At 51.7% G+C, this 1100670-nt stretch overlaps 54 protein-coding genes, 30 long non-coding RNA genes, 11 other non-coding genes and 6 pseudogenes across 376 annotated transcripts in view; 56 read left to right on the forward strand and 45 right to left on the reverse strand.

Annotated features, from left to right (window-relative positions):
- Positions 1-16642: 16642 nt before the first annotated feature.
- TBC1D24 (TBC1 domain family member 24) lies at positions 16643-21607 on the forward strand (the record flags this gene model as incomplete). Its single annotated transcript, NM_001257565.1, is given in 6 exon segments — positions 16643-17722; positions 18836-18994; positions 19955-20018; positions 20379-20474; positions 20811-21033; positions 21348-21607. Coding segments are annotated over 6 exon segments (1662 nt in total). The 3' UTR covers positions 21503-21607.
- Positions 21608-36574: 14967 nt separating this feature from the next.
- ATP6V0C (ATPase H+ transporting V0 subunit c) lies at positions 36575-42714 on the forward strand. Its single transcript, XM_015125387.3, has 3 exons — positions 36575-36805; positions 41710-41893; positions 42038-42714. The coding sequence occupies exons 1-3, from the start codon at positions 36727-36729 to the stop codon at positions 42240-42242; spliced, it is 468 nt and encodes a 155-aa protein (XP_014980873.1). The 5' UTR covers positions 36575-36726; the 3' UTR covers positions 42243-42714.
- Positions 42715-42808: 94 nt separating this feature from the next.
- AMDHD2 (amidohydrolase domain containing 2) lies at positions 42809-53767 on the forward strand. Of its 4 annotated transcripts, none has more exons than XM_077985223.1 (11): positions 42809-43034; positions 43200-43336; positions 43415-43554; positions 49929-49983; positions 50141-50353; positions 50428-50516; positions 50604-50748; positions 50820-50927; positions 51017-51085; positions 51341-51459; positions 51826-53767. In XM_077985223.1, exons 1-11 carry the CDS (start codon positions 42952-42954, stop codon positions 51928-51930), a joined length of 1263 nt encoding a protein of 420 aa, XP_077841349.1. In that variant the 5' UTR covers positions 42809-42951; the 3' UTR covers positions 51931-53767. The 4 variants fall into 4 exon arrangements, with proteins under 4 accessions (XP_077841349.1, XP_028696828.2, XP_028696830.2 ...); XM_028840995.2 differs by having other exon boundaries at positions 51358-51459; XM_028840997.2 differs by lacking the exon at positions 51341-51459.
- CEMP1 (cementum protein 1) lies at positions 52679-54314 on the reverse strand. Its single transcript, XM_028841475.2, is given in 5 exon segments — positions 52679-52748; positions 52750-53211; positions 53213-53315; positions 53318-53426; positions 54249-54314. Coding segments are annotated over 5 exon segments (810 nt in total).
- A 3017-nt stretch (positions 54315-57331) lies between these two features.
- Positions 57332-57495, forward strand: LOC114674531 (U1 spliceosomal RNA). Its single transcript, XR_003725680.2, has one exon. It is a non-coding gene; the product is annotated as a U1 spliceosomal RNA (small nuclear RNA).
- A 2893-nt stretch (positions 57496-60388) lies between these two features.
- PDPK1 (3-phosphoinositide dependent protein kinase 1) lies at positions 60389-134794 on the forward strand. Of its 4 annotated transcripts, none has more exons than XM_077985185.1 (14): positions 60389-60535; positions 90783-91083; positions 94560-94602; positions 94865-95002; positions 98639-98783; positions 99444-99541; positions 111496-111571; positions 115901-115969; positions 116211-116307; positions 118195-118368; positions 121513-121730; positions 133122-133179; positions 134117-134269; positions 134638-134794. In XM_077985185.1, exons 2-14 carry the CDS (start codon positions 90880-90882, stop codon positions 134752-134754), a joined length of 1590 nt encoding a protein of 529 aa, XP_077841311.1. In that variant the 5' UTR covers positions 60389-60535; positions 90783-90879; the 3' UTR covers positions 134755-134794. The 4 variants fall into 4 exon arrangements, 3 of the variants coding, with proteins under 3 accessions (XP_077841311.1, XP_014980874.1, XP_077841312.1); XM_015125388.3 differs by having other exon boundaries at positions 60389-60504; positions 90823-91083; XR_013411380.1 differs by lacking the exons at positions 133122-133179; positions 134117-134269; positions 134638-134794 and adding an exon at positions 129480-129501 and having other exon boundaries at positions 60389-60504; positions 90823-91083; positions 121513-122388.
- Positions 61459-76239, forward strand: LOC144337836 (uncharacterized). Of its 2 annotated transcripts, XR_013411433.1 has the most exons (3): positions 63972-64506; positions 72889-74439; positions 74760-75960. It is a non-coding gene; the product is annotated as an uncharacterized LOC144337836 (long non-coding RNA). The 2 variants fall into 2 exon arrangements; XR_013411434.1 differs by lacking the exons at positions 63972-64506; positions 72889-74439 and adding an exon at positions 61459-62063 and having other exon boundaries at positions 74760-76239.
- Positions 69416-71844, forward strand: LOC144337838 (uncharacterized). The gene is made up of 2 exons (XR_013411436.1): positions 69416-71315; positions 71535-71844. It is a non-coding gene; the product is annotated as an uncharacterized LOC144337838 (long non-coding RNA).
- On the reverse strand, positions 70680-71843 carry LOC144337843 (uncharacterized). The gene is made up of 2 exons (XR_013411441.1): positions 71538-71843; positions 70680-71301 (listed from the first exon to the last, which is right to left on the reverse strand). It is a non-coding gene; the product is annotated as an uncharacterized LOC144337843 (long non-coding RNA).
- On the reverse strand, positions 77493-81385 carry LOC144337845 (uncharacterized). The gene is made up of 2 exons (XR_013411443.1): positions 80648-81385; positions 77493-78712 (listed from the first exon to the last, which is right to left on the reverse strand). It is a non-coding gene; the product is annotated as an uncharacterized LOC144337845 (long non-coding RNA).
- LOC144337808 (uncharacterized) lies at positions 128980-149540 on the reverse strand. 2 transcript variants are annotated; one of them, XM_077985322.1, is made up of 3 exons: positions 149327-149540; positions 148261-148354; positions 128980-129251 (listed from the first exon to the last, which is right to left on the reverse strand). In XM_077985322.1, exons 1-3 carry the CDS (start codon positions 149538-149540, stop codon positions 129023-129025), a joined length of 537 nt encoding a protein of 178 aa, XP_077841448.1. In that variant the 3' UTR covers positions 128980-129022. The 2 variants fall into 2 exon arrangements, with proteins under 2 accessions (XP_077841448.1, XP_077841447.1); XM_077985321.1 differs by lacking the exon at positions 128980-129251 and adding an exon at positions 134877-140396.
- Positions 145757-329089, forward strand: ELOB (elongin B). 2 transcript variants are annotated; one of them, XM_028840798.2, is made up of 5 exons: positions 145757-146713; positions 323187-323240; positions 323350-323484; positions 324906-325011; positions 328396-328561. In XM_028840798.2, the coding sequence occupies exons 1-5, from the start codon at positions 146573-146575 to the stop codon at positions 328506-328508; spliced, it is 549 nt and encodes a 182-aa protein (XP_028696631.2). In that variant the 5' UTR covers positions 145757-146572; the 3' UTR covers positions 328509-328561. The 2 variants fall into 2 exon arrangements, with proteins under 2 accessions (XP_028696631.2, XP_077841444.1); XM_077985318.1 differs by lacking the exon at positions 145757-146713 and adding an exon at positions 328863-329089 and having other exon boundaries at positions 323197-323240; positions 328396-328504.
- LOC106996507 (3-phosphoinositide-dependent protein kinase 1-like) lies at positions 148472-188217 on the reverse strand (annotated as a pseudogene). Its single transcript, XR_003725489.2, has 8 exons — positions 188123-188217; positions 173252-173461; positions 169740-169782; positions 169340-169477; positions 165557-165701; positions 164799-164896; positions 152460-152535; positions 148472-150679 (listed from the first exon to the last, which is right to left on the reverse strand). The product of XR_003725489.2 is annotated as a 3-phosphoinositide-dependent protein kinase 1-like (transcript).
- LOC144337813 (uncharacterized) lies at positions 153962-156805 on the reverse strand. Its single transcript, XR_013411407.1, has 2 exons — positions 156508-156805; positions 153962-156187 (listed from the first exon to the last, which is right to left on the reverse strand). It is a non-coding gene; the product is annotated as an uncharacterized LOC144337813 (long non-coding RNA).
- LOC144337816 (uncharacterized) lies at positions 156837-165251 on the forward strand. Its single transcript, XR_013411412.1, has 2 exons — positions 156837-157789; positions 164105-165251. It is a non-coding gene; the product is annotated as an uncharacterized LOC144337816 (long non-coding RNA).
- On the forward strand, positions 166648-172846 carry LOC144337839 (uncharacterized). Its single transcript, XR_013411437.1, has 2 exons — positions 166648-167208; positions 171947-172846. It is a non-coding gene; the product is annotated as an uncharacterized LOC144337839 (long non-coding RNA).
- LOC144337842 (uncharacterized) lies at positions 199270-205022 on the reverse strand. The gene is made up of 2 exons (XR_013411440.1): positions 204891-205022; positions 199270-201599 (listed from the first exon to the last, which is right to left on the reverse strand). It is a non-coding gene; the product is annotated as an uncharacterized LOC144337842 (long non-coding RNA).
- On the forward strand, positions 199270-222081 carry KCTD5 (potassium channel tetramerization domain containing 5). Of its 2 annotated transcripts, XM_028841083.2 has the most exons (7): positions 199270-199548; positions 209074-209182; positions 210971-211062; positions 212885-212980; positions 215446-215571; positions 218197-218255; positions 220332-222081. In XM_028841083.2, exons 1-6 carry the CDS (start codon positions 199297-199299, stop codon positions 218239-218241), a joined length of 720 nt encoding a protein of 239 aa, XP_028696916.1. In that variant the 5' UTR covers positions 199270-199296; the 3' UTR covers positions 218242-218255; positions 220332-222081. The 2 variants fall into 2 exon arrangements, with proteins under 2 accessions (XP_028696916.1, XP_014980876.1); XM_015125390.3 differs by lacking the exon at positions 218197-218255.
- PRSS27 (serine protease 27) lies at positions 225451-233217 on the reverse strand. The gene is made up of 6 exons (XM_001086389.5): positions 233079-233217; positions 229479-229505; positions 228698-228860; positions 227070-227341; positions 226534-226703; positions 225451-225847 (listed from the first exon to the last, which is right to left on the reverse strand). Exons 1-6 carry the CDS (start codon positions 233122-233124, stop codon positions 225554-225556), a joined length of 972 nt encoding a protein of 323 aa, XP_001086389.2. The 5' UTR covers positions 233125-233217; the 3' UTR covers positions 225451-225553.
- On the forward strand, positions 240641-246368 carry PRSS22 (serine protease 22). Its single transcript, XM_015129646.3, has 6 exons — positions 240641-241246; positions 242130-242156; positions 242755-242917; positions 243147-243424; positions 245112-245269; positions 245797-246368. Exons 1-6 carry the CDS (start codon positions 241165-241167, stop codon positions 246031-246033), a joined length of 945 nt encoding a protein of 314 aa, XP_014985132.3. The 5' UTR covers positions 240641-241164; the 3' UTR covers positions 246034-246368.
- LOC697965 (serine protease 30-like) lies at positions 250674-253839 on the forward strand. Of its 3 annotated transcripts, none has more exons than XM_077985245.1 (5): positions 251551-251734; positions 251815-251841; positions 252065-252230; positions 252316-252584; positions 253086-253839. In XM_077985245.1, exons 1-5 carry the CDS (start codon positions 251683-251685, stop codon positions 253757-253759), a joined length of 1188 nt encoding a protein of 395 aa, XP_077841371.1. In that variant the 5' UTR covers positions 251551-251682; the 3' UTR covers positions 253760-253839. The 3 variants fall into 3 exon arrangements, with proteins under 3 accessions (XP_077841372.1, XP_077841371.1, XP_077841373.1); XM_077985247.1 differs by having other exon boundaries at positions 253463-253599; XM_077985246.1 differs by lacking the exons at positions 251551-251734; positions 251815-251841 and adding an exon at positions 250674-250829.
- Positions 265504-268064, reverse strand: ZG16B (zymogen granule protein 16B). Its single transcript, XM_015125477.3, has 4 exons — positions 267413-268064; positions 267248-267326; positions 266947-267049; positions 265504-265990 (listed from the first exon to the last, which is right to left on the reverse strand). The coding sequence occupies exons 2-4, from the start codon at positions 267315-267317 to the stop codon at positions 265654-265656; spliced, it is 510 nt and encodes a 169-aa protein (XP_014980963.1). The 5' UTR covers positions 267318-267326; positions 267413-268064; the 3' UTR covers positions 265504-265653.
- On the forward strand, positions 272155-276643 carry LOC106994916 (eukaryotic translation initiation factor 1 pseudogene; annotated as a pseudogene).
- Positions 277441-282018, reverse strand: PRSS21 (serine protease 21). Its single transcript, XM_077987048.1, has 5 exons — positions 281717-282018; positions 281179-281638; positions 280178-280470; positions 278025-278179; positions 277441-277768 (listed from the first exon to the last, which is right to left on the reverse strand). The coding sequence occupies exons 1-5, from the start codon at positions 281868-281870 to the stop codon at positions 277529-277531; spliced, it is 1302 nt and encodes a 433-aa protein (XP_077843174.1). The 5' UTR covers positions 281871-282018; the 3' UTR covers positions 277441-277528.
- PRSS41 (serine protease 41) lies at positions 284570-315841 on the reverse strand. Of its 19 annotated transcripts, XM_077985240.1 has the most exons (11): positions 314051-315841; positions 313257-313324; positions 309303-309395; positions 308843-308964; positions 304246-304379; positions 303686-303957; positions 303570-303596; positions 303133-303298; positions 302697-302980; positions 295977-296134; positions 294885-295275 (listed from the first exon to the last, which is right to left on the reverse strand). In XM_077985240.1, exons 6-11 carry the CDS (start codon positions 303747-303749, stop codon positions 295057-295059), a joined length of 918 nt encoding a protein of 305 aa, XP_077841366.1. In that variant the 5' UTR covers positions 303750-303957; positions 304246-304379; positions 308843-308964; positions 309303-309395; positions 313257-313324; positions 314051-315841; the 3' UTR covers positions 294885-295056. The 19 variants fall into 19 exon arrangements, 11 of the variants coding, with proteins under 11 accessions (XP_077841365.1, XP_077841363.1, XP_077841364.1 ...); XR_013411389.1 differs by lacking the exons at positions 294885-295275; positions 304246-304379; positions 308843-308964; ... (1 more) ...; positions 313257-313324; positions 314051-315841 and adding exons at positions 284570-285205; positions 285305-285387; positions 285550-285650; positions 286216-286265 and having other exon boundaries at positions 303464-303596; positions 303686-303980; XR_013411387.1 differs by lacking the exons at positions 294885-295275; positions 304246-304379; positions 308843-308964; ... (1 more) ...; positions 313257-313324; positions 314051-315841 and adding exons at positions 284570-285208; positions 285305-285387; positions 285550-285650; positions 286216-286265 and having other exon boundaries at positions 303464-303596; positions 303686-303980.
- Positions 288083-292014, forward strand: LOC144337819 (uncharacterized). The gene is made up of 3 exons (XR_013411415.1): positions 288083-288170; positions 289879-290161; positions 290563-292014. It is a non-coding gene; the product is annotated as an uncharacterized LOC144337819 (long non-coding RNA).
- Positions 313481-316091, forward strand: PRSS33 (serine protease 33). Its single transcript, XM_028840720.2, is given in 6 exon segments — positions 313481-313526; positions 313910-313942; positions 314071-314233; positions 314386-314657; positions 314859-315028; positions 315233-316091. Coding segments are annotated over 6 exon segments (843 nt in total). The 3' UTR covers positions 315392-316091.
- On the forward strand, positions 319438-323125 carry LOC144337832 (uncharacterized). Its single transcript, XR_013411429.1, has 2 exons — positions 319438-319746; positions 322045-323125. It is a non-coding gene; the product is annotated as an uncharacterized LOC144337832 (long non-coding RNA).
- Positions 322241-323111, reverse strand: LOC114674328 (uncharacterized). Its single transcript, XR_003725366.2, has 2 exons — positions 322782-323111; positions 322241-322463 (listed from the first exon to the last, which is right to left on the reverse strand). It is a non-coding gene; the product is annotated as an uncharacterized LOC114674328 (long non-coding RNA).
- Positions 329090-329094: 5 nt separating the features above from the next.
- On the reverse strand, positions 329095-347874 carry SRRM2 (serine/arginine repetitive matrix 2). 18 transcript variants are annotated; one of them, XR_013411317.1, is made up of 16 exons: positions 347319-347455; positions 343878-344150; positions 342895-343002; positions 342533-342697; positions 341934-342011; positions 341442-341504; positions 341317-341349; positions 341083-341133; positions 340824-340916; positions 339984-340182; positions 332230-338930; positions 331896-331990; positions 331211-331498; positions 330034-330147; positions 329790-329900; positions 329095-329643 (listed from the first exon to the last, which is right to left on the reverse strand). XR_013411317.1 is itself a non-coding variant. In XM_015125469.3 (15 exons), the coding sequence occupies exons 2-15, from the start codon at positions 344117-344119 to the stop codon at positions 329634-329636; spliced, it is 8259 nt and encodes a 2752-aa protein (XP_014980955.2). In that variant the 5' UTR covers positions 344120-344150; positions 347665-347874; the 3' UTR covers positions 329095-329633. The 18 variants fall into 18 exon arrangements, 4 of the variants coding, with proteins under 4 accessions (XP_014980955.2, XP_028696625.1, XP_077841115.1 ...); XR_013411314.1 differs by having other exon boundaries at positions 329790-329903; XR_013411316.1 differs by having other exon boundaries at positions 330034-330637.
- On the forward strand, positions 347454-382869 carry LOC144338337 (uncharacterized). Its single transcript, XM_077987063.1, has 2 exons — positions 347454-349137; positions 382760-382869. The coding sequence occupies exon 1, from the start codon at positions 347454-347456 to the stop codon at positions 348027-348029; it is 576 nt and encodes a 191-aa protein (XP_077843189.1). The 3' UTR covers positions 348030-349137; positions 382760-382869.
- On the forward strand, positions 362119-406008 carry FLYWCH2 (FLYWCH family member 2; the record flags this gene model as incomplete). Its single annotated transcript, NM_001190858.2, is given in 7 exon segments — positions 362119-362149; positions 363140-363144; positions 366639-366656; positions 385699-385710; positions 402375-402470; positions 403188-403607; positions 405880-406008. Coding segments are annotated over 2 exon segments (423 nt in total).
- Positions 406009-410862: 4854 nt separating this feature from the next.
- On the reverse strand, positions 410863-417431 carry LOC144337815 (uncharacterized). 2 transcript variants are annotated; one of them, XR_013411410.1, is made up of 3 exons: positions 416681-417428; positions 414586-414726; positions 410863-410984 (listed from the first exon to the last, which is right to left on the reverse strand). It is a non-coding gene; the product is annotated as an uncharacterized LOC144337815 (long non-coding RNA). The 2 variants fall into 2 exon arrangements; XR_013411409.1 differs by lacking the exon at positions 410863-410984 and adding an exon at positions 413616-413885 and having other exon boundaries at positions 416681-417431.
- Positions 416773-470387, forward strand: FLYWCH1 (FLYWCH-type zinc finger 1). Of its 30 annotated transcripts, none has more exons than XM_077985168.1 (12): positions 416773-416942; positions 417171-417567; positions 419259-419373; positions 438861-439111; positions 445071-445493; positions 445902-446384; positions 449192-449656; positions 449792-450055; positions 454167-454430; positions 455255-455527; positions 456744-456804; positions 469640-470387. In XM_077985168.1, exons 5-12 carry the CDS (start codon positions 445169-445171, stop codon positions 469677-469679), a joined length of 2175 nt encoding a protein of 724 aa, XP_077841294.1. In that variant the 5' UTR covers positions 416773-416942; positions 417171-417567; positions 419259-419373; positions 438861-439111; positions 445071-445168; the 3' UTR covers positions 469680-470387. The 30 variants fall into 30 exon arrangements, 23 of the variants coding, with proteins under 23 accessions (XP_077841294.1, XP_077841300.1, XP_077841293.1 ...); XM_077985174.1 differs by having other exon boundaries at positions 445905-446384; XM_077985167.1 differs by lacking the exon at positions 417171-417567 and adding an exon at positions 443977-444070.
- LOC144337826 (uncharacterized) lies at positions 427402-444706 on the reverse strand. The gene is made up of 3 exons (XR_013411423.1): positions 443651-444706; positions 436234-438042; positions 427402-427492 (listed from the first exon to the last, which is right to left on the reverse strand). It is a non-coding gene; the product is annotated as an uncharacterized LOC144337826 (long non-coding RNA).
- Positions 455668-475686, reverse strand: LOC114674458 (uncharacterized). The gene is made up of 4 exons (XR_013411411.1): positions 475471-475686; positions 474555-474717; positions 460947-461104; positions 455668-456691 (listed from the first exon to the last, which is right to left on the reverse strand). It is a non-coding gene; the product is annotated as an uncharacterized LOC114674458 (long non-coding RNA).
- Positions 475687-485154: 9468 nt separating this feature from the next.
- KREMEN2 (kringle containing transmembrane protein 2) lies at positions 485155-489282 on the forward strand. Of its 4 annotated transcripts, none has more exons than XM_015125462.3 (9): positions 485155-485531; positions 485776-485950; positions 487057-487148; positions 487225-487349; positions 487541-487694; positions 487788-488120; positions 488198-488323; positions 488404-488482; positions 488688-489282. In XM_015125462.3, the coding sequence occupies exons 1-9, from the start codon at positions 485438-485440 to the stop codon at positions 488896-488898; spliced, it is 1389 nt and encodes a 462-aa protein (XP_014980948.1). In that variant the 5' UTR covers positions 485155-485437; the 3' UTR covers positions 488899-489282. The 4 variants fall into 4 exon arrangements, with proteins under 4 accessions (XP_014980948.1, XP_077841347.1, XP_014980949.1 ...); XM_077985221.1 differs by having other exon boundaries at positions 485193-485531; positions 487658-487694; XM_015125463.3 differs by lacking the exon at positions 488404-488482 and having other exon boundaries at positions 485193-485531.
- A 987-nt stretch (positions 489283-490269) lies between these two features.
- On the forward strand, positions 490270-494715 carry PAQR4 (progestin and adipoQ receptor family member 4). 12 transcript variants are annotated; one of them, XM_077983573.1, is made up of 5 exons: positions 490270-490365; positions 490558-490755; positions 492389-492610; positions 492746-492915; positions 493117-494715. In XM_077983573.1, exons 2-5 carry the CDS (start codon positions 490590-490592, stop codon positions 493177-493179), a joined length of 621 nt encoding a protein of 206 aa, XP_077839699.1. In that variant the 5' UTR covers positions 490270-490365; positions 490558-490589; the 3' UTR covers positions 493180-494715.
- Positions 494013-504161, reverse strand: PKMYT1 (protein kinase, membrane associated tyrosine/threonine 1). Of its 9 annotated transcripts, none has more exons than XM_015125460.3 (10): positions 504030-504161; positions 502942-503075; positions 502216-502480; positions 497887-498254; positions 496542-497035; positions 495768-495874; positions 495463-495635; positions 495220-495377; positions 494367-494444; positions 494013-494286 (listed from the first exon to the last, which is right to left on the reverse strand). In XM_015125460.3, the coding sequence occupies exons 3-10, from the start codon at positions 502223-502225 to the stop codon at positions 494175-494177; spliced, it is 1500 nt and encodes a 499-aa protein (XP_014980946.1). In that variant the 5' UTR covers positions 502226-502480; positions 502942-503075; positions 504030-504161; the 3' UTR covers positions 494013-494174. The 9 variants fall into 9 exon arrangements, with proteins under 9 accessions (XP_014980946.1, XP_077841341.1, XP_077841333.1 ...); XM_077985215.1 differs by having other exon boundaries at positions 494367-494482; XM_077985207.1 differs by lacking the exon at positions 504030-504161 and adding an exon at positions 503661-503795.
- Positions 504162-507811: 3650 nt separating this feature from the next.
- GREP1 (glycine rich extracellular protein 1) lies at positions 507812-524725 on the forward strand. 6 transcript variants are annotated; one of them, XM_077985327.1, is made up of 33 exons: positions 507812-510722; positions 510972-511004; positions 511900-511929; positions 512361-512393; positions 512476-512511; positions 512943-512978; positions 513440-513493; positions 513765-513824; positions 514786-514821; positions 515220-515249; positions 515346-515378; positions 516844-516873; positions 516952-516984; positions 517072-517107; positions 517425-517457; positions 517758-517793; positions 517877-517909; positions 517993-518046; positions 518601-518636; positions 518777-518809; positions 519049-519189; positions 519907-519939; positions 520457-520489; positions 520595-520624; positions 520957-521094; positions 521991-522032; positions 522175-522207; positions 522680-522744; positions 522827-522854; positions 522942-523001; positions 523103-523213; positions 523659-523712; positions 523938-524725. In XM_077985327.1, exons 1-33 carry the CDS (start codon positions 510278-510280, stop codon positions 523961-523963), a joined length of 1944 nt encoding a protein of 647 aa, XP_077841453.1. In that variant the 5' UTR covers positions 507812-510277; the 3' UTR covers positions 523964-524725. The 6 variants fall into 6 exon arrangements, with proteins under 6 accessions (XP_077841453.1, XP_077841454.1, XP_077841455.1 ...); XM_077985328.1 differs by lacking the exons at positions 522680-522744; positions 522827-522854; positions 522942-523001 and adding an exon at positions 517544-517579; XM_077985329.1 differs by lacking the exons at positions 517993-518046; positions 522680-522744; positions 522827-522854; positions 522942-523001 and having other exon boundaries at positions 519157-519189.
- A 13478-nt stretch (positions 524726-538203) lies between these two features.
- Positions 538204-538857, forward strand: CLDN9 (claudin 9). The gene has a single exon (NM_001193829.2). It carries the CDS (start codon positions 538204-538206, stop codon positions 538855-538857), a length of 654 nt encoding a protein of 217 aa, NP_001180758.1.
- Positions 538858-539555: 698 nt separating this feature from the next.
- On the reverse strand, positions 539556-543021 carry CLDN6 (claudin 6). Of its 2 annotated transcripts, none has more exons than XM_077983586.1 (2): positions 542987-543021; positions 539556-540860 (listed from the first exon to the last, which is right to left on the reverse strand). In XM_077983586.1, the coding sequence occupies exon 2, from the start codon at positions 540837-540839 to the stop codon at positions 540177-540179; it is 663 nt and encodes a 220-aa protein (XP_077839712.1). In that variant the 5' UTR covers positions 540840-540860; positions 542987-543021; the 3' UTR covers positions 539556-540176. The 2 variants fall into 2 exon arrangements, with proteins under 2 accessions (XP_077839712.1, NP_001180762.1); NM_001193833.1 differs by having other exon boundaries at positions 540055-540855; positions 542987-543012.
- A 2058-nt stretch (positions 543022-545079) lies between these two features.
- TNFRSF12A (TNF receptor superfamily member 12A) lies at positions 545080-547148 on the forward strand. The gene is made up of 4 exons (XM_001089176.5): positions 545080-545256; positions 545984-546088; positions 546324-546458; positions 546540-547148. The coding sequence occupies exons 1-4, from the start codon at positions 545163-545165 to the stop codon at positions 546593-546595; spliced, it is 390 nt and encodes a 129-aa protein (XP_001089176.1). The 5' UTR covers positions 545080-545162; the 3' UTR covers positions 546596-547148.
- Positions 547149-547389: 241 nt separating this feature from the next.
- Positions 547390-551045, reverse strand: HCFC1R1 (host cell factor C1 regulator 1; the record flags this gene model as incomplete). The annotated part of the gene is given in 6 exon segments (NM_001266213.1): positions 547390-547761; positions 547996-548124; positions 548237-548293; positions 548610-549128; positions 550764-550879; positions 550981-551045. Coding segments are annotated over 4 exon segments (417 nt in total). The 3' UTR covers positions 547390-547625.
- On the forward strand, positions 547390-552788 carry THOC6 (THO complex subunit 6). 5 transcript variants are annotated; one of them, NM_001257916.2, is given in 15 exon segments: positions 547390-547761; positions 547996-548123; positions 548609-549128; positions 550764-550879; positions 550981-551045; positions 551120-551223; positions 551308-551345; positions 551423-551471; positions 551574-551645; positions 551737-551839; positions 551925-551974; positions 552064-552126; positions 552223-552333; positions 552419-552553; positions 552628-552781. In NM_001257916.2, coding segments are annotated over 13 exon segments (1026 nt in total). In that variant the 5' UTR covers positions 547390-547761; positions 547996-548123; positions 548609-549089; the 3' UTR covers positions 552709-552781.
- BICDL2 (BICD family like cargo adaptor 2) lies at positions 552739-577614 on the reverse strand. 10 transcript variants are annotated; one of them, XM_077985337.1, is made up of 14 exons: positions 576978-577614; positions 571674-571889; positions 570090-570161; positions 567299-567396; positions 561991-562286; positions 560296-560607; positions 555939-556163; positions 555734-555850; positions 555486-555632; positions 554589-554783; positions 554324-554473; positions 553739-553869; positions 553387-553507; positions 552739-553312 (listed from the first exon to the last, which is right to left on the reverse strand). In XM_077985337.1, exons 5-14 carry the CDS (start codon positions 562180-562182, stop codon positions 553145-553147), a joined length of 1758 nt encoding a protein of 585 aa, XP_077841463.1. In that variant the 5' UTR covers positions 562183-562286; positions 567299-567396; positions 570090-570161; positions 571674-571889; positions 576978-577614; the 3' UTR covers positions 552739-553144. The 10 variants fall into 10 exon arrangements, with proteins under 10 accessions (XP_077841463.1, XP_077841464.1, XP_077841466.1 ...); XM_077985338.1 differs by lacking the exon at positions 567299-567396 and adding an exon at positions 564767-564861 and having other exon boundaries at positions 555948-556163; positions 576978-577437; XM_077985340.1 differs by lacking the exon at positions 567299-567396 and adding an exon at positions 564767-564861 and having other exon boundaries at positions 555948-556163; positions 571674-571893; positions 576978-577113.
- Positions 560872-561984, forward strand: LOC100425474 (putative uncharacterized protein FLJ46214). Its single transcript, XM_015125459.3, is given in 2 exon segments — positions 560872-561529; positions 561532-561984. Coding segments are annotated over 2 exon segments (639 nt in total). The 5' UTR covers positions 560872-561207; the 3' UTR covers positions 561849-561984.
- MMP25 (matrix metallopeptidase 25) lies at positions 577299-592252 on the forward strand. Of its 5 annotated transcripts, none has more exons than XR_013411445.1 (10): positions 577299-578191; positions 578604-578736; positions 581508-581643; positions 581753-582045; positions 588549-588725; positions 588825-588909; positions 589046-589177; positions 589650-589850; positions 589928-590185; positions 590345-592252. XR_013411445.1 is itself a non-coding variant. In XM_001091146.5 (10 exons), exons 1-10 carry the CDS (start codon positions 578093-578095, stop codon positions 590614-590616), a joined length of 1689 nt encoding a protein of 562 aa, XP_001091146.2. In that variant the 5' UTR covers positions 577299-578092; the 3' UTR covers positions 590617-592252. The 5 variants fall into 5 exon arrangements, 4 of the variants coding, with proteins under 4 accessions (XP_001091146.2, XP_077841460.1, XP_077841459.1 ...); XM_001091146.5 differs by having other exon boundaries at positions 589046-589128; positions 589698-589850; XM_077985334.1 differs by having other exon boundaries at positions 577529-578405; positions 589046-589128; positions 589698-589850.
- Positions 585383-586478, reverse strand: LOC106994931 (uncharacterized). The gene is given in 2 exon segments (XM_077985345.1): positions 585383-585895; positions 585897-586478. Coding segments are annotated over 2 exon segments (822 nt in total). The 5' UTR covers positions 586340-586478; the 3' UTR covers positions 585383-585516.
- Positions 592253-599219: 6967 nt separating the features above from the next.
- ZSCAN10 (zinc finger and SCAN domain containing 10) lies at positions 599220-641988 on the reverse strand. Of its 11 annotated transcripts, none has more exons than XM_077985347.1 (10): positions 624337-624557; positions 616385-616548; positions 614247-614526; positions 606828-606949; positions 606510-606619; positions 602881-603343; positions 602385-602652; positions 602100-602164; positions 601875-601932; positions 599220-600976 (listed from the first exon to the last, which is right to left on the reverse strand). In XM_077985347.1, the coding sequence occupies exons 6-10, from the start codon at positions 603274-603276 to the stop codon at positions 599421-599423; spliced, it is 2343 nt and encodes a 780-aa protein (XP_077841473.1). In that variant the 5' UTR covers positions 603277-603343; positions 606510-606619; positions 606828-606949; positions 614247-614526; positions 616385-616548; positions 624337-624557; the 3' UTR covers positions 599220-599420. The 11 variants fall into 11 exon arrangements, 9 of the variants coding, with proteins under 9 accessions (XP_077841473.1, XP_077841478.1, XP_077841472.1 ...); XM_077985352.1 differs by lacking the exons at positions 606510-606619; positions 624337-624557 and adding exons at positions 601550-601613; positions 622282-622404 and having other exon boundaries at positions 616385-616643; XM_077985346.1 differs by lacking the exons at positions 606510-606619; positions 624337-624557 and having other exon boundaries at positions 606828-606953; positions 616385-616643.
- Positions 618044-632462, forward strand: ZNF205 (zinc finger protein 205). Of its 12 annotated transcripts, none has more exons than XM_077985355.1 (7): positions 618044-618112; positions 625399-625537; positions 627339-627552; positions 627797-627888; positions 628395-628515; positions 630853-630966; positions 631207-632462. In XM_077985355.1, exons 2-7 carry the CDS (start codon positions 625481-625483, stop codon positions 632274-632276), a joined length of 1668 nt encoding a protein of 555 aa, XP_077841481.1. In that variant the 5' UTR covers positions 618044-618112; positions 625399-625480; the 3' UTR covers positions 632277-632462. The 12 variants fall into 12 exon arrangements, with proteins under 12 accessions (XP_077841481.1, XP_028697279.2, XP_028697282.2 ...); XM_028841446.2 differs by lacking the exon at positions 618044-618112 and adding an exon at positions 624633-625004; XM_028841449.2 differs by lacking the exon at positions 618044-618112 and adding an exon at positions 624633-625004 and having other exon boundaries at positions 627339-627486.
- A 5520-nt stretch (positions 641989-647508) lies between the features above and the next one.
- Positions 647509-652901, forward strand: LOC144337849 (uncharacterized). The gene is made up of 3 exons (XR_013411448.1): positions 647509-648144; positions 649378-649474; positions 651940-652901. It is a non-coding gene; the product is annotated as an uncharacterized LOC144337849 (long non-coding RNA).
- LOC106994927 (uncharacterized) lies at positions 649672-651766 on the reverse strand. The gene is made up of 2 exons (XR_001441618.3): positions 650875-651766; positions 649672-650128 (listed from the first exon to the last, which is right to left on the reverse strand). It is a non-coding gene; the product is annotated as an uncharacterized LOC106994927 (long non-coding RNA).
- Positions 652902-653168: 267 nt separating the features above from the next.
- ZNF213 (zinc finger protein 213) lies at positions 653169-660722 on the forward strand. Of its 2 annotated transcripts, XM_015125448.3 has the most exons (6): positions 653247-653398; positions 655162-655675; positions 656405-656528; positions 656732-656805; positions 656977-657100; positions 658719-660722. In XM_015125448.3, exons 2-6 carry the CDS (start codon positions 655277-655279, stop codon positions 659375-659377), a joined length of 1380 nt encoding a protein of 459 aa, XP_014980934.3. In that variant the 5' UTR covers positions 653247-653398; positions 655162-655276; the 3' UTR covers positions 659378-660722. The 2 variants fall into 2 exon arrangements, with proteins under 2 accessions (XP_014980935.3, XP_014980934.3); XM_015125449.3 differs by lacking the exons at positions 656732-656805; positions 656977-657100 and having other exon boundaries at positions 653169-653398.
- Positions 660723-661673: 951 nt separating this feature from the next.
- On the forward strand, positions 661674-667551 carry CASP16 (caspase 16). Of its 6 annotated transcripts, XM_028841459.2 has the most exons (12): positions 661674-661992; positions 662082-662222; positions 662351-662546; positions 662642-662730; positions 663557-663667; positions 663805-663972; positions 664849-665071; positions 665388-665504; positions 665663-665755; positions 665908-665982; positions 666520-666623; positions 667284-667551. In XM_028841459.2, exons 1-12 carry the CDS (start codon positions 661918-661920, stop codon positions 667395-667397), a joined length of 1506 nt encoding a protein of 501 aa, XP_028697292.2. In that variant the 5' UTR covers positions 661674-661917; the 3' UTR covers positions 667398-667551. The 6 variants fall into 6 exon arrangements, with proteins under 6 accessions (XP_028697292.2, XP_014980933.3, XP_077841485.1 ...); XM_015125447.3 differs by lacking the exon at positions 665663-665755; XM_077985359.1 differs by lacking the exon at positions 663557-663667 and having other exon boundaries at positions 661704-661992.
- LOC114674459 (uncharacterized) lies at positions 665234-668176 on the reverse strand. The gene is made up of 2 exons (XR_003725613.2): positions 667904-668176; positions 665234-667419 (listed from the first exon to the last, which is right to left on the reverse strand). It is a non-coding gene; the product is annotated as an uncharacterized LOC114674459 (long non-coding RNA).
- Positions 668177-668264: 88 nt separating this feature from the next.
- Positions 668265-668337, forward strand: TRNAR-CCG (transfer RNA arginine (anticodon CCG)). The gene has a single exon. It is a non-coding gene; the product is annotated as a tRNA-Arg (tRNA).
- A 1085-nt stretch (positions 668338-669422) lies between these two features.
- Positions 669423-675893, reverse strand: LOC144337851 (uncharacterized). The gene is made up of 2 exons (XR_013411450.1): positions 674465-675893; positions 669423-669730 (listed from the first exon to the last, which is right to left on the reverse strand). It is a non-coding gene; the product is annotated as an uncharacterized LOC144337851 (long non-coding RNA).
- Positions 669423-678104, forward strand: LOC144337850 (uncharacterized). The gene is made up of 2 exons (XR_013411449.1): positions 669423-669559; positions 677301-678104. It is a non-coding gene; the product is annotated as an uncharacterized LOC144337850 (long non-coding RNA).
- On the forward strand, positions 670397-670469 carry TRNAR-CCU (transfer RNA arginine (anticodon CCU)). Its single transcript has one exon. It is a non-coding gene; the product is annotated as a tRNA-Arg (tRNA).
- Positions 674694-674766, reverse strand: TRNAK-CUU (transfer RNA lysine (anticodon CUU)). Its single transcript has one exon. It is a non-coding gene; the product is annotated as a tRNA-Lys (tRNA).
- On the forward strand, positions 676083-676154 carry TRNAP-UGG (transfer RNA proline (anticodon UGG)). Its single transcript has one exon. It is a non-coding gene; the product is annotated as a tRNA-Pro (tRNA).
- Positions 678105-689476: 11372 nt separating the features above from the next.
- Positions 689477-689548, forward strand: TRNAP-CGG (transfer RNA proline (anticodon CGG)). The gene has a single exon. It is a non-coding gene; the product is annotated as a tRNA-Pro (tRNA).
- Positions 689549-690976: 1428 nt separating this feature from the next.
- Positions 690977-691049, reverse strand: TRNAK-CUU (transfer RNA lysine (anticodon CUU)). The gene has a single exon. It is a non-coding gene; the product is annotated as a tRNA-Lys (tRNA).
- Positions 691050-691649: 600 nt separating this feature from the next.
- Positions 691650-694562, reverse strand: LOC106994926 (uncharacterized). Of its 3 annotated transcripts, XM_077985364.1 has the most exons (5): positions 694356-694562; positions 694222-694251; positions 693163-693265; positions 692440-692466; positions 691650-692188 (listed from the first exon to the last, which is right to left on the reverse strand). In XM_077985364.1, the coding sequence occupies exons 1-5, from the start codon at positions 694378-694380 to the stop codon at positions 692131-692133; spliced, it is 243 nt and encodes an 80-aa protein (XP_077841490.1). In that variant the 5' UTR covers positions 694381-694562; the 3' UTR covers positions 691650-692130. The 3 variants fall into 3 exon arrangements, 2 of the variants coding, with proteins under 2 accessions (XP_077841490.1, XP_077841489.1); XR_013411452.1 differs by lacking the exons at positions 694222-694251; positions 694356-694562 and adding an exon at positions 693794-693994; XM_077985363.1 differs by lacking the exon at positions 692440-692466 and having other exon boundaries at positions 693140-693265; positions 694222-694509.
- On the reverse strand, positions 693085-693156 carry TRNAP-AGG (transfer RNA proline (anticodon AGG)). Its single transcript has one exon. It is a non-coding gene; the product is annotated as a tRNA-Pro (tRNA).
- Positions 694563-699364: 4802 nt separating the features above from the next.
- OR1F1 (olfactory receptor, family 1, subfamily F, member 1) lies at positions 699365-712656 on the forward strand. Of its 2 annotated transcripts, XM_077983667.1 has the most exons (6): positions 699365-699602; positions 700871-700920; positions 702713-702812; positions 703377-703464; positions 706763-706881; positions 711706-712656. In XM_077983667.1, the coding sequence occupies exons 5-6, from the start codon at positions 706870-706872 to the stop codon at positions 712654-712656; spliced, it is 963 nt and encodes a 320-aa protein (XP_077839793.1). In that variant the 5' UTR covers positions 699365-699602; positions 700871-700920; positions 702713-702812; positions 703377-703464; positions 706763-706869. The 2 variants fall into 2 exon arrangements, with proteins under 2 accessions (XP_077839793.1, NP_001180842.1); NM_001193913.1 differs by lacking the exons at positions 699365-699602; positions 700871-700920; positions 702713-702812; positions 703377-703464; positions 706763-706881 and having other exon boundaries at positions 711718-712656.
- On the forward strand, positions 700756-700827 carry TRNAP-AGG (transfer RNA proline (anticodon AGG)). Its single transcript has one exon. It is a non-coding gene; the product is annotated as a tRNA-Pro (tRNA).
- TRNAK-CUU (transfer RNA lysine (anticodon CUU)) lies at positions 702974-703046 on the forward strand. Its single transcript has one exon. It is a non-coding gene; the product is annotated as a tRNA-Lys (tRNA).
- Positions 707062-707134, forward strand: TRNAR-CCU (transfer RNA arginine (anticodon CCU)). The gene has a single exon. It is a non-coding gene; the product is annotated as a tRNA-Arg (tRNA).
- Positions 712657-722010: 9354 nt separating the features above from the next.
- LOC100425818 (putative olfactory receptor 1F2) lies at positions 722011-723424 on the forward strand. The gene is given in 3 exon segments (XM_028841496.2): positions 722011-722034; positions 722670-723074; positions 723077-723424. Coding segments are annotated over 3 exon segments (777 nt in total).
- Positions 723425-726300: 2876 nt separating this feature from the next.
- LOC144337852 (uncharacterized) lies at positions 726301-732189 on the reverse strand. Its single transcript, XR_013411453.1, has 3 exons — positions 731610-732189; positions 729210-729366; positions 726301-726971 (listed from the first exon to the last, which is right to left on the reverse strand). It is a non-coding gene; the product is annotated as an uncharacterized LOC144337852 (long non-coding RNA).
- A 235-nt stretch (positions 732190-732424) lies between these two features.
- Positions 732425-734735, forward strand: LOC106994925 (uncharacterized). Its single transcript, XR_013411510.1, has 2 exons — positions 732425-732936; positions 733082-734735. It is a non-coding gene; the product is annotated as an uncharacterized LOC106994925 (long non-coding RNA).
- A 2426-nt stretch (positions 734736-737161) lies between these two features.
- ZNF200 (zinc finger protein 200) lies at positions 737162-756117 on the reverse strand. 9 transcript variants are annotated; one of them, XR_013410851.1, is made up of 6 exons: positions 755925-756117; positions 754461-754791; positions 753468-753556; positions 753062-753182; positions 743904-744936; positions 737162-738276 (listed from the first exon to the last, which is right to left on the reverse strand). XR_013410851.1 is itself a non-coding variant. In XM_015125401.3 (5 exons), exons 2-5 carry the CDS (start codon positions 754708-754710, stop codon positions 744218-744220), a joined length of 1179 nt encoding a protein of 392 aa, XP_014980887.1. In that variant the 5' UTR covers positions 754711-754791; positions 756050-756117; the 3' UTR covers positions 742336-744217.
- Positions 737321-738367, forward strand: LOC703272 (putative olfactory receptor 1F2). The gene has a single exon (XM_015125446.3). It carries the CDS (start codon positions 737407-737409, stop codon positions 738343-738345), a length of 939 nt encoding a protein of 312 aa, XP_014980932.2. The 5' UTR covers positions 737321-737406; the 3' UTR covers positions 738346-738367.
- Positions 756118-756148: 31 nt separating the features above from the next.
- Positions 756149-762480, forward strand: LOC106994924 (uncharacterized). Its single transcript, XR_003725570.2, has 3 exons — positions 756149-756721; positions 760987-761168; positions 761693-762480. It is a non-coding gene; the product is annotated as an uncharacterized LOC106994924 (long non-coding RNA).
- Positions 759405-774089, reverse strand: MEFV (MEFV innate immunity regulator, pyrin). Of its 3 annotated transcripts, XM_001092338.5 has the most exons (10): positions 773614-774089; positions 771466-772113; positions 767163-767512; positions 766645-766740; positions 764737-764967; positions 764246-764268; positions 761990-762105; positions 761768-761800; positions 761367-761399; positions 759405-761200 (listed from the first exon to the last, which is right to left on the reverse strand). In XM_001092338.5, exons 1-10 carry the CDS (start codon positions 773888-773890, stop codon positions 760647-760649), a joined length of 2361 nt encoding a protein of 786 aa, XP_001092338.2. In that variant the 5' UTR covers positions 773891-774089; the 3' UTR covers positions 759405-760646. The 3 variants fall into 3 exon arrangements, with proteins under 3 accessions (XP_001092338.2, XP_077841524.1, XP_077841525.1); XM_077985398.1 differs by lacking the exon at positions 761367-761399 and having other exon boundaries at positions 761756-761800; XM_077985399.1 differs by lacking the exon at positions 761367-761399 and having other exon boundaries at positions 760528-761225; positions 761756-761800.
- Positions 774090-781439: 7350 nt separating this feature from the next.
- LOC100425905 (uncharacterized) lies at positions 781440-782345 on the forward strand (annotated as a pseudogene).
- Positions 782346-791226: 8881 nt separating this feature from the next.
- Positions 791227-796777, reverse strand: LOC144337886 (uncharacterized). Its single transcript, XR_013411521.1, has 2 exons — positions 796173-796777; positions 791227-792804 (listed from the first exon to the last, which is right to left on the reverse strand). It is a non-coding gene; the product is annotated as an uncharacterized LOC144337886 (long non-coding RNA).
- A 557-nt stretch (positions 796778-797334) lies between these two features.
- ZNF263 (zinc finger protein 263) lies at positions 797335-815426 on the forward strand. Of its 9 annotated transcripts, XM_077983648.1 has the most exons (8): positions 797335-798046; positions 798880-799060; positions 799500-799573; positions 799843-799969; positions 802706-802822; positions 803953-805116; positions 813271-813321; positions 815073-815426. In XM_077983648.1, the coding sequence occupies exons 1-7, from the start codon at positions 797660-797662 to the stop codon at positions 813273-813275; spliced, it is 2055 nt and encodes a 684-aa protein (XP_077839774.1). In that variant the 5' UTR covers positions 797335-797659; the 3' UTR covers positions 813276-813321; positions 815073-815426.
- On the reverse strand, positions 805090-819916 carry TIGD7 (tigger transposable element derived 7). 7 transcript variants are annotated; one of them, XM_077983271.1, is made up of 3 exons: positions 819699-819916; positions 814668-814792; positions 813000-814589 (listed from the first exon to the last, which is right to left on the reverse strand). In XM_077983271.1, exons 2-3 carry the CDS (start codon positions 814777-814779, stop codon positions 813130-813132), a joined length of 1572 nt encoding a protein of 523 aa, XP_077839397.1. In that variant the 5' UTR covers positions 814780-814792; positions 819699-819916; the 3' UTR covers positions 813000-813129.
- Positions 819917-819955: 39 nt separating this feature from the next.
- Positions 819956-938821, forward strand: ZNF75A (zinc finger protein 75a). 27 transcript variants are annotated; one of them, XM_077985477.1, is made up of 11 exons: positions 819956-820126; positions 822790-823313; positions 826182-826377; positions 827100-827191; positions 827482-827608; positions 828753-828844; positions 829190-829316; positions 831342-831452; positions 837642-837740; positions 874636-875728; positions 885152-885303. In XM_077985477.1, the coding sequence occupies exons 2-10, from the start codon at positions 822906-822908 to the stop codon at positions 874725-874727; spliced, it is 1344 nt and encodes a 447-aa protein (XP_077841603.1). In that variant the 5' UTR covers positions 819956-820126; positions 822790-822905; the 3' UTR covers positions 874728-875728; positions 885152-885303. The 27 variants fall into 27 exon arrangements, with proteins under 27 accessions (XP_077841603.1, XP_077841604.1, XP_077841597.1 ...); XM_077985478.1 differs by lacking the exons at positions 828753-828844; positions 829190-829316; positions 885152-885303 and adding an exon at positions 893026-893421 and having other exon boundaries at positions 874636-874781; XM_077985471.1 differs by lacking the exons at positions 828753-828844; positions 829190-829316; positions 837642-837740; positions 874636-875728; positions 885152-885303 and adding exons at positions 821459-821671; positions 831620-832888; positions 834102-834730.
- LOC703940 (ribosomal protein uL30-like pseudogene) lies at positions 838107-839757 on the reverse strand (annotated as a pseudogene).
- On the reverse strand, positions 848450-854956 carry LOC144337871 (uncharacterized). Its single transcript, XR_013411503.1, has 3 exons — positions 854883-854956; positions 850973-851238; positions 848450-849137 (listed from the first exon to the last, which is right to left on the reverse strand). It is a non-coding gene; the product is annotated as an uncharacterized LOC144337871 (long non-coding RNA).
- OR2C1 (olfactory receptor family 2 subfamily C member 1) lies at positions 865894-866832 on the forward strand. Its single transcript, XM_015125410.3, is given in 1 exon segment — positions 865894-866832. A coding segment is annotated over 1 exon segment (939 nt).
- On the reverse strand, positions 880538-881888 carry MTRNR2L4 (MT-RNR2 like 4; annotated as a pseudogene).
- ZSCAN32 (zinc finger and SCAN domain containing 32) lies at positions 885786-903500 on the reverse strand. Of its 25 annotated transcripts, none has more exons than XM_077985444.1 (8): positions 903231-903343; positions 901131-901221; positions 899389-899942; positions 895841-896006; positions 892473-892567; positions 892067-892238; positions 888159-888641; positions 885786-887408 (listed from the first exon to the last, which is right to left on the reverse strand). In XM_077985444.1, exons 6-8 carry the CDS (start codon positions 892137-892139, stop codon positions 886549-886551), a joined length of 1416 nt encoding a protein of 471 aa, XP_077841570.1. In that variant the 5' UTR covers positions 892140-892238; positions 892473-892567; positions 895841-896006; positions 899389-899942; positions 901131-901221; positions 903231-903343; the 3' UTR covers positions 885786-886548. The 25 variants fall into 25 exon arrangements, with proteins under 25 accessions (XP_077841570.1, XP_077841561.1, XP_077841560.1 ...); XM_077985435.1 differs by having other exon boundaries at positions 892067-892190; positions 899389-899864; positions 903231-903323; XM_077985434.1 differs by having other exon boundaries at positions 892067-892190; positions 903231-903323.
- Positions 903477-911255, forward strand: ZNF174 (zinc finger protein 174). Of its 3 annotated transcripts, XM_015125402.3 has the most exons (4): positions 903477-903554; positions 904017-904690; positions 906346-906568; positions 910215-911255. In XM_015125402.3, the coding sequence occupies exons 2-4, from the start codon at positions 904289-904291 to the stop codon at positions 910811-910813; spliced, it is 1224 nt and encodes a 407-aa protein (XP_014980888.1). In that variant the 5' UTR covers positions 903477-903554; positions 904017-904288; the 3' UTR covers positions 910814-911255.
- LOC144337882 (uncharacterized) lies at positions 921220-922451 on the reverse strand. Its single transcript, XR_013411517.1, has 2 exons — positions 922035-922451; positions 921220-921341 (listed from the first exon to the last, which is right to left on the reverse strand). It is a non-coding gene; the product is annotated as an uncharacterized LOC144337882 (long non-coding RNA).
- Positions 930872-941292, reverse strand: ZNF597 (zinc finger protein 597). 2 transcript variants are annotated; one of them, XM_001094766.5, is made up of 4 exons: positions 941148-941292; positions 940911-940996; positions 938987-939113; positions 930872-935985 (listed from the first exon to the last, which is right to left on the reverse strand). In XM_001094766.5, exons 2-4 carry the CDS (start codon positions 940941-940943, stop codon positions 934871-934873), a joined length of 1275 nt encoding a protein of 424 aa, XP_001094766.2. In that variant the 5' UTR covers positions 940944-940996; positions 941148-941292; the 3' UTR covers positions 930872-934870. The 2 variants fall into 2 exon arrangements, with proteins under 2 accessions (XP_001094766.2, XP_077841656.1); XM_077985530.1 differs by having other exon boundaries at positions 933535-936667.
- Positions 941293-941469: 177 nt separating this feature from the next.
- NAA60 (N-alpha-acetyltransferase 60, NatF catalytic subunit) lies at positions 941470-983539 on the forward strand. 18 transcript variants are annotated; one of them, XR_001441604.3, is made up of 9 exons: positions 941470-941625; positions 945272-945410; positions 946261-946330; positions 972300-972415; positions 976035-976164; positions 979074-979170; positions 979933-980167; positions 981266-981627; positions 982033-983524. XR_001441604.3 is itself a non-coding variant. In XM_077983668.1 (8 exons), the coding sequence occupies exons 4-8, from the start codon at positions 972306-972308 to the stop codon at positions 982576-982578; spliced, it is 1182 nt and encodes a 393-aa protein (XP_077839794.1). In that variant the 5' UTR covers positions 941470-941625; positions 945272-945410; positions 946261-946330; positions 972300-972305; the 3' UTR covers positions 982579-983524.
- LOC144337866 (uncharacterized) lies at positions 948312-949621 on the reverse strand. The gene is made up of 3 exons (XR_013411498.1): positions 949537-949621; positions 949071-949187; positions 948312-948326 (listed from the first exon to the last, which is right to left on the reverse strand). It is a non-coding gene; the product is annotated as an uncharacterized LOC144337866 (long non-coding RNA).
- A 4703-nt stretch (positions 983540-988242) lies between the features above and the next one.
- Positions 988243-996511, forward strand: LOC144337890 (uncharacterized). The gene is made up of 2 exons (XR_013411525.1): positions 988243-989224; positions 996436-996511. It is a non-coding gene; the product is annotated as an uncharacterized LOC144337890 (long non-coding RNA).
- C20H16orf90 (chromosome 20 C16orf90 homolog) lies at positions 989691-993277 on the reverse strand. Of its 6 annotated transcripts, none has more exons than XM_077985542.1 (3): positions 993003-993277; positions 990632-990985; positions 989691-990096 (listed from the first exon to the last, which is right to left on the reverse strand). In XM_077985542.1, exons 2-3 carry the CDS (start codon positions 990768-990770, stop codon positions 989939-989941), a joined length of 297 nt encoding a protein of 98 aa, XP_077841668.1. In that variant the 5' UTR covers positions 990771-990985; positions 993003-993277; the 3' UTR covers positions 989691-989938. The 6 variants fall into 6 exon arrangements, with proteins under 6 accessions (XP_077841668.1, XP_077841667.1, XP_077841665.1 ...); XM_077985541.1 differs by having other exon boundaries at positions 992935-993277; XM_077985539.1 differs by having other exon boundaries at positions 992809-993277.
- LOC705276 (large ribosomal subunit protein eL18 pseudogene) lies at positions 992681-993831 on the forward strand (annotated as a pseudogene).
- A 2013-nt stretch (positions 996512-998524) lies between the features above and the next one.
- On the forward strand, positions 998525-1038385 carry CLUAP1 (clusterin associated protein 1). Of its 17 annotated transcripts, none has more exons than XM_077985520.1 (13): positions 998525-998643; positions 1003615-1003726; positions 1004919-1005003; positions 1006844-1007023; positions 1010944-1011039; positions 1014444-1014527; positions 1019459-1019592; positions 1023318-1023459; positions 1027698-1027770; positions 1032132-1032239; positions 1034259-1034314; positions 1034571-1034627; positions 1037682-1038385. In XM_077985520.1, exons 2-13 carry the CDS (start codon positions 1003626-1003628, stop codon positions 1037832-1037834), a joined length of 1269 nt encoding a protein of 422 aa, XP_077841646.1. In that variant the 5' UTR covers positions 998525-998643; positions 1003615-1003625; the 3' UTR covers positions 1037835-1038385. The 17 variants fall into 17 exon arrangements, with proteins under 17 accessions (XP_077841646.1, XP_077841649.1, XP_001095007.2 ...); XM_001095007.5 differs by lacking the exon at positions 998525-998643 and adding an exon at positions 999263-999378; XM_077985519.1 differs by lacking the exon at positions 998525-998643 and adding an exon at positions 999889-1000003.
- Positions 1038386-1038833: 448 nt separating this feature from the next.
- LOC144337861 (uncharacterized) lies at positions 1038834-1040259 on the reverse strand. Its single transcript, XR_013411493.1, has 2 exons — positions 1039525-1040259; positions 1038834-1039215 (listed from the first exon to the last, which is right to left on the reverse strand). It is a non-coding gene; the product is annotated as an uncharacterized LOC144337861 (long non-coding RNA).
- A 1600-nt stretch (positions 1040260-1041859) lies between these two features.
- Positions 1041860-1081753, reverse strand: NLRC3 (NLR family CARD domain containing 3). 12 transcript variants are annotated; one of them, XM_028840968.2, is made up of 21 exons: positions 1081450-1081748; positions 1071551-1071632; positions 1071314-1071382; positions 1069656-1069717; positions 1069206-1069407; positions 1067356-1069105; positions 1065733-1065819; positions 1060720-1060803; positions 1060038-1060121; positions 1056830-1056913; positions 1054754-1054837; positions 1053026-1053109; positions 1052304-1052387; positions 1051749-1051832; positions 1051279-1051362; positions 1050867-1050950; positions 1047043-1047126; positions 1046237-1046320; positions 1045500-1045583; positions 1045005-1045088; positions 1041860-1044729 (listed from the first exon to the last, which is right to left on the reverse strand). In XM_028840968.2, exons 5-21 carry the CDS (start codon positions 1069381-1069383, stop codon positions 1044639-1044641), a joined length of 3198 nt encoding a protein of 1065 aa, XP_028696801.2. In that variant the 5' UTR covers positions 1069384-1069407; positions 1069656-1069717; positions 1071314-1071382; positions 1071551-1071632; positions 1081450-1081748; the 3' UTR covers positions 1041860-1044638. The 12 variants fall into 12 exon arrangements, with proteins under 12 accessions (XP_028696801.2, XP_077841500.1, XP_077841505.1 ...); XM_077985374.1 differs by having other exon boundaries at positions 1071314-1071379; positions 1081450-1081694; XM_077985379.1 differs by lacking the exon at positions 1069206-1069407 and having other exon boundaries at positions 1081450-1081753.
- On the forward strand, positions 1045400-1050363 carry LOC144337893 (uncharacterized). The gene is made up of 2 exons (XR_013411528.1): positions 1045400-1046786; positions 1048961-1050363. It is a non-coding gene; the product is annotated as an uncharacterized LOC144337893 (long non-coding RNA).
- Position 1081754: 1 nt separating the features above from the next.
- Positions 1081755-1085486, forward strand: LOC144337868 (uncharacterized). The gene is made up of 2 exons (XR_013411500.1): positions 1081755-1081826; positions 1082617-1085486. It is a non-coding gene; the product is annotated as an uncharacterized LOC144337868 (long non-coding RNA).
- The window catches only part of SLX4 (SLX4 structure-specific endonuclease subunit), a 29722-nt gene continuing 14497 nt past the window's right edge, over positions 1085446-1100670 (reverse strand). For 2 of the 3 annotated variants that reach the window (XM_015125424.3, XM_077985365.1), the window contains 8 exons: positions 1100298-1100529; positions 1099727-1099815; positions 1098568-1098714; positions 1096817-1096983; positions 1093124-1095420; positions 1089029-1089131; positions 1087345-1087764; positions 1085446-1086955 (listed from right to left, as the gene is read on the reverse strand). In XM_015125424.3, coding sequence (XP_014980910.3) covers positions 1086601-1086955; positions 1087345-1087764; positions 1089029-1089131; positions 1093124-1095420; positions 1096817-1096983; positions 1098568-1098714; positions 1099727-1099815; positions 1100298-1100529 — 3810 coding nt within the window. In that variant the 3' untranslated portion in view covers positions 1085446-1086600. Of the gene's footprint in view, positions 1086956-1087344; positions 1087765-1088003; positions 1088093-1089028; positions 1089132-1093123; positions 1095421-1096816; positions 1096984-1098567; positions 1098715-1099726; positions 1099816-1100297; positions 1100530-1100670 lie in introns of all 3 variants that reach the window. The other variant, XR_013411454.1, reaches the window with a different exon arrangement.

The raw sequence follows: 1100670 nt of genomic DNA on the forward strand, positions 1-1100670 counted from the left end.
TGACCTCGTGACTGCCCGCCTTGGCCTCCCAAAGTGCTGGGATTACAGGCGTGAGCCACCATGCCCGGCCTGTTAATTGTTTTTTTTTAAGAGACTGGGTCTCGCTCTTTTGTCCAGGCTGGAGTGCAGTGGTGCAGTCATGGCTCATTGCAGCCTCAACCTCCTGGGCTCAAGCCATGCTCCCACCTCAGCCTTCTGAGTAGGTGGGACTACAGGTGCATGCCACCACACCTTCCTGATTTTTTATTTTTTTGTAGAGACAATATCTTACTATGTTGCCCAGACTGGTCTCGAACTCCTGGCTCAAGGGATCCTTTCGTCTCAACCTTCCAAAGTGCTGGGATTACAAGCATGAGCCACTACACCGGGCTGTTCCCTTTTTCTTTTTTTTTTTTTTTTTTTTTTTTGAGACGGAGTCTCGCTCTGTCGCCCAGGCTGGAGTGCTGTGGCCGGATCTCAGCTCACTGCAAGCTCCGCCTCCCGGGTTCCTGCCATTCTCCTGCCTCAGCCTCCCGAGTAGCTGGGATTACAGGCGCCCGCCACCTCGCCCGGCTAGTTTTTTGTATTTTTTAGTAGAGACGGGGTTTCACCGTGTTAGCCAGGATGGTCTTGATCTCCTGACCTTGTGATCCGCCCGTCTCGGCCTCCCAAAGTGCTGGGATTACAGGCTTGAGCCACCGCGCCCGGCCCCCTTTTTCTTATAGGTCATTGAGAACACACCACAGGGGACCTGGGAATCTACTGAGGATACAGATTTCCCATAATCTGAAACTGTGTGTCTGCCTGATTGTTACACAGTTTTAATTGGGTGCCACACACCGAGAGAGATTGTTTGCTTGTGGGCCATCCTGTTTCCAGTAAAAGCCTTTCCATTCACTGTGGCATGCTAAATGGAGCTGATCACCTGGATCCCTTCAGCCTTTCCACCCCTTCCCTAAATATCCTCTGTGATCCCTTTCCTGGCAAGGGTCCTTCTGGCCTTCCTACCTTGGTAAACCTGTGGCCTTAGAAGGATTGAGGTGTGGACATTAACTTTTCTGCCCTGGCGGCTTCCTGGGCTGTCCTCTCCCTGTTCCCAGCACTCAGGAGCACTGCCCTTTCCTGGCAGCCTAGTAAATCCCAGGCCTCTGTTTTGGGCCCTTTGGCTTCTTGGTGCCTGTTATGCTGAACCGTAGAACTGTCTTAATTAGAGCCCCAAAGGACACTCACTGGCCAACGCGCTTATGGAGCGTTGGGTAGCTCTGACCAGGCTTGTCCTCCAGGGCCCTGTCTTTTGACCACGCTGTCTGTATCACTTCTGAGGCTAAGGCCTCCTCACACTGTAAGACCCAGCTGAGGCAGGCGTTGGCTCTGGGAAAGCACCCTGTCGCAGCACCTGCACCTTGAATTGGCATCGTCAGTACACCTGACCCGGGCTGGGGTGGGGCCATGCCTCTGTACTCCTCTGTACTCAGGTACCTGGCACACTGGCATTCAGGAAGCGTGCCTTGAATGCCTGTTAAAATGATTAGGACCAGACGTGGTGGCTCACACCTGTAATCCCAACACTTTGAGAGGCCAAGATGGGAAGATTGCTTGAGGCCAGGAGTTTGAGACCAGTCTGGGCAGCATAGTGAGACTTTGTCTCTACCAGACTTAAAAAGTAAATAAAAATAAAATGATTCAACCTGCACGACTCCACCCTGAGCTGGATCTCTCCTTAGGTCTAAAGACACTTGCTGAGAACCTGATGTGAGCCTGGCCTTCCAAGGCACACCTGTCACAGGCTTGGAACTCAGACCAATCGAAATCCTGCGCTGCTGACAGCTGAGCTCTCTTCCTCTGGTTCTCCTCCTGGGTCCTGGGGGGTATTTTTCTAGACCTGCTGTGGGGAGAATCTTTGGGCTCAGATGGTAAAGATCCTGAATTACCAGAGTCCTGTGCCAGCTCTAGCCCCTGCCTTTGGGTGGACCAGACCAGGCCGGGGAAAGAAAGATGTCTGCCTATGAAAGGGAACAGGGAACTGTCTTGAGTGGCTGGCCAAGGTTGAGGCTCAGCCTGCCTCTGCTCAGGCTCCGAGCAGTAGGCTCAGGAGCCACAGTTAGGCACGTTTGCACTGCTGACCAGCACAGGCAGGCAGACCAGCTGGCCCGTGGTGCGGTGACTAACGCCTCGTTAATGGTCACACCCCTTTTGTACCTGGCACGTGCCCTCCATTGTGTGCCTCCAGCAAAGAGCCCACTATCAAGTTCCCCAGGCAGCAGCTACTTGGTAGTCACTGTGGCATGTCGGTCACCATTAATATTTGGAAGATGCCTATGCTCTGCTTCAGGCTGAGGCAAGCACCCCTACCTTCCTGTCATGTGAAGATGCCTGCAGGAAAGGTCACACCTAGGGTTGGTGGACTAGTAATGCTCCCTGTTGTTATTTGGCCTTCAAAATTAAATTTATCTTGGGCCCAAGTGGTTTGCGATTTCTCTGAGTCTCTGCCTGTTTTCTTCTGTGTTCCCTCCTTCCCAGGATACACTGGACATAGTGTGAGACACTTGGGTGGGTGGATAAGGCAGCACCATGATGGTGGGTGCGCTGGGTGAGGGTGAGGACAGATGTGGACAGGAGGTGTAGAGCTCTGTGAGGGCTCGGCCCTGCGCCGGAGGTCCCATGGAGGACTGTGAAGAAGGGGCAATTGTACTGAGAGCAGAAAGTGAAAGGGGACAGGTGTGTCCTGCCTCTCTGGACAGTGACATTCCCACAGTAGTGTGGGGACTGCAGTTGGCACTATGTAGCCGGGGCTCCTGAAGCTGTTGTCCGAGGGGCAGGGAGGGGCCAGGTCCTGAAGGGCGGAGGACACCAGGAGAGGGTTTTGGGTGGAGAATGGTGACTGGGTGAAGCCCTGAGCGGGCAGGAGGCTGGGAGTGGGAGCTGAATTGCGCTGGAGTCACGTGGAGTGTGAATGTTGTGAGCGTCCCGGAAACATCTGGGAAGCAGCTGGAGGGACGGGCCTGGACCTCAAAGAAGGATTCTAGGCTCAGGAGAGGGTGGGCTCCATTGGAGAGACAGGCACAGGAGCTGGAGGAGCAGCCGTGGAGAGGTGAGGAGATGCCTGGCAGGGAGGCAGGCGGGATGAGGCCCGAGGCAGCTGGGAGATCTGGCAGCCAGCGCGGCCAGCGGCGGGAGGGCCGGAAGCCGGGTGTCATCTGCTCTTGCCAGCAGCTCGGCTCAGAAGAAAAATGGAGGAGAGGTGGAGCTGGAGCGGAGCCCCCGGCACTGTGGTTTGCTGTGTTTGGGGCCCGTGTCACAGCACTGGGGAGCCTTGGAGAGAGATGGGGAGCTAGGGTCCCCAGAAGGTGAGAGCCAGGACTGAGGGGGGCCTTGGTCTGTGGTGGGAATGCAGAGAGCTGGGAAGCTCCTGCCTGACAAGCCCCCTTTCTTGGGGTGGAGTGGGTGGGACGGGGCGGCTGTGAGCTGGAGAGGAGACAGTGTCAGTGAAGTGTGCCGCAAAGGCTGCCAGGTGGCACCGGGGGCTGGGCCACTCGAAACCGCTGAGCAGGCGGCAGGACTTCTCCCTCTCCCCTCAGCTGTTCTCGTGCCTCAGGCTGACTTCCTCGTGCCGTTTATCCATATGGCTGAGACAGGAGTGTGGGGTTGGCGGGCGGGAGTTGGGGCTTGGCGTGACGGTCCAGGCTGAGCTGGCAAGAGAGAAAAGCCAGAGCGGCTGGTGGATGGGGCAGTCGCAGCTCCGAGTGGGAGGAGGGCACTGAGGGCTCCAGGACGGGGTATGGGCGGGTTTATGAATGTGCCGCCTCTGGAGTGGGTGGAGTGGTTTTCTGGAATGCCCAGGGACTGGATAAAAAGGTAGAGATGTAAAGGCTTTTAAAGTTCTAGAGGCCACGGAGCTTCCAGCCAGGACTGCGAACTTAGCCCTCAAGGGAGGGCAGCACAGAGAGGAAGGCCCTGAGCCGGAGAGAGAGGAGGTGGGTGGTGATGGCGAGAGCCTGGCTGCTGCTCGGCCCAGAGGAGGAAGGGTACATTCGGGAGAGGACGAAGACTTGGGAGTGGTGTGTTTGCTGTAGAAAATTTCCAGAGCAAGAAGGCAGGTTGGAAGCAGGTGCCGGGGGTAAAAGGCAGATAACAAGGTAAGGAGATGTGGGTGAAGACCGGTGGCTGTGCTCACCTTGGTTAGTGACACTTTCGCCATCCAGCCCCGGTCAGACATGGTCCTATAGCTGAGGGTCTCACCAGGCGGTGGGGGCACAGGTCAGGGGAATGGGATCGCCAGAGGAGCATTCTCAAAACGTGCCTGTGCAGGCATCTCCCACCCCTGACATTCTGCAAGAGAGGTCCAGGGGGTGCCCACCCCACATGCAGCGGACCCCTGGTGGTCATCCTCCTCTCAGCCTCCCCTCCTCCCCTCCCCACCTCGCCACCACCAGTGGATGTTTCTGATGGCTGTGGCCTTTGCACATGCCCTCCAGGCTGCCATGCCACAGATCTTTCTGGAATAAAAGCTTGATCTCACCTCCCCACCCTGGTATTCTGGTGGTGCCCTGTCACTATTGGGATGGGGTAGGGTGCAGGCCTTGTGACTTGGAGCAAGTCTTGTATTTCCCTGCTGCTGAGTGCAGGTCCTCCCCCTGCCGCCCACCCACACCCCGCCCCCCGCAGTCTGCCCTGCCAACCCCAGCACGCTGTAACCACCTCCTAGAAGGGCTTCCGGAACCCCTCCAGCTCTCCGGGGCACGTGACCACCCCGGGGCCTCTCTGCCTCTACACGTGCCTACAAAGCAGCTTTCCGACCTCACTGCCAGGTGATTGATTTATCTCTCAGCTCTTTCTAGCTCAGTGCCAGGCATCTAGGAGGCACTCAGAAGAAGGTTCCAGAGAGAACGGGTACACCTGGGTGCACAGATGAGTCCAGTGGCTCTCTTCCATCGTGGTCCACTGTGCCAGCTCCATTGTTCCAGGGCTGAGGCCTAGGGTGGCGGGGCTATATGGCAGGAGTGTCTGCACTTTGGGACTCTGCCTGGGATTTGTTTGTGTCTTTGAGGCATCCAGTAGATTCTTGGAGGACAGGATTAGGTGTTCCCTGGCCTTTCCCAGCAGGTAGGTGGGAGGCCTGGGCCCCTCATGAAGAAATCAGACTTGGCCTGGACTTGTGAGGAAGGTCCCCCAGCCGGAGGAGGCGTCATCCCCTCCCTGGGGCTGAATGCTGGGGCCACCTCTCCCCTCATGCCTGTCATCCACGCCCCACTCCAGGTCTGCTTTTAGGCCCCATTCCCTGCCCCGTCCAGTGTGTTCCTCCAGCCTCCCTCCACCTACTCTCCCAGCACCTCTGTGATGTTGTGAAATACCTATTTGGTCTTTGTCCTTGTTTTGTGACATACAACTCCTGAAATCCTCAGGATCTCCGTGGCGCTCTTTCTGTGCACTGGTGTTGACTGATAGCTTCTGGGTGGCGCTGGTCACTGGAAAGACCAAGGCAGGATTAGCAGGTTAGGACTTTCAGCCCCAGCCCCAACCGCAGGGAGTGGGGAGGTCCAGGGGTGGAAGGTCAAGTTGATTGCCAGTGGGGTAATCAATCACGCCTACTTAACAAAGGTTCCATGCCAACCCTAGAGGACAGGACTTGGAGAGCTGCTGGACAGCTGAGCAGGAGGGGGTGCCTGGAGGGTGGCACCGTGTCCCTCTCCCATACCTCACTCTAAAGGCCCCTTCATCTGTGTCCTTTATAACAACCTTTATAATAAACTAGTGAATGTGTTTCCCTGAGTTCTGTGAGCTGCTCCAGCAAGTTCATTGAACCCAAAGCCGGGTTGTGGGAACCCCAACTTGAAGTTGGTCACTGAGAAGTTCTGGAGGCCTGGACTTCTGACTGGTGTCTGAGGGTGTGGGCGTCTTGGGGACTGAGCTCCCGACCTGTGGGATCTGACCTATCTCCAGGTAAATGTCTCCATTGTTGGGATTGAATTGGAGGACGCCCCGCCGGCACCCACTGCAGAATGGATTGCTTGCTGCGGGGAGAAACCCCTGCATTTTCTGGGTCGCAAATCCTGTGCTGATTGCTGTGCTGGCGTCAGAGCAGAGGAAAACATGGCATGAGAGTTTTTCCAAACAGTCCGGACAGCTTCCAGGCTCTCTCAGCCACCCCACGCCGTCCCTACCATTCCCACCTGGCCCGCTGCCGCCTCTGCCCCAGGGTTTCCGAGCACTCCAAGCTTCCCTGTCAGGCAGCGAAGCTCTCATCCCTGGACCTCACGCCTGGGGCTGGAATGCCTGTGCTGCCCTCCCCTGCCTGGCAGGTGTGGTTGGTGCTCAGGAGTGGGCGGGCCCTGCCGGTCTCCCCAGCCCACCAGCAGGTTTCCCCCATATCCCTGCAGCACTTAGCAAGGTCCAGGGTCTTCTGTGGAGAGTGAGAGTGTTTTGGATCCTGCCTGGGGAGCCCGCTGAGAGGAGCGTGCATCTCCTATCACGTGAAGCCCGTAGGGACCAGAGCACCTCATTCCTGTGGTCCCTATCTGCAGGCATTGGGGTTCCCCACCCATGGGGCCCGGCCTCGTTTCCTCTTCCTCTTCACTCCCGGCCCCACTCCCAGGAAATGGTGAGGGATTGCTCAGACCAGACGGGAAGAACTGAGATGAGCGGCAGCTGACGCCCATTCCCTGTTCTGCTGCCCCGTGACTGAGGTCCAGCCACACAGAACGCCAGGTCCTTGTTAGCTGCTGCTGGGACGGGGGCTGTTCCTGTGGCCAGGATGGGTGTGGTAGTCAGGCCAGGGCGGGATGGGGCCCAGGCCTGCAACCCCAGCTCTTCAACCTGGAGTCCTAGCGAACGCCGACCTACATTGGGACAGGGCTGCCTCTTGCCCAGGGGGCTGCAGTTGGCCCCTTGGTGGCGTCTGGGAGTGCATGGGGGTGCCCTCTGTGCTGTGGGCCTCGCCCCCAGGGCTCTACTTCCAGCCTGAGCTGCTCTGGCGTTTGCCTAAGAAGCATCTGTATCGAAGCTGGCTCTGAAAACTTCACAGTGGAGCTTCCCTGGGCTGGGATTCTCTGTCGCTTGCCCCGACCTCCAGCATCCCCAAGTGGCCCGGGTTCTGACTCCCACTATCAGGCCACAGTCCGGTGGGATCCAACCCTGAGCGGTCTCTGGGGGTCCCCCAATCTTCTCCACCCTCCCGGTCTAGACTCTGCCTTCCTTTCTCCCTGGCTCCTCTGTCCCAACCCTTCCTCCTCCAGGGACACCAGGGGGATTTTTGTAAATGCAGATCTGATCAAGTCACCTGCCTACACTCTCCTCCTACCCCGTGTGGGGACACCCGCTCTTAGCCCACCCCAGCCCCTCAGCACTGCCAGGGCTGCCCAGCTCGCCTTTGCCCACTCTTGCCTCTGCGTCTGAGGGGCACCGTCCCCACCCACAGGCTGCCTCCACGCCTTTCCGCCCCTTCCACAGCAGCAGGCACAGCCCTGCCCATGGGGTTCCCCCAGCACTTCCCGAGCTGCCGCGGTTGACGGCCTCCTCTCAAGCCGTCTCTCACCGGCACAAAGGAGGCGCTTCAGTCAGTGGAGGTTTGTCATATGATGACCTGCGGGACGAGGGAGCCGTGGTCACACGCTGTCTCCTCCCGTTTGCTGTGACCTGGGACAGGAGCAGTCCCCAGGAAGGGAGGCGCGGTGTCGGGGTTGCCGTTGGCGGTGTCAAAATGTCATCACTGAGGCTAAATGTGTGTTCTGTCTTTGTCACATGAAAGAGAGTGTGTTTTCAAATCCAGTTGTTTGGGAAAATCACATGCCCCCTGAAGAAGTGACGTATGCAGAGGCCTCATGACTCAGGCTCTCAGGCCTGGAGTTGGGTGTTTGGGGATGGCAGGTGTGTTGCTAGCAGGAGCCCTGCCGGGGTGGCCTGTGTCTCCAGGACCCACAGGAGGGCCCTGGCACTAGAAGTGGCCGAGTGCTCTGGAGTCCCAGACCTTGGTAGGTCCTGCCTGTGCTTGGGGACCCTCTGGAGCCTCTCTCGGAGGTCCTCACTGTCCCAGGATGAAGGGAGATAGAGCAGGAAGTTAACTCATCAGCAGCCAGCAGCTGTGGGGTTGTGTTCCGCCCCAAAGCTGGGGTGAGCTGCTAGTCTGCTGGAGTGGAGGGGCCAGCTGCCCAGTCCAGGCCTCTCCTGCCCCACTCTCCACAGTGAGGATCCACCTCCTCCCACATCCATGCTCCTTCCCACCTGCCTCCTGGCTAGAAATTAGCTCAGGGCGCCATACCCTGGATGGACGCCCCCCACCCAGCCCTGGCAGCCTTTCTCTTCCTGTGGACACCTTCAGGGGGTTTGCTGCAGAGGATGGATCAGGGCTTTCTTGGAGCTCCCATGGAGTGTGGACATAGGCGGCTGGGATCCCAAAGTGCTGGGATTACAGGCGTGAGCCACCGCGCCTAGCTGCTTGTTGTTTTATTAAGAAATATTTGCGGCCAGGCACAGTGGCTCAAGCCTGTAATCCCAGCACTTTGGGAGGCCAAGGCGGGTGGATCATGAGGTCAGGAGTTCGAGATGAGCCTGGCCAATAAGGTGAAACCCCATCTCTACTAAAAATACAAAAATTAGCCAGGCGTGGTGGCGGGCGCCTGTAATCCCAGCTACTCGGGAGGCTGAGGCAGAAGAATCACTTGAACCCGGGAGGTGGAGGTTGCAGTGAGCGAAAATCGCACCACTGCACTCCGGCTTGGGCAACAGAGCAAGACTCTGTCTCAAAAAATAATATATAAATAAATAAATAAATAAATAAACGAACGAACGAATACAAACGTTTGCTTCTGATCTGCAGGCACCCTGAGCTCTCAAACAGGCATGGTGTTTATGAGGAAAGGCCCTGTAGGTCCCTGGAGAAGCTTCCCGGGTGGGAAAGAAGCCGCACTGGGTATGGAGGGCAGCTTGACTGTGGAGAGAGGCACTGGGAGGAGATGGTGGCCTGTGAGAGCTGCCCCTGACCTGTGCAGTTGCACCTCCCTCTACAGGACCAGCTGGACATCAACCCACTGGGACTGTCACATCCCAGGCATTCCAGAACACCTTTCTTTTTTTTTTTTTTTTTTTTTTGAGACGGAGTCTTGCTCTGTAGCCCGGGCTGGAGTGCAGTGGCCGGATCTCAGCTCACTGCAAGCTCCGCCTCCCGGGTTTACGCCATTCTCCTGCCTCAGCCTCCGGAGTAGCTGGGACTACAGGCACCCGCCACCTCGCCCGGCTAGTTTTTTTTTTTTTTTTTGTATTTTTAGTAGAGACGGGGTTTCACCGTGTTAGCCAGGATGGTCTCGATCTCCTGACCTCGTGATCCGCCCGTCTCGGCCTCCCAAAGTGCTGGGATTACAGGCTTGAGCCACCGCGCCCGGCCTCCAGAACACCTTTCTAGTGCCTGGCCTGGGACCCTGTAAGGATGAGACAGTCCTCAGGCAGCTGAGCAGTCCTGGCCGGCCGGGCTGGGCTGAGTGCTTTCTATCAACAGGCTCAGTAAATTTCTCAACAGAACAGGGACTGGAGCTCATCCCTTGCCAGTTTCCCACTGTGCTTAGAATACAATCCACGGGCCCGTGGGTGTGTCCGTGCTGCCCTCTGCGCCCTGGAGTGCGACAGGCCTGTTCCTCGCTCGGCCTTTGCACCTGCTCTGCTGTGTCTGGAGTGCTTCGTCCTCAGCAATCCCGCTGCTTCCTTCTCACTGCTCTGGCTCAGTGTCATCTCCTGGGAGAGGTGTGCCCTGAAGACCCTCAGTAAAGTAGCTGTCACCCTCCAGACCCACCATGTGGACCCCCACCATCTGGAACTGTCTCTGTCTGTAATTCTTGTGATTCTCATGGGTGTCAGGTGGAATTTTTCCTATTTTTCTGGAATTGCAGGCTGGGCCCAAGGCTGAGGACCAAAGACAGGAGGAGTGCTTCTCCGCTCCACACTCAGGGAGCTGGTGGCAGCCGGGCTGACAGGTGCCACCTCGGAGAACCAGTGCCACCTCACTCCATGCCTTTGCAGGGAACTTGAGACTGGTGGGGAAGCACCTTTAGGTTAGGGCAGTGCAGTGTCCGTGGCGAGAAGCAATGTGCTCGCTCCCCAGAGGCTTCAGGAAGGTGGCCTCCCCCACAGGAGGCACCCTCACAGGGCCCTGCTGGCACTGTCTGCCCGGGGCCGCCTGAACCCGGAGAGAGAGTGGGATAGACTGTTCACGGGGTGTCACCCTAATGTCACCTGCACCCCACCCTGTCAGTCCAGAGTAGGGCTCAACCCACAGGGGTTGCTTGGGAATTGTTGCCCGTGAGGAGTTGGGTGTTATTATCGGCTCCGCTCTACAGACATGGCAACTGCAGTTTAGGGAAGAGGCACGGCTTGTCTGCATTTCAAGCAAACAAGTGGCAGAGCTGGACCTTGCGGCCAGGCCTGTCTGACTGCAAAGCTGGACCGTTTCCATGGTAGCCCCTGCCTCCCCTCTCACTCCCTCCGCTGCCGCCACCTCCGGCTCCGCACCTTCATCAGGGGTTGGGGGACTGTGGGGAACAGACCAGGCCTTGTTTGCTGCGTAGGAGCAGGTGCAGCTTACGATGTACAACAGCAGCCAGCCAGCCAGCAGACAACAGGGAAAGCCACTCGGCCGTGAAAACTCACCTCCAGAGTGTGGGCACTCAAGCCCGTAAGTGCGCCAGCCCAGGATAGTTTATGTTTTTCCTCAGTTTCCACTTCCCCTTACTTCCTCATCTCAGTGTCCAGTTTATTTTTTTTATTTTTATTTTTTTTTTGAGACGGAGTCTTGCTCTGTCACCCAGGCTGGAGTGCAGTGGCCGGATCTCAGCTCACTGCAAGCTCCGCCTCCCGGGTTCACGCCATTCTCCTGCCGCAGCCTCCCGAGTAGCTGGGACTACAGGCGCCCGCCACCTCGCCCGGCTAAGTTTTTTTTGTATTTTTAGTAGAGACGGGGTTTCACTGTGTTAGCCAGGATGGTCTCGATCTCCTGACCTCGTGATCCACCCGTCTCGGCCTCCCAAAGTGCTGGGATTACAGGCTTGAGCCACCGCGCCCGGCTCAGTGTCCAGTTTAAAGAAAACCTCACTCAGTTGTGAATGCAAGAAAAAGGTTTGGCAGGATATATACCAAAATGTGAATAGCGATGATCTGTATGTAGAAGGGGAGTAGGATTAGAGAGGTAATTTAAACAGAACTCTACACTTTCACTCCCTAATTTTGGTACTATTTGATTTTTTGTGATTTTTGCATTCAAATATCACCGGCATAATAAAAGACTTTTTTTTTTTTTTAAACCTAAGGAAACCAATCTGGACCTCGTTTTTATTTATTTATTTATTTATTTATTTTATTTTATTTTATTTTATTTTATTTTATTTTATTTTATTTTATTTTCAGACAGAGTCTTGCTCTGTCACCCAGGCTGGATGGAGTTCAGTGGTGCAATCATGTCTCACTGCAGCCTCGACCTCCTGGGCTCTAGTGATCCTCCCACCTCAGCCTCCTGAGTAGCTGGGACTACAGGTGTGCACCACCATGCCTGGCAAATTTATTTATTTTTTATTTTTTGAGATGGAGTCCCACTCTGTCGTCCAGTCTAGAGTGAAGCAGTGTGATCTTGGCTCACTGCAACCTCTGCCTGCCGGGTTCAAGCAGTTCTCCTGCCTCAGCCTCCCAAGTAGCTGGGACTACAGGAATGTGCCACCATGCCCAGCTAATTTTTTGTATTTTTAGTAGAGACGGGATTTTACCTGCTGGTCAGGCTGGTCTCAAACTCCTAGCCTTGTGATCCACCTGCCTCGGCCTCCCAAAGTGCTGGGATTACAGGCGTGAGCCACCGTGCCTGGCCCGCCTGGCTAATTTTTGTATTTTTTTTACAGAGATGGAGTTTTGCCATGTTGTGTGCGCTAGTCTTGAACTCCTGGGCTTGGCCTCAAAAGATCCTCCCCACTCAGCCTCCCAAATAGCTGGGATTAGTGGTGTATGCCACCATGCCTGGCCATTGTTTTTTTTTTTTTTTTTTTTTTTTGGCAGAGATGAGGTCTCATTATGTTGCCCAGGCTGGTCTTGAACTCCTGGGCTGAAGTGATCCACCCGCCTTGGCCTCCCAAAGTGCTGGGATTATAGATGTGAGCCACTGTGCTGGCCTGGACCTGGTTTTTGTTTTGTTTTGTTTTGTTGTTTGTTTTTTTGTTGTTGTTGTTGTTGTTGTTTTTTGAGATGGAATCTCAGTCACCCAGGCTGGAGGGCAGTGGCGCGATCTTGGATCACTGCAAGCTCCGCCTCCCGGGTTCACGCTGTTCTCCTGCCTCAGCCTCCCAAGTAGCAGGGACTACAGGCGCCTACTGCCACGCCAGGCTAATTGTTTGCATTTTTAGTAGAGACGGGGTTTCACCATGTTAGCCAGGATGGTCTTGATCTCCTGACCTCGAGATCTGCCCGCCTCGGCCTCCCAAAGTGCTGGGATTACAGGCGTGAGCCACCGCGCCCAGCCTGGACCTGGTTTTTATAGATGCCTTAAATGGTTTGTTGCCTTGTGTGCACAGCCCCAGAAATGTCGTGCTGCTCTCTTTTTTGAGTGAGGGATTGGGGAACAAGAAAGAATCCAAGGGCTCCCTCGGGGTCTTCTGCACATGTCCTTGGCTCGGGTGTCCCTCTGAGTCCAGCACATTGCTGGACCATTCGCGGCAGCAAACACAACTTGGGATCTGCATCTCCCTGAGGGAACTTTGCGAGGTGCAGTCACAACTTTTGCTGTTTCCAGTTTAATATTCAACCTGAATCTGGGGCCAGCTGAATGGAGGCTGGTGCTGCTCTGCCCAGCTCCTGTTCTGTTTAGAAACATGTTTATTGCCTTAAGAAGGAGCCAGTTCTTTCACCCAAACAGGATGGGCCTGGAGTTCCTCCAGAGGCTAGTGGGCCCAGAGCCGGGAAGGAGGGATGTAAGCTGTGGATAACCGACACATGGAAGATCGTGCAGTGTGAGCATGGCCGTGTGCATGTGAGTGGACCTGTCGGCCTGGCCTTCAGGACCAGGGAAGGGGGGAGCCCTCGCCGCCTTCCCTCCCAGGACAAAGCAAACCAATCAATGGTCTTAAGGGTTTCTTTTCTTCTGAGGCCTAGTCCTGCTGTAGGCAAGGTTTTTCCAGTGGGATATATTAAAATCAACTTCAGTGGCTCATACTTGTAATCTCAGCACTTTGGGAGGCTGAAGCAGGCGGATCACCTGAGGTCGGGAGTTCGAGACGAGCTTGACCAACATGGAGAAACCGTCTCTATTAAAAATACAACATTAGCCGGGAGTGGTGGCAAATGCCTGTAGTCCCAGCTACTCAGGAGGCTGAGGCAGGGGAATCGCTTGAACCCAGGGAGGCAGAGGTTGCAGTGAGCTGAGATTGCGCCACTGCACTCCAGCCTGGATGACAGTGCGGCACTCTGTCTCAAAAAATAAAGAAATAAAAAATGGCTACAATGGTAAATTTTTTTTTATTTTTTAGTTTTTTGAGACAGAGTCTTGCTCTGACGCCTGGGCTGGAGTGCAGTGGCGCGATCTCAGCTCACTGCAAGCTCTGCCTCCCAGGTTCATGCCATTCTCCTGCCTCAGCCTCCCTAGTAGCTGGGACTACAGGTGCCCACCACCGCACCCGGCTAATTATTTTGTATTTTTAGTAGAGACGGGGTTTCACCGTGTTAGCCAGGATGGTCTCGATCTCCTGACCTCGTGATCTGCCTGCCTAGGCCTCTCAAAGTGCTAGGATTACAGGTGTGAGCCACTGTGCCTGGCCTAAAATGGTTAATTTTATGCTATGTGTATTTTACCACACACACAGAAACACAGTATCGAGGTACTTTCCCAAGACAGTGTCTCACAGACATAGGTTTTATACTATGATTTTTACCTTTCACGAACTGTTTTAAAGTAGTATTTGCCTTATAATAGGTAGGTGAATGTTCTAGCTGCAAGAGAAACCAGAGTGGTCCGGTCACTTAACCAAAACTTGCTGAAGCAGACCCCTGTGGCACTCCGGGAACTTGTACCATCCCAGGCGGAAAGGTTAGTCTGATGTGCATAAGCAAACCTTGCACTTCTGTGCCCAGGACAGTAGCCTTGCGCCAGGGAAGTCACCTGTTGTCCAGAATCCCACAGGGCACATCTTACCCACTCCTTTTATGTTTGCCTGAGCCCAAGGGTTGCTGTTCTTGGAGAAACACCAACCACCCCACTTGACTTCTGGCTCATTTGGATCCAGAAATATGCAGTTTTAAAGCTGCAGCACCTTCCATTTAGGTCCCAGCTCTCCCTCTGGAAACATGCCTGCTCCTCACCAGAGATTCCTCCCTGGAGCACCTGCCCGAAGCATAGCTTTCAAGCTGGTGGTTTTAGAAAGTTAAGAGCTGGCTTCAGAATTCCGACAGGGTGAGACAGCATAGGCTGTGACTTTCTTACCACGCACAGCTGGTTAAAGAGAACTGGGAACGGGCTGGGCGCGGTGGCTCACGCCTGTCATCCTAGCACTTTGGGAGGCTGAGGCGGATGGATCACGAGATCAGGAGATCAAGACCAGCCTGGACAACATGGTGAAACCCCATCTCTACTAAAAATACAAAAACTAGCCGGGCGTGGTGGCGGGTTCCTGTAATCCCAGCTACTCAGGAGGCTGAGGCAGGAGAATCGCTTGAGCCTGGGAGGCGGAAGTTGCAGTGAACCGAGATCACGCCACTGCACTCCAACCCGGGTGACAGTGCAAGACTCCGTCTCAAAAAAAAAAAAAAGAGAACTAGAACGAAGCATCTCTTTGCTCAAAGTGATCTTCTACTGGGGGTCCCTTTCAGAAGGACCCCAGGGTGCAGGGTGGTGTTTGGGAGCCTGGGGTGGACCATGCTGGAGCGGGGAGGTATTTTCAGCAGGGTCAGGCCCTTTTTTTGGTAGAGATGGGGTCTCACCATGTTGCCCAGGCTGGTCTTGAACTCCTGGCCTCAAATAGTCCTCCCACCTTGGCCTCCTGAGTAGCTGGGATTATAGATATGGGCCACTGTGCCCAACCAAGGGCCAAGCTCTTGAAACCCTTATAGAAACTCTATCTGTAGCCTCTCATTACTCAGAATCTGTGTGACCTATTCCGGTAACTTCATAAGTTCTGTGAAAAGAAGGTATACTCCAAAGTTTGTAATGGCTTCTCAGAACAGTCACTTGTCTTAAGTGGAAGCCCTTCTAATACTTACACAAAGATTAAGACAAATAATGTGGCTGGGTACCATGACTCTCACTTGTAATTCCAGCATGGTGGGAAGATCACTTGAGGCCTGCGGTTCAAGGCCAGCCTGGGAAACAGAACAAGACCCCATCACACACACACAGACACAGACACACACAAATAATAATAATAATAAAGAAAACAGGCCAGGTGCACTGGCTCACACTTGTAATCCCAGCACTTTGGGAGGCTGCGGTGGGTGGATTGCTTGAGGTCAGGAGTTCAAGACCAGCTTGGGTAACATGGCAAAATCTCGTCTCTACTAAAAAGAGAAAAAATTAGCTGGACATTGTGGCGCCTAACTGTAGTCCCAGCTACAGCTGAGGTGAGAGGATCACCTGAGCCCAGGAGGCAGAGGTTGCAGTGCGCCGAGATGGTGCCATTGCACTCTAGCCTGGATGTCAACGCAAGACCTTGTCTCAAACCAAATAAAACAAGGCCAGGCACAGTGGCTCATACCTGTAATCCCAACATTTTGAGAGGCCAAGACAGGATGATTGCTTGAGCCCAGGAGTTCAAGACCAGCCTGGAGGGCATAGTGAGACCCCATCTCTACAAAAAAATAAAAAATTAGGCCAGGGCAGTGCCTCTCGTCTGTAATCCCACACTTTGGGAGGCCAAGGTGGGCAGATCACGAGGTCAGGAGTTTGAGACCAGCCTGGCCAACATGGTGAAACCCTGTCTCTACTAAAAATACAAAACAATTAGCCAGGCATGGTGGTACATGCCTATAGTCCCAGCTACTCAGAAGGCTGAGTCAGGAGAATCGCTTGAACCAGGGGCTCAGAGGTTGCAGTGAGTGGAGATCGTGACACTGTACGCCAGCCTGGGTGACAGGGTGAGACTCCACCTCAAAAAAAAAAAAATTAGCTGGGCACGGTGGTGGACACCTGTCGTCCCAGCTACTCGGGAGGCTGAGGCAGGAAGATTGTTCAAGCCATTCAAAGCTGCAGAGAGCAAGGTCACGCCACTGCACCACCCTCCAACCTGGGCCATAGAGTGAGACCCTGTCTCAAAAGAAAAGAAAACAGGCCGGGCGTGGTGGCTCACGCCTGTAATCCCAGCACTTTGGGAGGCTGAGGCAGGCGGATCATGAGGTTAGGAGATTGAGACCATCCTGGCTAACACAGTGAAACCCCATCTCTACTAAAAATACAAAAATTAGCCGGGCGAGGTGGCGGGCGCCTGTAGTCCCCGTTACTCAGGAGGCTGAGGCAGGAGAATGGCGTGAAGCCGGGAGGCGGAGCTTGCAGTGAGCGGAGATCGCGCCACTGCACTCCAGCCTGGGCAACAGAGCGAGACTCCGTCTCAAAAAAAAAAAGAAAAGAAAAGAAAAGAAAACACCACATTTGAAAAAATACATTCTTTGAAATGTGAACCTTGAAACACAGATGCAAAAAATGTTGTTTTTAATCCTGCAGAGTGTGAGATGGCAGACAGGTTTGCTGAACACCCTCAGAAAGGGGGCTGGAGGATTTAGCCGCTCTGTCCTCCCCTCCCTGCAGCCCAGGGCTTCCTCCCTAGCACAGTGGCACTATGGACTCTCCGGGATACAACTGCTTCGTGGACAGAGACAAGATGGACGCTGCCATCCAGGACCTGGGGCCCAAGGAGCTGAGCTGCACTGAACTGCAGGAACTGAAGCAGCTGGCGCGCCAGGGCTACTGGGCCCAAAGCCACGCCCTGCGGGGAAAGGTGTACCAGCGCCTGATCCGGGACATTCCCTGCCGCACAGTCACGCCCGACGCCAGCGTGTACAGCGACATCGTGGGCAAGATCGTGGGCAAGCACAGCAGCAGCTACCTGCCGCTGCCCGAGTTCGTGGACAACACGCAGGTGCCCAGCTACTGCCTGAATGCGCGCGGTGAGGGGGCCGTGCGCAAGATCCTCCTGTGCATCGCCAACCAGTTCCCCGACATCTCCTTCTGCCCCGCCCTGCCGGCCGTGGTGGCCCTGCTGCTGCACTACAGCATTGACGAAGCCGAGTGCTTCGAGAAGGCCTGCCGCATCCTGGCCTGCAACGACCCCGGCAGGAGGCTGATCGACCAGAGCTTCCTGGCCTTTGAGTCGTCCTGCATGACGTTTGGGGACCTGGTGAACAAGTACTGCCAGGCGGCCCACAAGCTGATGGTGGCCGTGTCAGAGGACGTCCTGCAGGTCTATGCGGACTGGCAGCGCTGGCTGTTTGGGGAGCTGCCCCTCTGCTACTTCGCCCGGGTCTTTGACGTCTTTCTGGTGGAGGGCTACAAGGTGCTGTACCGCGTGGCGCTGGCCATCCTCAAGTTCTTCCACAAGGTGAGGGCCGGGCAGCCCCTGGAGTCGGACAGCGTGAAGCAGGACATCCGCACGTTCGTCAAACACATCGCCAAGACAGTGTCCCCGGAGAAGCTGCTGGAGAAAGCGTTCGCCATCCGCCTCTTCTCCCGCAAGGAGATCCAGCTCCTGCAGATGGCCAACGAGAAAGCCCTGAAGCAGAAGGGCATCACTGTGAAGCAGAAGAGGTAGGTCCCCGGCAGCCAGTGAGGGGCACGCCCAGGGTAGGGGGCTGGGGCAGGACGTGTCCGGCATGAGCTCATCCTGCTGGCCTCCAGGCGGCCTCTGCCCATGGTCCACCCACCCATCTGTGCATGGCTGGAAAGACACTGAAACAGGAAGGATCTTCCCAGTTACAGCCACAGACGAGGGACATTGGTTCCTATCCTCTGGGACCAGGCCCGCGGCTGAGATGAAAGCTGATGCTGGCCACGGGGTCAGAAGGCATCGCGGGAGGCCAGGCCCACTCCCAGGGTTATTTCAGGGCAGCCCCTGTTCCACCCCTCCAGCTCTGGGCTCCATGGCTGGTCTCTGCTGTGGTTGCTGGGCGTGGCCTCCCTGCCTGGAGCACAGCCCCAGGGGAGCAGGGTCAAGGGTTCATGGTGTCCTATGTGCATTTGGCAGCCGGCGCTGTGGTGGTGCCACTCTGCGGTCTGTTGACGTGCAGTCCTCTTTCTTCTGGGCCAGCAAAGGCCTGTCAGGGGATCGGTACTCACACTAACTTCTCCTTGTCTGTTTTATTTTTCTTCTCCATGTCCGTTGCTTTCTCCTGTTTTTCAGTGTGTCCCTTTCTAAAAGGTAGGTCTGAAACTGCATCCGCACACCTGGCCTCTGTCTTTCCACCAGGCTGACTCTAGGCCAGCTGATGCTCTGGGTCCCAGGGCTGCTCTCGCGGGCTGGCTTCGGCAGTGCGGCCTCCGAGCCGGACTGCTGCTCAGGCGCCTTCTGTCTGTGCGTCTGCCTGCCTCCCTGCCTGTCTGCCTCTGTCATGCTATCTCCTGGTGCTTGGCTCACCCCGAAGCCTTGTCTTGCCAGAGCAGTCATTCTCTGTCCTGATTTCTTAGAGAAAAGGTGCATTGTCCCCATCCAAGCTGGGCACTCTCCCTTCTGTAACGGGTGGGAGGTGGGGCTCCTGGGAACTTTCTCCCTGTTGGGCACCTAGAACCCGGCCCTAAACCGGGGCAAGCAGGCAAGAAGTTCCCTCTGGGCTTAGTTCCAAAGAGGCTCTGGGGCATACCTTGGGAGACATGGCCTGGCCCCGGACGTGGCTTCAGGCTCTGACCCCTGCTTGCTCCCCTCAGGCAGTTTGTACACTTGGCCGTCCATGCAGAGAACTTCCGCTCAGAGATCGTCAGCGTGAGGGAGATGAGAGACATCTGGTCCTGGGTCCCCGAGCGCTTTGCCCTATGCCAGCCCCTCCTGCTGTTCTCCTCCCTGCAGCATGGGTACAGCCTGGCCAGGTAACACCCCAAGGGGCCAGAGCGGGCGGCAGAGCTGCCCAGCCACATGTCTTGCCCACAGAGGCTGGAAATGGGCCTGAAACCTGGGCACCTGGTGAGGCCCTGCTTCTTCCTGTGGGGCCTAAGAATCAGGGTCCTTTTCTGGGCTTCTGCCCTCCCCAGGCCACCCAGACTTTGGGAGTCATGGCCAGGCATGCCACAGCTTGGGGCCGTGCAGGTGTCATGAAGACGTGGGAGGCAGAATCCCCACCTCGGAGCTCACAGCATTGTCTTGGTTGGGGGACCATGTGCGTGGCAGGTCCCGGCTGTGCTCGCTCCCCACCCTGTCATCGACATGGTGCTCTGTCAGGGACCCCAGGCCTGCTGCCCTCCAGGGTGGCGCTGCCAGGTGCAGCCAGGGAGCCTCCCTCCAGCCTTGGACAGCATGTGGCCGTGGGAGCTCTGGGTTGGGCCTGGGATGACCTGGAGGTGAGGTAGGCAGAGCTGGTCCAGCCCCCACCCGGCACCGTTAACAGGTTCACAACGCCTCAAGCTTTTTGGCATAGCTGGAGCCACTTCTCCTGGCCCTGCCAAGGACACAAGCCAAGCTTTGGGTGCCACATTGGCAGACACGGGCATCTTTGGCTCCCACGTGCCTGGGCTGCGAGGATGAGCCAAACCTCCCCACCGCGGGGACCTGTTCCTCTGGTTCCTACTTCCCCAGCCCCTGGCGCTTGGCTCTGCACTGGGGCCTTCCGCTGCAGGCCTCTCCCCTGAGTCACACCAGGGCAGGCTGTCCTGGGGATGGCAGAAAAGGGCCAGGTGAGAAGAACACCTGGGTGAGGGTGTTGTCGGGACCCAGAGAGAAGGAAGCACAGTTCCCAGGTCTTCCGCCCCAAGACAGCCGGGGCCAGTGGAGGCTGCAGGAGGCAGCTGGGAGGGTGTGCAGGGTGACAGCTGGCATGCGTGTCTCTACGCCAGGTTCTACTTCCAGTGTGAAGGACATGAGCCTACCCTCTTGCTCATCAAGACCACGCAGAAGGAGGTGAGCACGGACCCGGGAGCCAGGGCTGGCTCTGATGGGCTCCGGAGCCTAGGCCTCCTGGGCTGGAGCCAGAGGTAGAGCGTGGGTGTGGCCAGCACATGGGGCTCATCCCACGCTCAGGGTCACAAGGGGAAATAAGACTATCCCCAACACAGCCCCCACCCACCCTTATTGCCAGCCCCAAGCCAGGGGCAGGGTGCACGCACGCTGCCTTGCCTACACAACCCCTGCCCTGGGGTGGGGCTGGGAGACGGCAATGCCTGCACCCCCACCTGTGACTTGGTGGGGCTGGAGTAGGCTGGAGCACAGGGACGCTCCTGGGGGCCTGTGGGCACAGCCTCACCCAGACCTTTCCCCCAGGTGTGTGGTGCTTACCTGTCCACAGACTGGAGTGAGAGAAATAAGTTTGGAGGCAAACTGGGCTTCTTTGGGACCGGAGAATGCTTTGTGTTTAGGGTGAGTGGGGCCAAGTGCCCCCCAACCCCCATGCAGACCCTGTAGCTGCATTGCTCTGGGAGCACCCGCCTGCCCTGGGGACACTGTTTGATGTCACCATGGCAGTCACCCAGCAGCGTCATCGCCATGTGTGCTTCGGGTTTGATCTTTCAGCTGCGCGCTGCTCCGAGGCAGGGGGGCTTATCTGCTCGAGCCACCACCTCCCCAGCCCCTGGCTCGGGCTGCACCCACCTTGGGCTCTGGGTGCAGATTCGGGGGATGAAACAGGCTGTGGCTCTGGGGCAGAGGGTCCTGCAAGTGCCTGCACCAGCTCCTCATGCTCTGCTTCCACCCCAGCTGCAGCCTGAGGTGCAGCGCTACGAGTGGGTGGTGATCAAGCACCCTGAGCTGACCAAGCCCCCACCCTTGACGGCTGCCGAGCCCACCGCCCCGCTCAGCCACTCCGCCTCCTCAGACCCTGCCGACCGCCTCTCGCCCTTCCTGGCTGCTCGCCACTTCAACCTGCCCTCCAAGACCGAGTCCATGTTCATGGCAGGGGGCAGCGACTGCCTCATCGTGGGTGAGTGCCAGCAGACGGGGCCCTGGGATGAGGGTGTGGGGGTCCGGGCAGCTGAAGCTGCTGCACCCAGCCCTCCCTGACCGGGGTGGCAGAGAAGAGGCCCTGGGTGTCGGGGTGGACCAGGCACGATGGGTGAGAGGGAGCTGGGAGGGAGCGACCAGCCTGGACAGCTAGTCCTGGGGGCTATGGAGGGTCAAGGGTCTGTGCGGTTTCAGAGAGGCCTGTGCAGGGCAGGACAGCTGGGACAGCAGGTGAGGTGCCTGGGGCAGTGCTGATGGGGCAGTCAGACCGCAACTGACCTGAGCATCCTGCAGGGGGAGGAGGTGGCCAGGCGCTCTACATTGATGGGGACCTGAACCGGGGCCGCACAAGCCACTGTGACACCTTCAACAACCAGCCCCTCTGCTCCGAGAACTTCCTCATCGCTGCTGTGGAGGCCTGGGGCTTCCAGGACCCTGACACCCAGTGACAGCCTATGCCACGGTGACTGAGCCGCGGTGGGGTGGTGGGCCAAGGCTGGGCTGCCACCTTGGGCAGCAGAGAGCAGATGAGACCCCCCATGTGGTGGGCAGGGTTGGGGGACAGCAGGGCCCCGTGGCCGAGCCTGGCGTTGCCTGGACCTGCTGCTGCCTCTACCTGGGGTTTGGGCTGGGCTTCCCCAGTCCACCTGCATCTGGGTCAGAGCTGGAGGGGCTGCAGTGCCCCCAGCCCCACCCAGAGCTGGCATAGGAAGTACCTTCCTCCTCCTTGGAGGCTTCCTTAGCCCAAGGCCTTGGGAGTGTCTGGGTCTTGCTGCCCCTGAGCTTCTCTATGCAGCCTGAGCCCCGGGGGTGGGAGTGGAATGGCAGCGGGAACGTGCAGCTGAGGGTGGGCTTGTGGTGCCCCCTGCTGGTGCTGCGTAGCATCGCACCCTCCCGAGCAGGGCCCTGCAGCCTGGCTGACTGGCGACTGAATCCCAGAGTAGATCCTGAGAAGAGACTGGCACCCTTGGGCCTGCCCCCTGGCGGATCCCACCTCCTGTCCCGGGCCTTTGCCCCAGTTCCCTCCCCAGGCCTCCTGGGCCACCTCTCTCAGTAACCCTGCTTGGCCGGCTCTGAGGCTCCCCTGGGCTGCGTTTGGGAACTGCTGGGTGGGAGGAGGAGGGTGGGATTTGTGCTGGGCTCCACCCCCAGGGAGGGTGGGAGCTGGAGGGAATGTCACATGTCCTCGTGTTTCTGCAGAGCCTGAAGCTTTTGCTGGGCCTCCCTGCGTGTTCCCATCTGAAGAGGTGGCCCCGGGAGAGGCCCTCAGGGACCGACCCAGACCAGCAAGCTCGATTTCCAGGGGTCTGCCCAGAGAAGCCTGGACCCAGGGGACTTCTCAGCCCCCCTCCGTTCCAGCCCAGGCCTCCTTGAGTTCTTGTAGCCTCTGCAGCTGCCCATTTCACCTCTTTGTCATTGCAGTGACCTGGGGCCCAAGGTCACGCCCAAGCCCCTCTTTGTGGCATGCTCATCTCAGTTCATCCCCAGCTGCTTCTCTGCACCAGGCCCTGCGCCCTCCCCAGGCCCTGGCCACCCAGTACCTCCTTGGCCACCTTGCATGGATGCATGTCCCCCCTCTGTCCTTCTTGTGGTGCTGTGGCTGGCCACGTGTCAGGGTTTTCTCTCATCTTACAGCCTTTGGGCCCCTGGGCCCCTGCCCTGCCTAAGCCCTGCACTGGCCAGACACAGGTAGGTGCCAAGGGAGGCCTTGCCTCTGGGCACTGTAGGGGGCAGCCCCCTGCCTTGTGACCTCCCTCCGTGCCCTGTGACCTCCTTCAGCTGGTATTGAGGGTCTGGCCACCACGGAGGGGAGAAGGGAGAAGTGGAGGCCCGAGTGGCTGTTCTGGGACCATGGAGGCCTGGGTCACAGATACAGGTACCAGCAGTCCTGCCCCTACTTCCGTCCCTGCTGGTCTCCAGCCAGTGCCACTTGGAGTCCCCTGCACTGTGCCACTGTCCATCCCCACACCGTTGCCTGCTCCTCCCATGAGGCTTCAGCCTCCCCTGACCATCTGCTCACGTAGCCTCTGACTGGGCCCATAGTGGTGCAGGAGGAAGGACCGGGAACCCTGCGTGGCTTTGGGCAAGCTGACAAACCCATCTGGAACTCAGTTTCCCCAACTGTGAAATGGGGCCAGTCCCCATGCCCTGCTGTCCTCCTCACAGGACTGTTGAGAGGCTCGCAGGGGGACAGGGTGAATCCCTCTCTCCGGGAGAGGTATGGGAGGGAAGTCGCCACTCATCTCACAGCCCACTGCAGCCCTCCAGGCCCCCGCCTGAGTCCCCAAGGCCCTCATCTGTACCGCCAGCTTTGGTGTTCATTAAACATGGTCTTGCTGCATCAACTCCAGGGCTCCAAGCTGAGTCTGATCTCTTCAGCCAGGGGCCTCCGGGGGCTTCCTGGGCCTACAGCCAAGCAGGTGTGGGAGGCTGCCCGCTGCAGTGCTCACCTACATTCTATGACTGGAATGCTGCAAGCCTCTTCCAGAGGGAGCCCTCCAGGAGCAGGGAAGTCATATCCGAGGACCATTTGTAGGTTTCCCTCTGCAAACTTCCTGAACTGGGTGGTGACTTTTCTGGCGAGTTAAGTCCAGTAGGTTCTGCGTGGCTGCCCCGGGGGGCCCCACCCTGGCCTTGCAGTGATCTGGACCAGGAAGACGGATTGCTGCTGGCTCATGATTTCCACATCATGAGCGAAGTTCTTTGTTTTTTGTGTGCATGCAAAATGTTGTTTCTTTAAATTTAATCTCTTTTCCTAACTTTTCTAACCTAGAAGGTATGTGTGATTATTATCTTTTTTATTCTTATCACTATACTTGTTATTATCTGATATTAGGCATTCCCAAATAGAACATAATTTATTTTGTTAATGTTCTCTATTTCTTCTTGATTATTTATTAGCTTTGGATGTTAAAAATTAGCCAAAAGCGGCCGGGCGCGGTGGCTCAAGCCTGTAATCCCAGCACTTTGGGAGGCCGAGACGGGCGGATCACGAGGTCAGGAGATCGAGACCATCCTGGCTAACACGGTGAAACGCCGTCTCTACTAAAAAATACAAAAAACTAGCCGGGCGAAGTGGCGGGCGCCTGTAGTCCCAGCTACTTGGGAGGCTGAGGCAGGAGAATGGCGTGAACCCGGGAGGCAGAGCTTGCAGTGAGCTGAGATCCGGCCACTGCACTCCAGCCTGGGCGACAGAGCATGACTCCGTCTCAAAAAAAAAAAAAAAAAAAAAAAAAAAAAAAATTAGCCAAAAGTGGCTGCTCTGCCTATGGAGTAGCTATTCTTTGTTAAAAAAAAAAAAAAAAGCCAACATTTGATAAAATTGCATAATGAATTCTTATTTGTTTTTAGAAACATTCAAACATTTATTTAGTTTTGTTTTTTTTTTTTTTTTGAGACGGAGTTTCACTCTGTCTCCCGGGCTGGAGTGCAGTGGCGCGATCTCGGCTCACCGCAAGCTCCGCCTCCCAGGCTCCCGCCATTCTCCTGCCTCAGCCTCCCGAGTAGCTGGGACTACAGGCGTGCACCACCAAGCCCGGCTAATTTTTTTGTGTTTTTAGTAGAGACGGGGTTTCACCATGTTAGCCAGGATGGTCTAGAGCTCCTGACCTCGTGATCCGCCCGCCTCGGCCTCCCAAAGTGCTGGAATTACAGGCGTGAGCCACCGCGCCCGGCCCTTTTTTTTTTTTTTTTTTTTTTTTTTTGAGACGGAGTCGCCCAGGCCAGTGGCCGGATCTCGGCTCACTGCAACCTCCGCCTCCCAGGTTCAAGCGATTCTCCTGCCTCAGCCTCCTGAGTAGCTGGGATTACAGGCACACGCCACCGTGCCCAGCTAAATATTTTTTTGGTATTTTTAGTAGAGGCGGAGTTTCACCATGTTGGTCAGGCTTGTCTTGAACTCCTGACCTTGTGATCCACCCACCTCAGCCTCCCAAAGTGCAGGGATTACAGGGGTGAGCCACTGCGCCTAGCCTATTTTAAAATTTTTTTTAATAGACCACTTTGTGCTGAATAAATGTTTAACATTTATTTTCAAAACAACAATTGAACCTAATTTAAAATAGTTTATTTAAATGAATTCATTAAAGCAGATTATATGCCTTTGGGGCTTCAGAAAATCAGTTTAAACAAAAGAACTTATGAGAGCAAGTCATTTGTACTTGAATTTTTTCAGAGTTTTAATGAATTAAAGTATTTTCATTTTTTCTATTTTTGTAAGCCGCGTACTTCATTTTTTGAGTTTTTCAGTGGAATTTGTTTTAAAAAATTTTGAAGATTTCTGAGGCCTTCATATTTCTCTTATCCACTTTCTGAGCCCATAAAGCCTTTGCAGTATCCCTGAGTAGTTTATATTTAATAATTTGGTTGTGTAGCTTTTTATTTTGAAGTAATTTTTGATTTGCAGAAGAGTTGCAGAGATGGTACAGGGTTTCCATGGACCCTCACCTTCCCCCATGTCAACATCAAAACAAAGAAATTAACATTGTTGCATTGCTGTTAACTAAACCACAGGCCTATTGAGATTGCCCCGTTTTTCCCACTGTCCAGGAATCCATTTAATTTTTACAGTTATTTACTTTCTCACATTTTTACTAAGTCCAGAATATCATCAAACTCACAAAACCACTGGTCAAAAAACCCAAATGGCCACTAATTAGGCAATATAGCACCTGCCTCAAATTTGGGTTCATATGGATTTCTTTTTCTCCCTTTTTGTGGAGAACAGTCTTGCTATGTTGCCCAGGCTAGTCTTGAACCCCTGGGCTCAAGCACTCCTCCCTCCTCCCACCTCTGCCTCCGTAAGTTCTGGGATTACAGGCATGAACCACTGTGCCCAGCTCATCTGGATTTTTGCTGGTTCTCTTTCTCAGCCTAAATGTCTTGTTTGCATGGAGAAATTAATAAATGAAGCAGGAGTGCCAAACAAGCCTCACAGGCTCTTCACCCTACAACATCTATGTTAAGTAGAAAAGTATGTGGATTTTTAAAAATAATCTGGTATAAAGAGTTTTTAAGAATTATCTTCATCATCCTAATATCAGATTGTGCTTGAGAAGTTAGGTACAATGTAATGCGATTCATTGCTAAAAACAAATGCCTTCCACAGTTGCAGACTCACTCATTTTACCAAACTATGGAATCTGTCAACACCTTTGCTTGGGACCAAGGAAGCAAAGTCATTGAATACCGTGTTCTGTAGACATGTGACCTGTGATAAGGCACAGACAACACGAACTGGCAAAAACATTGGCGTTTGCTCAAAAGCTTATGAGCTAAGGATCAAAGGGAAAAAAGAGCTGTGTGAATAATTTTACCTCTTAGTTCTTATGAAGGATGGTTATCGGACTGGAAAAATGTTTATTGGACTGATGCTTTGGAGCCTCTCAATGAATGTAATAAAAAAATAATGTGTAGTGAGCACAAATGTATGGATTTGCAGCGCAATCCAACTTTGAAAACGTGAAAATAAGTGATTTAGTGATACGTTTGGTTGGTGTTAATTTGAATCCTAAATAAAATTGAGAACTGGTAAAAGAAGGTCACTGTGGAATAACTTGCTATGAGAAGGCTTAGAGGGATGGGAAGTCCTGGACGCCTCTTCTCCAGGATGTCAGAAGAGAGAGGGGAGCGCTAGGTTGACAAGATCGCATCTGCGCATTGTGGTCACCAGTGAGCCTCTCCGCTGAGGCAACAGGTACGTGATGCCACATCTGCAGCCATGGCTGGTGAGAACAGCACCATTCCCTGATCTGTCTTTTCTTTTGTTCCTAGTGCCTGTTGTGTGGACAACTGCACTCAGCAGAGTTTTAGGGAGACTTAGAGGAGCCGCCGTGAAGAATCAGCATCAGACGCCTCATCAGGAATCCCTGGCAAGGCCGGCTGTGGTGGCTCACACCTGGAATCCCAAGACTTTAGGAGGCTGAGGTGGGTGGATTGTTCGAGGCCAGGAGTTTGAGACCAGCCTGGGCAGCATAGGGAGACTCCATCTCCACAAACAAATAATAAAGAATGTCATGTATAAAACCGAGTATCAAAAAGCAAACTCAACCTTTCTCATTCAGAATTTCAAAATGAGTATTTCCTTTGGAAGTTTGCATATATATATATTTGTTTTGAAATGGAGTCTTGCTCTGTCGCCCAGGCTGGAGTGCAGTGGCGCAATCTTGGCTCACTGCAAGCTCCGCCTCCTGGGTTCACATCATTCTCCTGCCTCAGCCTCCCAAGTAGCTGGGACTACAGGCGCCCACCACCATGCCCAGCTAATTTTTTGTATTTTTAGTAGAGACAGGGTTTCACCATGGTCTCGATCTCCTGACCTTGTGATCCGCCTGCCTCAGCCTCCCAAAGTGCTGGGATTACAGACGTGAGCCACCGCGCCCGGTCACGTCAATATTAATGAATGTCTTTTCTTTTTTTTTTTTTTTCGTTTGAGATGGAATCTTGCTCTGTCACCCAGCCTGGAATGCAGTGGTGCGATCTTAGCTCACTGCAACTTCCAACTCCCAGGTTTGAGGGATCCTCCTGCTTCAGCCTCCTGAGTAGCTGGGATTACAGGTGCCTGCCACCATGCCCGGCTAATTTTTGTATTTTTAGTAGAGACGGAGTTTCATCATGTTGGCCGGGCTGGTACCTAACTCCTGGCCTCAAGTTAGCTCCTGCCTCAGCCTCCCAAAGTGCTGGGATTACAGGGGGGTGAGCCACCGTGCCCGGCCACATGTCTTTTCTAGTACCTTGTGTTTAATTGTGGATCCGTATAATACAAAGAAAAACAGAATGCCTTTTTTCTTTTGAGCCCTGCACAGATGGCCCCTCCCTGTCCAGTTCCTCCAGTGAGCCCGAGGCTGCCGGGGGTCCTCCCTGCAGCTGCTGCGGAACCTCTGCCTGCCGTCATGTGAGCTGCCTCTGTCCACTCTATCCTCTCCCCCAGACTGGCCACGGGGGTGGCCCCTTCCTGCCAAGCCCTCTTTCTTTGCTTCTCTGAACACCTTCCTGCAGTGCCTTCAGCGGACTGTTGGGGCAGCGGCTCGGAGGCCACTCCCGGGTCTGAGAGGCCTCCTGGTCTGCTAGCCTGGCAGGAAGCTTGGCCCCCAACACAGCCACAGCTCTCTGGCACCAGGTTTCTTTTTTTTTTTTTTTTTTTTGAGACGGAGTCTCACTCTGTCGCCCAGGCTGGAGTGCAGTGGCCAGATCTCAGCTCACTGCAAGCTCCGCCTCCCGGGTTCACGCCATTCTCCTGCCTCAGCCTCCCGAGTAGCTGGGACTACAGGCGCCCGCCACCTCGCCCGGCTAGTTTTTTGTACTTTTTAGTAGAGACGGGGTTTCACCGTGTTAGCCAGGATGGTCTCGATCTCCCGACCTCGTGATCCGCCCGTCTCGGCCTCCCAAAGTGCTGGGATTACAGGCTTGAGCCACCGCGCCCGGCCCAGGTTTCTTTCAGTTCCTCTGAACTGAGAGCCTCTGCTTCCCGGCCTTTGCATGTGCTGTTTGCCACTCCTCATGCCTGGGTCCCAGCGTCCCTCCCAGGATTTCCCTGAGCTCTCTGCCGAGGCTGGGTCCCCATTCTAGCTTCACAGCACCTGAGACAGGGGTTGGCTGGTCTCCCTGCCCCCTGTCCTGAAGACTGTCAGCCTCAAGGGGCAGGAGCGCTCAGCACTGCAGAATGAACTGAAGCCCCTTTGGGTCGGTCTGTGCTGCTGCTGTGTGTTCAGGGCAATCGGAGATTTTTCAGGTGTGTTCCTGGGGCCTGTGGTGGTGGGACACCCCCTTCCCCCGCCCACCACGCTCCCTGCAGTAACTCTTCCACTTACTGTAAGTGCACGGACTGTCTTGTGGTTGACGTTAGGACATACACTCAGGCCAGAATTGGGCAAGACTGTTCCTGAGCGGGGCGTGCAGAGCACTCTGGCCTGGGAGGTGGGGCGCCGGGCTGCTTCCTCCTGCAGGCTAGCTCAGGGTGGGGCTGGTGTCTGCCCAGAGCTTGGCCAGGCAGTGCCGCCCCCTCCCCTCCTGCTGCCTCCAGCACCAGCCTTCCTTCAGGCTGCTTCCTGGACCTAGCCTGTGGCAGGTGTCCGGGGCCCATTCTCCCCTCTAGGTTGCCATGAAACTGTTTCATTGTCCTTTCAAAAAAATTGAAGTGAAATTGACATACTATCCAATCATTTCAATGACCCCAGACAGAGGTGGTGGGTGCATGAATGAGAGTGTTGGGCATCCACCACCTCTAGTTCCATGGCATTTCCCCATTCCTAAAGGAAAACCTGTCCCCAGCAAGTAGTTGCTCCCCATTCCTCTCTATCTTATGGCTTTGGGTTTCGTTTTCTTTTCTTTCTTTTTTTTTTTTTGAGACGGAGTCTGGCTCTGTCGCCCAGGCTGGAGTGCGGTGGCCGGATCTCAGCTCACTGCAAGCTCTGCCTCCCGGGTTTACGCCATTCTCCCGCCTCAGCCTCCTGAGTAGCTGGGACTACAGGCGCCCGCCACCTCGCCCGGCTAGTTTTTTGTATTTTTTAGTAGAGACGGGGTTTCACTGGGTTAGCCAGGATGGGCTCGATCTCCTGACCTTGTGATCCGCCCGTCTCGGCCTCCCAAAGTGCTGGGATTATAGGCTTGAGCCACCGCGCCCGGCCAGGTTTCGTTTTCATGTTTTTGTTTTTTTTTTTGTTTTGTTTTTGTTTTTTTTTGGGATGGAGCCTTGCTCTGTCGCCCAGGCTGGAGTGCAGTGGCACGATCTCCACTCGCTGCAAGCTCCGCTTCCCGGGTTCACACCATTCTTCTGCCTCAGCCTCCCGTGTAGCTGGGACTACAGGTGCCTGCCACCATGCCCAGCTCATTTTTTAAAATGTATTTTTAGTAGAGACGGGGTTTCACCATGTTAGCCAGGATGGTCTTGATCTCCTGACCTCGTGATCCGCCCATCTCGGCCTCCCAAAGTGCTGGGATTATAGGCGTGAGCCACTGCGCCCAGCCTGTTTTTTTTTTGTTTTTTTGTGTTTTTGTTTTTTTGAGACAGAGTCTCGCTCTGTCACCCAAGCTGGAGTGCAGTGGCACGATCTCGGCTCACTGCAACCTCCCCTTCCTGGGTTCAAGTGATTCTTCTACCTCAGTCTCCCTAGTAGCTGGGATTACAGGCACACACCACCACGCCCAGCTAATTTTTGCATTTTTAGTAGAGACAGGATTTCACCATGTCAGCCAGGCTGGTCTCCAACTGCTGACCATAGGTGATCCGCTTACCTTGGTCTCACAAAGTGCTGGGATTACAGGCATGAGCCACTTGCACCCGACCAGTCTCTGACTTACTTAAATACAAACTGGATCAGTTTCTCCCCTGCTCTATGCCCTCTCTTCATCTTTTAAGTCCTAATTCAGAGATCACCTCTTCTGGGACCCACTGAGCTAGTCCCAGCACCTCCTTCCCTTGTCCCCGCTGCTTCTAGGAACCACGTTTCTGGTGTAGCGTTGGCTGTGCCGTTGGGGATGCTACTGCCCCCTGGTGGGCCGCCAGGTCTTGCGGGACTCTAACTTGTCTTTGGCAGGGGCCTCACTCAGCACCTGGCACAATAGTAGGTGCTCAGGGAACTGAACGAATGGGTCAGGGTCTGAGACGGGCAGGGGCTGCGGTGGTGACCCCTGTCCCCCTGGGTGGAATGTGAGAGGCTATGTTGGCCTTCAGGGTGCACCCCAAGACCAGACATGGGGTCTGGGCTGCCCAGGGCTGAGCATTTATCTGACACCCGTTCTGAGAACCAGGTCGTGGTGCAGGTGCAGCCCCTGGTCCTGGTAATTTGGAAGTTTGTGTCCAAAAAACCCCCAAATGGCCACTAATTAGGCACTATAGCACCTGTGAGCCAATGGGGTCCTCCGCCTGCCCACCTACCTGCGGAAGCAGCACCGCACACTGCCACCTGGTGGTCAGGGTCGGCGGGACTCCCTGCCCACCCCGCCGGGTCCTTAAAGAGGAGGACCCACTCACGCCCTTCTCCATCAACCCTGAAAGCTTGGGATGAGCAAGAAGGGGGAGCTGCCCTGTCCTTGGGGTCATTGCAGTCGTCTGCCTCCGACCTCTCTCCCCTTCAGTGCCTGCTGTCCAGCGAGAGCAGCTCAGGGCTCCACCTCCCCTGCCACCCTCAACTTTGGGGAGCCTCCTTGCACCAAGCACCTTGTGCGGCGCCGAGTCCTACTTGCACCTTGTTGTCTTTACCTCTGGCATGTTTTTTTATTAAAAAAAAAAAATTCAGGCCGGGCACGGTGGCTCACGCCTGTAATCCCAGCACTTTGGGAGGCTGAGGCAGGCAGATCATGGGGTCAGGAGGTGGAGACCATCCTGGCTAACACGGTGAAACCCCATCTCTACTAAAAGTACAAAAAATTAGCCTGGCATGGTGGCGGGCGCCTGTAGTCCCAGCTACTTGGGAGGCTGAGGCAGGAGAATGGCGTGAACCAGGGAGGCGGAGTTTGCAGTGATCCGAGATCGCGCCACTGCACTCCAGCCTGGGCGGCAGAGCCAGACCCCGTCTCAAAAAAAAAAAAATAAATAAAAAATAAAAAAAAAATTCACTGTGTCATTGTTTAAGCCTTAACTTTTTTTTTTTTTTTTTTTTTTTTTTTGAGACGGAGTCTCGCTCTGTCGCCCAGGCTGGAGTGCAGTGGCCGGATCTCAGCTCACTGCAAGCTCCGCCTCCCGGGTTCACGCCATTCTCCTGCCTCAGCCTCCCGAGTAGCTGGGACAACAGGCGCCCGCCACCGCGCCCGTCTAGTTTTTTGTATTTTTTAGTAGAGACGGGGTTTCACCGTGTTCGCCAGGATGGTCTCGATCTCCTGACCTCGTGATCCGCCCGTCTCGGCCTCCCAAAGTGCTGGGATTACAGGCTTGAGCCACCGCGCCCGGCCGCCTTAACTTTTAATGATAACAAAATAAAGCACCTTTGGTCATACCCCTGATGGTACACCTGTGTTCTTGGCCCATTTCCTTTGGCCCTGCTGGGGCCACACGTCTCTCCTGGAAGCAGGTCGAGAGTGCCCGGTGCCATCTCCCAGCGTTGTGCATCTCTGGGTGTGTCCTCAGGGCAACTCAGAAGGATGGCTGTCTTCAGGAGCAGGCATCTGCAGGTACACTGTCGTCTGCAGATCAGGCTGCCCCCCAGCCCTTTGTGATGGCTTTCTCGGGAGAAGTTCATCTCCCCAGTCACTCATGAGACTTTATTCCTTGTCTCTTTATCCCCATCCTCCCCTACCCTTGCTGGGGTGTCTGCAAAATGCCGCTGGTCCCTCCTGCAGGAGCCCACCCTGCATCTCTCTACTGTTCCTGTTGGGGTCTCTGAACTGAGTTTCTCAAAGTCCCTCTCCCAGTTCCTGGAAATCCCCGTTGCTGTAGCAGTGACAGGCCAGGGGCTCGTGACCTGTGGTTTCACGCCAAGAGGGAAGTAGCTGTGAGGGGGGAGAGAGATGTGTGTCCCTGGCCATCCCCACCCCAGAGGCCACTCCACCCTGGGGTTCTGCCTGGTGCTGGGAGACCAAGGGGAAGGAGATCTGGGTCCTTCCTGGCCCTGTCACTGGTCATCAGTCAGCTGTGGAGCCCACCACAGAGGAAGCCCCTGGAGCTCCAGTTTCAGGTTCTCTCGGCAGCTGCTACCTGGATGCCTGGCAATGCTCTTAACCTTCTGAGGCTTGTTTCCCTGACCAGGAAATGAGGGTCACGGTGAGAGTGAGGGGTGATGGTGCCCAGACAGAGCCTGGCCCACCCTGGTGCTCCGGAAATACCACCTGTATGTGTCCGGCACCCTACCAGGTCAAGGACACAGAAAAAGGGACACAGCGACCCTCAGTGGGGAGGCAGTGAGTGAAAAAAAAATCACAGGCCGGGCATGGTGGCTCACGCCTGTCATCCCAGCATTTTGGGAGGCCGAGGCAGGCAGATCACGAGGTCAAGGGATTGAGACCATTCTGGCCAACATGGTGAAACTCCATCTCTACTAAAAATACAAAATTTAGCCAGGCATGCTGGCGTGCACCTGTAGTCCCAGCTACTCGGGAGCGTGAGGCAGGAGAATGCTTGAATCTGGGAGGCAGAGGTTGCAGTGAGCCGAGATCATGCCACTGCACTCCAGCCTGCCAATAGAGCAAGATGTTGTCTCAAAAAAAAAAAAAAGAAAAAATCAGAGTGTGAGGGGAGCATCCAGAGAGGCCTGAAGGAGGTGCCTGAGGAGGAAGAAGGAGGGGAAGGAAAGGAGGGCTTCCTGGAGGAGGTGGTGTTCTAAATCCTGAGGCCCATTTTTATTTTTATTTCTTTTTTTTTTTGAGACAGAGTCTTGCTCTGTCGCCCAGGCTGGAATGCAGTGACACGATCTCGGCACACTGCAACCTCCGCCTCCTGGGTTCAAGCGATTCTCCTGCCTCAGTCTCCGGAGTAGCTGGGATTACAGGTGCGTGCCACCACGCCCAGCTAAATTTTTGGGTTTTTTTGAGACGGAGTCTGGCTCTATCGCCCAGGCTGGAGTGCAGTGGCACGATGTCCACTCACTGCAAGCTCCACCTCCCAGGTTCACGCCGTTCTCCTGCCTCAGTCTCAGTCCCAGTAGTAGCTGGGACTACAGGCGCCCGCCACCATGCCCGGCTAATGTTTTTGTGTTTTTAGTAGAGACGGGGTTTCACCGTGTTCACCAGGATGGTCTACGATCTCCTGACCTAGTGATCAGCCCGCCTCGGCCTCCCAAAGTGCTGGGATTACAGGTATGAGCCACCGCGCCCGGCCTAATTTTTTGTATTTTTAGTGGAGACAGGGTTTCACCGTGTTAGCCAGGAGGTCTCTGTCTCCTGACCTTGTGATCCACCTGCCTTGGCCTCCCAAAATGTTGGGATTACAGGCATCTGGCCAACTGAGGCACATTTCTTAAGCAGGGAGTGAGGAAGAGAGTTGGTGCAGACACAGGTGATGCACACACGTTGGAGGGTTGGTGATGAGAAGTGGGAGGGGACCAGAGAGGGCCCCTGAGGGGCTGAAGGATTCCAGGATGGAAAGTGCCCATTGGAAAGATCCTGTGGCTTTAAGGTGAAGACTGGGTTGATTGGGGGTAGGCAATGAGAAGACCTAGGCCAGGCAGTGGCAGGGGCAGGGGCAGGGGCAGGGACACAAGCTGGGGAGGCAGGATCCCGGGATCCTGAGTAATAGAGAGTGGGGAGGGAGTAGTGGCGTGACATCAGGCTGCAGGGGGGATGGGCGTGCCTTCTGCAGGAATGGAAATAACCCAGTGGAAGCTGGTGGTGAAGGGGTGGGGGCGAGCTCAGCTTCAGACACACCAGCTTGAGGTGTCAGGAGCCACACTGGAGACCCGGTATGACCTCTCACACCAGAACCTAGGCAGAAAATGAATGGGTAAGAGGCCACTGAGCACAGCTGACCCACTCCCTGCTCCTGCGGAGGGAAGTCTCTCCACGTCCCCATGTGCGCAGTCCTGGTGTTTCAGCCATAGCGGAGTTAGGTGCACTTTGCCCACGCTACACTGTTTTGTTTGAGACGAGTTCTCACTTTGTTGCCCAGGCTGGTCTTAAACTCCTGGGATCAAGTGATCCTCCTGGCTTGGCCTCCCAAAGTGCTGGGATTACAGGCGGCAGCCACTGCGCGCAGCCCACCCCTGAGCTTGGACTGTGCTGTTTCTCCATGGTGGGCTGCTCTGCACCACCTTTCCTTGGTCTGAATTCGGCCCCAGGCAGCAGCCTTCCTGGCCTGGGCTTTCCTGGAGGGCTTGGAATCATGGGGGCAGGCACTGGTGTTGCTCTCACTCAAAGGGCGGTCGGGGCTGGAATGGTGCTGGTGAGGGACAGGATGGCATAAGATGGGGGACAAAGCCAGGGCAAGGATGGGATCAAGCAAGGGAAGGGCAGAGCCAGGGGCAGCCCTGGGTATGCCAGGACCTGCAGCAAAACTGGGGCTACGGGGTCTTGTGACTCCAGGAAGACTGAGGGCGTCCGAGGCTTAGGAAGTCCACAGGAGAGAGGAGAGTGCGTGGAGAGGGTGGCAGGCCACGCAGCACAGAGGTCCACTTGAAAAGCCTGACATGTCCTTCTGCTTAGAGAAATGGCGGTCACCGGTGACCTTGGCAAGGGCAAGGAGCCGGGGAGGGAAGGGCAGGTGAGGAGGTGGAGACAGAGTGAAGATTCCTCTTCTCAGAAACAAGGGTCGGGCAAGAAAGAGGAGGAGCAAAAAGGGCCTCTGGCCATATCTGTTGCCTCCTCTCCTTTGAACCAGGACAGACTTGGGGACTTTCACGGGCTGCAAGTTCCAAGAGTCCAGGTCCAGGTTAGCCTGGGGAAGGGGCTCAAGGGAGGCTCCTGCTGGGGAAGGTGGGGCTGAGTCCAGCAGGAGGGCCAGGTCAGGGGCCATGACCCCATTGCCTACATGGAGAAGGTGATGAGCTGACATCCAGGCTACTCAGGGAGAGCTCTAACCCAGGATGAGGCCTTAGAGCTCAAAGGACACCCAGGCCTTGTGGCAGCTGCCCAGGGCCCCTGAAAGGGGGAGTGGAGATCAGGCAGAGGGGGTGCCAGGGACTGCCACACAGGATCAGTAGGGCAGCACCAGCCCTGGCTGGGCTGCTTTCACTGCTGCGGGAACCGCTCCAACTGCTCCAGAAAGATGGCCCTGAAGGTGTAGGCTTTGCGTGCGTGGGTGGCTGCAAGGACAGGTGGGAGGACCGAGACGCCAGAATGTGCAGAGCCTGGGGGGCCTCAAGAGGTCGCAGTTCCGACAGGGCTTCCACCAGTCATGCCTACATCTTGAGGGGCAGAGACACACCCCACTAATGTTTGGGTCCCTGATGCAAGGGCAGAGACAGGTCCGGGGAGGGGGTCCTTTTTCTCCGAAGCGAGAGGTGAAGTCACCAACCGCTGGGTCAGAGGCAGTGGGTCTGGGTCTGGAGGAGACTGGGGACAGGGTGGATGGAGGTGACCTGGGGACACAGAAGGGCTGCAGCCACGGGCTGGGACTTCACAGCTGTGGGCTGGGGGTTTTTCCTGACGCTGCGGCAGAGGAGGCCCGCACCCCACACATCTGCTGGGACCCTTAGCTCGCCCAGGATTGGTAGGGAGATCCTGGAAGACCAGCGCCCGGAGGAGTCAGGCACCGCCTTGGGGGCAAGGCCGCGAAACCACGGCCTGCGGCTTCACGCCAGGGGTGCAAAGAAAAGCGTCGCTGGGAACCGAACACCTGCAGACGTCGTGCAGCCGCAGAGGAGGCGGGGCACAGAGAGGCCCCGCCCCATATGCTAATGAGTACAAACCGCCCCGCCCCGATGCGAGACCGGTCCAACGCTGCGGGGATCCAAAGGCCGGCGGCGCCCGGCAACACCCGCGGAGGCCGAGGCGGGGCGTGGCCGGGCGCCGGGACCGGGTCGCTGGGCTGGAGGCACAGCCCGGCGGAGGTCAACGGGCCGCCCGGGCGTCCAGGCCGCGTCTCCCCCACGGTACGAAGTGGTACCGCCCGCAGGGGCGGGGCCCAGGTCATGTGACGCGGCCGCGGCCGCCATTTTGTTCTGCGGTGCTGGTATTTAGAGCGCAGCGGCTGACGGGCCGGATCGCCTTCGCCGCCGCCCGCCTCCTCGCTTTAGCTCCCGGCCCGTCCTCGCCCCCGCCTTCGCCACCGCCTCGGCCCGCAGAGCTCGCCCTCTCCCCACCTGCAGATATGTCCGAGTCCAAGAGCGGCCCTGAGTATGCTTCGTTTTTCGCCGTCATGGGCGCCTCGGCCGCCATGGTCTTCAGCGGTGAGCGCCGAGGCGGGAGGGACCCTGGGGCGGGGGCGCGCGCGTTGCTCATGCCCGCAGCTCTCTGGGGTCCGGTGTGTGACGTCACTCTGACGTAATGCCGAGCAGTCGGGGGCGCCTGGGCCTCGCGTGGCAGCGGGCGGGGGTCGGCGCCCCGAGGGCTGCTAGGAGCCGCCGGGGGTCCAGGCCGGCGGCCCTGCCAGCCGGGTCGTGAGGGTGCGGGGGTGGGGCGGCGGCGCCGCTGCCATCTTAGCCCCGGGAGCGGCGAGAGGGAGGCTAGGGTGGGAGCGCGAGGGGGGCGGCGCACGGGCCGATTCTGCGGGCAGGTGACATCACACCTCGAAGGCCCCAGTGCGCGGGCGGCGGCGCGGGTCGGGCCCAGGAGCGCCCCGGAGAAGGGTTCCTGGAGCTTTCCGGCCGGTGGGGAGCCCATGTTCCCCATGGGAGGTCCACAGCCCTCGCCCTTGTGGCGGCCGGCCCCCGGGGTCAGGTGGGTCTCACGCACAGGCAGGTGCTTCCGGTTGGAGCTGGTTACGGTTGCCCAATACCCGTGTCGCTGTGTGGGCTGTTTGGGAAAGCTGGGCTGAGGGCTTGGTTCGGAGAGCCCGCGGAGACCCAGGGGTGGGAGTATGTGGAAGTGGAGGGAGCTGGGAGACAGTGTCGGCGCTGGCGGGGCTGTGTAGCTTGCAGAGGGTCTATGCTCTGAGGTGGGTGAGAGGGTGGCATGGATGTCTGAGTTTATAGGATCGAGTGGTTGCCTTCTGGACTGAGGCTTCCAGTTCTGGTCCTAATGAATGGAGGGATGAATGAATGACCTTCTCTTCCTTCCCTGGGGCCTGAAATTGGGAGGGGCTTCCCTGGGCTTGGAGAAGGGGCCTTCTAGGGTTCTTGATGGCACCCTGCTTTTGAAATTAGGCGTTGACAGGTCCTGGGCGTCCAATTTAGTGACAGTTGGTCTCCTTGGGAGAATGGCACTTGGTCTAGGGCTAGGCCCAGGAATGTGGGTCCCACGAGTTAAGTTCTGACCCAGTCTCAGCCTCCGTGGACTGGCCTGGCCTGGTCTGGTCTCCGCCTCCGTGGTTAGGTCTGGTTTTAGCTTTGATGACCCTGCCCTGCCCCACCCTGCCTGGTGGCCTGGGGAGGCTCCTAGTGCAGGTATGTGGAGGGTTTGAACTCCAAACAGTCTCTGCTGACTGTAAACACCTGCGGGGTGGGGGCTTGGGGCTCTCTGCTTCTTGGGGGCCTCCCTCTGCCTGGGCCTGTCTGCCATTCGCGAGTAAGCCCTGCCCTTCCCATCATGTGCAAGTAAGAGGTCATTTGTGGTGGAAGAAGTGGTCTAGACTTATACTTCCTTCTAGGCACCGCCTACTCTTTCCACACACTCAAGGCTTTTCGCAACAGGCTTCTGAGCCTTTCCCCAGAGCCTCCTCTGTTCTTTGCCCCCAGAATGCCTCCAGAGATTCCATTTTGCCTGGCCACCTGTGGGATACTGCTTGTGGCTGTCATTCATTCATCCAACCAATCTTGATTGAGTGCTTACTATGTGCCAGGTACTTGGAGGATAGCAGTGAACAATATGGGATCCCCGCCCATGTGGAACTTAAATTCTAGCTGTTGCTGCTTGCTCTTGAAGCCCTGAGTTTGTCCACTGAGCCCTTTTTCTGAACCCACCTCCTTGCCTCCCTCTCCATCAAGACCTACACAGGCCTTTGGACAGCCTGATTATCCCTGGCTCTTCAGGATAAAGTGGCTTACTGTGGCTCTCCAGGAGCTGACATCTGACTTCACTTGGTCAAGTAAATCACATGGTTTTTTTTTTCCCCCCCTTCTCAAGACAGGGTCTTTCTCTGTTTGCCAGGCTGCAGTGCAGTGGTGTGATCTCGGCTCACTACAGCCTCAACTTCCCAGGCTCAAGCAATCCTCCTGCCTCAGCCTCCTGAATAACTGGGACTACAGGCACAGACCACCATGCCCAGCTAATTTTTTTTAGAGACAGAGTCTCGCCATGTGGCTCAGGCTGGTCTCAAACTCCTTGTTGCCTCAAATGATCCACCCCCTCTGCCTCCCAAAGTGCTGGGATTATAGGCATGAGCCACCATGACTGGTCCAACTTCTGACTTCATTTCTGCCTTCTAAACATGCTTTTCTCCAGGAGCTGGCTTCACCTGCTGTGCTGACCTAAACAAGCCCCCTGCCTTCCAGTGGCATCTGCTGTTGCCACCACGCCAGCCTCCAACTCTGTCCCCAGCTCGTGGCCCTTGGCCTGCCTGGCACTGATGGATTGGTCTTAAATTGAATGAGGTCCACGGGCCTCTTGCAGGCCCCCATCCCAGCTTCTCTTTTTTTTCCATCATGACAAATGTCCTGTTGATTTTCTTCATTGTGTCCCCCAAGAAATTGTCATTTGCTCCTTTTCTGTATTTCCTATGACTTACTCCCTGCTGGTAGGCGCCCTTTATTTTGTGCTTGTGTTTCTGGAACTGTTTTCTAGCCCCACACTCTTTCTGTGGACGCTGAGCCTGGTGCTTCTCACCGGTCTGCCTTCTGCAGTCTGGTCAGGCTTGGCCTCCGGACTGGAGTCCAGGGTGCTCACGGCACAGTGCTTTTGGTGGCTATCTCTTTCTTCCCTGTGCTCCTCTTGGTGCCTCCTCCCACTGCCAGCCACATGACTCTTCCTGCTGCCCTCTGTAGGGAAGGGTCTGGCTCCCTTCCTGCCTCTGGTGGACACTGGCCTCACAGGGTCCACTACCTGGCTTGCTGAGTTCCCTGTATTCAGTCTCCTGCCCACATGTCCGCCGTGCTCTAGTCTCTTGTGTATACATGATGCAGTCGGATGTGGTCCTGGGCCTGCAGCGGGAGCCCCTAAAATGCACTGTAATTGGTCTGTATGCTCGCCAGGGAAAAAATGCACTGTAACCAGGAGTTGAGGTCAGGCGTTGGGACAGGCCCTGGGCCCCAGTCTTCAGGTGCACTGGGTGTTGGCGTGGCATGTCTGGGCACTTCCAAGGTGGCGTGGAGGAGGCAGTGTGGCTCCCTGGCCCAGGTCCCAGCCTCCTCCCTCCCGCCAGTCACTCCCTGGATACCCAGCACCATCGTCTTGGTGTCTCCGCCAGTGCTGTCCAGAGGCCCTGTATTACTGCCTTGTTTTCCTGTGACTCCTCTCTCCCCGCCAACTTGGGACACTTGTCGATGAAGCCCTTCCCCAGCATCCCATTTTCCGCTCTTCTGGAGTGTTTCTCTGTGCCTGGAGGTCACCGTGCCTGTGTCCTCACTTCTGCTCAGTGCTGGAGCACAGGATAGGCAACTTTTGTGGCCCAAATATATCAATAAAATATGAAGAAAAATGGTGGGGGTAGTCCTGGTCCCTTCCACTTCTGTTCTATGTAGTCATCTGCAGGTCAGGCTGTTGTTTTTTTTGTTTGGGGTGTGGGTGGGTGTGTGTGTGTGGGTGTGTGTGTCAGAGATTCACTCTTGTTTGAGACGGAGTCCGCGCCCGGGCTGGAGGGCAGTGGTGTGATCTCGGCTCACTGCAACCTCCACTCCCAGATTCAAGCGATTCTCCTGCCTCAGCCTCCCGAGTAACTGGGATGACAGGTGTGCTCTACCCCTCTGGCTAATTTTTGTATTTTTAGTAGAGACGGGGTTTCACCATGTTACCCAGGCAAATCTTGAACTCCTGACCTCAGGTGATCTGCTCACCTTGGCCTCCTAAAGTGCTGGGATTACAGGCGTGAACCACTGCGCCTGGTCAAGTCAGGCTAGTTATTGATCTCCCCTAAAAGACCATGGCATGAGTGTCGTGGGCAGAGAGGGGGCAGGGAGTTGCCAGTGCAGTCCACTCAAGCAGCTCAGTAGGCCCCTGTGGTGTCCCTGGAGGGCAGCTGGTAGAAGTCAGAAAGACAGATGAGCCCCCGTGACTCTGCTGTGTCCACAGAATTCTCCACTTTGAGAATAGGGCCCAGGAGAGGGGAACTGAAAAGAAAGGCAACATTCTTTTGGGAGAGGAAGGAGGGACAGCTCTGGAGGAGCCAGGCGCCACCCTGGAGCCCGACCCACCAGCACTGTTGCGGTGGGAGGCTCGGGCCCTTTGGCCAGGCTCCTGTGTGCTGAGAGCCCCCCGCGTGCAGGGGAGACCCCTCTGCGAGGTCAGCTGAGGCCTCGTGGTTGGACTGGTGATGATTCCCATAGTCGTCTCTGCCCCCATCCTCTTCTTGGCTCACCCTGTCTCCCGTCTGGTTATTTAGAGAAGATTCTCCAATCTGTCGAGGGTCCAGGCCTGCTGTGTGACTGAGGGTGCTCAGAGCTGCCCTTTCTGGCAGAACGTTGGACCCTCCTGGGGGAATATTTGGGGCTGGGAGCGTTGGGGAGCTTGGGCTGGGCAGTGAGTCAAGGGAGCTCTGGCCTGGGTGACAAGAGTGGCCAGGTCAGCTACTTCTGACCCTCAGGTCACACCCTGCAGCAGTGGCTTTGCCATCCCCAAGACCTTTGGTGACTTTTCAGCGTGTTGTTCTGGGCAGTAGCCCTAAGGGTCAACTGATCCTGACCCCACATGTGGGCTGCTGAGGCTGCACTGAGGCCCCTGGGGTGACAGGTGGTTTCACCGCAGAGCCAGGAGCCCCAGATGGGCAACGCTGCCACAAGGGCTGCTGCTGGAGGAAGAGCTGGACTCTGAGGGTGGGGGCCTCATGTAGAGGAAGGAAGGAGTGGCCATCCTGGGTTCCTTTTGCCTGCCTGTGGCTGTTCCTCCTGGGTCCTCTTGCCCTGGGCTGGGTGCCTGCTTGAGCTCCCCCTCTGCATGTGATAACTTGGGGTGGCCCTTACAGCTGTGCCAAAGCTACACCTTGGGGTCCTAGCCCCAGCTGGCCTGCGTACTGCTGTGGGCTCACCCCACCTTTCTCCCACAGCCCTGGGCGCTGCCTATGGCACAGCCAAGAGCGGCACCGGCATTGCGGCCATGTCTGTCATGCGGCCAGAGCTGATCATGAAGTCCATCATCCCAGTGGTCATGGCTGGCATCATCGCCATCTACGGCCTGGTGGTGGCAGTCCTCATCGCCAACTCCCTGAATGACGACATCAGCCTCTACAGGTGAGCGCTGGGGTCAGGCCCCATAGGGCTGGAGGGCTGCAGGGCCGCAGGGAGGGGACCGGTTTCCCCGTGGGTGGTGACCCGGACCTCTGTCTCCCCCTGGTCAGCAGGCTGCTGATGTCAGTCCTCTCTTCTTGCCTCCAGGAGCTTCCTCCAGCTGGGCGCCGGCCTGAGCGTGGGCCTGAGCGGCCTGGCAGCCGGCTTTGCCATCGGCATCGTGGGGGACGCTGGCGTGCGGGGCACTGCCCAGCAGCCCCGACTATTCGTGGGCATGATCCTGATTCTCATCTTTGCCGAGGTGCTTGGCCTCTACGGTCTCATCGTCGCCCTCATCCTCTCCACAAAGTAGACCCTCTCCGAGCCCACCAGCCACAGAATATTATGTAAAGACCACCCCTCCTCATTCCAGAACGAACAGCCTGACACATACGCACCGGGCCGCCGCCCCTAGTAGTTGGTCTTGTACATGCGCAGTGTCCTAGTGCCCATCGTCTGTTTTCCTGGCCTTGCCCCCGCCTGCCCCATGCCGTGGACATCTGGGCCCACTCATCGCCCCTCCAGGCCCCCGGCGCCCCACCCCCTAGAGTGCTCTGTGTATGCGGATGATTTAGAGTTGTCATTTCTCTTTACTGGATGTTTATTTATAAAGATCTGGCCTGTTCCCGCGTCTGCGGAGCGGCCCTCGTCTCCCAGCTATCTATAACCTTAGCTAGAGTGTCGCCTTGTGGGTTCCTGTTGCTGAGACTTCCTGGATGGAGCCGCCCTCACCGCCGGGCTGTGGCCCTGCGCGGAGCTGTGTCCAATAAAGTTTTTGGATGTGACGGGCCTGTGTCTGCTCAGCTTGTTGGGCGCGTGGGCGGGGGTAGGCGGGCCGGCGCCGGGCGCCGCAGGTCACGTGGGACGGCCCAATCACGTGGGCGCGGTGGTCACGTGGCGCGCCGCTTCAGTCAGCTGAGGGTCACGTGGGCGCGGCCGCGCTCTGAACCGGGGTTAGTCACCGGGCGCGGGATTTGGCCGCCGCGGGGCTCCGGCGCTGCTCGCTCCCGACAGGGCTCACGATGCGCGGCGGGCAGGGCGCGGCGGAAGCTCGGGTGCTCCAGTTCACTAACTGCCGGATTCTGCGCGGAGGGAAGCTGCTCAGGTGGGCGCGGGCTGGGGTCTGTGGGGCCGGGGACTGGGCCGGGTGAAGGGTGCGGGGACGGGGACCGGGCGGGGTGCAGGGTGCGGGGACGGGGACCGGGCGGGGTGCAGGGGACGGGACCGAGGTCAGGCCCGCGATGCGAGCACCCTCCCGCTCCGTCCGCAGGGAGGATCTGTGGGTGCGCGGAGGCCGCATCCTGGACCCGGAGAAGCTGTTCTTTGAGGAGCGGCGCGTGGCCGATGAGCGGCGGGACTGCGGGGGCCGCATCTTGGCGCCCGGTTTCATCGACGTGCAGATTAACGGTGCGGCTCGGGGCCGTCAGGGGGACGCAGGAGAGGAGGTCTGAGCTCCATGCGACACCTCCTTTTCTGTGGACGCAGGTGGATTTGGTGTTGACTTCTCCCAAGCCACGGAGGACGTAGGTTCGGGGGTTGCCCTGGTGGCCCGGAGGATCCTGTCGCACGGCGTCACCTCCTTCTGCCCCACCCTGGTCACTTCCCCACCGGAGGTTTATCACAAGGTGAGGTGAGGCTCCTTGGCAAAGGCGAAGGGGGCTCCGGGAGCAGCCAGCGCCCTCATTTTCAAACTCACGCCCCACCCCCAGCACGTGCTCTATAGTCCTGAGGCTGGCCCCCCTTGCTGACCCGACTTGGGCCAGGGTCCCGCCTCTGTGCTGCTCTATCAGTTATCGCTCTGCCTGGCCTCCCTAGACCCTCTGTCCTCCGCAGCTGTCTCCACACTGCTGGCTCAGCACCCTCTGAGCCATAGGCCGGCCCCACCCTCTGCACTGCACTCTGGCTGCCTCCAGGCTTCAGAAACTACCCCCTTAACCAAGGTCGCGGGGGACTGTGATTGGCACGTCGATAGTCCCTGGTCAGGCTCTTCCTCCCTAACCTGTCTGATGTGTGACTCGGTGGAACACGCCTTCCAGAAGCCACTCCCCTGTGCTGCTTGCCCCACGCTTCCACTTTCCTTCCTGTCCGGAAAAAATCTGGTGGTTTTTGGTCTTTCTTTATTTTAATTTTTACTTAGGTTCTCCAGGGTTAACTCTCTGCCGTGTGTTACTATTCAAGGCTGTACCTGTATTGTTTTATACTGAACTATTTGGGAGTAGGTTGTATCCAACATGCCTGTTGCTTTTTTGTTTGTTTAGTTTTTGTTATTTTTAAGAGACGGGGTGTCTTGTCTGTGGCCCAGGCTGGAGTAAAGTGGCGTGGTCGTAGCCCTTTGCAGCCTCAACCTCCTCTGCTCAAGAGACACTCTTGCTTCAGCCTCTTGAGTAGGTATGACTATAGGTGTGTGCCACCATGACCAGCCAATTTTAACGTTTTTTGTAGAGATAGAGTCTCACTGTGTTGCCCAAGCTGGTTCTGAGCTCCTGGGCTCAAGAGATCCTTCTGTCTCAGTCCCCCAGAGTAGCTGGCACTAAGGGCTTGTGCCACTACACCTGACTAATTTAAAAAGTTTTTTGGGCCGGGCATGGTGGCTCACGCCTGTAATCCCAGCACTTTGGGAGGTCGAGTTGGGCGGATCACAAGGTCAGGAGATCGAGACCATCCTGGCTAACACGGTGAAACCCCATCTGAAAAAAAAAAAAAAAAAGTTTTTTTGTGGAGACAGGGATCTCATTATGTTAACCAAGCTGGTCTCAAACTCCTAGACTCAGGAGATCTCCTGCCTTGGCCTCCCACAGTGCTGGATTATAGGTGAGAGCCACTGTTCCTGGCCCATCATGCCTGTTTATTTCTTAGTACTTAACTGTTTTTTGTTTGTTTTTTGTTTTTGTTTTTGAGACAGTCTCGCTCTGTTGACCAGACTGGAGTGTAGTGGCGCGATCTCAGGTCCCTGCAAATCGCCTCCCAGCGATTCTCCTGCCTCACCCTCCCAAGTAGCAGGGACTACAGGCACACACCACCATGCCTGGCTAATTTTTGTATTTTTAGTAGAGATGGGGTTTCACCGTGCTGGCCAGGCTGGTCTTGAAATCCTGACCTCATGATCTGCCCATTTCAGCCTCCCAAAGTGCTAGGATTACAGGTGTGAGCCACCGCACCCAGCCAGTACTTAACTCTTTCTTAAGATAATGAATATTTTCTTACATAGCCACAAGAGTTAGTGAGTCTAGGAAATGAACACTGTTAACAGTACTTTAATTGAGCCGTCTGTGTTCTAGTTCTGTCCAGAGCCCCAGTCAATTTTCCCCTCCAGCATAGAATTCATTGCAGGATCACCGCTTGGGTTATGCCCGAGGGGTCCCTTTCTTGGTGTGTGGGCAGAGCCAGAGCTGGGAACAATGGGGGTGGTGTGTGGGTTCTGGGCGCAGGCTTTCTGGATTTGGCGTTGGCCTCCTGATGTATCAGCTGAAAGACTCAGGACAGCCTACTGCCTTTCTGAGCCTCCATTTCCTCAAATCTAAAGTGCGGATGATGGCAGCATGCATATCATGGGTGCTCAGCATTGTGCGTGAGATGCTGAGCGTTAACCACTTAGTATCACCCGTGGATGTCTTTTTGGAAATTTCCCACAGCCCTCCCCACACAGAGTCAAATGTCAAAAACTGGCACCTGGTTCTCACAGCTGTTCTCTGGGGCTTTGGGGCCTGCTAGAGCGACCTGTCCAAGATTCAGGATTCAGCACATCACCTCTGCCCTGCCCCCACCTGCAGCATTCTTTTCCTACCTGTCCAGCCTCTTCTCTGTCTTCAGGCACATTCCCCACTCCCGTCCCCAAACTCTTGGCCTAGAAGACCTTGGCTTGCTCCCCAGGCCTCCTCTGCTAAACCTTGCCTGCCTGTCCCCACTGTGCCCCCAAATACCTGCGCATCTCTGGCCAGCACAGACGTGGGAGGAACTATGGCTCTTCTTCTTGAGGAAGAGTCTCTGACAAGTAGGACTTAGTTTTCTTTCCCAGCACTCACTGCAGTGCAGGTGTCTTTTTGTTTTTTTGGTTTTTTTTGAGACGGAGTCTAACTTTGTCGCCCAGGCTGGAGTGCAGTGGCGTGATCTTGGCTCACTGCAACCTCCGCCCTCTGAGTTCAAGCGGTTCTCCTGCCTCAGTCTCCCGAGTAGCTGGGATTACAGGCACCTGCCACTGCGCCTGGCTAATTTTTTGTATTTTTAGTAGAGATGGGGTTTCACCATCTTGGCCAGGTGGGTCTTAAACTCCTGACCTTGTGATCCACCCGCCTCGGTCTCCCAAAGCGTGCAGGTGTCTTACCCTTGGCGCGCACACAGGATGAAAGCAGAGAGCCAACTATTGAGAGTGGGAATTGGGAGGCCTCCTTCCTGAATCGTCTTAGAAACTGGAGGCCCCTTCACCTGTGTCTGCCCTCCGCCATGCATGCCACCTCCTCCAGGAGCCATTCACCCTGGGTGGAATTGGATGGTCACCTTGCTAGAAGTTTCCTCGGTCTTTTGTTGTCCTGTTCTGGTCCATTGAGACCGCCTTCTCTTCGGGGTGGTTTCCGCATGCCCTTTGCTATGGTACCTGGAGACAGGTCAGATCACTTTGTTCTCTGCTTCAAGTCTGTTACCTGCTGAGCCAAGGTGAGGCACCTCCAGGGGGCAGCCAGGCCCCTGCCTCTGGCCCCGCACACTCTCTACACTTGGACCTTTCCAGCTGCTTATCTGCCTGGAGTGTGCCTCACTCCACTCCCCTCGGTTGATCTTTGACTGTGTTCTCTCTATGTAGCACTCTCTTGCTCCCTTCTAAAACTCCATTCTAGAAAAACTCAGCCATTGCCTTTTGTTGTTGTTTTTTCCTGTTTTAATCTTTAGTGAGCCTGTGTATCCACAGGGGTTGTGAGGAAAAACAGTGGCCCTTTGCCCCAGCCAGCTTCCACCCTAGGGACAATCACTTTCAACACAGTGGACTCTTGGAATTTGTCCCCATAGCTCTAAAAACTGCTGGCTGCTCCTCAGTCTTTCAGCTCAGGGCAGAATCCACTGTCTTCCACCAGGAGAGCTGAACATCAGCGTGCTTGTGGCTCCGTGAGTCCCCTCAGCCCCTTTCTTGCCCCTCATCCTTCCCAGTAGTTCCCCATAATTGTGATGAGAATAGCCACGTAGGTCAGTCATCAGCGTGGTGTGAAGGGATGTGTGGCCCAGTGACATCTTCTCAGCTACCATCTCTGCTTGCTTTGCCGTGAGTGATCTTTGTTTCGTTTCTTAGCTCTAACTCAATTCCAAGCTTCCTGCTGATTGTTTCACTCTCCTCTCTGGCCATTTATTTATTTTTCAAGATGGAGTCTCCCTCTGTCACCCAGGCTGGAGTGCAGTGGGGCGATCTCTGCTCACTGCAACCTCCACCTCCTGAGTTTAAGTGATTCTCCTGCCTCAGCCTCCCGAATAGCTGGGATTACAAGCGCCTGCCACCACGCCCGGCTGATTTTTGTATTTTTAGTAGAAATGGGATTTCTGCATGTTGGCCAGGCTTGTCTCAAGCTCCTGACCTCACGTGATCCAACCGCCTTGGCCTCCCAAAGTGGTGCTGGGATTACAGGTGTGAGCCACTGTGGCCAGCCAAATGTTCCTTTCCCCCTCCCCCCGAGACGGAGTTTTGCTCTTGTTGCCCTGGCCAGAGTGCAATGGCACGGTCTTGGCTTATTGCAACCTCTGCCTCCTGGGTTCAAGCAATTCTCCTACCTCAGCCTCCTGAGTAGCTGGGACTTCAGGCATGTGCCACTATGCCTGGTTAATTAATTAATTAATTTTTTTATTTTTATTTTTTTGAGATGGAGTCTTACTCTGTTGCCCAGGCTGGAGTGCAGTGGTGTGATCTCGGCTCACTGCAATCTCTGCCTCCTGGGTTCAAGCCATTCTCCTGCCTCAGCCTCCCGAGTAGCTGGGACTACAGGTACCCGCCACCACACCTGGCTAATTTTTTGTATTTTTAGTAGAGATGAGGTTTCACCATATTAGCCAGGATGGCCTCGATCTCCTGACCTAGTGATCTGCCCACCTCGGCCTTCCAAAGTGCTGGGATTATAGGCGTGAGCTATTGCGCCAGGCCAATTTTTGTATTTTTAGTAGAGACGGGGTTTCTCCATGTTGGCAAGGCTGGTCTCGAACTCCTGACCTCAGGTGATCCGTTCACCTTGGCCTCCCAAAGTGCTGGGATTACAGGTATGAGCCACTGTGCCCAGCCCAATGTTCCTTTTTCTACCATCCTATTCTTGTTTCAGGAACAGAAGACCTCTTATTGGCTGGAGAGTGTCCTTGATGGCCCTTTTCCCTGTCCATCTCTCCTCGTGGTCTCTGCTTCCCCGCCTGGCCCTGTCCTCTTGTGTTCAGGCTCCTTTTCGAGGCTTGCCCAGGGCCTGCTGAACTTGGTGGTGTGCTTTCTTTCAGAACAGGTGTCAGCAGGCTGGCTGGGGGCACCCAGCCTGCGGGAGGGGCTTTGTGGAGGCACTCGTAGGTTGGGGTCCCTGGGTCCTTTCTCTTGAACTGGCTGGGTTCCCTGAGAAGAGTGTTGAAGTGCTCAGAGGGGCTGGGCCTGGCTGGCACCCTGCCGAGCGCCTCAAGAACACACATTTCCCGAGTTCTCGCTGTGCCCACACCGACCCTTGCCCATCTGCTCTACTTCCCCGGGGGCCCGGCCAGCACACTCAGGGCAGGTACTCTTCTGTTGGTCCCCACATCACCCCACTTCTCAAGGCACCATCCTGAGCCTGTGGGGGTCACTTCCCCCACTGTGTGTACCCCCCAGGACCTGCCCAGTGTCCTCTTGCTAAGCCCCCAAAGTCTGGCTGTCTTCCTCCCATCCTCTGCACCGCCCCCTCCACCCTCGGGTTTAAGGCTCTTAAAAGTCTTACTGTTGGCCGGATGCAGTGGCTCATGCCTGTAATCCCAGCACTTTGGGAGGCCGAGACGGGCGGATCACGAGGTCAGGAGATCGAGACCAGCCTGGCTAACACGGTGAAACCCCGTCTCTACCAAAAAAATACAAAAAACTAGCCGGGCGAGGTGGCGGGCGCCTGTAGTCCCAGCTACTCGGGAGGCTGAGGCAGGAGAAGGGCGTAGACCCGGGAGGCGGAGCTTGCAGTGAGCTGAGATCTGGCCACTGCACTCCAGCCTGGGTGACAGAGCGAGACTCCGTCTCAAAAAAAATAAATAAAATAAAATAAAATTAGCCAAGCATGGTGGTGCACACCTGTAATCCCAGCTACTCGGGAGGCTGAGGCAGGAGAATCGCTTGAACTCGGGAGGCAGAGGTTGCAGTGAGCCGAGATCATGCCATTGCACTCCAGCCTGGGCGACGAGCGAAATTCCATTCCCAAAAAAAAGTCTTACTGTTGTGCAGGGTGGGGAGTTCAGGGGAGGGTCTAGTCCAGCTACCATCTTCACCTGAAGCTCTTCTCTCTGGGAAGCCCCCCGGGCCCGTGCCTGTGTTGGAGAGAGGGAGTGTGTGCTGGACTGCCTGCCCGCCTGTCAGCCTCTGAGATGTATGGTGTGAGCCTGTGTCCCCTCTTTCCCTGGTACTCTCAGTCTTCCTGATGGTGTCCAGCTCCGGCCACGGTGTTGGCCACACAGAGTGCTGAGTCCTGGCCATGCCCACACTGAGCTCTGCTCCAGGATCCCTGCTGCTCCCGCCTCCTGCCTCCCAGCTGTGCTCCCTGGGCTGCTGTGCCCGGGGCCACCCTCAGTGCCCACAAACCTGCCCACATGGCCCAGGGACCGCTGGCATCCTACACGCCTGTCGTTTCTTCCTGCTCCTGCCATGGGTCCTTCAGTTCTGCCAGCTGTGCTTTCCCTGAGCCCTGCGAGGGGACAGGTGGCTGGGGCTGGGCTGGGTGCTGGGCTCTGAACTCTGACCCGAGATCTCTGGCCTTGGCTAGGCTGTGGCCTCTGGGAATGGGCCATGGGGGACAGGGCTTTAACAGCTGGTTCCCCCCAGGTTGTTCCTCAGATCCCTGTGAAGAGTGGTGGTCCCCATGGGGCAGGGGTCCTCGGTGAGTGGCTGACCCCCTCCCCGCCCCCACCCTGGGAGGCTCCTGTGGGACCTCTTGGCAGCCCCAATCCCTCCAGATGCCCAGCTGGTGGGGAGGGCAGGTGATAAGGGCTGGGTGGGACAGGGACCTGCTGGAGCCACTTGCTCCCTTCTCCCAGGGCTGCACCTGGAGGGCCCCTTCATCAGCCGGGAGAAGCGGGGCGCACACCCCGAGGCCCACCTCCGCTCCTTCGAGGCCAATGCCTTCCAGGACTTGTTGGCCACCTACGGGCCCCTGGACAATGTCCGCATCGTGACGCTGGCCCCGGAGCTGGGCCATAGCCACGAGGTGATCCGCGAGCTGACGACCCGTGGCATCTGCGTGTCCCTAGGTGAGGGGCTGGCTCAGGGCGGGCCTGCCTGGGGGACCTGGGCCAGGTGCAAAGTCTGAATCCAGGTCCCGCAGGGCACTCAGTGGCTGACCTGCGGGCGGCAGAGGATGCTGTGTGGAGCGGAGCCACCTTCATCACCCACCTCTTCAACGCCATGCTGCCTGTGAGTGCTGTGGGGCCCTGGGGGCGGGGCTGGGGTCCCAGCAGCCCCTGCTGTCGCTCAGCCATCCCTTCCCCCGACCCTGCCCAGTTCCACCACCGCGACCCAGGCATCGTGGGGCTCCTGACCAGTGACCGGCTGCCCGCGGGCCGCTGCATCTTCTACGGAATGATTGCGGATGGCACGCACACCAACCCCGCCGCCCTGCGGATCGCCCACCGCGCCCACCCCCAGGGTAAGCTCCGTCAGGTGGGCGGGGCAGGCAGGATGAGTGGGCCAGCAGGTTCTGAGCCTCTTCTCCCCTAGGGCTGGTGCTGGTCACTGATGCCATCCCTGCCTTGGGCCTGGGCAACGGCCGGCACACGCTGGGACAGCAGGAAGTGGAAGTGGACGGTCTGACGGCCTATGTGGCAGGTGAGCACCCTGACCTACTGGGTCCCAGGTCCCAGCCCGCATGCCAGGTGGCCCACGACCCCCCAGAGCCTGCCCTCTCTGCTCTCAAGGCACCAAGACGCTGAGCGGCAGCATAGCCCCAATGGACGTCTGTGTCCGGCACTTCCTGCAGGCCACAGGTCAGTGAGCAGCACGGGTGCGGGTTTAGGTGGTCTGTGACTGGCGGGTCTCCAAGGGCTGGACTGGGTGCCCGGAGTGTAGCCCAGGCCCTGCCCACAGGAGCTCCTGGCCAGTGTGTACTTGGTGACTTGGGCCCAGGGTGGCAGGCAGACCAGCGGGATCCTTGTTAGCCTGCTGCAGAGTTCCTGAGACAGAGTGCTGGGGTGGTGGAGGGCTGTTGACAAAGCCACGTGGGCTTGGGGACCGTCACCCAGGTGTGTCCCCCAAGCAGGCTGCAGCGTGGAGTCGGCCCTGGAGGCTGCATCCCTGCACCCCGCCCAGTTGCTGGGGCTGGAGAAGAGTAAGGGGACCCTGGACTTTGGTGCTGACGCAGGTGAGGGCGCATCGCAGGGTTACTGGGCAGCCTGGCCTTACCTGTAGTCTCTGTTGTCCTGAGGTGGCCTGGACAGGGTCAGGAAGGGTGGGTCCTCCCTAGCTCCCTCCTCTCAGGTGGGCTGCCAGCTGCCAGCCTCAGTTGTAGCCCCGTGTTGCCATCAGGCCAAGCTTTCTAGTGTTGCAGACAAGGCCAGGCAAGGGGTTGCAGGGAGCATTGTCCAGCACCTCTATCCATCTGTGATGGGCCACGGTGTCCTGCACCGGTTGTATCCCTGTGCCTTGGTTTTCCCACCAGCGTCGGGTTGTGGGGGAGTAGGTGGGCAGCCCCACTCCTGCCCCTACTCACTGCCCGGCTCTGTCCCAGACTTCGTGGTGCTCGATGACTCCCTTCACGTCCAGGCCACCTACATCTCGGGTGAGCTTGTGTGGCAGGCGGAGGCAGCCAGGCAGTGACAAGGACTTCGGCTGAGAGGACGCCCAGCCGCAGCTGGATGCCATCAGGGCTGAGTGGTTGGGGAGCTGGTCTCCAGGGAGTGAGTCGGGAGCCCTGCTGGAATGACGCCCAGGGCCTTTGCTGCCGCCCTGGAGGCGGTGGCTGGGATAAATGTGCACCCAGCAGGACTCACTTTGGCTCCGGGTTTTGCTTGTGCTTGCACGTGGCACCATCCTTGGTTGCCCTCTTGGGGAAGGCATTCGTGGCCTGGGGTGGGATGGCTGGGCTGTAGTTCAGCCTGGGCCTTGGGCCCCAGTGGGGGTCAGGGCCTGTCTGCATCAGGTAGACCTGAGACCTGCAGATCCCAGGAAAATGTCACTGTGGGAGGGAGGGGCAGTCAGTCAGTGGCTGGCACCGTGGGGGTGAAGTCACCGTGGGCTAGGGGCGGAGAGCGGGCAGGAAGGGGGCAGGGCACAATGAGTGTGAACAGTCAGGGGTTTGCTGTCTGCACCTGAGTTGGGTGTGCAGCGTGGAGCCCACAGCCTAGTTCTGGGCCAGGGCAGAGTGCCAGGTGCTCTACTCTGACCTCCAGGAGGGAGGCTGGGCCCAGACTCCGCCCTCTTTTCCCTGGCCCGCCCAGCCCTGAGTGCCACGGATGACTAGCTTTCCATTTCCCCTTCTCAACAACCCTGTCTCCTCACCCATCCCCAGGCCTGGTGCTTGTCAGCTGTGGTGACCCTGCCTGGTGCTGGAGAGCAGTGTGGGAGGCACCAGTGTGCCCTGCTCACCCCATTAGTGTCATCCTGCCATCTTCTGTGTCCCCTTGGCCTTGGCACACACCCATGTTGCAAACAGGCCGTGAGGCTCCCTGAACAGCTTTGAGGCGGGTGGGCTTCTGGAGCCCTCCTGGCTCTGAGGATAGCCACAGCGGGGTCAGACATCAGTGGTTGGTGCAGCCCTAGGTCAGGGGTGGTTGTCTTGACTTTCTCTCCATTTGGGTTCTGGGGTGGGTGACCCCCTTCCCCCTTGCTTACGGGTGCTGTCCTGGGTACAGGAGGTATGTGCCTGGCTCTGCCACTGTTCTCTTCCCTCTGCTGCAAAGCCCAGTTAAGGAAATGTCTCTAGTTCCAAAGCAATAGGATGACTGGGGCCCCGCCTGTTGGAAGGGAACAGCCAGGGAAGAACCACCTGCCAGGCAGGGCCTTGCCTGAGTGAGGGAGGGCCTGGGACAAGGCACAAGGGGTTGATCTCCGCCCACAAGCCCCAGGGGAAGCCCAGGAAAGCAGGCGACGGATGTGGATCCTGACCACCTGAGAGGTGGGGTGCAGGAAGACCCACCTCTTCCCTGACACCCACGTACCCCTCACGAAGTGGCTGCCCAGCGCCTGCGTGTGCTGGACCTGGGAGAGGAGCTGTCTGCTGGGGCTCACAGGCAGGGAGAGGCAGGTGAGGTTCTCAGCCGATGTGTTAGAGGCTGAACAGCTCCTGTGCTCAGCTTGCTGGCTGTCAGTGCTTGATGTGCCCGTCCTCAGCTAAAACCCAGAGCTGGCCTGTTGGTCATCCCCACCTCAGACGGGGCACCCAGTCCCAGAGCTGGTGAGCCCTGGGCCAGCCTTTGGGCCTGGCCTGCCCCATTCACTGACCAGCGCCCACCTCCCTGGGTGGAGGGTCGGGGAGGGACTGGCCGAGATGGTTGGTCCACAGGGCTAGCCCTGGGTGGTGGGAGAGGGGCCCGGGGTCAGGGTGAGAGTGACCTGGGCTGGGGAGCTGCTGCAGGAGGATTTTAGTTGAGGTGTGGTAGAAGCACTCTTGGTGGGTTTTGGTTTCCTTTTTAAAAATTGTGGTAAAATACATAACAAAAGTAACTATCTTACGTGAGCCGTTCTGTGATATGAAGTGAATTCACTGCTTTGTGTGACCTTGGCCACCATCATTCCCCACTCCTCACTCCCGCTGGACTTCCAGCCCTGCCCCACCATTCCGCTCCCTCTACAGCTATGGGTTTTACAAAGAAGGATGCAGGGCGACCTGACTGCGGCGTGAGGGGCAGGCCTGCCCGCGGTATGGGCGTCCGCAGAAGGGGGAAGCCCAGGTACCTGCTTGACTCATGGGTTAGGGTTTGGGCATATGGGGAGGGATGGAGTTGGAGGTGCATCCTCTCAGCCACCTGGTGGGGGTGGCCTGTTTGGTCCCGTGTGTGAACGGGAGATGAGACCCGACGCCTGCGATCGCGCAGACCGCGCCCCGCCAGGAGTCACCTGTGGGCGCACGCTGCTGGTGGGATGCTGGGCCGAGCCCGCGGGTTCAAGACCCAGATCTCAGCCAGGTTCCTTTCGCCGTCCAAGCCTCCGCACCTCGTGGGCTCCGAGCACACCCAGGCCAGAGACAGCGTTTGGGGCGTGGGCACGGGAGACGGTCATCAGCAGGGACGATCTCGACCGATCCGGCCCCGCCCCGCAGCCCAGTCTCTGAGACCGCGCTGACGCGCCACTCTGGGAGCGATGCGGTACGCGGGGCCACGCCTACTGTGGGAAGGGATTCTGGGGGCGGACCTCTGTCGGGCCAATTGGGATCGCGGCAGGATAGGCACGCGCCGCGGCTGAGCAATAGGGGTGCGCTTCGTCCTCTCCAGTTAACCCGCGCGGCCCTGGTCGCAGAGCTCGAGGCTGCGCGGTCCCCCGCGAGCGCGGGGAGCTGGGGGACCAACGCCGCCTATCCACGCCCCTCACACCTCTGCGGGTCCCTTCTCGCCCCAACCCTTCCCACCGCGTCACCCAAACCCCCGCGGACCCCGTCTCGCCCCAGCGCTCCCCGCCACGCCCCCCACACCTCTGCGGGCTCGCCTTGCGCCAACCCTCCTCGCCACAACCCCCACAACCTTGAACACCCCGCTATGCTCCCTGCCGCGCCCTCACACCCCTGCGGATCCCGTCTCCCCACGACGCTCCCCGCCACCCCCGTGGAGCGCCGCGTCGTCCCAATGCTCCCGGCCGAGCCACTGCACCACTGCGGACTCCTCCGCGCCCCAGCGCTCCCCACCGCGACCCCCACAACCCTGTTAGACCCCTCCTCGCCCCAACCCTCTGCGCTGCTCACTTTATACCCCTGCGGACCTAGTCTCGTTTCGTCCCAGTCCTCCTTGTCGCGTCCTATCGTCCCGCACCTCCGCACCTCGCCTCTCGCCGCGCCCTCACTGTCTTGGGAAGTGAAGGGGAGGAGTGGTCTGGGCACTCTAGAAGCACCCCGGCTCGGAGCTTCCCTAGCTTGGAGTTGGTTTTGAGCTCAGGCCAGGAACCCAGGGTGGGCACAGCAGGGGACATTGGCACCAGAAGCGTGGAGGAAGGGCACTTCCTCAGCCCAGTTTTTCCGCCCCTGGAGTCTTGGACAGCTCCGGAGCGTCCGGGTACTCCCTTCCAGCCTGGCCCTGTGCCTTTTACCACATTTGTGTCACCTACGTTTTTTCTCAATGGGATTACACTTTTGCTATTTGCAGTTCGGTTTTTTGTTTGTTTGTTTTTTTGAGACGGAGCCTGGCTGTCTCGCGCAGGCTGGAGTGCAGTGGTGCGATCTCTGCTCACTGCAGCTTCTGCCTCCCCGGTTCAAGCGATTGTCCCATCTCAGCCTCCTGAGTAGCTGGGATTATAGGCGCAGGCTACCACGCCTAACTTTTTTGTATTTTTAGTAGAGATGGGGTTTCACCATGTTGGCCAGGCTGGTCTTGAATTCCTGACCTCAATTGATCCGCCCGCCTAGGCCTCCGAAAGTGCTGGGATTACAGGTGTGAGCCACCGTGCCCAGCCTTTTAAAAAAAAAAAACAAAAAAACAGGGAGTCTCACTGTGTTGCCCAGCCTGGCGCGATCCTGGCTCACTGCAACCTCCACCTCCTGGTTCAAGTGATTCTCCTGCCTCAGCCTCCCGAGTAGCTGGAATTACAGGCATGCATCAACACGCCCGGATAATTTTTTGTATTTTTTTAAGTAGAGACGGTGTTTCACCATGTTAGCCAGGCTGGTCTCGAACTCCCGACCTCAGGTGATGCGCCTGCCTCGGCCTCCCAAAGTGCTGGGATTACTGGTGTGAGCCACCACGCCCAGTTTTTGTTGTTGTTGTTTTTGCTTGTTTGTTTTTTGAGGTAGAGTCTCACTCTGTCGTCCAGGCGGGAGTGCAGTGGTGCCATCTCAGCTCACTGCAACCTCCACCTCCCAGGTTCAAGCGATCCTCCTGCCTCAACCTCCATAGTAACTGGCTACTGTTCCTGGCTAATTTTTGTATTTTTCGTATAAACGGGGTTTCACCATGTTGGCCAGGCTAGTCTCGAATTCCTGGCCTCAAGTGATCCACCCGCCCCGGCCTCCCAAAGTGCTGGGATTACAGGTATGAACCACTGCGCCTGGTCTGCGGCAGTTTTTCTTTGTTTTTTAAAGAGATGGGATCTCACTGTGTTACCCAGGCTGATCTTGAACCCCTGGGCTCAATTTTTGTCAGTGTACCTGGCTAATTTTTGTACTTTTAGTATAAACGGGATTTCACCATGTTGGCCAGGCTGGTCTCAAACTCCTGGCCTCAAATGATCCACCCTCCTTGGCCTCCGGAAGGGCTGGGATAACAGGCGTGAGCCACTGCACCTGGTCTGCACCCAGTTTTCGTTAGTTTTTGACGGAGATGGGATCTCACTATGTTGCCCAGGCTGGTCTTGAATCCCTGGGCTCAAATCATCCTCCTGCTTCTGCCTCCCAAAGTGCTGGGATTACAGGCTTGAGCCACCATGCCCGGCCATAATTATCCAGTTGTAAGGTCAGCTGATTAATTCATCTCTCCATATAATAACACATTCACAGTTTGGGAGATTAGAATGAGAACATCTTTGGAAAGGCCACTATTCTGCCTTTTAGAGAGAAAGGCCTAGGACAGGAATTCCCACTGCTCAGGTTTAAAGGAAATACTATGTTGCTATCATTGGTTTATGAAGGCGCCCCTTTCTCTACATTCCTACCAACATTGGATATTTTCCACTTTTGGGACTTTTAGCAGTTGTTGAGCCAGCCCATTTTACCTCAGGGAAAACTGAGGTTTAAGGAGGGGAAATTACTTGCCTAAGATCTCATGCAACTTTCTGTTTCCTGACTCCCCGTCAAGTCTGATTCTCTCTTGGTGTGCCTTATATGGGAGGATATTTACCCGGTGGCTTGGAAACCACTGAATGTATCTTCCATCCACGTATCTGCAGCCCAGCAAATGTATATTGGGAGCCTCAGACATGTGACCAGGCCCTTGTGGGCCAGAGGCAGACAGGAGACCATGTTGTCTTTTTTTTCTTTTCTTTTTCTTTTTTTTTTTTTTTTGAGACAGAGTCTCCCTTTGTCACCCAGGCGGGAGTGCAGTGGTGCGATCTCGGCTCACTGCAACCTCTGCCTCCCGAGTTCAAGAGATTCTTCTATACTTACCTGGCAGGGGAGATACTATGATCACGAAGGTGGTTTTCCCAGGGTGAGGCTTATCCATTGCACTCCGGATGTGCTGACCCCTGTGATTTCCCCAAATGTGGGAAACTTGACTGCATAATTTGTGGTAGTGGGGGACTGCGTTCATACTTTCCCCTGAGAAGAAAAAAAAAAGAGAGATTCTTCTGTCTCAGCCTCCTGAGTAGCTGGAATTACAGGCATCCACCACCATGCCTGGCTAACTTTTGTAGTTTTAGTAGAGACGGGGTTTCATCATGTTTGCCAGGCTGGTCTCCAACTCCTGACCTCAAGTGATCCACCTGCCTCACTCTCCCAAAGTGCTGGGATTACGGGTGTGAGCCACCGCACCCGGCCAGTGCTGTTGTCTTTTGAGAGCCCCCTTTTCTCTCACCTGATCTCCCTGCCCCCCATTTTCCCCTTTAGTCCCCTTTCCAGATGCTACTGAGTAGCTGCAGCGTCAGTCTAGAAATGCCAACCAGGTTGGGATCCTTGCTGGGAGAGCCCTTCCTTCCCTGGTTTTGAAACTCAGAGCCTTCTGGTGTGCACACCTGCAGGATCCAGGCCGGGCCTGTGCTTCTTGCTTCTTTCTGACTCTGCCTGAGACTGGAATCCTGGCTCTGTCCTCAACTAGCTTGAAGGGGACCCCCAGTAATGACGCCTCCTGTGTAACCTTCATACCCTTGTGTAACCTTGTTTCACTTTGTAAAACATTTTATTTAAAGTTTTTGTTGTTGTTAGAGACAGGGTCTCACTTTGTTGCCCAGGCTGGTCTCAAACACCTGGCCTCAAGCAGTGCTCCTGCCTCAGCCTCCCAAAGCACACCCGATCTCTTTCTATCAGGGTTGTTGTGTGTGACCAGCAGATGTGTTAGAAGTGATGGTGTGTCACTTCTGAGGTTAGGTCATTAAAGACATGGCAGCTTCTATCTTGCGTGTGTTCTCTTTCTCTTGGGACACTCGCTCTGGGGAAAGCCAGCTGTCGGGGCTTGAAAAAACACACCCCTTTGAAGATGCCCATGTGGTGAGGGACTGAGGCTTCCAGCCCATAGCTGTGGGAATGTGGGAATGAACCTTTTAGGAAGTGCATCTTTCGGCCCTGCTGTAGCCTTTGATGACTCAGCTCTGGCTGCATCTTCATGGCAACTTCACGAGAGCCTGAGGCAGACCACCCAGCCCAGCCTCTCCTGGATTCCAGACCCACAGGAACCATGAGTTAGATGTCTTTGTTGTTTTACACATCTAAGTTTTGGGGCAATTTATTACACAGTAGTAGATAACTAATACACCAGCTGTAGGGCTTTGGGCATGTTCCTTAGCCTCTGCACCCCCATTTCCTCCCTTGTGCCATGAGAGTTGTAGAGGTGAGTGAGGAATGCATAGATGCAGCACAGGGCCACACACATGAGGCAGCTTTCCAGCCCCTCCCGGGATGGTCCTGGTCATCTTCTGGCTCTTCCCTGGATGGACTGTGACCTCACAACATCAGGTCAACTTACTGCATTCTTGGCCTGAGGTCATCCATTGGCCATGGACAGAGGTTCTGGGCAGGAAAGGGTGAGCTAAAGAGAGGGGTCAGTCTCCTTCCTCCAGCCCGGGTCCGGAGAATCGTGCTGGGCCAGGTGAGACATCCACTGTCTGTGTGGTGTCCTGGGATGGGAAGCTGGACGTGACTCAAGGGGAGATTTGTCTCTGTCTCCAGAAGGCAGAGGTGCTTCCCGGTCTCCTTGCCTTGGGCTTGGCCAAGCATTCTGGCTGCCATTGGGGCCCCCAGGACAACTGAGAACTGTCCTTTCTTCACCTTCAGCTGCCCCTCTCCTCTGCCCCCTGGTGCCTGCTCAGATGCTTTCTTCATGGAACAGCGTCCTCCTGACCCCTGGCCCCTGCCGCTGAGGCTCCTCCACCCTGGGCTCCGTGTTCTAGAGTTCACCGTGTGCTAGTTCTTCAAGCTGTTTATTCTTCACTGCTTCCTTTTTCTCTGTGCATTACTCAAGAACTACATGGCCATGTGTCAATATAAAAAAAAAAAAGTTGACTGGGCGTGGTGACTCACGCCTGTAATCCCAGCATTTTGGGAGGCTGAGACAGGCAGATCCCTAGAGTTCGAGACCAGCTGGGTCAACATGGTGAAACCCAGGATCTACAAAAATATACAAAACATTTGCCCGTGCGTGGTGGCACATGCCTGTATTCCCAGCTACTTGGGAGGCTGAGGCAGGAGAATCGCTTGAACCCGGGAGGCGGAAGTTGCAGAGAGCACAGATGGAGCCACTGCACTCCAGCCTGGGCAGCAAAGCAAGACTCCTATCTCAAAAAAAAAAAAAAAAAACCAAAATCAAACCCAAACACTTTTAACTATCATCGACATTAACAACTACAAAGCGCCCGGCTAATTTTATATTTTTAGTAGAGATGGGGTTTCTCCATGTTGGACAGGCTGGCCTGGAACTCCTGACCTCAGTGATCCGCCCGCCTCGGCCTCCCAAAGTGAGCCACCGCGCACGGCCATGAATGTGACTTTATAGCCCAGATTTCCTTCCGTGAACGCTTGTTAGTTGTGAAACTAGCAAAGTTGCACCTCCGAGTTTACATAGAGCCAGCTCCGGAATCCGAGTTCCGGGTTCGAGCACAGCGCCGCCGCTACCTCGGGCGTGACCTTGGTCGGAGCCCGGTCCCCTCTGAGCCTCAGTTTCCCGATCTGGGAGCCCGGAATGACAGCTCGCCCCCTGCCCCGCCCAGCCCCGCCCAGCCCCGCCCCGCAGGCCCTGGGATTGGTTGGTGCGAGGTCCCCCTCCCCAGGTGGGGCCGGGCCTCTCCCGCCTGCTAGGCCCCAACCCGGAAATGCAGCTGGGGCGGAGGCGGGGCCCACTCAGGCCGCGGCGGAGCGACGCTGGGCGCGGCCAATGGGCGCGGGCGGCGGCTGCGGCGCGACGGAAGTCCTGCCCGGCGTCGCGCGGGGGCGGGGCGGCGCCGGGGGCGGCGGGCGGCGGGCGGCGGGCGGCGGGCGGCGGGGCGGGCGCAGGATGAGGGCGGCCATTGCTGGGGCTCCGCTTCGGGGAGGAGGACGCTGAGGAGGCGCCGAGACGCGCAGCGCTGCGGGGGAGGCGCCCGCGCCGACGCGGGGCCCATGGCCAGGACCACCAGCCAGCTGGTGAGCGCGCGGCGGCGGCCTGGGCGCGCCGGTGGCCTGGGCGCGCCGGCTTGTTACCCCGCCGGGTGCGGCGGTCGCCTGGGTCCGGCGAGGCGGGGCGGCCCGGGATCCCCAGGGCCGGGTGCCGCCTCACCTGTAGCCGGGCGGCCGGGCGGGGGATGGCGGGCGCCAGCCGAGGGCGCTGCTCGGCTGCGGCGGGGAGTCCGGGCCTGGGTTGCGGCGGGCGCCGGCCTGGCCGGGGGCGCTGACAGACGCGCGGAGGGCGGGGGAGGCCGGGAGGTGTCACCCGGCCCAGCGGGGTGGAAGTGCCTGGAAAGTTTGTTTTCGGCTCGGCGCAGCCTGGAGTCGAGCCTGCAGGGTTACCTTTCGGTTCTGTCTGTAGAGGAACCGCCCTGGGCTTCCACCTGGAACGGGGTCCCTGGCGTCTCCGCCTGCGAGAGAAGCAGAAGGTGCAAGTTCTTGCTTAAAGCACCTGATGCGCCTGGGCCCCCGTCTCCAGATTCTCGATGACAGTGGTCGGGTAAACTCTCCTTTCACGGCCTGGCCAAGGGGCATTTGGGTGCTTTTCCTGCCCGTGGCTGTGCTCAGCGTTGTGGGAAGCCCCTGGGAGGCCGAATGTGCAGGATCACCGAGGGGAAAGTGAGCTTGACAGGTAGGAGGGATTTTACGGGAAGGACCGAAACAAACCACTTGTTGGGTGAAATGTTTTGCTAAAAGTGTCGCTGGTGTTTCTATATTTTCTTTCTGTCGCTAAAAGTATTCCTCGTGTTTTTATGTTTTCCATATGCTAAGTTCTACAGTCTGGGGACGATGGTTTAAGAATTTATGCCTTGTATGCGATGCGCAGTGGGTGATGGAAGAACGTCTACATAGCTTTAAAATTTGATTTAAAAGGTGAATATTTTAAATGAAGGAAAACTCAAGAAATGTAATTGATCCTTTATCGGATGCGGCTTTTTTTTTTTTTTTTTTTAGATAGAGTCTCGCTCCCGACGCGCAGGATGGAGTGCAGTGATGCGATCCCGGCTCACTGCAACCTCCAACTCCCGGCTTCAAGTGATTCTAGCTGCTGCCTCCCTAGTAACTGGGATTACAGGCGTGTGCCACCATGCCCGACCAATTTTTGTATTTTTAATAGAGATGGTGTTTCGCCATGTTGGCCAGACTGGTCTTGAACTCCTGACCTCAGGTGATCTGCCCGCCTAGTCCTCCCAAAGTGCTAGGATTACAGGCATGAGCCACCGTGCCTGGCAGATGTGGCTTTTTGATAGGCGTGGCTTTTTGATAGGCGTTCTTGATCTTTTTTTATGTGTGTATGGGGGTGTAGTGAGTCTGAGAACCTGAGGAAAGGTATGGGCCCTCTTCCGAGAAAAATGCAGTGCGACACTGAATTTTGTAACTATGTCAGGAGGCTCTTGAACTTTCTGCAGCTCACTTGTGGACTTTGTAGAGATGCGTGATAATCCGAAGTGTTAAGGAAGAATATTCAGTTGAGAAAAATGTCGAAGGGTTGAAAGAGATGCCTTTCGCTATTTCGACTTGTGTGGCTGTACCCCAGAGTGCCCCGGGTAACATAAAAACATGAATTAGGGGCCGGGCGCGGTGGCTCAAGCCTGTAATCCCAGCACTTTGGGAGGCTGAGACGGGCGGATCACGAGGTCAGGAGATCGAGACCATCCTGGCTAACACAATGAAACCCCGTCTCTACTAAAAATACAAAAAAATTAGCCGGGCGAGGTGGCGGGCGCCTGTAGTCCCAGCTACTCGGGAGGCTGAGGCAGGAGAATGGCGTAAACCCGGGAGGCGGAGCTTGCAGTGAGCCGAGATAGCGCCACTGCACTCCAGCCTGGGCGACAGAGCGAGACTCCGTCTCAAAAAAAAAAAAACAAACATGAATTAGGCGGCTTGCTGAGGCTCAGCGGAGGCTGGGGCCGAGAGTCATGTCGAAGTTTGTGAGGTTAACCTGCACCCAGTGACAGTCATGGCGAAGTTTGTAACTCGCACCCAGTAACGCTGTTGCAATGCAAGGTGTATATTTGGTGTCATCCACGGGAAGAGGAAAGAACAAATTTTCTCACGGCCTTGGCAGTTCCACATGGTGGACATTTAGTATCTGCAGTATTCTTCACATAAGGCAGCTTTTTTGTACAAAAACATTAGAATCCAGTGAGCAAGAATGATAGAATACAGGATAGATTTCCACATGAGGAAGTGTCAGGAACGAGGCTTTTGCATCTCTGTCAGCTGGATTTCCACATGTGTACATATGTGAGAACATGCTGTGTTTCCTGTCCATAATGGTGGAGGCAGCCCTAATATTGTATTTTCACTTCAGGGTTGGGGTGGGTTTGCATCTGGACTTTAGGGTGGCCCTGTAGGCCCTGTGTGAGAAGCCCCTGCCCGGTGAACTTTCCCACGTGTGTATGCGTGGACAGCCAACAGAGGGAGCAGTGCGAGCGTGAAGGCAGACAGTGGCCTGGCCCAGTCTGATGCTAAGTGGGCCAGAGGCAGTGAGTACCATTTCTTGAGCTGACTACTTAAGCCAGGCGCTTTCCTAGGTACTTTCACACCTCACTGCAAGGTAGCTGTTGTTCCCATGTTACAGGTGCAGAAGCTGAGCTGCAGAGACGTTAAGTACCTGCCTCATAAGTGGTAGAAACTCCAGTGTCACCCTGCCCCTCACGTTCAGAGCCCCCGAGGGAGGGTCTGCCGGGCAGCTCAGCCCAGCACTCTGTGTAAGGAAGTCTTCAGTGCCACCGTCCAGGATGTCTTCCCGGGGATTGGGCCTGAACGTCTTGACCATGCCTTGCTGGAGACAGGAGGGGTGTCTTCATGTGGATTGACTGTACATATTTCTTTGGCAGATGGCTGAGCTCTGTGACCCCGGGGCCTGTTTCAGCCTCCTGCTGTCAGAAAGCAGCTGTTTGGAAAGAGGCTGTGATTCGGCCTTGTTTCAGGGCCGATACTCTGAATGGGTGAGGCTTGGAATCCTCCCTTTGGAACAAAGAAACATGTAATGATTTTGCTCAAGGTAGAATTGGGGGACTAGGCAGAGTGGGCTCCTGCCCTCCCTAGGGTGGTTCTGTCTTTTGCAAAGGTGGCTGCATCCTTAGGGGAAGGTGAGGGGAGAAGCAGAGAGCATGGAGAGCAGTGGCTTTCGATTTTCTCCCTCCTTTTGGGGAGTTCCTCCTTATGTGGCTGGTCTGGTGCATAGTGTGATGTATCCCTGTTCCCACCGATGCCCCGACAGCCAGTCCAAGCTGAGTCCAGAGTTGGCAAGGTGAGGTCCCAGTAGTAAGAGGGAAGTGGTTTGTTTGGCTCTTCTGAGATGTGTTTTATGAGAAAGATCCAGCAGCAGCCTGCAGAGATGTGGGGCCTGAAAAGAGGCCTTGGGCAGGTCTTCTCAGCAGGCCTTGGCCCTCTAGACTGCATTCAGCACAGTTTTGGGGAGGAACAGGGAGCGTTCCCTTTTTTTTTCTTTTTTCTTTTTTTTTTTTTTGAGGTGGAGTCTCTCGCTCTATTGCTCAGGCTGGAGCGCAGTGGTGCGATCTCCGCTCACTGCAAGTTCTGCCTCCTGGATTCACACCATTCTCCTGCCTCGGCCTCCCAAGTAGCTGAGACTACAGGTGCCCGCCACCTCACCCGGCTAATTTTTTGTGTATTCGGTAGAGATGGGGGTTCCCCTTGTTAGCCAGGATGGTCTCGATCTCCTGACCTCGTGATCCGCCCACCTTGGCCTCCCTAAGTGCTAGGATTACCAGTGTGAGCCACTGTGCCCAGCCTAGTGTGCTGGAGTGCAGTGGCACGTCCTCGGCTCACTGCAAGCTCCGCCTCTTGGGTTCACGCCATTCTCCTGCCTCAGCCTCCCAAGTAGCTGGGACTACAGGCGCCCACCACGCCTGGCGAATTTTTTGTATTTTTAGTAGAGATGGGGTTTCACCGTGTTAGCCAGAATGGTCTTGATCTCCTGACCTCGTGATCCACCCACCTCGGCCTCCCAAAGTGCAGGGATTACAGGCATGAGCCACCGTGCCCAGCAGTGGTCCCTTTTCAATCTATACATTCATCCCCTGAGCCGCCTGACCCAGGGTTTAGATGCTTCAGAGCAAGTGATTGACACGGGTGGGAGATGGAGTCCAGCAAGCAGATGATGAACTGGGAAGCGCTGCAGAAATGAGGGGGCGAGCATGGCCAGTCCCTTCTGAGAGAATGTGTTTGGAAGAGAGTGGGCACTGGCGTGGCACTTTCCCCCTCTGAAGAGGCATCTTCTGTGGAAATGGACTTGGACAGGATGCCACATGGTACAGCAGTTCTGTGGGGGGCAGGTTGTGGCTGCGGAGAAGCACTGGGTGCAGAAACAGTCCCCCGAGCAGGTGCGAGGGCTAGGGTGCTGTGTGCTGCTCCACGCCTGCCGTGCGGTGACAGGTGGCCAACGGGCTGCCCAGCACAGTTGTTTAGAAAGCAGGTTCAAAGGGCAGTGTGCTGGGAGGAAGTGCTGGTGTGGAAACTGCAAGTTTTGGACATGTATTGCTCAGGTCTTTTCAGCCGTGCCTCCTTCTATAACAGAATTGCATTATTCACTTGCTCAGTGTGACATCATGTCCTTTAAAAAATATTTGAAAATTGAGAACAGGTTGTATGTTCCGTCTCTAGCTGTTAGATCACACGCAGGGCACATTTTCTCAAAGAGTAACGAGACATGGGTTCTGTGTGTTCTCTTCTCTCTTAGCGAGGAGAAAGCCCTGTTTGGGTTCATGATGCTTGTTGGGGGGGGTCTCTTTTCTGTACCTGATGTTCGTTGCACAAAGTCTGTTTCCATTCTCTTAGTCTAGAAAATTTTCCTGATATTTCAACTGGAATTTTTGCTCCAACAAATTCCAGGTCATTTAGAATGTGTTATGATTGAGTTTCTGGGCCACACATCCTTTATAAGAGCACGTGATTCTGGTTTCTGTTTGTTTGTTTGTTTATTTTTTTTTGAGACAGAGTCTTGTTCTGTCACACAGGCTGGAGTACAATGGCATGATTTCGGCTCACTGCGAACTCTGCGTCGTGAGTTCCAAGTGATTCTCGTGCTTCAGCCTCCCAAGTAGCTGGGATTACACCTATATTATTTATTTAGTTAGTTAGTTTATTGAGATGAGGTCTCGCTATGTTGCCCAGGCTACTCAAACTTCTGGGCTCAAGGGATCCTCCTGCCTTGGCCTTCCGAAGTGCTGGGATTACAGGCATGAGCCACCGCACCCGGCCTGGTTTCTGTTTAAAGAGTTGAATTGTACAGGGGCCCACAGAATCGAGAACTGACAGTACTGTAGAGCCTGTATATGAAGAAGATGGACGAGCCTGACATGAGCAGCTCACCGTTGAGCACGTGGCTCCCTGCAGAATAAACAAGTGTGTGATTTTCATCTGATGAAGGTGGGCATGGAGTTCCTGGACAGTTCAGTGACTTCCTTCATTCCACAGACAAGATCAGATGCCCCCTCTATCAGCCACCATGCTACGGACTGGCCCAGTCTGTTTTCAGATCAGCTTGTAGCACGCAGGGATTCGAAATATTTAAAGATGAGGTTTGAAGGTATGTCTAGAGACCCAGGATGTTAGTTCTGGAGGTCCTTGTCTCCCGCGTGTTTGCGGAGCTGGTGAGCTGAGGAGAGGCTGTGTTGTCTCAGCGGGATGCCAGTCAGGATTCTTCTAGCTATGGTCTTATTTTTTACAATAAATTCATCATTAAAGTCCCATTCTTTAACCTGTTTTTTCCCTTTTGGAATTAATTTGACTGCAGTAGGAAGGGGTTGTAGCTCAAAGTGACCGCTGTGCATTGAATGCCATCAGAAAAGGCTGATGAGATTTGCAGGGAAGCCTTGAAGCCTCACTGAAATGCTCCTGGTGTGCATTGACCTTTGCAGTGAAACATGTGGGAAAGGGGCCCGCACTCACTTTTCAGCTCTCTCTCGGTGATTCCAAGAGCCCCAGGGGTGGGAGTGGGGACAGGACCTTGCTCCTGAGTTTTAGGTTTGGTGTCTGTCGCCCCTTGCTGCATTGGTAGGGCCGTCAGTGCTGCGGCCTCAGTTGCAGGGCAACCAGGGCTGCTCCGTGAAGGAGGCGCTCGCTCTGCGGAGCTGCAGGACGCTGCGTTCTCCTCATTCTGGCCATTGCCGCTGTCCTTCGTGCCTCCCCTTTTCTGGTGAGGGAGGGCTCCAAGGACTTGCTGGCTGGTCCCCAGGTGCCAGCACTCCTGCACCTCCCCCTCCTCTCCTGACCTGTCACTTTGTTCCTCCTTCATGAGGGGCCTAGGCTCGGGTGCCCTGTTGTGGCCTCTTTCCAGTCTGTGCGGCCTAGGAGGGTCCAGGATGTTCCCTGCTGCCCTGTTCTCAGCAGTTCTTGTCTTCTTCAGGCTTTTCCTCCTCGCCTGGAGAAATTTCCCTACATGGAAACTCCTGTGGCTGTACAGTCTTTTCTGACCGATCTGCTGGGTTTTTTGTTTGTTTGTTTGTTTTTGGGGGGGGACAGAGTCTTGCTCTGTCACCCAGGCTGGAGTGCATTGCAATGAAAAATACCTAGCATTTGTAGAACTCAAATAGCTGGGACTCAGTACAGGTGGGAACGTAAGCGCCTATTGTTTCTTAGGTGGGGCGGCAGTCCGTTGCCAGTGTGTATTCAAACACAGGCTGATTCAACAGTTCAGCTTCTAGGAGTTTAAGCTCAGAAAATAATTAAGGTGTATGCAACTATTTTGCTACTAGAATATTTGTCACAGCTTTGAAATAGGGGAGAATTGGAAATCTCTTGAATTTCCCTCAGGCAGAGAGAGTTTGAAACATTGTGGTGAGTCTGTGTCATCCCTCAGGATCTATGGGAAATTGGTCCTGGACCTCTGTCAGATACCAGAATCGGAGGATGCTGAAGCCCCTGCTCTGAAGTGGTGACATAGAACCTGTGCACACCCGCCTGTGTACTCTGTTATCACTGGATTACATCGAATGCCTAATAGAATGTCAATGCTATGCAAATAGTTGCTTTACTATATATGTGTGTGTGTGTGTGTACATATATATATATATATATATATTTTTTTTTTTTTTTTTTTTTTTTTTTTTTTTGAGATGGAGTCTTGCTCTGTCACCCAGGCTGGAGTGCAGTGGCACGATCTCGGCTCACTGCAACCTCTGTCTCCCAGGTTGAAGCAGTTCTCCTACCTCAGCCTCCTGAGTAACTGGGATTAGAGGCACATGTCACCACACCCAGCTAATTTTTTTGTTTGTTTGTTTTTTGTATTTTTAGTTGAGACCGGGTTTCGTCATGTTGACCAGGCTGGTCTCAAACTCCTGACCTCAGGTGATCCGCCCACCTCGGCCTCCCAAAGTGCTCGGATTACAGGCGTGAGCCACCGCACCCGGCCTGCTTTACTGTTTTCTTTAGGGAATAATGACAAGAAAAAAAGTCTGTGCATATTCAGTGCAGATGCAATTTCTTGTTTTCATAATATTTTCTTTTTTGTTTTTTTGTTTTTTTTTTTTTTTTTTTTTTTTTTTTTTTTTTGAGACGGAGTCTCGCTCTGTCGCCCAGGCTGGAGTGCAGTGGCGCGATCTCGGCTCACTGCAAGCTCCGCCTCCTGGGTTTCCGCCATTCTCCTGCCTCAGCCTCCTGAGTAGCTGGGACTACAGGCGCCCGCCACCGCGCCCGGCTAATTTTTTGTATTTTTAGTAGAGACGGGGTTTCACCGTGGTCTCGATCTCCTGACCTTGTGATCCGCCCGCCTCGGCCTCCCAAAGTGCTGGGATTACAGGCGTGAGCCACCGCGCCCGGCCGTTTTCATAATATTTTCTATCCACTGTTGGTTGAAACCATGCATGTGGAGTCAACCTATGGATGGGGAGGGCCGACTGTACCTTCCTGACAGGTAGTTACAGTGCTTCTACCTGAAAAGACCTGGTTGCAAAGCACCATGCCCAGTGTAACTTTCCTCAGGCCCAGGGAAAAGCCTGGAGGGAGGTTACTCCAGAAACACTGGCAGTGGTTCCCTGGGCCAGTGGGATGAGGACGAGGCATTGAGCTAGCAGTGGGGAAACAGTGGTGAATAAGGTGGGCCTGGCTGTGTCTCCTGGAGCTTACTGGACTGAGGATGAACCTTTCTCCACTAAGTTTTATTCTGAAAAATTTCAAAACTAAGGAAGAGTTGAAAGCATAGTACAATGAATATCCCTAGCCCTTTCCCCTTTATTCTACCAGTTGTTAACCTTTTCCATATTTGCTTGTATATGTTACCCCCTCACCTCCCCAAATTTTTTTCTATTATTTTTATTATTTGAAAGTAAGTCACACACATGATAGCATTTCACCCCAGAATCCTTCTCCAGGTGCCTTCTGAGCTCAAAAGCTTTCTCCTGTACAGCCTCTTCATCATCACATCCAAGATAGCATTAACATTGCATGTTTTTTTTTTTTTTTCTTTTTTTTTGGGGGGGGGGATGGAATCTCATGCTGTTGCCCAGAATGGAGTGCAGTAGTGTGATCTTGGCTCACTGCAACCTCTGCCTCCTGGGTTCAAGTGATTCTCCTGCCTCAGCCTCCCAAGTAGCTGGGCCTTACAGGTGCGTACCACCACTCCTGGCTAATTTTTGTATTTTTAGTAGACATGGGGTTTTATCATAACATGGCATTTTCTAATGCAAAGGTGACATGCAGCCTTCCTCAGTGGTCCCCAGTCCTCCTCAAAGCCCTTTCTTCTTCTTTTTTTTTTTTTTTTTTTTTTTTTAAGAGACTGAGTTTTACTCTGTTGCCCAAACTAGAATGCAGTGGCATGATCATAGCTCGCTGCCGCCTTGAACTCCCTTGGGCTGAAGCCATCCTCCCGCCTTAGCCTCCTGAATAGCTGGGAGTATAGGCCTGTGCTGCCACACCTGGCTAATTTTTTTTTTTTTTTTTGAGACGGAGTCTTGCTCTGTTGCCCAGGCTAGAGTGCAGTGGTGTGATGTCAGCTCACTGCAACCTCCGCCTCCCGGGTTCAAGCAATTCTCATGCTTCAGCCTCCCGAGTAGCTGGGATTACAGGTGCATGCCACCACACACGGCTAATTTTTATATTTTCATTAGGGACAGGTTTCACCATCTTGGCCAGGATGATCACGAACTCCTGACCTCATGATCCCCCTGCCTCGGCATCCCAAAGTGCTAGGATTACAGGCTTAAGCCACCACGCCCAGCGCTGGCTAATTATAATGTTTAAAATTTTTTGTACAGATAGCGTCTTGCTGTGTTGCCCAGGCTGGTCTTGAACTGGGCTAAAGTGATCCTCCCACCTGCTCCTCCCAAAGTGCTGGGAATACAGGCATGAGCTACAGCACCTGGCCGGCATGTCTTAAAATACGAGGCTAGTTGTCTCATATTTTATGTAAATACAGGATTCACAATCTGGATTTGTCTCATTGTTTCCTCATTAAATTAGATTCAGGCTATTTATGGCAAGAATCCTGCTTAGGAGATGATGAACTAAAGGTAATTTTTTGTTTTTTTGAGATGCAGTCTCACTTTGTTACCTAGGCTGGAGTGCAGTGGCGCAATCACGGCTCACTGCAACCTCTGCCACCTGGGTTGAAGCGCTTCTCCTGCCTCAGCCTCCCGAGTAGCTGTGATTACAAGCGCCTGCCAATGCGCCCAGCTAATTTTTGTATTTTTAGTAGAGACGGAGTTTCACCATCTTGGTTAAGCTGGTCTTGAGCTCCTGACATCGTGATCTACCCACCTCAGCCTCCCAACATGCTTTGAGACAGAGTCTTGCTCTGTCGCCCAGGCTGGAGTGCAGTGGCGTGATCTCGGCTCACTGCAATCTCCATCTCCTGGGTTCAAGCGATTCTTCAGCCTCAGCCTCATGAGTAGCTGGGATTACAGGCTCCTACCACCACGTTGGGCTAATTTTTGTATTTTTAGTAGAGACAGAGTTTCACCATGTTGGCTAGGTTGGTCTTGAACTCCTGACCTCAAGCCATCCACTTCGGCCTCCCGAAGTGCTGGGATTACAGGCGTGAACCACCGTGCCCGGACTTCCTTAGTGGCCTTTCTGACCTTAAGCTGTTTTTCCCTCCTGACAGTGGGACTCTGCTCTTGTGGTCTCTTTCCTGATTGGGCAAGGTGCCAGGGCGCTTTTTCTAGGCCTTGACTTTGCTCTTGTTTCTAAGGTATCCTGTGGTGGTAAAAGAGACGTGTACTCTCTGGGTAGGTGCAGCCACTTGTAGAGCTGAAACTACATCTCCAGGATGGTTGTGTGGTTGGTGGTGCTTGGGGAGCCCAGCAGTCAGGATCCGAGCAGCCCACCTGTCTTGGGGTCCCCGCTGTGCACCTAGGCCCAGGCCCAGGGCGCAGTGAATGAGAGCTCTCCAGCCTCGGGGGTGGGCAGGGCTAATGGACCATCGGACCCACCATGTGCCAGTGCTGACTGGCACACAGCACTGCTTGGACCTCCCCTGTGGGAAGGGATAGGGATAGACCAATCTTTGGAAGAATGGAGTGCTGGCTTTGCTGAGCCCTGTTCTTCGGAAGGTTTGATCTGGAGAGCTGCAGCAGCCAGACCCTGGGGAGGCAGGTTAGTGAGCAGGCTCCTGACTTACGAGCTAAGAAGCCTGATGGCTGCTCGTTTCCCCCAATGTCGACATCACTGGGGGTCCTTCCTGAGGGTGAGCCCTGGGTTCGTCTGCGTTTCTCTCTCCCAGTTGGGCCGGACTCTGGACGTGAGGCTGAGGGAGTGCATGGCTCCGTCAGAGCGTGGGCTCAGACGCTCAGATGCTCGGGGTGCTTCCGGCTGCTTTACCGTTGGTAACTCACGTGTTCTTCCTGCAGGCTGGCATTTTTCTTTCATGAGTTTTTTTCATTGGTCAGAATTATAGTCTTCTGATTGTATGTACATAGCTGGTTATTATCAGATACATAGTTTTAAAATGTGCATCTAAATATAGATTTTATTGGTGAATACATTGTGTTCTCATTCCATAAAAAGTCTTAAGCACAAAATTATGCTTAAAAAAAAAATCTTAGCACTGGGCGTGGTGACTCACGCCTGTAATCCGAGCACTTTGGGAGGCTGAGGCAGGTGGAGCACCAGAAATCAGGAGTTGAGACCAGCCTCTCCAACATGGTGAAACCCTGTCTGTATAGAAAATACAAAAATTAACCGTGTAGTAGTGGCACACGCCTGTAATCCCAGTTACTCGGGAGGCTGAGGCACGAGAATTGCTTGAACCTGGGAGACGGAAGTTGCGGTGAGCGGCGATGGCACCACTGCACTCCAGCCTGGCCAACAGAGTGAGACTCTGTCTCAAAAAAAAAAAAAAAAAAAAAAAGAAAATTTTAGCAGGCTCTCCTTTGCAGATGCTGCTGGTGCTGAGCTTTGTGTCTGGGGCAAAAAAGGTGAGGGTGGGCCCCGGTTGGTTTAGGAGAAGTGGTTATGAACAGAATGGGCCCCATGCTCCCGGCCTGAGGAAATTCTTTTGTGAAAAAGATTGCCTCTGCAGCTTGGAGGGGGATGGTCCACCTCATGCTCCTGTCCCTCTCTCAGCCCCAGGGGCAGAAGGGAAACAGTCAGTAGCAGCACGGCCATTGCAGATGGTGCCCAAGGCGGGAAGGTAGTGTCTGAGCAGGAGGGGGTGGCCGGCCTTTGTGGGGCTGCTTCTGAGAGCTGGGCAGAGTCTGGGCCCCAACGTGGACTAGCAGGGGAGGAGCTCTCCTGGCTGGGGTGGCCACTCAGGGAGGTCTGGGTTGCCTGAGCAGGGAATCAGCCTCCTGTGGAGGAGGTTTCCGAGCAGGAGGTGCTCTTCGTGTGGGCCTGGAGGACCTCCAGGCGGCCTGCACTCACCTGATACAGCTGGCTTCTGCTGGGAGGCTGGGTTTGCAGCCAAACTCTGAGACCTTTTGGACAAAACATGCCAGAGAAGTTGGTGATGATAAGAAATTCATACTAAACTTGTTCTATTAGGGCTTTTTTCATTTCAAGTATATTACTTCCCTTCAGTAGCCCTATATTTTTTAAATTAATGTTGAGCATCGTGTCAGAGTCAGGTTTTGAATGACACAGGATGTTTTCAGATCCTGTAAATTTACTTGAAGCTATCAAATAGCCTCCTAACAAAGTTATTATTATTAGTTTTTGAAACTGAGTCTCTCTGTGTCGCCCAGGCTGGAGTGTAGTGGCGCCATCTTGGCTCACTGCAAGCTCCGCCTCCCAGGTTGACGCCATTCTCCTGCCTCAGCCTCCCGAGTAGCTGGGACTACAGGTGCCGCCACCACGCCCGGCTAGTTTTTTGTATTTTTAGTAGAGACGGGGTTTCACTGTGTCACCCAGGATGGTCTCGATCTCCTGACCTTGTGATCCGCCTGCCTCGGCCTCCCAAAGTGTTGTGATTACAGGCGTGAGCCACCGCGCCCGGCCTGCATCCTGGTTTTCATGTTGATCAGTGGTGTTTAAAGTATACCTGTAGGAAGTTCCAAAGTGCGGGAAGTGAACAAAACTTCCTTGCAGAGAAACCTTGTACTTTGGTGTTTTCATCATATGTTTGTGTGACAAATATACAAAGACAATGTTGAAGATGTGGGTTAGTGAAATTGAGACCTGGCGCTTCCTGAGGCTGGCAGCCCAGTTGAGCCTGAGGACTAGACTTCAGACAGTTGGCAGTCCCCACCTCGTTGCCTTCTGTCTGCTCTGGGTAGGTGAGAGGCTCCTTGGGAGGCCAGTGGAGATGGCTGTGGGAGGAGAGATTGAGTAGCTGCCCTTGGAGCTCACCCACCCACTGCTCCTCCCTCCCCTGGTGGAGAAGTAGAAACAGCTTTCCTCCGGCCCTCACCTGTTGCCGGGGCTTCCGTGCTGGTTGGGGTGAGCTGCGTTTTGCTGAGTTGCACCGCGAGAGAGCATTGGCGACCACTTGCCTGCTGTGGGCCAGCTCCCCGTCTGCCTGTGGTCACGGACCAGTGTGGGCAGAGCCTTCGGACATGGGTTGCTGGTACGAGCACACCAGTAATCCCGTCCGCCACAGGGCCTGCCCTGTGAGCTGCCTGCCGGACTCCACAGAGTGCTTCACACTCCTGTCTGGTGTGGGACCCGCAGCCCTTGCGGGTGGGCCCATGTCATTAGCCTCATTTTATAAAAGAGTCTTGATGGGTCAGAGAGGGGTGGCTCATCCACAGGTAAGCTGTAAGCCTGGAACCCAACGGGGCCATTGGTTTTGCTGCTTCACCACAGTTGTCCTTGGTAGTGGCAGCCTGGGGGGTGGAGGAAGGTAGTGGCGTTCCCTCCCTAACACCCCCTGCCTCCGCCTGGTTTTCTGTACTGGGCCTAGCTTTGTGGAGTTTCCTGGGGTGAGAGGAGGTTTTTACCAGAATGTTCTTTGCCAGTGAGCACAGCTGACCTGAGGGCAGTATCCCTTTGGAGATGAGCTGGTTGGATTGTAGCAGCCTCCCACAACTTTGGTCCGGGGGCCTGGAGAGAGCAGTTCCTGCTTGCCGTGTGTGAGAGTGTGCGTGTGCTGGCTGTGCGTGTCCACTGCATTCCCAGGCTCCAGAGCACACACTGCCATTCAAAGGTAGCTTAGCTTTTTGTTCGAGATCCTTTCTCTTGCTGGCTGCACTGTTCATCTGCGGGACAGCCTCTTGACCATAGGAGGCACCCTCATTTCCCTTTTCTTTTTTTGACATGGAGTTTCACTTTTGTCGCCCAGACTGGAGTGCAGTGGCGTGATCTCTGCCCACTGCAACTTCTGCCTCCTAGGTTCAAGTGATTCTCCTGCCTCAGCCTCCCTAGTAGCTGGGATTATAGGTGTGCGCCACCACGCCCAACTAATGTTTGTATTTTTAGTAGAGACCGGGTTTCACCATATTGGCCAGGCTGATCTCAAACTCCTTATCTCAGGTGATGCGCCTGCCTTGGCCTCCCAAAGTGCTGGGATTACAGGTGTGAGCCACTGTGCCCGGCCAAGAGAATATCTACCTTTTTTTTTTTCTTTTTTTTCTTTTTTTTTTTTTTTGAGACGGAGTCTCACGCTGTTGCCCAGGCTGGAGTGCAGTGGCGCGATCTCGGCTCACTGCAAGCTCCGCCTCCCGGGTTCCCGCCATTCTCCTGCCTCAGCCTCCTGAGTAGCTGGGACTACAGGCGCCCGCCACCACGCCCGGCCAATTTTTTGTATTTTTAGTAGAGACGGGGTTTCACTGTGGTCTCGATCTCCTGACCTTGTGATCCGCCTGCCTCGGCCTCCCAAAGTGCTGGGATTACAGGCTTGAGCCACCGCGCCCGGCTCTTTTTTTTCTTTAAAAAAAGATAGCGTTCTTAAAAAGAGATGGGATCTCACTGTGTTGCCCAGGCTAGTCTTAAACTCCTGGCCTCAAGTGATTCTCATGCCTCAACCTCCCTGGTAGCTAGGACTACAGGCACATGCCACTACGCCTGGCTAATTTTTAAATTGTCTTTGTAGAGATGGGGTTTCACTATATTGCCCAGACTGGTCTTGAACTCCTGGACTCAAGCCATCCTCCCACTTCGGCCTCCGAAGTGCTGGGATTACAGGCTTGAGCCACTGCGTCCTGCCTGGTTTCTACTTCTAAGAGATGGAGGCTGCTGAACTTCATACCTAGAAAAGTTAAAGAAATTGAAACTCTAAGTTCTTTCAGAAAATACACATTTTATGAAACAAAATCCTCAGAAAATGCCCGGTTTACCCATCGGCTACATTTTTACAAGTTTCTATTTGTTTACAACTCAGGGTTTGTTTTTCTATCAGAGGTGTGCCTGGGGGCAGGGGTGGGGTCTCGCTGAAACCTGAGTGCCTGCTCTGGAAAAGAGCAACAGGACCAGCACCTGGTGGTCCCATCTGCCTGGGGAAATAAGTAGGGGGCAGTGACTCATCATTGAGTGCCCTGGGGGGATGTGAGAGCTCCTCTTCCAGAGACTTGGGGGATGGCACCTGGTAGCTTTAAGGACCTAACCTGTTGTTGGTGCTTATTCTCCCAGCCACATTCTGTTTAGAACATTGGCCTTTCCCTGTTCTCAGTAGACCTGTGCCATGACACGTCTCTCACATTTCTCAGCACTGATGAAGTAACAGAAGCTTGTCTCATCAGTGGAGTAGAAGGTAGAAGAGGACAGAGGGGGTTCTGTCCTGAGTGGGGATATTGATTGGTTGCCAGGACTGAGAACGGGGTGTGGAAAGACATGGTTGGCAGGAGGCTCCTGGTGGGAAAGAAGCCGCACTGACCTGGGCAGGCCTTGGCCATGAGAAGCCCCAGAGAGTGAGGCTGCTGGTGAGGCAGACCACAGCTCCCCGCCTTCCCTTGGGTGTGGGTGCGTGCACCTGTGTGTGTGTAGGAAAGCCCAGCGATCAGATCGTAACCTGGGAGTGGGGGGCTTGCATGGTGACACCACAGCTGTGAGGTGGGCACTGCTGTTTTTGGTGGACTTCTGTTGTGAGGAGTTCCTTTTTTTTTTTGAGACGGAGTCTGGCTCTGTCGCCCAGGCTGGAGTGCAGTGGTGCGATCTCGGCTCACTGCAAGCTCCGCCTCCCGGGTTCATGCCATTCTCTTGCCTCAGCCTCCCAAGTAGCTGAGACTACAGGTGCCTGCCACCACACCCAGCTAATTTTTTGTATTTTTAATGGGGACGGGGTTTCACCGTGTTGGGCTGGATGGTCTCCATCTCCTGACCTCATGATCTGCCCGACTTGGCCTCCCAAAGTGATGGGATTACAGGTGTGAGCCACCACACCTGGCTGAGCTCCTTTTAAAAAAAAAAAAAAAAAAAAGATTGAGAGAGCGTGCCTTACTCTGTTGCCCAGACTGGGGTACAGGGTCTCGATGATAGCTCATTGCAACCTTGAACTCCTGGCCCAAGTGATCCTCCCACCTCAGCTGTAGGTGGGACCACAGGTGCACAACACCGTGCCTGGCTCATTATTTTTTTAATTTTAATTTTTTTTTTAAAAAGAGACAAGGTTTTATTCTGTCACCCTTGCTGGAGCTCAGTGGTTTGACCATGGCTCACTGCAGCCTCAGCCTCCTGGGCTCAAGTAATTCTCCCACTTCAGCCTCCCTAGTAGCTGGGATTACAGGTGTGTACCACCACAGCCAGCAGGTTTTTTTTTTTTTTTGAAACGGAGTCTCGCTCTGTCGCCCAGGCTGGAGTGCAGTGGCCAGATCTCAGCTCACTGCAAGCTCCGCCTCCCAGGTTTACGCCATTCTCCTGCCTCAGCCTCCCGAGTAGCTGGGACTACAGGCGCCCGGCACCTCGCCCGGCTAGTTTTTTGTATTTTTTGGTAGAGACGGGGTTTCACCGTGTTAGCCAGGATGGTCTCGATCTCCTGACCTCGTGATCCGCCTGCCTCAGCCTCCCAAAGTGCTGGGATTACAGGCTTGAGCCACCACGCCCGGCCGCAGATTTTGTTTTTTTAATTTTTTTTTAAGAGGTGGGGTCTCGCCATGTTACCCAGGCTGGTCTCCCAACACCTGGGCTCAAGCAGTACTCCTGCCTTGGCCTCCCAAAATGGGGGACTACAGATACGAGCCACCACGCCTAGCCCATTTTATTAGGGAGGACAAGGAGAGTAGACAGGTCCACCTGGGGTCTTATTGCTTTAAATTGTTCCAGAGATTTAAATTTCAGAAACTACTGAGTAACCAAAATTGTTTGCTTACTACAATTTTAGGTCACCAAATGGGTGGCAGATTGATTGAGCTGTGCAGGGACTGAAGGACTCAACCCCAGGCCCAGAGTTGCTGGCATCCCTGAGGTTGTGCTGCCTCTGTGGGACTTAGTGCTGGGAAAGGGGGCATTTCGGGAGCCTGGCAGGACCTTACCCTGCACGTGGGCCCTGGCACTGCGTTTCCTCCAGATCGTGGCAGGCGGTCTCGGGATGTTGTTTATGCAGTTTAATCACTACCTGAAAATGCTGCAAAACCTTCCCTTTACAACAATAGTAGTACAAATAAACATTTAGACACTTCGCACTCAAAGAGGGCTTTTTCTCAGGCTTTTTATTTCACAATTGGTGCTAAAAAGTGCTTTAAAAGGTAATATTCAACCATCTTTTTTTGGCTGCAGAAATCATGTTATTTATTAAAACACACCCATGGTAGCAAGTTCTGATGGCCCTGAAGAGGAGGCAGAGGCACTGTGTTGAGCTTCTAAACATCATCCTGCCAGGGAGGGACCCTGACAGGTGCTTGGCTGCCGTGCTGTGGCCGAGGCAGGAAGGAAGTTACAGAATTCCACGAAGGCAGAAGACTACCAGTAGACAGGTCCCATGTCATCACACCCGTGAGAGTGGCGGTGGTCTGGTGGCCACAGAGATACCTGACAGCATGCGTCTGGAGCCAGTGATTGGCTGGCTTCGAGGCTCCTTCGGGAGGTGCCTGGACCCCGATGGACGGCCCCAGGCCTCACACTTCCCCCTTGAGGTTTGCAGAGGGTGCCAGAAGTGACCCCAGAAAGGGTACTCTGAGGTGCTGGGGTCCCTACCCAGCAGCCAGGGGCTCTGTCTGCAAGTGGCCGTGTCGTGGCCATGCTGAACAGCTGTGATTCCAGAGTTGCACGTGCCTCCTTTGCTCTGCCGGGAAGGCTCCGGTGCTCTCCCCACCTTCTCGAATCTTTGCTCAGATATCAAGGTATCACCTTCCCAGCGAAGACTGTCTGATGATTTGAATTTGCACCGCCTCCATCCAAATAGTCCTGTTCTCTTTGCCTGCTTTATTTTTCTCACAGTAATCGTCACCATCTGACACGTTGTGCATTTCCCTGCTCTGTATTTTGAAGTCTGTCTGTCCTGCTGGAATGCAGGCTTCTCGAGGGCATGGTCTTGGTTTCGTTCTTTGCTGTACTTCCAGTGTCCAGGACAGTGCCCAGCATGGAGCAGCTGCTCAGCCAATGCTGTGGTCTTGATGGGACTGCATTCGCTTTACGTCATTGAAGCTGCTGGCATGGAAGCGTGCCGTGGCATGTAAAGCATGCAGTGGGAAAGCAGTGGGGTGGGGGTGTCTTTGTCTGTATTACATCATCTGTTATTGCCGTTTCAAAAATCCAGAGGCCTTTCTACACTTACTTGGATGTTGATTTCAAAATGACCGATGCTTCTTTCTGACTCATGAAGGCTGCTGTCTTTGGAATCTGACATTAGGGGGAGGCGAAACTTTAAAATGTGTGGGGCAGCCTGGTGTGGTGGCTCAGGTCTGTAATCCCAGCACTTTGGGAGGCCAAGGAGGGTGGATCACTTGAGCCCTGGAGTTTGAGACCAGCCTGGGCAACATGGTTAGGCCCCAACTCTACAAAAATTAGCTGGGCACAGTGGTGCACACCTGTGGTCCCGCTACTCGGGAGGCTGAGGTGGGAGGATCACTTGAGCCCAGGAGGTTGAGACTGCAATGAGCTGTGATTGTGCCACTGTGATTGTGCCTGGGAGACACAGTGAAACCCCGTCTCAAAAAAGAAAAAAAGTGGCCAGGCATGGTGGCTCAAGCCTGTAATTGTATCACTTTGGGAGGCTGAGGCAGGCAGATCGCTTGAGCTCAGGAGTTTGAAACCAGCCGGGACAACATAGCAAAACCCCATCTCTATTTCGTAAACATTTTATATATATAAAATTTTTGAATGAAAACTGTGTGGTACGTGTTTAGCTGTTACGACGTTTCACTGTCTGGATGTGAGTGTGACCCTCCCTGCTCTTGCAGTGCCATGTAAGCCATCATCGCTTTTCCTGGGCCAGTGATGCAGCTCCCCAGCTGGTCGACCCAAGCCCCTGGCCAGCCAAGGGGCTGCCCTAGACTCTCCCAGTACCCGCCCATCTCTGCATAGCCACCCCCACCACTTTATCTGGATGGTTCTGTAGTGAGGTCAGTCTGGACATTAGCTTTCTGTGGGCGGGGACCATGTCCTCTTGTTGGCTGTGTAATTGGGCGAATAGTGTAGTTAAGTCACCTCCTTTGAGAGACTTTGATAAGCAAAATAGTGAATTTTTCTTTTTATTTATTTACTTACTTTTTTATTTTTGAGGCAGGGTCTCCCTCTGTCGTCCAGGCTGGAGTGCAGTGAAGTGATCTTGGCTCACTGCAGCCTTGACCTCCCCAGGCTCAGGTAATCCTCCCATCTCAGCCTCCCGATTACCTGGGACCACAGGCACATGCCACCGTGCCTGGCTAATTTTTGTATTTTTAGTGGAGACGGGGTTTTGCTGTGTTTGCCCAGGCTGGTCTCAAACTCCTGGGCTCAAGTGATCCACCCAACCTGGCTTGTCTTTTTTTTTTTTTCTTTTTTTTTTGACATGAAGTTTCACTGTTGTTGCCCAGGCTGGAGAGCAATGGCGCGATCTCGGCTCACTGCAACCTCTGCCTTGCAGGTTCAAGCAGTTCTCCTGCCTCAGCCTCCTGACTAGCTGGGATTACAGGCATGCGCCAACACGCACAGCTAGTTTTTTTGTATTTTTAGTAGAGATGGGGTTTCTCCATGTGGTCAGGCTGGTCTCGAACTCCTGACCTGAGGTGATCTGCCCGCCTCTGCCTCCCAAAGTGGTGGGATTATGGGATTACAGGCGTGAGCCACCACACCTGGCCTTTTTTTTTTTTTTTAAGACAGAGTTTTACTCTGAGGTCTAGGCTGGAGTTCATGATCTTGGCTCACTGCAACTTCTACTTCCCAGGTTCAAGCGATTCTCCTGCCTCAGCCTCCCCAGTAGCTGGGACTACGGGCATGTGCCACCACGCCTGGCTAATTTTTTTTCTGTATTTTTAGTAGCGATGGGGTTTCACCATATTGGCCAGGCTGATCTCAAACTCCTGACCTCAGGTGGTCTGCCCGTCTCAGCCTCCCAGAGTGCTGGGATTACAGGTGTGAGCCACCACACCCACCCTGTTTTTAACTTTTATTTTTTGAGATTATGTCTCACTCTGTCACCTAGGCTGGGGTGCAGTGGTGCAATCTCAGCTCACTGCAACCTTGATCTCCTGGATTCAAGCAGTCTCCATACCTCAGCCTCCCAAGTTGCTGGGACTACAGGTGCACACACCACACCTGGCTAATTTTTGTAGAGACGGGTCTCACTGTGTTGCCCAGTTTGGTCTTGAACTCCTGGGCTTAAGTGATCCCCCCGGCCTCCCAAAGTGCTGGGATTACAGGTGTGATCTACTGCGCCTGGCTAGACTGAGTATGTCCTTATGGCTTTGGAGAGAGTGGTGTGCTGCAGATGTCACTCCATGTCGTGCGCTGTGTGCAGCTGAGCAGGATGGAGGCCTCACGTCTCCCCATAGTGCTTCCGGGACTGTGGACTTGGGGTTGCCAGATAGGCTGTGAGCTGTGCGAACAACACAGATGTGCCTGCCTGGTGGGGGCGGATGCAGGGGCTGGAGAGAGTCCTGAAGTGAAGGCAGTGGCGTCCTGGGAATTCAGGTGGAGGTGCTGCCCATCTGGTGGTTGTAAACTTGGCATCTTTTCCCTGCTCCTTCAGCTTGGCCCGGTACCCCACATCTCCCCCATCCCTGCATCTCAGGAGCACACACCCTCCATCCTCTGACTCTGGGTGAGCCTCCTACCTCATATCCACCAAATCAAAAGCAGGACAGGGCTCAGCTCAGGCTCCAGGTCATTGTGCACCAGCATACTGTGTGCTGATGGTTTCAGATAGGTGTACACAGCAAAGTAAGACGAGGAAGTGTTTATGTTTATGTGTCCTCAGGTGGCGGGTACTCCTGGAGGGGAGAAGCTTATTCACACCTTTGAGTCTTTTGGAGTCTTTTGGGCTGGGTGACGTTGCCAGTCATCTTTTAAAAATAAGATTTAGGGATGGGCCCAGTAGCTCACGCCTGTAATCCCAGCACTTTGGGAGGCCGCAGCACGTAGATCACTTGAGGTCAGGTTCGAGACCAGCCTGGCCAACATGGTGAAACCCTATGTCTACTAAAAATATGAAAATTAACTCGGTGTGTTGGTGGCTGCCCGTAGTCCCGGCTACTGGGGAGGCTGAGGCAGGACGGTCACTTAAACCCTGGGAAGCGGAAGTTGCAGTGAGCCAAGACTGCACCACTGCACTCTAGCCTGGGCAACAGAGCGAGACTGTCTAAAAAAAAAGAAAAAAAAAAATTAACATTAGGTGCATGAATGCTTACAGATAGGAAAAAACCTGGCTTAAACCTTTCTCATGTAACAGGCTCTGGGAAGTAGATAGAACACAATGGTTTTCTAACTACTGTCTCAATCACAGATGCCCCACGGGTAGAGTGCTAAGAATATACCCACAGTGCGGGAGGTGGAGCTTCAAGCTCCTTTACCTGCTGGGGTGGGGTGCGTGGGGGTGTGGCTCTTTCGCTGAAAGATGATACTACCTCCTAGCCCTGCAGGGAGCAGGCTGTAGGTCAGATGCCCCCAGCTGGTCTTGTTCCCAGCGCTTTCCTGGCTGGAAGGGCTCTCGCTCTGCTGTGGCGTGCTGTGCCGCGGAAGAAACAAGGCGTTCTTCGTGGCAGTCAGACCTGGGCTTGCTAGATGTGTTTTTCATCCCACTTCTGTGCTGAGAGTTTACTTAGTAAAAAAAAAAAAATCTTAAATCAGAGAAATTACTGGGTATAATCCCACAGCAAGTGAAATGTCAAAGGCTGACATTTGGAAACAGCATTGTCAAGCGGAGTTTTAGCCAAAACCTGTGCTGTGACAGCTGATCCCAGAGTCCAAAAGAAACTACCAGAGGGAGGCGGCGCTTGCCGCCGGAGTGCCCGCCGCTGTTTGCGAGAAGGATGGATCGTGGGCGCCTCTCACCCGGAAGATGCGCTTCTGCCCAGATGTCGGGATTAGTGGCATCGTCTCGCAGTAGGGGTCTCACCCTCTGCTGCTGAGGAAGTGGCACTGTCACCCCGTAGGGGTGTGTCCCCGGCTCCTCTCAGTTTCTGTGCGCTGACCAGTCTGCGCTGCTTTCCTCCCCAAACGCCCTCCGTTCCCTTCGGCCCCTTAGCTCCTGTCTGCCGTGGACTCATTGTTCCATGGAGCTCTTGGTCCCGCTCCAGTACAATTGTCTCCATTTAAAGTCACGTCCCCTTGTGGGGAATCTCACTGCCGTTTCACACTGTGTGTATTGTGGAAATAAGATTCTTCCTGTTGCCCAAACATAGCATGAGGATTTTAAACTACCTTCTTCAGCCTGGGCCCTCCCTGCTGTCTCCCAGGCTCCCTGTGCCCGTGCCTGTGTTTGTTTCTTTTTTTTTTTTTCCTGAGATGGAGTCTCGCTCTGTCGCCCAGGCTGGAGTGCAGTGGCCGGATCTCAGCTCACTGCAAGCTCCGCCTCCCGGGTTCATGCCGTTCTCTTGCCTCAGCCTCCCGAGTAGCTGGGACTACAGACGCCCGCCACCTCGCCTGGCTAGTTTTTTGTATTTTTTAGTAGAGACGGGGTTTCACCGTGTTAGCCAGGATGGTCTCGATCTCTTGACCTCGTGATCTGCCCGTCTCAGCCTCCCAAAGTGCTGGGATTACAGGCTTGAGCCACCACACCCGGCCCCTGTGCCTGTGTTTCTGTCTTCCCCCGTCCCAGGTGAGGCTGAGGGCCGTGTTGCACACATGGCCCACTCTGTGCTGAGCGCTTGGAGGGAGGCCACTAAGACTTGGTAGGTTTCTTTCTGATGTGGGGGTGGAGTCTATGAAGACAGCAGGGTTTCTCAGCCGGGAGTGGTTGACCTGTGGTCCGGGTCTCTCTATTGTGGAGACCTGTTCCTGGTAGCATGTTTAGCAGCACCCCTGCCTCTACCCGGCAGGTGCCAGTAACACTTTCTCCCCTGACCTGGTTATGACAATCAAAAACAACCAAAACTTAGAGCCTGGGAGGTCGAGGCCGCAGTGAGCTGTGATTGCACCACTGCACTGAGCCTGGGCAACAGAGTGAGACTCTTATTCAGTCAGTCAGTCATAAATATATGAATACAACTAAAAACAAAATTTGTTCGTGTATAAGATTTTACTCAGTGGCTCACTTGTCAGTTTTTCATAAAGCAATATGTTCCCTTGAATCTCTGCTGAAATGGAAGCGTGTCATGTGTGCTTTTCCCTGGCTGGCCTCTAGCTCTGCACCTCCATAGGTGCTGCTCTGCATCTGAGCTGGGAAACTGGGTCTGGGCTGGCCCCTGCCTGTGGTGGAGACGCAGCTGAAGCCCACCTTGCTGGAGGCCAGAGTTTGCCACTGTCCTGTACTCCCCTCCTGCTGTGTCCTTGTGCTGTGCTTGGGGGCTCGGCACACAGATGAACTTAAAGCCCGTGTTGATCTGATGCACGTGGTGGTGGGACAGGTGTGGAGGGGGGATGGCGTGGCAGAGACAGGTGGTGCTCTCCCCTCCCCCACCCGTGGAACACTGATGGCGGCTTATGGGAGCGGCCAGGTTAATTTGCAGCCACGCTGTGGTGCCTGGGATGGTGCAGTGTGAAGTGCCGGCTCCTCCTGCCTCCCTTCCCTTGTGTGAGTCCCTACAGCTCAGTGCAGGCCTGCTGTTCTGCAGTCCAGGGCAGCCTTGGAGGCCCTGTGCTGTGTCCAGGTATGCCCATGGCTGGCCGGCCTTGCGAGGACCGTCCAGGCCCATTACGGTTCTTGCTGGCCCAGAGCCTGGTGATTATGACCCTTTTCCCCCTTTCCATTGTCCCTGAAGATGGAGGGTTCTTGCTAATCTCCCAGGGGAGAGTTGCTGGAGTTTGATTGCACTTCGGTTGTGTTATAGCAGGCTTTGGTTCTAGGGACAGACCATAAAGGCACCGACTGAGCTCCAGGACTTTGTCTGTGAAACATGTGAAATGGATGTTTATGAAAACCATAAGGCAACTCGACTTACTGCTGAGCCTTATGAGCCTTCGCAAAAGCACAGCTTTCCATAAATGAGTGATGCTCTTATTTTTTTGTTTGTTTTTGGGACAGAGTCTCACTCTGTCGCCCAGGCTGGAGTGCAGTGGCGTGATCTCAGCTCACTGCAACCTCCGCCCCCTGGGTTCAGGTGATTCTTCTGCCGCAGCCTCCCAAGGAGCTGGGACCACAGGCATGCGCGCCCAGCTAATTTTTTGTACTTTTTTGTAGAGATGGGGTTTTGCCATGTTGCCCAAGCTGGTCTCAAACTCCTGAGCTCAGGCAATCCACCCACCTTGGCCTCCTAAAGTGCTAGCATTACAGGCATGAGCCACCACACCTGGCCTCTTTTTTTTGTTTTGTTTTGTTTTTGGAGACAGGGTCTTTCTCTGTTGCCCAGGCTGGAGTTCAGTGGCATGATCTTGACTCACTGCAGCCTCAACTTCCTGGACTCAAGTGATCCTCCTGCCTCAGCCCCCTGAGTACCTGCAACTACAAGCACACACCACCGTTCCTGGCTAATTTTTCTTTTTTTTTTTTTTTTGAGACGGAGTCTCGCTCTGTTGCCCAGATTGGAGTGCAGTGGTGCGATCTCGGCTCACTGCAAGCTTCGCCTCCCGGGTTCAGGCCATTCTCCTGCCTCAGCTTCCCGGTAGCTGGGACTACAGGCGCCCGTCACCACACGTGGCAAATTTTTTGTATATTTAGTAGAGATGGGCTTTCACCGTGTTAGCCAGGATGGTCTCGATCTCCTGACCTTGTGATCCGCCCACCTTGGCCTCCCAAAGTGCTGGGACTACAGGCCTGAGCCACTGCGCCCGGCCATGCCCGGCTAATTTTTCTAAATTTCATAGAGATGGGGTTTTGCCATGTTGCTCAGGCTGGTCTCGAACTCCTAAGCTCAAGCGATCACCCTTCCTCGGCCTTCCAAGGTGCTGGTTTACAAGCGTGAGCCTCCGCATCCAGCCGAGTGGTACTCTTAGGGTGCTTATTCCTGCCATGGGTTCTGTGTTGCTGGTCACATTGGTACCATGTGCCAGGCACTGGCCACCCTCAGCAGCCTGTACACAGGCCCTGAACTTAGGGAAGGTTTGGGAGTCTTTTTTTTTTTTTTTTTTGAGACGGAGTCTCGCTCTGTAGCCCAGGCTGGAGTGCAGTGGCCGGATCTCAGCTCACTGCAAGCTCCGCTTCCCGGGTTCACGCCATTCTCCGGCCTCAGCCTCCCGAGTAGCTGGGACTACAGGCACTGCCACCTCGCCTGGCTATTTTTTGTATTTCTTAGTAGAGACGGGGTTTCACCGTGTTAGCCAGGATGGTCTCGATCTCCTGACCTCGTGATCCGCCCATCTCGGCCTCCCAAAGTGCTGGGATTACAGGCTTGAGCCACCGCGCCCGGCCTGGGAGTCTTAATTCAAGAGTTTACTTTGTTCTTTGTGAGTCTAGAGGGTTCCATTCTTCAGGGAAGCCAAAGTCTGGTGCTTGCTCCGGCTGCTCAGCCAGCTTCTCAGACACATGAGAACGTTTCTCCACCCTCAGGGCTGCAGCCCACCTTTTACAGAGCTAGGAACCTTAGGCTTCACGTTATGTTTAGCTTGGATTTGTGTCATAAGTGGGCTCGATGGCTCAGACTTGTAATCCCAGCACATTGGGAAGCTGAGACCAGAGGATTGCTTGAGCCCAGAGGTTTGAGGCTGTATTGAACTATGATCGATTGCGCCACTGCACTCCAGCCTGGGCAACAGAGCAAGACCTTGCTTCCCCACCTCCAACAAAAAAATTGTCATAAAAGAAAAATCCATAATCCCAATACTTTAATGACCATGCTTCTCATGTTGTGGTTTTCTTGTTAGTCTCTTCTGTAGCTGTGCCTGTAACACTTTTACAATGTTAGTATCTGTAACAATTTTGTATTTTTTTTTTTGAGATGGAGTCTCGCTCTGTCATTGAGGCTGGAGTGCAGTGGTGGATTTCGGCTCACTGCAACCTCCCGACTCCCAGGTTTAAGCGATTCTCCTGCCTCAGCCTCCTGAGTAGCTGGGATTACAGGCACGTGCCACCACACCCGGCTTATTTTTGTATTTTTAGTAGAGATGAGGTTTCACCATGTTGGTCAGGCTGGTCTCAAACTCCTGACCTCGTGATCTGCCTGCCTTGGCCTCCCAAAGTGCTGGGATTACAGGTGTGAGCCACCATGGCTGGCCTTGTATTCTTTTTTTTTTTTTTTGAGACGGAGTCTCACTCTGTTACTCAGGCTAGAGTGCAGTGGCACAATCTTGGCTCACTGCAAGCTCCACCTCCTGGGTTCACGCCATTCTCCTGCCTCAGCCTCCCGAGTATCTGGTACTATAGGCACCCGCCACCACACCCGTCTACTTTTTTTAATTTTTAGTAGAGACGGGGTTTCACCATGTTAGCCAGGATGATCTCGAACTCCTGACCTTGTGATCTGCCTACCTAGGCCTCCCAAAGTGCTAGGATTACAGGCGTGAGCCACCATGCCCGGACTTGTATTCTTTGATATATATATTTCACTTTTCAATTAGATGTAATCTCAAGATTATGGAAAAGTTACTGAAAGAGTACAGAAAATTTCCACATCCCCTTAACCCAGATACCCCACTTGCTTTAATTTTGTAAGCATGTTTCCATAGTTTTTATATCTGTTTTTAAGGACTGTATAATATGTCATTGAGTGTCTGTGTGCCAGCTGACTTAATCTCTTCTTTGTTGTGAGCATGTAGCTGTTCTAAGCTTTTGCTATGATACCCAAAGCTACAGTGGAATATTTCATAAATGCGACTTTAAAAGTCATTCTCTTAGGCTGAGCTTCTAGGAGAGATTCAAAGAGTGATTTCTATGTGTCTCAGAGATTTTGTATGTCGGTAATACTTGATAGTATTTCTTTTTTTTTTTTTTGAGACGGAGGTTTGCTCTTGTTGCCCAGGCTGGAGTGCAGTGATGCGATCTCGGCCCACTGCAACCTCCACCTCCCTGGTTTAAGCGATTCTCTTGCCTCAGCCTCCCAAATACCTGGGATTACAGGCACCCACCACCATGCCCAACTAATTTTTTATATTTTTAGTAGAGATGGGGTTTCACATGTTGGGCAGGCGGGTCTTGAACTTTTGACCTCAGGTGATCTGCCCGCCTCAGCCTCCCAAAGTGCTGGGATTACATATGTGAGGCACTGCGCCCAGCCTGAAGTTTTCTTAATGTTCAGTTTATTAAATATCTGCTAAAAATGTTACTGAGCATTTAAAACATACTGGAAAATGAAAATGTGTACATTTTGTTGATCAGATTCTTTTAGACATTTATTAGAAAGCCCCTTGGTCATATTTCATCACTACTGTCGGTTTGGTTAACTGCTTCTTGTTTTCATACTTATTTTTGTACCATGTCTGGAGTTATAATGAACTTAGTAGACTTGTAAGAAAGAGAAGCCTTTCTCCTCCTGGCCACGGTCCTGGTCCAGAGCTGGAGTGGGGTATGTCTTCTGGGTGGCCCTGCTTCTGTCCGTCCCCAGGGATGGCCTCTTGGGTGAGCCTGGGTGTCTGTGCTTTGGGCGCTGTCTGGCTCCTCTTGTACCTGCTACCTGTAGCCTCCCTTCTCCACCTTTGTGTTCCTGGGGTTGGGGTCACAATGTTCTGTCTAGATTTGTTTTTGTCTTTGTTATGCATCTTGCAATCTCTCTCTTTTTTTTTTTAAATTATTATTGAGATAGCATCTCACTCTGGCCTAGGCTGGCGTATAGTGCCACAGTCATGGCTCATTGCAGCCTTGACCTCCTGGGCTCAGGCAATTCTCCTGCCTCAGCCTCCCATGTAGCTGGGACTACAGGCACACACCACCATGCTTGGCTTATTTTATTTTATATTTTTTATTTATTTATTTATTTATTTTTTTGAGACGGAGTCTCACGCTGTTGCCCAGGCTGGAGTGCAGTGGCGCGATCTCGGCTCACTGCAAGCTCCGCCTCCCAGGTTCCCGCCATTCTCCTGCCTCAGCCTCCTGAGTAGCTGGGACTACAGGCGCCCGCCACCGCGTCCGGCTAATTTTTTGTATTTTTAGTAGAGACGGGGTTTCACTGTGGTCTCGATCTCCTGACCTTGTGATCCGCCCGCCTCGGCCTCCCAAAGTGCTGGGATTACAGGCTTGAGCCACCGCGCCCGGCCTTATTTTATATTTTTATTGTAGAGACAGGGTCTTACTGTGTTGCCCAGTCTGCTCTTGAACTCCTGGCCCCAAGGGATTTTCCTGCCTCGGCCTCTCAAAGTGCTGGGATTACAGGCATGAGCCACCATGCCCAGCCTGCTTGTTTTAATTAACCTGTTTTTAGTGGTGGTTCTTTTCTTTTCATTTCTTTCTTTTTCTTTTCTTTTCTTTTCTTTTTTTTTTTTTGAGATGGGGTCTTGCTGTGTCGCCAGGTTGGAGTGCAGTGGCACGATCTCGGCTCACTGTAACCTCTGCCTCCTGGGTTCAAGCAATTCTCCTACCTTAGCCTCCCAAGTAGCTGGGACTACAGGCATATGCCACCACACCTGGCTAATTTTTGCATTTTTAGTAAAGACAGGATTTTATCATGATGGCCAGGATAGTCGCTATCTCTTGACCTCGTGATCCGCCCGCCTCAGCCTTCTAAAGTGCTGAGATTATAGGTGTGAGCCACCGCGCCTGGCTTTTTTTTTTTTTTTTTTTTTTTTTTGAGACGGAGTCTCGCTCTGTCGCCCAGGCTGGAGTGCAATGGCATGATCTCAGTTCGTTGCAACCTCTGCTTCCCGGATTCAGGCGATTCTTCTGCCTCAGCTTCCCGAGTAGCTGGGATTACAGGCATGCACCAACCACACCTGCCTAATTTTTTTTTTCTTTCTTTTTTTTTTTTGAGACAAAGTCTGGTTCTGTCGCCCAGGCTGGAGTGCAGTGGCACGATCTCGGCACACTGCAACCTCCACCTCCCAGGTTCACACCATTCTCCTGCCTCAGCCTCTTACAGCTAGGACTACAGGCGCCCGCCACCACGCCCGGCTAATTTTTTGTGTTTTTAGTAGAAACAGGGTTTCACCATGTTCGACGGGATGGTCTTGATCTCCTGACTTCGTGGCCCGCTGGCCTCGGCCTCCCAAAGTGCTGGGATTACAGGCGTGAGCCACCGCGCCTGGCCTTTTCTTTTTTTTTGAGATGAAGTCTCGCTCTTCTCACCCAGGCTGGAGTGCAATGGGGCGATCTCAGCTCATTGCAGCCTCCGCCTCCTGGGTTCAAGCAATTCTCCTACCTCAGCCTCCTGAGTAGCTTGGATTACAGGTGCCTGCCACCATGCCCAGTTAAATTCTGTATTTTTAGTAGAGACGGGATTTCACCATGTTCGCCAGGCTGATCTTGAACTCCTGACCCCGCCTTGGCCTCCCAAAGTGCTGGGATTACAGGCGTGAGCCACCCCGCCTGGCCTAATTTTGTATTTTTAGTAGGGAAGAGGTTTCTCCACGTTGGTCAGGCTGATCTTGAACTCCCGACCTCAGGGGATCCACCCTCCTCTTCCTCCCAAATTGCTCGGATTACAGGCCTGAGCCACCACACCTGGGTGTTTTTAGTGTTTCCAAGGATTGCAGCTTGGCTGGCGACAGTCCCTTCAGAAAGGCTTCGCTGCTCCTGTCCTGGCACAGACGCAGGAGACCCTGTGTCTTCAGACATAGCACAGACTTGAGGACCCTACTGAGATGGAGTCAAGAGCTCTCTAGGGTTCTTTGAGTGGGAGTTGAATCGGAAACCACCATCAGCACGCCTGGGCTCGCCTCCCGTTGTTCTACTGCAGTGTGGGGGGGCCATTGTCACCACCGTGAGGACACGATGGGGTCTGGGGAGGGATTGTCATGACTGTGGGTGCGCCTTGCACGTCTTGCCGACCTAGCTTTGCACACTGATCTTCCCTCCATGCCCGCTTACATTGTTAACTGGGTTTCTGCCCTCCCTCCTCTCCTTCGTATTTCTGTGTCTCATTGACAACTGTTCTGTAGTCGCTTTGTTGACAGTTGCCAAACTGCTTTCCAAAAACATTTCCACTGCAATCCCGGGTTTTGGTGCCAGCCGCAGTGGTGTGAGTACTCTCGCTTTATTATAGTCTTGCCAGCACCGGGCGTCTCTGTGTATCGTAAACACATGTGATCACCACTCTTCTCTCTCCATCCCCTGGTAATTAAAGATGTGCCGTGTATCTCTGCTCATGTTACCTTGGCCTTGGGGGGAGTTGGCTGGACCAGGCTCATGCAGCACGAGGGAGAGGAGGAGGGCGAGGCGCTGCCCAGTGGAGTAGCGGGCATCCATGGCACGGGCAGGACTCGGGAGAGGAGGCCGGCAGCTCGCAGCAGAGCACGGGGCTCAGCTGGCCTGCCCTGTGCTTGGGGGTTGTTTTTGAGCGTTGAGAAGAGGTCCTTACGCCTTAGTCCATGCATTGAGGACAAGGCAGCAGCCTTGAGCCTTACCTCCTTTTCCTCTTTGTCCCTCAGTATGACGCCGTGCCCATCCAGTCCAGCGTGGTGTTATGTTCCTGCCCATCCCCATCAATGGTGAGGACCCAGACTGAGTCCAGCACGGCCCCTGGCATTCCTGGTGGTAGCAGGCAGGGCCCCACCATGGATGGCACTGCAGCCGAGCCTCGGCCCGGTGCCGGCTCCCTGCAGCACGCCCAGCCTCCGCCGCAGCCTCGGAAGAAGCGGCCTGAGGACTTCAAGTTTGGGAAAATTCTTGGGGAAGGCTCTTTTTCCACGGTGAGTATTTGCTGCTGCTGTGTGTCAAACGGGCGTGATTTCCTTGGGAGGCTCACCTTCCTCGGGGCTTACCGGAGACTCCCACCAAGGCTGGTGTCCTTCAGGACAGGAGATTTCAGGCCCCTTGAGGGGTGTCAGCTGTTGTGAAGGCCTCTTGAGTCTTTGGGGGCTGGGTAACCCCCAAGCAGATCACGTGATGGGTGTGGCTAAATATTTAACCTAGTTTTGTAGATGAGAACGTTAGACACATCTCTTGATGGTCTGCGGAGGTTTTTTCTCATGCAGTTAATTTCATTTTAACCTGGCATCGGCAAGTTACATTCTGTGTCCTTGTGTCCCACTGGCAGGGCCCTGGGAAGCTTTTTTTTTCTTAGGTTGAAAGTTAGTATCTCTCCAGAGGCTTTTGGGGACATTTGATCTTCTTTTATTTCTCTGTTTTTTTTAAATACATAAAACAGTACACTCTGGACATTTGCTGGAGACACAGCCTCCAGATTCTTGTGTTCCGAGTTTCACAAACAGAAGTATTGTCGCAGTACTGTCAAGTCACACTTGTTACCTGTCTCGGGGTGTTTTTTCCTCTGAAAGCAAAGAAATGAAGGTTCAAAGCAGCTGACATGGGACGCTTTGCTGACGTGGGACCCATGAAGCCGTGTGTGGCTGTGGATTTAGTGAAAGTTGTAACAGGTTCAGGGGAGGCCTGAGCAACTCGGGGTCACCGTCTCCATCTGGGCCTCTATAAAAGAGACGGAGTCCCACGCCGCCACCGTGGTCGCCAGGGTGGCCGCCGTGTGTGTGCTAGGGCCATTCCAGGGAGCCCTGGGGGATCCTCACTCTGGACAGCCTGGGTGATCTCCTGCATAATGCTTTCCTGCCTGACCTTTGTGAAGAAACCATACGTGAGGCTTATTTTCCTTTTTTACATATATGAAATATTTCACAATGCAAAGAAAAATATGAAACATAGCTTACCCATATTCCCAACATATTGCTTTAATTAATGTTAACTTTTGCTGCCCTTGCACTTTAGATTTTTTAAATTGCAGCTTTTATGAAATAATTTTGTTTATAAAAGGATTATGCCCTCATGAAAAATACCTTCAACCAGGAGACTAGTCCCCAAAGTTTTGGGACTCAGATCCTTTCAGAAAGAAGAAAGTCTTTGGAAAACCTGGGCATTGTGCATGGCTGCTTACAACCGCCCAGTGAAAGACGAGGCCTCCTCTTTTCTCGGCTTTACTGGTTTCCTTGAGACAGAGTCTTGCTGTGTCGCCCAGGCTTGAGTGCAATGGCATGATCATAGCTCACTGCAGCCTCGACTTCCTGGGCTCAAGTGATCCTCTTAACCTCAGCCTCCCAAGTAGCTGGAATTACAGGAATGCACCATCATGCCCAGCTAATTTTAAAATGTTTTGTAGAGACGGAGTCTCACTCCGTTGCCCAGGCTGGTCTTGAACTCCTAGGCTCAAGTGATTCTCTCTTCTCAGCCTTGCAAAGTGTTGGGATTACAGGCGTGAGCCACTGCGCTTGGCCTCAGTTTTACTTCCTTATATTTCTCTTTCCAATTTAAATTTAGTTTATTATGGATGTATTTATCCTTTTAGAAACAGGGTCTTGTTCTGTCACTGAGGCTGGAGTGCAGTGGTGTGATCATAGCTCACTGCAGCCTTCACCATCTGGGCTTATGTGATCCTCCTGCCTTAGCCTCCTGAGTAGCTAGGACCACAGGCATGTGCCACCATACGCGGCCCTTACATTTATCTTGACTGAAAAAGGAAGACTTATTTGTGAAATTGCCTGTTTCCCTGGGTTCCGTAGGTGGGTGGAGAGCAGGCACTGTCCCTCCTGGGGCTGCGGTCCCAGGCTTTCTGAACATGCACCAGGAAGGTGCCCGGGAGAGCGCTGTGAGCCGGAGGCTCCTTCCTGGGGCTGTTTGGAATCCACAGTACTGGTTCTCGGATTACATATGTGACCCTCAGTTCTTTCTCAGCTTTCCTGAAATAGAGATCACATAAAAGTTGACTTCCAGGGGAGGAGGAAAGGACAGTGATAGTTACGAGGCTGGGCAACAGCCAGGTGCAGCTCCGGAGAGCCGGGAGGCCCCCTGAGAACGGCCACAACCTCCAGGGAGGAACACGTCACGCGCCATTCTCTGGAAGAGGATCCTTCCTTCCTGTAGGAAACCTGCTTATAAAGTGTTGAGTTTAGACAACAGAAAGATCACGTCAGTATCCCCTTAGAAAGGAAAGGGTTCCACTAAATATCCGTGCTCATTCACCATTCTTTCTTCCTTTTTTCTACTTATGAAGCTAGCACGTGCTCTCGTGGAGAAACGTGACCTCGCAGAAACACATAAGCTAGAGAGGGGAGCCCTGCCCGGCCCACGTCCCCTCCCTCCCTGGCAGCTGAGAGCCATCCATGTGTGGCGTGTTCCTCTGGGAAGATCTTGAGTACACAGAGTCCCCAGAATCCAGCTTCGTTCTTCTTGAGCGCCGCAGGGCGTCTCACGTGGTGCTTTCCGGGATCTCTTCTGACTCCTGCCCCGGGTTGCAGCTCAGAGCCTGGGGCCAGGTGGACCTGGCCCTGTGGCCTCCTGAAGGTCTTCCTGCCAGCCCCCAGGAATGTAACGGGACAGGTTTCCTCTGCTCCCTGCTCCTCAGGCCGTCCCCCTGTGGGTGTCTTAGGAGACACTTGTGTACCACTTGCTGGTGGTGGGGCCTCCCTGGCACAGCTGTCTCATGCGCTCTGGCTAAACTGCGGGCCCACCAGGAATCTCCAGTCTAGTGCCTCAGGGTGTGCCCCAGGCTAGTCCGAGTGGGGGGTCTCTCCCCTGTTCAGGGTGCCTTCTTTGCTGGAGTGTTCTGTCTCGGAGGTGGGGTTTGAGTGCAGGGCTCAGGTGTGCTACGCAGAGGACAGGGCAGGAGGCCTGCTGGCATCCCGGGAAGGTGGCTCCCTCTTGTGGGCACGCAGGGCCATGCATTGTTGGTTTAGTTCCCTGTGTCCTTTACAGCCAGGCTCTCTTCATAGTATCCGCAATCGCCAACACACGAAATGTGTGATAACACTTATTTCAAAAAATGACAATTCAGGGCAGCTTTTCAATGAATGTATACTAGAAGGACGTATTTTTTTCAAAGAAGCCCCGGCGCCCTACCACTTGTGGTGGTACCACTGTCTTCCTACTCTTCGCGAAGGGCGTGGCAGTCGAAGAGGCTCCTGAATTTATACTTGGGTTGCGCCGAAAACAATGGAGAGATGGATACGTTTTCCGTTAGCCATTAGAACACATTAACACGAGCATTGGCTTTTAGCTCTATTTGTCAGTACAAGACCCAAAATATTTCACTGTAGGTTCAAACCTTCAGTGGGGACAGGAAGCGTGTGTGTGGCGCAGAGGGAGGGACTTGTCAGACCCAGTGTCCTGGTTATTACATTGTGTTTCTTTTTCTCTTTTTCTCCTTTTCTTTCCAAACCAGGTTGTCCTGGCTCGAGAACTGGCAACCTCCAGAGAATATGCGAGTGAGTATGGGCTGCAGGGAGCTGTGCGTCTGGGAGCAGGGCCAGCGACTCCGTGCAGGGCAGCCGGGGTGGCAGGGCCGGGGTGGCAGGGCCCGGGTTTCTGTGCTGATTTCAAGGGTACAGGACACTGTTGGCTTTAGAGACCACCGGGCTTGTATGTACAATGTTTGAAAGACTTTAATTTGACCAGTTACCTTTGTGAGTCACGTCTTTAGTGTTTTTTGTTGTTTCTGATAGTAACTCACTTCTCTCTCACCTGAAGTTAAAATTCTGGAGAAGCGACATATCATAAAAGAGAACAAAGTCCCGTATGTAACCAGAGAGCGGGATGTCATGTCGCGCCTGGATCACCCCTTCTTTGTTAAGCTTTACTTCACGTTTCAGGACGACGAGAAGCTGTGTATCCTTTGCGTGGTTGGTGCCGTCTGAAGCCACACCAGTCACCCCTCTCTCGGAATCAGACCCTGTGTGTTCCCACAAGCAGCCCCCGCTCCCTGCCGAGTGGGGTCCCTCAGGCCACTGACATTCAGGGAGGCAGCCGAGGCAGCGCCAGGGTGTGGCTGTGAGTCTCCACAGGACGTTACCTCCCAGAGAAGCCGTTGATGCGGCTCCAGCACAGTCCCCTCTGCTGCGGCTTGCTTGGTCGGTGTCCCTTGCTCCCCTAGAGCGCCATCTTTTGTGTTTTTAAACCTTGGCTCAGGAATCTGGGAGGCAAGGCCCGGTGGAAGTTGGGGTGGGCCCCACCTCTTCCCCATCCAGCTCACCCGTGGGCCTGCCAGTGGCTGGGCTGGCCACACTGTCCTCGCCTCCAGCAGGTGCAGTCTGCATCTGCTCTTTTCCTCCCCTGCCACCCTCCAAGCTGGCCCAAGTGTCGTGGCCTTCCCATCCTGCCTGGAGAGGGGCCTGAGTCCTCCCACCTGTCCTCCCCGTCTCTCCCGAGCACCCGGCTCTTCTGTGTTAGAGCTTTGCTCTGGCCTGCTCCCACTCTTCGCACCATCCTGCAGCTCCTTCGGCTGCCGGCAGAGTGTGTGTGCTCTCTTTGTTGGGAGGCGCTTGCCAAGTGCAGGTTGATGGGTGATGGGGATGTGCTGGTATGCCGGGGGACGTCTCTGCCCTCGAGAAGCTTCGATGTTGGTGGAGGAGCTGGATTTGCACAGACTGTCCGTGTCAGAGGCTTCCCGGCAGCAAGATGTGCTGCCAAGAGTCTTAGGGCTGGCGGCAGTGTGGGGCTCTTTAAACTCCTGGGCAGGAGTGGGGGGGGGGGTGGGGGCATGAAAGGCTGTGATGGGCTGGGCCCCTGAGCCCTGGCAGCCTGACACTGACTCTGGACTTCCTTCTCTTTGTGGCGGGGAATGTGGGGTTTGCTCTGGCTGCTCCCAGGCCAGGCGGGAGAACAGGCAGGAGAGCAGGGGCAGGGGCAGTGGTCGAGGTGTTTTGAACAGACTGGTCAAGAGAATGGAGTCAGGGGCAGCTCCGGGGAGTTGGCCCTCAAGCCTAGTGCACAGCGGTGTCTGCTGCTGAGCTGGGAGAGACCGGGAAGGGTACTGGGCTGGCGTGTCATGCATCCACGGGTGCCACTGTTCAGGTCTGGGTGGACACTTAGGTGCTGCCAGCAGAGCTCCAGGAGGAGTCAGGGCCATGAGGACTTTCACAGCGAGCTGGCAGGCTGCCCAGAGGATGGCTCCTCTGTGGGTGGAGCCTGGGTTCCCCCAGTGCAGGGGGTGAACATGGGGAGGGGCCCACCGAGGAGAGGAGATTGTGACGGGGTGTTGCTCCTTTGATCCTGAGACCCAGAGGCCACGGGATCAAACGGTTTCTGATGGAGGGTGCTGGCTGCCCACGCAGGGGCTTTGAAGCGGTCAGGTGCACACAGCCTGACCCGTGCATCTGCCCTGTGCCAGTTGTTGATGGTGGGTAGGCAGTTTCTTGGGGGGACCGTTCAAGGAAGAGTAAGAGGTGAGGAAATGGAGACGATGCAAGGTGCTTCCCTGGGATTTTGCCTAGAGAGGAGCAGGGCAGTGGCTGAACAGCTGCCAGGCACGTGGCCCGGGGCGGGCTTTGCTGTTGGTTTGTGGAAGGTTTTAGAGAATGCTGGCCTCCAGACAGGCCTGCTGTCCTCCAGTGTCATCCCTGTTCCTGCCTCTGTCCCCCGCCCTCAGTGACTTCTTCACGGTATGTTCTCTCACCTTCACAGCTGCCCCAGCCCCTCTTGGGTGCCCCCGGGCTCTGCATGTCTCTGCCCCCGTTTGAGCCCCGGGGGTCCCGCTGGGCTTCCCACAGAGCCCTCGGAACACGGCTGCTTGTTGGTTGTGAGGCTGCAACAGAATTGCACACGCTTGACCTCTCCCATCCTGTCCGCCCAGGGGCTCAGAGTCCAGAGGAGAGCGAATTTTGCTGACTGATTTCCACTTGGGATTGGCCATAGCAGTGCAGGTAGTGGGAACTCCAGATCTTTGTCCAGTGGTCCATGTTGCCGTTCGTCATTAAGTCAAATTCCAAAGCCCCGGGAGGTTGTTAAGGTTCACTCACCGCTGAAAGGAACGAGACCCAGGGACTTAGGCCCCACCAGGCATCCTCGGTGTGGGTTGTATTTAGAGATGGGCCTGTACAGGGGCCACTTTGGGCAGCCTTGGTTGCAAGTCCCTTCCCTTCTGGGGTTCTCCTCATTGCCCTGAAGCTTCAGGTTCATCCTTGGTGGGAGATGATGGTACCCTGGCAAACAGAAGCCAGAACTGAGCCGGCAGGCCAGCCTGGCTGTGAGCACGAGCCCCACTTCCTGGCCTCGAGAGCCACTGCTCAGGGCAAGCAAGGACTTGGGTCCCCGTGTCCTGGGCTGCAAGTAAGTGTGAAGTATCTGGAGGTTTCCGGTAATGGGGATAGACGTTTGCCGCTCCAGGGGAATCTGTATATGGGGTGCATTTGTTGTCGGCCTTAAGTCCTCTTGGAAAAGGAGGCTACAGATGGGGCCATCACAGAGCAGTGGTGCCCCGAGGAGGGGGCCCTCCCAGACACACTTAATGAGTGTAGAAGTTCACGAAATGGCTTTTGTCTTACAAAGTGTGTCACTTGGCCAGGCGCGGTGGCTCACGCCTGTAATCCCAGCACTTTGGGAGGCCGAGGCGGGCAGATCACAAGGTTAAGAGATGGAGACTATCCTGGCTAACATGGTGAAACCCCGTCTCTAGTAAAAATAGAAAAATTAACTGGGCATAGTGGCACGTGCTTGTAGTCCCTGCTACTCGGGAGGCTGAGGCAGAAGAATCGCTTGAATCTGGGAGGCGGAGGTTGCAGTGAGCCGAGGTAGCACCAGTGCACTCCAGCCTGGTGATAGAGTGAGACTGCATCTTAAAAAAAACCAAAACATAATGTGTCACTTTATCCATGGAAGGAGCCTGCAAGGAAGGGGCGGTGCCACGCATGGATGCCCTGTCTCAGGGCAGGGGCTGCCGCGCTCTCCGCCCCCCGCTCCCCCGGCCCCCAGGATCTTTGTGCATTGAAGCCTGCACGTGAGTTATGTGTGCTTTTTAGTCAGGGTCTGTAGGCCCTGTCTCCAGCGGTCCGCTTTCACTGAAGCCACAGACACCGCCAGGGGCCAGAGGGGCAGTCGGGGCTGAGAGGCTCTGTTCCCGTTTCCTTGAGACAGTGTAATGGTGTTCTTGATGAGAAACCCCTCATCAATGCTGGTGCCTCATCTTGGAGCTGGGGCCTGGGGTGCCCGTCAGATCCAGGGACATGACTTTCTTGGGCCACAGGTACTTTCAGTTTGCATTTAATTAAAACCAATTCTGATCAGTCTTTTAAGGCTAGTTTTCAAGAAATGACTTTTACAAAATAAATACATTAGCCAGGCGTGGTAGCGCCTACCGATATTCCCAGCCACTTGGGTTGGTTAAGGAGGGAGGATCGCTTGAGCCAGGGAGGTTGAGGCTGCGGTGAGCTATGACTGTGCCCCTGCACTCCAGCCTGGGCAGCAGAGTAAACCTGTTCCAAAACAAAACAAAAGATTTTTACACTTCCTTAACTGCACAATATTCAGATTTCGGCCTTAGTTATGCCAAAAATGGAGAACTACTTAAATATATTCGCAAAATCGGTTCATTTGATGAGACCTGTACTCGATTTTACACGGCTGAGATTGTGTCTGCTTTAGAGTACTTGCACGGCAAGGGCATCATTCACAGGTAACCTCGGGGGTGGCTGGGTGGGGTTTACAGGATGTCAGTTTAATGATTAGGGCCAGTGACCATTTGGCTCACAGGCCACAGCTGATGCCCAGATGGTCCCCGCCCTTGAGGTCAGCCTGGTTGGAGTGCTCCCTGGATGGGTGTGACTGAGATGCCTGCCGGTGCCACAGCGGGAGCGCCAAGGCAAGGCCACACGTCCATGGAGCCCTGACATGGAGAAGCCGTCCTGCAAATGCCACATCAAATGATTTCGTGTCTTTCCCGGCAAGCTAATGATTCTTTTCACCATCTTGACTGATGCGTTTTATCTTTTTCTGTGGTACCTTCTGTGTGTACTTCTTTCTGGTCTGATTTTCCATGACTTTCTGATAAAGTCATCTCAGAAGTGTGCACAGCTGTCATCTTGTGTGTTAAAAATGATAGATTATACTTCATTAAAAAGCTAATTAGAATGGCATGGAGATGTGAGGCGGTAAATCCCTACTGTGTACAGTGAAAACTTGTTGCTTGTGAGCTTTCGGCCCGTATCCCCTGGTTGTCAGCCTGTAAGGATCATAAGCATTCATTCGTTCATTTTGTTTTCAGCAAAATTTAGAGTACGTAATAATGTTGCTGTTTCACGTATTTCTTCTCAAATGTGAAAATCTACTTTTACAGGGACCTTAAACCGGAAAACATTTTGTTAAATGAAGATATGCACATCCAGATCACAGATTTTGGAACAGCAAAGGTCTTATCCCCAGAGAGCAAACAAGGTGTGTGAGTTTTATTTCTAGCAGAGCCTGGCTGCGTGCTTAAGATGGAGAGCGACTTCTGAGGAGTGTGTTGCATTGTGTCATCTTCATTAACGACAGAGGTGGGGACACCTTGGCTGTCCTCAAACCGATCTTGAACTTTCTCTGGGCAAGACCCTGCCTTGCCAGCAGGTCTTCCTGCGGGGCCCCAGGCAGTGTGTGCTGGTGTAGAGGGGAGGGTACTGGTTCTCCTCAGCGTCTGCTCTGGTTCATCCTCCCTGCTCGTCTTCTGGACAATGCGGGGAGCCACATTCGTACCCAGTCACCCGTGTGCGGGACTGGGAGCCGTGTGGTCAGCTCCTGGCTCCTCCTGGCTGTATCGCAGGTAGGATCTGGGGGCGCACATCCCTGTACCTCAGTGCCCTCGCTCCGTTACCTGTCCGTCTGTCTCCCTGCTGGCCACGTGCATGTTTGTCATCACGAAGCCCCGGTCCTGTTCCCAAGGGTAGTTTCTAGCCTTGGACCCTGTTGTGGCAGCTCCATCGGAGATGTTGCTGAAAGTCCACTTGGGCCAGAGAAGTGGCCTAGGTTGTCTGAGCCAGCTGGGGCGTCTCGATGCCCTTCAGGTGCTTATTGGGTAAAAGTCATAAACTCTGGAGGTGTAAAGAAAGACAGTTGAAATTCTTTTTTTTTTTTTTTTTTTTTGAGACGGAGTCTCGCTCTGTCGCCCAGGCTGGAGTGTACTGGCCGGATCTCAGCTCACCACAAGCTCCGCCTCCCGAGTTTACGCATTCTCCTGCCTCAGCCTCCCGAGTAGCTGGGACTACAGGCGCCCGCCACGTCGCCCGGCTAGTATTTTGTATTTTTTAGTAGAGACGGGGTTTCACCGTGTTAGCCAGGATGGTCTCGATCTCCTGACCTCGTGATCTGCCCGTCTCGGCCTCCCAAAGTGCTGGGATTACAGGCTTGAGCCACCACGCCCGGCCTGACAGTTGAAATTCTGAAGGCTGCTCGGGAGTGCTGGGTAGAGAGAAGATAAAGCCTTGGGGTGAGGTTTGGGGAAGCTGAAGGCTGTTGTGTGCATTATAAGTGATCTTGAAGATGAACCTCGGGTGATTGCTGGGGTCTGTCTGGGTCAAGAGGCTGGGTCCAAGGGCCTCCAAGTGGTGCATGAGCCCCTGCCTGGGCTTGGGGTGCCCGTCAGAGAAAGGCCTCCCTAGAGAGCTCTGGGGGGGTCAAAGGTGCTGGAGACCGGTTTGGAGGGACGTGAGTGCAGGTTTGTTGGTGGAAGAAAGATTCAGATAGAAGTGACCGTGTTGTAGCTGCTCTCGTGTGGAAAAGGGGAACCGTGATCACGGAGCGGTGGTGGTTCTGGCCTCATCTCCACAGACGGCGAGCTGGCCCCCAGTAGCTGGAGGAGAGCACAGCTGGGGGGAGAGCAGGCCCTTTAGCAAGGCAGGCACTCCGGACTCAGCTCGGCGTTTCTGTTTCTTAGGAATTGGCCCTGTACTCTGTGTGCTGGGAGGTACCCAGCTGGTGCCTGTGGGGCCTCTCTTGGCACCTTGAGGTAGTGGCTCGTTTCCTCCACTGGGCCGTATCTTTCCCTTCTGGGTGTTTCCAGCCCTGTGTTTTCACACTCAGGGCTCTGGTTAAGATTCTGTCAGTTGGTGCTTTCATCTCTGCACAGTCATGGAGGCCCTAAGACGCTGTCTTGGATTTGGGAACTTCTCTGAGAATCCTCAAACATCACCCTGGCTGTGCATGGGGACTCACACCTGTAATCCTAGGTCTTTGGGAGGCTGAGGCAGGGGGATCGTTTGAGGCCAGGAATTTGAGACCAGCCACTGGGCAACATGGTGAGACTCCATATCTACAAAAACAACAAAAATCATCCTGGTGTGATGGCATACACCTGTAGTCCCAGCTACTCGAGAGGCTGAAATGGGAGATTGATGGTGTAGTGAACTAGGATGATCCCACTGCACTCCAGCCTGGGTAACAGAGTGATCAACTGTGTTAAAAAATAGTAGTAATAAATAAAAAATAAAAAAAGCCTGTAATCCCAGCACTTTGGGAGTCCACAGCGGGTGGATCACGAGGTCAGGAGATCGTGACCATCCTGGCTAACACGGTGAAACCCCGTCTCTACTAAAAATATAAAAAATTAGCCGGACGTGGTGTTGCGTGCCTGTAGTCTTAGCTACTCAGGAGGCTGAGGCAGGATACTCGCTTGAACCCGGGAGGCAGAGGTCGCGGTGAGCCACGATCGCACCACTGCACTCCAGCCTGGGCAACAGAGTGAGACTCCGTCTCATAAATAAATAAATACGTAAATAAAACATCACCCTTTTGGGGTTAAGATGGAAACCAGCCATCAAGCCAGAGCCTCTTGTTTTCTAAGGTGGCGTAGTTCTGCTGCCCTCCGCTGCCTTTTGTAGCCCACCTGTTCCCCTCCCCGTCCAGTGGCATGCAGGAATGCGCACCTCCCGCCCAAAGCTGCACAAAGCCAGGGAAGTCTTCCTGGCGTTTCAGACAAGCTCTGAAACCTTGATCTGTTTGACTCATTCCTGTTAAATAGTAACCGTTTTACTGACTGGTAATCCTATTTCTGTGTACACAGTGTAACCTCATATCCCTCAGTGTTGTCTGTGACAAAGTTGGACCAAACAGGAACTTCTGTCTCGCAAGCTTTCTTAGGATCTGTCAGTGTCTTGCTGTCCTTGTGCTGACTTCCTGCCCAGAGATGAGCCCACAACATTCCGTGGGGGCAGGAGAGCTGCAGGCTGGCTCTGCCCACAGTCAGCCCCGGGAACCACTCTCTGGGCTGTGCCCGCGGTCAGCCTCAGGAACCATCTCCCTGGGCTCTGCTCTGGGCAGTTTTCCCTTCATGTGGATTTTCTTTCTTTTTTCCCTCCTCCCTTATTCCAAGGCTTTATTTATTCATAATTTCAACGTTTATTTTAGATTCAGAGGATCCATGTGCAGGTTTGTTATGTGGGTAGATATTCTTTCGAATCTGGTATTTGGCACAGGGATAGTCTTGATGCCCTGTCGCCACTTAAAAAAAATAGGCATTTAAGTGCGCTGATGAAATAGCGAAATAGCCTGGGCCCAGTGGCTCACGCCTGTAATCCCAACACTTGGGGAGGCCGAGGCAGGTCGATCATTTGCGCCCAGGAGTTTGAGACCAGCTTGGGGAACACAGCAAAATTATGAAGCGATCTTATGTGTCTCTACATAAGATAAAAAACAAAAATTAACTGGGCGTGGTAGTGCGTGCCTGTAGTCCCAGCTACTCAGGAGGCTGACGTGGGAGGATCACCTGAGCCTGGGATATTGAGGCTGTAGTGAGCCATGATCCTGCCACTGCACTGCAGCCTGGGCAACAGAACAAGAGCCTGTCTCTGGAAAAAGAGAAGAAATCGTGAAGTAAACCTTTGCTTTTTGGTAGCAGGAGGCTAAAAATCTTTACATCATTGTAAACCAGGGCCAGTTGTTTGTGTGTATAGAAGATGTGGTAGTTCTTTTCCTGTTGTTTGAGGAAAAGGAAAAAACTATAATTTATGTGGAGGATTAATTTTGGTAACTTATTTTCTGTTTGAGGTAGTTCAGTATCTTGGAATTGCTTCCTGCGTTGGCTTCTTTTGTGCAGAGATGGCTTCCCCAAAACATCTTCCAATCCAGAATAAAAGTGTTGATGGGAGCAAGGCATACCCAGGTTCCTTACCTGTGCAGCAGCTGTGCCACGCCCTCCTCCTAGAGGGAGGCAGGTTTTCTCATCGTCCCTGTGGGGTGGGGTGGCCCCATATCTGCAGGGGGAGGTGGTGGGAGATGGAGCAGGGCAGTAGTGTGGGCTTGGGAGATTGAGGAGGACCTCCTGGCAGAGAGGACTTCTGCCTCCTCTCCTTGTACAGGAGCCCGTGAATGCATCCTGGTGAGGGCGGCTCACTCAGAGGAAGCTTCCCACCTGGGGTGTCTCTGGCCTGTGCTCTCTTTGCAAGGACCTTGAGGAGCTCGCGGTGTCCTCGGAGCTTCAGACTTGGAGTGGGGTTTGGACACCTGTGTTCTGACCTGTGCAGGCCTTTCTGGTATGCAGCCAGGTGTAGAGGCGCCACTCACCAAACAGGAAGGAGAGGAAGGCCAGCAGGTGTGGGCGGGGCTGGCTGGAGAGGGTGGATGCTGTAGGCTTTAGTCACTCCTCTGTCCCCTCTGTGCACGGCCATTGTCCAGACCCTCAGACTAGCTGCCATTGTGCTTCCCACTATGCTGTGGACTCTAGACGCTCTCCTGAGGGCCACAGCGGCCTTGAGCTTGCCACCTTTCTAGCTTAGGCTGGATCACCCGTCCCCGGCACAGAGAGGAGCTGCCTTCAAAATGGATTTTCCTGTGTGACGGAAAGTGGAATTTGCACAATGAAAGAGAGTGTCCCCATTCTCCCATCACCAAGAGCAGCTCTTCCCATCTTCAGATGGTTTATTTTGGTCTTTTCCAGATTGGCATTCATTTAGGATTGGCTGTGATGCATGGGGCTGGGGAATGTGTTTATTTTTTTAAAACAGAATTACTGCTTGTTGTGAAAAATTCACTCAGTACTAGTGACCTGATGCCCAGCATGCTCAATTGGTTTTCCCTGTAAAAATTCCAGTATGTAGGCCGGGCGCGGTGGCTCAAGCCTGTAATCCCAGCACTTTGGGAGGCCGAGACGGGTAGATCACGAGATCAGGAGATCGAGACCATCCTGGCTAACACGGTGAAATCCCATCTCTACTAAAAAATACAAAAAACTAGCCGGGCGAGGTGGCGGGCGCCTGTAGTCCCAGCTACTCGGGAGGCTGAGGCAGGAGAATGGCGTGAACCCGGGAGGCGGAGCTTGCAGTGAGCTGAGATCTGGCCACTGCACTCCAGCCTGGGCGACAGAGTGAGACTCCATCTCAAAGAAATAAAATATAAAAAATTCCAGTATGTATCGCTGAAATACAAGTCTTTTTAAAAGCATAACCGCAGTACCATACTGTTTTATACATAAAAATTAACAGTCATTGCTTAATATCTCAAAGTGTGCAGTTATATTTCCAGTTCATTTGCATCTGTGTGGCGTTGTTGAACATGGTGCTCTCTCCTGGCCACTATATCACATTCAGAGTTGATTCTCCCCTCCCTGTTCAGAGACTGGTGTTGGGTGTTATTTATTAGGCATCTCTCTGTGACAGCAGCAGCATTTGTGGCCATCGTTGGCCTAAATTCATTAACTCAGTGCAGAGAGTGCAGAAAGGTTATAGCCTAATATATTCATGGGATGGAATTCATTAAAGAGAAACTTCTCCCCAGCAACTTTTGGGTTAACTCGTGGTATCATTTGTAAAGGAAAAGTAGGATAAATGCTTCTTTCCCCCTTTCATGCCAGTTTTGAAAACCACAAATTGATTCACTGTTATCTTCCAATGACGATTAGTTCATAAAAAAGTTACTACCCTTCCTCACACCATACACAAAAGCTCACTCCAGGGCTGGGCGCGATGGCTCACACCTGTAATCTCAGCACTTTGGGAAGCTGAGGCGAGTGGATCACCTGAGGTCAGGAATTTGAGACCAGCCTGGCCAACATGATGAAACCCTGTCTCTACTAAAAATACAAAATTTACGGCTGGGCGCGGTGGCTCACGCCTGTAATCCCAGCACTTTGGAAGGCCGAGGCAGGCGGATCACCTGAGATCAGGAGGTCGAGACCCACCTGACCAACGTGGTGAAACCCCGTCTCTACTAAAAATACAAAATTAGCTAGGTGTGGTGTGCATGCATAATCCCAGCTACTCAGGAAGCTGAGTCAGGAGAATCACTTGAACCTGGGAGGCGGAGGTTGCAGTGAGCTGAGATCCACACTATTGCACTCCAGCCTGGGCAACAAGAGAGAAACTATCTCAAAAAAAAAAAAAAAAAAAAAAAACCCAGGTGTGGTAGCGGACTCCAATAATCCCAGCTACTTGGGAGGGTGAGGAAGGAGAATTGCTTGAACTTGGGAGGCAGAGGTTGCAGTGAGCCGAGATCACAACACTGTGCTGCAGCCTGGGCAACAGAGCAAAACTCCGTCCCCCAGCCTCCCATCTACCCCAGTCACCAAAAAAAAAAAAAAGTTAACTCCAGGCTGGGCATGATGGCTCACACCTGTAATCTCAGCACTTTGGGAAGCAGAAGCAGGCAGATGACTTGAGGTCAGGAGTTCGCGACCAGCTGCCCATCTCTACTAAAAATACAAAAGTTAGCCAGGCATGGTGATGTGCGCCTGTAATTAATCCCAGCTACTTGGAGTAGGGGCTGAGGCAGGAGACTCACTTGCACCTGGGAGACGGAGGTTGCAGTGAGGCGAGATCGCACTACTGCGTTCCAGCCTGGGCGGTGGAGTGAGACTCCATCTCAAAAAAAACGTTCACTCTGAATGCATTAGAGGTCTGAATGTAAGGGCAATAACTGTGACACTCTTAGAGGAAAGTATAGGATTAAATGTGATAATTGGTTTAGGCAATGTTTTCTTAGATACACTGCCAAAGGCATAAGCAACCAAAGAAAAGGATGAGTTAGATTTATGTCAAGTTTTTTTTTTTGAGATGGAGTCTTGCTCTGTCCCCCATGCTGGAGTGCAGTGACTCAATCTCGGCTCACTGCAAGCTCTGCCTCCCGGGTTCACCCTCCTCCTGCCTCAGGTTTCGGAGTAGTTGGGACTACGGGCGGCCCCGACCACGCCAGTCGAATTTTTTTTATTTTTAGTAGAGACAGGGTTTCACCGTGTTAGCCAGGATGGTCTCGATCTCCTGACCTCATGATCCACCCGCCTCAGCCTCCTAAAGTGCTGGGATTACAGGCGTGAGCCACCGCGCCCAGCTATATCAAGTTGAAGCACTTTTGTGCTTCAAGGGATATCACGAAAGTGAAAAGACCCACCAAATAGGAGACACACTCTGCTAATTATCTGTCTGATAAGGGACTTGTATCCAGAATGTAAAGAACTCAGAGGGAGGAAAAAAAAATAAAGCACGGAACAAAGGGTATGACTAGACATTTTTCCAAAGAAGAGATATACGAATGGCCCATAAGCACATGCAAAGTTACTCAATATCATTAGTCATTAGGAAAATGTAAATCAAAACCACAGGGTGATACTACTTCACACCCACTAGGATGGCTGTGATCAGAAGACAGATATAACAAATGTTATCAAGGATTGGGGGGATTGGAACCCACATATGCCATGGGTGGGAATGTCAGATAGTACAGCTACTTTGGAAAACAGGGTGGCAGCTCCTCAAAAGGAAACAGAATTACCATATGACCCTGCAATTCCACTCCTAGGTGTGAACCCAAAAGAAATGAAAACACACATTCAGACAAAAACAGGTGCTAGAATGCCCATAGCATTATTTACAGTAGCCAGAAGGTGGAAACGATGCACGTCATCAAATGAGTGGATGAGTGAGTGGCGTCTCCACACAACGAGGGAATCTTCTCCAGCCCTAAGGAGGGATGAGGTACTTATGCATGCTGCCATGCAAATGGGCGTTGAAAACACTGCCTGAGGTGAAAGCCTGCTGGGATCTGAGAAGGGATTGAGTCTGGAGATGAGCTTACAAGGCGTTACCATTGTTAACCCATGTTAAGTCTTCTGAGCCATCAACGTGGGATGTCTTTCTGTTTATTTAGATCTTTCTTTCAAAAACACTTTGTAGTTTTCAGAGTATAAGCTTTATGCTTCTTTTGTTACATTTATTCTTATTTATTTTTAATGTTACTCTAAACAGAGTTATTGGCTGGGCATGGTGGCTCACACCTGTAATCCCAGCACTTTGGGAGGCCCGGGTGGGTGGATCACCTGAGGTCAGGAGTTGGAGACCAGTTGAGGCTGGAGGATCACTTGAACCTGGGATGCGGAGATTGCAGTAAGCTGACATCACACCACTGCACTCCAGCCTGGGCAACAGAGTGAGATTTTGTCTCAGGAAAAAAAAAAAAAATAGAGTTGTGAATTTTCTTTCCTTTTTTTCCTTTTTTTTTTTTTTTGAGATGGAGTCTCGCTCTCTCGCCCAGGCTGGAATGCAGTGATGCAATCTCGCCTCACTGCGAGCTCCGCCTCCCAGGTTCATGCCATTCTCCTGCCTCAGCCTCCTGAGTAGCTGGGACTACAGGTGCCCGCTACGACACCCGGCTAATTTTTTTGTATTTTTAGTAGAGATGGGGTTTCACCACTTTAGCCAGGATGATCTCAATCTCCTGACCTTGTGATCCGCCCTCCTCGGCCTCCCAAAGTGCTGGGATTACAGGCGTGAGCCACCGCGCCTGGCCTTCTTTTTTTCTTTTCTTTTCTTTCTTTTTTTTGAGACAGAGTTTCGCTCTTGTCGCCCAGGCTGGAGTGCAGTGGCACGATCTCAGCTCACCACAACGTCTGCCTCCCGGATTCAAGTGATTCTCCTGCCTCAGCCTCCTGAATAGCTGGGATTACAGGCGCACACCACCATGACCAGCTACGTTTTTGTATTTTTAGTAGAAACGGGGTTTCACCACGCTTATGGATAAGATGGTCTTGAACTCCTGACTGCAGGTGATCCGCCTGCCTCGGCCTCCCAGAGTGCTGGGATTGTGAATTTTATTTTTGGATTGCTCCTGGAAATTGTGTGGAAATGCAGTTGCTTTTTCCTGCCCTGCACCCTGCTGAGCTCTCCTTAGTTGTCATAGCTTCTCAGTGGAGTCCCCAGGACTTTGTGCACACAGGATCCTGTCATCTGTGGTTCGAGCTAGTTTTACTTCTTCCCTTTCAACCTGGCTGCCTTTTATCTTCTTCCCTAACTGCCCTGGCTGAGACCTCTAGTACGGTGTTGACTGGACGTGGTGAACAGAGCGCCCTGGTCGTAGGGAGAGCGTGGAGTGTTTGACCGTCGAGCACGATGTTGGCCTTAGGCCGTGCGTGCCCTCTGTCAGACTCTGGGCCCTCCCTTCTGTGCCTCAGCTATTCCGTATTTTTGTCCTATAGAGGTGGGGAATTTTTGTTAACTGCATTTTCTGTATCTATCGAGGTGGTCCTGTGTTTTCCTTAGTGCTTGATTCTAATGAGATGCAACGCATTGCTTTTTGTATTTTGAACCAGTCTTGCACTGTGTCATACATCCTCTTCGTCATGGTGCCTAGTCCTTTTCAGATGTTGCCGCATTTGGTTTGCTGGTGTTTCGTCCAAAGGGTAGTCCCATTTTGTGGAGCGTTCTTCTGTGCTGCTTTGTGGGTTTGTGGACAAGATGGTAGCCGGCACCCTTGGCTTTGAAGAGAGTGTGGGTGTCTCGTGAGCTCAGGATCCCTTCTTCAGGTCTTCCCTCCCCAGCGCCCCCTCCAAGTACGACTGGCAGATCTGGGGGACTATGGGTGGTCCATGGAGTTTCTTTGATGAGGGTGGAGACAACAACCCAGCCGAGACCTCACTGTCGGTAGTCCCGTGGCATGCGGGGGCAGCAGCGGCCAGTGCAGGTCTCTGGGCCTGAGTTTCCAGCAGCTGGAGAGGCGTGAGCTTTGGCCAGTCTCTGAGCCTCCCGGGAGAAGTAACTAGGTGGTCTCTGAGGTTTCCTTACGCTCTATCTGGGGCTCTCAGCTCGGATGTCACAGATAGAAGTCAGGGGATCCGTGAGGCTGGATAGGAGGAAATTCCTAATTTTCACGAACCTTTCAGCAAAGCGTACCATTTCCTGCCATTATGAACATCAGCAACAAATGTCTGTCATCAGAAGTCACAGGTATTCTCATGTCATGCTGCAGGGGTCACATCACGGTAGTGACGCCATGCCACTTGTGCCGAGCACCGCTGCCGGGTTACTGTGGCGTGACCGTCTGCTGTGTCATGCCGGTCACATATTACTACATCACAGATCCATCACTGCAATAATTTGATACGTGTATTGAATTATAATTGCTTTCTCCTATAGTCCTGTGTATTTTATGGATTTGGAACATTATTCCAAGGGTAGCCATCTTCTCCACACTCTAGCGGCGCTGTTTGTCTCTAGATTAACTAAGAACAGATGTCCTTTTCCAAGGCGGTGACTTTGCGTATGCCCAGAGGCTTGGAGTCCCACCTTTAGGAAGGTGTGGCAGGGTGACGGTGGGCAAGCCCTAAGGAAAGAAGAGAGGGTGGGAAGACCCTTGGGGAGCGAGGAGGAGCTGAGGGTGGAGCTCCTGAGGGTGGAGAGGGCAGGGAGGATTCCGGGAGATCCGAGCCCAGAGTCCGGCTGCGGGAAGGTGAGAACAGCAGCAGTGGTAGCAGCATCGAGGGCCCTACCAGCGTGGAGCTCGCTATGTAGCACTCGTCTGAGAGATGGGGCGGGTGTTGGTGCACAGACTTGCTCTGTGCACAGCCTTGCTGTTTAAAAACACATATGGCTCTGTGTGCTGCACGACAACCTCAATCATTTAATTATGCATTATATACATCTCTCCATAGGAGAAAGACACATTTTTAGACTTTTTAATGATGGCATTTAAAAAAATACAAGTCACAAAAGCAACGCTCGATGATAGTAAAGAACAGAAACACTGAATAGGTAGATGGAGCGAGTGGCATCCCGTCCTGCCGGCAGACGCAGCCCTCGTCACCGTGCCACACCGGACCCTGAAGGACAGATCCGGCATGGAGAGGGAACTGCAGGGTCAGGGAGGCAAACATCTTTGTGACTTCTGACGCTCATTGGAAAATTGCCCCCAGAAGCGATGCCATTTTACAGCCCCACCCGTAGCGCGGCGTCTGTCCCCTCAGATCCCTGCCAGCGCTATGTATTTTTATTCTTTTTCCCCTTTGCCAATGTGATAGGCTGTGGTGTTCTAATTTGCATTTCTTTGATTCATTGCAGGGCTGAATGGCTTCGTTTGTTTTTGGCTCTTGGTTTGGTTTGCTTTCCTCTAGGCCAGCGGGGGCGAGTGCGTGTTTGCGGATGTCCTTGGTGTTCTTGGCAGGATCACTGAGGGTCCTGGCAGGATGCACATGCAGCCATGAAGTCTTTGTTTTTTGTTTATTTTTTGAGACAGGGTCTGGCTCTATTGCCTAGGCTAGAGTACAGTGGCGCAATTGTGGCTGACCGCACCCTCAACTTCCTGGGCTCAAGCGATCCTCCTTTCTCAGCCTCCCAAGTAGCTGAGACTAGAGGTGCACCACCATGCCTGGCTAATTCCTGAAATTCTTTCTAGACACGGAGTCTCACTATGTTGTTCAGGCTGGTCTCAAGCTCCTGGCCTAGAGCAGTCCTCCTGCCTTGGCCTCCCAAAGCAGTGGGACTGCAGGCGTGAGCCCCCGCACCTGGGCAGTCATGAAGTCCGCAAAAAAGTCATTCACTGAAGGGAACGGGTCCCCGCAGCAGAGGCTGTGAGGTTCTCTCAGCCTGGCCGGAGGAGGGCAGGTGGAAGGGACAACTCAGAACCGGCCCAGGCAGGGCCAGTGTGGACAGCAGCTGCGTGGTGGCCCCGGGCCAGCTCGTGCTGTGGCTCTGCTCTGTCACAGCCCCTCTGTAGAGGAAGGCCCTTGGGCTGGAGGCCTGAGTCTTGTTCCCTTTGTAGCGCCTCAGCTCCCAAGCTGTTTGTGATGGAAAGGAGGTTGTTTCTGGCCTGCAACTGTTTGTGTACCTGGGCACGTTTGGATACCCCAGGTCCTGCAGTGAGCCAGCCAGGACCGTGTCCTCATGCCCTCCGTTGAGCGGGTGCCACCGGCAGAATGCACTGGACGTTTGTGTGCACCTCGCTCTCCAGGCGCGTGTCGGGTGGGAACGCCAGGGTGGAGGGTGCCAGTGTCCAGATGTCAGGCAGGCGTCTTTGAGCAGGTGAGCCGTGAGCCAGCCCCGGTGTGGCCTGGACAAGTCTGGCTCCTGGGGGTGCATGGTCCGCCATGTGCGACACCCACCTCGCAGCCCTGGATTGTCACAGATCGTGAGTCCGAGCGTGACCTTCTCTCTCCTCTGCAGCCAGGGCCAACTCATTCGTGGGAACAGCGCAGTACGTTTCTCCAGAGCTGCTCACGGAGAAGTCCGCCTGTAAGAGGTAAAAACCACTTTCATCTAAGCCGTACTTCCCTTTTCTTTAACATAGAAATTAATATTCGAGAGGGTGAATTTGGTGGCCTTTAAGTAGCTAAGCATACTTTGAAAGAAATCAGCATTTCGCATTTCAAAGCGTATTTTTCGTGGCGTACACACACGTGATACGTTAATGTTGTATTCTAAGCTTCCTGGGTTTGCTGATGCTTTCTGGTTGCAGATATAATCGTTTTTGTGTTTGTTTGTTTTTGTTTTTTGTTTTTTGAGACGGAGTCTCGCTCTGTCTCCAGGCTGGAGTGCAGTGGCATCATCTCGGCTCGCTGCAACCTCCGCCTCCCGGGTTCAAGCGATTCTCCTGCCTCGGCCTCCCAAGTAGCTACAGGCGCCCGCCATCACATCCAGCTAATTTTTGTAGTTTTGGTAGAGATGGGGTTTCACCATGTGGGCCAGGATGGTCTCAGTCTCTTGACCTTATGATCTGCCCGCCTCAGCCTTCCAAAGTACTGGAATTACAGGCGTGAGCCACCATGCCCAGCCTAATTCTTTCTTTAGGAAAAACTATTCAGTGAGGAAAGCGTGGCTCTCATGTGCACGGAGCCCAGGCTTCCTTGGTGCTACCCCCTGTCGGGGTGGAGGGCAGGGACCCTGGCCTTAGGGTTGCTCGGCCACACACCAGCTGCAGTGGGACAGGGTCCCGCCGAGCGCAGGGAGGCCCTGGAGGGTGCCGGTGTGGGAGGGTGGCGGCGTCCAGCAGGCATGAGGGTCTTTGAGAGAGACTGCAGGGCCGGTGCGGGTCACGGGAGGGGAGAGTGGAGAAGCGCCAGCCAGGGAGCCACTGGCAGTGTGGGGGGAGGATGTCCAGGGAGCTGACGACAAGGGTTGGTGAGAAATCTGAGGTGCTGTCTAGGGTGGCTGGGAGGTAGATGGCAGGCTGAGAGGCAGCATCAGAGTCTGGAGTTTGAAGTCTAGGGAGCAGTTGTGTGGAATCAGGGTGGGGCTGGGGTTCCTCCTGCCTCGGGCCAGTCAAGTGCTGCTGAGGGCTGGAGTCAGCTTCGGCTGCTGGTGCCCTCGTGAGTTGACAGGACCACAGGAGTCCCACGCTGCCGCTCTCCTGCTCCGCCAGGTTACAAGGGGCCACCTTCCTGGAGTGAAGTGAGCCACTCTGAGAGAATGAATGATTCTGGTTACGGCAGTTCTGGATGTCTGAGCTTGACAGCTTCAGGAAAAACTGTGGGAGGTGGGGCCATGGCACAAACGTGGTGGGTGGGTGGAAGGGTTCTGAATACTCACTCAGCATCCTGGCCACCTCCAGGCTTTTTCGGTTTTGTTCTTTTAACTTTTTCAACCAGCAGATACTGAGTTCTCTTTTTATTATTATTCAGTTATTCTTTAAAATAGAGATGGGTTCTTGCTGTGTTGCCCAGTCTCGTCTTGAACTCCTGGGCTCAGGTGATCCTCCCATCTCGGCTTCCCAAAGTGCTGGGATTACAGGCGTGAGACATGGCGGCCGGCCGGATACTGAGTTCTTAGCATGGCCAGAGACTGCTTTAGGTCAGAGCTTCCCAACTGGACTGATTCTGCTCCCCTGGGAACACTTGGCCCTGTCTGGACAGTTTTAGTTGTCACAGCTGGGGCAGGGGTAGGGCTGGCACCCAGCGGGGGAGGGGAGGATGAGCTGCTCAGCATCCTGCGATGCAGTCCCTCCCACAGGTGGGGGCGCGACGTACCCGGCTTTCAAAGTGCGTGTGGTCACCACCTAAGAGCTAGCATTTCCTTGTTTGTAGATTTTACCTTCAGGGTGGAAGGCCACTTTAGCGTTGGTCCAGAAAGATCTCCAAGCTCTACAAATATACACATGGGATCCTGCCCTGTGGGAAAAAGAAGGAATGTGTATTCACGTTTTCTCATTTGCGCGTTCAGGTTCTCTGGAGGGATAGACACTGCACGGATGATGGTAGTTGTCTATCGGGTGAGGGAATAGGATTATGAGGAAGGCATTTCTGCATCTCTTTTTCTGCTTTTGAATTTTTTAATCATGTGATATTAAACATTGTTAGGAACGTTTATTATAAAGAGTTGAGGCTCAGCGCGGTGGCTCACGCCTGTGATCCCAGCACTTTGGGAGGCCAAGGCGGGGGGATCACAAGGTCAGGAGATCGAGACCATCCTGGCTAACACGGTGAAAACCCATCTCTACTAAAGATACAAAAAATTAGCAAGGTGTGGTGGCGGGAGCCAGTAGTACCAGCTACTCGGGAGGCTGAGGCAGGAGAATGGCGTGAACCTGAGAGGTGGAGCTTGTAGTCAGCGGAGATTGCGCCACTGCACTCCAGTCTGGGAAACAGCATGACTTGGTCTCAAAAAAAAAATTAAAAAAAGAAGGATTTGAAAGAGGCCGGGCGTGGTGGCTCATGTCTGTAATCCCATTACTTTGGGAGGTTGAGGATGACACATCGCTTGAGGCCAGGAGTTCGAGACCAGCATGGCCAACATGGCGAGACCCTCTCTCTACTAAATATAAGAAAAATTAGGCCGGGCGCGGTGGCTCACGCCTGTAATCCCTGCACTTTGGGAGGCCGAGGCGGGCGGATCACGAGGTCAGGAGATCGAGACCATCCTGGCTAACACGGTGAAACCCCGTCTCTACTAAAATACAAAAAATTAGCCGGGCGCGGTGGCGGGCGCCTGTAGTCCCAGCTACTCGGGAGGCTAAGGCAGGAGAATGGCGCGAACCCGGGAGGCGGAGCTTGCAGTGAGCCGAGATGGTGCCACTGCACTCCAGCCTGGGCAACAGAGTGAAGACTCCGCCTCAAAAAAAAAAAAAAAAAAAAAAAAAAAAGGAAAAATTAGCCGGGCCTGATGGTGAGCGCCTGTAGACCCTGATACTCAGGAGGCTGAGGCGGAGACAGAGGTGGCAGTGAGCTGAGATTGCGGCACTGCATTCCAGCCTAGGTGACAGAGTAAGACCGTGTCTCAAAAACAAAAAAAAGAAAGAAAGAAAGAAAAAGAGAAATTAATTATGAAGAGTTCTTAGAAAATAAGTCTCCAGACCCACTTATAGTCACAGATAATAATTGGGCGTACAGGTTTATAGCTTTTCAGTCAATTTTTTCTATGCAGTTTATAGTTGTTTAAGTGGCTTTTATGCCATTTGAGTCACATTGGGCAGGTGGTTTTGAGCCCTACGTGATTATGTAATGGGCGCTTCCCCCTGTCATTTGAATGACTGGTGGGTGTCTTTATCAGTGTATGGTTTTCTGTCACATGAAGATTGTGGTTCATGGACCTGTCTCTGCTGTCGTGCGTTGAAGAGGTTTCCATTCATTCACACACTGGCGTGTTTCTGACCCGCCACCCAACCTGCACGGGCAGAGGAGGTCTCTTTGCCTGGGGTCGGGGTGAGGGTGTCCCTCTAGTTGTCCCTGTAGTGGGCGAGACAGGGTCTGCTGGACTGAGTGAGGGGCCGCCCTGAATTCCTCGGTTTGGATTTCAGGAAGTGGCATGACTTGGTCTAACTGAATGTTTATTTGATACACCCTTGGTACACGTGCTTTCCGGAAGTGCAATACTGGCTTCCCCTTTTATTTTTGTATTGTATTTAAAAAATATAAATTCTAAAGTAATGGTTTCTGATAAAACATTTGATAATTCACAGAGGTGAAAAACTACCCCACAATCCCTTTCTGCTTGAATTCCATGCTCTGGAGAGGACCTCGTGAAGGTCCAGGCACAGCCCTGCCCCCAGCACCCCTCTTCTCTCTGCTGCTTCCACACTGAAAGGTGGAGGCTCTGCTGCCTGTTTTCTTTTGTTGCTCCGCATTTTAACTAAACACTGAAGAAAGTCAAGTGTGAATGTTACGGTCATTCATTTCGCCTGTGCTGCACTTTCCTGTCCCTGGCAAGCCCTCCACCGGCACTGATGGGAGGGCGCTTCCTTCAGCTTTCTTGGTTGTCTTACTGGAACAGGGTCAGCCCCATTCTGTCCCATCCTGCCCCCTGCCTGGTCTGTAGCCACGTGGTGCCAGGAGTGAGCTCTGCTCTGCTTCAGGATGACAGGTGTGTGTGTATGTTAGTAAGCCCTGTTGGAAATGGCGAAGCTTTGGGGACAGCTGAGTGACCGCCGGTGCCTGCCGCATGCAGACCCTCTGGGCCCAGGCCGCTGGGAGGCTTCTCCAGAGGGCGGGTTCCCCACCCTCACACCTCACTGATCTTAAAGGACAGAATTGCATTAGAGGTGAAACTGGGGCCATGTGGACAGAGTGGAAATTGAGCTGGCCTTGTCACCTATATTTTACACATGTCTTTTTTCCTTTGTTTTCCCCTTACCTTAAAGTTCAGACCTTTGGGCTCTTGGATGCATAATATACCAGCTTGTGGCAGGACTCCCACCATTCCGAGCTGGGTAAGGAGACAGCGTTTCCTGGGCCTTGGAGCCTGTTGGGGTGCACCCCACCGGCCGGCAGTCCCTCCGGCATCGAGGTGGGTGGGGGAGGGCAGCACTTAGTGCCGTGCCCAGGTGGGGGCGCTTGGCATGCAGGGCCGGGGTGTGTTTGCAGGGCTGCGAGGCCGGGGCGCTCATCCCTGCCTGTGGAGGCTTCTGGGATCCTGCCTAGGATGACTTTTTTTTTTTAAATTTTTTACAGAAATGAGTATCTTATATTTCAGAAGATCATTAAGTTGGAATATGACTTTCCAGAAAAATTCTTCCCTAAGGCAAGAGACCTCGTGGAGAAACTTTTGGTAAATATTGTGAATTTCCTTTTGGAAAGGGGATCTGGGACACCCTGAGTCCTCTGAAACTGCTCTCTGAGTGGCTTTCCTGGAGGTTCCTGTGTTCACAAAAAATGGTGTTTTTAGGGTTAATAGTGAGCATAGATAATTACATTTCATGTCGCCAGGCGCAGTGGCTCACGCCTGTAACCCCAGCACTTTGGGAGGCTGAGGCAGGAGAATGGCTTGAACCCGGGAGGCAGAGGTTGCAGTGAGTTGAGATCACGCCACTGCACTCCAGCCTGGGCGACAAAGCAAGACTGTCTCAAAAAAAAAAAAAAAAAAAAAAAAGAAAAGAAAACAAAAACCCAAACCTTTTGAGTACTTATTTTCACTTCTCAGTATCTGCTGGAGAGTACTGGGTACTGTTCCCCTGCTGCCCCCTCCATCCCCCACAGAGCAACTGGATGGGGAGGCAGGCCCTGGGATCCTGCGCTGCCTCTTAAGGCTCAGCTCATTTTCTCGCACAGGTGGAAAGGAATCTCAGTCTCAAAATACAATGAACAACAGCAAGGATTCTTTTACAGTGTATAGTTAAAAATCCTAAAACAAGAAAAATTGAGTAATTAGCAAAGAGAGCGAATCATCACTGGGACCAGCACACTCCTGCGGTTGTGGAGTGGGTGTTGCTGGGACCCTGGAAGGCTGCAGAGCTGTCTCCTCCAGGGACTGATCAATCCCACACCTCAGCCCCAGGGGAAAGAGGTGAGACAGGTTGGGAGAAGCCAGTGGCTGTGGAGCCTAGCGATCCTGGGGCCACCTGCAGGGGCAGGACTGACCCCGCTCCCAGAGTCGTGGTGAGGAGGGATGTCCAGGGCCAAAGGCACAGGAAGGTCAGAAAACTTCTGTTTCTAGAATATAAACTGATGTACCTTTCCCAGACTAACCTCTCTTCTTTGTTTTACCTGGGCTGGTCTTTTAAATTTTCATGTAGCTGACTCTAAAGCTGAAATATACAGATGTCATAAACTAGGGTCTGCAGCCACTTGCGCTGTCATAATCCTGGACGCTCCAGCACCAGTAACTTAACATGCTATGCAGCGTTGATGAGCAAATGCTCAATGGTACAGTCATTTCCTTTTTTTTTTTTAATTTTAGTTCCTTTTATTATTCCTGCTACAGTAGTTTCCTATCAAGAATTAGGCACTTGGAAATTGAAAGGGACTTATAGGCCGGGCGCGGTGGCTCACGCTTGTAATCCTAGCACTTTGGGAGGCTGAGGCAGGCAGATCACAAGGTCAGGAGATCAAGACCATCCTGTCCAACACAGTGAAACCCCGTCTCTACTAAAAATACGAAAAATTAGCTGGGAGTGGTGGCAGGCGCCTGTAGTCCCAGCTACTCGGGAGGCTGAGGCAGGAGAATGGCGTGAACCCGGGAGGCAGAGCTTGCAGTGAGCCGAGATTGCGCCACTGCACTCCAGCCAGGGCGGCAGAGCAGACTCCGTCTCAAAAGAAAAAGAAAGGGACTTATAATGAGATGAGATAAATTAATTTTTTTGGGTGATGGAGTTTTGCTCTTGTCACACAGGCAGGAGTGCAACGGTACGATCTTAGCTCACTGCAAATTCTGCCTCCCGGGTTCCAGTGATTCTCCTGCCTCAGCCTCCCGAGCTGCTGGGATTATAAGTGCGCGCCACCACACCCAGCTGATTTTTATATTTTTAGTAGAGACGGGTTGTCACCATGTTGGCTAGGCTGGTCTCAAACTCCTGACCTCAGGTGATCCGCCTGCCTCAGCCTCCCAAAGTGCTGGGATTCGAGGCGTGAGCTACCATGCTTGGCCACCAGGTTTGGGTTTCTTTGGTCAGAATCACGTTTTCACCCTGGCAGTGACTAGTCTTGATTGTTACTTAAGGTTTTAGATGCCACAAAGCGGTTAGGCTGTGAGGAAATGGAAGGGTATGGACCTCTTAAAGCACACCCATTCTTCGAGTCTGTCACGTGGGAGAACCTGCACCAGCAGACGCCTCCGAAGCTCACCGCTTACCTGCCGGCCATGTCGGAAGACGACGAGGACTGCTATGGCAATGTAAGCTGGCCAGGATGGCGGGTGAGGTGGGTGGCACTGGGTCCTCCGTGCACTGGGCTTCATGCCTGTGCGCCAGACCCACGTGTGATTTGCAGGCGAAAGGGGAGGGTGTCTGTGCCACGGCGGCAGGCCTGTTGGTGGCTGTAGTCTTTGCTGCCTTGAGGCAGTGGCGAGTGAGGTGCGGGGTGGCTCGTGTTTTCCTCATTTCCATGGCTGGGGGCAGTCTAGTGAGTTTCCACCCAGAGGGTGCTGCTAGAACCGGATACTGAGCACCCCGGCACTGGCCCTGGGGTCCCAGGTACGGGACCTCCTGCCCGGCCTGTCGCATCTGCGCTTGGCTTGGTGCTTGTACAGCTGTGCGTCCAAGATGTTCCAGAACACTGCCTGTCTTTCCACAGAAACCCCTGAGTGTCACGTGCTTGGACTTTTGGGACGTGGCGTTGGCAGGGACACTGGCACCGTCTGCGTCAGTGCTGAGTGGGCTCTGAGGCTGCTGGTCTCCCAACTTCACCACAGCCATGCGGTCTTCAGCACACTTTGCTCTTTAAGCTTCTTGTAGAGAAAAGGGACCATATGCCTCAGGGACCGAGGGTGTTGTGAGAGGCAGGCATGTCGCCTACTTTCAACCTTGTTTCCTCTGAGTTCCTCTTGCCACTTCCACCATGACCCCTCATACTTAAGTGTTGTTATCATGAGATCCATTTTTCTGGTTTGACTTCTGTCACTGTGGCTTATTCTAACTGGCACCATGTACGGAGTTCCACTTTCCATGAATGAAGAAGTCTAGATTTTATTTATTTATTTGTTTTGAGACAGGGTCTTGGTCTGTCGCTCAGGCTGGAGTGTAGTGGCGCGATCTCAGCTCATTGCCACCTCTGCCGCTCTGGGTTCAAGCGATTCTCCTGTCTCAGCCTCCCGAGTAGTGGGAACTGCAGGTGTGCGCCACCATGCCTGGCTAATTTTTGTATTTTTAGTAGAGACAGGGTTTCGCCATGTTGGCCAGGCTGGTGTCAATCTCCTGACCTCAAGTGATCTACCTGCCTCGGCCTCCAAAACTGCTGGGGTCTTAGGCATGAGTTACTGCTCCTAGCTGGGAATTCTAGATTTTATCTGAAAGTCATCCACAGCTAAACTTCTGCTAGTGTCCCCTCCTGGAGATGAAGTTTCCCAATGCCCCGTAACGCCCCTCATCCTCCCGACATCCTTTGAGCCCAAAGTCTAGGGGAGCCAGGCCTGGGGGGCAGTCTGTGCTGCCTGACGTGGCCACTTGTAGCTTTCATGTATGCAGAGGGCTGGGAGCCCCGAGGCCCTAGCCCCCTGCTGAGGCCCTCACCTCCACCCTCTGTGCCCCCCAAGGCCCTCACCCCCACCCTCTGTGCCACCCAGCTGCTCCTACATAGTCTTTGGTCACGGCTGGCGGGTGCCACCGGGCTGCAGTGCTCTCCCTGCTGGGCCTGCTGTTGCTGCAGAGGTTGTGCTCGGGACTGGCTGGTGGCCGTTATCCTGTGGGCTCTGTCCTCCGTTCCTCCCAGGGTGGTAGCTGGGCTCTGAAGGAGCAGCACAGGCTTTAGTTGTCTGCAGTCTCAGTGCCTGGAGAGCTTCTCTTAGTGTGGGGGTGGGTGTGCTTGCACACGTTGCGTACCTATGCAGGGCTCTGTGCCTGGGCCTACTGAGAGCTAGGGCTGCTTGATACGTGGGTTCTGTTGCTGTCTGTGAAGTCCGGCTCCGTGTGCTGGCAGCCGACTGTTAGATGGCCCATCCTTAGCTCTGAACAGCTGTGTGGTTTGAAAGCCTTGGAGTGGGTCCAGGCAGGGAGCTCCCAGGTCAGATCTCATATGGGGACAGTGAGTGAGTCTTGGCAAACGGCGTCAAGCATGGAAGGAGCCTTCAGGGCTGTACCTCCTCCTTCCCTGCGGGGCTGCACCCCCTCCTTCATGGGGAATGGGCACTGGGCGTCCCCTTCAGCAGGGAGGTTGGCCATGGTACCCACCCTTGGGTCAAGGCAGGAGGAGAGCAGGTGCTTCGTTGGCTCCTGCTCTCCTGAGGCCCTGCAAGTGCTGGGGCGGTGTTGCCATTGGACAGTGTTGGAGACGAGCAGGCTGGGCAGGCCCACGCCCTGTGGAGGGGCCGGCAGCACTGGGTGTTTCCACCCTGCCCATTGGCGAGCACCTCGCTCCAGCCCAGCTGGGTGAGAGGCTTCAGGGCTGTGGGGCGGGGCTGTTGTGCAGCTGTAGGAGTGCGAGCACATGGGGGACGCTGCGTGTGTGGAGGGTTGTGTGGGGCAGCAGCCAGGGCCTGCATCTGAAGGCACAGAGGATGTGGAAGAGCATGCTGTACTCTTATCCCAGCCATTGCTGATGGTGCCATTGCTGGTGGCACTTTTTCTTTCCCCTTGTTGTTGGCCTCAGCAGAGCTCAGATGTGGGGCTTGCAGCCGGGGATGTGGCTGCCCCCACCCAGGGGTTCTCTAGCCTTGGCAGCCCCAGGAGCGTGTTAGTGCGCAGGCTCTGTCTGCTTGGCACGTTTATGAGTGAGTGAGTTTCCACTGTTGACACTAGTTTGTCATTTTCCCAGAGAAACAGGCAGTGTTGTCTACCGTAAGTTCAGTTTATCTTTGCTGAGATTAAAAGGAATGCCTTTTAAACAGTTGAATGTGTTTAGTCAAATCATAATATGTAGCATCTGTTACAGACTCAGACCCCTGAGACCCCTGGGGCCCAAGGAGGTCTTGCGCGGAGGCCCTGCCTGCCAGCCTGTGCGATGGATCTGCTGCCAAGCCTCCTTGGGCTCCTTCTCTTCCCAGCAGGCATCCCAGCGCCCACCTCCGGGGGCAGCACTGGCATTCACGGGGCCTGCAGGGTAAGGGCCCAGGTCCCCTCTTCCTGGAGAGGAAATCTGAGGCTTCGCCCTTCTGTGGCCCTGATTCCCATGGGAAGAGGAGCCCGACCAGGCAAGATCCAGTGAGGCCTCGGTTCTGTGGCCAGGTGTCCCATGGAGGAGAATCAGGGCTGCCCACCCTGTCGCCTTGCGCCTTGCTGTGTGTGAGCTCCCAAGGCCTGACAGCGGCAGTGCCAGGAGGGGCTGGGGTTTTAGGACTGTAGAGGCAAGTGAAGGTGTGGTTCTCACTTTTCCTTCTTCTCTGCAGTATGACAATCTCCTGAGCCAGTTTGGCTGCATGCAGTTGTCCTTGTCCTCCTCCTCACACTCCTTGTCAGCCTCGGACGTGGGCCTGCCCCAGAGGTCAGGCAGCAACATAGAGCAGTACATCCATGATTTGGACTCGAACTCCTTTGAACTGGACTTACAGTTTTCCGAAGATGAGAAGAGGTTGTTACTGGAGAAGCAGGCTGGCGGAAACCCTTGGTAAGACCTTATAGACATAAGCAATGCTTTGTGCAGAACTGCAGCGTGAACACATGGGGGCTTATGGTGGGTGCCTTTGCCTTGTCACTGCCTCCCTCAGCAGCCTTGGACGCTTGGCCAAGGAGCACATTGTAAGTGCACAGTTGGAAACAGGTGCTTAGGAGGCAGCTGGCCCAGGGGGTGAGTGGGTTGTGACTGCTGGGCGCTGCCCTCCTCTGCTGGGCATTTGGATCTGCTGGGTGTGGCCTGAAGTCACTATGGTGTGGACAGATGCGGCCTGGACTGGGCCACTTGGGAGTTTCTGAGGTTCGCTGTTGTAGCCCCTCTTTTCCACATAGCTTTCCCCGCTTGTCCATTTATGTCTTTTAAGCTGAGCGCCAGGGGCGGTGTGTGTTCAAGGGTGTGCATGTTTTCAGAGGGCTGGGGATCTGTCCTGGGGGCCAGGAATTTACCTTTCCCAATGCTCTTGCCTGCCTGAGAGTGTTTTGATGCTCTAAAAACAAACTTGTGAATTTCCGTTTTATTCCTGTTGAGGCAGATGTCTCCTGTGTTCATGACCATTTGTGTTTCTTTTTTGAGGTACTTTGTGTCCTTTGACTATTTTTTCTTGTATGTTTTGCATCTTTTTTTTGAGACAGAATGTCACTCTGTCACCCATGCTGGAGTGCAGTGGTGCTATCTCAGCTCACTGCAACCTCTGCTTCCTGGGTTCAAGCAATTCTCCTGCCTCGACCTCCCAAGTAGCTGGGATTACAGGTGCCAGCCACCACACCCGGTTAATTCTTGAATTTTTTTTTTTTTTTTTTTTTTTTTTTTTTGAGACGGAGTCTTGCTCTGTCGCCCAGGCTGGAGTGCAGTGGCCGGATCTCAGCTCACTGCAAGCTCCGCCTCCTGGGTCTACGCCATTCTCCTGCCTCAGCCTCCCAAGTAGCTGGAACTACAGGCGCCCGCCACCTCGCCCGGCTAGTTTTTTGTATTTTTTTTTTTTTTTTTTTTTTTGAGACAGAGTCTCGCTCTGTCACCCAGGCTGGAAGTGCAGTGGCCGGATCTCAGCTCACTACAAGCTCTGCCTCCCAGGTTTATGCCATTCTCCTGCCTCAGCCTCCCAAGTAGCTGGGACTACAGGCACCCGCCACCTCGCCCGGCTAGTTTTTTGTATTTTTAGTAGAGACGGGGTTTCACTGTGTTAGCCAGGCTGGTCTCGATCTCCTGACCTCGTGATCCGCCCGTCTCGGCCTCCCAAAGTGCTGGGATTACAGGCTTGAGCCACCGCGCCCGGCCGTTTTTTGTATTTTTTTAGTAGAGACGGGGTTTCACCGTGTTAGCCAGGCTGGTCTCGATCTCCTGACCTCGTGATCCGCCTGTCTCGGCCTCCCAAAGTGCTGGGATTACAGGCTTGAGCCACCGCGCCCGGCCGTTTTTTGTATTTTTTTAGTAGAGACGGGGTTTCACCGTGTTAGCCAGGCTGGTCTCGATCTCCTGACCTCGTGATCCGCCTGTCTCGGCCTCCCAAAGTGCTGGGATTACAGGCTTGAGCCACCACGCCTGGCCAATTCTTGTATTTTTTGGTAGAGATGGGTTTTCCCTGTGTTGGCCAGACTGGTGCATCTTTTTAACATGGATTTTTAAAAGCCATGTGTGTGGAGACTATTCCTTGTTGTATGTTTTGCAAACATTCTTCAGTTTCTCTCCAGTCTTTTGATACTGTTTTTGTATGGAAGCTGCAAATTCTTACCAAGTCCATCCTGTCCCTATTTATATTTTATGTTTTCCATCTTAATCTGGTAAGAAGGGCTTCCCCTCTAATATTTTTACCTGCTTGTCCCTTTTGTGTGGGCAGGGAGGAGCCCAAGACAGTGGGGAGAGGGCTTTGCAGGAAGGTATGCTGGAGTGGAAGCACAAGGCAAGGGGGAGTGGAGGGCCAGGCTAGGCAGGGACAGGACACGTGTGACTTGAGAGACTTGTGGAGAGGAATGAGAGGAAGGAGCTGAGCTCTGGGCCGCCCCAGCAAGTGGGGAACACCACGACTCTGTGCGGTGTGCCACGCCTGTCTCTAGAAAACCTGTGCAGAGATGCTGGCAGGCAGGAACAGTCTACAGCTAGGGGCTCTGACTTGCTAGTTGTGAGTCAGTGTGATTGCTAGGGATGTTAATGTGTACTGAGCCGGAGAAGAGGGCTTTTGATGGGAACAATCTGAGCAGTGCTGCGCTGCGCAGCTCCAAGCAGCAAGGAGGTGTGTGCCCGGCTATGCAAGGAGCTTCCCAGGTTTGTATGTGCTGGGGTCCCCATGAAGGGCTGCTGTGGCCACTCCACATACTTGGCCAGGAGCGCTTTCTCTGCAGAGCCCAGCTGAGAGGTGCTGTCTGCAGGTGTGTGTGTGTTTCAGCTCCTTTGGTGACTCCCAGAAGGCCCCTCTGCCTGGAGCTGTTCTTAGAGGGTCTTGGAGTCCGTCTGGGTACATTAGCCTGGTGCTGGCGGCAAGTCAGGATGCACATTCTCCTGCCTGCTTCCTTTGTCTTCAGGGTTCTCTTCCCCTTTCGCGCTTCCTTCAGATTTTAGGCCCTTTTGGGAAGCTGATGACTCCTGAGATCTTGCAGGATGTGTCTGGCTGCTGGGAGGTCCGTCCAGCACCCGCTCTTTACAGTAGTGGTTCGCATTCTGTGTGTGGCCACCAAATTCTCGAGGTCAGGGCAGTTTTTTTTGCAATACTAAGATGTTATTTGTCTTTTTTCTCTCGTTCTCTGTGAGTGTATGGTGGAGTTTTTCAGTGACCACATGCTGTAAAATAGAATCTATGTGCTTTTGGTCTTTTCTAGGGTCCTAAGTTTTTGGTATAAATATATGCTTTTTTTTTTTTTTTTTTTTTTTTAATGAGACAGTCTTGCTCTGTCACCCAGGCTGGAGTGCAGTAGCATGATCTCTGCTCACACAACCTCCACCTCCCGGGTTCAAACAGTTCTGCCGCAGCCTCCTGAGTAGCTGGAATTACAGGCACACGCCACCATGTCCAGCTACTTTTTGTATTTTTAGTAGAGACAGAGTTTCACCATGTTGGCCAGGCTGATCTTGAACTCCTGACCTCAAGTGATCCGCCCACCTCGGCTTCTCAAAGTGCTGGGATTTCAGGCATGAGCCACCACGCCAACCAACAGATGCATTTTTAGAGATTAATAAATGTCCAATATTTCTACTGAGCTCTTACTTTCTCTTCATTTATACCTGCTATAGCCTCTGTAATTTTACCTTCAACTGAATCATTATTTTGAAATCCTGAAGTTTTCCTTGTGCCCACATGAGAATATGGTAAGTAAGTTCAGGATCACACCTGTAATTTCAGCACTTTGGAGGCCAAGGTGGGTGGATCGCTTGAGCCAGGAGTTCGAGAGCAACCTGGGCAGCATAGTGAAACCCTGTCTCTACAAAAAATACAGAAATCAACCGGGCATGGTGCTACACATCTGTAGTCCTAGCTACTTGAGGAGGCTGAGGTAGGAGGATTACCTGAGCCTTGGAAATCAAAGCTGCAGTGAGCAGAGATCTTGCCACTGCCCTCCAGCCTGGGTGACAGAGTGAGAGCCTGTCTCAAAAAAAAAAAAAGATAAAAGGGATTTTTTTAATTTACATGGAATAGTTTACACTTAAAAAAGAACATTTTAAAAATAAATATGATGAGCTCTTTAAGATCCAATGTTGTTTGTTACAGCTTTTCAGACAATAAATTAAAGAGTCACTGAAGCTCTTAGAAGCTGCATTGTAGACGCTGGAGAGGCCACACAGTAGCTGGGAGACAGAGCCCCTGGCTGCAGCACAGCCTCAGGCTTGGCCACTCTGTGCTGCCACGGTCCACAATGCAATCGAAACTTGCTGGATTCAAGATGTGACTGCAAGCCCAAAGAGGGAGTTGACGTGTCTGCTGCTGAGTTGTGCTTTTGCCTCACAGTGGATGAGTCTACAGACAGCCTGGACCTGCCACTTGGCCTGTGTCCCCGGCTTCTCATCACAGATGATACTGTTTTTTTTTGAGACGGAGTATCCCTCTGTTGCCCAGGCTGGAGTGCAGTGGAGTGATCTCCGCTCACTGCAGCTTCCGTCTCCTGGCTTAAGCAGTTCTCCTGCCTCAGCCTCCCAAGTAGCTGGGATTACAGGCATGTGCCACCATGCCTGGCTCATTTTTGTACTTTAGTGAAGATGGGGTTTCACTATGTTGCCTAGGGCGGTCTGGAACTCCTGACCTCAGGTGATCCACCCATCTTGACCTCCCAGTGTGCTGGGATTACAGGCCTGAGCCACTGTGCCCAGTCTACAGATGATGTTCTTTTACCCCATTGCTTGACCATAAAGCACAAAAGGCACTGACGTAGTCAGAGTGTGGAGTACCTGTGTGAATCTCGTGATTGGTTCCAGAACACGTTTTCCCATTTGTGCTGATGGTGCACAAGCCATGGTGGGTGGAACTGCTGGCATCTGAGCACGACTTGAGGCCATGACACCAAGCAGTGCCAGGGCAATAATCATATCTTCACAGCACTCACCGACAGGAAGAGAGAGAGAGGAAAGAAACCAGTCTCACTTCTGAGCATTTGTTAAAAATGATGAATTTTTTTTTTTTTTTTTTTTTTTTGAGATGGAGTCTCGCTCTGTCCCCCAGGCTGGAGTGCAGTGGCGCGATCTCGGCTCACTGCAAGCTCCGCCGCCCGGGTTCACGCCATTCTCCTACCTCAGCCTCCTGAGTAGCTGGGACTACAGGCGCCCGCCACCACGCCCGGCTAGTTTTTTTTGTATTTTTAGTAGAGACGGGGTTTCACCGTGTTAGCCAGGATGGTCTCGATCTCCTGACCTTGTGATCCGCCCGCCTCGGCCTCCCAAAGTGCTGGGATTACAGGCGTGAGCCGCCGCGCCCGGCTATGATGGATGTTGTTAATACTTTGTAGGATGAAGTGGAAGTATACAGAAAAGCACTCACTTCCGGCCGCAAACACGAGTGTGCAGCCGCCTCAGGGAGACGCGCTCGTGACTGTTGGCCTGCTGTCCTCATGGAGCGTCTGACTGATGGGCAAACTGCCGTTATGCAGACTTAGCTATTTGGCCAATATTTTTCTTGAAAATGATTGGAATGAGCTTGTTACTTTAAGGAAAACAACTGCTCATATTTATACCAATGATAAAACTGAAACCTTCAAGTGAAAATTGGAATTTTGGAAAACTTTATTCATCACTGTGAGCTTGATACCTTCCCAATAAAAGACTTTTTTTAGATTCTTTTTTGTTTATATTATTTATAAAAAAGAAATAGAGACAAGGTCTCACTGTGTTACCCAGGCTGGTCTCGAACTGCTGGGCTCAAGCATTCCTCCCCTAAGTGGTTTTTTTTTTTATTCTATTTTTGAAACGGAGTCTCATTCTGTCACCCAAGGGGAGTGCAGTGGCACGATCTCAGCTCACTGCACCCTCCACCTCCCAGGTTCAAGCGATTCTCCTGCCTCAGCCTCCCCAGTAGCTGGGATTACAGGCGCGCACCACCACACCTGGCTGATTTTAGTATTTTTAGTAGAGACATGGTTTCACCATATTGGTCAGGTTGGTCTCGAACTCCTGACCCCAAGTGATTCGCCTGCGTCGGGTTCCCAAAGTGCTGGGATTAAAGGCCAAAAGTCATTTTTGAGGAGATACATAGTGATATCAATGAACTGATCTGTTGATTCTATAGAATGAAATTTGTCAACATTTGGAAGCTTCACATAATTCAGTGAACAGCTGTCTTCCAGGTGACCAATGTATGACCTATAAAATCATGTGAGGGCAGAAAAACCACTAGTGCAGGGTAGATTGATGGTTTTTAGTGTCATGGTGTATGAAAATTTATTGTTACGAATCAGATTTCACATTGCAACTAAGCTTTAAGCAGCCACCACTTTGTGAATTGTGGCGTAGTATCCAAGAAGAATATCCACAAACATCTACATTTATTCTTAGCCAAAAGGCCAGGAAGTGACACAAATCTCTTAAAAGGCTGAGTATACTCCTCCCTTTTCTTGCTGTTTATCTGAGTGAGGCTGGGTGTTTGTCATGTCCTTCTGCCTGAACACAGGTCTCGGCAGAGTGTGGGCGTGGGGGGCGTGGAGACCCAGCGCTCTCCTTAGGAGCTGGACAGGAGAGGCCTGCGCAGCGCCCAGGGTGGCACACTCTCCTCATTCATTATTATTATTATTTTTTTTATTTTTTTTTATTTTTTTTTGAGACGGAGTCTCGCTCTGTCGCCCAGGCTGGAGTGTAGTGGCCGGATCTCAGCTCACTGTAAGCTCCGCCTCCCGGGTTAACGCCATTCTCCTGCCTCAGCCTCCCGAGTAGCTGGGACTACAGGCGCCCGCCACCTCGCCCGGCTAGTTTTTTGTATTTTTTAGTAGAGACGGGATTTCACCGTGTTAGCCAGGATGGTCTCGATCTCCTGACCTCGTGATCCGCCCGTCTCGGCCCCCCAAAGTGCTGGGATTACAGGCTTGAGCCACCGCGCCCGGCCTCCTCATTCATTATTTTGTTTTGGAAAGTAGTTATTTTAAAAATAAAAGTAATGTATGTTAGTAGTAATTGGTTTATTGTTTTTTAATGAATTAAATATTTGAAAATGTCTTAGTTTTCATTTCCTGTGTAGTACGTATCAGTTGATCTAAAAGCTCTTTGGGGTCTTCCACAGAGGTAAAGAGTGTGAGGGGCCGGCCGGGCGCGGTGGCTCAAGCCTGTAATCCCAGCACTTTGGGAGGCCGAGACGGGCGGATCACGAGGTCAGGAGATCGAGACCATCCTGGCTAACAAGGTGAAACCCCATCTCAACTAAAAAATACAAAAAAATAACTAGCCGGGCGAGGTGGCAGCGCCTGTAGTCCCAGCTACTCGGGAGGCTGAGGCAGGAGAATGGCGTAAACCCGGGAGGCGGAGCTTGCAGTGGGCTGAGATCCGGCCACTGCATCCCAGCCTGGGCGACAGAGCGAGACTCCCTCTCAAAAAAAAAAAAAAAAAAAGAGTGTGAGGGGCCATGGGACTGGAAGGTTGGAGAGGAAACCTGGGACCCATCAGCCTTTGCCACTGGTTCCCTCCCTCACTGGCGGCGAAGCTGAGCCTGGAGAGCCCTTCCAAGCTGTCGGGAAAGCCACCGCCGGAGCTCTGGCTCCTTGCTGGGCTCTCCTGGGCGTGGCAGGTGCTTTGCTAGTGGCCTTGGGCTTGGATCCTTGACAATGCTCTTTTTGGGGTCTGGGTGAGGGAGGGTGGAGGAGGTGGTGAGAACCCGCACTTTGGCATCAGGAAAGGGGGTTTTCTGTGGCCACCCCTTGTGGATTGCCCTGCACCCTCCTCTGTGCAGAGGTGGGGAGAGGCATTGCCTGTTTTGAGGGAGCCAAGATGCGGTGTATGAGAGTGAGGCTCCTTCGGAAAGCGCCGTGTGCATGGCGAGTAGTTAGGCTTGTCTTCAGGTCTTCAGCTCTCACCCAGCCTCCCGGGGAGGAAAGGGCTCTCAGGGCGGGGGACTTTCTGCAGGAGATAGTAAAAAATTGAATTAAAAAGGTGATTCCAGCCTGGTCAACATGGCGAAACCCTGTCTCTACTAAAACCCTGTCTCTACTAAAAATACCAAAAATTAGCCGGGCCTAGTTGTAGGCACCTGTAATCCCAGCTGCTCAGGAGGCTGAGACAGGAGAATTGCTTGAACCTGTCACTGCAGAGGTTGCAGTGGGCCGAGATCATGCCACTGCACTCCAGACTGGGCAACAGAGTGAGACTCTGTCTCAAAAAAAAAAAAAAAAAAAAAATCAAGGTGATTCCTAGAAGTACGGAAACTTCCAAGTAGGTGACAGCAAGGGGCTGTTTCCTGTTGTGAGCTGGGGGGTTAATCCGCTGAACACACACTCTGCTCTCGATGCCACCAGTGGAGCTTTGCCCGCAGTCTCTGTCCACGCACCCTGGGCCACCGGGGAATGGATGTTGTCCATTTCATTGTCTCTCGCAGGTGATGGTGGCGCAGGGGTGGGTGGCGCCTGTCTGTGGGGCCCTTGCCTGCCTCTCCAAGGTGCTGGCGTGTTCTGTCGCTGAGCCACTCTGGAGCTTCAGTGTCCCTGGCATGGGTGACACTGCTGGGAGTGCCTCTGGGCTCCTTGCCTGTGCCCTTTTTTTTTCTCAGGATGGATTTCTGGAAGCAAGGCTACTTCTCAGTCCTATTTCCGAATCACTTCCTCAGTGAGTCCTCCCCAGGCTGCAGGTGCCGAGCGGGAGCATCACTCCTGCACGCCCATGCCTGTGGCATGCCCAGCTGATCAGGGCAGAGCAGCCCAGCTCAATTTCTTCGTTTAGGGCCATTGAGAGTTTCTTGTGTCACTTGAATTCCTCTTCTGGGAATTTTTAGTTGGTGCCATTTTGCTAAGTTTTCTGTTGAGTTCCAAGCCTCTCGTGGCACTGTGAATTTGCTGTGGGGTGCAGGTGGAGGCCCACGGCGGCTGGATCTGGAAATCCTTTCCCACCCCAACTGTGGTCCTGGTGGTTTTTTAGGTGGAGGTGGCTTTGTCCTCTTTCCGTGGCTCCCGCAGCTCAATGCTGGGCGGCTGCTCTCACTCTCAGCAAGGAAGACGGCCCCTCCCACACAGTTTGCAGGGATGGGCTGCTGTGTTCTTGTGGTTTTTCTCTCCTTGGAGTTGATACTTTAAACCATGTATCTCATCACCTGTTCTGGCACTTGCTGGCGTGTGGTGAAAGCTGAGGATGGGAGAGGCCATGGGGCTTTCTCCATCCTCATCCGCCTGCAAGAGCTCTGAGCAGCCTGGGCTCAAAGGGACCCTGTCCCTCCCACACTGCCTGCCCCGGTGTAGTTTATTATGAATTTCCCTTTGTTATTCCTCTGCGCTGTTTCCTGGTCACAGGCCTGCCTGTCAGAGTGGCTTCCTGCCAGCTCTGTGGTCCCTCCAGGCATTTCTGTGCTCTGTGCTTTCTGTGCTGTGGTGGATCGGGTCTTCCTCATCACATGTCCTTTTCAGGACCCTTCTTGATTTGTTTCTCTTTGTTTTAATCCCCACGTTGTGTGTGTTGATGGTGAAGTCCCTGGTGTGAGAGGAGGGTTGCACTTGCCCACATGCCGTACACTCCTCTTGCTTCAAACTCACAGGATGGGGTGTGTGTGAGGCCAGGCCCTGGGTCCTCCCTCTTGGGGCAGGCCTGGGCACCTCTGCCCAGGTCTAGGTGGGTCAGAGGTAGGGCTGGGTAAGCCCTGGGGGAGGATGCTGTGCCCCCAGCTTGGCCAGTCAGGTCTTCTTACAAGTGCTATTGGCCCTGTGTGCAGCCAGGCAGGCATGTGGATGTGCTCGGATATTTATTTGATCGTCTTATGCCTTCTTCAAATATAAAACATATTATTAGCCGGGCGTGGTGGCTCACGCCTGTAATCCCAACACTTTGGGAGGCCTAGGCAGGAGGATCACAAGGTCAGGAGATTGAGACCATCCTGGCTAACATGGTGAAACCCCGTCTCTGCTAAAAATACAAAAAATTAGCTGGGCGTGGTGGTGCACACCTGTAGTCCTAGCTACTTGGGAGGCTGAGGCAGGAGAATCGATCACTTGAACCTGGGAGGCAGAGGTTGCAGTGAGCCAAGATGGCGTGCCACTGCACTCCAGCCTGGGTGACAGAGCAAGACTCTGTTTCAAAAAAAACAACCACACACATACATTATTTCTATAGTAGAACCTCAGATCAGGAATTTCAGTAAGAGCAAACAGAACACAAACCAGTAACTGTTAGCTTTAACCAAAAGAGGTAAACTGCAGACATTAAAATAGTATCTTGGGGCCAGGTGCCGTGTCTGATGCCTGTAATCCCAGCCCTTTGGGAGGCTGAGGCAGGCGGATTACTTGAGGACAGGAATTCGAGATCAGCCTGGCCAACAGGGTGAAACCCCGTCTCTACTAAAAATACAAAAAAGTTAGCCTGGCGAGCACAGTGGCTCACACTTTTAATCTCAGCACTTTGGGAGGCCGAGGCAGGTGGATCACGAGGTCAGGAGGTCGAGACCATCCTGGCTAACACGGTGAAACCCTGTCTCTACTAAAGATACAAAAAAAATTAGCTGGGCATGGTGGCAGGTGCCTGTAGTCCCACGCTACTCGGGAGACTAAGGCAGGAGAATGGTGTGAACCCAGGAGGCGGAGCTTGCAGTGAGCCAAGATCGCACCACTGCGCTCCAGCCTGGGAGCAACAGAGCAAGACTGTGTCTCAAAAAAAAAAATTAGCTTGGCATGGTGGCATGCATCTGTAGCTCCAGCTACTCAGGAGGCTGAGGTGGGAGAATCTCTTGAACCCGGAGGCAGAGGGTGCAGTGAGCCGAGATCTCACCACTGCACTGCAGCCTGGGTGACAGAGTGAGACCCCATCTCAAGCAATCAATCAATAAATAAATTAATACATTGGCCAGGTGTAGTGGCTCATACCTGTAATCCCAGCACTGTGGGAGGCTGAGGCAGGAGGATTGCTTGAGCCCAGGAGTTCAAGGCCAGCCTGGGCAACATTAGCAGGACCCCGTCTCATAAAAAAAAGAAAAAAAGATTAGCTGGGCATGGTGATGTGTGCCTGTGGTCCCAGCTATTTGGGAGGCTGAGGTGGGAAAACGGCTTGGGCGCAGGAGATCGAGGCTACAGTGAGCTGTGGTGGCACCACTGCTTTCCAACCTGGGTGACCGAGCAAGACTTTGTCTTTAAAAACAAAAATCTCTGAAGTCTCAGGAATCAAAAGTGAGGCGTGCTTGCTCATAAGGTATATCGAATCAAAGCCTGTATTTGAAAGTTGCTCTTTGAATTTCTGCCATCTCTGAATAAAAGTGTTTTACTATGATGGAAAAGCCAGAGGAGATATTCTTACGGCAAGTCCAACTTGGGTCTTTCAGGGCTTTGTGATTATAAACTACTCTGCGGGTCCTGAGCACTGAATCGAGGGCCCCAGCTTGCGGGGTAACTTGAGGGTGATCATCTCATCCAGCTGTTGACTCCACGGGCAGCCACCTTTCAGGAGGCAGTTCTGCGCCTCACCACAGCTTTGTTAAGGCAGCAATGACTGTGTCACCTGCCCGTTTCTGCGGCACGGTCCTCCCCAACCTCTTCCCTGCTGTGTGGATGCCACTGGCAGTGAGGGGACAACAGCCACTGTGTCTGGTATCTGCAGGCTCCGTTGCAAATACACATTAAGGCTCTGCATGGCAGTGGCGTGTGTGCTGGGTTACGTGTGGTGGTCTCTGCTCATCCCGAAGTGAGGCTGGCTCTGTGAGGAGAAGGCCAAGGCCACGAGGAGTTCATGTGGCAGGAGGAGCGTGGAGAATTTCTGTTTGTGATTTTCACGGGAGCATCTCTTTCTTGTTTCTTTCCACAGGCACCAGTTTGTAGAAAATAATTTAATACTAAAGATGGGCCCGGTGGATAAGCGGAAGGTGAGTGGTCAGTGGTCCCGATGCTCTGCACGCACGCCTGCATCTTCCCCGACTCCAGCTCAAGGGAGGGCAGCTTGGTGGTGTGGAATCCTTCCCTCTCTTGATTTGCATCAAACATCATCTATGGATTTCATAGCTCGGGAAGGCTGTGAGCCCCTCGAGAAGCCGTGTGGAGCCACACACGTGGTGGTTAGGGCCGAACACAAGCATCCTCGGCACACTCCTGGGAGCCTGGGGCTGCCCGTCGTGAGGTTTCCATCAAGCTGAAGAGGCCACGTCTGATATCTTAGCCAGTGTTCTCACACTGCTTTAGAAGTGTTTCAAAACCATTTAAGGGTTATTCTTTATTTTATGGATTGAAGGGATCCAGCACTTAGCACATGGTCTGCGTGGAGCCAGGCAGGAGTGTGGATGTGCTCAGATATTTATTTGGTCATCTTGTACCTTCTTCAAATATAAATCATATTACTTCTATAGTAGAACGTCAGATCAGGCATTTCAGTATGATCAGACAGAACACAAACCAGTAACGGTTAGCTTTAACGCTTGGTTAGAAAATATTCAACTCCAGGTGCTCACATGGGGCCACTTCCAAGCGCAGGCTCCTGGCCTCTGTTCCTAGCCGTGTGTCCTCCGCAGGCAAGGACCTTGGTGCGGGTGTGTGGAGGCCAGTTCCCGAGAGCAGGCTCCTGTCCCAGGCAGAGCAGAGGGGCCAGGGGAGCCATGGGCCTGACCTGGATGGGCCTGAGCTGCAGCCCCTGTGACCTTAGAAACTGGGCCTGGTGGGGCAGGAAGTACCCTGCCCCTCGGTGAGTGCACAGGTGGTGGCGGTGGCCCTGTGCTCCGAGCAGCTCCGAGGGGCTGCCCAGCCCTCTAGGCTCCAGGAGATGCTGCCAGCACTGGCCTCTGAGGCCTGTTTTGTGTGTTTTGGTGTCAGGGTTTATTCGCACGACGACGACAGTTGTTGCTCACAGAAGGACCACATTTATATTACGTGGATCCTGTAAACAAAGTCCTGAAAGGTGAAATTCCTTGGTCACAAGAACTCCGACCAGAGGCCAAGAATTTTAAAACGTTCTTTGTCCACACGGTGAGTCTGTTCCCAGGGATTCTTGTGTGCAGGGTGATGGGAGGGCTTTGTAGCACGTGGGAAGCAGCCACAGGCCTTGGCCAGAGGGAGCAGCGGGGATGGGGCAGCTGCCTTGCCCTTTCCGACATCCCAGATGCCCACACTAGCGCTCAGTCCTGAGGGGCAGGGGACGCCCGTGCTTGGTTTCAGTGTGGTGGTGACTGGGGTGTGGTCATCAGCCTGCATGTTTGCTTTCTGCTTGTGTGAAGAACCACCACACCCACGTGCTTCCAGGACTCGGAATGGCTGGTAGCAGGCAACGCACCAGGTTGGGGTGGGGGTTTTGGTGGGACTCCTTCGGGAACACTAAATGGCTTCTGTCTTTGCAGCCTAACAGGACGTATTATCTGATGGACCCCAGCGGGAACGCACACAAGTGGTGCAGGAAGATCCAGGAAGTTTGGAGGCAGCGATACCAGAGCCACCCAGATGCCGCTGTGCAGTGACGTGGCCTGTGGCCGGGCTGCCTTCGCTGCCAGGACACCTGCCCCAGCGCGGCTTGGCCGCCATCCGGGACGCTTCCAGACCACCTGCCAGCCATCACAAGGGGAACGCAGAGGCGGAAACCTTGTAGCATTTTTATTTAAAAGAAAAGAAGAAAAAACACACCCAACCACACAAAGAACAAAACCAGTAACAAACACAAAGGAATTCAGGGTCGCTTTGCTTGCTCTCTGTGCTCTGTGGAGGCCTCCATGTGCCCTCGTTGCCATGGGGACCCAGCTCCGTGCACGTCAGCCCAGTCCCACCCAGACTAGTGGACAGACCTGGTGTCAGCAGCTTCTCCTAGCATCAGTCCGAACCATGCGCTCACCCTGCCCCAACTGTGTGCTGGTCCTGCTGTGGCCAAGGGGACCGGGTGTGTTTGGCTGTTTCTGCCCCTCCCACTGTGGTCCTGGAACTCTTCACCAGGGAGGGAGCCTCTGCGGCCCTGCCAGGGGGCCGCGCCTCTCTGTGGAGGGAGCCTCTGTGCTTCTGTCATGTGCTCCCTTTCTTGCGTCTCCCTGTGTATGGCCCTTAGGCCTGGCCGGGCCCATCGCACGTCCCTGTGGTGGCTCTGGCGGCTTTCTGTGGGCCTGCTGCGTCGGCAGGCAGACTCGCGTGGTGAGGAGCGGGAGGGTTGGAGTGGTGTGGGAGCAGGCTGCCGAGTGGAGGGTGCCGTCGAGGGCTCCGGATCCCTTGTCCTACTTAGCAGTGTTGGTCTCTGGGGCTGGAAGCCGAGCGCATGCTGGGAGCGGTACTGTCAGAGGTGAGCCCAACGAGTACCCAGCCAGCTCACTGCATGAGATAGGCCTGCCCCAAGCCCTGGGTGGGGCCAGGAGGTGCCTTGGAGAATCCAGCCAGAGCCGAGAGGGCCTGCTGACCTGTGTCTGGAGGAGCGAGGCCTGAGGACCTACTAAACGGTTTAAATGTCCAGGCCTCCCCAGTCAGTGAAGTAGGGTCTGAGAGAACCCTGGCCTCAGCAGACCCAGGGTGATTCTCCTGCAGAGCACACCAGGGAGTGCAGGCACCACCATCACACACACCCCTTTTGTGCTGTGGCTAAAACTTCTCAGAGCCCACTCAGTTTCTACATCTCTGCATCAAAAATCTCACAGCCTTCTCATGCTGCCTGCTCATCTGGCCCCATAAAGAGTGGACTTTGCCAGTTGCTGTTGCACAGGAGGCGAGAACAGGACACTTCAACCCCAGCTTGCTGGTCTACTTTCCTCTGCCGGTTTTGGGGCTGTTTCCCTTTGATGCTTTGGTGGCCTTCCCTGCTGTACAGCACAGATAGGCCAGATGCATTTGCCCTTTGCCTAGCTGCTCCCCAGGCAGACACTGCTTCTGCTGGCCTGGCAGGTCCGGGTCCTCCTCTCCCTGCCCAGGTTGTCCCTGGAGGGCAGCCCTCAGTCCCGTGGGGGAGAGGCAGACATCGCTGCCCACAGACCTGCCTCTGACTCAACTGTGTCCACCCTCCCTGGTCCCTACCCCCAAAATCACAGATGACTCAGCAGTGACCCTGTGTGCCCGGCCAGGTCCAAACTGAGAGGGAAGGTGTCCTTTTCACACTGCTAATGATGAGAGTGGCTCTTTTTAGCTAGGCAAGTGCAGATGGGAGCCTGGACGGGGCAGAAATGTTCCCCAGGCCCTGCCTGCGGTTTCTGCCTGGGCCTTGGCTGCTACTGTGTGTGAGCTGCACGTGAGCCTGTCACGGTGAGCTGGGACGAGCTGGGCCACACCTACCCTGGGGCGCCCCAGGGAGCAGGACGCTCCGGGGCCCAGCACGTTGCCCTGGGCCTGTGGCCGGAGTCAAGTCCTCTCTCCTCCTGCTGGCTTTTGGAAAGGCTTGGCTGTGTTGGGGAGTCTCTCTTGGTCCTTTCAGGAATTTCTGTTCAGGCTTACTCCTTCTTATCAGCTCTTTTATCCATCTCAGAACGTCCTGTGTCTCCGTGTAGGAGAGTGGCTTCCTAACCCTCCTAACTGCACGTACAGGCACAGGAAAGACGTCTCAGGGCGTCTGGTTATAGGGAAACAAGGGGAGCAGGGACGTGGCTTTAATTGGAGCACTCGGCTGGGCTGCTTGGGGAGACTCCCGTGTGTTCTTCCTCTGGATAGAACCACCACCTCCTGGGCGTCACTGACAAGCTCCATCTTAACCTCCAAAGCCACAGAACTAGGGGCTCAGAGCCAGAGCTGGCAGCTGACAGCTGATGATGCCATTGCCTGAGCTCATGACAGCCAAGTCCTTCTGTGGGTCACCTTTCTCCTCACCCAGCCCCTTTCTCTTACCTTTTTAAAGGCTCGTGTGTTTTCTCTCTTTACCCTGCGCTTGCTCATGTCAACTCCAGTTTTATCCAGCACATCCTTAGAGCCATCACCTGGCATGCAGGTGCCTTACACTCTACGGTGGAACGTGGGGTACCGTGTGTCCACACAGACGTGCTTACATGGAATTACAGTTGTGGGTTTATCCAAGGTGAGGAAGATTTCACCTGCTGTTTAATAGACCTGGGGCCATGTGCCTCCCCACACGTGGGCAAGGACAGGTGGAATGTCAGGACCACACTCTGTGGCTTCTCGGCACAAAGGGGAGGGGAGGGAGGCTGTGGTCGCTGCCGGCCTAGGTGCCCCAGGTGCCTTGCCTTTCTCTGGGACGCAGCTGGGGGCTGGCTTCTGAGGGATTCTTTTCTCCCCTCTTTGGCCGCAGCCAGGGCGGTGGGCAGTCCTGGTGTGGAGCACAAGTCTCTCCACCGTAGTGAAATGGCTCTGCACCACGGCTACCACGTGGAACCTTAACTTGCGGAAGGCTTGTTAACAATTCTTTTTGAGAGAGATGGCTGGTCATGCCACAGCCGCTGGGGACTCCGCCTACTCCAGCCCTCTTGGGACACACTGTGGGATTTGCGGCCCTTCCCCAAAGGAATTGTGGAGACTCCCATGGCACAGACCCCCAGGCACCAGCACAGGGCTCTGGGTGACTCAGAACTGACATTTGTCTCTGACAAGATCAGCTGTAGGCTCGCCGCCCAGAGAAGACCACTGTGAGCATTTTGGCCTATATCCTGCCCCGCCATTTGTTCACTTTTTCAACTAAATTGGGAACATCCGACACACGCTGTTTGCATCGTCTTCTCACTTGATATTCTAAGCATTTTCCCATGTCATGAGTTTCTCAGAAACACGTTTTTAACAATTGTAGTGTTTAGTTGTCCATTTACTATGATTTATCTGACCATTTCCCTACTGTAAAATATTTAGACGGTTTCTGATTTTTCCACTATTTAAATAATGCTGTGATGAATATCCTTAAAATCTTCTGATTTCTTACTTTTTTCCCCCCTTAGATGCCTAAAAGTGGTATTTTGAGGTCAAAGAGTTTGTTCATTTTAAATATATTTTTCTGTCTCTCTCTCAACCTTATGTTTAGATGCTCAGAGTTCCAGTAGCAGAACCACCTTAGTTGTGTCCTGCAGATTCTGAACAAATCAGTTTCTGATAAACTGTGTGTGTTCCAAAGAATGTCTGAATAAGACCGCTCTTTATTTAAATGCTAAGAGGATGTCATTGCTGCAATCCATTTGTGGCCGATTTTTTCCAAGAGCCAGTTTCCTTGTTTTCGTTGCAAGAACCTGGCTCCGCCTGCATGTCAGCTCTCTGCCATCCCTGCTGCTGTGGCTTTCATGGGCTTGGCAGTATTTTCAGAATCTTGTACTTTGTGTCCACAATGGTACTGAATTTGCATCTGCACAGTCAGCAGAGATAACAAGTGTTGAACTGACCTTGCCACATGCTTAGTGAGTGATTTGTAATTAAGTTTATAGACTCAGAAAGTACATTAGGCCATTTGGAATCAGTAGCAGAGCAAAGCCTCTACTTGAAAAAAACCATGTCGCTGATTGGGTTTTCCGAGTGCATTTGTCTCCCCGCTCCTGCCCCTGCTTCAGGCCTTAGTGGTTCAGAAGAGCCCGGCAGCCAGGCTGGCTTTTTCATTGTAGGGCGTGGTTGTCCCAGCTGGTGTAGATTTCAGGCCGTCTCTTCCCCACTCCCTGCCCACAGTATTGCAGATTGCCTGGCTGGCGGCAAGTCCAGACCACCTAAATTTGGTTGGATTTTTATTTCTCCACTTTAGTTGGGGTCCATTGCTTGTACGGGGGAACATGCAGGAGGTTTTTCTAGGCACCGCGTTCAGTGCTGCTTCACTCTACCAGAGAGTATGGCCAAATAGCACAGAATTTGGTTTCTTGCCCTCCTCTGAAGCCTGAAGCCCCCTTGCCTGGCTGGTCCACAAAGCCGGGGTGCTCACTGCTGGGACTTCAGAGCGCAGCTGCTGTGAGAATATGGTGAAGGTACTATGTTGTGGAAGATGCTGTCATACACTTTTCCCCAGTTATTTTCAAACTCAAACCTGACATGAACCTATGTTGACTCACTGGGTGGGGTCCCTTCTTACGCAGCACACGTGGCAAGTGCCTGAATTGGGGCTGGAGGCACTTCAGAGCCTCTGAGGGGCCACCACTTCTGGCCCAAAATTGCAGGGTTGTAGATGAGGCTGCCTGTGGAGAACTGATGTGAGGAGGAAGCTGTTTCCAACAAAGAGCACTTTGATCTGTTGCTATGGCTGTGGTGAGCACAACTGAACGAGCCTATGTGTGTACCTGAATTTTCCCCATAACTCATTTCTTCAATATGAAGAAACACCAAACTACGTACAGGGAACTTTTTACAAAAGGCAGACCTTTTTTTAGCCGTGTAACCCACGTAGCCTAACCATCTGGCAGAATGACTACAAATAGGGGTCATTGTGCTGGTAAAAGCCTCTATTATGACTGTAAGTTGGACGTTGGCAAAATTTAATTGTTACAGTATTTAGAGCTGCTGTAGCTGTTCCTTCACAACATAAAATAGGAGAAATGACGAGTACGTCTTTCAGGCGGGTGGCAGTCAGAACATGCGTAATCTCTACCTGGTCTGTAGCTGTAACTGTGATGTACAGGCAAAGCAAAAATTAAGAGACTTATGAAAACAATGCAATGATATTAGGATATACACTTTTGTATTTTTATTCTTATATAAGGTTATTTGCTGGCTATTGTTGGCCTCTAGTTCAGTCTGTGTTATTTAAATTCTAATATATGAATTATTTGGATTGAATTCATGTTCGGGGCCACGTTGTTGTATGTATTGATGTACAGCCTTGAATGTGAATAATTATTGTAAACTATATTTTACAACTTTTTTTCTGGCTTTATTATATAAATTTTCTATTGGGTCAGTGATTTAATCATATAATTTAATGAATCTCTTTTTTTTTTTCCCAAATATATGTGCTTTAGGTGTAGTTACCAGATGATGAATTTTCCTCGTATGCTCAGTAGTCTTGTAATAAAAAGCATGTAGAGTGTAGAGGTTTGCTGGCGTGGCTCTTCCTTTGACCCCCTCACGGAGTGGGGGCGCGGTTGGGGGTGGTTCGCTGCCAGTGCCCTCTAGCGTTGGCGCCCCAAACCCGGTTCCACTCCCGCCGGAAGCGGGCCCAGCCTGCTGCTTTTCCGGGTGGGAACTTCTGCCTGCCACGTGACGCTGCCGCGGGCGTTCTATAAGGGCGGACCTGTGGGCGGGAGAGAACGCAGAGGACGCTGTTGAAAGCCGGACCTTCCGGTGTAGCGGAGCTGTGGCGGGGCTTACTGGAATCGTGGCGGAGAATCACTGCTAGCTCCTGCGGAGTTCCTCCCACCGGCCCGGGACGACCTCGGGGCGGGGCTGAGGTGGCTGCCTGTGCCGCCCTTAAAGGCGGGGCTCACGCCCTGGCACAGCAACCCTGAGCGTGTCCAACAGGGTCCGACTCAACGTCAGCGGCCCCTACTTCCTCACTACTCGGCAGACGCTGTGCTGGGACCCGAAATCCTTCCTGTACCGCTTGTGCCAGGCCAACCCGACCCGGACTCCGACAAGGTGAGAGCCGCGCGGGGCAGCCGAAAGGGTCTGGGCCGTCCGGGCCTGTGGCCGCCGCACACGCCCTGCTCTGCGCGGAGGAGACCTCAGCGGGAGCGGGCGACTCTCCTCCGGCTTCGAGCCCACGCTCCCTTGTCGCCATCTCGTCCCCAGCTTCCCCTGACCCCCTACCCTGGGAGGGGAGGGCGAGGATCGCGCGCTGGCGTCCACTGTTTCGAGGATACTGAGTCACTTCACCTTGGGGTGTCTCTACCTCGCGGTCTTTGCTTTTCGGTGGAGGCGGCTCGGCGTCCCTTTGCTGTGATTCTTCTTTTTCTCAGTAGGTTCTTTTGCCCAGGGTGTGTGAACGCCTTCTCTTCTCTGTCCTAGGGTACTTGCTGGCTCTAGAAGAAACCCTTGTTGGTCTGTCCTTTCACATTCTGGACGTTTGAATTAACGCTGGCGTGGGTTGACATGGGCGGCCTCTTTTTCCCGGTGACTTGCATTTAGAGAGTTGGCGCTCCATCCTCTCCATCCACAGCACGCATCACCCACTCAGCACCTCTTAGAAGATGCATCCGTAGTGTATAGTATGATTATTTGAAGGGAATTTTGCTCATGTTAAGGGTTGCTTTAGGGTTGTCCAGGAAGAGCCAGGTAGGGGATCTTTCAGTCTGTTTTTTTTTTTTTTTTTTTTTTTTTTTTTTTTTTTGAGACGGAGTCTCGCTGTGTCGCCCAGGCTGGAGTGCGGTGGCGCGATCTCGGCTCACTGCAAGCTCCGCCTCCCGGGTTCACGCCATTCTCCCGCCTCAGCCTCCCAGTAGCTGGGACTACAGGCGCCCGCCACCTCGCCCGGCTAGTTTTTTGTATTTTTTAGTAGAGACGGGGTTTCACCACGTTAGCCAGGATGGTCTCGATCTCCTGAGCTCGTGATCCGCCCGCCTCGGCCTCCCAAAGTGCTGGGATTACAGGCTTGAGCCACCGCGCCCGGCCTCAGTCTGCTTTCTAATTAGCTTAGTTTTCTCACTGTCTTCGCAAAAAGACAGGAATTTCCAGGTTAGTTTGCCGCTTGTCTTTCATCAAGCGAAATGCTCATGCTGTTGGGCAGATGGCAATAGAAACCTTTTATTACCTTTTTTAAGAGTTGTAGAGCCGAGGAAGAGTGTCTTGGGAGTTGTGCAGGATTGAAACTTAGAAAAAAAAAAGCCTGAAGAAGTTGTTACCTGTTTCTTCAAGGCAGTTCACAAGCCTTACACTAACTTTGCTGGGTCTGTCAGTTGAGTTTACATGATTGCACTTGACTTTGTGCCATGGCAGCCAACATTTGCCATGCATGAGCCTTCCCAGAAAGGCTGGGATCCCTCTTCAAGTTTGAGAAGCCTGACTGAGACCATTCTCAGCATGGCATGACCATGATCAGGAAAAGAGAATCTGGAGTTACTGCTAAGGCCGCCTTGTGGGTAGAAATGAGGGTTTGAGATGCCAACACTCCTGACTCTCCCCACAACTTCCAACTGTTTCCATTGCTCATTTGACCAAGCCGTCTCCTCAGAGAATTGACTCCCAGGAAATGACAGTATAGGCTTTTGTTAGCTGTGATTTTCCTTTCATAAGGGTGGGTGTATGTTTTACTCTTTGGTTTTTCTTTTTAAATAGCAGGGCTTAGTGGTCACTCCCTTGCCTTTCTACTCAAGCATTCTTGTTTTGTATGTGAAATTAGATTTTAAATTGCTCTTGTCAATTGGGTTCTTTGAGGCAATGTCTGTCTATTCAGCACTGGAGCACTTGATTCAGAGCTGATTAACTTTAGCACAGTTAAGGTGGTTCATCCCTTTATTTTACAGTTCCTTAAGACTTTGTTAAAAATTATGGGCCGGGCGCGGTGGCTCAAGCCTGTAATCCCAGCACTTTGGGAGGCCGAGGCGGGCGGATCACGAGGTCAGGAGATCGAGACCATCCTGGCTGACACGGTGAAACCCCGTCTCTACTAAAAAATACAAAAAACTAGCCGGGCGAGGTGGCGGGCGCCTGTAGTCCCAGCTACTGGGGAGGCTGAGGCAGGAGAATTGCGTGAACCCGGGAGGCGGAGCCTGCAGTGAGCTGAGATCCGGCCACTGCACTCCAGCCTGGGCAGCAGAGCGAGACTCCGTCTCAAAAAAAAAAAATAAATAAAAATAAAAAAAATAAAAAAAATAAAATAAAAATTATGGGCTGGGCTCGGTGGCTCACACCTGTAATCTCAACAGTTTGGGAGGCCAAGGCAGGTGGATCTCTTTGGAAACCAGCCGGGCCAATATGGTGACGCCCGGTCTCTAGTCAAAATACAAAAAATGAGTTGGGCGTGGTGGCAGGTGCCTGTAGTCCCAGCTACTCCGGAGGCTGAGGCAGAAGAATCGCTTGAATCCGGGAGGCAGAGGTTGCAGTGAGTCAAGATCACACCACTGCACTCCAGCTTGGACGATAGAGCAAGACTCTGTCTCAAAAAAAAAAAAGCTTTACTGTAGGAATCAGTTCTTTGGGGGAGGCATAATGTATCTATGTTATGCTTGCTCTTTTCATCATCCTCCATTTAACCAGGTTTGATTTCCAAATGGTAAAACTGAAACTCAGAACATGAAGGTAAAGTAGCAGTACAGTCTGTCTCATAAAATAGTTGGAGTAGGGGCCGGGCATGGTGGCTCACACCTGTAATCCCAGCGCTTTGAGAGGCCGAGGCGGGTGGATCAGCAGAAGTCAGGAGTTTCAGACCAGCCTGGCCAACGTGGCGAAACCCTGCCTCTACTAAAAATACAAAAAAATTACCTGAGACCCCTGCTCCTAAGAGGGCTCCAGTTCCTGCCGAGCAGAGCAGGACCCTGCAGCGACCTCAGCTTGGCAAGACCCCCCGTGGTGCACCTGAAGCATGTTTCTTCCCAGAGAAGCCGCTGGACCTCGTGTGAAGGGCCAGGTCATGAGACCACACACGTCTGCTTCTCACTAAGCTTTGAGTCATGCGTGGGGCACGGACCTCCCAAATTCCAGTTTCTGTGCTGGGTGAGGCCCAGAAGCAATGGAAGGGAGGGGTAGTGGCGAGGCAGCAGGCCTGGCGACCAGGGCGCAGGGCCCCCCCCTCCCAGCTCTCCGAATCTGGGTGCCTTGGACAAGCCTCCTTGCTCTCTGGCCTCAGTTTCCCCATTAGTAATTGGTGACATCAAAGGCCTCTCGTGGGCCAAAGACACCACACATCTGCATAAAACAAAACAGAAGAGAGAGTAGAGGTGAAGCTTTTGTGTGCGAGATTGGATAATTTCAGAGTAAAAACTCAGTATTTCTAATTAGGTTGATTGCAGATGGTGGTGCACAGAAAATTCTATGCCTTCGCGTCTAGATTTCTGTGGGGCAATTTGGCAGAGTTGGCTCAGGGCACCTCCCCCTCTTGATTTCGTCCCCTCTGGTGGCACGTGTCTCCGAGCACTGGGAGTGACTGAGAGCCGCAGGGCTGACCGAGCCTCTGTGCGGAGCTGCGGGAGCAGTGGGCAGCAGCAGGATTATGTTCCGTTCAGCATCTGGCGTGAGAGTTTGCCAGTCTCCACCCTCATTCCTCACTGCGGTTTTTTTGGTTTTTTTTGAGACGGAGCCTCGCTGTATCGCCCAGGCTGGAGTACAATGCACAATCTCAGCTCACTGCAGGGGGGCTCTCGGGTTCAAGCGATTCTCCTGCCTCAGCCTCCCTAGTAGCTGGGATTACACAGGCACCCTCCACCATGCCCGGCTAATTTTTGTATTTGTAGTAGTTGGTCAGGCTGGTCTTGAACTCCTGACCTTAAATGATCTGCCTTCCTTGGCCTCCTAAAGTGCTGAGATTAGAGGCATGAGCCACTGTACCCAGCCCTTCACTGCCATTTTCAAGGCTGGTGGTTGTATTAGGGACCTGTCCCTTGGGGGCTGGTGTACCCCCATGTTGCCCCTGGTGCTTTGCTTGCTGGGCGATAGCATGGATGGTGGAGAGGTGCAGCCAGAGTCTGGTGAGATGAGCAGAGTGGCCAGGCTCGTTATCAGCCTTCTCTGAGCACTTCTCTCCTGAACAGACATCCGTCTGTGGTCGTCCTGTGGACTTCGGGAGTGGGCAAGCACTCAGCTTTGTCTGCAGGATCTTCCTCCATCTCCTGAGACTGTGTGCCCCCGGCTCAGCACTGCCTCCAGTGTGCTCCTCTCCAGGAGCCAACCTTGGCTCCTGCTCTCGCTATGGCCAGGATCCCCCTTCTCCTCTGTAGTTTGGAAACCACCCTGCCCTGCCTACAGCCCGTGGCTCTGGCTGAAGGCTGCGACCCCTGGAGATGGGTGGGTCAACCCAGCCAGCTTGGGCCCAGCCACAAGTGGGTCAGATGCCAGTTCAGCGAGGGGCGGGGAAGATGACTTGCTAAGAAAACAGTCTTAATTATGGTTTTTGTTTTGAGATAGAGTTTTGTTCTTGTTGCCCAAGCTGGAGTACAATGGCACAATCTTGGCTCACAGCAACCTCTGCTACCCAGGTTGAAGCGAGTCTCCTCCCTCAGCCTCCTGAGTAGCTGGGATTATAGGAACGAGCCACCACACACAGCTCATTTTTGTGTTTTTAGTAGAGACGGTTTCACCATGTGGGCCAGGCTCGTCTCAAACTTCTGACCTCATGATCCACCCACCTTGGCCGCCCAAAGTACTGGGATTACAGATGTGAGCCACCAAGCCCAGCCAATTAGGGCTTTTACCAAAAAAAACCCACCACGAATCTTCCTGAGAATCGCGCGCAACCACGGGTTGCGTAAGCCATGGGACGCACGGGAAAGACAGGAAGAAGAGCACCCCCACGCCCAGCCTGCAGCATCTCCCTGGCTTCCTGGCTGCCTCTCCTCACCCATCTTAGAAGCCAGGGCATCGTTCCTTCTTTGGGCAGGTGCCGCTGATGGCCCAGGTGCTGTTCTAAATATCCTTGAGGTGACCTTGCTGCCTTTGTCTCTGTGAGCCTAGGAGTATATCCTGAATATTTTGTTTTTATATTTCCCATGTTCCGTATTTTTGTTTCTGCATCAGGGTGGAAGCTACTGAGCCGCATCCCCGACACCGGCAGTGAGCTGCCCAGGTCCTTGTGCCTGAGCTGGGCACTGTCTGGGCCTGGGCTGGTGCCATGAGTAGACTCCGCATGCACTAGGCCCATCTGGAGCACATGGCTCACCCGAGCTCAGAGCACCAAGACCCTGCATGTGCATGGATGCGAGTCAGGCCTCAGGGAGACCTGAACCCTGGTGGGATTTGGGAGTCTTGGTTTAAGACCCCAGCACTTCCTATAGATGTGGAAATCTCCCCCTGAAAGCCTCAAAAGAGTGCACCAAGGCCATTGCCAGTTTGCCCAGAGTGCCCTGCTGAGTCGTCAGGCCTGTTCCTCTGTCCTGCTGTGCAGTTTTAACTGATGGCCGTCCCCGCCCCACCCTCCTTCCAGCCTTCATCCTTCCAGTTGCAGGGCTGGGGCGGCCTTCTGTGTCTGGGGGTGCCCAGCAGGCTTCCTTCTCCTCTTGCACTGGCCCAGGGGCCGAGAAGTGCATGGTGGGTTGTCCTGGCCTAGAGGTCACGGCTCAGTGCCCAGGTCCTGCCACAGGCTGGGTGCCCTGGCGCTCATGGCGGCCCTGAGCTACATGAGCTGGTCTCCTCCACATTTTGCTCATAAACTTAGGCCTGGGGTGGCCGGGCCTTAAGCCTGCACTGAGGCCAGGCCTGGAGGCCTCCATGGCTGAGAGGGGGGCTTTCTGGGGTTGTCCTGGGCAGAGGCGAGCCTCGGCACACTATCTGATCTTTCCTGACCTCCCACCAGTGGTCTGTCGAGGGAGCACTGAGCCATGAATGATTCCTGAGCTGACTGGTGTGCGGATGTCATGCGGCCACCATTCTCTCTGTATGGGGGTGGGGCGGGGACGAACCCTAGACTCGGGTGGCAGCACTGGCCACCTTGCCAGACTTGGACCCCTCTGTGGGAAATGGGGGCCATTTTTTACCAGTTGGGCAGGACCACCCAGCGTCCTCTTCCTGGGATCTGGCCCTTGCTTAAGAGCTGTGGAGTCTGGAGGGTTGGGGAAAGTCAGGGGCAAGCCCAGGAGGCAGGGCCTGTGGGGTGGGCAGCTCTGGCTGGAGTGTTCTTGGGGAGGGTGGAGGAGGAGGATGGGGTCAGGTCTGTGTGGAGTTGAGGTCAACTTGAGGAGTAGGGGCCCACTGAGGCTCCGGGTCCAGCACCCCCATGCCCGGAGCCCTAGTTGATTTTATCTCAGCCGCGAAACTCAGTTTTGTTCCTCTGATCTAAGAGCAGGTTTTTACAGGTTTGCAGTAGTGGACTTTGGGGAAAATCTCTTGAAACCACTAGGTCCTAGCACCCAAATGGCAGAATTTGTCCATGGATGAAAACAGGGTCCTAGCGCGGCCCTGTGCTTTGTGGTGGAGACACCTTCGGCCTCCCCGTATCGCCGAACTTGGCGTTCCCGTGGCCAGCACCTGCCCAAGGCCCCACAGGAGCCCCTCTGGGGGAGGGGGCTGCTCCTGCCCTGACTGGGGTGTGGGGTTGCTTCTCGCCGGTGCTTGGCCCTGGGCCTTGCCTGGGAGGCTGCCCGGTGTTTCTGAATGGAGGTCTCAGCTCCCCGCTCTCCAGGGCGCCCGCAGGCACCAGCCCCTGTGGGAGTGACTCGCAGGTGAGAGCAGGACTGGGGGAGGCGGGAGCTGCCCCAGCAGAGCCACACCGAAGGTCTGAGTCCGTGTGGAAGATGGGCCATGCTGGCTTCGCAGTCCCCCCGTCAGATGTATGGCCGACAAGCAGGCCTGGGTCTGGATAAGGTGACAGAAACTGCCTCTTCTGTCTCCCCCACAGGGGCTGCCTGGGGCGCTTGGGCGCCCATCTTGTACTCACACAGCTGGGCCACTGGGCCTCTTGTGCTTGGTGGAAGGGGCTGCCAGGTGTGATGTGTGGGGCACCCCGGGCCTCAGAGGGCGTCTGCCCACATTGAGGTGACCGTGATAGCAGCAGGGGCAGTGCCTTTCAGGGGCCCCCCACCCAGGTGCGTGAGGACACCTTCCGAGGGGTCTGTTTGTAAACATCTCGGCCTCCGTGAGCACTGAGCCGGGGCGAGGGCTCTGTGTGGTGAGTGAGGATCTCAGAGAAAGCCCCGGATGCTGTTGAGTGCAGATCACTATGAGCTTCCCTCGCTGCTGGCTCGGCACCTGTTGGCAGCTGCCCCTGCTGCAAGGTGCCCTCTCCACCCCTGGCAGAGAGCCCCTGACCCCCAGTCCTGGATGTCGGCCAGGGAGGACTTGGGCACAAGGAGGGCAGGCCCAGGCTGGTAGCCATCAGGGGTGTCCTTCAGAGGCTGAGCCCTAGGCCCCTGCCCTGCCCACGAGGGCATCCCAGGGAGAGGATCTGGGTGAGGTTTTCATGTGTGTTTTCCTAGAGGTCTTGCAGTTGTGAGGACAGAGGTCCAGGGCACAGTGGCCTCACCTTGGAGTACACAGAGCCAGGCTGTCTCCATACGGAGAGACTTAAAACTCACCTAGACCTGGGATGGTGGCTGGTCAGGGTTAGGCTGTAGGCGGCAAGACGTGGCCACACTGTCAGGGGTTTCCCGAGATGCTGCAGGCTCAGGTCTGTTGGGGAGAGGCCTGGGTCACCTGGTGCCTCTGAAGCCTCCTGATGTGACCGGGCCTTGGTGGACCTGCAGGAACTGTCAGCTTCTCACAGAGGACTCACCGTGCTCTGCTCTCTTTAGGACGAAACAGGTGCCTATTTAATCGACAGAGACCCCACCTATTTTGGGCCCGTGCTGAACTACCTGAGACATGGCAAACTGGTGATTAACAAAGACCTCGCGGAGGAAGGTAAGCCGACTTTTGAGCATAGGTGCCTTAGCTTTGGGGGCAAGGGCCTGACAAAGGTGCCACGGGCTCCACTTAAGACGCAGATGCGGCCGGGCATGGTGGCTCAAGCATGTAATCCCAGCACTTTGGGAGGCCGAGACGGGTGGATCTCGATGTCAGGAGATCGAGACCATCCTGGATAACACGGTGAAACCCCGTCTCTACTAAGAAATACAAAAAACTAGCCGGGCGAGGTGGCGGGCGCCTGTAGTCCCAGCTACTCGGGAGGCTGAGGCCGGAGAATGGCGTGAACTCGGGAGGCGGAGCTTGCAGTGAGCTGAGATCCGGCCACTGCACTCCAGCCTGGGCTACAGAGCGAGACTCCGTCTCAAAAAAAAAAAAAAAAAAAGACGCAGATGCCTGCAGCCTGGGCCCCCAGGGAGGAGCAGGCCCTGTACTCTGAAGCTGGGGCCTACGTTCTGGTGCTGAGGCCACGGGCAGCAGCGCAGCTGCCGGACAGGGAGGTCTGGGGACCCTGTGGCTGTGGGGTCCTCCCCGGCTGCAGCTCCTTGGAGGGCTCCCTCTGTGCAGGCTCCAGCTGGCGACACAAGGGGGCGAGGGGCTCCTCCCTGCTGTGACTGAGGTGGTCTGAGCAGGTGTGTGAGGCACATGCCCGGTGATGCCCACGGTGTGGCTCAGGGCCCTGGTTCCCTGGCCTGCTCTCCCTCAGGGACAGCCCAAGGGTGGTATCTGTGCCATCACCTGGACCGTGCCTGCTGCTGCCAGCTGCCGTGTTCCATTCTGAGTGGTGGTGGTGCAGGGACGGCACCCACACGCGTGGGCCCAGGCTGGCCTGCCTGTGTGCTGTAGTGCTGGCTTGGCTCAGAACAGCCCGAGGCCTTGCCATGAAGACTGAGGGTTTCTGGGCACCTGCGTGCAGGCGTGGCCCTGCTCCCCGGCGTCCGTGTCTGTGCATCGGTCTGTACTGGGCAGCGTCTCACTCCGTTTTTGCTCTGGGTCTCTGGGCCTCGGCATCTGCCTGCCTCCTCCGAGTTCACGCGGGGCGCAGGGTGACGGGAGCTGTGGCCCAGCCCTGCCCCCGCTCTGAGACTGTGTGACGGGAGCTGTGGCCCAGCCCTGCTCCCGCTCTGAGACTGTGACCCACGCTGCCCACTCCTGTCTCTTTGGCAGGCAATATCTTTCATATGCGCTCTCTCTGGTCGCCTGGGCAGCCCCTTGTGTTCTGCCATGGAGCGGTTTGAGTCCAGGCTTCACTTTATCTCAGTCTACCCCTAGTGGGATTGGCTCAGAAACAGGCGCTAGACACAAACCGCCTGGGCTCGCTGGCCCGCCTCTAACCCGCCTCCGACGCGGCCACTCGCCCTCGGTGCTGGACAAGGGGGCTGTGCGGGACCCGTGCAGGGCTGGGAAGCCTGTGACTCTGAGGCTCTCGTCTCTATCCTGCGTGGCCCTGTGCTATGTAGGTGGCGGGATGTTGTCCTGAGCTGCCATGTCCCATGTGTGGGTTCCTCTGGAGACCACCCATGAGGAAGCCCTGAGGCTGGACCTGTGGAATCTGCTCTTAAGTCTCTTAAGGGAGGTGTGCAGTCCCTAAATGCGGCACATTACGGATGGCAGTCTTTAGGAAGAGCTGGAAGTAACCCTCTCAGCCAGCCACAGTCTTCCCTTTGAATGGGGTAAACTGAGGTGCCAGGTGACTGAGACATATGCACAAGGCTGCAGGCCTGAGCCCCACACAGCACCCCACCCAGTGGCGTGGCCGTGAGCAGGTTCCCAGCAGGAATAGTTTGCCTCCAGGCTTGGAGGGAAAATACCAGCTCCAAACCCTAACATGCCAGAGCCTCGGCACAGACGTGCACTGAGCTGTATGTAACCAGCACTCCGTACCTGGCGAGTCACTGGAAGTCACTCGAGGTTGCCTGGGGTGCCTGGGGTGACGTGTGCAGGTGTTTAGTCCACACATCAGCCCCCTCGACAGGGCCCCTCTGCCCGTAATTCCAGGTGCCCAGCTGGGCTGATGTGTCCTCAGGAAGCCTGTTAGGATGGGGCTTGAGCAGCTCCTGCTGGGCCATGCCATGGGTCCTCATGTAAAATCTACAAACAAAAGAAACGCTAGCTCTTAAGTGGTGACCACACGCACTTTGAAAGCCGGGTACGTCGCGCCCCCACCTGTGGGAGGGACTGCATCGCAGGATGCTGAGCAGCTCATCCTCCCCTCCCCCGCTGGGTGCCAGCCCTACCCCTGCCCCAGCTGTGACAACTAAAACTGTCCAGACAGGGCCAAGTGTTCCCAGGGGAGCAGAATCAGTCCAGTTGGGAAGCTCTGACCTAAAGCAGTCTCTGGCCATGCTAAGAACTCAGTATCCGGCCGGCCGCCATGTCTCACGCCTGTAATCCCAGCACTTTGGGAAGCCGAGATGGGAGGATCACCTGAGCCCAGGAGTTCAAGACGAGACTGGGCAACACAGCAAGAACTCATCTCTATTTTAAAGAATAACTGAATAATAATAAAAAGAGAACTCAGTATCTGCTGGTTGAAAAAGTTAAAAGAACAAAACCGAAAAAGCCTGGAGGCGGCCAGGATGCTGAGTGAGTGCTCAGAACCCTTCCACCCACCCACCACGTTTGTGCCATGGCCCCACCTCCCACAGTTTTTCCTGAAGCTGTCAAGCTCAGACATCCAGAACTGCCGTAACCAGAATCATTCATTCTCTCAGAGTGGCTCACTTCACTCCAGGAAGGTGGCCCCTTGTAACCTGGCGGAGCAGGAGAGCGGCAGCGTGGGACTCCTGTGGTCCTGTCAACTCACGAGGGCACCAGCAGCCGAAGCTGACTCCAGCCCTCAGCAGCACTTGACTGGCCCGAGGCAGGAGGAACCCCAGCCCCACCCTGATTCCACACAACTGCTCCCTAGACTTCAAACTCCAGACTCTGATGCTGCTTCTCAGCCTGCCATCTACCTCCCAGCCACCCTAGACAGCACCTCAGATTTCTCACCAACCCTTGTCGTCAGCTCCCTGGACATCCTCCCCCCACACTGCCAGTGGCTCCCTGGCTGGCGCTTCTCCACTCTCCCCTCCCGTGACCCGCACCGGCCCTGCAGTCTCTCTCAAAGACTCTCATGCCTGCTGGACGCCGCCACCCTCCCACACCGGCACCCTCCAGGGCCTCCCTGCGCTCTGCGGGACCCTGTCCCACTGCAGCTGGTGTGTGGCCGAGCAACCCTAAGGCCAGGGTCCCTGCCCTCCACCCCGACAGGGGGTAGCACCAAGGAAGCCTGGGCTCCGTGCACATGAGAGCCACGCTTTCCTCACTGAATAGTTTTTCCTAAAGAAAGAAATAGGCTGGGCATGGTGGCTCACGCCTGTAATTCCAGTACTTTGGAAGGCCGAGGCGGGCAGATCATAAGGTCAAGAGACTGAGACCATCCTGGCCCACATGGTGAAACCCCATCTCTACCAAAACTACAAAAATTAGCTGGATGTGATGGCGGGCGCCTGTAGCTACTTGGGAGGCCGAGGCAGGAGAATCGCTTGAACCCGGGAGGCGGAGGTTGCAGCGAGCCGAGATGATGCCACTGCACTCCAGCCTGGAGACAGAGCGAGACTCCGTCTCAAAAAACAAAAACCAAAAACAAACAAACACAAAAACGATTATATCTGCAACCAGAAAGCATCAGCAAACCCAGGAAGCTTAGAATACAACATTAACGTATCACGTGTGTGTACGCCACGAAAATACGCTTTGAAATGCGAAATGCTGATTTCTTTCAAAGTATGCTTAGCTACTTAAAGGCCACCAAATTCACCCTCTCGAATATTAATTTCTATGTTAAAGAAAAGGGAAGTACGGCTTAGATGAAAGTGGTTTTTACCTCTTACAGGCGGACTTCTCCGTGAGCAGCTCTGGAGAAACGTACTGCGCTGTTCCCACGAATGAGTTGGCCCTGGCTGCAGAGGAGAGAGAAGGTCACGCTCGGACTCACGATCTGTGACAATCCAGGGCTGCGAGGTGGGTGTCGCACATGGCGGACCATGCACCCCCAGGAGCCAGACTTGTCCAGGCCACACCGGGGCTGGCTCACGGCTCACCTGCTCAAAGACGCCTGCCTGACATCTGGACACTGGCACCCTCCACCCTGGCGTTCCCACCCGACACGCGCCTGGAGAGCGAGGTGCACACAAACGTCCAGTGCATTCTGCCGGTGGCACCCGCTCAACGGAGGGCATGAGGACACGGTCCTGGCTGGCTCACTGCAGGACCTGGGGTATCCAAACGTGCCCAGGTACACAAACAGTTGCAGGCCAGAAACAACCTCCTTTCCATCACAAACAGCTTGGGAGCTGAGGCGCTACAAAGGGAACAAGACTCAGGCCTCCAGCCCAAGGGCCTTCCTCTACAGAGGGGCTGTGACAGAGCAGAGCCACAGCACGAGCTGGCCCGGGGCCACCACGCAGCTGCTGTCCACACTGGCCCTGCCTGGGCCGGTTCTGAGTTGTCCCTTCCACCTGCCCTCCTCCGGCCAGGCTGAGAGAACCTCACAGCCTCTGCTGCGGGGACCCGTTCCCTTCAGTGAATGACTTTTTTGCGGACTTCATGACTGCCCAGGTGCGGGGGCTCACGCCTGCAGTCCCACTGCTTTGGGAGGCCAAGGCAGGAGGACTGCTCTAGGCCAGGAGCTTGAGACCAGCCTGAACAACATAGTGAGACTCTGTGTCTAGAAAGAATTTCAGGAATTAGCCAGGCATGGTGGTGCACCTCTAGTCTCAGCTACTTGGGAGGCTGAGAAAGGAGGATCGCTTGAGCCCAGGAAGTTGAGGGTGCGGTCAGCCACAATTGCGCCACTGTACTCTAGCCTAGGCAATAGAGCCAGACCCTGTCTCAAAAAATAAACAAAAAACAAAGACTTCATGGCTGCATGTGCATCCTGCCAGGACCCTCAGTGATCCTGCCAAGAACACCAAGGACATCCGCAAACACGCACTCGCCCCCGCTGGCCTAGAGGAAAGCAAACCAAACCAAGAGCCAAAAACAAACGAAGCCATTCAGCCCTGCAATGAATCAAAGAAATGCAAATTAGAACACCACAGCCTATCACATTGGCAAAGGGGAAAAAGAATAAAAATACATAGCGCTGGCAGGGATCTGAGGGGACAGACGCCGCGCTACGGGTGGGGCTGTAAAATGGCATCGCTTCTGGGGGCAATTTTCCAATGAGCGTCAGAAGTCACAAAGATGTTTGCCTCCCTGACCCTGCAGTTCCCTCTCCATGCCGGATCTGTCCTTCAGGGTCCGGTGTGGCACGGTGACGAGGGCTGCGACTACCGGCAGGACGGGATGCCACTCGCTCCATCTACCTATTCAGTGTTTCTGTTCTTTACTATCATCGAGCGTTGCTTTTGTGACTTGTATTTTTTTTAAATGCCATCATTAAAAAGTCTAAAAATGTGTCTTTCTCCTATGGAGAGATGTATATAATGCATAATTAAATGATTGAGGTTGTCGTGCAGCACACAGAGCCATATGTGTTTTTAAACAGCAAGGCTGTGCACAGAGCAAGTCTGTGCACCAACACCCGCCCCATCTCTCAGACGAGTGCTACATAGCGAGCTCCACGCTGGTAGGGCCCTCGATGCTGCTACCGCTGCTGCTGTTCTCACCTTCCCGCAGCCGGACTCTGGGCTCGGATCTCCCGGAATCCTCCCTGCCCTCTCCACCCTCAGGAGCTCCACCCTCAGCTCCTCCTCGCTCCCCAAGGGTCTTCCCACCCTCTCTTCTTTCCTTAGGGCTTGCCCACCGTCACCCTGCCACACCTTCCTAAAGGTGGGACTCCAAGCCTCTGGGCATACGCAAAGTCACCGCCTTGGAAAAGGACATCTGTTCTTAGTTAATCTAGAGACAAACAGCGCCGCTAGAGTGTGGAGAAGATGGCTACCCTTGGAATAATGTTCCAAATCCATAAAATACACAGGACTATAGGAGAAAGCAATTATAATTCAATACACGTATCAAATTATTGCAGTGATGGATCTGTGATGTAGTAATATGTGACCGGCATGACACAGCAGACGGTCACGCCACAGTAACCCGGCAGCGGTGCTCGGCACAAGTGGCATGGCGTCACTACCGTGATGTGACCCCTGCAGCATGACATGAGAATACCTGTGACTTCTGATGACAGACATTTGTTGCTGATGTTCATAATGGCAGGAAATGGTACGCTTTGCTGAAAGGTTCGTGAAAATTAGGAATTTCCTCCTATCCAGCCTCACGGATCCCCTGACTTCTATCTGTGACATCCGAGCTGAGAGCCCCAGATAGAGCGTAAGGAAACCTCAGAGACCACCTAGTTACTTCTCCCGGGAGGCTCAGAGACTGGCCAAAGCTCACGCCTCTCCAGCTGCTGGAAACTCAGGCCCAGAGACCTGCACTGGCCGCTGCTGCCCCCGCATGCCACGGGACTACCGACAGTGAGGTCTCGGCTGGGTTGTTGTCTCCACCCTCATCAAAGAAACTCCATGGACCACCCATAGTCCCCCAGATCTGCCAGTCGTACTTGGAGGGGGCGCTGGGGAGGGAAGACCTGAAGAAGGGATCCTGAGCTCACGAGACACCCACACTCTCTTCAAAGCCAAGGGTGCCGGCTACCATCTTGTCCACAAACCCACAAAGCAGCACAGAAGAACGCTCCACAAAATGGGACTACCCTTTGGACGAAACACCAGCAAACCAAATGCGGCAACATCTGAAAAGGACTAGGCACCATGACCAAGAGGATGTATGACACAGTGCAAGACTGGTTCAAAATACAAAAAGCAATGCGTTGCATCTCATTAGAATCAAGCACTAAGGAAAACACAGGACCACCTCGATAGATACAGAAAATGCAGTTAACAAAAATTCCCCACCTCTATAGGACAAAAATACGGAATAGCCGAGGCACAGAAGGGAGGGCCCAGAGTCTGACAGAGGGCACGCACGGCCTAAGGCCAACATCGTGCTCGACGGTCAAACACTCCACGCTCTCCCTACGACCAGGGCGCTCTGTTCACCACGTCCAGTCAACACCGTACTAGAGGTCTCAGCCAGGGCAGTTAGGGAAGAAGATAAAAGGCAGCCAGGTTGAAAGGGAAGAAGTAAAACTAGCTCGAACCACAGATGACAGGATCCTGTGTGCACAAAGTCCTGGGGACTCCACTGAGAAGCTATGACAACTAAGGAGAGCTCAGCAGGGTGCAGGGCAGGAAAAAGCAACTGCATTTCCACACAATTTCCAGGAGCAATCCAAAAATAAAATTCACAATCCCAGCACTCTGGGAGGCCGAGGCAGGCGGATCACCTGCAGTCAGGAGTTCAAGACCATCTTATCCATAAGCGTGGTGAAACCCCGTTTCTACTAAAAATACAAAAACGTAGCTGGTCATGGTGGTGTGCGCCTGTAATCCCAGCTATTCAGGAGGCTGAGGCAGGAGAATCACTTGAATCCGGGAGGCAGACGTTGTGGTGAGCTGAGATCGTGCCACTGCACTCCAGCCTGGGCGACAAGAGCGAAACTCTGTCTCAAAAAAAAGAAAGAAAAGGGCCGGGCGCGGTGGCTCAAGCCTGTAATCCCAGCACTTTGGGAGGCCGAGGCGGGCGGATCACAAGGTCAGGAGATCGAGACCACAGTGAAACCCCGTCTCTACTAAAAATACAAAAAATTAGCCGGGCGCGGTGGCGGGCGCCTGTAGTCCCAGCTACTCAGGAGGCTGAGGCAGGAGAATGGCGGGAACCCGGGAGGCGGAGCTTGCAGTGAGCCGAGATCGCGCCACTGCACTCCAGCCTGGGCAACAGCGTGAGACTCCGTCTCAAAAAAAAAAAAAAAAAAAAAAAAAAAAGAAAGAAAAGAAAAGAAAAAAAGAAGGCCAGGCGCGGTGGCTCACGCCTGTAATCCCAGCACTTTGGGAGGCCGAGGAGGGCGGATCACAAGGTCAGGAGATTGAGATCATCCTGGCTAAAGTGGTGAAACCCCATCTCTACTAAAAATACAAAAAAATTAGCCGGGTGTCGTAGCGGGCACCTGTAGTCCCAGCTACTCAGGAGGCTGAGGCAGGAGAATGGCATGAACCTGGGAGGCGGAGCTCGCAGTGAGGCGAGATTGCATCACTGCATTCCAGCCTGGGCGAGAGAGCAAGACTCCATCTCAAAAAAAAAAAAAAAAGGAAAAAAAGGAAAGAAAATTCACAACTCTATTTTTTTTTTTTTTCCTGAGACAAAATCTCACTCTGTTGCCCAGGCTGGAGTGCAGTGGTGTGATGTCAGCTTACTGCAATCTCCGCATCCCAGGTTCAAGTGATCCTCCAGCCTCAACTGGTCTCCAACTCCTGACCTCAGGTGATCCACCCACCCGGGCCTCCCAAAGTGCTGGGATTACAGGTGTGAGCCACCATGCCCAGCCAATAACTCTGTTTAGAGTAACATTAAAAATAAATAAGAATAAATGTAACAAAAGAAGCATAAAGCTTATACTCTGAAAACTACAAAGTGTTTTTGAAAGAAAGATCTAAATAAACAGAAAGACATCCCACGTTGATGGCTCAGAAGACTTAACATGGGTTAACAATGGTAACGCCTTGTAAGCTCATCTCCAGACTCAATCCCTTCTCAGATCCCAGCAGGCTTTCACCTCAGGCAGTGTTTTCAACGCCCATTTGCATGGCAGCATGCATAAGTACCTCATCCCTCCTTAGGGCTGGAGAAGATTCCCTCGTTGTGTGGAGACGCCACTCACTCATCCACTCATTTGATGACGTGCATCGTTTCCACCTTCTGGCTACTGTAAATAATGCTATGGGCATTCTAGCACCTGTTTTTGTCTGAATGTGTGTTTTCATTTCTTTTGGGTTCACACCTAGGAGTGGAATTGCAGGGTCATATGGTAATTCTGTTTCCTTTTGAGGAGCTGCCACCCTGTTTTCCAAAGTAGCTGTACTATCTGACATTCCCACCCATGGCATATGTGGGTTCCAATCCCCCCAATCCTTGATAACATTTGTTATATCTGTCTTCTGATCACAGCCATCCTAGTGGGTGTGAAGTAGTATCACCCTGTGGTTTTGATTTACATTTTCCTAATGACTAATGATATTGAGTAACTTTGCATGTGCTTATGGGCCATTCGTATATCTCTTCTTTGGAAAAATGTCTAGTCATACCCTTTGTTCCGTGCTTTATTTTTTTTTCCTCCCTCTGAGTTCTTTACATTCTGGATACAAGTCCCTTATCAGACAGATAATTAGCAGAGTGTGTCTCCTATTTGGTGGGTCTTTTCACTTTCGTGATATCCCTTGAAGCACAAAAGTGCTTCAACTTGATATAGCTGGGCGCGGTGGCTCACGCCTGTAATCCCAGCACTTTAGGAGGCTGAGGCGGGTGGATCATGAGGTCAGGAGATCGAGACCATCCTGGCTAACACGGTGAAACCCTGTCTCTACTAAAAATAAAAAAAATTCGACTGGCGTGGTCGGGGCCGCCCGTAGTCCCAACTACTCCGAAACCTGAGGCAGGAGGAGGGTGAACCCGGGAGGCAGAGCTTGCAGTGAGCCGAGATTGAGTCACTGCACTCCAGCATGGGGGACAGAGCAAGACTCCATCTCAAAAAAAAAAACTTGACATAAATCTAACTCATCCTTTTCTTTGGTTGCTTATGCCTTTGGCAGTGTATCTAAGAAAACATTGCCTAAACCAATTATCACATTTAATCCTATACTTTCCTCTAAGAGTGTCACAGTTATTGCCCTTACATTCAGACCTCTAATGCATTCAGAGTGAACGTTTTTTTTGAGATGGAGTCTCACTCCACCGCCCAGGCTGGAACGCAGTAGTGCGATCTCGCCTCACTGCAACCTCCGTCTCCCAGGTGCAAGTGAGTCTCCTGCCTCAGCCCCTACTCCAAGTAGCTGGGATTAATTACAGGCGCACATCACCATGCCTGGCTAACTTTTGTATTTTTAGTAGAGATGGGCAGCTGGTCGCGAACTCCTGACCTCAAGTCATCTGCCTGCTTCTGCTTCCCAAAGTGCTGAGATTACAGGTGTGAGCCATCATGCCCAGCCTGGAGTTAACTTTTTTTTTTTTTTGGTGACTGGGGTAGATGGGAGGCTGGGGGACGGAGTTTTGCTCTGTTGCCCAGGCTGCAGCACAGTGTTGTGATCTCGGCTCACTGCAACCTCTGCCTCCCAAGTTCAAGCAATTCTCCTTCCTCACCCTCCCAAGTAGCTGGGATTATTGGAGTCCGCTACCACACCTGGGTTTTTTTTTTTTTTTTTTTTTTTTGAGATAGTTTCTCTCTTGTTGCCCAGGCTGGAGTGCAATAGTGTGGATCTCAGCTCACTGCAACCTCCGCCTCCCAGGTTCAAGTGATTCTCCTGACTCAGCTTCCTGAGTAGCTGGGATTATGCATGCACACCACACCTAGCTAATTTTGTATTTTTAGTAGAGACGGGGTTTCACCACGTTGGTCAGGTGGGTCTCGACCTCCTGATCTCAGGTGATCCGCCTGCCTCGGCCTTCCAAAGTGCTGGGATTACAGGCGTGAGCCACCGCGCCCAGCCGTAAATTTTGTATTTTTAGTAGAGACAGGGTTTCATCATGTTGGCCAGGCTGGTCTCAAATTCCTGACCTCAGGTGATCCACTCGCCTCAGCTTCCCAAAGTGCTGAGATTACAGGTGTGAGCCATCGCGCCCAGCCCTGGAGTGAGCTTTTGTGTATGGTGTGAGGAAGGGTAGTAACTTTTTTATGAACTAATCGTCATTGGAAGATAACAGTGAATCAATTTGTGGTTTTCAAAACTGGCATGAAAGGGGGAAAGAAGCATTTATCCTACTTTTCCTTTACAAATGATACCACGAGTTAACCCAAAAGTTGCTGGGGAGAAGTTTCTCTTTAATGAATTCCATCCCATGAATATATTAGGCTATAACCTTTCTGCACTCTCTGCACTGAGTTAATGAATTTAGGCCAACGATGGCCACAAATGCTGCTGCTGTCACAGAGAGATGCCTAATAAATAACACCCAACACCAGTCTCTGAACAGGGAGGGGAGAATCAACTCTGAATGTGATATAGTGGCCAGGAGAGAGCACCATGTTCAACAACGCCACACAGATGCAAATGAACTGGAAATATAACTGCACACTTTGAGATATTAAGCAATGACTGTTAATTTTTATGTATAAAACAGTATGGTACTGCGGTTATGCTTTTAAAAAGACTTGTATTTCAGCGATACATACTGGAATTTTTTATATTTTATTTCTTTGAGATGGAGTCTCACTCTGTCGCCCAGGCTGGAGTGCAGTGGCCAGATCTCAGCTCACTGCAAGCTCCGCCTCCCGGGTTCACGCCATTCTCCTGCCTCAGCCTCCCGAGTAGCTGGGACTACAGGCGCCCGCCACCTCGCCCGGCTAGTTTTTTGTATTTTTTAGTAGAGATGGGATTTCACCGTGTTAGCCAGGATGGTCTCGATCTCCTGATCTCGTGATCTACCCGTCTCGGCCTCCCAAAGTGCTGGGATTACAGGCTTGAGCCACCGCGCCCGGCCTACATACTGGAATTTTTACAGGGAAAACCAATTGAGCATGCTGGGCATCAGGTCACTAGTACTGAGTGAATTTTTCACAACAAGCAGTAATTCTGTTTTAAAAAAATAAACACATTCCCCAGCCCCATGCATCACAGCCAATCCTAAATGAATGCCAATCTGGAAAAGACCAAAATAAACCATCTGAAGATGGGAAGAGCTGCTCTTGGTGATGGGAGAATGGGGACACTCTCTTTCATTGTGCAAATTCCACTTTCCGTCACACAGGAAAATCCATTTTGAAGGCAGCTCCTCTCTGTGCCGGGGACGGGTGATCCAGCCTAAGCTAGAAAGGTGGCAAGCTCAAGGCCGCTGTGGCCCTCAGGAGAGCGTCTAGAGTCCACAGCATAGTGGGAAGCACAATGGCAGCTAGTCTGAGGGTCTGGACAATGGCCGTGCACAGAGGGGACAGAGGAGTGACTAAAGCCTACAGCATCCACCCTCTCCAGCCAGCCCCGCCCACACCTGCTGGCCTTCCTCTCCTTCCTGTTTGGTGAGTGGCGCCTCTACACCTGGCTGCATACCAGAAAGGCCTGCACAGGTCAGAACACAGGTGTCCAAACCCCACTCCAAGTCTGAAGCTCCGAGGACACCGCGAGCTCCTCAAGGTCCTTGCAAAGAGAGCACAGGCCAGAGACACCCCAGGTGGGAAGCTTCCTCTGAGTGAGCCGCCCTCACCAGGATGCATTCACGGGCTCCTGTACAAGGAGAGGAGGCAGAAGTCCTCTCTGCCAGGAGGTCCTCCTCAATCTCCCAAGCCCACACTACTGCCCTGCTCCATCTCCCACCACCTCCCCCTGCAGATATGGGGCCACCCCACCCCACAGGGACGATGAGAAAACCTGCCTCCCTCTAGGAGGAGGGCGTGGCACAGCTGCTGCACAGGTAAGGAACCTGGGTATGCCTTGCTCCCATCAACACTTTTATTCTGGATTGGAAGATGTTTTGGGGAAGCCATCTCTGCACAAAAGAAGCCAACGCAGGAAGCAATTCCAAGATACTGAACTACCTCAAACAGAAAATAAGTTACCAAAATTAATCCTCCACATAAATTATAGTTTTTTCCTTTTCCTCAAACAACAGGAAAAGAACTACCACATCTTCTATACACACAAACAACTGGCCCTGGTTTACAATGATGTAAAGATTTTTAGCCTCCTGCTACCAAAAAGCAAAGGTTTACTTCACGATTTCTTCTCTTTTTCCAGAGACAGGCTCTTGTTCTGTTGCCCAGGCTGCAGTGCAGTGGCAGGATCATGGCTCACTACAGCCTCAATATCCCAGGCTCAGGTGATCCTCCCACGTCAGCCTCCTGAGTAGCTGGGACTACAGGCACGCACTACCACGCCCAGTTAATTTTTGTTTTTTATCTTATGTAGAGACACATAAGATCGCTTCATAATTTTGCTGTGTTCCCCAAGCTGGTCTCAAACTCCTGGGCGCAAATGATCGACCTGCCTCGGCCTCCCCAAGTGTTGGGATTACAGGCGTGAGCCACTGGGCCCAGGCTATTTCGCTATTTCATCAGCGCACTTAAATGCCTATTTTTTTTAAGTGGCGACAGGGCATCAAGACTATCCCTGTGCCAAATACCAGATTCGAAAGAATATCTACCCACATAACAAACCTGCACATGGATCCTCTGAATCTAAAATAAACGTTGAAATTATGAATAAATAAAGCCTTGGAATAAGGGAGGAGGGAAAAAAGAAAGAAAATCCACATGAAGGGAAAACTGCCCAGAGCAGAGCCCAGGGAGATGGTTCCTGAGGCTGACCGCGGGCACAGCCCAGAGAGTGGTTCCCGGGGCTGACTGTGGGCAGAGCCAGCCTGCAGCTCTCCTGCCCCCACGGAATGTTGTGGGCTCATCTCTGGGCAGGAAGTCAGCACAAGGACAGCAAGACACTGACAGATCCTAAGAAAGCTTGCGAGACAGAAGTTCCTGTTTGGTCCAACTTTGTCACAGACAACACTGAGGGATATGAGGTTACACTGTGTACACAGAAATAGGATTACCAGTCAGTAAAACGGTTACTATTTAACAGGAATGAGTCAAACAGATCAAGGTTTCAGAGCTTGTCTGAAACGCCAGGAAGACTTCCCTGGCTTTGTGCAGCTTTGGGCGGGAGGTGCGCATTCCTGCATGCCACTGGACGGGGAGGGGAACAGGTGGGCTACAAAAGGCAGCGGAGGGCAGCAGAACTACGCCACCTTAGAAAACAAGAGGCTCTGGCTTGATGGCTGGTTTCCATCTTAACCCCAAAAGGGTGATGTTTTATTTACGTATTTATTTATTTATGAGACGGAGTCTCACTCTGTTGCCCAGGCTGGAGTGCAGTGGTGCGATCGTGGCTCACCGCGACCTCTGCCTCCCGGGTTCAAGCGAGTATCCTGCCTCAGCCTCCTGAGTAGCTAAGACTACAGGCACGCAACACCACGTCCGGCTAATTTTTTATATTTTTAGTAGAGACGGGGTTTCACCGTGTTAGCCAGGATGGTCACGATCTCCTGACCTCGTGATCCACCCGCTGTGGACTCCCAAAGTGCTGGGATTACAGGCTTTTTTTATTTTTTATTTATTACTACTATTTTTTAACACAGTTGATCACTCTGTTACCCAGGCTGGAGTGCAGTGGGATCATCCTAGTTCACTACACCATCAATCTCCCATTTCAGCCTCTCGAGTAGCTGGGACTACAGGTGTATGCCATCACACCAGGATGATTTTTGTTGTTTTTGTAGATATGGAGTCTCACCATGTTGCCCAGTGGCTGGTCTCAAATTCCTGGCCTCAAACGATCCCCCTGCCTCAGCCTCCCAAAGACCTAGGATTACAGGTGTGAGTCCCCATGCACAGCCAGGGTGATGTTTGAGGATTCTCAGAGAAGTTCCCAAATCCAAGACAGCGTCTTAGGGCCTCCATGACTGTGCAGAGATGAAAGCACCAACTGACAGAATCTTAACCAGAGCCCTGAGTGTGAAAACACAGGGCTGGAAACACCCAGAAGGGAAAGATACGGCCCAGTGGAGGAAACGAGCCACTACCTCAAGGTGCCAAGAGAGGCCCCACAGGCACCAGCTGGGTACCTCCCAGCACACAGAGTACAGGGCCAATTCCTAAGAAACAGAAACGCCGAGCTGAGTCCGGAGTGCCTGCCTTGCTAAAGGGCCTGCTCTCCCCCCAGCTGTGCTCTCCTCCAGCTACTGGGGGCCAGCTCGCCGTCTGTGGAGATGAGGCCAGAACCACCACCGCTCCGTGATCACGGTTCCCCTTTTCCACACGAGAGCAGCTACAACACGGTCACTTCTATCTGAATCTTTCTTCCACCAACAAACCTGCACTCACGTCCCTCCAAACCGGTCTCCAGCACCTTTGACCCCCCCAGAGCTCTCTAGGGAGGCCTTTCTCTGACGGGCACCCCAAGCCCAGGCAGGGGCTCATGCACCACTTGGAGGCCCTTGGACCCAGCCTCTTGACCCAGACAGACCCCAGCAATCACCCGAGGTTCATCTTCAAGATCACTTATAATGCACACAACAGCCTTCAGCTTCCCCAAACCTCACCCCAAGGCTTTATCTTCTCTCTACCCAGCACTCCCGAGCAGCCTTCAGAATTTCAACTGTCAGGCCGGGCGTGGTGGCTCAAGCCTGTAATCCCAGCACTTTGGGAGGCCGAGACGGGCAGATCACGAGGTCAGGAGATCGAGACCATCCTGGCTAACACGGTGAAACCCCGTCTCTACTAAAAAATACAAAATACTAGCCGGGCGACGTGGCGGGCGCCTGTAGTCCCAGCTACTCGGGAGGCTGAGGCAGGAGAATGCGTAAACTCGGGAGGCGGAGCTTGTGGTGAGCTGAGATCCGGCCAGTACACTCCAGCCTGGGCGACAGAGCGAGACTCCGTCTCAAAAAAAAAAAAAAAAAAAAAGAATTTCAACTGTCTTTCTTTACACCTCCAGAGTTTATGACTTTTACCCAATAAGCACCTGAAGGGCATCGAGACGCCCCAGCTGGCTCAGACAACCTAGGCCACTTCTCTGGCCCAAGTGGACTTTCAGCAACATCTCCGATGGAGCTGCCACAACAGGGTCCAAGGCTAGAAACTACCCTTGGGAACAGGACCGGGGCTTCGTGATGACAAACATGCACGTGGCCAGCAGGGAGACAGACGGACAGGTAACGGAGCGAGGGCACTGAGGTACAGGGATGTGCGCCCCCAGATCCTACCTGCGATACAGCCAGGAGGAGCCAGGAGCTGACCACACGGCTCCCAGTCCCGCACACGGGTGACTGGGTACGAATGTGGCTCCCCGCATTGTCCAGAAGACGAGCAGGGAGGATGAACCAGAGCAGACGCTGAGGAGAACCAGTACCCTCCCCTCTACACCAGCACACACTGCCTGGGGCCCCGCAGGAAGACCTGCTGGCAAGGCAGGGTCTTGCCCAGAGAAAGTTCAAGATCGGTTTGAGGACAGCCAAGGTGTCCCCACCTCTGTCGTTAATGAAGATGACACAATGCAACACACTCCTCAGAAGTCGCTCTCCATCTTAAGCACGCAGCCAGGCTCTGCTAGAAATAAAACTCACACACCTTGTTTGCTCTCTGGGGATAAGACCTTTGCTGTTCCAAAATCTGTGATCTGGATGTGCATATCTTCATTTAACAAAATGTTTTCCGGTTTAAGGTCCCTGTAAAAGTAGATTTTCACATTTGAGAAGAAATACGTGAAACAGCAACATTATTACGTACTCTAAATTTTGCTGAAAACAAAATGAACGAATGAATGCTTATGATCCTTACAGGCTGACAACCAGGGGATACGGGCCGAAAGCTCACAAGCAACAAGTTTTCACTGTACACAGTAGGGATTTACCGCCTCACATCTCCATGCCATTCTAATTAGCTTTTTAATGAAGTATAATCTATCATTTTTAACACACAAGATGACAGCTGTGCACACTTCTGAGATGACTTTATCAGAAAGTCATGGAAAATCAGACCAGAAAGAAGTACACACAGAAGGTACCACAGAAAAAGATAAAACGCATCAGTCAAGATGGTGAAAAGAATCATTAGCTTGCCGGGAAAGACACGAAATCATTTGATGTGGCATTTGCAGGACGGCTTCTCCATGTCAGGGCTCCATGGACGTGTGGCCTTGCCTTGGCGCTCCCGCTGTGGCACCGGCAGGCATCTCAGTCACACCCATCCAGGGAGCACTCCAACCAGGCTGACCTCAAGGGCGGGGACCATCTGGGCATCAGCTGTGGCCTGTGAGCCAAATGGTCACTGGCCCTAATCATTAAACTGACATCCTGTAAACCCCACCCAGCCACCCCCGAGGTTACCTGTGAATGATGCCCTTGCCGTGCAAGTACTCTAAAGCAGACACAATCTCAGCCGTGTAAAATCGAGTACAGGTCTCATCAAATGAACCGATTTTGCGAATATATTTAAGTAGTTCTCCATTTTTGGCATAACTAAGGCCGAAATCTGAATATTGTGCAGTTAAGGAAGTGTAAAAATCTTTTGTTTTGTTTTGGAACAGGTTTACTCTGCTGCCCAGGCTGGAGTGCAGGGGCACAGTCATAGCTCACCGCAGCCTCAACCTCCCTGGCTCAAGCGATCCTCCCTCCTTAACCAACCCAAGTGGCTGGGAATATCGGTAGGCGCTACCACGCCTGGCTAATGTATTTATTTTGTAAAAGTCATTTCTTGAAAACTAGCCTTAAAAGACTGATCAGAATTGGTTTTAATTAAATGCAAACTGAAAGTACCTGTGGCCCAAGAAAGTCATGTCCCTGGATCTGACGGGCACCCCAGGCCCCAGCTCCAAGATGAGGCACCAGCATTGATGAGGGGTTTCTCATCAAGAACACCATTACACTGTCTCAAGGAAACGGGAACAGAGCCTCTCAGCCCCGACTGCCCCTCTGGCCCCTGGCGGTGTCTGTGGCTTCAGTGAAAGCGGACCGCTGGAGACAGGGCCTACAGACCCTGACTAAAAAGCACACATAACTCACGTGCAGGCTTCAATGCACAAAGATCCTGGGGGCCGGGGGAGCGGGGGGCGGAGAGCGCGGCAGCCCCTGCCCTGAGACAGGGCATCCATGCGTGGCACCGCCCCTTCCTTGCAGGCTCCTTCCATGGATAAAGTGACACATTATGTTTTGGTTTTTTTTAAGATGCAGTCTCACTCTATCACCAGGCTGGAGTGCACTGGTGCTACCTCGGCTCACTGCAACCTCCGCCTCCCAGATTCAAGCGATTCTTCTGCCTCAGCCTCCCGAGTAGCAGGGACTACAAGCACGTGCCACTATGCCCAGTTAATTTTTCTATTTTTACTAGAGACGGGGTTTCACCATGTTAGCCAGGATAGTCTCCATCTCTTAACCTTGTGATCTGCCCGCCTCGGCCTCCCAAAGTGCTGGGATTACAGGCGTGAGCCACCGCGCCTGGCCAAGTGACACACTTTGTAAGACAAAAGCCATTTCGTGAACTTCTACACTCATTAAGTGTGTCTGGGAGGGCCCCCTCCTCGGGGCACCACTGCTCTGTGATGGCCCCATCTGTAGCCTCCTTTTCCAAGAGGACTTAAGGCCGACAACAAATGCACCCCATATACAGATTCCCCTGGAGCGGCAAACGTCTATCCCCATTACCGGAAACCTCCAGATACTTCACACTTACTTGCAGCCCAGGACACGGGGACCCAAGTCCTTGCTTGCCCTGAGCAGTGGCTCTCGAGGCCAGGAAGTGGGGCTCGTGCTCACAGCCAGGCTGGCCTGCCGGCTCAGTTCTGGCTTCTGTTTGCCAGGGTACCATCATCTCCCACCAAGGATGAACCTGAAGCTTCAGGGCAATGAGGAGAACCCCAGAAGGGAAGGGACTTGCAACCAAGGCTGCCCAAAGTGGCCCCTGTACAGGCCCATCTCTAAATACAACCCACACCGAGGATGCCTGGTGGGGCCTAAGTCCCTGGGTCTCGTTCCTTTCAGCGGTGAGTGAACCTTAACAACCTCCCGGGGCTTTGGAATTTGACTTAATGACGAAGGGCAACATGGACCACTGGACAAAGATCTGGAGTTCCCACTACCTGCACTGCTATGGCCAATCCCAAGTGGAAATCAGTCAGCAAAATTCGCTCTCCTCTGGACTCTGAGCCCCTGGGCGGACAGGATGGGAGAGGTCAAGCGTGTGCAATTCTGTTGCAGCCTCACAACCAACAAGCAGCCGTGTTCCGAGGGCTCTGCGGGAAGCCCAGAGGGACCCCCGGGGCTCAAACGGGGGCAGAGACATGCAGGGCCCGGGGGCACCCAAGAGGGGCTGGGGCAGCTGTGAAGGTGAGAGAACATACCGTGAAGAAGTCACTGAGGGCGGGGGACAGAGGCAGGAACAGGGATGACACTGGAGGACAGCAGGCCTGTCTGGAGGCCAGCATTCTCTAAAACCTTCCACAAACCAACAGCAAAGCCCGCCCCGGGCCACGTGCCTGGCAGCTGTTCAGCCACTGCCCTGCTCCTCTCTAGGCAAAATCCCAGGGAAGCACCTTGCATCGTCTCCATTTCCTCACCTCTTACTCTTCCTTGAACGGTCCCCCCAAGAAACTGCCTACCCACCATCAACAACTGGCACAGGGCAGATGCACGGGTCAGGCTGTGTGCACCTGACCGCTTCAAAGCCCCTGCGTGGGCAGCCAGCACCCTCCATCAGAAACCGTTTGATCCCGTGGCCTCTGGGTCTCAGGATCAAAGGAGCAACACCCCGTCACAATCTCCTCTCCTCGGTGGGCCCCTCCTCATGTTCACCCCCTGCACTGGGGGAACCCAGGCTCCACCCACAGAGGAGCCATCCTCTGGGCAGCCTGCCAGCTCGCTGTGAAAGTCCTCATGGCCCTGACTCCTCCTGGAGCTCTGCTGGCAGCACCTAAGTGTCCACCCAGACCTGAACAGTGGCACCCGTGGATGCATGACATGCCAGCCCAGTACCCTTCCCGGTCTCTCCCAGCTCAGCAGCAGACACCGCTGTGCACTAGGCTTGAGGGCCAACTCCCCGGAGCTGCCCCTGACTCCATTCTCTTGACCAGTCTGTTCAAAACACCTCGACCACTGCCCCTGCCCCTGCTCTCCTGCCTGTTCTCCCGCCTGGCCTGGGAGCAGCCAGAGCAAACCCCACATTCCCCGCCACAAAGAGAAGGAAGTCCAGAGTCAGTGCCAGGCTGCCAGGGCTCAGGGGCCCAGCCCATCACAGCCTTTCATGCCCCCACCCCCCCCCCACTCCTGCCCAGGAGTTTAAAGAGCCCCACACTGCCGCCAGCCCTAAGACTCTTGGCAGCACATCTTGCTGCCGGGAAGCCTCTGACACGGACAGTCTGTGCAAATCCAGCTCCTCCACCAACATCGAAGCTTCTCGAGGGCAGAGACGTCCCCCAGCATACCAGCACATCCCCATCACCCATCAAGGCGCTGCACGTGGCAAGCGCCTCCCAACAAAGAGAGCACACACACTCTGCCGGCAGCCGAAGGAGCTGCAGGATGGTGCGAAGAGTGGGAGCAGGCCAGAGCAAAGCTCTAACACAGAAGAGCCGGGTGCTCGGGAGAGACGGGGAGGACAGGTGGGAGGACTCAGGCCCCTCTCCAGGCAGGATGGGAAGGCCACGACACTTGGGCCAGCTTGGAGGGTGGCAGGGGAGGAAAAGAGCAGATGCAGACTGCACCTGCTGGAGGCGAGGACAGTGTGGCCAGCCCAGCCACTGGCAGGCCCACGGGTGAGCTGGATGGGGAAGAGGTGGGGCCCACCCCAACTTCCACCGGGCCTTGCCTCCCAGATTCCTGAGCCAAGGTTTAAAAACACAAAAGATGGCGCTCTAGGGGAGCAAGGGACACCGACCAAGCAAGCCGCAGCAGAGGGGACTGTGCTGGAGCCGCATCAACGGCTTCTCTGGGAGGTAACGTCCTGTGGAGACTCACAGCCACACCCTGGCGCTGCCTCGGCTGCCTCCCTGAATGTCAGTGGCCTGAGGGACCCCACTCGGCAGGGAGCGGGGGCTGCTTGTGGGAACACACAGGGTCTGATTCCGAGAGAGGGGTGACTGGTGTGGCTTCAGACGGCACCAACCACGCAAAGGATACACAGCTTCTCGTCGTCCTGAAACGTGAAGTAAAGCTTAACAAAGAAGGGGTGATCCAGGCGCGACATGACATCCCGCTCTCTGGTTACATACGGGACTTTGTTCTCTTTTATGATATGTCGCTTCTCCAGTATTTTAACTTCAGGTGAGAGAGAAGTGAGTTACTATCAGAAACAACAAAAAACACTAAAGACGTGACTCACAAAGGTAACTGGTCAAATTAAAGTCTTTCAAACATTGTACATACAAGCCCGGTGGTCTCTAAAGCCAACAGTGTCCTGTACCCTTGAAATCAGCACAGAAACCCGGGCCCTGCCACCCCGGCCCTGCCACCCCGGCTGCCCTGCACGGAGTCGCTGGCCCTGCTCCCAGACGCACAGCTCCCTGCAGCCCATACTCACTCGCATATTCTCTGGAGGTTGCCAGTTCTCGAGCCAGGACAACCTGGTTTGGAAAGAAAAGGAGAAAAAGAGAAAAAGAAACACAATGTAATAACCAGGACACTGGGTCTGACAAGTCCCTCCCTCTGCGCCACACACACGCTTCCTGTCCCCACTGAAGGTTTGAACCTACAGTGAAATATTTTGGGTCTTGTACTGACAAATAGAGCTAAAAGCCAATGCTCGTGTTAATGTGTTCTAATGGCTAACGGAAAACGTATCCATCTCTCCATTGTTTTCGGCGCAACCCAAGTATAAATTCAGGAGCCTCTTCGACTGCCACGCCCTTCGCGAAGAGTAGGAAGACAGTGGTACCACCACAAGTGGTAGGGCGCCGGGGCTTCTTTGAAAAAAATACGTCCTTCTAGTATACATTCATTGAAAAGCTGCCCTGAATTGTCATTTTTTGAAATAAGTGTTATCACACATTTCGTGTGTTGGCGATTGCGGATACTATGAAGAGAGCCTGGCTGTAAAGGACACAGGGAACTAAACCAACAATGCATGGCCCTGCGTGCCCACAAGAGGGAGCCACCTTCCCGGGATGCCAGCAGGCCTCCTGCCCTGTCCTCTGCGTAGCACACCTGAGCCCTGCACTCAAACCCCACCTCCGAGACAGAACACTCCAGCAAAGAAGGCACCCTGAACAGGGGAGAGACCCCCCACTCGGACTAGCCTGGGGCACACCCTGAGGCACTAGACTGGAGATTCCTGGTGGGCCCGCAGTTTAGCCAGAGCGCATGAGACAGCTGTGCCAGGGAGGCCCCACCACCAGCAAGTGGTACACAAGTGTCTCCTAAGACACCCACAGGGGGACGGCCTGAGGAGCAGGGAGCAGAGGAAACCTGTCCCGTTACATTCCTGGGGGCTGGCAGGAAGACCTTCAGGAGGCCACAGGGCCAGGTCCACCTGGCCCCAGGCTCTGAGCTGCAACCCGGGGCAGGAGTCAGAAGAGATCCCGGAAAGCACCACGTGAGACGCCCTGCGGCGCTCAAGAAGAACGAAGCTGGATTCTGGGGACTCTGTGTACTCAAGATCTTCCCAGAGGAACACGCCACACATGGATGGCTCTCAGCTGCCAGGGAGGGAGGGGACGTGGGCCGGGCAGGGCTCCCCTCTCTAGCTTATGTGTTTCTGCGAGGTCACGTTTCTCCACGAGAGCACGTGCTAGCTTCATAAGTAGAAAAAAGGAAGAAAGAATGGTGAATGAGCACGGATATTTAGTGGAACCCTTTCTAAGGGGATACTGACGTGATCTTTCTGTTGTCTAAACTCAACACTTTATAAGCAGGTTTCCTACAGGAAGGAAGGATCCTCTTCCAGAGAATGGCGCGTGACGTGTTCCTCCCTGGAGGTTGTGGCCGTTCTCAGGGGGCCTCCCGGCTCTCCGGAGCTGCACCTGGCTGTTGCCCAGCCTCGTAACTATCACTGTCCTTTCCTCCTCCCCTGGAAGTCAACTTTTATGTGATCTCTATTTCAGGAAAGCTGAGAAAGAACTGAGGGTCACATATGTAATCCGAGAACCAGTACTGTGGATTCCAAACAGCCCCAGGAAGGAGCCTCCGGCTCACAGCGCTCTCCCGGGCACCTTCCTGGTGCATGTTCAGAAAGCCTGGGACCGCAGCCCCAGGAGGGACAGTGCCTGCTCTCCACCCACCTACGGAACCCAGGGAAACAGGCAATTTCACAAATAAGTCTTCCTTTTTCAGTCAAGATAAATGTAAGGGCCGCGTATGGTGGCACATGCCTGTGGTCCTAGCTACTCAGGAGGCTAAGGCAGGAGGATCACATAAGCCCAGATGGTGAAGGCTGCAGTGAGCTATGATCACACCACTGCACTCCAGCCTCAGTGACAGAACAAGACCCTGTTTCTAAAAGGATAAATACATCCATAATAAACTAAATTTAAATTGGAAAGAGAAATATAAGGAAGTAAAACTGAGGCCAAGCACAGTGGCTCACGCCTGTAATCCCAACACTTTGCAAGGCTGAGAAGAGAGAATCACTTGAGCCTAGGAGTTCAAGACCAGCCTGGGCAACGGAGTGAGACTCCGTCTCTACAAAACATTTTAAAATTAGCTGGGCATGATGGTGCATTCCTGTAATTCCAGCTACTTGGGGGGCTGAGGTTAAGAGGATCACTTGAGCCCAGGAAGTCGAGGCTGCAGTGAGCTATGATCATGCCATTGCACTCAAGCCTGGGCGACACAGCAAGACTCTGTCTCAAGGAAACCAGTAAAGCCGAGAAAAGAGGAGGCCTCGTCTTTCACTGGGCGGTTGTAAGCAGCCATGCACAATGCCCAGGTTTTCCAAAGACTTTCTTCTTTCTGAAAGGATCTGAGTCCCAAAACTTTGGGGACTAGTCTCCTGGTTGAAGGTATTTTTCATGAGGGCATAATCCTTTTATAAACAAAATTATTTCATAAAAGCTGCAATTTAAAAAATCTAAAGTGCAAGGGCAGCAAAAGTTAACATTAATTAAAGCAATATGTTGGGAATATGGGTAAGCTATGTTTCATATTTTTCTTTGCATTGTGAAATATTTCATGTATGTAAAAAAGGAAAATAAGCCTCACGTATGGTTTCTTCACAAAGGTCAGGCAGGAAAGCATTATGCAGGAGATCACCCAGGTTGTCCAGAGTGAGGATCCCCCAGGGCTCCCTGGAATGGCCCTAGCACACACACGGCGGCCACCCTGGCGACCACGGTGGCGGCGTGGGACTCCGTCTCTTTTATAGAGGCCCAGATGGAGACGGTGACCCCGAGTTGCTCAGGCCTCCCCTGAACCTGTTACAACTTTCACTAAATCCACAGCCACACACGGCTTCATGGGTCCCACGTCAGCAAAGCGTCCCATGTCAGCTGCTTTGAACCTTCATTTCTTTGCTTTCAGAGGAAAAAACACCCCGAGAGAGGTAACAAGTGTGACTTGACAGTACTGCGACAATACTTCTGTTTGTGAAACTCGGAACACAAGAATCTGGAGGCTGTGTCTCCAGCAAATGTCCAGAGTGTACTGTTTTATGTATTTAAAAAAAACAACAATAAAAACAGGTCAATAAATGTCCCCAAAAGCCTCTGGAGAGATACTTTCAACCTAAGAAAAAAAAAGGCTTCCCAGGGCCCTGCCAGTGGGACACAAGGACACAGAATGTAACTTGCCGATGCCAGGTTAAAATGAAATTAACTGTGTTAGAAAAAACCTCCGCAGACCATCAAGAGATGTGTCTAACGTTCTCATCTACAAAACCAGGTTAAATATTTAGCCACACCCATCACGTGATCTGCTTGGGGGTTACCCAGCCCCCAAAGACTCAAGAGGCCTTCACAACAGCTGACACCCCTCAAGGGGCCTGAAACCTCCTGCCCTGAAGGACACCAGCCTTGGTGGGAGTCTCCGGTAAGCCCCGAGGAAGGTGAGCCTCCCAAGGAAATCATGCCCATTTGACACACAGCAGCAGCAAATACTCACTGTGGAAAAAGAGCCTTCCCCAAGAATTTTCCCAAACTTGAAGTCCTCAGGCCGCCTCAGATGCGGTGCTGTCCACGGCGGGGCCCTGCCTGCTGCCATCAGGAATGTCAGGGGCTGTGCTGGACTCAGTCTGGGTCCTCACTATTGATGCGGACGGGCAGGAACATAACACCATGCTGGACTGGATGGGCACGGCGTCATACTGGGGGACTGTGAAAAGTAAAGTAGAGGTTCTTCAAAGCCTTTCGTCCCCATTTAATTAGGAATAAATAGTAACTTGTCTTAGAAGCTAAACGTATTCAAAGACCTGTGCTAACGTTCTTAAATATCTGCTAGCCGTGATGATCAATGTACTTTGTATTCTCAGCTCCCACAATTTAGCCTAAATATTTGCCCCAACATGCTTATACTGGTCCAATCAAACATTAGGTCATAGCCTGTTCCTCTTCCTTATTTGAAAGTGTTTTTACCTTTCTCAGCATTCCACAAGTTACTTCCTCCTTCCTTTGTTTTCCTCTACCTTTGCCTCTTTTAAAAGTTCTAAGCTGCTAGCCAATCAGGACAGATACAGAATGTGAGGTCCCATTCCAGGCAATGAAAACCAGACACGGAAGCAGCGTGGACACGTCAGATTATAAATGACCCTGTCTCCTTTGTTTGGTGCACTCTCGTGGCAAAACTGCTGGTGAGTGTACCCTTTCTACAGGAAGTAAAAATGGCCTTACTAAATAATGTTCAATACTATTTCTTTACAGCACCAGGGAACAAGCATTTCAAACAGGACAAAGAGGAAAAGGAGGTAAGGCTCAAGGCTGCAGCCTTGTCCTCAATGCATGGACTAAGGTGTAAGGACCTCTTCTCAACGCTCAAAAACAACCCCCAAGCACAGGGCAGGCCAGCTGAGCCCCGTGCTCTGCTGCGAGCTGCCGGCCTCCTCTCCCGAGTCCTGCCCATGCCATGGATGCCCGCTACTCCACTGGGCAGCGCCTCGCCCTCCTCCTCTCCCTCGAGCTGCATGAGCCTGGTCCAGCCAACTCCCCCCAAAGCCAAGGTAACATGAGCAGAGATACACGGCACATCTTTAATTACCAGGGGATGGAGAGAGAAGAGTGGTGATCACATGTGTTTACGATACACAGAGACGCCCGGTGCTGGCAAGACTATAATAAAGCGAGAGTACTCACACCACTGCGGCTGGCACCAAAACCCGGGATTGCAGTGGAAATGTTTTTGGAAAGCAGTTTGGCAACTGTCAACAAAGCAACTACAGAACAGTTGTCAATGAGACACAGAAATACGAAGGAGAGGAGGGAGGGCAGAAACCCAGTTAACAATGTAAGCGGGCATGGAGGGAAGATCAGTGTGCAAAGCTAGGTCGGCAAGACGTGCAAGGCGCACCCACAGTCATAACAATCCCTCCCCAGACCCCATCGTGTCCTCACGGTGGTGACAATGGCCCCCCCACACTGCAGTAGAACAACGCGAGGCGAGCCCAGGCGTGCTGATGGTGGTTTCCGATTCAACTCCCACTCAAAGAACCCTAGAGAGCTCTTGACTCCATCTCAGTAGGGTCCTCAAGTCTGTGCTATGTCTGAAGACACAGGGTCTCCTGCGTCTGTGCCAGGACAGGAGCAGCGAAGCCTTTCTGAAGGGACTGTCGCCAGCCAAGCTGCAATCCTTGGAAACACTAAAAACACCCAGGTGTGGTGGCTCAGGCCTGTAATCCGAGCACTTTGGGAGGAAGAGGCAGGTGGATCCCCTGAGGTCGGGAGTTCAAGATCAGCCTGACCAACGTGGAAACCCCTTTCCCTACTAAAAATACAAAATTAGGCCGGGCGGGGTGGCTCACACCTGTAATCCCAGCACTTTGGGAGGCCCAGGCAGGAAAATCCCTTGGGGCCAGGAGTTCAAGACCAGCCTGGGCAACACAGAAAGACCCTGTCTACAAAAAAAGTATAAAATAAAATAAGCCAAGCATGGTGATGTGTGCCTGTAGTCCCAGCTACATGGGAGGCTGAGGCCGGAGAACTGCCTGAGCCCAGGAGGTCAATGCTGCAATGAGCTATGACTGTGGCACTGCACTCCAGCCTAGGAGAGAGTCAGATACTATGTCAAAAAAATATGTTTTTGGTTTTTTCTTTCAAAAAAGATTGCAGCCGGGCGCGGTGGCTCAAGCCTGTAATCCCAGCACTTTGGGAGGCCGAGACGGGCGGATCACGAGGTCAGGAGATCGAGACCATCCTGGCTAACACAGTGAAACCCCGTCTCTACTAAAAATACAAAAAAAAAAAAACTTAGCCGGGCGAGGTGGCAGGCGCCTGTAGTCCCAGCTACTCGGGAGGCTGAGGCCGGAGAATGGCGTGAACCCGGGAGGCGGAGCTTGCAGTGAGCTGAGATCCGGCCACTGCACTCCAGCCCGGGTGACAGAGCGAGACTCCATCTCAAAAAAAAAAAAAAAAAAAAAAAAAAAAGATTGCAAGACACATAAGAAAGACAAAAACAAATGTAGACAGAGCATTCTGTGACCCCAAACCGAGGAACACAGAGGTGGAGAAGGGAGGCTGCAGGCAGCAAGTATAGGAGGAGCTGGGCAGCGCCTGCAGCACAGCACCAGTACCGGGGGCAGAGAGAGGCAGGGCCACCCAGAAGACACACCCCACTCTGGCTCTGGACTAGCACCGTAGCTAGGAGGAGAAAGGCTTCTCTTTCTTACAGATCTGCTAAATTCATTATAACTCCAGACAAGGTATAAAAACAAGTTTGGGCCGGGCACAGTGGCTCACGCCTGCAATCCCAGCACTTTGGGAGGCCGAGGCGGGTGGATCACGAGGTCAGGAGATCGAGACGATCCTGGCTAACACGGGACGCTGAGGCAGGAGAATGGCGTGAACCCGGGAGGCGGAGCTTGCAGTGAGCTGAGATCGCACCACTGCACTCCAGCCTGGGCGACAGAGCAAGACTCATCTGAAAAGAAAAAAAAGTATAAAAACAAGAAAGAGTTAACCAAACACACAGTACTGATGAAATATGACCAAGGGGCTTCCTAATAAATATCTAAAAGAATTTGATCAATAAAATGTACACATTTTCATTTTCCAGTACGTTTTAAATGCTCGGTAACATTTTTAGCAGATAGAGTTTAATAAACTGAACATTAAGAAAACTTCAGGCGGTGCCTCACGTCTGTAACCCCAGCACTCTGGGAGGCCGAGGTGGGCAGATCACCTGAGGTCAAAAGCTGGAGACCAGCCTGCCCAACATGGCAAAACCCTGTCTCTACTAAAAATACAAAAAAAAAAAACAGCCAGGCATAATGGAGGGCACCTGTAATCCCAGCTATTTGGGAGGCTGAGGCAGGAGAGTCGCTTGAACCCGGGAGGCGGACATTGCTGTAAGCCAAGATCGCGCCACTGCACCCAAGCCTGGGAGACAAGAGCAAAACTCCTCAAAAAAAAAAAAAACTTCAAATACAATCAAGTATTACCGACATACAAAATCTCTCAGACACATAGAAATCACCCTTTGAATCCCTCCTAGAAGCTCAGCCTAAGAGAATGACTTTTAAAGTCACATTTATGAAATATTCCACTCACTGCAGCTTTGAGTATCATAGCAAAAGCTTAGAACAGCTACATGCTCACAACAAAGAAGAGATTAAGTCAGCTGGCACATAGACACTCAATGAAATATTACACAGTCCTTAAAAATAGATATAAAAACTATGGAAACATGGTTACAAAATTAAAGCAAGTGGTGTATCTGGGTTAAGGGGATGTTGAAATTTTCTGTACTCTTCCAGCAACTTTTCTATAAGCTTGAAATTACATCTAATTGAAAAGTGAAATATATATATATATGAAAGAATACAAAATTGTTACAGATGCTAACATTGCAAAAGTGTTACAGGCACGGCTACAGAAGAGACTAACAAGAAAACCACAACATGAGAAGCACGGTCATTAAAATATTGGGATTATGGATTTTTCTTTTATGATAATTTTTTTGTTGGAGGCAAGGAAGCAAGGTCTTGCTCTGTTGCCCAGGCTGGAGTGCAGTGGCGCAATCGATCATAGTTCAATACAGCCTCAAACTTCTGGGCTCAAGCAATCCTCTGGTCTCAGCTTCCCAATGTGCTGAGATTACAAATTTGAGCCATCGAGCCCACTTATGACACAAATCCAAGCTAAACATAACGTGAAGCCTAAGGTTCCTAGCTCTGTAGAAGGTGGGCTGCAGCCCTGAGGGTGGAGAAACATTCTCATGTGTCTGAGAACCTGGCTGAGCAGCCGAAGCAAGCACCAGGCTTTGGCTTCCCTGAAGCATGGAACCCTCTGGACTCGCAGGCTCACAAGGAACAAAGTAAAGTCTTGAATTAAGACTCAGTGGGAAGAAAGTTATAATTACCAGGCTCGTGGCCAGCAAGAACCGTAATGGGCCTGGGCTGTCCTCGCAAGGCCGGCCAGCCATGGGCATATCTGGACACAGCACAGGGCCTCCAAGGCTGCCCTGGACTGCAGAACAGCAGGCCTGCACTGAGCTGTAGGGACTCACACAAGGGAAGGGAGGCAGGAGGAGCTGGCATTTCACACTGTACCGTCCCAGGCACCACAGCGTGGCTGCAAATTAACCTGGCCGCTCCCATAAGCCGCCATCAGTGTTCCACGGGTGGGGGAGGGGAGAGCACCACCTGTCTCTGCCACGCCATCCCCCCTCCACACCTGTCCCACCACCACGTGCATCAGATCAACACGGGCTTTAAGTTCATCTGTGTGCCGAGCCCCCAAGCACAGCACAAGGACACAGCAGGAGGGGAGTACAGGACAGTGGCAAACTCTGGCCTCCAGCAAGGTGGGCTTCAGCTGCGTCTCCACCAGAGGCAGGGGCCAGCCCAGACCCAGTTTCCCAGCTCAGATGGAGAGCAGCACCTATGGAGGTGCAGAGCTAGAGGAGCCAGGGAAAAGCACACATGACACGCTTCCATTTCAGCAGAGATTCAAGGGAACACATTGCTTTATGAAAAACTGACAAGTGAGCCACTGAGTAAACTCTCATACATGAACAATTTTATGTTTTTAGTTGTATTCATATATTTATGACTGACTGACTAAGTCTCACTCTGTTGTCCAGGCTGAGTGCAGTGAAGTAATCAGAGCTCACTGCAGCCTCGACCTCCCAGGCTCACATGATCCTCCTGTCTCAGTCTCCCAAGTAGCTGGGATTACAGGTACACACCACCATACCCAGCTACTTTTTATATCTTTTTTTTTTTTTTTTTGAGATGGAGTCTCGCTCTGTCGCCCAGGCTAGAGTGCAGTGGTGCAATCTCGGCTCACTGCAAGCTCCGCCTTCCTGGTTCACGCCATTCTCCTGCCTCAGCCTCCCGAGTAGCTGGGACTACAGGCACCTGCCACCACGCCCGGCTAATTTTTTGTATTTTTAGTAGAGACAGGGTTTCACCGTGTTAGCCAGGATGGTCTCGACCACTTGACCTCGTGATCTGCCGCCTCAGCCTCCCAAAGTGCTAGGATTACAGGTGTGAGACACCGCACCTGGTCAAGCAAGGATTTTACAGAAGAAATTAGCTTAGGAAGCTGGAAGCTTCCAAAGACTCGGGGTTAGTGCAATGAGAAACAGTCTTTCAGCCTCAGGAGGATGCCACTGTTCTCTATACATCCGATATTTGAATAATTGCAACTAGATTACTTAAACATGTCTTGGCTCCTAAGGTGGTTCCTTTTTCCCCCTACAAACCTGCTGCAGAAGACTAAAATCCAAAATATCACCTGAGTAAATACATCCAAAAGATTAGTCAGTCATTAGTTACTAAACTCTCTCTGTCTAAGCCTTTTGCGCTTGAACTAGTCCTGGGCCTCAAAGAGACAGAGCTGTTCTAAGTGCAACATCAGAACGCCCGCTCTGCCACTCGCTCGCAGTCCGTCCCTGGGCGCATTACCTCAGCTCTCTGTGACTCAGATTCCTCATCTGAAAGTCAGAGAGCCGGAGGGCTGACTTCCCAAGCTTGCTATGAGGATTTATTGAGTTCACCTACCTACAAGATTCACCTGCGCAGGCCTTGGAGCCGGCTGGAAGCACTTTCACAACGAAGTAACACCGAAGACACATACATCAAGTTTTCTCAACCAATGGTCATTGGATCATAAAATAAGCCTTTCAAAGCCAAATGAAGTGTGTCCCCTTTTCCAAATGCCTTAAATATCTACTGGATTAGAAGGCCCAACTATAACTTTGAGGACAAAACTATATAGAAAGGCTGAGATCCCTCACACACAGGAGATAAATCAGGCCGGGCACAATGGCTAACACCTGTAATCCCAGCACTTTGGCAGGACAAGGTGGGAGGATCACTTGAGGCCAGCCTGGCCAACATGGTGAAACCCCATCTCTAATAAAAATACAAAAAAATTAGCTGGCTGTGGTGGCGGCCACTTGTAATCTCAGCTACTCGGGAGGCTGAGACAGAAGAATCGTTTGAACCCAGGAGGTGGAAATTGCAGTGGGCAGAGATCGCGCCAGCCTGGGCGACAAAAGCGAAACTCCAACTCAAAAAGAAAAGGGAAATGAGGGTGCCTCCTATGGTCAAGAGGCTGTCCCGCAGATGAACAGTGCAGCCAGCAAGAGAAAGGATCCCGAACAAAAAGCTAAGCTACCTTTGAATGGCAGTGTGTGCTCTGGAGCCTGGGAATGCAGTGGACACGCACAGCCAGCACACGCACACTCTCACACACAGCAAGCAGGAACTGCTCTCTCCAGGCCCCCGGACCAAAGTTGTGGGAGGCTGCTACAATCTAACCAGCTCATCTTCAAAGGGATACTACCCTCAGGTCAGCTGTGCTCACTGGCAAAGAACATTCTGGTAAAAACTTCCTCTCACCCCAGGAAACTCCACAAAGCTAGGCCCAGTACAGAAAACCAGGCGGAGGCAGGGGGTGTTAGGGAGGGAACGCCACTACCTTCCTCCACCCCCCAGGCTGCCACTACCAAGGACAACTGTGGTGAAGCAGCAAAACCAATGGCCCCGTCGGGTTCCAGGCTTACAGCTTACCTGTGGATAAGCCACCCCTCTCCGACCCATCAAGACTCTTTTATAAAATGAGGCTAATGACATGGGATGAGGGAATGACACCGGATTCTTGGTGTGCTCGTACCAGCAACCCATGTCCGAAGGCTCTGCCCACACTGGTCCGTGACCACAGGCAGATGGGGAGCTGGCCCACAGCAGGCAAGTGGTCGCCAATGCTCTCTCGCGGTGCAACTCAGCAAAACGCAGCTCACCCCAACCAGCACGGAAGCCCGGGCAACAGGTGAGGGCCGGAGGAAAGCTGTTTCTACTTCTCCACGAGGGGAGGGAGGAGCAGTGGGTGGGTGAGCTCCAAGGGCAGCTACTCAATCTCTCCTCCCACAGCCATCTCCACTGGCCTCCCAAGGAGCCTCTCACCTACCCAGAGCAGACAGAAGGCAACGAGGTGGGGACTGCCAACTGTCTGAAGTCTAGTCCTCAGGCTCAACTGGGCTGCCAGCCTCAGGAAGCGCCAGGTCTCAATTTCACTAACCCACATCTTCAACATTGTCTTTGTATATTTGTCACACAAACATATGATGAAAACACCAAAGTACAAGATTTCTCGGCCGGGCACGGTGGCTCAAGCCTGTAATCCCAGCACTTTGGAAGGCCGAGACGGGCGGATCACAAGGTCAGGAGATCGATACCATCCTGGCTAACACGGTGAAACCCCGTCTCTACTAAAAAATACAAAAAACTAGCCGGGCGCGGTGGCGGGCGCCTGTAGTCCTAGCTACTCGGGAGGCTGAGGCAGGAGAATGGCGTGAACCCGGGAGGCGGAGCTTGCAGTGAGCTGAGATCCAGCCACTGCACTCCAGCCTGGGCAACAGAGCCAGACTCCGTCTCAAAAAAAAAAAAAAAAAAAAAAAGATTTCTCTGCAAGGAAGTTTTGTTCACTTCCCGCACTTTGGAACTTCCTACAGGTATACTTTAAACACCACTGATCAACATGAACCCCAGGATGCGAGTTACCTCTGAACGGGTGGGGCCAGAAACTACAATCTGAAGGGCCACTCGAGCCTTCTGGTAAATCCTGTTTTTCAAGTAGGGTAGTGGGCACATGTGAGTTTAATTTTCATTCTTTAAACTCTGCATGTATCTTCTGCGTGCCACTTATAGGTATAACTTTAAATGCTATTGTTTAAAATCAATAAAATGCCATTTTTCTCTGCTAAAAAAAATTTTTTTATTAAGTGCTTGCTGTTTGCCACACAGTCTTCTGAGCATTTTACATGTATTATTGTGATTAGTCCTGAAAACAACTCTGGGGGTGGGTACCATCAGCATCCTTTCTACAGATGGGGACACTGAGTACACAGCAAGTTTTTGTCCAGTCAAACGCTCCACAGTGAGGTCACGCACAATTCGCAAGCAGAATCCAACTACAGAGCCCACACTCCCAGCCCCACCATGAGTAGGGGGTCTGCCCATCTGAGGCTGATGTATGTTCACCAGGGAACCAGGAGGGGCTGGGGGAAAAATGCAGCACTTATTAGCGCCTCGCCACACCGCAGGCCACGCCCTTCTGACCTGCCCATTCCCCTATATGGAATCTAGGCAACACAGAAATTCAGACTAAGATTTATATTACTAAAATATTCGGCAAGAAGTTACCCCAGCCAGGCGCAGTGGCTCACCTCTGTAATCCCAGCACTTTGGGAGGCCGAGACCATTCTGGCTAACACTGTGAAACCCCGTCTCTACTAAAAATACAAAAAAATTCGCCGGGCATGGTGGCAGGCGCCTGTAGTCCCAGCTACTAGGGAGGCTGAGGCAGAAGAATCACGTGAACCCGGGAGGCAGAGCTTGCAGTAACCCTAGATCAAGCCACGGCACTCCAGCCTGGGCGACAGAGCGAGACACTATCTCAAAAAATAAAAATAAAAAAGAAGTTACTCGTAGGCCGGGCACAGTGGCTCAGGCCTGTAATCCCAGCACTTTGGGAGGCTGAGGCGGGTGGATGACCTGAGGTCGGGAGTTGGAGGCCAGCCTGACCAACATGGAGAAACCCTGTCTCTACTAAAAATACAAAATTAGCCTGGGTGGTGGCACATACCTGTAATCCCAGTTACTCCGGAGGCTGATGCAGGTGAACCGCTTGAACCCAGGAGGCAGAGGTTGCAGTGAGCCGAGATCGCACCACTGCACTCCAGCCTGGGCTACAGAGCGAGACTCTGTCTCAAAAAATAAAAATAAAAAAAGAAAGAAAAAGAAAGAGGCAGCAGACAGAAGGGGAGCAGACTCATCTCAAACCTGCCTCACATCCCCGGGAGGGATGCGGCCCCACCCAACTGGAAACCAGCCCTGTCGATCTGCATTGCTGGGGACCGCTCTGTCCCTGCAGTGTCCCAGGAGCATCCATGCCTGCAGAAAGTGGTCAGAGGAGCAGGTGCCTGGACTCTATGCCAGCTCTGACCCAAAAGTCAGAAGGCCTCCAGGTCCCAAGTGTCTTCATCTAGAAATTGGAAGGATCCAACTAGGTGAGCAAGAAGGTCTCTTCCGAAATTAAATCACCACGAGTGTCCTACAATCTATAACACAAAAACTGCAAGTAGCAAAGAGCAAAGCCTACGTGCTTCCTTTTAGTAAAGTAAAACTAATTTTGCCAGACACAGTGGCGTGTACCTGTAGTCCCAGCTGCTCAGGAGGCTGCGGTGGGAGGGTCGCCTGAGCCCAGGAGTTGGAGACTACAGTGAGCTATGATCCCACCACTGCACTCCAGTCTCGATGACAGAGCGAGACCTCATCTCTAAAACAAAAAATAATGTATTTTTTTAATTTTTGTAAATAATTTTGTTTAACGTCACCAGTGATGAGTCATGCAGATGTCACGTACCCCAATACGATGCACTAAGGACAACTCATCTCTGTGGGATCTTCCTAACCCCACAACCTGTCCAACCACAAGAAGACATCAAACAAACCCAAATGAAGGCACATCCTGCAAAATACCTGACCAGGACTCTTCAAAAGTACCAAGGTGATGACAAACAAGGACGGCAGCTATCCTATACCAGAGGGGGCAAAGGAGACAGGACAATGCAATGCAGTGTGGCACCGGGGGCGTGGTCCTGAGATAGGAAGGACATGGGGGAAAACTGACAAAATCCAAAACAAGTTCGTCGCTCGGTGAGTAGTGTGGTGCCAATGTGAACACCTCAGTTTTGACAGAGGCATCATGGTAATGTGATAGCATTAGGGGAAGCTGGCTGGGGTATATTATGGAAATTCTGTGTTGTAATTTTTCTACATATCTAAAAGTATTCCAAAATAGTTTACGCTTTAAATAATTTTGTTAGGAGACTATTTTGATAGCTTCAGGTAAACTTACAGGATCTGAAAACATCCTGTGTCATTCAAAACCTGACTCTGACTCGATGCTCAACATTAATTTGAAAAATAGAGCTACCGAAGGGAAATCATATACTGGAAACGAAAAAAGCCCTAATAGAACAAGTTTAGTATGAATTTCTTATCATCACCAACTTCTTTGGCATGTTTTGTCCAAAAGGTCTCAGAGTTTGGCTGCAAACCCAGCCTCCCAGCAGAAGCCAGCTGTATCAGGTGAGGCCGATTCCCTGCTCAGGCAACCCAGACCTCCCTGAGTGGCCACCCCAGCCAGGAGAGCTCCTCCCCTGCTAGTCCACGTTGGGGCCCAGACTCTGCCCAGCTCTCTGAAGCAGCCCCACAAAGGCCGGCCACCCCCTCCTGCTCAGACACTAACTACTCTCCCGCCTTGGGCACCATCTGCAATGGCTGTGCTGCTGTTTCCCTTCTGCCCCTGGGGCTGAGAGAAGGACAGGAGCATGAGGTGGACCAGCCCCCTCCAAGCTGCAGAAGCAATCTTTTTCACAAAAGAATATCCTCTGCCGGGCGCGGTGGCTCAAGCCTGTAATCCCAGCACTTTGGGAGGCTGAGACGGGCGGATCACAAGGTCAGGAGATCGAGACCATCCTGGCTAACACGGTGAAACCCCGTCTCTACTAAAAAAATACAAAAAACTAGCCGGGCGAGGTGTCGGGCGCCTGTGGTCCCAGCTACTCCGGAGGCTGAGGCAGGAGAATGGCGTAAAACCGGGAGGCGGAGCTTGCAGTGAGCTGAGATCCGGCCACTGCACTCCAGCCGGGGCGACAGAGCCAGACTCAGTCTCAAAAAAAAAAAAAAAAAGAATATCCTCAGGCCGGGAGCATGGGGCCCATTCTGTTCATAACCACTTCTCCTAAACCAACCGGGGTCCGCCCTCACCTTTTTTGCCCCAAACACAAAGCTCAGCACCAGCAGCATCTGCACAGGAGAGTCTGCTAAGATTTTCTTTTTTTATTGAGACGGAGTCTCACTCTGTTGGCCAGGCTAGAGTGCAGTGGCGCCATCTGCGCTCACCGCAACTTCCGTCTTCCAGGTTCAAGCAATTCTCGTGCCTCAGCCTCCCGAGTAACTGTGATTACAGGCACGTGCCATTACCGCACGGTTAATTTTTGTATTTTTTATAGAGACAGGGTTTTTTTTTCTAACATAATTTTGTGCTTAAGACTTTTTATGGAGGGTCAGGCGCAGTGGCTCACACTTGAAATCCCAGCACTTTGGGAGGCCGAGGCGGGTGCATCATGAGGTCAGGAGATCGAGACCATCCTGGCTAACAAGGTGAAACCCCGTCTCTACTAAAAATGCAAAAAATTAGCCGGGCGTGGCAGCGGGCGCCTGTAGTCCCAGCTATTCAGGAGGCTGAGGCAGAAGAATGGCGTGAACCCGGGAGGTGGAGCTTGCTGTGAGCTGAGATCACGCCACCGCACTCCAGCCTGGGTGACAGAGCGAGACTCCGTCTCAAAAAAAAAAAAAAAAGACTTTTTATGGAATGAGAACACAATGCATTCACCAATAAAATCTATATTTAGATGCACATTTTTAAATTATGTATCTGATAATAACCAGCTATGTACATACAATCAGAAGACTATAATTCTGACCAGTGAAAAAAAACCCATGAAAGAAAAATGCCAACCTGCACGAAGAACACGTGAGTTACCAACGGAAAAGCAGCCGGAAGCACTCCGAGCATCTGAGCGTCTGAGCCATGCACTCCCTCAGCCTCACGTCCAGAGTCCGGCCCAACTCGGAGAGAGAGAAATCGAAAGCCACTGCTCTCCATGCTCTCTGCTTCTCCCCTCACCTTCCCCTAAGGACGCAGCCACCTTTGCAAAAGACAGAACCACCCTAGGGAGGGCAGGAGCCCACTCTGCCTAGTCCCCCAATTCTACCTTGAGCAAAATCATTACATGTTTCTTTGTTCCAAAGGGAGGATTCCAAGCCTCACCCATTCAGAGTATCGGCCCTCAAACAAGGCCGAATCACAGCCTCTTTCCAAACAGCTGCTTTCTGACAGCAGGAGGCTGAAACAGGCCCCGGGGTCACAGAGCTCAGCCATCTGCCAAAGAAATATGTACAGTCAATCCACATGAAGACACCCCTCCTGTCTCCAGCAAGGCATGGTCAAGACGTTCAGGCCCAATCCCCGGGAAGACATCCTGGACGGTGGCACTGAAGACTTCCTTACACAGAGTGCTGGGCTGAGCTGCCCGGCAGACCCTCCCTCGGGGGCTCTGAACGTGAGGGGCAGGGTGACACTGGAGTTTCTACCACTTATGAGGCAGGTACTTAACGTCTCTGCAGCTCAGCTTCTGCACCTGTAACATGGGAACAACAGCTACCTTGCAGTGAGGTGTGAAAGTACCTAGGAAAGCGCCTGGCTTAAGTAGTCAGCTCAAGAAATGGTACTCACTGCCTCTGGCCCACTTAGCATCAGACTGGGCCAGGCCACTGTCTGCCTTCACGCTCGCACTGCTCCCTCTGTTGGCTGTCCACGCATACACACATGGGAAAGTTCACCGGGCAGGGGCTTCTCACACAGGGCCTACAGGGCCACCCTAAAGTCCAGATGCAAACCCACCCCAACCCTGAAGTGAAAATACAATATTAGGGCTGCCTCCACCATTATGGACAGGAAACACAGCATGTTCTCACATATGTACACATGTGGAAATCCAGCTGACAGAGATGCAAAAGCCTCGTTCCTGACACTTCCTCATGTGGAAATCTATCCTGTATTCTATCATTCTTGCTCACTGGATTCCAGTCTTTTTGTGCAAAATAGCTGCCTTACGCGAAGAAAACTACAGATACTAAACGTCTATTATGTGGAACTGCCAAGGCCGTGAGAAAATTTGCTCTTTCCTCTTCTCGTGGATGACACCAAATATACACCCTGCATTGCAACAGCGTCACTGGGTGCGAGTTAACCTCACAAACTTCGCCATGACTGTCACTGGGTGCAGGTTAACCTCACAGACTTCAACATGACTCTCGGCCCCAGCCTCCGCTGAGCCTGGTCAAGCCGCCTAATTGATGTTTTGCGTGTTAGTCAGGGCACTTTGGGGTACAGCCACATACGCGAAATAGCGAAAGGCATCCCTTTCACTCTCCAACATTTTTCTCAACTGAACCCTCTTCCGTAACACTTTGGATTATCATGCATCTCTACAAAGTCCATGAGTGAGCTGCAGAAGGTTCAAGAGCCTCCTGACATCGTTACAAAATTCAGTGTCACTGCATTTTCTCAGAAGAAGGCCCATACCTTCCCCTGCCTCTACTAAAAATACAAAAATTAGCCAGGCATGGTGGCACACGCCTTTAATCCCAGCTACTCGGATGGTTGAGGAAGGAGAATCACTTGAACCCGGGAGGTGGAGGTTGCAGTGAGCCGAGATCGCGTCACTGCACTCCAGCCTGCGCGAGGGGAGCCAGACTCCATCAAATAAATAAATAAATAAATAAATAAATAAATAAATAAAATAAAAGCCGCATCCTGAAAGATAAGGGATCAAGTAAATTTCTTTGGTTTTCCTTCATTTAAAATGTTTGCCTTTTAAATCAAATTTTGCAAGCTATGTAGACGTTCTTCCGTCACCCACTGCACAACGCATGCCGTCGTCCCCAGACTGTAGAACTTACCGTGTAGAAAATATAAAAACACCAGGGATACTTTCAGCAATAGAGAGAAAATAAACACCAGCGATACTTTTAGCAAAACATTTCACCCAACAAGTGGTTTGTTTCGGTCCTTCCCGTAAAATCCCTCCTACCTGTCAAGCTCACTTTCCCCTCGGTGATCCTGCATATTCTGCCCCCCAGGGGCTTCCCACAACGCTGAGCACAGCCACGGGCAGGAAAAGCACCCAAATGCCCCTTGGCCAGGCGGTAAAAGGAGAGTTTACCCGACCACTGTCATCGAGAATCTGGAAACGGGGTCCCAGGCGCGTCAGGTGTTTCGAGCAAGAACTTGCACCTTCTGCTTCTCTCGCAGGCGGAGACGCCAGGAACCCCGTTCCAAGTGGAAGCCCAGAGCGGTTCCTCTACAGACAGAACCCAAAGGTAACCCTGGAGGCTCAACTCCAAGCTGCGCCGAGCCGAAAACAAACTTTCCAGGTACTTTCACCCGCTGGACCGGGTGACACCTCCCGGCCTCCCCCGCCCTCCGCGCGTCTGTCAGCGCCCCCGGCCAGGCCGGCGCCCGCCGCAACGCAGGCCCGAACTCCCCGCCGCAGTCGAGCAGTGCCCTCGGCCGGCGCCCGCCATCCCCCGCCCGGCCGCCCGGCCGCAGGTGAGGCGCTACCCGTCCCTGGGGACCCCGGGCCGCCCCGCCTCGCCGGACCCGGGCGGCCGCCGCACCCGGCGGGGTAACAAGCCGGCGCGCCCAGGCGGCCGCAGCGCGCTCACAACTGACTGGTGGTCCTGACCATGGGCCCAGCGTCGGCGCGGGCGCCTCTCCCACAGCGGTGCGCGTCTCGGCGCCTCCTCAGCGTCCTCCTCCCCGAAGCGGAGCCCCAGCAATGGCCGCGACGCCCCGCCCCCGCGCGACGCCCCGCCCCCGCGCGACGCCCCGCCCCCGCGCGACGCCCCGCCCCCGCGCGACGCCCCGCCCCCGCGCGACGCCCCGCCCCCGCGCGACGCCCCGCCCCCGCGCGACGCCCCGCCCCCGCGCGACGCCAGGCAGGGCTTCCGTCGCACGGTAGACACCGCCCGCGCCCATTGGCCGCACCCATCGTCGCTCCGCCTCGGCCTGAGTGGGCCCCGCCTCCGCCCCAGCTGCATTTCCGGGTTGGGGCCTGGCTGGCGGGAGAGGCCCGGCGCCTCCTGGGCAGGGGGACCTCGCGAGAACCAGTCCGGGGCGGGGCGAGGGTGGGGCGAGCTGTCATTCCCGGCTCCCAGACCGGGCAACTGAGGCTCAGAGGGGACCGGGCTCCGGCCAGGGTCACCCCCGAGGTCGCGGCGGGGCTGAGCTCGAACCCGGGGCTCGGACTCCGGAGCCGGCACTGCGTAAACGCGGAGGCGCAGCTTCGCTAGTTCACAGCTAACAAGCGTTCACAGAAGGAAATCTGGACTATAAGTCACGTTCATAAGGCAGAAAACAAGCAATCCTACCACTGTCCATCGTCCCGGAGGCAGCCTCAGAGCTTCTGTCCTTGTCCATAAATGATTTTGTGGCGATTTGGTTTTGTTTTGTTTGTAGTAGTTGATGTGGATCATGATTTTTTTGTTTGTGTTTGTTTTTTGTTTTTTTTTGGGGGGGTGGGTTTGAGACGGAGTCTTGCTCCGTCGCCCAGGCTGAAGTGCAGTGGCTCGATCTCTGTTCACTGCAACCTCCCCCTCCCGGGTTCAAGCGATTCTGTTTTTTTAATTTTTATTTATTTATTTACTTTTTTTGTTTGTTTGTTTGTTTTTGTTTTTGAGATGGAGTCTCACTCTGTTGCCCAGGCTGCAGTGCAGTCGCTTGATCTCGGCTCACTGCAAGCTCCCCCTCCTGGGTTCATGCCATTCTCCTGCCTCAGCCTTCTGAGTAGCTGGGTCTATAGGCATGTGCCACCACACACTACTAAATGTTTGTGTTTTTTGTACCATGGTGGTCTTGAACCATGTATCCGCCTGCCTCGGCCTCCCGAAGTACTAGGATTAGAGGCGTGAGCCACCGCACCCGACTGAAATGGGTTAACTTTTTTTTTTTTTTTTTTCCTGAGACGAAGTCTCGCTCTGTCACCCAGGCTGGAGTCAATGGCAATTTCAGTGCAACCCCCGCCTCCTGGGTTCAAGCGATTCTCCTGCCTCAGCCTCCCAAGTAGCTGGGACTACAGGTGTGTGCCACCATTCCCGGCTAATTTTTGTATTTTTAGTAGAGACGGGGTTTCACCATATAGGCCAGACTGGTCTCGAACTCCTAACCTCATGATCTGTCCCCCACCGCTTCCCAAAGTGCTGGGATTACAGGGGTGAGCCACCACGCCCGGCCAACTTTATTTTCTTTTTTTTTTTGAGACGGAGTCTCGCGCTGTCACCCAGGCTGGAGTGCAGTGGCCGGATCTCGGCTCACTGCAAGCTCCGCCTCCCGGGTTCACGCCATTCTCCTGCCTCAGCCTCCCAAGTAGCTGGGACTACAGGCACCCGCCACCTTGCCCAGCTAGTTTTTTGTATTTTTTAGTAGAGACGGGGTTTCACCGTGTTAGCCAGAATGGTCTTGATCTCGACCTCGAGATCCGCCCGTCTCGGCCTCCCAAAGTGCTGGGATTACAGGCTTGAGCCACCGCGCCCAGCCCTTTATTTTTTTATACTGACACATGGCCATGCAGTTCTTGAGTAATGCACAGAGAAAAGGGAAGCAGTGAAGTAGAAACAACTTGAGGAAATAGTACACGGTGAACTCTAGAACACGGAGCCCAGGGTGGAGGAGCCTCAGGGGCAGGGGCCAAGGGTCACAAGGAGGCTGTTATGTGAAGAAAGCAGCTGACAAGGCACCAGAGGGAAGAGGAGAGAGGGGCAGCTGAAGGGCAAGGAAGAAAGGACAGTTCTCAGTTTTGCTGGAGGCCTCAATGGCAGCCAGAATGCTTGGCCAAGCGCTAGAGAAGCCAGACCAAGAAGCCCCTTTACCCTCTGGAGACACAGAGAAACCTCCCCATGGGTCAGGTCCAGCTGCCCATCCTAGGACACCACACAGGGAGCAGATGTCTCACCTGGCCCAGCACAATTCTCCGGACCCGGGCTGGAGGAAGGGGACTGACCCCTCTCTTTATCTCACCCTTTCCTGCCCAGAACCTCTGTCCATGGCCAATGGATGACCTCAGGCCAAGAATGCAATAACTTGGCCTGACGTTGTGAAGTCACGGTCCATCTAGGGAGGGGCAAGAAGATGACCAGAAACATCTCGGGAGGGGCTGGCAAGCTGCCTTATGTGTGTGGTCCTGTGCTGCAACGACACATTCCTCACTCACCTCTACAACGATCATGGCACGAGGGAGGAAACAGGGGTGCAGAGGCTAAGGAACGTGCCCAAAGCCCTAGAGCTAGTATATTAGTTATCTATTGCTGTTTAACAAATTGCCCCAAAATTTAGCTGTGTAAAACAACAAAGAGGTCTAACTCATGGTTCCTGTGGGTCTGGAATTCAGGAGAGGCATGGCTAGGTGGCCTGGCTCAGGCTCTCTCGTGAAGTTGCCATCAAGATGCAGCCAGGGCTGGTCAGGTGCGGTGACTCACACCTGTAATCCCAGCACTTTGGGAGTCCAAGGCGGGCAGATCGCCAGGTCAAGATTTTGAGACCAGCCTGGCCGACATAGTGAAACCCCGTCTCTACTAAAAATATACAAACATTAGCTGGACATGGTGGCAGGCGCCTGTAATCCCAGTTACTCAGGAGACTGAGGCACAAGAATCGCTTGACCCCAGCAGGCAGAAGTTGCGGTGAGCCGAGATCGCGCCATTGCACTCCAGCCTGGGCAACAAGAACAAGACTCTGGCCCCCCAACCCCCGAAAAAAAAAAATTGCAGCCTGGACTGAGTCATATAAAGGCTAGAGCAGGGCTGAAGGATGCACTTCCTAAAAGATTCATTCCCATGTTCCCACAGCTGTGGGCTGGAGGCCTCAGTCCCTCACCACTGGGGCCTTTTCCCAGGAGTGTGTGCTTTCAAGCCTTGGCAGTTGGCACTCCCCCGAGCAAGTGGCCCAAGAGAAAGAGAACACAGGCAACATAGAAGCCGCCGCGTCTTTATGACCTAACCTCAGAAGTGACACACCATCACTTCCAACACATCTGCTGGTCACACACAACAACCCTGATAGAAAGAGATCGGGTGTGCTTTGGGAGGCTGAGGCAGGAGCACTGCTTGAGGCCAGGTGTTTGAGACCAGCCTGGGCAACAAAGTGAGACCCTGTCTCTAACAACAAAAAAAAACCTTTTTAAATGTTTTACAAAGTGAAACAGGACTGTACAAGGGTATGAAATCCAGGAGGGGCCATTCCTGGGGGCCCCTTCAAGCTAGTTGAGGACAGAGTCAGGATTCCAATCTCAGGGAGAGAAAGAGAGAAGCAAGAAGCACAGGCCCGGCCTGGTCCCTGCAGGTGTGCACACCAGAAGGCCCTGAGTTACAAAGCCAGGGAAGGAAGGGCTCTCCCAGCAAGGATCCCAAGCTGGTTGGCATTTCTAGACTGACCCTACAGCTACTCAGTAGCACCTGGAAAGGGGACTAAAGGGGAAAATGGGGGGCAGGGAGATCAGGTGAGAGAAAAGGGGGCTCTCAAAAGACCACAACACTGGCCGGGTGCGGTGGCTCACACCCGTAATCCCAGCACTTTGGGAGAGTGAGGCAGGTGGATCACTTGAGGTCAGGAGTTGGAGACCAGCCTGGCAAACATGGTGAAACCCCATCTCTAGTAAAAATACAAAAATTAGCCAGGCATGGTGGTGCATGCCTGTAATCCCAGCTACTCAGGAGGCTGAAGTATGAGAATCACTTGAACCCAGGGAGGCGGAGGTTGTAGTGTGCTGAGATTGAGCTACTGCACTCCAGTCTGGGCAGCAGAGGGAGACTCTGTCTCAAAAAAAAAAAAAAAAAAAAAAAAAAAAAGCAAAAGAAAAGAAAAAAAAGACAACATGGTCTCCTGTCTGCCTCTGGCCCACAAGGCCCTGGTCACATGTCTGAGGCTCCCAATATACATTTGCTGGGCTGCAGATACGTGGATGGAAGATACATTCAGTGGTTTCCAAGCCACCGGGTAAATATCCTCCCATATAAGGCACACCAAGAGAGAATCAGACTTGACGGGGAGTCAGGAAACAGAAAGTTGCATGAGATGTTACGCAAGTAATTTCCCCTCCTTAAACCTCAGTTTTCCCTGAGGTAAAATGGGCTGGCTCAACAACTGCTAAAAGTCCCAAAAGTGGAAAATATCCAATGTTGGTAGGAATGTAGAGAAAGGGGCGCCTTCATAAACCAATGATAGCAACATAGTATTTCCTTTAAACCTGAGCAGTGGGAATTCCTGTCCTAGGCCTTTCTCTCTAAAAGGCAGAATAATGGCCTCTCCAAAGATGTTCTCATTCTAATCTCCCAACCTGTGAATGTTATTATGTGGAGAGATGAATTAATCAGCTGGCCTTACAACTAGATAATTATGGCTGGGCATGGTGGCTCACACCTGTAATCCTGGCACTTTGGGAGGCTGAGGCAGGAGGATTGCTTGAATCCAGGAGTTCAAAGCCAGCCTGGACAACATTAGCAAGACCCTGTCTCTAAAACAAAAGAAAAAAAGATAGCCGGGCACAGGCCGGGCGCGGTGGCTCAAGCCTGTAATCCCAGCACTTTGGGAGGCCGAGACGGGTGGATCACGAGGTCAGGAGATCGAGACCATCCTGGCTAACACGGTGAAACCCCGTCTCTACTAAAAAATACAAAAAACTAGCCGGGCGAGGTGGCGGGCGCCTGTGGTCCCAGCTACTCCGGAGGCTGAGGCAGGAGAATGGTGTAAACCCGGGAGGCGGAGCTTGCAGTGAGCTGAGATCCGGCCACTGCACTCCAGCCTGGGCGACAGAGCCAGACTCAGTCTCAAAAAAAAAAAAAAAAAAAAAAAATAGCCGGGCATGGTAGTATGTGCCTGTGGACCCAGCTACTCGGGAGGCTGAGGTGGGAAAATGACTTGGGCGCAGGAGATCAAGGCTGCAGTGAGCTATGATGGGGTGCCACTGCTCTCCAGCTCCCGTGGGGGAGAGGCAGACATCGCTGCCCACAGACCTGCCTCTGACTCAACTGTGTCCACCCTCCCTGCTCCCTACTCCCAAGTCACAGATGACTCAGCAGTGACCCTGTGTGCCAGGCCAGGTCCAAACTGAGAGGGAAGGTGTCCTTTTCACACTGCTAATGATGAGAGTGGCTCTTTTTAGCTAGGCAAGTGCAGATGGGAGCCTGGACGGGGCAGAAATGTTCCCCAGGCCCTGCCTGCGGTTTCTGCCTGGGCCTTGGCTGCTGCTGTGTGTGAGCTGCACGTGAGCCTGTCACAGTGAGCTGGGACCAGCTGGGCCACACCTACCCTGGGGCGCCCCAGGGAGCAGGACGCTCCGGGGCCCAGCACGTTGCCCTGGGCCTGTGGCCGGAGTCAAGTCCTCTCTCCTCCTGCTGGCTTTTGGAAAGGCTTGGCTGTGTTGGGGAGTCTCTCTTGGTCCTTTCAGGAATTTCTGTTCAGGCTTACTCCTCCTTATCAGCTCTTTTATCCATCTCAGAACGTCCTGTGTCTCCGTGTAGGAGAGTGGCTTCCTAACCCTCCTAACTGCACGTACAGGCACAGGAAAGACGTCTCAGGGCGTCTGGTTATAGGGAAACAAGGGGAGCAGGGACGTGGCTTTAATTGGAGCACTCGGCTGGGCTGCTTGGGGAGACTCTCCCGTGTGTTCTTCCTCTGGATAGAACCACCACCTCCTGGGCGTCACTGACAAGCTCCATCTTAACCTCCAAAGCCACAGAACTAGGAGCTCAGAGCCAGAGCTGGCAGCTGACAGCTGATGATGCCATTGCCTGAGCTCATGACAGCCAAGTCCTTCTGTGGGTCACCTTTCTCCTCACCCAGCCCCTTTCTCTTACCTTTTTAAAGGCTCGTGTGTTTTCTCTCTTTACCCTGCGCTTGCTCATGTCAACTCCAGTTTTATCCAGCACATCCTTAGAGCCATCACCTGGCATGCAGGTGCCTTACACTCTACGGTGGAACGTGGGGTACCGTGTGTCCACACAGACGTGCTTACATGGAATTACAGTTGTGGGTTTATCCAAGGTGAGGAAGATTTCACCTGCTGTTTAATAGACCTGGGGCCATGTGCCTCCCCACACGTGGGCAAGGACAGGTGGAATGTCAGGACCACACTCTGTGGCTTCTCGGCACAAAGGGGAGGGGAGGGAGGCTGTGGTCGCTGCCGGCCTAGGTGCCCCAGGTGCCTTGCCTTTCTCTGGGACGCAGCTGGGGGCTGGCTTCTGAGGGATTCTTTTCTCCCCTCTTTGGCCGCAGCCAGGGCGGTGGGCAGTCCTGGTGTGGAGCACAAGCCTCTCCACTGTAGTGAAATGGCTCTGCACCACGGCTACCACGTGGAACCTTAACTTGCGGAAGGCTTGTTAACAATTCTTTTTGAGAGAGATGGCTGGTCATGCCACAGCCGCTGGGGACTCCACCTACTCCAGCCCTCTTGGGACACACTGTGGGATTTGCGGCCCTTCCCCAGAGGAATTGTGGAGACTCTCCCATGGCACAGACCCCCAGGCACCAGCACAGGGCTCTGGGTGACTCAGAACTGACATTTGTCTCTGACAAGATCAGCTGTAGGCTCGCCGCCCAGAGAAGACCACTGTGAGCATTTTGGCCTATATCCTGCCCCGCCATTTGTTCACTTTTTCAACTAAATTGGGAACATCCGACACACGCTGTTTGCATCGTCTTCTCACTTGATATTCTAAGCATTTTCCCATGTCATGAGTTTCTCAGAAACACGTTTTTAACAATTGTAGTGTTTAGTTGTCCATTTACTATAATTTATCTGGCCATTTCCCTACTGTAAAATATTTAGACGGTTTCTGATTTTTCCACTATTTAAATAATGCTGTGATGAATATCCTTAAAATCTTCTGATTTCTTACTTTTTTCCCCCCTTAGATGCCTAAAAGTGGTATTTTGAGGTCAAAGAGTTTGTTCATTTTAAATATATTTTTCTGTCTCTCTCTCAACCTTATGTTTAGATGCTCAGAGTTCCAGTAGCAGAACCACCTTAGTTGTGTCCTGCAGATTCTGAACAAATCAGTTTCTGATAAACTGTGTGTGTTCCAAAGAATGTCTGAATAAGACCGCTCTTTATTTAAATGCTAAGAGGATGTCATTGCTGCAATCCATTTGTGGCCGATTTTTTCCAAGAGCCAGTTTCCTTGTTTTCGTTGCAAGAACCTGGCTCCGCCTGCATGTCAGCTCTCTGCCATCCCTGCTGCTGTGGCTTTCAAGGGCTTGGTGGTATTTTCAGAACCTTGTACTTTGTGTCCACAATGGTACTGAATTTGTATCTGCACAGTCAGCAGAGATAACAAGTGTTGAACTGACCTTGCCACATGTTTAGTGAATGATTTGTAATTAAGTTTATAGACTCAGAAAGTACATTAGGCCATTTGGAATCAGTAGCAGAGCAAAGCCTCTACTTGAAAAAAAACATGTCGCTGATTGGGTTTTCCGAGTGCATTTGTCTCCCCGCTTCCGCCCCTGCTTCAGGCCTTAGTGGTTCAGAAGAGCCCGGCAGCCAGGCTGGCTTTTTCATTGTAGGGCGTGGTTGTCCCAGCTGGTGTAGATTTCAGGCCGTCTCTTCCCCACTCCCTGCCCACAGTATTGCAGATTGCCTGGCTGGCGGCAAGTCCAGACCACCTAAATTTGGTTGGATTTTTCATTTCTCCACTTTAGTTGGGGTCCATTGCTTGTACGGGGGAACATGCAGGAGGTTTTTCTAGGCACCGCATTCAGTGCTGCTTCACTCTACCAGAGAGTATGGCCAAATAGCACAGAATTTGGTTTCTTGCCCTCCTCTGAAGCCTGAGACTTCCTTGCCTGGCTGGTCCACAGAGCCGGGGTGCTCACTGCTGGGACTTCAGAGCGCAGCTGCTGTGAGAATACGGTGAAGGTACTATGTTCTGGAAGATGTTGTCATACACTTTTCCCCAGTTATTTTCTTTTTCTTTTTTTTTTTTTCTGGAGACGGAGTCTCGCTCTGTCGCCCAGGCTGGAGTGCAGTGGCCGGATCTCGGCTCACTGCAAGCTCCGTCTCCCGGGTTCACGCCATTCTCCTGCCTCAGCCTCCCGAGTAGCTGGGACTACAGGCGCCCGCCACCTCGCCCGGCTAGTTTTTTGTATTTTTTAGTAGAGACGGGGTTTCACCATGTTAGCCAGGATGGTCTCGATCTCCTGACCTCGTGATCCGCCCGTCTCGGCCTCCCAAAGTGCTGGGATTACAGGCTTGAGCCACCGCGCCCGGCCTCCCCAGTTATTTTCAAACTCAAACCTGACATGAACCTATGTTGACTCACTGGGTGGGGTCCCTTCTTACACAGCACACGTGGCAAGTGCCTGAATTGGGGCTGGAGGCACTTCAGAGCCTCTGAGGGGCCACCACTTCTGGCCCAAAATTGCAGGGTTGTAGATGAGGCTGCCTGTGGAGAACTGATGTGAGGAGGAAGCTGTTTCCAACAAAGAGCACTTTGATCTGTTGCTATGGCTGTGGTGAGCACAACTGAACGAGCCTATGTGTGTACCTGAATTTTCCCCATAACTCATTTCTTCAATATGAAGAAACACCAAACTATGTACAGGGAACTTTTTACAAAAGGCAGACCTTTTTTTAGCCGTGTAACCCACGTAGCCTAACCATCTGGCAGAATGACTACAAATAGGGGTCATTGTGCTGGTAAAAGCCTCTATTATGACTGTAAGTTGGACGCTGGCAAAATTTAATTGTTACAGTATTTAGAGCTGCTGTAGCTGTTCCTTCACAACATAAAATAGGAGAAATGACGAGTACGTCTTTCAGGCGGGTGGCAGTCAGAACATGCGTAATCTCTACCTGGTCTGTAGCTGTAACTGTGATGTACAGGCAAAGCAAAAATTAGGAGACTTATGAAAACAAATAATGTAATTATATTAGGATATACACTTTTGTAATTTTATTCTTTTTTTTTTTTTTTTTTTTGAGACAGTCTCACTCTGTCGCCCAGGCTGGAGTGCAGTGGCTGGATCTCAGCTCACTGCAAGCTCCGCCTCCCAGGTTAACGCCATTCTCCTGCCTCAGCCTCTTGAGTAGCTGGGACTACAGGCGCCTACCACCTCACCCGGCTAGTTTTTTGAATTTTTAGTAGAGATGGGCTTTCACCGTGTTAGCCAGGATGGTCTTGATCTCCTGACCTCGTGATCCATCCGTCTCGGCCTCCCAAAGTGCTGGGATTACAGGCTTGAGCCACCGCGCCCGGCTGTATTTTTATTCTTATATAAGGTTATTTGCTGGCTATTGGTGGCCTCTAATTCAGCCTGCTAAAAAAAATTTTTTTTTTTTTTTTTTCTTGAGACAGAGTCTCACTCTATCGCCCAGGCTGGAGTGCAGTGGCCTGATCTCGGCTCACTGCAGCCTCTGCCTCCTGGGTTTAAGCAATTCTCTTCCTCAGCCTCCCAGTAGCTGGGATTACAAGCGCCCACAACCATGCCCGACTAGTATTTTGTATTTTTAGTAGAGATGGGGAATCACCATCTTGGCCAGGCTGATGTTGAACTCCTGACCTCGTGATCCACCCGCCTCGGCCTCCAAAGTGTTGGCATTACATCGCGCGCGGCCAAATTTTTTTTTTTTTTTTTTTTTTTTTGAGACGGAGTCTCCCTGTTGCCGGGGCTGGAGTGCAGTGTCGCGATGTCAGCTCACTGCAACCTCCGCCTCCCGGGTTCAACTGATCCTCCTGCCTTAGCCTCCCGAGTAGCTGGGATTACAGGCAGGTGCCACCATGCCCGGCTAATTTTTTGTATTTTTAGTAGACAGGGGCTTTCACCGAGCCAGGCTGGTCTCGAACTCCTGACCTTGTGATCCGCCCACCTTGGCCTCCCAAAGTGCTGGGATTACAGGCGTGAGCCACTGCGCCGACCACGCCCGGCCTAAATTCTAATATACGAATTATATGGATTGAATTCATGTTCGGGGCCACGTTGTTGTATGCATAGAGGTACAGCCTTAAATGTGAACAATTACTATAAACTATATTTTAAAACTTTTTTCTGACTTTATTACATAAATTTTCTTCCTTTTTTTTTTTGAGATGGAGTCTCGCTCAGTCACCAGGCTGGAGTGCAGTGGCGAGATCTCAACTCATTGCAACCTCCGCCTCCCGGGTTCACGCCATTCTCCTGCCACCGCATGCCGAGTAGCTAGGATTACAGGCGCCCGCCACCAAGCCCGGCTAATTTTTGTATTTTCAGTAGAGACGGGGTTTCACCCTGTTGGACAGGATGGTTTCGATCTCCTGACCTCGTGATCCGCTCGCCTGGACCTCCCAAAGTGCTGGGATTACAGACTTGAGCTACCAGGCCCTGCCCTTATTATATAAATTTTGTATTGGGTCAATGATTTAATCATATCATTTAATGAATCTGTTTATTCTTTTTTCCCCCCCAAATATTTGTCCTTCAGGGGTAGTTACCAGATGATCAATTTTCCTCGTATATTCGGTAGTCTTGTAATAAAAAGCATGTAGAGTGTAGACGTCTGCTGGTGTGGCTCCTCCTTCGACCGGTGCATGAGCTGGGGTCACGGTGTGGGTAGAGGCTAGGGTCTGGGTCAGGCGCTCACCCCGCTTTTGGGAAAGCGAGGCAGGTCGCCGCCGCAGTCCGTCAGCATTGGCGCCCAGATCACGCCGGTTCCGCTCCCGCCGGAAGCGGGCCTAGCCTCCTGCTTTTCCGGACCGGAACTTCCGCTTGTCGCGTGACGCCGGGGCGGGCGCTCTACCGGGGCGGACCTGTGGGCGGGACAGAACTCGGAGGACGCTATTAAAAGCCGGACGCTTCCGGTGGAACGGAGCTGTGGCGGGGCTTGCTGGGATCATGGCGGAGAATCACTGCGAGCTCCTGCCGCCGGCCCGGGGCGGCCTCGGGGCGGGGCTGGGTGGCGGCCTGTGCCGTCGCTGCAGCGCGGGGCTCGGCGCCCTTGCCCAGCGCCCCGGCAGCGTGTCCAAGTGGGTCCGGCTCAACGTCGGCGGCACCTACTTCCTCACCACTAGGCAGACGCTGTGCCGGGACCCGAAATCTTTCCTGTACCGCTTGTGCCAGGCCGACCCCGACCTGGACTCGGACAAGGTGAGGGCCGCGCGGGCCAGCCCGGAAGGTCCTGGCCATCCCGGCCTGCGGCTACCGCACACGTTCTGCTTCGTGCAGAGGAGACCTCAGCGGGAGCGGGCGACTCTCCTCGGGCTTCGAGCCCCGCGATCCCTTGTCACCAGCTCGTCCCCAGCTTCCCCCGACCCCCTACTCTGGGAGGGGAGGACGAGGATGGCGCCCTGGAGTCCACTGCTTTGGAGGATCCTGAGTCGCTTCACCCTGGGGTGTCTCTTCCTCGCCCTCTTTGCTTTTCGGTGGAGGAGGCTTCCCAGATCCTGGACTTTGCTGTGATTCTACTTTCTTTTTCTCAGTAGGTTCTTTTGCCCAGGGTGTGTGAACGCCTTCTCTTCTCTGTCCTAGGATACTTGCTGGCTCTGGAAACAGAACCCTTGCGTTGCTCTGTCCTTTCACATTCTGGACGTTTGAATTAACGCTGGCGCGGGGGTTGACATGGGCGGCCCTTTTTTTTCCCGGTGACTTGCATTTAGAGAGTTGGCTCTCCATCCTCTCCATCCACAGCACGTATCACCCACTCAGCACCTCTTAGAAGATGCGTCCGTAGTATATAGTATGACTTTTCGAAGGGAATTTTGCTCATGTTAAGGGTTGCTTTAGGGTTGTCCAGGAAGAGCCAGGTAGGGAATCTTTCAGTCTGCTTTCTGATTAGCTTAGTTTTCTCACTGTCTTCGCAAAAAGACAGGAATTTCCAGGTTAGTTTGCCGCTTGTCTTTCATCAAGCGAAATGCTCATGCTGTTGGGCAGATGGCAATAGAAACCTTTTATTACCTTTTTTAAGAGTTGTGAAGCCGAGGAAGAGTGTCTTGGGAGTTGTGCAGGATTGAAACTTAGAAAAAAAGCGTGTTTGAAGAAGATGTTGCCTGTTTCTTCAAGGCAGTTCACAAGCCTTACACTAACTTTGCTGGGTCTGTCAGTTGAGCTTACATGATTGCACTTGGCTTTGTGCCGTGGCAGCCAACATTTGCCATGCATGAGCCTTCCCAGAAAGGCTCGGATCCCTCTTCAAGTTTGAGAAGCCTGACTGAAACCATTCTCAGCATGGCATGACCATGATCAGGAAAAGAGAATCTGGAGTTACTGCTAAGGCCGCCTTGTGGGTAGAAATGAGGGTTTGAGATGCCAACACTCCTGACTCTCCCCACAACTTCCAACTGTTTCCATTGCTCATTTGACCAAGCCGTCTCCTCAGAGAATTGACTCCCAGGAAATGACAGTATAGGCTTTTGTTAGCTGTGATTTTCCTTTCATAAGGGTGGGTGTATGTTTTACTGTTTGGTTTTTCTTTTTAAATAGCAGGGCTTAGTGGTCACTCCCTTGCCTTTCTACTCAAGCGTTCCTGTTTTGTATGTGAAATTAGATTTTAAATTGCTCTTGTTCATTGGATTCTTTGAGGCAATGTCTATCTATTCAGCACTGGAGCACTTGATTGAGAGCTGATTAACTTTAGCACAGTTAAGGTGGTTCATCCCTTTATTTTACAGTTCCTTAAGATTTTGTTAAAAATTATGGGCTGGGCTCGGTGGCTCACGCCTGTAATCTCAACAGTTTGGGAGGCCGAGGCAGGTGGATCTCGTTGGAAACCAGCCTAGCCAATATGGTGACGTCCGGTCTCTAGTCAAAATACAAAAAATGAGTTGGGCGTGGTGGCAGGTGCCTGTAGTCCCAGCTACTCCGGAGGCTGAGGCAGAAGAATCGCTTGAACCCGGGAGGCCGAGGTTGCAGTGAGTCAAGATCACACCACTGCACTCCAGCTTGGACGATAGAGCAAGACTCTGTCTCAAAAAAAAAAAAAAAAAAAAAAAACAACTTTACTGTAGGAATCAATTCTTTGGGGAAGGGATAATTAATCTTTCCGAATATATCTATGTTATACTTGCTCTTTTCATCATCCTCCATTTAACCAGGTTTGATTTCCAAATGGTAAAACTGAAACTCAGAACATGAAGGTAAAGTAGCAGTACAGTCTGTCTCATAAAATAGTTGGAGTAGGGGCCGGGCATGGTGGCTCACACCTGTAATCCCAGCACTTTGGGAGGCCGAGGCGGGTGGATCACCAGAGATCAGGAGTTGCAGACCAGCCTGGCCAACATGGCGAAACCCTGCCTCTACTAAAAATACAAAAAAATTAGCTGGGATTGGTGGCGCGTGCCTGTAGTCCCAGCTACTCGGGAAGCTGAGGCAGGACTGTCGCTTGAACCGAGAGGTGGAGGTTGCATTGAGCTGAGGTTGCGCCACTGCACTCCAGTATGAGCAATAGAGTGAGACTGTCTCAAAAAATAATAATAAATAAACAATAATTGTAGTGAAGGTTAGTTTTAGTGATAGATAATTTGCCAGAAGTGTAGTGCTAATTCATATTAGTCCCAATACTAAAGTGTTTTTCGTCAAATGAGGAAATGTGTAAAATGCTTCATCTTAGTTTTTGTCTCCTGTGGCTCTGATGAAAGAATGTCCCAGGAGATTCCTCCTAATTAAATCCTGAGTGAGGAATCTGAGGAGGAGGGGAAGGGGTGTCAGGAGTGGGAGGCCATTAATTACATGATAGAAGACAAGCAGGATGTTGCTTCACCTGTAAAGATCTCTAAGCTCTGACCTCAGAGTTGAGATTCATGAAAGAATATTCCTAGAGTTGGATTTAAGCGTGAATCTGGTGGAAGAGTCCCTGCCTGGATTATTGGACTAGTGTGGAGTGAGCACCTGGGCTTGCAGAATGTGGGGGTCTGGAGAGGAGTTGGATGGCGAGATTTAAGGGGGAGGATTCCCAAGGAACCATAGAAGCTTTGGGTGCCTGAGAGGTTGGGAGAGCACCCTGTTAAAGCATCCTATCTGGCAGGGAGGAGAGCTCTTGACAGACGGGTTGTTAGGGAGGGTGATGAAAGCCACACACATCAAGAGGCTGACCTGCTTGCCCTCTGGCCCCACATCTAAGCTTCTGGGCTGTGACTGCCCCCAACCAAGTCCTCAGAGCCCAGCTTGGGACCCACCACCCACCATACTCCATGCTCCCAAGCCCTTACTCTGCTGTTCCAAGGGCCCACGGATGCCACGAAGTTCTCTTTCTAGACAGCCTGGTGTGAATTTTCACTTCCTCCTGGGACTTCCCCCAGCAGGACTGTGGCTGTGTTGTGCATTTCAGCATCTGCTCATCTGCTGCTCTGTCATGTTTCTCTTCCATGGTGTCTTTAAGGGCAGGCCAGGTGGAATGTGGCTTCCCAAAGACTCGATTCATTTGGGTTAGGTCTCTTGTACTGCACGATCCCTGGCCCGTAGGCGTTGTTGGAAACAAAGTCGAGTTTGTTGTTTCCAGCTAAACCAGCCCCTGCCTTAGTGTGGAGATACTTCAGGAGTTAAAAGGAAACAGGAAACACTACTGCGTTAGGGTTGGAAACCACTCAGAAAGAGGAGGATTCGGGGAGGCTTCGGTTCCTGCAGCTGAGGCAGCCCTGGAGAAAACTGCACGTGAACTTTTGCCCTTTGAACAGGGCCCGTGTCCCAGCTTGAGGGTTGCAGATGTGGTGGCATCAGATGGGTCTTTGAGGGGTGGGGCAGTCAGGGTGCCTCTAACAGTGTACTTGGTGTTGGCAAGACCTCGGGGGTGGAAAGTTATGAAAGGAATTGTTCAGACAGGGCTCAGTGATGGGCTGTGGGCTGGAATACTGTCTTTGAAGCCGCTTGGCAAGAGAAGTGGGGATCACGTCGAGTGGGGATGGCAGATGATGTTCTGTGTAGCCAGCACTGGTGAGAGCTGCGGCGGCCTCAGTGTGAGGCTGTGAGTGGGTGTGTGCGACGGTGATGGACTTGGTTTCACACTTCAGTTGAGGATGTGGCTCTGAGCATGTTCTTTGCTCTGACCACAAGTCATCTTCTATTCTGGACGTGAGCGATGGTCCCCGCGGTGCTGGGGGCTCCCGGCTCCTTCCCCACTGCAACAGGTGCTGGTCCTCAGCAAACCTGTGCTCACCTCTTTATCAGGTGCCTCATCTGAAGCCCTTTAGACCTTAGGCCACGAGTCAGTGCCATAAATTCCTGAGAAAAGGACTCGCCTCTGGTGATGAAATGGAACATTTCTATTGGGTTCAGTCCCAGCTAGGAAGAATGAAAGAAAACACTTTTGAGCCTTTCTGAGAAGAGCTTGTTTCGGGGCACCTGACACGGGCCTGCGGTCTTCGGCCTTCTCGCCTGCAGACCTCTGGGAGTGGCTGGGAGGAAATGCTGTCGCTGCCTGGGCAGTTCCTCTTTCTGGCCCTGCAGGTGCAGCCTTCAGTGGCTGTCGTCCAGCAGGGCAGTGACTAGTCTTGGTGTAGCAGGAGTCAGAAAACTGGCCCACCCGCCTGTTTTTGCAAGTAAAGTTTTACAGGAATGCAGAGATGCCCGTTTGCTTATGGATTGTGTGTGGCCGTTTTTGCTCTGAAAGGTCAAGATAGAGTGAGGTCTAAAGCCTCGCCAGGGCTGGTCCCCGGTCAGAGAAGAGAGCAGTGGCTGTGATGGGGCACCTGCTGCCTGGTCTCTCCCCAGCCCTGTTGTTAGCCACCAGGCATCCCAGGGACTCCTTTTCAGACTCTCGTAGGCACTTTGGTTCTTTTAGCAGATCCCCCCTCCACATCTCAGGTCAGCAGTCCCCAGGCATGGTCTTTAAAGCCTGGGGAAGAACCTGCCTGCGTGGCACCATGGGAGGGGTCCTCGTAGCGGAGGGGCCAGCAAGCCATCTCTCTCCCAGGATGTGCTTGTTCTCTGTGGGCGTCAACTGGGCAGCTCTCCCTGGACTGCAGAGCACCTAGAACATTCTGGCCTGGGGTTGGTGTGACGGAGCATCTTCCTTGGAGTTGGGGAGCCTGGGTTGGACTCTGCCCACACCGGGCCTGCCTCGTGACTTGGGGTGATTTCGTGTCCCTGTGAGCTGTAGTTTCTTCCTCTGTAAAGTAAGGGTGACATCCTCTCCTGAAGATGACAGATGTGGTGCCCCCGCCCCGTACCTGGTGCCAGGCCAGTGCAGTCAGGAGAGGCTGTGCCTGGCTATCTTCATTTCATGCTGATACTTAGTTTTTATTTTTAAATATTTATTTATGTATTTATTTGAGATGGAGTCTCGCTCTGTTCCCCAGGCTGGGGTGATTTCGGCTCACAGCAACCTCTGCCTCCCAGGTTCAAGCAATTCTCCTGCCCCAGCCTCCCAAGTAGCTGGGATTATAGGCACGAGCCACCAGCCACCACGTCTGGCTGATTTTTGAATATTCAGTAGAGACGGGGTTTTGCCATGTTGGCCGGGCTGATCTCGAACTCCTGACCTCAGGTCATCTGCCCACCTTGGCCTCCCAAAGTGCTGAAATTACAGATGTGAGTGTACTTAGCTTTTAGAAAGAGTATGCCAAGAACGCTTTTTTCTTCCTGCAGCTGCACTTAATTTCTTTTTCTTTCTTTTTTTTTTTTTCCGAGACGGAGTCTCGCTCTGTCGCCCAGGGTGAAGTGCAGTGGTGCGATCTCGGCTCACTGCAAGCTCCGCCTCCCGGGTTCACGCCATTCTCCTGCCTCAGCCTCCTGAGTAGCTGGGACTACAGGCGCCCGCCACCACGCCTGGCTAATTTTTTTGAATTTTTAGAAGAGACGGGGTTTCACCGTGTTAGCCAGGATGGTCTTGATTTCCTGACCTCATGATCCGCCTGCCTCAGCCTCCCAAAGTGCTGGGATTACAGGTGTGAGCCACCACACTCAGCCAGCCGCACTTAATTTCTGTTAACGTCCACTTCTGGCCACACTCAGCCCTGCCAGCTTTTGGTGATGCGCCAGAGGCCGCTGAGGGCCGTGCGTATGGCCAGGAATGCCTCTCCCTTCCAGTCTCCTTGCTGCCGCCCAGAGCTCGGGCTGACCCTAGCAGGACAGGCCCCCACAGGCTGTGTCTCCACCTCTGGGTGCTGGTGCTGTGGGAAGGGCAGGGCTTCCTGGGCAGCCCCCGAGTTTTCTTGCAAGAAACCTGAGACCCCTGCTCCTGAGAGGGCTCCAGTTCCTGCCGAGCAGAGCGGGACCCTGCAGCGACCTCAGCTTGGCAAGACCCCCCGTGGTGCACCTGAAGCATGTTTCTTCCCAGAGAAGCCGCTGGACCTCGTGTGAAGGGCCAGGTCATGAGACCACACACGTCTGCTTCTCACTAAGCTTTGAGTCATGCGTGGGGCACGGACCTCCCAAATTCCAGTTTCTGTGCTGGGTGAGGCCCAGAAGCAATGGAAGGGAGGGGTAGTGGGGAGGCAGCAGGCCTGGCGACCAGGGCGCAGGGGCCCCCCCGCTCTCCGAATCTGGGTGCCTTGGACAAGCCTCCTTGCTCTCTGGCCTCAGTTTCCCCATTAGTAATTGGTGACATCAAAGGCCTCTCATGGGCCAAAGACACCACACATCTGCATAAAACAAAACACAAGAGAGAGTAGAGGTGAAGCTCTTGTGTGCGAGATTGGATAATTTCAGAGTAAAAACTCAGTATTTCTAATTAGGTTGATTGCGGATGTTGGTGCACAGAAAATTCTGTGCCTTCGCGTCTAGATTTCTGTGGGGCAATTTGGCAGAGTTGGCTCAGGGCACCTCCCCCTCTTGATTTCGTCCCCTCTGGTGGCAGGTGTCTCCGAGCGCTGGGAGTGACTGAGAGCCACAGGGCTGACTGAGCCTCTGTGCGGAGCTCCGGGAGCTGCGGGAGCAGTGGGCAGCAGCAGGGTTATGTTCCGTTCAGCATCTGGCGTGAGAGTTTGCCAGTCTCCACCCTCATTCCTCACTGCGGTTTTCCTTTTTTTTTTTTTTTTTTTTTGAGACAGAGCCTCGCTGTATCGCCCAGGCTGGAGTACAATGCACAATGTTGGCTCACTGCAGCGGGGCTCTTGGGTTCAAGCGATTCTCCTGCCTCAGCCTCCCTAGTAGCTGGGATTACAGGCACCCTCCACCATGCCCAGATAATTTTTGTATTTTTAGTAGAGACAGGGTTTTGCCATGTTGGTCAGGCTGGTGTTGAACTCCTAATCTCAGGTAATTCGCCTGCCTTGGCCTCCCAAAGTTCTGGGATTACAGGCATGAGCCAGCATTCCCAGCCCTTCACTGCCATTTTCAAGGCTGCTGGTTGCATTAGGGACGTGTGCCTGAGAGGCTGGGGGACCCCCACGTTGCCCCTGCTGCTTTGCTGGGCAACAGCATGGATGGTGGAGAGCTGCAGCCGGAGTCTGGTGAGATGAACAGAGTGGCCAAGCTTGTTACCAGACTACTCTGAGCACTGCTTTCCTGACCAGATGTCCATCTGCAGCTGCCCTGTGGACTTGGGGAGTGGGCAAGCAGTCAGCTCTGTCCGCGGGGTCTTTTCTCCATCTCCCAGGGCTGTGTGTGCCCTGGCTCGGCGCTGCCTCCCATGTGCTCCCGTGTCCAGGGTCACCCTCTCCTTTGTGGTTTGGAAACTGCCCTGCCTGGCCTACGGCCCGTGGCTCCGGCTGAAAGCTGGGACCCCTGGAGATGGGTGGCTCAGCCCAGCCTGCTGGGCCCACTCAATGCCATCTTGGGCCTGGCCACAAGTAGGTCAGATGCCAATTCAGTGAGATGCGGGGAAGACGAGGGAAATGACTTATCAAGAAAACAGTCTTAATTATGGCTCTTTTACAAAAAAAAAACACCATGAACCTTCCCGAAAATCAAGTGCAGCCTGTGCTGGTTGTGTAAGCCGTGGAAGGCACTGGAAAGCCAGGAAGAAGAGCGCCCCCACGCCCGGCCCGCAGCATCTCGCTGGCTTCGTGGTGGCCTCTCCTCATCCCAGACTTAGAGGCGTGACCAGGCCGGGGCATCTTTCCTTCCTTGTGTTGTGGGGGCTTGGGCAGGCCCTGCTGCTGGCCTTATGGGCAGCACAGGGGCCCTGCCTAGGTTGGCCCAGGCGCTGTTCTAAACCTCCCCAAGGTGACCTTGCTGCCTTTGTCTCCGTGAGCCTAGGAGTATATCCTGAATTTTGTATGATTTTGTGTTTCCCATTTTCCCATGTTCCTTAATTTTTTGTTGTTTCTGCATCAGGGTAGAGGCTACCAAGCCACATCCCTAACACCAGCAGTGAGCTGCCAAGGCCCTTGCGCATGGGCTAGGCACTGTCGGGGCCTGGGCTGGCGCCACGAGTAGCCCCCGCACGCGCTAGGCCTATCTGGAGCACGTGACTCACTCGAGCTGGGAGCACCAAGACCTTTGCCTACACGTGTGGAAGCGAGTCAGGCCACAGCAAGACCTGAACCCTGGTGGGATTTGGAGGTCCTGGTTTAAGACCTTGGCACGGCCGGGCGCGGTGGCTCAAGCCTGTAATCCCAGCACTTTGGGAGGCCGAGGCGGGCGGATCACAAGGTCAGGAGATCGAGACCACAGTGAAACCCCGTCTCTACTAAAAAAAAAATACAAAAAAATTAGCCGGGCGCGGTGGCGGGCGCCTGTAGTCCCAGCTACTCAGGAGGCTGAGGCAGGAGAATGGCGGGAACCCGGGAGGCGGAGCTTGCAGTGAGCCGAGATCGCGCCACTGCACTCCAGCCTGGGCAACAGCGTGAGACTCCGTCTCAAAAAAAAAAAAAAAAAAAAAAAAAAAGACCTTGGCACTTCCTGTGGATGTGGAAATCTCCCATTGAAAGCACTCAAAGAGTGCAGTGGTGAGAGCAGCACCTCCACACGCCACTGCCTCCCTGCCCTGGCGCGGATGTCCCTGACCTTCCCCTCTGCCCAGAGAGGGCCTGTTTCTCAAGGAACCACACCAGTTAGAAGGAATCCAGGGGAAGAAATGGCCAGAGAGCTATAAGGCCAGCCACAGAGGAGCCAGTTTTGGAATTTCCCACCAAGGGTTCAGCCTGCTGCTCACCCTTCAGCCTCTGGTGCCCCACGGCTCAGCTGGGTTCTAGGGTCTACGTGGTCTCAGGGCAGGCCATGCAGGGCTCTGCAGTGTCACTCTGGGAGAGGGCTGTGGAGGCAGCTGCAGGCCCAGTGTGCCGAGTCCACAGAGTCTGGATGTGTCCTACATAGGCCCAGAGGTTGTGGGGCTCAGAGAATTGAACCACGTGGGAGGAGTGTAGTGTGGCAGGGGCCCCATATGAAGCCCGCTGTCCTGGAGGCACTGGGGCGGCGGCGGGGGTGCAGAGCGGCCGATAGCCTCCAGAGGATCTGGGTGAGGTTTTCATGTGTGTTTTCCTAGAGGTCTTGCAGTTTTGAGGACAGAGGTCCAGGGCACAGTGGCCTCACCTTGGAGTACACAGAGCCAGGCTGTCTCCATACAGAGAGACTTAAACTCACTTAGACCTGGGATGGTGGCTGGTCAGGGTTAAGCTGTAGGTGGCAGGACGTGGCCACACCGTCAGGGGTTTCCCGAGATGCTGCAGGCTCAGGTCTGTTGGGGAGAGGCCTGGGTCACCTGGTGCCTCTGAAGCCTCCTGATGTGACCGGGCCTTGGTGGACCTGCAGGAACTGTCGGCTTCTCACAGAGGACTCACCGTGCTCTGCTCTCTTTAGGACGAAACAGGTGCCTATTTAATCGACAGAGACCCCACCTATTTTGGGCCCGTGCTGAACTACCTGAGACATGGCAAACTGGTGATTAACAAAGACCTCGCGGAGGAAGGTAAGCCGACTTTTGAGCATAGGTGCCTTAGCTTTGGGGGCAAGGGCCTGACAAAGGTGCCACGGGCTCCACTTAAGACGCAGATGCCTGCAGCCTGGGCCCCCAGGGAGGAGCAGGCCCTGTACTCTGAAGCTGGGGCCTACGTTCTGGTGCTGAGGCCACGGGCAGCGGCGCAGCTGCCGGACAGGGAGGTCTGGGGACCCTGTGGCTGTGGGGTCCTCCCCGGCTGCAGCTCCTTGGAGGGCTCCCTCTGTGCAGGCTCCAGCTGGCGACACAAGGGGGCGAGGGGCTCCTCCCTGCTGTGACTGAGGTGGTCTGAGCAGGTGTGTGAGGCACATGCCCGGTGATGCCCACGGTGTGGCTCAGGGCCCTGGTTCCCTGGCCTGCTCTCCCTCAGGGACAGCCTAAGGGTGGTATCTCTGTGCCATCACCTGGACTGTGCCTGCTGCTGCCAGCTGCCGTGTTCCATTCTGAGTGGTGGTGGTGCAGGGACGGCACCCACACGCGTGGGCCCAGGCTGGCCTGCCTGTGTGCTGTAGTGCTGGCTTGGCTCAGAACAGCCCGAGGCCTTGCCATGAAGACTGAGGGTTTCTGGGCACCTGCGTGCAGGCGTGGCCCTGCTCCCCGGCGTCCGTGTCTGTGCATCGGTCTGTACTGGGCAGCGTCTCACTCCGTTTTTGCTCTGGGTCTCTGGGCCTCGGCATCTGCCTGCCTCCTCCGAGTTCACGCGGGGCGCGGGGTGACGGGAGCTGTGGCCCAGCCCTGCTCCCGCTCTGAGACTGTGACCCACGCTGCCCACTCCTGTCTCTTTGGCAGGCAATGTCTTTCATATGCGCTCTCTCTGGTCGCCTGGGCAGCCCCTTGTGTTCTGCCATGGAGCCGTTTGAGTCCAGGCTTCACTTTATCTCAGTCTGCCCCTAGTGGGATTGGCTCAGAAACAGGCGCTAGACACAAACCGCCTGGGCTCGCTGGCCCGCCTCTAACCCGCCTCCGACGCGGCCACTCGCCCTCGGTGCTGGACAAGGGGGCTGTGCGGGACCCATGCAGGGCTGGGAAGCCTGTGACTCTGAGGCTCTCATCTCTATCCTGTGTGGCCCTGTGCTATGTAGGTGGCGGGGTGTTGTCCTGAGCTGCCATGTCCCATGTGTGGGTTCCTCTGGAGACCACCCATGAGGAAGCCCTGAGGCTAGACCTGTGGAATCTGCTCTTAAGGCTCTTAAGGGAGGTGTGCAGTCCCTAAATGCGGCACATTTAGGATGGCAGACTTTGGGAAGAGCTGGAAGTGACCCTCTCAGCCAGCCACAGTCTTCCCTTTGAATGGGGTAAACTGAGGTGCCAGGTGACTGAGACATATGCACAAGGCTGCAGGCCTGAGCCCCACACAGCACCCCACCCAGTGGCGTGGCCGTGAGCAGGTTCCCAGCAGGAAGCCTTGGCCTCCAGGCTTGGAGGGAAAATGCCAGATCCTACCCCTTACATGCCGTGGCCTCAGTTTAGGCATGCACTGAGCTGCATGTAACCAGCGACTCCATACCTGGCGGGCCACTGGAGGTTGCTCGAAGTTGCCTAGGGTGACTTGAGCTGGAGGTATTTAGTCCACACGTCGGCCCTCTCGCCACAGCCCCTCCACCCATAATCCTGGAACCCCGCAGGGCTAACGTGTCTGCAGGAAGCCTGTTAGGATGGGGCCTGAGCAGCTCACGCTGGGCCGAGCCATGGGTCCTCATTGCAGGGGATTCTTTGGTTTCGTTTAGTTTAGTATAGACAATTTATTTTTCTTTATTCCAGGAGTATTGGAGGAAGCAGAATTTTACAATATCACCTCGTTAATAAAACTTGTAAAGGACAAAATTAGAGAACGAGACAGCAAAACATCACAGGTAAGAGAAATAACTAAGGCTAGAAGCTTTTATGGCTGGTGTGAAGGAATGGCTCCCTCTTACTCCCCCGATCGGCTGCCTCCCACATGAGTCCTGCAGTCTGGGGCTCCCCTGCCCTGAGACCCTTGTCCTCTGTCACCACCCCAGTGCCCGCCAGCTCCGTCTACAGCCTCGCCCCAGGGTCCCTTGAAGGATCCGTTCAGCCTGCCCGGCCCAGCCTCTGGGAGCCCCCAAAGGATGGTTGTAAGGGAGTTGGGCATGGGAGACGCGTGGAGGGAAGGAGGGCCCCATGAGGGCTGGTCGGGGAGACCCTGAGGTGGATGGCATCTTTTAGGGAGCAGAGGGTGCCAAGGGCCTGCAGCTAGCATGACTGGAGGGAGACAGCAGAGGGGTCATGTGGATCTGCACAGGCGTCAGAAGGACCTTGGTTTTATTGGGAAGAGGGGCGAGTCGCCACAGACAGACCTCTCACACCTAGCGCAGCCCTTCTGCAGCCCGGGGAGCCCAGGTTGTTGGTGGGCTGTGCCCAGTACCTCCTGTGGAGGGGCCACTGCTGGGCCTTGGGCATCAGTCTTGTCCCTGAGAGCTGAGCCTGCCCCAGCCCCAGCTTAGCATCCTTGGGAAGGCACCAGGAGTGGGTGTGGGCCACACTATGGCTGTAGCTGCCATCAGAAGTCTCGGTCCACTTAGAGCCCTGGGCCCTATGCAGAGACTCCTAGCCTGGCCGCTCAGGGCCACTGGCCACCTAGCGACATGCCCAGTTCCCCCTCCTGCTGGAGTTCCCTTGGCACCACTGAGGGATCTGGAGGGGCTCCTTATCTGTGGGGCAGGAGCTGTGTCCCACACCCTGGGTCACCTTGTCCAGCCTGCTTTTTTCCCTGTTGTGTGACCAGGCTGTGTGGGTGCTCCCTGCCTCAGTCTACCTGCCCGTATGACGCAGGTGGGTGAGAAATGGTGCAGGTGAGAGAGTCCTTGCAGTCCAGTCTTGCTGTGACACACAGTAGCATCTTACTGTCTTGCAGAAGAAGGCACTCGGTTGTGTGACCTCGAGGCCACTGTGTGCCTTTGTCACTCATACATCCCTGGCATGAGTCACCATCTTAAGGTCAAGGACCAAGGATCCCTGAACCCTTTCTCACTGCTGTGTTTCCATCCAGCTCTGTCTGCAGCCGGAGTCCTCTGTAATGACTGTGTCTGGGACATGGGGCCGCCCTGCCCACTGGGGAGCAGCTCCATGCAGGCGGGTGGCCCTGGTGGCTCACCATCACTTCCAGGACCACAGCTGCCTAGAGGGGCATAGCAAGTGTGCCAGGCAGGTGGGGGATTAGGAGGTGGATGGAGTTTTGGGAAGCAGCGCAGCCTTGGGGAGGCCTCAGTCCAGGCTGCTGCGCAAGTTCAGGAGCCTCTTCTGGTAGCCGGGAGTGAGCTTTGTCTGCCACTGGCTCTCAGGGCCCTGCCTGCCAGAGCCTTTCCTGACCAGTGAATTCAGGGCTGCATGGTTCCTGCATGCGGAGCAGAAATGGACGCTCTCGTGTCGTCATGTGGAGCCACAGGTGCTCTTGGGATTTCAGGAACATGACTCATTTTATTTTGGAACTTAGAAATAGAAATATTTTTGGAGGCGAACGAGGAAGCAGAAAACAGCAGCTGTTCGGGCCGCGTGTTTTGATTTTGTGGATGTGCTCAGGGTTGCTTTGGGCCTCGTGCCCTGCGCTGAGAACTGGAGAGTGAACCTCAGCCTCCCTGGGTCACCTGGGCTGGGGCCACAGGCAGCAGCGGGACATGGGTGGCCCGCCCTTACTTGTGCCCATTGTTCTTGCAGGTGCCTGTGAAGCATGTGTACCGCGTGCTGCAATGCCAGGAGGAGGAGCTCACGCAGATGGTGTCCACCATGTCTGACGGCTGGAAGTTTGAGCAGGTGAGGGGTCGTGGCCAGGCTGGCGGCAGCCATGCTGCAGCTGAACTTGTACTCACAGTGGCTCAGGGCTCAGTGCTCCTGGAAATGCAGACTTCGCTGCTGGCGTCTTCCTGCAGTTCCGGGGGTGCTCACGACAGTGGCCTGCGCCCTGTTTCCACTGGAGGAGCCGTGGGAGTTCGAGTGTGGTGGGCAGAGGTGTCTCAGGCTCTGCCCCGTACCTTTCCCTCCTCCCTGGCCTGCCTCTTCTTCCCAGCACTGCACTTTCTTCACATCACCTGGCACCTCTGTGTGACCAGGGGATTGGTGTCCCCAGAGCCTCCTGGCAAGCCCACCACTCAGTGCACGCCCCCGTCCCCCACAGCTCACTCCAGTGAAGCATATGGAGGCCCTGATGCCCTTCTCAGGCTGCCTCCCTTCCTGCCTGTGCTGGAAGGTGCTGCCAGGCCCCCGTGCCTTCTTTCCGCCTGGCTTTACCAAGCTGTGGCGGGTGGGGTCTGATGGGTCTGTGCAGGGCGTGCCTTCTTCAGCAGCTTCCATGGGAGCCACCTGAGTGCTGCATGGGCCACTGTGCTGTGGCCTTGTGGCTTGTCATCGGGGACCTCAGGACACATGAGGCATGGCCTCTGAGTGGGGGACCCTTGCCCACGGCCTGGCTGCCACTGTTCCTGGTGCTAGGCAGACACTGAGGATGGGGACAGTGACCTTGCCCAGCCCTCCCTGTCCTAAGAGTTTCCTCTGTCACTTGCTTCTGTCCGGGGCAGATTCTGTCCATGACCCAGTGGCCCTGCCAGGTTGTGGGAGTGACAGGCTCAGCCAGTGTCCCTCTGAATGAAAGCCGCCTTTTCCTTTGAGTCTTTCAAAATAATCACATTGTAGGGTACTCTGAGCCTCCCCTTAAAATGTCGCCAAAGACATTTGCATCCCACCGTCCACCCTGAACCCCTAGGCTGGGGGCCGGGGTGACTGTGGGTCTCTGTGCTGACAGGGCAGCTGACCAGCAGCCTGGGCCCTGCCCTGCACTGGCGGCTGCATGTTTCTCATGCTCTGACCTCACCAGAATCGTGCCAGAGGCTCCCATGGGAACAGAAATCTCCACTGCTAGGCAAGCCCCACCTCCCCGTTGTCAAGAGGCCCTGGGAAGCTGTGTCAGCAGCTCGGGGTCCGTGAACAGGGCTATCCCCATGTGGCACCTGTGCTCTTCTTGCAGCTGTCTTGTGACTTTTCTGGCTGGGAGGGAGCGATGTGTCTTGCCCGTAGTGGGCACCTCCCTTCCGGGGCGGCTTCAGGTCTTTGCCCTTAGCGCTTCTGGGTGGATTCCGAACCCATTGCAAAGAACGGGTGTCCTCCCCGTTCCTTGATTATGACCTGCTTGGCACGCTTCATCCCTTGGCGACCTCTTCTCCCAGTTCATGTAGGGAAGCTGCTGGGCTGACCAGCTGCCCCGGCTGTGGGGTGGGACCCTGCGGGGTGCTGGGAGGTGGCCAGACCGGACCTAGGGTCCCCAGTGGTCAGCAGGGGATTGCGAACAAGGCTTGGGAAGTGGCTGGGGTGCCTGTGAGGACACAGGGGCTCCGGTGGGCATGGCCATGAGTGCTCCCAGGGGTACCCTTAGCTGCTCGGGCCCATGCCAGCACCCCTGTGGCCGCCTCACTGGGCTGGGTCCACTGTTGCCCACTGGGTCAGCCGCCAGCGGCACAGGAACACCAGCTAACTGCGGGTTGCTCTCCCGGCCATTGGTCCAACTGTGCAGGTCATAGTGAGGCCAAACTGTGAGTGCCACCCAGCTGCTTTTTGGCTTGGTGGTGTGCTGCTGGCATGCTTTTTGTGATTTGCATATTGCATTTTAATTTTCCCTTTAAAAGCACAGAAGTTCCTAGGGGCCCAGATTAGCCAGCCATGGGCCAGATGCCTGGCCAGAGAGACAGGTTGGCCCTGGGCCTGCATGGCCTGGCCTGCCTGGTCACCTGGAGGGAGGCAGGTTGGAGTGGCCCAAGGGTGTGCCCAGCAGGCTGCAGCAGACCCACCCTGGCCGAACTCCTGGGCAGCACAGCTCCTCCAGCGGCTTTTGGTCCAGTCAGCGGGCCCCAAGCTCTTCCCTCCAGGCTATCAGAGCTGCCCTCCACTCTCCTCCCGCTGCCCCTCTCCCTCCACCCCAGCTCAGGGACCCTTCTGCACCCCTCCCCCTGGGGCAGCGGCCCCTTTTGTCCCAGCTGGAAGCGCCAAGGAAAGCTCAGGGTCCTCGCAGAGGACGAGCTCACCCCGTGCTGTGCCATGGTGTGGGGGTGCCGCACGTGTGCTCGTGCAGGCGTTCTGGGGCTTTGTTTTCCATCCATTTCCTCAGGCGTCGGCAGTCTTTGCTGCGGCTTTCGCGTTGGCAGGCACGTCCTGAGCCTGGGCCGGTCAGCCTGGCTGCGTCTCTCTCAGGCTTCAATGGGCTGCATCTCAGGCTGTGTCTTCCCTTGCAGCTGGTCAGCATCGGCTCCTCTTACAACTATGGGAACGAAGACCAGGCGGAGTTCCTCTGTGTGGTGTCCAAGGAGCTGCACAACACCCCATACGGTACAGCCAGTGAGCCCAGCGAGAAGGCCAAGGTGAGAGCTGGGATGGCCCCGGCCTGGGGCAGGCTTGGGTGGGAAGGCTCTTGCCCTCTCAGAGCTTCCTCCTCTCCTGCCATTCTCATCAAGCCCCCAGTGTCCGCCCCTGTGGCCTTGCTGACTGGTCAGACGCATGGTCTCCCGTGGGACAGGGTCTGTCAACACAGGCTCCCAGTAAGCTCCTGCGACCTCCCAGCCTGCACACAGAGCTGCTCCTGGAAGGGGCCCCTGGGCCTACTGCAGGGGCTGTGCTCTTAGGAATGCCACTGAGGGCTGTGTCTCAGGGGACCCAGGGTTCTCTGTTCCCAGGGCACAGCCTCTGCTGTGTGAGTGAGGACTTGGGACGCTGAGGCCTGGCTGGCATAGGGATCTGGGCCATCCCTGAGTGCAGGGATGTGGGGGTCCAGTTGTCGTGGTGGGGATCTGGGCCATCCCTGAGTGCAGGGGTGGGCACCCTGGCTCAGCCACTGTCTGGGCCTCATCTTTGTTGAGAGGAGGGTGTCCTGCAGGCCCTGGGATTCTCAGGCTGCACAGAGTGGGCCCTGTGTGGCACCCAGCCTGGCAGCACTGGCGCAGACTCTGCGGGGGTTCAGGCCCTTCTGTTTTCTGTGGGGCAGGCAGCTGGGGTGAAATTCAGGTACCCCTGCCTCATTTGCTTTCAGGTTGGCCCCGTGGCCCTGCCCACAGGTGACCCATTCTGGTGGCATTTCCTCTGGGCACATTCTTAAGGTTGAGACTCCAAGATGGACAAATGTGACCATCTGAGCAGAATCCGGCCTTGGCCTGGGCCAGCTCCACCTGGCAGGACTCCCGGACCTCAGAGCCAGGTGGTGGCTGGAGAGCCCTTGGCTGGGGTCTGCATGGGTCTGGGAGAGCCTGGGTGGTGGGGCAGGCTCTGTGGGGAGCCAGCCTGGGGTGAAGGCTCGGGGCATTGGCAAAGGGTGTTGAGTGGGTGCCATGAGAGGCCAGAACTGGAAGGTTTTTAACTGGTGGCATTAAAGCAGGGACACCTGGGCAACCGCAGACTCTTGGCTGGGGGCCTCTGGCCAGCCACCAGCAGTCCAGGACTGTCCCTGTGAGCCTCTCCGAGTCGGCCTTTGGAGGTATGCCTTTGGGAACAGAGGGGCGGGGCCACCAAGCACATCTCCTGGAGGCCTGTGGCCCGGTCACTGCAGCCTTTCCACCACGGGCGACTGTCCTGGCCCAGAGCCTCCCTTGCTGGCCGCCGGTTGCCCTCTTGCTGTGGGCAGAGGGCAGTCCTGCTCCACCACTGTTCCTCGAGGCCGGGGCAGTATAGGGCTAGGACAGGCCCTGGCTCATGACAGCCAGGGTGGAAGCTGGGGTTCCACCGCCAGGCTTGGAGATGCTCTTCCATTTGAGTCTCAGGCCTAGGAGGCAACCCCTGGAGCTCAGTCACAGGGAGGCGCTTCTCTTCCTCTTGGAGCAGTCGTAGGGCTCTTTTCTAAATGGTTTTATTTTTAGAAGTTTTTTATTTCTGAGCTTAGTTTTTATAACCAAGCTCCCCTGGGCTCCTATCCCTCAGGTGGCTTGGCAGCTGCAGAAAGGACACGCTCTGTACTGTGAGGAAGCTCCAGGCATGACCCCAAATCCATTTGTGGTTGAGAATGTGGCCCTATTTCATTTTCCAAAAATACCTGCTCTGAAGTGGGGCAGCTGTGGTGGCTTCTTGATGGGGGTGGTGTCAGCAGTGCCCCGGAGGCAGAGCTCAGGCCAGGGCCTCAGGAGGCCGTGGGGAATTGCTGGGGCCACAGCTGGAGGACTGTGATGGGGGCACCCGAGTGTGGCTGGGCTGCACAGGCCGCATGGTCTGCAGGCCCTCGTCCCTGGTGTCCCTGCAGCATGTGTGGCCTGGTGCTGCTGGGCAGCTGTCCACACTTCAGTCAGCGGTGGCAGGAGCAAGGGGTTGCACTTGTTGCAGGCGAAGGTGGTCCACACATGAGCACACCTGCTTCCCACGCCAGCCCCTCAAGAACTTGTTAGAAGGACGCGCAGAGCTCACAGAGCGCTTGAACTCGGGGCTGCTGTTTATTCCCAAGGAACAGAGAGACAGGTTCAGATCAGCAAGGGCGGGCGCCTGGGCAGAGGCCAGGGTCTGCCCCGGAGTCGAGCAGTGCCCGGGCGGCTGAGGAGGGGGTTTTTGGTGTTTTTGGGGCTCCATTCCATAGCCACGCTCGATGGGTAGGTCCGCCGCCTGCCACCATGGCTGATCCCAGTCTTACCTCCTGTCACCCAGGGCCCCACCCTCTCTCCCGCAGCAGTGGGGCCAATGCAGTGGGGTCCGCAGAGGCCCTCCTATCAGGCCAAGATCTGCGAGCTAGCGCCATCTGCCAGGAGTGGGGCCGGAGGCCAGGCGCCTCTGGACAGGGTTCAGCCCCTCAGCATGTGGTGGGACAGGACCAGCCCCAGATCACGAGATGCAGCTGCCTCACACAGGGAAGTTTCACCTCTGAGATGTGGCAGAGCCCCTGAGCCTGTGTGTCTCTTCATGGCGTGGCCTCACTGGAGGGTCACCGGGTGTGGGGGTTTGGGCCCGGGGTAGCCGCCCACCCGCACTGTCCTGACAGCCTGTCTTCTCCCCTACTGCACGCTGCACGCCGCCAGAGTGACGACGAGGACGAGGGGCACCCAGGGAGTGGCTCAGATTAAGTGTGAATGTCATGGTGAGCTCCGTGGCCTCCTTGACCCCATGGCCCCAGCTGACCCTTGCTGCAGACCCTCCCTGTGTGTCTGTCTCTGCCCCGTAGTTGACAAGAGCCCTCCACACTCCACGCCAGCTGTAGATCGGAAATAGCACTGTCTGGGGGGCGGTGGGGCTGTTGCTGTGGGGGCAGACGCCCAGGGGCAGTATTGGGGCGTTTGTTGGGATGACTGGAGGGTGCCTGTGTCAGGCCAGGCTGTGGACGTCAGTAGTCGCAAACACAAGAGCCCTTCCTGGAGGCTGGGCGGGGAGCGCCACTCTTGCTGGCAGCCCTAGTGGGTGACCTTGTCTGGCTCAGGCCACAGGCTCAGGGCCAAGGGGTCAGGACCACTGCAGCAGACAGCAGACCCCGATCTCAGCTGCCAAAGCCCACGGCATCCCTGCTGTGCTCAAGCCTCCCAGACCAGCGTGTCCTGCAAGCTCCTCAGCCACCCGTGCCTGCCTTCCTGTGGGGTGCCTGGCCATGGGGTACAGCCTCAAGGGCCCCCTGGTTGGTGTCTGCAGTTGGGCCTTCCTGTGGAAGATGGCTTAGGGCGAGAGTGTGTCCAGAAGACGTGGGTCTCAGCCTGGGGTGAGAGTAGACAGAGTAGCTAGTGCTGCCCCGGCCAGTCTTGGGAGGGTGAAGGACAGCACTTTGGCTGCAGGTCTCCAGGGGGTCTCCTGCCCACATCAGGAGGGAGCTGTTGGGGCTCCCGGATGCTCCGATGCCACGCTGCTCGTGGCCTGTCCACTGCGCTGCTTAGTTTTACACAGGGCTGGTGGGGGCTTGGGAGCTGCACTGTCTCCCTGAGTCAACTCCAGACATCCCAGTAAACTTGGGTATCACCCTGGCCCAGGGAGGGATGTGCTGGCCTGCGGGATGGGCTCCTCCGAGGCACTGGAGAGTGAGTGGGAGCCTCGAGCTGGAAGTGGCCCAGGGCACTGAGCCTCAGGTGCACCGTTGGGGGTGGAGTATTGGAGTCAGGCTGAGCAGCTCAGGGGACATGGCCTCCGGGAGCCTTCGGAACAAGCCTGGGGCGGCATGCACCTCTCACCACTGCCCTCTTTCTGGTCAGTGCAGCATGGCAGTGACTTTTGGGAGGCTGTGCCCGGCGAGGGCCCGGGCATTGCTGCCCCACCTGGTGTTTCGCAGCCCTCACGTGACACATGGAGACAGCCGTTGTGGGCCACGCACAGTGAGGCTGGCTTGCTCCGAAGCTCCCTGCCCGGGAGCGTGGGCTGGTTTCCCCTCCACATGGTCTCTGGGGCTGCCGTGGCTCATTTTGGGAGTTCAGCTCAGCAGCATTGACCAGCGCCTGAGCCTGTTCTCAGGGGAGCCCAGGCCGACTTGGGGGTGGCCTCGGGGGGTTCCTGGATGCTGGTGAGGAAAGTAGGGAGGGTACCCCAAGGAAGAGTTCTGAGGAGGTCAGAGGGTGGGGAGGGCAGGGGCCGAGGGGCGGTGGACTCTGCAGGGCTGCCGTGGTCCAGATGAGGAGGGGTCCCCACAGCGTGATCTGCACTTGGGGTAGGCCTCTGCGGGCTGGCCGGTGTTCCATGGGGCAGCCGGGAGGGGCCGGCATACGAGGTGGACTGGCCAGGCTGAGGTGCGGGGCCGAGGGCTTGGGCAAGGGGCATCTCCAGGAGGGTCTGGGTGTCGGGGTGGGGGTGGGGGCTGCAGTAGGCATAGAGGAACGGAGGGAGACAATCGGGGAGCGGGAACTGCTGAGGGACCCACGGGCCGAGTTGCATTTCATGTCTGAAACCCAGGACTGAGTGGGTGAGAGGGCCAGGACTCAGCACTTTTGGGTGGGCCTGGGAGGGGCTGCCGTGCACAGTGAGCACTTCCTGTGTGGGGCCTGGAGATGTGCCGGTCACCCCGGTGAAGGTCCTGGGCCTGCCAGCTGAGTCCCCAAGAGCCTGGCCGGTGCTGCTGGGTTCTCAGGGCCCCCCGAGCTGACCCCAGGCCTGTGGGCTCTGTTCTCTGGAGCAGGCGCCTGGTCAGGGCCACCTCCCTAGCCCAGGGCCCAAGTCCTCATTTTATGCATTTGGTGTTTTTCAGATTTTGCAAGAACGAGGTTCAAGGATGTAAGGGACATAGTATTGACAGCTGAAGAAATGATTTACGTTTTCCCAAGATGTAATGAACTGCCATGTCCAGGAAGCTTGGCTGTGAGAAGAAACCTGCTTTTGATCATTTTTCTAGAGATCTGGGTGTGAATCCTTTTTTGCCTCTGAGGTGGGTGGTGAGAGACGGGCCCAGCTGTCCAAGGCCAGACGTCCCCAGGTGGGGGGAGCGCAGCGGCCGGGTGGGCACTGCCTCTCGGGGGGGCCTCGATCTGTTTTTTCCAAGTGCCACATGGGACTGAGGCAGACGCTCCCAGTCAACCCGCTCAATACTGAAGATGGTGTGAAGGAAGCGTTCTTGGTGCTACACAGTCTGGAAAAGCAGCCTGGGCTTCACTGGCAGGAAGCGGCCGCAGCCGCATCGGTGTCCAGCGCGTCGTGGCCTCTGGTCCAACCGCCAGGCCCTAGTCTCAGTCAGGGAGTCTGCTCTGCCTCCCAGGCGGGATCGCTGGTTTCTCTCAACCTCGCAGAGCTCCTGACACAGGTGGCTTCTACGTCGTCACTACTTCCCGGTGTCATTCCGAGGCTGGGCCTTCTTCTGACACAGGCTCCAACCCCGCCTGACCAAGCCTGGGATAGTCAAGGCTTCTCAATTTGTATTTTCCAGGCGAGAGAACTTTGTACCCCTTTTCCGTGTGGATAGACTCCCCAGTGTTTATACTCTGGAAATGCCCACAGGGCTTGCTGCGTGCAGACTGATCTGTTCCACCCGTTAGCGTGAGGTAGCAGTGTCGCCTCGTCCCTCCCACTGCGGGCTCACGGGGAGCTGGCGCCTGTCAGTGCCTTGTTGCGCCTGGCATAGAGGTTGAGCTGGAGGCCTGTCCACTGGCTTCTGGAGCTGAAGGTCTGGGTCACGGTGAAAATTCGGGATGTTTACAGAGCATCACAAATGCCTCTCTCTCGCCGCTCTCTCATTTTCTTTGTGTAACTATGCAGCCTTTCCTCTCTTTCTGGGATGTTTGGGACTTTACTCGACCTGCACGGGCTCTGCCCGACATGCCGTGGGAGCTGCTGGGATTCCTTTAGAAACCGCTGCCCGCATGCTTTGAAAACAGACCTTTCTCAGCTGGCTGTGGGGACCTGTCAGAGTCTGGGGACCTGGTGTGCAGGGCAGGCTCCAAGCGCTTTGCTTCCGGACCTCAGGCTTCCCAAGGGGCGCTGTGCAGACTAACCACCGGCCTCCCGCCTGCAGGTCAGAGGCTCTGACACTGTCTGGTTTCCAATGCTTCTGGAGACTTCCTGCCTAGGCCTCATCCTCTTCTTTGCCAGTCACCTGATTAACCAGTTCTCCAGCATTAGGACTTACCTCCTCGTTTTTGTAAGGTCTCTTGTATGTTGTTACATGTTTGGCTTAAACAATTTATAAAAGCCTTTCTAGAAGGCAGACTTAGCCACGGTCGACCCTGTCCTCCCCAGCAGAGCCCGGGAGGACGACGGCCGCTGGGGCTCCTGGGCATCCTCTCTGGGGAGCTGCTGGCCGCTTAGCGTTGTTTGACTTTTGACCTTGACATAGTAGATAGGCTTGTGGTTTTTTTAATTTAAAGATATTAAGACTTAATTCACTAAAATTTATTCTGAGGGGATATTTATACTTTTATACTTTTTTAGGTATTGTATTTTATCAGCTTACAGTTTAATGCCTAAGTTTCCCCTGAAAATAGCAAATAAAATTGTGTATTTATGAATGAGCGTAGCAGCTGTTAATGGTCTTAAGATGCAGGGAAATGCCAACTCGGGTCGCTTGGACCAAGGTGCTGCCTCTCCAAGCCGCCCAGCCCCACTGGCCGCCACGGCTCACTCGGGGCTCTGCCTCTCAGTCGATGACCGGGGCAGAGCCGGGCAGTCCACGGGGTGCTAGCTTGGCTGGGGCCACTGGATCAGAGCTGCACAGCCTATCCCTGCATCCTGCTCCGCCTGGACACCTCACCTGCCTCCAGCAGATATCATACCCCCATCCTGGGGGACTACAGACCATGTACAAGGGCCTTTTTTTTTTTTTTTTTCCTTAAGAGACAAGGGTCTTGCTACGTTGCCCAGGCTGGTCTTGAACTCCTGGGCTCAAGTGATCCTCCTGCCTCAGCCTCCCAAGCAGCTGGGATTCCAGGCGTGAGCCATTGCGCCCGGCTCAAGTGATGTTTTTTTTGGAAGTCCTGATACCTCAAGTCAATGTCCACCTCTCCTCCCTCACTTTAGCCTGCAGCCCAGGTGGTGACAGCAGGAGCTTCCTGAGAAGGTCCTGGGGTCCTGGCACCCCCTCCCCAGCTGCTATGACTTCCCCTGGTGGCTGCTTTGCGAAGGCTTGGTCCTTGGACTCTCTGCCCCCCTGCAAGGAGATTCCCATTCATGGTGTCCCCCAGGGCCTGGCTGTCTGAGGTCACAGAGCCTCAGGCTGTAGTGGCCTTGTCCATCCTGTTTCCAGGTGTGTGGCTGGCCCAGCCTGACCGCAGCACCCTGGTGAGGGGTGGAGTGGGTGACTGGGCTTCCAGGAGCCCAGCATGAGGCCGGCACAGGGGTTGGGAGCAGGGGAGAGACCCAGATTCTGCTCCAAGGGGTCTTCCCGCTGCCTGACTCCCACCAGGAGCCTGGCTAGGCCTTGCAACCCCTTGACCGGGTAGAGTTGTGGGCACTTGGGAGAGGCCTCAGCATGGCAGGCATCCCTAGCCAAAGCCCGGAGCAGGTCTCCCATCCAAGCAAAAGGCTGGAAAGCAGACAAGCCGTGCAGTTTGGATCCTGAAGCCGAGGACGCTTAGGGCCGCTGGGTCTGCTGGGCAGGGAGGGAGCCCTGTTCCTCCTCAGACCTAGGGCTCCGGCATAGCCCACCCACTGTGGGGGCTGGGGCCCCGCCCCACTCCAGGAAGCCCAGTGTGAGGGCAGAAGAGGAGGCAGGGGCGGGGCACGTGCAGATGCCTCCCGTGGGTGCCCATCCCCCCAGGCTTCCTGCAGAGCCCATGACTGGAGCCCTCCAGCAGCTGGCACCACCCTCGACATCCCTGCATTTATTGGTGTCCATTCAGCAGGGACTTCTGGCACCCTCCTTCCTCCTAGAGCGCATGGCAGTGGCTGGCTGGGGTAATAAAGAGCTGGCCCCACAGTACGGCCACCAAGGCCCTGATGTGGCGTCTGTGTGAGGGGTGGTGACTTCCGGCACCTCTGCACTCTGAGCTATGTCCCCCAAGATGGGTCAGTTTGCCCTCAGACCAGCCCTTCCTCCCCAGCGTTCCCAGGCCTGGGGCTTGGCACAGGGAGGCCCAGCCTGTGGCTGACCCCTCACCGCAGTTCACCGCTCCCGAATGGAGCCCACAGACTTCTTTCCCGGGCCTCCCGCTGTGTGTGTGGTGTGTGTGTGTGTGTGTGTATATATGTGTACGTACGTACTGGCTGTACATGGTGTGGGTGTGGTGTGTGCCTGTGTGCACATGGTGTGTGTGGCATGCACATGTGCTGTATGTGATGTGTGGCATGTGGTGTGTGCCTGTGAGTGGCATGGGTATGGTGTGTGTGTGTGTGTGCGCGCGCGCACATGGGCCAACTGAGCCTGGGGATGAAGGCTGCCGCCCGCTCTGCCTGCCTCCCTGGGAGCCACAGAACGTGCGCAGTCCTGTGCCAGGCTCTCCCTCGAGTTCCTCCTGGAGCTGGCAGGGGCCCTGCTGCCGCCCACCTGGCAGATGGCTCAGAGCCCTGCTTGGTGGCAGCGTGCAAAGTCTGAGCTGCACCCCCGCCCCAGGGTGGAAAAGCGACCTGTGGCAACCTGGACTGGTCCCTTCCTAGCGTCCTCCTCACAGCGTGCTTCGTGGGAGCTGTTAATTGCATGGAATAGACCTGTTTTCCCTTCTTAACCCCTAGTCTCTGCAGAGAGTGTTTTCTGCTCCCCTCCCATGGGCATCTGCCTGTTGACATCCTGGGTCTGGGTGGGGTCTCAGCACAAAGACAGCAGGGGCTGCCCTCCTGAGACCATCTAACCTGTAGCCTCCCCCTGACCATGGGGGCATGGGGCTCTTTGCACAGCCCAGAGCAGGGTGCAGGTTCACTGGGGGCTCTCCAAGGCTGCGAGGCCTGGCCAGTCCCTGCTCGGCTAGGACCACCCAGTGCTGCTGCTCCCCGGGCCTGTCTCTCCCTCTGCCTGGGCTTTGTGCATCTGCTCCACCATGGGGCTGTGCACACAGGCCCCCCAGACCTGCCCGCCCGCCCCTGGGCTGGATGAGTGCAAGAAATGGCCCACGGGGACCACTGGGCAGCCTTTGGGGAGGTGGGTTGGGCCCAGCGGGGAATTCCTTCTGTTTTGCTCCCCATGGTGTCCCCAGGGCTGGTCCCCAGCAGCTGCTTGCTGAGTGGGTGTTGGTTTGATTCCTTGGTGAATACCCCGGGCCTGATTTCTTCCTGGCACTGTGCAGGCCACAGTGCCTGTGTGCATGTGCACAGGTGTGTGTGGGTGTGATGTACTCGTGCGCATGTCCAGCCTAACCCCCTTGCCACCACGTGCTGCTCTGGACTCCGGCATGGGGGTGGAGACTGAAGAATGGGGCGGAGGAAGAGGAGCCAAGGGTCAAGGGGAGACACCAGGACACGGAGACAAAGGATGCCAGGAGCAGGAAAGCACAGGTGTGGGCACCCACCCGAGGGGACAACTGTCACCACTCCTGCTGAAGTGGTTTAGAGAAGTTGGGTGGCACCAAGACATGGGCAGCCAGAAGTACAGGCTTGGGAGGCTGAGGTGCCCCTGCCCAGCCAGCCCCTCCATGCCCTCCTCTCCCCCAGGCACGGCTCCTGCATGGCCCTGAGGGCCTTTCCACATGTGTCTGTCGCTGTCCGCAGTGTCCACCCTGGGGCGGCCTTCGAGGTGAGGGAACAGAGGAACAGGTGGCAGCAGGGGGCCTCCTGTGCGAGGCGCCTGACAGGGGTCCCATGCTCTGGTGCCGCCCTCCCCTCAGACACCAGCTGCAGCTCCCTTCCGCTGATTCAAAGATGACCAGAGGCCTCCACATCTCCCGCCTGGGCCTTGTTCTGCAACTCACAGCTCCTCACCAGCTGGGGTCGCCCAAGGATCCCCACGTGGGCAGCTGGCACACAGGCTGGGTTTTTATTGGAGGAAACATAAATAAAATAACGGTATTTGAGAGGGGAGGAAGGAGCACTATTTACAAATGAGTCTGGTGGGGCTCAGAGGTGCAACAGCAGCGCTGGGAGAACCAGGAGGATGGTGTGGGCAGCCAGGCTGGGTGCAGAGCTCTGCTCAAGGGGCTCCTGGCCCCGAGGGTCTGGCTTCTGGCCGTCCGACCTCGCTGGCTGGAACTGCAGTGTGGGGATGACCTGATGGATCCAGTTGTGGTGGGCGGTGACACGGATGTAGACACCTGGGCGGTTCTGCCGGGCGCAGCCTTCACCCCAGCTGATCACCCCGGCCTGCAGCCATGACTGACCCATGAGGCACACCAGAGGGCCGCCCGAGTCGCCCTGTGGGGGATGCAGAGGCACTGTCAGCCCACCTTGAGTTCCCGGAGACTCAGTTGCAGCCGCACAGGAGGCATGTAGCTCCACACTGGACTCCTCTCCATCCCAGAGCCTCCATGCCCGGCTCCCCCTCTCCTGCCAGTCGATTGACTAGAGTGCCTATTTTTTTAGTGTCCCCAGATCAACTAGGGGGTGTGTGCGTTGAAAATGCAGTTTCCTGTGGCTCATCCCAGAACCACTGACTCCTGGGATGGGGTCCAGGAATCTGCTTTTTCTTTTTTGAGACAGAGTCTCACTGTCGCCCAGGCTGGAGTGCAGTGGCGCGATCTCTGCTCACTTCAAGCTCTGCCTCCCAGGTTCGTGCCATTCTCCTGCCTCAGCCTCCCAAGTAGCTGGGAGTACAGGCACCCACCACCACGCCTGGCTAATTTTTTGTATTTTTAGTAGAGACGGTTTCACCGTGTTAGCCAGGATGGTCTTGATCTCCTGACCTCGTGATCCGCCTGCCGCAGCCTCCCAAAGTGCTGGGATTACAGGCATGAGCCACCGCGCCCAGCCCCGGAATCTGCTTTTTCGAAGCAAGCTGCTCAGCTGGTGGAATGCACAGCCCATGGAGCAGGGCATGATCCCACCCTGCCCTGGGCCCGGAGGCGGGGACTGAGTCCCCGTGGACACCACATTGCTCCCACCTTGCAGGCGTCCTTCTTGCCCTCCTCAAAGCCGGCGCACAGCATGTCATTCTTGATGGTTTTAGGTTGATAGCCAAATTCGGCGTCTTTGCTGTAGAGCAGGTTGCACTTGGGTGTGTCAATGATGGGCACAGCGAGTTTCTGCAGGATCCGCGGGTTGGGCAGGCGGTCTGGGGAGGGTCAGAACGGCCCGGGGCTCAACAGACTTCCTCATCAAGAACCCACGGCCTCGGGAACCACCACTCCATCCTGCCTGCCCTTTCCTCATGTTTAGACTATCTCTGGCCTAGGGCACTGTGGGGCAGACATCCTCCCTCCTTCCAGGCAGCAGGCTGGGCCCTTTCTGTCCCCGTCTCCCTTCACCCCCTCTTCCTTCTGGGTCTGCTGCTGCTCCCCTCAGCCCCACCTATGTGAACAGAGACCGGGTATGTGTATTAATACAGCAACAGGAAGACTGTGGGTTCAGAGTGGCCCCCAAGCCGCCCTGGGCCTTCTTGAGGCACATCCCTCATTATTTCCTAGCCGTGTTTCCTCACCTTGTTCACTGGAGCTGCCCCAGCCAGTGACCCAGCAGTTCATGCCCGTCTCAAAGATCACCGAGGGGTCGGGCAGGCACACGGGGAGGATGTAATTGGTGAAGGACACTGGTTCCTCCAGCTCCACCAGGGCCACGTCGGCACTGGAGGCCATGCCCTGGTACAGGGGGTTGCTCTCCACCCGCCTCACCCGGGCATACACAGCGTGCGGCCCTGGCTGCACTAGCTGCCTTGCCCCCAGCAGGACCTGGTACAGGGACGTCTCAGAGGTGCTGGTGGGAGAAGCAGAGAGGCCGTGTGAGGCTGCCCCTCATGTGGGGACAGTCCCGGGAGGGGCTGGGGCTCCTTCTCTGGCCACCATCGTGCCCCACACCTCTCTCTGCATGCTGTCTTTGAGAGCCATCTCTAGGAAAGCCAGGTGTAGCAGTGATGCATGTTTACATTGAAGCCAGACCGCCCTCCTCAGATTTCCACCTCCACCCCTGGCCGCTGTGTGACCTTGGGGAAGTCACCTAACAAGTTCTCTGTGACGCAGCTTTTGCATCTGTGCTATGGGGACAGCCACAGTGCCTACCCGAAAGGCTGGCTGGGAGAGAACCACCCTCCAGGTGCAGCAGGGCCAGCACCACCTGTGGGCCTCTGGCAGGTGACCTGCCCTCTCTCAGCCCAAGTTTCTGATTTTTTTTTTCCCCCTAGAGACAGAGTTCTCATTCTGTCACCCAGGCTGCAGAGCAGTGACACAATTGTCGCTCATTGCAGCCTCCAACCCCTGGGTTCAAGCCATCCTCCCACCTCAGCTTCCTGAGTACTTGGGACCACAGGCACCACTGCACCTGGGTATTTTTTTTTTTTTTTTGTAGTACAGATAGGGTCTTGCTATGTTGCCCAGGCTGGTCTTGAACTCCTGGGTTCAACTAATCTGCCTGCCTTGGCCTCCCAAAGTGCTGGGATTATGGGCATGAGCCACCGTGCCTGGCCGTGAGTATCTGAATTTAAGATGTGGGTTTTTTGTCATGATACTCTTTTAAAGATCAAGAAGAAAAAAGAAAAAAGAAAAAGATGTGGGGTTTAAAATAATTAGAGCTGTGGTGGTGAGGTGTGAGGTGAGGAACTTGAGACACACAGAAGGTGTGGGGCCAAGTGGTTCATACACGGCAGAGGGCTGGGTGGCCTGGCCTCTGCTCAGGGCTTTCTGGGGTGGCTCATGTGGGTGAGGGGAGGAAGGGCCATTCTGTCTGGTCCTTGGGCTTTGTGAGCAGAGTTCCTCCTGGGAAGAGTGTCGTGGAGCTGAGGTGTGTGCGGAATGGGGAAAGGACAGGACAGGCCGGTGTGCAGAACCTGCCGGCGGCTTCCGCAGGGACCCACAGGGAGTGGGTGGAGGGGATGGAGGGGGTTGGAGGCCGTGCGAGGCGCCTCCCGCGGGCGGGAGCAGCGGTTGCAGTTGGAAGTTAGCCCTGGGGTTGGACCTAAGGGAAGCATCTGGCTGGAAAGGAGGCGGGGCTGGACCAGGAGCCCCCAGGGAGGTCCCCCGCAGGACTTGGCGCGGCGGGCGCTGTCCGCGGTGCTGAACCGGCCGCGCGCGGGGCGCTGTCAGCGCTGCGGGCGGGGGCAGGGGCGGGCGGACTCACTTGGGGAAGCAGTGCGCGGCCGTCAGGACCCACCGCTCCGCGATGAGGCTGCCCCCGCAGAAGTGGCTTCCGTTGCGCTGGATGCTGACTTGCCAGGGCCACTCGCCCTCCTGTGCGTCCTGCCCGCCCACCATTCGGTTCAGCATCCTGGTGTGCCCACAGGCTGGGGGAGCATGGGGTGTGGGTGGGGGCGCTCACTGGGGCTGGTTCCATGGCCGAGGCTCAGCCCTCAGCCTCACACTCCAGTCCTCGGCCCTCCTGCCCCTGACCTGCCCGAAGACCTTGGGGAAGTCCGAGGCCTGAGCTTCTGGGCAGCCTGGGATACAGGCAGACCCTCCCTAGTTGCCCCCTGAGTCTGGCTCTCCTTTCGGGGAAGGGCAACCTAACAGCTGCCTCGTGGGGGCCACAGAGACACTGAGATAACCCGGGGAAGGGTCTTGTCCTAGGGCCTGACCCAAACAGGCACCTGGAAGGATGGAACGGGTGTCATGCCCTCTGCAAGGGAGCCACCCAGAGGGGGCGGGTCACTTTTCAGGGTGATCCTCAGACCCCGCCACCCTTGTCCTGCGCTGCGCCTCAATGCTCTGTGCTGGCCATCCTGCTCCCATGTGGACCTTCCTCCTCCTCTCCTTTCTGGGCTCCAGTTCCACGCAGCCCCCACTTTCCCCTCCTCTGGAATTCTCCAGTGCCCTTTGCGTTCCAAATTCCCTCTCGGTGTGAGTGTCCCTGTTTCAGTCCAGCCGGCTCCTGTCCCTCCCACCCCAGGGCCTTGGGTGCTTACCTGTTGCTGCCTTGGCCACCTGAGACCCTGGAAGTGAGGAGAGGGTGATCAGCCAGGCCAGCTGCAGCCTGGCCTACCCTCCCCAACCATGCAGCCCCTCTCCACTGACCCTCCCCTGCTCCGGAGGACTCCAGAAGGACAGTCCACAGAGGGACCTCACAGGAGAGCCCAAGGGCCTGCAGTTTCCCCCCAGGGCTGGCTCTGCCATATGCTCAGGCCCAGGCCCATGGGCCAGAGCTTATCTGCAAGGGTGGATGCTCCTTGCCACATGGGGAGCCGGTCAGGAGGTGCCAGTGAAGGGATCCCCAGGCTAGATGTCCCCTTCTCATCCTGGCAAGGGTTCTCTCTCTCCACACTCCCCACCCATCCTTGTCTGGAAGTTTCTGGGGAGGGTCCAGCCTTCAGCCCTGACACTGTGGGGTTGGCCTTTTCTCCTGGAACAGCTTGGAGCGGAAGAGGCCCAGGAACTGTCTCTGCATTTGAGCTGCCCAGGCTCTCTCACAGTCTGCTCCAGAATGGGCAGGTCTTCTTCCCCAAGTCTCACTTTGGTCCTGAGGCTGAGGCCTGAGCCCCACAGGCTTCTCCCTGGCCTCAGGGGGGTAGAGAAGGTACAGTGGTCTGCATTGGCCACCAGAGATCAGCCTTGTCAAGATTCCAGAGTCCCAAGAGCTGACCCCTCTCCCAGGCATGCAGCAGGCTCTGCAGGCGAGACCCAGGACCCCCTGCTGGACTGTGCAAGGGGGACTTTGGGGTGGATACAGTGAGGGGCCAGGAAGAGAAGTAAGGTATGGGATCGTTCAGGGGAACCAAGGATGGGACATTGCCTCCCACACCCAGGACACAAAGGACCTCTTGCTGGGCCTTTAACCAAACACTGGAGCCTCTACCCCAGCTTGGAGACCCCAGTCAGGACCACAGTGTACAGCCCCAGGGGTAGCAAAGCCTGGAACTGCCTGGCCTTGAGTCCTCTCACCACCCCTGCACTCCGTGCGTCTGCTTCTGTGGGGGCAGATTTGCCCGTAGCTGGGCGGGGGGTTAGAACAGGCACCTCCCCACATCTCGGCCCTCAGCTTCCCCTTAACCTCCAGTGCCTTCTGGGACCCAGCCTTGCTGCTATGGACCATGTCTTCGCTCCGCCTGGAAAAGATAACCAGTTCCCTGAAGTCAAGGGGCTGTGGGGACAGGAAGTGGCCATGGAGTGCTCAAGCACCCCGAGGGTTTTTACGGCATCCTCTTCCTTCCTGTCTGGCTCACAGTCTGGGGGGCACCTTTCCCAACACCATTGGTGGGCAGAGACACCCCTGGGGGGTGCTGGACAATAAGGCAGCAAGCTGCAAGGGGGCAGCTGTGGATGGGCAGGAGGAGAAGGTAGAGAAGGTGCAGGGCAGGCAAAGGGGTCCCCTGCAGATGCGGGGTCAGGAGCAACGGGAAATGGAGAGTCTGCCCTGGATGCTCTGCTCATTAATTTGTGCTAATTAGGTGCCCTTTTAAAATGCAAACACCCCCAGGAGGGTTATTCCCTGCCCCCCCCCCAACCCCGACCCCTTGCTCCTTCCAAGCCTGAGGATCCTGCTTGCAGAAGAGCGCATACTGTCAGGCCTTCTCACCCTCTGGGAGTCTGCAGAAGCTGTGTCTCTATGCTCCCGGCCTGAGCACTGCCCCCTCCAGCGATGCCTCCTCCCCGTGCAGATCCTTCCTTCCTGAAGTAACCCTGTACTTCTCATTTAGGCAGAGTCTTCTGGCCTGTAAGTGCTTGCTCCCCTCACCCCACAATCTGGATGCCCTTCCCCTAGTCTCTGTAAATCCTAGTCTTCTTTTTTTTTTTTTTTTTTTGAGACAAAGTCTCACTGTGTCACCCAGGCTAGAGTACAGTGGCACAATCTCAGCTCACTGAAAGCTCCGCCTCCCGGGTTCATGCCATTCTCCTGCCTCAGTCTCCCAAGTAGCTGGGACTACAGGTGCCCACCACCGCGCCCGGCTAATTTTTTGTATTTTTTAGTAGAGACGGGGTTTCACCATGGTCTCGATCTCCTGACCTCGGCCTCCCAAAGTGCTGGGATTACAGGCGTGAGCCACGGCGCCCAGCCAAGTCCTAGTCTTGATCTAGAGATCAAGGCCCAACTGAATGCTGCCTCCTCCAGGAAGCCTTCCTTGCTGCTTGCATTGTCTATCTTGGAAGCCCCATACTCTCTCTCGAGCTCTCTGTCCTTCTGATGGGAGCTCTGCCTACAACACCCTGGAGCCAGAATCAAGTCTTATCTTAGCCCAGGAGCTCCAAGAAGGCAAAGGCTGCGTCTGGGGGACCTGAGCTCAGGAAATGTGTGGAGAGACACAAGTGTGGCTGTGGGGGCTGATCGGAAATGGGTGATGTGGAGAGCTGAGCCCTCCAGGGTGGGCGCCTTGTGGGGGCTGGAAGCAACAGACAGGGGTGCCGGGGATGTCGGGAGCATTGTTTGGGGCCTGGGCCTGTGATTCGCTGGTAGCTGGTGGGGATGGTGAAGCCTGGGACTCTAGTGGGTGCCAGCCAAAGACCTGGTGGGGGTGCCACCCTGGGGCTGGGGGTGAGGACGCATCCAGGAGTCCAGCCTCTGGTCATAGCTGTTGGTGAACCAACTGCAAAACTCATTGCCCAAGAGTTTTGGCAATGACCTTGGTTCCTCACCCCGCTCAGGGGCAGTCACTGCCTTCCACCTTCTGTGCAGATGGCTCGCTCAGAAGGCACCACCATCCTTGTGCTGGGAGGCTGGGGGGATGGGGTGGGGGAGGCCGGGCCAGAGGGGCCACTCTGGTGCCCTCCTGCCCAGGAGAACTAGGAAGCCAGGAGTCCTGGCTAAGCTGCAGCCTGGGATGACCCGACCCAGCCCTGGGAGGTGACTTGAGGACAGGGAAGTGTGGTGGCTGCCGGGCTGGCCAGGCTAGCCCAGGAATGTGAGAGGGTTTCCCTGACAGAGAGTGTCCTGACCTGCAGGGAGGACCTGGCAGGTGGGGCCCCCTGGTTGGCACCTGCTATCCCTGACCCAGGACTGGGAGACGGCACAGTGGCGCATTGCCAGTTCCTCTGTCAGCAGGGGATAGGGCCCTCTGCCACCTGCACCCCCTGCCCCCAGCTCTCTATTGAGCCCGCAGCCAGCCTGCTGGGGCTTCCAGGCACAGGCAGCAGCCCTGGCTCGGCCACCCTCCCACCCCAAGAATGATGGTCCAGGCACTTGGAGCCTGAGTTCACATCCTGCACATACGAGGCTTCTGTCCTCACCTAGAGAATGGGGGGAGAGGCTGGAGAGAATGAAGTGGCAGGAAGCAGGGAGCCTGGCCAGAACTGGCACACCAGAGCCCACGGAGAGGCATGGGAGGAGGCCTTGCCCAGTTATGGCAGTGGGGTCCTCTGCGGCCTGTGTGCACACCTCCCACCCTGCCCTCCCCACTTTGGGCTCCCCAGCTGACACATCTAGAGCCTTCCCACCTGCTCAGGGGCAGGAGGGATGGCCTGTCCCACAGCCCTGGCCTGTCCCAAGGAGTAGGGGGCTGAGCTGAAGCCTCAGGCAGTGCAGCGGGGCCTGTTGGGCGACTGCAGCTCCCCGACCCTGCACCTTTGTCACTCACCAAAACACAGCAGCAGCAGGAGTGGCACCGCAGCGGGATGCCTCATGTCCTCAGGCCTGGCTGGGGCACAGGGCTGGGGTCGGCGGTGGCAGAAGTGTTGAAGCAGGAGCGAGGTGCAGGCTCCATGAAGTGGAGTTTTATGCTGGAGATGAGCACAGGCCGGGCTATGCTGCCCAACCCGTTGGCCCAGCCTGTCCAGCTCCTCTCCTCAGGAAGGAAGCGCCCAGAGCCGACTCCTCTGTGACCTGGCCCTGAACCCTGAGACCCCCGGGCAGACCCCTCAAGTAAGCGCGGCGCGGGGTGCCGTTGGCCTTGGTTCCTGGACCCTGAACACCCAGCAGACCCCAAGCTGACCGCGGTGCACGCGAAGTCCGTCCAGCTTCATTCATTATTATTATTTTATTTATTTTTTTAATTTTTTGAGGCGGAGTCTTGCCCTGTCGCCCAGGCTGGAGCGCAATCTCGGTTCACTGCAAGCTCCGCCTCCCGGGTTCAAGCCATTCTCCTGTCTCAGCTTCCAGAGTAGCTGGGACTAAAGTCACCCGCCAACACGCCGGGCTAATTTTTTGTATTTTAGTAGAGACGGGGTTTCACCATGTTGGCCAGGCTGGTCGCGATCTCCTGACATCGTGATCGGTCCTCAGCCTTCCAAAGTGCTGGGATTACAGGGATGAGCCACCGCGCCCGGCCTCATTCAGTATTTTATTGAGCGCCGACGGAACACAGTGGGGCTGGGCAGCGCTGGTGGGAAAGTCAGGGACAGGGGTGTTTGTGGGGCCAAGGGCAGGGGAGGCGATGGGACATGGGGCGGGGTCCGGGGTTGGCCCCAGCGACCCTCCTCCCGGGACACCAGGCCCCAGAAGTCCCCCAGGCGCGCGTCAGCCCGGCCCAGGTGGCCGACACTGGCTCCGGCTGCCGTCCCTCGGGTGGGACGGGTGCTTCCCGGCACCAGGCGGGGCGGAAGCGGCTCCGGGAAGGCCGGGCCGTGGTGACAGTCTCGGTGTTGCCGCCTGGCTCTGGGCGCGGCGCCGCGGAGTAAGAGACTCGGGGAGGAAGTTATTTGGGGCACGGAGCTGACGTCAGAGCCAGAGTGGGGCCGGGCCGCGGGGTCGGGGGCGCCGGGCCTCAGTTTCCCCGCCGGCGCCGGGGGTGTACTCGTGGGCGGGGCGGGGCCCGGGCGGCTCCGGGCGGGGCTAGGGGGTGAGGGCGTTCCCGCCTCAGCCTTGTCCGCGCGCGTCGTGGTGCTGCCCTCTGGTGGGCGCGGGGCGCGGCGCAGACGTCCGGGGAGCGGGCGGGGCTCTCCCAGCCTCCTGGTCGCGGCTCCGGCTCCCTGAGCAGCCCTCCCTAGCCCTGCCCTCCCACCTCTCCGCCTCCACCGCCCCCTCCCACCCTCCCCGCCCCTCCCGCTCTAGTCCCTGGAGTTCCCGGGTCGGGGGTGGGAGGCGGGCTGGGCAGTCCCTGGGGGGCTGGAGGGAACGAGGGAGGGCGGAGTGGGAAGAGGAGACTCCAAACGTATTCATTCATTTATTCATTCATTCAGTCAATCATTTCTGAACGGATTTGAGCCCAATACCGTCCCAGGTTTGGGGAATACAGACGTGACTCAAACAGACCTCACCTCACAGTGTGAGGGAGAGGACAGGACATCATTTAGCAGATAAATCTCTAATTATAAACCGCGATGGGCCAGGTGCAGTGGCTCACACCTGTAATCCCAACACTTTGGGAGGCCAAGGCAGACGGATCACCTGAGGTCAGGAGTTCGAGACCAGCCTGGCCAATATGGTGAAACCCCGTCTCTACTAAAATACAAAATTAGCCGGACATGGTGGTGGGCGCCTGTGATCCTAGCTACTCAGGAGACTGAGGCAGGAGAATCACTTGAACCCGGGAGGCGGAGATGGTAGGGACACAAGATTACACCACTGCACTCCAGCCTGGGAGACAGTGAGACCACGTCTCAAAAAAAAAAAAAAAATTAATAATAATAATTATTATTATTATAAACCACAGAAAGTGTTTCAAAGTGTCTGGGTGACCACATTTCTCCAGCACCCGATGGTCGGGTCACTGGTGGGCTCTCAGAGGCAGTCTTAGAGCCTCTCAGGTAACTACTTCCTCTTGGCACCTTTCTCTGTGTTCCTTGGTGTCTGCTCCCTAACCCTCCTTTTAAGCCCATTCTTCTAAGGGTGGCTCCGCCTTAAATTCAAGTAAGTTGGCCGGGCGCGGTGGCTCAAGCCTGTAATCCCAGCACTTTGGGAGGCCGAGGTGGGTGGATCACGAGGTCAGGAGATCGAGACCATCCTGGCTAACACGGTGAAACCCCGTCTCTACTAAAAATACAAAAAAAAAAAACCTAGCCGGGCGTGGTGGCGGGCGCCTGTAGTCCCAGCTACTCGGAGGCTGAGGCGGGAGAATGGCGTGAACCCGGGAGGTGGAGCCTGCAGTGAGCCGAGATCGGGCCACTGCACTCCAGCCTGGGCCACACAGTGAGACTCCGTCTCAAAAAAAAAAAAAAAAAATTCAAGCAAGTGACAAAAGTCAAGAGGACGACAGGGAAAGCTGGGCTCTTGAAGAACAAGGCACAGCCACGCCGCCGATTAGAGAATCAGGAACCCAGACTCGCCTCCATGTCCCTGTGCCTGGAGCCCACGGACCCAAGGCTGAGAACAGGCCCCTTCCTCACAGCAACCACCCAACAAATGAAGAGGGCGTTAAAATCCAGAAAGATTTTTATGGTTTTTTGTTTGTTTGTTTGTTTGTTTTTGAGACAGAATCTCACTCTGTTGCCCAGGCTGGAGTGCAGTGGCACAATCTCGGCTCACTGCAACCTCTGCCTCCCAGGTTCAAGCGTTCCTCCTGTCTCAGCCCCTCTAGTAGCTGGGATTGCAGGTACATGCCACCACGGCCAGCTAATTTTTGTATTTTTAGTAGAAACAGAGTTTCGCCATATTGGCCAGGCTGGTCTCGAACTCCCGACCTCAGGTGATCCACCCGCCTCAGCCTCCCAAAGTGCTGGGATTATAGGCGTGAGCCACCATGCCCAGCCTGTTTCCACCTTTTGGCTATTGTGAATAATGATGCTTGAACTTGGGTGTACAGATATCTCTTTTAGACACTGCTTTCAATTCTTTTGTGAATATACCCAGAAGTGGAATTGCTGGATCAAATGGGAATTCTTCATTTAATTTTTTGAGGAGTAGGCAAAATGTTTCCCAAATTTTTAAGAGAAAATTAATGACTAAATATTGAAGATAATCCAACTTCTAAAAATGCCCTTATTATTATTATTATTATTTTTGGAGACACAGTCTTGCTCTCTCACTCAGGCTGGAGTGCAGTGGTGTGATCTTGGCTCACTCCATCCTCTGTCTCCCAGGGTCAAACAATTCTCCTGCCTCAGCCTCCTGAGTACCTGGGATTACAGGTGCCCACCACTACACCTAGCTAATTTTTGTAATTTTAGTAGAGCCAGGGTTTCACCATATTTCCCAGGCTGGTCTCAAACTCCTAACTTCATGTAATCTGCCTGCATTGGCCTCTCAAAGTGAGATTACAGGCATGAGCCACTGCACCTGGCCAGCGGCCCTTAGTTATTAATATTCAAGTCCATTTTTTTTTTTTTTTTTTTTTTGAGACGGAGTCTCACTCTGTCGCCCAGGTTGGAGTGCAGTGGCCGGATCTCAGCTCACTGCAAGTTCTGCCTCCCGGGTTTACATCATTCTCCTGCCTCAGCCTCCCAAGTAGCTGGGACTACAGGCGCCCGCCACCATGCCTGGCTAATTTTTGTATTTTTAGTAGAGACAGGGTTTCACCGTGTTGTTCAGGCTGGTCTTGAACTCCTGACCCCAGGCGATCCACCGCCTCGGCCTCCAAAAGTGCTGGGATTACAGGCATGAGTCACCACGCCTGGTGGTTTTTTTTTGTTTGTTTTGTTTTGTTTTGTTTCTTTAAGTTATAGTATGTTCGTTTTTTGTTTTTTGTTTTTTGTTGAGACGGAGTCTTGCTCTGTTGCCCAGGCTGGAGTGCAGTGGCATAATCTTGGCTCATTGCAGGCTCCGCCTCCCGGTTCACGCCATTCTCCTGCCTCAGCCTCCCAAGTAGCTGGGACTACAGGCGCCCGCCACCATGCCCAGCTAATTTTTTTGCATTTTTTTAGTAGAGACGGGGTTTCACCGTGTTGCCCAGATTGGTCTTGAACTCCTGACCTCAGGTGATCCACCAGCCTCAGCTTCCCAAAGTGCTAGGATTGCAGGCGTGAGCCACCGCGCCGGCCTCTACCTTTTTTTTTTAATATAATGTATTTAATTGTAGGCTTATAAAATTTATTTATTTATTTATTTATTTGTTTGTTTTTATTTTTTTTTTTTGAGACGGAGTCTCGCTGTGTCTCCCAGGCTGGAGTGCAGTGGCGTGATCTCGGCTCACTGCAAGCTCCGCCTCCCGGGTTCACGCCATTCTCCGGCCTCAGCCTCCCAAGTAGCTGAGACTACAGGCGCCCGCCACCACGCCCGGCTAGTTTTTTTTTGTATTTTTAGTAGAGACGGGGTTTCACCATGTTAGCCAGGATAGTCTCGATCTCCTGACCTCGTGATCCACCTGCCTCGGCCTCCCAAAGTGCTGGGATTACAGGCTTGAGCCACTGCGCCCGGCCTAAAATTTATTTTTTAACAAAGACGTCAAAAAATGTATTTAACACCCAGCTTGCAAAACGTCTGAAAATTTAACCATGCGCTCTAGCGAATCCAGCACTGTCCTCAGATGCGGTTTTTGACGGTGCTCATTTTACTTCGTCATGTTTGGGGTTTTTAGTGGTCGAGACACGCAAAGCCAGGAAGAGGAAAGAGGCCAACGGGAGAAGAAAGCCGGGCTCCAGTCCCTCACGCGGCCACCGGGGGGCGACAGACACAGGCCAATGAGCAGTTGGGGACCGGAGGCGCCCGGGCTCGGCCGCTAGGCCTCTTCTCCTCCCACAAGGAGGACTGACACGCTTTTCCTGATGTTTTGGGCATGGCCTGGCACAGGCGCGGCGGCAGGGGTCTGGGGTGCCGAGGGGCCGCGCCCTGCCCGGACTTAGGTCCCTGGTATTGACTACCAACGCTGTCCATCCGCAGTGCCCCAAGTGGCCCCGGACACCGCGCAGGCTCACTCTGGCGGCCGCCATAACCCCTGCCCGGCAGCCTCTACGGCCGGAAGTTGGCTCGGCCGGTCTTCCGGGCATCCCTCGGGCAGTTAACTGCATTTCTGCTGGCTGGGTATCCGCGGCAAGTTGAGATCATTAGTTGGCTGGAGTTAATTAACCACCGGACAATTAGCTTATATTTTTCCTGATCCTAAGATCAGCTGGATTGGTGAGGAGGAACTAGAGACAACAGCTTCCTTCTGAGTCACCTTGAGGCAGCAGCCCCTGGGGAAATGCAGGGAAGGAGAGTACCCAGGCTTCCTGGAGGGGTTGGCCCCAGGGCATGCCCTGCTTGGGCGGAAAAGCTGGAGTTTAGATGAGGAAACCTGTATTCTCTAGACCTCCTGCCAACTCTTTGCCTGACCTTGGGCAAAACATTTAACTCTCTGCTGGGCCTTGGTTTCTTTAGCAAACACTGACGCCTGCCTCTCCGGCCCCCCCGCCCAACCCCCATCCCCTGCTTTTTAAATGTTTATTTATTATTATTATTTTTTGAGAGTCTCCCTCTGTCACCAAGGTTGGAGTGCCGTGGGGCGATCTCAGCTCCCTGCATTCCCCTTTCTTGTTGGCAGACAGTGCCCACCTCTTCAGGGAAATTTACTCCAGTGCTTCATCCTACCTGATTGGACACAGCCGACCATGTTGGTCCTGGTCCCCTTATCAAATGCTGGCTCCTGGAAATAGCATTAAAGCAAGCAACTGATAAGACAAAACTGGGCTGTTGCTTATCATGCTAAGGGGAAGCACGTCTTGAAAGAGTCATTGTAGAGTGGAGGTGGGAGGGCAAAGTTGAGATATTGAGGTTTTGGGGTTTGGTTTAAGGCAGGTCCTTTGATGTCGGACTTAATCAGAGTCGGGTAAGGATCATGTTATAATAGTTTTAGGATTGTTGGTCACAGTAGTTTAGTATTGGTGGTCACAGAGAAGTGAAGACTTCAAAGACTCTTGGAGCTTTCTTTGATGCTACCTGTTGAAGAGCTGTGTGGTTTTATTAATAAATGGATTTTCGGCCGGGGGCGGTGGCTCAAGCCTGTAATCCCAGCACTTTGGGAGGCCGAGACGGCCAGATCACGAGGTCAGGAGATCGAGACCATCCTGGCGAACCCGGTGAAACCCCGTCTCTACTAAAAAATACAAAAAACTAGCCGGGCGAGATGGCGGGCGCCTGTAGTCCTAGCTACTCGGGAGGCTGAGGCAGGAGAATAGCGTAAACCCGGGAGTCGGAGTAGGGAACAAGGTGGGGCTCACCCCAGGCAGGGTGAGGCACCTCCTCCAGGCTTCCAAAGCCCCCCTGGGGGCTGTCCCAGCAGCCACCCCCAGAGTTGGTGTGCAGTTCCAACTCCATCACTCACCCAGCAATCTTGGGCAAGTCACTTAACCGCCCTAAGCTGCCTCAGTTTCCTCATCTGCAGAGTGGGAATAATAAGGACATTTGAGGATTAGGTGAGGCAATGCATGGCACTCCTAAATGTTTGCTCTATTCTATAGATATTACATTTATATAAATATATTTATCATATACATATTCACTGCTATGATTTTTTTTTTTTTTTTTTTTAAACAGTCTTACTCTGTCACCCAGGCTGGAGTGCAGTGGCGTGATCGCAGCTCACTGCAACCTCTGCCTTCCAGGTTCAAGCAATTCTCCTGCCTCAGCCTCCGAAGTAGTTGGGACTAAAGGCGCCTGCCACCATGCCTGGCTGATTTTTTTTCTATTTTTAGTAGAGACGGGGTTTCACTATTTTGGCCAGGCTGGTCTTGAACTCCTGACCTCATGATCTGTCCGCCTTGGCCTCCCAAAGTGCTGGGATTACAGGAATGAGCCACTGCGCCCAGACGCTATGATTGTTTTTAATTCCCCCCCAGCGGTAGCAAGGGCCCTGCTGGAGGCTTGTTGATTGAACTGGTGAAGGGGCACAGGCTCCTGTCTCTTTGTAGAGGAGGAAGCCTGCCCTGCTTGGGTGGGAATGTCAGAGTGTCCCAAGTGTGGGGCGCTGCAGGGCACTGAGTCAGGGAAGGTCTCACAGGATTCAGCCCCGGCTTGCCATTGCCGCAGCCGCTGGGAGGAAGAACCGAGAATCCACTCCCAGGCCAGGACCCGGCCCGGCACAACCCAGTCCAGCAGCTCTTTGAATCCTGGAAGTCCCAGCCCTTCCCGGGGCTCCTCCTCTCTCAACCCCGCTGCTTGGCTGCGCCCTGGTGCCCATGGGCTCCTCCCCTTCCCAGGACTCCAAATGAGGTGAGTCCTCAGGTGTCTGAATGGCAGGGCTGAGGCCCGCCTGCAGAAACGACAGGAGGGCGGCCACCAGGAGGCCACCAAGGTCGCCACTCACCTGATTCACAGCTTTCGGGAAGTGGGTTAACGGGATTCCCGAGCCCCGGGTTGCGCCAGGTCTCTGGACTGAGTCACAGGGGCCCGGGCCCCTGCAGGTGGGTGCCCTTACTGAGCCTTGGGCACCCCCTAGATCCCTAAGGCCTTAGCACCCCCCAACACTCAGTACCCCAGACTTCACCACTCCAAACCCAGGCCCTCCCCAGCCCGGAACCCCTTCCTTTCAGTGCCCTGGGACCTTTCTCTGCCCCTAGACAGTCAATGTCAGGGACCACTGGGCCAAGCCCCCTCCCCTGCCCTTCCGGAGGCCACATCCTGGACCCACAGCTGGAGCCTGGGGTCTTAACTAGAGCCCCCCCCAGGGCCCTGTAGCGGCTGGCTTCCTCCCCGCAGCCCCGCCCCCTGCCCATGACCCGCAGCCAGAGTGGCCGCGGGAGCCACCTCGAGACTGGTCTGACGGCATTCCGCCTCCCGGGATAAAACCTGGGGCGACCTGCAGGGAACCTACACACCCTGACCCGCATCACCCTGGGTCTCTCGAGCCTGCTGCCTGCTCCCCCGCCCCACCAGCCATGGTGGTTTCTGGAGGCCCCGCATCCCTGGGTGGGGGCTGTCTTGGCACCTTCACCTCCCTGCTGCTGCTGGCGTGGACAGGTACGTCCGGAGGCTGCTCCTCCCTCCTCCCTCCCACCTCCTCCCTCCCTCCCTCCCTCTCTCCCTCCCCGCCTTGCCTCTCTCATCTCCTTTCTGCTTCTGCTCTCTGTTTATCTCTGGCTCCTTAACTGCTCTCTGCCTCGGTTTCTTCTACGGCTGTGAGGATTAAACAGAAAACGCAGCAAGTACGCAGCGCGCCTCTGTCTCTGGTTACTGTCGGCGTCGCCATCGCCGCCTCCTTCTCGCCTCCGTGTTCTCCCATCTCCTCATCCTCCGCGGCTTGCCTCTGGGGCAGCACCGTTTTGTTTTGTTCCTGCGGCACGAGGTCAGGGGAGGGCACCAGTGGCAGCAGCGTCCAGGCCCGAGGGGCTCAGGCCTGTGCCTCCCTCGGAGGAGCCGGTCCTGGTCCTCCGTAGGCAGGCTGGACGGGAAGCTGCGGGAGGGCAGGCTCACAGCTGTGCAGCCAGGGCCTGGCCAGGCCCCAGGAAATGCCCCGCCAGGAGGGGCCCTGGGGTTGAGAGACTTGAGGGGCTCCCTGGGCACTGGAGGCCTAAGGGTTCCTCACCACCAGGTACTCAGGGAGACCCCTCCTCACTTGGCGCTGGGGACCCTCCTTACTGGGCACTGGGGGACCCTCCTCACTGGGTGCTGGGGGACCCTCCTCACTGGGTGCTGGGGGACCCTCCTCACTGGGTGCTGGGGGACCCTCCTCACTGGGCACTGGGGGACCCTCCTCACTGGGTGCTGGGGACCCTCCTTACTGGGCACTGGGATCCCTTCTTACTGCGTGTTGGGGGCCCTTCCTCACTGGGCATTGAGGGCCCCTCACCACTGGGTCCTGGGGCCCCTCACTGGCCTAACTGTTTCCTTCTCTTGCCCTCAGCCACCCTCAATGCGGCCAGGATACCTGGTGAGTGGAGCTGGCAGCTCTGACAGGAGGGAGAGGGGAGGAGGCCCAAATGCAGGCAGTATTTATGTGTCCCTCCCCTGGGCACGGGTCAGAAAGGGGCTGGAGTGAAAGGGGGAGAGAGCCCAAGGGGAAGGGAGGCAGGAAGGAGACACCAACGCAAGGAGAAAGGCTTGAGAGGTGCCAGAGCCAGAGGAGAGAGAGAGCCAGGAAGGTGAACAGAGCGGAAAGCAGGGTAAGGAAAGGCTGTGGGAGAGACCAGGTGCAGCTGACAGGGAGGGAGTGGGAGGGCCAGGGCAAGGGCCAGGGGAAGACCAGCAGAGAGTGAGGATGGAGGGAGGGAAGGGACTGGGAGGTGGGCGGAGCTTGGGGTGTGGGTTGGGTTGGGGTACAGGTGGAGCTTAGTGTGTGGGTAGAGCTAGGGGTGTGGGTGGAGCTTGCAGTGCAGGTAGAACTTGGGATGTGGGTGGAGCTTGGGGGCATGAATGGAGCTTGGGCTGTGGGCAGAGCTTGGGGTGCAGGCCTAGGGATTGGGATTCCGAGGGTGGGTTGTAGGAAGCTGGAGATAACAAAACTTGACCGTCCCCTCCGGTTCCCCCAGCCTGTGGGAAGCCCCAGCAGCTGAACCGGGTTGTGGGCGGCGAGGACAGCACTGACAACGAGTGGCCCTGGGTCGTGAGCATCCAGAAGAATGGGACCCACCAGTGCGCCGGCTCCCTGCTCACCAGCCGCTGGGTGATCACTGCTGCCCACTGTTTCAAGGAGTATGTATAGCCAGCCTGGGACACTTGATTCTCCAAGGCCCTAGGCTTTGTGCCCCAGGTCCTGGACTCCCTTCACGGGCTCTGCTTCTGGGCCTCTGTTCAATCTTGGTGCCCCTCGGTTCTACCTAGAAGCCTCTCCTGCCTTCAGGCACCTTCACACCCCTGCTGTTCCCCCAGGTACCTCCTCCCAGACCCTCCTGGCTGATCCTCCTCTTCCCTTTCCTTCCAGCAACCTGAACAAGCCATCCCTGTTCTCTGTGCTGCTGGGAGCCTGGCAGCTGGGGAATCCTGGCTCTCGGTCCCAGAAGGTGGGTGTTGCCTGGGTGCAGCCCCACCCTATGTATTCCTGGAAGGAGGGTGCCCGTGCGGACATTGCCCTGGTGCGTCTCGAGCACTCCATACAGTTCTCGGAGCGGGTCCTGCCCATCTGCCTGCCTGATGCCTCTATCCACCTCCCTCCAAATACCCACTGCTGGATCTCAGGCTGGGGGAGCATCCGAGATGGAGGTGCGGCTTCTTTCTCTCCAAAGTGGTTGGGGGTGGATGGGGACAGAGGATGGCAGATACTTAGGGACACAGACACCATGAGCAACAAAAGGTGGAGGCCAGAGGCACAGCATGACACAGATCGAAGAAAAGATGGGTTGCAATCCAGAAGAAACCTCGGTGGGCAATTTCAGGCCATTTCTCTTTTCTTTCTCCTTCTTCTTCTTCCTCCTCTTTCTCATCTTCCTCCTCCTCCCCCTCCTCGTCTTCCTCCTCCTCCCCCTCCTCCCCCTCCTCCTCCTCCTTCCTCTTCCTCTCCCTCTCCATCTCCTTCTTTTCTTCTTCTTCCTCTTTTTTTTTTTTTTTTTTTTTTTTTGAGACAGGGTCTTACTCTGTCACCCAGGCTGGAGTGCAGTGGTGTGATCATAACTCACTGCAGCCTTTGCCTCCCAGGCTCAAGTGACCCTCCCACCTCAGTCTCCCAGGTAGCTGGGACTACAGGTGTGCGCCACCACACCTGGCTAATTTTTGTATTTTTTGTAGTGACAGGGTTTCTCCATGTTAGACAGTCTGGTCTTGAACTCTTGGGCTCAAGCAGTCCACCAGCCTCAGTCTCCTGAAGTGCTGGGATTACAGGTGTGAGCCACTGTGACCGGCCTCATTTCTACTTCAAAAGTATCTTTAGCTATGTTTTGAGGCAACAGCCAGACCCGTGAAGCTATTCAATTCATCGATATAGGAATGGCTGAAAGGAGGTGTGTGTGGGACTAAGCTGAATACAGGGTGAATATAAAAAGAGGTCTGATTCCAGAGTGGGAACAGGCACCACCTGGTGGCAGCATGCCATAATTGTGGGCAAAATTCTAAGGAGAAAATGCAGCCTCCTTAATTGTAAAATACAATTTTCAAACCACCTCTGGAGGTTTGGAAAACATCATCTTGAAACTCAAACTAGATTACATAAAGCAAGAAGCAGGGAAGCAGCAAGAGAAAGGTAGATGACAGATCGACAGGCAGGTGGATGATAGAGACTGGGCTAAGGAAAAGAAACATACAGGCAGAAATGACGATACAATGAAGACCTGGAAGAGAGAGTTTGAGAGAGAGAGATAGAGACTAAGTAAGAACAAAGTGTAAGACAGATGAAAATTTAACCAGATTCCAGAATAATTAAGAGAAATGACACTAGCTCAGGTGTATGGGGATCCCACTGACTCTGAGGTTTCAGCCTCCCCATAATCTCGGTAGGGGCTTCTTCAAGAGCTAGAATTGCGGACTTTCAGTCCACAATCTGCAGACCACAGTCTGTAGACCAGCTCCAGGCAAGGTGTGGGGATCCCTCAGGTCCTGGTAATTTTCAGCATTGAGAAGACATTTATTGAACACTTCCTCTATAGCAGTCCCAGTGCTGGATGAAGTAATGCAGTGTCTGAGACAGGAAAGGCTCTAACCATCTGTGGATATCAGAACATTTATTAAAGAGGCAGGCAGTGTCTTAGGTTTCACATTCATGTTCTGATTCAGCAGGGCCAGAGGTGGAGACCTGGAATTTCGATTTTCTGAAGGCATCTTGGGAGAGCCTGGTAGAGCTAATCTGTTAGCCTTTGAGCACCGCTGCTGAGAGGAATGGTGGTCGGGGGGATAGTCCTTTGAGGAGGCAACGAGGAGGGAAGACCCCCAAGCCTGATTCTGTCCTCCTTCCTCTCAGTGCCCTTGCCCCACCCTCAGACCCTGCAGAAGCTGAAAGTTCCTATCATCGACTCGGAAGTCTGCAGCCGCCTGTACTGGCGGGGAGCAGGACACGAAGCCATCACTGAGGACATGCTGTGTGCTGGCTACTTGGAGGGGGAGCGGGATGCTTGTTTGGTGAGCCCCCCCCCCCAAGCCCCCCCCCCCCGGCCAGGAGGGCCTCGAGAAGGAGCCAGCATCAGCCCTGTCCCCACTGGGCATCACCACCTCTCCCTGGCCTCCTCCCCAGAACTGGCTGTGCCTGACAGCCCCCGGTCCCCATTGAACCAGCCTCAGCCTGGCTCAGCCACTCACTTATTTGTTCAGACATTAAACTGGGCATCCAGCTGCACCACCTCGCCCTCCGGGAGCTTGCATTCCCTTCAGGGGGTTTCCCATGCCTCAGTACCCAGAGCCAGCTCTAGCTCTGGGACTGTCTGGAAGACAGTCAGTGCAGCAGCAGCACCTGGGCCTGGCCGTCTTAAGGCCTGGCTGCAGCTCCTACTCTGTCGCCAGGCACTTCTCTTGGGTGGAGGTCAGGTCCTGTCTCCCCCAGGAAGGAGAAATGGGCTCCCGGGGCTCATCTACTCCCTGACAGGGCACGGGCCCTGGATTCTGCCACCCCCTGTGCCACGGGGGTTCCTAACCTCGCCTCCTCTCTTCAGGGCGACTCCGGGGGCCCCCTCATGTGCCAGGTGGACGGCGCCTGGCTGCTGGCCGGCATCATCAGCTGGGGCGAGGGCTGTGCCGAGCGCAACAGGCCTGGGGTCTACATCAGCCTCTCTGCGCACCGCTCCTGGGTGGAGAAGATCGTGCAAGGGGTGCAGCTCCGTGGGCGCGCTCAGGGGAGTGGGGCCCTCGGGGCACCGAGCCCGGGCTCTGGGGCGGCCGCGCGCTCCTAGGGCGCAGCGGGTCGCGGGGCTCGGATCTGAAAGACGGCCAAATCCAGATCTGGATCTGGATCTGCGACGGCCTCGGGCGCATTCCCCCGCTGTAAATAGGCCCAACTACCTCTGGGGGCCCGGACGGCTGCTGCGGAAAGGAGACCCCTCCCCGCCCCGCCCGACGGCCTCAGGTCCCGCCTCCAAGGCCTCAGGCCCCGCCCCACGACTTCCGGTCCCGCCCCGGGCCCCATTGCTTTTGTGTTTATAAAAGTTAATGATTTTTATAGCTATTTGTAACCCTGCCCACATATCTTATTTATTCCAACAATTTCAATAAATTATTTATTCTGCAATGTCTGTTTTTCCCATGCCTGGGGACACTGGAAAGCAAGGGTCCAGAGGGAGTTAAGGTAGGGGGTTGGATGTTGGCCTGGCCAGAGACTGTGCCATCCTGTCCACCTGGGGCTCACTCTGACCCCTGCTTCCACCTACGGTTCAGCCTCCTGACCCCTGACCTTTGCAGCCTGGGCCACCCTCCCTTTTATCCCTCTCCCAACCAGGGCAGGGCAGCCGATGGAGAGGGGCCAGAGTCTAGAGGCCTGGGAGACCCAGCTCTGCCGCTTCAGGAAGGGGAAGAGAGGGATTGGGAACCCCCAAACTGTGCGTTGGATTCCAAAACAGGCTGGTGAGGAGAAACCCAGCCCCATGGGAGTGGGGTGCTACCTCTCCACCCCCGGCCAAGTCCCCCCTTCTGCTTTCCCCACCACAGGCCTCAGGGACCTCAGGATGGCAGAGCTGAGGGTGGTGGTGGAGGGAGGCGCCCAGGTGAGCCCCATCAGAGCCCCGTCTCCGTAGGCAGGCTGCTGGGTCCTCATCCCCAGGAGCCGATTCGTCGAGCAACTCACCGCGAAGCTCTAAACTCCCCGCTTTGGAAGAAGCAGCGGACAGTGGCAGGGCAGGCCTCTGGCTCTGTGGGCATCAGGAGTTGAGTCACCCCACCTGTCCCCATGGGAGGTGGGAGTTTGGTCCCAGGCCAAGAGGAGGGGTCTGTCTGGCTTCCTGCCTGCTTAGAGATGCAGATTAATACTCTGTTTCCCCACAGCCACTCATCTGCAACCCGCTCTGGCCTCCTGGACCCAGGGTCCTCATCCCAGCCTGCCTGGGTTCAGGCCTTCCCCAGCATTCCTGTAACAAGTGGGTATGTGGTTAGAGGGCTGTGCTGCTGGCTTTGGTGAGTATGTGATCCTCTAGTAGCCAATGCAGAAGAGATTCACCCAAAGCGAAGTCAGGAAAACAACCAGGTCCAATTGTGCTGAAGAATGAGACACTATGACACCACCATGAAATGTCTCCGTCCAGAAATGATCAAGGACATGGCCAAGTTTGGAGAAGGCAACACAGTTTTAGTTTTTTGTTCTGTTTTGTTTGGAGTCCTTTGTTGGAAGTGCAGTTCTAAAATATTTGTTCATACTGTCTTGATTGCCTTATTTATTTATTTTTTTCGAGGCAGGGCTTGCTTTGTTGCCCAGGCTGGAGTGCAGTGGTGTTACCCTGGCTTACTGCAGCCTCTACCTCCCAGGCTCAAGTGATCCTCCCACCTCAGCCTCCCAAGTAGCTAGACTGCAGGCGTGAGCCACCATGCCAGGCTAATTTTTAAATTTTTTATAGAGACAGAGTTTCTCCATGTTGCCCAGGCTGGTCTCCAACTCCTGGCCTCAAGCAAACCACCCGCCTTGGCCTCCCAAAGTGCTAGGCTTACAGATGTGAGTCACTGGCCCAGCCTGATTACCTTCATATGATTATCAGATCACAGTAAATGCTATGGGGTTGTTTTTATTAAAACAACCAACCAACCAACCAGAACTGCCCTGCTGTTTGTTAGAGTGACCGGCCCAGGGAGTGCTGGGGTGACTCAGGTGTCCCAGGTAGCAGAGCCAACCCCCACGGCCCCTCCCTTTGTGACCTGGTCCCCTCTTGATGTAACCCTATGCTCTGGGTTCCCTTACCTCCTCTGTGGGCTTTAGCCCCTCCCCTCTCCAGTCCTCATTTGCTGGCCTCTCTCCCTCACTCAACTTCTGCCCCTGCTCCTGGACTGCCCCCTTCTGTCTCTGAGTGCCCCTTTCCTCATTTCTCCACTTCCTTCCCCTGCTCCTGTCCTGGAGTCTCTCCCTTCAGTGTCTCCTTCGACCCCGCCAGCTCTGCCCCCCTTCTCTGTGCCCCCAGACCAGCCCTCTCCTGCCCCTCGTCTTCCTCTTTTTCCTCTCCTCTCCTCTCCCTGCTCCTGTCCTGTTTCTCCTCCTTGTCAGCTCTCACTCTCTGACCCTCAGTTTCATGGGTGCATGTCCCTTTACCCCATCCCTCCACAGGCCCTGGTGCACGTGCATCTACTCTGCATCTACTCCCTCTAATAGGGTCCTGACAGAAGCCCCTGACAGAATGTAGCGCCTAGAATGGGGGCAGAGAAGCCGCCCCGTAAGCGGCAGGATTCACCAGGGAGGGTGGAGATTTCTCTGAGTTGGGAGATCGCCTCCAGGCAGCCTTGAGTTTAAGGGAGCCTCTCATGCCTTCCTTAGTGGCTCCATGGGATCCCAGGGCCCTGAGGGACAGGCTGGGGGTGGAGTGGGAAGTCAGCTCTGGCTCTGAAGTGCAACAGGACTTCCAACGATGTCCTCTCCAAACCACGGTGGGGTTCCAGGAGGTGGGTACAGAGTCTTTCCAGCCGCTGTCGGGCTCAGGCAGCACGTGCAGCTCCCTTTCCTTGGGGACCCTTCCCTTGGGGGTCCTGCCAGCTCACAGTGTGTGCACCCTACTCAGAGTCGGGCCAGCCCATGTCCCCAAACTTTGCTGGACATGCGGAGTCTATGGCTCACAAAACAGCCCCCTTCTCCCCGGTTGGAGCCTGGCCCAGGAACAAGTCCCACATGTGAACCATGTTGGGTGGGAGGACCTCGCTACCTCCGCCCCACCAGCATCACCTGTCTCTAGGGGCTGCAGAGACCCGTAGGCCTGGCTGTCTCCTCAAGAGGGAATCCCACATGTTCCAGTTGTACTGGGCCCCCGTGGCCGGCTATACGCCCATCCTAGACTCCTGGGCAGATGTCTCTGGCTCCTTTTTCACCTCTCCGATAGAACAGCCTTTTGCAGAGCTCTCTCTACCTCCCTAAGAGCACCCATGGGGACCATCTGACCTCTGCGACAAATGTCATTACAGCAGGAACTGCCTTAGCTGCAGGCTGTGAAGTCTGGCTACTCCTTCCTCAAATCATGAGCTCTTGAGGGAACTTTCTCCTATGTCTGGGACCTCCTAACTCTTCTCCACTTTGCATCCGAAGCAAGCATTTAAAAGCACATGCTTAAATACATGACTTCCCTCCGTGGCAGGCTCCTTTGGTTGGCTAAGCCAACCCCTATTTCAACTCTTCTGTTTGCTTCTTCCACCTGGAAGAGCTAAATGTTCATTGTCTCCTGCATGGTCACATGTGCCTGTGGGACTAAGTGTTGGCCAATGAGATGGGTGGCTTCTTAGGAAGATTGTTTTTCCCTGATAAAAGGAACATATTCAGCTGGCGTCATCCTTTCTCTCCTTCCTCTTTCTTCTAGTACTGAACGCACATGCAATGCCCAGATTTCAGCAGTCATTTATGACCATAAGGCTACAACCTGACATGCTAATGACAGTGAACCACGATTCAACAGCTATGGGTGTGATGGTGAGGTCAAGATGCTGCCCTAGCTCTACACAGCCTGCCTCCTTCCAGGCTTCTTGTTTTGTTTGTTTGTACCAGTACCAGCAGGGATGTTGCCCTGATGCAGCTGGACTTCCCCTTGCAGGCCTCTGATTTTTCCAGAAAAGTCTATCAGGGGGTACACACCAGTTAACTGTCTCCTGGTGATGGAAGCAGCTGTTGAGGATTATTCCCTAGACCAATTAATCCATTAGATTGCAACATGGTGATATTCCTGGTCCAGTAGTAGGAATTCCTCCATAAAGACAAACTTTTCATCATCTATTTATTTTTGTTGCCCCTTTCATTCTATTTTTAAAAATTTTCATGTTTTGGCACCTATTTATCCTCAAAATAATGAACTGTTTCCTTAGCATACTCCAAAAATGATAAAGGAGGTATTTTTTATAATATTATGAACTCACGGTTTTTTTTTGAGAAGGAGTCTCGTTCTGCTGCCCAGGCTGGAGTGTAGGCTCACTGCAGCCTCTGTCTCTGGGTTAAAGCGATTCTCCTGCCTCAGCCTCCTGAGTAGCTGGGATCACAGGTGCCAACACCACGCCCAGCTAATCTCTGTATTTTTAGTAGAGATGGGGTTTCACCATGTTGGCCAGGCTGGTCTCGAACTCCTGACCTCAGGTGATCTGCCCACATCGGCCTCCCACAGTGCTGGGATCACAGGCGTGAGCCACCGCACCTGGCCTTATTTTACATATTTAAATCAGTCCAAGTTATTGCCCACAGTGATGCTCCCATCGTCGGCCAGTGGGAACATCTTCTGGTTGGCTCCTGAGAGGGACCACTCACTTTCCAGACCCTCCAGGACCTGAGGCCAGGCTGAGATGATGCTCACAGGACTCGCATACTGACCGGAACCCCGCCTGATCGCACGGGAAGTCCACTGGAAACCCTCGTGGAGCCCACCGGAAGTTTAGCGAAACACCCTCAACTTCCGTAAGAGCGCAGGAAGTTTGACAGAAAACAGCCGGAAACGGACAGAAAGGAGTCCCTGCGACCCCGTAACCTCCTGTGGCGCCCCCTGTTGGCAGAGTCGTAGCGAGGCCGAAATGAGGTCCGCGACGTGGCTGAGTGAGCATCCGGGCTGCCTGTGGATGGGTGGGTGTGGGGCTGAGAGGCGACGACAGTGGGGAGCTTCCTCAGCGATCCTGGGCTTCTCGGGTCAGGCCGACTTCAGTGCGGGCTGGAGGCCATGCACAATACCAAGCGCATGGCGTGGTCCTCAGCTGCCTCGGGACTGGCTTCGCCTCTGCTCCTGGCCCTGGGATGGGGGCCAAAGGTTTTGGGCAGTGGCAGCAGCAGGAGGAAGTAGTACCTGGAAAACGTGTCTCCTGATTCGACCCTTCCTGTCTGGAGGGCTGGGCTGTGGTTTGTTCCCATAGCAACGAACAGGGCTCCCCTGGGCACCAGCCCCTTAGATACGGTGTGCCCCGGGAGGGCGCTGCAGGAGCTACAGGTCCCTCTGGTGGGAAGGGAGGCGGGAGGTGGGCTGGGGCAGCCCGACTGGCCTGCGTGGATACACTACACTTCCTGGTCGGGGACAGGGTGAAGAGGGTTGGTCCCCACCTCTGCCTTGAGCAGAGCTTCCAGTAGGTGAAGCAGTGGGGGTCTCCTGCCTGCCGGAAGGATGGGTGGGGCTTCCACATCTCAGCCCAGTAGGGTGGACTGACCGGTCCTCTGACCTCTGGCTCCTTGGAGGGACTGGCCTGAAGTGGGTCCTGGCATCCCCAGCCTCCTCTAAACCACCTCCCTGGAACATGTGGGACAGGAACCCAAGCGGCATCTGAGGAGGGCAGGTTCTGCCAGGCACAGAGGGCTCCAGCGTGATTGCCACTGGTTAATGACCTGCGCCCCCCGCCCCCCTAACCTCTGGTGCCGTCCAAGGACTCTGACCCCAGTGCAGTGTCTGTAGGGAAGAGGAGCCATGGGGCTTCGGGCAGGCCCCATCCTGCTGCTGCTGCTGTGGCTGCTGCCAGGTGAGGGGTGCGCCTCTGTCTTCTCCTCCCTCCCACCCCCTGCCAGCCTGTGTGCTCCCCTTTGCTCTCTTGCTTTCCAGGGGCCCATGGGGATGTGCTGCCTTCAGGTACTGTAGACATCTCATCCCTGCACTCAGCCAGCCCCTACTCCTGGCCAGGGAGGACTGGCCCCAGGGGACATGCAGAGGCCCTTGGCCCCGGGAGCCTCATCCCTGAACATCAAGGGCTGAGGGATGTCAGAAGGTGTTAGGGTAAAGAGTGAGACTGGTAGGGAGGGGCTTTCTGAGAGAGAAGAAAGCTGAGGTCTCCCACCTGCCCATCCCTTTGCAGAATGCGGCCACTCCAAGGAGGCCGGGAGGATTGTGGGAGGCCAAGACACCCAGGAAGAACGCTGGCCGTGGCAGGTTGGCCTGTGGTTGGCCTCAGTGGGGCACATATGTGGGGGCTCCCTCATCCACCCACGCTGGGTGCTCACGGCCGCCCACTGCTTCCTGAGGTGAGTGGCGCTGGGTGGGGGTGCTCCTCGCCCCTCCCCTCAGCGGCTGCCTGCAGCGGGCCATGTGTTTCCGTTCCCCTCTCAGGTCTGAGGATCCCAGGCTCTACCGTGTTAAAGTCGGAGGGCTGACACCCTCCCTTTCAGAGCCCCACTCGACCTTGGTGACTGTGAAGAGGCTCCTGGTCCACTCCTCATATCGTGGGGCCACCACCAGCGGGGACATTGCCCTGATGGAGCTGGAATTCCCCTTGCAGGCCTCCCAGTTCAGCCCCGTCTGCCTCCCAGGACCCCAGACCCCCCTTGCCATTGGGTCCCTGTGCTGGGTAACAGGCTGGGGGTCCACCCAGGAGAGAGGTAAGGGGAATATGCATTCACCAGCTCCCACTCCTAGCCAGGGAGGACCAGCCCAGGGACCACGAAGAGCCAGCCTGAGTGGTCTCCACAGACCTTGGTCCGAATGTTTATCTTCTCTCTCCTCCCACCCCACCCTGAAGCTGGGAACACTTGGGGCCAGGAACCATACTGTCCAGACTGTGGGACTCCTCTTGGCCAAGATGACCACCATATTAGATTTTGGGGATCTTGAGCCAGTGTCCAGGATTGTGCCCATGGTGGGATGAATAAGCCAAGGCTAAGAGGTCATGAGATAAGCCAGGGTCATGGGAGAGGATCTGGGCTTGAGCACTGCTCCCTGACCCCACTGTCTCCTGGTTTAGGAGTTGGGACGGGCAGGGTGGGTGGGCACAGAAGAGGTAGGAGGTGCAGCCTGCCACCATCCCAGGTGAGAGGGAAGAGGCTCACCTGATGGGGACGAGGCTCAAGGTGGGCTCAGGCTGGCCCCCGCATCACATCCAGCCCTGGCGAGTGTCCTTCAGGAGGTGGCTGTGCCCCTCCTGGACTCGAACGCGTGTGAGCTGATGTACCACCTAGGAGAGCCCAGCCTGGCTGGCCAGCGCCTCATCCAGGACGACATGATCTGCGCTGGCTCTGTCCAGGGCAAGAAAGACTCCTGCCAGGTGACTGCAGCTCCTGGTCACCCCATGCAGAAGTGTGGGCTCTTTAGGCTCACCGTGTCCTGGGCTCTGTCCCCATGTTCCCCCCCTCAGGGTCTCCAGAGGGACCAGAGTCCTTGCCTGGCTCCTTGGCCTCAGCAGCAGATTCTTGAAGGCACTTGGGGCCCAGGCGTCTCCCTCAATGCAGACCTCATGGGGCCCTCCCTCTCTCTCCCCCAGGGTGACTCCGGGGGGCCGCTGGTCTGCCCCATCAATGATACGTGGGTCCAGGCTGGCATTGTGAGCTGGGGATTCGGCTGTGCCCGGCCTTTCCGGCCTGGTGTCTACACCCAGGTGCTAAGCTACACAGACTGGATTCAGAGAACCCTGGCTGAACCTCGCTCAGGCATGTCCGGGGCCCGCCCAGGTGCCCCTGGGTTCCTCTCAGGCATCTCTGGGTCCCATCCAGGCACCTCCAGGTCCCACCCAGTGCTGCTGCTTGAGCTGTTGACCGTACGCTTGCTTGGGTCCCTGTGAACCCTGAGTCATGGAGTCCAGGGTCCCCCTTCTGGTAGGATTGATGGAATCTAATAATAAAAACTGTAGGTTTTTTTTAATGTGTATTTTATGTCTTTGCTTTTCTAGTAATTCATTTTTATGCTTTACAAAAACATCTGGCTGTGGTAGGTTGGGAGAGCATGGTGCCTGCCCCGGGCAGTGTCTGCGGAACATCTTCATCATTAGGGTCACGGTGTCCAGACTTGCTCAGGACGGTCTTGGGCGATGCCTATCCTGTGTTGTTAGATAAGATCCCTGTCCCTCTCAAAAGTGTCCCAAAAGTGGGAGGAAGAGTTATATAGTCACTGTGACTCAGCCAGTGCAAGAGCTGGAGCTCCTTGAAGCCCACGGATTTTCAGTCTCAGGCATTCTTGTGTAGTTGCCATGGCCACCAACTGTCCAATAATAGGCCTTGTTCTCCCAGCTCTGGCCCACGGAGTGTCCATGCCCTCCCCCACCACCCTGCCCTCTGCTGACTGCAGCCAGTGGGGGCCCTGGGGGCTGTTTCAGGCGTGAACAGGGGCTTTGAGGCCATTGCCAGTGTGGTGGGCAGCGCCCTCTGCCTGTGTCTTAGAAGCATGGGCAAAGCAGTGCCTGGCAGAGCCAGTTCCACACTTGCAGGGAGGGGTCCATTTGGAAGCTCGCAGCCTGTGTCAGTTTAAGAAACTCTCCCGTCTCTGTGAGACAAGGTGGCTGGGCTTTCACTCCAGTTTGGCACCAGGTCTGGGGGAAGGACCCTCTGCTTGGGTAGGGCACAGTCGGGCCAGCCTTTGTCCCATCGCTACTCCCCTGCCCTGGAGGTGGCTGTTGGGAGCACCCCATGGAGGAGAGGGGCTTTGAGGTCGCAGGTGAGTGGGCAGTGGAGCTGTCACCCCAACGCCTCAGCCCTCCCAGGGAGCACCCTCAGCTGGGTGACCTCTTAGAAAAATGAGGTTGTTCTACTGCACTAGAAGACTGGATGCTCTAGAATCATCTCTCCTTTTGCTGTGGGCCCACCTTCATAAGGTCCTGTTCTCCCCTGACGGCCTCGCCTCCTTCCAACCCCTCTGCCTTCATCCCAGGATGGACGGCGTCCTGGAGGGACTCATTGGATCCGCCAGGAGCTCAGCCTCCTGGGTGGAAGTTTCTGGCCTCTCAGCTTCTCTGTTTTGTCTCACAACTTTCTCTTGCTCATTACTTTCATGCGTTAGTTTGCTAATGGATTCTCTGGCTCTTCACTCATAAATAACTCCTTCCAGAAATCCAGTGAGGAGGGAAAGTGACAGATTAAAACAAAGTCCTCACTTCTAGTTTTCTGCTTAAATGTTAGAGTCGGCAGTCCCTCCTCACACAGGCCCGAAGCACCAAGAATGTCTCAGAAGCGCTAAGCCTCCCTCCTTACATATCAGCCCCTTCAGTTTCTCTCTCCTTTTTTCTTTTTTTTTTTTTTTTTTGAGACGGAGTCTCGCTCTGTCGCCCAGGCTGGAGTGCCGTGGCCGGATCTCAGCTCACTGCAAGCTCCGCCTCCCAGGTTCACGCCATTCTCCCGCCTCAGCCTCCCGAGTAGCTGGGACTACAGGCGCCCGCCACTTCACCCGGCTAGTTTTTTGTATTTTTTAGTGGAGACGGGGTTTCACCGTGTTAGCCAGGATGGTCTCGATCTCCTGACCTCGTGATCCACCCGTCTCGGCCTCCCAAAATGCTGGGATTACAGGCTTGAGCCACCGCGCCCGGCCACTCTCCTTTTTTCTTTTGTGACAGGGTCTTGCTCTACTGCCCAGGCTGGAGTGCAGTGGCTCGGTCTCAGCTCATTGCAGCCTCGACCTCCCAGGCTTAAGCGATCCTCCCACCTCAGCCTGCCTGGGCGTACACGTGCACACCACCACACTCGGCTAATTTTTGTATTTTTAGTAGAGATGGGGTTTCACCATGTTGCCCAGGCTGGTCTTGAACTCCTGACCTCAAGTGATCCGCCCGCCCCAGCCTCCCAAAGAGCTGGGATGACAGGCGTGAACCATCATGCCCAGCCCACCCCTCCAGTCTCTTCCCCAGATGACCATGACCAGGGCTGCTATGCCCTCAGCCCTGTGCCAGGATCCACTCCCATCCAGGAGGCCCCTGTCCAGGCTGTGTGCCTGTCTGTGTGTGGATGTGTCTGTGTGTGGGTGTGTATTTATGTGTGTGCCTATGTATGGATGGGTGTTTGTGTGTTTTTATGTTCATGTGTATGTGTGTGTGTGTACGTGTGTGTGTACTTGTGTGTATCTGCGTGTCTATGTGTCTCTGTGGGGTAGGTGTGTGTGTATGTGTATGTGTCTGTGTGTGTGGGTGTGTGTGTGGGTATTTGTGTCTGTGTATGGGTGTGCATTTGCATGTGTGTGTATGTGTGTTTCTGTATGGATAGGTGTGTGTGTCTCTGGGTGTGTGTGTGTGGTGGGTGTGTATTTGTGTGTGTATGTATGTATGGGTGCGTGTGTGTGTGTCTCTGTGTGGGGGGTGAGTGTGTATTTGCATGTATGTGAATGGATATTTGTGTGTGTGAGTGTGTCTCTGTGTGGATGGGTGTGTATTTTTTTGTGTGTGTGTCGGTGGGTGTTTTTGTGTGTCTCTGTGTGGGTGGGTATTTTTGTGTGTGGGTGGGTATTTGTGTGCTTGTCTGTGTGTATGTGTATTTGTGTGTGTCTCTGTATGAGTGGGTGTGTATTTGTGTGTATGTGTGTCTGGGTGTGTATTTGTGTGCGTGTGTGGGTATTTTTGTGTGTATGTTTGAATGGGTGTGTATTTGTGTGTGTTTGTGTGTCTGTGTGGTCCTCAGCATCCCCCACATTTCCTGGCAGTGGACAGCACGAATGCTCCTCGACCCCCACCAGCAGGGAAAGCCTGCTGAGCCTCTTTTCTCTCCGAGGTGTCTGACACCTGCCAACGGTGAGTTAGAAGGAAGGGGCCTCAGCCAACAGCAAAAGCCACAGGAGGATTTTTCCCACCTAACTTGGGCTGTGGTGCACACACAGCCCTCTTTGTCTTCTCTTTCTCTGGCCCCTGACACAGGTGCTGTTTGTGGAGGACTTAGGAGACTGGTGCTTCTGCTTGTGAAGCCCCTCCTGCCCGGGGCTTGTTGGAAACACACAGAGGGTTCTCCTGGTGCCTGGGCCGGGGTCTGGGTGCAGGTCCGAGAGGGTGGTAGGTGCAGACGTGAGTCCAGGTGGCATCCAAGGTGCTCCACTTCCTCCAGCAGCTCCTCTTTTGTTTTTTTTTTTTTTTTTTGAGACAGAGTTTGGCTCTGTTGCCCAGGCTGGAGTGCAGTGGCGTGATCTTGGTTCACTGCAAGCTCTCCCTCCCAGGTTCACACCATTCTCCTGCCTCAGCATCCTGAGTAGCTGGGATTACAGGCACCTGCCTCCGCGCTGGGCTAATTTTTTGTATCTTTAGTAGAGACGGGGTTTCTTTTTTTTTTTTTTTTTTTGAGACGGAGTCTGGCTCTGTCGCCCGGGCTGGAGTGCAGTGGTGGGATCTCAGCTCACTGCAAGCTCCGCCTCCCGGGTTCACGCCATTCTCCTGCCTCAGCCTCCCGAGTAGCTGGGACTACAGGCGCCGCCACCTCGCCCGGCTAGTTTTTTGTATTTTTTTTTAGTAGAGACAGGGTTTCACCGTGTTAGCCAGGATGGTCTCGATCTCCTGACCTCGTGATCCGCCCGAGACGGGGTTTCACTGTGGTCTCAATCTCCTGACCTCATGATCCACCCGCGCCAGTCTCCTAAAGTGCCAGGATTACAGGCGTGAGCCACCGCTCCCGGCCCTTCGAGCAGCTCCTCTTAGGCCCCAGCTGCCTGGCCCACTCTGACTGCATGGCAGCCAGCACCAAATGTCTCTCAGTAGGACCCCCAGCTTGCTGGTCGGCGTGTCTGTGGGCCCAGTGGACTGCAGGAGGCCTTAGGACTAGTGACGCTGTTTAGAGACAGGTCAGGGCGGGAGCTGCACAGTTCAGTGTTGTGTAGGAGGAAACAATTCAAACGCCCCTGCAGGGCTGAGCTGGTGTGGGGATGAGGAAGTGGCCACAATGGACTCAGGTGTTCCGGAAGGCTGACAGGCTGACTTCTGTCCCAAGGCCAGAGCCGCCCAGGATTGGGGAATGTTTGGCCAAGGGTGAGAAGCAGGAGCAGAGGCAGGGACCCAGCACAGGATGAGCAGTTCCTTCCTCACCCTGGAGCCCAGGGTGCAGGTCTGGCACGCACCTTGTCTCTGAACTTGTAGTGAGTCGATGAAAAGGAATTTTCAGGATCACAGCAGGCTCTGCCAGCGGCACTGTGGGCGTGTGGACCTCGGAGTTACAGGACAAGAAAATCACATGTTGTACGGCGGCTGAAATATTTGGGCACTTGGGGACCCTCAGGAAAGAACCTCCCCACACAATGATGGGACTGGGCCAACACCTGAGCAGGAAGTGGTAGGAGGACTGTGGGATTGGGGTTTAAATTCCATGACTCACTCACTCAGCCTGGGCTTCCTTGTCTGTAAAAAATGTGAGATTAACACCCATCCCAAGGATGTTTGTGATGATTAAATGAAGCAATACTTGTGTAAGCACTTGCCATTGCGCCTGGTCCAAAATCGGATCATAATGAATGCTAGTGTCTTTTCTTTCCTTTCCTTTTCTTTTTTTCTTTTCTTTTTTTTTCTTTTCCTTTCTTTTTCTTTTTTCTTTTTCTGAGACAAGGTTTCACTTCTGTTTCTTAGGCTGGAGTGCAATGGCGTGATCTCAGCTCACTGCAATCTGTACCTCCTGGGCTCGAGCAATTCTCCTGTTTTAACCTCCCAAGTAGCTGGGACTACCACACCCGGTTATGTATTTTTGTAGAGGCAGTGTCTTGCCATGTTGCTTAGGCTGGTCTTGAACTCCTGGGCTCAAGTGACCCATCTGTCTAGACCTCTCAAAATGCTGGGATTACAGGTGTAAGCCACTGTGCCTGGTCCTGCTAGTGTGTTTTCTATCCATCTATCCACTCACCCACCCACCCACTTATGCATCCATCCATCCATCTACTCACCCACTCACCCACCCACCCATCTACTGACTCATAAATTCATCCATCCATCCGTTCATCTACCCACTCACCCACCCACCTACCCACCTATCCATCCACCCACCCATCCATCCATCCACCCACCTATCCATCCATCCATCCATCCACCTATCCATCCATCCATCCACCCACTCACCCACCCACCTACCCATCTACTGATATCCATCCATTTACTGACTCACCCATCCATCCATCCATCCATCCATCCCCTCATCCCAGAAAAAAAAAAGATTCAAATCACAGGAGACTTACTAGCACTCTAGTAATACTGGCACACATACACAAAACACTTCAGCAGAAACTGGTTTCCATGAGCAGCGCTTGGAACCCAGTTCTTTTCCTTTCCTTTCCTTTCCTTTCCTTTCCTTTCCTTTCCTTTCCTTTCCTTTCCTTTCCTTTCCTTTCCTTTCCTTCTTTCTTTGAGACAGAGTCTTGCTCTGTCACTCAGGCTGGAGTGCAGTAGTGCAATCTCAGCTCACTGCAACTTCCACCTCCCGGGTTCAAGTGATTCTTCTGCCTCAGCTTCCTGGGTAGCTGGGACTACAGGCACACGCCATCATACCCAGCTAATTTTTTAATTTTTTTATTTTCTTATTTTTTTTCTTATTATTTTTTTTTTTTTGGAGACGGAGTCTCGCTCTGCCGCCCAGGCTGGAGTGCAGTGGCCGGATCTCAGCTCACTGCAAGCTCCGCCTCCCGGGTTTACGCCATTCTCCTGCCTCAGCCTCCCCAGTAGCTGGGACTACAGGCGCCCGCCACCTCGCCCGGCTAGTTTTTTGTATTTTTTAGTAGAGACGGGGTTTCACCATGTTAGCCAGGATGGTCTCGATCTCCCGACGTCGTGATCCGCCCGTCTCGGCCTCCCAAAGTGCTGGGATTACAGGCTTGAGCCACCGCGCCCGGCCTAATTTTTTTATTTTTAGTAGAGACAGGGTTTCACCATGTTGGCCGGGCTGGTCTTGACCTCCTGACCTCAGGTGATCCGCCCGCCTTGGCCTCCCAAAGTCCTGGGATTACAGGTGTGAGCCACCAGCGCCCGGCCAGGACCCAGTTCCTTTCATCACAAAATTTCTCATTACTATGTAAACCTCATTACATTCTACCTATTTCCCAGCCCTCTCAATCCTCAGCTTCAAACACAGTCCTCTGGAAGCACTGAGATCTAGTTTGTTTTGTCTCTTTTTGTGTCTTTCAAGTTGCTCTGCACTTCTCTTTTTGGACTCCTTGGTTTGTCTTCAGAGAGACTCTTTCTTCCCTAAGGCAAACTTCAATCGCTGAATGTCCCATTTGTCAATCTTTAGCATATCCAAAATTCATTTTAAAATACTGGGAATAGACATGTCAAAATGTCAGCAGTGTATCTCTGGGTAGTGAGAATTCTTTTTTTTTTTTTTTTTTTTTAAACGCCTCAGCCTCCCAAGTAGCTGGGATTACAGGCACACAGCATCATGCCCAGCTAATTTTTCTATTTTTGTAGAGACAGGGTTTCGCCATGTTGTCCAGGCTGGTCTTGAACTCCAGACCTCAGGTGATCCACCCGCCTCGGCTTCGCAAAGTGTTGGGGTTACAGGCGTGAGCCACCGCACCTGGCAGGGAATTCCTTTTAAATTTAGCTGTCTTTCCTAAAATGTCTGCAGTATACATGCATTGCTTTTGTAATTGGAAGCATAATGCTTAAAATGACATTTCTGTTAAAAAAAAAAATTAGCCAGGCATGGTGGCATGCACAGGTAGGCCTAGTTGCTTGGGAGGCTGAGATGGGAGGATAGCTTGATTTCAGGAGTTTGAGACCAGCCTGGGCAACACAGTGAGATCCCAGCTCCACATAACATTAAAAAAAATTAGCCAGGGGTGGTGGTGCTTGCCTGTGGTCCCAGCTACTCGGGAGCTGAGGTGGGCGGGGTGGTGCAGTGAGCTGTGATTCCACCACCGAACTCCATTCTGGGTGACAGATAAAGACTCTGTCTCAAAAATGAAGAAAGAAAGGAAAGGAAGGAAGGAAGGAAGGAAGGAAGGAAGGAAGGAAGGAAGGAAGGAAGGAAGGAAGGAGGGAGGGAGGGAGGGAGGGAGGGAGGGAGGGAGGGAAGGAAGGAGAGAAAGAGAAAGAGAGAAAGAGGAAAGAAAGAAAGAGAGAAAGAAAAAGAAAGAAAGAAAAGAAAAGAGAAAGAGGAAGGAAAAGGGAAGGAAGGGAAGGAAGAAAAGAAATAAAAAATATCACAGCATCCCCTCCCTGGCTGGATAACCCTAGAGAGTTTGGAGACCAGGATCCGAGAGGGAAGCAGCTCAAATAAAATAACCCATGCCATAGCCAGGTGCGGTGACTCACGCCTGTAATCCCAGCACTTTGGGAGGCCGAGGCAGGCGGATCACAAGGTCAGGAGATCGAGACCATTCTGGCTAACACGGTGAAATCCCGTCTCTACTAAAAATACAAAACTTAGCCGGGCGTGGTCATGGGCGTCTGTAGTCCCAGCTACTCGAGAGGCTGAGGCAGGAGAATGGCGTGAACCTGGGAGGCGGAGCTTGCAGTGAGCTGAGATCGCACCACTGCACTCCATCCTGGGCGACAGAGCGAGACTCCATCTCAAAAAAAAAAAGAAAAAAAAAGAAAAACCCATGCCGCAAAGGATGACAGGCACAGACCCCGGCTCAAAGGTTTGGAGATTTGGGGAGCTGGAACTGCTCCGGCACCCCCACCAGATGCACAGGGTGTGTGAGGGAGAGCAGCAGCCTCCCAGGAGGGGAGGGCAGGCCAGAGCAAGTTGCCCACGCTCCTCACAGCCACAGTGTTCCTTCCAGGCCCACGCTGCCCCGGGTGCTGTATCTGCCAGCTTGCCAGGCCTCATGCCGTAGGCCAGAGCTCTCAACCTTGACCTACTGAGGTTTGGGACCAGATAATTCTTTCTTAGAGAAGAAGGTGGAGGGCTGTCCTGTGTCTCGCAGGACTTGTGGCAGCATCCCTGGTGTCCGCCCACCAGAGGCCAAGAATACTTCCCCCACCCCCATGTCACAACCAAAAGTGTCTCCAGGCAGGGCCCAAAGCTCCCCAGTGCGGCCTGCAGTGCCCGGGGGAGTCCCCAGCCCACGGGGCCCTGCCGGCACTCAGCCCTGGCTTATGGCAAAGTAGGCCTGTGTGTGGAAGTTGCGGGGCCCAGAGAGCCCTCCTGCAGGCTCTCTCCCCTGCTCCCCTTTCTCTCAACACAGACCTGCTCCTCCAGAAATGCAGGGTCCTCCTTCTACACTGGGGCAAAGAGCAGGGGAGAGTCAGGGGACCTGCGTCCTCATGGGGATCACAGCCTCATGAAGGGGTGAGTGGGACTTGGGATTCCTGAGCTCGTTCCTCGTCATTTCTCCACAGAGGATTTCAAACCATGGGAGCCCCTGGAACCGCCCCATCCTCCCCTCCCGGTCTTTACCCAACACTTCCCCCATCTTGGTTCCTCTGGCCTGACCTGGGCACCCCCACGTGGAGCCTGAAATGGCACAGGCTTGGGTAGAGGGGGTGGAAGTCCTTATCAAGGCTGGAGAACAAGTGATTCAGAGAGAAACCTCTGGAGGAAGGCTCCTCTCCAGGGTCGTCCTGGCTTCCTTGGGTACCCTCAGTAGCAAGTGACAGAAACCCTCTCACATGAGCAGGTGCTGAAAAGACCTGCCCTGCCTTCCCCTGACTGGAGGGGTGCAATTCCGTCTCCCCCACTGGTCCTCTGCTCTGTCCAGGAAGCGCCAGGCTTTTCCGACAGGCCCGATCCTGACTGCCCCCACCAGTTTCTGCCTCTTGGGACCTATCCTTCTCCCAAAGTGCCCAAAGTATCTTGAGTTAGGGTCACCAAATTTAGTAAATGAAAACATAGCAAGCCTGGGCAACATAGCAAGACCTTGTTTCTACAATCAACAACAACAACAACAAAACCCAGGCACGGTGGCATGTGTTTTTGGTCCCAGCTACTCAGGAGGCTGAGGTGAGAGGATCACCTGAGCCCAGAAGGTCAAGGTTGCAGTGAGCCATGATCGCACCATTGCATTCCAGCTTGGGAGAAAAAATAAATAAATAAAAGAAAAATAAACACAAGCGAAAGAAACTTACTAAAACACAAATTTTAAAAGAATTAAATAGAACCCTGAGAAGTAAAAAGTAGTTGATGGAGCTGTTGGGCTGGACAGAGGGGAGGTCCCCAGCTGGCCCCAGGGACTTCTCATTCCTCTTGCAGAAAGGAAAGGGGCTTCTCCTGCAAAGCAGCTGCAGATTCGCTTATCAAAATGTTTGCTTTTCTTTTCTTTTTTTTTTGAGATGGGGTCTCGCTCTGTAGCCCAGGCTGGAGTGCAGTGGCATGATCTTGGCTCACTGCAACCCCTCCTGGGTTCAAGCGATTCTCCTGCCTCAGTCTCCCGAGTAGCTGGGACCACAGGCATGTATCACGGTAGCAGGACAAGCTGCAGACAAAACTCCTCAGACACCGGGGTAAAGAAGGAAGTGGTTTATTTGGCCGGGAATGTCGGCAGATTCGCGTCTTAAGAGCTGAGCTCCCCGAAAAAAGCCTTTTTCAAGGCTTACAACTTTAAGGGGTCCACATGAAAGGGTCATGATAAATCGAGCAAGCGTGGGAAACGTGACTGGGGGCTACATGCATCAGCTAACAGAACAAAAAGTTTTACAATGCTTTTTTCATACAGTGTTTGGAATGTACAGATAACACAAGTAGTTTAGGTCAGGGGTTGATATTATTATTATTACTTTTTTTAACTCCTAGGACCGAATGGTGGTGCCAAGGTTGTCTGGCTATTTATCTTACTTTTTTTTTTTTTTTTCCAACTTTTTGCTTTTTTTATGCTCTTGTGAACTAGACAAGGTGCGGGGAGGAGGGCAGCAGGAGTAGTAGTGGTCTCCTTCCTTACCACCATATCCAGCTAATTTTTGTATTTTTAGTAGAGACTGGGTTTCACCATGTTGGCCAGGCTGCTCCGGAACTCCTAACCTCGTGATCCACCCCTCTTGGCCTCCCAAAGTCCTGGGATTGCAGGTGTGAGCCACCGTGCCTGGCCCAAAATGTTTTCTTAAATGTGTTCTGTGCCTGGGCTTTGATTATCAACATGTTGAATGGCACGTCTGATCACCATAATTTTGAAGTGGTGACGGCTGTAAATTTCAAGGTGTCTGTGACAACAGTATTTGATGTGGTCATTTCATGGGTGTTGCATGTGAGGTCACATTCATACCCGAAGGAAACATGAAATTTTCAGTCAAGGGCAACAAAAAAAAAAAAAAAAAAAGAGGTAATTTTCCCCCCATCTCAGTTCACAGATTCTCTGAATTTTGATTTCTGATTTCCAGGTTAAGAAGTGGCTCTCAACCAGCATTTAAAAATAAACAAAAATAAAAATAGAAGTAGAGAAGAGAAAAAAACGCTAGTGTGTATTTCATGCAGAAAGATGAAGCTGGGTTGTGAAATCTTTGCCTAGGTCTGGTGTTCAGGGGCCAGACTTTGCAGCTTGGCCACCTCAAGGTGAACTTCCAACTCTACCTCTAACTGCTGTGTAGGACAAGTGACTTTGCACTCAGTGCCTCAGTTTCCTCATTTTGCAGAGATGATTAAAGTCCTGTCCTTCAATTGTTGTGGGTGGGGACTTTGGGTGGAGCCCCTGAAACAGGACCTGGCCCTTCCCCTGATCACTGACTGTTTGTTGCATTAGATGATCACTGACTGTTTGTTGCATTAGATGATCACTGGGTGTTTGGCTGTTGCATTACACGTGTTGCTTCCTGTTTCTCAAGTAGGATCAATTTCTCTCTGTGGATCATGGTCCCAAAGGGCTGAAAACCCTGTCTCTGGAGGCCCCTGGAGCTCTGATCTTGGCAAGTGCCGATGTGGACTTGGAGGCTTGGGAAGGGGACATGAAGAATGGGCCAGGTCTAGGGCTTATACTGATTTCCTGTTGCTACTGTGACAAATTACCACAGTGTGAGGCCTACTATCTCCAGCCATCTGCATCTCCTGCCTTTGCTCATGTTGAGCCCTCAAACTGTAATGCCCTCCTCCCCTTGTCTCCACTTGGCCAACTGTCCCTCATCCTTTAAGACTTACCTCAGACATTGCCTCCTCTAGGAAGACTTCCCTGAAGCACATCCCCCTCACCTCACCTCTGGGCAGGTGCCCACACACAATGACCTACATGTGTCCCCAACCATGCAGATGGCAAAGTGAACTGCCACTATCTGCCTCTGCACCAGCCCCCACCACGGTGTATACACACTCAGCTGAAACCTGGCCTCTTCTTTATACCCCCCAGTGCCAGGAGAGCCTGGTGAGGACAAGGCCTTGGCAAACATTTACTGAGTGAATGGATGAGTGAGTGGCTTCCCTGAGGCCCCTTAAACACTCAGAGAAGCCTGGGACTGAGTGGCCAGAAGAGGCCCGCTGGATGGGCCTGGGGTGAGGGACAGTGGGGAGTGGTGGCCTTGAAGCCTGACTCTTCAAAGATTGTGGGACTGGCACAGAGACCCACAGCACCCCTGAGGGGGTGGTGCTGCTCTCTTTCTGTCCTCGGCAGAGTCACCTTTGCCCTATCCCTCATCTCAGTTCACTGGGCTCCAGCACTGCGGCCTTTGTCTCCAAGGAGCAGGGGAGGGTTTGGTTGTACCCCAGATGCAAGGACCAATCCTGGATGCACTGATTTTGCAGAAGCTTTATTTATTGGTGGATTCAGGTTCAGCGTCCCGACTCAGTTACTCCAGTACCATCAGCCACCACCACCCAGATGGCCTCAGCTCAGATGGCCCCGTACCCCACCCTAGAGACCCGAGGGTGCCTTTGATGGTCATGTGACAGTAACTGGCGGTTCAGTGGTCGGCTCCTCTAGTGGGTAATTCCATTCAAAGCCAATGCTCTTGATGCCGAGGAGTCCATATTGGCCATAGATGCCCACCAGCACCTGCCCCTCTTGGCTGGGGTAGGCAGAGAAGATCTGGCCATCGAGCTTCCCAAAATAGAAAGTGCGGTCCTTGCTGGTGTACAGGACCATACCCCGGAGGAAAGTTTGGAAGGCGACAAAGACTTTTGTGATGTATTCGCCTGGCTGCAGGGTGACTTCCTGGGTATTCCCACCTGAGGCGCCCTGTTTCACGTCCCAGGTGTCTCCAAGTTTCACCTGGACACTGGGGGAGAGGCAAAGCTTTGGACGCCCAGATCTGGGATGGCCCAGCACATCCCGGGTCCTCAGCGCCCCCACCCTCCTTCCCAGGATCCAGAGAGTCCAGCGCCATCAGAATTCGGGTCCCTGACACAAACTCACTGGTCACCAACCCTGGTTCTACCACTTTCAGGCCCTGTGATCTTGAGCTCATTACTCAGCCTCTTCGGACTTAGTTTCCCCATCTGCAAAGTGGATGTGATTTTTGGGAGGAGTCACTGAGGTCCAGGCGAGGAGAGCTCCGCGCAGTGCCTGGTCCACGTGACTGCAGAAGGCACCAGCTGCCGTCACTGTGGCCCACATATGAGCTGCCTCTGGCTGAGCCTGGACCTCCCCAGCCTTAGTCACTCTGAGCAGAGCAGCTCACAGACCGAGGGGCAGGTGACTTCCCACACTCACCAGCACTTCCCCGACGGGGCTTATCTGCATCCCTCCCTCACCCTGCTGCTCTCCTAGGACGCACCCCTCCGGCTCGCCATGCTCACACAGTCTCCTCTGCTGTTGGGCTTCTCTCCCCTCTCCCAGGACCCCAGAACTCCTAAGTGCAGGGCAAAAATCCATCCCAGACCTCCAGCAGAGACACCTCGATATGAAGGAAATGGTCCTGGATTTCTGCCTCTAACACTTCTGCTGACTCATGTTCAGTCAGTGGTCCACTCTGACCCTTACCTCCTGTCTTCTTTGACAGTAATCGGACAGACTTTTCCCTGACTTTCCTATCAGGCATGGGGACGGAGAGGTCATTTTTGGTTGAGTTGAGCTTGGGTTGAAGGGAGAAGGTAGGGAGGACGGTCTGACCTCTGCTCAAGCCATGAAGCATCGGTGGGAGCCAGGCATGCGTGGGAAAACTGGCTACAGGTGCCTACCGGCTGCCCCGAGTTCCTAAAACTGTGGGATGGGTGGGGACATGGCCTCACTCACCTTTTCACCAGGAGAAGACCCACAGACACCCGCAGCCCTGTAATTTCATGGTCGTAATCTTCAGTGGTGGTGAAATACTTGCCTCCTCCAGGGCCGTACATCTCTGCAGAAAAGAGAGCAAAAGGGAAGAAAATCCCCATGCAGTGATATGGGGGCAACCTCTGCCAGAACAGGGGACCCCGCCCCTCCAGGCAGACAGGATGGTTCTGTGACCAGAGTTAGTCTGGGACAAGGGCCGGGTGAGGCCCTGGCTCTCCTGGAGGGAGGCAGAGGAGGTTAAGGGCAGACTCCACCGACTTACTCCCTGCCCAGGTGGGGCCCCCCAGGAGGGCAAGCGTGAGCAGCAGCAGCATGGCCTCTGGCCGGCGCATCCCAGGGCTCTGTGGGAAGAAGAGAGGCCTCCTGACTCCAAAGCAAGGACGAGTGTGGCCTCGCTGGGCCCCACCCATGGAGCCAAGCACCTTACCTCGCCTGTGACTGGGTGTCTGATTGTGTTGGGCACCCTTCACATCGCCTTTATACTCTCCTGGGCCCTCTGGGCCCCCATCCAGAAGGAAGGAGCAAGGGGCCACCAGGGGGACAGGAAGGAGCTGGCCGTGGGGCTCTTCCTGGGGGAAGGCCCAGGGCCGGCCTTGGGGAGGCTCCCGGACGTGTGGCATTTGCTGTCTTGGCTCTGCAGCCTACATAAACAGAGCTGGGGACAGTGACAGGCACTTTACGATCACCTCTGGGCTCTCTCAGTCAACACTGGTGCCGACCTGGATGGCAGAGTTGGGGAGAGGCTGGCTTATTGGCTTCCACCCGAGGGTAACAGGTCAAGGGTCCACAAAAGCTCCGTGGGGCCCACTGCCACCGTGGGCGACCTGGAGTCAGGGCCTCCTTCAGACTCAAGCAGCACCTGGTGCCTGGCAGGCTTCCTAGGACCCAGGCTGAGCTCGATGCGGGCCCCAAGAGAGCTTGAATGGACCACCCAGCCCTTTGTGTCCTGTGCCCTGTGCAACAGGTGCCCCAGGCACTGGCCCTCAAGGCACTGCCCTTGGAGGCTGCCTGGGTTTCTCCTCTGTGCTGCATCTGGGTAGAGCGGGTATGAGCCAGTGTTCAGGGGCTCAGAGATCATAGGAGGGAAGGACACCAAAGGTGCAGTCCTTGCCACGATGGGAGGCAGAGGGCCTGGGGAAGGCGACCCCCCAGGCTGGTGTTTGGAGATGTCTCATCCCAAGGACCCTGAAGGACCCAGGGCATTGGGAGTGAGCTGGAGTCTGCAGAAGAGGTGGGGTATCGGATAAGGATCAGGGGAGAAGAGATAAAGGCTGTCAGATGCCCTGCAATCAGGGGACAGATTGCAGCTCAAACACAGTTCCATGCGTGTCCTCAGGACACCTTTCGTGTGTGTTCCAGGGACTGAAGCTCTGCAGGGCCCGTGACCACTCGGAACAGCCACAGAGCCGTGATCACCAACACAGGACCCTGGAGCCAGAGGCGGGTCCATCCTGGCTTCCTTATGTAGCTGGGCTGGGATCTGCAGGCACTTGCTTCACCTCTCTGGGCCTCTGTTCTGTGTGGATAACAGTAGAACCTCCCCTTGACGGTGCTGTGAGGAGCTGAGATCCTGCCCCCGGGGCCAGTTTCCCTGACCCTTAGACTTTATGCCTTGGGGGAGACTGTACCATGTTAATTTTTGGAAAGAGCAAAAGCTGACAAATCATAGACGCGTCCACCTGGAGATGCCGAGAGCCCCGGTGGTGGATCCCTGGCTTTGGAAAACTTGGGTGGAGACAGTGGGGGACGCTCCCACTGCACACCCATCCCCCAGGGAAACAGGGTGGAAGACCAACGTGTCTGGACCCCACATGCTTCCCAGGCAGAGGGGTGTGGAGAAGGGCTTTGCGCATGCACAGAATGACTCTGGAAGTGCTGGCTCGCCAGGAACGGGGACGCTGGTCTCAACAGGATGAGGGTGGGCAGGGGCTGCGAGAGGCGCAGGACTTTAATGACTTGAACCAGGGCCTGCGCCAGGGGTGGCGATATACGGCCCAGCCAACCACCACCTGGGCACCTCTGCCCAGCCCATGAGCAAAGAATGTCTCCTACATGTTAACATTCCTAGGAAACATTCTAAAGAACGATGTCTTGTGGTCCATGAAAATTATTTGAAATTCCCATGCCCCAGTTCATAAGTCAAGCATCATTGGCCCACAGCCGCCGTGCGCTCATTGGCATGTGGCCTGTGGCTGCCTTCATGCTTGCACAGAAGCTCACATGGCTGTGACAGAGACCTGCAGCCCCTGAACCTAAAATTCTACTATCTGGCCCTTCACACAAAATGTCCACCCACTCCTGGTCAATACCTATTCCCAAAGAACCACCATAGCCCTGTACCTGGTGCTGGATGGCACAGTCAGGAAGGGGGCTCCCCGTGACCCCCCAGCCCTGACGGGGCAGGAGCAGAGCAGCACATTAGCCTTGGCACCTGGCCCTTGTTCTGGCGCCTGTACCATCTCCCTGGAGAGGCTGATCAGGGCTGGGTTCCTACTGACTAGTGTTTCAAGGTGAGGCCCCAGTTGCACCTCTCTGCACCCCCTCAAGCGCTCCTCTGATTTCGAGGGAAGCAGACCCCAGGCTGGGGGAGGGTAAGAGGAGCCCCTCTCAGGAGGAACCTCCTTCAGGGAGGTGGAGGTGGAAGAGGCCAAGCCCTTGGCCAGCACAGCTCTTGGAGGCAGGAGCTCAGAGGTGGCACAAAGGGGCTGTGTTCTTGCCCCAGCCCAGCCTGAGGGCGCCTTTCCATGTTTTGCTGGCAGTTCAGAGGCCTTCTTTCTAACTCCAGGCTGACAGGGTTTGGTGCCCAGAAGGAGAGTCATCTGGGCCAGGACTCCAGAAGCACCAGCTGGGGTTGGGGGCACTAGGAGGCAGAGACAGTATACACTGGAGGGGAGGTTAAGATGGTACGAACATGGGGATCACACATGCTCATTCACACACGTGCACTTGAAGATGCATGCATACACATGCAGCCAGACACACACTGCCCAGACTCTCCTGCACGCGGGGGGCATGCACACACGACACCCCTCTTCACCTGCATGCCTGACCTGGGGAAGAAGCCCACCTGGTGGGAGGCACCCCTCTCCCACCCTCCATCTGCCCTGGCCCAAGTGCTGGCCCTGAGCCCGCGTACAGGGAGACTCAACACAGGCCCTTTGTCCCTTGGGATCAGGGCTCCCAAGAGAGGGATTTACTGAGCATTTATTTCCAGCCCTGGGCACACCCAGTCCTCATTCTGCCAGGAGAGGGGAACAATGAGGCCTTCTCCTGCCTGCAGAGGTGGCCCCGGGCCGGCTGGTCCTTGTGTGTCAGGAGTTGGGTTAGGGCCACAAGCCCCTGGCCTCCCTGCCCTCCAGGTGTGGGACTTGGGAAGACCCCTCTGTGGCTCTGCAGCCTGAGGCACAGCAGACAAGAGGGTCTCCATCTGCACCCACTCAGTGGGTGGGGCCTCCCTGTGGCCTGGGGGCCAGGCTGAGCCTCTGCAGGAAGCCCCCAGCCTCACTGGAAGCAGGAACATGAGTTCCTGGCTAGGATCTCCGGATAGGACTGGCCTCACCGAGACTCTGAGCAAAGTCAGGAGCTGTCTCCTCCCAGGGCCTTGGCGGCTCCCTGGGACTCAGGAACCAGAGGGAAGGTCCTGCTGCCTGGGGGAGGGGCAGGATCAGAAGCCCAGGGGCCTTTACCCCAACCCCAGCAGGTCAACACCGGCTATGCATGCGGACTTGCCCTTGAACGGCTGCTGCTGGGGAAGGAGGCCCTGAGGGAAGGGCGCAGCCTTGTGCTCCTGAAACCACAGCTCCCCCCGCATGCCTGTGGAACACTCACTGAGTTCCCTTTGGTGCCACATCTGCACTAAGCATTTTTTTTTTTTTTTAGAGACAAAGTCTGTCTCTGTTGCCCAAGCTGGAGTGCACTGGCTCGATCTCGGCTCACTGTAACCTCCACCTCCCGGGTTCAAGCGATTCCCCTGCCTCTGCCTCCCAAGTAGCTGGGATTACAGGCACCCACCACTACGCCTGGCTAATTTTTTTTATTTTTAGTAGAGATGGGGTTTCATCATATTGGCCAGGCTGGTCTCGAACTCCTGACCTTGTGATCTGCCTGCCTCGGCCTCCCAAATTGCTGGGATTACAGGCGTGCGCTATCACACCTAGCCTCCGCTAAGCATTTTATCTGCACTTACCCCAGAGAAACTCAATACTTTTATTGGAAAACCAGGACACATAACCACACATTTTGCCTAATCTTTCACGTAATTCACCTTCCACTAGTATTGATGTTGGGCTCAGCTTTTGCACCTGCCCCGGTAGATTCCGTGATAAGTGACCTGAGCAGCCTGGCCCGGCGCCACACTCCGACCCTGTTCCTGACTGCACCTCACGAAGCCACTCCCAGCCTCGGTTTCTCTATGAGTAAACAGGCCCCTAGCACACCGCAGCGCCTGAGGCTGTTGGGAGGGAGGAGCGAGACAATGTTTGTGGCCGCCAGCCGTCTGCTGGGGAAACCAGTCCGTGTTATTGAGGTGATATGGTTTGGCTGTGTCCCTGCCCAAATCTCATCTTGAATTGTAGTTCCCATCATTCCTACATGTTGTGGGAGGGACCTGGTGAGAGGTAATTCAATCGTGGGCAGTGAGTTACCGCCATGCTGCTGTTCTCGTGATAGAGAGTGAATTCTCACAACATCTGCTGGTTTTATACAGAGATGTTCCCCGTTTTGCCCGGCACTTCTCCTTATTGCCACCATGTGAAGAAGGACGTGTTTGCTTCCCTTTCTGCCGTGATAGTAAGTTTCCTGAGGCCTCCCCAGCCATGCTGAACTGTGAGTCAATTAAACCTCTTTCCTTTATAAAATACCTACCCTCAGTTATGTCTTTATTAGCAGCGTGAGAATGGACTGATACATGAGGACCAGCCCGGACGAGGCCCTCGATGGTGTCAGACACTAGAACAGCCTCACACTGGTTTGAGTCAGTTGCTCGTCTCCTTCCCAGGCGTGGTTGAGCCCTCCCTGGGAGGCTGCAGAGGGAGTAGCCCTGTGGGTGCGTCACTGGTCCGGGAGGCCAGTTCCTGACTGCGGCCCCCACTGTGAGCCATGTGGAGGGCCTGGAATTTTTGAGACTCGAGGATGGACGGTCCAGATGGACCAAGATAGCGGAAGCTGAGGATGGGCCCTGAGGAGCTGTCCTCCAAGGATGAAGCCAACAGACATTTCCCCTACATTTACCACCCAAATTCAGACATATTGGAGAGTAAAAGGTGACAGTGACACCCATGCACTCCCTGCCTCTCCTGTCCTCAGCATTCTCCTGTGTGGGTGTCACTGCATTTGTCTATGTCCTAGACCCTCCGTCCACCCATCGCTTCATCTTCTTTCCTCAGACATATCAGGTGCTGACCTCAGTTCACTTCCCCTCAGTCACTTCTGCATGCGTGTCATTAACCAGACTGTTGTGGGTTTGGACTTTTCCCAATTTGAAGCACAGTCTGCATACAACAAAATCACAAATCTGGAAGTGTATATTCACATGTTTAAAAAATATTTATGAATTCCCGGACCACTTGGCTGGGCTGCAGCATCTAGCAGGAGGCCTGGGGCTAACTGCTCACTTGAGACCAGCCTGCAGAACAAAGTGAAACCTTTTATCTACAGTAAATAATTTTAAACAGCTTAGCTGGGTGTGGTAGTGTGGGCCTGTAGACCCAGCTACACTCAGAAGACTGAGGTGGAAGGAGCCCAGGACTTCAAAGTTGCAGTGAGCTAGAATCACACCACTACACTGGCTCCAGTCTGGGTGCCAAAGCGAGACCCTATCTCTTTAAAAAAAGAAAACAAAAAAAACTATGCCAGGCACGGTGGTTCACGCCTGTAATCCCAGCACTTTGGGAGGCTGAGGCGGGTGGATCGAGAGGTCAGGAGTTTGAGACTAGCCTGGCCAATATGGTGAAACCCTGTCTCTACTAAAAATTACAAAAGTAGTTGAGCATGGTGGCACTCCCAGCTACTCAGGAGGCTGAAGCAGGATTATTGCTTGAACCAGGGAGGTGGAACTTGCAGTGAGCCGAATGGCGCCATTGCACCCCAGCCTGGGTAACAGAGTGAGACTCTGTCTCAAAAAAAAAAAAAAAAAAAGAAAAAAGAAAAAAAAAGGATGATGGGAAAACTGGCTGAAAGCTGTTGTAGCCATTGAGTAGCATTTCATGACTGGGTTGAAATACAGCAGAAGACAAGGCCAACTCTATAAAAGGAACCACTAGTACAATTTGAACAAAAAGTTGTGTTAGCGATATCGCCAAAGTTACCCACTAGGTGGAGTAAAGCATGTTTTTAGGTCCAGTTCTGTTAAGTTACCCAAAGCAGTTACTGGCTGTAAATCTTTAATTACAGATTATCCTGTCAAGGGAGAAAGGTGGGCCTTAAGAGAGGTAAGTGGACCACCATGATATGGAATCTCATTTTGATGGTCTTGGGAAAAGCTGCAGTATGAAGCCGGCAATTTTGCAGTTAAAGTGTCTCTGGTTATGGCCTTGGATGGTTGGTGAACTCTCAGTGTGGTCCACACATCAGGCACAATACTTGTCCCTTGATATTTATGTTAAGTTGTTTAGTTTTAGCTCACAGGGCATTTATGAAAGAACAACTTACAGTTTTAATAATTCCATAGGAGAAAACTGGATTGGAGGAACTTAGAATTTAGGGTCTGATATAGTCTACAGGTAGATGATAAAACTGGTCTATAAACAATTTAAATATGACATTCCAAAGCCTTTGTAATGTTACAGGATCTCTGGAGTATTGTTTTTCTGGCTGGAAACCTGTGGCTGCTGGCACCTTGGCCCAAGTTTTGCTCGGGCCTGCTGGGCTCATTTCACCCACTCAGCCTGGCAGGCTGTGCTCGGCTCACACTACCGGCCTGGATCCTGTGCCTCCAAGTGAGACTGCGAGCCGCCTGTGGAATGGCGAGGGGTGTGTGAGTGAGCATGGGCCCCAGCCACTGTGCAGTCATACATGCCAGCTGCTGCCACGGGGCAGGCAGCTCCAGGTCCCGGCATGGGCGCCACCTCTCTGCGAGGCTGCAGCTGGACCGGGTGCACCACAAGCAGCTTGGCTGGCACCAGGGAATTTGGTGGCACCTGGAAGCTTGGAGATGCCAGGAACCACAGAGCCCCAAAGAGGGAGACACAGACCTGGCTCAGGGAGCTCCCAGGTCTGGGCTCCCCTGAAGCACTGCAGCTTTTCTCTCCTTCTCTTCACCGGAAATGTGGCGAGCAAGGGCCATGTTCAGCCCTGTTTGTGTTACAGCTCCTTTATCTTTGCCATTTCATGGGTCCCGAGTTCTTGTCCTGTGACCAGGAAGAACGAGGTATGCAGCCAAGTGGAGGGTGAGCAAGGCAAAGAGGAGCTTTACTGAGTGATAGAACCAAATTTTGGGTAAAGCAGTTAGAGTCAGTTACTACTATACTGGTTGGACAAAGAATAGTTGTTAACTGCGAAGATGTGACAAAATTATGTGAGGCTTAGAATGTAAGAGCTATTCTTTAAATGTCTGTGCAGGATTCTCTTGGTCTCAATTTCTCACCCTTGAAGGTAGAGTGTTACCTTTCCTCCTGGTGTAGGGAGAGTCTTTTACATGGACTTTTCATCCTTTGCTTTAAAGAAACAGCACAAAGGTCAAAATGATTTTTTTGAAAACTGCTGTTTTCAAGTGTCTTTACTTAAATAGTCAATATGCCAGAATACTGAGGAGTTTGGAGAAAAGAGAATTTAGTTTAGAGAGGGATAAAGAAGAGGTGTAGAAATGGGACAGGAAGGCTGCAGACAGGAAAGAATCTCAGCTCGCTTTGAGCCAGTGTCTTGTGGAGAGGCAATTTTGAATCAGAATGCGCTTAGAACTTCAAGAAACACATGAAGTATGCCACTCATTCAGATTGCTTAATTTTAGGCTCACGGTCTCATAATTTAGCCCTAAAAGACAATTTTGGGGGAACTCAAAAGACCCCCAGTGAAGCGGTGTCATTGTCTGGGGTAAATACCCGAGGTTTGTTGCCTCATGCCAAGGAAATCAAGGACACAGACACATGTGGAGTGAGATTAACAATGGAGGTTTAGTAGAAGAAAGAAAGAGAAAGGAGAACAGTTCTGTCTCCAGTGAAGGAGAGGGGTTCCTGAGTGGGACTTCTTGCCCCTGGCAGAGTGCACAGGGTTTTATAGACAGGCTTGAGGAGGCGGTGACTGATTTACATAGGGCCCAAAGATTGGCTGGACCAGGTGTGACGTTTACATAGCGTGCGGGGAAGCTGGTCACCGCACCCTAATCTCTTATTATGCAAATAAGGTCTCTACTTGGCCAGCGCCACGTTGCCTGCTCCTTACTGTGCATGTAGTTGACAATGAAAGAGGAAGATGGAGCCACCATGCTGGACGTGCCTAGTCCCCAGTTAGCCTTTTCCTATGACACAGCTGCTAGCATTCACCCATGCAAGCTTCTAGCTTGCTTGTCTATATCTGCAGCTCGATTTTACAAGCTGCTCTTTGTTAGAAAAGAAAATAACTTGGGGGCTGCGTTTCATTAGAAAGAAAACCTGGGGCTCACGCCTATAATCTCAGCACTTTGGGAGGCCAAGGGGGTCAGATCACCTGAGGTTGGGAGTTCCAGACCAGCCTGAACAACATGGAGAAACCCCGTCTCTACTAAAAATACAAAATTAGCCGGGCGTGGTGGCTCATGCCTATAATCCCAGCTACTCAGGAGGCTGAGGCAGAAGAATTCCATGAACTTGGGAGGTGGAGGTTGCAGTGAATCGAGATCTCACGACTGCACTCCAGCCTGGACAAGAGCAAAATTCCATCTCAAAAAAAAAAAAAAAGAAAGAGAGAAAGAAAGAAGAAAACCATACCAAGAACTTCTTTCCCCTCGCTATCTGCCTAAATAATCTCTTCTTAACTCCTATATCACCAGGAGGGCCATAAAGGATCTGAAGTAGCTTAGGTGTACTCTGTCCCTTGATTTGAAAGCACCTCCAGCCTCAGTCACTGAGCCACAGCCAAGGACTTAGCAGCCCCCGCTTCAAATCCTCTCACTCCCCCACACTCTGTCCCCCTCACACTGCTTTCTCCTGCCATGCCACTGCCTTCCACAGGCCATTTCCACCGAGGAAAAGGAATCATCTTGTACGTCCACTATCTAGATTCTCCACTCTTTCCACCCCTTTGTTGATGTAAGTAAGAGTAATGACCTGCTCCCTGCAGGCACTGAGGATTAGATCCATGCAAGAATTCAGCAGAGAAACGACATGAATACCCTTAGTCCTGTCTAAGGGATCACTAACGATTACAATAAAAAGCAACTAGTAAAGGCATTTAAGAGGAAATTTGCCTGCAATGGGACAGTAACTGAGCATCCAGAATACAGAGAAGCCATTCAGCTACAGGATGACCAGTGCAAGAACATATGCCAGTGCCTTGTAGAGGTAAGACTGGCTAAGGACGATCGACTGATGGTTCAAGGGTTTTAACTACTTGTGGCTCACTGAAACTTAAGTGAGGATTTCCTCGTAATGAGTAGAATTTCCCTTTTTTCCCTTGTTACAAGTTTAAAAACCTCACAGTTTGTCTAATGTAACCATTTGGGGTCTGCTTTTAACTTGGACTAGTGTAATTCCTTCATGCAATAAACTGAAAAAATAAAAATAAAAACATAAAAACATAGCTAAGGGAGGACTATGATTTTCAAACACGGAGCCAGCTGGAGTCCCACAAGGGGAAGCATTATTGCCTACTCCCTGGGTGCCCAGAGCCTCACCTCAGGGCTGCGCCAGCTCTGGGGCATCCTATGCCCCAGGACTACTCTCAACATGGTGGGGGGCGTGATCAAGAGAGAAACGCCCACCCTGGTGTCCTTGTCCTCAGTGGGCCAATGCTGAGGCCCCCACAGGATTGCACCCCAGTTGCCTAGAATGGCACCCTCTGTGTTTATGCAAGCTCATCAGCGTTCCCTCCCTCCCTGCCTCAGTTTCCCCACTTCCTGCAATCACCTCCCAGATAAACTACCTGCACCCATGTCCTGGTCCTAGGTCAGCCTTGGGGGAACCATGGTAAGATCAGGATGTCTGGCGTTTCTGTGCTGGATCCTTAGGGGGTGAGGGATGTCAGGATCATTTCCTCCAATGCACACACCCCCACTCTAGGCTTCTCAGCTCCTGGCACCCTGGAACTACTCCTGTTCCATTGCGGGGCATGATATGAGTCTAATTTCAGCTACTCAGGAGGGTGAGGCAGGAGGATCGAGATCAGCCTAGGAGTTCAAGACCAGCCTGAACAACACACAATTCTCTTTCTGATCAAAACAGAACAGATGTGGGTGTGAGCCAGGGGCACAGACAGGCCGGCTGCACAAGAGAGAATGAGCTGTCCATGAAGCCACCGCATTTGAGGAATACTCTGCAAGGCATCAACTGGAATGTATTTATTACCAAACAAGACAGAAGAGAACCAGGGCCTGACTTAGCAGTGGCCCCAGCCTGCACGGGCTTGGGTAGGCTCAGGCTGGCCCCAGGAGTGGGAGAGCCCAGAGAAGAGGGAGAAAGAGCAGCGGCCAGGAGGGGTCTGGCTGGGACATGCCACTCTGGGCCATCAGCTTCTGGATCCACCCGAAGTGGTAGCTGACATTGGTGTAGACACCGGGCCGATTGGGCCGACCACAGCCCACTCCCCAGCTCACGACTCCAATCTGATACCACAGTCCATTCTTGTTACAGGCCAAGGGTCCACCTGAGTCACCCTGGGGAGCAGCGGGACTGAGATCAGCCTGGGGCGGAGTGAGTGGGGCAGGGGAGAAGCCGAGAGCAGGAAGGGCTGTGGGGCTGGGTAGACTGGGTGCACATCCTTCTCCTCCCCCTGGCAACGGCCAAGCCTCCGTTTCTGCATCTGCAGAGTGGGGCAACAGTGTCCACCTCCTGGGGTTGGCATGAGGGTCAAATAAGGCACAGGGACACAGGTTGCTTTCCTGGGCTGGGAGTGGTGGCAGGGACACTCACAAAGCAGGAATCCTTCTCGCCTTGGGCATCGCCAGCACAAACCATGTCTCCAAAGATGTCCGTGCGGAAACTGTACTTGAAGAAGAGGTAGTTGCACATAGAGTTGTTTATGATGGCGACCTGAACTTCCTGGAGGGTATAGGGAGATGGCAGTGCTGTGGGGACGATAGAGGGAAAGAGAGAGACACCAACCTGAGGCCCCTCTAGGGAGGGATGGCATAGGCTGTGGGAGTGGGGGTCCTAGGGCACCCACTGTGCCTGGCAGGTTCATCTCCATTACCCCCAGCTCCAGCCCAGACCCCAGCACAGCAGAGGCCCTCAGCAGCATCACGAAGGCCCCAGCAAGAGACAGGCTGTCAGAGCTCCCCCAGCCTCACTTTCCCTATCTGTAGAATGGCAACAATGGCCCTGCCTGCGCCCACGGAGAGATTCCTTAGCAAAAAGGAACAGGGGGAGGGGCAAAGGCAGCTGACATGGTGTTAAGATGAGCACCGAAAGCCAGACCTGGGGGAGAGGCAGCCTGGCTGCAGCCCTGGCCTCAGTAGCAGCTGGGCGCTTTCAGGGCCTGGGCACAAGCTTGTTGCGGCGCTCTTAGGGCCCCCCCCCAGTACCCCTGGGAGGCAGCAGTCATCAGGACCCACTCCCAGATAAGGAGAGTCAGGGGGATATCACCCCGCTGACCCCCGGCAAGGCACTGGGGAAGTCTCAGAGCCTGACAGGAACCCACACCTGTCCAATTCCTGCCTCAGAGTCCCAGCCAGCACCTTGTACTGCACAGGATGACAAAAGACAACAAGGCCCAACCTGCAGGCAGCGCTTCCCATCAGCGGGGTCTCTCCTAAGCCCTTGGGACTAACAACCTGGGAACCAGCCTATGATGTGGAACCATCATTACCCTGTTTCACAGGGGAGGAAACTGAGGCACCGTGAGGTGAACAGCTTTGCCCAAGGCCTCCCAGTCAGCGCAGGGCAGAGCAAAGGTGCATACCAGGCAGGGGGCTCCAGAAGTGCCTGCCCCCCGCCTCCCCTACACTGTGAGTTGAGGCGCAGCCTGGGGTTGGTGTGACCTGTCCACTCTGGGCTGGGGAGAGAGGGTGGCAGAGGCAGCCTGGCCGTGCCCCCGGCTCACACCCACTCATCTTTGCAGCAGGGGCCCTTCTCAGGGAAGGGAAAGGATCCCTCCTCTAGAGGGAGGCGGCTCCAGTGCTGAGTTTCCCATTCCCTCTTCCAACTGCCGGGGTGTGACCTGGGGACATCCCTTACCCTCTCTAAGGCAAGGGGCCCTGACTTCTCCATTTATCAGTTCTTGGCAATTTCCATAACCCTCTCAGTTTTCTCATCTGTAAAATGGGTATAAAAACGTTACCAACTTCATTCTTAGGTGAGCTCCAGGAGGAGGAGAGGCCGCGCCTGCCTCACTGCTGGGTCCCCATGCCTAGAACAGTGCCAGGCACACTGCGTGTGCTCAAGGAACCACGTTTGTTATTGTTACTACTGTTGTGGGATGATGCAGGGACAGGCCAGACAGGGGAGCAGAGGGAAGGGGATTCCTAATACAGGGAACACACCCAGTCGGGGGCTGCCAGCCCCAGGGCTCCTCCAGATGGTGGGCCCACTTCTTTCAGGGCATGTGTGTTGGGGGACATGCAGGTGCCAGGGCAGGCCCACCAGAGAATCCCCAGAGGGGTTTCCGTGGGAGCTGCGGTTGAGCATGGCTTGAAAACTTATGGGGAGAGGAATGGGCTCAGTGCTGCAGGAGAATCGGCCAGAGCTAGGGTGGGTGCAAGAGGCTTGGAGAGGCAGCCCGGGAGCCTGATGCCTGGGGCATTGGTGAGCACCGGGGGAGGTGGAAAGATGCAGCAATAAATTCAAGTCTGACGTTTATGTCGCCAAGTCCTCCAGAACCCCTCCACCACCCCACCACCCACAGGCCTGTACCAAGCTGGCCTCCCTCTCACACTCTCCTTCTGGCCCCCACAGCCCCTGGAAGGGAGAGACTGGGTGTTTGGTCCCTGCCCTGGCAGGTGAGGAGAGACTGCGCACAAGAGGGGCGTAGCCTGCACTCCCAGACCAAGCAAGGGGCTATTGTGCCTGTGTGGGGGAACAGGTGAACAAAGACAGTTCCTCCCTGACCTGCCTGTCCCCAGCCTCACCCTCATCCTCTTTGATGTTCCCCCAGCCGGTCACCCAGCAGTCTGTCCGGTTCTGAAACTCATATGTGGAAGCCTGGAGACAGATGGGCTGGATGTGGTTAGTGTAGGTGACAGGTGCAGACAGCTTCACCAAGGCAATGTCATAGGGTGAATTCCCCAGGTAGCGAGGGCTCAGATAGATATTCGACACGAAGTAACGGGTGTAGTAGGCCTGCAGGCTCCAGAAGGATGGCATGGAAGTCAGCTGGCCAAACTGGATCGTCCACCCAGAGGGATCACTAAGGTCACTCTCTCTGGTAGAAGAGAAGAGAGCAATCAGGGGCCCTGGACGGAGGGCTGGCTGCCTCAGCACAACTGGGGCCCAGTCCAGGAGGGGAGACTGTGGCATTGCTACTACTTGCTAACACCCAGGGTCCCCTGTAGAAATGAAAGAGCCCAGAGAGATCACAACCAAAGTCCTAGGACCTGCTCCTGGAGCAGGAGGGTGGGGTTTTGTCATCTCCCAGAGCTGTCCCAAGGACCCTTGCATTAAGCCAAGGCCTCCAGGGGCACCCCCATGCAGCCCAAGGAGGAATGGGCAGATGCACCACGGCAGTGTGGGCTTGGCAGGATGGAGTCCACATAGCGTCCCGGGCGTGCTCGCCTTGGTTCAGTGCTCCACACTGTACTGCACGTCCACCAGGAGGGGGAATGAGGGTGGGATGGATGGTGGTGAGCTTTGGGTTAAAAGAAAAAGGGAGAGAATACCCAAAAGTGCGTGGAAATGTTCTGGAAGAACATTCTGGAAGAACCTGAACAGAGTTCCCTCCCGGAGACCCAAAAGGAACTGGAATGGGTGTAACCGGCTGCAGCAGAGCCTGGGGCTCAGTAGAACACCAGGCGGCATCCACGCACCACCTTCACGCCCAAGTGTGGCATCAGACCATAGGTAAAGTTAGGTGGCACTCCCTGCAGCCCTGCTCCTGCCCGTCCCCACACCCCTCAGTTCGCACCCCACTCACTCTTCAAAGCAGTGCGCCGCAGTGAGCGCCCAGCGGTGGCTGAGCAGACTCGCTCCGCACACGTGGGAATCCCACAGGCGCAGGCTCCCCTGCCATGGCCAACGCCCGAGTTCAGCGTCCAGTCCACCCACGATGCGCGTCGTGATGACCCGTTGGCCGCATGGTCCTCGGATGGTCAGAGGAACTGCTGAGCCGCGGGAGGCAGCCCCCCAAGCCCGACCTCTCCCTTTCTCCCATTCAACCCAGCCAGGAAACCACGCTTTTACCCACCCAGTGTCCCCTCGCGTGTGTAGAGTAGGAAGTAGGTGACACTGGAGACCCTCCCACGTGCTCTGGAGGGCCTGCCCATCCCCCTCCAGCGCCCATTGGTTACTTTCCACACCAACAGAGTTCTCGATCCCGGGGGCGAGGCCGAGAGAGCAGTAGAGGCCCCCCTTCCCCTCCCCCCGCCCCCGTGCACCTCAGCCCAACGGCCCCGGCGGGCATCACGCATCCTGAGCGCCCTACCTGACGACAGATCCACCTCATCTGACTCTGCAGGAGACAAGAAGTGAGCTCCCCGCGGCCTCCACCTCCCGTCCTCCCCATCGCCCCCCTCCCCGTCCCGCCAGCAGCGCCCCGAGCTCACCCGGCTTCCCGAGTCCCGACAGCGCCAGCAGCAGCGCCAGCAGCAGCGCCCCGCGCGCGCCCATGGCCTCCTCTCCAGCGGCCTGGCGCCTCCTCTGCCTCCCCTCGCGCCGGGCCGGGGGCGCCCCCTGGGGGCGGGGCGGGGTGGGAGCTCTGCCCTCTACTCCCAGCTTCACACTCCTGGACCCAAGGGCTGTTTGGGGACTCTCAGCCCTGATAGCGCCCTGGCTTTCAGCTCCTAGGGCGGATCTTCAACCACACTCCTTGATGTGGCCCAGACCCGGTGGACCCCACAGTCCCTTTCTTGTCTGCAGCCCAGGGGTCCTGGCTGCCCGCTTGGTGCCCGGTGTCCTTCACCTACCACCTCCTCCAGCACCAAGGGCCTGGCCGTGAGCCAGGAGTCCCCTTAAAGCCTGGGGGCCCCTGAGGGCCAGGTGGGGCCTAGCAGCATGGCTGGTCCTTCATGAGACTTTCTTTTTTTTTTTCCTTTTTTTTTTTTTGAGACGGAGTCTCCCTCTGTCGCCCAGACTGGAGTGCAGTGGCCGGATCTCGGCTCACTGCAAGCTCCGCCTCCTGGGTTTACGCCATTCTCCTGCCTCAGCCTCCCGAGTAGCTGGGACTACAGGCGCCCGCCACCATGCCCAGCTAGTTTTTTTGTATTTTTTAGTAGAGATGGGGTTTCACTGTGTTAGCCAGGATAGTCTCGATCTCCTGACCTCGTGATCCGCCCGTCTCGGCCTCCCAAAGTGCTAGGATTACAGGCTTGAGCCACCGCGCCCGGCCCATGAGACTTTCTTGGGAAAACAGTGCTCTTGGGCCGGTTCCACCCAGAATGGGGATCCTGCCAAGTCTCTACCCAGGCCGTACCCACTGCGGGCTCCCACTGGGCTTTCTTCACTCCTCTGAAACAAATTTTTTTGTTGTTGTTGAGATGGAATTTCGCTGTTGTCGCCCAGGCTGGAATGCATTGGTGTGATCCTAGCTCACTGCAACCTCCACCTCCCAGGTTCAAGCGATTCTCCTGCCTCAGCCTCCCAAGTAGCTAGGGTTACAGACACGCACCAGCACACCTGGCTCATTTTTGTATTTTTAGTAGAGACGGGGTTTCGCCATGTTAACCAGGCTGGTTTCCAACTCCTGATCTCAGGTGATCCACCCCCTCCGCCTCTCAAAGTGCTGGGATTACAGGCATGAGCCACCGCACCCGGCTGCAATTCCACTTCCGAGTATACATCCAAAAGAACTGAAAGGAAGGTCTTCAAGATATATTGGTTTTTGTTTTTTGGGGGGTTTAGTTTTGGGGGTTTGTTTTTTGAGATGGTGTCTTGCTCTGTTGCTCGGGCTAGAGTGCAGTGGCGGGATCTTGGCTCACTGCAACTTCTGCCTCCTGGATCCAAGTGATTCTCCTGTCTCAGCCTCCAGAGTAGCTGGGATTAGAGGCACCCACCACCATGCTCAGCTAATTTTTGTATTTTTAGTAGAGATGAGGTTTCGCCGTGTTGGCCAGGCTAGTCTTGAACTTCTGACCTCAGGTGATCTGCCCTCCGCAGCCTCCCAAAGTGCCAGGGTGAAGGTGTGAGCCACCATGCCCGGCCTTCAAGAGATATTTGTATACCCATGTTCATAGCAGGATTATTCACAGTAGCTGACATGAAAGCAACCCGAGAATCCATTGACCAATGAACGGATCAGTGAAAATGGGAATGTACAATTACATGCCACATAATGAGGTTGTGCTCAGTGAATGACCACACAGGTACACGACAGTGGTTCCATAAGATTATAATACCATATTTCGATTGTACTTTTCTATGTTTAGATACACAAATACATATTATTGTGTTAGAGTTGCCTACAGTGTTTAGTATGGTAACAAGCTCTGTAGCTTTGTAGTCTAAGAGCAATAGGCTAGACCGCCTACCCTGGGTGTAGCAGGCTATGCCACATAGGTATGTGGAAATGCACTCTGTGATGTTCCTGCAATGTTGACATCACCTAGCCACGCTTTTCTCAGAAGGTATACTTGTTGTTAAGTAATGGATGACTTTCTGCTGAACTAGACATTTAAAATGATTAAAGTGGGCCGGGCGCTGTGGCTCTCACCTGTAATCCCAGCACTTTGGGAGGCCGAGACAGGCAGATCACAAGCTCAGGAGTTGGAGACCAGCCTGGCCAATATGGTGAAACCCCATCTCTACTAAAAATACAAAAATTAGCTGGTGGTGCTGGTGGATGCTGTAATCCCAGCTACTTGGGAGGCTGAGGCAGGAGAATCTCTTGAACCTGGGAGGTGGAGGCTGCAGTGAGCCGAGATAGCGTCACTGCACTCCAGCGTGGGTGACAGAGCGAGACTCGGTCTCAAAAAATTAAAAAATAAAATGGTTAAAGTGGTTTCATGTTATGTGTATTTTATCGCAATAAAAAATAATGTTTTAAAACCTGTGAATAGGCCGGGCGTGGTGGCCCACACCTACAATTCCCACCAGTTTGGGAGGCCGAGGAGGGTGGGCCCCTTGAGGTCAGGAGTTCGAAACCAGCCTGCCCAACATGGTGAAACCCCGTCTCTACTAAAAACACAAGAATTAGCTGGGTATGGTGACTGGTGCCTGTAATTCCAGCTACTCAGGAGGCTAAGGCAGGAGAATCGCTTGAACCAGGAGGTGGAGCTTGCAGAGAGCCAAGATTACACCACTGCACTCCAGCCTGGGCGACAGAGAGTTCATCTCAAAATAAATAAATAAATAAATAATAAAACCTGTGAATATACACTTCCAAATTTGTGATTTCATTGTATGCAAATTACGCTTCAAAATGAGAAAAGCCCAACCCTACGACAGTCTGGTTAATGACACGCATGCAGAAGTGTCTGAGGGGAGGTGAACTGAGGTCAGCACCTGATATGTCTGAGGAAAGAAGATGAAGCGATGGGTGGACGGAGGGTCCGGGACATGGGTAAATGTAGTGACATCCACACAGGAGAATGCTGAGGACAGGAGAGGCAGGGAGTGCATGGGTGTCACTGTCACCTTTTACTCTCCAATATGTCTGAATTTGGGTGGTAAATGTAGCGGAAATGTCTGTTGGCTTTGTCCTTAGAGGACAGCTCCTCAGGGCCCATCCTCAGCTTCCGCCATCTTGGTCCGTCTGGACCGTCCATCCTCGAGTCTCAAAAATTCCAGGCCCTCCACATGGCTCACGGTGGGGGCCGCAGTCAGGAACTGGCCTCCCGGACCAGTGACGCACCCACAGGGCTACTCCCTCTGCAGCCTCCCAGGGAGGGCTCAACCACGCCTGGGAAGGAGACGAGCAACTGACTCAAACCAGTGTGAGGCTGTTCTAGTGTCTGACACCATCGAGGGCCTCATCCGGGCTGGTCCTCATGTATCAGTCCATTCTCACGCTGCTAATAAAGACATAACTGAGGGTAGGTATTTTATAAAGGAAAGAGGTTTAATTGACTCACAGTTCAGCATGGCTGGGGAGGCCTCAGGAAACTTACTATCACGGCAGAAAGGGAAGCAAACACGTCCTTCTTCACATGGTGGCAGTAAGGAGAAGTGCCGGGCAAAACGGGGAACATCTCTGTATAAAACCAGCAGATGTTGTAAGAATTCAGCAGCATGGCGGTAACTCACTGCCCACGATTGAATTACCTCTCACCAGGTCCCTCCCACAACATGTAGGAATGATGGGAACTACAATTCAAGATGAGATTTGGGCGGGTACACAGCCAAACCATATCACCTCAATAACACGGACTGGTTTCCCCAGCAGATGGCCGGCGGCCACAAACATTGTCTCGCTCCTCCCTCCCAACAGCCTCAGGCGCTGGGGTGTGCTGGGGCCTGTTTATTGACAGAGAAACCGAGGCTGAGAGTGGCTGCGTGAGGTGCAGTCAGCAACAGGGTCGGAGTGTAGCGCCGGGCCAGGCTGCTCAGGTCACTTATCACGGAATCTACTGGGGCAGGTGCGAAGGCTGAGCCGTACATCCTTCCTCCATTCACAGGACAGGGCCCGAGCAAGTCAGCTGGAGCACAGCCACAGAGGTGGACAGGGTGGGCCCCTGTGGGGCACTTTCTGGCCCCCAGGAGGGGAGGTCAGGGGAGTGGGGCGAGCCCCAGGTTCTAAGCACGTGCCTGCCTCAGGAGAGATTCAGGGGGATGCTAACCAGGTGCTATGGGCTGTCTTTGTCCCCGAAAGTTCATATGTGGAAGCTCTAAGCTCTAAGCATATGTGTCAGAGGTAGGACCTTTGAAGGTGATGAGGTTGAGATGAGGCCATGAGCACAGGACCCCCAGCGATGGGTTAGGGCCCTTATAAGAAAAGGAGACCAGGACTCTCTTCTTCACCCCTCCCCAAAGAGGACACGGTGAGAAGATGGGGGTCTGCACGCCAGAAAGGAACCCTCACCAGCAGCTGCATCGCTCAGCACTTTGATCCTGGACTTCCAGCCTCCAGAACTGTGAGAAACAAACGTCTATTGTCTACCAGCCCCCTACAGCGTGGGATTTGTGTTACAGCAGCCTGAGCTGACCCAGACGCCAAGGAGCAACACATGCACCAGGGCAGGCTGCAGAAACCAGAACCCGGGAATCCCGCCTCCATCGACTTGAAACTTGGGAATAGTGCATTCTATTTTCAACACTAGTGGAAGGCGAATTATATGAAAGATTAGGCAAAATGTGTGGTTATGTGTCCTGGTTTTCCAATAAAAATATTGAGTTTCTCTGGGGAAAGTGCAGATAAAACGCTTAGCACAGAGTGTGGCACCAACAGGAACTCAGTGAGGGCGCAGGCGGGCGTGCGGGAGCTTCGGGTTTCAGGAGCGCAAGGCTGCAGTGCCTTCCCTCAGGGCCTCCTTCTCCAGCAGCAGCCGCTCAAGGACAAGTCACAGGCACAGCCCGGTGTTGCCCTGCTGGGGTTGGGGCAAAGACCCCTGGGCTTCTGATGCTGCCCCTCCCCCAGCCAGCAGGACCTTCCCTCTGGTTCCTGAGCCCCAGGGATCCGCTGAGGCCCTAGGAGGTGTCAGCTCCTGGTTTTGCCCAGGGTCTTAGTCAGATCAGTCCTACCCGGAGATCTGAGCCAGGGACTCAGGTTCTTGCCTCCGGTGAGGCTGGGGGCTTCCCGCAGAGGCTCAGCCTGGCCCAGGGGCTGCAGGGAGGTCCTGGCTGCTGCATGGGTTGCAGATGGAGACCCTCTTGTCTGCTGTGCCTCAGGCTGCAGAGCCACAGAGGGGTCTTCCCAAGTCCCACACCTGAAGGGCAGGGAGGCCAGGGGCTTGTGGCCCTAACCCAACTCCTGACACACAAGGGCCAGCCGGCCCGGGGCCACCTCTGCAGGCAGGAGAAGGCCTCATTGTTCCCCTCTCCTGGCAGAATGAGGACTGGGTGTGCCCAGGGCAGGAAATAAATGCTCAGTAAATCCCTCTCTTGGGAGCCCTGATCCCAAGGGACAAAGGGCCTGTGTTGAGTCTCCCTGTACGCGGGCTCAGGGCCAGCACTTGGGCCAGGGCAGATGGAGGGTGGGAGAGGGGTGCCTCCCACCAGGTGGGCTTCTTTCCCAGGTCAGGCATGCAGGTGAAGAGGGGTGTCGTGTGTGCATGTCCCCCGCGTGCAGGAGAGTCTGGGTGGGCGTGTGTGTCTGGGTGCACATGTGTGAACGAGCATGTGTGATGCCTGTGTTCGCGCCATCTGAACATCCCCTCCAGTGTGCACTGTCTCTTCCACCAAGTCCCCACAACCCCAGCTGGTGCTTCTGGAGTTCTGGCCCAGACGACTCTCCTTCTGGGCGCCAAACCCTGTCAGCCTGGAGTTAGAAAGAAGGCCTCTGAACCGCCAGCAAAACATGGAAAGGCAGGTCGGGCATGGTGGCTCATGCCTATAATCCCAGCACTTTGGGAGGCCAAGGTGGGTGGATCATAAGTTCAGGAGTTCGAGACCAGCCTGGCCAACATAGTGAAACCCTGTCTCTACTAAAAATACAAAAAAATAGCTGGGCATGGTGGTGGGCGCCTGTAATTCCAGCTACTCTGGAGGCTGAGGCAGGAGAATCATTTGAACCCGGGAGGCAGAGGTTGCGGTGAGCCGAGATCACACCCTTGCACTCCAGCCTGGGCCACAGGGCGAGAGTCTGTCTCAAACAAAACAAAACCAACCATGAAAAGGCGCCCTCAGGCTGGGCTAGGGTGAGAACACAGCCCGCTTTGTGCCACCTCCAAGCTCCTCCCTCTGAGAGCTGTGCTGGCCAACGGCTTGGCCGCTTCCACCTCCACCTCCCTGAAGGAGGCTCCTCCTGAGACGGGCTCAGCTGCCCACTGCCCGTGCCTGGCCCTTACTGCCCCTGAAAGTCAGAGGAGTGCTGGACAGGTGGTGCAGAGGGGTGGGAGCAGAGGGGTGGTGCAGAGGGGTGGAGCAGAGGGGTGGGAGCAGAGGGGTGGTGCAGAGGGGTGGGAGCAGAGGGGTGGGAGCAGAGGGGTGGTACAGAGGGGTGGAGCAGAGGGGTGGGAGCAGAGGGGTGGTGCAGAGGGGTGGGAGCAGAGGGGTGGGAGCAGAGGGGTGGTGCAGAGGGGTGGGAGCAGAGGGGTGGTGCAGAGGGGTGGAGCAGAGGGGTGGGAGCAGAGGTACTGTGGGGGCCTCACCTTGGCACATCAGTCAGTGGAAGCCCAGCTCTGACCAGCCCCTCCAGGGAGACGGTGTAGGCGTCACAACCAGAGCCAGGTGCCAAGACTAAAGTGAGACTCTGCTCCCGCCCCATCAGTCTCTGGCAACTTCTGTTTTACTTTCTGTCTCTACGCTTTTGGTTCCTCTAAGTACTTCATATTTGTGAAATCATACAGTGTTCTTCTTTTGTAACTGGCTTATTTCACTGAGCACAGTGTCTTCATGGCTCATCCAGATTGCAGTGTGTGTCACAATTTCCTTCCTCCCTCTTTCTTTCTTTTTCTTTCTTTCTTTCTTTCTTTCTTTCTTTCTTTCTTTCTTTCTTTCTTTCTTTCTTTCTCTTTCTTTCTTTTCTTTCTTTCTTTCTTTCGTCTTTCTTTCTGTTTTTTTTGACACAGTACAGTGGTGAGATCTTGGCTCTCTGCAGCCTCAGCATCCCAGGCTCAATGTAATCCTCTTACCTCATCCTCCCAAGTAGCTGTGACCACAGGTGTGAGCCATCACACCCAGCTACATTTTTATTGTTTTGTTATTTTATTTTTATTATTTTTATTTTCTTTTTGAGACGAAGTTTCACACTGTCGCCTGGGCTGGTGTGCAGTGGGGTGATCTCAGCTCACTGCAACTCCGCCCCCCAGGGTTCAAGTGATTCTCCTGCCTCAGCCTCCCAAGTAGCTGGGATTATAGGTGTGCACCACCATGCCCAGCTAATTTTTGTATTTTTAGTAGAGATGGGATTTCACTATGTTGGCCAGGCTGGTCTCAAACTCCTGACCTCATGATCTTCCCACCTCGGCCTCCCAAAGTGCTGTGATTACAGGCATGAGCCAACCGTGCCTGGCCCATTTTTATTTTAAATTTTTTGTAGAGCAAAATGTTGTCCAGGCTGGTCTCGAACTCCTGGCCTCCAGTGATCCTCCTGCCCTGGTCTCCCAAAGTGTTGGAATTATAGCTGCGGGCCACCCGCGCGGCCCCCCTAGTTCTCTTGTCCTCCTCCCCCTCACTAAGACAGCCAGAACAATGAATAAACAATTAACTTTCGTTTTTCTTTTTTTTTGAGACAGAGTTTTGCTCTTTTTGCTCAGGCTGGAGTGGAATGGCGTGATCTCAGCTCACTGCAACCTCCGCCTGCCGGGTTCAAGCGATTCTCCTGCCTCACCCTCCAAAGTATCTGGGATTACAGGCGCCTGCCAACATGCCCGGCTAATTTTTTTTCTTTTTTTCTTTTTTTTTTTTTTTTGAGACGGAGTCTCACTCTGTCACCCAGGCTGGGGTGCAGTGGCGTAATCTCCACTCACTGCAAGCTCTGTCTCCCGGGTTCACGCCATTCTCCTGCCTCAGCCTCCCGTGTAGCTGGGACTACAGGCGCCCACCACCGCACCCGGCTAATTTTTTTTTTGTATTTTTTTAGTAGAGATGGGGCTTCACCAGGTTGGCCAGGATGATCTCGATCTCTTGACCTCGTGATCTGCCTGCCTCGGCCTCCCAAAGTGCTGGGATTTTAGGCGTGAGCCACCGCGCCCGGCCAACAATTAACTTTTAATCAAAATAACTGAGGAAGAGCACCAGAGTGCTTTAGAGGAGTAACAGAAACCTGGAGAGCAGAGAAACTCAGGATGGCCGCATGAAGAACAGAAGGAAACACTGGGCCTGCACCCCAATCCCCAACCAGGATCAGCTGGGAATGAGGCAAGGAGGTCAGCAAGGGGATCCCAGGAGCCCCACCAGCACCTTGGACACCTACAGCCCTTATCACTGGCGTCCCCTGTCTTCACAGGCACTAAGCCCAGGCAAGGGGGCTGCCTGAGGCCACACAGCTGAGCTCCCTACAGAGGAGTCCACAGTGAGCCCATTTCCTGTGGTCATGTGGCTACCGCACTGCGCCATTGTTGAACTGGAGCTACGGCCAGAGCATATCTTGCCCTGGGATTGAGTAGCCACAGTTGCCCTTCATCCCTGAGACTAAGCCACCACTGAACCACCTCAGCCTGGTGGCTTCATACCCCTCTACTGAGCCGTGAGCAGCAGTCACACCCTTGCTCCTGGGGCCAAGCAGAGGTAGAGGTGCTCCACCTAACCTTCCCCCTTCTCCACTCAGGCCAGAGCTGAAGCCACAACCTGCCTCCCAGGAAAACAGCACCTTGGCTGCTCAGAGCAGAAGTTGGAGAAGCGTGCTGCATTCCAGGAAACGGTGCTGGGGCTACCCAGAATAGTCACATTCCCCAGGCCTAAGCTAAAGCAGTCCACTTCCCCCAGGAGATCACTGCCCTGGCTGAGCTGAGCAGCTGTGAATCCCGGGGCTGACCTGATGTAGTAGCTCGCATCCCAGGGAAACAGAGCAGTGGCTGAGCTGAGACACTGCCCTATGGGCCAGCTCCAGCACCTTGCCTCCCTGGAGCCAGATTAGCCTCCTAGAGATGGAGCTGCGGAGATAGCCCTCTCCCTGGAAAGTGGAGTCTCCCTGGGCTGCTCCCTGCCTTCCCCTGCAATGTGCTGTTTCCTGCCACCTCCCTCCCCAACAGGGCCGAAATGACAGCTGTGCTCTGCCATTCTGCCACTGTATCTGGCCTCATGAAGTCTGGGATACTGCCAAGCCCCACCATCTCGGGGCTTAGAGTTGCTACTGCATGGAGCTTCAGCCCCTGAACCCTGAGTAGCGCTGAGCCCCTAAACCCTGAGTTATGCTGAGCCCCTGAACCCTGAGTTATGCTGAGCCCCTGAACCCTGAGTTACGCTGAGCCCTACTGGCTCAGGTCCCGGAGTGGCAGCCATACTCTGATTCCCAGGTTTAAACCTGAGAACACCACATCTTCCCCAGAGTTGGGCCACTGCTCTGCCCTGTCCCACAGGGTAGAATCACAGCTACAACCCAGCCCCCTGGGCATGACCTGCTAGGGAGTGCATCAGAGGTACAGATCCTGGCTCTGTGGGCAACGCACATTCAACCCTGCCACAGAGAGTAAACCTGCACCCAATGACCCAGGCCTTGCCTCAGTTTGTACGCCAGGCCCTGAGCCTAGGACCCCAGCTCCACAGCTACTCCAAGCACCTGCAAATGAAAGCCAGTGCCACTGCATCTTCTTGTAGGCCATATCAAACTTGACACCAAAAGGTGCCCTTTGGCTGCATATCCCCATTGTGGGGAAAATAAGAATAGGAGGATCCCAAAAGCCCTTGACATCAAGGACATTAACAAACACTGCCACAAATCTCTACAGCCTGGGCCTCGAGGCACCCACAGTTATTGCTGATGCTCAACACAGCTGAAGAGCTGCATGGAGACCATATCACTGCACCTATCTGGAAACACGGTCGCCACACCATTTCCAACCAGCACACTATGACCCAACTGCAGGTAAAAGTCTATCTCTACGAAAGCCACTCTAGAAACTCTGAAAGAGGCAATTGTTCCACCAGATGTACAGACATCAGTGCAAGGATACAGGAAACACGGAGCAGCAAGAAAATTTGGCACCAAAGGAACATAACTGTCTAGTAACAGACCCTAATGGAAAAGGAAATCAGTGAACTGTCAGAAATAAATTCAAAATAATGATCTTAAGAAAACTAAATAAGGCTGGGTACAGTGGCTCACAGCTGTACTTTGGGAGGCCAAGGTGGGGTGGATCACCTGAGGTCGGGAGTTCAAGACCAGCCTGATCAACGTGGTGAAACCCCGTCTCTACTAAATACAAAAAATTATCCAGGCATGGTGGCACGTGCCTCTAATCCCAGTCACTGCGGAGGCTGAGGCAGGAGAATCAAACCATGAGCCAAATAAGCCCCTTTTCTGTATAAATTACCCAGCCTCAGGTATTCCTTTAAAGCAATGTAAGAATTCACTAAGACACCCCCGAATTCTCCAGATCCCTCCCTGCCCATCACCCTTGGTGTCTATTCATTTGATGCCTGGAGGTGTAGCCTCTGTCTCCCATGGCCTGTGGGGAGTGTGGTTCTGGGCAGGGCAGATGCCAGCATCCCAACAGGGCTTGGCCATGGTAGCAAGAGCTCTGAGTCCTCTGGACTCTGACTGTCTCCCAACCCATGTGGATTTCCTACCCAAAGTCCAAACCTGCCTGCCTATTCCCCACATTCCCCCAGACCTCTGCTTCTTTCACAGGCAGCCACACCACCCTGTCCTTATTCCATCACCCCACCCCAAGGTGCTCCAGCTGACTCTCCTTCCAGTTGGCTCCTCCAATCCCAGTTCCACTCTCAGTCTCTACCTTTCCTCTTGCCTCGCCAGCATATGGCAATGGAACCCTGGGGCCCTGCTGTCACCCACAATGGGCCACTCTGGGATGTGGACATCGCCTTTTATCTCTGAAGTCATTCCCTCTGGCCAAACTCCATCTCTAGGCCAGGCACAGTGGCTCACGCCTGTAATCCCAGCACTTTGGGAGGCCAAGGTGAGAGGATCACGAGGTCAGCAGTTCCAGACCAGTCTGGCCAACATAGGGAAACCCTGTCTCTACTAAAAAAAAAATACAAAAAAATTAGCTGGGTGTGGTGGTGTGCACCTGTAATCCAAGCTACTTGGGAGGCTGAGGCAGGAGAATCACGTGAACCGGGAGATGTAGGTTGCAGTAAGCCAAGATGGCGCCATTGCACTCCAGCCCAGGCAACAGTATGAGACTCCGTCTCAGAAAAAAAAAAAGTCCATCTCTACTTCACTTGTTCAACTTTACTGGAATGTCCCCAGACCTATAGGAAAACAGCCTTTTGTATGGCAAGAGTGACGCCATCTTGAAGTGAAAACCCCATGATGACCATGTTTCGCTCAGGCATACCAAGTGGTCCCTGTCACACAGATAACTCCTCAGAAAGATGCCTCTCTCACCTCCCCGGTGGTCAAGATTTTGCTAGAATGTCTGAGGCATAACTAATTGCACTTGTTTTACCAAAAAAAAAAAAAAAATCTTGTGATACAAAGAATACTTTCTGCAGGGCAGGTGTGGAGATCCACCATCTCATGGACAACCAAGGCATCACTTCAGTTTGTAATGTCTTATTAAATGTTTGTTTCTTAGACACTGGATTTCTCAGCCTTTTTGGCCTGTTGGCTCCCTTGGCCTTTGAGGATAGGTTTGCATGGACCCACTCACCTGCAGAACACCCTCAAACTTAGAAAGGGCGTCGCTGGACTCACTTCCTGTCCCTCAGAACCAGCTATATCCACTCCAGTCCTATCTTGGAATCTGCCCACCCTTTTCCAGTTTCGATCTTCTTCTATGTGGACAGGCCAGGTCTCCTCGGCAGGAAGAGCCTCCCCTGACCCCAACACATGCATGGGATGGGGGATAGCACGTCCACTGGATCATGACACTCCCTCTACAATTTGGCAGGACTGGCAATTCCACTTGCTAATAGGTCAGCCACCCACTGGTGAGTGATGTGGTCCTGAAGGGTGGGAGGACGTTGTAGGCAGGGACCACCTGTGACTGCCTACCCTCCATGGTTTGAGGAACCAGGGCCCCTCTACAGCCTTCCTCCCGAGGCTAACAGTGAGCAGGGAGAGTTTGCTTCAAGTGGATGCATTTTCAAAGGCGCAGAGGCTGTGGGGTGGGGATGAGATCAGGGGCTGTCTAGGCCAGAGCTTCTCGCACCTTCTTGTGCTCACAGCATTTTTGGATCTTGGCAAAATGCAGATCGCTTTCCCAGTTCAGGGAGCCTGCAGCATCTATCTTGTTGGATTGGTTCCTTGGCCAAGCTGATGCTGGGGTCAGGAACCTCAAAGCAGGGGGAAGACATACCCCCCTTCCCCATGTCAGCCACCTTATGGTGCTGCTACAGCAGCTGCCTGGGTGCCCACAGCCTCACCTAGGGGCTGCTACAGCTCTGGGGCATCATACTATACCCCCAGGACCTCCCTCAACATGTGGGGTCAGGGGGCAAGAGAGAAACACTCACCCCTGGTGTCCTTGTCCTCAGTGGGCCAATGCTGAAGCCCCCACAGAATTGTGGCTCAATTTCTCCCAGTTTGAGCAAATTCATTGGCATTTGTGCCTTTCCTGCCTTGGTTTCTCCACTTTCTCGTCTTTGTTTCCTGGGATCACCTTCCAGATAAACTACCTGCACCCATGTCCTGGTTTTAGGTCAACTATTGGAGTGACCAAAATAAGATCAGGAACATCTGGCATTTGTGTGATTGGAAACCCTGGGATGGGAGCACTGAGAGCATTTCCTCCATGGTACCCCAATCCATGTCTTCCCACCCCTCTGACACACTGAAGTACTACTGTTCTTCCATCAATTATCTTCCTGATTGAAATAACCAGAGGGTCCTGCTGTTTGCAACAAAAACCTGGATAACAATTTAGGAGTTCAGGTGGGGTCTTGGCCTGGACTGGACATGAGTGAAGAGGAGGGAGTTGTCCATGAAGCCCCTTAGGTCCATAGAAAGCTCTGCAAGGCATCAGCTTGAACATGCACACATATTTATTGGCAAATGGGACAAAAGGGGCTGGAATCTGATCCAGCAGGCAGTCCCAACCCTGTCCCTGAAGTGCCCACTGCCCAGGGGAGGTGAGCCAATCCTATGGTCCCCACTGCAGCCTCACAGTTTCTGGTGCACTCAGAATGGCTGCAGGAGTCAGGGAGCCCATAGCAGAGCAAGGAGCAGCAACAGCTGGGAGGGGTTTGGCCTGGGTGTACTGTGGGACATCACCCTCCGGATCCAGTGGAAGTACACACTGATGTTGGTGTAGACACCAGGCCGATTGGGTTGACCGCAGTCTATTCCCCAGCTCACGATTCCAACCTGATACCACAGTCCATCCTTGTCACAGACCAAGGGTCCACCTGAGTCACCCTGGGGAGCAGCATGGGTGAGCCCAGCCTGGGGCAGAGTGGGTGGGGTAGCAGACAGGCCATGAGAGCAGGAGGGGCTGTGGGGCTAGGCAGACTGAATGCAAACCTTACTCCTTCCCATAGAATCAATCAAGTTGCAGTTTCTACACTTTCAAAGTGGGGCAACAGCCTCCAGGGGTTGGTGGGTTAATCAATGCAGGCAGAATTTATGAAAAATGAAAAGCACATTTTGTAGGCTCAAAAACTAAGACTGCATTGGTTTTCTCATAAGAAATCCAAGCAATGGGCCGGGCGCGGTGGCTCAAGCCTGTAATCCCAGCACTTTGGGAGGCCGAGACGGGCGGATCACGAGGTCAGGAGATCGAGACCATCCTGGCTAACACAGTGAAACCCCGTCTCTACTAAAAATACAAAAAAAAAAAAAAACTTAGCCGGGCGAGGTGGCAGGCGCCTGTAGTCCCAGCTACTCAGGAGGCTGAGGCAGGAGAATGGCGTAAACCCGGGAGGCGGAGCTTGCAGTGAGCTGAGATCCGGCCACTGCACTCCAGCCTGGGTGACAGAGCGAGACTCCATCTCAAAAAAAAAAAAAAAAAAAAAAGAAATCCAAGCAATGGGTTGGGAGTGGTTGGGGAGGAAATGGTAGTCGCTCTCAGGTTTGGAGCTGGAGAGGGTGGGATTCCCTGGAGGGGTAGAGGCACTCACTTTGCAGGTGTCTACACTGCCATCCTCAGCACCAGCACAAAACATGGAATCCTGGATCATCCTACGGCTAGAGGGCTGTTCAAACAGGTAATTACATCTGGTGTTGTTTAAGATGGTGACCTGCACTTCCCGGAGGTTGTAAGGAGGTGGCAGAGGTCCTGGAGATAGGACAGAGAAAGGCAGCACCCTTCACCTCTCCTCTGCCATCTGGAGCAGGGAGAGGAGAAAGGGCATGTATTATAGTGGTGGTGGGGGATCTCTGACACACCCACAGTACCCAGCATTGCTCTTGACTCCCCAGCACCCAGTGCATCAACAGCAATCAACAATATCACAGAATAACCCAGTGGGTGGGCCAGGCTGTTGCAGGGCTCCTGAAACTTGGTTTCTCTATCTGTAGAATGGAGATGATAGCCCCTGCCTGAGTCAGCAGAGAGATTTCTCAGTAAAGCACAGCAGGAAGAAGGGCTACAGTAGATGAGAATGTTTATGATTAACACACTACAGCTGTGGGATCCAGGTCAAAACTTGCCATATTTGATGAAAGACGTGAACCCACAGATTCAAGAAGCTGAGCAAATTCCACATAGGTTAAACACAAAGAGATTTACACCGAGACACGTTATAATAAAACTAACAAAAGATAAAGGGAGAATCTTATGAACAGGAAAAGAGAAGTGATTCATCAAGGACAAGGGATCCTCAGCAAGATGAACAGAAACAGTCAACCAAGAATTTTATATCAGGAAAAAAATGAAGAAGAAATTAAGACATTCTCAGATAACCAAAAGCTGAGAAGATTTGTCATTAGTCGACCTATCCTACAAGAAGTGGATAAAGGAATCCTTCCAGGTAAAATGAAAGAACACTAGAAAGTAACTCAAAGTCGGACAAACAAATAAAGAGCCCTGGTTAAGATAACTACACAGGCAAATACAAAAGTTAGTATTATTGTAGTTTTGGTGTGTAACTCCTCTTTTTCTTACATAATTTAAAAGACAAATACATAAAACAATAATTATAAATATAGGTTAAAGGTTACACAATGAATAACGATGTAAATTGTGACAATAACAACACAAAGTGGAAGAATGGAGCCGTATAGGAACGGAGATTTTGTGAATACTATTGAAGCTAAGTTGGTATAAATTCAAAGTAGGTTGTTATAAGGTTTAGATGTTAATTGTAATCCCTAGAGCAACCACTAACAAAGCAAAATAAACACAGAGAAGGAAATGAGAAGGGAATCAATATGGTACTCTAAACAGTCGGTTAAACAAAAACGAGGAGACAAGAAACAAAAGAAACATAAAACATATGTATAGAAAAAAGATATTATGAGATCTAAAAACCAAATAACAAAATGGCAGAAGTAATTCTTTGCAGATCAGTAATTAATTACTTTTAATGTAAAGGACTTGAATGCTCCAAATAAAAAGCAGAAACTGATATAACGGCTTTTAAAAAAATCACTGGATCCAGATCGGTGCTCCTTATAAGAGATACACTTTAGATCCAGTGAAACACACAGGCTGAAAGTGAAAGGTTGGGAAAAAGTTCCATAAAAATAGTAACCAAAAGAGAGCGGAGGTTGCTATACTATGCCAGACAAAATAGAGTTTAATACAAACTTGTTATAAGAGTCCAAGAACAACATTACATATTGATAAAACAATCAAATCATCAAGAAAATACACCAATCATAAGCATCTTCATACCTAACAACAGATCTCCAAAACATATAAAGCAAAATTGACAGAATTGGCAGGAGAAATAGACAGTTCTACAATAATAGTTGGAGATGTTAATAGCTCGCTGTTAATAATTAATAAAACAGCCGGGCGCAGTGGCTCACACCTGTAATCCCCTCACACTTGCCTTCCCAGGGTGAGGCAGGCAAATCACAAGGACAGGAGTTTGAGACCAGCCTGCCCAAGATGGTGAAACCCTGTCTCTACTAAAAATACAAAAAATTAGCTGGGCATAGTGGCAGGTGCCTGTAATCCCAGCTACTTAGGAGGCTGAGGCAGGAGAATCGCTTGAGCCTGCGAGGCCGAGGTTGCAGTGAGCCGAGATCAAGCCACTGCACTCCAGCCTGGGCAACAGAATGAGACTCCGTCTCAAATAATAATAATAATAATAAATAGATAAAACAAGCAGAGAGAAGATCAATAATAATAGAGCTCTAAAACAACTCCATAAATCAATCATTCCTAACAGACAGAATAGGCCACCCAAACAATAGTAGAATATAGTCTTCCAAAGTGTAAGCAGAACATTCTCCAGGATAGACAATATGTCAAGTCACAAAATAAGTTGCAGAGAATTAGACAAGGCTGAAATCATACAAAACATCTTTACTGATCACAAGGGAATGAAACTATAAGTCAATAACAGAATGAACAAGGAAAAATTCACAAATAAATAGAAATTAAGCAACACACTTTTGAATGACCAATAGGCCAAATAAGAAATCACAGGGAAACTTAGAAAATACTTTGAGATGAATGAAAATGAAAACACAAAAGATAAAAACTTATGAGTTGCAGCAAAAGCAGTTCTCAGGAGGAAATATTAGCTATAAATGCCCACATTAATAAAGAAGGAAAATCTCAAATCAGTAACTTTACATTTTAAGGAACCAGAAAAAAAAGAAACTAAATACAAAGCTAGCAGAAAGAAGGGAATAGTCCGGGTGTGGTGGCTAACGCCTGTAATCCCAGCACTTTAGGAGGCTGAGGCAGGCAGATCACCTGAGGTCAAGAGTTCGAGATCAGCCTGGCCAACATGGCAAAACTCTGTCTCTACTAAAAATATATAAATTAGCTGGGTGTGGTGGCACATGCCTATAATCCCAGGTTCTAGGGAGGCTGAGGCAGGAGAATGGCTTGAACCCAGGAGGTGGAGGCTGCAGTGAGCCGAGATGGCACCATTGCACTCTACCCTGGGCGATAAGAGCAAAACTCCATCTCAAAAAAAAAAAAAAAAGGAAGAAAGGAATAAAGAGTAGAATGGAGGAAGACAAACTAGAGGGTAGAAAAACAATAGAGGAAATCAATGAAACCAAAAGTTGGTTCTTTGAGAGATCAACAAAATTGACCATGTAAGTGGGGACATTACTACTGACCTTACAGAAATAAAAATGACTATAAAGGAATACTGTGAGCAATTGTACAACAACAAATCAGGTAACCCAGAGGAAATGAAAAAATTCCTACCTGGAGATACACAAACTACCAAAACCGACTAGAAAAGAAACAGAAAATCTGCACAGACTTATGATAAGTGAAAAGATTGAATCGGAAATTTAAAATCTCCCAACAAAGAAAATCTTAGGCCGGGCACGGTGGCTCAAGCCTGTAATCCCAGCACTTTGGGAGGCCGAGACGGGCGGATCATGAGGTCAGGAGATCGAGACCATCCTGGCTAACACAGTGAAACCCCGTCTCTACTAAAAAGTACAAAAAACTAGCCGGGCGAGGTGGCGAGCGCCTGTAGTCCCAGCTACTCGGGAGGCTGAGCCAGGAGAATGGCGTAAACCCGGGAGGCGGAGCTTGCAGCGAGCAGAGATCCGGCCACCGCACTCCAGCCTGGGTGACAGAGCAAGACTCCGTCTCAAAAAAAAAAAAAAAAAAAAAAAAGAAAATCTTAGTTTCAGGTAGCTTCACTGCTGAATTCTACCAACATACGAAGAAGAAGTAACACCAATCCTTCTTGAGCACTTCCCAAAAATAGAAGAGAAGGAAACACTTCAAAATTCATTCCATGAGGCCAGCATTATCCTGCACACCAAAGCCAGACAACAATACCACACACACACAAAGGAAAACTAAAAACCAGTATCTCTTATGAATATGCATGTAAAAATCCTCAACAAAATAGGGCAAACCAAATCCAGCAGCATATTAAGGGAACTGTATACCATGACCAAGTAATACTCATCCCACAAGGGCAGAGTAGTCCAACATTTTAAAATCAGTTGATAAGGAATACTACATTAATAGAATGAAGGAAAAGCCACACAATCATCTCCATTGACACAGAAAAGGATGTCACAATACTCAACACGCTTTGATGATGAAAACGTTTCGCAAACTAGGAATAGAAGGAAACTAACTCAATGTAATAAAGACCATATAAGAAAAGCCCACATCGGGCCAGGTGTGGTGGCTCACGCCTGTAATCCCAGCACCTTGGGATGCCAAGGTGGGCGGATGATGAGGTCAGGAGATCGAGACCATCCTGGCTAACACGGTGAAACTCCGTCTCTACTAAAAATACAAAAAATTAGCCGGGCATGGTGGCGGGCACCTGTAGTCCCAGCTACTCGGGAGGCTGAGGCAGGAGAATGGCATGAACCCGGGAGGCAGAGCTTGCAGTGAGCCGAGATCGTGCCACTGCACTCCAGCCTGGGCAACACAGCAAGACTCCTTCTCAAAAGAAAAGAAAAGCCCATGGCAAAAATCATACTCAATGGTGAAAAACTGAAAGCTTTTCCTTCAAGATCAGAAACAAGTCAAGGACACCCACTTTTACCACTGCTATTCAACATAGCACTGGAAGTGTCACCCAGAGCAATTAGGCAAGGTAAAAAATAAAAGTCTTCTGAATTTAAAAAGAAGTAAAATTACCATTGTTCACAGATGACATGATTCTTTTTGTAGAAATCACTAAAGATTCCACAAAATTGTTAGAACCAATGAAGAAACCCAGCAGTTGCAATATGCAAAATTAACATCTAAAAATCAAGATGACCAAAAAAAAAAAAAGTAACAAAAAAACTCAGGCTGAGCACGGTGGCTCACGCCTGTAATCCCAGCACTGTGGGAGGCAGAGGCAGGTAGATCACCTGAGGTCAGGTGTTCCAGACCAGCCTGGCCGACATGGTGAAACCCTGTCACTACTAAAAATATAAAAATTAGCCAGACATGGTGGTGCACGCCTGTAATCCCAGCTACTTGGGAGACTGAGGTAGGTGAATCACTTGAACACAGGAGGCGGAGGTTGCAGTGACCTGAGATCGTGCCATTGCACTCTAGCCTGGGTGACAAGAGTGAAACTCTGTTTCAGAAAAAAAAAAAATTGACCACTCTGAGCAACAAAGTGAGACCCCCATCTCTACCCATCCCCCCCAAAAAAATAAATTAGCTGGAACCCGGGCATGGTGGCTCACATCTGTAATCCCAGCACTTTGGGAGGCCAAGGTGGGTAGATCACCAGAGGTCAGGAGTTCGAGACCAGCCTGGCCAACATAGTGAAACCCTATATTGATACATCCCACAAAATGAATCTTGGAGACACTATATGAAAGAATCTAGACCCCTAAAAAATCATATGTTGTATGTTCCGTGTGTATGGAACAGAAAAAAAGCTCACGGAAAAAGGATATAAAGAAAGAAAATATTTTCATATAGCTATACAACTTGTTTGTGTCTTGAAATAAGGTAGCTGCTATTACAAAACAGTAAAAAAGTTAAAATAGTAATAATTTTTAAAAAGTAAAAAGTTTACAGTAAGCTAAGTTCCACTTGCTATTAAAGAAAGAACAGGTTTTGGGGTAAATTTAGTGTAGCCTCAGTGTACAGTGTTTATAAAGTCTACAGTAGTGTGAAGTCATGTCCTAGACCTTCACATTCACTCACCATTCATCCACTTACCAACAGCCACTTCCAGTCTGGCAAGCTCCACTAATGGTAAGTGCCTAGGGCACAGGCATACTGTTTTTTATCTTTTTTTTTTTTTTTGAGATGGAGTCTCCCTCTGTCACCCAGGCTGGAATGCAGTGGCACTATCTTGGCTCACTGAAACCTCTGCCTCTCACAGGTTCAAGTGATTCTCCTGCCTCAGCCTCCTGAGGAACTGAGATTACAGGCACCCGCCACCACACCCGGCTAATTTTTATATTTTTAGTAGAGACAGGGTTTCACCGTATTGGTCAGGCTGGTCTCGAACTCCTGACCTCAGATGATTCATCTGCCTCAGCCTCCCAAAGTGCTGGGATTACAGGCTCATCTGCCCAGCCTGGTTTTTATCTTTTATGCCATATTTTTACTGTGCCTCTTCTCTGTTTGGATACGCTTAAGTACCTAAGTACTTACCAGTGTGTTACGACTGCTCTGGTATTCAGCGCAGTAACAAGCTGCACAGGTTTGTAGCCCAGGAGCAATGGGCTAGACCATACAGTCTGGGTATGTAGTATTACTGGCTCTGCCATCTGGGTTTGTGTAACTACACTCTATGATGTTGACATAATAGTGAAACTGCCTCATGATGCATATCTCAGAACATACCCCGGTCATTAAGTGACACAGGACTGTAGGCTAAAAATCACTTAATTGTGTACTTCAACACTGAACACTTGAACATTTTATGGTTTGTGAGTTGTCTCAATTTTTAAAAATCGTTGCCTGAGGTTTCTGTCACCAGGTCCTCTCGAACTCCCCCTCACTCCTTCAGACCCCGGGCAAGCTGGCCTCCCTCTCACACTGTCCTGCTGGCCCCCACAGTCCCTGGAAGCGGGGAGAACTGGGAGTTTGGTCCCTGCCCTGGCAGGTGGCACTGAGAGCAGAAAAGCAGGTGAGGAGAGAATGAGAGCAGGAGGGGTGCAGTTGCACCCCCAGACCAGGGAGGGGCTGCTGTGCTTGTGTAGCGGGAAGAGGGGTAGAGGGTAATGTCCACCCCAGACCCCCATCGCCCCACCCGGTCTATCCCCAGCCTCACTGCCACTGGGGCTGATTAACCCCCAGCCGGTCACCCAGCAGTCCGGCCGGTGCACGAAGGTGAAGGTGGAGGACTCAACGCAAATGGGCTGGATGTACACATTGTAGGCGACAGAGGAGGCCAGTCTCAGCAGGGCAATGTCATTGTGTAGAACCCCAAGGGTGTCAGGGTTCACAATGATGTCCTGCACTTTGTAACGATTGCTGTAGGCCCGCAGGTTCCAAGGAGCTGGCCTGGAAGTCAGCTCGCCCAACTGGACCGTCCACTCGGAAGGATAGTAGTGCCTGGCAGAAAAGGAGAGAGGGCAGGGAGCCCTGGAACTGGGCGCTGGCCGCCTGAGCACGCTGGAGGCCCAGTCTCTGAGGCGGAGTGGCTACTGTTTGCTTATCCTGGAGGCCATTATCAAGTCTGCGGCCCCGACGGCCCCTAGACTCACTTTCGGAAGCAGTGCGCAGCCGTGAGCACCCAACGGCGGCTAAGCAGGCTCCCTCCACATCGGTGGCGTCTCCTCAGGCGCAGGCTGACCTGCCATGGCCAGCGCCCGCGCGCGGACTCCACTCCGCCTGCCACCAACGAGTGAATTTCCCGGCGGCCGCAGGCCTCTGGGATGGACAGACGCACGCGGCTGAGCTGAGAGGGATGGGGGTGGGGCAGGCCCGCCCCGCCAGGCCTTGCCCCAGGGTGCGCGCAGCGAGGGGCTCCCCGGGGAACCGCGCGCCAAGGTGGTGACGCTGGGGACGGTCCCACCCCCAGGGGCCATTAGTTACTTGAGAGCATCACGTTCTTGGGACCCGGAACAGAGAGCAGTAGATGGGCCCCGGTGCACCCGGGCCCAGCCACCCTGGCAGGCATAGCGCGTCCCGGGCGCCCTACCTGACAAAAGCTCCGCCTCATCTGACTCTGCAGGAGACAAGAAGTGAGCCCCCCGCAGCCCCCACCTCCCGTCCTCCCCGCTGCCCCCCGTCCCGCCAGCAGCGCCCCGAGCTCACCCGGCTTCCCGAGTCCAGCCCGCGCCAGGAGCAGCGCCAGCAGCAGCGCCCCGTGCGCGCCCATGGCCTCCTCTCCCGTGGCCTGGCGCCCCCTCTGCCTCCTCTCGCTCCGGGCCCGGGCCGCCCCCTGGAGGCAGGGCGGGGTGGGAGCTCCAGCTTCATCCTCCCAGACCGGGCCCCAGGGCTGTTTGGGGACTCTCAGGCCTGGCAGCGCCCTGGTTTTCAGCTCCTACTGGCGGGTCTTCAACCACATTCCTTGATGTGGCCCAGACCTGGTGGACCCCACAGTCCTTTTCTTGTCTGCAGCCCGGGGGTCCTGGCTGCCCACTTGGTGCCCCCTGTCCTCCACCCATGACTTCCTCCAGCACCAAGGGTCTGGCCCTGAGCCGGGAGTCCCCTTAAAGCAGGCAGACAAGGCCTTCCTGAGGGCGGGGTGGGGCCTGACAGCGTGGAACCTGCTGCTGGCAGTGCTCGTCCTGTACAGACCCGCAGACTGTGCACCGCCCAGGGGCTCTCAGCCCCACTCCCTGCCCGCTGCCCTGCAGGGCCCACACAGCTACCTGGAGCCCACCGCGGGCGTCTCCCGTCTTGTGGGAGATGTTTCAGGGAACCAAGGTAACCAAGCAGGCTCTACAGTACTAGGTGTGAATGGGCCACTGAGTCCAGGTGCGTAAGACCTCCTGCAGGGCTCCCACTACTCAGAAAAACCATCACACTCATGGTTAGGGTTTAGTTTACAGAGTGAAAAGACTTAGGTTAACATCAGCAAAGTAAAAGACACACAGGGCAGAGTGCAGGAGAGACCAGGAGGAAGGCTGCAGTGAGCACTCCAGGGGAGGCCTATGCATGCCCATCATTCTCCCAGCATGGAAGTGTGACAACCAGGGACGCTGGCCTGAGCCCTGGCAGCAGGGTTTTACTGGAGGTTGGCGGTGCCTGGAGCAGCTGCATGACTGACGCTAGTTAGTCAGCCTCCAGCCCCTCCAGAGGTCCCCTGATACCACCTGGCTCAAGGCCCTGCCATCAGTCATGTTGTGAGCATCAGCTGTCTGGCGGGGCCCAAGGATCCAGGTATGCAGAGGCATTCTTATCAGGCAAGACATTCAAGATCTTAGAGGTTTGGATGTGTAGCATCTGAACACCCCAAGTCTATTGAGTTAACCGTCTGCTATAAGGCTACCCCGTGGCTCTTATAGCAAAAGGATCATATTTTTCTGAGTTTCCATGACTAGGAATGCAAATAATAGCATGGCTGGGCTAGGCGCAGTGGCTCACGCCTGTAATCTCAGCACTTTGGGAGGCTGAGGTGGGCGGATCACTTGAGCTTAGGAGTTCAAGACCAGCCTGGCCAACATGGTGAAATCCTGTCTCTACTAAAAATACAACAGTTAGCCAGGCGTAGTGGTGGGCGCCTGTAATCCCAGCTACTTGGGAGGCTGAGGAAGGAGAATCGCTTGAACCCGGGAGGCAGAGGTTGCAGTGAGCCAAGATGGTGCTACTGCACTCCAGCCTGGGTGACAGAGCAAAAACTCCATCTCAAAAAAAAAAAAAAAAAAAAAGAATAAACTATATAAATTATGTTCTAACTGCAACAAGGTTTTTCTTTTTCTCTGGCAGTTAAGCAAGTGCTGGCCTAGAGATAAGCAATATTAAAACAATTACAACTCATCCATTGACAGACACTAGATAACTGACTTCCCTGTTCCACAAGCCACAACTACAGCTTTGATTGGACAAGAAACTGATTTCAGTCACTTTCTCCTGATAAGAGGCCTCCAATCAAGGGTTGGTTCTGACTGGTTTCCAGAGGCTGTGCGCTTGAGTGCTTTGATGTCCTGAAAAGACCTTTTGATATATAGGACTTAATGTAATGCATTTAAATGTTAAGTTGCCACCCCAGTGTGAACATGGGATTAATGCAACATGCGTGCTTGCTTGTCACAACTGCGTGCAACTCCCTTTCTTTTTTTTTTTTTTTTGAGACGGAGTCTTGCTCTGTGCCCCAGGCTGGAGTGCAGTGGCGCAATCTCGGCTCACTGCAAGCTCCGCCCCCCGGGTTCATGCCATTCTCCTGCCTCAGCCTCCCAAGTAGCTGGGACTACAGGCGCCCACCACCACGCCCGGCTAGTTTTTTGTATTTTTTTAGTAGAGACGGGGTTTCACGGTGTTAGCCAGAATGGTCTCGATCTCCTGACCTTGTGATCCGCCCGTCTCGGCCTCCCAAAGTGCTGGGATTACAGGCTTGAGCCACCGCGCCCGGCCGCAACTCCCTTTCATAAATATAGTTCCTCCTATATCCTGTTGAGTATGTATATGTGGCAACTGCTTCAGAATAAATTCTTGTCTTATCCCCTCCTCCCTCGAAGTACCTGTTAACAGTCTCTGCCGGATGCTGCACTTATGGCCTGCGGAATGGCCAGCCTGCAGGCTGCAACCATTTGTTTATTTATTTATTTTTATTTTGAGACAAAAGCCTTGCTGTGTCACCCATGCTGGAGTGCAGTAGCACCATCTTGGCTCACTGCAACCTCTGTCTCCCGGGTTCAAGCGATTCTCCTGCTTTAGCCTCCCAAGTAGCTGGGATTACAGGTGCACACCACCATGCCCAGCTAATTTTTGTGGAGATGGGGTTTCACTATATTGGCCAGGCTGGTATCGAACTCCTGACCTCAAGTGATCTGCCCACCTCGGACTCCCAAACTGCTGGGATTACAGGCATGAGCCACCACACCCTGCCTGCAACCCTTTATGAGAAGTAGCCTCCTTGGGCTGGACACGGTGACTCACGCCTATAATCCCAGCACTTTAGGAGGCCAAGGCGGGCAGATCGTGAAGTCAGGAGATCGAGACCATCCTGGCTAATGTGGTGAAACCCCGTCTCTACTAAAAATACAAAAAATTAGCCAGCATGGTGGCAAGCGCCTGTAATCCCAGCTACTCAGGAGGCTGAGGCAGGAGACAGAGCGAGACTCTGTCTCAAAAAAAAAAAAAAAAAAAAAAAAAAGAAGAAATAAACTCCTTTCCAAATTCATAAACCTTATGCTTTTTCACTTGACACTAGGAAGACTGGTTCCCTTCCTCCCCAGTGAGACACACACAGACATGGGAAGCTCTGTGGGTCTCAGCCTCCCTCCCATTGTGGGGGCAGCAGGGTGCCATGGACACACAGGGGACCTGGGGCACAGGTAAGAGCCAAGATCTGGCTCTGGCCATGGACTGTGGCCACGTCACTTCCACCCATGACTTTGCTCTTCGTGGCTTTCCAAGTCTTAGGTCAAAAGTGGCGTGGAGGCCAGGTGCAGTGGCTCACGCCTGTAATCCCAGCACTTTGAGAGGCTGAGGTGGGTGGATCACGAGGTCAGGAGATCGAGACCATTCTGGCCAACAGAGTGAAACCCCATCTCTACCAAAAACACAGCCGGGCATTGTGGCAGGCGCCTGCAGTCCCAGCTACTTGGCAGGAGAATGGAATGAACCTGGGAGGAGGAGGTTGCAGTGAGTCGAGATCACACCACTGCACTCCAGCCTGGGCGACAGAGAGAGACTCCGTCTCAAAAAAAAAAAAAAAAGAAAAGAAAAGTGGCGTGGAGTGGTTTGAATACATGTCCCCGAAATTCGTGTCTACCTGGAACATCAGAATTGACCTGATTTTGAAACACAGGCTTTGCAGATGCAATTAGTTACAATGAGGCCACAGGGCATCAGGATGGGAGTGTCTCCCAAGAGACAGAAAAGAAGACCTGCATGGGTAGGGCAGGGAGCTGCAGACCCCAGGGCCTGATGGGAGGCTCCTTTGCCAAGTACACCCCACCTGCCCCCTTGCCACTCACCTCTCCACCTGGGGCCCAGCAGGCTGGAGGGGGGCCGAGGGTGCCTGAGTCTTGAGGGGAAAACTTTTTATTCAAAGACGTAAAGCAGCTAGGGGAGACCCCAGATTCTCAGCAAGAACTGATGCCTCTGCTGTCTTTCTCTGACCACACAGATGGCAGGAACCCTCCCTGCCTTGCTAAGGGGCAGCCGTGGCCCTTGCTGTCTGGATCCGGGCCTTACAGAGGCCGTGCAGGCAAAAAAGAAGAGCCGTCAGCCTGGGGCGTCAGGGAGATGGGATGCAGTGACCCTTCCTGACTCCTCAGATTTTTCCGCTCCTCACAAACTCCCCAACCTTTCAGATGCCCCCAAAACCTAGGGACACCCCCTTCCGATGGGCTCATGACCCCTGGAGACAGGTCTCGCGGGACACTCTGGCTTTCTTAGCAGCCCTAGATGTTTGACTTAAGTTGAGGTCATAGTTGGAGAATATTCTGGTGCTACTTCCATTTTTCTTACCTATTCTTGTGCTCAAATTAATCTCTTGATTTCATTAAGAGAAATGTGAATTATTAATTTGAGTATTTAGAATATTTTTTGTTTATGGATATCTAAGAACTCTAATGGGGATACAACAGCTTCTGCCTCTGCCTCTCACATGTTCTCGTGGAATGTGACTTTTATCAGTGTAAAATACGCCTACATTTCATACTTAAGACTGCTAGCTTGGGTCTTGTTTTATCTGATGTTAATATTTCCACATCTGCTTTCATTCTGCTTGCAAATTGTTTCACCAATATATTTTTGACTCAATATAAAAATAACAGAAAGACATTTCTAAAAAATTATTAACTACCTCATTAAGCTTCTACTTATTGGAATACATACATTGGAACACACTCTCTTGAATACTTGAAAAATCGTAAAGCATTCCCATTAACAGCACCATCAATGTTTGTGACTTCAGAAGAAACCAAAGTTTCATGTGACTCATAGATGCCTTTCAGGGATGATGGCACATAACAGTGGCTTGAGATTTATTTTGAGTTTGGTCTCAGAAATGGTGTTTGAGAATTCCTAGAATTCCTAGGTCAGAGCAGTGAGTTTCACAATAATATCATCTGAAGACGTCACAGCAGTTGTCATTAGCATAATCACCATCATCCATGAGCTGTTCTTTAAAACTCACACCCAGGCTAGGCAAGGTGGCTCATGCCTGTAATCCCAGCACTTTGGGAGTCCAAGTTGGGCAGATCACTTGAGGTCACGAGTTCGAGACCAGCCTGGCCAAATGGTGAAACCCCATCTCTACTAAAAATGCAAAAATTAGCCAGGCGTGGTGGCACGCACCTGTAATCTCAGCTACCTGGGAGGCTGAGGCAGAAGAATCACTTGAACCCGGGAGGCAGAGGTTGCAATGAGCCAAGATCACGCCATTGTACTCCAGCCTGGGCAGCAGAATGAGACTCCATCTCCAAAAATAAAAATACCAAAATTTTTTTAAAAACAAATGTTACTTTCTAAGAAACTGGATATGTTAGCCTCTTTCTTCAGCTTCTCAACTACCTTGAACTTTGGGGTAACTCTGCATAAACCTGCTCACCACAAAACACCTACCAGGACTGAATCATGAAGAAATAGAAAATCTGTAACTCAACCAGGCACGGTGGCTCACACCTGTAATCCCAGCATTTTGGGAGGCCAAGGCAGGTGGATCACCTGAGGTTAGGAGTTCAAGACCAGCCTGGCCAACGTGGTGAAACCCCGTCTCTACTAAAAATACAAAAATTAGCCAGGCGTGGTGGCGCACGCCTATAGTCTCAGCTACTTGAGAGGCAGAGGCAGGAGAATCGCTTGAACCCGGGGGTTTCAGTGAGCTGAGATCTTGCTACTGCACTCCAGCCTGGGTGACAGAGCGAGACTCCGTCTCAAAAATAGAAAAAAGAAAATCTGCAACTGGTAAGGATACTGAATCAGTAATTTTTTAAAAGTCCCAATAACAACAAAAATACCAGGACCAGATGACTTCACTGGTAAATTCTACCAAACATTTAAAGAAACCTTGGCCAGGCGTGGTGGCTCACACCTATAATCCCAGCACTTTGGGAGACCGAGGCGGGTGGATCACGAGGTCAGAAGATTGAGACTGTCCTGGCTAACATGGTGAAACCCTGTCTCTAACTAAAAAACTACAAAACCAAAATTAACTGGCCATGGTGGCAGGCGCCTGTAGTCCCAGCTACTCGGGAGGCTGAGGCAGGAGAATGGCGTGAACCCAGGAGGCGGAGCTTGCAGTGAGCCGAGATCGCACAACTGCGCTCCAGCCTGGGTGACAGAGCAAGACTCCATCTCAAAGAAAAAAAAAAAAAAAGCCACAGGCTACAGATCAATACGTCCCTGATGAATATTGATGTAAGCTGGGCGAAGTGACTCATGCCTGTAATTCTACCTGTTTGGGAGGCTGAGGCGGGAAGATGAGTTGAGCCCTTGAGGAGTTTGAAATGAGCCAGGGCAATACAGCAAGACTCCTTGTCTAAAAAAAATTTTAAAAATAGCCAGATACAGTGGCATGTGGCTGTGATCCCAACTGCTCAGGAGGGTAAGGAAGAAGGACTGCTTGAGCCCAGTAGTTCCAGGATACAGAGATCACGCCACTGCATTCCTGCCGGGGTGACAGAGAGAGACCCTGTCTCTTAAAAAAAAAAAAAGTTAAAATACTGATGCAAAAATCCTCAACAAAATACTAGCAAACCAAATTCAATGGCACATTAAAAATATTTTATACCATATCCAAGTGGGATTTATCCTTAGGATATAAGAATGAGTGAACATATGAAAATCAAGAAATGTTAATGAAATATTCCATTATTAACAGAACAAAGGACAAAAATCACATGATCATCTCAACTGATGCAGAAAAAGCATCTGACAAGATTCAACACCCTTTCATGATAAACAAACTAGGAATAGAAAGAAACTAAGCCAGGCATGGTGGTTCACACCTATAATCCCAGCACTTTGAGAGGTGCAGGCAGGCCAATCACTTGAGCCCAATAGTTCTAAACCAGCCTGGGGAACATGGCAAAACCCTGACTCTACAAAAAATACAAAAATTAGCTGGCCATGGTGGCACATGCCTGTAGTCCTAGCTACTTGAGAGGCTGAGGCAGGAGACTCACTGGAGCCTGGGAGACAGAGGCTGCAGTGAGCTGTGATAATGCCATTGCACTCTAGGCTGGGCAACAAATCAAGACCTCGTCAAAAAAAGACAGGAAGGAAGGAAGGAAGGAAGGACCTTAATACAGTAAAGCCCACAGCTAAAATCATACTCAATGATGAAAAGCTGAAAGCTTTTCTTCTAAGATCAGGAACAAGGCAAGGATGCGCAGTTTTACCACTGCCATGCAACACTGTACTGAAACTTCTAGCCAGATTAAAAAAAAAAAAAAAAGGACGTGCAAATCAGAAAGGAAAAAGCAAAATATTTCCATTTGCAGATGACATCTTGTTTGTAGCAGTCTCTAAAGATTTCACACAAAAAAACTATTAGAACTAATAAATTCAGCAGTTGCAGGATACAAAATTAACACTCAGAAATCAGCTGTGTTTCTATATGCCAACAATGAACAATCCAAAAATGAAATTAAGAAAACAGTCCCAGCCGGGCACAGTGGCTTATGACTGTAATCATAAGTTTATGATTCAAGCAGAGAACTGCTTGAACCCGGGAGGCGGAGGCTGCAGTGAGTTGAGATCGTACCACTGCACTCCAGCCTGGTGACAGAGTGAAAGCCTCTCTCTCTTTTTTTTTGAGACAGAGTCTCACCGTGTCGCCTGGAGTGCAGTGGCATGATCTCGGCTCACTGCAACTTCCACCTTCTGGGTTCAAGCAATTCTTGTGCCTCAGCCTTCCGAGTAGCTGAGATTACAGGCACCTGCCATCACGCTCAGCTAATTTTTGTATTTTTAGTAGAGACGGGGTTTCACCATGTTGCCAGGCTGGTCTCAAACTCCTGACCTCAAATGATTCACCCATCTCAGCCTCCCAAAATGCGGGGATTACAGGCGTGAGCCACCATGCTTGGCCAAGACCGTGTCTCTTTAAAAAAAAAAAGAAAGAAAAATAAAAAAGTACAACTATGGCAGGGCTGCAAAGGAGGCAGGAGGAGGTGGCAGAGCAGAAGGCTGAGGGACAAGAGGAGTTGACTATGCAGAGAGGGATTTGAGAGACTTCTGGGCAGCGAGCACTGTGTGTGAGCCCAAGAGAGAACTACAGGGCCCTGGACCATCCAGGCCCTGGTCCTCCACAGGACTTGAGAGAAGGCGAGGCCCTGTCTCCTGACCCTCCCATCTTTTTTTTTTTTTTTTTTTTTTTGAGACGGAGTCTCGCTCTGTCGCCCAGGCTGGAGTGCAGTGGCCGAATCTCAGCTCACTGCAAGCTCCACCTCCCAGATTTACGTCATTCTCCTGCCTCATCCTCCCAAGTAGCTGGGACTACAGGCGCTGCCACCTCGCCCGGCTAGTTTTTTGTATTTTTTTTAGTAGAGACGGGGTTTCACCGTGTTAGCCAGGATGGTCTCGATCTCCTGACCTCATGATCCGCCCGTCTGGGCCTCCCAAAGTGCTGGGATTATAGGCTTGAGCCACCGCGCCCGACCAGACCCTTGCATCTTGCTCTGTCCTGGCCACCCCAGACCAGAGTGCACCGGTCCCCAAGGTCAAGTCTCCCCCTGCCTCTGGTCAAATAAGGAGTGCCACCAGCTTTGAACCAGTCCCTTTCCACCTCCAGCCACTCCAGACCCCAGATCTGGAAGGGGGCTGGCCATGCTGGGGTCTCTGGGTGGAGCTGTCTGGCTAGGCCTGGGGTCTGAGATGGGATTTCTGGACAGAACAATGGAGCTCAGAAGCTCCAGCAAGGTGTGCTCTGCAGGGAGCCCAGGTCAGGTTTGCAGAGAATCTGCCTGGAATCCTGCAGAGCTTCCCCACCTGACTGCAGCCCCTCCCAGCACCCACCCGCACCACTGCTCTCCTCCAGCCCCCAGTTCTAGCACCTTGGCCCAAGGCAGGCTTCCTTTCAGAAACCCAGCGGCCCTTTCCTGCCACCTCCAAAGCTCTGCTCAAAGCATCTTTGTTTGAGGCTCCGGTAAAGCCACAGCCCCGCCTTGGCCCTGTTAATTACTCCTTGGCTGAGCCTGGCTCTCTCCTGGCCCTTTAAGCCCCGAGGCCCTCCCCCAACTCGTCAGGAGAGGGCACCAGGCTGTGAGGGTGAGAGCAAGCCAGGGGCTGCGGGGGCAGGCAGGTGCAGCCAGCAGGTGAGGATGAGGGAGGAGGTGAGGACGAGTGGGGGTGAGGATGGGGGAGGAGGTGAAGATGAGGGAGGGGTGAGGACGAGTGGGGGTGAGGATGGGGGAGGTGGTGAGGATGAGGGAGGGGTGAAGATGAGGGAGGTGAGTGAGGAGTGGGTGAGGATGGGGGAGGGGAGTGAGGAGGAGGGGGTGAGGATGAGGAAGTGGATGAGGATGAGGGAGGGGGTGAGGATGGAGGAGGGGGTGAGGATGGGGGATGAGGATGAGGGAGGGGGTGAGGATGGGGGTAAGGATGAGGGAGGGGGTGAGGATAAGGGAGGAGGGTGAGGATGAGGGAGGGGGATGAGGATGGGGGAGGGGGGTGAGGGAGGGAGTGAGGATGACTGAGGGGGGTTAGGCTCCAGGGCTTCTGTTGAGGCCAAGGATGCCCAAATATCTAGGTGGTGGTGGTTGCATACCTGAGGCCTGGGCAGAAGGAAGAGTATACAGCCTGGGCCACCAGGATAAGTCCAGGACCCAGCAGGAGCTGAGGACAGACAGAAGGACCACAGAGGGTGTAAGGGGCTGGGGTGAGGATTGGTGCCCCTGGGCCAGGACGCTCCTCTCTTCTCCCTGCTGGCTCCAGACCAGAGTCCAAGCCCTGGGCAGTGCCACCTTTACTCAGCCCAGCCCTGAAGACAGAATGAGAGGGGCTTCCTATCTCCAGATCCTGCTCCTTCTGGTGCTGGGTGAGTGGGGACACGGACTGGGGGGTAAGGGCCGCAGACACCTTGGCTCCCAGTTCTCCCATCTCACTGCTCCCTGGGCCGGGCTCCCTGGAGCATTCTTGGGCTTTCTAATCTTGATTCCAAGGGCTCAATCCTCTCTGCCACTGACCTTGACCTCACCACACCACGATGTGCTTGTCGGTGTCATGCTCATACTCCCTTCCCCCCTGCACCTTCACAGTGCTCTGGGAAGGGTTAAATAAGATAACAGACGGCATGAAAGCCTGGCACAAGGTCAGGGCAACGTTATGTTTCACCCTCCTTCCTCATCTCTGGCCTCCCCTCCAACCCCGTTATTTGACACCAAATCTATAATCTGGTTCCTTCCCTGCTTCCTCCTCCAGGAGCTGCTGGGACTCAGGGAAGGAAGTCTGCAAGTGAGAAAGCCTCGAAGTCCACCCGAGTCAGCCCCATCCTGGACCTCGGCCCCATGTTTCCCCTCACACACCAGCCTCCCAGGCCCCAGGTCCTCAGCCAACCCTCACCGCCCCTGCTCCTTTTGTAGCCTGCGGGCAGCCCCGCGTGTCCAGTGGGATCGTAGGGGGCCGGGATGCACGGGACGGAGAGTGGCCACGGCAGGCGAGCATCCAGCATCGTGGAGCGCACGTGTGCGGGAGGTCGCTCATCGCCCCCCAGTGGGTGCTGACAGCAGCGCACTGCTTCCCCAGGTCAGCGCTCACCGAGGGCCCAGGCGGGGTGTGCAAGGAAGGCAAGGCCCGCGGAGGACCGGGCGTGGCCTGGCAGAGGCGTTGGGGTCGAGGCGGGCTGGAGGGGGTCGAGGACCAGGTGCTGGAAGTAGCCTCCCGCTCCTGTCTTACAGGAGGGCACTGCCAGTTGAGTACCGCGTGCGCCTGGGGGCGCTGCACCTGGGCCCCACCTCGCCCTGCACGCTCTCGGTGCCCTTGCGACGGGTGCTGCTGCTCCCGGACTACTCCGAGGACGGGGCCCGCGGTGACCTGGCACTGCTGCAGCTGTGTCGCCCGGTGCCCCTGAGCGCTCGCGTCCAGCCCGTCTGCCTGCCCGTGCCCGGCGACCGCCCGCCGCCCGGCACACCATGCTAGGTCACTGGCTGGGGCAGCCTCCGCCCAGGAGGTAAGGCAGGAGGGCGGGGCTCCGAGGCATCGGGGAGCCCCTATCTCCTCCTCCAACTGACCGGAAATCCCAGTCCCTCACTGCCCCAATCCAGGACCCAGCGCGGCTTCTCGGGAACCAAATCTCCTCTCTCAGAACTCAGCTTCTCCCACTGACCCCGGCTCCACGCCTGCCTTTCAGAGGTTCCTCCTCTTCCCCCAGTGCCCCTCCCAGAGTGGCGGCCGCTACAGGGAGTAAGGGTGCCGCTGCTGGACTCGCCCACCTGCGACCGCCTCTACCACGTGGGCGCGGAGGTGCCCCTGGCAAAGCCCATTGTGCTGCCTGGGAGCCTGTGTGCCGGCTACCCCCAGGGCCACAAAGATGCCTGCCAGGTGTGCACCCCACCTCCCCAGCCTCCGGAGTCCCATCCCTGTGCCTAGCACCCTGCCTCCCTAAACTCCAGGACCCAGGACATACCAACGAAGGCTCAGGGTCCTGGCCCCCAACCCAGAGGCACCACCCCAGGGGTTTGGAACCCTGAGAACTGTTCTGAGGTCCCGGGAGGGCTGAGACCTAGGCTCCTCTTTCTCCTGCAGGGTGATTCTGGGGGACCCCTGACCCGCCTGCAGTCTGGGAGCTGGGTCCTGGTGGGCGTGGTGAGCTGGGGCAAGGGTTGTGCCCTGCCCAACCGTCCAGGTGTCTACACCAACGTGGCCACATATAGCCCCTGGATTCAGGCTCACGTAAGCTTCTAATGCTAGCCAGTGAGGCTGACCTGGGGCCAGCTGCTGGGGTCCCTCAGTCTCCTGGTTCATCCGGGGACCTGCCCATACCCCACATCTCTTCTGCCTTGAGGCCAAGATGCCTAATAAAGCTAAAAGCCACCCCCAACCCCCACCTCCTGCCTCCTCTCCTCTTTGGGGCTCACCAGATCTGACTCCACCAACCCTCATCCAGGGATCTGCCATGAGTCCCAGGGGGTGACACTCCCCCCTCCCTTCCTGGCTTGTATTTACTTTTCTCGGCCCTGGTCAGGGATGGGTGCAAGGCACGCAGCGGTGGGCAGACCAGCTGCTGCCCATCTGGCCTGTGTGCCCATCTTTTTCTGGAGAAAGTCAGATTCACAGCATGACAGAGATTTCACACCAGGGAGATCCTCCATAGCTGGCTTTGAGGACACGGGGACCACAGCCCATGAGCAGCCTCTAGGAGCAGAGAGCAGCCACTGCCGACAGCCGGCAGGGAATCGGAACCCTCAGACCCACAGCCGCAAGGCACTGGATTCTGGCAGCACCCTGAAGGAGCTGGGAAGTTCTTCACCAGCCTCCAGATAAGAGCCCCGCCGGCCAATCCCTTCATTTCAACCTAAAAAGACCCTAAGCAGAGAACCTAGCTGAGCCACCCGGACTCCTGACCTACAAAGCTGTGACTTAATAAATGTGTGTTTTAAGCTGCTCCATTTGTGCTGACATTTATACAGCAATAAAAACTAATACAGATTTTGCTCCACTGTGATGGAGGTGTCCCAGCGGGAAAGGTGGGCTGGCCAGCGCGGCCACCTCCCCATGTACTCCAAGAGGCTGGGCACTTGGCATCAGATGCTCAGCCGAGGAAGGGTCAGGAGCCCTGGGGCAGGCCCAGATTCTGTTCTCATTGTTTCTGGCCACCATTCACTCCCAGAGTGAGCCTGGGGCCCAGGTCACCCTACTGACACCTGCATCTGGACGCCAACAGCCTTGCCCACCCTTGGGGTCCCCTTCCAGCCTGGTACCTGGCATCCTGTCCCCTCTCTGCCATGTCCTTGTCTCCAGAGCCAGGACCACCCATTTCAATATATAGAGGTCAGTTTCCACAGCTGAAGAAGGAAAAGAAACAAAACCTGGAAAACTCAAAACCTACTCTGGAGCTGACAGCGGCTGTCGGCAGAAGAGAAAGGAAGACAAGGGAAGGTAAACTTCCAAGGCGCAGCCCCTTTAGGTCCAGGCACAGGCCTGAGCCATTGCTTCCCTCTCCTTTTCTCCTGGGGAGCCGGGGAAGTGGGCTGTACTAGATGGTCACGGGTAGGCCGGGCCGAGTGGGGCAGGAAGGGTGCTCAAGGCTGCTCTGTCCCCCAGGTGGAGAACACACCACACTGCAGTACATATTGGCCACCGTTGGTGGGGTCATCAGGGACCAGGTGCCCAGGACGTCAGGGCATGGCTGTGGCAGGCCAGCCTGCAGGCCCAGCTAAGGAGGCAGAAGGGAGTGGAGCTGGGCAGGGAAGGGAGGATCATTAATGAGAAAAAATCACGGCCCCTAGTCAAGCCCTCACCAGACATCATGCAGAGGGAGGGCTTTATTCCATCAGCTCATTGAATCCCACAGGAGGCTCTCTGAGGTGGCTTGTCCCCATTTGTCAGATGAGAAAAACAAGTCCCAAAAATCACACTGCCGGCAAGGTTGGTAGACTGGGACTGCAGCCCAGGCGGTCTGATTCTGGGAAAAGCAGAGGTCCTCCACACTCTCCACTCCCTCCTACCCCAACAGGGCAGCCTCCCCACACCCCTCCTTCCGGCCTGCTCCTGGCACAACAGCCTGTGGTGCCAGACGGGCGGCAGCTCTTGTCAGCCCCGTGCCACTGACGCCACAGGATGGGGCCCGTGTCCCCCTCTGTAATCTGAACTGATAACACCTGCTCTCCCATGGCTGTTAGCGGTCCAGATGTCGGCCAAGGCGGTCACTGTTATGCCTGCTGAGTGTGTGCACTGTGCCAGGTATGTACATGCTCTCAGCAGACCTGAAAGCCCTCGAAGGAGACACTCATCTCACAGAAGGGAAACAGGTCCAGACAGGTTAGGTAACATGGCCATGGGCCCACAGCTGGTAAGTAGTGAAGCCACATTTGAACTCAAATCCCACACTAACAGTTATGTTATATCCCTTTTGGGGACAAAAGTACCTATAAAACACTCTACAAATAAAGCACATTGCTAACTAGTGGTCATGAATAACTACTACGTATTAACACAAAAACAAGGAAAGTAGGCCAGGCACAGTGGTTCATGCTTGTAATCCCAGTGTTTTGGTAGATCAAGGCAGGATGATTGCTTGAGGCCAGAAAATTGAGACCAGCCTGGGCAATACAGTGAAACCCCCAACTCTACAAAAAATTAAATTAGCCAGGCATGGTAGCCCATGCCTGTAGTCTCAGTTACTCGGGAGGGTGAGGTGGGATCACCTGAACCCAGGATTTCAAGGCTGCTGTAACCATCACGCCACTGCACTCCAGCCTGGGCTACAGAGTAAGATCTGTGTGTAGGGAAAATCTCTCTCAAATCATGTTTTTCCTCTATTCCTGTTGCCAGAAAAGAAGGTCCTGATCCAGACCCCAAGAGAGGGTTCCAAGAGAGGGTTCTTGGATCTCACGCGGGAAGGAATTCAAGGTGAGCCACAGAGCACAGTGAGAGAAGCAAGTAGATTAGAAAGGACTCCATCACAGAGCAGGCGTGCTCAGAGAGCAGGGGGAAGAACTTACCATCTTTGGTTAGTGTCTCTGCTTATAAGAAACTACAGGCCAGGCACGGTGGCTCACGCCTGTAATCCCAACACTTTGGGAAGCCGAGGAGGAGGGGATCACCTGAGGTCAGGAGTTCGAGACCAGCCTGGCTAACATGGTAAAATCCCGTTTCTACTAAAAATATAAAAATTAGCCAGGTGTGGTGGCACACACCTGTAATTCCAGCTACTCAGGAGGCTTGAGGCAGGAGAATCACTTGAACTCGGGAGGCGGAGGTTGCAGTGAGCCGAGATCACGCCATTGCACTCCAGCCTGGGCAACAGAGTGAGACTTTGTCTCAAAAAAAAAAAAAAAAAAAAAAAGAGAGAGAGAAACTACAAGCAGTGGTAAATAAACCTGGAATGTGCAGATGTGCTCACCGAAGGTCAGGGCTTTTGGTGCCATCGGTGACTGTGCATCCTCTGCCTTAGCCTGCTTACTGACGCTATCTTAGCAGAGCGGGTTGCATTCTCAGGACATGTGCACATTCTAGGGCCTTGTGGGAGATGTCCTGTACGGCCATAAACATTTCGTAATCATAATTGGCGGCCAGCTTAAGAGGTGATCATTTTAGGCCGGATGTGGTGGTTCCCGCCTGTAGTCCCAGCACTTTGGGAGGCTGAGGCATGAGGATTGCTTGAGCTCAGTTTGACACCAGACTGGGCAACATGGCAAAACCCCATCTCTACAAAAACTGCAAAAATTAGCCGGATGTGGTGGTGCATGCCTGTAGTCCCAGCTACTCCAGGGGCTGAGGTGTGAGGATTATTTCAGCCAATATCAGGTTACTGCACTGCAGTCTGGGTGACAGAGGGAGACCCTGTCTCAAAAACAAAAAGAATGTGGCTATTTTCAGACAGCAGGAGCCTTATAGATGCCTTGTGAGTGCTTAGCTACACATTTTAAGATGGATCACTCTAGTTGTTTTATTAAACTAGAGCCCTGGTAAGCAGAGGTCCCCAACACTCTCATACCAAAACCACAATTATCAACACAGAAGACTCCTGTGACAAACAGTTGTGGGGTTCCCCCCACACACACTAAACACTGGACACCAGCAGGGTGTCCTCAATTCAATTCCAACACTATCTGCCCAGCGCCAGCCTCAGGTCCCACAGGTTGGGGCTCACAGGACTGCCTCCCCATTCCCCAGCTGCAAGTTTGGGCTCCGGAACTTTCGACTGACTGGCTTCAGGTTGGCGTTCCCATGACTCTCCTCTTTGGGTTCAATTAATTTGTTAGAGCGACTCAGAGAACTCAGGGAAAAACATTCACTGGTTTATCATAAAGAATGTTACAAAGCATCGAGATGAAGCAAAGTGCAGGTTGAGGTGCTGGGGAGGGGCCCGGAGCTCCCATTCATCCCTGTGGTGTCACCCTCTGGGGACCACACGAGTTGAGCTATGGAGAAACGCTCCAAACTCTGTCCTGTAGGGTTTTGTCAGCATTCCTTTCCCAGGGAATAGGGCGGGGCCCTCTCTGGGGAGACTCTTAAGACTCCCAATCAGGGCCCGGCGCGGTGGCTCAAGCCTGTAATCCCAGCACTTTGGGAGGCCGAGACGGGCGGATCACGAGGTCGGGAGATCGAGACCATCCTGGTTAACACGGTGAAACCCCGTCTCTACTAAAAAATACAAAAAACTAGCCGGGCGAGGTGGCGGGCGCCTGTAGTCCCAGCTACTCGGGAGGCTGAGGCAGGAGAATGGCGTGAACCCGGGAGGCGGAGCTTGCAGTGAGCTGAGATCCGGCCACTGCACTCCAGCCTGGGTGACAGAGCGAGACTCCGTCTCAAAAACAAAAACAAAAACAAACAAACAAAAAAAGACTCCCAATCAGAAAGACCCAGGGAAGATTCGAGTCCTGCTTTGGGGCACGTGAAAGAAGACAGATTGTTTCCCTGGTCTAACACACCTGAAAGACACAAGGGCCTTCCCCATCATAACACAACACCCTGTCTGCGGTGGGGAGTGAAGGAGATAGAAGGCAGACGGACGCTGGGCATGGTGGCTCACGCCTGTAATCCCAGCATTTTGGGAGGCTGAGGCAGGAGGATCACAAGCTCAGGGGTTTGAGACTAGTCAACATGGTGAAACCCCGTCACTACAAAATATACAAAAAAATTAGCCGGGCATGGTGGTGCATGCCTGTAATCCCAGCTACTCAGGATGCTGAGGCAGGAGAATCCGGGAGGCGGGGACTGCAGTGAGCCACGATCACACCACTGCACTCCAGCCTGGGTGACAGGGCAAGACTCCGTCTCAAAAAAAAAACAAAAGGTAGATGGGAGGGAGCAGAAGACAGGCTGCAAGGCGGATTCTCAGAGTGAAGTCTGTGAGGCGAAGAGGTGAAGGCCAGTTGAGGAAAGGGGCCTAGGACACTCCTGTGTGGAGCAGTAGGCGCAGCCAGCCAGCTCCTCTCCACCACTGGACGCTCCCATTCCTTGTAAAGGCCCTTAAGGAAGGAGAACCTGGACTCCACAAGACCACACTTCCAAAAGTGGAGACCCCAGGCTAGGCCAGTGAGTGGCTCTGCTCCCGGAAAATCCCTCCTGACCCCATTCCCACCGCAGGAGGTAACACTGCACTGAATGACACGACGGCCTGCCATCTCTTCATGTAGTTAGCAGACAGGGAGGACAGCGTCGTGGGGTGTGCGGAGACCCCCTCTGGGGGCAAGGACTCATGCTGGGTCCAGGTGATCTCTGACAGCAGACAGACCTCATTCACCGCGCCAGCTGGGGAACTGTGCCACTGCTCACTGAGGATCAGCGAATGAATGCAATTGTTGTTATACTTATGAGCTGATGCGCCGCGAGTACAGGCACACTCCCCAACGTCCTAAGGGCTCCACACTGTGTATCCCCACTTCACGGATGGGAACAACCAGGTGGAGGCCCTGGGCTTTGCCAGTAGGAGCTGGAGTTTGAACCTAGTGTTCTGCTCTCTGGAGGACAGGCACCATCCTTAAGAGGATGGTGACTCCAAGGCACCCCTGGTTTCTGGTGGACATCCTGAGCTGGGGCATCAGCTGTGACGGCCCCCACAGGTAAGGTGTCCACCCCTGGTCTCTGCCGATAAGGCCTGGATGGAGTAGGGATCCAGGCATCTCCCTGTGGAGATGGCCCCTCCTGTACCTACACCCTTTGACTTCTGGGTGGGCTGCTGCGCTACCTGAGAACTTCCTGGCCCCCACTGTCCACACCCTTCCTTCACTCTCCCTCCACAGAGGTACAGGATTTAAAGTTGCCAGTTCTATGTACATAAAGACACTGGGATTAACTGGAGACAGCATCTCACTCTGTGGCCAGGCTGGTGTGCAGTGGCGCGATCTCAGCTCACTGCAACCTGCGCCTCCGGGTTCAAGCAACCCTCCTGCCTCAGCCTCCCGAGTAGCTGGGACCACAGGCGTGCGCCACCATACCCACCTAATTGTGTTTGTATTTTAGTGCAGATGGGGTTTCACCTTGTTGGCCAAGCTGGTCTTGAACTTCTGGGCTCAAGTGATCCACCTCCTTCAGCTTCCCAAAGTGCTGGGATTACGGGCGTGAGCCACCACGCCCAGCCAGACACTGGGACTAAGAAATACATCTTTTTTTTTTTTTTTTTTTTTTTTTTTGAGACGGAGTCTCGCTCCATCGCCCAGGCTGGAGTGCAGTGGCGCAATCTCAGCTCACTGCAAGCTCCGCCTCTCGGGTTCAAGCCATTCTCCAGCCTCAGCCTCCTGAGTAGCTGGGACTACAGGCGCCCGCCATCACGCCCGGCTAATTTTTTGTATTTTTAGTAGAGACGGGGTTTCACCGTGTTAGCCAGGATGGTCTCGATCTCCTGACCTCGTGATCCACCCGCCTCGGCCTCCCAAAGAGCTGGATTACAGGCATGAGCCACTGCGCCCAGCCAAAATAAATCTTTTTAGCCTGGCCAAGAGCTCTTCCCAACAATTACCTGTCCAATGCCTCACGACACAAGTCATGGAGCAAGACAGGTTCTGCAGGGACTGGGATGCTGAGGACCCTGGGAGCAGGGGTAGGGGCTGCAGTGAAGTAAGTCACAGGAGGGAAGGGACACAAGTCAAAAGTAACAATAACTAGAATTACAGCTTAGAAAACACAAATGCAGCTCTAAGACTTGCCGAGATTCTACGCAGCGGCACCCCCCACGTTCCGCCCACTCTCAACAGCCGTCAAAGCGCAGCTCGGACTGCAGGGCGGTTTGGCGTCCAGGGTCACTCTCTGGCTCCTCTCTCGAACGCCGCCTCCGACACCCGCCCAGCACGACCCAGCCTGGGGTGTCTCTCTGGAAGGGAGAGGTCAAGTGGGGGACCCTCGGTCTCATGTAAATGCAACTTGGGGCGATGCAGGATAGTGTCCACCATTCAGGAAAGGGGGCCTTGGTGGAAAGAGCGGCCAGCCAGGAAAATCAAGTCTCTAGGCCTTTTCAGAGCCAAAATGCAGCCAAGCGGGAAGGCGGACAGGCGCCCAGGACCCCTGGGGCAAGGAGCTGCCCCTTCCCTCCTCCTGGGGAAAGCAGTAGCCAACCGCTCCCGTGCCTCCTAGCCCAAGGAGTTCGCCCGGGCCACCCCTAAGCCCAACAGCAGCCCCCAGGGCTCCTCACAGGTCATAAGCCCCTCTGAGCCGCGACAGTCCTCGCATCCAGGTCGGGACAGGGAGCGGGGGCGACTGTCCCCAACACGGCGGCCAGAAAGCCCAAAATGCGGAGCCTGCCCAAGATGGCGGTCACGACTATCCCGCGACAACGCGGCCCCGGGCTCGCTGTGCCCGAGCCTGGAGCCTGCCGAACCGCACTAACACGGGGACCTCGCCTCTGCCACTCCCGAGAGGGCGCCACCGCCTCCGACGGCCATCCCTGGGGTGGAGATGGCGTCCGCACGCCCGTCGGCACCGCCCGCTTCCAGATCACTTAAAATGGCGGCGGCTGCGGGGTGACACGGGGCGGGGCAGCGCCGGGGAAGGCGGGGCGGCGCGGGGCATGCCGGGCCACGCGCGGGCTGCCGGGAACGGGGCGGAGCGCGGCCGCGCCGGCGCGTCGAGGGGAGAGGCAGCCGCCGCGATGGTGAGCGGGCGTGGGGGAGGGGCGGCCGGGCCGGGCCGGGGGCGGCGGGGGGCGGCTGGGCCGCGCGGGGGGCCCGGGCCTCTTGCTCACGCCGGCCCGCCGCCCCCAGGACGTGTTCCTTATGATCCGGCGCCACAAGACCACCATCTTCACGGACGCCAAGGAGTCCAGCACGGTGTTCGAGCTGAAGCGCATCGTCGAGGGCATCCTCAAGCGGCCTCCTGACGAGCAGCGGCTGTACAAGGTGGGTCCCGCGGGCGGGCCGAGGGGAGCGGGTACCCGGCGACGGGCACGGGGCTGACGCCGACGCTGTCTGCGATGTAAACAGTGGCGGCCGGCGACGCCTGCGGGCGCCCGAGCTGCGGGCTGGGACATCCGTTGTGCGGGTGAAGCGCGAGCTGCGCTCGCCGCGGGGATCTCTGGTCCAGGGGCGATGTTTAGACCTCGTGCTGGGCCCCGGGCGCCGAGGGCACCGTGGCATCCAACCCCTGCAACGGTATCGCCCGCGCCGTGCAGTTGACGAAATTGAGGTTCGGCTTGGTCTCTTAACCAGCCAAAGGTCATTGGCAGCGCCAGGGTTCGAACCACGACCCCTTAATTCCCAGCTTTCTTCGCAGGCCCATCGGAATCACGCTGTCCCCCGGGACACTCCTTGGGGTGGAGGGTGGCGGACTCAGTTAATGCAAAGAAAGTCTGGTCCCACTCGTTCTTCACCAAGCAACCGTTGTTACCTCCCTACTTCCTGCTGATGTTCTAGAAGACCCCCTTTCCCCTTGTAAGCGAACTGAGATTATTCAGTTAGAATGGCTTGGGGTTTGGGGTCTGCATTGGGGAATCAGATGCATCAGCCTCCGGTTTACGTGTCCCAACATTGTGAGGTTGTCGCCTAAGTGCATTGATCAGATTCTAGAGCTGGAAACTGGGCAACTGACTTTTAGCTCCAGGCTCAAAGCCTCAGCTCTCATGGTCTCTAAAGGGTTTTCCTCACTGATAACTGCTGGCACTTAGCGAATATTAAATGGCCGTGCCTGTGCATGTCCCATGTGCCACATATCTACTTAGTGCTTTATGTTCCTTCCTAGCTCATTGAAACCCTCTGGTGGCCCTGTGAATTGAAAGTCTGGTAATTCCTAGTTTACAGATGAGGAAACTTTGCATCAAAAGGCTCAACTACTAGCCAGCAGCGGTGGCATGGTCCTGTAGTCCCAGCTACTCTGAAGGGTGAGGCAGAATTGCTTGAGCCCAGGAGTTCCAAGCTGGAGGGTGCTATGATAGCGCTTATGTAGGGTCTGTGCCACTACACACCTGGGCAACATAGCGAGACCCTGTCTCTAAAATAAAAAAACGTTCGAATGACTTGTCCAAGGTGGCAGAGCTGGGATTGAAACCCAGGTCTGCCTATCTCCAGATTAGCTTGGCTCCTCAAATTAGATTTGCCTGGAGAATTTGGATAAAACCAGATTCTAAACCCTACCCTGGGAGGTTCTGACTTAGAAGTTCTTGGATATAACCCTGGAATCTGTGTATTTGACAAGCAGAGCGGTGGTCCTGGGCCACACTGAGGGAACTCTCTTCCTCCTCTGACTTCCTGTGTAGTTGCTGGTCAGAGGTCTTTGGGACTTGCCCCACATGGGGCCTCTCCCAAGATCCTGCTTGTCTCCTCAGGATGACCAACTCTTGGATGATGGCAAGACCCTGGGCGAGTGTGGCTTCACCAGTCAAACAGCACGGCCACAGGCCCCAGCCACAGTGGGGCTGGCCTTCCGGGCAGGTGAGAGGGGACTGGGCTGGGTGGCAGCCAAGCAGGTTGGGGACACCATTCCAAAGAGGGTCATCAGGGAACCTGGAGTTGAAACCTTCGGGGCAGTGTCTTCCTTGTCCCTAAAGAGCTGGCAATATCCTTTCACAATGTGTTTGTTTCCTCATTTTTTTTTTTTTTTTTTTAAAGAAGCAACCAAATGAGATGCTTATAGAAACCGAACCTTATTTCCCGAAGCTAGCTCACCTTTACAGGCGCTGAGTGCCTGGCTCTGTGCTATGTGTGTTACTCTGTGTGTGGCTTCCACTGCCCTGTCTCATCCTCTCAGTAGCCCCGGGAGGTCCACATACCATCATCCCTGTTCTGCAGATGAGGACACCGGCTTACCGGCAGTCACACAGGGAGCCATGGTTAGGATGCTGGCTGCCGGGCCCTTGCTGGAGTCAAACATCATGCCAAGCTCTATGCTGTGTATCACTGAATCCCTCTGCATCTCTGTGTGGTTGAGATTTGGATTTTGCCTGTTTTCAGGTTCAGTGAAGCGAGCCCTGGGAGGTTAGGTCACCTGCTGGGACTGCCACGTCTAGGATTGAGATCCAGAGCCTGTGCTTCCATCAGCCATACCCCACCCCTGCCCAAGCTTTAGAAACCTGGGGATTAGGGAGTGGTTTACTACTCGCCAGGGTATCTTCTTCCATCCAAGAGAAAGGGAGGGGGGATTTTAAATGTTTTGTCTCTGGGAATTTGAACAGAGGTTATAGAGCTGTGTTTTCACAGCCGTGGACCCAGCAGCTGTGTGGATGGCTGAGAAAACTTTATTCAAGTTATAAAGAATTATTAATATTTTTCTGCCTGTAAGGAAACATAGCAGAGGCTGAAGAGGAAGAGTATAGTCCTAGCTCCACCTTTCCGTTCCATAAGTTCAGGCTAGGCCTCAGTCTCAGCGTCTATATCCTCTAGCCAGCTACCTTGCCCTCCTGGCCCTCCTGGCCCCGGTTTTCCCTTCTCCTTAAACGGGTGTGATGAGACTGGCTTCACAGCAAGGTGGTGTGAGTCCTCATGCACCCCAGGTCTGGCCTGCTGCCAGTGCCCAACAGATAGGAAGCTTCAGAGCCTTTCTGTGGGCTCTTTCTGCCAGATGGTGATGTTAAGAGTTAGGTGCCGGGCTGGCACAGACATACAGGTCGTGCCCTGTACATGGGTGCATTTTGTTGTTGTTGTTGTTTCTGAGACAGAGTCTCACTCTGTTGGCTAGGCTGGAGTGCAGTGGTGCCATCCCAGCCCACTGCAGCCTTCACCTCCCGGGTTCAAGAGATTCTCCCGCCTCAGTGGCCTGAGTAGCTGGAATTACAGGCATGCACCACCACGCCCAGCTAATCTTTGTATTTTTAGTAGAAATGGGGTTTCACCTTGTTAAGTCAGCCTGGTCTCAGACTCCTGGGATTACAGGCTTGAGCCTTGGCTCCTGGCCCAGGGGTGCCTTTCTGAAGAGAGCAAGTGAGTGCCAAGAGCATATCTGGTCTGCTTCCCCCAGAAGTGTCACTTTCTCTAATTTGAACAGTGGTACGCTAGAGGTTTGCTGTGACTTGGAAGATATTGATAGACCCATTTTGCAGGTGAGAAAATCAAGGCTAAGGAAGGTGACTTGTTTTTCTCCCACAGCCCCTAGTATGGCATGGAATGTGGTGGTGACTCTGGAGCCCAGGTCACATCAGCCCTCTTGCAGGTGAGGGCTATCTTGATGGGGCACAGCATGGGCTGTGAGCTCTTTACTTCCCCATGGACTGCTTGCAGAAACACACTTCCTGGGTGCAACTCAACCCATCACCATGTTGTTCCCAGGCCTTGAATGGGTGCCCCGCCCTCCACCTCTCCCCTCCCCCAAGCTTACCACTCAAGAAGATAAGACAGTGTTTCAAATCAAATGTTAAAGAGCATTGTCCAGGCTCATCACGAAAGAATGAGGGAGGTAGCGAAGGCACGAATGGTCACAGGTTTGTGGCTTGGAAGATGCATTAGATTAAGCTGCGTCAGTTTCTGAACCTTGGCACAGTGGGCACATTGGGCTGGATTACTGTGTGGGTTGCCTTGTGCACCATAGCATGTGGAGCCGTATCCCAGGCCTCTACCCACTAGACAGCGTTGGAACACCCCACCTCCCCAGTTGTGACAGCCAGAACTGTCATCAGGCATGCCAGCTTTCCCTGGGATGCCTGATCAGTTGAGAACCCTGAGCCAAGCAGAGATGGGTCTCCTAGCTGGAAGAAAGCACAGGAGAAAAGCTGTGGGTTTGTTTGCTGTGTGTTGGGGTGACAGTAGGGACAAGACAGGGAAGGCCTTTGCCTTCCTGGAGCCAGTCAAAAGGGCAATTTGTCCAGTGGTAAGTGCCCCCACGCCCAGGATGTCAGGATGTCTTGACTTTTGGGGGTGGGTGGATTGGAGGTTCATCTGAGGAGGGGACCTGAGTTGGACCCTGAAAGTCCAGAAGCAACCAGCCATTCCGAGTGCTGGGACCAGCAAGTGCAAAGGTCTGAGTTAGGAAAGAACATAGAGAGCCAGAGCCTGAGAGCATGGGAGGCAGAAGGAGAGACAGAGAGCAAGGACTTGATGGTATTCAGAGCATGATGGGAAGCCACTGGAAGGTTTTAAGTAGGGGAGGAATAGTCTAGTTGATTTTTTTTTTTTGAAACAGAGTCTTGCTGTGTTGCCCAGGTTGGAATGCAGTGGCTGATCTCGGCTCACTGCGAGCTCCGCCTCCCGGGTTCACATTCTCCTGCCTCAGCCTCCTGAGTAGCTGGGACTATAGGCACCTGCCACCACACCCGGCTACTTTTTTTGTATTTTTAGTAGAGACGGGGTTTCACCGTGTTAGCCAGGATGGTCTCGATCTTCTGACCTTGTGATCCGCCCACCTCGGCCTACCCAAGTGCTGGGATTACAGGTGCCTGCCACCATGCCCGGCTAATTTTTTCGTATTTTTAGTAGAGACGGGGTTTAGTGTTAGCCAGGATGGCCTCGAGCTCCTGACCTTGCGATCTGCCCACCTCAGCCTCCCAAAGTGTGTGAAGGAAACAAGGATATACATTCTGGGTGAAGGGTGATGCTGGCTGCAGGTGGTCAGCCCTCAGACTCACTAGTGGACATGGAAGATGAGGAAAGGGGCATGGTCAGTGGGAAGGGCTGGGGACCTTCAGGTTGGGCCCACAGGGGTAGGAGACATTGCTGTGGGGCCATGGGGCAGCTGGAACAGGGAGGTCAGCTCTGTGGAGACCAGCTGTGTGGACGAGTGTTCGCATGGAGATCCCCAAAGCTGCAGATGATCACCTATGAACACCAAGGACCCAGCTGGGGCAAGAATTGGGATATCCCCTTCCAGCTCTGCTCCTTCCTCCACAGATGACACCTTTGAGGCCCTGTGCATCGAGCCGTTCTCCAGCCCACCTGAGCTGCCCGATGTGATGAAGCCCCAGGACTCGGGAAGCAGTGCCAATGAACAAGCCGTGCAGTGAGGACCCCCAAGAGGCCCATTCCCCCCAATAAAAGAGATTTGGGAGTCTTCCTAGTTGCTGCCTCTTTTTCCCAACCCTCCCTGGGATGGGTCCCACTCCCTGTGGGCTCCTTTTGGGGCTTGTTCTTGGCAGTTCCTGTGCTGTCCTGTCTCCCAGACCCTGGCTGAGAACTTGGCCCAGCCTGCTGCTTAAAGACACCATGGGTACCTGGGTTGCCTTGAGACCCAAGCCATTGTTAGCAGTTAGCCAGCTACACCAACCACTCCAGGGGAAGGGGAGGACTAGGAGGGACACAAAGACCACAGGAAGCCTCAGGGACAACACATTCCAGTTTTAGGCCTTTTTCCTTCTAAGTGCCCCCCACCCCCACACTCTGCATGTCCACTCCCAGGGGCCTCTTGTCCTGAGGACAATGGCCAAGAGCAGAAATACAAGCTGGAGCCTGTGTCCTGGTTTGACAGCACGTTCAATGAGGGAACCCCAAAGCGGACGCACACAGGTCCACCCACACTGGGGGCTGCAATCAGGGAGGGAGGTGGCTGCCCCCTTGCCACACCTTTAATAAACAGTCTACAGACCCAGTTCCTGCATTTCTCATTTTTATTTGACAGAAAAAGTTGCTCTTGCTGTACAGATTTTAAAAAACCAAAATGCCTTTAAGAAACGTGAAAAGTTGGGGGGAGGGGTACACAACCTCATGGGGGGCAGTAGGGACCAACTAATTCCAACTCCTGCCCCTTCCTTCCAAGAACACCTTACACAACCTCCAGTCCCAACCACCATCACAGTCACCCCTGGGAACTTTTGGATACAACTGGGGCCATGCCTCCCTGGCCCTGACTCCAGGCTGGGGTGTCCTGAACTGTATCCTCCCCTCCCCCAACTCCCATCTGCATTCCCTCCCACCCCAAACCCCCCAGAACACGTGAACCAGGAAGAACTCACGGAGATTAACATTTCACAGGAACAAAGAAAAAAAAAGGGAGGGAAAGGGAGCCCTTCATCCAAGGGCTGCTAAGGTTCAAAGGAGAGCAGACAAGGACCCTCCCACGGCTCTGCTGGGGAAGAAGGGACACTCCCTGTGGCTCCAGAGCATGGGGTGTGGTGGAATCCCCCAAAGACAATTTATGGAGACCTGCAACAGAAGATACGGGTCAACAGGGAGTTCTGACCCTAGTCCTCAAGGCCAGCTTCTGGGCCACTCCCAAAATAGGGCTGCCACCCACCACCACCACCACTGGCTCCCAGAAGGCGGCCTCAGCCTTCCAGGAGGATGCGCACCTGGAGGAGCGGTGTCTCATGGGCCGAGGGCTAGGTGTTTCCCTCCTGCGCTTGTGGCTGGGGGATCGGCTGTCCCCACGCTGGCCTCTCCGGGAACCCCGCTCACTGCTGCTGCTGCAACACAGGACAGACATCAGGCCACAGAGTGGCACCACCTCAGGCACCACAGATCCACAAAGTTTTCTTGGTAGAAAGCAGTGGCAGCCAGACAGGGCTGGGTGCTGACACCTGCAGCTGGCCTTACCTCTGCTGGTCCCGTGGCGAGGGCTGGGGCGAGGGACGGCGACGCTCCACAGGCGAGTAGCTGAGGGACCGAGAGTCCCTAAGGGAGTCTATTGGCTTCCGGGGACTGCGGGACCTGGGGAACACAGTAGGATCCAATAGCACCACACCCTTTCAAGCACAGCGGCCAGCACTCAGGACCACCCACCCAGGTCCTGACCACCAAACCTCACACCACACAGGGCCAGCCTCAGACCCACCTTTGTCCGCTCACTCACCCATCCGCCCGCACACCATCCACCGAGTGCCCAGTGGGCAGGCACAGGGTGCAGCGGGGGATGCAAAGATAAAAGACATTCCCTGCCCTTGAAGGAGCTCAGTGGTGAAGGAAGGCACGCACGGCCCCGTGTGTGGGAAGCAGGGCTGGATGTGCGTGGCTCTGGGGACCCAAGGAAGGAGGACATAGGGCAGGGCAGGGAAGGGGCAGGGCAGTCTTCTCGAAGGTGCTGTTTGAGCGGAGTCTTGCAGAACGAGGAGTTCACCAGGCGGACAAGGAAATTCCAGGCAGAAGGAACAGCATGTCCAAAGGCATGGGCTCTCCTTAAACTGCAAGGCGCTGGGTGTGGCTGGAGCACAGGGCATGTGTGGGGGCGGGCAGGAGGAGAACACAGGGCGGGCAAGGCCCGTTGGTGAAGAGCCTCACACGCCACTCCCGCAGAGGTGGGGCTTTGTCCTGCAGGCCACAGGGCGTCCCGAAGGATTTGTGGAGTGGAGGGAAGTAGCCAGATGTGCGTTTTAGAAAGGTCCCTCTGGCTACATGTGGAAGAGAATGGCGTGGAGGCGGGGAGACAGGGAGGAGGCTGTGGACAGAGTCGGGAGAAGATGATGGTGGCCAGACCAGAGCCCTGGCAGTAGCAACAGGGAGACAAAGCTAGAACCCTGGGACCAGGCTATGTGTTGAGGGAGGGAGAGGAAGAAACCAAGGACCCCCCAGTCCTGGCCTGAGCGCCCCTGTGGATGGCGCAGCCCTTCGCCAGAACAAGGTGCAACAAGCGGGGGAGAGAACAAGCGCCTCTTCCCCCACAACCAGATGCCCAAGGTCACGTGAGACACCCAGCCGGGAGCTCACACCCCAGGGCCCTGTCTCTGGATAAGTCACTCCCCCACCCTCCTTCCATCTCAGGCAAGGCAGCACTCACCTCCGCTCGCCAGGGGGTGGCTTCTTGGGGCTTGCAGGTTTGGGCAAGGCCTGAGGGCCAGGCTTAGCAGGGGAAGGCGAGGAAGAGGAGGAGGAAGAGGAAGAGGAGGAGGAAGAGGAAGAGGAAGAAGAGGAGGAGGAAGAAGAGGAGGAGGAGGAGGAGGAGGAAGATGAAGAGGAGGAGCTGGAACTGGAACTGCTAGAGCGCCTCTTCCGTTTGGCTGGGGTTGGCTCCGGAGGACGTCCCTCTCTAACAGCCTCCTTTGGGGCTGGGGTGGGGCTGGGGACCCTGTGGGAGGAGAAGAGTGTCACAAGGAGACAAGCTGCCCCAGCCCCAACCCTACCTTCCTTGGCCTGGAGGAACGGCAGTGGGGGGAGGGGTGCCTGAGAAAGGTGCTGGGAGCTCTCCTAGCCCTGTAAGCCAGCAATTCTCTGGAGAGCAGTGGTGCGAGCTGACCCAACCTCTGCTAACAGAAGCAACAGGCTGGGGCCCGCAGCATAAGGGATCAAGGTTAAACCTCAAGAATGTCCCTGATGGAGGAATAAGGCCTCTGGGCTCAGGTGTGGAAGCTGAAGCTGGGTAGTCTCCTTCCTCGGAGAGCCGCAGCTTGGGGAGGCCCCTGTGAGTGCAGGTTGGCTGGGGAAGGGGCCGTCCTGCCTGGAGGCAGGGAGAGGGATGGGATGACCTCTGAAGATCCTTCCAGCCCAGGGAGTTCCTCTTGAGGTCTAACTGCCATCCCTCCTGCTGTAAAATTAAGTCCATTTCCTCTAGTTCTGTCCTCTGTAGAGACGGAAAACTTATCATTATCCTCTAGAGAATGAACCTTCGGAGACTTTTATCTGTCCCACTCCTCCTCCCTCCGCCCCCGCCCCAGCATTCTCTTCTACCCCCAGCCTGAGGGTCAAGGTCCCCATACCTCCTCCAAGAGTCAAGCACCTGTGACATGGTTTCTCCCTCCCCACTCCCAACCCATCCCCAATACCTCCCCACTGAAGGATGCTAAAGTCAAGCTCCCTCACCTCTTTAGTGCCACCTCAGGTTGCACAGGAAGGCTAGAGCCCTCCGAGTCGCTAGAACTGGAGCCAGAGGAGGAAGACGAGGACGACGACGATGAGGAGGAGGAAGAAGAGCTAGAGGACGAGGAGGAGGAGGAGGAACTCCGCCGCTCCTTTGCTGGCTGCAGGGCGGCTAATGCAGAAGGCTGCTGGGCCCCAGTAGAGGCAGGTGGCTCCCCCACATCAGAGTGGGGCACCCCGGGGGCAGGGACAGAGAGCATGCCATTGTGGTCACCAGCAGAGGACGTGGTCGTTGCCACCGCCCCAGAGGAAAGGGACTGAGACCCTGCTACGGGGGTGGTCTGGGCAATCAAAGAACGGGACTGGTCTGAAAAAGCAGAAGGCACAGGAGACCTCGGCTGATCCTGTGCTGGAGGGAGAAGAGACTGTGAAGGAGCCTGGCCCATTCTAGAGGAAGGGGAGGGAGCCCGTTCAGAGGTCATTCTAGACTGGCTTGGGGCAGACGGTGGTGTTCTGGACCTGGCTCGGTCAAGGAGCGGTGGTGAGGTTCTGCCACTGACACGCTCATAGGCAGAGAGGGGCACCCTGGGGCTGGTGAGGTTTGCACCAGACAATGTTGGAGCCATCCTAGCACTGGTGAGGCTCGCGGGGGCCAAGGCTGCAGCGGTTCTGGAGCCGGCAATATTCACAGGAGCTGTGGCATGTGCAGACCGAGGACCCACCAGGTTTGCAGAGGCTGGAGCCTGTGGTGTTCTGGAGCTGGAGGGATAGTTTGCAGCAGCTGGTGGGGTGCCAGAGCCTGTGAGACTCAGAGCTGCCAAGGCAGCTGGGGTTCTGGCCCCTGCTAGGTTCACAGCTGGGGCTGTGGGAGTGCGAGGGTCAGCCAGGTTCACAGCCGAAGGTGCCACCGCTGTTCTGGGGCTGGCCAAGTTCATGGCCGCTGCTGCAGCTGGCGTTCGAGTGTCAGCCAGGTTCACTGCTGTTGGGATGGCAGGTGTCCTGGCGCTGGCTAGGTTCATGGCTGCCGCAGAGGCTGCAGGAATCCTGCTGGCAAGGTTGGCTGCTGGAGCGGTTCTGAGACTCATGAGAGGCACCGGGGCTGGAACCTGGGACATTCTTGCAGCAAGGCCAGCAGCAGACATGGACGGAGGAGGCCGAGCAGTGCCAAGACTGATAGCGGTCAGGGCAAGTGCAATCCTGGACTGAGCATGATTTTCTGGCACAGATGTTCTCTGGTGGTCAGGTATTCGGGGACCTGGACCATCCATCATGGAGCCACCGGCTTGCTGCAGGACAGACATGGGTGTTCTAGAGCTGCCGAGGGGTTCAAGCATTCCAGGTGATCTGCAGCGGTCAAGAGGTGTTGGGGACATGCTAGGACGACTAAAGCAGCTCATTCTGGAGCTGTTGAGTGCTACCGGAGGTGTCCGCGAACCAGAATGATTTCTTGTTGCTGGAGGAGTAGCAGATCGTGAACGATCAGAACTACTTCCAGATGCTGAACGCCTGCGGATGGCTGGAGGAGATCTTGTTAAGGACCGTTTGCCCCGAGCTGCTCGTGGAGTACGGGATCTGGAGCGGCGCCGGATAGCAAGTGGTGAGCGACTTCGAGAACGTTTGCGTGGCAACAGTGGCGTTCGAGACCTAGAGCGGCGCCGAATAGCTGGAGGTGTCCGGGACCTAGAGCGGCGGCGTGTCACTGGTGAGGTTCGAGAGCGGGACCTTCTTCGAGTTACTGGAGATGTGCGCGATCGAGACCTCCTTCGGGTGACCGGCGATGTTCTGGATCTTGATCTTCTGCGAGTGATAGGTGAAGTTCTGCTTCGAGATCGCCTCCTGGTTACTGGTGGAGTCCTAGATCTGGACCTTCTGCGTGTCACTGGTGGAGTTCTAGAACGGGAGCGCCGGCGTGTTGTTGGTGTTCTGGACCTTGAACGACGACGGGTTACTGGTGGTGTTCTGGATCTGGATCGCCTTCTGCTCACTGGGGATGCTCTTGACCGGGATCTTCGTCGAGTCACTGAAGTCCTGGACCTTGACCGTCTCCGGCTGACTGGTGAAGTTCGAGACCTGGACCTACGTCGGCTTATCAGGGGGGTTCTGGACCTGGATCGCCGGTGAGTGGCTGGAGAGGCTCGAGATCTAGAGCGTTTCCATGGGGCTGGTGATGTCCGTGAGCGAGAACGCTTCCGACTCGTTGGGGGTGTCCGAGAGCGGCCTCTTCGGCGTCGAGAGGAGGTCCGGGAACTTTCCTGCCGGGCAGGGGACCTTGAGTGATAACCAGAGCCTCCCCTCCGTCGCCGAGTAACCCGTGACCTTGACCGGCTCCGCTGTCTTCGCCGAGAGGTTGACTGAGAAGATCCAGACCTATCTCGACGTCGGGTTGTTCTGGTTTTCTCTCTCCTTGAGCGGGAACGGGACCTCTGCAGTCCACGAGGCTTTGGTGAAGGAGAGCGGCCTCTCCTTGAGGTTGTCTTAGTGCGTGGAGATGAAGCTGAGCGCCGTCGGCGTGAAGACCTTGACTTTTCGACTGGCTCCGGGGAAGACACTGAAGGACTTCTCCGGCGCCTTGGGGGAGTTCTAGAGCGAGTTTCTGGTGAGGATGAGGCAGAACGGCTTCTACGGGAGAGTCTGGCCTTCCTCGTTAGCTCAGGAGATGATCGAGAGCTGCGACGTCGAGGTGGTGTACGAGACTTGGTCTTGGGCTCTGGTGATGACCTGGAACCTCTGCGAGCAGTTCTGGATTTGGGCGGATGTTCAGGAGAAGACTCGGTACTGCTGCTTCCTTCAGGAGAAGGGCCTCTACCTTTGCTTGATGAACCTGATCTGCTTCGTCTGGGAAGGGCCCGAGGGGCTGGAGCTTTAGGTTCAGGAGAGGAATCAGAAGCACTCTGTGCCCTGGGTGCTGCTCTTGGCTTATCTTTCACTTCAGGGGAGGAACCAGACCTACTGCGCCGAGGAGAAGGTCGAGATTTGCTGTCAACCTCTGGAGATGATCCAGAGCGACTCCTCTGCCGAAGTGGGGTTCGAGTCTTGGGTTTAGAATCTGGAGAAGAGTCTGACTCACTTCTTTCCTGAGGGGATGCACTGGGTTTCACATCAAGTTCTTGAGAGGATCCCGAACGACTTCTCTGCCCCAAGGGAGTCCGAGCCACAGTTTTCTGATCAACTGATGATTCTGACCCACTTCTTTCTCTCTGGGGGGTAAGACACTTGTTGTTGAGCTCTGGGGATGATGGAGAACGACTCCTTGGCCTAGGAGTCTGAGGCAAAGCTTTCGGTTCTGGCGAAGAATCACATTCGCTTCTCCCTCTGGATGGTGTTCTAGGTATATCTTTCATTCCAGGAGAGGACCCGGACAGGCTGTGCCTCGAAGGAGTCCCAGACCCATCTCTAAGTCCTGGAGAAGACCCAGACCTGCTTCTCCTTGATGGAGTTCTGGGTAAACCATCTTTCATTTCAGGAGAAGATGCAGAACTACTTCTTTCTCTCGAGGGTGTTCTCGGTACAGCATCAAGCACAGGTGAAGAGACGCTCTGATTTGAAGACATCCCTGCCTTTTCCACTGCATCTGGGGATAACTCAGAACTGCTGCGTCTAGAGGATCTTGTCGATTGTTCTTTCATGTCTAGAGATGGATCTGTTTCCAGCTGATTAAGAAAAGGTCCATTCAAATCTTCTTTAACCTCAGAAGAAAATCCAGTATTCATTTCTGTACCAAGTGGGCCTGAGTTTCTAAATTCTAAAGATGATTCAAAGCTGTTCTCCCTGAGTGGGGAGTTAGACAGTTCCTTATGTTCTGGAGAAAAATGTGGCCCACCCCAAGATGAGGCCACTGCAGGAATTTCTACTGCTTCCAAAGAAGCCTGTGACTGGCTCTGATCAAGCGTCAAAGACACAGCAGGCCTTTCTTCTACTTCAGGAGATGATTCAAAGTTACTTGCAGACATTTCTTTAAGTTCTGAAGACAAATGAGACAGGACTTGGCTTGTGGGTTCTTCAGACTTCTCTACCACCTCCATTAACTCTTCATCTTGGCTTGATGTAGGCAATGCACTATTTTGCTCTTTTGTTTCTGGAGATGACCCAGCACCACTTCTGTCCCTTGACGGGGTTCTAGGTGCGTCTTTGAACACTAGTGAAGACTCAGGTCTATCCTGTACTGGAAAGGGACTAAATTTGTCTCTTTGTCTAGGAGGTGATGCAGTAGCATCCTCCTGAGGGAGTAAGGCCATTTTCTCTTTTGATTCAGAAGTCTCCAATCTACTCTGCCCCAAGAAAGAATTCGAGTCCACTGTAGGATGTGAAGAAGAGTCAGACTGGAACCTGCTCAGCTCAGGAGACATTCCGGATTTCAATGTAGGACTCGCTGACAACTCACCTCTATCTTGTCTTATTGGAGATCTGGATGCCAGCTCAGTGACTGGAGATGAAGACCTGGACTGACCTCCCTTAGGTGATGTTTGAGATTTGCTCTGCAGAGATGGTGATTCTGAGTGACTCTGTCTCACTTCTGGACTTGAAGTATCAGATCTGTGGTCTGGTGAAGTTTGAGATTGTCCTTTCAGTTGCAGAGATGAGAGTCCAAAATAGCTCTCACCTGGTGGTGTGCTAGATTTTACTCCTGCACACAGAGAGAAGGATCCAGGGCAACTCTGAACTAGTGAGTCTTTAGACTTCTCTTGGGGACATGGCGACTTTGATCTAGAAAGACTTGGCCCTGGTGGAGTTTGGGCCTTTACTTTGGGGTGTGGTGAAATAGACCCTGAGTGACTTTGTCTTGGCGGTGTTTCAGGTTTCACTTTGGTATCTGGTGAGGAGGACCTAGAATGACTGTATCTTGGCAACAATCTGGATTCCACGTTGGAGCAGGGAGATACTGATCTGCTTCGCCGTGGAGTTGTTCTCGATGTCACCCTACTAGGACTTGGAGAAGAGGAGCCAGAATGGCTTCTTTGCCTTGGTGATATTACCGCCTTCACTTTGGGTTGTGGAGATGATGACCTAGATGGGCTTTGTCTGGGAGGTGTGCTAGATTTCACTCTAGGAGGAGAGGACCCTGAGCAACTATGTCTCGAAGGGGTCCTAGATTTCAACTCAGGGTCAGGTGATGATTCAAAACAGCTCCTTCTTTGTGGCGTTACAGATTGCTCATTGGCCTGGGGACTTGTTATGGACCCTTGCCTTGGTGGTGTTCCAGATTTCACTTTAGAATGAGGAGACGAACTGGAATGACTTCGTCTTGATGGTGTTTTAGATTTCTGTTTAGGTGGCGGAGAAGAACTGGAGCGACTGCGTCTAGGTGGCGTTCTAGATTTAGCTTTAGGTTGGGAGGATCCAGAGCGACTGCGCCTGGGTGGCGTCTGTGACTTTTGTTTAGGGCATGGGGAAGATCCTGAAAGGCTGCGCCTCAAAGACAAACGAGATTTTGCTTTGGACCGTGGTGAAGACAGAGATCTGCTTCGCCTTGAAGAAATGCGAGATTTCTTCATTTCTGGGCTCGAATTGGACCTGCTTCTTCTCTGAGATGTTCTGGATTTGTTTTTCCGGTCTGAAGATGAGCCAGACCTGCCTCTTCTTTGAGGTGATCTAGAGTGAGATCTTCCACGTCTAACTAAGCTTCTACTGCGGGATCTTCCTCGTCTTGGTGTCCTAGATCGAGACCTCCCTCTCCTGGCTGGTGTTCTGGAGCGTGAGCGACCACTGCGTCTAGCTGGGGTTCTAGAGCGTGAGCGGCCACGTCTGGCTGGGGTTCTGGAGCGTGAGCGGCCACGTCTAGCTGGGGTTCTAGAGCGTGACCTGCCACTTCTCCTGGCTGGTGATCTACTACGAGACCTCCGTCGTACTGGCGATCGGGTCCTAGATCTGCGCCTAGCAGGTGTTCTAGACCGAGACCTGCCCCTCCGGGCTGGTGTTCTAGACCGAGACCTACGCCTGGTGGGTGTTCTGGATCGTGATCTCCGCCTAGCAGGTGTTCTAGAGCGTGACCTGCCCCGCCGGGCTGGTGTTCTAGAACGAGATCTGCCCCGAGTGGCTGGGGATCTAGAGTGGGACCTCCCTCGCCTTGCTGACCTAGACCTGCCTCTTCTCTGGGTATTTCTGCTCCTAGACCAGCCTGGTCGCTGAGGAGACCTAGAGCGGCCACGTCGCTGGGGGCTTCTAGATCTTCCCCACCTCTGTGCAGACCTGGACCTACGCCACTGGGGAGATCGGGATCGAGAATGACCTCTCTTTGTAGGGGTTCGAGACCGAGATCGCCCTCTCTTAGCGGTGGCAGGGCTACGGGACCTCCCCGTCCTACGGGAAGGGGTATGAGAATGTGATTTATCCCGTTTTGCTCGGCCATGTGAGCGATTCTTGGATGTGGGAGAAGAAGAAATCTCTCGGTGGGACCCCGGAGCTGGAGCAGGTTTAGGACTTTCTGGGGAAGAGCTGGCATGCCGAGAAACTTTGGTAGGTTGAGGGGATGGTGGGCTGCTCTCTGAGGAAGAAGACTGGGGAAGTTTCTCAGGAGACTTAGGTGGTGAACGGCCCCGAGTGGGAGAGGCCTCAGATGGGGGGTTCACTGGCTCCTGGCTTAAGGGGGTTGTTGCAAGTGGTTGTGGGGAGCCGCCATGTCGCTCAGCAAGGAGCGGAGTGGGAGCAGGTGGTTCTGGGCCTGTGCTGCTCCTTTCCGGAGAGGGGCTAGGTCGAGCTGCAGATTTCTAAGAGTGAAAGAGAGAGTAGGGATAGGGATTCATAAACGCCAAGACTTCACATCACTCCTAAGATCCCAACACCCTTTCCAATAACTTTTCTTTTACACATCCCCTGACCATAAGCAATCACTTTCATTCAATAACAAAGAATTATATAAAGAACAGTGGGGAAAACATATGAAGATATGGATAATCTGAGAATCTTAAAACTGAAAGAAACACTAAACGCAAATAACTAACACACTACTACATTTAACAACAAATACCACTACGAAATGTTATCAAAGCGGAAAAAACTATCTTTAAATGGAAAAATAAGCAGTTTCCTAAAGCAAATGGCAACTTCACCTTTTAAGAATAACTCTATTAAAGGAAAAGAAACAACATGAATAAAGATGTGAGAACACGATTTGTTTGAAGAGTAGAAAAGCAGACCAGGATGGAAAGAGTACAGGAAATGAGAAAAAGACCAAATTATTAAAAGCCTTAAATGTAATTCAAAAGCAATAAGGAAGCAGTTAAGTTTCTGAGATCAACCAACTTGTAATTTGGAAAGGTAATCCTGGATGACATGGAAAATTGATGACAGAGGCCAAGAATTTACACTGTAATCACTAAAGCAAGAGGAAATGATTAACACTTAAAATTAGAAAACTACTGAAGACTATTCCAGTGTTTCATTCAAACTATTGGTGGCACCCCAATGGATTAAACAGTTTTAGTGAGACACAACGAGCATTTAATGAAAAAAGAAAAGAAACTAGAGGCATTACACGGCGTACACAGACAAAATACAACTTTTCTTCCAGTTCTGTGTATAAACAAGATACAATATAAAACCTATTAGTATCCAGTGAGATTTGATTCTAAAGGGTTCACAATTCAGTCTAGTAACAACGCTACAAGTTCTGCAGATACAGTAAGAAAACTGGGAGATCAATGCAGAAAAAAATAACCGAATTTATTTTAGTAAGTTACTACCTCTCCCTTTCATGTCACAAGTTTATCCTAAATCTATATACTTGCAATCCAATGAACATCACCAACTCAGTAACATACCTCCTTCTTGTCTTTATCTTTGTCTTCATAAGGGCTGCTAGGCTGTTTTGTAGCAGGCTCCGGGCTACTAGGCCGTTGTGTGTTGGTAGTACCTGGTTCACTGAAAGGTGCATCTCCCTCCCCTCGTCGCCCTGAAGCAGGGGAAGGACTTCGCCCAGTCAAGGCAGTTGTATGAGTTTTAGCTGCAGCACTTCGAGACCTGCAGGAGTTAATTGAGGATGGGGGAGAGGAAGGAAATCAGCTCAAAGGGAGAACAGGAAACCCCCTCCCCAACTCCCATCCACCTTTTCCAACTGTACAACCCTCTTCCAAAAAGCCTGCTTAGTCGCATAACTCAAATCATTCACTGAAATGCAAGTACAGTCCACTTTGGTTCTTCTCTTCCCAACACAATCCCAAACAGTGTTCTCCCTCTACCCCTTCACTCACCTCCCCCAAACATCCCGAAACCATCCACCCAGCCCACTCCCTACCCGCTTCATTCACAACTCACCTCTGAGCCCACCTCCTTCAGGAAGCCTTCCCCGATTAAGGAAGCCAGGGTAAGGATTCCTTCCTCCCCCAGACACCACGAACAAACCACCACCCCCCCTATTCTGGCAGTCCATATACATCAGAACGAAACAAAAAATAACAAATAAACAAAAACAAAAAAAAAAGAGAAGGGGAAATGTATATGTCTGTCCATCCTGTTGCTTTAGCCTGTCAGCTCCTAGAGGGCAGGGACCGTGTCTTCCGAATGGTCTGTGCAGCGCCTAGCACACCGTGGGCGCTCAATAAATATTAAATTAATTAACCCATCATTCCCTCTCCCTCCCTTCCTCCTGGACTACCCCTTACCGACTGCGGGAAGTATCAGAGGAGGAAGCAGAGTCAGCAGAAGTTGAACGGTGGGCCCGGCGGCTCTTGGGGGCTGGTGTTGTACTTCGAGACCTGAAGGAAGACCACCGCCACAGCTCAGGGTACTGCTGTACCTGCCCTGGATTTTCCTCACCTACCCCTCAACCTTTTACCAGTTAGGGACATAACTGACTCAACCCCTTCCCACTAAGGTGGTGTTCACTTACTTTCTAAGCAAATTCCCCACAAATTCACTCACCGCTTTCGCTTTTTGTCCTTAGATTTACGTTTGCTCTTTGGAGTGGGAGACCTGAGAAATAAGGAAAGATTGTTAAAAGTAACTTTTTTAAAAAAGGAAATAAAACCAAAAGTGAAATGGAAAGAGTTAGGGAATGTTAACAGGAGAAAGATCAAGGTATTGAGCTTCACTTCAAGAAAAAGAAATCACCACTCTACATGCCACTGTGCCCCCAATGAGTTAAAGAGCTCTTACCTATGCTTACGCTTCTTGGACTCGGATTCTGACCTGTCGGAAAAAAGAGAAGAAAAAACATAAAAAACACCTCTGCCTGAATTCAGCAAGCCTTCTCCAATCACTCAAGTACTCACACCTCGTACCTGTGCTTCTTCTTCTTTGAGCTTTTCTTTCTCTCCCGTCGAGGAGAGCTGCTCTCTGACCTGCTAAAGATGGATTCAGAAGCAAGATCATTCTGCTTGGCTTCTTTCCTGGCCCTCCCACTTACAATCTCTCCCCTAAAAAGGTTTCTAAAACACTTGAACATCCTAATAGCACTAATGCCCCAGACCTAAGCCCAGGACTTCTTTCTTTCTTCTCCAACAAGTAACTCCTTGAGTCAACAAACCTCAAAATGAAAAAGGAAATTCCAGAATCCATAATGTTGCTGGCTGATCTTAATTGGCAACACTGCAAACTCAACACGTCCCCACTGCAAAACTCAGATATTTCTTCAAGGTGAGGCCTCAATGGTAACTCCCTCCTCCTGACAACTATCTCCTGCTTTGTGGAAGCCAGAACTGTCCACTTCCAGAGAGAGAGTACACCACAGGACTGGTCCTCTGGCTAGCAAAGTAACTTTCCAATTAACTTACCGTCCTCTATCTTTCTTCTTTTTCTTCTTCTTCTGCTTTGGGGTTGGTGAGCGAGAACTGCTAGACTCCCGAACAAGGCTGGGGAAAGATGAAAAGCAGCAGAGATGAGCGCTAGGACAAACGTTCCTTTCTTTTCTTTAAAAGACAGTCTCAAAAAAGTATTTTAAAAAATTTTAAAAATAGTCTCGCCCTGTTGCCTCAGCTGGGGTGCAGTGGCAGCATCACAGCTCACACTGTAACCTCCAACTCATGGGCTCAAGAGACCCTCCTGCCTCCACCTCTCTAAGTAGCTTAGACTACAGACACGTGCCACCACCCAGCTTTTTTTCTTTTTGTAGAAAGGGGGTCTCACTATATCGCCCAGGCTGGTCTCAAACTCCTGGCCTCAAGTCATCTCCTGCCTGAGCTTCCCAAAATGCTGCAATTACAGGCGTGACCCACTGTGGCTAGCCCTTGGACAAATTTTCTTGGACACCTCAACTTCAGAAAAACAAAATCTGAAGAGTTTGGGAAGAAATCAGTCCACAAAAGGAAAAAAATAGAGCAAGGATCTTACAATCAAGAAAAGAAGCTGACAATGGTTTCTTGGCCTTGTATACCTGTAAGGTTTGGGAGGCTCAGGAGCCGGTTGTTTAGCTTCTCGGGCACGACGCTGAGGATCAAAAGAGCTGCCATCTACGTAAGAATCACTGATGCCAAAGGCAGCACGGAGTCTTTCATTCTTCTTCTCATTCAATTCTGCCAACTGGTGAGTCTCCGTGACCCTAGAGAAAAGAAGGGCAAAAGTCTGAAGGAAATATAAAGGACAGAGCCATATTCAGAACACAAGTATAAGCAGGAGCCAAATAAGACATGGAAAAGGCAGACGAAAGCAGGAAGTCCCACGTAAGGAAAAGGACGGGAGCGGCAGCCAGCAGCCAGAGTAGAGTCCAGAGTCATCGAGGGAGAGTGCAACACTCACGCTGGCCTCTGCCCTGGGGTCTCCTCCTTGCCCCCAGGGTTCACATCCTTCTCCAGCAACATGAGTCGAAAGGTCGCCACTTTCTCCTGAATTTGCTGTTCCTCGTACCTGAAGAACAAATCCCTTCAGGGTTAAGCTTGACAGGACACTTTCCCCAGTCCCAGGTTTCCATTTCCCTCATTCCCCAAAGGGGCCCTTCCCTCTCCATGCACACACAGAAGTTTTCACTCGCTGTCACCCAAAAGTTCCTTCTCTTCAGTCTAATCTTTTCCCATTATCTTTCTTCCCTCTACCTACTACTCCCGCTAGAACAGTGGATTTTAAATATGCTACACTTCAGGGGCCAAAAGAAAAAAATTAAGCAGGGTTTCAAGTGCTCCTCCCCAACTTCAACAAGAACGTGCCTTTTATTTCCTGGGATTCCAAAGTGAGGGATACTGTATAAAAGGGTCACCACTGCTGAAGTTTAAAACCACTGCTCTAAAAGAGTTTTCTGCCTTAATGTGCTCCTTTTCCAAAATTTCCCTTCCCAGCCCATGATTCCCTCTTCAAATGTTCTTCTAATTCCTCTTTTCCTCCTCTTTTCCTGCCCATGCTACTTTCCAAGGTCTCAATCCTTATATCCATTCTTCTTCTTTTCTACCAATGACAACACCTATCAGCTTACCTAGCTCCTCTATCTGGTTTCTGCTTTCCCATCTCTCCCCTGAAACACATTTTTGTTCCTCAACGGCCCCTCCCTTCTCCCATGTGCCTCCATTTAATCCCTCAGGCTCCCATCTATGCCTCAGACACACAGCCTTCTCATTTCCCACTCTGCACTGTCCCTTAACTGTTTTCAATTATCTAGAGCTCATTTGCCTCCTCCCCTACCACAACTCCTTGCCAGGACTCTTTCAACCACCCTAAGCTCCCTACATCCCACCTAACACCCCCAGCTCTGCACTCATTCAGTGCTTGACTCTCCCCCAGCTCTCCCTCACCCCTGCTCTTCCATCATCTCCTCCAGCTCGAGGCATCGCAGCTCGACGCGCCGCTTGCGCTCGTGGTCCAGGATGTCAGGATTAGGCCGCTTCACCAGGGCAGCCTCCAGGCGCCGCAGTTCCTCCTCTCCCTTGTAGTCAGGCCGCTCACCCCGGCGGCCCCGCACCAGGGACAGGTTGCGCTGGACGTAGCCGTTGGTGCCGCTGCCCCGGGGCGTCGGCAGCCCGATCCCGTTGTACATGGCCCCGTGCCCGGGGGGGGCACCACCGCTCCTGAGGGGGAGCGGGGAGACACGGGTCAGGCCCCTGGCCCCCAACTAACCACTTACCACCCCACACCCAAGTCCCTGCTCTCCTTCATCCCTATTTCAACATTTATCTTCACACTAAGTCTTCACTACATAATGCTCCACCATCCTCCTGGTCTGCCAAAAAAACCACTTCTTCGTCCTTCCAAATTTCCTACCAAATCACAGCCCAGTTCTTACAACCTTTCTCTCAATGCCCTTGCACAGAATTCTAAATAATCCCTCCCTGCACCTAGATTTTCTTCTTTTTCCACCCTAGGCAAACAAGCATCTTGTTCCTCTAAAATCTCTCCACACTGTCCCTTTTCATTTTCCTTTGGCCCCAAAATGCACAAGTAGCATCTTACCAACTACTCTACTTTCTAACCTCTAGTAACCAACCAAGGCCTCCTGGGCACAACAAATACCAGACATAGATCTGTGGCACCCAAGGGCCTCTAGTCCATGTCCAAAGACTCTCCCAAAAACTGACCTACGGATTTCAGACCACCCTATATGAATACGAAATAAACTACACAGTCCCTAGGTATCTGAACAGCAGACTACTTGGTTCAGAATGTGCAGCCTCACACCCCAACTAAAGGTCAGCACGCACATCAGAAACACACATGAACCTTGGATAATCTTCATACACTTCACCTCCCAGGTAAGGGCCATTTCCTTGATTCCAAATATTTAAAGATCCTATCAACCATCCTGATCTTTTATTCCTCCAATTCCTCCAATTTCTTTCCTCTCAATAGGATTTACTACAATTTGCAGTTCCTCCAAGTCTTGCCAGCTGTCAAATATTATCTGCTTTCAACTCTGCTCTATTTAAACACATCAAATCAGTCTCTGTTCCAACCGTTCCCATACCTTCTCCATATTCCTTGCTCTAAATCTATCTAGAAACCCTCTCTACACCCCACTTTCATTAATCTCCAACTGTTGGCCTTCCCCACCAATCCCCTGGATAGCACTTCCTAGTTTTTTTTCTCCCAGCCCTGCCGCTTCCTTCTTTCCTGTGTTAACCCCATGCCTCGTCCCAAGTTCTAGCCTTTCAACTAGTCCCAACCCTGATGTGACTCTGAAAAATTCTCAAGTCCCAGCTTTTCTAGTGAGATTCCTTGGCTACACATACTCTCTTTCTCATCCTCATCCTCTCCAAGATAGTTTCCTAGAACATACACGTATGAGGAAAAACTACCCAGAAAAAACCCTATGGAATAGACAAAGTGGAGAGAGTGATCAAAGACGTAAAAGAACTGGATAAAAGGGAAGGATGCATTTAGAAAATTCCAGAATGAAGAAGCATCATACAAATGTTTGGAAAAATATACTAGTGCATGCACGCACACAGAGTATATAGAAGGGTGCTAGCCCATACCTCCTCACCCTAGACTAAGGATGGGTCCCTACCCAATCCCAGTAGCAGACCCAATATCGAAAGTAGAAGGTGACAGAGGAAACTAAACCTGGAAAAGGCAAGCAAAAATCCAGGAAAAAATGAAAAACATTATGACTCAAAAAATCAATTTCTCTACACCCCCATCCTCATTTTCATCTTCTAGTTCCAATCCTCCCCACAGTTTAAAACTAGGTCCTTCTTTGCCTCTCCCTACCCCACCAAATTTCTGCTTCCCTTGCAGGCATGTCTTTGACCTGCAATTAATTCTTCAGCTCAACCATTCACCCACACTTCCATACCACCTCACACAAAAATCCTCCCACTCCCTAAGAAGGGAAAACCGAAGGGAAACCCAGGCCGAGTAAGGTGGCTCACGCCTGTAATGCCAGCACTTTGGGAGGCCGAGGTGGGCAGATTACCAAGTCAGGAGATTGACACTAGCCTGGCCAACATGGTGAAACCCAGTCTCTATTAAAAATACAAAAATTAGCTGGGGGGCGTCGCGTGCCTGTAATCCCAGCCACTCCGTAGGCTGAGGCAGAAGAATCGCTTGAACCCGGGAGGCGGAGGGTTGCAGTGAGCTGAGATCGCGCCACTGCACTCCAGACTGGCAACAGAGCTAGACTCCGTCTCAAAAAAAAAAAAAAGAAAGAAAAAAAAGGAAAACCAGTAGGTGCTAAGCAAAGGATATTAGGTCACAATGTTTCGGAGAACTTTTAGGGAATGAGCCACCCCTACCTCACAAAAAAAGACGACGACCCCACAGCATCTAAGGGGGTGCTAAGACACGGAAAGTAGGAACATCGACACCACACACAAATCACCAAACCAAACGATTTTATAAAACTCTTAAAGTGGGGGCCATAGACAGCGGATATGCAAAAGTTAACCAAGGTAAAAGCAGAAAATAAAAGGTACAAAGAAAGACAAAAAGACCCTTTTCTGTTGGGAAACTATCAGAGTGCCAAGCTAACAAGGAAGTAGAAAGATATCCTTAAATTCAACATTAAAATATGCAAAAAAGGAAACGGTACCAAAAGGGGACACAAGGGTTGTCCAAGAAAATGGACCTCAGGAAGCACAGCCAGCTCAGCACCGGGGCGCTCCAGCGCGGCTGAGTGGACACAAAGAACCCAGAAAGCTAAAATAGTAGCTTTAGAAGAGCCCTAAGCCCACGCACTTAGGATGAAAGGCAACAAAACATTCTGAAATTTTGATCCAGATTCGTCCTAACTGAAGGCGAGTGGAAACCAAGCTTCAGAAGAGCTGTGTGCCAAATAACGCCTGAAACCAACCAGAAAACTTATATACGAGTCTGGCGTTTTCTTCCCAACGAAGGTCTCCAGAAGCCTCCTTAGTTTTAACACGAATTCTCAGGAAATGTTAAAAAAGTGTAAGAAAAAAAGGAACAGTCTACCTTACAAATGTAAACTGAATGCCTTCACTTTCTTCACAATTTTTAAGATCTGGGGTTTCTCCCCGCCACTAACAACTCAAAGGCTTGATAGCACAGTCCAAACCATTTAAACCGGGCCCACGGAGTTCAAGGCCCTCCTCGCAGCGCCGGGGGCCTATTTTCGGCCTTGCGGAATGGGGGAGGGGGCTGCGCGGCGTCCCGCAGTCTGGGAGGCCCCTGGCACGGGCAGCCCAACGCTGAAGAGAAGCCCGAGAACAAGAGATCGAGAGCCTGGGGCAAGGGTCCGGGAGCACGTCCCCCGCCGCCGCCCCTTCCCCGCCACTTACGGGCCGAAAGCGGCAGCTGCGGGAAGGCCCCTCGGCCGCACGTGTGGTGGGGAGGAGTGAAGCCGAGGCGGCGCGCTCCCCCCTCGCCAAGGGCGCTCGCGAACCCCAGTACAGGCGGCTGCGAGCGCCGTTGTCATGGGGGAGGGACGGGGGGGTCGAAGCCCGCGCGCGACAGGAACGGCGGGAAGGGGGAAGGGAGGCGAAGGTGTCCGCGCCAGCGAAGGGCGGCGAGCGCGCGTGCGCGCGGAAGAGCTCGGCGGCCTGGGCCGTTCTCCGCGCGCTTTGGCCTCGCGCCGAGGCCGCCGCCCCTCCCCCACCCGGCTCGCTGGTTCCCTCACCCTCTCACCCGCCGCCTCCGCCCGCCGCCTCCGAGGGGGAGAGGTCTTGCCGCCGCCGCTGCGCGAGCTCCCGAGTCCCTCGGGGCCTGAGGCCGCCGCCTCGCCTCGCCGGTCCGCCCGCCTCAGCCGACGCCGACGCCTCCTGGCTTCCTCAGGGGCCGCAGCGGGCTCCGACTGCGCCACTCGCACCCCGCCTGGGCCGCGATGCACGTCAGCACGACTAACTCCGTGCGTCAGCACGCAAACGCGCGTCGCGGGGCTTGCCGGGAACTGGAGTGCGTCCCGCAGCCTTTTGCGCAGGCGCCGAAACCACAACGGGAAGTATCGTTTCTTCAGGCACAAGGCAGGTTTCACCCCGTTGCCAAAAGACTAAGCGTCCCGTTGGCCAGTGCAACGAAGAATGGAGGAATCGACCTAAGACGCCGCGTATTCGGAGGCCTTCCGCTGCAGGGAGGAGCCACAGGGCCTAGCGCCACCTAAGCGGGGCCCGAGCGCGTCTCGCCTCCCGCCGTCGAGGCAGAGCATTCTGGGAGTTGTGGTTCGTACGTGTCGCGGAGCCCGGATGTAATTTCGGCTCTGGGCGCGGCGGCCATTTTGTCTCCCCATGTTGGGAGTCGATAGCCTAGGCACAGTGGTGCTGCCGCTTTTGTGTAAGTGTGGGTTTCCCGAGCGAGCCCGCGGCTGCACAGCAGTCGGCCTTCTCGTACCCGAGAGAAGCCGCCTCAGACCCCAGCCAGCGGGCACCCCCGGAGCCCCCGAGCCTGGCTGCAGGCCCTAGACTTGTGCCAGGGGCCCAACCAGCTGCCTGTGGCATGGGCCACGCTCTCCCGATGTAGACTGGACTGAGGCCAGACGGCTGCCCCTGGGGTGGAGTTCGCTTCGCTTCCGGTAGGGCAGCCAGGCCAGGGTCCCCCCGGGACGTGATACCCGTGGAGCGGCACATGCAGGAACAAGTCAGGAGAAAAATAATAAGCACCTTAAAGTTTTCCACTTTTCGGTACCGTACTTCCTGTTAATGTTTCTAAACTCGTGATTCTGGACCTGATAATCAGCCCCCGTCCCTCACAGCAGAGTTGTAAGACGCTGGGCTGCTCGGGCACAAGGTCATATCTAGCCCCACCGCTGGCGAGCAGCCCAAGACGTGGGCTTAGCTGTCCTAACCAACTCAAGTGGCCTTGATCCGCAACAGGACGCGGTGCCACGTAATGAACTGTCCGTTTGAGTGCAAAGATTTATATTTGATACTACGATTTGGGCGTGATTTTAAGAGGCAGGGTCTTGCCCAGGCTGTTCTCGAATTTGGAGCTCAAGCGATCCTCCGACCTCAGCCTCCCAAGTAGCTGGGACTAGCCGTGCACAACACCCTATCTGGCAATTGTTTTTTTGTTTCTTTTTTTTTGACGTGGTTTCACTCTTGTCACCCAGGCAGGAGTGCAACGGCGTGATCTCGGCTAAATGCAACCTTTGTCTCCCCGGTTCAAGTGATTCTCCTGCCTCAGTCTCCTGAGTAGCTGGGAATTCAGGCGTGTGACACCACGCCCGGCTAATTTTTGTAAATTTTAGTAAAGACGGGGTTTCACTATATTGGCCAGGCTTGTCTCAGTTTCCTGACCTCAGGTGATCTGCTCTCCTCAGCCTCCCAAAGTGCTGATATTACAGGCGTGAGCCACCACGCCCGGCCCACATCCGGCTTTAACTTTTGTTTTTCACTTGCCCGTGGGAGGATGTACTCATCTCAGATGCTGGAGCCGGGAGACCCTCCCCCCTCCACCCCCAGCTCCTGCAGGAGCTCTGATCGCTGGTTTGAGTGCTTGAACTCTGCATCTGTGGACGGTGCTTCTGTAAGCCGGGCGCACCTTGGGAGTGGCATAGCAAAGTGGCAAAGGCTTTGCCTTACTGGTTAAAGACCCCAGCACCTCCAATGAGACCCTTTCCTGTACCCCCACTGATACCTTTATGAACTGTTTCGTGCGTGCATCAGCACATTTAATGCCCGTGAATAGTGACAAAACATGGTTTGCAGTATCCTAATGGCTGATGATGCTGAGAATCTTTTCATGTGCTTGTTGGCCATTTGTGCATCTTTGAAGAAATTTCTCTTCGTGTCTTTTGTCTATTTTTTTTTTCTTTTTTGGGGACAGAGTCTCACTCCTAACCCGGGCTGGAGTGCAGTGGCACGATCTCCACGCACTGCAATTCTTGTGCCTCAGCCTCCCAATTAGCTGGGATTACAGGTGCACTCCACCGCCCAGCTAATTTTTGTATTTTTGATAGAGGTGGGTGTAGTTTTTTGTAGAGATTGTGTCTCCCTGTGTTGCTCAGGCTGGTCTCGAACTCCTGGTCTCAAACTATCCTCCTGCCTTACCCTCCCAACGTGCTGGGGTTACAGGTGTGAGCCATGGCACCCAGCCCTAGAATGATTTTTTAATTTCCCTTTAAATTTTATTTGTAGTATTCATTGTAGTGCAGTGGATGGTGGTGCCCCAAAACTTCACAACTACCTAGATACTCAGAAGGTGACCTTATTTGGAATAAGGGATTTTGCAAATATAGTTGAGTTAAAGATCTGAAGATGAAATCATCATGAATTTAGGGTAGGTCCTAAATCCAATGAGTGACATTCTTACAAGAAGACAAGAGAACACAGGCACCCGGGGAAAGAGGCTGTAGGAGACCCAGGCAGAGATTGGAGCGGTGCCCATGCCAGGGATCTCCAGGAGGAGCCAGAAGCTGGAAGAGGCCCTGCAGATCCTCTCCCAGAGCCTTCAGAGGGGGCACAGCCCTGTCCACACCTTGGTCTCCGCCTTCTGGCCCCCAGAGCTGTGGGGGAACACACTTTTTTGGTTTGAAGCCACCAAGTTCGTGGTGACTTGTTATGGCAGCCCTAGGAAAGTGACATGCACAGGTAAACTACGTTCACTGCAGAAAACACACAGATCAGCAAAAAGAAAAAAAGCGCACAGGGGCACCACCCCCAGAGACAGCCATCGTTGACATCCTAGTGGCTGTCACCTTGGAGTAATGTTCCTGAAATGCAAACTTCTGAACCGCTTAAAACTCTTCCAGACACCTTCAGGTTGACATCACAACTCCTTCGTCGGATCTTCCAGGGCTGGTCCTTCCCGTGGCTTCTTTTCCCAACGCTCTGTGACAACCCATGACGGGCACACTTGCCTGTGCTTTTTCTCGCAGGCACTGGCTTTGTGTGGGCCTTCAGCTTCCAGTTCCATGGCCTGGTGAGGGACCCTGTGGTGCAAGCCTTTCTCTAGACCCGCCTGGCCTGGGGCCCAGGACTGGGAAGTCTTTGGTGAGTGGAGCCCCTCCCATTTGTACACTGACTTCCGGGAGCTTACATTACAAATAACTAGACAATTACCAGCCAGAACAGGTGCCAGGGAGGATGGGAACAGAGTAGAGGGGTGAGGACCATGTCTGCAAAAGCATCCTGCCCTCCAGAGGGAGTCCAGACCTTCAGGAAGAACAGTTCCCTGGGGTTAATGCCATAGCCTCCCACCTCCCAGCTGCCTGGGAGGGTTTCTCGAATTACCGTTTTATCTGGAGACCCTAGCCCCCATCCATCCCCTCCCACAGGGCTGCAAGCAGTGTCTCTGAGAGGACTTCTGGCTTCCAGGCCCAATGTGTGCTCCCAGCCCTCTGGGCAGGATGGACTGAGGCTGGTCCTCAGCGCAGGCATGGTGGGGTACACGGCAAGCAGAACAAGTGCCTGGGCCCTCTCTGTGCAGTACCCAGACCCCAAAAGTACTTGGCTCTGAGCCCCTGAAACATCTGGTTCCTGTGTCCAGGACAAGCAGAGTGCTGTGAGAAATGGCCTTCCATGTGCAGCTGGCATGTCCCGTGTCCAAGCCCTGTGGGCACCACCTCCTTCAGCGGCTCTTTCTGGCCTTGGTGTAGCACACCTGGTGAGGTCGATACCGTCCAGCCACTCCTTTCTTTCCTGCGGGAGGAGGAGGGATGTTCTCTGTGATGTAAGGATTTAGACAGCGTTCAAAGCACTAATTGGGGCCAGGTGTGGTGGCTCATGCCTGTAATCCCAGCACTTTGGGATGCTTGAGGCCTGGGCAACATAGTGAGACTCTCCCCACCCCTCCAACTCTAAAAAAAACAGAGAAAAGCACTCATTTTATTTTCTTAAGATTCCTATTCTCTTCAAAGAGGTTACAGGCATAAATTTACAAAATTTCTTTGTTTTTGTTTTTGTTTTTTGAGACGGAGACTTGCTCTGTCTCCTGGGCTGGAGTGCAGTGGGACTATCTCGGCTCACTGCAAGCTCCACCCTTCCGGTTCATGCCATTCTCCTGCCTCAGCCTCCCAAGTCGCTGGGACTACAGGTGCCTGCCACCACGCCCGGCTAATTTTTTGTATTTATTTTAGTACAGACGGGGTTTCACCATGTTAGCCAGGATGGGCTCCATCTCCTCACCTCATGATCCGCCCGCCTTGGCCTCGCAGAGTGAAATTTACAAAATTTCAAAGCCTAGCACAATGGCACACCTGTGATCCCAGCTGCTTGGGAGGCTGAGGCTGGAGAATCGCTTGATTGAGGCAGTGAGTTCGAGACCAGCCTAGGCAAAATAGCAAAACCCCATCACTACGAAAAGTAAGTAAATTATGAAAATCCAACTGAATTATGACTGCCAAGCTTGGCATTTTTGTATGTAAAACTACCTCTTTAAAAAAAACACATAAAAGATGTATCAGACAAACCCATCACTTAAAAGTTATAAAGTAGGCCGGGCGCGGTGGCTCAAGCCTGTAATCCCAGCACTTTGGGAGGCCGAGACGGGCGGATCACGAGGTCAGGAGATCGAGACCATCCTGGCTAACACGGTGAAACCCCGTCTCTACTAAAAATACAAGAAAATTAGCCGGGCGAGGTGGCGGGCGCCTGTAGTCCCAGCTACTCGGGAGGCTGAGGCAGGAGAATGGCGTAAACCCGGGAGGCGGAGCTTGCAGTGAGCCGAGATCGCGCCACTGCACTCCAGCCTGGGGCACAGAGCAAGACTCCGTCTCAAAAAAAAAAAAAAAAAAAGTTATAAAGTAATGAATATATAAAGACATGTTTCCTCAACTGCCTGATGTCTCAGCCCACTCTGCAGCAGCCACTAACAGGAGCCGTAACAGGAGCCCCTCCAGTGCAGCCTCCTCAGAGTGTCCCTGCAGGACTGGAGCCACTCAGAGACGTCCGTGTTCGTGCACTATTGGCACAACTTCATCAGATTTTTAAAATGCAGGCTGGGCGTGGTGGCTCACGCCTTAACTCCAGCACTTTGGGAGGCCGAGGCGGGCGGATCACCTAAGGTTTGGAGTTCAATACCAGCCTGACCAACATGGAGAAACCCCATCTCTACTAAAAATACAAAATTAGCAGGGCGTGGTGGCGCATGCCTGTGATCCCAGCTACTCAGGAGGCTGAGGCAGAAGAATCGCTTGAACCCAGGAGGTTGCAGTGAGTTGAGATCATGCCATTACACTTCAGTCTGGGCAACAAGAGTAAAACTCCCCGTCTAAAAAAAAAAAAAATTGCAGCCTGGCCAACATGGCGAAACCCCGTCTCTACTAAAAATACAAAAAGTACCTGAGCATGGTGGTATGCACCTGTAGTCCCAGCTACTTGGGAGGCTGAGGCAGGAGAATCACCTGAGCCTTGGGAGGTTGAGGCTGCAGTGAGCTGTGATCGTGCTGCTGCATTCCAGCCTGGGTGACAGAGTGAGACTCTGTCCCCGCCCCCCCAGAAAAAAAGCCTAATGCCCATCTACAGGAAATTAGTTAAATTCATTTGAAATTCATTAATTATGAAATTGGGCCCACCTGGATGATGACATGATTAACTTATGAATCACAGAATAAAGAGGAGCTCTGCGGCTGGGTGCAGTGGCTCATGCCTGTAATCCCAGCACTTTGGGAGGCCAAGGGAGGTGGATCACCTGAGGTCAGGAGTTGGAGACCAGCCTGACCAACATGGTGAAACCCTGTCTCTATTAAAAATACAAAAATTATCTGGGCATGGTGGTGAGCGCCTGTAATCCCATCTACTCTGGAGGCTGAGGCAGGAGAATCTCTTGAACCTGGGAGGTGGAGATTGCAATGAGCTGAGATCATGCCACTGCACTCCAGCCTGGGTTACAGAGCGAGACTGTGTCTCAAAAAAAAAAAAAAAAAAAAAAAGGAGCTCTGCATTCTCCTGGTGCTCAAGGCACCATGTCAGGCTGCATAGTCATCAGGCTGGTAGGTGGGTGCAGAGATCCGGGGGCAGGTGGATGGCAGACACATCCAGGCAGCGCCCGGGAGCCCTGACGGCTTCCCTGCTCCATCTTGGTGACCGTAGCCGGACACCCCCCCACCTCGATGCTGCACCAGGAGCCTGTGGAAACGTTTGTGACTCAGGTTTGGCTCAGGTTTGGCTCATGGGCCAGGATACGATGCACTTCCCCTCAGCAGGGACAGCGCTCAGCACAGTGCCTGCAGACTTCACACAGTTCAGCTTTTCTTTCTAGGAGCTAGGAAGCTGTCAGCTTAGCTCTCTGTGAGCGGGGTTTTTAAAATTCTGTTTGTCTGCAGTCAGAGCTTATGGTCCCAACACACAAATCCGCACCTATGGGCCTCTTAAGGAGGCACAGGGCCCGTGCCCATCCCTCCAAGTGCCCTTCTGCAAGTAACAAGCACCCACAGCCTCAGGGGAGTCCTCACTCCCCCAGCTCAGCATGCTGCTGTCTGCAGGATTGGGTGCCCGAGGTGCCTAAACCTGGGAAGAAGGTCGTCTAGTGGGCTGCATGCCCAGCACCACTCAAGGCTGTAGGTGCAAATGTGGATTCTAGTCCTCGGGGGCCCTGGAGAGGGGACCTTTCCATACCTGGGGTATAGGAGCAGTGGGAGGCAGATGTGGGGAGAGGAGAGCTTGCACAGCCAGGCAGGGGCGGGAAGTAGGGGGCTGAGACACAAGGGAGGCCAAGATGCAGTCCCGCTCCTGCAGGAGTCTCATCGACCCTTGTACACTAAAGACTCCCTCTCCATCTGTGCTGTGCGGGGTTTGCTAGGTGAGGTCTCCAGTGCCTGAAGCCCTGTATGCCAGGGCTGGGTCTACCCCAGAGCCCCATGCACCTTCCAGGTCAGCTCCAGTGGTCAGTGCTCATGTCCTCCTCGGTGATACAAAGCCGCAATTCCTGCCTCCTCTAGGCCCAGCTTCCCTCCAAGCCAATGTGGCTGATTTTGCCCACCCAGGAATACCCCGCGCAGAGACCCCTCCAGGCAGGTGCCTGCGGGGCTGAGGAGGTCTTGTGAACTCCTGAGTGGCCCAATCTGCTGCCCACAGAGAAGGCTGGCTCCAATACCATTACTTGATGACAGACCAGTCACTGTGTTTTGAGCAGAAAATGTTCTAATAGGGAGTGACTCCAAATAGTTCAAAATACAAAGCGTGTTGGGAGGAGTCTGGCTTGCTGCCCTTCCGCCTTACCCATCTCACCCCAGGAGGTCAGCCTGGGGTTGGTTTCTCCCATGCCTTGTGTATCTTTGGACAAACCCCACTGTGGCTGTCTGCCTTCCTTATGGCACAGGCCAAGCTGTGTCGGGAGCATGCTGCACTGCCCTGGCTGGGAGGGACATCTCTGTCACAGCATAATTACATCTGTGATCTGGTTAATGGGGTCACTCTGCCCTCCACAGACAGGTACTAATTGTTCCCTGCCTGTGGTGCCCAGATGCCTGTTCAACAAAACTTTGCTGCCAGAGAGTGTTGCTTTTTTTTTTGAGATTGAGTCTCACTCTCTCGCCCAGGCTGGAGTGCAGTGGCGCGATCTTGGTTCACTGCAACCTCTGCCTCCCGGGTTCAAGCAATTCTCATGCCTCAGCCTCCTAAGTAGCTGGGATTACAGGCACATGCTATCACACCTGGCTAATTTTTGTATTTTTAATAGAGACAGGGTTTCACCATATTGGCCAGGCTGGTCTCAAACTCCTGACCTCAAGTGATCCACCCACCTCGGTCTCCCAAAGTGCTGGGATTACAGGCATGAGTCACCATGACTAGTTCAGGGCATGTTGCTTTTTGCCCCTCTCCCCAAGAAGTTTACGTTTCCCTGTTATAAGTGAGGCTGAGGATCCTCTGTACAAGAGAGGTCGTTTTACTTTCCTTTCCTATGAACTGTGTGTGCAGCCCTCACGTGAGATTCCTGTGGTTGCAGCAGCCAATTCCCACAAACCAAGTGGCTATAAACAACTCCAACATCGGACCTGACAGTTCTGGGGCTAGAAGTCCAACAGGGGTCTCACCAGCTGGAACACATGTACCCCAGGACTGCGTTGCTTCCTGGAGACTCTCAGTGAGAAGCCATCTCCTTGCCTTCAGCTTCAGATGCTGCCTAAGACCCTTATCTCCCAGCTGCCTTCATCCCCAAAGCCAGTAGTGGCAGACACGGCTTTCCCCCATTGCCTCTCCATGCTCTGAGGCTCCTGCCTGACCTTGCACATTTCGAGGCCCTTGTGATCACACTGGGGCCCCAGATCCTCAGGACACTCTCCCTATCTGAAAACCAGCAGTAGCATCCTCCATTCTACCTCGATTCCCCTTCACCAGGGGGTAGTGGCATTCACAAGGGAATCTCCCTGCCACAGGTCCCTTCATTCTGTTTATTTGGGGTCTTTAGCCTTCCTCTTCTCTTTTTCCAAAAGGCCTGCAAATATCCAGGAAACTGGGTCTGTTTGTCATGTGACCTGCCAAATGTTTATTTCTAGTTGACAGCATCCCTTTACACTTTACCAATGGTGTTTGTTATTTTTGTTGCAGAAGATTTCAGTTCGTAAGTAGTGAAAGCAATCATCTTGGCTTTGTACCATGCTTAGGAAGCCTTCCCCACTCCCAAACTAGAAAGGAATCCATCCAGATTTTCCTCCACTGTCTGGATGGCCACTCTGGATGTTTCCATCTTTATCCATTGCTGGCACCTGGTGAGGTATGAGGACTGGGGCCCGGCTTTCCCACACTCCCTAGATGCCCCACCCCCTGAATGACTTCTGGCAGCCCATGGGGGCACCATGGACCTTAATGGTGGAGGAGCCAGGGTGAGGTGACTTGGGATGAAGTCCTGTGACAGGGTCACAGGGTCGTACAGGAGGGAGCAGATTTCAGAGCATCAGGGCGGGAGCCCGGTGGGGGTCCTCTGAGGGGCAGATCCTGGTCCAGACACCTACAGAGTGCTGGGGTGGGGGTATCCCGGCCAAGGGGTTGTGGCCAGCAGCAGTTTCCCTGCTCCATGCACCCTGGGCCTCCATTCTGCGAAGGCCTGTGGACATGCTGGTGGCAGAACCACGCGCCTCAGGAGAAGGCCTGCGGTCCTGTCAGGCATTGCCACAACCTTGCCTGGAGAAGCAGAGCATCCTGCAGCGTCCAGCTGGCTGGCAAGGTTTTAAGGACGCTTTACACTTTTCCTAAATAAGCTGCATACTTACAGTGAAATCATCTCCTTCCTCCTAACACAGCTACGCCATACCCTAGTATTGGCTGCTGCACAGCTCTAGAATGAAGGATAATCTCCAGCACAGAAAATGCAAAGCCTCCCTTCCACGAGAAAGGCGTCTGTGGACCCCTCAGGCGCCATCCATGGGCTGGTATCCCAAGCCCAGCAGGAGCAGCGCTGGGGGACCCTCTGGGACCTTGTACCCCAGAGCCTAGACCCGTGTGCGGCATGCCCGGCCCTCACTGTGAGGCCTACACTGGCCACTTCTGCTCTGAGAGCCTTCGTGTCTCCCCCTGGCTCCTCCCACCAACCCAGGGATAGAGGGTGGGGTCCCAAGGCCTCTGGGAGACAGAACTCAGAGGGGTAAAGTCACTGCCCGGAGGCCACCAGCAGGTCCCTGCAAAGGGCAGAGAGGGCAGAATCTGGTATGGAGCCTGTACTCTGTGGGACAGGGCCATCGTGAGGGTCCAGGCCAGCCTGTCCGAGACCTCTGCTCACTGCTCTAGTCTATCCAGGCCCTGGGTCTCCTGGCCACCACTCCAGTGGCATCTTTGTGAGGATTAGATTATGGTGCCCTCCCCCCACGCCAGGTGTCCCGGCCCTCTGCCAAGGCCCATGATCCAGCCCTTAGTTGGTTTGGACATGGCACCTGCTAAGCCCAAGCCAGCAGCTCCATGAGCTCCATGGGATGGACTCCCTGCTGCCAGTGTCTGCCTCCTGGGTCTGAGGAATCTTTTTTTTTTTTTTTCTTGAGACAGAGTCTCACTGTGTTGCCCAGGCAGGAGTGCAGTGGTGTGATCTCAGCTCACTGCAACCTCCACCTCCTGGGTTCAAGCGATTCTTCTGCCTCAGCCTCCTGAGTAGCTGGAAATACAGGTGCACCACCAACCCAGCTAATATTTTTTTTTTTTAAAGACAGAGTCTGGCTCTGTCGCTAGGCTGGAGTGCAATGGTGCGATCTCAGCTCACTGCAACCTCAGCCTCCTGAGTAGCTGGGACTATAGGCACATACCACCACACCCAGCTAATTTTTGTATTTTTAGTAGAGATGGGGTTTCACCATGTTGGCCAGGATGGTCTCAATGTCCTGACCTCATGATCCGCCCACCTCAGCCTCCCAAAGTGCTGGGATTACAGGTGTGAGCCACTGCGCCCAGCCCTAATTTTTGTGTTTTTAGTAGAGAGAGGGTTTCACCATGTGGTTCTAAGAACTCTGCAGCTTCAAAAAAAAAAAAAAAAAAAAAGAAACTCTGCAGCTTCGTTTTGTGCCTAGGGCCAGCACGGTGGAGGCCGTGGCCACACAGCATTCCCAGGCAGCTGAAGCTTCTCTGTTGATGGAACAGCCCCGGGCACGTGGCTTGGCTTGTGGTGTGAGGGGTGGCCAGTAGGTCCATTGCTGTAGTGTCACTGTTTACTTCTCCGCACCAAGAAGCTCCACCTGGGACCCCCTGCTAGGGGCTAGAGTCAGGGTTAGCTTAGGGAGGAGGTGGCTTCATCTGAGCTCAAGGGCATTGGCTGGCAGCTTCCTTTGCTTTTCTGTCACGATGTGGTCCCCAGTCCTTGGGACAAACTCACCTGGATCACTGAGGTTTCCCCTTCCTGCTGTCCCTGGCCTGCAAGGGGGCAGAGGAGCCTCGTCCTGAGCTCTGAGAAGCCTGACCTCAAACCTCCCAGAGCTTCCCTCAAGGGGCCCTTCCTAGGCTGCCCTGTGGTCACTACCCTCCCAGGTCCAAGTCTCACCTCCTCCAGAAAGCCTCCCAGGACTGCTGGCCTCAGACACAAAACTCCCAAGGGAAGGCTCTTCCACCAAAAGTCATGGCTGCAGCGATAATGATGAGTTTGGAGAGGACTGCAGACCCTGAGGCGGAGGTTGGTGCAGGGGCTGGACCTGAAACTGGGTTCACACAACAAGCTCAGACTCCTCTTTTTTTTTTTTTTTTTTTTTTTTTTTGAGACGGAGTCTGGCTCTGTTGCCCAGGCTGGAGTGCAGTGGCTGGATCTCAGCTCACTGCAAGCCCCGCCTCCCGGGTTCACGCCATTCTCCTGCCTCAGCCTCCCGAGTAGCTGGGAGTACAGGCGCCCGCCACCTCGCCCGGCTAATTTTTTTTGTATTTTAGTAGAGACGGGGTTTCACCGTGTTAGCCAGGATGGTCTCGATCTCCTGAACTCGTGATTCGCCCGTCTCGGCCTCCCAAAGTGCTGGGATTACAGGCTTGAGCCACCGCGCCCGGCCCAGACTCCTCTTAACATTCCTGGTTGGTGACATTATGGGGTCTTGGATGCCCCCTCCTCTCTGTCCCTGGTACTGCCCCTGCCACCTGAGACTCCACCAAGTTCCTTCCCCACCAGCCACAAGGAAAGCCCGCCCAGCGGCCAGTACTCTGTCCCTTAGCCTCAGAACCAGGAGCATTCTCACCGCTTCGATGTTACAGCAGGTAAAAAATACACAAAATAAAATGAAATATCATGATCACCTGAGAAGAAAGTTCGGCGTAGGCCCATATGACGTGTTTCCAGAGAAGCCACACCTTCGCTATGAAGCCATTCCTGGCATAGAGAAGGGTGGGGCCAGGAAACAGCTGCTATCCAGCCCCTCCAGGCTGACTGAAGCCAGAGTGTATGGGGGCCAGTGATGGAACAGAGGGAGCCTCCTGCCCAGGGCAAGCGTGGGGAAACCACCAGGGGCCCCAGGTGGGTGAGCTGCTCCAGCAGGGACAGCACAGGTGGTGCATGGTCGGGGCTGAGCAGCCGGGTTAGTCGGCGAGGATGAGGAGTCTCTGGGGATGGAGACTGAGGCATGGGGTTCTCAGTTAAGGGCAGGCCTAAGTGCAGCAGGGAATTGTTTGGAGGGAGGAAATCAAGCTTTCCTTCTAGAAAGGGCCATAGGGACCAAAGGGAGAGGGCAGGGACAGCCCCTGGAAAGGGCGGGTAAGGAAGGTGAGGCTGGAGGGGACCCGGGAAGGGATCCCGGGGAGGCAGTGGCCAAGAGCAGGGTGAGGGCCAGTCCGTCCGTTTCCCTGCACCCAGCTCCCAGCTCCCCCTGGGGTGGCCCTGGCCCTGCTCCGCTGTCCCCTGCAGGAGGACAGGCACCTCAGGCTTGTCTTGGCTTGTCCCACAACAGGTCCTCAGCACCCACAGGTCCTGCCTTGGGCTCTGCAGAAGCAGGGAGTGGTGAGGTCAGGACCCTGGGCCACAGAGGAAATGGGCTGGGGACAAGAATGGGGGTTGGGAGACTGACAGCTGTTTTCTGAGGTTCCAGGGAGTAGAGGAGAGAGGTAAGGGGCCAAGGCTTGGGGCTCAGTATGGGAGCAGCTGCAGGGGCTAAGGGGGACAGCAGGGGCAGTGAAGAGGGCCTAGGGTCCGGTAGTTGCAGCAGGCACTCACAGAGGACAGACTGTTTGCAAGGTAGGTCAGGTGACAGGGAGTCAGGAGGGCTGAGAAGGCTCAGGGCCTGACTCCAGAGAGAGCGATTGCCATCCCCCAGGTCCAGAGGGGCCCTGGGAGGAGTCCAGGCAGGGCTGATGCTGGAATGAGTAAGACAAGCTGGCACTCAAGGACTGCAGCCATTGGCCAGGTCGGGCCAGGTGGGACTGGCTGCCTTCCCTGGCCTCAGCCCCAGCCTTCTGTGGCTGCCTCCCGCATCGGAGCCATCAGAGAGAAAGATGTGGGAGGGGCAGGTGAAGGACAGCCTCTGTGATGGCCCCTGATGTGCTGCAGCCTGGGGTGAGGGGCCTTGGGGATGGGAAGGTGGCCTGGGAAGGGCTGGAAGCTGGGAGATGATGGCCCCCAGCACTTGGTCCTGAGGGGCTTTGGAGCAGCTTCCCCGAGGCCTGCAGAGGCAACTTCTGATGCTTGAGGAGCTGAGGCCAAGGGGAGGCTCCCCAGACACAAGGAGAAGGGGCTAGGGGCAGCCAGAAGGCTTTGGGCCAGCCTTCCTGGAGGCTCAGGTCCCAGGTGACCCCTCCAGCTGTGTTCCTTGTAAGATCGGGACCTGCCAAGATTTCAGATGTGAGGAAAGGAAGATGTCTTGGGCTTTCCTCCCAGTGTGGCTGAGCTGTCCCTGTAAGGACATGCAGACACTCAGAGGACCTGTCCTCAGGGTCCTTAGGGTGAAGGTCAAGATCTCACCGTACAACCAGCTGGGCCCTGACTACTTCCAGCCACCAGGCCCGTGGGACAGGAGCAGGACAGTGGTTATTTCCCCAGTGGGCAGGGGGCTCCAGGTTACATAAGAACAACATGTCCTGTAAGAAGGTGTGGGGATGAAAATGCTTCCCCCTGGGCTGAGATTCCAGGACACCTGAGATGGGGGGACCCCGGCCACATGCTTAGAGCTCTCAGGGAACCTGGAGGGCCCCTCAGCCTCTGTTCCCCTGCTGGGGAGAACAGAGGCCTGGTGGGAGCAATTTCAGGGAACTCAGAGAAACACTGTTCCCCAGGACCTGGAGCTCCCTTTGTGCCTGGCTTTCATTGTGAGGCCCCCACCAGCTAGCTAGTCCTGCTCTGGGAGCCTCCACGTGTACCCCTGGCTCCCCCGGCCAGCCTAGGGTTGGAGGGTGCGGTCCCCATGGCCTGTAGGAAGTAGGGCTCAGAGAGGCAAAGTCACCGCCCTGAGGTCACTAGGAGGTCCCGGCAGAGGGGGTTGGGACCTGGCTCAGGGCCTGTTCTCCCTGCTGAGCTCAGTGGGACAAGGCCACCTGAAGGGTCCCACTGTTTTTCTCTGGTCTCTGCCCCAGCATGTGGTGGGACCTTGATTTCCATACTCTTATGTCCCCAGTCTGGGGGGAGGCAGAGGTCGTGGGGTCACCGACATCACCTGGCTCATTCCTCCCCTATCCAGGCTGTCCCATGAGCATATCTAATTTGTGTGTCATAGGAGTCAATAATGTGTTTTGCTGTCGCTCTTGTTCCAGGGATATTGCTCAGCCAAAGGGCCAGCATCCCACTGAAGAAGATCAGAAAGAGGCTTCTGGTCAGCAGGAGGCTCCTGGGGAAGGCCTGGGCTGGGAGTGGGACACGGGTAGGGCTGGGTGGAAGAGTACCAGGCTGGGTCCCCAGTTACAGGCCTGGAGCTGTTACGGGACCCAACAGGCCCCCCAGCCTCCATCCCCGTGCTGGGTTCTCAGGTTTAGTGGGGCAATGCCTGGGCACTCAGAGGGAACCTGACCCCAGAGCCTAGTGACCCCTCTACGGCATGCCTGGCTCTCACCGTGAGGCCTGCACCAGCCAGTCCTGCTCTGAGAGCCTCCTCGTGTCCCCCTGGCTCCTCCTGCCAACCTGGGGGTGGAGGGTGGGGTCCCCATGGCCCCTGGGAGGGAGGGCCCAGAGGGGCAAAGTCACCACCCTGAGGTCACCAGGAGATCCCTGCAGAGGGCAGAGTGAGTTGGAGCCTGCCTCAGGGTCTGTTCCCCTTGAGCTCGGTGGGACAGGGCTATCTCGAGGGTCCCAGTGTTGTTTTCAGGTCGCTGCCCCAGAGTCTAATGGGACACAGCCCCTCACATTCCCAGTCTGTGGGGGACAGAGGTCATGGGTCGCTGACATCCCCTGGCTCATTCCTCCCCCATTTACCCGACAGACCCCTTATCCTCCATCCCCCTGCTGGGTTTGGAGACTGGCTCAGGGCCTGTTCTCCCCTACTGAGTTTGGTGGGATGGGGCCATCTTGAGGGTCTGGGTGTTTTTCTCAGGTAGGACCTGGATCCCCACAGTCCCTCACGTGCCCAATTTGTGGGGTGGGCGTGGGGTCACCAAGGTCACCGGGCTCATTCTTCCCCCATCCAGATTCTGTCTCCAGAGCCTTTGAGGTCACTCCTGACGCTGACATGGCTATGAAGAGCTGGGTGACAGGCATTACCGCCTCCAAGGTTGCTTTGAGAGGAATAGGTGGGGCATCAGGAAGAAGCCAGCTGCAGGTCAGAAGGGAGCACTGCCTCCCCAGGGGAGTCCCTGGGGAGGGTCTGTCTGGGGGTCCCTAGGGCGGTACAGAGCTGGAGAGTCAGAGGAAGGCTCAGGATGGGTGTGGGAGGCTGGGGTCAAAGCTGGGACTGGAGCTCGGCTCTCTAAGACCCTGAGCCCCCCTCCCTCCTTTCCTTGCCTTTTGTCACCCTCCTGCGGGCAAGGCCTCTGCTGATGCTGCTTTTTTTCTCCTGTAGCCATCCATGGGAGGGAGCTGTGAGACGGCCTGGCAGGACCGGCTCTCACACCCCACAGAATGAGAGGCTCACCCTGCACAGGAGCATCCTGGGGCAGCAGGCTCAGCACATTTTAAATTTTGAGTATGAACAAAGTAAACTTCAGGGTAAAAAAAAAAACAAAAATTCGCTGAGCACACAATGACTGAGTGTCTGTGGCATACCTGACGCTTTGCCAGAACCAGGCTTCAAACCTCAGGGTTCTGGGTCCTTGGAGGCCCAGCTCCGACCCCACCTCACCCAAGCACCCTCCACCCCCATCACGTACCCCTCACCAGGGCTGCCCAGCTTGAGCCATCTCAGACCACTTGGACTTCCTCCCGAGGCCTCCAGCCTGTCAGGCCTCACACCCTGAGCCCCTCAACCTGGAAAGCAGCCACCGGCCTGTACACTATGGAGGCCCCTGAGGTTTCCACCTCCTGCTACCCTTGGCCTGAAAAGGTCAGTGGGACCCTGCCCTGGACCTCTAGGAGGCTGTACCTTTGCTTCTGCCTCATCCTGTTCTCCAGGGCCCTGTCCCTTTCTTGCTGGGCCCTCCCAGAATGCCCCCCCAGTCACTGCCCTCACTGGCCTAAGTCACCTCCTCCAGGAAGCCTTCCAGACTGATGGCTCCCAGGCACTGAGCATCCCCCAACCTTGCTGAGAATGGTGGATGCCCACCATGGGCCCTCGGAAGCTGGAGAAGCCTGGATCTCCCTGCAGGGGCCGCCACACAGTTTTCCAACCACTGCAGTTCCACCCAGGTCAATCCCTTTCTTGCTTGTGTTTCCCAAGAATAACTGTGGAACATGCTGGAAATGCAACATCCTGAGACAGGGAGAACAGCCTGAAGCAGCCAGGGCCTAGTTCCTGTCGCTCCAAGAGAAGGGAACATCATGAGTTAGAGAGTGGCCCCCGAAGAAGAAAGCGAGGCAAAAATCCCTGTAAGTAGAGCTCACCTGGGCCAAGGTGAAGACAACCACTGGGGAGACTCAGAATTGGAATATGAGCTCCGTTCAGCCTTTGTAACTGGCTTTTCTTTGAGACGGAGTCTCCCTCTGTCTCCCAGGCTGGAGTACAATGGTGGGATCTGGGCTCACTGCAACCTCCACCTCCCAGGTTCAAACGATTCTCCTGTCTCAGCCTCCTGAGTAGCTGGGATTACAGGCTCCCACCACCATGCCTGGCTAATTTTTTTGTATTTTTAGTAGAGACAGGCTTTCACCATGTTGGCCAGACTGGTCTGGAATTCCTGACTTCAAGTAATCTGCCCGCCTCAGCCTCCCAAGGTGCTAGGATTACAGGCGTGAGCCACCATGCCTGGCTACAAGCAGGCTTTTAAAGGCAAGCGGGCCAGGTGCAGTGGCTCATATTTGTAGTCTCAGCATTTCGGGAGGCTGAAGCAGGTGTATCATCTGAGCTTAGGAGTTTGAGACCAGCCTGGCCAACATGGTGAAACCCCATGTCTACCAAAAATACAAAAAATTAGCTGGGCATGGTGGTGCATGCCTGTAGACCCAGCTACTCAGGAGGATGAGGCAGGAGGATCACTTGGTCCTGGGAGGCGGAGCTTGCAGTGAGCCAAGATCACACCACTGCACTCCAGCCTGGGCAACAGAGCAAGACTCTGTCTCAAAAAAAAAAAAAAAAGTTTATTTGAAAAAATTAAAAAAATAAAAAAGTTTTTTTGAGGCCAGGTGTGGTGGCACGGACCTGTAATCCTAGCACTTTGGAAGGCTGAGGTGGAAGGATCACTTGAGCTTCAGAGTTTGGGATCAGCCTGGGCAACATAGTGAGACCTCAACTCTATTTATTAAAAATTTTAAAGAGAGAAAAAAAGTTTATTTGAGCATTTATTGCTCAGTGAACCTTCCTATCACGAGACTGTGGGTGACTAGCACTCCCAGGGAGAGCCAGGGGGACAGTTATCAAGCATTTGCAGAAGCAAACCCAGGAAAACAACTCGACAGAGTGGAAAGTCTCTCGTTAGGGCTGGGAGTTTCAGGCTGGCGCCATTTCTAGATTAAATGTGAGGTTCCCATAGGGCAAGGTTTCTTCATGGAGAAATTGAAGGACTAGAGCCACCCCAGCCCAATGGCTTCCCAAAGAGAATTTTTACAAACAACGTTGTCCTTCCAGTCAGCCTATCCGTGATGAGAGATTGGCCAAAACATAGGCATGAGCGCCACTCTGTCACCATCATGGGTGGGTGGTAGTTGTCTCATTCAGGGACTTGAGGTCACACCGTGAGGCTCTTTGAGGAGAGATTTCTTTTGTTGTTCATCTCATTGTGGTCTCTTCTTTTTTTGAGACGGAATTTTGCTCTTGTTGCCCAGGCTGGAGTGCAATGGCACGATCTCAGCTTACCGCAACCTCCGCCTCCAGGGTTCAACTGATTTCCTGCCTCAGCCTCCTGAGTAGCTGGGATTACAGGCATGTGCCACCATGACCAGCTAATTTTTGTATTTTTAGTAGAGACGGGGTTTCACCATGTTGGTCAGGCTGGTCTTGAACTCCTCACCTCATGATCTGCCCACCTCAGCCTCCCAAAGTGCTGTAATTACAGGCGTGAGCCACCGTGCCCGGACTCATTGTGGTTCTAATCATGCGCAATTTTGGCTCACTGCAACCTCCGCCTCCTGGGTTCCAACAATTCTCCTGTCCCAGACTCCTGAGTAGCTGGGATTACAGGCACTCGCCACCACACTTGGCTACTAGTTTCTGTATTTTTAGTAGAGATGGGGTTTCTCTGTGTTGGCCAGAATGGTCTTGAACTCCTGACCTCAGGTGACCCGCCACCCTTGGCCTCCCAAAGTCCTGGGATTACAGGCGTGAGTCACTGCACCCAGCCAAGAAACAACTTTTGAATGTAGATGTTATCAACTGCTTTTAGAAAAGGATCCAAACATGGCCAGGTGTGGTAATCTCAGCACTTTGGGAGGCTGAGGTGGGTGCATCACACGAGGTCAGAGAGTTCGAGACCAGCCTGGCCAACATGGCAAAACCCTATCTCTACTAAAAATACAAAAATTAGCCTGGTGTGGTGCGGTGCACACCTGTAATCCCAGCTGTTTAAGAGGCTGAGGCATGAGAATCTCTTAAACTCAGGAGGCGGAGATTGCAGTGAGTCGAGATTGCACCACTGCATTCCATCTAGCCTGGGGTGAGAGAGTGAGATTTTGCCTCAAAAAATAAATAAATAGGGCTGGCACGGTGGCTCACACCTGTAATCCCAGCACTTTGGGAGGCTGAGGCGGTGGATCTCGAGGTCAGGAATTCAAGACCAGCCTGGTCAAGATGGTGAAACCCTGTCTCTAATAAAAATACAAAAATTAGCCAGGCGTGGTGGCGCATGCCTGTAATCCCAGTTACTCAGGAGGCTGAGGCAGAGAATTGCCTGAACCAGGGAAACAGGGGTTGCAGTGAACAGACACTGAGTGGGGTTGCCACTGCACTGCAGCCTGGGCAACAGAGTGAGACTCCATCTCATAAATAAATAAATAAAATAAGTGGGAGAAAACCAACTTCTAGTTTTACACCAATGTACTTTTGACATTAGGGCTCTTCTATAAAACCATTATAATAAATTCATTCAGTTGTAGCCAGTTTGACAAAACATGAAGTTCTTCATTTAAATTTACTCTTTCGCGACCTTCTACAATTTTTTTTTTTTTTTTTTTTCAGATGGAGTCTTGCTCTGTTGCTCAGGCTAGAGTGCAGTGGCTCAATCTCGGCTCACCGCAACTTACACCTCCTGGCTTCAAGCAATTCTTCTGCCTCAGCCTCCCAAGTAGCTGGGATTACAGGCATCTGCCACCACGCCCAGCTAATTTTTGTATTTTTAGTAGAAACGGGGTTTCACTATGTTAGCCAGGCTGGTCTCAAACTCCTGACCTCCTTATGTGCCCGCCTCGGCCTCCCAAAGTGCTGGGATTACAGGCGTGAGCCACTGCGCCCAGACATTTTTTTTTTTTTTTTTTTTAATTAAGAGACAGAGTCTCATTCTGCCACCCGGGCTGGATTACAGTGCTGCAGTCATAGCTCACTACATTATGGTATGGAACTCCTAGGCTCAAGCGACTCTCCCACTTTAGCCTGTAGAGTAGCTGAGACTATAGGTGCATGCCACCACACCTGGCTGTTTTTTCATTTTTTAATTTTTGTAGAGACAGGGTCTCACTATTTTGCCCAGGCTGGTCTCAAACTCCTGGCTTCAAATGATACTCCCACCTCTGCCCCCCAAAGTGCTGGGATTATAGACATGAGCCACCATGGTCAGCCAACTTTCTCATATCCATTTAATTTGTCTTATACTTTTTCCTCTTTCCTCATGTGGAATAGTCACTCTATGTTAGGACAAAAATGATTATCCTTCTTTAATCAAAATTCATCGATATAACTTCCCTTATAAAACATGCCTTCCCTTGCATACAGTGTTGCTTTCCCTATTATTTCTATGTGTGTGTATATGTATGTATATATGTGTATATATGTATGTATGTATATATACATGCATGTATATATACACATGTGTGTATATATGCGTGTGTATATATGTGTGTGTGTGTGTGTGTATATATATATATATTTTTTTTTTTTGGAGATGGAGTTTTGCTCTTGTCCAGGCTGGAGTGCAGTGGCGCCATCTCAGCTCACCACAACCTCCGCCTCCCAGGTTTAAGAGATTCTCCTGCCTCGGCCTCCTGAGTAGCTGGGATTACATGCATGTGCCACCATGCCCGGCTAATTTTGGACTTTTAGTAGAAACGAGGTTTCTCCATGTTGATCAGGCTGGTCTTGAACTCCTGACGTCAGGTGATCCAGCCCGCCTCATCCTCCCAGAGTGCTGGGATTACAGGCATGAGCTTAATAAACATCTAATAATCCTGGCTTATTTCTAGATGTTTTAATTACATATATTGATTAGAATTTTTTACTCTTACTAACCTTAATTTCTTTTCTTTTTTATTTTTTTGAAACAGAGTCTCACTCTGTTGCCAGGGTGGAGTGCCGTGGCGTGATCTCAGCTCACTGCAACCTCCGCCTCCCAGGTTCAAGCAGTTCTCCTGCCTCGGCCTCCCAAGTAGCTGGGACTACAGGCACGCACCACCATGCCCAGCTAATTTTTGTGTTTTTAGTAGAGACAGGGTTTCACCATGTTGGCCAGGATGGTCTTGATCTCTTGACCTCATGACCCACCTTCCTTAGCCTCCCAAAGTGCTGGGATTACAGGTGTGAGCCACCACACCTGGCCTGTAACCTTAATTTCCAGTGAAAACCAGTAAGCATTGTGAAGTGTTTTTTGTTTGCTTGTTTGGTTGGTTGGTTGGTTTTCTTTTGAGACAGTCTTTTTTTTTTTTTTTTTTGTAGACAGAGTCTCACTGTCACCCAGACTGGAGTGCAGTGACAAGATCTCAGCTCACCGCACCTCCACCTCCCAGGTGCAAGCAATTCTCCTGCCTTAGCTTCCCCAGTAACTGGGATTACAGGTGCGTGCCACCATGCCTGGCTAATTTTTGTATTTTTGGTAGAGATGGGGTTTCACCATGTTGGCCAGGCTGGTCTTGAACTCCTGACCTTGTGATTCACCCACCTGGATCTCCCAAATTACTGGGATTACAGGCATGAGCCACTGTACCTGGCCATGAAGTGTTTTATGTTAGCTTTTTGCAGATGAACTCCAACTCAAAATTTTTCATCTCTTTAATTACCAGGGCCAAATATATTTAGCTTTGCTAAACTCTATAAAAATAAGACACCAGAATATATATGTTTTAAATTTATGTTCAGCAATTAGTACTTCAGTAACTTGACTTACTGTGAAATGACTCAGACATTTGAGTATCTATTATTTAACTTAATGTAACATACCTTTAAGATTTCAATTTGGCTGGGTATGGTGGCTCACACCTGTAATCCCAGCACTTTGGGAGGCCTAGGCAGGTGGATCACCTGAGGTCAGGAGTTCGAGACCAGCCTCAACATGGAGAAACTCCGTCTCTACTAAAAATACAAAATTAGCCGGGCATGGTGGCGCATGTCAGTAATCCCAGCTACTCGAGAGGCTGAGGCAGGAGAATTGCTTGAACTTGGGAGTCAGAGGTTGCGGTGAGCCGAGATCGCACCATGGTACTCCAGACTGGGCAACAAGAGCGAAACTCCGTCTCAAAAAAAAAAAAAAAAAAGATTTCAATTTACCAAAAACTGTTTTGTTTTTATTTTTATTTATTTGTTTATGTATTTATTTCTGAGATGGCGTCTCACTTTGTCACCCAGGCTGGAGTGCAGTTGAGCGATCTAGGCTCACCGAAACCTCTGCCTCCCAGGTTCAAGTGATTCTCCTGTCCCAGCCTCCCCAGTAACTGAGACTACAGGCGTGCGCTACCACGTGCGGCTAATTTTTATAGTTTTAGTAGAGACGGGGTTTTGCCGTGTTGGCCAGGCTAGTCCGAAACCCCTGACCTCAGCTGATCCGCTGGCCTCAGCCTCCCAAAGTGTTGGCATTACAGGTGTGAGTCACTGCACCTGGCAAAAATATATATATATTTTTTTTTTTGAGACGGAGTTTCACTCTTGTTGCCCAGGCTGGAGTGCAATGGCACGATCTCGGCTCACCGCAACCTCCGCCTCCCAGGTTCAAGCAATTCTCCTGCCTCAGCCTCCCTAGTAGCTGGGATTATAGGCATGTGCCACCACGCCCAGCTAATTTTGTATTTTTAGTAGAGAAAGGGTTTCTCCATGTTGGTCAGGCTGGTCTTGAACTCCCGACCTCGGGTGATCTGCTCGCCTCGGCCTCCCAAAGTGCTGGGATTACAGGCGTGAGCCACCACGCCCGGTGCAAAAATGTTTTTAAACTACTTTTATGTAGACATACTTTGTAAAATATAACTATTTTGAAAGGTGTATTTATAAAGTTTTTTTTTTTTTTTTTTTTTTTTGAGACGGAGTCTTGCTCTGTCACCCAGGCTGGAGTGCAGTGGCCGGATCTCAGCTCACTGCAAGCTCCTCCTCCCGGGTTCACGCCATTCTCCTGCCTCAGCCTCCCGAGTAGCTGGGACTACAGGCACCCGCCACTTCGCCCGGCTAGTTTTTTGTATTTTTTAGTAGAGACGGGGTTTCACCGTATTAGCCAGGATGGTCTCGATCTCCTGACCTCATGATCCGCCCGTCTCGGCCTCCCAAAGTGCTGGGATTACAGGCTTGAGCCACCGCGCCCGGCCTTTTTTTTTTTTTTTTGAGACAGGGTCTTACTCTGTCACCCAGGCTGGAGTGCAGTGGCACAGTCATGGTTTACTGCCACTTCAACATCCCGGGCTCAAGGAGTCCTCACACCTCAGCCTCCCAAGTAGCTGGGATACAGATGCACACCACCACAGCCAGCTGATTTCATCATTTGCAAAGACTGGATCTTGCTATGTTGCCCAGGCTGGTCTTGGACTTCTGGGTTCAGGTGATCGTCATGCCTCAGCCTCCAAAAGTGCTGGGATTACAGGCATGAACCACCACAACTGGCCCTATTTATAAACCTTTATTTCATTCGCATTTACCTGATTCACTTGTTCTTCATAATTATACATGGATTGCCCATGAAAAATTTCATGAGACATTAACCAAAGGTAGCCATTTGATGGATTTCAGGAACTGCCACCCCATATCACCCAAAGATATGATGCTTTGGTACACTGATCATTTCTCGCTAAAAGCACTTGGAAAAATAACAGATGCAGAGAGAGGCTTTCTCTGCCTAAAAACACATCCTCCATAGGAATTCAGTCCCCTGCCCAACACCATCAACTAACGCTATTTTATTTTTTTGATACATCAGGCAAGTTTCAAAAATATCACAGAAGCAGAGTAATTTAAAAGTTACCCATGATTCTTCCCAAAGTGTTTTTGGCTTACCTTCCATGACTCATGCACCAAATGATTCCTTTTACTGCTTTTTTTTTTTTTTTTTTTTTTTTTTTTTGAGACGTCTCATTCTGTTGCCCAGGCTGGAGTGCAGTGTCGTGATCTAAGCTCACTGCAACCTCTGCTGCCCAGGTTCAAGCAATTCTCCTGCCTCAGCCTCCCAAGTAGCTGGGATTACAGGTGCCTGCCACCGCCCCTGACTAATTTTTGTAGTCTTAGTAGAGACAGGGTTTCACCATCTTGGTCAGGCTGGTCTTGAACTCCTGACCTCGTCATCCACCTGCCTCGGCCTCCCAAAGTGCTGGGATTACAGGCGTGAGGCACCACGCCCAGCATTTACTGCTCATTTTTTTACTCTTAGTTTGGATTTATGGTTGAATAGTCATAAACATCTAGCAGAGACAGCACAAACCTGTCTCACCCCAACCTAGGAAAAACTAGCAATTCTGAAAACACTCCTATTTTTATTTCACCAACAATTTTAAAACTATATTGACCAGAGATCTCCTTCATGTGAACTTAGAAACAAACTCCACATTTTGGATTAGTTTCAACATTTCTGTGCGTTTTCAGAGTAACTTATAAGAGTGCTCATTTACCCCCGAGCCAATTTGAATACAAGTCCCTTAAAGGACTGTATAAATTGGTTTAGTAATGCCATCCAAAAATATCATATAAATTAACCTATAAACATACATACATTCACAGAAAGACACTCAAACATGCAGACGGAAGCTGACAAACGCTGATTCAAGAGTTACTTATTAGGAGAAATCCGAAGGTCATTCTAGGCTGTTAGTTGCCCTGACATTGCTATCACTGCAAGACTGTCCATTTAGAAGCATTTTTGTTTTGTATCTTGTGCTAAGGTCCTTTGAAACTGTTCAGCTAACATAAATGAGTCTGTAGCTTCCCTCCCTATCTTTTCTCTCTTTCTTTTATGTGTCTACTAATGTGCAGGTAGAGTTCATTTGCAAAGAGAGCAGCGAGGGCTGACTGAATTGACCCACATGCTGGAACAAAAACGAAACCTCCAAGAGGGCTTTGACATCAGTTATGGGTTCATCCTTCTTTCATCTGCAGGTCTGGTTCACTGACCAGTCAACACAGGTAGGAAACAGTAGAAATTGCCTTCAAAAGTTTGTCGTTTTTGGCCAGGCGTGGTGGCTCACACCTGTAATCTCAGCACTTTGGGAGGCCGAGGCGGGCAGATTACTTGAGGTCAGGAGTTTGAGACCAGCCTGGATGATATGAGGAAACACCATCTCTACTAAAAATACAAAATTAGTGGGGCGTGGTGGCTGGTGCCTGTAATCCCAGCTACTTGAGAGACAGGCAGGAGAATCACTTGAACAAGGGAGGCGGAGGTTGCAGTGAGCCCAGATCATGCCATTGAACTCCAGCCTGGGCGATGGAGTGAGAGACTCTGTCTCAAAAGAAAAAAAAAGTTTGCCATTTTTGTGGCTTTTTTCTGGTCTATAAATTGACCATATGGTGTCTCATGACTACAGATATTATCTTCAGAAGTGATACTATTCTGCCTCGTACATCCATCTTGGAGCATCTCCAGATTCTATCAACGTGTTTATATTACTAAATTCATGATATAACCCTTTAACAAATAGGGCAGATGAAGCATTTCCTATGCCATGCAGCATACCCTTCACTATGGCTGTGACCTCGAGATTTTGACCAAGGCACAGGGTGTTTAAAAAGCCCACTTTGGCCAGGCGTCTTGGCTCATGCTGTCAATCCCAGCTTTGGGAGGCCAAGGCAGGAGGATTGCTTGAGATTAGGAGCTCAGGACCACACTGGACAACATAGTGAGACCGACTGTACAAAAAAATCAAAAAATTAGCTAGATGTGGTGGTGCATGCCTGTAGTCTCAGCTACTGAGGAGGCTGGGAGATTGAGGCTGCAGTGAGCCATGATTGTGCTGCTGCACTTGAGCCTGGGTGACAGAGCAAGACACTGTCTCAGTCAGTCAATCAATAGCAGACGTGATTGATCTGAAGGCCTAACTTTTATAAAAACTTATCTAGGAGCAAGTGCTGTGGCTCATGTTTGTAATCCCAGCACTTTGGGAGGCCGAGGCAGCATAATTACTTGAACCCGGGAGTTCCAGATCATCCCGGGCAACATAGGGAGACCCTGTCTCTACAAAAAATTTAAAAATTAGCCAGGCATGGTGGCAGATGTCTGTAGTCCCAGCTACTTGGGAAGCTGAGGCAAGAGAATCTCTTGAACCCAGGAGTTAGAGACTGCAGTGAGCTATGATCATGTGACTGCCCTCCACCATCGGCAACAAGTAAAACCCCAACAAAAGTTACCTAGGGATTTCTTCCCTTCAGTGCAGGCAGGTAAGCAAGCAAAAAAGGAGATTCAGAGTAACAGAAAAGGAAAGATAATTAGAATCCCCTACCTGCTGATCAAAACTACAGCCTTTGTTTGTGAAGTGTTTGGGATCACTTTTAGTGTGTGTGTCCCATCAATGAGCAATTTGGTTTGAGTTAAAACATCCCTATTTTGGTCACCAAGTGCCAAGACCAGCTTAGTCGGGGAGACCCTAACCCAGCAGCATTAGAGTAATTAAAGACACACACACATAAATATAGAGGTGTGAAGTGAGAAATTGGGGGTCTCACAGCCTTCAGAGTTGAGAGCCCCAGTAGAGATTTACCCTCGTATTTATTAACAGCAAGCCAGTCATTAGCATTGTTTCTATAGATATTAGATTAACTAGAAGTATCCCTTGTGGGAAACAAAGGAATGGGCTGAAATAAAAGGATGGGTTTCGCTAGTTATCTGCAGCAGGAACATGTCCTTAAGGCACAGATCGCTCATGCTATTATTTGTGGTTTAAGAACGCCTTTGGCCGGGCGTGGTGGCTCACGCCTGTAATCCCAGCACTTTGGGAGGCTGAGGCAGGCGGATCACAAGGTCAGGAGATCAAGACCATCCTGTGAATGGTGAAACTCTGTCGCTACTAAAAATACAAAAAATTGGCCGGGCATGGTGGCGGGCGCCTGTGGTCCCAGCTACTCGGGAGGCTGAGGCGGGAGAATAGCGTGAACCCAGGAGGCGGAGCTTGCAGTGAGCCGAGATCGCGCCACTGCACTCCAGCCTAGGCGACAGAGAGAGACTCCGTCTCAAAAAAATAAAAATATTAAAAAAAAAAAAAGAACGCCTTTAAGCGGTTTTCCACCCTGGGTAGGCCAGGTGTTCCTTGCCCTCATTCCTGGAAACCCACAACCTTCCAGTGTGGGCGTCATGGCCATCATGAACATGTCACAGTGCTGCAGAGATTTTGTTTATGGCCAGTTTTGGGGCCAGTTTATGGCCAGATTTTGGGGGACCTGTTCCCGATAACCAAGATTCTAAATTATTTCTGGTAAGATTTACTCATTCCACTAGAAAGATTCAGTTTCCAAGATGGAGACCTAGACTCTCTGGATTGATTGATTGATTGATTGATTTTTTTGAGACAGAGTCTCACTCAGTCACACAGGCTGGAGTGCAGTGGTGCAATCACATCTCACTGCAACCTCGACCTCCCCAGACTCAAGCATTCCTCCCACCTCAGCCTTCTGGGTTGCTGGTACTATAGATGCGCACCACCATACCCAACCTGTTTTTTGTTTTTTTGTTGTTTTTTTTGTTTTGTTTTTTGTTTTTGTGAAAGAGTTTTGCTCTTGTTGCCCAGGCTGTATTGCAACGGTGCGATCTCGGGTCACCGCAACCTCCGCCTCCCGGGTTCAAGCAATTCTCCTGCGTCAGCCTCCCAAGTAACTGGGATTACAGGCAAGTGCCACCACACCCACCTAATTTTGTATTTTTAGTAGAGATGGGGTTTCACCATGTTGGTCAGGCTGCTCTTGAACCCCCTATCCTCAAGTGATCTGCCTGCCTCAGCCTCCCAAAGTGCTGGGATTACAGGCATGAGCCACTGCGCCCGGCCTCTTTTTCTGCATTTTTTTTTTTTTTGAGACAGTTTCACTCATCACCCAGGCTGGCGTGCAATGGCGCGACCTTGGCTCACTGCAACGTCAGCCTCCCAAGTTCAAGAGATTCTCCTGCCTCAGCCTTCCAAGTAGCTAGGATTAGAGGCATGTGCCACCACGCCTGGCTAATTTTGTGCTTTTAGTAGAGATGGGGTTTCACGATGTTGGTCAGGCTGGTCTCGAACTCCTGACCTCAGGTGATCTGCCCACCTCGGCCTCCCAAAGTGCTGGGATTATAGGCGTGAGTCACTGCGCCCAGCCCCTTTTTCTGTTTTGTTTTTGTTTTTGTTTTTTGAAACAGAGTTTCACTCGTCGCCCAGGCTGGAGCGCAATGGTGTGATCTCAGCTCACTGAAACCTCCGCCTCCCAGGTTCAAGCAATTCTCTGCCTAAGCCTCCAGAGTAGTTAGGATTACAGGCGCCCACCACCACGTCTGGCTAATTTTTGTATTTTTAGTAGACAGGTTTTCACCATGTTGGCCAGGCTGGTCTCAAAGTCCTGGCGTCAGGTGATATGCCCCCTTCAGCCTTGCGGTCTTTCAAAGTTCTGGGATTACAGGTGTGAGCCACTGCACTCAGCCTTTTTCTGTATTTTTTTAGAGACAGGGTTTCACCATGCTGCCCAAGCTGATCTGGATTTCAATAAACCATTATTTTCTGTCCTCCTGGAAACTTTTTTTTTTTTTTGAGACAATGTCTCGCTTTGTCACCCAGGCTGGAGTGCAGTGGCACAATCTCTGCTCACTGCAAGCTCTGCCTCCCAGGTCCAAATGATTCTCATGCCTCAGCCTCCCAAGTAGCTGGGGGTACAGGCATGCACCACCACACCTGACAAATTTTGTATTTTTAATAGAGATGGGGTTTCACCATGTTGGCCAGGCTGGTCTCAAACTCCTGACTTTAAGTGATCTGCCCACCTTGGCCTCCCAAAGTGCTGGGATTACAGTATGAGCTACCACGTCCCCAGCCTCCTGGAAACTTTTTAACCAAAGGTCTTTAACTAAACCTAGTTAAGTTTCTGTACACCTCAGTCAGAAACAAGAAATCTTTCTACAGGACAGAGTCTCGTTTATGTCATGATTTTCAAACCCAGTCCAGGTTTTAAAATGTTTAAATAAACTCAGAGATATCAACACAAATTATGAAGTTCATGTATCCAAGTGGGCTTTCCCGGGATGGCCTCCAAATGCATCGTGAGAAGCAGTGAACACAAAGGGCTCAGTGAGGTATCTGCATTTGTTTGCTCATTGCTCCTGGAGGCCAGTATTGGGTGCACTCCCGTGGCTCCCACTTCTGACACCTGACCTGATAAAAGAAAACCTTGGCAGGCACAGTGGTGCTCACCTGTACTCTCAGCTATTCAGGAGGCAGAGGCAAGAGGATCATTTGAGCTCAGGAATTTGAATTTAGCCTTAGTAATGTAGTAAGACGCTATCTCTAAAAAGAAAGAAAGAGACCAGGAGTGGCGGCTGATGCCTGTAATCCCAGCACTTTGGGAGGCCGAGGGGGGCAGATCACAAGGTCAAGAGATCAAGACCATCCTGGCCAGTATGATGAAACCCCGTCTCTACTAAAAATACAAAAAATTAACCAGGGGTGGTGCTTTGTGCCTGTAGTCCCAGCTGCTCAGGGGTCTGAGGCAGGAAAATTGCTTGAACCCAGGAGGCAGAGGTTACAGTGAGCCAGGATCACACCACTGTATTCCAGGCTGGCGACAGAGCAAAACTGCATTAAAAAAAAAAAAAAGAAAGAAAGAAAGAGAAAGAAAGACAGACAGACTTAGGCACATTTATGTTTTCAAGAGTTTATTTCATGGTGAGACCCTGTCTCTACCAAAAAATGTAAAAATTAGCTGGGCGCAATTGCGTGCACCTGTAGTCCCAGCTACTCGGGAGGCTGAGGCAGGAGAATTGCTTGAACCTGGTAGGCAGAGGTTGCAGTGAGCTCAAATTGTACCACTGCACACCAACCTGAGCAACTCAAAAAAAAAAAAAGTTTCTTTGACCTGTCAGTGATTTATAGCTCAGGGTAGCACCATAACTTAAGTGGCTAGCACTCCGCTGGGAGGGCAAAGAAGGAACACTTGTATTAAGCATTTACAGAAGCAAAACAGAGCAATTTGATTGGCTGAAGTGAGTATTTCTTAGTTAGAGGTTGACTAGAGCAGTTTCTCGTTTCAACTTACTGTTTATATTGGGCTTTGGTTTGTTCATGAAGCAATTTAAAGTGCCAGAGCCACCCCAGTCGAATGGCCTCACAGTGAGATTTTTCTAAACAAGGCTATATGTTTTATTTTATTTTATTTTATTTTTTTTTTTGAGACGGAGTCTCGCTTTGTCGCCCAGGCTGGAGTGCAGTGGCCGGATCTCAGCTCACTGCAAGCTCCGCCTCCCGGGTTTACGCCATTCTCCTGCCTCAGCCTCCCGAGTAGCTGGGACTACAGGCGCCCACCACCTCGCCCGGCTAGTTTTTTGTATTTTTTAGTAGAGACGGGGTTTCACCATATTAGCCAGGATGGTCTCGATCTCCTGACCTCGTGATCCGCCTGTCTCGGCCTCCCAAAGTGCTGGGATTACAGGCTTGAGCCACCGCGCCCGGCCGGCTATATGTTTTAAACACATTTTTTTAGTATTAAGCAACATTGACTCCCTCTGAAAAATCAGAGCATGATCAGGACATTTCAGCATTTCTTGTATTAATTTCTCTCTCTCTCTTTCTCTCTCTCTCTCTCTCTTTTTGACAGAGTCTCACTCTGTCGCCAGGCTGGAGTGCAGTGGTGCAATCTTGGCTCACTGCAATTCTCCTGCCTCAGCCTCTCCAGTAGCTAGAATTACAGGCACCCACCACCACACCTGGCTAATTTTTGTATTTTTTAGTAGAGGTGGGATTTCACCATCTTGGCCAGGCTGGTCTTGGGGTTTCACCATGTTGCCCAGGCTTGTCTTGAACTCCTGATGTCAGGTAATCCACCCGCCTTGGCCTCCCAAAGTGCTGGGATTATAGGCATGAGCCACCGCGCCCAGCCTTGGCTTCAATTTCTGATGCTTTGAGTCAACAGTCACCCTGTGGACCAAGAAACAGAACAGGACTTGGTTTCTGGAGCCTTCTGCTCTAGCATTGTGCCTCACTCTCTGGCCCTATCTTCTCCAACTCTGCGGACCTCTCTTCTCCCTCCTGTGAAAATTGTCAGAATCAAAATGGAGTCACTAATGTTAAGAAAACCCTGGGAAATAGAGCCAGGTAGGCCATGAAGAGTGTTTGTACGCCTGATAACAAGAACCATCACAAATGGGCATCACAACCTTACACAAGAATACTTCCACGAGGACGTCTGCCCAGCAACTGCCTGTCCAACCTTGGACTGGCAACACCCTTGTTATTGACCTTTGTAGCCAGAGATAATTATTCCAAACAATTATCTAATCCTCCTTTTTTCCTTTAAAACCATATGCCGGCCGGGCGCCATGGCTCACGCCTGTAATCCCAGCACTTTGGGAGGCTGAGGCAGGTGGATCATGAGGTCAGGAGTTCAAGACCAACCTAGCCAAGATTGTGAAACCCCGTCCCTACTAAAAGTACAAAAATTGGCCGGGCGCAGTGGCTCAAACCTGTAATCCCAGCACTTTGGGAGGCTGAGACGGGCGGATCAAGAGGTCAGGAGATCGAGACCATCCTGGCTAACACAGTGAAACCCCGTCTCTACTAAAAAATACAAAAAACTAGCCAGGCGAGGTGGTGGGCGCCTGTAGTCCCAGCTACTCGGGAGGCTGAGGCAGGAGAATGGCGTAAACCCGGGAGGCGGAGCTTGCAGTGAGCTGAGATCCGGCCACTGCACTCCAGCCTGGGCGACAGAGTGAGACTGTCTCAAAAAAAAAAAAAAAATTACAGCGCACCTGTAATCCCAGCTACTCAGGAGGCTGAGGCAGGAGAATCGCTTGAACCTGGGGGGCAGAAGTTGCAGTGAGCCAAGATCGTGACACTGCACCCCAGCCTGGGTGACAGAGCAAGACTCCATATTAAAAAAAAAAAAAGAAAAATTAGCCAGGTATGGTGGTGCAGGCTTGTAATCCTAGCTACTCGGGAGGCTGAGGCAGGAGATTTGCTTGAATGTGGGAGGTGGAGGTTGCAATGAGCAGAGATCACACCATTGTACTCCAGCCTGGGTGACAAGAACGAACTCCGTCTCAAAAAAAAAAAAAAAAAAGCCTATGCCTTCCTTACCTTCCTGAGTATGCAAGTAGCTTACCATGACAAGTGAATTCCCATTGCAATGGTCTGTTCCCAAATATCTTTTCTTTTAGGGAGCCTCTCTCTGTTTGTTATTTAGGTTAACACCTCCATCTCATAAATGGGGGCAGGCCACAGGACCCAACCCTCCTGCTTCCCTGGGGACCCATCAGCTCCAACATGGCCACACCTCCATCGCCAGCCCAGACTACCTTTACCCTCATACCCACTTGCCCTTCTGCCCTAGGAGTCTCAACTTCGACATCCCAGACAGCCGTCCAACCCGGGTTTCAAGCATGAGCTCACTGCCCCGACCCCACTGCACAGCCGAGCTCCCCTTGCCTGTTGATATGGTTTGGATGTCCCTCCCCTCCAAACCTCTTACTGAAATGAGATCCCCAGTGTTGGAGGTGGGGGGCTGGTGGGAGGTGTTTGGGTCATCGGGGAGGATCCCTCATGAATAGCAGGCTTGGTGTCCTCCTTGCGGTAACGAGTGAGTTATCGATCCGAGTTCATGTGAGATCTAGTTGTTTAAAAGAGTATGGGCCGGGCATAGTGGCTCATGCCTGAAATATCAGCACTATGGGAGGCTGAGGTGGGTAGATCACCTGAGGTGAGGAGTTCGAGACCAGCCTGGCCAACATGGTGAAAGCCTGTCTCTGCTAAAAATACAAAAATTAGCTGTGTGTGGTGGCGGGTGCCTGTAATCCCAGCTACTCGGGAGGCTGAGGCAGGATAATCGCTTGAACCTGGGAGGCAGAGGTTGCAGCAAGCCAAGATCATGCCACTGCACTCCAGCCTGGGTGACAGAGTAAGACTCTGTCTCAAAAATAAATAAATAAAAATAAATAAATAAAACAGCACTCTCCTCTCTCTCTCTTGTTCCTGCTTTTGGCGTGTGAGAGGCCGGCTCCCCCTTTGCCTCCCACCATGATTGGAAGCTTCCTGAGGGCTCACCAGGAGCAGATGCCAGCACCATGTTTCCTGTACAGCTGCAGAACCGTGAGCCAAGGTAAATCTCTTTATGAATTACCCAGCCTCAGGTGTTCCTTTATAGTAATGCAAGGGTGGACTAAGACAGCGGTGAAAGGGCGCCATTATCCCCCTGGTCTCCACTCCACTTTTTTTTGTTGTTGTTGTTTGTTTGTTTTTTTGCAACAGACTTGCTCTGTCACCCAGCTTGGAGTGGCGCAATCTCAGCTCACTGCAACCTCCACCTCCCGGATTCAAGCAAATCTCATGCCTCAGCCTCCCAAGTAGATGAGATTACAGGCACCTGCCACCACACCCGGCTAATTTTTTATTTTTAGTAGAGACGGGGTTTTGCCGTGTTGGCCAAGCTGGTCTCGAACTCTTGACCTCAAGTGATCCACCTGCTTCGACCTCCCAAAGTGCTGGGATTACAGGTGTAAGCCACCATGCCCGGCCCCCACTCCAATTTGACTTCACCCTGAACTCTCCGAACGCTCTTGCTCTGGCTCTGACACAGCATCCTACCCTCCTCACACTCTGTCCCCCTCAGCGGGGACAGGGCCACCACCCTCACTGGGACCTCTTTTCCAGCCTTCACTACCTACCTTCATTTTCCACTCTTTTGTCTGAAGATCTAAAGAGGCGACTTCAGTTCTAACGACCACCAGTGGCTCTAGCCCCAGGATAAAATCTGTTCTCCTTTTGGGGATAGACACAGCGAATCCAGCAGGGCCTTCCAGGCCAGTGACATCCAGCCCCAGACCTCCTGAGCTCTCTCCAGGTTCTGTTCTCTCTACCCAGCTCGCCACTGCCCCACTCTGGCCCCCATCACCAGGCCCACTTGCATTAACCCTTTATTTATTTATTTATTTATTTATTTATTTATTTATTTAAAGACGGAGTCTCACTCTGTCACCCAGGCTGGAGTGCAATGGCATGATCTCAGCTCACTGCATCCCCTGCCTCCCAGGTTCAAGCGATTCTCCTGTCTCAGCCTCCCAAGTAGCTGGAATTACAGGCGCCCACCACCATGCCCAGCTCATTTTTGTATTTTTAGCAGAGACAGGGTTTTACCATGTTGGCCATGGCTGGTCTCAAACTCTAGACCTCAGGTGATCCGCCTATCACAGCCTCCCAAAGGGCTAGGATTTCAAGCATGAGCCACTGCACCCAGCTGCACTAACCTTTTAGATTCCAGTTTTGTCCCTCCTCTCTGGAAAGCACCTTGGGATGAGTAACTGCCCTGTCTCCTGGGAGTATAAATACACAGGCCACTCAAATGAGGACAAGCAGAGGCTGTTTATTCAGGGCTTGCTACAGCAACTTGTGCTTATTGCTATAGCAATAAGTATAGCACCAGTACTTTAATTCTGCAGAACTCAAAGGCAGGCAGAGAAGAAAGAAACTTCACAGAGGAAAAAAGGGAGGGCTCAGTTATATCCTGAGGCCACAGCTCCCTAGAAGCAGAGTTCCCTATGTGATTGGTTTGGGGAACACATTTGGCTTTCTCTGGTTGGTCTCAAGTTGGAAGTGGAGAGAAAAATAGGGAAGCTAGCTGGGCACGGTGGCTCACACCTGTAATCCCAGCAGTTTGGAAAGCCTAGCAGGGTAGATTGCTTGAGCTGAGGAGTTTGAGACCAGCCTGGGCAACATGGTGAAACCCCATCTCTACAAAAAATACAAAAACTTAGCCGGGCATGGTGGTGCATGCCTATGGTCCCAGCTACTTGGGAGGCTGAGGTAGGAGGATCGCTTGAGCCCAGGGAGGCAGAGGCTGCAGTGAGCTGAGATGGTGCCACACTCCAACCTCGGTGACAGAATGAGATCCCGTCTCATTTTAAAAAAAAAAAGAAAAAGGCCAGGTGCGGTGGCTCACACCTGTAATCCCAGGACTTTAGGAGTTGGAGGTGGGCAGATCACGAAGTCAGGAGATAGAGACTATCCTGGCCAACGTGGTGAAACCTAGTCTCTACCAAAAATACAAAAATTAGCTGGACATGGTGCTGTGCGCCTGTAGTCCCAGCTACTTGAGAGGCTGAAACAGGAGAATCGCTTGAACCCGGGAGGCGGAGGTTGCAGTGAGCTGAGATCGAGCCACAGCCTGGCAACAGAGCTAGACTCTGTCTCAAAAAAAAAAAAACAAAAGAGAAGAAAAGAAAAAGTCGAGCATGGTGCCTCACGCCTGTAATCCCAGCACTTTGGGAGGCCAGGGCGGGTGAATCACCTGACGTCAGAAGTTCAAGACCAGCCTGGTCAACATGGTGAAACCCCGTCTCCACTAAATATACAAAAATTAGCCAGGTGTGGTGGTGGGCGCCTGTAATCCCAGCTACTTAGGAGGCTGAGGCAGGAGAATCACTTGAACCCAGGAGGCAGAGGTTGCAGTGAGCCGAGTTCGTGCCATTGCACTCCAGCCTGGGCAACAAGAATGAAACTTCGTTCCAAAAAAGAAAAGAAAAATAGGGACACCGCAGTCATCCACCCACTCCTGACTTCCCAACTGTTCTGAGCCAGTAACTGCAGAGGCTGGGGTTTGGCTGCCTAGGCTGATTGTCCCAGAGATTGAGTCAGAATTCTCTTGCAGGCCAGGCATGGTGCCTCACGCCTGAATCCATTTTGGGAGGTTAATAGGGAAGGACCACTTGAGCCCAGGAGTTTGAGACCAGCCTGGCTAACATAGTGAGACTGTCTCTCTCTCTCTCTCTCTTTTGTTTTTTAGACAGAGTCTCACTCCCTTCACCCAGGCTGGTGTGCAGTGGTGCTATCAAGGCTCGCTGCAGCCCCAGCGTCCTGGGCTCAGGTGATCCGTCCACCTCAGACTCCTGAGTTACTGCGACTACAGGTGTGTGCCACTACGCCTGGCTAATTTTTTGTATTTTTAGTGGAGACACAGTTTCACCATGTTGCCCAGGTTGGAAGACTGTCTCTTAGAAGAGAAAAAAAATACGGTGGTCTAACTGCTGTCTGTTTATAGATTTGGTCTTTTCCAGATGATGGCCCTCCTTGTTCCTTTGCCTTCCCTCCCATCCAGTCGTAACAGTGGACATTAAACTGGTGTCTTAATGTCCAAGCCCCTTCCCTTGCCTGCTGCCGTCTGCCCAGTGGCCAGTGCACACACATGGCAGGGCTCACAGGGACTGGTGGGTAAAGGAGGAACCAGATCACCTCCAAGGAGAGATGGCTGCTAACTCACCTCCAGGCTCTGCCCCAGCAGCCAGGGCTGCCTGACTTTGTAGAACACTTGACTCTCCAGCAGCAATCATCTGAAAGCCTGAAAAGGAGAAGAAACATAGCCAGGCGCGGTGGCTCACACCTGTAATTTCTGCACTTTGGGAGGCCAAGGCAGGAGGATCACTTGAGCTCAGGAGTTTGAGACCAGCCTGGGCAATATAGGGAGACCCCATCTCTACAGAAAATTTAAAAATTAGCCAGGAATGCTGGTGCATACCTGTAGTCCCAGCTACTCCAGAGACTGAGGTGGGAGGACTGCTTGAGCCCGGGAGGTTGAGGCTGCAGTGAGCCATAATGGTGCCAGTGCACTCCAGCCTGGGTGACAGAGCAAGACCCTATCTCAATAAAAAAGAAGGAAGGAAGGAAGGGAAGGGGAAGCAAAAGGAAGGTTAGGTTCAAACTATATTTATCCCATGATTGAAACCAAAGACTTTAGGAATGAGTGTGCCTGGGCTTTGCGCCTTGGTAATTTGATTCTGAGCTGACATCCACTGAAATAAACATTCCTTCCTCACCTATAAAGGCCAGGACTTTTTCAATACTTAAAACATCTGAGTGAAAAAAGACAATGGAGCCACAGAATGAGGAAAGTATCAATATAAAATACACCAGTGAATGTTTTCAACAATGTAACAATTAGCTTAATAATTGACATGCAGTTTAAACAAGTAGTACTTTTAGTGTAAAAAGGTTAGCAAAATATGCAGAAAATACACGTCTAGAGTCAAGAAGCAAAAGATATTTTAGGGCCAGGTGCTGTGGCTCATGCTTGTAATCCCAGCACTTTGGGAGGCCGAGGCGGGTGGATCATTTGAGGTCAGGAGTTCGAGACCATTCTGGCCAACATGGCGAAACCCTGTCTCTGCTGAAAATACTAAAATTAGCCAGGTGTGGTGGCACATGCCAGTAATCCCAGCTACTCGAGAGGCTAAGGCAGGAGAATCACTTGAACCCCGGGAGGTGGAGTTTACAGTGAGCCGAGATCACACCACTGCACTCCAGTCTAGGCGACAGAGCGAGACTCCGTCTCAAAACAAAAAAGACATTTTAGTTTTACTTTCTGGTATTTAAGATGAATTATGTGGAAAAAGTGAAATTACTGATGTTCAAACCATTTTTGAGGGGCAATTTTAATAGATCTGCCACTGTCTTGACCATTCCTTTCTTCTTTTTAAATTGAGATTTAATTCACATGCCATAAAATTGACCATTTTATTTTATTTTGAGACAGGGTCTCATTCTGTCACCCAGGCTGGAGTGCAGTGGTGTGATCTCAGCTCACTGCAGCCTCGACCTCTCGGGCTCAAGCAATCATCCCGCCTCAGCCTCCTGAGTAGCTGGGACCACAGGCGCATGCCACCACACCCACTCTATTTTTAGTAGAGATGAGGTCTCGCTATGTTGTCCAGAATAGTCTCGAACTCCTGATCTCAAGTGATCCTCCTACTTCAAGCCTTTCAAAGTACTGGGATTACAGGCATGGGCCACCGAGCCCAGGCAGAAAATTGACCATTTTAAAGTGTACAATTCCGTGGCTTTTGGTCTGTTCACAAGGTTGGGCATTGATAATCATTAATTCCAAAATTTTTTCATCAGCCCTAAAAAGAAAACTAGTACCCAGCAGCAGTCACTTCCCCAAGCCCCTGGCAACCACTGATCCACCTTCTGTCTCTGAATTTGCCTGTTCCAGACATTTCACATGAATGAACTCATGTAGCCTCTTGTGTGTGGCTTCTCTCACTTGGCATCATGTTTCAAGGTTCATGCACGTCGTAGCATGTATTGTACTTCCATTGCAGGGATAGACCACATTTCATTTAATTGTTCATCATTTAAATGATTAAATGGACATTTGCATCACTTCATATTTGTTTCACTGTCATAAATAATTCAAAAATCCATGTGGCCAAATCCCTGTCACTTGTGAAGTCCAAAGCAGTCAAATTGCCATGAAACTACCAAGTTGAAGGGATCAACAGGAACCCACCCACCGCGTGGGTGCCTTCAGCAGCCTGCACCCCGGCAAAGCTGAGGTGTTTCGATTAAGAAATGTGGCAGGGGCCGGGCGCTGTGGCCCACGCATGTAATCCCAGCACTTTGGGAGGCCAGAGCAGGCAGATCTTGAGGTCAGGGGTTCAAAAACAGCCTGGCCAACATGCTGAAACACCATCTCTACTAAAAATACAAAAAAATTAGCGGGACGTGGTGGTGCACACCAGTAATCGGGAGGCTACTCAGGAGGCTGAGGCAGGAGAATCGCTTGAACCCAGGAGGTAGAGGTTGCAGTGAGCCGAGATTGCGCCACTGCACTCCAGCCTGGGTGACAGACAGACTCCATCTGGAAAAAAAAAGAAAAAGAGAAAAGGGAGAGGGGTGTACAGACGAACAAAAGGCTGCTCTCTCCTGTGCATGCAATCTCTGCAGTTTTCCTTGGGCTGCACAGAGCGCTGGGCAGGGCCTCATCTGGGTCAGAGCTGGAACCTGGGGACATTCTGGCCGATGCTCTTGGCGGCCAGGAGAGGGCGCGCGCGGACTCAGCGGTCGCCCGACGGCCTCCCCAGGGTCTAGGCCATACCCGCCGCCAGGAGTGCGGTTCTGCCCCGCAGCCTCAGTCCCTTCTCAGAATGGGGAGAACTTGCTGATAATTTTTTTAAACACAAAAGACCATTATCAACTGTATAAACAAATACACTTATGATGATCTGTGTCCCCAAATATTCATGTGTTGAAACTTTTTTTTTTTTTTTGAGATGGAGTCTCGCGGAGGCCAGCGGATCACTTGAGGTCAAGAGTTCAAGACCAGCCTGGCCAAATTGGTGAAACCCTGTGTCTACTAAAAATACAAAAATCAGGCCAGGCGCGGTGGCTTACGCCTGTAATCCCAGCACTTTGGGAGGCCGAGGCGGGTGGATCACATGAGGTCAGGAGTTCGAGACCAGCCTGCCCAACATGTTGAAACCCAGTCTCTACTAAAAATACAAAAATTAGGTGAGCATGGTGGCGGGTGCCTGTAATCCCAGCTACTCGGGAGGCTGAGGCAGGCGAATCGCTTGAACCCAGGAGGCGGAGGTTGCAGTGAGCCAATATGGCATCCTTGCACTCCAGCCTAGGTGACTCCGTCTCAATTAAAAAAAAAAATTAGCCAGGCGTGGTTGTGGGCACCTGTAGCCCCAGCTACTCAGGTGGCTGAGGCAGGAGAATCGCTTGAACCTGGGAGGTGGAGGTTGCAGTTAGCCAAGATTTCGCCATTGCACTCCAGCCTGGACAACAAGAGCAAAACTCAAAAAAGAAAGGCCGGGCGCGGTGGCTCAAGCCTGTAATCCCAGCACTTTGGGAGGCCAAGACGGGCGGATCACGAGGTCAGGAGATCGAGACCATCCTGGCTAACACGGTGAAACCCCGTCTCTACTAAAAAATACAAAAAACTAGCCGGGCAAGGTGGCGGGTGCCTGTAGTCTCAGCTACTCGGGAGGCTGAGGCAGGAGAATGGCGTAAACCCGGGAGGCGGAGCTTGCAGTGAGCTGAGATCCGGCCACTGCACTCCAGCCTGGGCGACAGAGCGAGACTCTGTCTCAAAAAAAAAAAAAGGAAAAGAAAAAAAAAGTCCTTGATGAAGCAACACAGAATTGTTCATTTTATCAATTCTTAGCCATTGAGTACACATCTTTTTGTTGTTGTTGTTAGTTGAAATGGGAAAGAGGAAATACACATACAGCACCTCTGGGCATACAGTTGTCTCTAGCAGAACGGTGTGTGCAACTATTTGAATTGTGTTAATAATTAGCTTTTTTTTTTTTTGTGGAACACTGTTTTTATTTGGTAGAACCACTGACAAACTGTGGTTATTCAGATTTGGGTATTTGGCAGCCATCTTCTCAAAAATGAGAAAAGTGAGGGCCAGGTGCAATGGCTCATGCCTGTAATCCCAGCACTTTGAGAGGATGAGGTGGGTAGATCACTTGAGGCCAGGAGTTCGAGACCAGCCTAGCCAATATGTCGAAACCCCATCTCTACTAAAGATACAAAAATTAGCTGGGTGCAGTGGCACACGCTTGTAATTGCAGCTATACAGGAGGCTAAGGCACAAGAATCACTTGAACCCAGGAGGCGAAGGTTGCAGTAAGCTGAGATCACACCACTGCACTCCAGTCTGGGTGATGGAGTGAAACCCTGTCTGAGAAAAAAAAAAAAAAAGAGAAAAGTGAGAAGTGAGTCCGTCACTTGAAGGAAAACAACTGACAATATTTGTTGCCAAGGATAAAATTTGCAATTCTAACTTTTGGTTGGGCACAGTGGTTCACGCCTGTAATCCCAGCACTTTGGGAGGCCAAGGTGGGTGGATCACCTGAGGGCAAAAGTGCAAGACCAGCTTGACCAATATGGTGAAACTCCATCTCTACTAAAAATACAAAAATTAGCTGAGCGTGGTGGTCTGCCCCTGTAGTCCCACCTACTCGGGAGGCTGAGACAGGAGAATTGCTTGAACCCGGGAAGCAGAAGTTGCAGTGAGCCGAGATAGTGCCACTGCTTTCCAGACTGGGCAACAGAGGCAAGACTCCATCTTAAAAAAAAAAAAAAAAAATTCTAACTTTCAAGCAAAAATTAAAATTTTAGGGCCAGACACGGTGGCTCATGCCTGTAATCCCAGCACTTTGGGAGGCCGAGACAGGTGGATCACCTGAGGTCAGGAGTTCAATACCAGCCTGGGCAACATGGTGAAACCCCGTCTCTACTAAAAATACAAAAAATTAGCCAGGCATGGTGGCAGGCACGTGTAATCCCAGCTACTCAGGAGGGTGAGGCAGGAGAATTGCTTGAACCCGGGAGGCGGAGGTTGCAGTGAGCTGAGATAACGCCATTGCACTCCAGCCTAAGCAACAGAATGAGACTTTGTCTCAAAAAAAAAAAATTTTGAAAACTTGTATTTGGCCGGGGCAGTGGCTCATAACTGTAATCCCAGCACTTTGGGAGGCTGAGGCGGGCAGATCACGAGGTCAGGAGATCAAACATGGTGAAACCCTGTCTCTACTAAACATACAAAAAATTAGCTAGGCGTGGTGGCAGGTGACTGTAGTCCCAGCTACTCCGGAGGCTAAGGCAGGAGAATGGCGTGAATCTGGGAGCCGGAGCATACAGTGAGCTGAGATCGCGCCACTGCACTCCAGCCTGGACAATACAGTGTGACTCCATCTCAAAAAAAAAAAAAAGAAAACTTGTATTTGACACCATTCATTTCACAACCTCCCACTACTTCAAGACTTTTTCAATGAGATTGGTGGCAAAGAGAATGAATGTTATATTTTTATATTACATAATAAAATATGTCAACATTCATAAGATGTGCATTATTCAATGAACCAATATTTTCTGAAAAGTCAGTGCATGATGTTATGAGACTACACGTGGGTACAAGATCCTTCCAAAGTGCTAAAAGACCAATGGATTATTATTATTGTTATTTTGAATCAGGGTCTCACTTTGTCACCCAGGCTGGAGTGCAGGGTGCAATCTTGGCTCACTGCTGCCTCAAACTCCTGGGCTCAAGGGATCCTCCCACCTCAGCCTCCTGAGTAGCTGGGACTACAGGCATGCACCACTGCACCTGACTAATTTTTTTTTTTTTTTTTTTTTTTGAGACAGTCTCGTTCTGTGGCCCGGGCTGCAATGCAATGGCATGATCTTGGCTCACTGCAAACTCTGCCTTCCGAGTTCAAGTGATTCTCATGCCTCAACCTCCTGAGTAGCTGGGATTACAGGCATGTGCCGCCACGCCTGGCTAATTTTTGTATTTTTGGTAGAAACAGAGTTTCACCATGTTGGTCAGGCTGGTCTCGAACTCCTGACCTTGTGATCCACCCGCCTCAGCCTCCCGAAGTGCTGGGATTGCAGGTGTGAGACACTGCACCCGACTGCACCCAACTAATTTTTAGATATTTTGTAGAAATGAGTTTTTGCTGTGTTGTCTAGGCTGGTCTCAAACTTCTGAACTCAAGCAATCCACCCTCTTTAACCTCCCAAAGTACTGGGATTATAGGCATAAGCCACCTCGCCCAGCTGACCAATGGATTTTAATATAATCGAATACAAAAAAATGTACTAATGCCACTTTAGATTCCACACTGCAACTAACCTTTATGAACCACCACTTAAGGCTGGGCACGGTGGCTCACGCCTGTAATCCCAGCACTTTGGGAGGCCGAGGCGGGCAGATCATGAGGTCAGCAGATTGAGACCATCCGGGCTAACATGGTGAAACCCCGTGTCTACTAAAAAATACAAAAAATTGGCCGGCGCGGTGGCTCAAGCCTGTAATCCCAGCACTTTGGGAGGCCGAGACGGGCGGATCACGAGGTCAGGAGATCGAGACCATCCTGGCTGACACGGTGAAACCCCGTCTCTACTAAAAAATACAAAAAACTAGCCAGGCGAGGTGGCGGGCGCCTGTAGTCCCAGCTACTCTGGCAGGAGAATGGCGTGAACCCGGGAGGCGGAGCTTGCAGTGAGCTGAGATCCGGCCACTGCACTCCAGCCTGGGTGGCAGAGCGAGACTCCGTCTCAAAAAAAAAAAAAAAAAAAAAAATACAAAAAATTAGCCGGGCGTGATGGCTGGTGCCTGTAGTCCCAGCTACTTGGGAGGCTGAGACAGGAGAGTGGCGTGAACCCAGGACGCAGAGCTTGCAGTGAGCGGAGATCATGCCAGTGCACTCCAGCCTGGGCGACAGAGCAAGACTCCGTTTAAAAAAAAAAAAAAAAAAAGAACCACCACTTGAGTTTTGATGTAGTATCAAGGAAGAATATCCACAATTATCTGAAAAGGCTATTAAAATATTCCTCCCTTTTCCAAGTATTTATCTGTGTGGGCTGGATATTTTGTGTATTCAACGCGAACAACACATCACAGAAGACTGAATGCAGAGGCAGCTATGACGATGCAGCTGTAGTCTCTTAAGCCAGACACTAAAGTGATTTTTTTTCTTTTTTTTTGAGACAGAGTCTTGTCCTGTCGCCCAGGCTGGAGTGCAGTGACACGATCTCGGCTCACTGCAACCTCTGCCTCCCGCGTTCAAGCGATTCTCCTGCCTCAGTCTCTTGAGCAGCTGGGATTACAGACTCACGCCACCACGCCCAGCTAATTTTTGTATTTTTAGTAGAGACGGGGTTTCACCGTGTTGGCCAGGTCTTGAATTCCTGACCTCGTGATCTGCCCACCTCGGCCTCCCAAAGTGCCGGGATTACAGGTGTGAGCCACCGCGCCTGGCCAGTGATTTTTATTATTTATTTATTTATTTGAGACAGAGTCTTGCTCTGTCACCTAGGATGGAGTGCAGTGGCACGATCTCGGCTCACTGCAACCTCCGCCTCGTGGGCTCAAGCAATTCTCATGCCTCAGCTTCCCGAGTAGCTGGGATTACAGGTGCACACTGCCACGTCTGGCTAATTTTTGTATTTTTGATAGAGACGGGGTTTCACCATGTTGACCAGGCTGGTCTCAAACTCCTGACCTCAGGTGATCCATCTGCCTTGGCCTCCTAAAATGCTTGGATTACAGGCATGAGCCACCGCTCCTAGCCACTAAAGTGATTTTTAAAACTAAATACTGCCACTCACTGATTCCTTTGGTTTGAAGATACAGATATGCAGTGGGTTAATTACTGCTATTTTTAACAAATCTGTTTTTAAATTTGTCAGTTCAAGTTTTTTTGTTTTCCAAGACAGAGTCTTGCTCTGTCCCCCAGGCTGAAGTGCAGTGGTACAATCTTGGCTTCCTGCAACCTCCCACTGCCACCCCCCACCAGGATTTAAGCAATTCTCCTGCCTCAGCCTCTGGAGTAGCTAGGATTACAGGTACACGCCACCATATGCAGCTAATTTTTTTGTCTTTTCAGTAGAGATGGGGTTTCACCATGTTGGCCAGGCTAGTCTCGAACTCCTGACCTCATGATCTGCCTGCTTCAGCCTCCCAAAGTGCTGGGATTACAGGCGTGAGCCACCGCACCCAGCCATCTTTTTTTTTTTTTTTTTTCCTCACTCTGTTGCCCAGGCTGGAATGCAGTGGCATGATTTTGTCTCATTGCAACCTCTGCTTCCTGGGTTCTGCTTCAGCCTCCCAGGTAGCTGGGATTACAGTCGCCCACGACCACGCCCTGCTAATTTTTGTATTTTTAGTAGAAATCGGTTTTCACCATGTTGGCCAGGCTGGTCTCCAGCTCCTGACCTTAGGTGATCCACCTGCCTTGGCCTCTCAAAGTGGTGGGATTACAGGCGTGAGCCACTGCACCCAGCCTAAATTTCTGTATAGTAAATACTGATAGATGTAACCCACGTAACTAAAATTTCTCTGAGCTCCTCAATAACTAACAGTGTAATGATGATGGCAGGAGGCAGACAAATCCCCAGGCAGACAGAGAGAGATCCCATCCCTGGTGAAACCAGCCTTCAAACCAAAGACATTTTAAAAGTGTGAAAACCAAGCTACAAGTCTCTGATAAATCCATGGAACAGACTGAGAAACTCTCTTCCCGTGTGGTCCACTTTCCTCTGACTGATCCCCACCCTTCACCTATTTTACATACACCTACCCTTCCCTAACTGTTTTTTTACGTTGTGATGCCCAATTTTTTTTTTTTTTTTTTTTTTTTTTGAGATGGAGTCTCGCTCTGCCGCCCAGGCTGGAGTGCAGTGGCCGGATCTCAGCTCACTGCAAGCTCCGCCTCCCGGGTTTACGCCATTCTCCTGCCTCAGCCTCCCGAGTAGCTGGGACTACAGGCGCCTGCCACCTCACCCGGCTAGTTTTTTGTATTTTTTAGTAGAGACGGGGTTTCACCGTGTTAGCCAGGATGGTCTCGATCTCCTGACCTCGTGATCCGCCCGTCTCGGCCTCCCAAAGTGCTGGGATTACAGGCTTGAGCCACCGCGCCCGGCCGTGATGCCCAATTTTGAGTGCCTTTTTGCAGAAACCAATCAGCATGTACTCCCCCATTCTGAGCCAATAAAAGCCCCGGACTCAGCCTCACTTGGGGTCTACACACCTTGGCAGGGGGAAATACCCGACTTGAGAGGGTCCCCTCTCTGCTGGGAGCTGTTTGTTCTCTCAATAAAACTCTTCACCTTGCTCACCCACTGGCTGTCAGCATAACCTCATCCTTTTTGGATGCCGGACAAGAACTCCAGAGGGCCTACCGCTGGTAGGAAAAATGCTGTAACACTGTAATTCTCCACCCACCCCCAGAACCCGCTCAGGAAAGAGGAAATAGCAGTGGGTTGGGCCAGCCCTGAAGCTGAGGACCCAAGGGGGCAACTGGATTGAAAGACATGTAACACAAACAGCCGAATGGGTGGGGTGTCTCTTGCACCGAGCCCAGGCCAAGGGAGGCCTGAGCAGTGGTGCTACTGGCCACGGAGGTCTCTGGCTGGCTAAGCAGCCCTGAAGAATCCTGTGTCATAAGGGGTTCTGAGACCAAACAGTTTGAGAATTGTTGGACTAAGGAATATAAATTTTAAAACCAAGACTTGCCAGGCACGGTGGCTCGTGCCTATAATCCCAACACTTTGGGAGGCCAAGGCGGGTGGATCACAAGGTCAGGTGTTCAAGACCAGCCTGGACAACATAGTGAAACCCCGTCTCTACTCAAAATACAAAAAAAATTAGCCAGGGTTAGTGGCGGGCACCTGTAATCCCAGCTACTTGGGAGGCTGAGGCAGGAGAATCGCTTGAACCCGGGAGATGGAAGTTGCAGTGAGCTGAGACCACACCACTGCACTCCAGCCTGGGTGACAAGAGCGAAACTCCGTTTCAAACAAAAACAAAAACAAAAAACAACCAAGACTCTTATCAGCCCACATGACAATACTCTGTGAATTCTCACAATGGCTCTAGGAGGTGGGTGCCTTATCACCCCCGTTTACCGGGTGAAGACACTGAGGCACAGGGAGGGGATGTAATTGCTCAGTCACACAGATGGCAATCGACACAGCAGGGACTTGAACCCAAGCATCTGACCCCAAGCTTGTGCACTTCCTTGGGGACAATTTGGCTACATGTTTAAAAAGCTTTTAAAAATATTTGCCCCCTTTGACCTCTTTCAAGACTCTCAAGAAATCTTTGGCTGGGCGCGGTGGCTCATGCCTGTAATCCCAGCACTTTGGGAGGCTGAGGCAGGTGGATCACAAGGTCAGGAGTTCAAGACCAGCCCGGCCAAGATGGTGAAACCCCGTCTCTACTAAAAATACAAAAAAAATTAGCTGGGCATGGTGGCAGGCACCTGTAATCCCAGCTACTCAGGAGGCTGAGGCAGGAGAACTGCTTGAATCCAGGAGGCAGAGGTTGCAGTGAGCTGAGATCGTGCCACTGCACTCCAGTCTTGGCAACAGGGCAAGACTCTGTCTCAAAAAAAAAAAAAAAAAAATTGACTTCTCAGCAGGCAAGGTGGCTCACATGTCTAGTCCCAGCACTTTGGGAGGCTGAGGTGGGCGGATCACCTGAGGTCAGAAGTTTGATACCAGCGTGGCCAATATGGTGAAATCCCATCTCTACAAAAATATAAAAATTAGGCATGATCACAGGTGCCTGTAATCCCAGCTACTCGGGAGGCTGAGGCGGGAAAATCGCTTGAACCCGGGAGGCGGAAGTCGCAACAAGCAGAGATCACGCCACTACACTCCAGCATGGGCGACAGAGCGGGACTCTATCTCAAAAAAAAAAAAAAAAAAAAAAGAAAAACTTTGACATTATAGATTCATATACAAAGATATGTATAAGTCATCAAGTTAAAAACAACCAGTAGTCTGTGAATGATTAATAGATAACAGCAAATAAATGAACAAAGGTAGCTGGGCGCGGTGGCTCATGCCTGTAATCCCAGCACTTTGGGAGGCTGAGGCGGGTGCATCACCTGAGGTCAGGAGTTCGATACCAGCCTGGCCAACATGGCGAAACCCGTCTCTACTAAAAGCACAAAAATTAGCCGGGCGTGGTGGCGGGCGCCTGTAATCCCGGCTACTCAGTAGGCTGAGGCATGAGAATTGCTTGAACCCGGGAGGCAGAGGTTGCAGTGAGCCCAGATCAGGCCACTGCTACACTCCAGTCTAGACGACAGAGCGCAATTCCCGTTTCTAAAAAAAAAAAAAAAAAAGTGCACAAGACAATGCCCGGGGAAGATAGGATACTGGGATGGGGGCAGCGGGAGCCTTGGTAGCGGAGTCCAGGGTGGGATTCAGAGACCTGCAGAGCCAGGGCCGGGAGGGGCAGGGCAGAGGAAGGGCGTGAAGCGCCGCTGACACTCGAACGTGAGCAGGCGGAAGGTGCGGGAGGTCCCAGAGGACCTCGACCAGGACCCTGGAGCCCTGGGGCGGTGGCACATTAAGCGGCCGCTTTAGAGCGAGGGGGACGGGGCGCGGAGCCAGGCTTGGGAGGGCCAAGGGGGCAGGCGGAGTGGTGGCGACCCTGCGGGCCTGGGAGAGCCGCGGTGAGCCTAGGGGGCCGTGCCGGGGCCGCTCTGGCCGCTGCAGCCAAGTGTCCCAGGAAAGCAGGGCCCAGGGCCCCGCATCTCCCTGTGCCCGGAGCCAGCCCAGTCCCACCGCACTGGGTGGCTGGAGGATGACGAGTGTCCCGGGAACCCCTTGGGCCGGGTGAACGTGGTTGGACACCGAGAGGGTGGGGCCCGTGGGCAGGGGTGGGCCCAATGGGCCAGGGCTGAACCAATAACGAGAAAGGATGAATGGACAAGGGCTGAACTACAGGGCGAGGGCGGGACTAATGGGTGAGGGCTGGACCAATGGGCAGGGGCTAAGCTAATAGACGAGGGCAGGACCAATGGCGCGGATGAGGCTGCTGCGTCGTCAAGGATGCAGAGATGAAAGCAAGGCAGTGGCTTCTTTGAGCCTAAAGACCTTCCCTCCGCATGCTCGGTATCGCGACGGGGGAGAGCAAAACCTTTAAAAAAATGCTGCAGTTTCCCTCGCAGGGAGCCGGAGTCAAATAGATGAGGAAGCCCTGGGGTCGCAGTAAAGCCCACCCACTGGTGCTGGGAGAACCTCGCCCGGGACCCGGATCCAGGCCGCAGGTCCCCCGAGGCTCCGCCCCTGACGATGACACCCATTCCCGCGTCTCCCCGCCCCCTTACTGAATTTTGGCCCCGCCTCCTCCCTCCGATTGGCTGGACGTCCAGCTATACACCGCTCGGGCAAGACCCGGAGGAGCGGCCCCAGCTAGAAGACAAGGCCCCTGTGACCTTGCTGCGCATGCGCCTGCAGTGACCCCGGCTTGAGGTGACGGCGCGAGCTGAGGCGGGTGCCCTTGGCGCGGAGGTTGAGGGACCCGCCGCGGCGCTGTCGCCGGAGAGGGAGGGCACCGCTGCCGTCGGTGAGGACGGGCCCCGGCGGGCGGGGAGGGTCGCGCGTCCTCGGCGTGGTCGCGTCCCCGGCCCGGCTCTCCCGGGGGTCCCGAGGGCTGCGGGTGCTGAGGAGGGGTCCGCGTCCCGACACTCAGGCCGCCTCCTGTGGGGTCTCCCGCGATTCCCTCCTTGCCTCTCGCCCCTCCTCCCCCACCCTCCCGTCCCCTGGCCAGAGCCTCAACACCCCCACATGAAGGAGCTCCGCACTAGCCCGCCGGCCCCTGGCGGTGTCCGCGGCGCCCAGCGCTGCCTTCCCGGCGCCCCCCAACCCCCGCCGGCCCCGTCCCCCGCTTGCAGCTCTGGAGGTCCCTGCAGGGACGGCAGCTACTTGGAGGCGTGAGATACTGGGGCGGGGGAGACACTTGGGACCTCAGGGTGTGGGTATTCTTGGGAAAGGAGAGAGCCGGGAAGCTGGGACCATTTGGGCGCAGCACAGCCCGCGTTTGATGCCGATTGCATCGGGTAAAGGAGGAGTAAAAGAAAGATTCTGAGCCCTGGTGATTAGGGGAAGGAGCTGCCACGACTGAAATTCCCATCGTGGGAAAGGTCTGCACTGCACACCATAGAGTAGCAGTTCTTGGCCTTCTTGGGGCAGGGGTCACAGCCGGTTTTTAAAATCTCCCTGTAAGGATGTGTACTGCACACCTTAGTGTCCCGTCATCCCGTCAGGGGGTCAATCACAGCCCCCCACCGTGGACCAGTGATTATTGGGGAGCGGCTGTCCATATCGCCTGGGAACTTTTGCAATGACTTCACCCTTGCCTATCAGCTATTAACATCCCCTAATAAATTCACCGCTGTTTCCGTTACGCGGATGAAACCTGCCGGGAGGGCAAGGGATTTGTCGTCGCGGCTGAGGATGCCAGTGGTAGTGGACATTGATGTTTCTCTCCCTTTCGTATGAAGATGATTCTGTGGGTCCACCATGAGGCACCAGGCAGGGATCTTGTCTTCCAGAACCTCATCAGTAAGGGACTGTAACTTGTATTAATTTCCTGTTGCTGTCCTGATAAATATGGTGGCTTAAAGCAACACTGGTCGGGTGCGGTGTCTCACGCCTGTAATCCCAGCACTTTGGGAGGCCGAGGCGGGCAGATCACAAGGTCAGGAGACGGAGACCATTCTGACTAACACGGTGAAACCCCGTCTCTACTAAAACAAAAATACAAGGCCGGGCGCGGTGGCTCAAGCCTGTAATCCCAGCACTTTGGGAGGCCAGGGCGGGTGGATCACGAGGTCAGGAGTTCGAGACCAGCCTGGCCAACATAGTGAAACCCTATCGCTACTAAAAATACAAAAATTAGCCGGGCGTGGTGGCGGGCGCCTGTAATCCCAGCTACTCCAGAGGCTGAGGCAGAATAATGACTTGAATCCGGGAGGCAGAGGTTGCAGTGAGCCGAGACTGCACTGCTGCACTTCAGCCTGAGCGGCAGAGAGACTCCATCTCAAAACAAACAGACAAAAAATTAGCCAGGGCCGGGCACGGTGGCTCACGCCTGTAATCCCAACACTTTGGGGGGCTGAGGAGGGCGGATCACCTGAAGTTGGCAGTTCGAGACTAGCCTGACCAACATGGAGAAACCCTGTCTCTGCAAAAAATACAAAATTTGCCAGGCATGGTGGTGCATGCCTGTAATCCCAGCTACTCAGGAGGCTGAGGCGGGAGAATGGCTTGAACCCGGGAGGCAGAGGTTACAGTGACCCAAGGTTGCACCATTGCACTCCAGCCTGGGCAAAAGAGCGAAACTCGTCTCAAAAAAAAAAAAAAAGAAAAGAAAAAAGAACTCCGGGTAATTCTTTGGAATAGTGAGGTTGTAGAACTGCTGTTCATATGTTAATAGACTCAGTTTACCTTTTTTCTGAATATTTAAAAACTTTATTGAGATAATTCACATACTGTGCAATTTACCCATTTAAAGTATACAGTTTGGCTGGGCGTGGTGGCTCACGCCTGTAATCCCAGCACTTTGGGAGGCCAAGACGGGTGGATCACAAGGTCAGGAGATGGAGACCATCCTGGCTAACACGGTGAAACCCCGTCTCCACTAAAAAAAATACAAAAAACTAGCAGGGCACGGTGGTGGGCGCCTGTAGTCCCAGCTACTCGGGAGGCTGAGGCAGGAGAATGGCGTGAACCCGGGAGGCGGAGCTTGCAGTGAGCTGAGGTCCGGCCACTGCACTCCAGCCTGGGCGACAGAGCGAGACTCCGTCTCAAATTAAAAAAAAGAAAAAAAAAAAAAAAGAATTCCTCTTAAGGAAGATTTGTCCCTTCTTCAACATTTATTTATTCAATTATTTATATCAGCTTGGACTCATGGATATTTATTTTATTATCTGGGTTATAATCCCAACCACTGGCTTCCAAGGCAGGGCCTCAACTCTGAGGATCAGTTTTCTTTGTAACTGGCATTTCTGACTTCAAGCATCTGCTGCCCAAGGCCATTGGCTCTGGACCAGGCCTCCATCTCCCCAGGGACAGAGTAGAGTGATGGGGACACTGGGAAGGGAGATTATTGGGTGGCAATAATAGAGGTCAGGGTTGACATAATTTTTCCTGACTCAGGTCCCAGGTCAAGGACCAAGGACGTGGCTCTGGACAGGTCACTTCTGTGCTAGGTGCAGGCAGGAGGACCAGAGTGGCAGGGTTTTCTCTCTCTTTTATTTAATTAATTAATTTATTTTTTTATAGTGACGAGGTCTCCCTGTGTTGCCAGGCTGGTCTCGAACTCCTGGGCTTAAGTGATCCTCCCACCTTACTCATGCCTCTGACCGGCCAGCTACAATCTCAGGTTGCTATGTCCCCTTCCTTGGGTTAAATCATTTGCTAGAGTGGCTCAAAGAACTCAAGGAAACAGTGCCAGGCATGGTGGCTCATGCTTGTAATCCCAGCACTTTGGGAGGCTGAGGCGGGTGGATCACTTGAGGTTGGGAGTTTGAGACCAGCCTCGCCAACATGGTAAAAACCCAACTCAACTAAAAATACAAAAATTAGCTTGGCATAGTGGCTGACACTTGTAATCCCAGCTACTCAGGAGGCTGAGGCAGGAGAATTGCTTGAACCTGGGAAGTAGAGGTTGCAGTAAGCTGAGATTGCTCCATTACACTCCAGCCTGGGTGACAAGAACGAGATTCCATCTCAAAAAAACAAACTATTGGCCGGGCGCGGTGGCTCAAGCCTGTAATCCCAGCACTTTGGGAGGCCGAGACGGGCGGATCACGAGATCAGGAGATCGACACCATCCTGGCTAACACAATGAAACCCCGTCTCCACTAAAAATACAAAAAAATTAGCCGGGCGTGGTGGCGGCGCCTGTAGTCCCAGCTACTCGGGAGGCTGAGGCAGGAGAATGGCGGGAACCCGGGAGGCGGAGCTTGCAGTGAGCCGAGATCGCGCCACTGCACTCCAGCCTAGGCGACAGAGCGAGACTCCGCCTCAAAAAAAAAAAAAAAAAAACTATTTACAGGCCAGGTGTGGTAGCTCACGCCTGTAATCTCAGCACTTTGGGAGGCCGAGGCAGGTGGATCACCTGAGGTCAGGAGTTCGAGACCAGCTTGGCCAACATGGTGAAATCCCATCTCTACTAAAGATACAAAAAATTAGCTGGGCATGGTGGTGCCCATGCTCCTCTCTAAGGGAGACTTAGACAGGAGAATATCTTGAACCCAGGAGGCAGAAGTTGCAGTGAGCCAAGATCACAACACTGCACTCCAGCCTGGGAGACAGAGCAAGACTCCATCTCAAAAACAAAAAACAAAAAACAAAACTTATTTACATTTACCATTTTATTATAAAGGACACAGATGAAAATATAAATGCAACCAGGCGCGGAGGCTGAGGCGGGTGGATCACGAGTTCAAGAGATCAAGACCATCCTGGCCAACATGGTGAAACCCCGTCTCTACTAAAAATATAAAAATTAGGTGGGTGTGGTGGCGCACACCTGTAGTTCCAGCTACGTGGGAGGCTGTGGCAGGAGGATCACTGGCACCCAGGAGATGGAGGTTGCAGTAAGCCGAGATTGCGCCACTGCACTCCAGCCTGGTGACAGAGCGAGATTCTGTCTCAAAAAAATAAAATAACTAAAATACATATATATTTAAATATATAATATATATTATATATATTATATATGACATATATAATATATATTATGTATATAAATGCAGCAGCATGTGTGGGAGGGGCTCAGTTTCCATTCCCACCCCACTCCCAACTCCCACACACCCCTCCAAGGACTCCATGTGTTCCTGGAAGCTCTGGGAACCCTCTCCTTTTGGGTTTTTATGGAGGCTTCATTACATAGGCATGATTGATTGAACCATAGGCCATTGGTGAACAACTTAACCTTCAGGCCCTCTCCCCTTCCTGGAGGTTGGAAGTGGGGCTGAAAGTCCCAACTCTCTAACCCTGCCTTGGTCTTTTGGGTGACCAGCCCCACTGAAGCAGCCCAGGGGCTACCAGCCATCAATCAGTACCTAAGCATACAAAAAGACATCATTTTGGAGATTCGAGGAATTTTAGGAATTATATACTAGGAGAGAGGGTCAAAGACCAAATATATATTTCACAATATGAAAGAGCGCAATTTACGTATTTCAGGATTCCCTTCTTGTTACAACTTAATGAGATTTTTTTATTTTCCTGACTTTTCTCTTTGGATAATTAGCCAGTAGTTTAGGTCTGTCTTGTTCCTTTACTATGGGGTTTGAATTTGAGATGGGGCTGACGGCCCTTTTTTTGCGGGGGGGGTATGGAGTCTCGCTCTGTTGCCCAGGCTGGAGTGCAGTGGCACGATCTCGGCTCACTGCAAGCTCCGCCTCCCGGGTTCACGCCATTCTCCTGTTTCAGCCTCCTGAGTAGCTGGGACTACAGGCGCCGCCACCAAGCCTGGCTAATTTTTTGTATTTTTAATAGAGACAGGGTTTCACCGTGTTAGCCATGATGGTCTAGATCTCCCGACCTTGTGATCCGCCCACCTCGGACTCCCAAAGTGCTGGGGCATTACAGGCGTGAACTGCCGCCCCCGGCCTCTTTCGGGCCCTTTTCTGCAGCTTAGAGTTGGCCTGGCTGCAGGGCTGGGACTATAGAATGGCAAGGAGGTGCCTCAGGTGCCAAATATTAGGTTGGTGAAAATTAATTGCGGTTTTGTCATTGAAAGCAATGGCAAAACCGCAATTACTTTTGCACTAACCTAATATAAGGAGGCGTGCAGTCTGGGGGTCAGAGTGAGTGTGGAGGTCTCCGGGAAGGGCCGCCGGCCTGGAGCAGGCTGCTAGGTCTGGGTCCCTGCCAGCCTTGCGGGGACGAACTGCTGTATTTTGCAGGAATTTACACGCTGGGTATGCAAGAGGCTGTATGTTTTTTGGACTCTAGGAGCGCTGCGGTCACAGAGCCGTCACGGCGGGAGGCGCTAGAGGACCCGGGGTGGACTCGGACGTGGGGTCAGGGATCCTGGCATTTATTCCTACCCAGACCTCCTGTTCATGCTGCGGAGCGTGGGAGGCGTAGGGAGATCGGCCGCCAGAGGGACGTGCGCCGGAGCCAATCAGCGTGTGAAGCAGGGCGCTATGTGGTTGGGGCCTCCGGTAACCTTTTTCCGCCCTGGAGTGGCTGGCCGGGTCATTGCCACTGGAGGTTCCCGGGGCTCCCCAGGTCTCCGGCATCCCCACATTGCCCTGTGACGCAGATGAGCAGAGCCGGAAGGGCCGCGCGGGAGGAACAGGGGTTGGCTTGCCCGGAGGCGGATTGATAACGCGACCCCGATCCCTGCGGTACTCCGCAGTCATGTGACTCGCTGCCTGGCGCGTTTCTTCGAGTGCCCACCCCCTCGAGAAGGTGCCCCTGGGGTGGGGGCTTCACATCTGCTTTTGTTTAGTGGTCAGAGGACTACAGAGGGGACCTCTCAGGACAAGGCCTGCAACCCCCTACTCCATCCCTGCATCCTCAGGCCCCTCTCATGGACAATAGGGTCTTAGAAAACGCCAGGGTGCTGGGCATGGACCCCTCAGACCAGATGCATTGGGAGGGGTCCAAAGAGACCATGAGAACCTCAAGCCCAGGTTGGGGGATTGGCCCCGAGGGAAAAGTGGGCATCCCTGGGCCTTGTCTTGCCTGGGTCCTGGACAGGGGGCTAGGTGGCTGCCCAGGCTGCAATGTTGTGTCTAGGCTAAAACTGTAGGCTGGGAAAGTCCCCATCATCGGCCTACCACCCAATCCCCACCCAAAAGACAGAAACGCCACCCCACACTGGTGCTACAGCACCTCAGGACCGGGTCTCCAGGCCAACCAGAGCCGGGCGCTTGCCCCTACGAGGTTATAACCCATCCTTTCTGCTTCTCCAGGCCAGAAGCCAAGGAGCCCTCAGTGACTGTGGGATCCAAGACATTATATCGCTGTCCCCACCGAGCCAGGGAAGTGCCAACACCAGCTCAGACAAGGTTGGTGTGAGAACCAGCGGGTCGGGGAGACTGTGGGCCTCCAGACGGGGATGCGACTGGATCTGGTTGTCCCACCTTCCAGGGCCAGCTGCAGTGCTGTGGTCTGCAAAGTGCTGGCAGGTGCCTGGCCCATGTTCCCTGTGACAACACAAACTGAGCTCATGTCCCCAAAGTGCTTAGCTCTGATGCTTGGTGCCCAGGGACACCAGTGTCAGTTAAAATGGACGAAGTACATCAGATGCTGTGTGGTCATGGGCTCTGTGTCCACTCTAGCTCTGCCACTCTGGCTGTGTGGATCACCCTGGCATGCCTCAGTGTCCTCAACTGTGACTGGGTCCATAAAAACAGCCTGCTGTCATAACAGGGGTGGGAGGGGGGGACTGGAAGCAGTCCACAGGGTGGAAACCCTTTGACTGTGCTCAGAATGTGGGAGGCCCATCGGTAGTGGCTGGGCTCTTAGTCCATTAGTCACTCTGATGGCCCCTTGTGGAGACTGTTTACTGTGCACATTTTCCAGATGGGGTTAGATGGGGGTGACATATCCAAGGCTGCCAGGAGAGGAACTGGCAGAACAGAAGCCTAGTTCCATCAGGGCCCCCGCCAGCCTTGGCTCCAGCGAGCAGTGAGGCAGCCCCATCTGCCCACCTCCCTCCCAGAGTGGTGTCTAGAGCCCCCCAAGGGCTTCCTCCACTGACGGGATTTTGCTTCCTTCCTTAGGACGGAACCGCTGAACTCCAGGTTGCTTGCCTGGGAGTAGGAGAAATCCACCTGCTGGGGGCTGAGCGTGGCCTGAGGGACAGGCCCTGGGTCCAGGGATGCCCCTGCCTGAGCCCAGCGAGCAGGAGGGTGAGAGTGTGAAGGCTGGCCAGGAGCCATCCCCCGAGCCAGGCACCGAAGTCGTCCCGGCAGCCCCCAGGAAGCCCAGAAAGTTCTCCAAACTGGTCCTGCTCACAGCCTCCAAAGACAGCACCAAGGTGGCGGGGGCCAAACGCAAGGGCGTGCACTGCGTCATGTCCCTGGGGGTGCCCGGCCCTGCCACCCTTGCCAAGGCCCTCCTCCAGATCCACCCCGAGGCCCAGCGGGCCATTGAGGCAGCCCCTCAAGAGCCTGAGCAGAAACGCAGCAGGCAGGACCCAGGTGAGGCTCCACAGCGGCCCCCCAGGACAGCTTGGCATCTCCCAGGGTGGCCCCCACAGCCGCGCTGGCTCCATCAGGCCCTTCTCCCTGTCGTGCAGGTCCTCGTTCCCTGACTTTGACTACGTGTGGGGAGCAGTGGCACAGGGGTTAGGGCACAGGCCTGGGCATCCCCCGACCTCCAACCCTGCCTCTGAGCGGCCTTGCCTCTCTGCGTCTGTTCCCCACTCTGGAATGCGCTGCCCACTGACTCCTTCACAAGGGAGCATCTGAGGGTGTGGTGGGGCCCACAGGCAGCTGCTATCAGCTTCAAGGTCTTGGCTTGCAGCTGCTCAGTGAGAGTCTCTAAGGCCAGGAGCTTGATAGGTCACCTTTCCATATGTTCTAGAAAGCTCCTGTTGTCTCACTCGCTGTTCAGTCACTTAGCAACATCCACTGAACAGCAGCTGTGTGCAGGCTGGGCTCTGGAGACTCGAGGCACGCAGGATGAGACCCCCAGCAGACCAAGGCAGTGACCTCAGCCTGGCTCTCTAGGACTGCCCCTGCCCTTCCTACCTCCTCTGCCCAAGCAATCACCCCCCCGACAAGCCTCCAGGGAGACAGAGCTCGGGGCTCACAGGTCCCGTGGGGGAGTGGGGCTGGGGGTGTGGCCCTAGCTGCTGCAGGCTGGCTGGAGGTGATGGGTCAGGTTCATTCCCTCTGCTTTACTGTGGGAGTGATGAGATGGATGGAGGCACTGAGCGTCTTCAGCCCCGGCTCCCACTCCCCAGGGCCCTTGGCTCTGCCCCTGCTGTGTACTAGACCTTTCTGTCAGCTAGACTTGGGGGATACAGCCAGGTGGGGCATCGTAGCAGAGATGGCATGAGAGCAGGGCTGCCCCTTTCCCTGCACCCAGCTCTCCCTGAGGTGGCCCAGGCCCTGCCCCGCTGTCCCCTGTAGGAGGACAGGTCCCCCCTCCTGGCCCCCCAGCAGGTCCTCAGGTCCACAGGTCCTGCCTCTGGGCTCTACCAGGGCAGGCAGCAGAGGGGGCAGGGCCCTAGGCAGCAGAGGAAATGGGCTGGGTACACCTTTTGAGCTGGAAGTTCCAGAGAGATGGGGCAGGGGGCTGCCCAGTAGGTGGGAAGAAGATGAGTTGGGGTTTCTTCCCGACTAGGAGTGGGCTCTGCCATGCCCTAAGAAGAAGAAAAGTCATAGCAGGTGGCCTTGGCTTGTGACCTCTGAACAGGTGGCCCCTGGGGTCAGCCAGGATACTCAGACTGGCAGCCCATTGTAAGAAAAGGGGGTGCTCTTAGGGTTCCTTCAGTTTGCTGGCAGGGCAGGGACCCTGCCTCACTGATGAAAATTGAGGGGTGAGTGGCCTGAGGTCACAGAGGGTCACAGCCCCATAGCCTCGCCGGGGCTGAGACCCCAGAATGCCTGAGATGGTGGTGTCCACAGCCACAGGCTTGGAGCTCTCAGGGATCCTAGTGGACCCCTCGGCCTCCATTCCTTTGCTGGAGTCTCAGGCCTGGTGTGAGCAGTGCTGTGGAACTCAGAAGGACCCCGTCCTCCCAGAGCTGGTGGGAGTGCCTGGCTCTCACTGCGAAGCCCCCACCATCCAGTCTTGCTCTGAGAGCCTCTGTGTGTCCCCCTGGCTTCTCCCGCCAACCTTGGGCAGAGGGTGCAGTCCCCACAGCCTGTGGGAGGCAGGGCTCAGAAGAGTGAAGTCACCACCCTGAGGCCACCAGGAGGTCCCTGCAGAGGGCAGAGGGGGTTGGAGTTTGGCTTAGGGTCTATTAGCTCTGTGGAATGAGAGCATCTCAAGGTCCTCCTAGCCCCTTTGAGACTCCTGCTTACTGCTGGGATCCATCTAGGCCCTTTGTGAGAATTGGAGCACAGCTATCTTCTCCAGATGAAAGGCAGAGCAGGGCTCCATCAGGCCCCAGGGGTCCCGCAGGCAGTCACCCTCGAGCATCGACCACCCCCACCTGCCAACTCCTCCGTCCTTCTGTCCCCACCCCAGGTCCAGCAGAGGCGATGGCTGTGGCTTCCCAGTGCTCAGCACAAACTTGGCCTCACGTTTCCTGGAAATGATTTTAGCAGCTTTTGTGGCCCTGGGCTGGTGGCCTTGGGAGCAGTGTCCCTGAGTAGCAGTCACTTCTCAGTCAGGCAGAGGCTTCTGGCCCTGGAACATCCACTGGCTGGGGTGAGAGTGAGGCCTGGTAGACCCCCAACACCCAAGCTCAGCCCTCCCTTCTCCATTGACACCAGCCTGATCCACCTTCTTCTCTTGCAGGCGCAGATAGAACAGAAGACAGTGCATTAGCAGCGGGGCCTCCTGAGGCTGCTGGGGAGAACTCCGCCCCCTGCCCTGTGGCACCTGGCAAGTCCCTGTAACGTTGACGACAGCGCATCCTCCCAGGCCACCAATCCGGCCATAGGCTCTTCTCTGTCTGCAGGGCTTCTGAGGCCCAATCGGTGAATCTTTGCTTTCAACATTGTGTAATTTCTTTCTTTTTTTTTAGATCAAGTATAAGTTACTTTTGTAAGCAGAAAAGTACTTTCAAACAAGAATAAAAGAAGCTGTTCGCTAGACCCCATAATGGGCAGGTTTTAAACATTCCAGGCTTCTAGGTCCTTTGAGGCTCAGCTCTGATGCCAGCACCCCTGGGTCTCCCCACCCCAGCCCTTACCGGGCCCTTCCAGAGTGCCCCTTAGTCACTGCCCTCCCTGACCCAAGTCTCGCTTCCTCCATGAAGCCTCCCAGACTGACAGCTCCCAGGCACTAAGGGAGCTCAGCCTTGCTGAGAATGGTAGCTCCCGGATTCTGCTGAGGGAGAGGTAGGCCTGCAGCTCATGGGTGGGTTCAGGGAGGAACCTGACAAAAGCACATGCGGCCTGCCTGTCATGTTCTTTCCAGGGGGTCTGTGGGCTGAGGGAACCGGAGTTCCTGCCCTGGCCCCCTGGGTGCCACCCCTGCTGGAGGGGAGGTGAAGGAAGCACAGCTACCCTACTTGAGCTCCCACGTCAGCGAGCCTCCGAGAGGCTTCCCATGCAGTCCTCATTCTTTTAAAACTGCCTCTGGGCTCAAGGCAATGTTAGGGTTTTGTTTGTTTGTTTGTTTGTTTTGAGGTGGAATTTCACTCTTGTCGCATAGGCTGGAGTGCAGTGGCACAATCTGGACTCACTGCAACCACTACTTCCCGGGTTCAAGCGATTCTCTTGACTCAGCCTCCTGAGTAGCTGGGATTACAGGCGCCCGCCATCACGCCTGGCTAATTTTTATATATTTAGTAGAGATGGGGTTTTACCATGTTGGCCAGGCTGGTCTTGAACTCCTGACCTTAGGTGATCTGCCTGCCTCAGCCTCCCAAAGTGCTGGGATTACAGGCATGAGCCACCATGCCCGGCCCTGATTCTGTATTCAAATGGCTTCTGTGTTCACCATGCTTTCTCCTTTCCCAAGTGTTTTTTTGTTTGTTTTGTTTTGTTTTTTGAGATGGGGTCTCACTCTGTTGCCCAGGCTGGAGTGCAGCGGTGCGATCTCGGCTCACTGCAACTGCCGCCTCCCAGGTTCAAGCGATTCTCCTGCTTCAGCCTCTCAAGTAGCTGGGATCACAGGTGCGCACCACCATGCCTGGCTAAGTTTTTGTATTTTTAGTAGAGATGGGGTTTCGCCATGTTAGCCAGGCTGGTCTGGAACTCTTGACCTCAGGTGATTTGCCCGCCTCGGCCTCCCAAAGTGCTGGGATTACAGGTGTGAGCCACTGCTCGAGGCCTGTTCCCAAGTACTCTTGGCTATCTGTTCTTGTCAGATGTTAAGGATGCCTGAGGATGTCAGGGCAGGACGTGTCAGGTGCAACCTCAAGAAGTGGGAGTGAGGAAGAGGAAGCTGGGGTGGGACAGAGGGCAGGGTCACTGTGGGGCGCCCCTGCCCTATACTCAGTGTGGCACCATCGGGCCCCTCCTGCTTTTGCCTGGGAAACATTACCCGGCAGTGAGGGGTGACTGTGCAGCAGCAGGGCCAGGAGCGGGGGAGCATTTTTGGTGCCCCCTTAAGTGGAGTTGGGGGAACAGCAAGGGTGCACCTGGGCCTGAGTCTTTCAGTGGCGTTGGCAGTCGGCCAGGAGGGAGATGCATCCTAGGGAGCTGGAGCCTGCACGCTGGGCCTGGCCACATCACTGTTTTCCTCACCCTCTGGTTTTATTTTTAAACATTTGGAGCATAAAAGTTGCAGGAGCACTCAGGGCATACTGCATAGCCCTGGCTTGGGTTCCCCGGCTCTCCTTCCCTCTCTCTCTCCTCTTTTTTCTCTGTCCCTCCCTCTGTCTCTGTCTCTCCTCCACACACTTCTTTTTTTTTTTTTTTTTTTTTTTTTGGAGACGGAGTCTCGCTCTGTCGCCCAGGCTGGAGTGCAGTGGCCGGATCTCAGCTCACTGCAAGCTCCGCCTCCGGGGTTTACGCCATTCTCCTGCCTCAGCCTCCCAAGTAACTGGGATTACAGGTGCCCGCCATCTCGCCCGGCTAGTTTTTTGTATTTTTTTAGTAGAGATGGGGTTTCACCGTGTTCGCCAGGATGGTCTCGATCTCCTGACCTCGTGATCCACCCGTCTCGGCCTCCCAAAGTGCTGGGATTACAGGCTTGAGCCACCGCGCCCGGCCTCCTCCACACACTTCTATTTTGCCAAACCATTTGGAGAATGCAGGCAGCAGACTCCAAAACCATTCTGCCTCCACCTCTGAGCACAACCTTCCCAGTCATAGCCATGTTAACGTGAGTGTGCCTGAGATCACTGCTGGTTCCGTGACGTCACCCAGCATCATCCACACCACATCCCAGTGAGCAGTGAGGACAAAAATGGCCAGGTTAGGACCCCATGTTGCCTTTTTTTTGCCACCCATATCCTGGAGCCCCTTTCCTTCTGTTCTTTATTATTTATTTATTTTTATTTTTTATTTTTTGAGACAGGGACCGGGTTCTGCTCTGTTGCCCAGGCTGGAGTGCAGCAGACCTTCCAGGCTCAAGCAATCATCCTCCCACCTCAGCCTCCCGAGCAGCTGAGACTACAGGCAGGCTTGGCTACTTTTTTGAGTTTTTGAGGAGATAGGGTCTCGCTGTGTTGGCCAGGCTGGTCTCAAACTCTTGGGCTCAAGCGATCTTCCCATCTCGGCCTCCCAAAGTGCTGAGATTACAGGTGCACGCCACCGTGCCTGGCCCAGTGTTAGCAATTTGATATTAAAATTGAAATTATAGGCCGGGTGCAGTGGCTCATGCCTGTAATCCCAGCCTTCGGGAGGCTGAGGCGGGTGGACCAGCTAAGGTTGGGATTTCAAGACCAGCCTGGCCAACATGGCGAAACCCTGTCTCTACTAAAAAAAAATACAAAAATTAGCCAGGCGTGGTGGTGGGTGCCTCTAGTCCCAGCTACTCGGGAGGCTGAGGCAGGAGAATGGCTTGAACCCGGGAGGTGGAGGCTGCAGTGAGCTGAGATCATGCCACTGCACTCCAGCCTGAGTGACAGAGCAAGTCTCCATCTCAAAAAACAAATAACTTTTTAAAAAATTGCAATTAGGGCCGGGCATGGTGGCTCACGCCTGTAATCCCAATACTTTGAGAGGCCAAGGCGGGTGGATCACCTGAGGTCAGGAGTTGGAGACAAACCTAGCCAACATGGTGAAACTCTGTCTCCACCCAAAAATATAAAACATTGGCGGGGCATGGCAGTGGGCATCTGTAATCCCATCTGCTCAGGAGGCTGAGGCAGGAGAATCACTTGAACCCAGGAGATGGAAGTTGCAGTGAGCTAAGATCATGCCATTGCACTCCAGCCTGGGCAACAAGAGCAAAACTCCGTCTCAAAAACGAACAAAAAATGCAATTGTGAATATTCATTCACATTTTAGATCCAAACACAAATTTTAAAACATTAATTTTTTTAATTAAATTTAAAAATTTAAAAATTCTGCTGCTTTCTTGCCCCTTCACTTCTTGGGGACCTTGATATACAGGCCCAAGCGGGATCTAGTGGTAAATAGGTCACAACCCCATCCCCTGCAGAACCACAGAGGAAACAGAAATCCCTGACTAATGAATCTATGAACCTGAGGCTAAGGACCACTGAGGAGTCTGGGTGCCCTGGGGTATATGACAGAGGCCAACCCAGTGGGGGCCAGCCTGGGCAACATAGTGAGACCCTGAATCTACAAAACAAATACAAAAATTAGCCAGGTGTGGTGGTGGTGTGTGCCTGTAGTCCCAGCTACTGGGGAAGCTGAGCCAGGAGGATCACCTGAGCTCACCTACAGTCCAGCTACTCAAGAGGCTGAGGCTGGAGGATCGCTTGAGCCTAGGAAGTCAAGGCTGCATTGAGCCATGATGGCACCACTGAGCTCCAGCTTGGGTGACATGGTGAGACCCTGTCTAAAAAAATGTACATAAAGTGGATTTTTGGAGCAGGGGATTGCAGTAGGAGCTTACTCAGTTCACTCCACGCATTGACCTGGTATTGCAGTAGCTCCAAGAACGGTGCACCCCTCCCATATGTTTGGTTGCTGAGTGTAGATGTCATTAATTTTAATTTTGAAAAAGAGAGAAAACTCACAAATTACCTCCAGTAATTCCACTACTTAGAGGTAAATTTTTTAAAAATATGTGTGTGTGTGTGTGTGTGTATATATATAATTTTTTTTTTTTTTTAGCCAGAGTTTCGCTCTTTTTTTTTTTTTTTTTTTTTTTTTTTGAGATGGAGTCTCGCTCTGTCACCCAGGCTGGAGTGCAGTGGCGCAATCTCGGCTCACTGCAAGCTCCGCCTCCCGGGTTCACGCCATTCTCCGGCCTCAGCTTCCCGAGTAGCTGGGACTACAGGCGCCCGCCACTGCGCCCGGCTAATTTTTTTCTATTTTTAGTAGAGACGGGGTTTCACCATGGTCTCGATCTGCTGACCTTGTGATCCGCCCGCCTCGGCCTTCCAAAGTGCTGGGATTACAGGCGTGAGCCACCGCGCCCGGCCCAGAGTTTCGCTCTTATTGCCCAGGCTGGAGTGCAATGGTGCGATCTTGGCTCACCGCAACCTCTGCCTCCCGGGTCCAAGTGATTCTCCTGCCTGAGTCTCTCTAGTAGCTGGGATTACAGGCATGCACTACCACACCCGGCTAATTTTGTACTTTTAGTAGAGACAGGGTTTCTCCATGTTGGTCAGGCTGGTCTCGAACTCCCGACCTCAGGTGATCCGCCCGCCTCAGCCTCCCAAAGTGCTAGGATTACAGGCGTGAGCCACCGTGCCCGGCCAGAAAATATGTATTTTTTCAATTTTTCTATTTTCAGAAAATCAAGGTGATGCCACACTTGTTGAGACAGTCTTGCTCTGTCGCCCAGGCTGGAGTGCAGTGGGGAGATCTCGGCTCACTGCAACCTCTGCCTCCTGGGTTCAAGTGATTCTCCTGCCTCAGCCTCCCGAGAAGCAGAGACTACAGGGGCGCGCCACCATGCCTGGCTAATTTTTGTGTTTTTAGTAGAGACGGGGTTTCGCCATGTTGGCCAGGCTGGTCTTGAACTCCTGACCTCAAGTGATCCACCCACCTCGATCACCCAAAGTACTGGGATTACAGGTATGAGCCACCGCGACCGACCCACACATTTTTTCATAATGACTTACAAATGTCTTCCCTCGGATGAATGCTGCACATCCTTTTTGCTGCTTGACACCCACGGCAGGGATGCTTGAAATCTACCAGCTCCAATGGCCAGACACATCCCAGTTGCTTCCAGGTTGTAAGCAATCCTGAAATAGCCTTGTTATGTTCCTAGGACAGAGTTCTAGAAGTGAGATTGCCGCACTGGAAGGATGCAAGTTACATTCAACCCACGGCCTGTGAATGCCAAACTCTCTGGCATTTGTCAACACCCGGTTTTATCATCAAGAAGAAAACAGTAATAACGCATCCTCCGCTTGGCCCTTGCGTGCACAGCCTCTGCGCTTTTCTTTTTTTTTTTTTTTTTGAGACGGAGTCTCGCTCTGTCGCCCAGCCCAGGCTGGAGTGCAGTGGCGCGATCTCGGCTCACTGCAAGCTCCGCCTCCCGGGTTCACGCCATTCTCCTGCCTCAGCCTCCCGAGTAGCTGGGACTACAGGCGCCCACAACCGCGCCCGGCTAATTTTTTGTAATTTTTAGTAGAGACGGGGTTTCACCGTGGTCTCGATCTCCTGACCTTGTGATCCGCCCGCCTCGGCCTCCCAAAGTGCTGGGATTACAGGCGTGAGCCACCGCGCCCGGCCTGCGCTTTTCACCTCGAGGTCTCATTTTCCTTGGACAGCACCGAGCGCTGGGCAGGGCCTCATCCGGGTTCAGGGCCGAAATGTGGAGACGTTCTGGCCCATGCTCCTGGCGGTCAGGAGAGGACGCGCGCGGACTCAGCGGCTGCCCAGCAGCCTTCCCAGGACCCAGGCAGTGCCGGCAGCCAAGAGTGCGGTTCCTCCCCGCAGCCTCCGTCCCGCTCAGCCCACCCGCCTGACCCCCACCCGGGCTCCTTAAGGCCCAGACACCGGCTCTAAGGTGCCTTCTGCAGGGATGGGAGGTGGGCGACTGTAAGGGATGGAGGGGACCTGTGTGTTGACACTGCGGGTGGCAGCCGTTGGAGAATTGCAATGGAGTCCACACTGTCGCTGCCCAGGGCACGAGCCGCAGCCCCTCCTCCCGTCGCGTCTCCGCCGAAAGGCCCCCGACTCGGACACACGGCGTCCCCGTGGTTACCACATCCACAGCTTTTTGGTCTCCCCACCCCACCCCTTAACATAAACTCGACACCAGGGAAGGCATTTTGGACGATTTTGGTCCCCGAGGGTCCCAGTGCGGAGGGCAAGGAGAGAGGGAGCGGTGTGGTGCAGGGGGATACGGAACGCGGAGGACACCTGGGGGCTGGGGAGGCGGGGACGAAGAGCGCGCGGAAGAGCCGAGGTTCCGGGATTGGGGCGCGGATTTCAGAGGAATCGCAGGGGATGTGGACGGACTCAGGGAAGGAAGGGCTCCCAGAGAGGACGCGGGCGGCTGCAGAACACAAGAGGTGCGGGACGCAGGAGGCCGTGGGTCGTGCGGGAACCCAGGGCACCTGGACATGGACCCACCAGACCTGGGGCTCCTCCAGCGGCCGCTTTAGAGTGAGAGGAGATGGGCAGGCAGTGAGGCGGGGGCGCGGGGTCTCCCAGGGTGGAGCGGCGCCCTCCGCGAGCCAGCGGATGACGCGCAGCCAGAGGGAGGCTTGGGCGGGGAGAAGGGTGCAAGCGGACCGTGATGACCCCGGGATGATAGGAGAGCCGCAGTGAGCCCAGGGCGCGGTGCTGGGGCCGCTCTGGCCGCCGCCGCCAAGCGTCACAGGAAAACAGTAACCAGGACCCTGCGGCTCCTCGCACTTGGAGTCAACCCGGTACCGCACCGCGTTGCTGGAGAATGCCGAGTGTATTCTCCTTGCTGGAGAATGGCGCGTGGTGGGCCAGGGACGCGCAGCGGCAAGGGCGGGGCCTGTGGGTGGGGGTGGGACCAATGGGCGAGGGGTGAGCCAATGGTCGAGGGCTAAACCAATGAGCAAGGCCTGGACCAATGGGAGAGTGCTGGACATCAATGGACGGGGGCTGAACTAATGGGTGGGGCGGGGCCAAAGGGGGCTGAGCCAATAGAAGGGAGCGGAACCAATGGGTGTAGGGCGGGGCTGAACCAATGGGCGGGGCTGGACCAATGGGCGAGGGATGGGCCGGGGCTGAACCAATGGGCGAGGGTTGGACCAACGGGAAAAGCAGGCTTTCACCTCGTGGAATGCTCAGGGGATGAAGGGAGTATTTCCTTTGTCCAGCTTCTACTTTGACATAATTTCTCACCTACAGAAAAGTTGCAAGAATCCCAAAAGGAGGCTGACTGGGGTGGCTCACGTCTGTTTTCCAGTGCTTCGGGAGGCCAAGGCGAGAGAATCGCTTGAGCTCAGGAGTTTGAGACCAGCCTCGGGAATAGGGAGACTACGTCTCTAGTAAAAATTGAAATTAAAATTAAGACCGGGCAGGGTGGCTTATGCCTGTAATCTCAGCACTTTGGGAGGCCAAGGCGGGCGGATCACTTGAGGTCGGAAGTTCAAGAACAGCCTGACCAACATGGAGAAACCCCGTCTCTGCTAAAAATACTAAACTAGCCAGGCGTGGTGGCGCCAGCTACTCGGGAGGCTGAGGCAGGAGAATCGCTTGCATCCGGGAGGCGGAGGTTGCGGTGAGCCGAGATCACGCCATTGCACTCCAGCCTAGGCAAGAAGAGCGAAACTTCGTCTGAAAAAAAAAAAAAAAAAAAAAAAACTTAGACGTGGCGGTGGTGCACACCTGTAATCCCAGCTACTCGGGAGCCTAAGGTGGAAGAATCGCTTGAACCCGGAGGCAGAGTTTGCAGTAAGCCGAGATCGCACTATTGCCCTCCAGCCTGGACAACAAAGCGAGACTCTGCCTCAAAATAATTATAATAATAATAATTGCAGTGGTCTCAATGATGTAAAATTAAAGGTAGTGATTCATTTTCACAAAGATTGACAAGAAAGATGACAACTGGAAACTCAAGAGACCCAGAGGTGGCAAAAGAATATTGAAAAGGAATAACAGGCAGATTGCAGTGGTTCATGCCTGTAATCCTAGCACTTTAGCAGGTCGAGGCGGGTGGATCACCTGAGGTCAGGAGACCATCCTGGCCAACGTGGTGAAACCTCGTCTCTACTAAAAATACAAAAATTAGCAGGGTGCTGTGTTGTGCACCTATAGTGCCAGCTACTTTGGAGGCTGAGGCAAGAGGATCAATGGAACCCAAGAGTTTGATTGAGGCTGCAGTGAACTGTGATCTCACCACTGCACTCCACCCTGGACGACAGAGGGAGATTCTGTCTCAAAAACAAAACAAATAAACAAAAACAGCATCCTGGCCAGGCATGGTGGCTCATGCCTGTAATCCCAGCACTTTGGGAGACCAAGTCGGGCAGATTACCTGAGGTCAGGAGTTCGAGATCAGCCTGGACAACATGGTGGAACCCCGTCTCTCCTAGAAATACAAAAATCAGCCAGGCATGGTGGCGCAGGCATGTAGTCCCAGCTACTGGGGAAGCTGAGACAGGAGAATCGCTTGAACCTGGAAAGCAAAGGTTGCAGTTAGCCGACATAGCACCATTGTACTCCAGCCTGGGTGTGGCAGTCAGACTTCTCTCAAAAAAAGCTGGGCGTGGTGACAAGTGCCTGTAATCCCAGCTGCACAGGAGACTGAGGCAGGAGAATCGCTTGAACCCGGGAGGTGGAGGTTGCAGTGAGCTGAGATCGTGCCACTGCACTCCAGCCTGGGCGACAGAGCAAGACTCCATCTCAAGAAGAAAAAAAAACAAGTAATTAAGTTCTGCCACTTTTTTTTTTTTTTTTTTGAAAAACAGGGTCTTGCTCTGTCGCCCAGCCTGGAGTGCAGTAGCATGAGCGCAGCTCACTGCATCCTCAAACTCCCAAGCTCAAGCGATCCTTCCACCTCAGCCTCCTGAGTAGCTTGGACTACAGCGCATCACCACATCCAGTTAATTTTTTCTTGTTCCTCTTTTTTTTTTTTTTTTTTTTCTGTAGAGAAAGAGTATCACTGTGTTGCCTATGCTGGTCTCAAACTCCTGGGCTCAAACGATGCTCCTGTCTCAGCTTCCCAAAGTGCTGGGATTACAAGCACGAGTCACTGTACCTGGCCAACATGGATGAACTTTGAAAGTGCTATGCTAAGGCTAGGTGAAAGAAGTCAGTCACAAGAGACCACATATTTGTTGCATGATTTCATTTATACGAAATGTGCAGAATACGCAAATCTATAAAGACAAAAAATAGATCATATTACTTAGGGCTGGGGTGATTAGCAAATTGGAGGGTGATGGCTAAAGGTTTCTTCTTGGAGTGATAAAAGGTTTTAAAACTGACTATGGTGCTGCTTGCACAACTCTGTGATTATACTAAATATCATTTAATTGTACACTTTAAATGGGAGAAATGTATGGTATGTGAATTATATTTCAATAAAGCTCTTACTAAAAAAAAAAAAAAACAACAGTAAACTGATTGTTAACATAACATAGTTTTATGGAAAACTACAATATTTTTCCAAAGAAATTTAGAGAGAACAGTGACATAGTTTTACATTTTTGCAAATATCTTTGTTGCTGGCGTAACAGAAGACTACTGGCTGTCATATCTGCTTCTACATTCTATGTGTTACATCACTCGTCATGCAGCCTTTGTAATACTATGTAATATTTCTGCTTTTATTTTTTATTTTTTATTTTTTTGACACAGTCTCACTGTTGCCCAGGCTGGAGTGCAGTGGCGCCATCTCAGCTCACTGCAACCTCCGCCTCCCGGGTTCAAGTGATTCTCCCGCCTCAGCCTCACGAGTAGCTGGGATTACAGGCGCCCACCACCACACCCGGCTAATGTTTGTATTTTTAGTAGAAACGGAGTTTCACCATGTTGACCAGGCTGGTCTTGAACTACTGACCTCAGGTGATCCACCCGCCTCGTCCGCCCAAAGTGCTGGGAATACAGGCAGGAGCCACCGCGCCCGGCCCAGGTATTTTTTTTTTGTTGGCTTTCTGATGTAAGAAAGAACTGTCCCTTCTCCCGCATTGACTTATTTCCTTCAGTTTGGACTCTTATTGTAGTCAAGGTTATAATCCGTTGCTATCGCTGTTTATTTGAATATCACACTGGCTCCGCTCTGGGGTAGGGTCACTGGGGACGTCAATGAGATGCATGAGAATCGCCTTTCCACGGGCTCAGGAAACTGACAGACCCAAGGGTGCATCTCAGCAAGCGCTCCGCTTCCTGCGGGCATCCTCAGATCCTGGGGACCGTCCTGGGGGGTCAATTAAGCGCCCCCTACTCCAGCAACTTTACGCCAAGAGCGTCCCATCCAGCACCCCCATCCTAGCTCCGCCCCTGGACGCCGGCGTCCAATCTCGGGATGGCCCCGCCTTTTCAGTGAGTTTCGTCCCCGCCCCCATGCGTTGATAGGCCAGGCCTGCGGCTCGGCGACGCGCAGGGAAGACCCGGAGGAGCGGATTTACCTGAAGAACGGGCCACGCGGTCTTGCTGCGCATGCTCGGAAGGAGCCCGCCTGGGCGTTCCGCAAGGCCAGCTGCCCGGCGGGGTCGCGCGCGCGGTCACGGGGCTCGCTCCCGCGGGGCAGGTCCGGGCTGGGAGCGGGCGCCGGGATCGGCGTGGCGGCGACTGCCTGGGCCGCGAGGTCGACCCCCGCTGCTGCAGCGGCAGAGGCTGAGGGACCCGCCGCGGCGCTGTCGCCGGAGAGGGAGGGCCCCGCTGCCGTCGGTGAGGACGGGCCCCTGCGGGCCGGGAGAGTCCCGCGTCCCCGGCGTGGACGCGCCCCCGGCCCGGCTCTCCCGGGGGTCCCGAGGGCTGCGGGTACTGGGGAGGGGTCTGCGTCTCGGCGCTCAGCCGCCTCCTGTGGGGTGTCCCGCGATTCCCCCCTTGCTTCTCGCCCCTCCTTCCTCACCCCACCCCCGTCCCCTGGCCTAAGCCCGACACCCCCACTTCAAGGACCCCAGCACTCGCCCTCCGTTCCCTGGCGGTGTCCGCCCCGCCCAGCGCTGCCTTCCTGAACCCGCAGCACCAGCCCCGTCCCACGGTTGCAGCTCGGGCGGTCCCAGTGACCTTGCACTTTTGCGGATCTGGACGCACCCCGCTCCGGCTTCTGACTCTATAGATCTCCGGTGACGGCTTTCGAACTTTGCTGACCCACAGCCGACACTGAGAAATGCCTTTTACGCGTGTACACTGCGCCTGTGGGTCTGGATGACTGAAGCACAAGTTTAAAGGGAGACGCTTGTTTAAGCTCACATGACGCAGCTGGATCTGTTCGGATTCAATTCCGTTCCATTCTCTTCCACCCGGTTCCAAAAGGCCGCGGCTAACCCATGGAGCCTGCACATAACGGGTCTGACGTAGTTGAAACCCTCGCTCGAAACCCTGCCCGTTGTTCCCTTTATTCCTTGTCCTGGGAGGAAACTGAACTTCCATAGTCAGATAATCATGTGCGAACTCCAATTCCGAAGAAACGGCTTATTTTTATTTTCATATTTCTGCTTTCCAGGGTCAATATGATTTCCAGGGCTTGATCTAGATTTTCTCGTGTGATTCTATCATGTTTCTCTTATTCCTCTCCCAAATGCTACTGGCGGCACGTGTGGAAGGAACAAGGCTGAGGTTGGGACTACATTGTGGAGCGTTTATGACACCCAGCTGATGATGCACTAAAGCTGGAGATGGAGATGATTTAACTGGGGAGAGACAGGCTGAAAGTTAAGCTTTAGGAAGAGTGGCCTGTCAGCACCCTATAGGGAGAATTGGAGTGGCTGCTTGCCAGAGCTGGCAAGATCGTTCAGAGGCTTTGGCTTGGGCTAAAGAGGTTGTGGTAAGGGATGATGTCCTGAGGTGGTGGGAATGGAAAGGAGAGGGAAGATGGGTATATCAGGCATAAAGGGAGAGAGATTTGAGGATGCATTAAGCTATGGGAAGGAGTAAATAAACTTCGCTAAGATTATGATGGAGGGTGATTGGGGAATACCCGGCTGGGGGGGGTCTCATTGGCCAAGCTCTCCCTTTCGGTGCCCTCTGATTTCTAAGTTGCTTTGGAGCTGTGGCTCTCGGGCAGTTTTGCACCCCAGGGAACATTCTGCAATGCTGATGGTCACAACGTGTGGTAAGGCATGACACTAGGATCTGGCAGGTAGAGACCGGGGATGCTGCTGAACACCCCACGCTGAACAGCACAGCCTCCCACAGCAGAATCATCCGGCCCAAAATGTCAACAGTGCTGAGATTGTGAAGCTCATTTTGAGTCAATTTTAATTATCTGGGCATCTCTGCCACCTTCAGCCTCTCCAGGAGGAAGGTCTGTGTGCACCCACTGAGCGTGTGCTATCACCATAGGGGTTCATGTCCAAGGCAAGTGCACCTCCAATGCTCATGGCTCGGTAGTGGGTAGGTGGGAGGTGGGTAGACATTGGAGTCTTCCAGGAGCACTTTTTTTTTTTTTTAATTTTGTAGAAATGGTGTGTGTGGAGGGGTGGTCTCGAACTCCTGGGCTCAAACAATTCTCTCACCTGAGTCTTTCAAACTGCTGAGATGACAGGTGTGAGCCACCTTGCCACCAGCCCATTCAGAAGCTTTTTTTTTTTTTTTTTGAGACGGAGTCTCGCTCTGCCGCCCAGGCTGGAGTGCAGTGGCCGGATCTCAGCTCACTGCAAGCTCCGCCTCCCGGGTTCATGCCATTCTCCTGCCTCAGCCTCCCGAGTAGCTGGGACTACAGGCGCCCGCCATCTCGCCCGGCTAGTTTTTTGTATTTTTTAGTAGAGACGGGGTTTCACCGTGTCAGCCAGGGTGGTCTCGATCTCCTGACCTCGTGATCCGCCTGTCTCGGCCTCCCAAAGTGCTGGGATTACAGGCTTGAGCCACCGCGCCCGGCCCAGAAGCTTTTTAAACAAAGCGCCTTCCCTCCTCCTGCTCCTATCCCTCAGCACCCCTGCTGCACCTGGATGCAGAATGCCTTGTTCTTCTGTAACACTCGACAGTGCATGGAATAATTTCACTTGCGATATTTCATTTGCCACTTTTCTTTCTTCACAGGTGAAACCAGCCCAGAGAAGTTACTGGATTTTCCCCCGGGGTCTCCTGCCCAGCAAGCCAGCGCCGTGACCCAGGTGTGGGAGATGATGGTGGCGTCTCTCACTCACGTGTAAAGGTAATTCTGTTGCTCCTTCAGCTGCCAAAAGAGCCTCCTGGTTTTCCAGCCTTACTGATTAGAGTTTGGACCTGCTGGTGTCTGAAAGACACCTGACAGTTGCTGACATGTGACCCTTAGGTCTATACTGAGCCCTTGTGGCCACCAGCAGGACCGCAGTGTCCCAGCAGGCTACACTGAACCCTTGTGGCCACCGGCAGGACCGCAGTGTCCCAGCAGGCTACACTGAGCCCTTGGGGCCACCGGCAGGACCGCAGTGTCTCAGCAGGCCATCTGGCATTGCACTCAAATTGCTCCGCACCCACAGTTCTGGGAGATGGGGAGAGAGGATAAGAGTGATGCACCATAAACTGAGACTTTGGAGCTTTCCGTGCACATCTGCCAGCCCGTGCTCCATTCACTTAAGAAATCTGTACTGAGTGCGGCCAGGCATGGTGGTTCGTGTCTGTAATCCCAGCACTTTGGGAGGCCGAGGCGGGCAGATCACCAGAGGTCAGGAGTTTGAGACCAGCCTGGCTAATATGGTGAAACCCCGTCTCTACTAAAAATACAGAAAATGTAGCTGGGCGTGGTGGCGGGTGCCTGTAATCCCAGCTACTCAGGAGCCTGAGGAGCAGAATCGCTTGAACTCAGGAGGCAGAGGTTGCAGTGAGCTAGAATCGAGCCACTTCACTCCAGCCTGGGTGACAGAGTGAGACTGTCTCAAAAAAAAAAAAAAAGGCCGGGCGCGGTGGCTCAAGCCTGTAATCCCAGCACTTTGGGAGGCCGAGACGGGTGGATCACGAGGTCAGGAGATCGAGACCATCCTGGCTAACACGGTGAAACCCCATCTCTACTAAAAAAATACAAAAAAATAGCCGGGCGAGGTGGTGGGCGCCTGTAGTCCCAGCTACTCGGGAGGCTGAGGCAGGAGAATGGCGTGAACCCGGGAGGCGGAGCTTGCAGTGAGCTGAGATCCGGCCACTGCACTCCAGCCTGGGCGACAGAGCGAGACTCCGTCTCAAAAAAAAAAAAAAAAAAAAAAAAAAAAAAAAAATTTGTACGAATGAAGATTGAACATCACAAAAGAAACACATTAGGGCCCCTGTATCTACCACAAAACAACAGGTATCCACTGTAAAAAAAAAAAAAAGTAACAAAAGTTTCATAAAATATACTTGTTTTTTGTTAAATGCACTGAAAATTTCTTTTTTTTTTTTTCCCCCTGAGACAGAGTCTCATTTTGTTGCCTAGGCTGGAGTGCAGTGGTGCAATCTTGGCTCACTGCAACCTCCTTCTCCCAGGTAGGTTCAATCAGTTCTGCCTCAGCCTCCTGAGCAGCTGGGATTACAGGCACGCACCACACTCGGCTAATTTTTTTGTATTTTTAGTAGAGACAGGGTTTCACCATGATGGCCAGGCTGGTCTCGAACTCCCGAGCTCCGGCTCACTGGCTCTTTAACAATAAGTGAAATCTTTAACATGTGTTTGTTTTACATGAGTATAAAACAGTTTTATTTCCTTTGTTTTGGTCTAGGGCACTGTTTTTCAAACTGCTTAGTCATTGGTGTTAAAATCATTAGGTTCCAGTCAGCAATTTTTAAAATTACATGGGCTGGTCGTGGTGGCTCATGCCTATAATCCCAGCACTTTGAGAAGCCAAGGTGGGCAGATCATGGGAGGCACAGGCAGGAGAATGACTTGAGCCCAGAAATCGGAGGTTGCAGTGAGCTGAGATATAGCCACTGCTCTCCAGCCTGGGAGACAGAAGACTCTGTGATGGGGGAAAAAAAAAAAAAAGAGAATCCAAAGAATAATCTGGAAGATTCTAGATCAGGAATATTGAAGTGAATGTGCAAATGGAGGCAAAACTGGCCTCTTCCACAGTGGGGGAATTTATTTACATGTCTGTATTTATTTTATTTATTTATTTATTTATTTATTTATTGAGACAGAGTCTTGCTCTGTTGCCCAGTGCAGTGCAGTGGTACGATCTCAGCTCACTGCAAGCTCTGCCTCCCAGGCTCACGCCGTTCTCCTGCCTCAGCCTCCCAAGTAGCTGGGACTACAGGTGCCCACCACCATGGCCGGCTAATTTTTTTGTATTTTTAGTAGAGACGGGGTTTCACCGTGTTCACCAGGATGGTCTCGATCTCCTGACCTCGTTATCTGCCCACCTTGGCCCCCCAAAGTGTTGGGATTACAGGTGTGAGCCCCTGCGCCCGGCCGTATTTATTTAAATAGAAAAAGAGAAGCCAGGCCTGGTGGCTCACACCTGTAGTCTCAGCACTTCAGGAGGTCGAGGTGGGAGGATCACTTGAGCCTGGGAGTTTGAGGCTGTAGTGATTGTACCACTGCACTCCAGCCTGGGCAGCAGAGCTAGACCCTGTCTCCTATATGCTAGAATTACTTTGCATTTTTCTCAGCTGTTCACAATTTACAGAGTTGTACAAATAGCTCAAAGAGGAGAATAAGATAATCTGGAAAGATGTGTTCTAAACAATGTATCATTTTCCACTGAAGCACACATTTTTCTTTTGATCTCATAATCAAGGAAAATTTTTCTTTTTTTTTTGGAGATGGAGTCTTACCCTGTCACCTAAGCTGGAGTGTGGTTGTGTGATCTTAGCTCACTGCAACCTCCGCCTCCCAGGTTCAAGCAATTCTCCTGCCTCAGCCTCCCAAGTAGTTGGGATTACAGGCACACACCACCACACTCAGCTAATTTTTGTATTTTTTTTTTTTCAGTTCTAATTTTTGTATTTTTAGTGGACACGGGGTTTCACCAAGTTGGCCAGGCTGGTCTCAAACTCCTGACCTCAAGTGATCTTCCCGCCTCGGCCTTCCAAAGTGCTGGGATTACAGGCGTAAGCCACTGTGCCTGGCCAAGGAAACGTATTTTTGATAATAAGGCTGATCTCATTAGATTTGGCCCGATTATGTAGTACTCATTTACCAGATAAGCTCACCTGAATTTGCCTTGCTGGAAGTCTCCATAAGGAACCTTAGACTTTTGAAAGTCTGTTGTTTCGGCCAGGTGCCGTGGCTCACACCTGTAATCCCAGCATTTTGGGAGGCGAAGACGGGCCAATCACTTGAGGTCAGAAGTTCGAGACCAGCCTGGCCAACATGGTGAAACCTCGTCTCTACTAAAAACAAAAATTAGCTGGGCGTGGTGGTCCGCGCCTGTAATCCCAGCTACTCAGGAGGCTGAGGCAGGAGAATTACTTAACCTGGGAGGTGGAGGTTGCAGTGAGCTGAGATCATGCAACTGTACTCCAGCCTGGACAACAGAGTGGGACTCCATCTCAAAATGAAAAGAGAGGCCAGGCGTGGTGGCTCACGCCTGTAATCCCAGCACTTTGGGAGGCCGAGGCGGGCAGATCAGGAGGTCAGGAGATCGAGACCATCCTGGCTAACCCTGTCTCTACTAACAAAATACAAAAAATTAGCCAGACGTTGTGGCGGGCGCCTGTAGTCCCAGCTACTGGAGAGGCTGAGGCAGGAGAATGATGTGAACCCGGGAGGCGGAGCTTGCAGTGAGCCGAGGTCGTGCCACTGCACTCCAGCCTGGGGGACAGAGCTTGACTCTGTCTCAAAAAAAAAAAAAAAAAATCTGTTGTTTGATATCCTGAGACACAGAAGGCAAGCCCAAGATGCCTTCTCCATCAGATTTTGCCTGTAGTACTTAAAATTTGAGCAAATTCCTCTCTTCTTGAGGTTCCCCCCCAATACCCGTAAGGCTCCTGAAACTTGTTAAATTGCTGATACTTTCAAAAAAGAGGAACTCAGCCAGGCGTGGTGGCTCACGCCTGTAATCCCAGCACTTTGGGAGGCCGAGATGGGTGGATCATGAGGTCAGGAGTTCGAGACCAGCCTGGACAACATGGTGAAACCCTGTCTCTATTGAAAAAATACAAAAATTAGCCAGGCGTGGTAGCGCACACCTGTAATCCCAGCTACTTGGGAAGCTGAGGCAGGACAATCGCTTGAAACCAGAAAGCGGAAGTTGCAGTGAGCTGAGATCATGCCACTGCACTCCAGCCTGGGTGAAAGAGTGAAACTCTGTCTCAAAAAAAAAAAGAAAATAAAATAAAAAGTAAAAGGAAAAAAGGAAGCCATGACTTTCCCAATGATAGAAAGTAAGCATGTTACATTTTTTTCTTTTTTTTTTTTGAGGCCGAGTCTCGCTCTGTCGCCCAGGCTGGAGTGCAGTGGCGCGATCTCGGCGCACTGCAAGCTCCGCCTCCCGGGTTCCCGCCATTCTCCTGCCTCAGCCTCCTGAGTAGCTGGGACTACAGGCGTCGCCACCACGCCCAGCTAATTTTTTTGTATTTTTAGTAGAGACGGGGTTTCATTGTGTTAGCCAGGATGGTCTCGATCTCCTGACCTCGTGATCCGCCCGTCTCGGCCTCCCAAAGTGCGGGGATTACAGGCTTGAGCCACCGCGCCCGGCCTTTTTTTTTTTTTTTTGCAACGGAGTTTGGCTCTTGTCACCCAGACTGGAGTGCAATGGTGGGATATCCGCTCCCTGTAAGTTCCACCTCTGGAGTACAAGCGATTTTTCTCCCTCAGCCTCCTGAGTAGCTGGAGTTATAGGCATGTGCCACCATGCCCAGCTAGTTTTTTTTCCTTTCCTTTTTTTTTTTTTTTTTTGAGACAGAGTCTCGCTCTGTTGCCCAGGCCGGAGTGCAGTGGCACGATCTCTGCTCACTGCAGCCTCGGCCTCCCGAATAGCAGGGATTACAAGCGCCTACCACCACGCCCAGCTAATGTTTTTGTATTTCTAGTAGAGATGGGGTTTCACCATGTTGGCCAGGCTGGTCTTGAACTTCTGACCTCGTGATCCGCCTGCCTTGGCCTCCCAAAGTGCTGGGATTACAGGTGTGAGCCACCGCACCCGGCTAGTTTTTGTATTTTCAGTAGAGACGGGGTTTTGCCATGTTGGCGTGACTGGTCTCAAACTCCTGGCCTCAGATGGTCCACCTGCCTCGGCCTCCCAAAGTGCAAAGATTACGCGTCCAACTTTTTTTTTTTTTTTTTTGAGACAGAGTTTCACTTTTGTTGCCCAGGCTGAAGTGCAATGGTGGGATCTCGGCTCACTGCAACCTCTATCTCACGGGTACAAGCAATTCTCCTGCCTCAGCCTCCCGAGTAGCCGGGATTACAGGCGCTCACCACGACGCCCAGCTAATTTTGTATTTTTAGTAGAGACAGGGTTTTGCCATGTTGGTCAGGCTGGTCTCGAACTCCTGACCTCAGGTGATCCACCACCTCAGCCTCCCAAAGTGCTGGGATTACAGGTGTGAGCCACCCCGCCTGGCCGTTAACGATTTTATGCAACATTAATGAGGAAACCTGTATGATATTAAAGATTAAATGAGATGATGTAGATAAAATACTTGAGGTGTTTTAGTGCCCAGGACAAAGCAAACCTCGTGTGTGTCTTAGGCTCATCACTTTAGCCACAGTCATCTTTTTCTCAAGGGCATCTATTCTAGTGTTTGTCAAAGTCTGGTTCATAGTCTATCAGTTATCAGGAGTATTTGCTAAAAATCTAGATTCTTGGCTGGGCGCGGTGGCTCAAGCCTGTAATCCCAGCACTTTGGGAGGCCGAGACGGGCGAATCAAGAGGTCAGGAGATCGAGACCATCCTGGCTAACATGGTGAAACCCCGTCTCTACTAAAAAATACAAAAAACTAGCCAGGCGAGGTGGCGGGCGCCTGTAGTCCCAGCTACCCGGGAGGCTGAGGCAGGAGAATGGCGTAAACCCAGGAGGCGGAGCTTGCAGTGAGCTGAGATCTGGCCACTGCACTCCAGCCTGGACGACAGAGCCAGACTCCGTCCCCAAAAAAAAAAAAAAAAAAAAAAAAATCTAGATTCTTGTTCCTGCCTCTTCCCCGATCCTCTCCCCACCGCCCGAAATCTGGAGTCTTTTTTCTTTTCCCCCTATCCGCGAGACGGAGTCTCACTCTGTCGCCTAGGCTGGAGTGCAATGGCGCGATCTTGGCCCACTGCAACCTCCACTTCCCGGGTTCAAGCAGTTCTCCCTGCCTCACCCTCCAGAGTAGCTGGGATTACAGGTGCCCGCCCCCATGCCCAGCTAATTTTTGTATTTTTTATAAGAGATGGGGTTTTGCCATGTTGGCCAAGCTTGTCTTGAACTCTTGACCTCAAGTGATCCACCCGCCTCGGCCTCCCAAAGTGCTGGAATTAGAGGCATGTGCCACCATGCCTGGCCTTGGATTCTTCTTGAATCCCTCTCTAGAACCTCAGCTAGAATTTTAGATGTGAAATCCTGGAATCTACATTTTTATCAAATGTTCCACGTAATTCTTATATAGACTAGAATTATATGTAAAAATAATTGAAATAAAAGCTTCATGGACCAGTCGTGGTGATATCTTTGCTCACTGCAGCCTCAACCTCCCGGGCTCAAGCAATCCTCCCATCTCAGCCTGCTGAGTAGCTGGACCGCAGGCACCTGCCATCACGCCAAACTTTTTGTAGAGACAGGGTCTCACAGTGTTGCCCAAGTTGGTCTCAAACTCCCGGCCTCAAGAGATCCTCCTGCCTCACCGTCCCAAAATGCTAGGATTACAGGCATGAGCCATCACACCTAGCCCCTACAATAGGGATTTTAATATCCTCAATTTAATTAATTCCTCTGTTCTACTTGATATTACTCTTGATCCTCCTGCATAACATTAAATTACTACTCAGGAGATGCGGCCTGTCTTGAACTTGTTTAATATTTTCCCACTGTAAAAAGAGTTTGTGCACATGGGAAACCGTTTTGAGAACAAGAAATTCAAGAAAAAAATCAATACTCCCTACTTTTAATATTTCAATATATCTCTTACTAGTTATTTAACTTTTTTTTGTTTTTGTTTTTGAGATGGAGTTTCGCTCTTGTTACCCAGGCTGGAGTGCAATGGTGCAATCTTGGCTCACTGCAAACTCTACCTCCTGGCTTCTAGTGATTCTCCTACCTCAGCATCCTGAGTAGCTGGGATTACAGGCATGCACCACCACACCCAGCTAATTTTTATATTTTTAGTAGAGATGGGGTTTCTCCATGTTGGTCAGGCTGGTCTCAAACTCCTGACCTCAAGTGATCCTCCTGCCTCGGCCTCCCAAAGTGCTGGGATTAGAGGCGTGAGCCACCGCGCCTGGCCTTAAATGTTTTTAAGTTATAAACATGTAAAATAAAATTCACCAATGAATAACAAATATGACCAGAGTAGAAAGGAAATAAGAAGGACCAGTGGATTGAGAACTAGAAGGTAGCGTCTTCTCTAAGTAATATTTTGGTCTTTCTTGGAAAAAAAAAAAAAAAACATGTTTAGAAAGATAGTCTTTACTGAATTTGTTAATTGGATTTTGCTTTCTTTTCTTTTCTTTTTTTTTTTTTTTTTTGAGGCAATCTCCCTCTTTTGCGCAGGGTGGAGTACAGTGGCATGATCTCGGTTCACTTCAACCTCCAACTTCCTGATTTCAGCAATTCTTCTGCCTCAGCCTCCCAAGTAGCTGGGATTACAGGTGCACACCACCACTCCTGTCTAATTTTTTGTGTTTTACTAGATGTTAGCCAGAATGGTCTCGATCTCCTGACCTGGTGATCCACCTGCCTCGGCCTCCCAAAGTGCTGGGATTACAGGTGTGAGCCACTGCGCCCAGCCGCTATAACTCTTACATATGTGTATATATTTATTCATTTATTTTAATTTTTTCTTTCTTTCTTTCTTTTTTTTTTTTTTTTTTTGAGGCGGAGTTTCGCTCTGTCGCCCAGGCTGGAGTGCAGTGGCGCGATCTCGGCTCACTGCAAGCTCCGCCTCCCGGGTTCCCGCCATTCTCCTGCCTCAGCCTCCTGAGTAGCTGGGACTACAGGCGCCGCCACCACGCCCGGCTAATTTTTTTTGTATTTTTAGTAGAGACGGGGTTTCATTGTGTTAGCCAGGATGGTCTCGATCTCCTGACCTCGTGATCCGCCCGTCTCGGCCTCCCAAAGTGCTGGGATTACAGGCTTGAGCCGCCGCGCCCGGCCATTTTTTTTTTTTTTTTTTGAGACAGAGTGTCGCTGTGTTTCCCAGGCTGGAGTGCAGTGGTGTGGTGTCGGCTTACTGCAACCTCTGCCACCTGGGTTGAAGCGATTCTCCTGCCTCAGCCTCCCGAGTAGCTGGGACCACAGGCATCCGCCACCACGCCCAGCTAATTTTCCTATTTTTAGTAGAGACAGGGTTTCACCATGTTGGCCGGGATGGTATGGATCTCTTGACCTCGTGATCCGCCCACCTCGGCCTCCCCGAAGTGCTGGGATTACAGTCGTGAGCCACCGCGCCCGGCCTAGTTTTTGTTTCTTGAGTTGGGGTCTTGAGATGTCGCCTAGGTTGGCTTCAAACTCCTGGGCTCAAGCCATTTTCCTGAGGCAACGTCCCAAGTAGCTGGGACTACAGATACGCACCACCATGCCCAGTTCTAAGTAATACTTTTTGTAAACACAACATTTTTAAAATCCTCTTGAATTTTTTTTTCCAACTTGGAAAAATTTCCAAATTCTTGTATGAAAACTGCCACCCGTGTGACTTTACCAAGGCAATAGGAACATTTCAGGAGCAACACCACCATCTTGTGGCCATGTCGAGTATTGCTGCTGAGGATTTAAATTGGCGCTTTCTCATTGAGGGTGGTCCTGCCTCATGCAATGGTCTTTTAGAAAGATTCCAGGTGGCCTCGGGTGGGGGCTTCCTACTCTCGAGAGGGATGCAGTAGCAGACATGATTGAACGCTGTGTGTGCTACAGAAAAGGAAGTGTGTTAAAGGCATTAATTCAACAATGGAAGTAGTTGTGCATTTGAGTGGCAGGATTGGGGTAATTTAGTATTATAGGCTTAACATTCTGAAATGGTTTCTATATATTTTTAGAATATGATATTAGATCTTAGAAAATTTCACAACATATAATGCATGCCACCCCTTCTTTGATGAGTAAAGCAAACCCAAGAACAAGAAGCTTCTGCTGTTCAGTAGAGCGCCTGTAATCCCAGCATTTTGAGAGGCAGGTAGGTAACTAGAGGCCAGGAGTTCGAGACCAGGCTGGCCAAAATGGTGAAACCCCGTCTCTACTAAAAACACACAACAAAATTTAGCCACGCGTGGTTGCGGGTGCCTATAATCCCAGCTACTCAGGAGGCTGAGGCCTAAGAATCGCTTGACCCCAGGAGGCGGAGGTTGCAGTGAGCTAAGATGGCACCACTGCACTCCAGCCTGGGTGACAGACTCTGTCTGAAAAAAAAACAGAAAAACTTTTTCACCAAGAGACCCTTGGGATGTGAGTCATTCTGACCGTTATTTTTTTGTTTGCTTTGTTGTTGTTGTTGTTTGAGATGGAGTTTTGCCCTTGTTGCCCAGGCTGGAGTTCAATGGCTTGATCTCCTGCCTCAGCCTCCCGAGTAGCTGGGGTTACAGGCATGCGCCACCACGCCCAGATAATTTTTTTTTTTTTTTTTGAGACGGAGTCTCGCTCTGTCGCCGAGGCTGGAGTGCAGTGGCACAATCTCGGCTCACTGCAAGCTCCACTCCGCCTCCCGGGTTTACGCCATTCTCCTGCCTCAGCTTCCCAAGTAGCTGGGACTACAGGCGCACGCCACCACGCCCAGCTAATTTTTTGTAATTTTAGTAGAGACGGGGTTTCACCATGTTAGCCAGGATGGTCTCGAACTCCTGACCTCATGATCCACCCGTCTCGGCCTCCCAAAGTGCTGGGATTACAGACGTGAGCCACCGCGCCCGGCCAATTTTGTATTTTTAGTAGATACCAGGTTTCTCCATGTTAGTCAGGCTGGTCTCGAACTGCCGACCTCAGGTGATCTGCCCGCCTCGGCCTCCCAAAGTGCTGGGATTACAGGCGTGAGCCACTGCGCTCAGCCGCTCTAACTCTTATATATGTGTATATATTTATTCCTTTGTTTTAATTTGTTTTTTTTCCTTTTTTTAAAATTTGTTTTTTGAGATGGAGTCTCTCTCTGTCTCCCAGGCTGGAGTGCAGTGGTGTGGTCTCGGCTCATTGCAACCTCTGCCCCCTGGGTTCAAGCGATTCCCCTGCCTCAGCCTCCCGAGTAGCTGGGACCACGGGCACCCGCCACCACGCCCAGCTAATTTTTGTATTTTTAGTAGAGACGGGGTCTCACCATGTTGGCCTGGGATGGTCTCGATCTCTTGACCTCGTGATCCACCCACCTCAGCCTCCCGAAGTGCTGGGATTACAGGCGTGAGCCACCGCGCCCGGCCTAGTTTTTGTTTCTTGAGTTGGGGTCTTGTGATGTCGCCTAGGTTGGCTTCAAACTCCTGGGCTCAAGCCATTTTCCTGCGGCAACCTCCCAAGTAGCTGGGACTACAGATACGCACCACCATGCCCAGTTCTAAGTAATACTTTTTGTAAACACAACATTTTTAAAATCCTCTTGAATTTTTTTTTCCAACTTGGAAAAATTTCCAAATTCTTGTTTGAAATCATTGCCACCCGTGTGACTTTACCAAGGCAATAGGAACATTTCAGGAGCAACATCACCATCTTGTGGCCATGTCGAGTATTGCTGCTGAGGATTTAAATTGGCGCTTTCTCATTAAGGGTGGTCCTGCCTCATGCAATGGTCTTTTAGAAAGATTCCAGGTGGCCTCGGGTGGGGGCTTCCTACTCTCGAGAGGGATGCAGTAGCAGACATGATTGAACGCTGTGTGTGCTACAGAAAAGGAAGTGTGTTAAAGGCATTAATTCAACAATGGAAGTAGTTGTGCATTTGAGTGGCAGGATTGGGGTAATTTAGTATTATAGGCTTAACATTCTGAAATGGTTTCTATATATTTTTAGAATATGATATTAGATCTTAGAAAATTTCACAACATATAATGCATGCCACCCCTTCTTTGATGAGTAAAGCAAACCCAAGAACAAGAAGCTTCTGCTGTTCAGTAGAGCGCCTGTAATCCCAGCATTTTGAGAGGCAGGTAGGTAACTAGAGGCCAGGAGTTCGAGACCAGGCTGGCCAAAATGGTGAAACCCCGTCTCTACTAAAAACACACAACAAAATTTAGCCACGCGTGGTTGCGGGTGCCTATAATCCCAGCTACTCAGGAGGCTGAGGCCTAAGAATCGCTTGACCCCAGGAGGCGGAGGTTGCAGTGAGCTAAGATGACACCACTGCACTCCAGCCTGGGTGACAGACTCTGTCTGAAAAAAAAACAGAAAAACTTTTTCACCAAGAGACCCTTGGAATGTGAGTCATTCTGACCGTTGTTTTTTGTGTTTCCTTTGTTGTTGTTGTTGTTGTTTGAGATGGAGTTTTGCCCTGTTGCCCAGGCTGGAGTGCAATGCTGCGATCTCCTGCCTCAGCCTCCCGAGTAGCTGGGGTTACAGGCATGCGCCACGACGCCCAGCTAATTTTGTATTTTTAGTGGAGACCAGGTTTCTCCGTGTTGGTCAGGCTGGTCTCGAACTCCCGACCTCAGGTGATCTGCCCGCCTCGGCCTCCCAAAATGCTGGGATTACAGGCGTGAGCCACTGCGCTCAGCCGCTCTAACTCTTATATATGTGTATATATGTATTCCTTTGTTTTAATTTGTTTTTCCTTTTTTTTTGGAGACGGAATCTCGCTTTGCCTCCCGGGCTGGAGTACAGTGGTGTGGTCTCCACTCACTGCAGCCTCTGCCCCCTGGGTTCAAGCGATTCTTTTGCCTCAGCCTCCCGAGTAGCTGGGACCACGGGCACCCGCCACCTCGCCCAGCTAATTTTTGTATTTTTAGTAGAGACGGGGTTTCACCATGTTGGCCTGGGATGGTCTCGATCTCTTGACCTCGTGATCCACCCACCTCGGCCTCCCGAAGTGCTGGGATTACAGGCGTGAGCCACCGCGCCCGGCCTAGTTTTTGTTTCTTGAGATGGGGTCTTGAGATGTCGCCTAGGTTGGCTTCAAACTCCTGGGCTCAAGCCATTTTCCTGAGGCAACGTCCCAAGTAGCTGGGACTACAGATACGCACCACCATGCCCAGTTCTAAGTAATACTTTTTGTAAACACAACATTTTGGAAATCCTCTTGAATTTTTTTTTTCCAACTTGGAAAAATTTCCAAATTCTTGTTTGAAAACCGCCACCCGTGTGACTTTACCAAGGCAATAGGAACATTTCAGGAGCAACACCACCATCTTGTGGCCATGTCGAGTATTGCTGCTGAGGATTTAAATTGGCGCTTTCTCATTAAGGGTGGTCCTGCCTCATGCAATGGTCTTTTAGAAAGATTCCAGGTGGCCTCGGGTGGGGGCTTCCTACTCTCGAGAGGGATGCAGTAGCAGACATGATTGAACGCTGTGTGTGCTACAGAAAAGGAAGTGTGTTAAAGGCATTAATTCAACAATGGAAGTAGTTGTGCATTTGAGTGGCAGGATTGGGGTAATTTAGTATTATAGGCTTAACATTCTGAAATGGTTTCTATATATTTTTAGAATATGATATTAGATCTTAGAAAATTTCACAACATATAATGCATGCCACCCCTTCTTTGATGAGTAAAGCAAACCCAAGAACAAGAAGCTTCTGCTGTTCAGTAGAGCGCCTGTAATCCCAGCATTTTGAGAGGCAGGTAGGTAACTAGAGGCCAGGAGTTCGAGACCAGGCTGGCCAAAATGGTGAAACCCCGTCTCTACTAAAAATACACAACAAAATTTAGCCACGCGTGGTTGCGGGTGCCTATAATCCCAGCTACTCAGGAGGCTGAGGCCTAAGAATCGCTTGACTCCAGGAGGCGGAGGTTGCAGTGAGCTAAGATGGCACCACTGCACTCCAGCCTGGGTGACAGACTCTGTCTGAAAAAAAAACAGAAAAACTTTTTCACCAAGAGACCCTTGGGATGTGAGTCATTCTGACCGTTACTTTTTATTTGCTTTGTTGTTGTTGTTGTTTGAGATGGAGTTTTGCCCTTGTTGCCCAGGCTGGAGTTCAATGGCGCGATCTCCTGCCTCAGCCTCCCGAGTAGCTGGGGTTACAGGCATGCGCTACCACGCCCAGATAATTTTTTTTTTTTTTTTTTTTTTTTTTTTTTGAGACGGACTCTCGCTCTGTCGCCGAGGCTGGAGTGCAGTGGCACAATCTCGGCTCACTGCAAGCTCCGCTCCGCCTCCCGGGTTCACGCCATTCTCCTGCCTCAGCTTCCCAAGTAGCTGGGACTACAGGCGCACGCCACCACGCCCAGCTAATTTTTTGTAATTTTAGTAGAGACGGGGTTTCACCATGTTAGCCAGGATGGTCTCGAACTCCTGACCTCATGATCCACTCGTCTCGGCCTCCCAAAGTGCTGGGATTACAGACGTGAGCCACCGCGCCCGGCCAATTTTGTATTTTTAGTAGATACCAGGTTTCTCCATGTTAGTCAGGCTGGTCTCGAACTGCCGACCTCAGGTGATCTGCCCGCCTCGGCCTCCCAAAGTGCTGGGATTACAGGCGTGAGCCACTGCGCTCAGCCGCTCTAACTCTTATATATGTGTATATATTTATTCCTTTGTTTTAATTTGTTTTTTTTCCTTTTTTTAAAATTTGTTTTTTGAGATGGAGTCTCTCTCTGTCTCCCAGGCTGGAGTGCAGTGGTGTGGTCTCGGCTCATTGCAACCTCTGCCCCCTGGGTTCAAGCGATTCCCCTGCCTCAGCCTCCCGAGTAGCTGGGACCACGGGCACCCGCCACCACGCCCAGCTAATTTTTGTATTTTTAGTAGAGACGGGGTCTCACCATGTTGGCCTGGGATGGTCTCGATCTCTTGACCTCGTGATCCACCCACCTCAGCCTCCCGAAGTGCTGGGATTACAGGCGTGAGCCACCGCGCCCGGCCTAGTTTTTGTTTCTTGAGTTGGGGTCTTGTGATGTCGCCTAGGTTGGCTTCAAACTCCTGGGCTCAAGCCATTTTCCTGCGGCAACCTCCCAAGTAGCTGGGACTACAGATACGCGCCACCATGCCCAGTTCTAAGTAATACTTTTTGTAAATATAACATTTTGGAAATCGTCTTATTTTTTTTCCAACTTGGAAAAATTTCCAAATTCTTGTTTGAAATCATTGCCACCCGTGTGACTTTACCAAGGCAATAGGAACATTTCAGGAGCAACACCACCATCTTGTGGCCATGTCGAGTATTGCTGCTGAGGATTTAAACTGGCGCTTTCTCATTAAGGGTGGTCCTGCCTCATGCAATGGTCCTGCGGAAAGATTCCAGGTGGCCTCGGGTGGGGGCTTCCTACTCTCGAGAGGGATGCAGTAGCAGACATGATTGAACGCAGTGTGTGCTACAGAAAAGGAAGTGTGTTAAAGGCATTAATTCAACAATGGAAGTAGTTGTGCATTTGAGTGGCAGGATTGGGGTAATTTAGTATTATAGGCTTAACATTCTGAAATGGTTTCTATATATTTTTAGAATATGATATTAGATCTTAGAAAATTTCACAACATATAATGCATGCCACCCCTTCTTTGATGAGTAAAGCAAACCCAAGAACAAGAAGCTTCTGCTGTTCAGTAGAGCGCCTGTAATCCCAGCATTTTGAGAGGCAGGTAGGTAACTAGAGGCCAAGAGTTCGAGACCAGGCTGGCCAAAATGGTGAAACCCCGTCTCTACTAAAAATACACAACAAAATTTAGCCACGCGTGGTTGCGGGTGCCTATAATCCCAGCTACTCAGGAGGCTGAGGCCTAAGAATCGCTTGACCCCAGGAGGCGGAGGTTGCAGTGAGCTAAGATCGCACCACTATACTCCAGCCTGGGTGACGGACTCTGTCTAAAAAAAAAAACAAAAAAACAGAAAAACTTTTTCACCAAGAGACCCTTGGGATGTGAGTCATTCTGACCGTTGTTTTTTGTGTTTCCTTTGTTGTTGTTGTTGTTGTTTGAGATGGAGTTTTGCCCTGTTGCCCAGGCTGGAGTGCAATGCTGCGATCTCCTGCCTCAGCCTCCCGAGTAGCTGGGGTTACAGGCATGCGCCACGACGCCCAGCTAATTTTGTATTTTTAGTGGAGACCAGGTTTCTCCGTGTTGGTCAGGCTGGTCTCGAACTCCCGACCTCAGGTGATCTGCCCGCCTCGGCCTCCCAAAATGCTGGGATTACAGGCGTGAGCCACTGCGCTCAGCCGCTCTAACTCTTATATATGTGTATATATGTATTCCTTTGTTTTAATTTGTTTTTCCTTTTTTTTTGGAGACGGAATCTCGCTTTGCCTCCCGGGCTGGAGTACAGTGGTGTGGTCTCCACTCACTGCAGCCTCTGCCCCCTGGGTTCAAGCGATTCTTTTGCCTCAGCCTCCCGAGTAGCTGGGACCACGGGCACCCGCCACCTCGCCCAGCTAATTTTTGTATTTTTAGTAGAGACGGGGTTTCACCATGTTGGCCTGGGATGGTCTCGATCTCTTGACCTCGTGATCCACCCACCTCGGCCTCCCGAAGTGCTGGGATTACAGGCGTGAGCCACCGCGCCCGGCCTAGTTTTTGTTTCTTGAGATGGGGTCTTGAGATGTCGCCTAGGTTGGCTTCAAACTCCTGGGCTCAAGCCATTTTCCTGAGGCAACGTCCCAAGTAGCTGGGACTACAGATACGCACCACCATGCCCAGTTCTAAGTAATACTTTTTGTAAACACAACATTTTGGAAATCCTCTTGAATTTTTTTTTTCCAACTTGGAAAAATTTCCAAATTCTTGTTTGAAAACCGCCACCCGTGTGACTTTACCAAGGCAATAGGAACATTTCAGGAGCAACACCACCATCTTGTGGCCATGTCGAGTATTGCTGCTGAGGATTTAAATTGGCGCTTTCTCATTAAGGGTGGTCCTGCCTCATGCAATGGTCTTTTAGAAAGATTCCAGGTGGCCTCGGGTGGGGGCTTCCTACTCTCGAGAGGGATGCAGTAGCAGACATGATTGAACGCTGTGTGTGCTACAGAAAAGGAAGTGTGTTAAAGGCATTAATTCAACAATGGAAGTAGTTGTGCATTTGAGTGGCAGGATTGGGGTAATTTAGTATTATAGGCTTAACATTCTGAAATGGTTTCTATATATTTTTAGAATATGATATTAGATCTTAGAAAATTTCACAACATATAATGCATGCCACCCCTTCTTTGATGAGTAAAGCAAACCCAAGAACAAGAAGCTTCTGCTGTTCAGTAGAGCGCCTGTAATCCCAGCATTTTGAGAGGCAGGTAGGTAACTAGAGGCCAGGAGTTCGAGACCAGGCTGGCCAAAATGGTGAAACCCCGTCTCTACTAAAAATACACAACAAAATTTAGCCACGCGTGGTTGCGGGTGCCTATAATCCCAGCTACTCAGGAGGCTGAGGCCTAAAAATCGCTTGACCCCAGGAGGCGGAGGTTGCAGTGAGCTAAGATGGCACCACTGCACTCCAGCCTGGGTGACAGACTCTGTCTGAAAAAAAAACAGAAAAACTTTTTCACCAAGAGACCCTTGGGAAGTGAGTCATTCCGACCATTGTTTTTTTGTTTGCTTTGTTGTTGTTGTTTGAGATGGAGTTTTGCCCTTGTTGCCTGGAGTGCAATGGTGCGATCTCCTGCCTCAGCCTCCCGAGTAGCTGGGGTTACAGGCATGCGCCACGACGCCCAGCTAATTTTGTATTTTTAGTAGATACCAGGTTTCTCCGTGTTGGTCAGGCTGGACTCAAACTCCTGACCTCAGGTGATCTCCCCACCTTCGCCTCCGAAAGTGCTAGGATTACAGGTGTGAGTCACCATGCCTGGCCCTGTTTTTTGTTTTTTTTTGGTTTTTTTTTTTGAGACGGCTTCTCTCTCTGGCCCAGGCTGGAGTGCAGTGGCGCCATCTCGGCTCACTGCAACCTCCACCTCCTGGGTTCAAGCAATTCTTCTGTCTCAGCCTTCCGAGTAGCTGGGACTATAGGCACCTGCCACCATGCCCAGCTAATATTTGTATTTTTAGTAGAGATGGGGTTTCGCCATATTGGCTGGGCTGGTCTCGAACTCTTGACCTCATGATCCATGTGCCTCGGCCTCCCGAAGTGCTGGGATTACAGGCGTGAGGCACCGTGCCCAGCCAGGGATTGCTTTTCAGTAACCTTTTTGAGGTATAACTTACATACCATACAATTTCTCCATCTAAAGTCTACAATTCACTGCTTTTAATATATTCAGAAAGTTGTACAAGCATCACTACCATCAGTGTTAGGACTTTTTTTTTAGACAGAGTCTCGCTGTGTCTCCCAGGCTGGAGTACAGTGACGCGATCTCGGCTCACTGCAAGCTCCACCTCCTGGGTTCAGGCCATTGTCCTGCCTCAGCCTCCGGAGTAGCTGGGACTACAGGCGCCCGCCACCACGCCCAGCTAATTTTTTGTATTTTTAGAGAGACGGGGTTTCAACCGTGTTAGCCAGGATGGTCTCGATCTCCTGACCTGGTGATCTGCCTGCCTCAGCCTCCCAAGGTGCTGGGATTACAGGCATGAGCCATCGTGCCCAGCTAATTTTAAGACATTTTTATCACCCTAGAAAGGAACCCCAGACCCCTCAGCCATCACTCCCAATCTCTCGGTCCCTCCCAGCCCTAGGCATCTATCCGTCAGCTTTCTGTCTCCATAGATTGGCCCATTCTGGACACTTCATGTCAGTTGAATCGTGTGACACTGGATCTTTGTGACTGGCTGCGTGTAACGTGTATCAGAACATCATTTCTTTTTAATTTGCTGAGTAATATCCCACTGTTTGAATAGACCCACATTTTGGGTTGTGTCGCCTCACACAGAGGACTCTCTTCCCTGAAGGCCAGCCCCAGGCTGGAGCAGGTGTGTGTGAGGGAGATTGTGACTGGTGGAATGACTAAGCTGGTCCCACCTGCGCGGTGGCTTCAGAGGAGCGTGATGTCAGTAGAGCTGGGGGCAGCCCGAAGGCGGCCGAGGTGAAAAGGAAGTGGTGTGCTGCACATTTGGGTGGCTGAGGGAGGGAGGAGTTTTTGTCAGATCTCCTGTGTCCTAAAAAAAATAACCTAAGTACCTTGACAAGCCCAGTGGAAGTAAAAGAGCAGACGAACAATAGCTCTGGAGACAGGGAAGCAAAACAGGGAGGGGTGCATCGGGGAGCTGGTAGACACCCTTCTAAAGCCAGAGGGAGGACGGATGCTCCCTTTCCCTGGACAGGGAAGAGGATGAGAAGAGCTTATAAAGGCATCCATCCTGTGCTTGGGAGGCTGAGCTGGGAGGATTGCTTGAGCCCAGGAGTTCAAGACCAACCTGGAAACATAGCAAGACCTTGTTGCTACCAAAATTTTTTTTTAATTTAAATTAAAAAACCAGGCTGGGCAACATGATAAAACCCCATCTCTACAAAGAGTACAAAAATTAGCCAGGCATGGTAGTGTGTGCCTGTAGTCCCAGCTACTCTGGATGCGGAGGTGGGAAGATGGTTTGAACCTGGGAGGCAGAGGCTGCAGTGATCGCGCTACCACACTCCAGTTTGGGCCATAGTGAAATCCTGCCACTAAAATAAAAAGCAAAAGGTGTCCATTCTGGCTGGGCGCAATGGCTCACACCTGTAATCCCAGCACTTTGGGAGGCCAAGGTGGGCAGATCGTGAGGTCAGAAGTTCGAGACCAGACTGGCCAATATGGGGAAACCCCATCTCTACTAAAAAATACAAAAATTAGCTGGACGTGGTGGCACGCGTCTGTAGTCCCAGCTACTCAGGAGGCTGAGGCAGGAGAATCACTTGAACCCGGGAGGCAGAGGTTGCAGTGAACTGAGATCGTGCCACTGCACTCCCGCCTGGGCGACTGGGCGACAGAGTTCAAAAAAAAAAAAAAATCCATCCTAAATGGGTAAATTTTGAATCAGATAAAAATCATATGATTCTGAATCATAGAGAGATAACTTTAGTTACTAGAAAATCTACCTTGTGTGGAGAACCTTGTTCACTGATAATGTTAGGGAAATGGGGTGTTTTGCGTATAGTTTGTTACAGATGGCTCGTGTGTGTGTGGTAAAATATACATGATGTAAAATTTACCATATTGGTCATTCATGTAAATTGCATCCTGCAACCCTTGGTCTTTGTGAGCAGCTGCTCTCACTGAGCTCGATGTTGAAGTGTTCAGGTCAGTGGTGTACATTCATTGTGCAGCCGTCACCACTGTTCGTCTCCAGAACCTTTTCATCTTCCCCAACTTCTGCTCTGTCCTCGTGAAACATTCACTCCTCATTCCCCGGCCCCTGGCACCCCCATACTATTTTCTGTCCCCATGAGTTTGACCGCGATGGGGACCTCATACAAGTGGAATCGGACAGTGTTTGTCCCCTTGTGGCTGGCATGTCATATGTTGCAGTTTTTTTTTTTTTTAATGGTGAAAAGATATACATATATTTAGAATTAACTGGCTAGACTCAGTTTAGATGATCTCAGTTTTGTTGGCAACACCCAAAGCAACGTAATCAGGAGCCAGTTGAACACATGCCTTCTCTCCATCAGGCCGAATCAGGGTGTTGACTGTGGCCACATCCATATCCCAGAGCTGCTTCACAGCCTGTGTGATCTGGCGCTTGTGAACTTGAACATCCACAGTGCACACAGTGTGTTGTTGTCTTCTGTTTTCTTCGTGGCGGACTCAGTGGTCAGTGGAAAATTGATGATCGGAGAGTGGTCAAGCTTGTTTCTCCCGGGGGCTCTTCCGAGGATATCTGGGCTGCCTCTGGAGTCGCAGCGTCTTGGGCTGCCAGAAGGTGGGTGATCTTTTTTTTTGTGGCTGTGGACACCTTTCAACCCTGCCTTCTTGGTCTCTAAAGCCTTCGCTTTGACTTTGGGTTTACGAGGGGCAGAGCTTCCTTCTTTGCTTTCGGCGCCATCTTGTGAAAAGGCTGCTTTATTTTTATTTTTATTTTTGAGATGGAGTCTCGCTCTGTTGCCCAGCCTGGAGTGCAAGGGTGTGATCTCTGCTCACTGCAACCTCCACCTTCTGGTTTAGGCGATTCTCCTGCCTCAGCCTCTCGAGTAGCTGGGATTAGAGGTGCCTGCCACCACGCCTGGCTCATTTTTGTATTTTTAGTAGAGACGGGCTTCTCTATGTTGGCCAGGCTGGTCTCGAACTTCTGACCTCAGGTGATCTGCCCGCCTCGGTCTCCCAAAGTGCTGGGATTACAGGGGCAAGCCACCACGCCTGGCCAGTGGAGATGTTTTAAAATGCATAATTCTCCTTTGCTGTCCCTTCTACTTCATATTTTTGTTTCCTTCATTACTAGCCCTTTATATGCACCCATCTGGGGGATGTGGCATTTGTGTAGCGTAGCATGGCATTCGAGCTCACAAATGGTTTTATGTCAGATATTTCATAACCGTTTGTATTATTCCATCTATCAAAAAGCCAGAATTGGCCGGGTGTAGTGGCTCACATCTGTAACCCCTGCACTTTGGGAGGCTGAGGCGGGTGGATCACTTGAGGTCATGAGTTTGAGACCAGCATGGCCAACATGGTGAAACCCCATATCTACCAAAAAATACAAAAGTTAGCCAGGCATGTTGGCAGGCAACTGTAATCACAGCTCCTTGGGAGTCTGAGGCAGCAGAATAGCTTGAAACCCAGGAGGTGGAGGTTGCAGTGAGCTGAGATGGTGCCACTGCACTTAGCCTGGGCAACAGAGCGAGACCCTGTCTCAAAAAAGTAAAAAGCCGGAACCCACTAGAGTCACTTACTTGCCAAGCGTATCCGCTATTGTTGTGTAGCATACGACGCATGATCTTACTGGCTTAAAATAATAGGAGTTCCCCGGTGATCAGGTTCTGTGGGGTCCCCCGGTTCCTTCGTGTCTGCAGGCAGTTAATAGACTGCTGGGCTGGAGGGTACAAGGTGGTCTCCCCGAATGTGGTGGTGCCCTGCACGTGGCCTCTCCTACAGCTGCCTTCCCTGCAGACTCAGGGCCCTGGCCCGTGAAGTGTGGGAATGTGGACCCTGCGCTCCTGCCACACTGTTGGTCAGGCAAGCCGCCCCAGGCCAGTGAAGGTTCAGGCAGGTGGAGACAAAGCCCGGTTGCCAAGGGGCCTGTGGACTTTAATGGGCGGAGTGGTGCTGGGTCAGGATCTACCACCCAAGAGCTTAAAAGGGCAAGAGTGGGAAGGGGTCTTCAACCTTCCACAAGCCGATGGCCAGGGCCTTTTCTTGTATTGGAACTTTTTCCAGATGTGTTGAAGCACATGGGTCTTGGAAGCCCTGTAAACAGAAGTGGGAAGTGTTCGCCCGAGGGATTGGCCCTCCTGGTACCTGTGATTTCCTGGGGACGGAGCCTTAATGGAGTTAAGGAGCCACTCTCCTCTATGTTGTCCCTGGAACCGACCAGGCCTTCCAGAGCGGAATGTGGGGCCCCAGGCCGGGGAACTTTGGAGCAAAGTGGGAGACCCGTGGGAATTGGAACTGTAACATGTGAGGTGGGGGTGAGGACGCTAAAAATGTCAGGGGACTGCAGTCTCAATTCGAGGCTGAGGTGGGAAAGACCCCACCATCTGCCCACACTCGGTTGCCCCAAAGAGCCCACCCCACACCATGACTGCCCCTGACTGCCCCCAGGCTCCCACCCCAGCCCTGCCCGGTTCCTCATTATCTGCCTGTTCTGCCTCTCCAGGCACCCATGGTGACTTAGGGGTTCAGTTAGAGCCTCTGCAGAAAATCTAATTATGCTCATTCAAACAATAGAACAATTCTGCCCATGGTTTCCAGAACAAATTTAGATCTAAAAGATTGGGAAAAAATTGGCAAAGAATTAAAACAAGCAAATAGGAAAGGTAAAATAACCCCACTTATAGTATGGAATGATTGGGCCATTATTAAAGCAGCTTTAGAACTGCTTCAAACAGGAGAAGACAGCATTTCAGTTTCTGATGCGCCTGAAAGCTGTGTAATAGATTGTGAAGAAGAGGCAGGGACAGAATTCGAGAAAGGAATGGAAAGTTCACATTGTAAATATGCAGCAGAGTGTAATGGCTCGTGAACGCAAAATGTTGACTTAAACAAGTAAGAGTGATTTGCCTCAGGGCCTGGGAAAAAATTCATGGAACCAGGAACCACCTGCCTGTCTTTTAATTCAATTAGACAAGGCTCTAAAGAGCCCTACCCTGGCAAGATTGCAAGATACTGCTCAAAAATCTACTACAGATGATAACGCCCAAAAGGCCATTGTAGAATTAATGGCCTATGAAGATACAAATCCGGAATGTCAATTGGCTATAAAGCCATGTTGACTACAATCAATTACAGGAGGTAATATATCCTGAATCATCAAAATTGGGGGGAAAGCTCCAGAATCACTGGGGCCATCAGAGTCTACACCACGATGGCCAACTCTTCCTCCCGCGGTTCAGATACCTGTAACATTACAACCTCAAATGCGGGTTATACAAGTCCAAACCCCAAGAGAAAATCAAGTAGAAAAGGATAGAGTCTCTGTGTCAGCAGAGCCAATCCAGACACGGTATCCACAGTATCAGCCAGTAGAAAATAAAACCCAACCGTGGCTAGCTTATGAATACTGGCAGCCAGCCGAGCCTCAGTTTTGGCCGCCTCCAGAGGTTCAATACAGATCTCAAGCGGTGTGTCCCACGCCAAATAGCACGGCATCATCCAAGCAACCCACGGCAGTGGTGGTTTGTCCATCAGCACCACAGGGCGCGGCACTGTATCCTCAGCCGTCCACTATGAGACTTAATCCACCAGCACCACCTAGTGGACACGGTAGCACACTGCATGCGGTCTTTGATGAAGTTAGAAAACGGAGGTCTTGAGGCATGGCAGTTCCTGGTAGTTTTACAATGGGTACTGGCCGGGGAAGGGGCTCCAGCAGGAGCACCTGCGGTGGCTAATGCTAGATATGAACCTTTCACCATGAAAATGTTAAAAGACATGAAGGAAGGAGTTAAACAATATGGACCCAACTCCCTTTATATGAGAGATTAGATTCCAGTGCTCAGCAGGAGTTGATGTAATTACAGAGTAAGTGAAGGCTTGTAATAGGACTGGAGGAGCCATGCATAAGGCTATGCTAATGGCTCAAGCAATGACTGCAGTCACTTTAGGAGGACAAGTTAGAACATTTAGGGGAAAATGTTATAATTGTGGCCAAATTGGTCATCTAAAAAAGAATTGCCCAGCTAGCTCAGTAGAGTATGCGACTCTTAATTTCAGGGTCATGGGTTCGTGCCCCACATTGGGTGCCAGGTGAAGGAGGCCTGCCCCTCCACACCTGTGGGTATTTCTCATCAGGTGGAGATGAGAGACTGAGAAAAGAAATAAGACACAGAGACAAAGTATAGAGAAAGAACAATGGGCCCAGGAGATGGGCACTCAACGTGCGAGGACCCACACTGGCACTGGTCTCCGAGTTCCCTCAGTATTTATGGATCACTATTTTTACTATCTTGGCGAGGGGAGTGTGGCAGGGCAACAGGATGATGGTGGGGAGAAGGTCAGCAGGGAAACATGTGAGCAAAGGAATCTGTATCATGAATAAGTTCAAGGAAAGGTACTGTGTCTGGATGTGCACGTAGGCCAGATTTATGTTTCGCTTTACACGAACATCCCAGTGTAGCAAAGAGTAACAGCAGTATTACGGCCAGTGTATCTCGCTTCCAGCCACTGGGCGATTTTCTCCTATATCAGAATAGAATGGATGGTCGGCTTTACACCGAGATATTCCATTCCCAGGGATGAGCAGGAGACAGAAACGTTCCTTTTATCTCAACTGCAAAGAAGTCTCCCTCTCACTATTCCTCCTCAGCACAGACCCTTCACAGGTGTTGGGCTGGGGGAATGTAAGGTCTTTCCTTTCCCAGGAGGCCACATCTCAGGCTGTCTCAGTGCGGGGAAACCTTGGACAATACCTAGGCTTTCTTGGGCAGAGGTCCCTGCGGCTTTCCACAAAGCATTGTGTCCCTGGTTAATCAAGAATGGAGAATGGTGATGACTTTTACCAGGCACGCTGCCTGCAAACATATTGTTAACAAGGCATATCCTGCACAGCCCTAAATCCCTTAAACCTTGATTCAGTACACCACATGTTTCTGTGAGCACAGGGTTGGGGTTAAAGTTACAGATTAATGGCATCTAAAAGCAGAACAATTTTTCTTAGTACAGATCAAAATGGAGTTTCTTTTTTTTTTTTTGTGAGACGGAGTCTCGCTCTGTCGCCCAGGCTGGAGTGCAGTGGCGCGATCTCGGCTCACTGCAAGCTCCGCCTCCCGGGTTCACGCCATTCTCCTGCCTCAGCCTCCCGAGTAGCTGGGACTACAGGCACCCACAACCGCGCCCGGCTAATTTTTTGTATTTTTAGTAGAGACGGGGTTTCACCGTGGTCTCGATCTCCTGACCTTGTGATCCGCCCGCCTCGGCCTCCCAAAGTGCTGGGATTACAGGCGTGAGCCACCGCGCCCGGCCAAAATGGAGTTTCTTATGTCTTCCTTTTCTACATAGACACAGTAACAATCTGATCCCTCTTTTCCCCACACAAAAAGCCCCACCCCACACTGTGACTGCCACTGACTGCCCCCAGGACCCCCCCCCCAGCCCTGCCCGGTTCCCCATTATCTGCCCTTTCTGCCTCTCCAGACTGGAACCCGTGGTGACCTGGGGATTCTCCAGACACCACCGCAGCCCCGTCCCCGACCAGCCGAGGCAGCAACTGCAACAGCTCGGGCACAAGGTGGCTGCCACATTGGGGCCCTGGTATCTCCCGAAGCAGGGGTGGCCTGGGGCCTCCAGGACAGGATAGGGACTGGGTCTGCCCGAGCCCAGAAAGGGCTTTCTGCCTCCCAGGCCAAGGTGCAGCACTGTCCTCTGGAAGGGCTCTGTGTGCGAGGCCCACGCTCCGGAGACAGGTGCCCGGTGTCCTGGTGAAGCGCGTGGTTTCCAAAAAGGTCCTAGCAAGTCCTTGGGCATCTGAGCAGAAACGGGTCTCAGCTTTCCGCCTCCCACAGTTGTCTGTGCCTCACTGTCGTCATCTATAACTGGGTCAGTAAGAATGTCCTGGGCCGGGTGCGGTGGCTCAAGCCTGTAATCCCAGCACTTTGGGAGGTTGAGGTGGGCAGATCACGAGGTCAGGAGATCGAGACCATGCTGGCTAACGCGGTGAAACCCCGTCTCTACTAAAAATACAAAAAATTTAGCCGGGCAAGGTGGCGGGCGCCTGTAGTCCCAGCTACTTGGGAGGCTGAGGCAGGAGAATGGAGTGAACCCGGGAGGCGGAGCTTGCAGTGAGCCGAGATCCAGCCACTGCACTCCAGCCTGGGCGACAGAGAGAGACTCCGTCTCAAAAAAAAAAAAAAAAAAAAAAGAATGTCCTGCCGTCATAATGTAGGGGCTGGAGAGGGTACTGGAAATGCAGGTGGAAACCCTTCTTCTATGCTCAGAACGTGGGAGGCCCTTCGGTAGTGGCTGGGCTCTTAGTCCATTAGTCACTCTGATGGCCCCTTGTGGAGAGTGTTTACTGTGCACATTTTCCAGATGGGGTTAGATGGGGGTGACATATCCAAGGCTGCCAGGGGAGGAACTGGCAGAACAGAAGCCTAGTTCCATCAGGGCCCCCGCCAGCCTTGGCTCCAGCGAGCAGTGAGGCAGCCCCATCTGCCCACCTCCCTCCCAGAGTGGTGTCTAGAGCCCCCCAAGGGCTTCCTCCACTGACGGGATTTTGCTTCCTTCCTTAGGACGGAACCGCTGAACTCCAGGTTGCTTGCCTGGGAGTAGGAGAAATCTACCTGCTGGGGGCTGAGTGTGGCCTGAGGGACAGGCCGTGGGTCCCGGGATGCCCCTGCCTGAGCCCAGCGAGCAGGAGGGTGAGAGTGTGAAGGCTGGCCAGGAGCCATGCCCCGAGCCAGCCACGGATGTCGTCCCAGCAGCCCCCAGGAAGCCCAGGAAGTTCTCCAAACTGGTCCTGCTCACAGCCTCCAACCAAGATGAGGATGGGGTGGGCTCCAAGCCCCAGGAAGTGCACTGCGTCCTTTCCCTGGAGATGGCTGGCCCTGCCACCCTCGCCAGTACCTTGGAGATCCTGCCAGTCGAGGAGCAGGGAAGGGTGGCCCAGCCAGCCCTGCAGATGCCTGAACAGAAGTGCAGCAAGCTGGACACAGGTGAGGTGTGGCCTGCTGCCCCTGCCCAGCCACCCTGTGGGTTCCAGTGCTCACAGCAGGCCCTGCACACCCCACTTCTAGCACAGTGTCTTGTCCTTGCTCCCAGCTGAGCCTCCTGGTCTCTGATCCTGAGCCTGTCCCAGGCTGGTGTGAAGATCACAGTCAGGTACCAGGGCCTCCTGGAGCTCATGGGAGTTGCAGTGATGTGCAGAATTCCTTCAGCTCCCTAAAAACATCCACTACCACCCCCAAAATAAAAACCAGCCCTGAGAGTCTGGGCTTCTTGCTTGGGAGCAGGAGAAGGCACCCGCCACACTCAGAACCCCCACGTCCTCCCTGGCTCTCCTCTGTGCCTGCGACCTGGAGCTTGGCTTTAGGTTGGCTAACCCCGCCCTCCCCTTCCCCCAGCAGCCCCTCAGTCCCTGGAGTTCCTGAGGACACCATTCGGGGGCCGCCTCCTGGTGCTGGAGTCCTTCCTGTACAAGCAGGAGAAGGCTGTGGGGGACAAGGTGTACTGGAAGTGCCGCCAGCATGCTGAGCTGGGCTGCCGGGGCCGGGCCATCACCCGAGGCCTGCGGGCCACAGTGATGCGGGGCCACTGCCATGTGCCCGATGAGCAAGGCCTGGAGGCCCGACACCAGAGAGAGAAGCTGCCCAGCCTGGCCCTGCCAGAGGGCTTGGGAGAGCCCCAGGATCCTGAGGGCCCTGGAGGCCCAGTGGAGGAGCCACTGGAGGGGGTGGGCCCGTGGCAGTGTCCTGAGGAGCCAGAGCCAGAGCCAGAGCCCACTCCTGGGCTGGTGCTGAGCAAGCCAGCCCCGGAGGAGGATGAGGGACCCCGAGCCCTGTCACTGCTGAGCCTGCCGCCCAAGAAGCGTTCGATCCTGGGGCTGGGTGAGTACAGTCCACCCCCCTGCCATGTCCACTTGGGGCAGGGGACCCAAGGGCCCTTCCTGAGCCCAAATAGAAATGTGGGGTCCCACGGGGTCTTTTAAAATGTACTTGAAGCTAAAATGACTTTTAAAAATATAAATGTGGCCGGGCGCAGTGGCTCATGCCTGTAATCCCAGAACTTTGGGAGGCCAAGGTGGACAGATCATGAGGTCAGGAGTTCGAGACCAGCCTGATCAACATGGTGAAACCCCATCTCTACTAAAAATACAAAACTTAGTGGGGTGTGGTGGTGGATGCCTGTAATCCCAGCTACTCGGGAGGCTGAGGCAGGAGACTTACTTGAACCCAGGAGGCAGAGGTTGCGGTGAGCCCAGATAGCTCCACTGCATTCCAGCCTGGGTGACAGAGCGAGACTTCATCCTTAAAAAAAAAAAAAAAAAGGCCGGGTGCGGTGGCTCAAGCCTGTAATCCTAGCACTTTGGGAGGCCGAGACGGGTGGATCACGAGGTCAGGAGATCGAGACCATCCTGGCGAACACCGTGAAACCCCGTCTCTACTAAAAAATACAAAAAACTAGCCGGGCGAGGTGGCGGGCGCCTGTAGTCCCAGCTACTCGGGAGGCTGAGGCAGGAGAATGGCGTAAACCTGGGAGGCGGAGCTTGCAGTGAGCTGAGATCCGGCCACTGCACTCCAGCCCGGGCTACAGAGCGAGACTCCGCCTCAAAAAAAAAAAAAAAAAAAAATTATGTATGTATATAAAAATGTGACTGGGCGCAGTGGCTCACACCTGTAATCTCAGCACTTTGGGAGGCCCAGGCAGGTGGATCACCTGAGGTCAGGAATTCGAGACCAGGCTGACCAACATGGTCCAACATGATCACCTCTACTAAAAATAAAAAATTAGCCAGGCGTGGTGGCAGATGCCTGTAATCCCAGCTATTCGGGATGCTGAGGCAAGAGAATCGGTTGGACCCGGGAGGCAGAGGTTGCAGTGAGCCAAGATTGTGCCACTGCACTCCAGACTGGGCGACAGAGCAAGACTCTGTCTCAGAAAAAAAAAAGAAAAAATAGATATATGTAAATGTGGGCTGGGCACAGTGGTCATGCCTATAATCCTAGCACTTTGGGAAGCTGGGGGCAGGAGGATCTCTTGAGCCCAGGAGTTCAAGACCAGCCTGGCCAATACAGTGAGACCCCATATGTACAAAAAATCAGCCAGCTGTCGTGGTGCGCCTGTGGTCCCAGCCACTTGTGAGACTGAGGTGGGAGGATCACTTAAGCCAGGGAGATTGAGGCTGCAGTGAGCCAGAATCACACCACTGCCCTCCAGCCTGGACAAGAGAGTGAGACCCTGTCTCAAAAACAAATCAGAATTTTATCTGGTTCTCGGGCGATTCTGGTGTCCATTAAGTTCAGGAAAAACACCTAGGCCGGGTGCGGTGGCTCACGCCTGTAATCCCAGCACTTTGGGAGGCTGAGGCGGATGAATCATGAGGTCAAAAGATCAAGACCAGCCTGGCCAACATATTGAAACCCCGTCTCTACTAAACATACAAAAAATTAGCTGGGCGAGGCTGGGCGCAGTGGCTCACGCCTATAATCCCAGCACTTTGGGAGGCTGAGGTGGGCATATCACGAGGTCAGGAGATTGAGACCATCCTGGGTAACACGGTGAAACCCCGTCCCTACTAAAAAATAAAAAACTAAAAAATCAGCCGGGCGTGGTGGTGGGCACCTGTAGTCCCAGCTACTCAGGAGGCTGAGACAGGAAAATGGCATGAACCTGGGAGGCAGAGCTTGCAGTGAGCCGAGATCGTGCCACTGCACTCCAGCCTGGGGGACAGAGTGAGACTCCATCTCAAAAAAAAAAGAAAAAAAGAAATTAACTGGGCATGGTGGCGGGCGCCTGTAATCCCAGTTAGTCGGGAGGCCAAGGCAGACGAATCGCTTGAACCCGGGAGGCAGAGGTTACAGTGAGCCAAGATCACGCCATTGTATTCCAGCCTAGGTGGTGGGGCGAGACTCTGTCTCAAAAAAAAAAAAAAGTCTGGTGGGAGAGTCTTGGGTTTTGGGTCATAGGTTCGAATTCCAGCCCCACCTGATGGTAGCTCTGTAGCCTTAGAAAATTGACCTCATTTCTGGAGTTTCAGGAGTTTTATCTTAAGCTGGCTGTGATAACCTAGATTGCTGTGTAAATTGCACATTTGGGGCTTAGCAAGTTGCAAATGGGAGTTCTGGCTGTTTTATTACCAGTAACTAGGAGATGGGCTTGGGTTCAAGGAGGCCAGCTGCCTCCTGACACAGCTTTAAGGATCTGAGGTGGCCCCTGCCCTGGGCACCTGGGGCGGGAAGGGAAGGGCAGGAAACAGGGAGACTTATTTTTCACTGTGATCTTTTGGAACCATTTGACTGTATTATAACTTGTGTGTTTTATTCAAAAATGGGTAGATTCTGTAAACAAACCCTAAAAAAAAAAGCATGAGCAGGAGTGACAGACAGCAGAGGCCACTGAGTCCGAGTCCAGGTTGGCCCCTCCAGGTGTGATCTTGATGCAACATTTAACAGGCCTGAGCTGGGGCGGCCTCACTGGCTGCTAGGAGAGGAATGAGACTCCCCTCCGGGTTGCTTGGTGTAGGGGTTCCATGGGAATGGGCTTGGGGGCTCTGGCATATCTGGCTCAGGAAGCCAGGGTAAATTTCAGCCTTAAAGGAGAAAGGCCCATGTCAGCCCCCAGAGTCTGCAGTGGCTGCCACTCCTGGGCTTCTCCCCACCCCTGGTGGCTGTGACCACTTGGGTCCCTCCTCCAGGACAGGCCCAGCCCCTCGAGTTCCTGAGGACGTGCTACGGGGGCAGCTTCCTGGTACATGAGTCGTTCCTCTACAAGCGGGAGAAGGCTGTCGCGGACAAGGTGTATTGGACCTGCCGGGACCACGCACTGCACAGCTGCCGGAGCCGGGCCATCACCCAGGGACAGCGGGTGACCGTGATGCGTGGCCACTGCCACCCTCCCGATATGGAGGGCCTGGAAGCCCGGCGGCAGCAGGAGAAGGCCACGGAGACACTGCAGGCTGGGCAGGACGGCCCTGGGAGCCAAGTGGACACGCTGCTCCGAGGTGTGGATAGTCTGCTGTACCACAGGGGTCCTGGTCCCCTGACTCTCACCACGCCCCGGCCCAGAAAGCGAGCGAAGGTCGAAGACCAGAAGCTGCCAACCCAGCCGCAAGCCCCGGAAGGATCCCCGGACGAGGACCAGGATGTGGATGCAGACCCTGGTGAGCCGCCTTCCTCTGGGGCTTGCTGGCCCTGCCTTGACTCTTTAGCCATCAGAGGCCCAGGGAGGGAAGGGAGTGGGATCAGGCCTGCCCAGCCCCTGCCTCCTCTCCTAACTGCCTCCTGAACCTCCCCAGGAGGCCCTGAGTTCCTGAAGACGCCCCTGGGGGGCAGCTTCCTCGTGTACGAGTCCTTCCTCTACCGGCGGGAGAAGGCAGCCGGGGAGAAGGTGTATTGGACCTGCCGAGACCAGGCCCGCATGGGTTGCCGCAGCCGCGCCATCACCCAGGGCCGACGGGTGACTGTGATGCGTGGCCACTGCCACCCACCCGACCTGGGGGGCCTGGAGGCCCTGAGGCAGCGGGAGAAACGCCCCAACATGGCGCAGCGGGGGAGCCCAGGTACCTGGGGTTGGGCGGGGAGCTGGGCCGCAGAAAGCAGGCAGGAGGCCCCACACTGCCTTTCCCTCTCCACCCTGCGCGTCCCGCTGGCAAACGTCCTCTTCCCTTCTGTGAACGTCCTAGAAGGAGCCATGGCCCTGTCCTCCTCCTCCTCTTCCCCGCCGTGCTGCTTTCAATGGGCGCTACCTTCCTGCTCAGCCTGGCCTCACCGGTCCAGCCCGACCTGCCCCACAGCGGCAGCAGCAGGGATAGACCTCCCTGCCCTCCTCCTCCTCCTCTTCCTCCATTTGTCTTAAGAGTTCATAGGATTAATAGAGGGCGTTGACTGCACATGGTCAGTCTCGTTGCTATGGTGTGAGCCTGTCTAAAGGTCTGAGCGGTTAAGGATTGAGGAGGTGATATAGCCGGGCGCAGTGGCTCAAGCCTGTAATCCCAGCACTTTGGGAGGCCGAGACGGGCGGATCACGAGGTCAGGAGATCGAGACCATCCTGGCTAACACGGTGAAACCCCGTCTCTACTAAAAAATACAAAAAACTAGCCCGGTGAGGTGGTGGGCACCTGTAGTCCCAGCTACTCCGGAGGCTGAGGCAGGAGAATGGCGTGAACCCGGGAGGCGGAGCTTACAGTGAGCTGAGATCTGGCCACTGCACTCCAGCCTGGGCGACAGAGCGAGACTCTATCTCAAAAAAAAAAAAGGATTGAAGAGGTGATATTTACATGCAATCAGTTTCTCCTCTCGGCCAGTGGTTCCATAGACACCCATAATGTACTGAAACGCTGGCCTGAGGAGGGTCACGGCTGTCTCCATCTTTATCCACACTGTCGGCCCCCCGCAGCACCTGGTGTTTTGACTTCATGACCACAGTGGCGTACATGTCCCCATCCCGTCTGGCTGAGGAGCCATTTCAGCGCGGCCTCCTCCACTCACCTGCTCTTCATGGTCCTGAGGCGCTGGCCTCTCTTTCCAGTGGCTCTTCTCCATCCTGCAGCTTTGGGTCAGCTGAGTTGCCTAATGGCCCTAAAGTTTTCTCAGACTTGAGAGCTGTGGTTTTTTTTGTTCCATCTCCAGGGAGATGGTGCTACAAGGTAATGCAGCTGCCCCTTCCTCGTCCTCACCCCCGCTCCTGCCCCACAAATAACTGCTCTGAGCAATTTTTATTTTTTATTTTTATTTTTTTTTATTTTTATTTTATTTTTTTTTTTTTGAGACGGAGTCTCGCTTTGTCGCCCAGGCTGGAGTGCAGTGGCCGGATCTCAGCTCACTGCAAGCTCCGCCTCCCGGGTTTACGCCATTCTCCTGCCTCAGCCTCCCGAGTAGCTGGGACTACAGGCGCCCACCACCTCGCCCGGCTAGTTTTTTGTATTTTTAGTAGAGACGGGGTTTCACCATATTAGCCAGGATGGTCTCTATCTCCTGACCTCGTGATCCGCCCGTCTCGGCCTCCCAAACTGCTGGGATTACAGGCTTGAGCCACCGCGCCCGGCCAATTTTTTTTTTTTTTTTATTTTTTTGAGGCAGAGTCTCCCAGGCTGGAGTGCAGTGGCGCCATCTCGGCTCACTGAAAGCTCCACCTCCCGGGTTCAAGCCATTCTCCAGCCTCAGCTTCCCGAGTAGCTGGGACTACAGGAGCCCGCCACCAAGCCCAGCTAATTTATTTTTTTTTTTTTTGTATTTTTAATAGAGACGGGGTTTCACCGTGTTAGCCAGGGTGGTCTCGATCTTCTGACCTTGTGATCCGCCCGCCTCGGCCTCCCAAAGTGCTGGGATTACAGGCGTGAGCCCCCGCGCCTGGCCTCTAAGCAATTGTTTCTTAGGGTCTTGGCTGTCCCATTCCCTAAAATGTGCCTCCACTACTGTTAATCAGTGTTTCCATTTCTTTGTCAGCTACTCAGTGCACTTTTGCACAGGTGTTTTGTGTGTGTGACTCAGTCTCGCTCTGTCACCCAGGCTGGAGTGCAGTGGTGCAATCTCGGCTCACTGCAACCTCTGCCTCCCAGGTTCAAGCGATTCTCCTGCCTCAGCCTCCTGAGTAGCTGGGATTATAGGCGCCCGCCACCTCACCCAGCTATTTTTGTATTTTTATTAGAGACATAGTTTCACCATGTTGGCCAGGCTGGTCTCAAACTCTGACCTTAGGTGATCCGCCTGCCTTGGCCTCCCAAAGGGCTGGGATTACTGACGTGAGCCACTGCACCCGGCCACGTTTGGTTTTCCCTTAGCCTAGAAACCTGCTCGCGGCTGACGGGGGGTTGCTCTGTGGTCCCATCTTCTAACACAGCTCTGTCTTCTCTGTGCAACGGCAGCTGCTGCGTTTGTTTGCCTGGTTTTGTGTGTCCAGGTCGACCCCACCTGGATCCGATCATCCACAACCCCAGGTTGCTGGAGCTGCCAGGGAGCCTCGTGCCAGTGCAGCCTGATCTGGGAACAGAGGCTGGGCCCAGCTGTCCCTCGGGGTTCACTGTGCCAACTCTCTGCTTCTGGGCCTGCCTTTCTCTTTCTTGGTTTTCTTCATGGTGTTGTGGTTTGGAGAAGTCCTCCTGCCTCCGGTTGTTTCCTGAGCCGGTCCTGGGAGGTAGCACGCTGAGGCCTTGCAGGTGTGAAATGTCTGTAGCCTCCCTCCGCCGAGGGGCAGCCTGGCCTCCCTGGTGTCACGGGTGCAGAGCCTGCCCTTGAACTGTGGCTTTTGTGTGACTGATCCTGTGTGTGCAATCGGATTTGCTTGAGGTTTTAGGGTCTCTACTCCCTCCCAGCTGCACTGGGCTGTGCTGGGGGCACTAGGGGCCTTTTTAGGCCTCGGGCTTGTGGCCTTCATGGTGGGGTCATCCTCTCGTGCTCTCTGTTAACTTCCCCATCATCGTCCCTTTCTTTTGCTCCTGTTAATCAGATGTTGGTCCTCCCAGATGAGGGGTCGGTCTTCTTTTTTTTGAGACAGTTTCACTCTTGTTGCCCAGGCTGGAGTATAGTGGTGTAGTCTTGGCTCACTGCAACCTCCGTCTCCCAGGTTCAAGTGATTTTCCTGTCTCAGCCTTCTGAGTAGCTGGGATTACAGGTGCACGCCACCACACCCAGCTAATTTTTTATATTTTTTTAGTAGGGATGGTGTTTCACCATGTTGGTCAGGCTGGTCTCGAACTCCTGACCGGGTGATCCACCCACCTCGGCCTCCCAAAGTGCTGGGATTACAGGCATGAGCCACTGCGCCCAGCCCCTTGCTGGCGTTTGCATCCATGTGGAAGGGATGAAGCGTGCCCCATGGTCACACCACCCCCTCCTGTGGTTTGGGGTCCCCACCTTCCTCCTGACCTGTTCTGTCTTGCGGTCCCCAGGCTTCTGTGCTGCCGTACCCCGCAGGGTCCTCCTGCCTCCCGAGCCTCCCCACTCCACATGGCCCCGGCCCAGCCCGCTCCATCCCTCTTGAAGGTGGTTCCACAGCCAGACACCGCCCCCTCCGGCCTCTCCTCTAGGGCTTGCTACCCACCCCCATCCCCTGCTTCCACTGCCACCTGATGTGCCCACGACGCCCCAGGCTGCCTCCCCACCTCTGTGGCCCCTGAGCCTGCACGGAGGAAAGGGTATTCTCTGGGCCAGGCACTGCCACCCCACAGGGTCCTCCCTCTCACCACATCCAGGATAGTGGACGCTGCTCCTACCTCTTCCTCACAGTCCTCGGGTCACCTCTCCACCTGCCCAGCTCTCGGGGACCACCCCTCTCAGCCCCATCCAGCTCCCGAGCAGCTTTGTCCCCTGAGGGCCCTGGGTCATTCCTCTGACCCTTCAGGCACAGTGCACCCTGCATGCGAGCCTGGGCGGACGCTGGGGACGGACGTGTGACGCAGCAGACACTGCCTCCCTGAAGGCATCACAGTGTGGGACGCTTGGCCTCCACCTGCAGGGGCCTCACCTCACCAGTCCCCAGCCTCAGGAGAGGGACCCCAGCAGCTAGAGCCCCAGTGGAGTTGGAGGGATGGTAGCATCTGTGTCCTGGGCTCCGGGGCCACCTCACTGTGAGGAGGGGGTGTAGGCATCGCGGGAGGTCTCACCTCAGGGCCATGCTGATCTTGGCTCTGAGAGCTGGTGTCCTCTGCTCCTCCCTTACCATTTCTCAACAGGAGGCCCAGAGTTCTTGAAGACGCCCCTGGGGGGCAGCTTCTTGGTGTACGAGTCCTTCCTCTACCGGCGGGAGAAGGCAGCCGGGGAGAAGGTGTATTGGACCTGCCGGGACCAGGCCCGCATGGGCTGCCGCAGCCGCGCCATCACCCAGGGCCGGCGGGTCATGGTCATGCGCAGACACTGCCACCCACCCGACCTGGGTGGCCTGGAGGCCCTGCGGCAGCGGGAGCACTTCCCCAACCTGGCACAGTGGGACAGTCCAGGTGCGTGCAGAGGGCGCTGGGCCAGGTGACCCTAGTCTCCCGGGACCCGTGCGCCACATGCTGGCTGCAGGCTGCCCGTGGGCTGCCGTGTGTGTTGCGCATGGGGGTCTGGCAGCCTGGGCCATAAACTCCCCAAGGGCAGGAGGCTCCATCTGCAGGCTCTGAGCTCCTGCAGCTGGTCTTCAGGGCAACAGGGACTGGCTGTCAGGGGTAGGAACCCACTCAGCTCTCTCAAGAAAGGGGATGGCGGCCACAGGTAGCATTGGCAGAGACTGCTTGGAATCTGCTGACGGGCCATACGGTGGATCCCGGACACTCTTAGTCTACCCCCCACGCCACCCACACAGCTTCTAGTCTCGTGGGGTTCTCTCCAGTCACAACATCATGTGACCTTTCAGTTCAGCTTGTTACAAGTCAGAGGCCAGATGGCTGCCAGCTGGCTGAGGGGTAGGTGGACAGGGAGCCAGGAGGCCCTGGTGACTGGTCCAGAATGGCTTCTCCCCAGCCCTGGGAGATGCGCCTGCAAGCATGAGGTCTGAGGGCTTGGGAGAGTCCTTCGGGAGTGTTCGGGGTCTAGTGGTTGTCAGGCCACCTGCCCAGGCATCACCAGAGCCCTTAGAAAGGGCCAGCCAGCGTGGAAGTCGGGGCTGGAGGGCCTGAGCTTCAGGCTTCAGGGCCCAGAGGGGAGGAGGGCAGTGTCCACCATGGGGCCTGCTAGGGGATTGCAGATTCCTGGTGGAGCCTGGCTTGGGGGACAAATTAGACCCCCAGCCCTGACACCCAGGCCCCTGTGGCCCTACTCACAGTGTCACTTTCCCTTTCAGAACCCCTCCGACCCCTGGAGTTCCTGAGGACTTCCTTGGGGGGCAGGTTCCTGGTGCACGAGTCCTTCCTCTATAGGAAGGAGAAGGCGGCCGGGGAGAAGGTGTACTGGATGTGCCGGGACCAGGCTCGGCTGGGCTGCCGCAGCCGCGCCATCACCCAGGGCCACCGCGTCATGGTCATGCGCAGCCACTGCCACCAGCCCGACCTGGCAGGCCTGGAGGCCTTGAGGCGAAAGGAGCGGCTCCCCAGCACGGCCCAGCAGGAGGATCCAGGTACAGACAGGGTGTGGGGCAGAGGCAGGGGTGTGGGTATCCTCATCTCTGCCAGCTCAGAACTGATGCCCCAGGCCAGGCACCCACTGACGAGACTTTGCTTTTGTGCACACACCAATTATTCACATCAACAGAATGTAAAACCAGTCTTTTTTTTTTTTTGAGTTGGAGTTTTGCTCTTGTTGCCCAGGCTGGAGTGCAATGGAGCGATCTCAGCTCACTGCAACCTCCGCCTCCTGGGTTCAAGCGATTCTCCTGCCTCAGCCTCCCAAGTAGCTGGGATTACAGGCATGCACCACCACACCCAGCCAAAACCAATCTTTAGAAAGCATTGTGTGTCTCACTGTCATTCATGTGAATATTAAGGGCCATGCCCTGTAAAACAGTAACAAATCCAAGTTGGCCAGGCACAGTGACTCACGCCTGTAATCCCAGCACTTTGGGAGGCTGAGGCAGGTGGATGACCTGAGGTCAGGAGTTGGAGACCAGCCTCATCACCATGGAGAAACCCCATCTCTACTAAAAATACAAAATTAGCTGGGCATGGTGGCACATGCCTGTAATCCCAGCTGCTTGGGAGGCCGAGGCAGAGGAATTGCTTGAACCTGGGAGGCAGAGGCTGCGTTGAGCCAAGATCGCACCACTGTACTCCAGTCTGGGCAACAGGAGTGAAACTCCATCTCAAAAAAAAAAAAAAAAAAGAGAAGAAAACAGCCTGGCTAACATGGTGAAACCTTGTCTCTAAAAAAAGCTTATAAATCAGCTGGGCGTAGTGGTGCATGCTTGTGGTCTGAGCTCCTCAGAAAAGGGGAGGATCACCCGAGCCCAGGAGGTTGAGGCTGCAGTGAGCCATGCACTGCAATCCAGCCTGTGTGACAGAACAAGACCCCATCTTTACAAAAATTTTTTTGAAAAAAGGGCTTCTTTGAGAAAGCCACTAAATGAGCTTAAACAAAAAGTTGTGCTGGAGGCCTGGCCTCTCATCTTTGATGTCTAGTTGACCCCCAGTACTTTCCATGACAGCAGCTGAAGATCGACTCTTAGGGGCTCTAGTAGCTCATGTTACTATAGAAGGTAATTGATGCGTTGAATTCCCACTGGTTGTCTTTCTCCTCACAGCCTTGAGAGCATCGTTAAGAAGGTGTGCGTCCTTGGTTCTGTCAGCTTCAACAAGAGAAGAATTATTAATTCATGTTTTCAATTTTTTTTTCCCCAGAAAAGATTCAAGTTCAGCTGTGTTTCAAGACGTGTCCTCCCGAAAGCCAGCCGATGTATGGGTAATTGTATTAGTTATCTAATGGTGCATGACCAATTACAGCAAAACGTAGTGGGCTTAAAACAACAAATATTTGCTGTCTCGGCGTTTGTGGGTCAACATCATGGGAGTGGTTGGACTGGGTGGTTCTGACTCCTGAGGTTGAAGAGAATTTGTCAGGCAGTCATCTGAAGGCCCAAGTGAGGCTGGAGGCCCTGTTCCTCACCATGGGAACCCCTCCTTGGGCCCACTTGAGCATCCTTCACATGACAGACATGGGACAGAGAGAGAACAAGAGGGAAGCTCCCAGCAGCAGAATTCAGGTTCTTCTCAACCACAGCCAGGCCATAAAGCAAGAGTCCTTTTTTTTTTGGAGATAGAGTCTCTCTGTTGCCCAGGCTGGAGTACAGTGGCATGATCTCAGCTCACTGCAAACTCTACCCTCCAGGTTCAAGCAATTCTCCTGCCTTAGCCCCCTGAGTAGCTGGGATTACAGGCATGTACCACCACACCCAGCTAATTTTTATATTTTTAGTAGAAATAGGGTTTCATCATGGTGGCCAGGCTGAGTCTCAAACTCCTGACCTCATATGATCCGCCTGTCTCAGGTCTCCCAAGTGCTGGGATTACAGGCAAGAGCCATTGCGCCCAGCCTTGTTATTGATTTGGAATTACATCCCACTGTGGTCAAAGAACATACTTTGTATGATTTCATTCCTTTCAGGCCTGGACTCAGTGGCTCATACCTGTAATCCCAGCACTTTGGGAGGCCAAGGCAGGCGAATCATTTGAGGTCAGGAGTTCGAGACCAGCCTGGCCAACATGGTAAAACCCCGTCTATACTAAAAATACAAAAATTAGCCAGGCGTGGTGGTACATGCCTGTAATCCCAGCTATTCAGGAGGCAGAGGTTGCAGTGAGCCAAGATTGTGCCACTGCACTCCAGCATGGGTAACAAAAACCAAATCAAAAGCAGAAAAATTTGGGAAACTCATAAATATGAAGAAATTAAGACACTCATAAGAAACCAGTGAGTGAGACTGGGCACGGTGGCTCATGCCTGTAATCTCAACACTCTGGGAGGCGGAGGCAGGAGGATCACTTGAGCCCAGGAGTTTGAAATCAGTTGGCGCAACAGAGCATGATGCTGTGTGTAATTTTAAACAAACAGTGAGCCAAAGAAGATAATTATAAAATACTTTGAAATAAATGAAAATGGAGACACAACATAACAAAACTTATGGGATGCACTGAAAGTCATGCTTAGAGGGAAATCTATAGTGAAAGGAAGAAGCCGGCCAGGCGCGGTGGCTCACCCCTGTAATCCCAGCACTTTGGGAGGCCAAGGCGGGCGGATCATGAGGTCAGGAGATCGAGACCATCCTGGCTAACACGGTGAAACCTCGTCTCCACTAAAAAATACAAAAAGAAAAAAAAATTAGCCAGGCGTGGTGGCAGGTGCCTATAGTCCCAGCTACTCCGGAGGCTGAGGCAGGAGAATGGCGTGAACCCAGGAGGTGGAGCTTGCAGTGAGCCAGCTGAGATCGCACCACTGCACTCCAGCCTGGGTGACAGAGCTAGACTCCGTCTCAAAAAAAAAAAAAAGAAGCCTGGGCAACATGGTGAGACTTTGTCTCTACCAAAAAATCAGCCATACGTGGTAGCGTTGCTGGGAGGATCGCTTGAACCTGGGAGGTCGAGGCTGCAGTGAAGTGTGATCGTACCACTGCACTCCAGCCTGAGAGACAGAGCAAGATCCCGTCTCTAAATGAATAAACAGGGCCAAGCACAGTGGCCCACACCTGTAATCCTAGCATTTTGGGTGGCTAGGGTGGGAGAATCGCTTGAACCCAGGAGTTCCATACTAGCATGGGCAAGACCTCATCTCCACAAAAAACATAAAAAAGAACTAAAAGACCAGGTGTGGTGGCTCACACCTGTAATCCCAGCATTTTGGGAGGCCTAGGCAGGTGGATCATGAGGCCAGGAGTTCGAGAACAGCCTGACCAACATGGTGAAACCCCACCTCTACTAAAAATACAAAAATTAGCCAGGCTTGGTGGCGGGTGCCTGTAGCAGGAGAATAGCTTGAACCCAGGAGGTGGAGGCTGCAGTGAGCCGAGATTGCAACACTGCACGCCAGCCTGGGCAACAGAGCAAGACTCGTCCCAAAAAAATAAATAAAATAAAAGAACTAAAGTAGAAGGAAGGAAATAAATAGTAAATAAAACCTAAAGTTGGTTCTGTATAAGGATCAATAAAATTGACAAATATTTAGCTCTACCTGAAGATCAAAAAAATTGAAGAGCAAGAATACTGAAAATACTAAAATCGGGAATAAAGATGAGACCTTACTATGGACCTCATTCTGACAATCTCACTCTGACACCCAGGCTGGAGTGCAGTAGCACCATCTCAGCTCACTGCAACCTCACCCTCCTGAGTAGCTGGGACTACACATACGCACCACCACACCTGGCTAATTTTTCTATTTTTAGTAGAAACGGGGTTTTGCCATGTTGTGCAGGCTGGTCTCCAACTCCTGGGCTCAATCAATCCACCTGCCTTGGCCTCCCAAAGTGCTAGAATTACAAACATGAGCCACAATGCCTGGCCCCAGCTCATTCTGTAAGACCAATATCACCCTGATACCAAAACCAAGCAGAGAAACACAAAGAGAAAACCACAGCCCAGTATTTCTCCAGAACATAGAATACCAGCAAACAGAATCCAGCAACATAAAAAAGAATTATATACCATGACTCAGTAAGATTTCTCCCAGGGGCCGGGCGCGGTGGCTCAAGCCTGTAATCCCAGCACTTTGGGAGGCCGAGACGGGCAGATCACGAGGTCAGGAGATCGAGAGACGATCCCGGCTAACATGGTGAAACCCCGTTTCTACTAAAAAAATACAAAAAAAAAAATAGCCGGGCGAGGTGGCGGGCTCCTGTAGTCCCAGCTACTCGGGAGGCTGAGGCAGAAGAATGGCGTGAACCCGGGAGGCGGAGCTTGCAGTGAGCTGAGATCCGGCCACTGCACTCCAGCCTGGGTGACAGAGCAAGACTCCGTCTCAAAAAAAAAAAAAAAAAAAAAAAGATTTCTCCCAGGAATGCATTAACATGAAAAACCAATTAATGTAACACAGTATCTGTACAGATCAGCCTTAACACGGCAGGCCCGAGACTGCTGCCCTAAGAACAGCCTGTGTGCAAGGTTCACCCTGGGCTGGCATCTGGGAACTTTTTTTTTTTTTTTTTTTTGAGACGGAGTCTCGCTCTGCCGCCCAGGCTGGAGTGCAGTGGCCGGATCTCAGCTCACTGCAAGCTCCGCCTCCCGGGTTTACGCCATTCTCCTGCCTCAGCCTCCCGAGTAGCTGGGACTACAGGTGCCCGCCACCTCGCCCGGCTAGTTTTTTGTATTTTTTAGTAGAGATGGGGTTTCACCGTGTTAGCCAGGATGGTCTCGATCTCCTGACCTCGTGATCCGCCCGTCTCGGCCTCCCAAAGTGCTGGGATTACAGGCTTGAGCCACCGCGCCCGGCGGAACTTTTTTTTGTTTTTTTTGAGATGGAGTCTCGCTCTGTCGCCCAGGCTGGAGTGCAGTGGTGTGATCTCCACTCACTGCAAGATCACAGTGAGTGATCAGCCTCCCGAGTAGCTGGGATTACAGGTGCACACTACCACACCCAGCTAATTTTTGTATTTTTAGTGGAGACGGGGTTTCGCCATGTTGGCCAGGCTGGTCACGAACTCCTAACGTCACGTGATCTGTCTGCCTCAAACTCCTGAAGTGCTGGGATTATAGGCGTGAGCCACCATGCCCAGCTGGCATCTGGGAACTTGACCAGTAGAGTTCCTGCGTGAATACAATGCTATCCCCAAATAACAATTGCTCACTCTTTTCTGTACAAATCATGTGATATTTGCTGAACACTTTTCTTCTGAGCCTGGAATTTCGGTGCCATATTCACCCAGGCACAACGTACCTACATGACCAACCCCCAGAAAAACCCTGGCCTCCTAGGCTCAGGCAGGCTTCCCTGGTACAGAACACTTTGCACATGTCACAGCTCGAGGCTGGAGGATTCAGCACATTCTGCGGAACTCTGGGAGAGAGGACCCCAGGGGAGGGGGCTCCGGGGGAGAGGACTTGGGGGGCTTGTACCTGGTTTCCTCCGGCCCTCACCCCAAGTGCATTTTCCTGTTGCTAATTCCACGTCGCATCTTTTCACTGTAGTAAATCTCAGCCATGAGCATGACGGTAGACCAAGTCCTGTGAGTCCTTCGAGCGCAGTCACCAAGACTAGTGTGTGGCGGGGATGCCTGCACACCAGATCAGTAGAGAAAAGGACAAAAACCATGTGACAACGTCCAGCACCCTTTCATGATAAAAACATTCAACAAACTAGGAATAAAAGGAGCTTCTTCAACCTGATCAAGAGCATCTGTAAAAACCCCAAAAGCAGGCCAGGCGCGGGGGCTCACACCTGTAATCCCAGCACTTTGGGAGGCCAAGGCGGGCAGATCACCTGAGGTCAGGCGTTCGAGACCAGCCTGGCCAACATAGTGAAACTCTGTCTCTACTAAAAATACAAAAAATTAGCCAGACGTGATGGCAGGCACCTGTAGTCCCAGCTACTCGGGAGGCTGAGGCAGGAGCATCCCTTGAACCCGGGAGGCGGAGGTTGCAGTGAGCCAAGATCACGACACTGCACTCCAGCCTGGGAGCAAGCCCCCCCCCCACCACTGAAAAAAAAGAAAAAACAAACAAAAAGACTAGCCTGAGCAACATAGTGAGATGCCAGTTCTACAAAACATTTAAAAATTAGCTATGTGTGGTGTTGCATGCCCAGCCACTTGGAAGGCTGAGATGGAAGGGTCACCTGAGCCTGGGAGGTTGAGGCTGCAGTGAGCTGTGATCATGCAGCTACACTCCAGCCTTGGGGACAGAGAGAGAACCTGTCTCAAAAATAAAAGTAGAGCATGGCGGATCACAGGCGTGAGCACTTTGGGAGGCTGAGGCAGGTGGATCACCTGAGGTCAGGAATTCGAGACCAGCCTGGGAACATGGAGAAACCGGTCTCTACTAAAAATACAATAGCTAGGCGTGGTGGCATGCACCTGTAATCCCAGCTACTTGGGAGGCTGAGTCAGGAGAATCACTTAAACCTGGCAGGTGGAGGTTGCAGTGAGCTGAGATTGTGTCATTGCACTCCAGCCTGGGCAACAAGAGCAAAACTCCGTCTCAAAAGAGAGATCACATACAATTATGTATAGTACATAATATTTGATAATGATAATAAATGACTATGTTACTAGATTATATATTTAGTATACTTTTTATCATTACTTTAGAATATACTCCTATTTAAAAAGTCAACTATAGGTCAGCCACAGCGTTGGCTCACACCTGTAATCCCAGCACTTTGGGAGGCCGAGGCAGGCAGATCACCTGAGGGCAGGAGTTCGAGACCAGCTTGGGAAACATGGTGAAACCCGTCTCTACTAAAAATAGAAAAATTAGCCAGGCATGGTGGCAGGCACCTGTAATCCCAGCTACTTGGGAGTCTGAGGCATGAGAATCGCTTGAACCTGGTAGGTGGAGGTTGCAGTGAGCTGAGATTGTGCCACTGCACTCCAGCCTGGGCAACAGAGTGACACTCTGTCTCAAAAAAAAAAAAAAAAAAAAAAAGTTAACTGTAAAACAGCCTCAGGCAGGTCCTTCAGGACTTTTTGGAGGTATCCGGAAAAGGCACTGTCGTCATAGATGACAGCTGTAAGTGTTACTGCCCCTGAAGACCTTCCAGTGGGACAAGATGTGGAGGTGGAAGATGGTGACATGGATGACCCTGACCCTGTGCAAGCCTAGGCTAGCGTTGTGTCTTAGTTTTTAAACAAAAAAAATAAAAATCCTTGGCTGGGCGCAGTGGCTCATACCTGTAATCCCAGCACTTTGGGAGGCTGAGGTGGGTGGATCACTTGAGGTCAGGAACTCAAGATCAGCCTGGCCAACATGATGAAATTCCATCTCTACTACTAAAAATACAAAAATTAGCCAGGCACAGTGGCTCACACCTGTAATCCCAGCACTTTGGGAGGCCAAGGCAGGCAGATCACAAGGTCAAGAGTTCGAGACCAGCCTGGCCAACATGGTGAAATCCCATCTCTACTAAAAATATAAAAATCAGCTGGGCATGGTGGTGCGTGCCTGTAATCCCAGCTACTTGGGAGGCTGAGGCAGGAGAATCACTTGAACCAGAGAGTCGGAGGTTGCACTGAGCTGACATTCACGCCACTGAACTCCAGCCTGGTGAGAGCGAGACTCCATCTCCAAAAAAAACAAAAAACAAAACAAAAAAAAGCCGGGCATGGTAGCACACACCTGTAATCCCAGCTACTTGGGAGGCTGAGGCTGCAGTGCACTGAGATAGTGCCACTGCGCTTCAGCCTGGAAGAATCCATCTCAAAAAAAAAAAAAAAAACTGGGCCGGGCGCGGTGGCTCAAGCCTGTAATCCCAGCACTTTGGGAGGCCGAGACGGGCGGATCACGAGGTCAAGAGATCGAGACCATCCTGGCTAACACGGTGAAACCCCGTCTCTACTAAAAAAAAAAAAAAAAAAAAAAACAAACTAGCCGGGTGAGGTGGCGGGCGCCTGTAGTCTACTCGGGAGGCTGAGGCAGGAGAATGGCGTGAACCCGGGAGGCGGAGCTTGCAGTGATCCCAGATCGCACCACTGCCCTCCAGCCTGGGCGACAGAGCGAGACTCCATCTCAAAAAAAAAAAAAAAAAAACCGGCCGGGCGCAGTGGCTCAAGCCTGTAATCCCAGCACTTTGGGAGGCTGAGACGGGCGGATCATGAGGTCAGGAGATCGAGACCATCCTGGCTAACAAGGTGAAACCCCGTCTCTACTAAAAAATACAAAAAATTAGCTGGGCGAGGTGGCGGGTGCCTGTAGTCCCAGCTACTTGGGAGGCTGAGGCAGGAGAATGGCGGGAACCCGGGAGGCGGAGCTTGCAGTGAGCCGAGATCGCACCACTGCACTCCAGCCTGGGGCACAGAGCAAGACTCCGTCTCAAAAAAAAAAAAAAAAAAAAAACCTGTCTCAAAAAATTGAAGTCCAACTTAAAAAAAATTTTAAATTCCTGAAAAATAAAAACTTATACAATGAGGTTCTAAAGAAAATATTTTTGTGCTGCTGTACCATGTATTTGTATTTTAAACCAAGCGTTATTACAAAAGAAGCTAAAAGTTACATCAAGTTACAGTAAGCTTAGGTTCATTTATTACCAAAGAAAATTTTAAAAAATGAGCATAGCAGGCCGGGCGTGGTGGCTGAAGCCCGTAATCCCAGCACTTTGGGAGGCCGAGATGGGCAGATCACGAGGTCAGCAGATCAAGACCATCCTGGTTGGCCGGGCGCGGTGGCTCAAGCCTGTAATCCCAGCACTTTGGGAGGCCGAGGCGGGTGGATCACGAGGTCAGGAGATCGAGACTATCCTGGCTAACATGGTGAAACCCCGTCTCTACTAAAAATACAAAAAAACTAGCCGGGCGTGGTGGCGGGCACCTGTAGTCTCAGCTACTTGGGAGGCTGAGGCGGGAGAATGGCGTGAACCCGGGAGGCAGAGCTTGCAGTGAGCCGAGATCACGCCACTGCACTCCAGCCTGGGAGACACAGTGAGACTCCGTCTCAAAAAAAAAAAAAAAAAAAAAAAAAAAAAAGACCATCCTAGTTAACACGGTGAAACCCCATCTCTACTAAAAAATATTTTAAAAATTAGCCGGGCGAGGTGGCGGGTGCCTGTAGTCCCAGCTACTTGGGAGTCTGAGGCAGGAGAATGGCATGAACCCCGGAGGCGGAGCTTGCAGTGAGCCGAGATTGCGCCACTGCACTCCAGAATGGGCGACAGAGCGAGACTCTGTCTCAAAAAATAAATAAACACAAAAATATTAAAAAAAAAAAAATGAGCGTAGCCTGAGTGTTGAGTGTTGTACATTAAGTCTGCAGCATACACAGTAATGCTTTAGGCCTCCACATTCACTCACCCATAGCAACTTCCCCCCCGCAAGCTCCATTTGTAATACATGTCCTGTATAAGTGGACCGTACCGTTTTTTTTTTTTTTTTTTTTTTTTTGAGGTGGAGTCTTGCTCTATCTCCAGGCTGGAGTGCAGTGGTGCAATCTCGGCTCACTGCAACCTCCGCCTCCCAGGTTCAAGTGATTCTCCTGCCTCAGCGTCCAGAGTAGCTGTAGCTGGGATTACTGGCACACTGCAGTGCACCTGGCTAATTTTTGTATTTTTAGTAGAAATGGGGTTTGACTATATTGGTCAGGCTGGTCTTGAACTCCTGGCCTCAAGTGATCCAGCCACCTCAGCCTCCCAAAATGCTAGGATTACACGCGGGAGCCACCGCGCCCAGTCAGCTTTCTTTTTTTGAGACAGTCTTGCTCTGACACCCAGGCTGGAGTACAGTGGTATGATCTCAGCTCACCACAACCTCCACATCCTAGATTCAAGCAATTCTTCTGCCTCAGCCTCCTGAGTAGCTGGGATTACAGGCACGCACCACCACTCCCGGCTAATTGTTTTGTACTTTTAGTGAAGACAGAGTTTCACCATGTTGGCCAGGCTGGTCTCGAATTCCTTACCTCAGGTGAACCACCCACCTTGGCTTCCCAGAGTGCTGGGATTACAGGTGTGAGCCGCTATACTGGACAAGACAAAAGTTTTTAGATAGGATGCCAAAAGCATATGCAATCAAAGAATAAATTGGACTTTATCGAAGTTAAAAACTTTTATGCTTCAAATAACACTATCAAGAAAGTAAACAGGCTGGCCATGGTGGCTCATGCCTGTAATCCCAGCACTTTGGGAGGCCGAGGCAGGTGGATCACCTGAGGTCAGGAGTTCAAGACCAGCCTGACCAACACAGTGAAACTCTGACTCTGCTAAAAATACAAAAATTAGCTGGGCGTGGTGGCGGGCGCCTGTAATCCCAGCTACTCGAGAGCCTGAGGCAGAATTTCTTGAACCCAGGAGGCAGAGGTTGAGGTGAGCCGAGATTGCACCACTGTACTCCAGCCTGGACAGTAGAGCAAGACTCTGTCTCAAAAGAAAAAAAAGAAAGTAAAAAGATGAAAAGACAACCCACAGAATTATTTGCAAATCATATACCTGATAAGGAACTTGTATCCAGAACATATTCAGCCTCCCGAGTAGCTGGGATTACAGGCACCTGCCACCACACCTGGCTAATTTTTTGTGTTTTTAGTAGAGATGGGGTTTCACCATGTTGGTGAGGCTGGTCTCGAACTCCTGACCTCAGGTGATCCACCCACCTCGGCCTCCCAAAGTGTTGGGATTATAGGAGTGAGCCACTGTGCCTGGCCCAGAATTCATACAATGAAAAGACAACCCAATTAGCAAATGGCCAAAGGACCTGAATAAACAGTTTCCCATAGAAGATTTGATTTCTGCGATGAATTCAAAGATATGCAAATTGTCAATAGGGATAAAGATTCTCAACATCATCAGTCTCAGGGAAATGCACATCAAGACCACTGTGAGGCCGGGCGCGGTGGCTCAAGCCTGTAATCCCAGCACTTTGGGAGGCCGAGACGGGCGGATCACGAGGCCAGGAGATCGAGAGACGATCCCGGCTAACACAGTGAAACCCTGTCTCTACTAAAAAATACAAAAAAACTAGCCGGGCGAGGTGGCGGGCGCCTGTAGTCCCAGCTACTCGGGAGGCTGAGGCAGGAGAACGGTGTAAACCCGGGAGGTGGAGCTTGCAGTGAGCTGAGATCCGGCCATTGCACTCCAGCCTGGGTGACAGAGCAAGACTCCGTCTCAAAAAAAAAAAAAAAGACCACTGTGAAATACCACTTCACACCCACTGCGATGGCTATTTAAAAAGACAGCCAACAAGTGTTGGTGAGGACGTGGAGAAACTGGAACCCTCATACTCTCTTGCTGACGATGCAAAATGGTGCAGCCACTTTGGAAAACACTCTGGGAGTTCATAATGTTCAACGTAGAGTCACCGTATGACCCAGCAGTTCCACTCCTAGGTGTGCGCCCAGGAGAACTGAACACACATGTCCACACAAAAATATACACAAATGTCCATGTCAGCATTACTTCTTTTTTTTTTTTTTTTTTTTTTTTGAGACGGAGTCTCGCTCTGTTGCCCAGGCTGGAGTGCAGTGGCCGGATCTCAGCTCACTGCAAGCTCCGCCTCCCGGGTCTACGCCATTCTCCTGCCTCAGCCTCCTGAGTAGCTGGGACTACAGGCGCCCGCCACCTCGCCCGGCTAGTTTTTTGTATTTTTTAGTAGAGAGAGGGTTTCACTGTGTTAGCCAGGATGGTCTCGATCTCCTGACCTCGTGATCCGCCCGTCTCGGCCTCCCAAAGTGCTGGGATTACAGGCTTGAGCCACCGCGCCCGGCCGTCAGCATTACTTCTAATAGGCAAAAATTGAAAGCTCAAAAATGTCCGTCAATGAAATACAGTCGATTTATACAATGAAATATTGTCCATAAAACGGAACGAAGTACTGATGCATGCTACAATGAGGATGCACCTTGAAAACACCATCTTTAAGGGCCGGGCGCGGTGGCTCAAGCCTGTAATCCCAGCACTTTGGGAGGCCGAGACGGGCGGATCACGAGGTCAGGAGATCGAGACCATCCTGGCTAACATGGTGAAACCCCGTCTCTAATAAAAAAAAAACAAAACAATTAGCCGGGCGAGGTGGCGGGCGCCTGTAGTCTCAGCTACTCGGGAGGCTGAGGCAGGAGAATGGCGTAAACCCGGGAGGCGGAGCTTGCAGCGAGCTGAGATCCGGCCACTGCACTCCAGCCCGGGCGACAGAGCAAGACTCCGTCTCAAAAAAAAAAAAGAAAACACCATCTTCAATGAAAGAAGCCAGTCACAAAGCACATGGAGTATATGTAATTCTGTTCATATGAAGTGCCCAGAATAGGCACATTTAGAGAGACAGAAAGATTAGTGGCTGCCTGGGGCAAGGGAAGTTGAGGAGGGACACTAAGGATTTGAGGTTTCTTTTGATGGGGGGTGAAATGTTCTAAATGTGATTGCAGTGATGGTTGCACGACTCTGAATTGTACACTTAACGGATTTTATGGTATGTGAATTATAGCTCAGTAAAGCTCTTAAACAAATATCCGTGGGGGGATGGGGAGGGATAGTATTAGGAGATATACCTCATGTAAATGACAAGTTAATGGGTGCAGCACATCAACATGGCACATGTATACATATGTAACAAACCTGCACATTATGCACATGTACCCTAGAACATGAAGTATAAAAACAAAAATCCCAGCCAGGTACAGTGGCTCACGCCTGTAATCGCAGCACTTTGGGAGGCTGAGGCAGTCAGATCATCTGAGGTCAGGAGTTTGAGACCAGCCTGGCTAACATGGTGAAAACCCATCTCTACTAAAAATACAAAAAATTACCCGGGTGTGGTGGTGGGTGCCTGTAATCCTAGCTACTCGTGAAGCTGAGGCAGGAGAATCGCTTGAACCTGGGAGGCGGAAGTTGCAGTGAGCAGAGATTGCGCCACTGCACTCCAGCTTGGGGCAACAAGAGCGAAACTCCGTCTCAAAAAAAAAAAAAAAATCCCTTACAGTACTAAAAGAGAACCTGATCACATGAGTTCAGGAGTTCAAGACTAGCTTGAGCAACACAGGGAGAACCCCATCTCCACCAAAAAAAATTTTTGTTTAATTAGCCAGACGTGGTGGCATGTACCTGTGGTCCCAGCTACTTAGGAGGCTGAGGTGGGAGGATCACTTGAGCCCAGGAGGTCGAGGCTGCAGTGAGCTGTGATGGCACCACTGCACTCCAGCCTGGGTGGCAGAGTGAAACCATATCTCAAAAAAGAAAATTATTAAAGGAGAACTCTGTGTTTCTTGATGAAGAACCTTGAGGAGGCTCGGAGTGATGCCCTTGTGACTTCCAGGGCAGGAATTGCAACGTTTTGGAAGTGTTGGGTGGTTCTCCCCCGAACATACTGGTGTAGGAAGCAGGGAATTCCCCAAGTGTGTGTCATGGAACAACCTCATGTTGTAAAGGTATAGATACGGATGGATGGATGTGTGTGTAAAAATGATCAGCCAGGTGAGGTAGCTCATGCCTGTAATCCCAGCCCTTTGGTAGATGGGCGGATCACCTGACATCAGGAGATCGAGACCATCCTGACCAACATGGTGAAACCCCGTCGCTAATAAAATACAAAAAAAAAAAAAAGTAGCCGGGCATGGTGGCATGCGCCGGTAATCCCAGCTACTCAGGAGGCTGAGGCAGGAGAATCACATGAACCCGGGAGGCAGAGGTTGCAGTGAGCCGAGATCACGCCACTGCACTCCAGCCTGACAACAGAGTGAGACTCCACCTTAAAAAAAAAAATTATCTAGCTGGCCGGGCATGGTGGCTGACGCCTGTAGTGCCAGCACTTTGGGAGGCCAGGGTGGGTGGATCACTTGAGGTCAGGAGTTCGAGACCAGCCTGGCCAACATGGCAAGATCCCATCTCTACTAAAAATACAAACAATTAGCTGGGCTTGGTGGTAGGTGCCTGTAATCCCAGCTACTAGGGAGGCTGAGGTGGGACAATTGCTTGAACCTGGGAGGCCGAGGCTGCAGTGAGCGACGATCACACCACTGCACTCCAGCCTGGGGGACAGAGCAAGACTCTATCTCATAAATAAGTGATCTAGCCTGTGATATCCCCAGGAAAAAGGATTCCAGGAATCCTGAACTTTCTGTGTTATCTATTTCCACCATGTTTTGATGTGTGTAAAGAACATGTGTCTCTTTGTAATTAGGGACATCAAAGACGTCAGACTGGACGGCGAGTCCCAGTGAGCTGATACTGGCAGAGGAGCTCTGAGCCGCCCACCTGAGGTGGCTTCCCATCCATACGGGTGCTTCCCAGACACTTCGGTTTGCTTGGCAGAAACTTCTTTTCATTCTTCCAAAGCATCGATGGTCTTCGCATCTTCTCAGGGTGTCCCCTGGGAGGAATTCTTGGATGGTGTCCTTGTGTCGGCGGAGAACAGTGCTCAGAGCTGGCGCTTGCAGACTCGGGTGTCGTGGGGCAAGGCGGTGGCACCTTCCTGACCTTTGAAGGTGGTGACACAGTTGCTTGGACACGGACGCCCCTGCTCTCCGGCCACAGCACCCCTGGGTTTGCAGAGCAAGCAGCCTTCCTAGGGCTTTCCACCTGGCGAGGCCGCGCTCTGCTCAGCAACGTGAATGCCTGGGCAGCAGAGGCGCCTCCCCTTCTGTCAGGAAGCTGCACAGCGCGGCTTCAGCAGTCAGAGGGAGCAGTCCGGAGAAGCAAGATGACCCCACCGGGACTGCAGAGCCTCCTGCTTACTAACAAGGACCCGTCCTCAGCCGCGAGGTCCCTCACTCCCACCCTGTAATTGTGGGGGGAGTGCCAGCAATAGGTCTGTCCCCTGGCAGGTTGGCCACGGAGCCCACCATCCATTGCAAGGCTGTGACAGCCCGGGCACCCCCGCTTCTCCTCTGCTTGTACGGTTCCCCCAATAAATCCTATTTTCCATCTCACCGTGTAGAGCTGGTGCTTGTTCACATCCCCCTTGCAGCAACAGTTGGCCACCGTGAAGTCACACCCCATCATGTCTCCATGCCAGTGCCCAGCAGGTGACTGCCCCACCATGCCTGGGTAGTTATGGTCACCTGGCCCAGATATAACCTGGACCAACAGTGGATGGGGACACCTGGAGTTGGGGCCTCTGGAGGGACTGCTGAGGGGCCAGCTGCAGCCCGTGGTCTCTCCCAGGCCCGATGTGGCAGGTCATGTTGCTGAAAGAGGCGGGATGCTCTGCTCTGGCCATTAGCCTGAGTTCCCCCGGAGTCATTTGCATAAGCCTGGGCAAGTGGCACCCTTGGGCCAAGGGCAGACTTGCCCACCTGTCCATCCTTTGCCGATGGCAGAGGACATGGGACACAGTGGCTGCACTTCGGGTGGTGTTCGCGGCCCTGAAGCATCCTGCCCTGAGGCGGACCAAACTGCCCCCAGCTGGACTCGGGGCCAAGGCTACAGATCCAGTACTCCAATCCCGACTCTCACTGTGTGGTGCAAATGTGCACGCCCACAGGAGGCACCATGCCCGAGGAAGGCATCTGCTGAAAGACGGTCCAGCTCATGCCGCCACCAGCTGGACCTCTGGTCAGGCTCCCTGCAGAGGGGGAAGCTCCACACGTGCCCAAGATACGAGAGAAACGCCCGGGTCACAGCAGCCTGAGTCACTGCAGCCTCTGCACCTGTGGGCTGGTTGCCTCTGTGATGGGGCCTCCATGGCCAGCATCTTCCTGCCATGGTCACATCATGCCATGCCCTGTCACTTGGCTGGGCTCTAGGCATCCCTAAGCGAGTGTGAGACGAGTCAGAGGAAGGATATCAGCTTCTCTTCTCTTTTGGACATTTGCGTCATTGACCGGGGCTGGCCCACTCTTCCTCTGCCTCGCGTCTGCTTTGACCTCAGAGGAGAGATGGCAGCCTACGTTGCTGGGCTGAGACTCTCCAACGTACGTGAATTTGGATGATGCTGTTGCCTTGGGCAGGTTCACAGCCACCAACCTGCACCCTGGTGGCCACTCAGCCATGACAAGGACCTGACAGCCACTAAGTGAGCTTCAGAGCCTTCCTTTGGAAAGTGCCAGAGCCACCAGATGTCCCCTGCCCAGTCACTGTCACAGAGTTAAAGCGTGCGGGTGAACGCTGGCTGCAGAGTGTGCAGCCCAGCAGCGGCTCAGCGGGGCAGCTCCTGCTTCCAGCCCTGGCTCTGCTGGTGCTTCGCCCACAAACCCTGCTGTGTGCCATCTGCACCACGTGGTGTGTGTCGGTGCCCTTTGACGTGACAGTGCCAACAACGCCTCATGAAATTTAAAATAAATTCCCAAGGCATCAGAATGGTATCAACAAAGAACTCTAAGTTTGAAAATGGGGGTAGGGGCAGTGGCCAGCTCTGGGAGCCCCTGAACCCCCGGTCCCTGACCCACAGTCGTCAGGTGGGCCCCATCCCCCCGTGGTCCCAGCCTAGCCTCCTGTCCCACCTCCTCTGCCAAGTCAGAGTGGCACAGGACCCCTGCCACTAAGGCCAGCAGGTGTGTCTCTGAGCTGGCCGCAGGCACTTACTGCCCTCCCAGGTCCCCTCCAATGCCAGCTCCTCTGGCTTCCCCTCCCAGTCCCCTTCGTGAGCCCAACCTTGGAGTGGGGGTTGGTGATTTGGGAGCTGGACCTCAGCCCGCTTCTGCTCTGCCACGTTTGGGGTTCACGGTTTGTCAGTCAGCCCTCCCTTCTGCAAATGAGACCTGGGTGTCGTGTCCAGCTGCCTCCTGGGCCCTGCCCAGCATCTCCCGTGAGCACCAGCAATGCAGGCGGCAGAGGGGACTGTCCCCTGCCCTCTTGCCTGAGGGAGGAGACCACGGATGAGTGACAGTTATCCTCGATGCCCTGCCTGTCCTGCGTCCCATCAGTCGTCAAGGGCTGCCACCTGCCTGCTTTGTCTTTTTTTTTTTTTTTTTAAGATGGAGTCTTGCTCTCACCCAGGCTGCAGTACAATGGCGTGATCTAGGCTCACTGCAACCTCCGCCTTCCTGGTTCAAGCGATTCACCTGCCTCAGCCTCCTGAGTAGCTGGGACCACAGGCGCCTGCCACCACACCCGGCTAATTTTTGTATTTTTAGTAGAGACGGGGTTTCTCCATGTTGACCAGGAAGGTCTTGATCTCTGGAACTCGTAATACATCCGCCTCGGCCTCCCAAAGTGCCGGCCCATCAGTGGCTTTTAATAAGTTCACAGGGTTGTGCATCTATCACAACTATCTCATTCCAGAACATTTTCATTACCCTGAAAAGCAGCCCCTTCCCCATTAGCAGTCCCTCTCCTCTGCCGTTTTTTTTTTTTTTTTTTTTTTTTTTTTTTTTTTTCTTAAGACAATCTCACTCTGCTGCTCAGGTTGGAGTTCAGTGGTGTGATCTTGGCTCACTGCAACCTCCACCTCCTGGGTTCAACCAATTCTGTTGCCTCAGCCTCCTGAATAACTGGGATTACAGGTGTGCACTCCCACACCCAGCTAATTTTTGTACTTTTAGAAGAGGCAGGGTTTCAAAATGTTGGCCAGGCTGGTCTTAAACTTCTGGGCTCAAGCAATCAGCTCCCCTCAACCTCCCAAAGTGCTGGGATGACAGGTGTGAGCCACACTCCCGGCCCCTCTGCCTGTTTCCTTCCCTCGTGTGCTAAGGGGCTGATGAGCCCCTTCCTCTAGAGTGTAATGCTGAGAGGATCTAGAGAATCCGGGGAAGGCACTAGGACAGCAAAGGAGACCCTTTCATGGGTCCCTGTATTCATAAACATTCCCATCCCTCAGTCCCTGACTCATGCAGGGCCCAGCCGATGGCAGGTGTGACCACAGCAGTCTCCAAGCCTGTCTCCCTGCCTGCATTGTTCCTCTGCAAAACCTGGCCCCATCATCGCTCAGCGAGAACAGGGCACTTCCTCAGTGCACATCCCAGCACACGCACCTGCCCAGGCACACTTTCCCTGGCCTCTTTTCTGAAACAGTCTCACTCTGTCACCCAGGCTGGAGTGCAGTGATGCGGCCTTGGCTCACTGCAGCCTCCAACTCCTGGGCTCAAGCGATCCTCCCACCTCAGCTTACCAAAGAGCTGGGACCACAGGTATGCACCACCACATCCAGCTAGTTTTTTAACTTTTTTTTTTTTTTGAGACAGAGTTTCGCTCTTGTTGCCCAGGCTGGAGTGTGGTGGTGTGATCTCGGCTCACTGCAACCTCCGCCTCCCAGGTTCAAGCGATTCTCCTGCCTCAGCCTCCCAAGTAGATGGGATTACAGGCATGTGCCACCACCCGCGACTAATTTTGTATTTTTTTTTTTCATAGAGACAGGGTTTCACCATGTTGGTCAGGCTAGTCTCGAACTCCTGACCTCAGGTGATCTGCCCGCCTCAGCTTCATAAAGTGCTGGGATTACAGGCTTGAACCATGGCCTAATTTTTAAATTTTTTTGTGGAGACAGAGTCTCTGTGTGTTTTCCAGGCTGGTTTCAAACTCCCGAACTCAGGAGATCGATCCACCTGCCTCAGCCTCCCAAAGTGGTGGGATTACAGGTGTGAGCCACTGCTCCTGGCTCTAAAAATGCAAATTGAAGCCTACAACACCTGCCTCAGGTGTACTCGCCCTGTTTTTCGCATCAGGTGTGACTACCTGGTTCAAGGACCAGAAGCCAGACGTACCCAAGGGGGTTCTCTAGAGCCCAAGGGGACGACAGTCCCTGGCCTCAGGCTGCTAGCACCAGCCACGGTTGCCTCCAGATACCCGTTCCACTGGCCCTCCTCCTGCCTCCAGCCACCTGCTCTGCTTCCCAACCTGCGTGGCCAACAGAAGACATCCAGCTGCCCAGGAACGAGACCAATCACCCGGTCCCCATTCTGAAGCCCCAGAGGAATAGGTCCAGCTGGGGGCACTTAACCATAGTCAGGGCCACTTTGTGCACACTGCCTACCAGGCCCCTGATGAGGAGGGCGTTGGGCCTGAGCAGCCTGTCATTGCAGCCTTTGGGGGTCCACACCCTGCCTAATGAGCCTCGCCCCTCACCACCCTCCACCCTGCCAGCTCCTCCACACTCCAGCACACAATTGCTGCAGAACAAATCACTAGAAATTTATCATCTCGAAACAATACCCACTTACCTCATGGCTTCTGTGTGGCAGGAGTCCGGGGAGGGGACTGCTGAACCTTTGCTCAGGGTCTCACAGGCTGCACTCGAGGTGTCAGCTAGGGCTGGGATCTCAACCGAGGCCTGAGGTCCTCTCCTGAGCGCTTGTCGTTGTGTGCAGAATCTTTTTCTTGCAGCTGTGGAGCCGATGGTCATATGCTTCTTTGGCATCAGGAGGGGGCGGCTCTGCAGTTTCTAGCCTCTTAAAGGCTGCACCTGAGCTAGCCAGGCTTAGCCAGATCAACCTCCCTTCTGATTAACTCCAAGTCACCTGATTAGAACCTCCGGTTACACCTGCAGAAACCCCTTCACTGCAACACCACAGGAGAGGCAAAAAGAAAAACAGGAAAAAGGCCCTCCACCGGTGCCACAGAACAATCAGATCACAGGAGAGGTGGCCCATACTCTAGGGAGGGGGTCACAGAGCACAGAGACCCCGAGGGGGAATCTCAGGGCCACCTCAGAATCCCGCTGGCCACAGCTCCCAGCCCACCCCTCACTAACCACCAATCCCCTCCCTGACCTGGGATGAGCGCCACACAGGGAAGGGGTGTTGGGGGCCTGCCTGTGGAAGTGCCCTGGCTTGGAGGGACCCCACTGGGCTGTGCCCCTGCCAGCCGTGTGGTTCCAGACAAGTCCCTGTGGGCCCCACTCTCCCTGGTACTGCCCAGTCTAAGGCAGGAAGCCTTGTGGGCTGTGTGGGGTGCCCGAGTGGCCCTTACTGGGGTCCTGAGAAGAGGCCTGCCTGGACCTCACAGATCTGCTAGGGGTGCAGGGGTCGAGGGAAGGCTCCCCTGGGGGACAGGCCGGACACCAAGCCATGCCCCCTGCGAGACCTGAGGACAGCATGGCATGCCAGGACCCAGGGACCCCAGCTGCTGGATGCTCACCTGCTCCGGCCTCCACCAGCCCTCTCCTCACCTGCTCCGGCCCCCACCAGCCCCCACCTTTGGGGTGCCCATCCACCCCTGCAGGGGAGGGTGCCGACCAGCGGGGAGGAGCGGCCTCTGCTACCTCCCTCGGTGTTTCCCGGAAGAAGCCCAAGCCCCACGCTGGGGACGGGCCGCTTCTGCCCAGTCCCTCCCTCCTCCACGCCTGACACCTGTGGGGCCGGATCAGGAGCCCCACCTGTGTCTACACCGCCCTCCCCTCCTGGATTCACTGTCACTCAGGCTACAAGAACAGTTGTTCTGAGCACTGATGTTCGAGGCAAATACTCCTCCCTTCTATGAAGCAGTGTGGGCTGGGGCTCCTCCTTCTATCCAAAGCTGAGGGCCCTTCTAGTGCCCCTCAGGCCCTCAGGGAGGGGATGGCGGGGTAGGCAGCTAGGAGGGACTGGACCCCGCTGAGGGGGCTTCCAGTCACCCCTCATTCAGACTGGGTGGAGACCAGCTGAGGCCTTCCTGGGGATAGGGCACCCCCAGCCCTGCCAGCGAAACTTCACCGGGCCTGCAGGCCTGGGGCAGGGGGAGCCGGTGGGCAGGGGGAGCCACTGAAAGTCCGGGGGGTGGGCACCGCTTTTTAGGCAGCAGCAGGTCAAAGTCAGGAGGGTGAGGGTGGCCAGGACTCTGAGGGCAATGAGGGTCCCCGGGAAATGCGAAGCCCCCCACCTTCCATGGTACTGAGGGAGGAGCCCGTGGAGGAAGGAGTGGGCGGGGTGGGGGCAGATGGCTCACCTCCTTGTTACCCCTTCCAGGAACCAGGTCATGGTCATCCTCGCTTGTTGGGAAGGGCCGAACTGGCTCTGCTCGCCCCCACACCAGCCCCCAGACCAGCTAAGGCTCTTGGTCTCTCACCTTCCAGGGGTCCCGTGCCCCCACACCCCACTCAGGCCGTGCACCACTGACCAGGCCTGGCCTACCTGTGGACAGCCTCCCTCCCCAGGGTGCAGGAAGGGGCCTCTCTTGATGGAAAGTGAAGCCTCAACCTGAGCGGGAAAGAACAGGAAGAAAGGGCTTGGCTCACCCGCCCCCAGCCCCTGGAGCTGCCCGTGTGGACCCCTCCTTGCCCCTGCACAAGAACACAGTGACCTATTCAGACAGAGAGAGAGACACACAGACTCCTGCGTTCAGACAGAGCCCCAGCCCAGCCAGGGCAGGGCAGCTTCCAGCAACTCATGCAGACTTTTTGGAGGCCGAGGCCACGAGCTCCCCAGAAGCCATTCTGAGCCGGCTGGCCTGGGGCCCAAATGAAGTCAGCCAGCCCTGGGCACTCCCAGACCCTGCCAGCCTTGGGGTCCTTATCTGAGAAGGGCAGGTCCTGCAGACCAAGCCACTGGGGTGAGGGCCAGTCATCCAGCATCCCCATGGGAAAACCCCTCCACATCCACCCGGGAGTTCAAGGGCTGAGTTGAGCTCTGAGTTTCCAAATCAGGGCCCCTTCCTGGCTCTGCCTATGCTGGTGACCAGAGCATCTAGGACAAGCCGGCAGCAGGTGACCCCATCCCACCAAAATAAGCCTGACTTTGGGCATCTCGCCCCCTGCTGTGTCCCACCCTCACCTGTTCCCCAGGTGGTAGGAGAGGCACAGAGGAACCAGGCAGCTCAGGAGGCAATGGCGGGTGGGGCAGACAGCAGGCTGGAGGTGGAGGGGTGGAGATCAAGGAAGGCTTATCAGAGGAGGCAGCTCTGAGCTCCGAGGCACGAATTTACCAAGTGAAGATGCAGGCAAGAAGCACATCAGGCCGAGGGAACCGCAGTACAGCAGCCCAGAAGGCAGAAAGGACCAGACCTGGGGAACCAGGAGGAGATCATCCTGGGGTGTGGGGGATGTAGTGGGGGTGAGGTCAGGGAGGGAGGCATGAGCCAGTCCAGGCAGCACCTTGAAGTGTTCTGAGAGCTTCCAGAGCGTTCTTTTTTTTTTTTTTCTTCCCTGCTTCCTCACCCAGGCTGGAGTGCAGTGGCGCGATCTCGGCTCACTGCAACCTCCGCCTCCCAGGGTCAAGCGATTCTTTTGCTTCAGCTTCCCAAGTTGATGGGACTGCAGGTGCATGTCACCACATCCAGCTAATTTTCGTATTTTTAGTAGAGATGGGATTTCTCCATTTTGTCCAGGCTGGTCTCGAACTCCTGAACTCAAGTGATCCGCCCACCTCGGCCTCCCAAAGTGCTGGAGTTACAGGCGTGAGCCACTGAGCCTGGTCAGTTTCCAGAGGATTCTTATCAGACCAGCGACACAATCTGATTTAAAGTTTAATGACTCTCTAATCACTTATCTGATAGTTCAGTGTTTAATTACTTGAGAAAACACTGGTTGCTGGTGAGGATGACAGAGGGTGCGAGTGAGGAGTTAGACATCAATAGGGTGTTCAAGGGTATCCCAGAACTTTGGGAGGCCAAGGCAGGTGGATGACCTGAGGTCGGGAGTTTGAGACCAGCCTGGACAACATGGCAAAACCCTGACTCTACTAAAAATACAAAAACTAGCCAGATGTGTTGGCAGGTGCCTGTGATTCCAGCTACTTGGGAGGCTGAGGCAGGAGACTCACTTGAACCCGGGAGGCGGAGGTTGCAGTGAGCCGAGATGGCACCATTGCACTTCAGCCCGGGTGGCAGAGCACAAAAATATATAAATAAGTAAATAAATAAATAAAATTTACATGTTCGGGCCGGGTGTGGTGGCTCACGCCTGTAATCCCAGCGCTTTGGGAAGCTGAGGCGGGCGGATCACTAGAGCCCAGGAGTTCAAGATCAGCCTGGGCAACATAGCGAAACCCCATTTAAAATTTAAAAAATAGGGGCCGGGTGCAGTGGCTCAAGCCTGTAATCCCAGTACTTTGGGAGGATGAGGTGGGTCGATCACAAGATCAGGAGTTTGAGACCAGGCTGCTCAACATAGTGAAACCCTATCTCTACTAAAACTACATAAAATTAGCTGGGTGTGGTGGTGGACGCCTGTAATCCCAACTACTTTGGAGGCTGAGGCAGGAGAATCGCTTGAACCCAAGAGGTAGAGGTTGCAGTGAGCCCAGATGACACCACTACACTCCAGCCCGGGCCATAGTGCAAGACTCCATCTCAAAAATACGTAAATAAATAAAATAAAATAAAATAAAAAAATAAGGCCGGGTGCGGTGGCTCACACCTGTAATCCCAGCACTCTGGGAGGCTGAGGTGGGTGGATAAACTGAGGTCAGGAATTCGAGACCAGCCTGGCCAATATGGTGAAACCCCGTCTCTACTAAAAATACAAAACAGTAGCTGGGTGTGGTGGTAGATGCCTGTAATTCCAGCTACTTGGGAGGCTGAGGCAGGAGAATCTCTTGAACCCAAGAGATAGAGGTTGCAGTGAGCAGAGATCGTGCCATTGCACTCCAGACTGGCCAACAAGAGTGAAACTCCATCTCAAAAATAAATAAATAAATAAATAAATAAATAAATAAATAAATAAATAAGCTGGCCAGGTGCGGTGGCTCACACCTGTAATCCCAGCACTTTGGGAGGCCAAGGCAGGTGGATCACAAGGTCAGGAGTTCAAGACCAGCCTGGTCAAGATGGTGAAACCCTGTCTCTACTAAAAATACAAAAATTAGCTGGGTGTGGTGGCACATGCCTGTAATCCCAGCTACTCGGGAGTCTGAGGCAGAGAAGTGTTTGAACCTGGGAGGCGGAGGTTGCAAGGTTGCAGTGAGCCAAGATCATGCCACTGCATTCCAGCCTGGGCGATAGAGCGATTCTACATCTCAAAAAAAAAACAACACACACACACACACACACACACAGACACACACAAAACACACAAAAAAACAGCTGAATGTGGCAGCACGCCCCTGTGGTCCCGGCTACTTGGGAGGCTGAGGTGGAAGAATCTCTTGAGGTCAGGGGACTGAGGCTGCAGTGAGCCATGATCGCACCACTGCATTCCAGCCTGGGCGACAGAGCAAGACCCCATCTCAAAACAATAATAATAATAATAATAATAAAAGAAATAAAAGGTGACAGGGGCAGGGGTGGAATTTGGACACAGCTGCAAACAGGAAGAACGGCATGTGAAGATGAAGGCAGTTAGAGTGAGGCTTCCACAACCAAGGAAGGCAACACAGAAGAAAAGAATGGGATGGGCAAGGGAGGAGGGACTGGGCCAGGTGCCGTACACAGCAAGCTCCCAGTCTTGGTAACTTAACCCACAGATGTTTGTTTTTCAGTCATTCAGAGATTTGTGCCAAGACTTCTGTTTAGCAGGCACCTTCCACCAGGTCACTCAGGGATCCAGCTCCTTCCATCCTCCCCTACGTATCCCCTCCGCTCAGGTGGTGAATGGTGAAGAGAGAAGCTGAGGCTATGGCAGGCCAGACCTGGCAGGGACTTTCCAGGGATCTTGTAAGTGTTCTAGCTGGGTGTGGTGACTCACACCTGTCATCCTAGCACTTTGGGAGGCCAAGGTGGTAGATCACTTGAGCTCAGAAGTTCCAGACCATCCTGGGTAACATAGGTAGAGTATGTCTCTATTTATTTATTTGTTTGTTTATTTGTATTTTTTCGAGATGGAGTTTCGCTCTCATCACCCAGGTTGGAATGCAGTGGCGCCATTTCGGCTCACTGCAACCTCTGCCTGCTGAGTTCAAAATATTCTCCTGCCTCAGCCTCCCGAGTAGCTGGGATTACAGGTGCCCACCACCATATACAGCTGTTTGTATTTTTAGTAGACACCGGATTTCACCATGTTGGCCAGGCTGGTCTCAAACTCCTGACCTCATGATCTGCCTACCTCGGCCTCCCAAAGTGCTGGGATTACAGGCATGAGCCACTGCACCTGGCCAAGAACCTTCCTCCCTCCCTCCCTCCCTTCCTTCTTTCTTTCCTTCCTTTCATCTTTGAGACGGAGTTGCCCAGGCTGGAGTGCAATGGCACAACCTTGGCTTACCACAACCTCTGCCTCCTGGGTTCAAGCAATTCTCATGCCTCAGCCTCTTGAGTAGCTGGGATTACAGGTGCGCGCCACCAGGCCCGGCTAATTTTGTATTTTTAGTAGAGATAGGGTTTCTCCACGTTGGTCAGGCTGGTCTCAAACTCCCGACCTTAGGTGATCTGCCTGCCTCAGCCTCCCAAAGTGCTGGGATTACAAGCGTGAGCCACCATGCCTGGCCCAAGAACCACATTTCTAACAAGCTCCCCAGTAATAATGGCGCTGGTCCAGGGACCAAACTTTGAGTACTGAGAGGTGTCATTCCTGCTGTTGCCCTTCTAGCCACACCTCATGTAGGGGAAGTGGGGAAATGAGTCCAGTGTTTGTGCAGGAGCTGGAGGAACCGGGATCAGTAAACAAAGGTAGGGGGTGCGGCTAGGAAGCAGGCAGGAGGAACACAGCTGTCCCAGGAAGGGGGACAGGGCAAAGTATCATTGCTGCTGAGGATGGGTGAGGTCACAACTAGGACTTGCGGCCCCTCAGCAGGGGCCTCTTTCTGAACTCCTGGGAAGGCCCCGAAAGATCCCCCGGGGCTGCTTTCAGGGGCTCAGAGGGGCCCATGAACCCCTACCCCACCCATTCCTCATCCAGCTGTCTCACCCTGGAGAGGTGCCCCACTGACCTTCTGAAGACAGAGTGTGGAGGTGAGGCCCAGCCTGGTTCATCTCTCCCAGGGCCTCCCCAGCCTCCAGGGGGACCCCCTGCCCACAGATTTCTGGGGCCTCCTTTTGCCTTGGTGGCCCTGATGTGCCTCTGCCATGAGGAGTGGGCCCCAGATGGAACACTGTCCTCACCAGAGAGGTGAGAAAAAGGAAGGAAGGGCCAGGCACAGTGGCTCACGCCTGTAATCCCAGCACTATGGGAGTCTGAAGGGGGCAGATCACCTGAGGTCAGGAGTTCCAGACCAACCTGGCCAACAGGGCAAAACCCAGTCTCGAGATTGCAATGAGCCAAGATGGCGCCATTGCACTCCAGCCTGGGCAACAAGCAAGAGACTCTGTCTAAAAAAAAACAACACAAGGCCGGGCGCGGTGGCTCAAGCCTGTAATCCCAGCACTTTGGGAGGCCGAGACGGGCGGATCACGAGGTCAGGAGATCGAGACCATCCTGGCTAATATGGTGAAACCCCGTCTCTACTAAAAATACAAAAAACTAGCCGGGCGAGGTGGTGGGCGCCTGTAGTCCCAGCTACTCGGGAGGCTGAGGCAGGAGAATGGCGTAAACCCGCGAGGCGGAGCTTGCAGTGAGCTGAGATCCGGCCACTGCACTCCAGCCTGGGCGACAAAGCGAGACTCCGTCTCAAAAAAAAAAAAAAAAAAAAAAAAAAAAAAAAAAAAAAAAAAAAACACAAAACAAAAAAAACCTGTCTGTACTAAAAATACAAAAATTAGCCAGGCATAGTGGCGCCCACCTGTAATCCCAGCACTTTCGTAGGCCGAGGGGGGCAGATCACCTGAGGTCAGGAGTTCAAGACCAGCCTGGCCAACATGACAAAAGCCCATCTCTACTAAAAATACCAAAATTAGTCAGGTGTGGTGGCGCCCGCCTGCAATCCCAGCTATTCGGGAGGCTGACGCAGGAGAATCGCTTGAACCCAGGAAGCAGAGGTTGCAGTGAGCTAAGATCGTGCCACTGCACTCCAGCCTGGGCAACAGAACAAGACTCCGTCTCAAAAAAAAAAAAAAAAGAAAAAAAGAAAAAAAGAAAAGAAAAAGAAAAAAAAAAAAGCAAGAAGACCAAGGGCAGCTGAGCAGCCCCAGGTGGAACCCAGGTATCCTGATTGCACCGGGTGTGGCCCAGACCCAGAGCTTCGGGCAGGAAAGGTCTGGGCTCAAACACGCCCACCCTGCATTGCCTTAAGAAGGGCAGGGCTGGGCTGGGAGCGGTGGCTCACGCCTGTAATCCCAGCACTTTGGGAGGCCGAGGCGGGCGGATCACGACGTCAAGAGATCGAGACCATCCTGGCTAACACGGTGAAACCCCGTCTCTACTAAAAATACAAAAAAAACTAGCCGGGCGAGGTGGCGGGCGCCTGTAGTCCCAGCTACTCGGGAGGCTGAGGCAGGAGAATAGCGTGTACCCGGGAGGCGGAGCTTGCATTGAGTCGAGATCGCGCCACTGCACTCCAGCCTTGGCGACAGAGCGAGACTCCATCTCAAAAAAAAAAAAAAAAAAAAAAAAGGGCAGGACTGAGCCTGCTCCTCCCTTCCTGGGAGGCTGCTTACTGGGGCAAAGTGGCCTGGTCCCTCCTCTTGCTCAGGTCCCCCAACTTCTCAATTTCTCCCACCTTGGGCAGGGCAAAACCTGTGTTCCATGTTCCATAGGAGAGAAAGGCCAGGCTGGCCTCTGGGTTGCTTCTGCACCTACCTCTTTGGCTCCTTTCTCTCTGCCGCCCCCATGTGGCCAATGTACACCAGCGAACCTGCTTCCCTCAGAGATGACAAGCCAAGCCTGTCAGGTCCTAGGGACCCCACGCTGACCCCTGCCCTGGTCTGGCCTCAGTCTCCCTGTCTGTGAAATAGGCTGCTGGAGATTCTGCTTCAAAGGTGTCAGCTGGCGGCAAGGATATTCGAGGGGTGAGGAGCAGGCATGAGAGTATCTCTGTGTACCCAGAGATCCCTGAAAAATCAGAGACCCTGGAAGCCAGATGGAGGTGTCAGTCAGCGTCCAGAACCTGGATCAGACTAAGCGGAGTTTGAAGCCCAGTTACCACCTCTGCGCCCCATCTGCAGAATGGGGAGATGAAGTTGTCCCCCCTCGCAGGGTGTCAGGAGGGCAGACATGCTGCTGCTTGCAGAGCCCTGAGTGCCAAATGCTTGGGAAGTGGTGGGGGGGTGGGCTTCTTAGTTCTGGAAGTTTCCATGAGTGACCTGAGACTGGAGTTTGCCGCAGGGATCTCCACCCCACTCCATCTCAGTGTCCCAGCCTCAGCACTGAGCACCCCCTTCCTCTCACCCACTGCCCCCTCTGGAGGAGACAGGCCTGGGCCAACTGAACCGGGTGTCACAGTGCCAGGGACAAAGGGACAGATTTTTTAGACAGTGCTCTCTCGAGGGAAGGGGCCGATTCCTCCACCAGCGTCCCAACCCGGCCCCCTTTCCCCACATAGAGTCCTTAATTGTCCCTGTCCTCACCTTGCCCCATCATCAGAGGGTGAAGCTCCCCACGCACCACCATCGACCAGGCCTGCCCCTAGGACACCCTCTGTGGACTGGAGCCTGGGAGGACTTCACTCAGCCCCCTCCAAGAGAGACCGGGCAGACAGGTGGTCTCCGCTGCTCCCTCCTCAGAAAGCGCAGTTGGGTTCCAGGAAGTCAATGGGTGATGGAGGACCCCAGCTCAGGGCTCAGTGAGCCGGACCAGCCTGGCCGCTGAGAGAGCTCCCGGAGGAGGCGACCCGACCGGGACCGTGGCTTAGAGTCTCAGCAAGCCAAGCTCCTTCAAATGCCCCCACCTTGGCTCCACACCCCTCCTCCAGACCGCACTCGTGTGAGGCGCTAGCTGGAAGATCCCTGCGGGTGCCAGCACCGCAGTGGGTGCCCGGGCCTGGCAGAACCTCCCTGAATCCCATCTTGCTTCTCCATCGGCAGCGGGGCAGAGAGGGTGTGGGGGCTGCAGGGCGGGGACAGGTTGGCCTGGGCTCAACAGCTTAGCGAGGGCCTGGTGCGGGCTGGGCAGGCTGGACTGAGGGGCAAAGGGGTCTGGGCGGGGCGGGGCCGCTCTGGGCGCCTGGCCCCCACCAGTTCCTCCCCCGGCCCCCGCCTCTGCCCTCCCACGCACCTGCGCTGGCCTCCCCCCAAGCCCTGGGGGCAGCGGGCGGGTGGCGCTGGGAGATCAGAGGACTCAGAGGAGTCGGGCCCAGGGGGAGGGGGCGGGAATTTCCCCCCACGCCTGCCTGGGCCTGCTCCCCTCCCCCTTCTCCGCCAGGTGGGGGGCGCCGCTGGGGGAATTCCACTGCAGTGCGAAGGCTCGGGAGAGTCTGGGCTAGGGGTCCCAGGGAAGGGCGCGGGGGGAGGAGGGGACAGACTGGGACCTGGGGCACAGCTGCCTTTCTCCCCAGACACCAGCTGCCCCTGCCTATCCCGGACTGAGCGTCCACGACTCCCGCCTGTCTCGTGGGCGCAGGGGCAGGGAGTGGCGCTTCCTCCTTCAGGCCAGCGGCATCTGGACCAGGGGCGGGAGGGGCGTGCGGATCCGAAGAAAGTGTGCGCGTGAGCACCTGGCAATGAACGGGTGAGAGTGCGAACGCGTGCGTGCACTGGAAGGAGGGCGCTTGTAACTCTGACATTCCGGGGTATCCTGGGGCGCCTGCGGCCACGGGAGGGGGTTCTGTATCTCCCATTTTAAGGGCCTTCCGTCCGCTTGCCCCACCTGTCCCCCTCCACACTCTCCCACTTGAACCGGCACCGACCTGAGGGAGAGGGGGCGGGGAGGCGCGGGACGCCTGGGGTCTGGGGAGCGGGCGTGGGAGGCGTCTGGACCTGCTGCCTCCGCTCCAGTCCTGGGCGGGGCTTCCCGGCCTCCCACGGGGGGAGGGAGAGACCCAAGGGGAGGGACCCAAGGAGGGATGCGAGGGGGGCAGGAGTCAGCGTGTTGGAGACCTGGGCGAGGGAGACGCCGAGAGCGAGGCGCAGTGAGAGGGGGCGGGTGTAGAGGCCGAGGCACCGCCCAGAGCTCCCTGAGACCGAGACTGAGAACGCCCCCGGCCAGATCCCCCCCGGAGAGACCCGCGTAGGGACAGGGGCAGAGAGACGCCTCCAGGGGCAGAGGCCCTGGGAGGCAAAGACCCCAGGAGAGATTTACCCACCCCAGACCGAGAGCGCGGCTCAGAGTCGGACGAGGGCAGACTGTCAGAGGACAACGCCCCCCAGGTCTCCTGGGAGAACCCGGAGCGACCCCGGGGGCAGCCCGGGCCGTGTCCGGGCGAGGGTGACCTATCCTTGGTTGGGGGCGATGGGGACACAGGACCTGCAGGGCTTCCTCTTTCTCCTCTTCCTCCCGCTGCTGCAGCCGCGTGGGGCCTCGGCTGGGAGCCTGCACAGTCCAGGTAAGTATGGGCACGGCTGACTGGCCGTGTTCACCACGCTCTCCTCGGCCTCCGCCCCCAGGGCCAGACCCCCAAGGCTGGGGAAGGGCACAGAGCAGGTGGCCGGAGCAGCTGAGCAGCCCGAGGGTTCCCGCAGGGGCTGGTGCGGGGAAGCTGGCTGGGGACGCAGGCGGGAGGTGGCGTAGGGGCGCGAGGATGCCCGGCGTGGGTCTGGACCTCCCCAGGCCCCGCCTTTGCCCTGCAGGCCTGTCCGAGTGTTTCCAGGTGAATGGGGCTGACTACCGCGGCCACCAGAACCGCACTGGCCCGCGCGGGGCGGGCCGCCCGTGCCTTTTCTGGGACCAGACGCAGCAACACAGTTACAGCAGCGCCAGCGACCCCCAGGGCCGCTGGGGGCTGGGCGCGCACAACTTCTGCCGGTGAGGGGCGGGGCCTGCGCTGGGGGCGAGGCTGGGCTCGCCATTGCGGGATGGCCCGAGGCGGGGTCTCTGTGCGGGCGGGGTGGAGGTCTGGGGTGGACCGGCAACCCAGCTGCCCAAAGAACCTGGGGGCAGGGCCAGAACGAGGGGCGGGGCAGGGCCAGAACGAGGGGCGGGGCGAGGCGGGGGGCGCGGAACCCTGGCGAAAAAGGGGTCCTCCTCAGGTGCACAATTTCTGCAGAGCCTCATTTCAGGGCCAGGAGAGAAACGGACCGGGGCACTCAAAGGACCCGTATGGGCGGGACCTGGTCGGGGGGCGGTCCCTGGAGTGAGGGGACCGGCTCTTGTCACACAACTTATTTTGGGGTTCAGAGCCACAGCTGCAGTCTGAGGCAGGATGGACCGAGCGGGAGGAGAGCCGCAAAGCTCTTCAGCTTTTAAGTGGGGTTGGAGGCCAGGCGCGGTGGCCAAGCCTGTAATCTCAGCACTTTGGGAGGCCAAGGCGGGCGGATCATCTGAGGTCAGGAGTTTGAGACCTGCCTGGCTACCATGGTGAAACCCCATTTCTACTAAAAATACAAACAATTAGCCGGACACGGCGGGCGCCTGTAATCCCAGCTACTCAGGAGGCTGAGGCAGGAGAATCGCTTGAACCCGGGAGGTGGAGCTTGCAGTGAGCAGAGATCACGCCACTGGACTCCAGCCTGGGTGACAGAGCAAGACTTGGTCTCAAGAAAAAAAAAAAAAAAAAGGTGGGGTTTGAGGGATGGAAGTGGCTGAGGCCCACGCTGGGTGGGGGTGAAGACTACAGATGGCCTCAAAGTCCTCATATATGGAGTCAAGTCTAGCAACAGCTGAAGCCTAAAAACAGCTCTCAAGGCCCCTTTAATGACTTCCCGCTGTCCACTCGGAAGTCTACGGTCCAGTTCCTTCATCAGGCAGAGCTCTGCGTGGACAAAACTGGAATTTGTGGGTGGACAGCAGGGAGCACAGCCACTTACAGGCACAGAGCCTTGAAGGCCACTTTGAGTATAGGCCACAGGGCCAGACCTGGGTTTGCTATTCTTGGGGTGGTGGGACCCCCACCACCTCCCTCCCATCCGCAGTAACCCAGACGGTGACGTGCAGCCGTGGTGCTATGTGGCTGAGACAGAGGAGGGCATCTACTGGCGCTATTGCGACATCCCCACCTGTCACAGTGAGTGGCGCAGCTGGACAGAGGTGGGAAGGAGGGTTGTTTTTGGAGTCATGGAAGTCTGACTCTCCCCCCTCAGTGCCAGGCTACCTGGGATGCTTTGTGGACTCAGGGGCACCCCCAGCCCTCAGCGGCCCCAGCGGCACCTCCACGAAGCTCACGGTCCAGGTGTGCCTTCGCTTCTGCCGCATGAAGGGGTACCAGGTACTGCTCACGGGCCCAGACCAGTGACCCCTGACCTGGACCTAAAGACCCCACTCAATTCCTATCACTCAGTTGCCAAACCCAGACACCGTTTTCTGAACCTCCAGCCCGATTCCCACCCCGACCCCAGGCCCCACCACTTCACCCCTACCCCAGCCCCTGCCTTGGGGTCACCCAGACTGTGCTCCCAGCTGGCGGGCGTGGAGGCCGGTTACGCCTGCTTCTGTGGCTCTGAAAGCGACCTGGCCCGGGGACGCCTGGCCCCCGCCACCGACTGTGATCAGATCTGTTTCGGCCACCCCGGACAGCTGTGTGGCGGAGATGGGCGGCTGGGCGTCTATGAAGGTGAGGAGTGGGCGGGGACCAGCGGGGCCTGGCAGGGCAGGGGAGCCGCCGTGTCTTGGACCTCAGGGTCCTGACTGCCGGCTCCGCCCTCAGTGTCCGTAGGCTCCTGCCAGGGGAACTGGACGGCGCCTCAGGGCGTCATATACTCCCCGGACTTCCCAGACGAGTACGGGCCGGACCGGAACTGCAGCTGGGCCCTGGGCCCGCCGGGCGCCGCGCTGGAGCTCACCTTCCGCCTCTTCGAGCTGGCCGACCCCCGCGACCGGCTGGAGCTGCGCGACGCGGCTTCGGGCAGCCTGCTCCGCGCCTTCGATGGCGCCCGCCCACCGCCTCCCGGGCCGCTGCGCCTGGGCACTGCCGCGCTGCTGCTCACTTTCCGAAGCGACGCGCGGGGCCACGCGCAAGGCTTCGCGCTCACCTACCGCGGTGAGCCCCGGCCCGGTGCGCCCTGCCGGCTGTTCCCACCCCGTTCTCCCCACTCCGCCTCACGCCCCTCTCCGCAGGGCTGCAGGACGCCGCCGAGGACCCAGCGGCCCCCGAGGGCTCGGCCCAGACCCCCGCGGCGCCCCTCGACGGGGCCAACGTGAGCTGCAGCCCCAGGCCTGGGGCTCCGCAGGCTGCGATGGGGGGTGAGGCGGGCGCGCGGGACGGGAGGGAGTCAGGGAGCCGCCCTCTCAAGCCCATCCTCACCGCAGCCGTGTGCCCGCAGCCCGGGTCTTCTCGACGGTGACGGCTGTCTCGGTGCTGCTGCTGCTGCTCCTGGGGCTGCTGCGTCCGCTGCGCCGACGGTGCGGGGCGCTGGGGCAGGGCCTGAGGGCGGACCTGTGGTGGGGAGCTGGGGCCCCAGAAGGGAACGGAGCTAGGAAGGAACTCCTGGGTTCTTAAGGGAGCGAGGCTTTGGGTCCACACACAGGATCGCGCGGGGGGTCGCAGGTAGAGCAGGACGCTGCAGCGGGATTGGTCGGGCTCGGCTGATGTCTGCTCCCTCTCTAGGAGCTGTCTGCTGGCTCCGGGAAAAGGGTCCCCGGCGCTGGGGCCTTCCAGGGGCCCCAGGAGAAGCTGGGCTGTGTGGTACCGACAGCCCCGAGGGGTGCCCCTGCCCTGCTCCCCCGGGGACCCCCAGGTTGAGGGTTCTGCTGCGGGCTACCGGCCTCTGAGTGCCTCCAGCCAGAGCTCCCTGCGCTCGCTCATCTCCGCTCTCTGACTCTGGACCCCCAGGGTCCGCTGGACTCGCCACCAGCGAGATACTGAGATGCTGTGCTGCGCCACGCCCTACCCCGGCCTTGCGCCTGTTTAGGGGCAGCTCGGCCTCTGGTCATCTTGGGGAGACCAGAAGTCGGACAGGAAACATCTGGTGCTATTATCTGGGACTTGCCCTTACCGTGGGGGTCCAGATGGTCCAGACTAAAGGGCAAGAGAAATCCAGTCCCCTCTCCATGGACCTTTATGTGGGGGTGGTCTCTGGTTTTAGAGGTCTTTGAACCCCTCTGGGGGTGATCTTAGACTGCTGTCCTCAGTGAGAGGTCACAGGTCAATAAAAACGGTCAAAAAGACCCCCACAGACTTTGAATAAAGGATCTACTTTGGTCCGGGCCTCGAAAGTTCTTCCGCGGTGGGAGGAGCATGTTAATGACCATATAGGCGCCGAGGGTTGCATGTGTCCATGCAAATGAAGGGCGTTGCACGCAGACTTTGGTGGAGCTGCCTAGAATGCAGAGAAGGACCCGGAACGCAGACAGATGGGTGGGTGGGTGGAGTCCTGTAGAAGGCGGGGGCTCAAGAGGAGGAGGATCGTGGGCAGCGTTATGCTGAAGAAGGGGTGCCTTCCTGGTCCCTGCTCAGGGTGGACGGGGCGGAGGCCAACTTTGCTTCCTGGGCCTCCAGCCTTACATCTTTTCTGTTTCCTGTCTGTCCTGGGCAGGGCCCCGCAAGGATGCGCCTTGTGGGCGATAACTGGGAGCGAGTTGGGCTGAGCCCACGCTCCGAGAAGCCTGGCGCGAAGGGTAGGGCCTCTCCGGACAGCTGCGGGCGCGTGAGGCACGCCTTCACAGGCCTGGGTACCGTGGAGCGCCTTGCTGCACTCCGGAGGAGTACGGCCGGCGGAAAGATCACTCTGGAGTGGGGGCGCACCGAATCTAGGCCGGACCCAGGCCGGACCCGTCCGGCAGCACCCTGGACAGAGCCCGGTCTGCAGGGTGGGGCTGGGTGGCGGGACTGTGCCCTCGAGGGTGGGTGCCCAAAGGTGCGGAGACCTGGGTGTCAGGCGGAAAGCCCGGATGCACAGCTCTGAGGGACACGAGGTGCCAGGATCATTCTAGCGGAGCTCGCAGGACCCGGAACGTCGGGTCGCAAGCCCCCAGCCACCCCATGCAAATGAGACTGGGATCGCGCATACTACGCTAGGAGGCGAGGCCTGGGCGGCCTCGGGGCGGAGCCTCCCCGCCGGCCGCGCCCATTGGCTCTCGCTGCGCCGACGTCAGGAGCCCAGCGCGCGAAACGCTGGCCTGCCGGCGGGGACTATGAGCCTGGGCGGAGCCTGGCGTCCCCTCCCGCGTCCGGCCGCGCCCGTCCTCCCGGCTGCAGAGAGACTACCGGCCACCGCTGCCGCCGCGAGCAGTCCCTGCGGCGCGACCGTCTCGGCGAAGCCGACCGCAGTGAGCTCAGGCGTCCGGTGCGTCCCCAGCCTCCACCCCGGCGCGGGGGCGTCGGACTCGCGCGTGCGCAGCGCGGGAGGGGCGCGGGCTGGGACCCCCTAGCCAGCGCGTGCGCCGATCGAGCGCAGGGCGGCGGGTGGGCGCCGGGCGCCTGGCAGTGATGGGCCTCCCCACGCTGCGGCCCCACTGAGGCGGCGGCTCGGGGACAGGAGGAGCACGGGCTGCCCGCGTGGTACGGACCATGGCGTTCCTGGCCGGGCCGCGCCTGCTGGACTGGGCCAGCTCGCCGCCGCACCTGCAGTTCAATAAGTTCGTGCTGACCGGGTACCGGCCCGCCAGCAGTGGCTCAGGTTGCCTGCGCAGCCTCTTCTACCTGCACAACGAACTGGGCAACATCTACACGCACGGTGAGCCGCGTCCCGCAACGCGCTTCCCACACCCGTGGCCGCCCTCCCCGCGTTGAGCCGGGGGCTTTGAGGCCGAGGAGGGCCCCAGCGCCCAAGTCCTGGGCTGCCCCGGCCCTGGCACGACCAGTAGCCGCGGTGACAAAGCTGCCATTGTCCCGGGCCGCGCTGCCAGCTTCCGCTTTCCCGGCGGGTGGGGGCCGGGTCAGGAGAGCGAAGCAGAGTGGGGTCTGAGCCTGCTTAATCCCTCTGAGCCCCAGGGGTAGGGAGCCTGGTGTCCAGCCTCTGTAATCCCAGCGCCCTGGGCACCGTCTCCCGCCAGCACCCAGCCGGGAGATGGTGTTGACTGCGGTGAAGAGGGCCCAGGAGGAGCCTCCCAGTGCAGCCGTCCTGACGCCCCCGCCCCAAGCAGCTCTGTCGTGGGGCTCCGCCTGGTGGCGGCTCCTTCTTCCCCCAACAGGCGCCCGGCCCCTCCTCCGCGCCCCGCGGAGCTCTGCTGACACAGCCCTGCCCGTCCTTGAGCTGCCCCAGGCAGGCAAGGGACCCTGAGCGGCCGGGCCTGGCCTGGGTGCCTTCCCCGAGTTTTTGCCAGGCCACATCCCACAAGAGTGGGCAGCCTTCGGAGCCCCATTTGGCCCCCGGGAGGCCAGTGCTAGAGGCCGGCGGGGAGGGGTGGAGAACTCCCAGAAAGGGCTAGGCTGGAATGAAACTCCCCGGGGAGAGGCCTGGGGAGATGGGACGAGCCCCTCACAGCCCCCTTCCCTACATTCTGGACTTGTCTTCGCCTGCCTGGTCTCACCCCTTTTTGGAAGATAAAAAGGCCCAGTGCAGGCCGGGCGCGGTGGCTCAAGCCTGTAATCCCAGCACTTTGGGAGGCCGAGACGGGCGGATCACGAGGTCAGGAGATCGAGACCATCCTGGCTAACACGGTGAAACCCCGTCTCTACTAAAGAAATACAAAAAATAGCCGGGCGAGGTGGCAGCGCCTGTAGTCCCAGCTACTCGGGAGGCTGAGGCCGGAGAATGGCGTGAACCCGGGAAGCGGAGCTTGCAGTGAGCTGAGATCCGGCCACTGCACTCCAGCCTGGGCTACAGAGCGAGACTCCGTCTCAAAAAAAAAAAAAAAAAAAAAAAAAAGGCCCAGTGCCTCTATTTGTCTGGACACTTATGAAGATGGGAGGACTTGGGTTGGGAAGAGCAAGCTAAGTGGCCCTGGGCTGGCATCACTGCTCATGTGTCCTCTTCACAACTCAGCTTGAGGTTTCACTGCCTTAGGCTTCTCCTGTGACCTGCTTGTGTGGGGAGAGCAGTGTGAGGGTGGGAGGGCGCAGGCTTGTCCTCTGCCATTGCTTACTTGCTGGGCTCACCTGGGGCCTGTTGCTCAGCCCCTCCAAGTCTGTTTCATCACCTGCAAAGTGGGGATCATGATCTCTACTTCCCAGACCATCCTGAGCCATGATAAGTAACCAGTGCCAAAAGCCGTTTGCCCAGGGCCTGCCTCTGGCCAAGGCCAGGCGACCAGCTGGATGACAGCATTACCTGGACCTGTCTTGCTCTGCCCTGTGTTGTGTCTGGACTCTGGTTCCCTTGAGGATGTGACTGAAGCTATCTGGTAGATGACTGTCTCCCTCCCTAGGGTTGGCCCTGCTGGGCTTCCTGGTGTTGGTGCCAATGACCATGCCCTGGGGTCAGCTGGGCAAGGATGGCTGGCTGGGAGGCACACACTGCGTGGCCTGCCTGGCACCCCCTGCAGGCTCCGTGCTCTATCACCTCTTTATGTGCCACCAAGGGGGCAGCACTGTGTACGCCCGGCTCCTCGCCCTGGACATGTGTGGGGTCTGCCTTGTCAACACCCTTGGTGAGTCAGGGTCCGAGGGATGGGAGCTGGAGCCCCTGGTGGGGGAGGCATGGGACACGCATACAAGCCATGGGTAGGGAAGGGCGGGCGGACCCTCACACTGACGTGCCCTCTCCTGTTCTCTCCTCTGTGCAGGGGCCCTGCCCATCATCCACTGCACCCTGGCCTGCAGGCCCTGGCTGCGCCCGGCTGCCCTGGTGGGCTACACCGTGTTGTCGGGTGTGGCCGGCTGGCGTGCCCTCACTGCCCCCTCCACTAGTGCTCGGCTCCGGGCATTTGGTTGGCAGGCTGCTGCCCGCCTGCTGGTATTTGGGGCCCGGGGAGTGGGGCTGGGCTCAGGGGCTCCAGGCTCCCTGCCTTGCTACCTTCGCATGGACGCACTGGCGCTGCTTGGGGGGCTGGTGAACGTAGCCCGCCTGCCCGAGCGCTGGGGACCCGGCCGCTTCGACTACTGGGGCAATTCCCACCAGATCATGCACCTGCTGAGCGTGGGCTCCATCCTGCAGCTGCATGCCGGCGTTGTGCCCGACCTACTCTGGGCTGCCCACCACGCCTGTCCCCGGGACTGAGCTGCCATGCCAGCCTGCCCACAGCAGCCACCAGGTGTTCTTCCCAACTTGTCTGCAAGGGGTTGGCTCCCTGGATGCTTCCAGCTCACGAGACGTCTCAGCAGGAGCCCTGTTCACCCATTCTTCCCTGTGGAGTGACCTATTCTGCCCATGCCGTGGCACTCCAACTTCCTTCCCTGCCTTTTCCCTCCAAGCTCCTGTTTTACTGTGTCAGCTGGAAGGAAATCTTTCCCTCTTGGGACCTCTTTACCCTCTGTGACCTGTGGGGTTGGACCAGAGGGACTCTGGGGTCATGTCTTGCTCTCAGAGTTCAAGTCCTGCCAGGCCGCCAGCCCGGAGCCCTCACCCCATCCTCCTCCTCCCACTAGGCCTCTGGCCAGCCCTTTGGGCCCAGGCTTCCTGACCTCCATCTTTCTGCTCTGCATACCAGCCCTCCCAGCAGCCACAAGCTTGCCTGCCCTGGCTCCCTCCGCCCAGAGACTATGGAGTAAGGCATTCAGGGCAAAAGGACCAAGGGGGCGTGGACCCTTCTTGTACCAGCTGGCCACGGGCACAAGGGCTGCCGCTGCTGCTTCTAGGAAACTGGCACATGGAGCTCAGTGGCCTCGGATCCTGGGACCTCTGGGCCGTGCCTGCCCTCCACCTTGAGTGCCATACTCCAACAGCTCCAGGTGCCCACCAGGGATATGCCTGCTCAGGAAACCTCTTTGTTCCACACAGCATGGGGCTTCAGCTGCTGGCCCAAGGCTAGGAGTGCTGGGTTCTACAGCAGGGCTCCGCCTCAGGGGCCTAAGACCCTGGATGACATCAATAAGGGGACAGGAAGGGCCATGTTGCCACATGAGCAAGCTTGGGTGCTCCCAAGGCTCAAATACTTTTTATTGGACATGGCCAGGCAGTGAAGACCATGGGAGTTCCCGAGGGGCCCCAGCTTTCAAGGGCGGTGGGAGGGGCACAGGATAAAAGGTTAAAAGTGCAGAGGCAGAGCCTGGGGCTCAGGTTGGGTCTAGGGTGTCCTCAAACAGGCTGAGGAGGTTCCGAGGCTCAAAGGAGGGGAAGGAGCCCCGAGGAGGCTCTGAGTCGATGTCACTTAGGTCCAGGGCATCCCTGGGAGTAGGGAGGAGAGAGTAGTGACACTCAGGATCCAAAAGCCAGCCCTGCCCACCCGAGCCCATGGATCTGCTTACCTGGGTGTGCACCTGCTCCGGGGGGTGGAGGTGCTCCCCACAGTCCGGGCCAGGACAGCCTCAGGGGAGAGTGAGGGCCTGCAGGAGGGCGGGCAAGACAAACAGGGTGTCCAGGGCTAGGGAGTACGGGATGAAATCAGCTCCGTCCCTACACAGGCTACAGGCTCCCGCCTGACAAACAGGCAGGGACCAGAGTCAGGGACAATAAAAACTTGGTGCACTCTGAAAGCAGCACTTGGACAGCCTTCAAAGTCCTTCCATCTGGCTGCACTCCAAGGCCCCCTCTGTCCTTTTCAGAACACATGGACTTGACTGAGGCAGATCTGAAGTAAACTTTTAGTGAATGTAAGCCTTCCTGGAACTTCTTGTTCGCTATCAAGTGCCCCCGAGGGAGGAGGTGATGTTTGTCAGGAAGGGGCTAACTGGAGTCCCCAAGAGCTGCCTGCCCCGAGTGTGTGGTTTCCTAATTACAGCCTCTCACTCAGCTACCACGCCCCAGGGACCAAGGACTTGTTCCCGGGGCAGTGCTCCCCAGACTCTAGAGGCTTTCTCTTCCCAGAGAAGGGACAATGTTTTGTCCCTGGGCACTGGCAGCCTCCACTGGTGTCGGGGATGCACGGCCAGCCACTCCCTGGGTGCCTGTGCCCTAATGTGAAGCCATGCCCTGAGCAGCCAGTCCACATGCCCAGCTGCATTAAGCCTGGCCGCACCCCACCAGTCTTGGTTCCCTTCCCCAGGGTGTGATGGGGGCCAGGTTTGTGGGAGTGGTCCCCATTCACCACAAATCTCCATGGAGCCCCAGTGATATCCCCCACCTTCCTCCCAGCCCCCCATACCCTGCACTCAAACCCACCCTAAGCTGTCGTCATCCCAGTTACTGGAGAGACTGCTGTCCAGGAGCAAGCTGCAGGGTGGTGAGCCAGGCGGGGTGGCTGGCGGGCCTGGGGGCTGTAGCCAGCTGGCAGGGTGAGCCAGCCCATGCCAGAGCCAGCAGAGCAGGGCAAGCAGGGCCTGTGGGGGAGAGAAGCTCAGGATGTGGGCAGGCAGACCCTGGGGCTGGGGGCAGGGCAGGCAGCCGCCACTGTCAGGAGCTTACCTGCCACAGGGCCCACCCTCGGCTCAGGGCCTCCGCTGCCATGCACCACAGCACACCCCAGGCCCGCGGCTGCCTCAACATAGGCAGTGCCAGCAGGGCCTCGGCCGTGGCCCGCAGCTTGGGGTCCGGCTCCAGCATCATGACAAGGACAGAACGCAGCTCGGAAGACAGACCTGCCCATGAGGAAGGACCACATCAGGGTCCCAGAATGCCGACTGCACCCTAAGCCCAGCAGTGCCTCCATGGCCAGCCACTGTCTCCCCAGGAGCCCATGGCAGCACCCCCTCCCGCCCTCACCCACTCACCGGCAGTGAACTCAGGGGGCAGGTAGCCCTGGCGCAGCTGCTGCCAGCCCTCCCCACCATGGGGCAGCTCCATGTTGCATGCCACTTCCAGGATGGTGAGGCCCAGACTGGCAGGGACAGGATGGGGACAGAAGGGGGCAGGGTTGGCCCTGGGACACAGACCCAGTCCCGGGCTGCCTCTTGCAGGTGGGTGGGAGAGGGATGCTGCCTTCCTTCATCAGTCAGGGAAGGGCGGAAGCAGGGGGAAGGGAGGCCCCAGCAGGGCTGATCATGAACCCTGGGCAGGATGGGGACATCATGGAATATGGGCCCTGTGCCCAGGGAACCCACGTGCCACAGTGGTGAGTCCGCCCAGTGCCCTGATGGACAGACACCAGTTACTGCTGACAGGTATGACCATCCTGATGATCAGGGCAGTGGTTACCAGTGTGGACCCTGGAACCCAGTGCCTGGGGCCAGTCTCAGCTGCGCCACCTGCTAGCAGTGGGTTCCAGCAAGGCCCTTAACCTGGCTGTAAACAGAGTGACAATTGTTTCTCCCGTAGAGCTGTGAGGAGGCGGCAGGTTACACAAAGTGGCTCTGGAGGGTTCGAGGCTCACAGGCAGCCTGACCAGAGAGCCTCTCCACTGGAGGGCAGGGACAGTGTCTCAGCCTCGTGGCTCTGAGGCCGGGTGTCCTGGGCTAGGGTGGAGCTTCCCTCCTGAGGAACAGAGCTTCCGTCCCAGGAAGGGCCTCCCACAGCCTGCCAAACACCTGGCATGCCCTGGTCCCCACCTGAACACATCCGCTGCTGTCCCATAGGAGCCCTGCAGCAGCTCAGGGGCCATGTAGCGGGGGTCTCCCTCCTGGACCTCGCCAGCTCCTGCTGTACCCAGCTCCACCAGCAATCCGAAGTCACCCAGCTTGCAGCGGCCCCGGGGCCCCAGGAAGATGTTGGCAGGCTTGACATCAAGGTGCACCAGGCCCTGGCCATGCAGGTGGGCCAGGGCAAGCAGCATATCCCGCAGGTAGCCCCAGACCTGGGCCTCAGGCAGGCTGGCGCCCCAGGCCTCACAGTGCTGCTGCAGGCTGGGCCCGCACAGCTCTGTCTGCAGGTACAGGATGCCGCCCTCCTCCCAGGCCTGCTCCAGCCTCACGCAGCATGGGTGCTGCCCCACCTTCTCGTGGCTGCCCACCTCGGCCAGCTTGCGGGCCCGGTCCTTGGGGCCCCGGAATGGTGACATGGAACGCTTTACCGCATAAAGCCGCCCGTCCTCCTTGGAGCGCACCTGGAAGGGAGGTGGTACCCACACGCAGGGTGGGGGTGAGCCACAAGTGGCACAATCAGGTAGGGGGACAACCTGACAGATCCCATTAAGGGTTCACACACGGGGGACAGTGGTATAGCTGGTATCTGTCTCAGACCCCTGCCCAGGGCAACAGCAAAACCAGACAAACCTCCATCCCTGAGGCTGGGTCTGTGGAGACCCAGCGATGGAGGAGCCAGGGCCGACCTGCACTGACCCCAGGGGACCTCCTGGATGTGTCAGAAGGTAGAAAAAGCAGCTGCAGAGCAACACAGGCAGCACAGGCTGTGATGTGAAAAGTGGGCTCCCCTGTGAGAAAGCTGACCTGGGGGCCAATGTTGTTTGTACTTTTTAACAAAATTGTCTTCATATAGGACTCGTACAAGGGAAAACTATTCTTTAAAAGAAAATATAAATGACTGGAAACTGTGTTTAAGAAAAACAAGGTGGCAAGCAGGGGGTAGCTCAGAGCCTGCCAGCCTGGGGAGGGCTGGCCAGGCACTGCACTCAGGGCCGGTGCCAGGGGCCAGGCAGACTCGCCAAGGACCCTGCACAGCTGGCGCCAGGGCCTGAGGAGATGGCACAGGGGCTGCCACAGCACGTGCCAGGTTCTGGACAAGGGGCCAGTGTGCACAGAGCAGCCCCTGGAGGGGCCAGCATTGGGGGTGATGGGAGCAGCCAAGTCAAATGTGGAGGGAGCCTGTGAGCCCAGTAGGGACAGGATGTAGGGAACAGAAGGGGATCAGGCTGCCCAGGACCCTGTCCCGCCACAGGAGGGGCAGAGACACAAAGGAGGTCCTCTAGATGGGCCTGGAAGGTGTTCCCTCACTCACCTTGAAGACCTCTCCGTAGGAGCCGTGGCCCAGGCGGCTGAGCCTCTGGAAGCTCTGCTGGAAGAAGGACTCTGGCCGGCTTGGGTCATACCCAGGGCTCTGCAGAGTCTCTGAGACCTTGCCCCGGAATGACACCCGCCGGGGCTGCAGCTGGTGCCAGCCTGGGGTCCGAGGAGGGAAGAGGCGGCTGATGGGGATGCTGCCCTTGGCAGGGGGCGGGGGTGGGAGGCTCCGGCTGAGCCCCCTGGGTCTCTTGAGGGAGAATCCAGGTTCTGCGTGGCGGAAGTAGGCTGGGACTGGGATGGGGGTGCCACTCAGGGGTGGTGGGGTGCCCTCCGTGGGCATGGGCATGGCCAGTGCAGGAGGCCCTGGGGGCAGAGACAGAGGCTGAGTACACGGCAGTGTGTCCACTCTGATACCACCTGACCTTGTGGTCCCAAAGAGGCCACAGAAGAGAGCTGTCTACACCACACACTTACTCTACTTCAAACGGCCATGGGGGCAATACGCACCTACCAAGAAAAGGCAGAGGACAGACTCACACTCACCTGCCCACTGGGCTGTTGTATTTTAGAGACGATAGAAACATAAGAGGAAAACCATGGGGCCCGTGTTCTTGAGGGTCTTGCGGTCGGGTAGAGGTTAAGACCAAGGCAGTTTGGGGTCAGACGGGCTGCACCTGCATCCCTGTCCTTGTCTTGGTCAGCTCTTTGACCCTAGACTACACAACCTCTTCCAAGACCACACGGGCCCACGATCCCTTATCTCCAGTTCCAAAGTGAAAACCCAGAATCCCTCAAGTATCTTTCTTTTTCATATCTGTCATGCCAAAACCCAGCTAGTGGTGTCCACTTCCAGAATGGCAGTGTGCACAGCCCCATGGACGCCTCCCCCAGGGAAACAGCACAACTGGTGACGATTATTCAAAAGCAAGCACTGAAAGCCTCTGGGCATGGTGCCCAGGGCACACAGCAAACAAAGGTTTACACAAGAAAACCTGCCAAGGCCTGGGAATAACAGCAAGCCTATTGGTACCTGAGCCATGACACTCCAGCACCCCTCTCCCCCCGCCTAGCACTGTGGGCAGGTGTGGCCAAGAAGAAGGGCTCCCTGTCCCCCAGCTCCCTGTCAAGGGTTAGGGTGTTTGCCCAGGACGGCCAGGTTCTCAGCACTTCTCAACCCTCCAAGCTCCACGTGGCAGAGGCTAAATTCCAGCTGAGTGTGGCAGACAGGCCGGGGGCTCCCTTCTTCCACCTGCCCCCACACACAGAATAGAAGCTGTATCTCAGGCCTGGCAGGCTGGGAACGTGGAGGCCCAGCTCATTTGTAGGAAGGAGGTTCCACACTGGGAGAGGGAAACCAAGAAGGCCAGAGGCTCCTGCATGACCCAGCGACCTGCTCCTAAAGCAACAGCAGCGCTCAGAGAGGTGCACTGCTGTCCTACCCCCAGTTTCACAGCACGGCTCAGACAGAGATTTAGCCTAAGGGTAGACATAGGTCATAAACAGAGTTCTAGGCCGGGCATGGTGGCTCATGCCTGTAATCCCAGCACTTTGGGAGGCCGAGGCAGGTGGATGGCTTGAGGTCAGGAGTTCAAGACCACCCTGCCCAACATGGTGAAACCCCGTCTCTACTAAAAATGCAAAAATTAGCTGGGCATGGTGGCGTGCGCCTATAATCCCAGCTACTCGGCAGGCTGAGGCAGGAGAATTGCTTGAACCTGGTAGGCAGAGGTTGCAGTGGGCCAAGATCGTACCATTGCACTTCAGGCTGGGTGACAGAGCCAGACTCCGTCTCAAAAAAAAAAAAAAAAACCACACACCAAAAAAACAGAGTTCTCCCCACCCACCACCCCCCTGAAAATTGGCTTGATTTGAAACAGTGCATAGGGAAGTTCAAGTTTAAAGGGGCTGTCAAAATCAGTGGAGGTTTTGGTGGTGAGCTGTTAAGAGACTGGTACCTGTATTAGGGCAACCAGCTGAACCATAAGCCAGCTGGTTTACCACAGAGAAGTGGGGAAAGAGATAGGTAGAAAAAGTCTGCCTGCAGTCAGAACAAACCTCACTGACCTCAAAAGCCACCCTGTCAAAGGAGCTCAAAATTAATTGGATCTGGCCGGGCACAGTGGCTCATGCCTGTAATCCCAGCACTTTAGGAGGCTGAGGTGAGTAGATCACTTGAGGTCAGGAGTTCAAGACCAGCCTGACCAACATGGTGAAACCCCATCTCTACTAAAATACAAAAATTAGCCAGGTGTGGTGGTGCATGCCTGTAGTCCCATCTACTCGACAGGCTGAGGCAGGGGAATTGCTGGAACCTGGGAAGGAAAGATTACAGTGAGCCGAGATCGTGCTGCTGCACTCCAGCCTGGGCAACAGAGCGAGACTCTGTCTCAAAACAACACAAAAAAAAATTTAATTGCATGAGCCTGTGGAACAATTTATGCCCCAAGGTACTGTTTGTTTGCTTGTTTTTGAGACAGGGTCTCACTCTGTTGCCCAGGCTGGAGTGCAGTGGTATGATCTCGGCTCACTGCAGCCTCCAACTCCCAGGTTCAAGTAATTCTCTTGCCTCAGCCTCCTGAGTAGCTGGGAATGCAGGCATGTGCCAACACACTAGGATAATTTTTATATTTTTAGTAGAGATGTGGTTTCACCGTGTTGGTGAGGCTGGTGCACCAAAGTATTATAAAAAACAATAGAGCAGCCTGGCATGGTGGCTCACACCTGTAATCCCAGCACTTTGGGAGGCCGAGGCAGGTGGATCACAAGGTCAGGAATTCAAGACCAGCCTGGCCAAGATGGTGAAACCCCATTTCTACTAAAAAATACAAAAAAGAAAAAAAAATTAGCTGGGCGTGGTGGCGGGTGCCTGTAATCCCAGCTACTCGGGAGGCTGAGGCAAAGAATTGCTAATTGCTTGAATCCGGCAGGTGGAGGTTGCAGTGAGCGGAGATCATGCCACTGCACTCCAGCCTGGGCAACAGAGTGAGACTCCGTCTCAAAACAAACAAACAGACAAAAAACAATAGAGCAACAAACTGGTCACTGGTGGAGCCTAATAGTTGGGTGTGATTGGGGGAAAAAAATAGAGTGGGCACTCCTAAAACCACGCTTGTCCCAGGGTGGCTGTGCACATGCCCATGGCTGCATCCTCAGGGGAGTGGCATGAGAGGCCTCACATTGCAGGGTACATAGACTGCAATACAATAGTCCAGCCAGTCACCAACAAATAAACGATCACAGACCCTGGAGGAGGGTGGAGAGCCAGTATGCACAGTTACTACAACATATTACCAAAAATGTCCAGTTTTCACCAATAAACTACAAGATATACAGACACAAGAGGGTATGACCCATACACACGAAAGAACAAAACAGGCAACAGAAACTGCCCCAATGTCACTTTTTTTTCTTGAGACAGGGTCACACTATATCACCCAGGCTGGAGTGCAGTGGTAGGATCTCAGCTTACTGCAACCTCTGCCTCCCAGGCTCAAGGGATCCTCCCACTTTTGCCTCCTGAGTAGCTGGGACTACAGCCTTGCACCATCATACCTGACTAATTTTTGTATATCATGTAGAGACGGGGTTTCACCGTGTTGCCCAGGCTGGTCTCAAACTCCTGGACTTGAGCGAACTGCCCACCTCAACCTCCCAAAGTGCTGGGATTACAGGGGTGAGCCACCACATCCGGCCTCCAGATGTCAGATTTAACAAAGACTTCAAAGCAGGCTGGGAGCGGTGGCTCACGCCTGTAATCCCAGCACTTTGGGAGGCCGAGGCAGGTGGATGACCTGAGGTCAAGAGTTCGAGACCAGCCTGGCCAATACGGTGAAACCCCATCTCTACTACAAATACAAAAAATAGCCGGGCGTGCTGGTGCATGCCTGTAATCCCAGCTACTCAGGAGGCTAAAGCAGGAGAATTGCTTGAACCCAGGAGGCAGAGGTTGCAGTGAGCCAAGATTGTGTCACTGCACTCCAGCCTGGGCAACAGAGTGAAACTCCATCACAAAAAAATATATATAATAATAATAATAAATAAAAATCTAAAAAGAGCAGTCTCCAGTATCTGAGGGAGTAGAGAGGGAAGGGGAGGGATGCTACCTGGGCCTGGCTGGCAGGCTGCCCTCCATCTTGCGGAGACTCTTCCTCTGATTCTAATTACCTCAGAGTCCCAGACCAGGGTTTCTCCAAGTCAGGAGCCACCGTATTGGGATCTTCGAGGTCACTGGTCACAAACACAGCCTCCAGGCCCAACCCTGGCACCCTCGGGGACCTGGACCTGTGCATCTTAACCCAGTTCTCCCACCATCCCTATGACTTACGTTCTAGCATGACTGGCCTGGCCCAACAGCCTCAGTGGTGGGATGCGGGAGGTAGGAGCAGGGGCTCCCACGTGAATCCAGGGTGTCCCTGAGCTAAGGCCAGGCAGGGGTGACCTCCGCAGCTTCCAGGGCCCTGGGCGATTGGGCCGTCTCGCCTCACCCTCTCACCAGGCCCAACACATCTGCGGGCCACCTTTCCGGGTAGACTGTAAGTTCCTTCCAGGCAGGGCCGCGGCTGAGTTCACTCCGTGGGTGTGGGGAAACCCTGGCAAACAGAGCAGTGGATGGGCTGTCACGGGAAGGGGCTGTCACCAAGGAAGAGGGGCTGTTGCAGGAGAAGAGGGGCTGTCACTGGGGGAGGGCCTGTCACCAGGGAGGGGCTGTCACTGGGGGAAGGCGTGTCACCGGGGGAGGGGCTGTCTTTGGGGGAGGTGCTGTCACGGGGGAAGGGCCGTCACGGGGAGCGCGGTGGCGCGGGGTTGATGGACAGCAGGCGGGGTCTCCGGGAGGGACAAGTAGGGCGGGGCCGCCGCTGGGAAAGGGCTCGGGGCAAGGGAACCAGGAATTGGGGAGGACGAGAGGCAGGGGCTGGCGGGGGCGGGCCTGAGGGGATGCGGGCGGGCGGCCCGGGAGGCCTGAGGGGCAGGGGTGACGCCGACCGGGCGAGGCGGAGGGGAGCGGCGAGGTGGCCACGCCGAGGCCCCTCATGGCGGGGTCTGGACTTACCTGGGGCGGCTGGGCGGGGCGCGGGTCCGCGAGGGCCCAGATTCCGGGTCCGCGGAGGCCACGGGAGCCCTCGGGTGGCCCAGCGGGCCGGAGTCTGCCGTCGACTGCTCCGGACGCCCGGGCGGAGGACACCCCTGAGGGGGAACGGCCCGTGAACGCGCGCGGAGCCGCTCGCGCCAAAAATTCCAAACCGGCCTCGAGGCCCCTCCCCCTCCCCTGTGCAGCCCGTCAGGGGTGCCCAGGCTCCGGGGCTCCTCCCCTCGTGCTGCGTGCGCGCCGCCGCCCCGCCCCGCCGCTCACTGCGCAGGCGCACAGGGTCCTCTGCGCTGGCCCAGGGCGTAGGCGGCCGGGCCTCACTCGCCCTCTAGCGCTTGCCGCCTAGTCCTTGGGACGTCCACTGCACTCCAGGCCTCGCTCCCGACACCCACCGCCCTCCCTGGGCTGGTGTAGTGTTTGGGTCCATGAAAGGGACGGCTATCCCGATGCTCGAAGCAGGCATAGCCCCAGGGTTACTCCGGGTAGGACCAGGAAGTCCCTACGACCTCCCGGGTCCCGGCACCCTACTTCTCACTCCGGTCATGTTCTGAGCCAGGGTCGCAGTGGCAGGCCAAACACACGACCCCCAACTCCTAGCGCGCGGCTTCGGGAGCCAGAAAAAGCCGCCTCTTCCAGGAAACTCTCCAGACAGGCAGGGCTCTGCTTGGCCCGACCTCGCCTACCTGCAGCTTCCCTGCCAACAGGCCCCAGCCACTTTTTTTTTTTTTGAGACAGGGTCTCACTGTCACCAAGGCTGGAATGCAGTGGTGCAGTCCCCAGGTTCAGGCGGTCCTCCCACCTCAGCCTGCGGAGTGTGTGACATCACAGGCCCGCGCCACCGCACTCGGCTCATATATTTTACTTTATTTTGAGACAGTGTCTCATTCTGTCGTCCAGGCTGGAGTGTAGTGGCGATATCTTGGCTCACTATAACTTCCGCCTTCCAGGCTCAAGCGATCCTCCCACCTGAGCCTCTTGAGTGGCTGGGACCACAGGCGCGCGCCACCACACCCAACTAATTTTTGCATTTTTTTGTAGAGACGGTGTTTTACCATGTTGGCCAGGCTAGTCTCGGACTTCTGACCTCAAGCGATCCGCCCGCCTCGGCCTCCCAGAGGGCTGGGATTACACAGCGACTGGCCGCAGGATCATAGTTCACTGCAGCCTCGAGCAGCCACTTCCGGGGCAGCTCCTCCAATCTCTGAGTTTGAGACTTGCTCTCGGCTCAAATCCCTTCAGCGCCGTCCTGGCTGAACGACCTTGGGAATGCACTGAGCCTTTCTGAGCTTGGGATTAGTCTCCTCTCCTGAAAAAAACAGCTGAGGATGCTGAGATGATCCCCTAATGTGATTAGTAGAGGCCCTCGCGGGGCAAGCCGGGCTAGGGATTGTTACTTCCCTCACCGAGGGGCTCTTTATCCGTTTAACTGGGTGGGAGGAGTCACGCTTCCGGCCAACCCTCCCCCAAACGCTGGCCTTCTCACCCACACCTCTCCTTCCGCCTTATTTTTGCTATCCTTCTGCCTTATTTTTGCTATTGTCCTAATCTCTGTCTGATGTTCTATCTTTTGTTTGTGAGTTTACTTGTTGACTACCTGCTCCTCCTAGCCCTGGCCTCCAGAACCAGCCCCCCAAACCCTTCGTGCCCCCCAGAAGTCTCTGACAGGTGATGGACTGCAAAGCTTCCCACCCATTCAGTGCCTCCACCCTCTGTAAACGCTCTGTGCATGGAGCAGCAGTGTAGGGGAGGAGAGGCTGGGATCCTGGCTGGGGGCGGCAGCCCACCTGCCTGCCCCTTTCCTTGTCCTTTGCATTTCTGGCAGCTGTGCCCCAGTGACTCAGGCAGGATCCTTGTTGATGACTCCAGACTGGCCCCCAGGAGGCCTGGGGCACACACAGGCCCCTCCCCAGCGCTACCTCTGCCAGCCCCATCTCCCCGACAGGTCCCCTTCCAACCGCCCATTTTTGAAAATCTGATTCACAATGATAATTAAAAAAAAAAAAAGCATTGAAACACATGCTTCCGATGTAAATTTCACTGTGTGAGGAAAGGCTGTAATATAAATATATGTAAATGGAAATAAGGAGAGGGAGCAGGTAAGTGCGTGGACTGGTGTGAGGGAAACTAGGGCTGCGATCCTGTCTGTCCCAGTTTCTGCATGTGTAAAATGGGGATAAAAATAAAAGTGTTCTAGCGGAGGCAACATAGCAAGGCCCTGTCTCAAGAAAGAAAAGAGAAAAGAAAGGAAAGGAAGGAAGGGAAATAAAGGAAAGGAAGAAAGGGAAAGAAAAAGAGAAAGAAAAAGAAAGAGAGAGGGAGGGAGGGAAGGAAGGAAGGAAGGGAGGGAGGGAGGGAAGGAGGGAGGGAGGCCGGAGGGGTGGCTCACACCTGTAATCCCAACACTTTGGGAGGCTGAGGCGGGCGGATCACGAGGTCAGGAAATCAAGACCATCTAAACCATGGCTAACATGGTGAAACCCTGTCTCTACTAAAAATACAAAAAATTAGCTGGGCGCGGTGGCGGGCGCCTGTAGTCCCAGCTACTCGGAAGGCTGAGGCAGGAGAATGGCGTGAACCCGGGAGGTGGAGCTTGCAGTGAGCAGAGATCGTGCCACTACACTCCAACCTGGCTGACAGAGGGAGACTCCGTCTCAAAATTTAAAAAAAAAGAAGAAAAAGGAAAGAAAAGGAAGGAAGGAAAGAAAGAGAGCGAAAAGGTAAATAAAGAAGAAATAAATCAGTGCGGCACAGTGGCACACACCTGGAGTCCCAGCTCCTCAGGAGGATGGAGCAGGAGGATCACTTGATCCAGGGAGTTAAAGGCTGCAGTGAGGGCCAGGCGCGGTGGCTCACGCCTGTAATCCCAGCAGTTTGGGAGGCTGAGGCGGGTAGATCACCTGAAGTCAGGAGTTGAGACCAGGCTGGCCAAAATGGTGAAACCCCGTCTCTACTAAAAATACAAAAATTAGCTGGGTGTGGTGGCAGGCACCTGTAATCCCAGCTACTCGGGAGGCTGAGGCAGAATTGCTTGAACCTGGGAGGTAGAGGTTGCAGCGAGCACAGATCGCACCACTACACTCCAACCTGGGTGACAAGAGCAAGACTGTCTCAAAAAAAAAAAAAAAAAAAAAAAAGGCTGCAGTGAGCCATGATTGAACTACTGTACTCCAGCCTGGGAAACAGAGTAAGACCCTGTGAAAAATATAGAGTAATAATAATAGTAGTTCCTCCTTCCTCGGGGAGTATGAGCACTAAATGAGAAAATGCCTGTGAAGTGCTTAGCACCGAGCCGAACACACAGTAGGGGCTTACTCACTGTTTAAGAATAACAGGCTGGGCGAGGTGGCTCACGCCTGTAATCCTAGCAGTTTGGCAGGCTGAGGCGGCAGGTCACTTGAGCTCAGAAGTTTGAGACCAGCCTGGGCATATGGCAAAACTCCATCTCTACAAAAAATACAAAAATTAGCTGGGCATGGTGGTGTGTACCTGTGCTCCCAGCTACTCAAGAGGGTGAGGTGGGAGGATCCTTGAGCCCAGGAGGTGGATGTTGCAGTAAGCCGAGGTGGCACCACTGCACTCCAGCTTGGGCGACAGAGCGAGACTCGGTCTCAAATTAATGATAATAATAATAATAAAACAGTAAGACCCCCTCATCTGTACAGTCTGTTGCAGTTTTCAACGCTGCAGTCTGGGCCAAAAAGAGGCCCCAGGAGGAAAGAAGCCGGGACTCCTCTAACCACCCTGGGGTCACAGGGACCGAGGCACTGGCCCGCAGGGTTCCGGACCAAAGCGCTTGGCCGACCTCCTTCCGGGAGGAATCCTCCCAGCCGCAGCCCAGGAACGCAGTTCCCGCTAGTCCCACCCGTACGATAGGCGCGGGCCGCGCGCGCCCCCATGTGTCCCATTGCCGCCACAGCACCCGCGGCTCCGCCCAGACTCTCCCAGGAAGGCGCACATCCGGTTTTGGCCACAAAAGGAAAGGAGAGGCCCGGCGCGGTGGCTCGCGCCCGTAATCCCAGCACTTTGGGAGGCCGAGGCGGGCGGATCACCTGAGGGCAGAAGTTTGAGACCAGCCTGGCCAACGTGGCCCCTACTCTACTAAAAATACAAAAATTAGCCGGGCGTGGTGGCGGGCGCCTGTAATCCCAGTTACACAGGAGGTTGTTACACAGGAGGCTGAGGCAGGAGAATCGCTTGAACCCGGGAGGCAGAGGTCGCAGTGAGCCGAGATCGCGCGACTGCACTCCAGCCTGGGCGACAAGAGCAAGACTCCGTCTCAAAAGAAAAAAAGCGAGGGAATGACGACCACAAGGGCAAATGTGGCTATCCTAATGGGAGGGAGGGGACTGTGATGGGTGCTTCTGCGGAACTGATTTCTTGACCCAGGTGCTGGGTGCATAGGGGTTGTCTCATAAGTACGATTGCTACACAGCACATTCTCGTGTGCGCTAATCTTTGCATGCTATGTTTCACACTTGAATAAGGTTTTTTATTTTATTTATTTATTTATTTTCAGATGGAGCCTTGCTCTGTCGCCTGGCTGGAGTACAGTGGCGCGATCTCGGCTCACTGCATCTTCCACCTCCCGGGTTAAGCTATTCTCTGGCCTCAGCCTCTCGAGTAGCTGGGACTACTGGCGTGCACCACCATGCCCAGCTAATATTTGTATTTTTAGTAGAGACAGGGTTTCACCACGTTGGCCAGGAATGTCTCGATCTCTTGACCTCGTGATCCACCCACCTCGGCCTCCCAAAGTGCTGGGATTACAGGCGTGAGCCACTGCGCCAGGTCTGCATAAGGTTTTAATGAACTGGCAGATGGGTGGGGAGAAGGAGTTCATAGAGGTCAGCTTTGCTGGTGTGAGTTGCCTTGGGACGCCTAGGAAGGTACACTAGAGGCTCCGATGCTTGGGTATGGGCTGAAGAGCTGCCCAAGCAGAGTGGCCTGCAGGACCCTCAGCACAGCTGCGAGTGCAGAAGGTGTCAGCCCGGCTGGCGCCTGGCCACCGCTCCAGCTGTCCTCCCCAAATTCCTGCCCTCACAGGTGCCACTGGTGTCAAGCAGCTGGCAGGGAGTCTCTTGCCATTTTTGGGCAATGCACTTCCTGGGCCTGGGTCCTGCACTTTCAACATCCCTGCTGTCGCCCTGCCCTTGGCCCTCAGCCCTAGCCCCTCATAGCTGCTCCTCTGTTCAGAGGCTGTGCTGTGTCCCCCTCAGGCCAGGGTGCCTGGGAGCAAAGGGTAGCCCAGGTCAAGACTCCATCAGGGGCTCTCCCAGCCCACACATAGACTCTGTGCTGTCAGGCAGGCCCTGCCTGGGTGGGTCTGGGGGTGAGTAGAGAGGACTGGCTGTGCTAGGAGTACAAGTGGTGGCATTGCGGGGGCTGGGACACCCGACTGGACCCAACCTGGTCCTGAGTGACTGTCAGGCTGGCCCGAGGCCCTGGGCTGGCTGGCATTTTCCAAGGCCATGCTAGCACCAGGCAGACTGGCAGTGGTGGCGGGCACTGGTGTTCCCTCTGGCAGTGGCCAAGCAGGCGCCCATCCTTTACCTCCCACAGGGCACCTCCTGGTTTCCTGCCTGCCTCCTCCTGGGCTATGCTTTCCCAGTGCCCTGCAGGGCAAGCCATGTGTCTGTGTAGGAGCTCTCAGCTGGCCTCGGTCTCAAGCAGATACCTCATCCCGTCTGGCATAACTGGGCCTACTGCCCGCCTGTAAGCATGTAAGATGCTTGAGAGCAGGGACAGCAGGCATGGGGATTTCCAGACTGCTGGGGTTCAGATCTCAGCCCCACCGCTCAGGAGGTGCACAATCTGAGCCAAGTCCCTTCCCCCTGCCTCTGTTTCCTCATCTGTAAATGAGGAAGAGCAGCAGCTCCTCCTAGTAGCCCCAACATAGAGGTGCTCTTATTGTCATTTTAGGGGAGAGTGAACACACACGGGAAGGCCCCGAGCCAGATGGAGTGGGTGTTTGCACCCTGTGTGAATCCAGCACTCAGCTGCTAGCCACGGGGCTATTCGGCTACCCTCCATGAATATGCGGGGGACATGTGCCTGCTGCCATGGGCGGGGCAGGTGGCCTGGCAGGAAAGTCCTCCCAGGGAGTCTGAATGGACCGTCCCTGCTACCCTGGGCACTCATAGGATGGATGGGGCCAGGGGGCATCCCTGAGCCCCTGTCAGCCACCCATGAAGGTCCAGCCTCTGGGACCCCAACTCATGGCTGTCTGCCAGGCAGGACAGGAGCGGGGCATTCAGGGCACTGTTCTGAGGCGCTGGGCTGAGGGGCCCTGCCGTGAGCACGCAGGCCTTGTGCAAAGGTGGGTCTGTAGTGGGGAGGTGGGCACCACAGGCATCATAGTGTGCCTGTGGGTGTGAGCCCTGTGGGGGGCTTCATGTGTGGGGAGAGAGAGCAGCAGTGGGGTACAGCCTACAATGTGGGTGAGAGGGGAGGCAGAGAGGGAGGGGGCGCAGGGACCTAAGTGCTGGGCTGGCCTATGAGTAAGGGTACCTGGTGGTAACTAACCCTGTAGTCTATTGGCGGCTGGACCTGGCCACAGAGGTGTGGGCTCAGGAACCTCTCTCGGAGAAACCTCTGCTGCCCCTTCCTCATTATAGCCCTCTCCAGACCCCCAGCCTAGCTGCGCTGCCTGGCTTGGCAGGCTGGACTCCTTAGCCAGAGGTGCCAGGAGGGGCTGGCTGGGCCAGGGACAGGCCAGCAGACAGACAGGGTGTGGGACCTTCTGGACGAGGGTGCAGGGGCTAGGGGCTGAGTCACTGTCATCCCCAGCCAGCCTGGTGGGGTCTGAAGGCTCATTGAGGGGTGGTGCCTGTTGTCCAGACCTCCATGCCCGGCGCCTCCCTTCCAGGCCCCCAGCACGGGGCCCCAGCTCCAAGTCCATCCACCCAGCCCCAGGCATGGAGAGCTGCTCCAAGCCCTCCACGTCCCCTTCTCAGCCTCTCCTGCAGTCCCGCCCCCCAACCCTGATCGGTGGCTCCGCTAGTCTGTGATCCAAAGTTAGAGTCGCTGCTGAGGCAGGAGATGAGGCAGAGCTGGAGGGCCTCCAAGGACTCTCAGAGAGGCTGGGCACAGTTGGTCCATCCTCATGTGTCCCTGCCCCTCCTGGAAGGAGGAAAGAGGAGGAAGGGGTGGCTCTGAAGTTTGGGGCTCTGGCCCACTCTGGCAGGCCGAGCCTCCATGAGGACAAAGGACCCCCCGGTGGGGTCTGTGTAGTCTCAGGACTAGACGGGATGACTCCTGGCTTTTGTTGGGACCACCAACCGCCTGTCAGACAGGGTCTGAGATGCTGTCACCTCCACCCCTGCTGTCTGCAACACTCCAAAGCCCTGGTTCCTGCCCTCTCCCCAGCTGTGTTTGGGCTGGGCCTAGGGTGCCTGCCTGCCCCTTGCTGGGGGGACATCTGAGCCCTCTGGGCCTGGAGCCAGGGCCTGAGTCGCTGACAGGGGTGGAGAAGTCTAGGGGGCCTGTCCTGCTGTCAGCGCCCATGATGGATGAGGAGCCAGAGCTAGACTTCTGCCACAGGGAGAGGTGGGGGGCTGACCCCCCAGGGTCTGCAGGCAGAGCCTCTGCCTCTCGCAGCTGGGGTGCCTGGGTGAGGGTCCCCACCCAGCCAGGGGTGTTTAAAGGCCCAAAGGTTGTGGGCACTCCCACTCTGCCTAGAGTCATGGGTGCCTGGGCCTTCCCTGCAGCCCTTTTCCTTCTCTGCCTGACTTCTAAGAGCCTGCAAGGTGGTGAGGGCAGCTCAGGGCTAAGGGTTGTAGAGTGGGCATCTGTGACTGGGGCTAGGGGTCCAGGTGGGGCCCTGGCCGGATACTGGGGTTCTGGAGACAAGGAGGGCTGGGGTGTGGGAAGCCTGGTCTGGGCAGAGAATTCAGAAAGTGAGGGTTTCTGGGGGCTGGAGGTTAGATGCCTGGGCCCTTCCCCATCTCAGCCTCTGGGGCCCCCAGCCTTGAGTCAGCACCACTTTGCTCCCCCAGGGCTGCCCCCGCTGCCTCCTGGCCTGGGGAAAGGTAGTGGCCCCTCTGGCACTGCGGTCAGGGAAGAGTCTCCCATCTCTCCCGCCCTGGGGTGCGTGGGAGCTCTCTGGGACTCCCGATGCGGGGCCCAGGAGAGCTCAGGGCCCTTGCTGTCTTCCAGGCAAGGAGTCTCATCAAGTATCCACTCGGTGGGGAGCACAGACACCCTGCGCTCTGGGAAGAGTCCACCAGGCAGAACATACAGCCCTGAGGAGGGGCCTGGGCTGCCTGAGAAGGGTGGGCAGGTGTGACAGCAGGGGCGGACCTCACAGCAGCCCAAAGGAGCCTGGAGGGGGAGAAGAGGGAGTGGACAAGAAGAGCAGAGTCTGCTGAGGGGCAGGAGGCGAGTGTCATGGAAGGGTCTTTACTTCAGGGACCTGGGGGGTCCTAAAGGTAGGAGGAGGGGCTCCCCCCAAGCCCTGATGCATCTGAGCTTCAGGAGAGAAAGATTGGGGGGCGGAGGCGGTGAGAGGCGGAGGAGGAGATTTCCAGGAAGGGAGGGGAGCCTAGTACTGAGAATGGATGGGAGAGGAGAGGAAGAGGGCGGAGTGGGATCTGCCCCACAACCCCCCAGAGCCCCAGCTCAGACACCTTCCTCCAGGTCCAGGGACCCTCTAGCCTCCACTGCCCTGGCCCCAGACTACTTACCTGCTTTGCCCTCTACCCTCCTGTGACAGCAGGGAGACTGAGACCTGGAGAAGGGGGTGGCATCCAGATTTGGGCCCCTTTGCCCCCATAAGTTCCCCTGCTTCTCCCTGAACCCCACAGGCTTAGAGAGCCCAAATGACTACCGATCCGTTAAAAGCTGGTGGCGGGGTGCTCGGGGAGGGTGGCACACCAGTTCCCAGCTGCTCCAGCACCCCAGTTCAACATCTCAGTTTTCCCACAGCCTATGGCCCCCACCGTGGTCTGGGAGCAGGTGAGGCCTGGCATAGGGAAGGGAGGCATCTGAGGGCAGGGTACAGGGCAGGGAGGAGGCAGGGCAGGAGCAGGGAAAGCTGGGTAGGGGGCAGGTAAAGGGGAAAGCAGTCATCTCAGAAATACCAGAAATACGCAGGGACAGAGCTGAGCCCCAGAGTGTCCCCCAGGCACCCTGGCTGGGGAGAGGGGAAGGCAGGCAGGAAGAAATGGAGCAGGGCAGGGAAGAAAGGAAAGAGAGAAGAAAGGAAAGAGAGAGGGAAGGAGGGAGGGAAGGCGGCTGAAAGCACCCACCTGTGCCCCACAGCCCTCCACCCTCATGGGAAGGGACTGAGTTCCCACAGGCCCGCTGCTTGGGCAGGTTGTGGGCCAGGTGCGGGGTTCTGGGGAGATCCTGGGAGAAGGGTATCCCTCACCTCCCTGTCTCTCCAGGATCTGAAGGGGGTGTGAACCCACAGAAGCCAGGTGAGCCCTGCCCTGGCCCCAGCTCTTCCTGTCTCCCCCTCTTTCTCTCACACTCCTAACCTCACCTCATCTGTCTCTCCAGGATTCAGGGTCAGGCATGGGCTGGGTACCCAGCCAGGTGCGAGCCGTGGGGTCCCCTCCTTGCCTCCCTCCCAGGCCTCAGAGGGAAGAGGCAGGATTGGAGAGTCATTGTGGTGGGGGGATGCACAGGGAGCCTCTCAGGTTTGTTGTTGTCTGGCTTAGTCCAAGGAGGGGTCCAAGAGTCTTGTACCCCCACCTCAGCTGGGACCCCAAACCTTCTCAACTCACCTCTCTCTCTCCCACCAGCCCTTCCACTCAGATTGGCTATGGAGCAGGTAGAGGTGGGAGTGGGGGAGCTGGGAGCCAGGATTCTAGGGGTATCCCTGGGATGGAGATTCCTGAGCCCCTCATCTGATCCCCCTCTTTCCCAGACACTGAAGGGGGCATGAAACCCCAGAACCTAGGTGAAGCTCGCCCAGCCCCTGCCTGCCTCACTCCTCCTAACTCCCTCCTGCCTTCTCACCCCAGGGTTCAGGATCTTCCCAGGTGCTGCAGCCCAGCCAGGTGAGGCGGGGATGTGGGTATGGAATGGGAGGGGCTTGGGGGTGCCTAATCTTTGCCTGATACTGTGGGGGAGGGGATGCAACCAGATCAGCATTTCCAGGTTCCTCTCCAGGCTCCCCCAGGCCTCAGAGAGGGCAGAACAGGTGGGTGTCTCACAGGAGGTGGGCAGGAGGGGAACCATGAGGAGTTCTGATGTCTGGCTTTGTAAGGGGACGGGGCACCTGGGCCTCACCCCTGCCTCAGCTCAGTATGGCTGTGGAGCAGGGAGCCCGGGGCAGGAAGGCAGGGCCCCTTCATCTGCCCATCTCTCTTCCCAGGCTTTGGAGGGGCTGTGAAACCCCAGAAGCCAGAGGCGAGCCCACCCCACCCCTGTCCCAGTGTCCACTTCCCGCCCTCTGTCTCTGTCTCTGCTCGACGCCCCATTCCCCCCTCCTCATGTTCCTCTGGCTCTGTCTCCCCAGGATATGGAAACGGGCTGGGAGCAGGGGCCTTCCCAGTGGCTGGAGCCCAGCCAGGTGAGGACACGTGGGACAGGACCTGGGCTTCCAGGAGGGAGGGGGAAGGGGTAGAGCAGAGTCAGGGAACCAGGAGCTGGGAGAGCTGGGCTCTGGAGGGAGGGCAGGGCTCGGCCACTCTGTCCCTTCCCAGGCCCGGGAGTGGGCGTGAAACCTCCGAAGCCAGGTGAGGCAGAGCCCTGTCCCGCCCTGCCCACTTATATCCAGGCGCCTCTGTATCCCCCAAGCCTGCCCACCCCACTGCTCATGGCCCTCACCTCTGTCTCCCCAGGATTGGGGAGCAGAAGTAGTTTGGGCGCTGGCATTCTTCCAGGGGCAGGAACCCCACCAGGTGAGGGTGGCTGGGCAGGGGCTGCAGGGAGGGGCGGGCAGGAGGGTTCAGGGTCCCAACTCTCATTCTTAGGGGAGGAGCTCTTGGGGTCAATGTCAGCCTCTTTCTAGCTCTCCCCATGCCTGGGGGAGAGGGAGCCTCAGAAGCGGATGAAGGAAGGACCCCGCCCACATACCACCTCCCTGCTATGCTCACCATCTCTCGTCCCTCTCTGTCCCCCTCTCAGTCTGTGTTATCCTCCCCAGGCGCTGGTCCCTCTCTGGCCTGCCAATGCCATTCCTGGGGTGGGGACTCCTGTGGAGGTCTCTGAGTTGCTCCCTGGGCATGCGCCCTTAGAGAACTGTCAGAGCATGGGGCACAGCGGCCCTGGGGTGGTGTTCGGGCCCGCACTACACATGGCCTAGCTCCAGCCTCTGCCTCCCTCGCCCCACAGGCCCAAAACCAGGTCAGGGAGAGTAGGGTGGAGCCGAGGGCCTGGGCTTGCGTCTGGGGGCTCCAGGGAGGAGCAGGCTCCTTTACCTGGTCTCTCTCTCTCTATTCCTGATGTGGGGTGGGGGGTGAAACCTCCGAAGCCAGGTGTGCCTCTCCTTTCCTGTGTCCCTGTCCTCCACTCCCCGCACACACACATCCAGCCCCAGCCTCTGCTTCCTCCTTCCCCTTGGTCTCCCAGGATCTGGTGATGGGAACAGGATGGGAACTGGGGCCTTCCCAGGAGCTGGAGCCCAGACAAGTGAGGGCACCTGGACCACACTGGGATTCTAGGAGGCACAGGGAAGAGCCAGGGGATGTCAGAGGTCCAGAGGGCAGAAAGCTTATTTCTGGGGGAGGACAGGGGATGGGTGGGGTCCGTGAGCCCCTGCTCTTCCCTCCCCTATCTTGACTGTTTCCCCTGAATCTACGGCCTTGTCCCACCCTCAAGGCCTCCCCATATCCACCCCTCACACCCTGCTTTTCCTCCCAGGATACGGCAATGGAAACAGACTGGGAACCCAGCCAGGTCAGGGCCGAAGGGGCTGGGGTGGCTAGGAGGGAGAAGTCAGGGGCCCGGGGCCACACTCTGGGTACCAACGGATGGGCTCTTGGGGTTCATTCATTCACCCAGTCTCCCCTGAGCACCTGCCCCAAGTCAGGCCTCAGCTGGGCATGGAGGACACCCGAGCTGGTCAAGCGTGGCCACGGTCTGGACTCCTAGGTCAAGAGCCAAATCCAGCTTCAACTGCGGTCGGGCCTGGGAGGGAGTTCACAGAGACGGAAAGGGAGAGGGCAGGGGTCACACGAGACAGGAAGGGAGAGGGCAGGGGTCCTGCGAGACAGAAAGCGGGAGGGCAGGGCTCCAGGCCCTAGCTTATTCCCACTGCACCACCATCCACACTCCTGTGTCTGCCCCTCAAATAGGTCCTGCCACTCAAAATGGCTTTGGACCAGGTAAAGAGGGTGGGGACGGAAGCGGGGAATCTGGGGCTGAGATTCTGGGCACAGGTCCAGAGGAAAGGATCCCTCACCCTCTCATCTTTCCCCCAGGCTTTGGAGGGAGTGGAAAACTCCAGAAGCCAGGTGAGCCCCACCCTGTTCCTGTCTCGCTGCCCATTTCCTATGCATCTGCCACTGCTTCCCTAGAGTCCTGGATCTCCCCATTCTCTTTGGTTCTTTCCCGTGGGATTTGGGAATGGGAATGGGCGGGGAGCCGGGGCCTTCCTGGGAGCTGGAACCCAGGCAGGTGAGGCCCTGGAGTTCTGGGAGCATGGAGGTCTTAGGAGTTGGGGGTTACTGATATGGGGGCCTGTCCCTGGTCCTGAGCAGAGAGGAAAGGCTGGGTGGACTAACAGAAAGTCCTTCCCCTTCTCTTCCCAGGCCTGGCAGGGGAACTAAAGCCTCAGAGAGCAGGCTTGCCCCAACCTCTAGCCTCCCAACTTGGTCTCACACAACAAACCTCATTCGGCAAACCAATCCAGGCCTGGAGCGGTGGCTAACACGTGTAATCCCAACAGTTCGGGAGGCGGAGTTAGGTGGATCACTTGAGCCCAAGAGTTCAAGACCACCCTGGGCAACATTCCCAAGCTGGTCTTGAACTCTTGGGCTCAAGCAATCCACCTACAAAAAAAAAAAAAAAAAAAAAAAAAAAAAAAAAACAAAAAAACCTAGGCAGTTGTGGTGGCACGTGCCTGTGGTCCCAGCTACTCTGGAGGCTGAGAGGGGAGGATCACTTGAGCCCAGGAGGTCGAGATAGTAGTGAGCGGAGATTTCACCACAGTACTCCAGCATGGGTGACAAAGGGAGACCCTGTTTAAAAAACAAACAAACAATCTGTGAACCATGCCTGTTCTGAGCCAAGCAGGTGCTGGGGACAGGCCCTCCCCAACTAGGGCCACGCTGGGGCGTACAGTATGAGCTGAGGCTGCCCCAGAGCTGGGCCCTGGGCATTCTGGGTAGGAGGCAGTGGAGGCCAGGGAGGAAAGGAGAGAGTGGCCCAAGCCGCTGAGAAATTGGACCAAAAACAGAGTTTTGAACAAAGAAGGTACCGGCTCCAGCAAGAACTCAGACCTAGCCGGGCACGGTGGCTCATGCCTGTAATCCCAGCATTTTGGGAGGCGAGGTGGGTGGATCACTTGAGGTCAGGAGTTCGAGACCAGTCTGGCCAACATGGTGAAACTCCGTCTCTACTAAAAATACTAAAAATTGGCCGGGCGTGGTGGCGGGCGCCTGTAATCCCAGCTACTCAGGAGGCTAAGACAGGAGAATTGCTTGAACCCGGGAGGCGGAGGTTGCAGCAGTGAGCCAAGATCACGCCATTGCCCTCCAGCCTGGGCAACAAGAGCGAGACTCCATCTCAAGAGAAAAAAAAAAAAAAAAGTCAGACTCAAGATGTGGCAGGAGCTGGAGCTTGACAGTTGGAGGCTGCTGAGGAAAGGAACCCATCTTTCTGGCTGGTTGAAGTTGGAAGTGGGGACACCCCTGCCTGAGGTGGCTGGAGATGGCATCCAGGGCTCCGAAGGGCCTTAACCCTTTCTCTCCTCCACAGGCCCCACTGCTCAAAACGGCTATGAACCAGGTAGGGACGGGGCTTGGGTTTGGGGAGACCCACAGCTAGGGCCCCAGGTTCCTTAGCTGCTCCCTGTCTCTCCACCAGGCTATGGGGGGGCCATGAAATCCCAGAAGCCAGGTGAGCCCTGCCCCGGCTTGTCCCTCTGCCTCCCCAAACCCTGAGCTCTCTCCTCTTATTCATACCCCTCTTGATCTATTCCCCCAGGATTCCAGTACAGGATTGGGCTGGGAGCCCAGCCAGGTGAAGGGGGTAGAGTCTGGGGTTCCGGGGTCCGCATCTGGGCGGCCTCTTCCTCCCAGAGGTGGGATTGGTGAATGATGGGGAGGGGTGACGGGGCGTCTCCAACCCTGGCTTCTGGCTTGGCCCTGAAGGGGAACCATAGGCACTGTATCCCCAGCTTAGCTCAGCCCTCCCTCCCCAATAAGCCCCCCACCTCAGAATGGCCCTGGAGCAGTTCCTGAGGGGATGGGAGGAGCTGGGGTCCGGATGCTGAGGTTCTAAGGTGGATCTGAGTTGGGGGCTCCTGGGTACCTCATCTGCTCCCCATTTTCCCGAAGGCTTTAGAGGGGGCATGAAGGCACAGGAGCCAGGTGAGCCTGACTCTCCCCGGGCTTCTGTCTCCCCAATGTTCAGAGCCCCCTTCCCGCTCTCATCCCCACCTCCATCTGTCCCCCAGGATTAGGGAATGGGAATGGGTTGGGCGCTCAGCCAGGTGAAAGAGGTGGGGTCTGGGGATCTACCCCTGGGGCGTCCTCTCCCTGCCTCCTTTCCCAGTCTCATGGAGGGCTGAGCTGGTGAATACCTGAAGGGATGCTGGGAGGAAGCCTCCAGTATTCCCTCACCTCCACCTCAACCAAACCCCAAATCATCCCACCCTCCTCTCCCCATAGTCTTGACAGCCCAGAATGGATTTGGATTTGGAGCAGGTAAGAGCAGGGGTGGGGAGGGGCTGGGGGAGAACGTGGGTGGGGCCCCTGAGTCACTCACCAACCCCCCATATCTCCTCCAGGCCTTGGAGGGAGTGTGAAGCCTCTGAAGCCAGGTGAGCCCCACCCTGGTCTGCCTCTCCATGCACGCACCCCTGAAGCCATAAGCATCCGGTTCATGCTCCCTCTCCCTCTCCAGGATATGGGAAGAGGCTGGGAGCAGGGGCCTTCCCTGAGGCTGGAACCCAGCCAGGTGAGGACACCTGGAATAGGAGCTCAGGCTTTTTATTTATTGATTTTTTGAGACGGAGTCTCGCTCTGTCGCCCAGGCCTGGGTTCAAACAATTCTCCTGCCTCAGCCTCCCGAGTAGCTGGGATTACAGACATCCACCACCACACCTGGCTAATTTTTGTATTTTTAGTAGAGACAGGGTTTCACCATTTTGGTCAGGCTGGTCTCGAACTCCTGACCTCAGATGATCCACCCGCCTTGGCCTCCCAAGTGCTGGGATGACAGGCGTGAGCCACGGCGCCGGACTGAGCCCAGGCTTCTTAGAAGGAAGGGGGAAGACAGAGAGCGGGCCAGGGGGCCAGGAGGGCAGAGTGTGGGTCTGAACCCTGAGGAATTAAGTGCCACTGTCTGGCCCAGTGTGGCTCTGTCTCCGGAGTGAAGCCTCAGAAGCCAGGCTGGGGAGGGCCCTGGCCCCCCGCCCTGTCTCTAGAGCTGCCCACAGCCGACTGAGCTGCCTCCTCCTGATGCCCGCTCCGAATGCCGCTGTCTCACACCCACCCCATCCCTCCCCCCAGGATATGGCCACAGAAATGGACCGGGAGTCCAGTCAGGTGAGGGTAGCTGGGCCTGGCTCGCAAGGGGTCAGGAGGTGGGCAGGCAGAGAGAAGCTGGGGCCACAGGGACAGAGGGCTGGTGTCTGAGGATCAGCAGCACTGGCTGGAGTTGGTGTCAGTGTCTCTGTCTCTCCTAGGCCTAGGAGCAGGGATGAAGCCTCAGATGCCAGGTGAGGGGACTGCCTGCGTCTGTGGCCCCACCTCCCCTAGATCCTGGCGCTGTAGTTGGTTCCGCGTGGGACTCCCAGGGGAGGGGTGACCCCTGCCTCATGAGTGAGGGGAGGTCTGTAGGAGCACCGAGGACCGAGGGGAGAGTAGGTGGAGGAGAGACTGAGAGCCCCCTTCCTGGGCCCTGCCTCCCTGTCCCCCACTGGCCCAGCCTTACCACTCTTCCTTTTTTGCCCCACAGGCCTGGGAGCTCCAAACGGCTATGGACCAGGTAGAGGCGGGGCTGGGGTTCCAGGAGGTCCGGAGCGGAGGCCTTGGGTCCCTCACTTGCTCCCTGTCTCTCCACCAGGCTATTCAGGGGTTGTGAAGGCCCAGAAGCCAGGTGAGCCCTGCCCAGCCTGTCCCTCTGCCTCCCCCAAACCCTGAGCTCCCTCCCTCATTCATACCCCATCTCAGTTCCACCGGGATTCAAAAGGGGCCTGGGAGCCCAGCCAGTGAGGGGGTGTCGGGCTGCTGTTCCTGTCTCGCTCCCAGGCCTCCAAGGCAGGTGGGCACCAAAATGAGGGAGGAGAGGTGGCTCCAGGATCCCTGGTTTCTGACTTGGCTCTGAAGGGGGATCCAAAGGCCCTTCGCCCTCTCCTTAGCTAGAATCCCAAACCCCCTGCTCACCCCTCCCTCCCCACAGGCCCCTCAGCCCAGAATGGCTACAGAGCAGGTACTGGGGGGCTGGGGTTGCTGGGAGTGCAAAGGAGGAGAGAGGTAGGGGCCTGGGTCTCCCCTGACACTGTTCTGAGGGTTCTCTCGGGGGCTTCTGCAGCCTTAGAGGGGGTGGAGTCTGGAGAGGAGGTGGCACAAGGTGGACGGAGGTGCCGCGAGCTCCAGTTCCTAAACTGAGAGGAAAGGGGGGCCAGGCTCCAGCCCCCTTCTGTACTCCAGCCTCTCCCTGTACCGCCCCCACAGGCCCTGCAGTTCCCACTGGCCATGAACCAGGTAGGGTAGGTTGGCGTGGGCACCGGGTAGGGGGGCAGATGCTGGGACTGCAAAAGGCCCCTCAGTAAAGGGTGGACCATTGGTCTCTCACCTGCTCGCATCTCTCCAGGCGTTGGAGAGGGCATGAAACTTCAGAAGCCAGGTAAGCCCTTCCCATTCCTCCTCACTCTCCCTGCCTGCAGAAACTGCCTACCCTTCCACTCTTTTCCCCTCCCAAGCCGCACCCTGTCTCCCCAGGGTGCAAGAATGGGCTGGGGCTGGAGCCTTCCTGTGGGAAGGAGCCCAGCCAGGTGAGGGAGGTTGGTGGGAACTGGAGGAGAGGGGAAGGAGGACGGGCTCCAAGGGGCAGAGGTAGGTCTCAGAAGGGGAGGGGTGGGGTCGGCCTGTCCATCATTCTCCATGGGTCTCTGGACTGGGAGGGAGCCAGAAACCTCCAAAGCTAAGTTCCTCTCTGCCCCTCTTCCTGCCTCCTCCAAGGTCCCTCACTCCAAACCCGCCCTCATGCCCTGCTCTCCCTCCCAGGATACACACCAGGGACCCAGCTGGGGCTCCTGCCAGGTGAAAAGGCGCGGCTAGGGGAATCAGCAGGGGAGAGAGGGGTTCACTACACCCCTGGGGTGGACTGGTGTCTGAACTGGCCTCTTTCTCTCTCTCCCCAGGCCTGCGAGGGACTTTGAAGCCTCAGAAGCCAGGCGAGTGGGGGACCCCTGGCTCTGCCCCACACCTCCTTCTGCCTCTCAGCCCTTCTAGCCCCTGCCCCCAGTGTTGCCACACTCATCTCTGCTTTCCCTCTCCAGGATATGGCCATGAAAATGGGCCCCAGCCAGGTGAGGCCACTGGGACCAGGGTTGGGGGCTCAGGAGGAAGGGAAAGGGAGGCTGCTGAAGGATGGATGGGCTCGTGGACCAACACCAGGAGCCCCATCCCTGACAGATCCCTATGTCCCTCTATGCCCTGCCTGGATTCCCAGGTCCCCCCAGCAGGGTGTGGCCCGAGGGAGCTGGGCTTTTTCCAGCCTGGCTAATGTCCCCCTTAGGTACTGGGTCTGCCCTAGAAGCCACTAGAGGCCGGTAGCTTGGCCAGGCCAAGGCCTCCTGGGTGGCGTCGGTGAGGACTGGCCTGGAGCATAGCTCCATCCCTCCCTTCCTTCCCATCTTAGGTCCCTGCAATGCGAGGGTCGCTCTGAAGCTCCTTCCCAGGCTTCCCACTCCAGGGGTCCCTTCGGACAAAGAGGGTGGCTGGGGCCTGAAATCCCAGCCCCCACCTGCAGTGCAGAATGGCAAGTTCCCAGATCAGTGTGGAGTGGGGGTGCCTGGGGAGCACTGGGAAGCACCTGGCCGCCATGTCCCACTCTGTCCTCGGACGCCAAGGTTCAGAGAGGGCAGTGACTTGTCACACAGTGATCTGCTGACGAGAAGCCCGAACTCTTTCCCTGGGACCCCATGTATCCCCCAGTATGGGAGCCCTTTCAATCTCTGCCCCATGGCATCTGCAGCCTCTCAAGCCCTGGGCTGGGCTCACTCCTGCCCCTGACTTTCCTCCTAGCACCGATGCCAGCCATCCAGTGGGGACTGCAACCTCAGAAAGCAGGTGTGAGTCTGTCTGCCCCCAGGCCCCACATCCCAGAGGGACAAACTCTCAGCTAGGTCTGTCCTCTATCCCCACCCCATATCAGGGTCACTCCTCCATCACCCTTGTTCCCTAGGCTGCCTCAGCTATTCAGGCACCCTAAGGCCAGGAAGTCCCTCCCCGAGTCTACCCTCTTCTACTCTCTTGCTCCTTTTTTTTTTTTTTTTGGAGATAGTCTCGCTCTGTCGCCCAGGCTGGAGTGCAGTGGTGCAATTTTGGCTCACTGCAAAATAAGCCTCCCAAGTAGTTGGCATTACAGGCACGCACTACCATACCTGGCTAATCTTTGTATTTTTTGTAGAGACGGGGTTTCGTCACATTGGCCAGGCTGGTCTCGAACTCCTGGCTTCAAGTGATCAGCCCGCTTCAGCCTCCCAAAGTGCTGGGATTACAGGCGTGAGCCACCACGCCCAGCCTCTTGCTGCCCTCTGTTTCTTCTGGTTCCATTCCCTGTGGACACAAAAAGTCCCTGCTTCCCCTCCAGAGTCCCTAAGGTCCATCTTTGGCCCCCCAGGAGTCAGGGGAGACCTGGATCCTCTGCACTGACCTTCTTTCTCCTCACAGGGCACCAGCCTCCAAATGGCTATGGACCAGGAGCAGAACCGGGTGAGGAGGCCCTTCCTGGAGTTCCTCCCCTCCCTTCCCCTCCTCTTCCCTTCTCTTCCTTCTGGCATCCCAGGAAGAGGGGAGGCCAGGGCAGTGGCTCTCGCTGACCTTCATCTCTGAGTCACAGTTTTCTCTCCCCCAGGTTTTAATGGTGGCCTCCAGCCACAGAAAATTGGTGAGTCCTCCTGGGCTCCCCCATGTCGGGCAGAAGCTGGCATCTCCCTCATGCCTGAGTCAGTCTGTTTGTTTGTTTGTTTTTTGAGACAGAGTCTCGCTCTGTCGCCCAGGCTGGAGTGCAGTGGCGCGATCTCGGCTCACTGCAAGCTCCGCCTCCTGGGTTTACGCCATTCTCCTGCCTCAGCCTCCTGAGTAGCTGGGACTACAGGCGCCCGCCACCGCGCCCGGCTAATTTTTTGTATTTTTAGTAGAGACGGGGTTTCACCGTGGTCTCGATCTCCTGACATTGTGATCCGCCCGCCTCGGCCTCCCAAAGTGCTGGGATTACAGGCGTGAGCCACCGCGCCCGGCCAACCTGAGTCAGTCTGTCTGTCCGCATCCCCCGTCTATGAGCTGGTCACCTGGCCCTCCTGATGCTGTCCCTGTTCCACTAGCCTGTCCCTAGCTCCTCTCCAATCTCTGTCCTGCAGGTGTTGGTTATGGGAATGCTGTCCTGGGAGCCAGGGTCTTCCCCGAGGCCCACCCACAGCCAGGTGTCTGGGGAGCAGGGGTGGGGGTAGGAGAGTTGGGCTTAGAGCCCCAGCCTGGCCTCTGACACCCTCTTTCCTCCTCCAGAGTTCCCTGGGGCCAGAGGTTTTAGGAATGGTGAGTCAGACCCAGGGGACAAAGTGCAGTGGGGTTGGGGAGACAACAGCCCAGGGGCTAGGCAGGAATGACCAGAGTCTCTTGCAGGGGATGAGGCAGAAGCTCTGGTGTACCCCAAAGCAGGAGCTCCAGCCCCTGAAGGAAATGGTAAGAAATGAGCCTTCAGGGAGCAGAGCCAAGTCCAACAGGGGCCAGGGGATCCCAGCTCCTGTGGGCAACGGTGCCCATGCCAGCTTTCCTCCCCACAGTGCAGGCCCGGGTGCTGTGGGACTCTCGCTGGCCCACCCTTCAGCGGGGGGCTGGCTTGAAGCCTGGATATCAGGCTGGAGGTGAATATGCTGAGGCCAGGAGCCAGCCAGGTAATGGGATGCCTGGATGAGTGTGTTGGAGCCATTAGAGGTGGCTTCAGGGAACTGGGCCCTGGGCCCAGGTCTACCCACAGCCCCACAGAGATGGAAGGTACAGCCCTCTTGGTGGAGGGGATACAGTGAGTGGGAAGAGGCCAGGAGGGCATAGGCAGGAAGGAGCAGGAAGGAACGGGGCTGGAGGAGAGGCCAGCAGAGCCCAGGACCCTGAGAGCCAGCCCGGACACTGGACCAAGAAGGGGAGGTGATGGAGCTGGGCCATCAGGGACTCAGTTCTCCACACTCTGTCCCTCTCCCCACGGTCCTCTGAGAAGCTGAGGCAGAGCTGAGCCCTGGGTCCTCCGGAGAGGGGGGGTCTCCCAGAGCCTGGGTTGAAGCTTGGGTGGACGGAAGCTCTCTGGTGACCCAAGTGCCCCTGATCTGTCCGTCTGTGCTGTAGGGGGCCCTGAGGTGAAGAGAGGCAGCAATGGCCAGCTGGGGAATGGCTACGGAGGTAAGAGGGAGGTGCAGTGGCCGAGCCACCTGCCCAAAGGCCCCCCATGGTCACCCCTCCAGCCGCACTGGGGGACACCCAGCCATTGGGAAGGATAGCAGATTCTGCCACCTGTAGGTGGCTGCTGAGTGACTGACCCCAGAAGCTCAGATCCCTGGGAGGGGAGGAGGGGCAAGGCCTCACCAGGGCCCCACCCCTCCCTAGCCTGGCTCTATCTCTTCCCAGGCCACTGCCCTCTGGGGAAATGCTGAGCACTGCAGTGCCCCTGCGGGTCCTGAGGGCGTCTGCCTCACACCTTAGCCTGCCCAGCAATGAAGACAGACCCTCGGGCTTGGAGTCCGGTGCCTCCTGGCCGTCGACCTCCTCCGTGCTAGCACCACAAACACGCTTCCCTGCTTGCCTCTGCGTGCTATGCAAGGGGCTTGCTGACCAGGGTGGGAGTGGCATGGGCCTGCAGCCACTGCCCAGTACCTCATTCATTCATTCGACAAACATCAATGAGGCCATGTGCCAGGGACCATGTTCCCAATAGGAGAAACCATGAGAAGCAAACAGACTCCATCGACGCCTGCCCTCAGGGAGGGCATCACTTGGTCACCGCCTAGTGGGGGAACCACATCCAAGTTAGGGGACTTATGCATGGAAAAGAACACTTCATTCTTTGCGTTTTAATTTATAATCGATTTGTTAAAGTTGTTAGATAAAAATCTCATTTTCCTTAAGCCTTTATAGTGGCCTTCCAGATATGGTATTGACTAATAATTTGGAAAATTATAAAATTCACTTTCACATTTTTTGATGAATGATCATTAGATTATAAATTTCACAGCTTGGCCAGGCATGGTAGGTCACACCTGTAATCCCAGTATTTTGGGAGGTTGAGGTAGGAGGATTGCTTGAGCCTACAATTTTAAGACCAGCCTGGGCAATATAAAAAATAAATAAGTAAATCAAAACAAATATGAATTTCACAACTTGACTTTTCCCTAAATATTTTGCATGCCTTAAATGCATGCCCCATCTCTATAAAAAATAAATAAGTAGGCCGGGCGCGGTGGCTCATGCCTGTAATCCCAGCACTTTGGGAGGCCAAGGTGGGCGGATCACAAGGTCAGGAGATCAAAACCATCCTGGCTAATACGGTGAAATCCCGTCTCTACTAAAAATACAAAAAATTAGCCGGGCATGGTGGCGGGCGCCTGTAGTCCCAGCTACTCGGGAGGTTGAGGCAGGGGAATGGCGTGAACCCAGGAGAAGGCGCTTGCAGTGAGCCAAGATAGCGCCACTGCACTCCAGCCTGGGCGACAGCATGAGACTCCATCTCAAAAAAAAAAAAAAAAAAAAAATAAATAAATAAATAAATAAAAATATTAATTTCACAGCTCAACTTTTCCCTAAATATTTTGCATGCCTTAAATGCCTGATTAACAAAATACCCTTAGACATCTCAAATAACAATTAGAAACATAATCGACTCGACTCTTTTTTTTTTTTTTTTTTTTTTTTTTTTTTTTTTTTTTTTTTGAGACGGAGTCTCACGCTGTTGCCCAGGCTGGAGTGCAGTGGCGCGATCTCGGCTCACTGCAAGCTCCGCCTCCCGGGTTCCCGCCATTCTCCTGCCTCAGCCTCCTGAGTAGCTGGGACTACAGGCGCCCGCCACCGCGCCCGGCTAATTTTTTGTATTTTTAGTAGAGACGGGGTTTCACTGTGGTCTCGATCTCCTGACCTTGTGATCCGCCCGCCTCGGCCTCCCAAAGTGCTGGGATTACAGGCTTGAGCCACCGCGCCCGGCCCCCTTTTTTTTTTTTTTTGAGACGGAGTCTCGCTCTGTCGCCCAGGCTGGAGTGCAGTGGCGCTATCTCGGCTCACTGCAAGCTCCGCCTCCCGGGTTTACGCCATTCTCCTGCCTCAGCCTCCCGAGTAGCTGGGACTACAGGCGCCCGCCACCTCGCCCGGCTAATTTTTTTGTATTTTTAGTAGAGACGGGGTTTCATTGTGTTAGCCAGGATGGTCTCGATCTCCTGACCTCGTGATCCGCCCGTCTCGGCCTCCCAAAGTGCTGGGATTACAGGCTTGAGCCACCGCGCCCGGCCTTCTTTTCTTTCTTTCTTTTGAGACAGGGTCTCTTGATCATAGCTCACTACAGTCCCAATCTCCCAGGCAGGCTCAAGTGATCCTCCTGCCTTGGGCCCCTGAGATGCTGGGACCATAAACACATGCCAACAGGCTCAGCTAATTTTTAAAATTTTTAGTAGAGACAAAGTCTCACTATGTTACCCAGGCTGATCTCAAACTCTAGCTCGAGTGATCCTCCCACCCAGACCTCCCAAAGTGCTGGGATTACAGGTGTGAGCCACTGTACCTGGCTAAATCTTTATGCTCTGAGTTGAGCCCTTCCAAATGCAAACGTCTTCTTGCAAGCTGGTTCACTGATGGGATCTGGCATTCCTATCTGGCACCTAGCTCTTATTTTCTTAGTCCGATTTATGATAATGGTATTTGGGTGTAGACCAAAGACTTATCTCAGTATGCACAAGGTTTTGGGTTGATCAACATTCAGGAGATTCTGTAAATAGTACTGGAATTCCAGCCTCATTTTTCTTGACTACTTCATCTGATTTACTCTATTGGAGAATCATAGACTTTTGCTTTTTCACAGAATTACTGATTCTTTAAAAATATTCAGCTGGGCTCAGTGGCTTATGCCTGTAAACCCAGCACTTTGGGAGGCCAAGGCAGGCAGATCACCTCAGGTCAGGAGTTCGAGACCAGCCTGGCCAACATAGAGAAACCCCATCTCTCCTAAAAATACAAAAATTTACCAGGCGTGGTGGCAAATGCCTGTAGTCTCAGCTACTCGGGAGGCTGAGGCAAGAGAACTGCTTGAACCCGGGAGGGAGAGGTTGCAGGGAGCTGAGGTCTCGCCACTGCACTCCAGCCTGGGTGACAGAGGGAGACTCTGTCTCACAAATAAATAAAAAAATAAAAATATTCAAACAATCTTGTCTTTCTCTGCACAGCATGGAGTAAACCACATTCCAAGGTTTTTCTCTTTACTGTAGAATAGGATTAGGAGCCAACATCTGCTCAGTGGCCACTGACCAGACTCTCAGGGCAGTGGATGATATCCCTTAACACCAAGAAACACTGTTGTAATATTGTTTTAATTGTTCTTATAAACGTCTCCACCAGGTGCAGTGGCTCACGCCTGTAATCCCAGCACTTTGGGAGGCTGAGGCAGGAGGATTGCTTGAGCCCAGGAGTCCGAGAGCAGCCTAGGCACCATAGTGAGACTCCCATCTCTTTTTTTTTTTTTTTTTTTTTTTTTTTGAGATGGAGTCTCACTCTGTAGCCTAGGCTGGAGTGGCACAATCTCGGCTCACTGCAACCTCTAATTTTTGTATTTTTAGTAGAGACAAGGGTTCACCATGTTGGTCAGGCTGGTCTTGAACTCCTGACCTCGTGATCTGCCCGCCTCAGCCTCCCAAAGTGCTCGTGATCTGCCCGCCTCGGCCTCTCAAAGTGCTGTGATTATAGGCGTGAGCCACCGCGCCTGACGACTCCTATCTCCCCAAATAAAAAAATTAGCCTGGCAGGGTGGCGCATGCCTGTAGTCTTACTTGGGAGGCTGAGGTGAGAGGATTACTTGAGCCCAGAAAGTCGAGGCTGCAGTGAGCCATGATGGCGATACGCACTCCAGCCTGGGCGAAAAAGCAAGATCCTGTCTCAAAAAGAAAAAGTTTCTATATTCCAATTTTGAATAGATTGACCATTTTATCCTTTTTGTTCTGAGCTACCAGATTCTCACCCATCTATCATTTACAATGGTTCTTAGGAACTTGAACACAAACACTAAGTATATTATCACCAAACTTTGCTTTTGAATTGTGATACCGTTTTATCTTTCTTATAAGATAACTGAATGGAAATCTGTGTACCATGACCCATCCACACAGGATCCTCATACCTGAGTTGCAATGGGTAAATAGCAACGAGAGGACAATCTCACACTCCAAATTGGTGGCGTCGCGGGGCGGGCGCGGTAGGTCATGCCTGGAATCCCAGCACTTTGGAAGACAGGCCGGCGGATCGCTTGAGCCTTGGAGCTCCAGATCAGCCTGAGCAACATGGTGAGACTCCATCTCTACACAAAATATAATAATTAGGCCGGGCGCGGAGGCTCACGCCTGTAATCCCAACACTTGGGAAGGCCGAGGCGGGTGCATCATCTGAGGACATGAGGTCAGGAGTTCGAGACCAGCCTGGCCAACACGGAGAAACCCCGTCTCTACTAAAAGCACAAAAATTAACCGGGCATGGTGGCGGGCGCCCATAATCCCATCTACTCAGGAGACTGAGGCAGGAGACTCGTTTGAACCCAGGAGGCGGAGGTTGCAGCTGAGATTGCGCCAATGCACTCCAGCCTGGGGGATAGAGCAAGACTCCATCTAAAAACAAAAAAAAAAATTTTTTTTTAATTTAAAAAGTATAATAATTAGCCGGTGTGGTGGCGCACGCCTGTAGTCCCAGCTACTTGGGGAGGCTGAGGCAGGAGAACTGCTTTAGTCCGGGAGATCGAGGCTTCACTGAGCCGTGACCGCATCACTGCACTTAGCCTGGGCGCCAGAGTGAAACTCAGTCCCCAAAAAAGCCACCTAAAAATCAAACAAAAAAAACAAATCTTTGAGCCGAGGCGCCTCGGGATCGCAGCGAATCTGCAAACCCTCAGGCCAAGTGGGGGCGCTCACTGCGCGTGTGCAGCGCCTGGTCTCCAGGCTAGTTGAGGGCGGGGAGCAGCTGCGACACCTGGGACACAGCAATTGGCTGGGACCAGGAGAGGGCGGGAAGAACTTGGAGGAACGCGCTGATACCTCTGATTGGCTGCCAAGGGTAGCCCTTGCCAGCTGCCGGGACGGAACCGTAGGCCGCGAGCGCACTGGCCCCTGGTTGGTTGGAGTGCGGCGGCGGGCGTCTGCCATTGGCCGGGCCGGTCGGAGCGAGGCGCGTGGCCACCTCCAGAGGTACGAGGTCAGGGCGGGCGGCACGCTTGGGAGCCTTGAGGTGGCGGCCGCAGCCAAGCTGGCGGCGCGACTGTCCCGCTCCAGCTCGCACCCGCGGCGCGCCCGCGCCCACTCGCGACTGGGCCGGGCCCGCTCTACGCTGCCGCCAACCCCGCTACCCGCGCCGTCTCTGCCGCACCCGCCGTTGCCCGGCCTGCCGCCCAGCCTGAGCCCCGGGCCGTCGCCGCCCTCCATGCTCTCCCTGGCTGAGCTGCCGCCGCTTCCCGCGCTCCCGCTGCGGCCCGAGCCGCTGCTGCCCTGGGGCCCCAGCGCGTACCTGGCGCTACCGGAGCTCCCGCCCGAAGCCTGCGCACCCGCCCCGCCCCCCGCCGCTCTCGCACTGCAGGACCTGCCGCGCCTACCTGCGCCCGCGCCACCGCCCGCGCACCTGCCGCTGCCTCCGCTGCCCGAGGCCGCCGTCGCCGCCGTCCCCGGGCCCGTGGGCGCGCGCGGCCTCCCGCCTCTGGTCTCCGAGCCGCCCCCGCAGCCGCTGCCTCCGCTGCCAGCGCGACCCTCTCCTTTCAGCCTACTGGCGCCCCCGGCGACCCGCGACATGTGGCCGCTGCCCGCCTTCCCTTCGCCCCCGCCGCTGCATTTTTTCCTGTCGCCACCCTTCTGACCCGGCCCCTCCCGCGGCGGGTGAGTAGGCAGCCCCCGACAGGGCCAGTGCCCCTAGCCACCTTCCCCGAGCATGGATTCAGAGGACTGGGGTTAGAGCCCAGTTTGGGGAAGAGAGAAGGGGAATCGGAAGCAGCCTAGGTTTGCTAGAGACAGAAGCGAGACTTTCTCTACCAAATAGAAAATAGACTCGTCTAAAGATTCGGGTCTTTCTTCCATTTTCCCCTCTAGCCCTCCAGCGGGCCTCTTGCTCGGTTATTTGAGAATGTAACCCATCCGCTGAGCTGATAACCTGGTTAGTGATCAGAGCAGCGAGCGGGGCCCACAGCACATGTCTAAGGGCATGGGGATCAAGGGTATAAAAACAAAAGTTGAAAGTGCTTTATGTCCAAATATTTCATTTCTCTTATTTTTTTTTTTTTTTTTTTTTTTGAGACGGAGTCTCACGCTGTTGCCCAGGCTGGAGTGCAGTGGCGCGATCTCGGCTCACTGCAAGCTCCGCCTCCCGGGTTCCCGCCATTCTCCTGCCTCAGCCTCCTCATTTCTCTTATAAATAAAGGGTCTGGATGCCATGGTTAAGGCCATCCTCAGTGTATGGCTCTTCAAAATTCTGATACTGTCTCAAAAGTCTTTTTTTTTTTGAGACGGAGTTTCGTTCTTGTTGCCCAGGCTGGAGTGCAATGGCACTTTCCGCCTCCTGGGTTCGAGCGATTATCCTGCCTCAGCCTCCCGAGTAGCTGAGTTTACAGGCATGCACCACCACGCCCAGCTAATTTTCTATTTTTAGTAGAGACGGGTTTCTCCATGTTGGTCAGGCTGGTCTGGAACCCCAGACCTCAGGTGATCCGCCCACCTCGGCCTCCCAAAGTGCTGGGATTACAGGCGTGAGCCACCGAGTTCGGCCTCTCAAAAGTCTTCAGAAGTCAAATTTTCAACTTGACAGATCCAGGGGTCAGGCTGGCTGTGCGCACCAGGGAAGCAGCGGTGTGGATCGATATTGGACCCGAGGGTCACATGCAAAGGCTGTGAATCATCCCCACGGGACAGGAGAGCTTCCTCCACCCCCACCCGCGCTGGGCCCTGAGAGGAAGCTCCTGTTCTTTCCAGCTTTGCCTGCACCCCACCCGCCAGTTTCTGTGCAGCCTCAACAACTTAATAAAGTTCTCTTTGTTCCCTAGGTGGCCTGAGCTCAGGTAATCAGGCAGAAGTTCTATCTCAGTGGGCTCCGCTCCAGCAGCCCAGGACTGGTATCAGGAAGCCAACCTTGACCCTACGGGACCTCAGAGAGCCCGAGACCCACCACCAAGAAGGGCAGTGTACTAGTTCTTTGTGACTGCAGTAACAAATTTATACACATTGAGTGACTTCAAACAACAGAAATTTATTCTTTACAGTTCTGGAGGCTAGAAGTCTAGCCTCCAGGCAGGACCCTGTTCCTGTCACAGGTGCTAGGGGAGGATGCCTCCTGCCTCTCCCAGCTCCTGCTGGCTCCAGGCCCTCTGTGGCTTGTGGCCGTATCACAGGAGTTCCTGCCTCCGTCTTCACATGGCCGCCTTCCCATGTCTGTCTCCAGTCTCCCTCCCTTGTAAGAGGTTGGATTGTCGTTGAATGTAGGACCTGCCTGAAATCTAGGATAGCCTCATTTTGATATCCTTAGTTTAATTACATGTGCAAAGGCCCTTTTATCAAGTGAGGTCGCATTCACAGATTCCAGGGCTTAGTGGGTGGAGGTATTGTTTTGCCTGCCCCCATCCAATCTGGACAGGTAGTGTCCTCTCCCCTGTGGGGCTGGCCTATCTTTCCAGCTGTCTTCCCAGAAAGTAATTTTTTTTTTTTTTTTTTTTTTTTTTTTAGACGGAATCTTGCTCTGTCCCCCAGGCTGGAGTGCAGTGGCACGATCTCGTCTCACTGCAAACTCCCTCTCCCGGGTTCACGCCATTCTCATGCCTCAACCTCCCGATTAGCTGGGACTATAGGCACTCGCCGCCACGCCCGGCTCATTGTTTTGTATTTTTTAAATAGAGATGGGGTTTCACCGTGTTAGCCAGGATGGTCTAGATCTCCTGACCTCATGATCCACCCGCCTCGGCCTCCCAAAGTGCTGGGATTACAGGCGGCCTCCCAAAGTGCTGGGATTACAAGCGTGAGTCACCGCACCCGCCGAACACAATGTGTTTTAAATCTGTCTTGCTGACCTGGAGCCTTGGGTGCCTTTGGGTAGGACCTGATGGCACTAGTACCTTGATAAAGTTCTTACTGGCACCAGAAGAAAAGAGAATAAAGTGACTCCTTCCTCTTCTCTGACTTATGGCCAGGTGCCCATTCCCATTGGCTTGCCGCTCCCCAGCTCCCCGTACTTTATATTGTTGAGGCCTCCTCTCTCAGCTAAGAAACAGGAAGTACACGGACGGATGTGTATTCTTAAAGACAGCATTAGCCATGGGGCCCCCACCCTCAAAAGGGTGGGAGCCACAACTGCTGCTGGTTGAAACTGACAATTTCTACTGATAATAAAGTTAATTGTTACCCAGTCAATGGAGTCTGCCCAGGTTTACAAGTGAAACCTCCATTATGCTTCTGACAAAATATGCTTGCCTTGAGTCAATACCTACTTCGATCCCCAAGGCACTAGCCCAGGGATGTGCCAGGGTTGAAGCAGAACTGTCCCCTCTCTGCTTTACAGCCAGGAGGCACCTGAGGTTTGGGCAGCTGTGACTTGCCCAGGGATCCCTGGGGTGGGGCCCGCATGGGGTTCTGGGAGTCCAGCCCGCTGCCTCCTGCAAGTGGGGAGCAAAGGGCACGTCCCTTGCCAGGGACGCGGCAGTGAGAGTGAGCCAGCAGGTGGAGGGGGCCTCCTCCGTAATCAGATCCAGATGCAGTTCTCTGCAGAGGTTTTCCTGTACTGGGAGCCTCGAATAATTTGGGAAAAGGAGGAACGGGGTGCTGCTTGGGAGGCCCAGAAGGAGAGGCCCTGCCCGGCTGCCTGTCAGGAAAAAGGTTCAGGAGGCTCTCTCAGCCCACCCAGGGGGCTGGCTCCAAAGTCAGGGTCTGGGTTGGTGTCAGGCGTGTCCTGCTCCCTGCTGTGCACTTGGTCAGGTTTGCTCAGCTCCCTGAGCTTGTTCCTGTCGTGAAGGTGGGCAGTGAACCCGTGAGGGTGACGGCCATACCACCGAGATTTAGCTGCACGTTTTGGTCTGGGAGCCAGGGGACCGGCTTCTCTACCTGTAAGATCAGGGTCTCAGCTCCTCCAGGCGCAATGGGTGACTCTGCCCTTGGGGTTCTTAGTGTGCAGTCCCCAAACCCACCCCCGCACCATTCCTGCCTCATGATAGCTCCTGGTAACTTAGTTCCCTTTCTTGGTCGTTGGGCCCCACTTCCCCCTCTTAAGAGCCGCGGGTTAACCCACTTCGACCCTATCCAAGCTGATCCCTGGTTTCTTCTGCCCACCTGAGTCTCCCTGCCCCTCTTTCCTCCTAGACGGAACAAAAACAAGGTCCATTTTGTCGCTCCAGGAAGGGGCTGGTGGAGGGCCGACTTCCTTTCCTCCCAGGGTAGTACAGTGGGGAAGGTTCCCCTCCCCCACCTCTTTCCCCCGACCTGGCGGATGGGGGAGGGGACTTCACTGGATGTGTTAAAGTGCCATTGAGATGGTAACTACACCAGGGGGCTCCCACTTCTCCATATCAATGGCATTCTGGCCCTTGAAGTCTCGGATTCAGCCCCAACCTTAACCCTTCCGTTCCCAAGATCCGGCTGAATCCAGGTGCACGGGGGCCTAGGAGAGGGTCTGGGACCTCCCCAACCCAGGCCTAGCGAGGGCTGAGGACAACAGGTGAATTGCTGCCCATGTGTCCTGGGAATCCTCCCACCGTGGGCAGGTCCCCAACCACCCTCTTCCAGCCTCTCCTAGGCTCTGAGATGTTTCCCCACTTTTACTCTCCCCAAGGGGCTTGGAGAGATACTTTGTTTTATCTTAGAGACCTGGAGTGGGAGTCGGGGTGGGAGGAGGCTGAAGCCACACCAGGCCACAGTGAAGGCAAGTTCAGCGGGTTGGTCCCTGAGGTGGGGGTATGTGTGTCCACTGAGCAGCCGCCACACACGCAGCTGGCTAGTCCCTGGAGTGTTGGCTTGCTTTCCTCCTTGCTCCAATCTGGAGATGTTGGGTCAAAGAGGAATTGGAGTCTTAAAAACCTGGGGTTGGCTGGATGCGGTGGATCACACCTGTAATCCCAGCACTTTGGGAGGCCGAGGCAGGTGGATGACGAGGTCAGGAGTTCGAGACCAGCCTGGCCAATATGGTGAAACCCCGTATATCTAATAAAAATACAAAAATTAGCTGGACATATTGGTGCATGCCTGTAGTTCTAGCTACTCGGGAGGCTGAGGCAGGAGAATCGTTTGAACCCAGGAGGCGGAGGTTGCGAGGTTGCAGTGAGCCAAGATCACGCCACTGCACTCCAGCCTGGGCGTTAGAGCGAGATTCCGTCTCAAAAAACAAAATTTAAAAAACCTGGGGTCGCTGAGCAAGTGTGGCGGCGCTCGCCTGTAATCCTAGCACTTCGGGAGGCTGAGGCGGGCGGATCACCTGAGGTCAGGAGTTCAAGACCAGCCTAACATGGTGAAACCCTGTCTCTACTAAATTAAAAAAAAAAAAATAACTGACTGTGGTGGCACATGCCTGTAATCTCAGCTACTTGGGAAGCTGAGGCAGGAGAATAGCTTGAACCCGGGAGACAGAGGTTTCAGTGAGCTGAGATTGTGCCATTGCACTCCAGCCTGGTCAACAAAAGCGAAACTCACGTCTCAAAAAACAAAAACAAAAAAACCCTGGGGTCCTCTTATGCCCTTTCCAGGCACAATGCTCACCGGATGTGTGCAGCCCGCCACTGGGCTACAACGTAAGGGTTTAGAGCTGCCTGTGGAACCGCAGGGCCCGATGGCAAGTGGACCAGCTGTCCCGGTTTCCCTGGGATGCAGGACCCAATATTCAAACTGGGAATGTCCCTCGAAAAAGTGGGATGAGCCGATCACCTTAGGCCCTAGGAAGAGGAGGATTGGTTCTGGCCTAGGGGAGAGAATAGCCCCTAGGATGGGGCTGCAGGGTGGGGGGCCTTCCAGAGAGCCAGGCTTGCTGCTGCCTCCTGACAGCTGCCCAAACCTGTGCGACTGGATTCCTGGAGGCCCCTGGAAGGCTGCGAGGGAGCCCACTGACCGGCTTGCCTCCATCTGCAATTCTTCGCTCTCCCCACCCCCACCCTGTGAAATCCAAGCCCCGGGGGCTGGGTGAGCTAGACAAACCCACCACAAGATTCCCTGAGTCCATCGACAGCCATTTTCCAGCCCCTGTCATCACCCCCCATTCTCCAGACTCTGTGGGGCCACCAGGTCAGCCCCTCATACCGGAAGAGCCCCCCTCAGTGGAAAGGGGTGGTGAAGAGGAGGTGAGGCTTCTGTTTACCTTACAGACCAGCTGATTGGCGCTGGCCTCAGTCTCTGTGTTTGCAGAGGAGGATCTTAAGTTGTTTTGGGTCAAGGCCCCTTTGCAAATCTGAAGGAAAGTATAAATCTCTCTTCCAAAAGTATCATTTTTTTTTTTTTTTTTAAATAGAAACAGGGGGCCGGGCGCGGTGGCTCAAGCCTGTAATCCCAGCACTTTGGGAGGCCGAGACGGGCGGATCACGAGGTCAGGAGATCGAGAGACGATCCCGGCTAACACGGTGAAACCCCGTCTCTACTAAAAAATACAAAAAAATAGCCGGGCGAGGTGGCGGGCGCCTGTAGTCCCAGCTACTCGGGAGGCTGAGGCAGGAGAATGGCGTAAACCCGGGAGGCGGAGCTTGCAGTGAGCTGAGATCCGGCCACTGCACTCCAGCCTGGGTGACAGAGCAAGACTCCGTCTCAAAAAAAAAAAATAAAAAAATAAAAAAATAAAATAAATAGAAACAGGGTCTCACCTAGGATGGACTGCAGTGGCATAATCATAGCTCACTACTCCTGGGCTCAAGAGACCCTGCCACCTCAGCCTCCTGAGTAGCTGGGACTACAGACAGGAACCACCTCACTCAGCTAATTTTTGTATTTTGTTTGTTTGTTTGTTTTAGAAATGGGGTCTCACTATGTTGCCCAGGCTGGTCTCAAGCTCCTGGCCTTAAGCAATCCTCCCACCTTGGCCTCTTAAGCGCTGGGATTACGGGTGTAAGCCTCAGTGCCCAGACCCAAAAGATGCTAAAACCTTTCACAGAAGTGGTGCTCATACTCCTGGATTTGAACCCTGAACGCTCCTTGAGGTTAGAGCCCTTTATACATAATGTCCCACCGAATAGGTGAGGGGCACTGAGCAGGGGCGTGCCTGGCCACTGGCTCCCTGAAGGCAGTGCCGTGAAGTGGTGCAGCCACCAGATGTGTGTGGTGGGCACCCCAGCCCTGCCCGCACTGGCCAGTGGGCTCCAGCACACCCTAGCCCTCCCAGCACCAGGCGAGTGAGAGGCAGTCCCAGGTGAGGGCCCACTCTGAGGATCCTCTGTACCTCCCTGGAAAGTGTGTGAATAGAGGGAATCTTCCTCACATCGCCTTTTCTTTTTCTTTTTCTTTTCTTTTCTTTTTTTTTTTTTTTGAGACAGAGTCTCCCACTGTCACCTGGGCTGGAGTGCAGTGGTGCGATCTCGGCTCACTGCAACCTATGCCTCCTGGGTTCAAGCGATTCTTCTGCCTCAGCCTCCCAAGTAGCTGGGATTACAGGCGCCCGCCACGACAGCCAGCTAATTTTTTTTTCCGAGACGGAATCTCACTGTGTCGCCAGGCTGGAGTGGAGTGGTGCGATCTTGGCTCACTGCAACCTCCGCCTCCTGGGTTCAAGTGATTCTTCTGCCTCAGCCTCCAGAGTAGCGAGTAGCTGGGACTACAAGCTCGTGCCACCATGCCCAGCTAACTTTTGTATTTTTAGTAGAGACAGGGTTTCACCATGTTGGCCAGGATGGTCTCGATCTCTTGACCTCCTGATCTGCCTGCCTCGGCCTCTCAAAGTGCTGGGATACCTAATTTTTTTGTATTTTTAGTACAGATGGGGTTCACCATGTTGGCCAGGCTGCTCTCAAACTCCTGCCCTGGTAACTCACCCGCCTTGGCCTCCCAAAGCGCTGGGATTACAGGCGTGAGTCACCGCACCCGGCCGTCACACCCCCTTTTCAGACAACAATCTTCAGAGGTTCTTAGCACCTGGGCAGGGGCTTGAGGGAGTTCATGAATACTCCCCCACAAATGAGGGGCACATTTTTGTGGGTGCTTTTTCTGTGAGTCCCATGGGGTTTCTCAAGTGGGTCTTTGACCAAAGGAGGTTAAGGACCTTGACCTTCCATGATCTGTCCCAGATAGGGGTCAGGATTTGAGCTTCGGTCACTGGGACTCCCAGGCTGTCTCCGTGAGTGGAATCACAGGCTCTGAGGGAGTTTTTCCAGAGGAAAGGATTTCCTGCACACTGGAAGGCAGGTCTTGGGGACACTTGAGTCCCCGGACTTAACTCCCGTGCCCACCTCTGGGGTGTCTTGTCCCGGGAGGCCTGACTGGCCACTCACTCACCCACTCATGGAAGATAACTGTATCCTGGGCTGCGCCTCACCCTGGGTTCCAGCCCAAGCCCCTCCCACCTCCATCCCCCTTCCTGAGGGTCCCCCATCTTCACAACAGGCCCCTTATCCTCTGGCCTCTGGAGACCTTAGGCAGCTCAGCTCAACCTTGGTTTCAGCAGCGGGGGTGGCAAGAGCGCACCTGAGCTGAGGTTGAAGGGGGGGTAGTTTTCTAGGCCGTTGCCAGGGTGATGCCACCTGAGCTGGGTGCCAGGCACCTGTTGTCCGGGGAACAGTACGGGCGGGGCTCTTCCCCTGGGAGCTAGCAGGGCCACTGGGCTGAGACGGGGATGGATCAGATTCCTGAGAGTCCCAGGCGGGTGGGGGTGTGTGATACTCGGGGAGCTGGGGCATGTTTGCATCACGAAACTGGGCTGGGGGAGAGCAGAGGCGGCCGGAGGGGCTGTGGGAGGAGGAGGCTCAGGAAGGCAGGCCAACGCCCCCTGTGTGTGTTTCTGTCCTGAGCCTGTTACTTTTTTGGCCCCCAATCCCTCTCTTCTTCCTCAGCTTGTCCTCCATCTTCCCCTCCTTTACCCTTGGTTCCCACATGCACAGATGCTATGGATGCTTTTCCTCCCCTGACTCAGTCGTGGCGTCCCCCACTGACCCCCCAGGCCCCTCATCCACCCGCTGCCCATGAATCCCCAGCCCCGCACCCTCCCCATGGCTCAGCTCTCCCCTATCCTGGCCTCCCTGCACTTCACTCTGCTCCTCCCCTACCTGGGCCTTAAAACCCCGCCTGCAGCTGAGAGCCTGCAGAGTCCTCAGGTGGCACTGTCAGAGTCGCTTGGTGGGAACCTGTGCCAGCCCGCAGGGGACGCAGATGTCCTCAGCCTGGCAGTGCATCCGGAGGGCCCGTGTGAGCTCAGCCCAGGTGTGACAGCAGGGTGGCAAGAGCAGCAGCACCCTCACGGCATTTGATGGGCAGAGGCCCCTCAAGGTGACACCCACCACTCAGCTGAGTGGGACCAGGAGTCTGCTTTGTACTCTGCAAGGACCAGAGACACCTGCAAGAGGCACGGAGAGGAGGAGCCTTTCAAGAGGTTCACAGAACTGAGGACTGGCCTGGCCTGGGGACACCAACAAGCCTTCCCCTCCTGCTGGGCACGGAGACACCCACCCAGCACACCAGACACACCCTTTGAGTCACCTAGGCTGCCTGGGGCTGAGAAGACCTAACCGAGGGGCCAGATGGCTTCGACTGGCTTAGAACTGCTGGGCATGACCCTGGCTGTGCTGGGCTGGCTGGGGACCCTGGTGTCCTGTGCCCTGCCCCTGTGGAAGGTGACCGCCTTCATCGGCAACAGCATCGTAGTGGCCCAGGTGGTGTGGGAGGGGCTGTGGATGTCCTGCGTGGTGCAGAGCACGGGCCAGATGCAGTGCAAGGTGTACGACTCGCTGCTGGCACTGCCACAGGACCTGCAGGCTGCACGTGCCCTCTGTGTCATCGCCCTCCTGCTGGCCCTGCTTGGCCTCCTGTTGGCCATCACAGGTGCCCAGTGTACCACATGTGTGGAGGATGAAGGTGCCAAGGCCCGTATCATGCTCACCGCGGGAGTCATCCTCCTCCTCGCTGGCATCCTGGTGCTCATCCCTGTGTGCTGGACGGCGCACGCCATCATCCAGGACTTCTACAACCCCCTGGTGGCTGAGGCCCTCAAGCGGGAGCTGGGAGCCTCCCTCTACCTGGGCTGGGCGGCAGCCGCACTGCTTATGCTGGGCGGGGGGCTCCTCTGCTGCACGTGCCCCCCGCCCCAGGTCGAGCGGCCCCGTGGACCGAGGCTGGGCTACTCCATCCCCTCCCGCTCAGGCGCGTCTGGACTGGACAAGAGGGACTACGTGTGAGGCAGAGGCTTCCCCTGGGAGCCCGCTGCTCCCCACTGCTCCGCACCTTCCACCTTGGCCTGGTGACCAGATGCCCTGCTCCACCACAACCTCCTTCCCCAGGAAAACCCACTTTCCAAAAGCCTAAGCTATACCTGGCCGCAGGGCTGGGTCAGCTGGCCTGGCTGAGCTCTTCTCAATGGGGTCCCCTTTGATGTTCTCCCCCAAGCTGGGCAGCCTAGAGGTGTTGGGCACCCTGGCCTGCCCCCGCCTCCCCGGTAGTTGTTTCCTTCCGTTGCCCAGGATACTGGCTGGCCTTCCTTCTCTTCTGAGCCCTCCCCTGTCCCAGGAACCCTGACCTCACCGAAAGGGCAACAGCTCATTGGCTCCAAAACCAAGGAGCAGACCATGCCCTCCCAACCCTGGAGTTGGCAGGGAGGGCCTGCCCATCACCTCCCCTCCCCAACACCCCCACCCGCGAGTTGGAAATAAAGAGCATTTGTAACTGGGCTCCCTCTAATCTGTGTGCCGCCACTAGGGCTGGGCAGGGACAGCCAGGTAGCCTCCCTTGGTGGCTGTCAGGCCAAGGTCTGGCTCCAGGTTCTGCCTGGTAGGTATGCTCACTCAAGCCATGGGCAGAGGAGATCATGACTCACTTATGCCCACCTCTTCCCCTAGCCAGGGTGGGCACTCAGTAACCCCCTGCAACACCAAATGCACTAACAAAACATGCTTTATTTGGTAAAAATGTGAGTGTAAAGGGGCGGGCAGGGCAGAAGGGTGCAGTGTTGGAGGTGGAGGTGGGGGTCTACATAGCTGGGACCTGGCCCCGGGGGTGGACGTCCTATCAGGATGGAAGAGCCAGAGGTCAGAAGTTCTGGGGGTGGGCAGTCCTTTGTTAGCAGGTCACTCGCTTTTCCAGGGGGTGATGAGAGGAGCTCCGGAGGCCCAAGTAGGATGGGGGGCAGCTGTCCAGTGACGTTTAGGGAAGCCCAGCCCCCAGCAGCAGCAGGAACTCTTGGGGACAGTCTGTCTTGTTGCAAAGGCCAGCACAGCAAGCAGCCCCCACGTTAGTTCCACAGCTCGACTGGCTTCTAAGATGGGCATGTCAAGATCCAAAATCTCAAAGCATCCCCTCTTTGGCTCCATCATCCAAGGGTGAGAAACAGCAGAGCCTAAGTGGGAGTCTGAGCCATCTGGTTCAGTTTTCAAATGAATTTTAAATACCCTCAGTCAAAAGAAAAACAGCAGAAGGCAGAAACAAAAGATACCAACCTATCCCAAAGCTGTTGGACTTCTGGATGGCTCTAGTGCCAGCGGAGCCCCCATTCCCCTCCACGTCAGACGTAATTCTTGGTGGGGTACTCAGAGGGCCCCCGAGAGATGGCAGGGGCAGATGTCGAGTAGCGGGCCATGTAATGGCTCGGGCCCCGGGACCCCCCTGAGGGGCAAGTGCAGCACAGCAGCCCCCCACCCAGCAACAAAAGGCCTGAGGCTGCCCAGCCCAAGTAGAGGGAGGCCCCCAGCTCCCGCTTTTGGGCCTCAGCCACCAGGGGGTTATAGAAGTCTCGGATGATGGCATGCGCCGTCCAGCACACGGGGATTAGCGTCAGGACCCCTGAGATGACAAAGACAATCCCAGAGGTGAGCACCAGGCGGGCTTTGGAATCCTTCTCCTCCACACAGGTGGTACACTTGGCCCCAGCAAGGTAGACCAGCAAGCCGAACAGGGCCACGAGGAGGGCAATGACACAGAGGGCACGTGCAGCCTGCAGGTCCTGCGGCAGTGCCAGCAGTGAGTCGTACACCTTGCACTGCATCTGGCCGGTGCTCTGCACCACGCAGGACATCCACAAGCCCTCCCACACCACCTGGGCCACCACGATGCTGTTGCCGATGAAAGCGGTCACTTTCCACATGGGCAGGGCGCAGGAAACCAGGCCATTCACCCAGCCCAGCAGTGTCAGGACGACTCCCAGGATCTGCATTCCGGCAGAGGCCATGGCGAGGTTGAAGGAGCTGCACTGTATTTGGGACAGAAGCACAGCAAGGTGAGGCCTGGCAGGCCCAGACCTCAGGCCACATGTGGACAGGACACTAGGGGCATACACCATGGAAAGTGGTCATCACATCCCGGAACTCGGTCAAGACATGCTCCCTGAGCCTCACTTCTCATGGGCAAAATGAACACTTAATGCTTTAGCATTTATTATTCTTTCTAGTTATGTGATAGGCACTGGCTCATAACAGTGAATGTGCAAGCAGCCCTGCCCTGGCTATTCTGAGTGCAAATGAAAAATAACAGGATGAAACCTATGCAATGACAGTCCAAGGCCAGAGCCAGTGATCAGGCTGCAAGGCAGCAAAAAGCAGGATGAGAAGACAGTGTGATTTCCAAGCAATCTCCGTGTAGAATGGTTCAGTTCTAGCCCTGAGTTTAAGGCTCAAAACTTGTCCATTTCTTTTTGTTGTTGTTGTTTGAGACAAGGAGTCTCGCTCAGTGGCCCAGGCTAGAGTGCAGTGGTGTAATCTCGGCTCACTGCAACCTGTGCCTCCCAGGTTCAAGTGATTCTCCTGCCTCAGCCTCCCAAGTAGCTGCGATTACAGCTGCACACCACCACGCCCGGATAATTTTTTTTTTTTTTTTTTTTTTTGAGAGGGAGTCTCGCTCTGTCGCCCAGGCTGGAGTGCAGTGGTGCGATCTCGGCTCACTGCAAGCTCCTCCTTCTGGGTTCACATCATTCTCCTGCCTCAGCCTCCCGAGTAGCTGGGACTACAGGCGCCCGACACCATGCCCAGCTAATTTTTTGTATTTTTAGTAGAGGCGGGGTTTCACTGTGTTAGCCAGGATGGTCTCGATCTCCTGACCTCGTGATCTGCCCGCCTCGGCCTCCCAAAGTCCTGGGATTGCAGGCATGAGCCACCGCACCTGGCCTTAATTTTTGTATTTTTAGTAGAGATGGGGTTTCACCAAGTTGGCCAGGCTGGTCTTGAACTCGTGACCTCAGGTGATCCGCCTGCCTCAGCCTCCCAAAGTTCTGGGATTACAGGTGTGAGCCATCGCACCGGACCAAAACTTGTTAATTTCAACACTAAGATTGAAGATCCCAAGCTTCCTCCCACCACCCAACATTCCTCACAACTTGGTTCCACACCCTAGGCTGGCAGACACCAGGGGCAGGAGAGATGAAGAAAAACATCATTAATCCTCCACCTAAAAGCAGTTCCTTCCCCAAAGTCACTCAATGACTCCCTGGTCCCACCCTTCTGACCTCCCCTAGGGGCTGGAGAGCATAGCCTCAAAACTTGAGGGCCTTTTCCTGTGAATTCTAGACCAAATGCTGTGCTAGATTCCCCTCGACAGCAGTTCTCCCACCACCACCTGGCCTGCACCTGTGTCCCCTCATATCCCAGGCAGTGTTGGAGGTCGCGGAGGGGGTCATCTCTGACCAGGGCTTCCCACTGCTGGGGCCTCCCACTGCCCAGAGTTCTTCCATTGTACAGCTTGGACCTAAACTTATCCCGGCCAGCAGTGGCCGGAGGGCAGGCTCTACTCATTAGCCGGGAGTCCCAGGCCTGGGCAGAGCAGGTCACCTTGGGGAGACTGGCTGGGGCAGGCTGCCCCAACGCCCAGGTCCGGCCGTTAGGCTTCTGGCTGAGCTAGGGTCGGGGCCACGCTGGTCTAGGCGCCCCAAGCCTCTCCCCTGTGAGTGTGCCCCTGCCCCTTTCTTTTCCATGCACTGCAGGCCCGACTCTGTCCGAGGGCGCCCGGGCCCACCCGACCCCTCCAGCCTGGGAGCCGCTCGCCCAGGAAGGGTTCTATAGCTGCAGTGGCCGCAAGGTCTGCTCCCCCAAGCGAGGGGGAAGGGGGAGGGGAGCCCCGCCCCGAAAGGCAAGACAGGTGGGGGAGGGGCGCGCGGGGTTTCGGTGTCTTTGTCCCTGGGGAGGGGGGAGGGGCGTTTAACCCTTGGGAGCCTCGAAGGACCCGATCACCTCGGCGGCTTGGGCGCAGACCGCCCGACCCCCTGAGGGACTCGCGCATCCAGGTGGCCGCAGCCCGAGTTCGCACGCACCCCTACCCACGCCGCCAGCACCCTGCACCCGGCCCCAAGAGGCGTCTCTCCAACACTCACACTTGCCCGGGACTCACCTGCGAAGACAATAAGGGAAATTCCTAGGCCGAGTGTCGGGATAGGGCGGAGGCGGGGGTCTTAAAGAAGCGGTGACGTCACTGGACCACCGCCCCGGAGGAGGGGCAGAGACCCTGTCCCCGACGGCAGCGGACGTGCGAATCCCAGGCTTGTCAGAGGGGGGCGCTGGAGGCTGAGGTAGCTGCCAGACTCACCCAGGGTGAGGGCGCCAGGCTTAGGGAAGAACAGAGCTTGAGTCTCCGCTTTGCCACTTAAGCAGCGCGATGACATGGGGAACTCACCTAACCTACCCGAGCCTTCGTTCCCTACTCCGTAAAATGGAGATAAGTCTGCATTTTATTATGTAACTACGTCCTAAGTTACAAATTACAGGGCAAACTATTGGTATTATTTTAGAGAAATATTTTCACTGTGTCACCCAGGCTGGAGTGCAGTGGTGCGATCACGGCTCACTGCAGCCTCGACCTTCCAGGCTCAAGCGATCCTCCCGCTTCAGCCTCCTGAGTAGCTCGGACTACAGGCGGCACACGCCACCGCGCCCAGCTAATTTATGTTTTGTACAGACAGGGTCTTGCTATATTGCCCAGGCGTCTCGAACTCTGGGGCTCAAGCGATCCGCCCACCTTGGCCTCGCACTGCGCTGGGATTACCGGCTTGAGCCACCGCGCCCGGCCAGATAATATTATTTTTATGTTGTTATGATTTTTTTTGTTGTTTTTTGTAAAGAGTCTAGCTCTGTCGCCCAGGCTGGAGTGCAGTGGCACGATCTCTGCTCGCTGCAAGCTCCGCCTTCCGGGTTCACGCCATTCTCCTGCCTCAGCCTCCCAAGTAGCTGGGACTATAGGCGCCCACCACCACGCCTGACTAATTTTTTGTATTTTTAGTAGAGATGGGGTTTCACCATGTTAGCCAGGATGGTCTCGATCTCCTGACCTCTGATCCGCCCGCCTCAGCCTCCCAAAGTGCTGGGATTACAGGCCTGAAACACAGCGCCCGGCCTATTTTGATTTTTTGAGATGGGGGCCCTTTCTGTCGCCCAGTCTGGAGTGAAATGGCGCTATCTCAGCTGACTGCAACCTCCGTCTCCCGGGTTCCAGCAATTCTTCTGCCTCAGTCTCCCAAGTAGCTGAGATTACAGGTGCCCACCACCACGCCCAGCTAATTTCTTTCTTTTTTTATTTTTGGTTTTAGTAAAGACGGGGTTTCACCATGTTGGCCAGGCTGGTCTCGAACTCCTGACCTCAGGTTTAATTGTTATACCCCCAGGGGCCTTAAGAAAGCTGCAGTGGCCAGGCTAGTCTGGGCAACATAGTGAGACCCTGGTCTCTACAAAAAATACAAAAATTAGTCGTGTGTGCTGGCGCAGTGCCTGTGGTCCCTACTTGGGAGGCTGAGGTGGGAGACTCGAGCCCAGAGAGCCGTGATCGTACCACTGCACTCCAGGCTGAACAAGAGGAAGACGCGATCTCAAGGGGAGGAAAAAAAAAGGAAGCTGCAGTGATCTCTGCATGGATTGTTCATGTGTCTGATTTTATTTATTTATTTATTTATTTATTTATTTATTTATTTGAGAAGGACTCTCTATCGCCCAGGCTGGAGTGTAGTGGCGCCATCTCGGCTCACTGCAACTTCCGCCTCCCGGGTTCAAGCGATTCTCCTGCCTCAGCCTCTTGAGTAACTAGGATTACAGGCGCGCGTTGCCACGCCCGGCTAATTTTTGTATTTTGAGTAGAGACGGCGTTTCATCACGTTGGTCAGGCTGCTCTCGAACTCCTGACCTCCTAATCCGCCTGCCTCAGCCTCCCAAATTGATGGGATTAAAGGCGTGAGCCACCGCGCCCGGCCGTTCATGTCTGATTTCTATATGAGATGCCGAAGAGAGCACTCGTGTCTGATTTTTTATTTCCCCACCCCACGCGCGCTGGACTAGATCACCTGCTGGGCAAGGGAGGGGTCTGCGTCCCTGCGGGGTCCTGGCAGCTCCCGCACCAGGACTTTGTTGAATGAATGACTGAACTGAGCGGGCCCCGCGGGGCGGGGCGTCCCGCAGCCAAACTCAAGGCGGGCGGAGGCGAGAGCTCCGCCCCGGAAGGCGGGGGCGGAGGCGGGGCGGCGGCCGTGGGTCCCTGCCGGCCGGCGGCGGGCGCAGACAGCGGCGGGTGCGGGACGTGCACTATGGCTCGGGGTTCGCTGCGCCGGTTGCTGCGGCTCCTCGTGCTGGGGCTCTGGCTGGCGTTGCTGCGCTCCGTGGCTGGGGAGCAAGCGCCAGGTACGCGGGACTTGGGGGTCGGAGAACCCCGATCCGGGGCTCGGGAGCCGGATTGGGTGCCTGGAGAACAGCGCGGAACTGGGGAAACAGGCGGATGTGGGTATCTGGGTTCAGGTGGCCTTCTAACAGCTCGCTCCCGGCTGTGGGAACTTCCATCACTCTCCAAGTTTCATTCACAATCCGGGCCTCAGTTTCTCCCACCGTCCAATTGGGGTTGGGGTGGGTTCTTCGGTTCCGAAAGTCCGAAAGTACTTGGAAGTGGAGAGAGAAAGTAAGTGAGGGCGGGATGTTTAGTCTAGGAAGGGGCACGCCCCCAGCCTGGTCAGTACAGGGTCTAACTAGCCCCAGTGACCGACGAGTTGGGGAGGCCGTCGAGAGGCACTAGGGTCTGTGCCCTCTATACCATGTGGGGTGCCCCCTTCCATCCGGTGACTTCAGTGCCCAGCTATGCGGGGGGAGGGACCGGGGTCGGGCCCGGTGCCCAGGAGTGAGTCACTCGCCGGCGGCAGGGGGGTTGTGGGGACCTGACCCCCCCCCACCCCCAGCGTCCCGCGCTACGCCCTCCCTCCCGGAGCTGCCGTGTCCCGGTCGGGCCGTGCGGTCACCTGTGAGGAATGCGCGGGGAGGGCGCCAGTGACTCACGTTATTCGAGCCGGCCGACCCTGACCTCAGACCCCAGAATAGCCGAGTCCCGCCCCCAGCCTCTGACCCGAGGCCCCCTCCCCAGGCACCGCCCCCTGCTCCCGCGGCAGTTCCTGGAGCGCGGACCTGGACAAGTGCATGGACTGCGCGTCTTGCAGGGCGCGACCGCACAGCGACTTCTGCCTGGGCTGTGAGTGGGGGGCAGGGCCAGTGGCCAGCGGACCCCAGACTGGGAGAGAGGGTGGCTGGTGCGGAGAGGGGGGCCGAGAGCTTTGCATCGGGGAAGTCAATCGGGAGAAGGTGGGAGTTGGAAGGTGGCCCGGGTCAGGGAGGAGGCCACGGTTGGGAGAAGGCTGAAGGCTCAGTCTTAGGGGGCGGGGCTGGCCTGGAGAGGGGCGAGGTCTGACTCCGAGTCCCGCCCCCAGGCGCTGCGGCACCTCCTGCCCCCTTCCGGCTGCTTTGGCCCATCCTTGGGGGCGCTCTGAGTCTGACCTTCGTGCTGGGGCTGCTTTCTGGCTTTCTGGTCTGGAGACGATGCCGCAGGAGAGAGAAGTTCACCAGTAAGTGCGCCCTGGCCTGCCCAGCCCTGTCAGCACTCGACCTTTTCTCTGCCCCTGACGACCCCACCTCTTATCTTGCAGCCCCCATAGAGGAGACCGGCGGAGAGGGCTGCCCAGCTGTGGCGCTGATCCAGTGACAATGTGCCCCCTGCCAGCCGGGGCTCGCCCACTCATCATTCATTCATCCATTCTAGAGCCAGTCTCTGCCTCCCAGACGCGGCAGGAGCCAAGCTCCTCCAACCACAAGGGGGGTGGGGGGCGGTGAATCACCTCTGAGGCCTGGGCCCAGGGTTCAGGGGAACCTTCCAAGGTGTCTGGTTGCCCTGCCTCTGGCCCCAGAACAGAAAGGGAGCCTCACGCTGGCTCACACAAAACAGCTGACACTGACTAAGGAACGGCAGCATTTGCACGGGGGGGGTGTCCTCCTTCCTAGAGGCCCTGGGGGCCAGGCTGACTTGGGGGGCAGACTTGACACTAGGCCCCACTCACTCAGATGTCCTGAAATTCCACCATGGGGGTCACCCTGGGGGGTTAGGGACCTATTTTTAACACTAGGGGGCTGGCCCACTAGGAGGGCTGGCCCTAAGATACCGACCCCCCCAACTCCCTAAAGAGGGGAGGAGATATTTATTTTGGGGAGAGTTTGGAGGGGAGGGAGAATTTATTAATAAAAGAATCTTTAACTTTAAATGGTTTGGAGAGGCAGTGATCCCCGACTGACTCCCCTGAGCTGGAGGGAGGGAGTGAGTCAGCCAGCCGCGGGGGCGGGGGTGAGGCTCTGACTCACACATTCTCAATGCCTGGAACTCAGCCGGCCAGGACCTGGCTGGCCCTAACAGTTTTCCAGGGAAGATCTTGAGGAGAAACCCCAGCATCCCGCACCTCTGCCCTCTCCACCATCCCCAAAAGCCCCAGGTTCTAGACTGAAGCCTTCCTTTGCTCAGCAATCTTTATTCAGTTCTTCTTGGGGGTGGGATGCCTCCCTTCCCATGCTCCCACCCCTCCCATCCCAGAGCTCCGTTGGGCTCAGTGTCCTCTGTTGAGGGAAGGTCTTGGTGCCCAGATGCCTGGTCTGCAGGAGAGGGAGGAACCTTGTCCCTTTGCAGGAGTCGCTGGTCTCTTCTGTTGTGGGGAAGAAGGAAGGTGGGAGGGGCAGTCCACCAGCACTCAGAGCTCCGTTATGTCTCCAGCTGGGGTTGCAGGGTAGGGGGGACTGGGGGTGTCCCCCAGCCTCAGCAGACGGAGGGCCTCGGGGATGAGGCTGCCAGGGTAGCGCCAGAGAAGCAGCTCAGAGCAAGGGCTTCTAGAAGAAGAAATGACTGTCAGGGCATGGGGCTAAGGCTGGCCTAGCTGAGCACCTCCCACCAGGTCCAGGTCCCCAGGGACTCCTGGGTTCCCAGCACTTTCCAAAGAGCGAAGATGAGAAACAACCCAGAGGTCAGCTAGAGCTAAAAATGGCACGATGAGGCAGGGCCTGAGGTCAGCTGCGAGGACCGCCTGTGATTCTGCAGAAGGCCTGGCCAGTGGAGGAGCCTACCTGAGTGGGGGCAGGGCTTGGGGGAAGGCCATGGGGGGGCTGCAGTAGGGGTGGTCATTGTGCAGGCTGAGTTGAGAGAAGTGGGTGGCCATGTTCTCCTCAGACAGAAATTGCTTGCGCAGAGGCTCCCTGGGGAGAGATGGGAGAGAGGCAGGCTGGGATATTGAGACAGGAGGCAGCCTGTTGGGGACCAGAGGTGACAGAGCTCTCGTTGGGAGTCCCTCCCTGCCCCCAAACTCACTGCTCCTCCTCCAGGCGCCGCTTGGTGCTCATGGGCACAGCTCCTCGGAGAGGGGAGCTGGGGAAAAAAGAGAGCCTGGTGCACCCCACCCTCTTGGCCCCTTCCCAAGGATATGCCTGCCTGAGCCTGCAGCATCAGCCAGGAGCCCCAAGCCCATTACTGTCTCAGCTGGTGCTGGTCCCCCCTCTCCTGGGCCATCCAGCAGCGTACTTCGGAAGTCTGGACCCTGAACTGCAGCCCCAATACCATCTCAGCTCACGCCTAAGCCCCACCGATTCGCCCCACCCCGTGTTCATCCTGCAGACCAGCCCTGAGCACCCAGCCAAAGCTCCTGCGGCCCTTGGTCAGGCCCACCCTGGTCCCCCACACGCACCTGGCGTCCAGGCCCCGAGTCACCCCCAAGGCGGCCCGCGGGAGGCGCTGGGCCCCACCCTGGGGGCCTCGCTCCAAGGGCTGCTGAAGGATCATTGGGTTTTGGGGTCCTGCGGGTGGGATCTGGGCGACAGGGGAGGAGTCTCTGAGGGCGTGGCCCAGCGAGGATGGGCGTGGCTTTAGGCGGGCACAGCGGCGAGGTTCTGCGCGGGCGCCGAAGAAGGGCGGCGCGTGGCGGAAGGCAGGCTTGCTCCTCGGGGTGGGGGAGGGTATCCGGCTTAGCGGGGCTGCGGTGGACACCACTTCTTAATGTCGGGGGTCTTCGCGGCGCTCACCTCGGCTCCTGGGGTTCAGGACGGTACGCAGCAGCCCCCTTCGCGCCGAAGGCAGTAGGGCGCCACGGAGAGGAACCGCTGTAGGCACGTAAGGCCTCGTGAAGTTGCGTGGCACGCGGAGCACTCTGGGACTTGTAGTTCTGGAGATGGAGCGAGCTGTGCCGCTCGCGGTACCGCTGGGTCAGGTGAGACGGACGTGGTGCGCGTTGCCTTCTGGGATTTGTAGTCCATTCATGGCTGGGACGGGGCGGGCAGGGAATTGTGCCCTTTGAGTCCTATTTTGCCTGGGCTATTTGTGGAACTCAGACGCTGACCGGGGGGCGGGAGAGTAACCCAGAAGTGCCTCAGGGGCTTAACGCAAGACAGAGAGTAGGGATTATAAATCAGTACGTTTTTCTATGTTGGGGTAGTAGAGCCACCCCTATTTTTTTTTTTTAATTTTCTAGTTCCTGCAAAGCACTTTTTTTTTTTTTGAGACGGAGTCTCACTCTGTCAACTAGGCTAGAGTGTAGTGGCACGATCTCAGCTCACTGCAACTTCCGCCTCCTGGGTTCAAGCGATTCTCCTGCCTCAGTTTCCTGAGTAGCTGGGACTACAGGCGTGTGCCACCATGCCCAGCTAATTTTGTGTTTTTAGTAGATACAGGGTTTTACCGTGTTGACCAGGCTGGTCTCGAACTCCTGACCTCAGGTGATCCTCCCGCCTCAGCCTCCCAAAGTGCTGGGATTACAGGTGTGAGTCACCATGCCTGGCCACATTTTTTTTTTTTTTTTTTTTGAGACGGAGTCTTGCTCTGTGCCCCAGGCTGGAGTGCAGTGGCGCGATCTCGGCTCACTGCAAGCTCCGCTCCCCCGGGTTCACGCCATTCTCCTGCCTCAGCCTCCCGAGTAGCTGGGACTACAGGCGCCCACCACCTCGCCAGGCTAATTTTCTTGTATTTTTAGTAGAGACGGGGTTTCACCGTGTTAGCCAGGATGGTCTCGATCTCCTGACCTCGTGATCCGCCCGTCTCGGCCTCCCAAAGTGCTGGGATTACAGGCTTGAGCCACCGCGCCCGGCCATTTTTTTTTTTGAGATGAAGTTTCACTCTTGTTGCCCAGGCTGGAGTGCAATGGCTCCATCTTGGTTCACCACAGCCTCCGCCTCCCAGATTCAAGCAGTTCTCCTGCCTCAGTCTCCCAAGTAGCTGAGATTACAGGCATGCGCCACCACTCCCAGCTCATTTTGTATTTTTAGTAGAGATGGGTTTCTCCATGTTGGTCAGGCTGGTCTGGAACTCCAGACCTCAGGTGATCCGCCCACCTCGGCCTCCCAAAGTGCTGGGATTACAGGCGTGAGCCACTGCGCCCGGCCCCACATTTTTAAATTTTTTGTTGAGACGGAGTCTCACTATTTTGACCAGGCTGCTCTCGAACTCCTGGCCTCCCCAAGCAGTGGATGACAGGCATGAGCCACCACACCCGGCTTCAGCACTGAGTGACAGCCCCATGGAAAGCTCTTGTCTATACACTAGCTCATCTAATGGTGATGGAATCTTCTGTGAGCTCCACTTGACAGTTGAGGAAGCTGGTAGGAGAGTGCTGGGTGCTTGCTCAGAGGTCCCTGAGGCATCACCTCGACTCGCCCCTTCTTCAGTGTCTTCTTGGAGCCGCCCATGGGACTGCATGGGCAAGTGCTGGCTTGGGGCCGGGCCGCCTCAAAAGAGGGCTGAGAAGTCAGGACAGTGGGAGGCCTGGCAGGTGTTGGGGGAAGCAGGAAGGAGTCTGTGGCTGGGAGGTTTCATACATCCCAGGCAGGCCTCATCCAGTTCTTCCCTGCAGACAGAGGTGTTCCAGGCCTTGCAGCGGCTCCATATGACCATCTTCTCCCAGAGCGTCTCACCGTGTGGGAAGTTTTTGGCGGCTGGCAACAATTATGGGCAGATTGCCATCTTCAGGTACCCTCTGCCGCTGTCCACCCATTAGCCCTGGCACTTGGCCCTCATGGGACGGATGCCCCTGTTTCTGACTCCTGGGTCCCCTCCGCTGTCCCCTGCAGCTTGTCCGCTGCTTTGAGCTCCGAAGCCAAAGAGGAAAGTAAGAAGCCGGTGGTGACTTTCCAAGGTGGGTATAGCTGTGGAGTCTGGCTTCGGGACTTTGGGTGGAATTGGTCAACTCAGTTCTGCATTTCTCTTTAGCCCATGATGGGCCTGTCTATAGCATGGTCTCCACCGATCGACATCTGCTTAGTGCTGGGGATGGGGAGGTGAAGGCCTGGCTTTGGGCGGAGATGCTCAAGAAGGTAAGGAGTTGAGCTCGGGAAAGGGCTGGGGTGCCGGGACCCAGAGAGAGCCTTTGAGGTCAACTGGTATTTTCCCTTTTGAAGGGGTGTAAGGAGCTGTGGCATCGGCAGCCTCCATACAGGTGAGCCAGGGCCACATGGATAGAGGGGGCATCGGGGTGAAGTGACTTCCTCACTGACCCTGCCTTTCCTTCCCCAGGACCAGCCTGGAAGTGCCCGAGATCAATGCTCTGCTGCTGGTCCCCAAGGTCTGAGCCCCATGTGACTGTTCTTGTCCAAACTTTGATCCTTCACCCTCTGCCTACCCTGATTTGACATTGACTTCCTGCCTCACCCTGCTCCCTCCACAGGAGAACTCCCTCATCCTGGCTGGGGGAGACTGTCAGTTGCACACTATGGACCTTGAAACTGGGACTTTCACGGTGAGCAGGGTCTTGGAGCCCTAGAGCAGGTCCAGGCCAGGGAGAGGCACTCTTCCTAGGTCTCCTCCTGACATCGCCCCTCTACATGCAGCGGGTCCTCCGGGGCCACACAGACTACATCCATTGCCTGGCACTGCGGGAAAGGAGCCCAGAGGTGCTGTCAGGTGGCGAGGATGGAGCTGTTCGACTTTGGGGTAAGGAGGTGGCTGGCTGGAGGGCAAGATGGCAGTGAAGGAGGCTGAGGTGAATGGGGCACCACTCACAGTTCTTTCCCCGCAGACCTGCGCACAGCCAAGGAGGTCCAGACGATCGAGGTCTATAAGCACGAGGTGAGGGTCTGTCCATGGCCATTGTCCTCTTCCCCTCCCGCTCCTTGAATTCTGCATGTCTTCACCTCTTTCCCTCCCCCGCCGCCCAGGAGTGCTCAAGGCCCCACAATGGACGCTGGATCGGATGCTTGGCAACTGATTCCGACTGGATGGTGAGCTGGGCAGACTGTGGGATTGGATGGCAGCTCCGGGCCCTGTCAGCTGTGGGCCTGTAGTTCACAGCTGGGGACTCCCACCTTTCTGTCCAGGTCTGTGGAGGGGGCCCAGCCCTCACCCTCTGGCACCTCCGATCCTCCACACCTACCACTGTCTTCCCCATCCGGGCGCCACAGAAGCATGTCACCTTCTACCAGGACCTGGTGAGTCCCTCTCTCTCACTTCTGCCACCCCAACTGACTCTTCCCTTCAGTCGTGACCCCCGAGCACCTTCCCTGTCCTCTGCAGATTCTGTCGGCTGGCCAGGGCCGCTGTGTCAACCAGTGGCAGCTGAGCGGGGAGCTGAAGGCCCAGGTGCCTGGCTCCTCCCCAGGGCTGCTCAGCCTCAGCCTCAACCAGCAGCCCGCCGCGCCCGAGTGCAAGGTGGGTCTGGCAGGGGCCATGGGGTGGCTGGGGCAGGGGTGTGGGCAGGCCAGTCATGCCCCTCTTTCCTCCAGGTCCTGACAGCTGCAGGTAACAGCTGCCGGGTGGATGTCTTCACCAACCTGGGCTACCGAGCCTTCTCCCTGTCCTTCTGACCTCCGACAACATCCCCAGCCAGCCCAGGGTTTTAGAGTGTTTTTCATTTTCTTTTTTACAATAAAGTTTCAGGCTTTTTTTCCATGCTCTTTCTTTCCACGAATGGAGGCTAAATCGGTGGAGTGATTTATATATTACTCTGTCCCATCTTGATACATAAATACCCAGCCCCATCCCTGCCCTAGAAAAGATAGACCTATATTGATTCGGAAAATAGCTCTGTTCACCTGCCCCTGCCACCCACCAGGGGCTCCTGCCCCACAAAGCTGGCCCCTGCTCCGGATGAGCCCCTGCTGCCGATGAGCCCTTGCCCAGCATCCTGGGGTGGGGAGGGCATCATCTCCTTTTGGAAGATAATCCAGGCCCTGTCACTTAATTGGCCAGAAGAGGAAAGTGAGCCCCTAAGCGGGCAAGGGCAGCCCCTGGGCCCAGCCGTCAGGTCCTTCGGAAGAGGTTGCTGAGAAAGCCACCGGCGGGCCCGGGGCCCAGGCGCAGCGAGAAGCGGGGCGCGGCACGGCGCGGGGTCGACGACGACGCGGCGGCGTTCAGTTCCTTCTGGCGCTGTGAGCGCAGCTGCTGCCCGATCACCACCTGCATGTCGTCCTGCGGGAGGCCGTGGTCGGCTCAGCACCGGTCCAGCCCCCTGCCCTCCTCCGCACACGGACCCCGCCCCTCACCTGCCAGGCCTCCAGCTCCTGCGTGAGCGCCACCTTCTGGCGGATGGCGCGCAGCAGCTCCCGGTACAGGGAGTCTCGCTCCAGCGAGACGCGGTTGAGCTCCAGGGACAGCTCCAGGGCCCTAGGCGGGGAGGGGCGGACGACGCGTTTGAGGGCACTAGGGCTTCAGGGAGCCGGGGTGGCGGGGGAATTCTGGACCCGAACGGGAGGAGGGCTGCCAACACCTAGCTCAAGGAGGTCAGTGGGCCCCTGGGTGGGAGTGGGGATCATTATAACCCGTATCAGAAGAGGAATCAGGAGCCCAGGAGGGCCCAGAGGGCGCTGTGGTGGTGGTGGATGGCTTGAGGCTTACTTGTTCACGGCCTCGTCCCGGTCTGAGAGGGCACTGTGCAGGGCCTCCCCAGGGTCTTCCTGCGCCCGCAGCTCCTTCTGCCTCTGCAGCTCTTCCCGCAGGGACTGCAGCTCTGCCTGCTGCAGCAAGATCTGTGAGCAGAGGAGGGGCCGTGCGGCAGATGAGCCAATGGGCCTTTCAGTCCCTGCTTCTCCCAGCAGCCCCGACTCTGGCTTTCCCCAGCCCTCCTCTGCCTGCGACAGACACCCCAGGCAGCTGTAGCCCTGTGCTGGAGACTCCAAGATGAGCCCTCTGAGACCCTCAGGCTGGTGCAGGGTGGGGTGGAGCAGGGCTAGTGGGAGTGGTATAACCCTGCAGGAGGGATGCAGGGAGAAGCAGTGGAAGTGGAACTAAGCGGGGAGGTGCTGTCTAGGAAGTCTTCCTGGAGGAGGTGGCATGCAGGCTGGCTCTTGAAGTAAGTTTGTTGAGATGAAGACCGATCCAGGTATAGGGGAGCTTAGTGGGCAAAGGCTGGGAAGTGGACATGGGAGACAGAAACTGACAGCTAGAGGGGCCCTGCATCCAGCACAGTGCCCTCTCCCCCACCTCATCTTGCAGCTTGGCCACTTCCGCCTCCTTCTCCTCCAGTATCTCCGCTGGGCTGAGGGATGTTCGCTTCTTGGGGGGCTCTAAGCTCTCTTCCGGGGGTGAAGGCTGGGGACTGGATACCTCTCGGGTCTTTGGGGACCGGGTGGTCTGTGGGCCAAAGAAATGGGTTAGTGGTGTGGAGTCTATTAGGGAAAGGAGGAAAGGCGGAGCCTGCGACCCTCTCGATGGCACAGGTAAGGGGGCTGAGGGCCCACGAGCTCACCGGGGTGTCTCCCCGTGCTTCGGCGCTCTGGCCCTGGTCGCCGTCCTCGAGGCTGTGGGCCAGTTCTGACTGCAATGAAGCACCCGACACGTCGGCGTCCTGGAGGCGTGACTCCTCCTCCAGTTCGGAGACGCGCCGCTGCAGCCTCCGCAGCGCGCTCAGCGCCTCCTCGGCCTCGGACCGTGCGCGTTCCAGCTGTGGACGGTCCCGCAGACGGAAGCGCAGGTGGTCAGCGGGACGCACCCAGCGCCGGCATCCCGCGGCAGGTCCACGCGGGGGCGCCGTGGAGGGCCCCGCACCCCGTCGGCCCAGGCTGTTCCCGTTCCTGGATCGCTGGGAGCCTTGGGCCATGCACCTCCCTCAGCAGACACACAATTTCCTCGCCTATAAAGCAGGGCCCCACCTCGAAGAGCCCTATTCCCTCCCCTGCGCAGTCTACCTCCTCATTCACTAATTGTTTCATGCAGCATTTATCGGTGCTACTGAGGCTGCTTGTCCCACAGTAGCAAAAAGGGGCACTGGGATGTGAAGGCAGGCAAGCTGACCCCAAAATGCAGACTCCTTTGATCTCTAACATCAGACCCCGCGTCCTCTTTTCATTTCTTTTTCTCCATCTCCATTGCCCAGCCATGGTCTAGGGGCTGTCATTCCTGGCCTGAGCTCTGGCATCAGCCCCCTCCCTGCCCTTTCAGCTGCCAGGCTCTGATGTATTCTAAGAGCATGCCTCCCCTGCTTAACAGCCTTCCATGGCTCCCACTTGCCCATGGGCTAATGCCCATGCTCTTGTGGGCCAGCCTCTGGACCTCCCAGTGATCCAGATCTGGCCTCATCTCCCAGAAAACCCTGAAGCCATTGCTAAGGGTCCAGGCAGTTGTATCCCCTAGCCCTGCAGGTCACCTCCAGGTTGTGCTCCCGCCTCTCCCGCCTCAGCAGCAGCAACTCCTCGTGCGTGGTCTGCAGTCGGCCCTGGCCCTTCTCCACCTCCTCACGCAGGCCTCGGATCTGGGCCTCCAGGTCCTGCCGGCGGCTCTGCAGCATCTGGTTCTGGGGAAAGGCCTGAGAGCTGGGGAGGGGGGCAGCCCCCTCCCAGCCCCTGGCCCGGCTTTTTTGTCTCAGACAATCCCCCAGCCCCAGCTGAAACTCACTTCCCCCTGCAGACTCTCCAGCCGCGTCCTCAGCTCTGCCCCAGCCAGTGCCTGAGCCTGGCACTGTCCCCGAAGGGTGTCCAGTTCCCTCTGAAGTTCCTGCTCAGTCTGGGAGGCCTGAGGAGGTAGAAAGGGGGGCAGAGGAGCCTCAGCACCATGCCCAATGCACCCACTCCCCACTGGGGACCAAGGCGTCCTCCTCCACCTTGTCCACCTGAGCCAGCTGCTGGCTGAGCCGGAGGTTCTGCTCGCTGAGCTCGCTGAGGGCCCGTGCCCGTTCTCGCCCACTGTCCTGCCGCTCCGAGCGCTGCTCCCCGAGCTGGGCCCGCAGGGCCTCCACGTCCCCCTCCAGCTCCACGGCCCTGGCCTCCCACTCGGCTCCTCGGGCTGCCAGGCCTCGCCGGAGCTCATGGTTCTCCTGCTGGAGCCGCTGTAGGGGCCAGGGCAGAGGGACAGAGGCAGAGAGGCACCGATGAGACTGGACAGGCACAGAGAGATGGGGATGGAGGGACAGACACCTAGGGAGAAAGCCTAAGGGGGCCTTGTGTCCAAGATAGACACAAAAGCAAGGGAGAATGAGGGAGGAAGAATGAGCAAGACCCAGAGATTTAGAGGGAAGGTTCCGGGCAGACAGGACGCGTGCGCCCAGGGCAAGGGTGGGGATGGGGCTCTCTGATGACCACTCACCTCCAGCTGTTGCCTGGGCTTCTGGACCCGAGGTCGCAAGCGCCGTTTTTGGCGCCTGAGTCTGGCAGAGTTCAAGCCCCGGCCCATGGCAGCACACACCTGCTGTGTCCCAGGGGCTCTGGAGGCCTGGACTCTGCCCAGCCCCCTCCCCAGCTCCTGCTAGCCAGTTCCCTCTAATTAACCCTGGTCAGCCCCACCCCGGCCCCAAAACTTGTCTGACCAGCGGGGGAACGCCCTGGCACACCCAGATGCCCAGCGTGGGGAAGCAGATGAGTCGGGGGTTAACCTCTGGCCCACTCTCTCTAGGCCCTCAAAGCGGGATGGGCTTGGACGAAGGTGACAATTGTCACAGCTACTGCAGTGACTGGCAGGTACCCTGCATTAGGGGTTTATCTGCATTACTTCATTTCATCCACTAGAGGGAGAATCACTAATGTCCTGGGTTTAGATGAAACTGAAGCTCATAGTTGCTAAGTGCCTTGCCTAAGGACACACAGTCATTTATTTTTGTTTTTATTATTTATTATTATTTTGTTGAGACAGATCTTCACTCTTTTGCCCAGGCTGGAGTGCAGTGGAACAATCTCGGCCCATGGCAATGTCCGCCTCCCAAGTTCAAGAGATCCTCCTGCCTCAGCCTCCCAAGTAGCTAAGATTACAGGTGTGCACCACCTCGCCTGGCAAATTTTTTTTTGTTTTCTTAGTAGGGATGGGGTTTCACCATGTTGGCCAGGCTGGTCTTGAACTCCTGGTCTCAAACAATCCACCCTCCTGGGCCTCCCAAAGTGCTGGGATTACCAGCGTGAGCCACCATGCCCACACAATAACTTCACAAAGCAGGGATGCCAACTCAGGCAGCAGAACTTTTAACCAAATCCTGTAGGGACAATACAGCTTCAGGATTAAGCTGTCAGGTTCAAGGTCACATTGTCCTGGCTGATATTCAGCTCTGCTGATGCCTTGTGGCCTGGACACAATATCTCTAAGTCCATTCACCCACACTACTATCAATCCTCCCATATTTCCTGAGCTCCGCTTGCTCTGGGGTCTGCTGTCAGCGGCACATGAGACCACCAAGTTCACTGCTTCAAGTAGCTTAGAGTCCAGAGGGCATGGACACATGCCGGAGCCAGGTAATTTCAGGGGGACAGTAAGGGCTGCAAAGAGACCCAGGAAGTGATGGAGAGTAAGGAGTGGGGTGGGGGTGGAGGGTCCTTCAAGGAGGATGTCGTGTTTGAGTTGACTTCTGCAGGACAAGAAGAGCCACCAGAAAGAAGGCTAGGCATTAAGGGACAGCAAGTGCAAAGTTCCTGAGGGAACAAGCGTGAGTTCTTGGAGGAACTGAAAAGAGCCCTCATTGTCGGGGAGAGGGTGGATCGGCTGCCCTTCTTGGAGGAAGGGAGAAAGGGGTGGTGTTGCTGTGGTGAGGTCAGGGAGGAGCCCAGCTCGCTGGGACTTTTAGGCTCTGGGGAAGAGTTTCGGTTTCATTCTAAGTGTGAGGGGGAGATTCTGGTTGAGGAGTGAAATGATGTGATTTGCAGCTTTTGAAAATTCCGGGCTGTCCCTTAGAGAATGGGCTCCAGGGGTCAAAGGTGGAAGCTGGGGGCTGGGCGCAGTGGCTCATACCTATAATCCCAGCACTTTTGCAGGTTGAGGCAAGTGGATCACCTGAGGTCAGGAAGTCGAGACCAGCCTGGCCAACATGGTAAAAACCCGTCTCTACTAAAAATACAAAAATTATCTGGGCTTGGTGGCACACACCTGTAATCCCAGCTACTCGGGAGGCTGAGGTGAGAGAATCACTTGAACCCGGGAAGCAGAGGTTGCAGTGAGCTGAGATCGCACCACTGCACTCCAGCCCGGGCAACAGAGTGAGACTCCATCTAAAAAATAATAATAATAAAAGAGTGGAAGCTGGGGACTCAGGAGCAGGTGGCTGGAGTGTCTGGGGCAGAGGTGATGGAGGCTGTGATCTGTGATCAGCTTGGAGGCTGCAGAGCCAACAAGTGGGTGGTTGGAGTCTAGTCTAGAAGAATTAAAAGGGCTTGTGGATATTGGGGGGAGTTTGTACATTCAAGAAAGTTTGAGCGCATTGACTCACACCTGTAATCCCAACACTTTGGGAGGCTGAGGCAGGTGGTTTGGTTGAGCCCGGGAGTTTGAGACCAGCCTGGGCAACATGGTGAGACCCCATCTCTACAACAAATGCAAAAATTAGCCAGGTATGGTGGTGCATGTGTGCCTGTAGTCCCAACTACTCAGGAGGCTGAGATGGGAGGATTGCTTGAGCTCATGAGGTTGAGGTTCCAGTGAGCTATGATTGCACCACTGCACTACAGCCTGGGTGACAGAGGGAGCCCGTGTCTCGCCAAAAAAAAAAAAAAAAAGGCCAAGGAGGTGCACAGGCCCTGGTCCTCAAGTGGGAAGGCAAGGATGGGGACAGCAGGTGATGTGGGCATGGAATCGAGGGTGTGGAATCAAGTGCCACTTGTGTTGAGATGCCCACTAGGTGGCCTGGTGGAGAGGGTTAGCTACCCAGGTCAGGCTCAGGGCAGTGGTTGGGGCCAGTGCAGCAGATGAAGGAGGGTGTTCAGGAGACCAGATGTGAACCCCAGAGCAAGAATTTGGCCAAAAATAGAACCTGGGTAGAGGGAACTGTTCCTGCCTCATTGGGCTGGGCAAGAATCAATGGAGAGTCATGGAAAGCACTCAGCCCAGTGCCAGGCAGGGTGTAGACACCCATGACTGTTGCCTGGTGTTCTGTGATACTGCTGAGGAGCTAGACACAAGATCCAGAGAGGGCCAGCAGCTGACCCAGGGTCACACAGCTGGACAAGGGTCTGAACCCAGTTTTTTATTTTTTATTTTTTATTTATTTTTTATTTTTTTTGAGACGGAGTCTCACTCTGTCACCCAGGCTGGAGAGCAGTGGCATGATCTTGGCTCATAGCAACCTCTGCCTCCCAGGTTCAAGTGATTCTCCTGCCTCAGTCTCCCAAGTAGCCGGGACTACAGGTACACCCCATCATGCCTGGCTAATTTTTTTTTGTATTTTTAGTAGAGACGGGGTTTCACCATGTTGGCCAGGCTGGTCTCGAACTCCTGACCTCAAGTGATCCTGCCACCTCAGCCTCCCAAAGTGCTGGGATTACAGGTGTGAGCCACCATGCCTGGCCTGAGAATTCACGCCTTTTTTCCTTTCCCTTCCCTTCCTTTCCTTTCTTTTTTTTCTTTCTTTTCTTTTCCCTCCCTCCCTCCCTCCCTCCCTCCCTCCCTCCCTCCCTCCCTCCCTCCCTCCCTCCCTCCCTCCCTTCCTTCCTTCCTTCCTTCCTTCCTTCCTTCCTTCCTTCCTTCCTTCCTTCCTTCCTTCCTTCCTTCTTTTTTTTTTTTTTCAGGATCTTACTCTGTCATCCAAGCTGTAGTGCAGTGGATCATAGCTTACTGCAGCCTCAAACTCTAAAATTCCTGGGATCAAGTGATCCCCCTGCCTCGGCCTCCTGAGTAGCTGAGACTACAGGTGCCACCACCACATCCAGCTAATTTTCTTATTTTTTGTAGAGACAGAGTCTCACTATGTTGCCCAGGCTGATCTTGAACACTGGGCTAGTGATCTTCCTGCTTTGGCCTCCCAAAGTGCTGGGATTACAGGTGTGAGGTACTGTGCCCGGCACCCAGAGTTCCTGTTATTTACCACTAGGCAACACTGCCAGGGGGACTGGACCCAGCTCTGATCTGTTCCAATGTCCTCCCCCTGCCCCGCTGTCCTCCCCGGCTCCTCTCTCCGTCCTGTGCCTGACCCCCTTCCCTTGTCCTCTCCAGGCCCACCCATCCTCCTCTGCCCACCCGGCCACCCACCCAGTCCAGTGCTAGCTCACTTCCTCACGCTCCAAGTGCTGGGCGCTCAGCGTCTCCAGCTGCCGCCGCAGCTCCTCATTTCGCTCCAGAAGCATCTTGCCGAGCTCCGCCGCCAATAGCAGGTCTTTCTCCTTCTGCTGCAGCTGCAAGGCTAGGTCCTCGGGCTCCTCAGGCCCTGGGCCCCCTCCCAGGAATGAGTCCCTCCGCTCCAGCACAAAGGGGAAGAAGCCCTCGTCGCCGCTGGGAGAGGCGCCCCCCGAGAGCAGCCCCGACGGGAAGCTGGGCCCATCTGGAGAATTCATGTCACCTGCAGCATCTGCGGGGACAGGTGACTGCGGGACACTCTACTCTGCAGTCTGACAGGGGCTCACCCTCCGCCCAACACCTGGCCCTCCAGGAATTCTCCACCTGCTGCCAGCCTGCCAGGTCCTGCAGCCAGGGCTTCCTGAGCCACGAAGGGTTAATGACCTGTGTTTTGGCCACCCAGTTCCGTTAATGTCCCTGGGGTAAACTGAGGCAGCAAGCAGAAGGAAATGACCTGCCCAGCCTTTGGCCTCTGCTAGACAATCTCTGTCCCCAGGAAAGTTCATTCCAGTGCTCCAGGGCCACAGGCCACCTCCGCTCCCTCTCCCCTCTCTTCCCAGAACCCAGCAGTTTGGCTCCTAGCCCCTTGCCATCTGAGACAGTTCCCAGAACCCAGGTTCTCAGGGACTCAGCAGTTGGTGTTGAGCCCAGCCCCTTCTCCTCCTAGGAATGCAGGACCCTAAGACTTGGGAACTGAGGTGTCTTCGCCCCCAGGAATCCAGCTCCCTTCCCTACCAGAAGCCCGGATCCCGGCTGCTGACCTCCCAGCTCTCTCGCACTCATTCTCCTGTTACCTCCTGAGCAGGTGCTTTGACTCCACCCTCCAGACTCAGAGGTCCCCACCTCCAATGTCCCCCACCAAGGATTCCCACCTCAGTCCCCACTTTCCACAGGACTCAGGCATTCATGTCCCCACCCCTCCGGAGTCAGGAGTCCTGACCCTCAACCCCCCAGTTTCCCAGGGCCCTGGCGTAGGGCCCAGGACAGGGCGAGGTAACAGGTTGTGCCGGCCGCCCGACTGCAGCGCGGCTCGGAGTTTCTGTTTACTTCCTGGCCCGCCCCTGGGGACGGGAGCCCCGCGCTCCCCTAGGGTTGCTCAGGGGTTGGGGTTCAGGGGCTCAGGTCAGAGGGCCCGACGCACCGGGCTTACCAGCCCCAGCCCCAGGGGGGTCTCCACCCACTAGGTGCACACACCTGTGCTCCCCCTCCTCCTCTCGCCCGATGTCCATGTGCAGTCCTGCTCGCAGGACCTGAGTGTCACCGTGGTCCTAGCCCAGCCGCCCCTAGGCCGCTCCCGAGAATCTCCCTGACTTGGCCCTCGCTGGCCCCGCTCCCCCCACCCCCTCCACCCAAGAGACCCGGACATGGAAACCTCTCCCCCTACCCTTCCGCATTTAGCTGCCCAGGTGTTGGGGCCTCCAGCCCCCCGACCCCTGGCCCCAGGTGTCGGAAGCCCGGAGAAGGGGCTGGGCTCACCCCCGACGGCTGAGTTCCTGCCGGCGCCCCCGTTTCCCCGGCGATCTCGGTTCCCCTGCCCCCGCCCTGGTTCTCCAACCTTCTCTGCCGACGCGGCCGGACAAGTCCCTCCCCAACTCGAGGGGCCCTGCCCTCGGCGTCCCCCAGACTCTCACCCGAAGCCGCCGGGCTCCCTCCGAGGTTCCCGCGGTCTCCGGTCCCCTCTTCCGGAGGCGGCTCCAGGTGTGCAGCCGACACAGGTGAAGGGGCGGGGCCGCGGGAGAGGCCGGGGCGCTCCCTAGCTGCCTGAATGGCCGGGCGGGGTCGAGGGAGAGTCGCTTCCACCTGGGTGGGGGGCACTGGCCCATCCTGCTGTGGTTGCAAATGGCCCGGCCAGTTAACTGAGCACCTACTGTGTGCAGATCCTACATTGAGGTAGCCGCCGCTTCTTTGCCGTCAGGACTGCCTTGCCCTGTGGGGGTAGGAACTCATTAGCAATGACAACAACATAGAATCTGACATCTTAAGCACTCGGCTAACTAAACTTTTTTAGTTTTTAGAGATGGGATCTTGCTCTGTCACCCAGGCTGGAGTGCAGTGGCACCATCACTGCAACCTCGTCCTCCCAGGGTCAAGTGATCTTCCCACCACAGCCTCTCCAGTAACTGGGACTATAGGTACATGCCACCATGCCCGGCTAATTTTTGTACTTTTTGTAGGGGTGGGGTTTCACTATGTTGCCCAGGCTGGTCTCAAACTCCTGGATTCAAGTAATCCTCCCGCTTCAGCCTCCCAAAGTGCTGGGATTACAGGCATGAGCCACTGCTTCTGGCCAAGTAAACTATTTTATAGGCATAACTTGTTGACCTTTTTTTTTTTTTTGAGATGGAAATTTACTCTTCTTGCCCAGGCTGGAGTACAGTGGTGCCATCTCAGCTCACAGCAGCCTCCTCTCCTGGGTTCAAGTGATTCTCCTGCCTCAGCCTGACCAGTAGCTGGGACTACAGGTGTGCAACACTACACCCAGCTAATTTTGTATTTTTAGTAGAAACAGGGTTTCAACGTGTTGGCCAGGCTGGTCTCAAACTCCTGATCTTGTGATCCGCCCACCTGGGCCTCCCAAAGTGCTGGGATTACAGAGTGAGCCACCGCCCCAGCTCAACTTGTTGACTTTCATGATGACCTGATGAGGAGGAACTGTTGTCATCCCCATCTTACAGATGAGGAAGCTAAGGCTCGGGGGCGGGGGGGGTCCTCCACCTTGTTTGGGGTCCCTGGTCAGAACTTGAAGGTGAACAGCACAAGTGTGGCTTTAGGGTCATGCTCTTTACTGATTCCCATACCACAGACAAGGACACTGTAGCACAGGCAGTGAAAGTGACTTGCCCAGAGCCATGCCCGAGTCCGCATGGCTCCAGACCTGGTGCTCTCAGTTCCTGAGTTATGCAGAGCTGAGGACCATGCTGTTGTCTGGGACAGGGGCCTTGGTGTGGAGATGGGAAGGTCTGGGACTAGGGACCCAGGGTGGCTTGGGCAGCAGTGATGCCCCAGCCATGGCCTTGTGTCTTGTCACGATTTATCTCCAGACTCCAGGGCTCCCTGGGCCTCGTGACAGGGGCTCCTGGCCTGGAGAGCAGGTCAGATGGAAGGCTGGGAGCAGCGATGTGCTGGTAAGCATTTAACAACAGGCTCCCTGGTTAAAACAGAAGCCCTCGCTGGTTGCATTTGCCAATTTCCATGATGCAATACATGCTCCTTGGCTGACTTCAGCTACTCACCTGGCCTCACTGAGTTCGGAGGTAGAAGGGGCCGTGCACATCAGCTGTGGCTGGCCGGTGTCAGGTGGGTCCGTTCACCTCTGGCTGGGGGTCAGGACCCCTGAGTCTTGGGGGACTGGGGGCTACTTACCTGGGTTCTAGAAAAATAGGAGGAGGGTGGGCACTGGGACTCCTGGCTTGTGGGAAAAGGGGAGCAAGGACTCCTTGGAGGGATGACTTAGGAACTGGGACTCCTGGGTCCTGGGGCTGGGACAGGGTTTTCTGCCAGCAGAGAGTAGGGGAGCTGATTTGTCTTAGAGCCACATTGCCCAGCAAGGCTGCCACTTTCTCCCACTGCACCTGTGGGAGCAGCCTGGTAGCCTCCGGAGGGCTGAACACATCCCAGCCTCCCCGAGTGCTGCTATGTGACCCTCTGGAAATATAAGCTCAGTGTCCCCTCCAAATGCCAGTCACCCTGGGCCCCACTCACACCCACACTTAGCACATCTTGAGCGTCTCCTGCCAGGCAGACTGAGCTCATCCCGGGATGAAGTGATCACAGCCCTACTTCCAGAAGGTTCATAGTTCACCTGGGCCATGGGAGGGAGCATAGTCCTATAAACCAGAAATGAACCAATAAAACAGTACAGCAAAGGTGCTTGGCCCATGGGTGCTGGCATCACATGGCTTCAGTCCAGGAGCCAGTTGGCCACATACCAGATGTGATGTGTGTGCCTGTGCCCTTCAGCTGATTAACCTCTGCAGCCCTCAGTTTCCCCATCTGTAAAATGAGGATGATAGTTCCTAGCTTATAGGGATGTGAGGATTTTTTTTGAGACGGAGTCTCGCTCTGTCCCCCTGGCTGGAGTGCAGTGGTGAGATCTCGCCTCCCTGCAACCTCTGACTCCTGGGTTCAAGCGATTCTCCCACCTTAGCCACCTAAGTAGCTGGGATTACAGGCGTGCACCACCACACCCAGCTAATTTTTGTATTTTTAGTAGAGACAGGGTTTCACTGTGTTGACCAGGACGGTCTTCAACTGACCTCAGGTGATATGCCCACCTCCGCCTCCCAGAGTGCTGGGATTACAGGTGTGAGCCACCGTGCCTGGCCAGGTGTGAGGATTAAATGAGGGTGAAGTGCCAGCACTTAGTCCTTGCTGGTGATCTCCGCATGGCCACCAGAGATGACTCACCTGCATGTCACAATGTATTTCATCCTCAGAGCAACCCCATGAGGTCATGCCATTCACAGGTGAGGAGGCCAGCTCAGAAAGGCGAAGTCATTTGTCTGTGGGTACATAGCACAGCCTTCATCCCAGCTTGCCTAGCTCTCAGCCTCAGTCACTCTTGGGAAATTTGTGTTTTTGTTTTTTTCGGAGACAGGGTCTCACTCTGTCACCCAGGTTGAAGTACAGTAGCATGATCATAGCTCACAGCGGCCTTGAACTCTTGGGCTCAAGTGATCCTCCTGCCTCAGCCTCCTGAGTGACTGGGACTACAGGCAGATGCCACCATGCCCTGCTAACCTTTTTACTTTTTGTAGAGATGTGGTCTTGCTATATTACCTAAGCTGGTCTCAACTTCTGGCCTCAAGAAATCCTCCTGCCTTGGCCTCCCAAAGTGATGGACTTGGAGGCATGAGCCAGTGTGCCTGGCTTTGTATATTTGAATCTGGTCCTCAGTCGACTCTGGACCCAGGAGTCCTGGCCTCCATCTCCCTGTTGGGCCTAAGAGTCTTGGCCACCCAGCACACAGGGGCCCTCAGCCCTCGCCTCACCCCCCGGCTCCTTGCTGATCCCAGGAGAAAGATGAATAGGAGGGACACAGTGACCTCAGGGAAGGCCCAGGGAGGCTGGGACATGTCTGGTTAAGAAGGGAGGGATTGGCCGGGCACGGTGGTTCATGCCTGTAATCCCAGCACTTTGGGAGACCAAGGAGGGTGGATCGTGAGGTCAGGAGCTCAAGACCAGCCTGGCCAAGATGCTAAAACCCCATCTCTACTAAAAATACAAAATTTGGCAGGGCGCAATGGCTCACGCCTATAATTCCAGCACTTTGGGAGGCCGAGGCAGGTGGATCATGAGGTCAGGAGATGGAGACCATCCTGGCTAACACGGTGAAACTCCGCCTCTACTAAAAATATAACATCCTGGCTAACACGGTGAAACCCCGTCTCTACTAAAAAAAATACAAAAAACTAGCCGGGCGAGGTGGCGGGCGCCTGTAGTCCCAGCTATTCGGGAGGCTGAGGCAGGAGAATGGCGTAAACCCGGGAGGCGGAGCTTGCAGTGAGCTGAGATCCGGCCACTGCACTCCAGCCCGGGCGACAGAGCGAGACTCCGTCTCAAAAAAAAAAAAAAATAAATAAATAAAAAAAAATAAAAATAAAAAATTAGCCGTGTGTGGTGGCACGCGCCTGTGGTCCCAGTTACTCAGCAGGATAAGGCATGAGAATCGCTTGAACCCAGGAGATGGAGGTTGCAGTGAGCCAAGACCATGCCATTGCACTCCAGCCTGGGAGACAGAACGAGACTCCATCTCAAAACAAAAACAAAATCAAAAAACAAAACAAAACAAAATATAAAAATTAGCTGGGCGTGGTGGCACGCGCTTGTAATTGCAGCTACTCAGGAAGCTGAGGCAGAAGAATCAGTTGAACCCGGACAGCAGAGGTTGAAGTAAACCGAGATCGCACCACTGCACTCTAGCCTAGGTGACAGAGCGAGACTCCATTCCAAAAAAAAAAAGAAGGGAAGGATGATCACCCAGCCTCACCTGCTCTCCAGCCCAAGCAAGCCAGCTTCCCAGGTGCTTAGTTTGGAATGCCCTCACCGCCTTTCCATCCACCCACTGAGCCCTGGGGGGTTCGGAGTCTTGGCTGGGAGTTGAGGAGGGGTCGTCCCTGGGGAAGCTTTCTCAGATCTCACAATGCCTTGGGAGTCTATGCTGGGCATCCAGAGGCCAGTAGGACCCCACTCTGCTCCTTGCCCTTCCCCAGAAGCAGCCTGGTAGAAATAACTTGGGTCCAGATCCAGGTGCCTCCAGGCTTTTATGACATATGCTAAGTCCATGAACAGTAGGTAGTATTGTTTGGAACAGTAAAAACCTTTATATAAAATATTTCACACAGAATTCATTGTTCTGCAGCTTGGTTTTTTGTTCTTTTTTTTTTTTTATGTATGCTTATGTTTCCAAGTGTTTTCTCCCACTTATTTAAAAAAAAAAAAATCAGGGCAAGTATGGTGGCTCACGCCTGGAATCCCAGCACTTTGGGAGGCTGAGGAGGCGGGTGGATCATGGGGTCAGGAGTCCAAGACCAGCCTGGCCAAGATGGTGAAACTCCCTCTCTAATAAAAATACAAAAAATTAGCTGGGCATGGTGGCAGACGCCTGTAATCCCAGCTACTCGGAGGCTGAGTCAGGAGAATCGCTTGAACCTGGGAGACAGACAGACGTTGCAGTGTACTGAGAATGCGCCACTGCATTTCAGCCTGGGCGACAGAACGAGACTGTGTCTCAAAAAAAAAAAAAAAAAAAAATTAGCTTTGGCTAGGCACAGTGGCTCACACCTGTAATCCCAACACTTTGGGAGGCTGTGGTGGGCAGATAACTTGAGGCCAGAAGTTCCAGACCAGCCTGGGCAACATGGCAAAACCCCGTTTCTACAAACAAATATAAAAATTAGCAGGGCATAGTGGCGTGTGCCTGTAGTCCCAGCTACTCACAGGGCTAAGTCAGGAGGATCACTTGAGTCTAGGAAATGGAGGCTGCAGTGAGCTGAGATTGTGCCACTGTACTGCAGCCTAGGTGACAGAGCAAGACCCTATCTCAAAAAAAAAAAAAAATCAGCTTTATTGAGGTAGGTATTAGCTTCCTAGGGCTGATGTATGTAACAAAATATCCACCAGCTTGGGAAACAGAGCAAGACCCCCTCTCTACAAACAAAAATAATAATTAGTGGCACATGCCTGCGGTCCCAGCTACTTGGGAGGCTGAGGTGGAAGGATCCCTTGAGCCCAGGAGGTCAAGGCTGCAGTGAGCCATGATTGCATCACTACACTCCAGCCTGAATGAGAGAGCAAGACCCTGTCTCAAACAATAAAAGGAAACAAACAAACCGAAAAAATACAAACTGGGCTTACACAACAGAAAATTATTGTATTACAGTTCTGGAGGCCAGAAGCCTGAAATGAGGATTGGTTCCTTCTGAATTTCCCTCTTCTATAAAGATGTCAGCTGTTGAATTTAGGGCCCACCCTAAATCTAGGATGATCTTATCTTGAGATTTTTAACTTATGTCTGCAAAGACCCATTTTTCTTTTTTCTTTTCTTTCTTTGAGATGAAGTCTCGCTCTGTCACCCAGGCTGGAGAGCAGTGGCGCGATCTCGGCTCACAGTAACCTCTGTCTCCCCGGTTCAAGCAATTCTCCTGCCTCAGCCTCCTGAGTAGCTGGGACCACAGGTGCGTGCCACCACGCCCAGCTAATTTTTGTATTTTTAGTAGAGATGGAGTTTCACAATGTTTGCCAGACTAGTCTCAAACTCCTGAGCTCAAGCGATCTGCCTGCCTTGGCCTCCCAAAGTTCTGGGATTGCAGGCATGAGCCACTGCACTCGGCAAGACTCTATTGTCAAATAAGGCCACATTCTTGCAGACCTGGGGTTAGGACTTGTACATATCTTTTTTTAGGGGGGACACAATTTTTTTTTTCTTTTTTTGAGACGGAGTCTCACTCTGTTGTCCAGGCTGGAGTGCAGTGGCACAAACTTGGCTCACTGCAACCTCCACCTTCCAGGTTCAAGCGATTCTCCTGCCTCAGCCTCCTGAGTAGCTGGGATTACAGGTGCACGCTGCCATGCCTGGCTAATATTTGTATTTTAGTAGAGATGGGGTTTCACCATATTGCCCAAGCTGGTCTCGAACTCCTGAGCTCAGGTAACTCACCGGCCTTAGCTTCTCAAAGTGCCAGGATTACAGGTGTGAGCCACTGTGCCCAGCTTGGGGGATGCAATTTAACCCACTACAAGGAACACTTTACATATAATTAAATTTATCAATTTTATGTCTTTCAGTTGACGAGTTTTGACAAATATATTCAGCAACAAAACTACCACCACAATCATGATGAATCACCCCAAAAAGTTGTCCTTGCCCCTTGGCAGTCCATCTGTTTCCCCACCCCAGCCTCTGGCAACCACTAATCTGCTTTCTTTTTTCCTTTTTTCTTTCCAACTCTCCAGGAGTGGGGGATGCAGTGTGCTGTGATGGAGCCTGTGAATAGTTACTGCACTCCAGTCAGAGCAAGACAGCAAGACCCTCTCTGTTTTTTTTTTTTTTTTTTTTTTTGAGACTGAGTCTTGCTCTGTAGCCCGGGCTGGAGTGCAGTGGCCGGATCTCAGCTCACTGCAAGCTCCGCCTCCCGGGTTTGCGCCATTCTCCTGCCTCAGCCTCCGGAGTAGCTGGGACTACAGGCGCCCGCCACCTCGCCCGGCTAGTTTTTTTGTATTTTTAGTAGAGATAGGGTTTCACCGTGTTAGCCAGGATGGTCTCGATCTCCTGACCTCGTGATCCGCCCGTCTCGGCCTCCCAAAGTGCTGGGATTACAGGCTTGAGCCACCGCGCCCGGCCTTTTTTTTTTTTTTTTTTTTTTGAGACAGAGTCTCTCTCTGTTGCACAGGCTGGAGTATGATGGTGTGATCTCAGCTCACTGCAACCTCTACCTCCTGGGTTCAAGCAATTCTCCTGCCTCAGCCTCCTGAGTAGCTGGGATTATAGATGCGTGCCACCACGCCCAGCTAATTTTTGTATTTATTATTATTATCGTTATTTTTGAAACAAAGTCTCACTCTTTTGCCCAGGCTGGAGTGCAGTGGTGTGATCTCAGCTCACTGCAACATTTGCCTTCTGGGTTCAAGTGATTCTCGTGAGTCAGCCTCCCGAGTAGCTAGGATTACAGGCATGCGCCACCACGTCTGGCTAATTTTTTTTTTTTTTTTTTTTTTTTTGAGACGGAGTCTCGCTCTGTCGCCCAGGCTGGAGTGCAGTGGCGCTATCTCGGCTCACTGCAAGCTCCGCCTCCCGGGTTTACGCCATTCTCCTGCCTCAGCCTCCCGAGTAGCTGGGACTACAGGCGCCCGCCACCTCGCCCGGCTAATTTTTTTGTATTTTTAGTAGAGACGGGGTTTCACCGTGTTAGCCAGGATGGTCTCGATCTCCTGACCTCGTGATCCGCCCGTCTCGGCCTCCCAAAGTGCTGGGATTACAGGCTTGAGCCACTGCGCCCGGCCATGTCTGGCTAATTTTTGTATTTTTAGCAGAGACGGGGTTTCACCATTTTGGCCAGGCTGGTCTTAAACTCCTGACCTCAGGTGATCCACCCACCTTGGCCTCCCAAAGTGCTGAGATTACAGGTGTGAGCCACCGCACCGGCCTAATTTTTGTAGTTTTAGTAGAGATGCGGTTTCACCATGTTTGCCAGGCTGGTCTTGAACTTCTGACCTCATGTAACCCACCCACCTCGGACTCTCAAAGAGCTAGGATTACAGGCATGAACTACCACGCCAGCCAGCAAGACCTTGTCTCTTGTCTCTAAAAAAAGAAAAGAAAAGAAAAGTTGCAGGAATAGTGCAACGAATAGCCTCCAAGTAGGCTTACAACGATGAATATTCTATTAGATTTTGCATTATGTTCCTTTCAGCCTACACACACCCATAAACATTTTGCTAAACCATTGGCTACTTCAGCTGGCATCTCCCTAGGATAAGGATGTTCTCCTACATAATCTCGAACATTATCTCATTCAAAAAAGTGAACACTGGTAAAATAGATACAATGACCGTATCTAATATACAGCCCATGTTCCCACTTTCAAATGTTCCCAGGAATGCCCTTTTTAGATTACTTTTTTAAAAATCCAGGATCCAGGCCAGGTGCGGTGGCTCACGCCTATAATCCCAGCACTTTGGGAGGTCCAGGTGGGTGGATCACCTGAGGTCAGGAGTTCAAGACCAGCCTGACCGACATGGTAAAACCCCATCTCTATTAAAAATACAAAAATTAGGCCAGGCGCAGTGTCTCACGCCTGTAATCCCAGCACTTTGGGAGGCCGAGGCGGGTGGATCACAAGGTCAGGAGATCGAGACCATCCTGGCTAACACAGTGAAACCCGTCTCTACTAAAAATACAAAAAATTAGCTGGGCGTGGTGGCGGGCGCCTGTAGTGCCAGCTACTCGGGAGTCTGAGGCAGGAGAATGGCGTGAACCCAGGAGGCGGAGCTTGCAGTGAGCCCAGATCGCACCACGGCACTCCAGCCTGGGCGACAGAGCAAGACTCCGTCTCAAACAAACAAACAAACAAACAAAAATTAGCCAGGCGTGGTGGTATACACCCATAACCCCTGCTAATCCGGAGGTTGAGAATCGATTGAACCTGGGAGGCAGAGGCTGCAGTAAGCCAAGATGGCATCACCACATTGTAGCCTGGGTGACAGAGCGAGGCTCTGTCTCAAAAAGAAAACAATTAAAAATCCAGGATCCAATCCAAGGTCATATATTTCATTTAGCCATCTTTTTTTTTTTTTTTTTTTTTTTTTTTTTTGAGATGGAGTCTTGCTCCGTCGCCCAGGCTGGAGTGCAGTGGCACAATATCGGCTCACTGCAAGCTCCGCCTCCCGGGTTCATGCCATTCTCCTGCCTCAGCCTCCCGAGTAGCTGGGACTACAGATGCCCACCACAACTCCCAGCTAATTTTTTTGTATTTTTAGTAGAGACGGGGTTTCACGGTGTTAGCCAGGATGGTCTTGATCTCCTGACCTCGTGATCTGCCCGCCTCGGCCTCCCAAAGTGCTGGGATTACAGGCATGAGCCACTGCACCCGGCCTTTAGCTGTCATTTTTATTTAGTCTCTCTTTTTTTCTAAGACAGAGTCTTGCTCTGTTGCCCAGGCTGGAGTGCAGTGGTGCGATCTTGGTTCACTGCAAGCGCTGCTTCCCGGGCTCACACAATTCTCCTGCCTTAGTCTCCCTAGTAGGTGGGACTACAGGCACCCACCACCACGCCCAGCTAATTTTTTGTATTTTTAGTAGAGATGGGGTTAGTCACCTTGCCATCTTCTGTGTCTTTCAGGGCATTCACATGTTTTGAATAATTCAGGCAGTTGTTTCTAAAATGTTTCTAAGACCAGGTGCAGTGCCTTGTTCCTATAATCCCAATGCTTTGGGAGGCCAAGGCAGGAGTATCAATTGAGCCCAGGAGTCCGAGGCTGCAGTGAGCTGTGATTGCGCCACTGGACTCCAGCATGGGTGTCAGAGCGTGACTCTGTCTAAGAAAAAAAAAATTATTTCTGAGATGTATCCAGGATGACGCATCTGGGTTGAGCTTGAGTTTATTAACCACTGTATAGTAACCCATCCAATGTTTAAACTCCTAGAAAAAAACAAAACAAAAAGATGAAAAAACAAAAATAACCCCCCCAAAACACAAAGAAAAAATAATAAATAAATAAAAGCAAACAAACAAACATAAAGAACGTAATATGATAAAAATAAACTCCCAGTATTTCTCCACTCCCATTTCTCATAGGAGTATGAGAGAACATCCTTGTACATAGATCTCCATAGACACACGGCGGAATTCTCACTCTGTCACCACCTAGAAGTCAAATTAGTGGGTGAGAGTTCCAGTAATCTCTTGTGGCATCACTACTCCACAATTTACAGGCTTATGACAACAGTTTGTGGCCAGGAGCAGTGGCTCATTCCTGTAATCTCAGCACTATGGGAGACTGAGGCAGGAGAATCACTTAAGCCCAGGAGTTCAAGACCAGCCCGGGCAACATAGTGAGACCCCGTCTCTCTCTCTCTCTTTTTTGATACGGAATCTCACTTTGTTGCCAGGCTGGAGGGCAGTGGCACGATCTCAGCTCACTGCAACCTCCACCTTCCGGGTTCAAGCAATTCTCCTGCCTCAGCTTTCCAAGTAGCTGGGACTTTTCGTTTTTTTTAGTAGAGACGAGGTTTCACCATGTTGGCCAGGATGGTCTCGATCTCTTGGTCTTGTGATCTGACCACCCTGGCCTCCCAAAGTGTTGGGATTACAGGCGTGAGCCACCACGCCTGGCCAATGAGACCCCAACTCTATAAAAATTAACTGAGCATGGTGGTGCATGTGTATAGTCTCAGCTACTTGGGGGCTAAGATGGAGGATTACTTGAGCCCAGGAGGTGGAGGCTGCAGTGAGCTGTGATTGTGCCACTGTACTCCAGCCTGGATGACAGAGGGAGACCCTGCCTTAAAATAAATAATAAATAAAAAGACAATTGGCTTTTCTTTCTCTCAGTTTTGCAGGCAGGTTGAGTTGTGTTGGGCAGTTCTTGCTGCCATGATCTCATTAAGTTGCAGGGAGACATGGCTGGGGCTGTTTATGCCCATGTCGAGTGCCTGGGCTGGATGGCTGGATCAGCGGGGCCCGGCAGCATTTCGCTCTCCACACAGCCTCTGCATGTGGCCTGCCTGGACCTCCTCACTGCAGGTCTGTCCCAGACTTCCTATATCATGGCCAACTTCTTCTAATATGAGGTTCCGGAAGGCTTTGGTAGAAGCTGTAAGGCTTCTTAAGACCTACCTTGGATGTCCTAGAACCATCACTTCTATACCATTCTGCTGGTCAAGGGAGGCACTGAGGCCCGCCCAGGCTCAGGCAGAGAAGATGAGATTCCACCTCTACTGAGAGGAGCAGCAAAGGAATGGCAGCCATCCTGATCACAGATGCCCGGCCCTTCGACGCTAGTCAGTATAGCCAAGCTGGTTTTCAAAGCACAGGTATTATCTTCATATTTTATTATTATTTTCTTGAGAGAGGGTCTTTCACTGTCACTGAGGCTGGAATGCAGTGGCATGATCATGGCTCATTGCAGCCTTCATCTCCCTGGCTCAAGCGATCCTCCCACCCTAGCCTCTCAAGTAGATGGGACTACAGGCACACGCCATTGTGCCTGCCTATTTTTATTTATTTATTCATTTATTTCAAGATAGAGTCGTGCTCTGTTGCCCAGGCTGGAGTGTAGTGGTGTGATCGTGGCTCACTGCAAACTCCACCTCCCGGGTTCAAGTGATTCTCCTGCCTCAGCCTCACCAGTAGCTGGGATTACAGGTGAGTGCCACCACATCTGGCTAATTTTTTGTACTTTTAGTAGAGATGGGGTTTCGCCACGTTGGCCAGGCTGGTCTGGAACTCCCGGCCTCAAGTGATCCACCCACCTCGGCCCCCCAAAGTGCTGGGATTACAGGCATGAGCCACCTTGCCTGGATTATTTATTTTATTGTTTTATTTTTATTTTATTTATTTATTTTTTGAGATGGAGTCTCTCTCTGTCACCCAGGCTGGAGTGCAGTGGCGCAGTCTCAGCTCACTGCAAGCTCCGCCTCCCAGGTTCATGCCATTCTCCTGCCTCAGCCTCCCGAGTAGCTGCGACTACAGGCGCCCGCCACCACGCCCGGTTAATTTTTTTATCTTTTTAGTAGAGACGGGGTTTCACCGTGTTGGCCAGGATGGTCTTCATCTCCTGACCTCGTGATCCACCCGCCTTGGCCTCCCAAAGTGCTGGGATTACATGGCTGAGCCACCGCGCCCGGCCAGCTTATTTATTTTTAAGACAGGGTCTCACTCTGTCACTTAGCTGGAGTGCAGTGGTGCAGGAACAGCTCACTGCAGCCTCAATGTCCCAGACACAGGTGATCCTCCTGCCTCAGCCTACCAAGTAGCTGGCACTATAGGTGTGCACCACCATTCCCAGCTAATTTGTGTATTTTTTGTAGAGATAGGGTCTCACTATATTGTCCAGGCTGGTCTCGAACGCCAGGGCCCAAGCTATCTGCCTGTATTGGCCTCCCAAAGTGCTGGGATTACAGGCATGAGCCACCATGCCTGGCCTAACGCATAGGCTTTAATTTATACTAGGTAATAAAGTATCCGACTCCCTTTCTGATGTTTTACAGCTGGCAGCTTTAAAGCCCCTGCCTCTCTTCTCCTTGTGCCCACATCTAGGCAAGCTAATCCGAAGGCCCTGGTGCTCTCTCCCTTGCACTACAGAGGAATTTAAATTAGGAAAGCCCTGACTGGTTGGAAGGGACCTTCATCCCACTTTATCCCCTAACAACAATAAAAGCCCCTCCTTGAATTACTTGAACCTGGGAGATGGAGGTTGCAGTGAGCCCGGATTGTGCCACTGCACTCCAGCCTGGGCGACAGAGTGAGATTCCATTAAAAAACAAAAAACAAAAAACCACACACACACACACACACACACACACAAAACAACAACAACAAAACCCTCCTTGCTCTCTCAAACCACTTTCAGAGCTGCCTGGGAGCCCACTCTGCTCTCCCAGAAAGCCTCATCGTTGAGTAATCAAACTCTTCTTATTCTCTTGGTGTGCTTGTGGCCTTATTGGTCTCTAATCTGAACCAAATTTGGGACATAGGGTAAATCACAAAACATGCTTCTATCTGCAGAGAGTGAATTTCTTTTTATTTATTTATTTTATTTCTATATGAACAAATGTTGCCTCTCCTGCAGAGCATCAATTTATTTCTTTCCATTTTTGGTAGAAATGGGGTCTCAGTATGCCGCCCAGGCTGGGTCTCCCTCAAATTCCAGGCCTTAAAGGATCCTCCTGCCGGCCGGGCGCGGTGGCTCAAGCCTGTAATCTCAGCACTTTGGGAGGCCGAGACGGGCGGATCACGAGGTCAGGAGATCGAGACCATCCTGGCTAACATGGTGAAACCCCGTCTCTACTAAAAAAAATACAAAAAACTAGCCGGGCGAGGTGGCGGGCGCCTGTAGTCCCAGCTACTCGGGAGGCTGAGGCAGGAGAATGGCGTGAACCCAGGAGGCGGAGCTTGCAGTGAGCTGAGATCCGGCCACTGCACTCCAGCCTGGGCAACAGAGCGAGACTCCGTCTCAAAAAAAAAACAAAAAAACAAACAAACAAAAAAGGATCCTCCTGCCTTGGCCTCCCAAAGTGCTGGGATTATAGGTGTGAGTCACCACACACCTGGCTACAGCACAAATTTCATCTGGGCCACACCTGGCCAATACTTGGCATTGTCAGACTTTAAAATTTTGCCAATCTGATGACAAACATGGGATCTGTTATGGAATAAATTGTGCCCTGTCAACATTCCTATGTTGAACCGGGATGGTGGCTCACGCCTGTAATCCTAGCACTATGGGAGCCTGAGGCAGGAGAACTGGTTGAGCCTAGGAGTTCAAGAAACCCCTGAGCAACACAGGGAGGCCCCATCTCTACCAGAAAAAAAAAAAAAAAAAGATGGGCATGGTGGCTTGGGCCAGTAGTCCCAGCTACTTGGGAGGCTGAGACAGGAGGACTGCTTGAGCCTAGAAGTTCGAGGATGCAGTAAGCCATGATCACACCACTGCACTCCAGCCTGGGAGACAGAGCAAGACCCCAGCTCGAAACCAACAGACAAACAAAAAACAAAACAAAACAAACAAAAACACCAGAGAGAGAAGAATAATTTGTATGTTAAAGCCCCAATACCTCAGAATGTGATTGTAGTTGGAGATAGAGCTGATCAAAAAGTGATTAAGTTAAAATGAGGCTTTTAGGGTGGTCCCTTGTAAGATGGCTTTTAGGGTGGTCCCTTGTAACATGATTGACTTCTTACAATAGGTCGATGGCCGGGGCGGTGGCTCACGCTTGTAATCCCAGCACTTTGGGAGGCCCAGGAAGGCGGATCACGAGGTCAGGAGATGGAGACCATCCTGGCTAACACGGTGAAACCCCGTCTCTACTAAACATACAAAAAATTAGCCGGGCCTGGTGGCAGGTGCCTGTAGTCCCAGCTACTTGGAGGCTGAGGCAGGAGAATGGCGTGAACTCGGGAGGCGGAGTTCGCAGTGAGCCGAGATCGCACCACTGCACTCCAGCCTGGGCAACAGAGCGAGACTCCGTCTCAAAAAAAAATAAAATAAAATAAAAAATAAAAAGTGGAGACCTCTGAGGTGTGCAGGTACAGGGGAACGACCGTCTGCGGGAACAGCAAGAGGACGCCCATCTGCACGCCCAGGAGGAGGCCTCAGGAGAAACCAGCCCCGCAGGCACCTTGATCTTGGCCTTTCAGCTTCCAGAACTGTGAGAACGTAAACTTCTGGTTGAGCCTCCCAGTCCGTGGTGTTTTTTTCTGGCGGCCCCTGCGAGCCGGCGCTGGATCGCAGTGTTTGCCTTTGCATCTCCAGCTCCGCATCCTGCTCGCTGTTTATTTTGTGAGCAGCCCCGGCGGGTGCACCTCAGCTGCTCCAGGACTGAGCAGTTAGTAACTCACACTCGCCCACCCGCCCTCCCCAGGAAGCCTCCCGCCCTCTTCCTCCAGTTCCTTCCCCACCTGTCCGGCCTCCTAGCCCTGTGGTCTCTGCGCGGAAGGGGGTGGCTCGCAGACCCCCAGGTCTCAGCTTCCCGGATCTCCGCCGCCCACTCACTCCCCGGTCTCCGGCTCCCGGCACTGGCCGGCGCTGCGGCTTCCGCGCAGTGGTTGCTGCATTTAAATGTCCGGCACCTGGGGAGACGGGCGCAGTCGCAGAGCAGCTCCTGTTCCTGGGATCTAGAGCGGCCCAAACCCCCGCTTGCCCAAGCCGAGTCCCGCGCGCAGCCCACGTGGGCTGGGGGACTGAGTATCCGGCCCTCTGGCAGCTGCAACCGCGCACAGCTGGAGCTGGCGGGGCAGAGGGCGGATCGGGACCCCGTAGGGAAGGAGGCTTCCTTCCCAGCCTCCTGCTGCCCGGAAATCCCCCCGGCTCTCAGACAACCCGCAGCACCGGTCCTGGGGGGAAGGAGCGGGGCGGGATACAGGGATGGGGAGGGCTGGCTAAGTCGGAGGCCCGGGCCGCCCTCCCCCAGGCCGCGCGGCTTCAAGAAAGCAGAAGCGAACCCTGCCCCGGGGAGTCCCACAGGAGGGGGGATCTAGGAAGAGAAACTTGCGAGCGAGGGAGTTGGAGCCGTGGACCCCCGGCCCCCGCCCGGGCGTCCTGCGTCGGAGGAGGGTCTCTGGGTCGGGCAGGGGCCACCTCTTGGCCCGCCCCTTGTCCCTGGACGTCCGAAGATTGGGCCATTTCCCTTGCCGCGCCCTTACCGCTTATCGGGGTGCGCCCGGCCCGGCCCGCCCCACCCAGCCCTCAGCTCGCGCCCAGAGAGGAGGGGCCGCCGGCGCAGAGCCCCGGGACCCCGAGAGGCTGCGCCGCTCCCGCGTCCTCTCTACCGTCCTGGGATTCCCAGGCCCACCCCACCCAGCGGCGCGACCCTGGCCCTCCTGGACCCTCCGTTGACTCCACTGCGCGCTTTCCAGGACCCTCGAACATACCCCAGCCCTCCAGCCCATCCCTCCCTGCTCCGTGCCGGGTGCCCCCGGCCCTCTCCAGACCCGGATCTCTTTCCCCAGGTTCCCGGGGAGGCCCCAGCCAGGCCCCCTTCGAACCCCGCCGGCGGCCAGGGCTGGGGCGCGCCATGCGGCTGCGGCTCCGGCTTCTGGCGCTGCTGCTCCCGCTGCTGCCACCACCCGCGCGCGCCCCGAAGCCCTCGGCGCAGGACGTGAGCCTGGGTGTGGTGAGCGCGGTGTCCGCAGGCTCTTGGGGTCTGCAGTTTCTTGGGGTCTGCAGGGAGATTGAGAGGGAAACCGGGTCCGGACTCCTGGGTCCGGAGAAAGCAGGGGCAAGATTCCAATATCCAAAGAGTGACTGAGGATGGAGTCTGGGCTCCCAGATTCTTGGTCTGTGGGGAGGTTTGGGGCTGGGATTTGGAGCTCTGGAAAGGAGCTGAGGTGAGGAGCTGAAGTCCAGACAAAGACTGACAAACCCGGGACTGAAGTGGGGACCTCCGGAGGGGAGCAGGCAGGCATCCGGGGCTGGGGCGCTCGGCTCTGAGTGCCTGAGACGGGCAGGGCTGCCAGGATGGTGGTGGGCAGGGAGAGCCCATACTTTTCACCAGCCCGCTTCACCTGTCCCCTCCGATGCCCTAGGACTGGCTGACGCGCTATGGTTACCTGCCGCCACCCAACCCTGCCCAGGCCCAGCTGCAGAGCCCTGCGAAGTTGCGCGATGCCATCAAGGTCATGCAGAGGTTCGCGGGGCTGCCTGAGACCGGCCGCATGGGTAGGTGGCCCCCACCCCTCCCCAGCCCTGCCTCTGCATACAGCCTGACCACCGCCCTACAGTCTTTAGACCTCGGCGTGCTCCTGGAACACGGAGCTGTGAAGATGCTGATTTCAGGCCCCAACCCCAGAGGGCCTCAGACATTCATCTCTCCATAAGCATTTATCAAGAACCTGGTGGCTCATGCCTGTAATCCCAGGGCTTTGGGAGGCGGAGACTCAAGGATTGCTTGAGGCCAGGAGTTTGAGACCAGCTTGGCCAACAAAGTGAGACGCCTCCCACTCTCTAAGGATTTTTTTTTTTTTTTTTTTTTTGATACAGAGTTTTGCTCTTGTTGCCCAGGCTGGAGTGCCATGGTAGGATCTTGGCTCACCGCAATCTCTGCCTCCCAGGTTCAAGTGATTCTCCTGCCTCAGCCTCCTGAGTAGCTGGGATTACAGGCATGCGCCACCACGCCAGGCTAATTTTGTATTTTTAGTAGAGAGGGGGTTTCTCCATGTTGGTCAGGCTGGTCTCGAATTCCCGACCTCAGGTGGCCAGCCTCCCAACGTGCTCGGATTACAGGTGTGCCACCGTGCCCAGCCCTCTAAGGATTTTTTTTTTTTTTTTTTTGAGACGGAATCTCACTCTGTTGCCCAGGCTGGAGTGCAGTGGCGCAATCTCGGCTCACTGCAAACTCCACCTCCCGGGTTCACACCCTTCTCCTGCCTCAGCCTCCGAGTAACTGGGACTACAGGTGCCTGCCACCCGGCCCGGCTAATTTTTTGTATTTTTAGTAGAGACGGGGTTTCACTGTGTTAGCCAGGATGGTCTCGATCTCCTTACCTCGTGATCCTCCCGCCTTGGCCTCCCAAAGTGTTGGGATTACAGGCGTGAGCCACCGCACCTGGCCTAAAGCCTGATTTTTTTAAACTTAGCCGAGTGTAGTGGCATAGGCCTGTGGTCCCAGCTACTCAGAACGCTGAGGTGGGAAGATTGCTTAAGCTCAGGAGTTCAAGGCTGCAATGAGCTATCATTGCACTACTGTTCTCTAACCTGGGCAACACATGGAGATCCAGTCTCTCTAACAAAATATACTTTGAGCATCTCTTAGATGGCATGCCCTTTCAGCTCCAATGGTATAGTGATAAATAAAGTAGGTAAAGTTCCTGCTCTCATGGAGCTAACTTTCTCGAGGGAGAGAGAGACAGATCAAGAACATAAATATGCAAGATAATTTCAGATAGTGGTGAGTGTTTGGAAAAAAATAAAATGCTATTGGCACCGAGGGGCTGGTCAGGTTAGGGTAGGTCCCTCTGAAAAGTGTCATATGAGCTGAGACCACAAAGAGGAGGAACCAGCCATGGGAAGATGTGGAAGAAGAATGTCCCGGGCAAGTGCAAAGACCCCATGGCACGCACAAGCTTGTGTGCCTGGAGCGAAAGGAGCATTGAAGAGCTCTGGCGAGAGGCCTCAGCCAAGGGCCCTGAAAGGTGATTGGGGTTGATTCCAACGGTGATTAGCAACTGCGCAAGTGTTCTCAGAAGGGAAGTAACTTGGAACTTGGTATGACTTGCAGTTCTTTTTTTTTTTTTTTTTTTTTTTTGACAGAGTCTCACTCTGTTGCACAGGCTGGAGTACAGTGGTGCAATCTCGGCTCACTGCAACCTCTGCCTCCCAGGTTCAAGTGATTCTCGTGCTTCAGCCTCCTGAGCAGCTGGGACTACAGGCACCCGCCACCATGCCCAGCTAATTTTTTTTTATGTGTAGTCGAGACAGGGTTTTGCCATGTTGGCCAAGCAGGTCTCAAACTCTGAGTCTCAAGCAATCAGCCCACCTTGGCTTCCCACAGTGCTGGGATTACAGGCATGAGCCACTGTGCCCGGCCTTGACTTGCAGTTTTAAGCTTCCTCTGAGTCCTGATGGAGAACGAAAGGCAGGAGCCCTGAGACCAGGCAGAAGATGGCTGCGGAGTCCACACGAGGGATGGTGGCAGGAGGATGGGTGGCATATGTGGCCAGGAGTAGTTAGATTCGGGGTGTATATTTTGGAGGCAGGGCCAAGGAACTCTTCTGTGGGGTTAAGTGGGTAAGAAGAGGGAATTTGAAGGATCTGGCTCACTACAAGGAAAGGTAGGCCCTTTCTCTGTCCTGGTGACTCACGAACAGCCTAGAACAGTGTCTGGCATCTATATGTCCTTCACTACTATTTGCTGTCTCAACAAATGAGATGCAGTTTGACCTTAATTTGGAAATGAGGCTACTGGGGATGGAGCCTGACTGGGAAAGGGGACCCCGGAGAGACCTAACCCCGGAGGAGGTGGCTTGCCACAGGAGGCTAGAGACCCAGCCGGCCTGGGGACTTTGGACTTAATCTGGGTTTGAGGAGAGCTTGGCAGTGATGGTGTGAGGCCTGCACAGCTCCCAGAGGGTTCCAGCCTCAAAGGTCCTCACTACATACCCAGGGTTCCTTTCTCCAGAGTCTGCCCACCAGGGCCCAGGAAAGCTGGATGCGAAATCCTGGCCTGAGCCTCTGAGCACCACCTGCATGCAGCCAGTTTGTCCCAGGCCAAGTGACGCTGCTCCAAAGGGCAGTGGGAATAGCTTGGTAGGAGCTGGCTTCTAGAGACAGACTGCCTGGGTTCAAATGTGGGCTGTGGGGCCTTCGAGGACACGTTTCTTAAGCCCTCTGAGCCTCAGTTTTCCCATGTAGAAAGTTGACTGGTGCTATGATTAAGGCAGGCTCTCCTATTGTGCACCCCTTTCCCCCACATCGCCAAATGTCTCCCACAGACCCAGAGACAGTGGCCACCATGCGAAAGCCCCGCTGCTCCCTGCCTGACGTGCTGGGGGTGGCGGGGCTGGTCAGGCGACGTCGCAGGTATGCTCTGAGCGGCAGCGTGTGGAAGAAGCGAACCCTGACATGGAGGTAGGTCCCGGGGCCCACCCGCACCCTGGGTCTGCCTGCTGGGCTCCAGCTTTGAATGGCTGCCTACTCCCTCCACGGCTACCCTTACGCCTTGCTCCCCTCTCCCCAGGGTACGTTCCTTCCCCCAGAGCTCCCAACTGAGCCAGGAGACCGTGCGGGTCCTCATGAACTATGCCCTGATGGCCTGGGGCATGGAGTCAGACCTCACATTTCATGAGGTAGATTCCTCCCAGGGCCAGGAGCCCGACATCCTCATCGACTTTGCCCGCGCCTTCCACCAGGACAGCTACCCCTTCGACGGGTTGGGGGGCACCCTAGCCCATGCCTTCTTCCCCGGGGAGCACCCCATCTCTGGGGACACTCACTTTGACGATGAGGAGACCTGGACTTTTGGGTCAACAGGTAAAATCTCCTTTCTTATGAGAGATCCTCTTGCCAGGTCTGGTCTCGGCCAGAATAAGTTTTCTGGGAGGCTGAGGCGGGCGGATCACAAGGTCAGGAGATCGAGACCATCCTGGCTAACACGGTGAAACCCCGTCTCTACTAAAAATACAAAAAATTAGCTGGGCGCGGTGGCGGGTGGCCTGTAGTCCCAGCTACTCCGGAGGCTGAGGCAGGAGAATGGCGTGAACCCAGCGGAGCTTGCAGTGAGCCGAGATCGCGCTGCTGCACTCCAGCCTGGGCCACAGAGCCAGACTCCGTCTCAAAAAAAAAAAAACAAAAAAACCCCACAAGGTCTCGCTCTGTTCCTTAGGTTAGAGTGCAGTGGTGCAATCAGAGCTAACTGCAACCATGAACTTCTGGCTCAAGCAATCCTCCCACCTCAGTCTCCAGAGTAGCTGGGATCACTGGTGCACACCTTCATACCTGGCCTTTTTTTTTTTTTTTTTTTTTTTTTTACCTTTTGTAGAAACAGGATCTCATTATCTTGCTCAGGCTGGAGTGCAATGGCACGATCATAGCTCACTTCAGCCTTCACCTCCTGGGCTCAAGCAATCCTCCTTCCTCGGCCACCCACGTAGCCAGGACCACAGATGTGCACCACCACACCTGGCTAGTTTTAAAATTTTTTGTAGAGACCAGGCTTCACTGTGTTGCCAGGGCTGGTCTTGAACTCCTGGGCTCAAGTAATCCTCCCATCTTGGTCTCTCAAGGCGTTGAGATTATAGGCATGAGCCACCACTCCTGGCCAATAATTAGGTTTAAGTTATATTTATTGATGGAGGCTCTATCATCTAGGGGGTCTCCAGAGAAACAAAACCAATAAGATGTGTGTGTGTGGGATGTGTCTGTGTGTGTATGTGTGTGTGGGGAGGGGTGTGTGTGTGTGTGTGTGTGTATGTAAAGAGATTTATTTTAAGGAATTGGCTCATGTGATTGTAGGGGCTAGCAAGTCCAAAATTTGTATGGCAGGCTGGCAACTCTGGATTTCAGTGACAGTCTGGAGGCAGAATTCCTTCCTCTCCAGAAAACCTTAGCTTTTGCTCTCAAGGCCTTGAACCGATTGGCTCTGCCCCCGCCCCACCCCCAGCCACACTATGGAGCATGATCTACTTGACTTAAGGTCAACTGATTGTAGATGTTAATTGCATCTACAAAGCACCTTCACCATAGCATCTAGACTGGTGTTTCACCAACCAGCTGGGCACGACAGCTGGGCCAAATTGACCATCACAGAGGACTAGCAGGTGCTTAGCTCCAATGCAGAGCTGGGGGCTTACAGAGATGAAAACAAACCTCTACCTGGCAGCTGAGTCAGAAGAGTGACTGGCAATGACAAAACCCACAGTGACACAGCTGCACAGAGTCCCAGCAGAGGAAGTCCTCAAGCCTGCAGGGGCTCAGAGATGTTGGCCCAAAGCTCTTGGGCAAGAGGAGGCTTCCTAGAGGAGGTGACTTCATTCCCTCAATATATATATGAATATAGGCCGGGCGCCGTTGCCTCCGCCTGTAATCCCAGCACTTTGGGAGGCACAGGCAGGCAGATCACCTGAGGTCAGGAGCTTGAGACCAGCCTGACCAACATGTTGAAAGCCCGTCTCTACTAAAAAATACAAAAAATTAGCCGGGTGTGGTGGCACACACCTGTAATCCCAGCTGCTGGAGAGACTGAGGCAGGAGTATCTATTGAATCCAGGAGGCAGAGGTTGCAGTGAGCCGAGATCGTGCCACTGCACTCTAGCCTGGACAACAAGAGCAAAACTCCATCTCAAATATATATATATGTGAATATCCACACATACACACTGAGCGCCTACTAGCACAAGACCAGACATACAGGGTTCCGCTCTCCCCGGGCACACAGGGTTGAGATCCAATAGGAAGGCAGCGAGTCAGCTCAGTCAAGGGTACGAGGAGCCAGTGAACAGGGAAATGACCCGGGACATCTGAGGCCGGACGCCAAAACTATGGCATCAGTAGGGAGACTGCAGAAGGTGGCAGGTCCCAGATCACCAAGGACCTTGAAAGCATGTGGAAGACTGTTCAGTTGGGGAATCATTAAGGGGTTTTGCATTCTGGAACTATCATCAACTTCAGCGGGGTCCGGGGGTAGGATAGAGGCAGGGAGGCAGGAAGTTCTCGCACGGTCCAGGCACGAGATGGTGGAGTGTGCTCCCGGGGAAGGGGGCAGTGAATGGATCTAAGGGAGGTTCAGTTACGATGGGCACGGATTGAGATCTGGCTGGATCCTGGTGACAGGAGAGATGAGGCTGGGGCCTTTGGAGGATGGTGTCCTAGTGGTGCTGTTAATGCAGGTGGGAGAGTGGGAGAGGGAGGAGCAGGCTTGCAGAAGGCAGGCATGAGTGCAGGTCTGGGTGGGAGTCTGCAGAGCTCCGGGCTGGCCATGCAGGTGGGGCCCAGGAAGTTGAGGATCCTGCCCTAGAGCTTGGTCTCCTCTGTCTGAGGTCAGGTTCCCTAGAGGTGGAGCTCCAGAGGGAAATTCTTGTGCAAGCAGTTTCTCAGGGGCCATGTGCTGAGGGCGATGGTAAGCAGGAACAGTCTAGAAGCTGAGTGAGGATGTGGTCTCAGCTGGAGCCTGATCCCATGGGAGCTCTGCAGCAGGGATGGCAATGCCAGGGAGGCGATCCCGCCTGAGGCCAGGCCCAGCTCTTTGTAGCCCCATATTAACTACATTGGCTGTGGGCTGCTGGGGAGCCTGAGTGACGGGGGGAGAGGGGCAGCCAGGGAGGTGCCTAGGTCCTGCGGAGGGCTTGGGCGAGGCAAAAGCTGGGGAGGCTGTGTGCCGCAACATTAACATGTGGGCTTCAGCCAGGCGTGGAGGCACATGCTTGTAGTCCCAGCTACTCAGGAGGCTGAAACGGGAGGATTGCTTGAGTCAGGGAGGTTGAGACTGTAATGAGCTGTGTTCACACCACTGCACTGCGGCCTGGGTGACACAGTGAGACCCTGTCACACACAAAAGGAGGATGTGGGCTTCAAAGTTGAATTCAAGTAAGTCAGGGTTCTTCCCCTCGTAATGAATAACTTCCTTCACCTCATTGTCTCAGGTTCCTCGCCTGAGAAATGCAAGGAGAATGGTGCCTGCTGGTGGCATGGGCTTGCCGATGAAATGAGCGATTCACCCGTGCCTCTCAGCACAGGGCCTGCCCCGGGCCACATAGTGTGCATTGCCATCTGCTGTCAGAGCTGGGCTAGTGGCCGCCTTGAGAGCCAGCAGTCCATGGGGGCTGGCAAGCTTCTGGGAGGAAAGGGTGGAACGTGACGGTCAGATACAGAGCTACAGAGAACCCCACCATGAAGGGGTAGGTGGCATCAACAGAGATGGAGAAAGACTGAGCCCAAAGGTGATCAACAACAAGAGTGAAGGAGGAAGTGGTCAGCCGTGGCTGGGACAAAAACAAGCCCAGTAAATTACATTGGCTTGTATTTGGTCATCCAGGGACAAAGTCACCTTTTTAGTGCCTGTAGACCCAGCGCGTTGGGGAAGAATTTAGGCCACAGTGGGCTTAGGCATGAGAGGAGCAGAGGAAGTGAAGATTGAGTTGAGACCACTGGCTGGAGAACTTGACTGGGAAGGGAGGGCAGAGAGCCGCGTGGGGTGAGGGGAGGGAATAGGTCCAATGAGCGTCTTAGGATGAGGGAGTTGTGAGCACTGAACACTGGATGAGCTGATACAAAGAAGGGGTCAGGGATGGATGGACTGACAGATGCATGCACAGAGGCAGGGATGGATGGATGGACAGATGCATGCACAGAGGCAGGGATGGATGGACAGATGCATGCACAGAGGCAGGGATGGATGGACAGATGCATGCACAGAGGCAGGGATGGATAGACTGACAGATGCATGCACAGAGGCAGGGATGGATGGACTGACAGATGCATGCACAGAGGCAGGGATGGATGGACGGACAGATGCATGCACAGAGGCAGGGATGGATGGACAGATGCATGCACAGAGGCAGGGATGGATGGACAGATGCATGCACAGAGGCAGGGATGGATAGACTGACAGATGCATGCACAGAGGCAGGGATGGATGGACTGACAGATGCATGCACAGAGGCAGGGATGGATGGATGGACAGATGCACGCACAGAGGCAGGGATGGATGGATGGACAGATGCACGCACAGAGGCAGGGATGGATGGACAGATGCATGCACAGAGGCAGGGATGGATGGACGGACAGATGCATGCACAGAGGCGGGGGATGGATGGATGGAAGGATACATGTCCAGAGGCAGGGATGGATGGGTGGGTAGATTGGATGGACAGATGAGGGTAGGTTGTTCTTGTCCTGGAGGAGGTGATCCAGGCTAAGTCTTCACACTGAGCACAGCAAGAGGCAGGAGGTGAGCATGGGGAGATGCAGCTGTGTGCCCCAGTGCACCGGAAGTTACAGATAACATTGATGTCCTGTCTTGATGAAACAGGAAACACATTTATCATCTGAGAATTGGGGGCTGGGGTTGACTGGAAGCTCGAGGGGCTGTGAGCCTGCCATGGGGCTGAGGGAAGCGTGCAGGAGCTGCCTGCCAGAGCCTGGGGCAAGGATGATAGGAGGTACTGGGGCCCCTGTGGACTGCCCTCTGAGAATCTCGTAGGGCTGGGGCTGCACAGTTGTGGTTGTGTAATTTCCCCGAGATGCATGGCGTGACAAGGGTGCAGGAAGGGGTGCAGGGTCCGGAAGCTCAGTACGGCCAAGGAGAGACAAGGCAGGGAAGAAGGTGAGAGATGAATGATATCGCTCTGATTGAAACACCAAACTTCCCCCAGTTTCTCAGAAAAAGAACTCAGAGCAACAAGAGAACCTACAGTCGACAGGGAAATTCATCAGTGCAGATGTGATTTGACCAAGACCATTGAAACCCCTGATGAAAGGCAGGCCGGCAGAGCCAGGGTACCTGGCCACCTACCTTGAAGTCTCTGTGCCTCAGTTTCCTCCTCTGTAAAATGGGCTTAGGAGACAGGTTTGGTGAGAAGTGAATGAAAACGTGTTTGCTACCCCTCTTAGGACTCACGTTTCATGCTTAGACGCTCAGCAAGTGGCTTTAGCGAGTGCGATAAGTTTGCTTTTCAGTTCACCAGGTCGTTACCTACAAGCCTGCCCTGAACAGTGCTGACCTTAGTTGGAGATGGCCATGAAACTCATCCGCATGGGGCCATCGGGGCCTCCCTGTGGTGCTGCGGGGCTGTGTCTCTGTCTTGGTCTCTTCTGGCCTCTCAGCAGCCGGAGCAGGAGGCAGCAGGCGGCTCACCAGTTGATGAGGAGCTGGGCTTCAGCCAGGCTGGCATGTGAATCCTCTGGGTCCTGGCGGTCCTGAGCACCTGAGCTGAATCTGGAGGGAAGAGGCTGCTGTGGTGGGAAGAGGCTGGGAGTGAGGCCGGGTGCTGGGGCCAGCAGGCTGTGGTCTGAGAGTGCCTGCCAGAGGAGCTCTGTGTTCCCAAGGAGATGCAGGAAGACTTGGGGTGGGGGTGGTACAGGGTAGGATGAGGAGGGGTAGAGGCTGTGGACAGGGAGATGGGGAGGGGGGATGGAGGACTCAAGGAATGTAAGGGGTATGACTTGAGGAGGGATGGGGGTAGGAATGGGGTAGGAGGCAGGAATGGGAGAAGGTCTTGGGTCGAGGACATGGACCTACATCCCCAGCGGATGGGGGTGGCAAGGGGGAGAGGGGTGGGAGTCGCTGACCATAGACTGTAGCTGGGAGGAGGGGATGCTCCCAGGGCTGGGGCTGTCTGCAGAGAATGGCACGCACCTTGTAGGCTCCTGCCCTCGCCCCACCGCCCTCTCAAGTTTCTTTTATTTTGTGTTTTCTTTTTTTGAGACGGAGTCTTGTTCTGTCGTCCAGGCTGGAGTGCAATGACACGGTCATGGGTCACTGCAGCCTTGACCTCCCGGGCTCCAGCAATACTCCTGCCTCCCTGCCTCAACTTGGGACCTGAGTAGCTGGGACTACAGGCGTGCGCCACCATTCCTGGCTAATTTTTTTATTTTTATTTTTATAGGGATGGGGATCTCCTTATGTTGTCCAGGCTGGTCTTGAACTCCTGGGCTCAAGCTATCCTCCCACCCAGGACGCCAAAAGTGCTGGGATTATAGGTGTGAGTCACCACATCCAGCTCCTCCCCTCAAACTTCTGTGCAAAAAGTGCTCCCTTCCCAGAGGAGGGGCTCCATCTGTGTGTAAGGTGGCCTCTTCCTCTGCGTGTTCTCTGGGTCTTTTCAGCCTTGTGGTCCAGTGTCCAGCACAGCCATGCTGACTGGGTGACGAGACAGGGATGATGGAGAGTTCAGGGGGGTCCCGGGCAGAGGAGGCTGGGGCCACCTCTGGAGGGTGTCCTGCTGTTCCTGTTGGCCATAGCCGCACTCGCAGGGCCTTCCTGTGCCCCCTTTCCCCAGGCAGGGGCAGCCTCAGCTTCCGTCCACTTTCTCCTGCAGACGGCGAGGGGACGGACCTGTTTGCCGTGGCTGTCCATGAGTTTGGCCACGCCCTGGGCCTGGGCCACTCCTCAGCCCCCAACTCCATTATGAGGCCCTTCTACCAGGGTCCGGTGGGCAACCCTGACAAGTACCGCCTGTCTCCGGATGACCGTGATGGCCTGCAGCAGCTCTATGGTAGGAGGAGAGGGACCCGCCGTGAAACCATCATTGCCCCATCCAGTGTCCTCTGCAGCAGGCCAGGGGACCCACACTTGCTTGACTCTTTCCCCACAGGGAAGGCACCCCAAACCCCATATGACAAGCCCACAAGGAAACCCCTGGCTCCTCCTCCCCGGCCCCCAGTCTCACCCCCAGACAGGTGAGTCCCCCACTAAATGGGTGACCTTGGGTGACCAGCTGCCCAGCCTCAGTGTCCTCTGAGATGGGGATGGTGGGTGTCTCCGCCTTGGAGGAAACAAGCCCCCTACCCCGCTCACCTTTCCTTTCCTCCCCAGCCCATCCTTCCCCATCCCTGATCGATGTGAGGGCAATTTTGACGCCATCGCCAACATCCGAGGGGAAACTTTCTTCTTCAAAGGTGAGTCATTTCATGTGGCCTCATGTATGTTGGCTTCCTGCCCACTTCAGTGACCCACTGGGGTTGTGGGCTTACCCTGGAAGTGGAACTTTTTTCTTCTTCTTTGAGACGGAGTCTTGCTTTGTTGCCTGGGCCAAAGTGCAGTGGTGTGATCATGGCTCACTGCAGCCTCAAAATACGGGGATCAAGTGATCTTCCCACCTCAGCCTTCCTAGTAGCTGGGACCACAGGCACATGCCAACATGCCTTGCTAGTAATTTATTTTTTTATTTTGTAGAGATGGGGTCTCACTATATTGCCCAGGCTGGTCTCAATCTCCTGGCTCAAGTGAGTCTCCATTGTCAGCCTCCCAATGTGCTGGCATTACAGGTCTGAGCCACCAGGCACGGCCCTGGGACTTTTAGTGCTAAAAAGGGAAAAGTCCCAGGCAGGCCAGGATGGGCTGGTCACCCTAGATCCATTGCGCCCTTGATTTCCAGATGGGACCCCTCCCTACCCAGCCACACACGCTGCGGGAGGAGACCTCCTGCTGTCTCATGCCTTCCTGTGAACCCCTTTGTGCCCTGCAGGCCCCTGGTTCTGGCGCCTCCAGCCCTCTGGACAGCTGGTGTCCCCGCGGCCTGCGCGGCTGCACCGCTTCTGGGAGGGGCTGCCTGCCCAGGTGAGGGTAGTGCAGGCCGCCTATGCCCGGCACGGAGACGGCAGAATCCTTCTCTTCAGCGGTGAGTGGGGCCGGCCGTGGAGCGCGCTGGGGCCGGCGCGGGGAGCCCACGCTGACCTCCCGGCCTCCGCTCTGCAGGGCCCCAGTTCTGGGTGTTCCAGGACCGGCAGCTGGAGCGCGGGGCGCGGCCGCTCACGGAGCTGGGGCTGCCCCCCGGGGAGGAGGTGGATGCCGTGTTCTCGTGGCCACAGAACGGGAAGACCTACCTGGTCCGCGGCCGGCAGTACTGGCGCTACGATGAGTCGGCGGCGCGCCCGGACCCTGGCTACCCTCGCGACCTGAGCCTCTGGGAAGGCGCGCCCCCCTCCCCTGACGATGTCACCGTCAGCAACGCAGGTGGGAAGCGCGGTGACCTGCGGGTTACTGGGCCTGGCGTGGGGAGAGGGGTGTGGGGAATGGGGACATGGAGACCACCCTGCGGGGATGGGGGTCCTTGGGCAGCAGGGAGGGGGGGCGGGGCGGGGCGGGACCGGGACTCAAGCTCTGCTCTCCCAGGTGACACCTACTTCTTCAAGGGTGCCCACTACTGGCGCTTCCCCAAGAACAGCATCAAGGCCGAGCCGGACGCCCCCCAGCCCATGGGTCCCAACTGGCTGGACTGCCCCGCCCCAAGTTTTGGTCCCCGCGCCCCCAGGCCCCCCAAAGCGACCCCCGAGTCCAGAGCCTGCGATTGTCAGTGCGAGCTCAACCAGGCCGCAGGACGGCGGCCCGCTCCCCTCCCGCTGCTCCTCTTGCCCCTGCTGGTGAGGGTTGTCGCCTCCTGCTGATGGGGGGAGCGATCCAGACGGAACAGCGCCCGCCACGGCCGAGTCCCCCGCAGCTGGACCTGGTCGGGGGTTGTGAGGCGCTGGGCGGAGGCCCCTTGTCTGTTCCCACAGACTGGGGCTTGGGCGCGGACTAAGCGGGGTGGATCTCCCGCGCAGGGGCGGCGGCAGCGGGGACTGGTCGCCCTGGCGCTGGGCTCAGTCTCCGCGGGATCTCCCGCCCGCTGCGATGCCACCTGAACCGGCCGCCAGGGGGCGCGCGCGCGCGCGCTGGGTCCACGTGTCGGTCGCCGCCCCCGTCGTTCCCTCGCGGCAGCCGCCCGGGGGATAGGACCGAGCCCGGGGAGGACAAGGGGCGGGTCTGCGGCCTCACCCGGAGGGTCGGCGGTCCCTGGCCGCGAGCTGCCCCCGAAGGACTGTCCTTTTCCAGGAAAAGGCAGCTTTTCTCGGAGCGCAGTCCCGGGACTCTCCGCAGCCCCGCCCTGCCTGGCCACTGTGCCTGGCGTTCCTGGGTCGTTAGAGGACAGGCTTTACTGCGAAGCTGGGCCCTGCCCTCTCCCACCCGCAGTTTCTCACCCCGTTCTGCTCCCACGATGCCCCTCTACAGTCATTGCCACATTGGTGGGAACCTGGGACCCAGACCCGGAACCAGCCCAGATACCACCCTTGAGGACCCATGCGCCACGTCCTGGGTGGTGGCATCAGTGGCTGGAGGGATGATCCTTGCTCTCCAGACCCTGTTAACCTTGTTTCCATTCCTCCCCTGCCGCCCATCTCCTCCTCCTCAGGCCACCCAGCCTGGGCACCTCCCTGGGCCCAGAACTGCCTCCCATTGAATGGAGCACCCTTCTATCCCCAAGAACCCCTTCCCTGCTTGCACCCTGGAGAGAACAGCTTAACTCCCATCAACTCAATGCTGGTGGAAAGACAGGGACGGAACCGTGGCTCAGGCCTGGTCATTGCCCCCTCAGCACTCTCTCCTGGAAGGCCTTAGTTCTAGAGTGAGGGGTGGGTGGAACCTGGGGGCACCTGATTCACCCTGTCCCTACTCCCCACAGTTTTAGGATCTAAATGATTGCCTCTGGAACTATTTTTCTAGGCTATCCCACATCAGGATCACTGGGAAATTTAAGTTTGCAGATCCCACACCTCACCCTGAATCCTCACTCAGGGTGGGGTCAGGAATCTGCATTTTAACTAGTTGCGGGGATTGTGGGGGGCAGTAGCTGACTGTCTCGTGGTGTTTCTGTGGCTCTGAAGTGTTCCCCCATCCCAGGACCAATCTCTTCATATCTTCTCTACAGAGCCACACTGACGGCCTGACCCCCATGGGTAGTCACTTGGGGGCCACTTCCTAAGTTGCTGTCCAGCCTCCGTGACCCCCTAGTGCTTCCTGGAGCTGAGGCTGTGGGCAGCCATCCCCGCGACCAGGGAATGGTTTCCCCCAATTTCTCATACAAACAGATCAGCATGAGGACAGAGGCAGGAGACTTTGGTCAGTCAGTTACCTGGGAATTCTGGGCTGCTGGGAAATGATTTGGGCCTCTGTCAGTTTCTTTTCCATGTATGAGGAGGGAGAAATTTGTATTTTAGAAACTTATTCATCCCAGTCAGGACAATAAAAATGAATGGACAAAAAGCCCTTTCATTCTTCTGAGCATTGATGGACTTAGGGAGAAGTGTGGTGGCGGGAACTGGACGACCTGAATCTCCCTGCTTTGCAGAAGAAGGAATCCAGGGTTGATGGAGAATCTAAGAAGGAAGAGTGGGGCTGGGTGTGGTGGCTTACACCTTAATCTTAGCATTTTGGGAGACCAAGGCAGGCAGATCATTTGAGGTCAGGAATTTGAGACCAGCCTGGCCAACATGCAGAAATCCCATCTCCACTAAAAATAGAAAAAAAAATTAACCAGGCATGGTGGTGCATGTCTGTAATCCCAGCTATTAAGGAGGCTGAGACAGGAGAATCTCTTGAACCTGGGAGAGGGAGGTTGCAGTGAGCCAAGATCTCATGATTGCACTCCAGCCTGGGCAACAGAGCGAGACTCCGTCTCAAAAAAAATAATAATAAAATAAAATAAAAAGAAGAAGAAGAAAAAGAAGAAAGAAGAGTGGGAGGAAGAAGTAGAGAGGAACCCAAAAGTTGGTTATGGGGCACCTGGAGGACAGTCGGCCACTGTGGAATTGAGACTGCCTCATGGCTCCATGTAGACTTCCAGAGCCTTTAAAATTTTATAACTGCTACACAAAAATGTCATGTCAAAGCAATTATTTTTATTTTTTAAATGGTCTCATAATCAAAATTTCAAACTTTTGTGCTTCAAAGGACATCATCCAGAAAGTTGGAAAGAGGCTGGGCGCAGTGGCTCATGCCTATAATCCAAACACTTCGGGAGGTCAAAGTAGGAGGATGGCTGGAGCCCAGGATTTCAAGACCAGCCTGGGCAACATAGTGAGACCTTGTCTCTACAAAATAATCCAAAAATTAGCCGGGCATGGTGGCGACTCGTGTCTGTAGTCCCAGCTACTTAGAAGGCTAAGAGGAGAGAATCACTTGAAGGCGGGAAGTCTTGGCAACGATGAGCTGTGATCACACCACTGCGCTCCACCCTGGGCAACAGATCTGTCTCAAAAAAAAAAAAAAAAGGCCGGGTGCGGTGGCTCACACCTGTAATCCAGGCACTTTGGGAGGCTGATGCAGTCGTTTGAGAGGCAGGTGTCACTTGAGGTCGAGAGTTTTAGACCAACTGGCCAATATGGTGAAACCCCGTTTCTACTAAAAATACAAAAATTAGCCGGGTGTGGTGGCGCATGCTTGTAATCCCAGTTACTTGGGAGGCTGAGGCAGGAAAATTGCTTGAACTCGGGAGTTGGAGGTTGCAGTGAGCCGAGATCATGCCATGGCACACCAGCCTGGGCGACCAAGCAAGACTGTATCCAAAAAAAAAAAAAAAAAAAATTGTCACATGATACCATTTCAGCCCACTAAGATAGCTAGAATTAAAAAGACGCAGAGCATAACAAATGTTTCTGAGGATGTGGAGAAACAGGAACCCTCGCACACTGCTGCTGGGAATGTAAAATGACAGACATTTTGAAAAATGGTCTGGCTGTTCCTCAAAAGGATAAAAACACATTTACCATGTAACCCAGCTATTCTTCTCCTTCATACATATCCAAGAGAAGTGAAAACATATGTCTGCACAGAAACTTGTGCGTGAATGTTCACAGTAGCATTATTCAGCATAGCCAAAAAGTGGAAAGAACCCAAGTGTCCTTTGATGGGTAAATGGAGAAACCGCTTGTGGTCTATCCACACAGTAGAATATTATGCAGCCAGAAAAAAGGAATGAAGGACTGATCCATGTTACAACACAGATGAACCTCAAGAACACGATGCTCAGTGAAAGACACTAGACACAGAAGGTCACCTAGTATGTAATTCTACTTACAGGAAACGTGTGGGGGAGACGCATCCATTGAGTGAGAAAGCAGATGAGGCCTGACTCAGTGGCTCACGCCTGTAATCTCAGCACTTTGGGAGACCGAGGCAGACAGATCACTTGAGGTCAGGAGTTCGAGACTCCTTGGCAACATGGTGAAACCCCGTCTCTACTAAAAGTACAAAAATTAGCTGGTTGTTGTGGCATGTGCCTGTAATCCCAGCTACTCGGGAGGCTGAGTCAGGAGAATTGCTTGAACCCGGGAGGCAGAGGTTGCAGTGAGTTGAAATCGTGCCACTGCACTCCAGCCTAGACAACAGAGGAAGACTCTGTCTAAGAAAAAAAAGAAAAAGTAAAAGAAAGTAGATGAGTGGTTGTCCAGGGAAATGAGGACTGGTGGTGATCTCAGAGGGGCAGAATTTCTCTTAGAAGTGATGAAAATGTTCTAAATGGGTTGTGGTGATAGCTGCACAGTTCTGTGCTTTAAATTGCACAGGTCAGTGAGTGAATTGCTTTGCCTGTGAATTGCATCACCGTAAAGCTATAAAAACAAGGTACAGGCCGGGCGCGGTGGCTCACGCCTGTAATCCCAGCACTTTGGGAGGCCGAGGCGGGCGGATCACAAGGTCAGGAGATCGAGACCACGGTGAAACCCCATCTCTACTAAAAATACAAAAAAATTAGCCGGGCGCGGTGGCGGGCGCCTGTAGTCCCAGCTACTCAGGAGGCTGAGGCAGGAGAATGGCGTAAACCCAGGAGGCGGAGCTTGCAGTGAGCCGAGATCGCGCCACTGCACTCCAGCCTGGGCGACAGAGAGAGACTCCGTCTCAAAAAACAAAAAACAAAAAAAACAAAAAAACAAGGTACAGTCTGGATGGATCCCAAGATGCCTTCGGATGGTGGCCTTTGTGAGAGTCATGGAGGGTCTAGGATTGGGGGGCATGGAGAGACAGTCTCTTGGAGCTGAAGCCTAGAGCATGACTTAGCTGGTGCAGGAGTGGCCTCCTTCTCTCCTGCCCTGGGAGAGGCTCCGCCCACTACTCCCCACTTCCCCCATGAAACCAGCTGTGTCTTTGTGCCAGGAAGACTGGGTGTAGAAGGTGACTGTCTCAGTGGAGCTGGGTCATCTCAGGTGGGGAGTTGGGGTTTCTGAAGGTGAGGACCCTCTGGGGAGGAGGGTGCTTCTCTGAGACACTTTTCCTCACACCTGTTCCTCGCCAGTGGGCCCTGGCTCCTGGAACTTTTGGCCGCCATGTGCTTCATGAAGGTGAGTGAGAGGCTGCATGTGTTTTGTGGGCATGTCTGAAAACAGACGGTAAGGGTGCGGGTGCCCTCAGTATTTCCCGAGGTGCCTGTGTGTCAGGGCTCAGTCAGGGACGCCCAGTGGCAGGAGGATAGTGATGGGGTGAGAGTGTCACTGGAGGCGCTGGAGGTCACATCTGTCGGGGGCGCTGGAGAATGGCAGGGGTGCAGATGAGAGGGAGCACCTGTCCCAGGAGCCCCTCACAGCGCAGAAAGCCCAGGGCAGGGATGGGGCAGGGCTCTCCTGGAAACGACTCAGAGAACGATCCTCTCAGAGGCTGGCTCAGCTGGGCAGGCCCAAGAGTAGGGCCTGTGTGGGTCCGGGTGTCTCTTCGTCCTTTCCTGGGTTCCCTCCGACCTCTCATTCTCTACCACTGCCCCACCCCAAATGTGAGGCACAGCACACCCTCCAGGGAGCTCTGCGGCCTGTGCCAATGGGTGAAACCCCGTCTCTACTAAAAATATAAAAATTAGCTGGGAGTGGTGGCGTACACCTGTAATCTCCACTACTAGAGGGGCTGAGGTGGAGAATCGCTTGAACCCAGGAGGTGGAGGTTGTGCTGAGCAGAGATTGCACGATTGCTCTCTAGCTTGAGCAACAAGAATGAAACTCCATCTCAAAACAAAACAAAACAAAGCAAAACAAACAAGAAAAGCGTCAGATCTCGTGAGAACTTACTCGCTTTCACCAGAACAGCATGGTGGGAAGTGCCCCCATGATCCAATCACCTCCTACCACGTCCTTCCCTTGACATGTGGGGATTACAATTGCAGATGAGATTTGGGTGGGACACAGAGCCAAACCGTCTCAATTGCACCCCGGATGTGCTGACCCCTGTGATTTCCCCAAGTGTGGGACACCCGGCTGCATAATTTGTGGTAGTGGGGTACTGCACTCATGCTTTCCCCTGAAAACAATAAAATAAAATAACAGTTGCTTAAATGGAATCAGGTGCGTATCTCCAGGCTTCTCTGACAGGCAGGCACAGGGAGGCAGGGGGCCCAGTAGTGACAGCAGAGACTGTGGCTCCGATGGACCTACCCAGGTTCTAGATGTGGAAGAGCAAGGCCAGGCCCCTGACTTTCTTACTGATAATGGTGCATGGGTCTCCGTGCCCTAGTGGGTTGGTTGAGGACTAGAGGATTTCAGCCTGGTGTGTCCTTGATCACAGAGCTGGAAGCACAGAACTCCTCCCTGATCGCCACCCCTGGGCCCCCGGCGTGAGGGGACTTTGGCCCCCACATCTTTCTTGTCATGACTCCCTCTTCCGACCTCATCCCCCGGGCAGGGCTGGGGCCACAAATTCTCCTTGGTTTTCTCCCAAGATCAAGAGCCCCAGGGGCTGAGGCAGAGGGGACTCTGGAGTCCCCCACCAGGCCCTGGTTTCAGGGGAGAGGCAAGAAGGCAGGGGTCAGATCTCTGGGCCTGAGGCCTCAGCACCCTGCAGTTGCAGAGCCCGGGGCAGCCAGGAGGAACGACTGGGAGGGCACTTCTCACCATTTCGCAGGCCACGATCAACTGGCCCTGCAGAGGCTCCCGTCGTCCTCCACTTCCTGCCTCTGCTTACTCACACAGACCAGCCTACCCCATTTAGGGGAGGCTTGGCAGCCAGCAGCAGCTGGTGAGATAAAGATAGGGTTGGGGGCCCTGTCCTGTTCTGTCCCATCCTATCCTGGGGTTCCATGACTCTTGCCTTTGGGCTGAGGAGGAAGGAGGAAGGGGAAATGGGCCATGGCTTGGGGAAGAGCAAACACCCACAGGGAGGCTCCCTGAGCAGCTCTCCTAGGGCTGAGCCCGCGGTCTGGGAGGGACACTGGGGTGTGCTCAAGGGTGTGGGGGGCTTGGGGACCAGGAACACTGCTGGAGGTCAGTATGCCCCTCCCTGGTCTGCCCTTTCAGAGCATTGGATGCACTCTTGAGTTTCGGAGCAAGCCCTCCTTGGCTCCAACCTAGAGCCCAGCCGGGGAAACAGCAGGACAGCAACCCTGACAGTCACCTTTGGTGGCCCTGGTCACTCTGAGGGGCCCTGCTTGCTTCCAGCCCCTGTCCCAGCAGCTCCTGCAGGGCTGAGGGAGGTGACCAGGGGGAAGGAAAGGTGTCGCCAGGCTCTCTGGACCCTGCTGCCCCCAGCCTTCCTGAGGAAGGAGGCAGCGGGATCCAGAGTTCTCTCTGCAGAGCCTCAAAGGGCCCCACAGGCTTTCTTCCTCCGCATCCTGCAGAAACCTCTGATGTCCCTTTATCCTGGAAGGACTGTCTCTGGCCTGAGACCCCAGCTCTGAGGGGCCGCCCATGGCCCAACCCCGGCCCCGCCTCTCGTTACCCTGTGCCACATGCTGGGATCTCCTGTCCACCACTGCTCTAGTTTTTTGTTTTGTTTAGTTTTTCTGAGACAGAGTTTCACTCTTGTTGCCCAGGCTGGAGTGCAATGGCACAATCTCTGCCTCCTGGGTTCAAGCAATTCTCCTGCCTCAGCCTCCCAAGTAGCTGGGATTACAGGCATATGTCACCATGCCCGGCTAATTTTGTATTTTTAGTACAGACGCGGTTTCTCCATGTTGGCCAGGCTGGTCTCTAACTCCTGGCCTCAGGTGATCCACCCACCCCGGCCTCCCAAAGTGCTGGGATTATAGGTGTGAGCCACCGCGCCCAGCTGCTCAAGTTCTTTCTACCATTTCCCCAACCTCTCCAATGACTCCATGTCCCCCTTGACTCACCCTTCATGTCCCCCTTGGCTTCCTCTTACCTAGAAATCCCTCCTGCTGTGCTGTGGTCCCCAGGCACTCTGTCACCCCCAGCCTGGACAGCAGTCGCAGCCTCCTAGCTGGTGTTTCTGGTCTTGCCTCTCTCAAGCCATTTCCATGCAGTAGCCAAAGCTGAAGTGAGTTTATTACTAGAGAAGAAATCCCTCCCTTCCTGAGCCCTCTGCAGGTCTCCCATTGCACACGAGCCCAGGGCTGACCTGTCAGGCCCCAGGCATTGGGAGCTTTTTTGTCCCCCTCCGGGACAGATGCTGTCCAGCTGCATCTGGGGATCCTCCCTTCCCCAGGCCTGGCTTTCTGCTACTCCCTCTGCCTGGGACGCCCCTCCCACATTCTTCCCAGGCCGCCTTCCCCTTATTCCCCTCAATAACCCAGCACCTTCCCTGGCACACAGTAGGCACTCAATACATCAGGAGGGCTTCCCGTGCTTCAAATGTGGCCTCTCCCAACTCTTCAACCTCCATCTCTCAGTTGACTGATCCCTCCTCCTTGAAATGTCCTTTCCTGGGGTCTTCCACGAGAGGAATTTCTCCTGCAACATCTGGTGACATAGTCTCACTCTGTTGCCCAGGCTGGAGTGCAATGGCATGATCTAGGCTCACTGCAACCTCTGCCTCCCGTGTTCAAGCAATTCTTGTGTTTCAGTCTCCCAGGATGCTGGGACTACAGGCACACACCACCACGCCCAGCTAATTTTTGTATTTTTTGTAGAGACAGGGGTTTCACCATGTTGATCAGGCTGGTCTTGAACTCCTGACCTCAGGTGATCCACCTGCCTCGGCCTCTCAAAGTGCTGGGAGCATGGGCACCATGCTGAGCCAAGTCAAGGAGTCTTATGTGACTAGTGAGTACTTACTGCACAGCACAGATCAAGGGCAGACTCCAGAGGAGAAAACATTCCAGGGTCAGATTCCTTGGCCCTCCCCACAGCTGGCTGTGAAGGCTGACATCTCCCCCTTCTCTCCCACTTCGGGTGGCAACACTCTCCCCCCACCTGCTTCCAGGCAGCCTGCTCCAGAGGTGCAGCTGTGTCCCTGTGCCCCAGAGGGACAGCTGACAGTTCGAATTTTGGTGGACTTGTAAAGAAATAAAGAGGGGCCATTTTGGAGAAGGCCATTTTACTTCGGGCGTTTTAATTACATTGCTGAGGCCGGAAAGCAATGCCTCGGGCAGGGAAGGACAGCCATGAAAGTGGAAGGAGAGGGAAGTGGGGTGTGGTAGGAAAGGACATTCCTGCAGGCCTCCGCTGTGGAGGACCCCGGGTAGGTGGCGCAGGGCACGGCTGGCGGAAGGCGGGCCAAGCTAGTATAGCGTCTCGCGGGCGTGGGTGCGCAGGTGGCGCAGCAGGTGGGAGTTGCGGCTGAAGCTGCGGCCACATTGCGTGCAGGAGTAGGGCCTGGCGCCCGTGTGCACCAGCAGGTGTCGCAGCAGATTGCAGCTGCGGCTGAAGCTCTTGCCACACTCCACGCACTCCTGCGGGGGCTCGGCCTGCTCCTGCCCTGGCTCCACATGGGTAGCCAGGTGCCGCCGCAGATGCGCGTTGCGCCGGAAGCTGCGACCGCACGTCTGACAGCTGTAGGGCCGCTCGCCCGTGTGGCTGCGGCGGTGGCGGGCCAGGTTGGAGCTATTGCGGAAACGGTGGCCGCAGGTGTCGCAGGCGTGGGGCTTTTCCCCTGTGTGGATGCGCTGGTGGCGCGCCAGGTGGGCGCTCTGGCTGAAGCCCTCGCCGCACTCGCTACAGCGGCAGGGTTTCTCGCCAGTGTGGCTGCGCTGGTGGCGGGCTAGATCCTGGGTCTGGCCGAAACTCTTCCCGCACTGGGTGCAGAGGTGGGGCCGAGGGCCACCGTGGGTCAGCAGGTGGCGGGCAAGGCTGGCCCGGCGCACGAAGCGCTTCCCACACTGCGGACAGGCGTAGGGCTTCTCGCCCGTGTGCACCCGTTGGTGGCTGACCAGCTGCGAGCTCTGCGTGAAGCTGCGGCCGCAGGCCTGGCAGGAGAAGGGCCGCTCGCCTGTGTGCACCCTCCGGTGGGCCACCAGGTGCTCGCTGCGCCGGAAGGCCTTGCCGCAGTCGCTGCACACGAAGGGCCTCCGGTCAGAGTCCCGGCGGCGGCTGCCGGAGCCTTCGGAGGACCGGTGGTCCTTGTCCCTGGCGTGGATCCGCAAGTGGCGCTTAAGGCTGGAGCGGCGCTGGAAGGTCTGGCCGCAGTGGGAGCACAGGACTTCGGTCAGCGGTGGCGCTTCGGCCTTGCTCTCAGGAGCGCAGGGAGGCTTCTGGTCCTGGGCGTGCGCCAGCAGGTGCTGCACAAGGCTGGCGCGGCGCTGGAAGCCGCGGCCGCACTCGGCGCACAGGAAGGCCGGCTCGGAGGAGTGGGTCAGTAGGTGCTTGCTCAGGTGCGAGCTCTGGCGGAAGCGGTGGCCACACAGGTGGCAGGCGTGCGGCCGCTCGTCCGTGTGAGTGCGCATGTGCAGCTTGAGAATGGAGCTGCGGCCGAAGCTCTTCCCACAGCAAAGGCACAGAAAGGAGCGCCCGGCCGGGTGCGAGTGCAGCTGGTGCGCCTTCAGGCGAGACAGCTGCGGGAAGCTCACCCCGCAGTCTGCGCAGATGAACTGCAGCTCCGGATTGGGCTCGGGGACGCCCTCAGCCACTTTGACCTCCAAAATTTCACTGCCGCCAAGAAGGGACCCATCTCCACCAGGGCCACTCGCCGCAGCGCCCCGTCCGAGCGTCTGGACGCAAGGCTCTCCCGGCACCCCAGGACTATCTGTTTGAGACTCTGCTAAGATGGCAGTGGGCCAGGCAGCCCCTTTGGGCTCTTCTTGTTTAAATTCCTCCTTGTCTGGGGTTCTGCTTCCAAATCCTGGGAAACAAGAGAAAACAGAGATGGTCAGGCCTATTCCCAGGGCCCCTATCAATCACCAGAACCTGATTGGCCTGGAAGTGGAAAGAAACCCAGGATCCTGCAAAGCTGGTAGGTGAAAGGCCAGGCACGGTGGTTCACGCCTGTAATTTCAGCACTATGGGAGGCCGAGGCGGGTGGATCACTTGAAGTCAGGAGTGAGTTCGAGACCAGCCCGGCCAACATGGTGAAGCCTCGTCTCTACAAAAAATAAAAAATTAGCTGGGTGTAGTGGCGTGCGCCTGTGGTCCCAGCCACTCGGGAGGCTGAGGCAAGAGAATCACTTGAAGCCGGGAGGCGGAGGTTGCAGTGAGCCGAGATGGTGCCACTGCACTCCAGCCTAGGCAACAGAGAGAGACTCCGTCTCAAAACAAACAAACAAACAAACAAACAAAAAAACCTGGTAGGTGGGTAGAGAGGATAGAGGTCAAACAAGGGTGCCCCTTTATTTGACCTCAAAACAAAAAGTTAGCTGGGCATGGTGGCACACACCTGTAGTCCCAGCTACTCGGGAGGCTGAGGTGGGAGGATTACCTGAGCCCAGGAGTTCCCGGCTGCAGTGAGCCATGATTGTGCCACAGTCTGGGCGAGTAACATCCTGTTTCAAAAAACAAAAAGGCCAAAAAGTCAGGTAGGGTCTGGAACTTCAGGCAAAGAAACGGTGTTGGCCGGTCACGGTGGCTCGCGCCTGTAATCCTAGTATTTTGGGAGGCCAAGATGGGAGGATTGCTTGAGCCCGGGAGTTGAGACTAGCCTGGGCAACACAGCGAGACTCCATCTCTTAAAAAAAAAAAGACAAGAAAAGAAAAAGAAAAGAAAGAGGCATCAGTGGTCACTACTCCAGGGAAGGGTTGCTTACCCAGGGGGTGTGCAGGCCACGCCTTATTCTCTGGCACATCCTCAAAGGTCAGGGACTCCTGTATCAAGAGCAGAAACCCTTGGTGAGAGAGGATCATGCCTCAGGAACCTGTGGGGAATGAAACACTTCCCAGGACTGAATCAGGGAAGGTATGGATTTGCTAAAACTACAGTGGTAGAGAAGTTCCTGGGGCTTGAGAACACCCTGGGGTGCGGCCCAGCTCACCAGCACAGCCGCCAGCTCCTGATCTCCGGAACTCTCCTCTGGCCATGGTGAGGGGCCCTGGGGGCCTGACAGCATTGGGGAACAGGGGAGGAAGCACTGTTAGAAGGCAGCCCTGCCTGCCATGTGGCTGCAAGGACATGCACCACATCATCGGGGCCCTGTGAAGACACCTTGGCGCTCTCCTGTCCCGGTCACCTGGGGAGGCCCCACTTCTCACCCCACCCCAGACATCCAGGCCGCTCCCCAACACCCAGTCCTTGGCCTCCTAGGGCACAGGCTCCTCACTGCTTTCTTGCAGGGCCTGGAATGTCTTCTGGGGCCCCGGGCTCAGTGGCTGCTTTGAACTTGGGGGAAGTCTCCAATGTCCCAGCTCAGCAGGCTTGGCAGGCCTTGGCTGGAGTGGGGGAGGCTCATCCGATGGGCCCAGCACTGAAGGTTCTTCTGCAGGCAATTCCTTCTTGGGGCTGTGGCTGGGGACCTGGGAAGCACACCCCTTTTCCTCCAAGGTGACGTCTGCTCGGGGACAACTCTTGCCAGCATTACAACTAAAATCCTGTTCAAAACACATTCAAGTTAAGTGACTCCCGGGGTGGCAGCCTGTGTCCTTCTGACTCTGAGGGGACATGGGACAGAAACGAGGTGAGAGTCAGACAGGGCAGGAGTTAAGAGGTGAAGAAGGAATGGTCAGGTGGGGGAAAGTGGAGTTTCCAGAGATTGTTCACTGGGGCGATCAAGTCCCCATCATCTGTATACTGCTCAGTCCACTGCCCCACCCTCTCACCAGCGGCCCCGTGTGGCTGGGCTCCCGGTGGATGCCCTCCAGCAGCAGCACCACCTCCTCCCCATCCCTGAGTGGCTGCCCCTGCAGGCGGCCCAGGAGGTGCGGAGGCAGCACACTCAGGAACTGCTCCAGCACCAGCAGCTCCAGGATCTGCTTCTTGGTGTGCAGAGCCGGCCGTAGCCAGTGGCCGCAGAGCTCCCGGAGCCGGCTCAGGGATGCCCGTGGCCCCATGTCCTCCTGATACTGGAAGCATCTGAACAGCTGGTGAGCCACCTCGGGCCTCAGCCTGGACTCTGGCCGCCTGGGGTCCTCTGGGCTGGCAGCCTCCTCCTCCTCCAACTTGACTTCCCCCAGCTGCTCCTGCTCCAGGGCAGCCAAGATTGATTCTTCAAGCATCCTTCACTGTGGGGATGCCTCCCTACAGCCGGCCCCACTCTCAGGTCTCTCTCCTCTCTTCCCACACCTGCGAAGGTGAACACCCTGGGTTAGGATCTGCTGAGAGGAAGCTGGCCGCACACCTAGGTCATCCATGTTAAAAGACACTCAATACGCAGACCCAGAGGAAGAGTTTTACTCACTGGGTAATGGCTCATGAGGGCAGGGCAGCGCCCGGTCTCAGGGTTACCAACAAAGCAAAGGCCAGAGAAAACTGACAGTTCTGTATTATCATCCCTCCTTAAAGCATTTAGAAATTTGCATCACTTGGCTGGGCGCAGTGGCTCACACCTGTAATCCCAGCACTTCGGGAGGCCGAGGCAGGCGGATCACAAGGTCAGGAGATCGAGACCTTCCTGGCCAACACGGTGAAACCCCGTCTCTACTAAAAATACAAAACAATTAGCGGAGCTAATTTAGTCCCAGCTGCTGGGGAGGCTGAGGCAGGAGAATGGCGTGAACCCAGGAGGTGGAGCTTGCAGTGAACCGAGATCACGCCACTGCACTCCGGCCTGAACAACAGAGCTAGACTCTGTCTCAAAACAAAAAAAAAAAAGGCCGGGCATGGTGGCTCACGCCTGTAATCCCAGCACTTTGGGAGGCCGAGGCAGGCGGATCACGAGGTCAGGAGATCGAGACCATCCTGGCTAACACAGTGAAACCCTGTCTCTACTAAAAATACAAAAAAAATTAGCCGGGCCTGGTGGCGGGTGCCTGTAGTCTCAGCTATTTGGGAGGCTGAAGCAGGAGAATGGCGTGAACCAGGGAGGTGGAGCTTGTAGTGAGCTGAGATCGCGCCACTGCACTCCAGCCTGGGCGACACAGTGAGACTCTGTCTCAAAAAAAAAAAAAAAGAGAAATTTGCATCACTTTTCCCAAGTGACTAAAGTGACCATCCCTGAAAGAGAAACAACCTGCCCTTCCCTTCTTCCTGATGTAGCCACTGGGAGCACGTGGCACCAAAAATGTTTGTTTTTTACAGCTTTTTTTTTTTTTTTTTTTTTTGATATGGAGTCTTGCTATATCACCCAGACTGGAGTGCAGTGGCATCTCAGCTCACTGCAGCCTCCACCTTCCAGGTTCAAGCGATTCTCGTTCCTCAGCCTGGGTTTACAGTAACTGGGATTACAGGCCTGTGGCACCACGCCCAGCTAATTTTTGCATTTTTAGTAGACACAACGGTTTCACCATGTTGGCCAGGCTGGTCTTGAACTCCTGACCTCAAGTGATCAGCCCGCCTCAGTCTCCCAAAGCGCTGGGATTAAGGTGTGAACCACTGGCACCAAGCCTGTTTATTTAATTTTTAATTTAATTAAGTAATTTATTTACTTTTTTAAGACAGGGTCTCACTCTGTCACCGAGGTTGCAGTGCAGTGGCGCAATCACGGCTCACTGCAGCCTTGATCTCCTGGGCTCAAGTGATCCTCCTGCCTCAGCCTCCCGAGCAGCTGGGACTACAGGTGCATATCACCACGCTGGGCTAATTTTATTTATTTTTTGTTGAGATGAGGTCTCATTATGTTGCCCAGGCTGGTCTCAAACGCCTGGGCTCAAGTGATCCACCTGCCTCAGCCTCTCAAAGCGTTGGGATTACAGGTGTGAGCCACTGTGCCTAGCCCAAAAATGCCTAATCTCAATCCAACTGGCCTTTATTTATTTATTTATTTGAGATAGAATTTCACTCTTGTTGCCCAGGCTGGAGTGCAACGGCAAGATCTCGGCTCACTGCAACCTCCGCCTCCCGGGTTCCAGTGATTCTCGTCCCTCAGCTTCCCAAGTAGCTGGGATTACAGGTATGCGCCACCACACCCCACTAATTTTGTATTTTTAGTAGAGATGGGGTGTCACCATGTTGGCCAGGTTGGTCTCGAACTCTTGACCTCAGGTGATCCGCCCGCTTTGGTCTCCCAAAGTACTGGGATTACAGGCGTGAACCACCCTGCCCGGCCTAACTGTGGCCTTTAGATCCAACTTCCAATGTTTAGGGCCTTGCAGGGAATATGGAACAAGTCAGACCATCTCTCAAAGAAATTGGCCTGAGTTACTCAGTGTCATAAAAAGTAAGTGCTTGTAGGAGGCGCTATTGGAGAGTAGCCCAAAGAAGCCTCACAACCAAGTGGGTGAACCTAAATTGGATCCTCATTCCTTTTTTTTAAAGGCTTTAAAAGACATCCTGGGGCCAGTTGGAAAATTTTGAGTATGGTGGGGATGGATACTAGACGATAATAGTATGACTACCCATTTCTGAGATGAGAGTCTAGTCTTGCAATATATAGGAAATGGCTGTGTTCTTAGGATACGCTGAAGAGTTTGGAGAAGGGGCCTGAAGGCTCAGCCACATTTATGGACTGACGATGAGATACATATATTAATGTTCATTTCACTGCTCTTTCAAGTTCTCTGGATGTTTTCAAATTTTCAGAATAAAAGGTTAGAGGGGCTGGAGTCACGCCTGTTACCCCAGCACTTTGGGAGGCCTAGGCAGGAGGATCACTTGAGCCTCAGGAGTTCAAGGCCAGCCCTGGGCAACATGGCAAGACCCCCATCTCTAAAAAAATTAAAAATGTAGGGCTGGGTGCAGTGGCTCACATCTGTTAATCCCAGCACTGTGGGAGGCCGAGGCAAGCAGATCACAAGGTAAGGAGATCGAGACCATCCTGGCTAACATGGTGAAACCCCGTCTCTACTAAAAATACAAAAAATTAGGCCGGGCGCGGTGGCTCAAGCCTGTAATCCCAGCACTTTGGGAGGCCGAGACGGGCGGATCACGAGGTCAGGAGATCGAGACCATCCTGGCTAACACGGTGAAACCCTGTCTCTACTAAAAAATACAAAAAAACTAGCCGGGTGAGGTGGCGGGCGCCTGTAGGCCCAGCTACTCAGGAGGCTGAGGCAGGAGAATGGCGTGAACCCAGGAGGCGGAGCTTGCAGTGAGCTGAGATCCGGCCACAGCACTCCAGCCTGGGTGACAGAGCGAGACTCCGTCTCAAAAAAAAAAAAAAAAAAAAAAAAATTAGCTAGGGGTGGTGGCGGGTGCCTGTAGTCCCAGCTACTCGGGAGGCTGAGGCAGGAGAGTGGCGTGAACCCAGAAAGTGGAGCTTGCGGTAAGCCGAGATCATGCCATTGCACTCCAGCCGGGGCGACACAGCGAGACTCCCTCTCAAAAAAAAAAAAAAATTAAAAATTTAGCTTACCAGGCACAGTGGCTCTTGCCTGTAATCCCAGCACTTTGGGAGGCCGAGAAGGGTGGATCGCAAGGTCAGGAGATTGAGATCATTCTGGTTAACACGGTGAAACTCCGTCTCTACTAAAAATACAAAAAATTAGCCAGGTGTGGTGGTGGGTGCCTGTGGTCCCAGCTACTCGGGAGGCTGAGGCAGGAGAATGGTGTGAATCCAGGAGGTGGAGCTTGCAGTGAGCCGAGATCGCGCCACTGCACCCCAGCTTGGGTGACAGAGCCAGACTCCGTCTCAAAAAAAAAAAAAAAAGTAACCAGTCATGGTTGTGTATACCTGTGGTCCTAGCTACTTGGAAGGCTGAGGTGGCAAGATTGCTTGATCCCAGGAGGTTGAGGCTGCGGTGAGTGAGTTGTGACTGCAACACTGTACTCCAGCCTAGGCGACAGTGTGAGCTCCTGTCTCAAAAAATAAAAAATGTAAAATAAGTCATTTATCGCCACCAGGGGGCACTGACAACCTCCCCCAACCTCCTCCCAAGTCTAGGACTGTGGGGCTTCTCCTTCCTGGTCTGGTAGCCCAGTGCCACCCACAGGGGATTCAGTTCAGTCCTGCTCAACTAATTGAGGCTGGATGACTGAAGCTTTTCTGAGCGGAGCAGGCTCGTATTTTTGTTAGATCTCTGAGGCACTTTTTACATTTTATTTCAGACAGGGGTCATTTTATAGACATGGAAACCCAGGCTCCTGCCCTCTGCTTTCTGCTCTTCCTGTTCTCTAGCCTCAGGGCTACACAAGGGAACCTCTCCTAGAGCCTCCCACTCTCCACTCCCAGTTGGCACCCCAGGTAGGGGGATGTGAAGAAAGCCTGAAGCACCACTCCCCCCACCTGAGTGGCACAGGGCACTGTCCAGCACATAGTGGCTGGCACACAGTAGGCATCCATGAGCACGAGCTATTACTGTTCTCATTGCTGCTGATTACAACACCAGGCACCGCAGCAGTGACTCATAGTTCTGTTGGACCCATCACCCATTCTACAGCCGAGGACACTAAGGCTCAGCAAAAAGGTAACCCAGTGGCCGGGTGCAGTGACTCAGGCCTGTAATCCCAGCACTGTGGGTGGCTGAGGTGGGTGGATCACCTGAGGTCAGGAGTTCGAGACCAGCCTGACCAATATGGTGAAACCCTTGTCTCTGCTAAAATTACAAAAATTAGCTGGATGTGGTGGCATGCACCTGTAGCCCCAGCTACTCAGGAGGCTTAGAGAGGAGAATTGCTTGAACCTCGGAGGCGGAGGTTGCAGTAAGCCAAGATCATGCCGCTGCACTCCAGCCTGGGCGACAGAGTGAGACTCCATCTCAAAAAAAAAAAAAAAAAAAATTATCCGGGCATGGTGGCATGCATCTGTGGTCCCAGCTGCTCGGGAGACTGAGGCAGGAGAATCGCTTGAACCTAGGAGGCAGAGGTTGCAGTGAGCTGAGCTTGCACCACTACACTCCAGCCTGGGCGATAGAATGAGACTCTGTCTCAAAAAAAAAAAAAAAAAAAAAAGGTAACCCAGCCTTGGGCAGCCTCTCCCTGGTAACAATGGCCTAGTTGAGAGCCTTGGCCAGTTCGGTGTACCCACTTAATATGAGCCTGAGGGTTCTCTGAACCTCCTTCTCAGGTGGGGTGTGTGTTGTGGTACAGAATGGGGGATTTTAAGCTTAGCCGCTGAGAAGGAGGGGGAGATGATGCTAGAACATGACCCATCTCTCCCAACCTCCCCGAAACACACGGTATCTTCCAAACCCCTCACCCCCACTCCATCTTCCCTCCATCTCCCAACCTCAGCTACCTGGGGAAGGACTCCGACAAAACTGGGAAGTTCCCTGCCCCAGTCCCATCCCATCCAGGTGGTGAGATGCTTCCTAGCGTTAACCCTTAAGCTCCCAGTTTGGGAGCCGGATGGGGACAGGGTGGGGCCAGATAAATGAAGACAAAGTGAGAAATTCAGATTTCAACCCCTGCACGTGTGAGAGTGTAACAACCCCCGAGCCAGAACTATGCTTTCCTGACCTCTGGCATCCACTCCAGGCAGCCCCCATCCCCCTCAACCCGTCTCTCCGCACTAGGGCGATGCAGTGCCTCAATCACAGATGAGTGTATTTCTCTGCCTGGCCTGGGAGTAGGAGCTGTGACTAGTTCAACGAGTGTTCATCCAGCACTTGAAGTTACTTCAATGTCTATTAGCAGAAATTAGGAAATGGCAATGATTCTGGCCATCTCAAAGGAAAGCACATAACAACGTCTAGGGCAGAAAAGGTCTGTGATAAATGATCAGAAAAATGGTGTTGTGAGGCTGGATGCGGTGGCTCATGCCTATAATCCCAGCATTTTGGGTGACCGAGGCAGAAGGATCGCTTGAACCCGGGAGGTCAAAGCTATAGTGAGACATGTTCGCGCCACTGCACACCAGCCTGGATAAAAGGGGAAGACCCTGTCTCAAAAAAAAAAAAAAAAAAAAAAGAAAAGAAAAAAAAGTGAGGGGGAGGGGAGAGAAAATGGGATTGTGTTTCACTGGTTTTTAGTAGCATGCACAAAATAACAAGAAAACCAATCACTGCTCATCCACTGCCCTGCAGGAGAAGCGGGCAGGTACTGAGCGTCCAGCGATTAGGCTCATTTCATCCCGGTCCAGCCCATGCACTAAATAATCATTTCTCCCTTTGCGAAGTGCAAAGTTGCACTTGGTGACGTGCTCAGGGTCACACCAGATGGAGCCAAGATTTGCTTTAGGCTGAGAACGCAGGTCTAGAACACAGTGCCAAAGCTCTCAAACAGAAAAGGAACTGATCTCCACCTGCTCTGTGCCATTTTCCTAGCCTTAACCGAAATATCACAGCATGAAACAGAAAAAAAATAAGAGGATTCCAAATTTCAGCCCTCAGGCCGAGCCACACAGGGAGGCCGGAATCTCCAGGTGAGGTCTCTCCAAAAGGTTTCAAAGAGGTGGAATTCGAGACAAGTTGGCTTCAGAGAATTTCTCCCTCCCCCCAGATCTCCAGGACAAAAGCTCTGTTAATATGCACCTCTGTTGGGGGTGGGCTGGGTAGGGAAGCAGGCGGAGGCTCTACAGCCACCATCCAACATTTGACCAGCTTAATTTGGAGCCCAGAGTGGAGGTGCTGCCACGAGACCCATCCAGGTCATGTGAGAGCCCAGAGTTGGGGAAGGGGGCAAAGGTGGGGTCCGCGGCCAGGAACACCCCCTTTCTCCCTGGACACAGTTGGCAGCTGCCTGATTTGTTGTTTGTTGGTGGGCTTCCCTCTGTGTGCTGGGCTGAGTGGACAAGGCCCATCAGTCCACCTGGGAGCATGTGAAGCCAGCCTTCTTCAATGTCACAGGAAGTTCTGCGATCTCCCTCCTCCCCAACGCCCCCATCGCAACAGGTCCACCAAGCTGGCTGACACAAGGCTCCCCAGCAGACCCTCTACATCCTCCCAAGGCTCTTCCAGCCCCCACCCCAGCACCAAGGCCTGCAGCCTCCCCTGCTCTCTCCAAGCTGCTGTGAACTCCTAGCACCCATTCTGGCAGCCTGCACCCCGGCCTCCCTCCAACTCACCACTCCGAGTCCCCACTACACAGGCAGAGATGCTAGGGGGGTTCTCTGAGGACTCCAGGGCCAAAGCCAGCCTCCGCCAGCCTAGGGAAGGGCTCTGGGAAAATGGAACAGGAAGTTCCTTGCCCCAGTCCCATCCCATCCAGGTGATGAGGGGCTTCCTAGAGTTAACCCTTAAGCTCCCAGTTTGGGAGCGGGATGGGAAGAGGGCGGGGCCAGGGACATGAAGACAAAGTGAGAAATCCAGATTTCAATCCCAGCATGTGTGAGAGTGTAACCATCCCCCAAGCCAGAACTACCACCTCCCAAATGAAGACTGGCCTGGTGCCCCTTGCAGGTCTGCCCATCTTTCTTTTGGGCTAAGAGCTGCCATTTTTAAATGCCCAGTGTGCTGGTTTCTTTGCTAGGCTTTTCATTCACGTGACTACTCTTTGCAATGGCCTCCTGTGTGCCAGGCACTGTTACAAAGCAGGGGCTAAGGACCCAGAGAGAAACTGGAGGAATAAGGCCCTGCTCTCAGGGTCTTACATTTTAAGGCAAAGGAGCAGCGACGGTGCTAGGAAAAAATGGAACAGGAGGATGTGGTGGGGCAGAGGCTGCTCCATCTACACGGTCACCTAAAGTCCTCCGAGTCCTGCCAGGTGGTTTTGTCCCAACTTTACCGATGACGAAGCAAGGGCTCCCCAGGAGGGAAGTGACCTCACCAACAGCGTTTGGGCCCAAACCAATTCCTTCCCTGTGCTTAAAGTGCCTTCTTGGGTTGTGCCCTTGGCTGCAGCTCGTGCCTTACTGAGCGTTCAGAGCCCGCGGGGAGTCAGGACCACCTCTCAGGTGTTGGCCGTTTCCCCGGCCTAGACCCCTCGGTCTGTTGGGGCCTGGACCCGCCTGACTGGCTCATCTGCCGGGTCTTTGTTTTCCTGCACTTAACATCTGAGCTCATCCTGTTCTTATTTCAGTTGTCTAGTGCTCCCTGCGCACGACGGTCTTTCTCCTTGGTCTGCTCTGCATTCCCCGCGTCCAGCGCCTCGCGCTTCCAGTCGCGGGCTCCTCCCACACCATAATTTGTCCAATGGCAGGGCCAGAAAAACCCGCCCCCAGGGAAGTGGGCCCGAAGGCCAAGGGGCGGGGCGGGGTTCTGTAGGGCAGGAGGGGGCGTGTCCGGGGCGGGGTGGGGTGCTGTAGCGCCGGAGCGGGTGTGGCCTTGGCGGGACCAGGCAACCACTAGAGGCTGGGAAGCGAAAGGCGTGGAGACTCTCTCATCACACCCGGTTAATTTTTTTTTTTTTTTTTTGTATGTTTTGTAGAGATGGGGTTTCACCATGTTGGCCAGGCTAGTCTTGAACTCCTGACCTCAGGTGATCCACCTGCCTTGGCCTCCCAAAGTGCTGGGATTACAGGCATGAGCCACTGCACTCAGCCTCTTTGATCAACTGAGGTCAGGAGTTCAAGACTCGCCTGGACAACATGGTGAAACCCCATCTCTACTAAAAATTTTTGTTTCTTTTAAAATTGTAATTCTCCCAATTCCACTTATTTTATTTTATTTTATTTTGTTAGAGACAAGGTCTTGCTATATCTCCCAGGCTGGACTCAAACTCCTGGGTTCAAGTGATCCTCCCACCTTGGTCTACCAAGGAGCTGGGACTACAGCTGGGACTCCATGCCATCGAGCGTTCTTTCCCTCTCATTGCTGAATGATTTTCCTCATTACATCAGTTATTCATTCTACTATGGGTAGACAGTGGGCAGTTTTCAGTTTGGGGCTATCTGTAGTTGTTCTCATATGTCTCTGGTGACCATATATGGGACAGCAGTCTGAAATAGGTGAAGAGCAAAGTGGGAGGTTTTATCTTTGGGAGGTAAGGACTGCACGTGTATACTCCGAGTTCTGAGGCCACTGAGGGAGCCTCAGGGACTGGCCTCCGGGCAGAGCTGCTCTCACTGCCCTGGGCACTGGGGACAAGACCAGGACAAGCAGGACCCTGTGCATGTTTCCTCGAATGGCTTATGGTTGCTTCAGAAAGATGCTGGGTGTCTGTTGACGTTCAGGCTGCCAGTGACATCTAATCTGGTCATCTGCCAGGGTGTGCAGGGGGAGTGGTGCTTTTCAGGTGTAGGAACAGCTCTGGAAATAAACGAGGGATGTAAAAGGAGACAGACTGAGCTTCTAGCCCTAGGCCCTCCACAGCCCTGCTGCATGTGTCCTTGGCGAACTCACTTTTCATATGAAAACCATCACTGCCTCCTCTGTAATGCATGAACGATGATCCTACCTGCCAGATGAATTGCAGGAGAGGGTTGCAGAAGAGAAGGTTTGCAACAGCACTGAGACCTTAAAGATAATAAACGTGTATGAATCCGTACCTGAAACTAGGGGGCGCTAAAGAGAGTGTGGTTCCTACAGGGTTGGGGTGAAGTGTGCCGAGTGGGAGGGGGAACCTTTGGAGTAGTGTCCTCCAAGAGAAGTGTGGTGCCACCCACAGCCGCAATTTTAAATTTTCTGGTAGCCACAATTAAAGAGGTAAAAGGAAACAGGTGCGATTAATTTTTTTTTTTTTTTTTTTTGAGAGACGGATTTTCGCTCTTGTTGCCCAGGCTGGAGTGCGATGGCCTGATCTCGGCTCACCACAACCTCCACCTCCTGGGTTCAAACAATTCTCCTGCCTCAGCCTCCTGAGTAGCTGGGATTACAGGCATGCACCACCACACCTGACTAATTTTGTATTTTTAGTAGAGACAGGGGTTTCTCCATATTGGTCAGGCTGGTCGCGAACTCCCAACCTCAGTTGATCCGCCTGCCCCGGCCTCCGAAAGTGCCGGGATTACAGGCCTGAGCCACCGCGCCTGGCCAGCAATTAATTTTAATAATACGATTTAGTTAACTCGTTATATCCAAAATGTTATTATTTCAACAAACACAGAAAATTGTTAATGACTTGCTGCACATTCTTTTTTCTCATAAAAGTCTTCAAAATCCAGTGTGCATTTTACAGTGAGAGCACATCTGAGCTCCGCCTCGCCCCATTTAAAGCACTCAATAGCCATCTGTGGCTTTGGGGCGGTTCTGGGACCTCAGAGTTGTGGTGTTTCCTGCAGAGAAAGACTATTGTGGCTGCTGGAGGGCGGAGGAAGAATAACAATAGGCGAAGTGCAGGGCATTGGGGTCTCTTAGGAGAACACAGCTGCTTGCTGAAATAATTAGGAGTCCAAAACCTCTGCAAGGAAGAAGGGGAGATGGGAAATGAGGAAGGAGCCCCAGGGGACACCGGGGAAGGGAGAAAATGAGCCGAGGCAGCTTGATTTGCAGCAAATTTATTATTTTAAAGGCCCGGCAAGGTCGGGCACGGTGGCTCACTCTTGTAATCCCAGCACTTTGAGAGGCCAAGGCAGGTGGATGACCTGAGGCCAGGAGTTCAAGACCAGCCTGGCCAACATGGTGAAACCCCTGTCTCTATTAAAAATACAAAAATTAGCTGGGCGTGGTGGCGGGCGCCTGTAGTCACAGCTGCTCGGGAGGCTGAGGCAGGAGAATTGCTTGAACCCAGGAGGCGGAGATAGTAGTGAGCTGAGATGGCACCACTGCACTCCAGCCTGGTGACAGAACGAGACTCTGTCTCAAAAAAAAAAAGACCTGCCCAGAAGGTAGGTCACTCCCAGTCAGTAGAATTTTTGTTGATTTGGGATTTGGGAGGGTGAGCACTTAGAACCACAGTCCAGGCCAGTGCAGTGGCTCACACCTCTAATCCCAGCACTTTGGGAGGCTGAGGTTGAAAGATCACTTGAGCCTAGGAGTTTGAGACCAGCCTGGGCAACACAGTGAGATCTCTACAAATATTTTAAAATTAGCTGGACATGGTGGTGCATGCCTGTAGTCCCAACTACTTAGGAGGCTGAGGCAGGACTATCACTTGAGCACAGGCGGTTGAGGCTGCAGTGACCCATGATCACACCACTGCACTCCAGTCTGGATGACAGAGCCAGACCCTGTCTCAAACACACACACACACACACACACACACACACACACACACACACACACACACACAGAGAGAGAGAGAACCATGTCCCAGCTGCAAAGACTGCACAGCGCTGGGAAAGTATTTTGGTCCCTATACAGGCCACAAAAAAAGAGAGAGAGAGTGTTGAACCTACCTCCACGGTTTGTCCTGGGGGTGGTCCCAGCATGGCTTGTTCAGGACCATCTTGGCCCTGCTCTGAAACCCCTATAAGGAGCGAGGCCCTTCTAACTGGTTAAGCACCTTAGTTTTCTTACTGCAAGGTAGTGCCAAAGCATATGATTCTGAATAACTCCCAGGATAAGCTGGGTGCAATGGCTCACATCTGTAGTCCCAGTTTCGTGAGAGGCTGAGCCATTGGCTCACTTGAGCCCAGAAGTCGGAGTCCAGACTGAGCAAATATCAAGACTCTGTTTCTAAGAAGAAAAAACAAACAAACACACAACATAAAATATTTGCATGTCAGTTCCTTCTCAAAGGACCTTGAACTTTCTGCTTTGTCATTCTCTCTGAAAGCTCTATTGCCAGTAGCAATCTTCAAGGTGACTGCTTAAAGAGTGGCAGTACATCCCTCTCTAGTATTTACATATTGATTCCAGCAAGACCTGCAGAGTTCCCTGTTTGGGGCACTCCCCTTTGCAAGTGCAGAATTGTGTACTGCAGGGAAAGCCAGGGCACTGGGCACCCCCGAGACATAACAGAGTTTCCACAGAGCCAACTGCTTGTAGGATGCTCATTTGGGCAATTCTGTTATTACTTAGAAATATATTATTAAGAAGGAAGTAGGTCTGGGTATAGTGGCCCACACCTGTAATCCCAGCATTCTGAGAGGCGGGAAAATCGCTTGAGCCCAGGAGTTTGAGATCAACCTGAGCAACACAGTGAGACCTCGTCACTACAAAAATTTTTGAAAAATTAGCTGGGTGTCTGGGCACGGTGGCTCACGCCTGTAATCCCAGTACATTGGGAGCCTGAGGCGGGTGGATCACCTAAGGTCAGGAGTTTGAGACCAGCCTGGCCAACCTGGTGAAACCCCATCTCTACTAAAAACACAAAAATTAGCTGGGCATGGTGGTGGGTACCTATAATCCCAGCTACTTGGGGGACTGAGGCAGTAGAATCACTTGAACCTGGGAGGCGGAGGTTGCAGTGAGCCGAGATTGGAGACTGCACTACTGCACTCCAGACTGGGCGACAGAATGAGACTCCGTTTCAAAATAATAATAATGATTAATAAATAAATAAATAAATAAATAAAAATAAATGAAAACATGCCCTGTCACTAACTTTTTTTTTGTTTTGTTTAGCATTCCTGTCCTTCCTGGTACCACTAGATTCTCCAGGCTCATCTCACATTTCTTTTTTTTTTTTTTTTTTTTTTTTGAGACGGAGTCTCGCTCTGTCACCCAGGCTGGAGTGCAGTGGCCGGATCTCAGCTCACTGCAAGCTCCGCCTCCCGGGTTCACGCCATTCTCCTGCCTCAGCCTCCCGAGTAGCTGGGACTACAGGCGCCTGCCACCTCGCCCGGCTAAGTTTTTTTGTATTTTTAATAGAGACGGGGTTTCACCATGTTAGCCAGGATGGTCTCGATCTCCTGACCTCGTGATCCGCCCGTCTCGGCCTCCCAAAGTGCTGGGATTACAGGCTTGAGCCACCGCGCCCGGCCTCATCTCACACTTCTTACCAGAGTCCTAGAACTGGCCATTTATCTAAGGAGCCCTGGTTCTTATCCTTAATTGGTTTCTTAAAACAACAACAACAACAACAAAACAGTATAAAGCATTCGCAAAAACAGAATTTTTTGTTTTTTTTTGAGATGCAGTTTCACTCTTGTTGCCCAGGCTGGAGTGCAATGGTGTGATCTTGGCTCACTGCAACCTCTGCCTCCTGGGTTCAAGTGATTCTCCTGCCTCATCCTCCTGAGTAGCTGGGATTACAGGCATGCGCCACCACACCTGGCTAATTTTGTATTTTATATATATATTTTTAGTAGAGATGGGGTTTCTCCAGTTGGTCAGGCTGGTCTCAAACTCCTGAACTCAGGTGATCTGCTCTCCTTGGCCTCCCAAAGTGCTGGGATCACAGGCATGAGCCACCGCACCCGGCCACAAAAACACAATTTTTAAAAGAATGAGATGAAAACATGGAAATTCTACATTTTTCACACTCAAGAGAGTGAGAAGAACATGATAGAGATTTGTGGGAAAGAATGGAGAGGAGGGAATCTCAAGACTGGGGTGGGGATAGGAAGTAAAAGGACAGCAAGGCAGGTACCTGGGCGCCCTTGCCATCTGCTCCCGTGAGGGGCCTCCAGTAGGGTTCCTCCAATGCCGCACTGGTCAGAGTGGCTCCTACAGGCTCCCATCCCTGCCGGCTTCAGCGACTTTGGCTCATGTATGAGTGAATGCAGCCGAAACTCCATCCAACACTGGGCGATGCTTTGAGTATCAGGTAACAGGGAATGGCAGTAGCATCAGAAATGGGCATTTTCAGATGATGACAGAGTCCCGGCTTCCTAAAAATCCACCAACCCCTAAAGGGAGAGTAATTTAATTTACCCTAATTTCCAACCCACAGGGCCAACCCCAAAGCCTGCGTGAGGGACTATTGAACTTAGTTCCAATAAAAAGTCTCCGGCCTGCCCATCCTGTAAGCTGTCTCAGCTCCCAGGTAGAGACACTGTACTGGATACTAGGATGTGGGTATTTGGGGTTTTCTTGTCCTGAAGTTCACAGCTTGCCTGAAGCTAACAAGCCTGATAATCAAATAAAGAAGTGCTGACTGGGCGTGCTGGCTCACGCCTGTAATTCCAGCACTTTGGGAGACCAAGGTGGGCAGATCGCTTGAGGCCAGGAGTTAGAGACTATTCTGATGAACATGGTGAAATCCCGTCTCTACTAAAAATACAAAAAATTAGCTCAGCATGGTGGCGTGCACCTGTAGTTCTAGCTACTAGGGAGGCCAAAGCTGGAGAATCACTTGAACCCAGGAGGCAGAGGTTGCAGCAAACCAAGCTCACACCACTGCACTCCAGCCTCGGCGACAGAGTGAGAAGCACCTGGTGTTGTTGCCTAGGGATGCTCTTCCTGTCCTCCCGGGGTTTGTTCAAGACAGGAATAGGCTGTTTTCCCAACTGTGATAGGCAGGCTGCCCAGGCTGAGATTTGTGAGCCAGGCTTAGGCCAGGATCCTGGGGCTGAGGACACTCCCGCGGGCGTATGAGGATAGCCTCCACTCCCGCCCTATTTGCAAGCTCAGATGTCTGTTCATTCCTAGAAAGCCACCAAGGCTCCACGGTAGTAGCTGTTGGGGTGTTTCCTGTTACTGCAAGGCAAGGGTGTCAAGACGTGGGTGGTGAGTAGAAGCCTGGTTAAGGAAACTGTAACAGACCCATATAAGAGAATGCACCCTAGTTTAAAAAAAAAAAAAAAAAGCAAGGCAACGCTGCATTTTTCTCCTATTTTTCTCCTTTTCTCTATGTTTTTTATGTTGAACATTCTCTAAGATATATATCACCCACACAGAGGGGGCAAGTCCCAGGTAGACCATATAGTATAGTCCCGTTTTTGAAACAAAACCAAACACCCGAAGCAGGGGAGTGTGAGGCCGACCCTCGGCCGGGGAGGCTGGACCCGGGCGCCCTGGCGGGGGTTGGCGCCTCATAGATCGGAATCCCAGTCCCGGAGGTTGGACTCTTCCTTCTTAAGACCCCCGGGTCCCAGGCATGGAGGCGGCCTCGGCGCTCCCCCGTGGAGGCCCTCGACCAGGCAGCCTCAGTTTCCCCACGGGCGGAAGCCGACTCCAGGCTGGGGTGCCCATGCGGGGATTGCCCCCGCGCCCCGGGCCGGACAGGTGGGGCGCCGCGAGAAGGCCCAGCAAGCCGGAAGTTGCAATGGGGCAGCCGGACGGAAAACGCGGGGACACCGGCCGGGGTCGGCCACGTTAGGGTGACCCTCCCCGCTCCGTGGAGCTGCCTGTCGGGGACGCGGACCAGAGCGCGCAGGTGAGGGCGGCGGGGAGGTGGGGGGCAGGGGAGGGGGCGGGGCCACGGGGATGCGGCCAATCAGCGGCGCCTCCCGTGGGCGAGGCGGGGCCGTTGCTTGGGCGACTCGCTCCAGCGTCTGTGTTCTGTGAACTGAGTCGCTGGGCGGTGCGGCCCAGCTGGGCTGTGCGGACAGATGCACGTGGGGCTCCTGGGCCTCCTGCGGCCGCGTCGGTTTCGGGGACCGGGTAGCCTCCCCGCCTCCGGAGGCTCTCACGCCCTGGTGTCCGGTGGCCCTGGGAATTCTCATCTTTTATTTTTTTATTTTTATTTTTATTTTTTTTTGAGACGGAGTCTCGCTCTGTCTCCCAGGCTGGAGTGCAGTGGCCGGATCTCAGCTCACTGCAAGCCGCCTCCCGGGTTCCCGCCATTCTCCTGCCTCAGCCTCCCGAGTAGCTGGGACTACAGGTGCCCGCCACCTCGCCCGGCTAGTTTTTTGTATTTTTTTAGTAGAGACGGGGTTTCACCGTGTTCGCCAGGATGGTCTCGATCTCCCGACCTCGTGATCCGCCCGTCTCGGCCTCCCAAAGTGCTGGGATTACAGGCTTGAGCCACCGCGCCCGGCCAAATTCTCATCTTTTAAAAATGCGTATTCCCTGGGTCCTATCTAACACTTCTGCTGGTTTCTTTTTCTCCTCTTTTAGAGTTAAATATTTGCTCCGCTCTTTGTTGTTGTTTGTTTTTTTGAGACGGAGTCTCGCACTGTCGCCCTGGCTGGACGAGATCTCGGCTCACTGCAACCTCCGCCTCCCAGGTTCAAGCCATTCTCTTGCCTCAGCCTCCCAAGTAGCTGGGATTACAGGCGCTCACCACCACGCCCAGCTAATTTTTGTATTTTTAGTAGAGATGGCGTTTCACTGTGTTGGCCAGGCTGGTCTCAAACTCCTGACCTCGTGATCCGCCCGCCTGGCTTCCCAAAGTGCTGGGATTACAGGTGTGAGTCACTGCGCCAGGCCTGCTCTGCTCTTTATTATTCTCATTTTTCTTTACCTTGCTCAGTTCTCTTATTTTCCCCTATGGTCGTCTCCTTTCCTTCCTTCCTAAGGCAATCTACATCTCCCTGTCTCCAACCTGGCTTAGCCATCTTAATTAGTACCTATTATTTTTTTCTTACTTCAGAGGGGTCTTTTTCCCCTATTTTTTATGATTCTTTAAGTCTTGACTTAACTGTCAGGTCGATCTCTGAGAGTAGATCATCATTTATTTACTAAAGGAGGAGTCCTCTCCTTACTCAGAGTCAGTGAAGCCGCCAGCTACAGGAGTTGGCATTTGTTCAGTATTTACTATGCCCGAAGCTCTGCTAAGCGGCTTTGTGCATTATAGTCAATTTTTTTTTTTGAGACGGAGTTTTGCTCTTGTTGCCCAGGCTGGGGTACAGTGGCGTGATCTTGGCTCATCACAACCTCTGCCTCCCAGGTTCAAGCAATTCTCCTGCCTCAGCCTCCCAAGTAACTGGGATTACAGGCATGTGCCACCATGCCCGCCTAATTTTTGTAGTTTTAGTAGAGACGGGGTTTCTCCGTTTTGGTCAGGCTGGTCTCGAACTCCTGACCTCAGGTGATCTGCCCGCCTCAACCTCCCAAAGTGCTGGGATTACAGGCATGAGCCACTGTGCCCGGCCCCAGTTATAGTCAATTCTTGAGAGGTAAGTACGTCCCTGCACAGATGACCTGTGAGTTGAATGCAGACAGCAGGTGTGTTCTGCTGGACTTGTATGGAATTCTTAAATTTTAAAACTTTGTCATCGTCGGCCGCGTGCGGTGGCTCATGCCTGTAATCCCAGCACTTTGGGAGGCTGAGGCGGGCGGATCACGAGGTCAGGAGATCGAGACCATCCTGGCTAACACGGTGAAACCCCGTCTCTACTAAAAATACAAAAAAATTAGCCAGGCGTGGTGGCAGGCGCCTGTAGTCCCAGCTACTTGGGAGGCTGAGGCAGGAGAATGGCATGAACCTGGGAGGCAGAGCTTGCAGTGAGCTGAGATCGGGCCACTGCACTCCAGCCTGGGCAATAGAGCGAGACTCCGTCTCAAAAAAAAAAAAAAAATTCTCATCAATTTAAAAGTCAGGAAGTCACAGAGGAATCTAATGGTTTCTTGGCTTTTCTAGAATGATTTCTCAAAGGCCTCTGAAGTCCCTTCACCCTCCCATCTTACACCCAAGCCATTGGTCCCTTATATAAGCTGGTGGCTGGAGGCATTTAAGTTTTTGTTTTTAAACAGAGTTGGGGGCTGGGCGGGGTGGCTCAAGCCTGTAATCCCAGCACTTTGGGAGGCTGAGGCAGGCGGATCACAAGGTCAGGAGATCGAGACCATCCTGGCTAACACGGTGAAACCCCATCTCTACTAAAAATACAAAAAATTAGCCGGGCGTGGTGGCTGGCGCCTGTAGTCCCAGCTACTCGGGAGGCTGAGGCAGGAGAATGGCGTGAACCTGGGAGGTGGAGCTTGCAGTGAGCCGAGATCATGCCACTGCACTCCAGCCTGGGCGACAGAGCAAAACTCCGTCTCTAAATGAATAAATAAAGAAATAAATCGATTTGGGGTCTCGTTACGTTGCTGAGGCTGGTCTGGAACTCCCGGGCTCAAGCCATCAACTCATCTTGGCCTCCCAAAGTGCTGGAATTACAGGCACAAGGCATTGTACCCGGCCCCATTTAAGTTTTTAATGTCTGCTCTGCTTACTGACTCACCTTGCCCTGACGCCTTTTGGAGCTCTTTTAGAGGCTGCTATTGCCACATGGAAACTGTGGTAACCCTCTCTCCTAGACCTGCCTAGATCCAAAAGCCAGCCTTGGAAGGAATACCTCTCATTCTCAAGAAGAAGTTAATGTCTGCCTTATAGTAGATGTCCAATAAATATTCTTTGAACAATTAAATAGATGCTCAGACTTCATTTGACCTAGTTTAGGTGATCCCATGGAGGGATCCAAACCTTTGGACTCCCCTAGTATCCCTAAAATGTCCACTTTTGCTGGTAGAGAAACTTCTGCCCAAGAGTCAGGACACATCGACACATCCACTTTTGGGGGGCTTGGTGCACTCCTGGGACTGTGTGGGGTGAAAGGGTCCCTTTCAGGAACAAATTCCCTGACCCTGGACACTCAGCTCTCCTCTTGGTTGGCAGAGTGAAGAGTGTCATCATTTCCAGGACTCCTCCCCACTTCAGCTTTCAGTTCATTGCTCACTCTGGCTTGAATACAGTACTGACTTGCTAAGTTGCATGTCTCTCTTCGCCTTGAGGATTGAAACACCTAGAAGCCGGGTGTGGTGGCTCGCACTTGTGGTCCCAGCTACTTAGCAGGCTAAGGCGAGAGAATCACTTGAGACCAGGAGTCTGAGACCAGCCTGGGTGATATAGCAAGACCACATCTCTAAAAAATCAAAAACAAAAACAGAACACCTGGCCAGGCACAGTGGCTCAGCCTGTAATCCCAGCACTTTGGGAGGCCAAGGTGGGTGGATTGCTTGAGCCCAGGAGTTTGAGACCAGCCTGGCCAACATGGTGAAACCCTGTCTCTACTAAAAATACAAAAATTAGCTGGCCGCAGTGGCACACTCCTATAATCCCAGCTACTCGGGAGGCTACGGCAGGAGAATTGTTTGAACCTGGGAGGTGGAGGTTGCAATGAGCTGAGATGGTGCCATTGCACTCCAGCCTAGGTGACAGAGCGAGATTCTGTCTCAGAAAAACAAAAACAAAAACAAAACAACAACAAAATCCCAAAAACAGAACACCTGGAAAACACCAGACACAAACCCCAGGAGTAATTTTTCTTTCATCAAATTGACAATAGCATCAATCAGAATCCCAAGACTCCTAAAACATGTTTAACTCCAAAAGCAGAGTTGCAAACTCAAATGCTATAGGGGCCAAGTAGGCACTGTGGCCACCTAAAAAGTGGACCCTGAAGGTGGGGAAGGCGGGTCCAGCATCAGTAAATGTTCTAATTTTTTTTAAAGAATCAATTTTATAGGCCGGGCATGGTGGCTCACGCCTGTAATCCCAGCACTTTCGGAGGCTGAGGTGGGCGGATCACCTGAGGTCAGGATTTCGAGACCAGCCTACCAACATGGAGAAACCCCATCTCCACTAAAAATACATAATTAGCCGGGTGTGGTGGCACATGCCTGTAATCCCAGGTACTCAGGAGGCGGAGGCAGGAGAATCGCTTGAACCCAGGAGGCAGAGGTTGGGGTGAGCTGAGATTGCGCCGTTGTACTCCAGCCTGGGCAAGAAAAGTGAAACTCCGTCTAAAAAAAAAAAAAAAAAAAAAAAAGAATCAGTTTTATGAGTCTCAATTTTTACGTGTTAGAAACTAAGTTAAAAAAAAAATAGCTGGACGCAGTGGCTCACGCCTATAATCCCAGCATGTTGTGAAGCCGAGGCAGGTGGATCACTTGAGGTCAGGAGTTCGGGACCAGCCTAGCCAACATGGTGAAACCCCTGTCTCTACTAAAAATACAAAAATTAGCCAGGCATGGTGATGGACACCTGTAATCTCAAATACTCAGGAAGCTGAGGCAGGAGAATCACTTGAACTGGGGAGGCGGAGGTTGCAGTGAGCCAAGATCACACCATTGCACTCCAGTCTGGGCCACAGAGCGAGACTTCATTTCAAAAAACAAAAAAATTAAACCCTCTGGGCATGATGGCTCACACCTGTAATGCCAGTACTTTGGGATGTGGGAGGATTGCTTGAGATCAGGAGTTCAAGACCAGCCTGGGTAACAAAGCAAGAACCCCATCTCCACAAAAAAATTTTAAAAATTGGCCGGATAGGCCGGGCGCGGTGGCTCAAGCCTGTAATCCCAGCACTTTGGGAGGCCGAGACGGGCGGATCACGAGGTCAGGATATCGAGACCATCCTGGCTAACACAATGAAACCCTGTCTCTACTAAAAATACAAAAAAAATTAGCCGGGCGAGGTGGCGGGCGCCTGTAGTCCCAGCTACTCGGGAGGCTGAGGCAGGAGAATGGCGTAAACCCGGGAGGCGGAGCTTGCAGTGAGCCAAGATAGCGCCACTGCACTCCAGCCTGGGCGACAGAGCAAGACTCCGTCTCAAAAAAAAAAAAAAAAAAATTGGCCGGATGTGGTGGTTCACACCTGTAATCCCAGCACTTTGGGAGGCCGAGGCAGGCAGATCACGAGGTCAGGAGATTGAGACCTGCCTGGCTAACGAGGTAAAACCGCGTCTCTACTAAAAATACAAAAATTAGCCGGGTGTGGTGGCGGGAGCCTGTAGTCCCAGCTACTCAGGAGGCTGAGGCAGGAGAATGGCATGAACCTGGGAGGCGGAGCTTGCAGTGAGCCAAGATTGTGCCACTGCACTCCAGCCTGGGCGACAGAGCGAGACTCTGTCTCAAAAAAAAAAATTAGCCAGGCATGGTGGTAGGCGCCTGTGGCCCCAGCTACTTGGGAGGCTGAGGTCAATCACTTGAGCCCAGGAGGTTGAGGGTACAGTGAGCTATGATTGTGCCACTGCACTTCAGCCTCGGTAACAGAGTGAGACCCTGTCTCAAATAACAAAATAAATAAACAAACCCTTGAGAGCCCACACAACACATCACGAGCTGGTATAGGAGCAACTCTGTGCCTGTCATACTGTGTGAAGCTGTGCATCTCAGGGGATTCTGGTGAGCCAAAGGCAGCAGGCATGGGAGCGTTTCCTAGGGAACCTTCCTGGAATCTGATTCCAGGACTAGGTCCCTGGCCCTTTTCCTGACACCCAGCCCCATGCCTGCCCAGCAGAAAGGGTTCCTTCCCCCAGAAAGTAAAGCACAGTCTCTGTCCTCTGCATTTGAGGCCTTACTTCTCAGGGTGTAAAGGGAAATGGTGCCTGAAAGGCAGAATCTGCAGCTGCCAGGCGTGTTTGAGAACTTAGGACCCCATTTATAGCAGGATCACACCCTCTATCCCCAAGCTGAAATGGGTCTGGAAGAATCAGATTTAACAACTTCTTCCCGAGGTGTGGGGCATCCGGGTTGGGGGGAGTCCCCAGCCTGTTTCCCACGTTCACTCAGGGAGAGAGTTCTGTGCCCGTCTTGGGGGGACCCAGAGGGCCCTTGACTAGCAGTCCTTAAATGAATTCAGGATCTCTCAGGAGACAACAACCTTCAGAAACCCCGAGTGCTAAAATAAATGGTCCTGCCCTCTCCACCCTGCAAAATGCCCTTCTTTCTACCTGTGAGGACGACTGCAGCGCTCTCTTTGAAATTTCAAATAACACAATCTTTCCACAAAATTTATCTTCCATTTTTCTGTTTTGGTGGCCCTGCCTTGCTGGCATCATGAACGCGGGCTGGGTAAAGCCATCCTCATGAGCTGGCATTGAGGCTCTGGGAGTCACCTCCAGGCCAAGAGCAGGTGCAACCCAGGCTCGGGACTCCAGACCCGGAACCCTCAAAACTGGGAACGCTGTAGGGCTGCGGCTGCATGGGGAATGGGATCTGGGAGGGACTTCCTGTTGTCCCTAATCCCAGTCTCCACCCGGCTCCCCCGCCCGCCCCGTGCAGGCTGTGGAGACTCCCTTCCCGGGGGAGGGGGCTCCCGCTGCTGCAGGTGCCCCCTCTGCCTCCACCCTGGTGAGAAGGGGGTGCTAGGGAGGTCATCTGGATCCTGAGACCGGCGCAGATGATCAGCTTGCAGGAGGGGATGGGGTCAAAGGTGGAAGGCTTCAAGCTGGCAGGAGAGAAGGGGGCCAGGACTGGGTATGGGAAGGAGAAGGACATTGTTTGCCAGGACCGAGAGGAGGATGGGCATTCCAGGCCTGGGGCAGGTGGCTGCAGCTGCAAGGGGGCTGCTGAGAGCGGGCAGGTTGATTTCTGAATTCCTGGTGGGGCTGGGAGTCAGGTAGGGACACGGTGCATGTCCTGGGGTCGGGGACAGCAGGGCCTGGTTGCCCCTGGCCTTGATGGGCGGGACCCCACCAGCACCTGTTTTGCAGGATCTCTGCAGAACTTTCTGCTCCTGATGACAGGAAATAGCAATTCCAATTTAGCCTCGGCTTTACCTGAGCCGGTTACGCTGAGATGCGAGGCTCTTGCTTCACCGATGAAGGGGACAATACAAAATAGCATTCTTTCAAAAATAGGACCCAGAAAACATCACAGAGAGTGGGACCATTGGATAGGGTCTGGGAGACTTTCTTTCCGATTGGGACAGGGAGCGCTGGTCCTCGTGGGGATTTTCAGGGCTCTTTGGAGGTGTCCAGGAAGCGAGGGCTGGTTTCTCTCTGCTCTTCCAGGCTGCTGGCCAGAAGCTCGAGGGGGCTTGGACAAAAAGAGGCAGAAACAACTTAGCTGTTCTTTTTAGCTCGGAAATAGAAAATGTCTGCAGACGGTGGAGGCATCCAGGCCGCCCAGGACAAGGAGACACCCCCGGAGGTACAGATGGGGCTGGGTGAGGGAGGCATGCGATGGAAGAGGCTGGTGCGGAGATTTTCAAGGCACGGAGTCTGGACCCCTGGAAGAGTTAGACTCACTGGGGTGGGGGGATCAAAGAAGAGCTGGCATGCTGGGTAGCACCCTCTGTCTGGAATTTACAGCATAACAGTTTTGTTTTGCTGGTGAATTCTCTAGTCAGTGGCCACAAGAGATGGCAGGGGTCTGGGTGGGGGTCCTATCGGTGAGGTTTTCTTTCTGAGCAGTGCTCAGAGCACACAGGGAAACCTGTTCTCCTTCCCCGTGCTTCTCCATCTGTAACCACAGCTTCTCATCTCTCTGGGTCCGAGCTCCCAGTCCTTCCTCTTCCTTGTACCTGCTACCAGTGTGTGTGTGTAATTACTATTTGTGGGGGACCTGGGTCTTCGGGCTTGGAGTGGGAGGAGAGTGAGTCATCAACAAGCTGGGGGCCAGTCCCTGGCCTCTGGGAACCAGACCACATGCCTGCCATTCCCACCTGTCTCGCAGGGTCATGGGGAGGTTCTAAGGATAATAGGCATGAGACGTCATCATCTATGGTTTTCATACCATAGAAGCACAAAGAGTTGTTAGCATGGTTCAGTTTCCCATCCACTTCCCGTGTACCTTCAACACCTTGTGTGTGTCAGTAGAGCCCCACACTTTGGCATTCTCTGCTGGCGCTGGCTTCTGTCTGGTGCGCACAGGGAGGGGAATAATGACCAGCACTGCCCTGTGTTTATCCAGGACTTTCCTGAGCCGGCAGCTCCTTCTCCATCATTATCTGTGTGAACCTCATGACCGCTCTGTGCAGGGGCAGAGCAGCTGCGTCCTGAAGGCTACCTGGTTGGGGAGGGGTGTCGCTGGGTCTGGCACCCAGGCACCCTGACTCATGGCCTGAGGTTCTTTCTCTTCAAGACCCAAACACAGACAGGGCATGGAGGAAGGGGTGTGAGTCCCCAGCAGAAGGCCAGCCAGTCCCTGTGCTGTGGATGAGGCCCCACCAGGGCCCTCCCTGACTTTTGAGCTATGTGGTCATGGGGTGTCTCATCCCCAGCCCTGGTGTGTTAGTCTCCCGTGGCTGCTGTAACAAGTTTCCACCCTCTCAGGGGCTGAAAACAACCAGAATTGGCTCTCTCACAGTTCTGGAGGACTGAAGTCCAAAATCTACGTGTTGGAAGGGTCACACCCCTTTTGAAACCTCTAGACTAAGAGGATTCTCTCTTGCCTCTTCCAGCTCCTGGGGGCTCCTGGTGTCCTTGATGTGGGCATCCCTCCAGTCTCTGCTTCCTTCTCTGTGTCTCCGTGTCCTCTCGTAGTCTTATAAGGACATAAGTCATTGTTAGATTTTAGGCTCACTCTAAATCCATGATGATTTAATCTCATGATCTTTAACTTACCTGTATAAAGACCCTTTTCCCCAATAAGGCCCCATTCTGAGGTTCAGGGAGGACATGGATTCTTAGAGGACACTATTCAAGCCACTACACTTGTTTTCCTCATACACTAATAAACAACAGTTTACACTGCTGAGGTCAGTGTGAGGCAGAGCTGAGAAGGGGTAGCTGCCCTCGGGCACCACGCCCACCGGCACTGTGGCAGCAGCTTGATGAATATTCCTCCTCTTGCCACCCATCCTTGCTGGGGTGAGCTCAATGGAGGCAGCAAGGACAGTCCTTCAAGCTGTGTCTTGCATGTTGGTGTCCAACCCTGCTGGAACGCCCTGGCATGCAGCTCTGGGTGTCTCTCCCACTCATCCGGGTGCTGATGAGGCTGTCCTCTCTAGATTCCAGATCGTGGACATTCTCATCAGGAAATGCTTTCTAAGCTGGGGGAGGCAGTGCCTTCAGGGGACGCTCAGGAGTCATTGCACATTAAGACGGAGCCAGAAGAGCTACACCCCGAGGGGGCATCGCAGGAGGATGGGGCTCAAGGTGCTTGGGGCTGGGCACCCCTAAGTCACGGCTCTAAGGAGAAAGCTCTCTTCCTGCCTGGCGGAGGTAGGAGAGGGATGGGGAAGAGGCGCTTTCCCAGGGAGGCAGCTATGGGGAGGTGGTGGCTCGGCCCAGGTCCAGGTGGGGCCGAGAGTCTCCATGCTGGCAAAGGACGTGTTCTCCCCATGGCAGCCTCAGAGCCATCTGACCTGTCCTTGGGTCGGGCCAGGGGCGGAGTTTGAGGCAGCTGGAGTAGCAGCAGGTCCAGCAGGATGAGTTGGTCACCCTGAGGACCCCTCTCCTTCCACAGCCCTCCCTTCCCCCCGGATCCCGGTGCTTTCCCGAGAGGGGAGGACCAGAGACCGGCAGATGGCCGCGGCACTCCTCACTGCCTGGTCCCAGGTGAGTGGCCTTTCCCCAGCCCCTGCATGGTGCTCAGCCCTTCCTGCATCTGCTGGTTCTGTGTGCAAAGCCAGAACCCCGCTGGCCCCACTTGCAGCCAAGCCTGAAGCCTGGGGCTCTTGCTAGTGTTGCTGGAATTTTCCAGGCTCAAGGCCTATGGTCAGGCCTGGGCCAAGGCTGGAGGAGAAGCAGCAGGAATTAGAGACACAGGACCTCTCGTTGGGAGCCGTTTGGAGCCATCCTCTGAGGTCTGAGCTGAGGATGGGGGCTGCATGGACATCCTAAGTCTTAATTGTGGTCCCTGAAAATACCGCTTGGTCTTTGTTTTTCTCAACGCCCCAGAAGGCCTTGGGTGGCTCACCTGCTTCCCCATCAGATGGAAGTGGCAGACCTCACTAGAGACAGTGGGTTGGGAGTCCAGGGTCTCACCACACATCTCATGACATGGTGTCCCTCCACCGTGTCCACGGCATGTCCTGGAGAGTGGATGTTTCATATTGTTTCAGATGCCAGTGACTTTTGAGGATGTGGCCTTGTACCTCTCCCGGGAGGAGTGGGGTCGGCTGGACCACACGCAGCAGAACTTCTACAGGGATGTCCTGCAGAAGAGAAACGGGCTGTCATTGGGTAAGCACTCGCCTGGAGTGGGGACTGGTGTGTTAGGGAGGGGTCCTGCTCTGCCATCTCCTCTCTCCTCCCTTCCCTCCCTATCCCTCCCACCCTTCTCCTTGTCCCTCAAGACACACTTTTCCATGGAAACTTCTATAATGATGGAAATGTTCTGTGTGTGCTAGGATAAGAGCCACAAGCCATGTGTGGCCGCTGAGCGCTTGAAATGTGGGTAGAGCCCTTGAGTTTTTAATTTTACTTGATTTTGTTTTGTTTTGTTTCGTTTTGAGACGGAGTCTTGCTCTGTCACCCAGGCCAGAGTGCAGTGGCGCGATCTCAGCTCACTGTAAGCTCCGCCTCCCGGGTTCACGCCATTTTCCTGCCTCAGCCTCCCAAGTAGCTGGGACTACAGGCGCCCGCCACCACGCCCGGCTAATTTTTTGTATTTTTAGTAGAGACGGGGTTTCACCGTGTTAGCCAGGATGGTCTCAATCTCCTGACCTTGTGATCCACCCACCTCGGCCTCCCAAAGTGCTGGGATTACAGGCGTGAGCCACCATGCCCGGCCAGTTTTACTTGGTTTTAATTAGTTCAAATGAGAGTTTAAATAGCCACATATGGCTAGCAGCTACTGTACTGGACGCTGCCCCAGGAAGTCCGCTTTTCCTGGGTTCATCCCCAGGGTTCACTCCTGTAGCTCCATCTGCCTTTCCAAGCCCCCTACTTCAGAAGTGTCTGAGCAGCAAGCTCAGCTTCGGGGCCCGGGGGCTACTTGCCCTGGAGGAAGATGGCATGAGCTAAACTCCCCAGGCCCCTCAGACCCTGGGATGTCCCATCTGCTTTGAGGAGCAGGTGCTTGTCTCTGAGGGGCCTTGGTTCCCTTTGCTTCTTGAATGGTAAGTATTTAAGTCCCAGAGCTTTTTTTTTTTTTTTTTTTTTTTTTGAAACAGAGCCTTGCTCTGTCACCCAGGCTGGAGTGCAGTGGCACCATCACGACTCATGCAGTCTCGACTTCCTGGGTTCAAGTGATCCTCCTGCCTCAGCCTTCTGAGTAGCTGGGGCTAAGGTACCACCATGCCCCGCTAATTTTTTCTTTTTTTTTTTTTGGTAGAAATAGGATCTCACTATGTTGTCCAGGTTTGTCTTGAGCTCCTGGGCTCAAGCCATCCTCCTGCTTTGGCCTCCCAAAGTGTTGGGATTATAGGCATGAGTCACTGTGCCCAGCCATCCCACAGCTTTGGACTCCTCAGTTTCAGACTTTAGTTTTCACATGGAAAAATCAGTATTCATTTACTCATTCACTCATTCAGTTGACACTTAGCTTTTTTTTCTTTTTCTTTTTTCTTTTTTTTTTTTTTTTTGAGACAGAGTCTCACTCTTTCACCCAGGCTGGAGTGTAGTGGCGTGATCTCGGCTCACTGCAATCTCTGCCTCCCGGGTTCAAGTGATTCTGCTGCCTCAGCCTCCCGAATAGCTGGGACTACAGGTGCCCACCACCATGCCCAGCTAATCTTTTTTTTTTTGTATTTTTAGTAGAGATGGGGTTTCACCATGTTAGCCAGGATGGTCTCGATCTCCTGACCTTGTGATCCGCCCACCTCAGCCTCCCAAAGTGCTGGAGGCATGAGCCACTGCGCCTGGCCAACACCCAGCTAGCACACTTGCTAGTCCAGGCAGAATCCAGGATTCAGCAGTTCCAGCTGGTGGCGTCATGGTGGTCCCGAGGCCCCGTTGGCTGGCACCAGGGATGCTCACCCCTTAATTAGCTCAGGCTGCTCACCACCCCTCTTACGGTTCCCCGGTGCCTGGGCCAGCAAGCCCAGGCAAGTCCTGGGGGATCAGAAGGAACTCAGCACCCATTTTCAGCCCCACGGCAGGACTCGCAGAGCCCCAAGCCACCCGGTTGGTCCAACACATTCCTTTCTTCCCAGGGGTGGTGGAAGCCAGGGCCCCCTCTGCTCTTTTACTGACTTGACCAAAATTCCTGGGGCCACACACCCCTAAGACTTGACAAATGGGATGACCTTAGTTGTTGGCGACCCTGGCCTTCCTGTCCCAGGTCCTCCCACTTGGAGGGCCACTACCCCCGCCCCTCCAGGTGAGGTAGGGTGTTGCCCACTCCTCTCCCTTAAACTCTGTTGCTCTTTCAGGGAAAGAGACAGGCCTACTCAGCTCTGGCAGCCCCCAGCCAGGGGGCGGACCCCTGACCCAGGGGGACTTCTTGAAACTGCTTTATTTTACCCCATGTTTCCAGAGCCTCACCCCTGACTTGGGCCCCATCAGTTTTGGGGGAATGCTGTCTGCAGCTGGGCAGTGCCAGAAGGCCTGTGACAGCACCGCATCTTTTCTGGGCAGGCTTTCCCTTCAGCAGGCCTTTCTGGGCCCCTCAAGCGCTGGGCAAGGGCGAGGCCTCAGGCTCCAGCCGGCAGACAGGAGATGAGAAGGAGGAGTGGAGAGGCGCGTACTCAGGTGAGGGACTGGCGCGCGCCTTTGTCTGCGGGAGTGGGGTGCAGACGCCGGCCTTCTGGCTGTTGTCTGTGGGAGTGGGGCAGGGACACCAGACCCCCTCCCGGACCGTTTGCGCCCAGGGCGGCCCTTGCGCTTTTTGGTCTCCGAGAATCCAGCCCCCACCCTTAGCTCTGCCTTCTCCACCCTCCTGGCGCCCTTAGGAAAGCTCGTCCCTCGCTGGAAACGACTTTCTTTTTCCAGGAGCTATCGAGGTGGGGCAGAGGATGCCGACTTCATCGGTGGCAGCCCTTGGAGATGTGAAGCCATTCAGAAACAGGGCGGGGAGAGTCCAGGGGGGCGTTCCGCAGTGCGTGCAGGAAGCAGCTTGCGGCCGGAACTCAGGGCCGGCCAAAGACTCCGGGCAGCTGGCTAATCCAGATGGCACTCCAGTTGCAGCTCCGCCAGACCCCAGTCCCACGGAGCCCCAGGAGGGCCGCGTCCCGGAGAAGCCCAGCGAGGAAGAGAAGGGAGCCCCGGAGAGTGGCGAGGAGGGTCTGGCCCCTGACAGCGAGGCGGGCAGGAAGAGCTACCGGTGCGAGCAGTGCGGCAAGGGCTTCAGCTGGCACTCGCACCTGGTGACGCACCGGCGCACGCACACGGGCGAGAAGCCCTACGCCTGCACTGACTGCGGGAAGCGCTTCGGCCGCAGCTCGCACCTCATCCAGCACCAGATCATCCACACGGGCGAGAAGCCCTACACCTGCCCCGCCTGCCGGAAGAGCTTCAGCCACCACTCCACACTGATCCAGCACCAGCGCATCCACACTGGAGAGAAGCCCTACGTGTGCGACCGCTGCACCAAGCGCTTCACCCGACGCTCGGACTTGGTCACCCACCAGGGCACCCACACGGGCGCCAAGCCGCACAAGTGCCCCATCTGCGGCAAGTGCTTCACGCAGAGCTCGGCGCTGGTCACCCACCAGCGCACCCACACCGGGGTCAAGCCCTACCCGTGCCCCGAGTGCGGCAAGTGCTTCAGCCAGCGCTCCAACCTCATCGCGCACAACCGCACGCACACGGGCGAGAAGCCCTACCACTGCCTCGACTGTGGCAAGAGCTTCAGCCACAGCTCGCACCTCACCGCGCACCAGCGCACCCACCGCGGCGTGCGGCCCTACGCCTGCCCACTGTGCGGCAAGAGCTTCAGCCGTCGCTCCAACCTGCACCGGCATGAGAAGATTCACACCACCGGGCCCAAGGCCCTGGCCATGCTGATGCTGGGGGCGGCGGCGGCGGGGGCTCTGGCCACACCCCCACCTGCTCCCACCTAGGAGGCCAGGAGAGGGGAAGCAGGGCGCCCGGGGCCACTGGGAAAGCCCGACTGGAGTCAAGGCTCCGAGGGAGGAGAGAGGGGAGCGGGAAGGGAGCTAGGGCGGTGAGGGCATGGGGTGAGGCATGGCGACGGGGGAGGGCGAGAAGGGGCAGACACTCTGCGAATTAAAGGCCTTGGACTTGAAGCGCCCGCCTACACAGCTTTGTCTCCTGGTGCCCTGGTGCTGATTCCCCGAGTGTGGGGGAGCTCCTGGGTCAATCTCCTGTCCTCATCGAGGCATCCCCGAGTCACCACTCTTGGCTTGGGACCCCACCGGGGTTGGGTTCCCTTTTGTCAAAGGCCCATTCCAGAGCGTTGCACACATTGGCAAGCAAAGGCTTCAAGTACAGAGAGGTTTCCAGGGCTGAAGCCCAGGTCCTGAAGTCAACCACTCCTGGACCTGGGGACCCCTCGCCGGCCGTCTGCCGCTGCCGCCACTTGTCCCAAGGGCACTGCTTACTGAGCCCGCACTCTCCCGTGGCTCTTCTCTTTGGAAGCCAGGAACAGGCAGAACTGGTCCGGAAACTCCTGCCTGCCCCATTTCTCACCGAGGCATCGGTGGCTCAGTTTTGTGACTGGCCTTTGCCGTTTGCTCCCACCGTGGCCTGCCTGTGCTCCTCACCAGGGGCCACTTTCCTTCTTGGCCCATGCTGCAGCTGCTGTCACCTGCCTCTGCTATGTCTCACCTTCTTGGCCTCTTGGTATATGTCCTTTATAATTCGCCCTGCTCGCCCCTGCCTGGCTCTGATATTTGATTTACTCCTAGTCTTCCTGCTGGCCTTTTTTTTTTTTTTTTTTTTTTTTTTTTTTTTGCGACAGAGTCTCACTCTGTCGCCGGCTGGAGTGCAGTGGCCTGATCTCCACTCACTGCAACCTCCACCTCCTGGGTTCAAGTGATTCTGCTGCCTCAGCCTCCTGAGTAGCTGGGACTACAGGTGCACGCCACCATGCCCGGCTAATTTTTGTATTTTTAGTAGAGACAGGGTTTCACCATGTTGGCCAGGATGGTCTTGATCTCCTGACCTTGTGATCCACCCACCTTGGCCTCCCAAAGTTTTGGGATTACAGACCTGAGCTACCTCGCCCGGCCCCCTGCTTTTTTGTTTGTTTTTGTTTCATTTTTTGAGGCTGAGTCTTGCTCTGTCGCCCAGGCTGGAGTGCACTGGCGCGATCTTGGCTCACTGCAACCTCCAGCTCTTGGGTCCCAGCGATTTTCCTGCCTCAGTGTCCCGGGTAGCTGGGATGACAGGTGTGCGCCACATACCTGGCTAATTTTTTGTGTTTTTAGTGGAGACAGGGTTTTACCATGTTGGCCAGGCTGGTTTTGAACTCCTGACCTCAGGTGATCCGCCCACCTCGGCTTCCCCAAGTGCTAGGATTACAAGCATGAGCCACCGTGCCTGGCCTCTTCCCCTGTTTTTAACCTCTGTAGCTCCCAACTCCCATTCTCTGCTTTTTTCCCTGGGTGGGGATGGACTCAGCTGGCCTGTCATCCCTTATTTGTGGCCCAGGTCCCAAGATAACTTTCAGCTCTGACACCAACTGACCATGAGGATGTCTGCACCAGGGAGGCCCTTGAGACCCTACCTGTCTTTGTGGATTATGGGGCCACCAGGGTGGCCACAGCCCTGGTTGGCTCCCAGATCCTAAGGAAAAGAGTGGCTTGCCGAGGATGGTGGACTGAGAAGGATAATCATAGCTGCCAGTTGCCAAGCAGCTGCTCTTCCAGGCACAGGGCCAAGCACTGTAGATATAGCACCCCGGCTCTCCACAACAATGTAAGTGTGCATTGTTAGCCCAAGTTTTTTTTGTCTTTTTAAAAATAGAGATGGGGTCTTGCTATGTTGTCCAGGCTGGCCTGGAACTCCTGGGCTCAAGTGATCCACTCACCTCAGCTTCTCAAGTAGCTGGGACTACTGGTGTACCCTACTAGGCCCCATGCAGGGCTATCTAAAAAGAGGAGGACAAGGCCAGGCACAGCGGCTCACACCTGTAATCTCAGCACTTTGGGAAGCCGAGGTGGGTGGATCACTTGAGGCCAGGAGTTTGAGACCAGCCTGGCCAACATGGTGAAACCCCATCTCTACTAAAAATACAAAAATTAGCTGGGCATGGTGGCAGGCACCGATAGTTCCAGTGACTTGGAAGGCTGAGGCAGGAGAATTGCTTGAAGCCAGGAGGTGGAGGTCGCAGTGAGCTGAGATCTTGCTACTGCACTCCAGCCTGGATGACAGAGCGAGACTCTGTCTAAAAAAAAAAAAAAAAAAAAAGAGAGAGAGAGAGTAAGACAATAGATTTGACCTTCAGGAATGTTAGACTCAGCTAGGGATGTGGGTGGGGTGAGATGTAATCAAATGGACACTAGGGGTCTGCTCACTAGTGGAAGCCCAGGCAGGACTTGATGGTGTCTAGGAGGTCTCTGGAATCTAGGCTAGGGAGGCTGGCAGGATTGGTTGAATTAAATGATTATTTCTCAGGCCAGAAAAAAAGCTGTTTTCTCCCTTCAGTTTGTCTTCACGCGCCAGTCACTTAGCCAGAAATAGGATTGCTCTGCTTGGTTCAGTGTGAGGGGGTGAGGGAGACTCATTTGTAAAGCAGGGTTGCTCTCAAAGAGCTCATTTTCTAAGTAAGGAGAGAGACAGAGGTGGGAGAGTTGCTAAAATGACCCTGGAAGCCGTCATCACTTGGCAAGAGAGCTGAGCAGAGTACTCACTCGCACAGTGAGTATTGCTTCCTTTAATTTCAGTTCCTTAGGCTCCATGAACAGCGTGCCAGGGACCAGATGTCAGGACTTGAGTGATTCAGAGGTCTGTCGAGGCTTGGTGTGGTGCCTTACACCTGTAATCTGAGCACTTAGGGAGGTTGAGGCAGGAGAATCTCTTGAAGTCAGGAGTTTGAGACCAGCTTGGGCAACATAGGGAGACCCTCGTCTCCGAATAATTAAAAAAATTAGCCAAGCATGGTGGTGTGTGCCTGTAGTACCAGTTACTTGGGAGGCTGGGGTGAGAGGATCGCCTGATCCTGGGAGGTTGAGGCTGCAGTGAACTGTGATCAAACCACTGCCCTTCAGCCTGGGCAACAGAGCAAGACCCTGTCTCAAAAAAAAGACTGTTGAGTGATCTAGGGAGTTATTTAAAAACTTCGCTCTGGGCTGGGCGCGGTGGCTCACGCCTGTAATCCCAGAACTTTGGGAGGCAGAAGCGGGTGGATCATGAGGTCAGAAGATCAAGACCAGCCTGGCCAAGATGGTGAAACCTTGTCTCTACTAAAAATACAAAAAATTAGCCAGGCATGGTGACACGCTCCTGTTAATCTTGGCTACTCCAGAGGCTGAGGCAGAGAATTGCTTAAACCTGGAGGGGCGGAGGTTGCAGTGAGCCAAGATTGTGCCACTGCACTCCAGCCTGGGCAACAGAACGAGACTCCTTTGCAAAAACAAAACACTTCACTCTGGCCTCCAGGGAGCCCAGACAGCACAAAGTATCCTGGAGAAATGTTTCCCCTTTTGTGGCAGAGTGCAGGGACACAGGTTCCAAGGGCCCCATGGAGGGTGCCTGCAGATGGCCATTCCCTAGGGCTGGCCCACTTCTCCCTCTAGGGATCCCTCCAGAGGCCCCATTGTGGGATAGATCTGGCAAAAGTATCTTAACAGTGGAACTTGGCAGTTTGGGAAATATTCGACAAGCACAAATAAGACAGGGAGGAGTAGTGGCTGTGCCATGGAAGGGCCTGGAACGCCAGGCTGAAGGGTACTCATAGTTTGGTGGGTTACGGGCATCACTGAGAAGTGGGAGGCTGGAGGGAAGAAGCCAGGGAACGGTCTTGGTGTCTCCCCGGGTAGAGGGTGAGCAGGTTCAGAGGTTTCCTTGGCTTCCTCGGGGCTTCTTGGCCACTAGAGAACCCCACTAGATTATCACCGACGCAGTGTCAGGAGCAAGGTGAGGGCAGAGGCGGAGAGGCAGAACGTTTCCATCCTGGCTTCCCACCTGCTTCCCTGCGGCCCCAGGTCCGTGTTGCAGGCGCTCAGGGATCGGCTGGCGGCGCTGCCCCCCTGGGCCGGGGGCATCGGCGTCAGCGCCCTCCTAGCCTGGAATACTGTCTCCCAACTCCCGGGCCCGGCCGTGTAGTGAGGTCCAGAGTCCGCAGGGTCCTTTGGGCCTAGCCTCTCGCTCTGCGGCCCCATTTCCCGCAGGACTGAATCCAGGAGGCCACGCCCACGCTCTGCCCTTAGCCAATCAGGCATCGAGGCGGGGGAGAAAGGCGGCGCCAGCAGAACCAGCCAATCACGGCAGACGTTTGTGTCCGGCCCTCTTCTCTCCCCCCGCCACGCCCCAAGCCGCACGGTTGCCCCGGCAACTGCTCCAGGCGCCAGTCTTTGAAACATTCCCTCTTACCCTTCGCTGGGCGTTGGTTGCCGAAGGTAGCAAAGACCACCGGGCTGGCCTCGGCTTCGGCTTCGCTGCAGACCTCAGTCCTCACAGCGCGCCCCGCCCCGTCACTCATTTCCTGGGTCTATCACCGAGATGCCGAGCCTCCTGCAGTCCTAGAAAGCATACGGCGCAGGGCCAGCGCCACTTCCGGCCCCGAGGACTGCCTGCCAATTTGCGGCACTGGCTCCTGCACCAGGGCTGGGTGCGTTTGCTGCACATGCCTCGAAGCTGGAGCATCTTCCTAACTCCCGAGCAGTGGCTGACGGTGCTGCCAGCTGTCGTGTGGTACGGCCGGCGGAGAGAGGCCAGGAAGGAGACCGTGTCCTTTTCTGGGGGAGCAGAAGAAACTCGCGGACTGTGCGAGGCTGCTCACGGCTCTGGAGTGCCTGTGGGACAGAGGGCGGCAAACGTTAACAGTAGGGGCTTTGCTGCGTTCCTCACACATTCATTTTTCTTTTTTCTTTTTTTTTGCCAGAGATGGAGTCTTGCTCGGTTGCCCAGGCTGGAGTGCAGTGGCGCGATCTCAGCTCACTGCAGCCTCCGCCTCCCGAGTTCAAGCGATTCTTCCACCTCAGCCTTCCGAGTAGGTGGAACTACAGGCGCCCATCACCATGCCCGGCTAATTTTTGTATTTTTAGTAGAGACGGGGTTTCACTATGTTGGCCACGCTGGTCTCGAACCCCTAACCTCGTGATCCCCCTGCCTCGGCCTCCCAAAGTGCCGGGATTACAAGCGTGAGCCACCGCGCCCAGCCAATTTTTGTATTTTTAATGGGGTTTCACCATGTTGGCCAGGCCAGTCTCGAACTCCTGACCTCAAGTGATCCGCCCGCCTCGGTCTCCCAAAGTGCCGGGATTACAGGTGTGAGATACCACGCCCAGCCTCACTCGTTCATTTTTCAAATAGGAAATGAATGCCTGCTAATTTAGCAAAGGTCCTTTGCTCAATGTTGAGTCTTAAGTGATGAAGATTCCAGACAAGACCCTTGCCCTCATGAGCTTCCAGTGTGGTGGGGGAGACTGACAGACACATACATGGCACACACTTTAACTTCAAGTAGTGACAAATGCCAGAAAGAAATAAACAAGGTAAAGCAGGAGAGGATGGTCGTGCTTCATTGTCAGGGAAGACCCCTCCAAGGAGGGGACATTTAAGCTGAGATTCGAAGGGTGAGAAGCCGTTTTACGAGGATCTGGAGTAAGAAGCTTTCAAGCAAAGGGAACAGGACAAACGTGGAGGAGATTGGTGTCCAGGAGCTGAAATGACAGCCCCCCAACCCTCCCTGCCCCACCCCCCGTGTGGAGGGGAGGGGAGCCGGGAGATGAGGCTGGAGAGCTGAGACTTGTCAGGAGGCTGTGGCTTGAGGCTTCTCCCTGGTGTCCTGTGAAGATAGTCCAGCCTTCCTCATTGCATGCTCCTCTGGCAGCCTGAGACATGGGGTCAGGCGGGCTTCCTGCCTGTTGTAAAGGCGGCACCCAATGAATGGCCTGCACCTCAGTAACTTAAGACAGCGATTTTTGTGTTCTCAACTAACAAAGCCCTAGGCTAGTCATGAAGATGAACACACATCTCACAGAGCAACTGAGCAACCACAGAGCTTTTCAAGGATTCAGGTGATCCTGTCATTAATGCCTTTCTCAGAGACTTAGTGAGGCCAGTGTCTACTGGTAAAAGATAGCTGGGGATGCGGTAGGTACACAGGTCACCCATGATAAGGCCACTCAACATTTCCATCTCTCTAAGGAAAAGGAGCCTTTGGGTTCCTTCTTTCCTATCATGCCACTTCAGCCATCTCAACCTTGTTAACTGAAGGCCACCATTGAGTCCAAATTTCAGCCAACCAATGGAATAAACTGCTAAAAAGCCACCAACACCACACATGCTAACATTCAATTTGAAATCTACTAAATGCACCTATATCATCGAATTTGATCTCTCATTGTGTGTGTGTGTGTGTGTGTGACACAGTCTTGTTCTGTCACCCAGACTGAAGTGCAGTGGCATGATCACAGCTCACTGCAGCCTTGACCTCTCAGGCTCAAGTGACTCTCCCACCTCAGCCTTCTGAGTAGCTGGGACTATAGGTGCTCACCACCACACCCCGCTAATTTTTGTATTTTATGTTTCAGCTATGTGGCCCAAACTGACAACAAACTCCTGGACTCAAGTGATGATCCTCCTGCCTCTGCCTCCCAAAGTGCTGGGACTACAGGCGTGAGCCACTACACCGGGTCTAATCTTATCTCTTTTTATATTCTGTTCACTTTGGTATGCTATCCTTAGAATCCACTCTTGCACCTGTTCCCCAAGTTTCTGCTAGTTTGTATTAACAAAGTGAATTATTTTAGTGTATAAGCTATTTCCTCCCGGGTCATAATGTGTATCTTTCCCCCTCTCTCTGTCTCTTGCACACACTTGTGCAGCCTCTCTCTACACACACATATAAATTCTGTTGAGACAACTCTAGTTGTTATGAGTTTCCTGGCAATGCAGCGCAATTGTGGTGGGTTTTCAGGAGAATGGACATCCCCTTTTAGGTCATCTGCCCCTGGGGAGGTTATCCTAAGGTTTTCAAGCAGAGAAAGGCTAATCTATTCAGATACTGAGGGCAAACTACTTCTACTGGTAAAGGAGGCTCAGAGTGACTTAAGGAATCAAGACTATCAATTTCATCTGGGTCCAAACATATATCCCCACTTTGAGTTTCAGGATCACCTTCTGTTTTTTCATTTTGTTTTGTTTTTTGAGATAGAGTCTCGCTCTGTTGCCCAGTGTGGAAGTGCAGTGGCACCATCTCAGCCCCCTGCAACCTCCACCTACCAGGTTCAAGCGATTCTCCTGCCTCAGCCTCCTGAGTAACTGGGATTACAGGACTGAACCACTACACTTGGCCAGGATGACTGTCTTTACCAATCTGCACAGTAGCTTTCACGTGAGAAATGTGTTGGGACTGGGAATTTAGCTGTCATTATTATTCAGCGACTCTACAGTCAAGTTTTCTGTTTGATTTTCAGTGATGCTATTATGGCTATAAGAAGTAAGTGCTGCTCTTAAGCTATCACAGAAGTTCTCAGGTTCTCAGACCGTGACTTGAACTGAGCTAAGGGATTTGGGCTTGCCATTTTCTCACTGTAAATGCTCAAGTGCACTAAAAATCATGTATCCCATCCCATGGTTGTATAATCATCATGATACATCTGTGGACACCGTAATGGCTGAGTGCGGCAGCTACTTGTTCCCACCAGGTACATGCTTTCATTGGCACTTCATAATCACCTGCAGGTGGCTACTTGATTAATTATGCTATCACCACATGCCGTGGATAACCAGCATCCTGTGATGGTTAATTTTATGTATAAACTTGACTCGGCCAAGGCATGCCCAGACAGCTGGTTAAACATTATTTCTGGGTGTGTCTGTGAGGGTTTCTCAATAAGATATTAACGTTTGAATTGGCCGAGTGAGTAAAGCAGACAGCTCCCAACATGGGTGGGCAGCATTCATCCAGTACAGAATTAAACAGAACATCAAGGCAGAGGAAGGTTGAATTCTCTCTGTGTCTGACTACTTGAGACCTGGGTACTGGGACATTCATCTCCTGGTCTTGTGCTCCTGATTCTCAGGCCTTGAGTCTTGAGTCGGAATCTACACCATAGGCCTTTGGCTCTCAGGCCTTAAAATTACAAAACTGTTAGGAGGCAGAGGCAGGCAGATAGCTTGAGCCCAGGGGAGTTCGAGACCAGCCTAGGCAATATAGGGAGAGGCCATCTCTATTTAAAAAATATATATATACATATATATATATACATATGGAACAAATTAGCTGGGTGTGGTGGTGTCCACCTGTAGTCCCAGCTGGTCAGGAGGCTGAGATGGGAAGATTGCTTGAGCTCGGGAAGTCAAGGCTGCAGTGAGCTGTGATTGTGCCACTGCAGTCCAGCCTGGGCAACAGAGGGAGACCCCGTCTGAAAAAAAACACTACACCACTGTAAGGTGTCCGGCTTACAGAGAGCAGATTGTGGGGCTTCTCAACCGCCATAATCATGTGAGCCAATACTTTAGTGTGTGTGTGTGTGTGTGTGTGTATATATATATATATATAAAAAATATATATCTACATAAAAGCTCTCTCTCCACATACACACACACACACATATATATAGATTCTGTTATTCTGTTTCTGGAGAACCCTTACTAATAAAGATCCTATTTCTCATTGTCAGGCAGCTCAGTCTGCACTCAAGCCCAAATACCCAAATCAGTCCCCATATCCCTTCTTTGTGCATCTATCTCTTGAGACCACTCCTTATACTAATTTTGTATCAAGCAAGGTCCAATCAGGACAGGGGAAGCACACAGTAATTTGAACTGGGAAATTTAATATACAGAATTAAGCTATAAAGGGCTTAGGCCGGGTGCTGTGGCTCACGTCTGTAAGCCCAGCACTTTGAGAGGCTGAGGCGGGTGGATCACCTGAGGTCGAGAGTTTTGAGACCAATCTGACCAACATGGAGAAACCCCGTCTCTACTAAAAATACAAAATTAGCCGGGCGTGGTAGCACATGCCTGTAATCCCAGCTACTCGGGAGGCTGAGGCAGGAGAATCACTTGAACCCAGGAGGCAGAGGTTGCAGTGAGCCAATACACTCCAGCCTGGGCAACAGAGCGAGATTCTGTCTCAAAAAAAAAAAAAAAAAAAAAAAAAAAACCTTGGTATTTTCAAGAGGTTGGCTGGTAAGAAGTGAAGAGAACTCTCATTCTCTTGTGTCACAGCAGAGAGCAGCAGCCATACCTTCTTGGCCTGAGTTCCAGCACTCAAGCAAGAGGTTTCCTGGTCCCTGGGCTTAGATCCAGACCTTGAAGAGGTTTAACTGCAGTTTAACTGAATGGCAGAGAAGTGGCTGTGGTACCACATGGGCAGAACTTGCTGGAAATCCATCCGCAGGGGTAGAAAAAAACTGCTCACTGGGAGGGGTCTCACGAGAGACGGCGCTGTTACAGAACTACCTGAAGAGAGCGGTGGAGAAAGCTGCTAGGTGCCGCCGGTTGCGGTTCACTGAGGAGGCGGCACTGGAGAAACTTTGTAGGCTGTGGGCGCCTGCTGTCACAGGAGCTGCCCGTGCTGCAGGAGCTGGGTGCTGGCGAAGCCCTGTGTGTTGCAGAAGCCAGACTCGGAAGACACCCGTCATGCCGGAGCCTGGAGAGAACACACCAGAAGCAGGAAGGGAACTCCACTCTCCTGAAATGTCTCTCCAGCGCCCTCTACTGACAAAGCATAAGATCGTGCCAGCTAGTAAAGGAAAAACTAAAGGGCCACAACCATTTCACACAGCAGGCAATGCAGGAACTGGGACGTAATCAATAACTAGCACAGGTTTATATTATGATTCATCTATAGCGGCCCACAAAAGGTTCCACATAACATCCCTGCAGCAGGAACTGACCCTTCAAGCCCCACTGAATCTGCTAGATAACGGTCCACATTGCAGAGCAGCCAGTCAAAACTGGAACATATGTAGATCATTTGGCAAAAGGGACACTCGAGCAGTCCTATAGGGAGGCCTATGTGGGGAGGAACTGAAGTCTCCTACCAAGAGCCATGTGAGTGATCCGCCTTCCAAGTGGGTCCTCCAGTGACAGAGGACTGGGGTCCTCGTTGGTGTGGTGTGTGCAATATCATGATCTTGAGCCAGAACTGCCTAGCTTAGCAGCTCGCATATTTTTCTTTCTTCCTTTCTTTCTTTTCTTTTCTTTTTTTTTTTTTTTTTGAGACAGAGTCTTGCTGTTGCCCAGGCTGAAGCACAGAGGCATGATCTCAGCTCACTACAACCTCCACCTCGCAGGTTCATATGATTCTTATGCCTCAGCCTCCTGAATAGCTGGGATTACAGGCATGCACCACCATGCTGAACTCGTTTTAGTATTTGTAGTAAAGACAGGGCTTCACCATGTTGGGTAGGCTGGTCTCAAACTCCTGATCTCAAGTGATCTGCCTGCCTCGGCCTCCCAAAGTGCTGGGATTCCACTGCACCCAGCCTTTTAAAAAAATTTTTTTTTTTTTTTTTTTTTTTTTTGAGACAGAATCTCGCTCTGTCCCCCCGGCTGGAGTGCACTGGCATAATCTTGGCTCACTGCAATCTCTGCCTCCCAGGTTCAAGTGATTCTCCTGACTCAGCCTCCCGATTAGCTGGGACTACAGGCACCCACCACCACGCCTGGCTAATTTTTGTATTTTTAGTAGAGATGGAGTTTCACTATATTGGCCAGGCTGGTCTCAAACTCCCAACCTCAGGTAATCCGCCTGCCTTGACCTCCCAAAGTGCTGGGATTACAGGCGTGAGCAACCGCACCCAGCGCCTTTTTTTTTTAGATGGAATCTCACTCTGTCACCCAGCCTGGAGTGCAGTGGTGTGATCTCGGCTCACTGCAACCTCTGCCTCCTGGGTTCAAGGGATTCTCCTGTCTCGGCCTCCTGAGTTGCTGGGATTACAGGCATGTGCTACCATGCCTGGCTACTTTTTCTATTTTTAGTAGAGATGGGGGGTTCACCATATTGGCCAGGCTAGTCTTGAACTCCTGACCTCTTGTGATCCGACCGCCTCAGCCTCCCAAAGTGTTGGGATTACAGGCGTGAGCCACCGTGGCCAGCCTCCATCTTGCTTCTAATTTCCAAGCTGCTCTTGTTCATTTCTGGGTGTAGGCTGAACTAATTTTGGGAGGAATTTAGTTTATAGTTACAGCCTTTTCCCAAAACAAACCCCCTTCTTGCTTGGGGACCAGCTTGCCTTTGTAAGACTAACAAATTAGCCACAAGATTAGAAATTATGGTTTTGGACTCATGCAGCCAGAGGCTGTAAGATTCCAAACTTCTCCATTTGCTCCTAGGGATAACATCACTATCTTAACATCTAAGATTAGTGCTGGAGGTATTTTTCAGACCCTGCATTGTGATGCACCAGCTGGCGCCACCCAGACCAGTAATCTGGCTAAACCAGTTCTTCAATCCCACCCAGGAAGGGAAGACAACAAGAACCGACTAGACAACCTGTGATTTCATCTCAGGCCCAACCAATCAGCACTCCTCACTCCATGGCCCCCATAGCTGCCAAATTATCCTTAACAAACCCCAGCCTCTGAATTTTCAGGGCGACTGATCTGAGTAGTAAAACTCCGGTTTCCCATTCAGCCAACTTTGTGTGAATTAAGCCGTTTCTCTATTGCAATTCCCTGTATTGATTAACCGGCTTCATCTGGGCAGCTGGCAAGGAGAATCCATTGCGTGGTTACAAGAGCACCCAGCCAGCCAGGCACAGTGGCTCATGCCTGTAATCCCAGCACTTTGGGAATCTGAGGCAGGTGGATCACCTGAGGTCAGGACTTCGACACCAGCGTGGCCAATGTGGGGAAACCCCGCCTCTACTAAAAATATAAAAATTAGCCAGGCGCATTGGTGGGTGCCTGTAGTCCCAGCTACTCAGGAGGCAGACAGGAGAATCACTTGAACCCAGGAGGCAGAGGTTGCAGTGAGCTGAGATTGCGCCATTGCACTCCAGCCTGGGTAACAAGAGCAAAACTCCGTCTCAAAAACAAGAAACAACAAAAAAAAATCCAAGATCCCCCAGGCAAGCAGGCAGCACCCATGCGTAACTATGGGAGCCTCCCCAAAATGTTAGGCAGTAGCTAGTGTTGGAGCCTGCGTTCTTCCAACTGTGGCCCTCATGGGGCTACAACAGTCCATTTTGGAGCTTTAGGGACAATGAAGGATACAGCCAGCTGGGCAAATCTCAGGCACCAGCTATATAATCAGAGCAGCCACTGCTATCTCCTACACGTTGGACTTCCTCTTATGATTCCTGGACAAGGAGATTCTGTTGCTTCAAAGCATTGAGGTAAACCACTTCCCCAAGTAAACACTGAAGAAACTCCAGCCAGCGCAGCTAAAGAGGCAGAATGGGGTCAACGAGGCAGCACTGAAGAGGTAGGTAAGTCAGGGGGCTATGTGGGTAGCACCAAAAATTTGGGGGCCTTGGGAGACTTGCATGGACTCTCTTAATTCCTCTTGCCAGCTCCTCTGTTCCAAGGCACAAGAGAAGCACTGGGGACAGGGTGGCCATGCCACCTACTTGATAACTGTGTCTCAGCCACAAGGGCCCTAGATCCAGGGATGACCCAGAACCTTCCATGGGGGCAGCAGACAGCATGTGCATATTGAATTGGGTCTGGCTATGCACTATGGGGTTCCAATGCAAGCAAAGAACAGTGACAAGTATATTTCAGAGGACACAAGTGTCTCAATGAAACAGTTTATTTTATTATATTATTATTCTTATTATTTAAGATGGAGTCTTGCTCTGTCGCCAGGCTAGAGTGCAGTGGCACGATCTCGGCTCACTGCAACCTCCGTCTCGCGGGTTCAAGCAATTCTCCTGCCTCAGCCTCCAGAGTAGCCAGGACTACAGGCGTGTGCCACCATGCCCGGCTAATTTTTATATTTTTAGTAGAGATGGGGTTTCACTACATTACCAGGATGGTCTTGATCTCTTGACCTCGTGATCCGCCCACCTCAGCCTCCCAAAGTGCTGGGATTACAGGCGTGAACAACCGCGCCTGGCCTATTATTTTATTTATGTATCGTTTTTGAGTCAGGGTCTCACTATGTTGTTCAGCATGGTGGCATGCACCTGTAGTCCCAGCTATTGGGGAGGCTGAGGGGGTAGGATTGTTTGAGCTGGCGAGGTCGAGGCTGCAGTGAACTATGGTCATGCCACTGCACTCCAGGCTGGGTGACACAGCGAGACCCCCGGTCTCTAAATAAATAAATTACAGCGCTAATATGCCAATACCATGGGTTACTACTGCCATCTGTTGGCTGTCCCCATGCCACTTCACTCCGGCCTGAGTGATCCAGTGAGACCCTGTCTCTAAATAAATAGATTACAGTGGTAATATGCCAATACCAAGGGTTACTACTGCCATCTGTTGGCTGTCCCCATGCTGCGTCTTATGCTTTTTTAACTGTCAAATTTGCGGCAAACAAATGTTTTCACTTGACCTATGTCATCTTCCGTCCTTGCACCAGCCCTTAAAGGCGTCATTATTATCCTCATTCTACAGAAGTGAAGACTGAGCTCGGAGAGGCTGTCACCTCCCAGGATCTCTGATATTTGCAGTGGAGCTGAGATTCAAATCCAGGTCCATTGAACTCCAGAGCACTTGACTGTAACTGTTCAGCTCTACTGCTTCTCAATACAGAAATCCATTTAATAAAAACAACGCGATGGTAAAGACAGTGGGCAGCAAAATTTACTCCCTGCTGGGTCCAGAAACAAGTGTTTCTAACCAGGGCCCTGGGTCTTCTCAAAGAAGTGCTTCCTGCCCATCCAAAAAAGCAGAACTGATAGGTGAGGAAGGAAATTCCTTTGGAACTGCCTTTGGAACTGCCTTTGTGGGCACTCGCCTGCCCTGCGAAGAGCTGCTACAGAACAGAACTTCCCTGAACTTGACTTCTTGCCCGGGTCATACCCCTGCATACTTGTCAGACAGATGGACCCCCCTGTGTCTGTCCTGCGCTGTTTTCCTTCACTCTGTCATGTGCCCCACCCTGCTGGGGGTATGCCTGGTGATGTGTAGTTCCCTGGGACTAGCTGCTATTTATTGAGCACTTACTGTGTGCTGAGTCTTCAACAGTGTCTTTAACGAGATAGAAGCCTATTTCTCATGGTAGCATCTGGAGGTGGGCAGGAGGCAGGCAGTCTGGGGTGGGGCCGGTTCGGCAGCCCTACCCCACAAAGTGATCAGGGACTCAGGTTCCCTGCAGCCTGCGGACCCTCCATCATTGAAGCTACCCCTCCTGGGGCACTGAAGTGCCATCTCACAATTCCAAATTTAAATTTTTTAATCACATGTGAATACTATGCACAACTCTGTTAATAAATTTGAAATTGTAGATGAAAGAAACGATTTTCTGGAAAATATAAACTACCAAAATTTACTCAAGAAGATATAGAAATTATGAGTAGCCAATGTCCCTTAGAAGAAATTATACGAATACATATAAGGAGTAAAGATACTCTTTACTTTCACTTATTTTTTAGAGATAGTATCTAGCTCTGTTGCCAAGGCTGGTGTGCAGTGGCATGATCCTGGTTCACAGCACCCGGGATGGAATTCCTGTATTCAACTGATCCTCCATTCTCAGCCTCCTGACTACCTGGGACTAAGGTGCCAGCAAGCCCAGCTAACTAAAAAAAAAAAAAAAAAAAAAAAAAAAAAAAAAAATATATATATATATATATATATATATATATATATATATATATATATTTAGACACAGTTTTGCTCTTTTGCACAGGCTGGAGTGCAGTGGTGTGATCTCCACTCACTGCAACCTCTGCCTCCCAGGTTCAAGCGATTCTCCTGCTTCAGCCTCCCAAGTAGCTGGGATTACAGGCACCCGCCACCACACCCAGCTAATTTGTTGTTTTTTTAGTAGAGACAGGGTTTCACCATGTTGGCCAGGCTGGTCTTGAACTCCTGACCTCAGGTGATGTGTCCGCCTCAGCCTCCCAAAGTGCTGGGATTACAGGTATAAGCCACGCACCCAGCCTTTTTTTTTTTTTTTTTTTTTTTTTTTTTGTAGAGACAAGGTCTCACTATGTTGTCCAGCCTGGTCTTGAACTCTTGGCTTCAAGTTATCTACCTGCCTGGGCCTCACAAAGTGCTTGGATTACAGGTATGAGCCACCACACCTAGCCCTCTCTATTTTTCTTTCTTTTTTTTTCTTAAACGGCATTTCTTAAACGGTTCTGTCACCCAGGCTGGAGTGCAGTGGTGCGATCATGGCTCACTGCAATCTTCCCCTCCCAAGTCCAAGCAATTCTTTTTGATGTGTCCATCAAAAAGCTCCCATTATAGAAGGGGAGAACAGATATTGGGGAATAACTAGAAGTCTTTCTGCTGGAAATGTGAACATATAGAACGTCCTTAACAAGAACATGAATATCTGCCATGCATAAAGGCGGGCGCCTGTAGTTCTAGCTACTTGGGAGGCTGAGGTGGGAGGACACTTGGGCCCAGGTGTTCCACGATACAGTGAGCAGTGATTGCACCACTGCACTGCAGCCTGGGTGAAAGAACAAGACCCTGTCTTGTTCTTTTGCACAAATACGTATCAGAGACCAACAACAGATACTTAATCATGTTATAAAAAGCAATTTCATGAACTTAAGATCCCAATTTTGACTGCAGTCTTCAATTTTTAACATTGTTTTGAGTTGTAAATGCTGCAGGATTGACAGAGGCTGGGCGCAGTGGCTCAGACCTGTAATTCCAGCACTTTGGGAGGCTGAGGCGGGCGGATCATGAGGTCAGGAGATTGAGACCATCCTGGCTAACACAGTGAAACCGCGTCTCTACTAAAAATACAAACAATTAGCCGGGCGTGGTGGCGGGCGCCTGTGGTCCCAGCTACTAAAAAAAAAAAAAAAAGAAAATATAGTCTATAAATAATGAAGAAAGTAAAGTTGTGGTTTTTTGGTCCAGAATTTATACTCATTCTGTCAATCTTTTTTGTTTGTTTGTTTGAGATGGAGTCTCACTGTGGCCCAGGCTGGAGTGCAGTGGCGCGACCTCAGCTCACTGCAAGCTCCGCCTCCCGGGTTCAAGTGATTCAACTGCCTCAGCCTGCTCAGTAGCTGGGACAAGGTGCCTGCCACCATGCCCAGCTAATTTTTTTTATTTTTAGTAGAGATGGGGTTTTACCGTGTTAGCCAGGATGGTCTCGATCTTCTGACTTTGTGATCCACCCACCTCCGCCTCCCAAAGTGCTGGGATTACAGGCGTAAGCCACCACGCCCAGCCGCCTTAGACTATATTTTCTAGCTAGAAAAAAACAGTGGGCTGGGCGTGATGTCTCATGCCTGTAATCCCAACACTATAGGAGACCAAGGCAGGTAGATCACTTGAGGTCAGGAGTTTGAGACCAGCCTGGGCAACATGGCGAAACCTCATCTCTACCAAAAATACAAAAATTAGCGGGCATGGTGGCGCACACCTGTAATCCCAGCTACTTGGGAGGCTGAGGCAGAACTGCTTGAACCTGGGAGGGGAAGGTTGCAATGAGCTGAGATCACACCCCTACACTCCAGCCTGGGCGACAGAGAAAGACTCCATTTTAGAAAAAAAAAAAAGGGTCCAGGCGTGGTGGCTCATGCCTGTAATCCCAGCACTTTGGGAGGCCAAGGAGGGTGGATCACGAGGTCAGGAGTTCAAGACCAGCCTGGCCAACATGGTAAAACCCTGTCTCTACTAAAAATACAAAAAATTAGCTAGATGTGGTGGTGTGCTCCTGTAACCCCAGTTACTTGGGAGGCTGAGGCAGGATAATTGCTTGAACGTGGGAGGTGGAGGTTGCAGTGAGCAAAGATTGCGCCACTGTACTCCAGCCTGGGCCACAGAGCAAGACTCCGTCTCAAAAAACAAAAAACAAAACAAAACAAAAAATGGCCAGGCACTGTGGCTCACGCCTGTATTCCCAGCACTTTGGGAGGCTGAGGTGGGCAGATCATGATGTCAGGAAATCAAGACCATCCTGGCTAACATGGTGAAATCTCTACTAAAAATACAAAAAAGAGGCTGAGGTGGGTGGATCATGAGGTCAGGAGATATAAACCATCCTGGCTAACACAGTGAAACCCCCTTTCTACTAAAAATACAAAAAATTAGCCAGGCATGGTGGCAGGTGCCTGTAGTCCCAGCTACTAGGGAGGCTGAGGCAGGAGAATGGCATGAACCTGGGAGGCGAAGCTTGCAGTGAACCGAGATTGTGCCACTGGACTGCAGCCTGGGTGACAGAGTGAGAATCCCTCTAAAAAAAGAAAGAAAAAGAACACGTGAAAAATTATCAGAAGGAATAAGAAAGTGCAATTAGGTGGTCAATTTCAATATAATTGTATGCAAACTTGCCATATACCAGCAATGCTCAATAGAAAATACAGTTCATGTGCCAGTTACCAATGTATGGCCTCTCAGCCCAAACACATCCTTTTCGTTCTGCTCTGTGATACTGAGCTGGATGACATCTCAGCTTTGGGTGAGATCCAGCGTGATACCCAGCGGGACTCTACGCAGTTCCTTGCTAGCCAGCTTGATGTTGTTCTTCTCCAATAGAGGGCGATGGAGGAACACTGTCAGGTCAGAGTGGAAGGGAGGGGCTGTCTTCTTCCTGGTGCAGTTCTCCAATGCGGCCAGCGGAGGGCAGGAGAGGTAGCCAGTGGCCTTCACTTCCGTTATCCTCACCTTGGTCTGGCAGCTGCCCTTTCCGCTGTCCGCCAGCAGTGAGTTCTCGGGGCACCCACTCCCTCTTCTGAGGTCCAGTCTCTGCCTTGAATTGAAAGGGGAAGGGCTCTTTCGTGTTTCCAAGTTTCCTCCCTTTTTACTTCCTCAGTCCTAAGGGCACAAGTTCCTTCCTGCAGTTGCTATTCTGTAACTCTTAGAAATCTCTCTTACCCATTTGGGTAACCATCTTCACAACTAAACAATTATTTTTACCAATTTTTCTCTTCAAAACAATGGTGTGGCCGGGCGCGGGGGCTCATGCCTATAATCCCAGCAGTTCGGGAGGCTGAAGTGGGTGGATGACCTGAGGTCAGGAGTTCGAGACCAGGCTGGCCAACATGGCAAAATCCCGTCTCTACTAAAAATACAAAAAATTAGCTAGGCGTGGTGGTGGGTGCCTGTAATCCCAGCTACTTGGGAGGCTGAGGCAGGAGAATTGCTTAAACCGGGGAGGCAAAGGTTTGCAATGGGCTGAGATCGCACCATTGCACTCCAGCCTGGGCAACAGAATGAGACTCTTTAAAAAAAAAAAAAAAAGTATATTCCAATGAAAATAACAGGCAATTCACAAAAGGATAAATAGAAATAATACTTGAAAAAAGAAAACATATCCAGCTTCCCTAGAAATCAAGGAAATGGTAACTATATTCATGGAATTTCTCCCATTGGGCTGTTGCACAGAATAAGCGTGAGATGTAAAGGACTCAGCTCACTGCCTGGCAATATAAACACTCCATACATGGTAACTATCATGATTTAAAAGTTTAATAGGATAGGCACAGTGGTTCTCACCTGTAATCCCAGCACTTTGGAAGAAGGCTGAGGCAGGCAGATCCCTTGAGGTCAGGAGTTCAAGACCAGCCTGGCTAACCTGGTAAAACCCCATCTCTACTAAAAATACAAAACTTAGCCTGGTGTGGTGGCATGCACCTGTAATCCCAGCTACTAGGGAGGCTGAGGTGGGAGGATCGCTTGAACCTGGGAGGTTGCAGTGAGCCACGAAATTGCAGCACTGCACCAAAAAAAAAAAAGTTTAATATGTATTACTGTGGACCTGGGGACGCTACATCAAGCTGTTTCCCAGTTGAACTGGAATGCCACAACAAAGGCTGAACACTGTAAATGTCCAAATCTGGAGGAACAGAGGAAGGTAAACATTTGATTCTCAAGTGGAAGATCAAAGCATTACATTCTTTCTGGAGGACAGTTTAGAAATATGTACACAAAGTAATTTGGCAATTCCATTTCTGGTTGTTCTCAGGGAAATGTTCAAGCAAATGCATAAAGGTGTATGTAGAAGCATATCTACAAATACAGAAAGATGGAAACAATGTAAGTGTCCAAGGGTGGCAGACTTAAAAGATGAAAATTCTGCCGGGCATACTGGCTCATGCCTGTAATCTCAGTACTTTGGGAGGCCGAGGCAGGCAGATCATCTGAAGTCGGGAGTTCGAGCCCAGCCTGACCAACATGGAGAAACCCCATCTCTACTAAAAATACAAAATTAGCCGGGCATGGTGACACATGCCTGTAATCCTAGCTATTCGGGAGGCTGAGGCAGGAGAACCGCTTGAACCCGGAAGGCAGAGGTTGCAGTGAGCCAAGATCGGGCCACTGCAGTGCAGCCTGGGTGACAGAGCGAGACTCCGTCTCAAAAAAAAAAAAAAAAATATATATATATATATATATATAAACTATATATAATATATATATACACATTCACAGACATATAACAACAGTAAAACTGTAAGAACAGACTAAAATATGAACAGTGCTTATTCCTGGATGGTCGTATTAGAAATGTTTTTTACCTTCATTCATTAAACAAATATTTACTAGGCATCTGCCATGTGCCAGGCACAATTCTAGGTGTTCGTGGTAGGGCATTAAAAAGTGTCTGCCCTCATGAACACTTATCGTTGAGTCGTGGGAAACAAATATTACACAAGTATATGTCAGGTAGTGATAAACATTAGGGAGAAAAGCAAGGCAGAGCTGAGGCTGTTTACAGAGCTCCGGGAGGCTTCCTTGAGGGGGTGACGTATGAGCAGAGTGAGGGAGCAAGCCTTGTGGCTATCATGAGAAAGCTATCTTTATGATTTGCCAATTAATTTTCTTAATTTTCTCTTCCAAGCATGCAACACCTACAAAATTAAGACAAAACAAACCAGGAAAGCTCTTTCCATTTATGAAAGATATCTGGAGCCTGAGATTATCTTCGGGTCGAGGCGTGGAAAGAGTGGGAGAGGATCCGAGGGTATGGAAAGGAGAACCCCGAGCCCCCCTGCTCTAGATCCCTCAGGGCCGTTGGATCCCTGACGCCCCGCAGCTCCTGGTGGACGAAGCAGCTGGTGGGAGAGCGCGGGACTGCGGCCAGGTCAGTGTCTTCTTGCCGCGTCCTGCTAAGGCGACCCGAAGACAGAGGATCGCCGCAGGAGGCTCCGCGCCCCTTACCCGACGGCATTTCCCAGGAAGCTACACGCCTCTCCAGGGAATTGGGAGGAGCGGGACCCAAGAGGCTGGAAACAAGTCTCCCAGGCCCAAGCTCCACCGCCCACGGCCTTTCGGCCCTCACCTACGAGTTGGCATAGAAAGACCGTGGCGGAAGGAAAACGCCGCTCCAGCGCATCCCTTCCGGCGGAGCAGGCGCTCCACTCGTGGCTAGGCCATATGCCCTCTCCTTTCCTCGGGCCAGCCTTGGCTTCCCCTTTTTGTCGCTCAAGGGCCAGAGGCGCAAGGAAATGTGAAAGAAAAGCGGCGACGAAAGAAAACAAAGCAAATCTAGACGCAAAACGTTGCCTTTCCTCCCGGATGCAGGTGTATGACGCATATGGCGTTTCCGTCTTCTAATAGGGAGCCTGAGAATTCTTCCTGTTCATTGGCCATCAGTCAGGGAGAAGGCGGGCTCAGTGAACGAACGGCTTTCTGGGAGCTAGGGAATGCTTGCGCCGCGTAGTTTCCCAGCGAGCCCTGCGACCACTTCCGGCGCCGAGAACTGGCGGCGGAAGTGGTGTCTCCTGGGCCGCCGTGGGCGTTGTGTGTTTCGGGGGCGGGGGCGGGGACGGGGGCTCTGGCCGCCTGGCTCCGACATCAAGCACCGGGCTCCGGGTGGCCGGGATCAGCGCCCCGAGGCAGAGGCCGGAGGGCGGGCGCACTACTAGGAAGTGCTGGGTCCCCCGCGCCGCTCTGCCCTCTTGGTCCGCGGGCAGACGCCCCTGCACGATCGCCGCTCGCCCCGCGGGCGAGGCTGCGGGGGACAGCACGGGGCTCTGGCTGGCTCGCCTTCCCGCCTGCCGTGTCCTGCTGAGCGACCCTGGTGAGTCCTGGCCCTCTTCGAGGAAAGTCTTCTTCGAAGTCACCAGAGGATGAGAATGGTGCACGCACCTTTCAGGGGTCTTGTGAGGAGCAGAATAAATAAAGCGCCTAGGGTGGACTAAATAATTGGAAACAACCCGAATGCATCACTTGAGTATTGATTAAGAAACTGGAGCGTATCCGTACCGCGGAAGCTCATAGTGCCGCTGTCTGTGCAGTAAGGTCTCATTTATGTAAAAACACATGAAGCACCTTCTTTTTCTTTTCTCCCCCCATGGATGGCTTTTTTAGTAAAAGCACAGAGAAAAGGTCTGGGACGTCACTTGTCAGACTGTTAAGTCGGGGGGTACAATTGCATTGAGGAAGGGAGAGTTTTACGGACTTCTGTATTGTTTGAATCTTCCCCCCTTTTTTATTACGATGGTTTGTATTTTTTTTTTTTTTCTTTTTACTTTTTTTTTTTTTTTGAGACGGCCTCAGTCTGTTGCCCAGGCTGGAGTACGGTGGTGCGATCATAGCTCATTGCAACCTCAAACTCCTGGACTCAGGAGATCTTCCCTCTTCAGCCTCCCCAGTAGCTGGGACTACAGGAGCCCCACCCGGCTTTTTTTGTTTTTTGGTACAGATGGCGTCTCACATTGTCTTCCCAAAGTGGTCTTGAACCCCTGGCCTCAAGCAATCATCCTATCTCTGTCTCCCAAAATGCTGGGATTACAGGCATAAACCACCAAGCCCGGCCAGTTTGTATTTGTATTGTTGAAACAAAAAATCGATTACTGAAAATTGCATAATACACTTTTCAGTAAAGAGTAACGATGTAAGGTATAAAGGTGTCATACATTTATATGTACCTGTGGATAAATGGCTTTGGATGGTGTCTATGAGGCCTTCTGTGACACCTCAGGGCCAGATGTGTTTTGGAATTCAGAGGTTTTCAAATTTGAGAAAACTAATATAGTGCACATACAATATATCAAGCACATCTCCAGAGGGATCTGGGGCAACACTAAATAATGAAACACATCAGTTAAAATTTTTTAATTAGGCAGGGCGCAGTGGCTCATGCCTGTAATCCCAGCACTTTGGGAGGCCAAGGCGGGTGGATCACAAGGTCAGGAGTTCGAGACCATCCTGACCAACATGGTGAAACCTCGTCTCTACTAAAAATACAAAAATTAGCTGGGCGTGGTAGCTGGTGCCTGTAGTCTCAGCTACTTGGGAGGCTGAGGCAGGAGAATCGCTTGAACCCAGGAGGCAGAGGTTGCAGTGAACCAAGATTGCACCACTGCACTCCAGCCTGGGCAACAGAGTGAGACTCTCTCAAAAAAAAAAAAAAAAAGATTTTTAGTTGATGTATAATGTCCATACAGAAAAACACATCAGTGGGTATAGCTCAATGAATTTTTATAAACTGAAGATATATGTTATTAATATTTCTGCCATAATTTTGAATATTTACATTTAGTGGAATAAATTGAGATTATAAATATGCTTATATCAGGTCAGGTGGTGCTGCCAAATGATTGATATTGGGTTTTGCTTTCAAAGAGTTATGAAATACCCGGGTTTTGTATTTCTGGCTTTGGGATGAGAGCTTGTGGGCCTGTGTTAATAGAGATAGTCACATGAGCAAGGCATTACAGTAAAGCCTAGAAAAGGCTTCAGGGCCATGAAAGGATGGGACTGGATGGCTCTACAGCCTGGGGTTTGCTCCTGTATTCCACATCCTTCCTCCTCAGTCCTGCCATTTTGCTCTTTCCCCAGGAGTACACATCCAGATGCCGGCCCAGCAACCACAGGGGATCCCTCTGGGAGACTAAAAGTACAGGTTCTGGGGCCCAGGTTGAGGCCGACCAACCCTGAGCCTCAGGCCAGGGGAATGGCAGCCCCCTTGGAGCCCCAGGACCAGACCTCTGGGGAGGGAGAAGGGCTTCTGATTGTCAAAGTGGAAGATTCCTCCTGGGAACAGGAATCTGCCCAGCATGAGGACAGCAGGGATTCCGAAGCCTGCCGCCAGCGCTTCCGGCAGTTCTGCTATGGGGATGTGCATGGGCCTCATGAGGCCTTCAGCCAGCTCTGGGAGCTCTGCTGCCGCTGGCTGCGGCCCGAGTTGCGCACCAAGGAGCAGATCCTGGAGCTGCTGGTGCTGGAGCAGTTCCTGACGGTGCTTCCAGGGGAGATCCAGGGCTGGGTGCGCGAGCAGCACCCAGGAAGTGGCGAGGAGGCTGTCGCCTTGGTGGAGGACCTACAGAAGCAGCCATTGAAAGCCTGGCCGCAGGTGAGGGGCCCTTCAATATCCAGAGTCACCTGGATGGTACCTGGCGAGTAGGTACCCTGCAGAGACAAGTCTCCTAGAGGCTCACAGGGTAGGGGAGACACAGAGCCCCCAGGAGCAGGCACACAAGCACAGCATGCCATGGGTGCCTTTCTGAAAGATGCAGTCCAAAGTAAATGTGATTTATTTTTTGCGGCTGTGGAAGGCAACAATAGGGCTGAAGTGTGAATGTTCCAGAAAGGAAGTTTTAGCTCCATGCAGGGTCTGCTGATGTTTATTTGCATTTTGCTCTAGGCCTGGCTCTGAGGACACTAGGGTGTGCAGAGAGCCAGCTCCAGAGTGGGGCTAGAAGGTGGAGCTGTCCGGGGCCCCAATTACCTTGTGGGATGTTGGATCCTTCATATTGGATGCATCTGGGGAGGTTCTGATGAGTGGCTAGGGGATGGGGTTGTGCCTTTGGCAGGAGGGTCCCCAGCTCCCCGCTTGCTAAGTGGCTGTGATTCTGGCCTTTCAGGGCTGGTTCTTGCCTCGTGAATGATCAGGGAGCGTCCTCGGGCAAACAGCATTGCCTGGTATCACATTCTCCTCTGGACTTTCCTGGGGCACCATATTGGTCTCCTTCCCACACCCCAGCATCCTGAGGGTCATGTCCTGTGTCTCCTTCCCAGGGAATAAACTCTGTCTCCCCCGGTCTGGTCTCGGGCTGATGAGCATATTGTGGTTCCTGCACAGGATGTGCCCTCGGAGGAGGCGGAACCCGAGGCTGCAGGCCAGGGATCTCAGGCCAAGGGGCCTCCCCCGATGGTGGGGGCACGGAGGCGGCCATCTGTTCCCCAAGAGCAGCACAGCCATAGCGGTGAGTAAGCCTCTGTCCTTGTGGGCAGTAGAGTGGCTGGGCAGGGACTTAGCTCTGTCACCAGCATTGCCCTAAGGGTCATAGGCAGGACAGCTCCCTCTGTGAAGTCTAGGGCATGTGTGAATGCGCACAGGTTGGGGAGGCCATAGGCATCGGTGTCAGGCCTGGGCTGGCCTTTCTAAGGCTCCATTCTTCTCCTTCAGCCCAGCCTCCTGCTCTTCTTAAAGAGGGGCGTACCAGAGAGACGACGGACACCTGCTTTGTCTCTGGGGTCCATGTGAGTCACCAGTCCCTTTGTCTTCTTTAAGGCACTTGGCTCTGTTGAGTTTGTAAAATGGGACTTACTGTCCCATCAGGCCTCTTTCATCTGACCCATCCTGTCCCCGCCAGTGCTGCTGGGAGGCCTGAGCAAGGGAGCCCTGAGCCAGGTCTTCTCGCCCCATTCCAGGGACCTGTGGCATTGGGAGACATTCCATTCTATTTCTCCCGGGAAGAATGGGGCACCCTGGACCCTGCTCAGCGGGATCTCTTCTGGGACATAAAGCGGGAGAACTCCCGGAACACCACCCTGGGTAAGCACCCAGGGCCTTTGGGTCCAGGCTGGCCGCCCCCCATCCTGTTGGAACTTCAGTCTTCTTTCCCACCCCATCCTTAGCTGGTTCCAAAGCAGCCTATCCCCAAGTCTTGCCAAGAGCCTGAGTAACTCCTTTCTTGGCTGACGATCAGTTTTTGTGCCTTTCCACGTGCAGCATGGGACGGCGCCAGCGCTGCAGAGCCCTGAGTGCTCATAAGGGCAGCTTCTCCTTTGAGTCTCACTGCCTAGTGCATAGAAGGATTGTCCCCATTTTACACATAAGGGACCTGAGACTCAGGTCAGTGGATGCTGAAGGGACACAGCTGGGAGTTGGATCAGGCATGGCTGTGAGGCCACTTTGGGCTGCCAGGAGCAGGGGTGCTGACGGGGAACCCCAGCTGCTCACCAGCCTGGGCCCCTGCTTGTCAGAACTGCCCTTACCAGTTCCCTCTCCACGCCAGGCCCCTTCTCAGCACCATCAGGGATCATCTTGTTGAGTCACACTCCCAGCAGGATGGGCTGCGACCTCTGCCCAGATCTGTCATGTGTTGAGTTTGGAGAACTAGAGCCTGCATGGTGAAGGGAGCCACGCTAGCCAGACCAGTTTGGTTTCTCAGTTTCCGACTGTGACAGTTGGGAAAAATTTTTTCTTTCTTTTCTTTTTTTTTTTTTTTTGAGATGGAGTCTTCCTCTGTCGCCAGGCTGGAATGTAGTGGTGTGATCTCAGCTCACTGAAACTTCCACCTCCCGGGTTCAAGCAATTCTCCTGCCTCAGCCTCCTGAGTAGCTGGGATTACAGACATGAGCCACCATTCCCGGCTAATTTTTTTGTATTTTTAATAGAGACGAGTTTTCACCATGTTGGTCAGGCTGGTCTCGAACTCCTGATTTCGTGATCTGCCCACCTCGGCCTCCCAAAGTGCTGGGATTACAGGCGTCAGCCACCACGCCTAGCCCTTGAAAATTTTCAAAATTACTGTAAATCTTTTCTGCTGTGGAGCTTGATATCTGGGGTTCAGAGTGGGACATTGGATCCCAGTGTGGCTTGCAGGGCACAGATGGCTTAGGGGGCTGGCCTATGCAGGCAGGATCAGAGGCTTGCTCAGACTGCTGCTCTGCCGCATTTTTTCATCATCCCTGTTTTATTTGGGTTTTTGTTTTTGTTTTGTTTGTTTATTTTTAAGACAAAGTCTTGCTCTTGGAGTGCAATGGCATGATCCCGGCTCACTGCAACCTCCGCTTTCTGGGTTCAAGTGATTCTTCTGCCTCAGCCTCCTGAGTAGCTGGGATTACAGAGGAGCGCTACCACGTCCTGCTAATTTTTGTATTTTTAGTAGGGACGGGGTTTCGCCATATTGGCCAGGCTGGTCTGGGACTTCTAAGCTCAGGTTATCCGCCTGCCTCAGCCTCCCAAAATGTTGGGATTACAAGCTTGAGCCACTGCGCCTGGCCAATCACCCCCATTTTATAGATAAGGAAACAGGATTCGGCAGTGTGAGCGTAGGGCTTTCTGAACCTGGAGGCCAGGAAGCTTTCCCTAGCCTTGTTTCTTCCTCACCTCAGCTCTGGCCCCAGAACCGAGTGGGACTGAAGAGGTCGCCTCCTTCCCCTTGCAGGTTTGGGGCTCAAAGGCCAAAATGAGAAGTCCCGGCTGGAGGAGGTGGTGCCGGTGCTGCCGGGCCAGACAGGCAGCGACGTGACTGTGTCCTGGAGCCCGGAGGAGGCTGAGACCTGGGAGAGTGAGAACCGGCCGAGGGCGGCCCTGGGCTCAGTGGTGGGTGCGCGACGGGGGCGGCCACCCACTCGCCGGCGCCAGTTCCGGGACCTGGCAGCCGAGAAGCCACACAGCTGCGGGCAGTGTGGAAAGCGCTTCCGCTGGGGCTCGGACCTGGCGCGGCACCAGCGCACGCACACGGGCGAGAAGCCGCACAAGTGCCCCGAGTGCGACAAGAGCTTCCGCAGCTCCTCGGACCTGGTGCGCCACCAAGGCGTGCACACGGGCGAGAAGCCCTTCTCCTGTTCCGAGTGCGGCAAGAGCTTCAGCCGCAGCGCCTACCTGGCTGACCACCAGCGCATCCACACGGGCGAGAAGCCTTTCGGCTGCAGCGACTGCGGCAAGAGCTTCTCGCTGCGCTCCTACCTGCTGGACCATCGGCGTGTGCACACCGGTGAGCGGCCCTTTGGCTGCGGAGAGTGCGACAAGAGCTTCAAGCAGCGTGCGCACCTCATCGCGCATCAGAGCCTGCACGCCAAGATGGCCCAGCCCGTGGGGTGAGCAGCCAGCTTGGCCGGAAACTTGGGGGAGGCCCAGCCACGGCACATCCTACTTCATTCACCACTGGGACTCTTCTTCTATTTGTGGCCACCTCCTGGGCCCCCAGGGTACCCCACACTCGGAGCTCGCCTGCCCTGCTCGGCTCTGAGGACTTGCCCAGCACTCAAAGGGAACGGAAGCCCCCCTCCCGTCCCCTGATCTTGTCGTCTTTCCCCCTTCTGCGCCTAGCGTTTCTCTTCCCCTCTAGTTTCTGGAGCCCCAACGCATTCCTGACAGGGGCAGCAGGGTGGCGAGGACTCAGGTCTAGGTCCCTTCCCAGAAGCCCCCGAGCCTCATTTGACTGTGTGGCTCTTTGGCCCCCACCCTCTGGGGTGGGTCCATGAGTCAGGCCTCTGCCCTGCCAACCTGTGCCTTTCAGTGGGCACGGAGGACTGGCCTTGGCCCCCAGGGGGTTGTTGGGCTTTGGGACGGACAGTCAGCCCACACCTGTGGGACCACGGGTCTTAGGGCGCAGGGGCTTTCTGGCCCCCACCCACTCCCGTTTCCAGGCCATGACCACTCTGCCCTGTCCTGGCCACACGGACTCGGCCTGCCCTTGCCCTCGGTCTACTTGCCCTAACATGAGGTTCTGAGAGCCACTTGCCCACCAGTCTGGTGAGGATAATGGTGGCTACAGCGACAGGAGGCCAACCCTGGAGACCAAGAACAGGGTGCCTGGCTGCCAACTGCTCCTCCAGAGGTGCGGCTGCACCATACTTAGCACTAGCATTCTATCAGCACTAGCATCCCACTCCATTGGCACTGGTACCCCGCTCCATCGGCATTAACGCCCCGCTCCATCGACACTGGTGCCCACTCCATCGGCACTGGCACCCCACTCCATCCGCATTAATGCCCTGCTCCATCGACACTGGTGCCCGCTTCATTGGCACTGGCACCCACTCCATCCCCCGCTCCATCGGCACTGGCGCCCCGCTCCATTGGCACTAACGCCCCACTCGGCGCCCCACTCCATCAGCACTAATGCCCTGCTCCATTGGCACTGGCGCCCCACTCCATTGTCACTAACGTCCAGCTCTATTGGCATTAACACCTCGCTCCATCGTCACTACGTCCAACTCCATCGACACTAACGGCCTGCTCCATCGGCACTGGTGCCGGGTTCCATCGTCACTAACCTCCAGCTCCACCGGCACTGGCGCCCCACTTCATGGGCACTTTGCTGCTGCCTCCTGAGCACTGCCTTCCATGAACAGGGACAGACCAGAGGCCCTGCAAGGACTCAGCCCTGCGGGCCTCCAAAGGGCAACAGAAGAGTATTAATAAATGTGAAAACTTCCCTCCAGAGTGTTCTGTTCTTTCGGTGTCTGGAATGTGGGGAAACCTGGAATATAAACCCTTTGCCCTGGCCTTGTGTCCTGGTGGCACATTCTGCTGCGCTGTCACCAAGGGGAGCCACATCCTTGGCGTCCAGTTTGGCTGGGCCCCAATGGGCAGCCGTGTCCCTTGGGACTCTTGTCCCCATGTGTCAGCCAGTGCCTGCCCTGCTCTGGGGGCACCATCTGTGCCCTTGCAGAACAGGGAGTTGAGCAGGACTCGGGGTCTTCACCAGGTCACTCCTCTCTCACAACTATGAAAGGAAGAAGGGCCCAGAGACGCTGCTTGGTCAGTGGTGGGACCCTCTTGCTGCGCGTTGGGGATCCAGAACTCAAGGCTGCCCCAGACTGAGTCCCTTAGAGAAGGGGCTGACAGTGGGCCTGCCCTTCCCACCAGCCCCTGACATCCAACTTCTCCCTACCAGGAGCCCCAGGCTGGGGCCCACCACGAGCTGGTGGGTGTGTGGTCAGAACTAGTGATCACCCAGGCACGACCCCTCCTTCCACCCGTGCTGGTTCCATCTCTTTCACCTGCTGGTGGCCTCAGGGCCCTTGGCTGAGGGGAGGCGGGGGCCAGTAGATGCTCTGGTCCCTTGGTAACAGGTGTGCATGTGGCAGCCCTCTCTGCCCCCAGGCCTTTCTCAGCCAACCTCCCATGCACACATCATCCTGCAGTGCCTGCCATGGTTTGCCGTAAGAAGCAAGAGAGGTCTTGCTGTGGACAGGACTGATTCCAGTTGGTAATTTTTTTACCTCTGGGGGCCTGGTGTTGTGTGCATGCGTGTGGTGGGTGGCCAGGACGGTACAAGGACTTCTTGGTGGTGGTGGCTGGCTCCAAAGGGAGACACTCGGGTGTAACGAGATCAGATAAGCACGTAGGCCAGGAGCTAAGAATAGGATTGAGCACAGGTTCCTGGCTCAGATACGGGCACATCAGTGCCAGCAAAGAAGTCACCGGCAGAAGCCAGAGAATGGAGCCTGAGCTGGGAGAGCGGGGCCAGGACCCAGGGTTCCAGGGAAGGGGCAGAGTCCAGCTGAGCTCATAAGCAGAGCTGATAGCAGTCATTAGGAGAGAGGGCAAGGGTTAGGACCCAGGGCACTGAAAGCCCAGGGCCAGGAGGCGAGCTTCGTGCTTGGTGCTTGGAGGAAGCCCCGCCTGGCCCTATGGCCTTTCTGGTGGCTGGGACCCTGCGGGTGGCCACGCAGATGGCAGACACTCGAGACAGCCTGGGGAGAAAGGTAGCAGGCGGCACCACCTGGCCCAGCTGCTCCTGCCTCCCAGCTGAGCCCCAGCCCAGCCCAGCCTAGCTCTGGCCTTACCTCCCCAGGGGAAGTACGATGTCCGGGGTCCAAAGGCAGCCCTGATGCTCATCAGCCCTGGGGTGGTGGCCGCTGCAGTCACTGCCCTGGAGGATGTGTTCCAGGCCCTGGGCTTTGAGAGCTGGGAGAGGAGGCAGGTCCCAGTCCAGGTGAGCCTCTGCCTCTTACCTCTACCCTCAGGCCCAGCACCGAGCCCTTCCCCACTGTCCCCTGACCCAGGTTCTCCTCCCGACCCCAAACCTCCCCAGACTCAAGCCAGTCTCACTTTTGCCCCTAGGGCTTCCTCGAGAAGCTGGCTTGGTTCCGGGAGCGGCTGGATGCCCACAGGCACCCTGTGGGGTGTGCCTTAGTGGCCTTGGTGGCCCCCAGAGGGCAGCTGAAGCAGCCACAGCAGTTGGTCCGGGAGCTGAGTGGCTGCGGGGCCCTGAGGGGCTGCCCCAAAGTCTTCCTGCTGCTCTCGAGTGGCCCTGGGTGTGAGTGAGCTGGCTCAGGATCCAGGGGCTGGGCAGGAACCCAGGAGCAGAGCCTCGGGCCTCACTCCAGGCCAACGCGCTGCTTCTCCACTCAGCTGCCCTGGAGTCCGGAGCCTTCCTTGCTGGCCTGAGAGAGCTCTGTGGCCGCTTTCCTCACTGGTCCCTGGTGCAGCTGCTGACGGAGGTGGGGACGCTGGAGGGGGAGGCCCAGGGAAGTGGGGCTGCTTCTGCTGTCTCTGCTGGTTCTGCTGTGTCCCCCTGAGTCAGTTACAGTTAGATTCATTCACGTGTATCCTCCCTCCAATTCATTCTACAAACCTTTATTGTCTACAGAAGTGGTATCAGCCCCCCACCCCCAACTCGGGACCCCCGACAACCCACTCAGGATGCCCCGACACTCCAGACTCCTCCCAACTCCATGCCTTGGCCCAAGCGGTTCCCTCTGCCTGCCATGCCCTCCTGTTGTCCCAGGAGCCCTGCACAGTCCTCTACAGGCTGCCAGCGATGCCCTTCCTTGCATCCATGCATGCACTTCAGACTGCCCCTTTCCACACCAGGCAGTGATTATCCGCCCTGTTAGATCACAGGACCCTGGAGGCTGGGACTAGGAATGATTCAAGTCTGGTCTCCAGGGCTGAAGGTCTCACTATGCAGTTGGGTGGCCCCTGGGCAGCCCTGGAGGTGAGGGGGCCCCAGCTGTCCTCCACAGATTGCCCAGCAGGGTAGTGCCCACCCCGTGAGCCTTCCCAGCAGGCCCTGCCCTACTCTAGGGAACATCCCCACCTCTATGCGCACTGATCCCAGGGCAGGGGTCAATGGTGTGGCCACTGTCCATTCGAGACCATCCACGCCCAGCTAAGTCCAGAACCTTGAGCCTGAACTGGAGCCTGGGTCTCATCCTGCCTGTCTGTCCTTTGCCGGCCTCCTCCTCTCTGCATTCTAGCAGGTGACCCTGAAGAGACTATAGAAGCCACAAGCCTGGCTGAGTCTTTTCTCGGCCCCATCCTCAGCTCTTCCGCAAGGTGACTGAAGAGTCCACAGGGGGCACCTGCTGCCCTGTCCTTCGGAGCTCCTTGCGGGGGGCACTGTGCCTGGGGGGCGTGGAGCCCTGGAGGCCTGAGGTGAGGGGGACAGGGCAGGGGTCCAATCACATGGCCACAGTTTCCAGTGGGAAGAAGCTTAGGGAGACCCAGGCCGGGGAGGCCAGGAGCTGGAGTCCTCTCAGGCCACTTTAGATGCGTCTTAACCCTCTCTGCAGCTGGCCCCTGGTCCCAACACACAGTATGACCTGTCCAAGACCAGGGCTGCCCTCCTCCTGGCTGTGATCCAAGGCCGGCCTGGGGCCCAGCATGACGTGGAGGCGCTGGGGGGCCTATGCCGGGCCCTGGGCTTTGAGACCACCGTGAGAACGGACCCTACAGCCCAGGTGAGGGGAAACCGAGAACTTATGCTGGTGCTCTGAAGGAAGACCCCTCCCTAGGAACCTGGGGCCTCTCTCCTGGGCCTCTCTCCATCACTGGCAGGAAGTGCACCACACGTCTAGCCTCTGTCCTCCTACTGCCTGCGTCGGGCCTGTCACTTCCCTGCCTCTAGAAGCCTGGTCTCCAGGGTCTCCAAGGCCTCCCTCATTGGCTGGTTCTCGGGCCCCCCCCACCCCCCCCAGCTTAAAGCTTTAGCTGCAAGTCTTGGTTTCCCTCTTGGCTCCCAGCAGCCCACTCCGCTCTCCTCACACCTCTCAACTTCTTGGTGCAGCTTCCCCACCAGGGCAGGAGGAGAACTGGCTCCAGGAAGCTGGGTCTCTATGTCAGCTCTAAAGAGGCCATGCCAAGGCCTTGCAGGAGGGAGTTAGAAAAGGGCTTCTGGTTGGGCGCAGTGGCTCATACCTGTAATCCCAACACTTTGGGAGGCCGAGGCGGGTGGATCACTTGAGGTTAGGAGTTTGAGACCAGCCTGACCACCATGGTGAAACCTTGTCTCTACTATAAAGACAAAATTAGTAGGGCGTGGTGCTGCACGCCTGTAGTCCCAGCTACTCAGGAGGCTGAGGCAGGAGAATCGGGTGAACCCGGGAGGCGGATATAGCAGTGAGCCGAGATCGCCCCACTGCACTCCAGCCTGGGTGACAGAGCAAGACTCCATCTCAAAAAGAAAAAAAAGAGGGCTTCCTCCCTGGGTCTGTGAGTTGCAGGTGGTGGGAGGCCAGGTGGGTAGGATCTGGGAAACCTTCTCAGCCTGGCAGAGCGCAGCCAGGGGCTGGGGAGGTGGTGGCTTTGGCCCAGGCCTCAACATTGTTCCCACCCAGGCTTTCCAGGAGGAGCTGGCCCAGTTCCAGAAGCAACTGGACACCTGCAGGGGCCCTGTGAGCTGTGTCCTTGTGGCCCTGATGGCCCATGGGGGACCACAGGGTCAGCTGCTGGGGGCTGACAGACAAGAAGTACAGCCCGAGGCACTGATGCAGGAGCTGAGCCGCTGCCGGGTGCTGTGGGGCCGCCCCAAGGTCTTCCTGCTGCAGGCCTGCCGTGGGGGTGAGTGGCCCGGCCTCCTGCCCTCACTTCTCGGCCAGCCTTAGTCCCCAGGACTCACTGTCTACCTCCTCCAGTAAGCCTGGGTACCCGCCCTTCCCTGTCCCCTCTCCTATCCTCTCCTAGAGGTCAAGTCCATGACCTTGAACCCTTAACTCTCAACACTTGTCATTCAGAGCTCTGAATGTCTCCAGTCTGGCAAGCCTGCCCTGGAGCTCTGGAGCTGGGTTCTCACCTTGACCTCACGTTCACACAAGACCCCTGAGCACCCCCAGGTATCCCCGGAGTGAGACTATCTGCCTCTCCCCACCCTCTTCAGGAAACAGGGATGCTGGTGTGGGGCCCACAGCTCTCCCCTGGTACTGGAGCTGGCTGCGGGCACCTCCATCTGTTCCCTCCCATGCAGATGTCCTACAGATCTACGCTGAGGCCCAAGGTGGGTTCTGCCTTCCTTCCAGGGCCTGGGTTTGGGCAGGGCTGGTGGTGGGGACTGTCCAGAGAGCATCTCCAGGGCTCTAAGCTGGGGTATGGCTGCCACCTGCATCCTCTGTTTGCCAAGACAATGGGAAGAAAAAAATCTTCCTTAACTGCAAGGGCCTTTGGGAAATGGGAACTTCTTCCCCTGTTGGAGCCTGAAAAGAACGCTGGAGTCGGCAAGCTCAAATAGCTTTTCTGAGGTCACAGTTGGTAAGTGGCTGGGCCAAGCTTTGAACTTCCGTTTGTCTTTCCTGCCCTGCGCTCTTTCCACCTCCCTGGGCTGCCCTTAAGCCACAGATTGGGAGCTCCTGGAGCTGATGGAGTTCCACAATGTTGATCACTGGAATTGATTCCTCTTGCAGGCAGCTCCTGCAGGGGCGCCCCTCCAGGGAGGTCTGACCAAGCAGACATCCTGACGGTCTACTCAGCCGCGGAGGGTAAGGAGATGGGTCATCGGGAAGCCCGTGGTTACACAGGGCCCAACTTCCTGGCCTACGATCTAGAGTAGCCTTAGGGGCAGCTAGGGCTTAGGGTTGGGGCACAGAGATGCCAGCCCAGCTGTGGTCCAGCCATGTTCCCTACATGGGTTACGATGTGTAGTAACAGCAGTGATGGTGAGTGCTGTGAGGTGCCGCTGTGCCAACCACTGTGTGTGCAGGTTTCCTCTAGGCTGTGAATTCCACGAGGCTGGGGAGATCTGCCTGCCCGGAGGCACTGGTCAGTGTCTGGCACATAGTAGGTGCACAGTAAATGTGTGCTCAGTAGTCAATCTCTCCATAGGCTCACCTCTGCAAATATCTAGCAACAACTTGTTCCAGATGCAAGAAGTCCCTGCTCCCTGCCCTGTTCTCTTGCCTGATTCCTGGGTCCTGCCTGCTTGTACCCCACCTTCCACCAACAGTAGGACCCCTGGAATTGGAAGGCAGAGGGTTGGGGCCCTGGTCTGATGCTCTGGCCCTGGTCCCCTGACCTAGGCTATGTGGCCTATCGCGATGACAAGGGCTCAGATTTTATCCAGACACTGGTGGAGGTCCTCAGAGCCAACCCCGGGAGAGACCTGCTGGAGCTGCTGACTGAGGTGTGTTGGGGGGGTTCCGGGGTGACAAGGGGCAAGGAGCTGGATTTGCCCTTCTCCCCAGCCCTTCTATTCTGATCACCTCCTATGAACTCCACTGGCAAAGGAGGGATCCTCTGCCCTCAATACTACAAGATAACCAAACACAGGATGCCCGACGCTGCACAGATGCCATCCATAGCAGTTCTCACTCACACGTACTGCAGTTGGGTGGGGAGGAGGACGCTGCACGCCATGCGGGGCCACCTGGGCTTGTGCTCAGAGCAGGGTGAACCTGCAGGGCCAGGGGGAAGCTGGCTTTGTAGTGACAAGAGAATGAGATGCCCCCTGGTTCTCACAGGCAGATGTGGTTGGTTGGTTTGAGTATTTCCAAGGCCTGTCAGGGGGCTGAAGTCCATTAGGCTGAGGACCAGGTGGGGTGCAGCTGGTCTGCTGAGAGAGGACCTACGGGGTGGGAGCCTGTCCTGCTGGGTGGGGACATGTCCGGCCAGAGCAGAAGAATTCACCCTTAGTCCTCTGGAGCTCTGTGAGCCTCAGAGATGTCCCTCCCGGCAGCCCTTGAAATTTTAGGCCTTGCAATGCACCAGGCCAGCAGCTCTCCCTTGGGGCAGGGTGAGCCCCGGAGGGCTGTAACCCCAGGCACAGGCTGGGTGTGGTCCTCAGGTCAACAGGCGGATGTGTGAGCAGGACGTGCTGGGCCCCGACTGCGATGAACTCCGCAAGGCCTGCCTGGAGATCCGCAGCTCGCTCCGGCGCCGGCTCTGCCTCCAGCCCTGAGGGCGCCGCGGCCACCCGGGGGCTGCTGAGACAGTGGCAGAACTCCAGCGCCATTCTTGCCTCCATCCACCCCCCAACCCCCGGTTTCCACATCCGAGAGCGAAGCGTGGCAGCGTGGGGGTGGCCGTGCAATAAATATCTGCTGCGAACAGTGCCTGTTCTCAAAGACGTGTGAAATAAGTGAGATAATGTGTGTAAAGCACCTGGCACTGCATATGGACGCAATAGTGTCCATGGGAACTGAGCTGGGGCCTGTGCCCAGGTTCCGGGACTCGGGAACCCAACATGGGCTGGACTGGGCTGGGCTGGGTTGGCAGTTCGGTTATGGGAGCATCCAGGGGGAAGAAGGGTACCAGGAAGAGGACGCATATCCCTCTCCCAGCCATGTCTCTGTGCATGCAGGCCCCACCTCCACCCCGCGCTGGGCCATAGAAACGCAGGAGACACGGCCTCCGCTTTCCAGGCGGCCAGAATAAAGTCTGGGGCCAAAAGCCTTTGAAACACACCTTTGCAGGTTCACCGGTGATGGAGCAAGCACAGGGGCTGCGAAAGCAGCTTGCAGCCCCTGACCCAAAGCGGCGGGAGGCACATGGAGGAAAGAGCTCCCAAACGGCGTCTCGGAGGGGCCTGCGGCGGGGAGGGTGGGGTCGGGCGGGCTCGCCAGGGCTCGAACTCACAGCTCTGGGCCCACGGCGGCAGTTTCCGCCCAGCAGCCTCAGAAGTTGGGCGCGGTGGCCGAGCTCGCAGACTAGCCCACCGCGAGGCCCGGAAGGACGGGCCTCCCCCTCGCTCTAAGCATGCGTATTAAAGTCACAGCATAGGCTCTAGAAAGCTTTATGAGAAAAGCTGCGGCAGTTGTAGTGGCAGGGCCGCGTGGCCTAATGGATAAGGCGTCTGATTCCGGATCAGAAGATTGAGGGTTCGAGTCCCTTCGTGGTCGTTGCGAGGTTAATGTTTTCTTCTCCTGTCACTGCACCGTGGGCGGCAAGTACATTGCACCCCCGAACTGAGTGAGCCGGTCAGTCGCCCCGGACCGCCCAAGGAACACTCGGACCTCGCCCTGCTCCTGCAGTCGCGCAACTAAGGACCTAGGGCCAGAATAGCAGAGAGGGCGACCAAGAGAGCTCCGGCAGGGCCCTGGGGAACTGCGGAGCTTGAAGCCAGAGAACGCGAGTCCTGGGAGCTGGATTGACTTCACAAACTAAAGTTCAAGTGATGGAAACCGTGACAGACGCGGGGCTGGGATTGCTTGCGGTGAGGAGTTGCCCCATGGGGTCAAAGGACATGTGTAGTTTTCTGTTTTGTTTTGTTTTGGAAACGGAGTTTCGCTCTCGTTGCCCAGGCTGGAGTGCAATGGCGTGATCTCCGCTCACTGAAACCTTCGCCTTCCGGGTTCAAGCGATTCTCCTGCCTCAGCCTTCCGAATAGCTGGGATCACAGGCATGCGCTATCACGCCCGGCTAATTTTTGTATTTTTAGTAGAGAGGGTGGGGTTTCTTCATGTTGGCCAGGCTGGTCTCGAACTCCTCAGGTGATCCGCCCGCCTCGGTCTCCCAAAGTGCTGGGATTACAGGCTTGAGCCACCGCGCCCAGCGACATGCGTAGTTTAATTGATTATTGTAATGAAAAACTTTGTATCCTCTATCAACTGATCACGGGGTAGCAAAGTAAAAAAGAAAACAATCATAAATACCGGTGATGAACCGGGCGCGGTGGCTCAACGCCTCTAATCCCCGCTTTTTGGGAGACCGACGCGCAGATCATGAGGTCAGGAGTTCGAGACCAGCCTGACTCAAAAGATAAAACTCCGTCTCTACTAAAAATATAAAAATTAGTGGGACGTGGTGGCGCGCTCCTGCAGTCCCAGCTATTCAGGAGGCTGAGTCAGGAGAATCGCTTGAACCTGGGAGGCCGGAGGTTGCAGAGAGCCAAGATCTCGCCACTGCACTGTAGCCTGGGTGACAGGGCGAGACTCCGTCTCAAAATAGAAAATAAATAAAATAAACATTTCAATTTCAAAGAGTATCGCCAGGATTGAGTTAATATTTCACCCAGAAAAAAAAATGTTTACCAGCGGAACCCAAGTTTAGTCCGAGTGCCGAGCAGCGCCGCGTTGGGGTATCCTTCCACCGGGTGAAGGCTGCGGAGAGTCGCAGCTGCAGGTATGTCCTCCGGTCGGCAGACGCTAGTGACCTGGGATCGTGCAGGGTGTCGCTTTCTCCTTTAACTTATTTTGAGTTTTCAGTGGTTTACGAAGGTATTTGTTTTTGGTAGAGACGGGGCGTTCACTGTGTTGCCCAGGCTGGTCTCGAACTCCTGGACTGAAGCGTTTACTAGGTATTAAGGGAAAAGAACTTCATTAAAATATAGATTTTTTGAAAAGGAAAATAACACACATGTTGGGGCAGGAAAGTAAACACCCAACGTTGCGATCCTGAGATTAACACCGAGCCAGCTGGGGATGTAGAGGGCAAACTTTGGAGGGTCATTATTAAGAGGCTTCCGACCACTGGGCGGCACCGTTGGTGTAATGGATAATGCAGGGGAGGAGGACGGAGACCGACACTTCCGCAAGCGGCGGGCTCGGGATGAGGAGCGGGTTGCTGAGCAGGCATCGCGTGCCCCTTCCCATACACTCCATCCATCTCAAATGCATCTTTCACTACTAATTACCCCTAGACTTGGGTTTTCTTCTGAATGGAGAGTAGGGCTCGTGAGGGAGTTGATCCAGGCACCTCTCGCACCCTAAGCGAAGATCATACCCCTAGACCAAAGAGCCGAGGCAAAAATCTGCTGTTCTGTGTCCTTCAGGTCTCTCTGCACGTGCGCGGTCTCTTTGGGGCACCGAGGATGCTCAGGAGCGGACGAGATCTGAACCAGAGCTTGGATTCCCGTGGAGGGGCGGGAGAAAGGCCAGGATAGGACAGGCAGGCTGTGGGGGAACCATCGCGGAGTCACTGAGAGACTGGTCTAAGACAAGCGCCACATTGCCACCGTCCGCCCCGGTGGCCTAATGGATAAGGCATTGGCCTCCTAAGCCAGGGATTGTGGGTTCGAGTCCCACCCGGGGTAAAAATGGGATGAGTTTTAGGTTCTTGAACGGGGAAAAGAACTGGAATTTCGTTATACTCCGGTGGAGTTGCGGAGTTCCGGGAGGTTTCCTAGACAAGCTGTAAATCAGAAACTCGTACCTGTTTTCAAATAAGACGAGCTATTTCAGGTTACAGGAGAAACAAGTTGGACGTTTTACAGGATTTTAAGTTCCATCCATTTAACTTGGTAGAAAGAAGTGATTGTTTCTTTTTCCAGGTTTGTTAATTCTATAATGGTTACATATATTTTTGAAATCCTTATTTTTTAATAAACACACAATGATTCACAGATTAAATTACAGGACAACTGGTTTGTTTTAAAAATCATAAAACTGAGGCCAGGCGCGGTGGCTCACGCTTGTAATCCCAGGCTGTAATCTCCGTTTCAAAAAAAATCATAAACTGGATGGAGGTATAGATGAAACTACTTATCCATGAGTAGATAATGGGGGACATGAGGGGACATTGCACTATTTCCTCTCTTTTAATACATGTTTGAAATAGTCCATGGTATTCTTTTTTTAAATCCATGCAATATATGACGCCATCTTCAAGGTAAAAAATTCCCGAACTACAGGACATGGTGTAAAGTAAAATCAGAAGCTGCCCCGATGGGGACCACTGCTAGAATTTTGTCATAAATATGTATAAAAACATGGTTGGTTTTTGCCTTTAAAACCCGTAATAGGGCCGGGCCCAGTGGTTCACGCCTGTAATCCCAGCACTTTGGGAGGCTGAGGCCGGCGGATCACCATCACTAACCAGCCTGACCGACATGGTGAAACCCCGTCTCTACTAAAAATAGAAAAATTAGCCGGGCGTGGTGGCACGCGCCTGTAATCCCAGCTCCTCAGGAGACTGAGGCAGGAGAATCACTTGAACCCGGGAGGTGGAGGTTGCAGTGAGCGGAGATCGCGCCATTGTACTCCAGCCTGGGTGACAGAGTGAGACTCCGTCTCAAATAAATACATAAAACCCATAATTGGGACTCTTCTGTTTTTCCAGCTCTGGCCTGGCTTCTCCCACTTCCCCACACATCCTGGACCCCATCATCCCCACCTCAATGGCGTTACCTTCCTCACCTCAATGGCATTACCTTCCACCATCATAGGCCACCTGCAGAGAATGGCCACCACAGAGCTCCTTAAGGAAGCTGAGGCTTCCGTGATGGATTTTTTCGGGAGGCCTTGTGAAAGGGAGTGTCCTGGCCTGGTGTGGTAGCTCACTCCTGTAATCCCAGCACTTTGTGAGGCCAAGGCGGGCGGATCACGAGGTCAGGAATTCGAGAGCAGCCTGGCCAATATGGTGAAAACTCATCTCTACTAAAAATATAAAAATTAGCGGAGTGTGGTGGCGCTTGCCTGTAGTCCCAGCTACTTGGGAGGCTGAGGCAGAAGAATCACTTGAACCTGGGAGGCAGAGGTTGCAGTGAGCCGAGATCATGCCACTGCACTCTAGTCTGGGCAACAGAGTGAGACTCCGGCTCAAAAAAAAAAAAAAAAAAAAAGAAAGAAAGAAAGAAAAAGAAAAAAGAAAGAAAGGGAGTCTCCTCTGGTCTTCTCAGTGGTGTGCGCATCATGCATGATAGATGCACTCCAATATTGCTTGGTGTCTTTAGGTTTCTTTCTCTACAGTTTGCCCGAGACGTTCTACCAGCCCAGTCTCATTAAACATAGGCCATCACTGAGGTCAATTTTCAGCCAACCAACCAAGAAACCTGGTAGGGCCACGGTCAGCTGCATGAGATAATATATTAACTGTAGGCTCTTTGGAATGTGCACCCAGATGGATAAATTCACCAGATACAAAATCATATCCCATCCTCCTTATGATGGCTTAAAGTAGCAAAACTTGTTTTGTATCTGTTTTGTTTTGTCATGTATGCTGTTTTCTCCAAGGTCAGCCTTTGTCGTTCAAGATTCTCAATTTTGAGTCCAATCTGATGTCACCACTTCTTCCTAATCAGTACTGTTATTTTTCACACCAAAGATTTCCTAAGGCTGTGAATTCAATTTACATTGCCATTCTGCAACATGCCTAGTTAAATGACATGTTTGATTTTTAGCAATATCAGCCTTGTGGCTTTAAGGTTATTGTATAGTTGCCATAAATTGTCCCTGGGTCTCTGAATATGACTTAGTCTAGAAGTTTAGACACCTGATCTTGTCATTTTCTTTCTGTAAGCTAACCAGTTCCTTCAGAAGACTTCTTTCCATGCCATGAACTAATGAAAGTCCATGTGGTCGCCTGTGCTGCAACAGTCAAGCACAGCAGCCACTGGTCCCCCACGGCACTTGCTTCAGTCTGTAACTCCTCATAATCAACCAAGTCACATGTTGCCTGATCATGATGCCCTTGTATACTGTGAATTACAGCATCTCATGTCCATTAGTAAGGACCTCAACACTGCATTCAAGCCAAAATTGTCCAGGTAGCAGTCAGAAAACCATCAGCTATGTTTTCTTGTTTGTTTGTTTAGTTTTTGTTTTTGTTTTTGTTTTGAGACGGGGTCTCTCTCAGTCACCCAGGCTGGAGTGCAGTGGTGTGATCACAGCTCACTGCAGCCTCGACCTCCCAGGTTCGAGTGATCCTCCCCAATCAGCCTTCTGAGTAGCTGGGACTGCAGGCACATGCTGCTCATTTTTTGTAGAGATGGGGTCTTGCTATGTTGCCCAGGCTGATCTCAAACTCCTGGGCTCAAGCAATCCTCACACCTTGGCCTCCCAAAGTGCTGTTCTTATAGGCATGAGCCACCACACCTCTCATTAGCTATTTTCACAGAATATTTAATATGACAGTTATTAGATAGGTATAAATAGTTGTTTTGGTTTTTGGAGACAGGGTCTCACTGTATTGCCCAGGCTGCAGTGGCACAATCATGGGTCACTGCACCCACAAATTCCTGGGCTTAAGTGGTGTTCCTGCCTTGACCTCCCTAAATGCTGGGATTACAGGCCTGAGCCATGGTACCTAGCCTAGAACCAGATTATAAGGGTGAGATTCTAAATTTGACTCCCCTGATAACTGGCTGGCTGGCTGGCAATGAGGACCACTTCCCTGATGGAAAGTGAGAGTCCCTGGTGTGCTGTAGTGTGCAATTATGAGAATTTTTGCCAGGGTTACACTAGGGTGAAATAGAAGGGGAATTCCTCTTAAGGCAAATATTATGCAGAGAGGGTCCCAAATGCTCTGTGTACTGAATAGAACGTGTATGTAAATGTCATATATATGTAATTTTAATTTCTTTTTTTTTTTTTTTTCTTTTTTTCTTTTTTGAGATGGAGTCTTGCTCTGTCACCCAGGCTGGAGTGCAGTACCACGATCTCGGCTCATTGCAACCTCCGCCTTCCGGGTTCACGCCATTCTCCTGCCTCAGCCTCCCTAGTAGCTGGAACTACAGGTGCCCATCACCACGCCTGGTTAATTTTTTCTATTTTTTAGTAGAGACGGGGTTTCACCGTGTTAGCCAGGCTGCTCTCGAACTCCTGACCTCGTGATCCGCCCGCCTTGGCCTCCCAAAGTGCTGGGATTACAGGTGTGAGCCACTGCGCCTGGCCAATTTCTTTTTATTATTATTATTTTGAGACAGAGTCTTACTGTGTTGTCCAGGCTGGAGTGCACAGGCGCGATCTCGGTTTACTGTAACCTCTAACTCCCGGGTTCAAGCGATTCTCCTGCCTCAGTCTCTGGAGTAGCTGGGACTATAGGCGCGCTACCACACCTGGAGAAAATTTGTATTTTTTTTAAGGGCTGGGGTCTCACCATGTTGCCTAGGCTGGTCTCAAACTCCTGGGGTCAAAGTGAGGGGATTACAGGCATGGACCACGATGCTCGGCCCATTTTTTATGAACCAGAACTAAAGGGATCCCTATATATCCTGAGGCCAGTTGGTTGGTGGAGCGTTTTGTGTTTGCTTGCCCAACAAATCCCGATTTGGGAGGTATACGGAGTCACTTCCAACCTTTTCTTACTTACTTGACTTTCTTCCAAGTTTAATCGGTCCGACAAAACCTCCCACCCAATGTGGGGCTCGAACCCACGACCAGAGATTGTGTCTCATGCTCAGGGAGGTAACAAGAAAAGCCGTTTCCCACACGTCCTTTGGAGCTCTCCAGAACTTCCCAGGTATACGGAGTCGCTTCCGATCTTTTGCACTTACTTGATTTTTTCCAGTTGCAAGACTCATCGGTCCAGCAAAACCTCTCGCCCAACGTGGGGCTCGAACCCACGACCCTGAGATTAAGAGTCTCATGCTCTACCGACTGAGCTAGCCGGGCGGTTACAAGAAAAGCTGCTTCCCACACTGCCATTGGAGCTCTCCAGAACGTCCCTATTCTATATAAAGTTGTTGGGGATGAGTCCAGGATCCGAGACACGCTACATCCTGAGCGAGCACTAGAGCCCTAAGCTCCACGCGGACCGAGGACGCCGCCAGGCCCGTGTGGTCTGCCGTCCCTCGTGGGTGTGTGTCCTGTCGGCTGACCCTCGTGGGGGTGTATCCTGTCTGTCGACCCTCGTGGGCTTGTGTCCCCTCTGCCGACCCTCGTGGGCGTGTGTCCCGTCTGCCGTCTCTCGCGGTGTGTGTCCCCTGTCTGCAGTCCCTCGTGGGTGTCTGCGGCCCCTGCAGCTCCTGGGAGCGGGAACGTCGGGAACAAGGGCTGAAGGGACGGACTCTGGAGATGGCCGGGGGGAAACTCAGCGTGACTCTCTCTTACGGTTGTGAGTGGTTCCGGGGTCAAATCACGGAGGTCTCCTCATTTTCAAACCCTCGCCCCTGTTTAGGGCGGGCAGAGTGGCCTCACCACAGGGACAAGCCCGGGAGACCCTTTCTCCCCCTCAGGCTCGCAGTAGAATGCTGGGTCCCTTGCCAGTGGAAAAGGCAAGAAAAGTTTGGAGCGTTCGTAGAGCCGCCCGTTTGGGAAGAAATGAACTCTGATCCCAGCTCCGGTCCCTGTATGGGAGGTCCCAGGGCTGCGAGGGTCGCCTGGGCAGAGCTCAGGCCAAGAAGGGGCTCGGCTGAGAACAGAAGCCAGGGGTCTGTGCCGGAGACGGGATCCCTTCCTAGGATGCCCGGGCTGGCCTGCTAGGAGGCGGCGTGGTCTCCTCCTCAGGGTTCTGCACTCGGGTTTCACATTGGTTGAAATTTCTGGGCTGGGGCTCAGCACGCGAGACCCCTGCCTCACGCGGGCCAGACAGACCACCTCCCCGCGGGCTGCATCCCCTGGTCACCGGCCCTCCTCTCGGTGCTGGGGCCGCCTGGAGCCGCTGGGAGCCGGGTGGCCCTCGAGGGAGGCGGCGCCGCAGTGCCCAGGGTGCGGGGTCCGCCTCTGTGCGCCTGAGGGCGGGGGTCGTGCAGGAGTTCCTCCTGGGGCTGGTCCCCGCCGCACTGCACCTTTTACCAGCGTCCTGGGATCGAAACCGAAACCTCCCCCTGCGCAACCGTCCCCGACGGCCTTGAGGTTGGGGTGTAGCCGGGACCCTGGAGGGGCAGGGTGGGGATGGAGTGAAGGCGGGGACTGGGAGGTGCTTGGAGGAGGAGAGTGGAACCACGGGTGTAGACCAAGGACAGACGTCAGAAAATTGTTATTGCGCTGGCTCGTTGGTCTAGGGGTATGATTCTCGCTTTGGGTGCGAGAGGTCCCGGGTTCAAATCCCGGACGAGCCCTCTTCTATTTTCCCGAACACCGTCATTTTCTCACGGAGTCCCGGCCGCAGGGAACTTGGTCTCTCCGTGGCAGCCGCAGGCGACGGGGCCCATCCGACTTCCCGCTTCCGCCCGGCTTGCAGCCCTTCGCCTTGCCCAGCTGCAGGCGGGACTTGCCTGCGCCTCCTGACCGGAGCCTTCCACCTGGGAATTCTGAGTGCGCCTGAGGCCTGGAACTGGGGCAGTAGACCCCAGATACGGGACCCTAAAAGAGGGCAAACGCCTCCCCCGCCGCGTCTGCCTCTGCAGACGTGTCCCGGGTGACCATGGAACTTGTTCTGGGCGTGTAGTTTTCGTTTGAGTGGGACGGTTCTAAGCTTAAATTTCGGACAAGCCCAGTGTTTCGAACTTCCTTTCTTTTCTTTCTTTCTTCCTTTCTCTCTTTCTCTCTCTTTCTTTCTTTCTTTCTTTCTTTCTTTCTTTCTTTCTTTCTTTCTTTCTTTCTTTTTCTTTCTTTCTTTCTCTCTCTCTCTTTCTCTCTTTCTTTCTTTCTCTCTTCTTCTTCTTCTTCTTCCTCCTTCCTCTTCTTCCTCTTCTTCCTCCTCTTCCTCCTCTTCCTCCTCTTCCTCTTCCTCTTCCTCTTCCTCTTCTTCCCCTTCCCCTTCCCCTTCCCCTTCCCCTTCCTCTCCTTCTCCTTCTCCTTCTCCTTCTCCTTCTCCTTCTCCTTCTTCTTCTTCTTCTTCTTTCTTCTTCTTCTTCTTCTTCTTTTTTTTGACAGCGTCTCCTTCTGTTGCCCAGGCTGGAGTGCTGGAGTGCAGTGGTGCCATCTCGGCTCACTGCAATCTCAACCTCCCAAACTCAAGGGATCCTCCCACTTCCACCTCTGGAGTAGCTGGGACCAGGCTAATTGTGTGTGTGTGTGTGTATGTATAAGTGTATATATATGCACACACACATATATATGTGTGTATATATACGTGTATATACGTGTGTATATATATGTGTGTGTATGTGTGTGTATATATATATAAAACCGAGGTCTCGCTGTGTTCTGGAGGCTGGTCTCCAGCTTACACTCAAGCAATCTTCCTGCGTCAGCCTCCCATCACAAAGTGCTGCAATTGCAGGCCAGAACCACCATGCTCAGCTGCCTCCTTTTCCTTCCAGGTCCTGAGGTCGCAGCGGCGCGTCCCTCCGGCACATGGCGGGGAAGAGGTGCGGTTCCGGGAGCCTGCGACGCCTCTGGGGAGTCCAAGTCCGGCTCCTAGCCCTTTGTCTGAGGACGGAGGAGGACCTGGGGGGCTTCCCCTAGCTGATGGTCTCAGTTCTCCAGAGGTGGCGGGGAGAGCGAGAAGCCCCAAAACGCGAGCTGCGTTTCCTATTTGGAGTCGCAGGATGTGGCAATGTTGAAGCTCGCCGTGCCCCTCCTTCCCATAGGAACTAGAATCCCGTCCGGGACAAGCATCGGGAAAGGGGGACAGTTTGTGACCGAGGAAACTAGGACTGATCCAGAACAGCGAAGGCGGAGCCGCGTTGGGCTCATGAAGGGCGACAAAGGCCCCGACCCCTCTTCCGCATGAGTAGTTGGTCCGGGGTATGGTTCTCGCTTAGGGACCACAGGGACAAGCCTCGGAGACCCAAGAGGTCCTGGGTTCAAATCCCGGAAGAGCCCACACTTTAAGAACCCACCACCTTGGGAGGCCGAGGCGGGCGGATCACGAGGTCAGGAGATCGAGGCCATCCTGGCTAACACGGTGAAACCCCATCTCTACTAAAAATACAAAAACTTAGCCAGGCGTGGTGGTAGGCGCCTTTGACCCAGCTACTGGCGAGGCTGAGGCAGGAGAATGGCGTGAACCCAGTAGGCGGAGCTTGCAATGACCAGAAATCGCGCCACTGTACTCCAGCCTGGGCGACTGAGTGAGACTAAAGTATCAAAAAACATAAAATAAAATAAAAAATAAAAAATCAGTGTTTGTGTCTGTGGCATTGTCCTTTGGGCATATGCGTCGTGGGACACAGGCTGTTTAACCAGAGAATTTTTTCTGGGGCATTCAGGGCGGATCTGTCCTGAGGGACTCCCCCGAGTGACCGGAGTAGTGGTTCCATGAGTGAGGATGATGAGTGAGGCTTGCCTGCTGGAACTCCCAGACAAAACCTACTCCCGCGAGGGAGAGTGTCCCGCAGAAGTCGAGCTTTTTACGACTGCGGACGTGCTCTCCTGCAGAGGCAAGACTAATAGCAGTGGCTCACTTCATTGACTAAACTAAGGAAAACTGTGGGTGGCTTTGTCTGGTAGCTGGGTTCAAATCCCCGATAGGACTGATTCTAAAGTCGCCTTGCTCAGAGAGAAATGAAGCGGGGCCGGGATCCAGTGTAGAGAGAGCTTTGGCTGGCTAGCGGCCTACACGGCCGGGCTGCACAGGTGGCAGGGGCGTGGTTGTGAAATAATCAAAATGATCAGGCACTTCAGGTCCTCGGGAGAGCGGGCGCAGAGGTGGCCACCCCTGGGGTTCCCCTACTGGCACCATGATGGTCAGGACCTCCGGGATCCCATGCCAACCTCCCTCAGCCCCTGTGGTGCGCACGGGGGAAATGTGGTTGGAAATCGCGGCGGCCGGGCGCGGTGGCTCACACCTGTAATCCCAGGCCTTTGGGAGGCCGAAGTGGAAGAATAGCTTGAGCCCATGGAGTTCAAGACCAGCCTGGACAACATAGTGAAACCCCACCTCTACAAAACAATTTTAAAAGTTAGCAGGGCGTGGTGGTGCGTGCCTGTGATCCCAGCTACTCCTGTGTCTGAGGCAGGAGGATCGCTTGAGCCTGTCTCAAAAGACAAACAAACGGGGAGGCGCGAAGGCTCACACCTGTAATCCTAGCACTTTGGGAGGCCGAGGCGGCTGGATCACTTGAGGTCAGGAGTTCGAGACCAGCCTGGCCGGATGGTGAAACCCCATCACTACTAAAAATACAAAAATTAGCCGGGCGCGGTGGCTGGCGCCTGTAATCCCAGCCGCTGGGGAGGCTGAAGCAGGAGAATCGCTTGAACCCGGGAGGTGGAGATTGCAGGGAGCCGAGATCATGCCCCTGGGCCACAGGGCAAGACTCTGTCTCAAAAACAAACAAACAAACACACAAACAAAAAACAAACATACATGGGAATGGGAGAGGCTGTGCGCCTGTGGGCACAGAGGAGAATTTGCAATTCTGCACTTCACACCCAATTTTGCTGAGAACCTAAAACTGCTCTTAAGATGATTTTTTTTTTTAAATTATTGTTGTTGTTTGTTTGTTTTTTGCTTTTTCTGAGACGGAGTCTCACTCTGTCGCCCAGGCTGGAGCACAGTGGCGCAATCTCGGCTCACTGCAACCTCTGCCTCCCGGGTTCAAGCAATTTTCTACCTCAGCTTCCGGAGTAGGTGGAATTACAGGCGCCTGCCGCCATGCCCAGGTAATCTTTTTTTTTTTTTCTTTGTATTTTTGTATTTTTAGCAGAGACGGGATTTCACCATCTTGGCCAGGCTGATCTTGAACTCCTGATCTCGTGATCCACCTGCCTCATCCTCCCAAAGTGCTGGGATTACAGGTGTGAGCCACCGCACGCGGCCATTTTAAGACATTTTAGCCGGGCCCGGGACTACAGGTGTGAGCCACCGTATCCGGCCAGCTTTCGTTTGTAAAGCCCATATTTTTCTTCTGTTGGGTCTGCAATAACTGTGATGTTAGATCTTTTGTTAACGTCCCACAAACACCCGATGTTCTGTTTTATTATTATTATTATATTATTATTATTATTATTATTTTGAGAAGGAGTCTTGCTGCCTCCCAAGCTGGAGTGCAGCAGTACGATCTCGGCTCACTGCAAGCTCCGCCTCCCGGGTTCACGCCATTCCCGAGTAGCTGGGACTACAGGCGCCCGCCAGCACGCCCGGCTAATTTTTTGTAGTTTTGTATTTTTAGTAGAGACGGGGTTTCACTGTGTTAGCCAGGATGGTCTCGATCTCCTGACCTCGCAATCCACCCACCTCGGCCTCTCAAAGTGCTGGGATTACAGGTGTGAGCCACCGCGCCCGGTCTGTTTTTTTTTGTTGTTGTTTTGTTTTGTTTTTTTAGTTTATTTTCTCTCCGGGTAATTTCTATTGTTCTGTCTTCAAATTTGCGGAGTCTTCTATTTTCTTCCATTCTGCTGCTACCCATTCATTAAAGTTCCTTCCTTTGGTTTTGTATTTCTCGGGCCTAAACTTTCCGCTTGGTTATTCTTTATATTTTCTACTCCTTTGCTGAGACTTCATATTTTTTCATTTGCATGAAGCAGGGGTTGCTCCTTGAAGCATGTTTACGGTGGCCACTTCACCATCTTTGTCATCCTGTCAGATGGTCCAACACTGGTGTTGGTGTCTGTTGTCCGTTGATTGACGTTATTTGTTTGTTTGTTTGTTTGTTTGTTTGAGACGGAGTTGCTCAGGCTGGAGTGCAGTGGCGCCATCTCGGCGCACTACAACCTCCGCCTCTGGGGTTCAGGCGATTCTCCTGCCTCAGCCTCCCGAGTAGCTGGGATGACAGGTGGGCGCCACAATGCCTGGCTAATTTTTTGTATTTTTAGGAGAGATGGAGTTTCATCATGTTGGCCAGGCTGGTCTCCAACTCCTCACCTCAGGTGATCCACCCGCCTCGGCCTCCCAAAGTGCTGGGATTATAGGCGTGAGCCCCGGCGCCTGCGTGGCTGGCCTGACTGACATTTCCAAGTTAGGATTTTCCAGGGTTTTAGAATGAACAGGTCTGCGATGATACTTCCTGGCTGGGAGCAGGAGGCGCGACTGGGACTGCTCCCCATGTGGACAAAGAGGAAGTTGGGCCGATTTCCGATGACTGCCAGGCCGCCAGAGGCTGCTGCTGGGCCCTGGGTCACAGGTCGAGGTGTCACGCCTCTGAGCCGAAGCTGAGCCATTACAACCCCTGTGATCTGCACAAATACGTCCAGATGGCCTGCAGGAGCCAAGAAGTCTGAAGAAGCCAAAAAAAAAAAAAAAAAAAAAAAAAAACCCACAAAGAAGTAAAACAGCAGTTCCTGCCTTAAGTGATTAACCAACATTACAACATTCTACCACTGTGACTTGTCCCTGCCCTACCTTAGCTGATCAGTCGACTTTGTGACATTCTTCTTTTGGAAAATAAATCTTATGACCTCCCTACCATGTACCTTATGACCCCCTCCTCTGCTAACAATAGATAACCACCTTTTACCGTAATTTTCCATTACCTACCCAACTCCTATAAAGCAACCCCTTCCCCATCTCCCTTTGCTGACTCCTTTTTGAAACTCAGTCCGCCTGCACCCAGGTGATTAAAAAGCTTTATTGCTCACACAAAGCCTGTTTGGTGGTCTCTTCTCACGGACGCGCTTGACAGAGGCCGCCCTGCAGTTCCTGTTCCGATCTAAGGAAGGGAAGGGGAGATGAGAAAGAACTGGGTCCCAAGTCGAGGGGGTCCATTTCGTGAGGCGCACACTCAGGACAGGCCCTACCCTGCTGCTCTACTCTTTCCCTTCAGCCCCTCCTTCCTGGCCTCCACTTCCCGGCTGACTCCACACTGATCATTAACTCAGAAGCCGCGCAGGCCGGCAGCCGGGATCGCCTGTAATCCCAGCACTTTGGGAGGCCGAGGCGGGCGGATCACCTGAGGTTGTCAGTTCCAGACCAGCCTGACCAACATGGAGAAACCCCTGTCATGAGCCGCTTGCCTCCACCGTGCACACAGATCTGCAGGGAAGTGGGAAGAGTTGGGCTCTTTGGGTCATTTGAAACGGTTTGGAGCTATACAGAGGCCAGGCTCGATATTAAGTAGGAATTGGGATTTATATTGGCAGCGAAGCTTGGACCTAAACCCCTTTGGATCCGCACTTGGGCCCCAGAGAAAGGTTGTTCTTTTCCTCCCCACCTCCCACTCAGGACCACCCTGAGCGGTCCCGGCCTGGAGCCATGGCTAATGGTCCCTGACTACAAATTCCAGCTGACTGGAGGCTCCGGTTTGAGGTTAAGGGATTCACAGTCCGCCCACAACTCGTTGAGAAGGGGAGGATAGGGGCTCCCAGATGTCCGGAGACCCTGGCAAGGACTGTGCACCCAGCTGTCTGAATGCCAGAGGCCGGCTCCACGGGTAGCCATGCCTGCACCACCTCCTCAGGGCTAGAGTCATCACAGCCTTTTTTTTTTTTGGCAGCACCTGCTTTGAGGATTCTGAACATTAGGGTGGGAAGCAAGGACCATGATGTCAGCCCGGCTAGCTCAGTCGGTAGAGCATGAGACTCTTAATCTCAGGGTCAGCCCCACGTTGGGCGCAGCTTTTGCCATTCTTGATGCACAGAATTCAGCATCACAAGTGACACAGGTTCCGATGCTTGGCCCCTAACTGGAAGGTAAACTTTCATTGAGTCCCAAGTCTCGATCTGTGTCAGCATGAGAGCTTTGAAGACCTCCTCCCAAATTCATCAAGCTGACAACTGCTGTGTCTTCTCTTACAGTGGGTGTCCCAGAACCAGGGTTTCTAACGAAAAAAACAGGAGATTTTGTACCCCAGGAAGGTCTGTCTGCTCACCCCTAGACTGGGATAGAGAACCTGGATACCTTTCCTTTAGCATAAGACCCAAAGTTTCTTCCCCTCCCCCAGGAGACTCAGTCCCAGGCCTGGGGGTGGATGTGCTGCTTTGAAGTTCAGCCAAGGGAGAAGTGTCCACCCACCCAGTTCAGCTGAGACTATGGGTCACTGTAGGGGCCAGCCCTACAGGATCTGTGGGTTTTTCTCCCCGTGTGCAGAGATGAGAGACCATAGAAATAAAGACACAAGACAGATAAAAGAAAAGACAGTTGGGTCCGGGGTACCACTACCACCAAGACACGGAGACTGGTAGTGGCCCCGAATGCCAGGCTGCGCTGTTATTTATTGGATACACGACAAGAGGGCAGGGTAAGGAGTGTGAGCCATCTCCAATGATAGGTAAGGTCACGTGGGTCATGTGTCCACTGGACAGGGGGCCCTTCCCTGTTTGGCAGCCGAGGCGGAGAGAGAGAGAGGAGAGACAGCTTACGCCATTATTTCTGCATTTTAGAGACTTTTAATATTTTCGCTAATTCTGCTACTGCTATCTAGAAGGCAGAGCCAGGTGTACAGGATGGAACATGAAGTGGATCAAGAGCGTGACCGCTGAAGCACAGCATCACAGGGAGACGGTTAGGCCTCTGGATAACTGCGGGCATCACTCAGGCCCTCCACAAGAGATGGTGGAGTAGAGTCTTCTCTAAACTCCCCCAGGGAAAGGGAGACTTCCTTTCCCGGCCTGCTAAGTAGCGGGTGCTTTTCCTTGGCACTGACGCTACCACTAGACCACGGTCCACTTGGCAACGGGCGTCTTCCCAGACGCTGGCGTTACCACTAGACCAAGGAGCCCTCTGGTGGCCCTGCCCAGGTATAACAGAAGGCTCACACTCTTGTCTTCTGGTCACTTCCCACTATGTCCCCTCAGCTCCTATCTCTCTATGGCCTGGGTTTTCCTAGGTTATGATTGTAGAGCGAGGATTATTATAATATTGGAATAAAGAGTAATTATTACAAACTAATGATTAATGATACTTATATATAACCATATCTATGATCTATATCTAGTATAACTCTTGTTATTTTATATATTTTATTATACTGGAACAGCTTGTGCCCTCGGTCTCTTGCCTTGGCACCTGGGTGGCTTGCCGCCCACAGGTCAACATGGAGAGACCACCTCCCATATGCTCTACAGTCCCCTGGCTAACTCAGGCTCTTGTGAGAGAGGCCAGAACCCCAGAAACCAGTATGACCCAGCCATTACTTATCTCTCTCACTGTTTGGACGGTGGCCCTTGTTATTAGGAGACCAGGAGTGCAGCCACCCAGCCCCTCCAAAACGTGCCTAACAGATTTTTTGGAGGCTAAGGCAATCCCATGTAGGATGCTAATCTGTCGTAAAGATTTCTGATTAATCCCACTTCTGGGACAGCCTCCAAGAGTTCCAGTTCATCTATTGTTTCTTGTGTAAGACTAACTATAAATTCTGCCCTTAGGTCAAAACAACCTTGCTACTATTGCATTTACCATAAATCTTGCCCTTAAGCAAGTGCCTTATACATTCCTTCTGAAGCACATACACCCTTTCCCTGTGGTATGTAGACCCTGGGTCTGGACAGTAAGGCATGGAGACCCACTATCTTGTCCCCCTGCCACCAGAGACCCAGACCCGGATTCTGTTCATAAGTCCCTATTAAATGTTTTTTTCCTAAGAAAGATGATTTGTTGGTCTTTTTCTTCAGCCTGGCACCTTCCTTGGACTTTGGGTGTAGGTTTGCATTATGGTTGTAACCAGCCAAGGTGTGTCTTTGGAATGGGAGTCAAACCTTAATGTCTGGGCTTTAGAGTGGTTTTGGACACATTTGCCAGTGGGGGTGCTGAGATAGAGGCTGTCTGGGGGCCCCAAGGAAGGCAGATCAGAGGCTAGGACAAAACGCTACAGGCATCTCAACAGCCCAGGTCCTAATAATATGGCGCCATCGCCTCAGCCTCTGGTCAGAGTTCGAATCCCTCCTGGAGGATGTTGGCTTATGGGGCCTTATAACCATGACCCTGTGTCACAGCGATGCATGGGGCATGGGGCTAGGGGTCACTTGTATCCTTGGCCTGTGAGGGTTGCAGAGCCAGGGGTGGGTTGGGGACTGGTGCCCTCTGTCTGAAGCTATCCATCTTGGGCATTTTTCAGGGAGGAGATAGGGCTGTCCTGTGATTGTCTTTGCGTCTTTTTAGGAAGATTGGAACTATCAGGCCGGGCGCGGTGGTTCATGCCTGTAATCCCAGCACTTTGGGAGGCAGAGGCGGGCAGATCATAAGATCAGGAGATCGAGACCATCCTGGCTAATACGGTGAAACTCCACCTCTACCGAAAATACAAAAAATTAGCCGGGTGTGGTGGTGTGCACCTGTAGTCCCAGCTGCTGGGGAGGTTGAGGCAGGAGAATGGCGTGAACCCGGGAGGCGGAGCTTGCAGTGAGCCGAGATCACGCCACTACACTCCAGCCTGGGTGACAGACTCTGTCTCAAAAAAAAAAAAAAAAAAAAAGCAAAAAGAAAGAAAGACTGGAGCTATCAAATAAAGGGTGAACTAGGTATTTTCCAAGAATACAAGGTTGGCCTTAAATTCAAGAAAATTATCAAAATAATTCATCATATTAACAGAATAAAAAAAGAAGTCATGTGGCGATCTTAATGTTTGGAAGGGCGCTTCATGCAATTCACACCTGTATTAACCGTTTGTTTGTTTTACAGGCAGAATCTTGCTCTGTCATCCAGGCTGGAGTGCAGTGGTGCAATCTCGGCTCACTGCAACCTCCACCTCACGGTTCAAGCAATTCTCTCTGCCTCAGCCTCTGGAGTAGCTGGGGTTACAGGTGCCCACCACCACATCCAGCCAATTTTTGTATTTTTAGTGGAGTTGGGGTTTCACCATGTTGGCCAGGCTGGTCTCGAACTCCTGACCTCAGGTGAACCTTGGCCTCCCAAAATGCTGGGATTAGAGGCATGAGCCACCGTGACCAGAGAGAATCTTACTTTGTTACCCAGGCTGCAGCACAGTGGTGAGAACACAGCTGATTGCAGCCTCAACCTCCTCAGCTCAAGCAATACTCCCACCTCATGCACCAGCTAATTTTTTTGTGTTTTCTGTAGAGATGGGGCCTCACTATGTTGGCTAGGCTGGTCTCAAACTCCTGAGCTCAAGGGGTCCTCTCATGAGACATTGTGCCGGCCCATTATTTTCCTTCTTTGCTTCAACTCCCATCAGCTACCAGTTTCTGGACTGGAATGCCGTTTTTCCTCCTCTTTCTTGACTAGCCCCTTATTTTCTCTCCTGTCTGAGCTTTAATGTCACTCCTAGACTCATTGTTCCCATGTCAAGAACTCATCTATATCTGACAACACTGTTATGACATCCTGTAATTTTTGTAAGTCTGTTCATTTTATTTTTTATTTTTTCCAAGACAGGGTCTTGCTATGTTGCCCAGGCTGGAGTGCAGTGGTGTGATCTAGTTCACTGCAGTCTCAGCCTCCTGGACTCGGGAATTCTCCTACCTCAGATTTCCAAGTAGCTGGAACAACAGACGTGTGCCACCACACCCAGCTAATTTTATTTATTTATTTAGATGAAGTCTCATTCTGTCACCTAGGCTGGAGTGCAGTGACGCGAACTCAGCTCATTGCAACCTCCATCTCCCAGATTCAAGCGATTCTCTTGCCTCAGCCTCCTGCATAGCTGGGATTATAGGCATGTACCACCACGCCAGACTATTTTTTTGTATTTTTATTAGAGACACGGTTTCACCATGCTGGCCAGGCTGGTCTTGAAGTCCTGACCTCTAGAGATCCACTCACCTCGGCCTTCCAAAGTGCTGGGATTACAGGTGTGAGCCACCATAGCCGGCCTGATTGATTTATTTAAATTTAGTTACCGGGTCTTTCTATGTTGCCTGGGATGGTCTTGAGCTCCTGGGCTCAAGTGATGCTCCCTCCTCGGCCTCCCAAAATGCTAGATGTGCATCATTGGGCCAGCCTATTTTACTCTTTATTTTTAAATAATTATAGATTCACAGTAAGTTGCCAAAAAGAAAAAAAAAAGTACAGAAAACTCTTGTGTAGCATTCACCCAGTTTTCCCTAAGACTTCCATGACTATGGTTCAACATCAACGCCAGAAAATGAACACTGGCTGTTTTTTTAAACATATTATTCTTGGTTATTTTCAATCTTCACTTTGAACTGTGTGCTCTTTATTTTCTGCCCACCATTGTGCCCACCAAAAAATTAGGTGTATGCTTTAACACATGATGCCTATGATCTTTGAGAATAAAAAATTTGAGTCCATGTAGATAAATCTAGACCTGACTTGTTCTGTTTTATTTTATTTTATTTTATTTTATTTTATTTTATTTTATTTTATTTTATTTGAGACTGAGTCCTGCTCTTGTCACCCAGCTTGGAGTGCAGTGAGGCGATCTGGGCTCACTGCAACCTTCGCCTCCTGGGTTCAAATCATTCTCCTGCCTCAGCCTACCGATTATCTGGGATTGCAGGTGCGTGCCACCAAGCCCAGGCAATTTTCGTATTTTTAGTGGAGACAGAGTTTTACCGTGTTGGTTAGATTGGTCTCATTCCTGACCTCAAGTGATCTGCCCGCCTAGGCCTCCCAAGGTGCTGGGACTACAGGCATGAGCCACCCCGCTTGACTTGTTCTTTTTTGTTTCTTTTTGAGATGGAGTCTCGCTCTGTCCCTAAGTTGGAGTGCAGTCGCCCCATCTCAGCTCACTGCAACCTCCGCCTCTGGATTCAAGCGATTCCCCTGCTTCAGCCTCCCAAGCAGCTGAGACTACAGGCATGCGCTAGCACGCTTGGCTAATTTTTTGTATTTTTAGTAGAGATGGGGTTTCACTGTGTTGGGCAGGCTGGTCTAGAACTCCTGACCTCGTGATCCGCCCGCCTCGGCCTCCCAAAGTTCTGGGATTACAGGTGTGAACCACTGCCCCCGGTCGACTTGTTCTTTTTTAAAAAATTAAAATATGGTCTGGGTCTTTTACTTTGGAAGAGGGGTGTTAACTTCAGAACTGTCCTAGGTTCAGTTCAGATCGCAGGGAGGGAAGGGGGTCGAAGAGGGAAGGAAGTTGGGCTTCTGTGCCCACTGCGCCCGCGAATCTGGGAGGCAGGGTGACCAGGTGCCCGGGCTCCATCCGCTGGGGCTGGGCCGCCCACCTGCCCCCGCGCAGTACAGAGGCTCCTGCCGGGGGAGGCGTCCATTGCGTTCGCTTACTTCTCTGGGTCAACAAGTGAGGGACGCAGAGACTGAGTTAGCTGCGGCCACCCGGGCCCGCGGACACCGTCTTCATTCACTCCCACCCGCAGTCAAGTCCTTCTACCCGCAGTCCTTCCCTAAAAGAAGAAAAAGGGCCAGATGCGCGCTGTCCAGGATACTCAGTCCTGGATCCAGGAGGTCGCGGTGTAGCTGATCCCCGGGTTCCTAAACCCGGGCCCGGGGCCCAAGGCCCCGCCTGCTGGGGTCGCACCTGCAGTCTGAGAAACCGAAGAACGTAGGAGAGGGAGGCAGGGCCTGCTTTTCCTGCGAAAGATTCTTTCATTCGCTCCATTGTTGCTCTTGCTCGCTGAATTTCCCAGGCTAACAAACAACAGCTGATCACGGCGGCCTGGGCTCCTCTGGGATTCCGACCCGGGGCCTCTCGCACTCAAAGCGAGACTCATACCTCTAGGCCAACAGACCTCGGTGGCAGGAAGCACCATCTTTGCTCCCCAACTCCCACACCCCCCTCTTTATCTTTCTGGAACCCAAAACTTTGTATTTTCCGCTCTCCATAAATGTCGATGCCAGCGCTGGGAGTGTGGCCGGGAACCCAGGATCGCGGCAGCGAGAAGCCCAAACAGAGGGGAGGAGGGAGTCCCCGGAGTGGGACAGCGCTCAGCTCTGGGGTGGGGTTGATCTAGGGCAAAATAGCGCGGGCGCCCTGTGGCGATGGGCAGGACCCTCTCGCCCACCACACGCCGAGCTCGCTGGATCCTCTCCACACCCAGGCCGTGTCCCCCGGCTTTCCAAACTGCTGACGTCCTTAATGAAGGATCCAGAAGGTGTTACAGTATTGGCCCATCAGGATTTGAACCTGAGGCCCACTCTCACCCTAATCATAACCTCAAAGCCACCAGCGCCTAAAGACAGAGTGAGAGAGAAACAGAGGCGGAGAGAGTGTGTGTCACTGTCATGCCCTTTGCCATCCGCTGCTCATCCCCAGTGACCTCCCGGAACTTCCTCAATTCTTGCTGACAGAGGCAGAGACAGGACAGAGCTAGCTTCTGAGTCAGAGCAGAGGCTCTGGGCTGCACCCAGGGGAGGCTATGGGGGCGCCTCTGGGATGGAGCCAGCCACCGGCTGCAGTCGGATGCAAGGTGGGCTGGCCGCTCAGCCATCCTCCTAGGGCAAGGTCTTGGGTATGAGTCAGCAGCCCCAGATTTGAGCGCAGACCCGTTAACCCCGGGGCAGGGGAAAATACAGCGGGGAGCTCCAGGTTGCAGGTCTGACCCTGAGCATCCCCTACCGAGCCCAGTGCGGATGGGCTCTGTCTCCACCGGGCTGGTTCACCAGGGTCTCCCCGCAGCGACCCCAGAATTCTGCCAATCACTTGGGTACAGGGATGAGCTCTATTCACTTCGGAATCAGCCGACTCGCGCCAGATTGGAGGCAGGTGTCTGAAATGTCAGTAGAAGCCCACACCTGGGAGGCTCGTTGGTCTAGGGGTATGATTCTCGCTTCGGGTGCGAGAGGTCTCGGGTTCAAATCCCGGACGAGCCCCAAAAGTGGTTACTTTTCCCCCGTCATTTTAGAGAATATAGAACTTGAAAATCGGGGACCGAGCCTGAAGCCTCATCCACCAGTCGCCTTGCTCCGCTTCAGGTCCGTCCAGGTCTGTGCCTCAGCTGCAAGGGACCAGGATGCTCCTGAGGCTGGCCTGGTTGGCACTTGCCTCGGTCTCGCTGGAGCCCCGCGCCCTTCTCCTCCTTCCCAGCCCCAGACCAGAGAAGCTGTACCCTCCGCAGCCCCAGTCGCTCAGCTCCACGTGGGCTCCCGGTATGGAGGAGGCCGGTAGTTGGGTTGTGAGTGATCAGAGTGGGGTGCCCGGTCCAGGTGGGCCCTGGAGAGCTGCTCTTTCCTCGACCTCCCCCCTTCGCCCTAGAAACCCACATCTCTGCGGGCCAAGGCGGATCCGCAGATGAAGCTCCTTGAGAGCAGGTCGAAGCTACCTGACCCCATGGCCCCCTGCTGCCCTGGCCAGGAAGGTAGCCAGGAGCCACACATGGCTCTTAAACACTTGAAATAGGGCTGGTCCACTTGAGATGTGCTGCTGTAAGTACGGAATACGCATCGGGATTTTGAAGACTTCGTACCAAAAAAATAAGATATCTCATTCTCTCATTACACATGGAAATTAGATTTCACGTCTACGGTATTGAATAATATGCACACATATGAAAAACATGTGTATGTTATACCTAAACATACATATTTTATATATGTTTATATTATATGTAGTATATATGTATCATATAATTCTATTAGTAATATGATTATATCATAATATAATTTTATTATATAATTATAATTTTCTTTGAGACAAGGTCTCGCTCTGTCGTCCAGGCTGGAGTGCAGTGGCATCATCTCGGCTCACTGCAACCTGTGCCTCCACAGTTCAAGCGATTCTCCTTCCTGAGCTTCCTAAGTAACTGGGAGTATAGGTGGGCACCACCAAGCCTGGCTAATTTTTTTTTTTTTTTTTTTTTGAGACGGAGTCTTGCTCTGTCGCCCAGACTGGAGTGCAGTGGCCAGATCTCAGCTCACTGTAAGCTCCTGCCTCAGCCTCCTGAGCAGCTGGGACTACAGGCGCCCGCCACCTCGCCTGGCTAGTTTTTTTTTTTTTTTTTTTTTGTATTTTTTAGTAGAGACGGGGTTTCACCGTGTTAGCCAGGATGGTCTTGATCTCCTGACCTCGTGATCCGCCCGTCTCGGCCTCCCAAAGTGCTGGGAATACAGGCTTGAGCCACCGCGCCCGGCCTGAGTTTCTTCTTTCACCAAGTCTTGCATTGCCAGGGGCAGAGAGCTGGGAGGAAAAGACGTACCCTTGGGGTACATCTAAAAGGTACCAGCAAGTCTGCATCTGTCAGGGGCCTCTACCTCCACAGATAGAGGGTAGATTCTGGGAAAGACAGCCAGAATCAAAACATACGCCCAACGTGGGGCTCGAACCCACGACCCTGAGATTAAGAGTCTCATGCTCTACCGACTGAGCTAGCCGGGCTTCCTTATAGACTTCTTTCTATACCTACAAATGGACTGGGTGGCCTAAGGGTGGTGAAAACAAAGTGAGGTAATGAATCAGCCCCAGAAACCAGAGCGCACGTGGGGTCCCCCACAGCAGCCTCAGTCCCCACCGACGTCCCCGCTAGTGCAGGACTTCCTTCACCACCCTGCGTTCTCCCATAAATGGGGGTGACCCGCCAGAGTCTCCTTCCGCACCACGCTGGCATGAATCTGTGTTCTCCCAATCTGTGCCCTCCGCTGAAATGGCCTTCTTTCAGAAAGAGAAAAAATGTCCCCAGACTGCGACTGCACGCACTTAAAGAGTCAATGACTACCCTTTTTTTTTTTTTTTTTTTTTTTTTTTTTTTTTTTTGAGGCCACTGGAGTTACAGGCACAGGAGAGTTCTGCTGTGTTTCGGCCATCATTGCAGTTGCAGACAGAATGCCCAGAGCTCACTGGGACTCACAGAAGCCCTCGCAATACTGCTCCGCACTGTAACCTACCGTGATGTGCATTTAGTTGTTCCGTTTCCATTACTGTGTGCTTTTATATCTAGAACTATTTGGTTCTTTTTTCAGTCTAGAAGGCTGGAGGTCCTGTTGTCAAAGATATTTTCTTTATTGCCTTTCATATTTTTAGACACTGTAGGAATAGTTGTATTATGAGTCTGATACACTTTGCATCTGAAATGTTTGCAATTTAGTTTCTGTTCCTGTTAATGAGTTGTTGCTCCTGGTACCTTGTTTCCTTGTTAATTTTTAGGGCGCAGTGTTCATTTTCCTTGTAAATTTCTTGGTGTAGGAATTTCTGTGAGATCTGGAATACAAATGTATTTGTCCACACGCACACACAAATTATTCTTTGCTTCTGCAGGGGCTCAAGGGCATAACCAGAGATTGGTCACTTTGAATCGGCTTGAGTTTCTTTCCACTTGGTTCTCAAGTGCTCAAAATTGGATTATTTACGACTCTTGGTTCATGGCGTGTTCTCAAACCCAGCATCCCAAACAAAAACGAAGATTCTGCCAGTGGATTTTGTCCTCAGAGTAGATGCGAGGAGGCTCCAGTCCTGGTGGGCGCTAGGACTCAGGACGCGGATACCCGGGCTCCTGGGTTCGGTCTGCGCTCCTTCCAGAACTAGGATGGGGGAGCAGAGGAGCCCCAGAAGGCTACACGCAGGTGAGGAGTGTCGGGATGTGGGGAGGGAGAGGACTCTGGACCCCAGATGCAAACGCCCATAGCCCTTCTCCTCTGCTCAAGTGCCCGGCTTTCTCCCGTTAAGGCTCTAGCCGCCGGAGCCAGGGACACTGGGTGGGAATCCCAGGGTAGACCTTTTAAGGTATCTGACTGTGAAGACTCGGCTCTTACTGTATATAGGGACGGCTTACCTCTTCTTCAGTGCCTCGAGTGAGTTCCTACTGACAAAAGTAGTGTCACAAAAAATAAAAATAAAAAAGCAGAAAACAAAATAAGCTTATCAGGGGATAGGGCTCTGGCGACAAAACTCCAAATAAATTTTAAATGTGGCACTGGGTGCTGTCAGACAGCTTTGGATCTTTGTACAAATTATCTTCGAAGTCTGGGCGCGGTGAGTCATGCCTGTAATCCTAGCACTTTGGGAGGCCCAGGCGGGCTGATCACCTGAGGTAAGGAGTTGGAGACCAGCCTGGCCAACACGGAGAAACTCTGTCTCTACTTAAAAACAAAACAAAACAAAACACACACACACACACACACACACACACACACACACACACACAAATTAGCCAGGCATGGTGGCACGTGCCTGTAGTCCCAGCTACCTGGGAGACTGAGGCAGGAGAATTGCTTGAACCCAGGAGGAGGAGGTTGCAGTGAGGTGAGATCACATCACTGTGCTTCAGCTGGGTCCACAGAGACACCCTCTCAAAACAAGCAAACAAACAAACTAACATCGAAGGACTCGGACTGCGCTGACCTGTCAGAGTTGTTTGGATCTCTGATCTTCATCTAGAGTAGGAAAGGGTAGAAACCGATGTTTTGGACCAAAACTTGGGCTCGTCCGGGATTTGAACCCGGGACCTCTCGCACCCTAAGCGAGAATCATACCCCTAGACCAACGAGCCACATACGCTGCTGACTCCGGCTTCTCTCTGTGGCCTTCGTGGCGTCCTTGTGGCGAGAGGTGGGGACCCAGCAGAGCAGAGCTAGGAGGAGACTCCGGTTTCCTGAAGTCTGGAAGAGACAAGTTCAAGCGCGGGTGGGCGCGGAGGGAGCCCTGAGCCCCCGCTTCTCCCTGCGCCTCACAAAATGGGGAACATCCACTGTGCCCCCACAATCCGGGACCCCCCGGGCCCTCGCCCGCCTCCGCCACTCAGCCCTGGGCTGGGGATCCGCCCGTCACGCCGCGTAGTGAGGAGCTCCAGCTCCGGCAGGACATGGGAACGTCTCAAGAGCGGGCAGCTGCTGTGCTGAGGGTCCGCGAACGGCGACCACTGGACGCCCGCCTTGGAAACGCTGCAGCCCCGCGGCGTGGTGCCGATGGGTGGTCAGTAAAGGCCTGGAGACTGCACCAGGAACCAGCCACCAGGCCCGCTACCTCGCCGCGTCCCACGCTTCTCCCGCTCCGGTCTTCCCTTCTTCCCCAGGGAAGCCAAAACCCAGAAGGCGAGCTTCCCACACGGAACCTCAATTCAAGAGGCTGACACTGAGCGTCGCTTCGCTCCATTAGGCCCGCGGCGCCCGCCGGAGTCAGCGATGTACCTCCTTCCCCTTCACTGGGGAACTGGCGGAACCTCCAGTCACCAGGACGTGGGGAAGCAGAGGCTCCTTGGGGCAGCAGAGGCCGCGTCCAGGCGTCGGTTCCGGGGCACCTTTTGCTGTCACTCTGTCCTTCTCTGTGTCCAAATTTCACCCGGAGCCCGAGAATCCGGCAGATCTGGACTGAAAGGATCTCCTCCTCCCCTCCGGATCCAAGCCTCGAATTTCCTGGCTCTCAGTGGGAAGGCCTCGGGGTCTGGGCGTGGAGACGGGAGCCGAGACCCCCACCCCGCCAGGACACACTAAAGTGCTGCCGGAGGATGCCCGGGCCTTCGCCCCTCCGTCTCTCCCTCACTCCCCTCCCACTGGCCCCCCGCCACACATATTACTCCCCGCAATACCATGCAATTTTAAACCTTGGTAGGGCTCACCTGGGACTGGAGCCGCCATACTCTCGAACCCTACGAAAAATGTATGCCCATAAATAAACGAGCCCGGCGCATTCTTCCTTATTCTAAATAACCTCCTCCTGCTGCTCGGGGTCGTCTCCTTTAACCACGGTTACCGCAGTTGGCAGCGCTGGATCCCATTTCAGGGTGACGGACCGACTGCAAGGCGAGCGATTCAGGCCCGTCCGTCTGCGTCCCGGGACCCCGGGAGGTCCCCACTGAGGCTCTGCCAACAGCAGCCTCCCTTCGCCTTCCTAGTCTCCCGTCCTTGCTGAAAATGCGAAAGGGGAAAAAAGAGAAGGAAAAAGGGCTCGTCTGGGATTTGAACCAGGGACCTCTCGCACCCAAAGCGGGAATCATACCCCTAGACCAACGAACTGCGCTTTAATTTTTTTTTTTTTTTTTAACATGTCCTTCCGCCCTTGGCGCAGAGAGAGACTCTTTCCATCGCCCCAATAGCTCAGTCCTTAGCGCGCGCACCTGCGAATCTGGACTTGTGGGTTCGCGGCCACCCTCAGATTTCCAAGGTAGGCTTTACTCCTGCTGGATAAACCAACAAGGTGACCCCCTGAGGTCATGAGCTGGTGGTTTAAATGTCGTGCTGATATGAAATACAGGTGCATATGCCTATTACTAGGGTAAAAGGATTTCCAGGCAGAATAGTGATGTCAGAAATCATAAAGGAAATGAACAGATTTCACCCAAGTTTTTAAAACGGCAAAAGATGATCCAAAGAAAATACAATCTGAATGACAAATCAAGGGCTTATCAAGGGCTTATTACTGGGCTTCATAGATTTTTTTTTTTTTTTTTTTTTTTTTTTTTTTTTTTTGAGACACAGTTTCATTCTTGTTGCCCAGGCTGGAGTGCAGTGGCACAATCTCGGCTCACCGCAACCTCTGCCTCCTGGGTTCAAGCAATTCTCCTGCCTCAGCCTCCCGAGTAGGTGAGAGTACAGGAGTGTGCCACCATACCCGGCTAATTTTTGTAATTTTAGTAGAGACAGGGTCTCACCACCATGGCCAGGCTGGTCTTGTACTCCTGACCTTAAGTGATCCATCCACCTCGGCCTCTCAAAGTGCTGGGATTACAGGTTTGAGTTTGAGACCAGCCTGGGCAACATAGTGAGACCTCGTTCCTACAAAAAAATAAAAATAAAAATAAAAAAATTCGTCGACCAGACATGGTGGCTCACTACTGTAATCCCAGCACTTTGGGAGGCCGAGGCAGGCAGATAACCTGAGGTCAGGAGTTCGAGAGCAGCCTGGTCAATATGGTGAAACCCCATCTCTACAAAACTATGGAAATCAGCCGGGCATAGTGGCAAACACCTGTAATCCAGCTACTCAGGAGACTGAGGCAGGAGAATTGCTTGAACCCAAGAGGCGGAGGTTGCAGTGAGCCAAGATGGTACCACTGCATTCCAGCCTAGGCAACAGAGCAAAACTCCATCTCAAAAAAAAAAAAAAAAAAAAAAAAGAGTCAAGTGTGGTGACAATCACCCGTAGTCCCAGCTACTCAGGAGGCTGAAGTAGGAGGATCTCTTGAGCCCTGGAGGTGGAGGCTTGCAGCGAGCCATGTTCATGCCACTGTCCTCCAGCCTGGGTAACAAACCTTGTCTCAAAATAATAATAATGATAATAATAATAATAATTTGGATCTTGAATACAGGCATCCACAGAGGGAAGATGGCATGAAGGCTCAGGGAGAAGACAGCTGTCCCCAAGCCAAGGAAGGAGGCCTCAGCACCAACCAACCCTGCCCATACCTAGTCTCAGAGTCCAGCCTCCAGAATAGTGAGAAAATAAATTTCTGTTATTTTTGTCCACTCAGTCTATGGTACTGTTATGGCGACTCTAGCAAACTAATATAGTATTATTCAATAATATTAAATATTATTCAGTCATAATTAGGAATGAATTACTGACATATGCAACAAGGATGAACCTTGAATACATTATGTTAAGCGAGAGAAGCCAGACATGAAAGACCACTATCGTATAATTCCATTTATATGAAATGTAGAGGACAGGCAAATTTGTGGAGACAGAAAGCATACTAGTGGTTGCTAGAAGATGGGAGGAGGGAGGAACAGGGAGGACTGCTAATGGGTACTGAATTGGGATGATGAAAACATTCTAGAACTAGATAGTGGTGACTGTTGCACAATCTCATGAATATATAAAAACCACTCAATTACACATTTTAGTGAATTTTATGGTTTGTGTAGTATATCTCAATTATCAATATACTGAGTCAAAGCATATGCCAAAATTGGAGAATTCAGACATATAGCTATTCCCCACTGGCTTCTGTGGTAAGGCTATGAGATAAACTAGGCCTAGAATGGAACTGATGCTGTGGGCAGTTCAGAAAGTGGGGAAAGAAACTTTACTAGTGAGGTGAGTGGTTTTCCATGTTTATTGGCCATCTGTGCATGTCTCTGTGGGTGTATGTGTGTTTGCTTTCCTTTTTCTGTGAATTACCTGTTGGTGTGCAAAGACAGCTATTCATGTGGTTCTGTAGCCAGACTTTCCAGGGCATTTCCTGGCTGTGTGAACTTGAACTACTTTCTTAACCTTTCCAGGGCTCCAATTGTGTCATCCGCAGACATGAAGATAATGGTGTTCTCCTTGTGCATCTGTCGAAAACAGCATGAGGCCGGGTGCAATGGCTCATACCTGTAATCCCAGCACTTTGGGAGGCCGAGGCAGGAGAATAACCTGAGGTTGGGAGTTCAAGACCAGCCTGACCAACATGGGGAAACCCTGTCTCTACTAAAAATACAAAAATTAGCCAGGCATGATGGCACATGCCGGTAATCCCAGCTACTCAGGAGGCGGAGGCAGGAGAATCGCTTGAACCCAGGAGGCAGAGGTTGTGGTGAGCCAAGATCACACCATTGCACTCCAGCCTGGGCAAAAAGAGCGAAACTCCACCAAAAAAAAAAAAAGAAAGAAAGAAAGAAAGAAAGAAAGAAAGAAAGAAAGAAAGAAAGACAGAAAGAGAGAAAGAAAACAGCATGAGTTAGCTCATGGAAACCAGCAGAGTCCAGTCCCTGTTCAGTAACTGACAAGAATGAGCAGTTGGAATCTTGGAATCTGTTCTCAGTTTCCCTCTTTATTTTTATTTTTATTTTTTATTTTTATTTTTTTTTTTTTGAGACGGAGTCTCACTCTGTCACCCAGGCTGGAGTGCTGTGGCCGGATCTCAGCTCACTGCAAGCTCCGCCTCCCGGGTTCCCGCCATTCTCCTGCCTCAGCCTCCTGAGTAGCTGGGACTACAGGCGCCCGCCACTTCGCCCGGCTAGTTTTTTGTATTTTTTAGTAGAGACGGGGTTTCACCGGGTTAGCCAGGATGGTCTCGATCTCCTGACCTCGTGATCCGCCCGTCTCGGCCTCCCAAAGTGCTGGGATTACAGGCTTGAGCCACTGCGCCCGGCTGAATTTTTTAAATTAAAAAAAAACTTTTTTAGACAGGGTCTCACCCTGTCAGACTGAAGGGCAGTGGCGCAGTGTCAGCTCACTCTAACCTCCACCTCCTGGGTTCAAGCGATTCTAGTGCCTCAGCCTCCTGAGTAGCTGGGACTACAGGCACGTGCCACCACACCCGGCTGATTTTTGTATTTTTAGTAGACAGCAGTCTTGCATGTTGGCCAGGCTGGTTTCGAATTCCTGGATTCAAGTGATCCACCCGCCTTGGCCTCCCAAAGTGCTGGGACTACAGGCAGGAGGTACCGCGCCCAGCCTCCTTCACTTTTCTGTGACTTCCAGAGCAGGCAATCCGTAGGACCCGGGGAGAGATGCCTGCAGGTGAGTAGACAGGGTTCTCCCTGGCCTCCTTTGAGTCTCAAGGAAGTCACTGAAGCAGCGGGCTGCCTTTTTTAACGCCTCACCCCAGCCTCCAGACACACCCATTGCACCATGTACTGCTGCTTGGGAAACTTTGTCACGGAAATCCAGTGTTTCCAGTTTCTGAGTCCCGAAACTCTTCCCATGCAAGCTCTAGGACAATCTCTTTTTCTCCGGTCTCCCCACTTCAAGGCTCAGTTGTTTTCCACCTATGGTCCTTAGGGCCAGCCCAGGGCTACACTTGTCTGCCAGAGAGGCTGCGGCAAGCAGCGTTTATGCTCCGTGGTCCCAGGTAGGGAAGACGAAGCCATTTCTGTCATAGATCTTCATTACTTTTCTTTTCTTAAATGTCTTTTAAAAATATGCCTATATATTGGCCGGGCGCGGTGACTCACGCCTGTAATCCTAGCACTTTGGGAGACCGAGGAGGGCGGATCACGAGGTCAGGAGATCGAGACCATCCTGGCTGACACGGCGAAACCCCGTCTCTAATTAAAAAAAAATACGAAAATTAGCCGGGCGCGGTGGCAGGCACCTGTAGTCCCAGCTACTTGGGAGACTGAGGCAGGGGAATAGTGTGAACCCGGGAGGCGGAGCTTGCAGTGAGCCGAGATCGCGCCACCGCACTCCAGCCTGGGCGACAGAGCGACACTCCGTCTCAAAAAAAAGCCTATATATATTTTAAAGGATTTGAAATCTGCGTAACCCAGTAATAAGCCCTAAGTTTGTAATTTAGATTGTATTTTCTTTGGATCGTCATTTGCCGTTTTAAAAACTTGGGTAAAATCTGTACATTTCCTTTGTGATTTCTGACATTACTATTCTGCCTGGAAATCCTTTTACCTTAGTAATAGGCAAATGCACCTGTATTTCATATCAGCACATTTAAACCACCAGTTCGTAACCTCAGCGGGTAACCTTGTTAGTTTATCCAGCAGGAGTAAAGCCTGCCTCGGAAATCTGAGGGTGGCCGCGAACCCACAAGTCCAGATTCGCAGGTGCGCGCGCTGAAGACTGAGCTACCGGGCCGATGGAGAGAGTCCTGCTCTGCGTCAGGGGCGGAAAGACGTATCTCCCACCAAAAAACAAAAACAAAAAGTGACAAGCCGGCGGCTCGTTGGTCTAGGGGTATGATTCTCGCTTTGGGTGCCAGAGGTCCTCGGTTCAAATCCCAGACGAGCCCCTTTTTCCTTTTCTTTTCTCCCTTTTCGCATTTTCAGCAAGGACGTGAGACTAGGAAGGCGGAGGTAGGCTCCTGTTGGCAGGGCCTCATTGGAGACCTCCCGGGGTCCCGGGACGCGGACGGACGGGCCTGAATCGCTCGCCTTGCTGAAATGGGATCCAGGGCGGCCAACTGCTGCAACCGCTGTTAAAGGAGACGACCCCGAGCAGCAGGAGGAGGTTATTTATAAGGAGGTTTTTTAGAATAAGGAAGAATGCGTCGGGCTCAGTGGTCGCTCCAGGGGCATAAATTTTTTCTAGGATTCCAGAGTATGGCGGCTCCAGTCCCAGGTGAGCCCTACTCCGCTTAAAATTTCAGTTTATTCGGAGAAGGGGAGAACACGGGAAGCAGGGGAGAAGGAAGGGAAGTGAGTGAGAGGAGGGAGGAGGGGAAGACTGGGCATCCGCGGGCAGCACTTCAGTGGGCCCTGGCGGGGTGGGGGTCTCGGCCCCTGTCTCCACGCCCAGACCCCGGGGCCTTCCCACTGAGAGCCAGGAAATTCGCAGCTTGGATCTGGAGGGGACGGGGAGCCCTTTTAGCCCAGATCTGCCGGATTCTCGAGAATCAGGTGAAATCTGGATACAGGGCAGGGCAGAGTGCCAGTAAAGGGTGCCCCGGAACCGACGCCCGACGCCTGCTGCCCCACGGGCTTCATTCTTCCTCCTCCTCACGTCCTGGGAACAGGAGGTCTCGCCAGCTCCCCCCAGTGAAGGGTAAGGGGGCGGATCGCTGAATCGCCCGTGGTGCGCAGTGTGAATGGTGGCCTAAGCCGTCTTCTCCGAGGGCTCAGCCATCCTGGGAGCTTGAGGCCAGGCGGGTGCTGCGGGGCTGGTTTAGTCGGTGGAGCAAAGAGACTCTCAGCGTCAGCCCTCAGGGTTGGAGGCCCACGTGAGAAGTTGGCTTTCTGGGTTTTAGCTTCCTTGGGGAGAAGGGGGGACCGCAGCCGGAGAAGCGAGGGGTGCGGCGAGGTAGGGGGCCTGGTGGCTGGTGCCTCGTGCACTCGGCAGGCCTTTATTGAACACCCATTGGTGCCACGCTGAGGGACTGCAGCGTTTCCAAGGCGGGCATCCAGTGATCGCGGCTCGCAGACCCTCAGCGCAGCCGCTGCCTGCTATTGGAAGGTTCCCATGTCCTGCGGAAGCTGGAGCTCTTCACTGCTCTGCGCTCAGACGCGGAATCCCCAGCCCAGGGCCGAGTGGCGGCGGCGGGCGAGGACGCAGGGAGCTCTCGGATTGTCGGAGAGCCAGGGCTGCTCCCCGTTTTGTCCGGTGCGGAGGAGGGGCCGGGGCTCTGGGCTCCCGCCACGTCCATCTGCCCTTGAAATTGCCCCTTCCAGGCGGGTCTGAAATAAGAGTCTACTCACTGGGGTCCTGCTGGGTCCGCCCCTGCCGCCCCCAGGATGCTAGGACGCCCACAAAGATAACCTTAGGCTATAAGCTGCGCGGCTCGTTGGTCTAGGGGTATGATTCTCGCTTAGGGTGCGAGAGGTCCCGGGTTCAAATCCCGGACGAGCCCGGCTTTTGGTCCAGGGGAAAAGTCGTTTCCTGCTCTTTTTTAGATTCGGCTCGGCCTACAGACCTCAGCGCTAGACATGGACGCCCTTCAAAGGTAATTTGTACAAAGGTCTCAAGCTATGTTGACGCCGCCTACTATCTTACTACCTCTTCTTAAAATTCATCTAGAGTTCTGTCACCAGTGTTGCCAGAACCCTTTTGACAAGCTATTTTTGGTCCTTTGTTTGGTTTTTGGTGGTTTTTTGTTTTGTTTTGTTTTGTTTGTTACTTCTGTCAGTGCAAACTCAAGGCACCGAAGAAGAGACAAGTCCCTATATACAATAAGAGCCGAATCTTCACAGTCAGACGCCTTAAAAGGTCCAGTCTGGGACTCCCACCCACTATCCCTGGCTCTAGCAGTCACAGTCTTAAGGAGAGAGGGAGCCGGACACTTGAGCAGAGGAGATGGGATATGGGCGTTTGTATCTGGGGTCCAGAGACCTCTCCCTCCCGACATCCCATCACTCCTCACCTGCGTGTAGCCTCCTGGGGCTGCTCTGCTCCCCTGTCCTAGTTTTGGAAGGAGTACGGACTGAACCCTGGAGCCCGGGTACCTGGTCCTGAGTCCCAGCACCCACCAGGACTGGGGCCTCCTCTGATCTACTCTGAGGACAGATTCTATTGGCAGGGACTTCATTTTTGTTTGGGACTCTGGGTTTGAGAACATACTCTCAACCAAGAATCAAAGAAATTTACAAGGAAAATGGACCCAGCACAAGGAGGCCGGGTGCGGTGGCCCATGCCTGAAATCCCGGCACTTTGGAAGGCTGAGGCGGGTGAATCACCTGATGTCAGGAGTTTGAGACCATCCTGGCCAACACGATAAAACCCTGTCTCTACTAAAAATACAAAAATTAGTCGGGCATGGTGGCAGGCGCCTGTAACCCCAGCTACTAGGGAGGTTGAGGCAGGAGAATCGCTTGAACCCGGGAGACAGAGGTTGCAGTGAGCCAAAATGGCGGCAGTGTACTCCAGCCTGCTGGGTGAGAAGGTGAGACTCCATCTAAAAAAACAAAACAAAACAAAACAAAAAAACAAAAAACAAAACAAAACAAAACAAGCAAGCAAAACAAGGTATCATGAACAACAAGTCATCAACAGTAGACAACAGAAGCAAAATTGCAAACATTTTAGATGCAGAGTATTAGGAAGATTGTAATACAATTATCCTTATGAAAGGCAATAAATAAAATAATCTTTGACAACAGGACCTATGTAAGGCCGGGCGCGGTGGCTCAAGCCTGTAATCCCAGCACTTTGGGAGGCCGAGACGGGCGGATCACGAGGTCAGGAGATCGAGACCATCCTGGCTAACCCGGTGAAACCCCGTCTCTACTAAAAAAATACAAAAAAACTAGCCGGGCGAGGTGGCGGGCGCCTGTAGTCCCAGCTACTCGGGAGGCTGAGGCAGGAGAATGGCGTGAACCCGGGAGGCGGAGCTTGCAGTGAGCTGAGATCCGGCCACTGCACTCCAGCCTGGGTGACAGAGCAAGACTCCGTCTCAAAAAAAAAAAAAAAAAAACAGGACCTATGTAAAATGCTCTCCTTTCAACCTTCTAGTTTGAAAAAAGAACCAAATAGTTCTAGATATAAAAGCACACAGTAATGGAAATGGAACAGCTAGATGCACGTCACAGTAGGTTACAGTGCGGAGCGGCACCTGCGGGGGCTTCTGCGAGCTCCAAGTGAGCTTCAGGCATTTTGTCTGCATCTCTGAGGATGGGTTCATCTGCCCTACACACAGCAGAACTCTCCTGTTCCTGTAATTCGAGTGGCCTCAAAAAAGAGGCTGTCGTTGACTCTTTTAGGTGCGTGCAGTGTGGGTATGTTTTTTCTCTTTCTGAAAGGAGGACATTTCAGCGGACGGCAGAGAATACAGATTTATGCCGGAGCGGTGGGGAAGGAGCCTCTGGCGGGTCATCCGCATTTATGGGAGATGGCAGAGTGGTGAGCGAAGTCTTACTCAGCGGGTGCATCGGTGCGGAACTGAAACTGTTGTGGGGGACCCCCAGTCGCCCTGGTTTCTGGGTCTGATTCATTATGTCACTTAGTTTCTACTATTCTCATGCCACCCCGCCAATGACTAGACATAAAGCGTCGGTAAGGGAGCCCGGCTAGCTCAGTCGGTAGAGCATGAGACTCTTAATCTCAGGGTCGTGGGTTCGAGCCCCACGTTGGGCGACTTGTTTTCTTCCTTGCTACCTTGGAGTTCTGGAAACAGCCAGCGTTTAATGAACACTGCTAGGTGCCACATCGCGCTCTGTGATGGTATCCCCTCAATCATTGAATTTTGGTCCCCGCGCGCTCGCAGCAGCGAGGATTGTCCGTGAAGTGACCAAAGGCAGCACCGGGACTGGCTGGTTGCCTGCCGGGGGCAGAGGGGCGGGGGCGGGTGAGAACGGAGGGGCCACAGAATGGGTATGAGGGGCGCAGGGGCCTCTCCCCACTTTGTGCGGTGCGGGGAGGTGCCCGGGCGCTGGCCCACCCGCTGTTGAATTTACCCCTTTCCAGCAAGCCTGCAATCCCAGTCTTCTCTCACTTTGCTTTCGCCGGCTTCAGCTGTATTGCTCCAAGTACTCCACAACTGCCCCAAAGAAAAGTAAGTTTTTTACTACCGTGGCTCGTTGGTCTACGGGCATGATTCTCCTTTTGGGTGCGAGAGGTCCCGGGTTCAAATCCCAGAGGAGCCCTTCTGCTTATTTTTTGAGACTCTGTCGAGTCTCGCTCGGTCGCCCAGGCTGGAGTGCAGTGGCGCTATCTGGACTCAATGCAATCTCTGCCTCCCGGGTTAACGCCATTCTCCTGCCTCAGCCTCCCAAGTAGCTGGGACTACAGGCGCCCGCCACCACGCCCGGATAATTTTTTGTATTTTTAGTAGAGACGGGGTTTCACTGTGTTAGCCAGGATGGTCTCCATCTCCTGACCTCGTGATCCGCGTGCCTCGGCCTCCCAAAGTTCTGGGATTACAGGCCTGGGTCACCGCGCCTGGCCTTTTGAGCCCTTACTTTTTCACAAAACATTTCTTTTTTGTAGAGATTTGAGAACCGCTGACAACTCTGATTTCCAAGGGAAACCCGACACCCTAGGAGGGAATAAAAAGAAATGTTGAAAAGGCTCAAACTGGGTCCTGAGGTCTTTTAACTTTGTTTTTTATTTTATCGAGACCTGGGCTAGGGGGCTGGGAGGTGGGGAGAGGGTCTCCCTATGTTGCCCAGGCTGGAGCGATTACAGGCGTGAGCCACCTCGCCCGGCATTTTTAATTATTTATTTATTTATTTATTTATTTTTTGAGACGGAGTCTCGCTCTGTCGCCCGGGCTGGAGTGCAGTGGCCGGATCTCAGCTCACTGCAAGCTCCGCCTCCCGGGTTTACGCCATTCTCCTGCCTCAGCCTCCCGAGTAGCTGGGACTACAGGCGCCCGCCACCTCTCCCGGCTATTTTTTTTTGTATTTTTTAGTAGAGACGGGGTTTCACCATGTTAGCCAGGATGGTCTCGATCTCCTGACCTCGTGATCCGCCCGTCTCGGCCTCCCAAAGTGCTGGGATTACAGGCTTGAGCCACCGCGCCCGGCCATATTTTAATTTTTAATTGGAACCTTGGGGGGTCCGCAGGGATCCTGGGGCAGGGCACTAGGTCCAGCTCAGGGCGTCAGGGGAGTAGAGTCGGTAGGAGACTTCGGCTTTCCAATGCCATGCACTTTCTTTCTTTTTTTTTTTTTTTTTTTTTTTTATTTGAACAAAGTCTCACTCTTGTCCCGTAGGCTGGAGTGCAATGGCGCAATCTCGGCTCACTGCAACCTCCGCCTCCCGGGTTCAAGCGATTCTCCCGCCTCAGTCTCCCGAGTAGCTGGGATTACAGGCGCCCGCCTCCACACCCGGCTAATGTTTGTATTTTTAGTAGACACGAGGTTTCAGTATGTTGGCCAGGCTAGTCTCGAACTCCTGACTTTGTGATCCTCCCGCCTCGGCCTCCCAAAGTGCTGGGATGACAGACATGAGCCACCGCCCCGGCCAACAGCCATGCACTTTCAAGGGCTCAAGTCCAGGGTTTACTCCGGTGAGACTCAACCCCTCGGTCCTGGATTTTTTTTTCCTTCAATTTATAAAATATGAAGTTACTAGGGGAATTTAGAATATGGATTGTATATTAGACCGTCTTGTTTCATGAGTCTCTGAGGTCCCGGAAGCTCCCTTGGTGGGATGAATATCTTGAACAGCTCCAATTCTGCTGAATTTTTACCACTGGGTAAATGACAGTCACAGTGGATTCCATGGGCCGTGTCCACGATCCTGGGGGCGTCGGTTTTGAGCAGCCTCAAGGGGAGGGCTTTGTCTGGCGCTTTGCTCCCCCTCTTGCGCGGAGCCTGGAAAAGCGAGGTCCTGGGTAGACTCTCCCGGGCCGCCTCCATGTCCCGGACGTTGGCCCCGCTCTAAGTCGTGGCGCTCGGACCTGGGGTGCGCGGGGGTCTGCTAAGAGGGCGCTGACTTGGGCTTGCAGTTGAGCTTCTGGAGGTCCGGTGAGGTGTCTGTCCCGCGCCGTCTGAAATCTTCCTCTGCGTTACTGTGCCCTGCGGGATTAAAAAAATGTTTTAAAAATTTTTTAAAATATTTTTTGAGATGGGGTCTTCCTCTGTCGTCTAGGCTGGAATGCAGTGGAGCGATCTCGGCTCACTGCAGCCTCCGCCTCCCAGGTTCATGCGATTTTCCTGCCTCAGCCTTCCGAGTAGTTGGGGGAGCCACCACACCCGGCTAATTTTTGTATTTTTAGTAGAGACGGGGTTTCACCATGTTGGTCAGGCTGGCCTCGAACTCCTGACCTCGAGTGAGCCACCCGCTTTGGCCTCCCAAAGTGCTGAGATTACTGGCGCGAGCCACGGCGACCAGCCCCTGCAGGATCTTTTGTCACGCGCTAGGCCCCAGGCGGACCTGACTTTTATTAAACAGCAGTACTTTGGGAGGCCGAGGCGGGCGGATCACGAGGTCAGGAAATCGAGACCATCCCAGCTCACACAGTGAAACCTCCTATCTACTGAAAAAAAAAAAAAAAAAAAAAAAATTAGCCGGGCGCGGTGGCGGGCGCCTGTAGTCCCAGCTGCTAGGGAGGCTGAGGCAGGAGAATGGCGTGAACCCAGGAGGCTAGGGAGACTGAGGCAGGAGAATGGCGTGAACCCAGGAGGCGGAGCTTGTAGTGAGCCGAGATCGCGCCACTGCACTCCAACCTGCGCGACAGAGCGAGATTCCGTCTCAAAAACAAAAACCAAAAAAACAGGCCGGGCGCGGTGTCTCAAGCCTGTAATCCCAGCACTTTGGGAGGCCGAGACGGGTGGATCACGAGGTCAGGAGATCGAGACCATCCTGGCTAACACGGTGAAACCCCGTCTCTACTAAAAATACAAAAAAAAACTAGCCGGGCGAGGTGGCGGGCGCCTGTAGTCCCAGCTACTCGGGAGGCTGAGGCCGGAGAATGGCGTGAACCCGAGAGGCGGAGCTTGCAGTGAGCTGAGATCCGGCCACTGCACTCCAGCCTGGGCGACAGAGCGAGACTCCGTCTCAAAAAAAAAAAAAAAAACACAGTAGGGCGGTCAAGCGCCTCGCGTCAAGGCTCAGTGCTCCACCGACCCACCCAGCCCGAGACCCTCCGTTTCTCTCTGACTCCGAAGGAAAATTTAGTTCCTTCGGGCGCCTGGGACTCCCTTCTGGAGGATCAGACGAGTCGGACTCCCCCAAGCCCATGCGGGCTAAAGGAGCGGAAACCACGCGGGAGAGGACAGCGTCGGGGGCTCGAGGACGCAGACTGCAGAGCTCTGCGGGGACTGGGCGTTTTCTCTCATTCTCTGCGACCCGAATGGAGGCTGCTGCGTTGGAAGAACTCAGCTAAGACTTTTTTTTTGAGACAGGATCTCACTCCCGTGGCCCAGGCTGGAGTGTAGTGATGCCATCTCGGGTCCTTGCAGCCTCCACTTCCTAAGCTCAAGCGATCCTCCAGCCTCAGCCTCCCCAGTAGATGGGACCACAGGTGAGCGCAACCACACCTGGCTAATTTTAAAATTTTTTTGTGGAGACGGGGATCTCGCTATGCTGCTCAAGCTGGAATACTTTCTTGAATAAATGCCCAAACCAATTCTAGGGTAGTTTTCTAGCCACCTGTGACGAGTTATTCTGTCTTTTAATATTCTCAGTAGGCTGTTTGACAGCTGCCCCAGTGGCCTAATGGATAAGGCACTGGCCTCCTAAGCCAGGGATTGTGGGTTCGAGTCCCACCTGGGGTAAGACAACACCAACCTTTGGTGACCTGGGATAAGACAACCATAACTTTTGGTTGTCCAATGACATTTTATAAAGGACAAAGCATAGAGACACACAGGTAGAAAAACTTACAAGAATAAGAAAAGGCATGAATTTGGAAGAAAACCAGGGCATTAAACTCAAAGACACAGAATCTCTCAATCTCTCTCTCTCTCTCTAGGATGAGGAAAAAGGTAGGGCATGGTGGTGCATGCCTGTAATCCCACTTTTGGAGGCCAAGATGGGTGGATCACTTGAGTTCAGGAATTCGAGACCAGCCTAGCCAATATGGTGAAACCCTGTCTCTGCTAAAAATACAAAAATTAGCCGGGCATGGTGGTGCATGCCTGTAATTCCAGCTACTCGGGAGACTGAGGCAGGAGAATCACTTGAACCCGGGAGATAGAAGTTGCAGTTGGCCGGGCGCGGTGGCTCAAGCCTGTAATCCCAGCACTTTGGGAGGCCGAGACGGGCGGATCACGAGGTCAGGAGATCGAGACCATCCTGGCTAACACAATGAAACCCCGTCTCCACTAAAAATACAAAAAAATTAGCCGGGCGTGGTGGCGGCGCCTGTAGTCCCAGCTACTCGGGAGGCTGAGGCAGGAGAATGGCGGGAACCCGGGAGGCGGAGCTTGCAGTGAGCCGAGATCCTGCCACTGCACTCCAGCCTGGGCGACAGAGCGAGACTCCGCCTCAAAAAAAAAAAAAAAAAAAAAAAAGAAGTTGCAGTGAGCTGAGATCGCACCACTGCACTCCAGCCTGGGTAACAGAGCAAGGCTTTGTCTCAAAAACAAAACAAACCAAAAAAGAACCAGGAAAAGGTCAATTTGAGGACAGGTAAGATCAAAATGCACATGCTCTGCAGAAGGGAAAGTCCCTACTGAAGCTAGTTTGCTCGAATGACCTCAATTACAAGGTGAATGCTGAGGCTTACTGTGTTGACTGTGTGGTCACCACAGCAGCTGTGTCCCAAGAACATGGTCACTTTCTTGACTACCTATCCTGCTTCACAAGCATGACAGGTGTGACCCACCATGCCTGACCAATGGCATTAATTACATTCACAATGTATGCAATAATCACCATTATTCTTTCCAAAACCTTTTCATTTCAAACGAATTCTGTAACCATTAAGCAATAACTCCCCACATCCCTTACCCAGCTGTTAATAACCTTTAATCTACTTCCTGTCTCTATAGATTTGCCTACTCTAGACATTTCACATAAGTAGAATAATACATTATTTGTTCTTTTGTATGTGGCTTCTTTCACTTAGCATAGTGTCTCAGGGTTCATCTACATTGTAGTGTGTGTCAGTGCTTCATTCCTTTTTTTTGAGACGGAGTCTTGCTCTGTCGCCCAGGCTGGAGTACAGTGGCGCAATCTCCGCTCACTGCAGGCTCCACCTCCCAGGTTCACACCATTCTGCCTCATCTCCTGAGTAGCTGGGATTACAGGTGTCTGCCACCACGCCCGGCTAATTGTTTTGTATTTGTAGTAGAGACGGGTTTCACTGTGTGAGCTGGGATGGTCTCAATCTCCTGACCTTGTGATCACCCGCCTCGACCTCCCAAAGTCCTGGGATTATAGGCGTGAGCCACCAGCCGGCCTGTTATCAATTCTTTTGAGTACAAACCTAGGAATGAAATTGCTGGATTGTATGATAATTCTGTGTTTAGCTCCTGGGGGAACCACCCAACTGTTTTCCCCAGCAGCTGCATCATTTTACATTCTCATCAGCAATGTAGAGCTCTAGTTTCTCTACATCCTTGCCAACACTTGTCATTTTTGTTTGCTTGTTTAATGATTGCCAAATATGTGGAGGAAGAGGGGAACTCCTATCCTCCTCCATCTAGTCCTGGTGATAATGTCCATCACTGGATTCCCACATGGAATGGATTGAGTTCATGATCCAGAATGATGTTCTCCGTTCTCCCATGCAGAATGGTTGGTTCTGGTTTGGACACATGACCCATGAAGGGATGATCACAGCTGTACCTGGAGTTGAGGTTGGAGGCAGGGCTTGGACACTGGACCAAATTGAGGACTAGCTAAAATAGATGGGGTGGAAGCAGCTTTCCATAAGATATACCCACCAGTGTGCCATGTCAGCTTACCATTGCCATGGCAACACCCAGGTGTCACCACCCCTTTCCATGCAATAACTCAATGACCCAAACATTACTACCCCTTCCCTAGAAAGTTCTGCATAAACTGCCCCTTATTCTACATGTACTTAAAAATGGGTATAAATATGGCTGCAAAACTGCCCAGAGCTGCTACTCTCAGTATACTTATGGTGGAGCCCTCCTCTGCAGGAGCAGTCAGGGAGCTGTAACACCGCCTGCTGCTTTAGTACAGTTGTTTTCTTCTACCACTGGCTCGCCCTTGAATTCTTTCCTGGGCAAAACCAAGAACCCTTGCAGACTAGGCCTCACTTTGGCGCTCGTTTGTCCTGCATCAGTACAATGTTATTAATAAATAAACATTGGTAGAGAGAAGTTTCATGTGCCCTGTGGCTGCTAGTCTGGAAGGATGTGAATTTGGAGCTACTGGTGGACATCTTGCTACCTCAAGAGGAGAGGTAATCTGCAGAATGAAGCTGAGCAGAAGCCAAAACAGTAGTGAGATAGAGAAATACAGGGTCCTGATGTTATTATTCAGATCCCTGAATTTGGTCTTGCGCGAAACACACAGGCTTTGCAAGAAGACGCTTTGGATTTTGTAATGATATTAACCTGTCATTTCTCCCTACGCTGATGATTTGAGTTGGTTTTCTTTTTTTTTTTTTTTGAGACAGAGTCTCGATCTGTCTCTCAGGCTGGAGTGCAGTGGTGTGATCTCCACTCACTGCAAGCTCTGTCGCCTCCCGGGTTCACGCCATTCTCCTGCCTCAATCTCCCGAGTAGTAGCTGGGACTACAGGTGCCTGCCACCATGCCCAGCTAATTTGTTTTTGTATTTTTAGTAGAGATGGGGTTTCACCGTGTTAGCCAGGATGGTCTCGATCTCCTGACCTCATGATCTGCCCGCCTCAGCCTCCCAAAGTGCTGGGATTATAGGCGTGAGCCACCGCGCCTGGCCGAGTCATGAGATATTTAACATAAATTGCCTAATTTAGTTATTACAGCCCTACAAGGTGAATATTATTTCTCCACTCTATAGATGATGGGAGCTGGTGGTTCAGTGGAGGTTACTAGCTTTCCCAAGGCTATGCAACTGGTAATGGTGGATCTGGAAATTGAGTGCTGGTCTGTGAAAATCCAAATGTTATGTTCTTAACAGTACAGCTTCACAGGTATCTCCCAACAAGAACACCATCCCAGCTGGGTGGGGGATATAATACAGGGCTGTGAGTTTCCTCTAGCAGAAGTGTTTTTGCCAATGATTACCTCTTAGGTTGCATCATTTTCAGTGTTGCCAAGTGCTGAGGTAGGAATTACGTATGGCAAAGCTTTATCATCAGTGTTGAACACAAAAGAGCCAAGAAGGGGAAGGGGCAATTACTCTCTGCTTTTCTTAATGAGGCTCTCAGGGAATATGGCCCTAATGGCCATGGAGGCTCCTGTAAAGAGCTTGCCCTGTGATTCTTCCAAACATCCTTCCTGCGTCAAGGGCTGAGTCTGTGCAGCCCAGCTCCTGATTCATGAGATACTCATCCTCAAAGCTCCAGTGACGAGTCACTCTCCCTCAGACCAATAACCTCTGGCCAGGTCTGAAAAAGGGAAGCCAACCCAGGACTTTGGGAGACAGTAACGACTGCTGCTCTTTCTGGGTAAGAATCAGATCAGTGGCCAGGCGCAGTGTCTCACGCCTGTAATCCCAGCACTTTGGGAGGCCGAGGCGGGCGGATCACGAGGTGAAGAGATAGAGACCATCATGGTCAACATGGTGAAACCCCATCTCTACTAAAAATACAAAAAATTAACTGGGCGTGGTTGCACGTGCCTGTAATCCCAGCTACTTGGGAGGCTGAGGCAGGAGAATCACTTGAACTAGGGAGTTGTAGGTTGCAGTGAGCCCAGATCTCGCCACTGCACTCTAGCTTGGTGACAGAGTGAGACTTTGTCTAAAAAAAGCAAAAAAAAAAAAAAAAAAAAAAAGATCAGTGGGACTTCACTGATAACTACTTGTCAGGACGTAAAGCCTCGGAGGGACACTCCTTCCTTTCCATTATGCAGAGCCAGAAGAACAGTCCTGAGCTCAGCAGCAGTTCCTTTCAATCACCCAGTCAGGACCAGTCTCTGTCTAGTCGGTTTGACATCCTGAACTGTGGGGAACACAAACTGACTGAATTTCTGCCCAGACCTCTGGGTTGTTCCATTTTAATTTTACAAATTGGACTCAGGGAGCTCAGTGGATATAGCCAAGAAGGTCTGGCTCAGCCTTCTGTAAACCTGAGCCCTGAACTTAGCAGTAGCAGTCCCAGCAGGGTTGACAATATTATCATTTACATCCTGCAAGCAAAATTCTACTGCCATTCCTGTGCCCCATCTTAACCAGCATTTTCCAAGGTGCTGCATTTCATCTTCTTTGTCTACCTCTGTGTCCAGGATCCCAGGCCCATGAGCGGGACAAACCAGTCGAGCGTCTCCGAGTTCCTCCTCCTGGGACTCTCCAGGCAGCCCCAGCAGCAGCATCTCCTCTTTGTGCTTTTCCTGAGTATGTACCTGGCCACCATCCTGGGGAACCTGCTCATCATCCTGGCTGTCAGCACAGACTCCTGCCTGCACACTCCTATGTACTTCTTCCTCAGCAACCTGTCCTTTGTGGACGTCTGCTTCTCCTCCACCACCATCCCCAAGATGCTGGCCAATCACATACTCGGGACTCAGACCATCTCCTTCTCTGGCTGTCTCACGCAGATGTATTTCGTTTTCATGTTTGTGGACATGGACAATTTCCTCCTGGCTGTGATGGCCTATGACCGCTTTGTCGCTGTGTGCTACCCCTTACATTACACAGCAAAGATGACCCATCAGCTCTGTGCCCTGATGGTTGCTGGATCGTGGGTGGCTGCCAACCTGAATGTCCTTCTGCACACCCTGCTGATGGCTCGACTCTCATTCTGTGCAAACAATGCCATCCCTCACTTCTTCTGCGATGTGACTCCCCTCCTGAAACTCTCCTGCTCGAACACACACCTCAATGAGGTCATAATCCTTAGTGAGGGTGCCCTGGTCATGATCACCCCATTTCTTTGCATCCTGGCTTCCTATATGCACATCGCCTGCACTGTCCTGAGGGTCCCATCCACAAAGGGAAAGTGGAAAGCCTTCTCCACCTGTGGCTCTCACCTGGCTGTGGTTTTCCTCTTCTATGGCACCATCATTGCTGTGTATTTTAATCCTTTGTCCTCCCACTCAGCTGAGAAAGACACTATAGCTACCGTGTTGTATACAGTGGTGACCCCCATGCTAAACCCTTTTATCTACAGCCTGAGGAACAGGTCCTTGAAAGGGGCTTTGAAAAAAGTAGTTGGCAGGGTGGTGTTTTCTGTCTGATGAAATAATCAAGACTGAATCTCATTCCCAAGGAAATTTATTTTTCACCAATTGAGTTTAATGCAGTAGTTGTTGCATTAAATGATGTTCTTGCTAGTGGCACATAGGGGGAGATCATATTACTTACACTAAGTTAAACTATTAATTATAATTTTTTTGAGACAGGGTCATGCTCTGTCACTCAGGCTGAAGTGCAGTGCCGCAATCTCAGCTCACTGCACCCTCCATCTCCCAGACTCAAGTGATCCTCCTGCCTCAGCCACCTGAGCAGCTGGGACCACAGGTGTGTGTCATATGCCTAGCTAATTTTTTTTTTTTTTTTTTGAGATGGAGTCTCGCTCTGTCACCAGCCTGGAGTACTGTTGTGGGAAGTCAGGGACCCTGAACGGATGGACTGGTTGGAGCCACGGCAGAGGAACATAAATTGTGAAGATTTCATTTTAATATGGACATATATCAGTTCCCAAAATTAATACTTTTATATTTTCTTATGCCTGTCTTTACTGCAATCTCTGAACATAAAATGTGAAGATTTCATGGACATTTATCAGTTCCCAAAATTAATACTTTTATAATTTCTTATGCCTGTCTTTACTTTAATCTCTTAATCATGTTATCTTTGTAAGCTGAGGATGTACCTCACCTCAGGACCACTGTGATAATTGTATCTAACTGTACAAATGGATTGTAAAACATGTGTGTTTGAACAATATGAAATCAGTGCACCTTGAAAAAGAACAGAGTAACAGTGATTTTAGGGAACCATAAGGTCTGTCTGCAGAATTGGGCAGAATAACGCCATATTTTTCTTCTTGCAAAGAGCCTATAAACGGACGTGCAAGTAGGGGAGATATCGCTGAATTCTTTTCCTAGCAAGGAATATTAATAATTAAGATCCTGGGAAAGGAATGCATTCCTGGGGGGAGGTCTATAAATGGCTGCTCTGGGAGTGTCTGTCTTATGCGGTTGAGATAAGGACTGAAATATGCCCTGGTCTCCTGCAGTACCCTCAGGCTTATTAGTGTGGGGAAAGAAACCCAGCCCGGTAAATTTGAGGTCAGACTGGTTCGCTGCTCTTGAACCCTGTTTTCTGTTGTTTAAGATGTTTATCAAGACAATACATGCACAGCTAAACATAGACCCTTGTCAGGAGTTTTTTTTTTTTTTTTTTTTTTTGAGACGGAGTCTTGCTCTGTCGCCCAGGCTGGAGTGCAGTGGCGGGATCTCGGCTCACTGCAAGCTCCGCCTCCCGGGTTCACGCCATTCTCCTGGCCTCAGCCTCCCGAGTAGCTGGGACTACAGGCGCCCGCCACCTCACCCGGCTAGTTTTTTTGTATTTTTTTAGTAGAGACAGGGTTTCACTGTGTTAGCCAGGATGGTCTCGATCTCCTGACCTCGTGATCCGCCCATCTTGGCCTCCCAAAGTGCTGGGATTACAGGTTTGAGCCACCGCGCCCGGCCATCAGGAGTTTTTTTGATTTTGTCCTTTGCCTTGTGATCTTTGCCCTCTGCCTTGTGATCTTTATTGGCCTCGGAAGCATGTGATCTTTATTCTCCTTTTTGCCCTTTGATGCCTGTGATTTCTGTGACCTACTCCCTGTTTGTACACCCCCTCCCCTTTTAAAGTCCTTAATAAAAACCTGCTGGTTTTGCAGCTCAGGTGGGCATCACGGTCCTACCGATATGTGATGTCACCCCAGGATAAAATTCCTCTCTTTGTACACTTTCTCTTTATTTCTCAGCCGGCCGACATTTAGGGAAAATAGAAAGAACCTATGTTGAAATATTGGGGGTGGGTTCCCCCAACAGAGTGTGGTGGAACCATCTCAGCTCCCTGCAACCTTCACCTCCCAGGTTCAAGCAATTCTCCTGCCTCAGCCTCCCGAGTAGCTGGGACTACAGGTGTGCACCACCAGTGCAGCCCGGGTGAAGACTCACTGGCCTCATCCTCCTTTTATGTGTCCTCCGCAATGGTCAAGCATAAAGGGTGGGTCACAAAAACACTCAGGCAAAAGAACGGCAGAGTGAGGCCGGGTGTGGTGGCTCATGCCAGTAATCCCAGCAGTTTGGCAGGCTGAGGCAGGTGGCTCACTTGAGGTCAGGAGTTCGAGACCAGCCTGGCCAACATGGTGAAACCCTGTCTCTACTAAAAATACAAAATTAGCTGGGCGTGGTGGCAGGCACCTGTAATCCCAGATACTCAGGGGGCTGAGGCAAGAGAATTGCTTAAACTTGGGAGGCAGAGGTTGCGGTGAGCCAAGATGGTGCCATTGCACTCCGGCCTGGGTGAGAGAGCAAGGTTCTGTCAAAAAAGGAAGGGGAGGGGAGGGGAGAGGAAAAAAGAAGGGGAGGGGAGGGGAGGAGAGGGGAGGGGAGGGAAGAAAGACAGAGCCGAGTAAAATGTGAGTACTACAGCGAGTAGCAAGCATTTCAGATGAGCCTCGGGCACTGGCTCGCTTGTAGCCCAGGTGGTGCAGAGGTGAAGCGAGGTTGAACCACGGGAACCGGCTAGGAGCACCCTCATTGGCTGCCTGACTTAGGGGGCGGGGTCAACTGGAGCCAGGTCTTTGACATCGGGGAAACAAATCGACATTTGGTCTTCCCTCCATCCAGACCAACTGCCCCTGGCTCTGTTCTCAAGTCAGCTCCCACCCACACCTTCAAGAACCAAGTCAATGCCACCACCTCCTCCATGAAGCCTCTGGATTCCCTCTTCCGGCTGTCAGAGCTCTGTTTTTCTTTGGTTTATCATTCCCTCTTCACAAGAGCTTTCCACAGACTAGGAGACCTACAGATCTGAATACACACACGACTCACTTTGTATCTCGGTGTCCAGCACTGCTTCTAGACTAAAGGTGATCGTCAATTTTAATTGAAAGGAAAAAATATAGGTGAATGCATATTGCCATACATTTTAATTTGGAGAGAGTTACTTGACAATAAGAAAGAAATAGCAGAGTGAAATGTGAGTACTACAGCAAGTAACAAGCATTTCAGATGAGACTTGGGCCCTGGCCCGCTTGTAGCCCAGGTGGTGCGGAGGTGAAGAGATGCTGAACCGTGGGAACTGACCAGGAGCACCCTGATTGGCTGCCTGACTTAGGGGGCGGGGTCAAATAACAAAAAATCATTTTGTTAGCTGAAAGCTAGTGTCTACCTATGCACTATGGTACACCAAAAATCATAAAGAAGAACATTAAAGTAACCTGTATCCTTGCAGCTCCAAGGTAATCACAGTTAGGCACTTGGAATATTGTTTTACAAAAGTTGGCTGCAATCGATTACATATAATTTTGAGTTCTGATTTTCCACTTCCTACTTCCCATGTCAGTGGAGGTCTTAGAAATGTGACTTTTTTTGGTTTTGTTTTTGTTTTTGAGACAGAATCTCACTCTGTCACCAGGCTGGAGTGCAGTGGTGCGAACTTGACTCACCGTAACCTCCGCCTCCTAGATTCAAGCAATTCTCCTGCCTCAGCCTCCTGAGTAGCTGGGACTACAGGAACACACCACCACGCCCAGCTACTTTTTGTATTTTTAGTAGAGATGGGGTTTCACCATGTTGGCCAGGACTGTCTTGATCTCCTGACCTCGTGATCCACCCGCCTTGGCCTCCCAAAGTGCTGGTATTACAGGCATGAGCCACCATGCTTGACTCAGAAATGTGATTTTAATGGCTGCATAATATTTCATCACAGGGACGTGATATAATTCACCCATTCCCCAACTCTGAACAATTTCAAGTGTTTCTGTACTATAACAAACACTGCTGCACACTTCCTTGTGTGTGAATCGTTGTTTGTATTTATTATTGCCACAGGTAGCCTGAGTGATCTATTTCTCCAGCTTGAAGTAAAAATTAATGTCACTTTTCCTTTGTTATTCATTATTTCTGCCTAACCATACCCTGCCATTACTACCAGCATCTCCCTGTGGGTGTCAAAAAGCACCCCAGAAGTTCACTCAAAGGAGTCAGTCAGGTGGAGAGAGGGAGAGAATGCGGAGCTGAAAGCATCCACTGGCACGATCCTGTGAGTTGCTGGTACACAGCGTAGTCCCTGCCCTTCGATGTCTGAACAGCTGGAAGCCTGTGTGCTGCAATATAGATGCCTGTGCCCCATCCCTTTGGGGGTCACACTGGGACCCACCTAAGTTCAGATCACAGTTATCTGTGTTCAAACTCATGTTATTCTCCATTAAAATCTGACTCCGGGCCGGGCGTGGTGGCTCACACCTGTAATCTCAACACTTTTAAAGTTCAAGGAGGGAGGATCATTTGAGCCCAGGAGCTTGAGACCAGCCTGGGCAATATAGTGAGACTCCATCTCTACAAAAAATTAAAAAATTAACTGGGCATGGTGGCTCATACCTGTAGTCCCAGCTACTTGGGAGGCTGAGGTGGGAGGATCACTTGAGCCCAGGAGGTTGAGGCTGCAGTGAGCTGTGATGGCACCACTGCACTCCAGCCTGGGGAATAAAGCAAGAGCCTGTCTCAAAAAAAAAAAAAAAATCTGCCTCCAGATATATACCCACTCCCTGGCCCTGGGGCTTCCAGTCCCACTGTGTCAAACCAAGTTTCCCCAGGAACACCCAGAGCAGATCCAGGCTTATTCCTTTGAGATTCCCTTTGGGTCCCTGGGATCTTTTTATGTGGAATTGACTTCAATCTATTTTTTTCTCATGATATAGCTGTAGCTATAAAATATAATTCAAATAGGTCTATACGAAGATTATAATATTTGAATTCTGACTGTTTCTTATTAATTTATTTGATTTGTGAAGTCTAATAATTAACATTTCAATTCTTTTCTTTCTATATGTTAATAGCTTTTACTTTTTTTTTTATTTACAGGATGATTGCAGTAAGCTTTTACTTTTTTTTTTTTAACATCTTTTTTTTTTTTTTTTTGAGATGAAGTCTCACTCTGTTGCCTAGGCTGGAATACAGTGGCATGATCTCGGTTCACTGCAACCTCTGCCTCCTGGGTTCAAGTGATTTTCCTGCCTCAGCCTCTTGAGTGGCTGGGATTACAGACATCCACCACCATGCCTGGCTAATTTTTGTATTTATAATAGAAATGGGGTTTCACCATGTTGGCCAGGCTGGTCTTGAACTCCTGACCTCAAGCGATCTGCCTACCTCAGCCTCCCAAAGTTCTGGGATTACAGGCATGAGCTACCATGCGGAGCCAGCTTTACTTTTTGATTTGATGTTTGGTTATGGAGGTGATGTGGTTTGGTTGTTTGTCTCCACCAAATCTCATGTTGAAATGTGATTCCCAGTGTTGGAGGTGGCACCTGGCAGGAGGTGTTTAGTTCATGGGGGTGGGTCCCTCATGAATGGCTTGGTTCCGCCCACATGGTAATAAGTTATCATGAGCTCTGATTGTTAGAACCTGGGAGCTTCCCCTTCTCCCTCTTGTTTCTTCTCTCTTCAGGTGACACACCTGTTCCCACTTCACCTTCTGCCATGATTGCAAACTTCCTGAGGCCTCACCAGAAGTAGATGCCCACACCATGCTTCTTGTACAGCTTGCAGAACCATGACCCAAATAAACCTCTTCTCTTTATCAATTACCCAGTGTCGGGTATTCCTTTATAGTAGCGAAAATGGACTAACACAGAAGGCCTGGAGGTTGGTGAATGTTATCCATTGATTATGAATTATATTAAATACCTTCTAGTAACAGAATGATCTTTGTCCTCTTCAATTCTTGTTTCCGCTTAAACTGTACTTTGGTTAATATTAATATTACTCATTCTACTTTCTTGTGTTTGCTCATTCTCTCAGACGTTCTGAAACAGTTTACTTGGATGAAGGGCTCCTTCCCTCTGTATCAAGATCTTCCTTTTCAAAGCTTTCAGCATGTGAGAAAAAATTAGGCCGGGCATGGTGGCTCACGCCTGTAATCCCAGCCCTTGGGGAGGCCAAGGAAGTCAGATCACCTGAAGTCAGGAGTTTGAGACCAAACGGACCAACATGGTGAAACTGCATCTCTACTAAAAATACAAAAAAGCTGGGCATAATGGTGGGTTCTTGTGATACCAGCTACTCAGGAGGTTGAGGTGAGAGGATCCCTTGAGCCTGGGAAGTGGAAGTTGCAGTGAGTGGAGATCGTGTTACTGCACTACTGCCTGGGCGACAGTAAGACTCAAAAAAAAAAAAAAGATTCTGTTTTTCAATTTGTCTTTTGTCTATCTTACACACTTTTGTCTCTGCTATTCCATGTATATTTTTATCTACTAATTTTCACCTTTGAATGTCCCTCTTTTGAAGATGGGTGAGTGGGGCTTTCGGTTTTGTAAGTGATACTTGCATTATGTTAGGATCCATCCTAAGATTTTCAGAAGGGTGTGTTTTGGGGAAGAGGTGTACATATTAATATTGCAAGCCAGAGGATGACTCTAGTGGACATTTGTTAGACTTTGTGGCTTCCCAGCATCTGGGCCCACTTCCAAACTTTGTAGAGTCCCCTAATTTATGGATGTTGTTGGGAAGACAGCTCACCTCCCACTATAGAAATATGTACACCAGGCCAGGCGCGGTGGCTCAAGCCTGTAATCCCAGCACTTTGGGAGGCCGAGATGGGTGGATCACGAGGTCAGGAGATCGAGACCATCCTGGCTAACACGGTGAAACCCCGTCTCTACTAAAAAATACAAAAAAAAAACTAGCCGGGCGAGATGGCGGGCGCCTGTAATCCCAGTTACTTGGGAGGCTGAGGCAGGAGAATGGCGTAAACCCCGGAGGCGGAGCTTGCAGTGAGCTGAGATCCGGCCACTGCACTCCAGCCCGGGCGACAGAGCAAGACCCCGTCTCAAAAAAAAAAAAAAAAAAAAAAAAAAAAAGAAATAAGTACACCAGAAACTTGCTTCTGAGTGTCTCTTTCAGCTAGAATGAGAACAAGTGACAGGCTCTCTGCCCATCAGATATACCTGCCCTGCATTTGATACAGAGAAGGGGAGACCAGGAGGAACTTGCTCTGGCAGTGGCAGCCATTGTAGGGACCTGGATTCCTGGAATGTGACAACAGTAATGCTAGGGGTAGTAGCGAATGTCTGTGAGAAGAACATCAGAAATGCAATCTGCAGCATCTAGTGCTTGGTGGCAGCAGCACTGGTGTCCTCACTAGCTGGCTTGGAGTCATGATTTGGGGCACTGTTAACAGATGCATTTTTTAATTGTTGTTGTTTCGTTTTTGTTTTTGTAGAAATGGGGTCTCACTATGTTGTCTAGGATGATATTGAACTCCTGGCCTCAAGCAATCCTCCTGTCTTTGCCTCCCAAAGTGCTGGGACTTCAGGCATGAGACACCACGCTCAGTCATAAGACTGGTTTTTTAGTTCTCCTGAGAAAAGAGTCAACAAAATATATTGCTAAAGGGTGGGTAGGGTGGGTGGGAAGGTAAGATTTTAAATTCTAAGGAATTGGCACACGTAATTGTGGAGGCTTGGCAGGTTCAAAATATGTAAGGTGGACCAGAAGGCTGTAGACCTAGCAAAGAGCTGGTGTTGCAGCTCGAGGCCAAAGGCAGTCGGCTGACTTTTTCTATTGTGGCCTTCAACTGATTAGATAAGGCCCACCCACACTATGGAGGCTAATCTGCTGTACTCAAATTCTATTGATTTAAATGTTAATCTCATCTTAAAAATACTCTCCAAAAAGAAAAATAAGAGAGAAAGAGAGAAAGCGAGAGGGAGAAAGAAAGAAAGAAAGAAAGAAAGAAAGAAAGAAAGAAAGAAAGAGAGAGAGAGAGAGAGAGAAAGAAAGAAAGAAAGAAAGAAAAGAAAAGAAAAGAAAAGAAAAGAAAAGAAAGGGGGCGAGGCGCAGTGGCTCACGCCTATCATCCCAGCACTTTGGGAGGCCGAGGCAGGTGGATCACGAGGTCAAGAGATCGAGACCATCCTGGCCAAAATGGTGAAACCCTGTTTCTACTAAAAATACAAAAAATTAGCTGGTCGTGGTGGCGTGCGCCTATAGTCCCAGCTACTTGGGAGGCTGAGGCAGCAAAATCGCTTGAACCTGGGAGGTGAAGGTTGCAGTGAGCCGAGATTGCGCCACTGCACTCCAGCCTAGTGACAGAGAGAGACTCCATCTAAAAAAAAGAAAGAAAGAAGAAAGAAAAAAGAAAGAAAGAAAGGAGGGAAGGAAGGAAGGAAGGAAGGAAGGAAGGAAGGAAGGAAGGAAGGAAGGAAGGAAGGAAGAGAGAAAGAAAGAGAGAGAGGTTGGGTGGGTAACTCACACCTGTAATTCCAGCACTTTGGGAGGCTGAGGCAGGTGGATCACGAGGTCAAGAGACCGAGACCATTCTGGCCAACAAGGTGAAACCCTGTCTCTGCTAAAAATACAAAAATTAGCTGGGCATGGTGGCGTGTGCCTGTAGTCCCAGCTACTTGGGAGGTTGAGGCAGTAGAATCTCTTGAACCCAGGAGGCGGAGGTTTTAGTGAGTCAAGATCGAACCACTGAACTCTAGCCTGATGACAGAGTGAAACTCTGTCTCAAAAAAAAAAAAAAAACAATGGGACAGGGAGAAGGTGATTGGATTTATACATTCTAGCCAAGCACGTAGTGATGGCTTTGCTCAATCCTGATTCTAAATACTCTGGTTCAGCCAGCTATGGTGAAGGGGAGGTGGTATAAACATGACTCCTGGGGCCCCACCACACTGTGCCTATGCAGATTAGGGAGCTCTAGACCAAGAAAAGGGTAAACCATGTGAGTTGGAGGGACATCCCAAAATATATCCATCCTAGGGGTCTAGAGCTCATAAATCACAGCATCCTGGGTTCTCCTGGAGAAAACCTCCCTTAGAATCAGACTACCCTTCATCTCAAACATTTTCTTTTTCCTTTTTTTTTTTTTTTTTTTTGAGACAGAGTCTTGCTTTATTGCCCAGGCTGGAGTGCAGTGGCATGATCTCAGTTCACTGCAACATCCACCTCCTGGGTTCAAGCAATTATTGTGCCTCACCCTCCCAAGTAGGTGGGACTACAGGCACATGCCACCATGCCTGGCTAATTTTTGTATTTTTAGTAGAGACAAGGTTTCACTGTGTTGGCCAGGCTGGTCTTGAACTCCTGACCTTAGGTGATCTGCCCACCTTGGCTTCCCAAAGTATTGGGTTATAGGCTTAAGCCACCGTGCCCGGCCCCAAATATTTTCATGAATTAAGCCCATATCAGTAATGTGCTTTTAACGTTTCCTCCTGTAAAATGGAAAACATGAAGCATCGCTAATCTCTCAAGATGGCCAGGCAGAGGAAAGCAAGGGCTGCACAGAAAACAAGGGACAGCCCCATATCTCAACAGAGGCAGTGATACTGCAAAGGATTTCATGACAGAATTTCCACATCTATGGGCACAACACCAGATCACAAGGTGAGGAGGTTTGTGGTTCCAAGGAATTTTGTCTGTGATTTATCTCTATCAGGATGGCTTCATTTCTAATTATCTTCAAGTTTTGATCCAAGAGTTTTATCTAAACCTTAGTTAATATTGTATGTCATCATTGTTTGGTCCAAAGGGGCCAAAATTAGGTGGGACAATTATGTTCTTCTTGTCCCTAATGAGGCTCTCAGGGAATCTGGTCCCAGTGGCCAAAGGAGGTTCCTGCAAATGCCTGCTCTGTGATTGCCCGAAACAGTTACTTACACAGAGGACTAAGGCCATGAGTCCCTATTCCTCACACACTCGGGACCCGCCTGTGTTTCCAAGACATTCCAACTCCCACAATAAGTAGAAGCATTGACCAGTTATGTAGAAGTGAGGAACAACTGATAGTGACAGCACCAACCTTCTCCAGGTAAGGTCGCAGAGGTGAAAAATTAAATATGTGTTGGCTCAGATGTGAAGTTCTTTTAGGAATCTTCTTTTCTACATCATCCAGATACAGGAAGTAAATAGTACAGTACAGAGAAATAAAGTATAGGAGTCCTGAATCCATCAGTTGTCACTTGAGATTAACCCAGTAATCATCAGTCGTTCCTCCAGTCTCTTTATGAGCTGCTAACTAGTTGGGTGGAGAACACATACTCGGGACTCAAACCATCTCCTTCTCTGGCTGCCTCACGCAGATGTATTTTATCAGTGAGCTTGCTGACATGGACAATTTCCTCCTGGCTGTGATGGCCTATGACCACTTTGTCGCTGTGTGCCACCCCTTGTATTACACAGCAAAGATGACCCATCAGCTTTGTGCCCTGCTGGTCACTGGATCACGGGTGGTTAACAGCTTGAATGCTCTGCTGCACACCCTGCTGATGGCTCGACTCTCATTCTGTGCAGACAACACCATCCCTCACGTCTTCCGTGACGTGACTCCCCTCCCGAAACTCTCCTGTTCAGACACACACCTCAATGAGGTGATGATTCTTACTGAGGCTGCCCTAGTCACGATCACCCCATATAATTCCCTAGTCATGATCACCCCATATAGGCTTCCTATATGCACATCGCCTGTGCCATCCTGAGGGTCCCATCCATGAAGGGAAGATGGAAAGCCTTCTCCACCTGTGGCTCCCACCTGGCTGTGGTTCTCCTCTTCTATGGCACCATCATATCTCTGTATTTCAGCCCTTCATCCTCCCACTCAGCTCAGAGAGATATAGCAGCTGCTGTGATGTTCACAGTAGTGAGTCCCATGCTGAACCCTTTTATCTATAGTTTGAGGAACAAGGACATAAAATGGGCTCTTGGCAAAGTGGTTGGCAGGAAGACATGCTCTTACAGATGGACGTCCTGTGGAATTATCTGTCATTTCCAGGCATAGCAGTCTTTGCCAACTCATTGAAATGTAGCAGTCTATCTGTCAAAGTGTCTTCAAGGAACTTAGAATAAATACATCCAGTAGATACTTATCAATGAACTCTGACTTAACTACAACCCTGCTCTCTTAAGTAGGTAATACATTTGTTTCTAATTATGATATTTAAAATACTTTTACATAAAAGTCAAACTATTCCTTTCCAAGTAATCATTTTGAAAGGCTCTATGTTGGCCAGGCATGGTGGCTCACACCTGTAATCCCAACACTTTTGGAGACAGCGACAGGCAGATCACCTGAGGTCAGGAGTTTGAGACCAGACTGGCCAACATGGTGAAACCCATCTGTACTAAAAATACAAAACTTAGCCAGGCGTGGTAGTGGGTGCCTGTAATCCCAGCTGCTTGGGAGGCTGAGGCAGGAGAATCACTTGAACTCGGGAGGTGGAGGTTGCAGTGAGCCGAGATCCGCCATTGCACTCCAGACAGAGCAAGACTCCATCTCCAAAAAAAAAAAAAAGGCTATATGTTACAAATATTTTTGCACTTTCCTGTTGTAAATGCTATTAGGCTCTACAGCACTGGTTTTCAATCGTAGCTGCATTTTAGTATCATGTGGGGCACTTTGAAAATATACACAGCACATCCTCCAACAATGTTTTGTTCAATGACTTTCTCTTTTTCTTTTTTTTTTTTTGAGACGGAGTCTCGCTCTGTCGCCGAGGCTGGAGTGCAGTGGCCGGATCTCAGCTCACTGCAAGCTGCGCCTCCCGGGTTCACGCCATTCTCCTACCTCAGCCTCCAGAGTAGCTGGGACTACAGGCGCCCGCCAACTCGCCCGGCAATTTATTTTTTTATTTTTTTATTTTTTAGTAGAGACGGGGTTTCACCGTATTAGCCAGGATGGTCTCGATCTCCTGACCTTGTGATCCGCCCGTCTTGGCCTCCCAAAGTGCTGGGATTACAGGCTTGAGCCACCACGCCCGGCCTCTTTTTATTTCAATAGTTTTTGGGAGGCAGGTCGTTTTGTGACACGGATAAGTTCTTCAGTGGCGATTTCTGAGACTTTGGTGCACCCATCACCTTAGCCGTGTACACAGCTAATATGTAGTCTTTTATCCCTCACCCCCATCCCGCCCTTCCTCCTGAGTCCCCCAGATCCAATACGCCTTTGCATCCTGATAGCTTAGCTTGCGTCGTTTGTAGTTTCGTATAAATTTTAGGTTTGTTTTTCTGTTTCTGTAAAGAATGTCATTGGTATTTCGATAGGGATTGTAGGGAATCTGTAGATTGCTTTAAGTAGTATGGACAATTTAACAATATTGGTTCTTCCAATCCATGAAGATAGAATATCTTTCAATTTTTGTGTGCCTTCTTCTATTTCTTTGATCAACATTTGATAGTTTTTAATTGTAGAGCTCTTTCACTTCTTTAATTAATTTAATTCCTGGGTAGTTAATTTTATTTGTAGTTATTGTAAATGGAATTACGTTCTTGATTTCTTTTTCAGATTGTTCGCTGTTGGCATAGAGAAATGATTCGGATTTTTGTGTGATTTTGTATCCTACAACTTTACTGAATTTGTCTATCAGTTCTAATAATTTTTTTGGTGAGGTCTTTAGGTTTTTCCAAATATAAGGTCATATCATCTGCAAACAAGGATACTTTGACTTCTTCCTTTCCAATTTGGATGCCCTCTATTTCTTTCTCTTCTCTGATCACTCCAGCTAGGACTTCCAGTACTATGTTGAATAACTATGGTGAAAGTGGGCACAGGTTCCAGATCTTAGAGGAAAGGCTTTTAGTCTTTCCTCATTCAGCATAATAAAAGCTGTGGGTCTAAGGGCCCTTTGGAGCTGAAAGTCACCCTGCTCTGGATCTCCTTTCAGATTGCTCGTTATGAAGAGTGAGCCTAGAAACCCTGCCTAAGGAAATCCGAGGTTCAATCTGGGTAAAGCCAATAGAGGTGAAAAATGGAGTCGCTAGAAGTTCTCTGTGGGCAAAAATGTTGTGCTGGGAAGGCTGAGGCTGTTCCTTTTGGCCATAATTCACACTCCTGGGCCTCACACGGATTCCGAAGAATACTTCATAATTTTCAGTGTCTCCTCCTCTAATTTGACTGCCTTACTTTATGGGGGTATATTTAACATAATGTGTGTCTTCGATTTCAAAGAAATAAATTTGCTATTCATTCTGTCCAGGATGCCTCACCTGTCTTCTTTCTGAGTAGCAAACTCTACGTAAATCTTCCAGATCCAAGTTAACGTCTCCTGCTCTCTGAAGCCTTTACTAATTCCCGTAGGCTGAGACAGCCATGTCTTCTCCTGGGTTCCCTCAGAACACTCTTATTTGAATTATTGTACATGCAAGACCACCCAGTTCGTTTATTGCTGCTGCTTCTCCTAACTTCTGCTTCATCCTCAAAGCCCTCTACCGATGTGAGATGCATAGGACTCAGACATACACTGTGCCCCTCAGATACAAAGCTTGGCTCCTGACAGAGATTACTTATGCAACCCACTTTTTTTTTTTTTTTTTTTTTTTTTTTTTTTTTTTTTTTTAGAAAGAATCTCATTCTCTAGCTCAGGCTGAAGTGCAGTGGTGCAATCTCAGCTAACTGCAACCTCCGCCTCCCAGATTCAAGCGATTCTCCTACCTCAGCCTCCTGAATAGCTGGGATTATGGGTGCCCGCCATCACACCCCACTAATTTTTTATATTTTTAGTACAGATGGGGTTTCACCATACTGGCCAGGCTGGTTTTGAACTCCTAACCTCAAGTGATCCGCCCACACTGGCTTCCCAAAGTGCTGGGATTACAGGTGTGAGCCACCACGTCCCGCAGCAACCCACTTATACTGAATGTGAATGAATGAACATCATCTTAACTTTCAATTTGACATCTTTAATCAGGCTAGAGGCTTAAAAATTATATTTTGGGAAAAACAATATAATATTTACATTCTAGAAAAGATTTCAAAAAATATAAGACAGAAAATTAAAGTAACATATTGAAACATTGTTAAAAATACTTTGGTAAAAATATTTTGGTTGAAAACAATTTTAACCAGAGTTGATTTCAGGTTATGTATACCATTTTGCATCCTGATTTTTCCACTTACCATTTCCCATGTTGTCAAATACCTTCAATTTTGATGTTTACAGTTGTGTGACATTTCATGATATGGATGTATTGTAATTTATTTGGCTTAATGCCCACCAACTTTGAGCAGATTCAATTCCCTTACACATGTAAATTACATTGCAGTGGACATCAGGCCCACACAACTTTGTTTGCATTCATTAACATTTCCACAGATAACCAGTAACATTTCAACCACAAGGGCAAGTATTGGGTCATATTCCCTTATCTAGTTATTTCCACCCAATTCCACTGGCCTTTATTATCAGAGAGTCTCACCTCTCCTGTCGTTGGCAAAAGATCCCAAAGCTCACTCATCCAATGGAGTCGGCCATGCCCAAGGTTCATGAATGCCACGTATTCACTTGAGGACTGTTCACATAGTACTTTTGCCCTTTTTAATCTTTTCTTTGCTTAAATTTGAGAGGAGAAAAGAAAACGATAAAGAACTGTCAATTCTACATAGGCACACAATCAAGATGAAATTACCTCCTTCACAAATGTCTTCATTTTAAAACTTTAAAAATTGAAGTATTCCAATATGCTTGAATGTGTTTGTAACTCACTTTTATTATTTAACATTTGCTGCTCAATTTTCCCTTCAGGGCTCTGGTTGCCTTTGCTGTCAGCAACCAAACTTCTTGCTGTCAGCTCGTTCTGGGATGGCTTCAGAGGCAGAGAGGGGACTCTCTGGAGATCATACCACTCCCAGGTAGACAACATTCAGTGACTGATCCCTGGGAGGTATAAAAGCCCTGACATTTCTGCCCAGCCCAGTACAACTCTGATGGCCCACTCATCTCCAGAGCTGTTCATGGCTGCCTCTGGGTTTCACTTTCTTCACTGCCCAATCCCCTTCTGGCTCCTACCTCCCACCCAAAGGCATTGATGGTCAGTAAACATCTCTACCCCAAGTTCCGCCTTAGCATGTGCTTCTGGAGAACCCAATGTGAGACAACGTTTTAATAACAGTAACAACAGCATGACAACAGTGAACAAGAACAGCTATGATGAAGGGCAGGCGAGCTCCAAAGTGGGGCATAGCCTGCGAGGGTTCTTGGCTTTGCCCAGGAAAGAATCCAAGGGCAAGCCAGAGGTAGAAGAAAACAGCTTTATTGAAGAAGCAGTGCTACAGCTCCCTGACTGCTTCTGCAGAGTGGGGCTACCCCTGAGGCAGAGAGCAGCAGCTTAGGGAGGTTTTGCAGTCACATTTGTACCCACTTTTAATTGCATGTAGATTAAGGGGTGGCTTATGCAGAAATTTCTAGGGAAGGGATAGTAACTTTTGGGTCATTGGGTTATTGCCATGGGAAGAGGCGGTAACTCTGGGATGTTGCCATGGCAATGGTAAATTGACATGGCACATTGGTAGGCGTGTCTGATTGAAAGCTGCCTCTGCAGGGACCCTGTTTTAGCTGGTACTCAATCTGGTACAGTGTACAAGACCCATCTCTAGAGTCAAGTCCCGCCTCCTACCTCAGCTACACCATGTTGCCTTACCAGAGATTAAAAGCCAGGGGCTAATCCATTTGCCGTATTACTAACCATTCTTTGAAAACATCACTCGGTATTTTATTTGAAGAGATAATTTTGCAAGATACAGTGAAGCTATCCAGTCATTTCACCTGATTTCTCTGTGTGATTCACATTGTTACTATTACTTTCTTTTTAAAACTTATGATGCCATCAGTTTCTTAAACACCATTCTCTGCTTGTTTCTTGTTTCCTTGCCCACCCCCCACTTTTTTTTTTGAGACAGAGTCTCACTCTGTCGCCCAGGGTGGAGTGCAATGTCACCATCTCAGCTCACTGCAACCTCTGCTTCTTGGGTTCATGTGATTCTCCTGCCTCAGCCTCCCAAGTAGATGGGATTACCGGCACCCACCACCATGCCTGGCTAATTTTTGTATTTTTAGTAGAGATGGGGTTTCACCATGTTGGCCAGGCTGGTCTTGAACTCCTGACCTCAGGTGATCCACCTGCCTCGGCCTCCCAAAGTGCTGGGATTACAGCCATGAGCCACCACGCCCAGCTGCCCCATTGGTTTTGTCACCTTCTCCTCTTCCATCATCCCCTATGTTCCTCCTGGGCTTAATCCTTGGACTTCTTTCTCACTCTATATTCTTCCCCTGGCCAATTACATCCACTTTCGTTTCTATAACTGAACCTGTATATACTGTTGACTTCTCAATCTGTATCTGCCAGACCTCCATTTGGCCTGTAGACCCATGATGTCCAGCTCTTGGGCTCCTCCAACTGAATGTCTTATATGACTTCACACTTAACATTTCTTAAATGGAACCCAGTATCTCCCCACTGCTACCATCAACACCACGACCCAAACTAACATGCACAGACACACCATATACTTCTTTTCTGCCTACACTGCCTATCTCAATTAATGGTACCACCATGTGGCCATCCTCTTACCCCCTCCCTTATCCCACATATTCAAACAGTCACTAATTACTCTGCATGCTACCTCCTTAACATCCTTCAAAATTATTTCTTACTGTAGTGGGTAGAATTGTATCCTCCCAAAATATATGTTCAAGTCCTAACTCCTAGTACCTATGAATGTGACCATATTTGGAATAGAGTCTTAGCAGATGTAATCAAGATGAGGTTATGCAGGATATGGTAGGCCTTACCCCAGTGACTGGTATTCCTATAAGAAGAGGGAAATGGCCAGGTTCAGTGGCTCACGCCTATAATCCAGGCACTTAGGGAGGCTGAGGCATGTGGATCAGGAGTTCGAGGTCAGGAGTTCGAGGCCAGCATGACCTACATGGTGAAATCCTGTCTCTACTAAAAAGACAAAAAATTAGCCAGGCGTGGTGGCACACGCCTGTAATCCCAGCTACTTGAGAGGCTGAGACAGAATTGCTTGAACCCTGGAGGCAGAGGTTGCAGTGAGTCAAGATAATGCCATTGCGCTCCAGCCTGAGCAATAAGAGTGAAACTACATCTCAGAAAAAAAAAAAAAAAAAAAAAAGAGAAAGAGAGAAATTTGAACACATAGAACCCCATGCAAAGACACAGAAGACACTCAGGGATAATGCCATGTGAAGATGATGGCAGAAACTGAAATGATGCATCTGCAAGACATGGAAAACCAAGAGTTGCTGACTGCCAAAAGAAGCTAGAAGAGAGGCATGGAACAGTCTTCGGAAGAAATAAATGCTGCCGACCTCTTGATTTTGGATTTCAAGCCTCCAGAACAATGAGATAATACATTTCTGTTGTTTTTAAAATCTAGTTTGTGGTACTTCATTACAGTGGCCATAGGAATACATCATCCTAATAGAATTGTTTGCCTTATCCTTCTCAATGCCTTGTACAGCCTTCGGCTGCTGTTGTTTGCATTCCTCTTAGGTCTTCTGCCATGAGCTTATAAAGCCTTTGGAAGCCTTAAAAGAAAGATCAGATCATTATTCACATTTGTGCATGTAAGTGCTACGTACTGGGTTTGGTTCAAGTAAAGTGTATAATGTTTCACGAAGAATGAACAAATAGAAGGAATCAGTACCCCGAGGATTTTTTTGTGTGTCTTTCTCCTTGTCTTCTCCCTATCTTGAAACTAAGCTGTATGCATGAGTGCAGGGGCCCAGTTTTATCACCTTGTTCCTGGGATGTTCTAGTTGCTATACGACTATTGTTTGCCTAAATAAATGACTACATGAAAACGAATATGATGTGGAAGTCACTAGAGAGAAAGATGGAAAGCTTCCTAAAGGAGATGATGGGCTTGGCTCAGTTCTCCCCCACCCACCTTGTACCAAAGTTGCCCAAGCCATATTAAAGCCTGAAGTGAAAGGAAAAATACATACCATCATACACATGTTTTTATGTATTTTTTTAAACAATTAGTTTTTCCAGAACACTTAAAAGAGTTAAAAAAAAAAAATGGAAAAACGATTGGATGAGGTGGCTTATGCCTGTAATCCCAGCACTTGGGGGCCCGAAGTGGGAGAATTGCTTGAACCCAGAAGTTCAAGACCAGTATGGGCAACATAAAATTTAAAAAGATAAAAAAATTGAAAAACCGAAAAAGTAGCTACATTAAAACTCAAACTACCGGGCCAGGTGCGGTGGCTCACGTCTGTAATCTCAGCACTTTGGGAGGCTGAGGTGGGGCGGATCACGAGGTCAGGAGATCCAGACCATCCTGGCTGACATGGTGAAACCCCATCTCTACTAAAAATCCAAAAAATTAGCCGGGTGTGGTGGCGGGCACCTGTAGTGCCAGCTACTTGGGAGGCTGAGGCAGGAGAATGGCGTGAACCCGGGAGGCGGAGCTTTCAGTGAGCTCAGATCGCGCCACTGCACTCCAGCTTGGGTGGCAGAGCGCGATTCCGTCAAAAACAAAAAACAAACAAAAAAAAAAAACAAAAAAAAAAACCAACTCAAACTATTTTAAGCTTCACTGATTTGTACCCAGACAGGATCTTGTTTTTTTCACTCAGGCTGGAGTGCAGTGGTGCAATCATGGCTCACTGCAGTCTCAACCTCTCCAGCTCAAGCCATCCTCCCGTTTCAGCCTCCCAAGTAGCTGGGAATAAAGGTGTGCCAGCACAGCCAGCTTTTTTTTTTTTTTTTTTAAATAGAGACAGGGTCTCGCTATGTTGGCCGGGCTGGTCTCGAATTTGTGGGCTCAAGCTATCCTCCTGTCTCAGCCTCCAAAAGTGCTGAGATTACAGGCGTGAGCCACCACGCCCGGCCTCAAACCAAAATATTTTAAAATACGGTCGCAGCTTTATAAGGAGGATACCCTCTGAGAAATGTGTTGCTCTTGGGCTGCAAACCCGAAGAGAGTGTTACTGTACCAGTCCGTGTAGGCAACTGCGACACAAACATTTGCGTATCTAAACATATGTAAACACAGAAAAGGTGGAGTGAAATTGCGGTATTATAATCTTAAGAGAACCATAGTCGTATATGCGGTTTGTTGTTGACCGAAACATCATTTGGGGGCCCACGACTGTATTACATTCCCAGCGCCAGTGGTAGCAAACATCAACAGTATTTTCAAAATCTAATTATTTGCTTACCTTGGTTTCAACTGAAAGAATTGCCAGAGTATTTGACAATGTCTTTTGACCAAATGAAGAGCTAAAATATAGCTTGTATCTTACTGGTCTTTGCATTAAGTTTGCTTTTTAAAAATATCGCATTAAAATATTTTTTTTTTTTTTTTTTGAGACGGAGTCTTGCTCTGTCACCCAGGCTGGAGTGCAGTGGCCGGATCTCAGCTCACTGCAAGCTCCGCCTCCCGGGTTTACGTCGTTCTCCTGCCTCAGCCTCCCGAGTAGCTGGGACTACAGGCGCCCGCCACCTCGCCCGGCTAGTTTTTTTGTATTTTTTAGTAGAGACGTGTTAGCCGGGATCGTCTCTCGATCTCCTGGCCTCGTGATCCGCCCGTCTCGGCCTCCCAAAGTGCTGAGATTACAGGCTTGAGCCACCGCGCCCGGCCTGCATTAAAATATTATTTATCTTCATTACTAAATTTTTTTGGCCCCAATAAGTTTTGCGCGTGCTTCAGTTTTGCCTGCGCGAAATCGGGAGTCTCCCAGACGCAAACGACCTCTCCCAGCAAGTGAACAGCCCCTGGCTAGTCCACCACGCGCAGGCGCAGGGCGGCAGGGACGAACCCGGAAGTCCCTCCCTGAGAAAGCGCCGCACAAGCCCTCGAACGGGACCAATCCGAGGCTGCGTCGTCCAGCTCTCCTTGCCCCGCCCCCTGCAGGTTTTTCTTTGCTTATCCAATAATAGAGGACTATTTTCTCCGCTGGCGCCCTCCTGTCCAATTACATCGAAGGGGGCGGGGCCTAAGCTCGGCGTCGTCTCTGTAAAGAAGTGCGGCGCCATATTTCGCCTGGAGTACTGCCGCCAGGAGTCAGCCGCTTGGGTCAGGGTTGTGCGTTGGCTCTGGTTTTTCTTTTTTTCTTTCTCGTTCTTTCTTTCGTTCTTTCTCTCTCTTTCTCTCTCTGTCTCTCTTTCTTTTCTTTCTTTCTTTCCTTTTTTTCTCTCTTGTGAGACGGAGTCTGGCTCTGTGGCCCAGGCTGGAGTGCGGTGGCGCAATCTCGGCTCACTGCAAACTCTGCCTCCCGGGTTCACGCCATTCTCCTGCCTCAGCCTCCCGAGTAGATGCGACTACAGCCTCCCGCCACCTCGCCCGGCTAGTTTTTTGTATTTTTAGTACAGACGGGGTTTCACCCTGTTAGCCAGGGTGGTCGCGACCTCCTGACCTCCTGATCCACCTGCCTCGGCCTCCCAAAGTGCTGGGATTACAAGCGTGAGCCACCACGCCCGGCCTAGTCTGGATATCTTAAAAAGGCGAGGTTGGCTGAGGAGCCAGCAGTGCAGAAATGGATGTAGGTGGGTCGGGTTCTCTTCTTCTCAACCTAAGCCCTTACTTAGGGCTTATAATAAGGTCTGAGGACAGGCATGGCTTGGGTGACTGTTAGAAATACGTAATCTGAGGCCTCCTGAATCAGAATCTTCATTTTGATAACATCCCTAGGTGATTTATGTGCGCGTTAACGTTTCAAAATGGCTGCCATACGCTTCCCAAGATTTTGTGTTTAGGAGACAGTGTTGACATCTGCATTTGGCTGTGCAGACGGTGGCCTATACTGCAAACCTAATGAAGACAATAAGACTTGAGACTTGTGAGTCACACTCTGGATCTTTAATGACCTCTTAGACATCACTGGTCACCTAATCAGGATGATAAAACGAAAGTTGTGATGTGGGGTGCTATAGGTAGAAAACCTACGGTGAACATGGGTGCTTGAGAATGTGCAGAAGCACCCAGGAAAGGTGTAAAAAGAGGTGTTCGGTCAACCTGAGGTGGAAAGAAAAGGCGGAATGTGTATTAGGGATGCATGGGTTTATTCACCAACTTGGCATCCCACAGACATTGTCTCTAACCAAGGAACCCAACTTATAGTAAAAGTGACGTGGTAGTCAGTTTCCAAGATGACTCTCAATGATGCTAGCCTTGTGTAATCCCTTCCTACATTGAATTCGTCTGATAGACTCAGCAATAGTGGATATAAGAAATGATGTATGACATCTGGAGCTGGGTGGTACAAGATACTGTAACTTCCATCTTGCTCTCTTGAAGCACTTGCTCTGGGGGAAACAAACTATGTGTGAGAACATGTCTCATTAGCTCTATGGAGAGGTCCATGTGAGAAACGGAGGCTTCCTGCTGACAATAATGTGAAGGAGCCATCCTGGAATCCCATCCTTCAGCCTCAGGCCTTCAGATGACTGAGCTGCTGCTGAAAACTTAACTGCAATTTCATGAGAAACTGTGTTCCAGAACCATTCAGCTAAACAACGGCCAGATTCAGGACTCACAATATCTGCGTGAGAGAAATGTTTACTGTTTGAAATTGCTAAATTTTAGAATACTTTGTTATGCAACAATAGGTAATTAACACAAGGGGTCCGACTGGTGTGCGCGGGATTCATGGGTATTGTACACCATCAACACAAGCAGCTGACGTTATGGCATAGTGAGATGGTTTTTTAAACACTCAGTTTTGGCATCATTTGAAGCTACCCTATAAGTTTTGGGTGCTGTTTTACGGTTATTGTAAGATTCATACCAGTGGACAATATAGGCGGAACTTTTTCTCAGCCAGGAATTTATAGAGCAAGGAAACGAGGGGTACAAGTGGACATGTCTTCTTGTAATACCTAGTGATTTACTTGCAGAATTTTGTTTCTTATCCTGGAAACACCGGACTTTGTAGAGACTTCTTGCTGGCCAATTTGGGCTCCATTTGTTACTGAATAAACCACCAAAAAGGGGATTCTAACATTGTTATGGCTTTGACTATCAACAGAACATAGTTCTGCAGCTTCACAGGGGTAGCAAAGAGGATTATGGATAGAAAAATCTCAGAGAATTCTGGAGTTGACATGTTCATTGATAACATGAAAAACTGGAACAATCTTAAACATTATAAGCAGGACTATAAGGAGGCCAAATCTCTCAGACATGAAAGTTTTGGGTGATTACGTCAGATTAAAAAACAACCTGGAACAGCTGAGACATTGGCTAAAGACAAGGAAAAGGAATTAGCTTGTGGACGAGAATAATTATTAATATCAACTAAGGGTTTGTGGCTACCTGCAGAAATAAAGATTACAGTATTTGTTCATATTTTCCTCCTTTTTATCCTTTCTGTTTTCTCCATATTTTATATACACAGGATGTGTAGTTCTTGGTTAGCTTTCAAGCTGGATTCAGAAGTTTCAGAATGTCAGGATGGGATCACGATTGGAGTAGAGGGGATTCTGTTATGGACCTTGATGGAGTAACTGATGGGACTTTGCATTGTTTCCTATTGTGGGAAATATAGCTGCACTATGTTAGGCCAGATTGTTTCTTCGGGGTAAATTGGTAAGAGGGTTATGTATTCATATGCAACTGAAGGGATGGATTTTAGTGAGCATTTATCATGTTTTTGGCTTCTGAATTTCTGCAACTCCTTCCAAAGCTTAGGTAATCTGTTGCCTCATAACTATGGGGAAAATAACTTACTTCCTATAAAACAGGAAATCCAGAATAACTGATTTCCCAGTCTCTCTTGCCCCAAAGATGTGGGCATGTGACTGCCCATCAGATACCCCTGACTCAGCCTTTGGCACAAGGAAGAAGAGACCAAGAGGAACCTTTTCTGGCAGTGGTAGCCATTGCAGCAAGATAGATTCCTGGGGCAGCAGTGGCAGCAGTGCTACTAGTGTCACCTCATGGCCAGTGATGACTGTGTCAAAACTATGAACGGCAACATTTATGCTTGGAGGCAGCAGCTGCATTGGTATTATTTTTTCACTATAGCTGCTGTGTGGTCTTTCGAGCCTGGTTCTCCAGCTGCCCAGGGTTTTTGAAAGGTATTCATTATTATTTTCGTGAAATCCTTTCCTGCTTAACTCAGCAAGAGCTGGTGTTTGTTATTTGCAACCAAGAACTGCGAATGAGGACAGAATGTAGCCAGTCATTAGAAAATGACTTGAACTGTGAACTGAACAGCCATCCGTACTTTCTCCAGCTCTTCTCTCTGTGTGTTTACATCTTTTGCTCTTATCTATAGACGTTTGCTTTTTATCCATCTATAAGTCAGCCGAAAGACAGTTGCAGCCTTCTGGGATTACTCGTTACAGGCCAAGTCCTAGTGAGTATGATCCGTGGGCCCTCGGTCCCAGTTCCAATTGCCCTAATCCAATCATGAATCCTCACTGGGAAGAGGATGATAGAGTATAAACTGGGCTGCTGGAGTCCATACACCTATGGATTAGGGGGCCATTTTCAGAAAAGGCTGACCCAGTGTGAGCTGGGAAGGCATCCCTAAATGAAGTCTACTTTAGGAACATGGAGTTCTTCAGTCATGGCATGCTGTGCATTTCCTGATATATTCTCCCATTACAAAAAGGGTATCCTTTACATCAAATGCTTTAAAAGATTAAACACAGGCCGGATACGGTGGCTCACGCCTGTAATCCCAGCACTTTGAGAGGCTGAGGCGGGCGCATCACCTGAGGTCAGGAGCTCAAGATCAGCCCGACCAACATAGTGAAACCCCGTGTGTACTAAAAATACAAAAAGTAGCTGGGCGTGGTGGTGCACACCTGTAGTCCCCCCTACTTGGGAGGCTGAGGTGGGAGAATCACTTGAACCCAGGAGACAGAGGTTGCAGTGAGCCGAGATCATGCCATGGCACTCCAGCCTGGGCAACAGAGCTAGACTCCGTCTCAAAAAAAAAAAAATTAAGCACAACTCTGCAATGCCACCCTTACACCTGCCCCACCCCAGCCTCTGCATCCGCATCAGCAAACGCATCAAGTCAATGCAGAAAATGACCATATATGTGAAAGAAAAAGGAAGGGTTCAGATAACACTGCTATAATCTCAGCTTCTGAGCTAGGAAGTTAAGAAGAACAACTTTCTGATAACCAACTTTTCAAACCTGTAAACATAAGCCCAGATCAGCAAAGTGATGCAATTTGAGGTCTCAGTGAATTTTCTTTGGGACTTAGCTCCACCAAGATTGCTTTATCTCCAAGTTCTGACCCAGTAGTTAGAGAATATACTTTGCCATCATTGCTGGGTACCAAAGGACCAAGAAATAGGTGGGATAATTCATTTCTGCTTGTCTCTAATTAGAGACTGTCAGGGAGTCTAGTCCCAGTGGCTATGGAAGCTACCGTAAATACCCGTTTGTGATTCTCCCAAACATCCTGCACAGAGGGATAAGGCCATGAACATCTGCTCTTCACTTGCTCAGGACTTGCCTGTATTTCTAAGACTTTGCCATCCTTAGAATAATTAGGAGCATTAACTAAGTTCTTTCAAGGTAAGATTATAACAGCAGATATATATGACTAATGACTGGAGTTCTTTGAGAGAGCGCCTTTTCTAAATATGCCACATCCAGGGAGAAATAATAAGAGTCCTGAATCCATCAGCTGGAGCTTGACACAGACATAGTAATAATCAGCTCTTTTGCCTCTCTGTGAGTGCCTAGGGGGTGGGAGAAGCCTGGAAATATTAAAAGAGACCTGCATAATCGCACAGGAGGGCTGTGTATGGGTCTGCATGTTGTTTTGTGTTATATTTTATAAAATTGAAAGAGTGAGTATAGGAGGACCCACATCATCCAGGACTGGACATTGGAAGTTGGGGGTGTAGGGACGAGGGGCAGATCCTAACTGAGTGACCCTAATACAGGTTTGTTAACATGGCCATGGTTGAAGCTTGACTTGTTGCGTCTGGAGCCTCAGCTTCTACATTGCTGATCTCTGTCTGTCTTATCTGCATCTGGGATCAGGCCCATGAGCAGGACAAACCAGTCGAGCGTCTCTGAGTTCCTCCTCCTGGGACTCTCCAGGCAGCCCCAGCAGCAGCATCTCCTCTTCATGCTTTTCCTGAGCATGTACCTGGCCACCGTCCTGGGGAACCTGCTCATCCTGGCCGTCAGCACAGACTCCCGCCTGCACACCCCCATATACTTCTTCCTCAGCAACCTGTCCTTCGTGGACGTCTGCTTCTCCTCCACCACCGTCCCCAAGATGCTGGCCAATCACATACTTGGGACTCAGACCATCTCCTTCTCTAGCTGTCTCATGCAGATGTGTTTTCTCTGTATGTTTTCTGACATGAACAATTTCCTCCTGGCTGTGATGGCCTATGACCGCTTTGTCACTGTGTGCCACCCCTTCCATTATGCAGCAAAGATGACCCATCAGCTCTGTGCCCTGCTGGTCACTGGATCACGGGTGGTTACCAACTTGAATGCTCTGCTGCACACCCTGCTGATGGCTCGACTCTCATTCTGTGCAGACAACACCATCCCCCACATCTTCTGTGATGTGACTCCCCTCCTGAAACTCTCCTGTTCAGACACACACCTCAATGAGGTGATGATTCTTACTGAGACTGCCGTAGTCATGATCACCCCATTTGTTTGCATCCTGGCTTCCTATATGCACATCGCCTGTGCCTTCTTGAGGGTCCTATCCATGAAGGGAAGATGGAAAGCCTTTTCCACCTGTGGCTCCCACCTGGCTGTGGTTCTCCTCTTCTGTGGTACCATCATATCTCTGTATTTCAGCCCTTCATCCTCCCACTCAGCTCAGAGAGATATAGCAGCTGCTGTGATGTTCACAGTGGTGACTGCCATGATGAATCCTTTTATCTACAGCCTGAGGAACAAGGACATAAAAGGGGCTCTTGTAAAAGTGATTGCTGTGAAATTCTTTTCTGTTCAATAATTATATGGACTAAGAAATTCCTAGAAGGAGCTAATTTCTGAGATAATCCTGTTTATTTTTTCTACTGTATGAAACTTAGCATTATGTGTTTGTTTTGAGACGGAGCCTCACTCTGTCACCCAGGCTGGAGTGCAGTTGTGCGATCTTGGCTCACTGCAATCTCTGCCTCTTGGGTTCAAGAGATTCTCCTGCCTCAGCCTCCTGAGTAGCTGAGATTACAGATATGTGAAACCAATTTTTTTTTTTTTTTTTGTATTTTTAGTAGAGATGGATGGGGTTTCACCATGTTGGTCAGGCTGGTCTCGCACTCCTGATCTCAAATGATCCACCTGCCTTGGCCTCTCAAAGTGCTGGGATTACAGATGTGAGCCACCACGCCTGGCCAGCGTTTGTTTTTATAAGAGAAACATCTGGTATCTATTTTGGGAGAACAAAACCCTTGATATAGACTCTTCAGGTTAAAGATGGAAAGAGATCCTTTAATTAAATGACCCGACAATTCCAATTGTCAATGCCCTCCTGCCAAAACCAAGAAGGAACACACCTGTAGTTCAGTAAGTTGGATTTACTACTCATTATAACAAGGGAGAATACACAGCATTGGAAATAGTGAGATGTCTCATTGGAAGAGTCCTAAAAAGGACCTCTGCTTTTGTAATGGTGAGGAATTAGGAATGAGTTTGTGCTCTGGAGTAGATGCCATTACAGAATAGGGATAATTCTGAAAGGGTATCTTAATATATTTTATCTAGAAGGAAAGAAGAGGCCAAAGCTGTGATTGCCAAAGGAATAGCAGTCACTCATTTCAGCCAGCATAGGGGGATGTTTGGTTATTTTTGTGGCTATGACAATGTCATGTTTTTGTGATGAGACATCATTGCAGAATGCTCTTGCTTTGTTTTGCTCTAGCACAGTCAGAGTGTGGCCTTATTAGATACTGATGTTCAGTGAAATTCTCTATGTTTATCAGTAGAACACAAAAACCTTGCTGTGAGGGCCAGGCCAACTCCTATCAGGGTTGTTTACTCTTTCTCACAACAGAGACCTTGACACGAACACATCTGATGGAAAGATCAGACTTTTGTTGGGGCAGGAAGGGGAGGATTTATTTATTTAATTTTTTTAAATTTTATTTTTAGACAGAGTCTCGCTCTGTTGCCCAGGCTGGAGTGCAGTGGCGCAATCTTGGCTCACTGCAACCTCTGCCTCCCAGGTTGAAGTGATTCTCCTGATTCAGCCTCCTGAGCAGCTGGGAATACAGGTGCGTGTCACCACTGGCTAATTTTTGGTATTTTTAGTAGAGCTGGGTTTTCACTGTGTTAGCCAGGATGGTCTCAATCTTCTGACCTCGAGATATGCCAGTCTCGGCCTCCCAAAGTGCTGGGATTACAGGTGTAAGCCACTGCGCCCAGTCAAGAGAAGGATTTATTTAGAGTTTCAGAAAGCCCTAATTCTGCCACTCGTTTGAGCAGGCACTCTCACACTGTCATGCTGGAGTCAACCTCCCATTTATTCTGATTTTATTTTATTTTTTAAAGAGACGAGCCCAGCACTTTGGAAAGCCAAGGTAGGAGGATCACTTGGGCCCAGGAGTTTGAGGCCATCATGGACAACATAGCAAGACCCCGTTTCCACAAAAATAAAAATAATTAGCTGAGTGAGGTGGCATGTCCCTGCAGTCCCAGATACTTGGGAGAGTTAGGTAAAAGGATCTCTTGAATCTAGGAGTTCAGGGCTGTAGTGAGCTATGATTACAGCTCTGTACTCCAGCCTGGGTGACAGAGTGAGACCCTGTTTCTTTAAAAAAAAAAAAAAAAAAAAGGATGTGGTCTCAGTAAGTTGCCCAGGCTGGTCTCTAACTCCTGGATTCAAGGAATCCTCCCACCTCAGCTTCCAGAGTAGCTGGGACTACACTCACATGCCACCATGCCATCTTGATACTGCTTTTTAGATTTTAAAAATAATTTTTTTTTTTGAGACGGTATCTCACTCTATAGCCCAGACTAGAGTGCAGTGGCACAATCTCATCTCACTGTAACTCCGCTTCCCCCCGGGTTCAAGCAATCCTCCTTCCTCAGCCTCCTGAGTAGCTGGGACTACAGATGCCTGCCACCACACCCGGCTACTTTTTGTATTATTAGTAGAGATGGGGTTTCACCATGTTGGCCAGGCTGGTCTTGAACTCCTGACCTCAGGTGATCTGCCTGCCTCGGCCTCCCAAAGTGTTGGGATTACAGGCGTTAGCCACCACACTCGACCAAAAATTTTTATTTTTTTTTTTGTAGACAGGGTCTCACTATGTTGCCCAGGCTGGTCTTGAACTCCTGGCCTCAAGCCATCCTCCTGATTCGGCTTCCCAAAGTGCTGGGATTACAGGCATAAGCTACCATGCCTGGCCTCCCTCTGCTCATTTGATACACCTAAAATGATATCTTGTTCTCTCAATTTATAATTCTTAGATTATGTAAGTCTGAACATCCTTTCATGTTTTTCAGCCACTCGTTTCATTATCTAAAAATGGTCTGTTTCTGTCTTGTTACTGTCTGTGTGTCCCAGAGCCCTCATTCTCTTCTATAATCCTTTGGTTCCTGGAGCGGTCAGTTTGTAGCCAGGTACACATGTGCGAGAGATTCTGGACCTCTGTCCGCTTTACCTCCAGGAAACTCCATGGGCTGTGAGCCTAGCGCTGCGTCTTCAGGGGATTGATGTTTTCTGTAGTTACTTACTTATTTATGAGACAGAGTCTCGCTCTGTCTCCCAGGCTGGAATGCAGTGGCGCGATCTTGGCTCACTGCAAGCTCTGTCTCCCGGGTTTTACGCCATTCTCCTGCCTCAGCCTCCCGAGTAGCTGGGACTACAGGCGTGCACTACCTACGCCCTGCTAATTTTTTTGTATTTCTAGTAGAGACAGGGTTTCACCGTGTTAGGCAGGATGGTCTCGATTTCCTGACCTCACGATCCGCCCGCCTTGGCCTCCCAAAGTGCTGGGATTACAGGCGTGAGCCACCGCGCCCGGCCTATTTTCTGTAGTTACTACTGGAATTGGATCTTTGGTCTCTTACATGTTCCAACTCTCGCTCTACCGCTGTAAAACTATTAGCTGTTGTCTACTTTTTCAGTTTAACTGGTGATCAGGCTCCTTAGGTAAGAGAACTTACTCATCCGACAACTTTCCAGGGGCTCTCGAGTTAGGAGGCCGTACCTGGTCCTGGTCGGGGCACTCCTCTCAGTCCCACCCGGCCCCACTGGTGCGGAAGGAAACCCTGAGGCCCGTGTCCTGCCCTCTGGGACACTGGGTACGGATTGACAGCAAACCTGACCGTGGGCACCTCCCCAGCGCAGGAGATGGTGTGCGTCATGGTGGCTTCACTCACCTACACTTAAAAAAACAAAAGCTACTCAGGAGGCTGAGGCAGGAGGATTGCTTGAGCCTAGGAAGCAGAGGTTGCAGGGAGCCAAGATCGCGCCACTCCAGCCTTAGCAACAGAGCCAGTCTCAAAAAAAAGTGTCTTGGGTACTGTGCCACGGCTGCATGAGGACTGATAAAAACACCCGACTCTGGGCAGGGGTGCCAAAGAGTGAGTGAGTGGAGACTCTCACCACTCACTGCCTGGCAGCTATTTTTCTGGGTACACAGGCAGGTCCCCTGCACATGGTAACAGCTTGCCGGCTCTGGAAACACAGTTTGGGATCCCAGTCCTAGAGCACTGGCCAGAATTTCAAGTAAGCGAGTAACATTGTGGGCAGCCAGTTTTGTTGGCTTTGCTGGCTTTACAGGGTACTTACTGTTGGCTTGAAATATAACGTTGGTAAAGACAGTTTTTTGTGGACTTTCTGTGTTGTGGAGGATTTGTTTTTAAATTATGACTCAGGACTGAACTGTATCATAGAATGTCCTTCTTTCAGAATGCTTTGTGCCAAAACAAGAAACTTCAGAATTACATGTTAATAACAACAACAAACAAAACAAAAAAGACCAGTAGGCAGAAGGCAAGAAACAAACCTATTCTTTGTAGATGGTGTCATTTTACCAAAAGTTGTAACAGAACTAAACCAAGAAACTATTGAAAATTTACAACAAATTAACAACATTAAGGTGACTAGTTACACAAATATGTAATAAAAAATAACTTTCCCATGTAAAAGCAATAATCAACTATAAAAATATAATGGAAAAAACTACAGTAACAAAATTGTGTAAAACGTGAAGAAAATTAGAAAAATTTTCACAGGAATATAATACTCCAATAAATACAAAGGCATGTTTCTGGATGGGAAACATACACTATAATTTTTCCCAAATTATTTATAGGATTTCTTTCTTCCAATCAAAACACCAATGTATAACTTCCAGAAACCTAAAGCAAGTAAAACTGATCAAGAATCCGTAAATCGCGCCACAGGATTGGTCCCGTAAAGGCACCGCTGGCCTTGCTTCTAGGCAGAGGACAGGAAGGTCTGGATATCAAGAGGCTGAAGACAATGAATACCCACTACAGTGAAGACACCTGGAAACCTGTCTCTTGAGGGGCAATGTGAGCTAACCACTATAGACGTAATTTCTAAATATACAACACTTTGCCTTGTGAGGTAGTGAACACCCCATTGCCAAAGGTCTGATGATGGCATAGAGGGGACCTAAGCATGTGGTAAGGTTATTGATGAGACATGGATCCAAGCCAACTTTTTCCTGCCTCCAGGTCAACCCCTCCTCTCTGGGTCTTGGGGTTTCCTTCCTAGCACATGAGATCTGGGCTCAACAGAGGGACAAGATTCTGAAATGCTTTTCTAGTGGTGGGGCTGGATGGCCCTGCCTGAGTAATCCAAACTTCTTTTAGCAAGGGAGAAGCATGAGACGCCTGTTGGAGAGATCAATAGCTGAACAAAATACAGTAAGAACAGTAGACACTTAAATTATGTTGTGAAAAGGAATCTGTAAAAGTCAATTTTATCACAAATTGCAAATATTGAAATTGATTGGCCGGGCGCGGTGGCTCACGCCTGTAATCCCAGCACTTTGGGAGGCCGAGGCGGGCGGATCACAAGGTCAGGAGATCGAGACCACGGTGAAACCCCGTCTCTACTAAAAATACAAAAAATTAGCCGGGCGCGGTGGCGGGCGCCTGTAGTCCCAGCTACTCAGGAGGCTGAGGCAGGAGAATGGCGTAAACCCAGGAGGCGGAGCTTGCAGTGAGCCGAGATCGCGCCACTGCACTCCAGCCTGGGCGACAGAGCGAGACTCCGTCTCAAAAAAAAAAAAAAAAAAAAAAAGAAATTGATTGCAAATTTAGATCACATACAAATGAGAGTCTGACATTCAATTGTTGTTTTCCTATATTCCAAAGTAAACAATTCCTTTCAACACTCAAGACTTAAAACAGGTGTTCTTAGAGGGTTATATGAATTGCTATCAGAAGCTGTTGGCTCAACAAGCCAGTAGTTTGGTTCTTTCACGAGAACACAGTTCCAGATAAGCATCTTTGCACTATTTCTCAAGTATGAATCCCCATGTGGGGGAAAAATGGATATACTTCCAATAGACACAAGTCACTCTTTACCTTGCAAGTAAGCAGACTCCAGATTCATCTTCAAAGTCTTGGGAAAGGGATCTGTGACCAGTACATTATCATATGACTTCAAAAAGGAAAGGTCTTTAGTCCAGAAAGCCTAGATGCTGAGGTATAGCCCTTGAAATGTTTTCTTCCCTGTGAATTTTCTAGCAATTTGAGGTTTTAGCCAAGATGGGCATTTATCCAATTTTGGCAATAAAGAGATTTTTACATATTTATATCTTTTTAGGCAGCCTGGGTATTTAGAACTACTTATGAAAGCTCTCAGGTTGAGGCAGCACCATCAGACCCCTTTCCTGGTATTACTTCTGCTTTCGAGTCTTACAGGCTGAGTGGGTTTTCTCATGCCGGGTACAGTTTGACAGCCGACCAAATCTTCTCCCACATTTTTTGCAACCATATGGTCTCTCAGCCTCATGACTCTGCAGATGAAGCACAAATTCCTCATTCTTTGGGAAGGTTTTCCCACATTCTGGACACTTAAATATCTTCTCCCTTATATGGATTCCTTCATGACGACTCCGATGAGAATTCTGACGAAAGTTTTTTCCACACTGAGAACAGGAATAAGGTTTCTCTCCTGTATGAATTCGCTCATGTTTATTGAGGTTTGTTTTATGATTGAAGCTTTTCCCACAGTGACTACAGTCATAGGGTTTTTCTCCAGTGTGAGTCCTCTGGTGGGAAATAAGGTAAGAACTTTCATTAAACTGTTTCCCACACAGTGGACAAGTGTACCATCTCCTTGTCTTCCGATTTCGAGTAAGTGCAATAATACTGATGTCTACATATTTTGAGAGTTCCTCTAGAGGAGCATCATTCTCAAGGGTAACTAACAGATTTCTCATTTTCCTTTTTTGTGGAATGGATGTATTTAGTCTTTCCTTTTCCTGGTTATCTGGAGGCTGCTGAGAGACCAAGGAAGAATCCATTTCATCATCATCTGAAGACTTTTCTCTATAATCTTCATTTTCTACAAGTTCCCTCTCAGGATCTTCACCTTCAGGATTACTGCCATTGACTGTTCAAACAAAGAGAGAATTTAACAACTTCTGAGAGATATGACATCAGGCAGGAAAAAACAAGTCATGTTTCTTAAGCCAGAGCCACCTTTAAAGTCAATCTGAGGAGTGGCGGATACTGCCATCGCACTCCTTTACCACATTTATTGAGGGTGGGATACATAACTGATAAATCTTTCCATCTACCACAATGCAAGCACACTTTAAAGAAATAAAAATGAGTGGGAATTCACAGAAAGAATTCGTATGTTTGTTCTCTTCATAGGTGTTAATTACTCGACAAGTTCATATTCACCTTATACTCTGCAGAGCACTCAGCTAAAGACTAGGGATGAAGACTACAAATCTATAACGGCACCACTCATCATCTTGAAGGAGTCTGGTAACTGAATAGTAAGATGAACCACTTGTAGGTTTTCACTATATTAAATATTATCACACTATTATAGCACTAAATAATATTATAATGTCTTACAATGAGAAAATGGAAACAATTCCAATAACCCAAATTAAAGAGGGCACAGCATATTCATACAAAAGCTTATTATTGGCCAGGTGCAGTGGCTCACGCCTGTAATCCCAGGACTTTGGGAGGCCAAAGTGAGCAGATCACCTGAGGTTGGGAGTTCGAGACCAGCCTGACCAACGTGGAGAAACCCCGTCTCTACTAAAAATACAAAATTAGCTGGGCATGGTGGCACATGCCTGTAATCCCAGCTACCAGGCAGGTCGAGGCAGGAGAATCGCTTGAACCCGGGAGGCAGAGTTTGCAGTAAGCTGAGATCATGCCATATGCACTCCAGCCTGGGCAACAAGAGCGAAACTCTGTCTCAAAACAAAAAAAAAGTTTATTCTTTGGCGATTAAAGAGATTACTACAACTAATGAAGCTTTGGGATTAGAAGTCAGTAGTGTTTCTCTTTGGGTAGGAAAGGAAGTAGTGACTGGGTGCAGGGCACAAAAGGGATTTCTGGGATGCTAAAAAAAGTCCCCATTTTGGATGGTGATTAGTGTGTACAAAATTTTGTGAAAACTTCAGCTATATATTTATGATTGGTAGGCTTTTTCTATATTTCTATAATACTTCAGAAAAAAGTCAGTGTAAGCAGATTATAAAGATTAGGTAACAAAGTGAAAAACAAGCATGCTGTGGACATACTTGTGTGACAAGGGACCCCTCAACTCTGGACTGAGAGTCAAGGGTTCAAATTAACCACCAAGACATGGGGCTGATCCTGAAGCTGGAGTAGGAATCTCTGCTGGATTTCGCAGTTTCACACCAATAGATTTTTTTTTTTTTTAATTTCACTTTTTTGAGTTTTTTTGGGCAGAGATAGGGTCTTGCTATGTTGCCCCGGCTGGTTTTGCACTCATGTACTCAAGCAATCTTCCCAAAGTGCTGGGGATTACAAGTGTAAGCCACCACACCCAGCCTTAATTATTCTTTTTAATCACTCCCTTAGGATAATGAAATGCCAATTTTTACCACAGCTCTTGACATGAACTACCATTCTGCTTTCAAAAGCAGCTCTACTAATTTCAATGCAACCATCAATACGTGAATATTAACTTTACCTAATCTTGTTAGCATTAAATTTTGAAATAATAGGTATAAAATGGTTTCTCATTGTAGTTTTACTTTGGATTTTGATTATGCAAATAATCTATTGGGTTAAGACTTTTATAAATGTAAATCTTTGTCAATGATTTCTTGTTTAATTTTTAACTGAACTCTTCAACTACATTTGGACTGCTTCCAACCTTGTGTTTTTACAAACAATACCACAGCAAATAATCTTGTTTGTACATCATTTCAAATGTGCTCTGTTGCTGTATCTGTAGGTCAGATTCCCAGAATTGAACTGCTGGAACAAAGGGTAAGATGGGTAGTTACAGATGCATTTACCCTTAAACAGGGACTGTACCATTTTGTATGCCCATCAGCAATATACCTGTTTCTTAACAACCTCACCATCAATATGTTTTTATTTCTATAAATAGGAAATACAAAAATGTTAATTCACTAGCGGTTTAATTTGCACTTCTTTTTGCTCCTGTCACGCAGGCTGGAGTGCAGTGGCGCAATCTTGGCTCACTGCCAACCTCCACTTCCAGGGTTCAAGTGATTCTCCTTCCTCAGCCTCCCGAGTAGCTGGGATTTTAGGCATGCCCCACCAAACCCAGCTAATTTTTGTATTTTTAGTAGAGATGGGGTTTTACCATGTCAGCCAGGCTCGTCTCACAACTTCTGACCTCAGGTGATCCACCTCCCTCGGCCTCTCAAAGTGCTAGGATTACAGGCGTGGGCCACCATGCCCAGCCCTGTTTATGTATTTGAATCTGTCAATCTTTTCTTTCAAGGCTTCTGGGCTTTTGAGTCTTAATTACAAAAACCTTCCTATCCCATGGTTATAAAGGAATCACTCATATTTTCTAAATGTGCTTTTTATATTTGTTTTAAACATTTAAAATCTTTGATCCATGTGGACTTTTTCTTGGGATGTAAAGTAAGGTACTAATTTATCAAATGGCTATCAGTTGTCCTAACACCTTTTATCAGAAAGTCCCTCTTTATGGTTAGGCTTTGTGTCCTCACCCAAGTCTCATCTTACGTTGTAATCCCCATAATCCCCACATGTCAAGGAGAGACCACTCAGGTGAAGGTAACTGAGTCATGGGCAGGGGCTTCCCCCATGCTGTTTTCATGATAGTGAGTTCTCATGAGATCTGATGGTTTTATATAAGGGGCTCTTCCCCCTTTACTTGTACTTCTCCCTCCTGCTGCCTTGTGAAGAAGGTGCCTTGCTTCCCCTTGCCTTTGCCATGGTTTTAAGTTTCCAGAGGCCTCCTCAGCCATGCTGAACTGTAAGTCAATTAAACCTGTTTCTTTATAAATTACCAAGTCTTGGACAATTCTTTATAGCAGTGTGAAAACAGACTAATATACCAACTTTATCACACACTAAACTCCCATGTGTATTTGAGGCTATTTTGGGACTTTCTGAGATCACACTGTCTTGTTCCAAGGGAAAAATGCTATTGGTATTGTTGAAAAGAAAAATGACATCAGATTCATAAATCAACAAGAGAAATGACCATTTTACGATACTGTCTTCCTAGCCAAGAACATAGTATTTTTTTGCATTCATTGGAATCTACTCTTCTGTCCTTTAGACTTGTTTTAAAGTTTCCTCATAAATTTGCACATTTCTTGAGTTTTACTCCTAAGTATTTAAAGTTTCATGTTTCTAGTCTAATGGGGCCTTCCATTGTATCTTCTAAATGAACTTGTTTATATATGTGAAAGCCAATGATTTCTGTTTATACACTTCATCTCCCACTACTTTAGTGAATAGTCTCATTTTTTCCCTTTAGAGTAGTTAAGACAAATAAATGTTCTTATTTTTAAGTTTTCAGATTACTCTGTTCTACCTATTAAGGAAGTATCCGTTAATTACTATTTTGTTAAATGTTCTTATAAAGGAGAGGCTTGAATTTTGTCACATATCTTTTCTTTTTCTTTTTTTTTTTTTTTTTTGAGACAGAGTCTCACTCTGTCGCCCAGGCTGGAGTGCAGTGGTGCAGTCTTGGCTCACTGCAAGCTCCGCCTCCCAGGTTCACGCCATTCTCTGGCCTCAGCCTCCCCAGCAACTGGGACTACAGGTGCCCACCACCATGCCCGGCTAATTTTTTTGTATTTTTAGTAGAGATGGGGTTTCACTGTGTTAGCCAAGATGGTCTCGATCTCCTGACCTCGTGATCTGCCTGCCTTGGCCTCACAAAGTGCTGGGATTACAGGCGTGAGCCACCGCGCCCGGTAAGTATCTTTTCATGACTATACAAGTAAACACAGGATTTTTCTCCTTTATATATAATAAATATTAATAGATTTGTATTATTTCTATTTATTTATTTATTTATTTATTTGAGATGGAATCTCACTCTGTCCCCCAGGCTGGAATACAATGATGCGATCTCAGCTCACTGCAACCTCTGCCTCCCAGGTTCAAGTGATTCTCCTACCTCAGCCTCTGGAGTAGCTAGGATTACAAGCATGCACCACCACACCCGGCTAACTTTTTTTTTTTTTTTTTTTTTTAGTAGAGATAGGATTTTGCTATCTTGGCCAGGCTGGTCTCGAACTCCTGACCTCAGGTATTGCCTGCCTCTGCCTCCCAAAGTGCTGGGATTACAGGTGTGAACCACTGTGCCCACCATGGGGACTGGATTTCAAGATGAGATTTGGAAGGGACAAATATCCAAACTGTATCAGCAACCTTGGGTCAGAGGGGTAAAGACAAATTAAAATTGCGTATTTTTTTCTAGAAAACATTATACAGACCTTCATATTCATGGGTTCTGCATGTGAGGATTCAACCAACCAAGGAGGGAAAATATTTGAGAGAAAAAAAAAAGGATGGTTTTGTCTGTACATACTCAGTTTTTTTGTCATTCCCTAAACAATTTAGTATAACAACTATTTACTATTTATGTAGCATTTACTTTGCATTAGGTATTATAGTTAATCTAGAAATAAAATATATCGTAGGATATGTGTGGAGTATATGCAAATACTACACCATTTTATATAATAAATTTGAGCATCCAAGGATTTTGCTGAGCAAGGGTCCTGGAACCAATCCCCCATGAATACCAAGGACAAGTGTATATCAGAATCTATGGTATAACTGACAGTGATGCTCATGAGACAGTTCATGGCTGTAAAAACATGTTTAATTTAGAAAAATGAGAATAAAGCCTCTGATTTAAAAGAACAAAGGTATTAATAAACACCAAATAGAAAGTAATGAGTTAAAAACAGAAAAAAACTACTAAGATTTAAACTAAATCAATTTCCATAGAAAAAATTGAAATTATCAAAAAATAGCCACCTACCCAAGAAAAGCACCAGCCTCAGACAGTTCCACAGAAAATTCTTCTAAACTCTTAAAAATTAAATAATTCAAATGCTAGGAAAATTTCCAGAGTATATAAAAAGAAGGAAACTTCCAAATTTAAACAAGAGTGAAACTCTGTATCAAAAAAAAAAAGGGAAATCTGATCCCCAGTGATGGAGGTGGAGCCTAGTCGGAAATGTTTGCATCATGCGGGTAGATCCCTCATGGAATGGCTTGATGCCATTACTTCCAAGATAGTAAGTGATTTCTCGCTCTTCGTTCACTAAAGATGTGGCTGTTTAAAAGAGGCTGGTACCTTCCTACTCTCTTCCTTACTCTCTTGCCATGTGAAGTCTGCTCTCCTTCCACCATGAGTAGCTTCTTGAAGCCCTCACCAGAAGCAGACGTTGACGCCATGCTTCTTGTACAGCCTACAGAAAACTGTGAGCCAAATAAACCTCTTTTCTTTATAAATTAACCAGCCTCAGGTATTCTTTTATAGCAGCACAAAATGGACTAAGACAGTTGCTTAAGAGTTTTAAATTTTCCAGGTGGAAGCAACTTTAATTTACTGATCTTTATTATTAATTTCTAGTTGTACTGCATTGTGACAGATCCTACTTTATTTCTACTCCTTGGAATCTGAGTTTTTCCTTGTTGCCTAGTATTTAGTCAATTTTCTTCAATCTTGAAAAGGTGTATTCTCCTATCACAGCATACAGTAGCTATAATAAGAATTATCTTACTGAGAATCTGTTTAAGTGTTCTACATTTTTCCTTGTTTTTATGTGGTTCATCTGGCCAACACACACATTCTGTTTCCCTAGGTTATTAAGGACTCTCCTTTGATTCCTGTCACCACAATGCTCAATCGGTTATAGTTTTTCTTTCACAAAAATTGGTTAAATGTTACTGTTTCAATTATCATCACCTATAAACTGATGACTCCCCAATCCCTGTATCCTCACATCTGAACTCCAATACCCAATTTCCAAATATCTGGAGGATAATCTCATTTTATTTCCTATCATGGATTCAATCTCATCCAAAATAAATTCCACCTTCTTCCCTACTCTGCTCCTGGGTCCAAATCTTGCTTCAGTCTTGCGATAGCTCATTATACCTATAAACATTTCACACTGCTTATCGTTTAAGGAGTGACTTGTCTTATAAACCAAAATGGAAGGTTATAAAAGGCAGGAATACAGCATCTTTGTAACCTATAAATACAATTCCAGAACCCAATCCTGCCTGAGGAAAAAACAAGTACATTTATGACATGCTGGTAAATGACTAAGCTTAATCCATCAGCTTCAGGGTACGGGTGGAGGAAGCGGGAAACAGAGGGTGAGGACTGGGTCTTAGGGGCCCCAAAGTGCATAGTCAAAGTGATCCTGGAGGCAATATATCCACTAACCGGCCACCCAAAATAAATGCTAGCTCTGCCCAAGACTCAGGAAAAACTCAGTGTAATAAATCTGATCTTTTTATACTTTTCTCTAAAATAAAGAAGATATCACATAGAGCAACCTGTGGGAAATTAACTAGACTCATTACATACCAATACTTCTGACCATATGGTATAATTACAGCTAAGAGTTTCATAGTCATAATGGATTTCTATCACCCCAGGCAACTCCTAAAACCTATTCTCTGTACAACTTCACCCTCAGAAGCAAACAGCCCTGAAGGCAAAGTAAAAAGTGTCAGGCACTCAGTAAAGACATTTGTGTGGGCCTCTGCCTCTAGGGTTGCAGCATTTCTAAAGAAAAGGTAAAGTGTCTCTAAGCAAATTATAGAGGGGCTCTGCCTGATCAGTTCATACACAGCACTGGAGAACACTTGTCAACTATTACCGGGAAATGAGGACAAATAAAGAATGCCCCAGCCGGGCGCGGTGGCTCACGCCTGTAATCCCAGCACTTTGGGAGGCTGAGGCAGGCGGATCACGAGGTCAGGAGATCAAGACCATCCTGGCTAACACAGTGAAACCCCATCTCTACTAAAAATACAAAAAAGTTAGCCGGGCGTAGTGGCGGGCGCCTGTAGTCCCAGCTACTCGGGAGGCTGAGGCAGGAGAATGGTGTGAACCCGGGAGGCGGAGATTGCAGCGAGCCAAGATCGCGCCACTGCACTCCAGCCTGGGCAGCAGAGCGAGTCTCCGTCTCAAGAAAAAAAAAAAAAGAATGCCCCATTCACCAACAACGAAATTATGAGAAATGCATCTAGGAGGCAGAGCAGCCCTGGGCCATTACTGCAAATTCTGATGTCAGATTCCCTGAGTCCGAATCCCTGTTCCACTGCTTACAACTGTGTGACCTTTAGCAAATGTTTTAACCCCTCTCTGCCTCAGTTCTGTCACCTGTAAGGTGGCAGTAATTTCCATACCACTCAATATTACTCTGAGAAGTACATGAGACAATAAACACATGAAAAGCATTTGGACTAGTGCCTAGCATATAACAGCATGTAAGTGCTCATTAAGTGTTAAACATTACTTTCATCAATAGTGGAATATATTTTCACTTAGGCTAGTAGTCTTCACATCTATTGAACATCAAAAAGGGGACGGGGATTAGAAGAGCTAGTCATGTGTTCAATGAAAACATTCAAATATACCTGTTGAGAACAGAGTTCAGAAAATGGGTTCAGAACAGTTTCTATGCCCACAGTTTCTGTCTGCAGGTTTTCCCTACCTCTCCCCTCACTGCACCCAACATATAGGGAAAATGGCCACCCACCCACCCACAGCTGGAGCTGTGGAAAGGCTCTGCCACACAGAATAAAACAAAAGTAAAATAGAATGTGTGTGTGTACATAGGCTTACCAGGTGTGAATTGTCCCCCAAAGCTAGAGATGAAGGATGTGCTTGTCCCAAAGTAAACAATCTGAACACACAAAGGCTGTGATTTCTTTTTTTTTTTTTTTTTGAGACGGAGTTTCGCTCTGTCACCCAGGCTGGAGTGCAGTGGCACGATCTCGGCTCACTGCAAGCTCCGCTTCCCGGGTTCACGCCATTCTCCTGCCTCAGCCTCCTGAGTAGCTGGGACTATAGGCACCCACCACCACGCCCAGCTAATTTTTTGTATTTTTAGTAGACACAGGGTTTCATCGTGTTAGCCAGGATGGTCTCGATCTCCTGACCTCGTGATCTGCCTGTCTTGGGCTCCCAAAGTGCCGGGATTACAGGCGAGAGCCACCACGCCCGGCTGGGCTGTGATTCTTACCCAGTAACATCATCTCCCCGACACTGCTGTCATCTTCCTTCTCTGAGGTGAGAGTAGGATCCAAGCTCACACATTCTTCCTGGCAGTGAAATACATTCAAATCCTCAAAGACCACCAGTTCCTGAAAGAGCAAGAGGCCCCTTTCATCTTAGTAACTGAGGTTCACTGACAGCCCTACTGGTAACAAAAACTGACGAACAAAGATCAAGGGAAGGGATGGCAAGAGGGACCTATAAATCCCACAGAGGTGCAGCAAAGACAGGACAGCCAGGCTGAGAAGGGCTCAAGGAAAAAGCAGAAGAAAAACACCCAAGAAGGCCAACTCCTAAGAATGTGTTTTTACACACACGTTGGCCAAGCATGGAAGGTGATGGATTCAGACAGTGAATAGGAAAACCAAACCCACCTCAGGGTTAGCTTTCAAATACAGAGACACTGTCTCTTGTTCCTGTTGGACTCCTTTGGGCAGAAGCTTCACCAAGGGACGAGGATGCACTGGGGAAAGAGGAAGGTGTCGTTAGTGAAAAACTCAGTGATTCTAACACAGAGACTCCCCATACCTTGAGGTCAGGCTGTCCTCATTCCTTTGACAGGTAACTCATGGGCTTTTCTGCTCCTGTGAGCCCTTATGGAGGTCAAGCCATAAACTCTAGGGTCTTGAACCTATGGCATCTCCCTTTTATGAAAATAATGACCTCTCTACACACCTTTCAGAATTTCCCATAGAGTATTACTAAAGGAGAGCTCGGGGCAATGTAAAGTGTGAAGATGCCCAGAAAGAGCAGAAAATTTCTAAAATTCCACATAAACCTAACTCAATAATTCATCTGATTTATCCCAAAAAGATATTTCCCTCGGCCGGGCGCGGTGGCTCAAGCCTGTAATCCCAGCACTTTGGGAGGCCGAGATGGGCGGATCAAGAGGTCAGGAGATCGAGACCATCCTGGCTAACACGGTGAAACCCCGTCTCTACTTAAAAAAATACAAAAAACTAGCCGGGCGAGGTGGCGGGCGCCTGGAGTCCCAGCTACTCGGGAGGCTGAGGCAGGAGAATGGCGTGAACCCAGGAGGCGGAGCTTGCAGTGAGCTGAGATCCGGCCACTGCACTCCAGCCTGGGCAACAGAGCGAGACTCCGTCTCAAAAAAAAAAAAAAAAAAAAAAAAGATATTTCCCTCAGAATGTTTGGGTAAAACCGACACTACAGAAAGATGCACACTGTTTATTCTGTGGCTTTACCCACACCCAGCACTTCAGAAGAATTTCCTCTTTCCAACACTAGAATTGACTCCTTTTTCAATATACACCATCCTAATTTGAATTTATAACTAACACAGAAGCCTATCTTAGACTCCAGTACCTCCTCCTCCTCTTCTAGTGAAACAAGCATGTGCTTCTCACCTCTGTTCTGAAGGCTTGAGCTCACATCTTTCATAATAACCAAGGTCTCCTTGACTTTCTGACTGGGCTGGACCAGGCTTGGCTTGGGCAAGAAGGTGAGGAAGTGCTCCAGCACTAGCTGGTGGATGGTCTTGGGCCCATTAGTGGCATCTCGAAGTAGGTCTTGGCCCAGCTTGGAGTCTGGCGGAACTCTCAGTATAAAGGACCGCTTTGGCTTTGGGGGCATAGGAACCACTTTTGCAGCCATCATGCCTTGCAACCACACACCACACTCGTTTCGCGGGGCCTCCTGAGCCACCTCTTACTAGAGGAAATCTGCCAGAGAGCCAAGCTGTAGACAGAGAAACCAGGGATTACCCACAAGACCAGGCAAGGCATTACTGCACTCCAGTATGTGGCATGGGTAGTGAGGTTACAGGAGATCTAAAGAAAACGACAGCTGGGGTTAGGAAATCATAACTGAAACGCAGTATTTGAACAAGATATGCTTAGGAAGATGTTAAAGGAAGATCCTGAGAATAAAAAAGAGACTCTGCAAACCTCAAGTCCAAAGGCAAGGGAGTAATGGCGGGGAGAAGGCCAAGGTCCAGCCTCCTGAGAAATACAAAGTGTGGCCAGGTACCGATGGCTCACACCTGTAATCCCAGCACTTTGGAAGGCCCTGGTGGGTGGGTCGCTTGCGTCCAGGAGTTCAAGACCAGCCTGGGCAACACAGCAAGACCCCGATTCTATAAAAAAATAAATAAAAAATTAGCTGGGCGGGGCGACACAAGTCTGTGGGTCCCAGCTACTCGGGAGGTGGGAGGATTGCTTGTGCCCAGGGGGTCGAGGTTGCAGTGAACTGTGATCGCGCCACTGCACTCCAGTCTGAATGACAAAGCAAGACCCTGACTCTAAAAAAGAAAGGAAAAGAGAAAGGAAAGGAGGAAGGGAGTCAGGGAAGGGAAAGAAAAGGAGAAAGAAAAGACAGAAAGACGGTGTGTAAAACCCACCAGGAAGAGGTTGAATCAGGTCTGGAGAAAGAGCAATGGGCTAGAAGACAGGAAATCTGGGGTCAATACCGCGGACATCCGCCTAGAAGCAGGTTGGTCACTGAAACTGGCCATACTGTACCCCTCGAACCGAAGCTCCCTCCGGTGCCCTTTGGGCGGGGAGGCGGTTGGTGACTCTCCCGGGGAGCAGACGCAAGGCCGAGGAGGGGTCCACACACCGCCTGCCGACTCCTCTCCGCCGTCAAAGCTCTCCTGAGAGCGGCAGGCGACATCCCACTAAGGCCCGCCGGGCCAGGCTCACTCTGGGGCCTCTTCCGCTGGTCAAGGAACACCTTTACCGTAAAGCTCAGCGTGCGCCCCTGCCTGAGGCGCTCACCAGGCTCCCTACCCGGCCTTTCTCCCTCAGCAACGGACACGCTCCGTTCCCCAGAGGCGGCCTCAGCCTGGTTCCCGCCCTCACGGAGCCCCTCACCTCTCGGGGCCTCTGCAGCCCCTGAGCGTTTGCTGGGGACGGCTCAGAGACTCAGGCTCCGGGAGAGATAGAAAAACTAGGCGCGAGCGGCCGAGCCCTCCCCTCGCCCTTCCGAGTGCCCTCACAGGTCGCCGGCGACTATTCGTTCGCGCCGTGACCAGTTAAGGTGAATTGCAGGGACGCGGTGCCTTCTGGGAGGTCGGGCGCTCTGCAGCCGTCACGTCACAACCGGTGCCTTGTTTCCGGTGCAGAAGCCTGGTCTCCCCGTTCAGAGCGGGCAATCTGCGCTTGAGACGGTAACGCTTGAGACGGGCCCAGGGAGCTCTCAGGGCTGGAGGGAGGCCAGACGGCTGCAGCCTGTCTCTCTGTGGCTCTGCCTGGAAGACGGAAGGTAAGAGGCTGGCTCCAGTCATCCATGACGGGTTGGCACTTCTCCAGCTGCGGCCAGTCTAACCCCAGGGCCTCCTGGGAAATGTAGTTCGAATGCAAACAACCAATGGACGACCGTCAGGCGCGGCCGTTGGGGCAAGGCGGACCCCCTCCAACCCCCCCGTTCCCCCGCCAAGGCTTGAAGGAAGCGAGCTCTCGGACCGGAAGATCAAGACGTCTCCGCGCGTTTCCTCCTTTCACTGCGGTTTTCCAGTAAAAGGACTGCGGAGGCGGAGAGGGTGTGGCCGGCATGGGACTCCGCCTCTGCTCTGGTGACTCCCATAGGTTAGAGCTGGGGCACCTACGTTGCCACCTCCAACTTTCTAACTTCTACTCTGCTGTCCCCACCGGCCGTCTTGTTTTTAAAAGTATCTTAATTGCCCTTCTTGTACTGTCTCTGTTCTCAATTTCAGCTTCCTACGGAGGCCGAACAGAGTTTTGTCTTTGTGCGTTGTATCCATACTCGGTTCGTTCGCCAGTGAGGCATTGATCAGGGTTGGGACAACTTGTGGGCAGGTGTGGCCTTATTTCTCGATGTAACACCAGCCTCCAGAAAGTAGACAAAAGTAAAAATATAAATGAATACTTCTTAAAGTTAATTACAGCTGACTAATCGTTTAACGATGGCTTAAAATATGTCACAAAGAAACGAGTATGAAAACTGTGTGGCACCAAGACATTCTAGAAAAATAAGGAATATCTGCCTTTTCAGATCAAAATTTACTAAAAAGGCTCCGTTAATCAAAGCAGTGTGGTTTGAACTATGAGGCAAAACAGATAACTGAGATGTTTTGAAGTAAAATATAAACCTGTGTGATTGTATTTTTTTTTTTTTTTTTTTTTTTTGAGACGGCGTCTTGCTCTGTCACCCAGGCTGGAGTGCAGTGGCCGGATCTCAGCTCACTGCAAGCTCCTCCTCTCGGGTTCACGCCATTCTCCTGCCTCAGCCTCCCGAATAGCTGGGACTACAGGCACCCGCCACTTCGCCCGGCTAGTTTTTTTGTATTTTTTAGTAGAGATGGGGTTTCACCGTGTTAGCCAGGATGGTCTCGATCTCCTGACCTCGTGATCCGCCCGTCTCGGCCTCCCAAAGTGCTGGGATTACAGGCTTGAGCCACCGCGCCCGGCATGTGATTGTATTTTTTAAATACTTTTTCTTGACTCTGTTAACAAACAAGAAATAAGACTGGAAGATAGTAGTAAAGATTAGCTACACAAAGGATTAGACATTCCCAAGACGAAATGAACCCCTGCCAACTGACAAAAAGCAAAGGCAATGAGGAGCTCTTCCCGAGAGGAGGAAACCTAATTGGTCATTAACATTTGAAAAGATGCTTAACCACACTACTAGTCAAGATTATCACTTTTAAAGGGACCAACATTTTTCACCTATCAAACAACGAAGGTGGAGAAATAGGCACTCCTTTTACTGGTAGTATAGTGTATGAAGTCATCTTGTAATATATATTAAAATTAAAAGTACACATATGTACTCTTTTTTTTTTTTTTTTTTGAGACGGAGTCTCGCTCTGTCGCCCAGGCTGGAGTGCAGTGGCACTATCTCGGCTCACTGCAAACTCCGCCTCCCGCGTTTACGCCATTCTCCTGCCTCAGCCTCCCGAGTAGCTGGGACTACAGGCGCCCGCCACCTCGCCCGGCTAATTTTTTTGTATTTTTAGTAGAGACGGGGTTTCATTGTGTTAGCCAGGATGGTCTCGATCTCCTGACCTCGTGATCCGCCCGTCTCGGCCTCCCAAAGTGCTGGGATTACAGGCTTGAGCCACCGCGCCCGGCCCATATGTACTCTTTGACCTTCACAATCTCATCTGTGAATCTGATGTCTACAGATTTCTTGTAGAATTCTTTATAGTGACAAAAACTAGAAATGACATGCATGTTCATACGTAAGGAAATGAGTAAATTGGTGCATTCATACTCTGGAAATTACCCAGCTGTGAAAAAGAATGGATTGGAACTATAGGTACACCTGGAGGGATGGCCATAAAATATTACATGAAAAAGTTTCAGAGCTACATATATCATGCATAATTATATTTTTGGAACAAACAAAACACCTATGTATGTGTTGAGGGATACACATTAGACTATTAAAATGGTTACTCATGGGATGGCCAGGCGCAGTGGCTCATGCCTGTAATCCCAGCACTTTGGGAGGCCAGAGGTGGGCTGATCACTGGAGGTTAGGCGTTCGAGACCAGCCTGGTCAACATGGGGAAACCCCATCTGTACTAAAAATACAAAAATTAGCCGGGCATGGTGGCGGGCACCTATAATCTCATCTACTTGGGAGGAGGCTGAGACACAACTGCTTGAACCCAGGAGGTGGAGGTAGAGGTTACAGTGAGCCAAGATTGCACCACTGCATTCCAGCCTGAGTGACAGGCGCACCAGCCTGGGCGACAGAGTAGTAAGACTCTGTCTCAAATTAATAAATAAAATAAAAATAAAATAGTTACTCATAGGGAGGCAGTGGAAATGGAGAAAAGGGGGAGATTACACTTTTTTTTTAATTGTGTCACTTCATTTAATGAGCACATGTCAATTTGGTAACTAAAAATAATAAAACCTTAAAAAAAAATAGAACAATAGGCTGGGCGTGGTGGCTCATCCCAGCACTTTTGGAGGCCGAGGTGGGCAGATCATCTGAGGTCAGGAGTTCCAGACCAGCCTAACATAGTGAAACTCCATCTCTACTAAAAAATACAAAATTAGCCGGGTGTGGTGGTGCATGCCTATAATCCCAGCTACTCAGGAGGCTGAGACAGGAGAATCGTTTGAACCTGGGAGGCGGAGGTTGCAGTGAGCTGAGATCGTGCCCACTGCACTCCAGCCTGGGTGACAGACAGAGCGAGACTCCATCTCGGGAGGCAGGAGGAGGAGGGGACGAAAAAAGAACGATAAAGATTTTTTTTTTAATTTGATGGAAAAAAAGAGCGATAAAGATTTTTTAAAACAATTGGATGGAATCCTGTTTTTAGAATCTAATCCGTAAAATAAATGACATAAATGGATTTGAAATGATACCATAAATTAAGGGTGTAAACACAATATATATCTCTATAAATGCCTTTTAACATGAAAAGATGGCTACAGTCACATGCAATTAAAGAAATGAAATTTAAAAGAATAATTACAAAAATAATATTCAGAATTCTGAAAGCAAATTAATACAATTATTTAAGAGGGCAATATGGCACTTCCTATTTTAAGAAGTAAACTTTGGCCGGGCGCAGTGGCTCAAGCCTGTAATCTCAGCACTTTGGGAGGCTGAGACGGGCGGATCACAAGGTCAGGAGATCGAGACCATCCTCGCTAACACGGTGAAACCCCGTCTCTACTAAAAAATACAAAAAATTAGCCGGGTGTGGTGGCGGGCGCCTGTAGTCCCAGCTACTTGGGAGGCTGAGGCAGGAGAATCTCTTGAACCCGGGAGACGGAGGTTTCAGTGAGCCAAGATTGTACTACTGCACTCCAGCCTGGGCAACAAGAGTAGTCTCAAAGAAAAAAAAAAAAAAAAAAGAATCATAGGCCGGGCGGGGTGGCTCATGCCTGTAATCCCAGCACTTTGAGAGGCCAAGGTGGGTGGATCACCTGAGGTCAGGAGTTCAAGACCAGCCTGGCTAACGTGGTGAAACCCCCATCTCTACTAAAAATACAAGAAAATTAGCCTGGTGTGGTGGCATGCGCCTGTAATCCCAGCTACTCAGGAGGCTGAGGCAGGAGGATCACTTGAACCTGGGAAGTGGAGGTTGCGGTGAGCTGAGATAGTACCACTGCACTCCAGCCTGGGTAACAAAGCAAGATCCCGTCTAAAAAAAAAAGTCATAGTTCATTAATCCAGGTACACAAATACTTCTATCCCAATCCAGTCTGCTTGTGTTTCTCTAGACTTCCCATGTCCTCAAGACAAAAGCAGAGAGAACCAGGGGACATGTCCTTGCCGTGGGGTTCTGAGGGAAAATGAGGGCCAAATCTTCTGTTCAGGAGCACCTGAGAGTACCATTCACCAGGGATGGATTATGCAACGACCCTGTACTTCCTCCTCTGAAATCCATGGTGTGTCATCAGTACACTTCTTTAGCGGATTTACTAATACGTTCGTTCCTAACTTAGCTCTGCTACAATCGGGGAGGCTCCATGGGCACAGTAACTATTTTGTTATTCGTTGCATTTCCTGTAGCAGCTGGCACCCAGGCGGCATTCCGTGACTGTTGAGTATGTGAATGCAAGATACAAGGCCAGAAGCTGGAAGAGAGATGCAGTGTTGGGCATTCAGTCAGGCCCCTGACCACCCACTGGACAGATAGTCAGAGGAGCTGTGTTCTTCCCTCCATCATGTGTCCCAGGGCTGAAGATAGGTTGAAGGGGCTCAGAGAAACAGCAGCTGGTGAATGTATAGATGCAGGATCTGGCTGTCACGTTGTAAAAGGAAATGCTTCCAACTCTGTAGTCCACAAAGATGCCCACACGCTTGGGAGGCACCTTTATTAGCAGGCGGGTTGGGGGAACACTGGATGCCTGGTACTCATTTTCCTTCATCATTATCACCACCCAGTAGCCATTCTCTGGTGACAGAGTCATGTTCCCTTTCCTGCTTATGGATGCCTTGCAGGCTCCTAGGATCCACGCTGTCTTGTCTCCGACCTCCACCTCCCAGTAATGATGGCCGGAGAGGAAGCTCGGAGAGCCCAGAACAACGATGCAGCTGTCAAATCTTTGCGGGCCATCAGGCAGCCTCTCCCGCTTGTTTCCAAGTCTAACACTCTTCAGATCATCAGAGACGATGAGGTTGGGGTAAGCGGTTTCTGCATCCAGAATCACATTAACTGCAAAGAAAATTTGAATACCTAGCTAGGGGTCCGTAGGCAACATCCCTACAGGGTTATCCCCACCTGCAGGAAAACAGGGACAGGGCAGTTATTCTCGAACGTGGTGGGGGAGAGCACAGGGATCCAGCAGGTCAGGGCCACTTGCCTTGATCTGGGCACTTACCGGCATGTGCCTGAGCGCCAATCAGCTCTGGAACTACAGAGAAAAATGAGATAGGGAAAAAAGTCCTGAGCATTTGTATTCAGAGGGGCTAAATTACAATGTCCCGACAACAAGGAGACGCAAGGAACCCCCTGCTTAGGGCCCTGCATGCTATGTTGGGTATAATCCCGTTCCTCCCAGGAACCCAGGTCATGTTGGGAACTGTGGTCTAATGAGTCAGCTCAGCCAGTGAGTCATGCAGTCATGCACAGAGCCTGGGGGGCCTGCCATGACCTTTCTCCTGCCTTTGCTCCAGGTGTTTTTGGGTTTTTTTGTCTTCTAAATAGGGCCCCTCAAGTCAACAGCACAAGGAAACACTGCAACAATCCCAGGCCAGCACACACTATTACCGCTGGACTCACCATTGAACATTTCCATTTCTGAACGCAGGGTTTCTAAAATGTGGGAAAGGGAACAGAGAGAAGCTGGAGTTAGGTCCCTCAGCTAGGGACAGATGGAAGAGAGGTCGAAGGCAGGTCAGCAAGACCAGGGGTGGAGGAGGAGGGAAGTGAGGGGCTCTGGGCTATGTGAATCTTAGGGCGGAAGCAAGCATGCACCTCCAATCCTCTCCCAAGCCCATCTACCTAAGAAGTACTTTGCGTTCTTCTCCACAAACTCTAACTTCTGGTGGAGCAGTTGGATCTTCTGTTTCATCTCTTGAGGAGGAGTCCACCGTTCAGGGAGAGGCACTGTCTTAGCCCTAGAGACAAAAGACTGTTGGCCAGAGAGGGCTGGAACGAGGGGATGGCCCAAGTACCCGTGAGCTGGAAATGATCTACATTCTCCACAGGGCACACCTAGCCCAGCCTGAGCTACACAAAGAAAAGTCTTCTCTGGATTCAGAGGTCTAAATGCTGGTCCTCAACTTTGGCCACAGATTGTCATGTACTGGGGCGCTTTAAAGACATGGATATCAAAACCACAAGGAGTTTTCAGAATGGACTTAAAATGACATTGATATTATCTACCAGAATTATCTATGTCAAATTGATTATACATCCCTTTATTTCTTTCTATTGAAATAAAAATGGTAGTTAATGAAAAAAAAAAACAATAAAATACCCCTTCACATTCATTAGGATGGCTATTATAAAAACAGCAACAACAGGAGAAAATAGGCCAGGTATGGTGGCTCATGCCTGTAATCCTAGCACTTCAGGAGGCCAAGGCAGCTGGATTGCTTGAGCCCAGGAGTTCAAGTCCAGCCTGGGCAACATGGCAAAACCCTGTCTCTATTAAAAATACAAAAAAGTAGCTGGAAATGGTAGCACATGCCTGTAGTCCCAGCTACTCAGGAGGCTGAGGTAGGAGAATCACCTGAGCCCAGGAGTTGAGCCTGCAGTGAGCCGTGACTGTGCCACTGCTCTCCAGCTTGAGTGATGGGAATGAGACCTTGTCTCAGGAAGAAAAGAGAGAGAGAGAGAGAAATGGCTGGGCGCAGTGGCTCACATCTGTAATCCCAGCGCTTTGGGAGGCCAAGGTGGGTGGATCACTTGAGGTCAGGAGTTTGAGAACAGCCTGGCTGACATGGTGAAACCCTGTCTCTACCAAAAAAATTAGCTGGGCATGGTGGCACGCTCCTGTAGTCCCAGCTACTAGGGAGGCTGAGGTGGATGAACCCCTTGAACCTGGGAGGCAGAGGTTGTAGTGAGCCAAAGATGACGCCACTGCACTCCAACCTGGATGACGGAGCAAGACTCTGTCTCCAAAAAAAAGAAAAAGAGAGAAAGAGAGAGAAACAAGAAAATAAGTGATGGCAAAGATGTGGAGAAACTGGAGCCCTTGTGAACTGCTGGTGGGAATGGGAAGCAGTGCAGCCCCTGTGGGAATCAGGATGGTGGTTCCTCAAAAAAAATTAAACACAGAATGACCACATGGTCCCGCCGTTCCACTTCTGGGTATGTACCCAAAATAACTGAAAGCAGGGTCTCAAATAGATATTTGTATGCCCATGTTCATAGCAACATTATTCACAAACCAAAAGTTAGAAAAAATCCCAATGTCCATGAATGGATAAACGAAATGTAGTATGAACACACAATTGACTACTATTCAGCCATAAAAAGAAAATAAATTCTGATACACGTTACAACATGGATGAAGCCTGAAGACATTATGCTAAGTGAAGAAGCCAGACACAAAAGGACACTGGGATTTTGTAAAGCTCCCAGGTGATTTTAAGGCTTAGCCTCTTCCTGTCCCTTCCCTCCCCTTCCTGCTGGGCTCAACCCAGCTTCACTCCAAACAAGCTTCCCAAGGCCACCAGTAGGCCTGAAGGGGCAGTTTTCATAAGGTGAATTGCACGGGACACAATGCACTCAGCAAGTTTCTTAGGGAGCCTCCATCTTAGGATGGGCTGAATTCACCCTTCCCAGTCTGCAGCTCCACACCTGGTCAGCCTCCCTGCCGGCCAGATCCCCTTCTCCCTAAGCAAATCCAGAGGCTTTGCCTCCCTGCCGGCCAGATCCCCTTCTCCCTAAGCAAATCCGGAGGCTTTGGCTCCCTGCCGGCCAGATCCCCTTCTCCCTAAGCAAATCCGGAGGCTTTGGCTCCCTGCCGGCCAGATCCCCTTCTCCCTAAGCAAATCCGGAGGCTTTGGCTCCCTGCCGGCCAGATCCCCTTCTCCCTAAGCAAATCCAGAGGCTTTGCCTCCCTGCCGGCCAGATCCCCTTCTCCCTAAGCAAATCCAGAGGCTTTGGGAACCTGCAGAAAAAGGGAGGAGTCTGGAATCACAGACCCCAGTGTTGGGAACATCTCCCTCCCAGGTCCCTTCTGGGACTGTCTCCCCCAAAATGCTTCCTGCAAGACACCCCAGGGTACACCATAGGACCTTGCTGTACCTGTGCAAGATGTCTCCGATGTCCTAGGAGAGAAAAGAAGGAAACTGTCCATTATCAGGCTCCCAGAGGCTGTGCTGATACCTGGCCTCTACTCCTGGGCTCCTGGACTTTTAGCTCCCCCCTGCACTTACCAGGGCTCCCTGCCCTAGGGTGTCAGGGGAAGTGGAGCACCTTTCTTCAATTCTAATTCTAACCACAGGGATTCAGGCATCCCAGGTGGCAAGGCCTGCAATGGAACGACCCTCAAGCCCTGCTGATCCCTTCTGGGAAATGGCAGGGATCCCCTGGATGCTGGGCCACCCTGGGCTCCTGAGAGACTTCGTCAAAGGGGTCTGGGCACAAGAGGCATTGTGGGTCACCAAGACCAAGTCCTATCCTAGGCCTTAGGGGCTTCACCCACTGGTTCCCGCACAGCTGATGGCAGAGCTGAGAGTCTGAGGCATCCTAATGGGCACAGGGGACCCAAGAAAGCCAGGCCCAGGCACACCCACCTGCAGAAGGTCCCATTCTGACTGGCACTGCTTGGTCTCCAGTTCCCCAATCAGCGCGTCAAGCAGGGCGACGTCCTGGGATATGCGGGTGTCATATGCCTTCCTGATCTGCCCAACCATGTGGCCCACGTTCTCCAGCGAGGCCATAAAGACATGCTCTTGCTGCTCCAGAAAGTGGTACACCTGCTGCAGCTTCCTCTGCATCCGCTGCTTCAGCGCTTCAGTCTGTTTCTGGGGAGCAGAGGACAGGGAGGTATGAGGGTCTGTGCTTTGGGTGGACGTGTATGTCCAGGAACCCCCGGAGGCTCACCTGGAGGTGGATAACAGGTGAGCTTATGCTGCCTCTTCGAGGCCTAGATTCCACAGCAGGAGGCAATATTGTCTGGAACCTTCCAGAACAGACTGAGCATGGCTGGGGCTAGCTCTGGGAAAATGTCCTCAAACCTGGTGTTAAGGTTTAACTGTGTCCCCTCCAAAATTTACATGTTGAAGCCCTAACCCCCAGTACTCAGAATGTGATCTTATTTGGAGATAGAGTTCTTGCAGATGTAATTAGTTAAGATGTGGTCCTACTGGAGTTGGGTGGGTCCCTAATCCAATATAAATGTTGTTTCATAAAATGGGGAAATTCAGGCTGGGTGCAATGGCTCATGTCTGTAATCCCAGCATTTTGGGAGGCTGAGGCAGGTGGATCACCTGACGTCAGGAGTCTCAGGCTGCTCTCACCAGCCTGGCCAACATGGGGAAACCCTGTCTCTACTAAAAATACAAAAATTACAGGCACGGTGACAAGCGCCTGTAATTCCAGCCACTCAGGAGGCTGAGGCAGGAGAATTGCTTGAACCTGGAAAGTGGAGGTTGGAGCGAGCCAAGATTGTGCCACTGTACTCCAGCCTGGGCAACAGAGTGAGACTCCACCTTGGGAAAAAAAAAAAAACAAGAGAATTTTTTTTTTTTTAATTTTATTTTTTTTTTTTGAGACGGAGTCTCACTCTGTCGCCCAGGCTGGAGTGCAGTGGCCTGATCTCAGCTCACTGCAAGCTCCGCCTCCCGGGTTCACACCATTCTCCTGCCTCAGCCTCCCGAGTAGCTGGGACTACAGGCGCCCGCCACCTCGCCCGGCTAGTTTTTTGTAGTTTTAGTAGAGACGGGGTTTCACTGTGTTCACCAGGATGGTCTCGATCTCCTGACCTCGTGATCCACCCGTCTCGGCCTCCCAAAGTGCTGGGATTACAGGCTTGAGCCACCGCACCCGGCCAAAACAAGAGAATTTTAAAGTTAAAAGTGTTCTTGGCCGGTCGCGATGGCTCATGTCTGTAATCCCAGTACTTTGGGAGGCCAAGGTGGGCGGATTATGAGGTCAGGAGTTCGAGAACAGCCTGACCAACATGGTGAAACCCCATCTCTACTAAAATTACAAAAAACAGCCGGGCATAGTGGTGGGTGCCTGTAGTCCCAGCTACTCAGCAGACTGAAGCAGGAGAATCGCTTAAACCCGGGAGACAGAGGTGCAGTGAGCCAAGATCATGCCACTGCACCTGGGTGACAGAGCGAGACTCTGTCTCAAAAAAAATAAAAAAAATAAAAAAAATAAAAATTGCGGCGTTCTCCTCCCCTTTCCTCAGTCCCATCTTTCTGCGACAGTCACCGGCATAGGTTGCTGTATACTATCTTCTGGTGAGTATGAGAAAGCATGACAGGATCCTCAGAGGTGACCCCTGCCTGCTGGGGGTGGTCTCCCTCTACAGGGATGAGTTCACCCTTGGCTGCTGGTTACCTCTCTGCACCCTGAGAGGAGGTGGCCATCCCTGCTGCCCTTTGAACCACAGCAAAATCTCAGGGACCCCTGCTCACTCTTCTCACCCTCCTCCCAGGGAAGGATGGGCCACCAGCCACGACTGTCCTTACCAGAAAGTTCACTGCCTTGCCCTCCCCATAGGATCGCTGCTCCTCCCCTGATTTTCTCAGCTCCTTCAGATGCTCCAGCTGCTTCTGAATTTGCTTCTGGAAAAATAGCACTTGTTGAAAAGCTTGAATTTGGCTCCTGCCATCTTTAGCTGGTGCCAACTCTAGAGGGGAACATCTTCTGGTAGCAAGGCTGAGGGTGCTGCTGCCAGCAGCATGGGAGGGGTGCTCAGAAAAGAGGAGGGAGGAATGGCTGCATCGCCAAAGGCAGCAGAGCTGAGAGGCACTTCCTCTGGGCTTCTGGATTTAGCCATACCTGAAACCAGCTCCCCCTGGATCTCTGAGCAACATAAACCTGTAACTCCCCTCTTTGCTGGACTGGTTTATATTGTGTTCTTTCCATTTCCAGCCCAGGAATGCTGGCTAATGCACCAACATCCCAGAGTTGTTGGGAAAATGAAGCAAGGCCCAGTGTGTCCAAGTGCCTGGCAGAGAAGGGCCCACAGGCAGGGAGTGCCTACCTTGTGTTCCAGGGCAGCCTCCTCAATGGGGCGTACCCGGTGGCCTCGATGCTCCTGACTCAGACTGCAGATGAGGCAGATGGGCTCACGGTGATCCTCGCAAAATAGCAGCTGGACCTGCTTCATGTGGCGCTTACACTGTGGAAGGGGCTGGGGGCTTAGACTTCCCATGCTCTTCCTTTCATGGGAGGCCTGGCACCGGGGGCAGTCAGGTGAGCGGCTGCCTGAGGCCTGGGGGTGCTCAGAAGCTGCCTCAGGGCAGCTGCAGGAATCACGCACACAAATATCACCAACAGGGTCTCCTTCCTGGGCGTGGCAACGGGGACTCGCAGCCTTGTCTGGTGGCCTTCCTGGGGACATGCAGTGGAAAAATCCCCAGAATGGCAAACCCAAGTTGTTTACCAAGAGGTATCACAAAACACAGCAGAAACAGCCCTTGCCTGAGACGTGTGAGTTCTTGGTTAAACTGCCCACTTCCTAGCTTGTCCTCCTCCGACTTCCATCCAGTGAGGCAGCAAACAGGCCACTGGGCCTGAGAGCTAAGGGCTAGACCTCAGACATTCCTGAGACTTAGAATTCTTGGGCATTTATCCTAAAGACAGACCCATGGCCTTGTGCTATTCCTCCTGCATAGACATGGATCTAGCAGGTGATGCCAAGGAAAGAGACATTCTGACCAGTGTTCCTTTGCCACTTGAACCTGTCCCTGGCTGCCCATAACGTGAGTGGAGGCTCCCAGGGGATGGTGACTTGCGTGCCTCGCTCCCAGTTGGATCCCAGCCCCTAGCAGAGTACCCGGCAAATGGTAAGCATTTGGAAAACTACTATTGAATGAAGGAATAAATAGACCACTGCTCACATCTGAGTTCAATAACCATTCAATAAAAGCAAAGAAGGGGCTGCGTGGTGGCTCATGCCTATAATCCCAGTGCTGTGGGAGGCCAAGGTGGGAGGATTGCTTAAGCTCAGGAGTTTGAGACCAGCCCGGGCAACATGGCAAGAGCCCATCTCTACAAAACATTAAAAAATTAGCCAGGCGTGGTAGTGGGCACCTGTAATCACAGCTACTTGGGAGGCTGAGGCAGGAGAATTGCTTGAACCTGGGAGATGGAGTCTGCAGTGAGCTGAGATCATACCACTGCTCTCCAGTCTGGGTGACCAAGTGAGACTCCATCTCAAAAAAAAAAAAAAAAATAGAAACACACTCAATCCTTTAGCCCCTCCTCCCTCCTTACCTCACAGTGTCCCAGAAATTCATAGCACATCTGTAAATGAGACTGCTAGTAGCCACCAGAAATTATTCTTCCTCCTTCTCTCCTGATAGAATTAATTGTCCACAGGACTGCTTCCCTTCTTCCCATTGCCCCCCCAAATACCCTGCATTTCTCAGCCTCCTTTGCAGTTAGGTGTGGCTATTTGACCATAATATGGCCAAAGGGATGTAAATGGGGGGGGGGGTCACAAGCAGCTTCTAGAAATTTCTAGAGCCTTCCCTAAGGGATACTATTCCCCTCTGTTCCTCCATCTTGCTGCCTGGCATGAGGACGTCACCTTCTGAGAGCACGAGCTTGAGGACAAACTTGGTGGAGCAGAGCAACAGCAGGACCCCAGGATCCTGGCCCACGGATCTGCCTGGGACTGCCTGTGTATCATTTATGTGAAGGAGGCACAAACTTCTTTTCTGTTCAGGTTACTGTTATTTGGGTGTTTCTATTATTCACAACCCAACAATTTTAATGACTACCTCAGCAGTAGATAATTAGGACTTTAGCCAATAGGCTTTCCTTTCTGCTCAGAGAAAGGCAAATGGTAGAATCTCAACCCCATTATGACACATTGCTGTGAGGTTATTGTGAGAGGCAGTATTTTTAACCAGTCTTCCCCAGATTTTCTACCTGGTGTCCACAAACCCCTTGGATTCTAAAGATGGACTTCAGAGTATCCAAGAACTACCTGAAATTTCATGTGACATTTGTGAAGCTGTGCATATATGCATTTTTCAGGGTCTAAGCCTGCACCAGATTAACAAAGTGGCCCCAGGAGGCACCCAGGAATCCCAATTATATAAATACAGTGGCGATCCGGTGCAGTGGCTCACACCTGTAATCCCAGCAGTTTGGGAGGCAAAGATGGGAGGATTGTTTGAGATCAGGAGTTCGAGACCAGTCTGGGCAACATAGCGAGACCCCATATCTAAAAAAATATATATATAATAAAAATTTAAAAAAATACAGTGGGGATAAAAGAAAATTAGGGGGGAAGTACTTTAGTACTTTTCAGGTCACTATTCCTAAGGATGCTAGGTTTTCCAGATCCCAGGGTCCTTTCTCACCAGAAGACCCAGGGACTTCTGGATTTGAAGACTTATGCAGTATACCACGTCCTGTTCCCTCCCAGGTCTCAGGGGTCCCTGGACCCCCAGATCTTTTTTTTTTTTTTTAGACAGAGTTTTGCTTTTGTTGCCCAGGTTGGAGTGCAATGGCGTGATCTCGGCTCACTGCAATCTCTGCCTCCTGGGTTCGAGCAATTCTCCTGCCTCAGCCTCCTGAGTAGCTGGGATTACAGACACCTGCCCCCACGCCCGGAAATTTTAGAATTTTTAGTAGAGATGGGGTTTCAGCATGTTGGCAGGCTGGTCTTGAACTCCTGACCTCAGGTGATCTGCCCCCATTGGCCTCCCAAAGTGCTAGGATTACAGGCATGAGCCACCACATCCGGCCTGGACCCCCAGTTCTATTTTTCCTCTTTGAATGCTGTGATTTCTCCTCTCCAGCGAACAATGTATTAGAAAGTGTGTTCCATAGGCTGGGTGAAGTGGCTCACACCTATCACTTTTAGAGGCTAAGGCAGGTGGATTGCTTGAGCCCAGGAGTTCAAAACCAGCCTGGGCAACATAGCGAGTCCTCCTTTCTACAAAAAAAAAAACAAAAAAACAAAAAAACAAAACCAGTGTGGTGATGAGCACCTATAGTCCCGGCTACTCGGAAGGCTGAGGTGGGAGGATCGCTTGAGCCCAGGAGGTTGAGGGTGCAGTAAGCTGTGATCACATTACTGCACTCCAGCATGGGAGACAGACTGAGACTCTGTGTCAAAAAAAAAAAAAAAAAAAAAAAAAAAAAAAAGAAGGTGTGTTTCTGAATGCTGCCCCCACCACAAGCATGGAATTGTCACCTGGACAACCTCAATCCCCTCTAAACTGATGGCATTTTTCTTTTACAGTTTTTCTCTGGTCTCTTTACCTATAGGGACAGCTGCTTTAAAAAATCCAGATGGCCTGGAGCTGCCTGATCCCTTGCCAAAAACCAGAGGAAGTTCAGAGCAAAACCAGTGCAAACTGGAACAGGTAACTTCCAGTTACCTTTAGATCATTTACACATCATTATAAGGCTAAAGGCCCCTCCCCTAAAAGAAGATGGCCAGGGTTTCATGTCCATGCGATGTAGGAAAAAGCACACTGGGGACAGCGCCTTCATGTATGGAACCCTGCCCTGGACCTGCTTACCTACCTCCCTTCCCCTCCTGGGACTCTAAAATCCCCCTGCCTCCCATCCCTGGCAAGCAGATGCCTGCAGAGGCGAGCTCCCCTTCTCTATTCTTTGGCCACTGAATAAAACCTGACTGCCTTTTTCAATTGGACGTTCTTTCTTTCTTTTTTTACCCCCCCAAAATGTTTAAGAGACGGGGTCTTGCTGTGTTGCCCAGGCTGGAGTGCAGTGGCACAACCTCAGCTCACTGAGGCCTGGAACTCCCTGGCTCAAGCAATCATCCTGCCTCAGCTTCTCGAGTAGCTAGAATTACAGGCATGTGCCACCACACCCAGCTAATTTTTTTTTTTAGTTTTGTAGAAGTGGAATCTTGCTACGTTGCTCAGGCTGGAGTGTACTGGCATGATCTCAGCTCACTGTAGCCTGGAACTCCCCCTGCTCAAGTGAGCCCGAGCAGCTGGGACTACAGGCAAGTGCTACTATTGTATTTTTTGTAGAGATGGGGTCTCACTGTGTTGCCTAGGCTAGTATGGAACTCCTGGGGTCAAGAGATCCTCCCGTTCAGGCCTCTCAAAGCTCTGGGATTACAGGCGTGAGCTATGGCGCCCTGTCCAACCTTTGGGTTTTTATTTTTTTAATTTTATTTATAGACATGGCGGGGGTCTCACTATGTTCACCAGACTGGTCTCAAACTCTTGGCCTCAGCAATCCTCCAGCCCTGGCCTCCCAAAGTGCCGGGATTACAGGCATGAGCTATCGTGCCCCGCCAGCTGTTCTTTCTTTGCAGCCGATATAAAGTAGGAAAAAACACAATTTACCGGTGACCGAATGTTCTGGATTCCCAGGGCCTTTCTCCAGGTCCGCAGACGCCCCTCCATCCGGAGTGGGCCTTGCCTGAGCGCCTGTTGCCGAGTCCGGATTCGCAGCTGTCGTTTCCTCTACAGTCAGGAGAGTTTCTGGATTTGGGGGCGCCTTCTCCCCTGTGGAAATGGTGAACTCAAGGCTTTTAGGCCGCTTCTTTCCCGAGGGCAGGTACACTTCGAAGAGCCTGCACTCCTTCCGCCCTGGCGCGCCCCCCGCCAGCCCCTGCAGCCTCCCCGCGGAGCTGGCGTTCCTGCGCAGGAGGACCTCGGCCTGGCCTGGCTCTGGCGCCCTGCAGGGGCTGGGGCCGGGGCTTCTCCCGCCCGGCAGGGCCGGGCTCCGGGTTCGAGGCTTGCCCTGCACGTCCAGGCTCTCCGAGGCCTTCTCTCTGCGTTTGCTCAAGGGCTTCCTTGACAGCCCCCTCCCGGCCTCGGGCTGGCTGTACCGCAGGCTGGCAGCCCAGTCCCCGCACGACCGAGGGCCGTTCCCCTCCTTTCCCTCCTTCCCCTCGGGGTGGTCTGGAGTCTTCAGGCTCCCGGGCTTGTTCTCCTCCAGGGAGCTGGACGCTGCGGAATCGTCTGTGCCATTTTCTTGTGTGGAATATTCTGGAAAGACAACCAGCTACAAAGTCATGAAGCTGTCCCACGTTTAGGGCCCAAGATTCAGGGGAGAGGAGAGAGAATCCCCATGGATATTAAACTTTAGAAATGGAGGAAAAAACGGGCCGGGCACGGTGGCTCATGCCTGTATTCCCAGCACTCTGGGAGGTTGAGGCGGGAGGATCACCTGAGGTCAGGAGTTCAAGACCAGCAGGGTGAAACCCTGTCTCTACTAAAAATACAAAAATAAGCTGAGCGTGGTGGCATATGCCTGTAATCCTAGCTTCTCGGGAGGCCAAGTTGGGAGGATCATTTGAGGTCAGGAGTTCGAGACCAGCCTGGCCAACATGGCAAAACCACGTTCCTACTAAAAATACGAAATTTAGCCAGACGTGGTGGTGTGCACCTGTAGTCCCAGCTACTCTGGAGGCTGAGGCATGAGAATCGCTTGAGCCTGGGATGTGGAGGTTGCAGTGAGCTGAGATTGCCCCACTGCTCTCCAGCCTGAGTGACAAAGCGAGACTCCATTTCAAAAACAAAAGTTCAGGACTTCCTAGACAACGGCAGTCAATTACCATTCAGTAAGAACATGCTTGATGTTGCTACATATTTATCTCTCTCTTATTTTATTTTTTGAGACCGGATCTTGTTCTGTGGCCCTGATGTGATCTCGGCTCACTGCAACCTCTGCCTCCCAGGCTCAAGCGATCCTCTCACATCAGCCTGTTTTCTGTTTTTTCAATAGCTGAGAATACAGGTGTGTGCCACCACACCTGGCTCTTTTTTTTGTATTTTTGGTAGAGACAGGGTTTCACCATGTTGGCCAGGCTGGTCTCGAACTCCTGAGCTCTAGCAATCTACCCACTTTAGCCTCCCAGAGTGCTGAGATTATAAGTGTGAGCCACCATGTATTCCTCAAATAGTACTTTTCAAACGTTGTAAGCAGGACAACTGTTTCAAATAAGATCTTACACAGGTCAGCAAAACCCAGATTATACATTTCAAAAATAAAAATAAACCAGGCACGGTGGTCCATGCCTGAAATCCCAGCACTTTGGGAGGCTGAGGCGGGAGGATCACTTGAGGTCGGGAGTTTGAGACCAGCCTGGCCAACATGGTGAACAGCACTGAAAAGATTCTATACCAGCCCCGTTCATACGATTGCATAGCAATCCCTTTTTGCTAACCTAGAGATGTTTGTCTGACATGAGTATTAATCATAAATGAAGTGAAGAAGTCTCAAAGAATAGGTGCTCCAGCTCCTGCCTTTCCTGACCCTGACCTGCTTCTTTAAAACCCATTGGGAGCCTTAAGGAAGTTTACTAACCCAGTGCCAAAAGCCAGAGTGAAGGAAGGGACGTTCCTGAACTAAAGTCACCTGGATCTTGGTAGACCTGAGACTCCCGACCCCCAAGTCAGAGTGAGCTGCTCTGAGCTCCTGGTCCCTTTTCCCACAAAGCAACCAGGCCTCAGTGCTGGGTGAGGAGGCAGCCTGGGCCCGCTTACCCTGAACGGCTGCCCTGTGGAGCTCCTCAGCCAGCAGGCGCTGGTTGATGGCCCGCAGGACCTGCAGGGTTAGCCGCACAGCGTACTCTTCCCCGTAGTAGGTGACCAGCAGACTGGCCATCTTCACTGGCCTGGCTCTCTGGATCTGGCTCCGGGGGATCCTGGAGTGCTCCTTCTCCACACTGGTGTTCTGCAGCTTGAACTTGAACTTCTCAAAGTCATAGGGCACCAGCTCCTCCAGGGTGGACAGCAGATGGTCACTAGGGGTCTTGGCCATGGCGCTGAGCAGGAGACGCTGGAGCTAGCTGTCTGGCTTCTGGCAGGAGAAGAAGCCTCTACCTTGGTGAGCAAGAAAAAGCAGGTTGTGAAATAGCGGAAAAGGCACAGGAAATGCTCTGTGTCTTGGTGGGAACTGAGACTAAGGGTAAGGGTGTGTCCATGCTGGCTGTGTTCTCTTCTCACAGGTTCAGAGGATTTTCCAGCTGGGAGGGCTCAGTGCCTTGGCAGACATCTGTCCCCACACCCCTCCCAAACCCTGGACCTCATCTCCACACTAGACCACAGACAGGTGGGCAAGTCTGCAAGGGAAGGTCTAGGATTGGATTCCAGACAACCCCTCCAATCTCCCTTCCTGCCAGGATCTGGGGCTGGCAGAGCGGGTGAATGGGAACAGAGAGGACTATGCTGAGGGCCAGCCCTGCTGGTCAACTGTTCTCCTCCAGACTCAGGGTTTCACAGACCCTCCAGAGCCAATGGCATGGGATGGGGGAAGGGGTGGGCAGTAAATACAGCCCCGTGAGCTTTGCCTTTCCTGGCCCAAGAAGGCAAGTGAGGCCAGAAGGGCACTGCCGGGGGATAACTCTTGCCACGCCATCACCCCTGTTGATCCAGTTCCAGTTGTCTGGTTCTTCCAGCCACATGAAGGGCTTGAAAAGCAATGCCTCGACCACCAGCCTGACTCATCTGTTCCCAGAGCTGACTCAGTTCTCACTCCCTGGAGCCAGAATGCCCTTCCGTGCACATTCACTGAACATTCTAGACAGTGTGCCAGGATGCTGGAGCTACAGGGGTGAAAAGGCACGGGTGTCCTTCAGCTCATAGTCTGGTGCAGGGCCCCAGAGGTGGCTTTGAAGCTAACAGAAGTTACATGTCGGGGGCTGGACGTGGTGGCTCACGCCTGTAATCCCAGCACTTTGGGAGGCCAAGGTGAGTGGATCACCTCAGGTTGGGAGTTCAAGACCAGCCTGGCCAACATAGTAAAACCCCATCTCTACTAAAAATACAAAAATTAGCCAGGCATGGTGGCACGCGCCTGTATTCCCAGCTACTCGGGAAGCTGAGGCAGGAGAATCGCTTAAACGCGGGAGGCGGATGTTGCAGTGAGCCGAGATTGTGCCATTGTACTCCAGCCTGGGCGACAGAGCAGGACTTTGTCTCAAAAAAATAAAAAATTACTTGCATACCCTAATTTTTTAATTTTTTGTTTTTAGATAGGGTCTTGCTCAGTCACTCAGGCTGCAGTGCAGTGGCAGGATCTTGGCTCAATGCAACTTCTGCCTCCTGGGCTTGAGCAACCCTCCAACCTCAGCCTCCCAAGTCGCTGGGACTACAGCTGCATGCCACCACATCCGGCTAATTTTTGTATTTTTTTATAGAGACAGGGTCTCACTATGTTGCACAGGCTGGTCTTGAACTCCTGAGCTCAAGCGATCCACTCGCTTTGGCCTCCCAAAGTGCTGGGATTACAGGTGTGTAATCCCTGTAATCTGGCCACTGTGCCCGTCCAGAAGTTTTGTTAATAATGCAGTTTACCCTTCACCAGCACTTCCTCTGCACCAGCCACCACTTGCTTTATAAACACTACCTCCTAGAATCTCTAGGACTGTACCCTGCAGGACTGCATTTATCATCCTCCTCTGCAGCCAAGAATCTGTAGCTTAGTGACTTGCCCAGAGCCAGGATCCAAACATCAAACCACTTCACAACATCGTCTCCTGCATGACAATAATTTGTGATTTTACTTTTTATTATTCATGACTACCCATGGTTGTCACATTTCCAGCTGACCACTGAGGTCCAGGATGGGTCACTTCCACAGGTCAGTCACAACATTGTGATGCCTAGCTGAACACTCATCTCTGGGTGTGAGTGTCTCTGTGTGTGCCCAGCCAGGGGTTCAAGGCTTTGATGAGTTCTGATTGGTTGAATTTTACTTACTATCCAGCTGGTCCACCTGTTTTCTGTTTCACAGAGTATTTGATGCTTTTGCTTTATTTTCATAGCTGACAACAAACATGCAGTTCACTAGATCTTTCTGAGCCCAACATCTTCTCTAAAAAGTGGGTGAATTGGGCTGGGTGTAGTGGCTCACACCTGCAATCCCAGCCCTTGGGAGGCTGAGACAGGAGGATTACTTAAGCCCAGGAGTTCGACATTAGCCTGGGCAACATAAGGAGACCCTGCCTTTACAAGAAATAGAAAAAATATTAGCTGGGTGTGGTGGCACACACTGGTGGTCCCTGCTACTCAGGAGGCTGAGGCAGGAAGATTGCTTGAGCCTAGGTTGAGACTGCAATGAGCTGTGATTGCACTGCTCTCTAGCCTGGGTGACAGAGCAAGACACCCTATCTCAAAAAAAAAAAAAAAAAGAAAAAAACCATGGGTGAAATGCACATTGATGGTGCAGACGACAGATTTTTGGAATTTTTAGGCTGAGCCAGAAGAAGGGTGTTGACTAGGGTATCACTGGGGCCAGCACCTGTCCCTGATTCTGGACAGTGGCAACCCAGCACCTCCCAGGCAGTCTCCCACTACCAGATGGAGAAAGGATGGGACTGTGCAGTGACGCTGTGGGTGCTGTGTGATCCCATCTTGACTGGTCAGAAAACTCCTCGGAACTGAGACCAAAACGCCATGACAGAATTGGGCAGGGAACGATACTTTCTGGTCTAAAGCAGGATATTTTGCAATTGTGGTGACACGTTTTGCAACAGAGGCTGTTCTGAGGCAGGACTTCTGGAAGGCAGTGTTTTGATGCCACTTTGGACTTTCTAGGGCAAGGCAGGCTCACAAAGCTTTTGTTTGGAGGGGTTCCGGTAATTTCTCAGAGTGAAAATAGAATTATTGCCCTTGTAATGTCATTCAAATGTTTAATAATCAAAGTGGAATGGTCATGGGCTCTCTTGTGTGCCCCTGCCATTGGATGTGTGACCTTATTTGGGGGGACATGGCAAATCTAAACCCTACGAAGCTGCTGCAAAGGGTCCACTCTCTGCTGTTATTCCTGGGAAATGTGTGGCTCGGACACCACGACCTTCACTCCAGTCCTGGTCACCTGGGGTTTCACTTTCTATGGCATTCACTTCTGCACATTTTGGGATTTCAAAAAATGAAGATTGTATTACATTCGTAATGAGCAAAAAAGATAGCTTTAAAAAGTGTTTCAGGCCGGGTGCGGTGGCTCACGCCTGTAATTTCAACACTTTGGGAGGCCGAGGCGGGTGGATCACTTGAAGTCAGGAGTTTAAGACCAGCCTGGCCAACGTGGCAAAACCTCGTCTCTAATGAAAATACAAAACTTAGCCAGGCGAGGTGGCACGCACCTGTAATCCCAGGTACTCTGGAGGCTGAGGCAGGAGAATTGCTTGAACCCGGGAGGCGGAGGTTTCAGTGAGCCAAGGTTGCACCACTGAACTCCAGCCTAGGCAATAGAGCATGATTCTGTATTTAAAAAAAAAAAAAAAAAAGTCTTTCAGAATTAGCTTAACTTCTAAGGGAGTATCAGTCCTGTGCCCCTAAACCATCATGATAAAGGAGGTATATAGTATGTATGCATTTATTTATTTATTTATTTTATTTTGAGACGGAGTCTCACTCTATCACCTGGGCTGGAGTACAGTGGCAAGATCACGGCTCACCGCAACCTCCGCCTCCTGGGTTCAAGCGATTCTCCTGCCTCACTCTCCCGAGTAGCTGGGATTACAGGCGCCCGCCATTACGCCCAGCTAATTTTTTTGTATTTTTAGTAGAGACAGGGTTTCACCATGTTGGCCAGGCTGGTCTTGAACTCCTGACCTTGTGATTCACCTGCCTTAGCCTCCCAAAGTTCTGGGATTACAGGCGTGAGCCACTGTGACCAGCCAACTATTTTTTTTATAGATGACGAAATGTAGGCTTAGAGGTAGGATGACCAACACGTTTTGCTTAGGAGCAAAACCCAATGTGCCCAGTCTTAGCACTGAAAGCCTAGTTCTGGGAACGACCTCAGTCCTGGGAAATTGGAACAATTGCCCACCCTGTATAGATGGGTTACTTGACATACTGAATACATGTCTAGCTAGGAAGAGGCACCACAGGGCCATTAATTTACTCATAGAGCACCTGCTGTATGCCAGATGCTCTTCTAGGTACTATGGATACAGAACTGAACAGGAAAAAATTTCTCGCAGAGCTCACATTCTTTTTTTTCTGATATAAATGCCCTTCAGAAGAAGCCACATTCTTTTTTTTTTTTTTTTTTTTTGAGATGGAATTTCACTTTGTCGCCCAGGCTAGAGGGCAGTGGCGCAATCTCACCACTACAACCTCTGCCTCCAGTGTTCCAGCGATCCTCCTGCCTCAGCGTCCCAAGTAGTTGGGATTATAGCCACCCACGACCATGCCTGGATAATTTTTGCATGTTTAGTAGAGACTAAAATGTACTATGTTGGCCAGGCCGGTCTCGAACTCCCAGCCTCAAGTCATCTATCCACTTCAGCCTCCCAAAGTGCTGGGATTACAGGCGTGAGCTACTGCGCCTAGCCAAAAGCCCACATTCTTATAGGAAAGTGTGAATTGATATAAACAAACAAATACACAATGTATCAGGGAGTGATAAATTGGGGGAAAAAACAGCAGAATAATAGTTTTAGTGAGTACAGGGGATTGGTTTCATATTTTATTTTTTATTTTTATTTATTTATTTTGAGACAGTCTCACTCTGTCACCCACGCTGGAGTGCAGTGGCACGATCTTGGCTCACTACAACCTCTGCCTCCGAGATTCAAGTGATTCTCCTGTCTCAGCCTCCCAAGTAGTTGGGATTACAGGCGCACACCACCATGCCTGGCTAATTTCTGTATTTTTAGTAAAGATGGGGTTTCACCATGTTGGCCAGGCTGGTCTCGAACTCCTGACCTCAAGTGATCCGCCTACCTTGGCTTCCCAAAGTGCTGGGATTACAGGCATGAGCCACTGTGCCCCCGGTTTCACATTTTTTTTTTTTTTTTTTTTTGAGACGGAGTCTCGCTTTGTCGCCCAGGCTGGAGTGCAGTGGCCGAATCTCAGCTCACTGCAAGCTCCGCCTCCCGGGTTCACGCCATTCTCCGGCCTCAGCCTCCCGAGTAGCTGGGACTACAGGCGCCCGCCACCTCGCCCGGCTAGTTTTTTGTATTTCTTAGTAGAGACGGGGTTTCACCGTTTTAGCCAGGATGGTTTCGATCTCCTGACCTCGTGATCCGCCCGTCTCGGCCTCCCAAAGTGCTGGGATTACAGGCTTGAGCCACCGCGCCCGGCCGGTTTCACATTTTAATAGGGCACTTGAAGAAGGCTTTTGTGCTTGAACAGAGACCCAAAGGAAAAGGAGTAAGCCAGGTATTCATTTTGAGGATGAGCAGTCTTTGCCTATTTACAGAGTGCAAAAGGGGTAACTTTGTGCTTAGTGTTTGAAGAAGAGTGGTGGCTGGAGCAGAAGCAGGGAGGAGTGGATGGAGGGGTTAGAGAGGGAACTGGGGTCGCCTATCAAGTAGGAGGGCTCCCAGGACACAGCAAGGACTTGGCTCTTACTCTGAGATGAGGGGACACTGGAGAGTTTGAGTAAAGCAGTGACATGATTGGAGTTACGCTTTAAAAAAACACCCTGGGCCGGACGCGGTGGCTCACACGTGTGATCCAGCACTTTGGGAAGCTGAGGCAGGTGGATCACCTGAGGTCAGAAGTTCAAGATCAGCCTGGCCAACATGGTGAAACCCCGTCTCTACTGAAGATACAAAAATTTGTTGAGTGTGGCGGCGATGCGCCTGTAGTCCCAGCTACTCGGGAGGCCAAGGCAGGAGAATCACTTGAACCTTCGAGGCGGAGGTTGCAGTGACCCGTGATCGCACCACTGCACTCCGGCCTGGGTGAAAGAGCGAGAATCTTGTTTCCGGGGAGGGGAGGGGCTCTGGCTTCCATAAGAGACAAAAGAGGAGAAAGGTGAAAACAGGAGAAAGCAATCTATTGTCAAAACGCAGGAAAATGACTGCAGGGCCCTGAGCCAGTGTGGAGGCAGAAGGGTCAGATTCTGGGTAATTTTGAAGGCCAGGCTGACATGATATGGATACATTGTATACTGAGGGGTGTGAAGAAGCATCTAGGACACCTGTTTCTGGCCAGATTTTACAAAGGGCCCTTGTTGCTACCTTAAGGAGTTCGTGTTGAATCCTGCAGGCAGCTAAGAGTTTCTGTAGGATCTCCTTAATTTGGACCAACCCACCTGCCTATCCCAGCCCAGATTAATGAGATTTGCTGCCCAGGCCCCTACGCACAGATAACCATATTTGTAACTGATCTTTCTGACGGCACCTCCTGAGCAGGATGGAAACGGAGGGAGAGGAAGTAGGGTGTGGCAGGTGGCCTTACCTCTGCTTAAGGGCTGCAGTCATGGGGATCTGAATAGATCCCCACACCACTCACCAATGAGTTTCATTTGGAATGCGGTAACGTTAAACAAGAGGGTTTGTAAAAAATAAAGGCCTACACAGATTATTTATTCTGATTATTAAATCTAGGTGGAGAGTACGTGGGTATTCATGTTACTCCCTCAACTTTCCTGTGCTTAAAAATCTTATAAAGGCCGGGCGTGGTGGCTCACGCCTGTAATCCCAGCACTTTGGGAGGCCGAGGCGGGCGGATCACGAGGTCAGGAGATCCAGACCATCCTGGCAAACATGGTGAAACCCCGTCTCTACTAAAAAAATAAATAAATAAATAAAAAATACAAAAAATTAGCTGGGCATGGTGGCGGGCGCCTGTAGTCCAAGCTACTTGGGAGGCTGAGGCAGGAGAATGGCGTGAACCCGGGAGGCGGAGCTTGCAGTGAGCAGAGATCGTGCGCCACTGCACTTCAGCCTGGGCGACAGGGCGAGACTCCGTCTCAAAAAAACAAAAAAAAAAAAACAAAAAAACTTACAAAAACTTTAAAACGCTCTGTCCTACCAATACAATATTTATAGGGACATGACTAGCAGCCAGGCTTTGGACACGCAGTCCCCGGCCACCAGAGGGCTGACAGGCTAGCAAAAGGGACAGAAAAATAACAAAACTGTGTCTGGAAGGCAACTACCCCCCTTGTTTTTCCTTTTCTTCTGTTTGTTTTTTGAGACGCAGTCTCACTCCGTCGCCCAGGCTGGAGCGCAGTGGCACGATCTTAGCTCACTGTAACCTCTGCCTCCTCGGTTCAAGCGATTCTCCTGCCTCAGGTTCCTGAGTAGCTGGGACTACAGGCGCCTACCACCACGCCCGGCTAATTTTTGTAATTTTTAGTAGAGACGGGGTTTCACCGTATTAGTCAGGCTGGTCTCTAACTCCTGACCTCGTGATCCGTCCGCCTCGGCCTTCCAAAGTGTTGAGATTACAGGCGTGAGCCACCGCGCCCGGCCCTGTGTTTTCTTACCAAGAAGCAGAACTGACACTCTCTCCTTTGGGGCTCCGTTTGCTGAATCCTGCCGTCTAAGGCGCTTCCCACTTCCCTTCCCTGCCCCCTGCTGCTGTCATTCCCACGCATCACCCTGTTTTGCAACTGCTTGTTTATGAGTCTGTAAGCCACGAAGTGGTGGGAAATACGAGATTCAAGTATCTGGTGGCCGTGTGACGTGGGTAAGTAACTCGATTTTTCTCAGCTTCCGTTTCCTATCAAATGGGTTGTTCTGGGAATTCGGGGAAGTAACAGTGCCGGGCACCGCGGGAGGAACCGCCAGCTGCGTCCTCGGACGTCCCCAGAGCCCGGGGCGGCGCCTGGCATGACTGTCAGGAGCGCCTCTGTGGAGAGGACAGTGAATCCCGACCGGGCACAGCCGTCCCTTCCAGGACCCCTCCCGCCGACGCCCCGCGGACCCCACGCCCGAGCGGAAGTCGGCGCCACTCCGGGGGTCTCCGGCCCGGCCTCTCCTCCCTGGCCCGGCGCCCCGAGGGGAAGCGGCCTGGGGGAGGAGACCTGCAGGAAGAGCGGCCGAGGATAAAGAGGAACTGTCCGCAGTGCGCCCGGACTCGGAGAGGCGCTAGGGTCTAGCGAGACCCGACCCGCGCGCAATTTCCGCCGGGGTCTCGGGCTGCCTGCGGGACGGAAGGGACCCAGGGCACCTTCTGCCGAAAACGTGTCTTCTGCTGAGGGGCCCACAGAAGGCGCGACAGACACTCCACTATGACCCTGACGCCCCGCCCTCACACGCACGCACATGCGCGGAACACTCCCAGAACCACATCTCCCAGAGTGCCCCGGGAGCACACGAGCCAATTGGAGGGCGGATAAGCGGGGGCCCACGTCTCCCAGAGGTCTCCGGTTCGCGGCTTCGTTGGTCTGATTGGCAGCCGCGACAGCCTATAGCGGCTTTTCGCCGGAGGGGCCGAGCGTCCTTTACCGGGAAGGAGCGGCTGTTGTCGCTGGTATCCCGGGAGCGGCGCCGGGAAGTGGAGTCGTCGAATTTCCGGACGGCCCGCGGCCCACGGAGATGGGACGTCCTGGGGCTGTGCTGACCCCAAAATCTTTCCACCCGTTATTAGCCTGTCGCCCTTTTTCGTTCATGTTTACAGCAAATATTTTACGAGCGCCTACTGTGTCCCACTTACCGTGCCACGTGCGAGTATGCACGTGTCAGGCAAGATCCCTGTTCCAAAGAGGCCGAGAACAAATAAATGGTAATTACCAGTTATAACAAAGCTGTGAAAGGAACAGATATTTCAGCCTAACAGCAGCACTGCCGTTTTCTCATTTATAATTAGCAGAGGCAGGCTAGAGCAAGGATTCTCAAACTCTGCCCCCTCAGAACCCTAGAATACAGTTTCTGAAACTTGTTTTTTGCTTTTGAACAAATCTAGTAACATGCTATGAGCGGAGAGGTAATGATTTGGCTCAAAGAAGGCACATGTATCTGGTTTCTTATTTCAGGAGCTTCATAGGCATAGACCTCCCTCCTTCCCTTCCCTCCCCCCCAACTAATGCCAAATCAGCCACTACTTTTTAACTGTTTTACATATTGAACTGTCAAGAAAGAGTTCCTTTGATCCAAGTGTATTGCAGCCCACGAAAAAGCTTGGAAACCCAGCTAGATGGTCTGTTTTTCTAGTTCCTACGTTCGATTTAAGTCCTACCCATCAAGACTACTGTCTTCAGGTAAGCATATCGAGGCCGTATTCACCTTCATGGTAGTCTCAGGGACACTTTCTTACACAAATGATGGTAATCATCCTAGATCATTTCCCTGCCTGCCACACTTGCCAGTTAGTTAGAAACTGTAAACCACTTAAATGTCTGTTACCAGGGCACTGGCTGAATAAGTTTTGGTGAATCCATTCCTTGGACTACACAGCATCCACTGAAAACAGTGCGGTGAATTTCTTTTGTTGTTGTTGTTTTTGTATTTTTTGAGACGGAGTCTCACTCTGTCGCCCAGGCTGGAGTACAGTGGCGCGATCTTGGCTCACTGCAAGCTCTACCTCCTGGGTTCACGCCATTCTCTCACCTCAGCCTCCCCAGCAGCTGGGACTACAGGCGCCCATCACCGCGCCCGGTTCCTTTTTTGTATTTTTAGTAGAGACAGGATTTCACCGTGCTAACCAGGATGGTCTCCATCTCCTGACGTGTGATGTGCTCGCCTCGGCCCCCCAAAGTGCTGGGATGACAGGCGTGAGCCACCATGCCCGGCCCCAGTGCGGTGAATTTCTGTGTTCTAATGTGCAAAGATGGTCTACGTATTATTCAGTGGAAAAAGCACGTTTGCAGTAAAGTTCAGATAGTATGATCCAATGTTTGTAAATAAGAGAAAAAATATTGTTAAAATTTAAGTATCTGGAGCGAAATGCAAGAAATAAACACGACTATCTCTCAAGAGTAGAATTGGGGGTAGGAGTTGGCCTTTTCCCTCTATGTTGTCTATACGTTTTAATTTTTTTTTTTTTTTTTTTTTTTTTTTGAGACAGAGTCTCACGCTGTCACCCAGGCTGGAGTGCAGTGGCGCAATCTCGGCTTACTACAACCTCTGCCTCCTGGGTTCAAGCAATTCTCTGCCTCAGCCTCCCAAGTAGCTGGGATTACAGGTGTGTGCCACCACGCCCAGCTAATTTGTTGTATTTTTAGTAGAGACGGGGTTTCACCATGTTGGCCAGGCTGATCTTGAACTCCTGACCTTGTGATCCACCTGCCTCAGCCTCCCAAAGTGCTGGGATTATAAGCGTGAACCACTGCACCCGGCCCGGATAATTTAAAGAAATACAAAGTGTAACATCTGTAAATTTGTTTAAAGGTTGCAGTGAGGAAGATCTTTCTAACCAAGACAAAAAAGCTGAAAAAGTTTAAAAATTCAGTTAAATAGAAAAATTAGAAAACTTCAGTATGACAAAAACAGCCATGAATACAGTTAAAAGGCCACAATGTAGGGAGACCCCATATCTACCCTCCACCACAAAATTAACTGGCCATGGTGGCGTGTGCCTGTGGTCCCAGCTACTCAGGAGGCTGAATTGGAAAGATCGCTTGAGCCTAGGAGGTCAAGGCTGCAGTGAGCTGTGATTGCACCACTGTACTCCAGTCTGGGTGATGGAGCAAAACCCTGTCTCAAAAAATAAAAATTAAAAAGGTGACAGAGAAAGTATTTGTACATACAATAATACCTGAAATGTTAAAGTACTACAATTTTTTTTAATGCTCAAAGGCTTAAATAGGCAACTCATGGCTGGGCGTGGTGGCTCATCCCTGTAATCCTAGCACTTTGGGAGGCTGAGGCGGGTGGATCATGAGGTCAGGAAATCGAGACCATCCTGGCTAACATAGTGAAACCCTGTCTCTACTAAAAATACAAAAAATTAGCCAGGCATGGTGGCATGTGCCTGTAGTCCCAGTTACCTGGGAGGCTGAGGCAGGAGAATTGCTTGAACCCAGGAGGTGGAGGTTGCAGTGAGCTGAGATCCTGAAATGCACCACTGCATTTCAGCCTGGGCAACAGAGTGAGACTCTGTCTCAAAAAAAAAAAAAAAAAAATGCAACTCAGAGAAGAAATACAAAGTACCACGTGAAAAGATGCTCAGTCTGCTAGTAATCAGAAACATGACAAGCAACAAGGGAATATTACTTTTTTAAAAATAGAGGCAGAGTCTTGTTATGTTGCCCAGGCTGGTTTAGAACTCCTGGGCTCAAGCAGTCCTCCTGCCTTGGCCTTCCAAAAGTGCTGGGATTACAGGCCTCAGCCACCACCCCCAGATGAGGGGACATTATTTTTCACCCACTATATTGTCACAAATTAATATGATTGCCACAGTTACCTTTAATGAGCATGCAGACATAGAAGCACTTTCACATCTCAAGTTAGGAGTTAAATTTGTGAAGCCTTTTTTTTTTTTTTGTGATGGAGGTTCACTCTGTCACCCAGGCTGAAATGCAGTGGTGCAATCTCCGCTCCCTGCAACCTCTACCTGTGAGGTTCAAGTGATTCTCCTGCCTCAGTCTCCCGAGTAGCTGGGATTACAGGCACCCGCCACCATGCCTGGCTAATTTTTGTATTTTTAGTAGAGATGGGGTTTCACTACATTGGCCAGGCTGGTATCAAACCCCTGACTTTAGGTGATCTGCCCGCCTTGGCCTCCCAAAGTGCTAGGATTACAGGTGTCAGCCACCACTCCTGGCCTGTGAAGCTGTTTTGGAAGGCAATTTGATGCAAGTTTTCAAAATTAAAAATGCACAAGCCTAGGCCAGGCACGGTGGCTCATGCCTGTAATCACAGTACTTTGGGAGGCCGAGGTGAGCAGATCACTTCATCCCAGGAGTTGGAGAACAGCCTGGGCAACAAAGTGAGGCCTCGTTGCTATAAGAAATAAAAAATTAGCTGGGTGCCACATGACTGTGGTCCCAGCTACTCTGAAGGCTGAGGTGGGAGGACTGCTTGAGTTCAGGAGGTCAAGGATGCAGTGAGCCAAGATTATGGCACTGCACTCCAGCCTGGGCGACAGAGCGAGAACCTGTCTCAAAAAAAAAAAAAAAAAAAAAAAGAAAGAAAGCACAAGGCTTTTGCTTCAGTGATTCCATTACTAAGACTATATCAAATGTACACAAATATGCATGTTTGAAATGTTCATTGGAGTATTGGTTGTTAAGGGAAACAATTGGAGACAATCTAAATGGGGAGATAGTCAATACAGCTGTGGTATATGCATAGTATGCATGCTATACAGTTGTTTAGAGTGGCAATGGCCTATTCATCTGGAACTAGATAGATATCAAAGGCACACTGCTAATATTTACAAAGAAGATCTGCAAAATACGTATAGCATGATATGTACATATAATTCATATAGGTACATGAAGTTCCTCAGGAGGCTGGGAGGATGCACAGCATGGAGACATTAGGTAGGGGTGATGGAAAAGTCCCTCTTTTTTTTTTTTTTTTTTTTTTTTTGAGACAGAGTCTCGCTTTGTTGCCCAGGCTGGAGTGCGGTGGCGTGATCTCAGCTCACTGCAACCTTCACTTCCTAGGTTCAAGCGATTCTCCTGCCTCAACCTCCCAAGTAGCTGGGATTACAGGCGCCCGCCACCACGCCCAGCTAATTTTGGTATTTTTAGTAGAGACGGGGTTTCAGCATGTTGGCCAGGCTGGTCTCGAACTCCTGACCTAAAGTGATCCTCCCCACTTGGCCTCCCAAAGTGCTGGGATTACAGGTATGAACCACTGTGCCCAGACCCTCATTTTGTTTGTATACATCTATATTCATTGAATCTTCTACAAGGTTTATTCATGCATGCCTGTTGTTCCACTTATCTATTGTTGCATGAAAAACACCCCACTTAATAGTGTAAAAGAGCAGCCTTTTTATTATTCTCACAACTTGGTGGTCTGATTTCAAGCAAGACACAGAGGCACAACTCATCTCGTTCCACAATGGCTGAATCTTCAGCTAAGGTGGCTCCAACAGCTGGAGAACACTGGAATAGTTAGACTGGGGTTGTATGTCTGGGGTTTCGGTACTTGCTGTCTATAGTTGGATTTCTTTTTCTTTTTCTTTTTTCTAATTAAGACTGAGTTTCACTCTGTCATTCAGGCTGGAGCGCAGTGGTGCGATCTCGGCTCACTGCAATCTCCGCCTCCTGGGTTCAAGCGATTCTCCTACCTCAGCCTCCTGAGTAGCTAGGATTACAGGCAGACGCCACCCCACCCAGCTAATTTTCTGTATTTTTTGTTTGTGTGTTTGTTTGTTTTGTTTTGTTTTGAGATGGAGTGTCGCTCTGCCGCCCAGGCTGGAGTGCAGTGGCACGATCTCGGCTCACTGCAAGCTCCACCTCCCGGGTTCACGCCATTCTCCTGCCTTAGCCTCCCGAGTAGCTGGGACTACAGGTGCCCGCCACCATGCCCGGCTAATTTTTTGTATTTTTTAGTAGAGACAGGGTTTCACCGTGTTAGCCAGAATGGTCTTGATCTCCTGACCTCTTGATCCGCCTGCCTCAGCCTCCCAAAGTGCTGGGATTACAGGCGTGAGCCACCATGCTCGGCCAGTTTTCTGTATTTTTAGTAGAGATGGGGTTTCACCATGTCGGCTAGGCTGGTCCGGAACTCCTGACCTCAGGTGATCCACGTGCCTTGGCCTCCCAAACTGCTGGCCCTAATTTTTGTATTTTTAGTAGATATGGGGTTTTGCCACATTGGCCAGGCTGGTCTTGAACCCCTCACCTCAAACAATCAGCCCTCCTCAGCCTCGTAAAGTGCTGGGATTACAGGCGTGAGCCACCATGCCTGGCGTATAGATGGATTCCTTGATTCTTCTTCCCTTTGCGTCTGCTGGGGCTGGAATGTCCCAAATTGCTTCTTCACTCATTTGTCTAGTGCTTACGCTGGGATGGCAGAAACAGCTGATGACTGAACATCTGTTTTACTCCATGTGGACAGCTTGGGCTTCCTTACAGCATGGCAGTTTCAAGTTAGGCTTTTTATGTAATGTTAAAAAATGAAGACTTTTTCACAAGAAATCCAGCCTGACCTATGATTTATAATAACATTCACTGAAATAGAGCACACCATCCTTCATTTATTTTACCAGTCAAGAAAAATGCGCCACCTATTTGGAAATCCTCTATCAAGCCTGTTTTTTCCTTCCAAGTTTCTTATGCCATTACTCAAATTAATATATAGAGCACTAGTTCTCAATTTTGGCTGCATATTAGAATTAATGGGGAGCTTTAAATAGCTGGACTGTGGCCCATACCACACCTGTAATCCCAGCACTTTGGGAGGCTGAGGTGGGCAGATTGCTTGAGTTCAGGAGTTTGAGACCAGCCTGAGCAACGTAGCAAAACCTGTCCCTAACAAAAATACAGAAGTTATCCAAGTGTGATAGCATGTGCCTGCGGTCCCAGCTATGCAGGAGGATTGCTTTAGCCCAGAAATTCAAGGCTGCAGTGAGCCGTGATTGTGCTACTGCGCTCTAGCCTGGTGACAGAGCGAGACCCAGTCTCAAATAAATAAATAAAAAGCTTGGCCTCAGGCCCAGATGAAACACATTAGAATTTCTAGGAGATGTGGTAACCAAGAATTGGAATTTTGTTGGGGTCCGTGCCGGGGGTGGTGGAGAATGAAAGAACACACAAAAGACAAAGACACACAGAGAACATGGCGGCCGCACTCAGAGCCTCCGCCTCACTTTATTTATACCCCATAAACCCCACGTCAGCAGAAAGAATGCAATGCAAAACAAACTTTCTTTTCCCAGATGTAACCTTCTACTCAGTTCCTTGTTTCTATGCTCTTCCTTATCTGCCCGCCTTCTTGGCGCCTACGGGAGTTCATTAAAAGTTCAATTGGAGATATTGTCCTTGAGCCCTATCTATTCTCAGCATACTGTTTTCAAAGGCCCCTGCAGAATTTTATTTTATTTTTTTGAGATAGAATTTCGCTCTTGTTGCCTAGGCTGGAGTGCAATGGCACAGTCTCAGCTCACTACAACCTCTGCCTCCTGGGTTCAAGCAATTCTCATGCCTCAGCCTCCCAAGTAACTGGGATTACAGGTGTCCGCCACCACACCCGGCTAATTTTTCTATTTTTAGTAGAGACGGGGTTTCACCATGTTGGCCAGGCTGGTCTCAAACTCCTGACCTCAGGCGATCCACCCACCTTGGCCTCCCAAAGTGCTGGGATTACAGATGTGAGCCACCACGCTCAGCCAGGAATTGGAATTTTAAAAAGGTCCCCAGGTGATTCTAATGTTGACCAAGGTTTAGACCTTCTGATCTAGATGGTGAGTAACTCTTCCATCACCAGCAGCTTCCAGGAGTGTCTCATTAGTGCACAGCTGCCAAAAGTGACTATGGGCAAAGTAACTGGTTGGCCATGTAGGCCAGGTCACAGAATTGTAGGAAACCTTGACTGATGGTGAAAGACTGCCTCCTGTCTTTCCAGGGCTGACTCCTATTCCCCATGGCACCCTCTTCTGTTTTGAAAGTCGGAAGACCACTGAAGAACCGGCAGCCTTCACTCCCTTGCTACAGCCAGAACGATACATCTTTGCACATAGCAGTTGTGGCCAGTGCTAGGTCTGACTCCTACCCTGCCAGTCCTTTCCTCGTTGAGCAAAATGGTTTTAAGGACAGAAAACATGGCACTTTGAGGAATAACATAAACAAATCGTCTGCTCACTTCCTAAGGGAAGCTCTGAGACCCTACCAACAATCCTTACCCCATTGGAGCTATTTGCTTCGAAGCTTTTCTCTTTAAGAGCAATGAGGGTCAAACATAAGGAAAGCACTTAGGGAAATTTGGCCAACCTTAAATTTCTGGGAGGAAGAAACAGAGGGGTACCCTCAGGAAGGAGGAGGATGGTGGGAGTGTCTGTCTTCGCAAGATCTTGACAAATAATACAAGTGACTAGGGATTTCTCCTAGCACATTAGAGCAGGCAGGACAGACAGGAGGACCCACCCCTTATGCTCCCAGCCAACCTCCCTGCAGCAGAACCTACAACCTTCTTCCCCTTTCTGGATAAGATTTGTTTCTGAGGCTGGAGTCAGTGACTTCAAACCAACAGCAAGAGATAACCTTGCTTATTATGCCCCTTTCCTTGATCTTTTTTTGAAATGAAATGGTTCTGTTACCGGTAGAGGGTCTTGACACAAATTGTCCAGGTTCTTGGCGTTTTGAACAAAGAACTGGACAAAATGCACAGCAAAGCAAGGTAAGAATGAATCAACAAAAGCAGAGATTTATTGAAAATACATGCCACAGTGTGGCAGCCAGCCAAGCAGCAGCTTAAGGGCCTGGATGTAGAATCTTCTTGGATCCAAACACCCCCTAGAGGTTTCCCATTGGCCACTTGGTGTTCACTCCACCTAAATTAAGTGGTGTCCCCCAAAAGTGAAGTTACAAAGTTTCGCTTCAGTGGTTGCTTTTTGCAACCAGTCAGAGGTACTTTCAATTTACCATCTGCTGTCAGAAAGGGTGGGCATTGGCAAAGGGAGTAACCTCTGATCCTTTTGTTACTTATGTGTGGAAAAGTTGGGGTTTTTCTTTTGATTTAGTTCTAGGAAGTCAGGGTGAATTGGCTTTCAGTTCCCTGCCTCCAGACCCTATTCTGCCTCAGTTCAAATACACAAAACCTAACAAATACCTATATGACCACCATCCACAACTAATCAATGGCAGTGTCTATTTGTTTGACTTTTTTCCCCTATTTTACAAGAAGCAAAAGCACCTCTGGACTCTCCACCAGACAGCTATGTGCAGCCACTCCAGCATGATGTTCTCAGGGTAACTAGACTTCTTACACCGGCTCCACGTGCAAGTTCTCCCAGCAAACAAGATAGAGGTTTCAAGGCCTTTTATGACCTCACCCTGGAGGCCACACCGCATCTGTATTTCATTGTATTTCATTGGTAGCAGTCACAAGCCGCCCAGATACAAGGCAGAGGGACAGACGCCCCACTTCTTGATGGGATGAGTGGCAAAAAACATCTGTGACCATGTTTAAAACCCAGAAGATTTGGCTGTTACAGATTTGTGAAATTTTTAAAAGTTAAAAATTATTTTATAAAAATAAAACCCAGGAGACAAGGTAGTGGAAGTGTGTCCCTCCCATTCACTGACCAAGGTGAGGGGCCTCTAGTCCTTCCTGCTGACCGTCAGCTTCCCTTCCTCTTAAAAAGGGGTCCTAATTGGGGAGAGATGGCTGAAGAGTTACCATAAAATACCAAGTAGGAGCCAGGTGCAGTGGCTCACATCTTTAATCCCAGCAGTTTGGGAGGACAAGGTGGGAGGATCGCATGAGCCCAGGAGTTCAAGACAAACCTGGGCAACATAGCAAGGCTCTGTCTCTACAAAAAACGAAAAGAGTACAAAGTAGAGCCATTTAGTATGGTTTCATGTTTATTAAAGGTCTTAAGTTTTAGATTTTTGAAGTTATCACCAGTAAAATATCCAGCTGTGGTCTTGTGTCTTAAGTTTTAGATTTTTGAAGTTATCACCAGTAAAATATCCAGCTGTGGTCTTGTGTTGAGTGTTGAAGATGTTATCTAAATGCAGATATGTAAAATATACCACAATTTTTGTGCTATTTTAATTTTCTAGGAGCCTTAAAAAAAAAGTGTGGCTACTGAAACTGTGCCCCAAAGAGTTAAAGAAATCAGTAACTAACATAAATTCTTGAGTCTGCAGGATGGCAGATGAGAAACAACTTGCTGGCCAGGTGCAGTGGCTCACGCCTGTAATCCCAGCACTTTGGGAGGCTGAGGTGGGTGGATGACTTGAGGTCAGGAGTTCGAGGCCCGGCATGTTGGTGGGCGCCTGTAGTCCCAGCTGCTTGGGAGGCTGAGGCAGGAAAATCACTTGAACCTGGGAAGCGGAGGTTGCAGTGAGCCTATATCACACTATTGCACTCCAGCCTGGGTGTTGCAGCTAAACTCCTTCTCAAAAAAAAAAAAAAAAAAAATGGAAAAGAGAAGAAACAACTTGCTGAAATGCTGACGAAATGCTGAAATTCCTTCCTTATGAGATAGAAGAACAACAAGCAGAAATCTGTTGGAGCTAATAAGGCTGACTGGAGTCTGCACAGAACGAGCTTGCTGACATCACAGCCTGAATTTTCACCACAGGTTTCATGCTGTCCCTGAATTTGCACGAGACCCATTACGTAGCCTGAAGAGATAACTGTGAAAGCCCAAGGACTTTCCAGACGTCCCCTTTCCTTCCACTAATCACCTACTAATCTCAGAATCCACCACCTGAACCTTTTCTAATAAAAATAACTGCCTTAAAGCCAACACGGGACAGCTTTGAGCTTGATATTCTTGTCTCCTTGTGAGTCGACTTGCAATACAAAGCTTTTCTTTTTTCAGAAACCCAGTGTCATGGTATTAGCTTCTAGGGTATCAGGCTGGAATGCAGTGGTGCGATCATGGCTCACTGTAGCCTCGATCTCCTGGACTCATGCGGTCCTCCCACCTCAGCCTCCCAAGCAACTAGGACCACAGGCATTTGCCACCATACCTGGCTAATTTTTGTATTTTTTTGTAGAAATGGTATCTCACTATGTTGTCCTGGCTGGTCCCATGCTCTTGGGCTCAAGTGATCCTTCTGCTTATGCCTTCCAAAGTGCTGGGAAATGCCTCCTAGACTGGAAATATGGGATGGCTTCCCAGTTGTTAAAACACCCTGATTTGGGAGCTGATTGCTTATAAACACTAAGGAAAAGCTAAGAGCTGAGTTTGCCTTCCCATTCTGTTCTCAGGTTTCTCTCCTTATAGAGAGGTTCTGATCATCTACAAGTTTGGCTAAATCTGGGGTGTTTCTCTACTGATTTCCTAAATGTTTATAGTCTTTTTTTTGGTAAAATTGGTGATTCAATTTTATTCTTCTCTGAAGTAACAATAGATGTAGAGTCAGACATTTCTTCTGCTTTGAAGAATCTGCATTTTCTCTCCTGATCTCAAAACCTGTAAGAAGAAAAAGAAATTGCAGATATCACCTTGTCCAAGGAGAAAGAGAGAGGCAGAAAAAAGAGTTGTATTAAAGTAGTAGAGAGAAAATAGAAACTGCTAAATAGAATCCCAAAGGCTTTTATTCCAAGTAATGCTGAATTTTTCTTTTCTTTCTTCCTGTTTCTTTCCAGTGAACACTCACCTCTCCTGGAGCCAAGTCATTGTTTCTTTCCTTTGGAATCCTGCTATTCCTGCACCCATGGCTCTTCTCTATGCTCCAATGGGAAGTACAGGTCAGGGTTTGGGACTAGATATACTGGTCATAAGAAATACAGGGAACATGATAGTCTGGGTCACACTGATTTTTCCTGAGTTCAGGCTGATTTCCAGGACAGATGGCCTCTCCATATTCATTTCCTTCTAAATTAGGATTATTTCACCTGGAGCCTCTAACAGGCAGTTGGCATTTTTTGAGACATGGTCTTGCAATGTCTCCCAGGCTGGACTGCAGTGGCACAATCTCAACTCACTGCAGCCTTGACCTCCCAGGCTTAAGGGATCCTCCCACCTTAGCTTCTGGAGTAGCTGGGACCACAGACATGTGCTACCATGTCCTGATAATTTAAAAAAAATTTTGTAGAGAGAAGGGCTCTCTCTGTTGCCCAGGCTGGTCTTGAACTCCTGGCTCAAGCAATCTTCTTGCCTCGGCCTCCTAAAGTGCTAGGATTACAGGTGTGAGCCACTGTGCCTAGCATAATAGGCAGTTTTTCAACATTAGAACAAAATCTAGGAGTGCAAAAGGCTTACTGCAAAAATAATAAACAGAACAAAAACAAAATAGGGGGAAGATCCTTTTGTGCTCAATTCAAAGCTATTCTCCAGTCTCTGGGAAGAGGAGTGAATTAATTCTGCTAACGTCAATGCACTGATTTAGTTTTACCTCATTTTTTGAATATTTTGATAATAAAATTATCTAAGTTAGAACCAAAATATCAAGTTAATTGTCCTAAAATTCTGACTATATTAAAACTGAGAACTATTCTCTTATTGAATCCAAGAGAAGAGAGAGGTAAATGTGATAGTTAAACTATGCCCTGGATTAATTTCAGTTAAGAGACTTTCAAATAAGAATTGGTATCTGAGGCTGGGCGCGGTGGCTCAAGCTTGTAATCCCAGCACTTTGGGAGGCCGAGAGGGGCGGATCATGAGGTCAGAAGATCGAGACCATCCTGGCTAACACAGTGAAACCCCGTCTCTACTAAAAAATACAAAAAAACTAGCCAGGCGAGGTGGCAGGCACCTATAGTCCCAGCTACTCGGGAGGCTGAGGCAGGAGAATGGCGTAAACCCGGGAGGCAGAGCTTGCAGTAAGCTGAGATCCGGCTGGGCGACAGAGTGAGACTCCATCTCAAAAAAAAAAAAAACAAAACTGGTTTGGTTGGCAACCAGCAAAAACAATCTTTACACATTTGTTTTAGTTGAAGCCTAGAATTAGATTGTCTTGATATTAACCAAAACAAATATCTAACAGTGTTTCCATCAATCCAGAAAATTAGTAAAATGTTCCCCAGTGTGGTCTCCCACGTGTCCTGCCATGCCTTCCCTGACAAAAGTTTGGGTTGTACCCTCTTTCCAAGTTCTTTCCTCTCCCTCCTCATCTCTGACAGTTTACTCGTCTGAAAAAAAGCAAAACAAAAAACGCCGGGCATGGTGGCTTATGCCTGTAATCCCAGCACTTTGGGAGGCCGAGGTGGGTGGATCACCTGAGGTCGCGAGTTCGAGACCAGCCTGACCAACATGGAGAAACCCTGTCTCTACTAAAAATACAAAATTAGCCGGGCATGGTGGCACATGCCTATAATCCCAGCTACTAGGGAGGCTAAGGCAGGAGATTCGCTTGAACCTGGGAGGTGGAGGTTGTGGTGAGCCGAGATCCGTGCCATTGCACTCCAGCCTGGGCAACAAGAGCAAAACTCCGTCTCAAAACAAAACAAAAATAGGTTGGTAAACAGTGATCTAATATGCAAATAGAGGAATACGTCTAAATACTAACATTATCAAACAATATTAGTAAGACAGTTTGGTTAACGTTAATCCAAAGGAAAATTTAAACTCCAGAACATTTAATCAAAATATAAGTGGAGTAAAATGCATCATATACCTTTTCATGAAGAAAGGTAATATATTTCATATTAATAAAAATAAAATGCATTTCAAATGAAATGCCATTTAAATTTGCTATTTTTTTATGATCAGATTTCAAAGCTAGGAATAGGATCAAAGAGCATGTGGTACAGGTAAAAGAAAACCCTAAGTCCAGTGCTTTGGGAGGCTGAGGCGGGTGGATCACCTGAGGTCAAGAGTTCGAGACCAGCCTGGCCAACATGGCAAAACCCTGTCTCTACTAAAAATACAAAAATTAGCCGGTGTGGGGGTGTGGTGCCTATAATCCCAGCTACTCAGGAGGCTGAGGCAGGAGAATCACTTGAACCCAAGAGGCGGAGGTTGTAGTGAGCTGAGATCCTGCCACTGCACTCCAGCCTGGGTGACAGGGCGAGACTCCAGGTACTGTTCTAAGCATCCTGTGTAGCTCAGCTTATTTCTTCCTAACCCAGTGATATGAGGTGAGGTGCGTATAGTATTCCCTCAAAATAGATGAGGAAACTGAGGTTTGGTGAGATTACATAATTTGCCTGAGATTACATAGTAAATGTCAGAAAAAAGTGGTTTTGAGGCTTCAGTCTAGAATTTATGTCTCTTGAAATAGGAATGTCTAATGATCGTGCCACTGCACTTCAGCCTGGGCGACAGAGCAAGACCCTATCTCAAAAACAAAAAAACAGGAATGCCTAAAACCACCAGAATGGTCCTAGGAAGCAAACAAGATTTTCCAAACTGGACCTTGAGTGCTGTGGGGTCACTGGCTCTGCATTTGCCACGACAGCCTGCGGATCTGTCATCTTCCCTGGAATATAATAAGAAAAAAAAGGCCGGGCGTGGTGGTTCACACCTGTAACCCCAGCACAGTGGGAGGCTGAGGCGGGCAAATCACTCGAGGTCAGGAATTCAAGACCAGCTTGGCCAACATGGTGAAACCCCGTCTCTACTAAAAATACAAAAATTAGCCGTGCGTAGTGGCGGACACCTGTAATCCCGGCTACTCAGGAGGCTGAGGCAGGAGAATCGCTTGAACCCGGGAGGGGGAGGTTGCAGTCAGCTGAGACTGCGCCATTGAACTCCAGCCTGGGCAACAAGAGCAAAACTCCGTCTCGGAAAAATAAAATAAAATAAAATAAGATAAAATATCAGTACTCTTTTCACCTAGTCATCCCAAACCGACCTCTTCAATCCCATATTACCCTCTACTATCATGGTAACCTCACCTTTGGTGACAGACTAGCTGTGTGACCCCAGGCAAATGACTTATCTCAGTGCCACCACCTGTTGGAAGGGGCTGGTAATAGCATCTGCTTCATACAAACGTGTTTTCAGGATGGATCTGCATATAAGCGCTAAACACACGGTAACTGGTTGTCAGATTCAATCCCAGGACGCTTCCATTTGCGGATCTCACGGCCCGGAGGACCTGGGCCGCCTCACAACTGGGCAGCCCCGCTCACCGACACAAAGCTCACAACCGCGCCCAATAGGGAATCGGCCCTGCGGCCCTCCTGTCACTCGCCCCCAACTATCAAAAGTCCACGGCGGAGCTGAAGGCAGATCCCGCCCTTGCTGGGCTGGGCAAGAAACTGAAACTTGGAGAATGCACTGCAGGCGCCGCACGTCTCGGGCAGGTTTAAAATCCGATCTAAAATCGGAAGCAGGTACCGCGAACCCGGCCCCAAGCGCTCCTCTGGGATGTCCAGCCGCAGAAGAGAGCCCAAAGCACAGCAGGGGGTCTCCGAGGGACTCGGGGTTTCAGAATCGCCCGGCTCTTGGGCCCTCCCCCAGGGCGCTCGCGCAGTCGCGAGGCCGCGCCGCGGACTGCATCTCCCAGCAGGCCCCGCGCCGCAGGCCACGCGGCGCCACTAACTGGGCGGGCGGCTACCTCCCTAGCCTCTCCGAGATGCCGAGGAGGCCGCAGGGGCGAGTGGGACCATCTTTAGCCAGCCCAGAGTACCCGAAGCGGGTGGGGCCTGGCTTGGGGAAGGATTCATCGGGGGAAGCTTATTAACAATTCAGATTTCCAGGCCTCGCCCCGACACGGACGCACTGGAGAGCGCGTGGCCCTGGGATCTGCGTTTTCGCAAGCCCTCCGGAGTAATTCTAACCCAGGTTGCCCGCCAGTCACAACCGCCTCGGGCTTGTTTTCGTTTGGATCCAGCGGCCCTGCCCCAGCCACTCCCAGAATCTCAGGACGCGCCCCGTGGCCCCGCTTCTCGTCTCCAATTGGTCCCTCGCTCGTCCCGCCCCCGCAGGCAAATCTTCCCTTCTCATTGGTAGGTGGTGAGTGTGTGGCGAACCCTGACCCAATGGGCGCTGTAGTTCGCAAAACGTGACCCGGAAGTTGGTCACGAGCAGGCGCCGTGGGCTTGTGGACGCCTAACTCCCGCGCAGAGACTTCCGGCGTGGGAGCAGAGGTCTGGGTCCTGCGTGGGTATCCTGTAGGGTGAGAAGCGCGGCGCTCGGTTCCTGTCTCGGGGAAGTCCTGGCACGGACGGGCTACGGGGCCGGCGTGGCGGCGCCTGGGACCTACTGAGGCCTAGGCGCCGGAGCCGTCCGCGCCTGGGCTGGAGCGGGGCTCCTTGGCGTGGACTGGGAGCCTCCGGCCCTGGGCTGCAGCCGGCGCCGTCTATCCTTACACGGGTTCAGGGCGCCTTCGTAGGCGGGCACGGCTGGTTTCGGGCTAAGGCGCTCTGGAGACCCGACGATGGCGTCGGGCCCGAGCCCCCAGGAACGGGAAGGGCTCCTGATAGTGAAGCTGGAGGAGGACTGCGCCTGGAGCCAGGAGCTGCCCCCGCCTGACCCAGGGCCGAGCCCCGAGGCCTCCCACTTGCGCTTCAGACGGTTCCGCTTCCAAGAGGCAGCTGGTCCTCGCGAAGCCCTCAGCCGGCTCCAAGAGCTTTGCCATGGGTGGCTTCGGCCTGAGATGCGCACGAAAGAGCAGATCTTGGAGCTGCTGGTGCTGGAGCAGTTCCTGACCATCCTGCCCCAGGAGATCCAGAGCAGGGTGCAGGAGCTGCATCCGGAGAGCGGCGAAGAAGCGGTGACCCTTGTGGAGGATATGCAGAGAGAGCTTGGGAGACTGAGACAACAGGTGAGAGAGAGAGCGAGCTGTTTTATCTGTGGTTTGTTTAGCCCCGAGGACTGGGACATTGCCCCCCGGTCGAATTCAAGTAAATTGCACTGAGTAGACCTTACATGGGGAGGAACACTCGTCCTCCATATTTTCCCCAAATGAACATAAAGCAGTGAAGAGTGCCCTGTTTCCACGCGGAGGCAGTGTCCCTGGAACAGTTAGTGTTAGCCGTGGAGTTAGATCGCCAGCATTCAAATCTTCAATCTGCTAGTACTAGCTTTGTTACTTTGCCAAGTTACTTGATGTCTTTCGGCCTGTTTTCCTACTCGTAAAATGAGAATATTAACATACTTTATTGGGCTTACAGGAAGAGCAGCGTGTAAAGTTGTGATAACACTGCTAGCTTATAATGAGTGCTTAGTACTTGCTAGCTGTTGTTATATTAGGGTCTACGGTCTGGTCTTCTGCAAAGCTGGGCCTCCGTTAATTGTGAACTTTGAAAGATAATTTGGCACCGAGGCCCTGAGGTCATTGCCCCCCGGGCTACCCCAATTTAGCTTATCCTATAGTGAGGAATAGAAGCACCTAGGAAAGGTGGGGAGAGCAAAAGGGAGTGAGGTGTATCTTAAGAGCTGTGTGGGGAAGGTGTGCTCTGGGAGTGGGCCCTTTCCCTAACCCCTCGCCCTGCACAGGGGATCAAAAAAGCCTTTAGTGTAAACCATTTTTCTGTTGCCTGGGCCCTAAGGGATGGCCTGAGGTTCTCTGTTGAAGGCTTGCTCTCAGTATCCTATACTAATTTCCCTTCCCTTTGGGCCCTGTTGTGATGATGAGTGATGTGGGTTGGTTCCCAGGTCACAAACCATGGGCGGGAAACAGAAGTGCTTTTGGAGGAGCCTTTGCCTCTGGAAACAGCACGAGAGTCACCGAGCTTCAAGCTGGAGCCAATGGAGACTGAGCGAAGCCCTGGCCCCAGGCTGCAGGAGCTGCTAGGCCCCAGCCCCCAAAGGGACCCCCAGGCTGTAAAGGAGAGGGGTGAGGCACAGTTATCTGGGCAGGTGGGAGGGAGGAGGGGCTTGGGGGTTGCCCCCGACACAAGCAGGATGTCGCATTGGTGCGAAGGAGAAGGAATTGCTGAAGTTAAGGTTCACACGTGGAATGAAAGACCTGCAGTTGGTGGTGTGGGTTCTCCTGGGGCTGGGGGAAGGGAAGGGAGTCTCAGTGGAGCCCTTTTTTATGTAGAACAGAGGCGATTTAGAACCACTTGAATGGTGAGGGGTTTGGAGTGCTACTCTTGGTATTCCTTCCCTCTAACCCTGTCATTTTGGATATCAGTTTATTAGGCCTTTGGACAGTTTAGTGTCATCCCCAAAAGCAGAGACTGGGTGTTGGGGAATGGATACTGTGTTTTAATAATCCTTGGGTTGCCAAGAGTTAGGAATGCCATTCTCATTATAATTTCTGTCACCTTCAGCATTATCTGCTCCCTGGCTTTCTCTTTTTCCTCCTGAAGGGAACATGGAAGACAAGGAGATGACTGGGCCCCAGGTGATGTGGAAGTTTCCATTGTCTTCCCCCAGCACCCTTCCTCTGCTGAGTGTTGGGGGTGGGGGGTTCTCCACGTGGAAGGTCCTTTCTCCCTTACCACAGTGTCTCCCCCACTGCTTTTGTCTCTTTCACACCTCACTTGTAGACCTGACACCCTTCTTCCCCATGACGTGTGCTTGGCATCCCTGGATTTTGCCCCTTTAATCCATGATTCTGCTTGAATTGTTCTTGGTGCATCAGGGGCTAAAGGAGATCTTGTGCTGTTTCAGTTGCCTGAGAGCTTAGAGGACGTGGCAATGTACATCTCCCAGGAGGAGTGGGGGCATCAGGATCCTAGTAAGAGGGCCCTCTCCAGGGACACGGTGCAGGAGAGTTATGAGAATGTGGACTCACTGGGTAAGGACTTCTTTTCCAGGGATGATGACTGCGCCATTTCTGACCAGGGTTCTGCCCCTTATTCATTCACCTCCTGGACACAGACTCTGAGTTTTGCCAAGAAGCCTCCACAGGAGACTTCCCTTTGTCTAAAGTTCCCTGTATGAGAGTCATGAATCTGCCAAGTGGCACAGTTGGCACAGGCAGCACTGGACTGGAATCCCAGCTGCCAGAGCCTAAGGCGAGTCTGAGCCATATGGACTTCCCAGGGCAGAGCAAATCCAATGCAGTGACAACCTGCCAGCGTCACACACATGCAGTGTCCCAGGATGCTGGGGGGGCTCTAAATGGTTAATTCCTTGCAATTTTGAGATGCTTATTCTTCTGAGCTTGCCAGTGTTTCCTGTGCTCCATTACTGTTTCTGGGCTCATCCCCAAAGACAAAAATTTCAGTGGTAGTGGGATCAGCATTCCAGCCTATCATCTCTCACAGACCATAAAAATTCAGAAAGCGGGGAGGGTCTTGTGGAAATTTGGAAACAATGTATAGCTCTAAATCATAAATTAGGATGCACCTATGTCTTGTACTGTTACTCAGAGTTTTAAAATTATGCCTGCGGAATATGACACACTGACATATGGTTGGATTTAGGTGGAGGATATGCTGGTATATATTATACAATTCCCTCAACTTTCCTGTATGTATGAGAAATTCTTTTAATGAAAAGTTGGGGGAAATCTTAAGACTGTGTATACATTATGATTATACCTATGTTGAAACACACCAGTAGAAAGACTCACTGCAGGCTGGGCATGGTGGCGCCTGTAATCCCAGCACTTAGGGAGGCTGAGATGGAAGGAGTGCTTGATCCCAGGAGTTCAAGACCAGCCTGGGCAATGTAGGGAGACCCTGTATCTTTAAAAAAAAAAAAAAAAAAAAAAAGGTATTCTGGTGTGGTAGTGTGTACTTTTGTAGTCCCAGTTACTCAGGAGGCTGAGGGGAAAATCACCTGAGCCCGGTAGGTCAAGACTGCAGTGAACTATGATGATGCCACTGCACCTCAGCCTAGGTGAGAGTGAGACTCTGTTTCAAAACAAACAAAAAGGACACACTGCACATTGTTTCCATATATCAGGTTTGCCTAAAAAGTATCATGATTATACATTTGTTGACACTAATTCTGCAAAGGCAGTCTCGGCTCACCATAACCTCTGCCTCCCAGGTTCAAGTGATTCTCCTGCCTCAGCCTCCCAAGTAGCTGGGATTACAGGCATGCGCCACCATGCCTGGCTAATTTTTTGTATTTTTAGTAGAGACGGTTTCTCCATGTTGGTCAGGCTGGTCTTGAACTCCTGATCTCATGTGATCCACCCACCTCGGCCTCCCAAAGTGCTGGGATTATAGGCGTGAGCCACCGCACCCGGCCTTTTATTTTATTTTTTTCTTTTTTTTTTTTTTTGAGTGATGAGTCTCACTCTGTTGCCCAGGCTCCTCTCGAACATCTGGGCTCAAGCAATCTTCCTGGCTCAGCCTGTGTGCCACTGTACCAGTTTCCATATTACTTTTCACGGCTGTGATGTCCAAAGTTGAACATGGCCCTTTTAGTGAGAGATTGCTAAATAGCAAAAGATCACATTACAGCTTGTTGGAATTAAACTTCTGTTGGAGTCCATGTTTGCTGGAGGTGGAGGTTTTTGTTTTTCTTTTTAGCACAGCACAGAAATGGCACTTGTGGGTTTTAATCTCATGGTCCTCTTAGAGCCCTGGGTCCTTTTCTGATTGTCTATTATGTTATATTTTCTTTCCCTGGAGTTGCCTAGTCAAATTAGTTCTATTTTGTATTTATATGTAGAGACAAGGTTCTTTTATGATATTAAATGGATTATTCAAGGAACTGACCATGTTCATTTTATAGTTGTTTTAATTACAGTAGTGTACATTCTCATTGCAAAAAAATATTCCAGCTGGGCGCAGTGGCTCACGCCTGTAATCCCAGCACTTTGGGAGACCGAGGTGGGCGGATCACGAGGTCAGGAGATCGAGACCATCCTGGCTAACATGGTGAAACCCTGTCTCTACTAAAAATACAAAAAATTAGCTGGGCGTGATGGCAGGCGCCTGTAGTCCCAGCTACTTGGGAGGCTGAGGCAGGAGAATGGCGTGATCCCAGAAGGCAGAGCTTGCAGTGAGCCAAGATCGTGCCACTGCACTCCAGCCTGGGTGACAGAGTGAGACTCCGTCTCAAAAAAAAAAAAAAAAAAAAAAAAATTTGGCTGGGCTTGGTGGCTCACACCTGTAATCTCAGCATTTTGGGAGGCCGAGGCAGGCAGATCACTTGAAGTCAGGAGTTGGAGACCAGCCTGGCCAACATGGTGAAACTCCGTCTCTACTAAAAATCCAAAAATTAGCCGTGTGTGGTGGTGCATGCCTGTAATCCCAGCTACTTGGGAGGCTGAGGCAGAAGAATTTCTTGAACCTCGGAGGCAGAGGTTGCAGTGAGCTGAGATGATGCCACTGCACTCCCGCTTGGGCGACAGAGTGAGACTCTGTCTCAATAAAAATTGTCTCCCTCCCCTAATTTCTTTCTCTAGAGGTATCCACTGGGGTCAGTTTGTGTATATTCCAAGTAACTGCTGTCAGATTTATGGAGCATTCTGTATCTATCCACTGAGGGCAGGGAACAAGACTATCTTTGTTTCCCTACCCTGGTAGAGGAAAGTGGCAATACAGAAATCTGTTTCTTTCATTGTGAACAGAGTCTCACATTCCCAGTCAGGAGGTCCCAGGCACCCAGGTGGGACAAGGAGGAAAGCTATGGGATCCCAGTGTCCAGAGCTGCAAGGAAGGCCTGAGCCCCAGAGGCGCAGCTCCAGGTAAGGAATGAAGATGAGTGGCCTGCCCAGAAGCAGCAAGGTTCTCGCAGTTAAGAGTGAGGCATGATTTTGTTTTGTTTTGCTTTGAGATGGAGTTTCATTTTTGTTGCCCAGGCTGGAGTGCAGTGGTGCGATCTTCGCTCACCACAACCTCCGCTTCCCGGGTTCAAGCGATTCTCCTGCCTCACCCTCCCAAGTAGCTGGGATTACAGGCATGCACCACCACGCCCTGCTAATTTTTTGTATTTTTTTTTTTTTTTTGAGACGGAGTCTCGCTCTGTCGCCCAGGCTGGAGTGCAGTGGCCGGATCTCAGCTCACTGCAAGCTCCGCCTCCCGGGTTTTATGCCATTCTCCTGCCTCAGCCTCCCGAGTAGCTGGGACTACAGGCGCCTGCCACCTCGCCCGGCTAGTTTTTTTGTATTTTTAGTAGAGACGGGGTTTCACCATGTTAGCCAGGATGGTCTCGATCTCCTGACCTTGTGATCCGCCCGTCTCGGCCTCCCAAAGTGCTGGGATTACAGGCTTGAGCCACCGCGCCCGGCCAATTTTTTGTATTTTTAGTAGAGTTGGGGTTTCTCCATGTTGGTCAGGCTGGTCTCCAACTCCTGACCTCAGGTGATCCACCCGCCTCAGCCTCCCAAAGTGCTGGGATTACAAGCGTGAGCCATCATGCCCAGCAGAGTGAGGCATTTGAGGATTTGGGTGCAGGGCCAGCCCACCACAGCTGCCAGAGAGGTACATTATGTCCTTTCCCCCTGCCATTCTCCATCCCAGTGAGGCAAGTGAGGAACCCAGGGTGCAGAGTTCAAGGAGGCTCTTACTCTTGAGCTCACTTGTCCCACCCTAGTCTCAGCCCTGCTCCATCCCACCCATTCCTGAGGGGCAGAAGCGAGAGGCTCAGCTGGAAAGGAAAATTGTAAGACTGGTCTTGGCTCTGATTCCTTGATCAGTGGCCCCACCCTTTATTCTGATGCTTCTCCAGAGTGTTTTACCTTTAGGAGAGGATGGGAGACTGAGGTAGAAGCAGCCCTTCTGGGCCGCTGACCTAACAGGCAGCAGCAGACAGGTGGGATTTTCTTTTCTCCAGCATAGAAATAATATACGGGTTTGGTGTCTCTCTTTCTACCAGGAGAAGAGAAATTTGAGAACCTGGAAGAAGGTGTTCCATCTGTGTCCTCTGAGAACACCCACCCTCAGGTGCTGCTTCCTGACCAGGCCAGAGGAGAGGTGCCCTGGAGTCCTGAGCTGGGAAGACCTCGTGACCGGCAGCAAGGGGATTGGGCGCCTCCCCCAGAGGGTGGAATGGAGCAGGCCTTGGCAGGAGCCTCAAGTGGCAGAGAACTGGGGCGACCGAAGGAACTGCAGCCGAAGAAACTCCATTTATGTCCCTTGTGTGGCAAAAATTTCTCTAACAACTCAAACCTAATTAGGCACCAGAGAATACATGCAGCTGAAAGACTGTGTATGGGTGTGGACTGCAGTGAAATCTTTGGTGGGAACCCACGTTTCCTGTCACTACACAGAGCACACCTGGGAGAGGAGGCCCACAAGTGCCTTGAATGTGGGAAATGCTTCAGTCAGAACACCCATCTGACTCGCCACCAGCGCACCCACACGGGCGAGAAGCCCTATCAGTGCAACATTTGTGGAAAATGTTTCTCCTGCAACTCCAACCTCCACAGGCACCAGAGAACACACACAGGGGAGAAGCCCTACAAGTGCCCTGAGTGTGGGGAGATCTTTGCTCACAGTTCCAACCTCCTTCGGCACCAGAGAATTCACACCGGAGAGCGACCTTATAAGTGTCCCGAGTGTGGGAAAAGTTTCTCTCGGAGTTCACACCTTGTCATTCATGAAAGAACTCATGAGAGAGAGAGACTTTACCCCTTCTCTGAGTGTGGGGAAGCCGTGAGTGATAGCACCCCCTTTCTTACAAACCATGGAGCCCACAAGGCGGAGAAGAAGCTCTTTGAATGTTTGACTTGTGGGAAAAGCTTCCGGCAGGGCATGCACCTCACCAGACATCAGAGAACACACACAGGAGAGAAACCGTATAAATGTACCCTTTGTGGGGAAAACTTCTCTCATAGATCCAACTTAATCAGGCACCAGAGAATCCACACAGGAGAAAAACCCTATACCTGTCATGAGTGTGGAGACAGTTTTTCACACAGCTCCAATCGGATTCGCCACCTGAGAACGCATACAGGAGAGAGACCCTATAAATGTTCTGAATGTGGAGAAAGCTTCTCTCGGAGTTCCCGTCTTATGAGTCATCAGAGAACTCACACGGGTTAGTAACAGTGGGGTTTCTCTTTGCCCCAGGTGAGGTGGCATATTCAGAGGAGCCTGTTGGCAAGAGCTAGTATTCCCTGCCCAGCCAACCAAATGACCTCTGCATTCTTCAGGTAATTGGGGCTCATTGAGAGGGAAGTGCAGAGGCAGCAGAGGATTGGCATAAAACTGAAAAGGAGTTCCGTCTGCATGAGAAAGGATAGCAAGTCTCTGAGGTGACCTCAGGGTGGAATTCTCTGTTAAGTCCACCCTGCCCCAGGGTGCTCCTACCCTCTTGGTCTTTTTAGCCAAGGTGTGATTTAGGCACCTGACTGTCCCGTTTACCTTAACAACTTTGGGAATCCATGTGATGATTTTGATACTTCTTCCTCATTTGGGACATTCAGCAGGAGCATTTGGGCTTCTGGGGCCCCTGAGACCAAAGAAGAGGGGCCAAGTGCCCTGGGAAATCAGCTGAAGGTCAACAAGAGACTGGTTGTGAGTTGCACCTGTCCTGAAGGCCCCAGTTGGGAAGCCATGGGCAGTCCAGATCAAGCCACCAAGTGCCCTATGACGGCCTAACAGGAGTGCCCATTGGCAGATCACATATGTAAATGTGACCTCAGACAAAAAGGAACCAGAGGACTAAGGGCAATAATAAGGTGGAATTTGCAGGTCAGCCCAGGAATTGGCAGAGGAAGTGGTTGTCTGATAACCCTTTGTGAAGAATGCGATTCCCCACCTGTGTGAGAAAAATAAACAGCTCTGGAGTCGTGTTCCTGACTCCAGAGGAACAAGAGTGTTCTAGAAAAGAGATTCCCTGGAAAATTGAAAATGTGGATCCTAGGGGGGAAATTAGGGATTGTGTCTTTCCCTGTTGAAAATGTTTGGATAGGAATAAATATCTTCAGGAAACATACATGTGTGTGAGTCTTCATTGAAAGTTGCTGTCTAGAACCCCGAGTGTTGATCTGTCTCCCCTCTGCCTTGGTCAGAGGCCCTGCTTTCTCATAGACTTACTGGGTTGGTCAGGAAGATTCTGACAAGGCAGCAGACAGGGAGAGGCAGGTGAGGGCCTGGCAGCCTTCAGGCTGGGACTGCCATGTGGTAACAAAGGATCAAGCCAAATGGCTGCTGGGGTGATGCTGTCATAGGGTCTCTAGAAAGTATTCATTCCTTCTGCAGTCTATAGCAGTAAAAATGTTTCCAATTCTTTGTTTAGAATGTTTCCATTCTTGTTCAGTAGCTGAGGAAGATCTGACTCTTGGAGGACAGGATATTTTGGTCTTGCAACTGGTTTCCAGGGTAGAAGCTAAGATGGTCCCAGTATAATTGAGTTATTGATTATTAATGGTGGGAAGATACAGGGGATGGCACAATTATTAAGGGAAAACATTATATTTATTTTTTGGTAGAGACGGGGTCTCACTGTTTGCCCAGGCTGGTCTTGAGTTCCTGAGTTCAAGCGCTCTTCCCATCTTGGCCTCTCAAAGTGCTGGGATTACTAGCATTACATTTTAGAATGGCATATCAGAAATAGCAATTCTAGTAGTGTGTATCTGTGGGAAATGGGGGAGTATTCTAAGAGCAGGAAATCAGATGCCAGGAAAACACCTCAGGATATGGCCCTGGAGGAAGGTATCCAGCTGTTCTTTGGGTGAAAAAGATGAAGAAACAGTCCTTTGGCAATAGGTTGATGGATATAGCAACTTGAAGTCATGGAAACAGTGCTCCGTAGCTCCTCCTCTCAGCCCTGCCTTAGTTTAGTATGAGTGTTTATTTGGTTGTCTGAGCCAGTTTTTAAATATCTCACTATTTCTCATTTCTGTAACTTCCTCTTAATCACCTTGTTCACAGAGGAGGGCAGTGGTGGTGTGGGGGTTGAGGGCAGGGAAGTGGAGGCTTAGGATTAGAGAGATCAGTGTAGGATCAACAGTGGTGGGAGCAGGAACACACTCCAGTGGAGCAGTGCAGGGTCAGCCAGGCTGCTGATGCCATGAACTGGGTGGAATGTAAAGCTGGTGTTCCTACAAAGCACTCTGGTTAAGATGGCAGTTTATGTGGACAGACTGGAAAGCGCCCCTTCCATCTACTCTCCCTTGGTAACATCACCCACACAGATCTTATGATGTGCTCCAACTGATGCTGCTCATACTTGGAACACTACAGCTTGAAGCTAGAAAATGACTCTCAGGTATTTGCCCTAAAAAGGCGTTCCAGTGGAACCCTTCACTCAATCTTCAGTCTAGTTCCCCTTCCAGCAAACTTCACATGCGTAGCTGTTCTTGGCTTGTTTTAATGAGATGACATCACAGAAAATAACTACATAAAGCAGCACCATGCCTGGCATGTAAGGAAGTATTTGTGCCAAACGTCGACAGATGATCCAAAAGATTTCCTTCTAAGCACCTAACACTGACTGAGGTCACTAAGACCACACTGGCAGCAATTTCAGGGACTGATGACATCTCCTTCCCTTGTACTCATCTTTCAGAGAGCAGGTCTGATTCCCTTACTGCAGGCCCCCATGAAGTCTGATACCGTTTGACTCTGTGTCCCCACCCAAATCTCATCTCTAATTGTTATCCCCACGTGTCAAGGGAGGGACCTGGTGGGAAGTGCTTGGATCATGGGGACGGTTTTCCCCCATGCTATTCTCGTGATACTGAATTCTCCCGAGAGCTGATGATTTTAAAAGTGTGGCAGTTCCCCCTTCACTTGTGTGCTTGCTTCCCCTTTGCCTTCCACCATGATTGTAAGTTTCTTAAGGCCTCCTCAGCCACACAGAACTGAATCAATTAAACCTCTTGTTTATAAATTATGCAGTCTCTGTATCTTCATAGCAGTGTGAGAACTAGGTCACTGCAAGAGATGTCCAAGTTAGTGCTTTTTCATACATACTTTTTTTACATTAATACTTTACCCACTAGGGGTCTTGTAAAAGAAGCCAAAACCGAGTTTGAGTGGCACTTATGTCAAAGGGAGACTAGCCCTGGGACAATAAGGACCTCTAGCCCCTAAGTCCAAATGGGTACAAAGGGGTCTTGGGAGATGTGGAGTGACCCTAAGCAGCAGCCACACATCCTTAGCAAAGGTAGCACATGAAACCAGCAGGAAGGCTGGTGGGTGAGAAGCAGTGCCACATCTAAGCAGTGTGAAAAGGCCTGGCAGGGTCAGGTTGGGGAGCAATACTGACAACGCCAGAGGTGGGACACAGACTGGAAGCAAGTGTTTTAAAAGCACTGAATTTTTCAGAAAAACCCATCAGAAGTCACTTTAAAAGTTTTGATTGCTGTAATGAAAGAACTTTTGGGTCTCGGCACCGTAATCTGAAATTTGAGGGCTTAGACTCCACTTTTTGTTTTGTTTGAGATGCAGTCTTGCTCTGTCTCCCAGGCTCGGGTGCAGTGGCACACTCTCTGCTCACCTCAAGCTTCGCCTCCCGGGTTCACGCCATTCTCCTGCCTCAGCCTCCCAAGTAGCTGGGACTACAGGCGCCTGGCACCACGCCCGGCTAAGTTTTTGTATTTTTAGTAGACACAGGGTTTCACCATGTTAGCCAGGATGGTCTTGATCTCCTGCCCTCGTGATCCACCCACCTCAGCCTCCCAAAGTGCTGGGATTACAGGCGTGAGCCACCGCGCCCTCCCGGCCTAGACTCAGCACTTTTTAAAGAAGAGTTTACTGTAGATTCATTACATTAACTGATACAATTTAGGAATGTGCAAAGTCAGCACTGCTTTACAACTTGTAATTTTTGTAAATGTTTCACATGCATTTGAAACAACTAAGTATTGTAAAGTGTCTTAATGTGTGTTACAGGAAAACCAACTAGCAAATTTCTTAGCACTAGGAGACTTAATTTTGGGGGTCAGGAACTCAGGAATAGCTAGATGAATTCAAGCAAAATGCATTTATTTATTTGAAGTATTTTCTTTTACTCTTCAGTCTAGCTTGCGAGCATTCCCAATTAAAAATTGACTTCTGTTCTTGAAAGGGCAGTTAATATTTCCTTCCCATCATACACTTTTTAATAAGAGCAGCTAAACCTTGCCTGAGTGGTGCAGTGAAGAGGCACTGGGATGATCTAGGTTAAGTTCAACAACGACAAAATGGTTGAGGAAAAACGACTCAGATCACAAAAAAAATTCTGATCTTCCAGTTAATGTTACTGTTCTCAATTAGCTACAGAGATACCTTAAATGTCTCAAAAGATTCCGTCAGAAATCTGGTGGCTCTCAAGCATCCCCAACCTGCTCCAAGGAGAGTAATATTTCTCCAGGCAGCGAGAATGGGAAAGAAAAACATTAAGGAGTATCGTTCTCAAGTCCAGGCTATGCTTTTGGACATCATGAGGAAATTGCTTGCCCTCCATTACGTCCAGGGGGGCCAGTTCCCTACTCCTGAGGTGCTGCTGCCCTTGAGGGAGTTCTCGGCTCTGCTGGGCTTTTCGGGAGGAGTCCAGCCCCAGCACACGGCACAAGGGTGAGTGCCTGGGCTTCTCGGAGAAGTTCCAGTCCCCAGGAGTGATTTGCAGAACCAGAGACTCCCTTTTCAGGCTTGGGCAAAGCAGACGACTCCTGCTCCGCATCGGATCACACGCGGCCGGGCCCACGAGCCTCCTCCAACCGCCGTCCCGGGCCTCGGGGCTGCCGCTCCCCTCAGCTTCGGCTGTGCCCCTAGAGGCGAAGGCCTCCCTGCGCCCGGTCCCAGCCTTTCCCTCCCCTCTGGCCGGTCCTACTTACGCGGCCGTCCTGGGACCTGTGCCCAAACCCCTGGGGCCACGATCACGCCCCTCCCCTTCCTTCCCGCGTTCCCGCCCGGGTGGTGTACGGTGGTTCCGGGCCGCACGCACAGCCGCAGGGGTTTCCTCTCCTAGACTCGAGGCGGTGGCGCACCTGCAACCTCTAAAACTCCTGTCGACCCTCGCGGTCTAGCGGGAGGCGCGGAGGGCCGAGCAAGGCGATGGGAGAGCCGAGCCGGGGTGCGTGCGAGCGGGTGCCGGGAAAGCGCGGGGCCGCCCTAGGGGCTGGGCCTCTCTTTAAACAGTGGGAGGCCCACGAAGCGTCTAAAGCCCGAGGCTTCTCTTTTTGTTTGAGTTCGCTCTCTTCTGGTACAGGGTCGGAAAGAATGGAGAGGGGACAGAAAAGGCAGGCAGGGCAACTGAAGAGGCAGAGTCGAGGCAGAGGGTCAACGGGGCCTGGACCAGGGCAGGGCAGTGAGGAGGAAGAGTAGAGACGAGAGATCCAGGAAGTGTAGCGGTCAAGACTACGTGGGCCGAGACCCGTCTAAAATCGTAGGATGTCCCCCAAAGACCCTGGCCTTGACCTCTTTCCTGCTCTTCTCCGCCAGAGGCCCCCAAGGCAACGGTCCAGGGACCTTTCAGCTTGCCTGGGACATCGCAGAGACTGAGCCCCTGCGTCACAAATTTAAAGCCCATCTCAAAAGTCACGCACTGTCCTCTCAGACACCTCCCCTGCTATCCAAGTCTCAAAGCCCCTTCCTATGTTCACTTTGGCTCCCTCCCTTACACATGCCATGGTGGTTTGTTCTCATTCATTTTCTTGGTTATTCAGAGCTGAATCTCCAACAACATGCTTATTGTCTAGTGACATGAAACAGTTAACAGGAAGTTTCCAGAATCAATGAGTACTTTTGAAAACTGGGGTGACTTTCGGTCACTCTAGGAATTTATTATCACTAAAAAGAATGATGTTTGATGCAAAGACCCAAACTAAAAGGAACTAGAGAACTGCCCAGAGTCCTCATCTGCCATTCCCCTCCACTTCCACAATCCATCCTGTCCCAGGCTTGTAAGGTCTTTCAAAAGAGGCAAAACAACAAGCAAAGAGTAATTACTGCCCTCGCCCGCACCCAACCCCAGCGTGCGGTCATTATGGACTAATCTGAGAAAAAAAAAAAGTCAAGCTGCTTCATGTGAAAGGTCTCCCACCTTCCACCAAGCTGCAGACTGAATAAGCCAGGGAAGCACAAATCAAGCCAAAACTGAATGTAAAAAGGATGCCCAGTGGCAATGTGGATACACTTTGTCTACAAGTTCTGGGTAATAAGACAAAAAAGAGATAACTACTGAATTTATAAGGTGAAAATATCAGCAATCACTACTAATAAAAAAGGATCCCACTTACAGCAACAACAAACCTACCTAGGAACAATAAAAAAATATGAGAACTCCATTAAATGAAAACTGCACTTACAATTTGAAAGGAGAAAAAAGGAATGTAAATTCTTCCCAATTTTACTTAAGTTATGAATAAATTCCCAGAGGGAGTTGGTGTCTGGAGGAGGCTTGAATAAATTTTATGCTGAGGGTGACTCAGGATAGTAAAAATAGCTTGTATATTTTCAAACATGGAAAGTGGGCATTTGCTTTTTATTAAAATTCACAGGCTGGGCGCGGTGGCTCACACCTGTAATCCCAGCACTTTGGGAGGGTGAGGCAGGCGGATCACGAGGTCAGGCGTTCAAGACCAACCTGACCAACATGGTGAAACCGCATCTCTACTAAAAATACAAAAATTAGTCGGGTGTGGTGGCGCATGCCTGTAATCCCAGCTACTCAGGAGGCTGAGACAGCATTGCTTGCACCCGGGAGGCGGGGGTTGCAGTGAGCTGAGATCGTGCACTGCACTCCAGCTTAAGCGACAGAGTGAGACTCCATCTTAAAAAAAAAAGAAAAAAGAAAAAAAAGAAAAATTCACATTAACCAGTAATGAAAACGGCAAGGTACTAGAGCAAGAGTAGACACCAGTAGTACTGTATTTAGTCACTAATTTTATACTATAATTGCCTAGTATTCACCAGTGTAATAGAATATGCATCTCGGAAACAGATTCTTGAATATATGAGAAAGGAAACACTGAAAGCCAATAACTAATTATCCAAAGCAAGCTTATTATTTGCAAATACCAACTCACCTGACACCTTATATTATACTAAATAGGGAACAGCCATAAAGATACCATTCTTTTGGTTACAAAATTAGCAAAAACTAACAGCATAACAATATTCAATGTTGGGATTGGTGCATAGGGAGAAGTACTTTCAAAATAATGGCGGGAATGTGAAAGCAATTTAACAGTGTGTATCGAAGTTTTTTCAAAAGTTCATTCTTTGACCTGGTAGTTCAACTGATGTTACATCCCCTGTTGGGGTATTAAAAAACCATCCATTGTGAGGTTAAGAGATTTTAATGATCTAAGGGAAACTCTAAGAAATAGTGCAGCATGAATGATGGTTAAAAGCCTGAGATTTGGCATTAAATAGAATTTAAGTCTCATCTCTGCTATTTACTAGTTTATGTGACCTTTGTTACTTAATCTCTCTAAATCTGTTTCCTTATGTATTTGAAAAGGGAAGGCATTATTATGAAGACTAACATATATATACAATCCTATATACTCAATAAATGCTAACTTATTAACAGACCATAAAATATGTTAAGACAGTAAGAGGTAGGGTTTTATTTACAATGTAATCTGCCTATTTAAAAAATATATGGTATACACCAAAGTGTTGAGGATATCGTTAGTCAACAGAATTGAGTGCTTTTGATCTTTTTTATATATCCCTATAATCAGCATGCTACTTTCACAGTAAGAGGAAAACAAACACTAAATAGGTAGTAACAGAGTTAAGAAAGCAGTGTGTTTTATCATTAAATTGAAAACCTAACCTATCCTTATCTTAAAGCTAACTAGAACTAGTCAGCACAGTTTCCTTGTCGTAGGCTATGATTACAAACTAATGCTTTTCTCAAAGGTATTCCACCTTAGATAATCTGGTACAATACTTCATTATTCAGATCCTTATGTAAAATTAAAAAAAATGAATTTATGAAACATAAATTTATTTAAATAAACTTGAAACACAAATGTGTTATTTTCAAATTGTAAATTTTATAACCATTATATAAATGGGCACTGATATACAAAATAATGTCAGTTGCTAAAACATGACAATTCACAGCAGGCCTACATCATATAATGGCAGAAATCTTTAAACACAAAATCTAATGATTAGAACCAGAAGTTGAAGGCCCACTGAAGGAGTCCTTAATATCATGAGGCCTAGGTTTCAAAAAGCTACCAGTTCTAGAACGGATTTTACTCTGGAACTGTTTCTTGACTATTTCTTGTTGCATCTCTTTCAGCGTGAAGTGGAATCTCTGAAACTCAGGTGTGGCATCAACAAAGTCAAGAAGGTAGTCCAAATTCTCTCTTACAGCAGATAATTTAAATTCAGCAGTCTGCTTCTCAGTTTCTCCTCCTTTTTGAACAACTTCCTTTGTTATTCCACCTTTGGTTTTTAGGAGACAACCCTTTTCTTCATCTCCATTTAACCACACCCTATTATCATCCAACTTAGTTTCCAACTCCCCACATTTTTCAAGAATTTCTCTATAATCCCCATCTTCTAAGCCTTGAAAATCATATTCAGGTTCCTTTTTGTAAAGAAGATTTTCCCATGCATTTGCTATGGTTATTTGTTTTACTTCATCCCAACTTTTTGCCCAGTTAAAAATTGCACTTTTTATATTGTACATTTTAATTTTGGAAACTCCTTTATCTCCTTTCTCTTGCTCATCATCACTTTCTTCAAATATTACAAGACTCTCTTCAAGTTGCTTCCATCTATACAGTCGTTTGCAACTCAAGATCACACCTTGATTCATTGGCTGAATCAAGGTTGAAGTGTTATGGGGAAAGAACATACATTTTATTCGACCATCCTCACTGGTTAGTGATTCAGAGGAAGGATGAGCTGGGCAACTGTCCAGAAGTAACAACGCCCTGATGTCCTCTTCATGAAATCTTAGGACATTAAGTTGAAAATGTCGGACCTCAGGAACAAAGTTTTGAAAAAACCACTCTGAAAACAATTCTCTGGTGAACCAAACATCTTTACTGGGTTTATATATCACAGGCAATGTACTTGTGTCCTCTTTCACACTTTTGGGCAGTTTTGATTTTCCAATAATGATTGACTTTAATTTATGAGTTCCATCTGCATTTGCACATAAAAGGGCAGACAACCTTTCTTTGTTTATTTTCTTCCCTGGTAGGCAAATATCCTTCCTACTTGCCTGAGAATTTTCTGGCATTGACTTCCAAAAGAGGTCTGTTTCATCCCCACTGTATAGCTGAGCTAGACACAGCTTCTCCTCTTTGATTATCATGGACAGTTTTTGTCGAAATGGTTCAACATTTTCAGAAACTGAACTTAGGACTTGTTCGCCACATCCTTTTCGGTTCCCAATTGCATGCCGATTTCGAAATCTAAAAAGCCAACCAGTGCTAGCTTTGAAATCTGTTCGCCCAAAACACTGTGCGAATCTCTCTGCAGCAGCCTGAAGCTCCACGCCTCTTACCGGAACACCAGCTGAGCGTTTCTGTTGGTACCACATGTAGACCGCATCATCTACATCACCATATTTGGCTCCGGTTGTCCTCTTTCTCTTCTCAGCCCCTACTAATGGCATGTCCTGCTTTAGTACAAAGTCTAGAATTAACTTCTTATTTTTTTTAATGTCATAAAATGTTGACTTACTGATTCCAAATTCATCCATTACACTTTTAAGTGATCGTCCAGCTTCAATTCTACTTAGAACCTTCATTTTCTCCTCCAGATTCAGTGTTGTATATTTCCCTCTCTTATTCATACTGAATTTAACTCTGAACAACCAACAGGAAAAAACAAAGGGAAAAGCCTTAATGAACTGGCAAAAAAAAACCCCACATTTTTAAAACAAAACAGCTCAAAGCCCCAGAAGGCATGGGCATTGTATTGGAGGATAATGGACTGAAGGGGATAACATGGCTGAAGAGTTAGTCTAGAGGTGGAGGTCTTACGTACTCCGAAAGCTCCCAGTTCCAAAATCCTGTCTGGCTCTTGCTCCTGCAAGCCATGAGTCATCATTTTTCGGAATGCCACCTACTTCTTCTCTTTTGACAGATATAACAGCCTCGGTCAGGAATGACAAGAATACCTGCATACTTTCCCTAACTCAATACAGGAAAAGGGACAATATCAAGAGAGGAGGGACTGAGCAAGATGTGCTCACAAGAAAGGACCCAGGTGGAATAAGTTTCAATAAAAACCGATGCTTGAGAAGAAGGGAGTGTGAAAGACCCATAGGCAATGACAGAGTAATCTTGTGTGTAGCAGAGATGCAATGTGGCTTCTCCCCTTCCAAAAAGACCTGATTTTACCTCACTGCCCGAAAAGAGAATGGCGCTCATACTGCTTTGTATATAGCGCTCACTGGGCAGCAGTTCATTTATCTGGATAAGGGCTACAAGGACCCTGACATCGGGATGTATGGAGAGTTGGAATTTAGGAACAGTTGTACCGAATCTTGAAGTGAAGAAGAAAGTAAGTAGTTTTTGTTGTACGTATGAAAGAAATCCAACTTTTACTGCATTCAATATAGTATTCTCAAGCACCGTGCTTTAACTTGAGTGTCTCTTGTGTTTGCCAAGGTAATATATAAGTATGTAAATAATTCGTTAGTGGCACTTTACCATTCTCAGGTCTTCTTTCTTGGGAACATCTGATGTATTCTCAAGTGCTATTTTTCACTGAAACTGTTCTCTGAGAACAAGTTTCAGAATCACAGTAATTCTTAGAGATGAGCCCAAAAGTTTTACAAATATTTCACCATAGTTAAAACATTTTAAAGATCTGTCCTTTCATTTGCTTTCCTAAATTTACATTGTAAGTAACATGCTTTTCATATTTGAGAGTTTGATTTCTCTTCAGTGTTTATTTTACTTAATTTGAACCAAGACTCAACTTTTCCACAGAAGAAATCTAAAAGGTTTCTCTGCTGCTGTTTCTGATCAATTGTTTCTCATAAATCCTGCTGGCAAACTCTTCTGTCCCTCTAGCCCTCAAATACTCTTTTTGGGTCCTCCTGGTGCTCCCCAAAGCCATTCCAGGTCCTTAGAAATGTCTTAGTCTAGATTAATTTCCTGGTTCTCATTCCAGATACACAACCTCATGGGAAGAAACAAAAACTGCCACTTTTATCCATTCCAGGTGCTATGAAGAAAGAAAAGTATGTCAGAGAAATAAGGGAAATGGCTGGTATCTCAGTTATTCTTCCTCTTATTTAGGGCAGAATCTGACTGGCCCATTCATTCCCCAACTACATAGAATTCTCTCTCTCTCTCTCTCTCTCTCTCTTTTCTGAGACAGAGTCTTGCTCTGTCACCCAGGCTGGAGTGCGATGCCACTGTCTCAGCTCACTGCAACCTCCGCCTCCTGGTTTCAAACAATTCTCCTGCCTCAGCTTCCTGAGTAGCTGGGACTACAGGTGTGTGCCACCACACCCGGCTACTTTTTGTATTTTTTTAGTAAAGACAGGGTTTCACTATGTTGGCCAGGCTGGTCTCGAACTCCTGAACTGGTGATCCGCCCGCCTCAGCCTCCCAAAGTTCCGGGATTACAAGCGTGAGCCACCACGCCTAGCCCAAAGAAATCTCTTAAGTCTCTCATCTAATAACCCAGAAGAGTCAGACTACTGGTTTTCCTCTAACATTCATTGCAAGAAATGCCAACTATGAGTGATGGAGCATGGAGAAGATTACAAGAGAATATGGTAGTAATTAGGGTGTGGAGCCAATGGCAGGCTAAGATCAAGCAACTTTCTAAATGAGGCAACTATAAGGCAATTAGTAAGTGGTAACTCAGAGATAAATCTTGGTTTATTTCTTTCACTTGTAAATGGAAAAATAAAGTATCTGCTAACCAATAGCAGCACCATTAACTCCAGCCAGTCACCTAGCAAAAATATTCAGTTCACTATGGCAGTTGTGTGGGTGTCTCAGAATTAATGTATTTGCTTTCAATGCTTCTCAGCTGTACCGTCGTCTCTTTTTTTTTTTTTTTGAGATGGTGTCTGGCTCTGTCGCCCAGGCTGGAGTGCAGTGGCGCAATCTCAGCTCACTGCAACCTCTGCCTTCAGGGTTAAAGCCATTCTCGTGCCTCAGCCTCCCAAGTAGCTGGGATTACAGGCACGCACCGCCATGCCCCGCTAATTTTTGTATTTTTAGTAGAGACAAGGTTTTGCCATGTTGGTCAGGCTGGGCTCGAACTCCTGACCTCAAGTGATCCACCCACATAGGCCTCCCAAAGAGCTGGGATTACAGGTGTGAGCCACTGCGCCAGCTATGGTCATCATCTCTAAAACAGTGCCCAAGCAAGGGGAGGTGAATGAAACCAAAAGGAAAGGCTCGAGAAACATTTGTGGGCTTCAAAGGATAAGCCACTATGGCAGCAAACCTCACATAATGAAAATCATCAGTGGCCCTCATTCACTATTCACAATTTGTGCCTTGCATGCCTCTTTTTCCCATGAATCCCTTTTCCATTTTCTTCTCCCTTTAACCAACTTCCTAACTATATTATGAATCAGGCCTGTCAACGATATCCAAGGGCACTGCTTAGCACTGCTAGCAGAACTTCACTTATTCAACTTAATAAATGCTAATTATATATTCAGCATTGGGCCAAGTGATAAGAATCTTAATGCTGAGGGCGTTACTGTCCACTGGTTCTGATAGACTGAGAACAATACTTACTTCTGAAGAAATGAAGTCCCAACCTGGCTGAGATATTAAGGAAATGAACCTACTTAGACACATATTCAAGTGACTTAGGCAGACGCTCATTATTAAATCTGTTTATCTTTCTCTCTCACTTAAAAGGGATCAAGATCTATGCCTAAGATGAGTTACATCCTATCCTATCCAAAAGCAAACATAGCATAATGACCTGGCAATGGCCTCTCATCTTCATTCTCACCTTAAACTTACCTTAGATGAACTGCCCTAGAAAGAAGCTCGGTCAAAAATGCTCAAATGGTGCTCCAGGATTTACTTTCTTTTTTCTTTTTTTTTTTTTTTGATACGGAGTCTCGCTCTGTTGGCCACGCTGGAGTGCAGTGGCCAGATCTCAGCTCACTGCAAGCTCCGCCTCCCGGGTTTACGCCATTCTCCTGCCTCAGCCTCCCGAGTAGCCGGAACTACAGGCGCCCGCCACTGCGCCCAGCTAGTTTTTTTTTGTATTTTTTAGTAGAGACGGGGTTTCACCATGTTAGCCAGGATGGTCTCGATTTCCTGACCTTGTGATCCGCCCATCTCAGCCTCCCAAAGTGCAGGGATTACAGGCTTGAGCCACCGCGCCCGGCCCCTCAGGATTTACTTTCTTAAATGCACTCTTTTCATTCCCATTCAAAGGACTGCAGTATAAGTTCTACATAAACTCGTTTTCTAACTTTTAAAACTCTTCCTCTAAATGCAGCCCAACTCAGTAAAAACGTACTTAAGATCTCACACTCTAATAATTTCCAGCTTTTAAAGCCTTTACTCCCACCCTTCCCTCTGCCTGGAATGTGTCTCCATACCCTGCTGTGGACAAAATCCCTGTGGACAAAAGGTCTTTTATAATTTCCCCAACCCCAAATCAACTGATTTTCTCGGAGTTCTCACAGAATTCAGTTTATGTCCTATTCTTACTTTGTGTTACTGATATTCATGACATTGCCTCAGTCCTTTCAATAGACTGCTTAAGGACAAAGACGTCTTTTTTTTTTTTGAGACGGAGTCTCGCTGTGTCGCCCAGGCTGGGGTACAGTGGCGCGATCTCGGCTCACTGCAACCTCCGCCTCCCGGGTTCACGCCATTCTCCTGCCTCAGCCTCCGAGTAGCTGGGACTACAGGCGCCCGCCACCACGCCCGGCTAGTTTTTTGTATTTTTAGTACAGACGGGGTTTCACCATGTTAGCCAGGATGGTCTCGATTTCCTGACCTCGTGATCCACCCGCCTCGGCCTCCCAAAGTGCTAGGATTACAGGTTTGAGCCACCGCGCCCAGTCAAGGACAAAGACGTCTTACTCAGCTCTGTAACACTGGCTACGCATAGCTGACTTAATAGTCCCTTGACTGCTATAGGCTGACGTTACAAAAACTGGTAATTCGGAAACCACTCATACTGGACTTATTAAATAATCCCTCAACTGGTACAGACTGACATTACAAAAACTGATTAATTCAGAGATCACCGAACACCCAAAACACTTAGATTCTTATAACTATGATTCAGTAAATATGTGTGGAATGCTTATCTTATCCAGGTGACTATGTTAGGCGCTGCATGAGATACGAGATGAAAACAAGGTTCCCATTTTCCTGGGAAGAATACTGGAGTGGAAAACGCAGAAGATATCACAACAGGAGAGCTATTTCCGATTAGCCGCCGCCACTGCTGAGCTATGTGACCCTGAGCAAGTCATTAGGTCTTCGTTTCTCTGTCAAGGAGAGGTAGAAAAAGTACCTATTTCACAGGTTCAAACCTACCTCACAAGAAAAAATAGTTGTGGGGAATGCGTCACGAGACCTAGAAAACGGTACAAAACCCTCGGGGGGCCGTTGTTTCTGAGCTAGCCAGTGGCCCGACCCGGACAAAATGCCTCTACGTCGAGGAGGCTGCGACGAGCCCAGCAACAGCTCGAGCGCTGCCGGCCGGGCCGCGGGAAGCCCGAGGACGCGGCGCGCGCAGCTGGGCGGCGACCCTTACCCGGCGAGGCTCCCGGGCCCCGACAGCCACACAGAACAGACGTGGCAGTGCGACGCCTCCCCCACTGGGGACACCAGACGGCGACAGCCACGCGGTGAGCCGGTGCAAGGCCCTCTAGGCTTCCGCGGGTCTGGAGACTCGGTAGCGTTAACCCTTCCCCACCTCCGGGGCCGGCAGCAGTTTCTCTGGCGAGGAAGTAGGCCGGTTTCAGACGCCTTAGCCGGAAGGCGGGCCTCCGCGCGCCCTCGGAAAGCGTCACTTCCACTTCCGGCCGGCTCTCGGGCTCTGAGCCTGGACAGGGCAGCGGTAGGGCAGCACCGCTGTCGGACGGCGGTTGCGCGCCTCAGATCGGCAACCTTCCGCGCGGCGGCTTGAGTTTGAGCGTCAGAAAGCGAGGAGCGGCCTTCACGGAAGCCAGGCTGGCCGAGGTAACCGAGAAGCAGCTTCCCCTATGGCTTAGACCCTGAAGTCGCTGAAGCGGCGGCGGCCGCAGGGGGGCAGACATTTTCCGTAGGCGGCGGCCGCGGCGCTTCCGGGCCGCGCGGCTGGATCCTGAGGCGGGGCCCCCGTCGGGCTCGAGAAACCATTCTCTCCCTGCTTTTCGCAGCTATAGTCCAGAGGCGCGGCTGAAGCTCGCTGGGACACTGCCCGCTTGCCTAGTGCCCGCCGGCACGCCTGTCGCAGACACAAGCTGTGGCGAATCCGAGTGCTGGCAGGCAGCAGTGCCTGCAGCTCCTTTACCTCAGACCCTTTACCGCCTCCGCTGGCATTTCCGTGTCCGGCTGATGTTATGCGGTCGGTTGAGCCTCAGGGCTAGCGGCTTCTGCTGATGCAAAAACACAGGAAGTGTCTCTGTGCTTCCGGAGCCGGGGTGGGCAGCGGGGCGCTGGCCACTTCTTTGAATACCGGTGGCATCCTGGCCAGAATTTCGGTGCCGTTTCTGCTGGCTTACTTCAGGAAAAGTGAGGCTCACGGCTCTCCTCAGCCCCACTTAGAAGTCTAAATGACCTTCCGAGAAATGTAAAGTCAGCAAAAGTTTCACTTTCATCGTCACCAGCTCCTATTGGAGTTGATATTTCGTAGACATCAGCGACAAAAAGAAAATATGACTTGATATTTTGTAAATAAAATATCCTTTCTTACGTGATATTTTGTAAACAGACCAGTTGTGATTTTGTCCAGATCAAGTAAGCACAGTTAAAAATGCGTGTAGGCCGGGCGCGTTGGCTCGCGCCCGTAATCCCAGCAATTTAGGAGGCCAAGGTGGGTGGATCACGAGGTCAGGAGTTCGAGACTAACCTGGCCAAGGTGGTGAAACCCTGTCTCTAATAAAAATACAAAAATTACCCGGGCATGGTGGTGTGTTCCTGTAATCCCAACTACTCGGGAGGCTGAGGCAGGAGAATGACTTGAACCCGGGAGGTGGAAGTTGCAGTGAGCTGAGATCACGCCACTACACTCCAGCCTGGGTGACAGGAAGAGACTTCATCTCAAAAAAAAAAAAAAAAAAATTAATATAAATCATCTGCATGGCAGGCTTTATGTGTCTTGCAAAGAAGAATGATGGGCATATTTTTGCTTACTTGGGAGACATGGTCTGAAAATAGTTTACTTTTTTACTTTCCTTCTGTAGTAACCCCTCCCCCCACTTTATCTGGGTTTCACTTACCCGCTGTCAACTGCGGTACAAAAAATATTAAATGGAAAACTCTAGAAATAAATAGTTCATAAGTTTTAACCCTTTTTTTTTTTTTTTTGAGATGGAGTCTCGCTTTGCTGCCCGGGCTGGAGTGCCCTGGTGCGGTCTCAGCTGACTGCAACCTCTGCCTCCCGGATTCAAACAGTTCTCCTGCCTCAGCCTCCTGGGTATCTGAGACTACAGGCACGCACCACCACACCTGGCTAATGTTTGTATTTTCAGTGAAGAAGGTTTCACCATATTGGCCGGGCTGGTCTTGAAGTCCTGATCTCAGGTGATCCACCCACGTTGGGCCTCCGAAAGTGCTGGGATTACAGGCATGAGCCACCGCGCTCCGCCAGTTTTAAGTAACTTATTACAGTGTTTTATTGTTAATCTCTTATTGTATCTCATTTATAAATTAAACTATCATAGCCATGTATACATAGAGAAAATAGTAAAATGCAGTTAGATGCTGTTGGGGGTTTTAGGTATTCACAGAATGTACTGGAACTTACACCCCTTGGATAAGGGGGTACTACTGTATTTTGATCTCACTGTCTCAGCTCTTTTGCCAGTATTCCTACAATGGAAAATCTTAAATGTTGTTTTTTAAGGTGCCTTTATTTTTAGTTTTTAAATTAGAGAGACAAAGTCTTGCTCTAACTCCCAGGCCAGAGTGCAGTGATGAGGTCATGGCTCATTGCAACTTTGAATTCCTAGGCTCACGTGACTCTCCCACCTCAGCCTCCTGAACTAGAACTACTAGTGTGCTCTACCATCCTGGCTTTTTTTTTTTTTTTAATTTTGTGTTTTGTAGAAACGGGGTCTTGCTATGTTGCTCAGGCTGGTCTGAAACTCCTGGCTCAAGTGATCCTCCCACCTCGGTCTCCAAAAGTGCTGGGAATACAGGCATGAGCCACTGCACCTGGCCTAAAATGTTTTTAAAGTGAAGGCTTCCATCTTCACAAGAGGGTGAAGGGTCATAAAAGTTGTACTCCCCTTACTAAAGACAGACTGGGATGATCTGTTAAAATTTAAGAGAATCTCAGAATGTTTTCCTAATCTTATTTTCTCCTATTCTTTTCTTATGGGGAAGATGGGATAGGAGGCACACCAGTTAAATCCTTGGAAAATCCCAAAATACCTTTCAGCCAATGGGTGCCAATTTTCTTACCCACCAACCTTTCCTAAATTGTTTTTCTTTTTATAAAAAAGACAGTTGTCCACTGACATTTGTCTGTTTTGTGCTGTGCTTGAGCTGAATAATAGAAAAGGAGAAAAACAAAGAACCTGCTAGTTGATTTTGAAGGGAAGACAGGACATCTTTTCTGTTCTTTTTTCTCATAAGTAGCAAGTGATGAGGGTCATGTGAGTTTCTTATTGATATGTACTTTTTTTTCTTGTCCTCAGTGCTTTTAGGAAGAAGATCCTTTTATTGCTTTTGTACAAGACCAGACGGGATCTCATTTGTCAAACGTGGTACCAATTGGGTGTCTTAACATAGGAACAGAACTTCCTAGAGCAGAATGATGATGGTAGATCTGAAAGTGGCTGCATACTTGGACCCTCAGATCAGGGCTTTGTGGGAGACCAAGGGACCTGCAAGAGAGAGCTCCGGTCAGAGTAAAAAATCTCCTCAAATGGACAGTCTCGATCCTAAGAGCTCTTGCTGGCACTTCCGGAACTTCACTTATGATGAAGCAGCTGGACCTCGTGAGGCTGTCAGCAAACTTCAAGAATTATGTCATCTATGGCTGAGGCCAGAGATCCACTCAAAAGAGCAGATACTGGAACTGCTTGTGCTAGAGCAGTTCCTGACTATTCTGCCTAGGGAGACACAGACCCAGATGCAGAAGCACCATCCACAGAGCATTGAGGAGGCTGTGGTTCTGGTAGAACACTTGCAGAGGGAATCTGGTCAAACATGGAATGGGGTGAGAAGAAAGATTCCTGGCATGTACAGTGAAATAGGATGCAGGTGGATATAGTAGCGATGGTGGCAGTTAGTTGAGAAATTAGATGCATTAGGTCACTGTTTTTTTTTTTTAGGACAGTTAAGGTGGGAGTTGAAACTACAGACCCACAGAAAAGTTCAGAGGTTTCAGAGATTGTGGCAGATACTTCCCTGGCCTTAGAGAAAGAGAGTTGCTTTTGCCCTCTTTGGAGCCAGGGTGAATTGAGGGTGATGGGCCTAGTCTGGCTTGGCCAAGGAGACAGGACTTAAGTACTTAGAAACAGAATAAAAGGTAATAAAGAGTCAGGGAGGCCGGGTGCAGTGGCTCACATCTGTAATCCCAGCACTTTGGGAGGCTGAGGTGGGTGGATCATCTGAGATCAGGAGTTGAAGACCAGCCTGGACAACATGGTGGAACCCTCTCTCTACAAAAATAAACAAATTAGCTGGGCATGACGACTGGTGCCTGTAATCCCAGCTATCCTGGAGGCTGAGGAGGGAGAATCATTTGAACCTGGGAGGTTGCAGTGAGCCAAGATCACGCCATTGCACTCCAGCCTGGGTGACATAGCAAGACTCCATCTCACGAAGAAAAAAAAAAAAGGAGGGGGCCGGGCACAGTGGCTCACACCTGTAATTCCAGCACTTTGAGAGGCTGAGGCAGGCAGATCCCCTGAGCCCAGCCTGGGCAACTTGGTGAAACCCCATCTCTACAAAAAACATCAAAATTAGCCAGGCATGGTGGCACACACCTGTGGTCCCAGTTACTTGGGAGGCTGAGTCAGGAGAATCACCTGAGCCCAGGAGGTGGAGGTTGCAGTGAGCTGAGATCGCACCACTGCACTCCCTTGGGTGACAGAGTGAGACCCTGTCTTAAAAAAAAAAAAAGGGGGCAGATCCACAAGGAGAACACAGGAAAACAAGGACATTTAAAGAAAAGGAGAAATTGCCGGGTTCGGTGGCTCATGCCTATATTTTGAACACTTTAGGGGTCGAGGTGGGAGGATCACTTGAGACCAGTCTTGGGAACATAGTGTGACCTTGTTGCTATGAAAAAAAAAAAAGAAAACAAGCCAGGCTAATGGCACATGCCTGTAGTCCCAGTTTCACAAGAGGCTGAGGTGAGAGGATTGCTTGACCCAGAAGTTTGACGCTGCAGTGAGTTGTTATTGCAGCATTGTACTCTGGCCTGAGCAACAGAGTGAGACCTTGTCTCTTAAAAAAAAAATGTTTTAGGCCGGGCACGGAGGCTCACACCTGTAATCCCAGCACTTTGGGAGGCTGAGGCGGATGGATCACAAGGTCAGGAGTTTGAAACCAGCCTGACTAACATGCTGAAACCCCGTCTCTACAAAAAATACATAAACTAGCTGGGCGTGGTGGCATGTGCCTGTAATGCCAGCTACTCAGAAGGCTGAGGCAGGAAAATTGCTTGAACCCAGGAGGCAGAGGTTGCAGTGAGCTGAGATCACACCACTGCATTCCAGCCTGGGCAACTGAGCGAGACTCCATCTCAAAAAAAAAATGTTTTTAAATATTAGGAAAAATCCAGCCTGGGCAACATGGTGAAGCTCTGTCGCTACAAAAAATACAAAAATTAGCTGGGCGTGGTGTCGTGTGCCTGTAGTCCCAGCTACTGGGGAGGCTGAGGTAGGAGGATCACCTGAGACTGCAGTGAGCCATGACTGCACCACTGTACTGCAGCCTGGGTGACAGAGTGAGACCCTGTCTCAAAAAAAAAAAAAAAAAAAAAATAACTAGGGGAAGACTGCAAAAGAAAAGAAAACATAGAAAAAAGGGAAACAAAGATTTGGAAAAAAGAAAAATCCCAACAGAATAGCCAAGGAGAAGAAATGCACTGATGGGTAATGTCCTCCCTACAGTAGATGAAAGCCTCTACTGCCTTCCCTTAATGGTGGTTCCTTGGCTCTGCTGACAAGTAGGGAGCCAGGGTATGACTTTGGTGGGTGGCGACACATCTACTGACCTCAGGTCTGCTGGGAAGAATACAGGGCGGGACCTATGTACTGTGTCAAAATCATCTGGAGGTAGGTTGGAGCCACTCTTTCCCCTTTTTTCTCCATTCTGTCCCAATTCTCTGAAAACCTGTGGCTGTAGGCATAATCAGGCTGAAAGGAAGACTTTTAAATTAATTTCTTTGAATTTTAGTGAAAAGTAGAAGATAGAAAACCACAATTGTGGGTTTGAAGTCAAGAGAAAAAGCCTGACAAGACAGCATTAGAATGAGTGGCCTGCCCGGCCGGGCACAATGACTCACACCTGTAATCCCAGCACTTTTGGGAGGCCGAAGTGGGCAGATAATCTGAGGTCGGGAGTTCAAGAGCAGCTTGACCAATATGGAGAAACCCCATCTCTACTAAAAATGCAAAAATTAGCCGGGCATGGTGGTGCATACCTGTAATCCCAGCTACTTGGAAGGCTGAGGAAGGAGAATCACCTGAACCTAGGGGGCAGAGGTTGTAGTGAGCCGAAATTATGCCACTGCACTCCAGCCTGGGCAACGAGCGAAACTTCACAAAACAAACAAAAAAAAGATGAGTGGCCTGCCCAACCCTGCCAGTGGCCTGACCTAGACCATATACAGAGGAGTAGAAGCTGCTGTGTTGAAGGGCTGGCAGGAATCATGGTTTGTTTCCTTTTACCCTAGTTTTCTCCTATTTGTGTATAGACATTTGTGGAACATTGGTGGCCCAGTATCTTTAAGCCTTTGTCATTTTTTTTAGTGTCTTACACTACCGACAATGTGGGCTGTATACCTGTTGCTCTGCCTCCATCCCCACAAACCAAAAGTAAGTTCTGTGGTAACAAGGATGGGAATTATTTCTAGGTTGCAGTCCATGAGCTGGGAAAGGAGGCAGTGCTCTTGGGAGAAACAGCAGAGGCCTCAAGTTTCAGGCTGAAGTCAGCAGATTCCCAACCAGTGGACGTATCCCAAGATGAAGAATTTTGGAATACATACCAGGGTCTGCAAGAACAGCTCAGCAGGAATACTCATAAAGAGACTGAGCCTGTGTATGAGAGGGGTAAGGAGCTTCATGATAATTTCCTTCTCCTGGGAGCTGTGATAATAGTTGATTCACCCAAAATGTCATAGGCATTTTTTGAATACTCTGCTCTGTGGATTTGCAAAACCAGCTTTGATAGCAACTATGATGTCCTTCCAGACAGCAGTAGAAATGCCAACTGTGGATGAAAGTGGGAGTTGGCCGAGGGAACAGAAATAGCTAAACCCCAGAACTCTTCTTGGTAATAACACATGAACTCTGTTCCTTAGAAAAGTGGAGAGGAAGGAAAGAAATAGAGTGAGAAGGCTTAGGGTCACCTCATCCTCATAAAATACAGAAGGAGTTGGGATCAGATGGGCTGTTAGTGGCAGAATGTGAAAACAATTGTGTACCAGGAAAAACATAATAAAAGACAAAAAACTTCATCTCCTACCATACGGTGGAGTCCCTGAGTACTTCATTTTAAGATATCAAATTTTGGTCTAACTCAGAAAAATATGAGAGGAAAAAGAGATTTCCCTTTTATTTCTCTGATGAAGACTGAGGAAATGGTTAATTGGGGAACTGGTTCTAGGGGCTGGTGGATATTTGGTTCTTATTTATGAAGAGACTGCTTCAGGCATCACATACACCACACATGTAAAGGTGTCCTATCTGTACTTAAGACAGGATCAGTATTTTAGAAATGAGCTCAGGATTTTATAGATAAAAGATTTCTTCTGGCTCTTTTCCCCCCACAGCTGTGCCTACTCAACAGATTATAGCCTTTCCTGAGCAAACAAACACCAAAGACTGGACAGTGACACCTGAGCACGTCTTGCCTGAGTCCCAGGTGAGCTGTGCTTTCCAGCTGTTTAGGGCTACCTTTCTCTGCTATACACGATTCAAACTGTCCAGGAGGGGTTCAGAGGTGTGTTAGTCCCGGGTGTTCTCTGGGCAACTGGGTACCTCCCAGGCTGTGGGCTGACCCCTTGGCTCCTTTTTTTTCTGCCTTCTCACTTAAAAAAAATCATGTTCTGTTAATTCCTTTATCGCCTGGCCTAACATGCAGTTCACAGCCAGGTGGCTAGGCTGCTTCTGTATCATGGCAGGTTCTGAGCTGAAGTCCATTCTCTTCTTTAGAGCTTGTTGACATTTGAAGAAGTGGCCATGTATTTTTCCCAGGAAGAATGGGAGTTATTGGATCCCACTCAGAAGGCCCTCTACAATGATGTAATGCAGGAAAACTATGAGACTGTCATCTCTCTAGGTAAAGATTTTCCCTTCCCTTTATGTAGTTGAGTACTCTATTCTTGGCTTACTGAGAAGGAACCCCAGTGAGGGGTGTCTCACTGTTCCAGGAGCTGGTTGATTCTCAACTAGATGGTGTAGGGGAGGGTGTAGGTAGTGTATCCAGATCACCTGGGGAGCTTTTTCCAAATGTACGTGCTGATTGCTTACCCTACATGGAGTTCTTAATCCTTTCCCTCTCTCTTCCACCAAACTTCCTCTTCCATGTCTTTCTTATCTCAGTAAGGGGCACAACCATTATCCAGTTGCTCAAGGCATACAGAGTAACAGTCCTCCTTTGTTCTGATCTTGTCATCATACCCCATTGTTAATTCATTAGCAAGTTTTCTTAGCTTTACTTTGACGTATCCTAACTCCAACCATGTCTCAGCTTCTTGCACTGTTAGCATCCTGGTGTAAGCCAGTGTCATCTTGAACCAGGCGTACATGAGTAGCTTTTTAACAGGGGCCCCTGCATCTCCTTGTGCCCTTACACAGTCTGTTTTCTATACAGAAGCTAGATTGATCTTTTAAAAACCTAATCAGATCATGACATTTCCTTGCCTCAAAAGCCTGTGGTCACTTACGTTCAGAAAAAAAAAAAAAAGTCTGATATTACCAGGGCTCCAGAACACTCTACAGTCTGGTTCCTGCTCAACTGTCTGCCCTCATCTGCTACTCAAGCCCTTGCTCAGTCCTTACCAGCCACTTAGCTGGTCTCCTTGCTGTTAGTTGAATTTGTCAAGTTCATTTTTACCCTCTTGTTTAATTTTATTTGGCACACTGGGCTTCCTGAGTACTTCATTTTCAAATTGAGTACTTCTAAGTTTTGCTCAACTCAGAACAATTTATATCATGCGAGGGGGAAAAAAACCCATATATATATACATATCTCTTTTTATTAACTTTCCTCATGAAAACCGAGGATAATCATCTGGGGAACCGGTTCTAGGGGCTGGTAGACACTTGGTTCTAATTTACAAAGAACCAGGTGGTTACCATATACACTCTTAAAAAGGCGTCCTATCTTTCCAGAAAGAATCAGAATCTTCTGTATTTTAGAAATGAGCTACGGATGTTCATAGAAACAAGAGAAATGCCCTCTGGCTCTTTTCCACCCACAGCTTTGCCTGCTCAACAGATTTTAGTCTTTCCTGAGCAGACAAACACCAAAGACTGGACAGTGGCACCTGAGCTCCTCTTGCCTCAATCCCAGGTGAGGTGTGCTTTCCAGCAGTGTAGGGCTACCTCAGCATGACCTTGTCTGCCTTTCCCTGCTGCCCAAGACCCATACTGCCCAGCATGTGCCCTGAGGCATGTTAGCCCCAGAGGTTCTACCCTGGACAATTAGGCTTGGCCCAGAGGGAACTGGGTACCTCCTAGGCTGTTTGCTGACCCGTTGGCTCCTTTTTTTCTGCCTTCTGCCCTGCTTTTTTTTTTTTTTTTTTCCCTTAAATCGTGTTGTTAATTTCTTTAGCGCCTGGCCTACCATGCAGTTCATACTCAGTTAGGCTGCTTCTGCAGTGGCAAGTTTGGAGCTGAAGTCCATTCTCTTCTTTAGAACTTGTTGACATTTGAAGAAGTGGCCATATATTTTTCCCAGGAAGAATGGGAGTTACTGGAATACACTCAGAAGGCCCTCTACAATGATGTAATGCAGGAAAACTATGAGACTGTCATCTCTCTAGGTAAAGATTCTCCCTTCTTTTTGTGTAGAAGTTGAGTAATCTGTGCCCAGCTTACTGAGAATGAACCCCTGTGAGAGGGTCTCAGTGTTCCAGGAGCTGGTTGATTCTCAACTAGACAGTGTAGGGGAGGGTGTAGGTAGTGTATCCAGATCACTTGAGGAGCTTTTTCCAAATGTACATGCTCATTCCTTATCCTACGTGGAGATCTTGATCCCTTCCTTCCCTTTCCCCAAATCTTCTCCATCATGTTTTTCCCATCTGAGTAAGGGGCACCACCATTATCCAGTTGCTCAGGGCGAACAAAGTACTGTCATCTTTTTTTTTTTTTTGAGACGGAGGCTTGCTCTGTCACCCAGGCTGGAGTGCAGTGGCGCGATCTCAGCTCACTGCAAGCTCTGCCTCCCGGGTTCACACCATTCTCCTGCCTCAGCCTCCCAAGTAGCTGGGACTACAGGCGCCCGCCACCATGCCCAACTAGTATTTTTTGTATTTTTTTAGTAGAGTCAGGGTTTCACCATGTTAACCAGGATGGTCTCAATCTCCTGACCTTGTGATCTGCCTGCCTTGGCCTCCCAAAGTGCTGGGATTACAGGCATGAGCCACCGTGCCCAGCTAGTACTGTCATCTTTTACCCTGATCTTGCCATCATACCCCACTGTTAATTCATTAGCAAGTTTTCTTAACTCTACTTCGACATATCCTGACTGCAACCATGTTTCAGCTCCTTGCACTGCCAGCATCCTGATCTTAGCCAGTGTCATCTTGAAGCAGGTCAATGTCAGTAGCTTTCTAACAGGTCCCCTGCCTCCGCTCTTGTCCTTCCACAGTCTGTTTTCTACACAGAACCCCGATTGATTTTTTGAAAACATAATCAGATGGTTGCGTTTCCTTGCTTCAGAAGGCTGTGGTTACTTCTTACCATATTTGGAGAAAAATCTAAACTTCTTACCAAGGCCTCAGGACCCTCCATGGTCTGGTTACTATGGACTTCTTTGCACATGTGTCCTGCTACTGGTGTGCTTGTGCACTCAGTCCTCTTTAGCCACACTGGTCATCTTTCTGTTACTTGAACTTGCCAGGCTTATTTCTACTTTTCCTTTGCCTTGCATACTTTTCTGCCATGCGGCAAAACTCACTTTTAGGTTTCTGCTCAAGTATTACTTTCTCAAAGAGGTGTCCCACAGGACCTTATCTAAAATAGCTTCACAGGAGCAGAATCTTAAATACTGTTTACCATGATTTAGTTTTCTTTAAAACATTTATCACTCCCTGACATTATTTTGTTTATTGATTGATTGTGCCACCCCTATACTATAAAGTCCATGAAATTAGGGGTCTTCTTCACTGCTATATCCCTAGCCCTCGAGCAGTGCCTAACACACCATAGCCACTCAGTACATGTTTGTTGAATGAATGAGTGACAGTTTCATATCTAGCAATCTGTAATTAGAGAAATTTCACGAAGTGATTTTGGTCTATTTCTTGTACCTGCATATGAACCAGTAATCTATAGGAATGGTAGAAATCTATCCTAGCTGAGGGCCTGTGGCTAAAGAATAAAGGTTAAATAAAAAGTAACTGTAATTATAATAGTAATCACTTGTGCTTATGATACTCAAGTCAGCATCCTTCACATTGGCTCCGCCATACCTGGTCTTATCCAAGCTGAGTCCTTCTAAAGAGTTAATAAGACCAGCTTATATTCCCTGCAACTTCTGGAGCTTGGTTCCCCCTTGGTTGGATATAGGGTATTGATGGCAAAAGAGGGAGAACGTGTACTGGATTCCCATTCCCTGTATCCTTTTCATTGATCCACCATAGGTTTATTTCTTAGTCTCTGCTTTGCATAGCTACCTATAAGTATAGCACAGTATAAACATGATACTAGATCTTGGAGTCTATCCATTTAACCATTTGGAGTAACAAATTGTAAAATGTCTTTGGTCATCCTGAAACAGTCTGGGATTAGTGGACCAATTCACTGTTAAGTTACCAGTCCTTGACCTCATTTTGTCCATTTGACAGCATTGTTTGTGCTCCCCAAACCTAAAGTCATCTCCTGTCTAGAGCAAGGGGAAGAGCCATGGGTTCAAGTATCCCCCGAGTTTAAGGATAGTGCCGGAAAATCTCCTACAGGTAAATATACCATGGGAAGTGGAGAAATGTGCCTTGATATGAACTTTTGCAAGGGCTTAACATTTTAAGATTTTGTTCCTTTTTTTAAAAATCATTGAATTTTTCTTTTTATTCCTATGATTTTCTTGTTCTGGGATACAGATGGGTGATTATGTTTATTCCAACAGGGTTAAAGCTCAAAAATGACACTGAAAATCATCAGCCTGTATCTCTTTCTGACTTAGAAATACAAGCATCAACAGACATCATATCAAAAAAGGCCAAAGTAAAAGTTCCCCAGAAAACAGCAGGCAAAGAAAATCATTTTGATATTCACAGAGTGGGGAAATGGCACCAAGATTTTCCAGTGAAGAAAAGAAAGAAACTTTCAACCTGGAAACAAGAGCTGCTCAAACTTATGGATCGTCACAAGAAGGATTGTGCTAGAGAGAAGCCTTTTAAATGTCAGGAATGTGGGAAAACCTTCAGAGTTAGCTCTGACCTGATTAAGCACCAAAGAATTCACACTGAAGAGAAACCCTATAAATGTCAACAGTGTGATAAGAGGTTTAGGTGGAGTTCAGATCTTAATAAGCACTTAACAACACACCAAGGAATAAAACCATATAAATGTTCATGGTGTGGGAAAAGCTTCAGTCAAAATACAAATCTACATACACACCAAAGAACTCATACAGGAGAAAAGCCCTTCACATGTCATGAATGTGGAAAAAAATTCAGTCAGAACTCCCACCTTATTAAACACCGGAGGACCCACACAGGTGAGCAGCCATACACTTGCAGCATATGCAGGAGAAATTTCAGCAGGCGGTCAAGCCTTCTTAGACACCAGAAACTCCACCTATGAAGAGAAGCTTGTCCAGTGTCCTCATTCTGAAGACATTCACCAAATGGAGCTTGACACTAAAATTTGTGTAAAACAGAAATCACAAACCTTGTTTTTACATCAGAAAATGGCGGGGATAAACATACGTTTCACAGAAAATAATCAAGACTTGGTCTGCAGCCACTCAGTAGTTTTCTGTGGTCACAGAAGTAAACATTGTTCGTTTTGCATTGATCTCTCCAGTCATTCTTGAACACATCCAATAGATACATTTGCAGCGTGGTCTTCCAAAATGAAAAGCAATAATATGCATGTTTAATTGCATACCATTCTCTTCATAGTAGCAGGCTTACTAATTTCAATAGTCTCATGAGGCAGAAATGAATTACAACATAAAGTGTTCCAAGAATGAAATTGGATTTTCTTTCTTTTGTCATTGGACACGGTTTGCAAAGTTGAACATCATTTGAGTTCCTTCTTGAACTTTTTGGCAACTTCTGCTCTTAGATCCTGTTATCACAGTTTTCTACTGTGATGAAATCATGTTAACTTCACCACTAGGGAATCTTCAGATGAACTATTAATGCACTAACTTGTGCCTCTCTCATTGGTGATGTTTGGAAAACAGAAAACATCTCTAATGGAATCATGGGTAAACGGGTTGGAATTTGTAGCCATGGAATATAAGATGTAAAGAATTTTCTGCAATAAAAGAAACTAGACTTACAATGTCAGTAGGATAAAGCAGGTATAAAAATTCGTACTTGGCCAAGGCCTGAAAGAAAATTAGTGGGAATTAAGATCAACTCAGAATTTTGTTTATTTACTTTTTAATTGGTTTTTCTTTGTTACTAAGAATAAGAGACTTGGCCGGGCATGGTGGCTCACGCCCGTAATCCCAGCACTTTGGGAGGCCGAGGCAGGCGGATCACGAGGTCAGAAGATCGAGACTATCCTGGCTAACAAGGTGAAACCCCGTCTCTACTAAAAATAAAAAAAATTAGCCGGGTGTGGTGGCGGTCGCCTGTAGTCCCAGCTACTCAGGAGGCTGAGGCAGGAGAATGGCGTGAACCCGGGAGGCGGAGCTTGCAGTGAGCTGAGATCGCGCCACTGCACTCCAACCTGGGCGACCGAGTGAGACTCCGTCTCAAAAAAAAAAAGACTTAATGTTTGTATGGGAGTTGGAGTGTGTGTGCTGCAGACAGGATCCTGTGGCTCATTTGGCATGGAGACCTGGACATCTAGTCAGGAGGAGACGGTTCCCTAAATAAAGGGTTTGGGAACTGGTGCTGCGTGTTGGGCGAGGATGAGCAAATCCACATCCATGTTGTTTTGTCCTACACTGTAAGCTCTACCTGTCTTTGTTCTTTCCAGCACAGCATTTAACAGCAGCCTCAGGTGATTAATTTGATGGATTGCCAAAAGTCTGTATAGCCTATGGATTTTCTTACAACTTGCTTATTTAGGTACAGCAGTGACTCAGGTGCATTCCTTTTAGAGCTCTTAGGTATATCAGGAAAGGGGTTAAATAACTGACCTCTTCCAAACTGCTTATTTATTTATTTATTTATTTATTTATTTTGAGACAGAGTTTTGCTCTTATCGCCCAGGCTGGAGTGCAATGGTGTGATCTCAGCTCATTGCATCTTCCGCTTCCCAAATTCAAGTGATTCACCTGCCTCAGCCTCCAGAGTAGCTGGGATTACAGGCGCCTACCACCACGCCTGGCTAATTTTTTGTATTTTTAGTAGAGACGGGGTTTCACCATGTTGAGCAGGCTGGTCTTGAACTGCTGACCTCAAACGCCCACCTCGGCCTCCCAGAGTGCTGGGATTACATGCATGAGCCACCATGCCCAGCCTATACTAATTATTGTTTCTTAAGTACAGCCAACTCTGGAGCTCTGGTCTGCATAGCTCTTACCCAGCACATTCTTAACCTAAGACCTCCAGGATTCTGTTTCTTCTCCCAGATCATGTGTGGCTTTCTTTCTGGCACTACATTCATTCATTCTGGTCAATTTAATGAAGGCCTATGATGTGCCAGGCACTGTCCTATACTCTGAGGACACAGGAGTGGCCAAGAGACAAAATTGCATCCCCTCATGGAACTTGTAGTGAACAGTAAAAAGAATGGTTTTTGCTTTCCTGCTCCTTGCACTAAGATGAGGTTATGAGACAGTTTTGGTCAATGAGTTGTGAGCAGAAGAAGCCTCACTTCTGGCTGAAGCTTTTGTTTTTTTTTTTTTTTCTTCTTTTTTTTTCTGGTACAAGACCAGTGCTCTCCTTTCCTGCCTTAATCATGGAACCACATACAGTGAGAGGAGCCGTGAAATCAAAGCAGTCCAGAACACTGAGCCACTGCATGGAGGGCGGCTATTCCTGAGAGTCTCCAGACCGATAATGGACTTTGTGAGAACAAGAAATAAACATTCGTTCTATTAAACCACTGAGACATTGGTGTTGTGTGTTTCTGTACCATAACCTGGCCTGTCTTTTTTTTTTTTTTTTTTTGAGACGGAGTCTCGCTCTGTTGTCCAGGCTGGAGTGCAGTGGTGCAATCTTGGCTCTCTGCAAGCTCCACCTCCTGGGTTCACACCATTCTCCTGCCTCAGGCTCCCGAGTAGCGGGACTACAGGTGCCCGCCACCACGCCTGGCTATTTTTTTTTTTTTTTAGTAGAGACGGGGTTTCACCTTGTTAGCCAGGATGGTCTCCATCTCCTGACCTCGTGATCTGCCCGCCTCGGCTTCCTAAAGTGCTGGGATTACAGGCGTGAGCCACAGCGCCCAGCCAACCTGGCCAATCTTAATAGAGCTTAGAAAAGGGCAGTTGGGGGAGTGACTGTTCTGCTGGAGCTCTGAACCTTTCTATTTTCATTCTATCTAGCCTTTGACCCTCAAAAGAGATCTGGCTTCCCATGGATGCTAAACTGAGCTGATGCAACACTAATGGGACCACATAGGAGCTCCCAAGATTGTAGATGATAGGGAAGAAAGACATTGCTGTCTGGGACAAATCTTATGGGAGGTCAGTTCAAGGGGACAAGGCAACCCTCCTTCCCTATCTGGCCCACTTCCCTTATTCTTTGTCTCCCGGCACGTTGCCTCATGCACAAAACAGGCATTTCTATTGAATGGGCTGTGGTGGGGGGTGGGGGGTAGGGATTGCCTCCCTCATATGAGTGCAGATTTCAAAGAATGGTTTGTTAACTACCTCTGTCGTATCTTCAGTGAGTTGTGCCTCAGAAAACAGATGAGATACAGGGCAAAAGCAAATTTGCCCAGATCAGTGTAGACAGTAAGGTGTCTTGTCTTCCTGGACTAAGGGATGATAGACAATTGGGGAGAAACTTGGGCAGGGAGGCAGGAGCAGGACAGTTCCAGTTGTGGAGTGAGAATCCTCCAGGGGGAAAGTCATAGCTTAGCCAGTACTCAGCTGTTGTGCATAACATGATGTCTCATAACAACCTTCGAATTTGTGGGGTGGGGAGTGGAAGAAGGGTTTTCTGTAGCTTGAGATGAGACTGGATTACTAAAATGATACCAGATGATATGAGAACAGATTACTTACACCATGATATTAAAATCTATTGAGGCTTGCTTTAAAAATGAAATATGAGAAACACATAATCCTAGGTTTAGCCTTAAACATTAGTACTAAAGTTCTCACAAATATGTCCTCCATAAACCAGCAGGTGATTTCCAGGAAACAAGAAGGAAGCTTTATTTTAGCATGTTCAGATAGCAGCCTTACCATGGCTTCAAGGTTATATCCGAGAACTGTATCTTTGACCCCGTCTAGTCTCCTGACCTCTCCCCTGCACTAGTCTAAGTACAGTGCTGGGACCATCCCAGACCTAGAGTTCTCCCTGCCATTAAGCAGACTGGAACCTTGAGCTCACCTTGAGAACCTCAGATACATTTTATTTTTGAGACAAGGGTCTCACTCTGTTGCCCAGGTTGGGCTCACCACAGCCTCAATCTCCCAGGCTCAAGCAATCCTCCCACCTCAGCCTCCTGAGTATCTGGGACTCCAGGCATGTGCCACCATGCCTGGGTTATTATTTTTTTATTTTTAGTAGAGATGAGGTCTTGCTATGTTGCCCAGGTTGATCTTGAACTCCTAAGCTCAAGTGATCCTCCTGCCTTGGCCTCCCAAAGTACTGGGATTACAGGCATGAGCCACCATGCCCAACCTCAGATATCTTTTAACTTGAGGGAAAGAACAGAAGGGCCTAGAATCAAACTAAATCTCAAAACTAAAACTCCTAGGGTTTCTGTTAACTTTTGGAACTACTAAGAACAGCGTTGAATGTCCCAGGTGAGTCTGTGGAAGAATGCCCAGCAGCCTCTTTTATCCAAATGGACAACTGGTAACAAAAGATTGGAGTTCATAAAGGATTTTCCAAATATTTGTTGAGTCATGCCACTGAAGCATTTACTCCTGCATTTCCTGGTTACTCCTCCCTGTTATGTATAATGAAGGCTGCCCTGTTACTCTTCACTTAGAGGTTTTCTAGTGCATAAATACTTGCTGAAACTCTCCCCACATTCTTTCTGTGGACTGAATTCTCTGCTGTATAGACTGTCTGAAGTGCCCTCAAGTGGGAAACAAAGTTTTGCCCATACTTCGCGTTTTTACTGTTCGTCCCGGTAGAAATCCACCCAAACAAAAAGCATACTTTTGTTTCTGAATCTTTTCTACACTTGTCGCTTTTTCTTTCTTGTGTGGGTTCACTGGGGACCAAGGCGAGGGCACTGTTTGAAACATCAACCAAATTTGCTACGTGCCTAAGATTCCTTCATATATTAATCCTCCACTGGGCAATGGTAGATGGGCTGTACTGAAATGCCTTCTTCAGTCAAGCATCTGTAAGACTTTTCTCCTGTACAATTCACCCAAATCTGATAATGCATGTACTTTGCCTAAAGCAGTTCCTCTAGTCCTAATCCCTCCTGTGAAAGGAATTAAGCAAGCTACCTCTTGCATTGCATTTCAGATTTTCAGATTTAGAAAAACTATCTGAATCACTTTTCATTTCTGCCACAGTTTGGATAATGAATCTTGAGTTGCACCAATCTTAGTGCTAACATTAAAAATTAAGCTTTACAGTGTTTGGATACGATGCACCTTTTAGGAAAAACTAAGAAAGCTTACTGTTGAATTTTTTTTTTTTTTTTTTTGACAAGTTAACATATATTTTTGGGCCTTTCTTCCTATGTGTATTTCAAGTCTTTTTCAAAACAAGTCCCCAGGAATCTGCAGATTCAATTATGTCCCCGGACTTGGTCGACTGCTCCAGGAGTCTTAGGGAGCCTTGTACAAATGCCAGAGTTACTCATTTACCAACATTAAACCCTAGGAGAGAAGATGCAACAAAGCAGAACTCCTTCAGCAGACCAGGCGGCAGCCAATGTAGAAAACGCTGGAATTTTTCCTTGGAACTGGACTGCGATGAGAGGTACTTGCCATGAACATAAGCTACTGTCTTTTCTTTAACCCTTTCCAGTTTTTGAAGATAAAGCAGGAAATAATCTCTGAAGATACTTGATAAAGAATCTCAAAAAACAAAAAAAAAACAAAAAAAAACCACACATGCTTCCACTTCACTGATAAAAATTTACTGCAGTTTTGGCCAGGCGTGGTGGCTCACGCCTGTAATCCCAGCACTTTGGGAGGCCGAGGCAGACGGATCACCTGAGGTCAGGAGTTTGAGACCAGCCTCAACATGGAGAAACCCCGTCTCTACTAAAAATACAAAATTAGTTGGGCATGGTGGTGCATGCCTGTTATCCCAGCTACTCGGGAGACTGAAGCAGGAGAATTGCTTGCACCTGGGAGGCGGAGGTTGCGGTGAGCCGAGATCGTGCCATTGCACTCCAGCCTGGGCAACAAGAGCAAAACTCCATCTCAAAAAAAATTTTTTTTTTTTTTTTACTGTAGTTTGGCACCTGGGTCTAGTTCAGCTGGCAGATGAGCTGATTGATGTGTTCACTCCAATAACCAGGTGTGCCCATCTCCTTGAGGAAGCCCACTGTATTTTTGGTAGCATGATGGGCCACTGAGAGGTGGAAAGGGCACAAGAACCGTGAGATCTCCTGGAAGTGCTTCCCTGGGAAGGCAATTTCATGAATGAGGTCTTCCAAGCAAATGACACCAAACTTCCCCAGGTGCTCCTCAATCACTGTGTTGTCTGTCAGAGGGATGGTCTTATTCTTGACCTTGGCTTGTCCACGTTTCGGAATGAATTCCCAGACAGACTTCAGATTTGGAAATCCCCAGATCACATAAGTGTCCACTATACGCAGCATTTTTAGGTTCTGGGGGGTGACTTTTACAAAGACACCACTAAAAATTTTCTTTAGGCGAAGTCTTGCAGTGGTTCTCTGCACCAGTAAGTTCACGCCATTAATCCTTTTGATGCGTACAACAAAGGTCAAGGAATGTTTTTCTGGCAATTCCAAGACATGAGGTTTCACTTTAGTCATCTGAGACACACCTTGTCACGTTTCTGGAATCATGTAGGAATGATTCCAGTCGCTTAAACCTGAACCCTTTTCCTTTCCACTGCTCCTTCTTTAAGTCTTCCTATTTTTCAGGAGATTTTTGTGGAACCAAAGGGATTTTTCTTTGCTCTTGCTCTGCCATCTTTCTGGTGTTGTGCTACTGATCCTTACTATTGAATTTTTAAAACCAATAGATATACTTCCAACATAATTTTCACACTAAGCATTTGTCCATGATTTGTACAATCATCTGAATGATTTCAAAGCATTTGAAACAATCAAAAAGTAAAGGATCTTTACTGTTCACAAAGACAAAATTAAATATTTGTAACATTAGAAAAATTCCTTAAAAATTTAGTATCATAGGGAACAACAGCTTGTTACACAAAAGAGTTAGGAAAAACAAATTTTTTTTTTTTTTTTTGAGATGGAGTCTTGCTCTGTCGCTCAGGCTGGAGTGCAACGGCTGATCTTGGCTCACTGCAAGCTCTACCTCCCGGGTTCACGCCATTCTCCTGTCTTAGCCTCCCGAGTAGCTGGGACTTACAGGCGCCCGCCACCAAGCCCGGCTAATTATTTTTTTGTATTTTTAGTAGAGATGGGGTTTCACCATGTTAGCCAGGATGGTCTTGATCTCCTGACCTCGTGATCCGCCCGTCTCAGCCTCCCAAAGTGCTGGGATTACAGGCGTAAGCCACCGTGCCCGGTCAAAAAAATTTATTTTATTTTATTTTTTTGGAGACAGAGTCTCACTCTGTCCCTCAGGCTGGAGTGCAATTGCCCGATCTTAGCTCACTGCAACCTCTACCTCCCCAGTTCAAGCAATTATCGGGCCTCAAGCTTCCCAAGTAGCTGGGACCACAAGTGTCAACCACCACACCTGGCTAATTTTTTGTATTTTAATAGAGACAGGGTTTCACCATGTTGCCCAGGCTGGTCTTGAACTCCTGAGCTCAGGTAATTCACCTGCATAGCAGAGTTAATAGATTGGCAAAGGCCATTGAGTTGAGGAAAGCACATTATGCTGCGTCAGGCTCATGTTCTGAGACCAAATCAAAGTACTCACTCTACCGAATTGATCAAGCAATCATGAGAAAAATATCTAACTAAACTGTTGAGTGTTGTAATGGATTTCTCTCTGTGTATGTTTGTTTTATATATATTTTAGAGATGGGAGTTTTGCTCTGTTACTCAGGCTGGCCTTGAACTCCTGGACTCAAGTGATCCTCCTGCCTAAACCTCCCAAAGTCTGGGACTACAGGTGCATGCCATCACACCTCGCTCCTACACAGATACATATATATACTATATACCTACATATACATATATATGCTTACCTCAAATATATTGCAGGTTTGGTTCCAGGCCCATGTGATGATATGAATATCACAGTGAAGTGAGTTACATAAATTTTTTGGTTTTCCAGTACATATAAAAGTTATGTTTACACTGTACTGTAGTCTTTTTTATTTTTCAATTTTGTATTGTATTGTATTGTATTGTATGTTTTGAGGCAGAGCCTCACTGTCACCTAGACTGGAGTGCAGTGGCATCTCAGTTCCCTGCAACCTCTGCCTTCCAGGTTCAAGTGATTCTTTTGCCTCAGCCTCTGAAGTAGCTGGGATTACAGGCACCTGCCACCATGCCTAGCTAATTTTTGTACTTTTAGTAGAGATGGGGTTTTACCATGTTGGCCAGGCTGGTCTTGAACTCCTGGCCTCAACTGATAAGCCTCCCTCAGCCTCCCAAAGTGCTGGGATTACAGGCATGAGCTACCATGCCCGGCCTATTTACTTATTTTTTAATAGAGATGGGGTCTCAATATGTTGCCCAGGCTGGTCTGAAACTCCTGGGCTTAAGTGATCCGCCTGCCTTGGCTTCCCAAAGTGCTGGTATTACAAGTGTGAGCCATCACGCCTGGCCTGTAGTATAGTCTTTAAATGTGCAATTGCATTATGTCTAAAAAAATCAATGCATATATACCTTAATTTAAAAATATTGGCATAGGCCGGGCGCGGTGGCTCAAGCCTGTAATCCCAGCACTTTGGGAGGCCGAGATGGGCGAATCACGAGGTCAGGAGATCGAGACCATCCTGGCTAACACGGTGAAACCCCGTCTCTACTAAGAAATACAAAAAATAGCCGGGCGAGGTGGCAGCGCCTGTAGTCCCAGCTACTCGGGAGGCTGAGGCCGGAGAATGGCGTGAACCCGGGAGGCGGAGCTTGCAGTGAGCTGAGATCCGGCCACTGCACTCCAGCCTGGGCTACAGAGCGAGACTCCGTCTCAAAAAATAAAATAAAATAAAATAAAAATATTGGCATGGAGACACGAAGTGAGCATGTGCTGTTGGAAAAATGGTAACGATAGACTTGCTCAACACAGGCTTGCCACAAACCTTCAATTCATAAAAAATACAGTATCTGTGAAGTGCCATAAAGTAAGGTACAATAAAATAAGTTATGCCTGTACATTAATACGTATGTGAATACACTCTATGGATACCTATATTTCATATAGATAGATATCTTAAGTGTATATATTTTTAAATATTAAGACATTTTTCATTACGTTTTTGCTTTGTTGGTGTAAAAGGGAAAAAATGTAAAAATATAAAATATTTCTCAAATTGCCACGCTAAATGAGGCATGTAGGTACCTGATGTGAGTATTAGTGATGGAGATTATCTCCAAAGCATGGAGATATTATACTGCAAGAGTACTCAAGTGCATTCTTTTTTTTTTTTTTTTGAGACAGAGTCTCACTCTGTTGCCCAGGCTGGAGTGCAGTGGCGCGATCTTGGCTCACTGCAAGCTGTGCCTGCTGGGTGCAAGTGATTCTCCTGCCTCAGTCTCCTGAGTAGCTGGGATTACAGGTGCGCCCTACCACGCCCGGCTTATGTTTTTATTTTTAGTAGAGACAGGGTTTCATCACGTTGGTCAGGCTGGTCTTAAACTCCAGATCTCTTGATCGGCCCACCTTGGCCTCCCAAAGTGCTGGGATTACAGGCGTGAGCCACCGTGCCTGGCTCAAGTGCATTCTTATCATGACAGCCTGGGATGCCCAGAACAAACCCAGCACTCGCCCTACACCAGGCAAAATGATGCCTTTCTTCCAGGAGTAAATACACTCTCCAAAATGAAGCACATTGCACTTTCAAAACCATTCCCATCCACACCAGACACTGCCTTAAGGAAATGTTCCACCTCTACAGACTATCTAGGTCCCTGATCTCTGACCACAGCTTCACACCTCTATTGCAGTTTTAGAAGATATGGTTCAATGCCCTCTGTTCTATTCTACTAGAAGCTTTACACATGGGGAGTGTAGCAGACATTTGTTGATGGCCTCCTAACATCCATTTCACCCTTTTTCCTTTCCATCAATCCTGATTCCATTTGGAGATCTGAGAGGTTCCTGATCCTGGTTTCCAGGAATGGAGAATGTGACCTAACCTCAGTAAGAGAAAGATTCTACCTCCTTGATTAGACAATGGCTCAGGGTTAGGCATATGGCCTTAAGCTGGTCCTGTTGGGAGTTTTCTTGGAGATGCTAGAACAAATCCAGCTTTTGCCGGATGACGCATGTAACCCAGTACCTGTTCACAATCTTCTTGAAACTGGGAGATATATGATCCTTAGCATGAAACCAACATCATAGAAAACAGAACAGAGTGATAGAAATTCAGTCCTTGGTAACATCATTGAGCTATAGGATCAAGCATCACCTGATACCTAGAACTGCCCAGTACTTTTCAGCTACATGAATCTATACATTCCCTTTATTGTTTAAGCCAATGTGAATTGGGGATTCTGTTAATTGTAACTGAAAGAATTCTAATAAATACATAGAGTAATAACTGATTTAAAATAATATATGTAGGAAATGGACAATCCTTTTCTATGTACCCACTTAGAGGTTTTTCTTATGGAAGTTATCAAACATATATAAATATAAAGAGACTAGTATAATGAACCCCCTCCAGGCCTTAAAAATCACCAACATTTTCCCAATCTTGTTTCATTTATCCCCTCCAGATTTTTTATTTTTTGCTTTTAGAGGGTTGTTGGTTTGCTTTGGAGTATTTTAAAGTACATCTCAGACATTCTAACGTTTTACCCATAAATAGTTCAGTTTGTAAGAGATAATTCTTGACAATCTCTGCCCTAAACCATCTTTGAGGAACAGTTCCCACTCAGTGGAGGACCTCTCTCCCATAGGAGCAAAGCTCATCGAAAACACGGGAGCTGCCTTTCCCTTCCCCAGAGGGCGACCAAAACTTTACTGACAACTTCTCAAGATGGCTTTGTAAGAGGACCCTCTTGACCTCCTCCCTGGAGCATCCATTTATGAGAACACCAGGCATCCCAGATGCCTCATAATGAGAGTGGTCTGGAAGGGATACTAGATACCTGTAATGATCCCTGGAGCAACTTATTAATAACTTGAAACTAAGTGATCTACTCTTGCACTTTTAACAAGCCCCAGAGTGCTTCATTCATTAAGAGTTCAGTGGCATCAGTTAATTGTCGGTTTCCAGAAAGCCTACTGAACAAGAAACTAATAATAATTACACTGGGCATCTCCCCAGGAGTTCAAAGTGCCCTCAGAAGACTTTCTCATTTACTCACTTGCATTGGCTTTAATTTCTTTTTCTTGAAACAATGTGTAAATAAATATTCAAAGCATTAAAATTTCATTATAGTTCACCTCCCTCTTAGTGTACCTGCTTGATTTTATTTTGTTTTAATTAGCATTTGACCATCCCATTTGGGTAACTTCTAAGAAGAAAAATGACCTCAAAATTTAATATCCCTATTCTACTTTCTTCCTCATTTGTTATCATGCTTCCTTGTAATGAGGAATTTTCTCTCCTTTCCCTTGGTTAGTGTTCCTTCCTTACCTTGATCCTCTGTCTGGAGTTTTTCTTTTTCTTTTTTTTTTTTTAAGACGGAGTCTGGCTCTGTCACCCAGGCTGGGGTGCAGTGGCCAGATCTCAGCTCACTGCGAGCTCCGCCTCTTGGGTTTACGCCATTCTCCTGCCTCAGCCTCCCGAGTAGCTGGAACTACAGGCGCCCGCCACCTCGCCCGGCTAGTTTTTTGTATTTTTTAGTAGAGACAGGGTTTCACCGTGTTAGCCAGGATGGTCTCGATCTCCTGACCTCGTGATCCACCCGTCTCAGCCTCCCAAAGTGCTGGGATTACAGGCTTGAGCCACCGCGCCCGGCCTTGTCTGGAGTTTTTCTAAAGTAGTTACTCTATACTTTAACACCCAATGTCCTGATAGTCAAGAAGTGTGCTACAAACTGCTGCGAAAGATCCTTTATGGCCAGTTAATACTTGCCATAATTTATCAGTGTGGTTTTATAAAAACATACTTAGCCAACCAAGAGTTATTTGCAACCAGAATTCCTCGTGCCATAAGCTACTGTTAATTACCTTCTGCATTTCTCAAGTCAACACTTACATTAGCCTGCTGACAAAAATTCATTCTGTTCTTTTTTTTTTTTTTTTTTTTTTTTTTTTGAGACGGAGTCTCGCTCTGTCGCCCAGGCTGGAGTGCAGTGGCCGGATCTCGGCTCACTACAAGCTCCGCCTCCCGGGTTTAAGCCATTCTCCTGCCTCAGCCTCCGGAGTAGCTGGGACTACAGGCGCCCGCCACCTCGCCCGGCTAGTTTTTTGTATTTTTTAGTAGAGACGGGGTTTCACCGGGTTAGCCAGGATGGTCTCGATCTCTTGACCTTGTGATCCGCCCATCTCGGCCTCCCAAAGTGCTGGGATTACAGGCTTGAGCCACTGCGCCTGGCCCATTCTGTTCTTATCTCTGCCTAAGGATTACTGAGGATTACTCTGCCTAATTTTACTCCCTAAAACTTTTTGAAAGATATGTACTCTGTGTGCTCATTCATTCATTCAACGTTGGGAAGATATTTATTGGTCACTTTTTATGTCAAAATTGCAAGGGAGGGAAAACAACAAAAACCTAGCACCTGTCTCCCGGGAGGACAATGTAAGCTTGGGTAGGTAGCCAGACTAGGATGGAAAGCAGAAAACAACTGGTATAGGAAACTGTCTCCCCTTTGGGATTCTGTGCTCACCCTCCCTCTCCTTATCCCAACAACTCTCTTGAAAAGAACATACCCAAATCAGAAGCATAGCACGTTAACTGAAGGCAGGGTCCCTGGTGGAGCAATGACAAACAGGGTTGACAAATAGGAAGAGTTCAAGCCCAGAGAGTGTTGCCAGAAGTACTATGCTCTGAGGGTGTTGCTCCACTCCCTGTATAAACTTGCCTGGTGGAGCACAGCTGGGGCCTGACCTTTGGTCTTTCCTTCACTCACTTTATTACCAAGGTAGCTGATGTGCACAGGGAACAGTCAACACAACACATGAAATAAAGACATGAAATAAAACAGTTGGGCTGACTAGGAAAATTAATTAATTAATTAATTAATTTGAGGCAGGGTCTCACTTTGTCACCCAGGCAGGAGTACAATGGCACGATCTTGGCTCACTGACGGAGCCAAAGGAAACAGTCAAATAAGGAGTCAGTAAGCAGAAAGATCAGAAAGAGGAACACCTTTAGAAGGCATCAGGAAGGGATGGGAGGGAAGACACAGACACACACACACACACAACTTAGATACGGAGTGGGAAGAAGAAATGGAAACATTCCGCTTGCATTTGTGTGAGAAGGAGTATTAGGAGAGAAAAATAAACAATAATTAATATAGAAAATATCTGAAGAATGACCAAAAATGTCCCAGGATTAAAGACAAAAGAACACCAAGGAAAGAGTTTACAGGATAGATAAGAATAAAGGCCAAAAAGAGGGAAAAACATGCATACCTGGAAACATTACAGTAAATTATTATTATTATTATTTATTTTATTTTTTTGAGATGGAGTCTTGCTCTGTCGCCTAGGCTGGAGTGCAGTGGCACAATCTTGGCTCACAGCAAGCTCCGCCTCCCAGGTTCATGCCATTCTCCTGCCTCAGCCTCCTGAGTAGCTGAGACTACAGGCACCCGCCACTATGCCTGGCTAAGGTTTTGTATTTTTAGCAGAGATGGGGTTTCACTGTGTTAGCCAGGATGGTCTCGATCTCCTGACCTCGTGATATGCCTGCCTCGGCCTTCCAAAGTGCTGGGATTACAGGTGTGAGCCACAGCACCCAACCTTTTTTTTTTTTTTTTTTTTTGAGACGGAATCTCGCTCTGTCACCCAGGCTGGAGTGCAGTGGCGGCGCAATCTTGGCTCACTGCAACCTCTGCTTCCCGGGTTCAAGTGATTCCCCTGCCTCAGCCTCCCAAGTAGCTAGGATTACAGGCGCCCGCCACCATGCCTGGCTAATTTTTGTATTTTTAGTAGAGATGGGGTTTCACCATATTGACCAGGCTGCTCTCGAACCCCTGACCTTGTGATCCGCCTACCTTGGCCTCCCAAAGTGCTGGGATTTCAGGTGTGAGCCATCGCATCTGGCCTTAAAATTTAACAACATCAAAGAAAAAGTGTGTTTGGTTTTGTTTTTTTGTTTTGTTTTGTTTTTTGTTTTTGTTTTGAGACAGAGTCTTGCTTTTGTCGCCCAGGCTGGAGGGCAGTGGCGTGATCTCGTCCCACTGCAAGCTCTGCCTCCCAGGTTCACGCCATTCTCCTGCCTCAGCCTCCTGAGTAGCTGGAACTATAGGCATCCACCACCATGCCCAGCTAACTTTTTGTATTTTTTTTTTTTTTTTTCAGTAGAGACGGGGTTTCACCGTGTTAGCCAGGATGGTCTCAATCTCCTGACCTCGTGATCTGCTCGCCTCAGCCTCCCAAAGTGCTGGGATTACAGGTATGAGTCACTGCACCCAGCTAATTAGAAGACTTTTTCTAAAGCTACATTAATCCATTAATCAAAAATAGTGTGGGCCGGGCGCGGTGGCTCAAGCCTGTAATCCCAGCACTTTGGGAGGCCGAGACGGGCGGATCACGAGGTCAGGAGATCGAGAGACCATCCCGGCTAACACGGTGAAACCCCGTCTCTACTAAAAAATACAAAAAAAAACTAGCCGGGCGAGGTGGCGGGCGCCTGTAGTCCCAGCTACTCGGGAGGCTGAGGCAGGAGAATGGCGTAAACCCGGGAGGCGGAGCTTGCAGTGAGCTGAGATCCGGCCACTGCACTCTAGCCTGGGTGACAGAGCAAGACTCCGTCTCAAAAAAAAAAAAAAAAAAAAAAAAAAATAGTGTGGTGTTTGTAAAGGAATAGACACATAGATCAATGGAACAGAATGGAGAGTCCAGAAATAGACCCACATAGATAGAGCCAATTAGTTTTACATAGGTAACTTTTTTTTGCCTTCTGAACTATTATAATCTTTATTTTTTTATTGATACATATATGTGTATATTTTGGAGGTACACGTGATCATCGAATACATTCATATAATGTGTAAACATCAAATGAGAGCCATTTGTATATCACATTAAATATTTATCTTTTCTTTACGCTAAGAACATCTGAATTATTCTCTTCTAGGTATTTATTTTTATTTTTTAGAGACAGAGTCTTATTTTGTAGCCCAGGCTGCATGTAGTGGCACAATCACAGCTCACTGCCATTTCAAATTGCTGGGCTCAAGAGATCCTCCTGCCTCAACCTCCTGAGTGGCTAGGACTACAGGTGTGCACCACCAGGCCCAGCTAATTTGTAATTTAAATTTTTTTTTTTTTTTTTTTTTTTTTTGTAGAGACAGGGTCTTGACATATTGCCCAGGCTGGTCTTGAATTCTTGGGGTCAAGTCATCCTCCTCACTTAGGCTCCCAAAGCGCTGGGATTACAGACGTTCTTCTAGCTATTTTGAAAAGTGTAATAGATTGTTATTGACTATAGTCACCTTAGTGACCTATTGAACACTGGTTCTTATTTTTTTTTACCTAACTGTATATTTGTACCAATTAATCAACCTCTTTTTATCCTCCCCTCCCCCTACCCTTCCTGGCCTCTGCTAATCTTCTCAGGCTTCATGAGATCCACTTTTTTAGCTCCCACATGTGAGTGAGAACATGTGCTGTTTGTGTTTCTGTGCTTGACTTATTTCACTTAACGTAATGACTTTCAGTTCTATCTGTGATGCTACAAATGACAAGATTTTTATTCTTTTTTATGGCTGAATAATAATATTCTATTGCATATATATATACATACACCACATTTTCTTTATCCATTCATCCATTCATGGACACTTAGGTGGCTTTCACATTTTGGCTTTTATGAATAGTGTTGCAATAAACATGGGAATTCAGATATCTCTTCAGTATATTGACTTCCTTTCTTTTGAATATATATCCAGTAGTGGAATTGCTGGATCACATGGTAGTTCTATTTTTAGTTTTTTGAGGAACTTCCAACAGTTTTCCATACTGGCTGTACTAATTTACATTCCCAACAACAGTGTACAAGGGTTCCCCTTTCTCCACATCCTCGCCAGCATCTGTTATTTTCTGTCTTTTAAAATTAAAGCTATTTTAAAATGGGGTGAGATGATATCTCATGGTGGTTTTGATTTGCATTTCTCTGATGATTAGTGATATTGAACATTTTTTCATATGCCTGTAGGCCATTTTTATGTCTTCATTTGAGAAACGTGTATTCAGATCTTTTGCCCATTTTCTAATTGGATTTTTTTTCTTTTTTTTTTTTTTTTTTTTGCTATTCAGTTGTTTGAGTGCCTTATATTATTGGTTTTTAGTTTCTTGTCAGAGGGAGAGTTTGCAAATATTTTCTATGGGTTGTCTCTTCACTTTATTGTTTCCTTTGATGTACAAAAGCTTCTTAGTTGGATGTAATTCATTTGTCTTGTTGCCTGTGCTTTTGAGATCTTACACAAAAATATCTTTGCCCAGACCAATCTCCTGGAGCATTTTCCCCATGATTTCTTCTAGTAATTCATAGTTTCAGGTCTTAGATTTAAGTCTTTAATCCATTTTGAGTTGATTTTTGTATATGGTGAGAGATAGGGGGCTAGTTTTATTATTCTGCCTATGGATATCCACTTTCCTGAGCACCATTTATTGAAGAGATTGTCCTTTCCCCATTGTATATTCTTTTGTGTGTGTGTGTGTGTGTGTGTGGAGGGGACAGGCTCTCACTCTGATACCCAGGCTAGAGTGCAGTGGTGCAGTCTTGGCTTACTGCAACCTTCTCCTCCTAGACTTGGGTGATCTTCCTACCTCAGCCTTCTGAGTAGCTGGAACTATGCGCATGCCCCACCATGCTTGGCTAATTTTTTTTTTTTTTTTTTTTGAGATGGAGTATCACTCTCTCGCCAGGCTGAAGTGCAATGGTGCGATTGCGGCTCGCTGCAACCTCTGCCTCCCAGGTTCAAGTGATTCTCCCGCTTCAGCCTCCCGAGTAGCTGGGACTACAGGTGTGTACCACCACGCCCAGCTAGTTTTTGTATTTTTAGCAGAGACGGGGTTTCACCATGTTGGCCAGAATGGTCTCAATCTCTTGACCTTGTGATCCGCCCGCCTCGGCCTCCCAAAGTGCTGGGATTACAGTCTTGTGTCTCTTCAGCCAGCTGCTAATTTTTGTTAAGTTTTTGTACAGACAGGGTTTTACCATGTTGCCCAGGCTGGTCTCGAACTCCTGGACTCAAGCAATCTGCTCAACTCAGCCTCCCAAGTGCAGATGTTGGGAGACCAAGGTGGGCAGATTACTTGAGTCTAAACTATTCCCAAAACACAGGGATTACAGGCATGAGCCATCATGCCCAGCCTTCCCATTGTATATTCTTGACACCTTTGTTGAAAATGAGTGGGTTGGCCGGGCGCGGTGGCTCAAGCCTGTAATCCCAGCACTTTGGGAGGCCGAGACGGGCGGATCACGAGGTCAGGAGATCAAGACCATCCTGGCTAACACGGTGAAACCCCGTCTCTACTAAAAAATACAAAAAACGAGCCGGGCGAGGTGGCAGGCGCCTGTAGTCCCAGCTACTTGGGAGGCTGAGGCAGGAGAATGGCGTAAACTCGGGCGGCGGAGCTTGCAGTGAGCTGAGATCCAGCCACTGCACTCCAGCTTGGGCGACAGAGTGAGACTCCGTCTCAAAAAAAAAAAAAAGAAAATGAGTGGGTTATAAATGCATGAATTTATATCTGTGTTCTGTATACTGCTCCGTTGGCCTATGTGTCTGTTCTTATGCCAGTACCATGCTGATTTGGTTATTACAGCTTTGTAGTATACTTTGAAGAAAGCTAGCGTGATGCTTCCACTTTGTTCTTTTTTCTTTTTTCTTTTTTTCTTTTTTTTTGAGACGGAGTCTCGCTCTGTTGCCCAGGCTGGAGTGCAGTGGCCGGATCTCAGCTCACTGCAAGCTCTGCCTCCCGGGTTCATGCCATTCTCCTGCCTCAGCCTCCCGAGTAGCTGGGACTACAGGCGCCCACCACCTCGCCCGGCTATTTTTTTGTATTTTTTTAGAAGAGACGGGGTTTCACCGTGTTAGCCAGGATGGTCTCGATCTCCTGACCTCGTGATCCACCCGTCTCGGCCTCCCAAAGTGCTGGGATTACAGGCTTGAGCCACCGCGCCCGGCCTGTTCTTTTTTCTTTTCTTTTTTTTAAAAACACAGTCTTACTCTTGTCGCCCAGGCTGGAGTGCAATGGCTCAATCTCGGCTCACTGCAACCTCCGCCTCCCGGGTTCAAGTGATTCTCCTGCCTCAGCCTCCCCAGTAGCTGTGATTATAGGTGTGTGCAACCATGCCTGGCCAATTTTTATGTTTTTAGTAAAGATGGGGTTTCACCATGTTGGCCAGGCTGGTCTTAAGCTCCAGACCTCAGGTGATCTGCCCGCCTCAGCCTCCCAAAGTGCTGGGATTACAGGTGTGAGCCACCATGCCCGTCTCCACTTTGTTCTTTATACTCAGGATTACTTGCTATTAGGGGTCTTTTCTGGGTCTATATAACTTATAGGAATTTCTTATTTCTGTGAAGAATGTCATTGGCATTTTGATAGGAATTGCATTGAATCTGTAAATTGCTTTGGATAGTTTTGTCATTTTAACAATTTTAAATCTTTCAATACATGAGTATGGAATATCTTTCTTTTTTTTTTTTTTTTTTTTTTTTTTTTTTTTTTTTGAGACGGAGTCTCGCTCTGTCACCCAGGCTGGAGTGCAGTGGCCGGATCTCAGCTCACTGCAAGCTCCGCCTCCTGGGTTCACGCCAGAGTATGGAATATCTTTCTATTTTTTGGTGTGTATACTCTTCAATGTCTTTCACCAGTGTTTTATAGTTATCTTTGTATAGATCTTTTACTTGTTTGGTTAAATTGATTCCTAGGTATTATATATTATTTGAAGCTATTGCAAGTGGGATTGCTTTCTTTATTTCTTTTTCATTTTTCAGATTGTTTGTTATTGGCATGTATAAATGCTACTGCTTTTTTTTTTTTTTTTTTTCAGATTGAGTCTCGCTCTATTGCCCAGGCTGGAGTGCAGTAGTGCAATATTGGCTCACTGCAATCTCCACCTCCTGGGTTCAAGCGACTCTTATGCCTCAGCCTCCCCAGTAGCTGGGATTACAGGTGTCCACCACCACACCCAGCTAGTTTTTGTATTTTTAGTAGAGATGGGGTTTCACCATGTTGACCAGACTGGGTTGATTTTGTTGATTTTGTATCTACCAACTTTACTGAACTTGTTTATTAATTCTAAAAAACTTTGTGTGGAGTCTTTAGGTATTTCTGTATATAAGATCATGTCATGTGCAAACAAGACTAACTTTGCTTCTTCCTTTCTAATTTGGAAGCCCTTTATTTCTTTCTTTTTACCTAATTACTCTGGTCAGAATTTCCAGTATTATGTTTACAAGTGGTAAAAGTGGGTATCCTTGTCTTATTCTGAATCTTAGAGGAAAGGCTTTCAATTTTTCCCTATGTCAATATGTGGGTCTGTCATATATGGACTTTATTATTTTGAGGTGTATGCCTTTTATACCTAGGTGGTGAGAGTTTTTATCACAAAGAGATGTTGAATTATATTAAATGCTTTTTCAGAAACTATTGAAATGATAATATGGTTTTTATTCTTGGTTCTGTAAATATGATGCATTATGTTTATTGATTTGTATAAGTTGAACCATCCTTGCATCCCTGGGCTGAATCCCACTTGATCATGGTGAATGATCTTTTTAATGTGTTACTGAGTTTGGTTTGCTAGCATTTTGTTGAGAATTTTTATGTTCATCGGGAATATTGGCCTGTAGTTTTCTTTTTCTTTATTATTTATTTATTTATTTATTTTGAGATGGAGTCTTGCTCTGTTGCTCAGGCTGCAGTGCAGTGGCATGATCTTCGCTCACTGCAACCTCTCCCTCCTGGTTTCAAGCAATTCTCCTGCCTCAGCCTCCTGAGTAGCTGGGACTACAGGCACTTGCCACCATGCCTGGCTAATTCTGTGTTTTCAGTAGACATGGAGTTTTGCCATGTTGACCAGGCTGGTCTTGAACTCCTGACCTCAGGCGATCTGATTTCCTCGGCCTCCCAAAATGCTAGGATTACAGGTGTGAGCCACTGCACCCAGCCCTAATTTCTTTTTCTTTTCTTTTCTTTTTTTTTTTTTTTGAGACAAAGTTTCACTCTTGTTGCCCAGGCTGGAGTGCAATGGCACGATATCCACTCACCACAACCTCCGCCTCCTGGGTTCAAGCAATTCTCCTTCTTCAGTCTCCCGAGTGGCTGGGATTATAGGCATGTGCCACTATGCCTGGCTAATTTTGTAATTTTAGTAGAGATGGGGTTTCTCTATGTTGGTCAGGCTGGTCTCGAACTCCTGACCTCAGGTGATCCGCCCATCTTGGCCATCCAAAGTGCTGGGATTACAGGCATGAGCCACTGTGCCCAGCCCATGCCTGGCTAATGTTTTGTATTTATAATAGAGACTGAGTTTCTCCATGTTGGTCAGGCTGGTCTCAAACTCCTGACCTTAGGTGATCCACCCACCTCAGCCTCCCAAAGTGCTAACATTACAGGCGTGAACCATTGTGTCCAGCCTTTTTTTTTTTTTTTTTTTTTTTGAGATGGAGGCTCACTCTGTCTCCCAGGCTGGAGTGCAGTGGTGCAATCTCGGCTCACTGCAACCTGCACCTCCTGGGTTCAAGTGATTCTCATGCCTCAGCCTCCCAAGTAGCTGGGATTACAGGCAAGGGTCACCATGCCCAGCTAATTAAAAAACATTTTTTTTTTTGTATTTTTAATAGAGATGGGGGTTTCACCATATTGCCCTGGCTGGTCTCGAACTCCTGACGTCAGACAATCCACCTGCCTCAGCCTCCCAAAGTGCTGGGATTACAAGCATGGACCACCACGCCCAGCCCTGACTGTGTATTTTAAAATAGCCTGTCTTGGCTGGGCACGGTGGCTCATGCCTGTAATCCCAGCACTTTGGGAGGCTGAGGTGGGTGGATCATGAAGTCAGGAGATTGAGACCATCCTGGCTAACATGGTGAAACCCCGTCTCTACTAAAAAATACAAAAAATTAACCAGGCGTGGTGGCAGGCACCTGTAGTCCCAGCTACTCAGGAGGCTGAGGCAGGAGAATGGCATGAACCTGGGAGGCAGAGCTTGCAGTGAGAGGAGATTGTGCCACTGCACTCTAGCCTGGGCGACAAAGCGAGACTTCGTCTCAAAAAAAAAAACAAAAAAAAAATAGCCTGTCTCTCCTCTTCTTGATCCATTCTGCTGTTGAGCATCTCTAATGATGCAAGTATATTTCTCATTTCCAAGATTCCTGTTTGATTTTTTAAAAAAATTATCTCAATCTTTTTGTTATATTTCTCTGATACATTTTTGAATTGTTTTCCTGTATTATCTTGATGACCACTGAGTTTCCTTACAAATGCTATTTTGAAATGTGGGTCAGATAGCTCACATATTGCTATCTTGTTAGGGACCGTTCTGGTTCCGTCCTTGGTCCATTCATGAAGGTCAGGTTTCCGTGTTTGCTGTGGATTCTTGTGGATGTCTGTCTGTCTTTGCATTGAAGGAGTAGTTATTTATTCTGGTCTTCTCTGTCTGGCTTGCTTTGATTTTTATCGAATATGTTTTCTTAGGGATTTTTTGTAATTTACCTGTTGAATTTATTTCTCCCCTGTGCCTCCCCACAAGCTGCCCCCAACCCTAGGTAGGTCACTGCATCATTTTTGGCAGTAGACGGTGCCTTAAGCCCAGGTTTGCCTTGTCTCTAGTGAATGATTGGAGCACTGACCTTTCTGAATGGGGAAGGTCCCAAAGGGCTTATCCCAGTAGTGTGGGAAGACTGGCTAAGGTTTGGGTCCAGAGGACCTGTGGAATGCACTTCCTACGGCATGGTGCAGCCAAGCAATCACTCTGATTTGGTGTCTCCTTTGACTGAGTTACACAGCAGAGATTTCAGGGTTGGGAATGGTAGTTCCACTTACCCCCTTTGACTCTGGCAGTTCTCAGGGATATTTCTCCCTTAAGGCACTCATGATGCTTCCTGTGTGTTGGGGGAAGGACAGGTTTCCTGCCAGGGGACCCAAGATGGTGAGGAAGCTGGTTGTCCACCTTGATCTCATATCTTCCAGTGTAGAAACCATGACTTGGAAATTTTTCCATGTGTTTGGTGCTGGGCAGATTGGGGGCAAGGGGCATCATGGATATGGAAGTCTGATTCTCTTGTTTTTGGTTTTCTGTGGGGCTGGACAGGAATCAAATATAGGCAACTTTTTAAATAAGGTGATAGTCACATAAAATAAAATTAACCATTTTAAGTGAACAATTTAATGACATTTAGTACGTACACAATGTTGTTTAACCACTAGCTTCATCTAGTTCCAAAATATTTTAATTGGCCGGGCGTGGTGACTCACACCTGTAATCCCAGCAATTTGGGAGGCCAAGGTGGGTAGATCGCGAGGTCAGGAGATCGAGACCATCCTGGCTAACACGGTGAAACCCCGTCTCTACTAAAAATACAAAAAAATTAGCTGGGCATGGTGGTGGGTGCCTGTAGTCCCAGCTCCTGGGGAGGCTGAGGTGGGAGAATGGTGTGAACCCAGGAGGCGGAGCTTGCAGTAAGCCGAGATCGGGCCACTGCACTCCAGCCTGAGCGACACAGCAAGACTCTGTCTCAAAAAAAAAAAAAAAAAAAAAATCAAAAAACAACAAAAAAACCCCTATTTTAATCACCCTGAAAGAGATTCCTTATTTGTTAGGTATAAACGTTTTCCCCTCCCCACAGTCCTTGGAAACCACAAATCGGCTTTTTGGTCCTATGGATTTAAATATTCTGAATATTAAACATAAATGGAATTACACAATATGTGACCTTTTGGGTCTGGCTTCTCTCATTTAGCCTAATATTTTAGGCTCATCTTCCTTGTAGCATATATCAGTACTTTATTCATTTTTGGACTGATTAATGTTCTATAACATTTCAGTATACCACAATTTGTTTATCCACTCATCTGTTGGTGAACATTTGTTTTTTTTTTTTTTTTTTATCTTTTTCTAAATGAATAGTATTGCTATAAATATGCATGTACATGTTTATTTGAGTACCTGTTTTCAATTCTTTTGGGTATATAACTTGGAGTGGAATTGTGGGGTTATATGGTAATTCTGTTTATTTTTTGAGAAACTGCCAAACTGTTTTCTACAGTGGCTAAACCATTTTACTTTCCTATCAGCAATGTATGAGAGTTCTGATTTTGCTACATCCTTGCCAACACTTATTATTTTCCTATTTTATATGTTATTATAGCCATTTAATGATTGTGAAGTGGGATTTTATTGTGGTTTTGATTTGCATTTCTCTAATGGCTAATGATCTTTAGCATCTTTAGCTCATGGATAGGAAGAATCAATATTGTGAAAATGACCATACCAACCAAGGTAATTTATAGATTCAATGCCATCCCCATTAAGCTACCAGTGACTTTCTTCACAGAATTGGAAAAAACTACTTTAAAGTTCATATGGAACCAAAAAAGACCCCATATTGCCAAGACAATCCTAAGCCAAAAGAACAAAGCTGGAGGCATCACGCTACCTGACTTCGAATTATACTACAAGGCTACAGTAACCAAAACAGCATGGTACTGGTACCAAAACAGAGATATAGACCAATGGAACAGAATAGAGCCCTCAGAAATAATACCACACATCTACAACCATCTGATCTTTGACAAGCCTGACAAAAACAAGAAATGGGGAAAGGATTCCCTATTTAATAAATGGTGCTGGGAAAACTGGCTAGCCATAAGTAGAAAGCTGAAACTGGATCCCTTCCTTACACCTTATACAAAAATTAATTCAAGATGGATTAGAGACTTAAATGTTAGACCTAAAACCATAAAAACCCTAGAAGAAAACCTAGGCAATACCATTCAGGACATAGGCATGGGCAAGGACTTCATGTCTAAAACACCAAAAGCAATGGCAACGAAAGCCAAAATTGACAAGTGGGATCTAATTAAACTAAAGAGCTTCTGCACAGCAAAAGAAACTACCATCAGAGTGAACAGGCAACCTACAGAATAGGATAAAATTTTTGCAATCTACCCATCTGACAGAGGGCTAATATCCAGAACCTACAAAGAACTCAAACAAATTTACAAGAAAAAAAAACCATCAACCCACCAAAAAGTGGGCAAAGGATATGAACAGACAGTTCTCAAAAGAAGACATTTATGCAGCTAATAGACCACATGAAAAAATGCTTATCATCACTAGCCATCAGAGAAATGCAAATCAAAACCACAGTGAGATACCATCTCACACCAGTTAGAATGGCAATCATTAAAAAGTCAGGAAATAACAGGTGCTGGAGAGGATGTGAAGAAATAGGAACGCTTTTACACTTTGGTGGGACTGCAAACTAGTTCAACCATTGTGGAAGACAGTGTGGCGATTCCTCAAGGATCTAGAACTAAAAATAGCATTTGACCCAGCCATCCCATTACTGGGTATATACCCAAAGGGTTATAAATCATGCTGCTATAAAGACACATGCACATGTATGTTTATTGTGGCACTATTCACAATAGCAAAGACTTGGAACTAACCCAAATGTCCATCAATGACAGACTGGATTAAGAAAATGTGGCACAGATACACCATGGAATACTATGCAGCCGTAAAAAAGGATGAATTCATGTCCTTTGTAGGGACGTGGATGCAGCTGGAAACCATCATTCTCAGCAAACTATCACAAGAACAGAAAACCAAACACCGCATGTTCTCACTCATAGGTAGGAATTGAACAATGAGAATACTTGGACATAGGAAGGGGAACATCACATACTGGGGCCTGTTGTGAGGTGGGGGGACGGGGGAGGGATAGCATTAGGAGATATACCTAATGTAAATGACGAGTTAATGGGTGCAGCACATCAACATGGCACATGTATACATATGTAACAAACCTGCACGTTGTGCACATGTACCATAGAATATAAAGTATAATAAAACAAAAACAGGCCGGGCGCGGTGGCTCACGCCTGTAATCCCAGCACTTTGGGAGGCCGAGGCGGGCGGATCACAAGGTCAGGAGATCGAGACCACAGTGAAACCCCATCTCTACTAAAAATACAAAAAATTAGCCGGGCGCGGTTGTGGGTGCCTGTAGTCCCAGCTACTCGGGAGGCTGAGGCAGGAGAATGGCGTGAACCCGGGAGGCGGAGCTTGCAGTGAGCCGAGATCGCACCACTGCACTCCAGCCTGGGCGACAGAGCGAGACTCCGTCTCAAAAAAAAACAAAAAAAACAAAAAAAAAACAAAAAAAACAAAAACAAAAAAACAGAACTATTGCAAATAAACAAGAAAAACAGAAAAATGAAGAGAAAAGTAAACAGAGGATATGAATGGGCTATTTACAGAAGGAGAAATAAAAATAGCTAATATATTTATTTGAAAATGTTCAACCTCATTAGTTATCAGAGAAATGCAAATAAAGTTGAGATAACATTTTATGCCCATCAGATTGGCATACATTAGAAAATCTGATGGCTGGGCGCGGTGGCTCATGCCTGTAATCCAGCACTTTGGGAGGCCCAGGTGGGCGGATCACGAGGTCAGGAGATCGAGACCATCCTAGCTAACACAGTGAAACCCCATCTCTACTAAAAGTGCAAAAAATTAGCTGGGTGTGGTAGCACACACCTGTAGTCCCAGCTACTTGGGAGGTTGAGGCAGGAGAATTGTTTGAACCTGGGAGGCAGAAGTTGCAGTGAGCTGAGATCAGTGCCACTACACTCCAGCCTGGGTGACAGAGCAAGACTCTGTCTCAAAGAAAAATGTTTGACTATACTAAGTGTTGGGTAGAACATGGGAAAATCAGGAACCTCCCTCTATAGCTGGTAGGAATTGTAGACTGCTACAACCCCTTTGGGACAGCCTGTTGGTACAACTGGGTATATCTCTATTATTCAGCATTGTCAATTATCCATTTATGCAAAAAATATATATATCTCCCTTTATGGACCAGAATAAGAGTCTATCACATATATGTATGTGTGTGTGTGTATATATATGTATAAATATACATACATATATAATATGCTAATTACAGCATTGTTGTCATTGTAGGAAATCAAAGACAAGCTATATGTTCATCCCTAGTGTAATGGACAAATAAAATGTGATAGATGCATATTGATCATTAGAAACATGAAACTGAACGTACACACAACAATATGGACATGTACCTTTGAACACATAAGTGAAAACATTGTGGGGGAAAAAGTGAATTAAAAAGTAAGAAATAAAATAAGAGGTATTGCACAATACCATTGATGTAAGTTTAAAACATTTAGATACACAAAACATCATTATATGTTTTACAAAGATATACATACACATGGTATATATATACACACACATATGTATATATTTGTTTGGATGCACATATATGTATCATTCATATACATATCCAAACAATCACATATCAAACACATCAATAGAGTAGGTGCCTATGAGGGAGTAGAGAGAAATAAGCATGGGGATTCTTTCCCTTTCCTTCCTTCCCTCCCTCCCTTCCTCTCCCTCATTCTCTCTCTCTCTCTTTCCTTTTTCTTTCTCTCTTTCCTTTCTCTCCTTTACCTCCCTCCCTCCCTTCCTTCCTTCCTCCCTCCCTCTCTCCCTCCTTCCATCCCTCTTTCCCTCCCTCTATCTCTTTCTTTCTTTCTCTTTCAGACTGGAGTGCAGTTGTGCCAACATGGCTCACTCCAGACTCGAACTCCTGGGCACAAGCAATCCTCCTGCCTCAGCATCCCGAGTAGCTGGGACTATAGGTGTGCACCACCATGTCTGTCTAATATTTAAATTTTTGTATAGAGACAAGGTCTCACTATGTTGCCTAAGTTGGTGTTGAACTCCTGACTCAAGCAATCCTCCTGCCTTGGCCTCCCAAAGTGCTGGGATTGCAGGCATGAGCTACTGCACTCAGCCTGATTTTTCTTCATAAAATTTATCATCACTTGATATGTTATAGACTTTGCTTTACTCTGTGTGTGTGTGTTTGTGTGTGTGTGTGTGTTCTGACTCTTTACAATCAGATTGCAAACTCCCTGAGGGCATAGACTATATTCCAAGTACCTAAGACACGGCCAGGAACATAGGGGTCACTGAGAAAATGATTGTTGAATGAATAAATGAATAGGAAAAGGTAACCAACCTTAAAGGCAAAGTATGAAGTCTAGAGGATCTCAGAGGAGATGCGAGTATGTCCAGCTGGACTCTGAGGTTGGCTTGAAAGTCAGTCCAGGCCGGGCGCAGTGGCTCACGCCTGTAATCCCAGCACTTTGGGAGGCCGAGGCGGGCGGATCACAAGGTCAGGAGATCGAGACCACGGTGAAACCCCGTCTCTACTAAAAATACAAAAAATTAGCCGGGCGCGGTTGTGGGCGCCTGTAGTCCCAGCTACTCGGGAGGCTGAGGCAGGAGAATGGCGTGAACCCGGGAGGCGGAGCTTGCAGTGAGCCGAGATCGCACCACTGCACTCCAGCCTGGGTGACAGAGCGAGACTCCGTCTCAAAAAAAAAAAAAAAAAAAAAAAAAAAGAAAGTCAGTCCAGTCTGCCATTAACCAGACCTATGGTCCCCTTGAGTGGGCCACCCAGGGTTCCAGCAACCTCAATTGGAAACAAACAAAAAAACTAGATGATATATGAGGGTTCCTTCTTGCTCTGAATGTTAAAAAATGTTTAACTTAAACTCTTTGTCACTTAAAAGATTTTAATGAAAATGTCCATTCATTTTTTTTTTTTTTTTTTTAGATAGAGTGTCGCTCTCACTCTTTCACCCAGGCTGGAGTGCAATGGCGCGATCTCGGCTCATTGCAACCTCTGCCTCCTGGGTTCAATCGATTCGCGTGCCTCAGCCTCCTGAGCAGCTGGGACTACAGACACCCACTACCACACTCGACTGATTTTTGTATTTTTTTAAGTAGAGACAAGGTTTCATCATGTGGGCCAGGCTGGTCTCAAACTCCTGGCCTCAAGTGATCTGCCCACCTCAGGCTCCCAAAGTGCTGGGATTACAGGTGTGAGCCACCACCCCCGGCTTCCATAAAAGGGGAGGCCAGGCTGTAATCCCAGCTGCTTGGGAGGCTGAGGCAGGAGAATCCCTTGCACCCGGGAGGCAGAGGTTGCAGTGAGCCAAGATAGTGCCACTGCACTCCAACCTGGGTGACAGAGCAGGACTCTGTCTCAAAAAAAAAAAAAAAAAAAAAAAAAAAAAAGCCAGGGATGGTGGCTAAGGAGGATAAGGAGGGAGGATAGCCTGAGCCCAGGAATTGGAGGCTTCAGTGAGCTAGGATCGCACCACTGCACTCCAACCTAGGTGATAGAGCCAGATCCATCTCTAATTAAATTAAACTAATTAAATTATCAAGGTAATGCAGGTTTACTGTAAGATATTCAAACAACACACATACTTTTTTTTTTTTGAGACAGAGTTTTGCTCTGTTGCCCAGGCTGTAGTGCAGTGTCCCCTCCTCAGTCCACACCTCCACTCCTCATATCAGCTGCCTGCTTTTTTCTTTCCTTCCAGAGTTTCCTGTTTGCATACAAACGAATATGTACATATATGTGGTTTTTCTCAGAAAATGAGATCATACGATGTGCATTGCTCTGCAACTGGCTTTTATCACTTAGCAATATGCCTAGGATGTTCTTCCATATCAGAACCTGCAGATCTAGCCCTTAAAAGAGTACACACATACACACGCACACACACGCACACGCACACACGTGCACACACACGGACATGCACATACACGCACACACATGAACACCCATGCACACACACACGCACATGCACACACGCACACACCCACTATAGCATTTTCTTGTGGTAGGTGGAAATTAAAGGCAAGTTATATATTCATCTCTAATTAAATGGATAAATAGAATATGATAGATGCATATTTAGCATAGAAACATTAAGTGCATCCCTAACAACGTAGATGTCTATTCAAACAAAGTGAAAAAGTTATGAAAAGGTAAGAAACAGAATGAGGGCTATTGGTGTAAATTAAAACATGCACATACACAAAATAACACTATATATTTTTAAAGGACACATATCTATCCAAACACTAATAGACCAAATGCATTAGATGCCTATGGGGCAATGCAGAGGAACGAGAATGGGGACTGGGAATAAAGTGGAAAAAGTGAATAAAATACAGTATTTAAGAGAGGTCTTGCAGAGACCAATGATGACAGCGAGCACAGCATTCCATAGAGGAGTCATCATTTACCGAATTCCCCTACTGATGGACATTGAGATTATCCAGTTTCTCATAAGTATGGATTTGGGAGTTAGATAGACCTCATTTTAGTGGCTGTGCAGTTTACTAGCCATTTGCCCTTTGACAAATTACTGAATACCTCTCAGCCTCAGTTCCTCTATTGTAAAACAGGAATAATAACACCTGCCTGGTGTGGTGGTTGTGATCATGTTTATAAACTGCTGGACACAGTGACCAGCACACAGCACAAGCCAGCAAACAGTTCTATGATCAGGAGAGATTTGCTGGGGCCAGGCCCACGGGACAGTGGGCCCCACTGGGCAGGAGCCAGACCGATCTTGCTCACCCTGTACCCCACCTGCACCTGGCATACTCTCCACCCTTAGAGACTGTGTCTTGAATGAATGTGGTTTCTGAGCCAGTAGTTTCAGGGTAATTCATCTTCTGTGACATCTAGTGGCCTATTCAGGTTGCCAGGCACCTGTTATGTGTTTATTGAATAGTGGCTGTAAGTTCTTGCTTTTCACAGGGTACCCTGTGAGTGTCTAAGGCTCATGTCCCTGATTTGTGGTTTATGTTGGAACCAGAGAAGCGGGACTCCCCTTCTCTGCCCTTGCCCCTCTAAAGAACAAAAACTCAAGGATGACAGCTCTCAGATGATGAGTCAAAAAGAGCAACTTCCTCTGCATAGGATAGCCTGTAGAAAAGCCATCACAGGAGTCAGGTCACTCCTGTGTGACCCTGAGCCTGTCATATAACCACTTTATGTTCAACTTACTCCTCTGCCAAGAGGAGATAAGGCCACCTGCCTTCCACACCCCCCACATCGTGTAGTGTTTTAGGAACTAAGTTTGATAATGTCACAACACCGTGAAAAGAATAAAATCATATAATTAGCAATTATTTAAGAAATACTGTCATTTTTATTACTAGTTCAATTACTAATCTGTGTTTGGGGAGGGAGTTCAGGTGAAAGACTGAGTCGATTCTTCAGGGACAGCTTTTTCCTGTGTTCTGGCCACACTGGCGCTTTGTGCTTATTGCTTGTGCAGGGGTGGAGATCTACCCTTGGGCTCTACAGAGTCAGCCAGAGCAAGCCAGGCTTCCAAATGAGACCCAATGTTTCTCCAGGGCCAGAAGAGCCCCGAGGTTAAAAGCTGTGGCCCCAGTTCGCGGGCAGGAGGAGCGCAGCACAGCCTCCTCCTTGGTCCCATGCCTGCCCTCTCTACTTGATTCACTAAGCATGGAGACAGCGGATGGATGTGGGGGAATCTCGAGGCCAAAGGTACATTTCCATAAACAATCCCTAGACTGATTATTAGAGAATCCAGGATGTAGGAGAGAGAGGCAAAGGGGGAAAAAAAGATGGGAAAAGGAAAATAGCAGATAGAGAAGGAGAGAGAAAACGGACAGTGTTAAATAGCTTTTTAAAGGCACTGATTTGGGAGCCAGGTGTGGTGGTGCATGCCTGTAATCCCAGCTACTAGGGAGGCTGAGGCAGGAGAATAACTTGAACCCAGCAGGTGGAGGTCACAGTGAGCCAAGACATCTTATTACTGTGATGTCTCTTAGCAGTAACAATTTCCATAAATTTACTATTAACTATGCATTTTTTTCTTTCATTCATTGTTAATTGACTTAAGATTCAAACTCCCCCATTTCTTATTCTTGAGTTCTAAGATTTGGGGAGGAGGAAAATCCCTGTTCACTTTGTCTAATACCAGCTCCCCCCCAGACCAAACAACTTTGGAAGAAGATGAGCACTGTCTTTCTGTCTGTTTCTCTTTCTTTCTTTTTTTTTCTTTTCTGAGGTGGAGTTTCACTCTTGTCGCCCAGGCTGAAGTGCAATGGCGTGATCTCAGCTGACTGCAACCTCTGCCTCCTGGGTTCAAGTGATTCTCCTGCCTCAGCCTCCTGAGTAGCTGGGATTTCCATCATGTACTACCCCGCCCAGATAATTTTTGTATTTTTAGTAGAGACGGGTTTCACCATGTTGGCCAGGTTGGTCTTGAACTCCCAACCTCAAGTGATCTGCCTGCCTTGGCCTCCCAAAGTGCTGGGATTACAGGTGTGAGCCACTGTGCCCAGCCCTGTCTGTTTCTTTTCCCTAAAGGGACACAAGGGAACGAGCACTTGAACTGGCAGGAAGTAGTCGAATGGATTTCAGGAAGAACTTCTGAAAAGAAAGATAAGCTGATTATTAGGTTAGTAACTCAGTTCCTCAGCTCTCTTAAGTCCTAGATGAAAAGAATAAGTAGGCCTGGCTCAGGGAGGCAGAGGTTGCAGTGAGCTGAGATTGCACCACTACACTCCAGCCTGGGCAACAGAGCTAGACTCTGTCTAAAAAAATTAAAAAGAAAAGAAAAAGAAAGACTGTACCTGGTCTCATGAGATGTTAAGAATTATTTGATGATTGGCCGGGCGCAGTGGCTCACACCTGAAATCCCAGCACTTTGGGAGGCCAAGGCGGGTGGATCATGAGGTCAGGAGATCGAGACCACCCTGGCTAACACGGTGAAACCCTGTCTCTACTAAAAATACAAAAAAATTAGACGGTCATGGTGGCGGGTACCTGTAGTCCCAGCTACTCGGGAGGCTGAGGCAGGAGAATGGCATGAACCCAGGAGGCAGAGCTTGCTGTGAGCCGAGACTGTGTCACTGCACTCCAGCCTGGGCGACAGAAGGAGACTCCATCTCAAAAAAAAAAAAAAGAGTTATTTGATGAGTTAGAGGTGGGCATAGTAGTTATATACCTGAAAAGATAGGGATCTCCTCTGTAAATCTTGTAATTTCCCTTACTAATTACCCATTAACTAATTTAACCCCTTTGTGTATAACCTCTGTTTGTATATTTTGCCTTTTCCACCTAAACTTATTTAAGCTTAAGCGAAGTTTTGTTTGCTCTACATTGACCTCCTCTTAAATTGTATATTCCCAGCTTCTGTATTTGGAGCATAAGTCAATATTTAATCTTTCCATTATTTCTGCGATTTTATAGATTCATCATGTTATTCCTCAAACGTCATCTTTCTAGATCTAGCACTGAGGTAAAACTCAGAGGGGAGGGATGTAGAAGAGAGCAGAGGAAATTTAACAGAGATTTCTGGGGAGCTTTTCCAAATGCAATGTGTCTGCCTCCCCCTTCCCTGAGCGTATGAAAACCTTGGCTGGGGAAATGTGTTGTTGCTGTTGTTTTCAAGAGATAGGGTCTCCCTCTGTCACTCAGGCATTGGAGTACAGTGGCTCACTGCAGCCTTGAACACTGGAGCTCAAGCGATCCTCCCACCTCAGCCTCTGAAAATGCTGGGATTACAGGTGTGAGCCACCATGCCTGACTGAAATTTGTCTTTTGAGAATTTTCACATCTATTTCTAATGGTCAACTCTCTCTATCCTGTCATAGCCATTGTTCTCAACTGAAGAGCCCCTCAGTTCTTGGGGTCTTTTGGTTCTGTCATCATGAGGTATTTCCTTCATTTCCGTGTTAGCTCATGCCTGACATTCTGATGGAATCAACTTTTCCATTCGTTGTGTAACCAACATTAGATGGGGATTACAACAAAAGTTTGCAATCTAGGCCAGGCACAGTGGCTCACACCTGTAATCCCAGCACTTTGGGAGGCTGAGGTGGGCAGATCACAAGGTCAGGAGTTCAAGACCAGCCTGGGCAACATGGTGAAACCCTGTCTCTACTAAAAGTACAAAAATTAGCCATGCATGGTGGCGCATGCCTGTAGTCCCAGCTACTCAGGAGGCTGAGGCAGGAGAATTGCTTGCACCCGGGAGGTGGAAGTTGCAATGAGCCGAGATTGCACTCCAGCTTGGGTAACAGAGTGAGACTCTGTCTCAAAAAAAAAAAAAAGAAAAAAGAAAAAAAGAAAGAAAAAAAAGCTTGCAATCTTAAAAAGTAAGTTGGAGTCCAGGTGCAGTGGTTCACGGCTGTAATCCCAGCACTTTTGGAGGCTGAGGCAGATGGATCACTTGAGCCCAAGAGTTGGAGACAAGCCTGGGCAACATGGCAAAACCCCATCTCTACAAAAGACACAAAAATTTTCTGGATGTGGTGGCACACACCTGTGGTCACAGTTACTTGGGAGGCTGAGACAAGAGGACTGCTTGAGCCAGGAAGATGGAGGTTGCAGTGAGCTGAGATTGTGCCACTGCACTCCAACCTAGGTGACAGAGAGAGACTCTGTCTCAAAAAACAAAAAATAGGTTGTTACTTAACTATGGATCCCAGATAACTATTAGACCATTCCTGATGCAAATCCACCTCAGCCAACAGCTTCTTCTTGACTTGCTTTTCTCCCAGCAGTTTGCTCTGAATGAATTTGTCAAGTGACTGAAGGCAACCAGTGATGGACGGGGCCAATGACAGCTCCTTGAAGGGCTTTGTTCTGATGGGCATATCTGACCATCCCCAGCTGGAGATGATCTTTTTCATAGCCATCGTTTTCTCCTATTAGCTGACCCTACGTGGGAACTCAGTCATCATCTTGCTTTCCTGCCTGGATGCCCGGCTCCACACACCCATGTACTTCTTCCTCAGCAACCTCTCCTCCTTGGACCTTGCTTTCACTACTAGCTCAGTCCCCCAAATGCTGATCAATTTATGGGGACCAGACAAGACCATCAGCTATGGTGGCTGCGTGACCCAGCTCTATGTCTTCCTTTGGCTGGGGGCCACCGAGTGCATCCTGCTCATGGTGATGGCATTTGACCACTACGTGGCAGTGTGTCGGCCCCTCCGCTACACCACCATCATGAACCCCCAGCTCTGCTGGCTGCTGGCTGTGATTGCCTGGCTGGGTGGCTTGGGCAACTCTGTGATCCAGTCAACATTCACTCTGCAGCTCCCATTGTGTGGGCACCGGAGGGTGGAGAGCTTCCTCTGTGAGGTGCCTGCCATGATCAAAGTGGCCTGTGGCGACATGAGCCTCAAGGAGGCTGTGCTCAATGGTGTCTGCACCTTCTTCACTGCAGTCCCACTAAGCATCATCCTGATCTCCTACTGCCTCACTGCTCAGGCAGTGCTGAAAATCCACTCTGCAGAGGGGAGGCGAAAGGCCTTCAATACATGCCTCTCCCACCTGCTGGTGGTGTTCCTCTTCTATGGCTCAGCCAGCTATGGCTATCTGCTTCCGGCCAAGAACAGCAACCAGGACCAGGGCAAGTTCATTTCCCTGTTCTACTCAGTGGTCACGCCCATGGTGAATCCTCTCATCTACACGCTGCGGAACATGGAAGTGAAGGGCGCACTGAGAAGGTTGCTGGGGAAAGGAAGATAAGTTGGCTGAGAGAACACTCCTTCGTTATTTATTGCCTCTTCATCTCTACATGCGTTTCTCATTAACTCTCTCTGGCCGGGTGAACATGAAGAATACTAATTCCGGTAAAACCAAGGCATGTTCCTGACAACCCTAAGCTGACAGCCCTAAGCTGTCAGGAACATGGTTAGTGTTATTTGTAATGTTCTACACTTATTCACCAAAAATCCTACTGTGGACTACCAATAGCAGGGCAGACATGTTGTTGAGGGCTCAGAGGTTATTGACCTGTTACAGATCTGTCTCACTGTCTCTGTCTCTGTTGCCCACATGTTATTTATTATGCCTTATATTTCTGCAGAATTCTGTACTTTTCTAAGCAAAGTACCCCCACTTGCAGTATCTTATATAATGTTACTATCATTCCATAAAATCAAGCGATGTACTATTAACTTCATATGAAGACCCAAACAATTCATCTTTTTACCCTATTTGTCATCATCTTTGCCTATCTCTCTTTATCTCTTCTTCACTTTTTTTAAGAGTTGGAGTCTTGCTCTGTTGCCCAGGCTGAAGTAGAGTGGCATGATCATAGCTCACTGCAGGCTTCAACTCCTGGGCTCAAGCAATCCTTCTGTCTCCTGAGTAGCTGGGACTATAGGCACATGCTACCACACCTAACTAATTTTTATTTTTATTTTTGTAGAGATGGGGTCTCACTATGTTAACAGCCCAGGCTGGTCTAGAATTCTTGGCCTCAAGTAATCTTCCTGCCTTAGCCTCCCAAAGTGCTGGGCTTATGGGTATGATCTACCTCACCTGGCCTGTCTCTTCTTAATAATGCAGTATACCACCGGGTGCGGTGGCTCACACCTGTAATCCCAGCACTTTGGGAGGCCAAGGTGGGCGAATCACCTGAGGTCAGGAGTTCAGGACCAGCCTGACCAACACGGAGAAACACTGTCTCCACTAAAAATACAAAATTAGCTGGGCATGGTGGCACATGCCTATAATCCCAGCTACTTGGGAGGCTGAGGCAGGAGAATCACTTGAACTTGGGAGGCACAGGTTGTGGTGAGCTGAGATCGTGCCATTGCACTCCAGCCTGGGCGACAAGAGTGCAACTGCATCTCAATAATGATAATAACAATAATAATAACAATAATGCAGTATATCTCTCCATGCTTTCCATCCATATATCTCTCCATCATCTTGTTTACCCTCTCCCTTATGCCTACATTCCAATTTCTCTTCTACTAATCTATTATTTAATAAGAAAAGATTAAGCCAGGCATGGTGGCTCACGCCTGTAATCCCAGCAGTTTGGGAGGTCGAGGCAGGTGGATCACGAGGTCAGCAGTTCGAGACCAGCCTGACCAACACGGTGAAACCCTGTCTTTACTAAAAATACAAAAAAATTAGCTGGGCATGGTGGCGGGTGCCTGTAATCCCAGCAACTTGGGAGGCTGAGGCAGGAGAATCACTTGAAACTGGAAAGTGGAGGTTGCCGTGAGCCGAGATTGCGCCACTGCACTCTAGCCTGGGCAATAAGAGCAAAACTCCATCTCAAAAACAAACAAACAAACAAAACCAAAAGAAAAGATTAAAAAGGTCATTTGCAGCTGGGCGCAGTGGCTCATGCCTGTCATCTCAGCACTTTGGGAGGCTGAGGTGGGCGGATCACCTGAGGTCAGGAGTTTGAGACCAGCCTGGCCAACATGGTGAAACCCCATTTCTACCAAAAATACAAAAATTAGCCAGGTATGATGGCACACACCTGTAGTCCCAGCTATTCAGGAGGCTGAGGCAGGAGACTTGCTTGAACCCGGGAGGTGGAGGTTGCAGTGAGCGGAGGTTGCAGTGAGCTGAGCTTGCACCAGTGCACTTCAGCTTGGGTGATAAGAGCAAGACTCCATCTCCAAAAACAAAAACAAAACAAAATAAAAAGGTCATTTGCCTTTTGATTCTAGCCAAAGAGGGTCCTTTGCTACTGTCTTATTGAAATCATCCCACCCAAAAGTCCCAGCCATCAGATGTCCTACCAGCATTTGGGTATGCTAGTCTGGTCAGTGGATAATGGAATGTCCTAAGATTCTTTATGCAAATTTAAGACCCCAGGAAAGATCATCCATCCATAAAGTATGTTCTCTGCCTCAAGATCTAGTCTTGCAACCCTGCAGTTCCTAAAATTCAGCAATCGGTTCGCACACAATAACTCATCTTTCAGGAACTCACATGTTGGGATCAGAATGCCAATATGTGATTCTGCACATTCCTACAATTGCCAAAGGGATCCCCACCTGCTACCATAGTTTACTGTTTTCCCAGACAGAGAAACCAGGTTAATATAAGAAAGTTGCATGACAATTATGTTACCATAGAAAAGGAAATCAATAGGTTTTAGAACTACTTCAAAAGGGCCTTTGGCTTTGTGTCCCCATAATTTCAAAACACATGTCTTATACATAGTAGATACTCAATAAATGTTTAGCAAATATAATTAATAAGCTCATGAGTCCTCCTTTATCTTGCTAAGAACTAAATTTGTCAAATGGACTGTTTTCATGTTTTCCACTTTGGGGTCATCCCATCCCTTGGACAGCATTGAACAAACAATGATAAATGTTCCCTTTTCCACATTCCCATAATTCCTTCCAAAGACATCTAATCATACTGTCCTGTCGTGAATTTGTTTTTCCAATAGCAGATCAAAGCCATTTTGTCAGTTCCTCATACAGCAATACTCAAATACATCTCCAGAAGTAGACAACTGGTAACATTATCTTGGTGAATTTATTAAAGTCCAGAGTCTTGCAGGCTCAACACTATTTTTTTTTCTTTCTTTCTTTTTTTTTTTTTTTTTGAGACAGAGCCTTGCTTGGTTGCCCAGGCTGGAGTGCAGTGGCAAGCTCAGCTCACTGCACCTTCTGCCTCCTGGATTCAAGCAATTCTTGTGCCTTAGCCTCCTGAGTACCTGGGATTACAGGTGTAAGCCACCATGCCAAGCCAATTTTTTTTCTTTTTGGTGGAGGCAGGGTTTCACCATGTTGGCTAGGCTTGTCTCAAACCCCTGGCCTCACGCAATCCACCATCCTCAGCCTCCCAAAGTGCTGAGATTACAGGTGTGAGTCATTGCACATGGCCAGGCTCAACATTTTCATTGATCAGTACACTCAGATTAGGTCAAATTCTCAGGAGGTAGGTTCACAATGACCAAGCTCCTAAAGCTGTTATGTAAACCAAAATGCCAGCTGATTAATTTATGAGAACAGTACCAAGAGACTGAACAGTCATATCCTCCAGTCAATTCATTTAAGTTGTGAAATAACTTGGGAGGAAATAGGAAGAAAATGGACAGGTATTCCTGAGACATTTTGGAGTGCCACAGAGCCTCTATATGGAAAAAATTTGACATTTTATAACTAACACGGAGTTCTGGGTGTGGTAAGACACAGGGAATTAGAGGGAGAAGAACAAGCTAACTGGCTATGATGAGGAAATGAATACATCACAGGGACCACATATAACTTCATCAACGCACATACGCTTATGTTCCATTCTCAATGGTGTACATGAAACAAGGTCAAAATTTGGGAGGAAAAGAAGCAAATATGAAGCAAGTTCCTTGTTATTGAGAGTTTGGAGTTCTATTTCTAGGTGTCCAGGAAAAAAAAATGTTTGGTGTCTTGTTCAATTGGAAATTCAGGAAATGACAGATAAAACCACCATCAAGGGGCTGGGCGTGGTGGCTCACGCCTGTAATCCTAGCACTTTGGGAGGCTGAGGTGGGCGGATCACAAGGTCAGGAGATCAAGACCATCCTGTAAATGATGAAACCCCGTCTCTACTAAAAAAAAAAAATACAAAAAATTAGTCAGGCGTGGTGGCGGGCACCTGTAGTCTCAGCTACTAGGGAGGCTGAGGCAGGAGAATGGCGTGAACCCGGGAGGCAGAGCTTGCAGTGAGCCGAGATAGCGCCACTGCACTCTAGCCTGGGCGACAGAGCGAGACTCTATCTCAAAACAAAACAAAACAAAACAAACAACAACAACAACAACAAAAACTGCCAAGGGGCCGGGCGCGGTGTCTTACGCCTGTAATCCCAGCACTTTGGGAGAATGAGGTGGGCAGATCACTTGACATCAGGAGTTCAAGACCAGCCTGGCCAACATGAGACTCTGTCTTAAAAAAAACCAAACAACCGCAACAACAAACCACTAAAACCACCAAGACCTATGAAAGGTTCACCAACCTTAGTAAAATAGAAATGAAAAGCATTTGAATATGCTCATCTGCTCAGTGGATTTAAGTGAGTTTGAGAGCCCATCTCATAGAGCCCTTCTCAGAGTCTGTCTGGATCCCATACCTTTCCCTTTAAGGTATCAAAGGCTGCCTGAATACCTCAAATGAGCAAATTCTGAAGCTGCCAATGAAGAGAGTCAATCCTTTTCCATTATTCTCAGCCTTCAGGCTCAAGTCCAGGAAAGATTAGGAAAGATTAGAATCAAGGAAATGGAAGGAATAGAAATTGAAAAGTGACTTTGGCTTGATACATATACGCTCTAGTATGTGAGCTCTGAATTAGGGACTAAGGCAGGATGCAGTGGCTCACACACCTGTAATCCCAGCACTTTGGGAGCCCGAGGAGGGAGGATCACTTGAACCCAGGAGTTTAATACCAGCCTGGGCAACATTGTGAGATCCTATCTCTACTAAAAAATTTTAAAATTAGCTGAGTGTAGCGGTGCTTGCCTATACCCCCAGCTACTCAGGACCGTGAGGCAGGAGGAACGTTTGAGCCCAAAAGTTCAAGACTACAGCGAGCCGTGACTGCATCACTGCACTTCAGCCTGGGTGACACAGTAAGATTCTGTCTCATATAGATACATAATTAAATAAATAATAGACTAATTTGGAAGCTCTATTAATGACTTTGCAAAAAGGTCTAGTCTATTTGACCAACGGTGGCTAAGTGTACTGAGTGGTTGCCATGTGCTAGATGAGGATCTAAACTCTACACACTTCCACTCATTCAATCCTCACAACCCATGGGCCATGTGCTATTAAGCTTGTCCTCATTTTTTTTTTTTTTCTGATACAGAGTCTCACTCTGTCGCCCAGGCTGGAGTGCAGTGGCGGGATCTCGGCTTACTGCATATGCTTGTCCTCATTTTAAGATGAGGGCACTGCAGCACAAAAGGAAACTTGCCCAAGATTATGCTGTGTTAGGGCAGGGAATCAAAGCATAATCGTCTTGACTCTAAAGCTGTGCGTACTCTTTTTTTGTAAAAAAAAAAAAAAAAAAAATCACAAATTTACAGAAAAGTTGGAAGCATGAAACAAAGACTTCCCCTGACCTCCATTCATTTGAGAGTAAGTTAGCAACCTGATACCCTGTCTTCCCCAAATATCTTGGGGTGTATTTTCAACAAACAAGGACATTATCCTACAGAACCACAATATAACCATCAAAATTAGAAAAATGGGCCAGGTGCAGTGGCTCACGCCTGTAACCCTAGCACTTTGGGAGGCTGAGGTGGGCAGATCACCTGAGGTCAGGGTTCAAGACAAGCCTGGCCAAAACAGTGAAACCCCATCTCTACTAAAAATACAAAAATTAGCTGGGCATGGTGGCACGTGCCTATAATCCCAGCTACCCAGGAGGCTGAGGCAAGAGAATCTCTTGAACCCGGGAGGTGGAGGCTGCAGTGAGCCAAGATAGCGCCACTGCACTCCAGCCTGGGCAACAGAGCGAGACTCCCATCTCAAAAAAATTTTTTTTCAATGAACATTAATACATTACATTATCTAATCTGCAGACCCAGTTCAATGTTTGCCAACTGTCCCAAGGATGCCTTTCATAGCAAAATAATTTTCTTCACAATCATACATTGCATTTAGTTGTCATGTCTCTAGTCTTTGTCAGTCTGAGATGGTTCTTCAGTCTTTTCTTGACTTTCATGATTCTCACACTATAAAGGATTGTTAGCCAGTTATTTGGTAGACAATGTCTCCATTTGGGTTTGATGTTTCTTCACACATAGACTCAGGTTAGCATCTCATTGTGTCCTATCAGGGGGTGTATATTTCAGTTGTTTTTATTTCTAATGGTGTTACTTGGATCACTAAATGAAGGTTGTGTTGACCAGCTTTCCCGTTGTTTCCCTCTTTGTAATTAATAAGTGTCTTATGGGGAAGTACTTTGAAACTATGTAAATATCCTGCTACTAATTCAACTCAATTTATTCATTTATTTGGTTCTATCTTATGCAATTAAAGTTTTCTGTTTTATTCAATGGTTTATAACAAGGGTCTCCAACTGCCAGGCCACAGAAAGAGAAATACATATGTGCGTATATATATGTATATACATATATCTGACATGCAAAGCAGTGCTCTGCCCTTGCTTTTTCCCACACTCAGGCTCTGCTTTCTCTTTCTCTCTCTCTTTTCTGTCCATTTAGTCATCTACTACCCTGCCCTCCAAATACAAAGGCAGCAGGGTGCCCCAGAAAGTTCAATGCTCTGGGAGTCAAGAGCTTGAGTATTTGGGTGCACTCTGCAACTAATTAGTTAGGGTAGTCAGTGGCTCTCTATAGCACTCTGTTTCATCATCTGTAAAATGACTATAATAGGTGGCAGGAACATTGCAGGAATCAAAATAGATAATCTACATAAGAAATGTATGTGTTTGGAAAACTCCTCCATGGTTATTCTTAATCAAAGAGGGCATACATTTCTTGGAAGTGTCATCAACCTATTTCACATCCCACTCCCTGTATTTATATCCTGATGAGCTACTACTCCTTTGTGCTACAAGGGCCTTCATAAATGATGGATGAAAGAAGGGGTGCAAGACTGAAGGCAGAAAGACTACATAGAAGCCTTAGTATGATCCTCCACTCTTCCTTCTCTCACACTCCACATCTCAATCCAGTAGCTCCTTCTTCAAAATATATCCAGAATACCCAATCCAGAATAACACACACGTGAAAAGTAGAAAAGTATTTGCATGTCCACCAAAAGAGGAATGGTGGATTATATATATTGTGGTGGGGGCAGGTGGGGAGGAGCATGGAAAAACACTGGCATGGAGACTTCAGTTTTAAGTGAGAATGTTTTGCAGTACTTAATATTAAGAAACGAAAACACCTTAGAGTGGGGGGGAAAAAACACAGGATTAGAAACGGCCGAGGCGGGTGGATCACGAGGTCAGGAGATCGAGACCATCCTGGCTAACACAGTGAAACCCTATCTCTACTAAAAATACAAAAAATTAGCCGGGCATGGTGACGGGCGCCTGTAGTCCCAGCTACTCGGGAGGATGAGGCAGGAGAATGGCGTGAGCCCAGGAGGTGGAGCTTGCAGTGAGCCCAGATCGCGCCACTGCACCCCAGCGTGGGCAACAGAGCAAGACTCCATCTCAAAAAAAAAACAACAACAACAAAAAACAAACAAAAAAAACGAGTTCTAGTCCTTAAAGAAAGTCACTTAAACTGTTTTGGCTTCCTCGTCTGGAAGATGAAAATGGTAATATAATTGACTTAGTAGGGTTGCTGTAAGTATGAGTTAATGTGTAAATGTTTACAATTACGCATGGCACACAGCAACCGCCACCTTTTCCATCAGGGCTGTTCTCACCTAACTGTAAAACAGGAAGGCGCACCCAGCTGGATCCGGGCCCTGGGTTCTCAGGCATTGTGATTGGTCCCAGCATATGACGCAAGGCGGGTTTCATTGATGGAATTGCTGTCAATTACCGAAGGGCGGAAACCATGCGGAGAGGGCGGTCCTTTAGTGCCACACTTGCGCGACTCGCTCCTTTCTTTTCAGGCTTAGCTACTGCTCATGCGTCTGGCCCTCTTGAGGTTCCCGGCGTGCCCCGCAACAGCTTCCGGCGTGCTCCGCAACGGCTTCCGGCATGACGCAGTAGAGAAGATGGCGTGGTAGGCGCGTCGTGCCCCTGAGGGCTTTTTCTGGTGAGGCGGGGCTTAAGGGTTGCGGCTCCGCTTTCTGTCCTGAGGCTCTCAGATTGCACTCTGGGTTCCTGGACGCAAAAACTCGGAGTGGCTGCGTGATGCAGAGTGAACTGGGTCCTCTGGGGACGCGTGGGGAACGAGGCAGCCCGGAGTGCCTGCCTTGTTGCCCTTCGGACCTCCAGTCCATTCGGGTTCCCCAGTGAGGCCTCCTTTAAAGGGCTCGGTGACTCTTGCCCTTCACGCTAAGAAAACACTCGTTTCCTAAAGCTCGACTGCGCCCTTGTGCTGAGCGGTGGGGACACGAAGACAGCACAGAAACACTGTTTATCCTCAGCGAGCCCCCAAACTGTTGGCGTGGATAAACCCACCAGAAACAAATTACAGCGTTAGGCGGGTTAAGATGGAGCACCCTGAGAAACGTTACAGACAGGACCGGAGAGTTCAGAGGATCAGGATGCTTCAAGAAGATGGGGGTAGTAGTGTCATCAGTCCTCACCCTGGGGTTTTTGTCTTTGATGGTGCACTCCTTGAGGACATGAAATTTTTCTTCGACGTTTCCAATACCTAGGCTCAGGGGCCCTTCCCTGATTGGGAGGGGTAGAGACCAGCTGTCTCTCGTGTTTATTATCTATGGAAAGGATGAATTAGGTCTTGGCGACTTAAGGAGGGAAAATTTTGGTGAGCAAAGGCACTTATATGTTCCTAGACCAGGGGTTCTCAACCAGCGCCCCCCTCCCAGGGCACAATTGATACTGTGTGAAGACAATTTTGTTATCACTACCGAGTGGTGCTACTGACATCTAGTGGGTGGAGACCAGGGATGCAGCTAAACATTCTACAAGGTTCACAGGGTTCCTATCCCACTCCCCACCCCCAAGAACTCAAAAAAACGATCTGGCTCAAAATGTGAGTGTGCTGAGGTTCTGAAACCCTACCCTAGTATGACAGCGGAAATGGAGAGAGCAGATGTTGGAGACATGTCAGCCGGAGACCATATTGAGTTTTCTCTCTCTTTTTTTTTTGAGAGTGTCTCGCTCTGTCGCCCAGGCTGGAGTGCAGTGGCGCGCAATCTCGGCTCACGGCAAGCTCCGCCTCCCGGGTTCACGCCATTCTCCCGCCTCAGCCCCCAGACTAAGTGGGACTACAGGCGCCCGCCACCACGCCCGGCTAATTTTTGTATTTTTAGTAGAGGCGGTGTTTCACCGTCCTAGCCAGAATGGTCTCGATCTTCTTACCTCGTGATCGGCCCGCCTCGGCCTCCCAAAGTGCTGAGATTACAGGCGTAGGCCACCGCGCCTGGCCTCATTTTGTGTTCTTTATAATGCTTAAGTATTTGATGCGCAGTTGGTTAATCAGGTGTGATGAGCCCAGTCTTCCTTTTATTTTTTCACCTATTCATTCATTTGCCAGATACCTATTTAGCACTAAACACTATTCAAGATGCTAGGATTCCGCATTGAGCTGAAAAACCTTACATTCTTGGGCGGGGGACTTGACAGACATTAAAACTTATATGTCAAGTAGTAATATATGCTATGAAGTTCCTGCAAGATGGAGTTTCTCTTCCTACCACCACATACCATTTATTTACTTCCTTCTGAGTGCCAAGCACTGGCCTGGATACTTTACTGATATCTCTACTCTTTTCCTGTATCCTGCAAGATGGATATTATTTATTTATTATTTATTTTTTTGAGGGGGAGTTTTGCTCTGTCCCCCAGGCTGAACTGCAGTGGCGCAGTCTCGGCTCACTGCAACCTCGGCTTCCCGGGTTCAAGCGATTCTCCTGCCTCATTCTCCCTGTGATTACAGGCACCTGCCACCACGCCCTGCTAATCTTTTTTGTATTTTTAGTGGAGACGGGAGTTTCACCATGTTGGCCAGGCTGGAGGCTGGTCTCGAACTCCTGACCTCAAGTGATCCTCCCCTCGCGCCCCCCCCCCCCCGCCTCGGCCTCCCAAAGTGCTGGGATAACAGGTGTGAGCCACCGCGCCCAGCCCTGCAAGGTGGGTGTTATCCTCAGATGATGAAAAGTGGATCATAGGAGTTGAATAATTTGCCCCAAATCACTTAGTAGGGAGTTAAGCTTGGACTCAAACCAGATTCACCTGAAGGATAAAGTCTGCGTTATTTCCACTAGTTAACCTTGTGTCCCATATGCACAGCTGACTTGAATGGGATGAGAAATCTATACCTTCTTTGCTAGAGTTAAGAAAGTGAAGTAGAAACGAACTCACACTGACCTCTTTCTGTTTCCAGAGTAGAGTTTTTATCAGAACTAGCAGGAGGTGATTCTTCAGAGTTGCAGCAACTGAATTAGGACAATAATTATAAGAGTGTCATCATGGAAAGTGAGCAGTTTTTCTTGAAGGCCTAACTGAACTGGGTGAGCCATTAAGACATACAGGGTTTATCCTATATCTTAACTTTGACAAAGTTGTGTGATGATTTTACTAATATCGAGAAAGTCATAAAGGTTATGGGATTGACTTGAAATCAGTTTCTGGAGGTTCGATTCCTTTTTCGTCTAGGTTGTCACGTTGATTGGCTCTTCGAATGTGTGGTAAGGTGGTGGACAGCCGTAAAGTCACTCTAAATTAGTAGATGCTTGTTCAGTTGTTAGAACTTTTCGTTTTGAAGCAAAGGCTTCTCAGATTATGAAAATTATTAGTATGACTGCTGTTAATGATATCGATGAGCCTACTGATTAGATAACATTTAATGTGGTGTACACATTGGGTTAATTGGAGTAATGTTGAGGTACACTGATAGGCTGAGGAAGTGCTGTGGGAAAAAGGTTAAATTAACGCCTATAAATATAATGATGAAGTGGATTTTAGTGTAGGTCTGATTAGGTATATAACCTGAAAATAGGGGGAATCAGTGGACAACGCCTCCTATGATGGCAAATACTGCTCCTATTGATAGAACATAGTGGGAATGGGCTACAACATAATATATATCTTGTAAAATAATGTCTAATGATGAATTAGCTAGTATAATGCCAGTTAAACCTCTTACTGTTAATAGGAAAATGAATCCTAGGGGCTCAGAATATTGTGGGAGATCATTTGATATTACTACCGTGCAGTGTAGCTAATCATCTAAAGACCTTGACTCCAGTAGGGATAGCAATAATTATAGTAACGGAGGTGAAGTATGCTCGTGTGTCTACGTCCATTCCTACATAGGAATGTAAATATATGGTGAGGCCATACGATAAATCCTAAGAAGCCAATTGATACTATGGCTCATGCTATGCCCATATACCCAAATGGTTCCTTTTTTCCAGAGTAATATGTTACGATATGACAGATTATCCCGAAGCCTGGAAGGATAAGGATATAGACTTCAGGATGACCAAAGAATCAGAATAAATGTTGATACAAGATAGGGTCGCCCCTGCCAGCAGGGTCAACAAAAGTAGTATTGAGGTTACGATCAGTTAATAGTATGGTAATGCTGGCGGCTAGGACTGGGAGAGAAAGGAGGAGAAGGACTGCCATAATGGGGACTGATCACATGAAAAGGGGTGTTTGATATTGGGACAAGGCTGGGGGTTTTATGTTAATAACTGTCATAAAGTTAATGGCCGCTAAAATAGAAGAAACACCTGCCAAGTGGAGTGAGAAGATGGTTAGATCCATAGAGGCTCCTGCTAGGTTTCCTGCTAAAAAACTGTCCAGCCAGTTCCAGCGCCGGCTTCTACTACTGAAGATGCAAGTAGGAGTAGAAAAGATCGGGGGAGAAGTCCGAAGCTCATATTATTTATCTGGGGGAGTGCCGTATCAGGTGCACCAATCAGAGGGACTAGCCAGTTGCCGAAACCCCCAAATATGACTTGTATGACCATAAAGAAAATTATGACTAATGCATGGGTGGAAACAGTTAACATTGTAAATCTGATCTTCTCCTGGCAGAGTTCCTGGTTGGCCTAATTCTGCTCGAATTAGAAGGCTTAAGGCGGTGCCCACTATTCCTGCTCATGCGCCAAATAGTAAATATAGTGTTCTGATGTCTTTGTGGTTAGTTGAAAACAATCAATGATTAATGAACATAAGTGGGAAAAGGGTAAAATGGCTGAGTAAGCATTAGACTGTAAATTTTTTTTTTTTTTTTGAGACGGAGTCTTGCTTTGTCCTCAGGCTGGAGTGCAGTGGCTCAATTTTGGCTCACTGCAACCTCTGCCTCCCAGGTTTAAGTGATTCTCCTGCCTCAGCCTCCTGAGTAGCTGGGACTACGGTCATGCGCCAGCACACCCAACTAAATTTGTATTTTTAATAGAGACGGGGTTTCACCATGTTGACTAGGATGGTCTTGATCTCTTGACCTCGTCATCCACGCACCTTGGCCTCCCAAAGTGCTGGGATTACAGGCATGAGCCACCGTGCCTGGCTGGATTTATCTTTTTAATTAAGATTGGGATAAGAGCTATAATGTTCAGATGAGAAATCAATGTGAGCCTAGCATTGTGATAAGAGTTCCTGTGAAAATAGTAAGGGAAATAATAAGTTGAGCTAATGGGTTAATTAGTACAGGAAGGGTATAACTAACATTTTTGGGGTATGGGCCCGATAGCTTATTTAGCCAACCTTACTTTAGGACTTGGTGTAATGGGTAGCACAGAGAATTTTGGATTCTCAGGGGTAGCTTCAATTCCTTAGTTCTAGAAATCAGAGGATTTAAACCTTTATTGTTTACTCTATCAAAGTAATTCTTTTGTCAGACATATTTCCTATATTTGGGGTGGGATGCTGGAAATTAGAATAGGCATTGAGATACATCATATGCAGAGTGCTGGTGTAAGCGGTAGGACATTTTTTCATAGAAGATATATAAGTTGGTCATAGCGGAATCGGAGGTATGCTGTTCGAGTTCATAAAAACGGTGGTTAAAGAATGGTCTTGGTAATGAAATTTGTGGTATAGAGTTCTGGTGACTATACAGTGTGTAGTGCTCCTCGAAAAATGGTAGTAGTTATTTATTATGATAATATTCATATATTCTGCTATAAGAAGTGGGCAAAAATAAACCTGCGGCATATTCGATGTTTAAGCCTGAGACTGACTCTGATTCTCCTTCTGTTAGTTCAAAAGGGGCTCGGTTAGTTTCTGCTAGTGTGGAGATAAATCATATTATGGCTAGGGGTTATGATGGTAGCAGTGAGAGGAATTCTTGCATTGTGATGATAAGTGCATGTAAGTTAAATGAGCCACTTATTAGTAGAACTGATAAAAGGACAATGACTAGAGTGACTTCATATGAAATTGTCTGGGCTACAGATTGTAATGTGACGATTAGTGCATAATTTGAATTAGATGCTCATCCTGATCATAGGATAGATGGCTAAGCTTGATGTGGCTAGTATAAATAGGAGGCCTATATTAAAATTAGAACATCTGGTATGCGGAGGGGAGTTCACAAGAGGAGAGCGATCAGAACGGCTAGGGTTGGAGCAGTAGCATAAAGGGTAATAGTAGACATTGAGAGACGTACAGGTTCTTTGATGAAAAGTTTTATTGCATCGGCGAATGGTTGAAGCAGTCTGTAGGGACCTACAGTGTTAGGACCTACAGTGTTAGGTAATTGTATGTAGCCTAAGATTTTTCATCCAATGGGTATAAGGAATGCTATAGCGATTAAAGTGGTAATAATAAGTAGGAGAAGATTGATTATAGGCATATCATTAAGAAAAGGAGTTGAACCTCTGATTTTAAAGTTTTAAGTTTTATGCAATTGCTGGGTTCTGCCATCTTAAACGCTGTTCTTGGGTAGGGTGTGTGATGATTTGTTAGATTGAGACAGCATCATTTATGTGGGCAAGGGTGCTTTGTGGAGTGGGCCCTGTTTCTCTTGTCCTTTTGTACTAAGGAGAAATGTTAAATAGATAGAAACCGACCTGGATTACTCTGATCTGAACTGAGATCACATAGGACTTTAATCACTGAACAAACGAAGCCTTAACAGCGGCTACACCATTAGGATGTCCTGATCCAGCATCGAAGCTGTAAACCCTATTGTTGATATGGACTCTAGAATAGGATTGCATTGTTATCCCTAGGGTAACTTATTCCGTTGATCAAATTATTGGGTCAGTGTGTGCTAACTCGCTTAGACTAGTGCGGTCTTAGTTTAGGTTGTTTGGAGGTTGAATTGTGCTCCGAGGTCACCGCAACCACATTTTAAATTTCTTTTATTTTTTATTGTTTATTTTTTTATTTTTTAAGACAGAGTGTGGCTCTGTCGCCAGTCTGGAGTACAGTGGCGCGATCTTGGCTCACTGCTGTCTCTGCTTCCCGGGTTCAAGCCATTCTCCTGCCTTAGCCTCCTGAGTAGCTGGGATTACAGGTGCATACCACTACACCCAGCTAGCTAATTTTTGTATTTTTAGTAGAGACAGGGTTTCAGCATGTTGGCCAGAGTGGTCTCCATCTCCTGACCTCGTGATCTGCCCGCCTCAGCCTCCCAAAGTGCTGGGATTACAGGCATGAGCCGCTGCGCCCGGCACCCCAACCAAAATTTTTAATGCAGAGATAGTAGGCTAGGGCCTGTAGCCTTTTTTTGAGTTTCTGTTTGCATTAATGAATGAAATCTCCATAGGGTCTTCTCATCTTATTTGTTTATACTGTCTCTTCACAGATAAATCAGTTTCACTGATTGAAAATAAGAGACAGCTGAACCCTCGTGTGGCCATTCATACAAGACCCTATTTAGGGAACAAGTGATTATGCCACCTTTGCACTGTCAGGATACCGCAGCTGTTGAACATATGTCACTGGGCAGGCAGTGCCTCTAATACTGGTAATGCTAGAGGTGATGTTTTTGGTAAACAGGTGGGGTAAGATTTCCGAGTTCCTTATACTTTTTGTAATCTTTCCTTAGAGCATACCTGTGTTGGATTAATAGTATAAATGGGGTATTTATTATTTGTTAATATTAGGCTGTTAACTATCAGTGGATTATTCTGGTTTGATGTAAGCTTATATAATGGAGAATATCTTCATGTTACTTATATTAACATTATTGCTTCTATTAAGTAATAGATTAGTGTAATGTAATGTTAGGAGTTCAGTAGAGTGATTAGGATTTAAAATAATTGATGTTGAGCTTTAAAGCTTTCTTTTTTTCTTTTTTTTTTTTTTGAGACGGAGTCTCACTCTGTCGCCCAGGCTGGAGTGCAGTGGCTGGATCTCAGCTCACTGCAAGCTCCACCTCCCGGGTTTACGCCATTCTCCTGCCTCAGCCTCCCGAGTAGCTGGGACTACAGGCACCCGCCCCCACGCCCGGCTAGTTTTTTTGTATTTTTTTAGTAGAGACGGGGTTTCGCCATGTTAGCCAGGTTGGTCTCGATCTCCTGACCTCATGATCCGCCCGTCTCGGCCTCCCAAAGTGCTGGGATTACAGGTCTTTTTTTCTTCTTTCTTTTTTTTTTTTTTTTTTTTTTTGAGACAGAGTCTCACTCTGTCGCCCAGCCTGGAGTGCGGTGGCACGGTCTCGGCTCACTGCAACCTCTGCCTCCTGGGTTCAAGAAATTCTCTGCCTCAGCCTCCCAAGTAGCTGGGATTACAGGCACCCACCACCACGCCCGGCTAATTTTTTGTATTTTTAGTAGAGATGGGGTTTCACCATCTTGGCCAGGCTGGTCTTGAACTCCTGACCTCGTGATCCACCCGCCTCGGCCTCCCAAAGTGCTGGGATTACAGGCGTGAGCCACCGCGCCCGGCCTCTTCTTTCTTTTTTTTGAGATGGAGTTTCGCTTTTGTTGCCCAGGCTGGAGTGCAATGGCGCAGTCTTGGCTCACTGCAACCTCTGCCTCCTGGGTTCAAGTGATTCTCCTGCCTCAGCCTCTCGAGTAGCTGGGATCACAGGCATGTACCACCACAGCCAGCTAATTTTGTATTTTTAGTAGAGACGGAGTTTCTCCATGTTGGTCAGGCTGGTCTCAATCTCCCGACCTCAGGTGATCTACCCACCTCGGCCTCCCAAAGTGCTGGGATTACAGGCGTGAGCCACCGTGCCTGGCCTTAAATGCTTTCCTAATTGGGGGCTGCTTTTGGGCCAACTATGGTGGTAATATTTTTTACTCTTTGGAGCAAAGTTATTTCCTAGGGTCTAAAAGCTGTTCCAAAGAGGGACAATATTAAGGATGGGAGGTTTGTGTCCTGTAAAATGCATCCTTTCTCCTCTGCAGGTTATGTTCACCTGGTCCTGCTCTGAATGAGAATATCCTGGTGCCTGAAAGGCCTGCTCTGTGATGGAGGGATTGCATTGCCTAGCAAGGTGTGGGTGCTTTAGATAAGTCCTCAGTGTCTGAGTCACACCTCTCCCCCAAACAGATCAATACAACTGCTTTCTGCCCAAGAGACGACCGAAGGCCAGGCACGGTGACTCACTCCTGTAATCCCAGCACTTTGGGAGGCCCAAGCGGGCGGATCACGAGGTCAGGAGTTTGAGACCAGCCTGGCCAACATGGTGAAACCGCGTTTCTACTGAAAATACAAAAATCAGTTGGGTGTGGTGGCACGCGCCTGTAATCCCAGCTACTCAGGAGGCTGAGGCAGGAGAATGGCTTGAACCCGGGAGGCGGAGGTTGCAGTGAGCCGAGATCACGCCATTGTACTCTAGCCTGGGCAACAGAGTGAGACTCCGTCTCAAAAAAAAAAAAAACAAAAAACAAAAAACGAGAAGGGGGACTAAAGTGGGGTTGGGTACTATGCAGCACGGTGTGACAGAGCTGTGGATCTGGGGTGGAAGGGGCCACAGACCTTCCTGCACTGCCCTAAGCCAACAGGACCCTGATGTGTTCTATGTCCCTGTGGTGCTAAGGCCTTGACCACTCTTTTATTTTTTCCTCTTTCCAGCTTTTATTTTAGGTTCGGGGGTAAATGTGCAGGTTTGTTACACAGGTAAATTCCATGTCGAGGAAGTTTGGTATACAGATTATTTTGTCACCCAGGTAATGAGCATAGTACCCAATAGGTAGTTTTCCAGTCCTCATCGTCCTCCCACTCTCTACCCTCTAGTAGGCCCCAGTGTCTGTTGTTCCCCTCTTTGTATCCATGTGTACTTGTAAGCTCCCGGTTACAAGCGAGAACACATGGTATTTGGGTTTCTCTTCCAGGGTTAATTCGCTTAAAATAATGGCCTCCAGCTCCATCCATGTTGCTGCAAAGGACATGATTTAATTCTTTTTTATGGCTGTGTAGTATCCCATGGTGTATATGTACCACATTTTCTCTATCTGCATCACCATTGTGGGCATCTAGATTGATTCCATGACTTTGCTATTGTGAATAGTGCTGCAATGAGCATATGTGTGCCTGTGTCTTTTTGGTAGGATGATCATTCCTTTGGCTATATGCCCAGTAATGGGATTGCTGGGTTGAATGGTAGCTCTGAGTTCTTTGAGAAATCTCCCAACTGCTTTCCACAGTGGCTGAACTAATTTACATTCCCACCATCAGTGTATAAACATTCGCTTTTCTCTGCAACTCACCAGCATCTGTTATTTTTTGACATTTTAGTAATAGCCATTCTGACTGCTGTGAGATAGTATCTCATTGGGGTTTTGATTTGCAATTCTCTTTTGATTAGTGATGAGCATTTTTTCATGTGCTTCTTGGCCACATGAATGTCTGACTGCTCTTCTAATTCTGTTCTGCTCAGCTGCACCTGCCCCGCCTGATGATGGGTGAGTGAAGCCTCTCTCACAGTGAGAACACCTGTAAGACTGTTCACCAGTGTGGGTTTTTCAGTGGGCACTGAAGTGGGAGCTATTGTTGAAGCTTTTCCCACACTGTGCACACTTGTATGGGATTGATTTTCAATGTGAAAACAAAATATAAAAACTATTATTGGAGTTATTTCTAAACAGAACTAACATTAGAATAGCCTGAATCATCAGCATTGTCTTTCAGAAAAATCAGATTCATCAAATAGATCTTTGGCCTACAACTGTTAGAGAATTATGTTAACATCATATGTAAGAATGCTACATTTTCTAGGATTTGACATTTTCAGTGATCGAGAATTACTGTATTTTGTAAAAGGAAATACCACTACTAAATGCTGTAAATAGAATGATGTCCTTTGCTTCCAAATTTGATATACTAGAGCAGTGTGAAAATACTAAAAGCAAGATGACCAGGAGTAGTGGCTCACACCTCTAATCCCAGCACTTTGAGAGGCTGAGGCAGGAGGATCACTTGAGGCCAGTTCAAGACCAGCCTGGTCAACATGGCAAACCCCGTTAGTCGGTCATGGTGGTGCAGGCCTGTAGTCATAGCTACTTGGGAGGCTGAGACATGAGAATTGCTTGAACCTGGGATGCAGAGGTCGCAGTGACCTGAGATTGCACCACTGCACTCCAGCCTGGGTGAAGAGAGAGACCGTGTCTCAAAAAAATAAATAAATAAAATAATAAAAGCAAGATATTTTGTGGCAAAGTTATCTCAGGGTAAACACTGCAGCTGCAAGCACTGCTGGCAAGTATTCTTGGGGCAAATGCTTAACTTTTCAAAAAGCTCAAGAGACCATGATTCTTTTCACCATACCTTAGACAACGTCCTGCTACCTTGTGTGCACCAGCCAACAACTGTAGACAAATGTACCTGTCTTCTACCACTTTTTATCTATGGCGATTTCATAAAAGTTTAAGTATCTGTGACTCATCATAGATGAATTTTAACTTTGGTTCCTAGTGCATCTCGTTCCCATCCTTCCTTTCATCTACGATTCTCATCTACCAAACTCTTCAGGAGTCAGAATCTCCTGATGAACCTTGTTTTTCCCTTGCTTCTGTGATCTTCACTCTCATGATGGCACAAACCCTTTCCAACCCAATTCATTTCCTCTTTTCCCTATTTCCTACCCCTGGAAGGCTCTGCATGTCCTACTTCCCTGAAGCAGACTCTACACTTACATATATGTCATTTTCAGGACCCTGCAGGCTTCTGCATGAGTATAGTTTCTAATGGAGAAAATTACAACCAAAGGCCAAGGAAATGGAGGGAGAAACAACTTTATTTTCATCAGAAATTAGTAATGTTTATAAATTTGTTTAGTTTGTAAATTATTATCAGAAATAGTAATGTCTATAAACCACTTTAAGAGACAATCAGGAACTATGATGAGGGCGATAATAAAAGGATAAGTCTTATAAAAAATTAACCTGGATGTTACGCTTGCTCTAAGGCTAAGTCACTTAGGGAAACAAATTCAGTATTATCCAATAGCTTAATCCTCCTTCTTTTTGTTCCCTTTTTGGTGGTGGCTGGGTTACAAAGAGTAGTGTCTTCTTCCCTGAAGTTAGTACTAGTATGGCAGGTGCCTAGAGGTCAATTATTGGTTTAGAAGAGATTCAGGCTCTTAATTTCTACATGTGCTTCCCAGGAAAGGGGACACTTTCTTTCTCAGCCCTGTGTGAGGACTACGTTAGCCCAGAACGTGTTCTCAGATCACTGGGTGCCCATTCTCAGTTCTAGGAACAGGAAGACCCTAGTTTCCTGGCAGAATTTATGGACCCTACAGCTTTCTCTCCATCAAACTTTAAGTCACAGTAAGATAGGACTCTGGAGTCACAGGCACACCCAGGAGAGGTCAGCATCCTTATGCTGATTCCTGGTCCTGGACATGGGTCTTAAGATCCAGTAGTCAGTAGGTCTGTTGCCAAGTCACGGACTGGCTAGATCTCTCCATAACAGAAGAAAGCCCTAAGGAACGCATACATGCTGACCTGAGGAACTAATCTGACAGTTTTCCTACACACTCATAACACATCTCTTCCTTCCTGTGATGAGAGTACTACTTTCGAGTGTACTGTCTGATGACGGGTGAGGGCAGAGTTCTTACTGAAGCCTCTCTCACAGTGAGAACACTTGTAAGGCTTTTCACCAGTGTGGGTTTTTCGGTGGGCACTGAAGTGGGAGCTATTGTTGAAGCTTTTCCCACACTCTGCACACTTGTATGGGTTCTCCCCAGTGTGGATGCGCCGGTGAGCACTGAACTGGGAACTGTTGTTGAATCTCTTTCCACAGACAATGCACTGGTAAGGCTTCTCCCCAGTATGGGTCCTCTGGTGGACAATGAGGCTGGAGCTCTGGTTGAAGCTTTTCCCACACTGCCCACACTGGTAGGGCCTCTCCCCTGTGTGAGTTCGTAGGTGGGCAGTGAGGTTGGAGCGCTCACTAAAGCCTTTCCCGCACTCACTGCACTTGTGAGGCTTCTCGCCTGTGTGGATTCTCTGATGCCGAACAAGATAAGAACTTCGGCTAAAGGTTTTCCCACATTCTGGACATTGAGATACTTTTTCCAGTTCGAGTGCTGGCTTGTGGGGAGAATGCACACTCTGAGAGCAGTTTTTCCCACAGAGGATATGTGTACAGGCTTTGTCCCTGGCACAAAAACTCTGGTGACTCATCTTCTCCTGGGATGGGGTTTTCTCCTCACTCTCCCCTGGAGAATTTCTACATTGCCTTCTTGATGTTGGCTCGCTCTCCAAGCCTTTTTGTAGCTCAGAGTGCCAAAAAACTCCTCTGGACTTTCTCTGTAAAGCCTTGTGTATTTCTCCTTCCTCTGAGTCATCCCATTTTAGATTTTCTTTTTTAATCTCATTCTTGATCTCAAAATCTGGAAAAAAAACCCCACAGAAATACAATGGACTATAGAGAAGGAAAATAATGGAATGCAAAGTTATAACTATACTATGTAGAAGAAATATCTAATTGAAATTCTTCATGTGATTAAGTCTCCTGCTAATTAACAGCTTTTTATTTTCTAATTGTAATATTTTTGAGCTCCAAATTATTACAGAAAAATTATGCCCTAAACTCCAACTTTTCTCCTATCTTTTTTCGGATGTTCTGACATAATGACAGACTGAGGCAAGACGTCAAGCTCTATGTCATCTGCCAGTCTGTTTATAGGTGTACCCTCAATTCTTGAATGTTCTAACTTCTGGCAGCAGAACAACAAAAGGCAACCCTGGTCTTGGCCAGCTCAAACAGGAAGAAAGCAAAGTGCTAAGTACCCAGCCAGCATAGGCTCAGGCTGTGAAAGGCAAGGCCATGCTAGAGGAGGAGAGAGAAGATAGACCTGGTCTGGAAGCCTAACCAGCAGTCTGACAATGCAAAGTAGTGAAACTCCATGGGAAAAGATGAACTTAGTGAAAGAGGTTGGCAAATGCAAAATCAGGGCTCTAAAATGCAAGAGGAATAATCTTTAAACTCCATGAAAACCAAAACTCCTGGCTTGGATAGGGTGACACATCAAGATGATGATAATGCCAGGATCAGTGACAGCTCCCACTCAATTGCTAGACTAATGGCCTCTAAAGTGGACTTTGCCATCCTTTGACTATCAGAGCCAAGGGAGTCTTACCAAGTCTGTTTGGGAACAGCACTGGCAGGTCAACTTTCCTGACTTCCTGGCCAGGATTCCTGAAGTCCTTTTCATCCCTGTCTGCACCATCCACAGTGCCATCTTCTACCTCCTTGGGCTCCCCGTTCTGGTGATTCAGCTCTCCCGCCTCAATATCACTTCCTTCTTGGCCAGGAACAGCATCACTTGCCATAGGAGGTGCAGAGGCCCAGGAGCTTGAAAGAGCATCCATTTCCTCGTAAAAGATACAAGGCTCAGGCACACAGCCTCTCCTCACTTTGCGGTAACTCAACTGTAGGCTTTTGAACTTGGTGCGACACTGTTCTGGGGTCCGCAGAAAACCCCGATCCCAGAGTTGTTGCGCCATGGCCCTGTAGATCTGGCTGTTCTGCTGACAGGTTTGGAGTTTTCCATAAAATTGAGAACTACTAAGAATAGCCAGGAGCGTCTTGGTCTCTTCATAGCCCCAGGGCACACCTGTTGCTGGGAGACAAAGAATAGCTCAATCAGATCTGTCAGTTAGATCATGGAGGACTGTACATACTGCAGTGTGAGGTTTTAGCAGCTTAAAAAGTTACATCCTAGGCTGGGTGCGGTGGCTCACACCTGTAATCCCTGCACTTTGGGAGGCCAAGGTGGGCGGATCACAAGGTCAAGAGATCAAGACCATCCTGGCCAACATGGTGAAACCCCGTCTCTACTAAAAATACAAAAAAAATTAGCTGGGTGTGGTGCCATGTGCCTGTAGTCCCAGCTACTCAGGAGGCTGAGGAAGAAGAATCACCTGAACCCAGGAAGCAGAGGTTACAATGAGCTGCGATTGTGCCACTGCACTCCAGCCTGACGACAGAGCAAGACTCCATCTCAAAAAAAAAAAAAAAAAGTTACATCCTGGTTTCTCAAACTGTGCCACAACTGGCTGTTGTTATTTCTAGGAAGAAATCTCACTGTGGCCATTAGTCTAAAACATGAAAACTTTTAGTATAATACAAAAGACATTCCCTCCACTGAGAAGGACTTGTAGGGTTATTTACTCAAGCTGCCTTTTAAATTTGTCTTTAATTATCCTCAATCCTACTCATTTCTCCTGGAGAGATGGCTGGCAATAAGGGTAGTGTCTTGCCTGCCTTGACAGTTGTGGGACTTCCTGAGGGTGGCCACATAAGAGGACACAGCGAACAGGTGACGCTTGAGTAAAGCAAAGATTCAGGGGACAGAGGAGCTGGTTGTAAGGATATAGCTGCCTGTTCCCTCCCTGATACAGGAATACCTCCTCATCTGGCCCATCTCTATCTGTTTATATCTCCTGTCATCCTTGTAGATACAAGAAAATGACAGCAGTTAACACACCAAGGTAAGAATAAGCAGTAAACATCTGAGAAGAGCAGTTCAGGATGACTGGCTACTCAAGAACCCTCACCACACACTCCTGCTGCCCATCTGGGCCAGTTGATGAGGACTGATTTGACTAGAGCTGTCCCAGCAAGTGCACTCCAACATCTGGTTGTGATATTCTGAAGGGCACCAGCCTCTTCTTGTCACCCCCTCTGCTCCACACTGAGCCACCGTCACCTCATGCCTGGATCACTGCCATAGCCTATCTGGTCTTCTTGCTTCCACTCTGGACCTTTTACAGTCAACCTTCAACCCAGCAGCCAGAGGGAGTCCTCTCCTTTGTTATTCAATTTAACTAACAGTGCCTACAATGCCAGTTTCTAAGAAATATAAATATTACATGAACCCTGGCTTCAAGGAGGTCACAGTCCTGTAGAAGTCTCTCTAGCAAAAAGAGACATGAATAAATGTTTACATAGAGTTAAGTGCCAAATAAAGTGAAATACTCAAAGTGGTCCTTTTAAAACTATTACTCCTCTGCCCAGAATCACACAAGACTCCCCCATTTCACTCAGAATAAAAAAGTCCTTCATGTAGGGCCTGACGATCCTGTATTAGTACTTCTCAAATTATCTATGAAGGATGGGAGTCTTGTGCTTATTTCTTTTGTAAAATACAATAAAAATACAACTGAAAAGTGCAGCAATGTTAAATTGTTATAAAAGTTTCTAATTGCTCCCTCTCAGTCTCAGCTGACAGCACTCATTTGAGCTGGCTTTCTGAGCTCGTTTTCTCATTACTCATGGGTGCACTCTGTGCCAGTAAACTGGCATGCCCACCTCGCTCCAAGCTGTCATTGCGTCTGTCTTACACTCTTCCTCCATGTGGGATATGGCTGCATGGCTCATCCCTCCTCCTTCGGTAAGTCTTTTCAAATGTCATTTTCTCAGTGAGAGTGACCCTGAGGACCCAAACTGAAAACTGAAAACCAACCTCTGTCCTGGCACTCCCATCACTCTGCTCTGCTGTTTCTCTCCCATCGTGCTTATCACCCTCTAACATCTTCTGCCGCTTACTGATTATGCTATAGTCTATCTCTTCCCACAGGGCAGGAATCTTTATCTGTTTGTTCACTGTTGTATACCTAACGACCTAGAAGTAGGTCTGAGATACTATAGGCACTAAGTTAATATTTGTGGAAAGAATGACTTGTCCTCCCACATTCTGTCTCAACTCTTACCTCTAATTTTAAAGGATCCTGAATGGTTGACAAGAAACCAAAAGTGTGTGGGGAATACAAGCCTTCATTTGATAAGCCTAATGTTGTAGAAATTAAAATTACAGGTACCATTACATGAAATATTCAGAATAGTGCAATCCATAGAGACAGAATGAAGACTGGTGTCTGCCAGGGGCTTGCAGGGGGAGGATGGGGAGAAACTGCCGGATGGTTGTGGGATCATACTTTGGAGTGATGGAAAGGTTCTGGAACTGGACGTAGTGGTAATTACACAACACTCTGAATGTGCTAGATGCCAAAGAATTGTTCACTTTACAGTGGTTAATTTTATGTCATGTGAATTTCACCTAATAAGTTAAAAATCACAAATACAAAAATATTTATATCTCACTTTACTGTATTATCCATATATATTTAGTAATACAAAGCTCAAAAAGACACTATACTCTCCTGCAACTGGACAAAGATAAGGTGCAGGAGAAGCCTGAAGAAGCAGCAAGAAATGGCATATGCTGAAGCCAGGAAACTGGGAGTTCCTGGCAAAGGAGGGGAGGGATGGCAGGGGCAGAGCAGGGAAAAACCACACACCACTGGGGAGGACAACATTGTAAAGTGAGGCAGGGGCAGTGTCACAGGGCCTGTGTTCACGGCCTTGTGTAGTCCCTCCCACCCTGGGCTTGGCCAGGAGAACCCTGCATGTGAAGCAGCAGACGAGACATCTAGGCCCAGTGAGCTGCAGAGTGTCTGTCTCTGAATCTGGATAGTCAGGGAGGCTGCTCTGAGGAGGAGGCATTTGGCCCAGATGGGACAGAACTGATTTGAGAAAGGCAAGAGAGCGGTCTGTTTGGCAGAACCTTCCCCAAGTGTCCTGAGATGCTGGGAAAGGGCCTGGAAGGCCCGGGCATAGTAGACTGTCCTAGTTGGGTGGTTTTATTTGTTAATCTCCTGTGCCACTGGAGAAACTCGGGAGTGACTACTGCTACCTGTGTGCATGAGCACACGTTCAGCATGAGCACATCTGTGCTCTTGTTGGCCACCTGTCTGGCTCCAGCTCCGGCCTGCTTGTTCTGACTCTGTCTCACTATCACTTTTTGTTTCTCCACCCCCTCACCCTTCATCTCCCATGTTCTTGACTGCCTGTCACACATGCTACCCCTTTCTTTTGATTTCTGCCTGTGTCTCTCTTGCCTGCTCTGGTTCCCCATTTACTTCCTCCTTTCCCTCCACCCAGCAGTCTCCCCACTCCCTCTGTCTCCCTTCCTCTCACGTCCTTCCAGCTTCTCTGAACAACTGAACACATCCACCTGGACCTGGAGGGAAGATGGATCCTTACCCAGCGAGATGTGTCTGTTCTTCCTCTGCGTGGCACCCCTGTAGAGGGCCTTTCGTGCAGGGCCTGGGCACATCCATTCTTGCTGACAGAGGGATACAGCTCTGTTGTCACACGTGGCTGGTCCCTGTAACAACACTGGAGCTGGCTACCGGTAAAATAGCACCACTCTAGCCTGGGGTGGGGGCAGAGACAGGATCACAGTTGTCAGATCAGGGGCAAGGCAAAGGCAGGGGAGGTCAGCCCCCAGGGACAGGTTCTGAGCCGTGTGATGATGTCAGAGTGGACACAATCAAAATAACCCGAGAAGCCCCGTGGACCACACAGAATCCTTCTCATGTCTCTGGAAATGAGGGTTTTGGGGTGAGAGTGGGTAATCAGGAGACAGAACGCATCAACCACAGCTCACCTGGGACCCAGCTGTCCAGACCACAGCACCTGTCTCCTGGTCGTGGAGACCTGTGTTTTGGGGCAGGTTCCTGGGAGCCTGAGGAGCAAGCCAGGCTGGGGGAAAAAACAGCCGCTATTAGAGGGCGGCTTCCACACAACAGCACAAAGCAGAAGCTCTCAAAGTGGGCTCCTGGGCCAGCTGCATCAGCAGCCCCTGGCAACCCATCAGAAATACAAATCCTGGGGCCCCACCTCAGATCTTCTAAATCAGAAATTCTGAAGGTGGGGCCTGGGACTCTCCCACCCTGGATGAGTCTGAGGCAAACTCAAGTTTGAGAACCACTGCCAGAGCACACGGCCTCTGTGAGTTGAGAAGTTCCTTTCATGAGATTCCTCTTGGCATAAGAGCTTTAATTTTTTTTTTTTTTTCATTTTAAAGAAAAAGATACATGTCAGGGAAAAAAAGAGAATCATAGTGGGAAAACAAAAATATCTCCATAGCCCTGCCACCCAAAGATAACCACAGTACTCTTTAAAATACCACAGTAACAGAAACCTTTTATATTTTTCAGACCAAGATAATACATTTTTTCTCAAGTCTCCAACTTCAAGAATTATACAAATATGACTGTGACATTGCTTAAAAATATAGGAAAAATTTTTTAAAAATTGTACAATCCCAGCACTTTGGGAGGCCGAGGCAGGCAGATCACGAGGTCAGGAGATCGAGACCATCCTAGTTAACATGGTGAAACCCCATCTCTACTAAAAATACAAAAAATTAGCCGGATGTGGTGGTGGGCGCCTGTGGTCCCAGCTACTCGGGAGGCTGAGACAGGAGAATGGCATGAACCCGGGATGCGGAGCTTGCAGTGAGTCGAGATCGCGCCACTGCGCTCCAGCCTGAGCAACAGAGTGAGACTCCGTGTCAAAAAAAAAAAAATTGTACCAATAAAATGAATCATGTTTACTACTTATTAATGAAACTTCAATGGCAACTCAGAGGTATGTGACCCCTGGAGAGGTAACAGCATTCCAGATCTGTGAGTGGCCCATGGGCCTGGGAAGCAGAGGGAGCCTAGCCTGGAAGGCAGCGAGTCCTGCTTTTTACTCACAGCCCCTGCTGTCCCAAAGCCTTGGAAATCACACACAGAGAACACAGGGGTTCCCAAGGATTAAAAGGAAATAAATGCTAAGTGGCAAAGTTTATAAAGATGTTAACAAGAGTATTACTTTGCTTAAAAAAAACTTGAATCAGCCGGGCACGGTGGCTCACGCCAGCAATCCCAGCACTTTGGGAGGCTGAGGTGGGCGGATCACCTGAGGTCAGGAGTTTGAGACCAGCCTGTCCAACATAGCGAAACCCTCTCTCTACTAAAAATACAAAAAATTAGCCGGGCATCGTGGCAGGAGTAGGTAATCCCAGCTACTCGGGAGGCTGAGGCAAGAGAAACACTTGAACCCCGGAGGCAGAGGTTGCAGTGAGCTGAGATCATGCCATTATACTCCAGCCTGGGCGACAAGAACGAAACTCCATCTCAAAAAAAAAAAAAATTAAAATCTGAGACAATTTTCTACTTTATCAACACAATTTGCCAACTTAAACATCATCAAGACACAGTGTTTTTCAGGCTGGGTGTGGTGGCACATGTCTGTTTTCCAGCACTTTGGGAGGCTGAGGCAGGAGGACTGCTTGAACCCAGCAGTTTGAGGCAACAGTGAACTATGATGGCACCACTGCACTCCAGCCTGGGCGACAGTGCAAGACCCTGTCTCTTAAAAAAACTTACCTAGCAACCTGTAATGGCAGCTTTCAATTAAACAGAAAAGGCAGCAAGTATATAGCCAAATTACTTCATGGAAAAAGACTTATAAAAATACAGACCCTTGGTATATCCACGCAATGGAATATTATTCAGCCATCAAAAGAAACAAAGTACTGACATGCTCAAAACATGGAAAGTGACAAGAAGGCAGACACAAAAGGTCACATAATACATGTGATTCGATTTATATGAAATGTCCAGAACACGTAAATCCATGGAGACAGAATGGGGAGCAACTGTTTAATGGGTACAGGGTTTCCTTTTCGGCATGATAAAAATGTTTTGACACTAGATAGAGGTGATGGCTGCATAACACTGTGAATGTACTACGCATAACTGAATTGTTCACTTTGAAATGGTTAATTTTATGTTATGTGACATTCCCTCAATTAAAACAATTTTTTTTTGGTAGAGACAGGATCTTGTTATGTTGCCCAGGCTGGTCTTGAACTCCTAGGCTTAAGCTGCCTCCTGCTCCAGCCTCCCAAAGTGCTGAGGTTACAGGCATGAGCCATCGCACCCAGCTAAGATAATTTTTTTAGTTAAAGTTTTCTAAGGCCGGGCGTGGTGGCTCATGCCTGTAATACCAGCACTTTGGGAAGCTGAGGGAGGTGGATCACGAGGTCAGGAGATCGAGACCATCCTGGCTAACACAATGAAACCCTGACTCTAATAAAAATACAAAAAATTAGCCGGGCATGGTGGCGGGCGCCTGTAGTCCCAGCTACTCGGGAGGCTGAGGCAGGAGAATGGGGTGAACCTGGGAGGCGGAGCTTGCAGTAAGCCGAGATCGTGGCACTGCACTCCAGCCTGGGCAATGGAGCAAGACTCCGTCTCAAAAAAAAAAAAAATGTTTTCTAAAAAAATTAAGACAAGTAAAAACAAAAAATAGAGCTCTGGAAGAAAGGCAAAAATAATACAAATATATTCTGGAAAAGATTAAGTTGGATGGGGAAGGGGATTTAATGTCTTCAAGTATATGAAGAACTGCTGTGCAGAAGGTGAAGGTAACATGTTCACCTTTAAGGACGCCTGATTCTTTAGTAACAGAATTGTAATAAAAAAGAATTATGCTAACACATAAAGAATCTCTGTTCCTACTTTAAGTGCTATTACCTTCAACTGAAATTTGTAATCTTGCTTTTGGATATGGATATATTTCTCTTTTATTTTTTTTTTTTTGAGGCAGCCCAGGCTGGAATACCAATGGCGTGATCTTGGCTCAGTGCAACCTCCATCTCCTGGGTTCAAGCGATTCTCCTGCCTCAGCCTTCCAAGTAGCTGGGATTACCATGCCCAGCTAATTTTTTGTATTTTTAGTAGAAACTGGGTTTCACAGTGTTAGCAAGACTGGTCTCGAACTCCTGACCTCAGGTGATCGGCCTGTCTGGTCTTCCAAGGTGCTGGGTTTACAGACATGAGCCACCACGCCTGGCCGGTTTTGGGATATATTTCAAAGGCATTTAGTCTGGAACCCTTGAGTGGACCCAGTTCAGACCTTTGTTTCCAGTAAATGATTGTTCCTCACCTGCCTCAGGTGAGGACAGAGGCTTCTGCTTACCTTCCGACTGTTCCCCTGGTCTTTGGTGTGAGCTCTGTGATCCCTTTAAAGTCGGCTTCTCTGGCTGAATCTCCTGTTTCCATTGGGATCTCAGTGATTCCCTGGTTGTTCCCAAAGGGGCCATCTCCTCCATGAGTACTTTCAAGTCCTTCTCAGAATCTGGGACCTGAGGACAGACCCCATCATCCATCACTACAAATTCCTGCCTAAGCTGGACTTTACAACTCCTAAGAGTGGCATTAAAAAATAATGTGTAACATAAGGAAGCAGAAGAGAAACATCTAGGAGCCACTGTATTGCTGCTGTAATAAAATAAAAATTAATAGAATTAGGTCTTTGAGGGTGCAGTGGTTCACGCCTATAATCCCAGCACTTTAGGAGGCCGAGGCAGGTGGATTATGTGAGGTCAGGAGTTCAAGACCAGCCTGGCAACATGGTGAAACCCCATTTCTACTAAAAATACAAACATTAGCTGGTGTAGTGGTGTGAGCCTGTAACCCCAGCTACTTGGGAGGCTGAGGCAGGAGAATCACTTGAACCCAGGAGGCAGAGGTTGCAGTGACCCAAGATCACACCACTGCTGTCCAGCGTGGAAAACACAGCAAGACTCTGTCTCAAAAAAAAAAAAAAAAAAAAAAAAAAGTCTTTGAAGTGGTTAAGATTATTTATATGACAGCACCTAGCATAGAGCCTGACACATCAGAACTGTTAAAAACTGGTATATATTTGTTAGAAGAGAGAATGTCAGCTTTCACTTTAGCATGCCCCCATGACTTCCACACTAGGCCATTTCCTCTGCCCCCCCCCCCCAAATCCAATATCAGTTCTGTCTTCAAAAGAGACCTCCTTTGGTCCTCTCCACCTCCCAGCTCCATCAGGGTCCAGGACACTATCTGCTGTCTGTATCCTCTCTACTGCTGAACCCTCCAATCCATTCTCTCTACGTGGAATTCAGTGTGATCTTTTTAAAATCTAGACTCCTATCCCTCCATAGTAACAACACTCTTCAGTGGCTTCCCACTGCACACAGAATAAAATCCAAACTCTTCTTCGCAGCCTAAAAGGCCCAGCATGATTCTGCCCTGCCTCCTCCCTTTCTCTCACAGCACTCTTCCCCAGTCTCTGAGCTCCAGCCACAAGCCCTCCCTTCCTCTCAAACCTGCCCAGTCCTTTACCACCTTAGGCTCTTGGTATGTGCTGTGCCCTCTGTCTGGAGTACTCTCCCCCAACTCTTGGGACAACTGGTTCCTTCTCCTCCTTCAGTGTCACCTCAGAGAGGCCCTGCCTCACCACCTATCTCCCAACACTCCAGTTATCACATCACTGTGCTCATTTCCTTCCAAGTACTCATCTGAAACGATCTTTATGGTTTACTTTTGATTTATGATTGTCTGTTTCCCCCATGGACTGCGGGCTCCAGCAGGCCAGGGGCCATGCCTGTCCTGTTCACTGTAAAATCCCCAATATCACAGTCACTTAAAATCAACTTTTGTCTTTCAGAGCCATCTTTATTCCTTAAGTCCCATGCTTATAACAGACACCCTTAAAGGGAATGAGGAGAGGTACTTAGAGGCAAGTGGGGTCCTAAGAAATTATGTCAACCTCTATTACTACTACCCACCTCCACTTCTTGCTCTCTCCTTCACTTTCATGATAGGTGATACGGTTTTGCTGTGTCCCCACCCAAATCTCATCTTCAATTGTAGTTCCCATAATCCCCATGTGTCATTAGAGGAACCCAGTGAGAGGTAATTGATTCATGGGGGCAGTCTCCCCCATGCTACTCTAGTGATAGTAAGTTCTCACAAGATCTGATGGTTTCATAAAGGACTTTCCCCTTCACTCAGTTCTCATTCTTCTCTTTCCTGCTGCCATGTGAAGAAGGATGTGTTTGCTTCCCCTTCTGCCATGATTGTTTCCTGAGGCCTCCCTAGCCATGCAGAACTGTAAGTCAGTTAAACCTCTTCTCTTTATAAATTATCCAGTCTCAGGGATGTCCGTATAGCAGTGTGAGAATGGACTAATACAATAGGTTTCAAATAGGTGTTTAACCTATACACTCCTGCACTGTTTTATATTAAGAGTGTGGGCCAGGCACAGTGGCTCACACCTGTATTCCCAACACTTTAGGAGCCTGAGCTCAGAAGGTCAAGACCAGCCTGAGCAACATGGCAAAACCTCATCTGTAATAAAAAAACAAAAATTAGTTGGGCATGGTGGTGTGCACCTGTAGTCCCAGCTACTTGGGGGGCTGATGCAAGAGGATCACTTGAACCCAGGAGGTTGAGGCTGCAGTGAGCCACATTCATGCCACTGCACTCCAGCCTAAATGACAGACCAAGACCCTATCAAAAATAAAATAAAGTAAAATAAAATAAAATTAAGTGTGATTCCGAGATGGTTAAGGATAAGAGGAGAGAGCATCAAACAGAGTGATGGAAGGGGACCTGGGCTAGGATGACTATTGGCATGCTGGGATTCCCACTCTATTTATAATAGTTCAGTTCTCCAAGCTCTACCTTCTTACAAGTGCTACTGCACCTCTCCATTCAATCTTACTTATGAGTAAGAGTCCCAGTCCCACAGACTTCAGACTAATTTCCTCAACTTTTTCCCTGATGCATCACCACCAAGCTGCTCTTCCCGTCTCTAAATTAAGTCAAAAGTACTAACTCCTCAATCCTACCAAATTTCATCTACATCCCCCTTCACCCGTTCCTCTTCCCACAGGCCGTGCACATCCCTACCTCCTCACTGGGAAACACAAGCATATCTGCTGCCTAGGTCCTTCCCATTCCAGCTATGCAGACTCTGGCACCTAGCAAGCTGCTTCCTGCTCTGATCACAGACCCACTCAGGCTGACCAACATTCCTCTGACCTGTGCCCTCCATTACTCTAGGCCTCTCCCAGACTTAACCGATTTCAGTTGCCTTCCTCCTACCAACTCCTCCACAACCAAAGCTGGCGTGTTACTTTTCTCTTCCTGTGCCTTTCCCACCTCCCTGCTCCCAGAAGATATAAGCTGGTTACACTGATCAGATCTCACACCTAGTCCTGACCGTAAGAGGACATTTTATAAATCCATCAGTGTCCCATACTGAACACTTAATCTCGGCAGCAAGAACCAGGGCAAGGCTTGGCTCTAACTTAATTTTGTTGAGTGTACGACACATGGCACTCTGCCCTCAAAGAAGCTCCTAGCAAGAAACTAGATTTTCGTTCACCAGCATCTCTACTTTTCCTCCATCCCCTGAGTGAAGGATAGTTGTTCTTTCCCTGGCCTTGTTTTGGAGAATTTTTCTGAGTGTTTTTACCACTTTAATTAAGGACTTCAAACATTACTAAATATATGAATGTCTAACAGCTGTATCCACAGATGAGAAATTCTTCCCGTACTATAAGGGCATAGGACCAACCCGAGATAGCCAAGACCTTCTGTGGGCAGCAGAGGGCTACTGTGTGTTTCTCAACCAAGCACCCCTCCAGTAACTGGATTTCCCAACTTCTTCATAACCCAAACCACAAAGTTCCGACTTCCTTTTCTCACCTGTTGTCCAGGAGCTCTCTGTACATCCTCAACCAGAGCCACAGCTTCCTCCCCATTTTCTGGATGCTGCTCCCTCACCCAGGTCTGGATCTCCTCTGGCAAGATAGTCAGAAACTGCTCCAAAACCAGCAGCTCCAGGATTTCCTCTTTCGAGTGCGTCTTCGGCTTCAGCCACTGACAACAGAGTTCCCAGAGTTTGCTAAAAGCTTCATGGGGGCCAGTTACTTCCTGGTAGCAAAACTGCCTGAAGCGCTGACGGGAGGCTTCCGAGTCAGGACTGTTAACCTGGAGGGCTGATTTCTGGCCCTGTGTGGGATCCTTGTTTGAGGATGGGTGTGCCTCGGGACTCTTTGCTGCAGCCATCATTTGCTTCGACGAACTGGCTTACTCTGGTTGCCACTTCTACCCTGGAGATCAGAGTCCATCTCTTCCCACATCACTGGGAAACCATGTTCTCCTGCAAGGAATGTCTTTCTCTAATCCGTGAGACATGAGAGTGTCAGACATGTATAGAGACTCACAGCTGAAAATAAGGGCTCAACTTTGAAGGATGTCTGAAGAGGATGGAAAAAGACAATATAAACCTATCACATTCCTTCACTCTGCTTCTTGTGATTTACTTTCTATCCTTTTCCTCCCTCCACAAATCTATACCAATGATCCAAAACACTAGAAATATTTAAACTGTCTTTGCAAAAACTGTTAACAGTGAGAAGATTTATGACACTAAAAGAGATAGGATCTAACCAACTCCATCTTGCTTTTAACCTCCAAACTGCCCTTGGTCATTCCTGGGCATGAGGCAAGCTAGCTTTGGGTGAAATTTAGTTTATAGTTTGAATGATAATAACCCTTCCCAAAACTAAACTCCTTTGTGAAACTAATTAAAGACCACCAGGTTAGGAGGATGAGAGGGGCCTGAATTCTGCTAAGATGTAGGCCTAATGAAATGATTATCCAGAGGTCACAAGATTTGCAACTTCCCCAATTAAATAACATCACCATTGTAGAACCCAAGATTGGCCTTTTGAGATGTCTTTTCAGGCCTCTGCTTTCTGACAACCAGATGGCCCCACCCAGACTAGGGACTCCTCTGTGGCTCCCATCCAAAATCGCACTCAGCACACAAGAGCCATTTTCCACAGCCCTGTGAGTGCATCCCCAACCAGTCAGCATTCCCCGTTCCCTACCCAACTGCCTGTCAAAGCCCTAGCCTCTGAATTTCTGGGGAGGCTGACTTGAGTAATAAAACTTGTCTCCCATTTAGCTGGTTCTATGCGTATTAAATTCTTTATTGCAATTCGCCTGTCTTGACAAATTGGCTTTATCTAGGCAGTGGGCAAGATGAACCCACTGGGCAGTTACAGTAGCAAAAAATAGTTTCCTCCCAGCCAAGATTCTGTGTCTGCTAACAAGTTACTCAAACTGTTCCTGACTATGTAGTTCACCTGTTCCTTCCCTTCTTCCCTCACGTACCTAAGTCTTTTTCTTGTCCTTCCCTATCCTCAAGAAGCCTGGACTCATGTTCCCAGTCGCTACCCTCTCCTCAGGAGAGTACTAGTGTGTGTGCACTTCTTAATTAACTTCGTCATCACTATTATTCCACACACACACAACGTAGATAAGTGACTGTTTGGGTTTGCTGTATGTTTTTATTTTCCCGCATTCCTTTCCCACTTCTAATAGCAGCATCTTCTTCCTTTGTGAAAAAGTCCCTCTCAACCGGGTGTGGTGGCTCATACCTGTAATCCCAACACTTTGAGAGACTGAGGTGGGTGGCTCACAAGGTCAGGAGATCTAGACCATCCTGGCTAACAAGATGAAATTCCATCTCTACTAAAAAGACAAAAAAATTAGGCGGGCATGGTGGCACACGCCTGTAGTCCCAGCTACTCAGGAGGCTGAGGCAGGAGAAGTGCTTGAACCCAGGAGGCAGAGGTTGCAGTAAGCCGAGATCTCGCCATTGCACTCCAGCCTGGGCAACAAGAGCGAGACTGTCTCAAAAATAAAGAAAGAAAGGAAGGAAGGAAGGAGGGAGGGAGGGAGGGGGGGACAGAGAGAGAGAGAGAGAGAAAAAGAAAAAAAGAAAAAAAGAAAAAGGAAGGAAGGAAAGAAAGGAAAGAAAGAAAGAAAGAATGATTGATTGGTTCTGGTGGGGATATTAATTACAATACCTGCCTCCCCAGAAGTGGGCATATGACACACAGCTAGGCCTATTAAAATTCTTTTCTCAAATTTTACGTGAGAAGTAGGGAAAGCTCTTAATTTTCTGGGAATTGCTAAATTGGCCAAATGTAAGACCAGAGTTGTCTGCAACTGTGTCCCACTCTCTACTCCACTCTTCCGTCACAGGAGCCTGTTCACAAGAGGACAATATACTCGAGTCCTGAAAACATGTTTGGATCTCCAAGGCCAGTTTATGCAAGGCAATATTTTATTTTTTTGAGAGTTAATTTTAAAAATAGTTTTATATAATTTAAAATTAAACAATAAATAACTTTTAATTTTTTTTTTTTTGTTTGTTTTTTTAATCTTTAGAGATGGAGTGTCACTCTGTTGCCCAGGCTGGTCTCAAACTCCTGAACTCAAGCAATCCTCCCACCTCAACCTCCCAAAGTGTTAGAATTAAAAGCATAAGCCACCATGCCCGACCTTAAAAACAATTTTAAATAGAGGCTAACTTTTGTATTTTTTGTAGAGATAGGGTTTCACTATGTTGCCCAGGCTGGTCTCAAACTCCTGTGCTCAAATGATCCTCCCACCGTGGCCTCCCAAAGTGCTGGGATTACAGGTGTGAGCCACTGCACCAGTGAAGGCAGTCTTTTTTTCATTAGTTTGTGTTGGTTTTTAACTACTTAAAACACAGATTAAAGCAGATCATAATTTACATTTTCTACAGGAGCTGACACACCCTCACCACGTAGTATTAAAATGGATCCAGCATGCACAACAATATGAATATACTCAGGACTACTGAGCTGTACACTTAAGGTTAAGATGGTAAATGTTTTTTAAAAAAGAAAATTTTTTATATTTTAAAAATGGATTTGGGTTCCCTTTTCTCAAAGAAGTTGAACTGCCTTCACTTAAATTCTCTTTACATTTCGGTGCTTCTAGAGATAGAGAAATCAAGGGCATTATTATTGTTAGTACTGCTTTTTAGCCAAAAAGAAACTGAGAGCGATGAAGTATCTTGCCTAAAGCATCACACAGCAGAGCTCTAGGCAGCAAGGCCAGGACTAGAACCTGCACCCCTTGCCTTCATTATGTTCATCCTGTACCTTACCTGGCTGAAGAATAATTTAATAAATGCTCCTCTAACTTCATGCAGAAGGCGGAACCTGCACCCCTCTGGGCCCTTTTTGACCCCTTACATCCCACTCATCGTTAAATTTTAAAATGCTGTTCTCTGAAAATTTTACTTCACTCTAGCGATGGCCTGAACCCTGGGAAAAAAATGCAGCATGAGGATGGGGAGCCAAGTGGATAGGTTTTTCACTTAGTAACTACTTATTGAGTACTCAGAACGCACTCGGTGCCAGAGTCAGGCACTGTGGATGAGTAGGGAGTGGACGAGACAGGGACGAGATAAGCAGGGTCAAGGCCAGGGGGTCCCGGGGCGCCGGCGCTTAGGCTCGGGGTGATCCGCGCGGTGGGAGCGGGGCACGTGACCGCGGCGCGTCTGGGGAAGCCCGGCCTGAGGGAGGCCGCCTGTCCCACGGAGACGCCCATCGGAGTCGGACCCAAACGCCTCCGAGAAGGGTCTCAGCGGGGAGGGACTCCTCGGCTGTTGTAGGACCCAGCCGCTAGTCCCGCCGGCCGCAAGGAAGCGGAGGACTCACCGGATACCAGTACTCGGGACTCCACAAACTCCCTCAGCCTCCGGGCCGGAAGTCAGGGGCGCCATTCGCTCTGCCCACTACGCACGCCCCTGCGCAGGCCCGCAAGTCGAGCTGCTGGACTGCAGCTCCCGGGATGCACTGCGACGATATTGACAGAGGCAGCAGCCAATAGACGGTAGAGGATGCTCTTGATAGGAGGCGGGCCCTCTCGGTAGTTCCTCAGCAGCCAGTGGGCGTCTCCGCGGCGAGTGGAATCGACCCCGCCCCCAGCCCGTGCTCGCAGGTGCCGGGTCCCAAGTCCCGCGGTCCCGGGTTCCCAGAGAGGTGAGTCGGCTGCAGGTGGGTGCGGGGCGCCAGGCTGCTCGGGGTAGCGGTGTCGCAGTCGCCAGTCCGAGCTCGCACCGGCCGTGGAGTTCAGCTGCGCACCGGGTTGCGGCAGCTTCGCCAGGCCTGGGGCTGGCTGGGCCGCGGGGCCGCCCTGGAGGCCGGAGCCACCGGGCCTGCGGCGCCTGGGCAGGGAGCAGCCGCTTCGCTCGCGTGCAGGAAGCTGTTCGCTACCTCACACCCCCGGCTGGCGCTGTGGCCTTGCTCAACTCTACCGTTTAACACCCGGTGACATGCGCCAGGTCGGTTGCTGCCGTCATGCGGGAGAGTTGGGGCAAGCTACCTGTGACAGCTTGAACTTTTCCTAGGGATTCCGCTCCACCCGCCAGTTAGAGCGTATTGCTCATTAAACCCGAGACCTGTGTGCTTGCTACTGAAATAAAAGAAATATTTTTTCCCCAGAGTCCTTGTAGGACATTATGACTTTTCTCCTTTGCAAGACTTCAAAAAACTGACAGGAAGACAAAACTCTTCCCACTCCCAGGGACCGCGTTGTCTTGAGTTTGGCTAGTAAAGGCTAGCAAGTGAGGCCTTGTCTCTGCATCCCGTTCTCCCTAACATCCTCAGAGAACGTTCGTTTTTGGAGTCTTTCTAGTATTCAGAGACTTCTCCAAGGTCATGATCCCAAAGGCTTAACACGTTTACAAGGAGAGAGTTGTCTCCTGACGCCCAAAATGGCAGCTAAAATGGAGATAACTTTAAGCTCCAACACTGAAGCTTCCTCCAAGCAAGAGAGACACATAATAGCCAAACTAGAAGAGAAACGGGGGCCTACTCTGCAAAAAAACTGCCCCGATCCTGAGCTCTGCCGCCAGAGCTTCAGACGCTTTTGTTATCAAGAGGTGTCTGGACCCCAAGAGGCACTCTCCCAGCTCCGACAGCTCTGCCGTCAGTGGCTACAACCCGAGCTGCACACCAAGGAGCAGATTTTGGAGCTTCTGGTGATGGAGCAGTTCCTGACCATCCTGCCCCCAGAGATCCAGGCTCGGGTCAGGCATCGATGTCCAATGAACAGCAAGGAGATTGTGACCCTCGTGGAAGATTTTCACAGAGCATCCAAGAAACCAAAGCAGTGGGTAAGGAGGGTCCTCTCCCATCATCCTGGGGATTTCTTTTTCATCTAGGTAATGTTTGGTATCTGGATCTCTCCCTATTTAAGGACTGAGTCTCAGAAGTGGACTGGATGGCTTCAGAAGTTGCTTCCAGCCTCTGTCTGGGAACCTATTCCGAGTTGTTAACAGGTTTTTAGAAAATCTAACTACTGATACCCAGTGAGGCAACAGAGGACCAACGTTCTTGCCATTCCTTTATGCACCTTATGTCACCAGAAGTAAAAATTGTAAGGTTCTTGAATCCCTTCTGTCAGCTCTTCCCACACCATCTTAGTTTTCCTACAAGCAGAATTCTTAGCAGGCAGGGTCACCCTGTTTAGTAGCAGTTGGACTTTGAGGAACTTCATTTCATTGGAAGTTCTAGCTTATTGTTTTTTTTTTTTTTTGAGATGGAGTCTTGCTGTGTTGTCCTGGCTGGAGTGCAGTGGTGCCATCTCAGCCCACTGCAACCTCTGCCCCCTGGTTCAGGTGATTCTCAGGTCTCTGACTCCTGAGTAGCTGGGATTACAGGCACCTGCCACCATACCTAGCTAATTTTTGTATTTTTTAGTGAGAGGGTTTTCACCATGTTGGCCAGGCTAGTCTCGAACTCCTGACCTCAAGTGATCCACCCGCCTTGGCCTGTCAAAGTGCTGGGATTACAGGTGTGAACCACCACACCTGGCCTAGCTTATTGTCTTTGATTTTTTTTTTTTTTTTGAGACTGGGTCTCACTGTGTTGCTGAGGCTGGAGTGCAGTGGTGCAATCTCTGCTTGCTGCAGCCTCCACATCCAGCTCAAGTGTTCCTCACACCTCAGCCTCTCAAGTAGTTGGGACTGCAGGTACATGCCACCATGCATGGCTACTTTTTGTACTTTTGTAGAGACAGGGTTTCTCCACATTGCCCAGGCTCTTGGGCTCAGGCAGTCCACCTGTCTTGACCTCCCAAAGTGCTGGGATTACAGGAGTGAGCCCCACAGTGCCTGACTAGCTTGTTGTCTTTGGATCAGGAAGTTACAGTTTAACTGGCCAGTGTTGCCATTGCTGGCCACTCCCCTCCCCGAAGTCAGACCCCAGTCAGGACCTGGGCAAGAAGCAAACAGCAGGTACTTCCGAAAATAGAACTTGTTAGGGAATGAGGGTAGGGTAGTCCTCTTAGACCCCTACTACTACTGGAATCTCCTTACCAGGAAAGCCTTTGGCAGAACAATGTATTAGATAAGAAGAGTTTGTAACAGCCTCTCACCATACTGCTTCCTGTTCCTACAGGACCTATTTCCAGCAGAAGTAGGTTGCGGGGAGGGCGGGGGGGGGGGCACGGTGTGTAGAGTGGGCATCTGATGGTCCAGTGTCGTGACTGACTTTGATATTTGTGCCAGCAGCTACCCTGATAACTTTGACTCTGGCCCTTGAGAAAGGCCCAAGCTTTAGGGGAAGCCACTCGGCTGACTTGTAGCATCCTCATTCCTGTCATTCTTCACATCCTTCCCTTTACTTCCTTTGAGGGTTTCAGTGGTTTCTATGAAAGTTGACCTCTAGATGGTTATCAGCAATTCCCAAGGTAAACAGGTCATTATACAACAGTGAGATCAAGCTTCCCTCAGTCCTGATGGATGGAATTAATGGGGCTTGTTCCTAGGTGGCCGTTTGTATGCAGGGGCAAAAGGTGCTCTTGGAGAAAACTGGATCTCAGCTTGGAGAACAGGAACTGCCAGACTTTCAACCGCAGACTCCTAGGAGAGATCTCAGGGAGAGCTCTCCAGCAGAACCTTCCCAGGCGGGAGCTTATGACCAGCTGAGCCCCCATCATTGGGAGAAATCCCCACTGCTCCAAGAACCAACCCCCAAATTGGCTGGGACAGGTAAACACTCTGCCTTTTCTCTCCCTCTCATCAGCCCTTTATCTCCATCAGTGTATCTCATGGTTCTGCAAAGGCATAGACCACATGTGTGTGTTTTTTAAAATGTTGTATATAATAGTAGATGATTACTCACTAAACAAATTTCACTAATTAGAATGGTGGTGATACTACAAATAAGTATGTTTTGTCATTTTCTGTTAATGAATATTTGACAATCCACTGCATGACAGGGTTGTACCTACTTTTCTGTCCCTTTCAGAACTTCTTATAGAAAAGACAGATCCAAATATGGCCACAGATGAACTTCCATGCAAGCTATGGCTGAGTTTCATTGCTTAAAATGCTCCTCTGTTTAGAAGGGGCCTGGTAGGAAAAAAAAGCTCACCCTATATCATATATCTTTGTCCTCCTCCGTGATGTTGCTTATACTTTAAATCCTCAAATCTATTTCCCTTTCTCTGGTGTGATATTTGTGTAACTGCTGGCCTTGTTCTACACAGTCCTGTGATCTCTAAGCCTGAATGACAGTGACATTTTGGCCAAGCCTGGTGATGTGAATACAAGATACAATCAGCACATTAGAGAGGAGAGTTACAAGAAGACAAAAATCCTTATTTTCTTAACATTTGCTACATTCAATGAGGTACTTTGTGTTTTAGGCTGTTCAGGCTGCTAATATAGAATGCTAGAGACTAGGTAGTTTATAAACAACAGGAGTTTATTTGTTATAGTTCTAGAGGCTGGGAAGTCTGAGTTCAAGGTGCCAGCATGGTTGGGTTCCAGTGAGGCTCCTCTTCCAGGTCACAGACTGCCTACTTCTCAGTCCTCATGTGGCAGAAGGGGAAGACAGGCTCCTGTGGGGCTCTTTCATGAAGGCATTAATTCCATTCCAGTGAGGGCAACACCCTCGTGACCTAATCACCTCCCAAAGGCCCCACGTCCTAACACTATTACCTTGGGAGTTAGAATTTCATATGAATTTGGGGGAACATAAACATTCAGCCCCTGGCAACCACAGTCTACTTTTGTCTCTAGACTTGCTTATTCTGAACATTGTATATAAATGGAATCACACAGGCCGGGCACAGTGGCTCACGCCTGTAATCCCAGCACTTTGGGAGGCCGAGGCAGGCGGATTGCTTAGGCTCAGGAGTTCGAGACGAGCCTGGGCAACATGGCGAAATCCTATCCCTACAAAAAAATACAAAAATTAGGGGGGCATGGTGCTGCACACCTGTAATCCCAGCTTCTTGGGGGAGCTGAGGCAGGAGGATCACTTGAACCTGGGAGGTCGAGGCTACAGTGAACTGAGATTGTGCCACTGCACTCCAGCCTGTGTGACAAAGTAAGACCCTGTCTCAAAAATAAATAAATAAATAAATAAATAAATTGAATCACACAATATGTGGTCTTTCGTGTGTGGCTTCTTTCACTGAGCATGTTTTCAAGTTTTATCCATGCTGTAGCATGAATCAGTGCTTCATTCCTTTTCTGTGGCTGAATAATAGGCATTGTATGGATATATTACATGCTGGTTTTTTGTTCATGTTGGTTCATCTGTTCATAGACTTTTGGGTTGTCTCCACTTTTTGGTTATTATGAAGAATGCTGCTATAAATGTGTGTGTTTTTGTGTAGACATGTTTTCATTTCTCTTGAGTATATACCTAGGAGTGGAATTACCATATGACCTAGCATATGGTAATTCTATCTTTGACTTATGAGGAACTACCAGACTGTTTTCCAAAGCATCTGTACCATTTTACATCCCCACCAATACTGTGTGAGGATTCCGATTTTCCACATTCTTGCTAGCCCTTGTTATTGTCTTCTATCCATCCTATTAGGTTGAGAAATTTTGATTTGAGGTTTTGATTTACATTTCCCTGGTGACTAATGGTGTCGAACATCTTTTCATGTGCTTATTATCCAATTACATATCTTGTTTGGAAAAATGTTCAGATCCTTTGCTCATTTTTAAATCGGGTTATTTGTCTTCATTTTTTTTAAGAGTCCTTTATATGTTCTAGACACTAGACCCTTATGTGTAATTTGCAAATCTTTTCTCTCATTCTGTGGGTTGTCTCACTTTCTTGATAGTGTCCTTTGAAGCACAACACGTTTTTCATTTTGCTACAGTGTAATTTATCTATTTTTTTATTTCTTTAGGCTTTGGTGTCATGTGTAAAATACCACTGCCTAATCCAAGGGCACAAATATGTACAGCTATGTTTTCTTCAAAGAGACATAGATTTAGCTCTTACTTTTAGGTATTTGGTCCATTTAAAGTTAAATTTTCCTCCATACATAAAGAAACAAGTCAATTTTAATATAGGATTTGAGGTAGGGGTCTGTCTTAATCTGATCAGGCTGTTATAACAAATTGTCTTAGACTAGGTAATTTATAAACAACAGAAATTTATTGCTCACAGTTCCTGGATGCTGGGAAGTTCAAGATCAAGGTGCCAGCAGATTTGGTATCTGGCGAGGTCCCATTCCTCATAAATGGTAGTCTCTTGAGTTTCTTTTATAAGGACACTAATCCCATTTATGAAGACTGCACCCTCATAACCTAATCACCTCCCAGATGCCCCACCTCCCAAGACCACTGCACGGAGGACTGTCAATATATGTGTGTCAGGGAACGGGGTAATAAATATTCAGACCATAGTAGGGTCCAACTTCATTCTCTTGTATGTGGAAATCCAGCAGTCCTAGTATCATTTATGAAAAAGACTATTCTTTTCCCATTGAATTGTCTTGTCAAAAAGCAATTGACCCTGATTGTATAGGCTGATTATTTACATTTGAATTTAAATGAATTAAAATTAAATAAAATTTAAAATTAGGTTCCTTAGTCACGGTAGTCACATTTCAAGTACCCAGTAGCCACACAGTCACATGTGGCTAGTGGCTGCCATATTGAACAGCATGCATGTGCCTGTGCATGCACATGCACACACACGCATTTTCCACATCACAAGGGATCCTTCTCCAGATCCTGTGACTTCCCACAGGCTATTCCAGCTCATCTCCATCCAGACTGTCAGTCCTTCTGTAATTAGGATACATGGCTAAGCCCATATTCCAGTTTCTGAACTCATATACTTCAAATTTGTAATGAAAGAAAACATCACAGTCTCTGAACTTACTATCTTTTGAAGAGAAGGTGGTTGTCAGTTAGTGTTTACGAAGTGAGGGGTATTTGTTGAAATAGCTCAGGCACCAGACTACAGCAGTAAAATTTACAATGTTGAGATTTCACCTCTCTTCCTTCTTTCATTCATTGGTCGATACCCAGTTCTGATGGGTTTGCTTTTCCCTGTTCTTCCTTTCCTAAACCTTTCCCTAAAGGGAGAAAGGAGGAAGGAGGTTGGAGAACTTGGTTCCTAAATTTAATATAAATCACAATCATCCCAGGAGCCTGCTAACTGTGCAGATTATCAGGCCCAACCCCCAGAGATTCTGACCCAGCAGCTTTGGGGGAAGGGTGAAGAGCCTGTTTGTTTAACAAATGGCCCAGATGATTCTAATGCAAGTTGCCAATGGAGGGCCACCCTTTGAGAAACTTTCAGAGTATTTCATAACTCTTGCTGAAGTTATTTCTTCCAAGTGCAGAAAATGAAGCATTTTCTTTCTAATTATAGAGGCCCCCAGAATGAGAAGTGACAACAAGGAAAATCCACAACAGGAAGGGGCTAAAGGAGCAAAGCCATGTGCAGTGTCAGCTGGCAGATCCAAAGGGAATGGTCTGCAGAGTCCTGAACCGAGAGGGGCAAATATGAGTGAACCTCGGTTGTCACGGAGGCAGGTCAGCCCCCCAAATGCTCAAAAGCCATTTGCTCACTACCAGAGACATTGCAGGGTGGAATACATCAGCAGCCCCCTAAAAAGCCACCCACTGAGAGAGCTGAAGAAAAGCAAAGGAGGTAAACGGAGCCTGAGCAACCGTTTGCAACATCTTGGTCACCAGCCCACCCGCTCAGCAAAGAAACCCTACAAATGCGATGACTGTGGGAAAAGCTTCACGTGGAATTCAGAGCTGAAGAGACACAAGAGAGTCCACACAGGAGAGAGACCCTACACGTGCGGAGAGTGTGGAAACTGCTTTGGGCGGCAGTCAACCCTGAAGCTGCACCAAAGGATCCACACTGGAGAGAAGCCATACCAGTGTGGCCAGTGTGGGAAAAGCTTTCGCCAGAGCTCAAACCTTCACCAGCATCACAGGCTCCACCATGGGGATTGAAAGGAGTACTCCATGCTTTAGATTCACAAGGAAGGTGTTTGTGTTTCTCCTCCCCCTTACTTGCATGTAAATCACAAAGACTGTGTGACTTACAAGGAAAGCAAGAGGCCCATGAGGAATGATGATGCACATTCTGCTATGAAGAGGCCCAGAAAAGGCCAACCAGGGCCCAACCGTGCATGATGACATGGTGAAGAGATGGCAGTTCTAGGTATTGGGGCAAAGAGAACTTAAGTCTCTGCAGAGAGCAAGGAGTAACTCCTGAGAGAGAATCAGGACAATCCTGCAGGTGGCCCGCTTATTGTTAAATCGTCCCTCTGTTGCTTTATCCTCTAAAATATGTTAAGGGATAAATTCTATATATAGTTATGCATTTGCTGTCATACCAGACAATTTTTTTTATCATGCACACGCTTCTTTAATAAAGATGAGTGATCTACCAGAATTTCAAGGCAAAGTTCATTGGAAAATAGATCCCTCATATTCTTTCTGTAATTACTAGCTGTTTATAGCAAAGGATGAATTAAATGAGAATATGCATGTTTGTGTGAGAAGAGTTTCCAAGTAATTAGATGCTGCTTTTACAAAAAGAAAAGAAAATTACATTTGAGGGATCTTTTTTGTATCAAAGCATCTTTTATTTTTATTTTTTGAGACAGGGTCTTGCTATGTTGCCCAGGCTGGTCTCGAACTCCTGGACTCAAGCAATTCTCCTGCCTTGGCATCCCAAAGTGCTGGGATTAGAAGTGTGAACCACCGTGCCTGTTCTCAAAGCACCTTTGAGGGAAAACAAAAAACAAAAAAACAAAACAAAACAAAAAACATCTATACAGTTGCTGCAACCCCAGCCTAACACATAAGGAAAAGCTACAGTGAGAAGAAAGTAGTGGACGAAGAATACTAAGGAGATATAAGAGGGAATTCTTCCTACTCTCCTTTCTCACTTAGCCCATTAGCTTTAAGAATAACAAAATGCTGTGAGGGTACAGTGGCTCACACATGTAATCCTAACACTTTGAGAGGTTGAGGCAGGATGACTGAGCCCAGGAGTTTGAGACCAGGCTGGGCAATGTAGCTAAGCCCTGATCTACAAAAAATACAAAAATAAGCCAGGCATGATGGTGCATGTCTATAATCCCAGCTACTCTGAAGGCTGAGGCAAAAGTATCGTTTGAGCCCAGGAGTTAGAGGCTGCAGTGAGCTATGACTGCACCACTCCACTCTAGCCTGGATGACAGAGTGAGACTCTGTCTCAGGAAAAAAAAAAAAATAGCGGCCGGGCGCGGTGGCTCAAGCCTGTAATCCCAGCACTTTGGGAGGCCGAGACGGGCGGATCACGAGGTCAGGAGATCGAGACCATCCTGGCTAACCCGGTGAAACCCCGTCTCTAGCAAAAAATACAAAAAAATAGCCGGGCGAGGTGGCGGGTGCCTGTAGTCCCAGCTACTCGGGAGGCTGAGGCAGGAGAATGGCGTAAACCCGAGAGGCGGAGCTTGCAGTGAGCCGAGATCCGGCCACTGCACTCCAGTCTCGGCGACAGAGCAAGACTCCGTCTCAAAAAAAAAAAAAAAAATAGCAAAAGGATTGGGGTAATGAAAATATTCTAAGACTGGATTACGGTAATGGTTGCACAAGTCAGTAAATTTACTAAAATCACTGAAATGGGCTAATTTTATGATACGTAAATTGTACCTCAACAGCATATTTTTAAGTGACAAAATATATTTATATAAAATGAATCCTGGAACTAAGCCTGAGAGATCGGCTAATGCCACCTCCTTGTTTTCTCAAAGTGGAAATTAAAATGCAAATCAGTATATAATTCCTAGCTCATTGCTCAGTTTAGAGAAAAAGTTTGGCAGATTAGTGCATTCCTGATGCGGCAAATAGAACCAGGTAGCTTTTTTTTTTTTTTTTTTGAAACAGGGTCTCACTCTGTTACTCAGGCTAGAGTGCAGTGGCGTGATCACGGCTTACTATAGCTTCAATCTTCTGGGCTCAAGCAATCCTCCCGCCTCAGCCTCCCGAGCAGCTGGGACTACAGGAATGCACCACCATGCCTGGCTAATTTTTCTTTTTTTTTTTGTAGAGACAGAGTCTCACTGTGTTGCCCAGTCTGTCTTCGAACTCCTGGGCTCAAGCCATCCTCTCACCTTAGACTCCCAAAGTGCTGGGATTACAGGTGTACGCTCAGCAAGGTAGCATTCTTCCCAAAACATCAGTATCATCAAGTGATTACCAGTCACCTCAGGGCTGTGGGCTGAGCTCTTCTGTCCCCTACAAGGAATCTCTTCTCCCTCCTAACTGCTGAGGGACATGTGCACACCTACAAGTCCTCTTTGGGGTCTTGCACACAATTGTTTCCTTTGCCTTTAGTTCCTGATGTTTCCCATTCCCTCCTGCCTCCTCCCTCTCACAAGAGTTTCCTTCTCTCAAAGGCTTCCCTGAGGAGCCCTAGGCAGACTTCTGTTAAAATTGGGGTCCAGTCTCTCTACTAGACCCTATACACCAGGGCTGCTAAACTGGGAACCCCCCAGGGGATGTCGGACAATGTCCAAAGACACTTTTGGTTGTTATGACTGAGGGAGGGAGGGTTGTTGCTGGCCTCCAGTGGGTCCTACTGCACCTCCTGCAGTGCTGGGACAGCCAGCCCCCACAGCAATGACCTGGCCCAAAAAATCAGTATCGCCAAGGCTGGGAAACTACCATGCACTATAAAAGCTCTTTCAAAACAAGAACATTGTTTTTCCATAACTTTAGCTTTGCCAATGCGCAGCCAAGAGAAACAGATGTTCAATATTTAAACAGTTGAGAATCCCCGCTGTATCCAAGGGCCCATTTCTGCCTGAATTCAGAGATCCTCGTGACAATCTGTTGAATGCACAAGTGAGCTTCTGTCTCTTGGGCAGAGGCTTATTGAAGGCCCAGCGGCCTTCCTTATAGCTTTTATGGTCCTTTAGGTACTTTAGGCCCAGATCCCATTCCCATCTGTTATGTTAAATCACGAAGAATTTAGCTTCTGTATCCGACCTGCCCCATACCTGGCTCCATCCTGATACCTCTCCCTGGTCAAGCCCTCTTTCTTCCTCATTGTGTTTCCACCTCACCCTACTGAAACCAGGCTGATTTCACTGTTGTCCCTTAACCTCCAAGTCATAGTCACATCTGTATTAGGTACCTATTGGTGTGGTAACAGATGACCACAAACTTAATGGTTTAAAACAACACAAACTGGGGCCTGGCATAGTGGCTCACACCTGTAATCCCAGCACTTTGGGAGGCCAAGGTTGTCAGAAGTTCATCTGAGGTCAGAAGTTCGGGATCAGCCTGGCCAATATGGTGAAACTCCATCTCTACTAAAAATATAAAAATTAACCGGGTGTGGTGGTACATGCCTATAATCCCAGCTACTAGGGAGGCTGAGGCAGGAGAATCACTTGAACATGGGAGGCAGAGGCTGCAGTGGGCCGAGATTGTGCCACTGCACTGCAGTCTGGGAAAAAACAGTGAAACTCGGACTCAAAAAAAAAAAGAAAAAAAAAAAAGAAATACAAAACAACAAAAAAACTCCCACAACCTTATCGTTCTAGAAGTCACAAATCCGAAATTAATCTCACTCAGCCAAAATCAAGCTGTTGGCAAGGCTGGTTCCTCTGGAGGCTCTGAGGTGTGAATCTCTTGCCTTGACTTTTTCAGCTTCTAGCAGCCACCCACATCCTTTGGCCTCTATCTTCAAAATGCATCACTCCAATCTGATTCCACCACCTTCTCCTCTATGACCTTCCTGCTTCCCTTGTATAAGGACCGTTATGATGTCAGGCCCACCGGGATAATCCAGAATAATCTCCCCATCTCAAGATCCTTCCCCTTTTGCCATATAAGGTAAACTTCATGGGTTCCAGGGATTAGGATGTGGAAACATTTGGGGTGCCATGACTCAACCGACCACATACACCCATCCTGAATCAAGTTAGACAAAGAGCATCTGTCCTAAAAGAGAAGGAACATAGATTTCTACTTAATTATAAGGCTTGGGGCCAGGCGCAGTGACTCACACCTGTAATCCCAGGACTTTGGGAGGCCGAGGGAGGTGGATCGCTTGAGGCCAGGAGTTCAAGACCAGCCTGGCCAACATGGTGAAATCCCGTCTCTACCAAAAAAAAAATTAGCCAGCTGCATCACCATGCCCAGCTAATTTCTGTATTTTTAGTAGAGATGGGGTTATTTTATGGCTTATTTTATAAAACAATTTTTTTTGTACACATGGGGTCTCACTATGTTACCCAGGTTGGTCTCAAACACCTGGGCTCAAGCAATCCACCCACCTTGGCCTCCCAAAGTGCTCGGATTACAGGGGTAAGCCACTGCACCTGGCACATAGATCTCCTTTTTAAGGCTGAATAATGCTCCACTGTGTGTGTGTGTGTGTGTGTGTGTGTGTGTGTGTGTGTGTATCCATTTATCCACCAGTAGCCACTTAGGTTGCTTTCAAGTCTTGGCTACTGTAAATAATGTACCTTAGGTATACACAGTATCCTCATAGATACTGCAGTTTTGATTCCAGACCCCTACAATAAAGTGAATGTCCCAATAAAATGAGTCACACAAATGTTTTGATTTCCTGGTGAATATAAAACCTATGGTTACACTATACTGTAGTCTATTAAGTGTGGAAAAGTATTACATCAGATAAAGGTAATGCTGATAAGGGTGGTGGCTGCACAGGGTTGGGGTGGCAGTGACAATTTCTTAAAATAAGATAACAATGAAGTTTGCAAAATCAGTTGACTCTTCCTTTCACAGAAGATTTATTCAGGGCATGTTATAATGGGTGATAGCATTTTGGCCATAGTAAAACTTTCAAAATCTTCTCAAATCCTGCTGCTGCTGCATTAACTAAGTTTATGTAATATTCTAAATCCTGCTGTCATTTCAACAACATTCACAGCATCTTTACCAAGAGTAGATTCCATCTAAAAAAAACACTTTTAGGCTGGGCAAGTGGCTCATGTCTGTAATCCCAGCAATTTGGGAGACCAAGGTGGGAGGACTGCTCTGTGAGCTCAGGAGTTAACACAGGGAAGACCCCATTTCTACAAAAAAAATTTAAAAATTAGCTGGGCATGGTGGTGTACACCTGTAGTCCCAGCTACTTGGGAGCCTGAGGTGGGAGGTTCACTTGAGCCTGGGAGGCTGAGGCTGCAGTGAGTCGTGACTGTGCCACTTGTACTTCAGCCAGAGTGACAGAGCAAGACCCTGTCTCAGAAACAAAATGGTTGGGTGCCATGGCTTATACCTGTCATTCCAGCACTTTGGGAGGCTGAGGCACCCAGATCACTTGAGGTCAGGAGTTCCAGAAAAGCCTGGCCAACGTGGCGAAACCCATCTCCACAAAAACAGAAAAATTAGCTGGGTGTGGTGGCATGCTCCCGTACTCCCTGCTACTCAGGAGGCTGAGGAAGGAGAATCGCTTGAACCCAGGATATGGAGGTTGCAGTGAGCTGAGATCACGCCACTGCACTCCAGCCTGAGCAACACAGTGAGACTCTGTCTCAAAAAACAAAAACAAAAGCAAAAACAAAACAAAACACTTTTGGCTGGGGGCGGTATCTCATGCCTGTAATCCCGGCACTTTGGGAGGCTGAGGCGGGAGGATCACTTGAGCCCAGGAGTTCAAGACCAGCTTGGGCAACATATCAAGACCCCATCACTACAGAAAAAAAAATTTTTTTGAGACAGTCTTGCTCTGTTGCCAGGCTGGAGTGCAGTGGCAATATCTTGGCTCACAGCAATCTCCACCTCCCCGGCTCAAGCAATTATTCTGCCTCAGCCTCCTGAGTAGCTGGGACTACAGGCACGTGCCACCATGCCCGGCTAATTTTTTGTAGTTTTAGCAAAGACAGGGTTTCACCGTGTTAGCCAGGATGGTCTTGATCTCCTGACCTCATGGTCTGCCTGCCTTAGCCTCCCAAAGTGCTGGTATTACAGGCGTGAGCCACCGCACCCAGCCTACAGAAAAATTTTAAAAATTGAGCAAATGTGGTGACACATATTGTAGTCTCAGCTACTTGGGAGGCCAAGGCAGGAGGATTACTTGAGCCCAGCAGCTAGGCTGCAAAGAATTATGATCGTACCACTGCAGTCTAGTCTGGGGGAGTGAGAGCCCATCTCAAAAAAAAAAAGAAAATAAAGAGAAAGATGAAATTACTCTTTGATCCATGGGCTGCAGAATAAATGTTGTGTCAGCAGGCACGAAAACATTAACTCCCTTGTATATCTCCATCAGAGCTCTTGGTTGTCCAGGTGCATTGTAATAAACTGTAATATTTGGAAAGGAATCTTTTTTTTTTTTTTTTCTGAGCAGTAGGTCTCAACAGTGGGCTTAAAATATTCAGAAAACCATGCTGTAAACACATAGGTTGTCATCCAGTCTTTGTTGTTCAATTGATAGAGCACAGGCAGAATAAACATAATTCTTAAGGGCCTCAGGATTTGCAGAATGGTAAATGAGAACTGGCTTCACCAACTGCATTCGTCCCTAACAAGAAAACCAGCCTGCCCTTTAAAGCTTTGAAGCCAGACATTGACTTCTCCTCTCTAGCTAGGAACGTCTTAGATGCCGTCTTTCCCCAGTAGCAGGCTGTTTTGTCTACATTGAAAATCTATTCTTATTGTAGCCACTTTCATCAATGATCTTAGCGAGATCTTCTGGATAACATGCTGCAGTTTCTCCATCAGCACTTGAAGCTTCACCTTGCACTTTTATGTTATGGAGATGGCTTTTCTCCTTGAACCTCAGGAACCAACCTTTGTTAGTTTCCAACATTTCTTCTGCACTTCTTCACATCTCTCAGCTTTCACAGAACTGAAGAGAGTTTGGGCCTTGATCTGGATTAGGCTTTAGTTTAAGGGAATGTTGTAGCTGGTTTGATCTTCTATCCACACCATTCAAACTTTCCTCATATCAGCAAAAAGACTGTTTCACTTTTTTATCATTCTTGTGTTCACTGGAGTAGCAATTCAAATTTCCTTCAAGAACTTTTCCTTTGAATTCACAATTTGGTTAAACATTTGGCACAGAAAACCTAGCTTTTGGCCTGTCTCAGGTTTTGACATGCCTTTCTCAATAAGCTTAATCATTTCTACCTTTTGATTTAAAGTGAGAGATGGGCTGAGTGGTGGCTCATGCCTGTAATCTCAGCACTTTGGGAGGCCAGGGTGGGCGGATCACGAGGTCAAGAGTTGGAGACCAACCTGGCCAACACGGTGAAACCCCATCTCTACTAATACAAAAATTAGCCAGGCGTGGTGGTGCGCACCTGTAGTCCTAGCTACTCGGGAGGCTAAGGCAGGAGAATCACTTGAACCCGGGAGGCAGAGGATGCAGTGAGCCAAGATCATGCTACTGTGCTTCAGCCTGGGCGACAGAGCAAGACTCCATCTCCAAAAATAAAGTGAGAGATGTGTGACTCTTCCTTTCACTTGAACACTTAGACGTCATCATAGAGTTCTTAAGTGGCCTAATGTCAATATTTTTGTGTCTCAGGGAAAAGGAAGGCCCAAGGACAGGAAGACAGATGGAAATATGGCTGGTCAGTGGAACAGTACTGAAAGTTCCATGCAAGCCAGGTGTGGTGACTCACGCCTGTAATCCCAGCACTTTGGGAAGCCGAGGTGGGCAGATCATGAGGTCATGAGTTCAAGACCAGCCTGGACAGTATGACAAAACCCCGTCTCTACTGAAAATACCAAAATTAGCCGGGCATGGTGGCATGCACCTATAGTCCCAGCTACTCGGGAGGCTGAGGCAGGAGAATCGTTTGAACCCAGGAGGCAGAGGTTGCCGTGAACTGAGATCCTGCCACTGCACTGCAGCTGGGTTGACAGAGCGAGACTCCATCTAAAAAAACACCAAAAAAAAAAAAAAAAGAAAGAAAAAAAAAGTTCTGTACAGTATTTTCTGGCCTCCAGCTCCATCGATATTCCTGCAAAAGACATGATCTCATTCTTTTTTATGGCTGCATAGTATTTCATGGTGTATATGTATGTTTTCTTTATCCAATCTGTCACTGATGGGCCTTTAAGTTGATTCCGTATCTTTGTTACTGTGAATGGTGCTGCTGGAAACATTCATGTGCATGTGTCTTTACAGGAGAATGATTTATATTTCTCTGGGTATATACCCAGTAATGGGATTGTTGGATCAAACTGTAGTTCTATTTTTAGCTCTCTGAGGACTCACCATATTGCTCTTCACAATGGTTGGGCTAAATTTATACTCTCACTAACAGTGTATAAGTGTTCCCTTTTCTCTGCAATCTTGCCAGCATATTTTTTGACTTTTTAATAATAGACATTCTCCCTGGTGTGAGATGGTATCTCATTATGGTTTTTATTTGCATTTCTTTAATGATTAGTGATACTGAGCTTTTTTTCTTATGATTATTTGTTGCATGTACATCTTCTTTTGAAAATTGTTCATGTCTTTTGCCTACTTTTTAACGGGGTTGTTTTTCTCTTGCAAATTTGTTTACATTCCTTATAGATGCTGGATATTAGACCTTTGTCAGGTGCATATTTGTAAATATTTTCTTCCATTCTGGAGATTGTCTTGTTTCCTCTGTTGATAGTTTCTTTTGCTGTGCAGAGGAAGCTCTTTAGTTCAATTAAGTCCCATGTCTCAATTTTTGCTTTTGTTGCAATTGCTTTTGGAGTCTTTGTCATGAAATAGTTTCTGATCTTATGTCCAAGATGGTATTGCCTAGGTTGTCTTCTAGGGTTTTTATAGCGTTGGAGTTTACATTTAAGTCTTTAATCCATCTTGAGTTGATTTTTGTATATGGTGTAAGGAAGGGGTCCAGTTTCAATCTTCGGCATATAGCTAGCCAATTATCCCAGCACCATTTATTGAATAGAGATTTTTTCCCCCTCATTGCTTGTTTTTGTCAGCTTTGTTGCCGTTCAGCTGATCTTAGGAGTGTGGCCTTATTTCTGGGCTCTCTATTCTGCTCCATTGGCCTATGTGCCTGTTTTTGTACCAATACCATGCTGTTTTGTTTACTGTAGCCCTGTAGCACAGTTTGAAGTCAGGTAATGTGATGCCTCCAGCTTTGTTCTTTTTGCTAGGATTGCCTTGGCTATTCAGGCTCTTTTTGGTTCCAATTTTTTTTTTTTTTTTTTTTTTTTGGAGCCAGAGTCTTGCTCTGTTGCCCAGGCTGGAGTGCAGTGGTGCCATCTCAGCTCACTGCAAGCTCCGCCTCCCGGGTTCACGCTATTCTCCTGCCTCAGCCTCCCGAGTAGCTGGAACTACAGGCGCCCGCCACCACGCCCAACTAATTTTTTTGTATTTTTAGTAGAGATGGGGTTTCACTGTGTTAGCCAGGATGGTCTCGATGTCCTGATCTCATGATCCGCCCATCTCGGCCTCCCAAAGTTCTGGAATTACAGGTGTGAGCCACCGCACTGGGCTGGTTCCATGTGAATTTTAAAACAGCTTTTTATAATTCTGTCAAGAATGTCATTGGTAGTTTGATAGGAATAGCATTGAATCTACAAAATGCTTTGGGCAATATGTCCATTTTAATGATATTTATTCTTGCTATCCATGAGCATGGGATGTTTTTCCATTTGTGTCATCTCTGATTTCTTTCAGCTGTGTGTTGTAATTCTCATTGTAGGGATCTTTCACCTCCCTAATTAGCTGTATTTCTAGGGATTTTATTCTTTCTTTTTTTTTTTTTTTTTTTTAAATGGAATCTTGCTGGGATTACAGGCATGAGCCACTAAGCCCAGCTCGGTATTTTATTCTTTTTGTGGCAATTGTGAACGGGATTGCCTTCCTGATTTGACTCTCGGCTTGGCTGTTGTAGCTACATAGGAATGCTAGTAATTTTTGTACACTGACTTTGTATCCTGAAACTTTGCTGAAGTTGTTTATCAGCTGAAGGAACTTTTGGGCTGAGACAATGGGGTTTTCCAGATAGAAACATGTCATCTGCAAACAGGGATAGTCTGACTTCTTTTATTCCTATTTGGATGCCTTTTATTTCTTTCTCTTGCCTCGTTACTCTGGCCAGGACTTCCAATACTATGTTGAATAAAAGTGGCGAGAGAGGGCATTACTGACTTGTGCCAGTTTTCAAAGGGAATGCATCCTGCTTTTCCTCACTCAATATGTTGGTTATTTTATGTTTTCTTTAGAAAAGTGTCCATTCAAGTTCATTGTCCATTTTTGAATCGGGTTATTTGGTTAATTTGTTATTGAGTTGTGTGATTTCCTTATATATTTGATAACTTTATCAGGTATATTATTTGCAGGTATTTTCTTTTAATCCATAGTCTACCTTTTCATTTTGTTGACTGCCTCCTTTGCTTTGCAGCAGTTTTTTAGCTTCATGTATTCCTACTTGTTTCTTGTGTCTTGCTTTGTTTTTTTTTTTTTTTTTTTTTTTTTTGCCTGAGCTTTTGGTGTGATATTCAAAAAATTATTGTTGGCTGAGTGCAGTGGCTCACATTTGCAATCCCAGCACTTTGGGAGGCTGAGGCGGGCGGATCACCTGAGGTCAGGAGTTAGAGACCAGCCTGGCCTACACGGCCAAACCCCGTCTCTAAGTACAAAAATTAGCTGGGTATGGTGGCACACACCTGTAATTCCAGCTACTTGGTAGGCTGGGGCAGGAGAATTGCTTGAGCCCAGGAGGTGCAGGTTGCAGTTAGCCAAGATAGCACCACTGCACTCCAGCCTGGGTGAGACAGAGCAAGACTCTGTTTCAAAAACAAAACAAAACAAAACAAAAACAAACAAACAAAAAATAAAAAATAAGGAAATATTTACTATTGACATTTTATTAACTATTTTCTGTTAGTCTTATAGTCCTTCTTTCCCTCTTTTTTCTCTCACTGTCTTCTTTTGTATTTCACTGTTTTTTGTTTTGTTTTGTTTTTTGAAACGGAGTCTTGCTCTGTCACCTAGGCTGTAGGGCAGTGGCACGATCTCAGCTCACTGCAACCTTCGCCTCCTGGGTTCAAGCAATTCTCCTGCCTCAGCTCTCCGAGTAGCTGGGATTACAAGTGTGCACCACCACACCTGGCTAATTTTTGTATTTTTAGTAGAGATGGGGTTTTGCCATGTTGGACAGGCTGGTCTCGAATTCCTGGCCTCAAGCAATCTGCCCGCCCCAGCCTCCCAAAATGCTGGGATTACAGGCGTGAGCCACTGCACCTGGCCATATTTCATTGCTTTTGTATTTATGTTTTCATTCTTTTCTCTTTTTCTTTAATTCTATAGACATTTTCTTTGTAGTTACCAAGTGTTTACATAAAATCTCTTATGACAGTCTACTTTAAGCTGATAACTTCCCTTGCATGTCAGAACTTTGCTTTTCTCTTTCCTCCTCTGGCTTATATGCTATTGATATCACAATTAACACCTATTTATATTGTACCAATTAACATAATATAGTTGTTTTACTACTTTTGTCTTTTTTTTTTTTAGACGGAGTCTCGCTCTGCCACCCAGGCTGGAGTGCAGTGGCCGGATCTCAGCTCACTGCAAGCTCCGCCTCCCGGGTTCACGCCATTCTCCTGCCTCAGCCTCCCAAGTAGCTGGGACTACAGGCGCCCGCCACCTCGCCCGGCTAGTTTTTTGTATTTTTTTAGTAGAGACGGGGTTTCACCGTGTCAGCCAGGATGGTCTCGATCTCCTGACCTTGTGATCCGCCCGTCTCGGCCTCCCAAAGTGCTGGGATTACAGGCTTGAGCCACCGCGCCCGGCCTGTCTTTTAACTTTTATAAGAAAACTAAAATTGATTTACCCACTACTATTATAGTAATACAATATTAGTTTTGACTATATATTTACCTTTGCCAATGAGTTTCACACTTTGTGTGCTCATGTTGCTGTTTTCCATACTTTTGTTTTAACCTTAAGAACTCTCTTTAGCATTTCTTGTAAGGCAGGTCTAGTGGTGATAATCTTCCTCAGCTTTTGTTTGAGAAAGTCTTTATTTCCCTCTCATTTTTGAAGGATGGGTTTGTTGGATATAGCATTCTTGACTGGTACTTTTTTTCTTTCAGCACTTTGAATCTGTCGTTTCACTCCATTCTGGCCCACAAGGTTTATGCCGGAAACTCTGTTGATAGTTTTAGTGGGGGTCCCTTGTACTCAGAATTTGCTTTTCCCTTGGTTGCTTTCAAAATTCTGTTTCTGACTTTTGACAATTCGATTGTAATGTATGTCAGTGTGGGTCTCTTTGGATTCATCTTGTTTTTTTTTTTTTTGTTGTTGTTGTTGTTGTTGTTTTGAGACAGAGTCTCGCTCTGTCGATCAGGCTGGAGTGTAGTGGCACGATCTAGGCTCACTGCAACCTCCACCTCCCAGGTTCAAGCCATTCTCCTGCCTCAGCCTCCTGAGTAGCTGGGATTACAGGCACATGCCACCATGCCTGCCTAATTTTTGTATTTTTAGTAGAGACGGGGGGTTTCACCATGTTGGCCAGGCTGGTCTCGAACTCCTGACCTCAAGTGATCCACCTGCCTCAGCCTCCCAAAGTGCTGGGATTACAGGCATGAGCCACTGCACCTGGCTGGATTCATCTTATTTCATGTTCCTTGGGCTTCTTAGGTCTCGACTTCTATTTAATTCCCCAATTTTGGAAGGTTTTCAGCCATTGTTTGTTTGAACATGCTTTCTGTCCATTTTGCTCTCTCTCTTTGCCTTCTGAAAATCCAGTAATGCATACATTAGTCTACTCGATGGTGTCCCTTAAGTCCCTTAAACTATTCTCTTTTTCTCATTTTTTGCCCCTCTGATTGGATGATTTCCAATGACTGGTCTTCAAATTCACTGACCCTTTCTTCTGCTTGATCTAGTCTATGGGTGAAACCCTCTAGATAATTTTTCAGATGAGTTATTACATACTTCAGATCTACAACTTCTGTTTGGTATGTTTTTATATTTTCTCTCTTTTCTGAGAGAGGGTCTTACTTGGTCACCCAGGCTGGAGTGCAGTGGTGTGATAACAGCTCACTGCAGCCTTGACATCCCAGGTTCAAGTCATCCTCCCACCTCAGGCTCTAGAGGAGCTGGAACCACAGGTGTATGCCACCATACCTGGCTAATTTTTAATTTTTTGTAGAGATGGGATCTTACTATGTAACCCAGGCTGGTCTTGAACTCCTAAGCTCAAGCAATCCTCCCACCTTGGCCTCCCAAAGTGCTGGGATGACAGTGTGAGCCACCGTGTCAACCCTGTATTTGTATTTTCTCTTTGTTGAAAGTCTCGGTTTGTTCATACATTACACTCCTGACATCAGTGAGCATATTTATGATTATTTTTAATTGTTTTTAGTTTTTAGTTTTTTTTTTTTTTTTTGAGAGGAAGTTTTGCTCTGTTGCCCAGGCTGGAGTGCAATGACATGATCTCAGTTCACTGCAACCTCCGCCTCCCAGGTTCAAGCAATTCTCCTGTCTTAGCCTTTCGAGTAGCTGGGATTACAGGTGCCTGCCACCATGCCTGGCTGATTTTTGTATTTTTAGTAGAGATGAGGTTTCGCCATGTTGGCCAGGCTGGTCTCTAACATCTAACCTCAGGTGATCCGCCCGCCTCGGCCTCCCAAAGTGCTAGGATTACAGGCATGAGCCACTGCAACCGGCCTATTTTTAATTCTCTAATAGGTAAAATCACTAATCTACATTTCATTGGAATTGGTTTCTGGAGATTTATCTTATTATTTTGTTTGAAACGTATTTTCTATTTCTTGATTTTTTTGTTGACTGTGTTGATTTTCATGCATTAGATAAGACAACTCTCTTTCCAAGTCTTAATATCTGATTTTTTGTAGGAGATGAACCTCACCAATCAACCCAACCAGAGATTCTAGGTGCCTCTCAAACTTTTGTGCTTGTACAAACTGCTGTCTTTGTTCTTAGTAGCTGCAAGAGATTGGGGTGCACCAAATGCCATCAGTGCCCCAACACTGGTGATATTGAGGACAGTTTCTAAAATTTAGCTAGAAAAGTTGGGGTGTTATGTGTTCCAGTTCCTTCTATCCTCAAGGAGAAGCTGGGAACTGTTGTTCATCTCCCACTTGCCCTGTACTAAGCTGGGGAGATAGTATGTAGCAAATGCATGCATTCTCATTCAGACCGCACACTCTTTCAACCCATTGCTTAATGTGTTGTTACCCCCAGGGGCCTAGTGAATAGTAGCTCCTATCTGCTGTCAGGGACAGATGGATTGTTCAGAGGCTTGGCTCCATCTCTAGAGTGAGCCTGCAAAAGGAATTGCAGAAAGCGACTGCATGTCCATTCGGGCTCCCAGAGGACTACTTATTGCCTGCCCAGTCAGTGGCCAGATATAGGCTAGAAGATATAGGCTAGAGGCCTGACTTGTGGACAGCGGCTGGGAAAGTTGGGACGTTAGGTGTGCAGTCAAACCCCTTCCTGGGGGTAAACTGGGAGCTGGGTGTTTTTGTCTGCTCACTTTGTACTCAGGGGAAACGGATGCTACAACTGCTCAAACACCCTTTTAAAATCACTTTTCTTCTCTGTAGTCTAAGGGGACTTGTGAATGCAGTCTCATTAATTCCCAGAGACAGATGATTTAGGAGCTTAGGAGCTGGTCCCTTGGGTGGAAGCTGTAAAAGTTGGGGTACACCATCCAGGAAGAAGCTAGAAGCCTAGTTTTTTTACTTTTGTTGCTTTATTTTTGAGACAGAGTCTCACTTAGTCACCCAGGCAGGAGTACAGTGGTGCAATCTCAGCTCACTGCCACCTCTGCCTCTCGAGTTCAAGCTATTCTCCTGCCTCAGCCCCCAGCGTAGCTGGGACTACAGGCACACCTCCCCGACACTCCCCAACCATGCCCAGGTAATTTTTTGCATTTTTTTTTAGCAGAGACTGGGTTTCACTATGTTGCCCAGGCTCATCTTGAACTCCTGACCTCAAATGATCCACCCGCCTCGGCCTCCCAAAGTTCTGGGATTACAAGGGTGAGCCACCATGCCTGGCCCCTAGTTTTATCTCTGAATGGAGCAGTGGCAGAGGGGAGAACACCAGTGAAGTTCCCACGTGCCTGTTCATGCTCCTGGAGGTCTATCGTTTACCAGCCCTATCAGCTACTATATGTAGGCTACTTAGAAGCCTAATGTTGAAGCAGCAGTTGGGGAAAATGTGTAGACAAATCCCTTTTAGGAAGACTATGAAACTGTTTTTTTTTAAATTCTCTTTTTTAATCTTATTTTCTTTTTTTTCAGAGACAAGGTCTCAGTCTGCCACCTAGGCTGTAATGCAGTGGCTCCATCATAGCTCACTGCAACCCTCAATCTTGGACTCAAACAATCATCCTGTCTCAGCATCCTGAGTAGCTAGGACTGCAGGTATATGTCACTACACCTGGCTAATTAAAAAAAAACTGTCCCCCAGGCTGTTTTCAAATTCCTGGCCTCAAGTGATCCTCCCGCCTCAGCCTCTCAAAGCACTGGGATTACAGGCATGAGCCATGGTGCCCAGCCAGAACGGTGCCTTTCTGCCTGCTTGCTCTGCATTGACCCTGGGGGACAGCCACTGAAAGTGCTCACATACCTGTTTAAAATGTCCTCTTATGGCCGGGCATGGTGGCTCACACCTATAATCCCAGCACTCTGGGAGGCTGAGGTGGGTGGATCACAAGGTCAGAAGATCGAGACCATCCTGACTAACACTGTGAAATCCCATCTCTACTAAAAATACAAAAAATTAGCCAGGCATGGTGGCATGTGCCTGTAGTCCCATCTACTTGGGAGGTTGAGGCAGGAGAATCGCTTGAACCCAGGAGGCAGAGGTTGCAGTGAGCTGAGATTGCGCCACTGTACTCCAACCTGGGAGACAGAGCAAGACCCCGTCTCAAAAATAAAAAAAATAAAAAAATAGCTGGGTGTAGTGGTGCATACCTGTAATCCTAGCTACTCAGGAGACTGAGGCAGGAGAATCGCTTGAGCTCGGGAGGCAGAAGTTGCAGTGAACCAAGATTTTGCCACTGCACTACAACCTGGGCGAGAAGAGCGAAACTCTGTCTCTAAATAAATAAATGTCCTCTTTTTTCTCAGGGGACTCACAAATGCTGAACCCTGTCCATTCCCAGAGTAAGACGATTGAGGAGCCAAACTCTCAGGTGGAAACTGTTTAAGTTTGGGAGCAGTATGTCTGGCCTACACCATTCATTCTTCAAAAATCTGGAATTTGGGGATTCCTTCCCAATTGTAAGATACTGTGCCCAGGTTTGTGGTTTACATTGTGTCTCAACTTGTTGGTACCCATTTTGATGTGGATATATTCTCAGTTGCCCAGTGTGTAGGAGTCTCAACTAGTTTCTATATTTCTCTCACAGAGAACTGATCCATGTGTAGATATTTATTCAGTGCATCCATGGAAGGAAGGAAAGTCAGAAGTTTCCCATTCTGTATATTGTTGATGCCCACTCAGTGAAATGAAACTTTTTTTGGGCAGGGAGGAGGTTCTCATTCTTTTAGCCAGGGCGAGTGCAGTGGAAGAATCACAGCTTACTAAGGCCTTCACCCAGGCTCAAGCGATCCTTTCCTGAGTAGGTGGGACTACAGGCATGTGACACCACGTCCGGCTTTTTTTTTTTTTTTTTGAGACGTAGTCTCTCTCTGTCCCCCCAGGCTGGAGTGCAGTGGTGCGATCTTGGCTCACTGCAACCTCTGCCTCCTGGGTTCAAGCAATTCTGCTGTGTCAGCCTCCCAAGTAGCTGGGACTACAGGTGTGTGCCACCATGCCCAGCTATGTTTTTTTTTTTTTAGTAGAAATGGGCTTTCACCATGTTGGCCAGGATGGTCTCGACCTTTTGACCTCGTGATCTGCCCACCTCAGCCTCCCAAAGTGCTGGGATTACAGGTGTGAGCCACTGTGCCCGGCCTAATTTTTAAATTTTTGGTAGAGATGGGTCTTATTATGTTGCCCAGGCTGGTCTGGAACTCCTGGCCTCAAGCAATCCTCCTGCCTTGACCTCCCAAAGTGCTGGGATTATAGGCGTGAGCCACTGCACTGGCCATCTTTGCTAAATTATTCCCTTCAAGCCTATAGGGCATCATTATATATTTATCCTGAAAGCTTTCTTCGTTTTTTTCTAAACTCCTTACAGTTTCTTTGTGTACACTGTTACACCTCTTGCCTACTAGTAACTGACAGCACCAGTGTCCTTTTTTTTTTTTTTTTTTTTTTTTTTTTTTTTTGACAAAGTCTCACTCTGTTGCCCAGGCTGGAGTGCAGTGGCACAATCTCAGCTCACTGCGACCTCCACCTCCTGGGTTCAAGCAATTCTCCTGCCTCAGCCTCCTGAGTAGCTGGGACTACAGGTGCACACCACCATGCCCAGCTAATTTTTGTATTTTTTTAGTAGAGATGGGGTTTCACCATATTGGCCAGGCTGGTCTCAAACTCCTGACCTCGTGATCTGCCTGCCTTGGCCTCCCAAAGTGCTGGGATTACAGGCATGAACCACTGCACCCGGCCCTCGGTCAGTCTTTAAGCTGAAACCAACAGTATAAAAGTGACAGCTGTAGTAGTTTCATTCAGTGCATAAGTTTAAGCATCTACCATGTTCCTGGTCTCTGCTCCTATAGAGACAATGAAATTTTATTAGTTACATAATTACTATTCGATTACAAGCATATTGCTATAAGGAGGGTAAAACAAAGAATGCAGGAATTGAGAGGGTTGTTCCAAGTAAAAGAAAACGTATGTGCACAAAGGAAAAGTAAAGAGCTTGGTATAGTTGATGAATTGAGCGAAAGTGTAGCTGGAGAGGGGTAGGAGAAAAAGAACAGCTGGAGTTGATGCTGGCAGGGAAGTAATGACTAGGAAGGTCTTGTTGAAAATTTAAATGTCCCTAAGGACAATGGGAAGCCAATGGAAGATGTCAAGTTGGATGATGAGATAATCATAATCATCTGGTACCTGGCCCTCTACTTCTGTGCAGCAAAGACTGGAAAGATCAACATCTAGTGTTGTCTTCCCTCAATAATGCTGGAATTTTCTGCTGAGTTTCAGGGAGCAAGCAATTTTATAATACTTCTTTTATTACATGGCAGTGTGTTAGCTGTGTTGACAGAGAACAAGAGTGATATGAAAGTCATCAGCAGGCTATTTCAGGTAACCCAGGTGAGTATCGTTGGACAGGATGGGGACAGTGGAGACAGAAACATTCAGGTTTTGATGATACTTTTGAGGTAGAATCCATGAGACTTGATGATTGAGTGGATATGATGTCTTAGTCTGTTCTGGCTGCTATAAAAAATTACCGTCAACTGGGTAGCTTATAAACAACAAAAATTTTTTTCTCATAGTTCTAGAGGCTAGGAAGCCCAGATCAAGGCACTGGCAGATTCAGTGTCTGGTGAGGGCCATTTCCATGTTGGCACCTTCTTGCTGGGTCCTCACAGGCTCAAGCACAGTGGCCCAATCACAGTTCACTGTAACCTCGACTTCCTGGACTCAAGCAATCCTCCTGCCTCAGCCTCCCAAGTAGCTAGGACTACAAGCACCAGCCACCACACCGGGCTACATAAATGTTTTGTAAAGACGGGGTGCCATTATGTTTTCCAGGCTGGTCTTGAACTCCTGGCTTTAAGCAATCCTCCCACCTTGGCCTCTCAAAGAACTGGGATTACAGACATAAGCCACCACACCCGGCCTGCAGTCTCTTTTATTAGGACACTAATCCCAATCATGAGGGGTCTGCCAAAGTCCCCACCTCCTAATAACATCAATTAAAGTGTTAGAATTCGAACACATGAATTTTTAGGGTACACAAATATTCAAGCCATAGCAAGAGGAAAGAGGAGGTGTTTGTTGATATCATAAGCAATTGTATGGATGTGGCCCCACATACTGGAGGCAAACAGATGAGGCGCTAAAAGCATGAGTTAAGGGCACGTGTTTTGATGCCTGAGAGACATCCAAAGGATGATCTCCTGTAGGTACTTGAAAGTAGGAATCTGGAGTACATAGAAGAGAAGTTGGAGTTTGACCTAAAGTGAGGTCTTTGTAGCCATGGAAGTGGCTAAGCTCACCTGGGGAAGATACCATTTACCAAAGGTAAGCCGAGGGTACAGTTCAGCTAACCAGAAGCATGTTAGAATTTGGCTGCAGAGCATACCAAAAGCCTAAGAGATTGGTACTGGTCCTAAAGAAAAGACACTCTATCCAGCACAAGTGAGATGCACAAAGTATCCAATTCAACAAGCCAGAGACACACAGGCTAGACAGGCCCACAGCTCTGCATTGCCTAAGTGGGACTAGAGCTGGGACGGTGGCGCACAGCTGCTTCTCCAGTCCTAACACTTAGAATCATGGGATGGAGATTCGTGTTAGTGCCCGACAGTCACACCCGTGTTACCCTCCTGCTGATGTGGAGGAAGAGACCTGAGGAGTTCCTCCGCAAACGCTTTTACCCATATTGCTAGATTTACATGGAGATCACCTAGCGATATGCAGTAGACATGGCCACGCACACGGCCAAACCCCACTGATGGATCTCCACCATTCAACACATCCCACTTGCCCAGGAATGCGCAGGCGCTGCCGGAACCGGGCACCGGAAGTGGCTCGTGGCTTCCGGTTCCTCACCAGTGTGCCGCTGTAGCGCAAGTCATCTCGTTGGCACTTCCGCTGACCCGTGCGGTTGGTGGCCAAGCGGAGACCCAGGATCTCCCTGAGGCCGCGCGAGGTCTTCTGGGAGTCCTACTCACCACATCCGCTACTCGGACTCCAAGCTTTAAGTGGCGACCCGCGCCAAGCAGTAGCTGCTCCGTGAAGACGGAGGTCATTGCCCCTGTACTTCTGTGTACAGCAAAGACGAAAGGAAATTGAGGTCTAGCGCTAGCTTCCCAGAATGACGCCGGAATTTTCTGCTGAGTTCCAGGGAGCAAGCGATTTTACTTCCCTTATTAAGCAGCACAAAGTCATTCACTTTCTAAACCACAATCCTAACAGTCTTCAAAATTTACCTCATTGCCACCTAAAACCACTTAAGTATTTTTTTAAAAAAGTTCACTTCATTGCCATCATCATAAAATATCATTTATTAGAAGCCAAATTGCACATTAGACGTAATCAATAACTTCAGAGCTTGCAAACTAGAGCGAAGACTGATGAGAATATGTCAAAAACAGTAAAACCAAAACATTAAACAAACAGTATAAGTGTATACAATAAATATAATTCTGAGGTATCCAAAGGAACTGGGGATTACAGCACATTCTTATGTTTACACAGAAGAATATTTATATTGTATTCTCCCCTACAGACTTAATGCAACGAGGAATGTCAATTTTAAAAGACAAAACACCTGTACTACTTAGATGGGCCTTGGAAAGATGGGTAATGGTCATCTTTGAATCAGATCAATAGCTCTCCTAAATTACAAAACTAAACCACATGAATATATACACTTCTAATGTAATGAACATCATTTTGTTAAACAGATGGTCAAAGCAAAAACACTTTCCTACTAAAATCCCACAGGGATAACAAGTTTAATGAACATTCAAAATAGACTATTCATATAAACTATAACCTGCTATGTCTCCCTTTGTACACATAGGCAGTAAATTGCAGATTACTTTGATCAGACTCTGCAGTTTCAGATTGTATAACATCTTATGCTGCAGTCACTAGAACATTGCCACTTAATTATATGGAAACTCAGGAGGCAAAGACTCAAAATGGCATTTACTGTGAAATGTCATTAGAGTTTTAACTCCCTGAATTATTGGGTTAGTCATTTTCTATGTTAAATGAGGAGGTGTCAATAGACTACCACCTGTAGCAACAAAGCTCTAAATAAAACTATTTTGAGTCCACCTCATCCAAAACAACTACATTCCACAATTTCTTAAATTACAAAATGTAAACTGCTGACAGCTGAATTCCATTGGAAAAATGCTGTTTCCATCAATGATGATTGTTTAACAGACTGTTTATTCCAGCAATCATGTTAAGGAACTGTTGGAAACACATTTTCATCACTGCATCAACAAAAACGAAGAAATTTGTCTGAGTCAATTTATTCAGCATAAAGTTTTCACTCTCATAGTGTGATTTCCATGCTGCAAAATGCAGTTAACCAATCATTCATAGCAATAAACTCTTGCATTTAGTTTTTCATTCCCATATTAACTTTTATCCAGTATTTGTGAATAGCACCTAACATGGTATAGGCTAGTATCTCTGAGTTAAGGACAATTTTATGGAATTTATCTCCATCAATTGACACTGTAAACAGAAGGGTGAAAAGCCATCATCACAAAAAGCCTGAAGCTCACCAGCAGATACATCTTTTCCTTCAATTCCCTGGGGGCAAAGCAGCTTGAATTACATCCAGCAAATGTATTTAAGTACAAGTGCACAATAAGCAAACAACTGAAAATATGCCTATTTCCCAGTAACTGACACTTAGGGGATTTTCATTTTTTTCTGCATACCAATCATTAACAGTATTATACCAAAAAGCCATTTTAGTTATACCCACATGTATGTTAATGTTTCTGAAAAGGGCTATTTTTTCTAATCTTTTAGGGAAGTTTGTCATAATCTTCCAAAATCTGGAGAATAAAACTGTAAAAATTAGAGGTTAATTGTGAAGGAAGACTCATGTGAAAAGGCAAACTTCCCTATTAAGGTGCAAAACAGGATGTATGGCACAAACTCTCGCTTTCTGCTATGTTTTCTAGGAGCCAAAACAAAAATGACAGCATCCATCTTTTGTATCACTCCCATTCTGTCCAAGTGCCTTCTAAGATATTCCCCTCTACTTCTTTCTGCAGCAACTCTGCTAATCCAGACCTTTCCCAATTTCATCCCCCATCCTGTGACTCATTAGATCTTTGACTGAAATATTAGGGTCCCTGATAAGTGCTGAGGCACCTGCCAGTTTCTCCCACTGAGGGCAAAAGCAGGAGAGCAAGGAGGTGGTGTTCTTGTTGTTATTTAACAAAGATCATGATAATCTCAGAGTTGGCTAATACGTAATCTAACTGGAGACTATCTTTCTACACATTTCAAAGCACCTCAGAGAAACCTGGAGGCTGGTGTCCTGTCTCCTAAGAGTGGAGACATCAGAAACAAAGAGCCAAGTCTGACCTTGACATACAGAGCAGCACATAGTCTCAACTGTGGATCTGCAAACCAGAAACAAGACAAAAATGACAAAAAGAGAGAAACTCTCTCTGGGTTTTTGTTAGTTTCAGTTTTCCTCTCACCTGAACAGTATCTTCCTGCCTCTACTCAGTAATAAGAGCTTAGCTGAGTAGCCAGCATCTTTTTGTACATTCAGTCCTCAATCTGCTGTTCTGTAGGACCACCTTCTGCTACCTTCCATACAATTAGTCCTCAAGAGTCTTTTATCTTTTCTCATGACGATTCCCAGCAACAATTCAATTTTAGCAAATATTATACTTTTATACTGTCTATTTAAGTAGAATGAGAGCATTCTTCCATCCTAATCAAAACCCATGTAAATACTGTTTTGCTGACAGGCATACAATCAACTTTAATGAGAAATTGTATATGAATCTATATTTACAAAATTCTGTGGTTCTTTAACATTAATAACCATACTATTTAACAATATTTTGCTCCAGTATTTATCTATAATAGCAGTATGTAAAGATCTACATATTATTAAGTATTTTGGTTAAAATCTAACAATTTTCTATATGCATTTTCTTTGGAGATGGAGAGGAAATGTTATGGGTGTTTTTTAAAAAACCAAAACCCAACTAAGACCTTCAGTACTGTACTCTGCAAAGTGTGAAATCTCTTATCTGATTAGAGAGACAAGAATTCAAACCTGAAGTCCTGGAGAGTCTTCTGCTGCTTTACAACTGTATATGTAAGTCAGGCTTTGGGTACAGCACAAAGGGAATGAAGGGGTTCCAGGATGCAAGCACACTGAATCGCCTTCATGATGACCATTCTCACCTACCTATCTCAGCTCCCCTTTCCCTGGCTGCTTGCAGTGTTACTACGTGGTGCAAATGCCAACAAATGCTGTAGTCTTGCAGACCTTTGGAGTCACAGAGACCCAAGCTTAATGTCAGTTTCACCACAATGTGATTTGTGTGCTGGGCAAAGTACTGACTTTACCCTCTGAGGACTTCAGTTTCCTCGTTTATGAAACAAAGGTTTTTTTTTTTTTTTTTTCCCTCTGTCACAGATTTATTCTGAAAATTAAATTAGATAATATATCGAAAGTAGCTAGCATGCTCACTGAGAAACAATTACAATTATTCATAGTAAGACAGGTAATGTGCTTCAGTAGCGATTTGGAGGCAAATCTTAGAAAAGAGCAAGTACTTTTTCCCCTCCCCAAGTCAAGTCCAGCCTCCAGAAAAGGGCTGCAGTTAGACTTCTAAAATTCTTGCAAACAATTGGGTCCTAAATGCCAGTACCTGCCCCTGGCATCAGAACCATGACAGAGAACTCTGTGGATACTAATGGCCATCAAGATATAAACTAGTCCACCCATTTGAGAACTTTTACAGGGCAGAAAAAAACTTCTAAATGCCTATGGGAATGCACATGTAAAACAGCAATCTTATACAAATATTACATTCAAATAGTTATAGCAGAAAAAAGTATAAAACATATAAAAGCATTTACTTTCCTAGATATAGCTGCAGAACTGGCAAAATATAAATAAATTCTCCTCCTTCTAAAAGTTAGAAACTATGTAAACAAAATTAAAAGAACTCTAGCAAGAGCCTTCATTTTAATGAAAATTGAATTTAAACAAAAGTTTTGTATCTTTTTCTGGCTCACAGTTGAACAGTAACCGAGTTCAAATCCTAGGTTCATTCACTAGCTTTGTGGCATGGATTTTGCGTCCCTAGTTATAAAATGGAAATGATACTGCCTAAATCAAGGTTGTGGTGAGAATTAAGTATTACATGGGAATGTGTGTAAAGTGCTTAGCACATTGCCTGGGACATATACAGTAACTGCTTCCCACCATACAGATACTGAAAAGCCCAATCACTAATAACAAGTTGTTAAATTTATGTGGTGTTTTTTATGTGAGTTCGCTTATGAGTAATGAGATGCAAATTTGACCTGAAACTTTTCCCACACACAGTACATTTAAAAGTTTCCTCTACCATGTGGCTCTTCTGGTGGCATGCAAGTTCTGAGTCCAAAGCAAAACTTTTCTCGCATGTTTTGCATGTATAGGGCCTTTCCTCTGTATGAATGTTCTGATGGGAAATAAGCTCAGAGAAACAAGGAAAGGTCATGTCACAGTCAGGACATTGCAAGGGCTTGAATTTTGAGAATGAGAAGAAATTGTCCCCATCATCGCTGCAGCGTTCAAAGTCCTCGTCGTGGCTCTTCTCAGAAAGGGCAGGATATGAGGACTGCCTGAAGCTCTTCAAGCACTTAGTGTGCTGGTACTGGGGGCCTGATATGAATGTTTCCTCAGGCAAAGCAAGATTTGGTTTCTCATTAAAATGTTTATCACGGTTAGTAGATTCGTAAGCTTTTTCAGCACTGTGGCTTTTCTGATGCTGTGCCAATCCTGGGAGCCACATAAAACCTCTACCACATATGCTACATGTATAGGGCTTCTCCTTTACATGGCTATTCACGTGTCGGGACAGATGCGAGTGCTGGCGAAAGCTGGCACTGCACTTGGCACACTTATAAGGTTTCTCACCAGTATGGATTCTCCTGTGTGTCCTCAGGTTGGCTCTATGATTGAAGATCTTCCCACAGTCACCACATTTATGTTTTTTCTCTCCTGAATGAACTTTCTGATGCAAAACCAGGTATGAATGATCGCTGAAGTTTTGGTCACACTCAGGACATTTATACACATTTTTGGCTCCTTCCCAGGAAGAATCAAGAATTTCAGAAAGTGTGTTGGTTCCTAAATATTCAGAGAGTTCTACTAACGGGGTGTGGTTTTCAATGGTAACTAAAAGGCTGATGACCCTTCTCTTGCAAGTGGGAGTTCCACTTAATATTTTCCCTTCAGGGTTTCCAACTCCATCCTCAGAGAATTTTTCTGGGTAAGGGACAAGGGGTGCAGCAATGGGGTACTTTTCTAGGGCAAGCTCGTCAAGTTCCATAGACTCTAGGCTTAACTGCTGATTAATCTCTGGCTTGCCTTCCTCTCCTGTTGATAAAAACAAAAGAAAGCAAAACATAGACAATACCTTCAAGGGATACTGGGAAAAAAGTAAGCTAAAAGGTAGTTACAAAGAAGACCAGGAAACTTTAGAAGGGTTATCCTATAACCCAGACATGAAACACACAAAATCAGGACGAAGCAGACTCTCCTGGTCTCCCAGAAGATCCAGTTTTGGGTGAATATCCAAAGGTAAGGAGGGAGAATAGCTATAACTAAGTCAGAGTCCAGTGGGATAGGTACTAAGGACAATCTCGGTAGTGGCTGTCTAGAGGTGAACTTTTCCAGCTTGTCTATTTACACCTCAAGAGCCTTTCATTTTTGAAGCTATCTCAAGCGACAGCAGAACAATTAACAATTGGAAAAAAGATTAGGATTCATATTTATCACGAAAGAGAGGGGTTGGGCAAGTGTCTCACGCCTGTAATCTCAGCACTTTGGGAAGCTGAGGTGGGAGGATCACTTGAGGCTAGAAGTTTGAGACCAGTCTGGGCAACATAGTGAGACTCCATCTCTACAAAAAATAATTTTTAAAAATTAGCCAGGCTTGGTGGCACATGCCTGTAGTCCTAGATACTCAGGAGGCTGAGGCAGGAGGATCACTTGAGCTCAGGAGTTTTGAGTTGTGCCATTGCACTCCAACCTAGGTGATAGCCTAGGTGACTTGTTTCTTAAAAAAAAAAAAAAAAAAAAAGATAAGATGACAGCAAGAATGAGGGAGAAAGAAAATAATTTTTAAAAAGAAAAGAAAGCAATTAAGTGAGCATTTTTCTCCTATAACAGAGAAGCACACAGGTTATCAGAAACAGTTTCATTATCAACAGAAGAACTCTCCAGAATCTCTTTATCCCTCACTGAGGAAAGATCAAGGTAGAAGGCTATGTGTACTGCATGAAAATAACAGCCAATCTACTTACAAGGATGGCTGACAAAACTAACATTCCTTTGTAATATTTTCCAAGTATTCTTCAGTTATAACGCAGATATATCGATACAAAAGGAACCTTTCTTTCCAGAGAAACAAAGTTCTATGATTTTCCCAACTCACTGACTAGAAAGGGCTGCAGTATAGTGCATGGGAATCCAAACAGTACCAAGTGGTTTTGCTGATTTGAGGAGACTGAGTTCAGAGATCAGGGATGCCAAGGCAGCTAGAATTTGAAAGCAAAACAGCAAAGAGGCAGCTGCTCAGAAAGAGCGCTCAGGTCATCTACATGGGGTCCTCTTAAGACTTTCCTGAGGCTAGGTACAGTGGCTCACACCTGTAATCCCAGCACACTGGGAGGCTGAGGTGGGAGGATCACTTGAGCCGTGGAGTTCGAGACCAGCCTGGGCAATATGGCAAAGCCCTGTCTCTACAAAAAAAACAAAAAAATTAGCTAGGCATGGTAGTGCATGCCTGTAGTCCCAGCTACTTGGGAGGCTGAGGTGGGAGGACTGCTTGAGCCTGGGAGGTCAGCGCTGCAGTGAGCCGTGATTGTGCCACTGCACTCCAGCCTGAGAGTCAGATCAAGATACTGTATCAAAAAACAAAACCAAATACAAAAAAACCCACAACTTTGGCTGAGTAATCTACAAGTGCATGAAGAAACTACCCAATGCTGTGGAAAGAACCGCCTAAAAGGAGTAACAGAGCAATAACCAGTCCATGTTGCCTCCAGCCAAAGTGGAAAGACATAAGACATTGAGCAGCAATGTCCATGGAAAAATACTGCCTTAGCAGTAACTCAAATAAGCCCTAGCAGAAAGCTTGATCTGAACCCATCCTAACAAAGCAAAAAAAAAAAAGCACACCTTGAAACAATCAAACTGACCCCAAGTAACTTAACCGCCTCCCACAACAAAATCCAAAATATTTTAAAAAATGCAACGAAATCCTGGCTCCAAAAACATAAAATTCTTAATCCAACATCCAACCAAAATTTACATGAAAGTAAAGAAAATATAGAAAATATAACCCATAACTAGAAGACAAATCAATTAATAGAAACAGACCCAGAAACCACATCAATGATAAAACTAGCAGGAAAAAAAAGTTTAAATAACCATTATAAATATACTCCATAAGTTTAAGCAGATAGAAGACAACATGAACATGATGAAGAGAAAAGTGGAAGATAGAAAATATGAGTTATTTAGAATAACTAGTTATTCTAGTTGTTCTTTTCTGACTAGGATTGAGTATCTAAACTATTCCAAATTATTTAGAATAATTACTTAGAACAAATAAATAGAATAGTTTAGATACTCAATCCTAGTCAGAAATAAAATCCACTGAGGCACAGGAGTCCATCTGTGTATGGTTCCCCATAGGTGAGAAAGGCATAGCACCCCTTAAGAGTAAATCAATTTCCAGTCTTTAGCAAATGATAGTGATCGATACTAACGGGATTTCCCAAGTAAAATTGTAAACTAACTGCAATAAATGTTTGTGAAAGATTACCAAATACTGCCATCTCTTGTAGTAAACCACAGGCACTGTACTAGACTGAAGTTTTGTCTTTAAAAAATCATTTCGGCCGGGCGCGGTGGCTTATGCCTGTAATCCCAGCACTTTGGGAGGCTGAGGCGGGCAGATCATGAGGTCAGGAGATTGAGACCATCCTGGCTAACACGGTGAAACCCCGTCACTACTAAAAATACAAAAAATTAGCCAGGCGTGGTGTTGGGCGCCTATAGTCCCAGCTACTCGGGAGGGTGAGGCAGAAGAATGGCGTGAACCTAGGAGGCGGAGCTTGCAGTGAGCAGAGATCGCACCACTGCACTCCAGTCTGCGAGACAGAGCCAGACTCCGTCTCAAAAAAAAAAAAAAAAAAAAAAGAAAGAAATCATCTCATATTTTAAAACTTTTTCTCTCATACAATTATCATCTCCACATAAATTACTCAGGCACAGGTCCCACTCCACCATACCAACATGTGGAAAAAGCATTAAGTTCTCATCCTAGAACTGACAAAAGTTCCAGATGCAAGAAAAACAATTGCCTTACCCATCAAGGCCGCATCCTCCAAACACTCCTTTGTAGCATCTCTACTGAGGGACATCTGGGCAGGGTGCAGAGTCACACACTCCTCTTGAGAAAAATACACTGCCAGATCCTCAAAGAGTATTGGTCCCTGAAACATAAGAGCCTGTGTCAGTACAAGAGGGTGGAGGGTCAGTCCCTTACTTAACCTAGGAAGGATGAGAAGAGCTAGAAACATCAGATGCATGGGATAAAAGGGCTTGGTGTAAAAGGTTCTTGAGTGCAGGAGTGGGGTAAATGGGTTCTAAGGGGTGGGGTGAGGGTTGGAAAGAAGAGAGTAATCATGGATATTTTTAGGCAGTGGTATAAGGATGGTGGACTGTGACAATTATAGTCTATCTTGGAAGAGAAAAGATAAGGGAACAGCTCTTGGGGGAAAAACCATTAAGTAAGGATGCTCTAAGAAAAGGAGAAGGTTGGGGCCGGGTGCGGTAGCTCATGCCTGTAATCCCAACACTTTGGGAGTCTGAGGGGGGCGGATGACTTGAGGTCAGGAGTTCGAGACCAGCCTGGCCAATATGGTGAAACCCTGTCTCTAGTAAAATTACAAAAATTAAGGCCGGGCACAGTGGCTCATGCCTGTAACCCCAGCACTTTGGGAGGTGGAGGCGAGTGGATTACCTGAGGTCAGGAGTTCAAGACCAGCCTGACCAACATGGTGAAACTCTGTCTCCACTAAATACAAAAAATTAGCCAGATGTGGTGGCGCATGCCTGTAATCCCAGCTACTTGGGAGGCTGACGCAGGAGAATCATTTGAACCCAGGAGGAAGAGGTTGCAGTTAGCCGAGATTGTGCCACTGCACTCCAGCCTGGGCAACAGAGCAAAATTCCATCTCAAAAAAATAAATAAATAAATAAATAAATAAATAAATAAATAAAATAAAAACAAATTAAAATGAAAATAGCTGGGTGTGGTGGCATGTGCCTGTAGTCCCAGCTACTTGGGAGGCTGGGACAAGAGAATCGCTTGAATCCGGGAAGCAGAGATTGCAAGGAGCTGAGATCGCACCATTGCACTCCAGCCTAGGCATCACAGCGAGACTCCATCTCAAAAAATAAAAAAAAGAAAAAAGAAAAGAAAAGAAGGTTGGGTAGCCCAGGAAGAATCATAAAGAGATAAAGGTTACAGGATTCTCCCAACATCCTTCCCTTTGCTATTTCCTCTCTTTCGTCCCCATGACACTCATTGCTAAGCTCACTCCAGCGCTTCATCCAGGCCTACCCCACCTTCCCTAATGGTGTGATAATGAATCACCTGGGATTTACTATTACTCTACAAGTGCAGAGTCTAGAAATGTGCTTAATTTAAAAATCCATTCAAATTGGATAAGTACCAAATCTGTACTTTTGGGAACCATTCCAGAAAGTCACTTTTAATCCTAGCACTTTGGGAGGTCGAGATGGGAGGACAGCTGGAAAGCCAGGAGTTCCTGGGCAAAGCCGCAAGACTCCATCCCCATAAAGAATTTTTAAAAGTGGCCAGACACTGTGGTATGCGCGCCTCTCAGCTACTCGAGAAGCTGAGGCGCGAGGATTCCCTGAGTTCCAGATGGAGCTATGATGTCAGCACTGCACTCCAGCCAGAAAAGCAACACTCCAGCGACAAGGCCAGACCTTATCTCTAAACAAAACAGATAAGACACTGAGAAACTCTCTCAGAGATTCCTCCAAGGGCCCCGCTCCCAGTTGGCAGTTCTGAAAGAAGGAAGTTGGTAAACCACTTCTATATGCCTGGTCTTGGAAAGAAGAACGCTTGGTCAAAGGGCTATTTGGGGCTCAGGTGCACTCCTACCACAACATGAATGCCCAACCCTCCTCCAAAGGAGGGGGTCAGGAAGAGACCGAAAGCAGCAACAAACTTGGACGAAAAAGGTACCTCCACTCACCTGAGCCTCGGGAGTCGGGGGCATGGACGCCATTTGGCGGATGGGGAATGCCTTCTTCAAGACGCCACAGGGACTTCGAGACGAAGCTGCGGGGGGAGAGAATAGTCTTTAAACGGACCTATTCTGCGGCTAGGCTCCTCCAGTACCCCAGCCTCCCTCGATTACCTCCGAACCCCCCTTAAAAACCTACGCTGACTGCACCTCCTCCTGGCCCGGCCTCGAAAGGGGCCCACTTACCGCTCGGCTGCTAATGACAGGCTTTGCGCTCCCGGACAGGAGCTGCAGAAAGCGACGCCCAACCGGGACGCGACGAAGAACGCCACGGCCGCTGCAAAACTCCCACGCTCTCATGCTCCTCTACGCAAGAGCTGCGGGAAAAGCCGCCGGAAGCGACCCGCCCCCAGCCCTATCCGCCATTCTGCCCTTTGATTGGTCGGAGTTCTCCCGAAGGGGAAGTCCTTCTTTTGTGTTGACCAATCGAACACCTTAACCGAGGACCTGTAGCTACTGGGCAGCTGCGAGAAGTAGTTTTCCTCCTTTTCTCTAAGCAAGCATTTCCGCTTCCGCTGGCGGGGTCTCCCCTGTGAGCTCCGGGCCTGTTTACCCGCTAAAGTAGAGTCTTAGGGTGAACCCAGAGGGACGTAATGTTTCCGAGAAGAAGGGCAGAAAGAAGACTGGGAGACACCGGAACTCGAAAGAAAATCGGTAACAAAATGTGGGTTTGGCCAACAGTGCCCTGTAGGCCTGAAATTTTGGTCTGGCCAGAGCGGGGTGATTGAGAGGCCGGGGGTTCGGGCCTAGCCTGGGCTTGAGCTGTCCTTTGTGTCTTGGGCGGATGGTGGGGCCGTAGAACATGAAGGAATGTCTTTTTCTACGTTCACAACGTTGACATCGGTGTAGGCCAGGTTGCTAGGCTCCGACTCCAAGTGTTCTAGAGGCATTATGTATTTTACCCGTAGCTGCAGCCTAACCGAGCCGCGTCAGCTCCATAGTCACAGAGGACCCCACGCGGGTATAGAGCCCTAGGTTTGCGTCGCGGGACATTGTTCGCCCCCAGATACCTCACATTCAGCCTACCCTAGAGCCAGTTATTTCCTATTGTTTGTTGGCGGAAGAGGGAGTGCCCTAGTGTAGAGATTTGGAATTGGAAAATTGAACTCCGTCCCAAGCTCTGACACTGATTGGTTGGTAATCTTGGCCAGTTTACAACTTTGCTTTCCTCAGCTGCAAACAGCTCAGGATGCCTCTCTGGGCTAACTCAGAGGGTAGTTTCAGATTATAAGATAATGTAAGTGAAAGAAATTGTCCGTTTATAAAGGTGTTTGGGGGGGGAAAAAAAGACGAAAATGATAGGTACCTTCCTTGATAGAAAAGCCTGAAAAGTCTCAACATATTTCCTTATTCTAGTGCCAGGCACATCCCTGTATCTAAAAGCTTAATGAATGGCTGCATGGTTATTAAAACAATATTAGGAGATTTGACAAGTTAGGTAATGTGATTTTGTGGAATATCTGATAGGATAGTTTCAGCTACAAGTAACAGCAAACCCACCGAAATGATTTTCAAAGAGCAGTTGCAGGTTGGTTAATTTGGTGGTCCAGTGACAACATCAAGGTCCCAGTGCTTCTCCTCTGCCACCCTTAGCATGTTGGTAAAGTTGACAGTAGAATCCAGGTAAAATATGCAGACATGTATTGTGTCATGTACCCATTCTAAACTAGTTATTACCAAGAATAAATATCATAATTATTTGGGGCCCATCATGCTTCAGCCCTTGTCACTAGGGGAAGGACCCAGCCTCCCATGATACTCTACCTGCACAAAATCAGGGCTTTGTTACAAATGAAAAGAGATGTGGAAAGTAAGTTAGATAAGAAACAGCAGTATCTGCCACAAATGACATCTCTTGACAGCTAAGAGCTAGACCTTATGGGGATGGATCACAAAAGAGGTACCTGGGGAGTCCCAGTAAAGGTGCTTCCAGGACAGGTGGAAGAATGGTAAGAACAAACTTCCCTACAGGCTAGACCAGTCCAAAGCATACATGTTGAAGAAGAACTAATAGCCTGTATATGAAGGTGTAAGCCAAATAAATGTTCATTATTGAGTCACTGTGGTGTTAACGTAGTCATCTTTCCATTCTCGGTTTGTGCTTATCTTTTTTTTTTTTTTTTTTTTGAGACAGAGTCTCACTCTGTAGCCAGTCGGGAGTGTGGTGGCACAATGTCAGCTCACTGCAACCTCTGCCTCCTGGGTTCAAGTGATTCTCCTGCCTCAGCCTCCCGAGTAACTGGCACAGGCACCTGCCACCACACCTGGCTAATTTTTTTTTTTTTTTTTTTTTTGTATTTTTAGTAGAGATGGGGCTGCATCATATTGGCCAAGATGGCCTCGATCTCGTGACCTTGTGATCCACCCGCATTGGCCCCCCAAAGTGCTGGGATTACAAGCATGAGCCACCGCGCCCGGCCTATTTAATGCTTTTTTTTTTTTTTTTTTGAGACGGAGTCTCGCTCTGTCGCCCAGGCCGGAATGCAGTGCCCGGATCGCGGCTCACTGCAAGCTCCGCCTCCCGGGTTTACGCCATTCTCCTGCCTCAGCCTCCCGAGTAGCTGGAACTACAGGTGCCCGCCACCTTGCCCGGCTATTTTTTTTGTATTTTTTAGTAGAGACGAGGTTTCACCGTGTTAGCCAGGATAGTCTCGATCTCCTGACCTCGTGATCTGCCCATCTTGGCCTCCCAAAGTGCTGGGATTACAGGCTTGAGCCACCACGCCCGGCCTTTAATGCTATTCTTACATCAGTGATGTCTCATTGTAGTCTGAGATTCTCCTGATCTGGATTTGTGGCTCTTTCACCAAGAACAGGAGACTCCCATGGCTCTCTTCTTTAAATCCTGTTGCCATAATTACAAAGAAATAAACACAGTTTCCAAGGCTTTGAAATGAAGCCTGTGATATTAACTCAGTGGATTACCAGAGAGAGGGATATACCTGAAATGGGAGAGGAAACAATCTTCCCTAGACTATCTTTCCTAAGAGCTATCAAAACTATAAACAAGTAGACCAAGGAGGAGGAAGCTTGAAAGCTTTATCTTCCTGAAAATAAAGAGATGACATACAAAGTCCAAGATAGACCAAGATTGAAAAATTAGACTGCATTATACCCCTAACTCAGTTTTGTAAATCACAAATGCTTGACTGTATATCTACTATATGTTCAAGTAACATATTTTAATTATCAAAATTTAAAAATCCTTCCACCACAATCTTTTGCAAGTTTTTCCATTTCTGTCTTTAACATGGTACCAGTAATAACAACTACAACCTGTTTGTGTTGAAATTCTTTCTATAGCCCAGCATCTGCTTTCTCTGAAAATTATCTTTTTAAAAATATTAAAAATAACATAATTACAAAAGCAGTATATGTGCATTTTAGAAAGTTAGAAAATACAGGGGGAAAAATGGCACCACATTCCTGTCACCCAGAGATCACCACTATTTACTATTTATTTATTTATTTATTTGTTGAGACAGAGTCTCACTGTTGCCCAGACTGGAGTGCAGTGGTGCAGTCTCTGCTCACTGCAACTTTCGCCTCCCGGGTTCAAGTGATTCTCATGCCTCATCTACCAGAGTAGCTGGGATGACAGGCGCATGCCACCACACCCATTTAATTTTTGTATTTTTCGTAGAGATGTGGTTTCCCCATGTTGGCCAGGCTGGTCTGAAACTCCTGGCCTCAAGTGATTTGCCCACATCAGCCTCCCAAAGTGCTGGGATTATAGGTATGAGCCACCACACCTGGTCTACTCACTGCAACCTCCATCTCCTGGGTTCAAGCGATTCTTCTGGCTCAACCTCCCGAGTAGCTGGTACTACAGGTGTGCGCCACCATGCCTGGCTAATTTTTGTATTTTTAGTAGAGGACAGCGTTTCCCCATATTGGCCAGGCTGGTCTCGAACTCCTGACCTCATGATCTGCCCACCTTGGCCTCTGAAAGTGCTGGGATCACAGGCGTGAGCCCCTGCCCCTGGTTACTTTTTCCCTAGTGATTTTTTTATGATGATGCAGCTATATATTGAAATGGAAAGGTACTCGTTTGGGGGAGTAAAATTGGTTATGAAACAAAAATAATAACAAAGTCGCTTTTGAAGACTATTAAAATGTTAGTGGTAGTTATATTTTTAATTTTTATGGGTACATGGTAGGTGTATATATTTATGTGGTACATGAAATGTTTTGATGCAGGCATGCAATGCGTAATCACTTCAAGGTAAATGGGGTATCTTCCCTGGCGATGTTTAACATGATTTCCAGAATGAATTGCTCACTATGTTTGGTGTGTTTTCCATTCCCAGGTGGTACTGCCTTTTAAGGTCTATTACCTAAACATAAATATGGCTCTGGTTCTTATGGCCTTTACTGTATCCTTCATGAGAAGTTGATACTGATCCGAAATTGACACAGAGCCTTCTCACCTACACCAAGGGAGTCTAGGTAAGCAAGATTATCTTTATCCCAAATTCAGCAAGAGGTTTTCTTATTGGTGTTCAGAATGCTTGATTGAGCAGTTAGAAAACTGTTGCTACCTAGTCTCCAGTCTTATCAAGGAAACAATGGCTGCAACTCATGCCTGCAAGAACAAGAGGCTCACACAGTTTTGAAATTAGTGCAACTTCTAGCTGGATGGGAATCTTTTTAGTTTCATTTAGCCTTGACTTGAAACTAATAGGAGTCTTAAAATGAGAAAAAGGCTCAGGCTCTAAATGTACCTTTGACATGTTAATTCTGTTACCAAAAACTAGCTTTGCTCTGTATTAACTCCAGCAGAATTGTTTTTCAGTCACTGAGGCCAGAGGTGCTTCCAGAGAAATGTTCCTCACCTACTGATCCTGAATAATTATTGTTACTAGAAGCTGCAACCAAAGACTCCTGGAGGGTAGTAAGAGGTACAGAGAATGCAGGTTAGATACAGTGAGGACAGAGAAGAAATAATGGGTTGGAGGCTGGGTGTGGTCACTCACACCTATAATTCCAGCTACTCTAGAGGCTGAAGCAAGAGAATCACTTGAGTCCAGGAGTTCAAGGCTGCAGTGAGCTGGCATTGTGCCACTGCACTCCAGCTTGGATGACAGAGCAAGACTTTGTCAAAAAAAAAAAAAAAAAAAAAGATGGGTTGCTTTGTAGTTTAGAGAACTACCTGTTTAGATAGTTATTATTTCCCCAAAAGGGCCCATCAGATTGAAATTCTGAGATCCAGGGTTTGTCTGACACTCACTAGCCTATGAGTTGTAGAGATGGGATGGCCAGGAGTGAAGTGATGGCCTTGTGTCTTTCTCCCCTGCAGCATACAGAACGGCTGTACCTGGAAGAAGGAAGTGCGGAGCCAGCCTGAGTTGGGAGTAGAGCTCCAGAGAGTGAGTCAAAGCCCTCTGTGTCCTGCTATGAATGATGCCCTCATAGTCAGAGGAAGCCTACTTAAGTGAAATCTATTTTTGACTTGTCAAGTTTAAATATTTTCTTAATTTTTAGTACTGAACAATAGAAGGCATCTAGTGAAACAAATGCTTTCACTTTCTTGCTAGGAGGGTAAATAAGTATATTCTTGCATTAGGTACACAAGGATACAGTACAAGTATGCTAGCCTCTCTCAACTATAAACAAGTAAACAAGATTTGGTTTAAGCATCAGTCTCTTGTGAGTCCGACTGGTAAGCCCAGTCTCAGGGCACATTGACAATGTTAGTGGAGAACGAGACTCTCCCAGTGTGCTGCCCTGACCCCCCCGAGATTGGTCTGTGTAGCCATGTGGTGGTCATCCTGTACCACTTCTGGTTTGGTTCTAATCAAAGGAAGCAGTATCATCTTTAGTGATCCGTCTTATACACTTGCATCATTTTGTACCAAAGGAGAATTTCTTTTGTTCAAAATTTATTTTTCATTATCTACTCATAAAGAAGGAACCAAAGGGCTGGGCGCAGTGGCTCATGCCTGTAATCCCAGCACTTTTAGGAGGTGAGGCAGGCAGATCACTTGAGGTCAGGAGTTCAAGACCAGCCTGCCCAACATGTTGAAACCCCATCTCTACTAAAAAACACAAAAATTTAACCAGGCGTGGTGGTGCCTGACTGTAGTCCCAGCTACTCGGGAGGCTAAGGCAGAAGAATTGCTTGAACCCAGGAGGTGGAGGTTGCAGTGAGCCAAGATCATGCCACTGCACTCCAGCCTGGGTGACAGAGTGAGACTCCATCTGATATGGTTTGGCTGTGTCCACACCCAGATCTCACCTTGAATTCCCATGTGTTATGGGAGGGACCTGGTGGGAGGTAATTGAACCATGGGGCAGGTCTTACCCGTGCTGTTCTTGTGATAGTGAATAAGTCTCACGAGATCCATTGGTTTTTAAAAAGGGGAGTTTCCCTGCACAAGCTCTCTTTTGTCTGCCACCATGTGAGACGTGCCTTTTACCTTCCACCATAATTGTGAGGCCTCCTCAGCCACGTGGAACTGTTAAGTCCATTAAACCTTTTTTTTGGTAAATTGCCCAGTGTCAGGTATGTCTTTGTCAGCAGTGTGAAAATGGACTAGTACATCATCTCAAAAAAAAAAAGGAAACAAAGAAGAATTTATTTGGAAGCAAAATATTTGGCATCCAGGGTTTTGATCCATGCATACATTAATAAACCCTTCAGAACCATGAGTTGGGATAATTCACTGTCCCTCATGTCAGTCTCATGGAACTTTGCGCTTTTCTGGGAGTGCTCCCAGGGTGGTCTCGAGGCCTCTCAGGCAGAGCAGAGGCTGGTCAGCAAGCGACAGGGCTTGCCATAAAGTGGTTTGTTCATGATTTGTTTCTAGGACCCTGGGAAAAATGTTTTCAGGGTCTGCCTGAAAAGGCTGCTTTTGGAAACTCGTGGATTTCTTCCTGGGTGAATCAGGAAAGTTGTGATCCTGCCGGGTGCGGTGGCTCATGCCTGTAATCCCAGCACTTTGGGAGGCCGAGGCGGGCGGATCAAGAGGTCAGGAGATCGAGACCATCCTGGCTAACATGGTGAAACCCTGTCTCTACTAAAAATACAAACAATTAGCTGGGCGTGGTGGTGAGCGCCTGCAGTCCCAGCTACTCGGGAGGCTGAGGCAGGAGAATGGCGTGAACCCAGGAGGCGGAGCTTGCAGTGAACCAGGATTGCGCCACTGCACTCCAGCCTGGGCAACGGAGCGAGACTCCATATCAAAAAAAAAAAAAAAGAAGAAGAAAAGTTGTGATCCAAGGGAAAGCATACGGGTTTTAATGATGAACCAGTTTGCTCCTTTGTTTCCTGGCTTTCATTCTTCATGGCATGTGCTCAGGGCGGCCACTGGAGAGAAGCATCATTCTGTATGGTACAGAGGCCTTGGGTGGGTGTTTCATCATCTGTAAAATGAGGACAACAATACTGAACTTTAGCGCCATTGTAAATCAGAATATACAGTACAAGCATTGTAAGGTAGAAGTAAATTAGAACATACAGGAGGGATTATAACTCAGTGTTTAGCGTATAGCAGACACTTAGTAAATAATGCATTAACTCTGTTCCATTCTAGAAGCTCCATTGTTGTTTGTACAAAACACCTCTCTTGCAGTGCTTATCAGATCGTCTTGTAATCACATAATTCCTCAAAGGCAGGATGTTGTGTAATCATATATTTCCTTGGTCACCGTTTGTACCCAGAATGGGGAACGAAGAAATGAAAAGAATCCAGTATCTAAGCTCAGCCTCCATTTCACTTGCACTTGCCTTTTTTTTATGAAAATACAGTACTTGTCAGTGTAAATAATCTCTCTGAATGGATACCAGGAAAATGGTGAGATGAATTAGCTGGAGAACTTGGATACTGAGTTGGAGGGAGGGAAACTTATTTTTCACCAATGTATCCTTTTGTTCTGCTTTAAAATAATTTACCACAGGCATGCATTACTTATAAAAATGTTTAGTGTCAGAAAACCCCCCAAGTTAAACCAAAACCAAAATATGTTTAGATACATCTGTAACACTCATTATAAAAGATGACATATAAATGACTCAAAAATAGAAAAGGCGATCGAACTTACTGAGAAATGTGCATTAAAACAATGAGCTCTTTTTCACTTAGATTGCAGAAAGGTAAAGAATAATACCTGGCCAGGTGTGGTGGCTCATGCCTGTAATCCTAGCACTTTGGGAGGCCAAGGTGAGTAGATCATCTGAGCTCAGGAGTTGGAGACCAGCCTGGGCAGCATGGCAAAACCTTGTCTCTACAAAAAATACAAAAACTAGTGAGGCTTGGTGGCAGGCACCCGTAGTCCCAGCTACTCAGGCGGCTAAGGCAGCCGAATCACTTGAGCCTAGGAGGCAAAAATTGCAATGAGCTGAGACCACGCCACTTCACTCCAACCTGGGGGACAGAGCAAGACCCTGTCTCAAAAAAAAAAAGAATACTTGGCTGAGCATGGTGGCTTATACCAGTAATCCCAGAATCCCAGCACTTTGGGAGGTGAGGTGATCAGATCACTTGCACCAGGAGTTCGAGACCAGCCTGGGCAACATAGTGAGACTCTGTCTCTAGAAAAAAATAAAAAATTAGCCGGGTGTGGTGGTGCATACCTGTAGTCCCAGCTACTGGGGAGGCTGAGGTGGCAGGATCACTTGAGACCGGGAGGTTGACGCTGCAGTGAGCCGTGATCACGCCACTGCACTTCAACTTGGATGACAGAGTGCGACCTTGTCTCCAAAAAATTAAAAAAGACTAATCCCCTATGTTGGTGCGGCTGTGGGCCATTTGCCCTGCTGTAGTGGGTGTAGAGTCTTCACACTCTTGGCATGAGAATAAATTGGTAAAACGTTCTGGCAGGCAGTCTAGAGTTTGTTTCCAAAGTTAAATTTGGTTAATTAAAAATAATTTTACTTGTGCCTGTAATCTTAGCACTTTGGGAGGCTGAGGTGGGCAGACTGCCTGAGCTCAGGCGTTCGAGACCAGCCCGGGTAACATGGTGAAACCCTGTCTCTACTAAAAATACAAAAAATTAACCGGGCCTGGTGGCAGGCGCCTGTAATCCCAGCTACTCGGGAGGCTTAGGCACGAGAATCACTTGAGCCCAGGAGGCAGAAGTGGCAGTGAGCCAAGATCGTGTCACTGCACTCCAGCCTGGGGGGCAGAGCAAGACCCTGTCTCAAAAAAAAAAAAAAAAAAAAAAGAATGCTTGGTTGAGCATGGTGGCTCACACCAGTAATCCCAGCACTTTGGGAGGTGAAGTGATCAGATCACTTGCACCAGGAGTTTGAGACCAGCGTGGGCAACATAGTGAGACTCTGTCTCTACAAAAAATAAAAAATTAGCCAGGTATGGTGGTGTGTGCCTGTAATCCCAGCTACTGGGGAGGCTGAGGTGGCAGGATCACTTGAGACCAGGAGGTCAACGCTGCAGTGAGCCGTGATCATGTCACTGCACTCCAACTTGGGTGATAGAGTGAGACCTTGTCTCCAAAAAATTAAAAAAGACTAATCCCCTATGTTGGTGCGGCTGTGGGCCATTTGCCCTGCTATAGTGGGTGTAGAGTCTTCACACTCTTGGTATGAGAATAAATTGGTAAAACATTCTGGCAGGCAGTCTAGGGTTTGTTTCCAAAGTTAAATGTGGTTAATTAAAAATAATTTTACTCATGCCTGTAATCTTAGCACTTTGGGAGGCTGAGGTGGGCAGATTGCCTGAGCTCAGGCGTTCGAGACCAGCCTGCGCAACATGATGAAACCCTGTCTCTACTAAAAATACAAAAAATTAGCTGGGCATGGTGGCATGCACCTGTAGTCACAGCTACTGGTTAGGCTGGGGCAAGAGAATCGCTTGAATCTGGGAGGCATAGGCTGCATTGAGCCAAGATCCACTGCACTCCATCCTGGGCAACAGAGCGAGACTCTGTCTCCAATAATGAAATAATAACAATGCAAAAACAATTTTTTTGAGACAGAATTTTTCTCTTGTTTCCCAGGCTGGAGTGCAATGGCATGATCTCAGCTCACCACAATCTCCGTCTTCTGAGTTCAAATGATTCTTCTGCCTCAGTCTCCCAGGTAGCTGGGATTACAGGCCCACACTACCACGCCTGGCTAATTTTGTATTTTTAGTAGAGACGGGGTTTCTCCATGTTGGTCAGGCTGGTCTTGAACTCCCAACCTCAGGTGATCCGCCTGCCTCAGCCTCCCAAAGTGCTGGGATTACAGGTGTGAGCCACTGCACCCAGCCAATAATAATTTGAACCAACATTCTAGGAATTTTCCCTAAGGAAATAATCAGAACATATGCAGATTTGTGTACAAGATTGTAAATTGCAATATTGTTTTTGACCTGAATGTGTAGGTTTCAGTGGGGAAACCTGGTCCTCTCCTCCTGCTCCAACCCCAGTCCATCTGCTTACTACCTTTCCCAAATAGAGCTTGAGTAGGGCCATTGGTGGTCAGGATCCAGAACAGGGTATGGGTTTGGGGGAGGTGGTGGTTGGAATCACCTGGGGTTGGATACTGGATTTAGTTCCTCTGTGGGTAAATGAGAGCCTGGGGATTGTGGGGAAGAGGCCTAGGGTGAAAATTAAAATGCCTTAATTTCAGGAGCAGTCTTGGCCTCGGAGATTCATGGGACTTCAGAGAGGAAGGGTAGAAGCTGACCATGTAGATGGTAGGTTGCTGCTCTCCCTGGGCCAGAGGAGCCTGCTTGCCTCCCTGTCTCCAAGGCTGAAAGAGGGTTGTGCAGCTGAGGATGTAGGAATTGAGGATACAGGTGAGTGCCACGGCCTGGCAGCCTGGTATGTGGCTGTACTACAGGAGTCTGCTGGCTTCCCACCACTGGGAGTGCCTTTAGGTGTCTCTGCTAGACCCATGGCCAGAGGGTGAAAGGAGGCATGAGTAAGTAGGCAAGAGAAAAGCGATAATATGCTGAAAGAGGCCTTAGAGCCAGAGGGAGAAGGAGCAGACAGACTCTCATAAATAGGGGGTTCTGGTGAAACAACTTCTGCAAGAGATTCAATTATAGCAAAACTTTCTGGAACCAAAAAGCTTAAAAAAAAAAAAAAAAGAAAGAAACTCAGAAGTTTAATAGATAAACTGAAGGAGAGAATGGTCAGCACAAATGGAGTAGCCTGTTAGATCGAGTGGAAGAAACACTCAAACATAGCAAAAAGAGAAAGGAGAGAGAGAGAGGAACCAGGAAAGCAAAGAGATGGAGGACCAATCGGCCCTAAAGTCGGTGGTGATCAGCCCATTCCTGAGCCATCCCTGTGACCCGTAGATGCCCCTCTGCTTGACTTGCTTAGGCAGGGGTCCTCTGAACTCATCACTGAGCCAAGGGAGAATGGGATGACCTTAATGGGTTAGAACACTTAGGGATCACACTGGAACAAGGGGTAGAGTCGGTGCTACAAACACACAGAGAAAGGGTGGAATTTTTTTAGGGTACAAATACCCTTGAATATCTCCTGTAGTAACACATGGTGCCTAACTGAATGAACTGTTGTGAAGATAAAGAGATCTTACATAACATGTTTAACACAATGCCTCACACATAAGCTGTGGAGAAATAGTTATTTTCTCATTTGTGTTTTAAAAGAGTATTTTTTTCTTTTCTGAGGCAGAGCGTCACTCTGTCACCCAGGCTGGAGTGCAGTGGTGCAATCTCGGCTCACTGCAACCTCAGCCTCGTGGATTCAAGCCATTCTCATGTCTCAGACTCCCGAATAGCTAGGATTACAGGCATGTACCACCATGCTCAGCTAATTTTTATTTTATTTTATTTTATTATTTTTAGTAGAGACAGGGTTTCACCGTGTTGGCCAGGCTGGTCTGCTGGTCTCGAACTCTTGACCTCAAGTGATCCACCCACGTCAGCCTCCCAAAGTGCTGGGATTACAGGCGTGAGCCACTGTGCCCGGCACCAAGTGTTTGGTTTTTTTGTTTTGTTTTGTTTTGTTTTGAGATGGAGTCTTGCTCTGTCCCAGGCTGGAGTGCAGTGGCGCGATCTTGGCTCATTGCAACCTCCATCTCCTGAGTTCAAGCGATTCCCCCACCTCAGCCTCTGGAGTAGCTGGGATTACAGGCACGCACCACCATGCGCAGCTAATTTTTGTATTTTTAGTAGCGACGGGGTTTCACCGTGTTGGCCAGGATGGTCTTTATCTCTTGACCTCATGATCCACCCGCCTTGGCCTCCCAAAGTGCTGGGATTACAGGCTTGAGCCACGATGCCCAGCCAAGACTCCAATCTTATAACCAGTTCTCTTCAAATTGGATTCTGGAAGGCTTGGAGTTGAAATATACAGCCCAGGCTGGTCGTGGTGGCTCACGTCAGTAATCCCAGTATTTTAGGAGGCCCAGGCGGGCACAACACTTGAGGCAAGGGGTTCAAGACCAGCCTGGGCAACATAATGACATTCCCATCCCTACAAAAAAAAAACAAAACTGTTTTTTAATTAGCCAGGCATGATGGTTCACACCTGTAGTCTCAGCTACTTAGGAGACTAAGGTGGAGGCCAGGAGTTCAAGGTTGCAGTGAGCTGAGATGGCGCCCCAGCCTGGGAGACAGAGCGAGACCCTGTCTCAACAACAAAAACTTTGCGTTAGATCTTGCATTATAGAACCCCTGCAACCGGAGAGCAGCTGAGGTTGCCTGTTTTACGCAGGGACAGCCCTAAACTGCCTTCCGTCAGAATCGGACGGCTGAGATGTCAGTGTCGTCGCGGGGTGGTGCTGCCCGCTGGCCCAGGGTGGTCGGCCGGGAGCCAGCCTCGTGCACCTGCTTTCGGTTTGCCAGGCGCGGCGCTGCAGGCCCTCGCAAGCTTCGGATGCGCCTGCCAGGGCCTGTGCTGGGGGTCACTCGGAAGCCGCGCCACCGGCGTCCGCACACGTTAGGCCGATGGACCCAGGGGTCTGGCCGGCCATGTCTCGGCGACCCCCCGGAGCGCGGGACAGGGAAGGAGCCGGCCCTCGCCAGTGCCCCGCAGACGGCATCCTGGGGCTGGCTTCGCACGGGGCCTGCCCGCTCCCAAGATGGCGGCGGCGGCGGCCTCACGGGGCGGGGCCACGTGGGGGCGGTGGCCAATGGGCTTCCGGGGCTGCGCTGCCGGCCGGGAGCGGGAGGCGGAAGTGCCGCGGGCTGCAGCCTGCATCCCGGCTGCGGCCCCTGCCGGTTACATAACTCGTCGCGGGCTCCGCGCGGCCCCACTTCCCGGCTCCCTGCGCCTCCAGGATGCGCTGAGCCCTACGAAACCCTCAGCGGCCGCCGGCTCCCCCCACGAGGTGAGGCGGCGGGGGTCGGCTGTCGGGGCTCGGACCTGCGGCGGGGCGCCGAAGGGGGCGGGGTAGGCGGGGAGGCCGCGCTGGGGTCAAGGGGGCCAGCGTCCCCCGGGAACGAGCGCGCCCACACCGTCGGCGCACAGCCCGCCCGGGAGCCGGTTTCGAGGACGGCGGCGGGGAGTGGACGCTGGCCAGGGACGAGGGGTGAGGAGGTCGCGGCTCTCAATGCTGGGTGGGAGTCGGGCCTTCTGCCTGGGGGTTGCGTCAGTGCCGGACCCCGAGACGAGTGGTCGTGACAATTTGCAACTAGAGGGTGGCCCTCATGGGTACCCTGTGGGGTCTCGCGCGAGGTGAAGAGTCAGGCCATTTCAGTCGGTCAGCGATTTGCGCCTTCGACCCGCTCCCGCCTGGCCTGATCCGGGCCTGTTTTGGTACTTGTTGCACCGATTGGAGTTATTTGCGACTTGTTTGCCCTCCTCTGAACTCCTGAAAGCCAGGGGCTCCGTCTAGGTCTCCCCCTAGTCTTACTCTCCCAGCTTTCTGTGTTCAAATTCTTTACGTTCCTGGCCTTTTACAGACCGGCCCTATAGAATCCACACCCCGGTGTCCGACTTTCTTCCCCAGATTGGGTACTTCCCAGGGTGTAGAGGGAATCTGTAGCTTTTGTGGTTTGTCCTGCTGGAAAAATCTGGGGGGAAGTGGTGGGCCTTCTCTGGACGACCACCCCACAAATCTGTGTGCCCAAGCGGAGACAGGACCCAGGGTCTGGACATCAGGCAAGGGGTACTCTGCAGTAAACGTGGACATTGCCCGTTTTGTGGGTGTGTTTTTACTCTGCCAAGTCGTTGAGCCGTACACTTTTGTGTCACTCATTTGTCTTGAAAGAAAAGGTTAACAGCCCAGCAGAGTAGTTTGCTTTGGTATCTGGTAGGTATCCGGTAGTTAATCCGAGTGCCAGAACCAGAGAGAACATTGCCGTTTACAGATGTTTGCCTTTTACCAGGTCACTGAAGGCATAAAACCCCTAGTTAATGCTTAACTGAGTGCACCATGAAAGTCATGTGACTCCAAAGGTCATCTCTAGAAATGCGGCAGTCCGTGTAGCCCTGTGATGTAGAAATTCTGATATATGGGTCAGTGTTCACAGGCAGGGAGTGGGGGGGTCTTCAACATCATTGAATTAAAAAGGATCTGATGCAAAAACAAATAAATACACACATATCAGTGAACTGCTTTAAGCTCGGTTAGAGAAGATGACCTTAAAGACCAGAAGAAACTCAAGGGAGACTGCAATGTGAGTCCCAGTTATCTTTCCAAACACACAGGTTCATCACAGCATTGAAGGCTGGTCTTCATCTCCCTTCTTGTAGGATTTTCTACAGTAATGTGCAGAGTTGCCCTTGGAGAATGGGGCAGGCATGATTGGGCTGTGTTTTGCTGGAGTTTCATCTCACTGAGCTTGCAGACGCACTGGGTTTCTGTGACAATGGTTTAAACTGAAAGTAGCAAAGTCAAGGCATGGTCTGGTGTCAGCAGGCCAGAATAAAACACACAGACAACTTTTTACAAGGTCTGTGTACGTCCTATCTTTAGCCTCTCCTGGTTGTAACTTGAAGTGACTTTGTCGCCCTGTTTGTTTTGACCAGGCCCACTCTGGGACAGTATGGAGAGTATCTTTAGATGTGACTTGTCTGGGTTGCTTAGCAACGGCATGCTTCTGACTAGAATGGAAGAAAGTTCCTGGGCGTGAGGAGATTTAAGGGATAAAAGATACACCTAAAAGGAGACCAGGAGGGGTCGGGCCCTGTCATTGCTAACTGGGTGCTTGTAACTGGAGACTGGGTGTACCTGTTAGCAGCGGTGGTTAGACCAGGTGGACACAGAATCCAGAATGGTCGCATTGCAGCCACGGGGAACCGACAGATGCAGAAAAGAGTCTTCTCTGAGTTAGGGCAGTGCATGGCTTTGCTTGCTTCCCTGCCCTCTGAGTGAGGGCAATGCATGGCCTTGCTCTGCTGAAATAGCCCGGAAGTCCCTTGTGCTTGGTGACAGCTCTCACCTGAATAGAAAGCTGGCTGCTTATCAGACACTGTTTCCTTAAATGGCAGCTCCTCCACATCTGCGTCATCTCCATTATCTCCCCTATCCATCTCTTTGTGGAAGGAATCCACAAAGCCCTCATGGCTTTTTGTTTGTTTTTGTGTTTTGTTGTTGTTGTTTGGAGACAGATTATCATTCCAGCCCAGGCTGGAATGCAGTGGCGCAATCTTGGCTACTGCAACCTCCACCTCCCGAGCTCAAGCGATTCTCCTGCCTCAGCCTCCTGAGTAGCTGGGATTGCAGGCATATGCCACCACACCTAGCTAATTTTTTTGTATTTTTGGTGGAGACGGGGTTTTGCCATGTTTGCCAGGCTGGTCTTGAACTCCTGACCTCAGGTGATCCGCTGCCTCAACCTCCCAAAGTTCTGGGATTACAGGCGTGAGAGCCACCGCATCCAGCCTGCCCTCATGGCTTTTACACCTCTTTTCCTGGTTTGCAGAAAGCAAGGCTGGGGTGTGGACCCTGCATCGAAGCAGGTTCTGCTTATGTCCATGTGAAGTGCTTTCAAGTAAAATGCTGATCTGCAAAAAGATGCTGGAAGTCCTGGGTCTCTTTCTGGCTAAATTTAAATGCCGAATTTGATTCAGCAGATAGTTGTGAGTGCCTTGAAGTGCAAAGAATGATCCAGGGTCAGGACTCCTTCCCTACATATCATTATTTTGATATGTATGTATGTACATATGTTTAGAGACGGAGTCTTGCTATGTTGCCCAGGCTGGTCTCAAATTCCTGGCCTCAAGCCATCCTCCATCCTCAGCTTCCTCAGTCATTGGGGTTACAGGAGTGAGACAGTTTGCCAGGCTCTGTATCATTCTTTTTAGCATGACCTCTGATAGGAGGCTGGCAGGACAGTTCAGGGCTTATCTGAAGCCCACACATCTTACACTGCTGATTAAAGAGAGACGTGTGTTTGAAAACCAAACGGGCGTGTAATGGGATTAACATTCTGCTGTGAACACTAAGGCGTTTGCATAGTGCTTGTGGGAGTGATAGGAAGGGAGTCTGAACTGGGGTAGCCCGGGCATTCTGCAGGAAGTGGTTTGGGGTCGTTGTCAACAGTGAATGGTGCTTAATGGAGCCAGAGTGCCCCACTCCGGAGGTGGGCAGAGAGGTGCCAGTCACCCCAAAGTGGCCACAGGTCTAAGCTGAGATGGTCAGATAGAGGGAAGCAAACAAGGGCCACTCCCTAGTCCCACCTTGTCAGTAACTTGGACGGGATTCTCAGCCAGGGAGAAGCCATCGTGAGGACTGGCTGTGAGTGCGACGGCTTAGAGATGTTCCAGTGTCTCTTCAAGTTATGAGTGAAATTATTATCCATTTTGCCCTAAAATGGACTCTTAAACCCCCATACACTTAGAATAGCATGTATTTTGTGCTTTGAAGCCAGAAATAAACATTCTAAACGCAGAATTAAAGTTGCAATGAAGAGGAGGTGGTTGTGGACAGACATGCAGAACAAATGTTTGAGAAATATTCCCTTTGCTTCCACAGAAAGACAAAGGTATTTTCTCATCTTTGACAAACCATGTTAAAAAAATATTCTTGGCCAGGTACAGGGGCTCAGTACTTTGGGAGGCCAAGTGGATGGATCACTTGAGCTCACAAGTTCGAGAGCAGCCTGGGCGACGTACCAAAACTCCATCTCTAAAAAAATACAGAAATCAACCAGGCGTGGTGGTGCACACCTGTCATCTCAGCTGCTTGGGAAGCTAAGGTGGGAGAATGGCTTGAACCCAGGAGGTGGAGGTTGCAGTGAGTTGAGATGGTGCCACTGCACTCCAGCCTGAGTGATAGAGCCAGACCTTATATACCCGCCCCAAAAAAAACCTTTCAGTGTTTTTTGTGGTGTAGTTATTGTTATTAAAAAGCAGACAGTGAGGCCGGGCGCGGTGGCTCAAGCCTGTAATCCCAGCACTTTGGGAGGCCGAGACGGGCGGATCACAAGGTCAGGAGATTGAGACCATCCTGGCTAACATGGTGAAACCCCGTCTCTACTAAAAATACAAAAAAACTAGCCGGGCGAGGTGGCGGGCGCCTGTAGTCCCAGCTACTCGGGAGGCTGAGGCAGGAGAATGGCGTAAACCCGGGAGGCGGAGCTTGCAGTGAGCTGAGATCCGGCCACTGCACTCCAGCCTGGGCGACAGAGCGAGACTCCGTCTCAAAAAAAAAAAAAAAAAAAAAAAAAAAGCAGACAGTGTTTCTCTTTTTTTGTTTAGTGTATTCCTGAAATAGGGTCGATTTGGCCAGCAAAGTATTGACATTGGGACCCATCTTGAAAATACCTACTGAAGAAAGCAATTTCATTTTATAAAATAGTAGGTGGGTAATTTTCCCTTAGGTACCAAAAAGGGTTCTTTTCTGGAAAATGTTAATGCAACAATATTTCCCTCATTCCCTTGGCGTTCACGGGTGTTCTATTGAATGCTTTTCCAAACTTACTTCTTTCTAGAAGATAGCTCGTTCTGACTCCTGTTGTAAACTGTTCAGAGATTCTTCTTTCTAGAGTCTGTTACATTCAGAATGTCTTGCTAGTCTGCCACTTGCTGCCCTTCTCTTTCTACTTAGTTTCAGATTACTTTGCATCTCCTGTGGCCTCCCATTTTTAACCTTTTCATTGATGTGTATACACACAGAAAAGTGCGCTGCTTGACCAGTTGACATGGCGTGAACATAACCTGTACACCCCCAACGCCAGAAGACACATGGGCCCCTTACTAGGCAAGCCCTTCTCCTATTAAGAAAGGCTTTTTCTTGTTGGAAGCACAAGAAACCACTAGTAGTAATTATACTAGGGATGGGGTGCATGCAGGATTCTGAATTTTTGCTTTGTGTTGCACATGAATTCTTACTTTACTATGAACATGGGTTACTTTGACAAATTTAAAGGCTTGAAAGGACTCCCCTTTCTCAAGAAAAGGAAAATGCATTTTTTATATATTTTTTTTGAAATGGTTGTCTTAAAATTTCTAAATATTTTTTAAAATTGGATTTTATATAGCCACGCAAATTGTTCTTCAGTGGTTACGTAGGAATACTTTAAAGTATTTTTGCAAGGCTGCTTGGCCTCCCTGTCCCCAGCCTCCTCTTTGTTTCTTTGCGACTTTGACTCTGTGTTTAGAACATTTATTTCCAGGATGAGTGCATAAAATGCCATGTTACTCCAAGGCACAGAGTTTCAGAGTCAACGCTGAGTCTATTTTAGGGCAAAATGGGTAATTCTACTCATAATTTGAAAACACACTATTAAATACACTAGTTGTTGCTAACTAAAAACAGCCTGTGAGGTTATTTTAATATAAAATTGCAAGCTGAGCCTGGGCACAGTGGCTCACACCTATAATCCTAGCACTTTGGGAGGCCGAGGTGGGTGGATTTCTTGAACTCAGGAGTTGCAGACCAGCCTGGCCAGCATGGTGAAACCCCGTCTCTACAAAAAATACAAAAATTACCCAGGTGTAGTAACTCAGTGTCTGTACTGTCAGCTACTTGGGGGGCTGAGGTAGGAGGATTACTTGAGCCCAGGAGGTGGAGGTTGCAGTGAGCCAAGATCATGCCACTGCACTCCAGCCTGAGCGACAGAGTGAGACCCTGTTTTTTTTTTTTTTTTGTAAATGCAAGCTGGACCGGATGCGGTGGCTGAGACCTGTAATCCCAGCTACTTGGGAGGCTAAGGTGGGAGGATCCTTTGAGCCTAGAGATCCTTGGAGACCAGCCTGGACAACATAGGGAGACCCAGTCTCTATTTTAAAAAAAAAAAAAAAAAGAAAAGGAATTCAACCTAGACTTGGTAGCATGTGCCTGTAATCCTAGCTCTTTGGGAGGCTGAGGTTGAAGGATCCCTTGAACCCTGAAGTTCAAGACCAGCTGGGGCAACATAATGAGATCCTGTGTCTTAGAAAAAAAAATCCGTATGTATGTTCATAATTTTCACATACAACATCTTCACTTTTTCTGATAATAAAAACAACCCAAGGTTATTGCAAAAAAAGATCCAATAATACAGAAACAAGTGATACAGAATGGAACCGTCTGCCGCAATTGCTGAGGCAGATTCAGGCAGAAATTTAGATTACTTTTATTTTATTTTATTTATTTTTCTTTTTTTTGCGACAGAGTCTCACTCTGTCGCCCAGGCTGGAGTGCAGTGGTGAAGTCTCGGCTCACTGCAACCTCCACCTCGGTTCAAACGATTCTCCTGCCTCAGCCTCCCAAGTAGCTGGGATTACAGCCACCATGCCTGGCTAATTTTTGCATTTTTAGTAGAGATGGGGTTTTACCATGTTGGCCAGGCTAGTCTCGAACTCCTGATCTGAAGTGATCTGCTGGCCTCGGCCTCCCAGAGTGCTGGGATTACAGGCATGAGCCACCATGCCTGACTAATTTTTGTATTTTTTAGTAGAGATAGGGTTTCACCATGTTGGCCAGGCTGGTCTCAAACTCCTGAGCTCAAGTGATCCACCTACCTCAGCCTCCCAAAGTGCTGGGGTTACAGGCGTGAGCCACCACGCCCAGCTAGATTACTTTTTTTTTTTTTTTTGAGACAGAGTCTCGCTCTGTCGCCCAGGCTGGAGTGCAGTGGCCGGATCTCAGCTCACTGCAAGCTCCGCCTCCCGGGTTTATGCCATTCTGCTGCCTCAGCCTCCCGAGTAGCTGGGACTACAGGCGCCCGCCACCTCGCCCGGCTAGTTTTTTGTATTTTTTAGTAGAGATGGGGTTTCACCGTGTTAGCCAGGATGGTCTTGATCTTGTGACCTCGTGATCCGCCCGTCTGGGCCTCCGAAAGTGCTGGGATTACAGGCTTGAGCCACCGCACCCGGCCTAGATTAATTTTAAAATATCATTTTAGTCATAAAAGTTAGACTCAGTCAGATGATAGTTCATACCAATACCAAATTTGACCAACTTTTATATTTGATAGTTACTTGATTCCAGAGGATCTTAAGTGCAAACCCAGAGAAGCAGAGAGTAAAAAGCAAAAAGGCAACAAAACCTAGCAGATTGGCCAGGCGCGGTGGCTCAAGCCTGTAATCCCAGCACTTTGGGAGGCCGAGACGGGCGGATCACAAGGTCAGGAGATCGAGACCATCCTGGCTAACACCGTGAAACCCCGTCTCTACTAAAAATACAAAAACTAGCCGGGCGAGGTGGCGGGCGCCTGTAGTCCCAGCTACTCCGGAGGCTGAGGCAGGAGAATGGCCTAAACCCGGGAGGCGGAGCTTGCAGTGAGCTGAGATCCGGGCACTGCACTCCAGCCCGGGCTACAGAGCAAGACTCCGTCTCAAAAAAAAAAAAAAAAAACAAAAAACAAAACCTAGCAGATGGTGATGGAAAGTGAAGAAGCCAGGGAGGGGCAAGCGGGCATAGAAGGTGCTCTGAAACCCGACCCTCTCTTGCTGGGCTTTTTCCTTTTAAACCGAGGAGCTGCCATGTCCTTCTCGCCCGCTGCTTCCTAGGCAGTACAGAGGGTTTCCTGTAGCCTTAAGTTCTCTGTCCGAGAACAGACAAGTTCTTGGTTGAGTCTTAGACAGGGTCCAGTCTTGGGTGTTAGTCAAGAATGCTATTCAAGTAAATACGTTTTACTATCATTTGATTCCCATCTGCCCCCAAACCTAGTATTATTTACAGGTAGTTTTGTTGTTGTTTTGTTTTTAAACCAAACAGGTTGACTGACTCACTCAGTCTGAGTTAGGAAGTATATTCCAGGCACAACCTCTCAGGCAGTTGCCTGCCAAGATCCCAGCTGAAAGCATCACTGGGACAAAGGTGCTGCTCTGGCAGCCACCCTGTTGGCTCCATCCAGCCCACACCTCAATTGTCTCGAGCTGCTCTTTCAGTGGGAATGTGAGATCTGGGAGCAGACGCTCATCTGCACCCCCATTTTCTATTCCAGAAAAAGGAAACTTGTCCGAAGCAAGAGGGAGGCAGCCACGGGGTCCCGTCTTGGCACCACATCTGGTCCCCTGTTTAGCGTTCTCTCCTTCTCTTGGGTCATGTTCTTGTCTCTGTTCTTCATCATCCCCTCTTCGTCCTTGTCATCTCCGCTTCTGACACTGACCCAGTGGGGCCACAAAAAGTGAGCGCCCTTCCTACTGCCCTCCCCGCCGGCCACAATCCAGCCCTGGCCTAAGAGCAGGGAAGGTGCTGTCCCCCAGGCTGCAGACGGAGGTTAGTACAGCAACCACAGACGGCTTGTGTGTCTTGGGTGCAGTTTCCAGGAGGATGCAGAGGGATGGATCCCTGCCTTCTTCCATGTGACCCCTGTGGTGGGGGAGCATCCCTGCTCAGCCCGGGGGTGGCTCTTTTCGTGTTTGCCATGAGATTCCTCTAGCAAAAGCAGTGGGTTTTGTGAGTATTTAGGTAATGGTGCCAGAAAGCACCACTACACCCTGGTACGTCCCCCCCATGTAATCAGAGAGTCTGACTCTGCTCACTGCTGAGACCCCAATACCCAGGATAGGGCCTGAATTTTCAATGCAATTTCGATAAATTAACGACTGAATGGATTCTCAGTTTGAAACGTAAGGCGTGACAGAACGTTCCACCCAGGGAAGATTGAGTCGGACCCGGGACCTTACCAGAACACCTGTGGCTGTTGCTGTTGTTAACTGAGGTGTAATTAACATGCAGCCAAATGCATAGCTTCACCCGGCAGATCCATGCATTTTGACAACTGCGAAACGAGACGTAGCACATCGCCATCGCGCTTCTCAGCTCCCCCTTCACCACTCTGGGTGCCAGCACCAGCGATTTGTTTGGCCAGTTCCATAGTGTCGTAAACACAGAATCCTCCAGTGTCACTCGTCTGCCCTTGAAGAGACGTGCATCGAGTTGTATGCGACCACTCTGCGGGCTCCCCTCGGCACATGATGGTCTTCAGAGAGAGGCTGTTTGGAAATAGAGTGGTGGGTGTTTGCTTCTTGTCACCCGGTAAATGATTCATTCTCCTGCTACTCTGACGCTTTGGAAGAAGCCCGGGCTGCTGAGGAGATGGCTTGCTCTCCTGTGGGCAGCGGCTCATTTGAGAAACAAGCCATGCGCAGTGTCAGCTGCTGACATCCTCCACGTTTAGCTCTTGAGCCCATTTCACTGATGTGCAAGACAGTGGCCTATATCTGTCACTGGTGTGTTTTTCCTTTTCTCCCCTGCTCCACCCCAAAGACCAGGAGCATGGAGTTCATGAGCGTTGGATTTTTCAAGCTAGTAAACCTTGCAGCTGCCAGTGGTGGTTAATTCTTGTGGTGTGGACAAGCACATGCTAATCTCCCTTGAGCTTCTCTTGAGCAGAAGCCTGGTGTGCTAACGAGCAGAACTGGGGTGGTGCTTTGAGAGGAAAAGGGGGAAGGTGGCCTGAGAGGGAGATCTACTGAGATGCAAGCTGCTTGGAGTTTGGGGCGAGGATTCCTGGAGGGCCTCTGGATTTTGCAGAGGGGCAGCTGTTGGTGCACCTTCACCAGCGTGCTAGGGCAGAAAGTGGGGTGAGTGAGGAATAAGTGTTTAAAGGGCAGAGTAAAGCAGAAAGGTGGCAGTAGGTGTTGAGCTGTGAGTGGTTCCATAGCCTGGAAAGGAGGTGGCAGGGAGGCCTGCCCAAGATGGGTGCCTGCAGGGTGCGGACAGCCTGTCAGAGGGGAGTTTGTGCAAAAGAGGAGATTGAAAATGTCAGACAGTGGGTGCTAGGGCCTGAGAGAAAGGGCCTGAGGAGCCAGACCAGGGGTTGGGGGCGGCCTTTAGAAGCAGCATCTCGTGCAGCCTTCCCAGCGACCCTGAGGGAGGTGGGAGAATCTTCAGGCTACAGCTGAGAAGCTGAAGCATGTGGCGGGAGAGCCGTCTCAGAACACCTGAGATCCCTGCAGGGTCTGGGAGCATGTTGGGGTCTCAGAGTGCAGGTAGGGACTGGCAGGGCGGAGCTGTGAGCGAGAAGGAAGAGAAGGGAGGGCAGGGCAGCATGGCCATGGCGAGCTGAACCCTGGGGGTCTGCTCCTGAAGTCGTGGGCAGAGGCCAGGGCACCTCTCAAGCCATTAAGAGAGTGGCCTTTCCAAGCGCAGTGTGACTCGTTGGTCTTGAAGCAGTGCCATCGAAGGAGGAGGAGGCCCCCGTGGACTTGGGGCGTTAGGACAGGGACTGCCAAGGAGAGAGGGCACTGGGAAACAGGGTTGTTTTTGGCTTTCTTACCTGGGGTGCAAGTGGAGCACCCTGTGGGCATCATGAGGGTGTCAGGAATTTCCTTCTGGTAACTGAAACGCAGTCCATTCTGTGTTCCCCAGATTCTGAATTTTCAGCACCTGACAGTGGCAGGGGAGGGCAGACACACCTGTGGGTGCTGGAGACACCTTGGCGGCCCTTACTCTGGTTTCACACCGTAGCCCCCTATGGGCTGAGCACATGGGCTCCTGGGCAGTTGTTACCGATGGAACGTATCCAGGTTCTTGGCATCTTGAACAAAGAATTGGACAAAACAGCACAAACAAAGCAAGAAAAGGATGAAGCAACAAAAGCAGAGATTTATTGAAATCTAAAGTACACTCTATAGGGTGGGAGCAGGCCCTGGTTACAGAATTTTCTGGGGTTTAAATACCCTCTAGAGGTTTCCCGTTGGTTATTTGGTGCATGGCCTATGTAAATGAAAGTGACCTAGGCCGGGCGCGGTGGCTCAAGCCTGTAATCCCAGCACTTTGGGAGGCCGAGGCGGGCGGATCACAAGGTCAGGAGATCGAGACCACAGTGAAACCCCGTCTCTACTAAAAATACAAAAAATTAGCCGGGCGCGGTGGCGGGCGCCTGTAGTCCCAGCTACTCAGGAGGCTGAGGCAGGAGAATAGCGGGAACCCAGGAGGCGGAGCTTGCAGTGAGCCGAGATCGCGCCACTGCACTCCAGCCTGGGCAACAGCGTGAGACTCCGTCTCAAAAAAAAAAAAAAAAAAAAAAGAAAGTGACCTGTGATCAGTCTGATTGGTTGAGGAAAGCAGCCAACCAGAGGCTGAAGTGAAAAAACAAAGTTACACTCCTATGCAAATACACACTTGACCGGAGACCAGCTTGATTGGTTGCAGGAAGAGACCAATCAGAGGTACTTTCAGTTATTTATCTGCCTCCTCGAAAAGCAGGGAGTGTGAAGGGAGTAGTCTCTGGTCCTTTTGTTACTCGGAGATGGAAAGTTGGAGTTTTTCTTTGGATTTAGTTCTAAGAAGTCAGCATGAATTGGCCTTAGGTTCCCTGCCTCCAGATCCTATTCTCCTGCCTCGCAGTGATGTTGGTCAGGGGCTCAGCTTGGCTCTGCCAGTCCAGACACCAGCCCCTTCCAGCTACTGCCAGTCCTCGGAGGAAAGCAGTCTCAGGACAGCATCCAAAGAGTCATTTCCATGTAAAAGAAAGATGAGGTCTGCAGGCAGCTCAGGAGCAGGGAGTTGGGGGAAGCAGAGAAGGCATGAGGGCTGAGGCACAAGCACGGCTTTTGTTTGGGTTGAGCAGGATCAGTGCCTCCCTCCTTGCATCGTGTCGCTCACCACCTCCCGAAGGCGGAGAACTGTGATGCAGACGCAGGAGGCCAGCCAGGGGAGATTTCTCACTGCAGGCATGAGCCTTTGAAACTCCAGATTCTAACTTAAAAATTCAAGAGAGTGGCCGGGCTCAGTGGCTCATGCCTGTAATCCCAGCACTTTGGGAGGCCAAGGCAGGTGGATCACGAGGTTAGGAGATCGAGACCATCCTGGCCAATATTGGCCTGAGAAGGCCAACAACCTTGTCTCCACTAAAAATATAAAAATTAGCTGAGGTGGCACGTGCCTGTAATCCCAGCTACTTGGGAGGCTGAGGCATGAGAATCACTTAAACCCAGGAGGCAGAAGTTGCAGTGAGCCAAGCAGCCTGGGCAAGAGAGCCAGACTCCGTCTCAAAAAAAAAAAAAAAAAAAAATTCAAGAGAGCTTCCCATTCTCCCATGCGGTACTTCCCTGCTTGTTGTAGTAGAGACACGTCCTGTGCCTTTTTAGGAACATGTTCTGAAAGATGGCTTGGGCAACTGCAACTTTAGTGCTCCTATCCCCCCAGCACTGCCTGAGTACTCATCCTGTTTGGAGGGCTCAGAGCAGAGAGCACCTGCCTGGCGGGGCCTCTCTCTTGACCCTGCCTTGCTGCCCCGCACAGCACTGCCCGAGTACGCATCCTGTTTGGAGAGCAGAGAGCACCTGCCTGGTGGGGCTTCACTCTGGCTTCACCCTGCTTCTCCCTGTTCTCAGCACTCTTGTCCCTGTGTCCTCCGGGTGGCCTGCAGACAATGGAAGATGAGTTCTTAGTAGAAGGTTCTAGGTGGGCACATGAGGGGAGACAGGAAAGCTGTGGGAAGAGGGAGCAACGGCAGGACAGGGGCCAGTGGGGATGGGGGGCCGCTGGCCCTGCCTTTGGATCATCTCTGACTTGATCAGCATGAACCCCTAGCTCTAGAGAGAGGCTGATGGGCCAGGGCACATGTCGGTCCCCCTCACTGCCTCCATAGCAGTGGACCTACGGCTGCCCTCTTTGACCCCATCTCTTCCTTTCATGGGCACACAGGCGACCTGAGTCTCTCTTTCATGCACCTTCCTGCCTCTTCTCCTCTGCCCGTCAGTTGGGCTGAGACACATGAGGTGCTGTAATGCGTGCTGCATTTGGTCCTGACTTAAGTGTGATGTGTTTCGATTTTTAAATCAAGGAGTCTAAAGAACTGGCCTCCAGAAGCACAGAAGCACTTTTAGTAGGGATTTGAGAATCCGCAGATCGTTGTATATCTTGGAGCCCAGTGTTTTTCTTGAAAGTCAAACTGGAAACAGATGAGGATACTGGGGGAAATGTGCAGTCCCAGGACATGAGAAATGCAAGCTCATTATGAATCTGTCTTTAGTACCAAGCCACAATACAGAGATTTGTGAAAATCTTCAAAAATCAATTTGACTGAAGCTTAAGATATCCACGTACAATGCACTGCACCGGTTTTCAGTGTACAGTTCAGTGAGCTTTGATGTCTGTGTAGCCACCACCACCACAATCAAGATCTGGAACGTTGGCCGGGCCCAGTGGCTCACGCCTGTAATCCCAGCACTTTGGGAGGCCGAGGCGGGCGGATCACAAGGTCAGGAGATCGAGACCATCCTGTCCAACACAGTGAAACCCCGTCTCTACTAAAAATACAAAAATTAGCCAGGCATGGTGGTGGGCGCCTGTAGTCCCAGCTACTCTGGAGGCTGAGGCAGGAGAATGGCGTGAACCCGGGAGGCGGAGCTTGCAGTGAGCCGAGATTGTGCCAGTCCACTCCAGCCTGGGCGACAGAGCGAGACTCCCTCCGTCTCAAAAGACAAAAAAAAAATTTTTTTAAAGATCTGGAACGTTTTCATCCCCTCAGGAAGTCATCCCTGCCCCAGGCAACCAGGGAGGTCAAGGCCTTGTCAACCCACTTCCTGGACCCAGCTCTCAGGCAGGTCTGTCTGTGGCCTCCAGACCTGGGCTGGTTTCACAGGTTGCATGTGCTCATCCTGCCCTGTCCAGTGAGAGCTGAGCAGGTGTTTTTTTCAGAGCCAGCTGGCCCCACAGGAGCTCAGAAACCTGGGCGGCTGGGCCTATGGGCTCTGGAGCTCTGCCCAGGGTGGCCAGGTAGGCGACCTTTTCCCCGTGCTGGTTCCTGTAGCAAGGAGGAGGCCATGTGCTGTGGCCCTTGTGTCAGGAGCTGTCTCTGGAAAGGCTGAATTGAGGAACCCGCCTCGGCCTCTGCCTTCGATTTTGTAGGGTTATAGTGGCTTTGTCTCAGAGGTTCAAAGTGTGGGTAAGTGGTTTCTGGATTTGCCGGTTTTCTTAGCCCTGAGGGGAAAAGGGCGGGAGCCTGCCCTCAGCTGGCTTCCTAAAAACACAGTACCTGTGCTTGAGTTATACGCCCACCCGGTGTCCTGTCGCATTTTGAGACCTCAGTGGAGTGTGCAGGCCCTGAGTAGTATCCCCCCACTGACAGTGAACCAGGTGCTTTCCCCCTGCAGTTCCAGTGTGTGTCAGTGCCAGCCATGTGCCCAGGACCCACTGTTCCCAGGGATACAGGGTCACACAGCCCATGGTGGCAGCTGCGGCACACAGCGCTGCTTTCCAGAGCTCTCAGTGTAGACACCAGAGGCCTTTCATTCAGTCACCTGGAAAACCCACAGTCCACATTGGAAACCCAGTCTTTCTGGAATGAGAAATTTGGGCGTTTTGTTTTTGTTTTTTTATGATTTTTTCTTTTGTTTGTTTGTTTTGTTTGTTTTTTGAGACAGAATCTCACTCTGTCACCCAGGCTGGAGTGCAGTGGCACGATCTTGGCTCACTGCAACCTTTGCCGCCCAAGTTCAAGCAGTTCTACCATCTCAGCCTCCCAAGTAGCTGGGATTACAGGCACCTGCCACTGTGCCCAGCTAATTTTTTTGTATTTTTAGTAGAGATAGGGTTTCACCATCTTGGCCAGGCTAGTCTTGAACTCCTGACCTTGTGATCGGCCTGCCTCAGCCTCCCAAAGTGCTGGGATTACAGGCATGAGCCACCACACCCGGCCCTGGTTGGTTTTAATTAAGAACATTTTCAAAGATCCACGTGGCATACCCGTCATCCAGCTCTAACGCTCATTAATATTTTGCCACTTTTTTGCTCCAACTAAAACTAAATTCTGGAACATTCTGTCATTTTGCCTCTGCATATTCCACTGTGCATCTGTTAATATAAAATACGGACTTTTTGTACATAACCACAAGGCTTTTCTCACACCTGACAAGATTAACACCTTCATCTATTCTTTTAGAGGTTTTGTTTCTTTGTGTGTTTTTTGTCATCTGTTTTGTTTTGTTTCGTTTAGTTTCATTTTTGAGTCAGAGTCTCACTCCGTCACCCAGGCTGGAATGCAGTGATGCCATCTCAGCTCACTGCAACCTCCGCCTCCCGGGTTCAAGTGATTCTTGAACCTCAGCCTTCTGAGTGGCTGGGATGGCAGGTGCACCACCACGCCCAGCTAATGTTTATAGTTTTAGTAGAGATGGGGTGTGTTAGTCCGTTTTCATGCTGCTGATAAAGACATAGCTGAGACTGGGTAATTTATAAAGGAACTAGGTTTAATGGACTCACAGTTGTACGTGGCTGGGGAGGCCTCACGATCATGGTGGACGGTGCAAGGCACGTCTTACATGGTGGTGGCAAGAGAGAATGAGAGCCAAGCAGAAAGGGAAACCCCTTATCAAACCATCAGATCTCGTGGGACTTACTCACCACTACAAGAACAGTATGGGCGAAACTGCTCCCATGATTCAGTTATCTCCCACCGGGGCCCTCCCACAACACATGGGAATTTGGGGAGCTACAATTCAAGATGAGATTTGGGGAGAGACACAGCCAAACCATGTCATAGTGTTTCACCGTGTTGGCCAGGCTGTTCTCAAATTCCCTCAAGCAATCCACCTGCCTGGACCTCCCAAAGTGCTAGGATTACAGGTGTGAGCCACCACGCCTGGCCCCAGATTTTTTTTTTTTTTTTTTTTTTTTTAAATGGAGTCTTGCACTGTTGCCTAGGCTGGAGTGCAGTGGCACAATCTTGACTCACTGCAACCTCCGCCTCCTGGGTTCAAGTGATTCTTCCACCCCAGCCTCCTGAGTAGCCAGGATTATAGGCACCTGCCATCATGCCTGGCTAATATTTGTATTTTTGTAGAGATGGGGTTTTATCATGTTGGCCAGGCTGGTCTTGAACTACTGACCTCGGGGGATCTGCCCGCCTTGGCCTCCCACAGTGCTGGGATTACAGGCATGAGCCACTGCGCCCGGCCTATTTTTAAAGGGTCTGGAGTCAACAGTGCATGGATCCAGAACCGTGGGAACAAAGGGGTGGGCACAAGGGCGGGGTGGGGGTGTGAGTTTAAAGAGGCTTCTCCCTATAAAGCTGAGCATGAACTACTTGGCACGCCTGACGTTGAACCAGGAGCTGAGAACCACACAAGTTAGGAGTCAGAGCAGAGCTGCTCAGGACATCAGTGTTGGCCCTGTCCCAGATCAAGGGTATACCCCTGGAAGTGACTGGACCGGGCCAAGTATCAGCTAGTAGTGGGTGCTCAAGGCTGGTGTAGAGGGGCACCGCCTCCCTGCCAGCACTGTCCTGACACTTGGACCCCATCAGCTCGTTCTAGCACCGAACCACCCTGGGGAGAGGCCTGGCCATCTCCACTCCACAGAGGAGGCTCCAGGAATCTGATTAGCTAAGGCTGAGCCAGCAGAGACACCAGATTCGGCTTCTAAATTTTTCCCCTTGTCAGGAAGGGGAAGGTTGTGCAGAAGCCTGGACAGTGGACGGCTGTGGGCACTTCCCACCCATGGCAGCAGGAGGGCGGGAGCCCAGAGAGGCTGGGCTCGTCCCGCCAGTGGAGTGGGCACTGCCAGATAAAGACGAGGCCTTTCCTGGGCAGTGAGTGAGTCCTGGGAGCCCAGCAGCTCTGCCTTCACACCTTGCACCTGCCCCCAGCCGCTTTGACCTGCAGATTTCACGGGCTTTCCTGATTCTTCTTTGACTCAGTCATTTCTGTTGGTGATTCCAAAATGGTGACTTTCTAATTCCGTCATCATTTCTACTTTTATTAGCCGGCATTCTTGTGTAAAAAAGAACTTTTCCTCAACCCTGAGATGAACTACACAATTCCTCCTAAAAAGGAAGGATGAATGCAGCATCTTTTCCCATTTATTTATGGGTTTATTTATTTATCTTTAGAGACAGGGTCTTGCTATGTTGCCCAGGCTGGTCTCAAACTCCTGGGCTCAGGCGATCCTCCCACCTCAGCCTTCCAAAGTGCTGGGATGACAGGCATGAGCCACCACGCCCAGCCTTCCATCCTTTCCTTTTTTCTTTTTTTTTTTTTTTTTTTTTGAGACGGAGTCTCACTGTGTTGCCCAGGCTGGAGTTCAGTGGCGCAATCTTGGCTCACTGCAGCCTCCACATCCCGGGTTCAAGCAATTCTCCTGCTTCAGCCTCCACAGTAACTGGGATTACAGTTGCCCGCCACCAAACCTGGTTAATTTTTGTATTTTTAGTAGAGACAGGGTTTTGCCATGTTGGCCAGGCTGGTCCTGAACTCCTGACCTCAGGCAGTCCACCCACCTTAGCCTACCAAAGTGCTGCAATTACAGGCGTGAGCCACCACACCAGGCCCCATCCTTTCCTTTTAACGACCGGTTTACAACTTAAAGAACTAAGGCTTCTGTTTTTCCCCTTCTCAGTGCCGCCGGCCAGCCTTCCTCCCTCCATTCCTCTCTTCCTTTCTGTAACTTCCTTGTTAAATAAAACAAGGGGGGCTTCTTCTCCAGCCCCTGGATTGGATGCACTTTCCTGATTTAAAAGAGTCCTTGGCCACTCGTGACCCCCGACTTGAACTGTGGTATCCCCCGAAGTCTCTTTCTTTCCGCCCAGGAGTGTTTGCTTGCTGGGTGGGGAGGAGAAATTGGGTGTGACCTGCTCAGCACAGACCCACACCCTGGTAATAAAGCCGCGCCACTTCCCCTGCAAATCCAGCCGCTCACTGCCCCGGCTGCCAGGCTGCTTTGAAGGGGGACGAGGCATGGGGGCTGCTGAACCCACAACTGTCATTGGCAGCCAACGGCTGGCGTTGAGAGAAGTCAGGCTGGCTGGGGCCACTGACCCTCTGAAGGACCACTGTCCTAAGATGTGAGACCAGTTCAGATGGGGGGAGAGGAGAGACAGGCTGGCCAGGGCTTCCCCCAGCTGGGGCTAAGCAGCGAGGGGGCTGGCTCACCATCCTGTCTGCCCTCCTGGGCCCGGGTCTCCTCAGCAGAGGAGGGTGACTGCAACGCCTAGTGCAAGGGCGGTTGTGAGGGGCAGAGGCCTCTGAGTGCTGGCCGAGGAGCGTCCATCCGTGGGACATGCTCCATGCTCTTGTGTCTCGCCTACCTCACAAGCAGAGCATGAGGAGGACCAGGCTCTGAGGTGACGCCCCCACCCTTCCCCACAGGTGTGAATGACAGAGGTGGTGCCATCCAGCGCGCTCAGCGAGGTCAGCCTGCGCCTCCTCTGCCACGATGACATAGACACTGTGAAGCACCTGTGTGGCGACTGGTTCCCCATCGAGTAAGTGGAGTGGATTGCAGGGTTGGGGAGAGCCCACGAGCCTCAGGTGCAGAAGCTGGGTGGCGGGGGTGGGGGCCTCTTGGACCTTTAGGGCCAAGCTGCAAAGGCGGGAATGGCCTGGAGGGGCCACGAGGTCCCAGGTCACCCAGCTCATCCAGGGACCCCTGTTCCTGGGCTCTTTCCACCTCTCAGGGTGTGCAGAGTTCCCCAGAAGGGCTCTGTGAGAAATTTCAGTTACAGAGCTATCGGGTGTGGTACTATTTATAATTCAGAAAATGTAGAAGCCACCCAAGTATCTTAACAGCAAGGAGTTGGTTACATGCATTAGAGTAATTAAGAATATGTGCATATAAAAGTGCAATATTATTCATTCAGCCGGAAAAAAAAAAAAAAAAAAAACCTGTCAAAGAGGTATATCTTTTGATGGAGAAATATTTTTTACAAGATGTTAAAGGAGCCTATAATCCCAGCACTTTGGGAGGCCGAGGTGGGAGGATCACCTGAGGTCGGGAGTTCAAGACCAGCCCGACCAACATGGAGAAACCCCGTCTCTACTAAAAATACAAAATTAGCCGGGTGTGGAGGTGCATGCCTGTAACCCCAGCTACTTGGGAGCCTGAGGCAGGAGAATCGCTTGAACCTGGGAGGCGGAGGTTGCAGTGAGCTGAGTTCACGCCATTGCATTCCAGCCTGGGCAACAAGAGCAATATTCCGTCTCAGAAAAAAAAAGCTATTAAAAGAAAAAAGGCAGACTAGAAAGCAGTATGTACCATGATCCTATTTTTATTTGAAAACATGTACAAGATAAAATTTTACAATGATAGGTATGAACTGGGGGGGGGGAGTGAAAAAAATTTTACAAGGGGGTATGTACCATTAATAGTGTTTCAGTAGTTTGAGGTAGGTAGATTAATATTAGGCCCTATGATTGTTTTTTCTGGTCTGTCTTGCCTACATTATATGCACATACAGCTTTTTTGATGAAAAAAGTTGACACAAAGTTTGAAAATGGAAAATAAACAAGATCTTGCCAGCCATCAGCATTTCCTTGAGTGTTCACCTCAGACTGACTGAACCTCATGCTCTTGGCAGGGCGGTGGCGGGGACCCCTGTGCATCTCTGTGGAGGGGGAACTGTCTCTGTGGAGGGGGGAACTGTCAGTCCAGGTGACGTGGGCCGACAGTGGCAACATGAGTTAAAAAATTGTTCTTGGTTGGGTGCAGTGGCTCATGCCTATAATCCCGCAGTTTGGGAGGCCGAGGCAGGCAGATCAGGAGTTCGAGACCAGCCTGGTCTCGATGAAACCTCATCTCTATTAAAAATACAAAAATTGGGCTGGGTGTGGTGGCTCACGCTTGTAATCCCCGCACTTTGGGAGGCCAAGGCGAGTGGATCACGAGGTCAGGAGTTCAAGACCAGCCTGTCCAAGATGGTGAAACCCTGTCTCTACTAAAAATACAAAAACATTAGCTGGGCATGGTGCAGGCACCTGTAATCCCAGCTACTCAGGAGGCAGAGGCAGGAGAATCGCTTGAACCCGGGTGGCAGAGGTTGCAGTGAGCCGAGATTGCGCCACTGCACCCCAGCTTGAGTGACAGTGAGACTCTGTCTCAAAAAAAAAAAACAAAGGCCGGGGGCGGTGGCTCAAGCCTGTAATCCCAGTACTTTGGGAGGCCGAGACGGGCGGATCACGAGGTCAGGAGATCGAGACCATCCTGGCTAACACGGTGAAACTCCGTCTCTACTAAAAAATACAAAAAACTAGCTGGGCAAGGTGGCGGGCACCTGTAGTCCCAGCTACTCGGGAGGCTGAGGCAGGAGAATGGCGTAAACCCGGGAGGCGGAGCTTGCAGTGAGTTGAGATCCGGCCACTGTACTCCAGCCTGGGCAACACAGCGAGACTCCGTCTCAAAAAAAAAAAAAAATTAGCTGGGCGTGGTGGCACGTGCCTGTAATCCCACCTACCCAGAAGGCTGAGGCAGGAGAATCACTTGAACCCGCAAGGCAGAGGTTGCACAGTGAGCTGAGAGTACAACACTGAACTCCAGCCTGGGTGACAGTGAGACTCCATCTGAAAAAAAAAACCAAAATTAAAAAAGTGTTCTTCAGCCTAGCAGTTTCACTGCTGGAAACTAATCTAGAGAAATAAAGCTGTGGTGAGTGCATAGATCAGACTCTGCCTAGGGCTGCCTGAGAGCCAGTGGAGACATGCTGGACTGTGGACTTCGGCCATGTGAGCCGCTCAGCCTGCCTGTCTCTCCTGCAGTCCTCGTGAGCCTAAGGCCTCAGGTTCCCAAGACTGTGACATGAACCGGGCCATGAGGCGGGAAAACTAAACCTACACACCCGTGAAACTCCACATGCCTCTGCCCTCCTGACCTTGTCTCTCTGAGGATGGATTCGCCTGTTAATGACTATGTCCTGGGCCTTTATGCCCACTGTTCTTTTTTCCCTGCTCCTCTCAGTGGGGTCTTGGCCTCATTCTTGGTGAGCAGTCGTTAGCAGCCTCAGCCTCACATTCCCCTTAAGGGCAGGTTCCTCCCTGTCCGGGGAGGCATTGTAAACTCAGACACCTGTCAGCTGTGAACCCGGCTCTTCCTCAAATCACTCACTCCCCTAGTCTTCAGTGTCCAGAAGTCTCACAGATTCTCATAGGCACTCATCCAGTGTCCCAGGGTGACAAAGGCCCTAAAATCTTCACTCACCTGATGGAAGAACAGGGCCCTGCTGGTCACCCTCCATGAGTTGCTTACATGGAGACAATTTCATGTCAGATGAAACTCTTTTTCCTGGGCCGGGCGCGATGGCTCACACCTGTAATCCCAGTACTTTGGGAGGCCAAGACGGGCAGATCACATGAGGTCGGGAGTTTGAGACCAGCCTGACCAACGTGGAAAAAACCCATCTCTACTAAAAAAAATACAAAATTAGCCAGGCGTGGTGGCACATGCCTGTAATCCCAGCTACTCGAGAGGCTGAAGCAGGAGAATCGCCTGAACCCAGGAGGCAGCGGTTACGGTGGGCTGAGATCACGCCATTGCACTCCAGCCTGGGCAACAAGAGCAAAACTCTGTCTCAAAAAAAAAATAATAATAATAATTTCCCGTCAGAGATCCCCAGTCCTGTCTAGACAGATTACTGCTTTAAGAAGGTGGCTGTTCGGCCGGGCGCAGTGGCTCAAGCCCGTAATCCCAGCACTTTGGGAGGCCGAGACGGGCGGATCACGAGGTCAGGAGATCGAGACCATCCTGGTTAACACGGTGAAACCCCGTCTCTACTAAAAAATACAAAAAACTAGCCGGCCGAGGTGGCGGATGCCTGTAGTCCCAGCTACTTGGGAGGCGGAGGCAGGAGAATGGCGTGAACCCGGGAGGCGGAGCTTGCAGTGAGCTGAGATCCGGCCACTGCACTCCAGCCTGGGTGACAGCGCGAGACTCCGTCTCAAAAAAAAAAAAAAAAAGAAGGTGGCTGTGACAGTTAGGTAGAGACTAAGTGATGGGTCAGCCTTAGAGCAGCAGGCGGAAGTGGCCCAGAGCTCCCTGTGGTTCTCATGTCTAGAGCACGACTTTAGTTGGACTTGACCTATGGCAGGTTCACCCGAGTATGTTCTCTTTGTCAGGTACCCAGACTCATGGTATCGTGATATCACATCCAACAAGAAGTTCTTTTCCCTTGCTGCGACCTACAGAGGTGCCATTGTGGGAATGATAGTAGCTGAAATTAAAAACAGGACCAAAATACATAAAGAGGTACGTACGTGTATGCGGGGATGACTTGGCAATCATTGTCACTGGACAGCCCTAGGGGGCTTGCGATGGAATCATGCCGCCTGCTCCACAGCTGTTGTCCAAGGAGCCTTTGGCCTGAGGAATCCAAGTGTCCAATGGCACTCGTCCCCGGCTGGCGCTTTTCTGTGTGTGTGTGTGATTTCGTGGCACATGGGCCTCCAGTCATGCCCAGCAGCAGGCTTCATAACCACTGTCATTCTGAAGCAGGAATGAGCACAGATGATGCATTGAGAATCTGCAGTTATAACGTGATATGAAAATATCCCTGATTTGTGTTGGCGGCGGTGTCATAGAAACCGCTAAGACTGCTTCAGCTTGTTGAAGGAAATGCTAGTTACAGTTAGAGGTCAGGGAAAGTACAGAGATAATTTTGTTTCTTCTGACTTCACAGAGCCCTTTAAGATCTAAGAACCCTTTGGGCATCCGTGGACCCACCTCAGTCCCGCTCCAGGCTAGCAAACCCCACTCTCAATGTAAACAGTAAGGCCATGGCCGCGTTGTTCCAAATGGTTGACTTTGGTCAAGATTCTGCATGATAATGTTGGTCATCCCAGCATCTGAGATAATGTTTACCACCCAAGGATTTAGCCAAGGACGGAAAAACCCACCAACAACTGGCAGATGCTTCAATTTGTTTGGCTTGAGGTTATTTCTTTAAAAGTTAGAGAAAGGGCCAGGCGCGGTGGCTCACATCTGTAATCCTAGCACTTTGGGAGACCAAGGCAGGCGGACCACCTGAGGTCAGGAGTTCGAGACCAGCCTGGGCCAACCTGGTGAAACCCCGTCTCTACTAAAAATACAAAAATTAGCTGGGTGTGGTGGCAGGCACCTGTAATCCCAGCTACTGGGGAGGCTGAGGCAGGGGAATCGCTTGAACCCAGGAGGCAGAGGTCGCAGTGAGCCGGGATCGCACCTTTGCACTCCAGCCTGAGGGACAAGAGCAAGACTTCGTCTCAAAGAAAAAGAAAAGTTAGATAGGGGCTGTGCACGGTGGCTCACACCTGTAATCCCCAGCACTTTGGGAGGCCCAGGTGGGCAGATCACTTGAGGTCAGGAGTTTGAGACCAGCCTGGCCAACATGGTGAAATCTTGTCTCTACTAAAAGTAAAAATACAAATAAGCCAGGCATGATGGTGCACACCTTTAATCCCACCTACTCCGGAGGCCGAGGCACAAGCATCACTTGAACCCGGAGGTTGCAGGGAGCTGAGATTGCACCATTGCACTCTAGCCTGGGTGACAGAGGGAGACTCTGTCTCTAAATAAGTAAATAAAAGTGCAAGAAGGTGTGTCTCTCCCTTTAAGGACCCGAATCCACTGGCATCTACCCTGTTTTGCCTATGGTCATGCTCTGTCTGGCACAGCTTTTTTCTCCTGCGTCACTTTTTCTGTCCTAGCTTCCTCCTGAGCTTTTTTGTTTGATTTTTAAGAGCTAAGATGTAGCAGAATGCAAATGTCAACATTCTTTTCTCTCCCCCCGGCTTTTTTTTTTTTTTTTACTGAAACGGAGTCTCACTGTCACCCAGGATGGAGTGCAGTGGTGCGATCCTGATTGCGGCTCACTGCAACCTCCACCTCTCAAGTAGCTAGGATTTAGACGTGCGCCACCACACCCAGCTAATTTTTGTATTTTTAGTGGAGATGCAGTTTCACCGTGTTGGCCATGCTGGTCTGGAACCCCTGGCCTCAAGTGGTCTGCCTGCCTCGGCCTCCCATAGTGCTAGGATTACAGGTGGGAGCCACCGTGCCCAGCCTGATCTCTCTTCTTGATGGGACACATGGCCCCCACCTTCCCTCCATGACTCATTCCCCTGAACCCCCTCCGCCTCCGGGTGGCTTTCCTGAGTGCCCCCTGGTGACTGTGCGCCTGCCCTCAGGTGGCGGCTGGGTCTCTTCCTCCCCTTGAATGTGTTTGTGTTACCTCAGGGCTGACATGGGGACCCTTTGGTTCGTGTTCCTGGCTCTCAGTAGAGGGCCCTCTGGCCTGCACGCTGGCACTCATTCGGCTCCCCCCTCTTCCTCTCAGACTTAGTGAGTTCAAGGTCAGGGCAAAGTAGACCCTGTTAGGAGATGTCAGCTGGGGAACAGACACCCTTCCTGCAGGCCTGGAGTAACGAGTGATAAGGACGCCTTCCTCCCTGGACTGATATGTCCGGGTGAACTGTGGCTTGAAGAGGGCTGGGAGAACAGGGAGCCCGGACAGGATGACCCCAGCCCAGCACGTGGGAGCAGAAAGGCCTTCTTGTTCTTTACCAGTTGGAAGATGTTAAGAGCCTCATGCTGATCGGATTCATGACTCCCACCCGGAAATCCATCTCTAGAACCAAGAGATGGTGGGTGGTTTTACGTAGGTGTGGTGGCGTCCTCTCCCTGTAGGGGTAGCAGAGGGGGTTGGACGGCCGCCCGAGTTTCCCTCCTCCAACACCACCTGGGGCAGCGTGCGATTCTCTAACGGAACCTCTAAAACTGCATTTGTCCGCTGTCCTGCATCCAGGTGTACCAGGTGACACGTGTGCATTCCCATGAGGCCGGTGCGGTGCTGTGTAGTTGCTCCCTTCGTGCCATAACTTTACCTCGTGCTGGCATCAGAGCCTCATTCCCGTCCTTGGCTAGGCCTCCCACACACCTCCAAGAGAAGCTTCTTTTCTGTGTGTTCTTACTTCAGCCATTTTTCACCAGAAGGGCATAAACGCTCTCATTTCCGTGGGGAATGGGGGCCCCTCTCCACTGCCTCTTGATTCTGCCCCTCCAGTCGGTGTCCCTCTGGCTGTCGTGGTGGGGAGTCGGTGCAGAGCCCGCCGGGGCCGGACTGTGCAGTGAGCTGTGTGCCAGGAGCGTGAGCCTGACTTTCTGTCTGACTCTTCCTCTAGGATGGAGATATTCTAGCGTCCAGCTTCTCTGTTGACACACAAGTCGCGTACATCCTCAGTCTGGGCGTCGTAAAAGAGTTCAGGAAGCATGGCATAGGTAAGGGCAGCCGGGCCTGTGGCTTGGCGCCCATCCCACCCCCTTGTCCCACCCCACCCCCGTCCCATCTGCACCCAGTCTCTTCCCTGACCCGAACAACTCTGGCTTGTGAACATCCCTCAGTCTCATCTTCCATCCCCATCCCCATGTGGCCAGACTTTCATCATCCCTCCCCTGCCAGCACAGCCACCACCTTCAGCCATCCTCTTTCCACATGCCCCCAGGCCTTTCTGCCACAGCCTTGCTCAGCCCCTAGGATGGAGCTGAGGAAACGGGCACCTCTCACTCCTGCTGCCGCCACACGTACAACTCGTGTATTCACTGCTCATGATTCAGAGTAGAAAGTGTGAACACACACAAGGAAGCACCACTCACCGTTTCTCTGATGTCCCATCCCACTCAGCCACACGGCCAGTGAGCGGCAGAGTCTTAATTAATTTTAAACCCAGGCCCATCTAGTCCATGTTTTCCTGGGCTCACATTTACCCTGTTTGTTGTCTGAAAGGGAGTCTCCTTGCGGGCCCAGCCCCTGGGAGGGCGCTACCAGGCCACCTCTGCAGTCCCTCCCAGCAGTCTGTAGCTACCAGGCTCCCTCTGGCCATGAGATTTTAGGGACTTTGACAATGGTGGTGAAGGAAGGCTGGTCTCTGATACGGTGGACCGAGACATCTCTGAGAGACTCGTGCAAAGCCCCCTTCCTAGTCCAGTCATCCTTCCTTCCTAACTGCTCTGCCTGGATAACCTTTACCCCTTCTCCCCAAGGTTCCCTCTTACTTGAAAGTTTAAAGGATCACATATCAACCACCGCCCAGGACCACTGCAAAGCCATTTACCTTCATGTCCTCACCACCAACAACACAGCAATAAGCTTCTACGAAAACAGAGACTTCAAGCAGCACCACTATCTCCCCTATTACTACTCCATCCGAGGGGTCCTCAAAGATGGCTTCACCTATGTCCTCTACATCAATGGCGGCCACCCTCCCTGGACGATTTTATATCCTTAACTTCTGGGGGAGAGGGACTGTGGCTTCCTGTCCGTAAGGTGGCAGAGCCAGTGAGGAAGTTGGAACGGTGGTCCCCCTCAGATGATGTTCAGGTGGCCAGGCTTATGGACGCTTCTCTCCCTGATCTGATCGTGTTGTGGGTAAATCTGACGCACATTTGGGTAAATCCAGCTGTACATATTACCATGTTGCCCAGGCTGGTCTCGAACTCCTGAGCTCAAATGATCCGCCTGCCTCAGCCTCCCAGAGTGCTGGGATTATAGGCATGAGCCCCCACACCCAGCTGGAGAGCCTCCTGCTCCATTTGCACTGGGGATCAGCAGTGCGCAAAACAGACGGGATCTCCTGCCCTCTCAGAGCCCGTGCTAGCAGAGGGGAAACAAGTGCGGTGAGAAGAGATTTTTACTTTTTTTGAACACCTGGGTTCAAACCTTCCTTATGGGATGCATGACTCAAAGGTGTGCCCTTCCCCGCTTCTTCTCCTTAATTCTCACTGGCCCCTGACAGGTGGGAAGGAAGCCAGGAAACTAATAGTCACAGAATGTGGCCCAAAACATGCTGTGTGTGCTTTCAAATTCAGGAGTCTAGCATTTATTCATTACATAGAATAATAAGCAGGAAAGAGAGGGGTGACCCCACACTCCACAGGCCTTCTAGCCTTGAAGACAGGCCCCTGCAGACATCTAGGGGTCAGCACTGTTGACCCCCTCCTTGTCGTAAGGACAGGGCTCTGTCCCTCTTGCTGCCTCACGGGTTGAGGATCTAGGGAGAACCAGAAGCACCTGCTCTTCTGCCAGGCCCCTTCCCCACCCGCTGTACATCCCTGATTGTAGGGGTGTCCACATGCCCGTGGCCTCACTCAGAAGGCCCCCTCTGTCCCCAGACGCCACCCTTTGTTATTTTGCACAGCAGAGGCCACTTCGCCTCATGAGCCTTTCCAGCTTTGCAGAGGCTTAGCGGGCTCTCTGCCTCCTGAGCGTGGCTTGCCGTCTGCACACAGTCCCGCAGGCCACTGTGTGGGCCCCTGATGACTGTGCCCTGGTGAGCATGGTCAGGGCAAGTCGGAATCTTCCTTAACAGAGCCCCACGGACTACATCCAGCACCTGGGCTCTGCACTAGCCAGCCTGAGCCCCTGCTCCATCCCGCACAGAGTCTACCGCCAGGCCCATAGCCTGCTCTGCAGCTTCCTGCCATGGTCGGGCATCTCTTCCAAGAGTGGCATCGAGTACAGCCGGACCATGTGATGTCGGCTGGGCAGCCGCTGCCAGGCCCTACCCTTTGGACCCCTGCAGAGCCCGCCTTTCTGTCCATCTGACCCCTGCTATCTTCTGCAAGGAGCTGCCAGCCATCTACTGGGCTCGTCGGCCTGCCCCAGCTGCAGGCCCGGTGCTACACGGGCTCGGGAACAGAACATCGTGGGCACGCACAGAGCGTGCCCATCTGTGGCAGGTATGCCACAGCAGACAGGAGGGTATGGGAGCTTGGTGCCTCCAGCCACAAAAGCAGAAGGCCCTGGATGGGCACAGAGAACGGCAGAGCTGGAAGGGGCCGTGGGGACTGCAGAGTCCACCACCTTGTGCACCAGCGTAGCCCAGAGGTTTGGTGACTTGTGCCAAGCTCACACAGCAGGGTCCACGGCCACTGGGCTGTGCAACCAACTTTGGATCCATCAGTGCCTTTATTTGTGTGGGGACTGGGAGGTGCCTGGTGGCTGCAGGGAGACACCATGGCCTGGAGAAGGGCTCGTGCTCGTGGAGCACCCAGGCCCAGATATGTGGCCCATAGGCAGGGTGTGGGGTGGGCAGAGTGTCTCCACCGGGCCTTCACCCTGCCGTGCTCTTCTCTTCCCCACAGGCTCTTCAGCTCCCCTTCCTGCTTCTGGAAACCTCTGCCTCTGCTGCCACCCTGGCCCTGCCTACCTGCGCATGCACCGTCCCCAGGGCTGACCCAGTGTGGCTGCATTCACTGGGAGGGGGCTGCCCTCACCGGGCCTCTCCCACCCTGCTGCCTGTTCCTGCAGCTCCTTCCTGCAAAGCCGGAGGGGACTTTCTGCTGCAAGGGAGGAACACAAGTATTATGGACACACTTGACCGTAAAGGCACAGGAGCCTCGGAACAAGGGGGCGCAATAAAGGGAATGCCCCATCCCCCTCCAGAACCAGCCCAAAGAAGCCTGGGGGGTGGGGAGTGGCCCCCAGTCCTCCATGAGGGGCTGATGAGGGGTGGGCAGCCTGGGGGAGGCTTTCCTCGCAAGCACAGAGCTCTGAGGCTCAGCCCCCCAGCACAGGCGGTCACACGCCTAGACGGTTCCTGCTCCTTGGCACCTTCCGTGCAGTTCCCAGTGCCCTGGGGTCACGCTGCCCATCGGACCATGGCATGCCCCGTTCAGCTGACCTGCTGAGGACAGGCACTGCCGAGATTCCTCGGGTCCTCCCCGCCCTCCCTCATGCTGCCACGAGCTGCTGCTCCGAGGCCTGGCCACGTGCAGACAGGAGGAAGCTGAGCTCGTCATTGGGCCTCAAGGCTGCCATGTGTCTCGTAGGGCCTGGTGGGCAGGGGGCAGTCCTGTGCCTTGTGGGCCCTCAGCCTCTGCGGGTGGAGAGGCTGTCAGTGCCGTGGGTGCATCACACACTTCTAGCATCCGCTCCACCCTGCATCCCCCAAATGCTGCTTGCTGCCTGCCCTACACTCCGATGCAGGGGTGGGGTGGGGGACAGGGGGAGGGTCCCGCCGAGCATAGCTGCAACGTCACAAAGCCATGGCAGAGGGTCCTAGCAGTGCCACCCTGCCCCAGCCTGAGGAGGAGGGAGGGGAAGGAACAACCCTGGGCAGACGGGGCCTCAGGGACCTGTGTCCTTTCTCCTCCAGAGCTGCCCAGCCGGGGCTTTCAGGGTGCTGGGGCAGCCCCAGGTCCCCTCTTGACCTCAGCTGGGGCCAGGGGCCCTCAAAATGAAGGCAGGCCCCAGGCAGGAGCAGCATCCCCCTCCCTGACAGTGCTGGCTGGAGGGCCGCGCCATGCTGACTGCCTGAACCTCTGCTGACCTGACGGTGCTGGCGGGAGGGCCGCGCCATGCTGACTGCCTGCACCTCTGCTGAGGCTGCCTGCCTGCCGGGCCCAGCTCAGCGCCCTCTCCACTGCAAATCAGCGGTGATCATGTGATTTCTATTTCTGCCCCGCAGGGTAAGGGACGAGTCTTCTGGAAGCCTCTGTCATGGACATTTGTCCTCGGGCTCAGAGGCCTTACCCTGCCTCACGCCTGCCCCTAATCACTGCAATGTCCAGCCCAGTGTTGAACAGATTGTAGCGTTCTGTCTCATGATGAGCAAATAAATAGACTTTCACTGGAGTTGGTCACAGCCTGTTTCCCGTACCCACCTGGCTGCACCTCGGGCCTCGCCCTGTAGCTGAAGTTGGCCTGGAGCTGCTTGTCACTGTCAAGGCCCCAAGATTGCTTCCAGATAAACAGGCCGATGGTTTTGTGTGATTAACCCTGCCAAAGAATGAGAACCTTTGGCTGGGCACGGTGGCTCTCGCCTGTAATTCCAGTACTTTGAGAGGCCGAAGCGAGTGGATCACGACGTCAGGAGATCGAGACCAGCCTAACCACGGTGAAACCTTGTCTCTGCTAAAATAACAAAAATTAGCCGGACGTGGTGGTGTGCACCTGTAGCCCCAGCTACTTGGGAACCTGAGGCAAGAGAATCGCTTGAACCCAGGAGGCGGAGGCTGCATTGAGCTGAGAGGATGGCACTGCACTCCAGCCTGGTGGCAGAGCAAGACTCCTGAAAAAGAAAGAATTCGAACCTGGGGAAGAGGTTCTAAAGTGCGGTGGCTCACGCCTGTAATCCCAGGACTTTAGGAGGCCGAGGCAGGCGGATCATGAGGTCAGGAGATGAGACCATCCTGGCTAACATGGTGAAACCCCATCTCTACTAAAATTACAAAAAATTAGCCAGGCGTGGCAGTGGGTACCTGTAGTCCCAGCTACTTGGGAGGCTGAGGCAGGAGGATGGCGTGAACCTGGGAGGTGGAGCTTATGGTGAGCTGAGATTGCGCCACTGCATTCCAGCCTGGGCGACAGAGTGAGACTCTGTCTCAAAAAAAAGTTGAGAAGCACACTGGGTCAGTTTTTCACTGGAAGGTCCCCAGCAGCTGCCCTGTCTGGGCATGTCCCTGGCTGTAGGCCTTGAGCTGGGGTCCAGTCCAGACAGGCGGCTCCAAGGGTGATTGGGTGCACCCCACTGTGGAGCCTGAGGTGGGTGCCTGCCCAGCACAGACCTGGTGCTTCCATCAGCCTCTCATGGCAACTCCTGGCCACCCTCAGGGGATGTTGCTATTCCTGTTAGAGATGAGGAGAGCTGGCTTGGGGTCTGGGAGTTGCCCAAGGGCCATGCAGTTTGTGAGTGTTGGGCCCAGGCCTGGACCACTCTGAAGCCTGCGTGGCTGCTCTGTTATACACCATTCCTGTGCTGTTGACCTCAGCCAGTGGCCAGGAGACATGCAACTTGCTGAGGGTCCTCTCAGGAGAGGGTCTGAGGCAGCTACTGAGGAGTAGCTGGTGCCCTGGGAGGCCAGGCAGCTGGGCATGGGGGACACATGTCCAAAGCCATGGGGTGAGTGAAACCAGATTAACCCACTGAGCTTGCCCACAGGAGCGTCTGCTGGGGAAGTACAGTCTCGGTTACTCCAGCAAGGACAGTTTCACCTTTGCTGATGAGTCACCTTGAGGTTTAAGAGGGTACCTCTTGGGGGCCTTTGGTCAATCGTGTGACCAATTAGTAACTTGCCCAGGTGGGGGGGCTGCGGCTCCTCAGGCCCTGCTTCAGTGAGGCCAGGCAGGACTGTCGCTGCTCCAGGCCTCTCACCATAGCCCCACCAGACCGCAGAGCTGGGACACAAATGCTCCTGCTCCACTGGGGGGCAGAAAGGGAGTGTGGGACGCAGGGAGAGATGGGACACTCACATGGGATGCACCCAGACATAGCATGGAGGCCAGCCCTGAACGGAGCCGGCTCTGCCCCAGGCCTGCTCAGGGGTGGAGCCTGAGGCAGCCCTGGGTCTCCCCCGTCCCTGCATGCACCACCCAAGGATCTCCTACAGGGTAGGGGTCCTTCATACTTCCAGGACGGAGACAGACTCCTGGTCCTTCATTCCCAGCCCACCGGTGTTCAGGGACTCACAGGGTGAGGGGCGTGCCCAGGGATGGTCAATGTGTGTTTTCCTGAGCGTCCGCTTGCTCAGGCCAGGTGCTGCTTTCTCCACATGGACTCCCGCCCCAGCACACCATGACTGTGGGTTTTTTGCCTCTCAGCCTGTTGGAGTGCTTCTCCAAAAGGCTTTGGGAGGTTTTGCAGGAGGAACTGTCTAGAGGCCAATTTAGAGCCAGTTTTCTTTGGGGCCAGCATGTGGCTGCAGCAGATGTCTTTCTCAGGGGTAAAATCCTGGCTACTGCTGTCTGTGGCTAACAGACTGTCTTTTTTTTTTTTTTTTTTTTTTTTTTTTAGACGGAGTCTTGCTCTGTCGCCCAGGCTGGAGTGCAGTGGTGCAATCTCAACTCACTGCAAGCTCTGCCTCCCGGGTTCACGCCATTCTCCTGCCTCAGCTTCCCGAATAGCTGGGACTACAGGTGCCCCCCACCATGCCCGGCTATTTTTTTTTTTGTATTTTTAGTAGAGACGGGGTTTCACCGTGTTAGCCAGGATGGTCTCGATCTCCTGACCTCATGATCCAACCACCTCGGCCTCCCAAAGTGCTGGGATTACAGGCGTGAGCCACCGCACCCACCCGAGTAACAGACTATATTAAAGTTTCACAGCCTAAGCAGGGGCCATTCTGTTTGCTTCCAATTCTAGCTGGGACAGGAGTCAGCAGGGACTCCATGTGGCATTAGCTAGGCAGGCTGGCGGGGCTGGAGGACCTGCGTGAAAGATGGTGCTACCCACAGGGCTGCCCTCAGTGAGCTCAGCAGTGGCCATGGGCTTGGCTCCTTCCTTCCATGGCTTCCTCAGGCTAGGCTGGTTTTGCACCATACCACAGTCCCAGGGTAGACTCTTTATGGGGCCACTGACCTCCTGGGAAGCTGCCAGGCTTCCTTACTGCCCAGAAGTGACACCCTGCCACTTTTGCCACATTCTACTGGTAAAGCAAGATCTGGAGCCTGTCCCAATTCAGGGGGAGGAGGCTACACAGGGGCCAGAACACCAAGACACATGGCTCATCGGGGTAGCAGAGGGGCCACTGGCCACAGCCTGGGACCCTCCCACACACACACATTCTGGAGCCTGGGGAAAACGGTGCTTCTCTCTGAGCCTCCACTCTGTTGAGAAGTGAGTGGAGTCCAGGTATGGTGGCTGAGGCCTGTAATCCCAGTACTTTGGGAGGCCAAGACAGGAGGGTCTCTTAAGCTCAGGAGTTCAATACCAGCCTGGGCAACATAGTGAGACCCTCATCTCTTTAAAAAAATAGAAAATTAGCTGGGCATGGTGTCCCACACCTGTGGTCCCAGCTACTCAGGAGGCTGAGATGGGAGGGTCACTTGGTGCAGGAGCTCAAGGCTGCAGTGAGCTCTGATTGTTAAACAGAGCCCAGTGTGGAGCCTCACCTGTTAGCCCAGCACTTCAGGAGGTGGAGGCGGGAGCATCACTTGAGGCTGGGAGTTGAAGACCAGCCTGGGCAATATAGTGAGACCCTTTCTCTACCAAAAAAAAGTTTTTAATTAGCTGGACATGGTGGCAAGTGCCTTTGGTTCCCGCTACTCAGGAGGCTGAGGCAGGAAGATCACGTGAGCCCCGGAGTTCAAGGGTGCAGTGAGCTAAGATCATGCTACTGCACTCCAGCCTGGGAGACAGTGAGACCCTGTCTCAAAAAAAAAAAAAAAAAAAAAAAAGTGGATTAGGCCCCTAATGGTCTCCAGACTCCTCAAGGACTTTGTATTGCTGGCCTCTGGACGGCCTCAGTTCTGCCCAGCATCCACAGCTGGTCGCTGGGGTAGGTGTCACTTGCTGTTCCCTCAGCAGCCTCCCTAATGTCCGTCTTTAAGTGGTCTCTTGGGTCCACCTGGCCTCTGCGTCTCTGGGGAGTGGGTGTTGTGGGAGAGAGAGAAGGCAGCTGCCCTTCCACCACCCCATGTGGTGGACCTCAGGCCAGCTGCATCCCACCCACACCTGCCCCATCACAGCTGCTCTTGGGTGCAGCATCTAAACACCTGCTCTCTCAGAGCTCCCCCTCCTGGGGACCGCTACAGCCCTGGGTGTCCACCACCCCAGGCCATGCTTGCATACTTAGAACAACCCAAAAACCACCCAAGGACTGAAGTCTCCAGGATCTGCTTTCCCGGGGACACAAGAACTGTCCAGGGTGGGCCCAGGGTACAGGGGAAGGGAAGGAGCCTGGCAGGCCTGGGCACATCACATGTGACCTGGCAGGAGCCCAGAGCATGCGACCTGGCAGGAGCCCAGTGGCGCTCAGCCCTAGCCTGACCCAGGCTGTGGTCGCCAGACGGGAAGGTCACTGAGGCAAGCCTGGGTGCTCCCATCTTCTCCCCATAGGATGGAGGCCTGGTGGAACAGAGCAAGTGTATTAGTCCGTTTTGACACTGCTACCTGAGACAGGGTAATTTATAAACAAAAGAGGTTTAATTGACTCAGTGTTCCACGTGGCTGGGAGGCCTCAGGAAATTTACAGTCACAGCGGAAGGCAAAGGGGAAGCAGGTACCTTCTTCACAAGGTGGCAGGACAGAGAGGCAGTGGTGGGCAGGAAGGGTGGAATTGTCAAACACATTTTATTGTTTGCTTATTTTTTATTTGAGTTAGAGTCTCTCTCTGTCACCCAGGCTGGAGTGCAGTGGCACGATCTTGGCTCACTGCAAGCTCCACCTCCCAGGTTCACGCCATTCTCCTGCCTCAGCCTCCTGAGTAGCTGGGACTACAGGCGCCCACCACCACGCCTGGCTAATTTTTTATATTTTTAGTAGAGATAGGGTTTCACCGTGTTAGCCAGGATGGTCTCACTCTCCTGACCCCGTGATCCGCCCGCCTCGGCCTCCCAAAGTGCTGGGATTACAGGCGTGAGCCACCGCGCCTGGCCCACTGCCAAACACTTTTAAAGCATCAGATCTTGTGATAACTCACTATCATGAGAGCAGCATGGCAGAACCCCCCACCCCACCCCATGATCCAGTCACCTCCCATGAGGTCCCTCCCTTAACACGTGGGGATTACAATTCGAGATGAAATTTGGGTGGGGACACAGCCTAACCTAAGCCTAAGACACAGCAGGCTTCTCACTCACAGTAACAGTGCTCCCCAGGGACACCAGACAATGTCTGGAGACACTTGCTGTGACAGCTTAGAGGAGGGTGCTACAGGTACCAAGTGGGTGGTGGCCAGAGATGCTGCTTAACATCCTACATGCACAGGACAGCCTCCATTCCAAAGAATGATCCAATCCCAAACATCAACAGAGTCGAGTGGAGACACCCCGGCACAGAGGAAGCCCACGCCTGGGTGTCCAGAGTCTGGTCCAGCTGGGAGGAGAAGGGCTGTGCTCATCCTGCCCAGAGGGACCTGGTAGCTGAGGTCCCGCAGAGCAGTGACCTCACCTGGTAGGGGGCAGGTAGGGCCTAGGTCCACATCCCTGCCTCGGCTGCTCTCCTCCCTGGTGCCCTCCGCGACCCGGCCCTGCCTTCCTTCATCCACTGTGCCCTCCACCCACAATGCCATGGCCTGCATTTAGGATCCTCCCGAGGTGGGAGGATCACTTGAGCTCAGGAGTTCAAGACTAGCCTGGGCAACATAGCAGGACCCCCCAACTCTTAAAACAATAGAAAATTAGACCGGGCACAGTGGCTCACGCCTGTAATCCCAGCACTTTGTGAGGCCAAGGTGGCTGGATCACGAGGTCAGGAAATCGAGACCATCCTGGCTAACACGGTGAAACCCCATCTCTACTAAAAAAATACAAAAAGATTAGCCGGACATGGTGGCGGGCGCCTATAGTCCGAGCTACTGGGGAGGCTGAGGCAGGAGAATGGCATGAACCTGGGAGGTGGAGCTTGCAGTGAGCCGAGATTGCACCACTGCACTCCAGCCTGGGTGACAGAGCAAGACTCTGTCTCAAAAAATAAAAACAAAAACAAAACAAAACAAAAAAATAGAAAATTAGCCGGGCATCGTGGCTCATGAGGTGGGCTGTTGAGCCCCTACCCACCCTGTGGAGCCAAGCTCAGCAGTGTCTCATCCAGGAAGCCCTCCCAGACTACCTCCTTGGTGTTCCCATAGGCCCTTGCCCCAGCTCACGCTTCTCATGCCCTGGCAACTAAGGGCAGGGGGCACAGCAGACCCATCCCTGGAGAGACACAGGACTGTTTTCTCACCAAACTGGCCTGATGACAGACAGGCAGATGGACAAGAACGTGCAGGCCTTGGCTTTTATTGAGATCAGACCTGTGGGCTCCCCGGCCTCTCAGGTAGGAGGCAGGGGGGCCTGATTCTCCACTCAGCCCAGCCTCCCAGGTACAAGTGGCTGACTGGAGTCTGAGTGGGCTGCAAGGGCATGGCCATGCTTCTATTGCTTCTGCCCCTCCCTCGGGACCTCCTCCTCCTCCCACTCCCCATCTCCCGAGGCCCAGGCCTGGGCACTGGGCCGCTGCCTGGGCCACCCCATGTGGCAGGGCCACTGCCGGGAGCTGAGCCCCTCCTGCTCGGGCTGCCTCCTCGGCCATCCGTCCCCTCCTGTCCCCAGTCCTGGCACTTGGGATCCCTATAGCCTCTCCAGGGCCCCAGCGCGGGTTCTCTTGCACAAGGGACACATGGCCTCTTCCCAGGCCCCCCAGGACCTCTTGGGCCTGAGTCCGAAGCCCTCAGAAGGACCAGGCTGGGGGAGGGCACCCTTGTCTGGGTCCATGCTGGAACTGGAAGCTGAGGAAAGAGGAGAGAGGAGTCACTCGAGGAACCCAAGGGGAGGCTGGCGGGGAGGCTGGCAGCCCACCCTGGGGTTCCCAGCATCCAATATTCTTGAAAACAGAAGGGAAGAGGGCAATGCTTCTTCCCTGACAGAATCCCCAGGGAAGGGAGGAGGTTGAGGGAAAAGAATGGTTCAAGCTGGAAGGACCCTCATCTAACCTGAATCCTCATTTTACAAGTGGGAAAACTGAGGCCCAGCAAAGGAGACAGCTTCCAAGGCCCCTCACCGAGTGTGGAGCTGGGGCAGTCACCCAGACCTCCCTCCCAGAGCCTCCCTTTTTCTCGCACTTCTTTGTCCCTGGTGGATTCTCCAGGCCCCACCCAGCTGTGCGTGACACAAGGATAGGGATAGATTCATCAAGATCTTGGCCTCCTGGGGCATGGCACCACTGTGGAGGCTTGGGAGTGGAGAAGGGCCCGTCTGAGGCCCTAGCCCAACCATCCCCTAGGGTCTTCCCCCCTTGCCCAGTCCTGCCTTGACAGAGCTCACCACTGCTTCCCAAGCTGTCCCTGGGCAATCGGGCTTCCAGAAGGGCTGAGCAGAGGCTGTTACCTGGGCCCAGAGTCCCCTGTGGCAGGTCCAGGGCCCAGGCTGTGCCCTCAGGCTGTGGCAGGCAGCCCCCAGCCATGAGCCGGCTCAGCCAGTGGCTCTCACACTGGCCAGCTGGTGGCGGGTGGCTCTCCAGGTAGAGGCCCAGGCCCCGGAGGTGGCGCAGCCGGAAGTTCTTGGGCTTGCTTCCCTGGGCACTGGGGCACTGCGGCTGCGGGGACCCCAGGCCCCCCTCGTAGATGTTGGGGGGTATGTCGGGGTGGCCGGGACGTCCTTGGGCCTGGCTCACTGCATCTGCAGAGGAGACAGCGGGAGGGTGGTGGCCAGCCCCCCACAGCAGCCATGAGGGGAGGGTACGGTCACATGCCTCTGAGACCAGCTCACATGATGGGCTGCACCCCCAGCCAGCCTGGCCTCAGTTTACCTGTGTGTCAAATAGGCTCAGTCCACTACCTCCCCCTGCCCATGCCCAAGACATGACTCCTCTTCCCACTACCAACCAACAGGGAGGCCTGGGAAGCCTAGGGCCTTGGTACTAAGAGTGCTTTCAGAACCTCAAGTCCTTTCTACTACCCTGTTCTGCCCACTACCCTAGAAAGAGTATTCTGGTCCCTGCAGAGAAATTGCACAGTGGGTTTGAGAGAAAGTGACCAGCCCAGGGACTCATGGCCTGGCCCAGTGGCCATTCCCCTCTCCCAAGCATACATGTCCCTGAGGCCACCCCACGGCTTTGGGCCCAGGTGGGAACAGGAGTCCATCTCTCTTCCTGCCACTCCTCCCTGCAGCCCGGCACCTTCTCTTATGCGCAGCTCAGAAAATGCACAGACCAAGGCTTCCATGGAGGGCCAGTGTGGTGGGGAGGAGCGACCAGGACTTGGGTGCAGCAGGGCCCTGCTCTCCCCTGCCTAGGGGGTACATTGGCAGGTCTCCCCTGGCAACTGGTTCTTATGACATCACAGGGAAGACTCCCACCTTTCCTGGACCCCTAGTTTGGGAGAGGACAGTGCCCAAGGCAAGGGCAGGGTGAAAAGAAGGCATGGGAAGGGGCCAGAACCCCAGGGGAAGTCCCTGGTCCCTCTGGCTAGGGTCAGGCCACATAAAACAGACTCAGTTCTGGCAAACTGGGAGTCCCTTTCTGAGGTGATCTCTTGGGACCAGCTTCCTCATCTGGGGTGGGAAATGAGGGTTCAGGAGTACAGACCTAGGAAGACCTAGGTCAGTGTTTTGAAAATGCTGAAAAGGGGCTGGGCGCGGTGGCTCACGCCTGTGTTCCCAGCACTGTGGGAGGCCGAGGCAGGAGGATGAGTTGAGGTCAGGAGTTCGAGACCAGCCTGGCCAACATGGTGAAACCCCATCTCTACTAAAAATACAAAAATTAGCCATGCGTGGTGGTGTGCACCTGTAATCCCAGCTACTCGGGAGGCGGAAGTGGGACAATCACTTGAACCCGGAAGTTGCAGTGAACCGAGATCGTGCCACTGCACTCCAGCCTGGGCAATAGAGCTAGACTCCGTCAGAAAGAAAGAAAAGAGAGAAATAAAGAGAGAAAGGAAAGAGAGAAAGAGGGGAAGGAAGGGAGGGAGGGAGGGAGGGAGGGAGGGAAGGTTGTTCCGGAGGGAAGGTTGTTCTGGGTGACTGAGCAATTAACTTTTCTAACTGTTCATTTTCCAGTTAATCAGTTACATATATTGTGTAGACCACATCAAGTGTAAGGATGTGGAGGAACTGGAACTCCCATATACTGCTGGTGGGAGTGTAAAATGGTGCAACAACTCTGGAAGACAATTTGGCAGTTTCTTAAAAAGTTAAACATTCAGGCTGGGCGAGGTGGCTCACGCCTGTAATCCCAGCATTTTGGGAGGCCGAGGTGGGCAGCTCACAAGGTCAGGAGATCACAACCATCTTGGCTAACACGGTGAAACCCCATTTCTACTAAAAGTACAAAAAATTAGCCAGGCGTGGCGGCGGGCGGCTGTAGTCCCGGGAGGCTGAGGCAGGAGAATGGCGTGAACCCGGGAGGTGGAGCTTGCAGTGAGCCGAGATCGCGCCAGTGCACTCCAGCCCACACAGCGAGGCTCCGTCTCAAACAAACAGACAAAACATTCATCTTCCCTGACCTGGCTGAGCAGAAGGCGCCATCATGGGAGTTGACATCCGCCGCAACAAGGACCTAAAGGTTTGGCGCAAGGAGCCCAAGAGCCAGGATATCTACCTGAGGCTGTTGGTCAAGCTGTGCAGGTTACTGGCCAGACGAACTACCTCCACATTCAACCAGGTTGTGCTGAAGAGGTTGTTTATGAGTCGCACCAACCGGCCACCTCTGTCCCTTCCTCGGATGATCCGGAAGATGAAGCTTCCTGGATGGGAAACAAAACGGCCGTGGTTGTGGGGACGCTAACGGATGACGCGCGGGTTCAGGAGGTGCCCAAACTGAGGGTGTGTGCGCTGCCCGTGACCAGCCGGCCCGCAGCGGCATCCTCAGGGTGGGGGGCAAGATCTTGACTTTCGACCAGCTGGGCCTGGACTTCCTCAAGGGCGGCGGCACCGTCCTGCTCTCCGGTCCTCGCAGGGGCCGACAGGTGTACCGGCATTTCGGCAAGGCCCTGGGAACCCCGCACAGCCACACCAAACCCTATTTCTGCTCCAGGGACCAGAAGTTCGAGCGCCCCAGAGGTCGATGGGCCAGCAAGAGGCTACAAAAACGAACCCTCTTATTAAAAAGATTTTGGATGCTGACCAAAAAAAAAAAGTTAAACATTCAGTTTTCTCTAGTCACAGACAACCTGACTGATTCTTTTTTTTTTTTTAAGACGGAGTCTCGCTTTGGTGCCCAGGCTGGACTGCAGTGGCGCGATCTCGGTTCACTGCAACCTCAGTCTCCCAAGTTCAAGTGCTTCTTCTGCCTCGGCCTCCCGAGTAGGTGGGATTACAGGCACCCACCACCACGCCCAGCTAATCTTTGCATTTTTAGTAGAGACGGGCTTTCGCCATGTTGGCCAGGCTGGTCTCAAACTCCTGACCTCAGGTGATCTGCCCACCTTGGCCTACCAAAGTGCTGGGATTACAGGTATGACCCACCGCGCCCAGCAACCTGATCTTGTATATAGGAAATATTAAATAATTCACACTTGAAAAAAAAATCCTAAACCTAGTAGAGTTTTTTCAGAGCTAATGAAGTTCAGAAAAATCTCAAGTCATAAAATCACCACACAAAAATTAATTGTATTTCTAGATACTAGCAAAAAATAAAAAGAATAAAATAGGAATACATTTAACCAAGGAGGTATAAGACAACTCTGAATACTATAAAACATTGCTGAGAGAATCTAAAGACTTAAATAAATTGGAAAACATTCCATGTTCATGGACTGAAGACTTAATATTGTTAAGATAGCAATACTCCCCAAAGTGCTCAGTACAATTCTTATCAAAATCAAAATGGCCTTCATGTAGTGTATTCGGTTTCTACAGAGAAATATAATCAGCAGGATGTAGATAGATATTTATAGATAAAACATTTATTAGGGGATAAATAAATCTCTTTATATAAGATAATTTTTTTTGAGACAAGGCCTTGCTCCATTGCCCAGGCTGAAGTACAGTGATATGATCATGGCTCACTGCAGCCTCAACTTACCAGGCTCAGGCAATCCTCCCACCTCAGCCTCCCAAGTAGCTGGGACTACAGGTGTGCGCCACCAGGCCTGGCTAATTTTTAAATTTATTTTTATTTTTTAATTTTTAATTTTTTTACTTTTAGTGATGGAGACCTCACCATGTTGCCCAAAGCTGGTCTTGAACTCCTGGGTTCACGTGATCCTCCTGCCTCCACCTCCCAAAGTGCTGGGATGATAGGCGTGAGACACCGTGCCCGGCCAAGAGAAGATTTATTAGGGATATTGGCTTATGTGATTATTGGGGACAAAAAGTCCCACAATATGCTGCCTGCAAGCTGGAGAACCAGGAAAACTGGTGCTGTAATTAAGTCTGAGTGCAAAAGCATGAGAATCTGTGTAGGGCTGGGGGTGAGGGCTGGTGTAAGTCCTGGTGTCCAAAAGTCCAAGAACCAGGAGCTCCAATGTCCAAGGGCAGGAGAAGAAGGATGTCCCAGTCCATGAAGATAGTGTGAATTCACCCCTCCTCTGCATTTTTGTCGTAATTGGGTGCCCCGCAGATTGGATGATGCCTACATTGGTGAGGGCAGTCTTCTTTACTCAGTCTACCAATTCAAATGCTAATCTCTTCTGGAAACACTTACACAGGCACACCCAAAAATAAGGTTTTACCAGCTATCAGGCATCCCAGTCAAGTTGATACGCAAAATTAATCATCACAAGCAGAAAGGGAAAAGCTAACCCTAAAATTCATGTGAAATTACAAGGGAGCCCAAATAACCACAACAATCTTGGAAAAGCAGATCTTCAGAAACTAGAAACACAGCTGGGCATGTTGGCTCACGCCTGTAATTCCAGCACTTTGGGAAGCTGACGTGGTCAGATCACCTGAGGCCAAGAGTTTGTGACCAGCCTGGCCAACATAGTGAAACCCTGTCTCTACTAAAAATACAAAAAATTAGCTGGGCATGGTGGCGGGCACCTGTAATCCCAGATACTTGGGAGGCTGAGGCAGGAGAATCGATTGAACCCAGGAGGCAGAGGTTGCAATGAGTCGAGATTGTGCCACGGCACTCCAGCCTGGGTGACAGAGCAAGACTCCAAAAAAAAAAAGAAATCAAAAACACACTTTCTGATTTCAACACTTACTACAAAACACAGTAATCAAAACAGTGTGCAACAGGCATAAGAATAAACATCTAGACCAATGAAATACAATAGAAAACCCAGAAATAAACCCATTCATCTGTGGTCAATTGATTTTGATAAAGGTACCAAGACCATTCAATGTAGGAAACAATAGTCTCTGCAACAAATGTTGCTGGAGAAATGAACAGCCACATGCAAAAAAAAAAAAAAAAAAAAAAAAAAAAAAGATTGAATTCCTATCTCACATCAAATTTAAAAATTAACTGAGAATTGACCCAAAACCTAAATGTAAGAGGTAAAACGATAAAACCTTCAGAAGAAAACACAGGGATTTGGCAATTGATTTTTGGATATGACACCAAAAGAAAAAATAGATAAATTGTACCTCATTAAGATTAAAAACTTTCATGCTGCAAAACCTCCATCAAGAAGAAAAAAGAAGATGGGCACAGTGGCTCACACCTGTAATCCCAGCCCTATGGGAGGATGAGGCAGGCAGATCTCTTGAGCCCAGGAGCTCGAAACCAGCCTGGGCAACATAGCAAAACCCTGTCTCTACAAAAAATACGAAAACAAGCTGGGAATGTTGGCATGTGCTTGTAGTCCCACCTACTTGGAAGGCTGAGGCAAGAGGATTGTTTGAACCCAGGAGTGGGTTACAGTGAGCTGTGATCGCGCCACTGCATTCCAGCCGGGGCAAGAGAGTGAGACCCTGTCTTAAAACAACAACAACAACAACAACAACAACAACAACAACAACAAGTGAAAAAAGCCCAGGCGCGGTGGCTCACACCTGTAATCCCAGCACTTTGGGAGGCTGAGGCAGGTGGATCACGAGGTCAGGAGATCGAGACCATCCTGGCTAACATGGTGAAACCCCATCTCTACTAAAAATACAAAAATTAGCTGGGCGCAGTGGCAGGCGCCTGTAGTCCCAGCTACTTAGGAGGCCGAGGCAGGAGAATGGTGTGAACCCTGGAGGCAGAGCTTGCAGTGAGCTGAGATCTCGCCACTACACTCCAGCCTGGGTGACAGAGCGAGACGCCATCTCAAAACAATAAATAAATAAATGCAAATAAACAAGTGAAAAGGCAACCTATGAAATGTAAGAAAATATTGGCAAATCATATATCTGATAAGGGTCTCATATGCAGAATATATAAAGAACTCTTACAATTCAAAAACAAAAGGATGTACAACCCAATTTTGAAATGGGCAAAGAACATGACTGGACATTTTTCCAAAGGAAATATACAAACGGTCACCAAACATGTAAAAAGATGTTCAACATCTTTAATCATCAGGGAAATGCAGGCTGTGTGCGGTGACTCACGCCAACATGGCAAAACTCCATCTCTACTAAAATTACAAAATTTAGCTGGGCGTGGTGGTGCACATCTGTAATCCCAGCTACTCAGGAGGCTGAGGTAGGAAAATGACTTGAACCCAGGAGGCGGAGGTTGCAGTGAGCTGAGAATGTGCCACTGCACTCCAGCCTGGGCAACAAGAGCAAGACTCCGTCTCAAATAATAATAATAATAAATGAAATAAAAATAAAAAAGTTCAAGTTGATCAACATCGTTTCAAGCTCTTGTCATTGTCAAGAGTTTTTTGTTGTTTTAGCCATTTTATCTAGATTTAATTTTTAGGTTTTTTTTTTTTTTTTTTTTCCCAGACGGAGTCTGGCTCTGTTGCCCAGGCTGGAGTCCAGTGGCCAGATCTCAGCTCACTGCAAGCTCCGCCTCCCGGGTTCACGCCATTCTCCTGCCTCAGCCTCCGGAGCAGCTGGAACTATAGGCGCCTGCCACCACGCCCGGCTAGTTTTTTGTATTTTTTAGTAGAGACGGGGTTTCACCGTGGTCTCGATCTCCTGACCTCGTGATCTGCCTGCCTTGGACTCCCAAAGTACTGGGATTACAGGCATGAGCCACCGCGCCCCGCCAATTTTTAGATTTTTAACGTGTTACCTGATATGGCACGTTTTAACCAATTTAATAACTTCATAGTGATATCTCATTGTGGTTTAATACGCACTTCTCTAATAATAACCTTGATCATCTCTTCATTTGCATATTAGCCATCCATATATCTTCTTTTGTGAAGTACCCTTTTTTTTTTTTTTTTTTTTTTTAAGACGAAGTTTTTGCTCTTGTTGCCCAGGCTGGAGCGCAATGGTGCGATCTCGGCTCACTGCAACCTCCACCCCCGGTTTCAAGCAATTCTCCTGCCTCAGCCTCTTGAGTAGCTGAGATTACAGGCGACTGCCACCACGTCTGGCTAATTTTTGTATATTTAGTAGCGATGGGGTTTCACCATGTGGACCAGGCTGCTCTTGAACTTCTGACCTCAGGTGATCCACCCGCCTCAGCCTCCCAAAGTGCTGGGATTACAGATGTGAGCCACCGCACCCGGCCTTGTGAAGCATCTTTTAAAATGTTTTCTCCATTCTCTAGACTGTTTCTTATTGAGTGTTGAGAGTTCTTTATACATTCTGAATACACGTTTCTTTATCATATATGTGTTTTGTGAATATTTTCTTCTAGACTGTGGCTTACCTTTTGTTTTTCTTAATAACACGTGAAGTAACATTTATGGGAGGCCATTGTTTTGGAGCAAGCTCCTGCACAAGGTACCAACGGACCAGACCAAACCAGAATGGAACCGCTAGTGCAAGGTGCCACGTAATCAAAGCGAACTTAGAGACAGGCCAGTGTGCCAAAACACAAAAGATTCACTGTAACCAACAGAAGGGGCCCTGTCCACCTAGGCTGGCATAAGGAAGCCCCCTCTCCTTTAACCCATACAAAGAAACGCATCTGAAATAACCTGATGCCAACCAATCGCTTTGTGCACTACGCTGTTTCCTTGTTCCTGCTCAAGCTACCTTACAAAACCCGGCTGCTGTGCCACGCCTGTCGGGGTATCTCCCCAGTTCACACATGGGGGGGGGGGCCCTTTCCGGCCGCCTGCTGGCGCCCTCATGCAGACGCCGGGGCTTCCTTGACCCGTACGGCTCGCGCGGCTGTGGGCAGCTTTCTGGCCTGTTGAGAAGCCCGAGCCGTCTGCGCGTGCGCGAGACCCGGGCCTGGCCTGCCTCTGGCCGCCCATAGTGCTCCCGTCCTCCGCTCCACAACCGGATTCCGACGGCGAGCGCGCTGTGCCTTGGACCCGGGAAGGCCGGCTTCCTAAGTATAGTGCATTCTTTGTTTTTTTTTTTTTGAGACAGAGTCTCGTTCTGTCGCCAGGCCGGAGTGGAGTGCAGTGGCGTGATCTTGGCTCACTGCAACCTCCACCTCCCGGGTTCAAGTAATTCTTCTGCCTCAGCCTCCCGAGTAGCTGGGATTACAGGTGTGCGCCACACACTTGGCTAATTTTTGTATTTTTTGGTAGAGACGGGGGTTTCGCCATGTTGGCCAGGTTGGTCTCTAACTCCTGACCTGAAGTGTCAGCCCGCCTCGGCATCCCAAAGTGCTGGGATTATGGGCGTGAGCCATCGCGCCCGGCCGAGTATCGTGCATTCTTTATAGAAATGAGGGGGAAATAAGCATTATGGGAAGCGCCTAGCGCAATGTCAAGCACATAGTAGGTACTTAGAGTCTGTCAGCCAGCGCGAAACGTCCGCAAAGCGTTTAAACACAGGCCCAGAAGCCGGGGAGCTTGCAGCCCCCATAGAAGCTGGGATCACCACGCCCTCTGCCCTAGACGTCTCAGGAGCGCCCTCTGCCCGCCCGCTCTCCCTGTACGCGTGCACGAACCGCGGCGCCTTCGCTTCCCTTCTTATTTGTCCCTGACCGTGCGCCGTCCAAGGGTCCTTTGGTTGCCATAGAGACCGGCGAGCGCTGGGCCTGTGAGCGCTGAGGGGCGAGCAGCTGCCACCCTGGGCTCCTGGGGACCTGAGCGTCATGTCTTTCCGCGACCTCCGCAGTAAGGCAGCCCCGCGCCCCTGTGACCTGCAGGTCTTCCAGAGAGTCAGGTCTCCCGCCTGCCGGGTCCCCTATGTAGGCGACCCCTGAGGTTTGCGCTGCCAGAGCCTCCTTTCGGGCCTCTGCGCCTCAAGGAACGCCTCTGACCCGCGGCTGCAACCCCGCCCAGTGCCCCAGGCCCTTCTTAGGCCATTTCTAGCGAGGATGGAAAGTTCTTTATCTGCCACTGGCCGCGTGTGGCTCAAAGCGCTCGAAATGTGGCTAGTGCAGATGAATAACTGAAATTTTAAGTGTAACTCATTTCTATTTGTGTAGCTGCATGCCGCTGTTAGCTACAGTATTGGAAAATGCATGGATAATTTAGAGACAATTTTTTGAGTTGGGTTTGCTTAGCTCTTAGAAAACCGGGCTTGGTGGCTCACGCCTGTAATCTCAGCACTTTGGGAGGCCGGGGCGGGCGAATCACCTGAGGTCGGGAGTTCGAGACCAGCCTGACCAACATGAAGAAACCCCGTCTCTACTAAAATTACAAAATTAGCCGGGGGGTGGTGGCGGGCGCCTGTAATCCCAGCTACTCGGGAGGCTGAAGCAGGAGAATCGCTTGAACCCGGGAGGAGGAGGTTGCGGTGAGTCGAGATCGGACCATTGCACTCCAGCCTGGGGGACAAGAGCGAAACTCCATCTCAAGCAACAAACGAACAAACAAAAACAAAAAACCCCAAACCAAACCAAAACAAAAAAACAGCAGCGAAACCGAGGAGAGGGGCTGGGTGATGATCATTGCAGCTAACATTTTTTGAGTTTTAACGATGTGCCAGGGCCCACTCTGTGTTATGTGCATTTCATTTTAATCATCTGAACAACTGTACCGCCTGCATCTGGAAGTGAGGAAACGGGCACAGAGAGGTCAGGTAACTTGAGCAGGTGACACAGGCGATAGGAGGTGGCACTGGGGATTGAATTCAGGTTGCCTGAACTCCAGACCTCCTGAACTCCGTCTGCATCCTTTCTGCAGGGCTGGTGAGGAGAAGGGAGCTCGAATTCCTTTGCTAAGAGGGTGGGGAAGTGGAAGAATGAGGCTAAGAGTGTTGGTTACGACGGGGCACAGTGGCTCACGCCTGTAATCCCAGCACTTTGGAAGACTGAGGCAGGCGGATCACTGAAGGTCAGGAATTCAAGACTAGCCTGGCCAACATGGTGAAACCCCGCCTTTGCTAAAAATTCAAAAAATTAGGGCATGGTGGCGCACACCTGTGGTCCCAGCTACTCGGGAAGCTGAGGCAGGAGAATTGCTTGATCCCTGGAGGCAGAAGTTGCAGTGAGCTGAGATCATACCACTGCTCTCCATCCTGGGCGACAGAGTGGAACTGTCTTTAAAAAAAAAAAAAAGGAATAGTAGATGATTGCCAATTTGGTGTGATCTTAGGGGTCTCTTAAAGAGTCAATTTTCTCAGCAAATTGCTGGTGCCTGAAATTTTAGCATTAGAGATTACTCCTTTGGTTATGAATTGCTCTTTTCTACAATATAAAAATATCTAGGAGGCCGGGCGCGGTGGCTCACGCCTGTAATCCCAGCACTTTGGGAGGCCAAGGCGGGCGGATCACAAGGTCAGGAGATCGAGACCACGGTGAAACCCCGTCTCTACTAAAAATACAAAAAATTAGCCGGGCGCGGTTGTGGGCGCCTGTAGTCCCAGCTACTCGGGAGGCTGAGGCAGGAGAATGGCGTGAATCCGGGAGGCGGAGCTTGCAGTGAGCCGAGATCGCGCCACTGCACTCCAGCCTGGGCGACAGAGCGAGACTCCGTCTCAAAAAAAAAAAAAAAAAAAAAAATATCTAGGAAAACGCATTACCTTTTATTCATGCAGCCACTGAGCACCAGAGTGTGAATCCTGTCCTCTGGAGTTTGAAGGTTTTTGGTGGCCACACATCATACAGGATGAGTGTCTCCTCCCACATAGTTTTTAGAGAGGCCAGCACCCTGCCAGGGGACGTAGAATGGGGTTTTGTTGGGAAGACCATACACGGAGATTTCAAAATATTTTGACCTTAAATTAATGCTCTGCAGTTGTGCGTTGTATGGTAAGGATCTTACTCAAATTAGTCTCTATTTTGACAATAACACTGCAACATTAACAGAACTTGACTAGTACCTAGTAGTCAGAAGTATTTAGGCAGTGCCTTACTGTGTGAAGGAAAGGCTGTTCTCTTGCCCAGGCTGGAGTGCAATGGTGTGATCTTGGCTCACTGCAACTTCTGCCTCCCAGGTTCAAGTGATTCTCCTGCCCCAGTCTCTTCAATATCTGGAATTATAGGTGCCCGCCACCACGCCCACCTAACTTTTGTATTTTTGTTTTTATTTATTTATTTATTTTTGAGATGGAATCTTGCTCTGTCGCCCAGGCTGGAGTGCAGTGATGCAATCTCGGCTCACTACAAGCTCCGCCTCCTGGGTTCACGCCATTCTCCTGCCTCAGCCTCCCGAGTAGCTGGGACTACAGGTGCCTGCCACCACACCTGACTAATTTTTTTGTATTTTTAGTAGAGACGGGGTTTCACCGTGGTAGCCAGGACGGTCTCGATCTCCTGACCTCATGATCCGCCCGCCTCGGCCTCCCAAAGTGCTGGGATTACAGGCGTGAGCCACGGTGCCCAGCAACTTTTGTATTTTTAGTAGAGGTGGGGTTTCACCATTTTAGCCAGGCTGGTCTTGAACTCCTGACCTCAGGTGATCTACCCTCCTCGGCTCCCAAAGTGCTGAGATTACAGGCATGAACCACCCGCGCCCGGCCTTTTTTTGTTTTTCTTTCTGAGACAGGGTCTCACTCTGTTACCCAGGCTGAAGTGCAGTCACGTGATCTCAGCTCACTGCAACCTCCTGGGCTCAGGTGATCCTCACACCTCAGCCTGCTGAATAACTGGGACCACAGGCATGCACCACCACACCCAGCTATTTTTTTTTTAATCTCCATATTCACATTTCCCAGAAAACAGTTACAGAGTCCCTTTTGTGACTTTGCTGTTTCCTGTGCTCACACTTTTTCTTCCATTGTCTTGCGAAGTCTGACCTGACTTCCAGTACCCGGGTAGGTTATTTGTGAACACTGATGGACCATTTTGAACATGGATCTTCAAGAAGAGTGCAGACAGACCTTAAATAACCAGGAAGCACACTGAATGTAAATCTTGGTACATCATGGGATCTCAACAATGTTTGTGGTGTTCATTTCCAAGTCTTGCTCTCTTGAAAGCACTAATGCTTTTCCCGAGGTGACCCCAACCTATGGATCAACAAGTATTAGTAATACTATTACTTAATCTGTTTTGTAATAAATCTAAACATGGTTGTGTAGTTCAACCACTGTATTTAAGATTTCCCTAAATACATGGCAACTGATCTTTAAAACATGTTATTTGGGTCCTATATGCTCACTAAAATTTAAAAAAAAAGGACAACTCAGAAACATGAATGTTATCCTATGGATTCGCCTCAGAAATAACCACTGTTAACATTTTAAAATAATTTTTAATCAGCTGAATTTGAGTCAGACCACTGTTGACATTTAAAAATACTTTTTCTAGGCCGGGCGCAGTGGCTCATGCCTGTAATCCCAGCACTTTGGGAGGCCAAGACGGGTGGATCATGAGGTCAGGAGATCGAGACCATCCTGGCGAACACAGTGAAACCCCGTCTCTACTAAAAATACAAAAAAAATTAGCCGGGCGTGGTGGCGGGCGCCTGTAGTCCCAGCTACTCCGGAGGCTGAGGCAGGAGAATGGCGTGAACCCGGGAGGCGGAGCTTGCAGCGAGCCGAGATCAGGCCACTGCACTCCAGCCTAGGCGACAGAGCGAGACTCCTTCTCAAAAAAAAAAAAAAAGAAAAAGAAAAAGATAAAAATACTTTTTCTTCATGACATTTTATAAGGACAGGTGTTTCTTACTTTTAGCAGTAAAAAGAAAGGAGATATTAAAGAGATGAAATTCACAGCTAATCCCTCAATTCTATTTTCATGTATAGCCATCTACTTCTCCTATTGAACTTACATGCTTTTTAGGTAGCATTTTTGGTATTTTAAATTTTATCTCTTTTTTATGTTCCCTTGTAGAAAGTTGACAGATAATCCCTAAAGCTGTCAATAGATTGGCAATAAGAAGGAAAAGTAAAGACAATATCTAAGTTAACAAGTAGTTGCTATGTGATGGGGAACTGAATGAATTATATTTTTCCCTGGACAGATTTCACAGAGATGATGAGAGCCCTGGGATACCCTCGACATATTTCTATGGAAAATTTCCGTACACCCAATTTTGGACTTGTGTCTGAAGTGCTTCTCTGGCTTGTGAAAAGGTTAGAACTGCACTTTATTGATGTCTAAGAGTGAATACTGGATTTTATTTGTTAGTCACCTAGAAAACAGGACATAGTTGTGACGCTGCAAAAGGAAGAGTTGTTTGAGTTTGACAGACCCGATTGTAATCTGTTGAAACGTAGCTGTGGCTGGGCACAGTGGCTCGTTCCTATAATCCCAGCACTTTATAATCTCAGGAATTCGAGACCAGCCTGGTCAACATAGCACGACCCTGTCTCCACACACAAAAGAACAATTAGCTGAGCGTGGGTGGTGCACACTCATAGTTCCAGCTACTCAGGAGGCTGAGGCAGGAGGATCACCTGATCCTGGGAGTTTGAGGCTGCAGTGCCACTGATCATGCTACTGCACACCAGCCCGGGTAGATTGAGACTGTGTCTCAAAAAAAAAAAAAAAAAAAAAATCAGTGGAGTTTAAAAAATGCTGTGGGAGAGGGAAATATACCAGGAAGTGGTGAAAGGAGGCTGACTATTCCTCAGTAGGGTGCTGGGCCAGGCTGCTCTTCAGCCCCTCACTGCAGAGTGACAGGGGGGCCTTTTTGCACGTTCTAATCAATACAGTTGATTAGAAATAATGTAGGTTTCTTTTTCTGTGAAAAATTGAATATGATATATGATTCAGGGTTGGCAGCTTTTTCTGTTAAGGACCAGATAATAAACATTTTACCTTTGCTAAACATAAAATTAAGAGATTGCATACGATCTCTATTGCCTCTTCTTTTTATTAAAATGTAAAAAGAGTTCTTAGTTTGGAGGCTGTACAGGTTGGAGGCTGCAGTCTGCTGACCCCGGTATCAATACCTTGAAGAAAATAACTTCGTCAACTCTGCTGCTGCTTAGAGCTGACTAATCAGCCCTAGTACTGCTCTGAGTCAAGGGCCGTCAGCCAGGGTAGCAGTTCTGATTAGTTTCATGATATGTTGAGGTCTGAGAGAGATTTAATTTTATAAGCTGAGACCCACATTTCGTTTTTGAAATCTTTTGTTCTTAGGTGGGGATTTGCTCCCTTGGTATTTTGGTTTTACTTTTGAAGTTTGCATTGATCTTACTATCACACTTGGGGACTTGGAGAGCTTTGTTCCAGACCCCCTGTCCTCTCAGTTGCCCACATTCTCTTTAGTGGACTTTCTCCTTGGTTAACCTGTGCTCTCTCCTCTTATCTCTCTGATAGGTATGAGCCCCAGACTGACATCCCGCCTGACGTGGACACTGAACAGGACCGAGTTTTCTTCATTAAGGCAATTGCCCAGTTCATGGTTAGTGGACACTTATTTTGTGGAGTTGTAAAATTAAGTAAACTAGAAAGGATGACTCCTCGTTAGGGCTACTTTGAAACTGAGTAATTGAATTTTTCTTTCTTTTTTTTTTTGAGATGGAGTCTCATTCTCTCGCCCAGGCTGGAGTGCAGTGGTGTAATCTTGGCTCACTGCAACCTCCACCTCCTGGGGGGTTCTCCTGTCTCAGCCTCCTGAGTAGCTGAGATTACAGGCACACGCCACCACACCTGGCGAATTTTTGTGTTTTTAGTAGAGACTGGGTTTCACCATGTTGGCCAGACTGGTCTCAAACTCCCATCCTCACGTGATCCACCTGCCTTGGCCTCCCAAAGTGTTGGGATTACAGATGTGAGCCACCACATGCTTGGCCTGAGTTTGCCTTCTAAAACCATTCCATTGCTGGGTTTCTGTGGCGCCATTTCACCAGCGAAGTTCTTTTTGTTTGTTTGTCTTTTAATTCATTATTTGTTAAGAATTTTGTTTATACCAGGCATGGTGGCTCATGCCTGTAATCCCAGCACTTTGGAAGGCTGAAGCAGGCGGATCACGAGGTCAGGAGATTGAGACCATCCTGGCTAACCACTAAAAATACAAAAAATTAGCTGGGTGTGGTGGTGGGTGCCTGTAGTCCCAATTACTTGGGAGGTTGAGGTGGGAGAATGGTGTGAACCCGGGAGGCGGAGCTTGCAGTGAGCTAAGATCACACCACTGCACTCCAGCCTGGGCAAAAGAGCGAGACTCCATCAAAAAAAAAAAAGAATTTTGTTTCTTTATTTTTGAATAGGTAACATATTTCGTGGCTCACAGATTGAAAGTAGGCTGGGTTTGGTTGTTCATGCCTGTAATCCTAGCACTTTAGCAGGCCAAGGTGGGAGGATAGCTTGAGTCCAGGAGTTTGATAACAGCCTGGGTGATGTAGTAAGATCCTGTCTCTACAAAAAATAAATTAAAAAAAAATTAGGTGGGTCTGGTGACATGTGCCTGTAGTCTCAGTTACTTGGGAGGCTGAGGTGGGAGGATTGCTTGAGCCCCGGACGTTGAAGCCGCAGTGAGCCATGATCATGTCATTGCACTCCAGCCCAGGTGACAGAGTGAGACCCTATCTTTAAAAAAATAAATTAATTAATTACAAACATTATATAACAAAATGGAGTAAAATGACTTTCTACACTATCTGTCCTGGGCCGAGTTCTATTCCAAATAATCACTATTTTAAATCTCTTCCAGAGTGTGTGTGTGTGTGTGTGTGTATCTGCAAATAAAAATATTTTTTTCCTTTATTTTAAACAAATGGTACTGTATACTACTTGATGTACTTACTGTACACTACAAGGTGTTTAGCATCTTGTTTTACTTAGTGGTATATTTTAGAGAACTTTCCAAATACATATAGAATTTCCTCATTCTGTTTACACCTGAGTGGTATTGTTTGCATGGATATGCCATAATTTATGTAATTTATATAGGTAGGCTTTTAGGTTGTCTCAAGCTTTGCTGTTTGAAACAGTGCTATAACAAGTACCCTGTACATCTCATTTTGTTTTTGTTTGAGTGTGTCCCTAGAATAAGTTCTTAGATTTGGAATTGCTGGATCAAAAGATATGTGCATTTGTAATTTTGGCATCTTTTACCAAGTTGCTTTCCATCAAGATTGTCCTAGTTTATATACCCACTCACAATGTTTGAGTCACTTGAATGCTTACTCTTATTAGGTTGTATCCCAGTTGTCAGCAGAGGCATTTTCAACTTACCTACATGGGATTTGGTTTAGACATTACATGGAAAGGGCCCTCAACTTTTTTTTTTGGTCTAAAAATAGGCCACCAAGGCACATATAAAACTCAACACTAAGAAGCTTTATCAAGCAGATGGGTATGCAGTAAAAGAGCTGTTGAAGATCACATCTGTCCTTTATAATGCTATGAAGACCAAGGGGATGGAGGGCTCTGAAATAGTAGAGGAAGATGTCAACAAATTCAAGTTTGATCTTGGCTCAAAGGTAAGGACAACGAAAGCCTTGTAGTGAGCGATGGAGCATTGATTTCTTGAACTCTGAAATGGAAGGAGTGTGATACAGCTCCGCTGCTTTTCTTCCTCCTCAACTGAGGGCAGTTTGTCAGTTTTGTGCTCATCAGCGTTTGGATAAAGGCAAATTCACAATCCAGTAATTCAACTATTTATTAAAAGCTTAGTATTTGTCAGGTAGCATTCAAGCGCTGGGGATACAGTTGTGGACAAAAAGGACAGAAATCACGTGTTTCTGCTCTTTAGTTGGAGGAGTCAGACTGTGAACAATAATGTAAGAGGTGTGGAAGGTCAGATGCAGTGCAGTCTACGGAGAATAATAAGCTGGGATGGGGATGGACGCTGCCCGGGGTGATCTTAAATAGGGCGATCAGGAAGGCCTCATAGATTGGATGGTGTTTCCAGCAGAGATCTGAGGGAGGGAAAGAGTGAGTTGTGCAGTTGGCGGGTGGTGACAGGGTGTCTCAGGATGAGAATTTGTTTGGAGCTGGGTGCGGTGACTCACTTCTGTAAGCCAAGCATTTTGGGAGGCTGAGGTGGGAGGATCCTTTGAGGCCAAGAGTTCGAGACCAACCTGGGCAACATAGTGAGATGCCATTTTTACCAAATAAAGAAGAGAATTAGCAAGGCGTGGTGGTGCACACCTGTGGTCCCAGCTGCTCAGGAGGCTAAAGTGAGAGGATCTCTTGAGCCCAGGCAGTCGAGCCATGTTCAGGCCACTGCTCTCCAGCCTAGGCAACAGAACGAGACCTTATCTGGGGGGTAAAAAAAAAAAGAATGTGTTTTGTGTGTTTGAGAAAAAGCAAGGAGGCAATGTGATGAGGGTTGGGAGTGACAGACCCTCTAGTGCCTGGGAAGCCCCTGGAAAGCCTTTGCCTTTGCCTCTGAGGTGGGAATTATTGGGAACCAAGCAGAATCTTCTGTGCTTATTTCCCATCCAAAGGGTTGCTCTGGCTGCTGAGCTGCCATCAGACTGAAGCGGGAGGCAGGACTGGAAGCAGCGAACCTGTTTGAAGAGTGAGGGGTGACCATGGCTTTGAGCAGAGTGGTGGTGGGAGAGGCGCTGTCAGGTGTCAGGGAGCCACTGCAGCAGCAAGCCAGAAATAAGGGTTAAGCCTTTAGTTAAGCCCAAGGCCTCAGAGCAGGAGACCTAGGAAAGAAGGCCCCGGGGCTGGCAATGCACCTAGGAGCGTGGCCACGCGGGGTGCCTGAAACCACAGTGTGCTGGCCGAGCTCCAAGTCTGGTGCAGGGAAGAAAGCTTCCCCTGTGAGGCCTGCTAGGTGAGGCCTTGTCATTGTCTATGGTTGGGCTTGAAAAGTCACACATAGATGTTTAGTTTAGTTTTGTTTTGTTTTGAGACAGAGTTTCACTCTGTTGCCCAGGCTGGAGTACAATGGCACGATCTTGGCTCACTGCGCCTCCGCTTCCCAGGTCCAAGAGATTCTCCTGCCTCAATCTCCTAAGTAGCTGGGATTACAGGTGCACACCACCATGCCCGGCTAATTTTTTTTTTTTTCTTTTTTTGAGATGGAGTTTCACTCTTGTTCCCCAGGCTGGAGTGCAATGGCACGATCTCAGCTCACCGCAGTGTCTGCCTCCCAGGTTCAAGTGATTCTCCTGCCTCAGCCTCCTGAGTAGCTGAGATTACAGGCATGCGCCACTACGCCCGGCTAATTTTGTACTTTTAGTAGAGTCAGGGTTTCTCCATGTTGGTCAGGCTGGTTTGAATTCCCGACCCTGGTGATCCACCTGCCTCAGCCTCCCAAAGTGCTAGGATTACAGGCATGAGCCACTGCGCCCGGCCTTGTATTTTTTTTTTTTTTTTTAGTAGAGATGGGGTTTCCCCATGTCGGCCAACTAGTCTCAAACTCCTGACCTCAGGTGATCTGCCTGCCTCGGCCTCCCAAAGTGCTGGGATTATAGGCGTGAGCCACTGCGCCTGGCCTCACACATGGGTTTTTAACCAGGAGCGACACTTGTCAGCAGAAGTGTCTAGAGATTGAGGCATATTTTGATGGTAGATCTCATGGGATGAGGCGTGGGTTGAGAGTAAGCCAGGTGCTACAGGCAAGGTCTTGGGGCAGCCATGTGGCAGAGCTTGCAGAGCTCGTGGGTGTGTTCCACCTCTGTGCTGTACTCTACAGGAACCACTGGCCACATGTGGCGAGCACAACTGAGGAACTGAGTTGAGTTCTGCATTTTCTTTAATTTGTAAGTAATTTAAGTGAAAATAGCCACATGTGGCTAGTGGTTACTATATTAGACATCACTGCTCTGAAGTTTTTTATGTGAGCCCCTGAAAGGATGAAGTTGCCATGTACTGAAGCAGAGACGGTTCTGGACATGCTTCATTTGCCACGCCCATTGGCTGTCCGGGTGGAGATGGTGCGCAGGTAGCTAGTATGTGAGACTAGAGCCCAGGGAAAGCCCAGGCTGGATCTGGGAGCTGGGGGAGGAATCAGCACACAGATGGTATTAAAGCCGTGTGGGTAGGAGCCGAGCCAGCAGAAAAGACAGGGGGTCCCGGGACGACACTGACTCCCTCCAGTGTTGAGAAGCAGAGAAGGTGACAGACTCCTGCAAAGAAGTTTGGGGATGTGCTGCTCGGAAGGGAGAAAAGCAGCTAGAGCCAGAGCAGGCGGGATCCTGGAGGACTAAGGAAGAGGGAAGCAAGCTATCAAAGCCATCAGCTGCGAATGAAGAGGGAGAGTTGTTGCTAGTGGGTTGAAAATGAGAGCCAGAACGTGGGGATTGGTTGTCCAGGAGAGAGGGAGAGTGAGCAGAGCAGGGAGACGTTTATGTTTGGGCTCATTAGAAGAGTTAGCATATTCCAGGAAGAGGGGGGTGACACGCGCATCCTAAAAAGCCTGTGCAAAGGGATCGGTGCTAAATCCTCACTGTGCTTGTCATCGCCTTCCTGGCAACAGCTGCCCCTCTGTGGAGCCCAGAACCATTGTAAGTCCTTAGTGGGTGCCACCCCATTTGAGCCTCTCCAAGCCTGTGGAGGAAAGTCTGAGGCAGAGAAGGAGGACAGGGGGGTACAAAACACAGGCTGTCAGGCTGCTGCAAGAGGATGTGTGTCCCTCAGGCTGTCCCTTCATGTGGTCACTCTGCTGCTGCCGGACACCCTCTACTGTGACAGAGTCCAAGTAGGAGGCATGTGGGCTTTCTCCCAGCTATGCCCTCCTGGTTGGGGCTTCAGTTTGATGTGACATTAGGTTTTTTGGAGAGACCTAAGCATCCTGAAATTGGTCTCTTTAGTACTTAGATGATCATTTCTTGAGTGTGTGTCCTGAAGCTTGTGAGCGTGTGACTGGGGAAGCACATGTTTGTGGTCACGTGTCCCAACCAAAGGTAGGAGCTGACATGAACAGGCTGGTGGTTAAATGCATGTTAAAAATCTGTGGCTGGCTGGGCGCGGTGGCTCACGCCTGTGATGCCAGCACTTTGGGGGGCCGAGGTGGGTGGATCACCTGAGGTCAGGAGTTAAAGACCAGTCTGACCAACATGGAGAAACCCTGTCTCTACTAAAAATACAAAATTAGCCAGGCGTGGTGGCACATACCTGTAATCCCAGCTACTTGGGAAGCTGAGGAAGGAAAATTACTTGAACCTGGGAGGTAGAGATTGCGGTGAGCCAAGATCGTGCCATTGCACTCCAGCCTAGGAAACAAGAGCGAAACTCCGTCCATCTCAGAAAAAAAAAAAAGAAAGAAATCTATGAGTGGCTGAACATGGTGGTTCTGCCTGTAATCCCAACACTTTGGGAGGCTGAGGTAGGAGGGTCACTTGAGGCCAGGAGTTAGAGAGCAGCCTGGGTAACATAGCCAAGACCCTGTCTCTATTAAAAAAATCTGTTGCTGAGGGTTCTGTTTTTGTTATTTTCCTTCCAGATTGCAGATTTGAAGGCAGCCAGGCAGCTTGCGTCTGAAATCACCTCCAAAGGAGCATCTCTGTATGACTTGCTTGGCATGGAAGTAGAGTTGAGGGTAAGCATTCCAATACTCCTTAACTATGCAGATTTTCTCTTCAAGGTTTTCTTTTTCAATTCTGTTTCTCCCTTTTCAGTTCTGATTTAATGAAATACACCTGGTTGAATGAGCAAATATGTGGAAAGGTGATACAGGATGTTAGCTGCCCTTCCTGCTTCTGGTGGGCACTGGTCTACATTCATTCATTCATTTATTTGAGACAGAGTCTCACTCTGTCGCCCAGGCTGGAGTGCAGCGGTGTGATCTCGGCTCACTGCAAGCTCCGCCTCTCGGGGTCACACCATTCTCCTGCCTCAGCCTCCCGAGTAGCTGGGACTACAGGCGCTGCCACCACGCCCGGCTAATTTTTCTGTATTTTTAGTAGAGACAGGGTTTCATCATGTTAGCTAGGGTGGTCTTGATCTCCTGACCTCTTGATCCGCATGCCTGGGCCTCCCAAAGTGCTGGGATTACAGGCATGAGCCACCGTGCCCAGCACTGATCTACCTTTAACTTCTCGTTTAGGAGTGGCAGCTCCATGGCATGTGACTGAGCTGTCCTTGTTGTGCCCTGGCAGACTTTGTTGGTCATGATGCTTTTTTCTGGTGTACCCTGCTTCAGCATTGTTCTCAAAAATGATCTTCTGAGATTGCAGTTCCCAGACCTTGCTATCCAGTGCAAACACCTGGGAACCTCTAAAGACTTCTGAAGCCTGGCTTTCACTCTGGGTTCCTTGTTATGGAATGTGACCTGGGCACTGGGAGTTTTCAGATTCTCCCGGGTGATTCTAACAGCAGAGTTTGGGACCAGCGATCTTGGTGTCACTTCCAGTCAGCTGAAGTTGATGTTGCAATGCAGAGTGATTTGATTTGCAATCCTTGTTGCAGCCAATGCCAGCCAAGAAGTATGTGCCATCACCTACATTTAAGCAGCTGTTTAAGAGTAGAGTGGTGTTTATTTTTTATTTTTTAAATTTTGTTATTTTTTTGAGACGGTCTCACTCAGTTGCCCAGGCTGGAGTGCAGTGGCTCAATCTCGGCTCACTACAGCCTCCGCCTCCCAGGTTCAGGTGATTCTCCTTCCTCAGCCTCCCGAGTAGCTGGGATTACAGATGTGTGTCACCACACCTGGCTAATTTTTGTATTTTTAGTAGAGACAGGGTTTCATCATGTTGGCCAGGCTGGTCTCAAACTTCTGATCTCAAGTGATTCGCCTTCCTCTGCCTCCCAAAGTGCTGGGATTACAAGCGTGAACCCGTGCGTCTGGCCTAGAGTGGAGCAGTGTTTAATCCTTACCTGTAAAGATTTATGGCATTTGGGCTGGGCGCGGTGGCTCACGCCTGTAATTCTAGCACTTTGGGAGGCCGAGGTGGGCGGATCACGAAGTCAGGAGATCGAGACCATCCTGACTAATACAGTGAAACCCGATCTCTACTAAAAATACAAAAAATTAGCCAGGCGAGGTGGTGGGCGCCTGTAGTCCCAGCTACTGGGGAGGCTGAGGCAGGAAAATGGCATGAACCCGGGAGGCGGACCTTGCAGTGAGCGGAGATCATGCCACTGCACTCCAGCCTGGGCGACAGAGCAAGACTGTCTCCAAAAAAAAAAAAAAAGATTTATGGCACTTGAAGCATATGTGCTCAATCTACTGCTTTAAAATTAAATGAATTTCTTTCATTCACTTCCTATCAGGAATGCCTTCCATGGCTTCTCTCTCTCACTGCCTTGCCTATGTTTGGCATACCCTGGGAGCAAACCGGAAGTGGAAGTCTGGGGAAGAGGGGCTTAGGTGCCAGGTTGCTATGTCTGCTTATCATATATTGACCTGTCAGTTGCCACCCAATGAAGTGTGGTTGGCAGAATGAAACTGCCACTGACATCTGCTAGCTAATTCAGATGATGAATAAGGCACCTCCAGGCTTTCCCCTGTTCTGTTTGTAGTGCAGTGGTGTACATATGTCTGTGTGTGTCCCTAAGAGACCCAGAGACAGGAGCTGGACACTTGCTGATTGCCACTAGAGCTGTGGCATCATTGTGAGACTTCACTTCCATCCCACAGGGACTCTTTCAGCACCATCCTGTAAAGAATGATGAAGTAACCAGTGGCAGAACTGTTCCCAAGGAAACCAAGAGAGACCCTGAATGTAGTACTTTTCAAAGTCTGTATGTAGTCATGATCCGAGGAAGAGCCCCTATCCAATGTTTGTTTTTCTTTCATTCAGTAAACATTTACTGAGGTGCAGCCCCAGCCACAGGCAAGGCACTGAGTTCTGCCTCCTTGACTAAGTCCTCACCCTGCCCTCAGCCGTTCCCACCAGCGTGTGCAGGTGCACCGTGGAAGAAAGGAAGCACAAGACGAGTTTTGACACAGTGCTCTAGGAACCTTGTCTTACTCCATTCAGGCTGCCGTCACAAAACACAATAAGCTGAGTGTGACTTGTAAATAACAGATTTCTTTCTCACAGTTCTGGAGATTGGGAAGTTCTAGATGAAAGCACTAACAGATTCAGTGTCTGGCGAGGGCATGTTCCCAACAGATGTTGCCTTGTTGCTGATTCCTCACATGGCAGCAGGGGTGAGGGATCTCCCCAGGGTTTCTCTTATGAGCTAATCACCTACTAAAGGCCTCACCTCTTAACATCATCACATTGTGGGTTAGAGTTTCAACATATGAATTTTGGAGTCACGCAAATATTGTCTATAGCAAGGCTCATAACTATATCCACATTAAAATCCCATGTCTCAAAAGTTTTCAGCACTGATGTGATAGTCACGGATGTCTCCCTTGATTGGTTAATGGTTCATGCTAGGGGCAGGGCCATGGTAACTGTTCTTGTCGGTTGTGTTTGTTAGCGATAGGCAACTGAGAGGGACTTCATCCTAAGAAAGATTATAGAGGCTGGCAGGGGATCCTGACAGCAAGTTGAACTGTACTTAGTTTGGGCGTCACTGGACAGAATGCAGGTAAAGAAGCAAATTTGGGGCTGGGCGCAGTGGCTCATGCCGGTGATCCTAGCACTTTGGGAGGCCAAGGAATGTGGATCACTTGAGCCTAGGAGTTTGAGACCAGCCTGGGCAACATAGTGAGACCCTATCTCTCTTAAAAAAAAAAAAAAAGAAGAAGCAGCAAGTAAATTTGGGAGAAAAAATAATGGATGCTAAATTCAGTTTTGCTCATAGAGTTGGGGTCACATGGGCCTCTGGCTGAAAAGGAGGATCTTGAGCTCTGGAGAGAGGCTGGGTAGGCACTTAGATGATGGAAGACATTATAGGAGGTGATGGTGGAAGTGTTTTTGCATCAGAGATTCACGTTGTAATGAAACTTTGGAGAATCAGTCCATAAGGCACGTCTAGATCTAGGAATACTGATTTTGAGAACTCCTTTTCTGAAAATATTTGTAAATGATTTTACCGTTTCCCTAGGAAATGAGAACAGAAGCCATTGCCAGACCTCTGGAAATAAATGAGACTGAAAAAGTGATGAGAATTGCAATAAAAGAGATTTTGGTAAGATAACTTTGCTTTTATGTAATGTTTTTAATGCCTGGGATTCAAAAATACTGATTTCTTGCCCGTACAAGACAGAACAAGCTAGACTTAGTAACGAGGGATGTGTTAGTGGGGAAATGAAAAACTCAGAGGACATTCGAGCATACCTAGGTCACTTGCTATCATTTTTTCCCCTCATTATAAATAAAAACAACTTCTCATGTTGTTAAAAATTCATCAGTTTCAGTAATTTGATAATTTTCAGTTATTCAAGAATTTTAATAAATAATGTTCTATTTTATTTTGTTTAACCAATTCCTCACTGCTTAGTATTTAAATTATTTCAGGGTTTTCTAAATTCCAGACAGCACTGTAATAAGTAGAAGGATCACCGTTGTTTACTGCCCACCCACATCAGTTATCCTCTCCTCTAAAGGAGTAAGTTGGAAGGCAGATCATGAGGGTGACTTTAGACTCAGATTGCTTGGGTTTGAATTCCACTGTGTGATCTTAGGCAAGTTACTTAACCTTTCTGTGCCTCATTTTCCTCATGTGTAAAATAGCAAGAACTGCATTCCCAACTGTGTGGGGTCCTTATAAGTATTAATCACGACAGGGCATATCAAGCCTCGTCTCTAATGCACAATAGATATTCAGTCATCATTGATGATTTCTTTTACTCAGTAGACACAGATGGGGACCCCTGTGTACATTCAGAGTAGGCATAGAACAAGAATTTGCTATGAGTTATACAAAATTCTAAAAATCATAGGTTTTAAAAAATATATCATTCTCTTGTCATTAAACTGTAGTGACCCCTGGGTAGCCCAGCCCAGGAAGTCAGAGCCTCACAGGGGGAGAAGGGCACCACAGCCCTGGTTTGGAGGTTGGTGACTGATAGGCAGATGGATCAGATAAGTAAAAATATGGTAATGGCCGGGCGCGGTGGCTCAAGCCTGTAATCCCAGCACTTTGGGAGGCCGAGACGGGCGGATCACGAGGTCAGGAGATCGAGACCATCCTGGCTGACACGGTGAAACCCCGTCTCTACTTTAAAAATACAAAAAACTAGCCGGGCGAGGTGGCGGGCGCCTGTAGTCCCAGCTACTCGGGAGGCTGAGGCAGGAGAATGGCGTGAACCCGGGAGGCGGAGCTTGCAGTGAGCTGAGATCCGGCCACTGCACTCCAGCCTGGGCGGCAGAGCGAGACTCCGTCTCAAAAAAAAAAAAAAAAAATATGGTAATGATAACGAAGCCACGTTCCTCACTATTGGAGAAAAAAGTCACAAAAATGTCACAAAAATGGAAAGAGAGAAAATTAGAGTGAACCTGAAATTGGAGGTGTTGGTTAAATGCATAGTTTTCAATATATAGATAGATATAGGAATAAATTTTGATATGCATGTATGTACATTTAAGGAATTACATACACATGTATATAAGTATGTTTTATTTGTATACATACACATAGACACACACACACTCATACATTTCTTAGCTCTGAGCACACCTAGCACCTGGTTTAATACCATTCTCCACCAAAAGGAACCAGAACTCTTAGGGGTGAATGGCTGATTCCAGAGTTGGGCAGGAGCAGTACAAGAAAGTAAGGAAGAGCTCAAAGGAGGAAAGGGAGCTGTTGCAAGCATGCAGAGGTCAACTTGAGTGGGCCTCTCCTGGCCAAAGTAAGGACAACTTAAGCATCAAAATAAGTTAGAATAATTAATTTTATGGCATAATAGAATGAAATAGGAAACCATGAGTTCTCACTGGCATAAAAAAAAATGAGGCCGGGCGCGGTGGCTCACACCTGTAATCCCGGCACTTTATGAGGCCGAGGCGGGCAGATCACGAGGTCAGGAGATCGAGACCATCCTGGCTAACACGGTGAAACCCCGTCTCTACTAAAAATGCAAAAAATTAGCTGGGCGTGGCGGCGGGCGCCTGTAGTCCCAGCTACTCAGGAGGCTAAGGCAGGAGAATGGTGTGAACCCGGGAGGCGGAGCTTGCATGAGCCGAGATCATGCCACTGCACTCCAGCCTGGGTGACTGAGCGAGACTCCATCTCAAAAAAAAAAAAAAAAAAAAAAAAAAAAAGAATATTGGAAGCTGAGGAGGAGCAGGTCATTCACACAGTTTCAAAGTAGCTTTCCACAAAGTACTTTTTTTTTTTTTTTTTTTTTCTGAGACAGAGTCTTGCTCTGTTACCTAGGCTGTAGTGCAGTGGCACAACCTCAACTCACTGCAACCTCTGCCCCTGAGGTTCAAGTGATTCTCATGCCTTAGCCTTCTGAGTAGCTGGGATTACTGGGGCACACCACCACACCTGGCTAATTTTGTATTTTTGTTTTATTTTATTTATTTATTTATTTTTGAGACGAAGTCTTGCTCTGTTGCCCAGGCTGGAGTGCAGTGGTGCCATCTCAGCTCACTGTAACCTCTGCCTCCTGGGTTCAAGCAATTCTTGTGCCTCGACCTCCCGAATAGCTGGAATTATAGGCATGTGCCACCATACCCAGCTAATCTTTGTGTTTTTTTTTTAGTGGAGATGGGGTTTTGCCATGTTTGGCCAGGCTTGTTTCAAACTCCTGACTTCAGGTTATCCGCCCACCTTGACCTCTCAAAGTGCTAGGATTACAGGCATGAGCCACTGTGCCTAGCCCATAGAGTACTTATTAATTACAGAGGGGAAAAGAGTCGCTTCTCAGGGAGAAGCCTGTCAGTCACCCCCTTAATCAAGTGATCAAAGTGAAGATTATCGTTGTAGAACAAATCAAAATGATGCACGCCTGGTAGGATGCAGTCACTTCTGAGTATTCCTGCCAACAATGCATATCTGACTCTAATGAGACAAAGCCAAATTGAGGGGCATTCTACAGATTAAGCAGCCTGTATGCTCCCAAAGTGAAAAGGTTCTGAAGGTCAAGGAGAGCTGAGGGGGCATTTCAGACTAAGGGAGGCTATGGAGATGTGATGACTGGACACATAGGCAGCTCCTGTCTGCTGTTGGGGACTTCACTGGGACAAGTGGGGACAGTGGAGTGGGGCTGGGGTTAGATGGTGGTAGTGTGTCAGTGCTGGCTTCCTGTTTTGATGATTGTATTGTGGGGATGTAGGAAAAAGTCCTTATTTGTAGGAAATACACACTAAAGTATCTAGGATGTTGGAACATCTGGTCAGCAACTTACCTAGGCTGGGAAAACCGTTTTGTGTTGTACAACAGGTCTTACGTAAATTTTTGATTGTTTCTAAATTTAAAAATTTTAAAAAAAGTGTTATACCTCTAAATGCTTGCCAGTGTTCTAACTGAATCAGGCGAACACAGCATGAATGTGGCCTTAGCACTAATATGTTAAAAGTAGAACACCCAAGAGGGGACAGGGTTCATTTCTTGGTAGAAATCTCTTAAGACTCCTTTCATTGTTAGAAAATATCTGTGATGTTTGATCATTCTAAAAACTAAACCAAAACAACAACATGGGTACTTAAAAGGGGTTAGGAAGTACAGGCCATTAATTTCAGAAACCAGGGGAAATTGTTTGTGTTTACACAGCTGTTTTGCATTGTGGATCTTTCTTGTTTGAGGAACAGATATGTTTAAGGTGGGATAAATGTACAAGGTTTTAATCTGACTTTGGTTCAAGGAAATAGTTGCCATTGACTGAAGTTGTTTAGAAAGGAGACCCACGTTTCTTCCTGTGAGGGTGAACTCACATTTCTCCTGGGGGCTTTAAGGCACTTGCAGCAAATGGATGATAAGGATTTGATTATTTTAATGAAAGTATCTTAAAAATGGCCAGTGTACTTAGACCAAAAAAATCAGACCATAAATGCATTGTCAGTAACAGTGGCTGCTTCCAAAACACACCATCCCTGAGAGTTGTGGAGAGTGTCTGGGCTTCTTAGGCCATTTCTCTGTGGAGCCCATAGCTTTTCAGAGACTTGCAGGAAAACAGAGTAACCCCTTTACGGGATGCTACACGTAGGCAAAGTGCTGGAGGAGAAAGCCCCACCTTGGCCACCAGGAACTTAATGCAGGGCTGGAAAGCCAGAACCCTGGGGGGGCAGTTCCATGCTCAGCTGGGTGGCAGTCCAGATTCCTCATGAAGAGATTGGAGCCTGAACCACAGGCATGTGACCTGGCAGGCCACTGGACAAGACGCATGTGAAGACAGTGCGCTACCTGTCACTCTACCTGCTTCAAATGAGCCTTTTCTTAGGATAGGGAGACTTGTGTCATTGTCAGTGGGCCCGTGTCCCCTTTCCCTTCTTTACTCAGCCTCTGTTGCCCAAGGGCCTCTCTCTGACTGTTGCTCTGGGCCCCTTCCCGAGCTGGTGCACGTCAGTGTGGCCAGTGCCACTGCGGGAACTGCTTTTGTACTGACTTCAGCATGGTTTCTTCTCATTTTTAGTCTGTAGTCAAGCTTCTGTTGCCAGGGAGAGGGAAGAGGGACCTTCTCTCAGTCCCAGCAGGCAGTGGGTTAGGGCTGGGACCAGCTGTTTCTTTCTCTCCCCTCTAGCAGTACTTGGTGTGTGTGTATTCTGTAAGTTGGGTGTTTGTAACTAGGGGCATGGCCTGAATGATAAAAAGGCAGATTGACCATCCAGACTGATGTGTACCTTGTTCTAACCGAGTGAGCCAGACAAAAGATGGCAGGCCTCTCCACCTTGACCAGGACACTCTTCTTTCCATCTTCACTTCTTTCCCTGGGCAGAAATGCCTGCTTTTCATGGGGGAGAAAAAGATAACTTTTTCTGGACCTGTGTGACATTCTCCCTGGAACTAGTGGGTTAAGTGAGTCATTGCTTGGGGAAGTGTCTACTTTATTTATTTGCTTTTGTGTTTGTTGAGCATAATGTTGCCATGCCTGAAGAGTTGCAGAATTCTTCTGTGAGTTAGGATGGCTGTTTTTATTGCCACCTTGTCTCATTATTTCCCATTAAATATAGACACAGGTTCAGAAGACTAAAGACCTGCTCAATAATGTGGCCTCTGATGAAGCTAATTTAGAAGCCAAAATTGAAAAGAGAAAATTAGAACTGGAAAGAAATCGGAAGCGACTAGAGACTCTGCAGAGTGTCAGGTAGATATGAACACTTGGAGAATGAGTAGAAAGATGTCCTGGAAAGTTCAAACAAACTGGGCGTGGTGGCTCATGTCTGAAATCTCAGCTACTCATGAGGCTGGGGCAGGGGGTTCTCTTGAGCCCAGGAATTTGAGACCAACCTGGGCAGCATAATGAAACCCCATCTCTAAAAATTTTTAAAAATTACCTCAGTGTGGTGGTACACACCTGTAGTCCCAGCTACTTGGGAGGCTGAGGCAGGAGGATTGCTTGAGCCCAGGAGGTTGAGGCTGCACTGAGCTATGGTTGCATCACTGCACTGCAGCCTAAGCAAAAGAACGAGGCCCTGACTCTAAAAGAAAAAAAGAAAAGTTAGAACAAAGACTTAAGAGAATAGAATATGATCTTAACTCTTCTTAAGCAATGAAAAAAAGCCTTACATAAAGATATCTTCACCTCAAAATGTGCATGTGTTGCCTGTCGTAACAAGCAGATGGCTAAACTCATTCTCTTTACTGCTTGCAGTATGTCTGGAAAACTGCTTTATGCTTGAACTGCCCTTTAAGCTTTTATAGCTTCTTGGAACTCAAGGCAGAGTAAGTGAATCCAGATGGGGAAATCCAGACGTGGTCTGCTAAGATCTTGCCATAAATTAGGTAGAAACAGAAACATACTCCTGCCTCTTTGTTGGCATAGATTTTAGACTTTATTTAAACCTTGATCATTCCTCACCAGTCAGTAATTCGTCTTTCTTCCTACTTTACCTCATTGGAAATGTATTTCCCAGGAATACTGATGGAGAATAGTGGTGCCGGCCCTCTGTTCTCTTCTTCGTTCTGCACCTCTTTCCCTCCCCCGTGCTTCTGCTCTTTCTCCCTTTTCGTTCTCCCTTTATTTTTCTTTCTTCTTGGCTCCCTCCTCTTCCCAGCTGCCTGCTCTGGTCGAATATGTTTTGCCTTTTTGGATGTTGGTGGCCGGCTACACCCTGGCCACTGTCCCAAGGTCTGTGGGGAGACAGCACCTGGGGCAGTGACAGCAACCACAGGGAGCGCCCTGGCTCCTCCCCACCCAGCACAAAGCCGAGGCCCTTCCTGAAACTGGCTATTTACCTCTGGAGCCTCACAGAGGGAAAAAAAAAAACAGAAGTCATTGCTGCCAGATAGATTGATCTCCTCGACATATTCCACCTTTAAAGCATCAATTCATTTTTGTTAAGCTCCAAATCCTTTTAACAGAAAAAAAAGTTTCTTTGTTTTGCTGTAGTTCAAAAGATTATAATTATTTCTTAGTTTATCTGATTTTTTTTTTTTTTTTTTTTTTTTTTTTCCGAGACAGAGTCTCGCTCTGCCGTTCAGGCTGGAGTGCAGTGGCCAGATCTCAGCTCACTGCAAGCTCCGCCTCCTGGGTTCACGCCATTCTCCTGCCTCAGCCTTCCGAGTAGCTGGGACTACAGGCGCCCGCCACCACGCCCGGCTAGTTTTTTGTATTTTTTAGTAGAGATGGGGTTTCACCGTGTTAGTCAGGATGGTCTCGATCTCCTGACCTCGTGATCCGCCCGTCTCGGCCTCCCAAAGTGCTGGGATTACAGGCTTGAGCCACCGCGCCCGGCCCATCTGCTTATATTTTTAAAAGAGTAAAATTGGCCGGGCGCGGTGGCTCAAGCCTGTAATCCCAGCACTTTGGGAGGCCGAGACGGGCGGATCACGAGGTCAGGAGATCGAGACCATCCTGGCGAACACGGTGAAACCCCGTCTCTACTAAAAAAAAAAAGTACAAAAAAACTAGCCGGGTGAGGTGGCGGGCGCCTGTATTCCCAGAATGGCGTAAACCCGGGAGGTGGAGCTTGCAGTGAGTTGAGATCCCGTCACTGCACTCCAGCCTGGGCGACAGAGCGAGACTCCGTCTCAAAAAAAAAAAAAAAAAAAAAAGTGTAAAATTTTTCCTTTAAGGTCAATAATAAAAAAAGAAAAAGTTCAGCAAATCAATTGAAATAGATTTTTATGTTTGTTTTATTTTGTTTTTGTTTTTATTGTTTTTTTTTTTTTTGAGATGGAGTTTCGCTCTGTTGCCCAGGTGGGAGTACAGTGGTGCGATCTCAGCTCACTGCAACCTCCGCCTCCCGAATTCAAGCAATTCTCCTGCCCCGGTCTCTCAACTAGCTGGGATTACAGGCAGCCACCACCACGCCCAGCTAATTTTTGTATTTTTAGTAGAGATGGAGTTTCACCATGTTGGCCAGGCTGGTCTTGAACTCCTGACCTTATGATCCACCCGCTTCGGCCTCCCAAAGTGCTGGGATTACAGGTGTGAGTCACCACGCCTGGCCTTTTAAAAAATTTTTTATCATTTAAAAACCTCTTTAGACTGGGCACAGTGATTCATGTCTATAATCCCGGCACTTTGAGAGGCCGAGGCGGACAGATCACTTGAACTCAGGGGTTCAAGACCAGCCTGGGCAACATGGCGAAATCCCATCTATACAAAAAATATATATAAAAAATAGTCGGGCATAGTGGCATATGTCTGTAGTCCCAGCTACTTGGGGGCCTGAGCCAGGAGGATCACCTGAGCCCAGGCGTTCGATGCTTCAGTGAGCCATGATCACACCACTGCACTCTAGCCTGGGTGACAAAGTGAGACCCTGTCTCAAAAAAACAAACAAAAAAACACCAGCTTTAATTCGTAACAACCTATGGTCCCCTTTTTAGAGGATTGCTTAAAATTTGTAATAGCCTGACAGTAGAACACTATTATTGTTACTATTATTTCTTTTGAGATGGAGTCTCGCTATGTCGCCCAGGCTGGAGTGCAGTGGCGCAATCTTGGCTAACTGCAACCTCCGCCTCCCAGGTTCAAGCGATTCTCCTGCCTCAGCCACCTGAGTGGCTGAGATTACAGGCATGTGCCACCATGCCTGGGTAATTTTTGTGTTTTTAGTGGAGACGAGGTTTCACCATGTTGGCCAGGCTGGTCTCAAACTCCTGACCTCAGTTGATCCGCCTGCCTTGTCCTCCCAAAGTGCTGGGATTACAGGCGTGAGTCGCCACACCCGGCCGACAGTAGAACATTATACCCAAATAAGATAATAATATATATATTTGTTGATTTTGAGAGATGTGTCTGGTATGTGACTTTTTGCCTTTAGAGATGGGGTCTCAGCGTGTCCCCAGGCTGGAGGGCTGGAGTGCCATGGCAAGGTCAGAGGATCCTCACTCACTGCAGCCTTGAACTCCAGGCTCAATCCTTCTCCTACCTCAGCCTCCCTAAATGCTAGGGTTACAGGTGTGAGCCGATAAACCCGGCCTGATCTTTTTTAACTCTATTGACATTATGATATATTGAAATGGAAAAAAAAGATTATAGAATTTCTTAGTATGTCTAATTTTTGTTTAAAATGCATTCCTATCTATATGCATAGAAAAGTCTGGAAGGATATATGTCAGCTATCAAACGCTTATACCTGGTGATGGGATTATCAGTAATTTTTACATCATTCTTCATACTTTCAGGATTATTTCAAGTTTTTACAAAGAGTACATCTTATGATGAAAAAGAAGTATGTCCATTTTCGGGGGAGAAAGGAGAAGAGGGAAAATATTTGTAAGCAGTTACAAGAATGAAGGCCCTTCTCTAATTAAGGGTTTCCAGAGAAGGCCACCATGGAGTCTAAAACTGTGAATACCCATTTCAAACTACTGCACATTAACTCACCTTTCCCTTTTTATTTCATTTGCTTGTCTTAGGCCATGTTTTATGGATGAGTATGAGAAGACTGAGGAAGAATTACAAAAGCAGTATGACATTTATCTGGAGAAATTTCAAAATCTCACTTACCTGGAGCAGCAGCTTGAAGAGCATCATAGGATGGAGCAAGAAAGGTTTGAGGTGAGCTGAGCCTGTCCTCTGTTCAGCCATTCCTTCTGGTGTGTTATTTTGTACTGGGTAACAGGTCATTTTGTTAATATTATTGTAAAAAAAATATTAGTACATGTTTTTTCTCCCTGGTCATTCTGAGGATTGCTCATGTCATGCATTTGTTTTGCTGGCAGTGTACCCTGGACTCCAGGGTTGTCAAATCTTTGATGTCATATTTCATCAGGTTTAGTCAGTTGAGAGTACAGACAGGGCCGACGTGAGGCCTATGCGGCTGCATAAGACCCTGTGCCGACATGGGGCCTGTGCTTGCTTTCAGGCCCTGTTGTCAATGTCTGGAAATTCATAATAATTTTTTTTTTTTTTTTTTTTTGAGACGGAGTCTCACTCTGTCGCCCAGGCTGGAGTGCAGTGGCCGGATCCCAGCTCACTGCAAGCTCCGCCTCCCGGGTTTACGCCATTCTCCTGCCTCAGCCTCCCGAGTAGCTGGGACTACAGGCACCCGCCACCTCACCCAGCTAGTTTTTTGTATTTTTTTTTTTTTTTTTTTTTTTTTGAGACAGAGTCTTGCTCTGTCACCCAGGCTGGAGTGCAGTGGCCGGATCTCAGCTCACTGCAAGCTCCGCCTCCTAGGTTTACGCCATTCTCCTGCCTCAGCCTCCCGAGTAGCTGGGACTACAGGCGCCCGCCACCTCGCCCGGCTAGTTTTTTGTATTTTTTAGTAGAGACGGGGTTTCACTGTCTTAGCCAGGATGGTCATGATCTGACCTCGTGATCCACCCATCTCGGCCTCCCAAAGTGCTGGGATTACAGGCTTGAGCCACCGCGCCCGGCCCATAATAATTTTTAAGTGTATTTTATTTTCCGCTGATCCCAAAAATTACGTAGCTGGTCTCGAGTGCAGATTTAAAAGCTTGCTTGGCTTTGGCAGGTCAAGGTGGGTGGATCACTTGGGGTCAGGAGTTTGAGACCAGCCTGGCCAACATGTGAAACACTGCCTCTCCTAAAAATAAAAAAACTAGGCCGGCGCAGTGGCTCAAGCCTGTAATCCCAGCACTTTGGGAGGCTGAGACAGGTGGATCACGAGGTCAGGAGATTGAGACCATCCTGGCTAACACGGTGAAACCCCATCTCTACTAAAAATACAAAAAAAAATTAGCTGGGCGAGGTGGCAGGCGCCTGTAGTCCCAGCTACTCGAGAGGCTGAGGCAGGAGAATGGCGTGAACCCGGGAGGCGGAGCTTGCAGTGAGCTGGGATCCGGCCACTGCACTCCAGCCTGGGCGACAGAGCGAGACTCTGTCTCAAAAAATAAATAAATAAAAATAAAAATAAAAAATAAAAAAATTAGCCGGGTGTGGTGGTGCATGCCTGTAGTCCTAGCTACTCGGGAGGCTGAGACAGGAGAATCTCTTGAACCTAGGAGGCAGAGGCTGTAGTTAGCCAAGATTGTGCCACTGTACTCCAGCCTAGGCAACAGAGCAAGATCCTGTCTCCAGAAATAAAAAAACAAAGCTTGCTTAGTCAGTTCACATAAAGATTTTCAAGGCAAGGTGCAATGGCTCATACTTGTAATTCCAGCACTTTGGGAGGCTTAGGCAGGAGGATCACTGGAACCCAAGAATCCGAGACCAGTTTGGGCAACATAGTGAGACCTGTCTCTACAAAGAAGTAAAAATAAATTAGGCCGGGCGCGGTGGCTCACGTCTGTAATCCCAGCACTTTGGGAGGCCGAGGCGGATGGATCACGAGGTCAGGAGATCGAGACCATCCTGGCTAACATGGTGAAACCCTGTCTCTATAAAAATACAAAAAATTAGCCGGGCGTGGTGGCAAGCGCCTGTAGTCCCAGCTACTCGGAGGCTGAGGCAGGAAAATGGCGTGAACCCAGGAGGCGGAGCTTGTGGTGAGCCGAGATCGCATGACTGCACTCCAGCCTGGGCGGCAGAGCGAGACTGTCTCAAATAAATAAATAAACAAACAAACAAACTAACTAACTGGGCATGGTGTTGCACACCTATTGTCCCAGCTACTTGGGAGCCTGAGATGGGAGGATTGCTTGAGCCTGGGAGTTTGAAGTTGGAGTGAACCATGATCATGCTACTGCACTCCAGCTTGGTTGACAGAGCAAGACTGTCTCAAAAAAAAAAAAAAAAAAAAAAAAAGCGGGGAGGGGGGCCCGGCGTGGTGGCTCACGCCCGTAATCCCAGCACTTTGGGAGGCCACAGTGGGTGGATCACGAGGTCAGGAGTTTGAGATCAGCTTGTCCAAGATGGTGAAACCCCCTCTACTAAAAATACAAAATTTATCTGGTATGGTGGTGGGCGCCTGTAATCCCAGCTACTTGGGAGGCTGAGGCAGGAGAATTGCTTGAACCCAGGAGGCGGAGGTTGTAGTGAACAGAGATCGCGCCACTGCACTCGCCTGGGCAACAGAGCAAGACACCGTCTCAACAGAAAAAAAAAAAAAGAGAAAAAACGGATTTTCAAATTATGGTTAATTGAATCACCAAAATAGCTCATTGGAGATTGTTTTGTAAAGAAGAATGGCAGTTTATTGGTTGATTGTGGGAAATATATGTGGCCTTGTACCTGACCAACCATCTTACAGGTTTCTTTCATCCCCATGGGTAAGGCTATTTAGGAAAGAGTATTTCAGATCCGAGCATGAGTTGATAAATGTGGAATTTAGAGCAAAAGAAATTGAACCAAGTTGTGATCAATTTTTGAATTGCCCTATCCTTAACCTGAGAATGGTCTTTTAGACTCCATTTTCATGATGAAATTGGTCTGCAATCTCCCCTTCTCATGCCCTTGACAGCTTTTGGCATTAAGGTTATTACAATTCTGAGCATTTGAGTTGGGCAGAGCTAGTTTGTTGTCCAGGAGGGCTAACTGGGAGTACCTAACGCATCCATGTGGACACATGTCATCTTGACGAGGAATTCATTAATAGCATTACTCTGTGGCAGAGGCAGGCCATGGAGAAATGGTACAGGACAGGCACATTTCAAGGGCACTGGAAAGAGCCTGGAGTTTAGAACATTTTAAACATTGGGTACCTGGGAAAGAACAGTCAAGGGCAGTGAAAAGAAACATTTTGTTGTATTATCTGGGGCCACCTCTGGGTTCAGAGAACAAACCAAACAGTATGCCTCAGAATGGCGGATAGGTGGCCCAGGAGACTTCCGGGGGAGCCCTCTACCCTACCCTTCCTTCAACGAGTACATCTCTTTTTCTCTTACTCACTCTCGCACTCTGTCCTTAGAATACCTGTTCCCTCGAAATACCCCATGACTGAAACACAGTGCTTTATTTTTAATGTTTAGAACAACAACAATATTTAAAGCCAGCTTCCTCCTTCTGTCTGTCCCTCCCCCACCCCGCACCCCCCATCCCTCTCTCTCTCTCTCTTTCTCTTTCTTGACAGGGTCTCACTGTGTTACCTGTCACTCTGTCTGGAGTGCAGAGTGTGATCATAGCTCACTGTAGCCTCAGACCTAGGCTCAAGTGATCCTCCCACCTCAGGCTCTTGAGTAACTGGGACTGTAGGCACGTGCCACCATACCTGGCTAAATTTTTAAAATGTATTGTAGAGATGAGGTTTCCCTATGTTGCCCAGGCTGGTCTCAAACTCCTGGGCTCAAGTGATCCTCCTGCCTTGGTCTCCTAAAGCATGGGGGTTATAGGTGTGAGCTACCACGCCCAGCCCCCATTTTCTTTCTTGATAATAAGGCCGTATTTTATGATCTGAGATGTTTCCTCTTTTCCCCACCCCTATTCCCATCCTTACCTATCCTACCATTTAGCATCTTTTGAGCTGGAATCTGAAGGCAGGGCAGGAAAGATAAATGATAAAATCTATACTTTCTTCCTTTGAAAGCAAGAGGCCTGTCTCTACCCTAAAATTAAATGTGTCTGTTCTGTGTCCCCAGGCCATACAGGCATGCATGGTGGGCATTTAGTTCTCCTCAGAGGCAGGGAAGTGTAGTTGGAGAAGCATGGGGGTGGGGCAGCTGCTTCATTCTGGGTGCCCGTGTCCACCAGGCCACCAGGTGACCTCAGAGAGAAAGGGCAGTAAATTTCGGGACCCTGGAGTTGCTCAGGCCGTGTTAATTCTTTTCCCCTTCCTTGAGTTTAGTTCTTTTTTTGTTCTGTAGCACAAACTTAGCAGTCCTTACGCAGTGGTGAAGAAGAATAGAACAGTCCAGAAAAGGGCCGTCTCTCCTGAGTCTGTTTTTCCTCTTCCACAGGAAGCTAAAAACACTCTCTGCCTGATACAGAACAAGCTCAAGGAGGAAGAGAAGCGCCTGCTGAAGAGTGGAAGTAAGGCTGGGCTTTGTAGATGAGCAGTTTACTCTGAACTAGCATTTTCAGCCTTGAGATATATGTGTGTGTATGTGTGTGTGTGTGTGTGTGTGTATATATATATATATATTTAAATATGTGTTTTCTTCTTTTTTTCAGCAGTTTTTTTTTTTTTTACTGTAATAAGAACACTTCACTTTACATCTTCAGTTTTGAAAAGTATAGTAAAATATTGTTGACTATAGGTACAAAAATATTTTCAAAAGGCAGTTTTCTCACAACTTCTATTTTGTGTACCATTGTATTCACTCAAGAGTCTGGTTTAAATAATAGCATTTAAAACACATTTCATTCTTGTGCCAGTTAAGATAGTGTTTTCCCCTGTTTAAATTATAGTTTGAATTATATATGATGTGTAACTGTAAGAAAAGGTGGTCCTAGAGGTGTGTAGGGTTCTGTATTTTCAGGCTGACTGATGGAAAACAAGCATTGGGATGCAGTGCAGGGAGAGGGGCCACTCGCTTCATGATGGTCCCCATGCCACTGAGATGCCCCCCATAATCCAGAATGGCTCAGCAAGACACTCAGCTGGAGAGACACAGGGTTACGTCCATACAAGGCCGAGATTCCAGGAAGGAGCTCTCTGTGACCAGGCAGCTTCCCTTATCCCTGAACTTCAGTGTCAAGTCACTGTCAGGGACCAGTAGCAGCCCAGGATCTTCCTGCTGAATCAACAGCCTTGCACAGAGTTCCTCCTCCTCTTGCTGATTGCTCTTTCTTTTCTTCATGGCGAAATATTCTGTTTGATCTCATGTTGAGGGCAGCGTACTCTCTCTCTCTTTCTCTTTCTTTGCCATTTCCCTTGTATCTCTCTCATTTTGCACCTGTTCTATGACTCTGTCGTCTGAATCTCAGGAAACCCTGGAGGAAGGATACGGACTGCTGGGAAGTCCTCCAGGAACAAGGTTAGGAAATTTGAAGGGCATGTCTAGCCAAAGCAGCCCTCCCCTTTTTATTTCCATGTCAGTCAGGAGCATGAGAAGCAGCCCTCAGTCATCAGCCTGCATGAGGTTTGTCCCTTGCGAGAGGCCCAACTCAGGTAGGAGCCCTGGTTGGTTACTTGCATCCCATTCTGTCCCTGGGCCAGGATGCTAAGACCTGTCATGCTGATCTTGCTTTATTCACCAAGATTTACCTCTGTGTTTTCTTCTAGGAGTTCTGTAGTTTTAGCTCTTACATTTAGGTCTCTGATCCACTTTGAGTTAATTTTTATATATGGTGTGAGACAGGGGGTCCAACTTCATTCTTTTGCATGTGACTGTTCAGTCATCCTATTATCATCTGTTGAAAAGACTATTATTTCTCCATTGAATTATACTGGCATGTGGTCAGCCATACTTAATTTTAATTGTCACTGTCAGCTCAGTGGTTTCAGTGTCAGCATGCATTAATGTCTTAGTCTGTTTTGTGCTGCTATAACAGAATACCTGAGACTGGGTAATTATATATTTTACATAAAATATATACAGCATTATATATATGGATACATGCAGTCATCCCTCAATATCTGTGGAGAACTGGTACCAGAACCCACCTGTGGATACCAAAATCCACAGGTGTTCAAGTCTTTTGCATATAACCTATGCACATCCACCTGTATACTTTAAATCATCTCTAGGTTACATAAAATACCTAACATAATGCCTATATATCACTTCATTCACATGGATTCAGCATAGTACTTGGCATGTGGCAAATTCAAGTTTCACTTTTTGGAACTTTGTAGATTTTTTTTTTTCCAAATAATTGTAGATTTTTTTTCCAAATAATTCAGATCCATGGTTGGCTGAACCCATGGATGTGAAATCCATGGATACAGAGGGCTAGTTTTGTATGTGTCTGTATGTGTGTGTGTTTATATATATGTGACATATATATAAAATATATAATATATGACATATATATAATATATAATATATGACATACATAATATGACATATACTGCCATATATAACATATGACAATTATATAACATATAATATATTAGTATTAGTTTATATTATTATCATTATAAACAGAAATTTACTTGTCTGAAACTTAATGAGCCACAGTTCTGGGGGCAAGTCCAAGATCAAGGAGTTGCATCTTGCTGCACCATCCCATGACAGAAGGGCAAAGAAAGGGGGAGAGAGAGCAAGAGATCAAACCCACAGCCTCAAGCCCTTTTATAACCAGCATTAGTCTGTTCTTCAGGACGGAGCCCTCGTGACCTAAACACCTCCCAATCTGCCCCACCTCCCAACACTGTTGCTTTGGGATTTAAGTTTCCAACGCGTGCTTTTCAGAGACACATTGAAATCATATGATAGCAATTGACTTTAGTTTACCTGCTCACTTCTCAAGTCTGTATTGGTTTGAGTTATAAGAAGAAATTTTATTGAGCCTGAGGTACATGTATTAATTTTATTTTAAAATTGATTATATAATTTGATTTGCATTGCATGGGATAAGGATTTAATGTCTTAATTTCCTGGATGGCATAAGAAATGAACTAAGCTGAATAGTGGTTTCATTTTGTAGTCATTAATTGATGTTAATATTTAATAATATTCTCTGTAAAGACTTTCAGAAGGTTTCAAAGTAATTGTGTCGAAGCCCAGGATGTTGTTATTGACACTTTCTCCAGCTCCTAGGTTGGCCCTTCCTGTACTATAAAGCACAGCTCTTCTCTCCATGGCTAAAGAAAGCAGAAAACCTTCCCACAGTGCCTAGTGTTACCATTTCATTACTCTCTCTTTTTTTGAGACGGAGTCTCGCTCTGCTGCCCAGGGTGGAGGGCAGTGGTGTGATGTCGGCTCACTGCAACCTCCGCCTCCCGAGTTCAAGCAATTCTCATGCCTCAGCCTCCTTAATAGCTGGGACTACAGGTGCGCACCACCACGCCTGACTAGTTTTTGTATTTTTAGTACAGACAGGGTTTCACCATGCTGGCCAGGCTGCTCTCAAAACTCCTAACCTCAGGTGATCTGCCCACCTCAGCCTCCCAAAGTGCTAGGATTACAGGCATGAGCCACTGCGCCCGGCCACATTACCCTCTTATAGTAGGGGCATAGCAAAGCCTTTGGGCAGACTAACAATTACTGTTCTTCCAAACTAACTTCTGAGTCAATCATCAGAAGAGGGTCCTCCAAGTCCGTCCTTACAAAACCTGTGTGGCTCCCTGGGTGCAGAGAAGTCAGGTGCCAGGCAGTGAAAGGTCTTTCTCCCCACAGTGGAGACTCCTTCTATAGGTTCCCTTTAGGAAATATTCAGCCTATAGGTGTAAGACTCCAAAGAATGTATTTAAGAAATTAATAGGCCGGGCGCGGTGGCTCAAGCCTGTAATCCCAGCACTTGGGGAGGCCGAGACGGGTGGATCACGAGGTCAGGAGATCGAGACCATCCTGACTAACACGGTGAAACCCCGTCTCTACTAAAAATACAAAAAACTAGCCGGGCGAGGTGGCGGGCGCCTGTAGTCCCAGCTACTCGGGAGGCTGAGGCAGGAGAATGGCGTGAACCCAGGAGGCGGAGCTTGCAGTGAGCTGAGATCCGGCCACTGCACTCCAGCCTGGGCGACAGAGCAAGACTCCGTCTCAAAAAAAAAAAAAAAAATTACTTTGGAAAAAATCTGTCTTTGTGATGGGATTTTCCCCAGGGGAGAACATCACATCACCAGTTTTCACTGCCAGTCACTAAGATCATCGTTCTCCTCAGGGCAGCCCCATTCGTGCCATTCCTAGCCTGGCCTCCCTGCCTCCAGTCTTGCTGTGTTACCTTATTAGCAGCCTCCACTTCCTCATCTTTGTCACGATCTAGGAACTTGAGTTCTGGTAACGCAGCCTAACATTAGTCAGAGAATGGGTTTTTCCCTGAACTAACCAAGCACTTGACAGCTGGCTATTCAGTTTTTAAATTTTCAGATTTTCTTCAAGGGCTTCAACACAATTAATTTGAAAACTATCTTCCAAAAGTCTTTGCAGAGAATATGTAAAAACTTCACTGCTTGGCACCTGATTTCTCTGCACCCAGGGAGCCATGCAAGTTTTAGAAGGATGGAATTGGAGGCGTTTGCGTCGCTGTTCTGATGACTGTAATAGTGTTTCTAACTAATATATCCGAGCCACTTTTTCCTTGCTTTGGAAAATTATTTTTTTTAAAAAAAACAGCACATCATTGTCCACATTAATTCTTCACTATGCATCTACAGGCAAATCCAGAGTCTTATAAAATCTAATGCATCCAAAGAAAGGCTAATGCATGCAAACCTTACTGGGCAGAGCTGTTTAGTTGTGATGATGAAGCCACTCCTTTGTTTTGCCTGCTTGTGTTCCTGCCAGGTAACGATGACTCGGATGTAGACATCCAGGAGGATGACGAATCCGACAGTGAGTTGGAAGAAAGGCGGCTGCCCAAGCCGCGGACAGCCATGGAGGTGCTCATGCAAGGTACCCCCGCATCTTTCGCTGGCCTTCCTCCATGTGCCCCGTTTCACAGAACACCTGGCCAGGACTGGGGCAGGCTGCTTAGTGTTGAGGCCCACAAGCGCACTGTGAATGGCCCCTGGAAGCAGCTCTTGCTCAGGTTTATCCTGTCCTGTTGTTTATGGCTCTTGAACTGTTCAGTGGTCATGTTTGCTCCTAATATTCTTACTTGTCTGTAATCCCAAGACTGGATGGTTCATATTTATGGCTTGGTATTTCTCACAGAGCCACAAGAACACATTGCCTCTGCCACTGTCAGTGCAATGATATACCTAATAGCCTGAGAATTAATGCAGAAAGGGACTTAAATGAGCATCTCTGCCTTAAAAAAAAATGTTTTTCTAATTCCTTTACTCATCACAAAAGATTCAAGTAACAAAGCTCAGCGCAGTCACGCATGCCTTATTCCCAGCTACTCAGGAGGCTGAGGCAGGGGGATCGTTTGAGCCCAGGAGCTCGGAGCTGCAGTGTGTGATGATTGTGTCTGGCAATAGCCACTGCACAGTGGCCTGGCGACATAGAGGGGCTCTTAAAACTAAGTTAAAACATAAAAAGACTCAGGCAACAACATTTGTAGAGCGAATGTGAATGCTGCCCTGGGGTCTTCCTCATGTCCCACTCCCACCTGGGAGGGCTCATGGCTAGTGGCCAGGGTGGGTGTGTCTTTACAGATTACCTTTCTGTACATATACATATGCACACACATGCACACTCACACACACACGCATACACACACAAAGATCACCTGAAAAATTTAGCCTGAGTGCAACCAGACGGTATGTATGGTTCTGCAACTTGCTTTTGTTTTTAAAAATTAAATACAATTGGGGCCGGGCGCGGTGGCTCAAGCCTGTAATCCCAGCACTTTGGGAGGCCGAGACGGGCGAATCACGAGGTCAGGAGATCGAGACCATCCTGGCTAACCCCGTGAAACCCCGTCTCTACTAAAAAATACAAAAAACTAGCCGGGTGAGGTGGTGGGCGCCTGCAGTCCCGGCTACTCGGGAGGCTGAGGCAGGAGAATGGCGTAAACCCGGGAGGCGGAGCTTGCAGTGAGCTGAGATCCGGCCACTGCACTCCAGCCTGGGCAACAGAGCGAGACTCTGTCTCAAAAAAAAAAAAAAAAAAAATACAATTGGAACTCTTCTTTTGTCAGTAATAGATCTGCCCCCTACTTTTTTTTTTTTTTTTTTTTTTTTTTGAGACAAAGTCTCGCTCTTGGTCCCCAGGCTGGAGTGCAATGTCATGATCTTGGCTCACTACAACCTCCGCCTCCCGGAGAGAGCGATTCTCCTATAATCCTGAGTAGCTGGGATTACAGGCCTGCACCACCACACCCAGCTAGTTTTTGTATTTTTAGTAGAGATGGGTTTTCACCATGTTGGCCAGGCTGGTCTGAGGTGATCCACCCATCTCGGCCTTCCAAAGTGCTGGGATTACAGGCTTGAGCCACCACACCCGGCCATGTCTGCCTATCTTTAGGTTGCATCATTTAAAGTCAAATTCTTAGGTCAAAGGTTCTGCAAATTTTTGATTTAATACTACAAAATTCTCCTATATTTGCCTTTAAAAACATTTCTTATCTACCACCTGTTAATGTTTGGAGCACTGTTACTTTTTTTTTTTTTGGAGACAGAGTCTCATTCTGTTGTTCAGACTAGAGTGCAGAGGCACAGTCTCAGCTCACTGCAACCTCTGCCTCATTGTTTCAAGCGAATCTCCTGCCTCAGCCTCCCAAGTAGCTGAGACTACAGGTGTGAACCACCATACCTGACTAATTTTTTTTTAAAATTTTTGTAGAGATGAGGTTTCATCATGTTGCCCAGGCTGGCCTCAAACTCCTGGCTTCCTGTCTCAGCCTCCCAAAGTACTGGGATTATACGCATGAGCCAACATGCCTGGTCAGAAAACAAATCTTGAATGCTATTTCCTGCTTTATTTTCCAAGATCTTTATGACTTCTTCATGCTTTTGTTATTCTCAGGAAGACCCGGCAAACGCATTGTGGGCACGATGCAAGGTGGAGACTCCGATGACAATGTAAGTCCCCCACTCCCCTCAGCGGTTCTGTGTGCTCTGGGCTTGGCTGTCCCATAGATGGGAGTGGCTGAGTTGCTGCCAGCAGCCAGGGAGCCGTCTGTGGTCAGTCCAGCTATGCCTCGATGCATGGCAAGGTTTGGCCTCATGAGGCTCTGGACTCTTCCTTGCTCGTGGATGGTTCATTTCTTTTCAAGTGAATGTGCTTGCTCTGCTTTTTTTGCCTTCTCACTGTTCTTTCCATTCTCGCTTTCCAAAGATGGAAGCAGCACCAGCTCTCTTAGGTAAATGCAAGACTTCCAACTCCAAGAAGCAGGTTGGTTTTCTGTTCTGCCTCATGTGTTTGTGGGTGTCTGTCAGCCCTTCCAGGGCCAGCCAGGGGCCTCTCCCTAGGAGTGCTGCTTCCTCTCTCCTGGGCAAAAAGCCACTCAAAAGGGATCCCATGGTGACAGCGGGATCACTGAAGGCCCTTATGCTAAAGAGGAGGCGCAAGCACCGAGCCTGGAGATGGGGAAAGCTCAGGCTGGCAGTCCTCAGGCCGTGGGCCGTAACCTAGAAATGAAGGAGGACGCCGAGGGCTGGGCTCAGGACCAGCCCTCCTCCCTGCTCTGTGCTGGGGAAGGAATGGTGAAGCAGCACTGTCCCCAGACCAGGCCTCTGGGGTGCTAGGCATGAGGCTGAGACATCAGGCTGCCTTGAGCTTTACTGAGTGGATAACTCCCTGGAGCACTTAACCAAAGGGGAGTCTAGGGGACCTTGGTGGGATCCGGTCATCAGGGCTCTGCTGGGCATTACTCAAGTCTGCGTTCTTTGTTGCATCCCTGGCAGTGCTGCTCAGCCCACACAGCGAAGGGCGACTAGACAGAGACTGACCCCAGGCTGCCTCCATTGGTGGATACACCTGTGTCTGTGGCATGGCGCTAGTGGCAGCACAGAGACAGAAACAGGGCCTTGCGTTCTTGCACACAGATTCACGCATCCGCAGCCTGTGCTGCTGCGGAATTCACAGTGGGGAGAGGCCGCTCAGGCTTGCCAGCAGGAGGCACAGAGATCAGGCCTTGAATTCATAGGGCACGGTCTGTAGAGAAGCAGAGAGAGCAACTAGAATATAATTTTCTTAACAAGCTCGGGCGTGGTTGGTAAATAGCTTCTCTCTGTCTTGCCCATCCAAGAGAGAAGCAGAGGGAGTGTGGCATGGGGATGCTGGAGCAGCACCGCCTGTCTTCTCCAAGGTGTGCCTTCTCTCAGAGCGAATGCATTAGTCGCAGCTGAGCTTTATGCCTGGTGCTCACTTGTTTATTTCAAGGAGGCTGTGTCCATGCAGCCCTCCAGGCACAGGGTTCCGTGCTTTACGTGTTCAGGCATCCAGCACGTGTCTGTTGAGTGCCTGCCACATGCCAGTGCTGTCATGGATTACGGGGAACGCAGCAGGGGGCAGAGACAAGCCCCCAGCAATAATGATGGAGCGGCGGATCCAAGGTTCATGGTGTTAACGGAAGGAATAACAGCTTCAGGGGACAGGGAGTGACAGAGAACAAGGAGGGGGTGGCATCTTCCATGAGCTCAGCAAAGGGCTCTGACGTGGTGGTGTTTGAGCAGGGCCTGAGTGGAGGGAGCGAGTCCGTGGGTTGGCGGCACCTGGGCATGTGGAATGTGCTCCTCACGTTGAGGAGCAGAGGCAGCTGGTGTGACTGTGGGTGAGCGTGAGAGGCAGCAGGGGCCATGCAAAGCCTTGCAGGGTGAGATGAAGACTCTGTTCTCTGAGTGTGATGGGGAGACCCTGGAGAATCGTGAGCCCGGAAGGGTCAAGAGCTGACACCCATTTGAGAGAAGTCGGTTAGGAGGCGCCTGCACCCGTGGAGGTCAGAGGTGATGGTGCTTGGCCGAAGGTGTGGCTGCAGAGGTGTTGAGAAGTGGTCAGGTCCTGGGTTTTGTGAATTGATTGGACACAGGCTGTTAGAGAAAGAGAGAAATGAGGGTGCCTGGGCGGGGTCTAATCAGCAGAAAGCAGAGTTTCATTTTCTGAGATGGGGCCGACTTGACAAAGGGGCTTGGAGGGCAGATCGACAGTTTGGTTTTGGACATTCTGAGTGTGACAGCCACATGCTAGGGTTGAGTAGTCAGGTGGAATTTAAGTCTGGAGTTCAAGAGCCAGGTCTGGGCTAGATATTGAATTTTGGGAGCCACTCTTATTTGGTTGATACCTAAGCCACAAGGATAGATGTGACTGCCTAGGGCAAGCAAGTAGAACGAGAAGAGAGGTGACCCAAGGTCCTGCGTGCACCTGCCCTGCAGAGGTCAGGGAGGAAGGGGCAGGCAGGGGAGGCTGGGGGGCATCAGCAGTGAGGGAGGGGGACCTGGACTAGAGAAGGGGCCCTGGGGGATGGAGAAGATGGGTTTAAAGGATGAAGGGGTGATTCCACAGCCCAAGCAGAATGAGGCCTGAGAATCAATCCTAATCCATTGCATGTTTCCGTCTTGATAGGAGCAGTGCTGGGGTCAGTGGGTGAGAGTCTGGGGGAACTGAAGCATTCGTGAGGGGCAGAGGTGCAGACAGTGAGTTCAACGAGTCGCTCAGGAACTCTGTGTGAGGGGAGAGAGACAGGGCAGAGCAGCTGGAGAGGAAAATGGGATTACGTTTGGGTTTTTTTCCAAGAAGGAAATTACAGCATTTGTGTGCACCGATGGGAATGATCTAGATAGAACGACCAGCCATCCTGGTTTACATGGGACGCAGGACTTGCCGTTTTAAAGCTGGGCTGAGTTGTTGCCTTGGATCTGATGAGGAGGGAGAAGGTGTGTCTTTCACTTTGCTCCCTTTCTTTTTTTTTTTTTTTTGAGACGGAGTCTTGCTCTGGGGTGCAGTGGTACAATCTCGGCTCACTGCACCTCCGTCTCCCAGGTTCAAGCAGTTCTCTTGCCTCAGCCTTCTGAGTAGCTGGGATTCACTTCACTCCTTATACCCATGCCTGTGTTGCTTTTTATCCACAATCTGCAAAAAGCCAAAATAGGCCTCCCTTCCCTGTCTCCAAGCCCCTGTCCTTCTTGCCATTGGTAGGGAGAGTCTCTGGGTCCATTGGCCCTCAATGCAGATCCAGAGTGCTTCTGGGACACTGTGGGAAAGCCAGCCCCTGCAGCACCACACTCAGATGCACCTGGAGTTTGGAGGATTCTGGTTGGATGATAAATTCCAGCCAGCAGTACATCGCCTCGGTCCCATCCATATGCCCTCCCACAGCCTGCCTGCCACTCTGCCGGCCTCTTCCTTCACACAGGGATGGTGCTATAGAAAGGGAGGCAGAGAATCTTAGGACAAGATGTCAGGAATGAGGTGGAACCCCCTGTTACATCTGCCATTTTTTTCCTATAGGAGGACTCGGAGGAGAGTGAAATCGACATGGAAGATGATGATGATGATGAGGATGATGATTTGGAAGATGAGAGCATTTCTCTCTCACCAACCAAGCCCAATCGAAGGGTCCGGAAACCTGAACCCCTGGATGAGAGTGACAATGACTTCTGACCCTCTTGCCAAGGGACCCTGGCAGATTAAAACCCTCAGACTTGTAGGTAAATGGGAACTTAGAAGGTTAGGAAGGTAACACCTGTTTTGTTCACTAAGCTGGCTGGACTCATGATTACTGAAGCAATACTTATTTCTGCTTCAGCCTCCTATGTTTGCATTCCATGAAGCTTAAATAAGAATTGAAACAAATCCCTAAGATTTTTTTTTTCACCTTATTTATCTCCTAAAACTTGAGGAATGCATGTGTTCTTAGTGATTCACGTCCACGGGACAAAATCTCAAGGAGAAATAAGAGCTGACGCCACACAAGTCTTGGCTGCTTTTTTACTATACATTTTCTCCGAGAGTCCAGCAGAGTTGAGGCTAGAACTTGGCACTGGGGACTCATGTTCGGAATCATAGGGGGACATCTGGCTGTTAATCACTTGCACAGTTGAGAACATTTCCTGTGCTTCGGCTTTTAATTCTAGCCCTTATTTCATTTTGTCATCTTTCTTTCTTCTGCATGTTCACAATACCAGACATTAAATGTATTTTAATTACTACAATTTTCTGAAAGAAGCTTAGCTAAAGTTAAATGAAAACTGGGTTTCCTTGAAAATCAGGCGATAGAGACAGGCTCCAGATGAGGAATCCTCCATTTTCTTTCCAAAGCTGACATTCCTCTGGGAGTCAAGTTCACCTTGGATTACAGCCACCTTCATGTTTCCACGGCTGGTACTAAATTTGGAAACTCTGGTGACCTGAGCTGCCCTCTTGGAGACTCCAGACTCCCATGGCAATGACAGCCGGGACACTCTCCTTCCCTCCAGCCAGAGTTTCTCTAAAGGAGCTTTGTTTTGTCTAAAGTGTGGAAAGATATAGTGCACAACACAGGGACAAATAGGTTTCCTGCAGCTCGCTACCTAAGTGTTTCTGTAGGGGAAGGAGCCTATTAAGAAAAAGGTGTTGGTACAGATTCATGTTTCTGACTTAAAAAAACAACACAGGATTGAATTAGGTAGAGTAGTAGCACTAGAAGATTTTTTCTGTTGTGAAATTAGAAGTGGAGTTGGTTTTTTTTCTTTTTTCTTCTTCTTTTTTTTTTAATATGAAAAGTACTTAGCTGGACATGGTGGCAAGCGCCTGTGGGCCCAGCTACTCAGGAGGCCAAGGTGGGAGGATCACTTGAGCCCAGGAGTTTTAGACTAGCCTGGACAACTAAGTGAGACTCCATCTCTACAAAAAATTTAAAAATTAGCCGGATGTGGAGGGGCATGCCTGTGGTCCCAGCTATTCAGGAGGCTGAGGCAGGAGAATCACTTGAGACCAGGAGGTCGAGGCTGCACTGAGCTGTGATTGTGCCACTGCACTCCAGCCTGGGTGACAGAGTGAGACCCTATCTTTTTTTTTTTTTTTTTTTTTTTTTTTTTGAGACGGAGTCTCACGCTGTTGCCCAGGCTGGAGTGCAGTGGCGCGATCTCGGCTCACTGCAAGCTCCGCCTCCTGGGTTCACGCCATTCTCCTGCCTCAGCCTCCTGAGTAGCTGGGACTACAGGCGCCCGCCACCGCGCCCGGCTAATTTTTTGTATTTTTAGTAGAGACGGGGTTTCACTGTGGTCTCGATCTCCTGACCTTGTGATCCGCCCGCCTCGGCCTCCCAAAGTGCTGGGATTACAGGCTTGAGCCACCGCGCCCGGCCTGAGACCCTATCTTAAAAAAAAAGAAAAAGAAGGCTGGGCACGGTGGCTCACGCCTGTAATCCCAGCACTTTGGGAGGCCGAGGCAGGCAGATCGTGAGGTCAGGAGATGGCCTCCTGGCTCACCTCCTGGCCACCGTCCTGGCTAACATGGTGAAACCTCGTCTCTACTAAAAATACAAAAAGTTAGCTGGGCTTGGCGGCGGGCACCTGTAGTCCCAGCTACTTGGGAGGCTGAGGCAGGCGAATGGTGTGAACCCGGGAGGCGGAGCTTGCAGTGAGCCGAGATCATGCCACTGCACTCCAGCCTGGGCGACTGAGCAAGACTCCGTCTCAAAAAAAAAAATAAAAGCACACTGCTTGTAAAAAGCATACAGTAGGCCAGCGCCTGTAATCCTAGCACTTTGAGAGGCCAAGACGAGTGAATCACCTGAGGTTAGGGGTTTGAGACCAGCCTGACCAACGTGGCAAAACCCCATCTCTACTAAAAATACAAAAATCAGCCAGGCGTGGTAGCACATGCCTGTAACCCCAGCTACTGGGGAGGCTGAGGCAGGAGAATCACTTGAACCTAGGAGGTGGAGGTTGCAGTGACCCAAGATCACACCGTTGCACTCCAGCCTGGGCAACAGAGTGAGACACCATCTCAAAAAAAAAAAAAAAAAAAAAAAAAAAAGCATACAGTAAATTAAAAAGAAAAGCACAAAACAGTTTTCACTTATTTTTACAATTAAAAAGTCAGAAGACGGCCGGGCGCGGTGGCTCAAGCCTGTAATCCCAGCACTTTGGGAGGCCGAGACGGGCGGATCACGAGGTCAGGAGATCGAGACCATCCTGGCTAATATGGTGAAACCCCGTCTCTACTAAAAAATACAAAAAACTAGCCGGGCGAGGTGGTGGGCGCCTGTAGTCCCAGCTACTCGGGAGGCTGAGGCAGGAGAATGGCGTAAAACCCGGGAGGCGGAGCTTGCAGTGAGCTGAGATCCGGCCACCGCACTCCAGCCTGGGCGACAAAGCGAGACTCCGTCTCAAAAAAATAAAAAATAAAAAAAAAAAGTCAGAAGACTTCTGAAGTTACTTTTAATAAATGTTTTTAACACCATATTTCACATTATTAAATAGGTTTTACTTAAAAGCATAATTATTTTATTTGTACCTGTCAGATATAAATACTTATTCAGGAGTTCACAAGTATGAAAAGATACACATAAATTTTAGGAACTTTCGACAATTATTTCTGTCATTTTTGCTTTTTTCTCTTTCTTTTCATAAATTTTATGTATAAGATTACCCCTTTAAAAAAAAAAAAAAAAAGGCCAGCATTCAGTGAATTCACCAGTAATTTGAAATGCACCATATTGTAAACGATCTGCTGACAGGGAAGCCAGCGTGTTGGAGCCATGCCAGCCACCTCAGACGCCGTGGTTCCAAGACGCAGAAGAGTCACTGCACCTTTTGGATGTTACGGATTTGGTTTGCCTGAATGTGACTTGACTTCTGTTTTGAAAAAACATACAAATAGAGTTCTGTTTTCCTTATGTGATGCTTTCTTCTAACGCACTTTAACACAGAAGCCTAACCTAGCTACAAAGAGCCCATCCACAGACATAGGCAACAGCTCCAAAGGGTATTTCATTGTGTCACCTGCTTCTAGATCATCTGTTAGTTAACTGACTTTGTGCAAAGTCTCACCATGTATAGCACTGCCTTGCTTGAGCAAGGAAGTTTCTGTCAACAACAAGCTGTTTGTACTCTATCGTTTTTATTAAAGTATGACCCATTGTAGTGGGTCATTACTAAAGTGGTGACCCATTGTAGAATGGATCCAGGAGTCACATGTGCAAGTGCTTTATGACCTGGCACCATTTGGTTTTGGCCAAGCAGTAGAGCAGACCTCAGGACCTAAGGAGGATGGTTGTGATTAGGTCAATAAAAAACTAGCAGGCCGGCCGGGCGCGGTGGCTCAAGCCTGTAATCCCAGCACTTTGGGAGGCCGAGACGGGCAGATCACGAGGTCAGGAGATCGAGACCATCCTGGCTAACATGGTGAAACCCCGTCTCTACTAAAAATACAAAAAACTAGCCGGGCGAGGTGGCGGGCGCCTGTAGTCCCAGCTACTCGGGAGGCTGAGGCAGGAGAATGGCGTAAACCCGGGAGGCGGAGCTTGCAGTGAGCTGAGATCCGGCCACTGCACTCCAGCCTGGGCGACAAAGCGAGACTCCGTCTCAAAAAAAAAAAAAAAAAAAAAACTAGCAGGCCATTGCTGATAATTTTTTACTATATAATTAGAAGACTTCCTCAAATGCTTTAAAAAATGTGTATTGATGGAAAATACAAAGGAATTTTTCAAATACTCAATTTTTATTGGTAGTAGTTATCAAGAACAAAGTCCTCGGACTTCTGATGGGAAATCTGAACGACTGTTTCTCTTTTAGCTTGGACAAGAAGAAACAGATCCCTCTCATTAGCACTTTAATATCAGTGTCACATGTCTGGAAGGAAATTGTATTCATTTAGGTAAGCAACACACGACATAAATATCACAACTGTTAGACCCAGGGGACTCTCAGGTGCTAGAATTGAGGACTCCTTTAATTGGAAGGGAGCTAAAGGGTATACCTCCTACCTAGAAGTCCTTTCTGTGTGGATATGAATTAAATTGTCTTGTCTGTTTTGCTCTGATGGGGTCTGTGTGGGCTAGCTGGCTCTGGTGTGTCCCTGATGACAGACTGAACTCTTTAACCATTTCAGACAGCTTGAAGATGTATGAACATTATTTGAAAAGGGAGAGAGGGAGGACTGTTTGTTTTCTCCACCACTTTGGCTCCTGAGGTTTCTTCAGTGTTAGGTTTCTGTAGGGCCCAGCTTTCTCCAGCGTTTGGCTACTGCAACTCTGTTCTGCTAAGCTCTTAACTCAGACAGAAACAATGCAAACCGGCAGACAGAGCATCACCTTAAAAGTACTAAAACAGCTGTCAATCTAGAAGTCTATGCCCAGCAAAAACCGTCATAAATACTGCAAGACCCATGTTCAGATTTCCCCACTTTTACAAATAATGTTTTGTTTTGTTTTATTTCCCAGCTACTACAAGTGATCCAAATGTTCTTTGTAACAGACTTTTTCCTCCAGTCTAGGATCCAGTCAAAGATCTTGCATTAAGTTATATCTCTGTAATCTTCAATTTCACACTATCTGCAACGTTTTGCATTTTTCATGACATTGATGTTTTTTATGAGTTCAGGCCATTTATTCTGCAGAATATTTGTCAATTTGGATTTTTTTCTAATTGTTCCTTCAATGATTAGAATCAGGCAAACAGTTTTTGACAAGAATACATCAGACGACTCCGTGCTGCATCAGACTGGGGGCATGTGATGTCCACGTGTCCCATTATTGGCGATGTTCAATTCTGTCACTTCTGTTGAGGCTGCATTTGCCAGATTTCAGATTAAAGGTACCTTTTTCCCTTTGTAAATTAGGATATCACCTTTGTGGGGTGCTGTTTTGAGACTGCAAGGATATCATCTTACCAAGACATGGCCTTAGCATCCATATCGGCATCCTGTCCAGATGCTCACTTTTGAAGAAACATTTCAAATAGCTATTCCTTTCAAATTCAGAAGTGATCATTGCTTTATAGTCTTAATAAATACTTTCTGTGGTTATTTAGTTGATGAGAGCTGTGATGTCCATTTGGATTTTTTTTCCCTCCAACACAAACAGCTGCAGGAATTGGTGCCACATAGAGGCTCAGCTTGCCTGTCTCCATGGAAGCTGTGGCCACAGCAGTGGCTTTGGAAGCCTAATAAGGAAGTGTAGTGGCTCACACCTGTAATCCCAGCACTTTGGGAGGCTGAGGCGGGCAGATCACTTGAGGTCAGGAGTTTGAGACTAGCCTGATCAACATGGTGAAACCCCATCTCTACTAAAAATATAAAAATTAGCTGGGTGTGGTGGTGTGTGCCTGTAGACCCAACTACTTGGGAGGCTGAGGCAGGAGAATCACTGGAACCCAAGAGGTAGAGACTGCAGTGAGCCAAGATCACGCCACTGTACTCCAGCCTGGGTGACAGATTCTGTCTCAAAAAAAAAAAGAAAGAAAGAATGACATCACTGAATACATTGAATGTGCTATTGATAACCAGTGTGCCAGACTCCAGATAACATGTGCCAGGTATCACCCACGTCTTTGATTTTGTAATAAATAAAAAATGGGGCCAGGTGCGGTGACTCACGCCTGTAATCCCAGCACTTTGGGAGGCCCAGGCTGATCACCTGAAGTCAGGAGTTCGAGACCAGCCTGGCCAACATGGTGAAACCCCGTCTCTATTAAAAATACAAAAATTAGCTGGGCATGGTGGCAGGTGCCTGTAATCCCAGCTACTGGGGAGGCTGAGGCAGGAGAATCACATGAACCTGGGAGGCAGAGGTTGCAGGGAGCCGAATTGCACCACTGCACTTCAGCCTGGGTGACAAGAGCAAGACTCCATCTCAAAAACAAACAAACAAAAAAAGGCAGACTCCTTGGAGAACTCTATTGTCTCTGTTTCCAGAATGCTAGAATTAAAACTCATTTATCTTCACAATTTTCCTATAGTTTTTTCATGTCTGTAAGGATGATACCCTAAAACTTTCTTCTTGAAAAAATAAGGGTCCCCTCTGTCGCCCCTGCCACACGGATGCTCCTCACGAGCTTGAGATGGCAGCTTATCTCAGAGCATGGGATGATTTTTAACCAGGTGAGTGGAACGGGGCAGTAATAAACATTTTTAAAGGTAGGGGGCATATGAAGTACTCAGGGTGTAAATAAGCTGGAACCAGCCTCCTACACTGCTGAGCTTCAGGCCTTTGTCCCCTAGTCCCTTGGTGGTGGCCCCCTCCCTCCTCTGTGCCATAGCAGAGTACCCGTCGCCCCCTGCCTGAACCACTCCTGCACCAGGAAGGGAGCTCACGACCTCCTCTGGCAGCACCTCTCCTTTCTCCGTGCAGAGCCCCACTCGTGCTGAGTGAGCAGCGTTCCCAGCTCCCAGCAGGTCCCCAGAAGTCGGCCTTTCTGTTCAAAAGCTTCCAGCTGAGTCTCTGCCCATCCTCCTGCTCCATCCACCAGGAACTCCTTTTGCTCACATTTCAACAGTGCACGTGGGAGCATTTGTCTTGATGGCCTCTGAGATCATCCTGGCCCCGGAGTCCCCAATGTGGTTTCCTTGGAGGCTAGAAGACAACGGTTAAGGCAGGGCTTGAAGACTACAGGTTCTCTTTAGTAGAGCAGGTCATAAGATAGAAAATGCAGGACCCCATGCAAAGCCTTTGTGCTTCTAGGATCCCCTCGCTACATGGACAAGGCTCAGGGTAGCCCCCCTTAGACCAGGTTTCCCTGTAGGGCTGCTGAGGGGTCTGGGGGTCAGCTGGCTCTCAGAACTGAGCAAAAGGCAATGCGTGACCTGGAAGCAGTTCTAAGGGCAAGCAGGAAGGGCAGGTGCACTCACTTGATATGCTGGAGCCTGTGGTTTCCAGACAGTGCCGTGGCAACACATATCGCCCCGCCCATCCCCAGGGAATTCTCTTGAAGACTAAGTGGAGAAGAGATGGAGACACACGGTGAGCCATCAGGGCAGAAGGAAACATCCGGGGAAGCAACACTGCATTGTCTGGGGGCAGTAACCCAGGCAGATGTATCGACAAGTGCCATGGCAACGCCAGGTGGGAGTTGACCCTGGAGACAGGTGTCTACAAGTGGCCAGATTGTCCCATCCAAGTGCGATGGAGGATATAAGACCATAAACGCAGATGCGAGTGACTTCTGACTGAAGCTAAGCAGACTCAACAAACCCAGCTGCAGTGGAATGTGGACTATAATAAGTCTGATTATATTCAGGAGGAAGTAGCTACAGAGGAAATCAGGAGCATTTTATCCTGTCGAGGAGGACACAGCAGAGAACTCTGCTGCTCCAGGATGCAGGTAAGGCCCTCCAGCCACTTACTTGAGTCTCCGGAGACTTGAGTTTACCTTCAGAGCATTTGCCAGGGCTTTGGCTCCAGACACCCCGATGGCATTTCCTCTTAAGCTGTGGGGAAAGACAGGAAGCCTAAGGCATGGGTACAGGATGAGAGGTGATCCTGACCTCTGCAGGTGGGCTTGGGGCTACTTGGTAGAGGAAACAAGGACTTCAGCAGTCACAGGAGAGCAGGGCTCTGTCTTCCTCACTCCAGGGCAGCAGGGCAGAGCTGGCTGTGGGAAGCAGGGCACACAGGAAGGGGCATGGCTGGCCCAGCCAGGTGGGTTGTTGGAGCCTTCCTCCTCTTCCACTCCAAACAGAAAAGCAAGGCTGAGATAAGAGAGGCAGCCCTCCATCCGGGCAGGTCCGCAGTGCCCCCAGCAAGGGCAGGAATTCTGAGGACATGCCTGAGCCTCAGAGCTGTAGCCTCATCCCAGGACTTTGGATCTGCCCAGAGAACAAGATCAGCCACCCCGGGACCCATAAACCGGGCCTCTAGACGTGTTCAGCCTGGCAAGGCCAACCTGGAGAGGAGGGCAAATGATAGCGACTCCCAGGAAAAGGCATGAAGTGGGGCTGGGAAGCTGGTACACTTGTGCCGAAATGAAGATCACTAGGATGATTTGTGAGTTACCTGTAAACTTTGTCCCCATATCTATTCATTAAGGAGTCATTGTTTTTTGGGGGGGCTGAAGACCATAGCTGGAGACTGGAATACTTACTCAAGAATCTCCAAGGTTCTGTTCACAGCCAAGGCTTCCCCTAGCACCTGAGCACCCGGAGCACCAATGGAGGCCACCTGGAGACTGGGGTGGGGAGGGTGCTGTCAATATGGGCCAGCTGGGCCCACCTCCCTCTACACACTCCATTCCCTTTCACCACCCCTTGATTCAGGGTGGAAAGTAGAGAAACAGCACTGAGAATGGTTGGCCAGCGCTATGTCTAGGCACTCCATCTCCTATCTACACTGTTGCCTAAGACAGAAATCTGGATGCTAAGGATACAAGAAATACAGGCTATCCCTGGAAGGGCTCGGGGAGAACGCTCCTTGCACCTCCTCATTACTACTATCTAGGTGTTTGAGCCCCCAGTTGCTAATGTAATATTTCCTATAATAATACTAGGAAAATCAAATACACCTTCTTTGACTTGTAAACAAAAATAACGTCTAGGTCAGGTGTGTTGGCGCACACCTGTAATCCCAGCACTTTGGGAGGCTGAGGTGGGCAGATCACCTGAAGCCAGGATTTTAAGACCAGCCTGGCCAACATGGTGAAACCCCGTCTACTGATAATACAAAAATTAGGCTGGGTGTGGTGGCGCACGCCTGTAATCCCAACTGCTTGGGAGGCTGAGGCTCGAGAATCACTTGAACCCACGAGGCAGAGGTTACAGTTAGCTGAGATTGCGCCACTATACTCCAGCCTGGGTGGCAGGGCAAGAGTCTTGTCTCGAGACAAAAAAAAAAAAACATGAAAGGATGGTGGAGGGGCCGGTTTCCTGACTGCTGCGCACATCTAGGACTTACTAGAGAGCAGTGAGGGCTGTGTTGACCTTCAGCGCATGGGCCACCGCACACGCTCCGTCATCCCCGATAGCGTTCTCCTGTAAACTGGACACAGAGTGTGACCTCTTTGGGTGCATGGGGCACACGGAGCATTCTAGCAAGGCCCTGCCACGCTTGGACCTGCCAGGTTTAACTGACTACACACACCATAGACATAGACTCCCAGGGTTTGCCTGGGGATAACTGCCCTTCCTCTACAGGCCCTGCAGCCCGCTGCCTCATACTAAGCACACAGAAGGGTCTGGGGGCCTGCATGAGTCTGAACCGCCAGAGGCAAGCAGGAAATGGGACACATAGAGTGACTTGTCAGTAGGGGCTTGGGACCCAAAAAGGGTTGCTTTTCACAGCCAACCAGAAAATGAACTGAAAGCCTCAATCCCTGAGCCATTCTTGTTTGTCTTGTTTTCTCTTGAGACAGGGTCTCACTCTGCCACCCAGGCTGGAATGCAGTGGTGAGATCACAGCTCACTGCAGCCTCAACCTCCCAGGCTCAAGCGATCCTCCCACCTCAGCCTCCCGAGGAGACTAAAATACTTAAATAGAGACTGGAACTACAGGCACATGCCACCATGCCTGGCTAATATTTTTATTCTTCTGTGGAGATAGGGTCTCACTATGTTGCCCAGGCTGGTCTTGAACTCCTGGGCTCAAGCAGTCTTCCCACCTTGGCATCCCAAATTGCTGGCATTACAGGCAGGAGCCACCATGCCCAACCTCCTTGGCCATTCTTGCTTATTAGGGTTTTGTGTCATTTTTTCCCCTTCTAAATTGGAGGGAACTAGCAGGCCCTGGTGCAATAAGTGACTGAGTTTAACTCAGGTGCACATTAATACATTCAAGGCTAAGAGCTATTTGCGTTCATTATTTTAACAGACATTTGAGTGTGGCCGGGCACAGTGGCTCCCGCCTTTAATCCCAGCACTTTGGGAGGCTGATATGGGTGGATCACTTGAGGTCAGGAGTTCGAGATCAGCCTGGCCAACATGGTGGAACCCCGTCTCTACTAAAAATACACAAATTAGCCGGGAGTGGTGGAGGGCATCTGTAGTCCCAGCTACTGGGGAAGCTGAGGCAGGAGAATCACTTGAATCCAGGAGGCAGAGGTTGCAGTGAGCCAAGATCGTGTCACTGCACTCCAGCCTGGGCGACAGAGTTAGACTCCGTCTCAAAAAATTAAAATAAAATAAAAAAGACAACATTTCAGTGCGTCTCATGTGCTAGGGCTTGTATAAGGCAGTGGACCTGAGTCCCCTTCTTGAAGCTCAGGTGGGAAGACGTGATTAAATGAGCAGGTACAACAGGCCAAGTGCAGGCTGCAGGGAAAAGCAAGCAGCGTCTCCCGCCCCAGGGTGTCCGCAGAAGGCTCCCGAGAAGAAACAAGTCAAAACCCAAACCCAAAGTGGGGAGTGTGCCTGGCTCAGCTAAGGAACCCAAACGAATTGAGTTCCTGGGGAAGTGAGAAATGAGTCCAGGGAGGGACAAAGGAAGCAGATTTTAGGGGCCCCAGAAGCCACCCTGAGGGGCTGTGTGTACTTTACTCTGCAGGCCCTGAGCAGCCATTCAAGGATGGCACCCAAGATGGAACAGAGTTGCTTTGGAAAGGTCTCTAGCCAGCAGTATGAAAGGATGGACTGAGGTGGAGGCTGCCACAGGGATGGAGATGAGTGATGCCGATGGCCTGGGTGGGGGCCGTGGACGCAAAGGGAATTGAGTGGGTGGCAGGGACACAGAGGGGACTGACCCAACAGGACTTGACAGTGAATAGGAAGCAGGAGGTGGGCAGGCACAGTGGCTCACACCTGTAATCCTAGGACTTTGGGAGGCCAAGGTGGGAGGATCGCTTGAGCCCAGGAGTTCGAGACCAGCCTGGGCAACATAGTGAGGCCCCATCTCTTTTAAAAAATTGTAAATATTATTTTAAAAAATAATGTGGATGTGGTGGTTCACGCCTGTAATCCCAGCACTTTGGGAGGCCAAGGTGGAAGGATCACTTAAAGGTCAGGAGTTCGAGACCAGCCTGACCAACATAGTGAAACCCCATCTCTATTAAAAAAAAAAAAACAAAAAACAAAAAACACCAGGCGTGGTGTTGGACACCTGTAGTCCTAGCTACTCGGGAGGCTAAGGCAGGAGAATCGCTTGGACCCGGGAGGCAGAGGTTGCAGTGAGCTGAGATCATGCCTCTGCACTCCAGCCTGGGTAACAGAGAGACTCCATCTCAAAAATAAAGTAAAATAAAAATTATAGAAAAGGAAGTGGGAGGTGAGAGTGAAGTCCTTGTTTCTAGCTTGCACAGTTGGTTCCATTCACAAGATGGGGAACCAAGAAGCAGGTTTTTGGGAGAGAGAATGCAGGGACCCCGCACCCCAGCAAGACCCTGAGGGGAGGTGCAGAGGGAGTGTGGACGTGCCGGTCTGGGGCTCAGGTGAGAGGCCTGGGACATGCACATGGGAGTCGTTAGGACTTTAAAGATCACTGGAGCCCAGGGAAACAAGAGCTCCAGGAAAAGAGATGCCAGGCAAGGGAAGATGACATGGGACAGATCCCTCAGGAGCCCTGCACTGAAGAGCCAAACAGAAGAAAAGAGGACAAGGCCCAGCTAGAGGGGACATCCTGGAAGCTGAAGGAGAAGAAATGGTCAAGGAGAAAGACCAATGAGGCTCCAAGGGTTAAACCTAGAGTTCCCTCACGCCCCAGCGACTCCACTCCCAGGTATATCCACCCAGGAGAAGGAAAGCTCACGTCCACACAGAAACTGTGCACAAAGGTCCACAGCAGCGCCGTTCCTAAAAAGGTCCACAGCAGCGCCGTTCCTAACAGCCAAGTAGGAACAACCCAATGTCCATCAGCTGATGAATGGAGAAATAAAACCTGTGTACTCATACAATGGATATCATTCAGCCTTACAAAGGAACTATGTACTGAGACTGGCTACAATGTGGATGAACCTTGAAAATCTGACACCAAATGAAAGACGCCAGCCGCAAAAGGCCATGTGTCGTATGATTCCATTTTTGGCCATGTGTCGCACAATTCCATTTATATGCAGTGTCCAGGGTAGGAAGATCATGGAGACAGTAGATTAGTGGTTGCCAGGGTTGGGGGAAAGGGAGAATGGGTAGTGAGTGCTAACGGGGATGGGTTCGTTTTGGGGTGATGGAAATGTTGTAAAATTGATTGTGATGGTTGCATCACTGAATACACTAGAAACCAGTGAACTGTATACTAAGTGGGCAGATCTTCTGGTGTGAAGATTATATCTCAATAAAGCCGTCATATGTATATATGTGTGTATATATATATGTGTACATATATGTGTGTATATATATATATTTTGAGACAGAGTCTTGCTCTGCCGCCCAGGCTGCAGTGCAGTGACGTGATCTCCGCTCACTGCAACCTGTGCCTCCTAAATTCAAGCAATTCTCCTGCCTCGGCCTCCCAAGTAGCTGGGATTACACGCATGTGCCACCATGCCCGGCTAATTTTTGTATTTATAGTAGAGATGGGGTTTCCCCATGTTGGCCAGGCTTGCCTTAAACTCCCGACACCTCAGATGATCCACATGCCTCAGCCTCTCAAAGTGCTGGGATTACAGACGTGAGCCAACGCACCCGGCCAATACATTTAAAAGGCAGACAAGGACTGAAATGTGCCCGCTGGCCTTAGGGAAGAGGAGGCTGTGTGCCAAGGGTCACTGGATTGAGCCTCTCCCTGGTGGGTACCAGCAGGTTCACCTGTCCCCGACAGCCCCCGCCCTGCAGCCCCTGGGCAGGCCAACTTACTCTAAGCTGGTGAGGCTCCTGTTGAGCTGTAGTGCTTGTCCCAGGGCCTGGGCAGCGCCGGCCTGGATGAAATTCCACTGCAGGCTGGGCAGACACAGACACATGTGACTATGTGACTATGTGGCCCTGGGGCAGAGCCAAGGAGGCTCTGATGGCAGGGAGTGGAATCCCTGCAGGATGTGGCAGGAGAATTCCTGCAACCCTGTGACCACCTCTTAACACATGTCTGTCTGTGGGTCAGGAGAGCACAGGATGGGGCACAGTCTGCTGGCAGCAGTCTAGCCTGGGCAGCCCCTGAGACCTTTGCAAGGGGTGTCCCCAAACCAGGCTTGACCTGTACATCATTGGTTTGGGTGGAGCCCGGCAGCTCTGCAGAAGGGGGACAGGGCAGGGTGGAGAGCTGCAGACTCACTGAAGGGAGGTGAGGGTGCGGTTTTCTCTCACTGCCACTGCGATGGCCTGGGCACCCTGGTCGTGGAGGAGGTTGGCTGTCAGGCTAGGAGAAAGGGAACAGGAGCAAGTGAGCGGGGCTGGCTGTGAAGCCTCTGGTCCTTGGTCACCAGGGATTCCAGGGCTCAATGCCAGGTCACACAGCCAGGACGTGGGGGAGCTTCCTGGGGATACGCTGCCCAATGGCATGATCACATCCTCATCCATCCCCACCAGGTGAGGCACATGGTGTCATACCAGCCTCACCCTCATGCAATTTACACTATGAGAGTGGGGGACTTGCCACCCGATGCCAGGTAGCCTGGCTGCACCCTCCCCAGTCAGCGCCTTCTCCAACCCTGTGATGCAGCGAGGGTGCCCGTCAGCCCAGGCTCAGTGTGGGTGTGGTCATGGCATGAACAGCCTGTGGAGTCACAGGCCCCCACCACGTACTCCAGGTTCTTCAGGGTGCTATTGGTGCAGAGGGCATGAGCGATGGCCTGGCCTCCCTCGGGACTGATGGAGTTTTCTCGAAGGCTGAAAAAAAAGGGAAGACCTGAGCTTCTGACCGGGCAGATGAGGCATCTGGCAGAGCCAAGCCCAGGTGTTTAGGCTTCTGGAAGCCCAAGAAACTGTAGGCAGGGGACCTAGGGTTCTGCACAGTCTGGGCTGAGGTGTGAAGGAGCCAATGCCAGCAAGCCAGTGCTGGGCCAGCCAGGCGCCCCCGCTTTAGGACCATCCACAGTACAGGGAGAGGATAGGATGACAGGGCCCCAGAGGTGCGAGGGGACAGGTGGCTCAGCGTGCATCTGGGAAGGGAGCAGCAGAATGGGCCACTGCGGGCAGCAGCTGTCCCCTGCACCCCAAGAGATCAGGAAGAGGGCCAGGCTGCCAGGAAGGCTTCCCCAGCAATAGATATCCCTGAGACAGGCTTCCCAGTGCCAAGTCCCTGCAGACAGGTGCCCGGTCAAAGAAACGCCATGTTTGGAGAGGGTGGCCGGGACTTACCTGAGGCTGAGGAGGGTCTGGTTGGTGCAGAGGGCCCCCATCAGTGCTGCCACTCCTGCGTCACTGATGGAATTGCTCTGCAGACTGCGGACAGAGAAGGAGGCACCCTGGGTGTGGCTGTCGCAGGACCCAGAGGGAGCTGCCCTGTCCAGTCTGGGACAGCAGGCACTGGGTTCAACAGGGAGTTGGGGGCTCCAGGGACAGTGGCAGCCACACTGCTCCTCTCCTCATCTCTCTTTCTTTGCCCATCCCCTCACCTAGCCCCTGCCAGGGGAGGGCAGGTGGGTTTAGCGCAACAAACCCCCAAATTTAGACCCTGCCTTGATGTGGGTGGCCCCAGACAGCCTCAGAGCAGGGTGTGTTGGGTCTGCAGCCCCCAGAAGGAGTGGTGCAGCAGGCTCCCCAAGTGTAGGTGCAGCGCTGAGCTCTCCTGCCCCCACCAAAGCTGCTACAGCTGACTCCCTCTCTAGTCACCCTTGCTGGCTTCTCAAGGACACTTGGAGCTCATCATTCCAAACACTCCAGACTCCACCCCAGCCCCCACCGTCTAGGGAAATGGAGCTAGTGGGGCAGGGGGCACTGAGGGCAGTGTGTACCCAGGGTTGATGTTGGCAGGGAAATGGCCCTGGGGGACAGCCATATTTCAGGACTGCCAGCCCACCATCTACTGGAAAGAGAATGCAGGGGGACTCGTCACCCTGGCAGGGGTCAGGTGGACTCACTCCAGGCTCTCCAGGCCCTGGTTCACCTTCAGGGCCTCGGCCAGGGCCTTGGAACCTCCATCACCAATACTATTACTGGAGAGCCTGCAAGAGAAGGGATATGGATGAGTCAGCCTCCAGGAGTTGCCAGGCAGGGCTGGGCGGAGGGATCAGGGTCAGGGAAGCCCTCATGGGAGGGCTGGCTCTGTTGTCTCAAGGATGGCCAGTGCACAGTTTGTTCTGCCTGAGGCCTGTTGACTGTAGTCTCTGCATGTGACCACCTGTTGCCTGTGAGAAATCAGGATAGCAAAGTCCCTCTTGACTCCCTGGCAAGAAGAGTCAACCCTTCAGTGATAAGTATTTTGGGGGGTTTTGTGAAGATGGTCAGGAAATGTTTTCTTCTGCCAGGTGGTAAGATAGTAAATGTGAGCCCGAGAAGGTTGGGGTTCACCCAATCCTGGGAGTCTCCATCCTCCTCGGTTAGTGCTTTTGGAGTCCAAAGTCAGCTAACCAGCACCCACACATCCATCAGTCTATCCATCCACTCACCCATCAATTTATCTACTTACCCACCCACTCATTCATAAATCCATCCATCCAGTCATTCATCCATCCATCTACCTACCCACCTACCCACTTACCCATTCATCTGTCCACTCATCCATCCACCCACCCATCAGTCCGCTCACCTATCAATTCGTCTGTCCATCCACTCATCCACCCATCCATCCATTTGTCCATTCATCCATCCATCTATCCATCCATCCACTCACCCATTCATCCACTCATTCATTCAACCATCCATCTATCCACTGACCTGTCCATTCATCCACTTACCCATTTATCTATCCACTCACCCATTCACCCATCCATCCATTCATGTACCCATCCACCTATCCACCTATCCATCTCTACCCACCCATCCACCTACCTATTCACCCATTCAACCATCCATTTATCTACTCATCTACCCATTCATCCACATACCCACCCATCCATCCATCCCTCCATCTACCCACTCACCCATTCATCCACTCATTTATTCAACCATCCATCCATCCATTCACCCATCCACCAATCTGCCCATCAATTCATCCTTTCATCCAGTCATCTACCCATCCATCCATCCATCCACTCATCCATCCATCCATCCATTTATTCAACCGTCCATCCATTCATTCAACCATCCATCCATTCATTCAACCATCCATCTATCTATCCATCCATCCATTCGCTCATTCATTCAACCATCCATCCATCCACCCCCCACACATCCATCCACCCACCCATCCATCCATCCACCCACCCACCCAGCCATCCATCCACCCATCCATCCATTCACCCATCCCTCAGTCCACTCACCCATCAATTCATTTATCCATCCACTCATCCACCCATCCATCCACTCATCCATCCATCCATCCATCCATCCATCCATCCATCCATCCATCCACTCAGCCATTCATCCACTCATTCATTCAACCATCCATCCATCTATCCATTCGCCCATCCATCAATCCACTCATCCATCCATCCACTCATTCATTTATCGATTCATTCACCCGTTCACCCATCCATCCATCCATCCATCCACCTACCTACCCATCCACCCCTACCCACCCATCCATCCATCCATTCATCCATCCATTCATCCATTCATCCATCCATCCTCAGGCTCACAAATATTTGTGCTGGGTTGGGCATTGTGCTGGACTGAGGATACTAGTGTGGGCCTTTCATGTGTCTCACATGAGCTCTTTCAGACTCCTGTTCTGCTTCAAGGCATCTGCCATCCGCTGGGCTCCCATGGGCCCGATGCTGTTCTTCTGCAGGCTGTGGGAGAAAAGAGAGGGGTCCTTTAGAAAGGCTGGTTACAGCCATTCCCAGACCAACGTTCAAGGTCAGGGACAACTAGTGTGCCCTCTTCATTTACTGGAGCAGGCGGGGAGAGGGTTCTCCAGATAGGTCTTTGGATTGTTGCCTAAGTGATAATGGACCGACGTTATGATGAGGGAGAGTAAGGGGTCAGAACAGCTGAACCTCCCTTGCAAGGGGTAGAAAGCAGAGATCAGATTATCAGCTGATAATGCCCAACAACCTCCCGAGTGGGGAACTCCATGGACAAGTCTCTCTGGTGCCTCACCCGCCAATCTGCCTCCCATCTAGACCAGCAGGCTGCCTCCCACCCCAAGAAACCTCCCTAGGGGCCGGGTACAGTGGCTCACGCCTGTAATCCCAGCACTTTGGGAGGCCAAGGTGGGCGGATCACGAGGTCAACAGATCGAGACTATCTTGGCCAACATGGTGAAACTCCGTCTCTACTAAAAATACAAAAATTAGTGGGGCGTGGTGGCGTGCACCTGTAGTACCAGCAACTTGGGAGGCTGAGGCAGGAGGATCACTTGAACCAGGGAGGCAGAGGTTGCAGTGAGACGAGATCCACCTCTATTGCCAGCACTCCAGCTGGCAATAGAGGGAGACTCCATCTCAAAAAAAAAAAAAAAAAAAAAAAGAAACAAAAAAGAAAAAAAGAGAAACCTCCCTAGGGAGACCCTGGCTTAGGTTCCTCTTCTGAAAAAGCTACTTCCTCTTGCACTAAATCTGGTGGAGGGAGACAGCACAGGAGAAACCCTGTCCTCATCCTACAAGGACAGACAGGCAGGACCCCTCCTGTGTGAGGCTAAATACAAATCTTGAAAAATGTAATTTTCCCTGGTTCCAAAAAGGAAAGAGACTCCGCACCACCCCCATTTTCTTAGAGCATTTCCTGAGAAAGACTTGAGGTTGCACATGCTGCCTCTGTCCCTTTAAGATGTATGTAAATCTTTTTAAAAGCAAAATCAGCCTCTGGCCAGTTTCACAGCCTGGGAATGTCTTTTATAAGGGTTTGGAGCCATCTCTTTGAAATGTAAACGTTAAGGAAGATAGAGTCCCTCTTTCCCTGCCTTCGTGGGAATTAGGCTAGGCATCTGGCTTGAAGCTCCAAAGTACCTGCATGTCAAAAAGATAAGAAGCTTTGCTTTTCCTTTGGATAAAGGCAATTAGGGACCACAAATGGCCACTCCAATTATCTGGTGTATTTAGCATAAACGGCAAATGGTGCTGCCTGGCCCTCTCGCCTGAGGACATCTGCTTGGCTCTAGAAAAGTGAGCTTCTGTCTTTACACTCTCATTGGTGGGTTGCCCTGATGCACTGTGCAGTCAGTTTAATGTTTATCCACTAATTGTTGTATTCCTTCCTACATTTGTGGGTTGGTAGGAGGTATTTTATTTTATATTTTATTATTTTATTTTATATTTTAATTTTATTTTTTGAGACAGAGTCTTGCTGTCGCCCAGGCTGGAGTGCAGTGGCACAGTCTCAGCTCACTGCACCCTCTGCCTCCAGGGTTCAAGCGATTCTTTCAACTTAGCCTCCCAAGTAGCTGGGACTACAGCCTTGCACCACCCCGCCTAGTTATTTATTTTTATTTTTATTTTTATTTTTTAAATAGAGACGGTGTTTCACTATTTTGGCCTGGCTGATCTCAAACTCCTGACCTCAAGTGATCCGCCTGCCTTGGCCTCCTAAAGTACTGGGATTACAGGCATGAGTCCCTGCACACAGCCTGGAGGTTTTATTTTTAATTATTTCCCCAACACCTGCTCTCTTGAAAAGCAGTGGGCATCAGGTTTTCCAGAGGCCATCCAGATGGGTCAGAAGGCCTCAGGTCCTAGCCCCATCCATTCTTCCTAGCGGGTAATAGGCAGAGAGGCCCTTGGAGGAGGAGGGAGAAGGGAGAGAAGGAGGGGAGAAGAGAGGAGAGAGGAGACGTGTCCACTCACTGCAGCACGGAAAGGGTCCGGTTGGAGGCCAAGGCCTCAGCCATGGACCTGGCCCCATCATCCCTGACGGTGTTGCCTTGGAGGCTGCAGAGACAAGAAGAGGCGCATCACTGATGGAACAGAAGCTGGAACCCAGTGGCCTGAACCGTCTCTGCAGTGGGGGCACCTCTATGGAGCAAGGGGTTCTGACCACTATGTGCCCTCACTGCCCACCATGCAGGGAGAGCAGTTGACCCTTTGCACCACTGCCTGGAGCTTAGGTTTTTCTTTGGGTTGCTAAGCATCTGCCTGCCACCTGGGAACAAGCTCTCTGAATAACCACAACAGGGTCATCAATCATCCTCATTACAGCTGAAAGACACAGGATCCAAGTGTTGGTGAGAATATGGAGAAACTGCAATACTGCTGATGGGAATGCAAAAAGGTCTGCTCTCTGTGGAACATGGTCTGGCAGGTCCTTAGAAGGTTAAACATGGGTTGACCATGTGACCCAGCAATTCCATTCCTAGGTATATACTCAAAAGAATTGAAAACAGGCACCGAAAGTCTTATTCACCAGTGTTCACAGCAGCGTTATTCATATAACCAAAAGGTGGAGACAACCCAAATGGCCGTCATTGGGTGAATGGCTCAACACATCATGGTCTGTCCATCCCACAGAATATGATTCAGCCTTAAAATCAAGGGAAGAGGCTGGGTGCAGTGGCTCACACCTGTAATCCCAGCACTTTGGGATATCAAGGTGGGTGGATCACTTGAGGTCAGCAGTTCGAGACCAGCCTGGCCAACATGGTGAAACCCCATCTCTACTAAAAATACAAAAATTAGCTGGGTGTGGTAGCACATGCCTGTAATCCCAGTTACTCAGGAGACTGAGACAGGAGAAGCGCTTGAACCCAGGAGGCAGAGGTTGCAGTGAGCTAAGAACATGCCACTGCACTCCAGGCTGGGTGACAGAGTGAGACTCTGTCTTTAAAAAAAAAAAAAGTTAAAATAAAATGGAAGGAAGCATTGACACATGGTACCACACAGAAGAAGCTTAAAAACATCATGCTCAATGAAGAAAACCGGCCACCAAAGGCTGGACTATATAAATCTATTTACATGAAATGTCCAGTATAGGTAAATCCTTAGAAATGGGAAGCAGATTGGTGATTGCAAGGGGCTGGGGAAAGGGGAGAATGGGAAGTGACTGCTTGTGGGTATGAGGTCTCCTTCAGGGGTGATGAAAATATTCTGAACTGGACAGATGTGATGGTGGCACAACATTGTGAATGTGCTAAATGTCACTGAACTGTACACTTGAAAACAGGTGTTTTTAGATGGAGTCTCACTCTGTCGCCCAGGCTGGAGTGCAGTGGCGCGATCCGCCTCTCAGGCTCAACTCAACCTCAGCCTCCTGAGTAGCTAGGACTACAGGCACCTGCCACCATGCCCGGCTAACTTTTTGAACTTTTTTTTTTTTTTTTTTTTTTTTTAGTAGAGATGAGGTTTTACCATGTTGGCCAGGCTGGTCTCGAACTCCCAACCTCAAGTGATCCACCCGCCTTGGCCTCCCAAAGGCCTGGGATTACAGGCGTCAGCCTCTGGGACCTGCCTAAAACAGTCAATTTTATGGTACATGAATTTCACCCTAATAAAAATAAATAAATAAATGAAAACAGAACAGAAAAGCGGTACCCACTCAACTAATGATAGATACAACCACAGGCTCTTAAAAGCGATACAACGGGCTGGGCTCAGTGACTCATGCCTGTAATCCCAGCACTTTGGGAGGCCAAGGCAGGCAGATGGCTTGAGTGCAGGAGCTCAAGACCAGCCTGGCCAACATGGTGAAACCTCGTCTCTACTGAAAATACAAAAAAATTAACCGGGCTTGGTGGCAGGTGCTTATAATCCCAGATACTTGGAAGGCTGAGGCAGGAGAATCGCTTAAACTTGGGAGGCCGAGGTTGCAGTGAGCCAAGATCGCGCCACTGCACTCCAGCCTGGATGACAAAGAAAGACTCCGTTTCAAAAGAAAAAGAGAGAGAGACATAACAAACCACATCACACATCTGTCCCCTGCTCGGGCCACACACACAAGCTCAAAGTCTAGGGAAGAGCTGGAGCCTGGAAACTTGTTTAGGGCACAAGATCCCCAGAACCCAGTGGGATGGAAGCCAGTATCCCATGCCTGCCATCTTTGTTTGTTTGTTTCTTTTTTCTTTTTTTGAGACGGAGTCTCGCTCAGTCGCCCAGGCTGGAGTGCAGTGGCGCGATCTTGGCTCACTGCAAGCTCCGCCTCCCGGGTTCACGCCATTCTCCTGCCTCAGCCTCCCGAGTAGCTGGGACTACAGGCGCCTGCAGCCTCGCTCGGCTAATTTTTTTTTTTTTTTTTTTTGAGACGGAGTCTCGCTCTGTCGCCCAGGCTGGAGTGCAGTGGCCGGATCTCAGCTCACTGCAAGCTCCGCCTCCCGGGTTCACGCCATTCTCCTGCCTCAGCCTCCCGAGTAGCTGGGACTACAGGCGCCCGCCACCTCGCCCGGCTAGTTTTTTTGTATTTTTTAGTAGAGACGGGGTTTCACCAGGTTAGCCAGGATGGTCTCGATCTCCTGACATCGTGATCCGCCCGTCTCGGCCTCCCAAAGTGCTGGGATTACAGGCTTGAGCCACCGCGCCCGGCCCTAATTTTTTGCATTTTTAGTAGAGATGGGGTTTCACCGTGTTAGCCAGGATGGTCTCGATCTCCTGACCTCGTGATCCACCCACCTCGGCCTCCCAAAGTGCTGGGATTACAGGCGTGAGCCACCGCGCCCGGCCTGTTTGCTTGTTTTGAGACGGAGTTTTACTCTGTCAGTCACACAGGCTGGAGTGTAGTGGCGCGATCCTGGCTTACTGCAATCTCTGCTTCCCAGGCTCAAGCGATTCTCCTACCTTAGCCTCCCAAGTTGCTGGGATTACAGGCACCTGCCACCACGCCAGCTAATTTTTGTATTTTAGTAGAGATGGCGTTTTGCCACGTTGGCCAGGCTGCTGACAAACTCCTGACCTCAAGCAATCCACCTGTCTCAGCCTCCCAAAGGGTTGGGATTACAGGTGTGAGCCACTGCGCCCAGCCCCATGCCTGCCATCATGAATCACCTCCCATTCTCATAGTTGGTGCCTGAGGAGAGGGTTTTCTGGGCCCTCTCTTGGGGTCACAAGACAGGGAACAGGTGACACACACCTCAGAGAGGTCAGGGTGCGGTTGATCTTCAGAGCATCTGCCAGCGCCTTGGCCCCTTGTGGTCCAATGGAGTTACCGCGGAGGCTGAAGGAGGAAGAGAGAAAGAGACGCCTCCATCTGTTTCCCAGGCAGGGAAGGGGAAACAAACTGCATTGACCTTGAAATTCATGATCCTCTAAGTGAATGTATGAGGGCTTAGGATCTCATGTTTGGTGGAACCGGGGCAGAGATCCTTATATGAACCAGGAAGGAGTTTCCCCAAGCCTGTCCCAGGTGTTGGGGGGAAAGAAAGCAGGACCTGATGGACTAGTGGGCTTGGGCCAAATGTGGAGATGAGAATCATGGCCCCAGATGTAGGGCCAAACATCTGGTGTGTCCCTGGCTGGAGCCCAGCAACTAAGGAGCCATGGTTCTGCCCGGCTGTCCTTCCGTCCCACCAGGAAGGCATGTGCGCTAAGGTGTGGCCTCCTTGTGTCTTACTCCCACAGGAGTCTTAGAAGCTACTCCAAATGAAGTATGGGTGTTATGTCCAGATGCTACCCAGGGGCTGAATCATGGGAATCAGGGACGAACAGACAGGTAAGACCCCAATCATTTCCTACGAGGGGAGGGGACTTCACGAGATGCCTCACAACTCTTCTGGTTCCAATGGCAAAGGTTCGGCCTTGGTTGTCCTACTTACTCCAGAGAGGTCAGACTTCTGTTGACCAGGAGGGATCTGGCCAGAGCTTTGGCCCCTTTGTTGCTGATCTGGTTCTCTGCCAAGCTGCCCAAGGAAAGGGAGAGGAGTGGTTATTTTGGGCATGCACATCTCATGGCCTCTTCCTCAACACCGTGCCCATGATTATTCCTGTAGGCCTCCCCACATCATCAGGGTCTGGACACAGCTGGAGATGAGGTGACCCCTGGAGCAGAATGCCAGGCACAGCAGATCTCCTGAGCCTGGGCAGCACAGGGCCAGAGTGGGAGGACAGACCCTCACCATGGCAAAGGGTCCCAGAAAAAAGTTTAACCAGAATCCAGCACAACAGCTTCTACACAAACAGCACAGCAAAGAAAATGGAAATCTCAGAAGCCTAACATGCAGATGGCAGCCAGTGGTGTGCTGGTAAACTGGCTCCCAGGAAAAACAAAATTTCAAAAACTGGGCTGTGCATGGTGGCTCATGCCTATACAATCCTAGCACTTTGGGAGGCCAAGGTGGGAGCATCACTTGAAACCAGGAGTTTCAGACTAGCCTGGGCAACATAGGAAGATCTTGTCTTTACAAAAAAAACATAAAAATTAGCCAGGTGTGGTGGCACACCTGTAGTCCAAGCTACTTAGGAGGCTGAGGAAGGAGGATTTAGCCCAGGAGGTAGAGGCTGCAATGAGTCATGATCAGTGACATCACTGTGCTCCAGCCTAAGCGACAGAGTGAGACCATGTCCCAAAACAATAACAAAACAAAAAGCAAATGCAAAAACAAATGCTACCAAACTGATTTGTAGCATTTGCCAATTTCCACGGTATAAATACTCCCACCAACACTAAGTTCAAGCACATCCAGCTTGCAAAATTCCTGAAAATTTAACAATCAGCTCTTGTGAACTGGTACAAATGAATTTAGGCACACTGCTGATCCTAGCCTCTTTTCTAGTGCAAAATGGCAAATAGTAGAGTTATTTAAAATTAGCTTTAAAAAAAAAAAAAAAAGCACATCTTGATCTGCCTTGAGAGCATGGTTCTGGGAATATGGTGATGGATCAACAGTGTTGCTTCATGTTTCCAGTTGCAGAAATAGTAGCTGTCTAGGCTCTTTGCCGTTTGTAGGCATTCAGCCCCATGAGATATAGTAGTTCAATTAGAATCCCCAGGCTGGTGCTCTTCTTTTTCTTTTTTCAGACAGGATCTCATTCTGTCACCCAGGCTGGAGTGCAGTGGCACGATCATGGGTCACTGTAACCTCGAACTCCCGAGCTCAAGAATCCTCCCACTTCAGCCTCCCAAGTAGCTGGAAACAGAGGTGCATGCCACCACACCTGGCTAGTTTTTTAATTTTTTGCAGAGACAGGGTTTTACTATGTTGCCCAGGCTGGTTTCAAACTCCTGGGCCCAAACGATCCTCCTGCCTTGGCCTCCCAAAGTGCTGGAATTATAGGCATGAGCCACTGAACCCGGCCTGGTACTTTTCTTTTTTTTTTTTTTTTTTTTTTTTTTGAGACGGAGTCTCGCTCTGTCGCCCAGGCTGGAGTGCAGTGGCGCGATCTCGGCTCACTGCAAGCTCCGCCTCCCGGGTTCACGCCATTCTCCTGCCTCAGCCTCCCGAGTAGCTGGGACTACAGGCGCCCACAACCGCGCCCGGCTAATTTTTTGTATTTTTAGTAGAGACGGGGTTTCACCGTGGTCTCGATCTCCTGACCTTGTGATCCGCCCGCCTCAGCCTCCCAAAGTGCTGGGATTACAGGCGTGAGCCACCGCGCCCGGCCACTTTTCAAGCTATATTCAAGCAAACTGTTCACTGGAATAAAGTCTCTTTTCTCTAAATTCCTTTTCAGAGAACTTCAATTCACAGCATTCGCCCAGGCCACCTCTATATAAATGTTCTCAAATTCTAAAGTGCTTCCATCCCCCGAGACTTTATGGTATTTTATAAGTTGTATTTAACTGATAGTTGAAATAGAGATGTGGCACTGAGGATCAACTACAGAGGTAAAGAAGAGCATGTGGCCAGAGAAGAGATTTTTGACTTCATTCAGAATAATTTACTTTTATTTTTATTTTTAGTAAAGATGGCATCTTGCCATATGTTTCCCAGGTTGGTGTTGAACTCCTGGCCTCAGATAATCCCCCCACCTTCCAGATTGCTAGTATTATAGGAAAGAGCCACTGTGCCTGGCCCCCGAATAATTTCTGAGCACTACCTAGCCTCCTTTAAGCAAAACTAAAAGTTGGCTATTTTGTCATGTGCTAAAAATGCTGGGGGTTGGCCGGGCGCGGTGGCTCAAGCCTGTAATCCCAGCACTCTGGGAGGCCGAGATGGGCGGATCACGAGGTCAGGAGATCAAGACCATTCTGGCTAACACGGTGAAACCCCGTCTCTACTAAAAAATACAAAAAACTAGCCGGGCGAGGTGGCGGGCGCCTGTAGTCCCAGCTACTCGGGAGGCTGAGCCAGGAGAATGGCGGGAACCCAGGAGGCGGAGCTTGCAGTGAGCTGAGATCCGGCCACAGCACTCCAGCCTGGGTGACAGAGCGAGACTCCGTCTCAAAAAAAAAAAAAAAAAAAAAATGCTGGGGGCTCTCACAAAGGAAAAAAAGTATTAATAATGAGAATTTGTCATTCTTTTTCTTTTCTTCTTCTTCTTTTTTTTTTTTTTTTTTGTGAGACGGAGTCTTGCTCTGTCACTCAGGCTGGAGTGCAGTGGTGCAATCTTGGCTCACTGCAACCTCTACCTCCCGGACTTAAGCAATTCTCCTGTCTTAGCCTCCTGAGTAGCAGGGATTACATGCACCCACTACCACGCCCTGCTAATTTTTGTATTTTTAGTAGAGACAGAGTTTTGCCACTTTCACCAGGCTGGTCTCGAACTCCTGACCTCAAGTGATTCACCGGCCTCAGTCTCCCAAAGGGCTGGGATTAAAGGCACGAGCCACCGCCCCTGGCCTAGATACCCTTCTAACCCCATTTTTACCCTCTTTAGGCACAGAAATGACTTGTTCAAACTCACACAGAGCCTACACCTCTAACCACACTCCCCAGTGATTTATTTTTGTTCCTGAATCAGTCTAAATTGCCATTAACTCAGATAAAGATTATTTCAGCCGGGCGTGGTGGCTCACATCTGTAATCCCAGTACTTTGGGAGGCCGAGGCGGGTGGATCATGAGGTCAGGAGATCGAGACCATCCTGGCTAACACGGTGAAACCCCATCTCTACTAAAAACACAAAAAAATAGCTGGGCGAGGTGGCGGGCACCTATAGTAGCAGTTACTCGGGAAGCTGAGGCAGGAGAATGGTGTGAACCCAGGAGGCGGAGCTTGCAATGAGCCGAGATGGCGCCACTGCACTCCAGCCTGGGCGACAGAGCAAGACTCTGTCTCAAGAAAAAAAAAACAAAAAAGATTATTTCAGAACCCAGAGGCTTGTATGAGAATGAAGAATTACCCTTGGGTGCGATGGCTCACACCTGTAATCCCCGCACTTTGGGAGGCTGAGGCGGATGGATCACCTGAGGTCAGGAGTTTGAGACCAGCTTGGCCAATATAATGAAACCCTGTCTCTACTAAAAATACAAAAATTAGCTGGGCGTGGTGGTAGGTGCCTGTAGTTCCAGCTACTTGGGAGGCTGAGACAGGAGAATGGCTTGAACCTGAGAGGTGGAGCTTGCAATGAGCCAAGATAGTGTCACTGCACTCCAGCCTGGGCAACAGAGTGAGACTCTGTCTCAAAAAAAAAAAAAAAATTACCCCTGGGGTTCTCTTCTCTTAACTCACCTCCCTAGGTCTCCAACAGCCACCCTTAGAGGATCAATCACATCGATTCAACCACAAACCCTGGGTGTGTGTAGTTTCTCAGATCCAGGAATGTTACTCCAGGAGAGATTTCATAAGCTCACATTCAGCATGTGAACTTTTGTCTAATTACAAGATGCAGGGTTTTTTGTTTGTTTTGCTTTTTGAGACACAGTCTCGCTCTGTTGCCCAGGCTGGAGTGCAGTGGCGCAATCTCAGCTCACTGCAAGCTCCACCTCCCAGGTTCACGCCATTCTCCTGCCTCAGCTTCCTGAGTAGCTGGGACTATAGGCGCCCGCCACCACGCCCAGCTAATTTTTAGTAGAGACGAGGTTTCACCGTGTTAGCCAGGATGGTCTCAATCTCCTGACCTCGTGATCCGCCCGCCTCGGCCTCCCAAACCGCTGGAATTACAGGTGCGAGCCACCACGCCTGGCCACAAGATGCAGTTTTAATTAAAAATTGCTTAAACTGATTTATAATTAAATTTGAAATTAAATTAAATTTGAAATTTAAAATTTTAATTATAAATGCAATTGGCTGGGTGCAGTAGCTCACGCCAGTAATCCCAGCACTTTGGAAGGCCGAGGCAGGTGGATCACGAGGTCAGGAGTTCGAGACCAGCCTGGCCAACATGGTGAAACCCCATCTCTACTAAAAATACAAAAACTAGCCAGGCGTGGTGGTGGGTGCCTGTAATCCCAGCTACTCGGGAGGCTGGGGCTGGAGAATTGTTTGAACCTGGGAAGCAGAGGTTACCTGCCTCCAGTGAGGTAAGAACCAGTGAGCCGAGATCGTGCCACTGCACTCCAGCCTGGGCAGTAGAGCAAGACTCTGTCTCGGTGGGGAAAAAATGCAATCCTGTGCCTAGAATGCTGTTGGACAGCAAACTTGGAGAGGTGCTTAGAGAACATCGTGCTTGGTATTATGTCAGCACATGCAGTGCTGTGGAAACACCTGCCCGTACACAACGGTGTCAAGTCCTCGGCCAGGTCACCTCCCTCTTCCTCCTGATGAGGCACCTGAGCCTCTGGCACTTTCTGGAATTGGGCAGAAACAAGCAGGCTGCATCTGGAGCCACATGCTCCAAGACACCTCTCCGTGGCAGCACCACTGGCCTGCTGAGTAGAGGATGATGAGAAGAGGGTTCCATACCCCACAAGACCGTGGGCACCATGGGGGTCCCCTGGGTCTGCATTACCTGATCTTCTGAATGCGACAGTCCTTCCCACTCAGCACGCTGCCCAGCAGCTCCATCACGGGGTCCTGGAACTGGTTGGTGTCCAGCCTGGCCAAGGGGAGCAGTGACAGTGAGTGTCCCACCCGCCCACTGGCAGGGTGGGGGCCTTGGCCCGGGGCCTCTGCCTCTCTCCGTCCCATTCAGCGCCATCATCACCGCAGCTCTGAGATCTGCGCTCAGCCCCAGTGCTCGAACCTTTCCCATGAGAGTGAACAGGAGGCTCGGTCCCCATGAGACCTGCAGTTCCTATGCAGAATGGCATCTTCCATGGGCTGTCGTCCTCACCACCCCACACGCCGCCTGCCTCTGCGGGACACCTGGATGACCCTCAGCCTGTGTCCTTTCCTCCCTACTCACTAAGGTCCAGAGCAGCGGGCGGGGGGTGGGCTGAGAGCATTCAGGGGGCAGCTTCTGTCAGACTGGATGGTTCTGAGGGGTTATGAAGTGAATTGTGTCCCCACAAAAGATATGAAGTCCTAACCCCCGGTGCCCCAAGTATGTGGCTTTATTGGGAAATGGGGTCACTGCGGATGTACTTTGTTAAGGGGGGGTCATGCTGGAGTGGGGTGCGCCTGTAATCCAATGTGACAGTGTCCTTTTAAGACTAGGAAGCACTGGCCAGGAGCAGTGGCTCACACCTGTAATCCCAGCACTTTGGGAGGCTGAGGTGGGCAGATCACCTGAGGTCAGGCGTTCAAGACTAGCCTGGCCAACATGGTGAAACCCCGTCTCTACTAAAAATACAAAAATTAGCCAGGCATGATGGTGGGCACCTGTAATCCCAGCTACTGGAGTGGCTGAGGCAGGATAATTGCTTAAACCCTGGCCGGGCGCGGTGGCTCACGCCTGTAATTCCAGCACTTTGGGAGGCCGAGGCGGGTGGATCACAAGGTCAGGAGATCGAGACCATCCTGGCTAACACGGTGAAACCCCGTCTCTACTAAAATACAAAAAATTAGCCGGGCGCGGTGGTGGGCGCCTGTAGTCCCAGCTACTCGGGAGGCTGAGGCAGGAGAATGGCGCGAACCCGGGAGGCGGAGCTTGCAGTGAGCCGAGATGGTGCCACTGCACTCCAGCCTGGGCGACAGAGTGAAGACTCCGCCTCAAAAAAAAAAAAAAAAAAAAAAAAATTGCTTAAACCCAGCAGGCGGAGTTGGTAGTGAGCCGAGATCGCGCCACTGTATTCCAGCCTGGGCGACAGAACAAGACTCTACCTCAAAAAAAGAGAGGACAGCACCATGTGGAGACAGACACAGGGAGAAGATGGCCAGGCAATGGGGCAGAGACTGGAGTAATGCAGCCTTTAGCCAAGGGTTGCCGTCAAACACCAGAAGCTAGAGAGGCAGGAGGGAACCTCTCCTATATGTTTCAGAGAGCACGTGGCCCTCCTGGCACCTTGATTTGAGACTTCTGGCCTCTAGAACTGTGAGAAAACACACTTCAGTTGTTTTAAGCCACTAAGTTCATGGTCCTCTGTTACAGCAGCCCTAGAAGACTGATGGAGAAGCTCGGTGGTGGGGAGGGGATGGTTTCTGCTCTCTCCTCTGCCCCTTCTGCAGCCCCGACCCCCGCTCTGGCGCCCACCTGAGCTTCCGGCAGTAGAGCAGCTGGGGCAGCAGGCTCTGAAGGACGCCCTGGCTGAGGCTCAGGGACAGGTTGGCCTCCTGGGCACAAGCGTCGGACACCTGCAGGAGGTAGGCCAGGGCGGCGCGGTGCGGAGGACCGGTCAGCCTGGCCAGGGCCCCGCTCTCCATGGCCTCCTCCACGCTGCGGACCAGCTCTGTGTGCTGCAGCTCGTGCAGGCAGTGTAGGACATTGATGTCCCGTGCACAGACTGCAGCATCGGGGCGCAGGCAGCCCTGCAGGAGCTCAGCCACTTGGGTCCGGTAGGCCTGGTGCTCGCCTTGGGCCAGGAGGGAGCCAGCCAGGAGGGCATTGACCCTCGGAGACAAGAGGCCGGAGAGGAAGCGTAGGAACACGTCCAGCCTCCCGTCCTCTGCCTGCATGGCCCGCTGGGCTGCGCTCCTGAAATGCGTGAGGAAACCCAGCCTGGGCCAGGATACGCCGCTCTCAGTAAAGAGGTCAAAGATGGCCCTCCTGGATGCGCCATAGTAATACGCGGCTGCCACAAACTCCTGCAGGGACAGGTGGGTGAAGCAGTAGGCCACCGACGATGCCAGCGTCTCCTCCCGCTGCAGGAAGCAGCTGCACAGGGCACCCTGCAGCAGAGCGAGGTCCACACCGAACGCCTTCATGTCTTGCTCGTAAAACACGTATTTCTTCTTGAGCAGCCCATGGAAGGCCAGCCGGCCCAATGTCCCCACCATCTTTCGGCCACCGTGGGCCACCTGCTCAATGCGAGGGCTTGCCTTGCCCTTCTCCTGCCCCTCCCTGCTGAGGGCCATCCTAAAGTACCATGAGTAGAGCTCGCACAGGGTCCTCGGGGGCCACAGCTCTGCGTCTTGGGGCCCCGTCCTGCTGCGCCACAGGTGGCCTAGCGCCACCCCCATGAGCCTGCAGAAGGCTGGGATAGTGCACATCAGGTACAGGGCCCTGTCGGCCTGTACTTGGCTCAGCACCCAGCCCAGGAGGGCCTGGTCCTCGGGGAACATCTGCTCCAAACACACTTTGATCTCCTCCTCGTTAAAGCCCCGGATCTCCGTCATCCGGTCCACCAGGCCCCCCGGGATCTGGCCAGATGCACTGGGACGGGAAGTGATCCAGATGGAAACTTCCGGAAAGAGGTTGCCACGGATGATGTTGGTGATCAGGTGGTCCACCGGGATCTCCTTCTTGGGGTCCATGCAGGCCACGGTGTTGGAGAAGTCCAGAGGCGTCCTGCACTCATCCAAGCCGTCCAGGATCAGGAGGGCCCTGGCTGGGACTGCCACCGCCAGGCTGGGCTCACCGATGTGCGGGAAGACGGAGCAGATGAGTCGGTCAGCACACAGCTTCTCGTGGGTGTTGAGATCTCGGAAGGTCAGAGGCAGCACCAGCGAGAAGTCCTTGCCGACCTGCCCATGGGCCCAGAGGCGGACGAAGTGCCTCACCAGGGTGGTCTTGCCCATGCCGGCCACCCCAATGGTGATGGAGACCCGGGGTGGGACAGACACCCGGGAGAGAGGCAGGAAGAGCCGGTCTAGGGCGACGGTCCTGGCGGGGCGCCCACCCCCGCGGGTGGCCTCCACCTGTGTGAAGTCGTGCTCCCTCAGCTGCAGGTCCGTCAGGCCCTCCACCAGCAGGAGGGAGGCCAGCCTGTGCCAGGGTCCAGCCAGCTCCGAGCCACCTCCCACCTTGCTCAGAAGGGCCTTGCGGTGCCTCTGTATCATGGAATCTGTGGGAGAGAGGCCAGTGGGGAGGGTGGGTAAGGGAAGAGTGGGCACAGACAGCCCAGGTATCCCCCACCCCGTGTCTGCCTCCCAAGCCAGTCCTACCACTGCTGCAGGGCCCCAGCGAGGAGTCCGGTGTCCTGTCCAGGGCCTGAGGCACCTGGGAGCTTTGACTGCCCTTGCCAGACAGCAGATCCATGAGGGCTTTCACCTGCTCCGCCGGGGAGCCTGTGCCGTGGCCCTGGCCGGCCTCCCTGCCGGTCCGCACCTCTTGCTTCCTCATGGAGTTGGGTATTACTTCCAGGAGCTGTGAAGAGAGGGCCTGAACCTGCTGCCTGCCATGCTCGCCATCCAGCAGCCTGGGACAGGTGAGCAAGCCCCCAGGAATGGGGTCAGAGATCCCCTCTTCCTCTTTCCTCAGCCTCACTGACCTGATTTCTAAGAACAGACTGGAAGGGCCATTTGTTTCTGGATGGTGACAATGATCACACGAATGCAGGGGCCCAGTGGATGAGAACTGGGGCCCTGGGCTTGCACCGTGGCCCTGCCACTTACCAGATAGGTGACCGTGGGCAGGCTGAGTCTCCTCTCTGTGCCTTGGTGTCTTCATTTGTGACCTGGAAATGGTGATGAGGTTACAAGTAAGTTCGCTCTGAAGGAGGGAAGAATGAAAGAAGCCACCCTGTTGGAAGATGTGGGAAAAAGAAAAAAAAAAGAAGCCACTCTGGGGATGCTACACTGTGTGATTCTGACTGACATTCTGGAAAAGGCAAAAGCATGGAGACAGGAAGACAGTGAAAGAAAGGCCAGTAGGGGCCAGGGGTTGGGAGGAGGGGTGAACCGGTGGAGCATAGACAATTCCTAGGGCAGTAACATGACTCTGTAGGGTACTATAGTGGTGGGTCCATGTCATTATCATTATACATTTGTCCAGGCCCACAGAATGTACAACTCCAAGAGTGAGCCCCACAGTGACTCACACCTCTAATCTCAACACTTTGGGAGGTCGAGGTGGTGGATCGCTTGAGACCTGGGGTTTGAGACCAACTTGGGCAACATAGAACCCATCTCTAAAATTTTTTTTAAATTAGCCAGGTTGGAGGTATGTGTCGGTAGTCCCAGCTACTTGGGAGGCCAAGGCAGCAGGATTGCTTGAGCCCAAGAGGTCGAAGCTGCAGTGAGCCATGATCACACCATGGCACTCCAGCCTGGGTGACAGAGCAAGACCCCATCTCTAAGAAAAACAAAATAAAACAAAAATCTCTTAATTATTCTTGCTACTGAGTTAAAGCAAAAAAAAAAAAAAAAAAAAAAAAAAAAAAAAAAAAAAAAAGAGTGAGCCAGAATATAAACTATGGGCATTGGGTGATGGCAACATGCCCATGTAGGTTTATTGATTGTAATCAATGGACCACTGTGGCAGGGGATGGTGATAGTGGCAGTCTGGGTGGGGGCAGGCATGGGGCGTGTCGGAAGTCTCTGTACTTTCCTATCAGTTTTTCTATAAGCCTGACCAGATGCGGTGGCTCATGTCTGTAAGCCCAGCACTTTGGAAGGTCGAGGCAGGCAGGTCACTTGAGGTCAGGAGTTTGAGACCAGCCTGGCTGATATGGTGAAACCCGATCTCTACTAAAAATACAAAAATTAACTGGGTACGGTGGCTCACGCCTGTAATCCCAGCATTTTGGGAGAACAAGGCGGGCAGATGACCTGAGGTCAGGAGTTCAAGACCAGCCTGACTAACATGGAGAAACCCTGTCTCTATTAAATATACAAAATTAGCCAGGCGTGGTGGCAGGCGCCTGTAATCCCAGCTACTCAGGAGGCTGAGGCGGGAGAATCACTTGAACCTGGGAGGCGGAGGTTGGAGTGAGCTGAGATCACGCCATTGCACTCCAGCCTGGGCAACAAGAACGAAACTCTGTCTCAAAAAATAAATAAATAATAAATGAGCCAGGCGTGGTGGGGGGTGCCTGTAATCCCAGCTACTCAGGAGGCTGAGGTAGGAGAATCACTTGAACCTGGAAGGTGGAGGCTGCAGTGAGCTGAGATCGCACCACTGCACTCCAGTCGGGGGGAAAGGGCGAGACTCCGTAATCCTAAAATTGCTTTACAAGGAAAAGCTTATTAATTACAAAAAGGAAATAAAAGAGAGAAGGAGGAGGAGTTGAAAAAGAGAAAATGCTGGTTCTCAGAGCAGCTGTTTTTCTTACTATGTTCCTGGGGTCTCCTGGGAGTGCAGGAACTCCTGGGCTCCCAACAGCGCTATTGGCCTGCTGCTGCTGGGGACAGTGACGCAGAAATTCAGAGAGGCAAAGCCAAGGCCCCCCGCTCCCATTTGCCTCCTTGTTGCCAAGACTGGTTGTCATCCTGCCCCCACAGCCCTCCCACAGCCAAGGTGGACACTGAGGCTCCGAGCTTGCCCCCACCCACCCTGCTTCCCTCCTCACCAGGCGCCCTGGCCACAGCAGCCCCTCCAACGCGGCCCCAGAAACTCAATGGATGGGGCTCAGCCCTCCATTGTCCACGGTTCTAGGAGAAAAAACACAATGTGGCTAGCAGAGGTGATGGCCCACTGCTGCTGATGGCAACCCTGCATTCAAAAATAACCCCAGGTGTTGTCACTGCACAGAGAAGCAGGTTGGACCCCACCTGTCCACAGGGCATTTCCCTGGTTCTCAATGTTTAGCTTAAGAGTTTGCTGTCAGGCTGGGTGCGGTGGCTCACACTTGTAATCCCGGCACTTTGGGAGGCCAAGGCGGGCGGATCACCTGAGGTTAGGAGTTCAAGACCAGTCTGGCCAACATGGTGAAACCCCATCTCTACTAATAATACAAATGAGCTGGGTGTGGTGGTGGGCGTCCGTAATCCCAGGCACTCAGGGGGCTGAGTCAGGAGAATTGCTTGACCCTGGAAGGCGGAGGTTGCAGTGAGCTGAGATCATGCCACTGCATTCCAGCCTGGGCAACAGAGCGAGACTCCATCTCAAAAAACAACAACAAACAAACAAACAAACAAAAAACTTGCTGTCTGCAGCCTTGGGATTCAGCAGGCTCCCTCACCTTGGATTTGCAGTGGGGAGCCTGGCTTTTTCTTTTTCTTTTTTTTTTTTTGAAACGGAGTCTTGCTGTGTCACCTAGGCTGGAGTGCAGTGGTGTGATCTCAGCTCACTGAAATCTCTGCCTCCCAAGTTCAAGCGATTCTCTTGCCTCAGCCTCCCGAGAAGCTGGGATTACAGGCACCCGCCACCACACCTGGCTAATTTTTGTAATTTTAGTAGAGGTAGGGTTTCACTGTGCTCTCCATGCTGGGCTCGAACTCTTGACCTCGTGATCCGCCCACCTCAGCCGAGCCTGGCATTTTAACACAGGTGATGCTTTTTATCTGGAAAATGATAAAAGAAGCTTAGCAATAAGTAAATAAGTAAATAGTAAAGAAAAATAAGTAAAATAGTAAAGTAAAAATAAGTAAAATACCATTTTTCAGGCATTCACGTCATGGTGTCGAAAAAGTAAGGAGTGTGATGAATTTGAGTTTGGTGGCACCCAGGCCAGCTGAACTAACCTGGAACATTAGGAACAGGCCAAGGCCAGGCCAATCTCCTTATGCTGCCCACATCTTGTTGGCTCTTCCCATTCTTTTATTCTTCTAAATGTCAAAACCAAGAGGGATAAAAAAGATGGGATTTTGGGCTAGGCACAGTGGCTCATGCTTGTCATCCCAGCACTTTGGGAGGCTGAGGTAGGAGGATCACTTGAGCCCAGGAGTTTGAGACCAGCCTGAGCAAAGTAGTGAGACCCTAGCTCTACAAAATGAAAATTAAAACATTAGCCAGGCATAGTGATTCACACTTGTAGTCCCAGCTACTCGGTAGGCTGAGGTGAGAGGATTGCTTGAGTCTGGGAGGTTGAGGCTGCAGTAAGCAGAGATTGCACCATTGCACTCCAGCCTGGGCAACAGAGTGAAACCCTGTCTTAGGAAAAGAAAAAGATAGGATTTGAATTGACATTGCCTCATGTGCATGGGTCCATGTGGGAAATCTGAGGTCCTTTAGATCCTTCGGTAAAACTTTATATTTTTTCTCACCTCGATCTTGCCAGTTTCTTATTTGCATCTAGGTATTTTTAAAAATAGTTTTTGTTGTATGATGAATATTGTTGGTATAACAGATGATTGACTTTTGTTTATTTTATCTCATGTCTCATCAGCGTATTAAATACTCACATTGGTTCTCATCATTTTCCAGTTAATTTTCTTCAGGTTTTCAAATTACTTCAGCAAGGCTGGGCACGGTGGCTCACACGCATAATCCCAGCACTTTGGGAGGCCGAGGCAGGCATATCACTTGAGGTCAGGAGTTTGAGACCAGCCTGGCCAACATGGCGGAACCCCATCACTACTAAAAATACAAAAGTTAGCTGGGTGTGGTGGCGTGTGCCTGTAATCCCAGCTACTGGGGACACTGAGGTTGGAGAATCGCTTGAACCCGAGAGGAGGAGGTCGCAGTGAGGCGAGAATATACCACTGCACTCCAGCCAGGTGACAAAGAGAGACACCATCTCAAAAAAAAAAAAAAAATTCTTCAGCAAGAATAATTTTTATCTCATTTCTGATATATATATATATATTTTTTTGAGGTGGAGTCTTGCACTGTCACCCAGGCTAGAGTACAGTGGCACGATCTCACTGTAGCCTCTACTCCCATGTTCAAGTGATTCTCCTGCCTTAGCCTCCCCAGTAGCTGAGATTACAGGCATGCACCACCATGCCTGGCTAATTTTTATATTTTTAGTAGAGATGGGGTTTCACCATGTTGACCAGGCTGGTCTCGAACTCCTGACCTCAAGTGATCCTCCCGTTTTGGCCTCCCAAAGTGCTGGGATTATAGGTGTGAGCCACCGCACCCAGCCCAAAATCTGTAACTCTTATTTTGAACAATTTTACCACATTGGCCTATCCCTTCCCTGGAGCAGTGAAGTTGCTGCAGCCCTTCTTCTTTTACTCTAGACTAGACCAGGAGTGGTTCTTGCCCAAACTGTTAGGTGTGATGTTTGTGACAGATTTCTAGTTTTCTTCTCCAATGGAGGAAGATTTCTTGTGTTCTGTTACCATTCAAATACTATTATGTAATATTTGCTGAAGGCATACTGTGTTCTGGATTTTCTGTTAAGCACTCTATTTCCATAATTTATTTCTCATAATTCTCAATACCATTATTTCTCCCATTTTACGGATGAGGACACTGAGGCTCAGAGAGGTTAAGTGACTTGTCCAAAGATACATAGCTGGGAAGTGGGAGTTGGGATAGAAACCAATTCTTCACTGACACCAGTGCTTGTGCTGTATAATCTACTGCCTCTTAAGGTAGTTTTATGCTTTGTTTTGTTTTTTTGTTTTTTTTTTGAGACAGAGGCTCAAACTCCTGACCTCAAGTGATCCACCCACCTCGGCCTCCCAAAGTGCTGAGATTACAGGTATGAGCTGCCGTGCCTGGCCACATTTTTTTAAAATGAGGAATGTCTGTTAAATTAGCAAATTATTTTTTAGCATATATTGATATGTGATTTATTTCTCTTCATTTATTCAACCAGCAAATATTTATGGAGAGCCTGTTGTATGTTCTAGGCCTTGGGGATGTGAAGGTGACCAAGTTAGATCAAGTCCTTGACCTGGGGTTTGACAGGTAAGGAATAATGACAATGGAAAGGAAAACAAGTCAATAAGCAAGGCAGTTTCTGCTGGTGGTTAGTGCTGTGGGTGGAATAAACTGTGAGTGACAAAGAGGCCTGGAATTCTAGGAGGAGGGGGAGCAGAGGTGGTAATTGGGGAAGACTGCTGTGAGAGGCCTCTGAGAAAAAGCATCTAGGAGCAGAGAGGGCGAGAGAGAGTCATGCAGAGAGCTAGGGGAGGGGCATTTCAGGCCAAGGAAACAGCAGGTGCTTAGAGGAAATGCTGTTGGAGCACAGTAAGTGAGCAAGTGGCACCACCCCCCTGGGATGGGAAAGCCAGTCATCGCTGTTGTAAGGAGTTTGGATTTGTTTTAAGTGTGGTGGGGAGCCACTGGGGGGAGTGACATGAGCAATGGATATCAGATCTCTCCTGGAATCCATGAGCTACACGAAACAATTTTCTGATATTGAACCAACTTTGCATTCTAGAATACAATCTTCCATTTATATTATTAAATAGAAGATGTATATATTCCATATATGTAAAAAATGCATGGGCTAGCACAAGAATAGATATGTAAGTTAATAGAACAGGATATAGAGGCCAGGAACAAATATATTTATATTATCTACATATTAAGGAGTTTGGTAACATGACAAAAATAGCATTTCAAATCAGTGAAAATGGCACTGGGGCAATTGACCAGTCTATGAAAAATATTTTCCAGCTCTACTTCACATTAAACACAAAATTTATTTTCAGGTCAACTAAGGAGTTAAAGTTGTAAACACAAAACCATAAAAGCACAATTAAAAAATATGAGATAGTATTTTAAAATATTATTTGGGTAAAGGCTTTTTACAGTGAGACGTAAAACTCAGAAGTCTCAGCCTGGGCAACATAGTGACACACCATCTCTACAAAAAAAAATAGCTGGGCCTGGTGGTAGGCATCTGTGGACCTAGCTATGGGGAGGCTAAGGTAGGAGGACCCCTTGAGCCCAGGAGGCTGAGGCTGCAGTGAGCTATGATCGTGCCACTGCAATCCAGCTTGGATGACAGAGCAAGACCCTGGCTTAAAAAAAAAAAAGAATTCATGAAGAGGGAGACTAGTATATTTGCCTTAATTGAATTAAAATATTAAATATTTAGTTTGATATTAAATAATTAACCTATTTATAAGTAATAATAGATGCCATAAAGTTGAAAGAAAAACCATAAGCCAGGAGTCAACACTTGTAACATACATGAAATATATGAACATCCTTAATATATAAAGAATGGTGATAAATCAATAATAAGTAACCAAATAAAATTATGAACCCCAAATGAAATAGAAAAAAGGACACAGAGAATTCATCGAAGTATAAATGACCAAGATATTGAAAAGATGCTCAATGTCACTAAGGATCAAGAAAAAAGCAAAAGAACAAACTATCATTTTTCATATGTCTCATTGGTGAATATTATAAGAACATAACAGACTGCATTGGTGAGAATGTGGAGGTAGTGGGAATCTTTTTTTTTTTTGAAACAGGGTCTCACTGTGTCACCCAGGCTGGAGTGCAGTGGCACGATGAGGGTTCACTGCAGCCTCAACTTCCCTGGGCTCAAGTGATCCTCCAAAGTAGCTGGGACTACAGGCGCATGCTACCACACCCAGCTAATTTTTATATTTTTTGTAGAGACAGGGTCTTGCCATGTTGCCTGGTCTGATCTGCAACTTCTGGGGTCAAGCAATCTTCCCACCTTGGCCTCCCAAAGTGCTGGAATTGCAGACATGAGCCACTGTGCCAGGCCTGTAGTGGGAATCTTAATACATAGTGGGTGGAAGTATAAATTAGTATAACAATTCTGGATTATAATTTACCATTATCTATTGTCATGAAATATCTTTTGTCCTAGAAATTCCACTTTTAGGAATTTATCCTAAAGAAATATGTGACCGGGCGCAGTGGCTCACACCTGTAATCCCAGCACTTTGGGAGGCTGAGGCAGGGAGATCATGAGGTCAGGAGATCGAGACCATCCTGGCTAACACGATGAAACCCCGTCTCTACTAAAAGTACAAAAAATTAGCTGGGTGTGGTGGCGGGTGCCTGTAGTCCCAGTTACTTGAGATGCTGAAGCAGGAGAATGGCATGAACCCGGGAGGCCGAGCTTGCAGTGAGCCGAGATCACGCCACTGCACTCCAGCCTGGGCAACAGAGTGAGACTCCATCTCAAAAAATAATAAATAAATAAATAAATAAATAAATAAATAAATAAAATAAAAATAAAGGCCAGGCGCAAGTGGCTTACGCCTGTAATCCCAGCACTTTGGAAGGCTGAGGCAGGTGGATCATGAGGTCAAGAGATGGAGACCATCCTGGCCAACATGGTGAAACCCCATCTCTACTAAAAATACAAAAATTAGCTGGGCGTGGTGGTGGGCACCTGTAATCCCAGCTACTCAGGAGGCTGAGTCAGGGAATTACTTGAACCCAGGAGGCAGAGCTTGTAGTGAGTCAAGACGGTGTCACTGCACTCTAGCCTGGGCGACAGAGCGAGACTCTATCTCCAAAAAAAAAAAAGAATCAAATATCTAGGAATAAATGTAGCAAAAATTTGCAAGACCTCTATACTGAAAACTATAAAACATTACTGAGAGAAATCAAAAAACATTGAAAGGAGGTATGGAGGCTGGGCGCCATGGCTCACCCCTATAATCCCAGCACTTTGGGAGGCCAAGGTGGGTGGATTGCTTGAGCCCAGGAGTTTGAGACCGACCAGCCTGAGCAACATGGGCAAAACCCTGTCTCTATAAAAAGTAGAAAAAAAAAAATTAGCTGAGCACGGTGGCACATGCCTGTAATCCCAGCTACTCAGGAAGCTGAGGTGGGAGAATCGCTTAACCCTCACCATCGAGGCCACAGTGAGCTGAGATCTCACCACTCCACTCCAGCCTGGATGACAGAGCAAGACCCTGTCTCAAAAAAAAAAAAAAAAAAGTTAAACTAGCAACTATCTAAACATTCAAAGGTATGTCAGCCCAAACGAAGTGGTGCTGCTGTCTGCCTGATAGGCCAGAGGCCAGGACACGGGAGCCTCTGTCCTTCTCTCCATTGTGTGACATTAGGGTGTGGCCCAGGTGGACACAGTCTCCTGTTGGATGTCCAGGTGCACCCAACAGGTGACCAGCCCTGCTGCTGGGGGCAGGAGTGGCCTGGAGGATGAGAGGACCACACGGAAGAAGTCCCAGCTCAAGGCCTCTCAGCGCCGGTGGGGCATCATCTGGAGTCTTATTGATTGATTTAAAATTTTGGTGAAATACACATAACACAAAATTTACCATTTTAACCATTTAAAAAATAATTTTCCTTAAAAAATAGAGACAGGGTCTTGCTTTGTCACTAAAAAATAAAGACAGGGTCCTGCTTTGTCAGCCAGGCTGGAGTGCAGTGGTACGATCTTGGCTCACTGCAGTCTTGACCTCCTGGGCTTAAGCAATTCTCCCACCTCAGCCTTCTGAGTAGCTGGGATTACAGGTGAAGACCACCATGCTTGGCCCATGGTAACCATTTTATCTTTTATTTTTAATTTTTAACATTATTATTATTATTTGAGACAGAGTTTCACTCTGTTGCCCAGGCTGGAGTGTAATGGCACCATCTCAGCTCACTGCAACCTCTGCCTCCTGGGTTCAAGCAATTCTCCCACCTCAGGCTCCTGAGTAGCTGGGATTATAGGCACCCACCATCAATACCATTTGTATTTTTGCAGAGACAGGATTTGACTATGTTGGCCAGGCTGGTCTGGAACTCCTGACCTCCCAAAGTGCTGAGATTACAGGTGTGAACCACCGCGCCTGGCCTTGTGGGGCATGGTTTTTAAATAACCGGTGCTCCCCCTGACCACCCAGAGATTCGATTGGTCTGGCTTGGGCCATGTGGATCTAGTTTAAACTCCTCAGGTGATTCTAACCAGAGTTGAGAACCACGGGACCTGAGTGGGGCTGGGAGAGGAATGAGGGAGGGACAGTGCTGGCAGGAGTCAGGGGCTGGGGCGAGGCAGGACTCACATGTGCCTGGGAAGGCGGGGCTGGGGCTGGCAAGCACCCCTGCCTCTGCGGCCTCGTTAGTCTCTCAGTGTTGGGGGTCAGCACTCCCTCCTGACCAGACACCCCTCTTTGTGGCCCCACGACCTTGGGTCCAGGGTTGCCAGATACAGCAAATTAAAATACAAGACAAAGCTGGGTGCAGCTTTGTAATCCCAGCACTTTGGGAGGCTGAGGTGGGCAGATCACCTGAGGTCAGGAGTTCAAGACCAGCCTGACCAACATGGTGAAACCCCATCTCTACTAAAAACACAAACATTAGCCGGGCGTGGTGGTGGACACCTGTAGTCCCAGCTACTCTGGAGGCTGAGGCAGGAAAATCGCCTGAACTCAGGAGGCGGAGGCTGCAGTGAGCTGAGATCGCACCACTGCACTCCAGCCGGGGTGACAGAGCAAGGCTGTCTCAAAAAATAATAATAAAATAAAAATACGAGATACCCACAGATACTTAAATTTCAGATAAACGACATAATTTTTAGTATAGACATAGCTCATGTCATACTGGAGACATATTTCTACCAAAGAAATGGATTATCTGAAATTCAGATTTGACCGATTGTCCTGTATCTGATCTGGCACCCCTACTCAGGCCCCACTCAGACGAAACTGGCTTTCACACTTGGACACTTTCCCTAAAAAGGACAGAGGAGGGGTGAACCAACCCCCGCATTGCCAGAACCTCCCAGGGCCAGCCCCAGAGGCTGATGGGGGTTGGTGACCTGGCTGCCACCACTGCCAGGCCCTGCACACAGCCCTGACATCCGTCTGGCAGGCTGGAGCCTTCCACAGACCTCTCAGCAGAGTGAGGTCGCGAGGCCACAGATGCCACTATGGACGGTCAGGCAGCCCCTGTGAGTGCGGCTGAAAGACAGACTGAGGACAGGTGGGCCTCGGGTTGCTTTGGGGGATCTGAAGACCAGAGGTCGATCCACAGCTGGTCTGAGCTGCCGTGAGCAGGGTGAGGCCAGAGGGACGAGTAGGTGCCACTGCTGCCTCCTCCCCGGGAGCCTCCCAGGTAGCACCAGGGTTCACCCCTAGAGCTTTGTCTGTGGGCAGAGGTGGACCTGAGGCCTTCCTGGTGTGGTGTGGGCTCAGGCGCAGTCCCTCAGGCTCTGCGAATGGGCTGCTGCCTCATTCCTGAGAAGCCTCAGCCCTGACGGACTCGCCGCCTCTGCCCATCACCCGCCCACCTGGTCTGTGCCTCAGTCCTCACGGGGACCTGCTGGGTCCTTTCCTGCCACTTGGCGCCCAGGTGGGACCTCCCGGTGCTGGCCGCCCACCTGAGCTGCCAGTATCTCCCGCTGCGGCTGCTTGGACAGTCCTTTCTTCCCACACGCTGCCCCTCTCCCCTCCCAGGGTCTCGAAATTCAGGACTCGGTCCTCTCGAGGTGGCCCCAGCGTCATCACTTGAGCTCAAAGCCTTCCCGAAGGAAGAGGCACCTGCACCTCAGGGCCCCACCCTGCTCACTGCACGGACCCCTAGAGTCCAAGGGGTGGAGAGGCCCAGCCCTGGGGAGCCCAGCACCCTGGCACAGAGCGGGGCGTCGTGCAGCCTACAGCCTGTGATGGCTGACAGTGAGCCCCAGGCTTGGGGGGCACCTCCAGGGAGGGGACCAGCAAGGACACCAGGGCCCCTGGAGCCTGGCCACAGGGGAAGACCCTGCAGCCAACACCTAGGCTGGCCCAGGGCAGTAGCAGTTCTCCCAAGAAGGCCTCCGTGGTTGCCATCTCTCTCGAGCCTTGTCTCACCCAAAGCTGTGGCCGGGAGAGGCCCTGGGGCTGCCCACTCACCTGGGGGCGGCGTCTGCACCCTCCCTGCCGCTCATGACCTTGCCCCTCCTGTGTTGTCACCTCCATCTACAGGTGGGGAGCTGAGGCCCAGAGAAGTAAGTAGCCTCCCATGGGGGGTCCCAGTGCTAGGAAGGGTGTCCGGGTCTGATGATTCCCCGGGCCGTGGCTCAGCATCACCACCGCCTACCCCCAGCACCTTCAAGATGCTTCCTGCTCCTCCTGGGCCATCACTGGCACCTGGGGGAGCTGGGCTTTGCCCCTGGACCTGTCCTGGGCTATCCTTAGGCACATGTCTGTTTTTTTTTTCTCTTTTTTTTTTTTTTGAGACGGAGTCTCGCTTTGTCACCCAGGATTAAGTGCAGTGACTCGATCTCGGCTCACTGCAACCTCCGCCTCCTGGGTTCAAGCAATTCTCCTGCCTCAGCCTCCTGAGTAGCTGGGATTACAGGCGTCTGCCACCATGCCTGGCTAATTTTTTTTTTTTTTTTTGTATTGTTAGTAGAGATGGGGTTTCACCACGTTGGCCAGGCTGGTCTCAAACTCCTGACCTCAAGTGATCTGCCCGCCTTGGCCTTCCAAAGTGTTGGGATTACAGGCATGAGCCACTGTCCCTGGCCACGTCTGTTTTTTCTACAGCATGAGCCAGTCCTCCCCCCGGAGACACCTTGGAGTCTTGTGGAGTCTCCCGAGTCCCCCTCCCCAGAGTAGCTCAGGCCTTAAGGCCACCATCCTTCCTGCTAGCATCCCTTCTCCCTCCCCTGCCCGGCACTGAGGTCACCTGGACCCAGCTTACCTCTCGGGCCTCAATGCTGCTCCAGGGACACCAAGACTGGGGGGCCTGGGGGCTCCATCTCCGTGTTCCTGGGCTCAGCCCTGCTCCAGCTGGGTGGTGGTAGATGCCCTGGGGATCCCTGTGCCAGCCCGAGTCCTCAGGACCAGGGATCAGGGCGCTTCCCACGCCAACCGACCGACCATGCGGCGGCCGAGAGTAGTGTAGCCCTGACCTTCTGCAGCCCCGCCGAGCCCACCGGCTGTCCCTGCAGCTCCGGGTCGTCACCTCTTCCTGTGCTGGGCTCCACCTCAACCTTCCTTCCTGTCTGATTTCAACAGCCAACAGCCTCACAGACACATCGAGGAGCCAGGGCTCCCAGGCTTGGTCACCGCCCTCCTGTAAGTCAAGTGTGGCGGTGATGCTGGGGGTCTTGACTCTGGGACTGTGTCCCTGCAGGTGGCATGCTCAGGATAAAGTGGCCGGTGCCAAGATTGTTGAAACATCACCTCCATCCCGCCACAAAGGAAGCTGCCCTGCTATCGATAAATGCTTGTTTTCAGGCGGGTGGTGGTCAGGAAATCAAGTGAGCAGCCTGAGGTCACGCAACTAGAGGGTGACCCCACCAGGACCGAACTGCGCCCTCCCACCTCCAGGCCACCCTGTGGCCTGCCCTATTTTTTATTTATTTGTTTGTTTATTTATTTATCTAAGACAGAGTCTTGCTCTGTTGCCCAGGCTGGAGTGCAGTGGTGCAGTCTCAGCTCACTGCAACCTCCCCTTCCCGGATTCAAGAGATTCTCCTACCTCAGCCTCCTGAGTAGCTGGGATTACGGGCATGCACCACCATGCCCTGCTAATTTTTGTATTTTAGTAGAGGAGGGGTTTCGCCATGTTGGCCAGGCTGGTCTTGAATGCCTGACCTCAGGTCATCTGCCCGCCTTGGCCTCCCAAAGTGCTGAGATTACAGGCGTGAACCACTGCACCCAGCCTATTTATTTTTTGAGACAGGATCTTGCTCCGTCACCCAGACTGGAGTGCAGTGATGTGATCTCGGCTCACTGTAGCCTCCACCTCCTGGGGCTCGAGTGATCCTCCTGCGTTGGCCTCCCAAAACACGGAGATTACAGGTGTGAGCTACTGTGCTCCCCCTTTGAACACCTCTTGCCTTCTTTTCTCTCTGTCATTCAGTAGGCACCTCTGACTCAGCTGTGCCCCATAACATCTTCCTGTGACCAAAGGGCTCCCCAGAGGCAGGTCACCTGTACCCTAAGAGGAAACAGGAGAATGTCACTGTCCGCAGCAAGGGATCCCACTTGGCGCATGGATGGCCTGCCCTGACAGGGAAGGGCGTGAGGGGAAAGGACATGGCCCAGAGCAAGCCACGTGAGAAAAATTACAATAAAGGAAAAGTATGGGACATCCACCGGGGACAGGGAGCAAGCAACATGGGGCCACTGAGGGAAGCAGGTGACAAGGTGAGAGCCAAGGGACAGGGGTCTTGGGGTCTGGATTTTCCTCAGCAAGCAAGTGGGAGCCTGTGATGGTTGTAGAGCAGGAGAACAGTAGGTCTGGACTCATAGAGCAGCTTGTGGCTCAGGGGAGGTGGGAGGGTTAGCTGGCTCCCCAGAGCCTGTGTGGGTGATGGGGGGAGGGAACTGAGGCAGGAGACCAGAAGTGCTCCTGCACATTCCCCTGCCTGCCTTTTTTCCCTCCTTCCTCTCCCTCCCTCCCAACAATGCTGAGCATGCAGGAACGTGCCGGGTGCTGGGAGGACACCATGGCCCCTCGAGAAGGCTGCCTGAGGCTCCAGGCAGGCAGAGTGCAGACCCGGCAGCTGCAGCCTCGGCTGTGAGGAGCAGCAAAGGCGCCTGAAACCAGGCCGCCCACAGGATGTTGGAAACCGCAGGGCCCGGTGGGTATCTGTCACATGAAAGGGGCCAAAGGCTCACTCTGCCTCCCTTCGTGGCTCACGGGGGATGGATGTGGAGCCTGAGAGGACACAGCCTCCTCCATGGGATCTTGGGGAGCAGCCCAGCCCCTGTTCTTCCCCCTCGCAGGAATGTCCATCAGTCCACACAGGGCTGGTCCCGTTCCCCACTCTGCCCACTCTGCTGAGAACCAGATGGGCCGTCCTCCTGGCTCCTGGTGGAGGAGGAGGCTGGGCTGGGGGCTTCCTAACTGTTCTCACTCTGAGGCTTTCTCTCCACCCAGAGCTGGGGTCAGCCAGACAGGCAGTGGCCTCAGCCCTTCCTAACTTGGCGACAGCATGAGGCCCCTGCCTGCAGGCTCTTTCTCTGTGAACCTCCTCGCCTGGGCCCAGGCTGGGCTGTGGCTCCCCTGTAACTGCCTTGAGGGGCCGTGCCCAAGCCATGCCGGGTTCGGGCCACCAAAAGTGGAACAGGCCTGAAGGCCTCTTCACATTACAGTGAGGCAGGGACAGACCCGTTTTCTGATTTAGTTGTTACCAATGAAAGTTCCGCTGCCAGCCTTTTTTACCCCCTTTAGAAATTTTGTTAATATTGTTTTCAAAATAGAGACTTGGCCTCACTATGTTGCCCAGTCTGGTCTTAAACTTCTGGGCTCAAGTGATCCTCCTGCCTTGGACTCCCAAAGCACTGGGATTACATGTGGGAGCCACCGTGCCCGGGCTGCCAGCTTCCTTCTCAGTCACACGTGGAAGGGAATTCTCTCCCGTCTTGTCCACGAGGAGGCCCCATTGCCTGCCAGCCTTGCTGCGGGTGCTGTGAGAAGGCATTTTCCATCTGTCAGCTGGACCTGGTTTTATGCTGCCTGGGTCAGCATCATCCCCGTGGCAGGGGCCAGGTCTACTCCTGGATGCCACCACACCTCTGTGGGCTCCTACAGTGACTCCTTCAACCCCTTTCCCTCTGGAGGCATCAGCTGCGTCACAGCTTGTCTCAGGACAAGGAAATGTGTCTTTGTACAGGTTCAGGGCCAGCATCTAGTCACCTGGCCGGGTGGCAGTGCATAAACTGAGCCTCTGCCCAGTGTTGGCCCATTGGCCCAGGAAGTGTCCAGCGTCCCCAACTGAAACCAAGGTCACTGCGAGGCTTGGATCCAGTCCCCAGGCCATGCCTCCCCCGGCCTTGGACTCACACTGCACTCAAGGCTCCTAACCTGGCTTGTTAACTACTTGGAACCCCTCCCCCAACCGGTCTTTACCAGCCCTGAAGTTCTGAACTTTCAAGTCATGGCACACAACACATGCGTCCAAACCACAAACCCTGCGACGCCGGACAGGAGCCCTGAGTGCCCCACCTTCACCACTCCCTCCTGCTTCCCTAACACCAGGGAGGGGGATCAGCCCATCAAGGAAGCAGCGCGTGATGCCTTCCAAAACAGGCCAGAGGCCAGCCTCAGATTGATCACAGCTGATCTCAGGCTCTAAATTGTCCGCCCCGGACACCGTAAGCTGGGAAGCCGGGGCCTCTTCACTGGCTTACGTGCCAGGACACAGTATGTGTGCCAGAAACCACATTTCACCCCCTAAATTCTGCTCAGCCCTAAGATGCAGCTCACAAACCCCAGTTCTGGGAGGCTGTCCCTGACACGGCCCTTCAGGCCACCGAAGCCCAACCCCCCACCAGGCCAGGATAGGCCAGTGTCTGTCTCCTCTACTGGACTGGACGCATTGGTAAAGGCACGTGGTGACTCGGTGAGTTGTGTGGTGGGCTGGGTGGTGGCGGGGGTCTGAGTCCGCTTTTCTAGCAACCCCCAGCTGAGGCAGCTGCTGGGGGTGCTTGGGCCCCACTTCAAGGAGCAGGGGCTGGAGCTTGGCACCCGGCCAGGGCTCTGTTGGATGTGGGTGTGGGGATTAATGAACATCTGCATCTCTGGTCTAGGAACTGAAATAAGGAGACAGCAGGCCCAGCTTACTCCGAAGGGCAGGTGCAAGGTGGGGGCTTCCGCAGGCGTGGGGCGGGGGCTCAGGGCCACGGTGTCTCCAGCTCCCACCTGTTTCCCTCTTGATCTTCCTGGAGTGTGGCAGCCAGGAGATTTTAATAAAGCCTTTTTGGTTTATTGCACATCATATAAAACTGACTGCACCGTATTTGAAACAGACGAGGACATTCACAGGGATGGAGAGACCGAGGTTTCCTTCTTTCCTGGCCCTCATCTTCCTCCACACTGCTCCTGAGGCTGGAGGCAGCTTTAACCCAAAGAGTGGAACCCGCTAGTGAACATGTTTGTTTTGCGGGCATCAGAGTTGTTCTGGGCCCTTGTGCACTGTCCAGTTGGGAGACTGCTGGTAACAATGACAAGCGTCCAGGTAGCACGGCTGGCCAGGAGAGCTGCACCTGGGCTGTGGCAGTGCAGGGAGTCTGAGGACACCTGGTCTCAGGCTGGTGGTGGCTGGGGTTGGCCTGAGTGCTAAGGAGGACGGGCCCAGGCTGCTGGGGCAGGCTGGACCTGATGTCCATCTCAGAACAGACGTGTGGGGCAGCTGTGCCCAGGACTGGTGGGCTCAGAGGGTGGCAAATGTGGCAGAATAGGCCATGCCCTGGCCAGCTGGTGATGGCCCACTGCCCCCTGGGACACCTGAGGGCCCTACTGGGTTAAAGGGAGACACACTGGGCTGGGTGTGGTAGCTCATGCCTGTAATCCCAGCACTATGGGAGGCCACGGCAGGCGGACTGCCTGAGCTCTGGAGTTAGTGACCAACCTGGGCAACATGGGGAAACCCCATTTCTACTAAAATATAAAAAATTAGCTGGGCGTGGCAGTGTGTGCCTGTAGTCCCAGCTACCTGGGAGGCTGAGGCAGGAGAATCGCTTGAACGCGGGAGGCGGAGGTTGCAGGGAGCTGAGATTGCGCCACTGCACTGCAGCCTGGGTGACAGAGCGAGACTCTGTCTCAAAAAAAAAAAAAAAAAACCAAAAAGGGAGACACACTGTGGGCATGGACAGAGGCAGGGGCTGGAGTCTCTAAATCCAGTGGGTGACATGCTCCAAATGCCACCTAGAAAGCAGAGCCCAGAGGAGGAAGCCTCGGACTGGGCTGTGGTCATTATCACAGTGCAGAGCTGATGTGGTCCCCAGGCCCAGAAATGCCTGTGGAGGCCTGACCCACACCGGGTGTCCCAGGTCCTCCCTGCAAATGGTGGGGGTGGGGGCTGCTGATGGCGGGGTGGGGTGGGGTCGGGACGCCCCGTCAGTTCCGCGCCGCCTTCTTCTTGCTCCGAGGCCACCGCCTCCTGCCCTGGAGCTTCTCCCTGCGGGCAGCGGCGGTGGTGAAGGTGATACAATGGGTGTCCAGGAAGTCCAGTAGCCTGCGCGAGGATACACGGAGGCCGTTCTGCTTCAGCTCCGCCTGCAGCTCCCCCAGCTCAAAGGGCTGGTACAGCAGCACCTTCTGGTACAGGGCCGGCTTGGAGCGGATGTAGCATCTCAGCGCCTCGTCCGTGTCCGCCGCCTGCACGGCTGCCTGTGAGGCGCTGACCTCCTCCTCACCCTCCTCCTCTTCACCTGCAGACTCAAATGCCGCTCCAAACTCACAGGAGGAAGAACTGAAAAGGGCCAGACCAGGATGTTTTGCACCTGAGACCAGGTGCCTCTTTAAAGGAAGGAGGGTGTCTACAGGTCCCATGGAGCCTGGCCTGTGGCACAGACGATCCCCAGCAAGGCAGGACGGGCCTGAGAGATCCCTGCAGGCTACTCCAGTGGGATCCTGCCCCAGCCAGAAATGTCCAGCGTGTGGGGCGGGAACCAGGAGGCCTGTGCAGGGCTGGGGTCAGGGAACCAGCCCCCTAAACCCACCTGGTTTTCCCATAGGTCAAACCCAGAAGGTGATGGGGGTTTTTGAAGATTGGCCATTAGGCCTCACTCATGCCAACCCTCACACCCACGGGCCAGAGGATACATGAGGCCACTAACCCCATCGCGTCTATCCTGTTACCTCTGTGAGCTCAAGGAGCTGTCACTGCCGTCCACAGAAGTGGCCACGGATTCCTGGGAGGCTGGGAGCTGGGCATCATCATCAAGGCCTGGAGGTGCCTCCTTGGTGGGCGACCTGCTTGGGGGTGCGGGTGCGATGCTTTCATGATGATTCCTTTGATGTTGGGGGCCCTTGGTCTTAGCAGGTCCCTTGGGCCTATGGGTCCCAGGTCCTGTGGTGGCCTCCTGCTGGGCATGGGCCCCTGCCCTTGAAGGCTTGTAGGTCTGGGAGGCGAGGGTCTGGCAGCGAGGCGCCTGCAGTAGCGGCTGTGAGGACTGGCTCTCATCCTCAGAGTCTGAGTCCACGGTCTGGTGAGTGTACTGGAATATCTCCTTCAGCTTCAGAACCATCTGGCGTTTAGGCAGAGGGCGGACTCCAAACCTGACGGAGGGACAGGTGGGCCTCAGGACCCACCCACACAGCTGGTCCACACTCCACAATGTTCCCCATCTTAGCAAAGAGTGATGCCCAATGCATTCAGCGAATGGCTTGTGTGACAAACCATAGATGCCTGACTTCTGTGAGCATCAGAGGTTAGTGTCTATTCTAGGCGCCAACTAAGCTTACTCTGAATATTCCAAAAGAAACATTGTCAGCCAGGCACAATGGCTCACACTTACAATCCCAGCACTTCACGCGGCTGAGGCAGAAGGATAGCTTGAGTTCAGGAGTTCAAGGCCAGCCTGGGCAACATAGCAAGAGCCCGTCTCTACAAAAAATAAAAAAATTAGCCAGGCATGGTGGTGTCGCCTGGAGTCCCAGCTACGAGGGAGAATGAGGTAGGATTGCTTAAGCCTCGCAGGTTGAGGCTACAGTGAGCCAAGATCACATCACTGTACTCCAGCCTAGGCAACAGTGAGATCCTGTCTCCAAAAATAAAAAATAAACAAAAGATATGCTGCTCCCAGTTCTGAGGGATGGTGGCAGCAGAAGCTTCCCCGGGTGCCCGAGTGTAAGAGGAGTGTCATGTGGATGTGAGAGTTAAATGTTCTTTTTTAAAAAATCAGGCCTCCACTAGACATGGTGGCTCACACCTGTAATCCCAGCACTTTGGGAGGCCGAGGCGGGTGGATCACGTGGTCAGGAGTTTGAGACCAGCCTGGCCAACATGGTGAAACCCCATCTCTACTGAACAACAATTAGCCTGGCGTGGTGGCGCATGCCTGTAGTCCCAGCTACTCGGGAGGCTGAGGCAGGAGAATCTCTTGAACCCGGGAGGCAGAGGTTGCAGTGAGCCGGGATTGTGCCACTGCAACCAGCCTGGTGACAGAGCGACACTCTGTCTTTCAAAACAAACAAACAAAAAAATCAGGCCTCCTCACTCAGACTGCTCTGGCTAGAGGGCCATGTCTATCCACACGGAACATGGGGACCTGCTGCCCAGGGGTGACATACAGGAGTCTCATGTGTTGCCTCCCTGGGGAATGGTACGCAGAGAGAACTGGGCGGCTCACCCGGCATCCAGCAGTCACGCATGCTCCCTAAGGAGCCGACTGCAGGCCTTTCTTCCCAAGCCCAAGCCAGCTGCATCCACCAGACCCAAAGAGAACACACAGGGGACCCTTCCGCCCCCAGGCGTGTGAAACCTGGTTACTTGTGGGAGGGAGAAGACCACTGTGGGCAACAAGCTTTGAAGACCACCAACCTATCCAGTTCCTTCTTCAGCACCGGCGTCTCCATAATGGAATACTGTGGCATCGGTGTTATGGGCACTTTGGGAGGCAAGTCCTTCTTCCGATGTACACCTTCTGGGTAAAACAAAAGCAGCACACGTTTTAGCACGAGGGACACGGATTGCCCATGTCTGATCCCAGTAGCGTGACCAAGAGGAATACTGCACTTGAAGGTAACCCAAGCATCGTTTTGCTCCATGAAAGCAACAACAGTCACCCCTTCCCTGTCTGGAGCAGGGGCTTCCCGATGACAGCATCGGTGGCACGCACTGAGGACCACACCTTGTATCACACGGATACCGGCTGAACGTGGCTCCTGGGGCTGCGGAACCCAACAGCCCGGCATGTGACTAAAACTTAGGCCTGGAAACTTCAAAATGTCTGCCCTGCAGTGACAACTTGAGGCGACAATGGGCCACACTGATACTCTTCAGACAGGCTTAGACATCAGTTTTGTTTTTAAAAAATAATTCATCCCATCCTGGCTAACATGGTGAAACCCCGTCTCTACTAAAAAATACAAAAAAAAAAAAAACTAGCCGGGCGCGGTGGCGGGCGCCTGTAGTCCCAGCTACTCCGGAGGCTGAGGCAGGAGAATGGCGTGAACCCGGGAGGCGGAGCTTGCAGTGAGCTGAGATCCGGCCACTGCACTCCAGCCTGGGCGGCACAGCGAGACTCCGTCTCAAAAAAAAAAAAAAATAATAATAATTCATCAATTAAAAAAACCCAGTTAAAAAATGGGCAAAGGATGTGAACAGACATTTCTCCGGAGAAGATCTACAAATGGCCAATAAGCATGTGAAAAGGTGCCGAACATCGTTAGTCATCAGGGAAATGCAAGTCAAAACCACAATGAGATACCACTGCACGCCCACTAGGATGGCCGTAACATGGCAAAACCCCATCTCTACCAAAAAAAAAAAAAGCTGGGTGTGGTGGCCAAAGCCACCAATGTGGGCAGCTGTTTGTGGTTGTTCCAGCTATCCGGGAGCTGAGGCAGAAGGATCACCTGAGCCAGGAAGGTTGAGGCTGCAGCAAGCTGTGAACACGCCACTGCACTCCAGCCTGGGCGACAGAGCAAGACCTTGTCTCAAAAGGACAAGCAAACAAACAACAACAGCAAAAACAGAATAACAAGTGTTGTTGGAGATTTAAAATGGTGCAGTCATTTTGGAAAACAGTCTAGCAGTTCCTCAAAATGCTAAACACAGTTGCCATATGACCCAGCAATTCCACTCCTAAGTATAGAACCAAGAAGAATGAAAACTTATGTCTACACGAAAACTTGCACATGAATATTCCTAAGTGGCATTATTAATAACCACAAAGTAAAAACAACCCATATGTCCACTAACAGATGAATGGATAAGCAAAATGTGGCATAGCATCAGTGGGGTATTAGTCAGACAGTATGCTCAAAGCTGGGGCAACATAGCAAGACTCTGTCTCTACTAAAAAAAAAAAAAAATTAGCCGGGCATGGTGGCAGCTGCCTGTAGTCCCAGCTACTCAGAAGGTTGAGGTGGGAGGATCACTTGAGCCTGGGAGGTCGAGGCTGCGATGAGCTGTGATTGTGCCACTGCACTTCAGCCTGGGTGACAGAGCAAGACCCCTGATTCAAAAACAGGCCAGGCACAGTGGCTCAGGCTTGTAATCCCAGCACTTTGGGAGACCAAAGTGGGTGGATCACTTGAGGTTAGGAGGAGTTCAAGACCAGCTCGGCCAATATGGTGAAACCCCATCTGTACTAAAAATATGAAAAAATTAGCCGGGCATGGCATGGTGATGGGCGCTTGTAATCCCAGCTACTCGGGAGGCTGAGGTGGGAGAATCGCTTGAACCTGGGAGGTGGAGCTTGCAGTGAGCCAAGATCGTGCCACTGCACTCTAGTCTGGGCGACAGAGCGCGACTCCGTCTCAAAATAAATAAATAAAAAGGAATAAAATACTGATCCGTGCCACATGTATGAATCTTGAAAACTGTATGCTAACTGAAAGAAGCCAGACACAAAAGGCCACACATTAGTAATACACGGCTCTGTTTATATGAACTGTCCAGGATAGGCAAATCCATAGAGACAGAAAGTAGGTTCTTGGTTGCTGGGGCTGGGGAAGGGGAAGGGGAGAGACTGCCCCTGGGTGCGGGATTTTTGAGATGATGAAAATGTTCCGGAATTAGAGAGTGGTGACAATTGTACAACACTGTGAATGTATTAAGAACCAGTGAACTGTCCATTTTAAAAGGGTAGATTTTATGGTATGTGAATTATATCTAAATAAAGCTGTTACTTTAAAAAACAATAGGCTGGGCGAGGTGGCTCATGCCTGTAATCCCAGCACTTTGGAAGGTCGAGGAGGGTAGATCACCTGAGGTCAGGAGCTCAAGACCAGCCTGATCAATATGGGGAAACCTCGTCTCTACTAAAAATACAAAAATTAGCTGGGAGTGGTGGCGGGCCCCTGTAGTCCCAGCTACTCAGGAGGCTGAGGCAGGAGAATCCCTTCAACCTGAGAGGCGGAGGTTGCACTGAGCCGAGATCGCGCCGCTGCACTCTAGCCTGGTGACACATTAGGAACAGTCAGACTTTGCTGCTTCTCCCTTTTATGACCATGGAGCCCTCTGAGCCCCCGATGAAAGTGGCAGGTTCTGTCTCCTGAGAAAGGCACGATTCTTCCTGTGGCCGCAGCATCATCCTGAAGCCCGCCTCAGATCTGCTCTGTAGCCTCCTGCAGCCGTTCTCACAGCACTGCCTGGGAACTGGTTAGAAATGCAAATTCTTGGTCACCCTCCTGAAGCGAGGCTCTAGGGCAGGCTGGGCCAACCGGTGCTATAAGAAGCTCTCCAGGTGCTTCTGAAGCCCCTGAGGGCCGAGGGCACTGTCAGTCACCTCATTCATCTGGATTTGGGAGGAAACAGGCCCCCAGGCCACAGGCAGGTGTTCACTCACAGCCTGGCCTTTCTCCCAGTTGTGCTCAGCCCAGCCCAGCCCTCCTGACCCTCCCTGGAGGTGCCTGGATGGGAGCAGCAGCACTGAGGGGGCCAACACCTGGGGCTCTGACTCTCCCCGGGGACTGAAATGAGCAGGGAGGTGGCATTCCTGCACCTGAGGGGACCAGGAATAACGGACCTCACAGCCTCTCACACTTGTCCCACCTGATTCTTTTTTTAATTGAGGTGAAATTCACATAAAGAAATCGTAAAGGGAATAATTCAGTGGTATTAAGTATTCACAGTGTTGTGCAACCATCACCTCTATCCATTTCCTAAACATTTTCAGCACCCCAAAAGGACACCCTGTACCTCCCAAAAATGGGGAGCAGTCACTCCCCATTCCCCCTCCCTCCAGCCGAGGGCAACCACTAACCTGAGTTCTCTCTGGATTTGCCTATTCTAGACATTTCATATCCATGAATGCAGACCTTACATGACCTTGTGTGTCTGGCTTCTCACCCGGCAGCATGTTTTCCAGGGTCGTCCCCGCGGTAGCGCGTGGCAGCGCCTCCTTCCTCGTTGTGGCCAAACACTATTCCGTTCTCTTGATGGGCCGCGCTGGGCTCCCTGTTCATCTGCTGGCGGGTGTTTGGGTTGCTTCCCCCTTTTGGCGACTGTGAACAGCGCCTCTAAGAACGTGCATGTCTGAGCCCCTGTTTTAATTCTCTTGGATACACAGGTAAAAGTGGGATTGCTGGGTCCTACAGCCGTTCCACAGTTAGTATTTTGAAGAACCACTCGCCGATACTTGCTGAATGACTCGCGGCCTTCGGAGGTGCCGGCTCCGTGTTCTGGAGAAGGGTCCGTAGATGTGGATTTTAAACATGTGCCCAGGTGAGCACTGGATCCAGGTAAGTCTGGGAAACACTGACTTACTGGCTAAGAAGTGCAGCGTGAGAGCCAGCCTGGCTCTCCTCCACCGTGGAGGGGAGTCTGGAAGGCAGCGGAAGTGTCGTGCCTCAGGTCAGCAGACATTCAGCGCCGCCAGCCCCTGGGTCTCATGACCGACCTCCACACCCACTTAGTGTAAAACAGTAACAAAGACAGTCCCCTTCCCCAGCCCTCCTGGCTACTCACTGGGTGTCTCTAACCCTTCGGGCTTCTGAGCTCCACCGACGCTTAGCATCTGCGCTAGAGGAGGGGTCTCTGGAGGCCTCTGCTCTTCCCCGTCCCAATCGTCCCACAGAGCCGAATTCAGAAAGCTCAGCCTGCTGTTCCCCGGGGAACCCGCGCCCACTTGCGATTTCCTCCGGGCAGCGCAGCTTCCTCGGATGGGGGTGGTGTCCAGGAGTCCCGGGGAGCGGCAGTCACAGCTGTCGGCGGCCTCCTTCATCCTGCGGCTGGGGCTGCTGGTGCTCAGGGGGCCGGTCCGCTCCAGGTTCCAGTGATCAATGGGAATTGGCGAGAGGGGCTCCATCTGCCAGCAGCAGTCGTCGACTGGAATTGGAGGGTCACTGTCCAGCGGGGGGCTGCTGTTGGCCTGATGGGAGGCCACCTCCTGCTCATCGTCACTGTCCCCGACTTCCACCACTTCACTCGCTGTGGTCTGGTTCAGGAAGCTTGGCCCAGGTGGCGAGTGTTTCAGGAACCGCCTGCTGAAGTGGGCACAGTCCCCTGAGATGGGACGTGGAGCCAGCGGAGAGGAGTGCGGGTGGCCCCCAGGGTGGGGACGGGAAGGGCTTTTGTGGCCTTGCCTTCTGCCGTCAGAAGTTCCTGGAGAGACGGGAGTGAGGCAGGAGGACGGTGTCTGGGGCGGTGGTGTCTGGGGCCTGATGACGGAAAACTTCTGTGCAGCCTCGTTCCCTTCCCTGTTTCCTACCGAGGCCCTGGGCGTGTGCTGTGTCACCACCTCCACGGCCAGCCCGCTCCTGAGGCTGCTGATTTGGGTCTGGGAAGAACAGTCGCGGCTTCTGCTGGCCAGCGGGGTGGCGGGCACCAGCCATGAGGTGTCTGTGGTGCTGCCCTCGCCGGGGCTGCTCTCACGGTCGCAGAACAGCCAGGGAGCCCCTCTGCTGCCCAAAGAGCCCCGGTTCTCCGGCAGCGCCCCCTCATCCTCCCGCTGCAGCGCAGCTTCCTTTCTTGGTGGGCTGTGGGAACGTTCCTGATCTGCATCGACGTCAATGACGGAAAACAGCTCACAGGACCTAGCGCTAATTTCTAGAGCTTTCCTTTCTTCCAGAGGATCACTAGAAATGGACTTCATTTTGGTTTGTTCTAGCTCTAGCTCCTCATCCGAGTCCAGTAAGAGGATGACCTCGTCGTCTTTGTTCACTTTGGATGGAGACTTCTGAGACGTGGAGCTCAAATGGTCAGGATTTGACTGGGTTAGGTCAATGGACAGAGATTTTTCTGGGGACATCAGGACCCCCTTATTTCTGCACTCCAGCATGGAGCGACGCTCTGTGCCTTTCTGGTGGCCTGGCTCTTTAGACAGCGTGAGGACGCTCCTGTCCCTTTTCTGCTTTGATGGCACAGCTGGAGACAGCGAGGTTGGGGAGCCCACCTGGGAAGTTCCGCCACGGGACCGGGGTGTTGACAGGGGCAACCCGCTTGTGCGATGAGGCTGATGAGACCCGCGGGGACTCCTGCCCTGGGGAGGCCCCAGTAGGAAGCGGCACGGGTGTGGTGGAGACACCTGCCAGGGAGCCAGGCGATGAGAAACCTCCAGCCCCCTTTCCCTGACAGTGCCACTTCGTTCCTCAGGCTCACTTGTTACTCGGGACAGCTCTGAGATCTCTCCCTGAGTTGATGAGAAGAGCTGTTCGTAATCACCGGCACCATCCGAGTGCGGAAGGGGGCCTTCTTTTCTCTCTGCGCGGCAGCCCCTGGAAGGGGTGGAGCAACTGGAACGGCCAAGCGCCTCCTGCTCGGGGGCCTCTGCTCCCCATGCCCCTGAGCGCTGGCCCTGGGGTGGTGGGAGAGGGCACTGTCCCACCTTCTCCCAGGTGGTGGTGGCCTCATCTCTTCCTTGCTCCGACGGCTCCATCTCCTCCACCTTGTCCGACTGTTCCTGCACCTGGACACTTGCTAGGAGCTGCCCAGAAACCGGACTGCCACCCTCCAGCCAGTCAGCATCCTCGCCAGCACCCACTGCTTTTTCTTCCTGGAGCAGCTTTCGCTGAGTAGCTGCGAATTCATAAATTTCTTCCATTTCTGCTTCATTCACGTTTTCTTGATCTTCTTCGTGGTCCTTGGATTTCAACAAAGTCTCCGCTTCCTCCTCTTCATCTGCCCACATTGACCTCAAGAGTTCCTGGAAATTCTCGGCCCTGCTTTCGCAATTCTCGGCTTCCTTCTCCTCCCATGGTTTGCCCCCTGAGTCCGTGGTGACAGGCACCTGTTCGCACAGGTGAACAAGCTCACTCACACCAAACCTGCAACATGAAACACCAAGGGTCATCGCCACTCTGCATGGAGATGGTCTCTGGGCACCCCAGGGGGGTAGCAGACCAGAACAGAATCTTCACTAGGAGAAATGACCATGACCCAGGCCCTGCTCCCTTTGAAGATGGAGCCCACACTCCTTGCCAGAAACACCCAGGCCACTTCGTTCCAGAAACCAGAGACTGACAACACTTTAAGCAGGGCTTGCTAACTACAGCTGCAGACATAAAGGGGTGTGTCGGGCTGAATGTAAAGTAACAGGGATTGGCAGAGTTACAAAACTGGGGAGTCTGCTGCCTCAGAGGCTCTCAAGACATAGCGTCAGGGTCAGGCATGGTGGCTCATGCCTGAAATTCCAGCACTTTGGGAAGCCGAGGATCACTCAAGGCCGGGAGTTTGAGATCAGTCTGGACAACATAGAAAGTCTCCATCTCTATAAAAAAATGTAAAAATTAGCTTAGGAGTTCAAGGCTACAGTGAGCTGTGATCATGCCACTGCACTCCAGCCTGGGCAACCGCAAGAGACTCTGTCTCTAAAACGATAAAAAAGGCCATGCATGGTGGCTCATGTCCATAATCCCAGCACTTTGGGAGGCAGAGGCAGGAGGATTGCTTGAGGTCAGGAGTTCAAGAACAGCCTGGGCAACATAGCGACACTCCATCTCTCCAAAAAATAGAACATAAATGAAAAGACATGGCATCAGATACAATCCACAGCAGACCAAGTCCTTGCATCAGCCCAGGCCAATGGGCAAGCCAGCCAGCCACCTGCTTAAAGGCTCTGTGGCCTAGCCAGTATATTTCCAACCCCAGAGGCTGAGCTGTTCCTTTCCTAAGAAAGCAGCGGAGGGAGGACGTAGGCTTGGATCAGCGACCCAGGCCCTGTGCAGAGGCACACTTGTCCCTCTGAGCTGCTGCCTCTCTCTTAAGATGCTGGCTGGGCAAGCCAGGGGAGCTGCGGCATCTGGGATGCAGCCTAAGCATTCTCTCCATGCCCGTTTTATGGGACTCTGGAGAGGACTGCCATTGTTCAGGTCTAGCAGTGGAATGATCACTGAGCAGCAGTGTTTGGGGGGCACTGTAGCCAAGGGCCATTCTCTGTCACACCTAGGGGGTTAAAAACCACGGGACTCAATAGAGTCTTCCTGATCCAGTGCTTGGCACCCCTGCAAGTGTCAGTTCTGGCCTGACTTTCACCTAACACGCCCTGTTCTACAGGGTCATCGCTGGTCATGAACTTGGGATTAAAAGGTATACACAGGACTGTTAGTTCTCTCGGCCTCAGCCCCGAAGCCCCGAGCCCTCTGCAGCAGCACAAGCCTCCCCAGAGCTGTCAACCTGCCAGTCCTCGTCAGTTAATTTCAAAGGCTGGGGAGCAATCCAGACCTGTGGGCCAGGGAACTCAGCTCAGAGCTCAGGCCAGGAGGAAGGCCAGTGTCCGCGGTGTAGAGGTAGTGCAGGAATGCGCAGGCGGCCTCAGTGCTCACGTCACCCAGCAGGACACGCTGGGTCAGAATCCTGTCCTCTACAGCGGAGAAGCCTTCGTTGTTCACCTGAAGGTGAAATGCAACACAGAGGGTTTACTGACCAGACACTTGTAACTTGGAGCAAAGGAGACGCTCTGGGGTGTCCTGCAAGTCACTAGTCTTTTTATTTTTCTCTTTAGAGACAGTGTCTCCCCGTGCCACCCAGGCTGGAGTGCAGTGGTGTGATCATGGCTTACTGCAGCCTTGAACTCCTAGGCTAATTTTTAATTGTAATTATTTTATTTATTTATTTATTTTGAGTTGGACTCTCTCTCTGTTGCCCAGGCTAGAGTGCAGTGGCGAGCTCTCAGCTCACTGCAACTTCCACCTCCTGGGTTCAAGCGATTCTCCTGCATCAGCCTCCCAAGTAGCTGGGATTGCAGGCGCCCAGCACCATGCCCGGCTAATTTTTTGTAGTTTCAGTAAGAGACGAGGTTTTGCTATGTCGGCCAGGCTGGTCTCAAACTCCTGACCTCAGGTGATCCACCCTCCTCGGCCTCCCAAAGTGATGAGATTACTGGCGTGAGCCACTGCGCCCAGCACCTAGGCTAATTTTTAAATTTTTTTGTAGAGATGGGCTCTCACTATGTTGTTCAAGCTGGTCTTGAACTCCTGGCCCCAAGGGATCCTCCCACCTTAGTCTCCCAAAGTACAGGGATTTCAGGCATGAGCTGCCGTGCCCAGTCCCTAGTCTTATAAGCAGCTCCATGCCCCAGGAAAAGCATTAGGCACTGTTTATGCAGATTTTTGGCCAATAATTTTACAGGTGAGGCCTAACACTCCTCTTTTGTCAAATCGTATTGGGACTAGATATTCTAGGACCCAGTTAGAGTCCTCCTGATAGACACAACTGGGCTCCAGAACTTTGACAGAGACTGAGAATAGCTCCCTGAGTTCCTGCCCACACTCAAGTCAAATGCTTTCAGTCAGAAAGCAGAAGGTTCATCAGCAACTCATCCCTGAAGAGATCAATTATGAGCTTTTGTAATTATGCAAATAGAGGAAAGAGAAAACAATTCTGGGAAACAATGGATTTTCTTTTTTGTTTTTTTGTTTTTGACTCTGTTGCCCGGGCTGGAGTGCAGTGGCGTGATCTCAGCTCACTGCAAGCTCCGCCTCCCAGGTTGATGCCATTCTCCTGCCTCAGCCTCCCGAGTAGCTGGGACTACAGATGCCCACCACCACACCCGGCTAATTTTTTTGTATTTTTAGTAGAGACAGGTTTCACTGTGTTAGCCAGGATGGTCTTGATCTCCTGACCTTGTGATCCGCATGCCTCGGCCTCCCAAAGGGCTGGGATTACAGGCGTGAGCCACCGCGCCAGGCCAAACAATGGATTTTCATTCAACAGAACAAAACACTGATGTTTCCCAGTTCTAAGGCCACCCCTCACACCCACTCCTAACCTCAAGCGTGGGTCTGTATCTCTTCTCTGTGTGTTAGAGAAAGGGATGGGTGGGAGGGAGGAGGTGAGAACATTATGGGGCAGGAAGTGAGGGAGATGGGGGTGGTAGAAAGGGCATCTGAGACATGGGGAGGCCTGGTTGGAGAAAGGCAGGATTAGAGAGGGAGAGAGAGGAAAGGAGGGCACACGGCGGCCTGCGTACTTACATACTGGATGAGGAGCGGGCATCGGGCATAAAGCACGAACTTGTGGGCGTAAAGCACCTCCCCGCTGTCTGTCTGGAACTGGACATCACTCAGGTGTGGGTTATTGACCATGGCACCAAAGTCAGCAACCAGCAGCCCAAGGGAGAGCTGAAGCGGGAGGAGAGGAAGAGCCGTCACCTCCCCACCTCTGTTCTTCTGCTGGGGCAGTGGGAATCTCCCCGCATGGAGGTGGCGTTAGGGTGGGCCAGGAGCCAGGACCTGCATTCTCCTTTCCTCTCCAAAATGGTTCCCACGATGGGCTCAACCTCCGAGTGACCCTAAGGCCCTGAGCAGCACAGAAGAGCAAAGCACTAGCTTGTTCCTCTGGCTCTTGCCAGTGGGTTCCCTGGCGCCCGTGGAGAGGCCAGACATGGGGCTAGATGTGAATTCACAGCGCTGGCAGCTCCTGCACTGTGTGGGCCAGGCTGTGGGATACCTAGGCTTTGAGGAGGTGCACCCGTCCCCTGTGACGGACAAGCACCCTGAGTCCAAGCAGCTCGGGGACCTGGCCAAGAGGACAGCCGGGTCCAGTATGTGATGATGTCCCTAGGCTGGCCTTGGCATGAAGTGCTTGGTTGACACTGACATGCAAATGGGAGGAGGTCCACTCTAGAGAAAAGCCAGCTCCCACCCTGGGTCCTCCCCACACAGCACACTGACAGGGAGGCCGGGCCAGTCTGCTCAGCTGTGCTCTGGAGCCCAGCCCGGACCTGCACAGAGGGGAGGGACAGCAAGCCCTCAGTGAGCTCGCAGCTACTGAGGAACGAGCAGAGCGTGCCTGGATGGGGCAGCCGTGCTGAGAAACTGTGGTCCCTCTACACTCCTGGGACCCGGGACAGAGCAGGCTCTGGGGCCTCAGCCCCAAGGTGCCCCACGGAGTCACAGACAGAAAAGGCAGAAGCCTTGTGGCAGAGCCCCTAGCGGGCGCCAGGGCGGCTATGGGTCCGTGGCTCTGCTCACAGATGTCAGGATGTGGCAGCCTTCTGGAAAGCAGAGACCTTCTTGAGAGGCCCCTGCACTTGCGTTGGGGGCCAGAGGCCAGCGGTGAGCCAACCCCATCACACACGTGGCAAGCGGGAGTGGCCAGGACCACAGAGCGTGGGACAGAGCCAGTCCTTACCGAGGTGCGGCCGCCCCTTTCTGGGTGCTTGTCCTGCGATGGCACCACAAACCCAGTCAGAGGAAGGCCGCCGGGCACCACGTCCAACCCTGAGCAGAGGATTCACAGGTTAAAGGAACGTCACAGCCCAGCCACATCCACCACCAAGAAGACAGCGTTGACCACGGGCTGAGCCGGCCCCTGCGGTGCCTTGAGAGGCGCTTGCTTCCCGAGGATGGCTTCATGCAAAGCAAACCCGCACGCTCTGTTTCACTGTTAGCCAGGATGGTCTTGATCTCCTGACCTTGTGATCCGCACCCCACCAGGGAGGTAAGAGAATAGCAAAACAGTTCACCCAGAGGATTCACTCGCTGTGGGCAGACAGTTCTGTCTTTGGTTACAGTGGAAGGAAAGTCATGACAGAGTTGTCAACGCCACATTCACCTTTGAGAAAAAATGAAAGGGCCCAGAGGCTGTGTGTTCTCCCACCAGGTCAGAGCTGCTGCCACAGCGGCACAAGAGCAGCCTCAGCCGCGGGGAAGGGAGGCCCAGGAGGGCAGGGCTGGCCCTAGAGTCCCACCCAGCATCTCACCTGCAGCCCCTTCTGAGCCAGCCAGGCCCCCACTGCTGGGCCACGGGCTGGCGCTCAGTCCCTCCCTCGCCAGGTCCACGAGGTCCTGCAGGGCCTGCTGCTCCCTCTGGCTGGCCGAAGGCGACGGTCCCCTGGAGCCACAGCCTGCAGGGGGGGTGCCGTGGAGAGCGGGTGACCTTCGCTCTGAGTGCTCAGGTGGCACCAGCGGCAGCACAGGCTCCTGCATGAGGCCCTGAAAGAAGCCAGTAAGCAGAGTGACCGTGTGGTCGCTGTCACTGACGCACACACTGCAGAAGCCGTCACATGTGGTATGCATGGCTGGACCTAAAACTACAGAGCAGGACGCGGGCTGTGGGGACGGAGCTCCAGCCAC

The sequence above is a fragment of the Macaca mulatta genome, chromosome 20 (assembly GCF_049350105.2).
Source record: "Macaca mulatta isolate MMU2019108-1 chromosome 20, T2T-MMU8v2.0, whole genome shotgun sequence".
Lineage (NCBI taxonomy): Eukaryota > Metazoa > Chordata > Mammalia > Primates > Cercopithecidae > Macaca > Macaca mulatta.

What these genes read in the sequence shown, in the direction of transcription:
- ATP6V0C (XM_015125387.3), top strand. Translation starts at nt 36,727, where the DNA reads ATGTCCGAGTCCAAGAGCGGCCCTGAGTATGCTTCGTTTTTCGCCGTC. An exon ending in GGCCGCCATGGTCTTCAGCG is followed by an intron (nt 36,806 to 41,709) that starts GTGAGCGCCGAG and finishes TTTCTCCCACAG; the next exon opens with CCCTGGGCGCTGCCTATGGC. An exon ending in GACGACATCAGCCTCTACAG is followed by an intron (nt 41,894 to 42,037) that starts GTGAGCGCTGGG and finishes TCTTGCCTCCAG; the next exon opens with GAGCTTCCTCCAGCTGGGCG.
- AMDHD2 (XM_077985223.1), top strand. Translation starts at nt 42,952, where the DNA reads ATGCGCGGCGGGCAGGGCGCGGCGGAAGCTCGGGTGCTCCAGTTCACT. An exon ending in CATCGACGTGCAGATTAACG is followed by an intron (nt 43,337 to 43,414) that starts GTGCGGCTCGGG and finishes CTGTGGACGCAG; the next exon opens with GTGGATTTGGTGTTGACTTC. An exon ending in GCACTTCCTGCAGGCCACAG is followed by an intron (nt 51,086 to 51,340) that starts GTCAGTGAGCAG and finishes ACCGTCACCCAG; the next exon opens with GTGTGTCCCCCAAGCAGGCT.
- PDPK1 (XM_015125388.3), top strand. Translation starts at nt 60,481, where the DNA reads ATGGCCAGGACCACCAGCCAGCTG. An exon ending in CCAGGACCACCAGCCAGCTG is followed by an intron (nt 60,505 to 90,822) that starts GTGAGCGCGCGG and finishes TTTGTCCCTCAG; the next exon opens with TATGACGCCGTGCCCATCCA. An exon ending in GGCAAGGGCATCATTCACAG is followed by an intron (nt 98,784 to 99,443) that starts GTAACCTCGGGG and finishes CTACTTTTACAG; the next exon opens with GGACCTTAAACCGGAAAACA.
- LOC144337808 (XM_077985321.1), bottom strand. Translation starts at nt 149,540, where the DNA reads ATGCACAGACACGGACGCCGGGGAGCAGGGCCACGCCTGCACGCAGGT. An exon ending in CAGCAGCAGGCACGGTCCAG is followed by an intron (nt 148,355 to 149,326) that starts GTGATGGCACAG and finishes TCTCCCCAACAG; the next exon opens with ACCTGAGCCTGCAGCATCTC. An exon ending in AGCCACCATCCCAGGTCTAG is followed by an intron (nt 140,397 to 148,260) that starts GTGAGTTTTAAG and finishes TCCCGCCCACAG; the next exon opens with GTCCGCCCTTATAGAACGCC.
- KCTD5 (XM_028841083.2), top strand. Translation starts at nt 199,297, where the DNA reads ATGGCGGAGAATCACTGCGAGCTCCTGCCGCCGGCCCGGGGCGGCCTC. An exon ending in CAAAGACCTCGCGGAGGAAG is followed by an intron (nt 209,183 to 210,970) that starts GTAAGCCGACTT and finishes TCTTTATTCCAG; the next exon opens with GAGTATTGGAGGAAGCAGAA. An exon ending in ACGGCTGGAAGTTTGAGCAG is followed by an intron (nt 212,981 to 215,445) that starts GTGAGGGGTCGT and finishes CTTCCCTTGCAG; the next exon opens with CTGGTCAGCATCGGCTCCTC.
- PRSS27 (XM_001086389.5), bottom strand. Translation starts at nt 233,124, where the DNA reads ATGAGGCATCCCGCTGCGGTGCCACTCCTGCTGCTGCTGTGTTTTG. An exon ending in GGGCAGCTCCAGTGAACAAG is followed by an intron (nt 226,704 to 227,069) that starts GTGAGGAAACAC and finishes GACCCTCCCCAG; the next exon opens with ACCGCCTGCCCAACCCGCGG. An exon ending in GCAAGAAGGACGCCTGCAAG is followed by an intron (nt 225,848 to 226,533) that starts GTGGGAGCAATG and finishes CATCCCCCACAG; the next exon opens with GGCGACTCGGGCGGCCCTCT.
- PRSS22 (XM_015129646.3), top strand. Translation starts at nt 241,165, where the DNA reads ATGGTGGTTTCTGGAGGCCCCGCATCCCTGGGTGGGGGCTGTCTTGGC. An exon ending in GCTGCTGCTGGCGTGGACAG is followed by an intron (nt 241,247 to 242,129) that starts GTACGTCCGGAG and finishes TCTTGCCCTCAG; the next exon opens with CCACCCTCAATGCGGCCAGG. An exon ending in GCTGCCCACTGTTTCAAGGA is followed by an intron (nt 242,918 to 243,146) that starts GTATGTATAGCC and finishes CTTTCCTTCCAG; the next exon opens with CAACCTGAACAAGCCATCCC.
- LOC697965 (XM_077985245.1), top strand. Translation starts at nt 251,683, where the DNA reads ATGGGGCTTCGGGCAGGCCCCATCCTGCTGCTGCTGCTGTGGCTGCTG. An exon ending in TGGGGATGTGCTGCCTTCAG is followed by an intron (nt 251,842 to 252,064) that starts GTACTGTAGACA and finishes ATCCCTTTGCAG; the next exon opens with AATGCGGCCACTCCAAGGAG. An exon ending in GCCGCCCACTGCTTCCTGAG is followed by an intron (nt 252,231 to 252,315) that starts GTGAGTGGCGCT and finishes TTCCCCTCTCAG; the next exon opens with GTCTGAGGATCCCAGGCTCT.
- ZG16B (XM_015125477.3), bottom strand. Translation starts at nt 267,317, where the DNA reads ATGCGCCGGCCAGAGGCCATGCTGCTGCTGCTCACGCTTGCCCTCCTG. An exon ending in GGGCCCCACCTGGGCAGGGA is followed by an intron (nt 267,050 to 267,247) that starts GTAAGTCGGTGG and finishes TCTTTTCTGCAG; the next exon opens with AGATGTACGGCCCTGGAGGA. An exon ending in GGTCTTCTCCTGGTGAAAAG is followed by an intron (nt 265,991 to 266,946) that starts GTGAGTGAGGCC and finishes CCTCTCCCCCAG; the next exon opens with TGTCCAGGTGAAACTTGGAG.
- PRSS21 (XM_077987048.1), bottom strand. Translation starts at nt 281,870, where the DNA reads ATGGGCGCGCGCGGGGCGCTGCTGCTGGCGCTGCTGCTGGCGCTGTCG. An exon ending in GCGGCGCACTGCTTTGAAGA is followed by an intron (nt 280,471 to 281,178) that starts GTGAGTGGGGTG and finishes CTCTTCTACCAG; the next exon opens with AGAGAGTGACCTTAGTGATC. An exon ending in GAACATCAAAGAGGATGAGG is followed by an intron (nt 278,180 to 280,177) that starts GTGAGGCTGGGG and finishes TCGTCCCCACAG; the next exon opens with CACTGCCATCTCCCTATACC.
- PRSS41 (XM_077985231.1), bottom strand. Translation starts at nt 303,847, where the DNA reads ATGAAGCTGGAGCTCCCACCCCGCCCTGCCTCCAGGGGGCGGCCCGGG. An exon ending in GCTGCGCACTGCTTCCGAAA is followed by an intron (nt 302,981 to 303,132) that starts GTGAGTCTAGGG and finishes CTTTTCTGCCAG; the next exon opens with GCACTACTATCCTTCCGAGT. An exon ending in GTTAATCAGCCCCAGTGGCA is followed by an intron (nt 296,135 to 302,696) that starts GTGAGGCTGGGG and finishes TCCTATCTCCAG; the next exon opens with GACCTCTGCCACCTCCTTAC.
- ELOB (XM_077985318.1), top strand. An exon ending in ACGAGCAGCGGCTGTACAAG is followed by an intron (nt 323,485 to 324,905) that starts GTGGGTCCCGCG and finishes TTGTCTCCTCAG; the next exon opens with GATGACCAACTCTTGGATGA. An exon ending in GGGGCTGGCCTTCCGGGCAG is followed by an intron (nt 325,012 to 328,395) that starts GTGAGAGGGGAC and finishes CTTCCTCCACAG; the next exon opens with ATGACACCTTTGAGGCCCTG.
- LOC144338337 (XM_077987063.1), top strand. Translation starts at nt 347,454, where the DNA reads ATGGGGGAGGGACGGGGGGGTCGAAGCCCGCGCGCGACAGGAACGGCG.
- SRRM2 (XM_077984988.1), bottom strand. Translation starts at nt 347,455, where the DNA reads ATGACAACGGCGCTCGCAGCCGCCTGTACTGGGGTTCGCGAGCGCCCT. An exon ending in GCAGCTGCCGCTTTCGGCCC is followed by an intron (nt 344,151 to 347,318) that starts GTAAGTGGCGGG and finishes GCTCCCCCTCAG; the next exon opens with GAGCGGTGGTGCCCCCCCCG. An exon ending in ACCCCAGGGCAGAGGCCAGC is followed by an intron (nt 342,698 to 342,894) that starts GTGAGTGTTGCA and finishes TCTTTTCTCTAG; the next exon opens with GGTCACGGAGACTCACCAGT.
- FLYWCH1 (XM_077985168.1), top strand. Translation starts at nt 445,169, where the DNA reads ATGCCCCTGCCTGAGCCCAGCGAGCAGGAGGGTGAGAGTGTGAAGGCT. An exon ending in GGATGTGGATGCAGACCCTG is followed by an intron (nt 449,657 to 449,791) that starts GTGAGCCGCCTT and finishes GAACCTCCCCAG; the next exon opens with GAGGCCCTGAGTTCCTGAAG. An exon ending in GAAAGCCAGCCGATGTATGG is followed by an intron (nt 456,805 to 469,639) that starts GTAATTGTATTA and finishes CTTTGTAATTAG; the next exon opens with GGACATCAAAGACGTCAGAC.
- KREMEN2 (XM_015125462.3), top strand. Translation starts at nt 485,438, where the DNA reads ATGGGGACACAGGACCTGCAGGGCTTCCTCTTTCTCCTCTTCCTCCCG. An exon ending in CGACATCCCCACCTGTCACA is followed by an intron (nt 487,149 to 487,224) that starts GTGAGTGGCGCA and finishes CTCCCCCCTCAG; the next exon opens with TGCCAGGCTACCTGGGATGC. An exon ending in GCGGCTGGGCGTCTATGAAG is followed by an intron (nt 487,695 to 487,787) that starts GTGAGGAGTGGG and finishes CTCCGCCCTCAG; the next exon opens with TGTCCGTAGGCTCCTGCCAG.
- PAQR4 (XM_015125394.3), top strand. Translation starts at nt 490,590, where the DNA reads ATGGCGTTCCTGGCCGGGCCGCGCCTGCTGGACTGGGCCAGCTCGCCG. An exon ending in GGGCAACATCTACACGCACG is followed by an intron (nt 490,756 to 492,388) that starts GTGAGCCGCGTC and finishes CTCCCTCCCTAG; the next exon opens with GGTTGGCCCTGCTGGGCTTC. An exon ending in CTGCCTTGTCAACACCCTTG is followed by an intron (nt 492,611 to 492,745) that starts GTGAGTCAGGGT and finishes TCCTCTGTGCAG; the next exon opens with GGGCCCTGCCCATCATCCAC.
- PKMYT1 (XM_015125460.3), bottom strand. An exon ending in TGGGATGACGACAGCTTAGG is followed by an intron (nt 494,445 to 495,219) that starts GTGGGTTTGAGT and finishes GCCCTCCTGCAG; the next exon opens with GCCCTCACTCTCCCCTGAGG. An exon ending in CGGAGCAGGTGCACACCCAG is followed by an intron (nt 494,287 to 494,366) that starts GTAAGCAGATCC and finishes CCCTACTCCCAG; the next exon opens with GGATGCCCTGGACCTAAGTG.
- GREP1 (XM_077985327.1), top strand. Translation starts at nt 510,278, where the DNA reads ATGCTGTCACCTCCACCCCTGCTGTCTGCAACACTCCAAAGCCCTGGT. An exon ending in AGGGGCAGGAACCCCACCAG is followed by an intron (nt 513,825 to 514,785) that starts GTGAGGGTGGCT and finishes TTTTCCTCCCAG; the next exon opens with GATACGGCAATGGAAACAGA. An exon ending in CATGAAATCCCAGAAGCCAG is followed by an intron (nt 516,985 to 517,071) that starts GTGAGCCCTGCC and finishes CTATTCCCCCAG; the next exon opens with GATTCCAGTACAGGATTGGG.
- CLDN9 (NM_001193829.2), top strand. Translation starts at nt 538,204, where the DNA reads ATGGCTTCGACTGGCTTAGAACTGCTGGGCATGACCCTGGCTGTGCTG.
- CLDN6 (XM_077983586.1), bottom strand. Translation starts at nt 540,839, where the DNA reads ATGGCCTCTGCCGGAATGCAGATCCTGGGAGTCGTCCTGACACTGCTG.
- TNFRSF12A (XM_001089176.5), top strand. Translation starts at nt 545,163, where the DNA reads ATGGCTCGGGGTTCGCTGCGCCGGTTGCTGCGGCTCCTCGTGCTGGGG. An exon ending in CAGCGACTTCTGCCTGGGCT is followed by an intron (nt 546,089 to 546,323) that starts GTGAGTGGGGGG and finishes TCCCGCCCCCAG; the next exon opens with GCGCTGCGGCACCTCCTGCC. An exon ending in CAGGAGAGAGAAGTTCACCA is followed by an intron (nt 546,459 to 546,539) that starts GTAAGTGCGCCC and finishes CTTATCTTGCAG; the next exon opens with CCCCCATAGAGGAGACCGGC.
- THOC6 (XM_077983589.1), top strand. Translation starts at nt 550,797, where the DNA reads ATGACCATCTTCTCCCAGAGCGTCTCACCGTGTGGGAAGTTTTTGGCG. An exon ending in TTGAAACTGGGACTTTCACG is followed by an intron (nt 551,646 to 551,736) that starts GTGAGCAGGGTC and finishes CTCTACATGCAG; the next exon opens with CGGGTCCTCCGGGGCCACAC. An exon ending in TGGAGCTGTTCGACTTTGGG is followed by an intron (nt 551,840 to 551,924) that starts GTAAGGAGGTGG and finishes CTTTCCCCGCAG; the next exon opens with ACCTGCGCACAGCCAAGGAG.
- BICDL2 (XM_077985337.1), bottom strand. Translation starts at nt 562,182, where the DNA reads ATGGGCCAGTGCCCCCCACCCAGGTGGAAGCGACTCTCCCTCGACCCC. An exon ending in AGCTGGCTCAGGTGGACAAG is followed by an intron (nt 555,851 to 555,938) that starts GTGGAGGAGGAC and finishes CTACCTCCTCAG; the next exon opens with GCCTCCCAGACTGAGCAGGA. An exon ending in TGGAGAGTCTGCAGGGGGAA is followed by an intron (nt 555,633 to 555,733) that starts GTGAGTTTCAGC and finishes GCCTTTCCCCAG; the next exon opens with AACCAGATGCTGCAGAGCCG.
- MMP25 (XM_001091146.5), top strand. Translation starts at nt 578,093, where the DNA reads ATGCGGCTGCGGCTCCGGCTTCTGGCGCTGCTGCTCCCGCTGCTGCCA. An exon ending in CAGAATCCTTCTCTTCAGCG is followed by an intron (nt 589,851 to 589,927) that starts GTGAGTGGGGCC and finishes TCCGCTCTGCAG; the next exon opens with GGCCCCAGTTCTGGGTGTTC. An exon ending in TGTCACCGTCAGCAACGCAG is followed by an intron (nt 590,186 to 590,344) that starts GTGGGAAGCGCG and finishes CTGCTCTCCCAG; the next exon opens with GTGACACCTACTTCTTCAAG.
- ZSCAN10 (XM_077985347.1), bottom strand. Translation starts at nt 603,276, where the DNA reads ATGCTTGAAGAATCAATCTTGGCTGCCCTGGAGCAGGAGCAGCTGGGG. An exon ending in AGGAGCTGGCGGCTGTGCTG is followed by an intron (nt 601,933 to 602,099) that starts GTGAGCTGGGCC and finishes CTCTTGATACAG; the next exon opens with GAGTCCCTGACCTTTGAGGA. An exon ending in GTGGCCTGCACACCCCCTGG is followed by an intron (nt 600,977 to 601,874) that starts GTAAGCAACCCT and finishes CTTGTTTCCCAG; the next exon opens with GATTTGGAAGCAGAACCCCA.
- ZNF205 (XM_077985354.1), top strand. Translation starts at nt 625,481, where the DNA reads ATGTCTGCAGACGGTGGAGGCATCCAGGCCGCCCAGGACAAGGAGACA. An exon ending in CTCGCCTGGAGTGGGGACTG is followed by an intron (nt 628,543 to 630,852) that starts GTGTGTTAGGGA and finishes TTTTCTGGGCAG; the next exon opens with GCTTTCCCTTCAGCAGGCCT. An exon ending in GTGGAGAGGCGCGTACTCAG is followed by an intron (nt 630,967 to 631,206) that starts GTGAGGGACTGG and finishes TTCTTTTTCCAG; the next exon opens with GAGCTATCGAGGTGGGGCAG.
- ZNF213 (XM_015125448.3), top strand. Translation starts at nt 655,277, where the DNA reads ATGGCAGCCCCCTTGGAGCCCCAGGACCAGACCTCTGGGGAGGGAGAA. An exon ending in GCTTTGTCTCTGGGGTCCAT is followed by an intron (nt 656,806 to 656,976) that starts GTGAGTCACCAG and finishes GCCCCATTCCAG; the next exon opens with GGACCTGTGGCATTGGGAGA. An exon ending in CTCCCGGAACACCACCCTGG is followed by an intron (nt 657,101 to 658,718) that starts GTAAGCACCCAG and finishes TTCCCCTTGCAG; the next exon opens with GTTTGGGGCTCAAAGGCCAA.
- CASP16 (XM_028841459.2), top strand. Translation starts at nt 661,918, where the DNA reads ATGGCCTTTCTGGTGGCTGGGACCCTGCGGGTGGCCACGCAGATGGCA. An exon ending in TGGTGCAGCTGCTGACGGAG is followed by an intron (nt 662,731 to 663,556) that starts GTGGGGACGCTG and finishes CCCCATCCTCAG; the next exon opens with CTCTTCCGCAAGGTGACTGA. An exon ending in GGTCTACTCAGCCGCGGAGG is followed by an intron (nt 665,983 to 666,519) that starts GTAAGGAGATGG and finishes CCCCTGACCTAG; the next exon opens with GCTATGTGGCCTATCGCGAT.
- LOC106994926 (XM_077985363.1), bottom strand. An exon ending in TGTGGCTCGTTGGTCTAGGG is followed by an intron (nt 692,189 to 693,139) that starts GTATGATTCTCG and finishes CCCCCATCCTAG; the next exon opens with TTCTGGAAGGAGCGCAGACC.
- LOC703272 (XM_015125446.3), top strand. Translation starts at nt 737,407, where the DNA reads ATGAGCAGGACAAACCAGTCGAGCGTCTCTGAGTTCCTCCTCCTGGGA.
- ZNF200 (XM_015125401.3), bottom strand. Translation starts at nt 754,710, where the DNA reads ATGATGGCTGCAAAAGTGGTTCCTATGCCCCCAAAGCCAAAGCGGTCC. An exon ending in CTCAAGCCTTCAGAACAGAG is followed by an intron (nt 753,557 to 754,460) that starts GTGAGAAGCACA and finishes CTCTTTCCCCAG; the next exon opens with TGCATCCTCGTCCCTTGGTG. An exon ending in ATTTGAAAGCTAACCCTGAG is followed by an intron (nt 753,183 to 753,467) that starts GTGGGTTTGGTT and finishes TTGCTCTTTCAG; the next exon opens with GAACTGGTGGTCTTTGAGGA.
- MEFV (XM_001092338.5), bottom strand. Translation starts at nt 773,890, where the DNA reads ATGGCCAAGACCCCTAGTGACCATCTGCTGTCCACCCTGGAGGAGCTG. An exon ending in CAGAATGGGACCTTCTGCAG is followed by an intron (nt 764,269 to 764,736) that starts GTGGGTGTGCCT and finishes TTTCTCTCCTAG; the next exon opens with GACATCGGAGACATCTTGCA. An exon ending in AGAAATGGAAATGTTCAATG is followed by an intron (nt 761,400 to 761,767) that starts GTGAGTCCAGCG and finishes TTTTCTCTGTAG; the next exon opens with TTCCAGAGCTGATTGGCGCT.
- ZNF263 (XM_077983648.1), top strand. Translation starts at nt 797,660, where the DNA reads ATGGCGTCGGGCCCGAGCCCCCAGGAACGGGAAGGGCTCCTGATAGTG. An exon ending in TTGGGAGACTGAGACAACAG is followed by an intron (nt 798,047 to 798,879) that starts GTGAGAGAGAGA and finishes GTTGGTTCCCAG; the next exon opens with GTCACAAACCATGGGCGGGA. An exon ending in CCAGGCTGTAAAGGAGAGGG is followed by an intron (nt 799,061 to 799,499) that starts GTGAGGCACAGT and finishes TGTCACCTTCAG; the next exon opens with CATTATCTGCTCCCTGGCTT.
- TIGD7 (XM_028840333.2), bottom strand. Translation starts at nt 814,779, where the DNA reads ATGAATAAGAGAGGGAAATATACAACACTGAATCTGGAGGAGAAAATG.
- ZNF75A (XM_077985471.1), top strand. Translation starts at nt 822,906, where the DNA reads ATGATGATGGTAGATCTGAAAGTGGCTGCATACTTGGACCCTCAGATC. An exon ending in CTGGTCAAACATGGAATGGG is followed by an intron (nt 823,314 to 826,181) that starts GTGAGAAGAAAG and finishes AATTATTTCTAG; the next exon opens with GTTGCAGTCCATGAGCTGGG. An exon ending in TGAGCCTGTGTATGAGAGGG is followed by an intron (nt 826,378 to 827,099) that starts GTAAGGAGCTTC and finishes TTCCCCCCACAG; the next exon opens with CTGTGCCTACTCAACAGATT.
- ZSCAN32 (XM_001093932.5), bottom strand. Translation starts at nt 899,754, where the DNA reads ATGATGGCTGCAGCAAAGAGTCCCGAGGCACACCCATCCTCAAACAAG. An exon ending in AGAGAGCTCCTGGACAACAG is followed by an intron (nt 896,007 to 899,388) that starts GTGAGAAAAGGA and finishes GTCTGTCCTCAG; the next exon opens with GTCCCAGATTCTGAGAAGGA. An exon ending in GAACAGACACATCTCGCTGG is followed by an intron (nt 888,642 to 892,066) that starts GTAAGGATCCAT and finishes TTTGTCTCCCAG; the next exon opens with CAACAGGTGTGCCCTGGGGC.
- ZNF174 (XM_015125402.3), top strand. Translation starts at nt 904,289, where the DNA reads ATGGCAGCTAAAATGGAGATAACTTTAAGCTCCAACACTGAAGCTTCC. An exon ending in CCAAGAAACCAAAGCAGTGG is followed by an intron (nt 904,691 to 906,345) that starts GTAAGGAGGGTC and finishes GCTTGTTCCTAG; the next exon opens with GTGGCCGTTTGTATGCAGGG. An exon ending in CCCCAAATTGGCTGGGACAG is followed by an intron (nt 906,569 to 910,214) that starts GTAAACACTCTG and finishes TTCTAATTATAG; the next exon opens with AGGCCCCCAGAATGAGAAGT.
- ZNF597 (XM_001094766.5), bottom strand. Translation starts at nt 940,943, where the DNA reads ATGGCGTCCATGCCCCCGACTCCCGAGGCTCAG. An exon ending in CCCCGACTCCCGAGGCTCAG is followed by an intron (nt 939,114 to 940,910) that starts GTGAGTGGAGGT and finishes CTTATGTTTCAG; the next exon opens with GGACCAATACTCTTTGAGGA. An exon ending in GGAGGATGCGGCCTTGATGG is followed by an intron (nt 935,986 to 938,986) that starts GTAAGGCAATTG and finishes TTTTATCAACAG; the next exon opens with GAGAGGAAGGCAAGCCAGAG.
- NAA60 (XM_077983668.1), top strand. Translation starts at nt 972,306, where the DNA reads ATGACAGAGGTGGTGCCATCCAGCGCGCTCAGCGAGGTCAGCCTGCGC. An exon ending in GGACCAAAATACATAAAGAG is followed by an intron (nt 976,165 to 979,073) that starts GTACGTACGTGT and finishes CTCTTCCTCTAG; the next exon opens with GATGGAGATATTCTAGCGTC. An exon ending in AGCGTGCCCATCTGTGGCAG is followed by an intron (nt 981,628 to 982,032) that starts GTATGCCACAGC and finishes TCTTCCCCACAG; the next exon opens with GCTCTTCAGCTCCCCTTCCT.
- C20H16orf90 (XM_001093526.5), bottom strand. Translation starts at nt 991,530, where the DNA reads ATGGAAGCCTTGGTCTGTGCATTTTCTGAGCTGCGCATAAGAGAAG. An exon ending in TGAGCTGCGCATAAGAGAAG is followed by an intron (nt 990,986 to 991,484) that starts GTGCCGGGCTGC and finishes TCTCCTCTGCAG; the next exon opens with ATGCAGTGAGCCAGGCCCAA. An exon ending in GGACAGCTTGGGAAGCAGTG is followed by an intron (nt 990,097 to 990,631) that starts GTGAGCTCTGTC and finishes CTCTTTCCTCAG; the next exon opens with CTTCCAGTTCCAGCATGGAC.
- CLUAP1 (XM_077985517.1), top strand. Translation starts at nt 999,357, where the DNA reads ATGTCTTTCCGCGACCTCCGCA. An exon ending in AGGCAATTGCCCAGTTCATG is followed by an intron (nt 1,005,004 to 1,006,843) that starts GTTAGTGGACAC and finishes GTCTAAAAATAG; the next exon opens with GCCACCAAGGCACATATAAA. An exon ending in TGGAGCAAGAAAGGTTTGAG is followed by an intron (nt 1,023,460 to 1,027,697) that starts GTGAGCTGAGCC and finishes CCTCTTCCACAG; the next exon opens with GAAGCTAAAAACACTCTCTG.
- NLRC3 (XM_028840968.2), bottom strand. Translation starts at nt 1,069,383, where the DNA reads ATGAGGAAGCAAGAGGTGCGGACCGGCAGGGAGGCCGGCCAGGGCCAC. An exon ending in CGCACCCTCACCTCCCTTCA is followed by an intron (nt 1,050,951 to 1,051,278) that starts GTGAGTCTGCAG and finishes GTGTCTGCCCAG; the next exon opens with CCTGCAGTGGAATTTCATCC. An exon ending in TCAAGTCTCCGGAGACTCAA is followed by an intron (nt 1,045,089 to 1,045,499) that starts GTAAGTGGCTGG and finishes TTCTCCACTTAG; the next exon opens with TCTTCAAGAGAATTCCCTGG.